The following is a 1,149,588-nucleotide window of genomic DNA, read 5'->3' as shown; positions in this document are numbered from 1 at the left end:
TGTCCTTGGCTATCAATGCATACTGTTCCTCTAAATCTCGCTCTGATGTTTCGCCTGGTGCTTTCAGGTGTGCAAGCTGCCAAGCTGTATGCCCAGGACACTGGTTGTTACCTTCTGTCCATTGCCTCTTGCCAAGCACAAGGGTAAGCCAGTCACAAGGAGGGAGGTGCTTAACCAGCTGTCATCTGATCTTGGCATCCTGAACTTGGAAAGAGAGTATCATTCTGATTTTAGCAATAAAAAAACATTGACTCTTATGTAATTCCTGCCAGATAAGCATGATTGCCTTGCAGTAACCTTGGAGAACCTTGCTCAAGTAAAGAACCTGATAAGGAAAGCAGTGCTTATCTGGTTGTACCTCTCCTATTTTAAAGACCCTTAGCTAGGCTGGGATATTTCCAGCATTTCTGATTACACATTTACTAGGGGTTTTACTCATGCTAGAGTTTCATAGTGAAGCTTGATGAAACAACAAATTCTTTTCACAGCACCTTGCTAGAATTGTTCAGGCAATCATTTTATTCGCAGTAGTGAAACTGAATCAACAAAGGCATAAATGTTCCTAAATGTTGTTTGCAAATAACTGAGATGTGGTCACCACTGGTTTGCCTCAGCTAATTCTTCCCTCGTTTCTTTGTTCAGAAGTCCTCAGAACAACCCTGAACTTCTTGTACTACTCTGATCTCTCCTCATTGTACAATTTGCTTTAAAGGATATTTTAAAGCTAAAAGAGTTTGATTTGTTTATGAACAGACCTGAGCCAACGCCAGCAAACTTTGTCAATAAAGAAATACTAACATTTTTCAAATTTGGTATTATAGTGCTCTTGGGCTTTTTTTCCAATGTATTGGAGAAAAGCTGACTGGGCTCAGCTTAGCCAATGCCCTGGTCAGGCCTATCAAAGACCTTCAGGGAGCAGTAACATATCCCACACAACATAGTCCAGGGTCAGGAATGGAGACATACATGGGCTTGTGAAGAGTGCTGGAGGCAGTTACATCTGACCATGGCTGACTGTAACTTTCCATGGCCTTACACCATTCCCATCTGTGTAAAGTACTAATATACAAAAATACAGATCTCAAAGACCAGTTACCGGGTCTCTCTTCCAAGCATTCATCTAGCAATCTCAAAAGAAAGTTTGGAATAACATTAGAAATTGCTCATGGTTCCTGAAATAAGAAAGTGAGATGTCCTCAACTGGATAAAACTCTGAATCTACTCAGCAATACCAGTGGCTGCTGGAAACTGTTGTTAGGCTTGCTGTTAAGGATCAAAAAGACAAGAAAAGGCAGTACACCATCTGACATAACTCGATGAAACCTTATCCTAGATTAATCCTGGTACAAATCAGTTTCTAAATAACAGCATAGGCCAGTATGTTGCTTAAAGCAGACACCAAAGCAATCCTAGGGTTACTTACAAAAGAGCAACTTCACTTTAAGCACGCGCCTCTGCATAATCCTCAAGTGCGAAGGATGCTGTCGTAGATGTGCTCACCACCTCTCCAGTGTGGACACAGCCTGGAGCTGACCATATGCTCCACAGTTCATGCGTGTGCTGCTTTTTTTTGTGTTGACTGTGGTGACGATAGAAAATTAGCCCTTCTGGCCTTGTGTGCTGTACACAAGCAGATCAAGAAGGGCTTGTGATGTGTCCAGATGAGGACATCTGGAAGAAAATTAAGTGTCTGAATGATCAACATCCTCCACGTGTGTAGGTGTATGACTGAAGCTGGTTTGCTCATGCATGGAGGATAAAAAGGGAGGAGCGCTGTGCCGTGGATACAGTCACTGTGGTGAGACATTGAGTTGATCTGGATCCTGACAACATGGGCTGATGTCCCAGCTTGACCTTGGACCTGTGCCATCACCATGGACCTGCCTGGTGACTTTTGACTTCCCAGACAGACTTGAGACATGCAAGGACTCCAGTCCTAGCAAGATCAGCAGAGCTTGCTGTGTAACTCAATCCATTTATCAATCAAGCCAATCCCAGATGACAGAACATCACAATGTTTATGCTACAAGCACCTTGATTATTTACCGTTCTGTTTGCTTCCGAAATGCACCACTTCAACCATTGTTGATTGTTTAACAGGAGATGGGAAGCAAGTGCCAGTGTCATAGGGAGCAGAGAGCTTCCAGAACCTGATTTAGAAAGAACTTCACCAAAATTCTCTGTCATGGGAGACTGACAATTAATGAACATAATGCAATAGAAACATTGCATCAGATAATTACAGAAGTGGCAGAAACGTTACAACCTGAACAGAAAGAGAAGAGACTAAACACTGCAATTTTTACAAATTTTCGGAAGCAAAAAGTTAGTACTTTTTAGCTAAGCCTAAATAAGTTCTTGCAAGCTTTTCAGAAGTATATTGGGGAAACCTTTTGCCAAGCTTTGGGTGTTCATCTGTAAAGACAGAAAAGTCTTTACATTTCCATTGATATCCACGGCATGAACACAGTGCAGTCCTGCAAGAATGCTGCTCCAGGGCAGAGCCCTGCAGTAAGTAATTAATCACATAGAAAATGTCATTACAAATACACTAAGCGAGGTAGGTAATCACTGTTGCTCCAGACAGATTGTATCTAACCTATAGCCTAATTGTTACACCCTGAGGTTACCTCACCCTGTCCTGTTTTCTTCTGTGGTCAATTCTAGGTGTAAGGATGGAAAGTGAAACACCTTTACAGCTGGGCTCCTTTGATGATAATTCAGAGCCCACTGTAGTTGTCCTACAAAGGACATGCACCTACAGCCCCATCCCACCATCTCCAGACACTTGGATGGAAGTGTACTACTAAGACCCACAGTTTGCCTCTGGAGAACAGCTGTGCTGGGCTCGATACCCCTCCTCACCCTCCAACCTGCTCTCTGTGACTGATCTCTTCCCTGCAGGGCACAGGGTGGGGGATACTAGTTGCATTGTGGGTGGTGGGCATCTGCCAGTGTTACAAGCCACTGAAAGTTATCCATGAGCAGGGAGAGTGTTTGACAATCAGCATTCCCTTGCCTGCCCATGGCAGGACGTCCGTGCTGAAAAACCTCGACTCCTCCGGAGGGTTAAGGCAGTACAACCACACAGAGCCCAGTGGACCCTATCTCACTTTATTATTGCTATTATTATTATTATTTGTACATGTTTGTGGAAACAGGGTTTTATGCTTTGTCTTGATTGCTCCTAGGCATATTTTAAGAATATAGTTACACAAACAGGCAAATTCACAGTTCCTCCCCTAATCAAATATTATTAAGAAGTGTAATCCAGAAGCTGAAAACAGAGTTAGACTCATTAACAGCTTCCATCAGAGTCTTCTTCTCTCTCCCATGGAAGGAAAACAAAAGCATTTCCTGAGAGTCTGCAAAAGGTGAACTTTCCAGCTGGGTTTGTGTCTTGGGAATATCGCTTTAACTGGTGGAAAATGGTGTTCCCTGGTAGAATTGTTTGTATACAAACAAGGCTGGTGTTATCCAAATTGGCATGAATTTGAGAAAGGTGTTCCCTAAATTAGCAAAATGGACAGTTCTCATGGAAAAAAAGCCATGATCTCTTTCCATTGTCATCAGGCAGAAAGCTGCTAGCTCCTTCCGACTGTAAAGTAAAGCAATGAATGTCAGGATGATGTTGGGATTCTTGGCATGGGAGTCACCAGGAGGTGGATAAAGCTACACCAGCAGGATTCATCACTCGACCCTCCACATGGTCCCATCTGATCACACCTATTCTCATGAAACACCAGTGTCCAGGAGGGAGCTGATCTGCCTTCCAGGTGTTTGCAGCTGGCAAACCAAGCATAGGGAGGCCAGAGCTTGCAAAGGTGACCATGAGCTAAATTCCACTGAAATTGCTTGTTGCTGGAAATCAATGTAAGTGAGGCACTTGGGAGACTCAGGGTCCAAGGGCCATGCCCAACTTCTGCAAGGACCTCAACCTATTTAACCTAAATCCTATGTGCTTTCGAGATCACTGGATTGGCTTGTTTTCCTCACTTGTCAGAGTAGTATCAATCCAAACCAAGCATAGCAGTCTAATGAGCATTTTCCCTCTTTGTTTCTTCACTACTTTTTCTTTTTCTTTCTTCTTTTTTTTTTTTTTTTTTTTTTTTCCCAAATAAATGAAGTCACAGAATTCAAACGAGAAACCAACAATTACTGCCACTGGTCCGACTTGAGGCACTCTTCTCCATCAGTTCAAGAATTTCCTTATACACTTCTTCGTACACTTGCATACCCCAAAGGAAATCAAAGTGGACGAATTCAGGAATGTACTTTTTGTATGCCACATTGGTTATACGAGGCAGTGTGATGTTGACGTCTTCGGGGGCTGAAATCCAGTCCCTGCCACCATACCATGCAGCAAGTGGGGCTTTCATATTTTCCAGCTCATAGAAGGGAGGTATGGTCTGGAAGACAAATAGTGTGGCTTGACGAAGGAAAACCTGGGAGGTCATGGACAACTCAAAAATTCAAAATATTCCTAATTCCTACTTGGAATTTCTTCCCTATCCAGAGAGACCATACAGAAATTATCACCAGAGATCCTGACTGTGCCTTGGGCTACAGCGCTTTTCACCAGAGGGTCAAAAAGTCATCACTGAATGACATCACAGACCTCTTAATTGTAAGAAAGGTACAAACCTGTTTGACCATATAAGGTGAATTCCATATATCCATATAATTCAGTCTCAGCCACTGCAATATTTTCATTGTCATTCTCTTTTTTCTTTTTTTTTTTTTTCCTCTTTTAAAAGTGACAAATGGATTTCTCTTACCTGGTTGTAATGAAGGATGTTGTCACTGCCATAATCATAATATTTGAATTCCCCTGTTTGATAGAGCTGGAAAAGGAGAACAGCTGGATTTATCATCTGTGCACTAGAGGGGACCATAAGAAAGATAAAAGAGGTGACCAGGGAACTGCACTTCTCCCTCCTGCCACCAAGGCTCGAGGATGCTCTTTGTTACATGTGATAGGGTCTTTTGGGAGGAGAGCTCAACCCCCAGGAAGATCTCAGCTTGGCCTGCAAGATCACCTGTCATTGCTCATGTCTTTCATCTCTTCTCTCTTGGGTGGCTGGCAAGCTGCAGAACGTAGACATCTGGAGGCTGTGGCCCCAGAAGTGCTCAGTGCACCTAGCATACAATCAAGAGGCAGCCTCAAAGAACACAAAAATCAGACCTTTGGGCAAGTCTCCTTTGTCTTTCATGGTCAATGTCTACAACAGAAGGGTATGAGTCTGTGCATGTTTTCAATGACTAGTTGTTGTATGATTAGTTGTGTCTACTGACCCACAGCTCTTAGCCTTTACTCTAGCATCTCTTGGTTTATTGCGTTTTTGCTTCCATCTCCATCTCCTACCAGCTCCAAAGACTCTTGGTCATCTTTTGTTGAAAGTCATGGCCAAAAGAACTGCATCTGCACCAGTGTTTCATGTAAATTTTCCCCTTTCTCTCTAATATAGCTCTGCAGGGAGAGCAAGGGAGGATTATACCCAAGCACTGAGAAGAGATCCTCGGCAGCTGAGAGATGAGAACATGGGCCCTGGTTGCATGCGATCTTGTTCTGCAGCAGGAAATATTACCTGGCGCCAATGTAACATGTTTTTTAGGGATGTTGAATCAGGGTAGCGCGACAAGTAGACATCTATGCGGCTCTGCAAGACACCATTGGAGACATTTATTCTCTGCACGGAGGGAAATCCCATTAGAAATAAACCTGATCCTGTTCAGTAGCCACACAAATCTTTCACTCACACAGGATAGCTGGAGCTTACATTTCTACAAACTGCTTCGCCTTATCTCTATGAAGGCACAGCTCAGCCACATGCCGTGTGAATACACACCACAGACAGCAGCATGAGGGGTGCTATAGAGCTCCCTTCAGTAAGCCTGGCAATTCCCATGGGATCCTGGGTTGTGTTATGAGTCTATGTGGTTTTCAAACCAAAGTAAAACTCCAATCTTGTGCTCAGGATCCTTTTGCAAAGACAATGTGCAACTCATCACAGTAGCTCTGCATGTTGTTTCTAATGTGTTTCCTCCTTGGAATATTAAGACATTACACCAACACTTCCCTTGAGAAACAGTGGCCCAGCTCTGACTCCATCCATGATCAAGCTGTTATTGCTTGGTGCTCTGTGTGGACCTGTCTCCAATTTTACTCGCATGAGTGGTTTGTGGTGGGATCCGGACTTTAAAATGTTGGCTGTCCCCAGTGAAATAGCCCTTCCCCATGTGAGCAGGGCATCCCTGGACCTCCTATATCACCTAGATATGTCCCTAAGCAACCTACTGTAGCTGTGGTGTTGGCCCTGGTGGGAGTGAGGTCAGGCCAGAGACTCTCACCTCCAGCCTCCAGCCTGAATTTTTCTATGACTCAGTGTTCAGTGAGTGGAGCACAGGAAAAGGCTTTGATTTGGGGATAAATATGTTCTAAGGGATGGTAGACTGAAGAGTCTGAGGACCCACCTCTCCTAGCAGTGGATTGAAGGGGAGTTTGCTCTGTAAAAGGCCATTTTGTTATTAAAACACATGTGAAATTACAAATCACTTAGTAAAAGAGAAGCCCTGGGAGCCCCCGAAGCACCAAATGAATGTCTGTGTTCTCCCCTTTGCCATCATGTCTGTTGGGGAGACGACGTGCCTCAACGGGTGACGTGACCTTGTGTGCACTCTGGGCTTCCCTCTGGTGCCAATGCAAGAGCATAGCAGCGGCCAATGCAATGGCCAGATTGCAAAATGCTGATGCAATGGCCAGATTTTTTGATGAATCAAAGATGCGAAAGGCAGGTGAAGATGGATAGTTGACAACTCAGGCTCAAACAGTGAGACACTGGATCACTTAAAAGGTAAGTTGGAGTGTACATACCACATTTAAGCTGTTGGTAAACCCACCAGGCAAGTAAAGGACCAAGGAACAAAACCTTTTAAAGATGGGGTAGCTGCACAGACTGGAAATCACTAGCTGCAAGATCTCACCCTTATCGAAGACCACCGTGCGTCCTAAAATGAGCTGTGAAAGTCAAAGGCGTTGATCAGTCTGGTTCATGTTCCTTTTTTGCCTCCAGATGCTCCCCACCTCTCTGCTCACCCCTGGAAGTTGCTGTCTTCCTTGCCACAGTTTTGCTGTGCTTTGTAATTTTGGCTTTTCAGAAGTGGCCATGGACCTGGAAGAGCCCTGATCTTCCTAGAGAGGTTTCTCCTAGGAGGACGGACCCCAAAATAATATCTAGAAATAGCTCTTCTTTGATTAGGGCTGGACAGAAAAATGCTTTACACTGTTCAATGCCCCACAGGCTGAAGAGCATAGGTACAAACGTACCTCCTCAATGCAAAGGGCAGACGGAAGGCAGGGAAATGGAAGAGACGTACAAGCACTGCATGTCTCAGGGGATGAGACCTTCCCCTTCACACCAGATGAGTATGTGGCGAGGACGTACCTTAACCAGCCCCTCAGGAAGGTCAAACACCCTTACCAAGGGTGACTTCATGTTTGAGTTTGTGGTGATAGGAGCCAAGGCGAAAAACATCTTGATTTTGCGATCCAGCTCAGGAATGGATGAAAATGCAATGAAACCTATGGGAGGGAGAAGGAAGCAGACCCTGCCCTGTTATTCCTGAAGTAGTTGTTGACTCCTAGGTGTGTGTGCCCATTGGAAAGACCCTTGGAGGTGGCTCTAGCAGGTTGGTGACTTGACCTGAAGCCTTTGCTCCTCATGCATTTCAGCTCCCACCTTGACTGCTCAGCCCAGCTGCAGCTCCCACAAGCCCTTCTTGGGCCTCTGGCAGCAGTGAGATGCACCAAAAGCCATTGCTGAAACCGTTTCTGGGCTGTTACTGCTCAAAACGGTTCTGATAAAGCAAATGGGGATTTTCACCTGCTGTTTTCCCTTTGTTGTTTGGACGTGCACAGATGTTACTTTCCCTGACCACATTCTCAGGAGAACACAAACCAAGGGTGCACAGCTAACGTAACTCTGGAAGTGGTCTGATCTCCTCCAAACTACCTATGGTGGTGCCTTGAGAGTAAGCCACGTAGTATAACTGCTCCTGTCCAGTTTTCTGCAGAATATAGTTGATTGTTGCAGGAAGGTCATACATGGCCATCTCATGAAAGCTGCAACAGAGATAGGCACGTGACAAAATTACTGTTGCTGACCTTGAGAACAACGGGCAGGACATGGCAAATAGTGCCATGACTATTTGGGGAGAGGGAGAGGGCTCTGGCAGGTATCGGCACCCCTATGGTGTCTTGGTGGTGTCAGTTTATGCCTACTGGCAGACGGTGTGACTGTCAGCAGCACTGCTCCTCCAGCCTACGGACACTGCTGAGGGTACCAGGTACCTGCCCACCCTTCAGTTTCACAGAAAATACCTGTAAGCTGAGTATTCCTGCTGGTGAAACTCAAACTCTTTGTGCTTTCGTGACCAGCTGTTCCCGCGGCTGTTTCCGATCCAGACATCGTAGCCAGCATCGGCGAGGATGAAGCCCAGGCTTCTGTTGGGCAAGTTGGTAACCCAGTTGCTTCCCTCCAACACCAGGCCATGCTGCAGGAGGACCACAGGCTTTGGAGCTGAAGAAAGAAGAGGAGGATCATTTTCTCTGACCACTAGCAAAATTGACTGTTCACATCCAGATATTGCTTTGGCAGGAACCCCCTGGGGAAATGACTCCAGTGCAGGGAGGTGGTCACCTATGTCCTCAACCTCTTTGGAGAGTTGTTTTTGAAGTAGGCTCTTTGGTCACCCCAGGGCAGAGAAAATGGATATAGTGAAGTTGGAAATTAAGGTTGGAGTCCACACTGAATGAAGCTTGGTAAATCATGCTCTCAGGGAGAAAGAAATCAAGCCCTATGTGTGCTGGACACTGACTGTTCCCTTTGCATGGAGACCACCCTCCTCATGGTGCCTTTTGTTTGGCTCAGGTACTCTGGATCTGAGGAGGAGATACTGAAAACCCAGCAGAGTATAAGTACCTCCCATGGCAGGGCAATGCATGGTGCCCCATTTTAAGAGACACACATACTGGAGGGGTCAAAAGCATCTCCACTACCCACTTCTGCCCACTTTAAGCCGTATGGGCAAATCTCAGCTCCCCAGAACAAAATTGAGATCTTTTTTACAAAGGACCTGGAAGCCTGAAGTGCTGTAGGAAGAGAGTGGAAAGGAGATTATGGAAAGGTTTAGTTTGGAAAGGACCTCTGGATGTCTCTGCTCCAATCCTCTGCTCAAAGCAGGTCCAACTTCACAGCCACAAGAGGGTCTTCACAAGGATATCTGAATTCATACAGTAGGGTGACCACAGGTTGCAGGATGAAACATAGGTTGACATAGAAGTGACTTTCCTTTTTTTTTTTTTTTTTTTCCCCTCTGTCTCCTCTTTTTTTCTGTTGGTTGTTAGACCCTCAATGTAAGACTCACATTTCCACCCTGGATGGCTGAGGACAAAGTGTCCTGAATGGAAATCTGGCTTCTTACACTTATTTGCCATGTTCATATGCCAGTCCTCCTTGTTCCCAGGAGAGGGACACCCAGCCAAGAATGGGGCATCACCCCTTCTACTTTGAAACTGTGGTTCAAGTGAAGAACAGAGTGGAGCTGGAATGGTGAGATGGCATTGGATTAGACATGTGGCATTTTTTTTTCAGACAAACGGCTTTTTGCTGCTCCACTGGCTGGGATAAAACCTGGGGCAAGATTTCTCTGTCCATTCATTCTCCTTCTTTTCCTTTCTCTTTGGAGCAGATCCTCTAGAACAAAAAGGTCAGCATGGTGGGCACCTGCATTTCTTCTGCTCTCAAGGCTTATCCTACAGGGAAAGTTGTCTCCTTGAGGACCCAGCCCCTGATGAGGCAGCCCTGACCATGGCCTACTCCAGCCCAGCAAACCTCTCCAGGTCCCTGGACCAGGAAGATATTCTTGTGGCACTTACGGGGGCAGAACATGCTGGAGCCCTGTGCCTCTGCTTCATTGGGGGTGCTCATGCTTCCTGTGTTGCCTCTGCCATGAGGAATCCTCTGCATGGTGAGGTAGTAGCCGTCATCTGTCACCACTTCATGCTCCTCGTAGGGGTACCCATGGTAGCGGACAATTTCACCCTGTGGGAAGGGAAGGGCAGTGTGGGATGTGTCCCCAGACAGGTGGGTGTCTCTGTCCTGGACAGTGTCAGGAAGACCGGCTGGGCAAAGCCAACAGTGGCTGCCCTGAGAGTGGTGACTCCTGCTGTCAGCGGGAGGGTGGAGTAGGGGTCTCCCAATGTCCCTTCCACCAACACTGTGGTGATGTCATGACTTCAGCTAAAATTTTTGACAGGTGTGAGTTTCACTCACTCCCTGAGCAGGTCTGGTAAAGAAAGACCTGTTGCTGCTTTTCATGTTGCAGTCAACATATGTGAAAAGCAGGGCAGCAATGACAGTGAATCTCCAAGCCTGAGACGGCTGCATTGACCAAACCTGTTGCCTTGGACCAAACTGCTCCATAAATGCCTGCCATAAATCTGTGTGCGTAAGCAGAGGGAGACAAAAGCTCTAATAAAATCCTGGTACCAAATCCTGGTGAAGATACACACACAGAGACCATGGGTCCTGCCCAGACTATGGCAGCACAGGTAGCTTGCATGCCCAAGTGGGAAAAGAAGGGAGAGAAGTCAGGACTTACAACATCCATGGACGCTTCGGGGTTCGCATCTGACTTTTCACTGATGGACATTAAATAAGCAATGGTTACAAACAGCCACATCATGGTGCTCTGCAAAACATTGTCAACATGATAAGTGTGAGAGACATTGATGGAACTAACACAGAACCCAGGGATTGCACACACTTACTTGTCTTGTCCTACATTTCTGTTAGTATATCAATCTGACCACTCAACAGGTGAAGTAATCATAAATTTGAAATCCTCTAATTGGTTCTAGAAAATGCTCATTTTCTATATCCTGAACAGTGCCAGAGTCCAAATTCCGTCAGATTTTAATCACACATTCTCCATTATATCCTTGGATTCAGAAAAATTCCTGTGTATGTATACAGCTATACCCTCTCAGGCAAATCTGGTCTTTGACGGGATGATTATTGTATTGAGTTTGCATGGCAAGTTTTTTATAGCTAGGGGGGCTACAGGTGTGGCTTCTGTGAGAAGCTGCTAGGAGCTTTCCCAAGTCTGATAGAGCCAAGATGGACCCACTGCTGGTCAAGGACGAGCCCATCAGCAACAGTGGCAGCACCTCTGGGAAAACATATTTAAGAAGGGGGAAAAAACATGCTGCACAACTGCAGCTGTTACAGAAACAACTCTGCAGACACCAAGGTTGGTGAAGAAGGAGGGGAAGGAGGCACTCCAGGCGACAGAGCAGATATTCCCCTGCAGCCCCTGGTGAAGACCATGGTGAGGCAGCCTGTGCCCCTGCAGCCCATGGAGGTCCACAGTGGAGCAGATATCCACCTGCAGCCCATGGAGGACCCCACGCTGGAGCAGGTGGATGCCTGAAGGAGGCTGTGACCCTGTGGGAAGCCCGTGCTTGAGCGGGCTCCTGGCATGACCTGCGGACCTGTGGAGACAGAGGAGCCCATGCTGGAGCATGGTTTGCTGACAGGACTTGTGACCCTGCGGGAGCATTCTGTTCCTGAGGGACTGCACCCTGTGGAAGGGACCCACACTGGAGCAGTTCATGAAGAACTGTAGCCTATGGGAAGGTCTCACGTTGGAGCAGTTGATGAAGGAATGTCTCCCGTGAGAGGGACCCCACGCTGGGGCAGGGGAGGACTGCAAGGGCCCCTCTCCTTGAGGAGGAAGGAGCAGCAGAGACACCTTGTGGCGGACGGACTGTGACACCCATTCCCTGCCCCCGCGCAATGCTGAGGGGAAGAGGTAGAGAAATTGGAAGTAAAGTTAAGCCCGGGAAGAAGAAGCGGCGAGGGGGCAGGTGTTTTCAAGATTTGGTTTTATTTCTCATTATCCTATTCTGATTTGATTGGTAATAAATTAAACTGATTTCACCAAGTTGAGTCTGGTTTGCCTGTGATGGTACTTGGTGCATGATGTCTCTTTGTCCCTGTCTTGATCCATGAGAATTTTGTTGTATTTTCTCTCCCTACTTTGGTGGGCACAACTATTCATTTAAAACACTGGCTTGGATGGCCAGAAGAATAGATTATTTCTTGAACTGTTAACTGAACTAATTAGGAGTAAAGCACCCAATTTGAAGTTGCAGGACTATGGAGGTTTTGTTCTTAGTATAAAATCAAATAATGTGATTTGGTTGGGCTCTCCTTATGGCTGAAAGAGACCCTGGGACACACTTGGGTGTTTTTTGCAAACCTGAGTGAAATACTGTCTCAGTAGACCTGCTGTTCTTCCTGGGAAGGATTTTGAAGTATCTGTTTTGGCACGTTCCTACCACAAACCATCTTTTTATCATTTTATTTGTTGAAGACAACAAATTTGCCACAGAAATACTGCCTCAGATCTTGTGTGTGACATGCTTAAATAGTTAATTGCATGGAGCCCGCAGCAAGGAGCCCTGCCAAATCTGCACTGAATGCCTGTGCCTGTGCTGGGCTGCATGGGAAGCAGAGACCATGGTCAGATGCCAGCACAAAGTATCTTGCATCCACCTCATTGCTGCCCTGCAAAATATCTCCTTGGGGAAAGAAAGAACTGCAGACAGGTTTCTGTCATTTCCCAGCTAACCGTCATCGCCTGCTCTTTCTTCTGCTGGAGGAATTGGCTTCCTGTGCTGGAAGAACCGGCTTCCCATGCTGCAGGAGGTGGTTTTGCAGCTGGGGAGAAGGCCACCTGCTCCCTTTGCTGTCCCTGGAGCAGATATATGGAGGGCCACACAGGCACCACTTCTCTGCTGAAGGGGACCTCGGGACACCCCTTGTCCACCCTCCTGCTCACAGCGGGGTATCGCCAGCATAAGGTCAGGGTGGCTGTGACTTGGCCCAGCAGAGCCCTTACTCCTCCCCCAGCACGTTGACACCCTATGTCCTATGGCTGCTCCCCACTCTGAGGGAAGAAGAGTACTCCCACTCTGAACCCCCTGGGCTATGATTTAGGGTCGGAACCCCCTCATTGCATTGCCTGTTGCTGCAACTTCCCTTCTGTGCAGCAGGGCTCTCCTTCCCTGGGGGAATTCAGTTGAGGGATCTTTCCCTGGATGACCCTGAGGAGCACGTGGGTCTCTGGGACACATGGGCAGAGGTGAGAGGCACAGCAAGGACGGCAACCATGTGTAGTCAACACAGCCCTCCTGCAGCTGCCTGGCCCCAGACAACTCTGGTCTTGATACTTTTAAGACTTGCCTTTCAGAAAAGCAAGGAGAGACAGAAAGCATTTTTGTGGCTTAATGTCATGAGAATAGCATGCAAGTTCAAGGGAAAGCCTTGCCTGGGGTGTCCTTTTCCTCCCAACAGCCAGCTTGCAAAAATATTCTTTTTGAGAAGGGTCCCTCAGCTTAGCAGACCTTGAGAGCTCCTGGTGACCTCTGAGAGGTGCAGCAGGGTGAACCCTCTTCCACCAGCAGCAGGGTCCTGACCCCCGAGTGCTCCCACCACCCCTCCTGTGAGATGAAACAACTTCCCTTCCAACCCAGGACTCCCAGGGAAGCCCTGCTGTCCCACCCACCAGGCTCTTGAACTACCTACAGCGCTCTCCTGCTGTCCCCAGGGATGACCCCTCACTGGCAGCCTGTGCAAAGGCAGAGGCACCCAAGTAGGAAGGATTACCCGTTGCTGTCCAGGGGCTGCAGCAGAAGAGGTGTGGGTGCCTTTCTTCCTGATGTCCACTAAGCAGGAGGTCTCTGCCTCTTGAGCATGCTGCTCTAGCTCACCACGCATCGGGTTATTATTCCCTCTGCTCCACGCCTTTGGAAACGTCATGTGTTGCCACTCCCTCTGATCCTCTTGCAAACATGTAATTTACCTGAGGGCTGAAGCCTGCTTTGAAAGGAGACAGTCTTCCTACCCGGGCTCACTTGGGAATATTTTTGTGGCACTGCAGAAGAGTTGAGAGCTGTAACAAACCAGTTATTTCCACTCGATGTGGCAGAGCGTCACCTGACATCGCTGACCTCTGTGGACTGGAGGATGTGCAGCCTCTGGGCCACTCTCCGCTTGCACTCGGGCTGTCTTTGGTGCATGGGGCTGGCGTTGGTGCACAGGGCTGGTGTCGGTGCACAAGGCTGGCTTTGGTGCACAGGGCTGGCATTGGGGTACAGCAGGGTGCATAGGGCTGGTGGTGTTGCTCAGGGTGCTACAGGGTGCATGGGGCACAGGGGGGTGCATGGGGCCAGCCTAGCTCAGCCCAACAAGCTCCTGTGGGAAACTCACCCAGCTCAGTTTGGCTCTTGTTGCCTCCTGGCATGTAACGAGCCATTGTCTGGAAACACAAAACCTCCTGGTCCCCATAATGACTGCTGGGAGTGCTCTTTAAAAAAAGAAAAAGAAACCCATCTGAGGAGGGAAGAAGCTGGGCATGAAGCTACCTTTCGCTCTCATCAACCACTGAGTGCAGTTTTGGTGGGAGGACGTGCCTTTTCTTACAGAGCACAAAGGATGCCCTTCTGGACCACAGTGAGAGATGACTTTCTCTGCTGGGTGTCTGTGCCCATCCAATTTTCAGTTACGTCCATCTGGTCATTTACCTCTGTGTGCGCTTATCACAGCCCTCATTAGGTGTTTTCTGCCCATCCTGCACTTCTCCCACAGACTTCACCTCTTCCCAGCTGGCAATGCCTTTGGCCAGCCACTGCCTAGTGGCTGAGGAGCTCCCTGCAGGGACGGCGAGCAGTGGCATGGGCTGGGGATGTCACTTTTGGCAGCACTGCCTTTGAGGCCGCCTCTGCTCCTCGCCAATGTGCCCACACTCTGTCATGCTGCAGCGACCCAGTGCTGGCTTTGCATGCTGCGGGCACCTGTTGCCTCTGCTCGTGTTGATACCTGCCAGGTCTGGCCAAGCTGCACTTGCTGGAATGCAAACATGCATTTTTTTGGAAAGCCTAAATAATTCCACCTCAATTTGAAGTTGTAATGACTGATCCTTACTAAAGACTAGGTGAATGCAGCGCCAAAAACCCTCCCAGCCTGGCTCACCCTCTAATGAGCGGTGACTCAGACATGAGTCTGATTTTTCCCTTGCAGGGAGAGGAGGAAAGGTGGAAAAACAGGATCAAATATACTGAGACAAATCTTTCCCTTGCAGGGAGAGGAGGAAAGGTGGAAAAACAGGATCAAATATACTGAGACAAGAAACCTCTCCCCCTTCCTCCCAGGACACATTAATGCCAATGTAACATGCCTTCCTTCTGGGGACAGGACATCAGAGAGGCTCCTGGTGGAGCTACAGACACTCCTGGCCCTTGCATCGAGTCTGGGGCCATGTTACTTCCCCTATTACTTGAGCCTGATGGAGAGAGAGCAGAGCAGGAGCTGAGCCTTCAGCAAGGTGTTCCCAGAGATTTCCAGCATGCAGATCATGACACAGCTTTTGCTGTGGGATGGAGACTCTCCAGAGAGGATCCAGCACATCTGCTGAGGCTTTGTGCACCACCGGCATGTAGACATGCCCCGTGCCTTCCCATCTCCTTACCCCTCTCTGCACCAGTCCCAGTCAGTATCTCACTGTTGCCAGTGCTGCAGCCCCAGTGATATTTCCCACCTCTCCTGCAGTGCTGATAAAATTGGGCTGGGACCCCCCCAGGATGATCTCAATTCAGGGTGAATTACTACATGGCCTATTAAGCCATGAGCAAGTCAGGAAAACCAGCCACAATCAGATCTTGCAGCATCAGCATTTTCACCCTTATCTGCCACCTGCTGAAAGGAGACCTGTGCATGCCGCAGCCTGCAGCTGATGGGACTGTATTGGCATCCCCAGCCAGGCAGAGGGTTGCAGAAGGGGTTTACATCAGGCAGCTGAAAGCTCAGCCCAGCATCTGGCCCTGAACGGGGAAGGGCTGCGGCATTCAGAATATACCAAGTATCAACTAATGAGGGAGATGGTGTAGGAGGCTTGTTAAGCTCAGCACCACTGCACAATCCAGGCTTCCAGGCTTGAAAATGAAGGTTGTTACAGGAGAAACAATGTATTTCTCTTACCTGTCTAAAAGCCATTTAAAAAATCCATCTACCAAATTGGAATAAAAATTAAGAATTCTGAGCTTAAAAGCTAAGCTTATTCCATAGGTTTTAAAAGTTATTTTATTTTTCTCTTGTAAAAACAAACATCCACTGAAGGTGAGAGAGAGACGAGGGGATTACTTGAAAACAACCGCAAGGTGAACCATTTGACCTGTTTCTCATCGGTACAGCCGTCCGTACCAGATCCCGACAGGCCTGATTTGAACATGGTGTGAGTCATGGGAGTGAATGTCCACCATGCATGGGTTTTGTCTGCCCATCTGCCGGGGGACAGATCTTCTGTCCAGCTGTGAACCAGTGAATCAGAGCACTTGGTGTTCAAGGAAGCATCTCAAGATGTTGCTGACTACTAGCCTGCATGACAGCGCAGGAGAATGAGGGAGTTTTGGACTTGCTTGATTTTTGAAATGGATTTTTAGAGATTTTTAACATTTGTACATTTTGAAATTTCTTAGATTTTTTCAAATATTTGAATTTTTTTGTTGCTTTTTGAAACTGCATTTAGAATGCAATTTTTTGAAAGATACATGACCTTCGGGGCCACACCTATAGCCAGATTAAATTTGTTTTGGTAAAAGCCAGGTCACATTGGACACTAGGGCGGTGCAATTTCATCAGATGCCGGAGCAGTGAGAGGAGCACTAGCAGCAGTGGTAGTATGGTGACTACCTGGCAAAAACCAATGTCCTCTGTTTCTCCCAAGCTTCTAGCACCGGGTAGAACCAGTGCAGCCACACAGACAGAGTTCCTGTTCAAGCATGTGACCACTCAGTTTTCCAGCTGTGGGATGTGCAGAGGGATATTTCTAGAGGTGGAAAGTGATTGCAAGCAAGCCTGTGGGAGGCATGACGAGATTGATGAACTGCTCTGCTTGGTGGCCAAGATGCAGGAGGAATGTGGCAGACTGAGGAGTAGTCGAGAGTCTGAGAGAGAGCCATACTTTGCCATCTCTGATGCATAGAAGCTAACTTAGGGTGACCACTACGGAGGCAGGTCCAGGTTCTACTTTGTGCCAGGAGGAAGGCACAATCACAAGATGTTTAGTTGTGGACTTGGCAGTGGTAGCTTAACAGTTGGACTCGATAATCTTAAATGTCTTTGCCAACCTAAATGATTCTGATGCTATGATTCTATGACAAGGGACAAGGACGGGTGGATGGAAGTTACAGCACAGAGTAGTAAGAGAAACCCCTCCTTAGCCTCTAAGATACCCTTACAGAACAGGTATGAGGCACTGGGTCTGGTAGACAAAGCACATGATGAGACAGAGGAGGAACCTGCGCAAGCAGTCTAGACAAGGTCAGAGAGACCAACCCCTCGTAACAAAACCTGCATTAAGACCAGCCCTCAGAAGAAACAACGGTGAGTTATGGTCATATTGCTGATTCTTTCCTGTGTGGAATGAAAGCACCCGTTTGCAGACCGGACCCTCTCTTCAGGGAAGCTTGGTGCCTCCCTTGGGCCTGAAATGGAAAAAAAAAAAGGTGATGTTGTAGTGGCTGTCTGCTACTGATCGCCCAGGCAGGACATAAGCACTGAAGAGTTATTCTATAGGCAATTAGGAGAAATTTCTGGATTGGTAGCCCTTATACTTCTGGGAGGGTTCAACTTCCCAGACAGCAGTCTGGGAACTTCCTGAAGTTTGTGGGAGAGAACTTCTTGTCACAGGTACTTAGGGAGCCAACTAGGAAAGATGCCCTCCTAGGCTTGCTAGTTGTGAATGGAGAAGGACTCTTGGGAGATGGGATGGTCTTGGCCACAGTGATCATGAAATGGTTGAGGTTAAAATTGTCAACATAATGAGAAAAAAGGACAGCACAGTTGCTACCCTGGATTTTAAGAGAGCTAATGTTAAGCTATTCAGGGAGTACTTAGCGGAGTTCCCTGAGAATCTGCTTCTGAGGGCTTAGGAGTCCACAAGTGCTGGTCAGTCTTTAAGAACCACCTTTTAGAAGCATGGGAGCAGGCATAAGTCCAACAAGCCAGGCAGAAGACCACCTTGGCTGAACAGGGAACTCCTCATGGAGTGCCAGGGAAAAAAAGGAATTGTATGATCTCTGGAAGCAAGGTCAGGGTTTGCAGGAAGATGACAGAGCTGTGGTTTGCATATTCAAGGAGAAGACACAGAAGGCCAAAGCTTAACGAGAGTTGAAACTGGCCAGTGTTGTGTCAGCCAGCAAGAAGGGCTTTTAAAAGTACGTTAACAGTAAGGGGAGGTCTCAAGAAAACATTGGAGTGATACTTGTTGAAAATGGTCGTCTGACTAATAGGCATGAAGAAAAAACAGAGGTTTTCAATTTTTTTTTTACCTCAGTCTTTAATAATACTGATAGACCTTGGGCTGCCAGGTTCCCTGAGTTGGAGGACCATGAATGCGGGACCAGCGACTTTCCATTTGTGAACACAGAAGTTGTAAGGGACTAGCTGCATCAGCTGAATGTTCACAAGTCCATGGGGCCTCATGGGGTTCATCCCAGAGTACTGAAGGATCTGGCGGATGTTATGGCAAGACCTCTCTCCATCACCTACCAAAGGTCTTGGGAGTCTGGGGAGGTCTTTGCTGACTGGAAGCTAGCCAACATTATTCCAATTTACAAGAAGGGCATGAGAGAAGATGCAGGGAACTACAAACCTGTGAGTCTAACCTCAGTTTCTGGAAAAATTATGGAGAAGATTATACTGGGTGCTATTGAAAGGCATTTAAAGAACAATGCAATCATCAGGCACAGTCACCATGGGTTCACAAAGGGCAAGTCCTGTTCAACTAATTTGATATCCTTCTATGATAAGGTCACCTGCCTTGTGGATGAAGGGAAGGAGGTGCATATATTTTTCTGGATTTTAGAAAGGATTTTGATAATGTTCCTCACAGCATTCTTCTGGACCAGTTGTCCAACTGTGAGATTAGCAGGTTCACAGGTGCTGGGTAAAGAACTGCCTGAAGGGCAGATGTCTAGCTGCAGAGCGTTGTAGTGAATGGGGCTACATCTGTCTAGCAACTCGTCACTAGTGGTGTTCCTCAGGGTTCACTTCTAGGGCCAGTTCTGTTCAATATTTACCAGCGATCTGGATGCACCACTAGCACGTTTGCTGATGATACCAGACTGGGAGGTGATGTTAACTCTCTTGAGGGACAAGAGGCCTTGCAGAAGGATCTAGATAGATTGGAGTATTGGGCAATGGAATTAGGATGAAATTTAACAAGTCAAAATGCTGGATTCTGCACATGGGATGGAGTGATACTGGGCACAAATATAAATTGGGAGAGGAGTGGCTGGAGAGCAGCCCTGCAGAAGGGGATCCAGGGGTGCTGGTCAGCAGCAGGCTCAACAAGAGTCAGCAGTGTGCCCTGGCAGCCCAGAGGGCAAACCATGTCCTAGATGTATCAAACACAGCATGACCAGGCGGTCAAGAGGGGGGATTGTCCCGCTGGATTCAGCATTGGTGTGGCCTCACCTGGAGCATCGTGTGCAGTGCTGGGCCACACCATTTAAGAAGGACGTGAAGGTCCTTGAACACATCCAGAGGGGGGCAACAAAGCTAGTGAAAGGGCTTGAAGGAATGTCCTGTAAGGAGCAGCTAAGGACTTTGGGTTTGTCTAGTTTGGAGAGAAGGAGGCTGAGGGGCGACCTCATTGCTCTCTACAGCTTCCTGAGGAGGGGAAGTGGAGAGGGAGGTGCTGGTCCCTTCTGCCTGGGATCCAGGGACAGGATGCGTGGGAGTGATTCAAAGCTGCACTGGAGGAGGTTCAGACTGGACATTAGGAAGCATTTCTTTACGCAGAGGGTGATCGAACCCTGGAACAGACTTCCTAAAGTGATGGTCAATGCCCCAAGGCTGTCAGTGTTTGAGGGGTGTTTGGACAATGCCCTTAACAACATGGTTAAACTTTTGGTCAGCCCTGATTTGATCAGGGGGTTGGACTAGATGATTGTTGTCGGTCCCTTCCAACTGAACTATTTTGTTCTGTTGACATCAATTCAACAGCAAGACTTACAAAGCCTCCTGCTCCTGGAGGGGCTTCCTGTGGAGATATCAGCACTTCTGGGAAGACCCTGGGGTGGGTGCACAGCCTTGGGGTCCATGGTCACTGCATCCCAGTGACTCTGCCCTCACCTCTCCACAGTCTGTCATCCCCACAGTGCCATGGCTCTGCCTGTAAGGAGACCACCTGCCTGAAGCCACTTTAATCTCATGTACTCTTTCCTAAATTTCTTGGAGCTACCTACTCTTCAGCTAGCTGCTGTCTGGTCATGTAAGCAGTGGTATCTTGGACTGATTATTATCCGTGGGATGGTGGTCTTTGAAGGAAAAGGGAAAGCCTTGGCAGCAGGCGGTGGTGTGAAAGCACTGGTGAGGGAGACAATCTACTGCCTCAGAGAAAGTGTAGTGTTTTGGTAAATCACAGTTGTCCACCTCTTGAGCACGAGGTGCCACTTCATGAGGTGCTTCTACAGCCTACCCACTGCCAGTCAGGGCAGGAGCTCTGTGGGGATGGAGCCCTCTCTGCTGGAAGGATGGGAAAGGGCAGTCTGGCCAGGTCCAGCCCTCTCACCATCTGTGTTATGTTCTGTAACGCCACCGGCTGTATTTGTGCTGCTTCAGCTGAGTGACAGGTGTGTTTTCATTGCCTTCGTTATAACACATTGGTAAGTCATGCTGTTTTTCCAGGCCCTCAACAACTGACTGCAGCTGTGAAGTTCAGCCTGATGGAGGCTGAGGTTGGACCCTAGAGGCTGCTGCCAGCCAGCATCACTACAATGCCCTGGCTGGCCCTGCATTTCTTCCCTCTGCAGTTGTGGAAGAGCAGGAGGGGGAGAAATAAGCCATTCCATAAGTTGCCTGTGTTTTTCATCAGGTTACAAAGCTTATAGGTGTTCTTTCTGATGCAAAGCAGGTGAAATGTTTCTTCTTGTGTGTGCATCTGTGCTGTTGAGTTTAATTTAGTTAAAAACTGGAGCTCAGGTTTTTCTGGTTTGTCAGTATCAGAGTGTAAAGTCTGTTATTGAAAAAAACCACAACTCGAAACCCAAAAAACCCAGGGCACCTCTGTCTCCAGTTTGCTTTCCTCTTTTGTCACTAGTGGGAGAAGGAAGGTTTCATGCAGTCTGTGCTGAGCTCCATTGCTACCTGATCATTTTACTGCTCACATGACTAACCCCCTTCCTCCCCTCCCTCTGAAACTATTTTGCAAACCATCACAGGTCAGCAGCACGGGGAAAAAATGGTGTTGACCTCAAGTAGAGGCAATTGTTCCCTGGACGGTGGGCTGTGAGTGGTAGACCAGCCCAAAGTCGTGCAAGGACGGACTCTGCATACCAACCAATATGGTTTCAAGCAAAAGCCGTTTATTGAACATTCGGCTGCGTCTTATATTCTGTTTTATTTCCGTACACGTGATCACGCATTTCCCGATTGGCTATCCCGCTTTGTCCACCAGCCCAGCATGCGGTTACCTTACTTATCTGATTGGTTACAAGTTCTATGCGACAGCGTTCATTAGTACCTACTCTCCACCCCTTATTTCCTTTATGTCCATATTAGGTATGCCCTCTCTGCTAGATAGTCTCCTACAGCAGCCCCCTTGCAGGCTCCTGCCTAGGCAGGGGGATGTGTGGCTGTGGCATGCTGCATTGGCCAAGGGGCAGGTCCAGCCCTGGAGGTGCATCTTCCTGGGATCCTTCCCACCTGAGTGCCCCCAGGTCCCTCTGTGTCTCTCAGCTCCTGCCTGGAGGTGGGGAAAGCACATCCTGACTCCAGCTATGATTTTGCTGATTATTGACTGTGCACATGCTGGTTGTGCTGAAGGCACCATTTAAACAGAGAATGGTGGTGGCTGAATGGATGGCGCAGAAACAGCCTCCTTGGATGCGCTGCGAGCCTCTTGGTGAGGTGCTCATGTTTGAGAGCCCGGCCTTACGTGAATGGACGGAGCCACAGGGAGGTGACACCCAGCACACATGTGCTGGGTGCTCTCAGGGAATATGCAGTAGCTTTTCACCCTCAAATAGCAAAGCAAAGGTCTCTGGCTGCTCACAAGCCAAAGGACATGCCAAGAGGGACTTGTGCTGACATGTGGCTGCCCTGGCTGAGGGGAAAAGCCAAGGGCTTGATTTGGTGAGTGGTTTTCTGGATCTGCCAGGCAATCCACTGAAATGCACCTGAGCTGGTTCAGCAGGCTGATACTTGCCTTTGAACTGGGGGATTCCTCACTGCTCTGGGCCCTGCTCCAGGGATGCCCCGCTTGCATGGGGATGGGCTGTTTCCTTGGGGCTGGCAGGGGTTTCCCGTGCTGCAGCTTGTGCTGGTGCCTCTGGGGCTCTTGCTGTGCCCCTCTGAGCAGAGCCTGGCCCTGGTGCCTCCGGGACCTGTTTGGGCAGGTGGAGATGCCATTGGGTTCCCAGGCTCACTCTGGTTTGAAGGTGTCTCACTAGTCTCTGGGAGCCAAAAACTGGGTATAGCATTGTGATTTGGCCTCCCCAGTGCCAAGCAGAAGGAATAACACCTTCCCAAGGCTTGCATCCACGCACACCTCTCCTCTGGCTTGAGGGGAGTGGGAAGGCCAGGTGAGGAGTCACCCTTCCCTCAGAGCCTGTCCAGGAGGAGAGGTTAAGGAGGTGGGGCAGGGGCTGGAGAAATAGTGGGGGAAGGCATAGGGAGAGCTGTGGGCTCACAGCCTGTGCAGAGAGGCACGGAGGGGAGCAGGCACTTCTGGAGAGTGAAAGGAAGGACCTCTGAAGGACCGAGGAAGTCTCGTCAGGCTTTGCTGCAAGCTACTGAGGTAGACGAATGTGAGCCTGGAGGCCAGAAGCTGCCTGTGGGGGCACAGGGAGCATGGGAAGAGCTGAATCTAACTTTCTACCTGCTGCCCTTGGTGGGGAGTGTCCCTGCCTGCATCCTCGTGGGAGCTGGCTTTGCTGGACCTGGGGGCTTTCTGTGGAGCTCTGCAAGTAGAAGGTCTGTGCAGGTCTGCCTGCAGAGCACTGTGATTCTCAGGAGCCTGATCTGGTGACAGCAGATTGCACTGGGGATAGTATGTGGGCACTGCAGAGAACCACAGCTTGAAGGTCATGAGCTGGGTTAGGGAGGAGCAGGCTTTGAGGACCATCCCTGCAGCCATTGCAGGCATTGGGATGGTGGGAAGGAGGGGGTAAGACTTCAAGGTCTTACTGAGTTAGTATTGGATGCCCAAGCCATGGTGGTGGGGAAGCTGAGGGAGAAAGATCTCATGTCACATCTGCTGGTGGAGGCCCTCCCTGATGCTGGAAGTGGTGGGGGAAAGGCAGCTTTGGGTTGGGACAAGGCTGAGATCCAGGTTTTATGGGGTGCCTTGGTCTTTGAACAATGACCCAACCCAAAAGTTCTTTCCACCCCATTTTTACGCAGTAGGCAAGGAAATTCCCAAGGCTGATATCTTCTCTCATTGCTTCTGTTGTCTGCCCTGGAGGGAGCCATGCAACTGTCGGCTCCTGCTGATGGTCCTCATATGCAGTCTTCCCTCACACCCCATCCATATCCCCATGTCTCTGAGCGATGCACAGTAGCCCGAGCCCAGCCCACGTGCACTAGGGAGGAGCTGGTGCCAGCCCAGCTCTGCAGCTTGCCTACTCTGTGACATCTTTCCTCCTTTTTCAGCTGAAAACTGCGTGCAGTGGCATCCATGGCCACCTTTTCACAATCTGTTGCATGGCATGCAGGTGGCCGCCAGTGTTAATGAACGCATCTCTAAATAAAAGGACAATGAACACACTTTTGCTGCAGGGCTCACGGGCTTCTGGGAGAGCAAGCTATGACCTGCCAGCTTGACAAGGTGCGAAGCTGCTACGGTCATGTGCCAGAAGCCTTGAGGTCCCCAGGGAAGCCGCAGTGGGTTGTGAAGGTCTCTGGGGGCAGGGGGTGAGCCACAGATGTTGTGAGAGGACCATTCTCAGCTGTGCCATGACCATGGGCTGAGCTGCCCAGGAGCCGGGGACAGCTTTCCAATGCCTGGAGATGCATGGCGATTTGGGGTGGATATGCATGGCGATTTGAGGTGCTGGGGTAGATGGCACTGCCCCCCCAGACCAAGGTGGCCCTGCTGTGCTCTTACCCCTTTCCCTCTTCCCTCCAAGGTGAATTTTCTCACTTCTGCTCTGCCCACCAGAAAAGCAAGGGCTCTCCGCCGTGTCTACACACAGTGACTGGGACAGTGGAAGAAATGGCTCCTTCAGGAACGACATATGCATTGCCTGCTATGTGATAACAACTTCAACTCCAGGGGTCCCCAAGGCTTTTCCTGATGGCCAAGCTGCAAAGGAGCACAGTCCCTGCAGGTGGAAGTTACGAGTTTTGCCTCACCAGCATCTCACCCAAAGACTTAACTGTTGATCTTTTGTAGCTGCCAAGCCAATGTGATCTACTCTTTCTTAAGTTCCACTTTTCGTTCCTGGAACAAAAGAAGGAGCAGCCTTTGGACCTGGTGGTCAGCATCCTACTGGGACAGATGGGTTGTAATGGTCCCTTGCTGGACCTGTGGATTACTGAAAGGGACCTCCCTGCCCTGTACAGGCTCCTGGAGACACCAGAAGGTTGGTCTTTGGACCAAAGCATGGCAAGCGTCACCAACTCTAGCTGTAAGAAGACGGTAGTATGGGTGATGTGCTGAAGGAGAGCGTGTCCCAGAGGTCTCATCATTGCTGCTGGTACTCCACTGAAACAAGGTCTTGCAAAGCTTCCTCATGAGTGAGCATGGGAGCTGAGCCATGAGCAGAAGGCATGGGATTCAGGAGTGATCCCATCAGTGATGCTAAATGTGGGTCTCAGCAAGCACAGACACCTGAATACAGCTACTGGGCAGATGTGGCTGCCCTGTAGGTTTTGGGGAGCTGCGAGGAACAGTCACCGCTCTTGCTCCACCTAAAACACCACTGGATGCTTACCCCTCATCATTTGCAGAACCCCACGCAGACATACCCAGCATTAGTCATGTTGCATATTTGATGGGAGCAACGCCTGCAACTTACAGAGCAAGGAGGAGACAAAACTTAATGTTTTCTTTGTACGACCAACTGTTAATCTTGTTCTGTGGGGCACTGGACAGGAGATAATTTAATATGTTAGCCTTTCCTGGGACAACGCTTTAGGAATGTTGATATAGACAATACCATTCCTGTAACACTGTAGAATGGGGTAGAAGTCATTAAAGTACAAAAGCATCTTGCCCCAAATGGGAAGCTGTTGCAGAATGTTCCCCTTCTTGGCATCCAGTAATATCTTGCATGTCTTCTGCTCTAGCAATAGCATGCTGGTGACTTTCCCTGCCTCTTCTTAACCTTTTACTTTTGTTTACGTTCTTCATGGATACCTGTGGTTGAGGCTTTCAGTGCAAGGTGCATCTTGCATAAAAAGAGACTTGGATATTTTTCTTGGTCAAGTTGATTATTAAATGCTTGCTTTGTTCTACGGTACTTCTCAGCATGGTTTTTGCTCTCTTTCCTTGTGGGAACGCGCACTTTGCTTTGTCAGGTCCATGCCTGATGCTGCCTGAAAGGTCACTTAGGGCAGGGCATTCCTAGCCTGGTATTTTGCCACCTCTATGTAGCTGTTTTCAGGGCAGGAGAGGGTGTAAACATGGCCATCCAGACCAGGTAGGAGTGCAGTGAGCAGCAGGGTCATTGGCAGAGCTGTTCAAAGGTGCTCAAGTCAGGGGAAGTGTTTCTGCAAGTCTTCTATACGTCTTATGCTTCCTATGGGTTTCATGGTGTTTTCTTCAATACCCTAGGTGACAAAAAAACCCACAAAATAATTTTGCACTGTGTCCTCTCCACATTTTTCAAAAGACCATATATCATCTACTGAACATGTTACATCCATCGGAAGCACTAGAGACACATGCTCCAGTTTGCACAAGCCACTGCAAAAGAGTTTGGAAAAAAGGCTACAGGACAAGTTTGCGGGTAAATAAATGCTGTCTTTTGGATTGCTTGGACTGTGCTATCAGGACCATGAGCCCTGAATTTGAGTCCTGACATTTGTGCTCAAAGAAATGCCGTGTGAGCAGTTACAGCCTTGCACTGAGTTACCAAACCTGCCTGCTTCCTCCAGGACCTCAGCAGGTTGTGGGAAATGGCACCCAAAGGCCCTGTAACTAAATGAAGCTCTTGCAAAGTGCCACATCCTGCTTTTTCATGTAAGCATTTAAATTTAGGAAAACAAACAAACAATAATTCTGTTGGTTAAAACCACATTAAGCATGGGTCTATCCAAGCCAGAGGTATTTCGCACTGACAGAGGAAATATTCTGCTCGCCAGTGTTAACACCCCAGAAGAGTCATGAGCACTTTGTGACCCATTCTGTCTTCTGAGCGGATTCCCCACCTGGACGCTCCTTCCTTGAACGCCTTCAACCAAAGTGACGCTGCCCTTCCAGGGCAGTGGATAAGCTCAGTCTATGGAAGATAGGGCAGGATGTCTCTATGGCCTGCAATCACCACCTCAGAGCAATCTGGTGTATAAGCAAAACCTGCTTGTTTTGGTAGCACTGAAAAAACATATCAGTCAGTAAGGTGGAGATTCTCCCATGTATGGGAATGGGCTGCTCCGTTTCTCGGGGAGGATGGTGGTGTGCCTGCTGGCATCAGAATTCAAGAAGAAATAAGCATCTATGGAGTGGAAACTCCAGCCTTTGACCACGCTGCTGCTGCTATGTGTGTGAGACACTTATATTCTCTTCAGCCAGGGCAGCTCCACACCTCTTGTGCACATGGGTGCAGGGAAGAGCAAGCTGCTCAGGCAAACCTGCCTTAGACCAACATATAGGTAGCCTTTGGCAATAGACCTATCATCTTGTGTCTTGCCACATGAGTCTAATTTGCTCTCCAAACTGATGTAGTTGAATAACTTCTTGATACAAACTCTGACAAGCGCATGAGTCAGGACCCAAGGAAGAGAGCTGGAGCTGATGTGAAAGGGGTCTTCTTGAGTGGGGCTGGTTTGGCCTTGGAAATGATGCAGCCTGACTTGACTATTGAATGGTTGTGCTGTGAAGTGAGTGGGTTCCAATTTGGTCCTGGTCTGGCTTTCTTCTAAACCAGATGACCTGTTGCATCACAGACTTTGGACTTGAAGCTGCCTGCAAAGAGCCTGACTTGCTGGTGGTCCTGCAGAGACCTGATGCTGGCAAAACACATTGGTTGCTTGTTCATATCAAGGCACCAACTGGGAGTTCCCTGCCAGACTTGCAGTTCCTGGGATTTGCATAACCCACAGGCAGGAGGAACCCCTCTTACTCAATGTCTTTGCTGCCATGAAAGTCACATCCAAAAGCAGTTCAAAACCAAGGGCACATCAGTGTGGCCAGGGCAGACATGTCTCCAGCGGTGGCTGGTGGTGAATGCCCAGGGAGGGTATGAGCAGGCCTGTAGCATGGGGATAGGACTTTCAAAACAACGTTTATGGCCAATATCTCAGATCTTACTATTTATCTTACATGCAGGGACCGTAGTCAAAGGCAATAAACTGGGGCGTGTGAACTGTAAGCTTGCTGTCCCCGGGCTCGACTGGCCCTGGCTTGGCAGCAGATACTACTGTGCTTTGGTCTATGCATCAATACCCGTGTCCCACCAGGAGAAGAGGGGTTCCCATGTTCTCAGAAAGCTCTTGAGGGTCCATGGGGTGGTGCCAGGAAGGGGTGATCTGGGCTGTGACCTTGTGCAGCTCCCATGATGACTGTCCTGTTTTCCCCAACTAGCAGAAAGTGGAAAGGTCCAATATCTCAACCATGAGAGATATGGGAGCAGTACATCCAGGTGGGACCCCAGACTCTCATTTTCAGTGAGTACTGTGCCAGAGCTGGGAAAGAGAGTGTAGACCAGAAATGGTTAATGCATTAATTGCTGGCTCAGAGATGTTTGTCCCATGTGCCAAACTGGTTATGCTTGTTTTCCTCCACCTGGCTTTTTCCTGGGTGCTGCTCTGCAGTCACATGGGTCCACCTTGGCTAGACAGCCATGGCTGCTGGTGACAATCCCTCTGTGAGTGGGAGGCTGGGATACAGACCCCAGTGGTCCCTTCCCACCACCATTGCTCTCTTGGCAGGAGGAGAGGTGATGGGACTGGAAGACATGGGGCTGAGAGGGCCTGTGGATGCAGAGCCATCATGGAGGGCTAGTTGTCATGCCTGCCAACATGAGATTTGCTTTGGACCCTTTGGTTTTCCACTCTTGGGATCTCCACACCAATAAAAGTCAGACCAGCAGTGTCATGTGAACCTGGTATTTCTTCCTTCTTTCCTGGGCGAGATCTGCCTTTTCCCTTTCAAGGCAGCCATGGTTGCACCACTTCCTCTAGCCAGTGTAGCAATCCTTGTGCCTGCTGCTGACATGCAGAGCTGACACACATTGCCAACGGGTACCTACACCAAGAAATCCAAGCATGAGTAGCCAGTGACCTGTCTTGCAACCCCAGAGCACCTTCGAATTAGAGGCAGGTGGAAACCCTCTGCAGAGGTATACCAAAAAATGCAACTCCAAATTGCAGGATGCCAGGCCTGGGTGTTCCTGGTCATAGGGATGTTGCCCAACAGCTTGTTATCCAGCTTCAAGATGTGTTGCTTTGCTGCTGAGCTCCCTGGGGTTTGGGATGCCACATCTGAATCATTGGGCTGGAGAGGAAGAGCGACTGGTGTCATTGGAGAGGGGCTGGGCTTTCAAATGTTGATGGATGAGTCCCAAACTCTCCCTGTGTCTTTATAAGCTGAGAGGATGGGTTCGCTCAGCACTGCTGACCCTCCTGACTGCACGGATGGACCTGGAGGAGCAGGTCAGGTTGATGTGCAATGCGTGGTCTCCTTCTAGCCCAGCCTGTTGCTGATAGAAAGGATCCAAACTGAGTCAAGAGGCTTTATCATCCCTCCAGTTGTTCATTTTGTGCATGGAGAACTTGGGTGTTTCAGTCACCATCACAGTTAAAGTGTCCTCTGAAGGGCCTGCTTTGCAGTTCTGCATCTGAACTCCTTGATTTTTGCAAGCATGAGCTCTGGTGCTTCCCAGCGGGCTGAGGGAGTGCTGTGAGTCCTCCTGGCTGTGGTTAGACATCTCCCTGGGTCTCCATCCATTTTGACTGTGTGAAGGGGATGGGGTGTCCCTACACCCCTAGCTTTGACTTGGCTGGATTACCCAGGGCTGATGCGTGGGGAATAGCACCTCTGAGAAGTTCCTGTGGAATGAGCAGAGACCATCTCTGCTCTCCTCCATCCTGCTTGCCTGTGTCCAGGGTCTCACACCTGAGCAGCAATTTGCCACTAGAGACAGTGGTTCTGGGATTGGATGGTGGGACATGTTGCAGCATCTCTTCTTAGGAAGTCACTGTTGGGCTCTTCTCAAGTTTATTGATATGCTCTCTCTGGTACATACTTTGGCTTGGTGCTGGAGACAAGTGATGGGAGGACCCACAGCTGAGTTGAATGATCCAGAACACCCAGAATCTGACCACAGGGATGCCACCAGGTGGTGCTGAACCTCTGAAGCATGGCAGCACATGGCCGTGCCAGCTGGAGATGGGCAGTCAAGGGCTGGAGGAGATGGCCCTGCTGTGTCTGAGCTCTGTGGAGGCAAGGCTTGCTGGGCAGTGTGGGCAGGTCCCCTGTGAGGAAGTGAGCTGCCATGTCCTCTGCCAAGTCCTCCCCTGCTGGGGCAGGAGCAGGGAATACTCCAGACTGTGCCAGGTGCCTGGGTGTCCTGGGTTACAGTGTAAAATGTGCCAAAAGGAAAAAAAAAATATTCTATTACCATCTTCAGGAGCTGTTGAGACCAGGTGGGGCGGTGCTCCCTGCCTCCCCCCTCTGGACTATCTCCTGTTACTGGGCACAACAATGCCTTATCGCCTGACCCATCGATAACTCGCTCCTGGGCTATCTCCTGTTAATGGCCCATCAAGGAACTGCCTCACGACTCCCCATCCCATTGTGAGATGCTCTGCCCGGGGAGGGGGGGGGAAGGAGCCAAGCAGTCCATGCCAAATAAAAACGGAGATTTTGAACACCCTAGCCGCCTTTCTTCCACTGGATTCCCAGAGGAGCTTTTCCCCCCACTGGAGTTCCAGAGGACAAGAGCTACCTGCCGACCACTGGACCTTCGGAGGAAGACCAGACTCTTTTACCTGATTGCTGCTTCCACAGAACTACACCCATCACTTCAGGAGGACTGCAGCCAGCATCTTATCGGACTGCTACTGCCACCCTAACAGGGTGTCAGGTTGTATTCCTGACTCTGTCAGTGTAAACCAGTGGGTTGTTTGTTTTTCCCTGCCTTGTGTTATATATATATATATATATCTATATATTAGTAAAGAACTGTTATTCCTATTCCCCATATCTTTGCCTGAAGGCCCGTTAATTTCAAAATTATAATAGTTTGGAGGGAAGGGGGTTGCACTCTCCATTTCAAGGGAGGCTCCTGCCTTCCTCCACAGACACCTGTCTTTTCAAACCAAGACAGATTTTGGCGCCCAACGTGGGGCTCGAGGGCATCAAGAGATAAAGGAATAACGGTTTTTGTGCATTGGATATAGATTCCTTGTTAAGTGGCATCATGTGGGCTAGTTTATCCTGGTTCGTGTGGCATGTGGTGGTGGCTGCATTTCTCCCATTTGCAGGCCCTTATCTAAACATGGGTCCTATAACTAAGGCTACTGTGACTGTTATCCAGTTTGTTTTATGGATTAATAAGGTGAGGAATTCATGGCTTATTAACTTCCTCTGGAAGGCGGGCACATGGATTCGGAGCTATCGCACACTAACTGTATGCTTTTGGGGTTACTTTAATAATGGTACCTACTGTGAGGAAATGACACCGGGAGAAACTTTCTCCCAACCCCTAACCCAGGTCTTTGGGTCTACTCCACCAGTTTTCGAAGGATTCAGAGCTTTCCTAAGTGCTAATGATATCATACAGTGGCTGGTGTTGCTGATAATCCTGTTTTATTCAGTATTCAGAGATCAGGGGAGATTGGCTTGGATAACTACCCTGACTAGGAATGCTGCTCCAGAATCTGACCCTGCCTCACAGCTCACATCAGAAATGAACCACCCAGATTGGGTGAAGGAGATACATGAGATGGGCCAGATGCTGAAGGAGTGCATTCTCTCAGCTGCTGGGAAACCCTCCTCCTGCCTTGAAGAGGGAGAGTCTAATGGTGCAGCAGTAGAACCCACAGACGTTACAACCATCCAGGCTCCAGCTGAAACGCAAGGGCAGTCAGAGCCAGCAGCAGTCGCCCCTGTGGAAACGAGGAAATCTAAGATGAAATCAGAGAGCTCAGTTAAGAAAGGAGGGCCCTCAGAACCTGCAGGCGAGCCAGTGGTTGAGATAATCACAGAGTCCCTGACGTACGACAGTCTCCGTAATCTGCACAAAGACATCGTACGGCGGGGGCGTGAGGCTTTTACAACCTGGTTACTTCGGGTCTGGGATCTTATGGGTACGGGTGTGCAACTGGATGGCAGTGAGGCAAGGAATTTGGGACCCTTGACTCAGGACTCAGGTGTCAATCTGGTATTTGTAAGGGAGCCAGGGACCCTTTCCCTCTGGGAGCGGCTTTTAATGAGTGTGAGAGAGAGGTTTGTCCACAGAGAGAGAATGCAGGAGCACCATCACAGAATGCGCTGGAAGACCCTTGAGGAAGGGATCCAGCAGCTGAGAGAAGTGGCAGTATTGGAGGTACTCTTTGGGAGGGATGGACAGCATGGTAATGACCCTGACAAAGTCAGGTGCACAGGGCAAATGTTGTGGAATCTGGCAAATCTAGGGCCATCTGAATACTCCACCTTCATTGCAATGATTAATGCAGATAACGACCGAGAGACAGTGGGTTCTGTCACGAGCAAGCTTAGAAATTTTGAAAGCATGATCAATGGCCCAATGCAGGCTAACGTTTCTGCTGTGATTAAGAGCCTACAAGAGGAGATGAGGGAAATAAAGGAGGAGGTGAGGAGGGGCAGTTCCCATTTGGCACCGGTACAAGTCACAGGCCCCAAAGTCGGAGCCCAACGTCCCCCAGCTAGAGGGAGAGGGTACACCCCACGAGCTGAGCTATGGTACTTCCTGCGCGACCATGGGGAAGACATGGGAAGGTGGGATGGGAAACCCACTTCTGTCCTGGCAGCACGGGTGCGTCAACTCAAGGAGGGAAACACTAACCGGGGGAGTAACACTAAAGTGAAGGTAGCCTCAACCTCCCAGGACCGAGCTGCCAGATATTACAGAAGGGAGGATGATCTGACAGATCCCCTTGAAGGAACCTCTAGTATGTATGTCCAGGAAGGAAATGGTAACCAGTGCTAGAGGGGCCCTGCCTCTAGCCAGGGAGAGGCACGGGAAAACCGGATATTTTGGACGGTGTGGATCCGATGGCCTGGCACGTCAGAGCCACAAAAATACAAAGCGTTAGTTGATACTGGTGCGCAGTGTACCCTAATGCCATCAGGACATGTGGGGGCAGAACCTGTTTCCATTGCCGGGGTAACGGGGGGATTGCAGCAATTGACTCTGTTGGAAGCCGAGGTGAGCCTTACTGGGAAGGAGTGGCAGAAACATCCGATTGTGACTGGCCCAGAGGCCCCGTGTATTCTGGGCATAGACTTCCTCTGGAACGGCTATTACAAGGACCCAAAAGGTCTCAGGTGGGCATTTGGGATAGCTGCTGTGGAGGCAGAGAGCATTAGGCAATTGAACACCTTGCCCGGACTATCAGAAAACCCATCTGCAGTAGGACTCTTGAAGGTGGAAGAGCAACAAGTGCCAATTGCCACCTCGACAGTGCACCGCCGGCAGTATCGGACGAATCGAGATGCTGTGATCCCCATCCACAAAATGATCCGCGAGCTGGAGAGTCAAGGGGTGGTCAGCAAGACCCACTCACCCTTCAACAGCCCCATTTGGCCTGTGCGCAAGTCTGACGGAGAATGGAGATTGACTGTGGACTATCGTGGCTTGAATGAAGTGACTCCACCGTTGAGCGCTGCCGTGCCGGACGTGCTGGAACTCCAGTACGAGCTGGAGTCCAAGGCAGCAAAGTGGTATGCCACTATTGACATTGCCAATGCTTTTTTCTCCATTCCTCTGGCAGCAGAATGTAGGCCTCAGTTTGCCTTCACCTGAAGGGGCGTACAGTACACCTGGAACCGACTGCCCCAGGGGTGGAAGCACAGTCCCACCATCTGCCATGGACTGATCCAGGCTGCACTGGAAAAGGGTGAAGCTCCGGAACATCTGCAGTACATCGATGACATCATTGTGTGGGGGAACACAGCAAAGGAAGTATTTGGGAAAGGAGAGAAGATCATCCAGATTCTCCTGGAAGCTGGTTTTGCCATCAAGAAGAGCAAAGTCAAGGGACCTGCCCGAGAGATCCAGTTCCTGGGGGTAAAGTGGCAAGACGGACGGCGTCAGATCCCCACCGAGGTCATCAATAAGATCACTGCGATGTCTCCACCAACCAGCAAGAAGGAAACACAGGCTTTCCTAGGCGCCATAGGTTTTTGGAGAATGCACATTCCTGAGTACAGCCAGATTGTGAGCCCTCTGTACCTGGTTACCCGCAAGAAGAACGATTTCCACTGGGGCCCTGAACAGCAACAAGCTTTTGCCCAAATCAAGCGGGAGATCGCTCATGCGCTAGCCCTTGGCCCAGTCAGGACGGGACCAGAGGTGAGGAACGTGCTCTACTCTGCGGCCGGGAACAATGGTTTGTCCTGGAGCCTTTGGCAGAAGGTGCCTAGAGAGACTCGTGGCCGACCACTGGGATTCTGGAGTCGAAGTTATAGAGGGTCTGAGGCCAACTACACTCCCACAGAGAAGGAAATCCTAGCAGCCTATGAAGGAGTCCAAGCTGCCTCGGAAGTGATTGGCACCGAAGCACAACTCCTCCTGGCACCCCGACTACCGGTGCTGGGGTGGATGTTTAAAGGAAAGGTTCCCTCCACCCACCACGCCACTGACGCCACATGGAGCAAATGGATTGCCCTCATCACACAACGCGCCCGTATTGGAAACCCAAATCGCCCTGGGATTTTGGACATAATTACGAACTGGCCGGAAGGTGAAGACTTTGGCCTCACTGATGAAGAGGAGCAGGAACAAGTGATGCGGGCTGAAGAAGCTCCACCGTACAACCAACTACCAGCAGAGGAAACACGATATGCTCTTTTCACTGACGGTTCCTGTCGCATCGTAGGGATGAACCGGAAGTGGAAAGCAGCCATATGGAGCCCCACACGACAGGTCGCACAAGCTACTGAAGGAGAAGGTGGATCAAGTCAACTTGCTGAACTCAAAGCCGTTCAACTAGCCCTGGACATTGCTGAAAGAGAGAAGTGGCCAAAGCTCTACCTTTATACTGATTCGTGGATGGTAGCCAACGCTCTGTGGGGCTGGCTGGAAAGGTGGAATAAGGCCAACTGGCAGCGTAGGGGAAAACCAATTTGGGCTGCTGATGAGTGGAAAGATATTGCCACTCGGGTAAAGAAGCTACCTGTGAGGGTCTGTCATGTAGATGCTCATGTCCCCAGGAGTCGGGCTAATGAAGAACATCGTAACAATGAACAGGTAGATCAGGCTGCAAAAATAGAGGTGTCCCAGATAGACTTAGATTGGCAACATAAAGGAGAGTTGTTCTTAGCTCGATGGGCCCATGATGCCTCAGGCCATCAAGGCAGAGAGGCCACTTATAAATGGGCACGGGACCGAGGGGTGGATCTAACCATGAACAGTATCTCCCAGGTTATCCAAGACTGTGAGACCTGCGCTGCGATCAAGCAGGCCAAGCGGGTAAAGCCTCTGTGGTACGGTGGACGATGGTCAAAGTACAGGTATGGGGAAGCCTGGCAAATTGACTACATCACTCTTCCCCAAACCCGTCAAGGCAAGCGCTACGTGCTGACCATGGTGGAAGCAACCACTGGGTGGCTGGAGACCTACCCTGTGCCTCATGCTACTGCCCGGAACACCATCTTGGGCCTGGAAAAGCAAGTTCTTTGGAGACATGGCACCCCTGAGAGAATCGAGTCAGACAACGGGACACATTTCAAGAACAGCCTCATAAGCACTTGGGCCAGAGAACATGGAATCGAATGGATATATCATATCCCTTATCATGCACCAGCTGCCGGGAAAGTTGAACGGTGCAACGGGCTACTTAAGACTACCCTAAAAGCACTTGGAGGGGGGACTTTCAAAAATTGGGAACTGAACTTAGCAAAGGCCACCTGGATGGTCAATACCCGAGGGTCCATCAATCGAGCTGGTCCCGCCCAGTCTGGACCCTTGCACACAGTGGACGGAGATAAAGTCCCTGTGGTACATACGAGAGGTATGTTAGGAAAGACTGTTTGGATTAATCCCACATCAGGCAAAGGCACACCCCTCCGTGGGGTTGTTTTTGCTCAAGGACCTGGTTACACTTGGTGGGTAATGCAGAAAAATGGGGAAACCCGTTGTGTACCACAAGGAGACCTAATTTTAAGTGAGAACTCTGTGTAAGGTTTCATTGTGTATATATGTATATATGTATCTGTAAGGGGGCATTGGGTTGGGTATGGTGTAGATGGTAATAGAATAAGGGGTGGATTATGTCCTGGGTTACAGTGTAAAATGTGCCAAAAGGAAAAAAAAAAATATTCTATTACCATCTTCAGGAGCTGTTGAGACCAGGTGGGGCGGTGCTCCCTGCCTCCTCCCTCTGGACTATCTCCTGTTACTGGGCACAACAATGCCTTATCGCCTGACCCATCGATAACTCGCTCCTGGGCTATCTCCTGTTAATGGCCCATCAAGGAACTGCCTCACGACTCCCCATCCCATTGTGAGATGCTCTGCCCGGGGAGGGGGGGGGAAGGAGCCAAGCAGTCCATGCCAAATAAAAACGGAGATTTTGAACACCCTAGCAGCCTTTCTTCCACTGGATTCCCAGAGGAGCTTTTCCCCCCACTGGAGTTCCAGAGGACAAGAGCTACCTGCCGACCACTGGACCTTCGGAGGAAGACCAGACTCTTTTACCTGATTGCTGCTTCCACAGAACTACACCCATCACTTCAGGAGGACTGCAGCCAGCATCTTATCGGACTGCTACTGCCACCCTAACAGGGTGTCAGGTTGTATTCCTGACTCTGTCAGTGTAAACCAGTGGGTTGTTTGTTTTTCCCTGCCTTGTGTTATATATATATCTCTATATATTAGTAAAGAACTGTTATTCCTATTCCCCATATCTTTGCCTGAAGGCCTGTTAATTTCAAAATTATAATAGTTTGGAGGGAAGGGGGTTGCACTCTCCATTTCAAGGGAGGCTCCTGCCTTCCTCCACAGACACCTGTCTTTTCAAACCAAGACACTGGGGATGATCACAACTTCAACGACTTGCATGACCCCAAGGCTTGGGTGCAGGAGGTGGGGACTGTAATTTTGGCCAGTCTTTATGTGTTCCTACCCTGTTTTTACACCAAACCCCAGGAGTCTATTAGTGCTTGCTGAATCCCACAGGTATGGGCAGTGACTAATCCTTCTTCCTTTGTCACAAAGGCTTTAATCTCTTTGGATACCAGAAGGAGTTGCTTCTGTAAGTGTCTGGATACTTCTCTGTGGGCTTTGTGGCACAGTTTGTCACAGGTCACGGCTACCGTGGTGTGCCACCCTAATATCTGGATGACATTGATATGGGCAGCAGAGACTTCAGCTACGGTTGTGACCTCCGAGACGTATGGGAAATTGTAATGCCACCGCTCAGGAGCTGTGTGAGGGGGCATTGGGTGAAGGAAATCCTCATCACAAATCATACAGTGTTGTGAGCCAGGCAAGAGCCACAGAAACCACAGGCCTGTGGGCTACTGCTTTCATGGGGCAGTGGAAGGTCCTCTTGCATATGATGATGTGCAGGGCTGGCTGCAGATGTAGGGGAGATGGACTGTGGGGGCAGAGCTCAGCAGGGATGGAGACTTCTCTGCCCAGGGGATGGGGAAAGGTTGCTCCAGCTGGGTCCAGCCCAGCCATGGCTTTTTGAAGGGACTTCTGCAGACCTCTAGTCCAACTTCCTACTTAGAGCAGGACCATCCCCAGTTCTAGTTCAGGCCAGCCCTGGTTTTGTCCAGCCAAACCTTGAAAGCCAAGGTGTAGACCCAAGGGAAAGAAGATGTTTCCTAAGTGACATGCTCATCAAGAAAATGCAACTGGTATGAAAACTCAAGGTAGGTTTCGCAACAGGAAAACTGCTGGGAAGCACATTGTTATATCTGGCATGGGGGAGGGCCCCTCTGACATCTCCTAATTCCTGTGCAGGCTTCGCTTCTTGGTCCTTTGTAATCCACACTGCTTGCTGAAATGGTTGTTTCAATAATTTGATCTGTCTCTCATGTCCCCAGGCACGGCCTCCAACATCTTGCCTGCATCTCTATGCAGTTGAGCCTGGTGAGAAGGCAGCCACTGTAATTCCTTCCTTCCTGCTGTCCTTCTTAACTTCCTTCCACATGCAGTTTGGAGAGGCTACTAAAAGGACCTTAAAATGGTGCTTTGCACCAATGGATCCAGCCTGCAGTTGTGGCCACTGGTGTTCAGCAGCTGGACAGGACAAGTGCCAGTAGAGGAAATTTGATTTAGCAACGGTGTTTGATGGCAGCGTCATGAGGCAATCCAACCTCTCCTTCCTTCGACCGTCACAACAGTTTAATCCCAGGATGTCCTCACCTGGATGGAGAGATGCAGGCACTGAGATGGTGGTGGTGGACTTGAACACAGACCAAGACTTGAGTTGACACTTTGATTTAAGGTGTGACAGTGATGTTTTTCTGCTGCCCACATGCTGCTGTGCAGTGGGTAGGTGTTCCCATTTTCCTGAGTAGCCCAGGAAGACCTTTCTGTGCTGGAAGGATGCTGGGAAAATGCACAGAGACACCTCCTCTGGGAGGCAGAGAGTCTTTTCTAGCTCCTGCAACAGGGTCACAAGAGAAAGAGATTTTGCTGGACCTGTCCTGAAGTCTGGATCCCCTTGGGCTGGGGTCCTGGGGATGGCAGGGCACTCCAGGAGCACACGGCGACGAGCTCCATCCAAGGCAAGAATGGAGCAGGTGAGTTCCTGCAGAATGGAGCTCTGACACGACTCCTCCTCCTTGTGGGAGGATGCTTTCCCTGAAAGCTGATGCTTTTCCCAGAAAGGGAATGGCTGGATGCTGCTTGTCCCACACTGCAGTTGCAGCTGGACCAGGGCCAGGTGGAAAGAGTCAGCAAGACAGGCTTGGGATGGGTTTCTAGCTGTATGAGGGATTGGGAAGTGTTTGGAGGTGGATTTTGGTGGGAGGTAATACTGACTTATTAAGATGCCTCTACAAATACAAAGCTTAAGCGGGTTGCCCTCCAACTGCACCATGTGGATGTGGCTCTCAGTGGCTGGTCACATCCCCGCAGAGCAGCCACCCCCACCTGGAGAGGGGATTCACTTGTGTCAGGTGATGAGCAGCAGCACTAATGAGCTTTAACACTCAAGGCAGGGATCATAAAAGCAGCCCTTTGGGGTCAAACTAGAGATCTGGGTAGCCTTTGGTAGTGTCTGGAGGAGGAGTCCTGGGGAAGGGCAAAAGGACAGAACAGCAGCTGCAGGTGTGGCTTTCCCTGAGACCCTGCCACCCCCAGCTGTGCCCAGCTTGGAGCCTCCAAAGCCAGATGTGACCTCTGCATTTCCTCCCCTGCATCCCCTGGGGATCCCCAGTCCTCACCACCTGTATGTCACTGGGTGCTCTTGCTCAGCCTGCTTCAGCCAGAGCTGCAGGGTGCTGCTGAGTGCCCAGTGACAGGTAGAGGGTCCCACATGGTGCCACAGCTACCATGGTATGGGCTCAAAACGCTCAAAGTATGTTGTGGCATCAGGCATTGGAGGTGCTACCAGTGATGCTGGAGCTTCACAGCATTTGCTCATGCCTCTGGTGCACCCACCATCCTGCTCACACCAAATCTGTTTTGCCCCAGGTGCTGTAGAGAAGTGAGATGTGGCTGCTGCTAGTAGCCCTGTGCCTGGCCCAGGGGCTGGGTGATGCTGTCCCATGCACTGGAGTGAGCCATGACAACCCTGAGCAGTTCATGAACATCATAAGTGTCAGGGGGTCAAACTTATGCCCTCCACGGGACACAGGCTTTCCCAGGTGGAGTGCCCGAAGTCCTCCCTGAGGGACAAGCCGGGCTCTCCCTATCCTCTACTCTGCCATCTGCACCTGGGCTCAGCCACAGGGCTTGGGGCACCAGGGGTTTCCTATATTTGCATGGGTGTTACTCACCTCATGCCCTTAGCTTGAGGTTGGCCTCTCCCTGGTTTTCCTCCAACATACATGAACCTTCAGGTCTCACATGTGCAGGTGGAGGTGACACTGGAGAGGGTGGGTGTCAGGAGTGGGTGTCGTTGGGTCAGGTGCAAGGTGATGGACACCAGTGTGTCACTCTCTCCCTTTGGACTGATGTCCCTGCAGAGCCAGAAGATCCATTTCCACAGATATCCCAGTGAGGAGTATGATGTGCTGATGGAGGACAGCTACTTCCTCAGCCTCAATTGGATTCCCCATGGCAAGGGGGACGCTGGGCACTCAGGTGGTCTGGGTTTCACCGAGGGTGAAGCAGCCATGACCCTGCTCAGAAATAAGGCAGCGTGCAAGGGGAAGCCAGTGCAAACACCTGTGCCCTTGGATACAGTTTTGGCAGCTGGAAGAGGAATGAAAAGCTTTTGCCCAGCTGCGTTGAGCTGTCCCTGGGGATGCAGGATCTCAGCATTGTGTTTTGCTGTGTCTGCCATGGGGCAGCGTGATCAAGTGAGACACAGTGGCTCCTTCCCTGGAGCAATTCCCTTGCCCTGGTGCAAGGTTTCCAGATCACTCAGGGCTGGGGGTGGCAAAAATCCTTCAAACAAAAAAAGCACCAGCAGAGCCAGGGAAATCATGGGAGAAGGGAATATTTAATGTGCTTCCTCCAGAAAATAATACTGAGATGCACAGGGCCATTTTATTTCCATATGGGAAGGAGTTTTCTTGTGCGAAGTACCTTGTTTTCTCCTCTTTCAGGATCCAGGTCACCCGTGTTGATAGTGCATGGGTTTAGTTTAGATGGTGGTGACTGGGTGGACAACCTCCCCAACAGCAGCCTGGGCTTCATCCTCACAGACGTGGGGTACGACATCTGGATTGGAAACAGCCGGGGCAACAGCTGGTCCTGCTGACACCTGAACCTTTCTATCAATCAAGAGGAGTTTTGGGATTTCAGGTGAGAAGGCCACCAAGGATGGGGCTGGGATGATGGACTGCTAGCACCAACTACCTGATGTCCATGGGAGGTTGGGAGATGAACATCTCTAGCTTCTCCCCTTGCTTCCCAGCTTCCATGAGATGGCCATGTACAACCTCCCTGCCATGGTGGACTTCATCCTGAGACAAACCAGGCAGGAGAAACTGTTCTACGTTGGCCACGCTCAGGGTAACTCTCTGGGTGAGTGAGGAGGAGGAGCAGATGATGGGCAGGAGCGGGCTGCTGGGATGGCATCTAAAAGGGGTATCAATGTCTGTCCCAGAATGGAGATTGCCGGGGACAGGGCTGCTATGGCCCATGGGACCACTTTCCCCTTCTGCCTTCTTGGTCCTTCTGCATGGGAGAGGACTGACACATCTTGCACAGCCATCCTTGTCTGTGCTCACATCATTTTGTTCAGACCCTGTGTCTCAAACAGGAGGTCTGGGGTGAACATTGTTGCTGTTGGGGTTACTGCTGAGATCTCTCGCTGCTTTTCAGTTTTCATAGTATTTTCGAGCGTGCCACACCTGGCTGATAAAATCAAACTCTTCTTTGCCCTGGCTCCTCTCTACACCTTTCATCACGTCAAAGGCCCTGTGTTAAAAATAGCATTTTTACCAGACACGGTGCTGAAAGTAAGTGAGGTGTTTGTGTGTTATTACTACAAGAACCCAGGAGCTTTCAGCAACTCTTTTCCCTGTGTTACTGCTGTGTACTAAGCCCATGCCTGTGACAGATGTTGGAGACGTGTGGGGAGATGAGCGATCCCAAGGTTCCAAGCAGCAGGGATGTCTCCACCCACTTGAGCACAACTAGATTTCACTGTTTAAAATATCCATACCTCTCTATCACTCCTGTTTATGTTTTTGCTTATTGACCTCACACACAAGTCCTGTAGCCCAGGAGTTGCTCAGACCAGTCCCACACCACCTCCCTTCTACTCTTTGCTCCTTCTCTGGCTGGAGAACAGCTGGAAGGGCAGCTGCCACTCTCCCTGAACGCACTCCACCTGAGGAGCATCTGTCATTGGGGGTGGCAGATGAGTGGTATGAGTCTGGCCATCCTGGGCTGTGCTTTGCAAGCTGGTACCTTAGAGATGATGCACCAGGATGATGGGGATGACAGCATGGTGTGGAAAGGATGGTGATGGCTTCATGCTGTTCTGAGAGTTGGGTGTGACCGTGGGTCAAGCTCCTCAAGACGCTGGTTAGCTCAAATGTGTCAACAACCATATTGAGGAGTTGCCTGTCAGCGCTGTCTGGAGAAAAGCGATTCTCGTGGACAGCGGACACGTGTTGCAGGACCTGCCATGACCTGTTTTCTTGCACTCTTGCCAGGCAATATTTGGAACTAAACAGCTGACTCTGGTGGGGAGGAAGGAGAGAGCCACCCTTGCAAAGACATGCAGCAACCTGCTAACAGCTGAACTCCGTGAAAGTGAGATCTTCCTTATTGGTGAGTAAAACAAGAAGAACTTGAATGTGGTGGGTGCATCAGCCTTTCCAGGTCACAGCCATCTCCAGTTTTCCTAAGCACCTGGAGATATCTAATGAGACACAAAAATGAGTATAAAAAAAACAAAATAAGGTGTGAAAAGCACTGTTCAAAGCAGCGGTTACTTGGAGATTTCTTTCAGAGGTGTTGGGGTGTTAAAGCTAATGGAAACTTCAGTAGGAAAAAATCACTTGAGATCTTGTCTGCAAAGGAAAGGTAGTTCCTGCCTCATTTTCTGCTGACATGCAACAAGTTTATAGAAAAAAAAAACAACACAACAACACAAAAATTTGACTGGACCACGCGTATTTCCATTTTAAAGCAGTAGTTAACTGATTTACCTTTTAAAGATACTCCTAGCTCTGAACAGAATAAAGCTGCTGGAGAATATAACATTTATATAAGACAGAACAATTTTTTTTTGCCTAGACAGATTTTCATCATTCCCATCTCACTTAGAAAATACTTTTTTTTTCCCTGTAGAGACAACTGGAGGTATACCTAGCTCATTTTCCAGACTATACACTAGTAAAAACTTTTCTCCACTGGGGACAGGTAGAGATTCTGATTTTATAATGACCATAACCAATGCTTTTTCTTTTAATCTGTGAATATGACATTTTACAATGCTGCTTCATTCACCCTGGAGACAGGTAAGGAGGTAGAACTGGAAGAAGCCAATAAAAGTTATTTTGAAGTTGCTACACCAAGGTGTCTCAAAAGCCACAGCTGCTAGCTACTGCTTCTGGTTGACCAAGGCAGAGTCATCGAGATGCCCGCCTCTGACCTGAGTAAGGACCCCGTGTACGTGTTTTTGGGTCTTGCTCTTTGCTCTGGCCCACAGGATGGGCACTAGCAAGTGCCAGCCCAGACACCAGGGCTGTGCCAGTCAGAGAGCACTCACCTGGACCCTGCTGCTGCCCTTTGCTTGCAGTGGGGCTGATCGAGGGCATTACCCACACAGAGTTAATCCTTTGCCTCGGCCTTTCAAACTGCCAAAATGAGGGAGTTCAAACAGTTTGCCTATGGGGAGAAGAACCAGGAGAAATACAACCAGGTAAATGGGCACGTGTGGCAGTAGAAACAGAGGATGAGGCTGGCTAGGATGAGGATGGAGGTAGCATCTTCCAGTGGCCAGTGTGGCCCGAGTCCTCTGGGATGCCAGGGGCAGCATACCCCATCCATTAGTGCTATTAGTGTCAGAGCCTGCGAATAACCATAGCATTTCCACTCTCCCAGGCCACCCTGCCCTTGTACAGGATAGAAGACATGATGGTGCTGACCGCCTTGTGGAGCAATGGGGAGGACTGGGTGAATCCACCTCTGGAGACCCAGTGCCTGCTCCCCAGCATCACCAACCTTGTTCGTCATGAGCACTTCCCTGACTGGAACCTCTTTGACCACCACTGGGGTCGGGATGCCCCTCAGCGCATGTACAGGCAGATGATTGCTCCGATGGAGCAAAATCCGTGAACGGTCCACATCCTGCCCCAGGATGGAAGAGTCACACATTCCCATGTGCCTGGGGGCATGGGTTTTGTGTGAGGACTGCCACTCTGCCCTTCCCTTCTTAAAAATGTCTCCTATCACCCTGTTCCACACTGATTTAATGTCTGCCCTCTGTGATGAGAGATTGCAATAAACTCCTGTGTCACAGCCAAACTCCAACCCTTTGCTTGGTGGGCATCACCATGATTGTGTTTGCACCCCATTTCCAGGGTAAAATGTGCAGGAGACCCTGGTTTGGGTTTTTTGTTTGTTTTTTTTTTTTTGGTTTGTGGGGTTTTTTTTCAGCTTTTGCTGGCTCAGAGCATTGCAAGTGCAAAATTTTACTACAGCAACCTTGTCTGTGGCCCTGGAAAGGCTGGAGCGGGCAAGCACTGACTGCAGGAGAGAAATGCTCCTCCCAGTAGAATGAATCCAGAGGTGCTGACAGGTGGTGAAAGGGAAACTTCTGGGCTTTGCTGTTAGGCTAGCTCTTTCCTGGGAGATAACTCACCCATGTCACCTCCTGGGGTACACCTTATGGCGAAAACACAGCTGTGTTTTCTAGGAAGTTGAATTTAACATGGCCCATGGTGTTATCTAAGAATAACGCTCTGTTCTTAGCATGTATGTTTGAGAATATCTATCTCTCTATCTACCTGTTTATTCTGTCTATCCATCCATCCATCCATCCATCCATCCATCCATCCATCCATCCATCCATCCATCCACCTACTTATTTATTCTATCTATCCATCCATCCATCCATCCATCCATCCATTCATCCACCTACTTATTTATTCTATCTATCCACCTATCTATTTGTCTGTCAGTCTATCTATCTATCCATTCATCTGTCCATCCATGCATACCTCAAAGAGATGTGTGATGCTTACCTGTGAAGTGTATCTAAGTTTAAGATGCATGGAAAGAGTACTGTGAACAAAAGGTAGGGGTTGAAAACAGATATTCATAGGGCTTGGGGCTAGGAACCCTCCCGCAAAGCATTATTGATTTTGGTGAGACATTCCCAACCTGCCTGCCCATCCCTCCAACACTGCACACTGGGTGCCCATGCAGAGATGGGACAAGAGGTGTGATGATGTAGTCTGAGCTCATGCTGTAGGTAAACAGCCCAGAAATGTCCCTTGTGACCCCTGTAAGCATGGGGACAAAGTGGCTTTGCTGACATAGCAAGCAGCACAGGGGCACTGGGTTTTGCGGGAGATGGATGGGAGGCATGTTGCCAGCCTCTCCCTGCCTTCTTGCTCCATTGTCCCATCTCCTTGGTACCCCTTCAGCCCCAGAAGTAGGGCGTGCTGTGGGAGGAACAGCTGAGGTTCCATCAGTTCAGAGTCTCTGCTTGAGCCTCCTGTGTTAAGGCCACAGGAGCCAAGCTGGTGGTAGTGGTGAAAAGACAGAGGTATAATCCCAAATCCAGGTATTTCCCAGGGAAGAAATGTTTGCCCCAGGTGTGTTCCTGTGTGGTCTGACTGGTCTCCATCTGATTAAGCAGGCTGAAAAGCAAAGGTGCAGGATGAAACTTCAGACTTGAGTGATCTATGAGCTGAGCTGCCTATCTGTCTTACCCCAGCTTCTGTGGGCTGCTCCTATGAAAGTAAAGGTTTGTTTTATGAGCACACATTCTGCTCCCACTTTCTTCCCCCTACTTCCTCCCCTGTCAATGGTGATGAATGGATTCACTGGGAGGGAAACCAAACTGCATGTGGCCACAACCAGCCAAGGAGTCACTGGCCCTGGACAAGGTGCTCTGCAGAGCGTCATCATGCGTGACCATGCCACTGCAAGGATGTGGTTGGCGTGATGTCATGTGGTGGTGTGATGCAGGTTAGAAGAGCCCTGCCTGCCCCTTGCAATGTTACAGAGGGGTGCACAGCAAGGGGCTGATAATGCCCAGAGCTGGGATCCTCTGCCACCCTGCAGCACAACCTCAGTGATGCCCTGTGGGAAAACTGCCCAGTTTGCCGTGTAACAGAAATGCATGCCAACGGGTGTGCCTATCTTGTACCAGCCTGGGACAGAATGCAGGCAGGGGCGGAAGGATGAGCATTTTGCTTGTCCAGCCAAGACACTGCACAGATGTTGGAAGTTTTACGACCTGGCCAATTACTATGACTGCTGGAATGAGGTGAAGGTCTTATAGCCAGAGGTTGTATCAACAAAGCCAGAAACGGGGCCTGATTGCCAGGGGTTGTACCAACAATACCAGAGAAGGAGTACACATCTGTAGCGAGTGCTGGCTTTCCTTCACCCCTCTCTCAGTTAATAGCACTGTCAGCCTGCTAGGAGCCAATCAGCACACCAAATATGACTCAGTCCCACCTTGTCAATAGATATAAAATTAGTCTTTATAATCCTCTTTTTTGAGGGCCAGAACTCTGACTACTAGATGGGTTAACAGGCCTGGACTTCTCTCCTCCCCAAGCAGGGATGACTTCTTAGTGAGAATTGCGATAATCAGTTATAGTGCTTACTTAATCTGTTCTTGCATATTGTAGTGCTTACTTGTTATAGTGCATATATGGTTAATGGTAGTCAATAGAGATCTACATTAATATTTTGGGAAGACATTTATATTTGTGTGAGATAGTGCATTTATCAGTGGCAATTCTGAACTTGTTACATCTGTCGCCTTAATAAATTACCAGTATTTGCAACTTTGCGAAACCATTTCAGTGAAAGTCCCTGCAAGGGCTCTGACAGACAAACGTCTCTAATATGGGGCTTGTGAAAATCCTTTGAGGGTTCTGGGGTAAGATTAATAAGAACAAAAAGGATTCTGGACGTTATAAACCAACACTACATACACCTTTAGACACAAACCAGTGACCAGGTCTGGGACTAGGGGATCTAGCCACACATAGGCTGCTCTCTGAGAAGGAAGTTAGGGAACAAGGAGGTCCACTCTGACCCTTGTGACCGGATGAGATTTTCATCACATAACCAGCTCCTATCCTTAATGTAACACCCCTTTCATTTTTCTGTATCCTTAGTCATAAACTGTTGACAAAGTCTGGGACTAGGATTGGATCTCGCTGTACACTCTGAAGGAGTTTGGAGAGTAAATGGGTCCTCTCTGAACCTCCTGATGCAACGGGAGGTATTCTCTGTGTTCTTAGACATAAACCGTGGTCTGGTTCAATGGGAGGGCTTTCCCTCAGCCACATATCAAACTTGTTACCCTTTTATGAGACATGCCTACCAAGGGAAGAGTCAGACTGGGCTTCAGCATGGGAATTTATTACTTAAATAGTTCTGAAAAACAAAGGAAAGAAATATTACTGTGCGCCAGGAAGAAGCTTGCAAGGCAAAACACCAGGGCACTCTGTAGTCACAGAAGGCAGAGAGAAATCACAAGACTGTGTTAGTTCACTAAATCAGTGTGAAATGGCATGACAGGAGAGGTTTCTAGGGAGGAGAGAACAGGGTGATCACCCTGGTACACAAGCCCGGATGTGGGAACAGGTGGCTCCTCCATCCCAGGGCAGCACGTGGACTGTTCATGGATTTCATTCCATCAGAGCGACCATCTGTCTGTACATGCGCTGAGGGGCGTCCAGGTCCCAGATGTGATCCCAGAGGATCCCATCAGGGAAGCGGGCATGATGAATAAGGTTGATAACGCAGGGGAGCAGGCGCTGGGTCTCTGCAGTAGAGGTCGCCTAGTCCTCCCCACCCCTCCACAGCGTGGCTGGCACCATCATGTCTTCTATCCTGTAAAAGGCCAGCAAAGCCTGGGGAGAAAAATCATCAGGTTATTCAAAGGAAGGTGAAATAGAAAGGTATCATCTGCTGGATTTTAGCCATCAGAGTTGATGAGAGTCCCAGGGTATTCACCTCCTGGGACATACATTTAGAAAACATAAACAAATGTGACGTGGGGCAAATGTGCCCTGCAAGATCCCTGTGGGACTCATCCCACCAGGGGCAGAAAAACTCCCAAAATGTTGGGTTGGCACCAGTTAGCTAAAAAGGGACCAAATGGCTGAGTGTTCATGGAGGCCCCAGACACCGAGGGAATTACAAGACACATGGATGCAGGATGCATAGGACGCCTTCGTCCTGGTCTTGGCCATCCTGATCCTCTTCTCCTCTTAGCACAACCAAGTCATCCTTCCATCCTCACAAGCAAGAGGCACCCCTTGCTTACCTGGTTGTACTTTTCCTTGCTCTTCTCTTCATAGTCAAATTGCTCAAACTCCCCAGTTTTGGCAGTCTGCAAGGCAGAGGTAAAAGGTTAACCTCATATGGGTAATCCCTTAAAACAGCCCCACCATGCAAAAAGTGCAGCCACAGGGTCTCTGCCCTAGCACAACCCTGATGTCTGAGCTAGCGTTTGCAGCTGCCCATCCCTTGGGACCCACAGTGGGACAGCAAAGCAGTGGGACAGCTGGCCCAGTTGGGGGTTCAGACAAAGAAGATGAGGGATGCTCGGGCTGTGGTCACTTTGGCTGTCTGTGAACATATCTTGTTTCTATCACAGCAGGAGGGAGAAGGAGTCATCCACTGTCCTGCAGTACTCTGTGGACAACCCCACTGCTTACAATGGACTGACAGAGTGCAAGTCACCTGGTTGGGTGGTGAGTTTCTCTTGGGCATTGTTTGGAAAATTAGCCCATTAGATCTTCTGAGAGCTGCCAGCACTGTGCAGCTTTTCAGACATCCCTGGGGCAGTGTGACTGTGTCTGCTGGCCAAGGAGGTGACGAATCATGGTTGAACTCTTCGTAACCAGCAAGAAATGCAAGGTGCATCCACTCTCCCAGTCTCAAGATACCCACCGTGACCATTCAGACTATGCTTGAATTACAATTAAATTAATGGTCTTAGTCTCTGAAGGAAGGGACAATCCAATGAGGATTTATTCATGTGGACCTGGTGTAACTTCTGTCAGTCAAGGACTGTCCTCCTGGTTTCCCCCTTTATTAGCCACCTGTACTTCCAAATTAGAGTCTTGCTGGTTTGCTCTGTCCCCAGCTGTTTATGCTGAAATGTCTTCACCTTGGAGGAAGAAGCATGTGGATGTTGGCCAAATTCAGCTGAAAACATTAGCTTTTTCCATTACTCTTCATTTACTTTATGATTGGCAATGGCCTGTCATGTACTCTTGCAGCAGTGGTCTCAGCTTTTTCCATGACCACTTCCATAGGCATTACTGGGGATGATATGTAGGTGCCCACAGAGCTGGAGGTCAGCTTGGCAGGGCGGCAGTTGCACCAGGGAACCAGCCAGCCTGGCATCTGAGGAGGACTGGTGGGTTTTCCTGTCCCCTGGAGCAGGGAGAGCTTGCCACATCAAACCCCACCTCACTGGATGCCTCCCCATTTCCCAGTGGATCCTGGCAGCACCAATGCAGTGGTGGGATGGGACCTCAGGGGGATGTTTGCTGCAACGGCACAAGCAACTCCACTTCCTGATTTTGGCTGTCAGTTGTTAACTGTGTAACTAATTTGGACATGAAAAACAGAATACAAAACTTAGCTTAATTATTGCATCAGAAAGATAGAAAAGACTTAATACCAGAACTTTACCTGTATGTAAACTGTAGGCAGGACCCACCACAAAGAACATTTTGATTTTCTCAGCCAGCTGTGGCATATTTGAAAATGCTATGAAACCTGCAAAAAACCCACAGGAGACTGTAGAGGTCCTGCAAGCAACTGCCACGTGGCCCCAAGCGCATGAATCCCCTCCTCACATCCCAGATCCCCTGTTTGAGATGCAGGATCTGAACAAAATGAAGCTGCAGCACTCTGGGGTCTGGAGAGACAGTGGGGAGCAAGCAATGAGCAGAGATGCTGCATGCCCCCTCAAAAGTCCTTTCCACCTATGGAGTGACAAGACACGGAACATCTGACCATCTCTAGAAGACCTGAAGAGGTTCCCATTGTGAAAGAGCCACTCTGAAACCCACAGAGGGTGCCTGGAGCCCTGGGGACACCCGAGAGGCCAAACTGTTCCTCTTGCAGACAAGGGCAAGGGAGTAACACAAGTGACAAAGGAACAATGCAGTGACCTGTGACAGCCCAGTGCAGCCCAGGGAAATGTGCCCAGATCCCCCTGGCCCCCAATGTGTGCAGACATCAGGGTAAGGGATGGGGAGAGCCTGACTGGTTACCTGGGGAGATCTTTGAGCACACTTCATGGAGAAGTCTGGATGCCCCCAGCACTTATGATGTTCATGAACTTCTTGGAGTTGTCATGGCTCGCTCCAGTGCATGGGACATGATCACACAGGCCCTGGGCCAGACACAGGGCCACCAGCAGCAGCCACATCTCACCTCTCTGCAGTGCCTGGGGTGTGAGCAGGACGGTGAATGTGTCAGAGGCACAAGCAAACGCCATACAGCTCCGGCACTGCTGGCAGTGCCACTAATGCCTGATGCTGCAATGTGGCATGGGTGTTTCCATCCCAAACCATGCCAGCTGCAGCCCCATATGTGGCCCTCTACCCAGCACTGGGTGTTCGACAGCATCCTGCAGCTCCAGCTGAAGCCAGCCAAGCAGGAGCACCCAGTGGCATGTGAGTGGGGAGAGCGGGATGAGTGAGGGAGGAGGCAGGGGATGAAATGGAAAGAGGCCACATCTGGCCAGGGGGGCTCTGAGCTGGGCACAGCTGGCAAAGGTTGAAGTAGTAGGAGATGGTACTCACCACAGCCTCCTCACTGCACCAAGCAAAGTTCAAAACCTGGTGATTTTCTGCTGATAAAATGTGCAAGCGAGATTGGAGGGGCTGAGCACTTCCTCACCTCATAAATCCACCTGGCTACCCCTCTTCAGTCACACTGTTTCTTGCCAAGCTTTTCTTGTTCATCCCATTTAACTTCTTAGTGTTTAAATGAAAAAAACCATCAAGACAAGAAGAACAAACTCCAGCAACTCTGTTTACCCTGGAGGGGTTAACTCACTAATGGCCCTCTGCAACAAATATATTTTTTTTTTTTTGCCTATATATGTGCAGCATTAAACAGGGCAGGATTTTCTAGTGCTGCAATTTTGTTTTGGACTCTGGGGACAGCTAACAAGGCTGGTTGCCTGAAAGCAGCCTGTACACATCCAGCATGGCTAACATGGACCAGAGCTACCTGGCTGCCTAACCTCACAACGTCTGCAGAGGAGTACCTGCAGAAGGTGTTTCTCCTTCTTTGACTATGCATATGGACACATGCACAGAAATAGACGCAAGAGTATGTGTAAACTTGGCACAAATCCAGCATTAAAAAATGGAGAAAGAAGCTTCAGCTAAATGATGTTCAATAATTAAGTGCAAACAGGAGACCTTGAATAATGTCACCAACCAGAAGCTAGTGAGACATGTTGCCAGAGCCCACCAAAAATGGTAGAAGAGCATCTCGTTTTCTTGATTCTACCTTACCAATGGGACTATCCAGAGATAAGTCCTGCAATTGCCAGAGCCATTAATCTGTTGGCCTGTAGCAGAAGAGTAGCCCAACACCAGGCATGGATGAGTCCTCTGTATGCCTTTCACCTTGACAAGCAGTGCAGGCAAAGGTTTGAGAGCTCCACCTTTTGTGCCAGGGGTGGGAATGGCATAGTATTGCAATTTGAATGGATGAAGCTGACACCAAGAAGATGACTTGGATCAACACGGAGTCCCTCTTGGTGTCACCCAGTGACCAGAACTGAGCTATTTCTACCTTGTCAACAACACCAGGACTCAGGAGAAAAACCTTGGCATCAAAACTTGAGTAAAGAGGTGGACAACCAGAAACAGCAAGTCAGGGAGATCAAAGGTTTCTACGGAACAGGTACCAGCATCTCCCCACCTCACTGATAATTGCCCAGCCAGCAGACCCACTCATCAGTGCCTGCATCGGGTGTGGCGAACATATTTGTGCTCAGCTAACAGCACACTAGCCCCATCTATTTATTACATGTGCTCGCCAGTAGATAATATAGTTGTTTGCCTGTAGAGCTGTGCATGATTCTGTCTGAAAGCCTCTGCCCATGGTAAAAGATTCACACAGTGATCCAAAAAGCAGGAGGTTTTAGGACCTCCAATCCAAAGAAAGTAAACATTCTGACAGTCTGAGTGGGTTAAGACTCAGTGAGATTAATTTGCAACCTCTGCATTTGACAGAGAGAAAAATATGTTTAAAGGATAAAGCGTTGCTCTCTGACCCAAACTGACGTCAGCCAAGCAGCTAGTGGGACCAGAAAGCTGGTCTCAAAGCATCAATTGCCGTAAGACATCTGGTGATGCCACCACCACCAGCAGCAGCAGCTGCATCATGGATCTCTGCAAGACACTGTGCTTAATTTAGAGCATGCAGTTCAGTGTTTGCAAAGGTATACCAACCCTGACTTTTATTTGAATAGTGAAAGAAGAATTCACTTCAGAGAGCATCAGTCAAAGTCAATCTGTCAACAGATTGCCTAATAAAAGGTTGATAAGAGCAAGAACTTGGTATGCAGGATTGGAGGCTGTTGCTGACGCTAATAAGGATGAATCACATATATACTTAAGACTGCACCTTCAAATAACACACTGCAGGTTCCTCTTTCAAGTGAAATGAAGTCAGGCTCATGTTATTTCATCCACAAAATGATGAGAACTCCAAGAAAGTCCTAACCACGCTTTTATATTCCTTCCCAAATTGGGATCTTTCACAAAGAATGAATTTGCTGCACCAAATTAGAGAAGCTCAGGAGCCAAGGACCAGTAGGTCCAGCTGTCACTGGTGTCAGGTCAAACCCAACTATAAACCTGCTGAGCTCCACCCAAAACACCAGCCCAGAGACTTTTTGTCCCCCTGCTCCTACAGACCCTGAAGCAGGACCTGCCTTTTGAGACAGGAGCTGGGATTTCCAGCCCAAACTTGAAAATGGCCAGTTTCTATTCACACGCCCATTTTGGGCTTTCACCTGTACTATGGTTTGACCTCTTTAATTATTTAGAATTAAAAAAATAAGGCGAGGGTGTATTTCCTCCCACATGGGTCCTGATCACCAAATGTATGGACATCTGTCAAAAACAGTGGGCAGCTCATGATCCAGATGAAGAGGTAAAAATAATACCTGGGAGTATATTGGCCTTACAACAGATTACTATAGATTCATGTTGTGAGTTACTAGTTAGGGGGCAGATTGAGGGGACTGAGGAGTTCTTAACCTGTGCACTATTAAACCTCTAGGTTGATTAATTTACTGCTGAAATGAGCAAAACCCAATCCATCATTAATACAGAGCAGATAGAAAATGATCTACAATCAATATCGATTGCAATTTCCCTCCAATCCTCACTGTGCTTGATGACACGAACACTTTTGTTTTGGGAAAATATTTCCACAGCAGTTGTGGTTTTGTTATTTGCAGGGGAGCTTTTGTGTAAGATTTCACAGCTTGTCTTAACCCCCTGCATATGGGTCAGTTCAGAGCTTGTGGCTTCTGGATAAGGACAGAAAGAAGTAGTATTGCTTCCGCTCCCTGAGGAGATGCCAAGAGGACAACCTGGGCAGGGTCTGGGGACGTGACATGGTGTTTAACATAGAAGCAGACCACTGCTTTCCCAAACCTTTGCCAGAGGCATCGTAGGGTGGAACAAGTGGCAGCCCTTGTGAGTCAAGACCAAGATGGGTGTTCTTTGGTGATCGGGTTAGCGTGACCTGTCCTCCGGGTTGACTGATGGGGAAGCAAATGACAAAGAACAACGCAAGGACACAAGCTCATGGAGCACCTCCAGGCGCTGGGAAGCATCCATCCAACTTCCCCTTGCTAGGCACAGAGAAAGCGAGACCTGTGGGGTCAGGAGAATTAGACCAAGATCACCCCAACCACCCCATCTGCTGGCATTGACAACAGATTAGTGCTGAGACTGTCCCTCTTGTGACACCTGTGGCTCTCTTCATCTGCCTTCAGAGCCCTTCACAACCCTCCACTGTTCCCCTGGGGACCTCAGGATTTCAGCTGGTGCAGCAGCAGCTTGCCTCCTCCTCCAGCCAGCCAGGTGAGACTTGCTCTTCCAGGAGACCGTGAGCCCTGTGGCAAAATCCTGCTTGACAACCTTTTATTTAAGGAAGCAATCTGCTGACTCAGTAGGTGGTGGAGTCTGGCATGCAGCCTTGTCAGCTTCAATTACCCTTTCCCACCTAAACAGCACGCAATAAAGGGCTTCTTCTCCCACAGAGTGGTGATGGCATGCAATAAAGGGCTGCTTCTCCCACAGAGTGGTGATGGCCTCATCGCAGTACTGATGTGCATTGAGGACCTGGGTGCCATCCCAGTGGTCCCAGCAAGGTACAACAGACCAGACTGGGCAGCTGGGGAGGAATAGGGTGGCAGCCTTCAGGGTGTCACGCAGCCAGTCACTGCAGCGGTGGTAGGAAGAGGTCTTAGGGTCTGTAGTCCAGCCCTGGGTCAGGGCAGCCATAGACCCATCTAGCTGAAACGGGACCATCTGACTGCTGGGAGGCATCCAGGTAAAAGCACTGATGGAAAACAGCATCAGTGCATAGAAAAATCACTCCAGGCTGGTAATTAGTGCATTTATGATTTCTGGTCTGCATGGTGTTTCCCAGCCCCCCGGGGTATCCACCAAGTAAACCCCACTGGGAGCAGAGGTAGGGGACAATACGTGTCTGGGCAAGTCAGGGCATCCCCTACTCCCAGCTGAGGGGCTGTGCCTGGGGACTCCAGTCCCTTCTGCAGAGCTCCTGCCCCTGGGGAAGGATTTCTGTGGGGAGTGATGAGCTCAAGGACATCAGCTTATTGGCACTACGCAGCCCTTGGGCTAGCAGTGAGGCCTTGATAGCAAACAAACCGTGGGAATAGCAATCCACTGAAGTAACAAGAGAAAAAAAAAAAACCTGCGAGGTGGAGGCGTGAACGGCTTGTGATGATCGCCTGGCCAAGACAAAGAACAATGCATACAGAGCTGTGGAAATCCCTGGAAGGACTGAAAGGAAGGGGAACTGGGTATAAATAAGTGTGCTTGCTAAATAAAGTGGTCTCAGCTTTCCCACAGCCTGAGTCCATGATTCAATACACCACAGATTTTATACATATACACCTCCTGCGTCCAGCCATGTGCCACGTGTCTCATCTGCAAATGTCTCCTGCTGCTGGGAGATGATTTATTTTCATTTCAGCCAGGATTTGGGTCACAGTTTTGTTTCAGGGTTTTAAAAGAGAAAGAAAATGTTTAGGTACAACAAAGGAGACAATGAATCAGGGAAAAGCCCTTTTGGACCTATGGCAAAATACCAAGTGAAGCTGCATTTTTTTTGCTTTGGGTGAATTTTTTCTGCAGAACCAGAAAGAGAATTTTAAAAAAGAAGTCTTTAAACAGGACTAATTTAAGCAAGAATTTGTACCACAGATAGATGCTTAGAGAATGTCTTAAAGATAGAAAAGCAAACAGTTGCCTAATCTGACAATCTGATCATCCGATAAAATTCACAAGTCATTCTTTTAGAAGAGAAAAAATTATTTACTGAAACAGACTGTCTCAAACTAGAAAACCTGATTAGGTAAAGAGCATTACCTCAAAAGACAATTTTACAGAAGGCTTCTTGGAATGAGGCAGAAGCAGAAGCAACGTATTTAGGAAGAAAACGGAAGGGAAAAAAGGAATTTAATCATGAATTATTTACTGCAACCAACATGGCTTCGTGATATACCAGGAAACTAATGAATGCAAGCTTCTCTTAATAAATAACTTTCATTAAATTTTAATTTCTGCTTGCTGACTTTGTTCTTCAGAGAAGAAAGGCTTAGGAAGGGACCTATGAAGAAAGCAGGAGGAACAAATGCAGAGCGCCACCGCTGTGACACAGCCATAGCGCGCTCTTGTGTTTTTCACTAGGAGTCACGCCATGAAGCTTCCTGCCAAAGGACGTTGCAGATGCCAAAAGTTTGCATGGATTGGTAAAGCAAGTGGGTAAAGACTTGCAATATCCACCACGGAGCATTCCATAGTTCCACGGCTGCCTTGGGAGGATGGGAGATTGTTTGCAGGAAGAGTCCTGACCAACTTGCTCTGCTCTGCTGGAGGCATGCTATGGGGTAAGATGAGCGTTTCAGCTGGCACAAGAGTAGCTACCTACAGTGGTCAGCAAGGCCAGCACAAGGACGTCCAGCATCAGAGAGGAATCACTGTCATTCACTTCTACTGAGCAAGTTCTAGTAAAAAGTTTTGTTATCAAAATAACCCACAAACAGCATTTGGAAAGACTGCTCTCCACCCAAAATTATTTTCTCCACCTCCATCAATCTACTTTGCCTTTCATGGCTGCTTTTAGGTGATGCAAGTCTTCCAGAAAATTTTAAAGGAAACATGATGGACTGAAAATTTGCCAGTATGTCAGTGTATGACTTCAAGTAATTTCTCCTTGAAATGTTGCTTTGCCTCACAACTAGGTTCTTCCTCCCTGAAACAAGCTGATTCTTCTGATAGTCACATCATTAACATGTTTATCAAGTTTTTCTGATGAGCTTCAGAATTTTGGCTGGCAGAAACTAGGATGTTGTTATACAATAACTGTTCTTCCTTCCGGCTAAAGAAAAATCATCAACTCATCATGGCATCTCTGAGAGCACCACTTTCTCTGTAAATGCCATGGTGCAAGAGATGCACCATGGTGCAGCACATGGGGCTTCCCACTTGGATTCCCACCCATTCAGTTGGTCTATGGGCGCATGTTGAACTGAAGAAAGAAGCGAGACCTCCTGACCACTTAAGGTAAATGAAATGTCCAGATCTGCATGTGGAAACAAAAATAATACAGCTTGTATCTATTTCAAAAGTGACTGGCTGGAACAAAAGTCAGAAAGGAATTTTCAAGTCCCCGTAAAAGGGAACTAAACCTTCTTCAAGGAGCTTTCCGCAACATGACAGACCCTCTTCTCTCTCTTGTTCAGGGGAAACACATGCAAAGACCTGCAATCCGTCATAAAAGGTCCTGTTCTGGGGGAAATCAGCTCGGTTGAAGGATGATGTCTTTCCGTGTCGAAGGTTTAAAAACATTTCCTATACTACAGCACAGGAAAATCAGCTGTTTTCAAACAGCCAGTCAATGTGATATCAGCAGCTAGAGAGCAGCCTGGTGCTGCATGGGTTAGGCAGGCTTCTTTCTCATGGCAGAAAGGAGATGGACCTGTTTAAGACAAGGAATAACTCCCTGACCTGTTTTCTTTTGGTCCGCATGCCTCAGTTAGTCTAAAATATTGCTAAAAATGGGAGAAATACTAGTCGCCATGTTAAACATTGAAATTCCAGCCAACTTCTCTTCTGTTTCTAACTAAAGGTCAATGTACTGAATTGGCTTTTAGAGAGGATCTGCAGATTTTGTTTCATGTGAACTCAGGTATAACAGTTCAGCCTCTGTTTTCCACGTATGTAGGGAGCCTGGGATGAAGAAACATCTTCCCAGATGCTTGCCCGTGCAAAGAAATGCTGCTGTAGTTTTGTTCAGAGCAAATGCTCAGAACCTGACAATAGTTACCACAATTTGTCCCAAACCTGTAAAGACATGAATATGTAAAAGTCTTATTTCTTAAAGTAGTCAGACTTCATCTTCTTTCTTTGTGAAGTACTGATATTGATAATAATATTCAGCCAAACGTAGACTGAACCCTCTACGGTTGGCAGCTACCTGTAATGCCCTGTCTGCTGCATAAATGATGCACTAGCAGGGATGATTTTTGCAGCGCTGCTTGGTCACGTGTATACATACTGGACTTGAAGAAAGCACTTTAGTCAGAAAATACACAACACAAAATGAGTGACTCAATCTTATTACTGAAACATCTCAGATAAACCCTAAGACATAGGCACTTTTTGCATTCCCTAAGCCGCTTTGTTATTTGGGTTTTGCACATTGCGTATCAGAATCACATGCTGGACTGTCCTTCTTTGTAATTACCTTTCAGGATTTATTTCTTTCTCAAATCTCCCTTTTTGCCTTCTCAGCTGTAGAAATTAAAAAAAAAACCCACCACACATCCACATTAAAAATGTGATTAATTACAATTTTTATTGAATTTCAAAAACACTAGTACTGTATTGCCTCTAAGGAGATGTATTTCTGCTGTGGTTTTTCACCACAGACCTGTTAGACCTCTTTCTGATCCATGTTGGTAGTTTTAAAGGTCCAGCTCTGAGATGGCAATAGTGAATTTTGTGTCTCTGACGAAGCCAGAAATCAACTAAGTTACAAGCGGCTCCAGACCCCCAGGTCTCAGGGGAATTGCAGGCACTAGAAAGTTAGCTACATGAGAAAGGCTACACAGGATCTATCGTGTCTCAGAGAACAGATCACTCTGGCAACGGATCACTCTGACAACAGTCTTAATAAAATGTCTCAAAACCCAGCTTTCTCATCTATGTTTCCTGCACTTTGCAAATAAGCATGGCTGATGAACGAAAAAAAAAAAAAAAAACACAGAAAAAAAAAGAAAGAAAAAAGAGGGAAAAAAAGAGAAAAATAAAAAAGGGAGGAAAAAAGGAAGAAGAAAGTAAATGAAGTGCCAGAAAAGAATAGCATAAAGGCTCCTGTTCTCACCCTGTCACTGCTCTAGTTAAAAGCAGAACATTTTAATCAACCACTTTAATTCAGGTGATCCAAATAGTGACAAATTTCAAAATCCTTTAAAGACAGCATTAATCTTACAAGACACATCAGCAAAAAATGTACCAAATCAAAACAGCAGCTTTAAGGATGCCTCTTCATCATGTCAACGATTTCCTGGTACAAAACCTCAGCTGCATCGAGCCCCAGTAGGAAATCCAGGTGGTTCCACTGGGGAATCACCCTGTGGTGGATCAGGTTCCTGACCTGGGAGAGCAGGAGGGCAGTGTCCTGCGGACCAGCCAGGCAGTCCACGCCACCACTCCAGATGGCCGTCAGCACTTTTATGTCCTTCATGTAGTAGAGCGGCGGACCCATCTGAAGAGACAGAAGGTTTTACAAAGGAGAGCCACTGCTGCAATGCAACAAAATACATTGCATGAAAGCAATTGCTATTCTTCGGGAACTAAAAAAGAAACAAAACAAAACCTCAAAAGGTTTTCTTCTAGAAAGAAGTTTTATTAAAAGATGTGGTAAAACCTTATGTGCTACAATTTAATGAGTAAATTAAATTAGTAAAATTAATTTAAATTAATTAGTAAATTAGTTCTGCCCTGTTAAGAAATGCTGGTTCTGATGCTACAGACTATTTGACCGACTTCAATAAACAGGCAAAATTTTAGTTGCCCTGATCTAATGCTGGTGGATTGTCCTGCTTCAAGCAGGAGTTTGGACTGGAGACCTCTAGAGGTCCCTTCCAACCAGCTCTGCTGTGGTTTGTGGTTATGCTTCGTGCAAGCACTAGCCTTCCCTTCAGCTTCGTAACAGCAGGAAAGTGTTTGGAAGCAAGTTCTTGAAAATGAGACACATCTGGAGGGTTGCTTTAGCTCAACACCATGTGGACTTGCCATCAGGTGATTTGTCAGCATCGTACCTCCTCACCTGCAGTGCAATTGTTCCAGTTAAAAAGCATGCCACTTTCTGAATAATCTGACTTTTCTTGCCTAAGGAGGAAACAAGTTTTCCCCCCCCATGTTTCTGGTACTTTTCTTTATGCCATAGAACAAAAATTGTCCAAGCTCCCAAGGGATGGAGAGTAAATTGCTCACCATTCACCTTGAAACTTTAGGTCTGAGTGGCAGAAGGGCTTAGCACCTTGCTTTCCATCATGGCTAGACAAGTTACAACCAGCATGGAGACTTACATTTTACAGGTTTCAGATAGTAACTGGTCACATAGTCATTATTGTTGCTTTTCTATGTTAGATTATGGACTCTAACAAAACTACTGGGTGAGTGGAAAGCATCTAATACTTTATTCCAATTAGAAAGTATTTGTAAAACAGAGTTTAGAATAGAAAATACTGTTGTTCCAAGTGGAGGTCCTGCTGACTTATGTGCCCGATTTATGAAGAGAGGACAATCAATTCAAAGGAATCGCATCACACTAATGCAAGCAAGCACGAATGGGAACAGAGCATGTAAGTGAAAGGGAAGACCGCAACCGTGGCCATTTGAAGTAGCTTACCTGTCTATAGGGAAGACTGTTATACATGCTCCCCGCATCGTAAGCTCTCAGTGCACCACTTTGAACTCCCTGCTGCAAATTCAGAAATGAAATGGTCTAAATGAAATCATAGTTCTGTGAGGGTACAATCAGTTTAAAAGAGGAAACCCAAAAATTGGTTTTCATCATTGAACTGGCAAGATTTTTCAACCGTATCTCACACATCTGCCATAGGCCCGGTAAAACTACTAATTGTCTTTATATATGTATGTGTATGTATATATATACACACACAAAACCATGCATTATATAATTTGGATAAACGAACAGAGACTAAGTTTATATGGTTTGTGGTTAATACCAGTATGGGAGGAAATTAAAATGTTCTAGAAAATGGGATTAGAATTCAAAATTTCCTCGTAGACTGAAGAATTGACCTGAAATTATACGATCAAAGATGTGTTGGTTGGAAGGAGCCTCTGAACATTTCTAGTCTAACTGGAACACAACCATCAGCAATATAAGGTCAGGCTGGCCATGGCTTGGCCCTGCCAGGACATGACCCACCCAGGACAGAGACCTCCCATCTCCCTGAGGACCTGTCCCAGGGCTGCTCCCTGCTCTGGGGAAGAAGGATTTCCCACCTCCAACCTGATCCTCCTGGGCTGCAGTTTGTGCTCATTGCCCCTAGTTTTACTCTTTGTCACTCACCACTCATCAGATAAGGTGAAGTCCAGTAAAGAATCTTATAAAAAATTATACATAGAAAAGAAAAACTGGTGGACATATACAGAACGAGGACTAATACTGCTGAGCAACAACACTTCAGAAAATGGAGCATGTATTATTGCTACAAAACCAGCAAAGTTATATTGGGGGTCTTTGAGCAGGAGTGCCACGCTAAGAAGAAGATGTGCTCTGTGTACAGCCTGTGGCACTCACTTCAGAGAAGATTCATGAGCTGGTGAGGGTCCAGAAGAGATCAAGCAGAGGCCATTTCATAGAATCATAGAGTAGTTTGGGTTGGAAGGGACCTTTAAAGGCCATCTAGTCCAACTACCCTGCAGTGAGCAGGGACACCTTTAGCTATATGAGGCTGCTCAGAGCTGTATCCAACCTGACCTTGAATGTTTCCAGTGATGGGGCTTCTACCACCTCTCTGGGCAGCTGGTGCCAGTGTTTCACCACCCTCCATGTAAAAAATTTCTTCCTTATATCTAGTCTGAATCTGTCCTTTTTAAGTTTAAAACTGTTACCCCTTGTCCTATTGCTACATGGATTTGAATCCATGATATACAAAGAAATGTGCAAACAGCCAGGTACGTTTAGCCTAGGGAAGAGAGGATGAGGGCAGCATAGCACCATTTCAGTGTCAGAATGGCTCTGGTAGTTACTGTTCTGCAAGCTTACAATGGGAAGAAGGAGAAGTAATCAGCTTAATTGGTAATAAGCTTCACTGGATGCTGTCCATGAGAACCTCTGCCACAGTCGACAGCTAATGGCATTCAGGCTGCAGGGCAAGACTGGAGCTAGTCTGAAATAAGACCACTGAAATGCGCCTGCTGTGGATGCAGGGTCTTCAGGTCCAAATGTTTCTCTTTGCAGATCTACTCCTTTGGGGCCACTCTGCTTGATAACATACAGGTAGCTCAAGAAGCTGCTGAGCATTTTGTGAAGGGATGAAAACAAAACCAACAAAGATACCACTGATGTGTTGCAGCTACAAACACAAGAGACTGGCCACAAAGGACCATTAAAGTACTCCATACTCTGTTTTGCATAGGAAAGTAGCTGGGAAGGTTTACCTGCAACCAGTGGATTACATTTTGTACTGCTGCCCCCGCTGGGGTGTGTGCTGCTTACACACGTACTCGGATCTGAAAGGAAACAAGTGCACTTCGCAACAGGTTTCACCTGGCTCCATGAAACAGGGCAGCTAAGGCTTTGTCTTTCAGAAGGACATCGAGGGCCCTCTGCAGATTTATTCCTACATACCGTGTTTCTTTTTTCCGGTTAAATCCAAAGAACATAGACAAGATGCTCTTGAGGGTCTTTGAGCAGCCACAAAATTTGGAAAGGACCAGCTCACCCAAGGCAATGTGTGGTTGGAACTCTTTGGTGCCAAACACCTCCTGTAAAATTGCAAATGTACTCATAAAATATGAAGACTGCTCATGCTTTTCCTCAAAGCACCACCAGTTCATATCTTCTATTTTACCCCCATATTGAGATATGAGGTTGCCCGTGAGCAGACCCTTCTTTGCACCTTGTTAAATGCTTCTGTTCCATGGTTTTTACATGCATGACCTCTTACATTCATTGTATTCTTGCATTAAATGCGAGCGCTCAATACACAATCTCCGCATCGGTTTTATTTGCCAATGTTTTAACACCTGCTGTGTGCATGTCTACCCATACCACTACCTCTTTTGGCTCTAATTCTGCCAGAACATTTTGGGAAGTCAACTCAGGTCAGGACAGAAAGACTCTAGGCTGAGATGTATGATTCCCTTTGTCATGAAAACAGATGGAGCACAGAGTTCCTCTCATCTGTACATCATTTGAAATATGCTGTGTAGGTAATTTCACAATCTCTGTGAAAAGCTACACTCATTTTGGCTATGCAGAGTATAGTCTGGACTAACGTACCTTAAGCCCATAGTCAGAAAAGAATGCGAGCTTTTTAATTGGACTTTGTACACAGTTGCTAAAGTAAAGTACATCTTGATTATCTCAGTCAGCTGAGGCATAGTGGAAAAGGCTATAAAAGGTGAAAAAAAACCAAAGAAGAAAAAAGGGCTTACTGCTTCAAGACATTAATGTATACAGTTTAACTTTGGTGAGAACTGTTTTACAAATCCCAAAGATAATGTAGACATCCTATGCTGTCATCAAGATCAGTCAAAAAGACTCACTTACCTGTAGTGGTGCCTAGTGAATGGCCGGTAAAATGTAACTGCTTGTGTCCTGTTTTCTGTTCAATAAAGTTTATAATTGCTGGGAGGTCATATTTAACCATTTCATCAAAGCTGCAGAAGGAAGAGTAGTCATCTCAACGAGAGGTGTAGCATCTACATCTGAACAACCATCACCAACAAACCACAAAACCAGCGGGGAGGGCAGGACAACCCCACAAACAACTTCATCCTACTGTGTGTCCTTGGGTAAGCACATGGGGTTTTCACCTAAAATAATTGGATGTGCTTCAGTTCAGCCTGGTCCATTCCTCCCTGAGCTAGGGGCAGCATTGCCTTTTGATGATGAAATAAGTCAGTTGTTTCTGAGATCCTCAAACCAGCTGTTTACCTGACAGCCCAGAATTCCTCCTGTTTGGGGGACAGGATCAGATGTTGCTTGGACCAAGTGTTCCCTCTGTTGTTGCCTATCCAAATGTCATAGCCAGCATCTGGAAAATGAAGCCTAGGTGTTGTTGGCCAAATTTGTAACCCATATGCTGCCTTCTCCAAATAAATCATGTTGCAGAAATGCGACAAGCCTTGGCCTTGGAAGACAGGCACCATGATGACTTTTTTTCCCCCCCAATGCTGTGTGTCATCATTTGAGACTGTTTAGGGATTCTTCTCCTTGTTAATTATGGCAGTCAAAGTGTACAGAGGTTTGTGTAAGTGTTAGGTAGGTCTGTTCTCCTTGATTTCAGTAAAACAGGTTTGCTATGTAGCAGATGCACGGGGTGCACCATATCTCAGAGCACTTTGCCTTTTAACCCAAACACCCCTTTGCACCTCCTCTGCAGGTGACCTGTCATTAAGAAAATGAACACCTAGAGTTGAGGGACAGTGTAAAAAAGACCAGTCTTCCCATGCTCTTTATTTTCTCCAACCCCTGAACAATGCTGGAAGGTCTTCCCCACCCCCAGCCACATCCCACCAAGATGTGCTCCTGTTTCATGTGCTCAAATTTGACCAGGAGGCAGAATAAATGTTTCCATCAGGTCTAACATTGCTTTGGCCATGCTCTCAGGGCTGGGAGGCAAAGGCTTGAACAGCCAGAGATGTGGAAGAGAATTGAACCCTTGTCTCCCGCACCCTGTGGCAAGTTCTTCATTACTATCATAAGTATGTATAATGTGTGATGCGATATTACTATTTCAGAGACATGTCACAGCATCTCCTTTTGTCTCCAAGGGCACTGTCCGGCAGGTATTTTCAGAGACACAAGCAGAGCAGCACCTGTGCTCTGCATCTCAGCAGGCTTTTGGCAGAGAGGCTTTGCTGGGAGCATTAGCAGAACTGGCTGCCGAGGGAGCTCTGCAGGCAAACATGGAGATTCCTGGAGACGCAATAGAGTAAGATGCACTTTTTCATGGATCTAGAGCCTCCCAGTTGCCACTCCTTGCAGGATGAGAGGGTCACCTGGAAGCTCCTCAAGGAGTATCAAGCCGGTCTGCTGATCTGCCACATGGCTGCAGGACCACATATTAGAAGCCAGGCTCCTAAAGAAAATCTAAGGTGTGCATGATCCAGTGGGTAGGATGGGTGGGCTGCTTCTCATTCTCATTGCTAGGATTGCAGCCTGCTGGGTGCATGGGGCATCACCCACACTCAGGTCTCCACACAGGGTGACAAACGATCACCGCAAGGGATCAACCTTCCTTACAAATTCTTATTGATCAGAACAGAGGCTACAGGTACGAAGCCACAGGGAACCTTGAAAACCCTCTTGCACAAGCCCTGGTATCCCAGTCAGAAGACAACAGCATAGAGTGTGGGTTTCTTGTATGACACAGATACCAATTTTACTTTGGCTTCCAGCATTTCCTCTCCCCTAAGGAATTCTGTACAGCTGAAGGATATAGCCATCTTCTGTCACCACATCATACTTCCCGCTGGGGTATCCCCAGAAGGAGAACATTTCACTCCGCAAGAAGAAAAAAGCAGAGAATAATGTTTTCAAGGCTCCATGATGCTTGTCTTCAAGGTAATCCACAAACATAGTATTTAACTATCAGTATTTTGTACCGGCTGTTTCCCAGACACTTACTGCCTCTGGTCCAATACCGTCATACCTACAATGTTCATCCATGCTTCTGGATTCTTAGAACATGAAAATTAAAGAGGCATTGCCTGAATACCATCCCATGGACCATGGATGTCAGAGCTAGAGCTAGCTGCATCCTCGCTTTGTCTAGAACAACACATCCACGGTGTCAGTGACATTGGAAGCAGAGAAGCCTCAAACCAGATCGGCACTTACCAGGTTTTGATTTCATACCACTTAGATGCTCGCTTGCCATCTAGAAACACTGCTTGCACACCAAAGCCCAGGAGGCACAACAGCACACGGGGAAGCAAAACCTCTGCTTTTACTGTAAGCTAACGATGGGTGATTTCCAGCAGCAAAAGGAGAGGTGTGGGTAGGGAAACACCCCAGGTAGTACTCAGACTTCGTCTAGTGGCCTAGGTGACCATTTAAAACGTTAATATATGTGCAGTGGCTCAGGAAACACATCCCGACTGGGATGTTTTCAGGGACATGGAACAGACTTGCAGGAATGCCAGTAAGGGGCAAGGCAGTAATCCTTGCAATGCTCTACAGACCACTGGAAATTGCAAGTATGTTAAAATATAACATCACATGTGTGATCTTTTTTTTTCCTGTTATTTTTGTCTAATATATCTGCTCCTGTCTGAAAGACACCAGAAAATACCTTTGAACTCCAGTCTGTACTGCAATTAGCTGCTGGAGCTCAAGGGTGAATTGGTGCTTTCTATAGAAACTGCAGGACTGCAAGGCAAGACATGTCAAAGAGATAATCACTGAGCATTTAATTATGGCTCTAAAAACAATCCATTACAGTACTGTGGGCTCCCATTTTAAACAGTAAATTTCGGTGTTCACCACATGGTCACCCCAGCAGCCTGACAGCTGTGCAAACACTGTCTCCCATATCACCTTCAGCAAATAGCTACAGATTTTTCATCTCAGTAAGACACACAAGGTGGAGAAATGTGAAGTCCTCCACACAGGAGGAAAATAAAACCCCATGTCACAGTACCAGGTGGGTAGACTGGGTAAAAATAAACACACCAGACTAAAAGCAGCTTGAGGAGAAGAAGGTGGGAATTGCAGAGGACAGTGAGATTATCGGGACTGCACCCTGGCAGGGATGAAGGCTGCACTGGCCAGAGCAAAGGCAGCAGGTGCAGGAAAGAGGCTATTGCCTCTGCTGGGACTTGGGAGGTCACAGCTGCATACTGGGACTTTTAGGGGCTGCCCAGTACAAGATGTATGTAACAAACCAGAGCGAGTCCCATGCAGGGGTGGGCAGTGCATTGGTGGGGTGGAGGCCAGAAGAGGCTGGGGGAGCCAGGCTTGCTCAGCTGGAGATGAGGCGAAGGGGGACCCAACAGCATCTCCTCCTGCCCAAAGGGGTTGTGGAGACACTGCGGCCAGACTCAGCTCTGAGTGGCACAGCAAGAGCCCCAGAGGCACTGGCACAAGCTGCAGATCCCCAGCCAGATTTTTACTGATATGCAAAGGCTCATCAGTTATGACTCAGTGCAAGCCACTTTTCCTCTATCTCTTCCCAGATGAATTACAGGAAAGGGTATGACCAAGAGGGAGAGCTTGGTAACATTGTCATGCTGTTTTCATCACCCATTAACCCAACTGTCCGGGTCTACCCAGGGGGCAGAGAGAGGGGAGCAGATTGATTTTGAGCAATCAAATAAGAGACAACGCTGCATTCATTCCCTAAATGGAACTAAAATAATGAAAAGAAAATCTGTGACCACCTGCCCTTCTCCTTGATTATAATGAAAAAGACAAGAATTTATTACTTTTAATTCAGAGGGGAACATTTGTAAGTGCAAATCTGTGTGAATTGCATCACCTTACTTGGGAACAATGTGTCTTCCAGCAGATCAAGACGTCACTTGATACTGGGTTTGACACAGTATAAAGATACTTTGTGGACTGGAGAGTGCACCTGCCTCAGGAGGTGGTGAATGCAAATGGGAGCAGCAGGAGGTTTTACACCAAGTTACGGGCAATAAGTTCATAAACAGGTACTGAAAGGACCAGGCAGGGTTGTTCAACGGCAGCTGTAGACATTAGCGACCACAAAGTGATGGATCACCAGGCAGAGAAAACTGGGCTGGACCAACCTCTAGCTGTGACCCAGCAGCCACCTGCCTGCCCCTGCAGCCCAGGCTTCTGTTCTCCATCTTTGCAGTGAGAGCACATTGTTGGCTTGTGTTCAGTTTGGCATCTGCTGCCCCTCCCAGGTCCTTTCCAGTGAGGCTGCTACACCACAGCTCCTCATCAGGGCGTTACCGTGACCTGCCCTCATCCAGGGCCACCTGCCACCAGCACATACTTCAGGTACGTGTTTGGCCCCAAAGCAGAAACGTGTCATACCTCCAAGAGTTCTCACTCAGCTCATGCAGCTCTTTCTTGCAACAGTCTTGCGTCCTTTGCTAGCAACCCACGCCAGTTCACCAGTTACACAAAGCTTTTCCCATTGCAATTCTTCTTTATGTGCTTTCACTACCCATCATGCTCAAGTTTAATAATCACATTTTCTATAAAATGACTGCCAAAATTCTGTCTCAATTCTTGATATTTCTCTTTCGACCTCAGTTCTTTGACTGCATGACCCCTTTTGGCATGGTGGAGCACAGCCTTCCACAGGCTGCTTTATCTCTGCTGCCTTTAGCTCTTGGCATCCGACCACCCTCGAGAAGAGGAGCTGTGGGGTGCCCTCCTGTAAAGCTTTACAGCTCAGAGGTGTCGCTTGGACCTGCTCGTAGATGGCATCAGCCAGTTATTCAGTGTCACGCCAAGAGCCTGCTGTCATGCTGGCCTTTCTGTCTGCGCAGGGGTCCCTGTGCTGCCACTGGCACCCACCTCATCTTCCCGCTCACCAGCCCTCCGGCACGCGCAGCCCTCGCCAGGAGAGCAAGACTGGGGCAGGCAGAGGAGCAAGGGGTCGCCTTGTGCATTTGGGGAGGTCGAGGAGCGCCAAGGGCAGCCCGCGGGGGGCTGCAGGCTGGGAGCTCCGGCCAGGGGTTGGGGCACCCTCTGCCCCAGAAGGCGTCCACGGGGGTGCAGGAGGGGAGTGTGTGTGTGGGCGCATGTGCAGGGTGTGTATGTGCGCGCACGGGTGTGCAAACAGGTGGGTGGGGGTGCGGGGGTGTGGGTGCAGTGGGGTTCGTGCATAGGTGGACATGTGGGGGGGCTGCGTGCACACGTGGGCGTGGAGCAGTGTATGTGCTGGGGAGTGTGTACGGGTGTTGGCGTGTACGCAGGTGAGTGTGTGTGCACACCCGTGTGTGTAGGGCTGTGCATGTGTACAGGTGTGCGCGCACGAGTCTGCGTGCAGGGAGGTACGCACGCGTGTGCGTGCAGGGGGAGTGTGTGTGCACACGTGCGCGTAGGGCTGTACGCGTGCACAGGTGTGCACGTATGTGTGCACAGACCTGTCCGCCAACACCTTCGCACCACCTTCCGTGCAGAGAACAGGCGTGCGCGCACGCGCCCATGCGTACGCGTGTGCGTGGCGGCGTACGTGGGTACGTGCACGCGTGCGTGGTGTAGGCATGGCTACACGCCTCCCCAGCGTGTCCGCCCGGGGCGGGGCGGCCCCCCCTCCGGGGGGGCGTGGCGGCGCGGAGGTGCCCGCCCCCGAGCGGGGCGGGGTGGGCCATGGCGCAGGTGCTGGTGGTGGGCGCGGGGCTGACGGGCGCCGCCTGTGCGGCGCAGCTGCGCGGGGTGGCGCGGGGCCGCATCGCCGTCTGGGACAAGGCGCGCGGAGCAGGTGGGCCCGGCGCGCGGCTGGGGGGCGCGTGGCGCGGAACGGCGGGACGGTCTCTGACTGGCTGTCGCGCAGGGGGACGTATGAGCACGAGCCGCAGCGAGCGGGACGCCGCCTGCACCGCCGATCTGGGCGCGCAGTACATCACCCTCGAGACGGAGCGCGCGGGGCCGCGCCGCAGGTGAGCCCCGCCCCGCCCGCAGTCGGCTCTGAGGGGAGGTGCCGCCGCCTGGGCGAGGGGCGGCAGGGCCCGTCGCTGTGGTGCGGCCCCGGCCCTCCCTCCGCCCGCGCCCTGCCGCTCCCGGCCCGCCCCCCGCAGCCCCCCCGCTCTCGGTTTTCCCGCCCATCTCTGCCGCCCCCAGTGGGAAGCGTGGTGGGGGAAGTGGGGAGTGAAGCTGGTGGCGGTGGTGGAGATCTGCCCGCCATAGGAGGCCCAGGCGGGTGCGGCCCCGCTGCTTAAATCCACAGAGATCTTTGCTTCCAAGAGCTGGCGTTCCTCGGAGTCTCCTAAAGACTGTGCAGGTGGCAGGAAGGCAATATGCAAGAAAAAGCATGAGGTGTCTTGTCTTCGTGGGGACGCGATGCCTGTGCCCCGAAGAACAGTGGCGGCTGACTGTGGGGACAGGGGAGGATTGTGTTGGTGCGGGTTGCTGGGTACACAGGCCAGGTCGCTGGGGAAGGGGGTGGTGGTGTAACAGTGATGTAAAAATGAAAAATTTGTGTGGAAATCGTGGAAAAGGCAGGTGTGTTTCAGGCACCTGCATCCAGCCGCTGGAATGTTCCCACGCTCCACGGTAACGATGCGGTTTGTACTGATACTCAGAGCTTTAAGTAACTGTTGTACATGCCCCTGCCATGGTTGCTCCTGAAACCTTCAGGTCACACTGCCGGTGGGTTCTGTTACAGGCATGGTGGGTAGCCTTGGTCTCATGTGAAAGGCCAGCCCCCAGTAAAAAAGCAAGGTGTTTTGTCATTTTATAGCTATGGTTCCTGCTCGTGCGTAGCCTGGCTTGAAATACAGGTTGTTAAAAACTGCCCTCTAGATTTGAATGTTAGGTTGGTCTTAACTTTATTGTGAAAAATAGTGACAGCTGCCATGGATTGTCATGCAATGTGTTTTCATCTCTGTGTCGTTTGCTCCCTTTAAGCTTCTGTGAGGAACTTTTGGCTCATGGCATCTTGAAACCGCTGACTGCACCCATTGAAGGGATGGAAGTGAAAGAAGGCTCATGCAATTATATGGCACCCCAAGGCACTTCCTCTGTTGTCAAGTATTATCTAAAACAGTCAGGTAATTTTTTAAATGCCTTTGTATGAAATGAAAGGTTTTAATGATTGTGTTTTTGATGGTGTTCTTGAACTTTCACATTTAAATCTCCAATGAGAGTGTTAAAGTTCCTTGTTTGTTTATGTACGTTTTGGAGTTGCTTAGATGGATAAATGTGTCTGTGATCTCCACAAATTTCCAAGTCCTGCAAGTGCTTCACTGATTTCAGCTGCACTGCCAGCATATAAATATCTCTATACAAATAGAACACCTGTAGGATCAGGGGCCAGGCTTATACTTACACCATTGGCTTTAGCATATGCAAGTCAACCTAACGCAGTTAGGACAGAGCTAATTTAGTGTGAGTGAGGTCATGGTTGAGAAAAGATTGGAGTTGCAACTTGAATGAAGTGAGTGTTTGGGTGTTTTTTCACAAGTGTGTACCTAAGTTGACGAGCAACCGGGAACACAGTGGTGAGCTGCATCCTGTGTCTCATAGAAGTGAGCACTTGTGCAGCGTGTGAGCCTCCTGGGTTGAAAGTCCTTTAGAAAAGGCTGAAGGAGAAGATCATCTGCTTGTTTAAACTCTGTAACTACTGCATTAGGTGTAATGTGGCAGAGCCACTTGGACAGTTTGGTGACTAACTTAACTCTGATTTGAAAAATGTTGGCTTCATGAGCAGTCAAGCTTTGCTCCTTTCATGTGATTGTTTCTGCCTTTTTTTTAGTTAGCTGGGCTTTTTAGACCCTAATCTTGCAAATAATTAACTATGTTCCTGTCTTCTGATTTATAAGTGATGCTAACAGAGGCAGTGCTCTCTTTTGTCTACTGCAGGTGTGCTTTGGTTGCTTGCCCTGTGCTGCCTCCTGTCCTCATTGCATTTTGCTCTGTTTTGGTTCAGCTCACTGAAGCCACAGTAAACTGACCTGAAAAAGAGAGCACCTGGTAGTTTTCCATCAGTTTTCCTGAGCTGAATCGTGTCGGAGAGAAGTCAGATGAATACTAGCCCTAGCACAGGGAATCTTTTCAGCTGATGAGGATCCCCTCTTTTAATGTCATATGCTGGCTGCTAAATTGATTCAACCTCGTTTGTGAAACTTTGCCCTAAGACTCTCTGTGTGCTTTGTGGTTTGCAAGTTGACCAGTTACTGAGGGAAACTACTCTGCATTTTCTCTGTGGCATTCACTGTTACATGTATTTAACTTCTTTTTCTGAGCAGCTGCAGATGTCTTCTGTGAACAGCATGTAACTCACATATCTCTCCGAGATGGGAAATGGGAAGTCTCCAGGAAAATGGGACCACCTGAACAGTTTGATATAGTTATTCTCACAATGCCTGTTCCGCAAATTCTTCAGCTGCAGGGCGACATTGTAAACAGTAAGTTCATACCTCAAAATCACAGGTATCTAGCCTAAAATGGCAACTGAGCATCTTGTATAGCAAAGAAACACTCAACAGTTTGAGCTGTCTGTTAATTTCCACCAGAATAGGGTGAATCTGAGAGTGATAGGACATGGGTAATTTTGAGGCTGTATGTGTGACGCATGAGTGGTAATACCTTGATAGCAAAAATACCTGAATAGATGAGTCAGTTTTTAACCTGATCTTTAATTTTCTGCTGACTTCTAAAATAGGACTAGTCTTTCTGTAACTTGAAAATAGTTATTGAATGAGACAAGAGCCTCAGATGGTCCCCATGTGGTGGTTTCCTTGTTGCTCTCTATTTGTCAACATGTCATGCTGATTTTCAGTGCTGCCCTTGGTATGTCTGCACCAGGGGTGACCCAGAGAATAAGGCTCGAATAACAACTGTGCTGTGGGCACACAGGGCATTTCAGTGAACCTAAAATCATATGAACTGCAGGGGAGGAAAAATTCCGGATCAGAACTCTTTGGTCTCTAGTTTGTCAGATGAAAGACTCTCAGACCCTCCAACTTGTTTGCTGTTTCTGGCTGACCCCTGGGGGTTGTATTCCCCAAACATGAGTAAATATCAGTGATCCATTGGTGATTTATTGGGATAAATGTATGGACAGTGCCATGGAGGCTTAGAAAGAGCAGATCGGTGCTGAGAAAGAAGTGTAAGTTCGGGTCTGGGTGACTTGAATAGGTTAGGTGCGTTGTCTCAGGGGTGAGGCTTCCAGGGCCACATTTTCTCTGAAGTCAGGCTGATGAATCCTGCTCACCTGTGCACACAGTCAGTGTCTGTGCACAGCAGGCTCCCAGCAGCGTTTTTTCTGGGAGGGCTGGTTAGCTGGGGTGCTGCCGAGCCTGTGAGCAGATTTGTTGTATTTGCCGTGAGACATGATCCTTGTGGGAGAGCAACTGTAAGGATTTACAGGGCAGAGATCTTGATGCAGCTCTGCAGGAGATGACTCTGAGAGCTGATGCTGAGCAGGAGCCAGGAATCCTAGCCAGGCCTGTGCTGACCCTGGCAGAGCCATCTGAAGTGCACTGGGCTGTGAATTTACCACCTCAGCTGCGGTGCTGTACCAAAGATGTGCTGCGTCTGGCTAAGAACCTCTCTTTGAACTCAGCATGCTTGTAGGAGGGCAGGGGCACCCGTGTGGCTCCAGTCAGTTCTGGTCAGACAGGGCTTGATGCCTCTCTGCTGCTAGCTCCTGAAGTAGATGCTTTAAGATTTGTGGGTTTTTTGCTCTTTCTGTAGAAACACTATCAATGCTTAAAAGATGAAGAGCTGACTTTAATGCTTGACTCCTTGTGTTCTGCTGTGTCTTGGATTTTCACGTGTTTATAAATATGTGAGTGTGATTTGGAAGCTGTCTATTAAAAGATACCAGAGCAATAGATGGAGGTGGTTCGAGTGAGCTGCCAGGATCTAGCTGAAGTTGCTTCACAATAGCCAGGATCTGTCTGAGGGAAAAGACGTGGGGGGAGAGGAGAAAAGAAGAATAGATGGCAGCAGGAGCTGCAGCACAGTGTCTTGTGGTAGCAAAGGGAAAACTGATGCCTGATCACAGTAAAGGAGAGAAGTATTTTCATAACAGCCTCTTATTTTAAGCTTAGTGCCTGAAGAGATAAATAACCTGTAAGAACAGGACTTCTCTGCTGTTCGTTGTTTTATAAGCTCTCTCATTTCCCCTGTCCGTTTACCATGGAAAGTAATGGTATCCCCACTGAATTTTCTTGGTTAGTGAGTGTGCTCTTTCACATACATAGATATATAGACATCCTTTTCAGAATCATATATTTTCCTTTTAGTAGCCACATGTGTACTGTTCTGCTATGTAAAGATACAGTAAATGAATGTTAAAAACATTGATGGGTCACTAACTGAAGCATGGCTTTGCAAGTGTTAGAAAGTAAGAGGAAAGTGATGTATAACACCTATGATGGGTTGGGCCATTCCCCTGTCTGCAAAGAGAGACGTGATCTTGGGGTTTTGTTGTTTGGTGTGTTTGGTTGTTTTTTTTTTTTGTTAGGGTTATTATGACAACGAAATGTGGAAAATTGCTTGGAGGTGTTTGCAGTCATGGCTGACTCAAGCTACTTCAGTTAGGTTGGCTCAGCCCACAGCAGGTGGGAAACCTCAACAGCCCAAACTGTACAAGCACATGGGGACAGGCATAACGAGGTGGCTGTTTGATTGCTCAGTGGTGTCATTACCGGGTAAATGACTGTGGGGGTGGTTCTGGCCCATCCTGTCCTTTTTAACAGTGGTCAATAGTGAATGTCCCAGGAATAGAGGAAGAGTAGAGGTAGGATCTAGTAATGTTTTCTCAGAGTCTTCCTGAGGTTCCTCTAGTCTGCATCCCAAGGCCCTCCTCCATCAGAGCTGATGTGTTTGCGAATTGTTTTTCTTGGGGTAATTAAATCCTTTCGTGTCCAAAAAGTGGGCAGGTCTGCTTCAGAAGGTGTAGTGAAGGTGAACAGTTTATTTCACTTGCTCTAGGAGTGTTGGAACTGTCAGATGCTTTCCATGACATCCTTTTCTTAATCTTCTGTATAACTGCAGGATTAACTTTTATCTGAGGGAACCCAGCAAGTTTTGTCTTCTCCTCCCCTTCTTCCTGTTTCTCTTCCTTCTCTCTGTCTGTACTCTGTGTGAGACCGGCTTCCAGATTTCCAACCAATTGTTAATTCTTCATCTTGGGTAACAGGGCTGTTTCCCCATACGCCAGAGTTCCTTAGCATTGGAGCTATTGGCTTCTTTACCACTGTTTCTTTAGGCTGAGAAGTGAGGGGAAAATAGGTGAGGAGAATGTAAGGAAGGTGCTTCAGAGTCTGAGCAGGCTCTGCTCTCTCAGCAGACTTTTTGACTTACAGGGGGTCAGAGTGTACACTGCATCTCTAAATTTCAACCTTCTATTGATTGTATGTCAAACAGCTGAGTTTTGATGACAGAGAACAGGGGTGGGGGGGTGGGGGGGTGTTTCTGGATCCACCTGTCCTGGGATTTAAGATGCAATTTCATGTTAAGCTTAAGGTAGGTAACTGTGGACAGCTGCTGAAAGGAGTAGTTGTCCTCTCCCATTCATGCTGATGCTGTCCTGCTTTTGCCTCCTCTGTCAGCACTAGTGAGTGGGTACCACGCTGGGAGCAGACCTGCTCACTGTTTTGACCCAAAACTGAGTCTGATGGTGTGAATGAATATGTTATCACTTGGCTATGCAAGCTGGTCTGACTTGTTGAGTGACTGCCTGGTCGCTAGTGTTAGCCTACACATACGCTGAGGCAGCTTCCTTACCTGTAAGGCAGTTCAGTCATCTGTATGCTCTGGTCTTCCAATTCCAGAGGCAAAATTTGGTGATTCTAATGGAAAACATATTTGTGCATGTCCAGTGTACAAACCAGCAATTCCAGCTGCTCCTGGAAGGGGAATTTCCTACTCCTTGTTGCAAACTATCCTCTCGCTGTCACTCAGGGTGGGAGGAATCATTTCTGCTGTGCTTTCGCTGCAGCTGAAATAAGGGTTGTGTAGAGTTGGAGGAAGGGGAGGGCTTTCTCCTGCTAGCAACAGCAGCCTGTGTGGCCAGCTCAAAGGTCGCGTGTAACTACTCTGAGACTGCAGGCAAGAGGCTTAAAGTGAAGGGAGCAGGACTGAGGAGCATGGCTGCCCTAATTGCTGATCTTGAAGGCCTTTATTATATAGAAGAGAGACACTGAAGCTAAATGAAACATGTGTCTTGGTTCCTGGTGCTAATATTAATCTCAGTCGCTGTTTTGAATTGTGATGAGCAGTGTCAATGGAATGAGCTTGGGCTGTTTCCCATCAGTTCTGCCACACATTGGAAATTGAACTGCTAACTGAGGACCTGTGCCAGGTTCCATTTTAGCCACTTAAGTGTAATAGGATCTATCGGTTCAAAGTGAAATGAAGTTTTAAATGGATTTTTGTGAGGGATTGTTAGCATTTATGTGTAGATAAAGACTGTAAAATAAGTGGAAGTGCAAAGGAACAGCTGGGTGGAGTACATGAAGCTTTGATCCATTAGGAAGCATCGGAATTAGCCCTTGATATTTGTGCATAAAAGAACCTGAGTTGGAGAGTTCAAGTGACTACCCAGAAGTGGTGATTTACCCCTTGCAGGAATTCACCATTTTTCTGTTTGAGGCTTGAGACTGACTCTGTCGCATCGGTGCTTTCCCCTTGCTTGAGAATATTTAACTGTCTGAATACTTTATATTTAAGCAGTGGTCCCACAGATGAACTTGCAGTATGTTTCTTCAGTAACAAAACAGTTTGGCCACCTATGCTTGTTTTCCGAGGTGTCTCCTGATATTTAGGCTCCTATATTTGTAGTTAGGTGCTTCAACAAAAGCACCCTCTATGTGTCTTCATTGCAGAACTGGGGTGTGTACCTACACAGGACTGCGTGAATGGCCAGCTCCTGCCAACCGCGTTCCCTTAATGTGAGTTTTAGATCAGCCTTTGGGTCCCGTGGCTGATCTGCTCTTCGATTTGCAAATGTTAACTTGTGTCTTTATTTCCATGTCTGTAGGGCAACTTTATGTAGACAGCTTTAATGTCCTGTTGCAGAAAGCAAATGGGGTGAGGCTTCTTAGTTAGAAACAGACGAAAATTGTACCTGCAGTGGGATGACTTGCTGGTTGTTGAGTTTGTGTTCTGCATTTAAGAATGAAGACTACTGACCGGGGAAATCATAGCCTACTTGAGGGAGGCCTTCTTTCATCTCCAGAGTTTTTTGAAAATAATTTTCACTTATTTAAATGATATTCAGAGAATTAAGACTTTGAAACGATGACCCTCCCAAATTTTATGTTCAGTGGCAAAGTTTCCGTTTTAATATTTAAAGCTCTGCATACTAAAGCTTTTTTTAGGATGATTTATTAGTTTGTGTCTTTTTCCTGTTCTTTAACCTTTTAGATGACCCTGAACATTGTGTCATTGGGAAGATGTATATGTTTAGGAGGAGACACAGTCCAGTGGCCTTTGGCAACCTAGAATTATTGTTTCAAATGGACTCTGTGAGAAATGACTGTTCCAGAATTACTTCTCTTGAGTGTAAAGCTAAAACTTAGATTAATGGAGAAGTTAGACTGTATATACTCCTTTTTTATTTATCTATATTAAAAATATCTATGTGTGTCTGTGTATTTACATATATAAAGTATTTTGTTCTGTTTACTTGTAGTCTTTTGTTCAGTTTGCTTGTATTCTTTGAATTTTGCCAGTTTTAGCAATTTTTAACTGAAATGAGGCAGGGAAGGAAGTGGCTTGCCTATGGCCAATCTTTTTAGATTTATTCATCAGCTTAATTTTCAACCTTTATTCATTCCTTCTACAGTTATCATGCCCAAATAGGCTTATCGGTTGCATATTTAGCAGGAGCAGAGACAGAAGTAGTAATAATGCTGCTGGAAGTCATAACCTTTGAAATCCCTTAAACTAAGAAAGTTGTTGAATTGGTAGTCTGTGAAACAGACACTCTTAGGGCTCTTTGATACTGGTATCTGATGAAATTACTCTTCATTGGTTTGATTTGGTTGATTTCCATTCAGAAATTGTGTGTGTCCTGTGTTTACTTGAAGTTGCAGTAGAATTAACAAACAAAATTAATCAAAAGAAAAAAAATCTTTTTGCGATGTCTTCATTTTCCCCTCCTTTCCTTCCTTTACGTAACATGGGGTATGTGAAGAGAACTTTTGAAACTTTTAAAAGAGCTGAGTACTAGTATTGGGTTGAGGCAGAAGGGGAAAAGGGTTAGCTCCCTGCAACATGTTTGGAACAACAATAGGTGGCAGCAATCAGATGATATTTAGGACATTCCAGGTGAACAACTAAATTAAATTTAGTGCACTTATTTGTATTTAGGCTTTACGTATTTTGTAGTAAATATTGTGGTTATGCAGAAGGTAAAAGGAAAATGAATAGATGTTTCTGAGTTTTGTAATGTAAATTTGGTGTCAGAAAAGGAATAAATTTGCTTAAAATCAGGATCTTTGCAAATGAGAGGACTATAGATTTTGGAAATGTTCATTGTCTAATAGTATTTCAGACATGCTGAACTGTTATATTGGCTGCTGGTGTTGGAAAAATCCTGGATTTACATACCAGATTCCATATGATCACTTAGCAATATAGTCCTTTTCTATGCATTTTCGAATCAGATTGACAAACTTTTTTTTCAGTTCTGTTTCTAGTAAGATGTTTGGCAACATGGCAGTTAAAGATTACAACAATTTTCAGTATTTTTATCTTGTGCTTTCAGAGTATTTTCATTATGTTGCTTTACTTGGAGTTTAAAATTACAGTTCTGCATGTTTAATCCGCTAATAAAACAGAATGGCTTGGCTTTTGTTTCAAGCTTGACCTATTTTTTTTTTTCCATCTGTGTCTGTCCCACGTGTTTTACATAATACAAGCTGATGAGAAGATACAAGTAATATAGGACTGTAGTTACATAGGGAGGCTTTATAATGTGATTTAGGAAGGCACAACTCTTAACTTTTCAAGAGTCCCAAGTTCCTGCTGAGTGAATGGGTTTAGTTTTGGATAGTGTGACGATAAGTTCTGAATTATGTAGTTCCAGTTCCAAGCAATCTTAACAGGGCTTGTCCAGGCTTTGAGTTTGCTCTCATTGCCTAACATATCTAAAATGGCTAGTGTAAACATGTACACTGATTTGTTAGTTACTTATCAGACCTCAGGAGCCGAGGTCACGCTGTGCAAATATTTGTGCTTTCTGGAAATACAAGTAGCTATTAGATTTACATGAGACTAGCTGTTGATATTAATGTGGTCCTGTAAAAACCTGTCACTCGTTTGACATGGAAGCATCCTAGTACTGACTGAGGTTGTGATAGTGGAAGGATCTGTGTTGGTAAAATTGTGCAGTATGCTCTGATTGGAGTGCGAGAGGCCATTGTTTGGGCTATCAGTGCTGCAGCAGAAACACGGGTTGTCTTACTCTGTGTGGAAGCCTCTGTCCTTACCTGTGAGAGAGCTCTTTGCAGGATGCGCCAGAGCAGAATGCAGCTCTCCTTGGCTGTCACCTGGCAGTGGCAATGAGCTGGTCTCTGTTTCACTTTTGGCTGTGAATTTCACCTGTGATTGAGCAAATGGCATCCTGTCCCTACCTCCCACTGCTGCTGTCAGCTCTGCCTCTTACCTTCCACTGTGGTGTTTTGTATGCTCCTGTGAGCTGACCTGAGAGCATGGAGGTGTATATATATGTATATATATATATATATATATGTCAGTGTGGAGTTGGGTTAGCCTGTGGAATGATCTGACAAGCATGAGAAAGCAGGCAGAAAGGCGAGGGGTGGAACTACACGTGTGGGAGCAGGGGAGGATCTATGGAGGAGCAGTGTAGGCTTGGCTGTTCAGCTGCCACTGAAACCACTATGTCAGCCTCTAAAACAGGCGAAGTTGTTACAGGTTCTCTGCCTTCTGCAGCTCGGGTATAGCCTCCGTTCTTGGGGAGTACTTCTCAGAAAAAAGGCTACAAGAGCTGGAATTGCACATCAGAAAGAAAAAAAAAATCGAAGTAGGCCATGTATATTCTTAAGTGTGTGTTTGACTTAGCCTATTTTTAGATGTTTCTTTGTATCTAGAGTGCTTATAATGGGCTTATTCTGCAGTTGTTAGCTGAACATACTGAAAGCCTATCAAAAGTTGAACAGGCTACCACACTGATTCCAGTGACCCTTTTCATCTGAGAAGCGTGAGGATTAAACCCAATGCGTGTGAGCATGAGAGGTTTGAAAAGGAGAATGAAATAGTGTGCTTATTAGATAAAGGGCTACTTTGCGTTTTAGTGTGTCACTCAATACTGCCTGCCTCTGGTAGAAAGCTGAAACTTTGATTTGACAGATCTCGGAGTAAAACAGAATAAAAAAAGCAAGGTGCAATGCTGGAAGAGGAAAGTGTGCTGACTTTTGTCTTGAGACTTGGGGGGAGTAGGGTAGCTGCTTCCCACTCCATGGCAACCCACCTTAGATCCTTTGGCCAGACCAGGATGACAGCTCTTAAACAGAAACCCTGCAGAGGGTGTCTCACTGTGTCACAGCATCTCTTTTTAGTGCCTGGTAATGCTGCAAAAATATTTCTTCCAGCAGTCCCTATTACTTCTTCTCCCCTACCTCCAGCAAGTCAGCTGGATCAGCACAACTGTCTGTGGGACCACAATCACCTGGTGCCCCCTGCCCTCCACCCAAAAGCCAGGGGAGTTATTTTTAGGAGGATCAGTGGCGTGATCGTCAGTTCACCATGTGGCCCGCAGACTTAATGGCACGTGATGCACTTTCAGCAAGGATAGGAGAGCAGCGCAGGGGCTCAGTGATTGAGCAGTATGAGCAAAGAAATGCTCATGAACCTGTGGTTTTAATTCTAAGCTTAGGTTTCCTGTGTAGTCCCAGGAGAGATTCAGAGCACCTGCATGTTAAACTGGCAGCAGATTGTGCTGATTTATCTAAACTGTTTTTTTTTTTTTTTTTTTTAAAAAAAAAAAGTTACTTCTGACATGTAAGGTAGTGCTGCTTTTGTGTCTTGACACATTTAATTCTGCCTGATCTGGCTATCTGTAATTACTGTAACCTGGGCGTGCTTCTCTTCCTGTCCCTACTGCCTGTGCTGGTTGGCAGAGTGCTCCAATACCAGGGAACTTGATCACAGAACTTTTTTTTTGGTGCTTGTTTATCTTCTTCATGTCATTCCAGTAGTGTATCTCAAAATAGAGAATGGGACCCCAGGAATATCGGATCAGCTGAACATGAGCCTGTGTGCATATGCACATGTTAGTTTTTTTTTCTAAATAGTAAAGGTGATGGTGTTTGAACACAGGACTTACTTGGAACACAAAAAATAAATGCTCTAAAATTTGTTTATCTCAAGAGTAAACACAGATACCTCTCAGTTTTTCCCGACAGTAGACAGTCTTTGGTACTGTTCAGGGATTGTGTTTAGACAGAGAAATCTTTCCAAAGCTGCTCTTTGCTGTAAGCCTTAAAAAAAAAAAAAAAAAAAAAAAAAAAAAAGCCCTGCCGAAAAATGTGACCAAACCGAGCAATTCTGAAACTTCTTTATTTATGTCTCATGGGACATGCGTTTAATGAATTGCTGATTTCTGTGTTGTAAGAAGCTTGGGTGTGCTACTAAGAACTAATTCTACTGAGACCTTATTCTTCAGTAAGTCTAGTTAAGGCATTTATGTCAGACTTGGATTTTTAGATCCTGAATCTAAAATGGTTTTGATGCTTGATTTTGGGAAGCAATGATAATGTACATCTCGCCTCTCCCTTTGAGTAAAATCCTTTTGAGTAAAATCCTTTTTGTTTGCTCTTGTTTATTTTTGGGGGGGGAGGGGGGGGAAGAGGGGGGAGCATATTGAGGAAATGCATTTAGAAAAGCTCTCTGTCCTTTCCTGTTACCACATCTGCTCAGCATACTTGGGAGAGAAATGTGTGAAGGTGACCATAGGCTGACTTAGATGACTTCATAGCCTTCATTTTGATATGAAATCTACAACTCAAACTGTTGCTTTTATAGAGTTGAAAACCTTTGAAAAGTCTGGTGCAGGTTTGCAGCAGTCTTAACATTTAATTGCTTGCTTTGGGATTTTTTTTAATTAGTGGTGCAATCAAATAAGCAGACAGAAGTCTTCACTGGAACACATTTTTTTAATGCTGCAATGTATTTTAATATATTCTCATAGCTTAGGCAGTGCCTCTAGACTGCATGTCTCTTTGTGGATTTCTAGGGTTTTTTTTTTTTTTTAATAGTTGCTGGTCACTCGTAACGCTGTAATTGAGCCTGCTTTTTATAAAGATTATCTTTACCTCCCACAGATATTTCTGCAAACTTTTAAGTTATTTTTGTAGTCCACATCTGGATTACAGCAGGAAAAAAAATATTAATTTTAAACTTAATGAGGTTTTGGCTCCATTGAGTCAAACATAAAATTTGCATTGAGCTTGCAGTCAGCTTTTCACTCTTGGCGTTGTAATTTCCAAGAATGTGTGGTATGCTCTTGTATTAAAAAACCCTCAGGAATAGCTTACCCTCAGACACTGTCGAAACTAAGTTCTCTTCCTTTTCCTGTGCCATCAGGTGAGATAATGTAGGTGGTTGAGATTTTTATTCTGCAGAAGCGTTGCAGTGCACATTGTCGGCCTTAAAGGTGTCAGATAGGTCAGCTCACTGATGTGGCTGAAAACTCACACTAGGGGAAAAATTCTGCAACTAAAAAGGTTTGTGTTTTTGTCAGCAGGTTGGTCTGATTTAGTCTGTGGCTGTGTGGGCTCTAGAGCAGAGCAAACCTGAGAGGTGTGGACCCCCTTTCTATTTAGAAATTTGCAGTCGGGTCAGTTGAAGCTGCCTCTGAAACTTGGGATACAGGAATGTTTCCGCTGTCCCCTCTCTTTCTGCATGTTCTCTGTTCCTTACCAGATTAAAACCTGGGTCAGTTACTTAATCCTCTTCCCTGCGTGGCCAGCAGGCAGCCATGCCAACCCAACTGAAATTAGGTTAGAGTGTGTAGTAGCAGAAAAGACCAGACAGCACTGGCAGTGGCTTATGTTGTCAGGCAAGCTGAGAACAGTGGCCTTTCTTCTATAATTTCAATCCAGAATGTTATCATATCCTGTTAGTGTTTTAGCTGTGTGGTGTTTTGGATTTATCCACATTGCCTTAGAAGCTTGCATTTACTGTTGGTTGCCTTGCTGCTCTTTAGGATTTGAAATTCCCTGCTAAATCCACCTTGCCAGAGATACTCAAAGCACTCTGTGGCTCCTGTGGCTCTATTCTTTAAGAAAAAAAAAAAAAAGCCCTGATAAACTTTGTTCAGTGACTAGTGTAGTTCTCGCCTCATTTCAAGACAGAATCTGGCTTTGTAACCCAGTATTTCAGAACTTACTGGTAACAGCAGACCTGAAGAAAGCAGTATTATTTCCAATATTTCATAACATGAGTTATCTTTAAGAGTTGGTTAGTCTTGGTGGTATGTTTGACAGAATGAATTCTGTTCCAAGACTTGTAATCACGAGACCTGCTCGGCTGTTCTGACCCACATGAGTTTCCCAAGGGCTAGCAGATGATCCTGGATGCTCACCTGACTTGTGCCTAGATCAGATGACTGGGAGAAGAGGTTGAAGTCTGGGCGAATGAGTGTGCTGTGTCAAACAGCATGCCTGGAGGTAAGGTCTTGCATTTGTCATGTACCTTAATAGTTTTTGAAAACCGTAAATACTGCCTGAGCTTTGTAATAAGTCACATGTGAGACTTTCCAAAGATCTTTGGGTCTTGAGTTCATTTGTCTGAGTTTCTGTTTTCTTTAGCAGCTGTTTTAATATCTGCCATCAGTTTTTCATCTACTGATGTTTTGAGGGATTTAGAACTCTTGCAGAACAACTTTTAAGTACTGCTTCACTTTTTTTTTTAAATTTTATTTTAAATTCGTATTGTTTGTAATGGCTGGGCTACCTAATAAAAGCATAGCAGCTGAATGCGGTAAACTTCGGACATCCTCTGTTTGCCCCCAAGTTGTTTTGGGCTTTGCTTTTGCGCCTTATTTTATTGACGGAGTTCTGAAATTTTGATCTTTGAGATGATGAGTTGTCTCGCTCCAGATGAGAAATCCTCACATATGTAAAACTTGATGGAAAGAAGATTTAAAACACTAGTTAGTAGCTTGTTAGCAGTTGTCAGGTGGGTGATTGTAGGTGTTTGAGAATTTGCTGTTAGGGTGATCAGGGTAGGCCTGAATGTTGGTTACGTTTCAGGAAGCACCGAGTGTGTAGTTGTTTTCCCATTCCACTGCTGTCCAAGAGGGTAAGCAGGCAGTCTCACAGTCCCAAAGCTTATTTAATTTAGGAGATGGAATAGGCTAGGTGAGAAATGAAGGTGTGATTGGTTGACTTTATTGACTTACTTGATGAAGCACTGTATGTTATAGCAATGGGCTCAGTTGCTACAAATGGTTATAAATGTAAAGAATGTATTGCCTTATTTAAAGGGATTAAAGCTATCCTTTCACTGGATTTAGTCAAAAGAACGAGGAACATGCAGTAAGGCTTTCCAGAGTCAGTCCTGTTGCACCAGTAGCCTCCAAGTCTGTTACCAAAAGTAAGGCTTTAAAAATACAGCTGGACTGAAATGTGGCTGATTGGTGCTCCTCTGTAAAGACAGGTATGAGAAGATAAATGTATACCTTTATGTAAAGAGGGATTTATTGATCTCTTCGCATTGGATTTATGCTTTAGGGAGAACAGGGTAGCTGCCTATGGAAATTTAGGAAAGTAAATTTTATTAAATGAACGACATGCGGACAGCAAGTGGCTTAAGTGTCTTGCAGGCTGTTAAGTGACTGCAGAACAAGAAAGTGGTGTATGACTTCGTAAAGCATAAAAGAAATAGATTTGCTATGTGTTTGTGTATCCTTTTCTCACTGGCACAGTAGGAAGTGTGTTTTGGAAGATTGATCAAAACCACTTTCATCTATTCTGAATTCAGGCAAGCATCTTGCAAAAGTAAGCTCAAAACAAAATTCATATTTAATGTTTATTATACTCAAAGACAACTTAGAAGCAGGCAAAAAATTAACTTTGAAATGACGGCATGGTTTCAAAGAGCTGAGGTGCTTCTAGAATTGATGCCCAACTTAACTTGGTTGGTCGTTTCCATAAGATAGAGTTGTTTAATCAAGAGCTTAATTTTCTGCTCTGAAGAAAATGCCACATAATTCTTACTGAAGCAAGGAAAGTTGCCTGAAATTTGGGTTTTGAGTATTTTATCTACAAAGGATCATTGGAAGAGTTGAACTGAATAAACTGAAATTCCTAGGGCCTCAGAGTCCCTTTCCCATATTTGCATTTCAGCTCATGTAAATTACCAAGTAAGTCCTTGCTTAAACTTCAGAAATAGAAATTTCTGGTAACTTTTAATATTTTGTGTGTCAGTATTCCTTTGGGAGGTTCCACACCATCTCTTCATGGTGTGATGTGGAATCTTAAACTTTTAAAAGTATTGTGTATTTAAAAGAGAATAAGAATTTGTCTCCTCCTGGGTATAAAAACTGACATTTCTTCATCTGTATTGTTAGCACTTTATGCGGTGCTAGCACTTCTCAACCATTTTCATAAGGCATCACGTAATAGATACCTTTAGATGTTGGTGTGAGTCTGTGTGCATCATGCTGGTGCTGCAGGACCCTGGCAAGGTTAGCACTTGTAAGGCTGGAAGAAGATAGACAGATGAAGTTACGTACCTGTGATGCTGTCACAGTGCTTCCAGGAAGGCATTCTGGTCTTAATTTGTGTGCTGCTTGAAATATTGTGAAAGGTCATAATTTTGGCAGGCAAAAGGGGTAGCACTTTTCAAACTTCAACTCCTCAAAGCTTTTGCCACTTCATTCTTTAGAAGCTTGTATGGTTTTTCTAGCTCTCCTCTCTTATGGTAACAGTCACAATGGCATGATTTCTGCTTCAGATACTGTGGAAGAGGTAGAAACACCATCAGATATTTGGAAAATAAATACAACACATCAGTTTTTTGGGTGGTAAAATGCTGTAGTAATTCCATGGGGAAATTGCCTGACAGTTCCTTGTGAGCAGTGTCATTTTGAGGTTTGCTGGTGAAAATGATTAGCCTTCACGTCTCTGAGGTGCTCAAAAATGTCGTGGTAGCCTAAGGTTTTGGAACCAATCTAAGTGGGATTTTCAGGTGGCTTGGCCGGCCTGAACTGGGGTTTATATCAATACCAGTTCTAAGGGTTTTGGCTTTGTATTTTTTAAGCCCTCATAAATCTTCTGGCAGTGAAACTGTGCTGCTGGTACGTGTGGTAATAGGCAATGAGATAAATACATACTTGGTTTCTTTTAAATTAGTGTTCTTTTCTGTCATGTTGCCTTGTTGCCTTTAGCCATAAATGTTGTCTCCTTTTTTTTGACACAGTGACAGTATGTGTATTTTGCTTTAAGTCAAATGTCAAGATACTAGGTATTATAACAGTTTGTGGAGTTTAAGCTTCAATTTTTGGCAAGTACCTGCATTTTAGTTTTGAATGGGATTTGTGAGGCAGATAAGCCTGGGCAGCATTTTGAGATCAGTATTTCTGCTCTCTTTTTTGTCTTTGTCAGATTTAGCTGTTAGAGTCAATAGTCACCATTGGTAGTTGAAAAAAAGGCATAAACAGTTTTCTAAGGCACAGTTTGTTGTGGCAGGAGGAAGGGAAAGTTTGGCTTTTGAGTGCAGTATTTGGTGTGATGTACTAATGACAAGGAATTTTTTAAATTAATTTTTTTTTCTATTCCATATGGTCTTTTTTTTTTTATCCTCTGGTAGGATGCAGCTGATCTGTCAATAACTTTCAAGGAACCAATATTTTTTTTTTTTTTCCCCACTGTGTTATATTTTGAGTGTTAGTATTTTATAGCAGAGGCTTACCTTCTTAGAAGTAAAAAAAGAGACTGGGAAACCAGGTTTTTAAGTTGTGCACTTGATTGTATGTCTAAAATGATGTGCATGATATGCATGCTTTAATTTATGAAAGTTGTATAAATTATGTCAGTGAGGCTATTTGCAATCTGGTACGGCTTTCTTAATTTATCTGTGCTTCCAGAACACATGCTATGCGTACTTGGATGCATGTCTAAATCCTTTAGAAAGTCTGAGAGACAAGATGCAAAATGAGAGAATGTGTGATAAAACAAAAGGAAAAAAACCCAAAACCAACGGATAAGACATCCAGAACGTGATACAGTTGAAGCCACATGAAACAACGTATTAGCACAGTCGATTGAAGGTTTTTTCTTTTTCCCCATCATCATGAGGTAAGTGCTCTGAAAATTGCTGAAATATTAGACAGATGCTAAAACATGGGACATCTATCACAGGTACCAGTTAACACCAATTAGCAACTGTTTCCAGTGAGAAAATAGGAGAGGGAACCAAATCACATCATTCTTGTTACAATGAAGTGTCTTATGCATTCACCCTGCAGAACAACTAGTGAAATTATTCTGTTCTTTATCAGCTTCTCTGCAAACCTTAATGTATGTGTGTTTGCAGGCTCTCTCCTGTGTCGAGTTCTATCCCAGCACTTCCTTCAGCATGCAGCAAAAGGGGAGGGATGAAAATTTCCTTAAGAGCATATGGTTTTATTTATCACATGTTTCACAACTGTGACATTCATAGACAGGGCCTACTTGTGTACTACACTCCTACTCATTCACTCTGCAGGCAAGCAAAAACTTCTGATATGTGCACTCATGTTTTTAAGAAAAACAAACCAAAAAAGTGCATGGAAGTAGGTGGAGCTTTATTTTACCAAACTGAGGATAGACAGTACTTCACTAAGATAAAGAAAATTAACTTTTGTATAGTAGAAAAAGCATACACTTCTTAACTGAAAGTGTGCTTCTTTGCATGATAGCAGGTAATTTCTGTATGTAGAGTAATGCTGTATTTCCATCAGAAAATTCACTGGTGGTTGATGTTATGGGAATGCTTGGAGAAGAAGGGAAAGTGACAGAAACTAGTCTAAATACAGATATTGTGGTGTGTGCATGAACAGAAAAGTCTGTCCTTAAATGAACATATTGCTTGCTTATTTTTCTGCTATGTGATGTTTAACTTAAAAACGCTAATAAACTACAGCCTCTTGGTCTGATTGCATCAGAGTGATTAATAGCATCTCTTGGTACTACTAAAACAAGTTTAAAAAAAAAATTAAAAAATTTGATGATTTAAAAACTATTTGATGTTCCTGTTCCCCTTTCACCCTCCTTTAACATTTACGTCTGTGACAGTTATGGTATAAAAAGGGAAGTACAAATATTTCAAGTATAGCTGTTAGCCTTAAACTGCTGGCACTTTGTTATGGTGGCTGTTAGGCAATGTTGGATCGTAGTGGTAGCACAGACTGTCATGTACCTCTGTCCTTCTCGGAGTGTTCTTTCTATTTTAATTTATAAATACAGGTATTTGCAGATTTGTTAAATGCAAGTAAAAAATTGAGTGCTTTCAGCTATGACCATCTTACTCGTCGTTTTTTCTGCAGATTTCTGGTTTTCCATTGACTGCTTTCTCCATGCCTACAGGAATTCTTATCCTGGTCTCATCAGCTCATGTGGAATAGGGTTGTGATTTACTGTCTCTGTAAAGCTGGGAACTTTCTGTGGTATGTCCCCATGAAAACAAACGGAACTATGGGCACATTCCAGACAATGGATTTTTGCCTCTTCCTGTGCAATATGGACTCTATTTCTAAATGAAGACAAAAGCCTTTGTCCTGCTGAGTCACACTCCAGAACAATAGACAGCTACAGAAAAGTTGGTACACTTTGTTTCTAGTTCCAGTTTTGACTTTGAAGTTCCCCCCGTGCTTGCTTCTCTCTTTTTTTGTCTGTCTTTTTTTTTTTTTTTTTTTATGCTAGAGTTGCAATATGATTTAGCATGCGCGTTCCTGCACATATTTTCTCTGAGCTCTATTATTCTAGTTCTCTCTTTTGGTTGCAGCAATCCTGTTGACTGTCACCAGTCTGCAGGTTTTGTCTTCTTCACATAACGGTGCTTTGTGAAAGAGGGAAGTGGAAGACAATAATCATGAGTCCAAAGCATATTGTCTCCCAAGGTGATTAGTAATAATAAATTGTTATTTTTGAGGTCCCTAATTCACTGTTTGATTGCTTTGAAATGCAGCTGATGACTCGTTGAAACATATTTAAGGGATGCAGGTTTACAGCCAGGAGGGTGTTACGGTAATAAGAGGATATGATCCATGAAAAGGGCTGTATAACATAGATGTTATAATATGCCTGGAGCCATCATGGAGCCATCATGAGCAAATACTGTTTGAATCTTTTGCAATACTGCTAAAAATGAATTGCCTAGCATTAGAGCCAGTGAAAATGGCAGTAGGTTAGAAAAGTGTGTAAATGTGGTATTGTGAGAAGGGATAGAAATGGAAGAAGGGGAAAAGGAAGGGTCCTGTGGGTGTCATAGCGCTTTTGCACCAAATAACAGTGAGATAGGAGGACATGCCGTCTGCTAAAAGCTGCAGAGTCCAAACTTTGGGTTTAGAGAGCATAGTGCTGACTGATGCTAGCAACAGGATCACAGGCTTATGTGACATTTGTGTGATGCTGTGATCAGTTAAATCCTTCAGCCTTAAGAGGGGAACGGGGCTGCTGGTGGTGTGGAGAAAGTGCGCCTGCTGAATTGCTTGAAATAGGGGAGGGAGGGCAAGGAAACCCATAGTGAAATAAAACCCTAGATTAAGTTTTACACTCAGATGCTTAATCCAATGTCTCCATGAAGTAAAGCAGATTGCAAATTATTCTCAGGGACATTTTTAATGGGGTCTTGAAGGCTTTATCAATTTCTTTTTTGAAACTTCTGGCACCTCACCTTTAAAAATCGCAGCTTGCAGCTTTATAATATTAGATGTTTAGCTCTAGGAAAATAAATACCCTGAGAGTTTTTTCCCCCATTAACATTATTAATGGGTTTTAATCAGAATTATTGCTAGCTTTCTGCAACACTGGTGGGTTAAGCTGGTTGAAGCTCTTTGAGTCAAAAGACAAGGGGTATTTTGGACTGCAATAAAGAATTGAGACGTGTTCCTGTGGGAAGGTATTCTGAGCCTCTTCCTTATCTTTTTATCACTACTTCACGCTTTATAGCCTGTCCTTTGCTGACAAAGTGCACTGCAAGGTTTGGTACGTGTTTAGCTGCAGTTTAGGTATATGTATTTGTTTTACTCAAAAACTAATCTTCAGTTGAGTTGCCTTAATTGTACAGAGGGTGTTTGAGATCAAGTTGGTAGCAGACAACACTGAGTAACTATGAATTCCTGGTTTTAGGTAATTGTCTTGGGAGAACTTTGGTAAATGAAAAAAATGCAAAATTCAGGAACTGTCCACACAAAAGAAGTCCCAACAGAAAGAAAAAGAGGAAATAAAATAAAATGTGGAATCCCTGAACTGAGGAATAGAAGGAAGACGTGAGAAGCAGTCAGCAGAAGAAATGCTGGGTATTGAAACTGATGGAAAATTTGAGCATCTGAAAAAGAACAGAAGGATTTACCAGTACATGCTGGATGTTTACGTGAATATGCTGTAATCTGTGCCTTCTCAGAACCATGATAAAGCAGGGGCAAGAGAATCCTGGAAAAGTATAGAGAAAAAATAAATTTACTTTAAAAATAGTACTGTCACAAAGGCATCGCCTGTGAAGACAGAGGATACTGGATCTGACAGTTTGTTCAACTTGTCCTGCTCAAAGCTGGTAGCAGAATTTCCATCAACTCTTTTATCATAACTAGATTTTTGTGCCAGTTGCATTCTTCAACCATATTGAGTATTGAAGGTTGCAATTGCCCCTTTATCCAAGAAAGTAAAAAAATTTAAAAAATTAGTCTTGCAGAGCTACTGAGAATAGTAAAGGGGATAAAGAAATCCAGCTGAAGGTGGGAACAAAAAAGATGTTGATTTTTTTTTTTTCCTAGGGAACAAGTGGCTAAGTTTTATAGTCCAGAGGCTGCGGCCTCCCATTCAGATTCAGATGTAATTGAGGCTTTCTGTGCCATTTTCAGGATTTGTACATCTCCCGCTGTGGAAAGTTTGTCTGAAATCCCCAGGCTGCCTTGAAGAACTTGGTTGTGTTTGTTACAGGCAGAACAGCAGCAAAATGAAAACCAAACCTGAACGTTGCCTGTGTAGCATCCTGCCTGTGGAGGCACAGCTGTATTTCAGCCAAACAACTTGAACGAAAAGTTTGTGGATGCCAGTGTGGTAAAAGGATGTTAGCAAAGAGGAAGATGATGCATGCATTAGTCTTGCAGAAGAGAAAGATAAATTACTATCAACCATCTATTTTTTTTTTTCCCCAAATCGTTACTTGAATAACTTAATCCAGTTACAGTCAGAGCAATTGCTCTCAATTAGTACTTAGTTTGCCAATTGCAGCTTGTATTTCAGACTTGATAAAGGCAGGCAAGGTTACTGAGCCTGAAAGTGTGTCTGTTTTTCTTACGCTATATCTGCCGAACTAATAGCGGGTATGACTTCTCTCAACAGCATGTGCCAGGCTTATACCTTTAAATGATCAAAGGCACAGCCACGCAGTTATTAAAGATACTTTCATGTCTAAGAAAATTTAGCGCTTCTATTTCTTGGCACAGTTTTGAATCTTCCCTAACAAGACACTTCAGAGTAAATAAAAAAGCTAACTTAGTAGCCCTGACAAAACTGGTACAAAAAATGACACAGCTGTGAACAGATTTTGAAAAATCCCTTCAAAAAGAAAACGTACACACCGTAACTCTGAACTGGAATGAGCAAGTCCCTTCTGTCTTTTTCCATGTGAAAACTCCTGATGTGTCAGCTGCTGCTGACTGACTTTTTGATTTTCCCCATTGGTGAGGGAAGAACTCCACATCCACTTCATAAGCTCAGCCTCTGTCCTTAATCTGCCCTAGATTTCCAGTGCAGCCTTACCCCAGGGAAGACTGACTAAAACATCTCCAGCAGGATGTCTGTCTTTTTGCCTTTATGGAGTCTCAGTTGACTGAGGCTTCCCAGGCTATGAAGCTACCCTGGGGACTCCTTCAGATGTCAGTCTGGCTTTCTTGGGCACTGCTCTGGTCAGGTCTAGAGTAGAGGCCTGCAAGATTGAGCCACCAGGTGCCCAAATGCGCATTTCTTCCAGGAGTAGTCTACCCCTGGGTGGTTGTGGTTAAAGCACCTTCCTTTCCGGGCTTATTTTGATGCCGTCAATGCTGAGCAACCATGACTTGATGTTTGCAAAATGGTCTGGGATTTTGACCTGCTCTTTTGTCTGCTCCTGGCAATGTTGGGAGCACAGAGCATGGCACTTGGTAGGTCTTGCTACCGTGGCATGACGCTTGTTCTGCCGGTCTTCATCTCTGCCACCATTGCCTTGGCATCAGGAGATGGGGTTTCCACGTGCTCTTGAGTTGTCTCTTGCAAAGCAGAGTAACGAGAAGATGCATCTTCTGCACTTAGGTTCCCATCAAGATACAGAGAGATGATGCTGTTCCTCCTTCAGCCTGGCCTTGGCATTCAGTCACAGGACTTGTTCTTTCTCTCCCTGCAGAACCCTCTTCACCTTATTTTCAGTAAAGCTTTTTGTGTCCTCTGATAGCTTTTACACCACCACCAGAGGAAGACAAATAATTCCATGGCTAGAAAGTTTCATCAACTTTTGCTACTAACGCTTTGATGTTCAGTGTTAAAATTACAGTTTATGTTTCAGTCTCTGTGCTGAATGTGCTCCTAAATGCTAGCTTGTAGCAAAACTACTTTCTTTTTCCAGTTATTAAGCCGTCTCCAGCACCAGTCTTTTAACTTGACCATGGTGCTTTTGTCTCTGTGCTAGGACACCTTCTGTGCTGCAACCAGCCATGCTTCTGATTGTAGGTACCCTGTGATTTCCAGAAGCGGTATTCTTTTTCTCAGTTATTATTTGCCTTCATAGTATGTGATTCGCAGAAGCTTACAGAATTTAATTAAAAGGACCTCATTTGACTGGGTTGGTGCTTTCTACAGAGGAAATGTTGGTTGTTGTTCTGTAAATAGTTTTTTTTTCCAACGTGAACCCAGAACAGAGATCTTTCAGTCAAAAAGACCTGAAGTAAAATTCTGCAAAATCTGAGGGCCTAAGATTTTTTTGCTATTACAGTACCTACTGTTTAGTGAACTGCCTGTGCCAAGATACTGCCAGTAGCACTTATCTGTCCTCAACAGCAAATAAAAAGTGGAGGTGGAAGAGTGAAATAAAAAAATATATATTGTTCAGTCAAGATAGATTAAGTGTTGCACACAAGCCATGCTTCCTTATTGGTTATATCAGTTCTTTGTATTTTTCTATGATCTAAAAATGTCTTTCCTTGCCTTTTTTCCGTTTGGGAAAATAAGAGTGAGTGTGTTCCCTTTCTGTGGGAACAGTTGGTACCAAAAAATGCTTTGTTTTGGTATGTAAAAATGTTCATTTCAGGGTGGTGCAAATACTGCTTTCTGTGACTTGACTAAGTTTTAGCACTTTATGAGAATTTTTTCAAAAGTGGTGAAATTTTGTGCTGTAGAGAACAGTGATCTCTAAGAAAGCGTTAAATCAAATGGCACACCGAGGTTTGGAGTGCCTGAAAAACTTTGCTGAATATTGCACAGTGGCTGCTGTAACAAGTGCCTTGAGGAAATGAAAGGTTTTGCTCTTCCTTTGTCATGTCTGCTGTCTGCATATGAAATGAAGCTGTGCATACAGGTGTCTGCAGGATGAGCCTTGGATGGTTTACCAGATGTTTCTGCTTAAATAGGAGCTGCATTTCTGAAAGGGGCAGTGCTCTAGAAGGCTGTTGTGCTGACTAACAGCTTTCACTGCTCTCAGCTTCATAATTTTCATAGATTGTTGGGGAAATGAACTGCATAGCCTCCAGATCGCTTCCTTAGGCTCTTGGTCACTGTTGTACATGGATGTCCTGTTTCCATCAACATGTGAAACAAAATCTAAGTGTCACGTGAGTCAGTGATGGTTTTGTGTATGGATATCAGCATTAGCAGAATTTAGGAAAGGAAAATGCAGGTAAGTTAGTGAGCAGAACACACTGAATATACTTTGGCTTTGTTACCTCAGTTTCATCAACACTGCAGTAAAATGAAGAGGTATGGCTATGGTATTGCTCTTCAGGAGAAGCCCGAGACCCTTTCTCATCTTAAAATGTCCAGTGTGATTACACACATATATCACCTTTTGCACATAAATGTATGGCAGGGATTGGGGGAAGAACCTCCAGGAAATGTAAACCTATGTTGATCTCTGATCATTGGGCCCAACAACTTTGGTAGCCTTTGTAAGGGACATGTGATGGTTGGAAAGAATCCCATGTTTGTGACAACAGAAGCCGCACTTCTACAGTGCAAGCAGTTTGGCTGTGCTGCTGTTGCTGAGAGACTCCTGGGGGTGGGGTAAAACATGACCATTAATAGCCAAAGACTCTTGGAGAATGTCAGTAATGCAGCACACAGCCTAGCTGGAAGTGTGCTCCCTACATTTTAACTGTCACCCAAGCTGGCTGTCTCACTTTTAAGAGTCTGTGATATATCACAGAACAACTCCAGAAAAGTGGCTTGGATCCCATTGTGCGAAAGGACTATGTGTTTCAGCCTTCTGGGTTGCTACTCTTAGGTAGTTCGTTTTCTGGTGTGTCTGAGTGCTAGAGAAAGAAGTCGTGCGCATGTGGGAGAGTGAAGCATTGATTCTCCTGTATGAAGCCAGACTTCTGCATCCCAGACACTTGCCAGGCTTTTGTGCCTGTCTTGTCCCCAGTGCCGTGCCTTGTTTCTGGGTAATGTCTGAAAGTCACTTTGCTGTATCCTGCTTCTGCTTCATGGGAAGTCTTCTGGGAGAATTGGCAGGAAGGTGGAAGAAGTCAGAGAAATCAGCATGATGGGAATATGGGATATGATGGCGCATTGTAGCATCAGCAGTGTGGGAACGTGGACATAGAATGAGGAGACGGTGGGAGGAGATCACAAAGAGAGGGACCACAGCTCTGACTTAAGGGCCTTTGTCCTGCTTAGGCAGCAGTGTCTCATCTAGTACACAAAGTTGAAGCTGGGCTCCTTGGTGATGTATCCCAGCCTGTGGCTTATCTTGGAGCATCCTGAGATGCTATAGAAAGCAGTGAAAATGACAGCTGATCCCCAGTCATTGTGAGCCAATTTTAAATACTGCTCAAGTTAGAAAGGTGAAAGTGGAGGGGATGTGGACTTTTGGAAACAGGAGCCCTGGGGATGGTAAGAAAATCGGGGAGATTAAATTCAGCATCTTTAATGCAGAAGGCTCCAAAGCATAGATGCAAGATGAGATTCTGGCCAAAGGAGTTAGTTTGGACTTGTGTTGACTTCCAAGATATATCTAGATATGGGTTTTGATTTCACATACAGTTCTGCACTTTGTCAGGATGCTTTTGAATAATTGGGAAGCCAGCACTGCACAGAGGTGGTAAACATGCTTTCATAATAAATGCTTATGTGTAGTCTGACCAGCCCTGAATTTTGAATGTTTTTACAAATCCATGCTAATTAATTGTTCATCAGCAGTTGGGGCTTACACTGGATTGTACTTCAAAACCTCTCAATGCAGTTCGTAGCGTGTATCCGCTTTACAGGTGTCTGATGGTTGTGATCCTTTGTGAGATGTGCTTTAGTTGCAGTGCACCTAAAACATCTTCTCATGAAAATGAAAGAATTGGTTATAAATCTTCCACTCTGAACAAAGGACAAAACTGCCAGGTAGGAAGTTTTTCATGAGGCCAGTCATTAAATTGGAATTTTAATACTCTTGAATACTGTAGAGAGAATATTTTACTAGAATGCTTGTGGTGGAATGGAAACCTTCTGCTGAGTTCCCATCAATAACTTTTTTTTTTTTTTTAATGCAGGAACCCTGGTAATTCAGACACTCCTAATTAGACCTTATATCTCTGGTTCTATTTTTGGGAGGCAGTTGGCAAGCTGACAGTAAGTGGGCATAATTATCGTGCCAGCTCACTGTTGGCAATGGCTTTGATGTCAGCAGTTTCACTTACTGAGGCTACAAATCATGAGTCATCAATTGTGTTAGGATTAGAAATTTTGTGCAAGACTTGAAGATGTTCACTAGATGATTTGTAACTTCTTCTAAGTGTTCTTAGAACAACGAAGAGAGTGATGCGTGGTGTTCAAATGCACAAGCATAATAGGGGATTATGCATTCTGGAAGCTAAAGCAAAAACAAATTTCTGGTTCATTTTTTTCCTCGCTTATTCTTGTTTCGGAGATCATTTGCGTGTACTTGTATCCAGGCGCTAGTACATTGGAGTTTAATGTCTGGATCAGATGGCTGATGTGACAGTTCACATGCAGCACAGGAATGGAGAAGTGCTCCAGCAGCCTTTATTTGTGAGCATGGGAGTGGACATCTCTGGGGTGTCTCAACCTTTTCGGCCATTCCTTGAGGCTCGGTAAGAGTTGTGCAATTCTGCAGTCTAGGTGGAAAGCTGCCCAATAAGGTTTGCTGTTTGAGGTGTTGGAAACCACAGTAACGGAGCATTAGGAATGATGCTGCAAAATGGAGCATGCTGTCCATTTCAGAGAGAACCTTGGTTTCACTTGCCAATCTTGTCTGGCAAAAAGTGGTCTGACCCAGCTTAGCAGACTCTGGAAGCTGTTTCTCTGACAGCACCTAAGCCCTGGTGACTGTATGTGCAAAGACTTGGAGAAAGCGGTTAAGCCTGGTTGATTTGCACTAGCTTCAGGGGTGCTGTAGGTTTGCACAGTTTTAAAAGAGTGTATATATTGAATGTGTGTGTCTGTGTAGGTGTGTGTATATACACGTATGTATATATAGACATTGTGTGTGTGTGTAAACACACATAATGCTTTATGTGTGATCATCTTTAAAAACATATGGTTCAGCAGTTTTTGGTGGATTTCCCAAGGCTGGCTAGGCATGTGTGTGGTGTTTGAGAACTGCATGTTATCACAGTTTCACAAGTTTGAATGGAAACATCTGGAATGTCAATAGTTTCTCATAGGACAGCTGTCCCTGAAGTGATTCCTCACTAATTGTGCTACATAGAATCCTTTCTCCTTTTTCCTTTCCTATTAAGCTAGAAGGTAACAAGGAGAAGTTCAGGTTATTAAAGCAAGTCAGGACTCTGACTGCCCAATAAACCAAAATATCTTCTGCAAAGTTATCTTTTACTTTAATTCACATGGTGTTATTTTTCATAGTGGGGAGTAGCAAGGGGAAATCCTGTCTATTCTTTGATAAATTGAGTTCTGCCAATCCCAAAATATGGAGCATGCTAGAAGTGATTTTTTTTTCAATTTTTTTTTTTTAATTTCATGTTTTGATGTGGGAACTAATACTACATTTTTGCATCTGGGGCTTGGAACGTCTTTAGCCCTCAAATGAGATGAGCTGGTTTGGCCACAATGTTTTGAGCTTTTCTATTCAACAGGTCAGATAGATACTAATTGGCTATTACAGCTTATCACTTGCAGACGTCTTTAAATGAAGTCAAGCTTTAAGATCCACCCTTATTACAATGAGCAATGCTAGTGACTTTTGCTGAGTAGCACAAGAATGATGAGAGAGGAGAATCTGGCTTAGTATTTTGAAGGTGAGGTCTAGCTGTGGCTTTAGTTTTCACTGGGGCTTTGTTTCCATTCTTTTAATCAAGTTGTTAAGGCACAGCTGTAGGCTAAACCAGATGTGATTATAGCAAGCTTTAACTTAGGTAATTTTGAACAGATTGCCTGAAGTTTTGGAGTGAATCCAGTATGACTGAATAAACAATACAGTGATCAGATCACATCAGGATGGAAGTTTCATTTTAGAAGCAGCTAACCACAGTACATAGATCAGCATCAGATTTATTCATGCAGCCTTTAAATATGGGCCAGCTTGGGCAAGTAATGAGAACTTTCAACTGCCTTACTGTTCCCTCCATCATGTATACGCAACTTAAAAATTGTCTGTGATGTGAATCGTCTTTCAGATGAAACACGGCCAGCTGGCGCAGTCAGTCTGATGGTGCCAAAGCTGAAGTGCAGCAATGTTATCTGTGAGTGCGGGCCTTAAACTTAATTTTCAGTTGATGATAGTACCATCGGTTGTACGCAAAGAACTGTTTAGGGAAGCTCATGGTGTTTCTGGTAGCCCGAATCACCTTCCTGGTTGTCAGCTTTTGTGCTTTTGTAGTCTTGTTACAGTCAATTTGAAAGCTGTATCTTAAATTCCTCCCATTTAAAGTAAAAGGAATTCTATAAGTGTTTGTATTTGTATTATTGGTTAATATGAACGCATTAAATACTTGAGACTTTTTTTTTTACCCCTAATATCCTCCATGTGAATGTACAATCTACAAATCAGGGACAGACTGATTCTTATCTCAAATTTAAGAGCAGGGCAAGTTTTTATAAAACTAGGGGTTTCATGTAATTTACAGCTCTTTAAATGCTTTTAGATACCTTTCGTGTTTCATAAAAACTAGGAGAAGGCAATCTGCTTTAGATTGGAGAGTTGTTGAATTAAAACTCTGGGCAGGTATTCTGTATAGTGTGAAAATAACGGGATTTGTGAAAATAAGGGGGCATGTGAAAATACATGATTGCTGGGACTGTTCAAACCAATGAACCAGAAAATACATGCATCCACCACGTTTTAAGTGAGCAGTGAAGTCGTGGCCTGCAGATGACAGCGAGCCTGGCAGTTTGGCTTGACAGACGGCTTCTCTGTCTGGCAAACATCCTGGAGCTGCCGGAGGCTGGAGCTTGTTCAGACAGCCCTTTGCAGGCCTATCAGGCTGGAATGGCTGTTGGAGGGGACTGAGGCATCCTCGAGCATCTGTCCAGGAGACTAGTGGTGGCAGGGACTTGCCAGAATAAGTAGCCACACTAGTTTTATGGCTGACTCTGTCCTGCTCTGAGGTGTGTCACCAGCTAAAAGTTAAACAATGAAGCAGGCAGAGAAGGCACGTTTAGGTTCAGGTACAGATTAGGTCACTTGGAAATTATAATCCCTGTAACTTCAACTGGTGAAATGAAGGATGTTACGCAGAGTTTTAGGAGCTTCCTCTGCTGCCACAGGTAACTATCTTACAGAGGCATCACTGGGTATTTCTCTGAGTGGTTGATAAAATTCAGCAGTTATTTTATTTTCTTGAGGGATTTAGTAACTTTGATTTGGAAGCTGGTAACAGTTTAAAGTTAGCGAGCTGTCTTTGTAGCCTTCCCTCTGTTGTGCTGTTGGTACCAAGGGTTTTTTTATTTGGCCTTTTCTATCTCAGTGACTCTGATCATCCAGAGAAGGTGCTGCTGTAGCTGGATACGTAGCCAAGTCATAGAGCTGTGAGTTTGCTCCCAGAGATGACATGAAGATGTGCATCAGGGGAAACTAAAATTAGCTTCCACTTTTCCCCATGTGCTTCCATCATGAGGGCCCTGATGATGTGGAGTACTGTGTTTTGGTGGCCCTTTTCCTTTTCAAATGTAGGGGAAAGAGTTTTGTTAGGCTTCCTCCTCTACTGCAAAATTCAGCCACCTACCTATAGGGAAGGCTTTAGTGGCTCAGCTTCTAGGGGCTACACCAGAGATGCAGCTGCACGAGAGGGGGTGAGACTGCTAGCAAGATTGCGCTGTGGAGATTATTCTCAATTATCCCAGAAACATGTGAGACAGTGGGATGAAATGAGCCAGTGACCAGCTGAGTTTCCCCTGGGAGGTTGTTCAACATTTTAGCGTAGCCTGATGGTGGAATCTCCCTCCAGGGCCTTTCCCAAATCCTACAATCTGAGAACAAAGAAAAAAATCTCTTTCCAGTCAGGCTTCCAGGAAGCTGGGGACAGCAGGACCACCCTTGCATTGTGCACAGAGCCAGACCCTCCCCGGCTGAGCTGAATAACCACAGTTCTCTCCATGGGCTGACGAGACTGCATGGTTTTCACGTTAACATGCTCCTCACATACAGCACTCTGGAGGAAATGTGGTAGGGGTGATGCTGACATTTTTACTTCCTTTCCTTACTTAACGAACTGGATTTATTTTAAACGGGTTTAGAGTGGTTAAACAGCTACATTTGCACTTCTCTTTTTTGAGGCATTATTAATTTTTTCAAAACTGGAATTTCTAATTTAATGTGAACAGTGCTCATGAACTTTAAATCTACTGCAGGGACTGTGGAAATTTGCTAAACACGTTGCAACTTAACCACAAAGCAGCGAGACTTTCTGTTTCTCTTGTGCTAACTGGAGTGAGAGAAAATAATTACGTAGAATTTAAACTACAGTAGAGTAATTATTTTCATTTTCCTTTTCTGAGATGCAGATACGGTTTTTTGGGGAGTGATTTGCATAATTTCTGCTTTTAGTTTCTCTTAGTTGTGGTGAAGGAAGTTTGTCGTTTATGGGAATCCCAGGCTGAGCGAGTAAAGGGTGGGAATTGTGGAGAAGGGTTACAGAACTGCATGGGGCTTAAATCTGTCATGCAGAAAAAGACATGGGACATCATAAACTTCAGCTTGGGTTATTGTTCCAGCCTGAAGACTCAACAGTAATAAACTCATAATGTGTGGTTTTAGTTTGTTGAAAATCTATGTGACTTTTTGAACTTTTAAGTAACATGCATACATGCTAGGCAAGTCTTTGCTGTACTATCACGATCTGACCTCACTGAGCTATTTATTGTTTGTCTGGCTGTGAATATGCTCTTTATGTGTGTATAGTTCTTTCATGTTAATCTTAAAGGAGCTCCCACTCATAAGCTCATGAAGTAGAGACATCAACGGATTAAAAGAATGGCTATCTGTCCTGAACACCGCAGTGCTGCCTTCCAGAGAAACTTAAAGTAATTATACATACAACTCTTGTGGAATGAAAATTGGCCTCTTGATATGTAATAAACAGAGATCTGCTTATCATATAAAAAGTGGGAGACTGCTGATTTCAGAGCACTACTGAGTGTTTTCATTTATACTCAAAAGATAAGTTGCCCAAGATATGGAATTAGATTTATTTCGTACGGTTTTTATCTAGGCTGTGAAATGTACTATTAAAATGGTCTTTAATATTTCTTTTCTGGAGCTCCATTGGATAAACACGAGCAAATGTTTAGTTTTGTCTGTTTTTACAAATGACTTTGATCGTTTCATGGTTCCTGCAGTTTTCCACTGAGCTAACTTTGTATCACGTGAGTTTCTTTCTAATCACAGACATTCTTTTCAAAGAAGCATGCAAGAGCATCTTCTGTCTGTTGATCATGTGGAGAATTGGAGAGAGACTAGGGCACTCCTGAAAAATGCATTTTTAGGCCAGGTAGATTTATTATTATTTATTATAAAAATCTACTCAAGCTTTTGGCAGATCTGGCCCCCGCTCTGCCAAGTGTGAAGTGTGTTGAAATGGCAAGAAGCAAGACAGTGTCAGGCAGGTAGAAGAGCCGCTTGGCCACCTCCACTCTGGCAAATCCACAAAGAATTAAAAGTGATCAGAAGCAAGCTGGAGCCAGTTAAATGCTGACCGTAGAGACCGTGCTCAGACGTATTTGTTGTCCTCCTTTTACACACCAGAATTTGTCAGCAGGACAGAAAGACCTGGTATGTTCTTAAATATGATGTCACTAAACCCAACATGAATAAATACGTATTTCACTCCCAGACTTTGCGGGGAAACCAGTGAATGGAAAATGAAAATCTAGTGCCTGGTGGAGGAGCAGGCCATTTTTCCTCATTCCAAACAAGTAGAATTACTGCATTTTCTCAGTAAATCTTAATTGCTTGATCCTTGTTATGTGCCTCTTGCTGTGTCATCTGATGAATGCTGTGAATTAAATATAGCGCATTCATTTAAACCGCCCACAAGCAGACTTTCCCTCCCTATCTCATCCCAGCCAGCTTTAAAAATAAGTGCTATATGCTTTTATTTACCGCATCGTGCACCACATGACGCTTCCAAGAATGGAACCAAGGAAAGTACATAGCAGTGCCGTTCTGTGATTGCAAATTTGATTACAGATTAGAAAGCCCAGAGGGACAGCTATGACCAGATAAGAGTCCCCTGCAGGCCATAAGACTTGTAATTTGGGCCTGTCTAGAAAGAAACATCCAATGTTGGCATAAACACTTTCTGTGATGGATGATCCAAATGATGTTTGGTATGTTTTAGTGGGGTTTGCTCCGGCTTGTGATTTTTCAGCTTTTGGGAAGACCAAGAGGTCTTCCATTCCCTTCCTTTGATTTATCTCTCCCTTTATGTCTTGCCTTGAAATGAGTCTAGATTTAGCTAGCCATTAGATCTTAATAGACTCATGTCATCTGCCAAAGTGAAAAGTCCACTGTCAAATGTTTGTTTCCCATACTTACATAATCCCAGTGGGATTAAGTTATTCCTTGGTATTCTCTTTGTGCGCTGGATGATAGAGTGCAGTCCTTGAGCTCTTCATTAACAGACAGGGTTTTCAGTCCTGTGTCTTCATATATTCCTAAACAGGGCTGCTTGCACCTGCATTTTTTTTGCTGAATAAACCTGACTGTCAAGGCATACTTTATTGATTGGTTTTCTTGTCACAAAATATCTGGTGTCCTGCAGACTCCTAACATGTGTTTGGGAAGTCCACATACAAAAGGAAGTTGGCGATGGAGACATTTGCTGATGCCTGGGTGGCATTTGCAAAAACTGAGGAGAGACTGTGCCTGCATTGTACCCTGAAAAAACCCCACAAAGACCATTTAAAAATCTGTCTGTGTCCAGGGACACCATCTATTCAGACAACCTTCAGCATCTTCCTCAAAGCAGTCTGCTTGCACAGCTGACAGCATTAGTTAAACCTGGAGGCAAATGCCCCTTTTTCTCAGTCCTCCCCTGCAGTTTTGCAGCGGTGTTGAGGATGTGGCCAGAGTCACTAGTGATGCAGCTATCTTCCCACAGTTTCCCTAGGGACAGACAAGTTCTTTTGCAATTAACATAATTGACTGGGAAAGAATCCTGTTTGCCTCAGGATAAGGAACTGTGGGATTAAACCTAGACACATGGTGCACATGCTGAAATGAGGGCTGTAGTGGGATGGGAGGCACTGTCCTTTGGGAACATTCCTGCTTGGGATAGGCACACTGAATGTTTTTTACATGTAGACTCTGAATTTCTTTGATAGAAGGATACTAAGGTTATTTTTGCATTTGTCAGACTCTGTCCATCTCGATCCATTTCATCAGCATATCACAAAGTCCTGTCATAAAGCATCATTTTTCTAAAAGCCTTGATTTTTCTAATGAGCAGGTGATTCTCTGATTCACTTTGGGTAAAACTTGGGCTTTGAAGCCATTGGCAAAATTTACTGTGACTTCAGTGAGGCCAGGATTTCATCCTTTATGAAAATTTAATAAGACAGAAATATTGTTGACATGGGAGCGTAATTCTTTGTGATCTACACAGCAGATTTGAGCCAAAGTTGAATTAAATCTCAGACCTGAAAGTGGTTTAAAGATCCTTTTTCATTTCCCAGACAGCAGCGATTCCTTGGTGTGTTGTAGGAGACGTATGCACGTTCGTGGTTTCAAACTGCTGCTGGTGACATTACCTACTGTTTCATCTCTCTCGTTTCTGTCGAGCGCTCTATGGGCTGTGCAGCGGGATATGTGAGTGATCTCATTCAGATGACTTTATCGACAGTGCCATTTGAAATTGTGGGCTGAAATAAAGGCACTTAATGCAGAGGTCAGCAAGTGCCTGATATTCTTTGCAGAATCCATTTGTTGTGTAAGCAGCTCTACTGTTGTGGCACCTACTTTAATTAAGGCTTGACAGTATTTCCATAATAAACCATGTTTTAAAAGGGTTTATTACTCAACTGCAAAATCTTGTGCAGGCTGAGACTAGGACTAGGAAAGCTTCAACCTTGAAGTGTTTTCTTAACTTAAAAAGTGATTTTTTAAAAGTATGGCTGCAAAGAAATCTTTCCTCAATCATAAGGTAAAATCATTATTTATAAAAAGAAAAATTCTTATAAACAATGCATATTTAAGTGGCTGGTATTGACTATGTTGCTTAGGATATTTTTAACCATGAAACATCCATTATGGTCATTCTGTAATTTGATGGAATTTGAATACTGAAGTACCTCTTATTGTTTGTGCAGTGGTATAAAAAGCCTCATTTAGGACTGGATGGATTTTAAACACCAGAAGAGAAAGTTCCTGCGCTTTGATACCCTTCCCGTAAATCACAATAGAACAAGGGTAGGAAGGGGCAAGTGTTAATATCAAGCAAATGAGCATGGAGGTAAATTGCAACTTTTACCCATGTTTAGGATACACTTCCTCTGCTTTGTTTTTAGCCAAAGGCATAAGTAGGAAACTTAGAATCAGGTTTTAATGGGGCAGGTGCATTATGTATGAACTAACAGAGCGGACCATCGGTTAAGGTCTGGGATGTGATTTTGGAAATAATTGCTTCCAGGTAACTGGACAGGTTTTCTTTGTTTTGTTGTATTGTTGGTTTTGTGTGTGGTTTTTGTTGGTTGGTTGTTTTTTTGGTTTTTGTTTTTGTTTTTTTTTTCCTGACTTCTGGTTAGTCAGATGAGAAAATGCCAGATCAGTTTCCTGCAGAAGGGACTGAGCTGTAATTGCTTTTCCCTTCATTAACTGGTTGTTCAGAGATTCTTGTAGGCCAAGAACCTGTGCCAGTAGGTTTTCAGCAGAATGCTCTGAAATATTACAAGGTTTTCCTGGGATTTTTATTCCTCCAAAAGAAGTTTCCTGTTTGGGGTTGTCTGTTTAAGTTGAAAAGCGCTGCTGTTATTTACTATTAATGTGATAACATTTAACTGCTTATTCTGGATTATATTTAAACATACATGAGTTGATCCAGGGAAGAGACATAATACTCTGTGAAGCCTGGACCACTCAATGGGTTTCCGTTGCCTTCGTGACAAGTCCAAGTTCCGCAGAATGAAGTGATTTGACAAAAATAAGTCATTTCCAGGCCTAGTGGTTGAGAGTGAACCTTCTGAACAGTAGCCTGAAGATGTAGTGGCAGTTTTTCAGCTTTAAGTGTGTTAACTGAAGACCTTTTGAATCTTTGTTCCTTACTAGATATGAATTAACAATGATGCAACACATAATAAAAAGCGCAGAGTTAGACATTGCCCAGGAAATCATCAGTATCATCTTTTCCAATGAAGTGGTGCTTATTGCCACCATATCTTTGCAACCTAGATGTTTTTTCAGTGAACAGTTCAACCCATATAGACTTCCCATGGGCTTTGATGGGATTTTTCCTGTGAATCAAGATATTTGGTCTTAAATTTGTAATGCTTCATCAAGAACTTTGTCTTTTTTTAAATGTAATTCTACTCCACAGAAGATTTTTTTTTTAATCTGCCAATGTAATTGTCTTGGTTTGAAAGACAGGTGTCTGCTGAGGAAGGCAGGAGCCTCCCTTGAAATGGAAAATGCAACCCCCTTCCCTCCAAATTATTATAATTTTGAAATTAACGGGCCTTCAGGCAAAGATATGGGGAATAGGAATAACAGTTCTTTACATGTCTTTTATATTTTATATATATATATATATATATATATATAGACAAGGCAGGAAAAAAAAAACAACCCACTGGTTTACACTGACAGAGTCAGAAATACAACCTGACACCCTGTTAGGGTGGCAGTAGCAGTCCGATAAGATGCTGGCTGCAGTCCTCCTGAAGTGATGGGTGTAGTTCTGTGGAAGCAGCGATCAGGTAAAAGGGTCTGATCTTCCTCCGAAGGTGCAGTGGTAGGTAGGTAGCTCTTGTCCTCTGGAACTCCAGTGGGGGGGAAAAACTCCTCTGGGAATCCAGTGGAAAAAGGCTGCTAGGGTGTTCAAAATCGCAGTTTTTATTTAGCATGGACTGCTTGGCTCCTTCCCCCTGGGCGGAGCATCTCACAATGGGATGGGGAGTCGTGAGGCAGTTCCTTGATGGGCCATTAACAGGAGATGGCCCAGGAGCGAGTTCTCGATGGGTCAGGCGATAAGGCATTGTTGTGCCCATTAACAGAAGACAGTCCAGAGGGGGGAGGCAGGGAGCACCGCCCCACCTGGTCTCAACAGCTCCTGAAGATGGTAATAGAATACTTTTTTTGGGCACATTTTACACTGTAACCTAGGACAGTAATTCTACTATTATTATTTACTTTTCTATTTCCTGTCAGTTTGTTATGGGAGGGGTGGGCTGCAAAGAGTTTTTTTCTCTGGCACAGAGCTTTGATTATATCCTACAGCTGTTAAAGAATAGAAATACTGGTTTTGCAACTATCATGATAATATTTTTCATGTGGTTACAGCAGTGTAAGTTTTATTCTGCAACATATGATGGGTTTGATTTGGGTTTGAAATCCTGAGTTAAAAGAGTCACCTTAAATTCTAAGCTTCGTTGACCATGTCTGAAAAATCAATTTTATACTTTGTATAACTAATGAGGGAATTTTTAAATATGAAAAAAATAACTAGTAACTTAGAAGGCAAACAGACAGAGCGCTACACTTAGTTTCAAAGCCTGACCCAGGAGCTGGAGATGCTGAAGTCTGATGATGTTTATACAGTAACGTAATGCTTCACAGGGCAAAGGCAGTTGCCTTCAATTCTTTTTGGCGTGCATATTTGTGCCGACTCTTCGGCAGGTGATTTGTACCTCTTTGTATTTCAGTGATGCCCTTGGCTAATGTTCGGCTCTCTTGTGGCAGACGGCAGTGCTACCAGTGCTCCCTGCCCATGGCTGTACGCGGGTGGAGGGACAGATCCTGCATCCTGAGCTCAAGCACCTGGCCACTTGCAGGCTCCCGTCTTCCTCAGCCACTCATCCAAGTCGCAAGTGGTAGGACAGGAGGGCTGTGTGAATCTGTCCTGGGGAGGAGGAGAGCAATGCCCTGTCTGAGGTTTGTGGCCACAGTAATGCCAGCGGGGCCGTGTTGAAGTCAGTGGCAGTGCCACAGCAGGTTGAGGCAATTGCTGTTCACCTCCTCTCTTCAAAGCCTGAGGCTTGTTCCTGGCGCATTTTCTTACCCAGCAGGCGGCCTGGGATACACTTGGGTTGGGTTGGGTTGGGTTTGATTTTAAATAAAAAGTACTTTCTCCCCTCTTCCCCCCACCTTCTTAGGAAGTTTGTCAAAAACTTCCAAAGTGGGAAGTTTTCTTGGCCTTCCCATTCCTTAAGAATTGCTCGCTAATGCTAGACGGTTACTCTCTTGAAATGAGAGGCTGTTTGATAGCTGTTCTTGTTTTGTTAAATAACATCAGCTATTTTATCTGTATGGCCTTGTGTCTAGTCAGTAACTGAGTACTGTGTTTCCTCTATCAGACTGCATGCAGTATGAAGAACCAGAATCACCGAGAGGCGTATAATAGAGCACAACTTTTCTATCTCGGATACGAGGTCACTGGTTATATGTGGGGAAGTCGTGTTTTGATCTTGACTTACATGGCTCATGTGGGCTGGTACAGTAGGGCAAGGGGGAGAGGGAGCACCACCCATTCCTTCAGAGCTCCTTTCTAAAGGCGCAGTTGAAAAGGCTGGTGCAGCAAACTCTCCTGTGCTCCTCATCTGAGTTCCTTTTCCTTACTAGAGCACAGTCTGTATGCTCCCAGTGCACAAATCAACTAAGCCTTTGGAAGGAAAGCCAAACTGAATGCTTGCCCTCCCGTAATTAATTCTGCGCTTTGATAAGGAGCGGGTTATGCCTAGATGAGTAAGCATGAAATTGTTTCAAACTCATTGAAATCTGTGGATTGATGTCAGAGGGTAGAGTTTGCACAGGTCTCACGAATTGCTTGAAGTTTGAAAGGATTGAACAGGTCATTCAATCAGTGCCTGTTTCCTGATGTGTCACAGGCCATCAACTTTTATCCAGATACCTTCCATATTAAGCCCAGTAACCTAGATGACAATAAAGTTTACTTTTCCCTCTGGCACTTCAGTGGAGAGATTCATTCTGCATTTGCAGAAACCATCAAAGATGAAGCACCTGTTAGTTAAACAACTGTGCTTTTGAAAACTTTTCTTTTTAGTTGTTGGCTCTTGAAGTGTTTTTCAGGGGCTGGCTACAGATCCTCATAGTGATGGGAATTCTCTGTCTAGAGAAGTGCTGAGCTTCTTTAATTATCACACTTCTCAGACATCGTTTTCTTTCAGGTCCTTTTTAAGATCAAAATTGGACACAATTTCAGTATGCATCTGATAAGTGTTGTACACCAATTTAAGCTCTCCTCCTACTTGCTACTCTAGCTTCCTGCATGGTGATACAGATCATGCATGACTGCCCACTCAAACAGACTTTGTGCCATTAGCAAATTTCATTGTCATTAATTTTTCAGCAATTAAATTGCTTGTATACTTTTAAGCTTCTTACCAGTGTCTGCAGAGACCTGCTAGAAATACCCACTGACAGCTGCTCCTCCGGACCTGTCAGCCCACCAGTTCCTCACCCATTCAGCATGTGCTTGATCATTATAGTGTGATGCTCTCTTTTAAGCATTATGCCGTACAGGGCTAAGTTTTATACCTTACAAGTATTCCTGTATTGCCTGTATGTACTTAAATTAATTAACCAAGTGGGCAGTCCCTCTGAAGAGAGATTAGATTTGTTCAGGAAGACCTATTTTGGAGTCATGTTGCCATTCATTCTGTCATTTTTATTACATGAGCTCCCCATCAGACTTCACTCAGTATGCTCGGGGACTCACGTCAACTTTTTTCCCCTACAGGAGTCACTTCTGTTTGTCATTTTGGCACAATATTCAAACCCACATCTCTGTGAGTTCCCTAGAATTCCAGGATATGTTAAAAATCTACATCAAAGAGGCCACAGGGAGATCAGCCAGCTATTTTAGTCTTTTGAATGGAAACTATCTATTATTTGTTGCTGGTTAAGTCTTTATAATTAGTAACAGCTTTCTCAGTACTGTATTTCTGTATTTGAAGAGGCTTTGTAGTCTATCCTTATGTGATACAAGTCCTCTTCCTTTTGTCTTATATTTGGACAATAATACAAATGAACCTTTCTGCATTCATTGTATTTTTAGTGTGTTTTACCATTGCATCTGCTGGTGGGCCTGAATAATTTTTCAGGTTTATTAGTTTATTGTCTTAGCCTTTTGGTTTATTTTCTGAAAATGCAGAATGAACTCAAAACTTACTTGGGACTGATAGTGGTGCTGTGCATTAGAGACATCTGTTCTGGCATGGTTCTGCAGTTCAGAAGAGTAAATCACAGCTCACATAGCATATTTGGGAGAAGAAAAGCAGCTCCCTAGGTTATTCTTTTCAGCAGTTACAGTGGAAATCTTTAAAGAGTTTTTTTAAATTTTGGCAGTGTCTCCTGGAGCCTGTATTCCCTGGTGGGGGATGGGGGAGTGGGTGGAAATTTTGATTTCTGTTTGCTAAATGCTAAATTGTAGAGAGTAATCTTAAAAAAAAAATCAAAAATCTTTTAAAAAAACTTAAGGTGGTAACGGTCTTAGCTTCAGTAAAGTGTTGGTAACCTCAGACTTTTCCTAAAAAGTTTAGACCAGGAAGCAGAGACATTTAATTTAAGACAGTCATCAGTTTTAACCCCGAACTGTAAAGATGGTAACACCAGCTGCTCCACTAACCTCTGGTTCATAGGAGATGTGCAGTATAAAGCCCCATCAACTTATTTCCCATTTGAGCTCTAAAACACAGGCAGAAGCTGTCTGTAGAGCAGAGGGAAGCAGAGCAATCCTCAGCAGACACACTGGTGTTAGCAGTAACAGCATGGGCTGCTGTGGTCCACTGAGAGCATGAGGTCTAGTTTTCTGCAGTTGCAGGCAACCCTGCATTAAATGTTGAGTCCACTGTGGTCAATTGAACTTGCCTGAGTTATGTGATACATTTTAAAAGCAAGGATTGTGGTTTTTTTAGACTAAGTTAACTGCAGAAGCAAAATAAATTCCAGTCATCTTTTTTCTTAATGAACCAGTGACATCAGCAAACCTCACTTAAATGTCTGCATTTGGGTGGACTCCTGTCAGTAACAATCTCAGCAGTGTCTAAGAAACTAGATTTATTCCACCAGCGCATCTTTTGTGTCTCTTATTTCAACATTAAATATTTCTTTAAATTTTAGTATGAAAACATCAGGAACTAAAAACCCTGCCTATTTATGTGGCTGAGGTGAAGAAAGTCACAGACCCGCAAACTGGCATGTGCTACAAAACACCGAACAGTTGAAGGAGAAAACAAAATTTATTTTAGCATAAGCATATCTCCAAAACTCACATTGTAGTTAAGGTACCAGAATATGGTCAAGGCTTTCAGACATTTAGTACCAGCCTAGGCAACTTTAATTCCTGAACTGCAATTTTGACAATATCAAAAATAAAGTACCCTGCCAATTCAGTAAAAAGATTCATCCCATTGTCCCTCCTAAATTTAGGGAGAAAGAATATGTGCCATGGAAATGCATAAAAGCGTCTGCTAATCTCGGTTGTGAGCCTTCATTCTGGTCTGCCTGCCTCTTAACTTCAGTTCTATGTTTTCCTCATTTGTTCACGTTTCTCTTGATCCATTCTTCACTTCTTTTTGGAAAGTTATTTTCCTTAAAGCTTTGTATTTATAAATCTATTACCTCAACTGTGTTTTCCGTTGTCTTTTCCTCCTGCCCTATTGCCTTGTATTCATGTTGTCTTCCTTCTGTACATACTGCCTGATACCTTGATTCTCATTTGCCCTTCTGCGTATCTCCTTGCATTTCTTTATTCAGTCCTGGTTTCTTCCCTTTTCTCTTCTTCCTAACCCTTTCTGTCCATTGCAACAGCTTCTTTGTTTGCACTGCTGGAATGCATCGGAAATGATGTTTTCCCCTCTCCCCTGCCCTTTTAGTTACTGAAATATGCACATAAGAATTCAGATATGCTTCTAAAAATAGTGAAAGGATAAAACTGTTTGTTTCAGCTTTTCAGTCTTTGCTTTATTAGAACTTCTGGGAGGAAAGCCGCATAAAGTCTATAACTAATTCAGATGTAGGGAAAAAAATAAAGTAAAAATAAAAACCAGAAAGAAATATAGCTACATCATACTTGATTTAGGAAAAAAAAAAAAAAAGTCAAATCTCACACATGCTCTACCTATAGACAGTGTCAGTATGGCATATGTAGTTTGAAATGGCATTTTATATCCTGGGTCTTTTTGCTTGTGTGAGGGGGATTATTGTGTAATTTACAGTTCTAAGGGTTGATACTAAAGCTAACAGAACTTGGTGTGAGATTGAAAGAAAACAGTTTATATCTGGGGCATTTTTAGAGATGATGAGAGTCATGTAAATTCTGAAAGATGTGGTGGATGAGAATTTCTTCCTGTAGGGAATGTCTTTCCAGGCAGGTAATTGTGAAGTCCTGGCATTTCCCATTGTCCAATAGATTCTTCTTCCCCAGCAACTGGATTTCAAGATTTCATTTCACTTTCTCTTTCAAGACTGCTTAGATATTTCTCAAATGAAAAGAAATGGATTTAGGGTGGGGTTTTTGTTGGGTTTTTTTTTTGTTTGTTGTGGTGGGGTTTTTTGGTTTGGTTTTTTTTGTTTGGTTTTTTTTTTTTTTTTAGTTTATACTCAATATTGTGAATATTAGGCTTTAAATTCTATCCTGATTTGGATCTGTAGATGCTCGTGGCATGATTATAAAGATCATCAGCCCTGTGATGCTCCAGTGTTATGTAGCTTTATCTCGGGATATGGATTCCTGAAACTGCATGTCCCAAATTCTGTTGAACTAATTATTACAGTGTAGACAGCTTCTAAAAATAAACTTTCCCATTAGATATTATGTCTTATAATAAATTTGCTCTTCAGAAAAGTTTTATTCTCCTCTTGAAAGAATAAAGTTTATGGTTTTCTTCCTTCCCCACAACCCCCTAAAATACTGATGAGGCAGGCAGGTGCATTTACTGGCAGGTTTTAAAAAGTATTTAGGGGTGAATTAAAGGCTTCATAAAAATCCTCTGAGACAGGGAGCACTTAGATGTGATTGGGCAAAAGGCTGATAGTGGGAAAGCTCCTAGTGCTAGGTAGTGTAGGCCCTGGTGTGGGCATTTGGTTTACACATGCCCGTTTGTGGTGGATTGCATTTAGCAAGTATTTGTTTTCCCTGGTAATGAGGTGAGAAACAAGGGTCTTTGCTTTGTGTCATCTCTCGGAACATCTCTCACTTTTTACCTTATGTCTTCCTCTTCCCTTGAAACCTGTTGCATCTCCCTGGTGCTTGTCTTTGTAAGTAAATGTATTGACAAACCAAGTACCATTCTCTCAGTCTTGTCTTAGTGGAATACGAGCACATCCTCTGAAATAATTTTTCTGCCTTTGAAAACATAACTTGAAAGCCTCATTGGGAGTTTAAATTACATTTAAATGTATTCAGTGTTTAAGCTCGTGATGAGAAGATCTCTCCCAACAGTAGAAAATCACAGACTTCCTCCAAATATAATATAGTCTTTTCTTCTGCAATTATTTGTGTGATTTGTCATGAATTTTCTAGCATGTCATACTACATGTCTCTGTGCCAGTGCCTTCCTCCACTTTTCACTGGTACCTTTCTGATCATGATCGTTTTACCTTTTAATTACTGGACACTTTCCTCAGCATATGGAGACATGAACAGTAGGATTCAATATTTCTTGTGTTTTCAGCTCACCGATCCAAGGGGGAGGACAGAACTTTATCAAATGGGGGAAACCATCTCCTTGCAGAAACTCTACCTCTCCTGAGAGGTTTCAGGTCTCATCATACTAAGATTGACTTTAGAATCTCTTTTCACTTTGGGATTTGTTCTGTGCTGCTTTTTGTTTGCCTCTTTGCTTTAACCCTGGTCCCTGCCTTGCTATGGTGGAAGCAGAATAGATTAGGCAGCTGATTCCTGTCCCTTCTGTAAGGGGCCTATTCCACTTCTTCAGAGTGGAAATTAGCTGAGCCATTAGATGACCCATCTGAAGATGATAAAATAGATAAGCAACTTCAGGCCAAACTAATGTACTGAAAAGAAGCAGCTGGGATACATTTAAGCTAAATTATGTGGCAGATAGAAATTAATGGTTATTAGTAATATTAAAAAAGGGAGATTGTTGATGGTGAACTGAGAAAACAAAACTTAATATTGAGAATTAACTGTGGAACATATGTTCAAGAATTCCCTACAGATGTTGTAAGGTCATTTAGTTCCCCAGTAAGTATTTTCCTTAAGTAGTTAAAGCAGCAGAGAGATCCTCCAGTATTTAACACAGTCTTTCCTTACCGGTAAAAAACATAGGGAAACTATAGCTGTACTATCACAGGAGGAGGGGATGGCAGCAAACCACTTCTTGGCTGCATCTTCTGCTTCAGTTCTACTACATTTACTGTTTAGGAAGAAATTTGATTGATTAATTCCCACAACATTATGAGAAAGATCATTATAATTACTTTAGCACTAGAAAACCTGTATATAGGAAGGTTACATGACTTGTCCAAGGCCATGTTTCAGGCCAGTTTCAAAGGCTCCTGTTCCGATTTCATTAGGCCAAGCTCCTCCTAATTTGACTATTCCTTGCCTGGAAAATGTGTGGAAATGCAAGGTAGTGCTAAACTTGCAGTACCAAAGTAGTGGCTGGCAAAAGTGCTAGTGGTGGGCTGAGATGTGCTCAGAGCTGACATTGGATCTTCCTTGTGACAGAAAGCCAGGTAAGTGTTAGCAGAAGGGATGGGGAGTGAGAGACTTCTCTTCCGCTAGTATTTTTCTGTTGATTGTGTCGTTGTGTAGTTGGTCTGCTCAAGTAAGATGCAAGTTGATTGGAGTATCTTCTGTATGTATTCTTCCACTCATTTTCAAAATTTGTGTCAGCATGACCCTTCCAACACTGCCGCCTCTCTCCATGATCCACCAGCTCCATTAGAGATACTGTTTTAAGTGAGTGCAGACGCCAGTCCCCATAACGTGTTCTATTTCCCTTTGCAAAGGACAATGGTTTCTTCTATCCCCCTTTCATTTTGTGATTGGAAGCATAAATATGTAAAGTGATTGAAAAAACCAATCCTAACTTTATATATCTGATGCAGAGAACTGACCTGACTGACTTCAGTGAGAGCTTGAGATCTGATGAAAATATAAGCTCAACACTCCCTAGGACTGTAAGGGAAAACTGAATGTTAAGCATGAATTAAATTGAGAACAAAAGCGGGGGATATCATGATGCTGCTAGATACATCATTGGTGTGCCTGTGACTTCCATATTGCATGCAGTTGTGTTTTCATCATTCAGAAAGCTTCAGAGATGCCCATAGGGATGAATGGCCAGAGGCGTGGAGTAGCTTCTCAGCAAGGGATGACTAAGTAGCCTGGGATTCTTCAGCCTGGAATAGCCAGCTGCATTGTATTAGCAGTCTCTGGAAGTATAAACCTCTCTTCCAGCACAAGAACTGGAAAGCCCAATAAAGCTGTTTGGACTGTTGAGAACAGGAAGAGAGGAGCGGTCCGAATAAAGGTAATACTGAAACTTACTAACAACTCTGGCCTGAATGGGGGAAAAAATCCTCTTTAAAATCACCCCAAGGGGTTTCTTGTAAAAGTTGAATACAATTCTTGTGTCTTTCTGATGTGCACAGCTCCACCCTGTATTCCTTCCTTTTGCATCTTCCTGGTAATGAATAGACATGTGTGTCTACTTTAAAAAGAGAGGAAAATATGTGATTTTTTTTGTCTTAAGTGGAAATTTCCCGTGGTCAGCTGAATCCTTCTTCAATAATTAATGCCTGAAAGCATTTTCTGTAGTACTTACTTAAATTTGAATAGCTTTGTTCATTATTGTAAAGCTGCATTTTGATTCTCTGAGTATGCATTACCACTGTCTGGTATTGCATTACAGGTGTTGACTTGAGTTTAGTAATAGGGAAGCGTTGCAAGGAGTCAGGCTGTACTGAGACCTTGTGGATGAGCCTTCAATTGCCATGCTTCAGCTTTGCATGCCATTGGGGTCTTCCACCATAGTCAGTGTGGAGCTGCAGCCCCAAAGCCAGAGACATCAGGCAGATCTAATTCAATTTATGTGTTTGTTCTGTCAGAGTCAAAACACAGAGCAGTAAGCCAACATCTATCTTTGTTGCCTTGAAAGGCTTTTAATGCTATTTTGGCTACTAGTGTTGTACTCAAAATAAATCCTTTCAACACTATTATTCAACTCAATGCTTTGTACACTAGGTGCATAAGTTATTTGCTAAATGTTTTGTGATGAAGATTATGTAAGTAGTGAGCTTTTACATTTTGGCACCGGAGAGTAACAGAACAGTGTGTAGTACTTTGTAACTTGGTGTAGGAAGGAAGCTCTTCTAAGTCCTCTGTAATGACATGGCACAGCAGGAAGATGAATCTGGATTAATTTGCAAATTAATCTAGAGGAAATGTCACAATGAGCTTTATTTTTTTAGCTAAACTTTTCAAGGCTTTTAGCTCAAAGATGAGATTTTGAATCTATACAGATGTCTCTGAATTAAATCAGACTTTCTCAAAGGTGTCTTAAGCTTCTGTCGACTTCAGTGCCAGTCACAGAAACTAGTGAGCTTTGCAAGAAGAACACAGAATTAATGTTGCTTTGCCTATAATATGGAAACTCTATTTGCAGTTGTGCTAATGGGAGTTACATGATGGCATGTCATATATATGTTCTATGTCATTACCTGCGAATGATTAGAAAGTAGAAACTGGAGTGTACATGTGTATAATATTTTTTTATTTGGACTTTATTGACTAATTTCTTGGGGGTCTTTGTAAGTGACTCTGATTTCAAAGCACATCCAAAATCTCCAGGAAAATCATGGATATTTTCGTTCCTTGCTGGAAGGAGTCAGTCTGTCCTAGTGGCTCCACAGAGGTGTTTATCTCTGCTTCCTCCCAGGCAAAACTGGAAGAAATTTCCCAGCTAAAGTATTGGCAATTTGAACTATTACAAGACTGGCTTTCTTTCCGCAGGCAGGTGGTGATGTAACCATAGGAAGAGTTTGGATTGTGAAAAATCAGTTATTGTCTTCTCCTTTAACTTTACTTGCTTATAAATGTCATATCCTGTTCTTCACGGGGTGGAAGCTTAGCAGAGGTTCATATTTTAAACAAAGATGTCATTCATTTTGAATCAAAACCATAGATACAATAAACCACAGTGAGTGGCATTTCCGTGGTGTGCGGGCATCGCATATGCTGCAGGTTCATGAGACTAAAATGCCACGTGCTGTCATTGTACACATCTTCAGGGGCTGCATTGCTTCTGCTGGCATCACAGAGGAAATTTCTAAGTTTTTGGTTTAGAGTCTGCTTCTGCATTCACAACCCCATCATCCAAATGAGTCTGAAAAGTTATTTTCCCCATTAATACAAATACAAAAATTGTGAATCTAATGTCAACATATGCATTAAATCCGCCTACAAATTTCACACTGAGCATACAGGCTGAAGAGAACAGCATGGAGCTCCTCTGCTGTGTATAATACAGGCTACGGAGTTGGGGAAGGAGGATAGAGATTTGTTAAATTTAAACTTAAAGATTGAATTATATAGGAAAAGTTACAAAAAAGATTATTGCTTTGGATCAGGAATTTTTTTTGGTAAAAATTATGACCTGAGCATGTAAGCAGGTATAACAGGGATCAATTTAAAGGGAGGAAAAGCAGAGGTAGTTTTGCAGTATGGTCCTATACCAGTGTCCTACAACAAAACCCACAAGATCTATGCCAGTTTGGGCTGGAGGAGGCAGACACAGGGCTTGGCCTTTGGGGTGGTGCCAGGGTGCAGCAGCTCTCAGAGCAGTACAGCCCTTTCTGTACTGCTAAACGAATGCCAGGCGCAGCAGCTGCAGCACTGTCCAATGTTTGGCAAAGATCCCAGCGAGCATCTCCCCTCGTTCCTCATCTCTCCTTTTTTTTCTCACCTGCCCTTCCTCCAGGAGCCCGTGGTACTTTGCCCTCGTGACAGCTTTGTCCCCAGTCCTAGACACGGTGCAGTTTCATTTCTCTGATAGCAAAAGTTGACTTGAACGCAACGGGTGGTACTGTAGGAGATTAATGGAAATGTTTCTTGAGAAAATTGATGGAGGTTTTAGTTTAACAGTGAGTGAATTGCTAATCATCTTGTCAAGAGCAGCTGGTAGACAGGTATTCAAGCTTAGTTCTCAAAATCATAAACTTCCTAAAAAATTACTGTCCTTTTTTTTTTCCCCCCACCATCTTTCTTTTCCACTTAATCATCTACATTTCTAAATATGCCTTTCCTTCATGTGCCACAAACTTTTAGGTGAAAAAGCTCTATATCAAATCAGCCAGGACCGTGGAGTTTTGAAATAATTATTTAAGTTGTTATGACTGTTGCATACACGCAGGAGCGAGCATTGAGTTGGGTCCAAACTGGATTATTCAAACAAAAGCTAAGCATAATAAGAAAAGGAAAAGTATATCACAACACATAACTCTGTTTAGTGAGTATTTCAACACAGATGTAGGCATGGCGGCATTTAACTGTTATGCTCCCTTTTTAAAAAAATCTCAAGCTGTTTGATAAGGAAGCTGAAGTTAAAATGAAGCCTTTCTCATAACCTCTGCTCCCTCCTGTGCAAAGGCAGGAGCAGGAACAGCCTGTGTCTTGAAATGGTCAGCACGGTGGCAGAGGGCCAGTGTCATGGCGTGGTGTCAGCATTGATGACTCTGCAGAGGGGAATTGCCTGAAAAGTCTGTCCTTTGTCACCACTCAACTAGAGAGCTCAGGGCAGCGGCTTCTTGATCCGGAGAGCAGTAGGAAAGGTCTCAGCAAGCCTGCCGAGGAAGAAGAGGTTGCCATCCAAGGAGGCTTTCTTGTGTGAAGGTTATGATAATATGCTGTCCTGAATAATTCATCTCCAGAACAGAGCTGTGGCAGCACTCTGTCAGCTGTGACAATAAACGCCAGGTACTTAGCCAAGCTGCCTGTTCTGTGGGGTGAGCATCTTATTAAAATCTCTTTGACTTGATACCTAGGCTAAAAATACCTTTGTTGCCGTTTAACTACAGTTTCCTTTTTAACTTTTAAAGTAGCAATCACTAGCCACTTACAAATCCTGTGTCACGGACAGCATCTGATTGACGCATTTAGATTTGCTGTCAGCCTATCACTAGATCAGATGCAGCAAATAAATTCTTAAGCAAAGCAGTCGAAGGAAATAACAAAACGTTTTGGGGGATAGCATCAGTGGCAGGGTTATTGAGGGCATAGCTGAGAGAGAAGCATATGTTCACGGAAATAAAATATGGACAAAAAGAAGAAGGTGGAAAGAAACCTTCCTAGTCAAAGGCCAAGTTGAGTGCTAGGGAATTACAGGGGGTCTTGTGCACCAGCTTATCTATCTGCTAGAAAATAAGCAACACCTACCAAGATCCTTCCTAAATTTGTCAGGTTTTCTTATGTCTGACAAAATTTTCCATATGTCTCACAAAATTTTCTGGAAGGCAGGAGAGAGAACAAAAGGAAATGGGCAGGATATTTTATTTCTCTTTGTGCCATCCTATGGCAGGTGGGGACTGGGAGTTGGACAGACTGGTTTTGTTTCCAGAAGAGGAAGCTAAAGTCCTGAAAACTGGGGGCAGCTGGGCAGTGACAAAAGATAGATGGTTTCCTCCTGGGATGCAGGGGCACCTTGCTGGCCAACCTTGCTGCTGAGCCTTTCAAGAGAGGAAAGGGATATTTTCTTTGCAAATATGTTGAAGTGCGAGCTCGTACTGAGGCGCTGCGTAAGCCGTGGTTGCCAGCAAAGCTTCAGCTGAAGTTTTGCTAAAACTCAAGCAGAGAGGAATAGAGGGTAACTGTAGAAGCACCTTTTCCCTCCTGTATCCTTGTGGATGGATACAGGGGTGTTTAATTCCTGGATACAAATCGCAGTATCCTTCAGAGTATTTTAATTTTTCCTGATTTCTTACAGCCCCATCAGGACTGTTGTGCTTAGCAGAAACCACTAGTCCCCATGTCAGACTGCTTGCTAGGAACAGCTTAAGCAAGTGCTGAGAGCAGGCCCACAAGGAGCAGGAGTTACACTGAATTGGGAGGATACTCTGGAAAAGTTACTCTGAAAAGCTCAAGCCAGGCTCTAATACTAGTCCCACCAAAGCAAGGCTGTCGGATTATTAGAAAAATAAGGAGTTTCCAGTAAAAGAAGTTAATCTTTTCCTAAAAGAAAAAACTGCAAGTCCAGCATTCTCGTATTTTGCTGCTTTAACAGCACTATCACACTATCATTCCTTAAAAGTGCTGCTGTAGGGTTTTTTTCTTAGTACTTTGGTGGCCGGTAATATCTAGATATCTCTGGATTTACATCGGCCATTCCTAGTAAGGGATTTTGAACGTATCAGGTGAGAACTGTGTGCATTAAAACACAAGCTATACCTGGCTGTTTGTTGTCTTCTTTGGAGCTGCTACTTGTCAGGGTACAACATCCTCTGTGCTACCCAGCAAGACTGGACGGTGAAACAAAATGAGAGCATTTTCCCTCTCATCCCTGGAAGTCTTTCAAACCAGGATCTCAATTTGTTTACACAAGTTTGCCTGCACATCCTTATGTGCATGCAGGAGCCGGATACAAGCATCCCAGCTGAGCTCTGAAATCAGGTGGTGACTTGATAGGGAGATAAGTGTCCACAAGCTTTTAGAAGTGCTGAATTAGGGATAGCAAAACTTTCCAAAACAAGTTTTTTTTAAATGCATCTCACATTGTAGCATCTGCTTTTCCCTGCAGTTCTGAACACTGTTTCTCCCCGTCCCCAGCATCTGTGACCTCCAGTGACAGGTATACGGTATTTCGTGTGAAGTTACGGGTAACTTATCTGCTTCATTACCAGACTGACCTGAATCCTTTGCTGACCCATCGTGTCTCCTCCCCATCAACAAGGCCAGGTTGGATGAGGCTTTGAACAACCTGGTCTACTGGAAGGTGTCTCTGCCCATGGCAGGGGGGTTGGAACTAGGTGGTCATAAGGTCCTTCCAACCCAAACCATTCTGTGATTCTATGATGTCTGCTTGCTCAAAATTGCAGTTGCAAGTCCAGTCTTTACTGGAGCCTCTGACAACTGCCACAAGTTGATGGTGAATGATCCAGGTGCTGCATAGCACCTGCAGTGCCTTTCTGCAGATGGAGGTGCGTATTGTGATCTCCTCCCTTACTTGTTGGCAAATGACTAAACATCCAGGATTAAACCTTGATCGTCTTTGTCAGTTCTTGGCCATTGTAGCAGCTGGGTTTATTTTTGCTTCCCTGGCCTCTGCAATGGTAGGCTGAACTCAGTCCTGGACTCCTGAATGGCATGGTGCCCGTGCTCCCAGCCTGCTAGCTGAAGCCTTGGCTCTCCTCTCTCTTGCTGGCCCTAATGGGATCTCTGGGTTCTCTCCTTCCCACAACATGAGTGAGGCAGCGAGGTGACATTAAAGTTCTGGAACTGCAGATAAAAGGCCCTTACTGTATTTATTGAGTGTTAGAGATAAGTAATCCACTCTGCTGTCAGTGTCTAGAGAAACAGCAAATAAAGTATACATGCCCTTTGCTTTGATGTGATGAAACCTCTAGAGGACATTTTCTTCAGTGACACTCGCAGTGCAGCTGTAACTGAGTTTTTCAGTGGAAAACACAAGATTTTCATGTCTTTATGCATTGCTTCAAAAATATGGCTATGGCTGATTCTTGTACGCTGGATAATTCCCTGTCTGAAAGCTGGTGGGTTTTTTCCGAAATGTTATTAAAATCATCTTAACCATTTTTATTGGAAAGGGAAAAAATAATAGTTATTTTGTGGTTTCATACACAACATTGAAACAACAGTCTGGTTTTCATTTAAAGCAATAAAAGTATGGAAATTCAAAATGAAGACTCTCTTCATGTCCTTAGATCAACTTGTTGGCCTTGCTGAAACACATGATGGATAGAGGAGGGGAAAAAACCTCAGTCTTACAACCATAGCATTGTTTTCACATGCAGTTCAGCTTTTTTGTTGCTGGATTTCAAATGTGACATCCCTTTATTGCCTGTCTTCTTGAGCTATAAAAACTTCCTCTGTTTTGTAAATCTGCAGCAGTTTAGAATGCAGTGAACCACAGCCATTTTTAAAAAAACTTAATAATTGAGCAAATTGGTTAGCAAACATACATCAGTAATTGAATTAATACACTTAAATTCTGAGCTATAAACCTGACTGTTTGGGACAGTGGGTATTAGTCATTTCTGATTGATGGTATGGTCAGAAAGAGACCAGAGGCACTGGCACAGCTGCAGCATGGGAAACCCCAGGCAACCCCGAGAAACAGCCCTTCCCCATGCAAGGGGGATGTCCCTGAGACGGGACCCCAAGCAGTGGGGAATCCCATCCCTGGACCTGCTGCATCTGCCTCAAGATGTCCAATGCACTCGCGTGCGGGGTGGCTAGCATCGCAGTGCTGCCCCTCTGCTTCCAGCCTGCAGGTGCCCTTCCAGTTCTGCTTTACCCAAGGACAGGGCAGGGCCGAGTCTGGAGAAACTCCTCAGTGTGTCTGGGGTTCACTTCTCGCCAGAGAGCAGCGTGCCACTGTGCCTGAAATGCCTGCAGGCGCTGGGCAGTATGATGGGGTGTCCTTAGCCTCTGCGTTACTCCATCTCCCCAAGTCTTTGAAAAGCAACTTCTTCACAAAGCTGTTCCTTCCCTCTACACTGTGAATGAGCCACCCTAGCTGTTTACAGCCCTTTGATCTGGTAAGTCACAGCTCTGTCACTTCTGGCTGGTGCCTCCACCCTCAAAGCTGCATGCCCTCCCTCTTTTCCCCTCTCCTGGGAGAGAGGTTGGGCTCATTGCCTTCCTTCATCCACTTTCCCCAGCATCCCCTGCCTAAGCTCCATGTGTACATATATACTTAAAGCTGATAAAATTGTGACTTACTTTTGATTACCAAACTACTCTTCAGCTTCCATCCCCAATGACCCCTTACACCTTCTGAAACTTTGTAGCTTGTGAAGACAGGTCCATAAAGCGATGTTAAGTCTTAAACGAGGTACTTCAGAGCCAACTGGCCGACTGCTATGGCAACACTTAACGTTGTGAAAGTTGTACCTGTTGAAGCGCTCAGTGTAATAAACCATTTGTTCAAGCAAAATTAAACCCGCTGGTCCCTTCCTCTGCAGCAGCCCACGTGTGCTGCGGAGCAGAGGCAGGGAACGGGCTTAGGCAGCTCAGCGCCTGCAGCCCCCAGGCTGGGCAGTTTGTCTCTATCTCAGATGCATTCCCACAGCGCAGAGGTTTCTGTCTGCTAAGCTTTGCCAGAGGAATTTGCTTCGTAGTCAGGAGGAGGTATTGTTTATTTCTTTTTCCCCAAGGGGAAATGAGTTGCCAAAGTAACCTGGACGAAGACTAGTGTTTTAGATGGGGTATTACAGCATCATATTTATTTGCTTGTTTATAGGACTTCTATATTCTTTCAAAGCACAGCAAGAATGTGCAATACATTGTGATTATTTATCATAACTGTAAGAAGGGGGCCTGGTGGTGATGGACATCTCAAGATTCCAGTGTGCAGAGCCCTTACCCGAAAGAGGACAGGGAGGTTTCTGGACAAGGTCTGTCCCCTCTGCTACGCAGTGTATGTTTAGCAGCAGCTCTGTTCCCTGTCCGGGCTCTTGTGGTCTGCCAGGAGGAACTGGGACAAGCACTGCTGAAATCTCTAACATCGCTGTTCCGACTTGGCAGTAAAGAGCCCCTGAGTTGGTTCCTGAATGCTGGCACCATGTGCCTGCACTTTTACATTCATGGCTTGAGTGGGAAGCTCACAGAAGCCAGGTGACATTTCCAGCAGGGTGGGATGTGCTAGGTCGCCTTGTGCTGGCATCCTTTCCTTCAGGGCAGTCCTCCAGCCCACCCTGCATCCCTGCTTAATCCCCTCCCTTCCCCTCCTCGTCACAGGCTTAGCCAAGCAGCAGTGCCACGCCACAAAATCTCCCGGTCCTGGGGGTTGCAGAAGCTGGAGAGAAGCTGTGGAAGAGGTGAAGCATGGAGGAGGACAGAGATGACAGCCTGCAAGAGACTCACGGAGCTGGAGGAGTCTTGCCAATGCCCAGGTCAACACAAAACCTTTGAACGGCACGAAAAGCTGGGATGAAAGCCAGCGCACCACCACAGTCCAGGGCAGCTGCCCTGCCAGGCTACTCTGGAGGTTTGGCATGGAGCCCTGTGCACTCGGGAGCCCTGGGCCTCAGGGAGCAGCCTGGCCTGGAGGAAGGCAGAGCGGGCCTGGGCAGGGTGCTTTGCACGCTGCGGCTTTTGGAGCTGACCAGCTGGGCGGCACACACAGACAGGGGGTCTGCACCGTGTCTGGAGTCTTGGGGTGAGATGGGAGCCAGTGATTCCTCAGCTAGGACATGCTCAGGGTGAAGCATGAGAAAATGACCTTGAAGAGCAGCTTTTGCAAACACCACTCTCTGTTTTTTTCTGGAGCACATCGTACAGGGTTGTTCTCCCATAGAGAGCATGCATGTGTGCTGCAGAAGCCCGTTCAAGGCAGTAACTTACTGACAGCATTCTCTGTGCTAAACTGTTACTGGGTCTTGGTCACAGACCTGCAGTATAACAAACAGGAACCCTACCATGCCGTAACTTACATGGAGGCAGCTTTGCCAAGGGAAGGTGATGGCAGAGGTCAAGGTGTCTTTGACCCAACACTTAGAGAAGTTCCTGAGGTCCATGGAGAGGAGTGGATCCTCCTTGGAAAGATCTAGGGGCAGGGGCAAGGTGAGAGGCAGCTGCCCCCCCCCCCCCCCCCCCCCCCCACCTTCTCGGGGGAGAATTGGACTGAAGAGAGAAAGGGAACTTCTTCAAACCCTGTTGTGCTCAGCCAGTCCTACCCTCCTGGGCAGGCCTGTCATTTGGCTTCCTCTGTCAGGCAGCTCCACCACCCCTAGTGCCAGATGCCCTATTTCTCCTCCTTTCCTCTCCCCAGCTTTCATGGGTCAATCAGTGTTTCTTTCTGCCCCCCACATTTCTCTGTTCCCCAGCATATTTGTGTTAAAATTTGTGAGGATTTTTCTTGGGACCGTTTCAAGGTTTATTTCTGATGGGATTTAAAATGGAATCTGACTTCTGATCCTGTGGTGTGATGGTGATTAGGTAAGGCTGGTGTGGGTGTGCAGGTTGTGGTAGGATGGGGGAGACCAGCCAGGAACGTCAGTTAGGAGAGCACTCTGTACATGAGGTTGCTGTTTCAGGGGAGGGGGCAGAAAGCAGCCTCTGAAATCAGTCTTCTCCATGACAAGCAAAGGAATAGAGTGGAGAAACAACACAGAAAAAATATGCAACTAGAGAAATAATGGGATGGGGCAGATATCTATGAGTAGCCTGGTGGGTTTTCAGATGAGAGATTGTGACTGCAGATTGTGCATCCTCCTGTAGAAGGCACTAGTCTGTGAAGAGTGGACTCGATATCCTTGGTGAATCTTCTTTGGTGGTTCACTAAGCCTTCTGAGATAGAAGGCTTCATGGCTCACTTGTTGAGTCTCTTAAACGACTCTGAATAGGGTCCTGAATTGTGTCCCTGAACATTTTGGGAGGCCATAAGGAAACGTTGCCAGAATGGACTAGTCATGACAGGGAGTTTGGACTCGGCACCTGTAGACTTGCACAGCTGAAATGGTCACCCACAGGTTGGCAAGAGCTGGGGTGACACCAGCCCTCCTGTCCACCAGGACTGGCTCAGGAATGACACTCTCTCATGCTCTCTGCATGTAAGTAGACTCCAAACACAGGCAGCCTTGATGTATGCCAGTAGCGGTGATGGGAATGGACCTTGATGGAGACCAGTGGTGTGTAGGCTTTGCAGGTTTAGTGGCAGTTGCTGCAAGGACTTCTCAGCGTGACTGAACGTGCTCTCAGACATGCATCCTGCTGGAAAACACTGCCAGTGGTGCTGCACCTCTGCCCCTGGCTGGCACTGCATGACTCAGGAGTGCCTGCGTCAGGGCACCATGCGCAGAGGTTTGATTTATAACCCTGGTTCCTAGAGTCTCGCCTTGGCACAGCAGGAAATACCAGTTCCTGGGGAGAGAGCATGTGCTGGTGGAGTGAGCGTGTGATGAAGCCGTCCTGGTTGCAAGTTCTGAGGAGCAGCATTAGTCATGCCAGCAAGGTCAGTCACGACAGTGTTCTTCCTTGAAGCACATTAATTGCAGTCGCATGGAGGTGGCTATGGAGTGGGTAAAGTACGCAGAATGACCCAGTTCCACCAACTCTGACTGGAGGTGCCAGGATGGGGGTCTCCAGCCCAACGCTGCTCCCAGCAGGTCCAACACTGCAGCTACAGCAGGTTGTCTGGGGCCGTGTCCAGGTGATGGAGACTCCCTTTAGTGGACCATGTTAGTGACCCTGCACAGGACTTTATCCAGTTTGTTATCTGCCTGGTACTGGGGGGAATGACACACTGCACAGCGTGTCCAGGTGTGGCCTCACTCGAGGGGAATGATACCTTCCCCTATAATACCTGCTGGATGCTCTAACACCGGGCTTGTTGGCCTTCATTGCTGTGACTCCTGGCCAGCTTGGTGTGCATGCCTATGCAGATGCCTCTTGCCTGTGGAGCCTTGCGTGGAGAGCTGCCCCCTCCAGCCCATCCCAGCCTGCCCCACGTGTGGGGCTGATCTGTCTTGGGGCAGGACTTCTGCTGAAGTCCTTCTAAACGTACCACTCAACACTGGGCCTGCTGCCTATGGGAAGTGCCATGGTGGATACAACCGTCGGCTGCTTGTTTCTTTATACAAGATGTTCATCACGTTGGCTGAATTTTGCATGAAATGAAGCACCTCAATTGTTGTTATTTTGCCTTTCAATATCAACTCTCCAAACAAGCCAAATAGAGCATGCAGTTTCACGTACAAGTGGGAGACTGCTGTGATTTTGTCTGCATGTCGTGCTCCAGCTCACAGAAGCGTTGGCCGTCCATTCAGTAGTATGAAGAGGGATGTGGTACTCAACTCCACAACCTGTCAAACTGTTGTATTTCTCTTTGGCATGAAATAAAATAGTATTTGAATGCACAGTGGGGCTAATGCTACTTTGTGCAGCTTTTAATGAAGATTATAAAATTGAGGCAAAAAGCAGATCTTACTGTAATTAGAAGGTAGAAGAGTAAATCATAGGGAGGAATAGATTCATATTTGCTCTGAACTGCTTTTAAATACCTTCAGCTGTAGGAGCTGAGCTTCACTACGAACCCTTTGTGTGCTGAAGTGCAGGGTTTTCTTCATCCATTTGAATTGCAACACAGAAGATGCATGGCTGTTTTCCCCAGAGATTCAAGAGTCCCTGTGTTCATTTTGTTGATATGTGAAGTCATTTGGGTTTTTGCAGTCATACAATTATTTACTTGATGTGCTAAAGGCAACCCAAACCTCTTATTCCCATTTATTCACCCTTTGAGAAAAGATTTAGAAAAAAGTCACCAGTCATTGAAGTTTCAAGGTAATAACTAGCGGGAAACTGGGAGATAAACCACAACAGATGGGGGAGGGTTGTGAAGGACGTACCCTACATAATGCGCCATTAAAACTTCATGAAGAGGTGTCCCAGAAAAAACAGTACAAAGCACTAGGCTTAATATTAAATTCTTATTTTTAGCAGTCTGGTCATTTTCAGGAAGGAATAATCAGCTTAACCACAGCATTCACATATTTAATGTTCTGAGAGAAAAGGGATTGTCTGATTTTTCTTTTTTTTTTTTTCACAGTAATTAATGAAAGTCAAAAGCAGCAACTGGAATCTGCAAGCTACTCCTCCCGCTACGCTCTGGGACTTTTTTATGAAGCCGGTACACGGATTGATGTCCCCTGGGCTGCACAGTACATCACCGATAATCCCTGCATACGCTTCATCTCCATCGATAATAAGAAACGCAATATAGGTCAGTGCTCCCATTATTTCCCTTAAACACAGTGACAATAGAGGGTGTAGATCATGAAAAATGCTGTTTAATTGAGTGTTGCTATTCTGAACAGAGCAAGTATTTAACTCCAAGCCACAGCGGATAGCATTTAATGTCACATTTGGCCTGTAATAAAATACACAATGGAAGTGGGAAGGTCCTCAGAAAATCACCACCCAGCACATGGTTTACATTACTGCATTTATGAAACCGATGTCAGGGGATTTGCGACATCAAAATGTTGCTATTCCAAGAAGGAGCTGGAGTTCCTTTGTTTAAACATTGATTCATACTTGTGCCAATTTATCTCCCATCATCCATTACTTTACAACTCCTCTTCTTTTCACTAAGCATGCTTGGAAGTAGTAATGAGTTATATAATTGAGGCTGTTCAGTCTAATTCAGAGTTAGCCAGTGTGCTTTTACAATCATGGAAAATCCTTGAAATGGCTGCATGTAGTACAGCTGCTTGGTAAAGCTTGGAGAACATCCCACAAGGCAGACACTTCTCATCTGTTTCTGGAAGATGGCAGTCGAGTAAGTATATGTTTTATTCATTAAATGTATTTCATATACCAAGAGTGTGTTGGCATAGAATAGCCCAAGAAAAACTGCGAGCGTTTGAATTTAATCAAGTCTGTTAGGAGCTGAAAACACTTCCCGGTTCTGTTACTTGCTCACATTGCAATGATGACCAGGTTTAACCACATCCGTGAAGTGGGGGTAAAAACCTCCCCACCTTCGTGGTGACTTACAGAGCATTGCGACTCACTCTCATAGAGTAAGGAAGGATTTTCATAATCAACTGCTGCCTAATATGTAATTATTAAGTATTACCAAATTCACTGCGCTAAAGTACGTTCAGATTTAGACCTTGGGAGACTTCTGTTTCTAGGCTTCCTTGTTCAGTCGGGATTCATTGTTTCCTGCCTGCAGTCTGCAGATATCAGTGATGTTAGTACCTGCTGGGCAGGGCATTGAAAACCTTGCCCATCACCTTTATATTTACACACCATCACCATGCCAGAAAGCAGCCATAAGGTTGGGCATGCCTTCCCTCTCTTACACCATTAACACCCAATTTAATGTAATAAGCTATCATGAGGGAGTGTCACAGTATAACAGCACTGCTGGTGGCCGGGACCTCTGAGGATCTCTGCTCCAGCTCCCACACACAGCAGGCTGTGCTAACACAAAGCCGGGGCAGCCGTGCCTTGTCTAGTTGAGGTTTAAAAAAAAAAAAACAGGATGGAGATCCCCCACATCGCTGGTGACCTGTCCCAGGGCTGCACCTCCATTGAGTGAAGAAGTGTTTCCTCATCTGCAGTCTAGACTTCCCAAGGCTCAACCCACGGATGTTGCCTCCTGTTCCAATTAGAGTCACGGTCATTCAGGTTGGAAGGAACCACCAGAGGTCATCTGGTCCTACCCCCAGCGAAGTTTGAAGTTAGATCCAGCTGCAAAGTTCGATCGTGTTGCTCAAGGCCCTGACATGATGTGATTTGCCACCTTTGCACTGCTGGCTTGTATTCGATGGTGGATCCGTCATAACCAGCAGGATCTTTTCAGTAAGGTCTGTTGCTCAGCCATACTGATGCATGGGGTTGTCCTGTGTCAGACACCAGACCTTGCACTCCTTCTTGTGGTGATAGTACAGCTCAAGTCAGCTCTTCCAAATATGCCCTTCTTCGCACCAAAGCCAACTGGGTAGCAATGGCTCTTGAATTGCCTCCAGAAATATCAGTTTATGCTGAGAGCAATGGAGTTGGAGAGATGAATCAACTCAGCACTGTCGAAGCCAAATTTTGTTATTTCTCTTAAGAATTTAGCCTGTTGGTTTTCAGAAAGAGGGAAAATAAAAGAATGGCTCAAGTGGCCAAAACAAAGATGTATCCACCCTGATATGCTTCCTCCAGCAGGGACCAATAGTGAATATATAAAAAAAGAGTGTAAGGAAAGCCAAAAACAGAGTGATTTTTTTTTTTGTATGTGTTGGATTTGTGTCTGGTGGGGTTTTGGTAGAGAGGGAGGAGGCTGCAGAGGTGGCTCTTGTAAGAGGCTTCTAGAAGCCCCCTGGCTCCAATTCAGACCCGCCTTTGGCCAAGGCCAGGCCAATCAGTGTCTCTGTGAATAACTATTTAAGAGGGGGAAAACCTGTTGGGAAGGTTTTTTGTTTGTGAGCACAAGAGAAGAGGGATGTGTGAGAGAAACAGCCCTGCAAACACCCAGGTCAGTGAGGAAGGAGGCAGGGAAGTGCACTGGAGCAGAGGTTCCCCTGCAGCCAGTGGTGAGATGGCAGGCTGACCCCCTGCAGCCCATGGAGATCAGTGGTGAAGCAGATGCCCATTTGCAGCCCATGGAGGACCCCAGGCCAGAGTAGGGGACTGGGCCCGAAGCAGGTCATGACTCCGAGGAAGCCCACACTGGAGCAGCCCATGGCTGGGAGGATGGCAGCCCTGGGAGGGACCTGCACTGGAGCAGGGGAGGACTGCGAGGACTCCTCTTCCTGAGGAGGAAGGAGCATCAGAGACACCTTGTGACAGACGGACTGTAACCCCCATTCCCTGCCCCCTGCGCTGCTGGGGGGAGGAGGGAGAGAAACTGGGAGCAGAGCTGAGCCCGGAAAGAAGGGAGGGGTGGGGGAAAGGTGTTTTTAAGACCTGCTTGTATTTCTCATTATCCTTGGTTGTGGTGGTGTTTAAATTAAGTTGATGTTGTTTTCCCCAAGTCAAGTCTGTTTCTTGCCCATGATTGTAACTGCTGAGTGAGCCCTCCCTGTCCTTTGCTCGATCCTCAAGCCTTTTGGTTATATTTTCTCCTCCTTATCCCACCAAGGAGGGGTTTGGAGTGAGTAAGCGGCTGCATGGTGCTTCGTTGCCGGCTGGGTGGGCGTAAACCACGACAGTCTGGCATTGTCTCCTTGTTACTGACAATGTGCAGCTGGAGATTTTCTTGCATCTAAGCTTATATTGCCATCATTGTATTTAACAATAAGTACTTGATAGTTAATAGCACCAACTGGTATCGTCCATCCCAGCTGCCTGATTCTAGCTGTGCAGAGGAGGACGCAGCCCAAGGGAGAAATTCACGCATCCTTCCCTCACCTGTTTGCATATGTGGTCTCAAAACACCAGCACTGAGAACAACAAATACGAGATTATAATGCAATTATCAAATAGGTAAGTATGGTATCTTTGCTGTCTACAAATGCAGTTTAACCAAATAGAAAGCATGTTATTTGGGGCATATTGTTAGCAAATACATAGAAGCTACCAGAACACCAATGTTGACACATACCTTTCTTACTGAAATTTCCCTCATAATGTGGGAGAGATCTGTTTATATGAGCAAGTTTTTCCAAGAAGAACAAATTGTATACCTTCATAGGGCTGGAACAAGCTGGAGACCAGCAACTGAAGAGGATTTCTCTCTGGTAGGGCCCTCCTTGTGACATATAAACAGTCAACCAGCCTCCTTGACTGCGCTGTCTTTCCTGGTGAACTTGCATTTTGCAGATTTGCACTTTGTTCCAGGAAAAGTAGTACTAGGGAGAGAGCAATACGTGTTAGCTGGAGCAGTGTTTCTGGCTGCGAGCACTCGAGCTGAGCATAGGAGGGTTGGAAAGCATGCCTGTATCGTGTTCAGTAACGCTGATGTACAGAAGTATAAAAATCAAAAGTAGTCACCAAGTGATTTTCTTTTCCTCAAACACATGCACAGCTCTGCTGGTTAATAGAGACGCACACGCACATACGTACTTTAAGACAACATAAGCAAGAGGGTCTGAATGTTAGATTTATTTACACATATGGAGTACTGCATCCAAAACACTTGAATATAAAGTTCCTTTATGTTTGTTTTAGCACATATGCAAGTATTTTGCATTTTTATTTTTCTTCCTGTGCTTCTGATTGACCTCCAGAACATTTCAATGGGAGGCACAGTAGCATCTTGCTATCCCTTGTTTGCTATTTTTTTGGGGTACCACTGCTGATGTTTTAACACCATGCTCCACTCACTCATTGTTCTTCCTATTCTTCAACCTTGTGTAATGGGTCTGCGTGGCAAGGTTTTGGTAGTGGGGAGGTTACAGGGGTGGCTTCTGTATGAAGTTGCTAGAAGTTTCCCCTATGTCGGATATAGCCAATGCCAGCCGGCTTTAAGATGGACCCGCCACTGGCCAAGGCCGAGCCAATCAGCAACAGCGTTTTTCGCCTCTGTGATAACATATTTAAGAGAGTGAAAAAGTTGTTGTGCAGCAGTAATTGCAGCGAGTGGGAGGAGTGAGAATATGTGAGAGAAACGTGCTGCAGACACCAAGGTCAGTGCAGAAGGAGGGGGAGGACATGCTCCAGGCACTGGAGCAGCGATTCCCCTGCGGCCTGTGGTGAAGACCATGGTGAGGCAGGCTGTCCCCCTGCAGCCCATGGGCGGTGGAGCAGATGACTGCCTACATCCCAGGGAGGGCCCCCACGCCGGAGTAGGTGGATGCCTGAAGGAAGCTGTGAACCCGTGGGAAGCCTGCACCGGAGCAGGCTCCTGGCAGGACCTGTGGCCCGTGGAGAGAGAGAAGCCCACGCTGGAGCAGGTTTGCTGCCAGAGACCCCTGAAGGACTGCACACAGTGAAGGAGACCCACGCTGGAGCAGTTCATGAAGAACTGATCCCGTGGGAAGACTCACGCTGGAGAAGTCATGGAGGACTTTCTCCCGTGAGGGGGACCCCACATTGGAGCAGGGGAAGCGTGTGAGGAGTCCTCCCCTTGAGGAGGAAGAAGTGGCAGAAAACAACAGAGTGATGAACTGACCCCAACCCCCATTCCCTGTTTTCCCCCCTGTGCCGCTGGAGGGGGAAAAATCGGGATCAAAGTTAAGCCCGGGAAAGGAGGGAGGGGTGGGGGGAAGGTGTTTTAAGATTTGGTTTTATTTCTCATTACTCCTCTCTGAGTTAATTGGTAATAAATTACATTTCCCTTCAGTCGAGTCTGTTTTGCCCGTGATGGTAAATGTTGGGTGATCTCCCTGTCCTTATCTCAACCCCACAAGCCTGTTGTTATTTTTTTTTCTCTCCCCTGTCCAGTTAAGGAGGGGAGTGATAGAGGTGGCTTTGGTGGGCACCTGGCATTTTGGTCAGGGTCAACCTACCACACCTTGATTGATCATGATTTATCTGAAGAAGACGATGGTGACAATGGAAAAGCAAGCGTTCAGAGGGAGAAATGATCAGGCTAAGATTTACACTGGGTCTCCTGGGTGAAGCAGCTGAGATCTTTCAGGACAGTTAGCCTTCCCAACAAGCCATCACCTTCTCTCATTGATGCCTGAATTGTGCCACTTCCACCATTCCTCCTCTATGCCATATACACTGACCCCGTATATTCAGTTGTGTGTTATTTCTCAAATGCCTGCATGTGTCCCTCCCTCCACTGCATAAATCTCAAGAGGCAAAACTGCTTTGCTGCCCATCAGATGTGGCTGCAATGCTTATCAGGACTACATCCTCAACAGATAGAGGAGTGTGGCTGCGGTTCTCTAGGCAGAAGTAAAAGTGACTAATGGATCAGACACAAACAGAAATTTGATTTTTCTGGTGTTTTTACACCTACACAGGAAGGGTGTAGTCACCCCACCAGCTCAAGAGGTGAGTTCCTTTGCTGGTCATCACCTGCCCAGAAGGAGCCTAGCTATGGTATCCACCTAGCAGAAGACTCTGTCCTCTGCACTCACCAGAATGGATGTGGCAACCCAGACAGAGCTCCCATGGAAACATGCAGCTGTCCAGGCCTCCGGCTGCAGGGAGTGCCAGGGCCTGTCACTGGTGATGGGTGGCAGCGTTGGGAGCAGTGGTGTGCGGTGTGACCAGGTGAACCATCTGCTCAGCCTGGTGGCAGAGCTATGGAAGGAAGTAGAAAGGTTGAGGTGCATCAGGGAGGCTGAGAAAGAGATGACTGGTGGAGCCAGGCTCTGCCCTCCCTGAGACAGACACAGAAAAACAAGATCAAGGGGACCCTGTATCCTCCCCCTGCCAGACTAAAGGCAGCAGCTTAAAGGAAAGGAGTGAATGGAGGCAAGTTGACACTTGAGGCAGCAGGCAACCCCCCTCCTTTCCCATCTCGCCTTCCCAGGTGCCTCTGTACAACAGGTATGAGGCTGTGGATGTGGAAGGCCAGTCAATGGATGATGTGGATGATGGGCCATCTACACCAAGGTCAAAAAGGCCTGCCCGCTGTATCACAACCACCTCCACAAGGAAGAAAAGATGGGTTATAGTTGTAGGGGACTCCCTTCTGAGGGGAACAGAGGGTCCAAATATACCAGACAGACCCTCCCCTTAGGGAAGCCTGCTGCCTCCCTGGGGCCCGGGTTAAGGACATCACTAGACACTCGCTAGCCTGGTACGGTCCTCGGGCTATTGCCCATTACTGCTCTTCCATGTGGGTGGTGATGAAGCCACAAGGCGTAGTCCAAGGGCAATCAATCAAAAGAGACTTCAGGGCCTTGGGACAGTTGGTGAGGGAATCTGGAGCACAGGTTATTTTTTCTTTTCTCCTTCCAGTTGCAAGCAGTGACATTGGAAGGAACAGATGGACCCAGTCTACTAATAGATGGCTCTGAGGCTGGTGTCACCGCCACAATTTTGGGTTTTTCGATAATGGCATGGCTCACACAGCACCAGGCCTGCTGGCGTCAGATGGGATTCACCTTTCTCAAAGGGGGAAGGGTGTCTTTTCTCATGCGCTTGCAGGGCTCATTGACAGAGCTTTAAACTAGACTTGAAGGGGGAGGGGGATGATACATCATTATACAAAAAATAGCTACATGTCTGTATCATCTACCTAAAAGCAAGTAGTCTATCCCTCAAAGGCCAAAAGGCAAAGTGTAGCCCTCACTGTGAAAGTCCGAACTGTCCCTTTTGTGTGTATGAGGGATGGTAATCCATGCTTGGAATCATTTAGTAAACAGACATGTAAAACTCTCTTTCTTACACAAGTTTCACATTTTACCAGTGAGATACCTTAAACAGCCTTGTTGTTATACAATAGAATGGGTTTGTTAGCAAAGTCAATGAATTGCGGTCTGTAATTCTTCAGCAATCGCAGCCTTTGTTTGCTCTCAGAGCCACGAGGGAGGTTCTGCTCACCCTCTACTCTGCGCTGGTGTGGCCACATCTGGAGTACCGTGTTCAGTTCTGGTCTCCCCTGTTCAAGAGGGACAAGGAACTACTGGAGGGAGTCCAGCGGGGGGCTACAAAGATGACGAGGGGACTGGAGCATCTCTCTCATGAGGAAAGGCTGAGAGACCTGGGGCTCTTTAGCCTGGAGAAGAGAAGGCTGAGAGGGGACCTTATCAACTCTTATAAATATCTAAAGGGTGGGTGTCAAGAGGATGGGGCCAGGCTCTTTTCAGTGGTGCCCAGCTGAACAGGGGCAAGGGGCAACAGGCACAAACTGGAGCACAGGAAGGTCCACCTGAACATAAGGAAAAACTTCTTTCTTTTGAGGGTGACAGAGCACTGGAACAGGCTGCCCAGGGAGGTTGTGGAGTGTCCTTCCCTGGAGATATTCAAAACCCGCCTGGATGCAGTCCCGTGCGACCTGCTGTAGGTGAACCTGCTTTAGCAGGGGGTTTGGACTAGATGATCTGCAGAGGTCCCTTCGAACTCCTGCCATTCTGTGATTCTGTGACTTTCCTAAGGACCACTCATGCCCTGCTGCGTTGTGATGAGCTGCAGCACTCTGAATCACCACTTGTTTCACGGCTCTTGAGTTCACAAACTCATAAAGCCTCTTCTTGCTAGGAGATGCGGCAGCATCCCCTCTCTTTTTGTTTTCTTCTTAATTTTAAGCAGACCACTCAAACATTGCTGGTTCTTCAAACATTCATAGTGTAATGTTATTCTTTAAATTGTAAGTTTGCCTTCAACATAACTCCCATCAGCATGTCCCCTGGACTTCTGTGATGGAGAACAAGCTAGGTGACCATGACATCTTTCTGGCAGTCCAGGTGGGTGAGACAGAACAGCATGACTTCCCAGAGTTTTGTCTTTGTTTACACTGCTAGAGAGGAATACAGTCTTCTGCAACAGACTAACCCTTGCTGTGATGGGGAGGAGGTAGTAAGCCTGACTTCTGGGGGCTTCTGGGGAAGGCACCAGCACTCAGGGAGGCCCTGGCAGCTCTTCTCCACAGCACAATGTGCTACCATTAGTTGGCTTCATCGTGACACAGTCTAGTTCCTTACCGATGACTATGGATGACAGCTGTTTTCTTCACGATTTGTGTGGAAGAATCAGTGATAAAGCTGTTTCTCTGGTACTGCTGTTACCAATGCAATCTGGAGCATGATGAGCCTCTGAGAAGGAAGGCTTTTTGCATCAGCTGAGGATCTCAACTGCTCTTCATAAAATCGCGTCTCTGTCTGCAGAGGTAATGCGCTCAAATGTTACGTAAGGAAGAGCCTACAAGAAGTGTATGTTGAATTCCCTGTGTGGTATCTATGAATATTAAATATTTGTGTGACTGGCTGCCTTAAACACTCCATCAATATTTATAACTGGTCGGGGGAACAGTGGGAATTCTTCAGTATAAATTATTTCAAGCCTCATTTCTGTAATACTGCAGTCTTTGCATCTCTTTGCATTCTGGAGGACTAAAGATAGATGACACACGGAAGCAGTTCCCTTCTTTTCCTTCAGGTTTGCGAGGTTATGTAATTTAAAGGGAAGATTCGCCTTAACAGGTTTTCGAGATCAGTGTAATTCTTCAATATCCTTTTTTAAAATGCAGATTCCTTTATCTTCTCAGTACCAAAATAAGAATTTTTAGGAAGATGGAAGAGTTAAACCATTATTTAGGTTTTTGCCTTGTTACATGGCCAATTGCTTTGTAATCCCCTGCCTGCCCTGCCTGCCTTTTAGAAAACTAATAGGAAACTGTCTGTAAGGCTAATGAAATGCTGATTTTCTGAATATAAAAGAGTTAGCGCCGTTCTTTATACAGACTCTTCAAAAATGTGCCTTTTGAGATACAGCAGATTTTATTCCAGGGAGAATATGGGACCTTATGAACCACGGGAACTTCTGAGGATAACTCGGGAAGCTCACTAACCCTTTTGCTACATAGCAGCATGGCATTTTGAAAGCAAGACTCCATCTCTCTTGCTCATTTGCTAGGTGTAGTAAAGTTAATCACTGTTCTTTTTTTCATTTTAGATACAGTTCTATGAGGCCTGCATGTTGTCTTCTCTTTCAGCAGCCTGCTGATCACTCCCAGGGAGTAGGGATACAGTTCCAACCTGTCTGGAGGTGTCCAGCTTCTCTGCTGCTCTCCACACTGACCCAGCAGCATTTCCTTTACAGCCTAGCGTTGAGGGTTTGTTTGGCGTGGCAGTGATAAAGCCCTTTCCCTTCCCCTCATGCTACCCAGGACCAAAATGGGGTTTGGATAGCAAAACACAACTCCCCAGTAAGATTAAAATACCCTGAGGTACAGGAAGCAACCACTTCTCATTTTTATCGGTATCTGTTCTGAAACCTGTCCAGGTTTTGGGCAGGAACACGAGAAAAATACTTGATGCTGTTCCTCTTGGAAGGAAGAAAACATTCCTGTGGAAGATGTATGCCTGTCACATCCGTATGCAGGTCTTTTCTGGAGACTAGGTTTACCCTAGGATCGTTCCCCTGGGAAGTAGAGACACGGTGCCCATGCTCAAATTAGAGGGCTTCCCAGTGTTCAGCTGAGCACTCAAACACTAGGAGTGCAATCTGCCTTTGAAGCTGGCCCCTGTTTTGAGCAGGAGGTTGTACTAGAGACCTCCAGATGTCCCTCCCTACTCCAGCCCTGTGACTCTGAGGCAGACAATGTTGTGGTGAGTGTTTACTGAACACACTAATAAATTAACTGGGAAGTGAGTCCAACCAAGCCCCCTTGCCAAAACCAGGCAATTCTTCAAGCTTTGTCCACATTTGTTGTCCAGCAAGTTTTAATGTCAGCACAGCTGAACCAATAAAAATTTTCAATCCTCTTTGTGAACTTTTTGTGGTAGTATCTATGGAGCCTGCAAACTGATCTGCAGGTCTGCTTGCTTTTATGCCTTTATCAAAGTAGATCTTGTTCTTCTGAGGTTTGGTGGATTTATGAGCTTTGCAGAGCCTGTGAGCCACAGGGCACTTCCAGGCCGTGTAGGTTGCAGCCCATCCTGCCTCATGCTTCTCCACAAATGTGGTTCACTCCTAGACCAGCGCAACCACCTCTAAGGTCGAGGCTGATCAGCCTCTCTGAAGACCCTGTCCTTGGTGCCTCGGTGGACACTGTGTTCCTTGTGGTGCGGGGTTTCTTGCTTCAAAGCCTTTCAGCTGAGAAACTACAAGTTGTGCTCCTTGATGCCCCTCAGATATGATTTTCTCTCCTATAATATTATTATTGTTTGGACAAATGCAGTTGGCTTCTGCTTTCTCGAGGATAGTAGGAGAAGCTGTAGCTGCTTCTCCCCGTCTTTGCCAAGTTTCCGCTGCTAGCTGCACAGGCAGTGTTGAAGGGCAGATGGGTCATTCTTAGGGTACCTTCTGCCATTAATATACTCCCAAGAGCACTGTGCTCTGTCCCCTTCCTGGTGTGTTGAAATCCGTGTTACTCACCAGTTCCTCCCCTTTGACAGTTACTTTTCAACCTGTCGCACTCCCAGAACATGATAGATACCATCCTGACCATTTGCCAAGTGAATCCTATGACTTTCAGGCTCTGATGGTGTTTTCCCTGCTAAGGAAACTTCAGGCCTCTGTGGATCACAGGGATCACAAATGTGTTTTGAATTTAGGGACCCTGAACCCTGACCTTGGCATAGATTCACCAGAGGAAAGTAGGTTTTGCGTTTTGCAAGGGAAAAGATTTTGAGGACAGATAATCCACTGTGAGCTTTCTCTGAGAAGTTATGTTTTATTTTATTGAGGTGTTTATGCTTTAGTGATCTCTCTGTCCCCTTCTTTCCCTGAGACTGATGGAAAGAAGGACATGGCCACCACAGGAGCTGGCTTTACATGCTTAATATCATCTGAGAACTTCCCAGGGCAGAAGGAGGTCCCCGTGGGAGGACTTGACACCACGGACTGTTCATATTGTCACTGTCCTGCAGTACAGAGTGCGTGGAGAAATTCACCCACAAGTCTTTTTATCCCACCGTAGTAGTGGTAGCTATGCTTCTAGTCCAAGCAGCTTTGCTGAGCAGCTTCACACAGGACACCATGCCCTTCCGTCTTACCATTCTGCACTAAATGTGTTATTTGAAGCTAGGAGCCACTTTTCTCATGCCAGATGCTCTTGAGCCGCAAGCCACTGTGCTGGGGAAGTGGCCCTGGGCTCTGTTCTCTATGTTCTTCTACAGAGTGTCTTTTATTAGCCCCATCCTTCTTCTGGAAGATAATACTCTCAACAGGCTTAATCCTGCATAAATTCTTGCTGTCAGCGAGAATTTCCTTACATAGCCTGTGTGATTCCTCCAGCTGCAAACTAATGACAAGTGTTGAGACAGTCCTGTTAAGAGGCTGATGGTCGCCTTTCTCCTGCTCACAATCCAAACACCTTTCCCCTCATTCCCAGGTTGTAGGTCAAGATCCAGTTTCCCCAGAGAGTTCAACATGGGGAGACTTTGCTAGTGCTTAATTCAGAGCTGTAACTGGCTGAAGTACAGTGTATGGTGGGCTCTAATTGCTTTCATGCTCTCTGTCCTTGACAGCCCTTCCAGATAGCTGATGTGTCCTCTACCTGTGACAGCTTGTACTTCAGTGTTGGAGGTCTTTCTCGTCTGTTTTCATGGGCCTATACAAACCTACCAGGCTCCAGCTGGAGGCAGCAGGCTGGAGGTCTCTGGCCCGACCCTGCTCCCAGCAGAGCAAACATCACACCTACAGCAGGTGCCCAGGCAAGTCAGGGCAGTCCCCAAGGATGGAGACCCCCCACCACTCAGGGCCCCGTCCCAAGCATAGCCCACTCACATGGAAAGGGGCTGTATCCTCAGGTCCAATTGGGATTTTCTCTTGTTGCGGTTGTGCCCATTGGCTCTTGGCCTGTTGCTTTGAACTTCAAAGAAAAGTCTGGCTGTCATCTCTGTCACCTTCCCTTTAGGATGTGGAAGATGCAGTTAGATCCTCACTTTTATATTCGCAATTTTCTTAATTCCACATTTATTTAATCTCCTGTCTTTACAGTTAATCCATTTTCCTTTTCCATTTATGTGGTTTCAGACTCACTAAGAGGGGAAGACACTGCTGATCAGACCTACAGTGCAGCTGGGCTTTCGTCTGAAGTGCTGCAGCACCTCCCATAAGGTCTTTGTGGACTAGACTTGTCTGTGGGGGACTGGTGGAAATTCATACTGTTACTTTGAGACCAAAAACCTGGGATTTGTTCATCCCTACTACTCTGCTCAGCCTTGCAGCCTGCTCAGAATGACTGCATGTAGACAGCGGTGATGGCCAAGACATCCCAAGGAGGGGCAGCCATGTTAAATCTGGGACCCACATCAGAGCCTGGCCATTCCCATGAGCCAGCCACTCCGCAGTCTGCGGGGTTCGCAGAGCCCCAGCCACTGCTGCCGGGCCAGGCAGGGATGTAGCAGTTCCTGCGATGACTTCCCTATCATGGACGGGATGCTGGGCTGGATGGGGCGGTATGCCAAAGATTGCGCAGTTCTTTTCCATTTACATGGAAGCAAAATGAGTCTTGAAAGGAATGTGTTTATCCTCACATTTGTCACTTTGCATCTGCTATCTGCCTGCGTCGGTCCTCTGTGATGCAGCAGAGCAAAAGAAATTAACAGTAAACCAAGGAAAACTTAACACAGAAGCGAAGGAAACCTGTAGTTGTAGTATTGCATCTTTCCTATGACATGGGGAAGAGGAGAATCTGAACCTCGGGCACAAACTGCATCCACCAAACTGCCATTGCTGCACAACACAATGCTGGCGCTTCCCTCCCTGGCCGTAGCCTCATCAGGTTCTCTGCACAAAAAGCCACTTTTCTCCTGGTGTGAGTTAATGGAGGCAGACCAGAGTGGATCAGGGGCAGGCACCCAGCCCCTGCAGCTGACATCACCACTGCAGCGGTGCCGCATGGGCTGGATGGAGGAAGGAGAGCCAGGCGCAAGCTCACTGCTTGTAGGTTTTCAGTTGGGTGCCTCAGCAACTGCAGATGCCGAGGACGCTGCCAGCGCTGGCAGAGTGGCCTCTTGCTCATTAAGTAGATACAAGCTACAGCCAACTCTGCCATCTCATTCTGCCTCTGATCTACCTGGCGTCTTATGCCTTCCACCACATCAACTGATCAGATTAATTGCCGTGCAGCTGGGATGGGGGGGGGGGGATGTGGAGAACTAGGAGCAGATGAAAGCTTTTGTGCTGCTTCCATGCACCCTCAGATCATTACCCCTTGCATTGCCAAGTGTTCTCAGGCTTGCCACATCTCCCAAGCTACTTCGTCATCTGCTAGCATGGCCGTGCAGAACTTGCATCCTTGCCACAAATAGAGGAAATTAAAATATCATGAGAAGCCCTGCCAGAAGCCCCCAGTTTTAAGGTAGCTGTTGCAGCCTGATCTAAACGCGTTGGGAGGAAAATGATGGGTTTACTCCTGTGACAGCTGAACAGTCATTCATACCTGGTGTATCAAGGTTGAGGTACCCCCATTTCAGGGAAAAATCTATTTTAAATTCTTCTCTTAGCCAATGTTTTGCAGAAGAAAGAAAAGGGCTTGAGGCTAAACTTGATCCTCGCAGGCTGCATATTTCATACTGGAAGGCTGTGACTCAGTGGCCTCTGGAAGCTCTCGAAGCTATCAGTAGCTCAAAGGAGGAATTAAAAACTCAACGAACTGCCTGTTTTCCTGAAACTTGTTTAGTACATGCTATGGAAGAGATGAGAGGTTTGAAAGAAGGCAGCCCTGTCCAAGAATCATTGGCTATAACAAGTCACAGCAAGCAATGAATATTTATTTTATTAAAATGCCTAGACATCTTTTAATGAGCCTTTTTGCCAAGTTTATGTGGAAGAATTTGCCAAAATACTGTGTACACTATAATAAATCCCAAGATACCTAATATCTTCGGCTTGGTCTTGTGTCCCTGACAGTCTCTATGTAGAGATGTCAGAATACCTTTTTTCTCCCCCAAAATGGGAAGGAGAGACTGAGTAGCTTTTCTGACGTTTTTCCAGACAGTTGGAAAAGCTGATGTGAACAGAGATAGGTCCTGTGCTAGCCTGTGAAACCAGGTTTAGGAGTGGCAGGAGGAATCTCAGGAAGATGAGTCTGAGGCTGGATGTTAGACTCAGGCAATCAGTTCGTCTGAGCTCAGGGGAGAAGATGGCCCCTTTAGCTGAGCCTCTGCTTCTAGACAAGGATAGTCCTTGTTTCACTCTACAGTCTTAGTCCCCAGATCTGCCTTTCCCTCATCCCAAATCCATGTCAGGTGGATATCTTGCACCTGTCAGTCCCCAATGGTTAAGGCTTACTTTCAAACCCAAGACGCAAGAGAGCAAAATTGGCACCTCAGATTAAAATAGGAAACAAACTCAAAGTTTCTGGACACTTCAAGAAATCACCCAGGAAACTTTTGAAAACAGAGCTTGTGAGCCCAACCCAGGGAGTGAAGTGAGTGATCTTCTGTTCTTAGGAGTGTCTTACTTAAAGTTCTCCTTTTCCACCATGGCTCGGTGCCTTCAGACGTGGCCTGTCAGGGTGCATTCCTAATCACAATCAGGAAACATCTTCCCACCCTTTTTGCCACATATTCCCAGTTCTTGAGAGCAAGGATTGACTGAGCTGGCCCGCCCGAAAAAGAGACTCAATGAAAAGATCCTTCCAACTGAAGTTAAAGCCATTGCTTTCATGCTTGCTGTGGGTGCTAGGACTTGGTACTGCTGTGCCTCAGTAATGTATTCTGAAGTGATCAGCTGAGGACAGAAAGCTTATCAGAGAAAGATGTTTTCGTTGCCTTTGGAAAGCTGGTATTTGTCATCTTCTCAAAGTGGATCTCCCACTGGAGGAGCTGGATCTGGATATCTCTTCACCGACACAGCAGAGAGAAAGATTTCTATCAAGCTTTGTACCTAACAGCCAGAACTGGTCAGAAAGTGTTCAACTGCCTCTTTCTTTGTGGATTCCTTGGTCATAAAATGCTCATTTGCTGAAACTAAATTATTTTTCTAGGAACGTGCTAATTCAAACAAATGTTTAGCCAGAAAAGGCTTTCTGCTTCCAAAAGAGGGAAATTCTGGTTAATGGAGTGAGAGGGAATCACTTAACAACCAGCTTGGTGAGTTTGAGCTCTCAGCTGAAATATAGCAGAACTCAGGTTGTGTCCTTGCTCCAGCAAATGCATCCTGCTCATCCAAAGAGGAACAGCCCCAGCAGGAACGACTCACACGAGGATCTGCTGGGTCCTCATCATGCCTAGCACAGGGAAATCACTAAGCCTGAAAATCCCGTGTTCTAGGCAAATTCTCTGGCTGCTGGTAATTGGCTGTCCAGACCAGGTCTGCAAGGTGACAAGCCAACATGCCAGTGGGGACAGAAGACCCTTGCTGTAGAGATCCTACAACCAGCCCCAGCTGTACCGAAGCTTGGCTGTTTCTTACTCTGCTGGCATGAACATCAGCACTTGAGCTGCCTTCAGTTCCTTCTCTTCAATTCCTTCCCTGGCACTGCAGACTGGTTGATTTTTAAGGGGCAAACTTTTTTTGAGTTTTGCTCACTTGCATGTATTTACTCAAGGACGCAAATTGTATTGAAGGTTCACACTCCCCAAAACATGCATGTAGTCGACTGCACATCGGTTTCCTGGAAGTTGCTAGAGCAGCAAAATTTAAGTTGAGTTCACTTGTGCAGGCCAAAAGGAAGTGCTGATTTCTCAAGCTAACCTGCCCTGGCTGCTGTTCCCCTTCTTCCCCTCCATAAACGTAAAGTGTTGGTTTTATTCTAGGCTTTCAACTATGTAAATGCTGTTGCGTGGCCACTATGCAACCAATTATAGAGGGGGCAGATGTTTTTAACAGTAATGCACAAACACTCTTCTTTTTTTGTCTTTTGCCTTAAAGATAGTTTGTATCTTGTGATGATGTCATGTTTGAGTCTTTCATATTTCTGTGTTGCAGATATTGTCCCCTTAAGGGGACATGCATTTCAAATGTGCAGGGGAGGAAGAATATAAATTAGTCATATATGGGTGGGTAAGCAAATTGGCTGTGGTGACCCAGCTGCCCGCACTCGTCTGGCCGTTCAGACAGAGGAGGTGGCTCGCGCGCATCAGGCTTGTGGTGGCTGTGACTGCAGTTTGTTTGTTTTACATCTGGTGTGCGCTGCTGTGCTCAGGAGGGCTTCACGAGCCTTCAGCCATGAGCGGAACACCATGCCCCTGGTGATCGATCCCTGCGAGCAGCGGCAGAGCCATTCCATTTCCAAGAATAATCTTCCATCAAAAAAAAAAAAAAAAAAAGGTGCATCATCCAATGCCTTAATCTTACCACATCGCTGGGTGAGCTTCAGCCTCTGGTAAAGGGTTTTGCTTTACCATTGCCAGTGATAACATGAGTCCCAGCTGCAAGTGTAGCCCTTTGGGAAGCCTAACCTCCACAACCACCACCCAAGCAAGACCTTGCAGGTGGGTGGCTGTGAGTGCGTGCCTCCAAGTGCCCTGTGGTTGTAGGGGCACTGATTGTTACTATTTGTAGACTTGGCTGAAAAAATTCCTACAAAGCAGGTTTATGTGTTCCTTCTTGTTTTCTTTTGCCAGTTTTCCACAATCACCAGATGGTTGCCCTCCTTGTAGAGCCTTGGCGAAATGCCTGGGAGGAAAAAGGGGAAGAGTTTGCTTCCAGTATATTCCCTGCTCCTTGCAGCTGCTACTTACAGGGTGTGGGAACACCTTGAGGTTCCTCTAGGCGACATATGTGGAGCTAGGGTTATTGCAATGGGAAAACCATCACAAATTTTGCTAAAAGCCCGGATTTCTTCACTGTGCTTCTTGTGAACAACTTGTGCTATTGCTGCTTGTGTTTTTTCCAGCTGGAAGATCAGGGTGGTGCCACAGATATTTTCATTCTTACTGACTCCTAGGCTAGAGGCACAATCATCAGTGTGCGGGGAAGGCAAGTATTGATGAGTAATCTTTCAAAAGTATCTCTCTTCTTTATTTCAGAGTCTCCTGAAATTGGGCCCTCAGTTGTAGTTCACACAACTGTGACGTTTGGAAGCGAGAACCTGGATTCAGACCCTGCAGAGGTGCAGCAGTTAATTCTCAGTCACCTGGAGAGGATGGTGCCATCCCTACCTAAACCAGCCAGCATCAAGTGTCAGAAATGGAGATACTCTCAGGTACTCTGCGGTGGGATCGGACAGCTGGGAGGGTGCTGCTGGGGCAATGTGGTAGTACAGACTTGCGGTGTATCGCAAGAAACAGTGGTTTTCATCCTCGGGAAGCAAGGGGAAAGGGGGTAGTTGCTTGATATCCATAATACATTCCTTCATGTAGCTATGAGCAGCATCCAAGGCTGGCCAACAACAGCCACATCTTTTCTAGTCATCTTTTTACATAGCGGACCTGGCTCAGCGGTAAGTTATGCAGCACTTCTGGTAAGTAGGGACAGGAGTGGTGCACAGGAAGGAGGTAAATCCCACATACTGCAGTGGGATTTTCACTGGTATTTAATACTATGACTATCTGTCTCTTCTGTATCCAAAAATATGTCATATTATTAGCAAAATTCCCACCCTACCACGGAGTAGCAGAAGTTCTTGCGATTAGACGTAGTAATTGTTATTATTTGGTTTGGCTCGGTTCAATTTAACGTTATGTTATGCAAGAAATATGTTAAAGTAAACTACTTAAGGGTAATAATAGCAAAATGTGTATATTTTACAGACTTCTTTTTAAAAATCAAGGAAATTGTTGGCAATTTCCTAAACTATTGGAGTGTATCTACATGTTTACCCAAAGCCTCTTAAGTTAAATTACATTGGTGAAATTGAATGTGGAAGTTGATGCAAAATATTTACTTAAAGCAGTCCCCTAAAAATTTTTCCTTTTATGAAGTCTGGAAAAGTTAGTATAGATGACTGTTGTGAAGTCTGCTTGTACCCCTTGATCTGCCTCGAATTTAGGAACCTGGTGTCATTAGCACAAGGTTTTATTTTTCTGTGAGTTAGGTACTGCGGGTTTGCAAATCACTTCCCAGTGCGTAATATTTGTTCTCAGTTGTCAGAGAAAAATGACATTAATGTAAGTTTTAATGTTTCAAATGACTTTCACAAAAAATCATGCAATGTTTTATGTGTTCCTCTTTATCAGTTCAGGGTTTTTTTTCCTGGTAACAGTATCTCTGCACAGTTGCCACTGTTAAGGCATCCTTTTCTGGTTGTGACTTCTGGTCTTTTCTTCTGCATTATCTGTAACCTTTCTGCTTCAAACTGCTTGTGAGCACAGGAACTACAGGTGGTAAGGAGGAGGAGAACTGAATCTATCTCAAACAGACAGACACTTGGTTGAGCAGCTCTGGAAAGGGCTCCCAAAACAAAGTGTCTTTGAACAGAATTAATGCACCCTAGATACTGCTGCTGTCACAAAGCTCCATCATAAAATTTGTCAAATTCAGCCACTTTATGTGCGCCAGGAAAGGGCTTAATATGCCGTTTCCTTGCACTACTCACACTTTTGGCATAGTGTCAAAGGTGACATATAAGCATATGCATCATGTATGGCCCATTCTGATTTATTTCACCATGAAAACCTGGATAAAGGAAAAGAGAAGAATGGCAGTTAATTTCTTACTACTGAATTAAAAAAAAAGTCTCAACTGCATTCTACTGAACAACTATGCTTTTTGAATTTTGAATTATGGCCATACCATATTTATTATAACCGTGTACCTACTGCTTCATCTTTTAGAGGCAGCTGGAACAGTGACTGTGGGAATGAACTCTTAATTTCCACAATTGCTTCAAAATTGTTGTCTTCCTAAATCACTAGGTGTGCGTCCTGTTTCCCCTATTTAAAAATTACATCATACTCCTGGGTGATGCTCTATTATTTACTCAAACCACTGTACAATTTACAGCTCTTCCCCCTTTTTCCCCTGCCTGTGTTGCCTGCTATTGACCATGCTGCTACTAACCAAAACCACTGACTTCTGCAGCTGCTTGTGTTTTATGGCTTTATCCACCAGTCTTTAATTCAGTGGATAGGTCAGATCCGTTATCTCAATAAAGAGATTTCTATTGCCATCCTATAAAATAATCACTACCTAAATTAAATATCTGGGACAGAATCCCTCTTTCTCTTAAAGCTATCTTTACTTTCAATTATAATCTGTTGCCACAGAAGGAAAGGGATCTGGTAAGGTGGGTGCATCTTTCCCCTGACTCTTTTAGAGGGGATTTATCCTACTTGTTAATTAAATCCATCCATAACATCCTTCACATGGCCAAACACAATCCTGGGATTAAAATGCAGACATTACAATTATCCATGGCGGATGAGGGATTAGGACTTCCAAACTTCTACTGACGCTATTTAGCAGCACAGCTGCAATTCTGCATCCACTGCTTTAATTATATTAAGACGCTATTAGCATTCAGAGCCAACAGCTTCCCAACCTGTCATGTCCCTTTGGCAGAGTCACTTTAGATGTACAAGGGATATGGGGAAAACACAGAGTCATAGAAATTGGACCTCTTCTGAAGGGTCCTCAGAAGGGACCTCTCAAGGTCTTTAGTCCAACCTTTTGCTCAAAGCAGAACTATCTTGCCAGCACTAGGTGACTGCAACCCCATGGTTTTGTCTAGCTGAGTCTTGAAGTCTTTGAGGATGGAGATCCAATAGGCTGTGCCATATATCTGAGGGCAATTTGGGATTTATGTTGGAAAACACCTTCAGAAGAACTTGAAGAAGGGGCGGAATCATTCCTTTCACCAGTCACTATGTCTAGAGTGAGGGCCTTTACTACATTAAGCACACACTCTTGCCCCACAGGCTAAAAGATGCAGGCTGAGATGTAAAAACATTGATCCTATGATCACTATGACAAACCAGAACCTGTTTGGTACAGCCAGCATCAGATAAGCACTGCTTAGTCAAGAAGGAAGGGCACTCAAAAAGCGTTTTTCTGCTAAATCTTTTTTCATTTTTTATGCACAGTGACCTCAATCTGTAAGAAAAATTTAAGAATAAATTAAATCTGAGAAAAACAATCTCTGACTGCATTTACCATACATGGCTGGACTCCTCTGTTGAGTAATGGAGAATGGGTCACAACTGTCTACAAATTCATTTCAGATAGTTACCTCCTTTAAAGAGATGCTAACATGCCGGTAAGACAAAATGCAGCCAGTAGCATAAATGTGGCTGTTCTGCAGCTGACCTGTGCTTGGAAATGGCAGATAACAGCATGGCAGTGGCTAGCTGAGTGTATGTTTGACTCAATGGAAAAAAACCCTGAACAAGATGCCTTGGACTTTAGGCCTTGTTCAGTGAAGCTGACAGTTGCACAGTGGGATGCAGTAATGGTTTACTGCGCAGGAATCCAAAACATAGCTTTGGACCAAAGGCAGAAAGTCGAGAAACGATCGAAAGAAAATTGTGTTCTCTGTATCATGCTTTAGGATCTCTATGGTTTGATCTCTGTTGCTAGTCTACTGCTGTGCTTCTGTTCTTTTTTTTTTCTCTCTCTCTCTCTCTTTGGCTTTCTAGATATTTTTTCCTCTTTTTCGACACTTCATCCTTATTGGTCTTGTTTTGTTGTTCCTTTTCTCAGACTATTTCTTCCCACCTTCCTCCTCTGATCACTTCATCATCGAATTGTCCTGCATCTTCTTATCTTTTTTATCCCTTCTGCCTGAGCCTGTCTTGCCCTCGCGTTTACCTTTAGGCTGGTGCTGCTGATGCCTTATCTCCATTTCGATATTCCCTGGTGCTGCTCTGGGATGCACTGATTTAGTACAACATGGACACTCAGCCTTTGTACATAGGCTTGAAATAGGCCACAACAACGTGTGACACAGCAAAGCACGGTAAAAACACAAATGCTGCGTGCTTTTAGTCTGTGGTTTGATGCACATTGGTGTTTGTCATGAAGTACAATACCAAAAAGAAGTCTTGTTCTCCCCGTGTGTTCCAGGTGGCTTCAGGTTAAAGCCTGGCCAAAGCAAAGTCCGTTCAATTTTAGAAGTGTTACACAGAACTGCTCAAGAGCTGCCACTCCACAGATACAAGTTTAATTGAGGGTATAGTGCCAGGAAAATTATATTTAAAATTAATACAACGCATACATTGAGAATGACATTAAATATTTATCAAAGCAAACTTATTCCAAACTTGTCCCATGCTACTTACAGAGAAAGTGTTGATTATATCTCTAACAGCGTCTAACAATTTTTGTGCTGCTCAGATGAAAAATGAGACCTGTGTAGCAGAGCTGGAGGTAGGGTGGGTTGTCCCAGGGCTGTGTGTATGCTCGCACAGCAGCATGAAGCATGGTCAGGTCGTCATCACAGTTGTTACTCTGAAGTTCACCTCACTTCCTGTCCAGGAAGGTCACCTGCTCAACCCAATCGTGTTGCAGGCTCTCTTGGAAACAGCAGGCTCCCTTTCCTTTGTTGAACAGTTACGTATCTGGGGGTTTTTGCAAGCCTACCTTTGCTGATGTGAAATCATGTACCTTCATACCTTTTGGCTTTTTTTTTTTTCTTCATACTTTTTGGCTCATCTATCCAGGGTCTGACAATTTATTTCTGCTGAGACAAACTGAGAATAAGACAAGACAAAGCTGTAAAGTTTCTAAATTTCCACATACAGGAAAGCTTTATTCTAATTATTTAACTCCAGAAGATAAGTATTTTACTATCGTACTTTGATTGTTGATGCTTGGACCTGTGATCTGGGGTGGGAGGGGTGCTTTGTATGAGGGCATGTTTCTCAGGAATACGGACCTTTCTGATGTGAAATTCAGGTAAATAAAATTCTTTCTATCTCCTCTTTTTCAGGTTACAAAAGCTGTGCCCAATTGTCTGGGACAAATGATTCTTCATACTCAACCTCTCCTGATTTGTGGGGGCGATGGATTTACTCATTCCAACTTCAGTGGCTGCATAGATTCTGCTATGAGTCTTGCCGAGGCTGTGAAGTCTCATTTGTAGCAATTTCAAAGTTGGCTGCTAAACTTAGTCTAGATTTGTGATGAATTTTACTATGATGAACTGATTTCCAGTTTAGTGTTAACATCACTGGCCTCTATCTTGCAAAAATAAATAAAGGAAAATATATTGCTGTCCTGTAATAATTATTGGGATGGAACTGAATTGAATTTTCCAGGATCTGTGCTGTGAGATGTTACTTTGCTTGAAGTAAAGCTTTTTCTGGCTCAAGTCAGAGGCACTGAGCTTCAGCAGCTTTGCCAGGTCTTCTGATACTTTTACAGCCCATGAAAATTATGTCAAGGAGAGGACCCTGACTTGAAGCAACACAAAAACCCCATGCTGCTGCAGAGTTTACTCCTTCTCTGAGCATTTGGAGCCCTGGAAGTGACAGAAGGAACATGCACAATCGATCTCAGAGCTTTCATACCTATATGCCGTCATTTCTGCTGGTGCAGTTCATCCCTGGTCATGGTTATTGTGTTGGCCATGGGGAGTCAGTGATGGGACATACCTTGCTATGCTTCTCAGGTTGCATGGCCTAGGCAGGGTCTAACCATATCGACTCAAGTTCTAACCATGTCTCCAGGTGTGGACAGCTTTTAAGTGAGAGATAGTAGTTGTCTGCCAACCATCTTTCTTAGCCCATAGTTTTCTGGTTGCGACTGCTGGAAGAGCTCATTTAAGAGCTTGGTGATGTTACTGGCAGTGATGTGCCACTGAAACATAGTACCTGTCCTGGGCGCAGTCTAAGCAGCATCAGCCCAGCTGTGCTCATAAAAGAAAGAATGGGGAGAAGGTGAAAGAGAAGGTGTGCATGTTTGTAGCGCTCTCATAGCAACAGGGCTGCTATCCCAAAGTCATCTTGGGAACAGATATTGATATCTGGGCTGTAATATGAGTTTAACACAGTAAAGCAGACTGGGCAGGAAAGTAGGTGCACTTAAAATAGTTCAGTATTTGCTAGGTTGGAGTCATCATGTCTCTCTGCTGGTCCAGGGTCCCCTGAATAAGGAGCAGTCCTTTCCTCCTTCCAGCTGGTGGAGGAGTCAGGGTAGGAGCAGCCAATACAGAAGGTGGTTTGGCTGCTTTGCCTGGCAAATGCCAAGAGGAAGGAGGGAAAAGAATTTATCTAAGTGTGGTCTGTAGCAGTGTGTTAATAAGAAAACTGTGCTGGCATTTCAGGCTTGGGATTACATCACCACCACCATAAAAACTCATCTAAAGTAAACAGCCAGTCTGAAGGTGAGGTGAGTTCTAGACAGCTCTGTGCTTTATTTTGGCAGAACAGGTGTAGAAATAGAGGGACAGGTCCAGGGAAGGATATAAATACATGGGTGAATGACAGAACAAGAAACTTGATTTAGAATACTAAAAAAATAAACAGCAAGTATAATTGTGTTGAAAATAGTACCTGTCATGGTTTCAAATATTTCTAAGCTACTAAACCGTGTTTCTGTGAAGCCAGTTTTGAAATTACTCAGAAATTAACCAAGAAATCATTTATTTGTTCTAAATTTGATTTTAGCTTGCCCTTCCTCTGAAATCACATCATAAGTTTAGTACCTCTACTACAGTGCTAAAAACAACAAAATGCTGTTTTCAGCAGACAGAATTTTAACCATTAGAGAAGTACAATTCAGCCCCTTTTTCTTATACACCTTCATTTCACAAAAATCCAACATCCTGTATTCACAGCAACTGAACACTGTAATTTACTGCTGTGTTTGACCGTTTCTAATGCAGTATTTTAAATGACACCAAGAACTTTAAAACTTCAATTAATTTTAAAAGCATCCTTGAAAGATATTTCATGGTTCCATGCAGTTTTATTGTTTTTTTTTTTTCTTCTTTCCATGAAGTCCTTGAGTTTAAAACTAGGTGTTGTTCTTGTGTCTGAACCAACCCCAGGTTTCAATCACCACGTATCATGCAGAAACAGGCAGATCGGTGGTCATGTACATGCGCAAATCTTTTGCAAAAGCATGTGATCTCCTGTCTTCCACAGATCAAGGTAGCAGCACATGGTCATGGAATAAATCTGATGTGGTGAGGCATTTAGTATTGGCTTGATTAGCATGGGCTCAAAAGAAACCAAAGTCCCAGCTGAAAGAAGGTTTTATGTTGCAGTGTTGGAAAACCTTAATCAAAGAGATGTACTCCATGGTGGAGAGCATATGAAAGCAACCAAGCCCCGCTTGTGACATGTATTCTTCAGCTTCCATTCAGGCCTGGCCATCCTGTGGGGGTAGGTCCCCAAGGGAGCAGTAGCATTCTTAATCGTACAAGAGGGTTTTCTGCTGGGTTATCGGTTCCTCTGGAAGATGTTGCCACGGCAGATGGGTCCACCGTTGCTGGACCTGTGGTGATGGTTTCTGGAGACCCATCCCATCAGTCTGCCTTCATCCAAGCTCTGCCTTAGTGCACGGGGACGGATGTGAGTCCTTTTCCTACAGGAGTGAAGGAGCAGGCTGTAGCTTTAGGGATTTTCCCAGACTCTTCACTTGTGCTGTTTTCCTCATCTTCATTCTTTGTTTTCTGCCTCTTTCTTCAAAGATGGATTTCACATTAAAATGCCCTAAAATCTGTACTTCCTTCCACTTCAGATTTGAAAGGAAGCAAGCCAAATGACTAAAGATCCAAATAAAGATCCTGAAAGTGTTGGACATGCAGAAAACTGAAAATGAGGCATCTTTGACTTAACGCTGTGTCATTGCTCCCGCCGTCTCGCAAACAGGTGTGCTCCGAAGAGTTGTGATGCTCTCACAGGGCCTTGTATCAGCAGCAGCCTTCAATACCACAAGTAACAGGTAAGTGGAGATGTCTCTGACCCTGTCATTTCAGCAATCGTACAGCTTTGGTCATTATGAGATCTCAAAATACCTGATAATAAGCAAATTACAGATTCAGAGATTTTTCGTATCATGAGATTTTCAATTCAGAGGTTTTCAAATGTGAATCACAGTGAGTCTCAATTTGCTCCTATCCTTCCCCATATCATGACAGTCTATTAAAATGCCTGTTTCCCATTGCTTCCTCCCAGATTAAGATGATTTAAACAAAACCAACTTTTATTTTTTTAAGGTGGAGTAGAGAAGATTGTGGACATGTTCCTCTGGACATGCTCCAGATAGCAAGCACTTATGGGTCTCTGTGGCAATATCTCATTTTCTAGGTGTGAGCAGGGAGACGACTGTATTAACTTTCCCACACAAGGTGGGTAATGAGTGATGATATTTCAAAGAGGCCACTGTATCCAAAAGGACGGAAACAGAAGAGACTTGTCTGGTGGATTTCCTGGGTTTTTTCTTTTTTCCTGGGTGGATGTAATTTTCAATTAACTGGCAGATCCATCAATTATCACCACGATCTCCTTGTTCCCAGACAAGGGTTTTGGCTGCATCTGATTTGCTGGATGTGACAAGCCACGGCTAACACCCAAAGCTGAATTAAAGTGTTTCAGCTCTCAGACGACATTGTTACTGTCTTCCTCATCACAAGGAAAGATGGGGCCATAAATGCTCAAAGCCTTTTAACTCACAGTTGTGTTAACTTCCACCCAGTGAACATCACTTTGCAGGGCTGGCCCATGACATCTAGTGCAGTCAATATATTCAGCTGCATGAGATGCGTTTTGCTGATCTCTGAGGGTTTAGCTGTACCTTTAGGTCTCTAACAGCAATCCTTTCTTGTTAGTTACTGTCCCACGAACAGCTAGCATCAGCTTTGTGTTTCACCAGGAGAGATTTTATATTATTGGCCAAATAGCAGACTCAGTGTTGGCAGGAAGTCTTGGTGGACACAACTACACCTTGACATCTCCTCCTAACAGAGGCAGGTCTCCTGTGGCTCAGCCAGGTGTGGTCCACCCAACATTTGCCTCTTTAGCACCATGCAAGGCAATTTTTTTATCACAACCCTTGTGTAGTCCTCAATCAAATACCTTTGAGAAAGCCATGCATGCTGTACTGAGCCATTGGATGCCGTACTCTGCCACCCCTTCCCCTCACAGGCCAACCTTGATGATCTTTGCAGCCCTTTCTTCTTCCAGCATGTGCCTGAACTGAGCATCATGTGCATCCATCCACGCGCTATTGTTACAGAGGTGGTTTTGGAGGCAGTACCAACTGAAATCTTTGGCATGGGCAAGGAGGTGTTTGGTGCTTTTTCACCCAGTGGGCAGGATGTGTGGCCCAGTATCTGTGCCATTGCCACCATGTCATGGGTTCTAAGGCAGACCCATCATATCCCATGCCATGACAAATTTTGGAGGAGGTCCTGGCTTGAAGCCATGGCATGCCCTCTCTTCCTGAGGGGCATCCCTCTGGCACAGGGTTAGGGCCCTGCCAGCTTTCTACCCACTGCTGGCATCTGACTGTGCTTGCAGACCGCTGAGATGGAGTAGAAGTGCTGTGAAGTGGATAAAAGCCACTTTACAAACCAAGTGTCACAGGTAGCCACAGGACTCTGCTGGGAGCCATCAAAGCCTAACTCCAAAAAGTGCTATTAATGACCTCCTTGAAGAGCTCTCATTAACCCCAGCTTTACATCTGCAAGCCCCAACAAAGACAGATCTGCTTGTCTTGTGCCCCAGGGGCTTCAGAGACCTCTCCCTTCCCAAGGCAAGGAAGGTGTTGGGAGCAGATGCTCATCACATGAGTTGCGGTGCCCTAGCTCTAGGCTAAATTAGCTCTAGGTGAGCTTCAGGGTGAGAAGCTGTGGCCATACATGATAGCCCAAGCCTATATGCACCTTCCCAGCTGAAGGCCAGGACTCTGTTGTGTGCAGTGGACATGTCCCCATGTCATGTTTGCTATGGGGAGTCAACCCCTTCCCAACCCCTCTGTCCACACCAGGGCTGCATCTGCACCTATGCCAGGCTGCAGAGAGGACGTCTTGCTATGACCCTGCCTGCATGGAGCATATTGTGGCTGTTAGTTGGAATAACTCTCCCAGATCTATAAAACCATCTGCACACCTGTTGGTGCGTTTAGTGCAGTTTGTAGGAATTTAATCCATTTCTAAAAAAGAGCTAGGAAGAGGAGACAGGCACCCAGCTCCTCGGCTCTCATTGATTCACAAACCACATGTGTCCAAGGATCTAGGCTATATTTTTGTGTAAGCATATGAAAATAAATTAAGAAGTTATTTTTGGTTTGTTTGTTTGTTTGTTATTTCAATTTTTAAAAGGCAGCTGCAGATGTGAGGTGCTGCCCAGCTGAAAATACATGGTGGGTTTCCGTAGCACTGAGCTGTGAAACATCCTTGCAGCCAAAGCCAGTGGAGCAAGACCTAGTCTCCCGGAAGCCAGGGTTTGCTAGAGATCTTGCTGCCCTTGGGGTGGGGGATGCCATTTGGCTCTCCCAGAAGGCATGTGTGACTGAGAAGGACGGTGTGGAGGTCTCTGACCTGACCCTGTTCCCAGCAGGACCAACGCCACAGCTACGTCAGGTTGCTTGGGGCCATGCCTGGGCAAGCTGGGGCATCCCCATCCTCCACCATGACCACACTTCTTCTTGATAGAGGGACAACGTTGTGCTGGTACAGCACGAGCTTAAAAGCAGACATCGCTGAGCAGCAGCACCAACGTGGCGTGCAATACTGACAGATGAGTTCCTCTTTGAAATAATGCAAAGAAGAGGAACCTGACAACCAGATTGTGCAGTCATGTCTGGGTCGTTGCTCCCAACTTCAGCTGCAGACTGAGCCATGGCACCAAAGGGCTTTGTGAGTGCCTGGGCAAATGCAGCATTTGCTCGGCTGCTCCATGCTGCAAAATTCAACGTAACGAACTCCAAATGGCTGATGACACATCACGAGGAGACTGACGCCGGGTTCAGGAGCCCAAGCACTCTCGGGGGGGATGAGGGCAACTCTCTGAGCTGCCCAGCGAGTACCTTGAGCCACTGCACAGAGATTTCCCTGGGGCCAGAGCCGGTTTTGCCTCTAATCCAGGCTCTGGGTCGGATGTGCTGTCTGTAAGCTGCTTTGTGTGGCAGAGCTGAAGCCCTGAAATCCCAGAGCCTTCTGCTGCTGCTCTGCCCATCTCACTGCACAGCCTCACTATTAGCCTCCTGAGGATTTTTGCTTAATTCTCACATTCAGGTGGCACATTCAAGATCAGCCGGTGATGACACCGCTGCGGTGCTGCAAAGCGTGGCCGGCACTTGCACCCACTGTAGAAGTTGCAGTCCTACATGGTGGTGAAATAGCCTTTGCCAAGGAGGAGTCAGAGTGGCTGGCTTCCTTTTCAGGAAAAGACGAGCAAAGTTTCTCTGGAGGTAAATGAATGGAAACAGGTGAGAAATAACCCCGCAAGAGCTATTGCTGAATTGCAAGTGGAGAGATTTAGTGTTGAGTAAAGAGGGTGCAGGGCAAGTTGCTGTCATCTTGGAGGTCATGGTGCTAAAACCCACGGACATCCTTTAAAGGCCTGGTGATTCTTATAATTCCCCAATTTCCATTCCATAACAGCTGAGCATCACTATAGCCAGGTGCTTTGGTTATCATCCCAGAGGGGGAAAAAAAACCCAGGTCCTTGTGCACCACGCTGTGCATGGCTGTCACCCTTCTCCGAGAATTCGGGGAAGGTGTTTTCATGCAAGAGGCTTTAATGCAAGCTGGGGCCACAGGGGTGAGCAGAAAACCACCACTTCACCCCAGCCAAGCCCAGACACGCCTTTGCAGACTCTGGCTGTGGGAAAATGAGTCTGTTCCCTTCTGCCCCTGCCACCTGACCGCTGAGCCAGTCACGAGGACGCTGTGGTAAACCACAGCTCAGCTTGAAATTATCTTTTCAGCACAGGGTTCCTGTTGAGCCGAATGGCACCTCCTCCCTCACCTGTGCCGGTGCCGAAACATCCTTCCTTTCTCGGTGCTATCATCCGCTCAGATCTCCTCCAGGATGATCACTCACTTCAAGATCTTTAAAGCAAAGCATGGCTTGATGCAAAGAGTAAGGTTTCGTTTCCCCTGGCTTGTTTTGGGGCATTGAAATGATGCTCACACCGTGCACAATTTGGTCATCCTCTGCCTTTTTCAGCCCAGATTGGGGAGGGGGAAAAAAAGTGATGGCCAGTAAGGTACTGCTCAGTGCTGGAATATAGGTCAGCCTCTGTCCTGGCAGCTGCTTTCCTTGCCCAGAGCCGAGGGAAAGGGGATGAGGTGGCAGAGGAGGAGGGGCTCAGCCACTCTCCTTCACCACCTTTTCAGTGCACAGAAAATCCCAGCTCAGCACCTCAAAGCTTAGTGAAACACAGCTGACGTTTCATTTGCAGCCTCCGAGCAGTGAGCCTGCACGTGGCCATTCCCCACCACGGAAGAAATGGAATTTTGCAAACACTCTAGTACAAAGATATTTTTGTTCTCAAGCTGCTCACAAATGTGTTGTAGCAATAGCCATTGGCTGTGCAGGATCATTGCTCTTTATAGGGAGATGATGGAGCAATTCAGATCCAAAACCTGGACTATCTGCACCCTGGGCATTTTGGGTTTGCTGCCCCACTTAGCACACCTGCGCAGTGAAAATCCCACTCTCCTTTTATTTAAAAGGCAGTTTTGGAGATCAGCTTGGGAATGTGAACCACAAACACAATGGGACTGGAGCAATAAATAAAACCCTTAACATATCACAGTCCAGTGTTTAAGCCAGTCCCCCCCGCCCTTGCCGAAGGACTTGCCAAACGATTTCTAAGCAGGACACAACAGCTCTGGGTTAGGGAGAAAACTAGGTTTTCCACCATAAACATGACTGGAGATGGTTTCTGGCTGTTTTGCTGGATAAAAGAGCTTGTCAGACTTGCACTCGCAGGACTGTGTGCTGGAAAAAGGAAGCAAAACAGCAAATGAAAGTGACCCATCTGCTCCTTTGCTGTTCTGCAAGGGGGAGCGGACCCCCTTTGTGTGGCAGATGCTCATGAGGAGGCTACAAGGGATGGTTACAGGTCAGCTCCTCCCCCGCTGAGGACCGTGTGCTCTGCTTCCCATGTGTCCCCACTACAGCAATGGACACAGACACTGTTCACTGACTCCCTCCTTGAGTATCCACCATCCCAATTTGAGACAGACCAACCTGACACCATCCTGGCAGAGCCACACCAATGTGACTAGCATCCCAGGTCTTTTCTGGCATCACTGACAGCACCTCGAGGGGGCTATTCCCCCTCCTCCTGCTGCATCACCCAGAGCCACACCAGGACTGGGGATGCTCCCTCCTAGGGACAGGGGAGCAAGGCAGCTTCCCACAGAAAAGAAAAAATGACCATAAGAGGACACAGTTCTGCATTTGCAGAGCTGTGGCATCATTTTCCTACCACTGGTTGTGATCTGCACATCCAGTGTGCCCTGGAGGACTCTGATGGTCTGGGCAGGCTGAGAGCCCACGGGCTGATCTCCCCCCATGGAGAAGCCACACAGCTCTCGCTGGACCAAGGGCTTGAGGAAGAGATCCATGGACATTTCATGCCCTGCTGATGAAAGAAAAAGCAGCAGGCAAGCTTCCCAGACACTGTGAAAGGCAGTAAGTTTCAATAGGTGCAGGACATTCAGTGAGCGGAGCCATCCCAAAGAAAGACACAGTTTCAGGCCATGGTGATGCAAAAGAAGGAAGCTGCAGGGAAGACCCTGACACCTCGTCTTCTCCTCTCATGGGTGGCAAGAAGGGCAGTGCACAAGGTGTTCATGGACCCAGCAGCAGTTCTCACCTTGCAGACCTGTTCGGCAAGACCTGGCCAGCATAGCTGCACCCTGGGAGCACTGTGGAGCTCAGAAAGGGGCTGTGGAAAAGGCGTGCTGCTCTGTGCACGTGTTCTGGATGTGTCAGCTTCTTCCAACATCCCTGCAGTAGTGTTGAAATACCACCTCAGAGACCAAGAGCCCATGGCACAAGCCCTCAGACCTCTCTGATGAGGAGATTAGAGGCCAGTCTGCTCCAAGCTCAGTGCTGCTGGGTAGGCGAAGCCTGCTAACTTCTAGCTCGCTCGAAGCAACGCTGGGTTGCTTTCCATCTGCTTACCAGGTGTGGCCTGTGCCTTGCCAGCCAGGCTCCAATTGCAAACAAGGGTGTTGCATACCAGCAACTTGCAGAAGCTGTTGGAAAATGTGGTGATGAACTGTGAGCACAAATAAGCAACTGGACTGATGTCTCCTGTGGTGAGTTGGCAAGGTGAGGATCTAGAAGCTCATCGTGTCTGAGATGATTTCAGGATGGGAACGGGAAACAAAGGTGAGATGACTTTAAAGGTGGTGTATGGTGGAGGCTTCCAGGGCCCTGGCGATAGTGTGTGGGGACCAGGGTGTACAAAGAGAGGCTGGGGGAGCTAGGCATGCTCAGCCAGAGATGAGGAGGTGAACGCTGATTCAATGGCATCTCCCCCTGCCCAAAGGGGTCCCAGACACCAGGGCTGGGCTCTGCTCGGAGAAGCACAGCAAGAGCCCCAGAGGCACTGGCACAAGCTGCAGCACTGGCCCCAAAGAAACATCCCTTCCCTGTGCAAGCGGGGCATCCCTGGGACTGCCCTGCTCACAGTTTCTTGGCCACCTGAGTTAACTTCACACAGAGAAAAAGATATTTGGTGGGGATGGGGCTTAACTCTCTCTCCAAGGAGGATCTCTGCATGGAGCACATTTGTGAGAGTAAAGGAAACCTCTAGTACATGATGTATCCCCTAGTCCTGTTCTTCGAGAAATCTGGACCAGGCAGCAGATTTCCACCAAACCTCTCCACGCACATGCATCCTTGCAGACCCATTATCAACATTCCAATCCGGGATGGATATTTCTTTAGGTGTGAAATGCTTGTGAGTTTTTCCATTAGTGTTAAACTTGCAGGTAGGATACATGCTGAGCGAGCAGCTTAGCCTTAGAGAGAGGAATTTGGTCAGGCAGGGAGAATTTCAGGAATAATTAATGCACCAAACTCATGGCCAAGCGATGCATCGTCCTGTACAGAAGAGGACACAATTTGCCCATGTTGTTGCTGGCATTGCATTACCACAGCTAGAGAGCAAGGTGAAACCAGATGGGCCTTGTCCTGCAAAGCCTATGGAGGTGGGTGCATGCCCCAGGGAAATACCAGGAGCTGAATGTCCCTTTTCCCAGTCACTGGTGTGTTGCTGGAGTATGGCTGCAGGAAAAAGCAGAGGCACGGGATTTGTTATGGCAAATATTACAAACTACAAAGGCCAGTGTCAGCTTTTGGGCAGAATCTGGTCATGCTGAATTAGGGGGACCCACACCAGGCTAAAATTAATGATGCAGTGAGGGATTACACTCATCTCTTCCTCTGAACAGATGAATAGCATAGGCAAAGATCCACCAGTTAAAGTGGTTTTGCTGGCGATTGTAGGAATGTACTTTTCTTTGCTCAAATCTACCTAAAAATGCCTGGGTGAAGTTTTCTTATAGGACGTGTCTTCTTTCGCTCATCTTGCCTGCAATTATTATTTTTTAATTTGGTCAGGAAGAGAATGATCTATTTCTGTACAGATATTTTTTTTAAAAAAATACGTGATTTGTTGCTTTTGATTTTCCCTGGAGATCATAACTGTAGATGAAAATCCCGAGCCGTATTCACTGACGCAATGTACACACAGAGGACTTCATGTGGGGGTGCTTCACCTGGCCTTGGTCCAAATAATCATTTTTGAAGGAATATGATATTCAACTCCTAAACTAGTGAGAAAAACAGAGACAGGACACTGTATGGCAGATTTTCTGCGTGCATCTGTGAGCACAGACATTTAACTTAAGGACGTTAAAGAAAGTCCTGCTTCCAGGGAGAGACCAGAGGGTTAATGTTGCCTCTCTCTGTCTCGCTTACTTTATTCTTCGAGTAATGAAATTAGTTGTTCCATAGTCTTTTGAAAGGCTCAACTTAGCCTTCTTGCAGAACAATACACACTGTGCTCTTGATGTGAGTGCACTTATGGTGAACTTTGAGCTACACATCTGCTATAAAGAAGTAACTCTTATTCCCAGTTGGCCATTGCTAGCAAAAGATTCAGGCTCCATCTATGCCTCAGCATAGTTTTGTTTGCTACGTGTAAGCCTGACATGCAGAGTAGACAGGTAGAAACTATTTGCAAACCTTGTTAAAATGTACCAGCATGCTTAGTGCTTTCACTGGGTGAATGAGAGCCGGAGATGAGCCCTGCAGAAGGTGAGTGTACAACTAATCTGCAGGCCATTACCAGCAAAGCCCCTTAAGTCTGCACATTAACTTCCCAGCTGCGCTGGGAGGCTGAATAATGAATTTCCTCGGGATGCTTTCAGTTGGTGTTTCCGAACAGCAACACATGCTCTGGGCTGATTATAGGTGATTTATGAGAAAGCAGGTCCTGCAGGCTTCCCTTGGGACACCAGACCTGCACAATTTCTTAACACTCCACACTGCTGGGGATGAAGGATGCCCAGGATGGGGTAGCGGGGGACAGGTATTTTCACGTCCCTACAGTAACATCTCCAAACGCTGACAGAAGAGCGAGGCCATGTAGGACTAAGAAAGCCTGTAGGCATTTTTTTGAGTTTCAAAGAACCCCAGAAGGGAAATTTGGGGTCTAATCCCACTGCATGTACGTTGTTCCTAATCTTACTCTTAGATCAGGATCATCACAAGATGAAACCCTTTGCAGGGAGCAGTGCAATGAAAATAACCTCCCCAACACCCTGTGTAAGGATGAGACTTGTAAAAATTAACCCACCCCTACACACTGCTGAGGTGCTGCACCCCTAATTGCATCCATTACTTTGACTCCCCTGCCCTCAGGCTGCAGTTTGGAGGGCTGCTCAGAGCACCCTGACCAATGGCACAGGTCCTGCCCTGCTGGGTGCTGTCGGGGTGGGCAGTAGAGCCCCTGCAAACTCACACAATTCACAGCTGTGCGTGAGATGGCCAGCCCAGATCCAGAAGTGATGGAGGAGAGGGGGCTGTCCCCTTTATTTTCTTTTATTACAGCAATTCGTCTAATCCCCCTCCAGTAGCAGTCACATTGACAGATGGCTGCATGGGCTGCTGAAATAAAACCATGGGAGCGGTGTCACCTCTCAGGCACAGCTGAGGCTTCAGATGCTGCATTTCTTTCCTTCATTGGTGCTTAAAACTAAAGGAAAAGACATTGACAGCAGGGCACAACATGGCAACTGGATGCATTGGCCAATGTGTAAGGTGGGCAGGGTGGATATGGGGGCAGCCCCATGGTCAGTAAAAGCATCCTACCAGATGCGAGTCAGTCTCCTAAGGAGGAGAAAGGAGCTGTGTTTGGCAGGAGGGGAGTTGTATTTCCAGTAGTTTCTCTGTGCCCGAAGCCCTTTATCTTTATAAACCAGAAAAGGTAGGACAACTGTGTAGAAAGGAGATTCAAATGGCAAAATAAGAAGGTGATTTGCATGGTGACACCTCACTGAAGACCCTAGTTCCCAAATGGGCATGGTGTTTGTTAATTATCATAGGGAGCATTGATGGCATAATTTAAAATCACCACTGACCTTGCATACCTGGTGGCAAAGCCAGAGGGGTGGCATGCTGTGGGTGTACAGTGCTGTAGGAAGGTATGCATGGCACCACTGATGCAACTTGTCCTCACACCAATTGGCGTGGCATTTTTTTTGACTTGTATGTATATTCAGTAGATCCTTTCCCCTCCTTCTGGAGAAATGAAATACCACCCAGTCTGGCAGTCTGAGGAAAGACCATTGAAAATACACCGGAAGAGTGGTTGTTATCAACTCAGCAGATCCCACTTGCATGCTTCTGCAGGGCAAGTCATGTAGTGCGTGTAGGCATGGAGAGAAGACTATACAGCAAAAATCCTTCAATTTACTAATACCATGCATGCCAGTTGAAAAAAATCTTTCTTCCAGAAATCTTGGTTGTTGGGGTGTGCAGAGCTGAGGCTTTTCTTTTGGAAGCTGAGTGCATTACATGCTTCATCTTGTCCATCAGTGGATGAAACTGAACCCAGAGGTCTCTCAGGAGGCATACATGCAACATCCACAGAGGTGCTATTACTAAATAGCACTAGTAGTAGTAGAAGTAGTAGTAATAACAGTAGTGGAATAATTGATATTAATAATAGCATCATGGCCAGTGGGTCAGTGTGGTTGACTCAACAGATGGATGATTGACAGCCATCAAAACAGCTAACACTGGTGTGTCATCTGACGGATTTTCAGTGAGGACCTTATGTGCACACCTTTAGCATCACTGGGGCGATGTGTTTGTTTGGGATGATTCATCTCACCTGAAGCAGCCCAGTTTGTAGTCTGGTAGGCTTCTATGATATGAAGCTTCACAAGAAGAAGTGCCCAGTGCTGACCCAGGGTAGCCCAGCTCATGGTCTGGGCAGACACTGGAAGGGCCCCACAGTGATGGTGGAGCCACATCCTGGGCTGTGCGAGACAGTGGTGGGGCCCTTGCCAAGGCCCCATAGAGGCTGCCTACAGCATCCAACCCAGGAGGAGACAGGAATGACCCGACCTGAGATGAGGTGAACCCCTCTCTGATGGCTTTGCTTGTCTAAACCCACCATGGACAACTAAGAAGGGTTGAGACCGTCCCTACTTTGCTAAACAAGGTTCCTGTTGCCCATACACCTGTCAGGTTACATGTGTTGCAGAGGTCCTTTGGGGCAGCAGGGTTGCATTTGGGTGGGATCTATCTGCAGGCTTAACCACAAGTTTTTCCACTGTAGCTGTACTGCCAGGTGAAATGTGTACAGCCGAAAGAAAGACAGCATCTTCAATAGCTGGGATAATAAAAAGGCCTCCAGTAACCTCAGTAGCCTGGAGGAAGCTTGTCAAAACCAGCCGGTAACTCCTTCAGTGCAAAGTAGCACTCAGAAGTGCCACCCACATCCTCCAGCCACTGGAAGGTCAATGGCTGTTGCTTTGGTTTTAGACAAGATCATAAGTTTATTTCAATAAACAAATTCCTTGGAAGATGACGTTATTTGCTATCTTTTCCCTCTTGACTTCCAGTTCCCCATCCTATATGCTACTCTGAGCTGATGACCAAACACTGTTCTTCCTATGAAACATGTCACTTTGCTGCTCTCTGACCTCAAATCCACCAGCTGATGTGCATGCAGAGGACATGTAGCCACAGTGACTTGGACACCCAGAGTGGTCCAGCTCTCAGAGTTTACCTAAACGTGAATTTTGCCTTGGATGCCGTTTTTCTGACCCAAGCCAGTTACTGTCAATATGTACCTGCTCTATAAATTAGTTGTTTAGGGAGTGAAATTACAGAGTTCGCTATGCTAAGCCATAGCCATGGCAATCAGCTACACTAAGCTAAGACAAGATGTTTCAAGTCAAGCAGGACTATTAGATCATAGAGTTTCTCACACCATCTCAGTAAATTTAATATGAAAACAGACAAATTCTGTTTCTTTTTCCTCCTTTCCTTTTAGGGCTGCTGCTGGCTGTGGATCAGGCAGGTATTTTGTCAATGTAGAGACTGTCTCATCAGAAATCTTTTAGTCCTCAGAAGCCTCATTTTTGACTCTCATCCTCGCAATGTTCTTCTTGATGCTGGTGGCACCTCCATTTGCATCAACATACATCAACACCCATCAACACCTGGGGTGAGAGGTGTTGTGTGCAAAATTAGGTCTTCTTTCCAAAACTGGTCTGTGACCCCATACTTCTGATCCAAGGATCTAAATTTGACCTTGTCGAGTGGAAGTCGCAGTGAAGAGAGCAGCAACATAGGGTTTGCTGCACAGTGCCAGAAGGAACCATCAGTTCAGTCCTCCAAAATCACAGGCCGTTATATTTGCCTGCCTTATTGCAAGATGAGCAGCTTGCATTCATCCCACAGAGGCTGCCAGGCTTGACCTGAGGATGCCAAGAACTGGTAAAACTAGGACTTAATTCAGTTACCTGCTTCAGTGCTTGATTCAATCCTGGCTCTTTTTTTCTAATGTGAATGTCTGCAGCTTGAACCACCAGGACTTGATAGGCCTTTTTTCGTTGCCCTAAAGAGCCCATTGGTATGCCATAATTCACTCTTTAACACATGGCAAGGAAACTGCTTCATAATCTTCTTTTGAGAAGCAAAATAGGCCAACCATCTTGATCCCTCCTTTTCAGCCTGGATCATTAAAGAGATGCTGGACATGACAGCAGGGTCCCTGTAATCCCCTGGGCATGCACAAGAGTGTGCACCTTCTGCTCTGTGGGACTCAGCTCCACGTACAAAGTCAGGAGCTGAAGCATGTGCCCCCAGCGGGAGACACCTGAGTTCGAAGGTCAGGATCTGAAGGGGATCCAGGATCTGTGCTGCTCAAGTTTAAGCAAAGTGACTGAGCAGGTCTTTTTCTCTAGTGGAAAAACCACTGGGGATTACTGCCATGGAAAAGCAGAGTTATCGCCAAACACGGAAATGTTTCTTGATCTGTTTACTAATATTTGGTGTTCCTTTCTGGACAGTGTTCAAACTGAAATCCAACCACACACGTCAGCAACTTCCTGCCCTCCTCCACACTCTCTCCTCCTGCACCCAAGGGAAAATCAGGGATGGGAAGAGCTGGTGAGAGGCAAAGAGGGAGTAGGGTTGCTATTTTCATCTTGCAGAAGGGATCCTAGAGATGCTGGGGTCAGACTCTGCTCAGAGTGGCACAGCAAGAGCACCAGAGGCATTTCTCTGTGTGCAACAGTCCCTGGTGCTCTCACGGGTCCAAGGGTGAGCAGCAGCCAGGTCATGACAGAAGGGCACGGATGGACGTTGCTTGTCCAGCCCCTTGGGCCACCTAAGCTTGTGCTGAACTGGTTCTTAATGGAAAATAAATAGGATATTACAATTGTCTCTTTATTACAGGGACGTTTACAGCTGTCCCAGACTGTGGGGGAGGGACGGGAGAGCCAGCCAGTTCGCAACTTCTGAAAGGTCAGTGTGGCACATGCAGCTACCGTAACCCTTCGACTATATCAGGCACTGAATTGTCTACTTAATTAGTCATCCCCAGTTCAGATTTAAGAACATTAAACTGAGATGTGCATATTATTCTTTGCTAATAGCAGTAATTATACTAAAAACAGGGCTTTTTTGCACAGTCTTCAAAGACATTCACTTTCATTGCGCATTCTTTGGTGTTTGAGGTTTCTTTGGACTAGTTGTGAATTATTAACGTTATCCTATCTGGTTATAAAGCAATGGGAGCCAGGGTTTTACTTCCCTGCTATGCATGAAATCACAGAGCTGTGTTTTAAGGAGAGACAGGTTGGAGGAGGGGGGAGCAGAAAGATTCCTAACACAGAGAGGGAGAAAGCCCAAGGAAAGATGAAATGCTGTCCAAACAGGCTAAAAGCCAGTTAAAACCCACCTAAGCCATTTACTGAAATGCCAGACAAACCTTGGCCACAGATTGCTGAGTTTTGCCTCTGCCTTTCCCAGTTTTGAGTTGTGGCAAAGGCTGCTCCACTTGGTTTGTGCAGGTCTCCTTCTTGGAGATGCCCATGGCAGAGGCACCACAGGTTTATACCCTTTCTATGTTGAAAATGAAAGATATTAATGACAATGTGCAGTCGTGGTCTTCTACCACAACAAACTGGTTTTGCTCATTTATTCCTCTACAGGGGCATGACCACACCTCTTTCCCCGCTCTTCCTTCAGTGCCCCTCCATGACTCTGGTGCAAATGCCTGGAACATGCCAGTCTCACCCAAACCAGATGGCAGGTGGGTTTTGGGGAAGGTGGCTGCTTTCAGGAGGCATTTATTTATCTAGCAGCACCCTCAAACTTGTGGATCATCCAACTGTCTGCTGAGGGCTTTGGGAAATGCCAGCAAATCCTTGGGTGCACGTTTAAAGCTGGGTTTGGAGAGAAGAGCCTGGCTCAGGTGGTCTCACAGACAACACCCACCTCTCCTGAATTTCAAGCCTCCTTCTACAGCCTCAGGGTGGATTAGAAACCCCTGGAGAGCTCCACCCAACCATAAAAAGATAATATCTCTCTCCCACTGTCCTGTCAGTGAATATGCTCTGGAAGGTTTTCCATGAAAGACCTACATAGCAGAGCCCAGTCTCATTGTTTTTGCACAGGTCTAGCAATAGTTCACTTTATCAACTATTTTACAATAGCGTGTAAGAGAGGAAGAGCAGACTTTTGTTACTGGTGGAGCACAAGGGACCAAGGAACAGCCTCAGGAGCTTGACAAGACAGGTTGGTATGATGGTAAAGAGACCAGGACAAAGTAGGTCTCCTGAGATTTATTCCTGGAAACCTCTGCATCAAAATGCAAAACAACGAGAAGCACGGACTGCTGCTCTGCATCCAGTGTGGCTGTATTTGGTTGTAGCATCCAGAAAAAAACCCACATCAACAAAATCATCAAGGTGAGGTGAATTCTGCCCAGTCTCGGCTCAGGAATTCTTAAATACCCACCAGCAGCACCATGAAAAACACAGCTGGGCTTGTTGAGTCTGGCCATGGGACTGCTGGGGGGAGTCTGAGAACAATGCCCAGCCACAGCATGGGCAGGGATGGAGGAGAGGCGCTACAGAGGAGAGCAGCCGTGCCACAGCAGCCCGGACCTAGTGCTGGTGCCTGGGATTTGGACTAGAGACCCACCCAGGTCCCTGCCACCAAGTGAGAAATAGACGGTTGTCAGATAATCTCTCTAAGTCTGCACATGGGCTTTCTCTCAAAATAAACCAATTTGAAAAAAAGAAAATCTATATTTGTCTTTCCCCGTGAGTTAGGTGGGGAAGTTAATAGCAGAGCCAAATGGGACGCCAAGCTTCAGTGACATAAAACTTCTGACTTTCTGAACACACACTTGGCCCAAATTAGACAGAAAAGACAAAACTGCTGATTTTCTTTGCTTTGTTTCATTCTTTACTTTATTTATTTATTTATTTTTAGAGTAGAAATCCTGTAATATTTCCTTTCTGAAACCCTGAGCACAGTATGAAATATACACCTCAGGATCCCCCGAGGCTGTTGCCTGCAGTGGTGGATACCTTGAACTGCCCACCCTGGAGAAGTCAAGACACTGTCCTAGCTCGTTCTCCTGCCTCTTTGATCATTGATTCCCTCGGTTGTGCTCCAAAACTGGGGAGTGGGATCCCTCTCACCTGTTGGGATCCCAGGGCATGGAGGGTATTTGGGGGTGACTGGTGGAAATCCTCCTGCCAGGCTGTTTGGGAAGTCACCTGTCACTCCAGCACAAGATCTGTTGAGATCTTCTCCTCTCTGAAAATTGTTTCAAGTTCATCAGAATGCAATTTTTAATTTTTTTATTCATGGAAAAATCTTCCACTGGAAAATATCTGGTCAGTCCTAAATAACACCCTGAAACCAAACTGCACTAACACTGTCTCTGCTTGACCCGAAGGGAGAAAAGCACTCCACAGCAGCCCAACCCATGCCCTGTGACTTGCACCCCATGTTGTGACCTGCCTCTGGAACAGCTGAGTCATTTTGTTGGTCATGTTTTTATCTTTATATTGCCTCCACTATGTTTTTGGGGGTTTTCCTTTCTCACTACCAATGAACAAATGCTTCCAGCTTAAACCAGGGCTTGAGCTGGACCAAAAATACTGTTTTGCATGAGTAAACTTAGGGGGCATCAGCTCAGAAAGAGATGCATGTGTGGTGGGGCAACAAATCAGCCCTAACAGTAACTCTTTAAAATCCAATATTGATTATTTCATGTCAAGAAGAAAAAGAGCAGAGGAGGCTTGCTCTTCCAATGCACGAGTGAAAACCAATAACTTTACTCAACCAAAATGGGGGATTTTTTTCAAACAGCTCACAGAGAACATGGGGCATGTCTGACCATATTTGTAGCACAGACATTGAGTGCTGCAGCCCAGGCAGTGGTGTGTCAGATGCTAGAGCATCCCTCATTTCAGCCAAGGGAGGAGTGGTGGATCAAGAGGATCTTGTGCCATTGTGCACAGAAGATCATAGCATCATAGAATAGTTTGGGCTGAAAGGGACCTTAAACATTATTTAGTTCCAACCCCCTGTCATGGGCAGGGACACCTTCCACTAGACCAGGTTGCTCAAAGCCCCATCCAACCTGGCCTTGAACACTGCCAGGAAGGGGGCAGCCACAGCTTCTCTGGGCAACCTGTTACAGCACGTCACCACCCTCATACTAAATAGCTTCTTCCTAATATCCAATCTAAATCTCCCCTCTTTCAGTTCGAAATCATTACCCCTTGACCTACCACCACACTCCCTGATCAAGAGTCTGTCCCCACCTTTCCTGCAGGCCACCTTTCAGTACTGGAAGGTCACTAGAAGGTCTTCCCAGAGCCTTCTCTTCCGTAGGCTGAACACCCCAACTCTCTCAGCCTGTCCTCACAGGGGAGGTGCTCCAGCCCCCTGAATGTCTTCATGGCCTCCTCTGGACCCACTTGAGCAGGACCGTGTCTTTCTTGTGCTGGACACCCCAGACCTGGACACAGCGCTACAGGTGGGGTCTCACCAGAGCGGAGTAGAGGGGGAGAATCCCCTCCCTCGACCTGCTGGCCACGTTGTTCTTGATGCAGCCCAGAATGCGATTGGCTTTCTGGGATGCAAGCGCACATTGCCAGCTCATATTTTCATCCACTCACACCCCCAAGTCCTTCTCTGCAGGGCTGCTCCACTGCCCAGCCTGTATCCATGCTTGGAATTGCCCCAACACAGGTGCAGGACCTTGCAGTTGGCCTTGTTGAACTCCATGAGGTTTGCACAGGCCCACTTCTTCAGCCTGTCCAGGTCCCTCTGGATGGCCTCCCTTCCCTCCAGTGTGTCAACCGCACCACTCAGCTTGGTGTCATCGACAAACTTGTTGAGAGTGCACTCGATCCCACTGTCCATGTCACCGGCACAGATGTTAAACAGCACCGGTCCCAATACTGACCTCTGAGGAATGCCTCTCATCACTGTTCTCCACTAGGACATCGAGCCGTTGACTGTGACTCTTTGAGTGTGACCATCCAGCCAATTCCTGATCCACCGAGTGGTCTATCCATCAAATCCACATCCCTCCAGTTTAGAGACAAGGATGTCGCGTGGAACAGTGTCAAATGCTTTGCACAAGTCCAGATCTCCCTATCAGGACATCTGTGTAATGCCACTTCGATGAGGTGCTTTTGGAGAGGCCACTCTGAGGCCAGAGCAAGGACTCAACTTGCTTCTTGTTTATCCCACTTCAATTTTTTTACCAGTATACCTTGTTTTAGGTCCAGTTAGTCTGGAGGATGAGGGTTCATAGGGACTGGGCTCTCCATGGGCGGTGTTGGCAGACGAGCTCTGAGCTTCCAAACTTCACCACCCGCAACACTCTTTTCTCATTCCAGCATTAGAAGCAGCTGTTTATTGTAAGAAAACTATGAAGTATTGCAAGCACTCTCTCCATGGAGCAAATAAAGGTGGCCATGCAGTTGAAAAGTGGAGAAAAATAAGCCAAGTCTCCCCCAGCAGAAAACACAAGGACTAGGGAGGCTGTCACCAGTGGGACAAAGCCAGAGCTCTTGGAGAAACCCATAATTCCTTTCAAGAACTTCTCTTCCTCCTTCGCTACCCACCAAGAGATGGCTCCAAGGCTGAGAGGAGCAACCTGTAGCAAACGTGAGCCTCGCACTGCCTAGGAGAGCTCTGGCCAGATCTGACCAGGATGTGCCATCCATGATGATGGCATGAAGAGCAGCTGTAACGTCCATGCTGTGACCTAGAAGCTGTGCCCCATGGTAGCCCAGAGATGGCAGGGGCAGGGTGGGCAGCAGACTTGTTCAACCCACCCTTGAGCCTCACATTCACTGCTGGTGAAGCACGTCAATGGATGAAAGCTGGATGTGCCTGCTTTGCTGTCACCACACCTCCCCACTTCAGGAGAGAAGCACCAGGCTGGTGTATTCGTGCAATACACCTTGGGGCTCAGCCTGCACCCCTAGAAGCAGAATTTGGCTTCGCAAGGAAGCCTTGGGTGGCTTCATAGTCACAGTCACTTCATAAACTCATCTACATTGAACTCTAGTTCAGTGGCATCTATGCCACTACAGCTCCCAGCCCTGCAAGGTTGAGGCATCTATTGCAACAGGATTCCCGCTACAGTATCTCCTGTGACCTTCTGCTGGAGCATTTGGTGGGCAAAGTTTTATACCTTTAGAAAAACATCTGTGCAGGGTGCATTGTATTTTTTAGTGACAAATCCATGGAAGGAAGAAGAATACATTTGGGGACTCTAAAAATAACTGTATCTGGCACAACAACAGATACTTTTGTCTAGCTTCCAAACTTTCTTTTTACAAGTGTTTTAGATATGTGGCTTAAGCAAGGCTTTGGGATTTTTTTTCTTTTGTTCTCTTGTGTCAGATTCTAGTTTCAGCAAAGGCACCTTACACACATGTAAATGCAACTCCAACAACAAAAGTGCATTGAGCTTGTGTTTGAAATGTTGAAGATCACACAAAAGTAGCACTACTTAGAATGGCTCTGGTATTTCAAGATTGTGAAAGTCATAGATAGGTACATAAGGAAAAGACAGACTAAAAACACAACGAAGTAAAAATTTCTGTGCAATTAGAGCAATTTACAGTCAGTAGTTTTCCGCTGTTTTACCCCACTGGAATGGGGTACCCTCGTGAATGAGGTTGCAATGCTGAGGTTTGGCTGCTCAGGCACAGTGGAGAGCTGGATCTCAGCTCCCTGGTTCAAGGTTTCCTATCCTTGCAGAGCTGAATGGACACCCCTGTGTATCATCTGAGTGTAAGATCTCTTAGAGAGATGTTTCAAATACTCTTGGGTTCAACCAGCCACCAATACTCTTGGGTTTGACCTCTGCAGCAAGGTAGTGAGAAGTTTCTAGCTGCAAGCATTCACACCATTGGAGTAACAGCAGTCTGAACTGGACTCTCCAGAGGAACTCTCCAGGATAGGACTATCACTTTTTTGCATCTCCCACCAACAAATACATGTCCTTCTCATTTACTACCTCTCTTCCTTGGGGAAGAAGTCAAGGTAGGAGAGGAAAAATCATCTATAAAGTCAAAAGATGATTGCACTTTTTAGAAGTTTGAGGCCTCTCATTCTACCTTGTCCCACCTTTGCCAGATTATGCCCCCATGCCCCAAACACTGTGCACCAAAGCCTCTTCCTTCCTTGTGTGAGCTGGATTAGAGAAGGCTCTGGTATTACAGAAAAGTCTTTGTGATGCTTGGGTAATGACTAAGAGCACCGTATTATCAATAATTAAAGCTCACTTGTCTCTTTACAATGAAGCACTGAGATTGTTTTGTTCAGTCTTCTTTAGTATCAGACATGAGCAAACCAGTACGTCTAAAAAATGGACTTGCGCAAATCTGGAATGAAACTTTCATCAAGCTGGGAAAAAAAAGAGTGGTGAGGTCTCGTTTTCAAGTCATCTGCTCAGTACCTCTTGTGGGTTCAAAGGGGGCAAAGCTGCAAGACACTTCAATATTGTTACTCGACTTCCAATTCGTTAGCATCCCTCACCTCTGAAGTGGAGCCAAATGGCAGCAAGTAAATCACCCAGAAGACTGAGATCCTTTTCTGCTGGCAAAATAAGTCACAAACACATTGCAAATGGCACACATTTCTTTGCTTATTCAGCATTTTGGTGCAAGTAGCTTTTATCTTGTCCGTATTACTTACCGATTCAGTTCATGAATGATTGAATTGTGAGATATCCTGTAACTCTTTTACTCAGAAACCTAATAACAGAAGTTTTCTGAAACAGAATGCATTTTTATACTTTCACACAACTTTGGGGTTTTTATTTTTCTATCCTTCAATCTCTGAACTCTGGGCTCTATCATTAAATGTTTAGCTTGAATTAGGATGTAAAGCAGAAATCACTCATGCACGATGCCTTGCTCATTACATCCGTCTTCACAACAGAATGTCTCTTTGATTTCCTGTGTCAGAAGAATATGAAAATGGCTGTATTGGAGCAAATCCACTAAGCCCAGGAGCCTGTCTTGAACTCTGGCCAAAAACCTGGGAAGAGCATAAGAGTAAGAAAAACATGCAGGGAAATTTCACCTGGGTGCTCTCACAGCTTCTGGTACTTTGCTGCTCAGAGGTTTTATGGAATAGGTCATTCTGGAAGTGATCGGTCCCTTGAATGAATTCCTCATTCATGAACCTGTTCATTGCCCTTTTAAACTCACAAAAATTCCTCATGTCCCCAAAACCACACACCAGTGAAAACGTATCCTGAGAGCAACACCGTTCTCTTGTCCAACCTGAACCTACCTCCAGCTGAAGTTAGTGCCATTTGATACACTCTGGTTTCTTATAGCAGGAGAGGTCATGCACAACCAGACAGATCTGGCTTATACAGTCCCTCTCACAGAAGCCATTCCAGATCTTTCATCCTCCCCAAAGCTTTCCCAGCTCTGTTGTATCCCTTCTGAGATGGAAAGACTAAAACTGCAGCCAGCATCCAAGACACAGGAGCATGGTGAATTTGTGCTACAGCATCATGATGCTCTCTTTTCCTTTCCTGGCAATTCCCTATGGTCTTTTGGCATTTTTTGGTGCTCCTGAGCAATGGACCAGTGCTTTCATGGGCCCATCCATCAAAATGTTGGGATCTCATTCTGGAGTTATCATCCGCCAGAGCCCATCTTCTCCTATATAATGTTTAGGTTATTTTCCCTTTGTGCATCACTTTGCACACAGTTAGTGAACGTGCAGTTCTTCACTGTTGTCCCTCAGCTTTACCATTCTGCAAAATGCAGCATCATCAGCAAAATTCCTTTTTTTCCAGGTTGCTAATGGACGTGTTGAAAAGCCTGGATTTCAGTAATGGGGTTTCCTGTGCTGCAGCTTGTGCCAGTGCCTCTGGGGCTCTCCCTGTGCCTCTCTGAGCAGAGTCTGGCCACAAATACCAAATCTCTCTAGAAATACCTACATCCTCACTGAGCTACACCCTCACTGACACCAGGGGCTCCTGGTGTCCCCAGGCACAGCATGGTCTTTCCACATCTGAGAGTGAAAATAGAGATGACGGCATCTCCAGCTGACTTTCGAACATTGCCTAAGTCCCAAGGAATGAGCCTGGAGCTCCAAAAATCTGCAATGACAAGGAAATAATTTGGTTTGCCCTTTCACAGAGGCAGTGAGCCAGGGTTTTACCCTAGTTCATGAGCTAAAATGAAAATAAGGTAAATATCCTCATTTGTGTAGAATTCCTTCTATTTTACCTCAGGGGCAGTTTGGTCGCCATCCTTCAGATGGCTATAAACCTGTTAAGACTAAAATAACTGAGGCAGCATCAATCTGGGGAGATTAAGCCAGCACTTTATAGCTAGGGCACTGAAGCAGCTATGTCCTCGTATCCCATATTGGACAGTGAGACAGTTGTGGTAGCGTCTCTGGGTTTAACCACTCTGTTATTGTGCTTTTCTGGAAGCATGCCTGGGAAGATGCTGACGCTCAGCAAATGGAAACTGAAATCCTAGTACTTTTTCATTTATTAGCCACTGCTCCATGCTCAAGGAAAGGCATTTTTGCAGTTAAGTCTTTTAGAAAACTCAAGAAAAAGCAAACACAACACAGCAAAAACCTGTTCAGCTTGAGCTCTGCTCAAAATTTTTGAGGTCCCAGGAGGTCCTGCTATCTCCAGTTACTTCATCACGGATTCACCTGCCTCCTCTGACAGGACAGCTACCAGCTATGTGTGCCAGCCCAAGAAAGCCTCTTTCCTTTGGTGGGGCTACCATCCATTTTGAGACATCCTCTTTCCCCAGCCGTAAAGTCCTGCCTCCAGTCCCACCTGCCCTGCCATGGGGGGTTTGGACAGCTGTAGGAAGAGGAAGGATTCAGCCTGGCTGCCCCTACTTCAAAGGGCTGTTACAGAGATTTCTTAATTAACCTTACACACCACTTAAAGAATGTGAAACAACGTGGAAGTGCTAAGGCTATTCCTTGTTGAGTGTCAGCTGGTTTGCATAAGATATTGTTTCTTTATCATGTGTGGACATATGGGTTGCGTTAACATCTTGGCATGTGGCAAGAAGTGGATAAATGTTTCTTTCTGCTGCCTCCTTCTGCTGGCACTGATGTTGAGGATCATTTCTGTGGGTCTGCTGGCTTGGATGGGGACTAGCCATAGGTTTAATAGGGCAAGTCAGAGACCTTGGGCCCATGCACTTCATGGATGTGAATTTTACACTCCCTCGCTGCCATAGGAATACCTGCCTGGGGACTGCTGGCTTGTCTGGGAGTTTAGCCATGGGGATGTGCTGGGAGACCAGCCCCAGGAGGGAGGGGGGATGCATCTGGAAGTGGACACAAGGCTGCAGCAGGACCTCTGACTCTTCTTCAGCCTGTGGTTTGGACCTCCTCATGAACATAGTTTAATTACTTTTTCCCAAATAATGCCACTTACCCTGATGCTTTTGTTATTTATAAGTGAGCTCTAATTCAATGATAGCCACAGATTCCTACAGTGGACACCACTCTATGAAACGATTTAGAGAGAAGAGAGCATGCTCTGAAACAGTGGCCTCAATAAATACAAGTTATATATATGTGTGTGTATATATATATATATACACACATTTTTTTTTTAAACTTGCAGAAGCTGCTTTATCTATCCAGAAATCCTGGTTTTGTGGCAGATGTGGACTGAGTCTGAAATGAGAATTTACTATCACACATCCTTTCTTACCAGGTCTTCACTGGAAGATGCCCATCCTGCAGAGCAACGTTGCATATCAGAAAAATTCAACCATACCACAGCTCAAGGTATAGAAGCTTCATGCAGGAACTAATACTAGGTAAAATAAATTTAGAAAATGCATACAATAATACTTTTTTAAATTTTGAAATGTAATTAAATTCCCATTTTAAAAAGAAAAAAAAATATCATCTTCTTATTTGCCGCTGGATTTTCAAGGCTCTGTGGTTTGACCTGGTCTAAGTCTTTTGCAGCCAGCAAGAAGAGATACTCCATATAAGCAGGATCCAAAAGGTTTTTATGTTTTGTGAATTTTGTCACTTTATCAAACAACAAAGGGTTTGTAAGTTGCAATTGGCAAGGAAGATATTTCCAAGATTTCTGAAGGTAGGAAGGATCAAGGGGAATGTATGGTTCCTAGATGTCCCAACACTTGTTAATTTTCTCATTTTCTGCTGTTTCAAATACTGTTATTTTATTAAAAACGAAACAAAACAAAAACCAAAATAAAACACAACAACCACCACAAAACCCCAACAAAATACACACACACACACACACAAACAAACCGAAAACATAACCCCCAAAATCTTTCTGTATCTCTACGATCCAACACCCCAGCTGGTCTCATGTCATTGTCCTTAAGCACTACAGTACCACGCAGCTGGGTGGGTGGACACTCCTGCCCACGCGGTAGGAGCTGACCCCTGTCCACATAGAACTCACCTTGCCTGCCTATCTGCAAAAAAAAAACCAAAAAAACCCAACAAACCCAGTGCCACGCCTGAGGGTGAGGGAAGAACAACACAGGGGCTGGAAAACTCTTGCCCTGTGCTGGAGCAACTCTGTCCTATGCCATCTTTCACTTGGGCTGGTTTCCACCTAGGTGTCCATGGATGGAAGCTGCAGCAAAAGTCCTCAGTGCAATGTATCTTCTGCAAGCAGCAAGAAGTTAGTTTGTAGCCCCAACCTACGTGTCCATCTATTTGTCTCTTGAAGAAAGTTTCTAGGAGAATTGCAAAGGGGTGTAAATAAAATGGAAGTTATCTTTGAAGAAATGTGCAGAAGAACAAATAGTCTTATTCTTCAGCCTGCTCACTGAAACGTTTCATAGGGGGTGCAACACAACATGTGAATTTCACAATCAAAGAAGAAAATAGAATTTGCTGAAGAATAAACTGTTTGAGGAACAGAAAGGACCTATACTGGTACTAGCTTACCTAAGACTGAACAGAAAACCTCCCCTTGTGTCAATAATACATGTCCCAAAGCTCGTACAGAAGCTGTACAGGAATAAAAAATACTATTAAGCCAGTAACATAACAAGATTTCTGTGTCAAGCTACAGCTAGGAAGATAATGACTATGCATCTTACATTCCCACTCCATCTCCCTGTGTCATGGGAATGGATGCATTCATACCTGTTTTCACAGAAGAATTATAGATTTGGGGGAACTCGCCCAGGAAATTTATCACCATGTTGCCTTATGTCAAGTGAGCTTTAAAGGGAGCAGCAGGATTTGAAGACCTCTGAGAAACTGGTGTCTACAGGATTTTCCTAAGGACAAGTGGACTTGGCCTCAATTTTAAGACATCAACACCTTTATCTCATACCAAGAGTCATCCTTTCATGGGAACTGGTGATTGCTCCTGTGACCTCTGTCAGTCTCACAAGAATGACATGAAGAAGACAGTGGGCATTGCCCAGTTGTCCAAAACCCCTCAGTCTTGCATGGTCCTGCCACTTGCCAGCCATCAAGATAAGGAAGCAGCAAGATTTTGTAACGGAGATAGTTACAGCTTATCGCCATCGTCTCCGGGACACCCATGACCCTGCAGGCAAAGCAGACAGGAACATGAACAGCCAGCTAGTCAAGAGCCACTGGTGACACTGATGGGCAGTTGGAAATCAGTCCTGAAGACTCAGGAACACAAGTCTCTCGTGCACAAGCTGCACCCCAAGGACCACAGGGACAACAAAAACTTGCAAATATTGAGTATAACCTGCAGCACTGCCACCATGAAAGGGAGGCAGGAGATCTTTGGCAGACAGCCATAGAGGCAAACAAAGAGAGAAAAAAGTGTTAGAGACATTGCTTCCCTCTGTAGCATTACAGGAGATGCCAATTTTACGACTGTCCTGAATGTTCCTTGAAGAACAGAGGATTTTGTCAACCCTTGATCTGAACAGACATGGAAGATGCCCCTTTTGGAGTATGAAGATACCTGCATCTCCTTGGGAAGTCCACCAGACCATATCCATGGGAACTGACAAAGGCAGGCATCCCTCAGGAATGATGGCAAAATCCTCTCCACCAAAGTCAGGCACCAAAATCAGGTCAAAAAAACCATGAAGGCAGTAACATACTTCACTCCTAGGTTTGGTGCCTGTGGTGGATTGACCCTGGCTGGATGCCAGGTGCCCACCAAAGCTGCTCTGTCACTCCCCTCCTCATCTGAACAGGGGAGAGAAGATACAACAAAAGGCTCATGGGTAAAGATAAGGACAGGGAGAGATCACTCACCAATTACCATCACAGGCAAAACAGACTGGACTTGGGGAAATTAGTTTAATTTATTACCAATTGGAGTAGGATAATGAGAAATAAAAACTAAATCTAATAACACCTTCCCCCCATCCCTCCCTTATTCTTGGGCTTAACTTTACTCCCGAGTTCTCTGCCTCTTTCCCCCAGCAGCACAGGGCAGCAGGGAATGGAGGTTGCAGTCCGTCTGTCACAAGGTGTCTCTGACACTCCTTCCTCCTCAGAGGGAGGACTCCTCACACTCTTCCCCTGCTCCAGCGTGGGGTGCCTCCCATGCGAGACAGTCCTGCACGAATTTCTCCAACATGGGTCCTTCCCACAGGCTCCAGTTCTTCATGAACTTCTCCAGCATGGGTCCTTTCCACAGGGTGCAGTCCCTCAGGAACAGAATGCTCCAGCATGGGTCCCCCACAGGGTCACAGGTCATGCCAGCAAACCTGCTCCAGTGTGGGCTCCTCTCTCCATGGGCCCACAGGTCCTGGCAGGAGCCTGCTCCAGCGTGGTCTTCCCATGGGGGGGTCACAGTCCCCTCCAGGCATCCACCTGCTCCAGCGTGGGATCCTCCATGGGCTGCAAGTGGATATATGCTCCACCATTAACCTCCATGGGCTGCAGGGGGACAGCCTGCCTCACCATGGTCTTCACCAGGGGCTGCAGGGGAATCTCTGCTCTGTCGCCTGGAGTGCCTCTTCCCCCTCCTTCATCACTGAAATCAGCGTTTGTGGAGTTGCTTCTCTCACACATTCTCAGTAATCTCTCTACTTGCACTTCTCTCTCTTGTGAAGCAACTTTTTCCCCTTCTTAAATATGTTCTCACAGAGGCGCTACCACCATTGCTAATGGGTTCAGCCTTGGCCAGCAGCGAGTCCGTCTTGGCTCTCTCAGACATGGTGGAAGCTTCTGGCAGCTTCTCACAGAAGCCACCCCTGTAACCCCCCTCTGCTACCAAAACCTTGCCAAGCAAACCAAATCTAGTAGCTCACCAAGCAGCCTCACCAGTGCCAGAAGCAGAGACAGGGGAAGGTGAACGTCCTAGTCCAACCCACCAGTGCAAATCAGGAGGGCAGTGCTAACGTAGTGTTGGAGGAGCTTGTCAGAGCTAACTCCGTCATAACCCATACTCAGACAGAAACCCTAGGCTAACAGATGCAGAAGGTCCCACCTCCCTGGACTTTGCTGCAGGTTTGGACAGACGGATAGGCATCAAAGAGGACTTCTTTCTACTTAAAAAAAAACCCAAACCTGTGGTGAGACTTTATGGCGGGTCCTGAAAATGCTGTCTTTGCAGCACCCTTAAAAGACAAATGCACCAATGGTCTGAGGTACAGCCACACCAGAGGCTTCCAGAAGGGCTCCAAGGCCGCATGGTCCTGACCTGCTCCAGGGCAGAAGGACACCTTCACCAGCTGCTTGAGCAAGAAAACCTAAAGCTCAGGTCTCACACTTCATCCAAAGTTTGGAGAAGAGGCAGCAGCAGGATCTCTCAAGTCCTCTGCAAGGCAGTAGCCAAGACTGGGTCAGAAGTTGATAAATCATTCATGAGTAAAGCACAGAGTCTTGGGGGAGGGCAAAAGAGTGAGCTCAGCAGAGAAAGGCACTACTCAGCATGGAGGACCATGTGGCAGAGCATCCTGATTTAACAAGGAAGGAGGGCACCTGCAACCATGGAGATGGCTTTGTTGTCTTCACTCCACCCAGTAAGCAGAAGAGGTGCTGATTGCAACCGTTACCAACAGAGCAATGGAAAAGATTCCAGCCTTGCCTGGCTGTGCACAAGGATGACCTGGTGAGATTGCCCATGAGGCATCTCTTTGGCAAGACTTTCTTGCTCTTTAAGTGTGAGGGACAGGGGCCGCTATGAACTTTTGTAATACAAAGCCTAAACAACATTTCAATCTTTACACTATTTAGCATAGCCCTTATTGCATAATAAACTAGAAACAGGCATAATGCATGACCAACATATGTCAATGAGGCAAGGAAACAGAAAAGTTTCTGGCACAGATGTTCAGCTGCTACGCATTGACATAAAATTATTGACTCCTGTTGAGTGCTGAAGATTCACACAGAGTGGTGCTTTGGCCTCCTACACACAACTGCTTGGGTTTTATTCTTTCAACAAGATATTTTTGCACAAAATGAAAACAGAATTGGACCCACAGCATTTGAATATCAATGACAGGAGTTCAGACATCACCTCTGTGCAAAGAAACATCCCTTAATGCTTGTTTTAATATCAAGGATCCCCCTGGCAGGTAGATGTTCCTTCCACTGCAGTCCAGAGGAAGGCACTAATTTAGAAATTAATAGTTTTGCTTCTATTATGCCATTATGCCACCATTATATTCTTGCATTTCATCAGCTGAGGGCTCTGCATCACACCTCGGGTTGCCTGCAGTGCTTTGCACGTTGTGGTTTGCTCTGTTCCTGCTCTAACGGGGTTGAAAAGAGCAGAACCTCCCCATAGCTGCCTCTTTCCCTCTGTGAAAACTATTTCTTTAATCAGACTGACAATCAAAATTGAGGTCATGATGCAGATATATTTGAGAAACTCTTTTGTGTAATCGGGGGTGGGGAAATGTAAAATCCAAGGTGAGCAGGCCACAGAAAGAAATTAGGTCTATCGCACAATGGTAAGCAGAAGACGTCTCCATTTAGGCAAGGGAAATGACTATGTAAAACTAAAACAATGAGTAATGGAAACTAAACTTAAGCTTTTTGGGTTCCCATGCTTTATAAAATACATATGTGTAGTTTGCGAGAATGAAGAAACACTTTCCACCACCTGCTATTTATCATGGAAGATTTTCAATATCAATTATTAATGCACACCCTGAAGTCAGCAGGCTCAGGTCCAGTTTCCCCAGAAGACTGCAGAGACTAGTGGCGGTCTCCACACAGCTGACAGCTGCCTCCTGGCTGCCCTGCTGGCACTGCAGAAGCTGATGCCATTTTGCAGCCTGACACCAACAGTGTTGGGGTTTTTTTATAACTTAGAGATGGATCTTACAGATTGGACTTCTCACTGGTTTACTCTGCAGTCCATACATCTGATGTAAGTACCCGTTTTCTTCCCCTGTTTTTCTTCAGCTGATGCTAAATAGGGCTGACTCATTAAAACAAGAACCCCCTTGGTTTACAGCCATGTAGTCTTTCTCACAGGGATTTTTGCATTCCCTATATTCCCTTTAGATGTGGTATTTGTGCTTTGAGACATGCAAAGGATCAGGCACCACTGTGTTGGTGTGGACATTGCCAACACTGTGTTAGAAATGCAAAATTTCTATTAGGCCATTTTTAATGAAAAAAAAAATTCCTTTTGGATATTTCCAGAGTAGAAACCAGACCTATCTCTACTGAAAAGGGGATAATATTCAACACTTCAGCAACTCAGACAAGCAATGTGAAAAAAATTTTAATAGATATTTTGAAATTGACCATTAAAATGGGCAAATGGACCACTTCCAACAGTGAAGGGAATAGGATAGTCTTGTCTCTGTAGACAAAACCAGAATGGGAGCCTTTACACTAAACAGCAGAAGAAATGCAACATGGGTAAAATGGCAGTGGCATCTTGCTGTTGTTGTATGTAGCAAGAAGAGGGCAAAAATGACAGAGAAGGTAGGAACTGGTTGTGGCTTTTGCCAGCTGGGCTGATGCACCTTGCTCTGCAACAATGGAGAAGTATAAAACAGGAGGCTGATCATCTCATGACATAATTTATCTGTATCCATAGCGATCGCACCAGTCAGAGTCATACAGATACCTTGGACCTGATCCATTAGTAGATTTGCTGAAAGACGGCGAAGGTTGGCAACCACCTGGTCACGGGATTAAGACAACCCCTGTTTGTGCCATAAATCTCTTTCCCTGGATGCAACTGGGCCTTTCCTTTGGAAAACAAAGGTGCCCTTCCTTTTAGCTGATGGCAATGGCATCTCCAGTTGTAGCTTAAATCCAGTTTTGCAGGAAAAGTCTCAGTGCTCCCAGCAAGACATGTTAACCTTGGCACAGGACCTCCAGGATCTTCTTCCACCTTGAGCTGGGAGGGTTAATACAGATCCACCACTGAGAGTCATCCTTTCATCCCTGTGTTTTTGCATCTCTCCTGTCACCAAAATGAGACATTTTCCTGTGATTTCTAGAGCAGGTGAAACATGAGATGACATATATGGACCTGGACACATGTCTGCATACCTGATGCATTGAGCTTCACTCCAGCCATCAGAGCTGATGTTAACACTGATGACACACTTCCAGCTGTTGGTCTGTTTTTATTCTTCTATTGAACAGTCACTTTTAATAAAAAGCTGAGCCTTTTTTCTCTCTTAGAGAATCTGTGAATGCCTCATATGGTCAAGAAACTGAGATTCTTCATAACTGTAAACACTGTGTATAATAATGTTGCTTGTTATAACTCCATCCAGATGCTGGTACTCTGTGTGCCCATGGAAATTAGGCACTCTTCTCTTTCCAGCCTCTCCAAGAGCCTCAGCACTCTGACTCACAATGAAGAAAAAAAAAAACAAGAATGGAAAGAATGCAAAGCAACTGCATAGAGCTCATAGTATGTTATTTGTCCTGGATCTAGCGAAAGGGAAACAGAGCTTTGATAATGAAAACAATAGAGGTCTAATAATGATGCTGAGGTGAACAACACTTGAATTTTTCCTTGAACAATGTTGAGATTTTTCTGCTCCTCCTTCTCCTTTCAGCAAGCAGTAGTCTCTGCATTTGGTCAAGCAACAGCTATCTCCCGGGAGAGGAGCCATGAAAGCCAAGCAAGTGGAGGTAGAAATAAAGGCCAAAGATAAAGACTTCTTTGGAAACAAAAGAAGTCTTCCTTTAGATTTCAGCTCTCAACATTTTGCAAGAGCTAAAACCACAAGAGTCAGGTTGGTTTCAGCAAGGGTGTGTCCACAGATAGCCCAAATACATACAGCTCTGAAAGCATAGACATTCCCATCAGCACCTCTCTGTTGCTGGCAGGAAGCAGTGAGCCTACCCTATGCACACAAAAAGGGTCTCAAAGTTTAACCCTTGCAAACATCTTCTGCTCTCTTGGCACAACTCTGGCATCCAGCCCTTTCCTGCTAGCTAGCGCTAACTTCAAAACTGACATCACATCCACAGCAGGGAAGAGCTCCAGATGCAAAACCTCATCCCCAAGTTTGCATGTGCTAAATTCCAAAGAGATTGCCTAATTTATTGTGGTTACCCAACCTATATAATAAGGATCCATCAGACAAAGGACAGGAGAGTCTACTTGGTCTTCCCCTGAGTTCAGGGATGACTGCTGTTTACATTTAGCCTGTACCTGGGGCTAAACTATAACAGTTGCTCTGTCACCTGGTGACCCATCACCAGCTGGGAAGGGTAATTAGGAAAAGGCTAGGAGACCCGTGGGTTGTAGTGAAAACAGATTTAATGAAACAGCACTAATACCAACAAAAACATACAAAGTTATACTCAGCCTAATGAATGTGCAGCCATCACAATCAATGGGAAAGCAGTCACTGGGAGGCGGGAGAAGCCACCACTGTCCTCAGCCAACTTCCCCTTTCTAGAGGGAGCATGATATTCACGGCATGGGACACACGTGTGAGCCAATTTGGGTCAGCTGCCCTGGTTTTGCCCCTCCTGGCCTAAGCACAGCACCTGGCCGACCTGAAGCTGCTAACAGCCTGCATGCCATGGCTGGCCTAAGTGTCTTTCTCAGCGAAGTCAGGACAATTGCTCATGGTGGTATAGAGTCAAACTTGCAGCCATTCTCTGAGGAAGCTTTGGGAAAGTAGAAAGGATAAGTTCTCGTGCACTGAAGTCAAAAGCACACGAAGAGAGGGGGAGAAGGAATCCTTATTGGGGAAAAATTGTTGGAGGAAGTCAAGGAGATGTTCTCATTTTTCCCCAACCAGAAAAGTCTTCTTGTGTCTCTATCAAGTTGAGTGCCTTCTTCCCAGTGCTACTCCACCAAACCTTTCTACAAACTGGATGTTTGACAATATAAAGAAGCAGTAAATGCAGTTAATGGGGAAGGAGACTCTAACTGATATTCAGAGAGCCAAAGCCCAGCTGGTTCACTTCTGCCAGGGAAAGCAAGCAGAGGTTGCTGTGTTTGGGATGTGAATTTTGCAGTAGTTGAGGTCTTCAGCTTTTGCCTTTTTCAGAGCACCGGTCATTTTGACTCAAGGCCACCTCCAATCCTTAATCCTGTACCTCAAATCTCCTACCCAGAAATCTGGCTACACTAGTGTGAAGGCCCCAGGAACACAAGAACACATGGAAATGTCTCACAGACATCAAAGTGTCTTGGACATCTGCCGGGAAGTGAAAAGGCAAGCTACAACAGCAGACCTCAAATCCATGGTCTGTTCCTCTCTTTAATAACATCTCAGGGTTATACAGAATAAACACTGAGCAAGGGACTCTCTGGGACTAAATCTGTAGTCAAATGAAAGGAACTATCCTGCCTGAACAGGTATCATAGCACACCATGGTTCCAAAGAAAGAGAAGTCAATGGCCACTTGGCTGAAGCACAGGTCAGCATCTTCTCTGCTCTTCAAAAGAGGGGAAAAAAGTTTTGAGACCTCAATGTAAACTACAAACCACACACTGGGCTTTGCACAGGGACAAAGTCATGGCCCTGAAAAATCCTACAAGTCTCACTGCCTTGGATGTGGCCTTGGATGCCGAGCTGTGGCTCCCAAGTTTGACGAGGCCCTAGGAGAGCTCATACTCAACTGCTGCTTCTATGTTTGGGGTGTTTTGGTTTTATTTTTAACCTCTTGGGCAGGAAAGAGGCAATATCTGGAGTCCAGCCAAGCACATGTGCATGACTCCTTCAAACTAGCTTAGAACTTGAGAAAGAAAACATATGAGCACCAGTTCTCCATTCAAGGAACTCCAAAGAAAGGAGAGGGGCCAGGTGCTGGTCAGAGGTAAGTGAAGCATTTGTAAGGATATGCCTAACCAGGATACACTTAAAACTCAGAGAAAAGCAGACAAGTCCAGTAGCAATCATCAACTGCAACTCATGCAGCACTGCAGCTAACATTGCATCTGTCAAGCAGAGCAAAGGGAGTGATCAAAAGGGGTTTCCGAGAACCACAAATCAGAAGATGAGCAAGACTTAGCCAGTTTCAAAACATGCTTTCTTTCTCCGCAAAATGATTGGCTGAAACACCACGCAGACAGGCAGAAACCACAATTATCTGGAAGTGCTTGAAATCTTACTTGTGATAAGTGGTAAATTTGAGAGACAGCACTGAGTTTCTGTGCAGCTAACCACATTTAGCATGCCTGGCAAACACCAAAGATCAGGCATGCGCAAATGAGGTGCCAGCTTGAGAGCTCATCACAGCTGGTGCACGGGGCATTGCTGAAACAGTACAGAGAGATTTGCATGACTATAGCCAGAAGCCTACCCTGCCTACTGGAGAAAAAAGATTTCGCCTCCTGAGCTGCAGGCAGCCTTGGGGAGCACAGGTTCCATTGCAGGAAGGGGAAATTCTCCTTTGCTTTCAAGAAAGATCAAGTAATCAAACGCATGTGCCTCTCATGGATGTCTTTTTGCTTGGTAGGACTGGAGCTAGGAAGTGGTGGCATAATGAAATGTGTATCTTTGCATTAGGTGAGTCCTATATTGATTCTGTGGAGCAGAAACGGAGGTGACATAAAGATTGCTGAAGATAATCTCCTACCAAACTGCTTAGGGCTTGGAGCACCCAATCCACAAGTTGATGAGAGACAGCTGGGATTGTTAGGTGTGGCCACAGGGAGCCTGGGGACATCAGAGAATAACCCCCGACCGTGGCACAGGCCGGAATGGAGAAGGGGCACCCAGAGAGGGGAGCAGGTCCTCAAGGAGGACCTTATTCCCCTTGCATGAACTTTGCTGCATGCACTGACAAGGTAAAAAGCTAAACTGAAATTTGATTTTTGTTTTACAGCAAAATGCTTTGAAATAAAGAGTAATGCTTTTGAAATAAAGGAGTATGGCCCTTATGTTTCAGAAAAGTAGTACTGTTGGCCTGGAAATCTCTTTGCTAAGCTTTTCCTAACAGCAAAAGGTATTTTCCCAGATTCAGTTTTTCCACAGTTTCTATGGTCTTTATACCCACATCATTCATATAAAAAATCTACCCTGTTTTTCTGAAGTCTTCCATATGTTCATTCTTGAGTGTGCTTATGACAAAAAGCTTGACATTAAAAGTGAACTTGAAGAGCTCCACCTATGCATATTCTCACTGATTGAATATTCAGCACCGGCTCTAAAAGAGAGCCTCATCTCTATGTCCTACATACATGGAAGGACTGTGCACATTGGTGTGCTAAGGGACCAGCTCAGGGCCTAGCATAAATACTTGTGTTTTGTCTCTTGACATAACAGTACCTAGACTAACTTCTTCCCAGCTACTCAAAAATTACACAAACAGGTGTTCAGGCATAAGCAAAACACGACACGATTTGCAAACGTCTCTGTTTTCTCCATCTACCAGGCAGGGACTCAGATGCTCTATTTATGGTGCCCTTTTGCTTCCTGCAAATGTCATAATGGACTGTAAGTCACATCCATTGTATCACTAGGTTGTCACTGTGAGTCTAGACTAGAACCAGTCTTAATGCCAGACACAATCTCCATAGAAAAGCATGTACTAGAAAAATGGAATGCCAGGTTGAGAAGGTGGGAGATGTTCACCACCAAAACCCGAAGCCCATATGATCCTCCCCAACAGATGAGCGTGCTTTTTCTCTACTAGTATTGCCTGAATTCAAGGCAAGAGTGGGCTTTGCTTTCCTGTAGAGAGTGACTCCCTTGGGAAAAAAACAGGCGTTGTGTGGTCTTTACTCCAGACATCCCAAACCATGAGCTTCTGATCCTTCGTTACAGGTATAATTTATATTGGCACAAAATCCTAGTGCAGGTGTGCTGCTAATTCATTAGCTCCAGAAAAATTCCCAAACACTAGCACTCTGCTGATAAGGAATTTTGGATCAAAGAGTCCAAATATAGAAATTAAACGAAGGTTGGGGGAAAAAAAAATCTCTGTGGATGCAATACAGGCTAGCGTACAAGGGGAGTTTGGCACTGCCATGGAATTACTCAGCTCTTAGCATCTGTGTTCGTTTGTCAAGCTGTGTCTGCTAATGGAAACTTGTGGCTCCATCCCTTACTTTCTGGCCCCAAACTTCCAAATATTTGATAACACAGATATTTGAAAGGCAGTACTTGTGGTTTGCTTTTTCCTCCTGTTCCTTTTCTTTTTCTAAAACAAGAATTCTCTAAATAAATAAGTTGCGTTTATCTTTGAGAACCACTACCTGCTACCAAAAGGACAAAAAATGGTTAATGGGCGGGAAACTACCCAACATTTTTTTCCCTGTAACCTCCACCTGAGACCTGCAGACAAGCCCATCCTGCTCTTTGGTCCTCTCACCTCTGATCACAAGATCAGCTTGCAGAGTCAGTGCCTACATCTCTGAAGCAAATTCGAATGGCTGAAAGATCTGTGCAGCAAGACTGTGCTAACGGAGACTTCCCAGTAAAGTCAAAATGCATTTCTCTTGCTGATTTCAGCCAAACTGGGATGTCTGCCAGAACCTTTCCTCTGAACATGTTGACTTAAGGGGCATTGGTGGCAGGTTTCTTGCTCAGGTTAGGAAGCAAATTTTGTGAAGGAGCACTGGGTCAGTTTTGCAAAAGAAAAATATTGTCCCTGCCACATTTATGTTTTTGCCAGTGATAGCAGATGCCACTGCAGAAAAGAAACATGAGCTATGGGGAGGGGGGGCCAAGAAGAAGGAATCTGGCTTGGGCATACAAAGAAAAAGGCATTCCCCAGAGAGAGGGTGATGGTCCAGGAAGGCTGCTTGCACAGTTTGCACTCTGGCATCTTTGAGGGAAAAGCACAAACAGCTGTAGGTTCAACCAACACAGGACCACAAGAGAATAGGCAATGAAGCCAGCTCGAGGATACCTACAGACACAAGGGCCGTGCTCTTCTCTGCTGAGCGCAGAGACCAGGAGGAACAAATCACATTCACATCCATCAAGTTAGAGTTTGACTTCCAAGGAGATCCAAGAGGAGAGATCTTCAACGAAGTTCTTCAAAGCAGTTCTTCTCCCAGCCCTGCCAAGTGTGCGATCTGGGCATCGGGCAGAAATCTCCTATCCTGTTTTTCCTGCACATCTCCAACAGCTTCTCTGAGTTTTCTCCAAATCTGGGCACATTTGTATCCATCTGCCACCCTTCTTGCTGAAGAAGGGCTTCCCAGAAAGATACAGGAGAACAAAGCTGCAGCTCAAACGTCTATCCATATCGTGCCTTCAGCAGCAGTCACTAATGGGTACTTATTATTGAAGAAGAGCAGAAGCATGTAGCTATACATCCCCAGAAACCTCTACCATGTTGCGCTCACGTCCTTCACTGAATTAGAGGTGGTATCAATATAATTAGCAGTTTTCCATGCAGACTTTTCTTCCATGAATGTATTCCCAGCAGATTTGTCTTCTGTGGTTGCATCCTCCCTCTTTTTGAGCCCATGGGAACCATCAACACCTTTGGCATTTTCTGGCAGAGAGCTTTGCAGATTTACTCCAAGCACCACCTCTGTGGTTGATGCCCAAGACTGGACACAGTATCCAGACATGACCTCCCTGGCACTGAATAGAGGGGATAACAACATCCTTTGATCTCCTGCCCCTGCTGTGCCTAAGATAGCCCAGGATGTCATTTGCTTTCTTTGCAGTGAGAGCACACCTTGGGTCATGTTCAATGCAGCATCTGCTGTAACCCCTAGGTGCTTTCCAGGAGAGCTGCTCAGCCAGTTTTTTTCCAGCCTGAATCTATGCAACGGGGTTTTCCCACCCACCATGCAGGACTTTGTACATCTCACTGCTGAGCTTCAGGAAGTTTCTGTTGGCCGAACCCCCAAGTTTCTCAAGGTCCCTATGGACTGACGCTCTGCTCTTCAGCACGTCAGCCACTCCCTCTAGTTCTGCATTGTCCACAAAGTTGCTGAGGGTGCGCTCTGTCCAACAGCATGCGTGGGAGGTAGGGGGAAAAGGCACAGGAACAGATGAGGAAGGGCCAGGGAATATTCAACTGCAAAATTTTACAGTGGAAAAATGAGAAGTCTGGGTAATGTTCTCCAATGTGGCTGAAAGGGAAGGAAACAGCACCAGGTATTGCAAACTGAAAGGAAGAACGCAGAGTATACACAGAGAGGTCCGGAGCACCATGAAGTCTTGTAAGGAGGGCTTGGGAGTCTGGCTGGGCAACCCCCATCAGAGGTACATACAAGCAAAGCTACCAGCTCTGCATAAACGGCAGCAGACAAGACACATGGACCAACACACCCACTCCAGAGCAGAATGCTGTGCATCTGAATCATCCTTCTTGCTGTTTCCTAAAAGTTTCAAGAGGAGAAACTCTCACACCAGTCTTTGAATCTCAGTAGTTTACACCTGCAGTTCTGCCAGGTGGCATGCAACAGTGCTATACTGGAGTGGTGTCTGCTGTACACTGTGTACAAGGCTGTCAGCAACCACAATAAGACACAGTGTACTCAAGAAAAGCTTCTGAACATTAGCCAAGCAGGATTTATTCCAAGTTCCTCACACACCGCTTGTAACCCTTCAATATATGTTGCTGCTAGGAAAAGTGTCTCGCTCGCTCTGAACCAAAAATGGAAAGGATTAACACATTTTTTTTATCCCCGAAAGGAAACACGAGACCATTTTACACTTGGAAAATGGGCTGTAGTCACTGGCTGCTTCCTAGGGGATTACATGGCATGCCTTGCCGTTTCAAGAAGTCCTTACAAGTTTTTTTTTTGGTAGGGATCCTCATGCTAGCAGCAGAAGTTTTAATGGGAATCCAAGCACTCTATGAGCTTCCCAAACCCAGAAAGCCGGCATAGCAATCCTACTCCCAGCACCCTCAGGAGGTAACACTTTTTCAGAAAAGGTAATACTTGGGATGCTTCTCATTTGGCTTTGGCACTCCACAGCTCCAAAAACAGAGGCTGCTAGCCACGCAACAGTGCAACGACTGGAGATCACTGCCAGGACCCTGGAGATGCAGCTGGCACAGAGCATTGGATCAATGTGACCCCTGCTCCCAAAGGGGTTTCCAGGGCTCATTTCCTTGCTGCTTCTTGTTCACTGTGCTTTTTATGCTACTCCAGGACAGCAGCTCCCAAGGTTAGGGTAAGTTTGGGAGCCTGATCAAAGTTCGATGGCAGAAGTGAACTCTGCAACCAAAAGTGAGGTTGCGAGTCCAATAGCAAAACGAGGAATGGGGCAGGCAATGAATATTTTTCCCATTCCATAGTTTGCACTCTGTCCCACAGCTTTTGGGTTTTTTTTTTTAAAGATCAGCTATTTCAATGAGTAACACAGAAGAACTTTCACCCTGTTTAAAAGCCATCTACGCCTTACCTTGAGTGTGGAAAGTTGAAATTTGGCAGGGAAACTGAGAGAAGTTCTTTGGAGTAGCTTTCTGTGAAAGATTTGGGACCTCAAAGTTACATACCAAGGTTTCACAGCACATTTTGTACCTATTTTGTTTTAGTACACCCATAAACAAGCTGCTCAGGAAGACTTCTTAGCACATATTGGGTCAAATTAACCATGTGTTGAGAGACCTAAGACTTGTGACTATGGGCACTGTTCAGGCAGAGAAACTCAGGCTTGTCAAATCTCTCTAGAAAGCATTGTGGTCATACACAAGTATCTGCACCAAGCAAGCTTCCACCAACATTTTACATCTCATGTTCATGGTCATACCAACAGGAGCAGATAAAACTTGTAATTCCCATAAGCAGAAAATACTCAAAAAAGAAGCTGTAACCAATAATCCTCAGAGATCCCAACAGCTCGGGTGTGCTTTCAACTGTGAAGAAGAGAGGTCTGAGGTCTTTTCTGCTTTGGGATTGGGGTTCTTTTTGCTGTTTTTATGCTTGCCTGTAGATCTTGCATAATCAAAAATAGAACTGTAATTTCATCAGCTGTTTTCTGTGCAAATTAGTTCACTCGGCTCTATTCACATCTCAATCTCAACCTGCAGTGAAACTCATATGCTTTGGTTTGTTACGCCAGCAAACTCTAATTCCAGAGATCACAAAAATAATATTCCAAGTTTAATCCCAAAGAAAGGATTACTAGGGAACAAATCCATTATTTCACAATAAATCCCTTTTATATCTTTTTTTTTTTTTTTTTTCCCATCAGTGATCAAAGCCAGTGGATTTCGGCTCTAAAACACCGCTCTAATCTCTTCTCTTGAGCAGAAGAGATCTTTGCTCAAGGCACTGGGCTCAACATTTACTTTCATTTTTTGCACAGTATCAAAGGACATTTATTTTTTCCCCCTTGCCAAAAATAAAGTCTGGTCTAGATTCTCAGCTGCAGCTGGGAGCACTGGGAGAGAAAGTAGCTGCAGCTCATTTTTGCAGCTTCCAAATCTTATAGGACAGTTTCTAATGTTCTTGGTTGTCCACAGCATACCACCGTTTCTTCGTTTGAGAGTCTGAACCGAAAAGCCAAACTCCAGCTTCAGCAAGGGGAGTTTTAGAGACCACCAAAGGAGGTTTCTTCCTCTAAATACAAAGCCAGACTCAGCTCACCAATTCCAGCTGTTTTCTTCATTGGTATTTCTGTAGTTTGCTGTATGAAGCTAAGCAGATTATATGAGAGCCTTTAGCATCCAAATGTCCAGGGATAGGACATTGCAGCTCTAATCCCTTGCATATATGTTTTCCATACAACATGCACAGTCATCAACCACAGGTTGCAGGAGGGAACAACAATGCTAACGTGGACAGAGGCAGCCACCTGCTTCCCCTGTATCACATCTTATGGAATACCCAAATAGAAACAAAACTGGTATCAGCCTTGACCATATGCTACGTACAAATAGTATGAACCAGACTGGGCAAAACAGATTGTGCATCACCATTACTGTGAGGTCAGGCTCTTTATGGTTCCTCTGCTAACTGGATCGTATTTTTAGTCCTAATCTCAACATGTTTGAATTTGCCCTGCTAAAGCGAATGGAATGAGACAGGTCAGATCAATTATTGTGAAAAATTCAATTATGATAGTGCCATATGCAGCACTATAAAAGAATGCAGCTGTACATATGGCTGATGAAAGCTACAGCAGTTAACAGCACAAATGTCCACAACATTGTGATGTCCTTCAGTGCTTTAACACTTTCTGCACGGGCCACGTTGAGAGGTGAAAAAGTGCCTACACTTGTCCTTTTTGAAAAACTGCATATTCAAATGTCCCTCTCCACCACCCTCCAAAAACCCAAGAATCATTGCCTCATAGAGGTTGCATGGAGCACTGAGAGTTTCTTTTCAGAGGTGGAGTTTGTCTTTCTTGTGCCATGAAAATTTCCACCAAAAATTAAAAAAACAAAAAATCAGATTTGCCCAACATTTCTTAAAACAAAAGAGCTGCCTTGTTTCCCTATGGATGCTTGTGACTACGAGGCTCTAAATCCTTATGCCTGATCAGTCCTTTAATCATGAGCTACAGAGGACCTCGCATGGGCTAAGTCAAATGTGCAGGTCAAGTCAAATACACATCGTCATGTGCAGGGCTGGTACTTGAGCATCTGAGCATGCAACCTAAGAAGAGGAATGCTGCATGCACTGGAGATTCATCCCTTTTCTCAGGAATGGGGGCAAACTTCTGCTCATCTCGGAAGCTGCATTGAAGCAAAGCCTCCTGAGCAATGCATAAGTCCCAAAAAATCCAACTAAATGGAACACTTACCACTCCATGCTTCGCTATCACAGGAATCAGGCCTCTCAAAAAAACAGGAAGAGGAGGAAGACCTTACTGTGCCCTGGTAAAGAGGAGAGCTGGCCAAGGTTGTGCCACCAGCCTTCTGTCTCCCCTTGTGCTTTCATCACCCAGAGCAGTGAGCTCCAAAGTGGGAGGCACAAGATGATCCATTCAGTTGCAGGAAGAAATATTAGAATTTCAGTAGCACCTGTACATGATTTATAAATAACTATACACACATACATTGGAGATGCACGCTCAAAAATTTTTTGCAGATAGGGGTGCACGATCAAAAAGGTTTGGAGACCACTGACCCAGAGGAATCCCCACTCCTGGCAGCAGTTTCAGCCCGAAAGCTCAGGAAAAGCAGCTGCTACAGCAGTGCCCACCACCACCCCTGCAAAGCTGAGGGAAAGGAAGATGAGAGTGAGACTGTCCATCACCCCCTTCATGGGAGAGGAAGCACAACTGGCACTCACCACAACAGTGAAACCAGCTATGCAAAGCGCTGTCCTGCTTATGAAGGAAACCAGCCAGGGAAACAACAGCAAAATAAAACCCCAAACCCAAGAGAAAATGCATTTTCTTCACCCTCCATTCTCTAAGATGTGTTTGGTGCTAGTCATAGCAGGAGGAGGTAAGCTGCTTCTAGGAGGAGATACCATGTCCCAGTGTTCCCTTTCAGCCTGTAATGAAGTAGGAAGGAAGTGAAAAGACTAGAACATGAAGCAAAAGCCTCTGAAAAGTTGCCATCAACTCAACACAAAAAAAAAAAAAAAAAAAAAAAAGGCCTCAGTGCTCAAAAATGCGTCTGAAGGATGCTCTCCCATGTCAAACTGCGTGGCACGCTCCTTCTGCACAGGCTTCCAGATGGTCCATCTTTTTAGCCCTTCCTTTATTTTAAGCAGAAAGCCTAAGGCATAGCAGGACCATATCATTGCTTTATTTTGGAGCAGAGAAAATAAAAGTTCTAATAGCAAAAAGAAATTTTTTTTGCTAAAAATAAAACGCCCCAAATTTCTCGTATTTCCTTTCATTCTTCTTATTCTTCCCTGCACAAACACACACTGTTTAGTGAGCACAGCTCAGCAGAGATTTAAAGGATCCTCTTGATGTTTGACAGACCCTGTATTGCAGTCACTGATTCACAGATTTTTTTTTTTTTAAGTCTAAATCATGCGCTCCATGCTGGACAACTTCAAGTGCAACAGAATGGAGCCTATGCATTATAACTATTTCTTAAACAGTTTTCAAGGTTTTCAAAAAGGAACCTGTTAAAATGATTTCACACTCTCTTTCAGTAAAAAAATAATATAAATTTTTTAACGGCAGTCTAGAGAAGTTCCAGCTGACTGGAAAAGAGGAAACATAACCCACATATTTAAAAAAGGAAAAAAGGAAGTCCCGGGGAGCCAAAGGCTGATCAGTCACCTCTGTGCCCAGCAAGATCATGGAGCAGATACTCCTGGAAACTATGCTAAAGCACATGGAATATAAGGAGGTGATTGGTGACAGCCAAGATGGCTTCACTAAGGGCAAATTGTGCCTGACAAATTTGGTGGCCTTCTATGATGGGGTTATAGCGTTGGTGGATAACGGAAGAGCAACTGTGATGTGATCTCCATGGACACATGCAAAGTATTTGATGCTGTCCCACACAACATCCTTGTCTCTAAATTGGAGAGACATGGATTTGACAGATGGACCATGCGGTGGATCAGGAATTGGCTGGATGGTCACACTCAAAGAGTCACGGTCAACGGCTTGATGTCCAAGTGGAGAACAGTGATAAGTGGTGTTCCTCAAGGGCTAGTATAGGGACCAGTACTGTTTAACATCTGTGTTGGTGACATGGACAGTGGAATCGAGTGCACTCTCAACAAGTTTGTCGATGACACCAAGCTGAGTGGTGCGGTCGACACGCTGGAGGGAAGGGAGGCCATCCAGAGGGACCTGGACAGGCTGAAGAAGTGGGCCTGTGCAAACCTCATGGAGTTCAACAAGGCCAACTGCAAGGTCCTGCACCTGTGTTGGGGCAATTCCAAGCACGGATACAGGCTGGGCAGTGGAGCAGCCCTGCAGAGAAGGACTTGGGGGTGTGAGTGGATGAAAATATGAGCTGGCAATGTGCGCTTGCATCCCAGAAAGCCAATCGCATTCTGGGCTGCATCAAGAGCAACGTGGCCAGCAGGTCGAGGGAGGGGATTCTCCCCCTCTACTCCGTTCTGGTGAGACCCCACCTGCAGTGCTGTGTCCAGGTCTGGGGTGTCCAGCACAAGAAAGACACGGTCCTGCTGAAGCGGGTCCAGAGGAGGCCATGAAGATGTTCAGGGGGCTGGAGCACCTCCCCTGTGAGGACAGGCTGAGAGAGTTGGGGTGTTCAGCCTGCGGAAGAGAAGGCTCTGGGGAGACCTTCTAGTGACCTTCCAGTACTGAAACGGGGCCTGCAGGAAAGGTGGGGAGGGACTTTTTACAAGCATGTGTAGTGACAGGGTGGGGGGTAATGGTTTTGAACTGAAAGAGGGCAGATTTAGATTAAAGGAAGAAATTCTTGACTGTGAGGGCAGTGAGGCACTGGAACAGGATGCCCAGGGAAGCTGTGGCTGCCCCCTTCCTGGCAGTGTTCAAGGCCAGTTTGGATGGGGCTTTGAGCAACCTGGTCTAGGGGAAGCTGTTCCTCTCCCTGGCGGGGGCTGGAATTGAATGATCTTGAAGGTCGCTTCCAACCCAAACCATCTGTTGTGGAATCAATTGAGTTCGGGAGGCAAACCTTAAACCTTCATAACTATGTACTGCTTAAGTGTAATACTAGAGCATGTCTTAATACCAAGGGGAAAACTCAGCCTTGCATCTCCAGGGTTTCAAGGCTGTGAATTGGACAAGCTGCTTTTCCTGACACCATGTTCTGAAAAAGGAGGGGAAAAATAATCAAGAGCATGCACATGCAATAGGAATCAAAATGCTTTTTATCATTTCTCTTCCTCTTTCAAAGAGTTGCTTTACAGGACACCTGCAGAAGGGAGGGAAGGATCTCCTAAAGATGCCACACTTCAGATTCTGGCCATGACCACAGTATGGCTCTCCTATGAACCAGGCCTCCAAGGCACATCTCCCACCAAACATATAGGGCTTAAGAAGACACCCAAGAAGTCCTTATGCTTACATGAACAAAGAAGCCATTGGTTTAAGAACCCGGCAGCAGGCCTGTTCACATCTGATCTTCCCTTGTGCTTGGCACTTTGTTGAGTCCATCATCCCTGGAAGATGCTAAGGGAAGCAATCTGAGTCAATCAGAAACATAAAGCCACTCAGTCTCAAAAAAAAACCCACTTGGAAGTAAGTCAAAAAATCCAAGGTTTGAAAATTACTTTCGACTAAATTCTTCCTCAGGGCATGACCTCTAAGGGCAAAAGTTTGGCCCCACTGAGGCCAAGAGCAAAACTCCTGCAGACTTCAGCAGGACCTGGCTCCCATCCAAAGCAAACTCTTTGAGTCTTAGTCAAGCTCTTCAGCTGAAAATGTTAATTTCTATCATTTTTGTAGCCTTTTTGTCTCACCAAAGGGATCCTTCTGCAGTGGCCATCCAAGAGCCGTTGACAAGACGGAAGAAATTTAATTTGCAACTGAAAAAGAAGTCTATATTTTTTTTTTCAATTAAAAACAGTATGTCTGTGACACAGTCTCCAAGCGTGTCGGTATCAATCTGACCAGTGGAGGAGTTCCACACAGCTCAAACCCTTCAGGACAGGGATCATGCTCTGTTCTATTTCTGCATAGCACCTAACCCTACAGGACCCTGCATCAGCAACGGGAGCCTTCCAGGCACCATGCTAAAAGCAATTATAAATACAAGCATTTTGATTTTAGCCTTGTTGACTTTCCTTTTGCCAGCATTGTTTGTCATTCACAGCAGACTGAAGGCATTTTTTCCTCATGGGGAAAAGCACTTTGACAATGATGTTGAAGTGCCCTCCAGTTTTACATTTGGAAGAACAGTAACAAGTACAACATGAACTCGCAGTTTTACAACAAGTTTTGAAACTTCTGATGATTTGTTTTAAAGCCTCTGCTCCTGAAAACCAGTAGTTACACCAGCCTCAATTCTTTCTGTCAGAAGGAAACATCTAGTTCACATGGCCACAGGGTCCAGCTCAAAACCATGACCCTGTGCATGTCAAAAAGCTGGAAGACAAACAACAGCCCATGCTGGACTAGTTTTGTTCTTTGGAATAGCTAGGTCATCACGTGGCTGGCAGTGATGAACACCCATCGCACACCAGCTCCATGGCACCTGACCACAAGAGAAGTGACCATAGTGTCTGCCAGAGGAAAGGTTGGGTCAAATTCACCCAAGACATCAGTGACATCAATAACCATAACCAGTGTCTATTCCCTTTGCTCCTTGTGTTAAAATGTCAAGAAATTTTGCCACAAGAAGACTTTCCCCTCTGAATGTCACAGGTTCAGCCCTCTACTGATACCCAGAAATTTTCACCATATGCTTGCAATTATTAAATCATTCTCAGCCACAAGAAACACAATACACTTTGAAGGAAAGAAAATAAACTAGGTCCTCCTTCTACCTTCATCTACTCTCCACACACTGACATTTTTATGCAACTGGAACAGGGACGCACCCTTTTCATTTCTATATGCCAAGTTGGTTAGCTGCCACTTATTAGAGCCCACAAATCTCTGGCTTCTTCCAAGGAAGGAAGTCAGGCTCCAGCAAAGGCAAGCTGCATTGAACTTGCTCAAACATGCATATTTCAGGCGCAAAGGACATTGTAACACCATACAGAGAAAGCCTTAGTGTAACATGCCAAAGAGGTTGTTTACGTTAAGGTTAGGTCCAAGACACTAAAGGCAGATGTGAATTTTAGACCTCAAGAAACGCAGAGCTACTTGAACCTCTGGCATCTCCAAAGCTTTTGCCCCAGGATACAGGGGAATCTTGAGCTTTCGTGCCATTTTCTTTGCTCACGTTTTTCAAATGGGCACACGAATTGCCTGTTGACAGCTTAGTATTGCTGACATCAGGTTAAAGTAATTCCATCAATGTTGTCTTAAGCCTTTGTCTCACCTGTTGTAGCACTCGTGATTACAACCATGCTTATGTGTCTGGACTGGTGACACACAGTAAGGGCTGAAAATTGTATTTGATACTAAATGTGCATCATTTTGGCATTTCTTGAATCCATCCACCCTTTCCAACTGCACCAGGGCAGAAGCATGGGCAAGCTGTACTTCTGAAAGAAGATGGACATAACTACAGAAACCACAGCCAGCTCTTCTGGTCCTCCAAAAGCCATATGGGCAACAGAGGACAGGGTCAGCCTGAAGGCAGGGCTCCCATAGACCTAAATAAGTTCCTGTAGAAGCAGCTGTAAGATGGCCTGGATGCACAAGCTTAAGTTTTGGAGGAGTTTTCATTGCAGTTTGGCAGATTAAATTAATTCTTTGGTTGCATTCAAACACACATCAGGAAACGTCCAGTTTGCTGGATGAGCCGGTTATCTTCATTTTCACAAGTTTAGAACTCCTGAGCTTTGCCAGAGGGAGAACTTCACAGGCAAATGACTTCTACATCACCCTGGAAGAACCAGTTCACAGAAGCATGTAAGATTTCTCCTTCATCTCTCTCTTCACCTCAGATCAACCCCTTGTAAGAAGTCTTAAGTATTGCAGTCATCTGTGAGTCTTTTGTGGCATCTACACCACACATGTAGCCACCTGAAGCAGGCACCAGTGGAGCCGAGCTTTATGCTGCAGTATTCCCTCAGCTGCACGCCTTGCTCCCTCAGCAGCTTAAGGCTGTTCTTTCTGCTATGCATACCAAAGGAAATTTAAAAAAAAAAACCAACAACTTCCATCAAACAAAACAAAAAGAGTAGGGGGAAAAAAAAGTTTAAAATTAATAAAAGTACCAAATAAATATGGAGGTTTTGTAGACCTGATTAGCTCAAAGCTGATCTCCCCTGTGACTAAATCCCAGCTTCTAACACACCCCAGCCGTATCCAGAACAAATTCTGAAAATACCTATTCTTAACCCAAAAGGAAAATGGGCAGGTCCCCCTGATTTCTAAGTAACATGCTTTACGTTCTAGCTATTTAGGTCCTTTGCATTTTAAACACCTTCCTCAAGTTAACTGCAGTTCAGAAGCAGGTGATGTCTGTGGCGTACCAAAACCCAGATGCCCTGATGCACTCTTATGCAGCACCGCAAAATGAGCTTGAGAAATGACAACAGTGTGAAAATGCTGGATAGCATCAGCAAGAATTTGCATTTCTTTGGAGGGAGCAGTCATTTTATCCCTCCAATAAAAAGTTGGAAATATGAGAACTGGGAGAACACATGGCTTATTTATAAAGACCTCATGGTGAGGAGGACAAGAGCAGTTCATAAATCTACACACTAGCCAGGAGACCAGTCTATCTGCAGGAGTAAGGACCCAGAAGACCTGTGTGGTTAGAGCACAGCCACAGGCTCTCACACCAAAGCAACTCATTGAATTCTTGTAAGAAGTCCCACCATGCTGAAATAATACACACCTTTTCTTAGCATGCCTACAGTTCCAGGTTCTTTGAGGATTTTTCACAACAAAATGATGTTCCTGGAGAAATTTAGATTTATTAAAACTGAAGCTTTTCATAGAAACCTGTAGATATAAGCAGCATCCTGGTGCTTAGAAGCCTTCTGGGAGGACACATGGACTTAAATTTCCACCATAATTCAGCTCATGGACTTGAACCTAGATTTTCTACCTTTGGTTTACTACTTGATCTGGGATCTAACTCTCTCCTCTTTTTCCCAGCCTGAGAACCTCCTTTTTGAGGCTTATGGTTACATCTAAGTTATTGAGCTTGGCAAGATGACGTGATCTGTTGATTGAGACATTCCCTTTGAAGGATTTGCACATTGCGAGGGCTCTGACCACTGCCACCAACTGCAGAGCAGAAGTTCCCAAACCCTTTTCGCTGGTGATCCTACTTCCAGTTTCACTTCCAACTTGTGACCCTGCTTCCGCAATCCCTTAGGCTCTGCTGTCATCTGCAAAGCACCATTGATCCCACCAGGTTCTGACTCTTCTGCTTGTGAAACTACGTGCATCTAATTGTTTTCTCGCTGGGTGTCTTTCTGCTTCGGGGCACATTTTTCCCTGGTGATAGAGAAGCTTTACCCACCACCAGTAATTTGTTCTCACCCAACCCAGGCTATAAATTTGGCTTATGATTCCCCCTCTGAACCTTTGCATTTTTTCTCATTGTGGCATTTGCTTATAGTGCAGCAAATGCACTGTTGCACCCTGAACATCCTAAGTGAAGGTCTGACAAGCTCCTATTTCCACAATTTTGACCAGGGTACAAATTTTGTTTCAGAGCTGTTCTGTTTTGTGGTTTCAGATAAGATCTTCAGCGTGCTACATACTCAGGCAACACTTGTGCTGTCTTTAAGCAAGTACTTTAAGTACTATTACTAAACCATCTATGATGTATTATGGCAAATTTAGGACCACAGTTCATCACAATTCATTGTTCAGGGGTCATTCCAGAACATCACGTGATTTTCAAAAGATGAGGCAACGATGTGTGCAACTGTATGGTAGATACAAGCCTGCTTGTAGCATTGCAGGATTTTGTTATAGCAGCTTTGCTTGTTAAAAGGGCTCTTGCAAGTCAGTGCTGCTCTTTGAGGAAAGTTGTATCTGTACAATTATTGAATACAGAAGCCAGTAAAGTCCACGTAACTCTCTCATCACTGTACATGTTTCAACAGCTCACTAGATTGCAGTCTTAACCCGTCTCACCTCATACCTTCATATGCATCTATTCTTTTGATATTGCAATCAACTGAAAAGCAATGAAATGCATGCTCTAAATAACACCTCAGATCTGTACATTTAATCTGGAAATAGTTTTGCTCTTACAGTGTGCAAGAAATGTAACTGTCTCAAAATGAGGTAGGTCCACAGTGGAGCATCTGCTCTGCTCCCTGGATTAGAAAGGATTCAGTAGGAAACCACACTGTCAGCCTTGTAGCAGATGGCGACAGCATCATTCAAATAGCCTCTCTCTCCATATGCTGCCCAAGAAAATGCAACAGGTCTCCATAAGAAGAACAATTGATTCTGCCCATGTTAACTCTGGAGCAGATGTTGTTCTGCCTGGCGACACTCTGTAGGTCCCACAGTGAGGTCATACTAGCCTAGACAACAGGGCATTCCTTCTTTCCCTAAATCCACAGGCAAATGATACCTTCCCCTACAACTTGCTAATCCCACTTGGACAGGCAAGAGCAAATTTCGGCCTGGGACCCCAAGATAGACTTGGGCAACTTCCCCATCAACAGGAGTCTGCTCCCGTCAAAGGATCAGGACAGCCATGGCATTTTCTAGCCAAGCAGCAAAGAGGGACAAAAATCCCCCTTGATTACTGGATTATCTGTGCCATGGACAGCTCAAGGTCTCCAGGTGAGCATCTGCTTGACTGGGTGCTGTGCCTCTGTGGCTGTTCTCCTCTTCACCAAGAGATGGAAGCAGAGCCCCCTTAGCCTCCAGCATATGGGGCTTGCACTAAAACCCCATTATTTATTAGCTCAAAATTAGGGCCTCCCCACTTATATGCAATTACAAGTAACATTTGTCTCAAGTCAAAATGCTTAGACAAGACTTTTCACGTCCTGATGCCTGCATAGGCAATGCTGAGGGTTTTCTGTTAGTGCTGAGGTATGCGATACTCCAACAAATAAAAAAAAAAAGCAGTTCAGCACCATCAGTGAAGCCATCATCTCCCAAGACCCAATAGCTTGGCTGGTTGCATGAGGGAGATCACTTGTGCAAATGCATAACTTGGCCCTGTTGCAGAGCCCAGGCTTGAGATCTTGCAGCGTGAGGAACTGGGAGAGCATGGAGCAATGCTGGGAGCAGGGGGACTAGATGGCTGCATAGGGAGTAGCTCCAGCGGGGATTAGATCCCTGCTCCTGCCCACAGGAGCAAGAGCAGTCATGCCCTGGAGAATTTGCTAGCTGCAAATTAAAAAATCAAAACCAGCAATGTCTTTACAGGACGCAACGGAAATTCCTTCTTTACTTGTACCCTCCAAACAATTAAACCCTCATACTGGAATTATAGGTGCATGGCAAGATTATTCCCTGAGTATTATTAAAAATATAGAGCTAATCATTATTTTTTTCTAATATGGCATGCAATAAATGAGCACTTGGCTGCCATAGATACTTATCCATGGTGTTTAAACAATGCTGATCACTGAAAACAAAACAAGTGAATTCAAGAATCAAAACTGGAGCAGAACTGTCTCTTATCTCTGCAGTCTGGCTTCTTGTCGTTGCTTCACATTTTCACTTGAAGTGCTTTGTTTGCCCATCACCCCCAAAAAACCCAGACAATTCCCACGCTATACAGAGCTGTTTTTCAGGGCTTTTATCAGCAGTCAGAGGAAGACAGTAGGTCTGGTTTACTCAGCCTAGAATTAACAGCATGCTATTACTATAGATCTGCACACACAGCTGAAGCTGCAAAGCACAATTAAAAAAAAAAAAAAAAAACAACAAAAAAAAAAAAACCAAACCAAACCAAAACAAAAAAAACCCAAACAACCCCAAAAAAACAGAAGTCAAAGTTACCACTGAACATTCAAGTTGCAAAAGTTTCAGTTATGCAAGCACACATTTCCTGGGTGTGAATATCTGACACACAGTAAATTAGGTGGAGAAGGAAGTTAATAAATGAGCACAACCAGCACAGTTGGAAAGTAAGTGCATTTGAAACTTTCTGAATAAAATTAGTCATTCAAACCTCTGTGCTTTGAGTCAGCCTGCGCGCAGCATCTCGATTTCGCAGCTGTGCACAAATGCTTGCAATCACCTCTGGAAGACATACCACAAAAAATCTAAAACAGCATATACAGGTTCCCTTGATTTTGTGGAAAAGAAATACGTATTGCAGGGAGGATTTCTCATTTCAAAGTACTGTGCCTGTTACCTTAAAAAGAAAAAAAATGTGATTTACTCTTCCCTTGAAAGAAATCCCTGGGCTACTTTCCCTGCCCCAGCCTCTATGAAGCCCTACACCGGACTCACTCCAGTTTGCAGATGCCTCTATTGTACTAGGACCACCAAACTGTTGCCACTATCCAGATGTTGATCCCCAGTGTGGAGCAGAGAGATTTATGCCTTCCCCAGATCTGCTGCATGCACTTTGGCCAGCACAGCCCTGGCCAGAGCTGACCTTCACTGCTGCCTCTGGATCAGCTCACCACCCCTTGGGACCCCAGGTCCCCTCCAGCATCACTCTCCTTCTACCAGCTCCCCATCCTTTTTTTCCATTCAATACTTCCCATATACATCCCATGTCTCAGATTTGTCATATGAGCATATTACATCTCTGCGGTCTCTCCTCTGGACTATCCAGATCATCACAGCATGTATTTACGAAGTGGCATCAGCTTTTCCTCTAAAGACAAATTCTTTTTGGAAGTATCCTAGCTTGGTTTAGACCTGCTAGCCTCCTGTAGAGCAAGGTCAGCCTGCACCCTCAGTACCAAAACCAAACAAGAGGGCTGAGTCGCTCTAGATTTTAGCAAGCAGGGAAATAATTCTGATGACAGCCCATGATTTAGTACAAATTTTCTGCATATTTTGTTTGGGTTTTTTTTTTCCCATATGCTTGCTGCTCTTCATTGCTTTTCATCCCGTATCATGACTACAATTGAAAGGCAATCCCTCACCTTCCCCCAAATTCCCTCTGTGAGAAAAATTTCCAGAAATCAAGTAGCAAACCACAGGGATATTTCAAGTGTCTCAATTTGGTCCCTGTTATCAAATCAAGAAAACAAACCACAGATCTCCATGGCAAAATACGCTCAAGAAAACCTGAAAACAAACCAAGTAATAGGAACTCCACATCCAAAAATAACCACATTGTCCATCATTAGTGGTTTGGTTGCTCTTAAGTAATCACAGTTCAACAAGGTCATACCCTGTTGCTCTATAAGCAGGATTTGATTTTTCAAAGGGAGACCAAATTTAAGCAAGGCTTTTATCATAGAATCATAGAGTAGTTTGGGTTGAAAGGGACCTCTAATGGCCATCTAGTCCAACCCCCCTGCAGTCAGCAGGGACACCTTTAATTACATCAGGCTGCTCAGAGCCCTGTCCAACCTGGCCTTGAATGTGTCCAGGGATGGGGCTTCTATCACCTCTCTGGGCAAACTGTGCCAGTGTCTCACCACTCTTATCATAAAAAAATTCTTCCTTACACCTAGTCTAAATCTGGCCTCTTATAGTTTAAAACCATTACTCCTTGTCCTATCGCAGCAGGTCTTGCTAAAAAGATTGCCCCCACCTTTCTTACAGGACCCCTTTAGGTACTAGAAGTTGCAACAAGGTTGCCCCAGAGCGTTCTCTTCTCCAGGCTGAACAACCCCAACTCTCCCAGCCTGTCCTCACAGCAGAGGTGCTCCAGCCCCCTGACCATCTTTGTGGCCTCCTCTGGACCCATTCAAGCGGGTCTATGTCTGTCTTGTGCTGGACGCCCCAGAGCTGGACACAGCACTGCAGGTGGGGTCTCAACAGAGCAGAGCAAAGGGGGAGAATCCCCTCTCTTGACCTGCTGGCCACACTGCTCTTGATGCAGCCCAGGGTACGGCTGGCTTTCTGGGCTATGAGTGCACGTTGCTGGGTCCTGTTGAGCTTCTCATCCACTGGTACCTTTAAGTTCTTCTCCTCAGGGCTGCTCTCAATCCCTTCACCCCCCAGCCTGTTTTGATAAGGGGATTGCCCCAACCCAGCTGAAGGACCTCTCACTTGGCCTTGTTGAACTCCATGAGGTTCACACGGGGCCACCTCTCAAGTCTGTCCAGCTCCCTCTGGATGGCATCCCCTCCCTCAGGTGTGTCAACCGCATCACTCAGCTTGGTGTCATCTGCAAACTTGCTGAGGGTGCACTCAATCCCACCATCTGTGTCATTGATGAAGACATTTTAATGTCCCTGTACGGACACCTGAGGGACACCACTTGTCACCTGGACATTGAGCCATTGACCACTGCTCTCTGGGTGTGGATCCAGTTCCTCATCCACCAAGCAGTCCACCCATCAAACCCATCTGTCTCCAATTTAGAGAGAAGGACGTTATGAGGGACCATGTTAAAGGCCTCACAGAAGTTCAGACAGACAACATCCGTGGCTCTTCCCTTGTCCACTGATGTAGTCACCCCATCATAGAAGGCCACTAGGTTGGTCAGGTAGGATTTGCTCTTGGTGAAGCCATGCTGGCTGTCTTGAATCACTTCCCTGTCCTCCATGTGCCTTAGCACAGCTTCTAGGAGGATCTGTTCCATGATCTTCCCGGACACAGAGGGGTGGCTGACAGGTTGGTAGTTCCTAGGGTCCTCCTTTCTGCCCTTTTTAAAAATGGGTGCAATGTTTCCCTTTTTTAGTCACCAGGGACTTCACTTGAGTGCCATGACTTTTCAAATATCACAAAAAGTGGCCTGGCAGCTACAGACTGTCTTAATTTTATTCACATGCAACCTCTTATTTACATGACCACTTCCATAAACCTTTTTATTTTTATTGGTCCTTCCAAAATAACCCATTGACAGAGCAAGGTAAAAAAGAAGCAATAACAACAACCACCAGTGCAAGTACATGGGAACAAGTCATACCCCAGAGTCCTGAGGGAATTAGCTGATATAGCTGCCAATTAGTTAGACCCTTTATAGAATATAAACCACAAATTTCAGCATTGACAGTTGTGCTTCTTGGTTTATTACCTGGGTGCATTAAGTATTGCCTAGGAAAGACTGATCTTTCCTGTGTGGAGCGCTGCATCCCTCAGATGGCTCCCCAAGCAGTGGGGGATCTCCATCCTCAGGGATGCCCTGACTTACCTGGACTTGGCCCTCAGCAGCCTTCCGTAGCTGCGATGTTGGCCCTAGGGACCTCTAAGACTGACTACCTATCCAAGGTTTTCCGTCACTGAACTTTATCCAGGCTGATGTCATGGAAGATCCTGCTTTTTTTTCTGACAACAGTCATCAAGGTCTTGGTCTACCCAAAAACGTCTGTTTAGTGTCCGTTTAAAATGGATGTGCAAGTGGGAGTTTGGCCTAAACAACCACCATTTGGAAGTTCAGCTGAGGCCATCCGTCCCATCATATGGGTTTTTTTCTTTTAATTCCCCATCATTAGTGCTGATTTACAGTCCCACAAGCAACCCAGAAGGCAGAAGGGAGCTGGACGCCAGGGTCTGCCGTACAAGAGGTTTCTCAAGGGGTTTTCAGCAGCTGAGATGGTACCTATGGACAGCAGAGCTGCAGCCTCTGCTCTAGTCCCCACTGTGCGGTAACCTCAGCCTGCATTGCCGAGGTCACTAGCAGATGTTGGATCCTGGCATGCCTGCTTCCTTTTTTTTTCTTTTTACTTTAAGAATAGCATCTGTTTGGCTTGCTCCCAAGGCTGTTATTCAGCTCCACAGCTGGCCTCAGCAGTGGTAGCAGATAAACCAGGCAGCTTCAGCAGGATTTACCCAAATTCTGTGTTATTTGGCCTTTCCAAGTGCTATCTTAATTTTATTTGCATGCAACCTCTTATTTACATGACCACTTCCATAAAGCCATGGCCAGAGCAAGGTAAAAAAGAAGTAATAACAACCTCTACTGGTGCAAGGACATGGGAACAAGTTGTGCATTGGAACGGGGAGCCTGAACAGCAGCCCAGGAGCCAGGGCCGTTGTGCAACACAGGGCTGGAGGCAGCCCGGCCAACCGCAATGCTGTGTCCGAATGGTGCTTCTGCCACGGGACCAGGGCCAGCACTGGAAAAAGCTCATCGGCACAAAAGTTCATAAAAACATGAAAACAACACTGGCAAGGCTTTTCCCCTGCAGAGCAGCACAGAAATGCAACGCAAATATCACCAAATTTTTTTTTTTTTTTTTTAATAAAAAATAGCATATGGCCAAGAATCAACCCAGGCCAGACCCTTGCTATGGGAATCACATGATTTTCAATTAGAGGGATATCCAGACTCAACAGCCATTTTTAATCCCATTAATGCATTCCATGTACATGTTTAGATGTCTCCCATTCAGTCTGCCTTGCAGGACAGATGTAATGCCTTTATAGGAGCCAAACATATCCCATCCGCATGAGACTCAATGTTTAAAACTTGCCAGTCATGAGCAGAAAAGGCTGGACTAGGTGTTTTCCCAAGATTGCCCTCCAAGCAACATTAATTGTGTTATCTCTCCTCACTGCTGCCAGGGCTTAGGTCAACCTGCATCATTGCGGTGGCTTTAGTTGTCTTCCTGCAACTTCTCTGGGAGCTACCACCATTTCGATAGTGGGTTTTCTCAGCAGCTCTTAGAGCTCCTCAGGCTTCTTCAAAGCCATCAGGAGCCACTTATCCAAAAGCCAAATGCATTAACGTTGCTGTTTTTCATTCGCACAGTGACATGGGAGGGCATTAGCGTTTGCCCACCATGCCTCTCCCTGGGAGGTCCCAAGGGAGATTTTTCTGACTTTAAGAACATCTAACACCTTCCTAGTCAATTTATCCCAATGTATATGATCTTCTAAGGCTTAACCCCATTTAACCTCATCCACCATGGACCAGCTCTACCTACCCAAAGGCTCAGGTCTCTTGACAATGACAGCAGGAAGAGGAGACGGTGGCATTTGTCTTCTCCTTTTAATCGCACTGGCCCAAAATTTCTTCTCATTTACTCTTACTTTCTTGCCAATTTTGAACAACTCTGAACATCTTGCTGACATCCATTGCTCTCTGTTTGCTATTTCCATCTCTTGCAGACTGTTTCAAGGCTTGGTTTGGTTTGGTTTCTACTTTCAATGGAAGTCAAGCTGTCTTGACCTTCCCCTCTATGCCAACCTGGCTTTTTTGCAACAGCAGACTTCGTTACCAGGTTACAGGCTTTGGAGCATCTGGTAAAACATCCTTGAGCAAGTCCCCATAAACTGGGACCAAACAGCAGCTAATTCCTACATTGATGCCCAGTTTCAGTTTGTGTCAAGCTGATGTTTAATAGATTTCTTTTGCACTGGGAGACTTTCCGAGGTGGAATTACTGTCTCTAAGATTTAGCAATTCCAAGAATATTTTATAATTCTGACAGCCTGCATCACCCTCAAGCCTGACATGGTAAACATGCTCTTCCCTTTCCTTCTATTGCAGATGGCAATTTAGGCAGTCAGGGAGGTTTTCTGTTTGCTTCCTAGCATAAGCCAAATACTATTATTCCTTTTTTTTTTTTTTCCTTTTTCTTTTTCCTGGAAGGACGCAGACCTGCAGGCATTCAAAAGGATTTTCCCCCTCCCTCTCCACATTTTTGGCGGCTCAGTGACAGACACCATTTGCAAGATGAAGGATTCTGGAGGTCAAGTGCCTTTCTAAGCAAGTCTTCAAAATCAACAGTCTGACATCCCAGGAAAGCCATCCCACCTGATTTCAGTAATGCCATCTGCAAGCAGAAGCTAGCAAAGTAACTTCACAACTGGCATGGCACTGGGTAAAGGTTGGACTAGAGACCCCCAGACAGCTCTTCTGACCTAAATTATCCTAAGCCACATCCTCTCTCCTCCACTAGACACTTCACCAGATTATTACTTCGTGTTCTCAGGTGCTTCGGTTTGCCTCCATGTCATGATGCTGTGCTACACGGAGGAATGGCTTCCTTTTAGTCTCTTCTCTTGCAGATAGCATAATGCAGCCATATCCTGCATTAAACCAACTGAACATGTCCATTCAATAGGAGAGCAGCTGATCTCCCACGAACCCAGGCTCTCCCAGGTACATCACTTCCCACAGGAGTGGTTCCCTTCTTTGATGGGCTTTGTCTTCCCCATGAGACAGCATATCCTCACCTACACATAGATCTCATTGCGATGGACAACGTGCTGACATCTTGGTAGCGTTGGCACTCAAGGACAGGGAACTACAAGATGCTGATGTAGCTGCTGCATCTGTCCCACCCCATCAGTCTCACACAGGGCTCAGCTGCAGATGATGAGAAAAGCAGCAATGACTGACAGCATCTTTGCTTTAGGGAGAGACAGGAATTGACAGCCCCGAGCAGGAGAGAGGGGGTAAACCTCAGCCAGGGCTGCCCATGGGCAATGTCCATGGACCTGCAACCCTCTAGCTCTTGCGGAGAGCATGCCAGGGCTCCTTGCTAACTTAAAAAACATTTGAATACAACTGGTTTTCTACAGATTTAAAGGGTCACAGATGTGGGACACTGGGTGAAAAAAATATTCTTAAAGGTGCAAGAGATCATTTATGTAAAAAACCCATAGTTATACTTTCACAACTTCCATTTCTTTCCAGACAAACAAGTGTTTCGCGAACTGTAACAGACACTAGTTTTCCATGGCAGGAGAAACCAGTGAAGATTCCTGCAAAGTACAAATAGCCCAACAAATAGAATTAATAAATACTAGTAATAAATAGCAAGTTCAAAGATTGCAGAAGCAACAGTGATGACTTCTATCAGGTGATCAGCTACAGGATATTTTGTCATCTTGCTCTTCTCCCCCCATACCCTGTACTGTGTTTGCTGAAGCCCCCTCATCTGGAGTCAGAGTCATCCATAGCAGGCTCTGTTGCAAGAAAAGCATCAATTTTCACCCCAAAAAGAAGCATCTGTTCCAAGAGTAGCCCTCTATCAGACAGCATAGAAAGATATCACATTCTTCTCAAAAACGTTGCTTAATCATCCGTTTGGTTGGTGCATGTAACCAAATAGATGGCTCACAAGTTCATTTCCAAAATGTAAGTAACACCAGCCCCACGTCCCAGTTTCAGCATGCTTTAAATTAGGTGCAAGTATTTATGTCTTCAGGAATAACTGCAGTCTGTATCCAGCAAACAGATGGGGAGATCTTCCAGGGAGCTTTGCACAGTGATGAGATAGCTCCAGGGAAGCAAAAGTCACTGCTAAGCGACTTTCAGTGCTACGGCTGCTGAAGCAAAATAGAGGGAAAGTAAGAAAAGAACTGGATTTAGGAGTCAGAGATGGAGCAGCATTATTCAAAGGGGAAGCAGCTGAAAGGCAATCTCAGCTTCAGTGTGAGCAGAAGAGTTCCCAAGATGCCTAACAGGGCAACGAGTCCATGCTATTTACACACCCATGCATGTACACCCCGTTGCTGCGAGACGACAATCTCATTCAGTGTGCGCTTTCAGGTTGGGGAAGGAAATTGCTGTTAATCAATGGCAGCAAAGGCACAGGCTAGAGGCCAGGAGAGGAGAGTCACTAATGGGCAAAGCAAATGTTGCTTGGGTCATTGCAGAAGGCAGGCAGGCCGGGGGCCAAGGATTAGCAGAAGCGATGCTGATCCAAGCGGAGAAAGCAGACACTAAGGAGGTACAACAGGGCTTTGCTGGGACTTGTCCTCCAGCTTCGCCTTGGGACACACCTCCAGAAGAAACACACTGAGGCTGCTCGTCCTCCCCAGGGATGAACACACTCTTCAGTCCTCTGCATCATTAATCTGCAAAGCCAGATCCTCCCGCTGCTGTTAACTGGACTAACTTCAGCAGAGCCCTATAGATTGGCAGCCTCCACTGACCTGTCCCCATGTTTATAGCTCAGCCCTAGCCAGACGTTTTCCTAAAAGCCACACAAAGCCAAAAGAGGAAGAGCAAAGGGTGATGAAAAAGCCTGGATATCTCCCACGATTAAGCTAGTCATTGCTTTCTGTCCTATTGTATGACCAATATATGTGCCCCCCCCCCCCCCATTTTAGACACACATGCATAAGCTAAAAGAGGCAGGTTGCAGGTATGCAAGCTGGAAACCCTCCCTCCTTTTTCTTAGTTGTATTTATTTTACTCTCCACAATCACCAAAATCATATTTTTTAAAAAATCTCTATACCCAGACATTGACCTTGCTTAAGATCAACCCAACAAGTGCAGAATAGGACCGAGGGAACAGCGGGTGAAAGCAGTGCTGGAGCTTTGCTTGGGCTGGAGCCATTCTGTGAGTCTGAACTCCCACACCAGGGTTAAGGCACTACCTCTGAGCGCTCACTGTTTTAGGAAAAGGTGCAGCCCTTTCCATCATGTTTATAACAAAGACTGCCACGCTGCCCAGCAGGATGCAGCTGTATCAAGAAGCCACCTTGTAGGGCAGAAGGGCTGACCTGGGTCTTTTCGCCTAAGGTTGCTTCTGCAGCCTTAATGTTGCATTCTCGTTTCACCTTAAAACCATGGGAAGGGAGGAAGCACAACAGAGGGGTGATACAAGGATTTGCATGTACACATCAAACAACGTAAGTGGTTTCTCCAGTTCTTCCTTCTTGTGTGATGTGGAGATGGGCTTCAAGGAATAAGACTAAGAGTAGGATTTGATGTGCAGCATGCAACTCCAGAGCATCACTCATTCAGTAAGAAGTATAACAAACATAACAAAAATCAAGACATAGGATTAATTTAAAGATCAGTGAAAAGCCAAGAAAGAAGGGTAAAAGTGAGGAAAACCTTCAGAAGAGTTATTTCTTTTTTTCTATGACACAGCACGTTAACCAAATCCAGCCATTAATCATCACAGCAAAAGATCTCAGTTCACATTTGCCAGCAAGCACAAGGGTTTTCCTCCAAGAGGGTGAACCACCGAGGTCAAAACTTTTGCTTTTGGGCTTATAGATATTCTTCACCTAGAAGAGAGAGCTCAAATTTCTTCACTGCAATGATTTAATTTTAAAATATCCAGAGAAGTCATTTAAATGCAAACAAGCCATGGAAAATGTTAGCCTGCTGGAGAACTTGGGAGAAAGACAACTGAAAACAGAAGTGAGAAACAGGGAAATTTTAGACTGTGACTGCAACACCACAGCATCAAGGTTTGGTGTTTTTTTTGTAATTATTATTATTATTACTTTAAAAAAAATTACAAAAAGCAGCAGCCCAATGAGATTTGGCCGTTTTATTTTCCCAGGTCCCCATGCAAGCGAGTTTGAGCTCTCAAGAAAGAAAACAACCGGCCACAGCCATGATGGGCAGAGGCATTTTGGTAGGAGCAACACATACTCTCAGGAGCATGCACTAAACCACACTAGCTCTTACTGTTCAAGCTGCCCCTGAAGCAGCTGTTAAAACACGCTGTAAGATATCAAAGCAGCTCTAATTAACTTCCTGCTTTAGTACTACTTCAAAGTATTTCAGAGAGATCTCAAACCAGAGTTTTAGCAGGGCAGTTTCTAAAGGAAAGCAGTCTGGGGCTCATTCATTACCGACTCCCAACACATTTGAGTTTCTCTAGTTGCTGTTTTTGCTTAAAAAGGAGGTAAAAAGGGCTAACATCCATAATCCACTTCTAACACATGGCATTGCCTATCACAGGTGAAGGAACCAACAAAAAGTCAAGTCAATCAAATCCTTCTCTAAGTCATCACCTAGAAGCAGACAAGGTTCCTTCCTAGTAACGTTACCTTGGGTATCTAACTCCATTTTACCTGCAAAGGTTGAAGCTGTGTAAGCACAGGGGTTTGCAATGTAAAATGGGTCTGGCCATGGGGACGCATCTGCGAGCAGCTCCCAACCGCAGCAAGGGCAGGGATGGAGGGTACAGATGGGGCCAAACCCTTCCTGGAAGCAACAAGTGATACAAGGGGCCACAGCCCCAGATCACCATCCACGGGTTCAGGTTTGACACAAGGAAACACTTCTTCACCCAGAGAACATTGCATGTGAAGCTGTGCACAACCAACCTTCTGACCAATAACCCGCAATAAGAATAAACTGTTGACCATTTTGGAAGCATGCAACACCCCTTTGCCACCTCAGAGAGGGTCACCTCTCCCAGTGAAACCCCACAGGCTGGGTGGGAGAGCACGAGGAGCCCCACCACCAGCCAACACAGCCACCAGGAACCACAATGACAGCTGGAGCCACTTCCAGCCTTGAATTGCCACCCCAAGGTGGCTTCTTTTGATATTAGCCCATTGTTGGCCCTTTGCTTATCCAGGGCTTCCTCAAGCTCATGAATGACACTGGGGTTTGATCCACCAAGTATCTCCTTTTTTTTTTTTTTTTGTCTTGAGACATATGCTTCTCTGTTCATTTACCCTTTTGTTTTGATCTTTTTCTGGTCAAAGAGACATTTTCCCACATATCCAAGTCTGTCTCCACCCCAACATACCAGGGTCTCCACGATCATCCACTTAACGATGCATTTTCTTAGCCTTAAATCGCATTAATAGCTTCCTCATGTATCTGACTGAAGCTTATTTGTGAAGCCTCACTCCATCCCCATTACACACTATTAAGACCTACACACACGAACCCTTGTCATGCTTTGTTTAAAACTTCATTTTCCCAGGAAAAAAAAAAGTTGTCATGGCCAAAAATAGAACATTTTTCCGCTCTGAATAACAAGCAGCATTCCTGGGAATTCAGACAAATAGTGTTGGTCAGAAGACGTCTAACAGACACCAGCACAGTCTGCGACATCCCGAAGCTGCTCTGATGTTCTCTGATGCGGGAAAGAGATCGGTATCCCTCTTCCACCCACTATGCAGAATAAAATCAGAAGCGACGAGCCTGTTTCTGCATCTTGCTCCATGAGAAAGCGTTGCTGCTCTACAGAGGGACTTTTTTTACTTTTTTTTTTTTTTTAAAGAGGAAATGTCATCTGCATAAAATCTGATGCCTTTTAAAGCTCAAGCCTTATCCTGCCATCACTATGCACAATAATCAACAGTGGTATTTTTAGTAAGGTCTACATTTTTTTATTTCCTATTAGAAAATAGGTGGTATTTCACATGACTGTATGCATAAAAGCCACATATAATAATAGTTATATATATAATAGTGAATAAAATTATATATAATTGTGAAACCATGTTCAGTTGAAGAAAAGTTTGTACAGAGGAGAAATTCAGGGAAATGTTCACAGAAACTAATACTCTATTTGATCATTGCAGGTCTCTTCCAACTGAAAATATTCTCTTCTATTCTAATTAGTCACAAATCACCATATTTGAATTTCACTAGGAGATGGTCTCAGTTTAATTGAATCTGTTTAGCAGCATGGCTTTTGGTTACATCAAGGCAAATAGGGAGCTCCATTTTCAAAGACATCTGGAGTATTTTGGGTACCTTCTGGCTCTTTTCTGAGAGCGAAAGGACAGGTGAATCCTGAGTTTCATCGACCTTCAGCTACGCTTAAATCCCCAATTGCCTTGAAGCAGACTTGGACAGTCGGAAATTTTACTGGTGATTTCATTTAATCAAATACGGGTCAGAAAACCTGAGCCACCAGCATGCAGCATGCTGACAAATAAATGATTTGCATCTGAAGCTAAAACACTCAGGTCCTTCGACAGAGCATCATGAACAAATAGCGTAAGTAATAGTAACATTTCTTTGAAAAAGCAAAAGTTCTCCTGACAGCTGGGTGTGTAAATGAACACAGCCCTCTAACCCAGGCCAGGCAGGGTGTCTTTGAGAGGTCCCTAAAGCCCAGTTTTGATTGCTGTCACATCCCCAGAAAGCGAGCAGCTATGGCAAACCCTCACCCTTTAACGTGAGACCTCGATGTTGGTCAAGCAGATGTGCATGGATAAGCCCCTGTGATTTCAAGCAGCATCAGCTCCCCTCTGGCCACTCTGTTCAATTTAATTCCTGGATAATCTCCTACCGCATCAGCTTCCAGCTCTTTGGCCAGGGAGATGCTGCTGTGCCTTCATGCACACCCTGGTCCCTCCTCACGTGAACAGAATTTGGAATAAACACAGTATTAGTAGCTCAGGGTCCTTTGGAGGTGAAAATACCCTCTTGATCCATTTACAGGGGGAAAAAAAAAAAATCCTATTCTATTAAATAGACTCATAGGCAGATTTTAGAGCACAGCCTGAAGCTCATTGCTATTAAATTGAACAGGTGATAAATCTTTCCAGCCCATGATGTTGTGGGTTTTTTTTTTTTTTTTTATATTGGGGGGTGGGGGGAAATCACTGACTTGGCAACACTTTTTCATGGGAAAACACCCATTTGAACAGGTGATTCACTGTGCAAGCAGTGGGGCCCGCGACAGAGTGCCATGGGGAGAGGAAGGCAGGAATAGAGAAAGAGCTCTGCAGCAGTCAGAGCACTGCACCAGGCTACAGAGGAAAACCATCAGGTTTCAGTCTCAATTACAGCCCACAGAAGACCAAGAGTTGACCCCAAGGCAGCAGTATCTCCACATCACTGCACACAGGATGCTTCATCCGTAGCATCCACAAGAGGATGCCAAAACCTGAAAACCTGAAAACATATCATGTTTTTATTGATTGTCCCAATATAGAAAAAGACTGGGAATTTTTAATCCTCTAATTTTTCTTGGGAGTGGAAAACCATCAGCATCTTAGCCCCAGAAGCAACTCTGACAGCCTGGAGGAGGAAGATACCACCTAGATAAGGTGGTAACCACCTCCTGTTGTTCTGATCCATACCCAAGTCCTGACAGAGCTGTGAGAAAGGTATTTCCATTGGTGGGGAATACAAGGGTTAGGTTATTCCACATCTAAAAGCCAGAAGATCCCCGCACAACAACGGGCAAAGCCCAAACACACACAAGTCCAGCATGAAGCTGATGGGTTTTAGACTTGGCTGTTCCCTGCACTTCTGGTGAGTGTCAGGATGTGCTGGTGAAGGCACTTGCCTGTCAGAAGAAAAAAAAAAATCGGTTCAGGCCCCTTATTTAGGATCTACTTCAATAAAATAATAATAATTAAGCGTTACCAGGAATCCAGCTAAAACAGAAAAGAAGAAAAAGCTGCAAGGAGGGAGACAAGACAGTTGAGAGGAAACCACCCCTTGGGAGCACACACCCTGTGACGGAAGAACGGCACCTTGTAACAGCAGGAGTTGGAAGTGGTTTCATTATTTGGCCTCTGCTGCCACATGAAGAAGGACAAACCCTGTGCTGAATGGCCACGTCCATGGAGGAGAGAGCCAGGCTGTTGGCATTTACCATGGATTTATGATTTGCTATGGTTTGGCACATGGTTTACACTGGTTGAGGTCCACAGGTGCTGGACCAGCCTCAAGCTTTGGTAGATGCTCCTGCAATAAAAGCCTGTAGATGAAAGCCAGATGTCTGCCACCTCCAGGCTGAAATAGTCCAATATCAGCATATTTTGCACTGGGGGAAAAAAAAAAAAAAAAATCTTTAAAAAGATGCTGTAGCTCAACCTGAGGATAATGCTTCAGCTGAGGGAACCTGGGGAGGTCAGATCACAGGATCATGGGGGTTTTTTCCAACTCTAAAGAGGTAAGTATCAACACAAGGAAAACAAGAGCAGCAGCTAGTGCATATATCACATAAGGCAGGTCTACTTTTATTTCTTTCTGTAACGGAGGAGGCTGAAGGAAAGCAGACTTTCCGAGATCACGGCTCTTCTGCAACCAGCGCTGAGCTCGGTGGGTCGCGACGCACTACATGGCACAGCAGAAATCAGAGCAAGGACCACATCAGCTCGCGGTGAAAGACCACAGATAAGATTAAGAATTTGACTTTCAGCAGCAAATGGAACAAAAAACCAAGCCCTGGTGAGACTTGAAGCACCCGGAGGCTGTAGCTGGGTGATGCTCTCGCAACATCACATCCGCAAGAGCACCAGGCGCTTGTACAGACACAGAGCAGCCAAGAGGCTGTAAAAACCCCACAGGGGCTCGACTGTAAACTCTGACAGCTGAGAGCAGAGCACAACTACTACCCTTACCTTAAGCGTGCATTGGGGAGACACGCCTGAGGGGGGGATTAACCCTTTCCCAGCCGCCTGCACAGTGCCAAAGTGGCACACTGGTAGGAGGGCAGCAGCGCCCAATGACACTGAGCAAGCAAAGGCTTACTGGTAATAAAAGCCTGGGTCATGTCACAAATGCAGCAAAGGGGGAGAAAACAGGTGAGGACCGACTCTCACATGAGATAAAAAAGCATCACTAGGCATAAGCACTGCTAAACCAGCTCATTAATTCAAAACACTTATTCAAGGGCAACTGTCTCTCAATTAAACTACTTAATGGGCTTCAGTTAAAAAGAGGAAACACGTGCTTGAGATAGAAACTGCTGACTTTGATCCCCCAATTTTAAATTCAACATGCAGACCAGAAAGAAAAAGCATTTTAGCAGTAACACCACATCACCTGCGTTGACAGGCAGACAGGGCACATGAAATAGCCCATGGACCTATGCAACTGCACACACAGGGCTTCTGCCACATAAACCTCCCAGGGAAAACCATCCACACCTGTGTCCGCACCAAACTGTCACTACTCCGCTGCTAAATACCTCCCTCCCAAAGTCACAAAGAGGATGACGCAAAATTACATGATCTCTTGGGAAATGCAAACTCTGCACAGGTCCAGCAGCCACAGCTGCATTCAAAGTGACAATGTGAAATACAGCAACCATGCAAATCATTCCTAAAAGGATGCTTTTGCCATGGCATAAAACTTTGGAGATGTTTGTCTTCTGGAAGTATTGTGTGAAGTTCAGACTAGAACTCTTCAGCCTGAAGAAGAGATGTCTTTGCCAGAGATGCACAAAATGGCAAGTGGCACAGAAAGGAGGAGGAAGGACTGACTGAAAGTTAAGATGTTTCCTCACCTCACCCAAAAAGGTCATGTGAAACCCCTTGACCAAAGATGAGGTGGATACAAAGAGTTTATACATCGATTTGAGGGGAAACTGGACCTGTGCTTTGAAGATTAATGTATCGAAGGCTGCTAAATAAACCACTTTAGGCTCAGGAAGTCCCTGGCCACTAACTGTTTTTGGTTACAGGCTGATCTCATACGTGCATGCCCTGTTTTTACTCATCCCTGAACAGTCACCTCCAGCCACAGAGGCAGGACATCCATTTCAATAAGCCAAAAACCCAAAGGGCTGTATGGCTACACAGATATACATTCAAAACGGTAATTCTTATATATTAAGGCTTTACAGCAAGATGCTGAGTTTAAAAAAACAAACCACAAAACCAACCATCCAAAGCAAGTAGTCAGCAATGGGCTATTCTTGTTTTTCAGGTTTTCCTTCAGATATTCAGTTACATGGACATTCAGCATCCTTCATCTCCCTTCCACCTCCTTGTCCAGACACCTCACCTTGCCTCTCCCTCTCCTCTTGCCTTCCCATTCTCCCTGCAGTTAAGCCAAGCTTGCTCTGTCTGAAAGACTTCAACTTTTTGGAAAAGTCAGAAGGCATTAATCAAACCCGCTATTGTGCAACTATTTCCATCATCTTGTCCCTAAGGTCTCTTAATTCTTCATTAAGAAAGTGGAAAGAGGAGAGAGAGGATTGGACAGCACTTCATAAGCTTTGCTCTACATGAATATGCATGACCTGAAATTAATCTCTCCAGTGCGACAGAGATGTGCAAACAAGCCAGATACCAAAGGTTTTGTCAAAAGGAAGTGACAAGTAGCAGTGGGCCAACTCCTGCCGTGAGTCATCTTACTAGCAGCGTTATGGAGAAAAATCACCCAAAGCTGCAGGTATCGAGCGAGATCAGAGTATCAAACCAAAAGCACCAGAGAAATAGCTGACCTGTTGACAAGCGTTCTGGGTCTGAGACCGTGCAAAACCAAACCAGCTCCTATGCAACCGCTGCAGGAAGCAGGCTGATTTATGAAAAGTTTAGCTATAGACATGCACTGCATGAACTGGGCACAGCATCTCAACCCAAAAAAAAAAAAGTCATCAACTTTGTTATAAAAACGAGCTCTTTAAAAGGTAGACAAGTATCGAAGCAAGATGCGGCCACTAATATGTCCAAACCACACCTTGAACATCTTCACACTAAGAGGCAATTTGATTTTTGGAAAATATTCCTTGGCCAGCTCATGCCACAGCATTTGGGTGAAGGTGCAGTTACTGGTACAGGGTCCCAAACTGCTCTCAGAAGACTTTCTTAGGCTTAATAGATACCAAACTAATTTCCTTTCCCAGCCGTGTTGCTTTACACAGACCCTCTTTGGCAAACAGAAGTGGCTCCACAAGGACAGGGAAGAAGAGGGATGAGGATGAGTGGGGAGGGAAAAACCTCTGCCAAGTTCACAACCTGAGCAAGCAACCCCAGTTAAGCTCATGATCACAGGCTGGGAGCTCCACCAAAGACACAAACGCACCAGTCCCGACTTCTTGCTGTGCTGCAATCTTGCCATCATCCACAGGAACAGCAGATGAGCTGGGCAAATTAACTGCAGAGAAGCTGATCTTGTTGACAGTGGCTGGCATCCCCCCATTTCAGTCCTTTGCAGCAAAGCGGTGAGGTTCTGCTTCTCCCTGCTTGACTACGGAGCAACTGGGCACTGTGGAGCAACTTTAACAACAGGCTGGCATATAGTAATTCATACTTTGGCCACCAGCATCAAATCAACTTCCAGATATTGGTCAAGAGATGCTCTGCCAAAGCGAAGATTTTTATCAAACAGGTAGGGTTTTATCCTATTTATCCAACCACTAAGCAAGAACAGCAGATATCTCCCAAGGATCGTGTTTGCACAAGGTAAACTGGCACAAGGGGTGCTCAGGCTTGACTCGGCAGCACCAGTCACAGGGTATCTTTTCAGTGCACTCAAGCAACAAGACTCAGCTCAAGGTCTTGTTGAAAGCCTGGGAAATAGCCATTGTTTTGGGGTGCAGAGAGCCTCCAGGGCATGAAGAGATGTTGGAGCGCCACTGGTGAGAGGATGAAACTCTTGCAAGGAGCACATGATTCAAAAGTAGGCCTTTGAAGAAATCAGAAGCCAAATGGTGAGGGAAAGCTAGCAGCATGTCAAGAAATAATCAAGCAGCAAAATACTTTCCACTCCAGCAAAGCAACCTGCATGGCACCAGGTGTCATGTCACCCCTCTGTGCTCAACAGGAAGCCGTGAGGACATCACCCTGGAGACACATTGCCAGAATCGGCTTTCCAAGTTCATAAAGCAGGGCACAAAGACATGAGCTGTGAGCTTGGGTTCTTGTAAAAAGCTTTTCCTTCCTTTTCACACTAAAGAGCTGAATTGAGAGCCAAGAGGACAGGCAACCATCTGGGGTTAAAATAATCCCAACCTGGCAGAAGCACCTCCTTCCTCTTCTGCTTTTTATTATTACTCTGTATTTCTCAGTTCAGTGGTTCCCACCTGCTTCCAGCCCTTTCCGCTTCCAGTGGGGCTGCAGTTTATCCAGGATGTCATCAGGCCCTCAAGCCCTCTCCAACATGTCTCAGCTGCAAGCTAGCTTGCCTGAGTAGCCCATCTACAAGTCCAGCCTGAGCAATACTGAACCTTCAGTCAAAAAAAATCACAGACCAGAGCTGCTTTACTGTATATCTGGGTTTCAAGAAGCCTTGTGAAAAAGCCATATCCTTCCCAAGTGCTAACATGCAGAGAAGTGAAATAACTCTCCTTTTCCCTTGCAAGTGGATGTTACCAGTCTGCTTTCACTGCTGCATGACCTTTACACGAGCTCTTCACCATCCTGCCATGTAAATGCAACATTTTCCTAAGCTGGTTGCAGTCCAACCTACAGTCTGTAGCTGTCAGCCATCGTGTTTCCATAGTTTCAAACACCTTTAAAGCAAACGATCCCCAAGCCAACCTCTCAAATTCATCTCCCACCTAAACTCAGCCCTCCAGGTGCCTCTCTGACACCTCGCATCAGCTGTTTTATATCATCCTTGCAAAACCTCAGCAAATCTGTCTAAACATGTGCCATCACCCTTTTTCTCACAAGTTCCATGCCTCCACCCACAAGGTTTCTCTCTCCCATTACCGAATCCTGCTTTACATCAAAGACTTCACCTTCTTATCCTTGAAACTCATTAATTTCCATTTAAAATGTTCATTCATGCAATTATTTCCATTACAGAACCCTTCCATTTTCTTCTGCCATTTTCATTCTACCGCAAAAACGTTACAGAGAACAGGGCACCCCTGATTATCTGTACAGTCTGCTGAAATGTCTTAATCCAGCATTTCCCACCTGCTTTCAGCCCCTTTATCTTCCAAACCCCACATAATCCCAATACTATCACTAGTTTGTTGAAGGCCAAAAAAAAAAAAAAAGGCGCCTTAAGCAGCCTGAATTATACAAATGGTATTTTAAAGTATAAACTTCAGCCTCTAAAATAACATCTTTTATCAGCTTAAAACTCTTACATGAGCAGGCTCTGAAACAGGAAAAGGATGCCCCAAGAAGGCGAAGTGCCACCTATTTTCACCATCTGGAATTAGCTATGGGACACAAGGTAAGTCATCAAGCAGAATAGTCCTCAAAAAATAAAACTAAAACCCGCTAAAACCCTCTTCTGCTTTGCCGTAGTCAGTACAACCCATACAGAAACATTTACAGCTGGAAAACATAGCCCAGCAGTTAATTAACGAGGGTTTTCTGCACAGGTTGCTCATCACAAGTCACGTACATGTGCTCATTGCTCCCATTAGGCCGAACGAACACGTGTGGGCTCGTACAGCACATCAGCAGCTCACAGAGGCAAACGCATTTGCTGAACTTGCACAACCCTGACATTTTTCAGAGCTATTCTTTTAATAAAAGCAACCTAAAAGCATTTCTCCTTGCTATGCCTTCAGACTAAAGCTTTGTAAACAAAGAAAGAAAAAAAGATGAAATAAGAAACAGGCAGAAAAGTATTACCTGTCCTACACTGCAACAAAGATACCAGTGGCTAAACAGTTTGAAGGCACAAAAGAAGAAAGGCAGAAAATGAGAAGAAACACACAGAAAAATAATGAAACACCATAAAAAGTCCAACCAGGAAAAGTCTCAAAGCACAGGGAGCAAGACATACCAAAAAGGCACAAAAACAAGTATGAATTTTTATTCTACCAGACACATCAGTTCAAAATAAATGGATTTTTCTTATCTGCTTAGCACAAGACACTTTCAATTGAATGAAAAAAGAACTAGAACTACCAAGAGGGACAGATGTGGAAAGAGGGGGGGGTTTGAGAAGATACTGAAGAATAAGGTCAAGAAGAAACCACAAAATGACAGGTAGGGGTTGGAAGGGACCTCCGGAGATCACCTAGTCCAGCCCCGCTGCTAAAGCAGGTTCACCTAGAGCAGGTTGCCCAGGATCATATCACCTTAGGGAATCTTTTTAGACTAACAGAGAAAGATCATCACGAGCGGATGTCATCACCCATTTCATAACCAAATTGCCAAACAATGGCAAAAAAAAAAAAAGTGTTTTAAAAGAGTCTGCTACCAACATAATTCCTTAATAAAGGAGTGTAATTTATAAGCCCAGCTGCAGTGTTTAAAAAGGATGCAGTTAACTATTAACGATCACTCCATGGCTGTTTTAAAAAGAGACCTGCATAAGCAGAGTCCCTGATTGCTGTCAACACCAGTGGTAGCAGAAGCTCACTAGGGCACCCTTGCTGCAGCTTTCCACAGGAGAGGTGGTCAGGCCACGATGCGGAAACGCCAGGTGCAGGGATGGAGCACAGGGGAGCACCCCCCATAAAGGCACCCAGCACCATGCTGGGAAGTGCAACCACCACATTAGTCACCAGAGCACTCCTAGGCGTAGCCATAAATGGAAAAAATTAACACTTTTTTTATAGAAGCGGCTTTCAGCTGCTAAGGACTGGAGCATGGGACTTTTAGTCAACAAGACGAGTGCGTAAGTCAAATACAATAGTCTGTCCACATTCCAACAGCACTTCTTACCTGGCTTCAGACTAGAATCCCTTTGTGTATCTTGATCTATATATTTATAGAAGCTACTCAACACATTGAACAGTCCAGACTACTTTCCTTAAAGCTTCCTTTATACACCTTCCCAACTCTACTTTCATCTTCTGGATGAAAAACAAGCTTATCCAAAAAAAGGAAAGTGTATTAACAGATTGGGTAATACCACCTCCTGACTTATTAAAATGATGTAAAGCCCTTAACTGTGTCATTGACCTGAAAGGGCCAGACACCGCTGGCAAACACTCCACCCTCATAAAGCACCAAAACTACTTTCCACTTCTCTTACCACCGAAGAGCAGAACAGGCCACAGCACCAAACCTCTACCGAATAGGCACATTTTTTGGAGAAGCTCAGCCAAATATGATACGGGGCCGATGTTAGCAGCAGCAGGAAGGAAGAACAAGAGGCATCTAAAGTAACCTGACTCAGCATCCCTCGGACTCATGGGGTGCACAACAACGCCCTGGTTCCTCGCCATCACTAGAAACACACAGGCTCTCCACTGAGCTATCAGTCTCTCTTTCCTAGAGTCTCCAAGGGTAACCCTAACACAAAAGGAGACCACCACATATGGTTTAGTAAAGTGCTGGTTTTCAGTCTCATTTGAAAATAGATGAGCAACAAGAACAGAACCTCCAAACTACACACTCAGTCAAGCGTGCTTTTTCCACTGCATCTCATTGCCAGCTTAAAGCTATTTATGAAAAGACTTCTCAGGTTTGACTCGCATCTCATTTTGCTGGAGACACACCAATCCACATTAAAAATGACGTAATGCGCGCTTGAGAAAGAGTTCTCTTACTTGGAGGCTAAAAATGGTTTCCCAGGAAAGCGGTCCTGCCTCTCCCCGTGACAGTGTCACAGTGAAGGGTTTGATCTCAGCGCACACAATCTGCACTTCCAATGCCCACACTTGTTTAAAGCTTCTGAACAGAAGAGGGTTTTAAGCTGCAGTTCCCTTAAAATCCCTTGATGCACAAGGAGCATCCTTTGCTCTAATGATCACACTCAAATACAAGCAAAATACTTTAGCTGACCGTTTCCACACTCAAAATGCTTCAATAAAACACCCACACAGTGACAAGAATGAGACTTTAATCAGTTTTAAGTGGAGTTTTAACACTAAGAGATAAAGGGTTGTTAAACACAATAACAAACGGACATCTGATTTGTATGAGGCATTATCCTGTACATGTCATACTTGGTTTTTGTGTATTCTCAGTGCATAGCATTACACACAGAGCCACTGTTGCACAGCACAATAGTATTTGAAGAGGCTGAATCAGAGTAAGGCTGCTTAACAGACTGATTTTTTTTTTCTTTTAGTATCTATATATATATATGCTATATGAAAACAGACTGAAAATTTGAACCGGCAGAGAAAGGCAGCTCTGCCAAACACTGCAGTTGGAGCCCCTTTTAGTGCACAGTTCCACCCCATCCATCTGCATGCACGACACTTTCTAACAGCATTTAAAAGGTAAACGAGGCACTTCGTGGCAACCACAGGCATCGTTAACATATTGCACACATTTGCTATGACTAAACATGGAACTTGCACACTAGCATCCTTTTTTTAAATTTTTTTTTTTTGAAAGCTGAAACATCTGATGCTGCATGTACTCCACTTACAATGTGTGCCACAGGAACGAAATCCGGATGCTATTTATACAACTGCCCTTTAATAGCTGTGGCAAATATTTTGAGTGGGGCTACCAATGACTAGGGGATGCTTCAAGGGCCTAACAGTAAGCTCTTACCAAAGTGATGCCTTCAAGTAATTTCAGACATGTAAGCTGTTGCACATCCAAAAAGGTTTAAGCATACAGTCCAGAAACTCAAGGAAAGATTACCTACAGAATGCAGTTCAAGCTAATTATGAATACTGTCATAAATAAAGTTTTAACAAGGACTCAAAAACCTTTCAGTCATAGTAATTCTTGTCAACTTTATGGGGGTGGTAACTGAAATAAAGTATAGGAGAGTATGTATAATATATATTTATATATATAATATATATATAATGCCATTTTTCCATTTCCAATGACTACACCATAAAATGTAAGCAAGGCTTCTCAAAGACATTGAAACATTCAAAAAAAATCAAAACCCTCATTCCAACCTTCACATTCCAAAGGAAAAATAACAGTGCAAAAGCCCATCGCGTTGTGATTTCCAATCTGGCCCGCAGCGTTACATACCAGAACCGCACCAATCCAATTTTTATTATCCAAAGTGGGACACGCAGCAGTGTCAATATCCAAATACTTTTAAAGCATGAACATTTTTGTTTATTAGCCAACACAACTTTCAACTGTTAAAAAACAGACAAGGTGAAACATGATTCGAAGGGTAAGAGTTAAACATCACGGCCCAAGGTAACCACCTCCTGCTCGTCAATAACAGCAGGAAAAATGAGCATTGGCACCAGCAATCTTGATCCATTAAGCTAGTAAAGTCTAATTAAACCTACAAGTCAGAAAATATTTATCAGCTTTGTTAGAAGTTAGAACTGTGAATCTGATGAGCAAAACTGACCAACAGACACCAGAAAAAAAAAAAAAAGCACTTTATACCTTTGTTTACCAATAGTAATTACCAGAAGTCCTGCCTTGTCTCATTCCAGTTCTTACCATTAATGCTGTTGTACAGGGCCCTTACAGATTCCATAGGCAGTTGTTACCTAGGTGAGAACACAGCTAATGACCTTCAACATCAGCACCAATAAGTTAATTAAAGGGGGGGTGGGGGGGTGTATTACATCCTAAAAAAAGTGTCAATTTGGGGACAGCTATTCATGGCATACTTTAGAGAAAACATTTTGTCAGCTACTTCACATCTGTATGCAACAGTAGTTGTACTCTTAAGTCATGTGCAGTCCGGGCATGTCAATTCTACACTGAAAGTGAACCTCAAGCCCTACTCCTGGCTATAGCCCTATGAACAAGTAATATAATGCTGTCAGTTTAGAACTCTAATTTGCTGGGTGGTTTGTTTTTTAATAGCAAACAATGTATTTGGGACAAGCTCTGCTTTTTAAAATTACACATCATCATATACACACAGTATTGAGAATTTATTGCAACTCTGGTTTCCTCTGTCATGTGTAATGTCTGTTTTTAAAACATTGTAGGTACTGAGTATTCAAGTAAAATTTCCTAACAGTTATTGACTTTTTTTTAAAAAAGTGTGCAAAACTGCAAAATTCATTGTAATAGAATGTGTAAGGTCAAAGGGGTGGAACAGCTGACAAAGGTTTGATTGAATAAATGCATCATATCTTCAGAACAAACACTAACCTGGAGAATCTCCAATTGAAATTTCCTGTGCACCATCACAAAATATTTTTGTATTAACGAGAAAAAAGCTTGCAAGGCAGCACACGAAGTATTCACAGCAGGAATATGATTGAAAAACTAATATAAATGTAAGATGTTGACGGATGTATGCACTAATAGCATCTGACTTTTAGCACTGGCCTTGATTACACAGGAGATGGAGCAGCCATTACAATTCAGGAAAAAAACAATAAATCATTGTCAAATTTTTTAACAATTTGTTTCAAGCCCATAGTTTAGTTGATAGCCTCCACATTTGTATGGTTAAGTCATTGTTGCTGTGTTTCCTTTCTGTGACCCCAATATTTTTTCTCCCTTCATTTGTGGGTCTTTAGGATGTTGTGAAGGTTCATTCCTGTACCCCTATACAGAATCACTCCCTCTAGCTGCCTTTTCTAGCACCATTACACTTAAAAAAATAAAATGCACAAACAACGAGCAGTGACAGCGGCGACTCTTCAATTGTCCAGGATGAATTACGGTAGCATGCTAAAGAAAGGTGCATGTAAGTAGCTGGATATGGTACACAGGCCAAGCTCCAGCAGACTATATTCCTTTCTGAGCATTACTTTCCATCCCCCATCCAAAATACATGCATTAGAATGTAGTAAAACCTTCTAGAAACATCTCTTAGCCAACTGCAGACTTTTCTGTTGCCACACAAGTGCAAAAAAGGGGCAGGATGTGAACCTGTATATTTTCGGAACTTCGTTTGGTGACAGAACACAAAAGGAAAAATTCCTACGCATACACATTAGGTCTGTCTCCACTTTTATAAAACTGGAATAAAATGGGAAAGTGCCATGTTTATAGTTCCTAATTGAAGTTTTAATGTCCTTTTGACACAAAAAGGTATATACATATCAGACCTACGTAACCTTTTTTCTTTTTCCCAACTGGACAAGTGTCAAACCCTGTAGATTTATAGGGCAAAACAAGATTGGTCAGGAAAGAATTATTCCTATAATTGGTAATCTGACACTATGTCCTTCTGCCATTTAAAAAGGTCCTTTTTTTTTTTCAGTTTATTCAAGTTTGCCACTCTTCGTGGTTGGTTTTTTTTTTTTCTCTCCGATAAAAAAAATATTCAGACTTTTGTAATCTGCGTATGCTGATCTTCATCAAAAGGTTCATTCTCTGGATCAGAGTCAGTGGTGTCAGAGTATCTATAATGATCAGGTTCATTGTCACTAACATCTGGTGTTACAGAAGTTGAACTGCTAGCCTCTGGATTTGATGGCTCTTCTACTGTTTTTGTGAAAAATAGCTTCACCTGGGAAAGAAAAAAAAAACAACATTTAAAAAGGGAACTTGGACTTTAACCGACCACAGGTAACAATGCAATTTTTAACAGCATGGCTCCTTTTGCTACACTGAATCACACAAGTGCTCGTCTCTCTACCCCAGAATGAAGGAAACAAAGAAAGAGTTCTTCTGAGGTTAGCCAGCCTCTCACCACCACCCCTGACAAAATAAAGAACTGGCAAAGCAGCAGGTTTTTCAAGCCCAGCTGAAGGAGTTCTGCATATCTGCACCAACCACTGGTACTCTTCAGTTCCAGCAGCAGGACATACCACTGCGGCCGGCCATGCCACAGTAAAGCTTTGTGACTGTCCTACCTTCTAGACCTCCGCAAGTACAATAAAAGGTGGTAATAAGAGCACGCAGGGATGAACAAAACACTGTGGCTGGTGACTTGTGTGTGTGTGTGTGTGTATTAAAAGTTTGATCCAAGCAACATTCCAGAAAGCAACTCTGACCATTACCCTCAAACGAGCACTGCTGGGGTCTGATATTTTATGAGCAAGTCAGAAAAAGCTGAAATTCTTAAAAATGCCTTTTTCATTTTTAAAAACAGCACTGGCAATGGCTCATACTCCTCCAGGCTAACCTCACAGGTTAAGGCATTCCCATGAAGCAGGCACCTCTGCAAATCAAGTCAGGAATTACTATGTAAAGCTTAGAGCTCATGGCAATGCAGCTGGTACAGGAAAGTTGGCACCTGGGTCTCTGGGTCTCCTCCTACTCGTCTCTAATGGCTTTGCTAAATATCTGAAACAACCCAAAGCCTTTACTCCCAGTCTCTCAACATCTACTGACTTCTCCAAAAGCAGATAAACTTACAAAGGTAGAAGCTTTGCTAAGTGGTGGCAATACTAATACAGGAATTCAATTTCTACATAGACAGCAGTTTCAAATGGCTCCTCCATAAAGCAAGACAGACAAATCAGATAACGTCATGCAGCTTTTCAGCTTTGTTTACACATAATATATACTGACCTTGAAGTTTGGAGAGAAATATCTGTTGGCTTTGTCTTTATTTGCTTTGTCTAGATCATTTTTTGTTAATGTAAGGATTAAATATTCCTTATCATTATCTGAGCGCTCTGTACTGAAAATACCATCAAGTTCCTGATCTGCAACTAGACTTCCATTTTCTACTTTGTCTGAATTTTCATCCAGTCCTATGAAGAATGTATTTACCCAAAAGTGAAACATTTTGTCCTGGGGAAGGAAGAACACAAAGAACAAGCTTGCTTTAGCATTCACTAGTGGCACATGAATTAAGACCAATATCATCATCTGGTCAAAACGAAATTTGTAATATCAGACAAAACATGTTTGGACAGCAGTACGTCATTGGTTACATTGCTTGCAAAGACACTTTCACCAATTCTCCTGCACAATACGCAAAACTCTGCATTAAGCAAACTCAATTTCAATCAATTAAGCTTTCAGAAGTCACGCCTTATCCAAAGTTGGTTTTAAAACACACCTACAAAAAAAAGCAGATGACAATAAATTAAACAAGTGTGTAGCTTGTAATCACAAGTCATAGATTTTTTTTGCTCATACCTTGCCAAGCAGGAGCCAAACTCTGACAACCTGTGAGAACCAGCTTACAAGACTGATATTTATCAATAGAGAACATCTTCCCCCCACAGCTTCCTGCGTAACAGAACACTTTATTTTTATACAGAAATAGCTGTAATTGAGCAAAGACACCCTACAAACACAGAACTCTGTTCATAGTGGATTCATTACTGCTTTGCAGAGATGGTTTCTACCAGTGAGATGTTTGCTGACCAGTATTAAGAGAAAGTCAGACTCTGAAAGTATCTGCTGTCCTGCTCAACAGGAACTTTTTAATGAGAAGATGACGCATTGGCAGCTGAAGTATATTCAACTTCAGCAGAACTTGACAGATGACCAGCTGGAAAGGTGTAAGTTAGATTATCCACTATAACACTGCAACAGGTATACTTGCAGAAAGAGGCAAAATATAAATGTATCAGTGATTTTAAAAAGCCACCGGAGAACCAGCTAGTATTGGCCAGCATGTTACATACTTATTGTCATGACTACCAGGGTTGTTGTGAGTTTCCATCTCCATCTGTGTTACTGAACAAGCAGCAATGCTTTGCTCTTGGCTAGACAATCTCTGAAGATGATATACTCAGGAAATTCACCTTTAAGTTCTCAGCTAAATAGCTCTGTAGGATGCACTGAGTGCTCTTGGTTTAGTTCTCCATCACTTGCCATGCTTCTGTCAGTTGAGTGTTGATGTTTCCAAGATCAGCTACCATTAGCAGATTGGTCCTCACTAGCACATTAAGCACTTCATCTGACACTGAGCTACATTTACTTCATCCTTACAAATTAAACCACCTATCTGACTTCCAATTTGAGTTTTCAGGCAAAAGATCCAAAATGTGAAGTCTTCCCACAACAGTCAGTAGTATCTCTGCTTCTCTGTTAAAACTGCAGGGGTGACAAAGCTAGCACATACCAGAATCTAACATTCCTTGATATTATACAGGACCAGAACACAAATCGACTCCTCCTGAGCTAATTTACATATTTTGGTTTACCAGAGAGATCTAATTCCAATTTTTTATTGGAAAATCCAGGTCCTGCTCAATCTTCCTAGCTATTCACCTCTGCTGGTAAGCCGGGGAACAATCTGAGGGGGAACAGAAGTGGTTCTAACATGCACCATAGAGCATGCCTCTCTGCTGAAGGCAATTCGGCACTGACAAAATATCACAACATTCTCCTTGGCCAATGAGAAAGGGGGAGGGAAGAGCTAGACCATATCTTAACTTAAATACTTCTCCCTCACAAATTAATAAAAAAATGTAAGCACACAGATACTGGGAATCCAGAAGCGTCTGATGAAACAGCTTCTACCTGCCTTCTCTACCAAAGGTCAGTAGACCATTTTCAGTATTTTAGGTAAAGCACACAAAACCAGTTCCAGCTTGTGTGCATTTCTGTAGGCACTTAAGAGACCTCCAACCTCTAAGGACATGCAATGGCAAAGACAATAAATAATTCAGTCAGAAACACTTCTGGTAGTAAAGAAGTTATCCACTTCAACGCATGCCCCTCCGGTACCCATGAAGTTACCTACCAAATTAACATGCTGTAATTACAGCTGTCGTGGGAGACTAACAGATGTTTGCCACTGACACCAAGTCCCTTCAAGCCATCACATCTATGAAGAAGCTTGTAAAGTGGCAGTCGTTAGGTTCCTGCCAGACCCAAAGTGCTCATATAGTTAGAACCCTCTTTGTCCTCACTAACACTACCACAGAAACTTTAAAAATGCCCACTCCAAGATCTGGAAGTAGAGGAAGAACATCCTGGGCAAGAAGGTGGATTCTACTATAATGCTCCAACAAGTCATCAGCCTGCCTGCTGATATCTCATGAAGAAAGGGGCAGCAGGCAAAAAAAACATCAAGATTTCTTCAGGGTAACCTGGTCCAGGCTCTTCCTATGCCTAGATGACGAGTCCCTCAAAAGTTATATAGTCCTCCAAGGAGATGAGATGGCTACTCCTGCCCAAACCAAAAGACCAATTCAGGTCAAAACAGAAACAACCCATGGCATCAGATTTCCAGCTACAGAACAGGAGGGATTTGGAGTCCAGGTACCATCTGCAATAAACATCAGGAAAAGGCAAGCCTGAGCTGATGTTTCCAGCACACGAGCTCAGTAAGGAGGTGGATATACCAACCTGCAGTCTCACCACTGGTGAAGAGGCCATCCTTCCAGTAAGGGTTTAGAGAGTGCATTTCTGCACCACGACCACAGTCAAGGGAGATCCCACCTCTTGTAGCTAGGGTGATGGTACTACTATGTTTTACCCTTCCAGGGGACCGCAATGCAGAAGCAGCAATGCACTTTGGTGCTGGTCCTCAGAGACACCCATGACACCTCCAGTGAAGTCAGCAGAGTAGGGGACAAAGCTGATGGATGGAAAATGGCTTACACCAACAGTGCTAAAGCAGCTTTGGAGGAAAGTCGTGCCAAAGCAAACAAGGCCACTGGATGTAAGCCAATGCCAGCAGAAGCAGAAGGCATGGTCTTGTCATGCCTCACCTCAAACTTCATCAGGTGGAGCAGAACCAGGAAGGATTTACTTGGCACTTAAGGGCCTGCCTGGACAAGCAACTGCGGGAACTCAACTTTACTGAGAGAGTCTGGAGAAGACAAGACAGATGACAAACTTCTCACTAGACATCTTTTAATCTGTTTTCCTTGGGATAAATTTGCAGAAGTCTTCAGGGACTCAAACTAAACAATACAACTTGGCTGAGCTGGCCATTTACCCTTTTATCTCTCTCCAGCTTTTTAAAACATCAAGTTATTTTCCTTCTTTTCCCACTACACTAACTTAATTAGCTTAATCAACTAAGCTCATGGGTACTGGAACATGGCACGGCCACTCAAATTGAGGGAAGATTTGGTCATGTTTTTTGGAATTAGCTCTTAAGGTTGATAACTGTCACTGCTTTCACTGGAAAACAAAACTCATTATTCAAAGTGAGGATTCAGCCAGCATCAGACTCCAAGATATTTCACGAGAGACAAAGAAAGTTGATGGAACATGGGCCAAAGACAGGAATTTAAAAAAATCAAGGCATGAACAGAAGTTGGGCTTTCTATAGCAAATCAGAATACCAGATCAAGTGCTCACAGGAACACAATTTAACGAATAGGCTTCTCAAAACGAGTATTAGCTAGAGGCTTTTTTGGAACATGTTTTGCTTCACTTCCAGTTACATTACAGGCAACTGCCTTAAAAAAAAAAATCACAGATGTATTTCTTCCCATAACCAAATCTGCATTATAAAATCTACAGTGCAGTATCAGACACTCGAGACAGAAGCTGATTTAATCACACTATTTTGACATATAATCCCTACCTCACACAGCTTTTCAGTTCTCAGACTGACAGAAAAAAAAATATTCCTCACTCAAAAGCCGAAATCTGCCTCTAACTGCAGACTGACATCCAAATCAAAGATCATTTAAGTCATCAGCTAGGAGTTCCTGTATCCTCCTGAGAGTTTAATTTTGCAGAGAGATCTACAGGCACTCATAATCACTTTGCAACAGCAGCTAAGGGTTTTGGAGATGCTCTCCGGCAATCACAAGATGCAGGTCCTGTTTCAACCTGTTCCATGCTGGCCTCGCAGCCTCCCCATAGTCATGGCTGATGGAACTTCTTCTACCGTTTTCAGATCAACAGATAAAGTCTTCTGACGTTTTCAGAGTTCATTCTTCAGTGCTTGCTAAACAGCAAATCACCCAAAGTCCTCCTGAACCGTGTAGCAAAAGTTCTCATCTATATGGACTGAATGAAATGGCATACCCAACAGCTCAGACAATGCTGTCAGCCCTGCCTACGCTAGAGTCTGGGTATAAACCAGCAACGACTCTTACAAAAAACCTCAATGTTTCCCTCCCATCTATACTGGGAGGACTCCTGAAAAGGTCTCCTTTATCCCCAGGCTCTGCAGGCAGGAAGATTATGAGATCTGCATTATTTTTAAATAGACCCTCACTGAACCAAGTGATAGAAGGATACTCTGAAATACTTTAAGATTACCATGTCAACATCAATAACTGGAAGAAAAAGGCTTCACATAGATATATGGAAGTAAACATAGAGAGACTACAGCAGCAATCTGAGATGGAAGAATAGCCAAGCTACAAGTCAGAGAAACAAAAACCATGCTCAAAAAAACCCCCAAATTACTAACTTATATCCGTCAGAAATTCATATATAATAACGGTACTCTAGCCTCAAGCCATTCTGATACCATATGAGCATGCATTTCATTCTTGAAAGGAAGTAGCTACATCATACTGAAGAAATGGTCCAAGAATAAAGTAAACAACTTTATTAGACAAGAAAAGACCAAAAGTTGTGGGCTTACTAACTGATGCCAGGTGTCACAGATTATGGAAGAGACGAAACAGGGTAACTTCTTCAAAGCAGTCACCCTCTTACCTACATCTTCTCACCAGCATCAATAATCCTTTGGCTGAGGTCAGCTCTTGCTAGCCATTGAATCTGGTCAAATTAAGTTTTGCCACTAAAAAAAACACCAGGACACTCGACTACTTTAAATTTCAAATTGACAGTGCAACGCTAGGTGCTTAAGGTCACTTGGTCATTCCAGTTTGTTTCATGTACAGTAATTTTATCCAAGAGCAGCTTCAAAGTTGAGAAGGACCCTTCATACTAGAAAGTTCTGCAGATAACGCTACTGTTCTTCAGAGGATTAAGAAATTTGAAGCAAATTTACATGTGAGTGAATGTGGAGCACTTCATCTGAGATCAGTTGTATCAAACACCAAACTAGATTCAGCAGAACACAGAAGTTTCCTTTATCTCCAGAGACAAGACATAGCCTTTCTCCATCCTGAGGCCCACAACGGATCAAGAATTACACTTGCTTGGGTTTTCCAATTCAGTTTCTTAAAGAAATTTAAAGTGCAGATTGGTAGATATGTGATGCCTTTAAGTGTCTGCAAGAAAACTTGTTTACCAGCTACCTGTAAATCTCCTAACAGAAAACCTTGGAAGAGCAAGAACCAGTGACAGGAAACAGACCTGTAATTCCAGCTTTCATAAACATGCCTGAATAAACCAGAATCTCTGAAAGATAAGATCCTGCTACTCCTAATTATACAGTTCCTCATTAATTAGGTGACCACTGCACAGAGCTGATTTTTCTCCAAAATGCGACACGTCTCCACAGTGGAAGGCCCTCTTTTGGGGTTTTCAGTAAAAACTGCACAGGATCAGTTTATCTAGAAAAGGAACAGGCACAGTTGTGGGACACTTGTTCAAAGAAATGTGTTCAGCTTCATGCCAAGGTAAGTTTTCTGCCACAAATATTCACCTTTGCCCTATTCCCCTCTTAAGTCACTTTATATAACAAGTTGTCAAAAGGATCATGTGGAAAGATGTCCTCTAGTGCCAAAGCACGTCAGAAATGGAATATTTCACTAATTCTCAATACGAAGATCTCAGCAGCAGTTTCGTAAAACAGACTAACATGCTTACAGCCAAGAGGATCCACGGATCCAGTCTCAGATGCCCTCAATTTGTGTCTGCATTTACAGTAGAGCCAACACATGTGGTCCTACCAAAACTGCGTAACACCATATACCTGCTTTCTTTTGGCCTCCACTCTTGGCACAAGGTTGAAGGCAATCAGCCACTAGATTCAACAGATTTTTGAGGCAGATTATCAAGGCGGTTTCTTTACAAAAGACTTCTGTCTGGTGAAGGGACAGTTTCTAACTCTCAGAAAAGCTTGCAGATGTGGAAAGAAGGGCTTTCACCATCTCAGCATTTTGTGGCCCTAGCAGTCCAAAAACGCTGACAAAAGGAGCATCTCTGCACTACCTGTAATCCACAGAACCGGAATAGTTAGGGTACTTGGTAAGAACGGACAAAAAGAAAAAAAAAAATCAACCAGCTGCTCAGAAACTACAAAGAGATTCTTAAGAAATGAAACCATGGCTGATATGACACTCTGAAATGAAACTACAGCATAGTAACACGCCTGCTGCGTTTCTGCAGACAATTTTACACACTCCTGAAAACAGAATTTATACTACAGAAACTGTACGTGGTAACAAGGAGCTCTAGTTTATGCCGTCACTGGATCTCAGTGCACTCTCTACAAGTAAAACAAATACAAGAGTTGATTTCTGGTGCTACAGGGCTAAGATCCAGCACCTGAGCTGCGCACAGATATTTTGGGGGCTTACTCAGGGAGGGGCAGTGCACCACAATGCTTCCTACAAAGTCTGTTTGCAATCCACATGTTACTGAAGATGGTAAAGAAATGGCAAATTCACAGTTAAGATAGGACAGAGCCTGCACAAAACAGGGCCTTGTCTCAGATGTTTGGGGTTTGTTTCATCTCCTCCCTGCATCCCTCATGTCTAACCCACAGTACTTATCTGGGTGCTCCTTTAAAAGTCTGTTCTCAAAACTGGCTCCTGTGCACTGCAGTTTTAAATGTCAACATTTTTAACGTTGCTTAAAGTAGAATTTCTATTTATAAAATGCTTTGTTTTACAGTTCTCTATTGCATATAGCCACACTGACCAACTAAAACATCTCATTAAACAGGCAGAAGAAAGTATTCCCATTAAGAAACTGTTTAAAAACTTTTGCAGACATCAGCACATAGCAAACAACAGAATACATTTCCAGCTAGTGAAATTACACCATTAAACTAGTTAACAATACCTTATAACTGAACAAGCCCACAAAATATTGTGCACATGTATTTACACACACATTTAGTAGGCACAACCTGTGTGCACAGCTATAACAGACTGTGTTATCACTCTTTGGTAGATGAAAACTAGCTGCATAAGCACCAGAATTAACGCAACTCAGCGATGAGGCATTCATCTTTAAGAACCCGCTGACTTCGGTGTCTAAGTAAGTTTTAGATTATTTTTTTCCACAATTGAGACACTGATAAAATTCTCAGTTCTGAGTAAATTCTCTAAACATCTAATGTCAAGGCATTGCAGCTGGAAACCAAGAGACATCTGAAGAGATTGCAGAGATACTTTTACAAGGTGCGTAGGAACTCAGTTATCTCGGAAATCCAACCAAATTTGACAGATGGGTAGAAATCAACCAACAACACACAGACAGGATATTCTGTGCCTGCTCAAACCTTAGGAAAATTTAGTGAAGAAAACAGCTGGAGTTAACTTGCTCAGTATGCAAGTCTATTTTTAGAATGAGAATGTTTCTTCCTCAATTAGATTACTCACTACTACCGAAACAACTGCAATACATATCCAGTATAATATTTACCCAACCTTTGTACTTAATCTCACCAACTCTCAAAATACCCAGCTTTCATTTTGTGGTAGACACTCTCCTTGGGAAAACTAGACATCAAAGAATTAAATACCGTGATCATCCATCACTGAAGAATAACCAACATCCCAGCCTGCATCAGGACTGGCTTGACAACATTCTCCACAAAAGTGAGAAAACCAACCTTTTTCAACATCTTGTTCTGTTTGTGGAAAAATTCCACTTTGATATCACCGCATACTGGCAAAGGCTGAGGGAATTCAAAGTACATATACTTGTCTTCACGTCTTGAGGGTCCTGAAGGGGAGGTGAATATCTTTACCTTTAGCTGGTACACCACGAACTGAGGATCTGCATGGCAAAATAAAGTGTTACTTCGTAAGAAATGCCTTAAAGTGTCAACAAACACAACATTAGTATCAGAATCACAATCATGAGCTAAGATACTTTGAAAGTTAAATAAACATTAAGAGTTAAGGACCACAGAGCAAACTTCATTAGACATTACTGGAAACAACCTAACAGATTTCTGTCCTTTGTAGCAATACTCATAGGCAGCCATAGGGTTCCTAGAAAATTGCTGTTTCTTTTCAATAAGAAATGACTAAATGAAGTGACAGCTTCTTGACTTTTCCTTGCATATTGCCTCTCGTGTCTATTATATGGACACAACTGAGGGGTTTTATTATCTCTCTCTCTTTTGAGTTGCAGAGTGGGCAGTGATGTCAGCACAAACTGATTTCTACTCTTACACAAACAAAACTATTATACCAACAAAATCAAGGACAAAATTTAACATTAATACATAAACCAACCAGCACCGACAGACTATACAGACACAGACTGTAAGTCTGTCCTGGACATCACCATGACCAAAAAAAGTGCCAGCCACAGTGTAACTTTCCAAATTAAATCTGCAGGGGTAACAGCTGAAATTATGATGTTTTTTAGGTGCAGCCAAAGCAGATTTTCATCAGAAATTGCCAGACACCAGCATGAAAGGCAGAAATTTTAAATGCAATTTATTCAAAGAAGTCTTTCTGCTTTTGCTCCCGACTCCTCTGTAAGTATCAGACGCAGACTGCTCTCTAGACAATGCACACTGAACCATACCCTGCCATAAAGTGCGTAGCCACCCTGAAATCACCCCTGCAGAGCTGTGGAAGTCCCTACCGAGCATGCCCATGATTTGAATGGCCTAGCCATAAAACTGCTACTTATCTCCCTCAAATCCTCAGAGCCATGAAATCTTGTCATCCCTTTGTTTTGCCCACTCTGCTCAGTCAAGACTTTAAACCAGAAGGAAAATAACAAGGAAGTTATCATGCGTTGGTTAAATTACTACCATTACAGTAGATAACATGATTAAAGAAGTAACACAGACCATTGATTTCACATTCTGAAAACTCCACAGAAACCGTAATAAAATATTGCAGTACACAAAGATGCTGAAGTTGACTGTTACTCTGTCTTCTCAGGTGCTTAGCAAATCTTCTGTTTATCCCAACATCCTACTGTGAAAATAGCGTGCTAACAGCCTGGTACAGACAAACAAGTTTATGCTCACAGGAGCAATTCATACTTGTAGCTTGATTTCACAAGTATAGCACAGTTTATCCAAAACATTAAATAAGTGGTAATTGCAGAAATCTGTAACCTCCACACCTCTACCCTAGAGGCAGAGGTTTTTCGGCAGACACTCCTCCCTTTCCTCCTCCTCGTCCTGTAAATACAGCTAGCCTGACAAGTTGCTTCATTGTTCCTTATGTGCATTACACGTTCAGGTACTGTCTTACAACAGCATTAATAGTGCAATTTTAATCAAAGCCACAGGAGGCACTGGAATTAATTACACATTGCAGTAATCCCCATAGCAAAACCATTAGAAAGACTTTCCACTAACAAAAAATGAACATGCAACACTAGGCAGCTACTGCCCTGTAACGCGGCCCACAGAAGGACAGAAGTGAATTTGTAGTTGTACTTCAAAGCTTCAAGGAATCTGCTGTTCTTTACTAACATGCTGTGTATCAGCAAACCAGAATAATTGTTTACAGGTGTATTAATACTTTATAAGCCTCCATATAAAGAAAAGTTTATTCCTGAGTTAATTAGATATTTACCCAGTTGAACCAATTTTTTTTTTAAAACATCACAGGAAGAATGACACCGCTGCATCTGAAGCCAACACGCCATTAAGCAAATGTTTTTCAGCAATTCATGTCTCCCAAGAGTTGCTATATTAAAAAAAGGGCTTTTTATAAAAAACGCAAGGAGCAAATATTGATATATATATTTATATGGCATCACTTATCTTCAAACCATTAAATATTTCCCAATTTAAAACTGTAGTAAGACAACCACACAAGTCCTTCACAGACTTCAACCTACTACACCTGGGAGGATGCTAGCAGATAGACCACACTAACCCAGCAGATTTTGGAATGTGAAGTGTTTAAATATGATCTTCTCCATCAAGATGTGCAGCTCTTCATGTCACGGAACAGGACGGTAACCGTCACATAACCAAACCAAATCCAAAGGCCGGTGCATTTCCTTATGAGAGCTAACGGAGGTTAACAGGGTGCTGGGTACTTACTGCAAGTTCCGCTGCTGAACATGGGAATTGTTTCAAACATCATCTTGTGAAACAGCAGTGCCACTGGTCTGTAATCCAGGTGATTCTTTAACAGGTAGCTATAGTAGTACACATAGCGTCTCTGACTGGGAATTGTCACTCCCTAAACAGAGGGAAAACAAATATCAAAAACCATCAAGACCATTTATTAGCATCACTAACAGAGCTCCTGCTCATTACCTCAGAATATAACTAAAAGCAAATAAACCACTAAAGCACCTGGAATAAACCATCACGATCTACGCTGAGTATACATCTGCAGCGGCTATGCTGGAGACTGGCATGCAGAGTAAAGCATCTATGCTGGCTGTACCTAGAGAACAGAGGAGGGCTGCACTGCTTTCTACTCTGCACAGAAGCCCACCTATGCAGGTTCTTAGTACAGTAGCTCATGACAATCCTCAGCAACTTCTTCACTGTGGACCATCCTGGGGACCTTAAGGACTAGCAAAGACATAATGCACCTCCAAAACCATTCCCAAAGAGAACTTTTGTACACATTCCCCTTTCCCCTAGACACATGTCTGTCCACATCTCTTGTACTCATCTCACAGAGTGTTTAAGAGAACATTTGCACACATTACCTAACATCAGACAATTAATTACCAACCAGTCCCCAGCACGAAACAAGCAGGACACTGGTGTTCCAGTTACATTAGTACATACCTCCAAACATCCATCTCAAGCAACGAGGCAAAGAATGCAGATTTTTCGTATCTTTGAACGTCAGACACCCTGAGGGTCATATAAAAGATGTTTTCGTGCTGCTGCTTTTTTTTTGGGGTGGGGAGTGTCAGACATTAAGCAGAAGGAACCTTGAACGTACTCTAATTTCTAAGCACCAATACAGGAAGTGCATTTCGACAGCAGTTTAAGTCAAAAGACTCTAATTGCGCTTGTTAATATCACTGTATTCAAGACTGAAGCTACCTTCTATTACAAAATGCCCTTCTACAATGTTTTCACAAAAAACAAAAGCGGAAAGTTTCATTAACATAGGCCCAATAGCCCAAACTGTTAAATGAAGGACTTCTCAGCTGAATCACAACTCTGAAGTAAACACTTGTTTTGAGAACATATAACCAAAGCATGTTTTTAGTACTGATTTTAAATCAACTTAAACTTCAAGTAAGGGAACAGTTTTAAAGCTCTTATAGCTAGTATTTTCAAGCAAAAGTGATAAAGATGAAAAATAACTTGATTTCCTAGAAAATGCATTACATGGATTATAACAACTTGCAACAGCATCAGTAAGTAAACTTTCATATTAAAACTAAATGTGAAATTGCAGTAAACTGGAGATAACAGGTTTTCACATATCAGTCTGAGCATTTGTCCTGGTTTGGGCTAAACCAGAACTAATTCTGGTTTAGTGGTTTAACTTTTCAGTTAAGTCTCCTCTAACTAACGGCACTTTCTGAAACAGCAGCCTGTTTTTCCAGACAGTGACTGCTTCTAGCAGTGATAAGGCCTGATGTTTATAACTAGTACCAAGGAATGGGATGCAGAGAGGCCCTTGCTTATACTTCTTCTTATAGCGACCAAGGTCACTGCTGAATCTTGTACTCTGTGTTGGGGTGCTGGATGTGAAAAGGGTCACATCTGCAGGGAGGAGCGAGCTGGACAGGTGACCCAAACCTGACCAACAGAGTATTCCATCCCATCTATGTCATATTCAGTATAAAGCTGAGAGATCACGAGGGTCTGTCTCTCTTCTTCGATGGCCGACATCTGAGGAGGACTCTGTCTGTTCTTCTGTTGTCGATCCTGATTCGTACATCCCTGAATCCAGTGCCTGAGTCCAGCTCCTGCATCCCATCCCTGTCTGCTGCCGAGTCCAGCCTGGGACTGCCCCAGTGCCAGCCCTGCAGCGTGGTGGTGACGTATTGTCATCAGGGTGGGGGGAGTTTGGTTCGGTATTGGGTTTGTATATATTTGTACATATTGTATATATTTCATTATTTCCTTATTCTTATTATTATCTTTTCTTTTATTGTTATTGTTTCATTAAAGCTGTTTTAGTTTTCTTTTCCAAACTGTAAAGTCTCTCTCCCTTGTTCTCTTTCCTTTTCTCTTTTGAGAGGGGAGAGGGGTTAGCAGAGAGCGTCTGTCATTTGTTAGTGGACAGCCCAGACTCAAACCATGACAGCATTTTGGTCATAAAACCCAGAACACAGTATTTCTACAAACTGTTAGTTCTAATACCTGCTTCACCTTACAACAGCCCTAAGCTAAGAGCAGCCAGAGTATTTTTAATTTAGTAAGCATCTATTCTGCACGCATGAAAATATTCACTTCCTGCCATTATTTAAAAAAAAGTTGATAATTATGTGTCCTTACAGCTGTTTCTAAGTTACACAAAAGACTTTTCCCTACAGCACTTGTACAATGACCTTCTTAAGTAGCCTTCTACACTGACCATGGTTTTGGTTCATATGTCAACTCAGTAGTTATCAGATCCATTTCTTAAGGGAGTTTTAAAGCTTGCTTCCCTGGTATCTGAGCTTCATGACTGAGAAAATCCCAGCCTCAGAGCAAAATATCAGTAACTTGCCAATGCTACCAATCAGAAGAAAACAATGCAGGTAAGGAAAATGCATCCTTCTCTGCTTCATGCCATAAAGGATACACCCCACAGAGAAACCCCAGCACACCTTATCAGGACAACCAGGGCTGGGACCAGAACGAAGGGAACGCAGTCACTTTTGTGGCTATATAAAGTGATAGTTGATCTCAAAGCAAAACCAGTTCTCAGCCAAGAGGGCAGTTTTATCGCTCCAGCCAGAGACTTTTATGCTCCGGAGGCAACGCCTATACCCTGAGATCCTAAGAACCAGCCTCACTGAAGCAGAACAGAAAGGTCTCCATTTTTCAAAGGTCTGATGTCAAAGTAGAAAACTTTCATAACAAGCTAATATTCAGAGGTGCAATCAACCCCCACTTTTACTCAAGAAGAATAAAGAACAGGGAAGCAGTTTAATTATTTTCTCCTCAAGAAGCTTACATTTCCCATCTATCACCATCATCATTTTTTTAATGGACATTAGATAAGCTTCTCTAGTCCCTATGCCAAAGTTTCACAGGGCACTGCCAAGCTGTGTAGACATCACAAAAATTGTCAGGTGCTGCTCCTGGTTCTCCTCTCAACGTAGCACGGGCAGTATTGTGAAGAACATACATTTTTGGAAGTACTATTCCCCCATTTGCTTTAATAACGTGCCCTACTGTGAGAGTAAAGCTAAAGCTGCAGCCTCAGAGGCATCAGGTTTAGCAGAGGTTATCACCTGAGTACGTCAAACAAACAGGCATCACAACTGATCAGCTCTGACACCTCAGAAACTGGATACCCACCCCACTCAAAGAGTCATTCTGAGACTTCCTCGCACAAAATAACTGGTTTCCACTTCCTGTTCAGTTATACCACTGTTAGGAGCTGTTCCTAAAAATACAACAGTATGACGGTCAAAGAATGCTCCTAAATGGATCATCTCCAGCACCTGAATAGTTGTTCCTAGCTGATACCTATCCATTGAATAGCCTATGCTTCCTTCTGAGTCTAATCCTCACCATAAAGCCCTTCAAGGCAGAAGCAGGAATAAATAAAGACCTTCTCCAGCTGTAGGAAGGCAAGTTGTCAGTCTTCATCATCACAGTAGTATTTCAGTGTCCATCTTAAGGAAAAAACAGGTGATAAGCTAACCATTTCAAACAGTGGAAGAAGCAGCTTTTTTAAAACACTTTTTTGGGGGTTTACTTTTCACCCAGCTCTGAAAATAGGCTGGACAATTACAGTTCTTTACCCAATTTCAGAAAACAGTTTGTCTCCCTTGGTTCAAAGAGAAAACAGAAATCAGTCCTGTTCTACTACAGCGATGGTGACTGACAGACACCACCATTTAGCCAATACTTTCTCATCTTCATCACTCCCGTCTGAAAATGTCACCCCCACTACGATGAATTATGGAAGTCAAAAGAGGCAGCTTATAGAGAGGGGAAAAAAACCTCAACAAACAACAGGTTTTGGTCAGAGATAAGACTTTTAGACTCAGTTCTGCAATGTCTTATTCCCTACTACCTTCCCAGGATGACAGTACATTAACAGACTATGTAGCAACTGTCAGCCTCATCTACAACTCTCACTTAATGTTGAAAAGGCCTCCATGAAGCTTCTTCTCCCAGCAGGCACTTGGGAAAAGCTTGGTACAGAAGTATTCAAGGTTGTTCTCTTGATCAATGCTTCCTCTTGCAATTAGACTCACACTTCCTGCTGGCATGGACTAAAACGCTCTTGAGAATCATTCTGTTATGCACATTAGTGGCAACAGAGATTTTACCTATACTATTCTGAGCAGCTATATACAAAGCATGCATCTTGTGCTTGCTTTGAACTAAGAAAATTTGGTACCTAATTAAAGACAGTTTTTTCATCATACTTATGTTGGTCCAGTAACAACACCACAAAAAAACCCCACCAAACAAACCCCAACAAAAAAGAAAAAAAAAACCAACCAAAAAACCCCAAACGTTTTCTTGTCCCTAGGTGCAAACAGTTCTTTCGATGCCTCATTTGAGTTCAGGAAGTCACTTATATAAAGATGTGGTGAAGTGTCAAATCGGAGAGCAGCACTTGACAGGTAACACTGAAATATGGATCACAAGGGAAGAAAAAGCTCCCAGAACCAGCACTGAAATACCTGTTTATAAACACTACTTTAAGGATTATGTGAATCACTCGCAAAAAACCCAACTCTTCCAGTAGAGACATTGAAACCAAAACAAAGTTGCTGGTTACAGACAGTATTTATAGTGAAGCTAAACAAGGCTCTCACTATTCCTGTTTACCAAGTTCTCCGTTACCTCAAACATACCAGAGGTACCATCAGGGTACCAACGAACACCTAACTGACCTTACCCTCATCACACTAATGTGCAGGAACACCACCCTCTTTTTACAAAAGGGAAACTGAGATACAGCATGCTTCACCATCTATTTGTGCAGGTTTGTAGTTTTCATGCTATTTTATCTGGCTCTTTAGATAATCTTTACTCCTGCTGATAATCTACACCGTTTACTCACCACACAGCTCATTCCTATTCACTATCATGCACTCTTACCAAAAGCCATGAAGTTTTGATGGGAAACCTTAACACTGTCTCTGCTCTAGTGTTACACCACAACTACCTCCTCAGCAGTACTTGGAATAACAGCTACATCTTGTAAAGAAAGCAAACTAAGAAGTTATTTGTTCCTTCCAATGAACAGCCAACCTCTAAAATTCCTTATATGACATTTGTGCTCTCAAGAGCCTTTAAACATGAAGCTCTGCTTGTTAGAAATCTACACACTGTGAAATGAATACTTTATGCAAATAAGTACAGGAACACAGAGCACTCTGTACTTGAGTAGGCTGAAACTGGCCTGCCAGGATGATTCCTCTGGGCTGCTCTACCAACATACACAGGGCAACAAGGGAAGATGAGCAGGGAAGCTTGCTGAAGTGACCTTGCAAGTCACACCTTACTATATGTGGAGAAGATCTCAAATAAGGGGGTTAGATTCCCTTTAATGAGGCACAACCATACCAGAAAGGTCCAACATACAGTTACTGTTAAGTATGCGTGTACCACCAACACGGTCTTAACAGAAAGCTCTTGCAGCCATGAACATGTTTCTCTGAAAAGAGACCCTCCCGTTTCTCCTCAGGAGAAGTACAAGAAACTAAACAGCAGCACCTCATGAAGCAGGCTCTGAGGCAGCCAATGTCTAGGCTTAACTGCCATTTTATTGAAAAGGGGCATCCAACAACAGACACTTCCAGTAGGGATATTCAATAGTAACACACACTCTAATGACTTTTTCCAAACACCACCACAGAAGTTTAGAGAACCTGAGGAGATGAACAACTCATCCATTCAGGCAAAACAAACTAGAATAATCCTCTTATTTGGGCTGAAAATGCTGAGTAAGAAAGTTCACTCATCAACTGCCCATTCGATGCAACACAGCAGAATGCTATTTAAAAGACTATTTAAAATAAACTGTCCAGACCTTCTTGAACAGGAGATGGAGAAACCAGACTGTTTTAGTGTTGTGACTAATTGCTACTGTTGCTTAGGAAAGCTTTTCCATTTAGAACAACTACACTGATCCAATAATGTTAAAGCTAAACCAAACCAGGTATCACAACTGATGGAAATTATTTCTTAAAGGGTCTGACTATTCAATTTACCTCAAGCAGGAAAAGCAAAAAGATACAGGTAGGAGAACGAAGAACAGAAAATAGCTCACCTTCTTGTCTCTGGTCCTCACTTCCCCATAGAAATCTAAGGCTTCTTGAGCCTTTAAAAACTTGCCTCGATGCAACAAATATGCACATATCATCACACCAGTTCGTCCCTTTCCAGCTTTACAGTGGATTGCTGCAACATGATTGTCATCTTCACTGAGCCATTGGTCAAGATCTTCACAAAAAGGTTTGATAAGCTCTAACTGTGGTGGGTTATGGTCTTCAAAAGGGTACTGTGCAACTGCAATGAGAAGAAGTAATTTATCAAAATCTCAAAAGGAAATTAAGGCAAGCTCAACTAGAGAGGTCAATTGTGACATCCATGCAAAAAATTAACTTTCTAAATACCGCCTCGTCTTAGATATAGATATGCAAATTTTTATTCCGATATTATTCAGCAATGTACTTCATATTATATGCGTTGCAGACATTTCTCTAGTAATACAGAAGCAAGTATCCTGCTACATGATGAGACTATTTCACACCGCTACTGAAATGAGTGGCACAGACTGTATCTTACATCAGGGAATTTTCTAGAATTTAAGTACAAAGAATAACCTTGTGAAAAACATTATTCTAGCAATAATTAGACTACCTGCTAAGAGAAAACAGGGCCAGACCTCAGGCATGTCACTGATCAGACAATAGGAATTTTGCTGAAAAATTCTAAGCACAGTTGGGTCTATGTTGGGAACAAACTCTCAGAATTTGCTCAAAGGGGTTTTGAAACGAAACCCTGCAATTTCCATATTAAAAAAAAGGTAACCAAAAAAGAAATCTCATGTAAGGCACTTAAAATACTTAGGGGTTTTAAAGTCAAACCATGGAACAAAGTTGTCCTTTTTCATAAATATGGATATATAGACACACAAACTTTTTTTCCATCTAGAGACAGAAAGAATTTCAAGTGAGCATGCAGGAAATGAAAGAAACTTGAGAGTAAAAATTTAGCAATAAGCAGAGACAAGCACCCAAATCCAATCCTTTAACACCTCAGATACGACAACAAACAATGCCAGGCTGACTGGCAGAATTACATAGTGCTGTACTAGTTTCAACAGGAAAAAAGCACTTCATATAAAGCACACCCCAATTCATAGGATAGTTTGGGCTGGAAAGGACCTTTAAAGGCCACCTAGACCAACCCCCCTGCAGTCAGCAGGGACATCTTCAACTAGACCAGGTTGCTCAGAGCCCCATCCAACCTGACCTTCAGTGTTTCCAGGGATGGGGCTTCTACCACCTCTCTAGGCAGCCTGTCCCAGTGCCTCACCACCCTCACAGTAAATAACTACTTCCTTATATCTAATCTAAATCCAGCCTCTTCCAGTCTGAAACCATTGCCCTTTGTCCCATCACTACACCCCCTGATCAAGAGTCCCTCCTCACCTTTCCTGTAGGCCCCCTCTTAAGCACTGGAAGGTCACTAGAAGGTCTCCCCAGACCTTTCTCTTCTCCAGGCTGAACAACCCCAACTCTCCCAGCCTGTCCTCACAGGGGAGGTGCTCCAGCCCCCTGACCACCTTCGTGGCCTCCTCTGGACCCGCTCGAGCCAGTCTGTGTCTTTCTTGTGCTGGACGCCCCAGAGCTGGATGTAGCGCTACAGGTGGGATCTCCACACAGCAGAGTAGAGGGGGAGGATCACCTCCCTCGACCTGCTGGCCACACTGCTCTTGATGCAGCCCAGGATACGATTGGCTTTCTGGGCTGTCAGTGCATATCACTGGCTTATATTCAGTTTTTCATTGACCAAAACCCTGAAGTCCTTCTCCACAGGGTTGCTCTCGATACTGTATTTGTGCTTGGGATTGCCACGACCCAGGTGCAGGACCTCTCACTTGGCCTTGCTGAACTCAGTGAGGTTTGCACAGGCCCACCTCTCCAGCCTGTCCACCTCTTTCTGGATGGCCTCCCTTCCCTCCAGCATGTCAACCGCACCACTCAGCTTGGTGTCATCGGCAAACCGGCTGAGGGTGCACTCAATCCCGCTGTCCACGTCACCAACACAGATGTTAAACGCCACCAGTCCCAATACCAACCCCTGAGAAATGCTACTCATCACCGGTCTCCACTCGGTTGATTGTGACTCTGAGTGTGACCATCCAGCCAATTCCTGATCCACTGAGTGGTCCATCTGTCAAATCAATATGTCTCCAGTTTAGAGACAAGGATGTTGTGTGGGAGAGTCAAATGCTTTGCCCTAGTCCAGGTAGATATTCTCAATCAACAAACTTGGGATCTTACAAATACGACTCTGGTTCATTTAAAAATTCTTAGCTAGAAACATCATTTCTTTTTCTGGTCTAAAAATGAATACATTTCACTTTTCGGCAAGTATTTGTATTCGTTTCATAAGTAATACTCTCTTGTTGCACACACAAGGCTCCTTTTGATGAACCCCCAAGGACTTAGAAGAGTAGAAGCAAGGGATGAAGTTATAGAACTGCTAAGTTACTGTAGCACAAGTCCAAAGCCTTTTGGAGGACTCAGCAAGGACAGATTATTAACTTGCAGCACAGATCACCCACTTAATCTCCCAAAAGACCAAACAGGGAAGCTCAATAAAGTGAATAATCTTTGCTAAAGAAGCAGCAAAGGTTAACGCACATGAACACACAGTAATAAATTCTTCCACACGGAAGATCCAAAGACTCCCCAAACAATCATTCTACGTGAACTTCCAGAGATGTCGCTTTTTGCAGTGCATCTAAACAAAAGGATGAATTTATTTAGAAACACCTAAGAAAAGAAGCTGCTAGGAGATGCCGCAAATTTGTCTGTACAACTTCTAGTCTATCTTAACTATATCCAGTAAGGTTCCCGTGAAAAGGAGAGACAAAGTAGTCCTGAAAGAAACGCCTGAAAAATCCCAAGTAGTAACAGCATGCTGAAGCTGCTCTCCAAGATTTGGAATCAAATTGCGATATTTTCTCCAAAGATGGAACGAGGAGCAGATGAAATGGGTGCCCTATGATGGTGCAGAGGGACTTACAGTCAGACTGCAACCTTAGGAAACATTAAGCTGCACAATCTTGCACAGGTCCTCCATGGATTTGCCTCCCAACACTGGAGCACACAGCATGTAAAACTCTTCCAATTACTCTCTCCAAGCTCCTATATGTTGCAAGAAAAATTCCATAGCACATAAAGAAGTGAAAAAAAAATAAAAAGGAAAGCCTGTGGCAAAGCAAAAGCCAATTTCCAGCATGCAGATACTTCAGAAACTGCAAAAACCCTAGACAGAAAGCTAGCGTCCCAAGAAGATGAAGAGCTTTCAACGTTTGGTTTTGAATTTGATGCAAGAGCATCCAAGTTGAATAATGAACTACTATGGTGTTTCATGCTAAGCGCACAGATAAGAAGTTCCCTTTGAAATTAATTCACTTCAGAAGATTTTAGAGTAGAACTGTTGTTCCTCTGCTAAGGAAAGTCCTGAGTTACCAATTTGGTTATATATGATAATTAATTCAGGGATGAAAAGAAAAAGATGCAACATGTAGCTCCCTACAACGGTGCTGTCTTACACAGAGGAGGTGTGAAAGGTGCTGTCACAAACATCATTTTGGGCTGGGATTGACAGCGAAGGGATCTGAGTACCCCCATAATAAAAAGCATAAACTAAAGCAAGCATATGTTCTGGACTTATTAGAAGCCCGTCCATTTAATTTACACCTTTTCTCCTCGTATCCTTCAAAGTATCGTTCAAGCAGATCTTAAAATATTTTCTTTTTTTTTTTTTCTTCTGGCTTGTAAGTATTGAATGAGGTTTCAGGACACTGCCATTCAACATTGAAGTGAAGAAGACTTCAACACGACAATTTCAGTCCTTCTATGTGCAGATATTAAAGCAGCCAAGTACATTTTGGTCATGTTCTAAACACCCTCTTTACAACTAGAAGAATGGTTTAAAACAATAATAACAATAAAAAAATAAGTTGATGCCTTGCTATGATGTGTATCAGCAAGTAAGGCCAAAATTTATTCATCACATACACACAAGTACTCCTTATCTACCCAGTCATTCTGAAGCATTGCATGAAGAACTACAAGCTGTACTACCATGCACAGAGATGTTCCTCTGCACAAAGAATAAAGGTAAACCTGTATTTATTTATTACCTGGGGAGTTAATACTGACAAAAAAAGGTCTATCAGCCTCCACTCGCCAAGGGTCTGATCAAAAGGAGCCCATAAAAGTTTCCCCACTAGTTCCGGCAGCTCTGCAAAGTGTCTAAGAACCAACACATCTCAAAGAGGTATCACGTGGGAATGAATTCTTTTATTTTTTTTTTTAAAAAAAAAACAACCACAACTGAAGGTTTGTTCCAGATCTTCAAAAAGTTGTGTTATATGAAAAGTGTTCTCCATTTTTATTCTAAGTGACACTGCTGCATAAAAACCAGACAGCTCTAAGCACATCTGAACTTTACAATAAGATGCACACTGAATTGAACAGAAACTTTTATATAACCCATTCTGCAAAAGTGTTTGCAACAGTAGACTTCCGATTGCCTTATAAGATCTTGATCTAGTTAACTGTCAGGAACATACTTTTCTCAAAGCATCAAGAATATACCAAGTTTCTTCAATGACTCAAAAAAATCTGACATCATTCCTTGTGACCAAATCTCCTACATTACTATTCATCAGCTCCTCCTTCCTACCTTCATTCAGAAACACTAAAGTTTAAAGAGAAGAACGCATACTGGACAGTAAAAACATACCTCTGCAGTTAAATTTGGCGGTGTCATAATGTCTTTCAGCACATCTAAAAAAGAAAACAGACAAGAGTTCAAGACAAGCCTCTGAGGCACTCCCAAATGTGTCACACCTTGGAACATACAGACCAACATTTGGAAAAATCATGTATACCCATCACCTTTATGATTTAAAACTATAGCCAGAGGTTACATACAGAAAAACTGTTCTGTTGCAGATACACAAAGTTACTCACTAAAATATCAGTTATTTTACTGAAAACCAATTACTTACCCTATGTTAACTGTAGTCCATCAGTATGTTTTAGTCAGTGTGACTGCCAATGGAGACATTCACACAAGTAATGCAATATACTATTACTTTTTAACGCTGTAGTGTTAACAGCTCCAGCTGCTTGACCAGCTTTATGCTCCCACACAAACACATGAAGAGTAGATGGCCATGACCTTCATCCAATCGACTCTGATCTCAAAACACATGTCAACATGCCTCAATGACAACATGGGTGCTAGGGATGACAGGGACTATAAGGACATTTCAAGGACCCTAGGCTAGTGTAACCTAAGCAAGCATTCTTCCTCCAATTCCAGGACCACAACAAGACCACCACAGGCAACTGAAAGCACCACTGACTATTATAATGGAGATCACTTGGATCAAGCAGAGACTGTGATACTGCTTTCCATCTTGGCATTTGTTCCCTAAATTAGATGAACTCAAAAACCCCAGAAGGCCAGTCAGCCTCTTCCCCTCACAGACCCTGGAAAATGACAGACTTCTGAAGACTCTGGAGTTGCATCACTGCCTATCTAACCACTCTGAGACCCACTCTAGCTAGGTAGTAGCGCAGCAAACCACACTGTGTTAGTCTTGCAGGATGACTTGCCTAGGGACAAACATCAGTAACTAGATGTAAACAATCCAATCAGTAGGGCTCTAATACAGCCAAAACGGCATGCTGTAAGGGAACAAGCTACATCAGATGTTGGGGTAAGAGGAAAGAAGGCAAGAAGTGGATGCCCTCCATAATCTTCCTTGGAGTTGCTCTCTGCAGGCAAAATGATGTGCCCCTACACAGTGCAAGTGAAAACACAGTTCAGAAAGGAAAACAAGAACAATCCTGCCTTGAAACAATAGGACTCCAGGTTGAAACACAATGACTAGGAGTCATTTCAGTAGACAAAACACATCTAGATCTTCTGTTCTGACTATAACCTGCACTCTTCATAGGGTTCAAATACCCACACCAGTTTCAGGTGTGAGCTTATCTTTCCTTAATAGGCAAGTTATGATTTCAGCCTTTGAGGCCATTTGGAGCCTACTTGACGCTTTCAGACACGCAAACTTTTAGGCTCCTACTTGTAATTTTATGACTGGAGCCTCCCCTGTACTGCACTGAGCTTTGCCCATGAGACTCGTACAGCAGGGACAGAGGCAGGTCCGCTGGGGTTGCACATGCACGCAGTGCTTCCCTTTCTCTGAATTCCAGAGCCTTCTCTACTCTAGCCTCTGCTCTGATCACACTACTGACACTTTCTCTGGGTCTGAAGCGATATAGAGCAAGTTAAGCTGGCAGATGGTACTCAAAAAACATTTTCTGCACTTAAGCTTTTAAGAAGAAAGGTTAGACGTGGTATGTACACCCAAGATGGAGTCACCACGCCTGGAGGAGACATCAGCCATGCTGGGCAAAGCCTGTGACAAACTAGTCAACATCTGAACTCTGGAAGTTGAGCCTGCTAGGAAGCAAATCAGTTAACACAAAGCATCTTATCCAAGAAAGTTTCCTTCTTCCTTTTAAAGAAACATCCAGTTCAAAGGGGTAGCAAGAGATGAAAGTCTTCAAAACATTAGGAAAATCCACATATGGGCAAAAAAGCCTTAAAATTTTGAAGTCTCAGGGATAATCAAGTAGAATACCATAAGGGATAAAAAATAGTTCTGTTGATACCAAAGATAGAAACTGAGCATAGAACACAACCATGTCACTCTTTATGCCCTCTTATGGGAGCTGTACACAACAAAAGCAGAGCTCCAGACACGGCTGTACAAAATATACTCCTGTTTCATTACACGAAACACATGTGATGTGTATCTGCAGCAGAGATCCCACCAACACACACTTTGGGGGACACTGCCATTGCTTAGTATTTCAAATGCATTAGTTTTATTTAAACACTATCAGACCTGTAATACAGTCAGATCTCCAGATGAAACCCGAATTTATTTTTTTTATTTTGGGTTGGGGAGCGGGTTGGCATGGTTCTTGTAATCCTTCTTATGACTAAAGTGAGTTTAAAGGAACCCAGATCCTAAGTGCTGCCAGCCAGGCACCCTTCTGATCATAACCACAATCCCACTGACAACAGGACTACAGGCTACCCAAAAGATGGCAGCCTGTGCCAAAGCCAAATCCTATCTACACAGAGGTACAGAAAGTATGCTCATAAAATCCACACTGTTCATTACAGCTCCTTCCTTTAACTACCTGCCTGTAGGACAGTTAAAAGAAATATACTGGAGAAGATGGAGATGATCACAATAGGCGAGGTAACAATTTGGCAGTATGCGAAGTTAAGAGATGAAAGTGGAAAAACATGTTAAAATAAAGAATATTGAAAAAATACCAAAGGGTTAAAGGAACACATGAGAAAACCAAAACAAACAAGAAACAAAATGAAAATGATTGCTCAAACATTCGCTGGGAAGTAAAAGCCAAGATGCAAGGAAGAGGCATAACTCACATAATTTAAGCATCAGTTCAGAAAAATCTCTCTAAATCCTTTTAAATAAAATCGCTCAATACACATATTATCATTAACTTCATAACAGCCACCTGAAAGGAACTCAAACCCTATGACAGTGTTTGAAATAATTCTGAATATAATCACATAACTCCTCTGAACTCCCACCTCCTCCTTTTAAACATAGACAATAGGTTGATCATTTACAAAGGATCCACTTAACCTAAAGAGATGCTGTTCTCTGAAATACCTAAGGCTGCAATTTCTTCCCATCTCATGACCAAACATTGCAAAAATTCACCTAGTGGCATTTACGTACTTAACACATGCCTAAATTTTGACTGCATAAAGATAAAGACATAACCTGGCCTCTCTAGCCAGAGACATACAGTTTAAAAGCTATGCTTTCTAAGCTGTGCAGTAATCACTTGAATCTTTACAGATCCATGTTTTGGGGAAGAAAAACCTGAGCACTTTAAAAGAATGTTTTATACAATCATAGAATAGTTTGGGCTGGAAAGGACCTCTAATGGCCATCTAGTCCAACCCCCCTGCAGTCAGCAGGGACATCTTCAACTAGACCAGGTTGCTCAGAGCCCCATCCAATTGACCTTCAATGTTTCCAGGGATGGGGCTTCTACCACCTCTCTAGGCAGCCTGTCCCAGTGCCTCACCACCCTCACAGTAAATAACTTCTTCCTTACACCTAGTCTAAATCTGGCCTCTTGTAGTTTAAAACCATTACTCCTTATCCTATTGCAACAGTCCCTGCTAAAAAGATTGTCCCCACCTTTCTCTTATAGGCCCCCTTTAAGTACTGAAAGGCCACTAGAAGGTCTCCCCAGAGCCTTCTCTTCTCCAGGCTGAACAACCCCAACTCTCTCAGCCTGTCCTCACAGGGGAGGTGCTCCAGCCCCCTGACCATCTTTGTGGCCTCCTCTGGACCCACTCAAGCAGGTCCATGTCCTTCTTGTGCTGGACGCCCCAGAGCTGGACGCAGCACTGCAGGTGGGATCTCAAGACAGCAGAGTAGAGGGGGAGAATCCCCTCGCTTGACTTGCTGGCCACACTGCTCTTGATGCAGCCCAGGATGCGATTGGCTTTCTGGGCTGCGAGAGCACATTGGCAGCTCATGTCCAGCTTTTCATCCACCAGCACTCCCAAGGCGTCCTCCTCAGGGCTGCTCTCAATCCACTCATCACCCAGCCTGTTTTGATACAGGGGATTGCCCCAACGCAGGTGCAGGACCTCTCACTTGGCTTTGTTGAACTCCATGAGGTTCACATGGACCCACCTCTCAAGTCTGTCCAGCTCTCTCTGGATGGCATCCCCTCCCTCAGGTGTGTCAAGCACATCACTCAGCTTAGTGTCATCTACAAACTTGCTGAGGGTGCACTCAATCCCACCATCTGTGTCACTGATGAAGATATTAAACAGCACTGGTCCCTGTACAGACCCCTGAGGGACACCACTTGTCCCCAATCTCCACCTGGACATTGAGCCATTAACAACTACCCTCTGGATGTGACCACCCATCCAGTTCCTCACCCACCAAACAGTCCACCCATCAAACCCATCTGTCTCCAATTTAGAGAGAAGGATGTTGTGGGGGACCATGTCAAAGGCCTCACAGAAGTTCAGACAGACAACATCCATGGCTCTTCCCTTGTCCACTGATGTAGTCACTCTATCATGGAAGGCCACTAGGTTGGACGGGCAGGACTTGCCCGTGGTGAAGCCATGCTGTCTCAAATCACCTCCCTGTCCTTCATGTGCCTTAGCACAGCTTCTAGGAGGATCTGTTCCATGATCTCCCAAGGCACAGAGGAGAGGCTGACAGGCCGGTAGTTCCTATGGTCCTCCTTGCTACCCTTTGTAAAAATAGGTGCAATGTTTCCCTTTTTCAGTCACCAGAGACGTCACCTGACTGCCATGACTTTTCAAATGTCATGGAGAGTGGCTTGGCAACTACATCAACCAGTTCCCTCAGCACCCTGGGATGCATCTTGTCAGACCCCAGAGGTTTATGCACGTCTAGGTTCCTCAGGTGGTCATGAACCTGATCTTCTCTCACAGCGGGTGAAAACTGCCTGCAGAAGTTTTCATCTGAGTGTGAATATAGTAATTTTAGGAAGCTTCCCTTGTTGATTGCTCTGAAGCTAGCAACACTGAAAAAAATCAATGGGGGGCTCTTGCACTGAAACACAGAAAGCTAAAATTTTTGTCTGAAGAACTTGAAGACAAAAACATTTGGCATATCTGAACAAGTTCTTTCCACAGTTGAAAACACATGCACCAGCAATGCATATGTCAAAAGCATCTGTCTCATCACAGCTCTTCTCACTTAAAAACTTTACAGCTGTTCCTGTGTAGGGTTGGGGGATTGGTTTTTGCTTTTTTTCTAAAGCAAAATAAGGTTGCTAGCATAGAGCAAAGAGGAAACTTTTCAAGCACCACCTCCCTGAGGAGCTACTTGCTGAAATGCACAGAAGTCTTACTAAACTCTTACTTTCTGACCAAGCCTAGAAGGTTGCACACAGCAAGCTACTGTTTTTACCTGTCACCTCGAGCCAACCCGAAACAAGCTCAGTATCAGGCAGCTCAGCAAACCCTGATCCTGTGAAGTGATACCAGAGCCACACTTCACAGAAGCTGACAGCTGAACTCAGCCCCAAGAAGTAGGAGGAAATTAAGTTGTATCTGTCCTGTTCTGCTTTGCTCCCCAAACCAAGCAGAAGTTGTCTGGAGGGGGACCTAATAAAACCACAGTTGTTAGATTTTACATGATACAGATCTCTAACACTGCGTTCCAGAAGACTTCAAAGGAAGATCTCCAGAAAGTCATCTCTTTAGAGAGCTGCACCTTCATGTAGAATGATCATCAGCTATTCTAGGAAGCACTATACTTTCCAACCCTAAATGCCACCAAGACAGTATTTACTAAAAGGCTAACATTCTGGAGAACTTCTTAAGCTGGACAAAATAATGTTGTCACTGAACGGTATGGAAGCTGTCCAATGAGTTTACTTTAATGCTTATTTTATTTACATATCTTTTTCTGTCCCATCCTAGCCCAGGCTTTGCACACAACTTCAATAACCATTTCTCAGCTTCTACTATCACTTTGCTTCAACACCAGGAAACGGAGTTGCTTGATGAATAACACTTCATCTAATTTAGAGGCATATTTAAATACCTTTTTTTTTAATGACTGCCAGATTACAATGTAACACATTGCCTGGATTTTCATGCTATGGTAATTTTTCCATTAATTGCAGATATTTAGAAACATTCTTTTTTAAAAAAAAAAAAACCAGAGCTTTTAACAGCTCAGAAACCAAATAAATCTTGAACTCTGATTCCTTGGAAAAAAAAGAGCGCTAGGAAAACCATGACCTACTTTTAACATCAGCTGACCACCAAATTATTTATACAAATGAAATTAGCTTAAGCTAACATATAAAGACGCTCGAGGAACAAAAACAACAACAAAAAATCCAGTTTGTAACAAGAACAGCTTTCTGCAGAACTGAATTTTCAGAGGATTACACTTACAAAAATGAGAAACCATCACACTAACAATTGCCGCAATAGCTTTTTCAAAGTAATAAACAGGGACACACAAGAAGAGTGAGGAAACAAACAGAACCTGGTACCAATACTGTTCGACCGAAAAAAACCCCAAAAAAGCAACAACCAAACAGGAAAATATCCATTTGGCAATTTCTTCACTGCGGACATTAATACACTAACAGAAAGCCTGCTGTGAATTACTTTTCACTTTTTAATCACATGGTACAAGCTCCAGATGGGCTAGATGCCAAGTCATTTAAAAGTGTTCAAGTAATACTAATACACACCAGCATTTCATTTAACCTCACTTGGCTCCACTAAATGAAGTAACAGTGCTCTCAATCAGGCTTAATTGTTTTAAGAAACATGCAAAACATCTCTAGCTCTGCTCCAGTACAGCAACAAGCCACTTTCACTCATAAACTATTTCTAGAACTCATTATTTTGGAAAACACATCTATAAGAGCATACTTACAGATTGTATATCTTGTAATGGTTTTTATGCTTTGAATCCAAAAACCTTAAGCAGAAAAAAAAAAGCATGTATTAATATACACTGCAACAATGTTGACCTTAATTTGCAGCATCATTAAAACACTATCCAGCATGTGCAGGTCTGCATTCCAAGTCCCAGCTAGCTCTGCAGCGCCTCAAATTCAAGGAGGCAGCGCGTTGCAAACCTCACTCACACAAATAATCCAGCAGTAGGAATCAAACTATTTAGGCAATTGAGGAGACCAAGATCTGACCTGCAACTGAAATACTGTTTGTATTGACCAATCAGCATGGATTTCTAAGATACCTGCACATCGCTATGTTAAGCTCAGGAAGGGTTGTTTATTTTTAAAGCAGAAATCATCGATTACACAATGTATCTATAAACACTTCCAATTTAATCATCTATGCAAAATATTCTGCCACAGTGGTATTTCCAACAAAAAAAAAAGCAGTTAAAATAACTTTTCTATTCCAGTTAGAACAGCCAGAATAATTTATTTTAATACCAGTTTTTTTAAATGGACATTATTTGTCACTGAAGCCTGAGGACAGAGCCCAATGATATTCTGAGTTCAGAAAGCAGAAGAAAGACCACTAGACTTTTTCATACTCATTTCATTTTCATGCTCACTTTGTAACAAAAACTTCCCATACAAGCCTCAGAGAGCCAAACTACAAACACGATTCATCAAAACTGCTGCGATTATATATGATGTGTCACCTGGCAATGTTCAAGAAGAAACAACATACAAATGTTTACACTTAACATCATCAACAGTGTGTATCTGCACATCAGCCAGAAGGAATTTAATTAGCCATGACAGAACATGCTGTTCAAATTGAAAAGAAACAAGAGCTGCTAAAATCCTGGAAAGCTCAAGCAAAAACAAGCTCTGGTTATCAGTCATAATATTCCAGAAGAACCTAGAAGAACTCTGTGGTTAAACCGATGCCTTAAAATAAAAACAGATGTGAACACTCCTTGTGCAGCATCGAGTACAAGATCCTAGTTTCATCAGCAAAAATGTTTCATGACTCTCACTGGCACCCCTATTGGCAGACTTCAAGAGATTAAGGAAGATGGTGGATACGGTGATTTCTTTCAGGAGATGTCCCTGCATGTTTAAAACACACTGGAGAGCAAGGAAAGGTGACTCCGCTTCTGCCAGTAATATCCACAAAGCTGAGTATAAGCTTTCATGCACGTGTTTTTCCAAGGACAAAATTCCATCCAAAACCTCTCAAAGCGTCAGTCACAGGACACAGCCAGCAGTCCAGGTCGTGCTTCTCATACAGTATTAGCTTTAAATTTGTCAGGATAGCAGCTATTCAGAAAAAGCCCACTGCTGTATCCTGGCTCGACACCAATTGCTCCAGAGACCAAACACGTTGAATTTCTGCACAAAAAGCTCTCGGAAAACAATTCCACAATAAGAGATGACAGGAGCAGATGAAGACCTGCTGACTGCAACATGCAGAATACTGCATGGTCACATTTTGTGCACTATTCTTGTTTAAAAATAGGAGGCAACAAACATAACACTACTTTAGCACCCAGTTCCCTACAGCCACTTAATTTACATCTCTCCATCTCTTAATTTGGTCAATCACACTTTTAGGTGATCACTACTCCTTTTGATCAGTGTTCACGGACAACAATAATTATACAATAATTCCCTTTCAAAAGTCTAATTTACATGTATCTACATACTTAGCCAATAAAATGTATTTTCCCCTCATACAGAAGCAACTGAAATCAATGTTGTAAAGGGAAGAGAGCCTTCAAAGACTACTGCCTGTTATTTATTGGGACGCCTCCCATGTCAAGGTGGAGTCCATCAGCGACCATGTATTTCACATAGCAGATGCAACGCCCACATCAACTTAATGAAAATGTGACACTGACTGATGGTAAAGAAAGACAGCTAGATAGTTTGAGTTCATGGGACAGCCCTTAACTGCCTCAAAAGGACAGCAAAAGCTTTTTCTTGCGTGCAATGATACGATTAGAAAAAAAGACTTCGTGCCTCTCAATTCTAGCGGAGACATACACACTCTGCAACAGTATTTACAGATTGCTAGGCTGAACCTCACTGATATGACCAGCTCTGGAAAAGTGACTTCTCACTACCGCCAGTGCAGAACAAGGTCGCCTCTGCAAGCCTCGTCCAATCCAGCCTCTGACATTTTCAGTACTATTCGTGGATAGTGAGCTTTGTCACAACAGTTAAATATGCAAAAATGAAACCCACTCGAATGCATCTGAAGCTAACTGCAGCTGCGCAGGGAAGTCGCTGCCTCTAGACAACTGATTCTCAGTTGAGGGTTATGATTCCTCCCAGTGTGGGAACCGAGGAGCTGTCTCAACTTCTGTACAAACCTGGACACAAACAATTAACAGTGAAATTCAAGCAGCGCTCATTTTGAGTGCCAACTATCAGAAACTTTGTGGCATCTCAAACACGGGAGCAGCACCTTCTTGCCCAGATATACATACTTTCAGCTTTGCTGCATAACCATGTCCCTTACTGCATTATACACCCATTTCCAAACCTCAAGTCTCTTGGAGAGCTGCTGAACTTATGACCTCAAATGCCCAAGATCCCAAAGGCATCATGCGTGACTTAAAAAAAAAAATCAGAACTTAGGAACCTAAAATCACTAACATTTTGCAGCTTCTGCCAAGTATTTAGTTTTTAATGCAACCTCTCACACTGCATTGTCCAGGTAGGGTGTTGACTAAACAAATTACAACGATACTGCCAAAACACTAAATACACCTTCCACAGTTGTATCCAGCAGTTCAGAGGAGATAACTTTATTTGATGTTAAAAATGACAACTGGTAGGGTTGGCTTTTTTTTTTTCTTCAAAATGTGCTATAAAGCATCTCCAGCAATAACAAGTTTTAGCTGATTTTTCTCTTTATCCACAATTATTCAACACAGCCAGATGTAAACTCCTTTACCAAAAGTCACCTATATTTACTACTTATCAAGCACTTCATTTATCAACTGAAGAAAGGATATGGGCAAACATACTCTGAAATATCATCCACTAGCTGAGGAAACTCTGAACACCGTGAACAGAGGCATGGACCGACATCTTTCTAAATGCAAAACACCTCCTTTTACTCCAATACAATTCACTGAAGTCAATTTTTCACACTAAAAAGCAGATTACACACATTTGAGATCAACCCACAAGAGCACCCTGGCCTAAAATTCTTGAAATTATAATTTTCCTCTTTTCCAACGTTTTTCAGGAAAGCAAATACAGCAACACCTACAAGATGCAAAAATCTTGCCATCTCTACGAGTCAGACCACATATCCTTTCCTTAGCAGAATGTAAATGAGTGTAGAAAAGGATACTTAAGATTTACAAGAATAAGTCAAGGAAAAGAAAAATAAGGCCTTACCTTACTACATCATCAATGTTGTTCCGGTATACTCCTTCAAGCCTCTCCGCAGGAAAACCCATAGCAATTATGTTTGGATAAATATCTGAATATGCAAGTTAAGGAAACATTTGTAAAGCATGTGAAATTTCTACAATAGCATTAAATGTTTAACTGTATCAAAGTCAGAGGAACAATTCCCATACGCAAACAACTCAGCTTTAGATATGCAGCAATAAGAGATCTTTTCCAAAAAAAGATGACAAAAAGGTGGAGGGGAAAAAAAAGAGCCACAGTACTTTTCCAACAGTCACTATAACAAATCTCCTCACATCTCAAGCAGATAATTTATTAGAAGTCTATGCTATTGGGCAGCTGATGGTTAACATCCGTTGGGAGGGCAACCCACTAGAAAAGCAGAGTCACATAATCCACTTCTGTCATATATCATATCTCACTAGAACCACATAGATGCTACTTACTGGTCTTTCTTCACATTTTGAGTGGCATACTAAAGCCAACAGGAAACTATTAAAATAGTCTTGTGTGACTAAATTGCAAGATGTTCCAATTTAAAACCCATGTTCAAGTCCCCAGTGATCCCAAAATAGGTATACCAGGCAAAACAGCAAAACAAACAAAAAAGTGTGTTTCAGGCATGCAAGCCCTGGCAAGGCTACATACACATGAATGTTTTTATCACTTTCCCCGATTTCTATGTAACAGACCACTATAGCAGCTGCTAAGGTAGCTCTGAATGCCTAAATGTAAAAAATCACATAGATGGGAATGCACAGATCTGAAAAGGATTATATACCTTGCTTATTAAAAAGAATGATTCTCTGCTTCTGCTAGAATGTTCTACTTTCTTACTCTGAGCTATGTGTAATTCACTTGCCAAAAGCAACCTGAGACAAAGACCTCAGGAAAAGTACCCCTTAGCAAAACTAAATTAGTGCTAAGGAGAAAGGCCAAATAAGAAAATTTTAAGTTTACATCTAGAGCCAGTGTAGTAAAGAATTCACAACAAAATTGCTAGAAAATTACTGGTATTTATTTTCCTGGTGATGTAATGATATATGGATTTTATTTTTTTTTTTTTAAACAGAACTCAAGAAAAGAAAGTACTCCCAAGTTTTAAACATTATTAGAAATGACAATGTAGTGAAGAAGCTTCACTGAAAAGCAAAAGAGAAATGAAACTAGCAGCTCGAAAACAGACCATACCCTACTGCATTAACATACTCCTCCTCAAACTAATTTTAGAAGAAGTAAGAACAAAGCACAGTATATTTGAAGCTGGCCCTGCTTTAAACAAGGGGGCTGAAACAGGTGATTTCCAGAGGTCCCCTTCAACCTAAATTATTCCACAACTCTAAGAATAATTTTTATTTTTATGGTTAAAATACAACAAAGCTCCAAACAGTAATCATCAGAGTGGAAGACACTGCAGCAGCTTCTGAGATAATAATATTCCAGTTACTTGCACAGTGAAGTAGGATACAAACTACTTCACCCTTGCAGAACACTCACAAGCCTAAGTACTCACAGGGAAGCAGCACGGACCAAGTCCTGCATTTACAGAGTTAACTAGAAGACTTAAGAAAAACATTAAGAACTGAATACACCGAAATAATGCTTTCTACTCTCAAAAAAAGTATTAGCATTTACTATGCTGTAATCCAAGTATTAATAGACATTGGTCTACTCGGACTATTCAAAAGATGATTTATGCAGACAATGAGAAAAACATGTAACTTTTGAGAAATCCAAACAAATATCTGTAGCTGCCTTAAATACACACACTGAAACGGGTCTCGTTTCCAATTTATTCTGTACTTGCCTGAATCCTAAAAAATGCTTATCTTGAAATAAAAAACATTAAGTTCCTTAACTTTCAAGAGCCTGTAATAACTTCAGACACTATCAAATCATGTAATTCTTAAACTCTGAACTTCACTCTCAAAGTATTTTACTCTGCAAGCAGTCCACACCTCTCCATTAAATTAACAAAAGGCACTATATAATTAGCAATTCATTTACTATTTTATCAGTTACTACTCACCATAAGGAGCAAAAACTGGTTACAAATCACGTCCATCTTCTCTATGCCTATTAACAGTGAATTACCTGACTTTCAGCTATCACACCCCATCACTCCCTTCTCCTTCCTGATTTCAACCTGATTTCTATCCACTGCCAGTTCTAGCATTTATACTCAAAAGCAGCTCCTTTTGCGCTCTGCTCTGAGCAGCAAGGATATATAAATTACCACTGCAAAATAATCCAGTATATTAGCCTGCTTTCCACAGCACTTCTCTGTAGAAGACAAGCACTCATGCTAGCAACAGGGGTAAAATAAATTCATTTTTACACACCACATGAAAACAAAATTCAGCTTCAACTATCGTATCACCCATGAGACAGATGCCCAAACTTCACCAAATTACCATGTAACTTGCTCAAATTTCTATTTGCAATTGTGAGCTTTATTATGCATTTTTTTCATACGTTTCAGCCTGCAGTTTTACGTTCAGATGCTTTTCTTCTGCTGTTGGCTCTTCCTCTCCGAGAGGCTAAGAAATGAGATACTTTCCAGGATTCCCAGCTGGTGCAAGATGGAAGTGAAGCAGACAGACACCCCAAGCAAAGGGAACAGAACATCTTAAACAGCAGCATTTCCAGTTTGCAGGCTCCCAGACTTCAACAAACACCAAAGCCTCAAAACACACAGGCAGAGCAAGATAAAAAGTTCCAAAATAACTGGAGCGGTCTCACGCTTTTAGAAAGCGTGATCCCCTCTTGGCTCCCGCATCTCATGTGACCCCTCTCCCCTCCCTCTCTCCTCAAGGGTGATGCACAAGCAGTACATGCACACCTCCCATGCATTTCTTCCTTTAAAAGAGGAGCAAGCCAGCAGAATTGAATGCTTAAGCTTAACCAAGCATCACTACAGGTGTATTTTTAAACCCAGAGCTGGTACAGCAAAAGGTGTTCCATAACATGCCAGTGAGAGAAGAAAACGGAAAAAGAATTCAAGGAAGCGGGAGGAACGGGGAAGAGTGTGAATGAATTTGCTGATGCTGATTCAATGAAAGTGTCCTATGCTCTGGAGTTTTGCAACCTGACAGCGCAAAAAGGGTTGTTGCTGAAAAACAAATATCCAACAGTCAGCCTGGGTGGGGGTGGGGGGGGTGTTGTTTTTAGAAAAACATGATTGTTTTTTAAACAAGCAAGCCAATTCCGCCCCGCCCCGCCTAAATATAAGCATCCTGAAGTACCTTACTTATCTCCAAGTATTAGACTGGAATGCAATTCACACACCATTGCTGACTCACTCTTCTGTCTGCAACAGATCTGGCATTAAAGGACAGGGCACACATGCCAGGCTGCAGGTTTCACTTGCACCAAGCAAAAGCAAGCAACAACTATGACAAATGCATTCATATTGCTAGTGAAGATCATTTTATGTCTTTTTAATATATGCTTCTGACAAGCACGCTGCTTCGAAACTCTCTTGTTGGTTCAAGCAACTAAAGAACGCCTTTTGCTTTAAGGAGCAACGCAAGATGGAAGAATAGAGTGGAAGTGCGGTTGCTGTTTGCACAGATGATCTAAATCTGAGCAGAAATAGTAGTTTCATCACTTCATTGAAAAAGCTGCCATAAAACCCAAGCTCTTCCAACCCTTTCCTCTCCTGCGAAAAGATGCCCCAAGATCTGCAGCGAGCAAAGGGGATGGTGGTTACCGCATCAGGACCAGCTTGCTTTTTCCTGATGGTGGGCAACAAAACAGTCCTCCCCAGGGACAGCCTGTGATCACTGCATGGAAGGGAACGGAGCTGAGCCAGTTATGGCAGCAACCATACACTCAGCATCATCTGCAGCAAGTTCTTCTATCACTAGCCATGCTCAATGGTTCAGAGATACTGCTTTTCACACCTCAGATAATTTAACATCGATTCCAAAGCTGAAATTAAGATATTTGCTACCAAAATGAGGTTTCTTACAAAGGACCTCGGGAGCTGGGCTGACATTCAAAGTAAGAATTCTGAGTCATCATGAAATGGGTAATGATACTGATTAATTTTAGAAATCTGGAAGAACTTATGACTTAAAACATGCAACAAGTTCATTATCAATTCTGAGCTTTTTTTTTTTTTTTAAGACAGGTAAATGAAAACAGAAAAGCCTCAGTCATTTATTGAGGCAGTTCTACAACACATGCAAAACAAAGTTAACCAAACTGTCCTACCAACCAAAATTTTAAATGAGTCTTCTAAAAAAACATAAAATAAATTCTGCCACATTTTGCCAACGTAGCCCTTTCCTAAGAAACCCATTCCCAGAAATGGCTTCAACAGCTTTTAAAGCACCCATTCCTTTCTCAATCTTGTAAACGTGGAGGCCGGGATTTCAGTTAGCAATCAGAATAAAATAACTCGTGAGACAGACTCAGGAAACAACAGCAAAACACTAAAATGCCATCCACTAAAGTTTATACTTCTTACTAATGACAAAACTTCAGCTTTCAAATGAACGAAGACAACACCACGCTATACCCAAGGAACCTTAAGATGAAAGCACCCAATAATTTGCTAAGTTACCAAATGCAACAATGAAAAAGCGGTGCTTCCTCAATACTGAAGGCATACCAAAGTAAATTATCCGTATGTCACTTCAGAAACACCTTTGCTCTAATGCTATTCACAGATTTAACAAAACACTGTTCTTGAAGCCTGAAATCATTCCCACATGCTAAAGATGATAGTCTTTCCAGCTGCTATGAGAAAAATATTGTATCATTATGCAAATGAGCAGTTATAATCACTTTCAAAAATAGCTGTCTATATATTCACATTATGCCAAGATCAAATTAAAGAATATGCAGTACAGACCTTAAATTTTACATACATATAGATATAAAAGCAAATTACTCATGTTAGTCCTGTAACTGATTCTGCTCACAAATTCAGCCTTTTTCTTAATAATGGAAGGTGGCCAAGAAAGCATAGCAAAATATTTACCAATTCTTAAGTTCTTAAACAGCCACAAGGAAGTTGCAAAACTAGACAGCTACAGCCTTTCCTACAATGATCAACATTCTCAACTAATATCTAGAATGTAAGTCTTTAGAATTTCCAAGTAATTCTATGAAGTCCTATTCCAAACAAAAGTATTTAAACCCTTATCCTCACTCCGCTCATGAAGACAGGTACAACAGAAAAACAGAAAGCAAATAACCTAAACTTCCCATTTCATAAGCATGCTAGAGTATGCAGTGCTTAAGAATTTACATATAGCTTTACTTTTTAAACCTAACACTGATGACAGATTTTAAATCAAAAAGCAAATATAAAACAACTTTAAAACTATTAGCCCTTTACAATCAAAGGCTTCAGGAAGACCCACCAGGAATCAGACTTCATCTTTCTATAAAAGGAAAATTTAAAACAAGCTTGAGTGTTCCTGAAGCTGTGAATGATGGTCACTGTTGAAGTCATGCTTTGGAGCTAAAAACTTACTGCAAAACCCGAACCTGTCACCTGCAAATAAAATGACAAGTCCATTTTTCCTGACCTTCAGTTTCCAGCTTCCAAATATGAACCTTATTAAACAACGAACAGATTTAAACTGGTGAATCTATAGCCTGAAAAAAGCTTCACAACTGGCAGGAATGCAAATTTCCACTTCCAGTTCAGGCAAGCAAGGCACATACTTGCTTTAATCTGTTCCTAATCAGCCCACTCCTCATTTGCACGCAAGCTGTTGTCAGTTTTGCTCCACTACACATCACCCATCACCCTCCTGGCTGCAGAAAGCCACAGCGCAAAGGAAACCAGCCCCTAGCATGGGCTGGCCAAGCTGTCAACTGCTAAGCCCCATTTGATAGCGACACCAAAGAGCAGAGGAACAACGCGACTTTGCAGCCTCCAGAAGTTGCTTTGCCATCTCAATTTGTCTGCAATTTTCAGGAACTCTGACTTCTAGCCGTGCAGCTGGCCCCACCAGCTACAAAATGTTAGCATGCTAACCTCAAGCCCCTTAACTCCAGCTTAAACAAGCCCGTATAGCAACGGCAACAAAAAAAGAACTGTTCTTGCTGTTGAACAGCTTGACAGCCTGAAGCTACAGGGGGAGTGTTACGAGAAGTGTCCACACTCCATCCTCAAACAGATTTAAGAATCCTGACAAATGGCCAATCTCTTATTAGTGCCATTTACTTGACAGCATCCCTACAAAAAAAGGAAAATATACCCAGCCAAATCTAGAAAAGTGTCCTAGCATATACACTGTTTAGCCTGTACACATGCATACTTTTCTTTTTTAATAGGCAGCATTTCCATTAGCTAGCATGAATCGCAAAGTAATTTTTCTATGAGTCTGGATAATCAGGAAGCATAGGGGAAATGAACAGGAAGAAAGTTCTTCAGAGCAAAGGAGGATTCCTTGTAGCCAGCCAGCTGCACTTGCCAACTCTTACCATCTGTGCCTTAAAGAAAAAGAAAAGAGACCAACTCAGATGTGGCCGAGAGAAACATTTTATGATTTAGAAGAAATGCATTTAACCCCTTAATGCTCAATATTTTAACTACACCCCCCTCTTTTTTTTTCTTATTCTTTTCTCCTCTTCTTTATTTCTTAATCTTTCATCTTGTAATTTAAATCCAGCACCCTCAACAAGGAACAAGAGAACTGCAGCTCTTTTGTACCCAGGAGGCAAACTGTCCAGATGAGGTCATGCGGCTGACAACAGGTCTGGAGGGGAACTCAAATTCCCACAGCATGAAGAAGTAAATCAGAAGATGTTTGAAGATGATACTGCCAGGTTGTCTCGGGAACAAGCTACATCCTCAATTCACTTCATAGCAGTGCTTTGAAACCTGCTTACCACATTGCATTTGGGAAGTATTCCCAGAGCAAGTCTCTCCCTTCATCTGCGAGGTGTATGAAAGGTGTCCTGGAGCTCTCAGCCATATGGAGGCTTTGCTGAACAGCTAATAGGGTCAAGGAGATTGGAAAAAACCCACACATAATCTACATAATAAGCAGGCACCGGTTTTTTTTGTTTTTTTTTTTCCCGCAAAACTCAGTATCAACCTTATAAAACTCACAGCAGAAATGCAAAAAATGGTAACAAAGCAGCATGAAAGAAGATGATGTCTACTCTCCAGAAGAGCTTGTTCTGACAAAGACTGAGAGAAAGATGCCTTAAACTTCCATTTCAACATGGTTTGGAATCACAAATAAAGCAAGGAAAGCATGCAGGTAGTAAAGGAAACATGAGCTTGTGAGTAAAGCTGCAAGTCCCTCTAAAATAGCTGACGATATTACAGGACACAAAAAAAGCTACCCTTCCCACTAAGAAAAAGTCAAGAGCAAAGAGGAGCATAAGAAGTGATGCAACAGCACACTACAATATTCATATAAAATTTGACAGAAAGAACTCTTCAGCTGAGGCGTCAAAGATGGGGCCTCAACTCCCTACTCAGCTTCAAGTCCAGGTCTACAACACTGAACAAAACCCTACGATCCCAACAAGTTTCTAGAGGTGAAAACACACAGAGGTCCAGTTAAGGCGGCTTTTTGTTTCTGCTCATGCTTTGTAAGAAGCCGCAATCCCATCTTCTCATACCTACCCTGGCATCCCAACTAGCTGCAGCAACACCCAGCAGCCCAAGGCCAAGAGCTGTGCCAGTGGCAAAGGACAATTGTCCTCAAGGTAACACGTCTGCTGAGTGGTTCTTCTCAGTAGGAGGCAACGTATACGAGAAGCTCAACTGTTGCATCTCAGTTTGAGAATTCCAAAGTGACAAACTCGCCTATTTTAACCAACGAACCAAATTCAACATGAACTCTTCCAATGCAGAGTACAAGACCTCTCTCGTACGTGTTCTCAGCACACTACCACACTTTGCAGGAGCTCCTTTAAAGAAGCACCGATGTGTACTTAAGCATATCCTAACCTCCAACACCCACAGAAAAATAAGAGAATTTTATTCAGTAAAAAAGAAGTCAGCACAGAAAGTCACTACTTTGATATTTACTGTCAGAAAGTGAAAAATGGCTCAGTCTCAACTTTTTCCAAGTCTGAAAGGAAATCCAAAACTTTCAGAGACAAGAGAATTTAAAATAGCTATTGGGCTGGATGATAAAAATGTCATACTAAACAGCTTTATAAAACATAAGCTACGAAACCTAGGATCTCTATGAATCAAACCTTATTTTGGGCGTGGGCGTGGTGATCCAAGAGAAGATAAATGCAAGCAGCAAAACAAGACATAAGGCCATCCTAATAAACCATTTCTCAACCAATGAGCCACAAGTAAATAATATTAATCTCATTCTAGTGAGAACTAGTGTTTTCCTCCTCTAAATGTCAGTACAAAAGAAGGACATTAGTTCTCTAACTCACTCACACAAGAACTTAAAGAACAGAAAATACACAACTACTTCAATTCTAGCCCAATATATACCCAGGCAATGCAATAAATTAAGCAGAGGCCTCTGAGAAAATTAACCATGTAATTAAAAGCTTTTATACTACGGCTCCACAAAGCCCAAATTAAGTTTATAAACACATTTCTTAGGCACTTCTCTACAAAAAAAAAAAAAAGGATATTAAGCACTTTTTTGCACTGCTGCATGTTGGGGCTGTGAAGCTGGGACTTCATCTTTAAAGGGAACAATGCCAGCTTTTGCAACAGTCATCATCCCAAACACAGAGCAGTCGAGTTTAATTTTTTAGCTGCACAGTCTACCATCTGAATCACAGAGCCCTCAACTTTAGCTACATAGCCTAAAAATCGTTATTAAGATAACCTAGACTTATGCAGCATGATACATGGCCTAATTGCATGATTATTTACTTCCATTCCACAAAACTTTTTTTCAGGGCCTCATAGGCAAGACAGTAAACAAGGCAGATGATGATAGGAGCAAAGAGGATGCTAGCTTGAATTAGAAACTGGAACAACGATTCGTTTACATCTGAACTATCAATCTGGGACTAAGATACATTCAAAGCTTAACAGCAATCTCTGAACCCAAAGTAGAGTCAACCACTCACAAAGCATTTGTATTTCAGAAGAGATCCTGCTCTACCAGGCCACTTATGAATGTTCCCACATTTCCAAATAAATTCCCTTCTCACAGTCTGGAAATCACCATCCCAGTAACTCACACAAATACACAAACCTGCACAGCTTTAACCCCCAAAACCTTCACATAAGTGCCAAATCAAAGGCACCCACAACTATCCTAATGTTTAAGATGAGGCATCGGGCACATCTAGCAACCACTTACAACTCCAGGCTCAGCCCGCTCACCCCCCTGAAAAACATATGCAATAATTAACCTTCAATATCCACCCCACACTGGGCACAGTAAATGAATATAAATCACGTGTAGCTCCAAGTTCCAAACTACACACCGTGTACTCAAACTAGAAAGGAGGTGGACTTTAAAATGGAGCTAGTTATGACTAATGACAGCAACTTTAGTCTGTATTGTAATTAAGGGATTTGACAGCTCAACTGCCTATTCCCTCCCTTTTCTTCCAGTTTGTCAGAACACAACTAATGTCCCTTAAATCATCATACAAGAAACAACATGTTTAAACAATAAGATGGAAGGGAAGATTCTAGGCTAAGGTACTAGGGTATAATTTGTCATCTTATGCAGTATTAATGTGGTAACAACATTAATCCATTAAAAATATCATTTCATTTAAGAAACTACTCAGAGATTCACAACTGGCAAAAGCAACTCAGTAGACATAAACTTCATGTATAAAATTTCAACTTTGTAGTTATTACATTCTGAAGTTTAGTTCTGGCATGGCTTTACATTTTTTGGCACAGGGGTTTTTAACAATGTATTAATTAAACACATTCTTTCAGTCATGTTACTACTGAACAAATTATATCAATTGCTTCCACAACAAAGAGGATTTAAGTGTCTAAATCATCCTACAAGGAAGAAAGCGGAAAATGCAGTCACCTCTCTTCTGGAACAAAAATAGAAAATTCTGTACTCCTCTATGCAGCATTTTAACATGTCATTTAGCAAACTCTAGCTCTCTCTACACTAGTCACTGCACTTCAAAACCTTTTCGTAACAAGGTTTTCGTTCTTAAACGAGACCTATTAAGCGTAACACAGGAAAAACACATTTTTGTCCTGAAGAAATTTGCTGATCACCAGCCTAGCAGCCATCAAGAGCCAACTAATCTTTCTGCATATATTACACTGCAGCAATAATAGCCATTTTGAATGTTGCATAAGCTCCACACTCAAGGCTATATCCTTTCCCTAAATACGCCATAACTGTCTCATGAAGTCAGTGGAAGTCACATGTAATTATCTTGAGGACAGAAAGGCCTTCCTGACTAGCAAAAGTTCCTAGAAAGACTCACTTTCAGAGTTCATCAACCTTCTTCAAGACTCAAGTTGGACCCAGTGTTGATGCATGGCCAACCAATGACACCGAGCTACTCCAAGAGCTTAGCAGGTGGGATTTTCAGAAGTCCTCAACACTGACCTAACCATCCTCACCAAAGTCACTGATCAGCCTCAGCAAAGGTAATTTCTCAAGGGCCTCAAGTGCCAACACTTCATCAGTCTTATTGCAAGGGATAACAAAGATGAACTTGGATTTTCCCTTAAAGAAATGCTAAAAACCAGTACAAGTCCTAGCAAAGCTTGCACTTTATTCAGCATTACCCTCTTCACATTTAACAGCAAAGCTTTGGATGTTCTGAAAATTCCACACACTGAACCAAGCTTACAAACAAAGAACAGTTTCAGTGGTTTTTTTTCTAAAAGGTCACTGTAAAATAAAATTTCAGAAAGTGTCCACATTAGCTGTACTTGTTTCTTTCCCCCCTTGAAAACACACAGCCATCACTTCAACAGCACAGCTACGTGAAACCAAGACTCAAGTTTGTAGTTTTGGTCGATTTAGAAGTGCGCACAGATAGTTATTTTTTAACTCTGTGTTTAGCTTGTGCAAACAGTCTCCATCAATGCTGCACATTGATTAAAAATTTCTGATGATGCAAGATCATTAGGAAGCCTGCACTACATTTAAGCAAGCACAAAGAGATGACCTGTAATTTGTCAAGCATCTTTTAAGGCCGTTTTCTGAGCAACTGCAGTCAAGAAGTGGGGCAGAAAGGGGCTGGGGCTACTCTGAACGGATGTAGCAAGGGTTGCAGCCCAACAGAGCACTTGCTCAAATGGTGGGAGTTTCGCGTGTAGGCTTCAGCTGTCAAACAATGCTATCCGCAAATATGCACGTACTATGGCAACATGTCAAAGGAGGGGTTTTTAGGCTGCAAGGAAAAGTAAGCGATCCAGCAAGTCTCTAACCCCAGAAGAGAAAAATGCATGAACACGCTTGCATCTATCACTACCTTGCTTTCTCCATCTGGACAATTCAAAAATCTTTATCCTTGGTAAGTGCAGAAAGACCAATCTTCCCAGGACCAAATACACCCTACAGCAAGCAGGTAACTGAATCAAACGCCGAGAAGTCCTCAACGAGGACCGTTTTACTGCTGTCTATTCAAACAGACTTCTTTGATGAATTCAGAGCAAAACTGGCACTGCTCTTCTCGTCCAAAACCCAAGATTGACACCGGCTCCAGAAGCAAAGTCAGTTGGGCTCTTACTGCTGCTACGTAACGTGGTTTACTCCGGAACACAGAAATACTTTTCCACCTGTAAAATGCACTGCCAGTTGGTTTCTTCTAGTTTCTTCTAAACCCTTACCAGCCCTTACTGCACTTGTGTGCAACAAAACTTGTTACAAAACATCTAAGAAACTTCAATTCTAAAACACAATCAAGTGTTTTAAACAAATGGCATTTCAAATTTTTAAAGGCGGTATGTACCTCACACCACTAATTCATTTATCTCCCTGGAAGCTGAGCCATTTTGAGTGAAGTCACATAATCTAAAATTTTATTAAAAACGCAAAGAGCTTCAGGACTGCAAAAAACATAAAGCAGGACAATATTCTAAGCAGCTTTCACTCACAATTTTAGCCTTCCCTGCCTTTCATTATAGGAGACAAACTACATGTGAGGCTTGTAAATAAACTGGACCCAACATCTAACCTTTACTGAATATCACTGCAGTTCACACGACTATGTAGGTCACGAGCTACACATGCTTCAACTAAGCATCAGGGTAGGCATACTCTACCCTATGCTCAGGCTAGATGGCCATTTTCATGCCTAACAGAAGGCCTGGAAATACGAGACAAAGTTTAACCAAAGCTATAATGGGCACAAGAAGCAGTTATACAGTTTTTTCCACTTTAGTCTCAAATAGTTAAGCCACCTGCCACCATGAACCTCTTCAGACACGGGCAACCAATGCAATGCGCAAGACTTGCATGCCAGCACTCTCTCTTCACACTCCCTGCAGTAAAATGGTTAACAACCAAGCTGCACAATTTCAGAAATATCAAAGATTATAGTGCCTCACAAAATACACTGGGCATTGCATCATAAAGAAATGTAGCCATCTTAGAAGAAAGCCATTGATCCAAACTTTCCTTCTCACCCATTTTCATCAAAAGGTATCCAGTATTACAGAAATTAAATAAAACCCAAAGAAATCAGGAATAAATGCAGTATCTGAAATAAAGCATTAAAAAGCTGATTTAATGTCTCCACCTTTAAAACCTTTCCGTCTTCCAATTTCAAAATATTTTTTCCAAGAGGTGCATAAAAGGACTGTTCAGAGAGAAAAGAACATTTGTTAGACGAAAAGTAACATGGTTTTTAAAGACACTTGTTTCATAATTAGCACATAGGACTATTCTCATTTTGTGTACATAAAGTTACTGATTTTGAGAAGTCCCTATTTCCCTTTCCGAAAATCCTATGTTATCCCCATGAAAAGAATTCTTAACCAACTCATCAGGAATCAGGAGTCCCAAGCAAGTTGTACTCTACCACATATACATCAGTGTCACTTTTCAAAGGATTTGACAGAGCCTGATAGAGGAGGGAGGGAAAAAAAAAAAAAAAAAAAAGAGGTCCTGGACAGGGACTTCAGCACTCCAGCACCTAACCCAGCCTGTCTTCTGGCATTTAGGTGTTCCCTGCAATGTCTCAGGAGAATCAGTGGTGATCAAAATACAGAGTCTGCAAGCCTTCATCCACCTCAGACACTGAGACACAAACCCTCCCTCAAAGATGTGTAGAAGACAAGACAGACCACAGAACATAGGCTGGAGACCGGGCACCTCACCTGGATTCACTCTAGATTCATTTAATTCTCCCTCCCAAAGCCTAGGTAGTCATCACCAGCTACCGAGTACTTTGGAGCCACCACCACTGAACTACTTGTCAGAAATATTTACTGCAGAGCAAGTCACACCTCCACTTCCTATATCCCGGCTAAATGTCCAAATCACTGGGCTATCCAACTTGTGCCAGCCTTTTTCTTTTAGCTTGACAGAAGCAACAACACAAAATAATCAGTAATCGGTAACAGAGGACACTCCTACAGATACGAATGCGCAGGGAAGCAAAGCTACCCAACAGCAGAAAGGCAGATGGCAGCTTGTTTCAAATCTCAAAATTTTAAGTTCCAGCACACAGTGTCATGGACCTTTGAGAACTTCAACCCTGGTCCTCCTACCACTACCACAGGCCTTCCTGAACAGCTCACTCACGTTTCAAGTTTTCTCTTTCTTCATCTAACATTGCATGGTCAGAGACCTAACTCCCAGCTCAGTTCTCTGTCTATGCACATAAGAAATAAATAGGTTATTTTCCAGCTACCAGGTATGATGAGCAACAACTCCATCAAAGCCCTGCAGAAAGAATATCTCCAAGAAGCCTCCACAAATTGATAAAAAAATTAAACTTTCTCTTCTGCAGCAATGTCAGCCTTCAAGCAAAGCCATTATACTGTACAGGCAGCAGTCTTCACTCTTTAATTATCTGTTCAAAGTGTGCAGCTACAAAAAAAATGCAAAAGGACTGAGTATAACTTCCAAAGATATTTTTGCAGCAAATGAAGAAACCACCGTTACTACCAATTTCATTACAGAATTGCAGCCAGCTACTCCTTTTCTAGCGTAAGCCCAGTGTTCAGTGGCCTGCTTCTAATGCAAAATTCCAAGAACTACATTAATGAGACAAAAAAAGTAAAAAATAAGCATTAAACTCCATTTGGCATGTCATTAACAACTTTGGGCAAGAAAAGTCAGGTTCAATATGTACCGATTTTCTTGATGGGAGCAGATGACTACTTAAAAAGATCTGTTTGGGTCAAAAAAATCTCTCCCTACCAATAGCACATCTGGGCAAAGATATCTGAAACACTGAACTCTTCAACTGTGAAGCCAAAACCTCATCATTTTGCCACCACTTAACTCTTTTTATAATGCCAAAGTTCCCAGCAAACCCATTACTCAGAGAATCAAAAGCAAAAATCTAACTCCGGCTTCTGTTGTTAAATCTGCAGTAAGTGCTGCGCTGGCCCATGTCAGCGTTACAGCTGACCTAGGCTTAGGCCAACGAAACTACGAAGTGCAAATGTTTACAACTGCAAGCTTAAAATTCTACTTTATCAGTCCCACGAACAGAACACAGGCATTACACACTAAAAGCTCAGCAGCCACCTGCTGAAGTCATGAACCTTTCAGGCCGTTTTAAAGCCACCAAAATTTTAGGCCAACGCTCAACGCAACAGCACGAGCTCTACGCTAGTTACAACTGTTACCAGTTTTGATCCTGCCCAAGAACTGGGTTTATTTGTAGCACTTGCTATGAAATTAATGCAATTGCTCCAGACCCCAATAAATTTCACCCTGATCCTGCTGCAGAACAGAAAGCACTCTATAGGGCTAAGCCTAGCTCCAAATACTACTATCAATATTCATTTTTCCTAGGACAGTTCCAACTTTTACACGATGTTCTTGCTCCAAAACCTCTCACAGTAGTAACCTTTCTCCACCATGAAGACCATGCCCACAGCACAGCACTATGTGCCATTAGCTCTACAAGGCATTCAAAACAGAACATCTGGCTGCTGCCGCTACAGCACATCTGCTCCAGAGACCACCAAAACTGACACTAGCAACACTTCCCTACAGTTTGACTCATTAGTCATAACTGCAGACAAATTACTTATTCCAGAATCACAATCCTCCTTGACGAGACCCAGTGTGCTCTCGTTTGTAACACATCCTTGTGTTCACTGTATTGGAGATTACACCAAAGTGCAGTTCACACATCACATTAGAAGTATTTTTTTTCATTTGGAAGAAGCAATTGCCACCTTGTCATTGAGAACCTTGCTGCATCGTACAGCAAATGAGCACAAGCTCTGCCTTACTGAATGCATGAAAATCAGGGCAGAGGACACAGGCTTCGCTTTCCTGCCGCACTGACTGAAGCAACCCGAGCAAAGCGATAGGCCTGCCACGATATTTGCAATTCAAGACGAGTTACTAAATCCAAAAAATAAAAAGAGTGCTCTGGACGTGAGTCACGGCAGGACAGGCATATTTGCTATGCAAGCCGAAAAATCAACACAGCCAGAGATAAGGGGCAGACCCGCGTTGCTCTGAAGCACGCGGGGGCTCCCCGGGCCGGGGGGGGAGAACAGCATCTCCGCGACACGGGGGTGGTAGCAGGCAGGCCGGCTGCAATCGCCAAGGAGTGCTAACGTTAATCCTCGCCATCGCGGAGCTCCCGTTAATCTGCCCGGCTGCCGGGACCCAGCTCAGCAGCCGCCCGGACAAAAGGAGGCCGAAGCGGCGGAGGGCGCGGCGGCCCGGGCGAACCCCAGCGGCAGCCGCCGGCGTCCCGGCGGAGCGGCACCGGGAAGCACGTTAGGTAACCGCCGCGCAGGTCTGATGCAATAGCTGTACGTGCAGGGACCGGTGCTGGGCCCCGTCCCCGCCGGGAGGATACAGGTCAGATCCAGGTCGAAGCCATCCTCCTGGTACCGCCTTTTGTTCCTGCTGACGATCTCTTTGATGATGGCGGTCATGTCTGGCAGCCGGGGGCCGCTCCGGGACAGCGCGCAGGGGCCGGGCGGCGGCGGGGCGCAGGGCCCGGAGGCGGCGGCGGCGGGCCGGCGGCCGCCGGGCGGCCCCGGGCGCGGGGCCTGCTGCGCCGGCGGCTCAGCCCCAGGCGGGCCCGCCTCCCCCCGCGGCGGCGGCTCCCGGCGGCGGCGGCTGCCCCCTCCTCCTCCTCCTCCTGCCGCCGCTGCGCCGAGCGGGGCGGGAGCAGCGGCGGCGGCGGCCGAGCAGAGAGGGTCCGGACCCGGGCCGAGTCCCTGAGGGTGCCGCCGCCGCCGCCGTCTTTGAGGCGAGCGAGGCGGAGGCGGAGAGAGCAGCTCTCCGGCACTCCGGGCCCCAGCAATGGTGACAGCGGCGCGGGGCGCCCCCCCGGGCCCGGCCCCGCTCCGCCCCGCTCCGCTCCCCGCCCGGGGCGGCGGCGGTAGCGGCGGCGGGCCCGGAGCCGCGCGGTGGGGGCCGCGCCGCCGGGCGGGCGGGCGCTCCGCGGCGGGGCGACGGCAGCAGCGGCTCCTCAGGGCGTGCGGGCCGGCGGCGCGGCCTGGCTCATCCCCCCCGGCCTGCTCCGCGCCCAGCAGCGCCGCGCCAGCGCTAGACTCCCATCATGGCTGCAGCTTCCGAAAGGGGAGGCAGCGCCGCCCCGCCCCCTCCACCGCCTCCGCCGCCCCAAGAAAGTAGTCCCCCCTGAACCGGCGAGCTGCCGCCCCGCCCCACCCCACCGCCCCGCCGCCTCCCTCGCCCTGGCCCGCCAGTCTACTCGCCCCTTGTCGCTCCGCACTTCCCGCTCCCGCCGCCCCGCGGGGGGCGAGGAGGCGGCGGGCGGAGGGATACGGACGGCGCGGTGAGCCGTCGACGCTGTCGCGCCGAGCGGCGGTGCTGCGACCGGTCACGTGGACGGGCCGCTGCGCTCGCGGCGGCCCCTCCCCCCGCGGGCGGAAGTGACCGGGCCGGGAGATGAGGAATGGAGCAAGACCGGGCCCCGCCGCCACCGGGCCGGCCTGCGGAGCCTGCCCGCACGCCGAGGGGGGCGGGAGCCGGGCCCCGGCCCGCCCTGTGCGCTCCCGCGGCCTCCCGGCGCTCGAGGCCCACGGCTGGCGAGAGGACGGGGCTTCCCTTCCCCCCCCCGCCCCGCTTCCCTGATCTGGTCGCCCCGTGGTGCGGGTAGGTGCCACGGCGGCTGCGCCCGCCCGGGCGAGGTGCCTGGGCCGAGTGGGAAGGGGCCTGCGTTTATGTAGCCGGCGAGGGGGTTTAACGGGCACGGTGCGGCCCTGAGCTCCGCGGAGAGGGGGGCGTCAGCCCGGGGTCTCGGCCCCCCCTGCCCCCGGGCCGCCGCTGTGGGATTTTAGCGTAAAGCTGGGGGACCTGGGCTGGCTCGGAGCCGCTGCCCGTCCTCCGCTCGCCGCGGTACGTGAGCCCCTACCGCCCCCTGCAGCCGCCCTGGCCCCGGGGCAGGGACAGGGGCGGGGGTGGGCCACCTGCTGACCTCCGTGCCAGCGGGGACCGCAGACTACCGAGCACGGGGGTAGGGACGGGAAGGTCCGCGCCTGGGTCACGCCAGCTGGCTCACCGGTCGTGGCCGTGCTGTTCCCGTGGAGTTCCCTGTCCCCCTCCTTCCCCCATTGATCACACCTACCCTGACAGAGGGGAAAACCGCTGTCTCTGCGTCTCCAAACCAGCCTTTAAATTCCCTTAAAACAAATAAATCCCATTGTATAAGGTTCTTCACGCTCTACACTGAATGCTGTAAGTCTTTGGGAATGGCCAGTGTTAATGGTTTGCAGGAAAACGACCATCGGGTAGCCTGTCACAGCTGAATGCTGGCTGCGGTCAGTTATGAGTTCCGTCTCTCATAGTTTGGTAGGGCATGTTTGGTGGGGTTTTTTTGTGTGTGTGTGTGATTTTTGCCTTTTGTGTGCAGACAGGTGAAATACGATCCCCAGAGGTCCCTTCCAACCCCTGCCATTCTGTGATTAGCCTATTGAGGTAATACAAAACAAAGTTTTAAGGCAGCTTGGAATGGAATCTGGTGGAGATCAGCATCTGCCCCAACTGCAAAGGGATTGGGAGAGAGCTTGCCAGATAATACATTTGAAGAAATGGGGTTACTAAGCAAATAAATTTGTGAATTTGCCTTCCTCAAAAATACTGTCTTCATGTCATTCTCTTGTTGGACAGTAAGTAACGTGCAGGGTATCCCATGGAGGTCAACGATAACATAACTTTGAGGGAAGCCTATTTAAAGGGAGTGAGAAGGCAGGTGTTTGTTTTATAAAGAGGTGATAGACATCTCCAAAAATCTGCAAGGAGCAGAAACAAAAGGAAAATGAAGCCACTTCCAATACAACTAGAAAAAGAGTGCTATGGAAAGGACCCACTGGACTGGAAGAGAACCCATGGACCCCTTTTTCCCTTCTCTCCATGAAAAGCAGATGACAGAAAGCAGGCAGGTATCTCCTGAAAGAACAGATCTGGGATTAATTCCACCTCAAATGTTTGAGCAGGGCAACTTGGAGAAAAATAGCTCTCGGTCGCATATCGGTTGGATGCTATGGGAAACTGGTTAATGACCAAGTCTGGCAAGTAGGGAAAATTGAATAAAACATTGTACTCTATGTGTATGGGAAGATTTATTAAATACAAATTTTTGCATACATAAATTAGGCAATGCTTTATAATAGACTTTCCTTTTCCTTTCTGAGGAACAGCAAAAAGGAATTCAAAAGTGCAAGATAAATTCAGTGTCTTGTTCGATCTTTAAACAGCTTTTAAGAGAGATGCTGGAGTCCAGCTGCAGATGGCTGGAGCAGGAAGGGGAATGGGAGGGTGAAATGCTATGCTTTGCCTTTAAGGGCTCAAAATAAAGTGGAACATAAGGTAGAGGGATTTCCTGGGTTGCTGCAGCCTTCAGCCTTTGCAAGGGCTGTATTATGTAATTCCTTTCATAAATGTATCAAGGTTCATGTTAAGATCTTTTGCCACCACTATTCCCACTGGGAAGCTGTTCCCAGAACCTTCTGATTTTTATGCTAAATTTGTGACTGGTTTGTAGCCCTTTATTCTTGTGCCAGCATCAGCCTTAAACAGCTCGCACTCCACAGCATTTACCCTTTTTTACCCTTTGTGTGCTTACAGGCAGAAATGTCCCTCTCGGCCGCCAGCTGACTGTGCTGAGCTAGCTGAGCTCCCCTAACTTTCCACTCCTCCCTCATCTCAGCAGTGACTTTCTTCTCCGCTTTCATTATTTATTTCTCTTCCAATATACACGAGCATGATGGCATGCAGTGTTCCCAAGGGTACTGTGCCAGCACCAAGGACAATGATATTAATCCCTTCCAAACTTTGTAAGAACATTGCTCCCAAGACCTCTCAGGGCCTCATTTTCATGATCACATTGGAGCTGATGGTTATTTTGGGATCAACTCACGTGCGTCCAGTGAGATTGCGCTGTTCCTTTCCCAAACTTCAAATGTGTGAAATGAACCCATGAAACCTACTTTTAGGTCCTGGACTCAAAGGTTAGCTGTAGACAAATAGAGATGTGGCTAGCAAATCAAGACCAGCTTTGAAAACATCTCTGAAAATCCTCAAGCCTTCAGGCTGCCCCTCTCTTTCTAACATCTGACTGCATATGTGTTGCTAGGAAGTTGATATGGCTTAATTGAAAGTCCCTTTGCTAGATTCCCGATTCTAAGTCAGACCAAGGCTAAAAAGCAGTCTGAGCAGTAGCTATCTATCCGTGACCACTGTGTCAGCAAGGCCTGGAATAGAGTTTCATCACACCATGCAGCCATGATCTTTGTAACAACCACCACCGCTGAAACCTCGTGATCCAACCTGCAGGACTATGCCAGCAATTAGTTGGGGAAAGAGAATGTAATGATGCCACCGTTAATATTCATGCGTGCCGCCGTCTTCAACTCTGTGCAGTTGAGGGCTCATGTCAAAAGGTAGCTAGAGGTCTATGAAATGTGAAGTTACTGACGAGGCTGGACAGCAACTGCTTGCCTTGCCATTTCTTCAATAAAAAATGTAGGGGTTCCAGATGAAACCCCCTGGCGATGGTTCAAAATGATAAAGAGAGGTAGGTTGTGGCATGGCGTGAAGTCAAATTGTGGGACTTGGCTACAAAATGCCACAGATGCCCAAAGTTTTTAAGGAGAGAGTAGACAAATTCATTAAAAAATTGGCTATAAAATACGACACATCCTCTGACTTGGGAAGTCTTTGATCTGGAAGTTGGTGACACTTGGAAGAGCCTTCTGGGGAAAAACCACTACATGCTTTTGCCCAATTATGAAGCTGTTCCTAGGCAGCCCCTTCCCTACAGTTTGTTCTTTACTTTCCCATCTCTCATTTTGTTCTTTCCACCCACTTTGCCATGCTTGCTTTATCTCGTTTCATCCCTATTCCCTCTCTTTGTGCTTTGTGGTTCCCTCTGTTTTGCAAACCCCCTCCCTACCTCCAACCACCACAGACCCTTCTGATTTTCATACACTGCTCCTTTCCCATCTTGCCTCTGTTCAGGTCACTGGCAAAGCCCAGGTCAGCCTACACTGACTGGAGAATGAAGTTCAGCGAAAATAACATGTTTCATAGCAAAGCACCCAGCAGTCAAAAGCAAAACGGTATGTACACCATGCAGCCTTCATCTTACCTTCGATGAGCTTTCCATCTGCACCAGGTCCTTTTGGTGACCTTCTAGTACTGTATTTAAGCGCTACCATCTCCTAGAGTCCAGCCAAGTCATCCATACATTCGATTTAAAATCTTTCAATTTGGGGTGAAAGTTGCAACCTTGTTTTTCAGTATCAATCTCCAAAAACAACCCCCAAATGTTCTTTTTCCACAGCTACAAAACCAAAATGGATAAAAAAGTACACCGAGTGAGTTTCAACTTTCTAGATCTGTCCTTTAGTAGGAAGTGTACTCCATGATCCAAAAGCTTCGACAGTACCAGAGGGGTGGAGACTTCATGGAGACCTCAGTAGGATCAGCTTCTAGAATGAGTGACATCCTATGTCGAGCCTTCAGCGATGTAAAGGTTTTGAGACTCTGTATTTAGGAAAGCAGGATGAATTTGGTGTTTCTCACCATTTTTAAGAAATATTTATTCAAGAAATTATAATCTCTCAGTATTTTGAGAATTTAGGACCCAATCCCCTTCTGCACAATATAAGGCAGAATCATCAACCACACCTTCAACATGACCCTGGTCGGCTTCTGAAAAATTGCATCTCTCAAGATTTTTTTCAATATTTTTCAGCAGAGGATTTCTTTCAAAGGTTACTGCCACAGCTGTCAAATAGCAGTGATAAAATGTAGGTTTCGAGCTTTTATTACTTGTGTCTGTGTTTGCATTTGTCCTTAATTGCAGCAAAACAGATGCCACTTTTTTAAGAGTGAGAGAAAAACCAGAAGGGTCCTAAATATTTTCCTGTGGTAACGGTAATTCGAACACAATAGTGTTTTCCTAGTGCGTGAAATGCAGACAGCAAAATGAATGATTATCCTTTTTCTATTCAAAAGGGTGATTGCAAGAATGAGTATAAGCCTCAACTTAATAGCAAAAGCTGTCAGCATTGCTGATTATATCTAGTTCCTTTTTAAAACATCAAAGGGAAACTGTTCACATACTCTACACAGATTGAAAAAAATGTAATTCTCTAAGAGATTATAATTTTATTTACCATCAAAGACTGGAGGAGCAGCAGAAAAGGAAGGCCTTCTGTTGATCAGTAGGTGCATTTAGACATTGATACATTTATTTTCTGATTAAATACACTTTTTATTTGGAAGAGCTACAGCACACAAAACAGTAAAAAGGAAATACCGATTTATCAATACCAATGAAGCAAAAGTTGTTTCAAAACTTATGGAGGGTGTTTGTTGTATATTAATCCAATAAATGGAACCACACCAAAACTGCTGGAACAGTACTTTGGTGAAATCACTTTGAGAACATATTTTTTTGCACATGGATTTAATGATGGAAACACTACGCACCACCAGTGTGATGATAGATGAATACTGGTGGGGTGGATGACTTCCCACTTGGGTCACTGGAGAGCGTGCCTGGGTTTTGGCACAAGCCAGATCAGCTGCGGGAAGGAAATTCGGTGTATGTTCCCTACCCCTACAAGGTGGTGTTGGTGGAGCAGGTACAGTGGAGAAATCACAGAGTGGAAGCAGCAGCTCTGCTCTACAGGTTTTTGCCTGTGATAGCCACCTGGCGCAGACTCCTCAGCAGGTGAAGCATCTACGCCCATGTGCAAGGGATGATGTTTAAAGAGGATCTGTAATAAAATTAGCATTGCATAAAAAGCTAACTGCTCTTGATGAGTGAACTATGATCTCTGGTGAGCAGGCTAGATTTTGTTAGGAAGCCCCTGGACAATGTGCAGATTACAAGTAAGAATAAAAAAAAGCGATAAGACTCGCTGTTGAGGTCTGAAAGGCTTTAAAACTTCAGTGGCATCAACAACAAGAGCAGAGGGGTTGAAGACAAGTTGCCAAAACTTTGGATTAATGACACTTATTACAGAGATCCCCTTATTTTAACCCTTTTCTGGACATCTTTCTGTTACTATATATAGAGAGTGAAGTTACTGTTTTCATTAGAAGGTGAAATTGGAAAACTGTTACCTCAATATCTCTTAGTAACCTACTGATGAATTCTTAAATTTCGATGATTTTCATCCCAGCAGATCCCTGTAGCATCCCAAACCTGCCAAGCGCTGCGTTTTCCAAACTTGAGCTATTAACCTCTGAAACGCCACTGCTTCCGAGAGGGGTCGGAGCGTGTTTATTAGGAGGTGGCTGCCGCGGGGCAGGCCGTGCCGGCGGGCGGAACCTTCGTGCGGGGCGGCGGGAGCCGGCCGGAGGGGAGAAGCGCAGGACGCGCCGCCGCCGAGCCTGGGCCCGCGTTGCCGCCGCCGCCTTCCTCCGCCCGTGCGGCTGCCGTCGCGCCGCTGCCCGCCTGTCTGAGAGACCAGCCCGAGGGGTGAGTGACCCGGCGGGAGAACGAGCGGCCGCTCCCCCGCCGCCGGTGCCCGCCGCCGCGCTGGCACCTACTCGGTGGCGGGAAGGTCACGGGCGGCGAGTCCGGCCCGGCCCCCACTGGTGCCGCCTTCGCCTCACCGCGCCTCCATGGCCGGCTCCCGGGCGGCCGCCGCGTCCTCGGCAAGGCCGAGGGCTCCCCGGGGTCTGCTCCTGCCCTCGCTGAGGCCCAGCCGGCCTCTTCCTTTGTCAGCTCCGGCCTCGCCAGGTCGCCGGTGAGGCGGTCTGTCTTGGCGGCCGGGCCGGCAACTGGGCCTCTCCGCTGACCGGGGGGTCTGCGTGGGGGTAAAGCCGAGTACTTGAGAGGGAAGCGGTGGCTCTTACCTGGGGCCACGGGGAGAGGCGAGAGTTTTCCCCAGTGCCTCAGCTTTCCCCCTGGCCGCGCTGCGGGAGCAGGACAGGGACAGGCACCGCTTCGCTTTTGGCTTCCTTTGTAAGAGCTGAAGCTTTGGCGTGCGGACAGGCAGGGCTGGAACAGAACGCAGCCTAGCCGTACCGACCCAGAGCTTGCTGTTCGGTACGTCTGCCTAGAAAATAAGTGCTAAAATTCATGCAGGATAAACAGGGCTTCGTTTAGAAAGGTTATGCTTGAACAGGAGAGAATTTTTAACTTTTGATTTGTATTCAGGGCAAGGATTGCATAAGAAATTTTTTCGTTGGGTTTTGGGGCTTTTTTGGAAGCTTTTTTTCTTGTTCACTGACTATATAGCCCTTTTACTATATTAAATCAGGCTTAAGAGAACGTGCAGAATTTCCTAGCTCTGTATTACTTGCTCAGATGCATAAGCAGGCAATTTTTATTTGGTTTCCAAAGAGCTATGCAGAGCAGCAGCCTTGATTTTTCAATATCTAAACAGAGAATGAGGAGTTAAAGAACCCAAAACTTTTAGCGATCCACACTGGAATGTAGTAGCGAGCTGTTGACATCTTTTGGTAAACGTATCGCAGTGCTTCTCCTAATTCCAGTCTCCCAAATCATTGTAAATGGAATCTATGGTATGGCATGGCATCGCCTTGAGTTGAATAGGGGGTTGACATGACATGACGGCTAGCCAAGCGAGGGGGAATTCAGGGATTTCTTGGCTGTAGCTAGCCCGGCTTTTCCCTGGCTGACAGCTCTGTTTGGTAAGCAGCCAGGGAGCACTGGAAGCTGCCAAAGGACTTGCTGCTGATCTTGCCCTTGGAGCAGGAAAATCAGGCAGTGAATGAGGAAAGCTTTGGGGATTCTCAAGCAGCAGCCCCACCAGTTGAGGAGAAAGTAAATCAGGGAAAGAGGACTCTGATTTTATAAGTAATTTTTCATTATTTTAGGAAGGGTTTTTTCCTCTCTGCAGCACGCTCCCTTAACTTGAAAGTGCTGTACTTCCTAGGTTTGGCTTGTACAGTAGCCAGCCTTTTCCCTTGATAGCAGTGGACCACATCCAGAATTTTCAGTTTTCCAGGGATATTAATAACTCAAAATGTATTCTGCTAGGTGCAGGCTCCAGCTCTTAACCTCATTTTATTCAAATACAAGTCGTCGATTGCTCCTTAATGTGCCAGTTGGGTGACTTTCATTTAAAATTCCTCTTCGGTAAAAGAACTCCCTGTTTAAATCGTGTAGTTATCTTTGTCTCCGTATTTTAGCATTCGTGGGTCAGTAACAGTCACAAAATGTCGCTCTTGATGGGAGTTTAAACTTGGCACAGAAATAAAGTAATCTTTATTGGGGTATTATATAGCTGACAGGAATGCGGATTTCTTGAGAGAAGAGTGAAATCAGGACCTTTTTGCATGTGGTCAGGCAAGAAGTAAAACCTCAGGTCTGTTGCTGCCATTTCTTCTCCATTTACCGAAAGTGGAAATGAAACCATCGTTGTACTTGGTGCTGCTTGTTTTAGTCATAGGCAGTTTTGTACGTTGGGGCTGTGCTATTGTTGAGATATTTTGTTATAATTTCATGGTAAGCTTTATGCCCACTGTGTGCGTGGGAAATAGATTTTATAAGATGGTATTTAAATAGAAGGCAGGTGTTTTCTCAGCTTTAATTTTCTTTCTGTCCCTCCCTGTGCTTTTTTACATTTAGTGTTGAGAGGCAAGATGGTCCACGCCGAAGCATTTTCACGTCCCCTGAGCCGGAATGAAGTGGTTGGATTAATTTTTCGTTTAACCATATTTGGTGCTGTAACATATTTTACCATTAAATGGATGGTTGATGCCATTGATCCAACCAGAAAGCAAAAAGTAGAAGCTCAGAAACAGGTAGGATCTTATTCATAAATATTTCTGTGAAATGCTGTCTTGTTCGTTACTGTTCATACAGGGAAATCTGCTAAATGAAAGCTGGACTTGCAGTAACCATCAAAATAATTGATGGAAGCACATGGAATAATAAAAAAAAACCTAGTTATTTTTTCGTCAATGGCAGGATCTAGGCTGTTAACGCTTTCAGTGTTTACATTTTGTAACAAGTTAAAATTTCTAGCTTGAAGTGGTGGAAAAACTATTGAACTGGAGTGCAATGCTGTCTAATTATCAGCGAGTGTGTGGTCCCAGTGCTGTTGCTGCTTCTGACAACTTTGCTAAGCAGCTGTTGTGCTAAATAATGCTCTCATCGGTCTCCCGGTTGCTTTTTAAAACCTCCAGCAGAAATAACTTCATTCTCTGCTGCCTTTTGGCAACTTAATGGCAGAGGCAGGGACTGCAGTTAGTGATGACAAAGAGGAACGCTGCTCTCCAGATGCCTTTTGAAGAGTAGCTTGCACTTTGTCCCTCTCCCTCTCTTCTCCCTCCACCTCCAGGAGCAGTCAGTCAAAATGCCCTGGAAAGAGGACGAAAAAAGTGAAAAGCCTCATTCCTTGTGTTGAACTATTCATGGGCCTTAATACTCTGGGGAAAGATTTAGGTGCATTTCAAAACCAAAAGTTAAATGTTTCCTTTCCAAAGTGTTGAAAGAAACGCTGCAGCTTTTTTATTGCTTTCTGACTGACACAAACTGCACAGATTTGAACGGCAGTTTTGAGCAACCTAATTCTCTTTTGGGTGGGTTTTCTTTTTTTAAGGAGATCTTTAATGAAGAATTTTGGCGCACTTAAAGAATCAGCTTTCACAATTTGTGCTGGTGCCAGCTGTTATATAAGAGATTGCAGTATCCCAAAAGCGTGTCAGACTTAACCGCAAGTTTGAGTATAAAGAGAAACTGAATTATGAAAGCGTGTTGACACAACAAATGACTTTTCCTCTTTTCCTTTTAAATTGGGAAAAAGAAAACATTGAATACATAGAAAAAATTGACTGGCTTCTGTGAAGTAGCTTTTTTTTTTTTTTTTTTTTTTTTTTTTCCTCCTTAAAAATATATTAATGTCTACTTGACGCTGTGCCGTGGAGGTTGGGGGGGGCATGCTGTTTGCAACAGTGCAATTATACCTCCTCCCATTAAAGCGTGTGTGTGTGTTATTTGCGGAGTGGTGAATGGTGATAATTAAGCACATGAAAGAGCTCTAGAGTTCTGTCAAGTTTCAGGCTTTTCATCTGAATCCTGTATGGAGTTTGTAAGGACTAACGGGCTTTTTGAAATGTAGTGTAGCTGTATCAGCTTTGGAAACTCCTGTAGCCGTTATGGAAATGGTTTTGTACTGAGGTTACCTGTGTGTCTGCAAATCTGGTCTGAACAGCAAATGCCGTGTTTGGTTGCTTTTCAGGTCATGGTGTATGGCTGGTGGGTTTGGGGGTGGGAGGGCTGGTGTGACACTTACTTGATGGGAACTGAGACATACGGCTTGGTTTTGCTGGAGTGACAACAAGCCATTAGGAAATAGCAAAACCTTCTGCTTCAGAACGATTTAACCTCTTTTCAGATGTGACTTACAGAGAAACTTTTCAGACTTCAAATATCAGTTCTTTAAAAACTGATTTTTACATTAAGCATTCTGTGTCTTTCTCTGATTTTCTTGGTGTTTTATTTCCCACAGGCTGAAAAACTAATGAAGCAAATTGGAGTTAAAAATGTCAAGCTTACTGAATATGAAATGAGCATTGCTGCACATCTTGTAGACCCACTTAGCATGCATGTAAGAAACTGTTTTCTGTGTTACTCCGATGAAAGCACTTCAGACATGGAAGATCTCAATTTTTGACTTTGGATTTTGACATTATTTGTCATACACATGTATCTATGGAAATACATAGAAAATATTTCTGTAATTTAAAACTAAAATTGCATTGTTGAGATCAGAGGTTTTTAAATCACTTGTCTTTTTTTCTTTTTGAGGCCTTGCACTACTTTTAAGTTTGTGGATGTTTTTTGTTGGCAGGGACCATGATGGTAATTTCTAATACTTTTTCCCATATTAGGTAACCTGGAGTGATATTGCAGGCTTAGATGATGTTATTACAGATTTGAAAGACACGGTCATTTTGCCCATCAAGAAGAAATACCTGTTTGAGAATTCCAGGCTCTTACAGCCACCAAAAGGTAGGAAGGAAATGTTACGGATTTATGTGTTAGTATTGGAGAGAGAGAGAAAAGAGAGAAAAAAACCAACCAACCAAACAAACCACCAAACAAAAAAAAACCCCAAAACAACCCAAAGAGCTACAATTACCCAGAAAGGAAAGAGGAACTGGCTTACCAGTCCAAAGTGCAACCATTAGGACTGATGTCAGGGAAAACCCTCAGATTTTTTCCTCTTCTCTTGCGCTGAGATAAGGTTCTGTTGAACAAGTTTCATCTTAATAATGAAGTGATAATTGCTTTTCAGTTACTGATATTAGTTTGGTGCACTCATCTCTGTAGCCTGCATTTTTAACTGCCTAAATTGTCGTGTTTTTTTTTTTCTTCTTACACCCCATCTTGTCCTTTGGCAGAGGTGAGCTATAACGCTGCTGTACAGCTTTATACACCTGGTTAATATTTCTACAGTGTATAGAAACATAAGTCATAAACATGAGATGTCAATGGAAGCTCATCTTGCGAACATCTGCCCGGTCTAGTCCTAGAAATTCCAGTTATTCCAAGAGAGAGAGATCCCATTGTTATTCTGGAGGTCCTTTGATTTTTTTCTGGAGTGGAGTAGCACAGTATTGAGGCAGTGAGGAGACCAGCAGGTGACAAATTAACTTTCCAATGTTAAAGCAGAAGTTTGACTCTGCTGGAACGCTTACAGACATATTGGCTGTATGTTACTGCAGACAAGCAGAATTCGAACTTAAAATGCTGGGCAAAATGCCAAAGTTTATCTTTACTTCCCTGATCCCTGGAATATTATCTTCTGAAAATTCTCTGAAAACCATTAATTACTGCCTGTATCTGTGACCATCTCAGTTTTGTGTCCAAAGTGATGGAAAATGAAGCACTCTTGTAACTGGTTTAGTTTTTCCAGGCTGCTTTCTGTTTAAGTCACAAATTGAACCTGTCTGGAAAATGATCTAATAAGCTGAAGGAAAAAAATATTTTTTATTTATCTTTTTAAAGCAGACTCTGTATAGAGCAAGCTCCCCAGTTTTATTAGTGGTTTGCACTGCGTGTTAATAGGAAGTCGTTGCTTCAGCATAATTATGTTTGTGGTTGTCAGTGACATAAACAGAGAAAAAGCCTAGTGATTTTCTGTGTTTCAGGCTTGTTTGACTTATTTTTTTTTTTTAAATCGTTTTCTTTACAACTGTTAGAAATTCTTTCAATGCGACAAGTTTAAAAGTAATACGAAATGTCATATTTAATTGTGGGTAATTTGCTTAAAATGTTTATGGGCTCTTTTTTTTTTTTTCTTCCTTCTCCTTCCGCTGTGCTAAGTCTTATTAGCAAGGCTGAAGGTGGCTGCAAACAAGGCCTGTCAAATGCTTACAGGAAATAAATAGGGTTTTAGTTTTATGTAACCTTTATAGCCACAGTAATAAAACAGTCATCTTTCAGACAGGTGTCTCCCTTCAATTTCACTGTACTCGGTTTTAGATATTCTTAGGTTTAATTTTATAATAAGGATATCTCAAATAACTCTTATTTGATTTGATGGAACAGTGTGTAACTTGGGTTCCTGTCTTTTAAAACGTGGATAAAATACAAGCATGGACACGATCGGGTCTGTTGGACCAAAGTGTGTTTTCTTTGCGAGAGCACTAACAGTGCTGCTTTTTCAGGAGTACTTCTCTATGGCCCTCCTGGTTGTGGCAAAACGCTGATCGCCAAAGCTACAGCAAAGGAAGCTGGTTGTCGATTTATTAATCTCCAGCCATCAACACTGACGGACAAATGGTATGGAGAGTCTCAAAAACTGGCTGCTGCTGTCTTCTCCCTTGCTATAAAGCTCCAACCGTCCATCATTTTTATTGATGAAATAGGTAAAAATCTATCTTTTTTTTTTTTGTAAGTAACCGTAGTGGAGTGGCACTAAACTGTAGGTTCAAGTTGATGGGTATATTGATCTGCTGCCATCTTTTCCTGAAAAAGAGCGATAATGGAACAAGGTTTAGTAATATAAATAGTGTTGGAGAGTAATAGTGGCGAATTGGGAAAAACAGTGTATTTCTTCCTCGTGTTAGTGGAGGAAATTACAAATAGAACAAGTCGCTGCTTATTTTTGGTTGAGCTAAGGTGGTTCATGAGGAAAGCTTTTCTTCTGTCAGGGCAAGTAATTATTCAGGAAATGTATCCCTGAACGCACTTCGGCAGTTCTGCTGTGAGGGCACGAAATGGAAAATAAAACACGGGTTTAGGAGAGCTCAGGAATAATAGTTTAACAAGGCTGAAGAAGGAGGGGAAGTTCAGCTAGGAAGACAGCAATGTTGCCAGTTGTTCAGTGCATTTGGACTTGTCACCTTAGCGTTTAAGTCCCTGTGAAGTTGGGCAGTTCAGTTGAAATTGCTCGTTGTCTCATAGCACTGGCACTTCTTAGAGTTGTACAACTTGCAGAAACGGAGCCTGATGAAGCTTTTACTCTTTCCACAGTTCAGGTTTATGAAGGGGCTTTTTATCCTTTTGTATAGGTGTGAAAAACGTGGTGTTGTTTTTCTAGCTTTGGGCCGTTCGGTAGGCAACCATTAGCAGAGTTAGAGCTGTGCGTAGCAAAGTGTATGGCCTGCTTTACGTCGGTCCTGCAGCTTGCTGTTCCTCTGTGCTTTGGTGTCTTCTAGCTTGGTAGACCCTGAGCGTTTCCATTTCTGAATGAGAAATTAAGGTGAAAGTTACACTTTCTATGAGTTCAGGAAAGTGAAAGTTTGGAGCACAAGATTTGGGACAGTCTTATGTGATAGGTCCGTGCTCGTGTAATGTGATTTAAAAGATGTGCTTGAAAATACGGTGAGGTTCACTTTCCCATTCTTCATCGTAAGAAATATTTTTTTCATTTGTTGACAATGTTTATTAAAAAAAGTATTTCAAATACAGAGAATAGCACAAGTCTGCACATGAGAAATCAAACAGCCTAGTTTCTGTGGCAGGATTGAAAGTAAACTGCTTTACTGAATCCTTCAATACAGATTCCTTCTTACGAAGTCGATCGAGTTCTGATCATGAAGCTACAGCTATGATGAAAGCTCAGTTCATGAGTCTGTGGGATGGGCTGGACACTGATTATAACTGCCAAGTAAGTACGAAGGATGACGAGAAAATTGATGTGAGTCTTCCCTCTCGGTTATTGTGCGCTGAGCGTTTGGGAAGCGTAGCGGATTGCGTGTAGTCATAACTGCCAAAAGTGGTTCTTCACCTGTCCGTGTTAGTGATTACCAGTATATTATGGGAATGAGATGAGTTATATTAATAGATCATTTTTCTTCTTGAGAAGACTGTTTTTGTAGGTATTTTGGTTTTATTTAAGAGGTGTTATTTTCTGAAGTGTCTCAATAACATAGCTGTATGGTTTGAGCTGGCAAAATCGGGAATTTTTAAACTGGTTTGAAAAACATTTTGTCAACAACATCTTCAGATGAAGCGAACCTTTCCTTTCAGTAAAGGTGTTGAAAGATCTGAGTATTCATCACAGTTGCAGATTGGCTGGTTTGTTTCCAGAAAAGCATTATATCAACATTAGAGAAGCACTAGACTCTAGAGTTAATCTGGAAGGGCAGAGACGTTTTATGTTCTCAAAAGACAAATTCTGTTAAATGGATCCAAGCTTCCGTCCCGTTATTCCTGTAGGCTTTAGTCCCCCTCCCATAATCTCAACAGGAGTATTGTATTTTGGAGAAGGAAAAAAAGTACAAAAGCAGAAAAATACAAAAAGCATTTATGAAGTAAGTGACTTGAATGTAGCGTGGATGAAAGCCTCCTTGATGTTTCCTGTCACCTGCCGCAATCTTTTTAAGGCCTTTAAAAAGGATATTTATTCTCCAATTTTAAAATCTTTAGCCTTTTTAATCTGTGTTTTTCTGTGAATGGGTTCCAGTGCTCTGACCACTATTAGTTCTTTCTTTGTAAAATCTGCTTTTCCTCCTCTCAGGCTTGTGCTAAAGACTTTTTTTCAGTTGATTTTTTTAAAAAACTGATTAGAATGCAGTGAATATATGTACTGAGGAGCTTTAAAACAGAGTGCTTACCATTAATAAGAGGCCGCTTGCATGAACGCTTAACTGGGAGCTAACATAATCTTGCAAGCACACATTTCTTGCAGTGTTGAATGTATTATCTTTTTTCCCAATATACTGACAACTTCTTAGAGCAAGTCAAATTGTTCACTCCCTACCGTAAGACAATATGTGGTCTTACCCAAAAATTGAATCCTTATTCAAAGGAAGTCTGTTTGGCAAGAACTGGACAAGCATCCCAAAGCTCCCAAGTAAACATTTGTAATTAACAAAAGAGCCCAGCGAGCTGGCTGTCAAAAACTGAGACAAGGCAAATGTCAAGACCGTCGTTTAAAGAACACTTCCTGAATTGCAGTGACATCTCGGAGAGGAGCCTGAAATACTGGAAACAAAACACTCCTGCTGAAAAACTCCCCAGAAACCTGAATCGGCCCCTGCCATGTCTCCAGCCAGGTGCTCGCATTGCATTTTACTCCGTGGCTCCTGCCCTGCGGAGGCACATGAGTAAACGGCAGGAGGGACTTGTTCAGGCTCTGCGTGCTGAACTCTTAAGTCCGGCAGGAACTCGGGGCACAGGGCCTGGGCAACAGAGCTGCGGCAGTTGAAGGGACAGTTCAGGTGTGGAAGATTGTGCACTGCGGGGTCCCACGTTTGCAGAACCTGCAGATAAAGCCGGTATTGGGAAGGCTCCTCAGCTCCAGTAGCACAGAGGGAGCAACGCTTCAGGCTCAACTTTGGAGAGGGGAAAAGAAAAAAAAAAAAAAAAACAGAAGCACAAAAATACAAAAAACCCCATCTATGGAAGTTTTGAAAAAGCACAGCATGGGTACAGTGATACCTTTTGGCAAGAGGCAGCTCAGGCAAATGTTAGGGTGTGTTTGGCACAACACGTGCATGCATAACGCTTTCTAGAGGGTGAAGGCTGCCGGAGCCTGGGTGAAAAATACACCTTTTGGCTTTTTTTTCTATGCGCAGCGATTTGCCGCCGTATAATTAAGCCTCTAGGTGGCAGGGTGACTCTGCTCCGGGACACGCAACCCAGCCTGGCCAGGGGCTGCTGGTGCTGACAGGGCTGGCTGCGGAACGGTGAGCCCAGACAAAAGAGCAGAAGCATGTCAGGAAGCTGTACTGATAGGAGATTAATTTCCCTGATATTTTTCACTTTTGTGACTGGGTATTTACAATGTACATAACTTACAGTAACAAATGGGAAAGCAAGGCTCATGTGAATGGGAAGTAAATTTGTTCTTAAACTTAATAGCTGGCATGCAGTCAAACGAGGTAAATATTCTCCTTGTATTGAACTTGGCTTGTATGCATCTAAAGTGCTGCTGTTACTGTGTAGCAGTGCATATAGGTTCTTACTGACTTCTAATGCTTTAAAAAAACCCAAAAAACCAAAAAAACACCCACCAAAAAAACCCAAACAAACAAAAACCAAAAAAAAACCCCACCAACATCCTAGTGCATGCAAAAGCTGCCAGTTTGGTCATCCTGGTGAACCCATGGCCTTTCTTTCTTCAACACTGTGCAGAAATGCTGCATTTTTAATGCCCTATCAAAATGTCTCCTTTCAAGTTCCTTCCAGACCACCAGGAGCTAAAGAGACATCGCCAAGACTTATAAGCAGAAGTTTTGGGTTGATGCTTTGAGTTTGAACTTTCAAATTGGGCTCGGAGGGCTTCAGACTGATGTAGAAATATCCACCTGGACAGCACTCTGTGGTATCAATGCTCTCTTGAGCTGTCTGTTTAAATCCAGTTGCTGAAATCAGTACCAATAAACCTTATGTGACTTGTTTAAAGTTGGTGTTTGTGATAAAGTGTGGAAAAGTCACATTTTTGGTTTTGAAACTCCAATACGGCGATGTTTTCAAAAGCGGGTTTCAGGCTGACTTGTTTTCTTTCTGTTGGTGCATACAGGTAATAGTGATGGGAGCCACCAACCGTCCTCAGGATCTTGACTCCGCAATCATGAGAAGAATGCCAACCCGGTTTCACATCAACCAACCTGTAAGTCGTGCCAGGTGCCTGGACAGTGTGTGTAGCTGCTGAGCTACAGGCAGGTGCCTTATCAGCCAGGAAACTCAAAACATACGTCTTCGGGTTTTTTGGTTTTCAGTTGTTTGGGGTTTTTTTAATTTTGTTTTGGTTGTTTTTTTTTCAAAGGATTACTGTCTTATTTGGGTCTGCTTTTAGTTTTCTGGAAGCATGTATATAACTTTGCTTCTTAAGGTGAAGAAATCTTGATTCCTTGGGTCTTGTATCTGGAACAACTCCATGTGCTCCAAGAGCTTCCCACCAATTTTCTTGATTTATAAGAATGGAGTGGCTCTGGAAAGAGCTTAGTTTTAGCTTGAAAACCGTCACAAGAAGCACAAAAGTGACTGCATGCCCTTGCCTGTGGGGAGAGTGGCACCCCGCTCATATAGTGTCAAGAAGCAGGTAGATACTGACGACCATTTATACCTTCTGGATACCCAGTATTTAGTTTTCAAGGAGAGAAGAGGGAATAAAATCTGCATACCAAAGCCTACATTCTTCTCAAGCCTTTCCACAGTGAGGCACTGCAAGCAGTCTGGAAAACTGGTTTTATTCTGTTTAGGATTTATGCCAAACAGGCAGTAATTAAGGTCTTTATTGATTATGCCAGCCATCACAAGGTTACCCTTACTATAAATTTTGCTATTGCTGTCCTTTTTGAGGTATTTTAGTCACCTTCGAGCACTTGGCAGTATCACAAGACATTTTTGTATCAATATTTTAAAGAGTTCAGCTGTGGTTGTCAGGATTCCCTTCTGGCTACAGAAATACCCTTTGTTACTCATTTTTTTTCAGAAGCTGAGAGACAATTCTGGAGGAGTAAAACTCTTACTGATTGTGCAAGAAGAGTAGTCATGTTCCCAGACCCATATTGTTTGAACTGGCTTTCACTCCTTGTGGGCGGATACTTTTTGAAACAAAGCATTTAGAACCTAGTAAATGCTTTTCTGCAACGCCTGCTTGCAGGGTTTCACACACCTCACTCGTCTTCCAGTTTTCTTTGAATTAGTAAGAGGCAGGGATGTGTGTTTTAGTACTTTATCATCTCTTTCTATGAAGAACTGTCGTGAGAAGGGTGAATTATCCACAGGTAACTGCACCTCAGGATGTTCCAGGAGTTGGCTCCCTCTCCCAGGATCAGAATTACAACAGGAGGTGTCATTTAGGGCACAGGCACCTAACTTTCCGCACCCTGCTTCAGCCATCTGCTGAACTAACCACTTGTCTCTTGTTCTTGTCCGTGGTATTTTGTGATACAGCCATGGCTGGTTACAACCCTTTTATTGAGGGCCAAAATAACTTTTATGTGCTGTGGATTGCAAGTGTGCACAGGTAGTATGGCTGTAGAGTAGCTAAAGCCTTGCAGATTTTATAACTTAAGTTTGAGATGAAAATGACAAAAATTACTCCTAGGAATTTATCTGCAAGGCAGAGAGAAATGGAAGAGTGTTTTTTTGAGACTGAGTGTCAACTGTTCATCTGCCAGAGTATCTGTGGGGTAGTTTTTTTCCTTTTTAACAATGAAAGTGAATTTAGGACAAGTTTGGTTTTGGGAGACACAAAAAAGAGTCTCTTTGCTGCCTGTGCTTTACCTTGCTCTTAAGGGTATGCACAGGACTTAACTGGTTCTTTCAGTAACCTCATCACAGTATCTGATGTATATTGCTTAAAATTTCCCCAGCATCATCTGTAGAATTACTTTTTTTTTTCTTTTTCTTTTTCTTTTTTTTTCAGCAGAACAGTTTATCCTCTTCATCTCATTTAGCAAAGCATCGAAAGCATCCACTAGATGTAGAGAGTCTGTCCTCCGGTAGAGATGAGGGGAGCTCTTCAGAGAGCTGCTTTTGGTTAGGGCAAAGCCAGCATGTTTTTCCTTTCCCTGTAGTTAGTGTAAATGGATGGGCTCAGCTGTTTAATTTCGTGTGCTCCTGCAGTCAGAGTACCCTAGATCTTGTTTTGCTCAGTGCTTTGCCGTCAGATAGGTTTCCTTAGTGTGTATCATGTCTCCCGTTTGAGGGATCAGCGTATGTGAATGGTGATGGAGAGCCCACGCAGTGCCAAATTGAGGCAGATGTTACGTATGTTTATTTTTGTTTTCTGACAACTTTAATCCCTTTTGTTTAAGGCTCTGAAGCAAAGAGAAGCTATCTTGAAGCTGATTTTGAAAAATGAAAATGTAAGTAGACTTCTTTTAATGGTTCATTTGCTGTATTACTGGGGTCCTGAGTGCAAGCTCTGGAGTTGTAGAAAACTGTAACTGACTGTCTCAGAGTAAGGTGGGGATTACCTACCAGGGTGTTTCTGATGATAACTGGGAATCTTTTGTGGTTCTAGGTGTGGCGTTAAATTAAAGCAGTAGAGTTGCCTACTGGCTCATCAGCCTCAGTCAGAGCAGCAGTCATGGGTTTTGTGGTGAATCACCATCTCAGAGGAAAATTACTTAATTTCTCTGTCTCCATTTTCTCACTGTATAACAAGATAATACGTTTATCTCTCTAAAGATGCTGAAGGTGAATTGTGTTTGGAAATCACTTGGATCAGTGAAAGAAATTTCAAGGCGGCATGACAGCAGGGAAATGAGATCCAGATTTATTTATTTTTTAACTCTGTACAGCCTGTTGGCTTAAGTCAAGAAAGCCAGTTTTTGACAGTGCTCCTTATTACACTTTGCTCCCTGGTTCGCATTTCCTTTAGAGGAAAACTAGATGTTGTTGCTAATATTGTATGTCATTCGTGTTGCCATCTGCATTCCAAGATGAGGGGAAGAAGTAGCTGTGAGCACATCTGGTAGCGTCTGCTGGCAGGATATGGGGCCTGCCTTATTGGAGATTCATGCCAAATATAATTTTCTTGAGGTTAATGTTGAAAAGCTTCACTTGGTTGAAGTCTATCCTAATAAATACCATTTGTTAGGAAAACCAAGTTACTTTTTTTTTTTTTTTTTAAGAGGCCTAAAAATCACAGCTCATAATGGTGAATGGCTGAGATATTGGGGAGGTTGCTTTGCAAATGGTCATTTTGGATTGTTTGTATAGGATTAGGATGCAGGGTGGCTTTTTCACAAAATACTAGATGTGGAAGTGAGAACAGGACTGATGCGAAATGCCGGAGGAGTTGCAGAGGAAGAGCTGACCTATTTGCAGACAATCTCAAACAAACTAAAATGCCTCTTGCAAGTGGTCATTTCAGACTCAAATGTCTCTTCAGGAGCTGTTGGGGAGATGTGCCAAATAATAGACCTTTACACAGGCTCCTTGAATATATGCAGCCACCCGGCCCTTGCATGCAAGCGGGCTCTGGGACTGCTTTGCCTCGGCAGCTGAGCCTGGCATTTGCAGCACCTTGGCCTTAAGGTCTTCAGCAGAAACCTAAATCCGCTCCTGAATATGGACCTGAGAGAGCGCAAGGTATATCAAGCATCTGGCAGCGAATCACAGCCACACAAATAACAGAAAGAAGTCAGCCTGTATTGTTTATCCCATAGGAGGAGGAATTGGATCTATCAAGCCCGGCTTATTTTCAGCCAGGGTGCCAAACTTCCTGGCAGTCCTTTGCATGGCAGGTGTAGCCATGCCCTCCATTTTCCTTGCCTGTCCTAAAATCTTGTTTCTTCTTTCTCACTCGAAGGGAAATCCTCGTTGATGCCTGCTGCACGACATGGCCATTTTCTAATTATTCTCAGCCAGCTCTGCTGCTCCATGCGAGTCTTGGTAGCCGACAGCCCCATGCTGGGGGACATACCTCGTGGGTCTGCAGCTGGCTGCCACCAGCTTCGGTGTTTGTGTGCAGGATCATGCTTTAAAGCAAAGCATTTCCTAAGGGGCAGGCTGTAGGGTCTGTAGGAGGCATTTCAGTGTGAGCCAACTGTCGCTTCTGCCTTCATTTCCATGCCTGGCTCGCTCCAGACCCAAACCAGAGCACTGCCTGCTGAATTGTAGGTTGGGGAGCTGGGGCTCAAGTACAAGCTCAAGATATGAGCCAAGAGGACAGTATCGCTGTAACTCTGGTCCTTCAAGAAAAGCGGGGGAAGCAGCTGGGAATTGGAAGGGTGCTCAGTGGGCGTTGGCGCATTCTCGGTTTATCCTGGGGAGTGCGCGGGGTGAAGGGGGAGGAGGAAGCAGCAAAGGCTACGCCTGGGGCTTTGCCTTCAGCACCACGGAATAGTTTTCCCTCCTAGATGAAGTCATCACATAATTAGACTAGTTTGGCTTTAACTTTTTGAAAAGGAAATACTGGTGCATTGGAAAATGTGCTTGAAGGAGCTGTAACCAGAGATTCTGTAAACGGAGTGAATAAGTGGCTGGAAAGAGTTCAGCCTGATCCAGGACGTGGAGTTACACATGGAGTTTTGCCTCCATGCTCCCCATTCCGTGGTTATGTAAAGTAGGAGCAGTTGTTCAGAAACTCGGCAGACAACAGAGTTGCCAAGATGGTGAACAACTGCTTTGGAAGTTCTTACTCTGCACCGAAAGGTGGCAAACCCAAGGTCTTCTTAGGGCAGGTGAAAACACTGTTTCTTGTCCTTGGTGGAGCAAAGTAAATGACTTCAGTGGTTTTTGTGCTCTGACCTTTTGGTTTTTGACAGGTGGACAGGCATGTCAATCTCCTAGAAGTTGCTAAAGAGACTGATGGCTTCTCAGGCAGCGACCTGAAAGAAATGTGCCGGGATGCAGCGCTCCTCTGTGTCAGGGAATACGTTAATTCTGCCTGTGAAGAGGAGACGTATGTGTCTTTATTCTGTCTTGTTATGGTAGCTGCGCAGAAATTGTGGATGCTCCTGGGGCTACACACTGCCTGATGATTAGTTTGTATTTACTGATTCGAACTGTGAATTTACAGAGGTTTAGAAAACCTTGTTGGGATTCACGGAAAGCAGGAGTTGGCTTTTTCTTGGCAAATTGCCCCTTTAGAACAAAACCCCCCAAAACGCAAGTCACCTTTGTTCATTTTGTCTATGAAGTGTCAAGCTTGAGGCGGCACTACTCGCCAAATGCTATTACAGGGCTCTGTGGCCAGGCTTACGTGCTGGTAACGCTCTTGTGTGCACGTAACTCTGCTTGCTGTGACATTCCCCTGAGTATCTCCCACACTCGCTAGTGATACATGCATGGATGGGGCATGTTTCCAGTGTAGCTTTGGATCTGTGTCAGAGGCGCTCTTTTCAGTGATTGCTTCTCGTTGTTTGAATAGTTGTTACACAGCACCTGAGTCATTATCTTGCTTTTTTTCCTTCCTTTTAAAGCCATGACGAAGATGAAATTCGGCCGGTGCAGCAGCAGGATCTCCACAGGGCCATTGAGAAGATGAGAAAATCAAAGGATGCCACGCTGCAGAATGTTTTGATGCACGTTAGTTTAGATTAAGACAAAAGGGTGTGTTTGCTGTTTCTGATGCGATTTAGTTTGACCACTGTAATCAGTTAGCAAAGCTGGTGTTGGGGTGGGAGCAGGGATGTTCCTTGGATAAGGGGGCTCCGTTTCTGGAATTGTTTTTATACAACAAATTCTAAGTTATTGAAATCTCCTCATGTTCAACTAGAAGCGTAACAATAGATCATGAAGTGGAACAATTACAGCCCAGACCAAGAGCAGCTGCCTGTGTCTTGTCCCATCATCAATGCGCTATGTAGCCTTAAAGCAGGTTCCGAGGGGGTGCATGGGCTCGGCGGGTCACCGCTGCGGAGCAGGGGCGATTCGTTACCAGTGTGTGTATATATGTACGAGCATGGGCGTATGTATTAAATGTATATATCCACACATTTTTTTTTATACGTAGACATAATCTGTAGATAACTGAGTATGGAAAATCTTTTCTACTTGCTGAGTCAAACCAAATCAGAAGATGTCTAGATTAAAGATCGTCGATACTCAATTCACAGTCACTTCTTCCTTTTAGCAGCAATTACAAAGATAGAAATTCTGCTTCTGGAGTAACCTTCAGGCAAAATTTGAAATGTTGCTGATCTTTCTTTCACATGACCACTTGAAATCTGGTGCCATTTAATGAAGATAGTAAATGACCGTGCAAAATGTTTGATTACTTTTTCATTTTGTATGAATTCTGCTTTTTGAGGCTTTTAAAATGAATGCTGATTTTATTTTTTATTGTTCCCTTGGTGTGGGTAATTAGGGTAGAATCTTAACTGGTCTTTCATAAAGCCCCATGTATTATCAGCTCTCTGAAATCATGACTTTCTGATCTGTGATGCATTGTAACGAGGCCTTGCTGCTATTTTAATCCCTGGAAGACCCACTGCTGCGCAGTGGCATCGTACCTTGAAGTGGCACCTGCGTGGCTCTGAGGTGCGGGGCGACATTTTGTGCTGTTTTGCTCTCTCACATACTCTGATCTGCAGAACCGAAGAGAAGGGAATGGGTTTTGGGTTTATTAATGTGATTTAGCGATGTTCTGCTGTGCTTGATGGTAATAGTTTTGGTAACTTCCTGTAACGTTACGTGGCGATAAAGGGAAAGGGTTGAAAATGTAAGTGGCAAAAGTGTTTTGGTGAAGTTCTTGTCAGTAGGTTTTTAATAACTTGAGGTGTTTTTCTTACAATGTTATGAATTGTGCATTAATTCAACAGAAATACGTAATGGGAACTGTTCGGACCCCTAGGGGGGGTGCGCTGTGTCACAGCTCTGCTAGCCAGCGTGGGAGGGGAAGCCCTGCAAGCCAGGTGCCTGTGTAAAACCAAATGCACTGCAAATAAAACCAAGTCAGCTGGAGCGAGGCGTTGTATGGTGTCAGGTGCTGACACCAACTTCCATTCAGCACAGCTTTCTCCCTGGTGTCCTGTTGTCACACTGGTGTAGTGCACCGGCTGCAGTAGGTCTTGATTTGACCCAATTGAATCTCCTTGGGTACCAAAGATGGGGTTGGTTTTTTTCATAATTTAATAATTACTTCACTTTTTGATATGGAGAAAGAAGGCCGTGATGAAAGCATATTGCTCTAACACAAGGATGTAGGAAATTAGGCACACCAGAAGTACTGGGATGTGGAAACCTGAAGAGTCTGGGATGGGGAATGCTAATCCCCCGAGTTGCGTTAGTGACAGGGCAGAAAGTGATGGTGTAAGTCAGGCTCTGGTCTAGCCTTAAAATTAAACGTGCAAGCAGTGCTACTTCCTGTAAGCTGGTTTCTCGGGAGGTTTGAATTACGCAGGAGCCAGATGATGTTCTTGAGCTACTTGGTTTGTTTTCAGTGCCTGCTCTGGCTCTGGAGTTCTCCCAGCCCCTCTTGGTGGCTGTTACACCTCAGAAATTCCAGGCTGGTGCAGCGCTGCAGCTTGTCCTGTGCCTTTTTCCTTTTCTCAGGGGCTTCCTCCTTGGTAAAGACTGAGTGCAGCGGCTGAAGAACCTGTCTTCGGGGATTTGAGTAGTGTGTGTGAAGTGTGTCCTTAAACAGCAAACCAAGCGGCTAGGAAGGGGAACAAACCCTTGGCTGTTCACAGACTCCAGGGGCATCCTCTGGCCACCAGCTGAGCTCCCATCTCCTTGCCTGTTTCTCCAAAAACCTGGCTGTTCAGGTGCTGTCTGGATCTTGCCTTTACCCCCCTGCCTGCAATGCAGTGCTGCAGGCTTGAGGCACTGTGGGGAAGAGGCACGAGGGCTTATTTCTAATGGCCCCCGAGGACAGTTCCCGCAGCCGGACTGCAATTCCTGCTTTTCTAAGGACTTTTCCATACTTGGCTGCTCCTGCTGCTGCTTTGAGAGCCCTCCTCAAAGCAGAGATCCTCCTGGCAGCTTGCTAGAAAGGCTGGGAAAGTGGCATAGTTTATCATGACAGAACGTGGCTGCTTTAATTCCATGTCTCCAGCGGTTTGGTCCAGGCTCCTCACCGCTTGATCCTGCCTCTCCCTAGAGAGGGGGCGAGCTCTAGGGCCAGGTGTTCAAATGGAACATTGTTTCACAGGTGTGGGGTGGGGCCGGTCCAGTCTCTGGGACTGAGCTCTGGATTGTAATGCGAAGTTTCATCTGAAATGAGTCTTTCTTGGGGGTTTTAAAGGTCGAATCCTCTGGCAGGAAGAGGCATAGACATTCCCAGCAGGCAAACAACACGTTTAGGACCTGCTCAGCTGTAGCAGTCACTAGTAGGCAGTGTGTACATTACAGGCCACACCTAAATTGTCCCTGGGCTGTAAAGGAGCTAATCTTGCCGGTCCGATACTGCAGCATGAACAGAAACTGTTGGAGTAAGCTTAAGTACCAGGTAACTAAACGTGGTGGTGGCTGGCTCTGTGTAATTGTTGATCTGTTTGCTGTAGCATTCCCCAGTGTGGCCATGTCTGACTTCTGTAAATACAGCTTTTTTTGAGCCTTGGTTGGGCAAGGGCATCTTTTCCCTGGCTGGTGCTTGGGACCCACTGGGCTGCGGCAGCTGAGGGTGAGGCGCAGGGCGCTGCAGGGAAGGGCTCTGTGCAGGCAGGGTGCTGGGAGTCCTGGCATGGCAAGCAGATGGCGCAGCCCGTGGCCAACCTCCAGCCCTGCGCTGGGGTGGGCCAGCAGCAAAGGGCCTCCAGCCCTAGGGCACAGAAGCCGGCAGGGCTCGCAGCCTTGCCCTCTTGTCTCCCTGGGCAGCGCAGGCTGCGGCACCCACCAAGACACGTGACCTGTTGAGAGTAAATCCGTTGGGAAGAGACCAGGCGATGCAGCACCGTTGCCTATTCCTGCAGGGTTTGAGCAGCAAAAAGGTGCTCAAGTGCAGGTTAAACAGCCCAGAAATGCAGGGCAGCAGAAGGCAGTGTGCTTCTATCCTAGTTAAATGTGACTTCTTCAAAGTTACACAGCCCAGACAGCGAAAAAGGTAAATTAGTTGAGGTTTCCAAAAGGACATGGGCTCTGTGGACACCCTCCCTGCTGGCTGAGCCACCTGTCACCCCACCCAAGGCTGCAACGGGGTGGGGGGCTCTGACTGCTACAGACCTGTCACAGTCCCAGGTGAACCGTGTGGTTGTAATTTTACCCGAAAAAATTACAAAGGGAGAGTTGGTTACACATATAAATATTTATTTGTACTAAAAGTGAGTGTTTTGTAGCAAGAGTATCAAGTTCAGAATATGTTAAATCATGAGATGCATCAGTTGAGGTACAAATTCCAGTCTCATGTCTTTAATAAATACACTATAAAAAAAATCCCAGTCCACATACTCTTAATCAGAGGTAATCAGTACACTACGCTATTTTAATAGGATGATAGAACATTTGTGTTTTGCTGTAACCATTTGGATTTATGGCAGGGGTTAGGGTTTTTTTAACAATCTGATTATTTTAAGACAAGTAGCAACAGCACCATTTCACTACTTCAGAAATTACAAATATTGCAATCATAAATGGGAGTATTGCTTTTGTCTTCCAGATCCCTGCCAGAGGGCCTGAGCGTAGAAAGCACCAGCGTGCTTTCAGCTACTGACACGGGTGTTGCAGCATTTTTCTTGAGGTATAATACAGCTTTGGGCTTTTTGATCTGAATATTTAAAAAAATTACAAAAAAACCACCCCCAACCCCAAAACACAAAACCAACGAAACCCGAACCAGTTGACAAATGAAAAAAGACTTTTTGCAAAAGTATTCCCAATCACCTATGTTGTCTTGGACACTGCCATGGCCACAGCAAAACAGGTTGTAGCTTGCAATGCAGCTCACTATCCTAAGTTACAAGCAGAAGCATGATTGTTTTTACTAAGTGTAGATCCCTTTGTAATTAAAGTACAAGAAGAGGAGAGCGCTAATTCCATTTCATTTGAAACAATTCTGACTGGTCCTGGAGCGTCTACTTAAAAAGGATGAGTACAAAAATCATCAATTCAGGTTGTTGCAATAACTAACAAGTGCACAGCTCCTACTCACACCCCAATGTGGTAGCCGGGGAGGTGGCGCGCTCCTCCCCGCTGGCACAGCAGGGCCCCAGGATGAGCCCTTTCCCTGGGAACGCCTCTGCTGATTGCAGGCAGGACACTGAGGCATGGGAAGGGGCAGGCAGGCAGCTGAGGGGCTCCCAGTCACGCAAGGTGTTGCACTCAAGCCTCCACCACGGCCAAGACATGCACCGGTCCCAGCGGGACGTGCTCAGGGCGAGACACAGACAGGGCCAGGGAAAGCTTCGGTGTTGACTCACGCTGCTCAGCCTCAACAGAGGTCACCACAGGAGCTGCCAGTCAGTGGAAAAGCCTCATGCACAGCGGCAAAGTCCACGTTGGGAGTGGAAAACGGAAGAAGGCAAGGGCTGCAGTAACTTTCCACGAGCCAAAGCTGGGAGCAGCACCAGGCACTGGCTCTCAGCTCGACACCATCGCACAGCAGCACTTCGCGCGGCTGGGGAGGGACCCAAGGGCTTTGCAGCCACTCTCTGGCCATCTCCCAGGTAGAGCCAGCATTGCCATCCCACAGACGCAAAGTAAAACCAGGTCACCTGTACCCATGCAGGGCTGTGGGTACGGATGATGGCAAGCGCTTGAGCCATCCCTCGCCCTGTTTACTGGGTACAGCCACTCAGACCCACCTCACACTGGGATTTTGCTGGTTTGCCTTTAATTCACCTTTTGGACAGGAGAGGCACAGGCAGAGGAAAAGGGGATCCGATCCAGCCAGGTGGGAGGATACCTACAGAAGCACGTGCTGCAGGCCATGCTGGGCTTCCTGCAGCCACACTCAGCTGGGAATAAACAGCACCCCCAGTTTTTGCTTGCTGCCCTCAAGCTGATCCATCCCTGACTCTGAGAGCTCCCAGGACAGCCTCCCCTGCCCGTGGGCCCCCCAGGCTCTAAGGGCAGGGATCGCCATGGCAGAGCCCTCACAGCACGCTGACCTTGGAGCACAAGTAATGGTCAGCCCAGGTTTGACTGGAGAGGTCAAGCAGGAGGAAGAAAGGAAGAACAGTGAGCAATTGTCTTGGCCGCAAGGAACTGGCGATGGTCAAGACTGATGATTATACAAAAATCCTTTTAAAAATGGATGTTTAAAAAAACCCCACTGTGTGTTAGCAGAAATTGCCAAAGGCACAACCTGGAGGGCAGTGACTGGATCTGAGCATCAAGTGCCCTTTTTCCCTCTCCCACCCCAGCAGCAGCAACTCCTCCTCACTTCAGCAGCTGCTCCTGCCTCTTCGTGCAGCGCTGGGCGAGGGGTAGTGGAAAGGCACTGCTTTAGTTCTGCTCCATGCAGGGGACAGACACGTTTTCATCCTTGTGCTGAGGTCCCAGCTCTGCACCGGGGGTCGGTGCACGGCCCTGGCGGCACCAAAACGATCCAGCTGGCCCATCCAGAGGCTGTGCTGGGCTTCCTGCAGCCACACTCAGCTGGGAACGACGGGCACGCTGCTCTTCCCTTCCAGCCCTACGGGGACGCTCCTGGCAGCTTCAAGGGGAGAAGGACCAGGCTCTATTTCTGATTAGTAAAAAACACTCTGACCCTGGCAGGAAAATCCTACAGTCAGAGCATTGGAAATGCCAGGTAACTGATCTGTGTCATAAGGAATCAATCAATCATTGCTCACTCTTAATACAAGTATTTCTAGGGAGGAGTAGTGTTAATTCTTTTTTTCCAGTGACTGGTAGTACTCAGTTAGGACCTTCCAAGCTTTGGGGGCCATGAAGCCGTCCGGTGGGTTTTCACCTTCACGAGCGAGCTTCCTCATGCGTGTTCCCGAGATGAAATCAAAATCATCATGCCTGAGTGAAACAGAGACAGGGGTGAAATAAGCACAACTGACCTGAGCTGTCCCCAGCGCAGCTGTTCCGCTCTGCCAAGCACGTGGGCGGAAGCCTCCTGGCACCAGTGGCACCTGCCTGCAGCTTCACACCCGGGTTTACAACCGGCAGGAACAGGGCTCCTCTTCTGAGAGGAGCTGGAGTTGTACATAATGCACCTCTCCAGCTGTGTGAGGCTGTATTTCTACTGCCACGTAGGCCCCAGACCGTGTTTCTTCTCCTCCCTGGTGGCTATAAAGGCGCATCTTTTTAGTTTCATGCGACCCATTCTTGACGTGGTGTCAACTCTTGGAGGGGAAAGTAGGTGGCTTTCACGGGTTCTTCCCCCATTCCTCTCCTTAAAAGGAACACCAGCTGCTTTTCCCTCTCCCCTGACAAGCTGCAAGCCAGACGCGATTGCAAGCCACGTGCGCTGCACAGGCTGAAGAAACAGCGATGCTGCTGCCTGCATTACCTTTTTGGGTCATAAAAATCCATGGCCCTTTTGAGTTTATTGTAAGCAGCCACCCGGAAGGGGATGATTTCCACTGAGGTCAGGCCCGGTGCCATGCTGAGGACCTTCCCTCCCTGCGTGGGCTCATAGAGGTCCTTCTTGGTCTCAGGGTGAGGCATGCCTGCGGGGTCGCGCCCCACGATGTAGAAATTTGCCCCAGCAATCATGCGAGCTCGGCAGTGCCACTGCACCTGCAAAGGACAGACACAAGGAGCACTGGCTGAGGGCTGAGCAGCGACTGAGCCGCCTGCTCTGGGCTACAAAAGAGATCCTGGTGATCCACACGCAGGAAGGAAGGAAGGAAGGAAGGAAGGAGATGCGTCAGTAGCCTTGCTGCAGTTTCTCACAGCGATCAGGCCGCCCAGGCTCATCTTCCACTACTTGGACCTGATGCAACATCACGGTTCTCCTAAGGACACATATTTCAAGGGCAACACTGAGGATGGGAACTGGTCTTGGTCCAATCTGGCAGCAAATGGAGGTAGCAGTTTGCTTTTTCAACAGGCAAAACCACTGTCCACCAGCCCTCGAGCCCCACACAGTCAAAGGCTGCCCGCAGATCCCCCTCCTTCAGGGGAGCTTCAGCATCTACCACTTTCATCCCACTGATTTAGGGACTGAAGGGAAACCACTGGGGGAAATCAAATGAGCATCCCTGCCCGACAGAGAAAAAGGTCATATCGGTAAAGTCTGTTTCTTGCCCCCTTCTCCCCAGCTCTCCACACAGCTTCTGAAAGCACAGGAGCCCACAGCACCGAGATCTGCTGGGAGACGGCTGCTGCAGCAAGTTGCAGGCGAACCACAGAGGGAGCTAATAGTGAGGCAACAGCTACTGACTCCCTTCCCCGTGGCCTTCTGGAGCTGCACAGGCAGGCTGGCAGCAGGCATCCCCACGGACGGGCTTCGCGCCTTGTCGCTGCGAGCAGCCAACAGCTACATTACCTCTGTGGGGCCAGCGTAAAGCATGGGAGAAGGGAAGATGGCAACGATGGTCGACTTGGGGTCCAGGACTTGCTCCTCCAGAACCGCTGAGTGCTGCTTCATCCGCCATTCCAGTGGGACATCGTCATCTTTGGTCCATCCTCCCAGGGGGTGCAGGAGGAGCACGGGGTTTTTATAACCCCTCTCCAAAAGCTGGCGCCGTGTGTCCTGCATGAGTAGGGCGTGCCCGTTATGGACAGGGTTGCGCAGCTGAAACGCAAAGACAGCATCTAAAAAGGAAACATTCAGAGGGTCACAGGCTTGTGCTGACCATCAGACCCTGCGGCTTCACTTGCACACTACACATTTTGACACAGTCATAAGATAGGTGTGTCATAAGACGTGTGCCCTATCTTTATGTGAGTGAGACCTTAAATACCCGAGATGAGTGTTTCATACACGTACAGTGCCTCTTCATCGCTCTGCCAAATTTATTTTCATTGCACATCCCTCCTTTGGGGCCAATTTCAGCCCTATCAGCTTCTCCTACAATGTTTTTACAAGCCACTGGACAGCTCCACCGAGTTCCTTGGCTTCTGAAGTGACCTGCCACCTCTCAAGCTCAATGGCACCTGCAGGAAGGCAAACGCTCTCTCCCCAAAGTGAGGGTAGGTGCCTGACGCCTGCCAGCCTGCTGTGATAGACACCTGGGAGAAGGTACCTGAGCTGTCCCTGATGTGCGAAGGCCAAGCACGTCAGCACAGGGCTTTAAATGCCCAGGATGCAGAAACAGAGGCTGTGAGGTGCCAGGGAGGACACCAGCAGGATGCTCAACACTTTCCAGTCCCATGCTTGGAGAGGCCCATTTTGGACATGGCCCATCACAAGCACTGTCCTTAACCAAGGAGACCCCACACCCTTTTTTGTGCCATGCCCTGCGTCCCTCTTACTGCTCACCCCACCCTAATAGTCCCACTTTGGGAGCACACAGAAGCAATTTGGCAAGTGCTGCAAGCTTAAGCGCAAATAATCACAGATCACACAAATCTCCCGGTGCCAGGTGGGGCAAGAAAAGCTAACGAAGACACTCACCAGCATTCATTTCTCTGAACTTCTGCTTGAGATTGAGTGGTGTCAGGCGGTACTGGTCCAGCCCGTCGTTCCATTTGATTTTCTCCAGCACAAGCAGGTCTCCACCAACCAGCCAGTCTCCGCTTTCCACCACCATCTGTGAATAACACACACGTGCATTACAGAAGGGACAGCAAAATATTTCCTTTTCCCTTTCCCAGTCTCTTTTGAAAGTGTTAGGGTTGACTCCACTTGCAGGGTGACTTCCCTTCTCGTTCAGCACATTGTAAGCAGAACTTTCTTACAGTGACCATGTGAACTGAATGTCATGAGCAGACAACTCTGTAAAGCAAGGTGTCAGCCACCCGAGTCCCTGCTGCTGCATCTGGCTGAGTGCTGGACTCCTCTCTGGCAGCCAAGGGCCTACAAGTTACGGCACAAGACATTCCTTCACCTCACTCTTCGCTCTTTCCTCCTGGGAATATGCAGGAGGAATAAGCCTGTTGCAAGATGAACAATTGCTTCTGAATAATTAAAAGAGGTATTTTAAGGTAGGGGAAAAGATTTAACACAGCTTTAGCCTTTTCAGGTAGGCCACTCAAGTCACTCGGTATAACCTGGAGCTCTTCCTTTCTAAGGGATGATGTTCTTTGTACTGCCAGAGAGTAAGCGGGAAGGGATAAGCTGTAAAAATATAACAGTCTGTTTTGTACTGGCAGCCAACAAGACAAATTGAGGAGTAAGATGTAGCTAAAAGGAGCACAAGTCAGTGATCTGCAGCATTAGCGTTTGGCAGCATCAACCAAGATCGTCACATCCCAAGCGCAGGGAAACTTTGGGGGCTAAGTTGGTGATTATGCTAAAAACATTTGGATGTAGGCACACCGTGAAGATGAGTGAATGAAAGGAGCAGCTCCTCAGCAGCACGCTCGTTTTCCCCTTCACCTTGTGCTTACTATCTGACGCTCCTGTTAAGCGGCAAGTGCAGCACTAACTCGCGAGCCTAAAAATTCAGTCCTGCCTGCTTGGGATGCAATGGTTCCCAGCAAGGAGTTGGGTTTGGAAAGCAGATAGGACACCCCAGGCCCTCGAAAACTTGCGAGAGGTTCAGTTCTCCAGCCCCTGCCCCCATTTCCCATCCTGGCCAGGTTTCCCAGAGCAGCAAGGGGAGAAACCTACTTTGACGTGCGGGTGCTTCGTGCAGGTGGTGCCCCAGACGCGGGCACAGCGCTCCTCCTTCCTGTGCTCGAAGTACTCAGGGTTCTTCAGGACCGCCACCCTCCGCCCCGCGTAGCTGAGTGCCAGTGCCTCGCAGCCTTCCAGCCGCTCCTTGTCCTCCGTGGAGATCGGCAGCACGATGGGGATGCTCAGGTTGACCACACCGTCTGGCAAGAGAGGGGGAGATTTTAATGTCCTCCAGCCTCAAGCACTGGACTTGGGCACCGGTCTTGGGCACCAGGTAAGCAGAGGTTTTCAGAAGCACACGTTCTACCTTTGGAGAGCCAAATTTTCCAGGACTAGCTCGGGGATTCACCATCAGTCATGTAAATTTATTCACTGCCCCATTTTTTTCTGTGCCACTAATAAATAGCAACGTTAGTGGAATAGGAAAGCTCCTTATCTTTGGGTCAGAGATGTCTCAAAGACACCTGGAGCATTTAGTTACTTTCTGGACTCTCTATCACCCCTGAAAAATTGGTTCTTCTCAGTTAGCTTGTTGTAAAGTCTCTCTGAAAAATTAAACATACCTGGAACATGCAACCCTGGATATAACCCCTACCTCCTCCGCCAGGAGAATAATCTCTATTAAGATGGCTCCGGCTTGGTGTTCCCCAGGGCATCTCATTCCCTGCACACTTACTGAACTGCCTCTTCCAAGAGGGAAAACACTGTCACGCTTTTCTTTGTTTCTCTGGTTTTTTTCTGGATAGCTCTATATTGTTACTCCTCCTCCTTTATATCTCTGCAGAATCCATTTTTAATCTATTTCCTGTATGTATACAGCAAGTCTACATTTGCACATGTAGTTTCTCATTTCAGTGTTGTCCCTAAATACCTCAAAGTCGTGTTGGTTTTATCCCCACTCCCCCAGTTTCCCAGTCCTCCACTAAGGTCCTCCCACCTCTCCTTGGATATCCCGGTATTAATATAAAAGAATCAGTCTCTCCCGTGGGTTTCCATTCACAAACAAGAATGAACAAATCACTGATTCAATTTGTTCTGATCTGACTGAAATAATTTTGGACCCTTGAGAGTCTTAATTTGAGGATTTTGACTATGATGCAGATTTTTTTAAAAAATCTTTATTCAAATGTTTGCATGTACTTTTAATTCATGACTAGGGATCATTCATCTGCCAGACAGCAATTTTCAAGCACCTTCATGAACAATCATAACTATAGTCACACAGGAGCCAATCAATATCAACTTCATACATTTAAATTATATTAACCAGTGATCAGTCAATAAAGTCAGCATGGGAAAAGCTGGATTATGAAACCAACAAACGAGCTGAAGCTGAGGATGCTCCTGTTCCAAATGCAATTGCAGAGTTGGAAAAAAAAAAAAAAAAAAAATCACTCCAGCAAAGGTTATTACAAAATTACACAACTGGGATTTTTGTGAAGATCGGTCGGTAGGACACAGGGTGTGTCATGCCACATCATAATCGTTTGAATCATAAACAGACTGTGGTTGTGCCTAATCTTAATAATTTTTCTTTTTTTGTAAATCTCAAAAAATTACTTTATAGCAAAAAAATCTAAATTGAAGTAATTTCCGTACAACCTAAGAACAGTTATATACATACCAGCTACAGAGCGATTCCTTCCTGGGAGAACACAAACACAATTAAGACAATTAACATTCACGGGCACCAGTTCCAGTAGCCATTTCAAGAACCAAAGCTGCTCATTTTAGACCTCTCGCGAGCAGGTTGCCTGCTGGGGCGGCCGCGGTCCCCTGCAGCGCTGCCCCGGCCTCTCCAGAGCTCACCCGTGTGACATGGGTCACACCGGCTGGGAGCGACGTACAACACCTCCGCCTTCGCTGTCATCCAGCCCCGACAGAGGCATGCGTCGCTGTTTGGAAAAGCGGAGTGCTGGAGACTCTGCAGCACTCCTGTTGTCCTACGATGCGCAGATCCACCTTCTTTCCTGGTGGCCATCATGGCCCTACACAAAGCACCTCACCCGCCCAGCCGTTGGTGGTATCGAGGAAGTAGGATTTCCTGCTCAAAGTTCAAGTGAGAGGAGCACTAACTTGCACAAGTCCACCCAAACAATTGCAGCCCTTCCAGGCACAGCTGGAACTGCCAAAACCATCACCTGTTCCCCAGGGCAAAAAAGCTGGACCAATGGCTCTGGAAAGACCTGCCTCAAACCTCTCTTTAGCAAAGCTGCAGCCTTGGCACCATGAGATGGAAACCCTCCACTACAGCTTATCCAAGCAAAGCAGAGATGTTCTCCTTCCTGCCCAGATGCCACCCTGCGGGCCTGACCATGCAGATGTTGAGTCTGGAGACCTCCGTGGAGACAAGGTGGACATGGACTGATGTTGATGCCCTCTACTAGAAAGACCTTGCTCTGGAAGTTCATCCCCCTCCAAAAGCTGGTGTCCTAGGCTTTGTCCCTGACCCCGTGGAGCTCTACAAATCCTGAACGTATGCCCACAGACCCCACAGGAGCTGTGCTCAGTGATGCTGACAAAGTTGAGGGGGAGCACCCCAAAAACAGATTATCTCTGAGATGAGCCTCTGGTACAAGGTGTGGAGCTCTGGAGCAACACGGTCATCATAGGGCACCTCTGCAACCTCACCAGGCACAACAGGCAAGCTCAAAAAACACAGACCAGGCTCTGGTAACAAGGACATGTGCTTTTGAACACTGCTTGCACTCTAGACAAGAGGTAAAAGGCTATGACATGTCCAAAAGCAGAAGTGTCCCACCTCCAGACAGTGCTCTGGTCCAAAGCAAGCAGTCCTGAGCTCTGCAGCTGCTGCACGGTGCCCAAATCCTAGTAACAGCAGCAAGTCACTGCCCTGCAAGACCATGGGATCCTCTAGAAGGAGGGCAAGACTCAAAGGGACTCGCTAGGCAAGATCCCAGATCCCCAAGGCCAGAGATCTCTATCAGGTCTACAAAACCCCCTCCATGCAGGTGAAGTCACAGCAACAGCATCTACAGATGAGAAACAGGACAGAAATATCTACCACCCCCGTCTCAGCTGTAGATGATCACTGCCTGAATACTCTTTGCCTTTTGTAGGGATGAAACACCTCTAACATACTGCTAACCAACAGATAAATCTGATTTATTTCAAGTTATGGTAATGGATAAGCAGGAAAACAGGAAAAAAAAAAAAAAAAGTGAAATCAGGCTCTGCTCCTGTTTCCAAAGAACGGCTGCCACCTTCTCCCACCTCAAATTCAGCCTGACAGCTTCCCTGCTTACTTGGCTTCAGATGGCATCTTTATTTACCCTAGTATAACCAAGCATAAAAAGAGCTACACAATGGCTCCCAAACTGTTTGATCGGCACTGTGTGAGACGTCAAAGCTGTGAGCCAGGTCCCAGACAGAGCCACCTTTCATACCCTTTGATGTGTTTCGGAGCATGGCTTCCTGGCCCTCGCACTCCTTTACGAGCCCTCGCATTTTACACGCGAGAGGAAAAGGAGGAGGACGATGTGACTGAGCATTAAGCTTCTCCATACGGCTGCCTGCCGAGGCACCGCAGGGTGAGCATCATGTCCCGCAGCGGCTCGCCGCCCAGCATTAACACAAAGTGTGGGAATTCGTACCATTCAGCAGGGTGCCAAAATGGATCACTTGCAAGTACTCTGCCTCGCGCATGAAGCCAGTCAGCGGAGTGGCCCAGCCTTCGCTCAGCACCTGCACCCACTGCAGATCCAGCTGCAAAAGAAACCCAAATGGCACTCCTGTCACCAGGTCACACTCAGAGGTTGCTTTTCCTTCCTTTCTGCTGTAACAGCGCTCCCAATTGTTTTGTCCTTCAAATACAGGACATTTATAAAGGTGAAGAAAATTGTGGCAAGGGGTGGTTTGGGGTTTTCTTTTTTTTAAAGCCAGACTCAGGTACTTTCATAGCACAACTGCTTGAGAGGCTGTACTAACACAACAAGGGAGACTGGCAGCCCTGGCTTGCGACAGCACAGGGGGGAGGCACAGCAGAAAACGGCTAAGGATCAGGACCGCGCTTCAGCTCGCCATAAACCACAGCCACACAAGGACACAGCTACCAGCGGAACACAGGCCCCTGTAACAACACCCCTGTCAAAGCTTCTGTCCCCTTCAAACAGCTAAACGACTGAATCCAGCACAGCATCCACACATGATGATACCTTAGTGATCTCTACGGATGGCAGCATCTCTGCTTCGGCTCGGACACTATTGAGTTTATTTTCGGGCACAAACAGCTCGAGAACATCCTTAATCAAGCCTTGGGGCACGATGTTCTGAAGGAAAGAGAAAGACAGCAATTGTAAGTCACGTGCTGTTTTTTAAATGCACACCAAAAACTCAGTATCCAGAAGCAGGTTTACAAGCAGCCGGTGGCAGTGGCTTAAAAATGACCTACTTGTGTTTGGAGGAGCTCCACAAGCTGCTGAATACATTCAGACACCGACGCTACATTCGTTTTCAACACTAGTTCAGGAGATTCGGGCTTCTCATACTCTGAGTCAATCCCCGTGAATCCTACAGATGATTAAACCCAAACTAAATTTATTTAATATAATTCTCGGTGCCCTAGAGCCAACAAAGCTGTACAAACAACGAGTGAGCACTCAGCCATACGAGGCACTACAAGTGACACTTGCGACAGCAAAATCAGGGAAACAGGATACTCTAGTGCCCTACAAAGAGCCTTTAGTAACCCACCTCTGTGTGCAGAGCTGCAACGACAAGCTATCCAATGCTTCGGAAAGCAAAAGGCAAAATAAGAGCTTGCTCTTCCATACCTTTGATTTCTCCAGCTCTTGCCTTTTTGTACAGGCCCTTCACATCTCTGCTTTCACAGATATTTAGAGGAGCATCTACAAAGATTTCAAAGAAAGGAAGTCCAGCCGCCTCATGAATTTTCCGTGCATTTTGACGATCCTGTTAGAAGAAAGATGGGAAAATCCTGTGTGTCCGAGTTGCAGCAAGCACCTTCCCACTACATGACGTGCTCTGGAATTCAACATAGGTAAATTTGTCTCCAGTATAGATATATTAAATTTATACTAATTCTAATGAGGGTTTTTCATCTCCTTTCCCCCTTTTCTTTTAAGATAATTTAAAAAAAAAAAAAAAATCTAAAACTTTGATTTGTTTTTAGCTTTTTCCATCTGAAACATCAAGAAGATCTCTTTGTCTGGCAGGACAGCAGAACTTTAGGATGTGAATAATTATCTACCCTGTGTGAAAAAAAAGGAACTGCTTGCATCGGCTTGATAATGGCAGCTACTTGGTATCCTCAGGAAGCGTAAAAACACAATCAATACTTCTTCAAACAGAGCAGTGATAGCTCGATGACAGCTTATTGTTTCTATGCCCCTTTTCTGCCTCCTAACAAGTTAGTAGTAGGAGCCTCTGTAGGGGCATTCTAAACTTCTCTTAGCTTTTAATCAATTTGTAACAGTGAATATATTCAAAGAGGTCACGTCAAACTGCCCTCCAGGAATTCGTACTGATTGCACGTAGTTCTGTATATCAGTGGTGCTTTACAAAAGAATAGAGAAGCATCTGATGGCACATATAGGAAGTTCTCTGTGTAAATCTCTCTTCCCTGAGAGCAAGCACGAGATCAAGGCTGCCCAGAAAAGAGCAGAATATGATGCAGCGGATTTACCTTTGCAAAAGGAGAAATGAAACTAGTTATGCAGACGAGCCCAGCATCAGCAAACAGCCTGGCCACCTCCGCGATGCGGCGGATGTTCTCCTCGCGGTCCCCAGCTGAAAACCCCAGGTTTTTATTCAAGCCATGCCGAACGTTATCGCCATCCAGGGAATAGCAAGGGATGCCATGAGAGACCAAGTACTCTTCCAGAGCAAAGCCAATGGTTGTCTTTCCAGCTCCAGAAAGGCCTGTTTGAAACAGAAAAGTGAAGTTCAGGTTTGAGGTCAAAAGAGTGAAAATGACAGTATAACGCAATACCTCCTTCTGTCTGAAGTTGCTTTAAGGAAGGAATGAGGTAGGGAAGTTGGATTCATCTTTTTAGCACACAGTTACCACCAGAGAGCCATGGCCAACCCCTCTCTTATTTGAAGGGGTGACATTCATGCCATGAGAAAAGCTGCTATATCCCAACATCTGGAGAGGTTCAACCCAGCAGTATTGCAAAAGTACCTCTTGGTGGGCCATGGTGGGACAAACAGGTACCAGTAAGCAGGGGAACCCTCAAAGGATGCTGTTGCCTGTGAGTCTCTCAGCATCTTCCTCCTCCTGTTCCCCTATCAACAGCCAACTGCTCTCCCAGACTGAACCCAAGGAGATGTTCTTGCTGTAACTGTGTGGGGTGGGACAGGCTCCCACAGCAGCAATTGCCCCTCTGCATCCACGGACACCTTCTTCTGCAGGAGCAGCACCCACAGATCCATGTGAGCAGCAGCAGGATGGTTGTGTAGACGAGCAGTGCATCTCCTGGATTCATCAGCCAGAAAGACAACCATCCAAAGTGAGGTGGCTGCTTCCCATCCCAACTCCATCCACTTGCACAAAAAAGCACTTGCTACTGGCCGTGTCAGAAAGCGGCAAGTGCACCTGGAGCACCAAACTCCTCCTTACCCTTGGGTGAAGGGATCCACGTGTTGAAAACTCCTTGAGATGGAAGAGGCCCTTGACTGAGGAGAGATAACACCTCCCAACACCACACCAGTCTCAGGAAACACTTAGCCCTGGAGAATCTCCTATGGAGAGAGCATCATCTGCTCACCTGTTTTTATACCCTGTGCATGGCACCTATTATTGACTGCTCACGGAGACAAGACACTGGGTGAGGTGGACTTTTGGTCTGATGCGGAACAGTCGTGTTTGCACTGGAGAGAAAGCCTGGCTGGGCAGAGATGAAGCCTGCTGGCTGTGCCTTCGGATTTTGTAGTACAACAGACTAACTGATAGCTCTCTGAGCTGGCAATGCAGGGCATTCAAATGCCCTTCTATTTAATCCGTGTAGTCCATGCAATGAAATGTCCTTCCATACAGTCTCTTAAAACTAAATTGATGGAAAGTTAGAAGATCACTGTCTATTTCAAAGAATAATCATCAGCCAAAGAAGCTCAAACCTTTCAGACACAAGATTTTTGAGTGGTATTTGAAAAAGAAGGAAAATGCCTTCAGATAGCTTTTTTGGCTTCAGAAATGATATTAAAGCAGATTAGGTGTTGACCGCCTTTTTGAAATTAAAGAAAAGAACAAAACAGAAATGTGCTTTAATCCAACATCTAGCACATAAGCCGATATGAAGACAAATCAGAATGGCTTTACAAACTCTTCCAAGTACTTCTTTCAACACCTTCTGGCAGTCAAAGAAAATACCAATATTAAACAAGCAAAGAAACAACTGGGCAAGTGGCAAAAGACAGAATTGTGCAAATATTAGTGGAGCAAAATAAATGCAACTAGCAGCCCCTAATCCCCAAACAATGAGTTTATCTATCAAAGCAGAAGAGAAGGGCAACACGTTGGAAGGTGTACGAAATGAGAAACAACCTAAGAAACCTGCACTGGCTGTGCAAAGAACTGCTTCCCCTGCAACGCTCCGTCTGTGAGGATTTCTTTTTCAGACAAGATGACTGCCTTGTTGTGCTGCTCACCTGGTCACTTTAAACACAGTCAACTTAGGTGTCTCAATAAACTTCCCACCGACCCAGAATGAAAACATCCACATACTGTTTTGGACAACCCCAGGCACATTTCACTACCAAGGACTGGCTGTATTTGAGCCAAGGCTTCCTCTGCCATGCTCTTGTGAACAACAAGTGTGACCCTTAAGGCTTCTGACATCTTCAAAGGAGCCCTATAACAGCTGTGAAATTCATAAAAACATCAGTTGTGGGCAGCAGCTGCCAGGGAAAGTATCTTGCTGCGGCAGCACTGTGTGTCAGCGTTTCTCACATGTAAATGTTTTGCAATTCCCAGTTCACAAGGAATGCTGATGTTTTCTGTGGATCTCAAATCCCCACCTCCGAGCCATACTCAGGTAAGCAGGTGAGTTTCACACATGAAGCCATGCTTTCAAGCCCAGATGAAAATACCTGTTAGCCAAACCGTGCAGCCTCGAAATCCACCCCTGGTACCGACAACTTGTCCTCTCTTACTCCTGCTGACGTGATGGGCTTGGTAAACCACATTGGTTGATCCCTGATGAAAACAAAGCAAAACAAACCACTTTTGTTACCTCGTTGCTCTCCCTGCAAAAGAAAATCTCAGCTGGGACTAATATAAGGGAGAGATACACAAACCCATCAAAAATCTGCACAAGCCATTGCGGTGAAATTCAGCGATTTGGTACTTTGGTGTAAGCTGGATTTCTGTCTGAACATGACAGGTGTATTATTTCAAGACAGTATTTTCTCAGAGCGCTTCTTGTGGCAATGCCTTCGCGTCCATGGCTGTCGGCAGCAGCAGAAGGTGACTTGCTTTGCTGCGGGAGCGCTGCCAGATGACTGATCCACCCACAGGTAGGGAGGGGAGGACACAGAGTCCACACAGAGATCCAGGCAGCACACTCCCCGCCTCTTTGACATTTTAAAATACAGGCAGACATGCCTGTTGTGTTAATTACACTTGCAAAACAAAAGCAACTGAAGGTGCTAATTTACCTGCAGTGTTTAACATAACACAGCTGCTAATAATTGCAGCTTGGACACAAAACAGTGACCAACATAGCAGGGCTGAGCAGAGCAAGACCAGGACCCAGCCAGGGAAGACGGTGGGATGGGTGGCAAAGAAAACCACACCCAACGTCACAAACAAGTGACCAGCACGATGCTGAGCCAGAGGCCCAAATTTTGTTCTTCCTAACGTCGACCTGCTGTAGGCAGAGCAGCCCCAGCCTCTCTGCTGGGACGCAGACTAAGCTGCTGTGCCCTGCAGCTCCAGTAACGATACTTCAACAAAGACTTTTTGCACATAAAATACCTGCAGGACCTCATTAATTGTGAGGATTACATTTCCAACCGAGGCAGCCAAAGGAAAAGTCTCCAGAGGGAGAGAGGTTATAAATATTTTCTCCCCAGTCGGATTCTTCACAACCATAGGTTTATCCGTTTCATATCACCAGTACAAGAGCAGGTCTAGGCTTTCCCATGATTTACATCTTGCTATATAAATATTTCTATGTTTGAAGTCACAGCAGGGAATTGATCGTTTTCATGTGTCCAAGAAAAAAATTTTGACAAGGAAAAAAAAAAAAGAGGAATGGGAAAGACAATAAAGTAAAAGGTCACTTTTAAACGTGTTAGCAAAATAGCCTGATTTTTTTTTTTCCCCTCTGCTTGCTGGGCCATTAACACTGTAACATGATTCAGCAAAAGGCATAAGCATTCATTGGGGACTTGGTGTTTTGTATGCAACAGAGGGCTCTGCCTCCACAGAAATCTGGGTGAAAATTATTCTGTAACACAAGAGGAAAAAATACCCTCCTCTCCTCACCTGTTTTTATTATCTGTTAGAGGTGCCAGCATCCCAGCAGAGACCAATTCCCCACCACAGCGATTTATAACTATACTCAGAATCTCATGCCCATTTTCAATCCAATTTTAGTGAAAGGCTCCAAAGTTAGCATCTTTATGTCAGCAAATTTGCCACCTACAATTGCTTGTGGGCACACTGAACAGCTACCCCTCTCCAGAACATTTTAATGTACTGGTAAGAATAGCTGTGTCCAAAATAATCATAATAATGGTCACAAATCTCGCCTCCAAGGTGAGAGCCTCAGCAAGCCTCAACGTCAGTGCCACGACTGTGAGATTGCCCTAGAAGAAGCTCTGGGAGGGAGAAGCAATTGCTCCAGAATTGGCCCAAGGTGACTGATTCCCACGCCGTGCCACCCCCATATGACTTGACCGGAAGTCCCGGGCTAAAAAGATTTTCAGGGCTGTTGTCTCAGCCACCTCCAGTGACACATCTTCTCGCTTCAGGATTCTCACTTCCCATTTTCACTGCTGCAGCCACCAGAGAGGATCTCTGACATCGATTCCCATTTTTGGCAGTTGTTTCAAAGGACAAAATCAATTATTTGGGGGACAGAATGTAGTGGACAGAAAAGACACTGTCTGAAACACAGAGCCCGGGTACCACAGCAAAACAAAACCGAAAACCCAAAACCTCTCTAGCCCTGGCACTGAAAAAGTGAGCAAGCCCAACACATCCTGGTGACTCGGAAAATAAGTAGCTCAAGATTTGTTTTGTGTATTTTGTAGTGATTTGGTTTTTTGCAGGGGGTTGTCAAAAAGATGTTTGAACACTCTGAGCTTGCAAAGGTGAGATAGCACCACCGTGATTTAATTTCCAGCTGTCCCCAGGGGTTCAGGCTTCAGCAGCAAGACGAAATGAGCACCCGCAGAAGATCTAGGTGACAAAAATAATCCCTTCTCCCAAGATGCAGGGGTGTGTTTCTGCTGCATTTACTCCTAGTTGAGCTCTGGCGCTGCTTGGAAATTATGTGTCACCTGGCCAAGGACCCTCAGCAAAGCACAAGTGCCCAAAATCACCTTCCCAACGGCTTGCCACCACTCAGCCCTGCAGTGAAACCTCCCCTGCTGCAGCATAACTCCTGCCTGGTGATCACACACTCCAAAAAGCACAAAGCAAGTATTTTGAAATTTGTTTGCAAACTACAACAGACAAGACTAATATTTCTGTGTGGAGAAATGAACCTGCATGATACAAATCTCTCTTTCACACCCTCTGCATTGGTAGGAACTCCAGCCGCACACTTGCTTTTGCAAAGTGCCGATCTGCTGGATCTGTCCTGCAGGAGATGAACCACGATAATGTCTGTGCCTTGGGAAGATGCAGGAACTAGCACATTCCTATATGGCTGACGTAATGAGATTGTTATGTTAAAAGTAACACGTTGCTATGCTGTAAACCTGCACTGTGCATGCATCTCAGAGCTTTTATCTTGCACGCTGGCATCTTTTGGAGCTTAGGAAAGCATCACTGAGGGCATTTCAGGAGCACTGTCAGACCTCTCCTACCTGCCGTAAGCTCCAGACGGTACCAAATCCCTCTGATTTTTCTGATACGTTAATAATCTTGCTGGTAAACTCTTTCTAACCCTGAGAAACTGCCTGCCACACACCAACTCAAATTCTTGTCGCCAGCTAGGCCCAAAGTAAAAAAAGACAGAGAGAAACGTGAGCATGTGGCAGATGACTGGGCTGCCAGGTTGTTGGCTGGGAATGGGCTGTTCAGCAGAAAACACTGACTGCCCACCTAATCATCTACCAGCTGGGATATGACTTGGGAAGCCCGAGCTGAAGCACGATCAAACGGAGTGAAGGCACCACCAAAAATAAGCATCAGTGGCCTGACAGCAAACCCTGGAGAGATTTCATCTAGAAAAAGCGTATACTGCAAGACCATTGAGAGGTAGAGATAAGCAGTGGATGAGGTTTAAACAGATGCAGGGCTGTCCTGCTGATTTTATCCTCATGGTTTTAACTTCAGCATCATAAACCAAACATATTTAAAAGAAATAAACCAATCACCATCGCAACATACTCGTGCCTGAATGTTGGGCCCCACAGCAGGGACAATTTTAGAACACTGGTAAATATTTCTTGCAGTAGTCTAGATCAAAGAAGTGAGGTTTGGAAGAGGAACTTCTTACCTATAATTCAGCCCCAGACAAGGCTCCAAGCAAGGCAATAAATGACCTGGCAGTGTCTCCAAAGAAGAGCCGTGCAGCCTGTGACAGCCAGATGGTTAAGAAGGACACTTGCCACGCTCTCTCCTTTCCTTGGAAACCTGCCGTTTGGTCACTTCTGCACAACATCAGTGCTCAGCCCACCCTGTCTTATCTCATACAGGAAATGAGAAAAAAACATAAAGACATGGCTCCAAACCTTGTGCCAAGGCAGCAGCAGACCAAGAAGCCAAATCCTAGCTCTGCTTTTGGCCTTCCCTCCTACTGAACCTTTGCATGATGTTGACAAACTGGGAGACACCGAGATCTCAGGTGTGTTTAAGATCAGGCTTGACTGAGCGACCTGCCAGGTGTCTCCTGGCCCAGCTGCCAAAAGAAACAAGCTTTTTTGGCTACCGTCCTGGTGGGACAAGATGCTCCCCTGCTTTGTGAAGGCAGGTTGCAGGCAGAGGCAGGACGCTTTTCCTTAGCACCCCTCATACATAAAGAGATGGGGCCTCCGAGACAAGAGAGCACCATAGCACAGACCCATTGGAAATAAGTAACCATTAGTGTGCTCTCCTCCTAGTGCAACCGCTTCTCAGTTCATGGCATCTGAAAAAGTTACCTCAGCTCTTCTTTAAGTACTTGGTCCTGAAAGGGAGCGGCTGTGCTTGCCCACACAAATTGGACACCCCCAGGAGAGGTGTTATCAGGGAGCATCTTCTCCTCTCACCCAAGAGCTAAATGAACCATATCTGAGGGTCCTGTCCCAACCATCACTGATACTTGTTAGGAGCAGAACCACTGCACGATTAACAGAAAAACCACTAGATGAACAACATTTAGGGTTGTCCCAGTGAATTACACGGATGATTTGCCATCCTGCAGTAGAAACTCAAGTATTTATAAACTCTGGTCTTCAGGACACAAGGCAGCACCTCCTCCTGCCCCTACCTACCTGGTTCTTTAGCCAGCATCTCCACAGCTGCATAACGAATGGTACCAGGGCAAGTGCCATGTGCCAGAGCTGAAGGGTGGAAACGAAGGAGGAGAGATGGGAGCTGAGCAGGATATTCAAGAGATCCCCTAAGTGCGTACAACATTCTCAGGCCAACCCTTGCTCAGCCATCCACAGAAGGCAGAGCTCTCCAATGTTGTGGGAAGAAAGATTTGTCATTAGAAAGCAGTGCTGGTCATCGCAAAGGCTGATAAGGTTTAAACCAACATCCTTATCATGCCCTTAATTCCCCTCTGCCACTGTGGGAGTACCTCTGCCTGCTGGAGCTGGCACAGGCAGAGCGCTGGAAGCTGTCCAAGAGCCACAGCTTGTGGCAGGCTACAGCACCATCGTGCCCCAGAGAGGGACTCCCTCCTGAAAGCATAGCACAGATCAGCCCAAGAAAAAAGCCAATGGAGAAATGCTCTTGTAGCACAGTGCTATTAAGGGCACGTTAGTTACTCATCCGGCTCACTTAGCAGAAGGGCTGCCTTGTACGAACACAGCATCCAACTGGCAGCTGGCAGTGCTCACAACTCCGGGGAAACCCTGACCCAACAGCGAGGGTAGGGTAAGAACTCCCCCAGCTGCAGTTTTATTTATAGTGCTGTCTCACATCATTTGGAATATGATTCATTTTTTTCCAGTCAAGCATTTAATACACACCCTATTTCGGTACTGCAGCCTGGACATCTCTCCAGGAGGAAAAAAAAAAAAAAAAAAAAAAGAGGCTTTCAAAATGTTTTCAGCTGTTCATATTTGCAAATGGTAAAATAAGCTTTTAAAATTATAAAATTATCAAGGAAGCTTTCAAGTTTGAAGTCAAAAACTTGCTTAAGCCTCTGGAGACTGATCCAACTTATTGTTTAAAATCCCTCCCAAATCCTGCCATCTTACCAAAAAAAAAAAAAAAAAAAATCTTTTGTCCTACCAGTTGAATTCAATGTATAAAAATCAAGTTTATGGGACTTTTCCTTAAAACAGGGCAATTCCCACGGCTGCTCTTGCAAATGGGCAAGCTGACATCACAAAGAAGATAAGTGTCACACTGCAGAAAAGCAAAACTATTACACTCAAAAGAAAAGGAGGAAGAGATGAAAGAGAGGGGGTTGCCTGTGGAAGCAAAGATTTGATTATGATCATATTGACAAACAATGGAGAAACCTCAGAGTCTCTGAAGTCCCTATTTAGCTCTTGTAACCCTAAACCTCAACTTTTCCCAAACTTTAGTTTGATTCATTTAATGGACTAAGGCAGTAAATGCTTCAAAGTCAGCTCCACTCTTTCCCAGGGAAAAACCCCACCAAGATGGAGTTACCCTGGAAATTTTGCCCATTTTACCTCGAGGATTCTACCATCACGACACGGTGCCTGGCTCACAGATCCAGATGGGCAAGTGGGACTTCTCAAGCACCCGACGCGTTACCGTACCACCCACCTTCCTGCTTCCTGTGCTATCGTCCCCCCTCTTTCCCACATGCGGGACTTGTCTTCTCTCCTGCCAACCATACATGAGCAGAAATAATGTTTTCTTTCTAGACTTGGCTGAGTAATACAGTGATGTGTCACCAAACACCCTGCAGAGGTTTCGGAGCTGGGGTTGCCAGCATTCCCTCACACTAGGCAGGACGCTGAACTGGGCTCCCTTTCTTCATTCAGTTCTCTGAATAAACCACAGCAGACCTCACTCGCTCCTTGGCACCCTCCACCTTTGACGCTTGTTCCTATTGGCATCACTACCTCGGCCCCTGTCCCCTGCCAGGAACGGAACACAGAAGATGTTAAGGAGACCAGCAGAGACATCCCAGTTACCTGAAACAAGCAGTCTTTCAGCTTGGAGACAGACAGTTGGAGATGCCAAACATCGCTAACACACAAGGTTTTCAAGATGGTGTTAGCTAAAGTGTTTTTTTCTTAACTTGCAGGAATTTTTGATCTCTTAGCAAGACCTTATTTTTGATCACAGCTAAAATATTTTCCTCTTGGTATGAATTTACATGTTTTGGGTTGCCACAATCAAGTGTTATACAACCCCAGCAAAAAAACCCCCAACAAAATCAGGCTCACATTCCAGACACCTTACAAATCAGATGCTGATTACTAGACTGTGTGACTTCAAATCAGCAAGTTGGGCATTAAAATCTGGCTCTCTGAAGGCACCCAGATCAGGCGTTTCTTTAACGCTGAATTAGGTGCTGCCATTGCTCTAGTTGTCTCAACACAGGAAAACTACCGAGTCATCCTGCACTCCTACATTTTTGGGATGAATTTGCAAGGCCAGGACAGATGTTATAAAAACAATCTTCCTGTCTTCATTCTGGAAATCACAAGGGACAGCTGCATGGGCAACAAATATTTGACAAACAAAGTATGTCGTCAGCCGCTGACAAAAATAACAATTTAAATGAGAAATCCTTCCATGGTTGCCCTGTTTTTTATATTCAGAGCAGTTCTGTTAAATTACCTCCCCTAGATGAACCCGTTTCAGCTTCAGTTCCTGCTCATTTCGCAAACCATAGGTTTCACACTGTAAAAAGAGAACTGCTTTGCTTTGATGCCTGGAGTCTGTTACAAAGCTGCTCTGGATCATGCTAAGACCACAGGACCACCCTCAATGCAAAATCTGGTTATCTTGGAAAAAGAGAGAACAGAAATCATATTCCCGCTGCAGCACAGATAAATTTTGGGATTGATGGATAAATTTTGGAATTGAACACCCATAGAAATCGATCAAGCACTTAACCTCTGAGAAAACCAAAAAGAAGGGAATTACACAACTAGAAGGTTAAGTGACTAGTTAAAAAACCAGAGATGGTGTAGCCTGGTGACCTTAGCTGGCAAATCCAGCACCCAGCGGTGCACAGAGCCATGACTGAGAGCCAGTTGTGCTGCTTTGCACAGTGCAATGGCATCTGCATGAGAAACACTGCACCAAAAGAGAGCAGCACACCACCGCTCCCCTACCAAGAAAAACCACCCAATACACTTGTCCATGCTTCTATACCTTCTTTCGGAGAAAATTATCAGGTTACAGAAATGGTAAACTGAGTATCAGTCCTTCAGATTTCAGGGACAAGAGGAAAGGAGGACAAGGGTACACATTTTAACTAGACATTAACTTCAGTATCATATCAAAAAAAAATGCCAAGGAAGAATTGTATTTACGTGTAAAAATTTTTGTTCTTGGATATAAGATTTAGCAACTTGATTACGGGGTTGTGACTCTCTACAGTAAATAAGCCACTGTACATGTTCCATCTCTTATCATAGCAAGGCAAACACCCTGTCCCTTAAAACAAGGAAGACAGACAGCAGGATTCCTGCACCAAATACCACGCAAAGAAACATCTGCACTATATTGTCAGGAGACCATCAGCTGAGCTAAATTTTGTTCAGTTGTAAGATACAACCAAAACCACAAGCTCTGCTGATCAGAGATGCCACATGAGACCAGCTTACCCAGAGAATCCTCCAGTGAACGTCAGGAGCCAATGTGTCAGAGCAATATCCTGTTTCATCAAAACCATTCCCTTTGAGAGCTCCAGAAACTGGTCATCAACTTACCTTTAAAAGCTGTACTGGTGTGGCAGAACTGCTCTAACACAAAACACAGCAAGCCACATTCAGCAGTTTTATGTCCCCATTAACTCAGTTTGCAGTAGGTTTTCAAACTTGGAGGCCAACATCTAACATCCTATGACTGGAGTGTTGGGATGGAAGGGTACACACTCTTTGGGAAGGAGAGGCAGAGAAGATGAGGAGGGAGTGTCGCTCTCCATGTCAATGACCAGCTGGAGTGCACGGAGCTCTGCCTGGGGATGGATGAGTAGCCAACCAAGAGCTTATGGGTCAGGATTAAAGGGAGGGCAGGGAAAGGGGACATTATAGTGGTACTACAGACCACTGGACCAGGAAGACCGAGCGGACAAGGGCCTCTATAGACAGATAGGAGCAGCCTCATGTTCACAAGCCCTGGTCTCATGTGGGACTTCAACCATCCCGATATCTGCTGGAGGGACAACACAGCAGGGCATAAGCAATCCAGGAGGTTCCTGGAATGTGTTGATGATAACTTCCTTCTCCAAGTGATGTAGGAGTCAACAAGGAGAGGTGCCATGCTGGACCTTGTTTTCACCAACAAGGAGGGACTGGTGGGGAACGTGAAGCTCAAGGGAAGCCTTGGCTGCCGTAACCATGAGATGGTGGAGTTCAAGATCTTTAGGGCAGCAAGGAGGGCGCGCACAAGCTCACTACCCTGGACTTCAGGAGAGCAGACTTGGGCCTCTTCAGGTAACTGCTTGGTAGAGCACCTGGTGTATGGCCCTGGAGGGAAGAGGGGCCCAAGAAAGCTGGTTAATATTCAAGGATCGCCTCCTCCAATCTCAGGACCAATCCATCCCAATGAAGAAGCAGTCAGGCAAAAATGCCAGGAGGCCTGCATGGACGAACAGGTTGCTCCTGGAAAAACTCAAACACAAAAAGGAGGCCTACAGAGGGTGGAAGCAAGGCCAGGTAGCCTGGGAGGAATATAGAGAAATTGTTCGAGCAGCCAGGAATCGGGTTAGAAAAGCCAAGGCCCTGACAGAATTACATCTGGCCAGGGATGACAAGGGTAATTTCTATAGGTACATCAGTAATAAAAAGAGGACTAGGGAAAATGTGGGCCCTCTCCGGAAGGAAATGGGAGACATGGTTACCTGGGATATAGAGAAGGCTGAGGTACTCAATGACTTTTTTGCTTCAGTTTTCAACAGCAAGTGAGATAGTAGGAAGAAGCTCTTCCCTGTGAGGGTGGTGATGCACTGGCACAGGTTGCCCAGAGAAGCTGTGGCTGCCCCCTCCCTGGCAGTGTTCAAGGCCAGGCTGGATGAGGCTTGGAGCAACCTCGTCCGGTGGAAGGTGTCCCTGCCCATAGCAAGGGGGTTGGAACTAAATCATCTTGAAGGTCTCTTCCAACACAAATCATTCTGTGATTCTAACCATGGCTATGAGCGTGCAGGTGGGACACTAGCTCCATCTTCTTCTAAGTAAGAATGCATCATCTCCTTCCACCCTCCAAGCTAGCACAAGTTGAACTAAGCCCATCTCGGCTCTAAACAATACAGGGATAGGATACCTGTTTTTAACATGCCCACCATATCCCTCTCAGGAAAGAAATCCTGTACCTTTTGAGAGGCTGTAACGATTTCATAAGCAGTGGGAGGTACAGAGGATCTGCATTTCAAGCAGCTTCATTAGGATTTAAAACATATATATCCATAAAAGAACTAATCCTCTTGCATCACTTCTCCACAGGACATCGTGGCAGCCTGCTGAAAGAATAAAGCTGGACACAAGCCCAGGCTGCTGGAAGCTCAGCGTTGCGGCCACACACTGCCTCTCCCTGTTTCATTCGGTGTCCAGGATGGACGCACAGTCTTGAACCTGGCGTCTTGAACTTCATGCGCTTGACTTTCCAATGGTCAATGGTCACCAGCACGCAACAGGAGATCTCTCTCCACCTCAGCATTTTTTTAAGGTTTGCAAAGTGCAAAAGCAGCAGCTGGAAGGACTGCAGGGAAACTCACCCAGAACTACCACACAGGACACAGTTAAACAGGGGAACTCCGCTGGGCAGGCCAAAAGTTCACTTGGCTGGAAAAAATCATTAAGATGAATTCATGGAAGGAAAATTCATCAAGGACTATCAGGAAGAAAGGCATGGCCTCTGGTATCTTAAGTTGTAAATCAATGGAAGCTGGGACAACGCACCATGGCGTCCCAGCCGTAAAATCTTCCCTGGCCCCCACTCTCGGCTGCTTCTGGAAACTACAGATGGGGCCAAACAGACCTTCTCCTCACTCAGTACCTCCTCAGTCACCTCAGTATTTGTGTTGGCTGAAGGCAGGGTTGTTTCCACAGCCATACCATTGAACATGTCACCCTACACAACAAGCTGCATGAGTCAAGTCCAAGTTCAGGACTCAAGTTCAGAGATGCCAGGATGAAGGTTTCCTGCCCCATCTACCTCTGCATCTGACCCAGACAAGCTGCAATCAGGCTTTTAATTACATGAGCACACAGGGGGTTACCTAGACCCTTACCTAAGTCAGTATCAAGAATGCTGTACACTTCTTGAACGAGTGGCTATCCAGCATTCCCTCAGCCCTCCCTAAACCAGGTCTAGGCACAGGTCTTAGTCATTACATGCTACTTAAAGGCTGGTTGAAGGACAGTTACACATTTTCCTTGGGGATTATTGTTACTTGGTCCCTCAAAAGTTCATGCAAACTCCCAGTTTCTCTCTGAGGGTAGCATCATCCCCAATTTTACAGCCACAGAAGAGCGGCAGAGAGTAAGGCAAACAGCAGATGAAGTCTTGAGATTCTGAAATATTTAAGCCTTGTACAAATGACATGTTTGAAGAGCAGCTCCCCTAGACTTCAGGCTGCACCTCCAAGAGCTCGATGCCCCTCAGATCCATTCCAAGATCTCAGACCTGCTTTGCAGAGATGGGGGCAGATGCAACAAGTTGTCTCAGTCATGGTTGACATGACTAGGCCAGCATCATGCCCAGGGCCCCTTGGCAAAGGCAAGCACGCAACTCAGGCCCCCGCAGCAGCAGTCACCTCCTCCAGAGGTTTTTCCCCACTCTTCCCACACCCGCTGGCAACACAAACAAATGATCTTCCCATCAGAAGGGCTGGGCACGCCTGAAAAATGACCTCCCGCCCGACACATTTTTTTGCACCACAATGGAAAGCTGAAGAACAGTTTGATATCGAAGAAAACATTTTGTTCTGCCAGAGAGGTTGCGAAGACCTCAAGGTCTGAAAGTCTTGGAAGTGTACTTACAAATGGTTGTTTTTCAAAGATGCACAAAAAAATGCTCATCTCAACAAAGCCCAGAGCGCTCCATCTAAACAGAAGCCATGTTCAAAACAAAATTTTAAAAAAATTATGCGAACAGGCTCCTTTCTCAAGCTCTGCTCTCCAAACAGGCCAACGTATTTTGGCACCCACTCAGTAGATAAAACTTTCGACACGTATAGTTGTAACTGAGCCAAGCTGTAAGTAAATGAAAAAGGACCGCTCTGCGAGGGACAGGAGGCAGTGTTAGCAACGAGTGACCAGCCCTGCAGGCAAAATCCTAACTTCCCAGCGTCCCATTTTGTGACGCACATCCATGCTGAATGCCTTCATCAGGCTATTTTGCATCCCTCCTTTTGTTAATGTTACACTCCAAGTAAATTTTCACTTAGAAATTATTAAGCTGCAAGACCATTAAGGAACTACTTCTCACTTCCTACAGCTGTGATTCAGAGCTAAATCAGAGATAATTGTTAGTCACCCTGGTCACGATAACAGTAAATTAATAAACAGCAACCTGAATTACATGGCGTTTCTCTTAATGGACTTTTAAGATACCAAAGTGTACGAGCACTGTGACCAAAGTGCAAGTTCAAGGCAGGGCATATCATTAGGAGCATTAATACCGGCCCTGCACACCACTTATCTTTCGTGGGTGCGTACAGCTGCAAGTTTATCTAAAACACCTGGTTTCAGATAGGCAAGGTCTTTTCATTTTAAAAGGTTATTTAAAGACACCCTCCAGAATCAACATCAGCCCAGTAAAAAAAAAAAAAAAAATGCAAGTAGGCCAGCCCTTCACTTGAAAACCCTCCAGAGAAACAAAATCCCTGTGGCCTAAATCTAAGCTGCAGCTGCAGCGCACATGTCTGGGTAGAGTGGGGTCTTCAAAATCATTTCGGTGTCTTGCCTAAAACCACTTGTAGAGGCTGTGCTAGGAGAGCATGGATGGAAACCTATGCCTGAGTCACGGCTTTTGGCATGGATTTATAACTGGCTGGGACTTTATCAGTGCAACCTGAAAACCAGACGAGGCTGGAGTCTGTATTTATCCAGGAGCCCAGCAGCAGGACGGAAAACAACATGCTGACTTAAAGCACTTCGACTCAAAGCTGGAGAAATTATGGTTAGCTTTAGGTGCCCCAGCCACCACCGCGGATGGCACCCGCCATGCTGACCACCAGAAGCAGCAGTGGTGCTGAGCTGTGCTCCTCCAAACAAGGCCCCTGGGAGATGAAGAGAAATCCCGAAGAGCCACTACTCCTGTTGGGAAAGCAAAAAATTAACCTCTGAGCACACCCGCAGGGATCAGGCCTGACCTACCTGCCTCTCCCCTTGGATGAAAGGAACCACCTGCCCCAGCAGAAAAACTCTTCCACTTTTCCACATGCGCGCCCTTCTACAGCCCGAGGAAATGCTCTCTGACCACGCAGCCCCCTGGAAAACATACCCTGCTGCTCCTGCTGCCACAGCACAACCAGGGACACCAGAGGAGCCTTCCTGCACTCGGGAAAGGTCCATCAAGGTCCCCAGCTTCTGGGGCTGGACCGCACTAAGCTGATTACTTCCTTTCCCATCCCCTGGAGGGCTCAACCTCCCTGAACCATGGTAAGAAAGAGGCAATCACATTTAGGAGGTTGCAACTTTTTCTGGCTTTTGTTCCCTGAAATTAACCAAACTGAACATCCCTGCTCTTACAGAGCAGAGTACGTTTAACAAATACGGGTCTGGCACGCTGGCACCCCTGCAAAACACTGCAAGTGAATGAAACAGTAAGCTGTGGGCAACAGAGTGGAAAAGTAGGTAACTTTTTAATAGCAAAGGACTTCAAAAGAAATAGGGAGAAAAGGGGTGAGAGCTATAGGAAACAATGGAAGTCAAAATATGTGTACTGAGATAGCTAATCTGCTGACCTTCCTGTGATCTTCAAGGAAAAGAGATTTAGAGCAAAAAAGCAACAGAAAATAGAACAAGAAATACTAAGCACATTACGAGCAACTAGAAAACAATCACCTTTTACTGTCACGGTGCAATGAGTTAGGCACTGTGTTTCACAAAATAAATTACGGCTGTAAATCCAAGACTTTTGAATCACTGGATAAAACATCGGAAACACTGTCTTGAGTAATTCAACTCAGACCAAGCCATGCTAATTCCCTGAAGTCAGGGCTCTCCTGCCTGCTGCACTGTCACCTGTGCAAGTGTCACTGTGATGAGCTTCCCAGAACTGCTTTGAACATAGACATCCTTAAAGATGTTTTCGTCTTCATGTTCAAGGCAATAGTAAAGAATTAGCTCGCGAGGAGATAAAGGCATGGTTTGGGTTTTTTTAATAAACTCTTTATTTTACGTTGCTTTGCAATTAAACTGATGAAGCTGTACATATGTTACTCCACAGCCTGATACCACTCATTCCATCTGAACTCTGCCCTGTGGCTGCAGGTTTTTCAATGCTACAATAGTTTTTTTAGTTTAGAAACTAAGCCTCTTCAGGGTTGTCATCTGATCTTCTGGGTTTTTTCCTCTCTTTAAATAAATAATTTTAAAAATCTGTATTATTTTTACATGTTAATTTATCTTTAAACAAGACCACGTAATTTGCGACCGTGTACACAAGCCTTACACAAGCCTTACACAAGCAAAACTGAACTATCAAGAGATATACCTCATGATCCACTGGGCTACAGAAAGAGCATCCCCATGAAAACGAGTGATGCCTCAAGCCATGCCATTCAGCTTCCGGGGGACACTGTTATGAGACCAGCTAGATGACAAAGCTGTAACACTTACCCTGAAACAGGCAGTTTCAGTACTGGGCTTTCATTCTCCCCTAAGCACCTATAAGGGCATCGAAAGATAAACTCACTGAAAGCAGCCAGAGAGGACAACGTCTGCCCACTGCCAGGGGCAGGACTTGGGCAGCTGGCTCTGAACACCTCCATCTCATGAGATACGTCAAGCTGCATTTTCCACGCACCCCCAGGGACATGCAAGCCACACAGCCAGTCACCCCAGTGAGGGGCCAGCTCTTCCAGGGCAGGGCCACGCCCATGGGTTTGGGCTCCATGGCAAGCTGCTTCCCTGGAGCACGTGGCACCATCTGTATCCTGCTGCTCATTATGAAAACTCTGCTTGGCAGGAGAGGTAACGAGCTGTGGAAATACCAGAGACACCACAGGTGTAAGGAGAACAAGCTGCTATTTCAACGGGGCTACAAAAACCGTTCAGCCCTGAATGCCATGCTGTGCAAGAGCCCACACAATAAACAAGGGCAGTCCCACAGCTCCATACTACTCACTGCAATTACTTTACGGTGTACTTACTCCTGAGAGCAGGAGTTTGCCACTGGGGCACAAAGGAGGCCTGTGTAAGGAACATTGAGTCTTTAAGGTCATCATTAAGGACTGTTCTTCTCCCCAGAAAGTCAGTCATGAAACTGGTCAGAAATAAATGCTTTCTGTCAATGAGGTCTGTGAACAGAAGGACGCTGCCCGGCACGTAGAGGACTTCATGCCTCTTACCATGTCATGAGCAGAAATGAAGACAGCGCTTCCATACTAACCAGCCAAAGAGAAATTCCTGCACACTGAGTCTTGGGTCTTCAGCAGAATAAAGGCGCCTCATTCATTTTTAAGGACAACATGTGCAGAAGTAAAAAAAAATATTTTTTCTTCTTTCTACCTTACCATAAGCTTCTACTAATACATGAGTATGCAATTAAAAGATCCTCAAACTAGCCTCAAACTCCAGATGGCATTCAGGCTGAATTTAGGTTTTAAATCCTTGGCTTATAATTATTCAATTTCCAAAACAAGGAGCACAGTCAAATAACACTGCCAGTCCAGCTCATGACAGCTAGCATTACTGTGCCTTTCAAAAGCTGACAGCTAGTTATTGCCTGCGAAACCCATTTTTGACATATTCTCAGACAGTGAATAATGCTGGAAACATCCAACCTCACTAAACCTTGTCCGTTGGAGAAAGATTAACACATGACCCACACTACGAAGAAGTGGTAAAACCTAAGATTTTTATTAGTAATAAAGATTTTTATGAGTAATAAGGATTCAAGTTACTGGGAGAACGAAAACTAGGGATTAAGTAAGGGGCAACAGAAGCACAAGCTGCCATACTAACAGAGATTTCAGCAGGGCACATGATCCTGTGCATCCCACCTTCATTTTCTACTGAACAGTCTTGGCTGTTGCAGCTACAAAAGGTGTCATGAAAAATTCACCACCATGTTAAAACTCCTCTGAGATACAACATTTAGGCTGCTAGCTGTGGGAGCACATTGTGCCATTGTCTGCTCCTTTGTTAGGCAAAATCTCTGACGTGGTGCCGGTATGCCTCAGCCCTCCTGAACCGCACCGTGTAATTGCACTGTGATGGAACGCAATCATCCGTGCATGTATGCGAATAATCATGCTGATCAAGGGACCCCTATCCAAGTGAACTCCCTTATCCTGTACCTTTGATACCAGCTTGAGATGGCCGAAAACGAGGAGCTGCTGAGACCGCGTTAGGAGCAAGAACTTCATCTACGCTCTGTGCAACACATCGCCCTGGCGACAGACCAGGAGGCTCACTGATGGGATATCATCACTGTTTCATCATAATTACCAAAACCTCTTGTAAGTAGTGAAATCATCCCTGTTCTCATTCTATCATATACCTGGCAGACAACCACATGAAAATACGCCTACAACTGTCAACCAGATAGCATCTGTTTTGACAGTCAGAGTACGAAGGTCAGCCACAATCTTGCTTATAAAGGTTATTTTTCCAGCCCAGGGTGGAGGCAAAGGGGAGGGATTATTCTGGAAGTTCAGTAATGCATCCCTTCTGTCACAGCAATAAACAGAACTCCCATACACAGCTCACATCTTGCACCTCCCCTCCCTGAAATAATCCCTAAACCACAGGTCTTCACGTTTCCAAGAACACCCTGCAGCACAGGCACACTTTGTTGTATGTGGTTTTGGTTGCATTCCTATCCAGACAGATTACCAGTGTGTTCAAAATGCATTAAATCCATCTGAATATTTTACAATGAGGTAAAAGGAAAAAAAAAAAAAAAAATCAGCCCAAGAGACTTACGTCAGGATTTCTTATATTTCTGATTTAAAACCTGGAAAATGCATGTGAAGCCAGAGGGACCTGGACATCGCATCCCAAATCCAAGAAGTAAGGGAGGGCAGCTGACAAGCAGAAAACTATTTCTGTCTGTAACTGTGATTTGCAACTTCAATTTCTATCTGAATTATGCTCCGGCTATTAATTTTTTTCTCTGCTGTGTGTTGGTTGTTTTTGTGGTTTTTAAAAACCAAAAAACTGGCTCTGCAGCAACGCTGCAAGCCAGTGGGTGGTGGTGGCAGCTGTCTCTCACCAGCTTCTCCCCCCGGGTGGGACTCGGGCAGAGGGAATCCGAAAAGCCACTAGCGAGGCAGTCGCTCAGCCTTCTCGCTGACTCAACCTCCGGCCTCGCCTGGGAGGCTGCCGGGGGTGGCTGCTCTCTGCGAGGATCGGTGTGGCGAGCAGCGAACCCGGCGGCTTTTGGCACAGACCGACCTGGGGTCAGCCGGACCCTCGCCCCGGTGCTCGCAGGTCACACACCCACCAGTGTGGGCCAGGTCCTGGCGGGAGCGTTCACCGTCAGCACCGCAACGTGATGCCTTTCATATCCTTCTGCCAGGCGAGGGACGCGCCCCCGCCAGGAACGCTCTGGGTCCGTCCCGGCGCTGAGCAAGCGGTGCCCACCAGCCGATGACGCGACCGTGAGCCCGGGGGAGCCCACGTCTCCCCAGTGCTGCCCGCCTTGGGGCGAACCCTCATGCCCGTGGGGGAAAGCGGGATTTAGGGAAGAGGTCTGCTCAGGGAGCCGGACGCGCCCCACAGCATTCTCAGCCCTGGCCCCGGCCCCGGTCGCCCCCCGGCCCCGCGGCGCGGCCCTACCGTCTGCTGCCGGCTCGACATGGTGACGGGCGGCGGGGCCGGGCCGGGCCGGGCCGGGGCTATAAGGGCTCCCGCGACACGTAGCGCGTCCCTGGGCCGGCCCCTCTCGCCCTGCACCCGCCCCCGCCGCCACCGCCTCCTCCTCCGCCCCGACCCGCAGCGAGGGGAGGCCGGCTACCCCCGGGCGGGGGAGCGGGGCCGAGGAGGGAGCTACGCCCCGGGCCGGTGTGAGGGGGCTCTGAGGCCGGGGCGCGACGTGGGGGTGCGGGGTCCGGCACCCCCAAAGGACGAGTCGCCGCTTACACCCGAGGGGACAACGCGCAGCGACAAACCCTCCCAGCGCGCTGGCTTAACGATGCCAGGCTAAAATTCCCTTAAAATTAACTACCTCGGGCTTGTCCAACAACTTTGGGGTCAGCTATGGCATCCTACCTGCTGACACAGAGTGGGCAGCCAAGCTGACTTCCCGGAGGGGGGGTAAAGGCCCCTTTTGCTGTCAAACTTGGGGGGGGAGGGGCCCAGACAGGATCCCACACAAAACAAGTTGAAAAATCACCTCTGGAGGCTAATAATAATGTCTAAAAATAAGCAGCGCTGTAAGCTGGCCCCCAACCGTTGGGCCAAAATGCCAAGAAGGTTAGGAAAAAAACCACACAGGAGTCTACGAGTACATAAAGGGGAACAGAAGCCCATGCCTGACGGCTTTGCCCCAAATCCTCAATTTTCCATCATTGGAAAAGCTCAAATCCCAGAACATTGCTAAACCAGAGGACAAGCAACAAACATCCTGGTGGAGGGAAACCACACTACATCCTTGGGACAGCCTATGAGCCAGCAATGACAGAAGAAACATTCCTCAGGGGTGTGTAAATCTGCACCTGGGGGTGCATAGCCTGCTCCAGCATGGCACTGGTCCTCTGATCACTTTGTCCTGGTCCCTACCCATCCATCCATGAATCCAGCTAAGGGCTATAAGGACAGCTATGCGAACAGTGCTTCCTCTCCTCTAGGAGGAGATAACTCACTTCTAATCATGCCCAGAATAGCAAGCACTCTCTCTCTAGGTCCAACATGCAGAGACTGCTTTGGGTGTGGGAGTTGTGGGCATCTCCTGGTACCTGTTCATCACACAATCACCAGCAGCCATACCTGTCCTTCACCGTAAAAATACTCCTGTTTCATCTCTTATACTTCGTTCCAGCAGAGTTTAAAATGCTGATGCCCTGATGAAGCCTCTCGATGGAAAAAGACGGTGGAATTTTGCAAAACGCTCTGAGATAAGTGGGAGAAGGACCCTTAAAACAGAAAATGTGAAACCCAAGGGAGAGATGAAAGGAGACAGTGGAATAAATGGGGTTCCTCAAGTGAGGTCTTGCTAGAGGAAGAACAGAGCCTAGTGTGGGGAAGGAGGAGCAGCCAACATGGAGGTGAAGGAATGGGTCTGGAAGGAGGCAAACAGCACCTATTCAACCAACTACTGAATCCAGGCAGCTATTAAGTGCTATCAGATGAACTAATGTTCAGAGTAATTCCAGTTAAACCCATGGTATTACATTTGGGATTAACTCAGCTAAATAATACGAGGGTCACTTTTTTAGCATCTCTCATTTCATGCCTTGCCTTAGATTGTTTTTCTGATTGTCTAGCTGCAGATGAAGTTCCTGCCATAAAAACAGTATAGCGTGGTTGGAAGAACAGGCAAACAAGCCCCAACACATTATCCACTGCAAAAGCACATCCTGGTACAAGGAACTGTCGCACTACCATTGCTTAGCCCGGACACAGGCTACGCCTCATCCACTGGAGGACATTGGGAGGACATGTTAAACGACAGAAAGTCTGTGGGCACACAGCAAAATGGCATGAGCTGCTCAGCTTTCCCACAAGCATGGTGGCACGCAAGGCTGCTTAGTCTGTTTAGCTACTGCTCAGAAGCGACTTTATGCCATGCCCAAATCAGAGCAACCGGAGTCAGCATCTCATCTTTTATTTGCACATGGATTTGAGTAAATTTGTTAATGTGAGAACTTCAGAACTGATCAAATCGATGTTGACTTGGCAGGAAAAGTATGTAAAAATCTCAGGGAAAATACAGGTGATTATAGATTAACCATAGTTGTCATTGTATTTGTGGCTCTGCTCAAGAGCATAGAAGAGCCTGTTAATGATGCATCTTCATTTCTATAAGCATTATTTTTAGGTGTTGCATTTTCTTTTTTTTTTTTTTACTTGGATAAAAACACTTAATATCCTCCTGCTGCGTGATGAATTTTGAATTCACATCTTCACACGTTTACCGTGTTACCTCTCCTTTGTGTATCTTCAGTAAAGGAAGAGTTGAAAACGTGCCTGACAGACCAAAGCAAGCAGGGAAATACGTTTACTGAAGAAAGAGGGACAGAAAAAAGGCATCTGTGTAAAAGAACAGGCAGAAAGAGGGGCTTCTGTAACTGTAGGCCACTACCAACCATTCTGGCCTGATACACAACTAGTTTCAGAGAGGACGTTTTCTCAGTGATGTGCAATGAAAGGACATGGGGCAACGGGTGCAAGCTGGAGCATAGGAGGTTCCACGTTAACATACAGAAAAACTTTTTCACTGTGAGGGTGACAGAGCACTGGAACAGGCTGCCCAGAGAGGTTGTGGAGTCTCCTTCTCTGGAGACATTCAAAACCCGCCTGGACACGTTCCTGCGTGACCTGCTGTAGGTGGTCCTGCTCTGGCAGGGGGGTTGGATTAGGTCATCTTTCAAGGTCCCTTCCAACCCCGAACATTGATTCTGTGAAGGAAAAACAGCTCTTTCTCGTTAAAAATGAACAGCAGAAAGGTCAGGGGGAAGACAGAAAACTTGCGTTACTATGTAACACAAAAAGTAGCATTGAGAGCATGTAACACCTCCATGTTTCCCCTAGATATCTATCAGGGAGACACAAAACGAGTCAACGTTATCTCCATTTGTTGCATCAGCCTTCATTTCTTACTTCAAAGTTATCTCCCTTCTAGGAATTAAATTGACTGCTCAGAACCTGCCTGAGAATTTGAGCAAATAAGCAACGTTTTATGTATAAAAAGATCAAGGGGTTTTTTTCTCCCCTATTTTCCCAAGCATAATGCAGAAAACAGTATGAACTTCTGTAATGTTAACTTCTAATAATTAAATATATGTGGCTATTGCCTCAAGTTTTAATTTGTGTGTGCTGTTCAATTGATGAAATAGAATCAGAAATTATGCAAAAAAGAAAAAATCTAGCTGCTTACCTCAAGAGACACGCAAATTAGTGACACTCAATTAATTTTCATTAAAGAACAACTTGGGCTATTTAATAAGCTGTAAGAGCTTCAACCTACTGCAGCTAGGGAAAGAAGCAGCACCACAGCAAAGCAGGCAGGCAGTCAAAATCTCTCCAGATGGGAAAAAAAGGGCACTTGAGCAGCCGCCCTTCTTGGTAAAAAGCAGCTTCAGGAATGATTTCACAACTTTCAGGCCCTATTGCACATGCTAAAGCATTACAGGGAATACTTTTATTTGTGGGTATTCTCACTCTGATTACAGGATCAGAGACTGTTTTTCCTCTCCTTACTGGGAGGGACAGAAGAAAGTTATGCCTCAGGTATCTGCCCTTGTGCACGCAGAATGGAGACTATTCGGCACTCCCTTGGAAAGTCTGTATTGCTCTGACATCCTTGATCTCAAAGAGCCAACAAATCTCTAGACAAAAAGGTCTCTTAAGAGCCCATTGTGCAACCTAGTGTTACATTAAAAGGACCCACAGAAAGCAAAATCTATATATAACACTCCACCAAACAGGCTTGCTGAGCAGCCGCTTGTGAGGCATTTGCTACAGCCATCTTCTCAGTCCAAAATCCATTGCAGCACCTTCTTAATTAAAATTCTTGTCCCAGCATAACCCAAGAAATTACCCCAAAGTGCCAAGACTGCCATGAATGTTTGCAAGCCAGGCATGACTGCTGGTTTCCTCAATACGCTAGGCATGCTGAGGTGGGTAACAAGTTCACCAACAATGAAACGTCACTCGCAGCCCACTCACAGCAAGGTGGTGGAGGTGGAAATTAAAACAGGCCATGTCCTTTTTGCTCATAGGATGGCAGCAAGGCCAGAAGTACTGCAGCCTTTTGGCAAGTGTCATGTAAGGAGAGGGGTGTCCCTTGCAGTGTGCTCCCACATGAAAGATATAAAGGGGGAGGTCACCACCCCTGATTGTGCACAACTATGTACTCTCAAATCCTTGCACAAATTCCCTTACCTTGCTGACACCTAGCTGGAAAAGCATCACCCAAATTACCACCATAACCTCAGGATGAGCCTAAAGATCAGCTGCAACGTTACTAGTGAAACCATTCCTTCTGTGGCTCCCGCCTGCTCTGCGTCGTACATTTGGCCAAGCAGAAGCAAAGGATGGAGGATGCCAGAAGGACAGCTAAGCTTGAGTTTATGTGCCATGGAAGCCAAGCTCTCCTGTGTGCCAGGGCTATGCCATAAGCGACCATCTGCACCCAAACTACTCCACTACTAGACTGTCTCTGCCCTATTTGCCTTCCTAGCGTCAAGGAACCTGCAGATGAAGGCTTCAGCTTTAGTGCCTTGCTTAGTTTTTCAAGTGACGGAGACAAAGTTGTCATTTTCAGCACCGTTTCTTCTCATCTTCTCCAGCTTTGTTCGGATGATGTTTTCTCACATGATCAGTGAAGCACCTGCACTTCCATGCTCCCCCAGTCCACAGACGCCACAGCATTACTTTGCAAGTTCACTCACCACCTGCAAGCAGCAAGGAAGAGATCCTACAGAGGACAAACAGCCTAAAGACAGCTCTCAGGAGGGAGCCCACAAGGGAAATCAGTGGAGAAACACCTAAGAAAGGCAGACAGAGGCTCAGCAGCTTTTGGTCATGCACAGACAAAGTCCCAGGGGAGGCTGTCACCCTAGTTGATGGAGCATCCTTCAGCCACCAGAAGTCCTAACAAATTCTGCTTATCACATACCAAATGCATTAAGATTGGTACCTTTGAAAATTAAATATTCCAAAAATGAACATACGTAATACCTTTGGCATCAGCCTGCAAAGATATCAGCTCCAATACTGAACTGCCCCAACAAGCAGTTCCAGCTTATCTACCTCACCTTTCACCCATGGCTTTTCACAAATAGTTTTGAAACCCATGTATAAGCCAAGTCTGGATCTGCAGCCCTAAAAATTTCACTCATGAGACATCAAACCAGAAATAAACTACAAAAACAAAGCACAGTATGTTGGAAGCACCAGAGATACAGGCTGGTAGGGCACTAGCTGCTGGCATAAGCAATCAGGCCTTTTAACAAGAGCAGGAAACGTTTTTTCCTCTCCTTGTTCTAGAATTCTAACATGTAGGATCATCCCCAACTTTCAAAAAGCTGTTGGAGATAAACAAAAGCTCCCAAAGTGACAACAAATCAGCCACAGAAACCTCCAGCGATGGCAACACCCACTGCTGTTGGGGACTGCTACAGCCAGCCAGAAACTTTAAGTTCAAAACCAGTTTGCCAAGATTTCACAATGGGAGAAATGAGCCCAAGCCCGGAACAAGCTTTGCACCTACATGGGTCTTTGCATCTTTAAAGCACGGTCCAGAAGTCAGGAAAACAAAACACTGTGCTCTATTCTAAAATGAGAGGAGGGAGAAGAGAAGAAGAATATCATAGTAATCAGTAATCAGCATCTTCTGATCACTGAGGCAGGACATATACTAATCTTCAGCTTAAGTGCTCAAACATCTTTGCATCCTTCTGTAGCTCACCAGCAGACAGCAGAACAAGGGCATAGCGGGAGCTTTTAACAAGCTGCTGTCTTCACAACCATCTTCTCCTCTAAGGACAATTTAACAGCCACCTTCGGTGCTCCACACAATTCCCACCAATGGGCACACGCGCTGCCCCCTGCCCACCTACCCACTTCTCATATTGCTTCAGAGCTCACTTTAAACAACCCAGATCTGGGATTTCCAGGTTGGTTTTTTGAATCACTCTGCCTCAGTGACAAAACTGCTAAATGCTCACCATCAGGCTCTTACTTTCCTACACACCTCTGGCCTGTAACTAACAGTTCTGAAGGTTCCCAGTACAACTGGTCCAGCCATTGGGATGGCACCCCACAGAGCAAGCCCATATGTAGCAAATCCCCATAATCATTAGGGAAATGGTAATACTGAAAAATGTACCACCACACAGCCACTTCTTTCACTCTCCTTTTTAGAGTGGGTACAAACATTTGTCCTGTCCTCCGAGCACCCCTCAACACCCAGATCTCTAAACACAGTTCCGACAGGGGTCCTTGATTTTTCTTGCTCACCTCTTTATTATTTCTCTTTTTCCTTATTCGGGTTTCTCTTTTTTTTTTTCCCCCTTTGCCTGCCTTTAAAAACATACAGTGCCTTACAGATTTCTATGCAGTCCTGCAGAGGCCAGAGCAACCTCAGCTCTCTTTTGCAGACAGGCTGTATACTCTCCTTGCCTTTGTATGCCACAGCCACAAGAGCAACAACGGGTGATGCAACCAGGACAGCAAAGGATTTCACTCCAAGGAACAGGCAACTCAAAGTGGACTACAAACCCAAGCCCCCACCCAGCTGGGGCAGATGTGAGGCTCCAAACCACCATCTGAATGGCTCGATGTCCCAGTGAGGATGCTGGGCTGTACGTGCAGCTTCACCTAGTGAGCTAGCATGGAGATGTTCAAGCAAGAGCCGCTTTCACAGCAGAGGAGCTGGCATTCCTCTCAGGATACAGACACACAGGTTGAGGTTTTGGAGACGCAATGCAGAGACTGTGCAGGTGGTGGAGCAAAAAGTCATTGGGCAAACGCAGAATGAGAACTGAAAGGACTTTTATGTGTCCGAAGGCTGCTGGCACCACCTCATCTGTATGTTGGATCTCAGCAGGACAGTGTAAAATATACCCCTACCAAGGCTTGGATAACACTCTACAAAGAAAGGAGTATGTGTCAGGAAAATGGTAGCAGAAATAGCCAGCAATTTCTGTCTGACTGACTTTCCACAGCTAGCCAGGGCAGCTTGTAGATCTAAACATAGAGGAGCTCAGCCAAAGCAAGTCTTTGACACTGCAGTTTGCTCTGCTCATAAAAGTGTGCTGTTTTCTTTGCACTCACCTTGAATGATGAATTAGGAACAACCAACTTTACAAACTTCTTTGGAAGCAAGGCAAGAGTTCATATCATTTTGTGGTGTGTCATATTGCCGTAAAGATATTTATTTATTGTGTGTAATTTTCTGCTACAGATCCATTGCCTTTGCCCTATGTGATTTCCCAAGCAATCACACAGTGATAGGACTGTGAAGTCTCTATCACAGACTTTGGCCCATATCCCTGCCTTGTCCCCTTTACAATACTGGAATAAATATCTTAGTTCCTGAAATTACCCAAAGGCTCATTTTCACAGACTCGCTTTCTCTACAGACTACAAATCTGGGAACTCAGGCGAAGAGATTAAAAGCCACATATGTCTTCTTCCAGAAGCAGGTTAGCACAGAAAAAAGGCATAAGATAGCCAGCCTGGTATCTTTGTAGATAAAACTGTCACCAAAGCAGTCACAATCAAGGAGTCAACAGAGGTTAAGGAAAGGCCAAGGAAACCCAGCCTTTCTAGGGCCAGGTGGTGTTACAGCTGGACAAGCATAGGCAGATAGCAAAGTTGGCTCCTATCATGGCATTTTGATGTCTAAGTTCATCCTAATCCTCTTACAAAGAAACCAGCACTGCACAAGAGCAGCTCCTACCCATCACTCCCCCTGCCTCCAAACTCCAGGCAATTAGGAACATGAGCTCTCTAGCACCAACTTTCACCTGTCTTTACTCTTATTTAGGATCTGCAATACACCACTGAATTTTATCACTTTTGCCCCATGCCGTTTCCTAGTGTACTTTGTTACACAGGTTATCACGCAAGCCATCTAACCAAGGCAGATGTATGCTGCCACCAACTAGGATAAACGACCATTCCTACAGGAAACCATGTTAAGGAAAACTTTTGCAAGACTTTAGGTTTGGTGAACTTTATCTCAAGTTTGTAACTTTTAGAATAATGTAGAGAAGTCCTTTTACCATTCTCCTGGAAAAGGCGTCCTTAATTACAGGCAATAAGCTTTTAAAAAAATAGGGTGTCATTATTTACTAGTTGTGAAACCTGTTGGGTGCTTTATCCAAACACACCAATTTTCTACATGAAGATGCATATTCCATACAAGGAAATACCAGAAAATAATGTTTCTTTTCCACTTAGCCGTTTCCTTCAAGTCACTAAGAAAATGCCCAAGCCTACACTGCCAGGAGTCCCTTGGCAAACAACAGCAAGTGATACCTCCTCCCATGAACCTCAAACATCAACTGAATCACTGGAACAAAGGAGGAACAAGCAGAGGGCAATGAGAACAAGCACATCTTCGGCACTTGCAACCCAGTGGAGCTGACTAAACAACTGCATCGCTCCTGGCAGCCATCACGAGGGAGAGGAGACATACTGAATGTCCAACGTTCTACCAGGACATTTCATAAAGGGCCGTGGTTATGTCTCGATACACAATTGTCCATTAGCTCACCCCTTGTCCAGCAGGAACATAGATGAGACTAGCAGTTCAGTGGTTCACATCAGCTCAACTCCCTAAACAGAGCATACATGGGCAGTGGAGGGCCCTGCATTTGTAAGTCTTGGATGGCATTAGACTGAGCATGTACCTCCTCAAGGTGTGCTTCAGAGACCCCCTCTCCCTCCCTCGTAGTCCACCTTTAAAAAGCCATTAGAAGTTAAAAGAATACAGCGCGCTGAACCAAAGCGATGACTATAAGACATGTTCTGCTTGCTGAAAAGACACCAAGAGTCTTGACTGAACAGCAGCTTTCCTGCTCTGAGAATTCAGTTCTACTCAGGCTTCAGCAGAGCCCTTCAACTGGAGTTACACTGCTGATCCAGCCCCTCAACCCCTGTTGTCAGTATAAAAAAAAGGAAGATGGAGAAAGATGACAATTTTGTTTATTTGTTCACCCTGCTTTGTTGCAGTAACATGACCTATCTTTCCATAGGTCTCTGTGGAGATGTTGGCTCAGACCTCAGCACATCTCCACTCCAGGCAATGGGAAGCAGTGGACACTTCCATTCTCCTCCTACGCAAAAGCCACCCTCTGCTCAGCTTTTATGAAGTATCTACATGGATTTAGCCATTCTCCCGTTACGCTTCCCTGACTTGAAGGAAAACCTTCTGTCCCACCCCTCCTCCAGGAACCTTCTCTCACCCCAAGTCCAACATCATGCACAGCCACTGGACTTGCACAGTAAGCAAGCTGAGGTCTTTTTGTGCTGGCCTTGAGCTACTGTTTTATGTCATCATCAGAGAAAACAGAATTTGGAGCACTGGGGGCAGCTGGTAGCAAACAGGTAACCTGGTCTGTCAGATTGAACCTCTTGGGAAGAGCCTCAGGACATAAAGAAAAGTGTCTTTCTCAAAATGGGTTAACAGCCTTTTAATTTTCAGCAGGATCAAGTGTCAGTTGACATTCATGCTTTGGCAAACTAAGTGGCCCAAATAACCACGAAACAGTTAAGAACAACCTGAAAGCTCTCCATTGTCATACGGGATGGAAACAATTTCTCCATTTCTTTCATTTACCATGAGAGCTGTTTCCTCCTTTTTAGTTTTCTGATCTAAAGGCTGCACATCAGAGCTTAAGAAGTAGGTCACATGAGCCTTTGCAGTTAATTTTGTCTTGCCTCATTCAGCTGGAAGCCTGCAGCTCAAAGCACCACCTCCAGACTTGGCTTTTACACCCATCTTGAGCCCCACGCTGAAAGCTGCTTTGAATCAGCAGATGTAGCACCTTCTGGAATAAATCTAAAAAGGACTTTACCTTATCAAGAACCCATTTGATTTACCACCTCTTTCCTGTCTGACCAGTGACAAAGGACACACGGGCACAGGACAGTCAGGCCAGGCCATGCTGGAAGTGACATTCACCACCAATTTTGCACAGCAAGGTTTTAAAAGCAAAAAGCATGGAAATGGAGAAAGGGGAGATCTGCTGCAGGGCACCACAGGAGTACCAATTGCACCTGACCTCAGCCCCTGAAGAACACAGACAGAGGGGGAAACATTCTGATATTAGCTGTTGAGGCATTGGATAATCAGTCCCTGAGGAGCTTAGCTGTAAACCCAAACATCCAGGCTGATGAATTCAGGGCAGAACCTGTGTTCCCTACACAGGAAAGGCAAACCATTCTCAGAACAGCCCTGTGATTCTGGGTTATGTGAAATGAAATCTGAACCCCAAAAGCTTTCCCTGCAAAGCCAAGCCACAGCAGGACTTTACATATGCTTCATGCTTGAGAGGGATGGAAGCACAAGGCCCCAGGCACTGGGTTTTATACAGCAGTACTGGATCATAAGAGCAGCAGACATGCAGGCAAAGAAAGAAATGCAGAACATAATTAGTAACACTTTATATAATAAACAAATTTGTTATAAGCAAATCCATGAGCAAGAAGTTACCTGTGGCACCTGATGAAAGTTTTCTGTAGCAGAAGATGAAAGCCAGAGCACAAAACCTTCACAGGGCCATAGAAAACAGCCCTCAAACAACCAAATAAATATAAAAACCTCACTTGCATAATGATTAACCTTCCCAAGAGGGAATGTAGGAGAAATCTCACTGCCAGCAAGCCATTTGTTAAGACCTCACCTGGAAAACCAAGTACAATTGTAGTCATTTATGTTCAAAAGAACTGAAGTGAAACAACAGCCAGTACACAGAAGAAATAAGTCAGGTGAGGAAGAGAGTCAGGAGAAGAGATTAAGAGGGATCAACTTATCAGATCTGGCAAAGCCAAGACTGAAATTAGATGCAAGTGGCATCTCCAAAGGTATCAGGCAGGTCAATAAGCATATGTTGGAACACAGAATTTGGATACAAATGCCAAATATAAAGTTATAGGCTGGAGATCAAAAGACAAAGGTTTTCAAATCCCTCTTTTGGCAGATATACCAGAAACTAACACCTTAGGGGTTTGTTTTTTAAAAATCAATAGATGGATACGGTTGTGAAAGACATTCTGTAGAATGGCGGCTTCAGAGGACACGTGACAGCCTACAGTATCTCCTCCCCTGAAATGTAAGGACAATTGCAGGGTGTCCCTTCGACCAGAACTTTGTCCATCTGACTAAGAGTCATCATTCACTTCCGTAAGCTGAGCACTAGTGCTTCACATGCATTAAATAAAATACACCTAATTAAAAGCATTAAAATAAATAAGCACAATAGAGTGGTCAGAAAGAATTAAGAGCCCTTTCCCTGTGCTTTGGCCAGAACCAGCTGGCCAAACCATCTCCTAAGCGATTACAGATACGCTGCTTGACTTTAATTTCCAGAAAAACACCAGAACAATGATCAAACTCTTTGTAGGTATGCAGAAGCCAGCACTGAGATTAGTAATAGCTTGCATCAGCTGCCCAACGCCAATCACACTGCAAACAAGCCAGTGTTGCTCTACAGCAGAAATGAAACCTGGGGATGCCAGACCATGACAAGGGCTAGGAAAGCTTTCGGCTGCTGTTTCAGATGTCACAGCTAGTGGTGCCAACACCCATAAAAAAGTCTGCAAAGTCCTACCAGGGTCAGATCCAAGCCCAGAACTATTAAATACCTGTCCAATACACGGAGAATGAGGGGAAAAAACAGTGCTTACTGAATTTGCAGTCAGCAAATGCGCTGAACGATAGATGAGAATAACAAATGCCCTTGACAAACCATCAGCAGGACAGAGCATGCCATAGAGAGCAGGGCAACGGAGTAGAGGACCTCTCAAAAACCTCTTTCTATGTTATCTTCCTATAATGCCACGCTTTGAAGCTGTGCAACTGATGGTTTAAAAATATTCCCTCTACCATTCACCTCTCATAAATCTATTCAAATGAGCCAAATATTCATCAAAAATTACCATCATTAAAAATATAGGATATTGTAAATTCCTAAATATTAGAATACAAAGTTATTCCAATTCTTACAGGTATTTTTACATAACCATGGGGGGGGGGGGGGGGGGGGTTAAGTGTGAAATAAAAATCTAGAAAGCTTAACAAGAATTACCATTTCATCCCTTCAAGTCAATGGTGCACTCTCACCTTGTGTGCAAGTCTGGGCCAGTAAATGTCTTTATAGGCACAGGGTAAAACCAAGCCAAAAATAAAAATAGCAATGATAACAAATAAGCCAGATGGGCCTCTCCAATCTGAGGAGAAGAAAATACAAGTCATAAGTAGCACAGGTAGGATGCAAAGAGATCAAGTGTTTAACTCCTCTCCCAGTAAAAATGCTCCAAGGAATCAGACGAACCGCTGGTGTTCAGGAAAACACAGCACTGAAACAAGATCCACATCACGCAGCATGACTGAACTGCTCCAGAGCACATGCCAGGCTTCAACATTTGCATACGCTAAGTAACTACTAACTGAGTATGTCAGAAAGCTCTTGATTTTAAGATCGCAGCTCCTGGAAACGTGACTGAATTTCCAGTCTAGCAGGTGGCAGGCTCAAATGAAACGAAAGCCGGCCTTCACAAAGCCTACATCTGACCTCTAACATCTGCCACCTCCCATCGCAAGGTAAATCTAAGGCTTTGGGTTCGGAAAGCAACAGGAGAGCTGTGTAGAAGAGAAATTAAGAGACACATACAGAACTAAACATAAACCTAAACCCACTTTCCTTAACTCAAGAAAACCCTGTAGCCACAAACAGCTGGTAATCAGGAGTGTATGGGGAAGTACGTGCTCTATCCCTACACGTTTGCTTAGGCACCACATCCTACCAAAAGCCAGATGTCACCAGGCTAAAGGACCTTCAGCCTGATCCATCCTGGTTCCTCTTTCTGGGGTGCATACCCTGCTTCCCCGGATCAGCTGGCTGGGCACTTTCTGTTTCTCTAAGAGGTTCAGGATTTGACATCACATCCAGCATTTGAGAGCTGCAGGTCACTAGCGTGGAAAAGTCTGCAGAGCTTTTCTGGCCCCTAATAATAATGATAATAATCCGTAATTCAGATAGCTCCTTCCATCCTAGTCCTTCAACAATAATCCCTTCCCCCAATGCCAGTTACTTGTTTTTGTTAATTAAATACAGTAAGAGGTATGCTCCCACCTTTCAACAGAACGTCAAAAAAAATGCTTGCTTCAAACCGTTTTTCAAAGGAATTGTTAAAAAAAAAAATCCACCACCATAAAGACAATATGCTGTCAGCCTGAACCTTCCCGCCTCCTGTCGATTTTAAGTAAAAATATCTCTTTAAAATATTGAACTAAGTTGGAAAAAAAACCGTAAATGCAGATTAACCTAGATATAATCTTCATTTTCTACTTCTGCAAGCAAACAAGGGAGAGGAAAAAAGCCGCACAGCCTTTACAAACAACTACCTGTATCAGATCTGGAAGCAGAACCTAGCTCTGGCCTGGCATATATTTCACAGTCAATGAAAAAGCTCTTCAAAAACTTTGTCAACATCAGAAACACAGCAATTTTAAAATAGCTTTCTACTTACTGGACCACAAACCCTGAGAAATTGGGCAGAAAAAGAGCACTCAAAAGCTGAACTGGATGCACAGGAGTTGCTGAGCCTTCATGATGAAGCTGAATTTGAAGGTGGCAGCACATCAAAGACAAAATGCACCCACACCCCCATCAGTTAAAGCCGCACAAAAAAACAGATGGGGCTTTTAAACCAAAGAAACCCGCTACGCCATGCACAAAAGCAAAGCATGGCTTCACCATCACACGATGACATGGGTGAAAAAAGTGTGGCTGGCCTCAAGACAACAAATTCATAGGAAGGGTGGGGGAAAAAAAAAAAAAAAAAATCTTCCCAGAAACCTTCAACAAAGTTATGGGTAAACCCTGGCTCGCCTGGTCCCAGCGTCATGCTTTGGTGAGCTCACCAATGCGTACTGTTTGCATTTGTACATAATTCTTCTTCTGATGGTCCTGTACTGACTACCCTTCAAAGACTGCAGAGGACATGAGAGACCTCCACTCCAGTCCAGTAAGGCCAGTCCTTAGGATGGCTAGGTTTGAAATGACTCTGACAATCAGAAGAAACAGTCTATTGCTTAAAGCCCAAGGAAGCAAGAATTTAACAATTCAACAATAAACCATTATTTCTGCCATACCAGCAACAGGAAACTAACATCTGATAATACTAACTTCCTTTTGAAGAGTTAGACAACTAACAAAATGACTATTTAATATATTATACATCTAAAAAAAAGGGGGGGGGGGGTGATCATGTGCTTCCCCTAGAAGGTTATACATTGCTTTGGTATCTTAATTTTAGAGACACATCACTCCTTTTCCTACAACTATACAGTTGAGGGGGTGGGGTGGGGTGTTTGTTTCAAACAAAACAGCACCAGTTGTTTTCTATTTGAAACTGCCTTACAGACTAATACTTCTGAAAATGAAGAAACAGCCCTTGATCAAAGATGACGTTGCTCCAGTCACAGCACACTTACAAAGGCACTGCATCCTCAGCACGAGCACACTGCAAACAAAGCTTCGTTTTCATGTACAGGAAATCAGAAAATTAACAAACTGAGTAGCTAATGGATACTCAATAACGAGGCTCTATTGCTTAATACCTACAAGAAATGACAGGTTAGAAAGTATCGCATGATGTATGTTTCTAATTCTTTATCAAATTAGCCATGTCAGTCTCTTCTTGAGAGAGTGACAATGTTTAGAAAAATACTACATCAGATTCTGGACTGTACAAAACCACGTGTGTAACCCTCACTCCACGTCAAAATGCAGGACATTTCCAGACATTTTCCATACCATAGCAATATCTGCAAAAACCCTGTCAGGAAACTATCACTGTTTTTAAAACCAGGGCTCCTGGAAACAAGAGTAAATTTTCACTCACCTCAAAATGTGAGAGTAAAAACCTAATTAAGGCATTTTATACTAACCACCAAGCAATTTGACAACTTTAATCAGAGACAGCAATGCAACCTACCAAATGTATTTGGAAGCAGAACACAGCCACAATACTAAAGATCATGTCACTATTACTCATAATACAGAGATGAAGAAAGGGTCCAGTTTTATTTCACAGCACTAAAAATCCACAATAAGTTCTCAAAATTCATCATTAGTACCATATTATTACAAACTTGCATTGCATCCAGCAATTCGACAGCTTGCTGCTAGCCAGAATTATAGCAGCAGTACTTACTAGGAGGAAAAAATTAATTTGCCGGAAAGTTTAGTTAAGCTTTAGACATTTAACAAAAGAAAATACATTTCAAAGTATTGAAGGCCAGCATCCAAGGACACTGTCAGTGTTTTTCATCAACGAAAGCTTCCAGTTTGAGAAAGGCTGCAAACAACATCCTCAACGGATGACTGAGATGAGGTGTTTCACCTAGAGCCACGTGAAGGAAGAGAAAATATTATTCTTCATGCAGGACTTTTTCAGGATGTGGTAATCTGTAATGCCAGAGACACAGCAGCCTGTTCAAACACTTGTCACCGAGCTAGTGCCCAGCTTTATGGAAATGTTTTGATCCATTTTAGTACACCAACAAATTTATATATTTACTAAATAAAAGGGTCATACTGAAGTCACCTCCCTCATTATAAGAATCAGTCACAGTAACAAGTGCCTAGAATATTTACATGTCTAGATACTTCTACTGCTACAATTATACAAAGTTTCCCCATTTAGGCTCTAATTCTGCCAAAGGAGTGAGCCAGTGCATCCGTTAAATACAGATCAGAAACCAAACAGCACGTTTGGGTTTTTTTCTCAGTTAATTGCTGACAGCCGCTGAAGAGTCATCCCTGAAGCCCTTTGCACAGAGTTTAAGCATACAATCAATTTGGTAATGCAGAAGCAAATGATGCTTCACTGTAGAAGGAATTCTTTGGTTCCTCCACCTCATCTGGCACATGATCAGAAAAGATCCTCCTCCAAAAGGAAGGATGTATCTTTTAACAAACATGATATCTTAAAAACCAGTCTCACTGAACTGACAAACAGAAATCCTCCATTCATATCCAATAGTCAGGCTTTCATCTCTTCTGTTCAAATCACGAATCATCACAGGACGACTGACTCACAGAGAAAAAATATTTGTTCAAAGGCAGATTTTCTCACCCTTGTGTCTGCTATTTACCAAACTTAACTGCCTTTAAACAAAGGTTCGTTTCTTTGTAGCTTGCCTCAAATGTTGCAATAAAGTTTGTGGCAGGTATCTGTCACAGTAATTATGATCCGTTGACTTAGTCTCAAGGCAGGTTCATGTAAAAAAGGAGACATGCAAAGCTGTTACAGCAGTAAAAGTCATATGCTGGGGCCGACAGTTATCCTGACCTAAATTTGTTTCAGCTTTGATATTTCCTCCCTAACAATTCCACCAGTTTCAGAAACAGAGCTGCAGAGCTAACACGGGCAAGGATTTCAGTGGGATGGTAATGCTGAAATACTCATCAGTTTTCATTAGTATCATCAGCGATCAGAACCTTGGTCTCCACAGAAATGGGTGCACTAATGAAACAGGGCCCTACATCCCAACATAGCGAAAAGCCCTTAACTCAGAATACAACAGTAAAAAAAAAAAGTTTTCAACTCTTCCTTAACTTACAGATATGTAAACCTTAAGTGCTTTTATACAAGCCATATTAAAAAAACCAAAACACCCAAGTCTTCCAGAAAAATAAAAAAATTATACACCAAATTTAACTCCTCAACTTTGAGCCAGTTTGGCTTTCTCTTTCCTGTTTTTGCAGCAGTTAAGTTCCCAGCTCTGAAGGTGAGCCTACAAAAAGAAGCTACCCTGCAGGAAATGAGGGTATAAATGTTTATAGTGCACCTGATACTCTGTGGTAATTGCTTATACCAGCCACCCTTCACCCCCTCCCCAGAAAACACAGCAAACTACACCTCACTTTATGGGGTAAGCTGTGGAACACTCATTATAGGGTGTGAGTAAGCACTTCAAGTGCTACCAGCACCATCAATCCACACCCTCGTTTGCTTTGGGGCAACTTGTTCACATAGCCATTCCCTTCTGGCTGATGAAGGAATTTTTATCTGACCTACTGCATTTCAAACATTTCTGGACAATTATCTTCGTTTTTCCTTTTTCAGCCACACCGCAGAGCTCTAAAATACTCTCAGTAGCAAGTGAACCTACTTTAAGTGCAGTTGCTCTAAAGGACCACCAGTACTTGCACGCAATTAATTTCTTTAAAACCAGCTTCATTCCAAGAACAAGGTGGCACATCAAATGTACAAGGCCTTCCTACATGACACCACATTTGGTGCCTTAAAGCTAGCAGAAGTCAAGTCTCACGCAGAGGTAAAGATCATTGATCAAAACAGGTCAAAAACCTGTCTTAATTTAGGGTTAGCAACAATCCCATTTCAAGCAGGAGCTTGACTGGAGACCTCCAGAGGTCTCTTCCAAGCAGAGTTGCTAGGAAAACTGTCAGCACCTGGACAGGACCAAGATGTTCATAGCTGGCACAGAGTCTAACCTGAATACCCCAGCCCAAACCTTTAACACAAGAAATCCATGGTGTCAAGTGAAAGGACACAGCAGATTAGTCAGAGAACAAGCACTATATACCCCACAGCACCTTAAAAGAAGAGTGGCTACTTCCCACTCCCTCACTGTTTGTTTTTTTTAAAGACAATTTACTTACCCTGGAGGCTAACTTGCTATGCAGGATGGGTTGATGATGACCTTAAGACTTTTAACTCCTCGACCCTTTTCATGTAGCTAATGCATGCAGAACACCACAACTCCTCCTGCTTTAAATGCCCAAGAAAGAGATGTTCCCGTGGTGCTGTCCAGGCAGAAGCTGGACAGCTGTGGAAGAGGACTATGTACCCTCTCCCTCCTAGAAGCTCAGGAAAAGGCACAAAAACCCTCACAGGTTCGAATTATTTCATGCCTGCCTCAGGAAAACAGTAGCTAGCAAAACAGGCAGCACAAAACAATACTGAATCAGTCCACCCATCTTCAACTCTGGTAAAACAGAAGTTGCCCCAGCTCTTAAATCCATCTATGGCACATTTATAAAAGGAATAACCAATGAAATTACTTATTTGTACATATAAACATACAGGTACGCTTCATCTTGCATCACGTATTTGTTACAAGTGCTCAGCAACATCCCTGTTACAGCATTTGTTTTTGTAATTCTACTTATGTAATAAATAAACAGTACATTGAGCTCACCAAGACAACCTATCAAATCTTCAGGTTTAGAAAGTCAACACAGAAGTAGCAAATCATCAAAAGTGCTTGTTCACAATGTCTATCAAACAGAACCGAGATCAATTTGCGGAACACCCACTCCATTTCATTCCCTCAAAGTTCGTCAATAGCAGTAACATTCACTTTTGGTAATTCACACTCTTCTTTGAAGTGGCAGTTTTCCAGGATGTCCTTGTAATAGTCCTTGAGGTCAGCGTAAGTTGAGATGGTTTCATTTGAGTGATGGAACGACATCAGTTTTTCATTCAACAGCATCTGTACTTGATACTCTTCTTTAGAGGTTTTTACTTGATCACAGTGGTAAAGCACAAAAACCAGGTTGGCTGCATAAGGCACAATCTGGCCACTGCGAAATTTCCGATGCCTTTGTCTGACATAATTGTTTGCCCTGAGAGGCTCATCATCTTTGAAGAAACCCATAAGGGCAAGGAGGGGCTGAAGTGTCTCTGCATGTCCAACTTGTACAATCAAAGGTGAAGAAATGGGTTTTGAACTAAAAAAGAAAAAAAAAGTGCAAGGGATGAGCAAGGGCCTGTGCTTTAAAACACACATACCAACATATTGCACAGCTGTCAGCAACAAAGGCTTATAAAGGGAATTTCACTGTATTAGACTTTTTTTTAAAGCACCCAAGCTTCCTAAATTTTGTCCCAATTTAAGGTATTGGTTCTTACATAAAATGTACGACGTTGTAATAAATGCAGTTAGGCTACAGCTAGAGCCTCATACAAATGTGGCAAACAAAAGCAAAAAACAGATGAATAGTGTGTGTCCATATATTCAGTACATCTCTCCAACTCCCCGTGTGAAACTATCACTTGTGTTCTTCCTAGGTATGGGAAGATCCAGTGACCATGCTACAGTCAATATACTGATTTTGGATTAAATAGAAGACGTTTAAATAGCATTGCCTCCTCCCATCAGGAATTTGAGAGAAGGGCAGCAAGTTACCAAGCCAGCTGCAAGGCTTTGTTAACATACAAACCAAGGTAAGCCCTTCGTCAGATGTGACAGAGTCCCCTTCCACTGTCAGCACGTGGGAAGGCTTGAAGACATTGCAGTAACTCGTTGGTTCTGCTAACACAGATCCATTGCAAACACATACAGCCATTCCCCCATCATGGGCTAGCTGGAAGAACTCCTAGAGACTTTTCTTTTTTTTAACCAAATAAAATTTTTACTACAAGTTTCACAGATTTGCTTTATACAAACCTATGGCTAAAATGTTACTGCTTTTCCCAGGATGCTAAGCAGTGTTTAATAGGATTGATTAGTCAGCAATTTTTTGTTGTTGCCTGGCAGATGCAAAAAGTACCTGAATGACAGGTATAATGAACAATTAAGTGAGATCACCCAGGACATAATCCACCTCACAAAGACCAACAATTTATTATTAAAACATACCCTTTTTCTTTAACTATTCTAAATACTTCAAATGACACAGAATTCTTTAAGGTCTTTTTAATAAGCTTCTGCCTAAATTAACCCAAGGTGTGGGGAAGAAAAGCCCCCACGTTATCAGCATTTTAGACCCAGAAAGTTTTAAAGTTTTCAGCATTGATTTTGCTAGATTTGAGAATCAAAAACCTTTTCCAACTGCTGCAATAAAGTGACAAATCAGTTTCAAGATGAAAATTAAGTCTAAGGACAAATTTACTAGCACATGGGGAAACTACAGTAAAGGCCTACTACCTCTGACCTAACTACAATGGCATGATTGCCTGCACAAGCAAACAAATTACAGATTGAAACACACAAACCGGTTCTCTCCCTGGCACACCACCACCAGAGTAGCATTTTAAGGAGTGTTTCTTGCCTACTCCTACGACCACCAATGCTTTTAACTGCACACCGTGCTACAACAAAAAGCGTAATTTGATGGCAAAATGTTGCCAATTCTTTTTTTCCTATATAGAAAAGTACATCAGCATTTACCAAAGTTTAGTCTGAAGACAGCGATTCAGTTGTCAGAGGAAAACATCCCTCTGCAATTTATTAGTCCAAATTATAAGCAGGACTACTGCTATTGCTAATTCTCCAGAATAATACCAACTAGTCAAAAAGACGATCATATTCCCTCAGCACACAGGCCGGCAAATTAAGCCATGGATTCACACCACAAACAAAGCCTAAAACAAAGATAGCTTGTGCAACAAAAGGTTACACATTGTTCAACCAAAGGAAAGATAAGAGCTGGCTTGCTGCACGAGGAAGCATCAGCCAAGATGAAAATCTGCCCCTTGCTCCAAGAGAACGATGATGACTTTTTGGGAACATCTCCAAGTGGCACTCAGAAGCTCAGGTCACTTGTTCTAGCACATGTAAAACCACATTCAGCTTTCATAAGACAAGAGGTGATGTTTGGCAACATTCCAGTTGCCAGTGAAGTCCACCCACAGATAAGACACATCTTGATTGGCCTGAAAAGGAGGCGTTTCCTCCGCTCCAACCTGAAGTCTGAAGCAACTGAAAAATGGTTAACTGGGTGACTTGCCTGTAAATTCGAACTTTGCTCAGATAAGCAGGACTGCACTACGGCACAGGATGGGCTCTGTACTACCAGCTCAATATAGCCCCAGTGTTTGTGCAGTCTGAAACACACCTTGCACCATTCTGCTCCCCGGTGAGCCTGCAGCTCTTCTGACAGTACACCTTAGACATGTATGCACACACATGCACATACTTTTTTTTTTTTAAGTGACGTTTTGCTGAAAGGAAGAGTTTCAGAAACCTGCCTCCGTTTCCTGTTCAAAAGAAGCATTAAAACTACAGAAAGGTTCTGCATGGAGTATGTTACATTTTTTCCCACCCATGCCCTTGCTGCACCAAGAGGTGTACATTCACTATAGCCCCTCTTCCAGCTCCTCCAAAATCAGTGGTTCTGCCTGCTTTTCTCCTCTTGTTATTTATGACCCCATTTTAAAACTGTAAAGCTTTTGAATCCTTCAACCCTCTTGTCTCCCCTTCCCCCTCCACTCTTTGTTCCCTCCTCCTACTCATTTGACTAGTTCATCTATATCCTCCCCCTGCCCCACACCTTCAAGGAAGTATTTTTAGGTTTTAGGACACATTCACATCCCTCCTGTCAGTCCACAAATGGGAACAGCAGCAAAAAACCACACACCTACAGAACATGGCAGAAGTTATTCCTTTGATCTTCTGCAATTTCCAGCTCAGAGATCTCCTGGGCCAGATGTGGCTTCTATGTAATGCAGAACCTCTTGATGAACCTTTCCTTTGTCCAATTTCTCCTTAAATCCACATACATTTCTAGCATGCACGATATCCTGTGGCACAGCTTCACACACTGCTCTTAATTTTTTCTATTTGTGGATGCTACGCACCATTTAACCCTACTTACAACTTTGCAACAATATTCTTTCCAAGTTGCAAAATCCTACCTTAGGCATTCCACAGTTTTTCCAAATGAGCTATATCCTTTCAGATCAGACTATTAGAAATGCACAATACTCAAGACAGTGAGCTACATCGTAAAGTCATGCTACACCCATGATGCTTTCCATTTTCACAGAATCACAGAATGCTCGGGGTTGGAAGGGATCTTGAAAGATCATCTAGTCCAACCCCCCTGCCAGAGCAGGATCACCTAGAGTAGGTCACACAGGAACGTGTTCAGGCAGGTTTTGAAGGTCTCCAGAGAAGGAGACTCCACAACCTCTCTGGGCAGCCTGTTCCAGTTTCACCCTCACAGTATTTTTCTTTACGTTAACATGGAACCTCCTATGCTCCAGCTTGCACCTGTTGCCCCTTGTCCTGTCACTGGACATCACCGAGAAGAGCCCGGCTCCATCCTCCTGACGCTCGCCCTTTACGTGTTCATAAACATTAATGAGATCACCCCTCAGTCTCCTCTTCTCCAAGCTAAAGAGACCCAGCTCCCTCAGCCTTTCATCAGAAGGAAGATGTTCCACCCCCTTAATCATCTTTATGGCTCTGCACTGGACTCTTTCAAGCAGTTCCCTGTCCTTCTTGAACTGAGGGGGCCAGAACTGGACAAACTATTCCAGATGAGGTCTCACCAGGGCAGAGTAGAGGGAGAGGAGAACCTCCTTTGACCTACTGATCACACGCCTTCCAATGGATGGCAAAATGTTGCAATTCTTTTTTTCCTATATAGGAATGCTATTGGCCTTCTTGGCCATGAGGGCACATTGCTGGCTCATGGTCATCCTGCTGTCCACCAGGACCCCCAGGTCCCTTTCCCCTACACTACTCTCTAACAGCTCAGTCCCCAACCTATACTGGTACATGGGGTTGTTCTTTCCCAGATGCAAAACTCTACACTTGCCTTTGTATTTAATTAAATTTCTCCCCCCCTCCCAAGCTCTCCAGACCTTTTCTAGTTAGCCTACAGAAGTTCAAGATACTTCCAGGCAACTGTAACAACCTCAAGACTCAACACTCCTGAGTAGTAATTAATCCCTGATTCTACCTGACAGATGATAAGAAGATCATTTTTACCATGTGGATTACTTCACAGATCTGCAATTTTCAAGCCCAGTTAGTCTCACAAGGTCCTTTCACAATCGTCCTCGTAGAAACAATTTATCTTATTTATCTTGAACAAAAGTGCTGCATTTGCACTGCCACTTACCTTCTCACCTCTTTTTTCCCCCGTCATTTACAACATGCTGAACAGCTGAGATCCTTGCAGACTTACCTCCACTAGCAACCTTCTCCTGCTAGGAAAATCAATCAGGTATCCCTAGCCTCCATTTCTTCTATTTTTCTTCATTTTTTACTCATGTAAGGATCTTTCCCCTTAATCCCAACTGCTTGATTTCTTTTGATAAGGAAACCTGCTAAAGGGTGTTTGAAAATCATGATTGCGTCTCCCAGATCACCCCAGTTACATGCTGATCTTTCCCGGGAGCTCCAAGAGGTGTGTTTTCCTATCAAAGAGCCATACTGACACTAATCTGGGATATCATATTCATCAAGGTGCTTATCAATGCTAGTCTCAATTGTTATTTCTACTAGATCGGCATGTAATTCTGATTCTCTCCTGGAGCTGCTGCCCCGCCCCTCCCCCCACCTCCCCCCAATTTATTTATTTGTTTTAAAATCATCACACCTGCCAGCCCCTACAAGCTTCTTGGCTGAAAGCAACACACACTGGCTGTTGTTTCAACTATTTCATTCAAGTTCTTGTAGCACTCTTGGGGGACTATCACCCAGCTCTAGCAACGTGGCACATTTTCACTTCGTCCCAACTGCACGCCTTTATACACACGCGTGCTCCCAAACATGGTGCTCTGTATTTTGTAATTACTAAGCAAGGAAGCTAGCAGTGTAAATATGCTGCTAAAGCCTCCAAAACAAGTGGTACACAGGCATTATCCACCCTGCAGGGAGTAGATTTCAGACACACCACACAGCCGCCAAAAAAAGGTTTCAGAGCTGCAAGAACAAAAACAAAACAAAACAAAAAAAAACCCAAACACATTCTGGCTATCAGTGCCGGCTTTAAGCAAGGTTTGGCTTTACTTTCCAGCTGATGCTAGCAGGAATTTTGAAACAGAAGTAAATCACTAAAAAATATGGTTAACTTCTTAGTTAAAAAAAGCAGCAAGACATAGGTTTCCAAAACAGGAAACAAATTATAGCCCATACACACACACAAAAGTTTTAAAGAACAAGGAAAGAAAATCTCATGAAGACAGAAGAAGAATAAACAAGGTGCTCATTCTCACTGTAACTTGAGTTTTTCTTTCACCTCCTTTAGTCTCATGAAATCCTCATGCCAACAGGCCAAACCACCTGGGGAGACAAAACAAACCTCTCCCACTCACAGCTATCCCACCGTATTGTTTTAACAAGGATTAACACTGTTTCCTTGTATGATTCAAACCTGAGTTTTCAATAGCCTCTTTAACACAGTATACCTGGTTTCTCATCAGTACTAGGGATATCTGATTTCTAAGACTACTCAAGCACTCCCTGTTCAGTCTGGGGTCATGACTCCAGTTCAGATGTGGTTTCATATCATCTAATAACAACAATAAAAATCACTACCAAGGTTAAAACAGCAACAGCAGCATTTTTAATTAGAGGGAAATCATGAAAGATTGCCTCTTCAGAGCGTGTACACAGGCAAAGGTTACTACTGCCCCTACATTTCTGATAAAGTGAAGACAGGAGTGCAAAGCACAATCACCAAATCACTGATAAATTCAAAACAGTAGCACAGGCCAATAAAATATTAAACAGAAGGCCTGAGGTTTCCACACTCAATCTTCTTTCCAAACGATTAATGACTCAGCATCACGTGGAAGCACTGGACAAAGTTCTCAACATCATACTCTGGCAACTGCTAACGATACTTCAATTCACTTTTTTCTCCCTTTCATTTCATAAATTACTTGGGAAAGTACACTGATCAGTAGAAAAAAAATTTAAAATCTCATTTCCAACTTTAAAGGGAGATGAAGAGACTGTACGTAAAACTTTGCCATAAAATATCAAGAGCTTGTCTGAAAGAGATTGCTGGCAATTGGTTTCATATCCATTTTATGGGACACTTCCAAATGAGCAAAAGTGGCTGTCACTAGGCAGAACATGAGCAGGGCTCACTGAAGACATGTGTCAGCTTCAGCTACTGAACCACCCACGCTGTAACCTTCTAAGTAAATCTGACCACAGCTGAATATGAAGAAAGTACTGAACAATTCATCAGCACAACCCTGAAAGCTACGTCTCACTATGGGGAAAAAAAGGCACCATAGAGAAGCACAGACACAGGATTTATCATTCAGCCAAACTCTAGTTCTCCTTAATCCCAGTAGATTTGGGTTTAACTCTCAATCTTCTGCATCAGCTCACCCATCCTCAACAGCAGATGGTTCCTACTCTTCTTAGGACTACTGACATAACACCTGAGACACAGAAGCGAGCCTTCTTTTAACCAAAGTTTATTTCCTAAGCACCAATGTGACTTTCAGCTAGAGATAACCCAAACCCCAGCAGGTAGTGGGATAAGAAAGAACATTTCCTACAGCAAAGCTTAACTGGCCGCCAACATTCAAACCTCACATAAAAATCCCTCCAACAACTTCAAAGAACGTAAGTTTTGTTTTAACAACTGTTAAACAAGTAAGCTTAGACTACGCTCCATCCTTTGTCCCCCCCAATAAAAAAGCCAGGATGAAGGACCCAAATCCCTCCCTTTTCAGCTATGCGATGAACTATCCACCCCTCCCACCTCCCTCTGTGATTTATTTCTCTAAAAAAAAAAAAAAAAAAAAAAAAAAAAGCTGGAAGAACCCTAAAACTACAAGGAAACAGCAGAGATCAAGGAATGCAGTGGCAGTGGTGAGACTCAGACTGCAGCAAAAATACTTAACAGTGGTGTTGCTCAGTGTTATTACCAGTGGGAAGAAGAAAGAAGGAAAAAAAAATAAATCTGTCAAACAGTATGCACAGAACCATAGAATGGGTTGGGTTGGAAGGGAGCCTAAAGATCACCTAGTTCCACCCCCCTGCCATGGGCAGGGACACCTGCCACCAGACCAGGTTGCTCCAAGCCCCATCCAGTCTGGCCTTGAACACTGCCAGGGAGGGGGCAGCCATAGCTGCTCTGGGCAGCCTGTGCCAGTGCCTCACTGTCACAGGAAAGAACTTCTTCCCAGTATCTCATCTAAATCTCCCCTCTTTCTGTCTGAAACCACTACCCCTCATCCTATCATCACACCCCCTGATCAAGTGTCCCTCCCCACCTTTCCTGTAGGCCCCCTTTAAGCATGGAAGGTCACTAGAAGATCTCCCCAGAGCTTTCTCTTCTCCAGGCTGAACAAGCCCAGGTCTCTCAGCCTGTCCTTGTAGGAAAGGTGTTCCAACCCTCTGACCATCTTGGTAGCCCTTCTCTGGACCCACTCCAACAGCTCCATGTCTGTGTTGTGCTGGGGGCCCCAGAGCTGGATGCAGCACTCCAGGTGGGGTCTCACGAGGGCAGAGGGGCAGAATCCCCTCCCTTGACCTGCTGGCACCATTTATTTCGATGCAGCCCAGGATACGGTTGGCTTTCTGGGCTGTGAGCGCACACTGTTGGCTCATGTTCATCCCATCATCCACCAGCACCCCCAAGTCCTTCTCTGCAGGGCTGCTCTCAATCCACTCATCACCCAGCCTGTATCTGTGCTTGGGGTTGCCTCAACCCAGGTGCAGGACCTTGCACTTGTTGAACTTCCTTCCAACAAGGACATACATGAGCTCACTCATGGCAAAGGCAAACTTGAAAAGCTGACAAGACTATGCAAAACTCATTTAGAACCCCAATTAAAAGGTGACAGCTCTTATCCAGTCCTGCAAGAGTTCATCACCTAAAGCTAACTAGGCTTCACTGCATTTCACTTTAGAGCTTTTGCAGTTTCAAAGGCTCTTTTCTGAATGATCCCACCTCTCCATGCTTACAGACCTCCTTACCGCAGCAGCATCACGCTGATGCTAAATGTTGAACCATCCTGACGAACCAAAACCAAATCAAGAGGATCATGCCATGTGTCAAACCCTTCCTGCCCAAGGTGAATACTGGTTAGATCAGTTCATTTGTATGTTAGTTGCAAGGTACTATTTTGCCTCATTTTTTAATTTCTTAGAAAAAGAGATATGACTATAAGAGTTGCTGAGACATCTTTTCAGAGCAATCTTGAGCAAGCAAGCACTAGGTAACTAATGTGAGATTAATTTTGTTCTGGGCAGTCTGAAAGGCACAAACAACACTTCAAATGTCTAGTTCTAGACAGATAGATGAGAAGACACAGGTCCAGGGGACCTGGACTGCTCAGGTATCTGAGAGAAGGCAGCAAACACACACACTTCAGAAACGCAGACGCAGGGATGCTTCTGAACATGCTACAAGGACCTATGGTGAATTTCACATCCCTACCCAGTTTTCCCAAAAGCACCTTTAACCATGTCAGAAGCCCCGTCTTTGAAAGATGGACCTATCAAAACTATCCCAGGTACCCCAAAGTGCCAAGGGACAGAGCAGGGATACCTCCAAAATGACCCCATACAAAGCCACACAGAACCACCCACCCTCCAAGCCCTCCAAGAAAGGGACCCTCTAGGGAGCGTAGTCCCAAAGCCTCTGACCTGGCTCTGCAAGATCCGCTTCATACCTCAAAGCAAGCCCATGTAGTACACATATGGCTACAAACTGCCCTGCGCTTTAAACAAGGTGCATTACATGTCTACGTGTCTTAGCCCTGGTTCTCCTTCAGAGCTGCTCTGCTACTGGGCAGGTGATCAAACACACTGGTTTACAACTCTCACCCAGAAAGCCAAGAATCTGCACTGTGCAAATGTGGGATCCCAGTGGCAACCAAGAAGTTTTATTAAAAGAAATGATGGAACAATTTGGATCTGAGCAGAAGGGTTTTCTAAATAGAATTACATCATTTCTACTGCATACGTGGAAGCTTTTTGCTCTATTCCCATTGCACATACTTAAAAAGATAGTTTTGAACAGTTAATTGTGTTTAGATCATCTATTGCATTCTTTTGTACCAAGTCATAGGTTTGCAAGGAGCAATTAGGGCACAGTAGTAACTGACTACAGAAAGGTTATCAATTGTGTTGTGAACTGACCTGCAAAGAGGAAGGCAAATTACATAAACCAACAAAAACTACCAATAAATTGGCAAATTAAGCCATTTACCATATGGCTTAGCCTGGTATAACTACAAAGATCACCTTCACTGGATCTTCAAATTCAAATAAGGGGTTTTTTTTGTTTGTTTTTTTTAAATACCTTGAACCTGCTTACTCTCAGAGGAAACCACAAAATATTTTGCAATCTGTATGTGCAGCTAGGTCAATATTTTCAAACATTAGCCACGTACTTTAAATATTGAGATGGGTGCATAAGGCATACCTCCCAACTTCCAGAGCCTTATGGTAATCCATTCAGACAAGTAATAACAAGTATTTCATACTATCTTTCACAAGCAAGAAAGGCAGACTTGTTAAATATTTGAAGCTAGAAGAAAAAAAGTATAAAACAGCTTTTAATGAGTAGCTGATTGCCTTAAAGTGTGCCACAACCAGGTTTCAAAGCCACCTCTGCCCAAGCGTGTAGCTGTTAAGTTTGTCTGGTTTTTTAACAAGATCAGCAGCTTCATATTGCATTAACTAACTAAATACACGAATTTCTCATCAACACACACAGTTCCCGTCGGCAGAACAGCACTCCCAGATCACAGGTGTAAGGCTCAGCTGGGCACCTCATGGAAACCTGAAGCTGAAAAGCAATGCACATCTTTGTCCCTCCTATGTACAGTCTTCCTACAGATCCATACCCTACGCTGCAGCAACAGGGACTTCCTCCTGCAACTGCAGCGCTTCCTTTTTCTCCTCCCAGGTTCAGCTCGCCAAGTCCTCCAACAAGGCAAGAAGCCAGTGAGCAATGAGCTGGCAGCCCCCACGATCCCATGCAACACACAGATCAGACATGCCCCCTGAGGGGAGATGGGGGCCCACCAAGTCTGAGGTTATCCTTACCATTAGCATCGTGTTAGGTGGTGGTGGTGGGAGGATTGTAATAGGGTTTGGTCACTAGCTGTAGCCCACATATGAGCCACAAAGAACTCAATGCTTCTTCTGAGGTAAGGTGATACTCATTGATTGCTCCTCGACATGCCAATGTTGAAGCGTCTGTAAATACCACAGCTTTGGGAAATCGGATGCTTTCTAACAGTTTAAACAAATGCAGCCTTTCAAGGATTCTTCCACAGCAGCACAACTGCAAGAGTACACACATGCACGTATCGCCACCTAGCAGTTTTACCAACATAACAAAGAACAGAGGCACTTTGAGTAAGGCCTAGGCTCCAGTGGGGAAAACCCAACAGGTTACTGAAGAGTATTTACTCATTAGCTTCTTTGCCATGTAGTTGCACAGCCTGACTGTATTTTCTATCCGTAGCAGGAAGACATGGGAAAAATGCAATTCTTGCATCTTCACAAAAATAAAGTGCTTTATGGACTAAAACAACTGCCCAAGTATGCCATTTCAGTATAATAAATCACCTGGTTTAATTTTTCATTGAACATTTGTGATACAATTCTCTTTTTGTAATTAAGAAAATTTGCATGGAAGAGAGCGTCCTGGCCCCCAATTTCTCCCTAGAAATGTGATTATGACATGTCCTTACAGACTGGTAAGAAGGTAGGGAGGAACGTGGTCCTGAAAGGCCCACTGCGACTGTGGTAAGGTCTCAAGGAGTAGATGCTTTCTACTGAAAATTAACCTTTATTAGACATTTATACTTTACTGCTACTGAGGGTGCAGAAGAATAGAGTCCATGCATTGGTATGCTAACAGTAGGTGGTCACTAAAACAACTATCAATAAATACAACATCAGACCCAAGTTACTGAACAAGCTATTCCACCACCTCTCCACCAGCTGCCTGGATGGGGACAGTTGACAAGAGCAACCATTCAGCGAAAAATTTCTTTCACTGCCTTCAAAACCAGTTTGCTGTACAGCTGGACCTGCACAGAAGAGAATATTCCTAGTTTAAACCAAGAATTCTATTATAATTCATATGATGAAAGATTCTAAGAGTGTCTGAAACATTTGCACTGCAAATTGAAGGTGGGACTAATTAGCAATGGTATTTATTGCCACCTTCATAGTTTTCTTAAGGACAGACTAATCAGCAGAAGATATTTTCCCCAGAAGAAAGAAAAAGTGAGCTTTAACAAGGCAACTAATACAGCAAGTAAGTTTGGTGAGCCATCAGATCACAAGGTCAAGCATCACTTCATGGAAGAAACGGTTACAGTAAAAGCAAGGTTTCTCTTTTTAATTCAACTGTAACTGGGAATTAAAAGTCATTGAATATAAACACTTCAAGTATGCTACAAAAATGCAGCGTTGCCAACACTGTTCTCCACTGCCAAACCTGGAACAGAACAGATAATCCAGATCTCCCAGCTTCTTCCTGGAATAGAAATTCTCCCCTTTCTACTTTTGGATAGCCCAATCTAAGCTTTCCAGAAAGAAAAGGAAACTTGGAGCAAAGATAATGCTCTGGAAGTAAATTCATCAGTCTTAAAATTTTAAAGTAAATAGCCAGTTACAATCCAACATTAAACATCGCTAAATTGAAACAACATTCTACTAAAAGATGTTTCACCCAAGGTTCATTTTCTGAGTAACGAACTGCTGCAAAAGTATTTAACCTGCTGACTTGAAGTTGCACGATACCAGGAAAAAAAAAAAAAAAAGAGGCACTCATGCACAACCAAACATTTACTGTTATTAACACAGGCATATTTTTTTATTTGTATGGTTTCTTTTTTCTCTCACATTGCCACAGGATCCAGGATAAATCTCGCTCCCTAGATGAAAAAGCACCAGTTGCACTGCCACTCTCTAGATCCCAAGAGACACGAGCCATTCCAAGACCACGGCAGTGGCAGATTTCCACATATTAAGTGCACTGGGTTATCCGTTTGACACTATACACACGTCTTCAGCGCTTTAAGACTGCCACCTTACGTTGTGGGATGGAGTGACACATCCCTTTTGTGCCAGGCAATGCGCTTGGGCAGCTTTCAGTTCCCATTTAAGATGATGCAGACTAAGCAGATCGCTCCCCCAGCTTTGGATTTGGAATGATTTGTAGGGTCCCGATCCTTTACACACACAAACTCACTACCTGCTTCCCTCTGTGGTGGCAGTGTGACACGAAAACCCCCGAGACCACAACTGCATGGCTGAACAACGGGATGGAGTCATCTTGGTCCCTTAGTGCTCTGCCTCAGACACCTGACCTTCCCCAGGGAGCCTGCTCCACCTTGTGATTTAGTGACTGCTGATCTAGTTCTCAATAAATCAGAAGTACAGATACAGATTTTTTTCATATGGCTTTTTAAAAATTTATTATTATTAAATTCACAGGGATATCTTATACCCAGTTGAGACACACAGCTGCAACTAGCACATACAATTTAAAGACTGAAAGACTGTCACTGTTCAAAGAGTAAATTATACTAAAACAAAACAAAATCGATAGCTCTCCTTACGTAAGCCAGGCTACCTTTAGAAGTTAGTTTTCAGATTTCAGAAGCGCAGAGGTGTCTTAAGGGCCTCATTTGTCTGTTTTTCTGTTAACCTGCACTTCTTCCTTATCTTCTCATTCCCAATTCTGTGCCTGTTCGTACAGACACACACAGCACGTGACAGAGGCAATCACAGCAGCATGCTTGTAAGTGTTCACAGTCGGGTGTTAGTGACCCGTGCCTCGATGTATTTTTCATTTAGCTCTCCAGTGGGCTGAAGAAAGGATACAGGGAAGAAGTTTCTTTAAATGGTGATCCAGCATAACCACTGTTTTGACTCCACCACTACCAAAACAGGATGTACCACCGACTCCCGTACAAGCCTTAAATTTCCAGAGTGACCATTTGACAGCACAAGTTCTTAAGCCAGCTTGGCTGTAGAGGGATCCTATCTCAGTGTCCTTTAGCCCACCTTTCATTCACAGCAGCTCCTCCCAAAAGCCAAACTTACTTTATGTTTGCAACTGCCAAATTTTAACCCATTCATGGTGAAAAGAACAGAGGTGTCTCCTTTGTGCTGGCTGATGCACAGCACAGCTAAGATTCAGAAAGGCTCCTGACCACTGCTGGCACACAATGCAGCAGCGTCCTGCACGTTCCTGTCCTGGGCTCTCATTTCCAACCCTGTACAGCCCCTTTCCCTGCGCTCACATGCTCATTAAGGCAGGACCAAGGCATTAATCTGAATGCAGGTGTTGGGGAAGTCTACATTTACATCTCAAAGGCAAATTTTCAATGCCTTTACCTTCTCGAATACTAGGCTAACACTACTAAAACCAGACACATTAGTGATTTTCGGTGAATCCCGCAAGTAATTAAGATAAACAGTACTTGTACTGTTTACCTAGTGATAACTGCCCTTTAGATGAAAGAAACCGTGTTACGTATTAAACATGACCTCAACAGTCTTGCATCACTCAGAGCTCCAGTGATCAACACAGGGTCTCCCTCTGCATCCCACACTGAAGAACAGCAAAAAAGCCAACTGACTGAGAATTATGCTTCACCTGCCTTAACGCACAGTTCTTCGACCACTGTTCATGTCCAACTTGGATTCTCAGTTAGCAAACTCTTAAAGGAAGAAAACTTCTTTGCTGTCTTTTCTACTATAAAATGGTTATAATCAACTTTATGGATCATTCCTCCAACCCAAAATGTGAATGCTACTTCTGATTTCAGTCTGTCGACTAAACGGGAAAAAAAGTCTTCCAATGGGTTATCATGTAAAAAATACATACGGCCAGCCCCAAATATCCCTGACTCATTGCTTTTCTTTCCAAAATTCAAAGCCATTAATATAACTCTGCTGGGAATTAGGTAGATCTATTTTAATATATTGAATATAGAAATAAAGCCCCAAGGATGCTAGGAATGCAAGAACATGCACACATGTAACTAATGTTTACATATCAACACCAAAGCTGAATTTGCTGGTTGCAAGGTAAAGTTACCTATAAATTGGTTTCTATCAAGTATTTAACAGCATGATATTTATACAATCTTACAACCATATCCTTGATATCATGTACTTCTATAAACATTTCCACACTTATCTGCTAAGGTATTAATTCATGTGACTGATCACTAAACCATGAATTTGTAATTCCTCAGTTTGCATGAGGAACATGCACACAGATTGCAAATTAATTCTCATATGAATGCACTGCAGTTAAGCCTAAAGCAGCTCTCAAAAAAATACACATTACCAGCACATGAAAGCAAACGCAGGTAGTTCTGTGACACAAACCTGTATCTGAAGCCTTTCTCCACACCACAACAGATCCCAGTTTCACTCCTATTTTGCTTCTCTCCATCACACCAATTCACACAAGACAAGATCAACACCAGATACTGAATTGTGACTGCTGATACCAGCTCACAGGAGTAAACAATACACAAAAACAGCACAGGCAGCACAACCTTGATTTTCAAGGAAGCAGAGGGATGGTTATATCCATGACACTACAAAGGCAGCTCTGAGGACTGCGTGACTCAGCAATGGAGTACCCCTGCTATTGTTCTTCCACTAACACAAAATGACTGTTGCCAAATCACAGCAATTGATGAAGACAAGCCACTTTATCAGACCAGGACCCTTTGAATACACCTGGTTATTGTATCTTTAGGTCTACTAACAGTTACTCATAAAGCCTAATATCTTCCTACAGCTACAGTATTGTTCCCAAACTACAGCTTCGCTGTAAAAGAAAAAGAATGAGCAACTAAATATCCCACACAGAGTTCTGGGACTGGCTGGCTGAACTACTGACTTTGGATTCACGCAACAAATCACAACATTTAGGATGACTTCAGGACAGAGGTGTCTTACTCATGTTCTTACAGGGCACCGAGCATATCGCCTGAAGCCTGCCCTTCCCTAGCAGGTTTGTTACACAGCCAGTTTGCTATTACAGCTCTGGCCTCTTCAACCCTGCAACAGCCTGTTCTGGTCTAGAATCACTAAGCGTTTGGATTGATCTCTAAATAATTTTTCCATAATTATATTTCAACACGCAAGATACTCAAACACATGCAGAGAGAAAGTAAAACTTCCATGCTGAAGTGCTTAAGTAATCAGCCCACAGAATGTATCAAGGGGATGCTCTCAACCCGTATTTTTGCCACAAGTGAGTTTTAACAGGGACATTTGAAACAAAAAGCTCATCGTTTTAACTCAATGGCCTCTTCTCAAACTGTGCAGAAAGAGAACACCATTATCAGATAGCCGTCCTTTGAAGGCCTGTATGATCAGTGAGTTAAAAGATGGAAATATATTAGCTGGGCACAAAAGCATCAGTGGAACTAAACACATACTCTTTGCAGTAATACTGCTTTATTAAAAATTTTATTCTCTCCATTAAAAATTCTCCTAGCTCAAACTCTCCTAATATTGTTATGTTTGGAAGTAAAACACTTAACTTCTACTCACACTAAATCCAACTCAGGATTGATCACAAAAAGCTTGTAGCCAAAGCACAAAAGACTTTTTATTTAGCCAAAGCACAAAAGACTTTTTATTTACCTTTTGCTCTCTTCCACCGCTTTGTCCAAATGCTGGAAGATATCTTGGAATAAAATGCAGCTGGAGCGACTATTGATGTCATAGCCATATCCTCTCTTCCAGTATTGCTTCAGGTCATTCAGATATTCCAGTACCTAAAGTTACAGAGTTCACTGTATTATTGCACTAAGGGAAAATAAAAACCCCACAACCTGGAGCAATGATGCTACTGCACGCTGCACAAAACCAACAATTCTTTGACACAATAAAAAAACCCAAACATCGAGGCTCCAGTTGAAACTGCTTCGGCATAAAACCAGACACAATAGATCAGACTAAAGAGCCACCAAATTCAGCATCTTGTACCTGGTCATGCCCATTATCAGGCCCAGAGAAAACAGCAGGCACACTTCCCCAGACTCCAGGAATTTTCAGCCCAGGGCTTTGAACCCTAAGGTGGTTTTCTACAAATTTAATAGACTTCAGTGGAGTCTCTCCCCCAATAACCCAATCTCCCCTTTGAACATACCAAGTTTTAGGCTTAATACTATCCTGAAGCTTGGCCATACACTGTGTTAAAAAAATTAGACCGTTGCCAACTTGGCTGCTGCTAGCTTCATTCAGTACCCATTAGGTACTGCACATGACAAGACAGTCACTGTCCACCATTTTTTTAGCATTTCTGATTTTGCCTTATGAAGGTCTAAGATCCTTAGCTTAGTTAATTGTTCTTCAGATGGAAGCAAGCTCATAGCTTTAACTGAGTTTGTCTACTCCAGAGATGTGCACGCATCTCAAAAAGGCAGACCCGAACCTTGGATTTGTGTGAGAGCCCATGATGCTCTCCTTGTTCTCTGTTCTTCTCCTTACAATTGCTACCATTAAAGGTGGTTTTTATTTCATTTTTGTTCATTAATTTTACTGTAGCCGAGCCACCACTTTCACGGATCTACAGTTCGCTTCATCAGTGGCACAATGGATCTGAGACAGCCACCTCATACATGAAGTTTCAACTTCTTATCCCATACACATCGCTTTGCGGCAAACACCATCTGTCACTGCACTGTTGTGTAATCCCCCCTCATGGAGTGCCCCTGCAAAGCCTCTCAAACACCCCACATTCTTACTATCCCAAGTAACTCTACAGAATCAGGAAGCTTTCCCACCTCACTTCTAAGTTATTTATAAATATATTGAAAAGCACCGGTCTCAGCAGAAGTCCATGGTGACCCTGCTCCTCCATGAGAGGAGACCATTTTCTCCTAACTCCATCGCCTACCCTTTAGCCAACCTAGCTATGTAGACATCTCCCCTCTTCCCCTTAAGGGGCATTAAGTTTCTTTAAGAGCCTCGGGGAGCCTTACTGAACATCAAAGGTACATCAGGTACTTTTCCAAAGAAGAGGAACCAACAGAAGTCTCATGTATCTGGGTTCTACTAGTTTTATGAAGAAGCATTAGGTTTAGAGATCTGATATCCCCAGAACCACATAAAAAGACTTAAGAGGACCTAGAAGACCTCATTTGACGTCCTCTAGAATCCAGGCATTTTATCCTATGATTATCATATGCAAAACAAAGCTGTCCAGAGCATTTCTGATGTTACAGAAACAAAAGCACTATATGAACTAAGCACAACAGGAAAAAACAAATCTCAATCAGGACTCATCAAGACTGCACCGGTACTTAAGTCTGAATAAAGATGGGTATTTCAGTCTTTCTGCTTGATTAATCCAGAACTCTTTGGAGACCAAAGTAGTACTTCATGAGTCTGAAGAATAAGGAGCACACAACTTACAACTTCTGACAGTGCAAAGAAAGTGCAAATCTGAACACTGTCTTTTGACGGCTTCTCAACTATCTCTCCCATTTAGCACGTACCTTGGCATCTTCTTCACTGAAGAGTGAACACCATGGGGAGGTCACATTTTTTATAGCCAACTCATACGAGCAGGTGAGAAAAGCCACTTGGACAAGATCTGCAATAAATCCAAGAAACAAGCAGAAGATAAACCACTGCTACACAAGTACACAACTTGCCTCTCAAATGAAATGTAATTACAATTTAGCAATGCAAACAATTAAATCCAATAAATAATTACCAGTCCAAAGGCCAAGCACCAAAAATAAGCAGCAGCTTTCAACAGAATTCTTGCACAAAATCCAAATTTCGGACTGCAAGCTTTTCACATCACATTGCTATGATAGGAAAACTAGAGTATTTCACACCAAATGCTGCACAGCTGCTGATGTAGATGCCATAGGTGTCACCTGCTAGTGTGTCCTCATCACCACAAAGGACAGAAGAGTCAACACAGGCAAGGTGCGTGTGTTTAACACAGAGCAGTCTCTGACTACCATTACTCACCCTCCACATTAGCGGCTGAGTTTGAACAGCAGCATGTTCCAACTTTGGGACTACAGCTTATAGGGACATGCTGGAAACAACAGCAATACCCATTTGGGAGGGCTCCCCCAGCTCTTGACTACACAGGGAAACCCAGCGCTTCTGTTCTGGACAAGCGAAGTTACAACATGGACCTACAGGTCCACCTTTTCCTGAGGTTATTTGTGCATTTGAATTGTAACAGGTTTTACAAAAACTACACCTGCTCAACAAGCAGAATTAAAAGATAACACTCATATCCCTCCAAAGGTAAAGTTGATTTCACCTACAGGAAAGATCGTTTCAAACATCTTCTTCTTCTGACCGCTGACTAACAAGCATTCATTACAGGAACACTAATATATGTTTACAGCCTCATGCATTTAATTAGAGACTGTGTCTCCTATTTACAGCATATTTTGAATTACCTACTTTGCGTAACTACAGTCTTGGAAGTTGCTCTCAGCCAGACTCAGGGCTGAAGCCACTTGTAACAGGCATTAGTTACCTGCACTCAGCTCCTCCACTGGCAAACACAAGGCACTGGCGACCTTCTCCAACACGTTCCTCATCTCCGGCCCCTCTTTGAAGGCATCCACCTGGCACATGGCCGCCTCATTCTCTTCCACCATGGCTACAAACTTGGCGCAGTGATCAAAAAACCGCATCAAGGAATCATTCACTTCAACCTCCGTCTCTGAAAACAAGCACGGGCCTCAGGGAACCAGCCAAGGGAAAGCACCGTCGTCCGTAAAGGTACCCAGACACCCTCCCGGGGACAGTCCCCTCACCACAGCGGTGTCCCTACGGGGAAGGACGCGCGGTGCAGGGTCCCCCTCAACCTGGGGAGGGGGGCCATGGGACCGGCTTCACGGCTTCCCTCAGCGCTGGGGGTCCCTCAGGGAGGGAGCGGGGCGCTCTCAGGGAAGTAGGGGAGGGGGTTGGGGGTGTCCGGGCTTACCGTCGCTGCCGAGGCTAAGGGAAGGCCCGAGCCCGCGGCGGAAGGCGGCGCCGCTCTGCAGACAGCGGTGCTTGGAGCTGCTGGCCAGCACCAGGCGGCGGCGGGCGGCGAAGAGGGCGGGGAAGCGGGCGGCCAAGCGGCGGGCCAGGTGCTCCATATCCCGCCGGCCCTGCGGCGCCAGCCGCCCGTCGAGGCTCTCCTCGTACCACATCTGCCAGGCGGCCAGGCCGGCGGCGGCGGGGCAGGCTGCTGCTGCTGCGGCGGCCGGGCGGCGGCGGAGGCGGGCGTGCAGCTCGCCCAGGCGGCGGATCTGCCCGGCCGTGGGGTAGCGGGTGCCGTGGCGGAGCAAGGCGCGGAGCTGCAGAGGCGTGCAGGCGGCGGGCAGCCGCGACGCGGCCGCGGCGGGACCCAGCGACAGCGGGTCGCGCACCAGGTGCGGGTTCACCTCCTCGTAGCGGGACTTGGTGCCGAAGTAGCTGCTCAGACCCGCGCTCGCCACCGCCAGCAGCAGCGACAGAAAGAAGAGGGCGGCGTAGGTGAGCCCAGCTGCTGCCCAGCGCGGCGCCATGGCGGCAACTGCTCGGCTCCCGCAGGAAGAGGCGGGGCGGAGCCGCCTCCTCTCGCCTTCCCCTCGCCGCCGGGGCCGCGCCTCAACGCGGGCGGCTCGTAGCCAGGCGAGGGGGCGGCCCCCGACGAGGCGGGCGGGCGGGGGGGGGTGGTGGCGGCGGCTCTCCTCATGCCGAGCTGACTCCAACCAGGGCGGGCTATCTCCTCTCAGGGCTGCACCCGTGTGTTAAAACCCCGCCTTTTTGACCCATTTATGGCTCCTCACGACACTAAAGTCCCCGATCCTCAGTTCCCCTTGCACCCGCTTTGGCAGGGCTTGGCCTCCAATATGGGCTGCATCGTCCTTCTCCACATTGGCGGATGTGTTGGGCGAGTGAAGCTAAGGGGCTTTTGAGGATGGTTTTGGCTGGTTTTGCCCAAAAGCTGTTGAATTCCACTCAAAAGTACAGGCTGCATTGCTGTGAGGGGGATTGTGGGTCGCTGCTGCCGAGGTTGGCACTGCAGGTCAAGGGCAGTGCAGGGCATCAGGGTTTTTTAACACAGCTTATATGTTGCCAGCAGGAGGGGGTTCAGGTGAAAACGTGCAGCTGTGGAAAAGTTGAACAAGTGAGAGCGTGAAGTTTGCAGCCAGGGATGATTCCAGCCAGGAGCGGTGTCCGGAGAGCCACCAGTACTGGTTATAATCCTCGCATCCCGCTGGCGTTGCTGACAGCATGGCATGAGGGCATTGTAATGACTTATCCAGAAAAGCTGAGAAAGGCTTACAAAAGCAAAGAATAAAAAGAGGCATCCTGTGAAAAAGCCTCAGCGCACCCATGACGTGTTGGCTTATAGAAGCTTGGCCAAAAGCATAAGCAAAACATCCCCAGTCCTGATGATTCAAGAAAACCCTCGCTAGTAAATAGGTATCAGCTTGTAGCTACAGAAACTGAGGTATCTGTAGGAGAAGTAAGGCTTGAGGTTAACAAAAGCATCTCAAGTCTCAGGAAAAGGGCTTAGCTTTTGGCCCACAGCATGTCCTGGGGAGACCTATGTTTTATACACAGAAGGATCAGGTACTTTACTTCCTGCCTACACAGTCAGGCTTTTGCTCATACAGTCGAGAATTTTCACTGAATAAACAGATATTCATTATATATTTAGTCAACTAGTGAAATTCTGTTGGGAAGTATGTATCATCTCCCCTGTCTCCCACCTCATCAATAACCAAAACAAATGTGAATGCAGTGATATGTAAGGCTCAAACAGTTAGGGTAGGCAAAGCCTTTAAAGCTGAAAGAGAAAGGGGAAAGAAAAGTATAGAAATAAGTGTTTTAAAGGTTCTGGGTGAAGTTATGGGCTTTCTGTGTTAAACCGGAGTGGTGTGACTTGGCTCTCTCCCAGTCATATTGTGCAGGCCTACTTGCCATGTTTCCTGGTGGCTTTGGGAAAGGAAATAGCATAATATGCAAACTGAATTATCTTGTTGAAGGCTTTGGCTCAGCCACCTGTAGCGTGAAAGTTACTTCTTACCAAGCAAAATGGAGACTTTTAGGGTATATAGAAAAAATTCTTGACAATGAGGATTTTGTTCTTTATGTTTTATAGAGACATAACTAATAAGCGGTTGGATTGGTGATCTCTGAACCAGCAAGTATGTCAGCTGTCAACAAATTAATCTCACTTGAGAGATAATGCACATAGTTGTTCTGATGGGGCTTCCGTTTCAACTGCGTCTCGGTCGCAGCACAGAGAACTTGTCTGTTTCTGTCGCCATTTGTGGCCTGTTCGTCTGAGCCTTGCACAGCATGCTGCTTTTCCTGCACTGGGATCTTGAGGCAGTTGTAGATAAGTACCAACAAACAAGTGCAGCGCTGAGAGGCAGACAGGTTTGGCACTCCTAACCTCAGTTAAATTTCTGTCTCCTCTTTAGGGATTTGAAGTATTCGAAACAGTAACTTCAGAAAAGAGAAGCAGATAAACAAACTCTTACTGATTGCATATGCATTTCACTGTCTGTGGAGCTGTGATGGAGAGGGCTCAGGTTAAATGTGGAAAATACAAGTTTGTGCAAGAAGGTGAGGCTAATAACTAGTTATTGTTTAAAAAAAAGCACTGTCTACTATAAACCAGTGGTAATTCAAAATCAGTGAGACAGACAAAAGTGTTCTGATCATTTTTCTAGTACAGCTCCTTCAGATGTAAATGGTTCCTCAAAAATGATTCTTGGGAGCTTTCCAATTTTATAAGGCTGGACTGAACTTGAAAGTAAGCATTTCAAGACCAGTGCAGAGAAGTAATTTAGATTTCAGTTTGAAAAGACATCCAGAGGGGAAAAATGCAAATACTCCATCATTTCACATGATCTTCTTTAGTTTATATTAGGCATGTCTAAGCACAAGTAATTTCTAGCATATCATCTTTTACAACAAAATCAGCATGAACTACCTACAGTGCCATTTTCAGAAAATACTGTCTTAAGTTGTTTTGAAACCCATGGAGAGTATTTTATAAAATACTCAGGAAAACATAAATTCCATCTTCTACATAATTATTCACTGTAACAAATCTGTAATTTGTTTTAGTGGGAAAATGACTTTGCATATTAGCAGTGTGCACATGAACATGTGTGTGAGAGAGAGAAAAATAGAACTTGGAGATTTTCATTAGAGATTTCAAATCTCAGGTCTTCAAAATGTGCATTTAAAAGGTAATTAAATAAAACCTGATTTGTGAGCACAGTTTCTGGTCCAGAAAGGGAATTCTATGTCCTGAATTGTCATGTGAAGACAGTTACTCCCCACTGTCATCCCTTACTTGTTCCTATCACATCACATTAAATTGTCACATCCTATCATATCACATTATATTGTTCTGTTATGTATTTTGGGTGGCTTTCAAAGGATTTTTTCTATGTATCTATTAAGATGGGGAAAAATCTTATCAATAACATATTGTTCTGTGAGGAATCACCTCCAATTATTTCCCCTTCTTAGTATGTTTTTGTAAACATGAAGAGAAAGACCTGCTTTTACAATGTGTTTCATATTTGATGAATCTGGGTCCATAGAGGCCTTTGTGGTCTCTGGTCACAGGAAATTTTTGAGTGCTGCTCTCTGCTGAAAATCTTGCTTTATTTGAATGGTTGCATATGAAGCTGGGCTCTTTTCAGACCTCCTTTGCAGGACATTCATTACCTTCAGAAATAAAGAAAGACCAGATGACTCGGACGCCTCGTGCCTACACAGCATAAGTGGAGGTATGTACACACCATTGCCCCGTGATGTGTCAGAGACAAACAGGCCAAGTAAGTTAGAAATTGGGTAGGTACCAACCTGCCTGATGCCACTTAGTCAAGTGCAGCTTTTGAGTGCTGAAAATACTGCTTTTCCTCCTTCAAAGCTTGCCCTTACATAGAGCATTATCTTATCCCTGGAGAACAGCTCCAGTTCATATGCCAAAACTCCGGACAAAGCATTTACATAGCAGACAAGTTGCCATTTTCACCCTCCACAAGTATTGTGATGTCCTTTTTTGGTCCCTGTGTCTTTTTTATGTTTAAATGAGAAGCCAAAAAAAATTACAAACACGCTTGCTCCAAATGCCACCATATCAAATTGTTCTCTCTTTTGTTCTCCTTCATCTTTTTCGTTCCTTTCCATCTTCAAGTATGGTGATGCTAGGGGTGGTTAATTCATAAGTCACATTTCCATTCGCTACCATTTTTTTTGTTCTCTTACAGTGCAGTCAAATCACTTTCATAGTACTGTCCTGAATAACTTCCTTATTTGTACTACTTCTGTGGATTTGCCTTAGAGGTGCATCAATTTCCAAACCAAGCTATATTCGAAATGCAGCCGAGAAAGCTGATGTGCTAACCTCTTCTGAAAACACCTTTTTTCTTATAAAGCCTTCCTGTTCTTCAGTGCTTTGATGGCCTGTAATTACCATTAATGGCAATATATTTCTTTAGCAGTCAAAGGGCAGAGAAAATATATTTTAATATGTCCCCAGCCCATGTTATTAGCTGGTCTATGTTATTAGCTGGCCTTGACAGGAGTGAAGAAACTGCTCGCTTTGCCAGTCTGAGTATTCACTGCCTGCAGCCATAGAGGTGAGGAATGGTTCTAGCTTTTGGCTCTCCGCATAGTGCTTTGAAAACCAGAGATATTAATTACACAGTTCAGGGAGGGAAAAGTGTTGACCTCTAATTTCGTGTTCTGCTTCCTTTCTCATGCAACCTGTCCTTTCATTTTCTTTGCTTTCAAGGAACAGATCTCTTCCTGCTGGCTGGCAGCCAATCCTTATTATCTAATGGCCAGCCATGGTTCTAGGAGAAGAAACAAGAGAAGTTGTCAGCCTTTGAGCTTCACAGTCCCAAATTAGCAGGAAAGTAAGAAACATGGTATTTGGACACCCTGACCTCACGATTGGGTGTCACCTTCAGAATAAGCTCTGCATAGCTTCAGCAGAAGTAGCTCAGAGCAGAGAGCTATCCTCTATGCATTTGGGGTTTAGTTATTTCTTCTCCATAAGTGAATTTCAACTTTTGAAGGCAAAAGGCAAAACCAACAAGATCCAAAGGCACTGCATGCTCCAGATCACCCAATTCTGTCTTATTCAACCAGATGAACCCTGCAGACACGCTGTCGCTGGCTTTCGGCAGCAGCAGAGGGGCTGCAGGCTGGGGCTCAGCTCGGCCTAGCCTAGGTGCAGACAGCAGCTCAGCTATGAAAATCTACATAAGATGTATTACTGTTCTGGCTCTTGGCCTGGGCAGGAGGCATGGGGCAGGGTAGAGACAAGCTGATGGTGAGTTTGATTCAGTATAAAGAGGGCCAGAAAGGTGAGGGGGTCTGGTGGAGACTCAGAGGAGGCAGAGGGTGCGGGCTTGAAGCAACTCAGCCTGCTTTTGGGCCATGCCTTCACACTTGGAGATGATGCACCAGCACATTGGCTTTGGGAGCTTCTTGTGCAGCCTGTAACGTCAATGATAACTGAGATGCTTTTATTTTTCCCATGAGGAGGGTGACCTGCTTCCCTGTGAACTTCACTGGCTCATGTGCAGCTGCTTGTGTTTGTGCTCAGTAGGCAAAGCTGAGTCTCTGCTGCTGCTGGGCAAGATGGTGGCATCCAGAAACCCTGGCTGTTGATCCTCTGTCAGTTGGCATCACATCTCTGCTCTCCAGTGCAAAGCCATGTCAGCAGAGTGGCGCTCACTTTGGATGCCTGTTTTTCCGTTACCCTAGATGCAAAATTGCTTTAATCTGGGGCCACTGCCAGATACTTGCTGCTTCCTTTCAAAGTGTAGGCTCTTCAGAGGCACTTTCTACTCTTCTAGGGGGTCCTTTGTCTTCTGTGCCTGTGAGCAGGGAGCAGAAATACATTCATTGCTCATATGGAAAGCGATGATGTTTTCCTTAGATGATGCCACATTTTGGTTAGCAGTCGGAGAACTGGAAAAGGAATGATGCCTGCACTGATGATTATTGCTTTCCGCAGAAAGGGTTGAGTTCAGATGTCATCCGTTCTATCCTAATGGAGAGAGAGGCACCATCTCCTAATACTTTTGGTTGCTATCTGACTTGCACGTCATTCCAGTTTGGGACTTACAGCGCTGCGACTTGTCAACAGGTGTCAGTGGGAGGTCTATGACTGGGCTGTTTGGTCTGGAGATCACCTTTCCAGTCCCTCCCTCGCATTGTGAAGGGTTGCTGCTTTAGGGCTGCTCAGTGTGACCTCCTTGATGTTGGGGTCAAAGCCTTTTCCCAAGTTCCCCAGGCCTGCTTTTCCATCTGGCTAGTTTGTGTAAATGGCTTACAATTAGGTCGGAGCCACTGCCTTCTTGCTGATGGGAAAGAGCATCCTTGACCTCCATTAACCCTGGGTATGACTTTATCTCCATGACTGTGTTACATCTCTCTTCTTGGGGCCTTTCGCCACTCTACTTTTTCAGTTAGCCACCCAGTGCTTGGGATGTCCGTCCTGTTTGGGGAACACAGCACTCGGAAACCCCAAGTGCTATAACATGCTCTCCCTTCTGGCACAGTGTTGTTTAAACAGCTTGATCAGCATGGCTATGTTGTAATCAGGCTGTGTGTCATGGAACTTGTCCTCCCTGAAAATATAGAAACCTTTGGGGATCAGAAGTGGTTTGACCTCTTTGCAAGCAGTTTCTGGTCTTGCAGTGTGGCTTCACCCTGTGGGGGCAACTCCATCAGCGTGACAACCCCATAATTATGTGGCTTGTCTTTCTGCAGCATGCCAAGCCCTTCTAGTTCTTGAGCAGCATGATCCCATACAGCAAACACACTCAGGCTGTGGAAGGGCTTGGAGTTTGAAAAATGTAGAGATAAATTCAGCAACCCTCTAAACTTTTTCCACAAGTAAAAATAAGTAATAACAGTTTCTTCTTCCGCATAAGTATGAGGAGGAGAGAAACTACACAATGTGGCTGTATGCTTTATATATGGAAAAGGTAAATTTCTGGGTTGTGTTTTCACCAAATAGAAGGCAGAAAAAAAGCTCAAAGATTGTAACATGCTCAAGGCAAAGGACTAGTTAGAATAGTGAATCACGAAAGAATTGGCAAGTGTAATAATCGATCCAGTGGCAACTTTTTTTTCGTGGTTTTGTCAGACTGAATTTGAGCTTGGATGGCCAAAAGACGGCCATAATAATGAAGTTTGCTGACAGAGCTTGACAGTGACCAAGTACAGAGAGCAACCAGTCAGAGATGGGCTGAAATTTAACGGTGAAAAATTGTGGACTTATAGCGAATGACAAGGATTTCTACTGCAAACTCATCAGCTTGCAGTAGTCATAACAAAGGAAAAGAAAAGCTTGAACAGATCAGCTGATCTCCAGGCAACCACGAGCCATCCATGCGGCATGGCCACATAACAGCAAATACGAGTTTAAGTCAGGTCAGAAGAGACATTATCAGTAGAGACAGGGAAAGATTAATGCTACCCACATGGGGTATTGCTGCGATCGCATCTGGGAAGCTGTGTACGCAGTGCTGGCATCCACAGTGACATTCACCCAAGTGCAGAAACGCACAGAAGCGCTTCTGGGGTGGTGCATATCTTACGAGAGGACATGCAGAATGGTGCAAACTGGACACAAGTAAATGTGGGCTGGACATGAGGAGGTTTCTCATCTGGAAAGGGCAGCTTTGGGAACAGCCTTCCAGCAGTAAGAGTAAATGACATAGCTGACCTCCAGATAAATTTACCAAGCTCGGGGAGAGGAATGAGGTGGTTTGCCTGCTTCTGATGAAAGATACTGAGCTCAGTGAGACAGGATGCTTTGGTCCTGTGCCCTGTTCTCCTACTCTGCTTCTGACCAGAGCTTTGAGCCTGCAGCACGCTTTTACAGCCAAGCTTCTTGCCCAAAACAACAGGGATGTTATTGTGACAATGTCAATAACGTGACCTCCCCTGACCAGTGCCATCCATCCCCACATGAAAAGAGGGACAGAAAAGCTCTGAAAGAGCTTCAGAAAAATTCAGTGTCAGGAGTTGACATGAAACGAATCTAACTGTACCACGCTGCATTCAAAGCCACATCTCGTTAAATCATTCAGGATGAAGAACTGGAAACAGGGGCAGGTGCCCAATTTATTCAGCAGATGTACAGTCACGTCTGGTCAGCAGCTTTCTAAAACTACAACAGTCATCTAAGACAGATTTTCTTCATGACCAAGCCACCTTTTTAATAGATTCAATAAATAAAATGTTGTCCAGTAACATTTCTCCCAATCCTACGGCATTGGATCATTATCCTTATGATACTGCTTTTCAATTCCTTCTACATTTTCTTTTGCTGTTCATAAACTTTTTCTTTAAAAAAGTGTTGGTCACCTGCATTATCATTAGAAAAACCTAGACCACGTTAACTTTTGTCGCCAATGGATGTAAGAGGCTGTTTTACAGATATTTCTCAAGCCCTCCAAGAAGTTTGGAGGCTATTTAACTTCCATTCAAAATTTCATTATTATCTAGGCTAGTTAACTTTGTCACTTTTTTTTTTTTTTTTCCCATGGGACGCAACAACTCCTGGCTGGCTCACTTTTCTTCTCTGTGTGCTCTTCACTGCCCTATTTTGTGAAGCCCAGCTTTCTTCTCATCTGGATTTGAGAGATGGCAAGGCATTAGGAAGCCAGAGAGACTATCGTACTTGCCAATAACCTCACACAAGAGGAGAAGCAAATATCAAGCATTAACTCCTAGATCACTTCAGTGCTAAAATGAAGACAGATGCTTGTTCTGTCCTCCCCAAAGCCTGCAGCCAAGTCGAAAGTACATCAGGGTTATGGCAGCAAGGGCAATCTGTACCAGTTGTCAATAAATCTCACACTCAAACTGACTGCTAATCTGTTTTCTGCATTCAAAGTTTGTTTAGTTTTAGCTCTTGTGTATTTAGCTGTTTTCATGTTTTCCAGGCAGTGTGGGTTGCAAACAAACCATATAATCTATGTATGTTTTTGGAAACGTTTTGCTCCACCCAAAACCAGTCTGAGACCAATAGCAAACAGAGCTCTGCAGAGGAAAGATGTTGATTTGCTTAGCAGCTTTGCCCAGAGCTCAGCTGATCCTGCCTGCATTTCAGAGTACAGATTTCAATAATGGGAATGAACCGGCAGGTCGGTCATCAGGGTCTTTCTTTTAGCACCATTAGCAGTTGCAACACAAAAGGAAAATGAATAGAAAGAGGCATTCAGCTCGAGTTAGCTGAGGCTTAGTCTTTTGTGGAGAAAATCCTTAACTTCCCCATTGAAGTCTGTGGTAACAAATTAAAAACTTTTGTCTGCTTGCCCCTCAAAATGAGTTCATGTCAGTAACGCTTTTAGCTCAGATAAAGGAAAAGGGAGTTGTAGGTTGGATTTACCATTCATTAAGGTAAATTAATTTACTTTTCTTTATACAGGGTTGAAAAGTGCTGCACAGTACAACAACAGTGCCCAGAGGCTGGGCCTAGAGAGAGGGAGGGTAGAGAAATGGTGCTAACACGTCCTGCTTTGAGAATGCCTTTTGAGTCCTCTGTTGAAAGCTATGCAAATCATCTTGTTTCCTTTATATGTGTAAGAAGAATCCACACAAATTAAAAAGGAAAAAAAAAAAAAGAAAGAATTAATCTAGAAAATGCTTGGGACGTTTTACCCCTCTTCACGTTCCTGGGTGTATGCAGTCTGTTCGGTTACAGAGAAGTCAGAGCCAAACCTTTCTTGGCAGTGATGCAACAAGGGGCCCTGGCCCCAGTTTGCAGTTCGGGGGGGGTCACGTTGGATGCAGGGTAGCATACCTTCCCCCCGCGCAGGGAGCAGCCCTGAGACAGGTCCCCAGGGAGGCCTGAAACAGCCTATGAACGAGGGACCAATGCAACCCCACACGTAAGAGAAGGGAAAGCTTCTTTTTAAGCGAAACAGGAGATGGTATTACTCAAACTCCTCAGACCACCCGCTGGGCAAAGATAGCAGTCCAGGCGAGTTTTCTTATGTTGTTACTGACACGGTTGAGGAAACCAATCTTTGGGCATGCTTTTGTACAGAAACAAGCTGTACGTGGGGGGGTTCTGCTTGATGGTCAAACTTGAGCATTTTTCTTCTTGCTTTCTTTGGGGGATTATGAGGTCTGCTGTCATTTTGTTGAAGGCAGTGAGCTGGTCTGTTCAGGAGGTTTGACGTCAGGCTTCAGAGTTTCATAATAAGTCACTGCTTTTATGACTGGGGAACAGTGCTGTACAGAATGGGAGATCTTATTTCTTTTGGCCTTCTTGACATTTACCTTGATTGAATGTCTGTGTTTCCTTCACTCATGTCAGGATAAAATCTTTTCTTTCTGGCAGATTTCCCTCGTTGGAATTCACTTTTGCATTTGATATGTCAACGGTGCATGGCTGCGTATTGATTTTGTAAAACCTTTTTCTTAAAATGCCAGGATAATCTACTTTATTTCAGTGCTTGTCAATGGATCCCCTTTTGCTCAGGTGTGGACTGTGGCTCTTTAGATGTGGATGTAAATGAGCCATATTGAAATCTGGCTAGATCTGATCTGTAGCATTTGTTGTACAAGGTGTTAGTACTGAAAACCATCATTTGTGAAGTTTCAGTACCTTTACTCCATAATATGATGTTACACACATTCGCTACATTAACACATATGCCTTTGAGGGGCAGAAAATGTTCTTCAATAGACCCACAACCTGTGACTGTCGAATAAATTCACTTGTGAACTGATTTAGTATAAAAGGGAGTCTTATAACTATTTATCATATTGAAAGGAATTCCTTAACCTTTATGAAAACCAGCCAACTACAGTTATCGTTCAGTAATTTAAAATGCCAGTTGCTTTCCTCTCTGACACAGAAAATACATGTCTAAACATGCGGTAAAGATATTTAATAACCATGCTGCATTAACAGGATAGGAAAATTAATCCCATCCAATGTAAAAGTATAAATATCATTAGCTGAATCAAGATGAACTTGACATTCCCAGTGAGTGAGTCTATTTTTGGGAAATCATGGGGTTGGAATAAAATTTTTAAAAGGTGACACTTGAATCTTGCTGCTAACTGTAAAATCCCTCGTCCATAAAAAGGTTGCAGCTTGTTCCTTTCCTAAAACCTCTGGTTTAGCTTCCCTATAATTTTGGTCTGACAAATTCCAGCTAAACTTTGAGGTTGAAGCAGACCATCTTACTACAAACAGACGTTGCTTATTTTTGCAGAGCAAGTTCACAAAACAGGCTTGTTTGAAATGGTGGCTTGTGCCATCCTTACATCATAAGGTAAAATTCAGTCCGTTGTACTTAGCCAAAGCTGTTGTTTGTCTCGTGGAAAATTTTAAAAGTCAATCTGCTCCATCTGTGTCAGTGTATTTTTACTCCGATCTAAGTAGACACAGAACAAAATACTTGTGGTTTGTGCGTTTAAAGATCCCACCTGGCCTTTTCCGGACTTACCAAAGTTGCTGAATATCTTTTTGTAGCTTCTGTAGCCATTATAAATCTTCCTGCTAATGAACAAGTATTTTCTGACAAGCTCTTTATTTAGTAAGGAGAAACGATGGTTGCATTTGAAACTACCATGCTATTACAATTTTAAGCCCCTATGTATTTTGCACAAGAAAACCATGCTTTGCAAAAGCTTCGATGATGCCAGCCAAGGGCTGGAGATCCCCTCTTGGATAACCTAGCAATGTTGATAGGTTTTCTTTTCCCAGATGAAAGCACTCTGCGTTTGACTCCTGAGCATCTATTGGCATTTGGCTCCTGAAGCAGCTGTGAGAAAGGCAGGCAGAGTCAAGGAGCCCATTAAAGTACCTGTGGTTTGAACAAGGGCTAATTCATTACTGAGAATAACTTTGAACTGACACAGAAAGTCACTGCTTCTTCTTGGCATAGGAAAGCCAGCTAATTCTTCCAAGACCATAGAGCACATCATTATTTTTAGCTGAAAATAATCACGGGCTGTTAAACACAAAGAGAACTTGTGAAAAGCCCTGCAGCACCAAGCACAGCACCGGGGATGTCTCACTGCAGCAGTCTTGTGCTCTGTACATGCTGGCAGAGACATATGGGCCTTCATGTCTAACCCCATATGGACATTCCTATATGAACTAGACATGCTTGTGTCACCCAGGGAAAACGAATATTCCTTTCTAAATACCCCTTTTCAAATGATTTCAAAACAAACAAAAAGAGGTATTTCTAGAGACAGAAAGGAGACATTAAGTGTCAGCAAAATTGCTTCGGTTTGTTCTCTGCGCTGCATGGAGATGGCCATCGTGCCTGTATACAGCTCTGTTCTCCAAAGGGAGGAGGACAGGATCTATTATGAGCGGTTTTCTAAAGGTTATATAGGAGGTTTGTGGGAGAGCCCAGAAATAGCTGAGGGCAGCTAAACCCATGAGACTTCAGCCAGTACTGAAGTCCTTGTACTCAAACTGAAGGCAAAGCAGACCAACCCTGAAAAATGTGTGGTCATCGCCAGAAGAAAGATTACAGCGATGGGCCACTTTATTCAAGATGAGCTCAGAATGAACAGGGTGAGTCAGCTGAGAGGGAGCATCATGGCTAGAAGACGTCGCAGGAGTGCCTCACCAAGACGTGAGCCCAATGATCTTCCCAAATCAACAATTTCAGGACAAATTACAGTTAAATAAAGACTTTTATCTCGAGGCCTCTTTGACCTCTCCAGTGATAAAGAGCAGCTCTGGGGCACAGAGGAGGGCAACCAGTGTGATGGGAGCAGCGTCCTTTGAGCATGGCTGTGGTCTGAGCATCAGGTAGAGAAGGATACAGGGACCATCTCAGACAACATCAAAGAAAGGCTTCAAGTGGCAGCAAAAGGAAAGAAATGGCATGTCAAGCTCCCAGCGAGGCTTCCTATCCAAGGCAAGGAAGAGATGCAGTTTTATTTGTACCTAATTGGGAAGGAAATTTTTGCAATGGTGAACTTGGCTCTCTGAATTACAGCCCTTTGCTACTCTCAGCCACACTTCTTGCAGAACAGCCTCCAGGGCACAGAAATAATAAAGCTGTTGACATCTCAGGATCAGTGGGTTTTAAGATAAGCCAGAGAAGTGCTTTTATAAGAGAACAAACTCAGTGCATCACATATAAGGGGAAAGACATAGTGTTTTCCAACAGAAAGGGATGTGTCCTTGGCTTCGTTTGCTGATGCCAAGCAGGTCAGGGTCTGGACCACCCAATCCTCAGTGAGATGGGAGATGACTCCTGCTGCAAGCAGGAGGTGGAGCGGGGACACCAAGAGGCCCAGCACTGCACAGATCCTATGAAAGAGATGGCTTCATGCATGATTCTGGTCCAGATCTTGAATAACTTAGAATGAACTGTTTGATCCTTGGATATTTTGCAGGGATACAAGCAACACTGCCCTGACTGCAGCAGGTGGCCTGAAGCAATGTATCCTTGCGGAGGAAGAACACTAACGATACTTTTGCAAATACTCTATCAAGAATACTCCATGGTAACAGCTGCTCAGGCAGAACTTGCTGAAATTTAAGCTTGTGACATTGTGGATTTGGGATGGAGGAGGTTAGCAGGGACAGCAGTGTCCCTGGTCTCAGTTACAGCCAGAGGGCTGTTCTCTCCCTTGCTCTCACCTTACGAGATGTCACTATTTCTACAGCTCAGTAAAAGAAGACGTGCAGGCATTAATCTAGGCTGTCCCTGGGATTAGGCACAGCCCTGTAACAGCAGGGCCAAGCCCTCCCATTTCCTCTAGCCGGAGTTTTGTCACATCAGCCAGAAGAGCCATGCATTTTCACCCAGGGCTTTAGCCTCTGGTCTCAGTGCAAGGATGCTTGCACTACATCAGGCTCCACTGACAGGAGCAGGAAGCTGAGCAAGTGCAGAGGGCAGGCTGTGTTCCTCCTGCTGCGAGATCGAGGCAAATATACGCAGCTTGGGGCCAGCCTTACAGGAAGCAAACCCATCTTTTCTCTCCTTGACTCAGGGAAAAGGAGGAGGGTTCAGCAAATCAGAGGCAGGATTTGGCCCACTGATGTTTTTGCATGTAGTAGGTAGCAGGTCTTAGGTGAAGAAAAACATTCTTTAATCAGCATCTTTTACTTTATTGCAATTATCACTGTGATGCTAATACAGTCTTACTGATTAAAGACCCTAAGCTTCCCTCCAATAGTCCTGAATTACTGCTAAGATAATGAGATTTCCATTTCTAAACGTCCTGTGCATGCCATCCAAATCACATCTATATTCATGTACATACCCAATATGAATTATTCTCGCAACATTTACATCAAACATCCTTCCTGCATCAAAAATACCATGCCACACTCAGTTAAAAACAGCTTTCCAGGTTTTAGCACTCAGATTAGAATTATTAGCCCTGCGTTATTACTGCTGTATGTTTAAGCAGGCATCAAAGGACATTTGCCACACTTTGTGTACAAGGCTCAACTCTGAGGGATGTGGGACAGCGGGTGATGCCGGATGAGCTATTCGCTGGCAGTTATTCATCGTGCCTAATATATCCTTATTGCACCAAGGGTGCATGTATGGTTAGTGATATCACGCCCAGTGATGGTAAAGCACAGAAATCAAACTACTGCTGCGGAGATAATTGCTTCTAACCAATGATGGAGATGCAACTGGAGCGTGTCATGACAGCAACGTCACTGTAAAAGTGAGTGCAGCAAAGAAAATGATCGCCAGGAGGTCTGACAGTGAAGCTGCCACACTGGTAGTAGCGTTTGGTATAGCTGTGTGACAGTCCCTGACTCCCAATCTGTCTCCCAGCCAGCAGTGCAGCACTGACATCCGCAGCTCATCTAACGAGAGGTGTTTAAACCATTCACAGCTTGTTTTAGGATGGGGCTGATGTGTTGACCTGAGCTTTAGATGACTTTCCGCGATTCCATCTTCATGATCTGCATTTTTATCCAAAAACCCAGTGCAGCCCCTCGCTATGCCATCTGCCAGGTTACCTGAGTGTCGCAGCACCTTTTAGGAGCAAGCCCATGCCTTGGCTGACTCGAGGGGCTTCACATTTAGTTTTGTTCCAGCTGTCTCATTCCAAATCAAGAGCAAAAAATTTTTGCTATGATTTATGATATATTTAATGTTAAAAAGATTGTGGCTGTTATTAATGAAATTTAAGTCTTTCCTAGCTGTAAGTTATCATAAAATTGGATCTGAGCTAACGTAATTTCAAGGAAACAAAATATGCTGTGATATTAGATACCAGCAAGAGGCAAAATATGTTACATACCCTCTTTTATGGTCTTCACAATATTAGCCAAATTTGCCGAACAAACACATTCAACCTTCAGACCTTGTGCTGTGACCTGTGAATAATACTGCTAATAGGATTGACATATCTGACCAGTGCTCCGTGACAAAACTCCTGTTGAATTTGATGGGAGCTGTTCCACTTCCCGTGTTCGTCCCACAAAACCTCTGCCATCATCTTCTCTGAAAAGCACTTGCAGCCCAAGTGAGGGAGGTCTGAGCCGCAATAACATCTGAACCACCTGTAGGACAACAGTGCTTTGCCATTGCCTTTTCTTTCTTTAGCAGAGGCGTAAACAACATTTTCTTACATTGATAAATTTTGTAGCCACCCTGAAGGGGCTAGGCTCTCTCCCACGTTTGCTAGTAGCAGAGCAGCTAGATGATTCTGAGTTCAATATGGTTTATATGATTTTCAAGTTCTGTTCAAGTAATGTATGCTAGCTCCACCTGGATTTGGGTTGTAAACCTTCAGGTTACCAAAATTTGCCATCAAAATGATGTACGTTAGCATCAGCTTCTCTCCTCACTTCCTCGCTTCTCCCTTGCCCAAAGGCAGCATCAGATTATTGTATCTTGAGGCTGTTACAGTAAAAACCATTAGCGCTGAGGCTGGAATAATGTTTGATGCTCATCCCCACAGGGAGAACCTGGTGCCCTATAGTTTTCTCTGACTTTTTATATTTATCAAGTTGGTAAGAGGACCTACATCTGTTTTATGAGAGGATCTGGTGTTTCCCTGAAAGGTACAGAGCGAACCGGGCAAAGATTTATTCTTTCTAAATCATGTCATTAATTTCCCTGGCCTGCAGCCTGACAGCAGCGGTGCTGGGAAGGGAGCTCTGGAGACCTCCAGTCCAGAGCAAGACTATTGCCCACACTCAATCGGGGCAATCATAACATCTTTATTATTATTATTAGAGTAAAGGAAGGCTTGATTTATAGACCTTATTCTAATTTGAGGAATACAGCTCGCATGGTGACAGAGGACACAAATCACTAAGCAGCTTTAGGCAGTGAGTTAACATCAAAATAAATGATAACTACTAAACCCACTTAGTACAGGCTCATGCTGACGTTATTCACTAGGAACAGGAATTAGGTTTTAAAATACAGATTTTTTTTTTTTTTTTTTTTTTTTTTCCTTTAGACTGGCTTGAAAGGCAAGTGCTGCCCCTACAGGGAAAAGTGAGAAGTCCAGTTTGAGAAAGAAAATTGTGCCCTCCCTGAGCGTCAGCACCACAAGAGGACAAAATCCCCAAACCATTTGAAAAGTGGCAATTCCCAAAATCATGTGAGGTGAAGGATAAATACAGGATGCAGCCAGACAAAGCCTCCAGGATCGGATTTTGGGACCGAGAAGGAAGAAGAGCTGCTGCTATGTGACTGCAACATCTCTGGGCTCAGCAGAAAACCACACGAGAGCTTGACTAGGAGCCTCCAGGTATCATTTTGCTCCTGCTCCTTGGACACTGCGGAGGTGACAGGGTACAGAGCTCAGTGGCCCAGCACAGGTAGACAGCCCTGTACCTGTGCACAGCTTCACTCCAGGCAGGTTTTTTGGCTCTCCAAATGAGGTGACTTGAGGATGATCTGGAGGCATCATCCTGTTTTTCAACTTGACACAGGGTGGATGGCAGGTTATGGGAGGGAGCATGCCCTTCTGCTCTGCACTGGGGAGGCCACATCTGGGTACTGGGACCTGGTTGGGGCTCCAAGCCTTGGGACACCTTGGCAGTGATGGGTGGGGGCCAGAGTATATGAAGAGGGGCTGGAAGGAGCTGGACTTGCTCAGCTGGAAATGAGGAGTTGAAGATGTACTCAAACATGTAGGTGAAGGTGTAGTCAAACATTTGAACAGGCTGCCCAGGGAAGTGGTGGTGTCACCATCCCTGGAGGTGTTCAAAAAACATGTAGATATGGCAATTCGGGATATGGTTTAGTGGGCATGGTGCTATTAGGTCAACGGTTGGACTTGATGATCTCAAAGGTCTATTCCAACCTAATGATTCTATGATCCTATGATAAACTCAGCATGCTCCTTGGATACTTGAGAAATTCCACGCTGGGGAAAAAAAAAAAAAAGCTGTTTTGATGGGAAAAATAAAAGTAACCTGAGCTTTCTGCACCTCATACTGAATATTGCCCTCTTTTTCACTGTCCTTTCCCACTCCCTTTGTTTTGCTCCACTTTCCCCTGCTCTGTGTCCTACAGCTGAATCCCTGGAGGACCTCAGTGTAGGAGGATGTGGGGTGGGAAGGGCTGGGGGGGCTGTTTTCCTGAATCCATCCCCAAGGTGATGCACACCAATACATCATCCCCCTGGATGAATAATGCCAACAGTGCTTTGCTGCCATGGATGGCCATGCGGGTCTTAGTATGAGCCTGACATCCCGAGCCACAGGTGCTCTGGCCCATTCATGGTGGTATTAGGCCAACGGTTGGACTTGATGATCTCAGAGGTCTATTCCAACCTAATGATTTTATGATTCTATGAAGATCCAACAGCATCTGCCCCTGCTCACAGGGGTCCTGGGGGCACCACGGCTGGGCTCTGCTCAGAGGGGCACAGCAAAAGCCCCAAAGGCACAGGCACAAGCTGCAGCACGGGAAACCCTGGCCAGCCCTAAGGAAACAGACCTTCCCCATGCGAGCAGTGGAGGATCCCCATCCCTGCGGATGCCCCAACTCGCTTGGACATGGACACCAGCCACCTGCTGCAGCTGCAGTGTTGGCCCTGCTGGGACTGCGGTTGGGCCGGAGACAATCACCTCAGGGTACCTCCAGCCTGTGATGGCACATCTGACTCCATGGCAGAACGTTAATCTCAAGGTGACCATCTCCAGGACTTGCTGGAGAGAATAGAGCTCTGTGCTGCCCGGGAACTACCCCTAGCAGATGGATCCAGGGAATTATTGAATGACTACTGTGGGATGGAGCAAGGACTTCACTGCTTCTGATCTGTGGAGCACTCAGTCCCCATTCATCTTCTTTCAACATAACTGTTATACTGCTTTGCCCCAAGAAATCTGTCTCTTCCCAGCCTCCGCCATACTGCAAATTCAGCCTTAAGCACTTGCAAAGCCATTTCCTCTCATTCTCCCCCGATTTTAGCATGCTCCTTGGAGAATAAACCTGCTGGCAAAGTCAATATGAGGAGTGTCTGCAAGGTAATCTTCTCCTCTTCTCAAAGCTGGGAGCTAATCGTGGCTCCCCGAGTCACTGCAAAGCCACAGCTGCACAACTGCCCCTGTGAAATCCCACCTCAGTGCTGCTGATTTCACACAGCAAAGTTTTCTTCTTCTCCTGCCCACAGCCTGGCTGAGGTAACTGAGTTTTAACCATTCTGTAATTAACACCTCTCAGGCTGCTATCGAGCCCTGTGCTACCAGACCTGCCCGAGCATGCAGGCACTGTCTGCAGGCAGGAGGATGCAGCGGTGCCAGCTTGGAGCTTGTTGGCTCCAGTCCAGGCTCAGCTGAGACCTGCTAATGCATGTGTGTGTAAAAATATAATTTACTCCTTTGAGGATAAGCATAGGTTTTACAAGGAAACAGGCAAGCAGAGACATGCAGCACAGAAACAATTCAAATGCACTTTTACGTTTATTTATTTACAGTTAATGTTAGGGGTCCTGGAAAAAAAGCTTTCTGAATGATCAGCACTAGCATCATGGGAAGAATGAGGGGCTGCAACATGTGAGGTGTAGTTTTGGTAAGAGTTTCAAAACAAATCAGACCAAAACTCCTACCACAGCCTGCAAGAGCATAGAGGTAACGGCCCTTTTAAGCTGCTGTTGTAACACTGCTGTATCTGCCTCCTTGTATCGCTCGCTGCCCTCCAACACGGTGGCAGCACAGTGCCCTCCATCAGCCACACTCCTCCTTTTCGACTCAATGAGAGGGATGAAAAGCACATGCCAGCACCGGCATTAAAATCCTCCTGGAAAAAAGCACAGCTAAACCAATTTGCTCTATAAACCAGTGCTGGGGACTGTTTTGGTAAGAAGCGATGCACAACGTGGGAAAGTGTTGCAGGTTTCGACAAGCCTCATCGGGAGCAGGTGCTCACTCCTTAAAAGAGGAGGCAGCACAGAGTGTTGGTGCCAAAGATGACAGAGAAAAGGGGGGTGAGTGATATGAAAAGCCTGGAAGCCACCATTCTCAGGAAACACACCGCTGCCTGAAAAAGAAAACATCTTCTTTTTTTACCTTGCAAGAGCAGCAAAACCCATCAGTGGTGATGGAAATAGGGAGGAGAATAACCTCCTGTGGTTGTTGCGTGCTGTGGCACGGGGGTCCCCTCAGGATGCCGGTGAGAAACGTGTTGCTGGCTGACGGGGCTGGGAGCGGTGATATCTGTGGTGGGAGACGTGGTACCATCGGCTCTGTCCCACTCCCAACCCCATGAGTACTCATCATCTCCCACCCATGCCTGCGTGGCGGCAGGTCTGAGCTGCAGCTTTTGTTCTCCAGCCATTTTTATGGGATCCCCTGTCACCCCTTTGATTATCTGATGGGAATGCTTAGCATGGCACTAAAGGAAATGCTGTAGGGATCCACTGCAGGGACGAAATGCTGGTGCCATAGGCTCTCCTATTCCTGGTCCCAAAGCCCACGGACACGGCCAGTCCCCAAGACCTGGGGAGAGCAGTGGCCAGTCCAGCTGGGACACTCTGCTTGCACAGGGGACGCTCTGGGCACTTACACGACAGCCCTGTGCCAAGCACAGCTGGCCTCTGGAAAGCCCTGAGGGTCCTACCTTGATTAACTGTTGGCTTGTTGTCTCCTTTGAATTGTCTTTTCTTCCTTCTTTTACTGTCTTTCACGCCTCTTTTTCATTTTCCTTTCTTCTTCTATTTAGGGGAAATGGTTGCTATTGCCCTGCCTCTGTTAAGCGTTTCTCCTTTTATTTCAAATTTTGACCCATTTTCCCCCAAAGATACATGCTGTTTTAATCAGGAGCAATCAGCCATTAAAACCAAATTAATTAAAGAAATGAGTTTACGTATTTTTCTAATGATCTGAAATGAACAGGGGGCAAATTCTATAAACTTGCATTTATAACGCTGTTTTTCTGCAACAGATCACTGGATAATATCGCTGATCTGAGAAGATGATGCCATCTCACCATTAATCACTTGCTTGAATAATAAAATAGCTGAATTGGACTCTACTGCATTCTTTGGAAACAGATTTTGGTCTCTTTTACCATTTAAATTGCAGTTCAGAGCCCTGCTCTGCAGTTCCTTAAAACCACGGCATATGAATGCAACATGCCCTTTGCTTGACTCCATTCACAACGTATTTAATTCTTTTTTGCTCTGCTGCCACTCCTGCTGTCCTTAACGCCACTTGCCACCATCAGAGGACAGGGACAAAGCCCCGTGGGGCTGTGATGCGCTGTACAAATTTGGAGCAATGACCGCTCCTGCCGTTTCTATTTCTGAGACTTTTAAAAACATCATGGTCAGTGCAACCCCATCTAACTTCAGGGTTAGTGTAAAGTCACTCAATAAATGATGTCATATGATGTCAAAATGATACCAAAATGGTATCATGAAGGCACTGAGTTGATGATGCCATTTACTATTAAATGGTATCATGGATAAAGCCACTAAATAAATGATGCAACCTACATAAATTCTGCAATTTACGTAAATGACGACACCTGATGCGATGTCATAAATACCACCAGTGAGTAAATGACATCATATGGTATCAAGCGATGTCGTAAATGAAGTGACAGGGTAAATGGCCAATACTGAAAGATGTACCTACAGTGAGCATGGTAAGATGAAGAAGGTTATTGAAGTTTTCTTTGAGTTAGTTTAATATTAGTGCAGTAATACAGTATTAGTGTGCTAATAGTAAATGTATTACACCTAAATAAAAATATCTCTTCAACTTGAATATCATTATTAATTATTGATCAATGCCTAATGATTATTAATTTTTGTGATCTATTAGCACTTTAGTGTTGATTCACTCAGTGTACATTGACTTTGGTTAAGAAAGAGAAACCCCCAGCTGAGCGGAGCTGTGGGTCGTCCCCTTCTGCTCCCATCCCCTCCGTCCCACGGAGAGACCCCCAAAATGACGTTATCCAGTGCCGGAACACTCTCTCAGCATCTTCCCTGCCCTCAGTGCTTGGGGACTAGTTGTAGCCCAGCAGGAAAGGTTGTTTTCAGTAATACAAGTGGCTCAGCAGGATTAAGCCCAGGCAGCAGCCGGGTACAACTATTTCTAAGCCTCTTGGGACAGCCCTTTGTCACTCCCAACAGGGAGGTCAGGCTCCCCAGGAATCAATTTGCACAGCCTTCAAGTTCATATTATTTACTGGAAAATGCCCATACTAGGGGAACAACCCCAGAAAGGGAGAATTTATTACACGATTACCCTGGGGGAAATGACAGTGACACTAATCATATTACAGCGTTAGTAGGATGGGGTTGCAAGAAACGGTATCTGGGGAGAAAACAGCACCCTGCCGAAAAGCAGGAAGCCCTGTTAGGAATGTCCCTGTCTTGATAGCATCACGCAAGGGGAGCAAAGAGCAAGATATAATGTGATGGGGATTGTCAAGTCCCCCATCGGCTCCACTGCCCCAAGGAGGACGCACTGGCACTCCCAGCCAGCCTTTTCATCCCTGGTGTGGCTGAGTGGTGCTCAGCACTTGCAGCAGTAGTGAAGCCTGGCATTGCTTCCAGCAGGTCCCCTCCGCCTTTGCTGCCAGCCTTCCTGTTTGCCAAGGAGAAATGAGGCAGGGAGGGGTGAGTTGGCCCTATTCCCTATTCCTAAACCCTTCCTGGTGCAACCACGGTCACACAAGCCAGCCTTGCAAAGCCCTGGTAAGAATCAGATTTTAAGCCTGGTCAACTTGGGGAAAAACCAGAATGGAGCCACCAGTATTAAATCTACTCACAAATAAATCCCTCCTCAGGGATGACAGAGTGGAAGCTGTCAATGCCTGGGTTGTCTTCAGTGACAAACCCAAGAAAAGATGAAGCAACTGAATTAAAAACAAGGTCATGGCAACAAGAGCAAGAGGGAGGAAAGGACCTGCCTGGAAGCAGGCAGGAGGGGAGAGTCCTTTGCAAGCTGCGCCAGTGATACACGTGGGGTTTGGCCTCTCTGAAAACTCCTTGTTTAAGGCAGTATTTTGTTAGCTCAGAGGGTTTACAAGGTGCTTTCTTGCACTACGGGAGAAGGTCAAGGAGTTCTGGCTCACCTCTGGAGGACTCTGGTCCTGTGCAGTTGCCTGGAGAAAACCTCCTCTGCCTGCATGACTGGCTCAGCACTGATAAAAAGTTGGGTGACCCAAAATGGTGCCTGCATTTCTCACTTATTTCCATGATGACTTCCAGGAGGTATCAAGCAAAGACTGGTAAAATAGTGGCCAATACAGTGCTCAGGCTCTGGTTTCCTATTCAGATGAAGAAGATGCATTCATATTTAGCCCATGAGTGCTGTGCACAGACAACCAAGCAAAAAAACCCGGATTGCAAATTATTTACCTGGGAGAAAAGTCAAGTGAAATTTTGTGCTGGATTTCCACAGCACCCTTCTCCTAAGTCATCCTTTTCCAGCTGCATTTCCCCTGCTAACTACAGAGTGGTTTGCACAGGGTGAAAGCTGTTGCCTGGATCCTCAGGTCAAACAAAACTTGTTCCCTCTTCATCAGCACTGATGAAAACGCGCAAAGAGCTGCAGGTCATGGCAGATCTCAAAATGTAACTTCCACACTGGCTCTAAATTTGAGTTTTATTACACAGAGCATTTTCCCTCTGAATGGCTAAACTACATTTTAGGAAACTGCAGTATTTGGTAGTTCTTTACAGAGGACCGGGACACCATTCTGTTTCACCTGTCCCTGTGCATAAATTACTATTTACCCAAGTTTAACTTTGATTTTGCTTGGGTAATGTCTGCAATCACTTGTTGATTAGGGTAAGTCATGAGAGATTTTTTTAGATTTCTAGATGTTTACATTCCAAGATCAGCAAAAACTGTCTCTTGCTTAATGTTACTGTGACATACCAGCACATCCAGTCCCTCCTACCTGTGTTTTCATCCTCCTGCTGCCTGAGAGAGGAGTCGCTCTCCCAGGATGTGGAAGGCTCTGCTATCTCCATGATCTGCTGGCTACAGCTACCTTGGAGAGATACCAAATGCCTGAAATACAGAAGAAGTTTTAATCAGACCTTGCAGATCTTCCCATGCTGGGGAACAGACCTGCAGCAAACCAGGCTCAGCATGTGCATCTGCAGGCACTGCAAAATGCTTTTGACCTTTTTGGATAGAAATAAACCAAACTTTTTCGCATTAACAAGGCACAATTTGTGAAGTGCGAGGTTTGAAACAGGATGCGAGGTGTTAGTGTTCATAAAACCAAATTTTACCCTCTTTCTACCTGGACAAGATGACATCCAGAGGTTGCTCCCAAGCTAAACTGACCTGTGATTTTATCTAAGATTTTGTTACTAACACCTGACTGCTCACACCTCCAGAGCTCTCCATGTTATGACACCGAAGGTGAACAGAAGCCCAACGGCCAGGACAGCCCCTGGAGAGTGAAATAAAAGCAGATGCCACAGTTTGTTCCAATACCGCACCCTCTGGTCTTGCGGCTTTCAGGGCAGGACGCCCTCCCCCCAGCCCTGCATTGCATTGCCCCCGCAGAAAGCGAACGGTACCCCAAGCCACCACGTGGCCCAGACTTGCCTCCTAGACGAGGCCACGTCTGCCCCAGCCCTGCCAGGACGCCAGCCAGATTTAGTACAAGAACTTCCCACACCCTACTACACCTCATCTGCTGGGAGTATGTTATGCTGATACCCGATTCTAGTTTTTTTGCTAGCTACATGCACTCAGAAAGCTTCAAGGTGGCCAGTTTTCAAGAAAAATAGAGGTTTTCACGGCGAGGAGTGGCCTGCCTCGGTGTCCCAGGCTTTAAGGAGCAGCGGGGGGGATGAAGCCCCCTGGAAATGTGGTTTTTGGCAGCAGCGTTCCCTGACGGAACACTGGCCCGCGACCCCGGCCGCCGCGCACAAAATGGCGACACGGCATGACACGGCGGTCACGTGACGCGCGGTGCTGCCCGCCCCGCCCGCTGCCGTAGCCGCCGCACGGGACACGGGACCGCTGCCGCCGCCGCCCAGGGGATCCGCCCGGCGGCCGCGTCGATCCGACCCGACCCGCCGTGGGGCTCCGCGCTGCACGGTGAGCAGCGAGGCGCGCCGCCGCCTCAGCGCGGGGCCGGGCGGTGGGGCCGGGCGCAGGCCCAGGGGTGGCGGCAGCTGCTGGACGGGGCGGCGGGTGACAGCGGGAACGGGGCCGCCGCCGCCCGAGGCGGGGCCATGTAGTGGCGGGGCAGGGCCGCGGCTTGGGGATTCCGACCCCTCAGCCCAGCGGCGGCCTCCGCAGCTCCGGCGGATCCGCGGGCCGTATCCAGATCCCCTCTGTCCAGGGGAAGGCTCTGGTCCCCTCAGCCCGGGGGGCTTCAGGAAGGTCTGATCCTCTCAGCTCGGGGGTATCGGGACCCGTCAGGCTCGGGGGGACAGGGGAAGCTGCGGTTCCCGTCAGCCCGGGAGAGCTCTGGGCCCCTCAGCTTGGGGGGCTGCTGTCTCCTCAGCGTCGGGATCCAAGGGGATCTTTGGTCCCCTCAGCCCCGGTGGCTGGTCGGGTCTGTTCCTCTCCTCCCCAGGGTGTCTGAGTGGGGGGTTCCGGCCCTCCCTGCCCTAGGGAGTCTGGGGGGTATGTGGTCCCCTCAGCTCGGGTGGGACGTGGGGGTGAGCCCAGGCCCCTCAGCCCGGGGGCTGAGGGCCCCTCAGCCCAGGTGGGGCCTGAGGGCCCCCCTCAGGCCAGGCCTGTCCCCCGCCCCCCCGCCGAGCCCAGGGTTTGCCTGGTCCCCTCAGCTTGCTGGGGTGAGAAGGCAGGCAGTTTCCTGCTCCAAAAGAACACAAAGGCACCCCCTGCGAGCGGGAAGGAGATCCATCCTGTCCTGACGACTTCGAGGGCCGTTGGAGCTGTGCTGCCTCCCTGGGTCTGAGGTTTGCGGGGTGACAGCAGCCCGAGGCTGGAAGGCAGGACAGGAGGTGAGAAGGAGAGGCTTCACCATCATCATCATCGGCACCCTGGCAGGCAGATGTGCTCTCTGTTTGCTTGTGAAATTGCTTGCTGATTGACAGGTTGTGTTATTTGGATTTTTTTGGGTGTATAATTCATATGGCTGTCTTTTTACTCTGTTCCTGCTGGAGACCCTGTTTTGATCAAGGTTTCTAATTTATTCTGTCTTGTGTGAAAACCTCATTAAGGAAGGCCTCAGTGCCTCCAGGCACAGTAAATATGCAAGGCAAGCATGGAAAGAGAGAGAAAAGAGTGTTATTTCTAAAAAATGGGAGCTCTGCCATATTGACATGGTGCTGATGAAGCTTGCTGATGCAGGCAGCCTCTCTTAGCAGAGCTGGAAATGGGATGCTGATGAACATCCTCATGTCACTTTGGCCGGTGGCAGCATCGGTGCATCATGATGTGACGACAGGTTTGGTAGTGATTCCTTCAGACCGTGTTCTGCTACTTCAGATCCGTGTAGATGAAAATGATTTCTGTTGGCTTTCCTGCCCATTTGTGAACCAGTATAAAATACAAACGTGACACCTGGCAGTTGAAGTCAGTGGAAGCTCTGCTGTTGATCTTGGTGGGTTTGGGCTTGGCTACATTTATTTGTTCGGGAAGTGGATGTTGCATTGGAGTAATGCACACTTCTGTTTTATTTCATGTAGTATTTTGGTGGGCATTGGGATTGCTTCAGCTTTGTTAAGTTGTTTAGAGTTTGGAAAGAGACACAATCAACCCTGGTTGGTGGCAGACAAAAGATAAAAGGCTGCTTTTACAATAAAGGTAATAAACCCCCTTTAAATCCAGAGAGATTGCCTTGATTTTCCAGATTTGTGCATGTGGAGCAGAATGAAATTCAGCTCAGATGCCTTTAAACTGTGTTTGTGATCCGTGCAACAAACTGCGATTCCCAAGTCATTTATCACACTTCTTTCGTCTTTCGCGTCTCCACCTAAAGACAACATGTCTCCTCATGTTTAATTAGCTTTTAGTGAAAACTTGAGACAAGTTTAAAAAATCAAAGTACATGGATCATTTGCAGGACTTGGAGATATTAATGAATACTAATTGACTACTCAGAGTTAACAGTATCCTTAAAAGGCATTTGCCTTGTTACTAACACCTTCTGTATACCTGTTCTCCGTGTGTATTGTTGCTTCTTCCAACACTCATCAAGCTTGAATAGGTGCTGCTTTTAATTAAATAATTACTGAGATCTCTTGAACTGAACATGTGGAGGAAGAACACATGTGCTGTGGGTGATGGCAACTTAAAAACTCTTCCCATCTTCTGGTCACTGCTGCTCTGCGTTGTTAATTGTTGGTTAATTGGTGTGCTAAATATGGGTGGCCTGGGACTTACTGAGATGTAATAGCAATTTCAGTCTGGCCGTAAGGAGCAGTTGCTGGATTTAAGGCTTTTTAACTGGGGCAACAGGACATCCTGTTAAAAATGCTCAGACAAAAATAATCTAGACCCTTGTTTTCTAGCCTGTCAGGAAGGCTCTGTTTGGAGTAAAAGAAAACAAACCCAAACAACAAAACTGAATAGCTCAATCAAAAAATGACCTAGGAGACTTGCATGTGGTCATGAACGCTGGTTTTGTTGAATGTGATATGAGATCCTTCTCTCTTGGTGCAGTTCACAGAGACATGTGTTGTGCAGGAAGGATTTTTGAGGCTTCACAGTGAGGTAGGTCAAACTGTTCTTTGCTGAAATACAGCAGAGGACCTGAACGCTATTTCAGTTGTAATTCACGTTAAAAACAATTGTATGTGGAAAAAATGCTCTGAAGTAGAGGTGAGCTTAAAATGAGCTCGAAAACCGGAGTTTTGAGAGGTTTTTTGGAATCTGAGTCATGAACTGAGCTCCTGTGTGCTGTCAGTGTTTTCCGAAGCATTTTGGTGTCATCGGGGGGCTTTTTGCTCACAGAACACCTGTGCATGGATCGGCAGCCCTCCAAAAGCTGGTGTTCTGCGTGACTCCTGTGCTGTGGGTTGGAAACTCTGTCTTTTAATATGGCTTGAATTCCCAAAGTGTGTGTCATCATTCAAGTTAATAATTAAGTGTCATGTTGTACGCCCTGTCCCCCCCCCCCCAAAAATGAAATCTACTGGCTTTTTGCGATGCTTTTAGCCCAAATATATTTTATGCTTTTGAAAATCTACTTAGCAGAGGCAGTGTTTGATACAGGTTGCTTGGGCTTGTTTTTTGTTGATAAAAAGAACATCCATCCCAATGAGCTGCTAAGCGTAACTGCTTTCCTTGTGCTGTGTATAGTTCATTAACATAAGTGAATTATTTAAACATCTTTAAAATGCTTGTGTGTATTGTTTCTGGTCTTATTGAACACGTTAATGTAGTTGAAGGGGGAAAAATAAAATCCTTGAAAGTACCACCTGAGCTTTGTTCAGATAGCTCTGACCAAGACCTGTTAAGAGAACAGAATGTCTAATTTAGGAGACTATAAGGTGTCTTTTAAAGAAATGCAGCTTTTAAAATGTAGTTATTGCTGTTGCTGGTGTTTACAGTTCAGTCATCCAAATCAGAGGAGCAAGTCTTCTGTGGAACAGAACATAGCCTGTTGATGCTTCCTTCCTCGGCTTGTGTGACGCTGTTCTGGTATCCAATTACATCTGTATTCAGAGGAAAACACTAATAAATCTTCATTGTGAAAGCATCTTCACTGACTGTAGGTTTTACTCTTGGTAATTTGCTTAGATTTAAACAAAAAAAAAACAACCCTCCTGCTTAACCATGACTCTAAAGCTTTTTTCTCTCTCAGACTTCCCAGCATAGTCTGCCTTCTGTCTCCGTGATTTTTGAAGCTCTTTGGAGGTAGCTTGCTTTATTTAAATGGAGTTAAGGCAAAGGATATTGCCACTTGGAAAAAAGACTTAAAGGAATCCCTGAAGCCCAGTAGCTTTGGGTTTTTCTAATGCAGGAAATGTAGCTGTGTGAAAACTGACAGCTTTCTTACCAAGCTGAGTGAGGTGCAGGTGTGCAGTGGGGAGACAGGGTAGCAGAATTCCTCAGGTGTGCCCACTAGGCTGGCTTCTTGGGGTGCAGTGGTGCATACTTACTAGCTGGCTGGGACAGGGCTTGGAAAATTTAGCGCTCCCATGAGCATCAGTTGGTGTGGGTCTGGGGAACGGTGGTGAGTGGGGCTGCGTTGCCTAAGCCTTCATCAGAAAAAGAGGTAGGAGGGAACAGAAGTAAAAATAGCAGGAGAGGTTGTAATTCCTGTCTTAAGAACTAAAAGTGCCTTACATTACGTATATTGCCCCCAGAACCCAGCAGTTTGGAGGGAGATCTTGCTGAACAGAGCAACTGCTTTTCTTCTTTGCTCTTATGTTCTGTACAGCCATAGCTGTGTTTTTTATCTGGAGAGGAGGAGCTTTTACAGCCTTGGTTTAAGAAGGATTTTTAATAGCTGTCATCTCTTCATGTCTAGTGCAGTCCACACCTTTCATTTCCGTGACTGAAAAAAGAGCATCACATTTTGGAGTGTCTTACAGTTTTTCTTGCTGGTCCATTAGTGTATTAGCTTAGCTTCGTGTGTGTTAAATGCCATTAAATGTCACTTGCAAATTTAATGTTGGGAGCACTGAGATTTGTGCTAATTGAATTTAAAGTCTTATACTTGAATTTGTTAAAATGGCAGATTCAGACATTTGAAATGCTTTAATGGGAGAATGTATTAGCTTTTGCAAATTTGCTCTTGTAAGTGAATCTAATGGTGCATTTGTATAGATGCAAGGGGAGGCCCTGAGTAGACAGATTTGGTTTCAATGGGGCTTTACAATATCTTCTTCTTTTTTTTTTTTTTTTTTTTTAAAAAAATTTTTATTACAATATGGTGACAGCTGGCAAAGTCCAGTATGTTGAAAGTCTTCATGCTCGACATCTGTTCAGGGTTGTTGTTGACACTAAGTTAACCTTAAATACTTTTATAAAAATGGTAGAGATTATAAAGCCTTTCTCTCAGTTGAAATTAAATTTCTCCTTCTCCTGCAGGTGTTGTTTAATGGAGAAAGGGTAATTGTTTGGGTTGTTGGTCTTTAAATTCTTGTGCTCTTTCTTAAGTTGTCTGGGGGTCTGACTTCTGGGGTTTTTATGCATGAAATAGTACCTTTGCACCTGGAGGTTTGTTGGTTTGGGTTTTTTTTTGTTTTGGTTTGGGTTTTATTTTGGTAGAAGACAGTCGACACAAAAAGTCTGGCATTTAACAATTCTTTAGTCATAACTTCAGCAAAATAACCAGGGATTAAATAGACACAAAAGCAGTTCTCACCACCTGCAGGAGACCCTACTGCTGTGCTTTTTGCAAGGCAGAGTGTTAAAGATACTACCCTTGATTGGAAAGGCGTCATAAAGTTTGTTACTAGGCTTTCCTAGCAGTATAAATCTGTGCCTCCCTAGATAGCACAATGCTTATAAGAAGTTTGTCGTGAAACCCTTCCATAAAATCTCTTGATACCACTCTTTGACCTTCTGCCACTGAGCTGGCATTTCATATGGGCTTCTGGCATGAGCCCTCCTGTCACTTTCAAGTAAAAAATTACCAGGTATTGAAAAGTTTGACTGTGCTGTGCCAAACTATAAAAGCCCTACTTGTACACAGAATGGATTTTTGCTTGCTGGGAAGGCTTGGATAGTGCTTCAGTAGCTGCGTAGGAATGGCTTCAAATCTGCATGCTAATGAAATGGCTCCATCCGTGTGGAGCTATAGTGTCTCTCTTGCTCTGTAGTCAGCACTTTGTCTTCCTTGTGCCCTGCTCTTCTGCAGAGCTTTATGTAGTCAGATTATATTGCTCTGGAAAACTTTGTCAGGGAAGTTAATTTAAAATTATTTGAAAGGCTTAAAAAATACTCCTGCTGTTACAATGATGAAAAAGACCTTGAAAGCGCCTTCAGGGCTGCAAAAATACCTGCTTGGCTATGTGGATGGCGTACAGTTCCCAGAGCGGGCTCACCGGTCACTGGTGAAATAACTCCAGGGTGGCCACCTTTGGCAGAAGCGCTGTTAGCCAGCTTGGCTAGTGATGGTGCATCAGGGCTCAAGGCCTGCTTGCTTTAAATGGGAGTGAAAATCCAGTGCCAGCAGGTGAGTCAGGCAGCAGGGAGCTCAGGGTGAGCTTTGCTCCTTACAGAGGGTGCATGAAGAATACAAAGTGCCCGTGGTCTGTGGCTTTTGAGTGTCTGGGGAATAAAGTTTTAGTCTAATGGTTAAGTGAACAAGACTTAGAGGAAGGAAGAGGAACATTTCTCAAAAAGCTGAAGTTGAGTGTTTAGGGGGCAGGGTGCTGAGCAGAGGCAGTGTAGGGGCAGCTGGGGTTTAAAACAGCACTGTGAACTAAGCAAGAACGGACAGAAAAGGGTGAATGCAAGCACGTGGAGGTCCCCACTAAATTACTTGGTAGAATGTGTTGTTCTGTTTCCACCAGTACTTTTGGGATGCCAAGATACACGTTTAATGGAAATGTGATTTTTATGGAGACTCACGGTGCTAGGAGATGCTCACATTTGTCAAAACCAATACTTAGTAATGGGCTAGGGTTTCTTATCTACTCCTTCTGAAACAGTGCAAAAGCCTTATTTCACAGTAATGAGCAATTATCTGCAAATTAATAACATGACTTTTCAGATATTGCCTTTGTTTTTGTGCATGTGCAATTTCCTATTTCAGTTTTTCTCCCTTTTGAAATGTAAATACATAGTTTATCAAAGGACATTTTAAAAACAAAAACAGGGTCCAAAGCACTTTTATCAGAAGTGGATTATTTGCATTCTGATACTTTGTTCAGAACTTCTTTGGACATGCTTGCAAGAAAATGAGTATCTATGCTGAGAAGACACAGAGCCATATAGCTGTGTGTCATGTCTCCAAGCATCTATAATGTTTTTGAGAGTGAATGCCAGAGTTCAATTGAGAGTTCAGTAAATATAAGTGGCTCTGAGAATATTTGTAGAGATGACAATCACAAATTTATGTTACCTCCTGCTCAGAGCAAGACTTAACTTCGAAGGTATGTCACGTTTTTCAGGGTCCAGTTGGGTTTTAAAAGCTCCAAGGAAGGAGATCTGTTGCTGTAAGAACATAATGTGGTGTTTGGGGAGAGGTGTTCCCACTTTGTGTGTAGAGATGGTCCATTCTGCAAGCTTTATTCAGTGTTTCTCAGTGCCAAGGTGGGATGGGAGCGGAGGAGAGGGAAGAACCTGCGATACAGATGATATTCAAGATACAGGTGCACCAGATGCATGCAATAGAAATGGCTGTTAGCTGTTTTCTTCTCTGTGACTGTCCAGCTGAGCTGATGTTCTCAATGAGCTACCAGTTCCTCCTTAAAGATATTAACTTCTGAACGGTGTTGCTTAACTCGCAGTTCATCACTGCACAAGTGAATTGACTGGCATAATTTCACAACTGCCTGCAGGAACTTTCCTTGGTCATTTTATTGAGTGGCTGTCAATCTTTAAAATCCTTTTATGATTCTTCCCATTAGACGACTTCTTGGCTAATACTGCACGAAGCACTTAAGAGGTTAAAAGTAGATTGTTAGCATTAACTTTGTAATCCCTCTAACACTGTTATAGTGCTTTAGTACTGTCCATTTGTAGTTGGATATGAGTAAATATTTAAAATAATTGTCTGCTCTACAAAAATGTTTGCTGGCTTCATAGATTGTTTTGTATTTTATTCGTTAATGATCCGGGAATCTTGTTTCAATGTTCAGGACTTCCTTTTTGGTCTTTTCATGGTTGTAGCTTGAAAGCAGACTATATAAATGAAATCACAGGGAATTGCTCTATTCCTTCAAGTGGTTCCACTGTGTTGAAATTCAGCCTGCAAGACGTGATGTCATGCTGCTAAACTGATTACTTGTGTTTATTTGCAGATTGGGTAATAACCCAGTTTGTCCTTTCTGCCATAAGCTTCGCAAAACATGTGGATAATGCTTTGCCTGCCTCCATCTAGCAGTGCTTTTCAGCACATGTTTTGTGGTGTGTGATCTTTGTATTTGTGCAAAGATATCCTGACACCATTGAGAACGGGCTTGTATGTGTGCTCCTGCTACATGCAGCTGTGGGGACACTGAAACTCCAGCCTTTTCAAGGTGGAAGTTCCAAAGTCTGGTCTTGCTGTGTGTGCAAAACTCATCGTAGCAATTAAAAAGCCTAAACAGCTGATAATTATGAAGATCCAAGTCATATTGGAGTTTGTTTACCTGATATCAAGAAAAATGAATCTACAGTTTGCTTAGACTGCTTAATAAACATAATTAGTAAACTATCTCTGAACACTTTAAAACACAAATATGGAAAGACAATTTTTACACTGTGTGAGAGGGATTAATTTTTCTTGTGACCTGCATCAAGGCGAAGCCATTGTATCTTTGATAAGTAAGGTGCTACTGCTTGTAATTTCCTTGTTTCCTGTGGGTTGCTTGTGCATTGTCCATAGTTGGACCTTACAGGGTGAAATGATTTCAAAGTAGCTGGATATTCAAATGCACAATCCAAGAACTACACCTTACCCCTTTTTGAACATCAGGAAAAGGAACTGCACCTCATAGTCTTGGTTACCCAGACGTAGCTGGCGCACGTAATTCGGTCCCATCTCTTGTGGAAGTTCATGCATAAATGTTATCATTAAGATCTTGACTAATTGCATGGCATTTAATGTGCATGCAAATATTAATGAGGATGCCATGCTACTTTCTAAAGGACCCTGGCTGATTTATTATGAGTTTTCATTTAAATAGCGATGAAAATCTTTTTGATGTGTTCAGTGTGTGGACCAGCTCCAGGTGTTCACTGGAGATGAACCGCTTGAATTTCCTAGAGTGAGGGAGACTGGTTTTCACTGGTGCATTACTCTGAGCTGGTGTTTGTGGTGGAAGGGTGGCTTGTGGTAGGCAGAGTCTTCCCACCCTGGGACCCAAGCGAGTTGTGAGTGCCTCGGAGCTGTAAGCTCTGATCCCTATCACTAAATCCCTGCTTTTAGGTTGAGAGGCTGCAGATTCAATTCCCAGAGAACCCGAAAGTTCAGGTACATCTGTTCAAATTGAGCTTTCTGGGCTGAATTAATTCATAGCTGTCATAGCGCTGATTTCCTCCTCCCTTCTCTTTGTCTCCTCAGTTTTCAGTGATAAGGGTGTCCCAGGAGAAGCGCATTGTGGTTTACCTGGCAGCGTAGGACCTTATCAAGAGGGAAATAGCAACACAGTGAATGTCAGCACGTGGGATTGTGCCCGCATCTTCTGCCCTCACTAGCGCTGTAGTAACTGGCTTTTCTTCCAAGTCTCTGTTGTACAAGATACTAATGGCAATCCGTGCGCCACTAAAGTGGAGTAACTTCTGCACTGACTGTCTCAACAAACTGTGTTTGTGACTGATGTGTTGATTTTTTTATTTTATTTTATTTTTTTTTAAACATACCATGAGAGGCAGTTATGGGTCTGTAGTAGACTAAGCCGAAGTGGATGTTGCTTTTGGAAGAGGTGGCAACTAAAGCACTTGCTGATGGTGAACAGCCAATGCTGTGACAGGACCTGTGAAGACAGCTGGAAATGCTCAAACTTGCTTGTTTCTCAGTGCTTTCCAGAATTCGGATAGTCAGGATAGAGCCCAATGCAGCCTTAAATGCTTGCAGGGTGTATTTTAATCTAACTCTCGTATGGTAGACTATGCTGTGTTTATTTAGTGCAATCAGAATGTGCAGAAACGTGCCGCTATCAGAAAGAAGCACTCCAGTGCCGTTGATTCTCTTTGCCTGGACTTGCTGGCTTTTGGGGTGCCAGAGCAATGCTTTAGTGCAGCATGGTGTGGGACTGAGATCTTTTCCCTCTCAGATGAGAGTCCCTCTATGCAGTGCAGTGCTGTCCCTTGCTCCCCCAGCAGATGCCCAGCGATTTTCCTGAGCTGGAGCATGGCTTTGATGCTCCAGCACTGAAGACAGTGAGGGGCTGGCAGAGTACCATGTTCTCCCTCCAGCAGAAGGGGCTGAAGCAAGCAGAGCTGCCATGAATGGGAAGTCCCTGGGTGGGGATCTGGTGGCAGAGGAGGAAGCAGAGAAGCAGCAGTGGAGGGCATAGGCAAGGTGCCACTGGGGTGTTTGTGGTGTCTGATCTTGGCAAGATACAGTTAAGATACTGATGCTGCTACATTGGTGCTGTAGCAGCCTTGATGAGTGCATCCTCTAGAAGGGATTTCAGCACTTACAAAGCCAGTTCTCAGTATTCTAAGTAAAGTGTGTTTGTGTGTGAATGCATGCTTGCCTTTGGTCCATATCCTAGACGCAAAGAAGTATGAAATCAGGAGTATGACTTGGGGTGAGAGCTCACGGGCAGAAGGGGCTTGGATATGCAGCTTTGTATAGTTCTTGCATCCTTTTGTCTTTGCTCTTAATGTTGCTAGTAGTTGCTAAAAGAAGCAACACAAACTTCAGCTAGAAGGAAGGAAAAGTCTGTTTGTTTCCACAGACACTGCGAAGTGAAATGTCTGGAGTATTTGAAGAGCTGAATATGCTGATCTTTATGTATCTATAGCTTTAAAAATGGGGGAAGAATTAAAAGAAATTTAAAGAGGAACAGTCTCTATATTGGCTTCTCTGGAGATAGTGTTATTCTCTTATGAATTTGAGGATTTGTTTTATTTCAAGGACTGCTTTAAAAACATTTCCTTTTATAAAGCAGAGGTGAATTACTCTGTGGTCATTTATGTGAAGTGACTTGCTGTATGCTTAATAATAACCTCCATATTTTAACCATGCTTATAAAAAGGAAGATCTCAAGTCAGCCCCTTAGAAGAAGATTGTCTTGTACAAAGTACCTTTTTTTATATTGGTATTTTTGTTGCTATGATTTATATTCGCAGGGTGAGGGCAGCACTGTTCCTCTAGTGGCTTAGACAAGTGTTAAAGTTAACTCTGCAGGGCGCAGGAGAGCTATTCCCTTGTGTGGAAACTTTCTTAGGTACTTACAAAGCTGCATACTTAACTTATTTCTCAAGTATAAGTATTGATATGCAGTATATGTGCAGTAAAGCAACACATTTTTAAGCACAGCATTTAATAGACGTATTCTCATCATGACTTTGTAAGTATTCCCAAATTAAACCTACCAGTTGCAGTGGTACTTCTCATCAGAGTGTGTGGAGGATTGTACAAGGCTCAGGAATGCCGCTAAAATCATACACTTTCACATCACCTCTTAGAGAAGTCCTTCTGGCCTTCCTGGACTGGCCTTCTTACTGTTCCTCCGTGTCTTCCACCTCCTCACATCCATTCCAACCTTCTCAAGGCCTTGTCATGTCCTGTGAGACCCTTGCTGCTACCACCTTCCCCTTGGGCTCATAAACATGCCCGAGAAGTGGCTGTTACCTGAAGGGTAGAGGGAAGGAAACAGAAAACAGATCTCTCCAGCTACTTGTCATTCAAAAGAGTGGGGACAGCAGTGGGATGCGAGGGAGCCCCAGCTGAATGCACGAGTGGGTGGTGGTGGGGGAATTGGACCCCACCACCAAGCCACAGAGCAGCATGTGCTGCTGTGGAAGTGTTGTCCCACATCTGGATTCTTTTGTCTGGTGTGCAATGAGCTGAAAAACACAGAGTCAAGATACTTAATTCTGGTTCTGCACAGAAAAGGGTGCTGGGTAGTAACTGCCCAAAACTAGCACACCTCTTGAGAAATAAGCCGGGGCTTATATGCGGAAAAACAGCAAAGAAGAAACTACAGTAAATAATTGGTTAGTCCTCGGTCACTCCTAACTTTACATCCCAAAGCAGACATTTACCATTCTCTTAAGACTCCTGTTGTCTTTGTTTGAGATTAGTTTGGTGCCACTAAAGCCTGACGGCCCCCCCGTGCCCCCCCGCCCCCCGTCCTCCCGTGCCCTCCTCCCGTCCCCCATCCCCCATCAACTACACGAGCCCACCCAGTTTCGAAACCTGGAGTTTCTGTGACTGTCAACCCTTTTCTTTTGACAACAGGAGGAGAGAGCCTTGGCTCCTGCTTGGAAGGGGCGAGTCTTGGCCCCACCTGGAGCACATAGTGTGGATACCACTGAGACCTGACTCCCTGCCGGGCATGCTGTGCTGTATTTGAGGCTTCTGATAAGGAGAAAAGGGAAGAGGAGCTTAATATTTAAACAACAGCTGCCTTTGCTAGATCAGTCACCAGGTTTGTGTGTGTTGTTTATAGACTCAAAATGTAGGAATATTGTTTCAGCAAGTGTTGGCAGACTCTAATTCTCTTTTTGTGCTCACATGCAATTAATTTCCTAAAGTTTTCAGGGAGGGGATGAAAATGTTGTAGATTGTAACAACTGGCAATACGTGCAGCTGATCAAGTGTAAACTGAGGGCTGTTTTTTGAATGCGCTAAAGCGGGCAACAAAGCCTGGCTTGGTAAGTCAGCATCAGAAATGTAGGGTCTGTGTTGATTTTTATTTTGTATTATAGACAATGTTTCCTTTTTTTCTTTAATGAAACTGCTTTTGCAACGTGTGTCAATCCATCTTTAATCCTACCTGGGGGTATATCTGATCGGAGCAGAATCTGGTTCTGCTTTTGGGGCTTCAGATAGCCTTTTTGCAGCGACCAGCTCAGCAGTTAAGCCTATTACAGTAAACCCTTTGGTTGTGCCATCCAGGTTGTTTCTCACCCTTCCCCCAGTCATGTTGTTCAGCAAACACCACTCCAAGTTCAGGGCCGTGCGGGACATGGGAGGATGCTTTGCCAATTACTGCCTCTTCCTTTAACGACCGAAAAACAGTGTGTAGAGCTGCGAGGGAGAGGAGGGAGGATCCTTATCCTCCTTGTTGCTATTGTGCACGGTTGGATATTCATCAAGCTGTCTGTGATGGGCCGGAACAAAACCTAACAAGTGAAGGCATCCCAGTTATGCTCCCAGCCAGGTAATCCGTGTCACTGTGTCATGCTTGCTCTGCAAGAGATAAACCTGCATGCTTACATCCAGAAGTGCAACCAGGATCGCAATTTATGGATTTCGGGGAGATCTGCTTTTCCCAGCAAATGTATGCGCGAGGTTGGAGTCAGGGATAAGCATCCCCGGAGGGCAGGGGAGGGAGAGCTGGCTGTGCAGGGCTGCCTCCCCTCCCTCCCTGCAGAGCAGAGGGGATGGTCCCATTCCAGCAATTAAGGAGAATTAGCAGTTGCTAGGCGAGCCCCAAGACTGCTGATGGCTTTTGGAGGGTTGGAACAGATTCCTGCTCCTGACCCTGAGGCGTGTCTAGTTTTGGGGCCTGTGGCTGGGGGGAGGTGGATCCAAAAACCGTGCTTTTGCCTGATCGGGGGCCAACCGGCTTGTCAGATCTTCAGCATAAAGGTTTCGTGTGCTGGAAAGAGGAATATGTTGTACTACTGAGATTTCTAAAGACCTGGGTGCTGCTGGCGCATAAATTTCTTGCTTACATTCGGAACTGAAAGCAGGTGACTCCAAAACGAAATCCTGTAAAGCAGGACTGGTGAATTAATATCATGTTGGGCTGCCCAATAGAAATGAGCAGAAACAGCCGTTTTCAAACGGGTTTGTTTAATCGTGCTTTCGATGTTTTTATAGTACTGGCTCTCTTTTTGGTGTTATGCTACTGTTATCCCTTTTGACCAAGGCCTTGTGGGGTCTGCAGTGCATATGGGGGAAGGTCCTTTCTAGTGACAGTGACTCCTTGCTCCCAAGCACAAGCCCCAGTAGCACCTTTTCCCTTTTGAGGAAGATGTAGCTCAAGTTTCCTCCCTCTTTTCCATTATTTTTTAGAGAAAATATGTTATCTTGTTCAGGTCAAATTTGAAAATACATTGCTGGAGCTCAGTTTTTCTCTTCCCTGCCAATTTAGTGGGGTTCTTTTACACCTTTCATAAATCGTTTGATTAACTATTAAAACTGGAAGGGGCTAGTTGGTGTTCATAAAGCTAATGGAAAACTTGAGTAACAGATGCATTGTAGGAGATGGCCTCTCAAAAAGGGAAGTAGTGCAAAAGTCACTAATGTTTTCTTGTTGACAAACTTGTTTGGAAGAGATTATTCATCCCTCACATCTGTGCAGATGCAGCTATCAGACTCCCAGCTATTAGTAGCTGACCACAGCAGGGAATTCCCCCCTCCTTCTCCAGTCCAGTACTTTGGTTTCTTCAGGGAACTTGCTTGTCGTTTCAAAACCCACAGTTTGGTAACTGGGTGCGTTATCAAAGTTTACCACAGAAGTTGTTGGAAGGAGAAAGGAACACAGCTCTTGCTGAAATATGAAAAACGCAGAAAAACTCTTCAGAATGAAGTGTAGAAGCAGTGATGTTGCATAGTGAAAGTGGGGAGATTATGAGAAATAACAGGTGAGACAACGGGAAAGCGAGTTGCTCATGCAGGTCAAAGCTAGGCTGGTCATACTTCTGGCTTTGGAGCCTTAAGGCTTTAAAATAGTGTTGGTGATGGCGAGACTGTGACTTGGCAGTTCCTCCGTCTAGAGGAGCTGGCTGGGCCTGTCAGCCCCATGGCTCTGCCTTCCTCAGCCCCACGTGTTTGGTTTGGGAGCAGAAGGGCTGTCAGATCTCCTCTTGTGCGGCTCCTCTTTGGCAGTGCTCAAAGTTAAATCAGTGCTCAAAGTTAAATCAGAACTATTTATCTAATAAACCCCAAATGTGTATTCGTTATGGGTGGCAATTGTATGGGTGGTAGTTCTCAGTACTGAACTGTCGCTGCTGGGAAAGACAGCCTGCTGTGGAGTAGCCGAGCCTTTACGAGGTGCCAAACGGCTCTGCAGAAGCCTTGAAGTGCACTTGCTCTTGTAGTGCCTGCCCACGTTTGCTTGTCCTAAAGGATTTTCCTCTGCCTTGAAGAAGAGGCTTAGCAAACAGAGTGCTCTCAAAAGCAAACTCTGAAAGTATATCTTTTTTAATAAGGAATTTCTAAATGCATACTGGTCATTGTTTCCCTGAAGCCTGGGAGGTAACCATCTCTTACCATTTATTTAACTGCGTAGGAGGGATGTTGCAGCAATGCCCAAATGCTTTTCAATGGCCAGAAGAAACACGATTAAAAAGCAATTACTGTAGCCTGGCAGGGGTGTGGTCCAGAAAATTCCTTTTCCAAGCTGACGGCTTTTAGGTCAAGACAGAGGGTAAAAAACTTCTAAGTATGTGAAACAAATTTTTGCTGCAAACTATGTGAACCTTTGAAAGTTGGAATAACTTTATGGACACCTTGTGCTACCCTCCAACAGAGATGACCCTTTAACTCCCCCCTGCCTCCCCTAGCAAGTCATCTGCCACTTGTTAATCTGTGTTAAACCCATTTAAAAAGCACTCTTACTGAGATTTAGATATCATTTGCATCAGACTAGGAATGTATGGATTTTTAACACAGAGTAATTGTTGTCCGTCAGCCACTCTTATACACTGCTTTGTAGACTAATTAAAGCTCCTCCCTCATTATGCCAGGTATCATCTTGTAACTTTGCTTTTGACTTGCAGTGAATTAGTCAAGTCCAAATCCAGCTTGAGTTCATTGCCCTCAATGCATATATGTGCAGGTCTATCTTCTGGCCACTACAACAAAAGAATAAATGAATCTCTCTTCCCAGGAGACTTAAGTCAGTGTTGCAGTAGAAGAGCGTTTCTGCTGAATTTGGTGTGTGTGGCAGATGACAGCAAAGCGTCGCTGGAAGTTTGAGGTCTATGGCTCCTCTGAGCACGGCATATTGTCAGGAGGGTTGCTGCTGAACTGCTGTGTCTTACACCTGTGGAGACATAAACCACTTGCAGCACACTGATAGCAGAGCCTCTGCTTGCTTGGCCCCCGGAGACCCAAGAAACAAGCACGGTTTGTGAAACTTAAGAGCAGGCTGCACCTCAGCTGGGTCACCAGGCTCCTCTGCAGACTCAGCTGTGGAACTTTTAATACTCCCATAGGGTAAGTGCGTATTGAATTACTGTGCCATTACCTGTATCATGCAGCTCTGGTGATGTCGTGGTTTGGCTGGGACAGAATCCCAGCCCCGCCATGCTAGGCAGGCCACTAGCAGTTTGGAGTCAGCTAGGGCAGCTGACCCGAGTGAACTACAGGTGTAGCCCATCCCATAATGTCCTGGTCGTTAAAAAGGGGGAAGGTTTGCTGAGGAAGGGAAGGGTTCCTGCTGAGGTTTCTTCTGCTTCTCCTCAGGCTTCTACTCAGGACTGCTCTCTGGTTGATTGTGATGACTGGATTATTCATTTGGCTGGGTGTATCTCTGTTGGTATTGGTGATGTTTTCATTAAATCTGTTTCACTTCTACCCATGGGTCTGCTCTCCTTTTTCCCAGTTCCCCTCCCTGGCTGGTGAGGGGTCGTTGGGTGATAGAACAACTGTTACAGTTTAGGCCCAGGTACGGGCTAAATGTAGACCTTCCAGCGTCCTCTGACTTCCCATTGATAACTATGGCACCATCAGAATTAGCAAAATGGAGTGTGTAAGGCAATTTTAATGTAACAGATACGCTGTCTCACTTCAGCTCCACTTAACCCGTAACTTTAAGTGGGTATGAGAGATTTGTGGGATGTGTTTGATAAATTTAAAAAAGAGAAAGCCTCACTGTGAAAGATGGAAGGAGGGAACGGCAGCAGAGCGTCAGGCTGTCAAAGGCTCTGCTTGTACTTCTGGGTGTGCATCCCTTCGTCACCAACTCTCCAAGGAGAAAATTAGCTCTCTATCAAGAAAAGCTGCTTCAGGAAAAGGTGTGCTTGATACTGGCCAATTTTCTTCTTTTTCCTTAGCTTTGCATTCTACCCTTACACAGAACTTGCTGCCTAAGTCTCGCTATGTAGCTTTGATGCATACCTGCAGTATATATTTGCAGTGATGTGAGAAGGAAGTTCCTTAACTGTAGGGAAGCATTGTGTGTAAGAGGGGAGCAGGCTGCTGCTGGAGGATCACTTTGCCCATGTATCTAAACATTGTGCGTGCTTAAAATGGAGATCTGTTCTGTGTTGCATGTTTCTGTACCTTTCTCTTTCTGACCTTGGGATTCTCCCCAGAGCTAAGTTTTGTTACTTCCTCTGGCTGACTTGCAGTTATAAAAGAGCTTCACTAACCTCTAAATCCTCATACTGGAGATTTCCTTGCTGAATCACAACCGCTCAGGAGTCATCTGCTCAATATCCCCTCTGTCTCTCTCTTCCATACCTGACCCAGCTTGCTCAATCGTATTGTTCCCTTATTAAGCAAGAGACAAAAAAGCAGCTTTGATCTAGTTCCCAAGGACGGTGACAGGCTCTTTGTAAGCAGCTTGTGACTGTGGGGAAACCACATGTGAAGGTGACATCAATGTGGCAGCATAAATCTTGCCACTGTGACTCCAGAAATGCTGAATGCGAGTTGAACGTGTAGCTAGTGTAACTAAACCGGAAATAGGAATGTTTTGTTCTTGGCATTTCCAAGTTTGGTTTTGACTGCTGTGCCTGCGTCCATCCTTTCTTTCCCTCCTGCATCAGGTGTTATTACCTAAAAATAAAATACATTGTGCAGAGGAATGGGAAATGAGGTAGCATGACAGATTTCAGCTTTCATTACCGTTGCACTGGTATTTGGACTGTGCTGAGAGGCTTTTTTCTGGTCAGTGAAATTCGTCTAGGTCAGAGCAGTGCAGACTGTTCATCATGCGACTGAGACTGAGCTAATGCTTATCTGCTCTCTGGCCTGTAATTACTTCAGACCCTAAATAAAAAAAAGGAGTGGGTGCAACTGAAGAACGCAAAAGGTTGTTAATCACTTCTCTGAGGTGAGCATAACCCTTGTAAATCTGTGAAAGTGAAGGGAATAGATTTATTTTCTATGCTGCCATCTTCTGAAGTGACTTGAAAAGGTCTGATGAGGCGGTCATGAACTGTTATGCCACTGATAGGGCATTGGCAATGGTTGGTTGGTCTGTCTGTGGTAAACCCATGACTTAGTTGGACTAACTGGGACAGCTCTGTCATTTTAAAGTGTTTGGAGAAGAATGGAGTGGACGGGGAGGCTGAAGGTCGCTTTTATATTCCAACCTCTTTGTCTGCTTTAGTATGGACATGTAAATTCAACGATGCAAGGCAACTTTGTCTGTTGCTTTTTGTCCTGACTAGCAGCAACGGCTAAAATCTCTATGGCTTTTAGTTTGACACACTTGAAACTTGCTACAGCACAGATGCCGTTTGCACACGCCTACTTACATGTGTTTCAGAATCAGGCTTTCTCTCACAGCGGGTTTGTAAAGCATGTATCTTTGGAGAAAGAAAAAGAGAGATCTCATTTTTAAAGATTGCTAGGATCTCGTGAAACCCGGAAGTGCTGTGTGATCCTTTTGGTATATGAGAAGCCTGCCTTTCTGCCCCTCCTGTGCTTTCAAAGTGAACTGTGAAAAACAGTTTGTGGTTTTGTTTTGGGTTTTTTTTAGTTCCTTCTTAAGCTAAGACTTGAAAAATCTTATGTGACTTGCTGCTTTTGTTGTTCATCCCTCAGGAAGTACTGCGGATGGTTTTACATGTTGCATTTAAGCAAACCAGCTAATTTTGGCACTTAATATGTCTGGTGTTAACTACTTTTCTCTCTGGAAAATGAAGTCTGTTTGGTTTTACTGTCATGTGGTGGTTGTGATGTGCTCTTGGTCTTGCAACTTGTTTGATACTAAGCAATAATGCACTCTTTGGATTTTGAGAGCAAGACTGAAATTTTCTGTGTTCTCACATAAAAGCTGTGATTATTTCTGCAGGCCAGGGCTAGGGGTCTTATCACGGCACCATAATAAACTTGCTAGCTTTTGCCTAAACTCTAGAGCCTCGTCTAGTACTCTTTCATGTAAGTATTGCACAAGACTAGTCTTGAAAAGCAGTCTTGTAGGGCTGAAGTTAACCTCATGGAGGATAAGTGCCAAGTTGACCAAAGTTTATTCCCACTTACTTTCTTTGGGTGTTTTTTGGTATATCGGATTGTCTGGGTTTTGTTAGTTGCAGTTCCTGTTTGTCTGAGGTATCTGACCACACCAGGCAAATTTCAGCTTGTAAGGCAGTAGGAGTAAGACCTATGTGAAGGTCTGAGCTTTTAAGTACCTTACAAGGAAATGGCTTATCAAGCTGTAGGGTTTATTTTTCTGCACAGACATTTTTGGTAATGTCAAAACTTGCTGTTTCCTTGTCCCAGTGCTGTATAGGATCTCCTAGGGTTTTTTTTAACATAAAAATATAAAAGTATGTAGTATTACCTTGCTGTAAACCTGCATATAGTGAAGTTAACAGGGCATGAAAACATTTCCTCGCCTGCCGGGTCACTGTTTTAAAAGCTTAACTTTTTTTTTTCTCTTTGTATTTGGTTAATTCTACATTTGTATTGTAGCTTGAGCTAAGTCCATTGATTAATTAGTTTATGAAAGTGAGGAACTGATGAAGAACCAGCTTGTGGTTGGGAGTTCTCTGACAGGGGCAAACAATGAATCCACAATGCAAGAAAAGCATGGGATGGGGAGCCTGCAGAGCTAAATAACGGGACAGTACAGAAAAGTGCACTAATCAATAACTGCTGCAGAACCAGCACAGTGGGGCTGGAGACAACTGTCCCCTGCCTGCCCCACCCCCAGCTAGGTATCCTGGCCTTAGCAAGAGGGTACAGCACATATGATTTAGCCTTTGCTGTTGAGAGTGTGTCTATAGCATGTCTTTAAACGAGAAGAGCTTTGAGCTGGAAAAGGAGATGCTGCTTTGCTGCTTTTGAACAATAACATTCTTAATATGCCCAACTTCCACTTCTGCACTCCTGGGATAACTGGGGTGTGCTGAATTGCAATTGTTGTTTGAAACCTCCCCTGTCAACTGTCATGCTTTTGTCTCTGGCAACTGATCTGGGTAATTCCTCTTGTCTTAAATAACAGCCTAACTATTGTGCTTTGAGCAGAGTTTTATTTTTAAGGTGGGTGTAACTATTGTAAGATTTAAGTGTACCGGATCATCTGCTGGCTAGCTGGATTTCACTACTGCAAGTTAACATGCGGACCAGGCTGCAGGGAAATTCCCTTTACTTTTACAGTGGTTTTCCAGAGCCTGCTTACTGGGGAAGACTCCATGAGTTTTGGTTTACCCTGCTGCACCATCAAGTTTTTCCTACTGATTAATAAAATGATCTGCTCTGAACAAAGTGAGAAGGAGTGAAATGGCACCCTTGCTTTGTCCTCTGCTTGTCTCAACCTTTCTACAACAACCCTTTTAGCGTGTTATTAAGAAGATTACACTTTGCTTTTTGTTTGTAGTTTTGCTTTAGCAAAATAGTTTTTTATAGCTGTAAAGCCTTAAGGAAGAATGCTGCTGGCAATATCTACAGGACCTGCAGTTTTTTACTGTGCAAATGCTGAAATCTGTGTCTTGCTTTAATGTTTCTCAGAGCTAAAATATTTTTCAATAAACAAAGCATTTCACATATTGTATAAACTGCTTGCAGGCAACCTTTACCGTCAGAGTGGAATGCAGCCATCGTGAACGTTGCAGTGTGAACAAGGACCTCTAACATAGTTGAGGGCCAGCAGTGGGATATAGTGGGGCAATGTGTTGTATCTAAATGCTAATTTTGATTGGCATATCACACTCCAAGCCATTTATTGTATGGAGAAGTTACTGGCATCCATAACCAGATTCATCTTTATTTATGGAACAGTTTACAGTATGTTTTCTCCCCAAAATTGTCACTAAATATTGCTGTATAGTAAGTAGGAGCAGATAGAAATGTATTTGAGGAGTGCTGGCTTAACAGCAGCTTGATCAGGTTCCACTGTAGAAAAACAGACCACAAGTGCTGGCAGAAATGCCTTGGTAAGTGGATCTGGTAGGTGTGGTTTAGCACTGACACTCATAGATGTGCGTTCTCCTGCTGTCAGCCAGCAGTGTTGTCACTTAGGCAGTGCTGTGTTCAGCTCTGTCATCTCTTGGGATGGTTGCTGCTCTGCCCTTTTATTGTGTAGGCTGTTTAAATCCTAAAGGAAGTATGAAGTATGTTGTTAACATTTGTTGAACATTGCTAGCAGCATTAGAGGCCAAAGTGATCGGCTTTTTGGGATATTGAGATACTTTCGCATCGCCAGAGATGATGCCTCACGAAAGAATGTAAAAATCAGTTCATCTGCCGCTTCTAGTGCTTGAAAATCTTAGTATGGCACCTAAGGAATCATGGAAGAGCCTATTGAGATAAAGTCTATTTCTGTATAATTTTTCTTGCAGAAGAAAGGCACATTTCTGGTATTTGTTATTTTATGGTAAAGGTTTTCTAAAACCTCTCCCATGTGTTATTACAGAGGGGAAGAGTGTTCTCAACCTGTGGATTGTAACCTGGCTTCTATTTACTGGAGAGAGCTGAGGGAGGAAACCTGACAGCTTGTGACAACTTAAAAGTCAGGTAGTAGTGTAAACATACTTGCTTGAATCTGTAAGTAGACTGGAAGCCAGAAACAAGGATTTCTTTCTGCCCCATCTGTGTGGGAGATGGGATGCGGCACTAACTGGAATGCCAGGGAGCTGGCAGTGGCATGCTGACTGCCCTGTCTGCGCGTCGACGGATGTGTCCAACTCCTTGCCAGAAAATGTTACGGACACAGACTTTAAATGGGACCAAATTGGGGTGGGTGTGGAGCAGCTGAGCAAGTATTTGGATGAGGGTTACTAAATACAGGCTCAGGAAACTCCTGAAGCTGAAAGTAATCAAAGCCTCAGCCAGAGCCTGGTCTGACACAGGGCACGCTGTTTAGCTGCTCTTACATGTTGCTTCAACTGATGTAGCAGAACAGTTTTGAGTTGGTTTGGTTTTTTTTTTGTTGCGTGGGGATATCATGAACATGAAAGCCCTAAAGCTTGGAGTGACTACATTTGAGGGTTGTAGTAGTGGAGGCAAATGCTAAACTTTTAGTTGTGTAATGGCAGCACCCAAGGAAATGTCTGCAAAAAGTAGTCACTTATCTTGGGTATGCTGGCTTAAGCCCAGAGGTCCTGTGGGAACAACACCTTTTACAGCCTTTCTTTGATTGAGTTTTCCTGAACAGTAAGGTGACTTGCAAAGGAGGTTAGAAGGGGGTAGCTGCCCAAACGTTGCATGTGTGGCAGCGTTTGCTGTTCTGATACCGGTTATAATTTGCAAATCTTCCATTTAGAAGAGACCCACATCCAAAGTATCGAATAATAATTTAAGAGCTTAAAGAGGCTTAAAGAAGCTTCCTTTATAAATTTCAGTGTTGCTAACAGCACCTTTTTGCATACTGAAAAGATCTTTAACTGCTGCAGTAGTGTAGGGAAAGCTGCTTGGGCATATTTTAAGTGTATTTGCCAGATAAACAGAGAAATGTTTAAGTTGGTTTTGGTTTTTCCACTTCAGTGGAGGTCTTAGTGTGCTTCATGAAGCAGGTTGGTTTTAGCTTACTTGCAAAGCTTGAGCAGTGAACACAAAACTTGTCAGCACGTCTCTTCAGCTATCCTGCTAAGTATCCTGCTGACCTCCCTGCCCGGGAGGACCGTCAGCATCCGCTAGTACTTCTGGAATGCGACGCACTCTATGCGATGCACAGTGTGTCCTTGGAGGAGCAGGAAGGCTGGAGTGAGCTGCTGTGTGCCTGTGATGGAAGGTGGCTGACAAAGACATTCAGTCACCAGCAGAGGATCATGTTCCAGAAGCGAATCTGAACTAATGCTCTTAACCAGTTGGAGCTGAAAAAACACACAACAGATCTGGTTTTGTGCCCTGCTTATTTGCCTTTATCTCTCCAGCCTGCAGAGTCTGTAAATGACCCTGTCTTTCCATTCTGCCTGTCCTCCCTCTGCACGTACGCATACCAGCGTCCATCCTGGTCTCCTCTTCTTCACATGCCGTCACCACCACTGCTCTGCAGGAACCACATTCTAACTAGTGAAGTCTCACGCTCGTATTTTGTTGCATTTGAATTGTTGTTGAATTTTGTTGTTGAATTGTTCAGCATGTTAAAAGCTGAAAAATATTAAGCATGAGAAATAAAATTTCTCAACTCTCTGCTCAATGAAGGGTGCGCCTCCTTTTGCCAAACCAGTTATTGCGATTTCTCTCTTTGTAACAGCTTTGTGTCAGCTATTACTTTTTAAAGATGCTTGCAAAGGTGAAATATGTCTAAGGGCCTGTTGTTTCAAAGCACTTGGAAAATGGGAAGAGCTGAGTTTAAACTGCTGTGGTTTGTTTCCAACTCAGTAGATAACTTGACAGGAAGGCTTTGGGGTGTGAACTAATGTATTTAAATATAGTGTGAATTCTGACATGTGATGTTGCTTGTGGGTCAGGGTGAACCATTTCTGTCTCCATACCCTTAGCAGAAGCATGCAGACCATGCTTGTCGTGGAGTCCTTGACTTTCGTCCCATTCTCCTCCACCTCCTGTGAAGCCAGAATAGGTACCAGTCAATAGAAAACGATCCGTGAGATGCCAAACACCGGTTTGATTGGTAAAAATAAGCAGTGTAATAAGCAATTTGAAGTAGTTCCTGTTGGTGGCAGAAGACACGAAACTTCACTTGTGGTGTTGTCTGTTCCAAGAGTGGCAGCGAGGTCCCTAACTCCGGCACCCTGTGTTCCTTCTCACAGAATCACAGAATGTTAGGGGTTGGAAGGGACCTTGAAAGATCATCTAGTCCTCACTAACACGTTGCATAATGAATGCACAAGGTACGTGGTACGAAAGGTCACGGGCTGAAGGAAAGCTTGCCATTTCCTAGTGGCTTTTTGGGAAGAGGCATGTTACCTTTTCTGAGTAGGTTTACTGATTGCAAGCTGAGGGAGCCCTTGATGGGTTTGCCAGTAAACAAGGAGCGTGTGTTTCGGAAGCAAATGTTGGAGCAGATGGCATTGCATTCAAAAAGATGTTATAACAGTCTGCCTTGAGATGGTTATCAAAGCTGAGTCTTTCAAGAAAGTCCTTCTAATAGATCCCTGTGTGTATGTATATATGCACTAAGTGGACTGCTAGCGGGAGCTGTACGTAGTGGAAACTTCCTTCCAAATATCAATCCAGAAAGTATGATCTGTCTAAATAACCGCACATTGGGTTTTTATAAGGTGGGGGAATTAATCTAACTAGGTCAGACTGCGAATATCCTGAAAATGACCTAACTATGGGTTAGTTGCGGTACATTTCATTTTAGTAATGTTTTCTAACCTAGTAATAACTTGCTTTTTTAGAATTAACTAGTCTTAACTTCTTATCTTCATAGTGTTTTCAGCTGAATCTGGGGAGATTTTGATTATCTCACCTTTTAGGGACAGTTGAAAATATCGGTATGTACCAAGTCACTTCTCAGTGTCCTGGCATCCATCTGGTGTAAAGATTTCCAAGTGTCTTTGGGGCAGTTGGCCCCCTGAGTGGGAAGAAGACTCATTGCAATGTTGGGGCCAGATTTGTGGCGGGAATTGTGTCCTGTAAGGTGGTTTTTGAAAGGTTGAACAACAAGAAGGTGGGGAGGAGGTCCGAGAAGGGGAGTGATTATTTTGAAAACAGAGAAAGAAACCATCTCCTATTAATAGGATTGCAATTTCTTGTGTTGTCATGTGTTAGACCTGCTATGATGCGACCTAAAAATAAATCCAGGGAACAGGCAAAGGGTTTTTTGGATCTGGTTGTTCCTTACTGGAAGTGGATTCCCCATTTGTTGTATCTCCTCCCGTTATTTAGTAAGAGATCTCAAAAGTTTGTTGTCTTAACTGCTACTCATGCAGTCTTTTTTCCCCTGCGCTTCTGAAAATTATACTTCACCTTATTTACAGCATAAAATGGAAATCAAGACTTGGTGGTGTATTTTGCTGGCTTTGTACAGGCTAGTGCAGAAAGTACACGGGTGTCTTAGATGTGAGACTGAGCACAGTTGTGTATTTCTGTGCCAAAAGTGCAAATTCTGATAGTGAAGAAAACGTGCTTGCTGCAGACGGTATCTTTCGTTTGTCACTGAAGTCTTGTGAGCTTCTTGCCCTCAGTTTTGTTCCCAGTTCCCATTCAGGTTACTGGGACCAATGGAAGAACTAAACAAAGGTAATCCCATGAATAATTCACGTAATTATGTTGCTGTCAGTCATGTTGATAACAGTTTTCTCAGGGCTGTGGGACGCCAGGAATGTGTCCCATAGCAGCATGCTAGCTGTTTTGCTGCCATCTTTCCATGCAAGAATGATGAAGAGGATGTTTCTGGGCTGCCTCCCTTAGTGCTCACCAAGCACTGATTAAAAATGTGTTGTGTCTGGCAGGGGGGAATTCTCTCTAAATCTTCCTAAAATGGAAATGGGAGCTAAAAATATTCTGCTGCTTTACAATTAAAGACAAAAATGTAAAATGGAAGTTAGCCTAAAATATAATAGGGGGGTAGTAGTATTTAGATAGTGGTTCCCTACTGCAGATCTGTCTACATAAAACAAATGAAGATCATTCTTTTCTTACATACCCTTTCATTGTGAGTCAGCGCTACGTTACAATTAGCTATATGATTTTATTGTTTTCGAAGGAAGAGTGCAGAGGCAAACAACTGTAGATTAGAAGAATTTGCAAAACAGTTCCATGATTAGCATGCCTTTGGAGATGTCTTCTGTGTAAGAACTGCATCACAAGTTTTACTGGCTTCCTATGTTCAAAGAATTAATTGTGAGGAGGATTAAAATGACATCTTAGACATTGGCTAAACATTCTCTCCAACTCCCTTATGTTGTCTTTAAATCAATTAATTTGACTTCTTTAATCCACAAGAGCACACTGGGTTGGTGAACTCGCGCGAGTGTTCTATTTAGGCAGAACTTCTCCAGTGTGTTTTAAGGAGTACTTTAGTGTGCCTGGAAAACCAGAAGCAAACATGCCACTGAAATGTGGAAGTACGCCTGCCTTCCTATGCTAGGGTGTAAAATAAAAAATGCTGCTCTAATCATTGTAAGGAGCAGTCAGTAGCCGGTTAATCCAGCCTTTGCAGACATTCCTGATCGTTGCTGTTTATGTTGGATAAGAAAGTAAGACAACAGCCTACTCCTGCTCCTTTTGCAGTGGTGCTTCTTGCAAAATGGTGTAAGTGGGAAGGAAAGGAGGAAGGGGAAAATCCTCAACTCCAAAGCTTCATGTCTCTGCTTTGCAGACACAGGCGATGTACAGCACAAGGAGACGTTCTTACTTCTGTAGTCTCGAAAAGTGGCCCTCGGCACTTAAATGTGGACACTTACTCTCTTCAGTTGTGTTAACAGTTGGTTTGCTTATAATTCTGCATGGATAATAAGGATGGTAGCATTCACCCGAAACACACTTGAATATTAACAAAAGGAATTATTTGCTCTTTCTGGAAATCCTGCAGGTTTCTGCAAGCTGTAATCTATTTACATGCATTAGTCAGAGATGCAGCTTCAGCTCTAAACCTGTACTAAGCTCAAGGCTGTGCTGGTTATGGTTTATTGGATCAGGTGGTGTAAAATGGCGCATAGCATATATTCTGAATAAGCTAGTGATACACTAGAGGGTGTTTGGGTGCTATTGACAATGACCAGTAGTTCTTAGCCGTCTTGCGATACAGAGAACAAGACTGACAAATAACTTCCGACATTAATCTTCGTAGCATCAGAATTGTTTCTCAGCTGGTGCTTCTGCATTGAAGAAATGCTGTGGATGTTAGAATGCTGTTACCGCAGACAGAGCTGAAAGTTGTCATCATGTTATATGCTAAAATAGAAGTGAGCTTTTCTCATGCCATTATGGCTCGCTATTGCTTAGCAACTCCAGAAACTGAACTACTTCCATAAAGATATTAACATGCAATTTAAGGAAACTGGGCCCTTAACTTGGCAGCCTGTACCCCAGCAGAGCAGAAGCCACCGCTGTGCAAACAGAAGTGCCTCCCTCTGGGGGAAGGAGCAGAGGATGGAGGAGTTTGGCATACAAGCTAATCGATTTGGGTAAGATAGACCTTTTATTTTCTGAAATGTGTTTTTCAAAAAATACAATGAAGTGCTGTGTGTGCCACAAGAAAGACAGGAGTGAGTTCTAATCGAACTTTGCCATACAGTTCTGCTATCAGTGTAACTTCGGTAATAACAAAGCTAACTGTTGCTGTGAATTGCTTCCACTTTCTTCTAACTGGCTCAGAAATAATTCTGTATGTGGCAGAAAACGTGTCCTTACAGGGTCTGTATAGCTTTATACTGGAGACTAAGAGGCTACAGCTTGTATTGAGCATCTTGGGAATGCTTGTGGTGCTCAGCAGCATATGCTGATTCATGACTTGCTCATTGAAAATGTGTGTTTACGTTTGAGTGCCAGTTTATGCTCTGTCATCTCTCAGATCAGTGGGGGAACCATCCTTCCTAGAAGAGCGGGTACGTGGAGTTTGGAGCTTTCCCTCCGGATGCAGGGAGGGGTACAGCAGGCTGGCTTTCTTTCAGTTCATGTCGATGGCGCTCTCGGCAGATGGGTGGCTTTTTGGGCTTTGTAAAACTTGGCAGAGGAGTGAGTTCCTGCGAGCAGAGAATGTGATGTGTTTAGGAGGGTGGCTGTTGTTACGAGATAGGAGCGCAGTTACTCATGGAAACAGGGCCTTCCTCCTTCCTGAAGACGTGCTGGTGGGTGTTCACATCGATAACTTCTCTTACATTTTGTAAACGTTAGCTCTTATTACTGCAATCCTACAGCAAACAGCGCAGGATAGCAAGGCTTTTGCTGAGCAGCTCTGCTGCTGGCAGTGTGCCATGGCTCTATCTGGATGTACAAAAGCCATTTGACTTCCAGCCTGTTACAGAGAGGAGTCTTCTGGCTGCTGGAGGCTGGGCTGGTGGGTGCTCAGGGTGGGTGTTAGGAGGGGGGTGTGCCTGATGGCACTCTCCCCGAAGCATTTTGATTGATTAATCTTGAAGATGAGGCAAGAATGCAGTATAAAACCCAAAAGTGAATTTCCAGGTAATCCTAAATGTAGCTAAAAAGGAGTCCAAGACAGCAGAATTCCCACGTCATAGGCTACTTGCTTCCCAGCAGTCAGTCGTTTGGATTTGGATCTGCTTCAGCAAGCAGAATTTACTTCCCACCCCCAGTATTTGAATGGAGATGTATGAATCGTGGTTTTCTAACTAACATGAATGGAGCAGGATGGCCATCTGGTTTTCCGTTACCTGAAAGTTTAACTAAAATAGCCCTGCAGAGCCCCATGCGAAAGGGAGCTGGTTCTCTTCTGAATCTCCCCCCTGGTTTTGTCTCCCTTGAAAGCAGGGGAGGGTGGATGAAGAGTGTATTGTTTCCCAGCCCGGGGGCCGAGTGGTTTGTCTACTGCTGCCAGCTCTAACTTTTAGCTGTGCAAAGGTTGGATAACAGGGATGGAGAGTTACCTGGGTGGCTGCCACTTGAGGATTTGGATCATGTGCGTTTCAATTTCTTTTGGCTTTGCTTCAGTGTAAGTGCTTCCTCTCTCTTGTCAATGACTTTGTTACCTTGAAGACTAGCAGAAAAGGCTTTCAGCCTTCCTCCTTTGCTCCCCCTGCATCAGCTTATTTGTCAGCAAAATCTGTTACTTTGTGTGATGCCTGGTTCAGAGACTGGGTGACTTTACCAGCTCGCTTTAAAGAAAATTTCTGAGATTTATTTCTTTAGTTTGTGCTCCAAGTGGCAATGTGTATCCCAAGAGTTGTTCTGCCTGATTGCTCTTTTAGTTAAAGTGAAGGTGCTCTGCCTGTCACTGGAACTGGGCGTGGCTTTCAAGAGTGAAACACTGAGATTCCCATGACATAGGGAGTAGACGGCTTCTAGTCTGTGGTGCCCCTGGACCAAATCAGGTGGTCAGTGGCCCATTTCTGGCAGCTCCGTTTCCCATGGTGTTCTGGAAGTGGCAGGCTCATCCGAACCACTCTTGCCTGGCACAGGCTGGGAGGAAAATGAACGTATGTCCGAGATACGCTCTTGCAGGAAGGCTGGTGTGTGTGTGGAGTAGCGAATCCGCTCTCTGGGATGCCACAAAGTGGATGAAGAAGCACTCCAAGCCTCCTTCCGATCCAATGAAAGCTGCTTATAGGCCATATTTGAACACAGGGATCTTCTCTCTTTTGTCCTTTGGGAAATACTATTTTTAAAATGCAGCTGTCTGTGTTAGTACAGTCTTTACTGTATATCCCAGCTATTGGTAGACCTTAAAGTCATCTTCACATTTTAATAACTACTAATATTTTAATAGAAGGCTTGCTGTTAGCTCTGCTTCTTAATATATCTTTGTTGTTGTTGTTGTTTTTGAGTAGGGACTCTTATGACTACATGAGAAGCAGCCAGCAGCAGGCCTTCTGAGCTTTGACTCTCATATTCATAGCAAGCTTCGAACCCAATGAATCAAGTCCTCTGGGTAGAAAAGCAATTTCAGGTGAGTGCATGAATTTTGCATTTTGAAACACGTGTGTTTTGGTGTGGTGTGTTTTTACAATACTTGGTTTACTGTAAACTGATATTAAATGTGACCCAAATTTGGGTAACTTCTTGTTTTGGACTTGCATGGGCAGATATTAATTTTGCTGTGCATTAATAATTTTTTGCGTGTGTGCCAATGGCAGTGTTCAGCGCTGGCAGCAGTCATGGTCCTCGCTTGTCTACCTGCATCATCTGACTTACTGTCCTACAGCTGTGTGGCACTGTTTCTTTGGCACCTGTACTGGCTGGTTTCTTTAAGTGAGGCTTTCATTTAAAAGCATGGCTTCGTAGAGAATGGTTCCTGCCATTTTCTGGTATCTTAGATGTTGCTTGTGCCAGCCTGGCACTCTCTTCATTGAAGACAAAAAAAAATTGCAGTCTAACTCCAGTACTAAATGGTATAAGCAAAAGGCAGCTGAAACATCACTTAGATCGGTTCCTTCTTCCTGCTTCCAGGTAAGGATAACTAAAAGCAAAACTTGAGAAGATGTAGGGTGTATATAAATGCTTCAAAAAACATACTTAGAAGGAAAACTTTGCCCTTCTGGCTGTTGAAAGTGGAGTGATGTATTGAGTAGACAACCAGACTGGCGACTGGAGTACCTGGTTTCTGTTCCCAGTTCTGGCTTTGATGTAGATGAATGACTGGCAAAGAGGAGATAAATGGGGTGTATGCCCTTTCTTGCTGCTTGTAGTTATGTTTTTGTCTTTTAATAATCCTTTGAAGCTATGTGAGGATTTGCTGAAAGGCATCTTTCAAGATTTTTGTGGTTTTGTTGGGTTTCACCTGTGCTGGAAGCTCCATGACTGATTTAAGAGCTAGAGGTGTAAGAATAGGAAAATAAAAGTGGAACTATTGGGCATATAGATCTGGAGAAAGAGTGTGTTTTTAAAACTGTTATTTGTTTGTGTGTAACCTGAGCAACTGGCACATTGAATGAACCAAGTCTGTTGTGCCTTCCATTCTTAGTTAGGAAAGCTGCTGCCTTTTTCTCAGAGTGTTTTTGAATATTGGTGAGAGTGAACTGGCTAATTCTGAAAGGCTGTGGTGAGGGACAGAGCAGAAAAGCAGTTTTCAGTTGTGATTCTCCCTAATGCAGTTGTAATTCTTCCTGTGGGTGCCCCGAGCAAATTTGTGTTTTGGGAAAGTTGCTTTTAGCACCTCTCCTGCAGACATCACAGTACTGCATGCCTCTAAATCTCAAGTGTTGTACAATTAAGATGTTGAGTAGCGCTTCTGCGGATGCTAAAAAAAATACCATCAGTAATCAGAAATAATGAGAAAAATACCGTGACACAATATCAATGCTGATGAAATTGAGGGAACTTATTTTTTTGTGTGTCGCACATAAGGTGAATTGTTATGAGCATGTTTTAATTTTGCAGTTGCTGCTTCTGAAAGCTGGCGTCTGTATGATGGTTGTTCTGGACAAACCGTAATATCTAGGCTTGTTTTCGTCAGTCGTAAAAAATTCCTACTTTCCCCACCCTTCCTTAATAGAGTGGAAGATGCTTTTACCAGATGCCAGAAGCTCATGTCACTGCATTGATTCAACTTGTTTCCCCTGTGTCCAATCCACAGATGTTATAAGTAATGTAGTAATTTGTTACTTGAAGTTTAATGCAGATTTCATAGGGGTTGAACATCAACAGGTAGATTGCAAGAGGTGCAAGGCTGCTTTGTTCTGTGCTAAATGTAAAAAGATTCAAACCAAATACTGTTGGATATGTGGTGTGCCTTGTAATTTATGTGAAGATACTACTTGCAGATGCCTTGGTATCTAGGACCTCTGTATTTTTTGTGTATTTGTCTCTGTATATGGCAGCGTGTGTTCCAAACTCATGGGATCACAAAGCACATGGACGACTCATTGCTGAAATCTAGGGATCTAGCAGAGTGGAATATCAAGATACTGCTGTCTCTTCAGTGGTACTTTTTTTTTTTTTTTTCCTTCTTGGTACCGAGTATTATATTTTTAAACAAAGGGAAAACATCCCTTTCCTCAACTGTTAGCTTTGCAGAACTTGAGCCTTAAAATAATCCAGGAAGCCTTTTGTGATATAAATACAGTCATTCTCCAGCTTGGTGCTGTATATGCTTGCTATAGCTGCTTGCTGAATTCTCTTTTAAATTTAAACTTTGGTGGCTTTGAAGGAGAAACCCGATGTTTTATATAGCACTTAATGGTTCTGACCTGGCAGCTCTCTGGACTTGGAGAACAAAGCAAATGCGCTGATTGCTGTACAATGGCTGTGTAACAGTGACTATTTAAAGCAGACAGTGCAGTGTAAAGCAGTGGTTTATGGCTGGAACTCAATTTCTGTGTCTCTTAATGATTTTTGTTTCAGCTTGTTACTGTCAGGTATGCTTATACCTACCAAATTTAACTCCACGGGAAGAGAGCCTCAGCGTATGTGGTGTCTTGTGACAATATTTTTTATGAAGTTGCTTGTTCAGAAATAAAAACGTGTATGAATACAGCAAGGGCTTGAAATGGTTAAAACTAAATTCCAGTGCGGACTACTCAGTAGTTTAACAGGCACCAAGATTTTCAGCAGTCAGATTTCCCAATTGAATGGGCAACAGTTGGCTAGAGCAGATTTAAAAAATAAAAAACAAAAACAAAAAACCCCAAAAACTAACCAAAACAAAAAACCCACAAAAAAGCTCAACCAAAAAAAAAAAACCAAACCCAACCCCCCCCCCCCCCCAAAAAAAAAACAAACCACCAAACAAAACCCCCTCAAAACCTCCAACAAAACCCCACCACTCTGTGAAATGTCAAATGCATGGGAGGGAATCTCCATTAAAAGCAGTGACTGGTTTCTGGGGGATGCCTTGTTCACATGAAAGCACCTTTGGGGAAATTTATTAATCATGTATGTAACTGACTGTGAACTTAGAGTTTTTCTGCATACTCTGTAGGACAAGGAGTTCATTGTGACATTGACATTTTAAGTAATACCTTTGCTGCTGGGAATGCCTGAGCTTGAAGTTTGCTGATGACTGAAGAGGTAATGTGGTGGGCTAAAGCCTGGGATCTGCTGTGTAGGCACTGCCTTTATTTACCCCCTGCACACAGGAGGCAACACCTGGCCGACCTGCTCCTGGTTTTACCCTCGCTCTCTGAGAAAGTGTGGACATTGTTCTCAGCTCCCTTTGACTCCTATACTAACCTTCCCCCTGACTTTTTCCAGATGCACGTAAGCTGCATGCATTGGACAGGTGGTTTTGGTACAAACACAGAGTCCACAGATTATGTTTTAAAAGTGAGGAGGATGAAGAGTGAATCCATGCAATCCCCAGGGAGTGTCTGAATCCAGTCTACGGTCTGATGTGCTGCTGCTGCCTCCTCCTATGTTAACGCAGCAGCGGTGCACTGGGAGGAGCGAGGAGTCCAAGGAGAGAAGCAATGACGTAACATTTTGGGTGCTTATCCAAACCTGAAGATTTAATTGAATTTTGGAGCAGATATTGTATGTCCTCTGTGCTCAGTTTGTTCAAATCGATCAGATTCAGCTTTGGTAGATTTCCTACCCATTGCTGCTTAATAAATAGCTGGCTCTTGGTAAGCAAGTAGCATAAAGCAGGTTGCTGTTGATTAGTTTCACTCTTCTGATTTATTTGCCCTCAGACATATAGCTGCTTCCCTGTTCCTTGGCAAAGGATGTGCTAGTAGGAAATGGCTGCAGTTAATGAAAATAGGCCATACCTGCTGCTGATTAATCCTTAATCCAAAGAGAGGGAATCTTCCTTCTCTGGATTTGGATTTGTTTGTCAACTAAATTAGCAAATGACTGTTCCTTTGTCCTGAGGCTGGCTCTGACTTTGAGATTGATTCATAGTTTATGGCTCAAGTAATAGGATTTCCCATATGCTTGCTGATTCTCACATGTGTTTGGAAAGAAAATGGGTTTTCTGTCTTGCTTTGCATCCTCTTTGTGCTCCTTTTTGCTTTGGCTTAATTTTTACTACTTGGCTCTTGTGTACATGAGGTTTCAGCTGGGGTTTGATGGCTAATGCCATCCCAATTCCTTTCAAGGATCACATCATCTACCTGAGTTGTCTGGGGATGGTACAGGGCACCTAGCAAATACCGAGTGCTCTACTTGCGTTCAAGTGCTTGAAGAGTGAAGGTAAATACATTTAGTCTTTATCTGAAAGTCAGTTACTGCTTTAAAGTACAGCATGACTCTTTTGCAACTCTTTTCTCTTCCTTGGAAGGCTGAGCACCTGATGTTAAACTCGGGACTGCTGTGCGTCACTGTTCCCGTAGATCTTAGCATACAGTTAAAACATCAACTATTATGTTGAAGTGCAAATGTTATTTTGTGCTGAAGTTGTGCTGGAAATAGTTCAAAATGTCTTGCTTATTTGGATTCACGAGGGGAATGCCATCTTGCTGATCTCTAATCTTGTTTTACTCTCAGGTTTCTTTACATTCAGCAAATCTGTATTCAAATGGTGCTGAAGCATTTAATGAATCTGGGCATCCTCTTAGTCTGCAGCCCAGGAGACATAGACTCTGCTGGTGATACTTCTGGTTTCTGTGCCTTTTGGGAAGCTGCATTATTAATTGGTTGTTTCCCCCCAACTTCAGTTGTTCAATGGATCCAACAGGCTATGTTCCTGTGTTGAATTAGAACCTGTTAAATAGCTCTCTCTTATTGGATAAGTATTGACTATTTTTTTTTCATTATTTTAATGACAGATGTATTTATTTGATTACTTTGTTACTCCATGGCTTTGCAGTTTTATTATTCCATAGATGATACGGTTATTTGGATTCTTGCACAAGATGCTTTGTTTCAGTTCCTTCGTTAAATGCTTTTCTTTCTGTTCTCGTAGATTTGTTTTCAAGATGGGTTTTTTTCCTGGCCTGTGTTCCCCCTTCCTCTGCTGTTCCAATTTCCAATGAATACTTCAAAGGCTGTCAGCAACTGTTTTGACAGATTTTCATGTACTACTTAGGAGGACAAAAATGTTATATCTAATACATTTTTCTCCATGGTGATAAATACAGAGCAAAGGATGGCTAGAATATTTGGTATTAAAATGCTGAGGGGTTTTATAGTCCCAACGGAGGATGTCTGCACTGTCTTCAGAGTCCTCTGTGGCTGTCCCAACTGTTCAAATCATGTGTGCATCCAAACTACATCTAGGCAGACTTAAATATCATCTTGTCTAGAGCATGCTCTTACGTTTAGGTTCCTTCCTGCCCTTTTCTGCATTGTGGAGCTTCATTGCAGCCATCTCTGGACATTGACACATCGCTAAATTCCCCAGGCTTTACTAATAGTTTCTTGAAAGCTCGTGTAAATATAGCCTTTAGAGCTCCCTGAGTTATATGGCACACCTTGAAAGGTGAGTGGCAGAAAAGGTAAGGAACACACTTTGCACAAATGCTGATTTTATTATTAGGGTGTGTTAACTGTGCTTACAAGGCTGCTTCAAATGTTTTGTGACTGTTGCTGCTGATCCAAATTAAACTGCTGTCCTCCGCAGCCCAATGCAGCTACTTGCCCCCTGCCAAAGATTTGGATGTTCTATGTCTGACAGCATAACCGCCCTGCCATAGTAGTGGCTTGTCAAACTCTGTCTGCTCCAAAATAATAATCTTGCATGAAAAGCATTGAAATGAAGCCAGCAGCATATGGGAAATCAAGGCAGAGATAGACTAACAGGTCTGGGCATAGCAGTAAATATGGACAGCATGCATCTTTCCTGAAAACAAATGTAGCACTTGACTTGCTCTTCCTCTTGATGTTCTGGTTTTTTCCCCTCTCTGTGTTTTTGTCTTTTGAGAAGCTTCTCCAGGAAGGCAGCTGAATACTGAGAATGCAAAGGCACTGACTCCAGTTTTGCAAAACTCTACAGTTTTTGCTGATCCTGTTTAGAGTCCCCAGACAGTTGATCTGGCAAACTTGCTGCTGAATGGATGATCTAATTCCCAGTGAATCCTGTGATCATAAACATTACACAGAAATTATTTGAAAACTGGTGTGTATTCCTTAAGCTGTCAGTTGTCTTTCAGCATCTTCGTTGTGCTTTTTAATCTTTGAATGCTTGTGCTGAAGCTCAAACAAACTTAACCTGTCAGCAGTTAGGAGGATGTCTCTTCTCATCTCCAGCTGCTCCTTAATCATACCTGTGCCTGGCAGTTTAAAAGCTGTTTACAAAGGTGATAAGGGTAGCTATGTTGTAGCTGCTTTCTCTAAATGATTTTGCTTATACTGCAGTAATCAGCACGAGGTTGTGTTTGTGCTTTGTGAGGATGTCAGCTTGCTCAAAGCTAACACGTGAGCTCTCTGCTCATAACTCCTCAGGACTTATGGGCAGATCTATCGAAGCAGGGGGACAACTCTGTTCTTAAATCCCTGCTGGCTCTGAAGCATGGCCTACTAGTTAGGTGTCAAATTTGTTAGCAAGGCGATAATGACACGGAACCAAGGCTGGATTCTTCAGATGCATTGACTCATTCTGGTTTTAGAGCAATGGTTGCACTAGTAAATTGCACGCAGTATCTGAAGATACTTAATTGCAAATACTATAATCACAAAATTGCAAGTGATGCATGAAAATACACTGATTTCAAGCCCACCCCCTCAAAATTTTCCCAAAGCATTCTGTCAGGAAAGGTTTTATAATGAATAGATGTCCCCCTCATCAAATTTTAATTAACCATGTTATCTATGGTGACTGCTATGTTAAAATTAGTAAATAAAGACTATATCACAAGGATAAAGAGCTTAAAAATGTTGTGACCGTTACTTGGCTACATGCTGTAGGATTTGGTTTTACAGAATGTATGTAGGGCAGTATTTTAGCTCTTATTTACACAGCTGAAGCAGCCAGTATGAAAGTGAGCTAATTTCTGTGTGCAGGGGGAAACATGTTGTGTACTCAGCTTCACAACTCAAATGCACAGCTGTTTCCACATGGAATTGCCTAGGCAAAAGTCAAGATAGTCAGTGTTTGTATTTCTCCACTGTAAAGCAGTGCCTTAATTAGGAAACTTTATTCTGAGCCTCTTTCCCCTGTGCAATGAGTGTTGCTACCTACTAATCCAGACCCAAACCAAAACTTTAGCTCTTAAGTTAATGATTTTGGGGCTTGTCATCTCAAACTTCCAGGGAGACCAAATGCAGATTATCTGGGTTGCTGTTGCAACTTATTAATTCAAGAGCTCAGGTGTTGATTGTCTTATGATGACATGATACCTGCAGCACTGTGAATTGAGCAGTCTTAAATCAGCATAGTTTGGGTGCTGGGTGGTTTGGCATGGTGTACACTTGTCCTAAAAACAGTGTTTCATGAGAAGTGCCTCCCTCTGAGCATAATGTGAGGTACAGCTGCTGGCCTGGGACCACAGCCGTCAGCCTGTTGCTCCTGTGACATTATGCACCGCACGTGTCAGGGTTAAGGTAAGGAAAGGGAGCTTCCCTCTGCAGTTGGTAGCACAATGGTCAGTCTTCTGCACATTTGTTTCCTCTGGAGGGGAAAACCAAGCACGATATATTTTTACTGGATTTTCAGTCATTGTCTTGAGTCTCTGCAATGGCAGCAAGAAGGCCCAGACACTGAGATGAACGTGTGAGCTGAGCTGAACTTAGAACAGAAAGAATGCACGAGAGGAATCTATTATAAGAGAGAGTTTCAAGGGGGAGCGGAGGGGGAGTGACAATGCAGTAACACTCTACCGTCCGTGGCTTTTCTGTCTGTCGCTTTGGAGAACCACTGCACATCATTTAATATCCACCTTGGCTGACTGTCTTAATAGTTTTTTCCTGTTCCTCACCCTCATTTGGCTTCATTTGACCTGGATGAGAAGCAGGCATTGGAGAAAGGTGTTGCTGACAGCCAAAACCTTACTGTTCAGAAAGAGGCAGCACGAACACTTACACCGAAAATAGATGTTAGGTATTGGTGAAGCAGCCGAGACCTTTCCGGACAGCGATCCACTTTGTGAACAGTTGGATGAGGTTACTCGGGCATCACAAGATTTGATACCTTGTTGTAAGGAGATCTACATGTCAAGATCTTACACTAGCGGGCATGTGTCTGTTCAGGAGCGCATACTAGGTGGGCAGGAGAGTGTTCCTGTACAGTGTGAAAACTGGATGGAGAAATGGTCTAGAAAGGAGTGGCTTACTGGGAGAAGAAGGGAACAGAGCATCCAAGAACCTGAACGCCTGAGGAGTAGCCTCCAGCAAAGGAGTGCTGTTTCACAGACCATGTTCATATAATTTGAATTTTACAAGTGAGAACTCTTTCAAAACCTGAAATTCCAGGTGGAGTACCCAAGAAAGTCTGTTCCTGGACCTGTTGATTCTCTTTTCTTCTCAAGGTGGGGTGCTGGATGCTCACTTGAGTGAAAGCCAGTTATCATCGCAAGTAAAACTAATCCATGCTTTCTGTCTATTCCAACCAGCATCCAAAACTGTGCAGTTTGAGTACCTGACAGGTTGTCCCAAGGAAGAGCTTTATTTTTACCCCACAGCCTTGCAAGTGGTAGGTCTAAAGACTTAGAAGATTGTTCCTTTACATGAACTTAAATAAACAGCAAATTTTCATCCGTGTCCTGCTGCTTCTTGCTTTTGCAAGATGCATCGTCCTTGCAAAAGTTATGCTAAATCTGAAATTCTTTCTCTGTGCATTTGTAATTCCATTGTTTGTCAGTAAAATGCCCGCCTAAGGATTTTTCAGTGTTTCTGCACTGATTCTTTAGTTTTAGTTGGAAAATTCTTATATTCAGTCAGTATCTGCTTCTCTGTGGTAATTTGGGGTGGAGTGAAAATGGAGGCTTTAAAGCAAATCTGTGTTGTCATCCTGTATTGGGAGGAGTTTGAGGGGCTGAAAACTGGGGGAAAAGAGATCTGCGTACTGGGCAGGAGTTTCAGGATACAGCTTTGCCCCATGGTGTACTGTGATTATTAATGACACAAAAAGTGTTGCGTACTCTGGAGTGTGTGGACATAGGTGACGTAAGGAATCTGATATGTGGTACAAGGTCAATGAAGCTGTAAAGCAGCAATTGGTTACTCATAAAAAACCAGGGATTTTTTTTCCTATGCACCTCAGTAGAGGTCATTTTGCTGGTACTGCATCAGGAAATAATAAATACAGGTGAGCAAAGTGTGTGTGTGTGTATCTATATCTAGTTTGTTTTTTGTTTTGGTTTTTTTTTTTTTTTACAAAGCACAAGCAGCTTGAGATAAAAGTTCTACTTGTTCTACATGGAGCCTCTGGGCTCTGAATTCAGGCTAGCCAGCTCCGAATGTGAGATCCATGCTCCCTTCTCCCCGCTGCTGCCTTCCTTCTGCTCTTTTGGCTTCAGCATCTGCAGAGCAGTGATGCTTTTGCTCCTTCTCCTCCAGGGCTTGCTTGAAGCTGCCCTCAGACCCGTCGCCTGTCCACAAGCCTGAGCAGTGGTGCAGAGGAGGGGTCAATGACATGTGTGAGGAGGGGGGATGCTGATCGGATTTTCCGAGCAGGAAAGAGGGGCTGGGGTGCCCATTGGGTTGGGGTGCTTTGCAAAATGTGAAACCTGAGTTTGGAGAATCCTGGGTTGGGACATAGAAAAGAAAAGTGGTTCCTGAGCTGTGCCTGAGCAACAGAGGGTGAGCGCTTTACCAGAGAGAAGTGAGAGGATGGAGGAAGACTTCTTCGTGCACAGACGGGGATGTGATTAATGCCTTGCTCTGCTGCTGTGGTTGAAATGAAGCTTTGGAAACAGCTGTTGTGAGAGATGAAAAGATTACTGCACTTTCCAGGCCCTTTCCTATCTGAAACCTGATGCTTGCTCATGCAACACTGGCATGATGCAAAACATACTAGTTTTGGGTTTTGTTCTGCTCTTGGGAGGCTTTTTTCTTTTTTCTGAATTTGGAGATCCGTACACTGAAAATAGCTGTAAAGTCAAAGTAGTAAATTAATGAATGTTATTAGTGAAGGGGTAGAGAACAAAACAACAAGCTACTGTAAAAATTAAAAAAAAAAAAAAAATCTTTCTTCATGATTCCCCATGTCTTGAATGCCAGCTGGTCCTCCACGTCCAAAAAGAAAAAGGTTCAGCAAAGGATGATGAAGGTAATCAAAGTCACGGAGCACCTGTTTTTGTACAAAAAGGAGGTGAATGAACTTTGACTCTTCAGCATGGAGAAGAAATGATTGTGAGTGGAAGAAGTGAGAAGAGGAATGTTCTGCAAAGCGTGAGCAGAGGATGACTGTACACAGGCCCTCCTCATTCAAAAAATAGTGTCAAATAAAACAAGGAAGCAACAAGCCTATAACAAGGGAAAGGTTTTCTTTAGGCAATGTTTTTCTTTCAGTGATGCATGGTTATGCCACAGTATTCCCTGCTGCAGGATGTTGCCGAAAGATCAGAGGTTCAAAGGAGGCTGGATGAAACCTAGCCATGGCTGTTAAAGGCAGTATCTCCTGGCTCAGGGAACAGTTATTAAAGCAATGTTTTGAAGAAGGTAACACCATCTGTGTTAAACTTGCTGCATAAATATGAAACTTCATTTTGTAAGTAGGTAATTAATAATGCTTAGCTGTTTTGAAATGGCATGTCATATAGATGTGTGCTAATGCAGGGGCTACAGGTTGTAGTAGCAGATTAAATGTGGGATTTCTTGGCTTCTGTATTATTTCATATTTTTGGTAGCTAATGGAAAACACAGGTGCATAGTAGCAAATGATTCAGGTGATAAAAAGTTAGTGTTTGAGCCGATTATAGCAGCAGTTGTCCTGGATAATTTGCTGTGTTACTTCACCAAAGTTTTGAAATCTGGAATGAACAGGAGAGTGCTAATAGCTGGGTAGGCCAGAGTGACTGCTTGCCAGCTGGTGCCTGAGGTAATAAACATGTTACTGTGATGCGTTGGATACCAACGGGCTTCAGTATTTCCCTACAAGCTCAATTTTCAGAATGATGTAATGTTTAGGTACAGCTGAAACTCTGGGATTGCACCATGGAAGTCACTGGGACAGCTTGGAGGGTGAAGGTTTCTTACACTGTACGTGGCTTTTTTACTACAGAGAAGTGGTTTGCTTGGCTGCGGTGTGAAAGGACCAAATTTCACTGGAGGTTTTTGAGCTCGACAGAGCCGAATAGCGGGTGTTAGAAGGCTGTGGGAGGTGGAGGAGGATGAAGGTGAAATAATAGCCTTTGAATCAGAGCTGTTTTGACTTGCTAGAAAGAAATTGACAGCTGTAAAAGGGGTGGTGGGGGGGTGTGAAACATTGACCTGCTCTACGATTTTGTGTAGACAAAAGACTCAGAGCAGATGATGTTTAAAAATTTATACTGGAATGAGCAGGGTGAAAATCAAAGTATAGGTGAGCACATGGTGGGGTCAGCTCATGCGCTGTGCACGCACACAGCAGCTTTGCAGCAGTGCGCTGCTAAACAGTGATGCCTTGAAAATGAAGAGTCTTGGTTCAGTGGGCTCTGTCCCAAGGCGTGGATTTTGGTGACCTGAGTGATAACTTCGGGAGTAAAGTCAAAGTAATTTATTCCTCTTTTGATCTCTCTTGAGCTCTGACTGCTGTGAAGTGACTGCTTCTGTATTTACGAGCGAGGTGGAAACTACTGGCCTGCTTTGCCTCTGAAAGGCAGGTGATCGTTCTTACTGAAGATGGCAAGGGCAGTATTTCTGAACGTGCATGGACTAAATTTACTGCAAGGAACTGAAAAGCGTAGATGATGACTGTTGGAAGGGAAAGCATGTATTTATTGCACAGTGGCAACAGATTTATAGATGACAGATAGTTAGGTTTATAGATATATAGTTTGCCTGTATTTCTGTGGCCACAAACAGTTAGCAAATTTGATTTAAAAGCCTGAACTTTGCTATAATCTAGAACCTTTTTAGATTTTTTTTTTCTTGTCCCATCTGCTGAGTTCTTCACTCATGGCTGAGATGTCACGTGGCACCAAGAGAGCCAAGAGAAGTGACACATCTTGGTATCCCATAGTAACTCTCCCTTTCCTTCGTTTTTAGCTCATTGCTTTGCTACCAGATAGAGTAACCTGACTGTGGGATTGGATTTGCTTTGCTCATAAATAAGTGAAGGTTAAGTTGCAGTGTTTTCAGTCTCTAAAATTGTTTGCATGCAGTAACCCAAACTGTTCTTCAAAAAAAAAAAAAAAAAAAAAAAAAAAAAAGGCAACAAAACGTAAGCAAACAACCCCGACTCCAAAACAAAACCACCACCCCCACCAAACCCAGAAAGCTAGAAACTCCCCACCCTGACTTCTCAATATACAGGAATCATCGGTTGGGGCTTTGCCATTCAGAGTACTGAAGCTCATCTGAGAAGTTTTTGCAAACCACAAGTAGATACCCTGCAAGCATCTGTTGGGTTCAGAGGTAAAATTCTCACCAAATTTGCAATTCAGGTCTTGCAGTTCACACAGGCTTCACTGCTGGAAACTTGTTAGGTGATGCTTTCTTTTTTTTTCTTCCTTTTTTCCTCCCCTCCCCTGTTCCATCAGTTGTTTTTTAACCTGCGATTGTTGTATGCAGTTACTGGTTGCATCTTAATTAGGAATACCTGACATACCTCCCAAGAAAAGCTCTTGGGTTTGCATTCAGATACACTGATATTCTTTAGATTTCTGATTATTTTTTTAAAAATGTCACTTTAAACCCATTTTTTTCTTCTATATCTAAATATCCACTGGTAACTTTATTGTATTACATCAGCAGTGGTATGATTTGGTCAGCCTGAAACTCAGGGCTGCAAATACGGTAGCTCCTCACCTAATTTAATCAGTGGGTATCTATAGTCTTTACAGTTGTATATGAGAGACCTTGAACCTCTTCTTGCACAGTTTCAAACCCTTCTGGGCCTGTTTTCTAAGCACCTTAAAGCACAGCTAGTACAAATCCTGCTAAAGCAGTGTAAGTCTGGCTAAACTTCGCCCTGCTCGTTTGATTTTTGCTTTAGGGGGGGGAACAGCTTTCAGAAACCAAATTTATTCTGGGGGGAGAAGGGTGGTTTTCCTAGCATGTAGTTCATATGTGCTTGAGGATACTGGGGGGAAGTTTTGCAGCGTGACAGGATTTGCATTTGCTGTTGTCAAAGCTTCCGGTGAACTTGGGGAATTTCAGTTCCCTTAGTGGAGGGATGGAGCAGGAGTTTTCAGAGTTAAGGTACCAGTGCACAGAGATGACTCATTTTGGTATGTTTTTGAATCAATTTGGTATGATTTTGAATCAGTTTTTGGATGAGACAGGATGCGACCACGGTGTTTCTGTGTGAGGAGGCATAGAGATGTAGTCTTGAGCAATTTTTGGCTTCTTGGATTTGGAGCAATTGATCTGCATGATGTTTGCTCTTAAGAGGCTGCTAAGCTGTCATCTGATACACAACATATGTACAAGCACCTGGATATTTGGAAAAATTGCAAGACTTCTCTGGTATGCACAGGCACTGTCTTCTCTAGCTGTGCCAAAGTAGGGTATGTATCTCGGTTTGCTCCGAACAGGTATTTAGAACAAAGCACTGTTCTTACTGTAATGGGACTGAATTGCTTTCTGTTTGATTTCCAGTTACGTGCAGTCCAGTGTGCTGACGTGAGCTGTGGGTGTGCATCAGGAGTGCTGCATGGTGAAATCCAAACAATAGGCTGCTTGTGGCAACTGAAAGTGGTGGGAGAAAAAAAATCCCTCGTCTGTAATTGCAGGAAAAAAAGCAAGCCTGTTTGCAACAGGAATCGGCAAGAGTTTATTAAGTCATACTTTACTTCCTCCCTCCCCCGCATTTTCTGCATTGATTGTCGTGATTTAAGTGTAAACTGCTTATGCAGGAAAGGTACTTAGTCTGTCTTTTGGTTACTGATTGCAGTAGCTTTGACGTGGTGGTATGAAGAAAATGCTGTACCTTTCTGAGGATGACTGTGTGTGCAAGAACTATTTTGTTTTGAGAGTGTGTTTGTGCATGCCTGTGAGCATCTCTTCTGAGCCACCTCCTGCATTTACAAAAGACTTCTAATGCAAACCATAAAATTAAGGATTTGTTCAGTAGAACCTGCTGGTGGTAGATTTTTAGTCCAGTCAGTACCAAAAAGTAGTCTATATGCTTTTTGGTGCAGTTTTTGTTCTCTCGTTTGGATAATAGAATTGACCTTGCAAACGCTAGCTAGTTGGAAGCAGAGGGAGTTCAGAAGCCCTTCCCAAACAGGCCAGGCTTTTGTGGCACTAGGGGAGAAGGAATCGTACTAAAGAACTGAGCTTGCAGTGTGCTGAAGAAATAAAGAGCAGTGTAATACAAGTGTGACGTGGCAAGCTACTGTGATGCAAATATTCTGAAGCATATGCAGCCAGTGACTCTGTTGGAAACAAAAACAAGCATCAAAAGAAAGGTAAGTTTAAAGCCCACAGCTAAAGATTATTAAAACAAATAATAGCAAGTTTGCCTTTAAGGAAAGAAAATCTTACCTATGTTCAGAGGCAGGCGGGTTAACATCCTTTGAAGATGGGAATATTTGTGTGGACATGGGTTTGATAGCAGAGGATGGCTACCCTGTAGCCAGATGTTTGCGATTTTAACAATTTTACATAAGTGTAGAATATTTAACAGGTAGGTAATTGGATTATACTTTCATCTAGATAAGATTAAAAACTGTCAGCTACCTTGCAAGTCAAGCTGCTTCTTCTTCCCGACAAAAGCATGACTCGTCTGTGCCTTTCACCTCCAGTGTTTCCTGCTGCTCTTGCTTATCAGCTGTGTTTTGTAATCTGTCTGATGGCTTTTACACGCTGAATTGCTGACTCAGTCTATCTTGAAATAGTTAACAATAAGCTATTCCCTCTACATTACCTTATGCAAAATACCAGTACGCCACTGCAAAAAAAGTCTTAGACCTGTTGTAGGGAACAAGGTGCCCACATGAGGAAACTAGAGATGGCAATGATCGTTAGAAAAATTGGAGTTGGGGAGAGGAGGACTGTGGTATGTGGCAAATTCAATTAATACGAGGACCTTAAATTTAAGTGAGGAACTGAATCTGAAGTGTTGTGAGCATGTGGCACTTTTTTTTTTTTTTTCTTCCCTCAACGAATAACTGTAACGTGTCGTGTGGATAACTTTTAACTGGCATTGCGTCTAACAACATAGGCTCATTTAACGATTTTGTTATTGCGCTTCATTGGTACCGTTGAGGCTTTGAATTACTGTGTGAGAAAGTGCTTTTGTATTGGTGACGTACTTAAGTTTTGTCTGTGTTGTGAAGGTCTTTGTAGCTTTTTATTTTTGAAGCTATGGGTATGTAGGTTTATGGTTTAAAAAAAAAACAAGGGAGGAGGGGAACCCTCAAAACAAACCAAACTATGTCCTCGGTAACCAAACTATAGCTCTGATAGAAGGAAGGCAGGGTCTTACACCAGCACAGATAAGAAATAGGTCTCTGGGTGCTGTGCTCAGCCTGCGCTAACATACTCTCTCTGGGGATAATTGCTGTGGTCTCTTTCCTTGTTTAGGAAATACTGTGTCAGAGGGAAACCCTTGGAGCAGAGGGGTCCGCTCTGTCAGCCACAGCATTAGCATCCTGTGATACAGTTTCCTATGGTAGTGCCACTGGGGTGCTGGGAGCAGCTGTGAAATTGGGAATAGTGCATGGTGCCTTTGGGCCCAAGTCACGGGTACCACTGTATCCTGTTGTCTGGTCCTGTAGATCTGCCTCTGAGTATGTCTGTGTTGTTACTGTAGTTGGCTTTAGCTACAAAATGGCTGTGTAGAGATCCCATAAGGATCTGTAGGCTCCCATACCTCTTATACTGTCCCTGTGCCCTGTTAAAGGCCTTGGAGGCAGCCAGGAAAGAGATGATGCAGGGTGCCTGGATTAGAAAGGCAGAGGGCTGCCAGTCACCTTTTGGAGCAGTGAGATGAGGAGAGGACTTCTTTGGACCCGGACAGGTGGGGATGATTTCCCCAGAGAACAGTCCCTTTTCTGAGCTGTGGGTCAAGGGGAAAGGCATCATCTGCTGTCGCTTTGCCTTCATGCACACACACCCCGCAGACTTGCAATAGGGGAATTGAGCTTTTATTTTACAAGGAAATGCCTGTTCACATAGCAGGTAGAACAAAACGAGTAGCAGCTACTATAACAGGCAGCTCAAATCTGATTCAAATTGAAGTCTGTTGACTTCAGAAAGTATAGAAAAATGCATCATTCTGCTTATGGGACTCCCATCAGTCTGTGATGAACCAGTAGGATGGAGGGGGAAGCTAAATTAAGGACACGTTACTTGGACTGATGGTAATTTGGAAGAAGAGAAGACTGTAGGCTGTAGTACAGCCGAAAGTGCCAGAATTGCAAGACCCAGCAATACTGCTTCTCACTGCTTTTTTTGGACATGGTTGGCCAAGGAATAAATGTAGGTGCTGACGTGGTCAGAATTACTTGGGAAAGCCTTTGGCAACAGCACGATACTATCTGCAAGTGAAGTTTAACCTTGCAGGCAGCCAGTTGCCCTAGGGACTGGCCAATTTTGTTTTGTTTTGTTTTCTGTTGGCCTCAACTATCCAAAACACATCCCTGGGATGTCTGGGTTGCACCTAAGGAACTACCTTTATGGGAAGGAAAACAAAGAAGAATGTATCTGCTGTCCAGTAGATCTGCATCTGGGCTTCTGCCTGGAGATCTTGGACTAGTTCTAGTCCGTGGTATGACCTCACATACACCATGATGAGCATCTGCAGGTAATACCAGCTGCACAAAGAGTCTGTCCTGAAGTTGCTACTGTGAATGTTGGGCAGCCTGGTCTGCACAGCGCAGGGCTTGAGCAGTTGCCTCTGTTAAGGTTTTTGTGGTCTGTTCTGCTGGTAGAAGTAGAAGGAATGGGCCTGGGCAGAAACTGTTGAACAATGATAGTGTGTTTGGTTTTGGTGCATGAGGATGCAATTAAGGCTTGAGGAGAAGTTTTTTGAACACTTCTGGAGAGTTTGGATGGTTGAAGCAGGTCTGCAGGGACTGACGGAGCCTGTATGAGCCTGGAGAAAAGCTTACATGAATTCCTAGAGTCCCGTCCCCCCCCTTCAACATGAAAAGGCAAATAAATAGGGGTTTCAGCTCCCCACTGTGGATTATAATACTGATGAAGTATTTGTATTGGAAACTGTTATTTCCCATGGGAATCTGTGTCTCCTTCCTTTTGAAGAGGCTTGCATTCTTGCATGATAGTCTGATGTTGTGGTGTAGTTTAATCCTTCCAGTACAAGTTAAACAATGATTTAAAAAAAAAAAAAAATAAAATCCCTGAATCTCAGAATGGCTTTTGAAATAGCATAGGCAGGGGAAAATCCCTACATGGATTATTTGGTCTCTTGGGTTTTGTGTTGGGTTTTTTTTTTTTTTTTTTTTTAATTGGCCCTAAAAATGTCCAGAGGTTAAAATTAGAATGGCAACTGCTAATAAACATTTACCAGTGAATCTTCTATAGTCAGCTTTCTTTTTGCACTGAAAGCCCTGGAAGGCTGTGGTCCATTTTTGGTTGCTGAGTAAGCACAGCTCCAGCATGGCGTTGGCAAGTACAGCAGATCTTGTTAGGTTTTTGCTCTTTTTTTCACTGTTCTATTTTAGAGATGCACGATGGCTGTGGAAACTTGAATTATCCTTTATTTAGTGATGTAGCAAATACGGTCTTCTGTTGTATTAACAGATAGTCCTGCTCTTAGCAGCAAGAGCAGCTAAGCAGTGCAGTGACTTAGAGGGTTATGGTGAACATCTTGATATTGCAAGCAATTCATAAATAATGTAGGTCTTTCCTGCCAAAATCTTCTTGAGTTTATAACATCATCAATCACAGAAAGTCCTGTAGCCTTTCTTGCCCAGGGGAAAAAGTTGCTGTGTCCGTCTTAGTCATGCTGTCCTGTTGCATGGTGTATTTAAGGAAGTAACATGGTTATTTTTGTCACTAGATGAATGATCCAAAACTCTAGTGAGGTTCCTGTTGGTTGAGCCTATAATGAAAAGGCTGGCTGTGCTGTGTTGGTTTCATGTTGTTCATCATTTGTGCACTCAGTGTTGGTATAAGGATGTTCCCTGGGCACAAGTTTATGCTGTTCTGATTTGGGACCGCTCCGAAAATACGTGTGGGGTGACAGGTTGTAGCTGCCTCAGCTGGAGCTTGGGTATCGCATGTCTGCTTCTTTGGGGCAGGATGTGTCCTGGCTCCCTCTTGACTGCTGTACTGTTTCCATGTATACCTCTGTCTCTATGCATGCACCTATGTTTTTGCTTGTTTTGTCCAATACCCACAATACCCCTGAAACTTAAGCAAAATGTTCATTGTTGTCCTTAGCAGCAACAGTACTAGCTGCTTTGATGGGCAGCTCTAACAAACCAGTAATGTGCTGGCCATCCCAGTATCCCTTGGTTGTTTTGCAGCGCAGCTGCTGTGTCTGAATGGCAGATACAGTCTGCTGGTGTCTCACGGCTTGAATGTGACTCTTGTAGAGGAGCTGCTCTGTCACTGTGGAAGGCATCTGGCTTTGCAAGCAGGTTAGCGTGTACAAAGCCTATCTGTCTGGCTCAAGAGTCTGCTTTAATCAGTAAATGGCCCTGAAACCTGTTGCACAGTACTCCTTAGAAGTAATCTGAGCTACTCTTCACCTAGAGTGCCAAGAGGATCAAAAAGATGAAACACAAATATGGAGGTTTGGGGTTACTAGCCTGCAGGCAAAAAAAATACGCTTCTCTTCGTTAAAGCGGCTCATGGCAGTCTTACCTATAAATAGCAGTCCCTCTCTGAGGCTTCTGCCCCTATCGCCTAAATTGGATGGCTTCCTAGTGGTGGTGGCTGCTAAAGGGGAGATTAAGTGGCAGATTAATTGACTGGGAGTAACTGAGAGTGGTTTGGTGATGGAGAACAGCCTGTCTTCGTTCTTTAGCGTGGGAGGTGGAGTTTGGGGGTGCTGCCACTCCAGCTCCTTTCATGAGAACCAAAATCTCCAATTTAATGAAATGCCAGTGCTGATGTGCTTGATAAAGACAGAGTTGCTAATTGCTTTTATGGCAGTAAGGAGATGAGTTAGGCTGTAATTAGCAGCTTCTCCCTTTCCCTTGCAAGTCTAGAGAGGGTTCTGTAGTTATTTCTGTGTTTAGCTGGTTCTGCTTTATCGGTTTTAATTCCATATGAAACAGTAGCTTATATTGCCCGAGAGAAAAGTACCATGTAAATGGGGTTTCTTGTGTGCTAAGAGTGCTGCAAGCGTAAAGAAATTAACTCCGTAGCCTCACTAGGATGAGTTGCTTTGATGTTTTGAGATGCTGGTCTAATTTTCACGTTCACAGCTGTGGGATTTTTAAAGACAAAACTGTGGGTGAGCTGAGAATCTTGAGCCCCTGTTAAGACCAGGGGATCAGTGCAGTGGATTTATATTGTTTCAGGGCTGTCTCTGTGCATCTGTTGCATTGTACTAAAATCTAGCTTGGCAGCTACAAATGGAATGGTCCCTAAAAACCTTCCCTAGCTCCACTATGAAACATGGTATTGCTTAAGAGTGATAGACCCTACCAGAAAATGTACCTTTGCCCTAGCTTCAGAGCTAGCCCAACTTGGAGCAGGGGCCGGACTAGCTGATCCCCAGAAGTCCCTTGCAACTTGGGGCTCTCTGTGGGTTTCAGCCCTGGACTTGATGACACAAGGCTAATATTGAAAAATATCCATGGCAAGAAACCGGAATTGCGGATTGCCTTTTAACACATTCAGCAAGTCAGTTTAAAAATTGTAGTGTTGCCTTTTTTTTTTTTTTCCCTGGGTGAAGAGACCGCAAGTACTCTGGCCACAGATGTGACAGCTGTCATGGTAGATCTCAGCTGTGCCCTCCCTCTCCCTGCTCAGCCCCCAGCATGCTCGATCTATTTGCAAAGGGAGGAAAAGGAGGAGGAGGTGTGCTAAACTGAGAGCCAGTCAAGACAAATGTGCTAACGGTTGGATAGAAACATGTTTTATCTTGAGCTTTTGTACAAAAACCTGAATTCCGCATGGAGACTTCCCTGTTCCTGAACTTCTTTTTAGGGTGAAATCTGACGGGATCAGTTTTGTACTTCCCTCCATTACTGATGACCTCCACTGACCTCTTTTTGCCAGACCACCCCCAGCTGTGGAAACAGAGAATGTTGGAGATTTAAAGAAATTATGACTTTAATTTATCTCTTAGCCTTAAAATAAAAATCATTAGGACTTCTGTTCTCTTAGACCAGCAAGAAGTAGGTATCTGCCAAGTCAATGAAGATTTTAACCTAGAGAGTATCCATGTCTGACTCTTCCTGTTTTGTTATAAAAAGGGAGAATCATCTTCTGGTTTTAGAGGTGATGCAGAACATTGGAGCTGAGGGTTTGTTTTGTTTTGTTTTTTAAAGCGTTCATCAAAGAGATGATTTTTTTAAAAAAAAAGGAAAAACTTGAGGGAGATGGAGGCTGTTAAGAAAGCTTTAAGGAAACTGATGATAGCAGGCAGTCTGATGAAACACCTCCTCACTCATCTGTTAACATTCCCAGATTCTGACGCCTGTGTTGCACTGAGAAAGCAGAATTTGAGACAAACCATAGCAAGGGCGAGCTAGCAAGTACTGGAAACTGTATCTTAACCTCAGGAGTGAGATATGGCACGTGTTAGTTGTCCCCTGCTGAGCTGCTGTGTGATCTCTCAACACTGTCATTGTGCGTTTTTGTCATGGATGGTACCTTAGGGAGGACTGAGATGCTTCTTCTGAATACTTGTGTTTATCATAAATGATATCTTGAGTGTGCAAGTGAACTGGCAAAATGGTCGCAAAATCACAGGCTGGTTGAGGTTGGTGGGGACCTCTGGAAGTCATCTTGTCCACCTGCCCTCATCAAGCAGTGTCATCTAGAGCTGATGGTCCAGGACCATGTCCAGTTGGGTTTTGAATATCTCCAAGGATGGAGGCTCCAAAACCTGTCTCGGCAACCTGGTGCAGTGTTCAACCACCTTCACAGTAAACTATTTTTTTCTTATGGTCTGGTGTGTTGCAGTTTGTGCCATCTTGTCCTGGCAGTGGGCACCACTGAGAAGAGCCTGGCCCTTCTCTTTGCACTCCTCCTTCAGGCATTTGTATACACTGATTAAAATGCCCCTAGAGCCTTTTCTTCTCCTAGTTGAATAGTCCCACCTCTCAGCATTTCCTCATAGGAGAGATGCTCCAGTCCCTTGGTCATCTTTGTGGCCCTTTTGCTGGGCTCACTCCAGTATGTCCATGTCTCTCTTGCACTGAACCCAGCACTCCAGGGGTGGTCTCACCAGTGCTGAGCAGAGGGGAAGGATCACCTTCCTCGACCTGCTGGCAACACTCTTCCTAATGCAGCCCAGGAGGCTGGTGGCTGCCTTTGCGAGTGTGCATTGCTGGCTCATGGTAGCTTATTGTCATCCAGAACTACAGGTCCTTCTTTGCAAAGCCGCTTTCCAGTCTCTTGGCCCCCAGCCTGTGCTGGTTCTTGAAGTCATTCTTCCCCAGGTGAAGGACTTAACCTTTCCTTTGTTTGAACACTGTGAAGTTCCTGTCTGCCCTTTTGCTGTCAAAGTTCATCCAAGTGCAATGCAACCATCTGGTGGTCCGGTTCTGTGTCGTCAGCCAACTTGCTGAGGGTACACTCTGTGCATCATCCAGGTCAATAATGAAGAGATTAAACTTTATTTGCCCTTATATCAACCCATGGGTAGACCACTAATCTCTGACCTCCAACTGGACTTTGTGCCTCTGATCACAGCCTGCTAAGCCTGGCTGTTGAGACAGTTTTCAGTCCACCTCCCTGCCCACTTGTCTAGTCCATACTTTGTCAGCTTGTCTGAGGATGTTAAAGAGGTGGTTTTGGAAGTCTCACTAAAGTCAAGACAGACAACATCCTCTGCGCTCCCCTCATCCACCAAGCCAGTTGTTTCATCATAGGAGGAGGTCAGGCTAGTGAAGCATGATTTTCCTTCTTCATAAATCCATGCTGGCTACTCTTGATCACCCTCTTGTCCTTCATGTGACTGGAAATGGTTTCCAGACTTAGCTACTCTTTCCCAGGGATGAAATGAGGCTGACTGACCTGTAGTTCCCCAGATCCATTTCCTTGCGCTTCTTGAAGACAGGAATGACATTTGCTTTCCTCCAGTTGCCAGGAACCTCTCTCGATTACTGTGACTATTCAAAGAAAATCAAGTGTGGCCTCGCAATATCAGCCAGCTCCCTCAGCACTCGTGGGTCCATCCCATCTGGTCCCATGGACTGGTGCATATATAGTCTACTGTTCCCTAACCTGATCATCATCTTCTAAGGGTAAATCTTCCTTACTCTGTACTTCCTCTGTGGTCTCAGAGGCCTGCAATTGCTGAAGGTTGGTCTTACAGTCACCCTTCACATCTCTTGCCAGATTCAACTCCAGATGGGCTTTGGCTTTCTTAACTGCATCCTTGCATGTTCAGTGTTCCCAGATTCCTCCTGGGTCGCTGTCCCTGCTGCTGTGCTTTGTGCTTGGGTTTGGTCAGGAGCTCCTTGCTCCACTGTGTAGGCCTCCTGCCGCCTCCCCTTATTACCTGCTTGTTGGGATGGACCATTCTTCAGCTTGGAGGAGATGATCCTTTGATATCAACCAGCTTTTCTGGACCAGTCTTCTTGCTAAGGCTGTATCCCATGGGAGTCTTCAAGCACATCCCTGAAGTACCAGAGTCTGCTCTCCTGAAGTCCAGGGCTGTGATGCAGCTTTTTTGCCCAGCTCCTTCCTCTCAGGGTCCTGAACTCAACCATCTCATGATGCTGCCCTGACCTTTGCATCCTTGACCAGTTCTTTCTTGTTTGTAAGTATGAGGTCCAGCAGAACACCTCTCCTTGTTGACTCCTTGATCTCCTGTGTTGGGAAATTGTCGCTGTCATCAGTGCACTGCAGAAATCTCCTTGATTGCTTCTGCCATGCTGTGTTGTCCCTCCAGCAGATATCAAGGTGGCGAAAGTCCCCCATGAGCACCTGTCCTGTCCTTCATAAAGAGCCAGTGTGCATCCAGATGCTTATCCAGTCGTGTGACTTATCCCACCACATTCCTCTGATAGCAGAGATTGTACCCCTGCAAGTGCAGGCAGACCCCCTGCCTGTTCCCTGTGCTGCGTGCAGCGGTGTACTGGCACTACAGAAAGGCACCCCAGGGTGCAGAGTTCCCAGAAATGGTACGAGAGCTTTCCTCATAACGCTTCCAGATCTGCGTACCTGCCTTCAGGTGTGTGAGCGAAGGTGGCTTTCCTGAAGTTTAGTTGGACATGCAAAAACGTGTGTGAGCTGCCAGGATGGCAGTCTTTGCCGAGCAGAAATAGCATGTCTTCTGGCAAAAGCCAGGAATGTGTGGGAAACTCCCTGTTATTGGATGGATGCAGTATTTATCTTGGATCATTCAGCCTGGCTTTAGTGTCTGAGTCAACGTTGTGCATGTGGCTTTAGAAAAATGAAGACTTTATTTCTGTCTGATATTCTCCCTTATCTACAGAAGGGCTGTATTTCTTTCTTCTCCTCTGGCGTGTTTCTATATATATACTGTGTGACGTTGCAGGAGTGTTTGCTTTGGAAAAAATCCCTTCATCTGAGCCAAACTGAAACCAAACTTGCAAGATAAAGCACTGCTTTCTTCTCTTCTGCATGAGAAGAGAGGCCTGAAGAGTGATAGAAAATTATCACCTGGGAAGGACAGGAAGCCTGTGAAGGTAAATGGCCTTTTTCTGTTTAACTAATCTGGTAACAAACACCCCCACCAAACTGTGAACTCTTAATTACAGGATCCTATTGGGAGGTGGAGGTGTTAAAAGCCTTTCGAAAGGACCTGTAAAACAAGTTGATGAAAGCATTTAGATTTGAGGACAACGGTTCTTTAATAGTCCAGCAAGATTGTCTCATCAGCTGCTTGCATGCACAGCATCGGTGCTTGTCGCCTCTGAGGCCCATTTGAGAGGGGCTGAAGCAAACTTAAAACGACAGCGATTTGTATAGGTCATTTGAGGCTTTGTCTTCTCTCCTGCACCGAATACTGTTATTGCACTGTGGAAATGATTTCATCCACAGTAAAACTGAATTCCAACTTGTCTTTGGCTTTCTAAGCAATTCAGAGCACTGGCATCTCAAAAACTTCCCAAGCCTTTCCATTTTTACTGTGTTGAGTCTATATCTAAAATCATGAATTTGGATGGAAATTTTATAAAGGTGTAGATTGAATAGTCGATATTGTGCTTGTAGGACAGTTGGCAAAATAAGGCCATTTACTTCTGGTTTAAGCGCAGGTTTTCTGAAGTCTGAAGCTGCATTTGCTACTTTTTGCTATTTGTGAGCTGTAGAAGACAAAGCAATGCTTCAAGGCTTGAGGTTTTCTAAATGCACAGTGTGAAGCTGAGCATCTTTGAGTATTGTGTTTTGCAGAAATGCCAAAATTGCAGGGATAAACCTCTCACAGGGATTTTTACGAAACACGTTTAACAGCCAGTGGAAGGCTTGCTGCAATATTGTTCTGGATTAGTCCTCTCTGGTGTGGATGAGTAAGAAACTAATCTCTTCGTACTCTAGGAAATCATAGAGCGCAGCCCAAAAATATCCAAGTAATGGCATACTTCAGGAGTAGTTAAGAAAGGTCTTTAAAAAGAAATGGGCGGTTCCTTTGACTCAAGATTCTGAGAGCACAGGAAGGGTGGTGGTGTCCACAGTCTGATACACACATCTACCCCAGCCAGCTTGTACAGAATCAGCTCGAGTTATTTCTGAGTTTGGATAATTGACCAGGAATAACTAAGAAAGAGCAGGGTATCAAGCAGAATGATTCCCCTCATCTGCACTTAGATCATATGGAGACTTGCAGGACCAATACTGAGTTCAGAGTGGTGTGACGGTCTCCTGTGTGGGTTTTGAAAAGATGTATATGGTCTTTCTGTTGTGACTGGTGTCAAGAACAGAAGTGCAAGTGTGAACACGGTAAATGCCATCCAGAATATAATTAATGAATGCCGGGGAGAGGTCGTGGCTCAATTCATCAGTTGCTGCTCTGTGTATGCTACAGCATAGTATATTTACAGAGTAAATATACTTCTAGGGTTTTTTAGTATTGAGAGAACTCATAGTAGTTTCTCTAGTAAGGCTATATATAGTCTGTGGACATATTCTTCGTCATTAAAACTAACCATATCAACAGGAAGCGCGTTGAAATGAAATCTGCTACTTACAAATCAAATCTATGCCTGTTCAGCCTTCTAAAGTACGTAACTGCCGAAGAGATGTAGAAATTGATAGGCATTGGGCCCCATCCAATGTGGATGGATGCTGCACTTCAGCAGAACTCAAAATGTGCTGGAAAAGACAGGCTTCAGCTTCTGTCTGGGGTACACGATGCCTTCTGTGGTCAAAGCTGCTGAGACTTGGCTTCAGTGGGAGCAGGGTGAAGTTCCTTCAGGTCCTTGTTCAAGTTAGTGCTTGACATTGTTGTCAAAGACACAAATTCGGGTGCTTGTAAGAAAGCGTATACATAAGAAATATCATTAATTGGGATTTCAGTAAATGCTGAATTTTGGGGGGGATATGTGTTCTACGAAACAGAGTTTTAATGGTTCTGGTGGAAGGACCAGGCTGTCATTTTTAATGCTTACACAGAACTGATGCTTATACTTCCTATGGGAATAAATTGGACTAGAGGAAATGACTGCCCAGTCTGTAAGTGTGTTCATCAGAGGGAAAACGCATCACTGAGTCAAAGGTCACATTTTTAAACAAGCAGATGGAAGCAGAAGGTAATGCTGGTGTTTTGTAATTTTGATGTAACAGAATCTCTAATATTTTCCGTGTTTGTACCTTGCCATATTTTGCATCCCATGATCATATCCTTTGCTTTTGTGGCATAAGTGAAGCATTATACGCTTGCCCTGTGGGACAGCCAAGCCTCCTGGGCCTGGAGCACAAAGCCTGTGCTAAGCAGCGAGCACTTTGGTCTTCATCCTTTCTTGTTTCTCATACACATCACAACAGTCAAAGTTATAAAAACAAGGTCTCACAGGCCACTGCCTAAAAATAGAGACGGGAAACATTTTTATCACACTTTGGTGACTGGTAGAAATAGAAGTAAAGTTAGATTTTTGCATTATACCAAAACCTGCCCATGGTGCTGTTGCTGTATGTTCCCCCTTTTTTGGGGAGGTGCAAAAGGAGGCACATAAAAACACTTCCCCAGTAAGCCCTTTGAGCCTTTAGTGATTAATGGCACAGGCTTCCTGAGCGTCATTTCTTCTTCAGTGCTCTGAATAGATCTGGTTATCCTTTGAACTTGCCGTGTACTGCGGGTGGAGGTCCCAACAAGAAGATGTGCATTGTGATGATGCGATCACATGGCTGACCCGCACGTATCCTGCACCAACACAGGATATTGGGAATACAACACCCTGCGGTCCTCACAAATAGCTCTTTTTTGTTTCTGTTGTGTTGTTCCCTTTGCCCTTGGGATGGAGGAAGTGGGTATTTGAAGCCCTAACTTGTAGTACTAATCCTCATCATGCTTATTAATGAGTAAGGTATTGGATAGGTGGGTATGTCTGGGTCAGTGCTGTTTAACATGTGAATATTTACTTTCAGTTATGTAGGAAAAAAAGGAAGCTGGAGGCAGTGATTAATCAATAACTGGCTTCTGGTTCATCTTCAGAGTCTTTGAGTGGAGTATATGTCCTTCTGGGTCTGCTACCTGGGTACGAGAGAGATGATGCTCATTGCATGAACAGCAGGTCTAGGTCCTGTGTTTGGGATAATGTAATCATCCTACTGAGGTGCTGAAAAAATATATTGCAAATTAAGGAGTTGGATTACTCTCTGGTTTGTATTCTGTGTGACTTACTGTGTGCAAACAGATACTCAGGATGTGGAGACTAGGTTAGTTTATCTTTAATAGGAAAAAGCCCCCTCCACACCCAGGAGCCCTGTTGTTGACCTCTAACACAAAATAGGATCGTGTGTTAACTCTTACTTTGTTTTGTTTTGGGTTTTTTTAGCTGCTTTTTGTTGTGGATGTGTGTTTGTTTGGTTTTTTTATGATGCTAGTTTTGCTTGTACTGGAAAGTGTTGTCTCCTCCTAGGTCGTTCAGGTTAATAAGAAACTCCTTTGAAGAGCAAGAGATAGCGTCAGCAGAGCATGCAGTTGGTATTTGCAGAACGGTGCAGTGCTGCTGAAGAATAGAGGAAATGGGAGGAAACGGCCAAGTCTCTCATGTCTCTGCCCCTCCTTGGCATAGAGATCAGCATTAGTACAGTTTCACACCTCATCATTTTAACATAGGGCTTGCTGAGCAGGCTTGCAAGCAGGTGGTACTGCGTGTTCATGAAATGTGCATTTGGTATAAACTTTTTTTTGGTCTGAAAGGAAAAGCATTTGCCTTGTGGTGCTCTGCGTAAGTCCAAGTATGGACATTCTGGCTCTGTTTATGCAGAATAAAATAGTGACTTGCTATATCCAGCCAGCCATACTTAAAACAAGCAAGAGTATTTTCCTGCAAGATTCTTGATTGCTCCTTGGATGACGGCAGCAGCTGGCATCCATCATTACGTGCCATGTTTCTGGGTAAGGCCAACTTGATCTGTCAAATGCTTTAAAGAAGCCAGAGCACCCGATATGTGCCAGACTGCTGGTATACAAAACCAGCAGTGTTGTAGCAAGATGTGGGGCAAATAACAAAGGAACAACTGGTGCAAGGTTAGATGGATTCCATTCTCTGATGGAAAAATCAATGGTGCTACCAGTCTGTGTCCCGTTACAGTATTTTGTGAGGAAACAATCTGTTGCCTGCCTGTAAACAGAGGCCTTTGGGTTGAAATTTTGGGTTTGGAAGAAATACAACCAAACTGATATTCTGAGGTGGTGACTACTTTAGCCGGAGGATTTTGACACACCTGGATAATGAGACTTCTCGGAAGGAAAAACAAGTGGATCAGAGAATAGGAGTGGCACTTCACGAGCTGGGAGTGCTGTAGGTGGATGTGGAATGCAGTCATGTGTGAATAACTCCCTACTATGTGGAAAATGTCCTTCTAGTTGAGACAGTGAGTTTGAAAAGGGTGTTCTTATTTCAATTTTTCTCTTTTATGGAAAGCGTCACTCTCTGAGGTTAAAATGTGACCACAGTGGTATTAAGCACTTGCTTTGAACTGGGTATCTGATTACACATCTCCTGTATGACAGTGAATTGCTGTAACACATTGTGCCACCTTGTTTTTTTTCTCTACTCTTGCCTCTGGAGAGGTGCTGGGTGTTAGAATCTGCAGAGTAACTCCAGCTTTTAATGTCAGAGCTGCCACTGAGAAAATCCGGGTGTTTCTCTCATGGTCTAGAGGGCAACGGTGACATTTAACCAGGAGCAGCAGAAGGATATATACACCCTGCAGCCTAGGGAAGCACACATGATGAGCAAAATGACTGATTTTATCTGTTTACAAAGATGATGCCAGTTAGATGAGAACTCCAGAGATTTAAGCTGCTTATGTGGCTTAGACAGCATGAGTGGCATGGTAGCTTCAGCAGCAGCAAAAGGTTCCATGTCCCGGCAGACCTCCGGGATGTGTGGGGATCCCACTGGTGTTTCTGCTATCCTTTTTACAGCTTTCAGTCACAGCGAGTGCACGGGGATGTACGTGTGTGTTTGTGATCCCTCAGAGCTGTCACAACATGGTGGAGTCCTGTGACCGTGCACAGGATCAGATGCAGAAGGGGAGTGAACTGGGAGCTGCCCAGGAACATGCCAGCCAGTCAAAGCATCAGGAGGTTGCAAAACTGGTGCAAGGTCAAAGTACAAACACGTGTTCAAATACAAACCCACAACATATTTCTTCATTCGCTTCTGAAGGAGGAGCAGGGGATGTTTCCAGCCGAGTTTCCTGAAGACACTGGTTTGCTGGCAGGTTGTGTGTTCATCCTCTTTGCAAGTGATTCAAAATACACTGGCATTCTTGCACACGTGCTCAAGCAAGAGATGCTGAAATTAGCTCCTTTGTGGGAGGAAAAATTTTTATTCAGGTAACTTGGTTCAACTTAAAAGCAGGTTGAACTTTTCATAGGAAAAGAAAGGGAAGTGTGGTTTCCTCTGGACATTGCTCTGTGAGTCACTTCATATGACACAGCATTCGTCTCTGGAAACTTAATTGCCGGAGCTGATGAGTAGCATAACAGTACTCCGTAACAACCCTTTATGTTTGATATGCCTAAACACTTACCCTGGCATTTCTGGAAATTATTTTAATAAAAACTTGTTAAACTCAACCTTTTAATGTTTCTACTATACATCAGAACCCCATTAAAGTAAATTTAATGACATTTTTTCAGTTTCAAAAGCAACTGGCCATTCTTAACAGCCGTGCATGTAAGAAGTTGTAATGTCTGTTAATGCTGTAATGGAGATATAATAATAATAAATGTTATTATATATGTGATATAATATATATATTATAATAAAGTTTCAGGTTATTTCTAGATGGGAAAGATGGTAGACTGGGTGGGGGCTGTCCACGGTGCCTTTTTCTGTTTGTTTTGGGTGGAGTTTTTTTTGCTACTGGCCTGTTCAAAGTCATGTGTTAATATCAAACAGGAATATATACATTTGCTGGCTGAAAAATCTCAGAAGACAGGATGGAGCAGTGATGGCCAGAATAGGTTTGTTTTAGCAATGAGTGTTTTTACATCTTTAATAAAAGTGCTTCATTTCTGTCTGGATCATAAAGCAGATGTGCTGAAAGGTCTTTGATAAAGCTGTTCAAAACTTAGCAAAGTCCTCGATTTTGTGTTTTCTTTACAAAGACATTTCAGCTTAAGAAAAGTGGTTAAAAAACCCAGCTTAGAGCTGGAAGAAATGATGAGCTTGATATAAATAATAAGCAATAGGATTTGTCAGATTCACAGCATCTCCAGAGAGATGTGTGTTACAGATTGCACAGTGAGTTTGCTGTAAACTAGGTCACTTGTTTTGGGGGGAGCTGAAAGTGCTGAAAGAGTAATAAGCAGCAATTTTAGTGACCTGGGTTGTTCAGTATATTGTGATACTAAATGCTAAGTAGAGGGTTTGATGCTTATAGCAAACAGTGATGCAGTGCAATAATTAATGCTTCCTTTCAAATGAGCGGGTAGGCACATTGTAGTTGTGACAAAATAGCTTCCCTCTGAAGAGCATGGGCTATATATTTTGAATAATTTTAAAAAATTTGTCCTCGAGCTGTTGTTGAACATGGTGTTTTAAAGTGTTTTTAAGCAAACTGAGGTCAGAATAGCTCTTTTACACTCCTGTAGCACATTTTTTCTGATATATCAGTGACCAGAATCAGGTTACTTGAAGGAAAAAAAGACAAAAAAAATATCCTTAAAAGGTTTTTGGGATATGTGTGGTGGATGTATGGATTTATATTGCTCATGTGAAGTGGTATGAACATATCCTCTCTGGTAGGTGTTGATCCTAGAAATCAGTAATTGGTCTTTGAATTGGTACCCACTTCTGCACTGGTAGTGGTCCGCAGTAGCCAGCAAGCCATGTGCCTCCCTGCTGGGTCCTGTAAAAACGCTTCCTGAAAAGGCGAGCGTGTAGTTCCTTCGTTAAAGCCTTGCAGTGGAAGGAGAGCTGCTTGCTTACTAACGTAAGGAGAGAGAAGTATATCACTTTAAAAATTGTCGCCTATTTTGTGATGTCTCTTGGTCCAGTGATGGGAGAAGGTAAAGCTGCTTTGTGTCTGTCAGTTGCTTTTAAACTTCATTTTTATTTATGTATTCTTATATCCCAGTCAGGCTTCCTTCCTCATTTTACCCCAAAACATTTTTACAGCTCTGTATTTTTTGTTTCTCAGCCATGCGCACAGCTCAGCTGGAGGTAGTGTCGTTGCTGTTGTCCTTCATCTGTGTTGTGGTGCTTGAGACCCAGGGTTGAGTTTGCTTGGTGGTGTGAATGAATAGGGTTTTTTTTCCCTAGTAGCGCTAGACTTTACTTCCCACCTTCAGTGCTGGATTTCATCTGCTAACATATAGTTTCTTTACTGATGGGCAAGGGAAAAGATTGCTCAATTGAATCTACTTACTCTGACTTTTTTTTTGCTGTTTAGGCAGATTTAAGCTGTCGAGGCAGGGAAGACTTTTCCCCAGCAAGGCTTTTGGAAGGATGCTCTCTTGCCAGTGCTCGTGGTGCTTGAATTACCAAGAAACATCAGTGCTGAAGCTCGGTAGCAGCTATTTTTTTTAAGTGTCAGCAGTCAACCTCAAATCTAGTGTTGTCACATGGCTCATATCCTGATGAGGAAAGAGGCAAACAGGTCAACACTTGGTGGGTGTCTCTCTTCTTCAGCCATTTTTATGGTGACTGTCATCCTCATACTGAAGCACAATATGCGAAGGTGGAGATGAAGCAGAACAACAGCCGCTTAACTGAGAGCGGTACCCCAGATGTTCAGTTCTATAGAAAGAAAATGATGTAATCAGTTCAGGCCGTCCTCCATTTTAGCCCTTAGGCTAAATACGTCCTGGCTGAATTGTGTAGGAGAAAAAAAAAACCCAAACCCTTTGCAGGTACTTTGGAAGAGTTCATTAAGTATGTTTCTTTTTATTTGTTTAGGGCTTTACAGGGTATTAAGTTGTATCTGTCTGGACACATGCCATATTTAAATACATAATGGTTAAACATGTTGAAAAGGTGTTCCCAAAGCTTGCTTTTAATTACCTGTAATACTTGTCAAACTGTCGTCTCTTTTCTCTTCTGGCCCTACCTCACTCGTGGGAAAACAGGGCTGGCTTCATTATGTGCCTCAAGGTCACTGAACCCTTACAGTCGTGGATCACTGGGGAAAAAAATTGCAAAAGTAAGATCTGCTGGAGTAATAAAAGAGCATTTTTGTCAAATATGAATGCATTTATTGTTAGCAGTGAGTTAGCTTGGCCTCTGTCCTCACCAGGTGACTTGTGCTGTTCCATGAGGTGTGTGTTGGCCCAAAGTAGACATGAGTGTCATCTATATAACAAGGAATCCATGGCCTGTAGTGTGTCTTCTAATTAATCCTTTGATTCCTCGTATATATGCTCAATGGGAGGAATTTACAGAGTTGGTACTGATTGAATTACATCTAAGAAATCTTTAGGTAATGAGTTATTACCAGTTCTACTCCAGAATCTCTCTAGAAAGAAGGACGAGGTTGGGCAGATGTGTCTGTTGAGTGTTATGGAGCTCAATTACTAAAAGACTGCTGGAAAAAAGGTACAGAGAGCTCACTAGCGGCTCATCCACACTTCCCATCTCTCTTCAGATTTTAAATAAAATGGACTGAGTTGGACTTGACTATCCGGCCTGCTGGAGGTACAGCTTAACTGTTAAAGTCCTTCCTAAAAGAGCTACGAGAAAGGAAGTCTGAAGGTTAGTTCACTTAAGCTGGGGTCCACCAGCTCCCATGCTAATGACAATCTGCAGGAAAAGGAGAATGAGCCTATGTGTTTTTTAATTCTTAAATTAGGGAAAAAACTATTTGAAAAAGGGACAAGTTGGACCATTGAAGCAGAGTGGCGGTTTTTTGATGATCCTTAAAACAAAAAGACCTTTTAAAATTAATTAGAAGCAGGGGAATTGGCTGGGCTCACTATGTTCTGCTTGAATTGGCAGACGTATAACTTGATGTTCAAAGTTCTTCATCAAAACCTTCTCCCCACCCCTCTCCTTACTGGTATTTGAAGGTTACTGACGGGCTCATGGACTTTTTTGGCTTCTGGACTTCGTGGAGGAACACGTTGTTGCATTTGATACCTGGCTGTCTGTATGTGTTAGGAACGAGGACTGGTGGGCCATGCCCAGGGGCATGTATCTATTAAAAAAAAAAAAAAAACCAAAACAACAAACCAAAACCCACAAACCAAGTACTCCTTAAAAATACTTGCTTTGTATGTGACAAGATCAGTATGGAACGATTTCTGTGTGTGGCTTATGAAAATACGTTTTCTACCCTGTATTTCTTCGATGTGGCTCTGCAGATTCTTCAGTATTACTGGCAACAGGCTCCCTCTCTTGGGATGGAGTTCAGAAAAACTGATACTGCTATTTGCTAATGCTGGTGTCTGATGAGGTTTTTTTTCCACATTATTTCATCTGCGGCCACTTCATATGCCTCTGACTTCACTCCTGGATAGTATCTCTTCTGCATACAGTGTCCAGTCGGCTGTGTAGAGTCCTTGCTCTCATGTAAGCTGCTGGAAAACGCTCTGCCAGCGCTGCTCATCTCGTCAGTCTTTCCAACATTTGGCTTCACTCTGCTTTGTATTGTGGTTTTGTACTCAATTACACGGACCTCCCCCCTGTCCCGAGGCAAGCTTCCCGTAGACCTCCTCCACTCCCTCTCCTGCTCACCAGAGATGCTTTGTGCCTTCCTTTCCTGCTCATCTTTGCCACCCCCTTATTTGTGTGCAGGAGGTGCTAGCTTCCTCAGTCATAGGTGTTCCCAGTCTTTGATGTGTCTTTCGGGGTAAAGGCTGGATGCGTAGTGCTACCCAGGGACTCTACTGCTGGTTGCAGCAGTGGGATGTAGCCAAAAACTTAACTGAAAGGTTGGAGAATTTGTTGGTTTGCTTTGGTTTAGTCTGGTGAAATAAGACTTTTTCTTTTGTTGTAGAGGTTTGGGTTTGTTTTTTTTTTTTTTAGAGTAGGACTTAACATCTGGTATTTATGTATGTTGGAAAAATGAATCTTTCTTCCCAGCAGTGACTTACAGCTTCACAGTGTCATCCTGAGCCTTTCAAAAGTAATACTAATGCAAGGCTTTGCTTTGGGTTACTTGCACACATGAAGGAAGAGATAGACCTGGATTTACATGATCGTTTTAATTCCCACTGTTTTAGCGGCTATTTTGCTGGTAAAACCCAGAGCTGCCACGAGACCTTCGCCTGCTGATGTAGGAAACTGCAGCCCTCTGCCCGGGCTGGCGCTCCCGTCCCTCCTCCTCCGTCTCCTCCTCTCGCCCGCTGCTGACGCATCGGCGGGGCGAGACAGCGTGGCCGGGGAGGGGACGGCGGCAGCGGGGGAGTCTCCGCTTTGTCGCCTCCGGTGCACGGCTCACCTCTCATGCTTTTGCTTTCTAGGCGCTTCCCGCACGAGCAGAGGGGACAGGAGCGCTGGCGGAGCCCGGCACGACGCTGCCGGCACGGGGAAGTTGAACGGCAGCTTTTAATTTGAAAAAGTTCAGCTCGCGAAGGAGACGGCGGCGAGATCCTCGGGTCCAGGAGTTCCTCCGCTGAAGCGGCGGCGGGATCGTAAAACATTTCAGCTTGCGGAGGCCTTGCTGCTGTCTCCTTCTCTTGCCGTAAGCGTCGTGTCTAGCTGGCAGCTGGGAAGAGGAAAAGTTGGCTGCTGTTACCTGCCACCTCATTTCCATGAGTGAGTAGCTCTCTGGCTCTGGATGGTCCCGTTTCAGTTAAAAGGCGTGTTCGACTGCTGATGAAGGGCCAGGGGCTGTATTTGAAGGACTCTGATACAGTGAGACCTAAAATACGGCTTTTGGGGATTTGTTTTTTTTAAAGATGGCACTGAAGCTTGTGGTTAGTCTGTTGGTTATTGGTTTGTTTGGGGTTTTGTGTGTGGTGGTGGTTTTTTTTTTGTTGTTTTTTCTGTTGTTTTTTTTCTTCTCCAAATAAAAGCCAGCCAGGCTGCCAGCAACTGGGGCAGCAGTTATCCAGCTGGTGAGTACCCCTGTCATGTCCCCCCGAATTGTGTCCGGGGTCTGGCATGTTTCCATCATACAGGTTCATCTCTTACCACACCTGGACATTGAGGCATGGTGGAGTCTCTCTGTGATTTCCGGGTTTGGAGGTTTTGTTCGCAGCACACCGGTACAAGGTAATCAGAGTTATGTGGCATGGCAGCAGCACTTGCTTGTGTGATCTAAAAGTCGGGGACAAGCTGCTGTCCCTTTTGCCTTCTTTAGCACCTCTCCCCACCCCTCCCCCCATCTTTAGTTGCTGCCAGATACCTTGGGGCAATTGCAGTGAGTGTTTATACGAAACCGTAAGAGCAAAAATGTATTTTAGACTTTGATTTTTTTTTTAGCAGCTGTACATAGGAAGAGGTAGGGCCGTGTGACTGTGCTGCTCTTGCGTGTGTCACAGTGTCACCCACAGCCTGAAATTGTGAGTGCTTTGGTTGTAGAGGAGGGGGTGGCCCTGGGTGTGTACAGGAACACAATGAGTCATGAGGAAACCACAGAAATCCTCTCTGTAAGCTAAATGTGCTTCAGAAAGAATATAACTTTATCTGTAAGCTGTGTCTTATATATGCAGCTGAGTCTTTCCACGGCATGTGATCTTATTTGTGCACTTCTGGCATAGCAGCCCTTTCTTCTTGTCATAAACCTCTTTTGAGCTACATGCTTTAATCTGCAAGCTTCCTAATAGATTTATAGTGATGAGTCGAACAATTCTTTTTAGTCCACTTTTGGGGAAGAAACTAAAAACCTGTGCCTGCAGTAGGTAATTTGTGTGTGTGTATTTTTTACACACACACACGCACGTATATATATGTGTATATACACACATATGTATACACACAGAAAAGCTACTCCAAGCACTGGTTTTTAGTCTGTGTGTATATATATGTCCGTGTGTGTGTGTGTGTATATATATATATGAAAAAAATACGTTGGCTTTTTTTGAAGCAAGATGGGGTAAGCAAGTTTAGAGGAGCATTAATTTCTTCCTATCTTGTCAAGCAGTACCATGCCTGTATCATTTGTGAGTTGATTTGGTTATGCAGACGAAGGCAGGAAAACAGACCATAACAAAACACACCCTTACCAAATGTCTGCTTACAGCACTGTCAGGTAAATCATTAACACGCGGTCCCAGTGCTTGTAAAAGCTGCTGAAGAAGTTTCTCACCCCTGAAACACTTTTTCCAGGCGGGAAGAAGTGAAATTACTTGCAGATCTTGGTTTTGTGCATGAGTGTGCGCAGCTGTCATGCTTTCTGTACTGGTTAATTAAGTGATACAGTCTAGCGGATAAGCATGGGAGAGGACCTCCTCCCCATGCACGAAGAATAAAGTGCTTTCCTAGGAGAGTAGCTCAAACTAAGGCAGACGGGGAAAACACAGCATGCCAGGCTGCTTGGTGGGATCCGCTTGTGCGTTGCTGTCGTGCTGGAGGAACTGGGGGTGGACAATGCTTTTATTTCATGTGAGCAAGAAACTTGTGCTCTGAAGCAGTTTTGGGTGAGGGGGAATCAGTGTTTCACTCTTTGTTGAAGACGTCAGGAAGAATTTTGCAGAAACCGGCAACTAAGACATGTTGTTATCCACAAACTAACAAAAGCAGCGTGCTTTTCTGGTGCATGTAGTGGGGAACGGGTTCTCAGACGTACCTGCTACCTGTGCTCCATGTGGATACGGGCCATTGGGTTCATGGTGGGGCTTCTCTCCCCTGGCTGCAGCAGCAGCATGGCAATTGGTGAATCATACCAGTTTCTGCCACTTACTTACCTGTAAATACACTAGGTCATTAATAAAGCTTAATTTTAAAGGGGTTTATGGGTGACGAGATGTTTTGCTGAGCTGCTTTGTTTCCTGGGATCCTGTGATTCGAGTCTGTCTGAGCTGGGAAGATGTGCTGTGGGCCTTGCTGGTCTTAAAACCACACCAGACTTCTGTTTTGCCTGACTTTTGTTTCTGTAGGCATGTAAAAAATTGGTTTCTCTGAGGCATTTGATATATATAATCTGTAAAGTCCTGTCTGCATTTAGTTTAATTTTGATCAATTGTGTTTGCAACAAACCTATTTTGTGGAAGTAACCCGAAGTATATGAAAACATGATGTATGGAGAACAGCGAAAGTAGCCTCATTTGTGAGGTTTGCAGCTGTTGCTTGAACAAAAGAAAAAGGGCTTAGCTCCAGAAGGGCTTAAGCTACTCTAGTTGCCCACATCCAAGAGCATGACTCAAAATTTCCAGCTAAACTCTTAAGCTCCCTGAATCGATGTCAGAGTTGTGGCTTGCCTTCCCCAAGCTCTGTCCGTTCTAGGTGCCGAGCTCTCAGCCCAGCTGACGTAGGCCAAAGGTCTGCCTGATCCTACAAGGAGATATACAGTTTTTTACCTGGAGATGCCTGGTCCTAGTGAGATCTTTGAGAGCACAGCTCGGAAACCTGAACCTCACTTTAAAAAAAATCACCAAACCCAAAAGCCTGCGTTGTGTCACATGGCTCAGCACCTTGCACAGCTTGTGCTCTGCGTCCCTGGGTTTCCATCCGCCTGTGAAAGCTCAAAACTTTCTCAGGAAAGTGCTCTTTTTGCTTGGCTAACTTTACAGGGTGGCTGCACATTATCTTTGTAAAGCTGAGCTTTTTAAAGCTACTCTCCCATGTGAGGAGAGAATTCAGGGTTTGCCATCTGTATTACACCTAATACCAAGTGCCTGAAGGAGATGTCCAAACCATTCCCCAAGAGATGCGCAGTTTGCCAAAGAAGGTCTCTGTACTGGGGACATCCCAGCAAAAGTGCCCTCAAGTGCTGTATCAAATGGTAAAGCTAGCTTGCAGAAGGCAGGAGTGGTCCCTCCAGTCTCTTTCCTGGGAGGGCTGGCCTGGGCAGCTAAGTGCAGAAGGGTCCATGCTCTGAATCTTTGCTTAAGCCTCTCTCCTTTGAGTTTTTAGGGACAAAGAAGGATCTCAGCCAGTTTACATAAGCCAGGAGAGCAGCAGTTCTCTGGACAAACCAGGTTGCCATGCTCTGTGTTCAGTAGGAGCTGTCGAAGCCACGGGGGACAGGGAAAAAGAAGACAGCCCCCTTTCCCACTTGGCTACCACAAACTGTGGGTTCAGGGTAGCATTTGAGTGTCTCTGTTGCCCCTTGGCACTTGCTGCTGGCCTGTGGATGATTTTTTGCCAAAAAAAAATGGCCTGACGGAGCACTCAGTTGTCTCCAGCTGCTTTCTACAGCTGTAAGCATGGCAGAGGTGGGGGAAATGGCTGGTTAAAAATAGAAAGGCAGATGAGGAAGCTTGAGGTATGGTTTCAACATACAGCCGAGCTGCTCTGACAACTCCCTGCTGCCACCGAAAGGGGAAGGACTTGCTTATGCTTTTGTGACAGCACAGCCAGCTGGTTCGACCAACCGGGCCAGCGGAAAACTAGGAAAAGAGTTCAGCCGCTATGCAATCACCCAAGCGCAAGAGAGGAGGGTGGGGATACAAGGCGGGAGATGCCTCCAAGAAAAGGCTTGTTGAACCCTGCTGGCACAGGTAACCCGAGTTCAGATGCTCAGGGGCTGGAACTGAATTCAGGTGAGCTCTCCTGCTTGCTCAGCTCGGGTTTAAAATCTCAGCCACAGCACGCATGCTGCCGCTTCTAGCTGGGGCTGAGCTAATTCGGGTTAGTCTACCTGAATTAATTAAGGAGACTTACTTTGCTCTTTGAATCGTACATGTTCTTGTAGTTTGTAGGGAGAGTTTGAGTTGGAAAAAAAAACCATAAAAAGTACTGGGGCCTTAATTTCCCTTACTAAATATACATGTCTTATTTGCTTGTAATATTATACTCTTGTAAGAGACTCTATTTTGCAGTAAGCATGTGAAGTGTCAGGAGAAAGGTAGTCAACAGACAAGCCAAGGGTAGATCTATTGTGCGCTTTCTAAGTGGCAAGCTTTTTAAGCATTGCTTTTAGGAGGTGGCTGTTATACAGGGTTTTGTCAGCAATTCTCGCTCGTTGTTTATCTTGCTATTCCTTGTGATTATCACCAGTCCCTATAATTTTGGTTATATTTTCTGCTCACTTTCCTAAAATAAGTGCTAAAAGCCAGTTAAGGAAACCATTACTTTGTTTCCTGATGCTTTTTGGTTTGGGGGGTTTGTTTTTTTTGTTTGTTTGTTTGTTTGCCTCCCCCCCCCCCTTTTTTTTTTAAACTCTTGAGAACAATGTGGTTTCTCAAGCTACTCCTTGGTTCAGATGAGCTCCTGTTGTAGGACTCACAGCTACATGTCAATAACCAGTGAACCATCCTGTTCAGTGCCAAATGACAAAGGAAATATCCAGGGGCATTTCAGATATCCTGGATATCCATCCTAGGTGGATCCTAAAACCCAGCAAGCATACTGTGCCAAGTATTCCCTGTGCAGGACATTGTGGAGGGAAAACAGCGGTTCAACATGGCTGAATAATGTTTAGCTATATAATATTCCGTTCAGAAAACCATAACATAACACTTTCCCTGGGCACATGACTTGAAGACAAACAGCATTTATTCTCTTCAGGGGACTTCAGATAGAAACTGTAGATAAAACCATATCCACAGCTTGGTGGAATTCGTTCTCAAGTTTAGTTTTACCTCTCGATTTGTGAAAGTGGAATTACTCTGTCTTTTAAAAGTGAATTTAAGAATTGAAGTTACTCTTTCAGCCTCTAGAAAAGAATCCTGAAGACAAGCAGCTAGTTTTACCCAGTTAAGTTTCAAAATGCTTCAGGGTGATTTCTCCCTTGTTACTGGGCTGCTTTTTGTAACAAGGAGCAAAAATGCATTGGTCCCAGTGATACATACAACACTTATTTTCTTGTAAATTTAAAAGATCACTTTAGTGATCAAGCAGATTTTTCAAGCAGTAAGTAAGAATATTGACACTGTTATACTTTATTAAATTTTAAAAAACGTCAAGTTGAACCCAGTTAAATACAATTTATTTACATGGGGGGAAGCTGATGTTTTGGGATTGGTGAGTATTAAACATTGAGGATAAGGAGGATTTAGTAGGAAGACCACCAGCTAGTTAGTTGTGGTGCAGCTTTGATTTCAGGTTCTTAGTCTTCCCAGCTCTCTGGGTTTTTCCCTTATTATTTCTAACTCCTTTTGTGTTTTGAAATTTTCTTTTAATCTCAGCCATGTGCTTTTCTTTGGGGACATTGGTTTGTCTGTTCTAAACTAGTCTCACCCTACATAAATCTGCAGCGAAATCCTGGCATTGTTCAGCCCTCCGCGGTGTGTTTGCCTGTCGTACTTAGAACAGCAGAGATCTGACCTGGGCAAGCCTCAAGAAGCTTTATTTTGTGTTAATACAGTTGCAGAGAGAGAATGGAGAGACTCTGCAGATGGCAAGGGTATCTCTGGTCCTGTTAAACTTGAAGCTATGAAGAGCAAATAATATATTGCAAATGCAAAATGAGAAATGAAAACGACTTTCAGAGTTTCTTTCTCTTCACAGTTCTCCTTGCGGTTTCAGAAAACATAAGCTGTGGAACTGTTTGGTAGGGACTGGATTTTAGAGAAATGAAGAAGCCCTTCCAGGGAGGCTAGAGTAAACCCAGGAGAGCAGTTTGCCCCTGTTTTGATTTCTGAGCTACTAAAGTTGTAGAAACAACCCACTCTCAACCCGTATATGTTTTTAAATGATAAAAGTATCTTCCCTGTATAATAAAAATAGAACCGTCTAGCGAAGGGACTATTTGTAAACATTTTCCCTGTATGTGGTGGCTTGGCTTTTGTAACCTGTGAGGGAAAGGTGGGAAAAGAATTGATTCAGTAGTTCAGGGTTACATAAGCTAAAAGCACTCAGTTGCTGAATTAGATTTATCTGGGAGAAAAGTAACTCAGGCTCAGACTTTTGTTAATGTTTAATGTTCTGTAACAGTCTTCCCAGGCATAATTGAGCCATCAGCACTGGAACGATCCTGTCAGAGGAGTTTATTTTGAGTGATTACAGAGCCCGCTATGGCTTTAATTTCAGTGCAGCCTGAGCTAATTGATGAACAGGGCCATAATTTATTTACAGTTCTCGGATCGTTTCAGACTCATTCTCCTTCTTTTAAAAACCCTTGGAAGGGGAGGAGGGGGAGCAGGCAGCAGCTGCTGGGGCTCATTGGGCTGCCACTGCTGCTGCCTGTCCATTGCAAAGTTATCTGAACTATTCTGTCCTCTGTTTCAGGTGGTGGTTTCACACTGCCCTGGTTTTGGCAGCCTCTCTGTTTTCTAAACCTGTTGACTTTTAGTCTGGAGCATGTATGTGTTGCTCAGCTGGCGAGAGTCTTGACACATGGGGCTGAAAGGAGCTGCAAAGGATGGGGGAAAGGAGGGAGGATTTGTCTAGGTCTCAATTTGGGATGAATATTCCTGGGTTTTCTTCCTGATTTTTTTTCCTTTCTGATTTTGCTAGATTCCAGCATAATACAGTTTGTCTCCTGCAGCTTGCTGTACTGATGAATCATGGGTCTGCATCAGTAAATCCAGCTTTATGCAGAGCTTTGAAATAGGAACTCCTGTCTATAAGTAACTTTCAAAATAGGTACGCAGAAGTGATTTTATACTCAGAAGTCACTTTGGGTGTGAAGATGAGTTTGAGTTCTGTTGACCCTCTGAGTAATCAGGGGAGGAGGCAGCCACAAGCTAATGCATGACTTTAGGTTTTCCCTGTGCCTGGGCAGACCTGCTACTTCTGGAGCTTCAGTGGGGACCTGTTGGGCTTTATAGTCCTGTATGGTAGGAAAGAGTAGTATGGAGTCCCTTAAAGGGGACTGCTGTCTTGGAGCTTCGCATGCCCTGTCCTGTCCTAGAGAAGTTGCTTATACAGCTAAGTGCTGTCTTCATCCTGGACACGTTCATCTGACTGAAAGTTAAAGGCCACCTCAAGTCCACTTTGCAAATATGGAGTAATAAAAAGGTAGGTTGGAAGTATTTTAGACTACATCCTAATTTTCAACATGGAAGGCAGTTCTCAACTAGATACAGAGTTAGTTTTCACAAATGAACTTTGAGGTGCCAGTTGTTTGAGTAAATTTTGCAAATACAAGAAAGGAAAGATGTTGGGCATTGTAAACATAAGCACTGCAATAGTATTATTTGTCAGAAGAAAAAGGAGATGCCAGTGATTAGTGGCATGTCTTCCATAGGTAGCAGTTACTCTTCCCCAGGGAAATTTGCCAAAGCATTGCTTCTAACTGCTAACACTTGAAACTAAAGACATTGTGTTTGTGCTCATGTGTATGGCAAAGTGCTGGAAAACAGGTACAGCAACAAGTTTCAATAGGGCGATTCATAACTACTGCCTTATCTTCAGGCAGCTTTGCAGAGAAATATGATGGAAGGATCATTTTAGCCATTCTGGCTTAATTACCAAACTGGTGAGCGTCCTGTCATTCCATTACAAGTTTTATATTTGGTGGAGATTCACGCCAAAAACATCTGATGTTTGTCTTTGCGTTTGATTCTGTCTTTCACCCCTTTGACCTGACTAAAGAATACATGAACATTCTGCTGTTTCTAGGCAGTGCGGATCATGAAGGTGAATGTAAATACAACACTTGTTAATATAAAACTTCCTTGCCTGTTAATTAACCCTGAATTCTGTGCCCTCCATAGGGGACATAAGTCCTGTTGTCCTCAAAGATTTATGCAGCATCTACGATAAGAGGGTCTGTTCCTTATGGAAGTGTATGCATTTATATTTTACGTCTCTGCCTGCCCTTCATATTTATTTAATGAAGAGTGTAAGGAAATTGGTTACTTGGCAAAACCTGGCTTTTAGTGAACTAAGGAAATGCAGGGGGGGGTTATTTTTTTTTTTTTTTTTTTTTTTTTTTTTTTAATCTGATGCTGTGTGTGTGGTGCTCCCCTCCCTGGTGGCTGTAGCACTCTTTCTCAGGATCTTTCTAAATATTCATGCTTCCTCGTTACTCCTCCAGAAAGTAAGGAGAGCCTTCAGCCCTGCTGTTGACAGCCCACCTCCTGCAGATCATGTTGTGCCCTCCAGGGAGGGCGAGAAATCACTGTAACAGTTTGGAACCCAGTTTCCTTGTGCTGTGCTAGAGCAGCTGGCTTTACTGGTCCAAGCTCAGCGTTTTTCCCCGTAAATCTTAAATCACATGGTGCTGTGTGTGTGGCATGTCTCGCATTTCAGCTGGGATGAGACAGTCTGTGTTACTTGTGTGCACGTGCTGCAGCTGGACCAGGCTGGTTCATGTGCCAGGTGTTGCATTCGCCATTTGCCTGTACTTGGTGGGAGATGCTGTTTTGCTACTGGGCTGTTGCTGTGAGGTCAGGCTTTGTAATCTGGCTGCGGGAGGCTGATCCAGACCAGTACAAGTTTGTCTCAGGATCAAATTAAATCAAGTCCCTACATTGTTTTGCTAATGATGTGAAACAAAACCTGTAATAAGATGCTTTTTTTTTCGGTGCTGTTGTGGTGCCACATAGGGTGAGCTGCATATTTCATCAGGATTTCTGCCATGGTACTTTTATCCCTTTGTCCACATTAAATATTTGTGAATGTAGGTATTTTCAGACCCAGTGAAAACGTTTTGGAGTACCTATGGACAGATAATAATATACTTGCTTTTAAAAGCAAATTTCCCATGTATTTATGTTCTGTGCAATCTCTGGTAATGCAGCCCCACACTCACCCCCACAAAAACCACCCAAACAAAACAAAAAAAACCCCACAAAACCCAAAACCAGCAAACCCCAAACACAAATTACTGTGACTGTTTAATATCTTTTGGTATGAACACTTTACAGTACTTGTTCCTTATTGTTTCCAAAATAGTAGGGTTTTTTTTTCCCATCAGTAGTCATTTCAACAGCTCTGTATTGCTTTCAGGAGAAGTACTGGCATTACCAGAAGACTGATGTGAATTTTGATCTTTCTACACGGAAGATTGTTTTTTATTCTGGGCTCTTATTAAAATGCCATATTTTATCAGGTTTAGAAGATATTGAAGATGTTCTTAGGATTTACCTGAAAGATGCATGTCAGAGCACAGCTCAAGGATAGTCCTGTAGAGTGAGTCTGACCACGGGATGGATAGGTAAAGCAGCAGCCATGTCAGGTTGGCCCCTGTTTGTTTTGCAGTCTTAAAATATTCTGTTTACTGATGTGTCTAGGAGGCATATTTACATTTTCCAGTTCTTGAGGGAGTGCTACTTAGTCGTGGAGTCTGTCACGAGGTGGCTGGATGGGATTTTACTGATGGTCCGATCTCAAGGGCTCCTCATCAGATGAGTTTCTGCAGTACCATATCATCCGAACTGCTCTACAGCTCGGATGATGAGCCTCTGCACATTAGAAACATCAGCGTAATTGTTATTCCCTTGTTTTGTTTGCTTACTCAGGTACACGGCAGGGATATTGCATCCTGCTGGACCTCTGGAGAGTGTGTCTTGAGTATTTACCTATGGGAAGGGTTTATTGCCAGGGAGCCTTTTGCGTCTTGCTGCTGAAGGTTGATTTAAAGGAGCATCGCACACTGCTGCGGGGCTGCTGCTTCGTTATCTACTTTGCCATTCGTCTTGTAGCTTCAGCCTCAGCAGCTTTTTCCAACCGTGCTCTGCTTCTCTTGCGATCTCCCATCCTTTCCCACCAGTCAGCAGAGCCGTGGCTTCGTGGCCGACACCAATCCGTCCAGGAGAGCGAGGCAGGTCAGAGTTCGGCTGTTTTCGAGCTGCACCTCTTCAGCGTTGCAGCCTTGCTTTTGTTAATACCTTGCTAATCTGGGCTTCATCCATCTGCTTGCAGAAAGCTACGGCGTCCACGTGACCACAGATCTAAATCCTTCCTCCTTTCCTTCCCTCTCATCTCCTTCCCTGCAATTTATTTGCATTCCTCTTTCTGTGGCTGGAACGAGAATAGTGCTGCTGGGTTTCTGCAGTTCTCTTGCAGCTGTGAACGAGCAAGGCTTGTTCTCCTTACTGCACGTTAACCTATTTGTGTCATAGCAGCTATGAAGCCCAGTCTTGTTTCGGCAGGCAAGCAGCTCAGTGATCCTTTTGGAGCGACAGCCATCCCTTAATTGATTAAATGGTTAATTTACATAGCTACATTCTGGAAAGGAAGGCTGATTTTTTAATTTTTTTTTTTTTTCCATGGGTGGACATGGCTTTTCAATTTGTAAACCAGCTGAATTTACCTGAGCAATTCGGTTGGTTTGCTGCAAGCAGTGTGTGGATGGATCACCACAGTGAGCTACGGTTGTTACGTGCTCGATAAAGTGTATGCGCTGTGACGTAGTCCACGGACGCTTATGTTGGGGTGGATAGCAGAAATGACATTACGTCTAACACTGCTACAAGCAGTTAATTCCTTCCACCTAATGTACAATTTAATGAAAGGAAACACAGATTTTGAGGAGTGCATCATACAGTTCGTAGTGTATAGCTCCATTTGCCTTCTTTTAGTTAAAAGAAAGCGTTTTGAGTAGTAAGCAAAGTTTGCTAGAGGCTGCGCACTCATGCTAGCAGCTAGACAACCACGAGGTGATGATAGCGGACTGATTCTGATCCCTCCATCCTTTCTGTGGCAGGAGAAGAGGTATCACACAAACAACCATCTCAAGAGGCATCCAATTCAAGTATTTTAATTATTTCTGGTTGTAAAGTGTGAACTAACTGCTGACTGAGCTTTGCACTGTTTTTATTCACTTTGCAGCAGTTTTACAGGCTGTGGGTAGATAGTGGATGATAGCTTTCCCTGGGTGGAGGAGTTGGTGAGCTGAAATACTGTTTTCATTAAATACTATTTTTAAATGCAACTTGATTTCCATGACATGAATGCAAGCCAGTCATACTTACCCAGTACCTCAAGCTGCGATTCCCTTGTTTGGCTGGAATTTCAGGTTACTTTTCGAACTGATTTAATTGACATGTTCAAAACCTACCTGTTCAGCATGTGTGTCTGTTAAGCAGTCAGCCAGTCTTTTGTGTTCGATGTACCAGGTAGTAGAGTCACTACCTGCAGCAGAAAGGGTGGCCAAGAGCCACCCTGCCTGAGGTACTCCCTGGGATTGGAACTGAAGTTGCTGGGTGGCTAATGGACATCTCCATTAAGATGTTAGGACAACATGATGCAGGAACATCTCCTATACCTCAAGTGTGTCACTAGGAAAAAAATTTAGAGATAACTGGATGTCTGAAGGAGGAACCTACCTCTTCAGGCTTTGAAATGTTGAGATACTCAAAATTTCCAAAGCAGTTATATAGCAAGATACAAATTTCTTATCTTTCCTTACCTCTCCTTTTTTGTGAACATAGTTGATCATAACTTTAAGCTGAGAGGAATATTTAAAACATTAAGTATTTTGCAGACTTTGAACGTACTGTAATGATTTCAAGTGTTTCTGCTTGTGGTCTTGGAAATTGTTTGACTGATACTTAGTAGTACACAGTCGCCATCACTGTTGGTGTGGAAGCAAGCATGTTTTCAGTGTTGTTTTGTGCTCTTAAAATATCTGGCAATTAAAAATGTTAGGAACACTTAATGTTTTGGGGAGGACGTTTGTGCATACCTGCTCTTTGAGTTCAATGCCAAATTTTTGTCAGAAGCAAGATTTAAGGAGGATTTGCTGGTGTCAGAGGATAATCAATGGGAGGAGGGATGGCATGTTTGATGTAGGTCAGAAGCAGCCAAGTGTGAATAGTCGGTGGCATTAAGATCCAGAGTCCAGTACAGAGGTAAAGCTACTTTTCGGCGCTGGAGGAGGGGAGTATCTTGGGTTTCTGAAGTCCGAATTCTGAAATTTGGAGGTTGTTGCAGCATCAAAGTGTCACATTTGGTAGTAGCAGCAGCTGCCCTGAAACACCAAGCAACGATTGTGCAATTATCTATAAAATGCAAAAAACCCAGGGACCCTTTGAGCAGGGAACAGAGCTGGTCTGAGTTGCCCTCCCTTTCTGGTGCTCTTGCTTTCGAAGAAGGAGATGCTGGATGGCTGGACTGGGGAGGGGAGAGGAATCGTCTCTCCAGCTGCCCTGGATTTTGCTAAATAAAGGCAAGCATGTTTTTGCGATCAAGCCAAACGCCAGCAGTGGCGGATCTCCACTGCAAACAGCTAGATTTGGCATCTGTGCAGTTGGCAGCAAAGAGAGTAAAGAAGGTGGCTGAAGTCTGGCAAGCGACCTGAGAGATCTTTTTCTTGCTTGTAGCATTAACCACAAAAGGAAGATGCCAGGGCAGTTAATCTGAATTTTCAGTAGATCTGGCTCTAGTAAGACAAGTTCCCATCGTGCAGATTGTACATCCGTAACTCGTCGGCAATCAAAAATGCCTCTCACTGCCCCAGCCTTTCTTGGGTTTCTGGTTGTTCTAGACAAACTGTGCAATAACAGTCTTCCTCTCCTTTGTATGAATATGTCTTCCAGATCTAAATATTTGATTTATGGTACAACTCTGAACAGGTATTGCTGGAAGGAGGAATATGTGTTCAAGACTTGGGTTGGGACTACTTACACCAGAAATAATCTTGAATATTTGTGGTGTTCTGTCTTTTAGACCGGGGATCAGTGTGTGTTTTATGAAACTACATTTATAAATGTGAACCCAGGAATTGTTTTGTTTTACAAGGGTAGTAGCAGTTGATGGTGTGCCTTTTGGGTGGGATTATGAATAGTAACAGCTGAAATGCAGAGAACAGCATCTTGCATGATGATACATAGATATTGATGTTTCAGGTTTTGAGGCTTGGAGTCTTTTTGATCTGTGTCTGATGCGCCGGACTTCAGAAGTAGAGTATTGGAAAATATTTGTATTTCTAATGAAATATGGAAACATTGTTCTAGGCTGGGATTCTGAGCGTGTAAACTTAGTTTTGCTGTAGTTGAAACTCTGGGAAAGGCAGTTTGGGGGAAGCAACTGTTGTGGTCTGGATGCTGTCTAATACATGTCCAGTAACAAACCCAAATATTAAAAAAACCCCAACAACCAATTAATTGATTTAAGCCTTCAGTGAGGCTCTGTTTCCACTATAGTTTCTGCCAGCTTTCTTTTTCCCAGTCTGCATGGCTGGTTTAGCAAAATAGGCTGGAGTATGCATTTTAGAGCCTTGTTGCCATCAGTCAAGACTGTCCTCAATCTCTGTAGGCAAAGCTGCCCTTTCTCTTTTGATTTTTTTTTTTTTTTTTTTTAATTCTTCCTACTGCTTAGATTCCCAGAGGAATCTGATTTTTTAACAATAAATGACTTCTGGGTATTCAGTATAGGTAAAAACAAAACCAAAAACCAAACACCTGCACTTGGTTAACCAGGTTAAAATGTGGAACCTGTCACAAACATTGAGTCTCTCCTTATTTTCTTGTTTTCCATCCTTCTGCCCTACCCCATCCTCTTCCCATTTCTATGCCTCGTAGGGGAAAATCTGATTTTTCTGGTTTTTTTTCTGTATTTCATCTCTTTTCCTTCTGAGGTCTTCTGTTGTGTGCCTATAAATACAAGGAGGTTTGGATAGTTGCAAGTAACATTTTGTGCTCTTTACTAGCGGAGTCAGCTCAGAGGTTACAAGAGGACACAGGGCTCTATTCCCAGCTCTGCCCTATCTCTGGCTGACCCAGATCCTGAGGCGTAACGCAGACATGCGTTTAGCTGTGTTGGAGACAACGGCCAGAGCTTGCTGCTGCCCAAGCGCAGAGCCCAGAAACCCTTCGGGTTGCTTCGGTCCAGAAACCAGATGCACAAGGTTTGAGTGCAGCGTGTATCGTGGTGTCTGTGGGGTTTTTTTGTTTGTATATAGCACAGAAGCAACTGATGCAGTGGGTGGCCGAGTCCTGCTTCGGTGAAGAATTAAGGACCCTGGTGGCAAAGCAGATTACCCGAGTGTGAGGATTTGTGATGGTCTGTTAATATTTTCATGAACCCCTTTGCAGGTGGAGGGCTGAAGTAGTATAAAGCCACTTTCTCTCAAGGATAATATTCTTAGGAGTTGAATGTAATTGTGGTGTTATTTGCATCTTTCTTGCATGGAACTAAAAGCATTTGGGGCGGGGAGTGGGAAGGTGGGTTTCTTATCACAGCTGTTAAAAAATAAGCTAATATTCATCCCATTTCTGTTGCAGGTGTTGCATTACTTTAGAATTTAGACCTTAGGATTGTGGTATGCAGTAAAAAATCAGATGTGTGCTTGGGTTATCCCTGCCATAGGTGGAAAGCCCGTAGTTGTCCTCCAGGTGCCAGCTGGGGCTCTGGTCCTGGTGCCTGGCTCTCCCTCCTGTGTTTGAGGAGACTTCAGGCTGAAATAATTGTAACTTAAACTAAAGGCAGGGCTTGCCCTCCCCACCCATCCTTTCCACCCCTAGATCACCCGAAGCAGGATTTCTGTAGTGTCAAAACAAAAGCCCTGCTTAGCAACTACTCTGGTGATTGCTGGTCAGGTGAAGCCTTCTCGGGAGTGTTTGCTGGTTTCCATAACTACTTCCAAGCCCAAGGAAGAAGAAGGAGGAGGAAGAAAGTTGAGCAACGAGATGTAGTGCTGCAAAGAAGTAAAGGGATGAGGCTTCATCAGGTTCGGAGGGAAAAGGTGCCTTTATCACCTAGCACAGAGTGCGTGCATGTATATACCTAGACCCGTGCACGCACCCAGTATGGTTGATGCATTTTTGTAGCAGAGATATTTGCTAGCAGTGTTTCCCATCTGAAGATGAGCTGTTTGGTTATTCAGATTTGATGCGGGTACTTTCATTTTGAAATCCTTGCCACTGAACTCCGGGCTTGGGTTCAGAGCTATTATGCTGAGATCCCTGCCTGTGAGTGGATTTTCATTTTTTATTTTTTTGTTATATTAGAATAGGAAATATACAGTGGGGGTTTTCTTCTTCTTCTTCTAGAGTAAGTTAGAAAAAATGGGCTGCTCATAGATCTATGTCATATGCAGGCAATTTTTTTTCTCTCTCTGAAGCTGCGTAAATAGCTATTCAGGATATGTGGGTGTTGCTTCACATATTGATCCTCTCTTTTTGTGGTAGTAATTCTGCTTGCTCTTACTCTGACTTTGTGTCCACGGGACAATGTTTTCCATCTGGGACAAATCGTGGAAACCTATCTTGGAGCTCCATGAAACTCATGAACCCATCTGTGCCTCAGTTTTATACTTACAGGTATTTTGTATTTGCATGTATTTGTATATATTTGTATTTGCAGCACAAAACCAGCTTTATTGTAATGTTTTAAAATGCCGACAGTCTTTTGCTTGGTAGTGGTGCAGCCTCTTGCAAGGGGCAGTCTCCGTTTGGAGGCAAGGCTATCCTGGAGGGAGGGAAGCAATTCGGTATGTTGCTTGAGAGCTTGCTAGTGATATCGAGCACATAATTTGTTACAGGTATTGCCCTTTCATTGTGAACTGGTTTGCAGAGGTGTGTTGGAAGTACGAGACAGGTTTTTGAGGTGTCAGAGCATTATCGGTAGTGATGATAAAATGCCCATAGAGGAGGTGACTATAGCAGTGACTCAGACCCTGCTGTTACAGTTTGTTTTGTGCTGTAAAAATGCAGGATGAGAGCTCCTGGTTTTCATCCAGAGTATTTGGTCTCTGTGTAACTTCTGCTTGCGGGAGGGTTTGGGGAGTTCACTTGTGGGTTGATTTCTAAAGCATTAAAACTTAAATCCTTACAGCAGCTGATTTTCTCCTGCTTACATATGTGCACATGTTATCAACATGCGTCTTGGCGTTTGTTTTCCAAGGGAGAAAATGTCCCTATTTCTTCTTCAAGCTGTGCTTAGTCCTAGACCTCGCTTGTTTTAATGCTGTTTTTTTACTAATGGGTTTATCATCTCAACTTTTCTGTCGTATTTGGGAAGGATGCTCAGTATTGCAACTGAAACACACTCACTGCCTCTGGAAGGATGTGAAAATCTCCTTGGCTCCTGGTGAGGAGCTCTGTGGGTTTCCGAAATGGCTGGTTATTTTACTGATTTCTATAGTGACTGTTGCCTTGGCAGCAAAGGTCCTTGCTTAGAGAATAAAAGCACTGTACAAACATGAGGAAGGCATGATTTGATTTGAGAAGACTTTGGTTTTCCTTGGTCGGGTTTCAGAGTGCTTTAGGAGGAGATTGGAGATGAGCAAACTGCTTTGGGGGTCTCTTTTTGCTGTTTTAGGTGGATGTGGTTTTGTCTCATCAGTGTGAAATGCAAGATGTAATGCTTTCCCCTTGCAAGTTTAGAGGTAATAGGGAACGGGGTGTTAACCTGCAAGCCAGCTCTGGGGTTTTAGGGGGAGATAACTGCTCCGTGGACCCTGCAGCTGTCCCAGCCAAAGTCTTGTGCCACCTGCCCGGGGAATGTCTGTCGCTCACTCAGCGGTGAGCCCATGGACTTTGAAATGAAGTCTGAAACACTGATGTCCCAACGTGAGTGCTATCCAAGCAGACCTACAGACAGAAAACTGCATAGTTTTCTGCACTTTGGCTGCCAAGTCAAGTGTGGAGGTATGGCCAGCTGATGATTTTATTGCTGATTATTTTGTCCTTTAACCAGAGAGTTGGATGCTCCCACATTCAGTCCTTATGCCCAACCACATCCCGCAAAGTGATGCAAAAGAGAACAGATCTTGATATGCAAGGTTGTGTTCCGCTCTCTCAAATACTTGTTTAACCCACTATGGTGGCTGTGGTTGTGGTATTACAACCCTCATATGGGCAGATGGAAGTGATGGTGAGAAATCCTTCCTGTCCAGAAGGCGGAAAAGCACCTGAATATTTTGAGTTGGCACTCATTTGGCACAATTAAATATTTGCTGGGAACAGGGGATAAAAGGTCATGTAAACAACGAGGAGATGGAGACTGGAGCCCTTGCTGAAGTTACTTCATCCTGCTCAGTCTTGTGGTGTGGGTATTTCGAGATACTGGTTTTACGTGGCATCATTATCATAGTGCAATTGATATTGTTATTTACAGTCCGTTATCAGATACAGGCTCCTTAATGAAGCAGATCTGCTGCGGGTGGAGGGAGCGTTTTGGTTGCCTGGCCCAGGCTAACAACCCGTATCAGAGCTGGGGAGGCTTGGGTGCGTGCCCATCACCCACCCCATCCCTGTGCCTTGCTGGGGCAGTGGGACCAAGCTAAGCTGGTGGATATGGCCTGACAGCAGCTGATGCTCATCCCCACCTTCAATCTTCAGCTTTTGCGGACCAGGAAAGATCTTTTGTGGAAGCGAGGGGGCCGGCAAGGGCTGTTAGTATGCCGTACCATTTCTGGGAACCTCACCCGATCAGGCTTTCATGAATGCACGGTAGAAAATGAGATATTTTTAATGTGGCAAGCTGGAAGGTGTTGGTAAAGAAGCTTTTTTTGCCTAATCCTCCCCCATTAGACAAGCTGTGAAATGGAGGTTTGGATGATAGGTGTTTATTAGAAATTTTAGTTGGTTTTCCTCATTTTAACTCTCAACGAAAATGACCCTGTGGTCTGCGTCCTTGGCAAAGTATTATCTTTCTTCTAAGCCTTCCTCTTGTGAGTGTCAGTTACTGTATTTTTACAAAAGGTGCTCAGTAGCAATTTACATGCTGGTGGTGTGACAGCAGTGGCCAGTGCTGTGTTTGTGCTCCCAGAAATGTCGTCTGTTATGACTGAAGCTTTCTGCTTGGTAGCTTCTTGATGCTTGGTGAACCCCATGCCATCATTGTCCATCCATCCACAGAGGATGAGATGGGGTGAAAGTGTGTGCCTCTGCATTTGAGATGGGATTTCTCATTTTTAAAACCAACAAAGACTCTTAGGAGATACATGTGTATTTTATATTCCATAAAGACACCAAAATTGGAGTGAAGTAGTCTTTTATTTTTCTGTATGGTACCTTTAATAGCATTGCTGATGATGAGTTTAAAGCACGAGCATGTTTCTGAATTGATTGTGGGTTTTACTGCTATTGCCAAATCCTGCAGTTTTACTGCAAGACACACACATTTGCTATTTCTCATAAGACTGCCAGGCCAGGTGTCATGGGGTCACCAGCATATTACAACTCTTGTGCCAGTATCAGAGTAGTATTTGCAGCTGGCAACAGATTTTTGTTCTTTCAGGCTCCACACAGAGCTCATCTTAAAACCTCCTAGCTTAGCCACAGGAGGAGGAGATCCATGTGTGTGGTAAGTAAGGAGCTGTAATTTGAAGGTTGGTGACAGTGATGAATGCAGCCCTTTGCACTGTGTCTTTGGGATCCTGAATCCTTAAGTGTGCAGGAGGCTTACAGTACATTGTCCGGGGCTGGACAGAAAGGCTGGCATATCAGGAAAATAACCATTAAAGGTCTACTTTCTTTCTTTCTGAGTGGTTTGGGAAACGGTGATTCGGTCACTCCAGCGTTTAAAATTGAGAAGGTTTAATATTGCCCCACCTCGTGGTATACACAGAGTGCTCCAGCAACCCCAAATCCACGCTGAATTTATAAAGCAAAACTTGAAGAGGCAGCCAATGCAGCTGTTAAATGACAATGCAGATGTTAAATGAGGTCCTGCTGCAGATGAAGAGCCCGGATGTTGTAACAGGATTAAAAAATAAATAACTTAGGCTTTATCAAGGTTGTAAGGCGCTACCCTCAGAAACAGCAAGCCCATGGAGAAGTCTGTTAGTATTAGCTGTGAATCTGATGCTGCATCTCATGGAGTTCAACCTGAGTTTTGACCCTAGGACAAGTGTGAAAGTGTTTGTTGCATTTTCCCTCACATAGACACTGATTCTTTGAGCTGTGGGTTACTGGTGCGTCACTTGAGACTGAAATATTGTGGACATCAACGAGGTGATGGTGTTTCCATATCCTTGGTCTGCGGTGGGTGAGTTGAGCCTCAGGCGTTAGTAAGCGAGGTAGTTCAAGGCTGACATCGCCCTTAACACACAGACTGAGTCCAAAAGGGGAGCTGGAGGCAAAACATCTTCCCATAATTGGGACACCAACTCTCCCTGGCATGGAGTAAGGATGCAGGCTTCATGCTTAAGCTTTGTGCTGCAACTGGTGCCAGACCCAGGATTTCAGATGCCCTGTGATAATGTGAGTACAGCAGAGACCAGCGTGGTGGAGAGCCTAGCTCTTCACCTTCAGTCAAGGTCTTGTAGGAGTTTCTTATGCGGGTTAACATGCATAATTCAGTCCATCGTTTTTTTTCCATGTTCAGAGCTGTGTATCTAAGTACTGATTTGCTAAACACAATTTGAATAACGAAGCGATCCGTGGCTAAAAGCCTTCCTCAGTACATATAATCCCACTGAAAAAAAAAAAAGAAAATAGACATGTATCCTCTCTTCCACTGTTTTAAAACCGCACAGATATTTGCAAGGGGGAATATCCATCTTCATCTCTGTTTGCTCCACAGACTTAAATACTTGCTCGTGCATGGCATGCCCAGCAAGGGAGAGGTGGCGTACACAAAGTATTGCCAGTACTGCTTCCAGAGCTTTTTCTTTTCTCACTCACCAGATCTGGCTCATTCCATGGAGAAACAGATTAAAAACTGCACCTTTGTTTCTTGCTCAGTTTAGAGGTAACAGGTCAAAACCATAAATATGTGCAGCATGGTCACGTTTTGCATAGGAGTATAACTCTGTATCTGTGTCTTGGTTTGAAAGACAGGTATCTGCGGAGGAAGGCAGGAGCCTCCCTTGAAATGGAAAGTGCAACCCCCTTCCCTCCAAATTATTATAATTTTGAAATTAACGGGCCTTCAGGCAAAGATATGGGGAATAGGAATAACAGTTCTTTACTAATATATATATATATATATATAACACAAGGCAGGGAAAAACAAACAACCCACTGGTTTACACTGACAGAGTCAGAAATACAACCTGACACCCTGTTAGGGTGGCAGTAGCAGTCTGATAAGATGCTGGCTGCAGTCCTCCTGAAGCGATGGATGCAGTTCTGTTGAAGCAGCGATCAGGTAAAAGAGTCTGGTCTTCCTCGGAAGGTCCAGTGGTAGGTAGGTAGCTCTTGTCCTCTGGAACTCCAGTGGGGGGGAAAAACTCCTCTGGGAACCCAGTGGAAGAAGGCTGCTAGGGTGTTCGAGATCTCAGTTTATATTTAGCATGGACTGCTTGGCTCCTTCCCCCCCCGGGCGGAGCATCTCACAATGGGATGGGGAGTCGTGAGGCAGTTCCTTGATGGGCCATTAACAGGAGATAGCCCAGGAGCGAGTTATCGATGGGTCAGGCGATAAGGCATTGTTGTGCCCATTAACAGGAGGTAGTCCAGAGGGGGGAGGCAGGGAGCACCGCCCCACCTGGTCTCAACAGCTCCTGAAGATGATAATAGAATACTTTTTTTTTTTTTTTTCTTTTGGCACATTTTACACTGTAACGTAGGACAATCTGTTTTGTACCACTTCTGCTCAAATTGTGCCACTAGTGTAGATTATTTTGGTTTTCCTGAGTGGCAACTTTGCTCCTTGTAATGAAACATAAACATCTGGTAGCTTGTAAGAGGCTAAAAATATTCTTTAGGCTGATAAAGGCGTGATAAGAGTTTTGAAAATATGAAGTGTTTTCTTCCCCCGGCCGTTACTTTCTTTAGGTCACTTTATGATGCCACAGCCTGCTGCAGGAGAGACTTGGTCTGTGGGATGCCAGGCTGGAGACAGGGCTTCTCACTGTTTTCCTCTCTTTGCTCTGTGGAAGCCCATTTTTTTGGTTGTTCATTGAATAAACATCTCAAACCTGGGAATTTGTTGGTGGCGTTCACTGCCACGTGGCTGCCGCCTCGTGCTGAGGATTTTGCTGCTCGTGTCTCAGAAATGCTCGTGCCTCTCAGCAAGTAACATCTGTTTTCCTGTGATTTTTTTATTGGAAGTGATCAGCTTTTCTAAGCTTTCTAAGCTATTTTTGTGATTAATTTCATGTAGAAGTTTGTTACTTGGTTCCTTTTTTTAAAAAAAAAAAAAGTTTCACTTAATTTTTGTACTGGTTCCTTTTTTTAGTTGGTGACAAACACTTCTTTGAGTTGTGGCAGTATACCATGGGAACTGGAAAATTTACTTTGAAGAGCTGCTAAACATCTGCTAGAGTCCTGCAAACCTAAATGCTTTGGTTTATTTTCAGGCTAACCTGTGTGGGCATTGATTTTCCTGCTGGTGCTTTGTCCCAGAGAGTATAATCTTACTTACCTGCATAATTTTTGGTGTTGCTGACCTGTAGAAAAACATTTTTTTGTGGTGCATTAGATGTTTTTGCCTTGCAGAACAAAAACCAGGCTTCCTAGTCAATAACTAGGTGCAACGCTGTGCATTAAGATACCAGTATGTAAGGGGGAGAGAAAGTTTGTGACATGAATAACAGTAAACATTGTAGATCCTTAAATCCATTAGTATTATGGTTTTAAGAAGCGTTTGGGTGCTGGTTATGGAGCAGAGCTGCATAGTAATAGAAATTTTAACAAATAGAGAGCAGGAGGGTGTCCTTCCCACAGATGCAAAGTGGTGTTTATAATAAAAAAGTGTTAATGCTCTTGAGAAATGAGTAGCAACTCAGACAGGACAGTGCTGTGTGTACAAAGCTAGAGCTCAAATCAGTTAGTTTTTCCCATGCCAGAGTCTAGCTGTTCTTTTGCAGTAATTTTGTCTTTAAACATAAATTGCAGACTACTGGTAAATGCCATCCTAATGACTGGATTGGGTTTTTCTCCTCTCCAGGGAGAAGAATGCCAACACGAATATGAAGTGAACCGTTTCCTATGCTTACCACAACACCTGGGTGCTCCTGTCGGATGGTTAGAGACGGGGACTTGCCTCTCACCAAACTGCTTCCTCGGACAACATGAAGCCAAGGAGGAGCTTCCCGACGCTCTGGAGTTGCAGTGACTGCTGCCTAATTTAAAATCGATGTCAGACTGTGGCCCAGCTGCCTGGCGAGATGAAAGAAGTGGTGTTGTGGTCACCTGAGGAGGTGACGAATTGGCTAACGGAAAATGCCGTGCCGGAGTATTGTGAGCCATTGAAGAGCTTCACCGGGCAGGATTTGATCAACCTCACGGAGGAGGATTTTAAGAAGACGCCTCTCTCCCGAGTGTCTTCGGACAGCGGACAGCGGCTATTGCACATGATTGAAACTTTAAAAATGGCTCACCACATTGAGGCTCACAAAAACGGGCATGTCAATGGGCACATCCGCGTCGGCAACACCACGCGCGAGAATGGCTTTAGCAGTAAAATGAAGCTGAATGGGTTGCCAAATGGGTATAAGAAGGAGATGATAAAGATCCCCATGCCAGAGCCAGAGCGCTTACAGTATCCTATGGAATGGGGGAAGACTTTCCTGGCTTTTGTTTATGCACTTTTTTGTTTCGTCTTTACCACAGTAACTATCTCAGTCGTTCATGAACGAGTGCCTCCCAAGGAGGTGCAGCCTCCCCTACCAGATGCATTTTTTGATCGCTTTGATCGAGTGCAATGGGCTTTTTCTATTTGTGAAATCAACGGCATGATCCTTGTAGGACTGTGGTTTGTTCAGTGGCTGCTCTTAAAATACAAGTAAGTAAAACCTTCTGAAAACAGAGTGCTAGGGTATACTTCTGACAGCTTTTGGAGGTCAGATACTGGTTTACATCCAAATAAAATGAAGCTTCTTGTAATCTTTCTGACCTTAGTTTCCCAGACTGAAATGGGTATCGTGCCACAGGCAGACTGCAGTTTGTGTGGGCTGCTTGTGCAAAAGGGAGAAGTTCAGTCCAACTGCTACCTAAGAAACTAAGAAATAGCTCTGGTTTTGTTTGCCTGCACAATTATCTTGAACCCTTTTCATGTGTGAAAAGCCATGAGTAGGATGTAATGATATTCTTGCCTCAGTTGACTGTCCTGTCTGTTTAGAGGGAGCACAGCTCACACTGTTGTGAACATGGCTGCAGACCAACTTGGGATTGATTTAGTGTCTCTGTAGTTTGCCTGATGTAAAGACCTACCCTAAGATGATGATACTCCTGGACAAAACCAACTGGCAGTGGTTTAGTTCATGCAGCTAATTGCATGTATGTTTTCTGCTTGGCATTAGATGGGAGAGGTAATGTAAAGCATATGTCAAAAGCTAGTTGCAAAATATGCAAAAGTGTAGATACACAATGGATCAGCAAGGTCTTAGTGGTTGTCTGCCTCATTGTTGGTACTGGTCAGAATTGTAAGGGCAAATTTGCCTGCCAGTGGAAGTAACCTGCCGCTTACCCTCTACAAGAGTGTGTGTGGATGCTTAATTTAAGGTATTTATACTGCCTTAAATCCACACCTTGGACTGCCTTACCACGAGTGTCTGATGTAAACCCTTGTGCTGCCATGGCTGTGAATGAAGCGTTCAAAGTCAAGTGGCTTTAAGCAGTATGAGGTGGCACATCACCTTTCCTTTCTAAAACCAGGCACAAGCAGTCACTGCAGCTGCCTGACCCAAAGAGGATCTCCTCTGCTCATACAACATCTCATTCTTTACCTGTTCATTGCTTTTTTTTTTGTGACTTCTGTGTAGGAGACTGAGGAAGGAATGTAATTTGGCCCCCAGTGTGTGAAATACAAGATCCTTCAGTTCACAGGACTTTGTAATGACCTTACAATTACAGATTTCCCTTTTTAAAAAAAATAAAAATAGAGGCCAATGGATCACTTGCCCTTATAATGGAGGAAAACATTAAAATTTAAATGTAAGCATGTGGTTCATCAGCTTCATAAAGTACAGGTGGCTTGAAAAGGGAGAGTTGCTAAGCTGGGGTGGGTACCCTTGTGCAACACAGCTGTGGATATTCATAGGGATTTAACAGATGTTTAGGTAGTTCATAAGACTGAGCTGATGGTTTATTCATCTTTTCTGCTGCTTCATACTACTTAATGATCAGGTGAAATTTTAAAACTGTTGTACATTTTTGCAGAGGTGGCTTTCCTTAAAGTTTCTAGAATGATTTATTTATTGTTATTATGTTATTATTGTTACTGTAGGATAGTAAAAAAAAAAGTGGAATTTCCTTTTTTTTTTTCTTTTCTTCCTAGCTTGGCCCCTTGTTTTGTTTATGGCTGTAAGCTTCAGTATCACTCTTAACGTTGGTAGCTGCAGTGCTACCAACTGCACTTCACCTCCTCTCCCCACTGCTCCAGCTGCCTCCAGTGAACGTGGGGGACCATTAACTCTCTTGGGGTCTCTTAGGGTCAATGTTGTTCAAAACTAAGGGAAGTGCCTAGAGAAGGTGACGTAGGATTGCTCTTAAGAATGGGATGTGAGATTAGTAGGACAATTTGAAGGATCAAACACCTTGTGGTGGAGCTGAGCAGAGTCTTTAGATTAAGAACAACAGAATCCATAAGGTCCTTGGAGATTTTGAAGCTGCGAGATATGGGTTGACTTGATGATAAAGTATGTTGGTATCATTGATAGATGTGAAGATTCTCCCCCCGTGCCCCCATCGCACTCCCATTGACTTTGATGTCTTCGTTGTCACCTGCTTTAGAAGGGCTCTTTCTGGTGTTAGGGGAAGATGTCAGGGAGTCGCAGAGCTTTCCATTCCCAGTATCAGCCCTGGAATAGCTGGTCAACACTGGTCAGTGTGTGTACTGGTCACATAATCTTTTCAAGACCAGAAGTCTTCTTTTATGTCAATGAGCAGAGGTGTCGAAGTCCAAGAGGCCCAAGCTGTCGGTATGCAGCAGAAGGGGAAGAACGGGAGAGGTGCTCACAGGAACAGGAGCCTGGTGAGGTGGCTTTATCTGGAGGACCTCATTCTTGTGGCTTTCAATGGTGAACCACTAAGTGCTATAAAAAGAGCTGAATCATTTTTGTGGCTTGGGTTATCACCTCCCTTTAAAACTTAATTCAAGACTAAAGAGAGGGAATTAAGCTAGGTAGACCTCCCTCACTTCTCTGACCTCTGATGGTATCAGGGATAAATATTGCCACCCTCCATTTGCGATCTGGAGGTAAGGTGTGAAGCTGGGTGATTGCTGGGCAGGATGAGACCTGGTTTGTTGCCTACTCAGGTGATAGAGATATCATTCATGGTTGTCTCCAAGTGCAAGCTCAGGGTCACTACTGACCTAGCAGCATTGTTACCCCTGAGCTGAATTGCAGGCAGTGACTGGGTTGAACCTTTGGCTGAAGGAGACTGCTTCATAGTTTCAGACTTTCTGAAGCACTTTTCTTTGCCAAGCAGTGAAAGTCCTATTGCTTATCCATTATTTGCTGATAGGCTGATTTCATCCAAGCTGAGTCTGCTGTTCTCCCAGGCTATGAAGGGTGGTAGAGATGTGTCAGTCATGGTACTGATCCCTTGGGTCCTTCTTGTTTAGACCAGGAGTTACATGATACTGGTGAATTAGACACACCTGTGTGTTGTCATCTTTGGACTGCAAAGTTGGGGCAAAATGGAAGAGGGTGTTGGGTGTGTCTGTCCAGCTAACCACTGTGCAGGGTTTCCCTTGGCTCCTGTTACTGCTTTCTTGCCTGAAAATTGATTTTACCTTCAGGTAGAGACTGGAGTTTCTGGCTGGCTTCAGGGCAAGGCACTAGATTTGGTGTGAGGAAATCAGTGACAGCTTTCTTTGAACATCCATACAGAATACTGTCCATGGCATTGCGTTGGGTTGGTTTCTCACCAGAAAGCAGGAGCTGGCTGGGTGTGAGCACATCTTGGCTGGGAACTCTGGGTTGCCCAAGCCTTTTTCCGCAGACACATTGGGGAGCTTGAAGAGTCCAGGCGAGCTGCTGAGGCAGAATTAACTTCTCTGGGAAGTATTCCCAAATGTTTTGGGAGAAGTACAATGCTGGGTTTTGGCCATGCTTGACATCTGATGCAGCCTACATGCTCATAGGATTGAAAAAGCAGAGTGCTCGCTACCTGCATTAGGTGAGGTCTGGATAGTTGTAATAAAAGTTGTCTTGGCCAGTAATAAGCTTAGAGGTTATACTTACTAGCTGGCTGGTAATCACACACGCACACAAATCCTTTTGAGAGGGGAAAACATGAGGCTTTTTACATGGTGGGTTTTTTTTTTTTTTTTAAATATTACTTTACAGAGCACTTTGACATAGACTTTCCTAAGCTAAAATACGCCAAATACAGCTGAACCAAGTAGGTTCATGGGTAATTTTAATTAAGAAAAAGAAAAAAACAAGTTCAGTGCTCGATAAAACACTGTCACTTCCATCTTTCGAAATACAGTGCTGCTCAGTCTTTAGTCCCCAACCCCCCTGTTTGTCTTTATACCAGGTTATAAAGAAAAGCAAGTTCATATCTGGTTATAAAAGCCAGGCACAAGTGTGAGATCTTTATTGGATCACCCTTCTGAGAGAGAAATTCCCCATACAAAACACAGAGGAAATCACTGCCCCAGTGGCATGATGCATGATGCCTTCCACTCTTACATTTCAGACCATGGAGCTACCTTAATAAAGTATCATTTTTAGCTCCCAGCTTTGACCATGTTTACACCAGGAGGGGGAAGAAAAATTATAAAATACTGTGTTTCAATAGCAGTGAGCACTTGAGTGCAAAATGCATTTACAGTGTAACAACGGAAGCTTTTGTGATAAATTAAGTCACTCAAGTTGTTACTGATCTGGCACTGCAAAATCATACTCCTCTGAGAGTAGAGCACTACAGTTTAATAGCTCTGCCAAAAGCTATTCAAAATAAAAAAAGATGACCAATTTTGAGCTTCGAAAGAGCTCAGCTTGATAGAAATACTATATTTTAAAAAGTGAAGACTTCAAAATAGCAACAAATGAATGCCAGAACTTGTAGCTTGTGTTGTAGTCAGTTGTATTCCCCAAATGATCATAACCATAAATAACAGCTATTTAAAATCAACCAAAACCAACAGGATCTGTAACCAGCAGGGCACAGAGGGTTGATGTGGTTAAGGTCACAAACTGCTGTAACTGAATTTGCCCTTGACTTTTGCAATGCTGGCAGCGATTTCTCTGTGCTGAACTCCATGCGAGCTCAGATACAGCCTGCTTCCGTCCTGATGGCTGTGCCAAAAGGAGTTTAGTTGTTGTAGCTCTTTCCTTGGGATGTTGTTAGCTGGTACATAGTAGTGAAACTCAACGGGCCAGTTTTGGGGGTGGCCGTCAGTCCTGAGTCGAAGCTGCAGCTCTTTACCCAGTGTGCTCTTGCTGGTTCTGCAGAACTGTGTCACAGTACCCCAGAATTGCATCTGCCCTCTCTTCGTACGTCAGTGACTCGCTGGCAGCCCTCAGTGAATAAATTTCTTTGCAGCTATGGCTGCTTGCCTTGAGAGTGGCTTCCCATGAAAACACTGTCCTGTAGCCAGCATAGCTCTAAATTTGTATTTTGGAGAGGTTTCATTGCTGATGTGAATTGCTTCCTCTTTAACGCTGCTCAGGAAAGATGTATTCTCACTCGTTTGGGTCATATGAGTTATGTCTTCTCAAGCAGCCGTTTGTAATTACTAAATCTGTGTGTCAGCCAAAATAAACTTACTCCTTTTCATCTGATAATGAAAATACTGTAACCTTTATCCCCTGCCTTGAATAGAAAATTAGTGACCGCTCAAAGCTAATGGAGGGGTGTAGGGCATGAAATCCCTTTTAGTGTCTTCAACACTAAATCTGCACAGGCTTTTGTGTTCTAATCCTTACATTTTCTGTAATCACCTTCATTGGGTAATGGTGGTTGAGTTACTCTTGTGTTTCTGACCTGAAAAGCGTGGGAATATTTGTAAAGTAATTCAGTATTCTCAGGTGTAAGCTGATACTGTCACGAGTTTCAAAAGCAGTGAGAACAGTTGGTAGTTTATTTTATTTTATTGACATTTGCATTGAGTTGACCTCCTTGGTTTTTTTCCTCTTTTTTTTTCTCTTCTAGGTCTATAATTAGCAGAAGATTTTTCTGTATAGTTGGCACACTATACCTGTACCGGTGTATTACAATGTATGTGACTACACTCCCAGTACCTGGCATGCATTTCAAGTGTTCTCCAAAGGTAAACTTCTTCTGACTGCCTTTCCATACTTGAATCTGTATGTTTTCCCCTTGTCCTGCTGTTATGAGTAATGCTTTCTCAGTAATTGTTACTAACTTGAAAATATCAGTTTGTCATGATGGCTATGTCCTTCTGCAGCTCATCAGCTTCCCTCTTGGTGAAGGTGTTGATGGTTGCTTTGGGGCGGTGCAGTTCCCACCCTTTTCAAAGTGCTAATTGACATGATTTCTGTAGCATTTTCAACTAATTTGCAAGATCAGCATTTTTCTGTCTCCACTGAAACAGTCAAAGGTGTGCAACCTGTGGAGGTGCCATGTGTGACTCATTTATTTCTAAACACTTCAGTGCGTCAAATCCAAGTAGGATTTCTATTTGAAAATGTCCCAAAGTGACTTTTCTAAGGCTGGTGAAACCCTGTCTCCTTTGTCACTTGTCCCTGCATATATTTTTGCAATTGTATTAGCACAAGGATTTGCCACCTCCTCCCCAGTCTAGCACTGACTCCTGTGTCTTGTGCCAGGGAATAAAATGGGTTTGTGAAAGCTGTGGCTGAAACCAGCCTACTGAGACAGAGTCGCTTAGGCAAGACCCATGTAGTCAGCCTTGAAGGGTAATTCAGGGTGGAGATGGGACAGGGATGGTGGTGTTGCGTCCGTCTCATGCCACGCAAGCATCTGGGTAAGCGTGGTCCTTTCTGCAACGTGTTGGTTGTGGCAGGGAAATGCCACAGTCAAATACATGCTGGACAGGTAGAGATCAAGGTACATGTATTAGACACAAATGCTCTTTCTTCATAGTGGTTCATCCTCTCCTGGAGTTGTTTGTGCTATAGCTTGATTTAAGCAGGAGAACAAAGGGAAAAAAAGTAGTTTCTGTGAAATATCCACTGCATGCGCAGTTCAGCAGCTTTGTGTGCACAGCCATAAGACGATGGGTAGTAAAATACCTGATTTACACATAGTAAAATCCTGATTCAACTCAGTTACATGTGCTGTTGTTGTTTTGGTGAGGATTGCTGGTATGAGCAAACAAAGCCGAAACGCTTCAGTCCCTTGGGGAAATAAATCAAGGAATGCACTACAGCAGTTGTTTGACGAGGCAAAGCGTTTGCCAAGCCACGTGTGGTCTTTTGTAAAGAGAAGCCAAGTGGGAGAAGAGTCAACATTGTATTTGATCAGTGAGCCATTATGAAATTAAAAAAGAAAGAACACAGGTATTTATAGGCTGAAGTGAGTAAATCTGCCATTTTTGGAAATTTACAGTGTTGGCAAGTCATTCTCATTACTCAAGGAAAGACAAGCCTATGTTGTGCTCTTCTGTTGCCCCGATAAGACAGGATTAGCTGGGCTTTCTTGAAAGCTATAAATATACTGGTGGGAAAAGAATAACCTCTCAACACCGTATTGAGTTATATATGATTGTGAAGAGTGGGCTTTGGGGAGCATTTTCATGTCTTGTAAGGAACTGTTAGTGGGAAATGTTTAGTTGCTGCAAAGACCCTGTTTAAATCTGTCAGAAATCAATAATTTCCACTTCTTAAAGCAAGACTGAGCTTTAAAATAGAAGTAAAACATGCCTATAACGGCCAGACAGGGGGAACTGTGTTTCCTTCTGACACTTAAATGGTTACCAGGGATTTTAAAACTTCATAAAATGGGGTAAAGGATGGAGCATGTGTGTAGTCACATGAATTGATCCATTAGTCCTGCTTCTTTGAACTCAGATGGTTCCTGTTTCCCATTGGGTCCTGGAGGTGCTCAATATGTCCTGGTTGTGCTTGTCCCACAGCATACATTTTCTCTGTGGATTAACATTTGGGCTTGTTTTAGAGCTGGGAGCAGCAAAAGCAAAGTCTTGGGACAGTGCCAGCTGCCTTTGGTCACCTGGGAGGAGGGAGAGGGGTGTCCTCACCAAAAGGACTTGGTTTACTTCGATTTGGCTTTCCTAAGGCAAATTTGAAGTTTTTTCAGAAATGTCCTCTGAGCTAGCATCATGGGTTGAAGGTGGGCCCAAGCAAATCCATCAGGTGTGGAGTAACATCCCCATTGCTCACGTGGATTCCGTGAGTTAAAGCCAGCGCAGAAGTTTGGCACCGTGCTCTGTCAAGCACCGTATATGTTTCCTTTGAAATGTGAAGTGGAAGGAAATGATTTTGAAGGCTTTCCAAGGTGGGACGGTGGGATGCCTTAGAGTTTGGAGTAAGAGACTGTTCTGTGCGTTGAATCTGGGTTTCAGCAGCTGGACGTACAGCTGGGGCAGTTCATCCTGGTTTCTGTTGGATTAGCATCTGTAGGGCCTGCGCTGTTATGAACAAGACGAATTCAATTAAGCTTGATTTTAGAGCGCATTGCCTCTTGAACAGAAGGAAAAACAGATGTTTACAGAACATGACAAAATTCTATGTATAGCTGGAAATATTTTTTGATTCCTTTTTGTTGGTGAAGGTGGATTTTTTGAGATCGTTTACAGAAGTCGTAGGCCTTCCAAGAGTCATTATTCTGAACTTCACTGTAAACATGTGAGGTTCACATATATATGTATATACACACACACCCCCCCCTGAAGAATATGATGAATAAAGAGACCTGAACCCATTAGCTCTGCTTGAAGATTCCCACTAAAAATAATTTTCTTGCACAGCCATAAACATTAGCCAATGAGACCTGGGAGAAAGATTATGCCTTTATATGCTAGCAGCAATAAGTACTTATAAATAACATAGAAAACAATTTTTGCTGACCTACCTGGATTACCATAAGTGTAGCACTCTGAGTGTAGCCACTGACAGGAGTTTTAACAACTTTGGGGCCAATTTTTTGCTTTGGTGTTACACTGAAAAGGTGCCATGTTTTTCACTACAGCTGGAAGTGACCTGGTGTAAAGGGGTTTTACACATGTATATACACACACACAAATACACGTGTAAATAAAACTGCCTTTTTTCTGTGCCTTATCAATCTTTGTGTGGGAGCTGCATGAGGACATTGACATGATCAGTGTGATCTAACAAGTGAACCTTTATTTCCGTGTTTCCAGTGCAATTTATAACCCTCGACCACACCCAATAAATACTGATTGGCTTCATCGCAAATAACAGCCCATAGTCCGACCCGATTGGCCCCATTGCGAGTCATGTTCAAGTCACGTTCACAAATGTTCACACCCATCTTCTTCAAGAAATTAAAACCGCGTCATTAATGGCGGCTGTCTCTTCTCCTGCACCTGTAAGATGTTCATGCCCCCTGCACCAGAAGTTGTTTATGCTTTCAGCAGTTCCGGTACGTCCCAGCTCGGATTCTCTGGAAAGGCTGGATTGTTTTCACATTGTCCCTTATTTCATAAATGTCCTCCTACAACTGTGAGCATAGGAAAAAGGAGTAGTCCTTTGAGATACTGTATTTATAAGGAAATTGTAGTAATTTCCTTGATTCTTCATACATTGAATACTTCAATTAAAATAATATTTCAAACAACTGGATGGAGGTGCATACAGCCTGTGCTCACGTGAACACTAGCTATAACAGATGCAAAGCATCAATGAAAAAATAAACTCATGTCTCATTTCCACTCTTTTTCTCTCTAGAAATGTGCTGCTAGCTTTTGGAAAAGTCTGTGGATTTACTGATTGATCTTGTGTATCTACTGATTGATCTTGTGTATCAAAGCACAAAGAGAGAATAACTGAAAGGCAAAGTTGCTGGCTAACACCATCACGTTAAACTCTGAAAGGTTAGCGCTGATATTTTACTGTGCTGTTGTGTTTTACTCTTCCACCAGCTTTTTGGAGACTGGGAATCTCATCTGCGAAGGATAATGAAATTGATTGCTGGTGGAGGATTGTCCATCACAGGATCCCACAACATGTGCGGCGACTATCTGTACAGCGGTCACACCGTCATATTAACTCTTACATACTTATTTATCAAAGAGTGTAAGTTTATTATGGTTCATGTGGAATTTCCTGCTATGTAATTCCTTGCTAATTGAAGAGTTAGTGTTGTGCTGATTGGCAAATACAATTAAAGTAAAAATACATGCTTTTTCAATTAAATAAAAGGAATAGAGCTTCAAAGACATTGGGCTTCCTCAAAAAGAAAACTTTGTAGACAAAATAGAACACTTTATCATGTAGATGTCTAAATTAAGCATTTTATTTGCAAAAAAAAATTTAGACTATAATTGAAACCTTCATTTCACTCTGCCTGATGAATGGCATTTCAGTTGTGTGTCTCTTAGCCTAGAGAGGAATGCCATGCTAAACGCAAGGTTGCTCATTTTGCAAGAACCAGGCCTCAATGTATGCATTTGTCTTTTATGAAAGGCAGGAGGAATGGGTCGCCATCTATGTAGAATCAATATTGAAATACAACTCAGTTAATTTTACTGGCGAGGGTGGTTTGTATCATCATGTATTGGGTCTCTTTCTCAAAGACTTCATAACCTTTCTGTCTTCCAAGGGTCTGATTACCCCTGAGTACAATTTTAAGTTACACCTTAAGAGAATGATACTTATTTTGCGATCTCAGCATTCTTGCTCTTAACCTTAATGCAGGCACTGCACTAGACACCCAGGATTGCAGTCCACGTCCTCTGCTAAGTACAGCAATAGTTTTGTGTGCTGATAACATTACGCTTTGAAATAATCACTGCTTGTGCTTCTTTCCAGATTCCCCACGGCGACTCTGGTGGTATCACTGGCTTTGCTGGGCACTCAGCATGGTTGGGATGTTCTGCATCCTCCTTGCTCATGACCACTACACTGTGGACGTGGTGGTGGCTTACTACATCACTACAAGACTTTTCTGGTGGTATCACACAATGGCCAACCAGCAAGTGAGTTTTTCCCAGTCTTTGGATCTATGTGGCTCCGCTTGCCGTAGCTTGGTGCTGGGCGAATATCCACACTTGGCCTTGAGCCTTTTTGCAGGAGTAGGAGTGGACTCACCCACGTCTTGTGGAGCATTCCTCTCTTTGCATTGGGTTTGCAGGAAAGAAAGAGGCATCATCGATTGGATTCATCTTGTGTCTTGACTGCAAAAATATTTGAAGGTCTACCCACAGGCAGGCCAGCCTCTCTGCTTCTGCTGTGTAACCTCAATTTTTGAAGTCCTGAATTTGGGGCAGTTAGCCAGTTTTGTGATAGCAGAGCAAACCATTTAGATGTGGTGGGCTTTTTTTGCCTTGGTTTTTTTTTTTTGTTTTTTTTTTTTTTTGTGGGTTTGGTTTTGGTTTGGGTTGGGTTGGGTTTTTGTTTTGTTGGGTTTTTTTTTGTTGAAGCCAGTTGGCTTTTCCTGATATTCTGTGACTTGTGCTCTTTAGTTAGATGACAGGTCTCTTGAAGAGTATTATGAGGCCTCACTAAAAGTGAACCTGTTTGTCAAAGTGTTTCCAAGTGGTGGCAAGTTCCCCTGATGGAGGGAAATGTCATCCTTTTGGAAGATAGTGCAGCAGAGGATAGGCCGCTCCTGTCCTAAGGCCCGTGTCTGGGAAGGCATGAAAAATAGGGCGAGGAGGGAAATGCTGAGAACGAGGAGCTGCTTAGGAGGAGACACAGCATTTAATGGGAGAGAGCAAAGCATGATCTGTAATACTCAACCAGAGGGCAGCAGTGAATGATTCAGAGGTCGAATGGAGAAGTCTAAATGAGGTCTCATGTCATTCCTGTTGTTCTTACTTTCCTTCCAGTGAATTAGATTAAGAAGAGATGAGCTTACAATGCTGAGGAATGTGAGAGAAAATGCACAAATCTGTTATCCAGGGGAAGGATCTAGCGAGTTAAGAGAAACTTACTTTTAGATCTGTAACAGCAAATTGGTGTCCAGATATTTTCTGTGCAATGTGGAGAAAGATATTTTGCTTATCTGCTGCATATGACTCCGGTTAATTACGTTTAAGAAAGACTTGTTATGATGATATGAAATTGGTTAATATTGTCGTGGTACAGTTTTTTACATCATATTAAGGTCTTACAGCTACCATGTCATGTTATTCCAGTGGTTTTGATGCTACTTGAAGCAATACACCAGAGTCAAGCCCTGTGGTATGTTTTTACCACCGAATGCTTAATTGCAAAGAATGCACTTTAGTGTTCGGTCCGCCTGGGAACCACTGTGTTAAGACAGCAATCTGTGCCCAGACTTCATAACTCTTGTCATACAGCACCAAGCTGACTTCTACACTTTGAATTTGCTCCTGGGCTCTGTCAAAACAACGATATTGAGTGGCCGTGCTTCCAAGCTGGAAGCCACTGAAGTCAGGATTGCCTTGAGTGCTGATGAGGACTTGCTCCAGAAAAGCCCTTTGCCTTACTGTGTGGAATTGTACCTGTTTTGCTGCATGATGTGACTCAGAAGATGGCTCAACATTGCTTTCCAAAGCTCCTGAGATGCTGGGAAATGCTGAACCCTGGATCCTTACCTGAGCATGCGTTTGTGTGCTCATCTCTTCTTCCTCGTGCTGAGCTGCTCCATGTGCAGAGGGCTGTGGCTTGTGTCTGACTTTGAGATTGAAAGCAAAAGCCCACTAGGGCTAAAGTGGATTTATTTTATGAGTTTATGATGTGGAAAGAAAGCTTTGTGTACAAGCCCTGTGCTTGCACTTTCTAGTGGGCTGATACGATACTTCCCTGCTCTGGCATTGAAAACATGCAGCAGGGTGGTTGGAGAATTCCCTCAGTGCCTGCCCACTCCTTGTGTCTCAGCTGTGGCTTGCTCATGACTAGGAGAAGACAAAGGGTGGGTGGGGACAGTTTGAGAGCATGTGGAGGGCAGGGCAGGGTTCATTACCTCCTCCGCATGGGTTGAGGCAGGCTTTGCTCATTGCTCTGTAGGCACACAGCTGGCTGCTGAAATGATGCTTGAGCAAGGTGTCATTTCAGAGGTACTTATGGAAACAGCTGTGCTTTGGGTTGGTTTTTTCATTCCCAAAGGAGAGGAGACTGATCTTTTGGGCCATTCATTCTTTTCCTGTAGGACCACTGGGCAGCTGAGGTCTTGGAAATGAGGGTGAGCCTCACTTGGGAGCAACATTTGGTGTGCCCAGGGAGGCCATGGAAAAGTAGCTTGGCTCCTCTTGATCTTTCACCTGCACATCTGTTTGGGAGGCATTTCTAGGTATTGAGAGTTTTTTTGGAAGCAGCTGTAAGCAAGACACTACTGATGAACAATAGCAGGTGGCGTGCAATGAGTTTGTGTGAGTAAATGATGGGCTCTTTTGTAATTCTCTTTTTTTCTGATTATCTTTGGGCAGGTGCTAAAAGAAGCTTCCCAAACTAACCTCCTTGCAAGGGTCTGGTGGTACAAGCCCTTCCAGTACTTTGAAAAGAATGTCCAAGGAATTGTACCTCGCTCCTACCACTGGCCCTTTCCCTGGCCGGTGCTGCACCGGGGCAGGCAGGTGAAATACAGCCGCCTGGTGAATGACACATAACAGCATGTCGACGGACAAAATGGGGGGAAAGGACCTGTCCCAAGTGCTAAGAACTCCGTACGAGAAGATGCCATAAAAAAAAAAATCAACCATTCCCTAACCCTTTCTTTTAACAGTTCCCTTGACTTAACCTATTCAGTTACCTGGTAAGCACTGTGATCTTTTTTTCTCTCCAAAGGATCTGCGTTGGACAACAATAAAGAAAATTTAACTTATCATGCACTGTTATACATTTCTTGTTAATAGATTTGGGATTTACATTTACCTGTCACCATGTTCCTTTGTATATGATGCGACAGCATAAATGAAAGCTTTTATATCATAAGTTCTGGTCTTTCCAGTCACGTCTGGGAATAAAGCATATTATTTTCTTGGGAAAACATACTTTTCATATCTCTTGCCCCAAAGATTGGGCTGTAAGCCATTTTCTAGCAAATGATTATATGAAGGTTTCTAAATATACCTGCCTTGGGTAAAATTGAGAAATCTTTCTACCTGTTGCACCGCGCTACGAATAAGACACAGAAAGGTTTGGTAATCTTGGTATTGTAGAATCTGCAGTGACTGTGTCCAAAAGTGCAAGAAAAGGAAAAAAAAAAAAAAAAGAAAGAAAAAAAAAAGTTGTAAAGTGATTTTCTAAGTATTTCCTAACTTTATTTTTCAAAATGTGTATGAAAATTAAATTTAAAAAGATTTTTACATGTCAGAGAATAGGGAGTTAAAATTTAAAGAAAATGCTTCTTGAGAGAGAGAGATTTGTCTATGTTTCTAGTGCCTTTCTTGTCTTGATTGTATGGTCAGTAGGCAGTCTTAAATGTTTTTATTTAAAATAAAGTATTCCATGAAAGCAGAATTATATATACTGTATAATTACTAATTTTTGCATTTATAGCTAAATTAAATGGGAAATTTGCTTATAATGTTGAAATTGCTGTGTGTAGGGTTAAAAAAAACCCCACAAACCACAAATAAAAGGGTCCGATCTTGCTCACACATTGTGGGCAGGTCAAACTAAAAAGTATCACTTTATTGTCTACTTGGTAGCTGTGTTTTACAAAAGAAAAAACAGCCATGAATTCCTGTTTTTTAAGAATTTTACAAATGATCACTGAGTGAACTATGAACGTTTTCTCCATCCCGTATTGAAATGTTGTTGCAAAACAACAAAGATAATCTATTTCTTTAAAATATTTGTGCAGAAACTGCATGTAATGAGTTTCACTCCTACCATACATACTGTATGTTTGGGGAAGTATTCTATCCTAAACTTGCCAATGTGCAGAACAAAGTAGTTTTTTTAAAGAATGAAGAGGAGAAAAAATATATATAAATATATATATCCATTCTGTATTTTATGTGAAGCAGAGTTATCTTCTGTAGGGTTTTTGTGTATTCACAAGGTGATATTTGTATTGTAAAACAACAATGGCGAAGGAAAATAAAAAGGCTTTTGAAAAATGTAGTTTCTTTTATCTTTTTAATATTAAGTTTAAATTTAAAGCTAGGTTTGCTCTTCCAAACCTTGCCTTTAATTTGATGTGTTACTGCACTGTAGGCCATCAAATTTGGACTGTATGGAAACTGCATTGATTTTGAATTGCTGTTCGTGTTGGGCAAAACAGTGCCTTATCTGAAATAAATGCTATGCAATAGATTCTGATCATGTGGGAGCTGGGAGTGGATGGGAGAAGCCTTCCTGCGAACCATCACCAGGGCTTGAAAAATCTACCCCAAAACTGCTGGGATGGAGTGCGTTGCAGGGTAAACATCCACGACCCCAGGATCTATCGGGCCTGTCACTTAAACGACAAAAAAAAAAAAAAAAAAAAGACATTTCTGTGAGTACGTGGTGGTGAAAGTGTAATTTCTTTCTTCTTTTCTTTTTTGGGGGGATGATTTATCTCTCCTTCTCTGCCCTGTTCCTCAGCCTTGGCCAAAAACTTCCTTGAAGAATTGATGGGGTGTTACTTGTGCCGCTTTGCCTTGCTGTTGTTCAGGATGCTAAGCAAGACTAACCTGTTCATTATCAGTTCTCTTTCTCCCTGGGAGGGAGGGGGTTTCCTCACACCCTGTGCTGCTTGGGAAAAACCCTTAGCAACAGCATTTGCAGAGCTGTTTGTGAATTTTAGGGATCAGCTCTGCATGCTTTACCTTCATGTCACCGTACTATCTTTGCAACTCTGCAGTTGAAAGTCGATTTTTAAAAAAAGCAAACCCGACCTGAGATGGTTGCTTGAGAGAATTCATGCTCCCAGACGTAAATGAACGAGTAGATTTTTCAAGACCTGGCGTCACGCACATCAAAACCATTGCCATAAGTAAATGTATGGATATATGCACATGACATTAAATGGAATCTGCTGAATTCTGCATTGTAGTGTCTGACTTACTGCATGGATCTTGCTAAACCTGGTTTCATTTGTTTCACAGCAGAGCTGTGCTTTGGCAAAGCATGCTGTCTTGAGAAGCGAGTGGGCAAGCAGGGACGTGGAGCTCAGCAGTGTGGCGTTGCTGTGGGTACTGCCTAGTCTGGAGGAGGGGCCCAAGGGAACAGATGTTGGACAAAATTGTTCTGTGTCAGTGTTCTCTCCAGACTGTGGCGCTTGTGCTGCCTTGTTCTTCCCTGTGAGTACGTGCTCGGCAGCGCCAGCTGTTTAAGATGGGTGACGGCTTGTGGTGGCGCGAATGCGGTGGGGATCAGTGCATGGAGTGCAACTGCTCATTGTTGAGCCTTGCGCTAATGATTGGGGATCCCAGATATCCCACTATCAAGCACTTCAGCTATGTTTCCCCCAAACCACTCAGGTATGGTACATCTACAGTGATTCTTCAGCCTTTGCTTTCTGGAGAAGCATAGCCAAGGGGTGACAGTGGTCTCCTGGAGACGCTGAACACCCACGCTTGCGTTTTGAATTTTGTATTTCTGGGGTGAGATCCTTGGACAACTTCCAGGGGCACTCCTCTTCCCAATTAGAGACTGAACCACCATGTACGTTGTCCCCTTGCCCAGGGGTGCTGGTGCATGTGTGCATTGTGTGCATCTATCTGCCTTGGGTAGTGAAGCTTGTGCTGCTTGGGCACATGTGGAACTTTACCATCGATGCCCATCAGAGGGATGAGCAGAGCAAACTTTTGCCAGTGTGGTGCAAGAAGTCAGTAAAAGAGCTGAAATCCAGTGTTGTGCTGCCTTGATTGAAGCAAACAGAACTGATGGCTCTTCCCATGTTGTGCCAGTAAAAGCATCTTCTCTTGACTTGTGGCTGAACATTGAGTAGTTTAGTTTGAGGGTGTCTGTAGGAGGGCAGACAGGAGCCTGATTTGTGTGTGGAGGGGTACACCTTAATGTGTTGTGCAGTACAGATTCCAGGACGCTGAAATTTGAAAGAAGGATCTCCACCAGAAAAGGCTGGAAAAGGACAGCTTAAGTTGGAGAAGGACGTGGCAATTATCCTGGACAAACAGAAACCAAGATCTTTGCCAGGAGGGTGGACTTTGATGTCACTGAAATCCATCTTGATTTAGCTTTTAGACCTTCCAGGTGGGGAAAGTTTTAAGACTCTTAAAATACAGGGATGGGAGTTTTTTTGAGGCACGTGCCAAGCTTTTCTGTACTCTGAAAAGAGCAATTAACCCCCATCAACCTGCTGCCTCCTGCTTTTATTCAGGGGGCAGCTCAGTGTATTGCCCGTTGGCTTATCCTTCTTCTGGTACCAGGGTGTCGGAGTGGTCCCCAAAGACAAGCCACCATGAGTTTGCGTTTTGGCACCTTTTCCCATCCAATTCAGCAGATACTGGCAGAAAGTATTTGCCAGAAGGATTTATGGCTTCTTTTTGACTATTTGATAAAGAATCCTTCTGCAGCTGGGTGACCCAAATAGAGATGAACCCTTTGCATCATGCAGCATGGTATTCCCATACATCTCCGCTGTAACCTGGCAGGAATACGTGTCTTGTAGAAAATTAACATAGATTTTCCAGCACTGGTCCAGCCTCTTAATGTCATTTCTGCCACTGGTTATCCACGTGTGATGTAGACTTGGCAGGGAATGCTGGTGAGCACTGGGATTTGGGCATGACACCCTCTGCACATCCATTCTGCAGCCTTGTTTAGATAAATAAGCATAACTCCAGCAAGATTTGGGAGCAGTCAGGAATCCCCCAACTTGACTGCAGGTGTTTTTCAGCAGCAGCATCTTGGCCCTGGTGGTTATTCTTGCTGGCAGACAATTGGCGTGGAGGCATGGGTGGGCACAGAGTAGCCCAATTTGTTCATTTTTTTGCCCAAAAGAGCCAGCAGGAGTAGCTCAGGAAGGATCTGCCCAATTCTGCGTTGCTGTTATTCAATCTCTAGGCCAAGGGGATAAGAAGGTTTTCCCAATCTTGCATCAGAGCTCTTCTGCTTTGCTGCTTGGCTCTTCCTCAGAGTGATGCATTCCCCAGGCTCTCCCACATCCCAGGTAAGTGCTAAGGCCATGAGGCTGCTGCTGGGCGTGTTTGGGCAAAACATCCATCCAGAGCCCAGGAACAACTGATAAACGCTGTTTTGGGTGCAAATGAAGATTATGTTGTCACCAAATTAATTGTTTTTCAACAAATGCTTCCAAATGCATCCTGCTGCCTTGAGCTCTTGTTGCAGGTTGGTGAAGGGGAAAAGGGGGAATGGGTTAGCTTGGGAGAATGTGCTTCGTCCAGGAGACAATGGGCTGAAGCCGAAGTTGGCTCCTGTGAGGTTTCTTCTGGTGTCTCCTACTTTCCTAGGCACTGAAAGTGCTGCCATCTTGAACTTAGAAATCTCTTAACCAATTTTGCTCTCCAGACACCTCTGTCAATACAAGGATGTCCCCCTAGATCACACCTCTCTGATGGCAGGGACAGTCCTCCCAGTAGTGCTATGGGGTCCTTCTGCTTTGGACATGGTCCCATCCACTTAAACATGATGGGGACAACTTGCTGCAAGAGCTTTCCCGCAGAGTACCTTCACCCCCTGGAAGGGTCAAAGCAGTTCATCCAAGGCTCGCTTTTGCCCATGTAATGCTTTAAAGCACATCCTTCCCCGGGCTTTTCAAAGCAACTGCAGAGCCAGAGAGTCTCTCCTTTGGACCTGTTTATGATGCTCTGGGGGACTTCTGACTGACACTCTGTAACTCAACTAAGAATCACTTCTGCTCAGGTTTCACTGCTGGTGCCTGCGGCCGCGGCACACACCAATCACAGCATAGCGTTATTGTAACTGCTGATTTTCATTTTCCTGGGGACAAAGATACGCTGCCAGAGAAGTTATTTGACCAGCCCTTAGTTTCGGGTTAATTTGGTTCACCTCAGCTTCTTGCAGGCGGAGCAGGTTGGGCGCAATGTGTCTGAGTGCAGAACAGGAATTTGGGTTTGCTGTGCAGCAGGGTGGTTTTGGCTCAGGCAACCCTCTGCCGGGTGAGCAAGGTGGGTTTTTTTTTTTTCCTTTTCCACATAATATTTTATGGGCTTGAAGGAAAGTGGAGTGGGCAAGGAGCTGAGGACGTTATCTGTTTCTCTGCACTGATGTCTCCCCCTTGGCTAGAAGATGCATCTCTGTGCCTTCCAGCAGTGAGAGATACTCTGGTATTTTATTTTTTTCGCCCTTCAGTGTACTTCCCCGAATTGCCTGCTTTTTGACACAGCGATTGAAACTTACCTTCTCATTTCACCTGGCAGCCAGATTACTTTGTTGTTAAATCCACAATTACCTTTTTGGCAGAGATATTGATAATACCTCTAGTGCCCTTCTTGTCAATCAGTTTGTGCTTCTGTTCAGGGAAATGAAAATGTGGCACTTCCCCAGATCTGTTTGTTCCTAGCCCCTGTTCGTCCCATGGAAGGGACAACCTGCCTGTGCCTTGTCCCATGGTCTCTTTATGTCATTCTGCAGTTTAGGTCCTGGGAAACCTCAGCCAGGCTAGAGGGGGACAGTAAGGGGGACACTTCAGTTTGGAAAGCAGTACCATTAGGTATGAGCCAGGGAACACATGTTTGGCCTTTTGCAAAGTATTTTCCATTTGTGGTGAAGCTTTAACCCATTTGCATTAATCAATGGATAAATTTAAGGCACATGATCTGGGGAATTTTGGGGCATTCCCATGTCTGAATATCAATCAAATCTTAGATAGCAGCAAAAAATTCTCCAGGACTTGGTTGTCCAGAAGGGCAGGAGGGTCCTTACTCATACTGCATCCTAGGACAACATTTCAATAACGTTTGGTAGCCATCCCTGCAGCTCAGCTATCACTCAGTGATCTGTGCATGACTCTTAAGTTCAGGAACCATCATTGTTCCCGTTTTGCTACCTGAGGAGGAACAAGGAGAGAAGGGATGGAAAGAGTTAACAGGATTCAGGCAGTTCCTGCCCTGAGCCTTGAACAGGAGTAAAGGAAGATAACAGGGAAGTAAACAGGTGCTGACTGTTAGGTATGAGAGGAACACAAGCCTGCAATGGGGTTGGCAGTAGTGGTGCCTGAAGGATGCTGTACACCAATCATAGCTTACTTAGTGATGCATGTGCTGATAGAGAAAAGTATATAATGATGCTGTAACAAACAATAAAGGTCTTCGGTTCACCCTCAATTGGAGTCTGTGCATTCGATCTCCACAGCTACCTTTGCAAAAGCCCTTCTCCCCATTCAATCTGCCCTTCCTAAACAATCCGTGCATGCTCCCAGCCGTGTTGTCCAGCAGGAAAGTCACCATTTACCACCACAAATAGGTCTGATCGCGCTACCAGGAGCAGCTTTCAGCTGTGCCACAGATGGTGTTTCCACAACATGGCATACTGTCTCCCGATAAGCTGCAAGTACTCAAATGCCATGTCCTGCAGAGCTGTTGGTGTCTGTCCTGGGAAGTATCTTCACCTCCCCTGAACCAGCTATTTAGCACATGTGCAAGGACTGGTGCTTGAGGCCCTCAAGGGATGTTAGGTAGCCCAGTGCTGGGACTGCAGCAGGTTTTTGTGCAGCTCTTTATGGTCTTCCTCTTCTGTTTTTCTGTCTCTGTCCTCACTTTTGTCATCCTCTTGCTTCCCTATTGGAGTTTTAGGTTTCACCTGTACCCACAAAAAGGGGTCCGGAGCTTAAGAGGTGTATTTAGAGCTGGCTTTAGCCATGTTTCCTTGTGTTGCTCAAGCCCAAGTTCACATAGCTCCTGTAAGCAGGCAAGAGGCACATCCACAGCTAAAGCTCCTGTTGAACCCAATGGAGCGAGCTCTCCCAGCTTAGAGGTGGCAGATTTGACTTTACCAGAACCGCAGGTTTCATGGAGCAATTGAAGGTAGCTGCACTAATACCCACCTGGACTGGCAACCTGTCCACCATGCTTAAGTTTTCCAAAGAAATGCCTAAGGAGCTTTAAGCCCAGCTCAGATCTTGGTGAAACACCTGAATGGCTGCATTGGCCATTGGAGGCAGAAAATGCTCCAGAAGGAAATCATTGCATGTCCCAGGTGTTGGGCAACCACCTAGAGAGCTTGAGAGAGATCTTATGCTACAGCTTGGTGCTTCTGGGTCAGTCTGTGTGCCAGCCTGGTCATAGGGCTGTACCTGAGCATGGCAATCATGTCAATGACTTCAGCCCTTCACCCAACGGAGACACCTGCTGCTGCTTGGAGCATGTATGTGAGCGTTTTGACGAGGGAAGGTGGGGAAGAAAATCCACGTGCTGCTGCCTGGATCAATGCCTGGTGTGTCCTTGCCATAGCCTGAGCAGCTTTTTGCTGACAGCTCTGTGGGGCAATGTTATCTCCTGCCATCAGCATCCTCCTGTGTCCATGTAAAAAGGACTTTGGTCATTCTTTATTAAATAAACAACATAATCTAAAAGGCCTCATAATTGCTTTCCCCTCCTCACATCCGGGATCCCAGGCTTTGGTGAATGTCTTGGGTCCATACAAGCGACATGCCCATGTTGAGATGATGGTTGTTTCAATTTCTGCTCGGGAACTGGCCGTGGTTTAACAAATTGGCTTAAATCAAGGTTTCTGCCCTGCAAGCGACGAGGTCTGCAACGTGCCTGACCTCACTAGAGGATTGCTCACCACTACGGGAGATCTGCAGTGGCTTCCCAGGAAAAATAAGATTTGTGCCCTGCCCACCCCCCTCCCCCCCCCAAAAAAAAAACCAACCCAAAAATGCAGTGTTGATGTAGAAATGTAGCCAGACTTTCCAGTTTTGTAGATTGTGGCACAAAATATTCCAATGAAAGCAGAAAAGCCTGGGCCATTAAGTGCGCTTTTTTTTTTTTTTTTTTTTTTTTTTTTTTTAAAAAAAAAAAGGAAATGGCAGTCTTTTCATTACCCATCCACACTTTTGATGCTTCCCAGCAGAGGCAAACAAAAATTCAGCCAGATTACACAGCTCTGTGTATGCAGTGAGTTATACCACTTGGTGGGTCTCTCCTGGACTCCTTTTTTTCATGAGTTTAATTACCAGAAAGGCAGCAGAATTGGTATGAATCTCCAGAAGAGCCTTTTGAAGACGTTCAAGAACCCCACACCTTGTCCAGCAGGTGGAGGTGTACGAGGCAGCTGTACTTTTCAAGCACAAAGCAGTGGGTGCTTCACCCCAAACATGGGGCCGGACTTGCTGGTAGAAAATTATTTTAATTATAATGCGAATGAGCATGTGTCTTGACTTTGGGCCATTCATGCTGAGATGTCGCCTGTCTGTCAATCAAAACTCAGTCGGACATGGAAAAATAGGATGATCAGGTTGCTGTCCTAGTGACAACAAGCCATGTCAGAGAAGCAGAAATTCTTTAGAGAAGGGTTTTGTTCCCCTGCCTTGGTGAAGGCAGTCGTTCCTTCAATCCTCACTGCTTAAAGCATTATTTCTATTTACTATTTTTAACTCATAGATTTTTTTTTTCTGCCTGTTTGGCTTAGGCCGGACATGGTGGGGAGCCCTATTCCTGGTGGGGACAAATTGTCTCCTGTCGTGAATGCGTCCTGCATTCCTGGCTGGACCCTGGGAACCTCACTGTGGGTTAGCTGAAAATGGTTTTTGCGAGGAACGTTGTGGCTTTGGATGAACATCTGCCACGTGCTGAATTTAGGTGAAGCCATTCTGAGCCTCTGTTTGGAAGAAGCTCAGATGAGAACAAGTATTAAACCAACCCCTCTGTGAGACCACGTGAAGGACTGTGAAAATGAGAGGGAAGGAAAACTTCCCTTGAGTGGAGGGGGTAACAGTGAAGCACTGCTGATGGAGCATTACGTCCTTCCCCTCCACGATCTGTGGGAAAGCCGGTGCTGTGATAAATTCAGGGTTAAAATGAGGATGGAGAGAAAAGGAAGGAAAGCAAAGGGACAGAACAGATGAATAAACACTCTGTTTATTTAGCCTCTTCTGTGACCTGCTTAAATTTGAGTTTTCTGTGAGAAAAACACCTGGAAGTCCAAGGGCAGGTGCGAGGTCCTCAGTGTTCCATGTCTAACTTCCCTCTTTGTCTCTTTGGCAACTTTCCCCACTGCCCTTCCTGCACACTGATGTTGGAAGGCTAGGATGGAGGGGTTCAGTCTCAGAAGGTTCACAGAGAAGATCGTGGTCTCCTATACCTTTACAAGGGAAGAGCTTAGTTTTATACGGCCCCAGCTTTGATGGCTTGCAAAAAGTGAGCTCTCCAAGAGACCAGGAAATGCTGGTTTTGTGCAGGCTAGTTTTAAAGCAAAATGTGGATGCTGGAGGAAAGGGTCAGCTCTCTGAAATGTTCTGGTCTTGCTCCAGGGGGTTGAGAAACTAAAAAATGAGGAGCAGAAAGGGAAGCAAATGCTTCATTGGTTTGCATTTTAAAGCAAATTTCCCTTCCACACACACTTTTTTTGTCCCGAAGGATCACATATTGAGGTGGTTTGAACTCTCTTTCTTAATGATTTGGAAACACAACCTTCACTGCATGGGGAAATGTACATTTACAACTCTATGTTTACTGGGTTTCCTTCTCTCAGCTTTGCCTTACTGCTTCACTGGATCCATTAATCGTGAGTGGCTTTAGAAGTTTTTCTTTTTTGATTAAGAGTACATTAACAAAATATTTTTAACTTTCCAAATGTATGAAATGTTTTTAAGGAAGGAAAAATAGCTTCATTTTATCCCCTGAGATCTCTCTACAAAGTTGTTCCAAATGTGTGTTGTTTAATCCCGCTGAGTGAGAGAATCCATAATCTCCTGAATGCTCCTTGTCAAATACTTTCAAGTAGTTAAAACCTGGTGCCTGGTGTCATGTGAAAAATCAAGAGCATCCACCAGAAGTCAAGAACAGCTGAGTGTTTCTATGAGTTGGTTGGGTGGTGGCATCAAACCAAGTACGTTTGCAAGGGCTTCGCTGGCTTGTCCCAAAGTGCTCTGCAGAATTTGTACTATGCTCAAAATGATAATCCTGTGCTGTTTGGAGTTACTGGATGTGTCTGGGAAGGGTACAAATTGGTATTGTGTGATAGCAGCGATGGGTAGAAGCTGTTTTTCAGAAGGTTAAATATTACAAATAAAATATACTTTCTTTAGTCTCATTTAGCACAAAATGAGAAGGGGAAGAAGCTGGAGGACTCTTGGTCTTGGGAAAGGGGTTGATCTATGGGAAACCTTTCATCTTATGAGAAGGTAACTTGACATGTTACGATGCAACACCAGCCAGAACTGATTGGTAGGGCCAGGCTGTCCAGGCATTGCTGGACAAAGACCTCACAAAGGAAATAATTTTCCTGGGTCTTCATGCGTTTGACATGTGTGCCTGCCTTCAAACCCCATATTTTCTTGCACCTCCAACACGGTGCGTAATTTCAGGGATGCCTTGACCCCTCCAGCGATGACTGCTGTTTCCCTCCAGCCTGGGTCTGCAGTTACTGATGTCGACCATCAGTAGTTAATGAGCAGGTTCGCCAGCATTCCTGCTCCTGACAGGACAGCTTTTGCATGAGGGAGTTTATTTTTCAGGCTAGGTGCTCCAGTGTGGCTGCTTTGGGGTAGATACCATGCCTCCAGTGGGACCACAGTCCTTCCTCATGATGGTCGTGCTGGTGACCTGTCTGATGTGGTGGATGTGAGGCGCAGAAACCAGTGGGGAGATTTTCTTCTGAAAAGTGCTGGAAACATTCCCAGGACTTCTCTTTTGAGCCAATTTGTCGTTGTTTCTCACTAGACTGGTAGTGGCTCTGAGGTACTCCTGAGCACCTGTTGCACTGCTGTGGGATGACATCTGTGTGCTCAATAAACACTTTCCTGGCCACCATCTTGGCAATCCACCTTCTCTGGAGGCACTGGGTTGCACTTCCACAGGCAGGAAGGAGTTCAGGGAGGTTTACCATGCCCTTAGTCCCTTTTCTGCATCAAAAACCTTGCTGCTTCTGCAGTCCTGAGCCAGGGTAGATGAACATTGTCATGCCACACGGCGGAGATGGGGAGCTGTGGGTCCCCATAACCTAATTAAGAAGTCTTTTTAATAGGAAAACATTTAAGATATTCCCCAGAACATGTTTTGAGCTGCTATCAAATTTCCTCTTCCTCCTCCACCACCAGCAACAGCTGGATTGACCTTTCTGAAGTTACAGAGCTGTGATGAGGTCTTTTCCTCGATTCTTTGCATTTCATGGGGTGAGACTGTCAGGACACACCACGACTATGCCAAATCCTCAAAACCCAGTTTTTTAAGTTTTTGTGATGATCTAGCAGATATGCTTCCTTTGGGAAGACCTCTTGCTCTTACTCCCAATGCATAACCTGGCTCATCTCTGTCCCAGGAACTTTCCCCTGTCAGCAGAGTGATTGACAGCTCATGGTTTTGTCAAATGAAGCTCTTCAGTTACTCAGAGTCCAGGGCACAATTTGGGGCAACCATGCGACCTGAAGCAGGGTACTCCCAGAAGCACAGAGGTGGCCAGGGCTATCTGTCAGCCCACATGGCAAAGCAGGCTGTTTCTCCACTGACAGCAGGGTTGAGTGTGTTCCTTCGTTATTGCAGCAAGGAGATAACATATCAGTAAACCTTTCTTCTCCCCACAGCTGGTCCAAAAATCACTGAGTCAAAAGGCGATACTGAACATGACTTTAAAGTGATGACTCAGACTGCATGTGCTCAGCGCTAGCTGGAATATTAACTCTTGGATTAGAGTGCACGAAGGAAATGGCGATGAAAGAGGAAAACTAAACATCCTGAGATGTTTGCCTGTTGGAAGCTGAGGGGGAGGGAAAATGTCGGATGTTGCCCCAGCCTTAAATTCCTACTGCAACACATGGGCAGCCACTTTCTGAGGGACATGATGGGTCCTGTCATGTTTGGGAAGAGCAAACTGTCAAAACCCTTCAGCTAAAGCATGCTTTAGCAGCTGGTGAATTTATGCACATTGCTACGTATCTAGGACTCAAAAGGAAAACCGATGGAAAAAGCTTGCTTTTAGTAAATAAAATTTTTAACAAATAAAAATACATTAATAAAATGTGCTTTACACATATTATACAATCCTGTATTCAAGTTCTTCTAGTAGAGTTTGGAAACCCTGGGGGCTGATTTTCCGTGAGGATTAGGAGTCACGGCCAGAGGGGAAGCAGCAGCCATCCCCCAAGCTGTGTTGAAGCAAAGAAGAAGGAAAAAGTCCTGTTTCCAAATTCCTCGTGCACTTGAGCTGATCACTGCAATCCTGGAAATGTCATTTTAGAGAGCTAGGCGCCATTCATATCATAAAATAAATGCACTGGGGAAAGAAAACCTATTATCTCCTTGTGCAGTAAAAATTATTGATTGGTTTCTTCTTATCTTGTGCAGTGCTTTGCTCATAGGGCTATAACAGCAATAATTTTCAAGCTGAACTTTTCAACTTGATACAGGTCTTGAGCTGGGAGACGTTCCTCTGGACACTGGGACACACAAGGGATCACAGGTAAGTTGCATGAGATTTCACTGGGATTTCGCAGAACTAATGCTTGCTTCCTTTAGTATTACTTTGGCAGTTTAACCAGCTGGAAAAAGAAAACTGTAGTTGCATATCATGCAGGTGTGTTTAAAGCTGGTTCTGTGATATCGATTATCTGGAGGGGTTGTGGTGCCATACGGCTGGCTGCCAGTGCCACGCTTGGAGAATAAAAAAGGGAGGCAGGAAACTTGTGATACTAAATTTATTGCTACTAGAAAATTTGCTAAGTGAAATTCAGCACCAATCATGAGTGCTCTAGCTTAAGCAAAGAAGCTGATAAGAAAAGTCATCTATAGCAAGTCTGGGTGACCACTTGGCTCTCTGGTGATGTTGTTTCTAGTTGCAACTTTTCCAAGCCCATAAATGCTCATATTGGCAGTTATTTTCTGCAGGTTCATTGTTTCCATTGTTTCCATTATTATGACCTCCGGGGAATAGCTTACAGGCATGAGCTTTACCAAGCCCCATGCCAGACCCACCATAAGGCAAATGTTACCTCCAGGAAAGCTGGGGGCTCTGCCTCACTCTTCCCTTTCTAACCCCGTGTCCATCCTTCCCCATCTCCACTCCTCCAAGAATCGGGCTCCAGCAGGGCGAATGCCAGAGCTGATGCAGGCTGCTCAGGGCTGTGTCCAGGCAAGTCAGGAGTATCCCAGAGGATGGAGATCCCACACTGCTCTAAACAAGGAACCAGTTGTTTTGGGGCAGATATGTGGTTTGGTCACAGGCAGAGAAACGAGATCTGTAGTAAGTTTTATCTACTAACATATCTCAGGACACATGGAAATGTCCAAAGCTATTTTAAAAACTTATTCTACCTTGTACAGATGCTTACAGGAAGGGCAAAAAGCATGTCTTTGCCACAAGTGCCACTTCCCACCAGGCAACACTGGAGCCGTTGACACGAATCTCAGGTGCCAGAGCAGGACAAATCAGAGGTCACCTGAGCTTTTATCAGAGGGGGAAATAGCATATTTTCCCATAACTGTATTTTGAATAATTTTTCTTGTTAATCTTTAACCCAAAGTAAACCTTTATCCAGTGAGGAAGAACAATATTCAAAAAACAGGCCCAAAGAGCTGTGCACGTGATAAAGAAAGCCAGTGTCTCTACATAGGTTTTTATCTTGGAAAGCAGTCACAACTACTATTTTTTCTAGCCATGAAAGAAGTGCACTTGGACATGTGAAAGGTTGTACTCTTCTCACGCTGAGATTCCTAAATTGACCTCCTAATTCCAAATTCCTAAATGGAACAATATTGTTTTCTGATGTGCTCTGAGCACATGAGCAGCAGAAAAGCTGTGAGATTTCAGGCCACATCATCTCCCTCAGCCACTCAGTGAACATAGGATCTAGTGGAAGGTTGTGGGGTTTATTTAAAAGATTTCTTCAAAAGAGTGAGCAAAGTATCCTGGGAAATGTGGGACTGGTAATTCAGCTGCTCACTGTCTTATTGGGCCTCGTGAGAGGAGTGATCGCTGCTCGCAGGAGATAGATTTTTGCTGTCTTGAGCAGATTGAAAAATAAATCCCCACTTCCCATCCTTATCGCTGCTCCTGCCTGCTCTGACACTGGGATGTGGGACAGAAACCATCGCCAGCTCTTTGAGGGTGCAATGTACTGCTCTGGGTGGGATGTGCCAGACGTTGGGGCTTTCCTGTCTGCCTTCCCCATGTGCTCCTTTCTGCTTTCACAGTGCCCTCACCATGTGCGGGAAGAGGTCCAAGTGCTCCTTCTCCCGCCTGGAGGTGATCCTCATCATTTGCCTGGCATTGATGATAGCAGTGACCGTGGTGCTCCTCGTCCTCCACCTTCTCATCAAAGAGAGTAATGGCAAGTTGAGCTATTTCAGTCCTAACATTGCACCCTGCTTGAGTGTGTGTCCAGTGCAGTAATTTAAATTAAAGGGGTACAGGTAGAGGGTCACTGGGCCACTGCTGAACTGCTGAGCCTTCATAATCTTCTCTGTGTGTGGTCCTCTCGTGCAGCTGCAGCATAGTGCTGCTGCTGGCCTCTGCAGCAGGAGCATGGTGGTCAAACCCACTAACGAGCATCTCTCAAGGTGTAGATGCACAGTCTTGGGGACTGTGAGGCTGGCTGCAGGGATCCAGACAGCTTCCCTTCCCTCTCTCCACCTGGTGGATGGGGTCCTGAGAGCCCCTTGCTCCCCACACCACACCAAGGGGCTTCACAGCTGTTGCAATCCCACCGCAGCCCATTTACACCTCCAACCCCATCACCAGGTGTGGGGCAGGCAGGTGTCGGGAGCTGCCCGTAGTTAACTCATAATTCACTTCTAATGTACCCCGTGCTTGTCCTCTGGAGAGATAAAATCTCATATGGAGAGAAAATATTTTCGAAGCTTTAGGTGTTTCCGTGTTGACAGGAGTCCTCTCCCAGAGCTGGGGGTCTCCCCTGTCCCGAGTAGGGTGACACCCGACATGTCAGCAATGGGACCTTCCAATTTCTAGATTTTGGATGTAGTTCACACTTTCTTCATGTCTCTGGGTTGTAGCACGTAAGAGTTTTGCACAAATGATTCCTCTCTGTGTCATAGCTCATGGAGGAACAGTAGTTTTAATGGGTAGACCTGTTCACTCATGCCATTAAAAATGAGAGAAATGCACTGCAGTCAGTCTGTGGCCAGTGTGAGTGTTTCACTTCTCCTCTAAGTGACAGCCTAGGAAAGTCCAGACTGGGAAGACCAAGCAGCCCCTTATCCCGATGACCTGCCTCAAGCAGCAGCAGCTGGCTGGGGAAGATTGTGAGAACAAATTAAGCACTTATAGAAGTATTTTCCCACAGTGTTATCTCAGCCTCCAGCGATTTGTGGCTCGGGGATTTCCTGAGATACAGATAACTTTTTTTTTTTTTTTAATTTAATAGACCTCAATTGGTTTTCTTCCATGAGTTTGTCCAGGCACTTCTTTCACCCTGTAGAAGGACTTCTGCACCTTCATGATGGCTGGGATGAGACATGACCTCCTTTGGGAGTCCTTTTCCTCACCGCTTGCCTGGAAGTCATTGCCCAGAGCTGCTTTTCCCTTCTTTGGCTCTGCTGAGATTTTTTTTGAGCCGAGGGCACCAGTGCTGGACAGGGGACATGTTGGAGGCACCAGCATGGACGGATGTGCCCTTCTTTCTTCTCTAGTCCTTTTCCAGTAGCTCCTGACATGCCATCCCCTTTTTCTCACTGCTTCTGAGCTGAATTTTTTGTGTGAAAATAGTTCTTACACTCTTGGATCTCTTTCCTGCATGGCAGTGATGGGCTTGGAGAGCTGAAGTGGTGAAGCTAGGCTTGTTTCCCCCTCGCTGTGAGTTGTGACACATTTTGCGGAGTCCAGAGAACCTGTCTTGTGAGCTGCCTCTGCAGTTCTTCATGCCTGGTCCACCCTTTACTACCCCAAACACCTTAACAGACTCAGCACACTTTGACCACATTGACAACCCATCAGAACCTCACAAAGACAGTATCAGCTTGATCCCTTTCTCCACAGGCCTGATGAGTCCTCTGGGGATGGCAAGGAGGTTTAAGGCATGCAATCTCTTTAAAAAGGCTGGGTTGCCTCTTCTATCCCTAATTCTGCTTACTCATGTGCCCTCTAATCTACTATTTATTCCTATTATAGATCCCAGCGAAGTAACAGCAAACTATTTACTGGGTGTAGGTCGAGCTGACTGCACGGGACCTGTGGCAGAAATCCCTCTGGTAAGTTGGGGGAATTGAACACAGGGTTGGCGAAATACTGATTTTCATCACCTCTGGGTATTTTTTGCCAGACTTGTGGTTTAGAGCCTCTGCCTTGCCAAATGGTTGTTGTCTTCAAACATCAGGTGGAACTTCTTTGAGGCTTTGAGCAACCTGGTCTAGTGGAAGGTGTCCCTGCCCATGGCAGGGGGGGGTTGGAACTAGATGATCTTTAAGGTCCCTTCCAGCCCAAACCATTCTGTGATTCTATGATTCTTGCAATCACAGGGCAAGAGAGTTGCAGCTCTGAGTGATCATATGTTGAATGAGTCCTCTGACCCTACTTAGAAAAATACATGCAAATGACATCACTCAATATTTTAGCTGTGCAGGCTTAATGGACCTCTTCCCTTCCAGATGGGATATGCCAATCCAGACCAGGTGGGCGGTGGGCTTCTCATGCGCCTCTACAGCCGAGCCTTCATCGTGGCAGACCTGGATGACTCCAGGCGAGTAGTGTTTGTCAGCGCTGACATAGGAATGGTGTCTCAGAGACTGAGGCTGGAGGTATGTGGCTGGAAATGAATGATTGGCACAGTTTGGGTTGTTGCTTGTATTAGCATTAAGGTTGTAGTCATTGCTAAATAATATCGAGCATGCTGCACATTGATCATTTGCTTTGGGATTGCCTTGCAGCACAATCTTGGAGAGATGTTGTGTCTGCTGAAGAATAGCTTTTGATTCCTCAGCAAATGAGGCTGGACTTTGACCATGCTTTTCTTAGAGGAAAAATTATCATGAATACATTTGAATCACGAATACATTATCACGGTGCCTGTGATATTAAAATGAAAATTATCTCCAGCACCACAGAGGAGCAAGGGAGATGCTAGAGAACTGAGGACTCCTGGGATGATCTGGGCTTCACTGCAAGCTGGCCATAGAGGTCTTCACTTACCAGATTTTATTATTTTAAGGCTCTTGACAAGTCAACAGCTATAACCTACTTGTTATGACACCAGTAGGGGGTATCAGGCAGAAGGAGAAAAGTGAGGAGGAAGATAAACGGTTGGGATTTTTGCAAGGGCTGATACAAATCTCTGTAGCCTTTGGGCATGAAAAAGTGTTTTTTAGGACCACCATCTTCCTCTTAGGTGCTCAAGAAACTGAAGAACAAGTACGGCGAGCTGTACCGACAGGACAACGTCATCCTCAGTGGCACCCACACGCACTCGGGGCCTGGTGGCTACTTCCAGTACACCCTCTTCTGGATCACTAGCAAAGGGCTAATCAGACCGTCCCTCAACGCTATTGTGAATGGCATCATAAGGGTTGGTGTCATTCAGTCTGTTGACATAAGAGCCCATAAATGCAGAAAAGCTGGGGTGAGACATGTTTGTGACTAAAGGAGCTCTTGTGATGTTCGTGGTAGCACCTCTGAATGTCACAGTCTTAAAACACAAGTGGAGGTGGGTTTATGCTTATCAGTGAAATCAGATCAAAAGACAGAAGCCTTGAAGTCTTTCTTTAGAAAGAAACAGTGGTAGGTGGTTTCAAAATATCATAATTTTCTAGAATTTTAGACTACTTACAAAAAAAAAAAAAGCAGCTCCCAAATTCCCAAGAAAGGGTTGGGGACAGGCAGGGAGGGAAAGAGAGTTTTTCCAGATAATCTCGCATGTGCCTTAAATGCATGGACTATTATTCCCTGTCTTCCTGCTTTTCAGAGCATTGATATAGCACATCAGAACATGAAGAGAGGAAGGCTTTTAATAAACAGAGGCACTGTAGAAAACAGCCAGATCAACCGAAGCCCTTTCTCCTATCTTGAGAATCCAGAGTCTGAACGAAGCAGGTAAAAGCTCCCCAAGCAGGGGAGAAACAGAGCCCTGAAGAGGAACCTTCAGTTGGGACCACGACTCAGCTGCCTTGCAGCTGCTGTTTCTGATCATTTGTGGGAGGGTTGAAAATGCGGAGCCAAGACCATGGCAGAATGACACTTGCCATCGTGGGTGCTAGGGTGTGTGCATCCCCAAAACGTGCAAGACTGGGCTTGAAAGTTGTGGTTGCCCCCTCCAAGCATGTGAGGCATTGGTCAAGGATGTGACCTTATGCTCTGTTCAAAAAAATAAAATAAAATAAAATAAATTCTTTAGTAGACATTAGCATTTGAGTAAGACGGCATTAAAGTGCCATTCTTGGTGCATGAATTTGTATTTGGAGAGGGCTCCTCTCTCCGTCCTCTGAAGAAGCAGCATCTGAGGTCAGCAGCAACCATAACTTTTCTCTTACCTTCACAGCTACTTTCATAGCTCTGAGGTGTCCCTGTGCTCTGGTAATATCTGTAATACCCTCTTCATTTCCTTGCTCAACCTAGTAGAGATTTAACATCACTGAGCAATGCAGAGCACAACCACCGCTCTGGTGCTAATGGGATTTCCCTGCTTTATTTTCATCCAGGTATTCATCCAATGTGGATAAAGAAATGGTGGTGCTGAAGATGGTAGACGAGAATGGGCAGGAGCTAGGCCTTATCAGGTACTGACCACTGAAGTAATATGTTTTTCTCCAGATCCTCATAAACCACAGCTCTGTAGCAGTTCTGTCTTTCTGCACAAGCTCACCTTCCCAACACTGACCCTTGCGCATAGAGCATTGCTCCCAGCTAGTCACCAGAGGGTCTCTAAAGGAAGAATGAGTCCATGAGTGCATAAACCAGGTCAGCATCCCTCATCTGCTCTGGGAGACAAAGCAGCACCTGGCCCACCTACAGCTGGGCACATCTCCTGGCATGACCCAAAGGCATGTGGGTGAGATGATTGTAGCTGGTCTTCCCTTGTAGGGGTGCAGAAAAATCCCCTCTAGGGCTCTTGCTCTGCCCTCTGGCCCTGGCATCTTCAGGACCCTTTGGGTTTCTCTTTGTTATTTTCTTTAACACACCATGTTTTGTGGGAAGCATGCCATTCCCACAGGCAGCATTTACGAATCCTGTCCAATCAACAGATCCCTGGGGCAGTGTTTGGCCATGTGAAGTTCAGAGCTCAAGGCCAGACAAATGAAGTAACTTACAGCAACAAGGCTATAATTGCGTTTTCCGTGATTAGAAGTCACAAGCGAGAGTCTGATTGTGTTTATTCTTTTTTGTAAGAATAAAAGTGTTCCTTTTTTTCCCATTTTTTTTTTACATCATTGACTCCTCCTTGTTTCTTTGAAACAAGAAAACAAAAATCGGTCCAAAATATAAGTCTCTGCACCAAGAAAAGAGTCAGTTCAGGTCTGAAATAGCTCTTGGTGACCCTGATAATTATGGTGCCAAATTCTTGTGGCCTCAAGACCTGGACCATCACAGCCATAAGCCCTTCTGGTCAAGAAGGGAGAGGATGGGAATACCTCTGCCCTTGTTAATCCATCCATGCAGACCAACAGTCTGCATTAGTAGCCTCCCGAATAAAATTCCCAGAAGTCAATTGCAAACATACAGATTGAACAAGTCAATTATCAATATATAGACTGAACAATGGGTTTCCTATATGTGTCTTCTGACTCCTCTTCAGCTGGTTTGCTGTGCACCCGGTCAGCATGAACAACACAAACCGTCTTGTGAACAGTGACAACATGGGCTACGCATCTTACTTGTTTGAACAGGAGAAGAACAAGGGGATGCTTCCCGGAGAGGTGGGACTGTTTTCAGGCTACTGAAAATAGTGGCAAAAAAGAGTGCTGTAACAAGGAGGGGATGTTTCATGCTTTCTATGGGCCAAAACGAGTTCTTTCAAACAGTGAAACAGGACAGCAGGGTAACCAGAAAAAGGACAAAGATGAATGCTTTAATTTATTTACTTTCCTCCTCTAGAGAAGCGAAGTTGCTAGATGTACTCTTGACTTTCCAAACTACTAATCAGTGGCATTTATTTTCATTCAACTATTGGCAATACTAGAAAGACAGGTGTGGGATACTTGATCCAAAAGGATCAATATATTGCATCTGTAGTGTGACATCAATTCTGTGGTCAGCCCAACATCTTTGTTATGGCTTCCAGCCTGTTCTACTTCTGATTTTCGTTTATCCACAAGATTTGCCATCCTCAGAGTGCGAACATAGCTCCTTCAAAAACCGTTATTTCCCCTGAAATGTAAATATGGACATGAACCCATCTCACAGACGCATTGAGTCACTAGTTGATTAAGATGGTACCCTGTGTGTATCTTCAGAGTGTACCTTGAAACAGCTGCCCAATTCCTAGTCTTATACTCTGGGCAGAGGAACACATGCAGCTCATACCAAAGATGGAAACTAAAGGAAGTCTACCTAATTCCTGCTTGAAAAAATTTGTGTTTTTTTATAATGGATTATCCAAGACCTTTTAACAAGACTCGACTGTAGTGCATTGTTATGGGTGCAAGGTGGTGCAAACTGACATGCACACAAAGCTGAGAAGTGTTTGCAGGATTCAGTATTTAGCTGTATGGTTTGCTGGGCACATTGTGTCTAACAGTCTTACAAGAAAATGGCTTAAGAGCTGATAATGTATCAAAATATCTGGTATTGATGCATCCCATCTCTCAAAGAGGGGGAAAAAAAAAAGACAGTGTCTGTGAGAGCTGAATTCAGCTGACAGTGTGTAACCTGCCTTACTTCTAACGAGTACTGCTCGATGTTAACTGCTGCAGTCAGATCCAATAGCTCTTACCCTGTAACTTAGTCACGATGAAAGCCTGGCAGAAAAAAAAATCCCGTGCAAGGTGCTACAATGATCCATTAACATCTGATCAGTAACAGGAGAAACTGGGGACATGGCAGGAAGAGCTGCCACTGAGATGGAAGAGGTAGATGAAGAAACACTGTTTGGATACCAAAGCAATGTCAATGTCCTCCTGAAATGGCAGTTGCATCCTGTGCATTCTATTCTCCCTCACTTTTCCTCTCCCTAACCCTTGGGACACTCCTAAATCGCCATTCCAGTCCTCCAGTTTCTTCAGAAGTGTTTACCAACATTGCACGCTCATCAGCTGGCTCTAATGCCATCTTTGACTGCAGGGAAAGCTGTAGGTGATGTTTGCAATCACTGCAAGGCACTAAGATCCATCTGACCACATCTGGTTTTGGCAGGGCTCTTTTGTTGCTGCCTTTGCATCCTCCAACTTGGGAGATGTGTCACCCAACACTAAAGGCCCATTCTGCGTAAACACGGGGGAGTCATGCAATAACCCACAGAGCACCTGTCCCGTGGGGGGGGTAAGTATGTCTTACGTGACCTACATTAGCTTCTGATAAGGAGAAAACTCAAGGTAGAGCAGCAAATACAGAGCCGTGTGGTGGACCATTGTGCGTGCAGAGGACATACACAGAAAAAAATTCACCTATTTTTGGACTATTCCGGATCTCTCTTTCAGGAACGTACTGTGTCTTGTCCTCATACATCCTGTTTCATGGTCATTCAGCCCAAACTTAAATTTACCTTGCTGCAAAGCTTAGTGTAGCAACCCACTGCCCAAATTTGAGATGGCTAGCAAGAAGCAATTAGTTCCCACAGTATGAAGAACACTTGTGAACTCATCCACTTTTCAGTGCCACATGTTCTCCATATTAACTGATCACTAGCATTTAAACAACTTTCTTAACAGGCAACGATGTGCATGGCCATGGGTCCTGGTAATGACATGTTTGACAGTACAAAAATTATAGGGCAAAACATCTACACGAAAGCGAAGGTAAGTGATATTTTGCTTTGCGAATGTGTGTGAATGCTGCTATGCACGTTCATTTAAGCAACATTCTTGCACCTGGTTTTGAGAGTGTTTGTAGATTTAAATTACTCTAAAGTCTGTACTTTTATGCTTGAGGACGAGTTTCCTGATTATTCGGAAAGCACACACTTTTATTTAGATACATCATTATAAGTGCTGCAATTTGAAAATGGTTTGGGTTTTTAATCTCAATATTCCTCATCAGAATTTAATGTGGATGTTGCCCCTTATAATTTCCCTACTCCCTCCCATGCATGCATCTCAGAGGTGTCATGATTGGAAAAATCACTCATGTTGAAGACTCCTAGAAGGGCTCAGAGACTTCACCACATACCACTTGTTGGCCACCTTTGGCATCACATTCCAAAACTAACATAAATGTAAGTTAAAAAGTGCCAGTTTAAACATCCACGAAAGATACTCATCTTGCCCTGCTTGACTTTGCATTTACTCAGCTGTTGTCCTCCACCCTATGGACTCCCTTACATTGCCTGTGTCCTTGGGCTTAAAAGTCACCTGAATTTACCAGTTCCCCTCTGCAGCCTCATGTAACACGAGAGTAGTCAGCAAGAGGACATTTTTTGGTAGCATTTCAGGGACAGCAGCTTGTAGGAACTGGAACAGGTCCAGCAGAGGAGTAAGATCAGAAGGCTTGGCGGTGGCGGTTTCCTTTTAATCGCTATTTCAGATGCTTGCCCTGAAGTCAATCCAGGCTGATCGTGACTTGCAAGTGAAAGATTGTCCCAGTCAGAGTGGCCCAGCATGTGTATCAAATGGCGAGGGAAAACATTGCTACCGTTTTTAACACTGTAGACTCTTGGCTTTCAAAGGCTGCATCCTGTATTCCATCCTGCAGTTACAGGAATGTTACTAAACCTGTATAACTTCTGGCAACACTTTCTATGTATCAATTCGATGCATGTGTTCCAGAAAACCGTTCACTGAAGTGCTGAATGGCTTAGCTGTCAGGTTAGTAAATGCATGGTAAAGTCCATGCATTTTGAAGCAATGAGTGCAACAAAGTGCATCTTTCTCATAGAAAACATTTCTTCTGGTTGGTTTAAGATGTGAGAAATGTCAAAAGGTTGCAACTAGGAATGAGAAGTTGCCATCCTTGTGGAATAGGTGCATGTTTCAGCTGTAAAAAGAAAAGCACACACAAAACTGCTGACCACAGAGCATCCTCCCTATGTTACTTGAGACAGAGAGAGCTTGCAGGACTTGGGACATGCAGGATGTAGAGATGGGGTGATAGAGACAAAGGAGCTTGGGAAATACACTCCTGCTTTAACACCTGGAAGAGGCCACTGGTGGGTGTCAACAGAATGAAGAAATAATTCATACAGCTTAATCTCAGAAGAGCTGGGTTCCTGATTTCTTCTTTCTCAAGGATTTCCACCTCATGTGTCCCTTAGGAGCTGTATGAAAAAGCTTCCCAGGAGGTCACAGGACCCCTCAGTTCAGCTCACCAGTGGGTCAACATGAGTGATGTCTTGGTGGAGCTCAATGCCACACACACGGTAAGAGCAGGAGCTCCCCGGGACACAGTCATAAAGAAGGAAGAAATGTTATATACTCACAGCAGGACTTGGCACGCTGAGGGGAACTGATTTTAAAATACCTCTTTTTCATTATTTTTCCCCTTCTGATTAAGGTCAAAACATGCAAACCAGCCTTAGGACATAGCTTTGCCGCTGGGACTATTGATGGAGTGGGGGCTTTCAACTTCACACAAGGTAATTTAGGGAGCAGATGTCAATATGGCTTTGTATAAACAGGGAGGACATGGGGCATCCCTCAAACAGATTCAAACCCCCAGAGTCGTTTAAGAACATCAACAGCTGGTTGAGCCACAGTCTCCAAAGGGATGCTTTTTAGGAGAGTGTGATCTTACACCCCGCTTTGCAAGTCTGTCTGTTTGTCAGAAAGCTTCTGGAGGAGGATAAGATCATGCTCTGAAGGAAAGAAAACACTGGATGGGGAGTGGGGAGAAGAAATATCTGGCTTTGGGGCAATGTTTCTCACTTGTTCTCATTATCTGACAGCTGCCAAGATGGAGTTCAGCTGTGCTAAAGCTTAGCTTTTCAAATCACCCCATAAAAGGGAGATAGTCAGAATCCACTGAAATATTACCCCACATAAGCAGGGAGGGGATAATAAATGAGTTTTCTGTCCAATAGCTGCTGGGGCAGCTGAAGGAATATTGTTTAAAAAGATGTGTCCCGCTCAAGGTTCAGTAGAAGGGGACCCATTCTGGGATGGAATCCGGGACCAGCTGCTGGGAAAGCCGTCCAATGAAACACAAGCCTGCCACAAACCCAAGCCAATCCTATTTAGCACCGGAGAGGTAAGGATACACTGGTGTGTGCCCTGGGAAGTGCAGAGATTGCTGGTCTGGGTTAGGTTTTGGTAGGGTACTGCAGACGATGTCTGTGGCACACCATACGGTGAAGAACAAGGAGGGAAGGAGACCTGCAAGGGCTTTGAAGGCATGAAAACAGAAAGCAAGGATAAGTGTTGTCATTACTTTGCATAACAATGAGAAAGGTGGAAGTTTTCCTCTTGCAGAGCATCTTTTCTGTATAACCCAGGAGGAGGGACCAGACCTGCTGCTCTCTTTAGGGTCAAAAAAACCCAACTGAAGATCCATCCTGGCCTAATTCTCTGCCTGTGAAACAATCCTGAGCAGGAGGCACAGGGAAAATGCACAAGGTCAGGGAAAGACAACAGTGTGTGGAGCTCAGTGTTGCCTCCTGGCAGTCTCTGGCTTCAGGACACAACCTGCTGGTGCTCAGTTCTTAATAGCACTGGTGGATTTTTCTTCCATCCTACCATTGGTTTCATACCTTAATCCATGAGAGGACTTTTTCTTTTTATCATGTGACAGACTGGTCCATGCAAAATGAAGTAACTTGTCCTGGCGCCTTTTGGAAGCTCTGGGGACTGTATCCACCTTCTCAGTGTTGTCTTCAAAGGTTTCTACTGGGCTTTGACTTCCTCTGGAAACATCCTGTTGCCTTCTCTGCTCTTCTGTCATGTTTATGCAAGTGTCTCATAGTTCTGTGAGCTCTAACACTGACTGATGCCAGACTTACTCATCCACACATAGAATCACACCAGGCTCAGGCTGGAGGTACCCTGGAGTGGGGTTCTTCAGCACAACCCTGCTCCTATCAGGACCAACACTGCAGCTAGAGCAGGTTGCTAAGGGCCATGTCCACAAGAGTTGAGGCAGTCAGCAAGGATGGAGATCCCCTACTGCTTGGATCCCCATCCCAGGGATACCCCACTTACAGAGGGAAGGGCTATTTCTTAGGGCCAGCCTCTGCAAAGCTGCTGCCCTGTTGGTCCCAGCCCATCCCCATGCTTATGGCTGATCCATCCTGGGCAGGACTTGGTGTTTGTTCTTACTTGAACTTTCCCAAAATCCTACTTACAACATTAAAAGAAAATTGACGCACCATTTTCCACCTGCTGTTCCCTTGACTGCACTGTAGTGCAGTGGGATCATGTCCAATGTCCTTTAGAGCACTTACAGGATGTCATCTGGATGAGGCAATTCATTGTTATTCCTTTCATCAGTCTCTTTAAAAGCTTTCCTAGTGTCACTTTGTGTTCAAACAGCTCCTCATCTCATCTCTCATAAAAAGAGGTCCCAGTGCAGAGCCTCCTCCCACCCCACCTCCTCTGTCCAGAATAGTGCTTCTGAGAGTAAATTACACTTTATTCTTACAACTTTATCATCTTTTGAGCATCCTTTTATCGATGGTCTGGCAGGCGTCCTGCTTCTGATGTGCTTTACAAGGTTCTGTCATTCACATTTTGCCTCCAGGAAATTGCTCCTCAAGCCTTTTTGGCTTGCTGGAGTGGAATTTTGCATTTCATTTGCTGGAGCCATGCAACCCTTGAGCTCTTGTTGTTCTTAATTTCCTTTTAACAGGATTCTTCATCTTTATCTACCTTATTTTTTTTAAGATGAGGTGCTGCAGTAGTGTGTGTTTCGGCTGTTGTGATGGTGTTGAGTCCAAGTATGATGTGGTCCCTGCTGAGGGGCAATTTGAAGTTAGAGCTGGATTGAGGGTTCCCTGAGCTTCACCATTTGGGTGACTTAGAAAATCTCCCTCTGTGTCACTGATGGTGTATTTAGTCAGCTGACAAAGAGGTGATTCTTTTCCATTGCCATTGGGCTCTCTGATTTCACTCATTCACTTTTGCTGTCTTGCTCAGATGATCAACCTTATTGGTCCTGACACTATCCTTTTCCCACGCAGGTGAGGGGTTTCTAAGTGCTACCCTGACATTATTTACTCACTTTGCTTTAAGCTATTCATCTGATAACACCTTTTTTTTTTTTTTTTTTTGCCTTACCCAGAGTATTTGCATGTGCCTTATCCATCTGTTGCTTGCTCTACATGTGAAGCTAAAACACTGCCTGTCTACAAAGTAAATTTATTTGCCTGATTTATGACTGTAGGAAGGAAAATACTTCAGCTATCTTTTTTTGCTACTATCCTACAACAGTCACATAATATTTTTTTTTGTCCTCAGATGACTTGGCCTCACCCATGGCACCCTGACATCGTGGATGTTCAGATCGCTGCCATGGGATCGCTGGCAATCGTTGCCGTTCCCGGGGAGCTCACGTATGTGTTTCTTCATTCTTGTTCTATGTATTTCAGCCAGCAGAGTCTCATTCAAACCACCTGTGATACTCCTGCATGCAGATAGAAAGGGGGTGTAGGCTAAAAATTGTCCCCAGTATATGATAGCTGTGCAGGCATTTACACCTATATGTCCACTGCATGTACTTTCTGCAGTGTCTCCTCTGGTTACCAGGGGTTTCCCATTTTCTCCTCTGTTCTGTAAATTAGCCATGAGAATGAATGAGATGCAAACAATCTTCCTAAATAGTCTAACCATTCATTGCAAAATGCAGTTTCAATGAAATTAAAGGAACTTGTCAACTTTGATTTTTCTTTTTCACACCAGAAACACCGCAATAATGAATTGCACTGACTGTTGATGGTACAATGGTGAAAATCTGAACAGGATGATTTATTTCTAGCACCCTTTTTTCTGCCCCACCCTGCCCTGGGGTGCCTTCAACCTCACCTGGCTGGGACGATGTATGTGAAATGTTTTGAGGTGGTTTGGTTGAGCTCATCGCAGAGAAGCCTTAAGGGATGCTGAGCAGCTCTGCAAGTGCTATGTGAATTTCTGGTGGCGTGTCCAACTAGCAATACCTACTTTAGCTCCCTGCATTTCTGAAGACTGATGTTGTTCCCTTAATGCCCTAGGACCATGTCTGGACGCAGGTTACGGGAAGCTGTTAAAAGAGTAAGTTGCTGAGGAAGATGTTTCTCCAGAGCATATACGGAATGTCACATTTCTTGATCCTTCTGGTTTTTCCCTTGTCTCCTTCCAGCTGGGGTCATGGGTCTCATGTCTCACAGGGATTTCCTTCTCAAAGTTGCATCAGATACATTTTGCATGTGCTTACTGACATGCAGGAGAAATTCATATCCTCCTCAAAAGAAGTAAACCAATTGAGTTTCAATCCATTAAGTCAACACGAGCTAATTCAACTGGGACCCAGGCATAACTCATGCTAGCAGGAGTTTTGTCTCTGGGATGGAGGGGTTTAGCTTAATCCTTAAAAGGATTTTGCATCATGAGAACAATTGGAAAAAAATGGCAAATGTATTTTTTCCGTTTTCCTAATTGATACATCATATTTCCAGCTGCAGCCTGAATACCATCTTAATCTCAGGCGCTGTCTCCACAACTCACTGAGCCTGTCTTACATAGTTATATTACCAAATTTTTTAGGAGTATACAGATATTGGCTTCAAAAAACCCATACTTTTATTGAATTTACTGGAATATGAGGTAATTTATCCTGTTTTTCTTTGGGAAGTGAATATGAGACATTAATAAAGGCATTCCTGAATATCCAGCCCCCTCCCCACCATAACTTTGTATTCTGGTAAACAAAAACAACAACAATAATAATAACAACAACAATAGTAACAACACCAACAACATAATTGTGCATTAAGCAGTTGTTACAAGACAAGTGATTTATTTCCTTTCTTAGGAATTTGACTCTCACGGTACACCAAGAATTGACGTCGTAATTGCAGGTCTATGCAACGTCTACACCCATTACATTGCCACCTATGAAGAATACCAGGTAAATACTGAACATGTTTAACTGAGTTCAGCTTTTGGCTATATGTGATGATAATTCATCTGAAATTATGTATGTTTATAGTACTTTTCTTTTGCCACAAAATGCTGAAGAATCTGTGGCAGAAATCATGAGACCTTTTTGTTTATTCTGGCCTAAACAACACGATCTAAGGGCCAATGTGGCTTCCTGACCGTAGCTAGAGAGTCTGTATGGATGCTTTAATGTGGAAATGGTCAGACACACTGAAGGGAGCTCCTGTGAGTTCAGGTCTGGTTTAGTAATCTCCCGATGACTTGGATGAATTAGAAATTATAAGGTGGCAAAATTACCAGAAGAAAGATTTGGATCTCTAGGGTCATAAGGTGAACATGAATTGCCATGTTGCTGTGGAAAAGACTGCAATATATCTTGCAAGATCCAGTTTTAAGGGTCCCCACAAGGCATGGTAGATACTGTGCTTTGGGGAAGATGTGGACCATTGGATAGACTGCTTGGGTTTAGAAACCTTAAACTGGGAGGGAAGGTTGGAAGAACTAGGTTTGTCTAGCCCAAAAATTTGGAGAGGAGACAACTTACATCATAAGCCTTTAACAGAGTAAAAGAGCTGTGATAATTGGACGAGTGATAACTAGTCCTTCCTGTTTGTGACGGATTGGAGAATGAAGAGTAACCTGAAATTGCAGCAAAAATACTTAGGCAAGTTGTTGGGCTGTCTCCATAACAGTAAGGGAGTGAATAAACCCCCGCAGGTATAGCGCTGATCTTGTCTTGACGTGGTAGGATGAGCTGTATAAACTGCTCAAGATTATTTTGAACCGTCATTTTCCAAATTTGTCCTTTGCTAGGTTCAACGATACGAGGCTGCATCAACTATTTATGGGCCACACACCCTTTCTGCTTATATTCAACTGTACAGAGGACTTGCAAGGGCTATTGCTACGGTAATAAAAATTTTCTATATGCCACATGCTGCTGGAGATATTTAAATCTTGTAAATGGTGATGGCTATATTTGTTCCTCAGCAAAGCTGCATGATTGCTACCCTCTCTTTTCTCATGCAAAACTGCTTTGTGAAATTCTCATGTGATATGAAAATAATTCCTGTAATGGTGGTCTCTTACCACTTGAGAAATGCTGGGGGTTTTTTTGTTCAAAGTTTAGGAAATAGGTACCTCCAATCTTTCAGCGTGGCCTGAAGTTGCTGCTTCTCTACCAAGAGGAAAAAAAAATCTGCTAAATTTCTGCTGTACATCATGGCAATGTTTGTTTCTGCTGCATCTGTGGACCATGCGAACATGTAGGACTAGTGCACGGGTGCTGCCTCCTGAACTCATGGGATATTCTGGCAGGTGGATTTGGGGCACCTCTGCAATAGGGCACCAGTGTCCTGTGGGATTGTTCCTGCATGCAGAGCACAGATGAAGATCATCTTGTTTGGTTTTATGCTCACTTTATGGCCTTTGTTCTTAAAATCTATCTAAGCAATGGACTTGGACAAAGAGCCACAGCAGTGATATTATTGATCAGGGAGATGCTGGTTAGCTATATGTATTTATAACGAGCACATCTTCCCTCTCCCAGAATACAGTTCAGGATTTGCCACGTGGTCCAGAGCCCCCTGTTTTCAACATAGGTAACATGACCTTGTTGCCTGCTGTCACTGCCGATCGTGTGCCGGTGAACAAGACATTTGGAGATGTGCTACAAGAAGTGAGACAACAGTATCGAGTGGTGAGAGCTTCAAAGATTTGTCAAAACCTGTTTAGGAAATTGTCTTTAAAATCTTACCCCTCATCCAAAAAAGTCTATGTTTTCTAAAGGGTCATGATGCTCACAGACCAAAAATGTCTCATTGCTCTCAGAGGGCATGGTTGAAAAGACAGAGCACTTTCATGCCAGTGTCATTGTACTGAACATGATTTAAATGGGTGTATGAAGGGGCAAATAAAAGCCCTTTATTCAACATGAAGGTGATTTCCCCTTCTGCTTCGACATAACATTTGGTGATTAAATAGGCAAATATTGTACAGTGATTTCTTTACAAGCAGAAATCAGGTCACCTTTGATGCCTCTGGTATGGAATGTAAATGAAATAAAAAATGTCAGAAAGGGTTTAGTTTTCAATGCTCAAACTTTAGATAAGGTGTTCAGAGTAAGGAGTTTCATATTGCTGTCTCCAGCAGCAAGGTAGGAAGAAGGCAGGCAAGCATTCATAAAAATCTCTCTTATTTCCCTCACTCTTTTACACAGCAATCTTATGTGCTATGGCAGTTTATCCAGCAAGCAGGACAAGTGGAATGGCAAGGCACAGAGTACAGTATAAAATGTCTGTTGCTATTGCAGCAAGTGAAATTATAAATAATTCAAAGAAAAAACAAACCCAAAAAATGACAAAAAAAACCCAAACCACTAAAACACTACGTGGCATTTTCAAAGGATGTTCTTAACATGCAATATACTGCTTAGTCTTTAATATAAATCTCAATTTCCCCCACAGAGAGAGGTTGCTGAAGTAACTTTTGTAGGTGCAAACCCCAGGAACTCTGCAGAGAATGCGGTAAATATGATGCAATGACGCTGGAATTGGGGATGTTCGGGATTAGTGAATAGTAACTCCTCTGCTTGATGCATTTTAATCTTTGACATTCAGGTTTCAGTAGGAGTTAGATCATGTGCTTCCAGTGCTTTTTTCATTTGCTGTGAGTTCAGAAGAAGATAGTTTCTCCCTTTAACATGTGCTTTGGGAATTCACACCACCAGAATGCTTTTGGGGCGAAGGCCTTAATTTGGTCAGATACGGACCATTCACAATCTCTTCATACTATTGAAGTCGAAGGCACCAGTGTTGTTCATTAGGCCAGACACTCTTTCTAGGTTGGTATCCAGTGCCATCATGTCATAGCAAGCATGGTCTCTAGTCTCCACCTTATCAGCCCGGTGCATTATTTTAATAAAACAAAGAAAATTAGAAAAGTACTTAATTCACCCCATCACTCATCTTGTGTATATGTGATAGCACATACCTCACCTGTCCCTTCTCTTTTTAATGATCAAGTTCTTTAGTCATTCTTTGTGTCATTTATTATCTCAAATTTGTGCGTTGGCAGCGAATACAAGCATTTTTGCTAGTAATTATTGCATTTGCCAGTAAAATACACAGAAGCACAGTGCCTTCCCCAAGTGACACAGAAAAGTAGGGACATGCCTGTACCTTCAGCGTCTGGCTAACTCTTTTATTTTTATTCCAGACTGAACACAACTTTCTGACAGTGGAGAGATATACCAACACTTCAGACAGCTGGCATGTGGTACAGAACGATGCCTCCTGGGACACCAGGTGGGTGCCCAGACCAGATTTCACTGTTCCACAAACTCCATGGAGTAATTAGAATTTAACTTGAAGGGCTTCATTTCAGAGCTCCCAAGCATAGGTTGGTCTTGTTCCTGTAGATGATGCTTTCTGGGGACGGATCAATCCGTATTTCGGTGGTTAACTTGTCAAGACCACAATAATCAACCTTCCCCTTGGGTCTAGCTTCTGCTGTGAAGGTTTATGAGTTCAGGAAAGGTGGAAGGAAGAACAAGAATTACAGAAGGTTCATGGTCCAACTTGTTTATAACCTACATTCATCCGTCTGCCGTACCATGTTGATGAATAGGATACCAAATAGAAAATATGAGAGGTTCACCACAGTAGGGTTTTCATAGGAAAAAACTGGCCAGCTTTGCTGTGCATCATAAGTAGAAACAGTCAACAATTTAAAAAACATTTGTAAGACCGCAAAGTTAAGTTTAGAGATGTCAGTCTTAAGGAAAAATATTCACTAAGCAGAAAAGCTGGTGTCACCTTTCAGAGCTACACCAGAAGTCAGCACATGAAATAGGAATACCAAAGGCATCTTTTGTCAAGCTATTTGATTTCAAGTTACACCCCTGTTTGAATAAAACCAGACGTTTTCCCACCTGCGTTGGCAACCTATCTGTGAGAAACCGGACCCCAAAAAATATGGCTCTCGTGGTCTTCTGATCTTGCAACGTCCCAGTGCAAACCAGTAACATCCAAGGTCAGAGAGACAATGTTCCCAACAGCTTGGCTTTATCGGAAAAGTCTTCCTCTGGATTTATGATGAGCGTTTGATAGGGCATAATTCTCTCTGCCCAAGTGCAACCTGCTGCTCTCTAGACCTAATCCGGTAGCCAGGACTCCAGCTGTCCCAACGCAGGAGATGTATACGTACCTGCACTTGGAGCTCTGTATTTCTAAGTGCTTACCCTCTGTTTAGCACTTGCGCTGTATTACCTTGTCACTCTCATTGATGTCACCCTTTCCAGTCAAGTTCCTTACTTGAGTAAGGGAAATGATGGCATTTTATCACCCATACATGTAGCCCTGACTTCTTCCCTCCTCTTCCAAAAACCCAACAGATTTCCTAAAATCTTTGCCAGGAACACTGAAAAGGTTTAATAACACATCACTCTAGAAGATGGAAGCCATATCAAAGTGCAAAACTTGAAGAAGAAGAAAAAACTTGCCATGACACTGGAAAGATGGGAATCTAGATGTCTTACTTTCCTTCCTGGGAAAGGTCAGACTTTGGCTCTCTGAATGATGCTTAAATACTTCTACTGGTAAGGAAGAGGAGCTGTTTGGCCTTTTCGCGCCTAAAGGGCCTGGCCAGAAGGCAAATCAACGAGGACAGTAACCTCTCCCTTCCTGGTGCCCGAGGAGAGTACCAAACACCACAAGAAAGGGAAATGGTTCTGTTAAGTTGAAAATGAGTCACTTTTCATGATGTCAGTGTGTTAACCTTGAAATGTCAGTAATTAAGGTGATAGGGATAGGGAGCACCAACATTTTTACTAGATATTAGTGGAGTCAGACTATGGTTTTTTCAGTACAGGAAGAACTAACATTTGATACCATTGAACGTGCTGACATTGCAACAGGAGAGTATCACAAGGGAACACATTGTTTGTTAGTTTAACGTTGCAAAGTGTTAAATAGCTTATAGCTGCATTTGTGAAACGCGTATTTTCAGGGATCAAAAGATAGGAAGGTTTACTTAAAGAAGGTGCAGCTTTCGAGGTGGGGGGAGAAAGAGATAACTGTTATCTGCCCTTTGTCCTGTGCTTACTGTCGCAGCAGGGACAAACTCAGTGCAGACTTGCCCTTTTGCTGGATGCTGTCTTGGTGTTTGCAGTAGACAAGTGTTTGGCCCCACCCTGCATCTGCCATGGGGACAGTAATTGCTTTCTTGGGACTGTTTAGGAGGAGGGGCTGAGCTACAGGCAGGAATTTGTCTGGCCCTGCCTTCAGCAAACATCCAACAGAGATAAGACATGGTTAAATCCCCATCAGCTCATGTGTGAGAAGCCTCTTCCCAGGTGGTATCTTGAGTTCTCAAGTCCCAGGGCAGTGGTCCTGGTTCATTGAGCCTGGAGGGCAGGATGAGGAGGAAGCTGGGTAGTGGCATAGATCTACCACAGCAGCATTTTTAAGTCAAAGCACTACAGCCAGGCTCAGGGTGCAGTTCTCTGGTCTAGCTCAGCTCCCAGTGGGGCCAACATCGCAGCTATAGCAGGTTGCTTGGGGCCATGTCCAGGCAAGTCAGGGTGGTCCCCAAGGATGGAGATCCCCCACCACTTCAGGCCTCGTGCTATCACCTTGCTGTCATCTCCCAAGAAAACACTGTCTTTGTCCCAAGACAAGCCAGTGCAATCCACAGTCAAAACCTTGGACAAGAGCAAACAGGCAGATACACAGGCCCTGTGTCAGCATGTGGTCCCGGTTTACCAACCCAAATTTCCCCCATCACTCACTGTTTTTCACCCAGTCATGTCTGTAAATATTTATTTCAATCTTCTCAGTAAGACTGATATGGGAAAACTTTTTATTACCATTGCTGATGAATCAACACATTTTGTTCATCTGCTTCCTTTAGTTAAAGCCCTGAAATGAGAGTGCTACCTCAGTAAGACTTAATAACTCTCACGTCTGGCCCGGATACAATTAGGGAGTTATCCAGCCGTGCCCCTCATTGGCAGTATCAAAAGAAGAGCAGGTTCACCTTTTTCATCTCCCCAAGAAACTCTCCATCATGGCCGGCTGAAAAATCCCTCTCCCCCAGATGACGTGTGGCTGTCTGTAGGGTTTTGAAGTTGAGCGGAAGTAGTTTTGCACAAGGAGTCTGCAAAAGAAAAATGGGAGTCTGAGGTGGAAATGGGTGCCAGAAGCCCTGAGATCGATTATGATAGATTTTTCTTGTGACCTTCAATAAATACTCATCCTCTTGGTTCAGCATTCCCCCCATGCAGCGAAGACTAAGCTGATGAATATTGCTCACAGAGTTAATGTACACGGTTATGATACCGAGTTGGGAATGTAAGAACACCTTGGTAGAAATATTCTTCATTTGCAAAAAGGATGACTGACTTTTTTTTTTTTCCCATGTTTCCAGATATTTTTCAGCCCTGCCAGGTTTTGGGTTGGCTTGTTGATTGCTGCTCTGATAGCCTAAATATATGAGGAAAGGTTAAAGGAAGCTATTAAAATATGCTTAACTGGACTGCATTCATCTTGTTCCACTTAGTGAGCTCTTGGGATGTTAAAACAAACGAAAAGTGGATTTTCTTGCTGACTGCAGTTTTTGGTTTGTCTGCTAGGTTTTACTGGACCAAAGGATTACTTGGTCGGAGCAAGGTGACTATTGAATGGCACATCCCTCATGGCACAGAGCTGGGTGTCTACAGGATACGGTACTTTGGGCACTACAGGAGAAATCTGTCTAACAATCACGCCGTCTTTATTCCATTTGAAGGCACATCTTCAGCGTTTGAAATCACAGCCCTGTAGGTGATCTCGTTCATAAAAGGAATTGTTTCCTTTGAGTAGTAGATTTGATATCTGTGATGTTCAAAATACATGCATGGGAGAATTTTTGTGGCGTATGTGACTCTACATCATTGCTGTCCCTCGAGTGCTGCTGGCCATCCTTTGCTGTGCAAAACATGACTTCCTGCAAAGTTCTGACTTAGCTGCAATTCACTCTCACTGATCCGATGTATTCTTATTCAAGTGGTTCCTGTCCTGGCCAGATCTTGTTGCTGTTGATTCTTATTGTAATAAAAGATGTAACTGTTCTTCTTTAGTCAGTAAATAAGTGCTTATTGATTGTGCATAGGCTCTCCTCAGAGAGAATTAGTGTGTATCAGGAGCTAATCCAGATGATAAAATAGTCTATAAAATTGATCCCAGTCCATAAAACTGGAAAGAGCTGCTGAATTCACAAGGTGTCAGAAGAGAAGGCTCCTCAATCATGCTTGAAGTGCAAAGCTGATCTCTTAGGATGGTAAAGGGATAAATAGGATAGATACTCATCAGAAAGTTTTGAATAATGCTGCATTTAATCATTCCAGTTTAGGGCGTTTGTCAGATTCATCCTCTGAGTTAAAAGCCACCACAGACTACGGGTGGTGGTGGGCCAACAGCGTCATATGAAGTGAACTGCACATAGTTCTCCATAAATCAGTGGTCTTGGTTTCACAGCTGCCTAATGAGAATGGCTGCATAGGGTCCTACCTCAGAGGTCTTGAATAAGGAAAGGAAGGTCAGTCACTTGCAAAATAAAATGCTGAAGCTGTTGGCAGTTTTTTCCTGCTAGACTGTGTTATTCTTTTTCACAAATGTCACTTTTGAACTGACCCGCATGCCAGGTGGGCTCAGTGCTGCCCACCCACATGTGAGCTTGTGTCATTTCAAGTGGATGATGGGCAAGTTTTTGGAAAAGAAACCCTGTGAAAGCTCTCGAGAAACTACAGATGAGCTGAAGGCCACCTAATCACTGGAAGGACTACATATGTTCACTCTGATTTTATGACCTAAAGACATCATGCATCTGTGGCATGGTTCAGAGGCAGGATTCTGGGTGAGAAAGACTTTGGGGCTGACTTTGTCCGTTCTTGATGTCCTTCTGTTAACCTCCTGCCCAGTCCCCTGATCACAGCAAAGGGCAGCAGATGGCATTTTACCCTCTAAATATCACTTTGGGACACAACAAAAAGATTAAAAGTACGGATGCTTACATGTGCCAGAGGTTGTTTCAATAGGAGAGTGTCATGGGAGGACACTGGGGTTACACCAGAGGCCATGTGCAGGATGGGGATTTTGGGAGGAACCTCCTGGTGAGGGAGAGCCTGCAGCTGCTAGACAAAGGGGACTGATGTCCAACCAGAGCAGGGCTGGATTTCATTGCAGTGAGTTTATATTTCAGGTAATGCAGCTGGAAATTAGTAAGAATTGAACTTAGGAATTAAAGGTGTGAGCGAGGCAGCTCTGAACAGCCCTCAGTCAGCTTCACTTTAGCATCAGGAAGGACTCAAGGTGAGCAGGCTCTACCTGGATGAACAACTGCCCAGAGCTGGTAGCCAAAGCTTGAATCACCTACAGGTAGGTCACCAGAAGGGCTCGTGGTGCCCCTCCAACCCCTGTGAAAGACCAGTGGAGGGTTTCATCAAAGCACAGAATGAAGACACCATTGAAGGGGCAGAAGGACAGTCCCGAAACTTGTTGACTGGGTTTCAACACAGGAAGGTCCCCCAGAAGGTAGTGGATCTTCTCCTGGGGATTTCAGGAACTGGCTGGACAAAGCCATGAGCATCTTGACCCAGTGCTGGTGGCAGGTCCCTCATGAGGTGCCTCCCACCAGCACTGTCATGGGATGTCATAAGCAGGGATGGCTCCACAGTGCCCATGTCTCTTCCAGCCTATGCAAGTGGTAGATCCAGGGGGCACAGGGAGAAGAAAATATGCCCTTCAGATATGGATTTAGAATTCTTGTAGTGTCTTATAGCTAAACAATTGTAAATGTTTAATAAGCTCCAACAATATATACCAATTTTGTATGCATTCTCTTCAATTCTTCAGAGAATCATCAGTCAGATAATTTTACCTCTCTTTAAAATCAGTAGGAGAGAATGAATTATTCATTTTAAACCAGCTGCAATCAGTCTCAGTGATTTCCACCCAGAGGAGCTCAAAGCAATCGCAATATTGAGTCAGGAAAGAGAGAGCTTTGGAAGAACAACGCTGGGAATCAAAGCTCTGAAGATGCTCTTAATGTCCTTTCCTAATAACTCACTCAGCCAGCCCATCTGCCCTGCTTTTGTCAGCAAAACTGCTCTGATGGCAGACGTGGTGTCTGCAGGATATGGTCACAGCAGAGGATGCGGCTCCAGCATCCCACTGTGCCAGGGGACAGGCTTGGTCAGTACAGCAATGCCCAAGTTGCAAAATGACCCAGAAAATTTCTTGCAAAGTTTTTCCTGCTTTGCTCGTGTTTTCACAACCATGCATAGTGAAACACATCGCTGCCACTTGAAACAGGGTCAGATTATCTTTATGAAACACGGTAGCTGCTTTCTGGCCCAAAAATGCTGCTGCCTAATGAATCCCAGTGTAGCAATCACCCTCCCTCTACTTGTTGTTTTTCTTACACTGTGTAAACTACAATAAATCGCACCGCATTGCTCCTATTTTCCCAAAAGAAATACACTGGGAAAAAGGAAATACTGGTTCATTTTTGCTCAGGCAACACTGAGATGTTTTGTTTGATTGTTTCAGGTAATTTTGTTTGTATTCTTGCATTACACTAACCATGGAATTTTTCTAGTAGTACTCATACAGAACATGTTTATGCAAGCAAAGTTGAATTGTGCAGTTGATATGCTCATGGGTAAGATTTGTGCTCCAAAATGTGAGCATCTGACCCCAAAAGAGAGTTTTTAGGAAGCTGGTGTTTCCCATGGGAGAAGAGGTGTTCAGAGCCAGAAGCAGGGTGTCTGGAGATTCCCACCAGTGCCCCAGAGCAGGTACCATTGCAAAACACCTCATAGCAGGCTTATTTATTTGTCACCAGTGAACACAGGCTTTTTGAAGTTTTGGGGAGTTTTTTTGGAACTTTTCATAATTTTTTTTGTGTCTAGAAAATTCAGCAGCTCCAAGTGTGAGAAAGGCTGTTGAGAGAAGTCCTTTCTTTTCTTTGCTCTTTTAACAGCATTGTAGCTGTCGTGTACTGTTGGCATTCAGTGACAAGCAGCCCTTCCCTCCTACCTCCACGCCGTGGTTGAATCCAGCAGCCACTAGATGCCAGTGCTGTTTTACATGAGCACAAGCTTACCGCTGAACAGAGCCAAAGCCCAGAAAAATTTTTCAGGAATTTGGGCAACTTGCCAGTTGTTAAATATAACATTATTCATCACAGTTGCTCTTCTCTCTCTCTGGCTGCTCTCCTTCAATGTATAGCCATTTGTGCCTTGCATACATGCTTGGGAGGTAAGCAAAACTCCACTTTTTCTTTCTTTCTTTTTTTTTTTCAATTGTGGGACATAAACTGGTATGAACTTGAGAAACTTGTTTGTGTCTGCAGGCTGAGCCACCTTGCAGAGCTCCTTTGCAAAACTTGACCATGCCACAACTTTCCTCCTGCACGACCTTATCCCTCCTCAATATACTGACAGTATTTGGAGCTGCAGAAGAGATGCTTAATTAGGATCTGACCTAAGGCACTGGGGGGAAAGGGGAGAATCCCTCTGCTGTCTTCAGTCTCTGATGCAGGTTTTTAGGATCTGTCTGATCCTGTGGTTGTCTAGTGCCGGATATTTGTGTGCAACCTGTGTACAGATCCACCAGTGGCTATCTGCTTTTTAACATCTTCACAACCGGGGCTGCATATGCATGAGGTGGATCAGGGGACCAAGGAATGTCACTCTTCCAGTGTTTTCCCTAACCAGCCCCAAATCTGGATGTGGACAGTCTCCATCTCCTGCATGTAGCCAGACCCAGGCCAGGCCAATTGTATGGGCATGGAGAGGAGTTCAAGCTGGCAGGGCATCTCCAGGGAGAGAGAGCAGCCCACCCCAAGCACCCCCTGAAGGAGAGGGGTTGGTGGGTAGGAGCTATTTAAGCCCCCCCTACCAGCACTTTAAGTAAGAGAAGCCGAGAATTGCAATTTTAGCCCAGACCAGGGTTTGGGGGGTGCTCAATAATTTCCAGCCTTCAAAGAAAGGAGTATCCCATGAGAGCACCATGAGCAGCACCAGGGCCAGGCTGACCCCGAGGCAGCTAGTGAACAGCAGTGATTTTTGGTCTCTGACTGGATGTTACACTTCAAAGGGTTTTGTTTTGTTTTCCAAAAAAGGGAATTCCAGGTAGGTATGTCATGGAGGAATGAGATAGTTGATGGGACATTTAGCTGGGCTAGTGGAAAAAGGAAGCCATGCAAGCCCAAAGATCAAGCAACTCCCCTTGAAAGTCACTGGAGTCCCATGCACTTCTAGAGGGGTTTCAGTGGGACATGGGAGATGTCTGGGTGGGATGTTTCAGGGTCTATCCACCTCCAAAGGCAGAGTCATTGTGTAATCCTCAGACATGTTTTATTCTTGCTTTGCACCTCAGATGTGAGACCCTGTGCTGTAGAGACCTCCAGGAAAGGGTTGGCTGGAAGAAAGGAGAAGGAAAATGCAGGGTTTGTACCTCCTGCCCTGCAAGCAGCAAAACATATGGCCATCTGATGATTTTTTTTGGGCCATTGATCTTCCCATCACTTACGGCTCAAACAGGTCTTAGATTTGTTTGTGAAGGATGGACATGCTTTTTGGTCTTTTCTAGCTATTTGCTGGGAACCCATGTCTTTACAAATGGAAAACAGTGCTTTTTAAGTTGTGTTGTGGGTTTGAGATGTCTTGAAAAATCATTCAAGCTCTCCAAAATTGGTTAGCCAGATGCTGCTGAGCAAAGAGGGAATCTCCAAGAGGGGAAACATTAAAGCACAAAAGCAAATTCTGCTATTGCCCTGATTTCAAAGAAAACGAACGCAGGACATCAGGAAAAGCTAATGAGGTAAAATAATAGAGCTGGCAGAACTGCTGTTCTTGCTGAAGCCCAGAATACAGCTGACCTCTTTCTAAGTCTGTAAGAACAATGTCAAGATATTTTGGTGAAATTTCTTCTGGCTTGGTAGGGAGACGTTTGGTTGAGTGCTGTGTGCTGTCAGTACCAAGATACCAGATCTTCCCCCCCATTTCTTTGGCTTAGGATCTCTCTGGAAAGGTGAAAAAGCAGAAGCCCTTGTACTGAGCATGGAAGCCGGAATTGCTACTGCTCAGTTGTTTAACTATGATGGTCTTCCAAGTACCAGGCCCTCATCTTCTTAGAACAACCAGGGCTGTAGCTGATTTACCTATCGGCAACCTGGCAACAGGCTCTTCCCAAGGTAGGACCAATCCCTCACAGCCCTGAATCATGTACCGTTCCATCTATCCACTTATTTTTGCACATTGCTGTTTGCTATTGCTATCAACCCTGAGACATGTCCCTTGGGATCAAGTAAGGAACAAAGGCATTACCACTGTGATAAATTTATAGCAAAGGTGATTCCTGTGGCGTTGATGGATAAACAAATATTGGCCAAAGAGGTGGTGGAAAAAAACCCTCAGCCCTTGATTTTTTACTTAAAAGTGTGGAGGTATGACACTGCTGATTTTCTGCTGCATGTGCATGCCAAGAGTCGCCGAAGCGCATGTTGAAAACACTCTTGGCTTTGCTGAGCAGCTTGTGACCTTGTCTGTCTGACCTCAAGTCAATCCCTGTAGAGCAAAGTGTGCTCTTATTTACCATGCACAGGATGAGCCTTTCAGATGAAACTTGGAGTATAAAAGGAATGAGGCATGCATGTTGGTTTAAAAAGTTTTAATGGTATTTCAAAGTCCAGTTAATGTCTTTGGATTACTCTAGAATTACAGACTTGCTTCACGGAATTTAATCCTTGTTATAATTTCCTTGTGACGGATGATTGAGATGCCATTTTTACTTCATTCTCTTTAAACATACATGATTGTGCTCCAGTAAATGGATAGCGTGATTTTTCGCTACACTTTCATAATGTTAAAACTCTATACAAATATCGTACTACGTGTACAAAAATAAGTGCTTCATGCACACATTTTTTTAATACTGCTTCTTGCTCTTTTCCTTGACATCTTTCTGAACTTATATAAATAGCTGGAAAAGCAGACTAAAGTTAGCAAAAACAGAAAGGGAGAAACAATTTCTGCCAACAGTAATCTGTTAGAGAGAGACACCTGCATGGATATGTTGCTTACTGGCAGTCAAACATGATTTAAAAGACATAGACAGAAGAGAAAATAAAGCCACAATACCCATAACACTCTCGGTTGTTTTGCCCTCTGTGAACAGGTTTGTCATTTTCTGCGAAGCCAAGCGTGCTAAACAGCAACCACAGAGGGCTTGTAATACCTTTAGGATCACCCTAATGAGCTACTTTATAAATAGAAAGGGTCTAATAGGACCACCAAAAAATACAGCTTATGTGCTTTTGTTCCATTCCTAGTGAAACTGAGTCAGCCAAAGCATGAGAATTGAAAACACTGAGCTCCTGGTAGTCGCCACCTTGTCACAGACCATAGTGCTTTGCACAGCTTTGGGAATGCATGGGAAAAGCTCCGCTTGAAACAGCTTGTGCCTTGCCACATTACATCATTTAGACTGGATGAAAAATTTGGGGCCAGATCTGTTGGAATCAATGGGCATCATCAGCCAAGTTGTAAGTTCTCCTGTAAAAAGTGGGGGTCACAACCAAAACACCAACACCAGCACTCTCCAAAAGAAGAGGTGCCTTAGCTATTGATACGAACCTTTTTCCACTAAATTAATTTTTGCAGAATCGCAGCAGCCAGCAGCCTTTATTTAATGTGTAAAGCAGCGTTAATAACCAGACAGGGCTCTTTCCATCCTGTTGAAAAAGTTGCTAGTACATGATTTTATTCCAGTAGTGATGCCTGTTATTACTGGGCTATGGCTCTAAGGTCTTGTGCTCTAATTAATTAGAGAATTGGCCCTAATGAACAGCATTTTTCCGGTCCTCAACATTAATTGTCCTAAAAGTTTTCCTGTCTTTCACTGAATGTGTGATTTGATGGGAGATGGAAAAAAATATGCCATTGTTTGCTGTTCTGTGACTCGTAGGTATGGCTGGGAAGTAGCAAAGTAAGAGGAAAAACTGCTGAATGCTTGCCTCCTGCTTTAAAAATCAATTCAGCATTCAGGAGCGCACAAACTAGCCTGTTAGGCTGGGCAGACACATTTATGATGGTTTTTTCCCCTTGGCTGTGCCAGAATGAATTTAAAATATGCTTGAGATGCCTGAACACAACCTCACAACGCTGATGGCATGGGATGGTCAGAGGCAGTAAAAGGCAAACCAACGACCTCCACGTGGCCAAAGGGCAGCCTTCCATTTTACCCGCTGCTCTGCTTGGCTTGAGAAATTTTAGGGTGAACGGAAGAACCCTCCTGATGCACGGAGGGGCTTGCTGGAGACACCCCATCCTTCCCTGGTCCCATGTCACAATGTTCACAGGACCAACTGTTTTCAGCACAGGTTGTTGCTTGTAAACACACACACAGTAGTGTGTATACATATATATGTATGTACATATATATATGTATTTATGTATATACACGCACCTGAGAACCACTCATTTTCTGGGCTGAGGTTTTGCTTTCTAGTGTGAAAATCTGATTTTGAGAGATTATTATTTTTTTTAAATTTCCCTCCCCCCCATGCCCCAACATCCTGTTATGAAACTAAAGAACTACAAGAATGAAACTCCAAGTAAAATCTAACTTTAGGTGACAGATTAATTTAAAATCATGAGGGTGTAAGAATTACCACATTGAGATTTTCTTTTTTTTTTGCCTGTCCTCGATTTAAAGGAACTTAATTAAAGACAGGATTAATACGCTCCATAGCCATCACTGCGTGCAGCGACTGTGAAGGCGGGGTAGGCTTCGTAGGCTGCATACGTTGCTAAATCTTGTCCCATAGTCACCGCTTGTTTGAGCTGAGTGGCTGTGATGGTCACGGCTGTGTTAGCAATGGTATATCCTGCAGGAGAAAGGAGGGGGAAAAATGCAGATTAATGAAAAGACATTCAAAACTCACCATTGCCTGATAGTTAGGTTGTGGAAGACTTTGCTGTTGATAAGAATTACGTAGGGTGCATTGAGTTTGTTAATGGGAATAATCTAGTTAAATAGATCACTGCTGGCATGTTTTTTCTCCATGTTAAAGGTAATTAAAGCTGGAAAATTAATGCACTTTCTCACTTATTATTTGTTAAACAGGCTGCTTGAAAAATGCCACTCTCTGTTGAATATTTTTTCCTCAGGCTTTGATTATTTCTGAGCTAAAAGGGTGTTAATAGTGCTCTGTACATGTCCTCCCACGCACGACGTGAGGCAGGCAAGAAAATGAAGTAACATAGGGGAAATCTGGGCAGGTTTCATGGAGAAAATATGGCCCTGATACCCTTCACAGGCAAAATATATGCAGTTCAGGGCAGCCACATTAAAGAGGAGGGAAATGCCCTCTATGCAATACTGGGGAGAAAATATTTAATAAATTGGATTTTTTTTTCCCATCAGTTTCTAATGGAAAATGTGGTTTCAACACTTCAAAATTTTCCATGGGAAAATGTTAGCTTTGCTGATTTAAATTGAATCACTGGGAAAACAAACATTGTTTGGGGCTGGTTTGTCTGAAAGCAGCATAAAGCAGCTTGTTGACTAGACCACAATATTTTCTTGTGAAAGAATCAAGAATTAAGACAAAGCCCAAATTTGGGAAGAGCAGCTGGGGTAACCATTGGCTCTGCTGGACCAGGCTCTCTGCCAAACTACATCTCCCAGGGTCAAAAATCTCCAAGTGACCAGCTGGGCAATGGGATCAGCTTAAGTTCACTCAGAGCTGAGGTCCTCTCGGTGGGGGAAATGGAGTTATCAGGCAACACTGTGAGCACATTGCCTCACTGAAGGTGTCACCTTAGGGAAAAAACATCAGAAATTTGCTATAATTTGAGTATTGTGGCCTCTCAAAGTATCTTCATTGCATCAGCAAAGCAACGTGCAACATTTTGACTAGGAATTGAGAAATATGTCATTTAAAGCATATCTGCCGCCATCGTAAAAGAAATGAGCTGCTACCTGGGCATGGCCTGAGCTGAGCTGGGCTTCAGTGTGTGTTGCAAGCAGAAACTTTAATGTGTGTCAATTTGTTGAGCTTCCAAGACAAACAAGTAGGGGTGGATGAAAGAAAAAGGAGAGATTATAATTAAGCAGTAAGTGGAGACTGGATTCAATAAAGAGCCCATTTGGTTTCCATGCTGCAGAAGCCTGCACAAACCCAGACAAATTGATTTTTCTGTGGCTTTTGTGGACTCCTGTGGCAGGAAGCAGGATAGATTTTTTTTGTTTGTTTGTTTGTTTTGTTTTTTTGTTTGTTTGTTTGTTTTTTTTTTAAATCCATCCTTGAGACACTCCAAACAACTCAGTAGTACTGACTAATGCGTTCCTCATGTGCAGTTTGGCATACACTGCTCCCACTACATCAGGGTAACTATCATGCTGGAGAGCACAGTAAATGTGAGCTGGGATCAGATCCTTACTTTCACAGTTGTTTCATTTCTTTGGCAGATGAAAACAAAAGTGTTGGTTCAAAAGGAGGTGGGGGTGCTGGGGGAGGATGGATGGATGGATAGTGAATTAGTCGACCGTGCAGGAAGGAGTCTACTCCATCCTGTGTAGCATTGGCCAGACTGCAGCCACCGAGTCCAGGGAGGCCATTCACCCCAGATGTGGCATGAGGGATGCCAATTCTGGATCCTGCATCCTATCTGGGGCTCTCAGCTGAAGAGAGGCATCCACAAACTGGAAGGAGTGGAGGGGAGGTGTGTACCTGGGATGGGGCCCCAAGTGGTGGGGGATCCCCATCCTTGAACACTGCATCAACTTGCCTGGACACAGCCCCAGGCAAGCTGCTGTATCTGTGGCATTGGCCCTGCTGGGAGCAGGGTCAGACCAGAGATCATCCACCCTAGTGTCTCCAGCCTGAGTTGCTCTGTGGTATGTACACCATAATTTGAATAGTCCTGAAATAAACTGCTATATAGGCAACAAAGTTGTCGTACACATAAATAACATGAGTCAAGGTAGAGGTGTGGGGGATCATGGCCAGGTCTGTCCTCAGTGGCCAAAAATGGGGTCATTCTTGACATCCACAAGGTAGTAAAAGGAAAAATAATATTCCAGGGGACCCTCACTGTACAGACCTTCTCATACCTGGAAAAGCTGGTGCTGCCGGAGGCGCCTCTACTCCCTCTGTGGGAATCCCCAGCGTCTGAAGGGTGTATTCTGCTGCATAGGTTTTGGCTTCATCAATATAGGCACTGAGCTTGGGTGGTGTGAAGGGATGTCTGTGAGCACAGCAAAATATTAGCTTGTTCTTTTTTTCTCCCTAGGACTTTCCTGCAAGATGTTTTGATCCACTCATAGATGGCATCACCCCACATAGCAAATGGAAACATTATTTTACTGTGCTGATGTATTAACAAAAGTCCTCTCCTCATAGTAGTCAGGTTTCTTCACTGAGTTTATCAGCCCTGGGTCTCATTTTGGACACAATATCCTTTCACAGCATGTTGTGCATTTTCAGTCCTAAAGAAAGCCTGCTGCACTCTGGGTTTTTCTTTAAAATGTACAGCAAACAATGTTTTAGGTTAGGAACATTTAGAATCATAACTGGTGCTCAATTATCAGTGTGTTCCTTCAAGCTCCTTTCTTTTTCCCACAAGAGCTATCATATGCTTTATTTCTGTAGTAAAAAGCACCCTTTTGCCTGATTATTTCTGGCTTTTCGTAATCTTTGCACCACAAGGGAGAGCACCAATCATGGCAGGCACCACTATTAGTCTATTTTAGTTTGTGGATGGTTTTCTCCCTAATATATGTATTAAAAAAAGGAAATAGAGACCTGTGCAATTGTGTTTTGAGCAGAGATGCTGTATAAAATGCCATGAAAAAAATAATAATCCAAAACCCCAGAAAACCTCAAATAGTTACGTACATGGTGGGGTACTGGCTGGCGAGGGCAGGGATGGTGATTTTGTACAGGAAGAGCTGTCTTTGGTCTTGGCCAATTGCAGAGTGAAGCTGGTAAACAGGCTGTCCCCAGTTGTTTTTCTGGCAAATTTCTTCTAAGATCTAGAAGGGAGAAAAGGGATTTTTGCTCGGGTTAATTGCTGTGCAGTAGCAGCCTTCTCACCTGGGTGCAACCCCTGCACTGGTCAGCTTCCTTCCCTCTGAAGGGTTTTCAGGGATGTTGTGGCAGCTTCCTCAAGGCTTAGCAAAAAAAAAAAAAAAAAAAAAAAAAAAGGCAGACAGGATACTACATTCACCTTGAAGTATAAGATTCATCTAAATATTTTATACTTTAAAAATCCGTTTAATTCCTGAAGTTAATTATTACTCTGTTAAATCGGACATCATTGCCATTTTTGCTGATTAGGTATTTTATCCTGTTATTGGTGTGGTTTTCTTTGAATTGTCCTCCGAAACTCTATCTATGCACTTCTATTTAACAGTGCTTAAACACCTGGGTTGCATTCATCTTCACTGCTCTGTTGCCTCCCTGGCTTAGTGGGTTACAGTGCATGAAAAGTCCCAATCGTCATCTTTTTTAAAAAAATAGAAAAAAGAAAAAAGGCTGTGTTTCCATCCAGTTGATTATACAGGCTTCAATAGGTGATTTCTGCTTCTCTTTTTGAAAGAGAAATGCTGAACCACGTTGCCCCAGCCTTAGCACAGCTTATTCCGTGGTAATTGGGAATTGCTGTCCGGAAACACTCTTGCTTTGGCTTATTACTCCTTTTTTTTAACCCACTGGGTATGTGCTATCCCAAATGGGTTTGAACACAGCAGACTATTCCCATGCCTTGCTGTGAGTGGTGCTTGGAGCAGCTATTTTTTTCAAGTAGCTCCACCAGACCTGCCTCTCAGCTTAGAAGATGTTGAGTCTTGGGGCTCTGCTGCGTTGGCCGTGCTGCCAGCTGGGTCAGAGCAGAGACCTCCAGGTGCCTCCAACCTGAGTTTTTCTGTGGTCTACATTATTTAAAACTTATACTTAATTTTATTTAAAATTAAAATGTAAAATTTAAACGTCAGTGCTGTTTTTAACTTTGTAACCCTGGCTCCAACAGAAGTTTAGAACTTTGTAATGTAAATAAACTTATTCATTACATTCCTTGACTATGGCAACACTTGTTTCCTGCTGTCCCAACACCTTGATATGGATGTTGGTTTTATAATGTTACATCAAAATTTAAATTCTCAATAAGGCAGATCTACTTATTAACACTGAGCATCCCGGCTAGGCAGCGGGAACAAAATCCACCATTCAAAGATGCTGCTGAAATGGTCTCAATGCATCAGATGGGAGAGGCTGACCAAGCTGACAGGTATTAATGAGGCTGTCCTATTAATGAGGCTGTTGTGAAGCAGGCTGTAGTAGCAATGGGGGAGTTACAGAGCTCAGCTGCTGGGAAAGTGTCCCCCAAAATAACTAGCGTTGTAAGTGCCTGGCGCTGTTACTGCACAAATTGAAATACATGCAGTGGGGGTTTGGCATGGATGGGAAGAGGAAGAAAATTAATTTCATCTGCCCTAAGGCAATGCAGCACCACTCAAGTTATTTTGCCCCTCTTATAAAGAGTAAGAGGACTGTGAAATTTTGCAGGGGTGGGGAAAAAATCCCACTGTCTAGTTTTCTCGGGGAGAAAAGTATGTTTTCATAGGCTTTGGTAAACTCGATGCTATGGCAATTGAAGTATTAATAGGCAAAGATGTGCTTCAAATCTCAGGGTGAAGTTAGTTTCTCATGTTGCTTTGCCTGATGTAAGGGGAAAGCAGTTGCCGATGGGCCAGACTCTCAGAAACTCGGGGAATTTGTTCTGGGTTTGTTCTCCTCAGCCCTCAGCCATTCATTTGGATCCCAGTCCCGCACACACAGCCACACCAAAAGCCTCCTTGAACAACCAGAGTTTCTGCGCTGGGCTGGGTTGTGCGGGCAGTCAGCACCTCTTTCCCCATAAAAGATTTTAAAACGTGTATTATTTTTCAAGATATGTGCATTTGTTCCTTAGTGAAGCCCTAAGCAATGCATCCTGTTATCAAACCCAATTTGGGTAAGAATTTCTTGATCCTCAGTGCCTTTATGGACTGACAGCCATAGCTAGATTTCATCTTACACTCATGGGCTTTTATGAAAGCTCTTCTCTGAGGGAGAGCAGACACCGTTCACCAGCGAGGCAGGTGGATATTACAAGATGCACCTAATGGTATCTTATTTTCTTTATGTCTTTTAGGATGCAAGAATGGGTTTAGTTATCAGTCCTCAGTGCAGATTCAAGCAGGGGGCTGTTCTCCCAAAAGCATTTTGGGCAAAGACAGTCTCTGGCCTGGATATTGACTCTCTTTTTCGTTCACATACCTGAGGAGCGAGCTTGATCCCTTGGGGCTTTAGCGTGACGTGGTTCATTGGTGTGAGCTCCATTCCTGGCAAGAGGTCGTAGAGTTTATCCTCTCCCCTCTTTTCTCCTTTGAGCTGATATCCGCGCCCCAGGCCCGTGTATGCCAGGTAGCCGCGACCTCCCAGTCCTCTAACACCCGCAGCCCCTACAGGTATATTCATGTAAATTTCTAGGAATGTAAGAAGGCATTAAACTGAATCAAATCACCGGAAAAATTACCCTGATTCTTGCTGAAATGGAAAAGTTAGCCCCACTCGCCGGGTTTGGGAAGAAGATGGGCAGGAGCCCCCTGTAGCCTGCTGCTGGGATAAGCCAGGCTCCACATTGACACCCTTCCTTTTTGGGCTCGTATGCTTCGACAGATGAGGTTCTTTGGGGGGGGAGCCGTGCTTCTTTCTGACCCAGTTTCCATCTTCTTTGGTCAGTTTTAATTTTGTGACACATTTCTACCCAGATTTATATTTGAAAGGCAGAGAAGTGACAGCTGATACTACTTCCTACCCGCCAGTGTAATATCACTTTCTTGAAGAATTCAGAGTTTATATGATCCCTTGCTTATATGAAACAAAATCCTTTTTTGTCCCCATATTACACTTCCGTTGTTCCTTGGGGAGCCCTACTTGGGAGTCTGGGGAGACTGTAAGGCAAGAGAGGGCCCGTGGTTATCATATCTGCACCTTTGCCAATGCAACGTTCATAGAAGCTGGTTTCACTTCTGCAGGTAAAAACACATGAGCAGCAAGGGAAAATCCTGCTCCCCTGTCCCCTTCCTTGGGAAGGGGGAAAAACTGGCTGGCACAGTCCTTTCCAGCCCTACTGGAGTTCCATGTGGGGTCCCAGCCTGCCTTGGGACCTGGCCACCAGTTTGGGGATACAAGCTCATTGCCACACCTATCATTTTTGGAAGGAAGATTAAATGGGCAGATTTTTTTTTTTTTTTTTTGCTAGACCCCAGCCTTACTTCTGTGCTTACCAAATGATGCCTGCAACGATATTTAATTTGGGGGTACGTAAGCATGGGGATTTGATTTGGTCCCAGGTGTGGTCACCCGAGATCAAACGCAGAGCCCCAACACCTTTCAGAAATACTCTCTTTTTCATAGACTGCTTAGTGTTACGTTAATGATCTCCCCAAAAAAGAGTCCACCTCCCAGAGCACACAATTGATGGATTTCTTGATTTCAGTGCTGGTTCCCTACCCTGCATCAGGGCAATGTGACCTCCTTGGGAAACTTCGTGGCTTTGACTCAAAAAACACCAAGCCTGGTAGAACTTTCCCTGTGACCTTCAAAGGAAAGAGAGCTGTGCTGGTGGCTGGTTGAGGGAGTTGGGTTTGAAGAGGGGAAAGGAAATTTTTTTTATTTGGTCTTCCCTGCTGGAGCAAAACCAGGAGGATTCATGGTTTATTTACACTGGACCAAGGGCAATCTGGAAGCTCTTTCAGGCTTGCTCCAGAAAAATGGTTATTTTTTTCATGCCCTGCTTAGTCTGCTGGAAGATTGCTACACCTTCGGGAAGGACAGAGCCTAAAAACTGTGTTTCCATCCCTCTCTGAAAGCAGTCCAGCATCCAGGGCAAAGCCAACACCCTCAACACAAGTCTAGCGAGCAGCCACCCAAGCCCTGGAGGAGATATTTTGCTAGAGATGAGTATTGGCATGATGGGAGTTACCTCGGATGGACGGGGGCCGGATGATGCTCCTGTTGCTGAGCCCCTTGGTAGCAGGGAAGTGGAGGTTGGGGATAGCTGTGTAGGCTTGGGGTGTGTAGAAAACTGGAGCACCCAGGTAGGCAGTGGCAGGGTCGTACACGTGTCCGATGGTGTAGGTGTATTCTCCTTGCAGCATGGTACCCCTGCCGCCTGTGCCCCGGGTATATCTCACGTAGCTGTCTTTGTCAACAGGTTTGGCTAACGTCACCTCGATTGGGGACCCATCCAGCACCTTCACGCCAGGGTGGTGGGGAGAGAGCACGGGAGAAGCACAGGGGTAAGTCTCCGAAATGTACGGTGATTATCCTGCCTAGGGAGGCAGTTTCCCCACCTGCTTTGCTAACGGGATGGGAAGATGGAGAAAACCACCAAAAAAGGCAAATCTCCCTCTCAGGGGTGGAAGAAGGCACTGGCTGGGTGAAGGCTTAAAGTGTTGAGAGCACCCAGCCCTGACCGCAGCTGGGAGAGGCTCCTTAACAAAATTAGTACAGCTGTGAAGCCTTCAAAAGGCTTCGCTTCCCTGCCAAGTAGCATGTAAGTCAGCGAGGTTATACGTGCTGCTATGGAGTATAACAGTAGCATGAAAAATAGGAACGGAATTAACACCTTTTTGGGAACGGCTCTTGCATTACAGTGCTGTGAACTACATGCAGTGCAAGAAGTACTAACACAGCAACTTCCTTGCAAATCTGCATCTGAGTTTGGAGCAGATGTTTTGGGTTGACTTTTTTGGTCCCGGTTTGCTATTCACATGCTGCTCTTTGAGTGCTTTTGTTGGCAGATGCGGAACAAGGATGTGAGCATGAGCCAAGAGAACCCGTAACCCCTCATTTGCTAATCCTTGTTTCAGCTTTGCTCTGCCTTTTTTTTTTTTTTTCTGAGCAGTGAACTACATTCTGAGCTGGGCAAACATTTAGCACAAATGCAATGAGCAAGAAGCCAAAATGAACAGTTTGTGTACCTCAGAGCTGCTGAAAAATGAACTCAGGAGTGTAAAAGAAGCTTGCAAAGAGAAAATAGGGCTAACACCTTCTGTATGTTTTTGTAGCTAATAAACCACGCAGCTTTGTTTCAGCTTTGTATAATATACTGCACATAAGTCCCACGAATTAGCATTTAGAGCAGCTTTACCTTCCCATTCAAGGCTTTCATAGCTTCTACCGCATATTCTCTTTTATTAAAGTGCACAAAAGCGTAGTCTCTAATTTTCTTTACTCTCTCTACCGCACCTGCAGAAAACATTGGAATATTAGTTGGAAATGGGTATTAGTTGGAAAATACAGAACTGAAAGAGCAACTGTGTTGAGTTATGAGTCCTCACAGAGCAAAGGGGTAAAGGAACAAGAGGACAATGTCTTCGTAGCTCTTAGGATGTGTATGCCATTGGAAAGTAAATATATAAAGGTTGTAGTATTTCAAGGCAGACTAAAAGTTTTTGGGGTCAGACACCAGTAAGTTTCCCCTTAAACTGGAGAGGTTTTCTCCCTGTTGGACACTACATTTGTTTTTGTGTCTCCCTTCTGTGACAGACCACCAAGACCGGATGGCTGAGCAGGACATGCAACAGCCCAGGATTTCATGAGCTAACATGTAATGTCACCATGTGATCGCCATCTCCATCATTTCATTCGTGCATCATACATATTACTTGGAGGCAGCTTCAGGAAAGCTGATGCTTCTGCCGTAAAACAAGGAGGATCTTCTCTTAACCATTGACTTAGGGTGTTCAGCAAGAAGGAGCACCCAGTCCTGCCCAGGAGAGAGCAGCCCCGAGTATGGGGATGGGCTGGGACTGGTGGGGCAGCAGGTGTGGCCATAACAAACAATGTTTTCCATGGAAGTGGGGCATCTCTGGGATGCAGCCCCAGGTGCTGAGGGATCCCCACCCGCAGGGATGCCCTGATTTGCCTGGACATGGCCACAATCGGCCTGCTGCATCTGCGGTGTTGGCCCTGCTGGGAGTGGGGTTGGGCTGGAGACTCCCACCCTGGTGCCTCCAGCCTGAATCTTTCTTACACCTCTGTAATTACCAAAAATAATTCAAATTTAAATGGCTTCTTGTTCTTCTCTTCTATGTCCATCCTCTACAGCTTTCCCTTTCCCTTGTTGGGAACTTCTTGGCACTGAGATATTCAGCACTAATAAGTTTGTCTCCAAAATAACCACACTGGTCTTATTCCCCACAGTCACAAGCTTTAGACATCTGCCTTTTCTTCTCTAACTGTTCATCTACCCTGCTCCTGTGGGTTTGGAAGCACATAGTCAACCAGCCCAGCTACCAAAACTATAACAGCCCCAAACATATCCTTTGGAAATATGGCTAAGGGATGCTGAATGACTCTCCTGTTGGTTTCTTACCCTTTAAAGCTGAACAGGTGCACAGGGTAATGTCATATTGCTGCAAAAACAGTTACTTAAATAACTGGAGGAGAAAATGTATTTCTTCGGAGTTCAGGGGGAGTCATTAGGAGCTCCAGTAGGCTAAATGAAGCCTGTCCCAGCCTATAACCTGAGCAGCCTGCACATCTTCAAAATGACACCGGAATGGTAAGTAGCACTTCATGTCCTTCTGGGATCAGAGGGTGATTTTCTAAGCCCAAAGTTATGGGAATTATATGTTGGTGCCTCGTTTACAAGTCAAGGCTTTAATGCATTCTCTGTGTTTTGAAAATCCCCCTTCTGCCTCCTTGAGAGTGCTCTGTGCTACTGATCCTCGCCTGAGCCAAAAATCTTGCTCTTCCCTGCTTTTGCCTCTGCTGGGGCAAAGCAATGCGATACCTACCCTCGGGTCATCTCCATAGAAAGACTGTCTGTGTGACATTACAAGGGGAATATTTTCCCCTTCAGTACATTCGGAGAGCGTGACCTTCCTGCTGGAGACAGCCAGGGATGAGGATTTTTGCCAAAATCTCTAGGGAGTAACGGCAGGGCTTTTCAGTGAGACAAGTGATGCACGTGTCTACAGAAGTCATCAGGCCCTGAATTTGGCACAGATTTAAGGGGTGGTACTTGTACTGTATTACAACTTGAGATACATAATTAGCATTCTTGGTAGTGTCTGCGGAGCCTGTAGTGATGTGGTAATTGCTCTGTCATGGGGACCTCTGGATTTTAACTCCTTTGGTTAGGATCATTTTTATTGGATGACTTGTTATTGTCAAAACAGCTTCTAAGTGCCCTGGATCAAATGTACACTTCAGGCAAGCAGTACTGAAATGCAGCAGAATGAATAAGGCAGATAACCAAGGAGGGGAAGCGAATCATTTCAGATACTTGCTGACTTTTTTGTAATCTCACTATAACTTAAACTGCATTTGCTCTCCTCAAAGCTCGGGTTTTGCTGCTCTTATGCATACTTTTTGAAAGCATGACACAGCTTTAAAAAAGACATTCCTGATTTTATCCACAATAAATAAAGCTGTCCATTTAAAAAAAATAAAAAGAATTTTCAACATGAGATGTAAAAAGATAAAGAGATGACAGGAAAATTAAAGATGATACAGATCTTCTGTTGTTGTATTAGAAAACTTGTCTGAGGAGCAAAGCAGGTGACTGTTACCAAAGCGTTAAATGGGCACAAACGTGTTTCTGGGTAGAGCAAGCAGTTCAACATTCAGGAGCAAAACTGGGTAAACAAAGGAGAAGAGAGTTAAGAGAGTGAGATGATATAACTCAGGGGTAAAACAGGATCTTTAACAGCTTGATGGTGGCGAAAAGTATTAGCCAGAAACATTAAAAAGACAGAAAAGACTCGTAAAGAAACCTCTTAAAGACCTTTGCATTGCAGCCTAGTACAAAAAAAAAAAAAAAAAAAAAAAAAGAAATGTATGGAGCAGAAATGAGAAGTTAGTGAAGAAAAAAATGAAGCTTTGTAGTGTATTTTAAAAAATTAATAGAAGGAAGTTAATAGGAACAAGACGAAAGGTGATTTCACACTGCCAAGCGTAAGTTACTAATGCCTAATGGACTATGTGTCTTGGAGAGTGGCAGAAATGGGTTATTTTTACTTTGTTGTTCTTGGGTGGAATTTCCTAAAGCTGGAGCAATTCAGAAGTAAAATCTCCCTTGAAGGCCAGCAGGATTTTTATTCAAACAAATCTACTCGTTTTTTGAAAAATCTCACCCTAAGTACATGTAATAGATGCCATGAAGGAATACTGTCATATTCCGTGTTAAATGATAAGCACTGATTTTTCACAAATTTACAGAAGAGTGTGGAGGTTTTTGCATGAAAATTATAGAATTCAGTATTTAGATAGATTAGATAAGAAGCATTTGTATTAAATCACTCTATTTCTATCATCATCCTTTGCCATAGAATAAGAATGCTGAAATCACCCAGCTGTTTCACCAAGTCTTTCTTTTTAAGAAAGACTTAAAATAGTCAAAATAGTTTTCATGACACAGACATCGCCATGCAGCATCTTGGAACTTTTCCAGTTGCCAGTCATCCTAAAAAGGTTAGCAGTGTTCTTAGCTGGAAATTAAGCATATGTTACTAGGATGACATGATGTGCGTGTTGAGTGGGAGCCTTCAGCCTGATGACGATTTTTGTGGCATTACACATGAATATTTTACAGCAGGAAAAACAGTTATTGTTTTTCTTTTCCTTTGGCATTTTATGAATGGAGAAATATTTCCATTGCAGTAGCAGGACTTATTTAGGAGCTGCCATGTCAATGGGTTCCTACCTGGTTTGATGTTATTGAACTCCTTTTCTATGGTCTCTTCAGTGGTCGAGAGCATGAGGTTCCTCACATACAGAATTTTTACTGATGACATGGTGTCTTCATCCACCTCTACTTCTGGTTCTGCCCAGTCAACAGCAATAGGATGTCCCCACAACTGGATCCTTCCTTTAAAGGAATTGGCATGGTCAGTGACAGACAGGCTTTTGTTCCTCTCACTTCTGCTCAGAGACAATTTCACATGCCGTATGAACAGCAGAATAGGCCAGTTCTACAAATAAGCCTTTCTAGTTCAAAGGATGGTTCCTTTGTTAACTCATTCCCAAAAGCAGATGGTCACACTTTGAGTGTGCTCCCACTAATACCTTAGAAGCCTGCAGAAATGCAGCATCCAGAATTAAAGAAGTGAAAACATGGCATGACTCACTAACGTCTGCGTTCCCTGGAGCACTCTCTAAAGGGAAATATTTTAATGAACTTATAAAAATCCCTCTTGGCTGCAAAAGTTTCATTCCCTAGATAATAAGAAAGGGATGCAGAAGTTCCAGATGGATGAAATGAGATAGTAAAAGCAAGGATGTCTCTGAGTGCGAGTATTTGAAGTTGTATGGTCCTCACTGGGCGAAGTTGCAGCTGAAGCGGTAGAAAGGAGGGACACAAAAAGTAATGAGGCATAAAACAAGGTATGGGTGTGGGCAAGAAGCCCATGGGCTCTGTACACACTGGTTCAAGCTGCTGAGAGGCAGAGAATAAAAAGAGCAAGTAAAGAGATAGTTAAAGGCAATGTTGCCATGTTATCACACTGAGGTCCATAATCATTTGCATTGAGTCACCTAATCTGTTAAGTAATTGATTAGTCACTTAGTGATGTTTCATATATGATGAAAACTGACTGCCACAGTCTTGTCGCAAAGCTGCGGGAATTGCAGGGATGAGCAGCAGGATACCGGGTAACGGTTTCTTCACCTCCTGTCTTCTCCAGACAGCAATGATACCTCTTTCCTCCTCTTTTTCTTCCCTGTCCCTTTTGCACATCTTGCAGGGAGATTTTCCTCCCTTTTCTCTTCAGGAGTAGTTGAATTCTGGCTACCCACTAATATTCAGAGCCCCAGATTTCATGTGCTCTATCTGTGGCCCACTTTTTTTCTGGCAATTTTAATTAGCCAATTATTTGGATGTACAGTAGGGACCATTTTCTGTCTTAGCAGCATGGTAAATGCTAGATATTCCTTCCAAATAATGAAATAAAATGTCTGCCCCTTCTGCATATGTCCCCCAAAGAGTAAGTGGGTTTTTCTCTGTTTTTTCTTTCTTTCTCTCTGATCTTTATGGCATGAAGATTGGGTCCTCCAAGGCCTTAATTATGCTAAAACTTGGAAAAAACCCAGGGATGCCTATGCTGGTAGAGGGAAAATGAGAATCTTGCAAAACATTTTTGAGAGATCTAAAAAAAGGCATTCTGTCTTGCGTCTCTGCTTGGATAACCTATTTAAGATGGGATGGGAGCTCCAAATGGAGAAAATTAGAAGGTGATGGTAGAATTTGGAGACCTGTTTTTCTATATTGGAAGTGAAATTTAACAAACTGCTCCCTGCTAGGAATTCTCATGAATGAGCCAGGATTTGTGGAGTGAGATTGTGCTGATGTCCACCATTCAGCACTGCCCAGTCTGACTTGAGCTGTTAGTGACCAGAAATAGAGAGATGGCTGCTAATGGCAGCCAGCTGAAATGAAATGCATGTGCCCCTCTCTGAATTACCATTTTCTGTTCAATAGTGGAAATAATGACCTGGTTGACTTGCAGCAAGGGGCTAAGCTTGGTGCCTGCACTAGCCTCTTGCTAAAACCCAATCTTGCTCCACCCTTTTATTTAATCAGGAGAAGACAGGACAAAGTTTACATAAAAAGCATCTTCCTTTTTGAGCATTTCTGTCTCTTCTACAAAGCTCCCTCAAAGAGCAGCGAGGTTCAGAATAAAGGAAGTGTCTTGATAATGATATTCAATCCTACATTCATTCAATGCATCAGCTGGAGACACATTCAGTTCTGGCTTGAAACTTTTTTCAAGTTCCTCCCATATGTTTGCAACGTCAGAAGACTCTGGTGCCTTCTCAGGCCTTTAAAATTCCTCAAACCGTTTACCAAGATGTCCCTAAATTGGAAACCACTAGCGAACCAGTAGCGCATTGCACATGTCTGTTCAGGGCTGTGTGCTCATTCCATCTGTCTCACTGTCTTTGCTCAGGATTTCAAGAGATATGCTCCCTCAAGGCTGCTGTCGGCAGCTGTGGCTGTGCCTGCTCCTTCCTTCATTCTTGATATAGAAACCATGGAAGAGTTGTGCTGAAGCACAGAGCGGCTGAATATGCTCCCACAATCAGGGAGACGCTAAACTGATGCAGAAAATGTGGAATAAAAGGGAAAATAGTCAGTGTGAAATGTCTTGCAACAGCTAAGCGTATTCAGTGCTCAAAATCATGCTCAATTTTTTACAATAAGAAAAAAGGATTTAATTCATGGGCTGTCTATAGAAAGCATGAAAGAAGGCTAGTGGGTTATGAACAGGCTCAAAACAGGCGGTTTATTGGAGTCTTTCAACAGTAAGTGAGCTGGGTTCAATAAAGCAGTGCAGGAGCTGCCATGCATAAGAAAGTGTGAGAAAATTGGTGAAATCACTGCAAATGCACTTAAAGTGATGCCTTCAACTAACATCTACCAAACCCCTATCTGTTTCACAACGGTCTTTGAATGTGCCCCAGTGCTAAATTGCATAGACATTCTTTATATATTTTTAATCCTAAAGAAATTCCTCATTTGAAGTTTTCTTCCTGCATGGAAAATATTCATTTTTAGGAACATACATTCTCAAGGCTGAACATGTTCTTGGATGCTTTCCTGAGCGATTCTTTCTGAGAGGCCAGAATTGAGGCTCTACTTTGTATATAACCCAAGACAACCACAGCATAATACATATCCTACAACAGAGCTGTATGGATATACACAGCTAAAACCACCTAGCTGTATTTTTAATAAATTCAAGCTCCTAAATGAAGAGTGTGGATAATGAGCATGGTGCTACACCAGAATCTGTAATGAATCACTCACCCTGCACCCCAGAGCCAGGGTGACTCCATCAGCCAGTCATGGTGTATTGGGGTCAGTATATTGCTCTGAGTGTCTTTATCAGCCAAGAGGAGAAAACCCAGCAATGTTCGCTTCCTTGCATACCTGGGTCCTTTGGAGACTTCAGTCTCACTGCAGTGCAACATCTACATAGGTGACCCCTGAGATGAAGCCATCCCTACCACTCTCACCATCTGTACTAACCTGGGAGCAATTTTCTCCTGGCCATGGCTGCTGCTCTATGGCTTTCATATTCCACAAAAGCAAACCCCCTGTTTTTGGTTTTGTCAGCTGCACTAGGGTAGACAATGACATCCACGACTCCGTCCGTGACTTTCTTCATCTCTGCTAAGATTTCCTCCCTCTTCTTCGTTTTGGGGATCCCTCCCACAAACAGGCGGCAGTTGTCTACGCTGGCACAGACTCCAAGGAGACGTCCGTTCCTGAGTATAAACAACATTGCTGGTTTGTCAGGAGTCAGGATCAATTTTCAAAAAGAGGAAAAAAATAAAATAAAAATCTCCCTCTTGTCCCAAAACACAAAGTCAAACACAAGCCCTCCTGCTCCTGCGGCATATGCTGTTTGGGATAGTCAAGCGGTCTTGCTCAATGCAAAAGCTAACATGGAGGCTGCCACTCTGCTAAATTTGACGTCAAAGTAAGGCAGCACAGTTGAAATGAAGGATTTGAGATCAGGGAGAAACCAAAGCCAAATTTTGCCTTTGCTTTCTGGGATTCTCCATTTTGCCGTTGCAAAACTAGCTGCTACCAGGCAACTGTACCTACCATCCATGGTCACAGCAGTGACTTTTATGTTAGCACCAGTATTTGTTGTGTTCATCAGTGACTTGTAGCTTCCCGGTTGCCATTGGGCAACTTGACTGAGGTTTTTGGGAAAGAAAATCCCTTGTCAAGGACAGACAACATTTGGGCCTTGCTGATGCCAATTGTTGTGGAGACCCCAAAGTAAAAATTCCCTTACATGCACTTTGCTCACCTCTACATAGTCCAAGTACCCCCTGCAGATCCTGAGAAGTTAAAAACTTCTTCAGAGGAGTCCTTGGAACAAGGGAAGTAAGCAGAGGAGGTGGAAGTTTATGAAGCCTGATCTTTAAGACCTTCCAACCTCTGATACAAATAGTGTTTCCAAGCTGTCCCTTTGTGCCTTGTGACTTGCTCATCCTTAGGGTTGCTAGTAAAGCAATTCACAACCCATCTTTTTTTATTAAAAACAAAAATTAAAGCCACAATATTACCAGAAAGATTTATCTCTAAATGCTTCTAAGCAAAGGCATCTATTCATCCCACTTTGAACTGGAAAAAAAAAAATTGTGTTTGAAATCAAAACAAAACATACTGATGGGTCCATGTGTTGTTGATTTCCGTGTGTTTTGTTCCCAGTCCTGGTCACAAACATGAGGGCTTTTTCTGTTCCTACCTATTAGCAAATGTCACTGTTTTTCCAACTGGTTTCCACTATTTTTTCACTATTTTTCGCAATCGCGCTGTCTCCCAGAACATGTCTGCAGTGTAGGTCATGAGAGAGACTGTGAGTAGGAATAAATCAACAAAAAACAGCCCAGAGTGGAACATGAAATAAACAGCAATGGTTAGCTGAAAGTTAATTTGATCCAAAGCACAATATTTTTTTCAGGGTTCTGGTAGAATTTTTTTTTGTGAGGAAGACATTTCCTGCAAAAGATTTTGGCTCTGGTGAATCCTACATACTGCCTTTGCATAAAGCAATGACTGCACAGGGAATCAAGAAGTGTTTTTCTCTTAAAGCTTAGGTATCTAAATAACCTTCCTCTGGGCTGCAAGGAAAAATATGCCTTATGTAACAAAATAGATAAATATATATGATTTAAAGTTGATGTGAAGGTGTTTCCCATGCTTACCTAATTTCATAATTATTGAGTTGTTTTATTGCATTCTTCGCCTCCTGTTTATTTGAGAAGGTCACAAAGGCGTAGCCCCTGTTGTTGCCATTAAAGTCCATCATCATTCTCATTTCGTAGATTTTGCCAATCTGCAAATAGAAGGACAAAGATATGTCAGCAAGGTGGGAGGAGTTTAAACAAGACAAGGTGCTTCCTTGACTGTATCACGTTGAAGCTCCACCAGTAGTCTGGGCCAAATCATCTCCAGTTCAGACTTGAAATACAGTTTTGATCATCACTAACCTCTGCAATACAATTACCCGCCATAAAGTCTTACTTTTTCACACAGTGGTATAAGTTCATCTTCAAAGAGGTCTCGGGGCAGTTTCCCAATAAAGATCTCACACCCCCTCTCTGGCGGAGGGCCATCCCAGTCAGGTGGTGGGCCTCCATATTTCCTCTGCCCATTTTCCTGCCATGGAGAAAGAGTGATTTAGATACAGATTTTAAATGTGGATGTAACTAATCCCTTCCCACTGACACTTTAGACATGCTCCATTACCATGTTGGCACAAGGCATGGTGAGGATCTGGGCCTGGAGATGCGCATGGAGAAATTGAGCACCCTAATGCCCACCCCTTCTGGCACCGAGGAGTGGTGAAGCCCTTTCTCTGACTGTTCTGGGCATTTCAGAGGGAGCCCAGCAGGGGAGGAGGTCTGGGCAGAGGAGATGACAGAAGCAGCCACACAGCAGGGGCAGAGGAGAGCCATTGATGGTGGAAGGCCATGTGAGGGACAAAAGATGACTCCTGCCTACCCAGGAGGTTTTTTTAGGCAGGGAGCAAGTCTTGGCCCCAAGTAATATTCAAAGATGTAAAGACCAGCCAATATTTCCTCTTTTTGCTATGTTTTTGCTGCATGAGTGTGTCTCTGTTCTGCTTTCCTATTTTTAATTATCCTTCCTGTATTTCTTGTTTTCCGTCTTTCCTTTCATTCTCACGCATTCTTCCTCTGCCTGCCTTCCTTCCTTCCTTCCTTCCTTCCTTCCTTCCTTCCTTCCTTCCTTCCTTCCTTCCTTCCTTCCTTCCTTCCTTCCTTCCTTCCTTCCTTCCTTCCTGTCCTGCAGTGATGCCGGGACCCTGGTAATTTTTCTATTTTTGGCTCCCCGATCATTTCTGTAGTCATTTCCCACTCTGGGATTACTCCAGGCAAGTGAATGCCTGTATGGCTGACTTAAAATGAAAGCCTACAGCACGTAAGAAAACAGGGATCCTTGCAGGAAAATAACAATATGCCATGAGGTCTTTCAGTTTTCCTGAGCCCTGAATTATCCATGCTCATTCCTGTTTTGCAAATGTTTTCAGCATAGTGATGGGGCCACAGGGACATTTGAATTTATGAAAGAATTCTTATAGCAATTCTAACAGGAAGACCATGACATTTCAGTTATTTTCCTGCTCCCGGTTTGGCTGAACTTAGCACGTTGCTGGTGTGGGATTTTTCTGTCTCTCAAGCCATTTGTTAGGTGAAGGCATAAAGTGATGGTTGTGTTTTGTGTTGTTGCAGTCATCTGTGATCTTCACTGGTGTGTTAGCTGGAGGAATACTGAGCTCAATAATGGTCTGAAAATCATCAGAGGAGTCTTCCTGTCCCACTTTAAGCCAAGTAAGAGACAATCAGACAGTTCTGCTTTTTCTTTTTGTCAATGTCTGTGGGAGCTTGTGTGCAAGAAGGCACAGCAAGAAATAAAGTCTTCCCTCAATCTGCAGTGACTTTTTATGTCTTGAAGGCAGTATCTCGACAAATTCATCTTGCCAAGGTGTCTGGAGGGAAGGACTTCACCACCCACTTCATGAAGATGAATGACCCTAGCATGCACTGAGGAAGAAGGTGTTTGGCTGTACCAATTGACAGGTTGGAAGAAAAGCCCAAAGAGACACGGAAAAGGAAATTAGGATGACAAAAAAAAAAAAAAAAAAAAAAAAAAAAAAAAAAGAGAGAAAGATAAAATAATAAGCTTGGAACGGAAAAAGTAGGGAGAAAGAAGATTGGGGAGGGGGGTGTGTTGGGGGGGTGTGTTGGGGATTGAAATCTGTGGTTTAGGAATGAGCTATAGCCAGATGTGACTATGAAAAACTGAAGACCAGAATAAAGAAAGCCACAGTAAATATAAGACATAGAGAAGTTAGTTATCTTTTGGGTCAGGTACAGCACCTGAAGGGCAACAAATCCAGCTGCTGGCCTGGTCCTGGGGTGCACATAGGATTAAGAGCCATAGGAAAATGCTGTTTCCCAGGAGTCTAATTTTTTGCTTTGGGCTGTTGTGCCCTCTAGTGCTGTGCAAAGCAAGGCAAGTTCAAGGCAGTCACGTGCCTAAAATTCAGTGTTTTCAGTTATTTCTTCCAGGATGCAAGGCCGGTCACATTTGTGCCCAACACTTTTGAAAAATTAGCTTGTTTTTGTCATGCTAACTGAGAAAGACTTCTTCAGATGGCTTTTGAAGGACGTGCCCAGTCTTCACCTGCCCTAACCAGAGGAGTCTTTGCACTTGGAGACCTTGAAGACTAAACTGGGAGCAAACCTTTGGTGGTTTTTGGTCAAGTGAGGCACCTACCTCACATGCACTTCTATGTATGCAAGGATCTATACAAAAGGCAGATCTGATGGTAATGTGTTGGACTTCCTATGGCCAAATCTGGACCTACGCTCTTCTGAAACTTTGTTTAGTGGGTTTCATTTGCTATGTTACCACTGCAGCCATGACTTTGAGACAGCAATCCCAACCTTTCCCAATATTTAGCAGTGTTCAGGGTATTTTTTCCACCCCTATCATAATTTGGCATTGGGCAAAGAATACCTGGAGGAATAAGATCCTCTTTCATAAAAGACAGCATCTATTACATGTAGTTATGTGCAGCACATATGTTAGAGAAAAACAGAGGGAAGAAGAACGAGTAAGGAGCACTTCATGCATACAGATTCGCTGCTCAAACCCTCTGTGCAATGCATTGCTCCAGGATGAAGTCAGACACTGCACACAAAAGGATGTGACCATGAGTTCCTACCTGGATCAAATTATATCCCGTTCGCTGAATTAATGCACGGAGGGCTGCTTCTTTCTGTGTGCCGGTCAATCCATCCCCGGATTTGTGATTTGATTCCATTGTGAGTGATTATCAGCAAAAAATCAGGTTAATTAGGGGTGCTCACTGCAATCAAATTTAAGATAAATTAAATAAATTAATAAGGCCAAGAGGAGAAAGTCCACCCTCCTGAAAAAGTTAACAGGATCGTTCTTCTTAAATAAGTTATTTTGAGACAAATACAGAACACCACAGACCATGGAAAAAGCAAAAATATCCCACTCGTTGCATGAAAATAAATAACATTTAAACCCACAGTCAGATTTTGGACAGCAATCCAGTGAGATGCAGAGGGATATTGTAACATATTGGTGCACGTGTCTTAGGAAAGAAATGCGTGTAAGATGCCTAATCCTGCACTGAGTACACGATGATGAGTCCTTTATGCTATTGCATCCCATCACTGCTGGGAAGGGAACCTCGTAAAAGCCATATCCAGCACTTTATGAGAAACAAGGACTAGGTCCTTCTTTGGCCTGTTTTTATAAGTCAAGAGAATGGGAGAACTTCAGATCTGTATCTAGATTCAGGGCTTGTACAACCTTGAGTTCAGATGTTTTGATTCAAAGCTGTAGTTTTAGGTCATATCTAATTAAAGGTATATTTTTTTTTAAAGTTTTGGGTTGAAAACACCACAAAGCTGAAATCCAAATCTGAATTGGGTTACACGCTGGCAAAGGTTCATTTATGAGATGGACTCGCTACCTATAATTTCAGGCTGCCCTGTTTTGCCTGAACGCTGAGATTTGAGCTTGTGCAAAAACTATTTCTATGAGCCAGGCATAGAAACAGGGTCTGTAGGTGCAACATTGAGCTTGAGGACTCCTGATGATGGGCTGATTCTGAACACCAGCAAAAGCACAACCAGTTCCCTCCTTGAGTCCTCATAGCCAAAGAATGTGCTGTTGTCTGATAGTACAAAGAATGTCACAGTAGGAAATTGCTCAATTGTGTCATCCAAAATGATTGTTGTTGCCTTAAATTGCTTTCAGTTCATAGAATCATAGAATCATTTAGGTTGGAAAAGATCTTTGAAATCATCAAGTCCAACTATTAATCCTGTACTGCCAAGCCCTCCACTAAATTGTGCCATTGAGTACCACATCTACACGTCTCCTAAATACCTCCAGGGATGGTGACTCCACCACTTCCCTGGGCAGCCTGCTCCAATGTTTGACCACTCTTTCAGTAAAGAAATTCTTCCTAATGTCCAATCTAAACCTCCCCTGGCGCAACCGGAGGCCATTTCCTCTTGTCCTATGGCTTGTTACTTGGGAGAAGAGACTGACCCCCACCTCACTACACCTCCTTTCAGGTAGTTGTAGAGAGCAATAAGGTCTCCCTTCAGCCTCCTCTTCTCCAGACTAAACAGCCCAAATTCCCTCAGCCGCTCCTCATAAGACCTGTTCTCCAGACCCTTCACAGCTCTGTTGCCCTTCTCTGGACATGGTCCAGCATCTCAATGTCCTTCTTGTAGTGAGGGGCCCAAAACTGCACACAGTACTCAAGGTGCAGCCTCACCAGTGCTGAGTACAGGGACACGATGACCTCCCTGCTCCTGCTGGCCACACTATTTCTGGTACAGGACAGGATGCTGTTGGCCTTCTTGGCCCCCTGGGCACACTGCTGGCTCATGTTCAGCCGCCTGTCGACAAACACCCTCAGGTCCTTTTCTGCAGGGCAGCTTTCCAGCCACTCATCCCCAAGCCTGTAGCACTGCGTGGGGTTGTTGTGACTCAAATGCAGGATCCAGCACTTGGCCTTGTTGAACCTCACACAACTGGCCTCAGTCCATCAGTCCAGCCTGTCCAGATTCCTCTACAGAGCCTTCCTACCCTCCAGCAGATCAACACTCCCACCCAACTTGGTGTTGTCTGCAACCTTACTGAGGGAGCACTCGATCCCTCATTGATAAAGATATTACAAAGGTTGTACAAAGGTGGAGGCAATGAGAGGTGATGGCAACTCCCAGGCTTGCTTGCAAAGCAAACAGGTCCAAAAGGGGTGTACTGGGTGTACGGTAGGTGTACTGGGTGTATGGTAGATGTACTGGGGATGAGGTGGATGGGGCACCCTGGGAACCCCCATGGCACAGGGACAAGGAAGGGCATAGGATGGTGGTGGGGATGCTGGGTAGGAGAGAAGGGAAATCTGAAGGAGCAGAGGCGGGTTTACAGAAAGGTAGAAGGAGGATGGATTGTTGTGGCTGCACACTGAGGTAATGCCAAATTTTGGGGAGAGGACCCTAAACAATCCCCCTGTATAGCAGGTCTCTTGGTGCACATAACATGAGCATTGCACATAAAAAAATGCAGGTAAAGAAGTGCAACAAATCTGGCTACAGCACATTTTCTGAGCGCATCATGATGCCATGGAAATAACAGAAAAAACCTTTTCCAATAACCAGCTGTTTAACACCAAAATCTTTCATTAGCACATGCTGCTTTTGCAGTTCATTGAGGGAAGAGCTAAGGTTTAAGGCTGGCCACTTCGCCTTTGGGCATTACTTGCTCTGTACTCCTATATCTTTGTATCCTGGAAGACTTGAACAGGTGCTCTAAATTTAAATAGATGGGTTAGTCTCGGTTCAAAAATGGGGTATAAGCCCAGGTATTTGGAGTATCTCAGCCTTGTGTCACTTGGGCTTTGCCACACTGAGCTCCAGAGACTGTGACTTAAATACTTGGAAACAGAGACATCTCTCTAATGCTAGATTTTGGAGCTATTTACTGCTGAGGTTTGCGAGACCCTTCTGGTTTGTTGGTTTTTTTTTTGTTGTGGTTTTTTTTTTTTTTTTTTCCGTGCTCCCAGGTTCTCCAGTGTTTTAATTACTACCAACATGCAGGGGCTGGAAGATAGACTGTCTAATGCAATAGCTCTCTCCTGTCTCTAATTCCAAAATGAGTGTTTTCTGCAGCAACTGGAGCCTGATTGTAGTTTTGTTTTGCCTTTGCTGAGGGCAGCAGCAAGCCCCCATTGGTGCTTGCTTCTGTGCCTGCCGACTCCTCTGGAGCTGGGGTTTGGCACAGCATGGGGCAGAATTAGCACACTGCTGTGCAAAAACGAGTCGGATGTTTTCCCAGGGTGCTTGAGAAGGAAAAAGAGGTCATTAAAAAAAACCCAACAAAAAACCCCAACTAAAATGCAAATTGGTTTTGCATTTTTCCCTTTCTGGGCAGAGACACCCTATATGCACCCTATAGAGGAAAGCTCTGGTGTATTGCAAATTTGGCTCCTTACATTTTGCTTTTGCTGATGGATTCAGTAGGGTTTTGAGTGATCAAATTACAGCACTTGGTGCAAATTTGCACAGTGTTCCATGAGTCTTTTTAGGCCCTTATGTGTGGACTTGAGCCCATCCTCATGTACCCGAAGGTCAGGACAGAGGTGGGATGAAAAAGCACAGCTGTGCTATGCAGTTATCTCCAATATTCACCGCCTCAGATTTCATAATTTTTTCCTTCTCTATCAGGTATACCAGTGCTGCAGTGACCTGCTTTCTGACAGGAAGGCTGCCCCGGGTGTCAGAGCGCAGGGCCAGGCAGTGGGCTGCCTGCAGCCAGCAGTCACATCGCCCCACACCGGCACCGTCTCCTCTCCGTGCCGGGAAGGCGGCTGGGCTGCAGCCAAGCAAACCTTGGCAGCTTTCCATAGCAGCTGAGGTTTCCAGTCTGTCCCCAGCCATGACCTAGATAGATGAGTAGTGTAAGAGCCTTTTTTTCCCCCTGGCTCCCCAGCAAATTGCACTATTTCACGCTGCACTTCCCTATGGGCTGGGTGTCTCAGCAGCTGCTGCTTTGGATGCATTTGCACACGGAGCCTTAAATGCCATATGACTCTGTACCTCTCCTCTGGGAAGGAGCGATTTCCAGTAACATCTCACTCCAGGTGTTGGTTGCAGGCTGAGCAGCAAGCACAAGCTGCAGGGCTGGGAGATGGATGGGAATAGAGCATCTCGCTGGCTGATGCATTTACAGCAGGAGCAATATCCCTCTTTGGCTTCTGCCTTGCTAGATATGACCAGGCGAGCCCTTCTGGGCTCTTCTCATAAGGCATCCTGCAAATTTTTTAGTCTCTGGACCAGTATGTCTAGGCACTGGTGTACTCCAGGATATGCTCAAGCAATCTACTAGGAATAAGGGAGCAAGAGCGTTCAAGGTTGCACAAGGTATGAATCACAGTCGCTGCAAAATCCAGTGTTGGAGACTTCCGCTCATTTTTTGAAAGTGCCGGAAATATCAGTCGCCATGCTCTCAGCGTGTTAATGATAATCAGGCCTTATTCTGTGCCCAGTGCTTCCACACATTGCCACCTTCAAAGAAAGTCTGGCCAGCCCCTAGGAAACAGGCCTTCCCTGTGCAAGCAGTAGAGAATAACCATCCCCGGGGATGCCCTGACTTGCCCAGACCACAGCCCTCAGCACCCTGCTGCAGCTGTGGTGCTGGAAGCAGGGTCTGTCTGGAGACCCCCACCACAGGGTACCTCCAGCCTCAGTTACTCTGCACATCTCCACTCCTGCTTCAGGACGAGCATGAGTGGCTGGGGCTGGACAACGTTGCACACTCAGGGCTCGGATGCACACGTGGACAACCCAATGTACCAATACTCTTAGAAATTAGATCCCTCCTACTAATTACCAACCCAAAGTCAGTCACAGCTAATTTATAAGCCTTGTGGCTAGAGAGCTTTCCTCCATCAATTGGGTTTCCCTGGGATGGAAACAAATCATATCACTCTTTTTTAAGAGATATAAATCCCAACACAACAAATCCTAGACGCAGTAAAAAGGCTTTCCAGCCCCCAGTTTTCAAAGCAACTCTTCTCTCCCCACTTCTCTCCTACCTCCCTTGGCCTGAAGACATCTAAACACCTTTTCAGACAGGGCACTTTCCCAAGTCTTCCACCCAATTGTCCATAACCATTAGTATCCCCAGACTATTTCCAGGATACAAGTTGCAACGGGATGTTTTACTTCTTAGACTGGTGGGATTTCAGCACTTTCCCTTTATTCTAGGCATCAGCCTCCATCCTTGCAGTGGTGCCGATGCATTGGGCTATTTTTTTTTATCAGTAAGGGTAAGGGAGGAGAGCTGCTGTCACAGGAACTGGGGAGACATAATTACTTTCTTTCCTTCTTTATTCCCTGGGCCATTAATCAATTAGCAAATCCATGCTCACTGGGAGAAACTCCCTTTCATGTCTGTTGTTGGAAAGTGTGAATGACTGCAACAAATTAAGGCAGTATTTTTAGCACAATTTAAAAAAAAAAACCCACAACAACACTTGGTAGAAATAATTGTTCTCAAATTCAGTCATTTTCAGGGGTTTCACCCTTAGATGGTTTTATGTTAATAATGTCCATTATGCTAAAAAGAAAAGGAAAAAAAAAGAGCTGGGGGAGGCTGCATTCTATTCAGATGTTTGTACTGAAATTAGGACCTTCAGAAGTGCAAACTGTCCAGGTGCATTTCCTATTTCATCCTCATTTGTGATGAAATTTTTAGCAATACTACTGAGTTATCTCGGTCACAGAATCAAGAACCCCTTGCCATTAGAAAAAGAAGGTACTGCTTTTATCTGAAATCAGAGTACCGCTTCATTTGATTTTCCTCTCTCCACTGAACACTCTCATTCATTTTAAGTTTCTATTAAAGTTCTAAAATGTCAAGGCAAGAAAAGGCACTTTTATGTCCAGCAAGCCCTGTATCGACAAGAAACAAACTCAGTGTAACACTGCTTCACCTTTCCGTGGCTACTTCTACGTATGGTTTCCTTGCCAGATGCTGCAGGCAGATCCTATGGATTTGCTCCAGCCAGCCAGGAGCAAGACAAAGCCAGAAGATTTTACCCCAAACCCCATGGATTTTACTTTGCTTTTGGGTTATTTGCTGGGAAAAGGCAAGTTTCCCCATTCTGTGCCAGGCTTTTTGTCGAGAGGAGGAAAGGTGGTATTTGTGGCCAGAGCCTGCTCTCTTCTCCCACCCCTTTTGCACCCTGAGGCTGCCCCTTTGCAGCCCTTTCGGGGAAACCTGGTTACTGTTTCCATGAATGAGATAACAAAACTGTATTTATCCTGCGCAGATCAATACCCCTTCGTGTTTGAATGTGTTGAGCCACTTGGATACATCTAATGAAGGCCGTTTTGCACCGCCCCGCCCTACCCCCACCCCGTTGCAACCGCTCCTCACAAAGAATAACAGCCTTTGCAAAGACTGGATAAGTATATTCACTCTTTACCCTTAATAACCCAAATGGGTAGTTACCAGAGAAACGATTTTCCTTTATGTTATCAGCTGGCTTTTCAAGGTTTGGGGTTTTTTTTTCCTCCCTTCAAGGTCCAAACACTATATATTCATATATACATAATATGAATATATATATAACATGAAGTGCATATGTATATCTACACATATATATAACATGAAGCATTCTTCATATTCTTCCTAAAAACAGACACTTGAAGCTTCACAAGTTGCCACCAGCTCTTCGCTGGGCTGAGACATGCTGCGGGACAGAGTCCGATTGAGCAATGCGGCATGAGGCTTTAGTCCCTTTGCATTCCGTGACGCAGGGTTTGTTTCCAGCTCAGGTGATCCCACAGAAAGTGGGAACTCATAGGTATTTGTAGGAAAGCAGAGTGACTTTGAAGTAATGGAAAAACATTGCATGCTTTGCAGCACACGAGCCTTGGGAAAATACTTCATGTATAAACCAGCAAATGTTTTGCTCAGCCTCTTTTTCTTGGGAAGCAGCTCCTCTCTTTGAAATACCTTTCCTCTCGCATGTAGCTTTTGCAGCTGTGTTACCAAATGTACACAACACGCCCCAAAAGGCCCATTCTGAGGATGAAGGGTGCCTGATGCTGAGCCCAGCCTCCTTCCCTCCTGTTTTATTTGCAGCATCACATGCTGGATGCTTTGAACGCAACATCCTTCCTGCGCCTGCTCCCACCTGAGCCTCCTATTTCCCCGAAGGAAAATAGCCTAAGAGAAGCATTATGTATTGCGCAGAAAGCCTGCTAACTTGAAGAGATTATGGAAAACTGAGATTTTTTAGGAAATAGACACTGACAATTTGCAAAGAGAAAGAGGAATAAGAAGTCAGTTGGAAAGATCTCTAATGATTAGCCCTAGAAAGTTGCGCTTTAACAAATTGAGATCGAATTATCGCAGGGAAAGTCCCTCCTCCCCCCTCCACTCTGTCTGGCTTTGCTTTTCTGGCAACCGCTGGTGATCAGCAGGGGGAAAGCAGTAAAAAACCTACTTGCCACCAGGCAGAAATTACACCAAGCCCCCCAAAGAGCCCTTCTCTCCTCACCTTGCCCATCAAAAAATCAAGGCAAGTAGTGCTGGGCCATGCCGGTGTGTGGGTCCAGCCACGCAGTGCAGTGGGGTCCCGTCCCCCCCTGGTCTGGCCCCACCTGTGTCAGGAAGCACCTGAGGCATGAATTTGATGGTAGGGCACCATGGGGGCAAGGGAAGGTGCGTGATGGAGCTGCTCCTTCCCCATTCCAGCCAAAAGCCCCATTCTGCGGGGGACCCGGTCCCCGGGCCCCAAACCTCAGGGCAGGACGAGCGGCTGCATACCTGAGCAATTTTGGAGATCACTGCCCGGGAAAAAGGACTCCTTGATCATGGAGAGTTTGCGACGTGTCACTCTGGTTATTCCCTAATCATCATATCAAACTCCAAAGGTTCAGCAGTCCCAGGGCTGGTTTACAGTCCCAGTGGGTTAAACGTTAACTCGCTCTATCTCCTGGCTCCCCGCAGGCCTTTGACCAGATAGCTGCGTCACTGCCACGCCAACAGCACCCACCCAAGTCCATTTTTTGGTAATAAATGCAAAGGACTGAAGATTGCAAGCTTAAGGGCTGACCCGGTGCTACCATTTTAACACCAGTTCGTTCGCTCTGCGTTGAAGGCTTTCCCAGCTGATCCGTCCTCACTGCCGCTGCTGCCCCCAGCAGACATTCTGGGAGAAGGGACACAGCCTTGTGCCAGTCCTGGTTTCAACAGGAGGTTTTGGCTTGCTGGAGGAAGATGCTAGGAGCAATAAATCCCTCTCACTAGTGGTCTAAGTGCATGCAGCCTGCAAACTGCAGGTTTGCAGAAATCGCTATGAGAACATTATCCAAGCAAAGACTAAATATACTTGCAGCGAGGAAAGCCAATGCAGATTTTGGGGAGGATTTGCTGCATCTAGAAAAGGCTGCAAACAAATTAATCAGCCGCAAATCTCTGTGATGGGTGGCTTCCAGGTGTGGCAACCTCTGAGCATCCAGATATTGTGGTCCTCGGGGTATCATGCCGCATCTGTTGATGCAAGAGCCATTTGAATGTTTGCCTCTGCTAAAATCCTTCTGGACCCTAACCAGAAGGGTTATGAATGAAGGTAAATAAATGGGTACTGTGGTGGTTTGACAGAGTAATTTCTCCTATGACGGGCAAGTTTAGTATCCCAGCATAAGGATCCATCCGTCCCTGCAATCGCATCCTGCGGTGGCTCTCTCTCACCTCAATGCTGGACCATGACCACACTACAGCCGGTAGATTTGCTGGTCCTAAAGCTGACCCCCACTAGCAGCGTTTGCCTATGCTGATGCTGAACTACATCTAAGGCAGTCTTGGGCTTTGTTTCGAGGCATGTTAAATGAAGTGTTTACGATTAGGTGTTGCTGACGCTTCAGGCTTGGAAAAGTGCCATACTGGTGTTTGCTCAGCTTTACAAGTATTAGGTATTCCTGTGCGGTGGGTAGATAATGGAGGCCTTGCTCCCTCAACGCCAGCAGCATCTCGCTCGTTGCTCAGTGCAGCTGCTGTGTTCACTGATTTCTTGGCCTAAAAATGCTATTGCTCCCAATGAAACATCTGCCCTCTGTTATCCACCTTTCTGCTAAATTCAAGGGTTCAAATGCAGATTTTGGAGCATATTTAGAAAAAAAATCCAAACAAAATGCTAGTTGTGACCACCTATCACTGAGCACAGTACCCAGAGAGGGTTTGACGGTCTGTTGCTTCACCTGACCTCCTGGACAGAGTTTGGGAGTGACAAGCAGATATAACATTGGATTTTTTTCCCTTTCAAAGGGATTTTTCTGTCTTTAGTGTGCCATCCTATCTCATCTATCATAAGGAACAGATAAGATTTTATCATCGGTGACATTAGATTTCAGACTCAATGCCAGTATGCCACCAAGCACCTCAGACTCCACAGGGAAATGATTTCAAATAATTCAGTGATTAAATAAATGCCACTGCCCTGAAATTGTGACAGTGGGAGGAGTAAATCGGCTCCAAAAAAAATGAAGTGTCATGCACCTTCATGTAACTATTGCTAAAAAGGAGTCATGAAAAAGTCTCTCTGGGGCAAAGAGAACAATTTGAGGTGTTACCTGAGCACAGTAACAGAAAAGTCTGATGACACACGAACAAGACTGGAAAGTCTTACTGAGGAGGAAAAGCCATCTGCTCGTTAGACGAAATGCAGGTGGCCAGTGGGGTTAGATGTGTAAATAGAAGAGTTTGGGATGGAAAGATAGTCATTGAGCCCCATTTTGGTGTAGAAACTGGCTGTCCTTTCACCTGATTGACCCACAGGGGTGGGGGAAGCACGACAACACATATGGGCATGGGTGACACATGGAAAACTGTACAAATGATAAAGACGTTGGGATTTTAGCATAACTTTTTGAAGGCCTTCAGATCGTGCAGGAACAGCAGCTGTGATGCTTTTCTTCTCTGTCTCCCTTTCTCTGGGACAGATTTTGCTCAGAAGAGAAAAAGTGATCAAAAGAGGAGACGTGATCCTTATTTATGTTTCCTTGAAAGCCTCTTGAGAGGCATAGTCAAGAAACCCCAAGAGCAGTAAGACGTAACTGTTTCCTTTTCCATAATTATGGAGGCAGTTGATTGCCTGTTCAAGGGTTTCCCTCAGCTTGCCAGATGGGATTCGGGAAAAGCACTTTCAGCTCCAGAAAAATGATACTAAAGCAGACATCGCCGCTTTGTGTTAATTATTTACTGCCTCAAAACCCCTAAGGTGGGCCAATTCCTCCAGCTTTCCCTGGAAATACTGCAAGAAATTTCCTGGGATGCCCAGCAAGGAGTTAATGGCAAATCTCAGCTGTGAAAAGTCATGCTGGCTGTGGCTGGGGATCAGTAGCTGTCCGTTAGGATAGTAATGAAGCCACTAAAAACATCTTGGATTTCAGGAGGAGTAGGTCTCCATCTTGTACAGAACCTCTTGGCGGGGGAGGTCACTTCTTGGTCTCTGCTCACTCATGTTTTGAAGTAGGGAAGATTTTAATTTAGCATTGGGCTTTCCTTGAGCATTGCTGGGGAGGCTCAGGGGAGAAGGAGGTGGGAACTCAGGAGGACATGGGTTTAGAAACCACCAATGCTAGGGACATTGTTCACAATGGGCAGATGTTCCTAGGCGCCACGTTGCCCCAAAATCACATGAGCTTCAGTGGGTTACTTGGCTTGGGCAGCTTATATAGCGCACAAAGAGATTTTGCAAGAAGGATGGACTCAGCTTAAAAAGTATAAAGCAGGTATTTACTGGTTAATACATGTGCAGACCTTTGCTGGGGGCTGGGCTTTAAGAAACAAAAAACCCTCATATTAGCTTTAGTTGTGTGGAGCTGTGATCTGTGATACAGGAAGACGCCTTATCAAAAGTTGAAAAAACATAAAAATGATGATGAGTTTGAGTGTTAATAGCTCAGCTGTAATGTAGATGTGTCTGTAAGGCTGATATCCTTTCCTTTCTTGATAGTGTTGAAAGCCTCTCCTGAGTCCTCTGTTTGCTCTGCTTGGTGGGGACACCTGGGTTGACCATGCTGTGCTCCAGGTGTGTAGACCTGGATGCAGAGGACTTCTGGTTAGTGGCATGCCCACTGCAGGGGGATGAGCTGCTAGAAATGGAGGAAGAAATAAGCTATTGCTAAAAGGACTTAGAATTTTCTTAATTGGGCTGTAGATTCAGTAGTGCACTTTTATGTTATTAGGGAGGGTTATGGAAGCATGTGTGTACTTAAAGCCATGAGTTACAGACTCTGTTAAACACCATTACAACTCATAGCTACATAAACATCATTATGCTTCCTTTTCCTGGAATAAATCTGCATATAGTAATTTTGCTGTGGTCTATAATTGTAAACAATTCAATTTAAGTCTTAATCATTTCAAAAAACAATCCTATGTTTCAGCAGCCTGCAGCATACCATGCTAGAGAACTGCTTTTAGGCTGCAAAGGAATTTGTGTTGGAGCAAATAGCCTGTGTATATGGATATTTATATACAAACATATATACAAAAAAATAACTCTGTCCCAATTCCAAAACTGATATAAGGTGAAAGACAAACTCTTCTTAAATTGGCATGAACGGGATTTCTGCATCTCCATCCCTCAGGCTGGGGAGTCTCTAGCCTCTTGCATTGCCACTTTCCCTTGTTGTGACTGAGGCATTTTGGGTTTGATTGTGCCACAGAGAAGTGGCAGTGAGTTGTAAACAGTACGCATCGTGCCTGGAGGGTGTTGGATCATGCTGCTGCCAAAGAAAATAGAATAAACTATAAAAGTTTTGTGTGTCTGGCTTCAGGTAAATCTGTGGTTGTAGGTACTGCTTTGCTTTATGATAATTTGATATGAGCTCTGTTTGTATAAGGCTAATGTTTGGATATTGATCAAATATTGACACTACACTGGTCCATAAATGTTCTCCTATTCCCTTGCTGGCAACTCCAATATCTTTGGTAACATGGTGCGTGAGTCTGCTGTGGTTATGACTTCTGCAGTCTTGTGGGTTTTCTGCAAGTGCTACTACTGGGGATCACAAGGGGAAAAGTATAAATAACAGTTTTGTAATTCTATCCTTATACCCTGGTGTAGTGTCAGCCTGAATAATCATAACGCAGAAGCTGTCCTGTACGTGAGTGCGGGTAACGGTGTACCATCAAGCACATGAAATGCACTCATTCCTAATTTGTCTGTTCGATATTGATTTCTAGAATCCATGTCAAAAAGTAATTGCAAAAAAGATAATTTAAAAAAGGAGCTGGTGGCAACACTGTCTATGAAAATGGCTTTGTCTCCTTGCTGAGAGGTGTGTTTTAGTTTTGCATCTTTGGCAAATGATTCTTCAAAAGATATCTCTAGACTCAAACGCTTGGGAAGTTAATTGAAAGTGACGTTCAGCTATTTTTAGTTATACTGAGAATTTCCCAGCCTGCTTCCTGGCTTTTTTCCCTGCTTCTGTTCATGCAGTTTCTTGATACTAATAGTATGACCTCTGCTCAGTCTTAGAAAAAGACAGGTTTATCACGAGCCTAGTAATATCATGTACTTCAGAAGTATATAATAAAAAGTAATGATTTTTTTTCATAAAATGAAGTCCTTCTACTTAAGTAGGAGGATATGAATGCAAACCTTGAAGTCATAGGTTTTAAGATTTATATAATGTAGGTTAAAAAAATTAGTTCCTTTCTGCAAAATGTTATGGGTAAGTTGTCCTCCATATGAAAATAAAGTTGGCTAGTTCATGGTTCTCAATGGCTGTCACTCTCACGAAATGGAAGAGACAATATTTCTTTCAAGAGAAAACTTCTGAATATATGCTTCACAGGCAAGATAGAAGAGCTGTGACAATGAAAATGAAGATCTGGATTAATATTTCCATACCCCAAGACCATAAGTACAGTTAAAATCTGTTTTTTACTTCTTGGTTATTTTCCCCTTGTTCCTCCTGCAGTAAGCTGACATTAAAATTATTTGGTGTGGAAATGGCTTTCTGTAAGCTTAAACTTCCCAATGAGCTCTTATTTCACCTTTAAATATGTTTTCAAGTAATAGGATGTTCTAATAGTAATGGCTTATGTTAAACATAAGTCGAAAGTAATAATTGGATTTACTGTACAGATCACTGACAGTAAGTAATCTAATGCTGTTAGGACTTGTTTAAACAATATACTTAAAACTGTCTCTCAGCTGAAGCCAAAGCTCACAAAACAAATAATTAAACTCAAAGACCAGATGCGGCTATTTTGCAGCACCTTTTTGTGGCGTGTGTGTGAGAAAAGTGTCCTTTTTTGTTTGTTTCAGGACAAAAGTGATGTGGAAAAGACAAGACTTGCACAGTTATTTGTCTATTTGTTTTGGAAGGACACCCTGCACAAGTGTGCATGAACTCAATGTGCCGCAGCCTGCATGTATACCTACAGCATATAACCTATCTTTAATACAAGATAGAGGGGGTTTTTCAGCTCTGGAGAGATCCTGAAGAATTCGTTGAAATAAAGTTGTACAATAGCACTTGGTGCTCAGGCTCTAATACAGGTGTTACTTCAGGATCCTGGTAGCTTCCTCAGCGGGCTTGTCCTAGTACAAAGGTTCAATTGAGGGAAAATCACCCAAATGGCACAATGCAGCCTGAAAAGGCTGTTGCCAGATGTTACAAACCAAAGTGAAGAAATGTTGTTTGTTGGTCTGTCCGAGGGAGGAGAATGGAAAGCATAAATTTATCCATGTGGCTATAAATCCTCCTAAGGAAAAAGACACTTCTAGGGACAAATAACATGTGATTGAATGAAGTTTTTTGTTCCCTTTGGAGCAAGAGATTTGTCATTAAATATTGCAGCTGGTCCTCCTGTAGGCCTGTAGGAGTACATGCCCTTCAGGCACAAACCAGCAGGAATCAGCTGGGTGCTGAGGAGTTAGGATTTTGGATCGATGTTAATATTGCTACCTGTTAAGGGAAAGTTGGTGGTGAAAGCGAAATCTCCCTGTGGTTGGGTGCAGGTGAAAAGAAGACATGGTCAACACCGCTGTTCTAATTTTTTTGGAGGGGACAAATAGTGGACTATGCACGCAAAACAGAGGAGGTAGGAAAAGTGGTATTGATCTTGGGATGTAAGGGCATTGATGAGAGAAATGGTAACGATGTGCATAGAATATCAGGCAAGTATAGGTAGGTGAGATAGTGGGGAATAAGGCTTGGAGGCAGTTTATATTTTTCTATGTATATATGACCCTAAAAAATAAAAAGACATTGGTGAACCTTGGAGACTTTTCTTCTGCTGGGAGACCAGGGAGGGAAATGAGATTTTTCAAAGTAGCAGGTTGGTACTGGTAAGCCAGACATAACCACTAGGCTGAGCCTTTTGCTTCTTCAAGCTTTGGCCGCCTGGGGAGGCAAGAGGAAATAGTTTAGGATGCTGTTTACTTCCATGTGGCTTTTGCTTTTTTCCACTTGTGTTTTTCTTCAAAGACCATTTCATAACTCCTGTGTCAGCCTGGTGAATGCAGGCATGTGGCGTATTTCCCAATTCACTCTTGAAATGGTAGTCATGTTTCCATGACTCATTATACCTTTCTAATATGTAATAATTTTCTTCTGGAAAGTGTTTCTGTTACATCTTGAATTAAGGTGTGCTTTATTATGCTGTGGTATTGCAGAAAAGCACTTGGGACACTCTATCACTAAGGCATCAAGTACAAAAGCTTAAAACAGGTACAGAACTGTTACCAGCAATTCAGGAATGAAATCATGGCTATCATAGGCTTTGGTGTCCTGACTTGGCCCTGGTTTATTCATTGAGAAATAGAAGGAAAGTGCCCTGTTCAAACTGTGGAGGGAGGGGAAGAACAAAGAGTGGGAAGCACCACTTAACCTCACAGCATGTTGTACCAGGAGGGGTGAGTGTGTCCCAGCTATTTCTCTGCAGAAGGAGCAAAATTACTTGCTTGGATATGTACTTAATGCCTATGAAACTAGGGGTGAGCCTAATCCAAACACCAAGGTAAATGATAGTCCATTAATTGGCCAGTGGGATAGAGAAGCAAGTAAGAGGTGGGGAAATTGAGTTTTCTTTGCACTGACACTGCTGGTGTGCTGGTGTTTAAAGTTTTTGCAAGTACCCAAGGTCATTCTCTTTGGCTTTTGCTCTCTGGGACTACCTGAAAAGATGCATTTGGTACAGAAGAAGAAGAAGAAAAAAAACCAAAACAAAACCGAAAAACCAAAACCAGCAGGTGAAACTGCATATGTATTCTTGTGGGGTTTCTGCAGTGTTATTGTGGCCAGCCTTGCATGGGACAGATAGGATGTTCTCCTTTGCACTGTTTCTACCTTCCCCTCTTCTGTCACTGACTTGCCTTGTGGCAGGAAAATACTACTCAAGGTTAACTTTGGCTGCTCTGGCTCAGGTAGAGGTGCCATGGAGTAGGTCAGGACTGTACGGTCTGTCCCTTGCTGTGTGTCAACAGCATGTATGTATCCCCTTAAGGATGAAAGGGGGAATGAACAACTGCACAATGAAGTAACAGAAGTTCTCATGACTCAAATGATCTGAGAAATAAGTGAGTGCTGAGTATTACTGGGAAAAGAAAGAATGGAGCTGTGAATGGGTGATAACTCCTCAAGCTCTGTAGGTACAGGAAAATTTACTCACCTGTATAGATTGGGAAGATGTCAAAATGTGTGTAAAGTGCTACTCTGGCCCTGTTGCCCCACTAAATATGGACTTGGTGGCGGAGGCTTGGATACATACCTCTGGTCCAGCAGCCTTAAAGTGCTGAGAACCAGAATTAGTGCTCGCCAAGAAATATATTTCTTAAACTATTTCTTCTGTGTTTCCTTTCCCTTCTCTTTCCCTCAGTGGTTTGTCAGGTGGTCTGTTTTCTGGTGTGTTGGTTTTGATCATGGATGGTCTTGAGCCTGAAGGCATGGTGTCCTCCTGGCAGAGGCTGGTGTAGAGTTGGCTTGTTGAGTACAAGACCTTGTTGGAGCCCAGGTCAGAAGCGGGAAGGCTTGTTTCTTCTTTGGGAGGTTACAAAAAGTAGTTCAGGTCCAAATCATGAGGCTTGGCCCCTCCACTTGGTGTAAACATGAAATTTCCCTGAGGGCTTGGGTTTGGATCCAGCCAGCAAAATCGTGGTGCTGGTGGTGTTCAGCTGGGCTGCCAAGCTGTCCCTGAGTTCAGGTGGGTGGCTGGGCTGGTCTTCCCCATTAGGCCAAATCCCAACAAAATGGGGTCTGTGATGCAAGGTAGTGGTGTTTATTTTTGGATGGGTGACTTCTAACCACTAACAGAGTAAATATTTGATATAATAGAATGGAAAAATAGACTATTTTTTTTTTTAGTTTAAGCAAGCCTGTGACACTTAACATAGGTGTAAGAGTATTTTTTGTCCTTCGAAGCATTTATTTTATTTTATTATTTTTAAAATTAATCTGGGACCCTGTTAGCTTTTTGGTGTTGCAGTTTGCTTTGCTGTTTAAAATGAGCTCTACCAGCTGATAGCCTGCCAACACCCTCCCTGAAGTTGCACTGCATAATGATGGATGTGAAATATATCCATTTGAAGTGCTGTTTTTAAACAAACCCTTTTCAGCTGTGGCCAAGCTTAAACCTTCAAATGTTTCCATGCCTAGAGAAATGGTGCTTCTTTAAAATAAATAAAAACTGACAACACCGCTGCAGAGTCTATTCCTGCCATTTTGTCAAAGTTGTGACCACGAAAACACAGATTGAGGTTAGTCCTGCTTCAAGTTCACTGTAAACGTAAATCAACAGTTTACTGTTATGAACTGCAGCTGGCAGCTGGGACAAAGCTGTGGGGTTTTAAAAAGTGGTTTTGGGCTTTTCGTATAGGTCTCTGAGGCTGGTGAATTTGGTAAGGTCTAATGGGTAAGTCTGAACCCATACCGCCCAATTGTACTTGTTACTTGAAAGCTTTCCTTCTCCCTAGCAGAAAGTGCCTTTTCAGCTCTGTTTTTTCATATAATACCTCTGGCCCTGACAACTGTTTATCTCCTGGAGATAAATGCTGGATGGTCCTATGGGCAGGAGCATCCAGCTGGAGTAAGAGGGTGGAGTGATGCAGGGGAAAGCAGAGAGAAGCTCTGGTATAGGCAGTGTTGAAGACCCCTTCTCCTTTATTCAGTGGTTTTGGGTAATGCAGGCTCCTTGCTCCGCTGAAGCACTTATCATCATTTCAGATTCTGGTGCTGTAGCGGATGGTGCAGGAGCCCAGCGTAGGTACAGTCTTGCTAGAAAAACTAAAATATATAAAAATGACAACCCACCTTACAAGCTTTCCTGGCCACTTTGCTTCTGGCCACTCTTTGTATGAGCAGAGACATCATCCTGGACTCAAGAAATGCCCTCCCTTGAAGTTTTGACATTTCTTTGAGAAAGATTCAGCTTTAGCAAATTGTCATTTTTCCAATGGAAGAGTGGCTTATCAGGCAGCTTCAGAATAGCTTTCTGCTGGAGTTGTCATAAGAGATGTCCATCCTTCCTGGCAAAACTTACCAGCAATGTTTACGTGAAGTACTGCTTTTTTTCCCCTTTGAAAGCAGCCAAACTTGTCACAAAACTTTTCACAGCTGGAAATGGCTGGAGTATTTCTCATGCTCAGTAAGAAATTACAATTTTGAGATAATACATAGTGTTGGGTATTGGTTAGAAATGGTGTGTTATGGATATATTAATTACTAATTTGTATGTCTGGAGAAAAAAGTTCAGACACAACGCAGCTGAGCAATGTATAAATTCTGAATTATAAACAAATATTCTCCTTGGGACTATAAATTTTTGGCAGTTTACAAAAAAAGTGAGGTTTAAATGGGAATATATTCAGCTGCTCTAGAAAGCAATCAAAATGTCTCTGATATTTTGGGACGGGGCACCAATGCCTGCCCCCTGAACTGGGCAGGCCTCTCCTTATGTTGGAATCCAACACAGTTTTGGAGTTGAGAAGCCATAGCATCCAAAGGGATGTCTGGACGATACAGGAGCAAACTCAAGGTTTTGTCCTATTTGTGGTCTGCATGAGTCAATTCTGTTGTGAAAAGGTCACAAATGGATCACAGCAGGATGTTCATAGGCACTTTGGTTTCTTCCCTAACCTTGCCAGAGATTTCCTGCTGCTGAAGCATTGGGTCTTCAAACACTGGTTTCCAGGGAAGGCTGATTGGTACCATGTTACCTACAGGATTGCTCGAGTAACACTTCAAACAGGTTGTGAGTGAAAATATAAAATGTATGTGGTGATGCTCTGTTCAACAGCACTTTTTTATCTGAGAATATCAACAGTAATTAGTGCATAGTCATACAAATGAGTATTAGATTGAAGTTTAGGAGTACATATTTGTAAGAGATCTCAGAGAAGAAACTTTATTCTATGAAACAGAAGAAAAATAAAAAGGGCTGGGAGAATACGAAATTCATCTTTCTAGAAGAAGAGGAGGGGGGAGGCCAAGTCTTCAAATCCCGAAAATATTCTAATGCATAGCATCTAGCAAAATGTCCTATGCCTGGTAGATGGGGTTGTCTTGTCTCAGTCTCTCTGTAGATTACACAATTTCTCCTGCACAGAAAATTATGCGCTGGTGTGAGTTGCTGAAAGCAGTTGTGGGGTCTCAGTCATTGCCATGTCCCTTGGTCACCTACTGACATCAGACAGGGTAGTCCAGGGATAAATGGTTCCCAGTTTCCATTGAGGTGGTGAGTGGGGTCATGAGGCTCAACCTCTGAGCCCCTGCAAGGAGAAGGGCACCTGGATCACCTCTGTGAATGTTTGGGCTCTACTGAGGCTTTTCACGAATAGATGGAGTGAAACCTGGGCCTTCCACAAGGCTGGGAAGCCCTGGAGACCACTTCTGGAGGTGCTTTTTGGACCAACACTTTGATTTCCAGTGAAGTTACCGAAATGCTGGTTAACTTACAGACCTGGATTGGCCCATAAATTGTTAGACCCTTTCTGAATCTGCAACCAGAAAAGTTCACTCTAATTCTGAATAACTTCCAGCACATCTCTGTTTCAAAGCAGCTGCCAAACAGGATCTTGAGCACTTGTGTGCTACAGCTGCTTGCTGCAATAAGCAGAATAACTTTGTTTAAAGTATGGTGGGGGCCAACTCTGTTGATTTCATCCCAAAGTGTGCTAAGGTTTTCTGCTGCTCCAGGTGATGCATGTAGGTTTTTATAGAGTGTTAGCATAGAGCCAATGCAGCCGGCAGCATGCTAGCCACTCTTCTGCTTTACTTGTCATCAAAAGAATTCTGATTGCTTCCACTTGTAAAACCTTGCCCTCGAGGGCAGAGCTGGTTTCTGGTTCAACCAGCAAACAAAAAATGTGTACTTCTTGTCAACTGGAATAATTGTGCACGTGCTTCATTTTTTTTTCTTCTCCCCTTGTGGAATGAAGAAACCTGAAATTCCTTTTGAGTTGATTCAACTGTTGGGAATGTTTCAAGATAAAACACTGCATTTTAAAAAATTTCTTTTTGAAAATGGTTTAATTTAATTTAGTCAATACTGGATGATTATATTTTTCTCTCTTCATTTTTTTTTCCTTGTCAGGAAGGTCTTCATGACACACTGTGGTGGCCTAATTTAATTTCTTAATGTAATGTTTCTGTATGTCAAGCAGAAAAACTTACTGAGGTTTTTCAAAGGGGGGAAAACCTGGTTTCTGACAAATGAATGCTGTCTCTAAAGATTTTATTGCTCTACAACTGCACCAGCCCAGGAAGAACCACAGACTGACTTGTGGATCTGGAAGGAGACTGTCAACTGTGAGCTGAAGATGACCATAAAGTCAGAGCTCAAGTGATGTGGTTTTACTTTTTGTCACGCTCTTGGAATCAGCTGGGTTGGATTTTGTTGAGGTTTTATCTTTTCTTAACATTGCTGTCACCTCTCATAGGTGACAAATGTCACAAAAGTCACTGTAAATGTGCCCTGGTTTGTGCTTGGTTTTGTATATATTTGTACATATTGTATATATTTCCTTATTCTTATTAGTATCTTATTTCATTATTTCCTTATTCTTATTATTATCTTTTCTTTTATTGTTATTGTTTCATTAAAGCTGTTTTAGTTTTCTTTTCCAAACTGTAAAGTCTCTCTCTCTTGTTCTCTCTCCTTTTCCCTTTTGGGAGGGGAGAGGGGTTAATAGAGAGCGTCTGTCATTCGTTAGTGGCTGGCCCAGCCTCAAACCAAAACAAAAGGGTAAATATCTTCCGCTTGTGCTCGTTGTGATGGACAGATGTCCTGACCTGAATTTCTGCTCTGAAATTCAATTCACCTGTATTTTCCTATGGAATAACATCTTAGCAGTACGAATTATCTTGTCTAGGTGTTACTGCTGGCAGTAATGGGCAGGGGCAGGCGGCACACTTTCTATCCATGAGAAAACGGAAGAATTTCTGTTATTAACTTTTCTACAGACTGTAATGTACTGTCCTTGTAACTACTACCCCACAACTACTGAAACCTTCTGGAGAAAGATGCAGGTACAAAAATCCTGCCAGAATATTCAAAATCAATGCTACTACAAAACTATATTTAACACATTTGTGGGAACAAATGTCAGTGTTTTTATTCATCTAGTAACTGTAAAAAATATGGGAAAGGGTAGAAACTTATTTTTCATAGCATATACGACAACTTTTGAAGACCTTTTCAGTGTAAATGAATGTATAATATGTACATTTGTTGTAACCTTAGATTGGTCTCGTGTCTAAAAGTTAAATTTTTTTAAGGAGTGCTAATCTTGTAAGAATTTAGTGGAGTCCTGGGATGTGGCTCCTTCCAAGTCCTCAGAAACTGTTGATTACCCAGGGTGCAGCACTACCCCAGGTTAGACATCTTTTTTTTTTTTTTTTTTCCACTAGCTTTTTCTTTCCCCTCTAGACACTTTGAGCTTTGCAGAGTTAAGCCCCTTTGCAAAAGGAAAGTATTTCACTTTTGGGTCTGGTTCTCCTCCTCTTGCTCAACAAACCCTTTTTTGTTTTCTTTACCTTTTCTGGAGTCAACAAGTAATTATATTCTAGAAATAGCATAGATTTTTTTTTAATATGTAAGCAGACTCATTCATTTTATATTGGATGAAACTTTTATGCTGTTGAATATGAATATAAGACAGCACAGAAAATAAATGTATTTATCTTGAAATTGCAGGATGTTCACTGGGTTTCTAAATGTGGTCTTGCAGGAATGTACTAAATAACAAAATGGGAAAAATATTCAAGGTATTCAGAAGCTCAATACTGATAAATAACGGGTAGAAACTCTGTTTCAGTTCTCTTCCCCGACTGAGTAGTTGGGCAGTGCTGCATTTACTACTAGGTTGTCTCCCCTTGGGTCTTATGGAGATGCAACCAGATTTTAATCCGGGGTGGAAGTAGTCATTATATTAATCATGGAAATAGGAAATGCACACAGCAAAACATCACCAGTTGTCAGGCTGTAAAGGGCTGTGCTAGGTAAGGCTACTGTTCAGTCTTCTGAAGTGACCCACTTTTAGCTGCCTCTGAACTTCCAGACTTAGGCTGGATGTGTTTCACTTAGCCTTAGACAGAGTTATTATCTGGAGAAGGATTGGGGGAAAAAAAGCTAGAGAGAAGCAGTCTTGTTCACTGTCAGCTGTGCTTATTATTCTTCCATCCAGGAGCTGTGCAGCATCTCTTGGCTTGTAAACAAGCTGGACACAGAGGCAGTGACTGATTCTTTAAAGCTAACAGGCTGCACCACCAAATCTTCCATGATGCTGTGATTTGACTTTTTGGAGTCTGATGTATTCGGCAACTTGTGTATCTCGCTCTCTTGTCCCTTAAGCTTGTCTGAAGGATTTTTTTTGTTTTGCTGGTGAAGAGAGATAGAAGGCATGCTCAATGTCCTACTGCTGGATGGGGGTGAACAAGCTGGTTTTAAGATGCTGCTGTAGGTAGTAGGAGAATCTGAACCTGTCTGGAAAGAGTGAAGCTTTGTGATGTTTCTTGTTTGCAGGGAAGCCAAGATGGCAGAAAAGCTCCTGAGCAGGACACAAGGGCTTTGAGATTTTTTTTTTTTGAGTTAGAGGGGGTTTGGATGTGTCTTCTGATTAAGTACTCCAAACCAAAGCTGAGAAGAGACAGTGAGAAGGTCATTGCTTATCTACAGAAGAAGCTGCAAAAATTTGCCAAATTGAAGGCAATAGTTGAGCCTGTTTTCTCCACCAAAACTTGCAATTCCCTTCCCAGAGTGAATCTGGGAGAAACAGGTCCCCAGTAACTTGCAGGTGCAGAGCAAAAGCAAAAAGTACAAGGGTCTGGCTGCAAGGCACAGAGGTGTGTTTGCAGGAGGCAGCACTGGTGGTGCATCAAGCAGGAGCAAGCCTGGACTGACAGATTGAAACAATGTCTGACTTTATCTGGAGCTGTCATTTTGCAAGGAGCTGAAGCCAAAGCACACATACAGGACAGTGTATCTCCATAAAGCAGCAAAATGTATCTATATAGTTTGTAGGGAAAAATTAGTAGCCTGCCATGGAGAGAACACATAGCAATAGCTGTTCCTCTTGAGACTTGCTGCAGGACAGCCACCTCACAGGACAGGACACACCTTGACAGTGAACAGGACCCTTGTGACTTGCACACGGAATGCTGATGGGCATGTTCTTCTCAAATTAGAAGTTACAGTGAAGGGTTTAGAGTGGTAGTGCATGAGTTGAATGCAGTACATCACACAATGCCAGTCAGCTGTAGTGTAAAATCACGTGAAGATCGTGTTTTTTCAGAGGTGCAGCAGAGAGCATGTTGGATGCTAAATCTCATTAAAATATGAGTGTAGAGGTGCTGGCAAGCCTGTGGTTGCATTAACTGTTTGGCACTATGCAAATGTGCTTTGATTTTTAACTAAAATTAGGGTATTTTAGACACTGGAAGAACTTCAACTGCATGTAAATGACTTCTGGAAAAAATGAGGCTGTAATAGACATCTAAAATGCAGCACTTCAGGTGACTTAGATCTGGAAATTCTTCTGCAGAAAGATGTTACGAGCATCAGTGCAAAAATCTTTGCTAGGCTGAGGTATTCTCAGAGTTCTTCAACGCAGGTACCATTTAGAGCAGCACATCCCCTCCCTGTGCGACCGCAGTGTTAAGTAGAAGGAACGTAATGGGGGTCTCATGTAGGCAACAAGTCCCTTCTGTCAAACACTTTTATGTCTAGTGGGAAATTTCAGTGGAAGAAGGAATTTCATAGTATCTTTGTAAGGCAGATGCAGAATGTAGCTCAGCATATTCATCTTCAAATATAAGTCCACCCAGCATGGTTTTTCCCATGCTTCAAACTGAGAAGTCATGGAACTTGTTATGATGTAGGGAAAAAAAATATTTACGTGACAAGGGTCCAGTTACAATAGGAAAAATATCTGCCAAAGACCTGTAGTCAGTTTGAAGTCTGCTTTGTGGATCTCAGAAATTGTTTTTAATGGGACCTGAGTTCAGTGGAGAGGAGGGTGAAGAGGTTTTATACCCAGCCTTGAGCAGTCATTGAAGGCTGGCTATAAAACTCCTTCCAAGGTGAGTTGCCACAAGCTTTTCTGGTGCCTACAGGGCTGTGTTCAGCTGGGTGCACCAGGCTTTGGTACCAGCAAGAAGTTGTTTTGCCTGTAGGACTGAGCCTGGAAAAGGGGAAAAATAAGATTTCTGGAATACAGCTGGTTCAATCACATTGGTATTTTTTTCTTAATATATGCACAAACACAACTTTGGACGGTAAACAGTGACTCCAAACAGCGATTCTCCCCTGTTCTTTTACTTCAAAATAGAGTTGTCTCTTAGCTGATGAATAAACTGCTTCATGGGAGCAAAGTGTGCTTATCTAGCTGTTTTCAGGCTCTAATATGGGAAGCAGGTGATGCATAAAATGCTCAAATGAAGAAAAAAATGACCAGAGGAAAAAATATTAATTTCTACTTAAAGGCATCTGGTTTTGTTGGTTTTGCTCAGTGCACTGAGCTGGTCTATACTACAGATGCTTCCTTGGTGTTATCTACCTCTTGCTGCTGAACTTGTGTTTTCATCTTTAACAGAAAGTATAGAAAAAGGTCATAAATATAGGTTTGGACTTCAGGTTAAAATCAAACCAAACCCCAGACAACATTGCTTCTAAAGACCGTTTGAGACAGCTATATACTCTCAGTATAGGCAGGATGTTTCAGTAGTAATTTCAGTGGCATCAATAACTCTTCTCATTTTTCACTGTAAATATTGGTTAGATTTAAAAAAAAAAAAAAATCACTTTCCCAACTGAAGTGTATCCCTGACCCATTTGTACCTAAATTCCATTTATACTGCTAAAGGCAGTGTTGACTGAAATTCTGGGCTGTATACTTCATAGTGCTTTTGTGAATCTGTGGGGTTTTTTAAATTATTCCCTCCCAAGAGAGGATGAACATTTGTGGTGAGCAGTGATTCTGTTATTTCTTAGTCAAAAAGTATTTAATCATAGAAAACACCTCTTTCTAAGGAAGATTTGATGAAAACTTGCATTGGAAGAGTTTGCAGGCACCTAAGGATCTTCCTTCTTTGAATGGTTTCTCTGGTCAGTAGCTTCCAAAAGCAAAGGACATGGAAGCTGAATGTACAGTTGCTTGGGATTTTAAAATGAAAATTTATTTAGAAAGCACAGAGTACTTGGGGGAAACAAGGTAAAAATAGCTGCAAAACAAGACAAAACTGAAGTGGAATGGAACATTGACATTCAGTACATTAATTTCTCCCAGTCAGAGGCTGACGTTAACAGCTCTGCTGGGAAATTACATTATTATTGTTAAAATGCTGTGGAAATCCAAATAAAGACTAGGAAGCTACAGGATGTTCTCCAAGAATCCAAGCTTTGCTGAAAGAAAATAAAATAAACAGTTAATCCCAAATGCCTAAATATTGATATAAAGATGTAAAGGTTAAAACGGTTTCACAAAACAGCATGTGACAGGGATGTCACAGGGTGCTAGCCAGTCTTGTAAAGACAAATATTCTCAGCACGTTTGTAAAGTAGTTGCAGTTCATATGGTGTCCTAGAGAAGCAAATTGTGAGCCAAGTAATAAAAGAATAATAACAATAATAAATAATGGAGTTAATGACTGTGTTGTCCAGGAGCTGGGCTGTAGTAGCAAAGTGAGGAATGGGGGCTATTTCCGGAGTCTAAAAATAGCATTGTTGGTGGATGGAGAGGCCCCTGGAACAGCATCACTGTGACAGGGCCCTGAGCAGTGGGGGATCCTCATCCTTGGGGACTGCCCTGAGCAACCTGCTGTAGGTGTGATGTTGGCCCTGCCGGGAGCAGAGTCAGACAGGAGACCCTCACCCCAGTGCCTCCAGCTTGGTGGGATTGCTTGGTGATGTGGGTGATGTCAAGACGGAGTGGCTGCGTGTGTTGCCATTTCATGACAGCAACTCTTGATGGATTTTTTTTAAAGTCAGAATAGTACAATGGAAGTGTCATTTGTGGGAAAATAAACATGGAGTTCAAGGTCTGAACTTGGAGGTCATTGCTTCGTCTACAGTCATCGCTTGAAATTTATACACAGATCCCATAGACCCGTTTTTGGCATGGGACCAGCTCACGCTCAGTGTCTCTGCTGCTGAACACTCCCTTCGTAGCAAAACAGGCAGTGGTCACTTCCCACTTTGTCACCTTCCTAATAGTAAAGAGCCATTTTTGACATCTCGAGTGAGTTTCTTCTCACTGTTTACATTTGAGTCATCATCTCTAGGGCTATGTTCAAAGGCAAGAGGTTAGCAGACCTCAGGAAGGAAAAGATGGATTACAACTCAAAGTAGGCTTCCACAAATACCCCCAGCCATAGCGCAGCCTGTTTTTGGAGCCAATGAAATATAAACATGGAGTGTGCTCAGGAAGAGCAGCCTTTTGCAGTCAGGCCTGGTGTCATCTTCCCAAGATAACTATCAGTTGTCACGCTAAGCATGCTGGTTTTATTTTGGCACTTGAATGCAATTGTAAGGAGCAGGAAGCTTTTTAGATTTGTCACAGATGAGATGCTGAGTGGTTTACAGAAATGTTTCTGCCTCCAAATAGACTGTCAGTGGCTTAATGTATTTGTGGTTGGCCAGGTGGCTGCCAGCAGCTGTGTTGTGCTGCTGGACATTGCCCTCTGACACCGGTGTTATTAGGCATGATACAGCGTGCAGAGCAGAAAGGATGAAGGTGCTTTTTTCCACCCCTGCCAATGATCTGCAGCATACTGGGAAATGTTAAACCTGGGCTTACTGCTTTGGAAAATGAAGCTGTTGATGCAAGAGCTGTGATGCACCTTGTCAACCTCCAGGGAGAAGAGGTGACTTTGGAGCAGAGCTCTGCTCACGTCCTGTGGACTTGGGTTTGGAAATTTCTTCTGCACCTCTTGCATTGCAGGCCATGGCATGGCCACCTCATGCTGTAATGTGCTGAATAGTCTTTAGTTTCTCCATTAAGCTCCTTCTCTTGCTGTTTGTCAAATGTAGGCAATGTTAGCAGTATCAGCACTGCCATTAAGTAGTGATAGATTTGGCCATGTAAGGGGACATCCTCTTCCAGGCCTCCAATCCCTTTCCTCACTTCAAGTGGTTGTTCTTTAGTCCTGATCTCCTGATTTCTCCCAATCTGATGTGGGAATAAATATGATTTTTTTTCTCACCACAAAAAAAGCAGTGAGGTGTATCCATTCTTGAGGCAGAGATGCACTGACTTGCCAGGGCACAGCTGTGAGCACCATACTGTAGCTGCAATGTTGTCACTGCTGAGAGTGGGGTTGGGCCCAGGACAGCAACCTTGGTGCCTCCAGTCTGAGCCTGCTGTGGTTGTAAGACTGCGTGCCTGTATCAGCTTCCCTGAAAAGATGCTAAAACTTTTAGGGGAGTCCGTGTCTCTTGGGTGATGTACTACAAGGAAGTAACAAAATGTTTTAGGAGTGATAGGTGGACCCTCAGACAATCTTTGGTCATCTGCATGGTGGCAAACAAAGAAGCCTCTGACAGCTATAATTTGACCTGTTATTTTCTTGACTTCAGTGGCTTTGCTTTTAAGAGTCCGAAGCATATTGAATATACTTCTAGTCTGTATCAACAGTACTTCAAAAAGGAGACAAAAATCAGTGAATCTTTCCATGGTGATGGTTGGGCGATGAAAGGCCCTTACCTAGAAGCAAATAGGAGTATTTTGCTCATTTTGAGAGCACACCGTGCAACAAAAGGAGATGGAAATATTTGGGATCTGGAGGTTTATTTTTTTCTGCAAAAGCATGGGAAGAGATTCAGAGTACTCTAAGAACCACCTGGTTGGTTCAAGAGAAACAAAGGACACAGCCATTGCTCAACATGGTAACATGTTGCAGGAAGTCAGAAGACTTTGGTCAACTGTGTTGTTTCCCATCAAGGACCTCAGAGTCGCCATTTTATCAAGAACTTATCTCTTCTTACTATGTGTCTCTTCCCCTCTGTCACAGAAGAATGAGGCATTGGTATCTAGTATTTGGGATTAAATATTTTCCATGTGTTAGAACCCCATTTCGCAGCAATAATGCCATTTGCAGGCCATATTACTCATGCTGGGGAAGCGTAACTACCAAGCATGGCAACTTATTTTTGGAGAGGAGAGGATTACCTTTTTCTTTTTTTTTGGCCAGAGAAGCAAGTGATCACGAAGGCTCTTTCATTCCTGTGGTTTTGCAAGAACAAGGAAGTGCTGTGACAGGTCTCATAGCAGAAAAATTCTCAGGCTTGAATTCCTATAACTCCTGAAGTTGTTCTCCTTTGCTTTCCCTGTGGTAAAGCCCCATGTGTGTGCTAGCTCTGGCTTTGCCAAGATTTGAGTTATAAATGTGCTGGTTTGCATGTGTCTTGGACAATGTCCCTCAACAGGCTTTGTTCCTCCTCCTGAGCATGGTCTCTTAGTGCTTTGCTGAGACGTACTGGTCCAATTTCTTCCTTCTGCCTTTGAAGAAGTCATGGGATGTTTCAAAGGTATCTACTGCCATTCCAAGTGAGGGCTGCAGAAGAGCTGAAATGCTCTGGAGGATGAGCTTTCTTGAAAGGTGAAGGGATTTTTATTATTGATTTACAATTATTTTTAATTATATAACTTTAAAAAATCTTTACAGAGAAGACAGTTCAGAAAAGCCTGTGCCTAAATTTGTAATAAGATCAAGTGACAGAAGATGATAAAAAAGGAAGTTATTACACGGCAATCTTCTTTTTAAGTTTAGCAGAAAATTACTTTTTTTTTCATTGAGTTATGACAAAGCTCTCAATTTTTCTGCATGTTCAACATTTTCCAAAAATTACCATGTGTAGAATGAGGGTGAGGATACAGCCTTAAGAACCACAAATGCAGAGAGAGAAACTCTTCTGGGATAGCATAGAGGAAAAAAAAAAAAAAAAAAAAAAAAACAAACCACCAAAACCCAACAGGAATTCAGGCATAGACATTCGGAGCATCTAAATTTGGATGCTGGATTTTTGTAGCTCCAACAGGTCTCACTTGTGCAGTTTAATGTTTTTTTTGCCATTCTCAATACTAAAAAGAAAAGTGCTACTTGCAGTCTATATACTGGCAAAAACGTATTGGGTTGCAGTGGGAGGGCAAAGGAGGGGGAAATGAGGCAGCCCTATGTCCCGGCTGCCTGCAGAATGAATAGCAGCATGTTTGAGAGCATGTGCAGTTGTGCAAATGCCTACAGAAGGGAGAGCTAATATTATTTATGTAATAACATGCCAAAACCCACGTGGGGCCTGGGGGATCGGACTGGATAAAACTAGAATGAAATCCCTGCTGTCCCTGGAGTTGCTGGAGATTTTTTTTCCCCATTAGTCTTTGATGCTGTTGAGTAGTGGTGGTGGTAGCTTGGCAATAAGAGCATGTATGTGATGATACTGATGATTCCAAATAAATATTTTTGGCTTCCTATTTTTCCTTAAGTTAAGGAAAATGACATACTGCTGGTGACATTCTGATGATGATTTTAATTTATATTAATACAAGAAGAAATTAAACCTGTGGGACCATATGCAAATCAGTAAGTCATAAGCAACAGCAAGAAAACATGCCAAAAACCAAGAGGAGATTAGAAGGAAATATTTCCACTTGGTCACTGCAAGAAAAATATTTAATGTGGGACATCACTATATTTCTGGGAGCTAATGAAATTTCATAAGCCAAAATCCTATACATCAGTGATCAGACTAGTTTTCCCCAACTCACAGTGTCTGTAACGTCATTTTGCTGGTAGTTTTGTTGGGTTATTATTAAGGGGGGGTGGGAGTGGGTTGTAAATCCAATCCAATTCTATAGAAATGTGTAAGCAGCATTGCCAGATGCTTTCTGTGATCCAAAGGAGCAATGTATTTCTTGCATGCTTTACTAGCTGCGGGGCTTACGGCTGTAAGACACGCAGCATATACATCATCACATGCTGCTCTCCATCCAAAGCTGACTCAAAGGCACTTTTTGAAGGTGTCAGGCAGCAAGAAAGACTAAGAAGCTCTGCAAGGAGCTCGGCACACAGGCTGCTCTGTGGCATCACCTGCTAGGGGATTGAGGAGGCTGATTTTTTTTTTTTTTAATGTATCTTTCACATTTTCCCCTGCAAAGAAAACTGTGTTTGGATGCTTTCTACTTTCTGTTTGGGGAGTTACTGTGTGGTGAAAAGGCCCCATAGCTGTTCATAAATTAGACACTGAGGAGGTGACACAGTTTATTAAATTAGCCAGTGACACAGGGACTAAAATGATGTTCACTGAAGATGGAAACAGCACAAAATTAATCCTTACTCTTTGTAATCTTAAAATGCCCTCCTGTAACAAATTTTCTTGTGTGTGGTAAGAAAAAGGATTAAAAAGAAAAACCTAGAAGAAGGCAGAGTGTGCCTGGGCTCCATCCGAATTCAATTAGCGCTTGATCTGGTACCACCCTGCTTTTGATATTGCACCTATTCCCAAGGGGTAATTCACTAAATAGAACTGAAAGGTGAAGAGAGAGCAGAGCTGTGTGAACAAGCCAGGGCTGGGAGATGACTGAAGACCAGTGAGGGCCACCAGCATCATCCCTGGGTCTTGGGGCACTATGTCCCATAAGACACGTGGCCACATCTCTTGTGCTGCACTTGTGTCTGAAGGGAGACCCTCTAGATAGAGATAATGAAATACCTGCTGCCCTTAAAACAAAAATACCTTTGATGGATTCTTTAAGCAATGCCTTTATTAATGGTGTCCCTCTATAAATGCAAGTGTAAACCTCTCTAAATATTGTAAAGTCCTACCTAGTACTCTGTCTGTGTCATCTAGTCCATAAGACAGCCGCATCCCTTAGGATGCTGCCACAAAACTTCAGCTGATATTAAGGGGGTGGGTGTGGTGAAATACATTTTGACTTTTGTCACTATTTAAATAGATCGTAATATTGATTTTTAAATTTGTTAATATCTTTTTTCTAACACGGGGGGATTGCTGACTTCATATGACTCCTCCGAAACACACAACGCTCTGACCTCAAGTCCGCTCTACTGCTGCAGAGGCTCTTTGCTTGCAAAAGTGAGTTTAAAAGGGAAATGGTGGGGACTGTACAGGCAGAATAAAAGCCAGGGTATTGATTTTACAAAAATCCAGCATCACCTTTGATACTCTGTTAAAGTTACGCTAACGGATAGTTGGCACAGCTTCCAGCAGGATAATTACAGCCCCAGTCTGAGTAATGTCTGCGTGCTTTGGGCTTGCAAAGTGATCTGCCTTTATTAGAAGGAGCTTGAATGGGAAATGAAGGCACTGATCCTTCCTGGATTGATTCTGGCATATTTTATATATCTACTTTCTGTTAACTGTTTTCTATAGTGCTTCATAACAGAAAAGCTGCTGGGAGCCAAGAAATTCAGCTCTGGCAGTACTAGCCAAAGCCAACAAGGTTACTTCCGGCAGCATATTGCATTTTGCCTCCTTTGTACATGAAAAGTTGTTGCTGTAGGTGTTCACCCGCAGTTGGGAGTTAGTCATGGGAATGGAGGGACTCGCTCCTTTGGGATGCTCTGGGACTGGTGTATGTGGCAAAATATTTGCGCTTTCTGGTATCATACTCTTTCCTTGGATAAGCTATAATCCCTCGGGATATCGCTGATCAGACTCAAAAGCTGTGTTTTTAAAAAAGTGGTAATAAAAGGCACCGATAATTCAGTGGTTGTAAAACTCTTTGCCAACTGTTGTAGGAGTTATCTGGGCTACAAGCAGTTTTTCCCCTCATCCTTGCCACTGGCAATAGCTGCAACTGTCCCTATCTTAAAAGGAAAATATTAATACCAGGGAACTATCCAGGATAACTGGGTCTGGCTGCATTGTTATTTTCTGCAGCTGCCTGGTGAATTTGCAGGAAAGGTGAGGCAGGTATGTAACCTTTCCTCCTACCCCCAGGAAGAAGATGGCATAATGCTGCATCCTCCTGTTGCTGCAAGGTCACTGGCTGCGTTGCTCCAAACCTGCTTGCCCTGAAGTGCTTCCAGTTAGGAGCTGCCTCGCTGCTTGCCTGTTTCTTTCATATATATGGGATGTCTGAAGGACTTGAGGGTCAAAGCCAATTAAGATGTCTGGCCCTACTCAGCACCTTAATTCTTCTTGCTGTTGCTTTGTTGCAGGCTGTTTTTATCTCTTTGGAAGATGCTCGTCTTTAGATAAAACCACAGTTGCTTTAGGCTAAATCCAGATACTGTACCAGGCGTGTTCCTGGAAGGGCCAATGGATGCTGCAGGTGACTTTGCCTTGATGTAGGGACCAAGGAGAGGCTGTGACTTCACAGTCTTCGTGAACTGCTTGCTCTGTGGGTAACTCTTATTTGGGCTTCCCCAGGAGCTGACCTTGAAGCTGCAGCAGTTGCTGGTTGTAAAATTGGTAACGCTCCTTGGTGACTTGTTATGGCTGTCAGTAAGCTTATGGATTCTGTTCAATGTCTGTTCTTAGTGGCATGTACATATTATATATAAATATATATATATAGCCCTTAATCTAAATTGAAAGTTGACAACTGAGTGTGTTTTCCCTTCTGTGACTCCCAAGCAACCAAAGCCAGATGCGATATTAATAATGATCACATGCTGGACTGCTCAGATACTTAAAACTGAGGTTGTGTGGGCGAGAAGGCAGGTTGGGACCTCCTTCTGCTGTCCTCTGCTCCAGAATTTTTATTTCCTTTAAGTAAAAACTCCATCTATCAAAAGAGAAAGAGAGTCATAGGCAGAGTCTGTATTTGGGGTCCAGTAATGCAGTGGTGAAGATTGGAGAGCCTGTTAGTGCACGGTGGTGATGACAAGATCTTAGCTATTGTTTTAATTCACAGTAGATATCTAATTATTCTTAAATCACAGTATGCTTGGAGTTTTCTCTTTGCACTGCTGGTCCCTAGGGCTGTGAAATGACTCAAACCCAAAAGTGCTGTTACTACTGTAGAAACATGGAATTGCACAATTTCCAATAAAAAAGTGCTCAGCTTGTTTTTAAAAACCTCTTTGGGGAAAGTTGCATCCTTCTTCTGATGCACGTATGATTGTTGTGGGACAAAAATGCAAAAATTGCATTTGGGAACGGTCTTATGGCTGCTGTTTGTTGGAGGTCCCTGCTGGTCTGGTGCCTTCCCTCTGCTTTCCTTGGTCAGGAAAGAAAGAGGGTTGGGGAACAGCAGCAGCATGGCCAATATGAACATTAAACCCCTCTCCTTGCTCTCCAAATATACTCAAGCCAAGTGTATTTCGGGTTTGGTTTTTTATGTGTATTCTTCTAGTTTTCTGGTGATGCTTCCAGATTGGTCTTGGCAATTATCAAAGTGTGTCTTGGCAATTATTGAAGTGAAAAGTTACTTCTGAAGTTTTTAAATGCTGAAACCCTCCAGGAGTCCTGTACCTTGGGGACTGAGGCTTTCAGCAACACTGGGGAAGGGAGGGATGTTCCCCATCACGTGTGGAAGTGCATCCCACACCCTGAGTCCTGCCGTCACACATAAGTCACCTTGATGTTCCCGGGGACCAAGGGCTGCCTCAACCTCAAATTAGAACCATATTGTGACTGTACACTAATCTGGTATGAAGCACTCATGTCGCTTGATTATAATTTCTCTTTAAATTGTGGTTATTTCATGGTTCCTGTTTTCTGCGTGGAGGCCAAAGCTTATAGGCAGTCCTTGAGTATGAATAATGAGCAGTGAGTTTAAAACTTAAAAGTTTAAAAAAACTTTTAAAAAACTTTTAAAACTGAAAAGCTTTGTTTGATATTGGTGAAGTCTGACTGCTTGATTATGAGTTTTATAAGAAAATATGTATTTTTTGGTATGTTTCATCCTCTAGTTCCCCGGCAGCAATTACTTTCACAAAGGCCCCGATGAGTGCAGGGACGGTGCTCCTGTTTTCCTAAATGAAGCATTTTTTTAAGAAACGAGATTTTAACAGGGAAATATATCACAAAGTGCTGAGCATCAGTACGTGCCTGATCTCCCAGCTCTCCCTCCCCAGCATCGTCCCTTCCCTTCTGGAGCAGTGCATGGAGGGTCGGTCTGGCTGTCTGGAAATCTTTGCCCCGTGCTGCACGATGGTTTCCTACACGAGATGGCGCTCTTTGCCTTGCAATAAAGCAAAATGCAATTATTAATATTTTTTTTATTATTTACCCTCCCAGTGCCTGCCCCCCCCCCCCCCCCCCCCAGTCCTGCCTGACCCCTCGGCCCCAGGGATGCTCCTGGGCTGAGAATGGGAACCAGGAGCAGCTCCAACCCTGGAGGTTCCCAAACACCCATGGAAGGCTGGAGGGACAGATACAAGTGTGCAAAAACACTCCACCACCTTCAACTTATTAAGAAAGAGCTGCTAATTGATTTTTCCACCTTAATTTAAGACTCCTTTGATACAGCCTTGTCCTCCAAGCCTAGCTTAGATACTTAGGCCTGTCCAGCCCCAAACCCAGTGGACAAGCCCCCATGTCTGTCCCGGGTTGGGGTGTGGACCCTGAGGGGTTCCTGTGCTGTGGGGCTGGGCCAGGCCCCCCCTTTTTGCTTGCAGTGAGGGGCTCCTGCCCTCCTTCCTGAAAGCAAGGGTGGTTTAGGAGGGAAATGTGATATGGGAGCTGATGGTGCCCTTTGCCAACCAGCATTAAATATTCATGTGCATGATGGGCTCTTCCAAGTAAGTCCAGGAAGGGTGAGTTCCTGCCTCCTTAGAGTTGCTGGCAAGCACCCAGGCTGCCAGCCCTCCCCAGCTAGCATCTCCCCTGAGGGACCAGGTACCACCAAAGCCCCAGTGTCTGTGCCTGGTGATGGGCTCTGCTCCCTCGTGGGGTGGGGTGCAGGCTGTCCATGCATGCTGGGATGGGGGGTTCCTGATGTGTGGGAAGCTGGGTGCCCCACGGGTGTTGTGGGGTGACCTGGAGGACAGGGATGTGGGGCAGCCAGGTGGAGTAGGGTGGAGAAAAAGAAACCCTGGTGGGAAGGGTTGTAGGTACCCAAAGAGGGGTAGGGTGTGGGGAAGGATGTGGGGTGCCCCAGTGGAGAGGTATATAGGGTGGCAGGGAGTGATGCAGGGTAACGTGTAGGACGGAGGTCGGGTACTCCAGGGATGGGGGTACCCTGGAGGGACTGGGGTGCTGAGGAGGTGAACGACGAGGGGTACCGCAGCAGCGTGGGATGTGGGGTGACCCGGGGAAGGGATTCTGAGCTCCCAGGAGGAAAGGCCGGGAGGGGTGGAGGGTGTGCGGCTCCACGTGGCTCATTAGCAGAAGGCAATTTAATATTTATGAAATGCTCTTGTTTGAATCCCAAGTCTTCGGCTCCAGTTACAAGGAGCTGCGTCACCCTCCGATCACATGGTAATTGTTGCTATTTCCAGGATCGCAGCCTCGCGGAGTGGCACAAAAGCTCTTTCCCCTTTTCTCGTTCCCCCCCCCCCCCCCCTTTTCCCTTCTTTCTGTCTGTTTTTTGGGGTGTTTCGCCCTCCCGCCACCCCTCCCGGTTTGCGGGTGCCGGCGGATCGCAGGGCAGCATTGGGGATGCCGGGACCGCTGCCCTGACCCGGGGCGGGCAGGAGGCGCCCCCCGCCCTTCTCCCGGGGAGCGGATCCGGCCGCTGCTCTCCATGAGAGCTGCCCGCCCCGACCCGGGACCGGCTTGGCACTAGCGGCCGGGGTGGGGGTGGAGGGGAGGGGGTTGTTACCCCCAAAATGACCGAGCTGGAAGGGGACTTCACTAAGCTGCTGCTGCTGAAGGAGGAGCGGATCAAGGAGCTGGAGCGGCGCTTGGGGGAAAAGGACGAGGAGATCCAGGAGCTGCGCCGGCGGCTGCACAAATGCCAGTCGGTGCTGCCGGCCCCCAGCCCGCACATCGGGCCCCGCACCACCCGGGCGCAGGGCATCTCGGCTGAGCCGCAGACCTACCGCTCCTTCCACGACCTCCGCCAGGCTTTCCGCAAGTTCACCAAGGCCGAGAGGTAGGAACGGGCACCCCCCTCCCTCCCCTCTTCCCCACACAAAAACCCTTCCCGAGTGGGATGGTCCGAGGGAGGAAGGCGGCGGGACACCGCACCCGCCCGCGCCTCGCTTCGCGTCCCTGGAGAAGCGGCATCGATCGTGCCCGGGGGGGTTTGGAGGAAGCGCCGGACGCATTAGGGGCTTTCAGCCGCCGGCCAGGAGCCCTGTGGGGGATCGGATAACCCATTACGGGCGGCCCGGCCCCGCTTCCCTTCCCCGCTCCGGCTCCCCGGGGGGATGCTCGGCCGGCGTCGGTGCAGGGGGAGCTGGGAGGGAGGCGGCGGTGCCTTCCCGGCGCTGGGAAAAGTTTGCAGGGGTGCAAGGAAGTTGTTTGGCAGCTGCCCGAGAGCCAGCCCCGGGCGGGCAGCACCCACCCGCTCCATCCCGGGGGTAGGTGCTGCCCCCCCCCCCCCCCCCCCGCCAAGAAACGGACGCCCACGCTTCTCCACCCATTGGCTTTGCACCGGTGCTTTGCCTCTGGTTGGTTAGCCCCCTGCGCCGGTGTCAGGCGCACACGGAGTTGTGGGTTTTTTTTGGGGGGGACGTCGGGGCGTGGGGTCTGCATCGCTCATCCTGGGGTCTCGACGAGTTTCAAGGGCGTGTGAAACCGTGGGACTGCGGCGATGCTCAGACTCCCCGGGGGATTTGGAGTATGACTGGGAAAGTTGCTGTAGGAGTGGGTGAGTTCTGGGCAACCGCAGTGCACTGGGCCGAGCAGCACCCTGCTTTTGGCAGAAGCTGTTGCCCGCGCTTGCTGAGTAAGGGACAGTCTGGTTTCTTCCACACATAGCAAGTTACTTCAGCAAAATCATTCCTGACAGTATTTCTCGTCGTCAGGTGTATTTGGGTGCAGATCTACACTGCTCTCCTCAGTCTTCTCAAAATGTACCTTGCAGTCAGCCAGACCAAACTCAGGCCCTTTCCTCCACAGCTGTCCTCTGCCCTTTGTTAACTCATTTAAAGATAAATGAGAAGCAGGTTGCTTTGGACTTTTAAAATGTATTCTTCTTTTCCTCGCTGCATGGGATGGTTAAATCAAACAAACCACTATGCCCAGGGAGGCATGTGACTTGCCAGCCACACAAGCAGAGCATGTGAATTCGTCCTTCCCTGGGTTAGCACATCCCTTCACCCCCTGAACAAAGCAGAGACCGCTTTTTTCCTTTGCTATTGCTTTTTCTGAAGGCTGTGATCATCCTGAGCCATGACTACCACAGGGGAAGGTGGCAGCGACCTGGCACCTGCAGTAATGGCAGGGACTCTGGTGCCTGCCTGTGTGTAATAACTCATTTAGAAGTTATTAAACCTGCTCACAGCTCTAGCGAGGTTTAATCCTCACCTGAGACTTTCCCCTGCTGTTCCCAGCTTGGGCTGGCAGGCCAGTGCCAGAAAATGCTGTGTCTATGTGATGCTGTGAAGGTCGTTTGCCCTGTCCTGCATCGTTCCTATCACCCAGAGATGTTGTTTCAGCGTGCAGGAAAAACTCTCGGTGGGACCTGTGGGCATTTCCCATTGCCCTCTGGGCTGGCACTTCATCCGCTGGCATCTCCCATACCTTGGCCTTGCTTGTGGTAGTCATGATGATGGTAACCAAGCCAGTTTGGGATTGCTCTTGGGTTTTAATTAAGGTCTGTTTGATTCTTCTCCTGTCTCATTGCTGGAGGAGTGACAGGCAGCTGCATGCTGCACTTGCAACCTGCCTTTTTCTCCTTTATTGCCCCCAAATTTATACCCACCAGTGGGTTAAATAAACTCTTGTTCTTGTGGGCAGCATCTCACCCTTGATGCAGTTCCAGGTTGCTATTATGGCATCCTGGGTGCTGGGGGTAAAGGGCTTTGCTGCAATATGCCTCTGCCAAGAGGATGACGACGTTTCCCAGTTTTCAATGCCAATCAGGTCTGTCTGGTGCCAGCTGCCTTTAATGTCTCTATGGGTTTCTTTGGCTTTTTAATCTGAAAACTGCTGACAGCATTATGGCTAATTTATTTATGGTGGCAGCTTATAGACCTACAACAGCAGAAGCCTGTGTTTCAGTGACAGCAGCTGATAGCATCATCTAAACTGTTCACTCCGCAAGCCTTCAGGTCTCTGAGAGGTTGGAGATGGGTAATAGCTCTTTTCTAAAACTCAGAGACAACTTCTGTACAGTAACCACCCTAATATGATGGTTAGACTTATCTGTTTTGTGTGCTGACTTCAAATTAATGCCAAAAGAAACATTTTTATCTGGGTCTGGGATCAACCTTCAAATGCTTTATCACCTCTGAAGATAAAGACACAGCTATCAACAGTGTAATTAATTTTATTTAGTGCAAGCTTGTCTGTAATATACACCAGCATTTAAAACTCTCAAGAAGCTGAAACTAGCAAACGGGACAATAAAAACTCAAAAAGGAGTTACATCTCGGCTGAAAGCAGAAAATAAGGGGTTGTCTCTGGCAATACATTGTGCCGCTTGTAACCCATCCTGAAATGTGTAGCAGGGTCAAAATTGTAAAGACTCGAAAAGATCCAGAGAAAGGGGCCATGAAAACAGAAAGGTGTTGAAAGATGTGTTTATCTTTTGTCTGGAAGTATGTTTTTATGCCGTTATTCCTTCCAATAACTTCATTGTATAGATTTTTTCTGTGTAGCTGGTCAGGTGTATGGAGCTATTCTGATACAAATCAGATTTTCTTTCCAAATAGTCAGGACGCTGCCAATTTCTATGTCTGTTTTTCAAAATATAATTCTTCCCTGTTGTTTTCTTGATCTGTTCCTGCTTGCAGAGATTTGCGTTGAGGAAAGAGACGCGCTTCTTGTAAATGATTTGTTAATTTATGTGTGTTCAGTGAGGTTTTTTTTCACTTGTACCTAAAGTGTTTCAGATCATACACGGATTGAATGCTGTCTGATACAGCATCTGGCAGTTGCTTATTGCAATATAAAGCAGGAAAAACAATTTGTCACTGCTTTTTCTAGTGTGGTAAGAGCCATCCGCGGCGTGACTCGATGATACAGCAGTCGAGGCACTTTGCTAATGCCTCGCAAAGCGGTTCCTAGGAAGTGATCCCCAGTTGCTAAGCAAAGGCTCTGCCACGGCGTGAGTGCTGTAAATGATAAATGATGCAAAAAGTAAATGCTGAGGTGTACTCAAAGCACTCGGCTAGGACTAACAGACAGATAAGGGCCATGGGGACTTTCAAAACTGCCTCATTCCTGCAGCAAGGTGCTTTTTGAAAGCCCAAGGGGCGTCAATCTGCGGCTTTTCAGCATCCGAAGATGCCTTGTGCCATGTGAATGATCGATGTGAACCATAATCCCTGTCTTTTAAGTCATCCTCTCAGTAAATTCCAGCAACTGACTTCTTTAATTCAGAGGTGCAATATTTAATTCCAGCTGAATCCTGGTTATTGGGGTTGACAAGCCTTATTCAAACCAGGGCAATGCTAAATTACTTTGGAAACTGTTAAATGTTTTGAAATAGTGACTAAATCTTTCCCCGTATTGATGTGACAGAGCCACAACTAAAAGGCAGTTACAACCATACAAGCAATTGCACTTTATATGTGTGATTATATCCTCAACTTTGCAAATTTGCTTTGGACCACCCCGCCTCTGTGTTTTTCCCCATCAGTTTGTATCTGGCGTGGTGCTGTAGATTTAGTCTCAGCATCACTTAAGAGAAGCGATGAGTTTCCCCACCCTGTTCCTGATAACTTACCCATCCTTCCTCACTGCACCAGCTAACTTTTATCTGCAACTTTTTAATGGGTTTTCCCCTCTTACTTTATTTCAGGAAGTGTTTGCCACAAGATGGCAGTGGGGTCTAATGTTCAAGGCAAGGTATTGGGGTGTATTGTGGTTTCAGCTTCCCAGCCCTGGCCCAGTCCTCCTGCAGATGGTTTTCCAGATGAAATCATATCATGAATCTTTCATTTTTCCGCCTTCCACCTTGTCTGAGTTTTTGTGGAGGATGTGTTGCTGAAAGCGAGTGTTCACTCACAGTGTATAAACTCAATATTGAAGGCTTAAGGTGGTCTATACAGTACTGTGAATGGATAATTGGAGTGCATGCTCTCAACTTTATATAGCTCCTGGCTCCAATGCTTGTGATAAGCTGGTGTTTGATGATGGCTGTGGCAGGGTCAATCCATCTCATGGCTGCTAAAGTTGGGTTTTGGGTACCATTCAGCCAAGACTGACCACATGGAGGGTAAGAACTGGGCCACCTGGAAGGTCTCAAGTCTAAAACTCAAGGCAAGGTCATCCTTAAAGCTGGACCGGGCTGCTTGGGTTGCACCAGCCCAAAGCAAAGGGTTCTTCTGCATGACCTTGTGCTTCTCCATCACTTCTCCATGCCCCATAACAGGGTTTTGGCTTACAGCTCACCTGCTATGGCCATCTCCACCACCCCTGTAGCTGGGGAGGATTGGTCTGTTGATGGCTTCACCCATGCTTTGCTCCAACCACCCCAAGCATGCCAAGAGAGAGTTTCTCCCTCCCCGGGGCAGCCAGGGCTGTGCTGCTTCCTCCCTCAGCCTTCTTTCTGGGAACTCAGCTCCCAGCCGGGTGGCTGAGTCGCATTAACTTAGACATGATCTCATCATCTGCCAGCAGCTAAAGCAATATTGATCCTGCATTTGGCCTCCATGTGAAAAATAACCCAGCTACTTCCCCGCTACCTGTAACCACCATCCCTTGAGGCCTTGGGAGGCTGGAAAATGAGCATTTGCTTTATTTTTTGACTATTGGGGGCATATGTGTAACTTGCTGCAAATGTGTAATGCTTCAGTTAAGGACAGCCTTTAAGCTAAGGAAAGGACATTTTGGGACCATAGCTCGTCTAATATTTGATCCCACTAGCTATGCCTTAAATAGTTTAAACAGGCAGGTTTTGCTATCTCTGGGTCCTCTGTGTGTCTGCTATTTCTCTTCAGCAATATCTCTATAAGAACCAGCATCACTTTCTAAAGCTCAGAGGAAGGGTATGGGGGACAGCAGTGGTTTTGACATTGCAACCCTAAAAAATGCCTCCGTTCCCTCATTTGCCCATCACTGATCTGCTCCCAGAATGCTGTGACAGTGCATTCCCTGGGTGATTGACACTCAAAGATTGTAAGGATTTTATTACATTCAATTATATGGGCATAGGAAGAATTAATGCTGCTCTTGTTGCTTGTAGTGTCAGTAGCGTGTTGCTGGCCCAAAGCAAAGAAAATACAAAGGAGGGAAGTTTGACCAGGTGTTACTCAGCTTTGGGGAGAGGCAGAAAATACTGCAAATGGAGTGATTGAAGTGGGAGCTGGGCTCTGCTTAGTCAATCTCCTCTCTAATTATTTGGATAGAGCAACTTAGTCAGTGGCGTGAAGCAGTGAAGGGTATCGATTGAAATTTGGAGACAAGAGGGCTGTTGCGTGCCGTAGGAAGAGGTATGGCATGGGTCATCAGGTCCCTTGAGAGGGCCGAGGTCAGTAAAATAAGTGGAAGGATTTTAGAGAGAGAGAGAAGCAAATGTTTATGGTTAATCAATTGAAACCATTTCCCTTCTTTTAATTTTTAATGGACTGAAGTTACTGCTCCCCCCTCCCTGGGCATTGCTTTTCTTCGGCTCATGGGAGACCTGAAAAACGAGCCGCAGCGCAGGGAAATCGCGCTCCCGAAGGGCATCAGATGGCACCTCTCTGCCGGGTACAGCTAGGCGTCCGTCTGGCTGGCTGTCACTAGCAGTCCTGGTGACTGACACCACCTTTTCCATCATATGGCTATGGCACTTCCTCCCAGGCAGAATAGCATCACTGTTATGGCAGCCCATCAAAAGCAGCTAAATTGAACTTTGCAAAAATAATATCAAGCATATATTTATTTATATATAAAAGTTAAAAAAAATATAATTATTTGATATGACCCCTGGCCCTTTTGAAAAAGGATGGGCAAGATGGCAGAATTAAAAATTTTCCGGGTGGTTTTTAATGAAAACTTGAAATATTTGGCTTCCCTATTTGTTGCTCGGCTTTGTACTGAGGAAAGCCTACAACAACATGACACAACATCCCAAACCTGATCCTCACCATCATGGCTAATGGCCTGTGAATCACCTACTGGGTCTCAGCACCCTTGTACCTACATAGTGCCACGCAGGGGTGACTATGTGGTCCCTGGAGGCAGGATCAGGCCCGGGATGGGCAGAAGACGAGCTGCTGCTGCCCGCCCCTGACCGATGCAGAGTTGTTCCCAGTAACGTCATAGCAAATTCCTCCTTCTGCCTATTTTTAAATGCCTCAAGTCACACCTCCCTTGGGGGATTAAACTGCAGGCAGACAGATTTTCAGGCAGCTGCCAGATTACCATATAACCCACCTTCCGCCTGCCCAGAGCTTGCCTGCTTTGGTTACGAATTCCTGAAAATATGATTAGATATAAGCTTTAAACCTATAGCTGTGCTTCCAGGCAAGGTGATATTAAACTGCTTTGCTTTCTCAGATCTCTGATGTGAGCTTATTTAAAAGAAAAAAAAAAAAAAAAAAAAAGGGAGATGGGATCTAGCAAATGTGTTGTGCTGTTTTTCCACAGCAGCTTGTGGACGTCGCTTGATTTGGAGGAGAAAAAGGGTCCTGTGTCTCACTTGCCACTGCATTTTAAAAGCAGCATGTAGATGTGGGCATTTTTGGTATTGTAAACTGCTTGGCCACAGTCGCTCTTTATTTGGCTGCTTTTTAGTCACAGCAAGTGTAATTTTTGTCAGAACTGTACCATGGAAAAGGTAATTCTGTAGTGAAAATCCCCTGGACGGTGAAGTGTATCGAAGTAAAATGAGATAGAAAGGACTAAAATAAGACTGCAAGTCCCTCTTTGCAGCTTTACTAATGAGAAATTTTGGGAAAAAGCCTTCCCAAGATAACCACTTGGTTGCCTGCGGAGTTGATGCAGGTCCTGGAAAATATCTAACAGAGTTTGGCAAAGGGCTGCTTAAAGAGCTTTACCCTCTGCTGTGACCTCCCAGCTGGAAAAGTTGAGGACTGCCTTTTTTTTTTTTAATAGTTTTTTTTTTTACATTTTGCTCATGGATGTTCTTTGAGCATATTTGTTCCATTAGTAATAAAACCCTGTAGTCACAAATGAAGCATGCGCGAATGAAGGAGGTGCTAAAAAGACAGAGGAAAGGAGGCTGAGCTCAGGACTGTGCATGCGGTAGTAGGAGCTAGGATGCTCCAGACCTAACTGCGGGGATCTGCAAGCACAAATGGTGATGCTTTTGGATCAAATTCACATTTGGGGCAAAGCCCAAGCTTTTGGCAAATTACTATGAGAGGGTGAATGACCTCTCCAGTAGTGCAACCAGATCTTTTGGCTGTGTTCGGTGCGGTCTTGAGAGATGGAAAGATCAGGGGGTGGTCGTAGGCCTGAGTGAGAAAGGGGCTTTCTGAGTCAGCATCCAAATCTGTCCTGACAATGCCGTGACTTGTGGGCTCTCCATTCTCAGGGACTGCTTCGACTCACCTGGGCACAGCCTTGAACAACCAACCGTAGCTGCAATGTTGGCCTTGCTGGGAGCAGACCAGAGATGCTCCAAACTAAATCTTTCTGGAGTTCTGAGATGCTGATGGCCTAGCACTTCTGAGTGATGAGCTCTTTGAAGTCAAATCTGCCAACAAGGTGGTTGTGGCCATACTCAGACCTTGTGTCAAGAGGGTCAACCAAAGCTTTGGTGATTTGGGGGAGCAGAGAAGCCATGCAGCTAGGGAGGGACAATCCTGGATTTGTCACAGGCTCAAGCGATGTCTCATAGTGGGTCTGTGTCTAGGACCAGGTCTGTTGTCCACCATTAACCTCCCACTCTGCTGCCTCCGCCAGCTTCAGTTTTGATTGCAGCTCGATTGATTAGATTAATGAGATCTGCTTCATTATCAAATGCCTTCCTCTCGGCTCAGGAAGAAGTTTGACTAAATCCCCAAAAAACTTGTATCAAGGGAAAACATTTCACTGTAGCACAAATGAACTGATTTAAACAACGCTGGACTAAACATAAAATGCTCATTGGAATCCTTCTCTGCTGTTGACCCTAGCTGATAGACACCCATTGGTTTTGGGGGGAGCTTTTGCGATGCACTCCGATGCATTTGTTTCCAGTGTAACAGAGCAGGAATAACTTTTCATTCTGTTTAAACGTCAATTAGAACAGGAAATTCCATATCATCCTACAATACAGCTGATGGCTTTCCTGAAAGATGACGAGCTGCGAAGGACATGCTGAAGCAGCTTTGTGTTGTTTTCCCTCCCAAGAGATGCTGGTGTATCTCTGGAAGAGTGAGAGTCTGTTAAAATTGTCCATTAAAGATACAAGGAGCATTGTATACTGTTATACACATGGAGCAGGACTGTGTGCTCTCTCTAGGGCTTGGAAAACTTTCTGTATTTTATGGGGAGAAAATAACATTTGGAGTCTTCATAGAGGCATGTTATAGATAGCACATACTGGTACAGCAGCAAGTGAACTTGATATTAAAGTCTTCCTGACCTGCGGTGTTGTACAATTTGTGTTAGAGATGGTAGAAAAATAGAAGCTGAAGATGAAACTAAGCATAAAGAAAGCTTTGCTTCCTGTTTGACTTAAATCGGTTTTATTTTGAGGTCCTTTGGCATTGGCTTTCTTGGTGCATTTGTGGTTTTGAGACTTATTGGTATGTGGAATGGGGTAAAAACATACACCTGTGATATCGTGGTATCGGTGTAGCAGTGAATTAATTATAAGCTGATCATGTGACTGTAAGATTCAAACAGCATACAGACACATTAGTAGAAAACAAAATATTAATTAACATAAAAGGCCCGGAAGGTAACTGCAAGTGGGAAACAGGTTCAAGACATCAGTGTCTTAATATTTGGGTTTTCTGGCGCATGGTTTGCCACAGTAATGGAGTACAGTGCGAGGCTGTGATTGATTCCAGTGAGTGCAACAGGATGGGAGTTTTGAGTTATTTCATTTGCGTTTTGCTCTTTGGAAGTTTCTGTAAGATCCAGCAAGATAAAAATCACCACCAGGATTTTAAATGACCAGTCAGTGTACAAATTCTGTTAAAAAAACCCCAAAAACAACCAAACAAAAAACCCCAACCCCCTAAAAAAACTTCTGTTGAATTGTTTGTAGTAAGTGTCCTGAGTCTTGTAATTCCACTTTCTGTTTATGTGTTTGCATGCTATATTGTCAGTATTTAATTTCTTTAAATTCTGCAATGCTTTGTATGCTGGGGATTGGCCCAAGAGCCATGCTCTGTATGATTTATCCTGCAGTGTGAAAGTGGGAAGGATAATTCCTTGAGCAGTTAATGTGCTGAGATCCCAAACAAGTATACCCAAATCCTCTGAGTTGGCTTAACATGAGTGACAAAATTTGGGTGTATGGTAGATGTCTCTGATGTAATTATTAAGCCAAAATGAAACTTTAATAACCGGAGTCAGTGGGCATAGCAGGAGGGGGTCCCTTAAGAAAGGCATCCTGAAGGGTGGCTGGCAGCTGGGTTGTTTTTAATGGTTTGAAGGCATGTCAGAAGTGACTATGGTGCAGAGAAAGATGTGTGGAGAGATTATGCTTTGAATAAGGCTGGTGGGGAGTTGGTAGACTTACTTAAAAATGTATCTAAACCCCCACAAGAAAGCTAGAAGGAGTAAACACATCAAATGTCTCCTCCTGCTAAAGTCCATGGCTTTCTTGAAAGTCAAAAGAAAATAAATCTGTGTGCTGGGAAGACTCTTCTCGAAATACAGCAAGCATGGCAAAGTGAGATTTGAGGTAATTTGGAAAGGCAACCCTCCAAAAAGCTGTGAAGGAGCAAATGGTTCTAGCGAGGCTTGGGTGGGTAACTCTGCTTTATAAAATTGCTCTGCAATTATTAGAGGGCAGTTTTGACCCATGTCTACAGGAACATGCCCAACACTTTAGGGCCGCGATAGACTGTAATATGGCTTGGTGGTGAGAAAACCTTTTATTTTTGCAGTTGGAGGGAAGCGGCTCCCAGCTGGGTTGGGATCGTAACTGCAGTCACAAGCAGAAGGAAACACAGGCTGCAGCGTGGCAGAGAGTATTTTCGGTAAATAACTAGGAAGGTGTTTTTGTCTGGCAGACATAGGGGAAAATGTTGGCAATAATGAGGCTGTGTCTCCAAGGCTACTCTGAAGCATTTTTGCTTTTCAAGTCCCAGCACTTATCACCGGAGGGCAGTGGTGTCTGAGAAGATGACTGGAAGAAGAAAACCACAGATAAAGAACATGGCATAGCTCCTGGGCGACTAATACAACATATGGGCAAGACAGTGAGCTTGTCATTGAGGATTAGAATGAAGAATTTATTATTTAAGGGTATTTCCTTGTCCTGCATTACCTTAAAGTCACATCTCATAGCTGGGTGATGTTGAGTATGTTGTTCCCATCCTCAAAACAGCACCATGCGACGCTGACTGCGTCGACGATGCTGTGGAGGATGAGTTGCAACACCATTCTGCCTCAGTTTCCCTGCCTGGACACACAGAGGGCTCATGGGGCCTGGCCACATGAAAATAAGAAAAATGAAGTGATTTGTTAAATGTGTGTTACTTAGGTGGAAGGCGATAAGCATGGGCAAGTGGGATGAGCTCATCTTGATGGACTGTACTTTGTCACTGAGAAATGTGAGATGTCTCCAACCCACCCACATCCATTTAATGAAAGCGTTTCCTGGTGCAGCCCTGAAGCTGACCAGACCAGGGGGCCACCCAAGTATGAAGACAGCAGAGACAACCTGGATATTTCAGTCCAACAGCTTTGTCCTTGTGTGCCAAATCTGGAGCTGTTCACTGCAATTAAGGAAATTGATGCTATTTAGGGGCAATTTGGGGTGCATTCAGCATGGACTGTATCTACAGGCTTCATCTCTCCAGTATGCAGTGGGCACTGGGATGCTTTGCATTGCTGGGAGCATTTTTAAACCTTGCGGTGCAGGTGAAATACGTTGGCGTGACTCCAACCTTGACCTTCAGAAACAATCACAAATGCCTCCTCACCACATGGTGCAACTCAGCAGAGGCAGAAGGAGCATGGAAATCGCTTGCTGCAGAGCCCAGGCTTGTTTTCTGTTGCTTCTCTGGCACTGTTTTCCCCCCTTCTTTCTGCCCACCCTTGCCTATTCTGCTCACATGGTGGTGGTCCCCGACAAGCTACAAAGATGATGGAGTCTCCACTAGTGTCATAGAGAAGGACTGAGAAGGTGGGTGATGAGCAGTATTTACACACCATTGCAGATGACAGCTTGGCCATTTTTAGATGATCATCGGGGCACTGAGAAGTGGTTCTTTAGGTGTTTTTTTAATAGAAAACAGAACTAGAGCTGAGGCAAGCATAACAGTTTGGCTTTCTCAGTGAGGGGCTGAGCTCTAGACCGCTGAGCACAGCAAACTCGGTACACCTGTATTTTTGTGGTGCTGCTTGTTGGGCGTGGCTCAGCCTCTGGTGAGAAAAATAATGAGCTGTCTGAGCAAGTCAGAGTTGAAATCAATCTCGTTGTTGGCTAGAGCCAAAACCTCAAAGCCTTGCTCTGCTGATTCAACTGAAATCCATGGGGAGCTGAGTATCGTGATACCGGAACGAGAAGTGAAGATGGCTGGCCATAAAATAGGCATTTGAAAACAAGCAAATGGCAGCGTATTTTCCTTTTTCTCCCTTTTTTTCATTCTTCTGTTGTCTTTTATTAAGAAAGTAGCAGTCATCCTATAGTTATCCAAAGACAATTTTAAATTTTCCTAAAAAAGAGACTATTTTCTATTCTTCAAATACCAAATTACTTTGGAAGGCCAAGAAAAAAATATTGGACTTGGGGGGGGGGGAGGGGGCGGGGCAGGGCAAAGTTGACATCTAATTTTATTTTTTCTATAAAACTAATACTAGGCAAGATTTAACTAGAGAAGTGCATCCTGTAGACACAAGCAGTTTTCTAACATGCTGTAATGGGTCTGCGTGGCAAGGTTTTGGTAGCAGGGGGGGTTACAGGGGTGGCTTCTGTATGAAGTTGCTAGAAGTTTCCTCTATGTCAGATACAGCCAATGCCAGCCGGCTTTAAGACGGACCAGCTGCTGGCCAAGGCCGAGCCAATCAGCGACAGCGTTTTTCGCCTCTGTGATAACGTATTTAAGAGAGTGAAAAAGCAGTAATTGCAGCAAGTGAGAGGAGTGAGAATATGTGAGAGAAACATCCTGCAGACACCAAGGTCAGTGAAGAAGGAGGGGGAGGAGATGCTCCAGGCGCCGGAGCAGCAATTCCCCTGCGGCCTGTGGTGAAGACCATGGTGAGGCAGGCTGTCCCCCTGCAGCCCATGGGCAGTGGAGCAGATGACTGCCTACACCCCGTGGAGGGCCCCCACCTTGGAGTAGGTGGATGCCTGAAGGAAGCTGTGAACCCGTGGGAAGCCTGCACCGGAGTAGACTGCTGGCAGGACCTGTGGCCCGTGGAGAGAGAGAAGCCCACGCTGGAGCAGGTTTGCTGCCAGAGACCCCATCAGGGGGGCTCACGTTGGAGCAGTCGGTTCCTGAAGGACTGCATCCCATGGAGGAGACCCACGCTGGAGCAGTTCATGAAGAACTGAACCTGTGGGAAGACTCACGCTGGAGAAGTCATGGAGGACCTTCTTCTGTGGAACCACATTGGAGCAGGGGAAACGTGTGAGGAGTCCTCCCCTTGAGGAGGAAGAAGCGGCAGAAAACAACAGTGTGATGAACTGACCCCAATCCCCATTCCCTGTTTTCCCCCCTGTGCCGCTGGAGGGGAGGAGGGAGGAAAATCAGGATCAAAGTTAAGCCCGGGAAAGGAGGGAGGGGTGGGGGGAAGGTGTTTTAAGATTTGGTTTTATTTCTCATTACTCCTCTCTGAGTTAATTGGTAATAAATTACATTTCCTTTTAGTCAAGTCTGTTTTGCCCGTGACGGTAAATGTTGAGTGTCTCCCTGTCCTTATCTCAACCCCACAAGCCTGTTGTTATTTTTTTCCCTCACCCCTGCCCAGTTAAGGAGGGGGAGTGATAGAGGTGGCTTTGGTGGGCACCTGGCATTTTGGCCAGGGTCAACCCACCACACATGCTTGTCTGGGTTCATGTTCCTTTCAAGGCCAGAACTGGGTGTTAAGTAATAGCATGAGATCTTTCCTTTACTAACATGTATTGGTTTATTTTGCAATTTGATCACTGACAGGATGAAATTGTTAAGAAGAAGATAATGGGATAGTTATCTCCTCAAAATAAGTACCTCTTGTTTTAAGTGTCTTACATGAGTCTTAATATTTCCCTGTCAGAAATGCATTTTCCTTTGCTCTGGCATTCCACTGCTAGCAAGGAGCGGCAGCTGTGCGCAGAACAGGAGAGCCCTTCTTTGCAACATGGGATTTGATCCCAACCACCATAACCTACAATTAAGGAATTTTATTCCCGAGTCCATATTGGAGCTCCTACATTACCCAGGAGGAACCAGCTTTCTGCTGGATTTGACTTGCCCGCTTGCTTGGCCCATTACCCTCCACGCAGCTGGAACGGCTCTTAGGTTATGAAATTAAGTTTTCCAGCAAGGTGATTTCTCTGCGTAGGCTATGTGTTTACTGTTTGACTGGGGGCAAATGGTGGAAAAATAGGGAATCTTGGTGGTGATGCACATTTTGTTCCTTTGCAGACAAAGGACAAACATTGAGTGCTTGCAGAAATTAGAAGTCTGAGTGTGGCAGATGGCAACTAGCCAGGACTCAATTTGGTGTAGAAAAGAACAAACATGGAATAATTAAGCTCAGTGAAATTGGGGAAAAAACACACTTTATGATGCTGGGGTACATTATGTTTGCTTAATCAGATATGATTTATATGAACGTTTCCACCACAACAAGGAACAGGATGGAAGATGCTACAGTCTTGGAGAAATTGCTGATTCCTTTTTGCAGTATCTACTTTTAGACCATTGAATTTAGCCCTGCAAACAGCAAAAACTCAGATAAGTTCAATAGTACCAGGTTACGAAGGATCTCCAGATTCATAAAAAGGACTTGTCAGGAGGACGGGTGTGAAGACAGAGCCGTAGAGCTTGTGAGAAGGGAAAGCAGTAGCAGTGATGGGGCACAGCAGTAATACATGTGGGTGACAGAAGAGGAATAAATATGCATACAATGGTTGGATTCATTATTGCAAGTGTCAGTAATGGTATATATGTATGGGCAGTGGCTTGACAACATAGTAAATGGGCAAGATGACTTGTTTCTTTCAGCAAATGGGAAAGCCCCAGATTAAAAAATAATGTTTTAGTGTCAGCAAAGGAATTGAAACAAGGATGAGAATTAGACTGTAAATAAGGACAAATAAAGGCTCTTCACTGATGCAGCACAGCAAGACATCATTTCCATTTCAGATTAAATCTCCCATTTTGCTTGGTGATCTGATGGACAGATGGGGATGCAGCACTCAGCTGGAGGCTGGTATTTGGCTGGGGGCCCAATGAGGTTTAGGTTTACCCTTTTCACAAAGTCTTGTGGGCAGTACTGATGCCATTTCAGCCTGAATGGAGGGGGAGAAAATACCAAGATCGGCTTCTATAGGCAAAATTTTCATAGAACAACACTGCAGGTGATACAGTGTTTTCTATCAGTAGGTTTGAAAGCGCTTTCGTTTGGAAGTGAGTCTCCTTGCCACCATTTTGCAGATGGGGAATGTGAATAACTTACCCAGGATGAGTGTAATGTCTAGTAGCAGGGTCGGGAGGAGAGGTATCTACCGCATTTATGGTCATTGCTCAAAAATGGAGCATTCCCCCACAGCGGGGAAAGCTGCATTTGCCCCGTTTTGCCTCCTTTTTGTGTTTCCTTCTGCTAGTGACAGTGCATAGAGTGGGATTGCACAGTAACCTTAAAAGATCATCTGTTTCAAGTCTTTACAAGTCACTTCTGATGCCCTGTTCTCCTTGTGTTCGGGCATCTGTGAGGTGACATCTATTCATATATAAGCCCAGAAGAAAGGCTCCAGCTTGCTGTCTGGGCTCTGCAGAGGTGAGATGCGTACCCTGTCATAGCTCACACCCCCAGCGCAGCAAGGAGTCACTTCTTCAGGGAGCAGTTTGTGGGAACACCTGGGTAGACGATACATGGGCCTCCTTCTCGGCAACTTTATTTCTGGCTCAATCTGCCTCTGTATCTCAGAAAAGGACTATTGAATATTACAAAAAAAAAAAAAATCAAAGGAGCATAAAAGGTTTTTGTTTCTTTGGGGTTTTTTCCCCCATTGATTTTTCATGCTACTTTACAAAATCTCTGTCAAGGTAAAGGGTGAAATGTCTATTTTCCCTTTCATTGTATAACATGGGGCTGGGGCTTTAACATGGTATTTTTAGCAGTCAGGCTCTCCCTGCCAAGAGCATGTTTCTTGCTTTAATCTGCAGTTTTATTATCAGATGCCTGATTCAAGGAAAGGGCTGGATTGCCTTTTTGGAAACACAGACTGAGGTGATTGGTCTCCTTTTGCAGAAACCCTGACATTTTGCATCTTCTCTTCCCTACATCACTCAGTCCTGGTGGAGCAGAGAGGGTTGAAGCAAAATTGAAATTGGTCCCTCCCCTCCAAAGCAGTAAAATAATAATTACAAAAAAAAATCAAAGTGAATGTTTTATCTTCTGATGGGGAATCTCTTGTGGCAGCTTCAAGCAGAGGCTTGTTCCTTTTGGTAGGAGATGTTGGAAAAATGGGTTGAGCTGGTGTGGTTGTTATGGATATGAAATTTCTTACTCTATAAAATTACATGTTTGGGAGCAGAAGAGCAAAAATATGTGGGAAAGGGAAGGGGAAATGGTGTCATGGGTCAACTAAAAGCCAGTTTTACAGAAGTTTTCGTGCCTGATTAATCTCTTTTGACTTTGTGTAATCCTAAAGAATCGGTGAAGATAATCAGCTCATTGCAGAGACTATTTGCATTCAGAAGATGTGGAATCACTTGTGTCTTTCCCACCCAGCTCCTTCTGCAGCTTATGTTATCTCTTGCACCTTTTTGACTGGGTTGACCCATAATCTGTAGTTGCTACTCCAATACCAGAGAGCAGGTATAACTGATTTCAATCTTTCACATTGGGTTGGTTGACTTCTGTATCGAGGAGGCTTCTTCTCCTTCCCCTTCATTCTGTTGCTAAATATTAAGTAGCTAAAAATCAACTCTCTTTAAAAGGCTTTAAATAAAATGTGAAAATATGGGGGAAAGAAAAAATTCACATGAATATATTGGTTAGTTGTTCACTGAAATTATGTCATTAATCTCCCCAACTAGTGGTTTTTTGATCAGTCTTGCCCAAGAAAGCATGTGAAACAGTCCATTTGAGCTGTTTTGTTTTGTTTTGTTTTTTTTTTTTTCCCACAGTGACTATTCTTCTGACCCCGTTCTGGGCCTGTGATTCATTAGGAACTGGAAGCAGCAGTTATTTACGTGGGTGTTGGATTTACCCGTCATGCAATCATTTGCACATTGTGAGGCATAATATGGAACTGATAAAGTCTGTACATCTGTGTTCTGCACACGTTTCCAGACTGAAAAGTGTGCAGGATGTTGGGCTGACAGTATTTGTAAATTCAGCGTGTAACCTTGTTTTAGAGAAAAAGACTTTACGATTTCATTTATATCCACTTTTGAGCCCTTTTAGCATGCCCGAAAGATGTCGGATGGCAGAAGAATGAACGAAAATTACTTTAGTTTTCTGAAGTGGGTATCTTATAAGGTCAGTGAGGCCAGCTGTGCTCATGTAGCCTGATTTGCAGGAGATGGGCCATTAGCCTTTTCAGAGGTTTTGTTTTCACTAGTGTATTTCTGTTTTTTTCTAAAAAAAATACCCAAAACCCAAAAAACTTCCAATCGTGGTGACTGAGAAAATTTGCCAGTGACTGAGAAAGCACTACAGTCCCTTGCAAACTGTTGAAAAGATTAATTGCCCTAATTGCTCTGCCTTAAATATTTGTTCCATATTTCAAGCCTGAATTTGCCTAACTTCATGGTCCTGCTGTTAATTCCTGACCTCACTGTTTGCTGGATTAGCTGTCCATTCTCATGCTTCTCCCAAGCACTTTTCTGATGGAGGCTCATCACTTTTAACCTCCCTCTGCTGAGATAAACAACCCTGGAGCTGGAAACACACTCAACAAGCTCAAGTTTGTAAGGCAGCCAGTTTACAGCAGCCTAATTATATTACATTGCTGTAAATGCTTTTTTCAACCCAATTTGCAGGCGGTTTAATAAAACTTGCTAAGTTCATTTCATGAGATCTATTTTCCATAGAGCCATATAGATTGTCATTTTTTATGTTGCCTTAATTTCTTCAGCAACTGAGAAGTGCGTATCGCAAAGGATGACCAGGATCGATGTCAGGCTGGCACAATTATCTGTGTAATTCTATTTACCTGCTAAAAATCTTTGTGGAGCACTTGCTTTCCTTTGGCTTTCCAAAATGTTTTTCGCAGTTATTTCAAAACTTGCTGAAGATCATCAGCAGAGAAAACTTAATGGCTCTTTGGTCACCTTTTTTTTAAAGAAAAATTGAGAAGCCAGTGTATAAAGACCTGATCCACACCTTTTTCCACTATTTCAGCTGTCTATAATTTTTTTTTTTAAAATTTTTTTTATTCAAGGACTTGCCTGATAATGATATTTTGCTTTCCTGAGGAAGCTATGACCATTGAGTTTACCATCCCAATTATGTGACTCTTCCTGCCCCCTTCAATTAATGTGAATTAGGTAGAATTTGTCCTATTTCTGTCTTTATAGCAAGGCTGTGCTGTTGGTGAGCAGAAAGACTTTTCTCTTCGGCCTGTGGTATCTTGGCAAAGGTGTGCTAACAATTCACTTTTATTATATAGAGGCCTTCCTGTCTTTCTCCGTTTATTTTAACACCTTTCCTCTTACTCTGAGGTGCCTGGGCCTGAAAGCAGAGGTGGTCTTTTACCTGGAGACCATCAGGATTGCCACAGCTCTTCTGCAACAGATAGACTCGTGGTGGCTGAAGGCGTCTTCATGGCTCTAGAGGTGGGGCTACTGCTAGTATATCCTATATAGCTCCTGACATCCTAACCCATATGTGTATGTATACATAATAGATACAGCTCCTATATGTACTAGCACATGCTATATAGGTCTTTAGGTATGTTATTTGATGCTGCCATGCTGAGAATACAAGGATGGCTTTGAGTTTGTGTGATTTCTTCTGTTCCCCTTCTCTGGTGGTCCCATCAGAAGTGTTTTTCCCCCCAGCCTATATGTTAAGAAGTGGTTTTAAGTAACAGGCTTTGAGGGAACAGCTGAGATGCTGCTTCTGGCTCTTTCTGATGTCTGAGTGTATGTTTGCAGCAGAAGCTTCTTGAGCCTTACACTCCACTAATGAAACTATTGAGGTAATGATTTCCCAGCGTGGAGGAAACATTTTCTTCTGACATTATCTTGGTCTAGCCTTCAGACCCATGCAACAATAATAGTATAATTATGACTCAATTTTATGCACTTAGGCATTGCTTTCGTTATGGACAAATGTTCCTGAAGATGTGAAATATCATCTTATTACTGGCTGATCTTTAAAACCTTTAGGTGGTCTCTCATTTTTGCCTTTACACATACAGTTTCTACTCATATATGTTCAAAGTTGTATTCAGCATAAAGTAATTACTGTATTTATCAGCACGATAAAGCGGGCCTGCAATGCTAAAATAAATGATGGTTTACTGATCTTTAACCGATAAAACCGATGTAGGTTCATTTGGGACTTGCATTGTTGGCACCTCTGAAATAAGATCAAGCGTGGTGTGGAAGATATAACGCTGGTTCCAGCTCGGGGACTCCAGTGGATTTGCCTTCTGAGAAGCAGTAGGACAAGAAGAAGAAATTCAGGACAGCTTATATGACATGTTGTTTGGTGGAGGTGAACGCCGGCCATGCTTCCTATGGATGTGCTTTGCCTTTCCCAGCAGAGAGGAGGTGATGGTACTCGTTTGGCCAGAGAGCAATGGTGTATGGCACCACAGGAAAGGACCCGGCAGCCCGTCACTGATGGGAGATGTTAAGTGAAAGGGGGATGTTTGCCGACTGCAAATTATACTTGCTTTTTTAACAGGTAATTACATGGCATGTGTTCATGTGGATTTTTATAGGCTTGGAGGTTTGCAGCTATTGGCCTCATGAAATTGTCACACCCCTTCCAAGTTATTGCGTGGCCACAACTGACAAGCAGAAAGTGGAGAAGAAAAATCCTACATTAAAAAGTCCTGATGAACAGAAGTATATGTGGAAAAGGGACAGTATTTCAGATTGTGAAGAGCTTCAGAAGCCTATCTCTAGTTGTAAAAATACCAGGTCTGAGCTGAAATTATTGGCTAAGTAGGAGCTTTCACATTCAAACTGCAACATACCCCAGTATACCAAGGATCTGCCTTTGCAAGCAAATGAGAAAACTGAAGTTGTGTTTGACTTGTGGCACCACTTAGTGCCAGGAGATGGACAGAGAGCCTTGAATGACAGGGAGGAGAGGAGAAATGTTACCATGTGTTTCTCTGTATTTATAGCTTTCCTGGATGTACCTTGGAATGCAGTCTGAGCTCTGAAAACAAAAATGACTCCTGGCCCAATAGTAAAAGGTCTATTAAAACCAGGCTGTTTGTTCTGCCTTTTCACACAGCCAATCTCTCCTAATGTTTTCATTGCTTTTTAGCTTGGGTGAGCTTGGTAGAGTAGTGCGAGGGAAAAAAGGGTTTGTTACCACTGTGTGGGAGAACCAGGGATGGATTGGGTCTGACAGAGCATTAATTTAAATCGAATTTAAGGCTGGGGTTGAATAGATGGATGCTATGCCATCTCCTTCCTGGCCACAAAGTCTTAGAAAAAAAGAGCAGGTATAACTGTATGATACACAGCAATAGTCATAAGCACTAGGTATGAAGTGTAGCAGCATTATCCATGGTCTTTGGTTGCTGCAGGCGTTAGGGGCTGCCAGGCTGGGTTCTATTAGTGCTGGCTTAACACCTCCAGTAAGGGATGTAACACTGCTGAACATGATCAGTCTAGGTTAACATTGAATATTAAAACTACAATGTGTTATCTCCCTTTGGTCATAAATCACATCACAAGGTTGATGGTGGTCCTGAGATGCCTAGTTTTCCAGCACGTCTCCTGCTGCCATGGTTATTTAATCCAGTGGGGAGGGAGTGACACTTGTCTTGTGGAGGGGGAGAAGGGCTGGATGACATGGGTACTATAACTGATTCCTCTCTCCATGCACGTAACTGATGGGGAGAGGCTGCACAAGGCTTAGGGTACCCACCATGTGGTGGTAGAGGACAGGAGCATTTTGGAAACACCAGCTGAGGTTACCAGGCAGTCCTTTTTTGCTGGAGATTAAACACACAACAGATTATTTCAGCGTTATCTTCCATGGAAAAATGTTTTATGATTAAGGCAATGACAGACCCACATCTCATAGCCTTGACTGCAGGTTACATGTCCGTCGAGACCCTGGTGAAGGAGACAAGATGCAGTGGACGACCCTTAACTTAATGCCATGAAGTGGTTAAATACGGTCAAAAACTATGATGCTTCAGTTGCTGGGGAATGAAGGGAGGTCATTGCAGAGGGAAAAGCCGGAGTTCTACATAGACCCCAAGTTTCCCTGTGAATGAAAAAATGCTTTCAGGTCTGCATCCCCACCCACTGTTCTCATAAAAGTGCTCATAGACCAGAAATCTTTAAACACATGGTTTTGAATAAGGTAAAGTACATAACCAGTGGTGCCCTCAGGTACATCTGGGTAACCACACTGCCCACCAGGGAGTCTGCAGATGCAACCAGAGTTTGCACTGGCCTGGGGAGACCAGGCAAGGTTGAAAGAATGCACTGTTCAGACACTTTTATTTTTATCAGTTAAATCCTGGGGAAGGATTCTTGGGTGAAAGCTGCCAGCCCCCCAAAAACAACTGTTAGGTGGGGAGAAGTGTCTCCTGTATGCTGGCACACATGGCTTGGCTGTGCAAAATATTTTCCCATTGGCATGGCTCTTTGCAGTGGCTGTAAATGGAGGGGCCATTGGATAACTGCAACATCCTCCGCACCAGCAAAGGCAGTGAGTGATCCCGAGATGGAGAGCAAGAGGGAAGATTTGTGAATAAATACGTTTGGGCAGGAAAAAGCTGGCCGATTTGGGGCTTTTATAACATAAATCTGCTCTGCTGGGGTAGTGATGTGTACCTCGGAGCTCACTGACAGAGCAGAGGGAAAGGTGGCTGAGGTGATAGGGTTAACCCCGAGTTGCATGTGGAGATGTATGTGATCTGCCACTTTGTTTGGGAGTTCGTTCTTGTGGTTATTTGCCCTTTGCGTTCAAAATAGGTGCCTCATTTTTTCATTTGATTTCACCTGTCTTCCAGTTCTTGTAATGCCTTTCCCTGTTACTCCAAAAATGCCATTTGATACTGGGCACTTCATCTAAGCTTATATACTATAATGAACTTTTCTCTTAATCTTCTTTTTTTCCATAAGCTAAACAAATCAGCCCCTTTCTGTCCTCCATAAAGGTATTTTTTCCAGCTCTCTAGTACTTGCTTGCTGCCTTCAAAACCATCTCCAGCTGCTCAGTACCCTTTCCCACAGCAAGGTCGTTAGCTCTCTGAAAAAGCAGTTCAGCCTCAGCCACCAGTAGATGCCTGTCATTATTGGTCTCTAGTCGTTACTTCTCCATTTACTTAGTTGTTTCCTACTTACACGCTAGTCATAACTTTACTCTCCGGGTTCTCATGGAGCCACTTCTTCCAGTCCCCCACCAAAGCAAAGGATGAAGGTGGGAGGTTCTTCAAGGAGATCACCCTATCTTTTTGGCAGCTTGCAGAGGGCAGAGGGTGGGATGGGTACAGACAAAGCTGTGGGTGGATGATGTTCAATATACCCCCCTTTTCTGGATGTTCTGATGACCATTTTGTGGCTGTATGGTCTTTATCCAGCTAGAAACCAGGCCTTTGGTTACTGGAAGAGAAAACTATTGTGAAGATTATGGGTGACGGATGTCTGCTGACTTGCAGTCTTGCTCTTTAGAAGGTGTTATATTGACTAGCCGAAAGGAAAAGGTGCTTATCAGGGAGATAGGTTTCCTTTGAACTCATTGGAATAGTCTATAAATCAAGTGTTGGACACAGAGAGATTTAATGCATGATGCTTTTTGGTGGCTAAGCGCAACCCTTCCCATTTCCCTTCTGTAATCCCCGGGATAAAGCAGGCATGACAGTGGAGCTGGCCCCTGTGGGGCAGCACTTGGCTTTGTTTGCCAAGGCTAATAACTGGCATTGACTCCAAACAACTCCTTTGAAAGAGCTATAAAGTATAAATAATTAATACCTGTTAAATTATTAAAACTGGAAATACAGTACATGTATTCGGTAAGCTGACCAGGATATGAATGAGTAATTATGTTAATTAACCCATGCAGCTAGCAGGAGCTGCAATTAGTTTTAGGCTGCTCTGTGTTTTTTAGGAACAGAAATGAGCTAAAAATAAATAGAAATAAACTAAAGCTATAGTTAAAAAATACAGGTTAAACAATGTGGTTTGAAGGTTCAACAGACAAGCTGCATTAAAATTCAGTTGGATTTATGTTCAAATAGCCCTTTCCTTCAAGGGGGAAAGAGGTACATTTTTTAAAGCTTTAATCAATGCTCTCTACAGAGAACTTGAAGATGTTTCTGAAAACTGTTAGTAGCGTGATGCAAGAAGTTATCCTCTAGACACTCTGCTCCAGTCTCTGCACATTTCTACTGTTTCTTTCCTATATGTTGCTGAAGAGGTAGAGAGATAGGGGGAATATATCAATTAAAGTATTTATGTATATTTTAAACCCATTAGCAGCATGGAAGAAGTCCTAATAATGATGTACAAATGGAACATCTAGTTTTGCAAACACGTAACTTGCCATTCAGTGGGCAGTAAAACCTGAACATATGGTAAAAGGCTTTTCCAGTAAAAAGAAGAAAAGCATTTAGCAGTTACAGAGGAAAAATATTGCATTAATTCAAAGCTTTGAGTTCAACTAATCAGTGTTAACTGAGATTTTTAGGACTGGAAATGGTGATTGTCCAAATGCTCTGTCTGCATTACTCTCTTGGGTGGATGAGTAACTCTTAGCCTCAGGAAAATAGGTCTTTTTTCCAAAAAGTTGGAACTGGTTGTATTGTAGATAGATAATTGATTTGCTCTATAGGCCTTCATATGGAAATCATTGTCTCTGACTCTTCCTACTTATTAATATAAGTGCATATATTTGGATTTGGTTCTTTTTTTTGTGTGGTTTTTATTTTCCCTAAAGGCTTCTTGCTGAAAACATATCTAAGACTTGATTCACATGAAGAGGCACCTGCCATCCTGATTCCTTGAAGGACATTTCAGTAAGCCTGGGTCTAAACAAAAATCTCTTGGAGGATTTCTGGTTTTCTTCTGTTCTTATTTTGTTAATAAGCTTTTTTTTTTTGTCTGTTTCTGTGAATGTAATTCTCGGTTAGTATTGAATTTAAAGGGATACAGGATGTTATGGAACGGCAAGAACCCTGTTGAAATGAGTTATTGTGAGAGAAGTTTAAGAAAGCCTTTCCATTCATTGGCATTTACCTCTGTGCTGAGCTTTCCCTCTCATCAAGGAATTAACCAAGTGAAGTGAATTCTCCACTGGGAATCTCAAAGCCTGCTTCAGCCTGAATGGTTTTGGTGAAATTTTTTCATAGGTTGCGTTGATATGCAGATGTTAGTTGCATTTTCAGGGTAATTGCAAATAATGCCTCTTAATAAAAGTAAGAGAAGTGACAGATGGAAAAATGGACCCATTTCCATCAATGAATGTGTAAGAAAATTATTTGAGAAGAGAGTTGCATTGCAAAGCAGAGATGTTTGGTGCAGTTCTTGTCCATGCAGGTTCATGGAGATGCTTTAATACTCCCTGAGATTTCAAATCCAGCTCAAGCTGTAGTAACCTGTGAGCAAGAAATGATTATGGCATATCGGTTGTTGCTTACGCCTTTGAAAGGGCACAGATTGCAGAATTTTGCTCATTCATGGACTGGGTATCAGACATAGCGTTCACATCTCTAGTTTCATCTCCTGCTAGATATTTTGTGGCTTATTTCTTATAGGTATCACAAATACATTTTGTGGCTTAGCCTCAAAATCATGCCTCTTTCTTCTAGCATCATTATCTGGACTAATAAAAGGTTTTACCTTTCTCTACAATGTAAGCTGGGAAGTGCTTTAACTTATTCCCAGGTAGACCCTAGGCTGAGTTTGCTTTGCCACTGAAGAGCTGGGTACTGTACTGTTTCAGCCCGAGGATGAATCTCCCCAAATATCCTAATCTGTTTGGGTTCGATTTGCCTTTTAAAAACATTATTTACCCCCTCTCCCGTGTGTCCCCTACAAAAATATATAGAAGCTTGAGGGGAAAAAGTATCTATTGAAATCTTCTATTCTACTGGGGCTCCTGTATTGATTTTTTCCCCATAATTTAGACCGCCATGCTCAGCATTTGCCATTCTGCTGTCCAATCAATACCAATTCCATCTGGAAATTACATTAGTGTTTTTAAATAAGAGTTTTCTTGCAAAGTTAAACTTTAGCTGTATATCTGAGGAGCTTGGGAAGTTGTTTTGGGTTTTTTTTTTAGGTGATGTTTTAATTGCAATTGCAGTGATATATGTGTATATGTATGATGATATTAGCATGAGCTGTTTTAATTTAATTGACTTTTCTGAGAGTTTACGAGGGAATATAAATGGAAAGGAAAATGATTCAGACTCCTGAAAACATTGTTTAAAAAGATATCATAAAGAAATGAGACTAAATACAGAATTGCGGTATATAGTGAAAATGAAACATCTTTTTTCAGATTGGTCATTCAATTGGTCATTAATACTAAAAGAAAGAAATTTGTAGGTTTATGTGTCCTGACTCTTATGTGTGTGCTCGGAGTTTTTGCACATTATCATAGTGGCAGCATGTAATGGGTGTTGAGCCCAGAGCCAGGAATTGGTGTGAATCAATGATCTCCTAAAGGCTCACTTATAAGGCCTATTAGTGAATCAAATGATTGATTCAAACTTTCAACAAATCAATTTATCCTTTGTATCACTGAAGGGGGGAATGCATACAGGTGTGATAAAAAAGGCCCACCTAAAATGTGATGTCTGGTCCTCTGGGACTTGCAGGTAGAACTGTTATATCTCTGAAATAATTTGCTTATCAAGTAAACTGAACATTAAGGAGAAAGAAGCTGTGAGTCTGACTACTGTAAGGGACATACAGAGAGACAGTGCCATAGTTTTACAAATGCCCGCTTATATATAAATATGTCCCTTAATATGTCACACATTCACTTCTTTAGAGTTGTAGTAGCTAACCCAAGAAAAACTTACAGTATTAATCCTACCCTCTTGCTGAGAAATAGAGTAAATTAATATCAATGGGAACTTAAAGCAGAGTTTGAGCAACACTCTTGGCCCCCATGGTCTCTTTTTTTCTAATGCATGCATATTTTTGTTTCTGTATTGTCTTTTGATAGAGTGCTTCGATTTGGGTTTTTTTGATGTTTTGTTGTTTGTTTTTTGGTTTTTTTTTTGGTTTTTTTTTTTTTTTTTTTTTTTTTTTTTTTTGTGGTGGTGTTGATTCAACAGGTATTTGGTGTGGTTTGCAGCCATGCACCTCAGGCTCGGAGAGCAGGGCAGTAGAGGGCGGCATTACTCCTTCTGGTTTGTGTTTTCTCTTCCGAAAAGGAATGAGAATTAAAAAGCGGGAGGGGAAAAAGAAGAATGTGGAGAATGTTGTGCCCGCCAGAGCTGCAGGCCATGTAAGGGAACAGAGCGGGACCAAACAGCCACTGCACGGGGAGGTGGCACAAGGCGTTTCATGCTACGTCATGCCCAAATCATGAACTGAAAAGTGTTGTTTTGCTGATAGTCATGGCTTTCAAGCAGAAAAGAAAAATGAAACCAGTAGATTTAAAAAGCAAAACAAAACAAAGTGACAATTTTGTATCTGTAAAAGGAGCAGGGGGATTTTTGAAGCAGATTCTGAATTTGCGCTCTTGTTGCAGGGAACAGAAGTATAAAATATGTTGCCTTCCTGTGTGCCACAATGCAGGTTTTTATGCTGCGTATCAATATTGATCCTTCCTATTCTAACACAAGACCCTTTCACAACATGTCAGATGCTTTGAAGATGAGTTTGTACACTAAGCTTTGTGCATACAGATTGCATAAATAAGAGAATGAAGAAATTGCCCTGTTGTTGGGCCAAGCCACTCAAAAGCACAGATAGTAAAGCTTCAACAGAAATAGTTCTTGCAGAGAAGTAGCCTATAAAAGGTCAATACCAACCTAGAAATCTTTCTTTCTAGAGCACAGAGAAGCAGACCCAAAGTGCATGTTGCCTCTGCAGCATCATCATATCCAAAGGATTTTTCCTCCTAGGTTTGAGGAAACTCCCATGAGTCGGTATCATAATTACCCAGCAGTGAAAACTGTGCTGTTCTCCACCCAGATCAAAGATTAGGAGCTAGTGGGGAAGATGTGCAGGGGCAAACCTTCTCAGCATGTTTTATTGTGGAGAAGAGTTGCGTAGGTGAACCTTCCCAGCATACTTTATGGTGGAGAAGAGTTGCATAGGTGAACCTTCCCAGCAGGTTTCAATGCATGCTTTAATACTGTGCAACAAAGAGGAGTGAGAGGGTCAGAGCAAAACCAGCTGGAGATGGAACTGGAGACAGAACAGGCACCACAGCCCCAGGTTTGCACAGCCCGCCTTGCCTGCAGCTGGTGAGGAGATGCGGTTGCATAGCCTCCCCCAAAATGGGGTAGTGTCTGTGTAGTGAGAGTGAGGAGGGAGCCCTCCACCTTACTCAGGGGTTTAGCTGCTGATTTGAAGAAGAAATTGTGCAAAGGTGAGAATAAAAGTGCTGCCTATCCCCTGAGTCACACAATACAGCAGGGTAGTCAGTTGAAATACGTTGTCAATGCTTAGGAAATCAGGCGAACACTGGCCTCTGATGCTCTGATGAGTAGAGCAATCAGTTCGAGCAAACACTGGCAAAGAGAAAACTGTGAGCGTAAACATTTTTACACACTCAGAGAGCCCAACTCGATGAAGTTTCCCCAAGCATAAATAAGAAATAGCTGTAAAGTCAGTGGAGCACTGTAAAATCTTTGTGAAACTCAGTGTGAGCCTCTGTTTGCAGATTGTGCCTGGATGATTCATGAATGTTTCCTCTGTACCTTAATGAGCTGGGTCCTCTGTGGGACACAGCCATTTATTCTGAGCCCTAAATGATTGTGGGGATCGACTCTTGAGTAGAAACCTTTTCTGGAAATGTTTTCTGCAAGGAGGGGTTTAGTGTTGCTAGAATTGTGGACATAAACACTTCTAGATACTTAAATGAAAGCTTGTTACTTCAGTAAAATACTTGTAGTTGCTCAGGACATGCAGATGTCAGGCAAAGACTTCAGAATAAATTCTAGCACAGATCTGTTCCTAAAAAGGAAGGCAACTTTCAGTGCAACTTAAATAGAAGTTTCTTTAAGAAACACCAGTCTGTTGTCCAGGCATGTAAAACAAAGATTTAAAATCTATGGTTCGTGCTTATTGTTATAAATACCCGAAACATTCAAAACATAATTTTTAATAAGCAGGGGAATTAATTTGATTACATAAAGAGACAGTGTACTTGTTCTCAATGCATTCATCATAAAATAAGGATAATGTACTGGTTATTTTCATATTGTTGGTAGCGGAATACGTGTTTATTTCTAATCCAATTTCAAATTTAAATGAATTGTTTTGAAGGCTGGATAAATCAGCCCAACAGACCAAGGCAATTATGATAGGTGAGTGGTGCATTACTGGCAAGGAGAGATAAGAAACATTGCAGGGTCCAAAAGGGCAATGAGAGGGAGCACCTGGAATTGCAAATGCTCAGGGCTGGCAAGTGGCTTGCTATTGTTAAACCCGGGAAGTTAAGAAATGGTATCATGCAGCTTCAAAATCAGGCCACAGAAATGAGCTGCTATCACTTAAAATAATTTGGGGGGAAAAAACAAGTGCCTTGCTTTTCATACCTTGCTGAGTACTTTTCTTTCCACCTCTTGTAACCAGAGAACCGTGACTAAAAAAATCAGCCAGTTGTAGAAGGCAATGTAACTGCATGATAGCAGTTTAGCTGTGTTTGTGTAGTGTTTTAAAAGTATACCATGAAGAATTGCAAGCTGGCTCACAAGACAAACCTCACTTTTGAAAGGTCAACACAAGTTTTTACCAGCGTACTGCTGAATACCAAAGCAAGAATGCTACTCCAAAATTTGCCCCTAGAAGCTGTTGTTGCTGGTTAGAGTTCCTCATAAAGACAAATGAAGAGATGATCTCACACGGAAAAGGTTTGCAGGAACAGTTGAAGTCAGAAAAAAAGGCAGAAAGCTAGGATTTGACCCCAGATGTCCTGACATCCTGTTGAGTTCCTGATCGCCTCGACAGTGTGACATGGTAAGGTCAGATCTATATTCTGCCCAAGTGCCTTTCCTAAGCAATGCAATACAAAGGTGACACACCGTGTGTGTTAGGCAGCTGTAGGGTTTCTGACTGTGTCAATGGCTGTGTAAGGGTCTTGCCTCTGAAGAGTGAGGCTTGGTAAACTTTTGGTAGCATGTGCGTGTTGATCGTTCAATGACTGAATGAATTGCAGAGCTTTTCAGCATTAGAATGTTGTCCCTGTTTTGTGATCAGGCTGGGTTGTTTTCAACCTCAGGCAGTAACCTTATGCCATTTGGTGCGTGGGCTGGGTGATGGATGAGTCGCCGAGCTCCCCCACCCCTTCACTGCGACACTGAGATGTCGTACAGTGGGAGGAGGAATGTATGTTGAATAGTGAAGACAAAAGGGTCACCGAGCATGGGCTGTCTCGAGCGGTTAAACTCTGGTTGACGAGAAGTGCAAGGAAGCTGGCCTGGCTGTCCCAGACGTGTCTCCATGAAAATCAATGGCCTCTGATCCAACATATAGCTCCCACCTCCCTTCTAACATTTCAACTTCTCCCAGTCTCACGGATACATGCGTGAGAGCCAGAATGAATCTGTTTTTCCGACTACATCAACTGAGTTGATGTTTGCTACAAACTTCACCTCCGTTACATCCTGTATCTCATGGCTCCAAGATTAGATCTGCATCTTTACATTTAGTTTAATTGGTCCCTGGGCTCATTTGCTGGTAGCTTAAGGCTGAAAGCAAAATAAAACTGCGTTTCCAGAGCTCTCCTTGTCTAAATACTGCTTTTGCTCTACATAGTCAGTGCCCTGGGACTGCTGAGAAAAGCAGGGCCATAGTCGGTGCCTAATTGTAATAACTACAAAACAGCATTAAGTATTTATGTTGGCAGTTTTCACAACAAGTTGCTGCTTAACATGAGCCTAAAAAGACTTCTTAAGGCAGCTGAATCATTGTGAAGCTGCTTCTGGCTTAACCCATCCTACAGGAAGACAAGTCTAAGCTCTGCTTGTGTCTGACCTTGCTGGGCAGTCCAGCATCAACCAGTCACTCTAGGTGTGTATGGGCAGGAGGGATCAACGTCAGGGACAGTGGTTTCCATGCCTGACCTGCCTGGAGGTCTGCTACTATTTGCAGCTCCTATCTAGGGGTGCACAGAAAATGTGTTTACTTTTTCCTGGAGAAAGCCCAGCCCCAAAGATTTCATCAAGACTGAGGATATGAAAAGGTGCTACTGGGAAGCTTGTAGCATCCCCTCCTACCCCATAGGGACTTGCAAGCAGCTGAACCAGCACTGAAGTGAAGGGATGCAGAGACTCACTGCCATCAGGTGCAACCATCTGATGGGGTGAGCAGTTGAAATTCCAACTTTCTGTGCCATCATGGGAGAAAGAAAACTGGCATAGAGAGATACCTTTTAGCTGAAGTGTGTCAGGTGCTTTTAGAAAGGCAGATGATCTGTGGTTTCTGTAGACACATAGGTAGGGCTGGTGTGAACAGGGTCATGTTAAGGGGGAAAAGAAGTCAGAGGGACTGTTTTGGTTGCTCTAACAGAAGGAAAAAGTTTTGAAGGTCTTGTTGAATATGTATCCCATTTCTGGACATTGAGAATAATTCATTGTGCCATTTTAATGTAAAACTCATGTTCCTCCCATAATGGTGACTGATACTCTTCTACTGCTTCAGTTCTGCAGCCCACCCAGCAGAAACCACAGGTACAGGCTTTCCTCCAGCCTGGAAGAACGAAGAGGGGAGGGTTATCTGTCACCCTGCCAAGGTGATGAGTCCTTCGTGCCACCTATTTTTTCTGGACAAAGGGACCACGAAGGAGAACAGGAAAATTGAATCTTAAATCTGATTCTGGCACATGCATCTGTGCACGTTGAGGGGAGGAGGGCTTGAAACCATCATGTTACATGGATAGTTCTGTGCTATTATACACTCATAATGTCTCATCCTTTTCCCTTGCATGACACAAACATTAATTTTTGTGTTATTATACTCCTAATGTGACACGAAAAGCCAAGCATATTACCAATTGCAGTACAGCATGCCATTATTTTTTTCTTACCTCTGCAGTGAGCATTTTTTGGTAACATTAATAGGTCTTAGGGTACTTTTTTTCTCATGTGCTCTACTCCAAATGGTCCTCATCCTGGGAGGATTTCCTAGGGCAGGCTGGAGCAGTTGCACGCTCTTCACAAGAGCTACTTTCTTACTGATAATGGAAAGAATCTACATACTAAAGGAAAAATCCTTGAGATAATCCAGTTGAGAAGTTGATTTGACTTTCAGCACTCCAGAATTAATTGGTTTTAAAAGACAGCACTAGCTGCAGGAGTCCCCAGCCCTGGATATCTCCATCCCTTTGGTGGGGAGGAACAAACAGGTTTCAGCTTCATTTTTAGAGGCTTCAGAAAGGATGAAAAAGAGAGGGAATGTCCAATGTCATGAGACAATAGGACTTTTTTTTTGGAGATAAACAGGGCTGAGGCACTCCCCAAATACTGCAAATTCCTCCTCCTTAGTCTTGGCGAGGCTGCTTTGACACAGTAGCTCCAGCCTTATACCCATCTGTTTGGGCCTGAATTATTTTCCATCTGCCCTTGCAAATCTGTAGGGCACTATGGCCCAAGAAAGAGCAATCTGTTTGGGGAAAAAGGCAAAAAGAATGATCAACTGTGCCCTAGGGAGGAGTCAGATGTGCTCATGTTTCAGTAGGTGGCACTCCTTCCTCTGCCTCAGGGACTGGCACGAATTTTGGGTGCATGGTGGAATAGCAGGTAGCATCCTATGGATGAGACGTAGTGACTCTCAGGGGCGAACTGCAACTTGAGTGGTTACAGCATGCTTTTTGCAAGAGTTCAGCTCATGTACATGCTGCTTTCCTCTAGATCTTCCTGTACTTTTAGTCTTTCTTTCTTCACATTGTAAAGATGTTGCTGTGAATACGCACGTAGGGAACACATTTGGCTTTGCAATCAGCTGTGTGCCAGCGGTGGGTAGAATCTTGAAGGTCACACACCTTCCCAAACCTGCACAAAGTCCCTGCCAGCAGAGAAATACATCACAAAAATCCAAGTGGTTCAACTTGCTACCATAGGCTGATCTGCTCCTGCAGATATTTTGGGAAAAGAGGAAGGAGTGGATTGCAGTGGATAAGGTAGGGGAAAAACAAGGCTTCCAGGAGGAGGAAAGTGTTTATGTATGTACTCCGTGATGCATCTCCAGCTTCACTGTGCGTGCTGTCCTGGCCAGCTGTAGCAAGGTGACATTTGGCTGTCAGAGATCCTGCTTGCTTACCTGAGCTTTGACTGGCGAGCCTAGGGAGACATTTGCAGAATAGAGAGACTTCAAATATGTTTTTAGCTTGGAAGACGGCAGCTGAGTGGGTGCATTTGGTGACAGATGATCCTTGAAAGGTTTAGAAGCAAAAGCTATTAAAACCTAGGAGCTGTGCAGAGAGGAAATATTGTGAGTACATGAGAGCCTGTTCGAAGAGAAGAAACATCGCTGTTTTGTGTGATCCCATCAGCAAGCCCTGGCATGTGGTGTTTTGGGGCAGAGAGGACTCTGTTTGCAGATGCTCTTTTGTTTTTTTTTTTTTTCTTCCTGCTTACTTGACATCCAGACCCAGTATCACAGTGGCTGGATCAGAAAAAGGCTTTGAGATGGCTATAGCCAAATGCTCCCTTAACAAACTGCAAGCAGCTTTTCATGGTCCTCCCAAAACTAAGCCAGTTGGTGCATTCCTGCCATTCTTTTCCCTAAAGCTTTTTTTTGGTTTTTTTTTCTTCCCCATTCACTAGATCAGGAAGACAAAGCGGCTGCTCTGAGTATGAGATTTTTTAATTGGGAACTTTAAGTTGAAAGGGATGGGATGGGAGGATTTGTTTTTATCAGAGCGGGGCGATACCCTGGGATCCCTGAGATTACACACCAGCCAGTACCAGGAAAGCCTGAAGTATGAACTGCAGGGAGATCATCTGCACTTGCCCCACGGTTTCTTTGAGAGCGCCATGAATAGCTGAAAAGAGGCAACTGCTGGCTGCTTTCCAGAACTGGCAGAACTCGGCTGTCAGGTTGTGAAGCCCTTTGCGCTGCTTTGGCCTCATCCTTAAATCGGGGAAGAACAGCCTTAGACTTGGCAGCTGCTGGTTGTAGTCCCAAATCTAAAACTGAGCTATAAAACCCTCTCTTTAGTCCTCGTAGGTCTTAGGAAAACTGGCTTCCCACCTGTAAATAAGTATTTTCTTTAGATATACTCTCATAAATTCCTTGCCAGTTTTATTTCCCATAATTTCTCGTGGTTTTCTCCGGATCCTTTCTAATCTAGGTACTGTTGTCTCAGTCCCAGGCTGTGCACCTCTAATAGAAACCAAGTAATGTGAATTTACTGCTTGTCATGGAGAAATTATGCACAAGTTTCCCCCAAGGGCTGTTACTCTTTTGAAGCCTGGTGTGCTTCAGTTAACTGTATTGCCTTCCCCCTCATCCAGAAGTTGGTATCACTTCTGTTGGGAGGAAACCAATAAAACTTTAAGCATGTCAGCTGAATGATATTAAAGTACTTTGTTTATCATTGATTTCTAGTTTGTCGGCAGCAGAAGTGCATGCGTTTAATACCAGTCTTCTTTAAAATGGAAATCCTCAGAAGATATTTGGTACTTTTATTCCTAGCAATCTATGCAAGATTGAAATGGAGGGCATATACAGTTAAAAAACGCTGCTGAACTTAAACTATGCTGGCAACCTGTGAAAACAATCAGGGGACTTTCCTTTTGTGCCTGGCAAATATGCATTAAGGTGACTGAAAATGGAAGTGTTTTACATAACCCTTTTTTTTTTGTGTGTGTGTGTGCATGTCAAAATGCAGGAGGTATCAAATACACTGAAGAACCTGCAAAGCCTCATAATTATGAACAGAGGCCAGGCCCTTTGAAACAACAGCGTAGAGCAGGGAGCAGTTGTAATTCCTCATCTGTTTTTTTTTTTTTTTTTTTAGATTTATTTTATAAAGACCATCTGTAGGTTGAAAGCTGGAACTTTGGACTCAGCCAAGTGCTAGTATCTAACCGTGAAAAAAAACAAATCCCAACCAAAAAAGCTCAATCCCATAAACACGGTTTCTGTCCGAATGTCTCTCATTTTCAGCTAACGCCCAAATGGGAAGTCTAGACACACTGCTAACAGCAGATACGAACATGTAGGTACCACCCACCTCCCCAAAAATGTATCCGTGGCTGCATCCTCCCTCGCTGGGCTGTCGGGGTTTTTACTCCCCACTCTTCCAGCCTGTGCAGTCTTATCGGGAACACCCTAAACCAGCTAGTTTTTTGCCCATAGATCCCTCTTTCTGCCCTGGAGGACCAAGCCCAGGAACAGTGTTGTCACGGTGTAGATCGCTGTCCCTTCTGCACCTGGCAAACGCAGGCAAGACAAAAGAAATCAGCTCTTTGGCACTGAGGGCTCAGACAATGCGGCTCATTTATTTTATTTTGTTATTTTTGTTCTGCAGACCTGTGGGCTGCATCACATAGGTAGAGCTGGCGTGTAGCGGTTTGTTGGCACGCAGAAAATCCTAGTGCATGAGGCGTCGCGCTCACACACTGGGAAAAGCCTGTCACGTTTGTTACAGCAGAAACTAGCTCACACTTCCATGTGGGTATTTGGGCTACGCAGAAAGTCTGTTTCTCATATTTTAAGTTAGGGGTGTTTTTTAGTGCTCTGAGACCCATATGCCCTGCCTCCAGGCTTTTCCAGTGCAGACATACTTGACCAATATTCGCATTGAAATCTGGGGTTTTGGAGCCCAAAGCTTGCTGAGACTAAGCAGGAGCCATGCCAGGCACTAGCTTGTGCTCTCGCTCAGAGAAACAAAATTGGCTATTTAAAAAAAAAAAAAAAAAAAAAAAAAAGTCAACGGGAGCTAAGCCGGGCAAGTTCTGTAGGGAAAAAGTAGCACCCTTGATTGGAGCAGAGGATGGGAAGGGAGAGGACCAGGGGAGACCCCCGAAAGGGGGACGGAGAGGGCAGGTTTGTGCAGCCATCTCCCAGGGTTTGGACCTGTTTGCTGGCCTCCTCCTGCAAAAGGACGTGAGGGGAGGGCTCGGCACAGGCCGCCGGCGGCGGAGGGCTTCCGCAGCTCCGGGGGGAGCCGCCGGCCAGCCCCCTCCCCGCATCCCCCCGCCGGGCGACCCCGCGGGGGTGTGGGCGGTGCGGGGAGCCGGCGGGGCCGGGAAGGAGGGAGTGGGGAGCGCATGTAGATCCTCGCAGGCGCCCCTGCCTCCCTCCCCGCCGCCTTCCCTCCTTCCCTCCCCCTCCGCGGGTGTGTGTGTCTCCCGCTCCCTCTCCAGCCTTGCCTGACGCAGGCGGATCGAAATCGCCCCTAACAACCCGGCTCCGGAGCGCGGTGCTGGCGGCGGGGGTCCGGCTGCGGCGGGGCCCCGGCGGGTAGCGGGGCCGCGCCGGGCCGGGCCGGAGGGGGCGGCGGAGGCGAAGTTGGCCCAAGTGCAGGAAGGCGGCCGGGGAGGGGGAGGAAAGTTGCCGGGAGAGGCGAGGGGCGAGCGAGGCGGCAGGACCATGGGCACTTTGCGGGATTTACAGTACGCGCTGCAGGAGAAGATCGAGGAGCTGCGGCAGCGGGATGCACTCATCGACGAGCTGGAGCTGGAGTTGGACCAAAAGGACGAACTGATCCAGAAGCTGCAGAACGAGCTGGACAAGTACCGCTCCGTGATCCGGCCCGCCACCCAGCAGGCGCAGCAGAAGAGCGCCGGCACCTTGCAGGGGGAGCAGAGGACCAAGCGGCAGGCGATTTCGGCCGAGCCCACCGCCTTTGACATCCAGGATCTCAGCCACGTTACCCTCCCCTTCTACCCCAAGAGCCCACAGTAAGCAGGGGGTTCCCCTCGGGTACCCACCGCCCGCGGAGAGCGGAGCGCTCCATGCCTCGCCTTTCGGCGCCCCTCGCCCCCTTCTTCCTTCGCTGCCTGCGGAGCAGCCGGCGGATGCCTCTTCCCCTCCATCCCCCGTCCTCGCTGCCGCCGCCCGCTGGGGAGGGACCGGGGGCGGGAGGGGAGCGCGGAGCGGAGCTCCAAAGCGCGGCCGCGCCGGGTGCCGCCCACCCCCGCACTCTCCCGGGTGGCTCCGCGGGGTGGGAAAGTTGCGAGCTCCGGGCTTGGAGGCTTGACGGGGTGGGGGGAGACAACGTGTGACAGGAGTGAGCCCCGAGGTGGGGGGAGAGCCGCGCTCCGCCGGCCCGGCCGCCCACCCCATGCCGCCGGGGGAGACACGGCGACGGGCTCGGGCAGGGGCGGGCGGCCGCCTGGGGGAGTTTCTGCCGCCGGCGGGCTGAACCGGAACGCACTGCGGTTTTGGGGGCTTTACCGCGGTGGGGGGTACGGACGGGAGGAACCCGGGGGTCTCTCCCCTCTGGGGAGGAGCGACGTCCTGCATGCAACGATTCGCAGCGGGGCGGGCAGGGAAACTTGGAGCCCGGCAGGGTGCGGTGCCCGGGTCCTCCTCGGCGCCCTGCCTGGCCTCCCTTGCCCGAGGGGTGCTGGTGGGTTTGTTTTTGGTTTTGGTTTTTTTTTTTTTTGGGTGGGTGGGGGGGGAAGGCAGGCAGTGGCTTCTTGCAGTGCCCTGGCCCGGTGGAGGGTAGCAGGAAGGGAAAGTTGCGGGAAACCTCGGCTCCCAGCACGCCCGGGAGATGCACTGCCCTGGTTTCATGCTTGCCACAGACGAGGCAAATTATAGTGATTTGATGGAGAAGACCTTGTAGGAGTAGGATCACTTCCACACCCCCCCCCCCCCCCCCCCCTTAGTGTCTTTTCTTAGCCCATAAAACGCAATGCATGTGGTTCAGCACTCCTTAAGGGGAAAAAAAAAAAAAAAAAAAAAAAAAGAGATTATCCACTGCTGAAGCACCTGGCTTCACATGGAGGGCGGCAGGGGCCAGCGCGTGGCTCGCCTCCCACTACTATTGGCTCTACCCCCCGGCTGGCGGCGACCGGGGCTCGACCTCGCTGTTGCCGCTGCCGGTCGGTGGACAAATCCGCTTCCCCTCTGTGGCCGACTTCTTCCTCGGTGAATTAAATGGAAGCACTGGGGTCATGGAGGATCGTTCGAGCCATCCTGGTGGTTGGGGTTGTTGGTTTGGGTGGGCTTTTGAATGCAGGTCGCTTGTTACGGCACATGGTGGACGAGGCCGTTGGCCTCTCGACGCCGTGTCGCTCCAGCAAGGCCCATGTGGGATCTCACCAGCCCCACATGGATGCGGGTTTACTCCCGGGCCGGGGTGATGGCGGGGCAGGCGGCGCAGGTGCTGCAGGCGAGCTGGGGTAGCTGCGAGGGGCGATGCACAGGCGCGCCCTGCTGCCCTGACTGGGGATGTTAGAGCAGGAGTTGCCTGCCCGCTGCCGGGATTCGCTGGGCTCCACCGGTAGGTTACGGGCTGGGACCGAGGCCGGGCGGTGCCGCTGGCCCTGCCCGGCTCGGCCCGCCCAGCCTGGGCCCTTCCCGCCGCCATGGCGGGGGCCACGCCGTCTCCTGGCAACCGGCGCGCCGGGGCCGCCCGCCGAGTGAGGGCGGCAGCCGCGGGCCGGCCCTGCCGCCGCCTCCGGAGCCTCGGTCGGGCCCGGCCGCCGTGTGGCTGGGTGGTGGCTGCCGGCTCCCCTGCCTGTCTGCTCGCTCCCCCGCCCGGCCCGGCCCGTTCCTGCCGCCGTTTCTCCACAGATATTTTGCCCTTTTAAGGCGAACGGCCGCGGCTCCGGATTCAAAAGGGCGGCGGGGAGAAACCGTGGTGGGCCAAAAAAAAAAAAACCCAAACCCAAAACAAAATCTACCCCAAAAGTGGAGGCTGGGCTCTGTCCGGCGGGGGGGGGGGGACGGGGCGGACGGGCGGACGGTTTCCCCATGAGCACATGGCGGGCTGAGGCTCGGGCAGGCGGGTGGGTCTGGTGAGCGTCTGAGGGGATATACGGCAGCCTGGAGGCGTTAATTTCCTCGAACCGTAGGACAGCATATCTCGCCTGAAAATGTTTATTTTTCTGTCAGGGGTGTGTGTGCGTTTGCCCCTTGGTGCCTGTGAAATGTGAATCCAGCACCCCAGAGCTTGGGGAAGAGCTTCAAGTTTCTGCAGAATGAGCCTGGCGCCTCTGCCATGTATGGTGAAATATGTAGGAAGCCTGATGAAGCCTTGAATTAACGTTTTCCAGCTTGAATTTTACTTGCTCATTGCGTAACTTCTTGCCGTAGTCTCAACGTGGGGTGTAACGCACGCCACATGCCTGAGGGAGTATTTCATATTGACCTTCCATGATCAATACTCTACTACTAAATACAATATTCAAGTCAACTTGCAGCTTCAGACCTTAATCACTGAGGTGGAAAAGATACTTGCTCACAGCTTCAGGATTGCACATTGCTCTAGAAAGCATTCACTCTTCTGTTTCAGTCGTCACATTATGGTGACGAGAAGCCCTCAAAGCCTCATGCCCAAGGATGGACACCTACTGAAGTGACGTGACATCTTCTGGTGATAGATGGTCATCTTGGGTGCTTGCCTGAATGTGTAACTGCACTTTTAATTTGAGCACCCTGATGGAAAAGAAGATACAGCTACCTAAGTAAAGGAAAACACGAGATGTATATTTTGCTTACCTGTAGCTCTCATGATTAAAATACAGTCCAGGTGACCTGCTCTGTTACTGGTGGATGTACCTGGGAGACTGAGTGAGGAAGTGCAACTGATTTAGTTTACTTGGAATCATTAATACCTAAATTTTGATTTTTCTTACGCTTTTCTACATGCAGTCACAAACATGGCTTATACAGTGCTTGTATAGGATTGAGGGGAGGTCCTTGTCTTGGCTAAACAAACGTGACACAATCTTGATGACATTTTGATGTTCAAGATAACCATTTGTGGTGGTACCAGAGGTTAAGGCAGAGAGGACCTGGAAGCAGAACAGGAACTAGCAAAATACACAAAGAAGGGTTGACTTTTTTGCCCATTCGTGCTGAACCACAGTGACTCTGCAGGTGATGGCATCCAGCCTTTGGTTTGGACAAGCCATCAAAATATTGACCTGCTTTCCAGCATTATGCAGAGGTAGGAGCACCAAGAGGACACACAGGAAATCTTCAGTTGTTTGGTTTGCAGTTTTTTTGTCATCCTGATCTGGTGGAGCACCTAAGGCAGCTTGGAGATTGGTAGGATCAGTAATGGTAGAAAGTCTGTTAGAAATGAGGAGGAGTGACCATGGTAGACCTCTGAGACCTGTGGGTCTGACTCTGTGGTCTGACTCTGACATCTGTGGAAGCTGCTGTGATTCCATGTAGAAGATTCTGGGTTATCAAATTGGTTAAACTCTGAATGGTTTTTAAGCGTGAAAGTGAATTTACATCCTCGTATGGAAAAAATACCATTAAATTTCTTGCAGGATCTTACCTTGCGCACAAACCCCGCCATTCAAGATACATGTAATTTAAAAAAGTGTCTTGTTTCAGAGTATTAAGAGTTTTAGTTGCTGTTGCAGGGTTGGGCTTATTTTGCCTCTAGCATTTTTTATTTTTTTAAATGTGAAATGGGACTTTGTGGGTTCACATGAGGATTTCATAGCTAAAATCTGTGGAGGGACTCATCCTGCCGTTTTCTTCCAAGTTATGAGACCCGTGAGAGAAGTCAGGCATTGGCATCTTTATCAGTATTCTTCGTCTTCTAAAATTGCTGCTGTTCGTTTTACACACCTTTGACCTCTCACAGGATATGTCCTGGCTGCTAACAGCCTGTCAGCATGAAAAGAATACTGTGAGATCAAGTTTGTACCAACTGTTACTCCAATTAAGATTTTACAGAGCTGCAGACCAAAGAATAGCCTTTTTAACTAGGAAGCTATAACTCATCTCTTCCCTTTCGTTATGTTGTACTTGCCATGGGAAAATACCCAGGACTTTAATTTTAAAAGTCTGTTTTGTTTAGTGATTGGCAACAGCTGTATGCTTTTTTGGAAGACTGCGTAATCAGCATATTTTGTTTTCCAGAAGGGAAAACAAAAATGTAGAAGCAGAATGTAAAACAAAGCAGAGAGCTCATGAGCATGAAGAAATGTATAGGGCCCGATCTTTTCTTGTTGGAGGTGGTATATGCCCTGTTGTTAACCGAGATAACGGCAAAATGGTGTATCATTTATAGAAAATGTTGAGTAAGCTGAAAAATGACTTGTTTTTGTGAGTTAACAGACTCTAGGAATGCTTTGAATGTAAAGCCAAAATCCCAGAGATTCATTTTTTTGTGAGAGGAGCAGCCTGTGTGTTGTATTTAAGAGTTCTGGTTTAAAAAAAAATAAAATACTTGGTTGCATAGCCTTAGGGAAAGTGCAACATACATAAAAGAGATGTAACAAAATCCCTTCAGTGGCCAAATTGCTTCTTTGAAGGAGAAAGTGCACATCTTCTGTGGACTGGAGGCGTTATTTTTAAGTGATCATAGTAGTAATAAACACCCACCCCCCCCCCCCAATATTTGAAAGGCACTTCATATTTGGACTGTTTGCATAAAATTAATCTGCTGGTATTTATAAATGGTATGTATGCTGCGGGACCTGGGAGCCGTTCATTAATTAAAACACTCAAACTGAAGTTCTAAAAAAGCCTGAAACAACCAAAAACCCAACCTCTTTTCTTAAACCCTGTGCTTTCCTCTTTCTAAAATAATTTGGAGGATGGTGGCAACACAATTTAACCATGAAAAACTGATGGTTGAGATGACTGAGGGACCTGTGATTTGGAACTGAGACACCCTTCCCGCGGTGATTGCTTCCTGAAATGTGGGACAGGAGCTGTGAAATCAGAGGAGGGATGGTGGCCTCCTGTTACTTTCTGGTTTTGGTATCGCACTGCAGAAAACATTGTATCAAAAGCAGTCAGCAGGGATGGATGTAGTGGTGCAACCTTAAATTTTTTTTCGGTATCGAGATCTAATTCAGTATGATGTGTCCAACAACCAATTGAAATGCATTTATTTGTTTGACAGTAATTAACTGCTGTGATTTCTTTTATGTGCTATGTGGTGTAATGTTGAATGCATCTCAATGTAGTTGAACATCATTCTGAAAAAGAATTTATGTGCCTGGAAAGATCTGCAAATTCTTGATTAAACGCTGACTTCCATTAATGTCAGTGGGTTTTTTTCGGTATGCAGGATTTAAAGGGTTCGGACTTCAGGGTTTGGACTTTACTGATACCTGTTGAGTGACAACGGGGCGGCACCTTTCCACTGGTAGGAGGTCTGTGAGAAAGGATGACATGCTCACCAATATGAGACGTGGCCAAGAGCACTGCCTTGGGGAATGGTCTCCCAGGTCCCTGCTGACCAGCTTTCCGCTTGTCTTGGCGGCTGACAGGAAAGAGGTTGACTTTTGTCCTGCCATTCTAGCAGTGTGGTGCCACTCCAACCCTATCGTGTTTTTTGTGTTTGGCTAACAAGCTCTCAGATGCTGTGAGGACAGCCCGCTCCTGTCCCAAGTGCTGCTGCATCTGGGTGCGTGGGACTTGTTGCCTACCCAGCAGGCCAGTCCCGAACTTGTCTCATCTCTACGGCTGGCCAAGGCAGCTTGGCAGAGTTGCCTCCTGAGCCGTCTCCTCTCTTGGTTCCCCAAACACCCAACTTGCTCGGCTTCTCTTCGTGCAGCAAGGCTGAGAGCAGAGCCTCCTCATTCTTTGCAGGGATGAGGTTTTATTGCACAGGATGATGTGTTTCCTGACAGGAGTTTTAACATGCAGCATGTCAGGGATAGTGGTGAATGCAAGTCAGTCAAATGTTATTTTACTCTGTTTTGACAGGTCTGGCTTGGCAGTGGTGGTGGATGGGGCTTTCCTCTATGCAAGAGGCACACGTGTGGCTCACACCTCGCAGTTTGTGCTGCTTAATACATTGTGAAGTGGGAAGCGTGAGAGTGCTGGTGGTTTGGCTCCTTGTATAATTCAGCCTTCTGAGGCTTTGGTTACTCGTGGTGGTAAGGAGTAACTATATTGTGTTTAGTTGTTACGCAGAGGACAAAGATTTTTCTCTGTTGGCTAGTAGTGTTGTGAGTCATGTCTGAAGTACGCTTCTTCAGTCGGGTAGTGTTTATGCTGGACGTAAACTCTGAGGACCAGAGGTGTTTTATTCAAAGGAAGGTAAAAATAATTCACCAGACAAAGCTATTAATGCCACGTACTTGATTTGTCATTTTCCGTCTGATTCTTGCTTTGATGAGCAATGGCAAGATTAAATGTTGCTGCAATATCCATTATTTTTAGTTCTGCTTAGTAGCAATAAGCACCACATAGTTCGCTGAAGTTCTGCTGCTTTTAGATATTAATTTTAGCAGTGTAGTGTTTACACTACTTTTCAAAGCAGAGTAGTTCTGTTCAGAAGATATATTGGAGTCTTTATGGTGGTTACATGCAAAGCAAAGCTATTCAGCAAGTACAATAGTTTTGAGCAAGCTAATAGCACTTAAATGAAGGCAGTCACTTAACGTAGAAATTATTTTTTAAATTGTAGTACATCTCCATAAATTAGTTTTCTACAGAATTAACTTTGTCCCTCTTATCCGTATTACTGGGTGAATACTGTAAGTGGATAGTTTTAAAGTCCATCAGGAGAAGATGAGGTCCATGACTGTGGACACGAGTGCCTTCTCTCCAGACTCTGCAAGAGCAGTCCTGAGCTTTAGCATCCTGTGTTCCTAAACACAGTGTGCATCTTACATGTCTGAAATGAATCAAACCCCCCCACCCCGATCAGAGCACTGATACCAAGCAAAAATGTATGTAGTAATACAACATTTAGACTAGCTAGCTGTTCGCAGCAACCTGTGATGCAGACTTGCTGGGAAGACGAGTGACTCCATGCCTTTACTAAACACTGTCTCACTGAGCACCAGAGGCAAAATATGAGTCAAGGGGAAAAAATTGCTCGCTTACAGTTAAAAAGGACACAGTGACTTGATATGTACCTGTTTCTTTGGTTATCCTGTTCGGAATAGATACTACGGGATGCTAAGATTTCTGAAGTCATTGAATACGAACCTTTTCTTAAGGTAAGGGGTCTTGGAAAGCTGTGCTTTTTGAACTGGAGATGGTGATGGTTTAAATGCCACTTACTGTCATAAAGGATACTCCTTACTGCCAGTGCTGCTGGTATTTCTTCTCTTTTGGCTTTTCATGGTATTAAAATGCTTGCATTTGTAGCAGGCTAAAGGATAAATATTTGTATAAATGTTTTTTATCTGTGGTTTTGCTGTTTGTAGGGGGTACATGCAGGCAGAGAAGTCCCTGACATTCATGTTTCGTGTAGCTTGTCTTTGTTTTGAAGGGCTGATGGAACAGGAAAAAACAAAAGTATTTGCTACACTGGAGCTTAAAACAATGCAAATAATTCCTTTTTCCTTCCTTCAGCATCTAGAGAAAGTGGTTTGGTGGCAAGCGTGCGTGTTGCTTGGATATGTGTATACTGACATCCTAAACGTCTGAAATTGTATTAAGGTCTTTTAGAAACAGGGGTAAAGCACCTACCTGGAAGGGTTTGTGTCACGGAGATAGCTACAGTGTACTTGTGGAACAGCGAGCACAGGACTTGCATTTTGCAATGCTCATGCAGTCACTGGTTTCCTTGGAAACTAGTGCCTGAGCATGTATAGCCAAACTTGAACACTGGTGTCTGGTCTCAAAGTAGAAAATGTGCTCCCAGACTTTAAAATTGCAAAGTAGGGTTGGGGTATTTGGACCGTACTTGGTGCTTGTTTGTTAGGAGCAATCACTGAAAAAAAGCCCTTTGTCATACTGCAACACTTTTCCTGCCTGGAGCTGTGTTTCTTTCTCCAAAATTCCCTGTTTTGATTCAGTTTGTGAGCATATTTATTGGAGGTGTTTCCTGTTAAACACACAAACTGTGTCAGGAAAGCTGTGGACCAGCTCTGCGATGTGGGCTTGAAGTGGATTCAAAAACTACCCAGCCAGGCCAGCTCATTTTGTTCACTTATTTAGTATTCATAGAATCATTAGGTTGGAAGAGACCTCTGAGTTCATCAAGTCCAACTGTCAACCCAACACCACCATGCCCGCTAAACCATGTCCCAAAGTGCCACATCAACATGTTTTTTGAACACCTTCAGGGATGGTGACTCCACCACTTCCCTGGGCAGCCTGTTCCAATGTTTGACCACCCTTTCAGTAAAGAAATTCTTCCTAATATTGTATCTGAACCTCCCCTGGTGCAACTTGAGGCCATTTCCTCTCATCCTATCGAGGTGGTGATCGTGGGTGACCTGAACACATGGGAGAAATCATGATGTAGCTGTTTGGGTTGACCGAAAATGAAACTGGAGTCTTGTAAATATATGCATAACTTCATGTTAAGTGTGATATCCTAGGTTCAGGAGCAATATGTATAATGACGATGGTGTATGTGCATGTATGTGCTTATCCACATGTACAGGAGTATTGCATTCACACAAATATACTACGGGATGGACTTCTGTTAGGATAGAAAACAACCATGCTTTAATATTGGTGGAGCATGTGGAATTTTGTCCAGCGTCAGCTGGGCTCTGAGAGTGTTGAAGTGCTGTTGGCTTCTGTGGCTTAGCAGCAACAGAGTATCATTGAGATTCAGGAGCAAAAGAGTAGGTTGACTGGTGACATGGATGTGATGAAAATCCGAAGCCATTGCTCCCTGCCCCAAGTGTAAGTGAGTCCCTGGGATCTGTCAGTGCTTGTTACTATTTAAACTGCCTGTTTGATGTCAATGGGGTGCAAAGATCCATCGGATGTGGGGAATTCATTAGTGCTCTTGTAGTCCACAGGCTAAATGAGGAAAATAACTGTCTTGATGAGTAACATTTGTGATGAATAGAAGAAATCAATCGCCGTATGACTCGGGCAACAGCACTTCAAGGGCAATAGCCAGCGAAGGTGTAAATAAACCAGATGTGATGCAAATAATGCCATTCAGCTATATGCTTGTTTATGCTTGTTGGAAACAATAGCCATCTTAGTGGCTATAGAGATGCTTTGAAAATCATGTCTCTTAAAACCCTGAGAAATTCCTTTAGGTAAAGTGGAAGATCAAGCATCCACCTTTGTGATTTGGAAATACATACGCAGTGGAGTTAGTGTCCACCTCTTTGCCCTGAAGTTTTGGTATTGCTTAAATCAGTGGAAGTCAATAAAGGGTTACATGGGAGGTTTCACGGTGGCTAAACTTGCCACATCGAGATCTACATCTTTTGGCAACTATTGCGTTTTGTAGTTTGATATATATATTTAATGAACGAAACAGATAAATTATTTTGACATCTGATAAACGACACGTGGTCTTCAGCAGGGCTGTTTGACATAGCTGTCATCAAGACCGCAGCTGCAATAACAGTAGCTCACTTCTGCCATCTTTGGCTAGGCAGCTGGATCCCTGTTGTGGAGGCTGCGAGGAGGTGTGGAGTGGATGGCAGCAAGGACTCGGGGAAGAGGCAAACAAGGCAGTAGGGTTTCTTTTCTCTTTCTTCCTGCTTTAAGAAGGGAGGGAGGAAAAACTGAGCATTCAGACATTGTGGAAGTGGGGGCTGTAGAGGTGAAGGGAAATGATACTTCCTTTCCAGTTTTCTGTGGTGACCTGCAGCTGGATGCAAATCTGCAGGGCGGGATTGTACGGGAGTATCACTATTTGCAGTTTCTGTGGGCTGAACTCATTGCATCTGCTCCCTGCATCTCTGCTTCGAGGTTCCTGCCGGGGTCCCCTGCATGTCTTCTCTGTCCCCGTTGTGGCATGTGCTCTGGCATTGTGTTCCCAGGACACTGCCTTCACTCCACTGTCCTTTCTGCCCACCATGGCAGGACAAACTGCTCTTGCCAGGGAAGGCCTCACCATCCTCTTCTCCCTTCTCTTCTGAGCTCTCAGTTACTTCCCTGGGTCTCTTGTTCCTGCTCTTTCTTCTGCCCAAGATTATTCTCTCTTCCTATGGATGCTTGCCCTTCTCTTCTCTCTCAACCCCAAAGCTCTTCCTTCTGCAAAGCTGTCCCATCCGGTAGGGTTCAGACTTTACATCTCCCTAAAAAACTGTTAATTCCTCTATACATCAGGAGGCAGAGAGCCTCCAGTGGCTGTAGCACAAGATACTGTGGGAGGCTTGATTTTCCTGACAATCCAGCTTTTCTAGTGTGGCAGTTTGTACAAAATCAGTCGACTCATGACTGATGAGATGTGGCGTCCCATTGGCCTCCTGTTATGGGAACAGTAATTCTATCAGGTCGTCTGCCTGCACCTTGCTCAGCTCAGCCAAAAGACAGATAATACACATCCCCTGTCCTAAAGAACCAGCACCAAAAAAGGGCGCAAAGCAAGAGAGTCTTGTGTCGGTGTGTTTAGTGGTAATGGCTTTGAGTTGTATTGACAAAACATCACGGCGCACACCGTGCGATGGCTGAATGTCATCCTGCAGTGACTCAATACATCTTTGTGCGCTGCTTGATGAAGTGCTGCTCCAGCTCTTCATCATTACTCGTCCTTATCGCAGTCCTGCCTGTGAACTGAATAACAGCAATGTCTTACTGGTGGGGAGTGTACAGACTAAAGACTGGCCTAAATCTCAGTTAGAACTGTGGGGGTGTGCATATAGCTTTGTGCATAACTTGTGTCTGAGTGCTCAAATGGTGCTATTTTTCTAAACGTGCTAAATATTTAAAAGACTAGTTGAATTGGAGTGTCTGTGTCTATATAAAAGTTTTTTTTCTTACACATCTTTGCACATTTAAGTCCTGTTAACACAGCAATTGCATGAAGGGGAGAACACATCTCTTGCTCATCAGATACTTGATTGCTTTCTGTTTTCCCAGTGGAAGCCTAGCTCTGTGAGGCACATGAGAGAAATGAAGCGTGGAGAGGGGATGGCTTTTCTCTATTAGCAGTATACCCAAACGCAGATGTACTCAGATACCATGATAATGAGTACGTTGGGAGAGCTTAAGTAAGGCAGATACTCTGGTTTTACTTGACATTACCTTGGTTCAGGGCATTGCTGAAAGGAAGACACAGCCTCTGCCTCGCCACTTGAACTTAAGACTTGTTGCTGTGGGAAGATAGTTGAAGTTCTGCAATGCTTCTGCTTGGAGAAGGGACACAGGTGGTGCAGCTCTCTTATTTTGCTGCTTCTTAAATGATTCTGACAGGGTATCTTGGAGTCGCAGCTTGCCTTGGCAGGAAGAGTTCATGTGGCATTTTTTTGGCAGCGGCACAGTGATCTGTTGCAGGGTGGATATTGCATTGCGGCCCAGCAGTCTTTCATTAGAGGAGTCCCAAGGCAACTTTAACTATCCATCTTATTTCCCTCCATTCGTTTGCTGGATTTATTAATGTGCTTGCAGGAGGGCATGCACCATCAAGAAGTGTTTTCTGCAGGCATGGCAAGCCTGAATACCAGAGCGCATTAGCCAGTAATTGTGAACACAGGTATGTTATGTGTGCCCTGCTGTTTGTTAGGGACCAGGCACTGGGGAAAATGACATTTGGCTCTGTATGGTGGCAGACCTGACCTCTGCTCCTGTCTGCAGGAAGCAGCTGCTCTGCCTTCTGCTTTGCAAGTGTTGTTATTTTCTCATCAAGCGTCGTGGCAAGTACTTCAAGAGTAGGTGTTGTCCGTGATGAGGAAGAAATTATCACTTCTGTCTTAAGTCCCCAAGTTTTTTTTTTTTTCCCTTCAGACTTTGTATGATGACAACTGTTACTGTTATTTACGTAGGCAAAGCAAGTCCAAAAGGGACATCATCATGGAAATCTCAGCTTTTTGATTTTGTGCCTTTACTCTTGCACAGACACAACAGGTGGGTTTTTTTTTTTTTCATTTGGAAGGCAAAAAGAGCTTAAATAGGAAACCACTAGCTAGATATTTAGAGCATCGCTTAGGATAGAATGTATAAAGCTGGTTTAAATCCCAGTATTTGCAGGTACAAATGCAAAGGCTTCCATAAAGAGTGAGGCAGCCCCATGAGCATAGTGAGACAAACATGTGGGACACCTGACTGAAATTGAGCAGATCTGGGGACGTGAGTCTGTGTCATTCAGGTTTCAACTCCGGAGCACAGTGGCTCTTTTCTCCCTCCTTGTTTCGACTGTAAATTCCACCTATGAGTAGAGAGGACTCTTTGAATTGCAGGTTTAGTCAAAATGAACTTGTTTCTACTTGTTTTTCAACTTTTTTGGCCACAAAAAATTCTTGATGCCGTCTGTGACAGGCAGATGTTAGAAATTTTAGCCACATTACTTGATTAAGCTCGCTGGATTTAGTGGCCACAAAAATTTTGGCTGCAGCACTAGCACTGAAGAAGGCTACTGTTTAAATACAGGTGAACGAGCTGTCGGAGTGTTGTGACAGAGTTCTTAAATCGATGCAAAATCTGAATATGTAGCAAACAAAATAAAGCTTCATGAACTTGAACTCTGTTTGCATGGTATGGAATCTGGAAGTGTAAGCTAGGACAACCTGACATGCACTGAAATAAAGCAAATGTCTTAAGGGTGGTCGAGACAGATACATAAATATGGATGCTTGTGTAACGTACCAAGAAGGCAGGATCTTTACGGGTATTTGAAGTTTTAATGTATGCTGGAGGAGCCTTGTGAGGCTTAGATGCTAGTTCTTGAACAGAGCCTGAAGTTTAAAGAAATAACATATTGCGCTTGCATAGTTGGAAGCTTTCAGCTCTGTTACCTATTCTGAGTTTATTGGTCAGCAATTGAAATATTTTTTGACTTGGTTCATACTGAAGAAATGATACATCATGGGAAGGTAATATTCTACACTTTTTCCAAGCTCCTTAATGGAATTTTTATCAATTCAGTTGAAGAATATGATTCCCAAAAAATGCTAATGATGTCAGCTTATTTGCTCCTTCAGTGTTGCCTTGGCTCTCCGTTTGACTTCCTGGTACAAAATGTGAGAGTTGAGAGGGATCATCACACTCTAAATCACAAGTGTCTGCAGCCTGACATCAGATAATTCAGGTCACCAGGAGACAGGCAAGGCAGAACTGAAGGCTGCCAGGTCTGAGCATGGAGCCTGCATGTCACCCATTGATGTTTCAGATCCATCGCTGGGAGACAAGCAGTGCTATGCCTGTCTCTCTTACGCTGCTGTACAGGTTTTCTTCCTTCCACCAACATCATCTTCTTGTTTTAAACCTTTCTTGTGCTCTGCATGTTTTCGTAAGAGCTAAAAGTCTGGGTTTTTTTAATCTCTTCGTGTTGGTGGTCCTGAGATTGCTCAGAGACAGCCACTCAGTGCCTTGATACCATTTTCTCTGCATTGCTTTATGGACTCAAGTGCATTTCCCTGCAGTACCTACACTGACAATAAAAGACAGCTACCTCGGCAAATTAGCATGAAAGCATTGGAGAAAAATTGTGGAATATGGGGATTTTTAAGTGAAAAGTGGTCCTTTTGTTGTCCATGGCCTATGCTTTTAAAAAGTATCTGTTGTGCAGGGAGGGATTGTGAGAAGTTAAATCAGTGGTCTATTTGTGCACTCATCTAAAGAGGTAAATCATATGCCTCATTGACAGATGATGTGTCTGTATGCTAAAACTTCAGGAGGCAAGGTTTGATTTAAATGGTTATAGGGAAAAAAAAAAAAAAAAAAGGCAGCATTCTCTGCAGCCCTAATCCTAATGTATGGTCATTTTCATCACAAAGCGAGTTTTCCTCAACATGCTACAGGTGTCCAGGTATGCAATGCCACTAAAAAAAAAAGGGGGGGGGAATACTCTGGAGGGTTCTAGTGCTTTTTAAACAAGAAACTCAAAATGCTGAAACTGATTTTTGTTTACTATCCAAAAAGGCTTTTCTTAGAAGCAGCCTCCATTCTGAATGCAGTTAGTTGAACCCCGCCTTTTACCAGCAGCTGTGTTGTGTTGAATGAAATAACTAATCAACCTGTGGCCAATCTGGAATAGCAGCCTCCCGATGTGTCCTTTCTGTTTATTAGAGGCTTGGTTCACAGCCAGGCATAGCTGCACAGGGCTGCTTCGTGTAAGGGTAGGGTTAAGAGCTCGGCCTTACTGCTGGTGCTTCAGCTGAAAACTTCATTCTTCTAGCCAAGACTCAGGTGAGTGGTCACGCTCGCTCAGTGGCAGAGTTTTGTTCTGGGGAACAAAAGCAAATTCCCCATCAGAGAATGTAATAAAATGGTGATGCTACAGCTGGTTTCTTACAGCCTCTAAATATAGAGAAAATAGCATGTAGTAGAGAAAAAAATGTTTGCTGAGTTAACTGGGCTATATTTAGGTGCCAAATAAACAGATTTCTGCTTTTGACCCTCCCCCTCACACCCTCAAAACTGCTTTTTGTAATGTCTGCAAATGTCTTGGCTGTTCATGGCTTCTGTTCTTTGGAAAGAGAGTAATTTTGAGTGGTAGGGAAAGGACATCTGTCACAGCTGAAAATAAAAAAAGACAAGCTCTTAGGCACACAGTCCCTGTGTCCAGACTTGTTCTTTCTCCTTGGCTCTTCATTAACATCACAACCACAGGCTGGTTTAAGTACAAAACAGTTAGTGCTTTAAAAACCCAAAACCCTGAACTCCCCAAAACTCTTCTTTGTGACCAAAGCGTTGTTGATCCATATATGAAGTATGAGCTTAAAAAATAAACATCTTCCTTTATATGATGCATTTTACATCATGTTTTTATCTTGCAGCAGGCTCTTTTCCTGGCACTACTGTTGGTACTGATTGTATGGTTAGCCCTTTTATTCATGTATGCATACATTTATTATTTTTTTTAAAGGAAGCAAATAGCGTAGTCGTCTTGCCAGAACAGATGAGGAGAGGGAGTCGGTAGATCTGCAACAATCTTCTTCTGCGTTTGATGAGGAGAATTTCATCTGCCTGCTTAAAGTGTTTCTTGCAACCTCAAGGGTGGCCAGAGTGCAGCATGAAGTTAGTTTATTCCTTTATTTTTTCCTTTTCAGACATACTTGTGCTGTTCAAATGTTTTTGCCTCCTAATTTACAAGAAGTTGGGCAGCTTGGGGCACCTGGTGGTGTACCTGAGAAGGAACAAATTGTGGCCAGCACAAGCTTTGGTCTGCCCCCGTCATTGCAGGCTTTGATCTATCTGGCTTTCAATGCTGATTAACTAGCATTTGTAAAGTCTTAATTTTTATATCCCAGGGAATATGTTAACTATAATTCCTTCCTAAGCGTGAGCACTTGGTGATTAGAAATTAGGTTTCATTCCTAATTAAATAGCAAACGACAAGGCATAGTCTTTAACAAAACCAGGACACTTAAAATTCCAGTGCTGTCATGTAAGGAGCATTGATTTTCACAGGCAGAGAAGCTTTCCCCAAGTTTCCACCTAAATAACAAAACTTAATACAGGTATAGGTTAATGACAGATTTATTTAAGGTTTTTTCTTCTTGTTAACCTGAGAGTAAATTGCACTAAAATCTTTAAAATTTGGTTTATGTCTATTAGACATATGCCAAGAGTGTGAAGGGCTGACAGTTCTGAATAGTTAAAATTCAGGCTAGAAACTTTCTGTATGATTTTTTGTTTTTTATTTTTTCCCAGTCTAAAAGCTATGTGGAGCCCAGCTTGATTCTTGGAAGGTATAGCTGGTCTCTTGGGATTTCTGCTGCTTAACTTCCAGCTGGGTATGCTGGGAATATCTGTCCAAAAAAAATGAAATTAGAGCACCTGCAAGTTGTAATTATGCCTGGCACTTCTTTGTTCTCCTTGACCTCTCTTGCCTCTACGGAATTCTCTGAACTGCATGGGGGAGAAATAGGACAACTGTAAAACTGAAACTTGGGGAGATATCTTCCTCAGCTGTGTTTTTGATTGCACTCGCGTTCTTTGACGTTGGCTTGATAGCACAGGACAGCCCTCAGCTCTCGGGCATTCACCAAACCTTAGAGGCTGTGGTGGGAGAATATCAACGATGAAATGTCATCAGGAATTTCCTAACCAGGTTCAGTTGAGGAATTTCTTATGTGTTGTGGTTTCAATGCAAGTCACAGCGTTTTAACTGTAAATGCTGTAATTTGGATTGGTTTAGATGGGATTTCTATGTTTGCTCGTTCATTTGCTGCCTTCCTTAGAGTCCTGGATGGGCTTTTTGCAGTGCTAGCATCTCCACAGGTATTATTAGCTGTGCAGTTTAAGCAGTTTCTCACACAGGTCTCTCTGCATTTTACGGTGGTGTAATCAGTATGATCACAAAAGTTTTCAAAACCGTATTTTGAAATTGTGGTTCACTGGATAAAGGTTAAAAACAGTCTAGGTGGTTCTAACAAAATCAAGGAAGACTTGAGCATTGTCAGCTTCCTATGTTGAATCCTTGTCTGACCTCTTCAGTAATTCGTGTGAAAGTATTGATCATTGGGACATCGTTCCAATATGGGAAGATGGCAGAGGTATGGGTGAAGGCAACAATTTTTTCCCGGGGATCCAGGTTAAGCATGGTAAACCATGTTTCTCACCCTCAACCCCTTTTGCTGTTCTTGGCTGTTTATTTCCTTGCCCACAAGATAATGCAAAGCTTTCTTCTTGCTTGACAGCTGAGCAGGATTTATAGCTGTGGCTTATCCAAACAACTGTAAAAATGTTATAGAGTGTTTAAAAAAATAATAGTTGTTATAATTCAAGTGAAGAACAAATAAACACTTGTATTCCTGTTCTCCTCAGTGTACACAAAATTGTGTATGTGTCTTAACTCAGATTGTAGGGGGAAAGACATTCTGAGAAATTTTTTCCCCCTCTCTCTGAAAGCGGCTGTCTAAATAAAATATTCTGTTTTAATAATACAGAGATGTTAGGGCTCCACAGACTGCATACAATTTACTTGACCTTTATAAATAGAACAGCATTGTATTTCTATTGCAAAAAAACCCCCTGCAAGTAGCATGCAGATTTATTAACCACCATATATAGGAATTGTTGTCCAAATAAGATTTGGACAGAGTAGCACTGTATATACCAGCTCTCTCGGGTTGCTGCCAAAAAAATGCAGACACGTGTATATAAAAGCAGCAGATGAAAACTGATTGTTGTATTCCTAAGGTTTCTTGCCTTGGATTTGAGCAAGAGTTAGTTACAGTGAGTTATGGTATGGGAGAAAAGAAGTGCTGTGATTTGTTGTGAAGTTAGAGTCACCAAATACTGAAATCATACACTATAGAAAAACAAAAGCACGGGAATGTTGCTTTTAGTGTGTGTTCAGGAACATTACACCTAATACTTTAGAGAGCTTTTGTCCGAAGGGGCACCAGGGTTAAAGATGATTAAATAAGTGGTAATTTTATTATTGTAATCGAGGGGGAAAATTGATGCAAGCAAGCAAATTTAGTTACTTTAGCTGGAAGAGATGGATACTCTCAGTTTTCATAATGAAGTGCTTAGGAGTTTTCATTTCTGGAGTTAATCTATCTCATAGGGACACAGGTAAAAATAAAGTGCATTTCCAAAAATCTGTCTGCGTTATCACAGCTAAAAACATTTTGTTAGGTGAGCAGAGGTATTTCATTTGAGAGAGGTGAATTTTGCATGACTCTGTGGGTGATCTACACAGTGCATGCAGAAGGGTAAATAAACTGAAGTCCATTGAAAATAAAGGATGTTTCAAACTTGCCAGGAGACGTGAAAGTGCAGGTCCCTAGGTGAACAATGAAGTGCATAGAGACCAGCTGCTGTCTCTTGGTACTGTCACGGAGTTTTATTTTAGCTCTGGCTGCTGTTGCTGTTTGCCAACTGAGAGGAGACAGTAGGCTGAATTTAGATTTAAAAAAAAAAAGTAATACTGAAAGTTCTGCTGTTTAGTCACTGAATTCAAAGGTTTGTATGTTTTGGTTTTTTTTTCTTTTTTTTCCCTGTAGTCTCAGTAACGGGAGGTGTTTTTTCAGGAGTTTCAGTGCCAGTTACTTTCATTGCTCATTGGTTTAACACACCAGCCTGGCTGATCTTTCTAATCATGTTCTACTTGTGAATATGCAGTATCTTAGTGTATATGCAAAGAGCTTGCATCTCCTTTTGACTTTGAAGCAAAAAAACTGTCTGAGCATCTTTAAAAGCACTTAAATGTTTTTCAAGTAACACTCTTTAAGTCTGTTGGAATTAAATTTGATCTGAAATTATTTCAGCTCACTCCAGTAGTTCCTGTTTCTAATACCAAAATAACTCTGCTCCTTGGCATGCACATTTTCTCCATCTTTTGTTAGCTCTTTCTGCGTATTCCTTCATGTAAATATTTCCTAAATGCAGCCTGTGGAGGAGCGTGGAACAAACTCAAAATGTGGAAGAGTTTTAGCGATGCTTTTCAGAAAGTGAACAAAACTGCATTCCTAGTCCTGTAAAGTATTTGGGACAGAGGAAATGAATGTTTCCCTAGAGAGCCATGTGTGCTGTATCGGAAGGACCACTGTTTCCATCTCACTGTGATACACTGATTTACTGTTCTGCTTTTTTGTGTGTGTTTTCCCCCCTTTTCCACCAAATGTGATGCAAATACCTCTGCTACTTCTTTCTTCCTTTCCTATTCTTCCATGTTAAACCCTCAGGGTCCTTCTGGCTCCTTGCAGCCCTGTTTCCAAGCTGTCAGTGTCTTCCTTCAGACCTTTGCCTCCTGGCCTGGGTCTTGGCTCTCTGCTCCTCTCCTGTTACAGGCTGTGGTTTCTGGTTTGCTTTGGCTGCTGTTTGCTTGCCTGGTGGAAGCAGGGAAATAGTAAGGGGCAGGAACTTGCAGGGGAAGCAGGAGGGGAGAAACTGTTTGAGAAGATGGTGGAAAGAAAGAGAAAAGGAAACGATGGTGCGATGCGCTAGGAATTTCAGATAAGGTACTCAGATGAAAAAAGGAAGATGATCCAAAGTTGTGATGGGAGCAAGCACTTCTGAGTTTGAAGATGGTGTGGGAAGATGATGAGACATAAGGGTGGTGGGAAATTGGAGTGTAAGTACAGGATAGGAATGCAAGGAGAAGAAAACGATCATAAAAGTACATTAGGCATGTAAGCAATCTTACTTTTCTGCTCATATGATGCAGATAAAGGTTACTTAATTCTGTGTCCTCTTCTGGCTTGGCTTTTCTGTCACAGTTCTCAGCCTGTTTCTTCTCTCCAGTCCCCCTGTTTAAGGCCTTCCTATGAACAAAAGGGTTTGTATTAAGGACCTCAGAAGCAGACTGGCACCACTTTTTAATTATAAATTATGGGGATCAGGTACATTGATAACTGTCCATAGCTATAGGATGTGTTGTTGTAGTAGGTGCTCTTAAATCACGCGTCACACATTAAAAATGTTCTGGGGAAACATGTTGTTGTTAGCACTCTTGCAGCCATGAAGTATGGGATAGTGATGACCAAGTGGTGTCTTCATTTGGATTTCACCAGATGCAACAAATCCTAGATCCAGCCCATCATTTATAACGGTGGGTTGGTTTTCCAGGTCCTACCATGTGAGGTTGTGTAAGGTGACCATCCCAGAGACTTGAGGATTAAAGATACAATCCTTCCTAAAGCTTTTGAAGCTGTCTTGCATTCCTCTCAGTGGAATTTGAGTAATCTTGATCTTTTCTCTAATGCATGATTCCTTGCTCTTTCAAATCCTCATTGCTGCCTGTATTCATGGATTTACCTACCAGCAAATCATTATGTGCCTGTCTGCTTTTCAGTTATGCTTGTGTCACCCCATCCCATGTTCATCTATAGTCTTTGCATTTGCTGTGGCTGAAAGGGAATTCCTCCCATCCCCTGAGGCAACAGGGACAAGCTGCAGGTACATTTCATGCACTCTGTCTCTGAGAACTGAGCCTTGTTCGCTGTCTGCAGAGCCTGTCCTGTGATGGCAAACATGTATGCTTGCCATCGCTCGCATCTCAGCAGAACGAATCTTGAGTATTCCTGTCTTATTAAAGGAATGGCTTTCTTGGCTTGCCGAAGGAGGCAATCTGAATAGCAATCTGCTTAATGCATGTAGCTGTCTATCCTCAAGAAGCAAGTGGTGCTCTCATTTCTCGCTGAAATGGTCCTGTTTGTGAAGAGGAGAGATTTCCCTTGGGAATACTTCAATATCTTCCATGCTGGGATTATGGCTTGTTAGGCTGTAACACCAGTAGGTTACAACTGCTCACAGGGTCAGGTTGCCTTACTGAGTGATCACCAAAACTGGCTCAGCAGTACCATTTCCCCAGTGAGCAGGATGTTCCTCAGCTTTACCTGGGCAGGATGCGTTTGTATTGCTACATCCTTCTTTTACCTTTGTATGTCCATTCCTATTAGCGTTCCCTGAAGACAAGTGATGCTGTGAAATGTGAGGTTGCTAGTATGATGCTTGTGGGAAAAATACCCTCCTATTTCCAAGAAATAGAACGTTTCTCCTTCAATATTCTTTCAGGCTGAAATTCATGGAAACATTCAACTCCTCTGGAGGACAGTTACTTTGATCAAAGAAGGGCCGTTTCCTAAAGTCCTTAAAAGCTCTTCATCTTCTCATTGCCTTCTGTCTGAATTTGGTGCCATTCTTCTGATGTTGTATTTGTCACTATCATTCCTCGAAACAATTCTTTTAAGTTCTTTCTGACTTGTGCTTGTACATGGCTGGATGGGGTGGAATAGGTTGCAGGTACCTCTGGAGTTTGTCTCATGTAGTTCGTGGGAATTAGGGAAATTTCTCTGAATCTCCAGTGCATCTCCTCTTCCCTCCTGTAGATTGTTCTTTACTAGGTAGTCCGAGACTTTATGAACACTTTGCCCTGAGGCTGCAACTTTCCAAGCTTAGGGTCGTGTTGGGTTTTTTGTGAGAAGTCTGGAGGTGGTCGCCTTGTGCTGCTCTCCTACCTGCTTTGCAGCTGGGCATCCTTAGTGTGGCCGTTGGACTGCAGTCCCACCTGAAGCACACCTCTGTGAGGACAATGCTGAAGTCTGCATCCTTCTGCTTCAGAGTTTCTGTACCTTTTTTTTTTTTTTTTTGGTTATAGCCAAAGGCAGCATCACAAACCTGGGATTCTTAGTAGACTTCCTAAAACAAGATTAGCAAGAGCATTTCTGAACAAAAAAGCATCTTATATGACGCAGTTGCTATTGGGATATTCTTCAAAGCTCAGTGGGATAGTGACAGTCAATGCTCATGCAGTGGAAATACAAATTAGAAGATAATATTTTGAATGTGACCGCCTCTCCCTGATCTGACTTTGAAGGGAAAGAAACTGTCAGCGGCACTGCTTTGCTCTGAGCCCTAACCTCCCCACTTTTCCACAGACAGCTTAGGAGCTTGCTGCTGCTGTTCTTTCTCCATTTAAATGTTATCAAGTTGTATGGTTGTTTAGAGTTCATATTGTCTGCCGAAAGATGCTGGCCCGGCTGTAATCCGGTTTATTAGCAGACTAGACAGAGCCTGTGTGATGGTGCTCTCACAACTCTGCTCGGGATTTCTGTATCCTGAAGTGCCCCTTCTGTAAGTAGGTACTTTGGCAGTCCTTGCCTTTTAAATCTCCGCAGACTGCTCCTTGGCTCTTAGCAAGGGGGTATGTTATTTAGATAATCCTGTAGATCTTTCAAATATTTATGTCTTCAAAGCATGGCTGCTAATGTCAGTCTTTTTACTGACTCGTAAAGCAGGAAGAAATATTTCTCTCTAAAATCCCTAAGAATATTTATTGAAAGACTAAGGCTCCAAGTGCTTGTCTGCATTCTGCTGTCGTGCACCTATGGCATTTAAACTGGGGACTTCTCCAGGCAGCTGCAAAGCAGAAGAGCTGAAGCAACTTTCTTGGTGACAGTAACATCCATCATAACTGTTAGGTGAATCAGAGTAAGTGACGTTAAATCTCTGTCGCTCCCCCCCCCCCCCCCCCCCCCCAATACATCACATTTTCTGTGAAACCCTGTACTAAACTTACGCTGGAAGCAGCTATATGTTTACACTGTTGTGACAGCTTACACTTTTGATGTTCTTATGCCAAGGAGGAGCAAAGTGCTTTTGCAGAACACGTTCATTTCGCCTGGACAACAGTGCATTTAGAAAAGCTTGTGACGTGTTAGTAGCCTCTAACCCAAGAGACGAGGATGAGCTGTCTCTGCTTAGAGGATGTCTAATTGGATTTCTGCATCTATTTAAATTAGGTTATCATCCACTTGGCAGATTTCCTGTGTATTCCACCAGCGAAGGCCATCTCCGTAGCAGCTATCAGTAACTCACTTCTCCAGGGCATCTGAATGCACTTCTCTGTCCACATGTTCATTTATCACTATGTAGCTGTGCAGACCTCAAAATATGCTAATAAACTTGGGGGAACTGTTTTAGTTGCCATTTAGGTAGGCTTCTCATACCTGCCTCCAGTCAGAGTTTGCTGCATGGAGCTGCCAAGAGTGGAAGCGTATGTGGATAATTGTTTGATTGATGGAGAAAATCTTGCCTTTGAAGTTGATGATTCTTTCCAAGATGCATCGTCATGACCTTCAAGATGTGTTGTCTGGATCTTCGCGACTCAGTCTTGCTAGCTGAACTCCTGGAGGAGTTTGGATTGTTTCTGGATCCCTTGGTGTTGTGACATATGGGTGCGTACGTTTTCTCTGCTATTTTTGTTGGTACAAAAGGTCTCCAGCTCAGTCGCGCTGGATGTGAGCATCAAAACTGCGAGATGCATTGGGATAACACCACTCAAAAGAGAGCTTTTTTTGGCCAGGTGTTTCTGAGAGACACTGTTCCTCCCTTCCTGGGACCTTGCTACATGTTTTCACCTATAATTAGCTGGCTGAAGTTGCTATTGTTTGCTGCAGGTAATTAAGTAGCTGCTTGATCCTGTTTGGATGTATTGGTAGTGGTTTCTCAAAATGAAGCTCATGTGGGAGTTCCTCGGAGGTGACAGATATTTCAGAAGTAGTCAAATTGTGTTGGCAAGAGCTGATTTTTTTAAATTTTTTTTTTAACTGAGCTTGCCAACATTTCCAGTATCTAAACCTGGGTTTTTGTAGGATGCAAAATACTAGCCTAGAAAAGAGTGGTAAATTAAGATCTGTGGGGTGAGACATGTTAAAATGCAAGAGTTAACAAACTCTTGCCTATGGTATTTTTATACTAACAACAATTTTCAGTGTAGGTGAAAGGAGATGTTAAAATTTCTTTCTTAAATTATTTTATCTTTTCAATGTTGAGCACTAAAATATGATATAATGAACAGCAGTGTAAATGAACTGCATATTTTACTGATATATTTAGAAATCCTAAGTGGAGCTATCTGCTCAACACATTCTCTACAGGGCAACTCGATTCTGCAACTGTAAGTTGTATTCAAGAGAAATGAAAATGGCAGGGTTGTTTTCCTTTTTTACAGGTTTAGATCAGGGCACAGTTACTGTCCCTGTCGCTTGTCTCTTCAATCAGAATGTCAGTTTGGAAAAAATTTAGTGTACTCTTCTGAAGAACATATTCTTCTATCCAAGTATCCAGTAACAGTCTTGGCTGAAGATGCTTAAGATCCTACTCAGAAATTTCCTCTTGCAACTTGAAGATACGCTGTGGCTGTATGTTGTGGGAAAGGCAAGTAGCGTAAAGAAAATCTACAAGTATATTTAAGGGCCTTCATGTTATTCAGTGCTGGACTTGAATTCTACTCTTATTCCCAGTAAATGAGACAAAAATAGCTCTCTGGAGTTATATTTAAAATTCCCTTTAAGAAACATTTGAAGTGGTGTTTATTCATAGCCAAAGCAAACAGCTAATGTAGAGTTATCAACTGTTAATGGCATTACAGTCCAAACAAGACCCAGATTTTAGCGAAAGGTTTGGGTTTTTCTGTACTGTTCTGCTCCTAGTAGTAAGCTGTAAAAGAAGATCCATTTGTTCTCTTGCAGGCTTTAGTGTTTAAAGACATGATCCAGTATTACGTGCTCCAGGAAGCAACAGTTCCTATTGCATTGCTGTCATGTGAAAAGAATATACTGCCCTGTGTCGTGGATGTTTGTTACTGCCTTTAATGCAAAACCTTCTGGAGCGGTCAGGGAGGACCCTCCACCTTTCTGGGATTGGTTTGGCACAAGTAATTTTTCTAGAAACATAAACACTTTGATTGCAAAACCAGCTTTCCTGAGGGCTGTGGACTTCAGGTTGGTTGAGGAATCAAATAATCATCTCGGAAAGTTCTCCTTTCTGCCTCTGTGTCTTATGTAGGAACCTAAGAGGTAACTACAATATGTAACACAGCCTGTTGAGAAGGGGTGAGTGCAAGGAAGATATTCCGACTGCTGTCTCTTGTTGACAGTCATTTTGGTATCGCTGAAGGCTTTATGATTTTCAGCTGTTATTTTTGAACCTCTGTATGTTTGGACAGGCCACAGTATTCACAGAGCCAAGAAGATAAAGTGTGTAAATAAATACATGTAGGATATGTGGGCTGCTTGGTGGATTGAATAATTGTATAGCAATTTTTTAGTAAGACTTTGTATCTATATATTTACTGCTTTTTAGAAGGTGGGGGCTTTTCTATGTGGAAGGGAGCATCCCTATAGAGAACTTTTAAAACACCTTATTCAAATTATTCAACTTGTCCATTCTTGATGTCGCTGTCCTCAGTGATTGAATGTACATCTTTCCGTCAGAGACTTTCTTTAGTTTTTTTTGGTTGAAGAGATAAAAAGGTTCATAATTGGTAATTCCAGTGTTTCAGTGTTAACTAGACTGGGAACTGAAATGCTGAGGTCCTATTCCAGAGCACTGTGTGGGATATATGTTCTAGTCTTAGTTACTCTTTTGAAGTACACAAAAGCTTAAAAACATAGTTAAAAGGTCTGTGAAGGCAGGCTTTGAGCAAAGAGCTTCCTGAAACCTGCTGGAAACTTGCAGCCTTTGCTTTTTGTGTTACTTGAAATGGATGCCCCCTTATGAAATGGAGGTATGTCTATGTACAACTTTAAAAAAAATCTGTTTAACACTTTTTGCAGTGTATTTGTATCCTGCTGAATAGTTTCTGGGAATCTGGAGCAGGCATAATACTTGGCCATGTTTTCTCTTTTTAAATAAGGTTTTTTTTTTTTCCATGGCCATAATTTTTAGAAGAACATTTCACAGTGTGGATTTTAAACAGATGGTAGTTGTAGGGATTGTTTGGACTCTTGTAACGCACAGCATATTCTGGGTCAGAGGCCCCAGCAAATCATGTTTCCTTGTTTCCTATCTACTGAAATCAGCTTAGTTCCTTGTGGAGGGATATGGAAGCTCCCCAAAAAAATAGTGCTTGGGCATGAGTTTCTACAAATATGCTTGATAGGTTTAGTTGGTGGATAGATGTAAAGGATGTAGATGTGTATTTAATTTGGATTTTTACAGCAATGATTAAACAGTACAAAAAAAAGGCCACTGTTTGTAGTAGATTTGAGCAAGGTTTATTGTATGAGTGAATAAGGAGTTCTCATCTTCCAGGCAGCTGCACTTTTACTGCTTTAAACTTCAGTCCTGGCAGTGAGCTCTGTCTCTCTGCTTGATCAAATTCCTGTAGATGTTTCCCCCTCTAAATATGGAGCTTTAGGTCATTAGTAGTAATGGGTGAAAAAATACTCCTCCCCCCCATTAGCATGGGCATAAAAGCTCATATTGAAAAGTTTTAAAGTTTGGAGAGAGGAACAGCTAAATAAAAGGTCTTGTGTATTTTATTTTCTTCTTCTCAACTATTGATACTAAATGTACTTTTTCTTTCCCTTTTTTGAGTCATCTTCCAGCCTGTCTGCCTATACATTGCTTTTCAGTTTTCTTGGTGGTACTTTAAAATGGTTTTGGATACCTAGCTGTGCAGGTATACTGGTGAACACTGTAAAATTCAGATCTTCTAACTGCTCTGTCAGTGTTCTCTAAATTGAATCTTAATCTCTTTTGTTCTTCTTGATCCACCTCTTTTTAATTAGCTTTTGCCAGCAGTAGATTACCTGGAGAATAATACCTGTGTAGCTACTGCTGCTCCCTTTGAACCTCAAGTTCCTGCAAACTCCACTGCAAACTGATGCTGTACCAGCACAGTACGTGTCAAGGAGGACTCTGCATTTCTATAAGCGTCCCTAGATGTGTACGGCAATAGTCTTTCCGTCTGTGCTTAAATTCTTCCCTTCCTTAAACTCAGCGAGCGGCTTTTCCAATGCTGAAATAAGACCTTTTGGGATGAAGATTAACTTTTTGGTTTAATATTTGTTGTACGTGCTGGAAGGTACAAACCTAGCATAGAGAACATGTTTTTTGCTGTTGAAGAAGAGCCTGAGATGACTATTTGTTCTGGTTTTTGTAAAACGTAAATTACTGTCAGGATAACAGCAGGCTGTAATACAGGGTTTGATATTTTACTATGTACATTGCAAACCACTGTAGCATTAACTTTGCTTCTTATCTAGGGCTGCATAACATCTCAGGTTGTTTTTTCACAGCTGCTCCAAACCAAAATTTTTATCTTCTGCCTTCATGCTTGTTTGAATAGCCAGCAGATGTTAGCAGCATGGTTTTGAGCAAAATGCTTGGCCAAATTCTGCATTTTACAGCCACTGCAATAAGGCAAACCTTTAATACAAGCCTTTTCCTGCACGGCTGAAACACATCTGTGCAGAGCCCCTGTCTGCTGAGACAGAAAATGTGGCTGAATTTTTGTCCAGGTATTTTGCTGCTCCCTAGATGTCATGCTGGCTTGTTGGGGGGATTGGTGGCTGGCTCTGGTCTGGCTGGAGGACTGGAGCAGCCCTCAGTACAGGATTAGGAGGTGTGTGAATTAACGCATATTTGTATGCTTTGTTCTGAGAGGTATTTGCAACCAGGAATACAGGTTTTTACATATTAGGTGTATTTTTAGCAGACTTTTTAAGGTGCTTTTTGTGTGACTTCTGCAAATTAGAGTGCGACTAGCTTGGTCCTACTGTTGCCTTATTAGTTACTGTGATGGAGTTAAAACTGATTTGGGAAAGGATGTATCACACAGGATTATGCCTTTCTTTTTTTTTTAATTTTTAAACTGTTCATCAAGTCTCCATTGCATTTGATCGTTAACTTTTCAGAAAAATAGTGATGGCTTAGTGCCAGGTTCCTACCTCTGGAGAGTAAACATAGCAACAACTGCTTTCCACTCTGAATGACCCTCTGCATTAGGAGCCATTCAATTCAGCGCTAAGTAAATATTCATGAAAATGCTCCCTTCTTAAAACAGGATCGCTTCGAAAGAGTTTGTTACTTTACAAATATTGTAGTTGATTTTGTTTGCAGATTTGTTTCTATTAGAAATTTGAATCAGAAAATACAGAATAAATACTATTTGAAAATAAGAGGTAATGAAACAGTAGTATCTTGTTTAAACCACTTACCTGCAATAGCAGGAGTGTGTTTTTTGACCATTTTAAATACCTTTTTTTTTTTTTTATTACTAAGTAGATTTGTTTATTCACACATCTGGGATAATGCTGTTTTAAAATACTAATGATGATGATGAAGGAATGGTGTGGTTTAGAAAAGCATTTGTTATGGAAAAATTGTGAACTATGAGTTAACTTACATGCTTTGAGTTTCATTTCATATATAAAAATAAATATGAAATAATAAAAAACCCCCTATTTACCAGAAATTGCACCTGTGAATTGTACTGAAAGAAAACTCTAATAAAGTAACATAGAAGTTGCTGAAGGCCTGGCATGTGCAAGTATGTGGGAATGATAATCTACATTGCATGAATAATTTTTTTGAGTTATCAAAGTGATGAATATTCCTCTTGCAGGGAATAATAGAGGACTCTTATTGTAGCTATGACAATGTATTTTTAGTATCAACTAATTTTCAAATATGTCAAACTAAGCTTTTTATTTGTTTTTCTTAAAGATGGATGGGATATTTCCTGATGAAGAGGTTTTACAAGCTATGAAATGTGGTTTAGTGTGATGTGAATACACTCATAAATACACAGTTGGATCACAAGGTGCTTGTTCCTACAGCCAGCACTGTTTATGGGCAGCTGGAGGTGCTTTTCTCTCTTCTTTGTATCTGAAGTCTCATTTAAACTAATTATCCTTAAATAATATCTATTTTGGTTACATTCAAGCGTGACTGAGTTATTATCCAGATCATTCTATGGAGATATTTAATTTTAAGATGCTTAGATGTGGCAGAGATGTAACTGCATTATTGATGTCCCAGCCATTGTGTTTTTCTTCTTAATGGATGCATTTCATATTGTCGTTAAAAGGGTTTGAATGACTTGGTGGGCATCTAAGCTTTAATTTCTCTGATATTTCTGTGTTGAAGGACAGAGACTATGAATTGGTTGGTTCAGATGTACTCTGTTACCCCTCATCCTATCACCACACCCTTGATCAAGAGTCCCTCCCCACCTTTCCTGTAGCCCTTCTTTAAGTACTGGAAGGCCACTAGAAGGTCTCCCCAGAGCCTTCTCTTCTCCAGGCTGAACAACCCCAACTCTCTCAGCCTGTCCTCCTGTTTGTTGTGTACATTTTGCTGCTTCTCCCCAAACCAGACTTCTAATGGATTTTCCTAGCCTCTGTGCTGCTCCTTTGCTGTTGTTTAGACCAAGTTTCCCAGATCCTTTTAAAATCCTTCACTGTGCCCAATTCTGACACGAAAAGCATTGTTTTTTGCTGAGGGCCTCTAAATTAACAGGGGAGGTATGACCTGAACCATGTCAGAATTCCCTCTGGGCTCTTGCGGGTATTCTTACAAACACTTCACTTGAAAGGCTGACTTTATTTTATCAAGGAGAAAGCCTCATTTTGAGCGTTGGAATGAAAGAAATGGCTGAAATTGTAATGCTAGTTGATATGACTAATGTGAAAGCTTTTATTATGCTTTCTTCTTCGGCAGGCAGTTTGAGTAATGCTAATAATTAGTGCCTTTGTTAGGAGGATTTGGGGGACCTGTGGGGGTGGCTGAGACCAAAAGAGCAGTAGTGAGTCAAGGCATAGCATAGAAAGCGTAGTCTACTCTAGCACAGGAGGAGGGAATAAGGAAATTGGGTTGTCTGTCATCTGGTCAACTTTACAAATTACTAGCTTCTTGCATTACTGAAAGCAAGAAGTAACGCAGATGTAGATTTTTCTGGTGGTTTTTATTTGTACACACAAGGAATTGGATTGACAGTATGTGAAGCCAAATTAAATTTCTCAAGAGCAAAAGGGTTTTGTAGCAGTTCGAGTCGGTGTCATCTTGCAGACAGTACTTGAAAAGTCTGATCTGCTTCCCATCTTGTGCTTCAGCTGGGTCAGTACTGATGGACTCTGATGTGAAGTAGCATGTTTTGTTGAAATAAGCTCAAAACTATCGAAATCATAAAAAGCATCTTAAACATTAAGAAGTTGAACCTGTGCTGTGCATAACCTTGAGGTATACTTTAAAAGGACTATAGCACAGGCATAATATCTCCAAGCCTGTCTGGCTGGTTTTGGACTTCTGAAGTCTCAATTTGGCTCATTTTCAAGAAGACACAATCCTTTAATGTATCTTTTTGAAAACCTTGTTTCATATTCATATTTCAAAAAGATAAGACTTTTTGAATGCATAAGCTCTGCAGGTAGCTGTCATGTGCCTGGGCTATGTTCACATTAGCAAATAGTTCAGCCCACAGAAGCAAAGCTGCAGAGTGAGAAATGAAGGCCCAAGGACCTGGTGTCCACCCTGTAGGTGTTTTAGGGGCTGTAGTTTAGGCCTAGATACAGATTCAGCAGTCTCAGTTGCTCATTTGCACAGATTGCTCTAGGAGATTTTTGCAAAATGTCATAACATGGTGGTTATGCTGTATTAGCAGATGGATGAAGTTGATCTTGACAGTCTGAAGGGAAGATTGAAGGGTTCACCTGAGCATGACTCACCGTGTGGTGAGCACTTTGGTTGTAGAAGTTGAAGGAATCTCAGGAAAATCGGGGAAAAATCCATCAGTGATTTTCTTGCAAATTTTCTGTCATAACATGATGCTGGCAGAGGCACTTCTAGAGAGAGCAGGTTGTATTACATACCCATTTGGGTAGTCTTCCAGAGAATGCTTGAACTTTGAGTTCTGAAATCTGTATCTTCCTTACTCAGCTTTGCAAAGTGGCTACTAAGAACTCCAGACTTCCAACGTGATTGCGTGCCAAACCAAAACTGCGTGGGTAATTCTATGCACACTAATACAACTTTGGAATTTTCCATTTAGTCATCAAAGAACTGAGTTAATGGTGGTGGTAGTGCTCTAACAGTGGTGCCTCCTCTAGTGAATATAATGGCCTTTGGTATTTGATTAATACTCAAAGAATCAGTGCAGTATCATGCTTTTGTATGCTCCAGTTTGTACAATTTAATAGAAAATATAATAAACTAAGTCATAAATCTTTTAATGTCTTATCTGTATTTCCTTTCAGTTTCTATATGGAAGATATTTCAAGTAGCTATGTTATTCTTTGGGGTTATTATAGATATGAAACTTGTAGCTAAAAGAGGATCTTGCAATCACATGAAATCTATTTTTATTTCAATACTGGATGTATCTAAAACTTATTTACAAAAAATAATTGCAAGCTAATATTTCTGTAATATTTTTTTTTTTACTTCTCTGCAGATGGACTTTTTCAGATATTTAGGGAAATTTTTGGATTTTGTTTTCCGAGGAAATACTCATTGGGGCACTGTGCAGTTGTGCTAAAGTTCACATGCTATTAATGGCCTCCATTGATGGACTTGTGGATAAATCTTGTCTTTTTTTTTTGCCACAGGTCCAAGGAGCTAATAAAGGAAGCAATCCTTGACAATGACTTCATGAAGAATCTGGAACTGTCTCAGATCCAGGAGATTGTGGATTGTATGTATCCCGTGGAGTATGGCAAAGACAGCTGCATCATCAAGGAAGGAGATGTGGGTTCCCTGGTGTATGTCATGGAAGGTATGGCTTAAAGAGCTGATATTTATTTCTTTTTTTCAACACATGTAGAGATGAAAACTTTATTTCATGGGAAAAATTGTTTCAAAGAAAGAAGTTAACGACATTGTATAAATATGGTTGTTGAAAAATTGTGTGGACTACTTTTGTCTGGAAAATTTCCGAGTAGATTTGTGTGCCTCTCTATATAAAGAAAGAGGGTGAAAGCTGTTAATCTTGCACTGAGATACGTTGGAATAAACTTCCACTGAGTATAGTTCTTTGGCTTTGAGGCAATACCAATTTTTTGCTACATAAATTAGAGATTTAACAGAAAGACCGGTGTTATGGAAATGGGAAATAACTGTAAAACAAGGGAATATGGTCATGGCTCACTACCTTGTAGGGCATTGTGAGGACAAGCTTATAAATGCTCATAAAGCAGATGGGGCTCTCTGCGGAAGCAATGCATTGTGTAATAGAAAACGGTGGTTTTCTGTCCTGTGCACAAAGTAAGTGTAGCATCTGCAGTTTAGCACATCTGATTTGTCACAGTATGTGTTGTGGCAGGGTTTTGTTTTCTTGGTGGAACATGAGCAGTGGATGTTCTGCTGTTCTTGGGAACTGTCAGGTTTCTGAAGATCTTTTAGCAGGATTGGTTGTTGCCAGTGCTTTGCTTCTCCAAAATGCCAGCTATTTGCTTTTTGTATCTTATTCTTTCCAAGTTCTCTTAACTCTTCACATGCCAAACTTGGCATATTTTATGTGTGTGTTTTCTTTTTAAAGGAAGTGTATGTTCATCTGGAGGGGTTACTAAGGTTGATCAAATCTCGTGTCTGTCTACTGTAGCATCTCTCTTCTGAGAGTGACTGATAACGAGTGTTAATTCAACTAACACAGCAAGCGAATTCTCAGTTTGATTTGGCACTGTGCAAATGGATAGGTGCTTACAAAATTCTTCTCACTCCTTACCAGAGCCATCTGGTAGACCTGCAACCATCTTGGCTGGGTAACACCTAAGGGGAATGGAGGTTTCTTGCTTGCCCTTATTTTTTGAGCAAATATAGGAGAACTACAGGTTAGGTATGACTTGTGTGTTTATATGCACATGTGTATATGCAAATTCATTTCTTGAATTGTTCTTTTAAACAAAAATATTTTCAAGGCAGTAAGCCATCCTTTAAACATGTTTTCCTGCCAAACTCTTAATGCTGTATAGTTGCAAATGCTCTTTACTAGTTTCCCAAAACAGCTTTAATGGTCTGTCCTTTTAAGGTTAAGTCCTTTCTCAAGGCACAGGTTTAATTCCTTCAGCTTTTCATATTTTTAAATTTTGCACATTCAAATGGTATTTTGTGTTATGAAGTAGTTACTGGGGGATGCCAAAGCAAATTATGTTTCCACCCCCAGCATTACATGGAAAGATTTAGGTGTTTCAAGCCTCCATTTGAATACAAGAGACTACTTTGATGACGTGCAGGATCTGTTCTTCTGCTAAGAAAAAAACCTGCTTTAAAATAGTATTTGAATAGTATTTTTTTTTTCCCCCAGTAAAATGTGTTGGTTTTTCACTGCATGGCTCTGTGCTGGCTTCCCAAAACACCACCACATCAGAGGCATGCTTACAGTATTTTTGCTGCACATCTGGTTTTGGATGTTGTGTTCAATGCTGTTCCTTGATAAGCCCCATAACAACAGGACACTGTTAAAACCAGCATATATTTATCTTCTGCTCAGCCTCTTCACATTCTTTGGAGAGGATTTTGGGGGGGATTTGTGGGCAGACCTGTTCCCAGCATAGTTTTGATACATCTGATGATGGTGTACTATTACTGGCACTTCCTTGAATTTACCAGATGTTTCTAATTATCGATCCAAACTCTATCCCCGAATTCTTGATTCTTTTCTTTTAAAAGAAATGTGTGTCAAAGACAACTTTTCTGTCTTTTGGGCACTTTAGCTTATCCTTGCTCTTCTGGCAGCCCTCTATGTATGAGGACATGGCTTGGCTCTCCCCCAGTCTTTGTTTGGTCTTGTAACTTAATTTAAGATTATTTAGATAGCTCTGTAAATATGCATAATGCTTTACAACAAAATTATGAAGACTTTATAGTCTATGTTTAGACATAATGCAATGAGTGATGATGAAGTAAGGGAAATGGAAGAAGATGTTATCAAACGGGTTGGATTATGGTTATGACAACAGGCTCACTAGCTCATTTTGACTTATTATTCTGTGTCCTCTCAGTTATTAACGCTCCCTACCGCACCCTGATTATCAACTTCATTCTTTACAAAACTTTACTGGAGAAACCTGTCTTTATGAGTATTTCTGAGAAGTATTTTCACAAAAATCAAATAAAAACTGCAAGTGTCTCTTCCATTAATTCCTCCTTCTTCCCTTGCTTGGACTTATAGCCACAGTTAATATGAATAAAAATTGTTCATGTAGAGCATTTGATAACCGATACTCTTATACTTGTTCATAATTTATGATTCAGCATTTAGCTAGAGCCTCTTACCAGTCTGAGTTATATATTGGTGATGTTTCCTTAGACTAATTTTAAGTAATGATTTAAGTGAGAAGGATTTGAAAACATCCATCATTTTCACTGTTACTTTCTGTGTTCTCGTTTATCATGGTGAAGCAGTAGTAGTGTCTGTTTTAATTTTCCCCTCTAGACATGAGGACGCCACTAGGCCTGGTGAGACCTTTATGATCCTTGAGTATTTTGGTTCTTTACTATGGATGTTAAAATTCATACATATGTGACATTTGCTGAGCTTGGTGAATCTTAAAAAACTAGATAATGATGAGTGTTGACCTCCAAACTCTTCTTCACTATGGCTTGATGATGATTTCTGAAGATAATTCCAGGTTTGCTGCGTTCCTTGGGCGGGAATGGCTGTAGCATTGTACCTCAGCAAAGAGACAGGAAAAGGCTTGACTCCACTTTTCTATGTTCTCTTTGGTTCTACAGAAAGATAATTTCATGCTGTCCAATACTAGGTTTACATATGCAGTCATTTTTATTCGTGCGTTTGTCCAACCCTACCAACACTAATGGGCTTGACTCTTTCCCCTCCAGTCATGTGCTCCCAGGCATGTGATGACAAAGTAAAAACTTTGTATTCTTTATCCTATTATTCCATGTCTTGCATCAGATTTCCTGTACTCCTTGTGTTTCTTTTTGTTATCGGGAGCGAGAGCAGCACTGCTACAAACAGGTTGGATTCTAGAGCTGAAAAGAGGGTTAATACAGTGAAGCTTGAGAAAAGACGGAAGTTATCAAAAACACAAGAAGAAAATCTTTTGTACATGCTATTATTCAACCTGTTATGTGTCAAACTGCAAAGTTGGGCAGGGAGAAGTGAAAAACAGTACAGGAAAACAGGAGGATACTGTAAATTGTGATTTAGTTGGGGAGAAGAGGAAGCTGAGTGAACTGTTCTTGGAGTAGAAATGGTGAGGTGCTATCAGAGGGAAATCAGAATGAGGTACCAAGTTCAAAAAGATGATGTCCTCTCTGTCTGCAGCATGTTGGATAGAGGCAAATGTTGAGTTTGGGAGATAGGAGTGTGCCTCTGGCATGTGCCATACTTCAGCTGGATTGGATTTTGTCCATTGGTCTCAACAGGAGGGAAATACCTATCAGATTGAGGAGCTCTCAATCTAAACGCTCTCTGATCTGAACATGCACTGATCTGGGAGCTTGCTTTTAATATGCTCAATCACCTCTAAAAGAGGAGGGTGCCTCAGTCCTGGTAGACTTCGCTCTCCTGGGTGTGCATCTGGGCTTTCTGAACTGGCTCTGCGTTTCTTGGATCTGAAAAGAGTTTGGTTTTGTTTCGGGATTTTTTGGTTTGGTGGTTTAGTCTTTTTTTGGTATGATTTGTGTTAGAGTTTTTTTTGTTTGTTTGGTTGGGTTTTTTTAAGTCATTGAAATACAGGTAGGATTTAACTGGAAACTTGCCTAGTTTTCTGGTGGGCTCCTGCCTGAGCTTTCATAAGATACAGGCCTCAGGAGCTACAGAATGAGAGTTGTGCTTGTTGGAGGGCCCTTCTGGGTCCCTCTCTGCAGGACAGCCTTGCTGCAGTGAGACAGACGGGGTCCTAAGCATGAAAGCCCAAGGATGGCTGTTTCTGCCAGGTCTGAAGCCTTGGAAATCCTGGTTTGGGGTGAAACTGGGCTCTTGTACCTCTTTGAGTTGGTAATGAGAAAACACAGCTATAAGTCAGGAGCGGAAACTGAAATTTCTCAGCAAGAGGAATCCCAAATTTAGGGCTGCTTTGCTTTTAATAAGATTTTTTTTGGTGGTTGGTTTGTTTGGTTGTGGTGTGTGTGGTGGTGTGTGTGGTGTTTTTTTTTTTTTTTTTTTTTTTCTCCTATGCTGACTCTAGCCATAGTCTGTGTCTTGCTGGCAAGATTTCTACCTCAAGGAACATAAGGGCCCCTCAGTTCACCTGCTTCAGACTTTCAGGACTACAGCTGGCTCCGCCATATCCCAGTCTTTGAAACACTTTACTTCTCTAGCATCATCCTGCTTGTACTGTTACTTAGTTTAGTCTTCTGGGGTAACTAGGCCTGATGGATTCGTGGCACAGACCACCTTAGGAATGCCAGATGTAGGAAATGCAGATAACCAAGGATACAGTTGTTCAGCTAACAAAATTCATTAGGTGGTTGCCAATATTTTTCTTCCAGAGGGGAGGGAAACCCTAATAGGAAGTACCCACAGCATTCTGAAGGGCTCCATAAAAGGCACGTACCAGAGTGGGAGGGAAGTTAGCATCACAATTGGAGCCCAGTGAAGAGAGATCTCCTTGTGGCTTTATACCTTGCCTGACCTCAGGAAGGGTTTTTGCTATTTACAGACTGTTCTTTGCATTTTAAATATTTGTCTGTTCCTTAGCAGCGGTGCTGTTACCAGTATCTGTGTGATCATTAAATAGTAACACAAACTAGGTCTTATGCTTGTGAAAGACTTCTCGGGACAGAGACCTCTATCAGAATGTGGAAAGCCGTTGGGTTTGAGTGGTCATAGCAACCCATGTTTCCTGAGTAGTGTTTTGTATGAATTATTTCTCTTCCCCTCCAAAGTTTTCCCTTAAGACCTACAGGAAGGAAGCTGGTTATAATGGACTCTTGAGGCAACTGGCACGTGTCCATTTGTCTTGGGTGGCTCTCGTGAAGTACGGCAGAAAGATTTATATGAAGTAGCAAGGTCGGAACTGGTATTTCATCAGGTTCTGAAATGGTTTGGGGCAGGGAACACCCCTTACTTCCCTTATGTTTATTAAGTAATAAGAAAAACCTGCAACTTTTGCATATTAACTGAATTGGGTAAAGAGATGCCCTTAATCTCTAGCAACACCAAAAAATTTCCCTTATAGCTGTGCTTTGAAGGTGGAAGTCAGCTTGTTTGTGATGTAAGCAAGTATCCATTAGGGACTGAAATTGCTGGAAGCATTAAACATACATGCTCTGACCACCCACAGCAACAGTATTCCTCCAGGCTGATGAGACCAGAGGTGAAAAAGGGGACAAATGATGCTGTGGCTTATAGACCTGAACTAGTTTATACTGGCACTCCTGACTCTGCAAGTAAACCAATTTTGAGAACAAAATAAACTTAGCAGAAATAGCACCTTTTGTATGAGAAAGTGTATTGTTCTAAGAGTGGTTCAACAGATTTTGTGTTAAAATCGAAGTTTCTTTTAGAGCTAAAAAGGTTCTTCATGGTTAATCATATTGTGCCTCTGAAATTAGTCCACCACCTCCAGTCTTCTTGATGGAGAAAACCCCAAACATTTTCCAAGTTCTGGTTTTGCAAGTTTGCATTCGTTGACTGCTTTGTTATTATGCCTTCTTTGGGCATAATATTTCTAAAATTTTCTGAAGGCGCTTAAAAATGTGAAAACCTGGAAAGGTCCCTTTCAGAGAGATACCATGTTGACAGATTTGAGTTATGTGTGCGTGTTGCCTCACACTAATGAGGATAAATGTGATGTCCCACATCTGAAACCAAATGTTTCTTCTTGTGCTCCTTCTCTGTCTGATCCTGTCAACTGCAGTATGTCAAATTTGATGGTCGCATTATGAAAGGAAAATCTATCAGCAGAGCTGTAAGTAAATCAGGTGTCAAGGTACAAGTTTTAGGGTCTCATGTGAGTAACAGTCATGCTGTTATAAACAGATGTTATAAATTTTTTTTAAACTATATTAATAATTGTAAAGAGTCCTCCTTTTATGTTTGTTGGTATTCCCATAAAGTATGGAAGAAATAATACAGTGAGTTGGGGGAAAAGGAAGGTTAAAATGTTTGGAACTTAGGATTTTGTGTTGGCAGTGGGTGCTGTAACATCCTTCCTGACAGTCCTGCAAATTAATATTGAGGTTGCACCTCTGCACCACAGCTTGAGAACCTGAGTGAAGAAAAATAGCTTTACCAGTACCCTGTGGGCTCCTACTTCATGAAAAGCAAAGAAGCAGCTTTTTAAGAACCTACATTGAGAAACAGACTACACTTCCCCCAGCCCTTATTTTAGTAGCCTCTGCTTAAATTTAATTTTATTATTTGTCTTCAGTCATGGAGATTCTCCTTTTATTTTTAAAGGAGACTTGGTTTCTTGCTTCATTCTTGGTAGCTTCTCCAAAGCAATGAAGCGTCTAATTGTGACTTCCTGTGGGAACATGTGTTTTTGAGTGTCAGATGTCTTGGGAAGGAATGTATTCCTAGAAACTGCAGGATTTGCCAGGATGTCAAGCTTAGTGTTGATAAGGGAAGACAAACAAAGTCTCTGTAGCCATTTGAACTACAGAGAGAAATGCAAGAGGCCATAGAAGACCTCTCATCAGAAGTGGCAGAATTGTCTGGTCTCAGGTGCGTGAAATCCTCAAAGCAACTCCTCAGTCTCTGGGGGTTTTTGCTGTTGAATCAAAACTAAAGCAGGCATATAGATACTGCATGTGTTCCTCAAGACATCACCTTGCTGCCTCCTGCAGGTTTTGACAGCCTTTGCCCAGGCTTTGTGATGCTGTAAGATTTTATCATCAATCTGTTGGCCAGTGCATTTATACTTGTTCTCACTTCTGAAGGTGGGCTGGAATGCATCACCCTTTTCTCTCCAGTTACTTTTTTTTTTTTTCCCCTTAACTGGACAATGATTCCTGCAGACTCTTGGATGCTATGTTCAGTCATCCACAAATGCTGCATTCAACCTGTCTTTGTGTCACTCTCCATCTGACCCCTCTTCCATCTCTTTTTATGGACTACTCTCATAAGGATCTGATTTAATAGGATGTAATTGCTCTTCTAGCTGTAGAGTCTTCTGAGTCAGTTCCTTCTCTTGTCAGAGAAAGGATTTGGTAGGACTGATTCTTCTAAATGGAAGAGAAATGAAGAAGAGGGATCCATTTTGGATTTAAGTAGGCTAAATGACTTTGTTCCCAAGTGCAAGTCCAGCAAAATGGGAGCAGTAGTACTGCCACCTCAGTGGAGAGAGCGCATCATGTCTCTTGACCTGCACCACATTTATTTTCTATACACTGTACTTGCAAGAGGTCCTTTACTTTCCTACAGCCTGCTGCTGTTGTCATTGCGAAGTCCAAACCCATGAGCTTTTTCTTGATTATTCACCAACAGTGACACTGATCATCATTCATCTCAAAGGAAACCATATTGAGATTTATTTTTTTCCCCCAGCTTTGGTGAAAGGATGCTGGCTAGAACAAACATTATAAACTTTTCAGTCTGTTTTTAATTTGTTTAGTCTCTGGGGCTAAGAGTGAATGTGGAGTTTCTGGTTCAGTCAATTAAATCCAGAGACGTTGGCTGAACTCTGCATCTGCTGGTGTGTTTCGGGTCAGTCTTGTGCTCTAAGATCGTGCCCGGAGAGATGGAGTTGAACCTGTGCAGGTAGGGATGTGCCTGACTGCATAACGCATTTTGTCATGTATGCCCAAATAGGATCCTTGATAGACTTCCTCCAGATTGGCTGTCCTTCAGACCACCATGAAGTTCCTACTTCTTTTGGTGTAGTTCTGAGTGCTCTTTCCAAATATATTCCTAATAATGTATCTAGGTCCTCTGATATGTGTTCCCACGTTTCTGCATCTCCCAAAGACACTTGGGAAGGTAGTAATAGCTGCATCCAGTGCAATTAGGGCTTTTCTACTACAATTGAGGCAGTTGAGCTTGTAAGACTTATTCTGCCGTTCAGTATGAGTGTTTTGGACCCTACCTGAGTCTCCAAACCTCTTCTCGAGGGGTTTGGATTTGCTTTCCCAAGTAAATGTCAAAAAAAATAGCATCTCATTGCACAGGTATTAGATGGCTCTTGAGATTGCAGAGCATTTACTCAGTGTCCATAAGGAGCACTGTAGGAAGGAATCAATTAGACATTTATGGCAAAGTGGGATTTTCTGCACAGCATGGCAACAAATTACTAGCCTCTGAAGGACCTACCTTTCACAGGTGAAAGCTAAGTGTCACTGTTGGTGAATAATCATTAGCTTTGTGAAAATGTACTGTGGCAGCAGTTTCGTCTGTGCATTCCTCTGTTTAATGTTTTCAGCTGGTTTTGCCTTTTTTTTTTTTTTTTTTTTTTTCCTCCCTTCTTCATCCTGATGTTGTAGAGTTGGGAAGGAGTCAGGTCAGAGATACTACTCCTTGCTGGAATTCTGCAGCCTTCATGGGTTTCCCATTTAAGGCTTTGTTTTCCCATGGAGATAAGTGGTTTAGTGGTTGTCACTTCTCTGGGAAATTTTCAAACACTTGTCAATAATTGCCCCCTGTCTATCTCCCATATCCAGTGCTGAGACCATTACACGTCAGGGCTAGACCATTTTCTAAGGCTCTCTGGGCTTAAGAAATTCTCTAAGAGATGTCTTCATTCCAAAGATTACCCTACTGAGGAGCAGATGTTACGAGGATATGCTGGAGAAGGCAAGGGCAGAAATATCAGGCGTCATTCCAGATGTGCAAGACATCTCAGTAGCTGCCTGTTGGAAACTGGCTGCTCATGGAGCCAGTGTTTTTGTAGGGCTTGAAGACCATCCCTTGGGCATTTCAGTGGCAGCAAAAGAGTGTTCCTGGAGTTCCTTATGCTACAAGTGTGCATATGGGCCAAAGGAGCAAGGGAGGTTATCAACCAAGTTATTTAAAAAGTGCTATCAATGTGTATTTTCACAGATTGGCATGGCATCCCCTCTATCTCACAAGTCTGGGGAAGAGTCTGTAGGGCAGAGGAGTGAAGGGTTGAGATCTCAAAACATTTCTGCTTGCTTCTCTTTCATTACACACTCATCTTTTAGTTGGTATATCTGTTGAAGATTTCCATGGAGTTTAGCCTACCTCCTTTGGAGAAGATCACGTTTGTTTCTAACCCTTGTTTGATGCTTTGAGGCTGTTTTATGCCTAGCCTGAATATTTGCAAGAAGCTTGGTAATGTTACTTTGAGACCTGCTTATCTTTAAGGTAATCATTTTATTATTTTTGGCATTGTTTAGTAACCATACTTTTGTATCACTTGCAGTCGTGCCCTTGAGTAGGCACGTGATGAAAAAAGACAACTTAATACATACATATGTTCTTATCAACTGTGTCTTGATCTACATGGAAATACTCAGAGCATCTCACTGTACTTTCTTACATGGTATTAATAACCTGAGAATGTACCTAGGAACTGTCAGCATAAGGACAATTAAAAGACTTCTATGACTTGGCAGTCACATGCTTTTTATGGATGCGGCGTGAAAACTTGGTGGCATTGGATCAAAGAAGCAACTGTATGTTTGCTGCAGCAGTCTGGATCTCCATCTAAATCTACTTCAGCGTTTAACCCAGGGCTTTATGCGCTTACATAGGTTTTAGTGAACTGTAAAAGTTACAAAATCTGTCAGTATAAAGCTGGAGCAGAAGCCTTTTGGTTAATCTTTGGAGGATATCTTAACTATTGCTTCCAGAAATCAGGCGCTATTCCAACTCCTTCCTTTTGGAATTGCTATAATTCATACTAAAATTTGATTTTTCTCCACCCCCCCCCTTTTCTTTTTTCTTCTGGAAGTCAAAGCTGTGGTTATTTATTGGTTATAAAAATCCACAAGTATTTCTTGCTAAGTATTTTTACATAAACAGGGAAGGCATGGACTTCTTTGTGTGACTGCAGTATTGAGAAGGATTGGGTTTGCACTATTGAGGCCCAGCCTGTGTGAGCACTGTTACAAGTGTGTGTCTCTATTTTTCCAAATTTTTATCAGCTTAAAACCTGTTGATATCAGTTTTCCAGGATATGATAAATTGAATTGTCAGGTGCTATGTTAATTTACTGTGTCAGTGTTACAGTGCCTTGTGTATGGCCTGTCTCTTAGAGAAATTGAGTTACACGCTGCTGTTCTCATATTCAGGACAGTAGAACGCAAATCTCCCACTGTTATCATCTAGTTATTGTAATTTTACAGTATCTTAATTAACTCTTGTAAGAGTAGTTATTTACTCATACTAGTGATGGAGAAGTAAGTATTTCTTGTACTTAACTTCATAAAATGCTCATAAGGTGAAATAGGGTATGAAACTGATGACCACAGTGGCAGTGTTCTATAGGCAGTGATTGTGCTCCTAATAGATATAGTTTGGTATTTATTCTATATAAAGTAATTATTTTTAAAGCTGCAGAACTAAATCTTAGCACTTTAAATAAGTGTAATAAGAACACTAGAGATATATAAACATATTACAGTAATACTTCTGCAACATGTTATGGGAGATACTCTTCCTTTCTCCTAAAAATAACTCAAACCAAACTGTAAGTTGGTATATGTAATTTTTGTATAACATATATAAACCTAACAGACTTTATTAGCAAGACTGCTGAATTGAAGCAGAATGGAGTTTACAGAAGGGAAGATGATAGTGTTTTGTACAGGCAGTGGGAACATTCATTGTGACCTGAGCCAGGATTTAGGAAAGAAAGCCTGTATAAATCTCACAGGTATTAGAGTGTGAGCTTGCAAAGCAGAAATCCAGTCAAGCGGTGTTCGGAGAGGAGTAATGTGATGCTGTCTGTGACCACTGTCCTGCTACCTGCCCCTCTGCTTGGCTGAGATGCTGTGTGGGGTGAGCAAATACCCCTCACAAACAACCCACCTGTGCTGATCTTACCTACTGACCTCTATTTAAAGAACAAACACACAAACAAAGCCCCAAACAACATATAATTTATGTTAAGGTATGGCAAGAAGATGTAAATCTATTCTAAAGATATTTTTTGTTTAAATAGTTCCTTTTCAGTAATGAAAACCGAACCTCTGGTTAGTCTAAGCAAATATTTGATAGTGGGGGGCGGAGAAAATGCAATCAAAGCTAGGAGCTAATAACTTAAGACCTATCAAACATGATTTCTTGTAGCTATCTAAATAATAATAATCATCATCAACCAACTCCAGGTTTCTCAAGGTGTTGCCAAGCTAGTTAGTGGAGAGGAGGAATTGTACAGTGTATAGTGCCTCTATACAAATGCTGCCTAGCACTTGCGTAGCAGAGTTTCCTATCTCTGTCTTCCTTCAAATCCTGCTGTCAGCACAAGCTTCCCTGTTAGATTTGGATGAGAGAGGACTGCTGGCAGGTTCTTAAGCAATGCTGTAAAAGTTCTAATATCAAGATGACCTGAAAATATTTTCAGTTTCAAAATGAATGCCTAGCTTTCTTTGGGATCTGCTCGTATTCACAGTCATTGAGTACTCTTGCCATTTTGTTTGTTATCTTAGATTCTCTGGATCTGAAGTTCACGGTCTCTTTGCAGTGTAGTATATTGAACAAGACTGGAGCAGATTTAGCGAAAGCTCTACTCTTCATTGCTAGGGAGGCATATTCAGAGGTTATCAAATAGATGTATTGTTCTGTAAATGCATTCATACAACCTCGTTCATTGCAGGCAGACAAATATTCATCTTCCCCTCTTCAAAGAGGAAAATGCATAGGTATAACCTCTTTAAAGAGATTCCTGCTCTATAGGCAACATAATGAATGTGTGTTTTTTTTCTATGCATAAGACCATAGTTGATGTGTTATTTATTTTTGTATTTCTCAGCAGTTATGCAAAGACAACTTTGACATTAAGGGGGTTTTATTTACAAAATAAATTAGTGAGAGAAAGCCTTATTCATTTTATTAATAGCAGCTGAAAAGGGAGGCACAAATGCCTGTCTTGTCTCTCTCACCATTCAGTGACTCCCTTTTATTGAAACTCCCACAACTGAAATGTAAAATAAAAGGACTTTTCATCGTAATAGTATACGTGAAAGCGCCTGGATGACCTTTGTTTCTGCCCATTAGAATACATGGCTATATAATTTAGTCTGTATATGCAGATAGAAAGACTCTAGTGTTAGCAATCCAAATTATTATCAAAGGAACATTAGAGACAAAGTGTTCCCTTTTGTTAGGCTTGATTTGCTCTGGATTGCTTGTTTACTTTGAAAGCTGAAAAATAATCAAACTATGCAAGCTGGTGCCCTTTCTTACTGCTCTAGGTTGTACAAAGAGAGCTCAAAAGAAATAGTTTGAGGAAGGGAAAGGAGAGGAAGGCTCCCTGCTTCTTGTTTAAACTGGAAAGCCAGGTCACTTCCACCTCGTAAGATTTTTTTTTTTTTTTTTTAAACTATAGTGGAAAATAAGAGGGTCAAAACAGGAAAATTGAGAAAGAAGGGGACTTCTAGTCCATTGACATCCAATGTCTCCAGTACTCTTAATTAGAAAGTGCACCACACAAATCAGTTGAAATGCAGACAGAGAAGTTTTTTTTTAAGCCATCTTGGTGACCCTCTGCTTGATGGGTGCCAACTCAAGCCTCTTGAACCCAATCCTCCGTTTTATATTTAGCATGTACAGTATGTTCACTGAGTGCTCAAGACCACTTCTTGGAAGGGTAAAGCATTGCGAACACCACCCTTTTAGCTCTCCAGCGATGCTGGAGTTGTTCTGGGTTTGATTCAAGTGGTGACTTGGTCATTGCTATTTCATGCAGCAATGAGTGAAATGGGGAAATCCAATAGCAATTCTTCTTGGTAAGACACACAGGGAAAATTTCTGTATGTATCCGTGTTCCTTAAACACTTCACCTTGATTGAACATCTCTTGAAATGCAGGTGAGATTTTTCTCTTATCAGTGGGGAAAAACTCACATGGATTTGTATGGCCAAGGCTCTCTGCAGACCAGCAATTTGACAGGGAGAAATCTGAAAATAAGTAAAAAATAAGGGAATAAAGCCAGGGAGGTGAGTGGATTTTTTGATTGCATTCTTTGGCAAAGTTTTCTTATTTTTCTTTTGGTTTATTACGTTGGCCCTGATCTCATAGCCACTTCTACATAGCCCTCGCAGATGAGCTTTGGGGAAAATTGAGAATTTTGCTCTTAGGAAACAAATCTTCAAGATATCAAAATGTCACATCAATGTTTGCACTGTATTCTTCTAAAATGATGGAAATGACAGTGTATTCTGGCAGTAGCTATTCCTAGCATATCTAGGCACATATGATAATTAAATGCAATCTGAATATGTAGGAATTTAAGATTGAAAAACTAATAAAAATGTTCGCCATCCTTGTGCTAAATATTTTTATAACCTCTTGATTTTGACTGGAAACAGCTATTTTGTGAAAGAACTAGAATATGAAATAACACTGGGTAGGCTTTCTCATATTATAAATAAAAGCAGCAGCTAAGGTTTCAGATGATGCAGATCTCGAAAAACAATAATCCTGTCATAGCTATGCAGTCGCATCCTTCCAGTAGAAATCCACCAGGGACTGTTTATCACTGCTGAAATGATATAAACTTTTACCTTGAAGTAGGAGGAAACTTGATGTTATTTTCTGGCTGGATTGTGGGATTTATTTTTTTTTTTTCTGGTAATGATGTGTAACTTCAAGCTTTCTTAAAGTTAAGCATATTTTGCATTGCCTATTGTTCTTCATGTGTTACCACCTCTCTTCTATTTTGCTCTTGGGGGAGGATGGAGAGGACCAGGAGCTTGTAAAAGGACTTGGTTCAGAACTAGATGAAATCTTACTTAAATTAGCTTTTTCAGTGTTTTCAGCCCAAAACACTGTGTTCTTTTGCCCTGTCCTCTTGTGGCAGTTGTTTCCATTGGAAAAGTGAAGTCAAGTTATAATATTGATAAAAGAAGTGGAAAATAAAGAACTGCCTGTGGCAAAGCCCTGCTAACTTCACCAGTACAAAATGGTGAATAACTTGTGAATTGTAGTACAGACATCCCTGGGAAAATATTTGTAATGATCACAGGGTGATTTTTGCCCCTAAACCTGGTAGTTTTCCAATGATTCAGTGAGGTTTGAGGTGATCCATGGGGTAGATGCTCCACAGTGGATGAGAAACTGTTAGGTCCCAGTATAGACTTTTTATCAGAGTCAAGTGGTCAGCATGCCCTAAAGTGACAACTACCTCCAGAGATCGCCTTTAAACACTGGCTTCCTATGTTAAAATTTGGACCGAGCTGAGTCCATGGAAGATTTTTTTTAACTGAGGAATGTGTTTGTTCCCAGTCAGCGCGAGATAAGAAGAGAAGGAGGTATCCTTGGTAATGTTTGTCTGGAGGGAACAACCGGACCTCATGCATGATGAATGAAAAGAAAGGAAGTTTATTTTCTGCATTTCATCAGCAGCTCCTGCTTGTTATCATTTGTCAGCTATCTCCAGTATGTTGTCTTCCTTCTTGGGAAAAACAAACCTTTTTCACAGACCCTACTTAGTCGAAAATATCTAATACTGCAGTACTAACCTTGCTCATAACTGCTGCTTGCAGGATAATTTATTTCCTAGTCTTGTGCTCTGTTGGCTGAACAGATTGTCATCATCAGGAAATTGAAGCATTTGGGTTTCCTTAGGTGCTTTTGGTGGCATTTGGGAAGACTGAAGTGCTGGGGAGTGCTGAGATGTCCCAGCAGCTTCCTGTGCTTCTTTGCCCCTTTAAATTTTAATGGTAATCTCAGTTTTCCATCTTTTGTAAAATAAACTTGTCTTATTTAACTGTCAAAATAAGCAGGGCTGTCTTGTCTTTGTGGAAACATGTTGGGGAATCAAAGAGCCAAGTATGTATCTGAGGAGGAACAAGGAGAGAAGGGATGGAAAGAGTTAACAGGATTCAGACAGCTCCTGCCCAAGCCTTGAAGAAGAGTAAAGGAAGATAACAGGGAAGTAAACAGGTGCTGACAGTTAGGTATGACTGGAATGCAAGCTTGCAAAATAGCAGCCAATAGGGTTAGTGGTAGTGGTGCCGTGGACAATGGCCATACATCTATCATAGCTTAGTGGCCCATGTACTAATAGAGAAAAGTATATAATGATGCTGTAACAAAGAATAAAGGTCTTCTGTTTATGCCCAGTTGAAGTCCATGCCTTTAATCCGCCACATGTATCCTCAGTCACTTCTATTTTTTTCAGAAGTCTGGAGAATTTGCCAAGTACATACTTGGCAGCGTCTGTTCCTGATATTGGGGGAACTGTAGCGTCTGTCTGTTCTGGTTTGTGTATGTCAGACCAGTGGGATCGAAAGGACCAGTGATGGGTCAGATCCCTTGGGTTACTCTTGCAGGGTAATGAAGGCTTATGCCATGGTAGCACAAGGATTTGGGGGGATTATCACAAGGGCTTGCTTTCCTCTGCAGGTGGTGACAGTTGGCACCAGAAGGTTTTTTGCTAGATCTTCCTGAAAGTTTGCCACCAATCTTTTTGGGCTCTGACTCTTAACAGTCTCTGTCACTGGATCATCTGCAAGGAAAACCTAAAAAAACCTCTGTCTTACTAATCTTTTTGAAGGTAATGTGAAGCTACTTATCACTCTTACTTCTCGCTATATTTGTTTCTAGTCGAGTGATCATCTTATGTTAGTGTTTGGAGCCAGGTCCTTGGGTGACATGAACTGGCAGAGTCCCATCTGTTGGTGAGCTGCCATCTCCATGCTTTGGGAATCTGGTCCCATTCTTTTGATGTTGTTATTTACTGTAGTAAGATGACCAGTAAGTTAAAACTTTCCTTAATGTTTTGTCCTCAAATAATGGAGCTTGAAAAGAAAATGAAAGCTTATGCCAAAGCAAAACAAAAAATGCTCATAGTACATGAAGGCTAATGGGGAGTAAATGTTCTGTAGGATGGTATATTTATATGTGGACTTGAATGGACGACTTTTCAATGCTAATTGGGGCAAGTCAGTAAGAAGTAGAAAGGGTTTATTAAGTTAAGTAACAAGATAAATGGCATTCTGTAGGGTGACTAATGTCAAAACAGGTTAAGGGTTAAAATCTCTTGCTGGGCTTTTGTTAACCCTAAGTAAGTGACAAGAATGATATGTTGCATAATATAGTTTTAATTTTCCAATACTTAGGAGTTAGAATTGGCACTCAGTAGGCATTTTCCATAAATCTGCGTTGTATCGCAGTGCACAGAAAAGAGATGTACTGAAGGCTTGTTTCACTGTCTTGAGATTTGTTATATGCTGCATTCACAATATTATGCAGATCAGCTGTCAATCTTCGGGGTATCTGACTTAAGAATCACTCTGATCCAAGAATAGAAAACAGTAAGTATTCGCTCTAATATTACAAATTAGTGATTTTTAAGAGCTCCAGAAGGAGTAGGAAAAAATCCGCCGTTTATAAAAGCTTACCATAAATTATTTAATTCTGTTTCAGCACTGTGGTTGTCATTAACATCAGTGTTAGGTTTCCTTACAGTCCTGTCAGAGACTTATTTAGATTGTCCTGTGTTTATTCAGGGTGTAATTCCCCATAACCTCATTTTACAGAGCTATTGGTGTGAGGGGACCCCACTGGTGACCAGCAAGAAGCCTTGCAAATTTGATCCTCAGTAAGTGCAACGTGCTTTAGCCTTGAGGCTTTCCCATAAACCTTGCATAGTTTCCTAAACCTGAAGAAATCCACCTTTAAAGTTCACAGAAAACGAAGTCCCACTTCCATCCTTAGGTAGGGGACTTTGGCTTGCTGACCTGTTTGGATAGCTCGTGGTGGGATAACTTGGATTTTCAAAATGCATGTGTGCCTGTAGAGAAGGGCAGGAAATCTTTCCTGAGAATAAATTCCTGAATTTCTTTATAAAGATTGAAAGACTCAGTTATGGAGAAAGCAAGAAACTGTGAATGTGCGATTGTAAATCCATCAAAATAATCCCATTAGTACAAAGGGCATCTAAATAAGAAAACAAGTATGTAGAATTTACATTTCTCCTATGAAGTCACCTCTAGGAAATATTTGTAAATAAATCTAATCTGGCAGCCTGAGAACAGAACTGTTCCAAGGTGTGCTGCAGTGAATTGAATTAAACTCACACTATTATTCGATTAGCAAATGACTATTCCTAAATTACTTTCCTTTTCCTCTTGGAAGCAGCAGCAGCATCTACAGCAGCAAATGTTGGTGAGTAGAGAGATGTTATCTCCTCTGAAAGGCAGAGGAAGAATGACACCTTCTTGCCAGTGCTGGTTCTTTAGTTCCTAGTTTCTTCTCGGATATGCTGGGGGGGGGGCGGCAATGGCAGTTAGGTTTCAGTAGTGGGTCATCACACTTCTGATTTTGATGTTACAAAGTGGTAAATGGAGCGTATTTCAGTTCTGCTGTCAATTGATGAAGAGCTTTGTAGATTATGATTAATAATTTCTTACCAAAAATGCCTCACTTCTACAAATAAAATCAAGAAGGGGAAGAAAACAACTATGCAAAGCTGTGGTAGTGACTTAAAAATGATCACAGAAAAGAAAATTTCATTATGTAAACCAGGGCAGGCTAAAAAAGCACAACTGTAGCTCACTTGTTACCTCTTCTAAAATTTATAACTAATACATGTGAATGCTGAATGTGTTGACTTTGTACATGCCATGCTGGTGGAAGTGTTTTGTGCTAGCTGGTGTATAACAAATTTCAAGGCACTGAAATAAGCCCTCGGTACATCTCTTCTCTGTGAGCTTTGGGATAAGATGGCAGTTTTTACTAAGTATGTTTTCTAGGTCATCTGCTTGCTTTACCAACAAAAACCAGCTTTGCCTGTTTGCTCACCTATATTTTGTGAGCAGAGAAGCAGCTTGGGTCCATCCTGTCTTCTGCAGCCTCAACAAAACCATCAGCTGTTGTCCACTTACAGCTGAGTATTACCAGTGGTGATCCCAAAGCTGGGGAAAATGCTGTGGCTTTTACTTTTTATGATCCCGGGTTGAGTTTTACTTAATTTGGCATTGAGGAAAATAGTTTTGGGATGTGTAAACTGAGCACTTCTACTGCATAAGAGTCCTCAAGAAAAATCTGGGAATGCTCACACTTCACGGTGTAACACTTTAAACAGTGCTTTAGGCAAAAGGGGCTGTTTGTTTTCCTGAGCACCTTTTTGTATAAACAAGGAATGTCAGACACAAAATACATATATAGGAAGTGATTGGTTGATTGAAGAGGCGAAGCTTGATGTTAATAACTGCAAAGAAGCAGCTGTAGTGGATACACACAGTGATGGGATTTAAATTAGCTGCTGCATGCAGGAGAGAAAGGTTGGAGTTGTCATTCTTGTGTGCCCTAGCTGTGCCTCCTTGTGTCCAGCGGTAAACAAAAAAAACCCAGACTGATAGAGTATTTGGTTTTGCTGAGAAAGCAGTTGAAAGTAAACCAAAAACCATTGTCACAGCGTGGTCAGGATCTTGGTTTGTCCCCACGTTAAGTGCTCTGTGCAGTGCTGAGCCCATATCATAAAGGTACCATGAAAGTTCAGAATGTTTAGAGAGGGGGATGCTCAGAGATGTGGAACAGTTTCAGAGAATGCTACAAAAGAGGCAGTGAAAGAGCAAGGAGATGATAAAAATGAAAAATATTGTGGAGAAAGTGAATAGCAAATGAAAAAATGCTAGGGTGAGGGGGGTTTCCAGCATCCAAGAAATAGGAGGCACCAACAGACCTGAACAGGCTACAAGCTTCAACAGCAAAAATGCATTTTTTTTTTTTCAATGGTGAAAGTCATGCTAACAGGCTAGCTAAAGCCAGAAACATAAATGGGCTAAAAAGAGGATTAGATATATCTAAGTAGAGCAGTTCCACTCTTCTGTTGCAATCCATCTCTTTGTTTCGGAGCGGAACAAAATCCTTCTGGAAGCAGGCTGCCTGCGCTGCAAGGAGGCAACACAGTAACGAGAGGGCTAACATAGGAACTGAGGATGCAGTTCAGGCAGAAAGTGTTGGGCGCCAAGCATGCCATGGGAACGTTTACACTACCTGCTGTTCAAATCTGATAATACGAGAGAAGTGGAAGTTTGCTATTGAGGTTGTAGCAATTCTGGTGTTTTCAGCTTAAGAATACATCAGTCAAACTTTATACATGAATTTCACGTAACCGATTCTTTACAACGTGTAGAAACACTTAAATTTCAAATCTATTCCTAAGGGAAAATGTATTCTGGAAAATTGTAATTTTATTAATTTGACTTAGTTATTTCCTTCTATGACATTTGTTTTACTATACTTTGCTATGTGCAGGGTATGTAGAATATATCATTGATGGCTTCTGAGACTGTATCGTTACTCGTCAATGGATGTCCCTCCTGGTCCCTTGAAAATTTTCAAGTGTAGGATTCTGAAAAAATTAATGCTTTAAGAACCAGAAAAGCAATACATTTGATCTGCTCTTGCTGTGGATTAATAGCCACTGTGTTTCTTTTGGAATAAGTGTTTCACCAACATTTCCCCACTGTTTTTTCCCCTTCTGGTTAAACCTAATGATTAACCCATAAACTTGACCAGAACAGGTTGGGAGCGGGTGTGAACTTAACTGTTCAACACCATAGCTTCATATCAGGCTATAATGAGAAAAAAAAAAAAAGCTTTCCTGATGGCAGACAATTGCTAATTTACTAAAATATTACTGCTGATCTCTCCAGACTGCTTTGAATTCTAACACCGTTCTGTCATACAGTCAGGAATGAAAGCTATGAAAATGCCCTGGTTTTCCTAGTGATATGGAAGCTCTCCATGTCATGAAAGTCGAACAGACCAGAATGAAGAAGAGGACTAAGCCGATCTTTCTCTAAGTCACTCGTTGCTAGCATGTGTCACAGCTTCAGTAGTTTAATTGGCAGTTGTCTTATCTCCATGAAGGAAGTGTTGCTTGCCAGAAGACCATGACTATTACCTGCTTTACAGGTCTAAATTAAATTTTTAGAGTGCTTAAAACATGTCAGCTCTGTGAATTGCAACTTCCCTGTTCCAGATGGTAAGTTTTGCATGAAGTTTTGCTGAGATGCTGACTTTACCCAGCCTAGCTCAGTGCTGCCTGGAGGAGGAATGGACAATCCAGTTCCTTTTCCAAGGCTTTCTATCACAAAAACAGTGTGAATACTATTCTTTGCTGATAGGCAGAAAACAACGCCTAAACTTATCACCTGCTGAAGAACTTACTTAAACTTTTCTGTGTTGTTAGTGAAAGAGCATGGCAGTTTCAGCAACATGCCTCAGCTTTCCCATTGCTTATTGTGCTGTGGCAAAGGACGTACAGGTGGAGCATCCATCTGGGAAAGCCTGAAGTCATCTAAGAGAGAAGCAGAGTGCTTTTTCCTCCAGTATGTATTGGTGAAGGCTAAAAGTCCCTGTAGTGTGGAGTCTGGGGACCTGCTTGTGCTTCTGACTTTTTGCTCTGTATCAAGAACATTTCCACCCATCAGGCACCACACCTTCGTGGGTGACTAATGACATAGTAAAAAAAGAAAAGGAAAGAACTGGGAAACAAGGGATCTTCCTGGTATATCAGAATATAGACAGTGCACTTCTATTATGCTGTTGGACGGAAGAGTTCATGGCATTCTTTTTTTTTTTTTTTTTTTTCCCCCAGCAATTTCATCCATCAGTGCATGACTCAGGGCTTGGGATTAAAACTTTGTTCTTTCTGAATTTAAAGGCCAATTACTGAAGGAGATGTGCTTGCATCTTGTCTTCTACATCATTCCCAGGAAATAGGAATGATTAGTTGTGGTGATTTCAGCTGGAGGGCCTCTGCAAATTAAAAACCTTCATAACAGAGTCATTATCAAGGCCACACAACAAATAAATTTGGATTTTCATTTGACTTGTGCAGTACCTGTGAAATGCACCAACCTACTGTCCCCAAAGCAAGTCACTCCCTTTTGGGTGGGGAGGCATTACTGTTCGGACAGTGACACTTTACTGTCTTTTTGGATGTTCAGAACAGAGCAGTTCAGAGCTTCATTGCAGTTCATCAACTTTCGATCTTAAAAAAAATGAAAAAAACCAACCTCCAGACCATTTCAACATACCAAACATCTGGCTACAACGGAGCAGTACTAACACTTTTTAGTCTAGCTATTGAGCTCACTCTTTAAAGATACCTGTGTTTTTTCCTTTACAGCCTTCCTGAATGACCTCCTGATCGTGGTTATCTCTAAGTTTGCCACATAGTCCTTACTGTGTGATTTTTCTTGATCTCATATCATATTCCAGATTTCCTGGTGTGATGGACTTTTCCAGCAGGAGCTGGTGAAGGACTTTTCTCATACAATAAACAAAATATTGCATGTAGAAATGAATTTTTTTTACCTGATTAAAATCAGTTCTTTTATGAAAGATATTGATTTATATACTGAGCAATATCAATGTTCAACTTGATGTCCTACTTGGTGCTTTATTAGTGTCCTTCATATTAAAGAGCACATTAATGGCACTGTAAGGGCCAGACACTCAAGGCTCCTTCCCCCAGTGCCTGTGCTGCAGGTGTTAAACTCAGCAAGTATCTTGTGGGGCAGTTTGCAGCACCAGGCGGTTGCATTTGTCATGGGCTAAAAATTCTGCTCCATAGCCCTGCAATGCTCATGCTTTTCCTTCAATAACTAACCCAGGATTTTACGCAGGGTGCCCTGCCTATGAATTTGACCCGCTGCACTTAATTATTCTTTCTGCAAGAGGTATTTGTACTACTGATGCAGATGTAAGGTTCCTCTCACCCTGGAAGAGGTAGGTATTTTGTAGCAATAATAATTTTTTAGTTTACTTTAAAGTAAACTTTGGGCCACGGTTTTCAAACCTGAATGCCTGAATTGAGGTGCTGGAATGTCTGCATAAGCGTTGTGGGGTTCCCAATGCAGCTTTCCAGCCTTACTCCCAAACTGCTACCCTGCTACCCAGCTTACAGCAAGGACTCCCTGCATCACCCCTTCTGATCTTGGCAATACACGTTGTCCTCTGTACCCAGAGCCTCAAAACTAGAATGTGTCCTAAACTACTGTTATTTTGAAGGCAGCTGGAGAGAGAGAAGAGGGACTTGAGGATCCATGACATCGCACTGAAACAGCATCTTGCACTTCCCAGTCCTACCCAGTCTTCCTGCCCTTGCCCAGTGTTATTTACCAAAGTAAAACCTGACTCTTAAAGCATGAGAGCAGCCAGATAATGTTGTGGACAGGTTTTAACAAAGATCTCACAGGAGATATTTTTAATCCTTTCTATTTTCTTCCTTCTTTAATTGTAATAGTTCCCCCCTTAGCTATTGTTGCTAAGCTGCCCTAAGAATTTGCATTTCAAGGCAATTGAAAACTGTCTTAATTTAAAGAACAACCTCAGCAAAAGCAATTCCATAACCTAAAACAGGAACAGAGCTGAAACAATCACTGGTACATTCAGTGTATTAATTGTGCCAATGAATAAGTGTTTAGACTGCGATGTGAACCAGAGGAATCCATTTTATAAGATGTGCAGAATTCTCCCATCAGCTATCCAGTGCAGGTTAACAACCTCAAAAATTATTTTGTTTCTCAGCCAACACAGCTAAGGCTTGCAGGGAGGGGAAGGACATGCTTCAGAAACAGGCACTTTAAGTTTGTCTTTCAAAAGATACCAATTCTTGCACTGTGGGAGTCTGGAGAATAGTGTAATACCATGTGGGACATGTCTTCTGAATGAGTAGGGAAAACCAAGATCAATAAATGTATAAAGCAATTGAGGAAAATGGTAAAGATGGACAGAAGGGGTCTTATTGAATACTGTAATTGAATGGCAGAATGGTATTGGTAATAAAGTCATTTTACCTGCTTTAGTCTAAAAGGAAGGCAAGGCTTGTAGGAGGAGAAATTCCTTGCTAGATCTGCTGATACAGTTTGAAAGAGGATCTTGGGGTATGGAGTCTCTAGTCAATGTATATGCCCAGCCTTGGGATGAATAGGAAATGTAATAAACATGCACAAAACTATGCAAGTGAGGGAACAGTAGGGAGGATGAAGGGGTAGGATTCAGTGGTAAGAGCAAGCCAATACTGCCCTGGCAAGCAAGTTGAAACTAAGTCTCCAAGGCAGAGTCCAACGTGATTCAGCAGAATGACCAGCGTGCCGTAAATCTGAGGGTTTATGTCTGTAAATCTGGGCTCTCACCAGCACCCACAGACTGGTGTGCCCAGAAAGCACAGAACTTCCCTGAAGAGCTAAGGGGATTATATTTAATTTTAAAAGGAACAAAACAAAACCCAATCGTCTTGGTTGGGAAAAGACATTTGTTTTTAGAAGCAGAGAGGTTTCATGCATATAGTTGAATTAATATGCTCAGGTTGTACGTGTTCAAAGCATCTGTTCTAAGTGATCTGCAGACCAAGAATTAGTCAATGGCATCCTTTGCGAATAATCCTGAGTGAATGCATATTGGGTAATTTCACAATCTTTTCATCAGTAATCCAGGTAAAAATTATCCAATTTGTTTTGGTGTGTATTATTGATCAAACACTACAAGGGCTGTGTGGCTGAAGACTTTATTGTACTTTCAGGTTTCTTTTGCTTGGAAAGAAATCACATTTTCTCCTGTCGACTTGTACTCGGTTATCTTGGCTTCCTTTTATGTGTGATAGATCGTATGCCAAGTCTTGTTTATAGTACACTTGGGTGCTGGTACACCCATCTGACAGTGTAAATCAGCTCTTCTCTAGAACAGGCGTCACAGGGAATGGCTGCCCTGAAACTGAGAGGTCTGCATCAGTGTGCCTGTGCTCTGCAGGAGTTGTGTAAAAGCCACATAGAGAAATAAGCCTCAGGCTTGTCATTCACTCTTTTTCACCTCTTTTTATTATTTAGCCTAATCTGCTGTGGCTGCAGGGCCCATGTAGCTCTTGGTGCTCAATTTGCAGGTGAATGGGACCAAGGATGATGTGGCTGACTAGACCTCTTGGGACTATGAAGCCTTTCTCTGTCCCATTCCTCACGCCATCCCTTTGTATGAAATCTCTTTTCTTCTGTTCTTCCATTTAGCCTGAGATGGGGGAAGGTGCTCCCACCTTGGTGACCCTCTCATCCCTCCCACCTGGCCTGCTGCGCAGCATGATGATGATGGGCCACCTTGGGTTTCGCTAAGGGGACCTCAAGGGCACATCCTGTGCATCTGTAACTTGGAAACTTGGCTGAAAGGTGGTCATAACCACTGTGCTTCTCTCCTCTCATGTAAAGGACAGTGTATGTGCTTGCGTGTAAGGAAACTATGGCATCTCCCTTGTTCAATTCATTTCTCCTTCATCCTTCCTTCCTGTTTCCTTCCAGCCTTATGGAGCATGGATTCCCAGCTGCTGGGTCTCAGTGGGGGAGTAACTCCAGAGGAGATGCAGATCCCAGTTTTCTACAGCAAACAAGCAGATGACAGCATCTGCTTCACTTTTTGGGATATACTAATATTTATTCTAACTGCTGTTGCAAGAACTGGTGAGATCACTTAGCACCCTGTTTATTTCTAATCTAGTCTTCCATCCCCACATCAGATGAATTACATTTGCCCATGGGGTCCCTTTTTCTTAGTCTGGGAACACTTTTGTTTCTGCCATTCATTATCTGCTTCATATTTTTCAGTGGGTCAGGAAACAACCTTTTCATTTAGAGGGAGAAAAAAGGCCTTTTCTTCCAGCTATTTGAAGGAGACAGAGGAGACTGCCTTTGAAAATGCTGGTAGGCTTAAAAATGCCTCCATCTTTCATGTGCAAGAAAGAAAACCTGTCTCTGACCTTTTAAGTACCTTTGTTTACCTTTTTGGAGGGTACTTTAAAGAAAAAGTAACTAAGATTTAAGAGGAGTTTACTACTTAATGGGTAGATAAAGTAGCTGATGAGGTGAGAATATTACTTTCTCAGCCAAAAATAAATGGTACTACACACCAGCCTTACATCTGAAAAGCTCTCAAAAGCAGCTACCAAAACCCCATGTATTGGTGGGTGATTGATCTCGGATGTCTAATATCATCACCTAACCATGACTGTGTCTTTTCAAGCACAGCAGCAACGTCACAGCTGTGATTCATCCCATATTCTCTAACATTTCTGGCTAGCATTGGGATGGTTTGTTTTCTTCAGACATCAAGGTAATTTGTAGAGGTGTTTAATAGCTGATTCAGATTTGAGTTGGCAGCAATTTCATCCTTTCAGAAGAGGTTCAGAATTGCTCGGTTTGTGCCCTTTCAAAAATGAAACAAACCCCAAACAAAAAAACCCCACCCAAAATTCGTGGCAAGCTGTAACTGTATGGGTTCATGTTTTTAAGTGGATTTGTACTTTTGGTTGTAGGTCCCTGAGGAGGGATAGAGGAAGCTGAGATAATGTTTGCACAGTGCAATAGTTATCCTCTTTCTTCTGTATTGCCCTTAAATAGTCATGACTTTCAAAGCATCCCCTTTGATAAATACTTGGCTACTGAATATAACACGAGGAAACAAGGTTGACATGGCTGCCAACCAGAGCTTCACAGCATCCCCCAAAAGGGAAAGAGCTCAGGTTTCCTAAATCGCTTTGACATATGTCCTTTATGGGCGCTTGCTGCCTGGTGCGCTTGACAGCATCGCTGAGCATCTGACCTCTAAGGAAGGTTTATGTGTCAGCACAGTTAAACTTGTAAAATTTTCATTCTCTTCTGGTTGTGCTTTGTGGTGGGTTCTGTAATTTTTTTACCAAATTGGTAGGGAATTCATGGAATTTGGAAGGAGGGGTGGCAGGAGGGAGAAAAACAAACTGACTATAGTCTGAAGTCATCAGAGAGGATATATTGGGTTCATCGGCAGTGCTGGTCAGCTGGAAAACATTTGCTTTGCTAGGAATGAAATTCAAGTCTTTGTACAAGAGTGAAGCAAGGAGCTCTGTTGTCTTTTTGATCATGCCAACTTATATCTTAATTCAGAGAAGTAGGATGGAGATTATCTGAAGTCTTGATGGAGCCAGGCATTACTTTGTCACCTGAAATCATTCTGAGATGCTTGTGCCAAGTGGTTTTGATGAACTGAAGGAAAAGTGCAGATTTTGGATCATCTTCACACTACTGTGAATAACACCTCCTGTGTTCAGTCATTTTACATTTCATGCTATATTTGTGAAACCTCAGAGTTCCCAAACTTTGAGGACCAGTAGTATGAGGAGCTATCTATCCTTCCTTCCTGCCATCCCTAGTGGCTCTTTTGGACACAAGCTAATGTAACCCTTAAACCAGCCAGCCACTGGCTGATGTTAGCATGCAAGTGCAGCAGTCATGGATGGAAATTGATATGTTCTTCACTTCTCGGAGCACTCAAGACAATGACCTCATCAAGCTTCAGGAGGATGAACGAGGTATTATGAAGCGAGACAGAACTGCTAGTCCAAAATTGCATCTTCACTTCCGAAGGACGCTCAGCAATGGTACTGATATCCCCCAAGCGAGTGAGAGCAGAAAACCAACCAGATGGAGAACTCCTGCAATGCAGAGGCATTATGCTGATGTAAATCTCACCAATTCAGGCTTATTTTGTTTGAGAAAAAATGATGGCTTGCCTTGCTAAATGTCTAAAATATTCACAATGAGAGAGGGTTCGTGTAGAGGTGCACAGAAAATCTCTGTAGAGGTGCACAGAAACAGTTTTCTAACTCAGATAAACCCCAAGAGAGCGAATGGATGGCCTAAGTCTTATGTTTCACCTTCACGCCAGGTGTCTGATGAAGCTTTATATTAAGTATTCAGTTCTGATTATTTTGTAAAGCAGATTTATTGGAAGTTTTTGATATCATGTTTCAAAGCAGGTTGCTCAGATATTAGTCCGTTCTGACACCTTTTTAAATGATTTTTTTTGTTGTAATTCGGTGTCCCTGTGTTGAATTTCATTGTCTTTGCACCAAGCTGCTGGTATTTGCATTTGAATTGCTTTCCTGGGTCTGTCCAAATTTTAATTTTCAATTTCACAATTCTTTTGCAGTTAGAGATAGTCAAATGAATAAAAGATGGAAAAATTTGCTGGCTCTGTGTTTTACCCTTATAAATGCTGCATTTCTGAAAACTTTGAGAAGAAAGTTTAGCTGTGTTTGTGCACCTTTATTTATGCTCCTCAAATAACTCCAGAGTCCAGAAATGACAGTACAAGGCAGAAAGTAATAGCCAATACTGAGGACAGCTGGGAGTACATAAGATAGATTATGAATTGCGAGGCAAAGATCACTCTTCTATCTTGTGTATCTGCCTGTTGTGCTGAAGCTGGGGTGTTGTGTTGCATAAAGGTCCAAGTCAAACAGCCTTTGTTCTTCTAGGATGTTTTAGAGGGTTTGAATGACACAAACCTTTTTTTTTTTCATCCAATAATGATGCTGTCAAACTTGGAGGAAGAAAGCAAGGGGAAGATTCTTGTAGTGCTGAGTACAAGCACATGCTACAGTCCTTAGAGCTTCATTCAGTAGCTGAATGCACAAAGTAGAGATTTTTGTAATCTATAGGAGATGTGTTTGTTTAACGAGAGGAAACGAGACTACTGGACATCGGGTAAGAAAGCCCTGGTGAAAAAAAGAGGCTCTCTGTTGCCATCCGTACGTATTGAGTTTGTGCGCAGGCTTTGCCAGCTGCATAGCACTGAGACATTATAGGAAAGCAAGTTCAAGGCATCAGCGAAAATTCAGCACAGCAGTCAGTAATTTGGGCTGGTTAAGTAATGGTAATGTGGTCTCAAATGACCGGAGTGGCTGTTTGGTGGGTTAGCTTTATTGCTATGTCTCCCTAAATGCTCCCATTACTCCTTGTATTGTTTTCCTTCATTCAAAATAACTTGTCATTTGACTTCCTTAAGTAAATGTGCATGTTGATTGAATAACCTTCTACCTAAGTCCATCTTTTGCAGAAACTGGGGTTATTGATAGACCTGTTAGAGTCTTACTCTTTTTAACTTAAGCTTTTTAGAGGCTGTGTCTTCTACCACCCTTTTTTTCTGCCAAGGCAATGCTCAGTAATCCACAGCACCCCCTGTTAATTTAATGGGAGCATGATTGTGAATATCTAATAGCAACAGCCTCCGACAGAGTGACACTGGAGATAATACCACCTCTTCTCTTGTCTCACCTTTTCTTCATTTAAATTACATGGGATGGATCTGTGGACCAGAAGAAAGCACAGCAATGAACAGAGACAGTCTGTGTATCCTGACTTGTGATTTTAAAACAAGCTTTTAGATCCTCAGGTTCTGGTTTTCCTATCATTATTTGTTATTGCTATTTTTTTTTTCCTGTAAGGTCGGTTTCATATCAGTAAATGTTTTTCATTTCCCCAAAGGATTAGCTTTTTGTAGGCTCTGACTTTTTGAAAGGTGTGCTTGTGTGCACTATAGATGGAACATATTCTTTTCATGGTGTATTTATCCGTAGCGTGTGCCACTGGCTCCTTTTGCTGGGCACCAGCATCACCCCAGGACTGTTCCTACATGGCAGCTTCCCAGCCTGGGCAGAGGCAGAGGTTATTACTCTGGGGAAGCATGTCACTTAAAAGCAATGATTTCCCCCCTTTTTACCTCTCCATTTACCTTGTCTGAGAGAATTTGAGAGAACCTGGAACGGTCGTTGCACTTCTGATTTTCATGTTTGGGATTTTTCTTTTCCCCAGGAATAAAATGAATGCCCTTTGTGCTGTGAATAGTTTTCTTTCTGAAATGAAAGCAGGCTCATTTTCCACAGGACCTAAAATCATTTCCCCACTAGTTCTAATTAAGCAGTGTTTGCACTTGAAATCAGGACTGTTTATACAAAATTAATGTTTTCAAATGTGATTAAAAAGCAAATAGTTGAATATAATCTCTGCAAACTAATGAAAAAGAATAAAGTGGAATGGTTTAAACCAGCTTTGTTTACACTCCAGAGTTACTTTGTATGCATATTCACTGCTGGCTACACTTTTCCAAATCTAATTGCTCTTTTCTGCTGAAGCAGCTGATAATCAGATTTACACGTTCAGTTTAAAGAAACAAAACGTTTTATAAAAAGGATAGATGCTCACCCCAACTTTGTTTTTCACTTTCTGCCCCTCCAAGTTTGAGCCTGGGGTCAAGAAGCAACAGGGCAAGTGTTGTGTTAGTAATAAGTTTGTGGAAACCTGCTTTCTTATCACGGTATTGGCTCGCTGGCTGATTTATGGACAGCTAAACGCGTCCCACTTTTACTGAAATGCAGCCAGCTGCATGTGTCTCCAGCCCGAGAGGAACTGAAGCGTGGTAGTTGTCTTACTGAGGTTAATGTTATGAGCCCCTGCAAAGAAACTGTGCTAATGCTCTTAGCCCTTTTTTTTTTTTTTTTTTTTTTTCCCCCCTTCCTGGAACAGAAAGAGCAACAGTTTGGCCTCTTGCAGGGTAAAAACCAGAGACACATGCTGATCTCCTGCAGTTTATATTTTTGTTTGGCTGGGGAGCAGCGGAGAAGTGTTCATAGACCTTGCGTGTTTGCTGTGTTCCTCTTCCCTCTCGTTTTTCAGCTCAGAAGAGCCTTTTGGCAAAGCACCACCAACGTCCCAAGCCACGAATCTGTGAATGGGCTTTCAGTGCTTTGTCAGAGGTAGATGGAGGCAACGAGCTCAATGGCTCTGTTTAGATTTGGGGTGAGATACTGAGGCACATAATTACACATATATTAGATTTATTTATCTGCGTGTGTGGCGTTCTCTGTCTGTGGGAATGAGGGTCGTTCTTCACGAAGAAGGCAAGGACAATCAGCTTGCCAGTACTTGAGCTACTTGAGCGATATTGGTTACACCAGGGTTTTCTGGCCAAGAGTTCATTTTCGTGGTAATCTGCATGAAAGGAGCTGCTTAATTCTCTCTTTGAAATCAGTCTGCCCTTGATGCCTTTTATTGGAAAAGGGAGAGGATACAGTAGTGGGAGAAGGGTATGTTTGCAGCAGTAACATGAAGAGGACGAACTTCTTTGGGAATTGGCAGATCTTCTATTCTCTTCTTCAACTGAATAAAACTGAAGAGGCCCCTGCAAGATGCTGCAGGTTCCCTGGCAATTATTACAATAACTGTGACCATCCGGGAGCCATAACGTTTTGTAACAATAAATAATTAACTCCAGCAAATGAACTCAAATTCTCATTCATCAGAACAACAGGGGAGAAAAGTGTTATTAAATAATCCTGAAATCATTTTTTTCAGCATCCTCCTTGGAGGGGCACTTTTGGAATTTATTTGCTTCTTTATATTAAGTACAAAAAGTCCTTAGCTTCCGAGTACTAAAGGAAAAGTTGTTTTCTTCTTTTGCTCACCCAGGGGTATATGTGCCAGTGCTTGAGGCCATCAGTCACTCCTCTTCTTGTCACCGCGTGGAGACAAGTCTTTCTAAAAAACATCTCCTTGCCTAAATTTTGAGTGGACTGATTCTCTTCTCCTCAGGATGTCTCATGCCATGCCTTCTGAATGCTGAGCAAAATAAATTGCATCTGAGTGAGTATAGTTTACTGCCATATGCAGGCAGCAACCAGAGACCTCAGAATCCTGTCGGCACATGTAGGATGTGCAGATGTAGCAGGGTGGTGCCTGGTTTTTGTTGTCCTTGTGAAAGGTCTACCAACCACCGATGGTATGGTTCTGCTTCTTTATTAAAATATCTGCTTCAGATTTACATGTGGGATGGCTTTATTTATTTGAATGCTACATTATGTGTAGAATTAATGTAGAAGTAAGGAATGATTAGTCTTACAATGGTGGTGTTGCTGTCTGGAAAGCGCTGGCATCTGTGATCCGGAGGGGCATCCAAAGTGCAAGGGACAGTCAAATGTGACTTCAGCCTCATGCTTTTCAGAAGCAAAATTGGGGAGAAGGGGAAGAAAATACTGTTAAACTTTGGGGTTATATGGGTTATCTGTATATTATATATATTTTATTTATATATATATATCGACATGGGTTATAATATATAACTTTGGGGTTATATGCACTAGCATGATCACTCTCAGGATACAAACAGCGACCACTGAAAAAAATTACTTGGGTTGCAAGTATCAGGTTGTCTCTCAGCTGACAGAAGTACCTGTTTATGCAGATACATCTAAAGACTTGAAGCTAGCAGTACTTTTGTATTTATTTTCTTTTTGCCTTTCAATTTTCTATGAACCTTTGAATTCCTATCGTATCTTCTCTCCCATTTCTGTCGCTTGTCTGTTTGCCTTCATGTTTTCCTTGCCTTGGCCTCTCTCAGTAGATGGCCACTAGGAAAGCCTCTTTTTCTTAGCAGCTCTCCCACAGAAGACACTTGATGTGGGAGAAGGGCATGCATCAAACCTTAAACTTGCCAGCACCCAGGGTAGCATCTGAAATAGTGCTTCTTTTCAGAGACTATGGCAATTTTTGTTTTGTTTTGTTTTTTCTTTTAGTGGTCAGGGCTGTTCCTCATGCCTGGTCTTTATGCAGAAGTAACCTTGGAGTGCTGGAGTGTTGCCTTGGCCAAGGCAACATCTGAATGAAGGCTGCGTGTTAGAAAGCCTCAAATTGCAGGTGATAAAAAGGAAAAGATAATAATAAAGCAAATCTTTACAGAGCCACTTTCTTCAAAAATTACAGAAGAGTTGTGATGTGCTCTGCAGAAAAATGAGCAACAGGCAGGCTCGGGTTGACAGAGCAAAGAACACGTGAGAAAAGGGTGCACAGGAAAGATCAATGCTGCCTATAAAGGAGAGGGCAGCAATGAGGAGATGTTTCTTGGGCAGGCAATGCCTAACTTGGATGACTGCTCTGCAATTCCTGCGACCTCCCAGATTAAGCAGCCCGAGCACTGGCCAAATGGGTATTTCTCAGTGCCTCGAAATTTGTTTGAACAGGCAAGAAGTATTAATTATGGGATTCATCTGGCAGGGCTCAGGCAGGAAGGGGTCTGCACTGGTTGCAGATCTGCAATCCATCTATGAGGTTATATGGGAAAAATGAGGCGGAGGACCTGGTGAGAAGCAGGCTGCTCCCATGCTCCTTCTGCACATTGCAACTCTACTCTGCAGCCTGGGCATAATATTTGCGGCATGACTTCTTATGGCCCTCCTATTAATCAGAATAATAAATTGCTAACAGGTAAAATAATACTGGGAAAACTGAGTCAGCTATTCTATTAAAAAAATCATGGGGTTTAAGCTACTTACTGCTTGAAGAAACATTAGAGGAATTTAAATACACTAAATAATTGTGGCAGTTAAGGTTATGATTGTGGCTGGATTGCACCAAATGGAGGTTTTAATTTTGTTTCATTTCTACTTACCTCTGAGTATTAAATTGCACAAGAATTATGAGGTTTGCAAGTGGTATTTTACTTTGGAATTTTCTTTGTGGTTTTTTTTTTTTTTTCTGACTTTGAGGTCTGTTAATCTTTTTATTCTTGGAGTATGTGTGCAAAGGTTTGAATGCAGGGCCTGGAAATTGTGTGCGCTTTCTATTCCAGAGCAAGGCAGCCGCAGAGAAGAGGATGTCGGCATTGTACAGTGCCTTTTTTCCCGCCTCCTTCTGTGTAAGGAGCATTATGTTGTGCTGTCAGAATAAAAGATTGCCTTTGTAGTTGGTTGAGTTGTTTACACTTGGTTCGTGCAGCACTTCTAGGAATAAATATTAAAATCTTCATATCCCCCCCCCCCCCCCCCCCCCGCCGATGTGTACTAGGAAATCCTTGAAATGCATGTTTCTGAGTGTCATCTTCTGGAGTAAACTCATCTGTAGTTAGAAGATAATACAAGGCTGCTAAGATGTTGCTTTTGGAGGAAAAACAGATCCTGCCCCAGATTTTATGCTTATATCTTCCTGTGTGACAGCAGCTTCGTTTTGCAGCTGCATGCATTTGCAGCCTGTGTTAACGTAAGAGTGATTACAAAGGGCCACTTAATGAGTCTGTGTTCATAATGATCTTGAAAATAAAAATGCATTTTGTATTACAAAAAAGGGGGGTTGCTGCTAATACCATAAATGAAGAAAGAGTCACAGTATTTTTTTTTGCTATAAATTGCACTGTGAGAACACCACTGATGTTTTGAGAGATGATCTTCTTTTCCAAATTAAGCCGTGGGACCTCTTTCTCAGAGGCATATTTTGCAGCTGCAGAGTCCACTTCACTGTGTCGCCACGATGTATGGTTCCCAAACCATGAGGGATGGATGTGACACCTCTAGACAAAAGATGCTCAGGCTGTGAACACTTAGGTTAAGAAAGCCAAGGGTAAAAGGACAGAGTATTTCTGTTCCCTTCCTCTCCCTGCGGGCCCTGTGTGGAGGGATTTGCAGTGACAAGCCCAGCTAGTTCATTCAACAAGTGTGTATTGCTGTTATGATACATTTTAGCCTTCATTACTGCTTGGCTCAGAGAACTTGCCTGTTTGTGGTGAGCTAGGGGGTTACACAAAATGCTTGAGACAGGATAGAAAATGTTTAATAGTCTCAAAAGCAGTAGAAGTTTTTACTGTTCCTCACCCTCTTCCTCCATCCACAAAGCAAGGGTTTGTCATGTCAAGGTCTGCAAAGTAGCAGCCACCAACAAATTGTTGAGTTCTGGAATTGGAGGTAGTGTGTAGACCTTGAGGGACTGGGGATATTCAAGAGGCAGAGGACCACCTGCAAGATCTTGTACTGCTTCCAAGATAAGGCGGGACAGACTGAGTTGTGCAGCAGTGAGTTGTCCGTAGAGGGGAGACTGCAAAGTGTTTTGATTTTTATCCTGTGATGGTGTTGCAGTGTGCATGGTAGCGACTCCCAGGTAAGTGTTGTACCTCACTTTGGTGTATGTGCCTGTATATCAGGAGGGCAAGTTTGGGCTTTTCTAGGTACAAATAATTAATCTCGTGACCCATGCGTGAATCGGTGCAGCTCCTTTGCTTCTCGGTTCATTTGAAGGAGAAGTAATAAAGTTATCTCGTTTGGGGTTTTTCCAGTTTGGGTTCAGCACAGGCATCCTGCTTTAGTTTTTGCCACATTATTAACCTTGTCTTTCTAATTGTTTAAATTACTGGGTTATTGCTAGACTTGGGGAGCTCGACTTCATTTTTGTCGACCTGATTTAGTCTAAGCCAGGCCTGAATTCCCAGAGGATACATTAAATACCAAACTCAGGGTCATTCAGGAACGAGCCTGTCTTTGCCTCCTGTTTGCATGGTCTGGCTCAGCCTGTCCTAAATCTGTTCCACTTTGTATAAATATTTGTTAATGCCGTGGAAGAGGGAAGCAGACGTTCCCTTCCACCCACTAAAATCCCTTGTCTCGCTAATATGTGTCAACTTCGACTCATTACTGTTGGTTGATCCCTGTTGGTTTTTCTGGTATTTGAAAGCTAAGCCTGTGGAGAGTGCCCTTCAGCCAGCAGCACACCGCAGCCCAATCCTGCCCCTACAAGCTCAGCATTGCTGATGTATGACCTTCCTGATACTTTGTTTTCTACTTGCATTGAAAATAAGTCTGTAATTTGAATTTCTTTTTCAAGTGATCCCTTTCAGGAAGAATTCTGCAAATTACAATTCTGAAAATTAGATGACCAGGCTTTTTAACAGCAAAGAATTATCTTTAAATCTGAAAGCTGATAAAATATATGGCTTCTGCTCTGGCCCTCACTTTGGATACGAAATGCATACGAACCTGCTGCTTTGCAGTCCTGGTGCGAGTGGTATATTTGCTTCGGGTTGAACCAGGCTTGTTCAAAGGATCACAAAGAAACTTTTCCTAGTTGTGTGTTGCTAAATGTTGTGCTGTCAGTGTTAAACTGCTGGTTGCGGGGAAAAAAAACCCAAACCTTCATCATTATCATGAAATATTTGAAAAATGTAGAAAAACTTTAACTCTGTATCAGTGCAGGTATGTTTTCCTTTATGTAGTTAACAGTTTTAGCACTAAGTGATGTTAACAATGAGTTTGAGAGCCCGTTGAAATAAGGAGTAGGGTTTCCTGTAAGGTCAAACAACAGCGCTCATTAAATATGATGAGCTCTAGTGCTGTGATGCTGTACTTGACAAAATGCTCAATTATAAGAGGGTTAAACAAAATTTCAAGACCAAAATTCTCATTTTTATGGCTGATGTCCTCTTTTCTAAAGAAAAGATGCTGTAAGTACAATATGCTAAAATACACGGGCAATTTTTTATGTTGTTCTTGTTTGGGTCTCATTTCCAGCTAAATATGTTTATTCCAAGACATGAAGTATTCCCCAAGTGACTCTCATTCTTAAAATACACTTAAGCAAAGGTCAGTGTAGCCCCTCACAGCACCATTATAAAGGATAACATGACCATGCATTTTTCAGCTTGTCTTCTAAAATAAATTTGAAGCCTCTCCAAACAGATCATTGGCTTAACATGTGAAAATATGTCCCAAGGTTCCCTGAGGATTTTGACTAACGCATTTTCACGGAAACAGAGAGAGATTTTTGGCTGGGGCCACAGCTAATATAAATCAGCATAACTTTATTGGCTCCAGCCCAGCCTCTCGAATTTATACTAGTTGAGGATCCAGGCTATATAGAGGAAATTATTTCACTGAATTGACTGCTTTGTCAAAAAGATTAACCTAAAACGTTTCTACTGTTTCAGAGCGACTATATGGTGATGGCAATGAAAAGGTTTTCATTCATCAGGACATGATTAATGATGGTTGGCAGCTTTTGACAGGAATCAGTATTGTTTTGTTATAGATCTGAAACAGCTTGAGTTTCACTGAGGTATTTTATACACATATTTTGGTAGCTGAAAAACACTTAAGAGTAATTCCTTCAATTGTAGACCTCCTCTTTGATCAGGGAGATTTAACTTGAGCATTTTTATTTATAGCACTGCAGAATAAATAAAAACAAGGTAATACATTTAAAAAGCAGCAGACCTACAGATTTGGTGAGGGAGTACTGTGAATATGAATCACCCAGTTGATGTTTGCACAGGTACATAGTGCAAATCTAGGTTCCCTTTTGAAACATTCAGCTTTAAATAAAGGCCACGCTGAACAATTTCACAGTGGTGCTGTTGTGCTGAGTCTTCCAGAAGATGCATTGCCCTAAGTCTGAAAGTCTTTGAACAAAATACGATGTTGGTATGTCTGTAGAAGAGACTATATGAGGAGAGAATGTGAATAGCATTGAAATAAAAACCATTACACTAAAAGAAATACATAATTTGTGTCAAAGCAGCTAATTCAATTCTTCAATTTCCTTTTCAGTTTTAAGGGCCAATTTTTCCCCTGTAATGTTTAATGTTTCTGGATGGCTTTCATTCAATAGTAAGTGGAGGGAGAATTGATTTTACCTTCATTTATGTACAAGTAGTTGTTTGTTCATATGATTCTTTCATGTGCTTTCTGGCATACCATGTGTGCTGATGGAAACCAACAATAAATGTACTTTTTTTAGCAGTATAAAAAAGCTTTGAGGAAATCTCAGCTATGTCTTAGCCTGCATAAAGGAGTTGTTTAAATTTCCCTTGAATGTACAGGTTAGAAATGTATATTTTCTGTCTGTAATTGAATTCTTCTTGATCTATCTCCATTTACTAGCTGAAATAAAGCATTTTTATTCCTGTTAGCGTGCATCAGTCCAGGCTTGATGCTGTCTTTGTCAAGCAGTGAGTGGGAGGGTAATGGAGACACAGTTTGTGAAATGTCACCCTAGTGTAAACACATGCTTCTGATCCTTAGTCAGAAGAACAGCCAATGTATGTGTTTTCTTTAGGCAAGAGGAGGCTGTTGTATAATTCTAATAGTAAAAATTATTCAAGGAGAACAGCGTTTTCAATCCAGAGGAGTCCACAACATATGGCAATATATTCTGTCATTTGTAGGCAGGTCTGGTTTGTCTTGACTAGTTGGCCACAAACTGATCAGCATGTCCTTCTGAATGTGATGCTATTGACTTCTGACCCATCGCTAAGCACAGAGGTCGATTGCTTCTTTTGTTGGCGGCTTAAACCTTGGCCTGTTTTACTTCTTTCCTTACTTCCCTTTTAAACTTTTGAAACCGCTGGGCCACTTCAGTCTGGGTGCAAGCTCAGAGCAAGCCAACGTGTTAAATGAGGCTGCTTTAGTTGGTTTATGAAGATACTCACATTATGAAGGGAAGAGCTTCTGGATATTTGTTTTACCTATAGACAAACAAAATGCAGGTGAAGTGCTGAGAGGTCACAACCTCTGCTGAGAGCTGTAAAACGTTTGGCATTTTACATGCAAAGACCTTAATCGAGAAGCTAAGCTGATGTAGTTTCACGGCATAATAAAATTGGAAAGCACAGAGGATGAAGCGTCAGAAGTTTGAAATTCACGTTCCCCCAGAAGGCACCAAACAAATTAAACACTAGAGTTTTGATTTGTTAAAAGATTGTGTCAGGCTCTGGGAATTGTCCTTGCTTTAGACATTTAATATTCCTCTCAATGTCATGTTAATGAAACTGGTAAAGTGCCTGTTTCAAGGCTACTTTTCTTCAGAAGGTCTAAACAAAAGTCACCATCTGGTGCTGAATTACTGCAGAAAAACAACCCTCCCTCCAATCTTGATCCTTCTCTAAGCCTTGAGGTCATTCTGATAATTGCTGACATTTCCTGAGCTCGTGTGTAAGTTTTACATGACCATAATTTCAGCAGAAGTTACCCCAAATCCTTTGTCATTAGAACCTGGGGAGGTGTTTGAGAGGAAGCTGTTGGAGCTTCATCTTCTAGTGTGCTTAACAGTGGAGTCCCAGAGTCCTTTTTACGTAAGGAGTTCAGTTTTAAAACGTAAGTAGAGAAATAAACTGTTAATTTGGGAACAGGACTTCTCAGGCAGTTGTACAGCTCAGCCATCGTCTGCGTCCAAGTGTTCGTGATGGAGTTTATTATAGTTTCTGTAAAGCTGTTCTCCAGTGCCTGGAGAAGGGCAATTCGTTTACATTTTGGTGATGTTAATCTGCCTAGCCCCTGCCTGTGCTTGTGAATATGGGCCATCCTGCACCTTGAAGCCCATCTTGGCATGGATATTTACATTATTTTTCAATATTTCTTTATTTCTGCTGACCTTCTCAGGGCCTCTTTAAATGAAAAGTCATTCATCTCTCTCTCTGCAAGAAAATTAAATGATTGTTTGCCTTAACTGGCAGAGGTTCGTAGCTGGCATTGAAAGCCTGCCTGACTCTGTTACCCGCTGCATGCCTATTATTTTTGCTGCTTCTGTGCTGGAAAGCAACTGTGTAGCTGTCATCTCATTATACTCCTACGTGCTTTTGTGAACTGCTGTGCCAGCTGCCAAACCCTGACTAGTAATTTTGATTGAAGACTATTTACTTGGCATCTGAATTGATGCAGAGATAGGGTAGTGACTGAAGACTCGAAAGCACAGGAACAATTTCCAAGGAGAGATGTACGTAGCAGCCAGATGTGTGAAAGGAAAGCTTTGTCCAGTGAGCAGTCTTTAGAAGGTAAAATCAAACGGGTTTACACCATTAAAAAACAAAAAAATAAAAAATTGGGATGAGACTTTAAACTGTTTTACGAGTAAAACCCAGTGCACACTTCCATCAGTTGCCAGTTGCATATTCATAGATTGCACAGCAGAGCAACTGTTGTGGGAAGTCTCCTGTTTTAGGAGAGAAAAAGAAATACATATATGAGACAGCTGTGTACTACATGTCTAACAGCACTCTCTGAATACCGTAGGATGACGCGGGAGGTGTGTTATGTGTGATGAATATGAGATACGGTTTGCTCTTTCATAACTATGTTTGTTAGTGCTGGAGAAAGGGTAGAGATGACCCATGGGAATCTTTGAGCAGTCCTTGTCTTGGGTGCAAATGCTGCTGTTTCTCAGGATATAGGAGAGGAAATAAACGGCAGTTTGGGGTAATGATAAAGTCCCTGCTGAGCTCAGCTCAGAGAATAAAATCTGCAGTAATGCAGAGATTTTTCTCTTTTTAATTTTAGATTCTGCATACATATTTCCTGTTCTGAGTTCTCTTTTTTTATACGTCACTTGACAGAACTAAGAACGATACAGAGTAACTGGTGAGTTTAGACTGAATTAAGCTTTAGATAGACAATAAACAATGATGGATTTTTTTCCCGCCCCGCTATGCTAGCTATGTCTGTTGTGCAAAACTGCTGGGATAGTCTGAGAAAAGGCTATGATTTCTGCTATCTCCAGTGTCTGTCATCTACCCATTCTGGATAAGGGAAAAAGAAAGACATTTTCTCCTTTATTCCTCCATCCCTAGCACTTCTCTGGTCACCGTGACTGCACTAATGAGTTGAAGGCAAGATGAGGATTACCCAAGTGTGAGGTGTTGCAATTCACTTCCGGCCCCTGCTCCCTGGACTTTTGCTCCAGGCGTAACCAAGGCATTGATGATTGGAGAGGCTGTGGACTCGCAATCCTAGGAGTTTTACAAGATTTGGCTGCTCAAAGCCATGGCTGCTGTAGTTTCCCAGCTTCTGAAGAGGGTTGGACCAGTTGAGGTCCATGAATGTGCTGATGATACTGTGGCAGTGGTCATTTCTGTAATGCATCTGATATCAGTGCCCTGTGGAGAGCATGACTCTAAAAAGCCTTCCAGTAAGACTTCATCAGGTTTTGTGTGTATGGTCCATCTAGAAACCCATGTCTATTGCTTCTCTTTACCTTTTCATTCTCAAAAGCTTTAAAAACTACTATGTGTTATTTTATATGTCTCCTTAGAGTGAGAAGACTATGAGAGAGCTGTCTTATTTGGGTAGTTCTTAAGAACAGAAATGATCTTGCAGAGAAATTGTTTTTACTAAATTATCCTGGGAGACACTCTAACAGGCTTTTCCCAAGAGACCCACCAACCAACCATCTCCATTTTTCTGTTGATGTCAGTTCAGATTCGGGACATGGTTGGTGTTCCTCCTGCACAGAGTGATGTGTTTGTGACCAAGTTCCAGGCTATCTCGGTCTGAGAGGGGCAGGGAAATGTCTGGCTTCCAAACCCACTGTTTTTACAGAATCGGCAGTATACTTTGCAAAGCTGTGCCCAAGAGAAGAAGATACTCATCCTTGAGAAGAGTAAGCCCTTGTCAAGCATCACCTTGTGCGAAAGGGAGGAGAGTTTTAGAGAAAATGAACAATTTTCAGGGGGGAGGCTGACATGGAGGGAGGTAGGCAAAAGCCTTGGACTGCTGTCTTGGTAAACACCTGGCAGACAAAGGTCTGCATTTTCTGCTTTCTGCCCAAAATATTGCAGGTCTGGTCTCCCTTACAAGCTAGGTACAGTGATCCAGGTGAGGACTGGGATAAAGCTTGGTACCCATCACTGGTAACATACCACATTGGGAACACTATGGCTACTGGACAACGGTATGAAAAGTAAATGTGGATGTATTGTGTTTCCAGGTTCCTTGGGAATGTGTTCATGTGATACAGGAAAAAATTACGTTTAGCAGGGTGGAAGTTTTTTCCATGTCTGTTGACATTTATTCCAAAGTTTGGGTACTGCTAATATCAGCTGTTTCCTATGGGAAAAAAATGAAACAAAACATGCCTATTACATAAGAAAGAAAGAAAAAAGCACCCTTCAGAACAACCTCCTTTATTTTTTACTTAACATCTATGAAAATGATTAGTAAGTGAGTACAGATCTCCAGAAGATAAGCATTATGAAGCCTTGAACACATAACTTACTGCAGAATGATTTACTAATTCAGCATAGTAGTTTTCATGCCAGAAATCAAATATTCTACAGGAGTTTTGTCCCTGAAATGGATCTACTGAGCACAATGTATCAAAAAGCTCTAGTCCAAGCATTATCTCACCCTCAGAGAAAAAATGCCTTCTATTCTGACTCCATGCCTCCAAGGACCCCTTGCTTCAGTTCATTTTTAAGGTCACTGATACTATTTCATTTGCATTCACAGTCAGAAATGCCATAAATTGTTTGATCAAAACCTTTCTTTTTCTTTTTCTTTTTTTTTTTCAGTCTTTCCACTCGTTTTATGTAATCTCAGTTTGGTATTTTTGGAAAGCGTGCTTGGCCTGCTGTGTCTTGCACTAAAATTGTCTCACTATGGAAGTCTCCAGAGATTCAGGGTCTCAAAAACCTGCACGATACAGCCAGTGCCCCTAGAGAAACAAGTAAAGTTTTGTGTATGGTATATCCCTCTTTACCCAAAGGTTATGAATTTTGATGCTAATTTTATGTCAGTCTTGGAGAAAGGCATTTATGAATGTTTCTCGTTGGTCTTCCTGTAAGCATTAATTTCACAGAAAAATGTGTGCTTTAGTGCAAACCTTGGAGACTAAGATTTAAAAATAATTACTTTAATAAATTGCTTTGCTGAACTCTGCCTGAAATTTTTTGAAAAATATTTGTTAAGAAAAAACTTCTCAGAGATATGTAGTTAGAGCATAATTGCTAATAGAAAAGATCCCGTTTCTTCCTCTAGTTTTGTAGCCAAAAAGCCTCATCCTGAGACAAATCAGTCACCAGGTAATAATAGAAATACAATTCTAGAGAAAGGAAAAAGCAGAACAAAGTTGCATAACATTGCTACCAGCCAACAGAAACACAGAAAATAATAGAAATCACATAGAGAAAATCAAATCTCTCCTTTCCAGAAAGGTATCATTAGCAGAAGTACATGCAGAATTGGAATGGAACTTCTCAGGTTTCTTGTTTATGCAAAAAGGGAATGGCTTGTAGAGCTGGGTTACAAACCCCATGGATTGTGATATATTTAGGCACTTCTGGTGTTGCTTTTCTCCATGTATGTCTGAAAAGTATGTCTTTGATGTTGCAGTTGGGAAGCAATGGTTCATTCTCTTTTTTGATGCTTGAAGACTTTTCTGCAGTGGGAGCTGACTGAGAGTGGGCAACTCTTCTCCCCTGTTATCTCTCTCCATTTGCTATATTCTTTTATTACTTGTTATTCCTCGTAGGGAGAAAAATCACGATAGTAAAGGCATATCTGCATATTCCAGAAGTGACAGCAATGGAAAATATCCACACCAAAAGCTTACACCCAAATTTAGTGTAATTATGAATTAAAGAGAATCTGACTTCCAGAAGCGCCCATAACTTTTACATTCAAGATACTGGCCTTCTTTTACAACTTGTAAATGAAGCTTGGTTACCTCAGGCCGTCCTTTCACCGTGCAGTGTCATAGGAAATATGACTGATCTGACTGCTAGAATTTAAATTCCTCTTGTTTCTAGATTAATGTCTAACAATAGTGTTAGTTAACAGGATTTCAAGATGGTCTCAAGTATCCTTCCCTCCTCTGATTTTATACTGAATTTTTTGCTGGCTTGTCCAGGGGGAGAATAATTTGTCTGCAGTGTGAATGGAGAAAAATTTTGGAAGACATCTCTATGAAAAGGGCATTTTAAAATTTGATCCCCTGAAAGTCTTGAAGTGTGCAGCTATTTAAAGTGATAGAATAGCTTGAATAAAAACTCTTACTTGCAGATTTCTTGGCTTAAAAAAATAACAGCTTTTGCAAACTGTTTTGTATGTAGACAATGTTTTCTTTTTGATGTCACTCTTAGTTTTTTTTTTTTTTTTCAGAAGAAAGGGTAGAATTTATTGTACTTCTGCCTTCACATTTATCTCATTGAATTATTTTGTTCTTAGTTCTCAAAGCTATTTGGTAGGCCATGTATTTCTAAATCTTGCCTTCCTTCTTATATTACATATGGAAAATTCTCAGTTTAGAAGGAGGACTATATATGGACTATACTTACCAAAAGGAAAATAAACCCAAACTGAAAGTACTTGTATCCTGTTTGGCTCCAAATCATACTTTTAAACTATGTTAGAAAATGTTATGGTCTGGATCCAAGTTAAACACAGCAGTTACTCTATGAAATGACTGCTATACTGTGAATACTATACATGCCCTGGGGTCACCTGGAGGACTATCCTTTGGTTTGCTGCTGCAGAGGAAAATTAATGACAGACAGATGTTTTACCCAAAGTACTTTTATATCTGGTTCAAAAGCTAATTTTACATTGTTGCTTCTAGTTCCTTGAACCAACAGAAATGTGTTTCATATTGGTGCCAAAACTGGTTTCAACGGCGCCAGTCAGCTCAACTCGCAGAAACCAGATCGCATATTGTTCGTTGCCTTTGGCAATGACCTATAGAATTGCCATAGTATTTTTGATTGCGATTAAAGGGTTTCCAATATTTTTTATATAATCCACTAGTAACCTCCCCTTTATGGCTGTACAAAATGGTATTTTTAAAATAAATGGTCTGTGTTGGTTTTTTTTGTTCACCAGAGGTATGGATGACATTGTCAGGCTTGAGCTAAGGGTATGAATAGAGAGAACTTGCTGGTTTGTAAAGTCCCTGTGTCCTCTGCTGGAGAAACAGACAAAAAAAAGTTAATGACTACTTAAAACCCCAGTGCAGCATCTGAGCAGCACCATCAGTGGAAAGTCTGGTATTAACTTGCTGGGAGAAGATACAAGAGATATAAACTAGCTGTTTTCATAGCAATGATTTTGAGGCTGCTAATGCAATCTTAAAACTTCAGTGCAAAATCAATTAAGAAGAAAAGAAACAGGCACTGAGCAAGCAAAACATTATTACTTTAAAGCTATTTCATTATGTATTGATCGCAGAAAGTCTCTACTGTCATCATTTTCTTCCTGATACCCTATTCAGATGAATATGGAGAAATCCAGGAAGATTCTTTCTGCCTAATCACTCTGTTCCTGTCAACAAGCTGATATTTGCTAGATTAAATCAAGTATCATATTTAGTACTACAATGTAATTGAAGTAGATAATTTTCAATTGTGTATTGTCCCATATGGTAGTATTTCCCCTTGTTTGCTTAAATAACTGAAGCACCATTATACCTTTATGTAGCTCTTCTTACATTGTCAGCTAAACAATTATCTCATTTGCAAATGATACCAAATTTGGGGCTGTGGTTCAGCTGGGCAGTATGTTATCTTATCCTCTCCTGGCACTGCCAGCAGCTCCTCTTCGTGGCCTGTGATGCAGAAAGTCCAACCATGTGTTTATATGGATGGTGATGGTGTGGCTGTGGCCTTTGTGGTACAAATTTTAAGGAGAAGACCAAGGCCAGTTTTGCGATGCCTCAAGCTCCTAAGGAGCTTAATTGCTGTTCCCCTATACCAGGGAGAAGGAGGGTCAACAGAAGGGTTTTAATGTGTCCCAAGTCTAGATGTCTTATGTCAGTTTGCTTTAACTTTCCTCAGTGCCCCCATGACTCTAATGTTTTTTTGACAGTGGAAGGAAGATGTAAGCAAGTATAACCGTATTTCTGTTGAAGCCTGTCTGAGGATAAGGGAATCGATACCATTTGGGTAGGAGGTTGTATGGGCTTCACCCATTGCCTGGAAGTCTTCAAGTAAAGGACAAGTGTTTTGGCATGTTATGTTCAGAGGTTAGCTTTGCGATATCCTGCTTGCAATTCTGGATATGGCTTTTATTTCATTGGGAATCTCAATGATTTTTCTTAAAGCTATGTAACACAGGCTCAGGTTTTCATAAATGTTTATTGATCTTCTACATGTCTGAAAAGGGAATTGATTATCAAAGGTGCCATAGTGATCCTTTGAATACTAGATGTTTTTAAGAAGTCTCTTCCTGGGCATTTTCAGAAGGTGACATGTTGTAAGTCAGATATTAATTTGGAAAGTATTGGCAAGGTGTGTTGGGTTTGTCTGCTGGGGTTTTGGTAGCGGGGAGGGGTTACAGGGGTGGCTCCTGTAAGAAGCTTTAGAAGCCCCCCAGCTCCAAGTTGGACCTGCCTTTGGTCAAGGCCAAGCCAGTCAGTGCCTCCGTGGTAACATATTTAAGAGCGGAAAAACCAGTTGGGCAAGTCTTTGTTTGGAGTGGAGGAGAGGAGGGGGATGTGAGAGAAACAACTGTGCCGACACCCAGGTCAGTGAGGAAGGAGAGAGGGAGGTATGCCAGGGCAGAGATTCTCCTGCAGCCAGTGGTGAGATGGCAGGCTGACTCCCTGCAGCCCATGGAGATCAGCGGTGGAGCAGATGCCTACCTGCAGCCCATGGAGGACCCTGGGCCGGAGCAGGTGGCTGTGCCTGAAGCAGGCCATGACTCCGAGGAAGCCCACGCTGGAGCAGCCCATTGCTGGGAGGATGGCATCCTGCAGAGGGGATCCAAGCTGGAGCAGATTGTGAAGAGTTGCAGACCTGTGGGAAGGACTCATGTTGGAGGAGTTCATGGAGGACTGTCTCCTGTGGGAGGGTCCCCACACTGGAGCAGAAGAGGAGGAAGGAGCAGCAGAGACAACGTGTGACAAACTGACCGCAACCCCCATTCCCCGTCCCCCTGTGCCACTGCACAGTAGGGAGAGAAATCAGGACTAAAGTTAAGCCTGGGAAGAAGGGAGGGGTGAGGGGAAGCTGTTTTAAGATGTGGTTTTATTTCTCATTATCCTTCTATGATTTGATTGGTAAATTGGTGGTGGTTAAATTAAATTGATGTTGTTTTCCCCAAATGGAGCATATCTTTTGCCCCTGACCATAACTGGCGAGTGAGCCCTCCCTGTCCTTTGTCTCGACCCTTGAGCCTTTTCTTATACCTTTTCTTACATTTTCTCCTCCCCATCTCACTGGGGGTCGGCAGGAGTGAGCAAGGCGCTCCGTGATGTTTAGTTGCCGGCTGGGTGGGCCTAAACGATGACACAAGGTCCTGGCAGAAGCAGAGCATGGTTAACGCAGTCCAGTGGGATAGCAGAGTACCTTGGGACTTGCATTTTTTTTTCTGGTGCTTGATGGTTTTGAAGGCTTTTGGTATTTTAGTCTGAATTCTAATACAATCATTCTCTTCTAGCTTATTTTTTTTTTCAATTTCATGCCATGCTGTAATGTCTTGTTGGTTTAATAAATTGCCTAAGCACAAAAGAAAACCCTGTTTGGATATTTATGTTATCATTTCTCTATGCTTGAGCAAACACTTGCTTCAGTCCAGAAATACATGGTAATTGGCAAATATACTGAGAAATGTTATAGAAAAACAGTGCGTGTTTATTTGTGTGATAGATATGAATGTTTTCTACAGTTTGCTGGCTCCTCATCATGCGCTTGCATTGGTAGGAAATGATATCCTCTCATCTTATTAAAATAATTAAATACAGTTTGCAAAAGGAACCGCTGGTTGAGTCTACACTGTACCTATTGATGTTTTTAATGTGCGTTGCTGGTCATGAGAATGGTGCATTGAAAGTAAACAGGTAGCAATATCATCTCTTTAGTGTCTTTTGCATTACATGTAGGTAATTTAAAGAGTTTGAAAACTCTGGTTGTCATTAGAAGGAAAAGAAATTCCAATGTATTGAATAATTTTTGTTTGCAGGTTGTAAAATAGCTTATTTGCTCCACCAAATACCAAGAGGCATCTGCAGTCCTGATAAACCAAGACATTAACTCCGCTAACAGTCAGGAGAATAGAAGTTTGACAGGGAAGCAATGTGCTTTAATGAAGTATTCATCACTTCTCCCCATTTTTCATCATTAAAACATCCATTTCAATTTAGAAATGGACCTGAAAAGGCATGAAATCTACCATGCAGAACAGATGGTTTTCACTGCAGATGGAAAAAATTCAAGCTGTTCCTGAACATCGGTCTGCATATTTTAAGCAATTAACCACTTTTCTGGAGGTATAAGAAGTCAATTTCTTATTTTTTAAGATGGCAGAGGTTAGTTGCCCATAGTGATTAACTTCAAATTTTGTTTTTAAACCAGCTAAATGAAGTTCATATTTAAAATACTGTGTTTGATTAAACACAAGGTATACCTTTTCAGTAGAGTTTGGGGTAGGTAAGAAGACTGTCTTGGTATTTTTATGGTTTTATCCAGATACCTTCTGTGTTCTAAATGAAGAGAAGACACTTTAAAAATAATCCTTTTCTTACCACCAGCAATTGAATTTCAATATGGGATCTGTAGTCCGTAATGCTCCTGCATTGCCTGCAGCCATTTGTTTTGAGCTGATTGGGCCATGAATGTGCGTGATTTCTTCAACATATAATGTCGATTTCTCTGGGATACGGTCCATTGCTGGTTTCTTCCTGATGCCTGACCTGTCAATCTGAAAAGAGTTTTCCCCTTGGCAGCTCTGGCAGCAGGCAGCTTGCTCTGGTCTTTCCCACTTCTTTTTGGATATCGTTTTGGTTGTTTTATCACCTGAAGCTTTCTCCTAACTAGCGAGGAGTTCTTGAGACTCCTGTTCTTTTGTTGGCTACAGTCATAGTTGAGTTTTCTGTCCAAGTCCGCCGTTTCTCTGGATTAGATTCTCCTGCTGGTTTCCTACTGCTTCTTCTGGAGGTGGGAGGAGTGGTTGTGATTACTCAGTTTTTCTGTAAGACAAGCTTTAATTAGTATGTTGTTTATTTGTTGTGATGCTGATCGCAGTTGCATTTACCATATGGTTGTATTTATCAGGAGCATGGCCTGTAGGGGATGGTATATATTTTGCTTTTCTTTTAATCTGTCTCTTATGACAAAGCATTTGAGGGTCATTGTAGAAAATGGGTGGGCTGATCTGTCTGATCTGCACTGATGAATGGGTCTGAGAGCTGGAGGCATGAAGGGATCCCACCGCTCATGCTTGGGATCTGTCGCTCTCGTAAGGCTTGTTCAGGCAGGACCGATCCATACCACACATTGTGGGAAGTCTGAAGTTTGCAATGTCAACATCTGCATAGCTGTCATGGCAAGGACTGCTTCACAAAGTTCATTTTTCATTGAATTGTAGCCTTTTGTTAGAAACGTAGCCAGTGTCAGTCATTTGCTTTACTGTGGATTGGAGCTTTTAGAAGTGGAGAGTCCCTTTTCTGTTTGTGTGATGCATGCACGATGCGAGACACTTTACGTTGCAGTTCATTCTCCACGATAATCTTTCAGAAGTGTTCCCAAACTTTTCTGTGAGGCTTTAGAGCTTTCTAATAACATGCCTGGGATCTGTTGAAGATCTTTTAAATTTGTGAGATCTGAGAACATACTCGTGCGCTGTTGCCACACTGCAACACTGGTTAACCTGATGTGGTGATGTTAACTGCATCACCACAACCAAGACAGGATTTGGCCCAAGATGGTTTTAGGCAAGACAAAATCCTTTCTGTTTAGTGAGAGCTACAGATCAGCTTTTGACTTAGAAAGATTTAAGCGGTGGATGCTGCAGCCAGAGCAATTTAAAAGGTTCCAACTCTGGTTATTTTTGAATTGAAAATCTACAGAGGCGCTTTATATTCCATGTTCATCAGCTCCCAGAAGATTAAATATGTTTTTGTAGTATTCCAGACAGTGTGAACCCACTGGATTGTAAAAAATCTGACGAGGGTGCAATATTTAACACAGCGATGCCTTCATTGTGGGCCAAGCACATTTTTTGATTTATAAATACTGGTGTTTTGTTCTGCCATTGTTTCTGCAGTATCAGCTATGCTCCAGCCATGTTTGGGGAGCAGACGCGTAGCAGTACCTAATAAAGAAGGTTGACTTGACATCTAACTCTTTCAATAGAGCCGAAGCAGTTCTGTGTGAAATCTGGAGACGTGTTTCATTTGCATTTTTAGGCACGGCTGGCATCTATTTAACCTATTAAAGTCAACTTTTCAAATGGTTTATTAGACGTCTGTTTTTTTTTTTTTTCCAGCAGCACTCCTGTCTGACAGGCTCCAAATCCAAGAGACTTCAAAGGATTTTTGCACAGCTCTGCCACCTCCTCCTGCAGCAGTACCTCCCTGGCACAGTTGTACTTGTCAAAGCCCACGGCTTGGTGAGGACTGGGGGATTTGAAGGAGGCTGCTCTCCGTGCTGTCCTTCTTGCTCAAGACCTGAAACATTTCCATTGCTGCTTTTAGGATGGAGGTTTTAGGGGCAGCAGGAGGCATTTGGTAATGTTGTTTGGAGGAGATGTGAGCAGGCTGTCAGATTTGGGACAAAAGGGCTGTTTTTACTTTGGACCTTATACTTGGTGCTGGCCTACCATTTGATTAATGAAACTACAGATGGAGGAACCTGAGATTTGGGCATCCATGTTCTGAGTCAGATAACCAGATAAGACTGCTGCTGCAGTCTTCTGTCCTCACCATATGCTTGCTGAGACAGGGAAAGTTAATCTGATCTGTAATGGAGAAGTGAATTTTTGTCAAGCATAGAACTTTTCCATTCAAAATATGCCATTTAATACTAGTAGAAGTCCTACTTAAAATACAAGAATAAGCAGTTTAATACGTTAGAAAGCCTAAATGTGCAGATTAGATGAGGTTTTGGTCCAGAGCTGTGGTAGCTGTACTGAATTAAAGTTAGAAATGGAAAGGTGCTCTACCCACAACAGAAGGTCTTATGGTGGTATTGGGTATACCAGAGAACAAAATTGCAATCCAAAGTTTTTTCCTGTTGTACACAGAGAAATGTGAGTATTGGCTGTGTCAGATCAGACGTTCCCATTCTGCTGGCAGTTACTTAAGTCACTACAGACTTCATTTCTGATATAAACAGTAGATCGGTGGCCAGAAAAAAATGTTCGGAACATGCTGGTAACTCTTGATGAAAATCAAATTCAGCTTCCCCTTGAATTTTCAACTTCCTGAATGCCAGTGAGGTTTATATGCAACAAAATGATATTTTGGTTCTCCTGTTTACATGTTGCTGGGATTATTTCAGGTGATTTGCTGGGAAGGTGACATCTCTTTGTTTTGCTTTGAGCATTTTACTGCATTCCTGGCCTGCAAATTGCAGTCTATGCAAGAAGAGCTACAGTTGCAATAAGACTTGAAAATACATCCCTCTTACCAAGGGACAAAAAAACAGTGTGCTTGCCTAATGTTGGAAAGCTTTAGGCTTTCCATGTTCTTCTCCTTCCTGCTTTTCGGATATGTGTGTCAGTGTGAGGTGGATGCTGCTCCTGGGACACGTCTCTATGGATAGTCCTAGACAATGGCAGCAGACAGTGGTGGGTAAATATATTACTTTTGCGCAGGGAGTTTCCATTTCTGCATTTTCCCTTCTCTACTAATAGTTGTTGTGTCCACACACATTTGTTTGATTTTTGTTATTTATCAACTTGAGTAGTTAATAAGCTGCACTCAGCTCCTGCAACACAGTGTCATAAAGTGACCAGGTATGTGAGGTTTCCTCCTCACTGTACACACAGATTGGATGTGCTGGCATAACATTTTAGCAATTAGTCACAACTCAGAATGAGATAAACACCAAATCTAAAACACCCATAAAGAGGTGCCAGGTGAATGCTACATTCAGATTCAGTTTACATTTTTTAGATTGGTCCAAGAGGATTAACAAAATCCTGCGAATGTTAGGCATAAGGGCCATAAAAAGGCGGGAATCATTTCTGGATTTTTCTTCTTAAGCTAATAAGCCTATAGCCTTCATAACTGAAATATTATACTGTTACATCAAATATCCATTTTCAAGCTAATTAAACAAAAGGCATCTGCACCTCTTGACTGCTGTAACCTTGCAAATTTTGATAAACAGATGTAGAACAAATGCCACCAAAGAAAGCGCAAGCACTAAACCTCCTCCTCAACTTACCACATTCACTCAAAATTTCCTAATATATTTCAGTTACATAAACAATATTTAAATAAATGAACTAGGTGGGCATACTTACTCCCCTAGTAGTTTCTCTGCAGTTGTTTTCAGTATTTTCACTTGTAAACCTAAAGTGTTTCCACATTTTGCTTGCAAACTTACAAAAATAACCAGGAATTCAGAAATGACTGGCTTTGCCAAAAACATTTACTTTTTGAGGTTTAAAGCTTACTAAATTAATCCCACAAGTGCATTTTGTGAGCATAGGGCCCGTATTTAATATGGAGGCACTGAGCCTTGCTGGAGGCAGAGCAGCCCTCCCCATCTCTTTTCCACAAGTTTGAGGGGATTGGATGTTCCTCCAAGGATTGGATTTTGCACTGCCCCTCTTTGCCTCAAGATCTCAATCCCAAACTGCATTATTTAATGACTGGACATGGGTGTTAAATCTCAAGACATTAAATACAGTTGCGGGACTGTTTGTTTTGCTGATGTGCTTCACTGATTGCAATGGAGGACACAAACCCTCAGGTGGGAGAAGGTCCATCCTGGTCAGCATCATGGCTTTGTGTGCTCCCGGAGATTATTGCCGTCGCTTTGTTCTCCTTTCTGATTAAACATTCTGGCTGGCCAAAAATATTTCTAGACTCGCTGAAGTGCTCCAAGCCTAAGGGAACTTGGAACAACAGGAGTTTCGATCTATGAATAAGAAGGTTTGAAATAAGAGCTTGAAATTTAGGGAAGGAAGTGGTGCTCTCCCTCTGCTCTGGGTTATGAGTACCAATGCCAGAGAGCAGCCTCAGACACACCAATACTGAGAGAAAATAAGGTGAAATAGGGTATTTTTTTCTTCTTCCAACCTGAACCCAGTCACTGGTAAAATCCAGCCTTCTCAGTGGAATGAAAAGGACATTTCAAACCAATGAGGGGTTTATTGAATCACTGACCTTCAGAAGGAACACCGTTTATACATCCCCTATGAAATGACTTTGTCTATGTGGTGGTTTGGCCCTGGCCAGATGCCAGGTACCCACCAAAGCCACTCTATCACTCTCACCCTCTCAGCTGGACAGGGGAGAGAAAATATAACAACGGGCACGTGGGTCAGATAAAGACAGTTTAATGAAGCAAAAAGCCGCACATGGAAGCAAAAGCAAAACAAAGGATCTTATTCTGTACTTCCCATCAGCAGGCGATGTCCAGCCACTTTCTGGGAAGGAGGGCTCCGGTACGTGGAGCGGTTGCTCCGGATGACAAACGTGAAACAAATGTCTCCCCCTTCTTGCTGTTTTCCCCAGCTTATATTGCTGAGCAGACGTCATGTGGTATGGAATATCCCTTTGGTCAGTCTGGGCCAGCTGTCCTGGCTATATCCCCTCCCAAGTTTTTACCCACCCCCAGCCTACTGGGGAAATGTTGGGGTAACAGCCTCGGTGCTGTGTGAGCCCTGCTGAGCAGCAGTCAAAACCCTGGTGTGTTATCTAGCTACCACTGCACAGCATGACGCATTACAATATCCACCCCTTATTCCATACCACTTGTGTCATGTTCAGGTATCACATAATTTAATGCACATCCTTCTTACCAATACTTCCAACTGATGCTACATACTTAAACCATCTTTATCCCCAACATAGAGATTTAACATTCTCATTAACTACTATCCCTTGTCCTTTAGCAGACAGATAGTCTTTTTTCCCCAGATCTACCAGTTGTGTCCCATCTGTCAAGATGAGTGTTCAGGACAGGAGAAGCAGTATGTTTGATCGTTGGGCATCAGCGCCAGCTCGGTTTTGGCCATCGCTGCACTCTTCTGGTTCCTTGCAAAACTCTCTCTTTGTCACTCCAGGTCACTCCTGCTACATTACTTTCCTACAACATACAAATTACTTCTCGGCAAAGATTAAGTCTCCTTGGGGTACACATCGGGTCTCCCCATTGTTCTGCATTACCCACCAAGTACACCCAGGGCCTTGAGCAAAGACAATCCCACGAATGGGTTTGCCTTTTCCTGTGGGAGAAGTGACCCACACTGCCTTTCCCAGCCACTTTCTTGTATGCACTACTGGGACTTTATCTCCTCCCACAGTATGTAGAGGTTTTGTTTGGGCAGAACCAGGGTGGTTAGCAAATCCTCTGGTATTAACTAGCCAAGTGGCTTCTGCTAAACTTACGTCCCAGTGCTTCCATGCTCCATGGCCCAATGCTTTCAACATAGTCTTTAACAGTCCATTATATCATTCAATCTTTCCAGAAGCTTGTGAGCGATAGGGGATATGATACACTCACTCAATGCAATGTTTCTCTGCTCAGGCGTTTATTAAGTTATTTCGGAAATGTGTCCCATTGTCTGATTCAGTTCTTTCTGGGGTGCCATGTCACCACAAAATTTGCCTTTCGAGGCCTAAGATGGTGTTTTGGGCAGTGGCATGGTTTACAGGGTATGTTTCTAGCCAACCAGTAGCTGCTTCCACCATGGTGAGTATGTAGCGCTTGCCTTGATGTGTTCGTGGCAGTGTCCAATATAGTCAATTTGCCAGGCCTCAGCATATAGAAAACCCAGCCACCACCCTCTATTCCAGGGAGATTTTACTCGTGTGGCTCGCTTGATTGCAGCACGTGTTTCGCATTCATGCATAACTTGCATAATGGCCTCCATGATCAGGTCCACCCCTCGATCACCAGCCAATCTGTATGTTGCATCTCTTCCGAGATGTCCGGATGTTTCATGGGCCCATCAAGCTACAAATAGCTCACCCTTACGCTCCCAGTCCAGGTCCACCTGAGCTACTTCAATTTTGGCAGCCTTGTCTACCTGTTTGTTGTTGTGATGTTCTTCTGTGGCACAGCTTTTGGGCATGTGAGCATATACATGACGTACCTTTAGAGTCATGTTTTCTACCCGGGCAGCAACATCCTGCCACAGTGCAGCAGCCCAGATGGGTTTACCCCTCTGCTGCCAGTTAGTGTTCTTCCACTGCTGTAACCAACCCCACAGGGCATTAGCCACCATCCAGGAATCGGTATAGAGATAAAGTACTGGCCACTTTTCTCTCTCCGCAATCTCCAGGGCTAGTTGGATAGCTTTTACCTCTGCAAATTGACTTGACTCGCCTTCTCCTTCAGCAGCCTCAATGACTTGTCGTGTGGGATTCCACACAGCAGCTTTCCACTTCTGATGGTTTCCTACCACACGACAGGATCCATCCGTAAACAAAGCATAATGCCTTTCATCTTCTGATAACTCATTATATGGTGGTGCCTCTTGGGCACGAGCCATCTCCTCAGGCAATGCTCCAAAATCTCTGGCTTCTGGCCAGTCCATGATTTCTTCCAGGATTCCTAGACAGTTGGGTTTTCCCAGTCGAGCTCATTGGGTGATCAATGCTACCCACTTACTCCATGTAGCGCTGGTTGCGTGATGCGTAAAAGGCATATCTCCTTTGAACATCCAGTGTAACACAGGCAATCGTGGTGCCAAGAGGAGAGATGCTTCTGTACCAACAACTTCTGAAGCAGCTCGAACCCCCTCATATGCTGCTAGTATCTCCTTTTCAGTTGGGGTGTAGTGAGCTTCTGATCCTCGATATCCTCGGCTCCAAAACCCTAATGGTCGACCTCGAGTTTCTCCTGATGTTTTCTGCCAGAGGCTCCAGGTGAGACCATGCTCCCCAGCTGCAGTGTACAGTACATGTTGCACAGTTGGTCCTGTCTGGACAGGCCCAAGAGTTGCCACATGAGCTATTTCCTGTTTGATATGCTCAAAGGCTTGTTGTTGCTCAGAGCCCCACTCAAAACAGTTCTTCTCTCGTTTTACTTGATAGAGAGGACTCACAAGCTGACTATAACCTGGAATATGCATCCTCCAGAACGCCATAGGGCCTAGGAAAGCTTGTGTTTCCTTTTTTGTTAGCTGGTGGAGACATAGTTGCTATCTTGTTGATCGCGTCCATAGGCACATGACGGCGTCCATCCTGCCATTTTATTCCTAAGAACTAAATCTCCTGTACAGGTCCTTTAACTTTGTTTTTCTTTATGGTGAAGCCAGCTTTCAGAAGAATTTGAATTACTTTTTTTCCCTTCTCAAACATTTCTTCTGCCTTATCGCCCCACACGATGATGTCATCAATGTATTGTAAATGTTCAGGGGCATCACCCTTTTCCAGTGGTTTGCATTAGTCCATGAAAAATAGTAGGGCTGTGCTTCCACCCCGGGGCAGTCGATTCCAGGTATATTGGATACCCCTCCATGTGAAAGCAAACTGTGGCCTGCACTCTGCTGCCAAAGGAATTAAGAAAAACACATTGGCAATATCAATTGTAGCATACCACTTTGCTGCCTTCGACTGCAGTTCATATTGGAGCTCTAGCGTATCTGGTACAGCAGCACTCAATGGTGGTGTCACTTTGTTCAGGCCACGATAGTCTACTGTTAACTTCCACCGTCCATCAGACTTTTGCACTGGCCACGTGGGGCTATTAAAAGGTGAATGAGTCTTGCTGATGACTCCTTGTCTCTCCAGTTGATGAATCAACTCACGAATGGGAGCTAAGGAGTCTCGGTTGGTGCGATATTGCTGTCGGTGCACCGTCCTGGTAGCAATTGGCACCTGCTGTTCTTCAACTTGCAGCAATCCCACAATGAATGGATCCTCTGAGAGGCCAGGCAGGGTAGATAGCTGTTTGATCTTCTTGGTGTTCACAGTGGCCACATCAAAACCTCATCGATATCCCTTTGGGTCCTTGAAATACCCTCTCTTGAGGTAGTCTAACTGAGGATACAAGGGGCCTCTGGCCCAGTCACAATGGGGTGCTTTTCCCATTCGTCCCCTGTTAGGCTCACCTCAGCCTCCAATACAGATAATTCTTGGCATCCCCCTGTCACTCCTGAGATCCAGATGGGTTCTGTGCCCCTATACCCTGATAGCACCAGCGTACACTGTGCACCAGTATCTACTAAAGCTTTATACTTCTGTGGGTCTAATGTCCCAGGCCATCGGATCCACATAGTCCAGTAAACTTGGTCATCCCTTTCCTTCTCCTGGCTGAAAGCAGGGACCCTCTATTCCTGTTCCTCATCTGAATATTTGCTGTCTGACCTTTGCAGTGCCAGACCAGAAGTTCCCTCATCAGGATCAAGGAAGGTGATCTCAGTTCTTTTATGTCTGGGAGATCGCTGATTGCTTTCTTATGTCTTTGCAGAAACTACGCTGACAGCCTTCTTGGGTGATCCCTTCTTAACAGCTGTCTTCCCTCTCAGTTTACATACGAGGGCTTCCAGCTTGGAGGTGGGTTCACCATCCCACTTCCTCATGTCCTCCCTCTGGTCATGCGGGAAAAAGGAGAGTGCACCACGTGGCATATGTCTAGGGCTTCCTTTCCCTCTGACTGGCGCAGGAGAGGACTGTCTTCTTGGAGCACCCCTGACAGCTAAGGTGCTGTCCTGTAAGAATGAGGTACACAGTTTTTCTTGAAAGTTTCAGAGCCAAGCAGATACTCTTTCCACTGTCAGTGTATCCATATCTGGGTAATACATTGAAGCCAAGCTGCTAGAATATGACACAGGGGCACTTTGAACCACCTTCCTCCACATGGCCCATGTGCACAGGACATCCTCTGGATCTTTGGGGACTTCACCTTTGTCCAGATCGCTGTAGATTATTTCCAGCACCGCTAGTTCTCTCAGGTACTGGATGTCTTCATCTGCAGTAGTCCACTTTCCTGGTGAGGTTGCAAGATCTTCCTTGAATGGATATCTTGCCTTAACACTTGAGAGCAGCCGTCTCCAGAGACTGTAAATTGCTGTCTCTTTTCCAATTCCTCTCTCAATTCCCCGGTCTCTAGCAAGGGATCCTAGCTGTTGGGCTTCCCTACCTTCCAGCTGCTGACTGTCAGCCCCGTTATCCCAGCATCGGAGCATCCAGGCAGCAATGCGTTCACCTGGCTGGCGGCTGTAATCTTTCCACATGTCTCAAAGTTCTGATGAGGTTAAGGACCAAGTAATTTCTGCTTCCTGTTTGATTTCTCTTACTTCTTCCTCCAGTTTCTTTGGTGAAGGACCGGCTTCTTGATCAGATACTTCTTCCTCCCTTGTTAATCGAGGATATGGACCTGTTGATTTTCTTATCCACTGTTTCTTCTTCACTACTGGGGCAATTACTGTAGTCGTCGTTGTTTGGGTTCCTATCTCAGACATGGTGTCCTCAGATGTAGTTTGGGTCCCTGCCTCAGCCACAGTCCTCTGAGAGTATTGAACTGTGGCTCGATAGGCACAGGCCAGGCCCCAGTACAGAGCTAGAAGCTGCTGGTTTTCATTGGGGTAGGGAAGGCACCCTTCTATCAGTTGGTGTGTTAGTTTGCCAGAATCGCTTGCCTGTTCAGGTGTGAAGTCCCAGGTTATGGGAGGTGATAACCATCCTAAGAATCTGCCCAAATCCTTCCACACACCTTGCCACCCAGGGACCGGCCGCTTCAGGGCACTTTTCAGCGTTGCCTGACCCAAAAGCTGTCTTCTCTTATACCAGGATGATGCCAGATTCCACAGAAACCATACCATGCCAAAAGTATTAATGAGTAGTATTAAACAACTCACGTAAGAGTGAACAAGAACCTTGGGAGCCTGCGTAATAAAATCATCCACACCAATCCCGGGTAGGGAGAGCGAGATGGGTTCTCTCATCTTCTCCACAATACAGCTCCCGAAGCACAATAAGGCCATCAATACCAGGCAAGAGCACATAGCTATTGTTTGTGCTAGCATGTTCCCAAGCAGAGCAAAATAAAGAGATAAGCACTGCACCTCACAAACTCCGTGACCTGCACAGGAGTTTGCCACTTAATGGCTACTACAGCTACAGCACACTTAATACAAAACTGTCGTTATCGTGCCCCACGTTGGGCGCCAAAAGGACTGTGGTGGTTTGGCCCTGGCCAGATGCCAGGTGCCCACCAAAGCCACTCCATCACTCTCACACCCTCAGCTGGACAGGGGAGAGAAAATATAACAACGGGCACGTGGGTCAGATAAAGACAGTTTAATGAAGCAAAAGCCACGCGCGGAAGCAAAAGCAAAACAAAAGATCTTATTCTCTACTTCCCATCAGCAGGCGATGTCCAGCCACTTTCTGGGAAGTAGGGCTCCGGTACGCTCAGTGGTTGCTCCGGACGACAAATGCGAAACAAATGTGTGTCCCCCCCTTCCTGTTTTCCCCAGCTTATATTGCTGAGCAGACGTCATGTGGTATGGAATATCCCTTTGGTCAGTCTGGGCCAGCTGTCCTGGCTATATCCCCTCCCAAGTTTTTACGCACCCCCAGCCTACTGGGGAAATGTTGGGGAAGCAGCCTCGGTGCTGTGTGAGCCGTGCTCAGCAGCAGTCAAAACACTGGTGTGTTATCTAGCTACCACTGCACAGCACGGTGAGGGCTGCATCTCAGGCAGACCCATTACAGTCTAAAAAAAAAAAAAAAAGGCAAAAAGAAAAGGCGCCTTCGGGCTTCTCCAGAGGGCCTCTAAAATGCCCGTTGTGGAGCTCAGGGCCGCCTGCGCCACAAGATGGCGCCCGGGGGGCGGGGAGCAGGACCCGCTGCTGCTAACCCCCCGGGCGCCAGCTTGTGGGGCAGGCGGCCACGCGCTGCTCACGTACCTGCTGCTGTAAAGGCGTCCCCGCTGCCCTGGCCCGTCACAGTGACCCGCTGTGCATACCAGTGACGTGTAAGAAGAGAACGTGGCCGCTGTCTATAAAAGCCTGCGGCTATGAGCCCAACTTGGCTGTTGGAGTGGAGCTGTGGTGGCGGCAGCGCTGTGGTCCCCGGGTGAAGGAGAGCTCCGCTGGCTGCTTTCTCTGAAGGCTGAGTGAGTTCTGTGTGGGCGTGTCATTAATGTGCTAAAGTGGAAGGGCTGCTCAGTGAAAGGCATCAACGTGAGCCTTTTGGATCGTAGGAGGTCACTGCTAAGAATGCAGTTGTTTTCCTTGCAAGCATACATTGGTTCAGTGTTTTCTTGAACTGCGCCTTTCTACTATTGTTTTAAACCAAGAGTGAACTTTTCTGGGTGGCCCCACAGCGCAAGGTTAAAAAAAACCCCGTTATTTGAGATGCATCTAAGCATCTTTGCTATAAAATTAAACCATGCTATAAAATTAAACCATGGAGAACCTAAAAGAAGGGCAGCGCTTCTTCACTGTAGAAGAGCAACGGGGATCATACTTCCTTGATAAACTGAAGAGGTTTGGTTACCTGATGGCTGATTTCCCTTTGCTGGAGGGCACCCAGTGACACCTAACAGCTAGATTTCTCCCATTTCCAATGCATTAACCCACAGTGAGTATATAAGTATAATAATAGAAAAGTAAAAAAACTGGTAAAAAGTGTGGGTTTTATCTGAAATTAGCCCTTCCCTCTGTGTTTTAATTTCACATTCCTCCAAGACAGCACTTAGCCTGGGAGGATTGTTCTCTGGCAGGGTCAGGTTTGTGTTTTCTCATTCATTCCTCACCTGATGATTATTAAGTTGTCTGTGTGCAAATGAAAGTCAAAAGCAGGGCCCAAGTCTCACACCCTCCTTTCCCTGTTGCTAATAACTTCAGTGAAGTATGTTGTTTGAGCTGTGTGGGGTGTGCCCGAGCATGTAAATGAAGCAGGGCCCAAGTTTGGCTGGTGTCTGATATCCTCAGCTGTCTAGATACGCTGATTGCTCATACAAAGCTCATCCTCCTGTCTGGGGAGATAATTGAGTTGCCTTCCTTCTCCCTTCCCAGAGAACAGGAGTTGCGATTCGAATTTCCTTCATGCTTTGAAACAGCTTGGAGCTTTTCCATTGTTACAAAAACCTGCAGAAGTATTGGTGCAGTATTGCAGACAGTCCCGTGACTCAAGCAAGTTTTCGGCCTTCTGAGACCATGGATGACATTAATAAAATGTGGCTTGGCATTTGGTTCCTTAATTTCCTCTGTCTTTCATTTCAGAGGGTTGGTTGCTGCAGTGTCTCACTGAAGAACCAGTGGGTCCTTTTGCACTGTTGCTCGTTACTGGGAGCCCTTTGTTGAGGTTGCGCACGTTAGGCTGGGGTGATAGAACCCTGCAGCAGAACTTGTGCTTCAAAGTGAGCATCAGACAAAACTTCTCCAGTTTTCAGTCCTTTTCTGCAAGGTATAGGAAAAGAGACTGACACACAAAATCTTGTCTTAACCCATTGTGGCAGAGAAATGTAGCAGGAGGCTCTAGGTTAGCATCCATATTTGGTTGAAGGACATGAGGGTGTTTTGGGCTTGATATCAAATATTTAGTTAGCACACCTGTTTGATCTGCAGATCTGGGCTTCTGCAAGGTCATGGTCCTCTGGCTGAGAAAATCTCTCTGCTGTTGGATCCTTTAGCTTGGGAGACTAAACCCTGTTTTCGGCCAGCTTTTTCTGTAAGGGAGAGCAGCCCAATGCAAACAATGGCCACGTTGTTCAGTGCCCACCACCTCAAATTTTTAATGAGCCAGCACCCGTTTTTAACTCTGAGAAACTGTCATAAGCCTCAGTCTTCCCAAGCGTTTTTCCAGCGTACTCTTGTATGTGCAAACTAATCTCTTCATTGGATTGCTTCCTTTAAATTGTTCGTGTCTCTCATTTGCTGGTAAGCTGGAAGTAAAAACACTGAACTGCTGTGAAAAAGGAGTAAGCTATTTCCACCTTGGCAAAAATTTAGGAATACAGGAAATCTTGCAAGAGAGCTTTTTCTCCTAGGATTTCCAGTCTGGTGTGAATATCAAAGGAGCCTTGATACTTACTTCATCTTTTGGATGATTATCTGTACAAAACTGAACTTCTAAACCTGTTGAGATTTTCAAAACGCTAGTTCACAGGAAGTATTTATTGTTGTAAGAGGAAAAAAAAATCCCCTAGAATTTACTTATAAGTGACTATTTTCCAAAATAAATGTTCCACAGCTGAAAAAGTGGGCCATGAAAATGACTTTCATACTAAGGTAAGGCTTCCTTGTTTTTTTCCCCATCTTCTTTTTAACCCCACAGAGACCTTATAAGCCAATTACATGCATATTTTTCCTTCCTTTAAAAGGTTTGTAAAAACCCAGAATAACATACAACTGGCTAAGAGAATAGCCCACTGTAGTTGACTACGGATTGTGAAAATGATGCCACTTTTGTTATCTTTGAAAATGACGCCACTTTTGTTATCTTTGAAAATGCACTGAGATCAGCAAACAGCAAGTTGACTTTTGCCCTGCAGTATTCCCTATAAGTACATGATGGTCACAGATACCACACATGCATTGGCTGACTTTTGGGTTACGGGGCACAGGATATGTTTATGCTGCAATTTGTGGATGGCTCTTAGAAGCATCATAAATTCTAGGTATTAACTGGCATAGCAGAGTAGATGCAGTACAGCTTTCAGCTGATATGGATGTCTTTTGCTCTGTAGTACCAGGATAATAGTGCAGATTCTTGCAGACTTTTCCATGTTGATTGGAGAACTGCAATATTATCCCTCTACTCAGCTGTGGTCTGAAACACTGTTCGAGTTATAGACTTGTGGAGGCAGGAAACTTAAAGATGTTTAGATCTGATCTAGATTTCCCCTTGTGAATTCTCTGCCTCTGTGGCAAAGCTGTCAGCCTTTACGTGGCATCCTTCAAGAGAAGTGGCTCCCTCCACATGCACATCTGCAGGGCAGAGCGTTTGCTTCCCAGCTAGCATCTTTGATCCAAGCTGCCGGTGGGGACTGCGCATGTGAAATCCTTAATTTCCCTTCTACTCCCAAAAAACCAAGGACCAGAAACAAAGACCAGGCCTCAGACTGCTTAGGGATTTGAAGATACTAAACAGGATATGAATTTCATGCAGGCTGTTTGCTGGAAGCTGGTAGTAAGTGAAACAGGAGTATTAAATGCTGTAGCTCAGCTCCTTCTCTGTTGGGCGAACTCTGCTTCATGTTTAAAATTAGTCCCTAGAAACATGTTTGTATTCATGTATATTGGAGATGAAGACTTGAGGTCAGTGTTTTAAAAATCTGCAAATGGTTTGGGAGCTTGGGGGACTTTTAAAAAAGTGATTATGTGTGCCAATCGTCTTCAAGGGGTTTTAGGTTGGTAGGTGGCAGCCCCTTACAGGGTTTGTCTCAGCTGCTAATGCCCAGAAAGCATGCAAATCCTTTTTTGCTAGAGGACAGTCACTTGCTTTTGCTATTGGTGCTGTCTCAGTGGGATTTTATTTATGTGACAAAGGCTTCTCGGTGGTCAGTAGAATGCAAACTGATTTGTTTTGAAATGTTTGAAGTTGCCTGCCTTGTGACCTTGTGAGATCTTGGATTACAACCATGGGATGGCTCAAGTCTTGGGGTCTTTCAGTACCTTGACCTAACGTGTATGATTAGGTTGGGTTTATCTTTCAAAATATGGCTAGCAAGACTAAATACTATGAGTTATTGGTGAAGCTTGTTCAGGCTCAAACCAGTGGAGGGATAGATCCATCCAAAATTTTGTCCATGGAGCTTAATGTTTTATGCTTATTGGTCTTTCAGCTCTTTAAAAGCTGTAGGAGGTAACACCAAGCTGAGAAGTAGTGTAGGTTTTTGAGTACAGCAATAGGTTTTGTATCAAGTTTAGTTGCATGTATATCTGTGGTGTTTCTTAAAGACAGATACTTTAGGTTGACCTAGACGGATCCATCCCTTATTTGCTTGTAGACGAAAAACGGAGAGGTTCTCAAATAAGCATATATAAAAAATATCTGGAAATGCTGCAAGAACAGTGGGGCATGAAGTGAGCAAAGAGTGTTGAATCAACCTTTGTTTTGAACAGGCTTAACACCAAACTAAGGGCAAATAGCTCAAATGTAAGTATGTATAATTGAATAAAAATTTGAAAGCTATATGGGGAGTGTCCCTTGGAACAGATCTGTCTTTCTTATGATAAACTTTTGAAGGCTGATTAATGCACACTGGGTAAGAGTGTCCCAAGAGGAGCGTGTTTATGTGGATTCAGCTTTCTGTTGCCATAAGTATGTGCTGTCTGCTCTGTTGTGATGTCCCCCTGTAGGCAGCTCCTCAGAGATCCCAGTCTGTCTGTCTGTGTCTGCTTGAATGCCTTTCTCTCTGTGCTCCACAGAGCTGCCGAGTACAGGAATACTCCCTTGCCTGGAACTTGGCATGGGGAAGAAAATGAAACAGGTAGCTGCTGAAAGGGTAAAGAACTTTTCTGTGCTGTTGTGCTTTCATTGACCATTTTTTGTCATGCCTTTCCTGTGGCATTGCTACTCTGCTAGTCTGTAGGGATGAAATCTAGACGTAGTATTCCCTTGCACATCAGGAGCTACACGACTGGTTCAAGCCAAAGTTTGCAGTGCTCTAACTGCCTGGATTCAGTTCAGTTGTCCAATATATACGTGAAGATGTGCGCCACAAATTGCATAACAACTTCCCAATTTGCCACATGTCATCACTTCCCAAGCTCATTAAAGCAATTCTCTTAACTTAGTTTGAAAGCTACCCAAATATATCGTGCCAGAAGTCTTTGTTTCTACACTTGGAAACCTTACCAGCAACGTAGGAGAAATGTGTGTCAGATGAGCTTCGAAGTGTTGCTAGCAACTGGTAACTAATAATAGCCTGTGCAGGTGTGGCTGGCTGCAGCGCAGTGATGGCAGCTACAGAGGTACTCCAGCTCAGCACCACACACAGTCTCATCATTGCCAAGTTACAGGTTTCCTGGAAAGGTGTACTGACTTTTTTGTTTAATGTGCTTTTTTTTTGTTTTTATTTTGAAAGGTAGAATCAAATGTGTGTCTTGACATGTAAATACTTGGAAGAACTGTAGCAAGGCAGAGCAGTTATTTTTCTCTGATGTACGGAAATTCAGCGGCTGCTGAATCTGTGCCAGCTAGTTGCATGTAAAAGAGAACAACCTGTGTTATTTCTCAGTTCAGCAAAGTAGAGTAATAATTATATCTGTAGCTGTTACATGTCTCTGAAGAAGCCAGATCACTAGCAATGCTCTCTAAGCATCAGATAGGAGCATGATGCCAACTGACTTGTGTTGCTCTTGATTACAGCAAACCACTACTGCACTACAACCCGTGCTATGCACAGGAGATGACAGCATGAATATTTAATTGTGCCTCCGTTAGCATTTGTGTGGAAATGCGTGTATATGCACACATAGGCACTGTAATAGTGATAGCAGGTAGTTGCATTTCTTATTTCTCAGAGCTGTTCTCTTTCTCTGCAGGAAATAGTTTGTTGTAATGCAAATTGCCTTTCAATTGATTCTCAGTTTCTGAAGGGAGTTTTGTTATTCTAACAGTCTTTAATACACCTCCAGTATTAAAGATTAAGAACTTGAGAAACACTAGCAAAGTTGAGACCAGAGCTCCATTACCAAGACATGCACCTTCTTACCTACCGTGCCTTAAAAGTGCGAGTTGTGATCCCTTTCGTTAAGGAGCTGTTTATTTGCATTTGTGATTTCCAGTAGATCAGATTGTATTAAATCAATTTCCTATTATTGTGTTTTAGTTGTTAAGAAAGCTAATTAGTATGCTTTTTAGCATGTCAGACAGTGTAGTAGCATCTCTTTTGGTATACAGGCCTGTATCACAGAGGATTCAAGGTTTACAATATATGACACTGTTATAATTAGCACGTAATCCAGCTTTAAGATGTATTACCTTATTCATTTGGAAAAAAAAACCCAAAACATTTTCTAGCATTTCAAGCAATGAATATTTTTTCTGGAGAGTGAGGCATTTGTGTCTGGAGTTTGATGAAAAGAATTCATTTAGGAAAAAAAAACCCAACACAAACCCCCTCCACATAGCCTGCCTGAAGATGAGGAATTGTTTGTTTTACCTTTTATTTCCAACTCAGATAACCTATCAAGAGGCTTCTCTTCAATTACAAGGAGTGTAGGATGTACCCAGCCCCATCTTTAACTTTTTTTCTGGTTATGAGGGCAGGAATGAGCAAAGCCAAAACTGCCTTGATATATGGATCAGGGCACATCTCTGCAGGCTGGTAAAACCAGAGTAATTCAAGATACTGCAGACCCTTTATTTAACATGTGTGTTACTTCTCGGCAGCATTAGTGAAGATGCTTCCATTTTGAGGCACTTATAGAAAGGTGCTGTCAATTGTAAGCAGTATTGGATGTAATTGCTGAAACAGAGCTAGTATTTAACTAAGTGAGCTCCCCAGGCGTGTTCCTAGTGTCAGACCTGCCAAAGCTCATCTGTCTGAATGAGGCTCACCAATATTTTTTGGCCGCTGGCAAGACTGTGTGTGACTCACTGTATCAGTGAGGCAGCTCATGAGTGCCATGCAGGACTGTTGAACTGTGCACCGGGAGTGAAAGCAGCCTTTTCTGAAATATTTATTTTCTTTAAAAAAAGTACTGGTGTGTAGAAATTTTGTGTGACATTGTAGTTGTGTTACAAAGCACAGACGTGCATGCTTGGGTGCTGTTCTGGTTGCATTATGTGTTGATCAAATTGGTGGATGTTCACAAGTGGGAGTGAAGAATTTGGATCAGGTAAAATAATGCAGCATAGTGGCATTTAAGAATGACCACAAGATGCATTTCCAGGGATATATTGTCCTCCTTTTATTCTTCTTCTCTTTCAGTTGGGATTTCTCTCTGTGTTCTTCAGTACAGCTCTGAATTCAGAGAGTTTTCTTGCTAATGGGCAATTTTAAAGTTTTACTTGGGATGGTTTGCTCTGTTTTTGGATTAAAGCTGATATTTAAAGATGTTTTGAGAGAGTTAAGCATCCAGTCCCAAGGAAATTTAAGAGAGGAGATAGATGCAAAGTTCATGCGAACCTAGAGCAGTAGAATTGTAAAAAAAAAAAAAAGTGTTTAGAACTTGATTTTGGGTCTAATTTAGTAGATTTTAGTAATGTTCAGATATAAATGTGCACGTTGAAAGTAGCTGGTGTCTGGCCAAGGAGTGGGTTGAGCTGCAGTGGGAGCTTTGGGGTAGGAGGACAGGGAGGATGGAGCTGTTTCTCTGGAAAAGCTGGAGTGGGGTAAGATGCACATGAAACAGGGAAGACAAATCAGATGGGGCTGCTGAAATGGTGATGAGAATGGAGCAGCCGCTTGGGAAGGCCAGGGCTCTCTTCTAGTGAAGCAGCGATACATTCAAGGTTTATGAAATGTAAATTAAAGCTGCGGAGAAGGTGGAGCATTTCAGTGCAGGAAGACCACTGGGAGAAGGGGGCTTTGGGGCAGAGTTTTGGTCAGGCTGGGGAAGGAGGATCCTCAGTTGATTGAGATTAGAGGGAACAAGCCAAGACCTCATCTTTTCATCTCTCCTTCCCTCACGAAGTTCTTCCAGCAGTTTGACTTGATACGGGAGTTTCAAAATAGAAAAGGGGTGGATGAACTGTTAGTACATGTTCTTTAGAAACAAAGTCATCAAGAGCTCTATTCAGGAAAAAAAAAGGAGGGAATAGGGCAGAAGTTAATACATTTCAAATAATAAAATGCAAAGAGCAATTTCAACAAGTGTAATCTCATTTAAGCAGGGCAGCCAAGGGAGAATCAAAGCTATATGTGTCCCTGCCAATGTGCCAGAAGCCCGAGTAACTGGGCAGCTGAACAGGTGTGCCTGGTTTGCACTGGGGACCTTGATGTATAAGAGGCCTCTCCACACTTGGTGACAGGTCGTGTGCTAATAGGAGAGCTGGTGTTACATGGGGCTGATGGAGTGCATTGGGGGCAGAGTGGCATAGTAAAGAAGTACGTGAGTTATCTGTATCTGCAAGTCTCACTGGCTCCTGGATTAAAAAAAAAAAAAAAAAGTCTGGACCCTCCAGTGAATCATTCAACCATTGCATGATACAGTTACTGTGATATGCTGGGCGAGATAGGAGCGGTTGTGAGGGCAGAGAAAATAATAGTGGGAGGTTTTAATTACCCTCTGTGTAGATATTGTGTTAGGGACTGGTCATAGTATAGTAGAATAATACAGGTTGTAAAGAGACCTCTGAAGCTCTCTAGTCTGGAGACTGCGGCTGAAAGCAGGGATGACGTCCATGTGAAGTCAAGTTACTCCTGGCTCTGTTGATTTTTTGAATATCTCCAAGGAAAGAGATTGCTGGCAGGTTCACTGGATGGTGGACCTTCCCTGCTCTCTCCATGTGGTCAGTGATGCCCTTCATGAGATCCCTGCTCAACCTTGTGCTCTTCAGTGAGTTCGTAAATGATCTGGAAAAAGGGGTGGGCAGGAGGTGAAGTTTGATCAGATGGTGTAGTAAAAAGGAAAGCCTGCAAGAGTCACGGTAGGATACTTACCAACTTGGCAACTGGAATTTGATGTCAGTCAGCACAAAATAGCATACATGGAGCAAACAAACCTAACTGTAGATGTATAACAGTAGGCTCTAAATTAGCTTTTCCATAAAGGGGTTTTGGCATCACTGTGGGTAATTTTGCAGAAGACCATCAATTTAATGTCCTCTTCCCTCGGTATGGACACATTTTGTGATAGAGGAGAGGATGCTGCAGGATGCCTTGCCTTCATGAGGGATGTGACACTGCTGCAGCATTTGGGCTTTGCATGTATCCCAAAAGGCCAAAGCGCCGAGGGGCAGGAGATGGCATGTCACAAGCTGGAAAGCATTGAGTCAGGGTGTGCCAAGAGCTCAGCGGCACAGCTGAAGCCACGTAAATGTGATTTATGACAACATTGCTGAAGCACCTGGGGCTTTGAACGACCAAACCTGAAACTGCACGAATGTTTGAAACAGCTTAGTGATTGCAACCGCTGGTCCCTGTGGACATTAAGCATTCAAAGGGATGGCTTTTCTCAGCCATTGTGATCTGTCTTCGACGTTTTGTGTTTACTAGCAAGCGGCAAATTTTATATGTGCTTTCTGATGGATTCCTTATTGTTTTGTATTTTACCGAAACCTATTATTTTGTAATAGCATCTGTAAGACCATTTTGTTAAACAGGACTAATGCGAAACTGGTTGTTTTTTTATAAAATGAGTGTGTTGCGTGAGTTTTATGTGGTATGAAAGTGAAATAGCCTTTTGCAGCCTGAAAAGCTGTCCTGTGTCACCCAAATTAGCTGGTTTGGAATTTCCTTTTTTAAAAACAGACACTTTGTGGGACCTAAAGCGTCAGTATGTTCTTTTATCTGCCCTGCTGAGGTTCTGAGGCTGTTTGTCTTTCGTAGCCAAGCTCTGAAATGTATGTAGGATGGATGGGAGTACAATTTGTGTTTTTGGGACTTGAAAAGTGTTGAAGTTTTGCTTGCAGTTTTGAGGAGCTGAGCTTCATAATACAGGTAGTGCATTTTGGTCTTCCTATATGGGAATAGTTAGTGATTTCTGAGAGTGTGTTTTTTCTCCCTGTGGAGGTACCTGAGCTGGGTTCCCAAGTTTGCCAATCAAGACAGTTGCAGCAGTGTTTTAGTTTATTATATTAAATTCATTTTGCTGCTGCTGGCTCAGGTCCTGTGTTTCCACAGACGGCACTGCAGGAATCCAGCTCTGCAAATGCCAATTAAGGGGAACAGTGGAAGGCACAGCAGTTATGTAAATACTCTAAAAAATGTTTGGCTTGGTTATTTGCAACTTGTAGGCTTGTTGCTGTCTCCTGTACTCTACAGACGAATGCTTCATGTGGCTATTTAAAAGTCAGTAAGCAAAAGTGCAACAAGTTTCTATGTTAACAGCTCATTAAAATGAAGAACAGTTTACCTGTTTCATACATGCCTGTTTTGCCATCTGTCTGTGGGCTCCATTTCCCCTTCGCCTTCCCCAGCAGCAGCTCTAACCTCTCTGTTCTTCTGTGCTTTCCCGCGAAGGCTCACTTTAATAAACAAACACACAAAAAAACCCCTAGCACAGGATTTTGCACTGGAATGTTTTTGCCCACAAAGGCTAACAACTTCATTTTTACTTTACCCCTATGACTCAGTGTTTGCAGAATCAAGATGTGTTTGACTTGGATTATTATAGGGATAGGCTCAGTGCTGCAGCATCCTGACTGAATTTCCAGTGTGGCAGAGTTGAGGAGCAAAGATCTCCAGGTTTTGATTTCTTTTTCAGGAGGAGTAATTTTGATCTGTGGACACCCTTTGCCAAACCTTTCCTGTCATTAACAGAAGCAGTAGCAAGAGGCTTATCCACATGTTAGGTATATACAGGCATATTTGAAATGCTTCTGTGAGTATCCTCCGATCGCTGGTGAGAGAGATCTTGCAGCACGGCTTTAGCGGCTGCTAAACTGCAAAGGAGGCTTGTCAGTTTGGCAAACATTTTGTGTGACTACATTTAGTAAGAGCAAAATCATATTAAAATAATAACAACAGTTATATTAATTAAATAACAAAATTAAAAATCTTCCAAATTCACAGTACTTGCAAGCTGAATTAGACATTCCGATGTTGTTTAGTAATTTTCATGGGATTTCATGATCAAATATTCTGACAGAAGGACGCAACTTCTACTCTTTCAAGTGTTGCATGGAAAACTTACTTCCTTCTGAAAAGCTGCTGCAGTGGCTCCAATATAACACTGTCCGATTCTGCGTTGCTTGCATGGTATTAGCACTGATGCACAAATACTAAAGTGATAAAAAGTACTTCCTGTTATTTAATGCGCTTATAATGTTAAAAGAGATACAGTAGAAAAGGCTACCACAGTCTGTAGAGCTCTCAGTCTTTTTATGTATGATTTCAAAGCACTGTATTGTTTAGTAAGTAAGGTGCAGGGTAGAACAGTCATGAACGTATTGTGGAGACATGTATAAGCCTTTTTTTCATTCAGGTAGTTTAAAAGAAAAGATACTGCAAAGAAAATGTCAGGTTAATTGCCATACATAATTGTATTATAGTAGAGAAAAGAATTGTAACAAGCCCATGAGTTAAAGCTAACCATTAAGCTGGAGGAAGCTCTGATTTCTGTGATTTGTTGAATTAATTTAATTTAGTGTAAAATTTTATTCAGCTTGTAAGAGCTCTCGTATTCAGAAAACTTTCTTTAGTGGGGAGTGTAAGAAAGAATGAGATATTTCCAGCTTAAATAGTGGAGATGGTGATTTGTGTGCTGTTATAGGAGAGCAGCTTGACAGCTTTTTAGTTGCAATAGAATAGATAAGATCCAGCTGCTACAGCTGATAATAGCATATATTTTTTTTAAGGAAGCCAACTCTGTCTCTTTGTTTCACTAATGATCTATGCCACTTAAATACAGCGAGGGGAATGAGCAGAAAGGGCACATGCTGTGTATCTTCCCATCTGCGGTCTCAGGCTGCGGTTCCCCAGCCCACGAAGCTGGTCTGCTGGCTGCTGCACCCTCACCCTCCTTGGTTGCCCACGTGCGGTCCCGCTTTCTTCCTTATGCCACTTCTTCCTCTCATGAGATCCTTTTTAGGATCTTAGGAAGACTGAGACATAACAGGAAAAAAAAACCCAGACAACTAAAACAGGGCATATCTTGACAAACCCAGAAATTACTCCAGGCTGGGGACAAAGAGATGTTTCAGGTCAAGCAAAGTTCTAGCTGCTTCTCATGATTTTCACATGCACAAATGTGAAATGTGAACAAATGGTTCAAGATCATGGTTGTGATTTTTTTTTCCTTGGGTTTTTTTTTGTGTCATGATTAGGGTTATGTCATGTAAAAAGAAAAAACGGGGGCGGGAAAGGAGTGCTGTGCAGGGCTCATGGGCTGGTCCAGCTGTGTTTGTTTCTGCCAGTGGCAGGAGCTGCTGTGGATCGTGAACTTTCTTGTTGTCTTTCCTGAGTGCTGGCAAAATTTTGCAAGGTTTTGTAGGTGCTGGCCCAGATGAGAAGCAGCTGTTAAACAGAAAAGCTACTTTTCTTGTAGAAGAGCGCAGGAATACTTTACAGTAACCAAAACATAAGAGTAAAGCATAGGAACCAGTCCCCTTCATGCTGTTACCTGAACCATCATGTCTTCTGGGATTGTCAAATAGTTTTATTTTCCAGGATTATGGGTTTCAGAGGACAGTTGACGCTTCCTTCACTCCCTTGAAGTATTTTGCAGAGAGCTTTCAAAACAACCTCTAGTCGTATTGCGTTATGTCCACCCTGTGGTGTCGATGCCGCCCAGGAAAGGCACTGCTGTTCCCTCCGTTGTGCACCACCAGTTCTGCGTGCCCTGCTGCGTTTGAGACTGATCGCTCTCTATTCTCTAAGCTCTTTCTAAAGGTTTCTCTTGGGTATCCCCCTGTTCCTGGTTGCCTGGGTTGTGTGTGTGGAGATGAAGAGTGTGTGCTCTGGCCGTGTCCTGTGCTTCCTTCAGGTACCAGCGATGGGCAGATGCTTGAAAATCTCAGTTGGTGATGGAGTCTTTCCTTTTTGCATCCTGCATCTTTCGCAGATGCGCAGTCAACCTACCTAATGCCATGGCAGAGCTCTCTTGGAGCCGGGTAGCTGGCAACAACGTTGCATTGAGGTTGAAAATCCTTTATTTTGTCCATCTCAAATTTGGATACTCATGGGTTTAGGAAATGCAGAGGCTGCCCCTTCTCTCCTCGCTGTGACTTTCGATCTCGCTGCTGCTTCTGGGTTGCATGGCTTGGGACAGGAGCCCCTCTGTTTTCTTGATGGTCTGCTTTGATGATGCCACTTGACAGCCAGGTTTCAAAGACAGTTGTTTTGCTATAGTGGATTGGAGGGCTGTTGAACTTTTTTTATTTTGGGGACAGTCTGGCAGGAGATGGGGAGTGGGACCTCCCTCTCCCAGCCACAGAGGTGGGTTCAGCTCAGCTATGAAGTTCATCTTCCCTCTCTTTGGCATGGTATTGTCAGCCCAAATGAAGCCTCGATGGCTTTGCCATCTGTGTATGCTAGGACAAGATTTATGCTACCTGTGAACTTCTTCACACTACGACAAAACTGAACAGCAACAGAGAGAAGCAGCTTTGTCTCATGCCATCATGATGAAACACTGTTTTGTTGTGAGGAGATCCTGTAATTCCTACACTTGAAATTGTTGCCCTCTTGTGCCTTACGCTTTTCCCTTTTCAAATAGCTTTGGTATGTTTGCATTTTATGTGCTCTTGAATCTGTTAGAGTAATAGAAGCATCGTTCACTTCCTGATTTGTTTCTCTCCTTGTCCTCGTGAAATGAAGAAGAAAATACTTTATATTCCCAGTAACATTTACCCCCTGTTGCTGAATTTGTGACAGTATCTTTCAAGGTCCTGGTGTTTTTACTTGGTGAGTATTTCTCTCTCTGTTTCAATTCTCCTTCCACTTTCCACTGTGTAATTTCTTTCTCCCTTTTCTAATGTCCCACGAAACAATCATGTCTCTCGTTTACTTAATCACTGTCTTTGCTTAAAAAGCAACAACATCATCTCCTCTTTCAGCTTGGTTTTTTTAATTGTTTTTCCCGTTTTTCCTTTCTTCTCAGCTAATCTACCCCTTCCCTTGGTTCTTTCCTGAGTGTCCTTAACATTTACTTTTCTTTCCTTCAGTGCATCTCCTGTTTGTGCTTGTGGGTGATCAGCAGCTCTTGGACCAGCACTGGAATATCTCAGGATAGTGATCAGATTTTTGTACCGTGGCCATGAAAGTTACCCATATTCTGTGTCATAAGGCTGTCGCAAACATGGTCTGTTTGTTTTCAACCCCGCGGTCTCTGGATGCATCCTAAAGTTGTAGTGCAATAAGCTGCCCCTTTTGCTTAGTGTAAGCGATCCCAGTTAATGTGTTGCTATTTCGAGGAAAATATTTGTAGGTGTGTCTTGCACTCCCATACTGAGCCGCATCACCTTTTCTTCACTTGTCATACCTGTGTGTGCATTGCTATCTTTACCTTATTGAAGCAACATAATTTCTCTGCTGTTGCATAGGCACCTACCCTGTAATTTCACTTCCAAATGTCTTTGATTGCATGTGTCTTTGATATGCTGAAAGCCTCGGTGCCCTCTGCTATGTTTTATTTTTAATGTTGAACAGTTTGCCTGTAGGTGATGGCTTGGTTGGTTAAAAGTCACCAGGCTATGATGGCCTGTGTTTTTGTATTTGAATGCATTATGAGGATACTGTGACATCTGAGCGAATTCTATTGGTATATTGGTTCTGCAAGTTAAAGCACTTGGTGATCAGTATCTCTCTAAACTATTTAATTTTTTTTTTTGTAATGACAATAATGGAGCAGTTCTGCTAGTGTGGGAGTAGAACACAGGGGAGAGAAATTTGAGTCTGTTGGTATTTTGGACTTGACTATGCAAAAGTTTGGCCATTGCACTGTTAAAAATTTCATTATGCTCATGTGGACTTGAATGCTAATAAGGAAACAGTAAATGGCAAGACGCTAAAAGATAATGCTACTGCCTGGTAACAGTAATTCACTTTAGGGAAGAGGAAAAACAGCAGCATAAAAAATTCTACACTGGCTTTTGGCAGTGAAGGTTGCATGTTTTGAGAATTCTTCACACTGCGCTTAACTCATGCTGAATGCTTATTTTAGGGGTGTTACGTGCCTTTAGCTTCAATTTTGATGTGAATACAAACCTTACCTTGGAAATAACCAGTGAAGGGCATTTCCTCCTGCTGTTTTGTTTTGCAGAAGGACCTAACCATTTTCATAATGTGAAGGAAAACAGTAATTCAGAAAGGAGACTGTGAAAGAAAGGGCAAACAGAAAACCATGGAGATGTGGAGGAGAACTGATTCCTTTATTACAGTGGCAATATCCAGATTTCCCCATTAGCCAGCAAGAACAATATATTTGGAGAAGTTTTTTATAGGTAGAGCTACCTGTGGCTTGGTACGCTTATTTCAAGTTAACTTAATTAAAGACTACACAAATGAGTTTGAATAAGATTTACCCATGCTGGTATGTTTATCCCATTCTCTGTATTTGTTTAATTTGTATTGTCTAAAGACAAGAGTCCTTCCTCTAGCCTTGTTTCTCTCTTACGCACTCCCTTTGGTGAAGGAAGAGGTGCCTGGCACTAACTTTTCCTCCTTACCCTCTCTTTTCCGAAATGCGAAGGGAGAACAGTGCTGACTGACCCTACTAAAACTGTAGTGGTTGGGGGGAAAAACCCCACCTTTTTCCTCACTTTCCATCCATAGTAACATTTCTGTCCACACACCTTTGCTGGGACAGAGACAATGGGATGATTTTTAAGTCCCAGGGTGCAAAACTTATAGCTGAGCTCAGACATGGCACTTGGTGAGGACAAAACACAGAGGCTGATGTAATTTAAAATTTCAGCAGTGTTGTTTCAGAGGATGTGATCAAACAACAGGCAACACCAGGCACAGAGTCCCAGGCTGCCCATGTGCTGTGCGGGAGCATCCAGGAGAGCTAATCCCTGCAGAAAGGGGGTGAACGATGAGTTACACCCCTGCAGGGATGTTCTTGTCTGGATTTAAAGTCTCTCTGGCTCCATTTAGTGTGACTCACCTGCAAGGCCAATGAAGAAAACCACATGAAAGCTGTGCTGCTCTGAAGAAGAGCCTGTGCAGAGGCTTGAGGATAAATCTGGATTAATTTTTCCAAGTGTTCCCCTGTAGGAAATGTTAGCTGGGATTGAGCCAAAGGGTTTAAAACCCTGAAGTCTGTGTACTTCTGCAGCATGATTACTGAGATAAGAGTGTAAGGAAAAAAATCTTAGCTGCATCACCAGTATGCTTTTTTTTGCCGTTTAACTTGACTGTCTCATTCAGCCAGAAGTCACTTTAATTTATTGAGCAAAGTATTTCAAACTGTAATTGCCGTGTAGGGATTAGAGACTGGGGAGACTTTTTCCGGTGTCAGGGCAGTCGAGATGAGTGGAGGAGCTTTTATATTCCAAGGGAGGCTGTGGCTCCTGAGCTCATCTGGCTTCAGGTGTGGACGAGTATCAGCAGGCTGCATAGTATTCCACAGGTTGTATTTTCTGAATGGCTCTTTGTGCATCAAAGATGGTACCATGGGATGTGGGGGAGGTGTGTGTTGACCATGGTCCTTCAAAAGCAGGCAGATGTGTTTTGCTCCTCGGCCACGCTGTTCTGTGTAAGTCCTCCATCGCAGCCTTCTGGCACAGATGTTACAGGAATTTTAGTGACATTGCATTGTGTTTAATGTGGAGCTGTGCCGAAAGCTGCTGTATGGGATGTAGAGATGAACCAGTGAAGAAAAACTTTTATGGCACCTTGGCCTCAAACCTTCTGAATGCTTAGCGCATATATATATATATACATACAGATATATATATATAGTGCACACACACAAATATATACACACCCCCGAAGAAATTCTTCCGTGCTCTTATCTGAGCAGAAATGAGTTTACTCTTGTTTCCGGCTCCCTGCTCAGGGCGTTTGTTTTGGCTGCTCCATCAGGTGGACAGGCTGATGGCACTGCTAGAAGCTGTACCATTATTTTTGGGTGGCACTTGCAGATGGGAGTGTGCTACTTTCACTGGAAATCATAACAGAAGTATTTTTCCCCAGTGCTGCTACTGTTGGTAATGTGCCGCGTTTTTGGTTCCAGACTGGGTCTAATTTAGATGCCTCTTGCTCCAACTGTTAAGATACCATCTGTTAATAGGATCTTCAGCACCCTTTTCCCTGCATGTTCTTGCCCTGCTGTGGCAGGATGAAGATGTTGATATCTTCTGTCATCATGCCAGCTACTCTGTCACTCATTTGTCTTGCTTCACTGGGTGGAGGAAACAGCTTTCCTATATCATGGGAAATCTATGTTCAGCAGTGGGAGGAAGGAGAAGCTCATCTACAAGATGTGCTTGTCTATTGTCTGGGAATACTCTTTTATTTTTTTTTTGTATGTGGGCTCACAAAATAAAAAATCATTGGGTAGTAATGGTAGTGACTGCTGTTATAAAACATTGATTTTCATCTTTTGCTTCATGTGGCCTCACCTTTGAAGAGAAATGAGCTGGTGTTATTCCTCTTGTCCCTTTGTCATTACGTTGCGGTATGGCTTTCTCGCTCTTTCAGACTGCTCTGTTGCCCACTCACTCTTCAAGTATTGAACATATTAGTTCAGGCACTTAAATATAGGGAAGGCTTACAGGGATCCAGACTACCTGTTGGATGTGAGGTACTTGCACAATAATTGCAAGCAGAAAAGAGGTTTAACCTGAGCCCATTAAGCATTTTGTTGGTATATGGAGGTAACATAACTTGTCATCTTGTGTAACTTTGCACCCACCCACCTGCTGCAACACAGAGAAGACAGGGGATGTCAGGGCTCTTGTCTAGAGTGTCTCTCTCACTTTTTCCAAAAATACTCATTTCTTGCTTTGGTCTCTGTATGGTGCAGAGTTACACCTTTGCTGGTAGCTGATTTACGTACGTACACAAGCTATATACTACAGTGTTTGTCTGCATCCATACGCTAATTTGGCTTACAATCTCCTTGTCTGTTCCTTTCTTGCAGAAATCCTTGTATTGTTTATAAATCTTGTTCACTGATACAGTTTGATGTAACTCATGGGGCTGTGATCTGTGGGAGGCAGGTGTTAGCCTCCCTACAATCCTTAAGCTGAACCTAGGATTTCTACTGAAAGTTTCATCTGTCCTGGAGAACATCTGCTCATTTCCAGTATGTATACAATGCTGCAAGTGACAAATGCCATATGACATTGCTATGCAAAAATTCAAAGGTGTTCCAAGGAAAACATGCTTTAATCTGCAAATTCACAGTCAGGCAGAATCTTCTTTATTTTGCTATGGACTGCTTGTCCACTCTAAAGCAGTGTTGCTGTGCTGTGTGAACCTGTCCTGGGACAGACCTTTACTCGGGAAATCTGTCAGTAATTTGGACTGTACTGTTAGGTTTGGTAGTGAAGACAATCCTAGTTTGGTATTTGGCTGTAGTCTGTGTGTATAAGTTTCGGTGTGTACGTGTATTGACATACATCTGTTCCTACAGGAACCCAGCCGAGGCTTCTATAGCTCTTGCCCCCTCTCCTTGCTCCAGGAGGCCATGGGAAGGACAAGTAGCTTCACCTGCCTGGGCTTTGCTCTACTGAGGAGTATATTTAATGCAGTTGTTGATATGAGGGAGTTTCTCTGCTCCCACCAGGGCTAAAGCCTCCTAGCAATGTCCCTGTGCAGTGACAGGTCAGAGCCCACTGCCAAGCTCCTCCTTATCTGTTGAGCTGCCTTTCTTCAGCGCTCTCTGCTGGAAGCACCTGTTGGGCAGGCTCTGGCATGAAATACTAATAATGGAATGCATTTTGATTAGCTCTGCTGCTGTGGAGTCCCTTGAAAACTGCTTTAGAGAAATGAAGAAGCTGCGTGAAACGCATTCTGGACCCTGGATAATGTGGTTTACGTGGAATGTTTTCAGTTTTGGAGACTGCCTGCTTAGTTTTTGAAGAAGCAGTCAAGGCACTGCAGAGTTCATCTTTGCTGATGCTTTCACATTGATTTTCCAGCAGTGATTTGTATAGTCCTTCCCCGTCCCTTTCCCTGTTTCCCAAGGGAAGTCTGTGGATGAGTACCCATATGCATGTGTATCCAGATTGGGCAGGTAACAGCAAGGCTCTGATTTTGGGATGTTTACTTCCACATGTATTAAATACATTTATTCACTGAGGAAATTAAATAAGCCAGTTCTTAGCTGTCGAAAATATCTAAATACAGAATGCATCCCCAGAGAGAGAGTAATTAAATCTCCTGCCTGTACAATAATCGAATGTTAGCACAGAAATATATCACTTTAGCAAGTCTGTCCGTGTTGTGCCAAGCAGTAGCATAGTAATGTATGTTTGAGGCAGATTAAGAAAAGAAAAAAAAAATTAAGCTCTTTATATGAACTTGATGGAGTGTTTATTCTATGGAAATCCAGAGAAAGCCTTCAGAAATGTTGATCTTACTTTGACACTAAAGTTTCTATTCAAAATGGTAGCTTTTTTGTTACCTAAGAAAATTAAACAAAACCCTCCAGTAAAAGGTTTTTTTTAATAATAGAAACTAGTAATAATTTCTGCAGCTTTGCATACACTGTCATGTGATGCTTTTTTTCTTTTTCTTCTTTTTTTAAAACGAAAAATAAAACGATATCTTCATAGCTTTGTTGGCCTCCCAGGCAAAGACCCTTCTATGGCTCGTGTATGATCAGGTGTACTTGTGTTTACAGCAACTCTGTGTGGAAAGGCAAAGGTTGTGTTCCTTGTTATAATACTCCTTTTGTCCCGTTTAAATGACATGACATGAGAACCGTGACTTTTTGAAAAGAATGTTGAAAAAGGAGCTAGCAAAGCTAGTTTGCTTAAGCAACGTCTGAGGCAGAAGTTTAGATGCTGCGTTGGCCATTGGTGAGTATCAGCGGGTCTGCAGAGCGAGCACTGTGCCTTCAGGCTTTCCTGACATCACATTTTCAGAGGTGTTAAGTGGTTTGTGGTTGTAGACGGCTTCTAGTTGCACACATCAGAGGACCGAGGAGCTTTTTCCCACCAGGGTTTTTAAAACCGTCTGGATTCCTAGTTCAGGATCGTTTTGTGGCTCAAGGCATCTCAGGTTCTAGTATACTTGAGGAAGGTGAATTTACAAGGGATTAAACACGAAGGTCAAATATATATTAATTTTACCCAGGTTCTGGAGGAAAAAAATCATTTCACTTCCCTTTTCTCCCTGGAGGAGAGTGGAAACCAAATAGCATCATGCAAAAGCTGTTTGCTTTTCTCTGTTGCTTAAAGAAGAGAAGGGTCCTGATGAAGGGAGTTTCACTTGTCTGCTTGTCTCTGAACTGTTGTTTGAGGTTGTAGGGAGACTGTGGTCTCCTCCTGTTGGGACCATCTGATGTGTCCCTACACTCCATGCTAGCTCACTCTTCATCTTCCTCCTCCAAAGGTAATCCAGGCTAGCAGAGAGAGGGAAGCGGAGAAGCTGATGTTTCAGAGAAAATAAAAATTACTGTTTTCTGGTACTCTTTATAACATCTACATGTGACTGTCTTCTCCCTTCCATTTACTGCATCATTTGCTGACTGCCCTCTGATTCCCCTCCTGGACTTGCCATCCACTTTCAGACTTGTCAACTTGATCCTTTAAATTCAAGGGAATCAAAGGCAACAGGCTTTGCTCCGTCCCTACTGTCAAGAAGAGAGGCTATCACAGATGTTTCCTCCTGATGTTTAATCTGCATAAATGTACTTGCATTTAATTAATCTGGTTTGTGTATGGTAGTATCTTTATGCTGTTGTGCCTACACTCGAGGAAGCTGCTGTCGTCTCAGTGTGTCTGTCCTACCGCTGTCAATAATGTTCCTCTCAACCTGCATGGAGGAGATGTTTGCAGTCATCCTGGCCATTGAACATAAGGCAATGCAATAGCTAAAGCGACACACTTCATTAGCAGCTCGTATTTGTTGATCCTTCTTAAACTGTTCTCTAAAGAGTTGTTTCACTGTTTCACAGCAAAAAAAGCACAGGGAGAAAAATCTTTTACTTTGCTAATTCCCACTCATTTGCCTCTGTTCTGTTTAATTAGTTGGGCAAGTGTGCAGTTTTGGAAGATCACATTTAAAGCAGAATGTGGCTCATTTTTGGCCACTTTGAACCCCCTGAAAACACGTACTATCAATCTGAGGCAGGGTTTACATTGAATGAGTCCTCCAGATGATTTGGACATCATCTTTACTTGATAGGATCTCACAATATGTTACTTGGGACTAGGAATGGCCTCCTGGCTGTAAACTTCTCTGTATGTATCTACCTCTCATGACATGTCCCCCTTCCTGAAAAAGTTTGAGTGTCATTGAAAAGGGTGACCAAAATGTCCAGTGTTCTGCCCTGTTATCTCTCTCCATCCCCTGTGGTTACAGGGACATACTTACTGAGAGGGTGCCTGCTTTCAGCTGAATTAATTCAACATAAAAAACAAGATATAAAAAGGACAAATTTCTGTGGTATAGTTGTATAAAGTGCAGTTTCTGTTACAAAAATTGCAGCTTTTAGTGCCCTTCTTTTTCAAGGAGTCCTGAGCACGTGGGTAGGAAGAGTGGCAGAAATACGTTGTTGCATCACTCTTTCTGATCACCTAGATCCAGTAGAGAAAAATATTTTTCCATTTCTGCTTTTTTGCTTTTGTTTTTAAATATTGTAGACAGGAATATTACGTCCTTAGCTTCAGTCTGAAGGTAAGAAAAATAAACCTGAAGAGGAGCATGAGGAGAATACACTTTATGATGTAAAATATTTTGGTAGCTCTGCCTTCCGTTTTTGAAATAGGTGACATGTCTGGGGTGACATGCCCTGAGAGAGAGGTTTTGATGAGAGAGAGTCTTAGGCCAGCCATGGCACGCAGGCCGTTAGAAGCTTCAGGCTGGCCAGGTGCTTAGGCCAGGAGGGGCAAAAGCCAGGGCAGCTGACCCAGAGTGTCTCACAGGTGTGTCCCGTGCCGTGAATGTCACGCTCCCTCTAGAAAGGGGAAGTTGGCTTCTGCTCCTGCATTGATTGTGACGGCTGCACGTTCATTGGGCTGAGTATAACTTTGTATGTTTTTGTCTGTGTTAGTGCTGTTTCATTAAATCTCTTTTCACTTCAACTCGTGGGTCTCCTTGCCTTTTCCCAATTCCCCTTCCCGGCTGGTGAGGGGGCATTGGGTGACAGAGCAACTGTTTTACAGTTTAGCCCCAGGTACAGGCTAAATGTAGACATGCTGATAATGGTAATTCAGCCAAAGCCTGTGGCTGAAGCAGAAGAAATCATTGCTTTTGTCCAGGGGACACGGGAGCAGAGTGTCTGCTAAAGGTGTGCAAGATCGTGATCCAGTTTCTGAGAGCAGTCATTTGCCACATATTCCCTGAAAGCTAAGGAATTGTCCCCATTTATATCAGGCGAAAACCATGCTGACATTGTTGTGAGCTAACAGAAAAGCTGCTGCTTTTTGAGTGTTGCTTTTTCACATGCCTAAGATGTTTTTCAAAGCAAACAAAACTAAGTGAAAAGTAGGAGATCTGAGCACTCCAAGTAGTCTTCAAGTTAAGGTTTGCGTGCTATTTTTCTTGTTACCTCTATTCATTTTAGTTTGATGGATTGTTTCTGTATTCCATGTTCATATTTCTTTGTTTAAAAGGTACTTCTGCTTTAAACTTAAAATGTACGTGCTACATGGGTGTCAGCATGCATTTTTACAAGAAATAGGCTGTAGGTGAATTCAGGTGTGAAATGCATAAAAAGAAATCACAGGCTGGATTAAAAATGAATCAGGAATGTGTAATTTATTAATGAGCTGGATCATCAGCATCTGTATGCAATATACTCTTAAGTAGTATTTTGACTATGGATTTGTGTAAAACCATATATGTTTCCATAATATACCCAGGAAAAACACCTGCAATGTGAAATTATTGTAGTTATTTATACATTAACTACATAATGCAATCCGTGCAGTTATTTGATCCTTCTGACAAAGGAAGATAGTCTTTGTGAAAACATCTGGAGATGGAAGCATATGGCATTTTCTATTCATTTGTTATAGATGGATCATCCTCTTATTTCTACATGAGCTTTTGTCATAGATACTGTGTAGCCTGGAAAAAACCAAACCCAGTCAGGTCAGATCCTTTCGTTTTGCAAAGCTGATTTCCTGAAGTGTCAGTGCAAAGATTTTTTTCTTCTTTTCGTTTGTTCTTTTGAAAATCTACAGTGGCTAAACCTTTGTCATCTTCTCTGTTTGTCTGCAAATGAGAGTAACACTGTTTTTTTGAAACTGTCTGAATTTTTTTCCTTGCACTTGTAGACAAAGGACCAAGAAAAGGCTAGATCACTTCAAGAATTCAATCAAAAAAATAGCTACAATGCATAAATTGTTCTGAGATCAAAACCTCCCCATGTCTATAAATAATAAACAGCCAGAAAAGAAAGAGATGCTTCTATGGGATCCTTAAGTATTTTTAGGAAAGTTCCTGACAAGTTTTCTAACATAATGCATCTTTTTTTTTTCTAGCTTTAAATAAAGTAGTACTTTTTACTTGCATATTAGCAAATTTAGTGCCAAAACTGTACAAAAATGTGAAGAGAAATGTGACCACAGCTTTCAGTTTGTTGTAGGTTCTTAATGTATGTGAAGTGAAGCCACAAATTCCATTGAACATATATTTCTGGTGGAGACTTCCAAGGTAACTCACATTTTTAATTCAATTAGTGTACAATGAAGGCTGTTAAAGCTTTTCTAATAAATGTATTACAAATAGTACACAAATACCTATCTTGCTTTTAACTGTGTAATTGTAATTAGGCAAAGTTGAGAAATTTGAGGTGTTTTCAGTGTTGGGTCTCAAATTAAGAGTGAAACGTATCTCTTTTTTTTTTTTTTAATGTTTTTTTTTTTTTTTTTTGCATGAGCATGTGATGGATGAAATAGGCCAGAAACATTATCTGGATACCATGGGGAGGAAGCTGATCCAATTTGTATCCAGAGGAAAGAAGACACCTAGAAAGGTTGTAGCTGGCGATTGGTAACTAGAGATGCTGCTCATGTGGTTGCTTCTGTCAGACTTCCCAGCTGTCCTCCAGGTGAACACTTTCACCATGTAGTATTTTCATCCTAATAATTTATGTGCCCTTAGGGGGCTCCATGTTCTGTTTCTGCAGGGGATTGGGTGTGCAGGTAAATACTACTTGTACCCTGAAACCACATGTGGCTCATATGGGTTCGAAGAACTGGTGGCTGTCCAGTTTTTCTGCCAAAGCTTTCAAATCCTCATGGTTGTGGCGCAGGTGCACGTTGGCGTGTGCCGAGGGTGCTTGAAGCGGGTCAGCATGGGATTTTAAACCTTTCGCTGTACGTGGGCTCTCCCAGAGATTGCTGTGATGGTTGGGTGATGTGCTTACCTTGCAAACCATCAGCGCTACAGTATCACTGTACTGGTTTTTGACAAGTGTGATTTTTATTTTTTATTTTTTTATTTGGTACCTAGTGACTAGAAAATGTCTAAAAACCTACTAGAAAAAATGTCCAATTAATGGAAAAAAGAGCTTCTGCTGAATGTTCCCTGTATAAACCAGGTATGTGCTGCTGTAGCCGTGTCCAGATCACATAGATCAAATTTACCCTTTGGTGATGTTGGAGGGAGTCACCGAAGTCAATTTTCTGCTCACAGAAACCAGCTTTCAGTAATTTGTTTTTTTTTTTTGTCAGCTTATTTCATTGTCTTAAACTCTGATGCTATTTAATAGATTTGTGTTATTTTGATCTTAATAAAACAAGCCACACACTTTTCCAGTCAAGGCACAAGGATGATTTGGCAAGTGCCTTTGGTCTGACAGAGCCCTCGAGCCTACTCTTCCCACATGCGACTGTGGTGTCTCCCTTGTTAATAGTTTGCATACCGTGAGTCAAGCCCCCAAAGTGCATTTAATTATTTTAAAAGCACCATAAATATTTTAATAGGTTTTTTTAATTGCTTTTTAAAATGCCTTGATATAAAGACACACGTGCATGTGTGTCACTTTTAGCACCCCTAGCTTTTAAAGTTGCTGTTGATGCATTTCTGTTCTCTGATGCAATAAGCTGCTTGGTTCATCTAGTGGGCAGTCAAAGTGATAAGAAAATGCAGCCTCAGCCTGGTTTTTGGAGAGTTTTGTGCATTTTCTGTGTCTTGTTTTGTTTGCTTTATCCCCCCGCTGTTTTCACCCAGAATAATATGAAAACACCACTAGAAGATGCATTGACACTTGTGATTGAAAGTGAGTTTATAGTGGATCGCAGTGGCCCTTGGAAAATTCTCCAGTGATTTGTTCTTAAATCAACAGTGCTTTCTGAGTTAGAGAAGAAATAAAGTCCAAACATGTCAACAAGGTCAATATGTTTCTAACAGAAAGGGTCAATTTTGGTGAAATCTCATTTTCCGAACTCTCTCTGAGGGGGAATTGAGCACATACTTCCCGAAAGTTCCTTTCCTGCCGCAGCCAGGAGTTGGAGAGCTTTATTTTTGGCTGTGTTTAGATTGTCTTTCCTTGGGCAGCTTTTGTTTTCCTCTCTTTTGTAGGGTGTAGTATTTCATGCAGTGTTTTTGCTAAATCAGTTGAAACTGCTCCCACTAGAAGGAGCATCTCCTGTCAGAATCTGATGGGTTTCACACGTAGCCAGTGGACAACAGAAAACGCTGCTGCACTTATTTGTAGATCTTGGTGTAAGTCCAAGGCAAGCTAAGGTGATGCTGCCTTGTTGGGACACTGAACATTTGTAGACTGTAAGAATCGTATTTTTTTTCCTCGTGAGACTTACTAGACATAGATGGGAAGTTTTTTTTTTATTACATGAGTTATTGCTGCATTCCTTTGAAGACCAAAAACCTTGAATATAATAAATAGTTTGGAGTAATCAATACAGTTTTCACTGGAAGAAGGTAGTTGGGGTACATGCTTGTTTTAATTTTTGGAACAGGAGGAGTCCCAAGTGATTTAAGGTAACGGCTTGTATTGACTTGCTATTGTTGAAATACTCTGTTTATGGAAGGTAAAGAGCATCAAAATTTGAATTCTTTGTTGTTTTAACTCACTTTGCTTCAATAGTATCATGTATTCAAAAGGAAGCCTCAAACTTGTATGGTATAATTCTAGTATGCTATTAAACATGAATTGAAATTATCAAATTAAAGCAATTTTTCTTCCTTGAAAAGAAGCATACTGACCTTATTGTTAAAATAAAAGCTTCTAATTTATTTTCCTGACAGAGAATTCGAAGCTTTCACTTTTTTCTTTTGATCTAGAATTAATTTTCTTTGAGAATTTTTTCAGCTAATTACCTTTCTTTCTCCCCACATCACTATTGATGAAAACCTGGGTCTGCCTTACTGTCCTGGGGGAGAAATCTTGAGTTTTGGAAATAAGCTTTACATTTGTAAGGTTATAGTGTATCTTACCTGGGAAAGATCTTCTGTGGACTCTGGGAGGGATGGAAACAGCAGGCCCCAAGAGGGGTCTTGGCTGTTGCTGGAAAAATCCAAGCATCTTTCAGGTCAGGGAGGTGTCGTTGCAAGAAAATTTTGGTTTAATGAAGCGAAGATATAGGTGAGCTGGCTGTATGCAGGCTTTTTTGGATTGTATTCTGTTTATTCTGCAAGTTTCAGGTAGTGAGTGCTGTGTTTTGAATAGCTCTTCACAGGTTCGTTAGGTATTAAACAGATAATAACAGTAATATCTCTCAGCAGAAGCAGCCCACACCTTACTCGGATCCTGAGGAGCCTGATTTTCTTATCAGTTGCTTTTTTTCATTGTTTACTTGTTAACAGCCTTCACTGAACTGTCATTTTTTACAAGTAGCTTAGTGACTGATTGATCTAAATGCAGGTATAAAGTGGTGCCTGTAGCAAAAGTCTTGTGGAAGCATGGAAGTTAGAATTTGATAGAAAATAATATGTTTGGTAGAGATTTTGCTATATATTTTAGAATTTAATGCAAAAGTTTGTGAAGGAAACTAATTATAACTTCCAGATCAACCCTGACAGTGTGAATAATGAGTTTTTCAAGGAGAAAAAGGGAGCGTTATTTTGGAACAATTGATACACGTGACCGTGAAAGAAAGTGTTTTTCTTTCCAGTTGTGTAAATAACGGGTACTGAAACGTGAGTTTCCTTAGGTTTTCATGGCTGTATCTTGGCGATCAAGATCCCTAGATCCTTTTTGCTGGACCGTGTGAGGATCAATATATCTGAATATTCTGAGAACTAAAGAGAGAAATAAAATTAATTTTCAATGGTGATTTGTAGCCATTACTAAAGCTTCCATCACTCTCAAATGTTGTTTGTATTCTTCTGGGTGATCTATTGCAATTTTATGTTTTATTTTGGTGTAGAGCCCTATACTTGAGTTGCTGTTTGTATTTGGCAGGTAATCCAGTGGAAAAGAGAAAGGTGCTGTAACCTGTCAGGAGGGGATTGGCATCTCCCCTTTAAAAAAACAACCACCCCAAACAAATAGTAAGTGATTTCCTACCTCCCCCTGTGGTTAAGCTGAGCATAGTTTCACATCATGTTGAATGCAAAGTGTGTCAAACCCGCGTCGAGTCCAAGCGTGCCAAGTTATCACAGCAACATAATTCTGTAATAAAATGTAACAGCAGAGCAAGAAGCACAAATAATATTTCTTTTTAAACAAAACTGTTCTTTATCTCTGTCTTCTTCAAAGCTGGCATTTTGTGGAGCTTTATGGGAAAGCTGTCCATTGCCAGTATATCATTTGCCCTCTGCACAAACGCAAAAAGAAAACATGAATTTGTCTCTCTGCCCGAGAGGTGAAATTTTATGTAAGCAACAGATTCTGCAGAGTTCCACTTTTTTTTTTCTCCCTCCCTTTTGCTCAAAGAGGACGTTTAGGAAATAATTGGAAGTCAGAATTTTTTCTGAGAGCTAAAACGTGACTGTGTTCTTAATTATGATTTTTTTTCCCCCAATTCATTTTTCTGTTTAACGGCCCTCACTACTTTTACTCATTACTGTTAAGTGGATTTGAAAGACATCTTTTCTACCTTCCTTTACAGATACAGATAATTTTGCTCAACTTGTAAGGTGTCTGTGATTTATTTTTAACAGCCTATAATTTTGTGGGCATGAATTGGATTACCGCTGTGTTTTTCTAACATTGCTCTTGCTGGCTATTCTGTCGCAGTTGTGTAATGGAAAATAGGCATAAAATATAAATATTCTCCTCCTTTCATTTTCTTTAAATCATTTGAGGGTTGTGCGGAGAGTAGGGGGCAGATCTGCCTTGGAAGTTTGATATCCAGTGAAATCCTTCTTTTAGCTGGCTGGTGTCATCAAGGTGGAAACTATGGTCTCAACTTCTGTCTCCGCTTTTTTTGTTTATTGTAGCCCTGCAATAGTAAAGTCTCTAACAGCTTGGATTTGTCCTGTTTGCACTGAGTATATTAGCAGGAGTTGGGCTAATAAGGCAAAGCAAGAATCATGGGTGAGCTGAGGTGGCACATTAGTGGGAGCAAACTGGCTCAAATATTCTGCTGCTTCTGCGGTTCATTTTCAGAACCCAGTGAAAATGGATATCCAGCCTTTCCTGTCTCGGCAAAAGACAAGCCAGGAGCACGCTCAACCCAAAATCTGGTTCTTAAACGTCATTTGGAAGCATTTTGTCTTTTACTGAGCTTTCCAAAACCTTTCACTTATGACGATGAGATACTCTGTTTCCACCTCAATTCCTTCTGATTTTCTTTGGGAACCCTTCATGCTAGCACTTGGCATAAAACAAAGGATTACAGCTTTGTAGGTAGTAACACACAGCAACTGTTCCCAGATTGTTTGATACCACCAAAACACTGCTGTTAATTTTAGTCCAAGTATGCTCCTTTTTAAACACCTCCTTCCTTCTGCTAAGGAACATAGAAGTTGTTCGTTTATTGCAAGAATTGAAAATTACTTCTCGAAGGTAAAGCTGCAGAACAAAATCAATGCTGGTTTTATATAATGGGATTATTCTGATTTACACTGCTGTGATTGAGATCAGGTTCAACATTGTTCTAAGTTCCAGGAACTGAAAATTAGATGTCAGCTGCTACTGTGGCATTTTTTCAGTTGGTCAAATGCTGAGAGAAGTTCTTAGTCCTGACAATACACTAAAATACCCACATGCTTTTGGGCTATATATTTACGGGATCATCAGAGCACATAAGAATTTGTCTGATTTTTTTACCTTTAAAATGGCACTTGCACATCAAATACTGTGATGTTCCACTAAATAAAACGGATGTGAAGGTTTGTGTAAGACCTCAGAGCTTTGCACTCTGAGCTCTTTGACAGGCTACTCTTGTTACAACTCAATGTCAATCCAGATGCCACTGTGAGCTTAAAATTTTGTTGAAGTTTGCTTTGCAGAAATTAAGCATAGATGAAGACACATTCTTCCTTTTAAAATCAGATAAATTCAGCTCTCTAAGGTGACTGTATTATCAATACCCAAGTCTTTAATGAGTACTAGTGTGCTCAGTCCTGCTGGTTGGCCACAGCTTTGCCTTGTTTGTGCTAGAGCACTGAAGACTTTTGCTACCCATCCCTGCTAATGTGTTTCTTTATCGGCACACATAAGGAAATCGGATAGTTTTCTCTTCCTGCATCTTTGGCAGCTGTCAGTGAAAACTGTGTATCCCTTCTGTGGTCAGGGATTGCTGGAGCAACTTTTTGCTCCCTTTGCCGTGGGAATACTTACTTTCCCAAAGATGGCTGGTGTGTTTTGGCCTTCTGCCACATGGACATTCGTCTGCAGGAGGTCCTGCTCGTTTTCACTGTATGCAATAGTTACAGCACCTGGGGACGTGAAAAGGGTTTTGACTGCAAAGTCCCGCAATAGCTGCAGTGTTAAAATACGGTTTTGGCTGCCGAATCAGCTGGCCCAAATCCTTGCTCAGGAAAGGTTGCAGCAGCTCTCTGGAGAATCTGAATAAAAGCCTTATTTACTCTTAAATAAATAAATAACCAACTGCTATTTATTTACTCTAAAATAAATAAATGGATGTCAGAAATGCCCTGTAGTCCTATTTGTTTTTATTATGAAGCTTATTTAGATATATACATAGCAGAGCTTATACAATTCATTTGCTAAAAATGCCCACAACACAAAACTCTTGGAAAGCTTTTGTGGTTATGTGACTGTCTCAGTGTATTTAGAAAAAAGTCTGGACTTAAATATGTAATTAGCTAAAGAAGAATAAATTATTATTTCTGGCAAGAGATATACAACAGGCTTGTTATTGCAAGGTATCTTTCTTTTTGAGAAAATAATGATGCTATTTTTAATTGCTTTGGAGTAAATGCAATGATGAATTTTGTTGGAAATGTTTGGATTTTTTTCAGCAGCTCTTTTGAAGAGAGCAGGCACGGTCAGAGGCAGAGACACAGCAGTGTTGGTGCTGGGACTGGTTTGTAACAGCCACTGCTACATCTTAGCATTTTTCCTGGGTTTATGACAGCATGAATATCTTGTATAGAATGGGGATGTTACTTAGATGCTTCTTTTCTTTATTTCAGCTTCTGTGAGAGGCCGCATGATGCTTGAAAACACTTTGCAGTTGCTCTGAAGAAAAAATAATGGTTTCTAAATGTCTGTGGTCTCACCAGGAAAGGCTTGGAAGCCATGCTGCTGGTAAAAGTGTTAGGCATCTAATTCCCAAAAGTGTGAACTTGATTTGCCTAAAGTGCTCTCCGCATCCACCCCCCCCCCCGCTCTCTTTCTATCATAGTTGGTGCTGGAAGTGATCACTGTCTAATGCAATATAACCTCTCAGAGGTATTATAAAATACAGTGTCTCTGCTGTTCTGTGTATGTATTCTATGTCTATGCATACTCTTAAATAAAAGACTCCATTTCGTGTGGCTGACAATTCTGCTGTGACTTGTTTTCAGACTGCACCTGATCAATAAGTCTATCAGGGTGATAGGGTGAGCAATTTTGAGAGCAGGATATCTCTTTCCTTCTTTTCTGAAGGCACTGGGTGGTTTAACTGCAGTATCCCACTGTACTGCCTGCGTTTCTCAGGCATCTCCTGGGATTAAGCTGTGTGGGTGCTCTCGGTGCTCCTGGGAGCTGTGGAGGTAAATCACACACAGCTCTTTGAAACGAGGAAAACCAGAAGACTGTTCTGTTTTCTCAGCTGCGCCGAGACCTTCTTTCTTCTCTGTTTCAGCAATAAAAAGGCAGTAGCACTTATAATAGAGAGAAAAGGGTCTCGCTTTGATCTTCTTTTTTCCTCTCCCTGTTTTACTGGCAGAAAGCAGCCATTACAGTGATGCCACCTCCACAGCTTGTGCTCTACTTCTGTTTTGCGGGTGCACTTCTAAACCACGGGCTTCACAACTGTCACTTCAATTCATCTGAAGCTTGCGGTGCTCCCTACTTCTCATAGACCTCCCTTACCTTACAGAAGACCATCCCCCAAAGATTAAACTTAGGAATCTGCTCCCAAGTGCCTAAGCGTGAGCCATGTAGCAGTAATGAGATAAAGATGTTTGAGCCACCCGTGCTGCACAGGGCTGGCTGTAAAGTGTGTGAGGGATGCACAGGTGGAAACCCAAGAATTTGCAGGTTTTGACCCCTATTTGGGCTCTGTAGATATACAGGCATTATAGAGCCATTAGTTTGGGGTTTTTGTAAGCTGTAGTAGGTTAGCATGTACTAGGATAAAGACGCATAATATCATCTCAAGGCAATGTCTTTAAGTCACTTCACAGTCTTGAAATACGATATTCTGGCAAGGCAAGATAGTATTTTGAGCGAGTTTTCCAAATGTTCAGTATCAGAAAGATACCAATATATTTTTTCGATGAGAGGAGAGATAATTGTAGCAAGTAAAAAGCATTTGATGGGAAATTTCATCTTGAAGCACAGCAGAATACTCCATAAAAACGATAGACAGGATAGATGTTTTTAATTATTTTCTTTGTTCTAAAACGCATTAGACAACAAAGCTTCCCTTTCTGAAAGATTTCCTTCTCTTATAGCTTGTTAGGACCCCTGCAAGAATAAACTCACATCACTTTGGACATGCATGGCATGTCACTGGCTAAGCTTGCAACAAAACTGTCTGGCAGCAGATGCTGTTTGCTCCATGGTTGCGATGCTCAGCTTTGCAGTGGTGAAAGGCTTTTGGTGTAGTATGCTCTGGCAGGTCCATCATTAAAATGACAGAGTAATTAGGTCTTCAACATAAGCTTAGCTCTTCTTTACAAACCTGTGTTTTGGGGTAATTGAGTTGTTCCAGCCTTCCTTTCTATGGAGAAGCACAATATTCCTGTGCGTGGATGTCTAGGAGTAGAGGCGAATAGCTACCTGCACTCTGCACCTTCAATTATACGGGCTTTAATGAACTGTGCTACTCCAGGAGGGCTTTTTTTTCCTACATAGATCTTCTAAAGGAAACTGAGGAAGTTTTAATTTCTATGCAAAACTTTCTCTCACTTTCTTGGGCACATTTCTACAGACACTGTCTGACTCTGGGGACAGTATTTGGTCCCTAACCGCCGCTAGCAGAAATGGAGTAGGAAATCTGAACAGCTTTAGCAATTACCAGTTCCAAATCAGCCAAGAAATAAGAGTTAGCACCATCTATATTTCAAAAAATACCAAGGGACATTTAATGAAACATTAGGCTCTTCTTTCATCCTGCAAAAAGCTCTTCCCAGCAGTGCTGCTGGTTCCCAGCTGCTGCTGGGACAAATTCAAAGGGACGAATCAAATTTGCTGATTTACAAATGCCATGCCCTGCAAAACATGAGATGCTTGGAAGGCGCCATCTCCTTAGCTCATGTGATGAATTGTACCTGTCAAGTCTTCAGTTTGTAGTGGCTAGTATATGTAGAAGATAAATTGGCAGTGGGAAATACCAACAGTGCCTCTGCAAAAAGTGTAATATTGGGCTGTCTGGGTTATTTGTTGTGTTACCAAAACATTTTGTAGGTAGCCCATTTCAGAAGAAGAAGCTGTTCTCTTTGAACCTGATGGGTTTCAGATGCGGCTTTAAGTTACATTAAGCTTAGCAGCAACATCATCATTCTTTCAAGCAGCACTTGATGTGAGAGTTAGGCAGGCTTGCTTGTTATTGCAGGTGTCAGCATTAGCTGAAGGTTTTTATGGTAATGTCCAGGCTTCCCACTGTCCGTTTATCTACAATCAGATATAAAAGCACAGGGGAGAGACTGCCCATTTCGTACTCACAGGAGTGGGTTCAGATATCTTCAGTTCCCAAGCCTCCAGCATGGCTGATTTAATGCCTTTCCAGCACTGCTGTAGGATGTCAGGAGAGATAAAACGGAAAAATGAGTTTTTAATGGTACTTAAAAAACTAGGAGATATGTTGCAGGTGCCATCGTTCTTTTCTCCTTTTCTGTCCCTCTGCTTTCATAATAATTTTCTTTGTTGGTGGATGGGGCGGAACAAATGGCGTATTTTCTCTCTGACCTGTACAGCTGAGGAGCAGTTTGTCACAGACCAAGTGCAATCTTTGGATTGCTGCAGGATCAAACTATCATGGAGGAAATCAAAGATTTGATAGCACAACTTCTAAAAGAATGAGAATATAAAAGGTAATAATTTTCTGTGGTTTGTGTGATATCTATCAGTTGATCTCTGTTAAGATACCTTGTCACGGAGTGCAGGGCATATCAAAGCCTGGGACTGACACTTGATAACCAAACCAAATAGTGTTGTAGGCAGGTTTTTCCCCTCAATGTGATTTTTTTTTTTTTAAATTTTTTTTTCCTTTTTCAAAGAGCAAATGGATACTCTCAGTCATAATTAATTTCACTTTAGATCAGAACTAAAGTAGAATAATATAAAGCCTTCCAATGAAGCCTGGAGTGTTTGCTTCCTCTGGTGGGCTAAGAGTTAGGCACTACAATAAAATAGGGGCTGAAAACAGATAAAAACTGCAGATGCAACAGAAAAATACAGCATACATGGTCTTTGATTCATCTTCTCTAGCATACACGTTGCAAGTCAGTGCTTTGTATTTGCAATCACTTCCAACAGCGATACAGAAATTTTGGAAGAAACCTGGCAAATTACAAGTATTTTAAAGAATGTAAAATGATTCTCCCAGGATTCATTTTGATGAAATCTTGAGGCTTGAAATTTAGTGGACTGCCCAGGATTATTACGTGGTTTGCGTGAACCATGGTCTCTAGTTTGTTTCTTCATTAATCAAAACCCACCAATAGATGTTATTGTACAAAGTGAAGGAGCAGGAAACATGAAGGAAGCATCGTTTTGATCACCTGAACGCGAGACCTTCTGAATAGGCAGTTTTGTACAGCGTAAATGGTTGGTCGAGGCTGTTGTGTTTTGGGGAGGGGGAACAGGAGGACTTGTCCTACATGAGGTGAGCGAGGAAGGAGGGACAGGAGAGCTGCCTGTGTGTGAGCACCCAAATGTAAAACAAGGCTGAAAGTTGCTTTGGAGGATACTACTCCAGGAGTAATGTCTGATAATTTATGGGAATGTTTTACCCTTAAAATGTATTGAATACATAAGGATAATTGCCTGGCACCACCTCGAAAAGAAGAGGTAGTTGAAGGCTTCTTCATGAGCCCCTGGAAAAAGCACTAAGCAAAATACTCACTGAGGGGTGTAGAAGTTATTGCATAAAATATAAGGAGGTAGACAAGTGTTTGTTTCTACATAAAGCTCATGAAGGCTGTATATATCCATAGGGAGGACATGTAAAGCTCTCTGTCTAATGATCTGGTGGAGTAAATTAAAGGGAAGATGCTAGAAGAGATCTGAAAAGGATAGAGGTGGCCCAGCTGAGCTGCTGTGTGAGTATCTAGAGCATTGGAAAAGTAGTTGCTGAGCATTGAAATAATCACGTGAAGAGCTGGGGTTTTTTCCATCATCTATCTTGATGATAGATTTTCCTTTCATTTAACTTCTGAAAGCTTTTCCATGGAGGTTATCTACAGCAAAATGACAGTTCCTGTTGTGATTTACTATTTAGTCAATGCTGAAATTAATAGTAGCCTGTTGACAGAAGTTAATTACATTTTAAACCATTATTAACATCTGCTGAAGAGAAACATCTCTTCTGCATTAAAGTTGCCTTAAATTCATGCTGCTAGACTACTGGTTGGTTAGTAGAGTTGGGCTTCTTTATGAAGTCTAGGTACAGGTTTGGTGTACTTTAAACTGTGAAAATATGTGTGCTTGTAATTTTGTTGTTTCCTGTTGTTTTTCTTGCATGTATGACATTAACGTGCAGTGGGGGTTTTGATTGCTCTGGTTTTAGCAGCTGAACAATTTTTGTCATGCTGGGACACTAATTTTTGTTCAAATTTCAACCACTATGTTTCCTTTTGAAAACAGTTTGTTACCAGCACGTGATAAATAAGGAAAAGCCTGCCAGCTTTTAGTGTTTTCTCCCATTTTCTGCTCAGAGGTGACTGATACTTTTCTTTCCTTATTTTTCCCCTTTTCTTCACTGTCTCTTGGTAAATTACTATAATCCAATTTGGGTCTTTATTGAATCACAGCCTTTTAAGGAACTAGGTAGGGCAGATGTTGAGAGGTATACTTTGGGTTGCACTGTAAAGCTTATAATTATTTTGGGAAAAAAGGTCGCTGAGCTTCAGTGGATAATGTTTTTGTTTGCTTTAACAGAGTAAAATTGCATGGAAAATCTTTTGGTAAAATGGCACAAGGGAAGGCATAGTTCTTGGGTAAAGAGCCTGTTTGGAGTTCTTCCTCACCTGTTTTGATTTTAGTGTAACACAGGATTCCTCTGTCCTCATGAAACATCTCAAACTTGTCTACTTTCTGGGGTATAATGGCTCTAACAAATGAGTCTCATGAATGTCATTGCTGATGCAGTGTGTTCTTCAACTCTGGGTTTTAATATTGGCCATCTGTCAGTATGTTTTACTCTGATTTCCATTAGAAAGAGGCAATAAACAAAAAGATTGGTGGCTTTTATTGGTATTAGTCACACACATTAAGGCAAAAACAACAGAGAAGATGCCCTGTTGTTTACCTTCAGGCAGTCCAACACCGAGCACCTTGCAGCAAGACAGCGGTCAAGTGAGAGAGCAAATACAGGACTTGTTTGCTCTGTAAATTTTGGCATAAAATCTTATGTAAAGGTTACAGATTTTATTATTGTTGGCCAAACCTACTCTGTTGGGGGCAGAATAGTGCCAATGGGGGCAACGTATGGAGTCAACTCAGCTCTTAACAGCAATGGCTGATGTGGTGTGTGTAATCTCATGCTGTCTTCATGCTTACGATGGTCTTTTAATATTCTGGCATATTAAATAGAGTGAGAAGTTGTTTTTTTTCCCCTCCGCAAACTCCAGCCAACGTAGCCGGTGTAATTTCCCCCTCCGGCCATTTCCCAGGCAACCGACACACAGCTACAGCAATAAATGGCAAAATACCTCACCCTGTCCCTTCATGAAATGCTAAAAATATTATAAAGTAAGACACAAACATATGTGAGAAATGCTATAGCATAAATAGTTTATTAAGCAGATGGGCTCCTCTGACTCATCCATCGGGGAGGAGTTGCAACCCTTGTGTAGCCAAAGTCCCTTTGCTGTTAGTACAAGGAGTGGGATGACAGCTGTGCGAGCAAGAGTGCACTGATCTCTGTGGTTGCGGGCATATTTATGTTTTGCCGAGCTGTTTTCACTAGATAAGGAGAGAGTGTTTGCGTATATTAATATATATTTAAGGCAAAGAAAAAATAGTCTCCAACAGTGTAGAAGTTGGAGGTACAACAGATGGCAATAGCTTTTTCGGGTCTTACTTCATGGCTCTTGCAAAATGGCTAATAGAAACCCTTCTCAGCAACTTATGCTGAGGGCATTTTCATGTAGGAGTGGTGTTGCCATGCTCACAACTTGGAAGGGGATGTTTCTCCTTAGCCTTCTTCCTTTGGCACTCATTGCTGAGCTGGGTGCATGAGTTTGGGATGTCAAGTGTGGGCCCAATAGTGGCATCTCTAATTTGGTCCATCAGGGTCTTATTATCTCACCCTTATGGGCAAGAAAGAGCCAACTCTTGTTTTCATGCTTGCTTTTGGATTTTTTTTTTTTTTCTGTGGTAGCAGTGGATGTTGGAAGTAACTCCCTTATTCTGAAGGTAACGCTTCTTCCATGAGCAAATTAAGCCTCATCTCACAGGCTCTTTATCTTTGTCACAGGGCAAGGTCCTGTCTCGACAACCTGCCCAGTAAGGTTGACGAATCGTTTCGGTTTAAGCAGAATCTCAGGGATGTTAGTGCATGTCTGCTGAACCCCTCTGCTTCTGCTGTAGTGAATATAACAGTCATTTCTCCGTGGCCACTGACAGCCGGAAACCTGCGTGCCCCCTACTCCTGTGTGGTTTTGCAGGCCACCGTGCAGCTAATGAAGTGACAAGCAAGGAGGACAGCGTGGTGGTAGCATGAAATGTACTGTAGGTCAGATTGATTACAGCCCAGGGAATTTGTATGTGCCAGACCTGCGAGTGCGACAAAGAAAAAACCCAGTGTTTCTCCTTATGCTGTGACTTGGGAGAAGATGCTGCCAACGGCAGAAGAGTTTGGGGTGATGGGCACCTGCTAAAGTCCAACTTCTTGGAGCTCTTGGCTTTTCTCACTGCCAACTTTTCAGTTTCCCTGGAGAAAAGGCTTGCTCAGATCCAGCTGGGAGGAGGAATACTTTAGAAGAGAACCCAGAGGAGGTGGATCATGTGAGGGCTTGTACCAAGAAAAATTTTTATCTTATTTTCTCATTGAGAGATCCAGCAAAATCTACTCAGGATAATGCTCACCCAAAGCATTAACGAAGGCAATCAGTGAGACTTCTGGCTGTGTAACTGATACTTTTTGTATGCCTGAGCTTTCTGTTGGCAGCAGGGAGTGGATTGCCTTTAAACAAATGATCAATCAACTTAAGTAGCCTCCTTGACAGTACCTTCATTGTTTTTTGTCAGTCAAATTGTTATTAAAGAGTAGCAAGTGGTTTTGGAAAACCTTTCCTCAGCTTCTTGTTTTGAGAATGTCTTGTACATTTTCTGCTTTAAACAGCACCTAATAACGCTTTCTATGGTTTGTAGGTTGATGATGGTCTAACACCTGTAGCAGCATCCTTGATATTTATTAGCCTGCCCTGCTATGTTAGTGAATGTGTATTCTGTTTCTGTTAGTTTTCCTCAAGTTTCCTATTAGCCCACTTAAGAGTGTCATAAAGTTTCTGGCTACAGCTATATGCTCATGAGTTTGTCAGCATGGATGGGAAGGTGGAGGATGGAGACTCCTGCCTATGACGTGCTGTCAGGCTGTGTGAAGAGGGCAGAAATAAATGCAATGGAAGGGCTGTGGACATTAGCTAATTTCCTTCAGATCATATCTTGTCCAGAGTGGAAGAATTCATTTTTGGAGAAGGATGGAGATTGGAGGGCGAGACTCAATTTTTACTGTTTTTTTTTTCCTGTTTTTTTTCCCCTCCTCTTTCCAGATAAGAATATGCTGTAGATATTCATATAAAACTTCTGAGGCTGTCATTCTTCCCAATGTCTGCATTAGGTCAGATCTGTAGTCTCCTCTTTCTTGACCCCAGCAGGTGAGATGCCATCTCAGAATTATGATGTTCTGAGGTTGAGCCCCTCGCTCTTCAGGTGTGCCCATACCTGTGGTTTTGCCAAGTACAGGAGGACCCTGCAGCGATTTGGCAGTAGGAGGACTGTCTTTGCACCCTCCCTGGCAAACCAGAGGCTGGGGACATGGAGAAGGATTAGTCATGCAGGGACTCTCTCCTATCAAGATTTGCCATTTCATTCAGCCTCACACAGTGGTAAATGAGCCTTAGGACAACTTTAAATAGCAGGTGTGTGATTTGAGGTACAGATTCAGGAGGAAGAATGACTGGAGGAACTCAAGAACCAAAATTAAAGTGGTCTTCTAGTGAAACAGGGAGGGGAATGTAGGCACTGGCATTTTTGTTTGCTTAGTGTAATGTTTTCATTTCCGATTTCACTTTAACGATTTGTTAGCAATTTCCTTAAGCTTTGCTGGCCTTTGGATTCAGTTGCATAGATCTCTGGCTGGCTCTTGCCATCCTTCCCTGCACTATCTGGCAGGTGGTGGGATGGGCTTTCCTTTGGAAAGCTGAAGTCAGTGTCCCGCCAAACCCTGTACGTACCTGAGAGCATGAGGTCTTTGCATGCTTATGTCCTTGAAAGCTTGGTTTGGTTTAACGGCAAGGATTGGCATGTTTGTTTTCTTGAAGCTGAGGGTTAGCTATTGTGTTTTAAGAATGGTTTTTGTAAATGCAAAGGACTCTGGTGCCAGCTGAAGAACACGATCCACAGTTTCTAGGTAAATTATTTCTGTTCCCTAAGCCTTCACAGTGACCATTTGGCAGGCAATTAACCTTCCAATAGAGTATGTGAGATAACTGGCATAGTGGGTGAGAATTGAAAATGGTAAAAATTTTAAAATTGCTTTTCAAATCAATGTTGTCTGAGCCTTCCCTGTTGCCCTTTTCTGCAACAGCTCCTCAGCTATTGGCATACAGCGGCCAGGGATGCTTGATGCCCTCTCACCCCCCAAAAAGCCTTGGAGCTACGTGTCTCCTCCTTTTAAGCCCTGCACGTTAAGGCGAAGAGGATCACACGCCATATCAAAGCATGTAATGTGCCACCTGTCATGGCTGGGCTGAAGAGACCTTCCTGCTGCAAGTAACACTGGGGATTTTGGATTTCTTCCAATTTAAGACTGTGAAATGGTTGGTTTGAAACAGTTGGTAATTTTTCATGTACTTACCTACTGTTATTACATGCTGCAGAATAGTTTTGGAGCAATTAGCTCCATTATCATTTGTAGAGATGAGTCATTCATGTAAAACACTGCTAGGAAAGAGCATGGACTTTATATGCTGGAACATGCTGTGTTTGTTGCCAGGCCAGGGATCACCAGGGATCAGGACTGGAGTTGGGTAGTACCATGATCTCTTCATTTTTGTCCAGTCATTCCAAGTTATGAGTTTTGTCTTTGCTCTATAGCATCTTTGTAAAGAATGGGATTAGCAGAGAGGGAGTTGTGCATACCGCATGCCCATAGCATCTTCAGTTGTTGCTGCTTTGATTATGCATTGTGGTGGAGTGTTATGTTATTCTGTTTTGTTGTTTCTAAGTTGAGAAGCTGATAAGGTAGGCAGATCTGGGACTGGAAAACCTCTAATCTTGTTCTTGCATCCAGTCAAAACTTGGAGAGGCAACTTAACCTTAGGGATTTGAGTTTGAATCTGAATGCTTTCATTCTGAGCCTTGCAAAAATCAAAGGGTTTAGACAAGAGAGTCTGGTTCAAGCCTAATTTTAAGTTCAAAGCAATGAGTGGGAGTTGTGCATACTGTAAAGTCTTGTGAATATAGGATTCATACATTTAATGAGGAGTGCTTTGACAACTTAGTCTGTATATTCTAAAGGTAGTCACCTATTTCTCAGTAACCTTTTTTGCCTAAGTTAGAAGTCTATTGAGTGCAACACCTGTAGTGTGTATGACACTAAATGAAACTGTTGTAATAGCAAATTAGGGAGATACTGAAGAGACAAATGGTTTATTGATGTGTTGACTTGAGAGCCCTTGTCAAAATGTCAAGAAACTTTCCAACATGGTCTTGGGTGAAGCTTGGGGATGTGGAAGAGATGAACACTAAATTGCATTTCCATTGCTCTTGCTGCTTTTTCTCTAATTTAACCTGTCTGCCACTGCTGGCCCATGGCCCTGTGTAATTCTGCATACACTCTGTGTCCATTAAAAGCTAGCATTAGGACCAGCTGCATAGAGCACTCCAGCATGACGCGTGTACTGAGTTTGCTTTCATTAGGGGTCCTTGCAAGACAGTTTTTTTTAGTCTTCAGTTCTTGTTGATCTAAATGTCATATTTTCCAAGAGAGGTATTAAACAGATGATGAATTAGTCATGACAGCGATAACGGAAGAGCTGTGCACTGAAATGAAAGGGTTTTCACCAGCTACCTGGGAGGTTCAAAAGTGGTTGGCACCAGATTAATGAACTGATGAAGCCCAAGTGAGAAGCTGCTTATCTACTGCTAGGCTTAAGTTTGGATGAGACATTGCTGAAGTTGGCAGTGGTAATCCCAAATGGCATTGGGATGGCCTGGGAGTTTTCTGTAGCAAGATACCTGGAGGAACAATAGTGTCCAAGCGAGATTTGTTTGGAGTCATGGCTGAGGGGGTTTTGCTGGGGTCTGGATCAAAAAGCAAGAGGTGAGATACTCAGTTAGGGCTGGGAATTGTTAAAGGAGACAAAGAAATGGGATGACCTGAAGATAAAAATGGAAAAGCACTGGGCCTGCCAAAGGAAAACACAGCAAGAGCTTTTAGTGAAAATCGTGGCGGAAAGGGCTCTTGGAAACATGAGCAAAGCAACCTCATAGTGCAAGGGGACAGGCATTGCTCCCATGCCATTCTGCCTGTATCCCTGCAAACAGGAGTTTATTCTTTGGGAACAGGCAGGATAATCAAAAGAAAACTTGATTGTTTATTATCAATATTTGAATGATACGCAGAAACATAGTGGTTCCTAAATACAGACTAACATGACTGGTAGAGTTATTGGTTACTAGAAGAGGACTTTCAGAACAGAAGTAAAACTCTCACTGCAACATTAACCAGAAGCCCATGTCATAAATAAGAAGCTAATTTTTATATGATCTCTTGCATTTTCAAAACATTGAACCAATGCACACATTTTGGGAAGGGCGCTAGCATCAGCTTTTTGTAAACTGGTTGGTGTGGCTGCTGGAAAGAGGACGTGTTACTCTGTCGTCTGTACTTGCAGAGTCATGTGGCAGTGGTATGTGGTGTAATGCCTGTTTTTACTGTACCAGTGACAGTAAAATTCAGTTTTGAAGTGAAGAGTTTATTTTCTGTCTCCATTTCTTTAAGCTCTAGTGCAGAAAACATAATTATTATTTTTTTCCTTCGGAATTTATATCTCTCTTTAGCCTGTGACCTTGTTCACTGTGTGAAGCCCAACTGTATTTTGAGTAAAGCTAGTCTTTCTAATGTGGCCTGGTTGAAATCAAAAGGTCATTAAGACCTACTGAACATCACCTAAAACATTTTGTTTGATGTAGTCAGGTTAAAGTGTTTGATGTATCACCAGCTTTAGTTATATAGGAAGAAAAAGGCTGGAAGATGTTGCTCCTCTCAGCTTTGACTGAATCCGTTAGTTTTAAGACTTGTGGTTATGGAAATCTGGGCTCATAAGTAATGCTGTGTAATGGGAATCTGAAAAAGCTAGTGTTTGCTCTATAGTAATAAAAGAAGCTAGTGAGGAATTACTCCAGGTGGAGAGGGAATGAGTGATTTTCAGGTAATTTGAAGACTTGTTTAATTTTCTTTTCCCTTTTACTTTATTATGTGTTTTGAGGATGGGGTACCCATTCGTATTCAGAGTGCTACGCGTCACTGGCACAGCTTTTGTGTGAACTGTCAAGCTTCTGCTCTCCCCTCTAAAACACAGGAGTGATGTGGTGGTGGGCTAGTTTATCAGTACTAAAAAAAGAAGTTGCTTTTGGCTTACTGTGTCTACCTGTTACTTTCTAAGGTGCGTGTCTTTACAGGCACTGCAGTGTTAACGCTGGTTTTAAGCATAACATAGTGGATTGGTGCTTAAAAGTCTTCAAAGACGAATATTTTAAATCTAAAGACCTATCAGAGCATCATCTTGTCACTGGAACAGTATATTACGGCGTGGTAAAGCACAGAGCGGTTGTGTGAGCTCGTTATAGTGGAATTCCCTTTTAGCCTTGTTTGAAGTGCGTTGCGGTGGCAATGTCTTCGTAGCCTTGGTAGCCTGTAGAAATTCACAAGTGAAAAATTGTATAAAGAAAGACAGAGCAGTGTGGGATCAGAGGATGTGTCTGTGAAAAAACAACGACCTGCTGTGTACACCGTACACGTAACTTCTCAGTGCGGAGAAGTTCATGTTGTCTCTAGCAGGGAGGCACTGCAGTTTGCACACCGCATTTCAGATGTCTTTATTGGGGGCTTTACTGTCAGAAACATTTGTTCGTCTGTCTAGATTGCTTTAATTTTACTTTGAAAGTTACTTCCTTATGTCTTCTGTTTGAGTGTTTAGGAAAAATATCAGTCATCACCACCACCAGCAGTATGAATATTTGTTGAGGATGAAGAAGAAGAATCAAGAAATTGCTAATGATGTGCTGAGTTAAAGCAGCTTTTATTACAAAACCCCACACTTATCCTGTTTGATCAACACATCAATGTATCCGTCAAGTGAAATCCATTTGAAAGTTTAGCATTTTTATTTTCCACTTCTCTTCAAAGAACAAGGAAAGGAGGTAGGGTTGCTATGAACAAAGCCCTTGGTGTATATCAGCTCCAAGTTGGCTTTATTGCTCATTTTTATAAAATAAAAAAAAAAGGCTACTTAAAAAATAGAATTGTAACAATGCAACCACACTGCAAAAGGCTAACCTTGAGAAATGCATTAAAAATAGTATTCTTAGAAAATAAAAGCCTTTGTTACTTTTCAGCATCTGGGTTAGCTTCTGCCTCCTAGTTTAAGTTAGGCTCTCCCTCTTTTGTGTCATTTAGTTTAGAGGGAGGAGAGTGGCAGTGACCAAAAATTAATCCTTCCTATTCTGGGCTCCTCCAGTCTGCAATTGGCTGCTCTTCCTTACTCTGTGACAAAAGGCCTTGTCCTGTGTGACTAGTTTTTTGGATTGCAAGCCCAGGCAAGGCAGGGGTGACCATGTTTTTTTCCTCTTTCCCTCTCTTCTTAAAGGTCTGCTGGTAGCATTTTGTTCTGTGTGCATGGTCTTGGCCTCAGCCTGTGCATCTCCTTTGTAGCGTTCTAAAAGTGCCTTGCTAGGACCTTGCTTGCCTCATCAGGAGAAGTACGATATGGGCTCCTTCCTGCTAGCTTCATAACCAATCTTATTTTCTGAGTTTTGTCCAAGTACTGAGCCAAGTTACTGCAGCTGAAGTTGAGACCGAGCTATTGAATTTGACCAACACAACCTCCATCCCCTGGACACAGCTGTGATATTCCGGGCTCCGTCTGCCCTTTGCTTTGCACAAATGCCTCACAAGGTACCAGCAAATAGAGTTTCTTGACATGAAATCTTGCTGGTTTTGGCAGGCCCCCACACAGCAGACCTGGAACTAGGCTATCTACAGTCGCCACTTCCAACTTTTTTTGATTTGCAGACACCTAAGTATTTTCTATTAGAGGTGCAGACCTTTTATTCTGACCTTAGGCTGCCAACAGCAGCCTTGCTTTTGTTGGTCACTTTCCAGTGAGTATTCCCTGAGGAGCTGTGGACTGTGGAGCTACAAAATTTTATTCATTTCTGTACTGTTCTACTGTCAGAGTAAACTTTCGTCTGTCCCTTTATTTATGGCACCTGCCTCATACACGAGCTTCCTCTCTTCACAAGTCTCATCAATCTATGAGAATACAATCATCCATTTTATCTCTGAGGACATATTCTCTCTCTTTAAAACTTACTTTTTTTTTTTTTTTTTTTTTCCCCCTGGAAGAGATGTAAGGCATCAGTATGTTTTCCACACAGGCGACCACCTTTGTTTCCTGCCTGCTTCCCCAGGGTCCTTCATCATAGCCATGAAATCTGGGTGGTTGTACCGAGACCAATGAAAACCTGTATGTGAGACTGTATGGAAACAACTCACTGTAGAGAGAGCCTAGTGTGGCAAAGACAGCAGTGGTTGGTAGAAAAACCTGTTTCAACAAGAAAAGCTTTTACCACCCGTGATCCTGTCGTCTTCCCTGATGGCTGGAGTAGAGACTTTCTCACCAATGTCCCAGCCCTGCAAAACTTCAAATCAGGAGCAGGAAAAACCAACCTCGGACAAATTTACCAGGCTCTCAGGTTTGCATCTGCAAGTGCTGTATGCTGGTAGTGGAATGTGGTTGGATCAATTGATTTAGCAATTTTTATCAAGTAAGTTGAGCTCACTAATAAGTTTCTTGAATGCACTGAAGAGTGACAACCTTGTAAAAAGAAAAGCTGGCTAGGTTTTCTTGACAGATACTGCCTCTTCTTTTTGTGGGGCTGTTGGTCACCAGCCAGAAGAAGAAATATCAGGACTTGATTTGTGGGCGCATCCCTACCTGAATTCCCCCTGGTTTCATTACCGCAGAAAAGCAAGAAAATGGGGAGGCATGTGAAAATATCGTTGCATGGTGCAGTGATCATCTAACTTAGCAAGCCTGAGGCAGTTACAGTGCTCACAAATTTCTTCAGGAAGATGAAAGATGTTTTCTTTAATTAGTGCTTATGCCCAGAGTCCTGGTTTTGGGTCTGAGAAACAACAACATGGAAACTGTCTGCTAGTCTTAGCTGTGTGAACTGATGTTAAAATCCAGCAAACACAATCTATGCCCAATCTGGTTTAGTCGTTTGAAGACAAAACCAAAATGATAAACTGAATGGGTCCAGCTGGAGAAATCCATAAGCATGACTTTGCTGGCATCATATGTATCCTCTGAAATTCTGGTTTCTGGTGTGTCTGTTACTGAAATCTGAGATTTCTCTTTAGCATGTGGCTGCCATGCTGGTACCATCTGCCCTTTAGTAGGTAATCTTGCTGTATTTTGTCATGGTTTTGTTTTTGGTTTTGTTTTTGTTTTTTTTTAAAAAAAGACTAGTAAAAACTTCCCCATGAAACCAAAGCAGTCACAAGACTGATCCTCATAGTGCGACCGAGAGAGCAGAAGGGTTTAGAGACCTCAGCTCAGTTCTCCCTTGCACTATGTTTCATGGTGAACAAGCTTTATTTTGCCCACAGTCAGTGTGGTTTCTTAAGAAGACTGAAAGGTCTTTGCCATGATAGCTGCCGACAGTGAGGTGCTTGGGAGGATTTGTGAGCTGTTTTTTTTCTAATGGGATTAGGAGCCAAGCAGGATGACAGGGTTTTGTTTGTATCTATTCTTCTGTTCCCTTGTGCGGGTGGAGGAGTCTGCTTCCGAAGCACCTTAGAAGTGAAGCTCCAGTTGCTGTGGTGGGAGTTGTTGGTGTTCACATAGGAATAAAGACAGGGACTCAATGAAAAGAGGGAGAGAGAGAAGTAAGGCTCAAATTCAAAGCAGGCTCAAAACAGATATCCTTCATTACACTTCTCACCAATGACCATCATGATTTTATTTAGGAGAAACCAAGGTAAGGACCATTTGCCTTGGTAGGGAATATTGTTAAACAAGTCAGTGTGAGAGCATCTATATGCCATTTCCTACTTTACAAGCATAGTTTTTATTTGAGCTTTTTAAACATCATGAGTTCTTCTGTCTGAGCCACTTTAAATGGTTTGGCCAAGGTTTAGGTCTGCTGCTGCTCTTGGTAGGAGACCTCTGTGACAATTTTCGTAGTATTCGATACCCAATTTTAAAAATTGCAGCTATATCTGTGAATTAGAGGGGACAGTAAGTCTTGTCATACAGGGCAATTGACTGGGGAGTTGGGATGTATACTATTAATGCATACTCTACTTTACAAAATTAAGCACAAATGTCAATAGTAAGGTTTGTTTATCAAAATGTCTTTCTTGTAGTCATATTTTGTAAGAAACTTATGCAAAATAGCTGTGCTTAGTTAGGATACCAGCTGTGGTGCTCTGCAGTGGTATCTATTGCACTCTTCTGCACTCTAAGGTGGCACCTAAACCCTTTTACCACTGGAGGTGCATGCAGAAATTTTGACATTATGGTAGACGAAATACCACTTCAGACAGCAAATTAACTAACCAGCTATTAATGTCAGTTCTTCTTTAATGTATATATTTGTTGTATCTATTATAACATATGCCCTGAACCCGAAATATTTGCCTAACTGGCAGTTTCTCCAAGTTGGTCTTTGGAAAAGTCTCTGAAGGAAAAGACAAAAAAAAATGAAAAATGTCTTTTAGCTTTCATGTTGACTAAAATACACTTGATTGACAAGTAGAAGTAGTATTCGGCAGGGAAAAAACCTCCTAATCTATCAAGTTCGTTGCTTTCTGCCGGCGTAAGTGCTGGTTTTGTAAACCATGCAGTTTTATTTTAGTAACAACAGAAACTTCTCAGGAGGAAAATCTCTCTCAACTCTCAGGGATACTTTAATCTCAGCAAGTGATGGGAGACTTGTTGCTTTGTCATGCCTGACACTGGTGTATACCCGGAGTAATTCAATGTGTATGCGCCCACTGCAGCGGTACCCTGGGCTCTTAATCAGCTTATCCCCTTAATTCTCATTCCTCTCTTTGACTTGGTTTACTGCACTGAAAAGCATTGTGAGACTTGTACCCAAAAGATCTGGTGATGTATGTGGAGTATTACGGTGTTGGTGAAACCTTTGATTGGAGTAGGTGGCACAATGGAGAAGCTAACCCTGGGTCCTCATTTGTACAGGCTCACTGCAAGTGGTAACTTGCCCCGGTCAGTAATTACTCTGCCTCATGCTGGCATACCCAGCAGGAGTTTTGGCAGTAGGAAAATATAGTAAAATGACTAAAACATGAGGGCTTAGAATTCTTGTTTTGTATTTAATGGTGCCAACTGCCCCCTGTCCCCAGTTAGTTGTTTGTGGCTGCCTGAACAGTACTTCTTAATTTTGCTTCTGTGAAGGATGTTGCCATGCAGCTTGAGCTGTGATTTTTAAGAATCTGCACTAGCAAATTGGAAAAGTTGAACTGGTAATTGTGGTTGCTTAACGTGGCATTTAGATGCTGAGTGATTGCACAGTTTGCCCCCCCACCCCTTGATTTTTTTAGCTGCCAGCAAGAGCAATTACACAGAATTAGTGATTGATCAAAATGTAGCTGCTTCTCTCTCTAAATCAGAGGTGCAAAACATTAACATGAATCATCATCAGGTGAAACGGGCAGAGCTTATGTTATCTGGAAATTGTTCTGTGTGAAGCAACTGCTTGTCTTGTATTGATCCTTGGTTTTCCATAGGCATTCTTTCTAGGCATAGCTTCTGCCTTTCAGACTTGTGTGAAGAAAACAATCGTATAAAATGTTCATTGTGGTTGGTTTTCCTCTGTGGTCTGAATTTGGCAGAGCTGAAATCTGTAGCAGGTAGTTCAGAAAATCCTATTCTCATCCTGATGCATCATAGTTGATAGAGCTAGGACAAAGGTTGGACTCGATGATCTTGAAGGTCTCTTCCAGCTAAAACTGTTCTATGATTCTATCATCTCTTATTTCCATTTGGTACGTTCATAGAGGTTTCAAGTCTGTTACGGACACTCAATTTCCATCTTTGTGTTTCAGTAGTAAGAATTATATATCCAAAAAACTTGGTTCATTCTCTCTAAGGCAGAGGAAGAGCTGTGAGCCATAACACTTTGTAGAGCAGCAGCTCTTCATGCTTTTTCCTCTTGGAAAACCATTTGCCACTGGCAGCTACATGGAGCAGCGGTAGAAGGTAAAAGAAAAAAAGCGGTCAAACACGGTCGTAGTGCTGTGTCAGTGGTTAAACACTGTCCCTGGACAGGTTTCAAATGTGGGAGAAGGGCCCGAACCTTTCTAGTACCTAAATGCTACAGTGAACGTAGCTGCCCTGTTGATGTCGTGGTTCCCAGTTCTGCCGGTGTCAGCCGTGGTGGTGACACAGCCTCCTTCAATGTATAATCTGCATTCAAAAGTCCTACGCGGTCAAGTATGCAGGTCCAAACTGATAAGGTTTCCAGCGCTCAGCTGTCATCTCCTCTGGATCTTTGTGTGCCAGTCGGTGTTCTGTCACACTTTGTGCTGCTGGGCTGTCATCCTCAGCTCTTCTCCTGGCAGCTCAGCCCATCCTGCCTCTCCTGCCTCATCAGGTGCCGGCATCTCAGCAGCCTTTTTCTTATAAATGCTTTCAGACAGGAGAACTTTTGCAAAGAGATCGATCTACAAGCTCAGCTTCATTTTTTTTTCTGTTGTTACCTGAAGTGCAAAGCCTGTAGGGATCCTTTTCTTAAGAACGGCTTTTAACCAGAAAAGCCCCAAACTGTGCATGAATGTTACAATGAAGCTTCGATGTTCACACCAGCACTAACAACTGGCTAAAAGCAGCGTTTTCCTCCAGTTGTCTTGCAGGTCTGTAGTATGGCATTAGCATTGGGGATCAGTTACTTTGTAAGTGTCAGCTACATCATGTCAAATTGAAGTATGTGCCCTAACGACTACATTATATCAGTGCTAATAAGGGGCTACCTCAGAGCAGGCTTTTGTAAAGTGCTGTGTTAACCTGCTGCTTTGTAAGTGTTTTGTAGTGGTTTGTGAAAGCAGGTACCTATGTAGCCACGTGCTTTTTTCTGGTTTCCTTAATTCTCCTCTACCTCATTGCTTCTAAGAGTTGAGAACGGATCTCAGGATAACTGAAGAAATAGAGAGCTCATCTTTGGATTAGAGTTTAAGAGATCGGCACTATTAACCTTAAAAAAGAAGAGTTGATGTGATCAGACCCTTTGTGTTAAGATGCAATAAAAGCTAAATAAGCAAAAGCGTGATACTGGCTCATGAGTTGCCATCAGTTTGAAGTGAATACTCAAACAGATGTCTCATTATTGGAGCATGGTAGTTCAGGAAGAGTTGCCAATAAGATGCAAAATAAAAAAAAAAATCAGTCTCAGGATGGTAGTTGATCAGGGCACAGAAAGGATGAAATGCAACGCGATAGCAGAGTGGGGCCTTGGTGTGCCTGAGTGATTCTGTCCTGGGCCTGGGACAGAGAGTGTTGGTACTGATACTGAAGCTGTAGGAGGGATCTAGAGCTTCAAAATGTGTGCTGCTGGCTGTATTGCTCTTTGGTAGAAGGCTGGCATAGCTGCTCTTTGTGACTGGACAGAGTTGGCCCGGTAGAGGGGACCTGGTCTCAGTTGTTGCAGTTGTGTGCTGTAAGCATGCTATTGAAGGTTCACCTGGAGGAGATTTGAAGTATAATGCTAGTTTGGGATGAGGCAAGGGGTTTGCTCACAATATTGGATTGTATGAGAAATTACAGCTATACAACATGCTGTGGGGGCTGTCCTGTGTTCTTTTGTATGTTTTTGGGCAAGAAAACTCTTTGTACTTTCTGGATGGTGCAGTTAGCAGTGTCTAATTTGTAGTTTTTCCCATTAAACTGTGGTTGGCTGGTTGTACTTGTGTCTTCTGAGTTTGTGTGAATATAGCACTGAGTTTTACTTTCCCAATTGCCTGTGAAAAGTAAATATTAAGTCCTTGTGCTCAATTAAATTAGCATAGCAAACTGTTAAAAGAGCACTATTAAAGCTGTGAAGTCAAACTTACAAATATTAGTGGCTCTTAGTTCTGGGTATCTTCACCTTCAGTGCACATGTCCTTTACCGTGTTGCTGCCTCTGGCCAACACAGAGTTCCAGGATCACTGTGCCTGAGTTTGATCCAAAAGGTGCAGGTTTCAGGTTGGGTTATGGGTTGGGACGCAAGTCTTGTGGCTTCCCAGCAGGACAGTTCACCACCACAACAGGGTGGGAGAGATGTGGCCTGAGATCGATCTGGCAAGTCTAGCCAACTCCTGGATTTATCTTCCCAAATCTCCCTGTTGATCTCATGCCCGGTCCCAGTCCACTGGGACTTGTTGCTTACATCTGCAGCTTTCCACCATGGCAGAAGGGAGAAATATCCTCAGCAGGGCTGAATAGTGCTTAACTCCTACCTGTCCCTGAGCAGATCCATCACCCCCCTTTCCTTCTGGCCCTGACCCTCCTGAACGTGGGACTCGGTTTCTAGTGGTTCCCCAGCTTCTGTGAACTGGATTGTTCTGGTCCTTCTTAGGCCTTTCATGTAGGAGTTGTGCCCAAAAGCTACCATGTCCCCAAAAGTGAGATAATACGTTTTAAAGTAAGAAGAACCAATTGTAGGTTAAAATTGTGCAGTATGTTGTTCCAACAAATTCGGGTGCACTGAATGCCTACTTTTAGAGAGGATATACAGTGATGAACTCTTTGTAAATAGTATGCAAATATGGCTCCTACGTTAATTTGCTACCCTGTCGGCAGCTTTGCAGCAATCCTTAGAAATTATTCTTAATAAATTGCTCATAATTGGTTCCTAAATGTAAAGAAATCATCAGCTCTCACTTGCTGAATATTTTGAGTCATAAATTAGGAGTGCAATGGTGATAAAGATCTTGATTCTGTAACCCATACGTATCCATGGAGTCACACAAATAAAAGGTAGAAAAATTAGAATGGTATGTGATTAAATTGAGCTCCTTTAAATGCATTGATATCAAACAATATTGGCTGAGCGGCTCTATGATCAAGAGCTAGGCTTTCGAGAGAGATAAACCAAACTGTACTGCAAACCATGCCTGCTAGTCTGAAAATATTTGCAGTTTTTCACCATCAATGGGGTACATGTTCTTGATGATGATCATGAGTTTGTGGCTCTTGTTTCGTAATACAGTTTTAATTATCTTCTGAAATGCGGTGCAGCGCTTTTTCTGTAAGTGTGGGTGGGGAAGATAAGAGTTGATGAAGCAAGAGCAGTAAATCTTCTATGACTTCCTTTCATGACCAAATTGCTCTGAAAAAGAGCAAATAGGAGGACTTGTAGCAAAATCTTCCGGTGTTTGGTACACAAGGGTTTTAAATTTTAATGCAAACTTACTTTTATTATTAAACTTTTTGGACAACTTCTTGCTTTGCCTTTTGCTCTCTTAGCTTTTGTCTATTCTTCTCTTAAATGGAATTGGATATAAACATGTGTGGTTGTTAATGGATGTAATTGCACAGAGTAATTAGCAGTTGATTGTGGGAACAGTGGAGCCTGTACCACTGAAACCCCTTTAGCGGTACAGCAAGGGGATCTCTCCTCTGTGAGAAATAGGTATGAAACAGATGCATGAAATTAAGCACATACCACATGCCTTTATTTTATAACCTTCCTATTTTTCCAAATTGCTGATAAACACGATTATCCAAGTAAGGAAAATGTATATGATAACAGTAAGATTTAATTTAGGTAAAGGTATAATAAATGCCTAAAGGTTTTGCCTCTCATTAACATGCTTTAAGCCTATGAAGGAAAACCTGAATTCAGTATGTGGAATAAGGAAATGATTTTCAGGTAGAAAGAGGTGATTTTAGTGTGAAGTAGCTGTAGTTGTTCCAAATTACTTATCTGCAAACCAGTAACATTTATCGTTAGAATATGCCTAAGACTGAGAGTCAGATTTCTGTTTCCACATTTCCTGAGACCCGCTGTACTTTGCTGCATATCCCTGCTTTTTTCCAGTTTCAGCTGTCCAGTACTTTAGGCACATCAAACACTTAAAATGCTAAATGGAGAACAGGGCAAATTACAGAGTCTCAGATCTCCTGAGGCGGGGAAGGATCCTTCAGCTCATGGTGAAATTTCTCCCATCACTTCTGTGTTCCAAATTGTGCCTCTAGAGAGAGGGAAGAGGACAGAGACAGAAAGAGGAATTTCTTTGTGACCTGAAGATAAGCAAATAAAGGAAGATACAAAGCAATATCTCTACTTTTTTCTCCCCTCCCTACCCCACCCTACCCCGAACTGCAGATATGATAAATTTCCATTTATCATCTTATTTGTGTTAATAAAAAATAAACATTTGAGCAATTGTTTGCATCTTCTTTTCTATTAATCAGCGTATCCAGAACAGTTTGCCAGGCGCCAGGGTTCACTAGACACCAGCTTGGGATCCGAGCACGAGCGTGGTGGTATATACTGTCATTTGTCTTGACAAAAGGAGCCAGGAAGTAATGAACTAATGGATAGCAATGCTGTCTCACTGCTGTCTATGGTCCAAGGTTTGCTTTTACAACTGCAGGGTTGCATGGGTGAGAGACCCAAATGCATCCTGCCTTGGCCAGACTAGAGCTGTACATACAACAGCAGGAATAAATTAATGTGTTCTCTGTATACAGCAGCTCTTACAGGTGGTCGTCTTTCTGATGAAATGCGTCCTGGACCCCTCGGGATTTAATGAATCCCTTTCTCCCACCTTAAAGTTTCCAAAATAAACCACTTTGCGGGAACAGGCAGAGATGGAAGGAGAGGGGTTACATCTTACCTCATGTTTCTGAGTAGAGGAGACAGGGAAGCAAAATCCTCTGTATTTCTCTGCAAAGAGCCTCCCTCCCCTGCAAACACCTGGAAAGCAGCCTGCAGGAGCAGCTGTGTGAAGCCACATGTGTGCTCCAGTCCTTCCTCCCACAGGAAGCGTGTGGCCAGGCCTGTCTGCTGCTTTTGGGAATCTGGCTCCTTGCTTTTCTTCTTGGAAGAGGTTATTCACTGGTTTCAAGGCTCAAACTTTACTGCAGGGGCAACTTGCAGAAGCAATTGTGTTGCCAGGCATAACTTTTCAACGCGTATATTTGGTGCACATCGTTTCTGAATGGTGCTATGTGTGGTCCTTGAGCTAGGCTGAGTGGGGAGATGGCAGAAGGGTGTAACACTTAGATGGTGTTTGATGCTAAAAATTAACTGCACTGGTTTGATCTTGGGTGGTGAAATTCAGAAACTATTAATGTTTGCTGTGTTTTCCAGTCTGAGAAGAGCATTTCTTCCCCCATCACTTCTCTGTCTCCAGCCTATTCCAGAAGTTGCTCTGATGACAAAGCAAGGCTGTGCCAGCTTCTCATCCTCTCTGCTTTTCCTCTCCTCCTCAACTGGCACACAAACCCAGTTCATAAAACACAGCAAATGTGTCTCTGCTGCAGAAAAAGGCAGCGGGCACTGAAAAAGTGCTTTTAAGGTTGTGTCTGCATAAATTGTTAGATGTTATTTAACATGCCAGCAGACTGGCATTTCTGTGGGTATGTTTGAGGTTTGCAGGCCTCTTCCTGCTGAGACATGTGCTAGGTGGACCATTCATACGTGTTTGTATTTTTTTTTCCTGGCATTTTTATTTCCTTTTTGAATCCTGCCATCTCAAGATATCCAAAGTAATGTTTCCTCTCATATTAGCCTGCTTCGGTATCATCCAGTCACAAAAGTGGAAAAGCACTCTGCTGAAAATGTTAATTTGGGATTTAAAGTGTGCTGGAAATGGTGAACCCTACTCTAGTAACTTTTTGCTTCTAGTTTGGGAAATCCTGATTTCCTTATGTTTGCTGAGATTCATTAAAAAAAAATGCATCAACACCACCACAGATAAACATAAAACCAAAAGGCAAGCTGGCAAGCAAAGTGCTGGCAGAAAGAGGAAGTATCTTCTCTTTCTTAAATGTGTAGCCCTCAAATACATAAAGCTCTGCCTAACTTTTGAATTCCTGAAGATGCCTTACAGTGCCTGATGGATGCCTCCATCCTGTCCCACCTGTGCCCTTTGGAGACAGGATCAGGCCAGCAGCAAAAATGCTTGCAGACCTCAAGGTTGTATCTGCTAAATCCATGTTCTGCAACAGCATTGCAAAAACTAAGTGTGTTTTGGTATCTCTTGCTCTTAAAACACTGGTAGGAAGGCTTGGGGAGTGTGGAGGGGAAAAGAGGGGCGGGGCAAGGGGATCAGGAATGCAAGAAAATAGTTTGCCTTCTGGATAGACCAAGATTTGGACCTACGTCTTTGACACATAATCCCAGACCTTTGGTATGTTCATAGGGCATTATATGTCTGCTGCCATGGCCATCACTAACTGGGACAAGGGAGGAGAATCCTATTGCTGCCAGAATGGCCACTGAGCAACATTATTGACCCGTTCTCTCTGCCATATGCCATGGGCACTCGGATCGACAGGCTATGGGATCTGTGCACTGTGAGAGCGATCTCCAGGTGACCCTTTCATTAATCCTAATCACTGAAATGAATTACATGTGGAGGAATAATTAACTAGCCTTCAGCCTAAGTGATATTAGAGCTTCCTCAGCAGGAGGTATGCAGCCAGCATCCTTCAAAGAGGTGTTTTAGGCTCAGGTAGCTGGTGGACCTTCGGGTAGTTCCCATCACAGTTGGGTTATCTGAGAAGTGACAGTCTTGTAAGTGGGATTCAATAGTTTATTTAAAAGGTGTAAATCCCATCCTAAATCTCTGAACTGCTTGTGCCACGTATTTCCCAGTCACGGCTGTGCTGTGTTGTTGTTGGCAGTGGGGAAGGCAGGAGGGAGGATGGAGCTGGGGTCTTTAAGAGTAACTGAAAGTGGTTTTGCTTTTGTCAGTGAGCTCTCTCTCCTTATTAATGGCTCAGCATGACATCGCTTACTTGGTTTCAGACCTCATGTTTCAGGTGGCAGTGCAATGAACTACCTCCCTGCAATTCAGTTGGCAGTGATCGCGTCCTTATTGAGAGCCATCAAGTGTGAGCAGGAGCCATTTAGGCTCATATCCTGGACCTGGTGCAGAGTCATTTTTGTCGTTTCCCTGTGGAAAACATCAAAAAGATGCCTAATGTGCCCCTTCACCTCTCCTGCAGAGAGGCAGCAGCAGGTTTGAGGATGCTGTGGCAGTTGCAAGAAATGTCAGCACTGGTTTTCCTCTGCTTTTTGTACTCTGAGGTGTGTCCTTGTCTGCAGAGTTTTGGCAATGGGCTAACTTGTCAGTTGTGTGTAACGTCATCTGCTTGCTGAAGATGTCCATGTGTTATTTCTCCATCTTGGTGCCTACACAAACAGCTTCTGTGGTTGGAGTACCACTTGCTGCGGCTGCGCTGTCTGAAGAGGCACATTGGTATAAACCAGTGTGATTTGGTCAGGTCTTCTGGATGCCAGGTGTCATCCAAAGTTAGCAGCAAATGGCTTTGGTACTGCACTGCCTACGTCAGTATCCTCTTCTCTCCGCCCTGTAGCCTGTCCGGACTTCAGTAGCCTCCAGCGGTATGGTGTGGGTGCTGAATATTGCTGTGTCAAGCGATAAGCCCTTCTCATAAGATGTAGAACATGCAGGAGGCAGTGGTGTCTGCATAAGAGGTGAATCCTTCGCTGATTCATATTGTGGAAGGTGAGTAGGGTTTCTAGTTACTATTTGTTGTAACCTGTTTTATCCAGCAGAAGTTCTCAACTGTAGTTGCTTTGAGGCAGTTCTATATGCTTGGTTTTATAGGATCAAATTTGCAAAGGCCAAAGCTCAAAGGTGGATCAACGATTTATCAACAATGGTATAATTTTCTGTTTCCGAAGTGTAAATCATGTTAGTGGAGGTGGTGTTTGATTATGAGATCGTCAGGTGGAAAGGGCTTGCCCATCCAGAGCTTAACAAAGTGCTTTTTAGGGGGCATAGCTTCCTTCCATGGGTGAATTTGGGGTATCCTCACTGTGTTTCTCTATGAGATAGTTTGCACCACTTTGATGACAAATACAATGCACTAGAGAAACCCATAATCATAATCTGTATTTATGGCTCTGCAGTGCTGTACAAGGTACAGTTTTCTATCCAGTAGTGTTCAATATGATGTTATATACTTGTTATTAAAAACCTCGAGAAGTGTTAGGGGAATTATAGGTTGTAGGAGAAAGGCAGCCACTTGAAGAGGTAGGAAGAAGCTTTATTCAAACTGCTTAATGGAAGAGAAATTAATATATCCTTTTGGGAAACAGATGGGAGTTACATCTTGAAAATAAAATGACGTTGCTATGAATAGGAATAAACAACCTGCCTCAGAGGAAGAATTGATGTAAAAGGTCAGTGTTGGGATCCTATTTGGCTTTTTCTCCTCCTCTTGTCTCCCTCTGCACTCACAGAGAAACAAAACAAAGCAAATTGGATTTGTGGGTGGTTCCATGTTTCTTATGCTTCTTTTCCATGACCTCTCCAGCTCTTTTGTGTGTGTTCTTCCTTAACTGATTCTGCAACTTTAATCTTTATCCACAGACTTTAGCCTAGTGTGAACTTTCTCTGATTTGTACAATTGTTTGTGTTCACCCAGAGCTCTTGTGACTGGTTTCATGTAATGCCTCACCTGACTTAGCTGAGTTTTGTGAGAAGTTTTGAATGGGGAGGGGAAAAAAAGCCCGGGTGTGAGTGTTTGCATCCATGCTGGGGAGAAAAGCCTTCAGCCTTTTAGCCTGCACATATGAGAACAAAAACATTTGGTGCTGCCGATTACCCAGCAAAGCTCCTGGGTTTCGCTCCAGGAGTGACCCCAGGGGAAGGGGCTTTTTTCTACACAGAAGGCTTCATGGGGAAATAAGTGTGCATCATTTTGCATTTTAGCGAAACACAGGATGACTCTTAGGGCTGTGTTCTGACATTAATTGCTGCGGTATTCCAAATGAGCGTACAGCTTCTTGGTGTGATGTGGGGAAGAATCGAATGTGGGTATATAGGAGCTAGGAAGTTTTTAGGCAGGAAGAAATGTGAGGCCGAGCAGAGAAAAATGATTATAATTGCCATCCCTGTGGCAGTACTGAAAGAGAAGTGAATTGCCAATGTTTAGCATCAGGTGCTCATGCTTTGGTCTTCTGCATATTGAAATACCCATTAGCATCTGCAGGCTGTTGCCCTGGGGTGTGGATATGAAAGCAAGTGTTCACTGTGTGAAAATAATTTCAAACACGCCAAGCCAATGCCCATCCAACATCAAAACTCCTAGTCTGATTTTATTGGTCTGCGTGCTCGTAATTCATAAGTTTGGCTTTAATGTTGGGCCTTTATGCTTTTCATGTACTTTTCACTCGAATAGGAATACTAAAACTTTCTTCTGGCTTGCTGAGGAAAACTTGCTTTATCGCACCACATAGCATGAAACTGCTGACTGTGAGCTGAAAAATTGTTTGTAGGCAGATCATCGCTTCTGTCTGCTTTGTTTTCTGAAATGCATGCTCAGAGAAAGCAATATCAGGTTTTTTTTGTCCTCTTCCACAGTCAAGAGACTGGCAACATAATGCAGAAGCAAAATGGAACTTGCCAGTCTATATTACCTCCATCGGTTAATGTCATCGCACTAATTCTTGCTTCTCTTTGATGTCTACAGACAGTAATAAATCACACTTGACTGAGCTGAGTCAACGTGCTGATTTGCAAATGTGAAGTAGCATCTAATAAAAATAGGCATTTCAGATTTTTAAAGAGTAGACATTGGATTAACCTGGAGTAGTGCAAATTGCCGCTGCAGTGAGTGAATGGAAGCTTTGCTCCTTGAAAGTTCAGTGTATACTTTATGTATGCAAAATTAATTAAAACTCAATTTGCTCCTGTTTTCAGAAGAGACTTCAAATGCATTTGACTGAGAAATCACATCCCTCTATATCGCAAGGTGTTTCCAGTCTTGTAATTTTCCCATTTGTCGACTTTGATTTTAAACAAGAGCTCATACCACAAAGCAGACTTTTTCTCTAGCAGTGATGACCCAGCAAGCCTCATAAGAATAAATAATTATTCTTACCTTGATATTTCAAGTGGATGATACCAAATATTGTATAAAATGTCTCCAAACATTCTCACAGCCCTTTCAGGTTGTCTTGCCTATAGAGGAGGGGAAATGTTATCATGTTTGTACAACATGAGCAGCCACTGTTAGTCTGATCTCCAGCCCCTAGGATATCTAGTCCCAGAAATGCCACTGCCCTAAGCTTTCTTTTCCGAATTACGGTGTGGTTCCTATATTGCACATTTCTTCCCATTCCTTGACATGGTTCAGAAATCCTCAGCCACCTTGTGAGCTGATATATCTCTGGTAACTACAGAGGTGCATTCTACAGGGCAGGCTTTTCTGGTGCAAGTTTTGCATACTGGTGTGAGTTCAACAATGTTGGATTTTCTAGAGAAAAGCAAAAGTGGAAAAGCAGGTCTGGTAAAAATAAGATTGAAAGAAGGATTTCTAAGTCCTTACAGCTGGCCTGGTATGTCTGCTGAAAAAAGGTCTGTTTTCTTGGGCTTTCCCAAGACACCAGACAAGCAGACTGGCCCTTCCTTTAAGAAAAGTCTAAGTCTGAGCTAACTCTGGTCTTAGAAAGAAGAGGCTACACTTTACAAAAGCTAAGCTAGACATGCTTGTGCTCTAGTTTCTGTATATGGAAAATATCTTTCAGGACTCGCATGCTGCTCTCGCCTGCGCCTACCAAACACATAACTGTGCAATTTTACAACTTCCATGACACCCTTTAGCAGCGTGTCTGTGCTGCTGTAGGAACAAATGCTATGTAATGTAAATATGCAGGTCTGCAAGAGGAGTGGAAGAACAATGAAACATTTTGTTCAGCTTAAGCCCTGTTTTCTTGCCTCAGACCTTCCACCTTGATTTTTAGGTGATGACATTTGATTGTCTAAACAAGTAGCTCCTGGATGATAGATTAGTCTTTTTTTCTGTATCAGAATAATGACTCTATTTTGCATATTTAGTTTCTCTCACTTTTTCCCTGCTTTTTATTCTTTGAACCAAATGGCCTCCTAAAGTTCATAGCACATGTATTTTTTCCAAATTATTAACTCCTTAATGTTCTCCAAAACAGCTGCCGTGTTTCCTTTCTCAGGTATCAGCTGCCATCTGGAGTGAGGCATCCATGTGTGGCCTTCAGAGAAACACAGTGACATACTGTAGCTGATTTTTTTTCAGCCTCATAATCCTTGTACAGGCAGTGAGATTGCCTGATCTGTGGCAAGGAAATGCAGATGGTCCTTTCTGGCTGGCAGAGAGAACACATTCAGGTCAGCCTTTGTTTTTCTTTGAGTTGTATGCAAACCCACTCCTGCTTGTTGCACTCTCTTTTGATTTTTCTGTAGTGATTTCATATCCCCTTGGAGAAAGCAGGGACAGGATCGAATTTAGCTGAGAGAAAGGAAGAAAGTACAGCCTAAAACATCTCACTTTCCCAAAGCATCCTCACTTTGCATGTTATCGCGTCTTTTTAGGCACAGGCAGGGCAGAATGACTCTGTTTAATCCAACCTATATGTCTTGCATCCTTTCCCTGTTGCTCAGTGAACTCTTAATTTTTGGAGCTGTGCTTGTATACTGCAGAAGGAAACAGCCCGTGTCAGCTGAAAAGCTCTGGATAGCCACGGAGGTTCGAGAGCTGTGCTCATTTGCAGTATGAACAGAGCGAATTTGGAAAACTGTGCGGGGCAATACAAGAGCAAAATCTGTTAAACAAATGGATGTCACTATTAGGTATGTGTTCTCCACAAGTTTGTTTTGAAACCTGAATCCTCCAGGCATATGAGGGTGTCTGTTGCTGCGGACAAGGTGGGGTTTTTTTTTTGTATTCCTGGTTCTCTTGATTGTTCTGGATGGTTTATGACACACTTGACATATGTTACAAAATTTGTTCTGAGTCAGTGATGCTATTTTCCCCTCTTTCCCTAGCAGAAAAAAAAGCTGTAAACTGTCCTTCCTTCACCCATAGGGTGATTTTGAGGTCTTAAATCAGTTAGGAGTCTTCTCAGCACAAAGTAGACTAAATAACAGGCATTAATCTACCTGTGAGGCTGCAGTATAGAAACTAGAAGGAGCAGTTCCCAAGTCCACTCACTGCACATTTCTTTCCTTGTTTAACAGAGCTGAGAGGTGTTCAGGCTCACAGCAAAGAAACCTCTGCTATCTTGATTTGCTTCAATACCGTATCTCCCTGCATTGCATTACCAATGATAGTCTTTTTCTTGGACATGTGGCCGGCTGCGTCTCTCTCCTCCTGCTAACCTTGCTCTGCTCAGTGAATCAGATGGTTTTGTTTTCAGCAGATGTTTCTGCCTCAGACCAATGGAGAGTCTCTAGATCATTTCACTCCTTTCTGTAAAATGATTGAATACCAGCCGGAGGTGTAGCAAGGATATTCTCACCTGCCAAGATTTAAAACTGCTCCATCTGTTACTATATTCACCCATACTCCTGGTAGAGCAGCTTTATGCATAAAGCTTGCAGGGAACAGCATAACTGCCAGACATGCCTCTCCTGGAGGCTGACGCTGAGGTGACATGAGGAGGAGTCCCGTTATGGTACTTGCAAGGATCTCACCTGCTTGACAGGAGCCCGCAGTGATGCCAGCACAGTGTGCCTTGGCAGATGAAAACAGATGAGTCTGTGGCGTCCACCACCCAATGTCTTAGTCTCAAGGGTCTTGCTGCAGAGCATGACTCGGGGCAAGGCTGAGCATGTGTCTGATGATTATGAAGGGTTGGCAACAGGCTAACAAGACGAATGACCCCAGTGTGGGGGTTAACTGTTTTCCCAGTTTGTAACTAATGAAAGGTCTTCAGTTCATTTTGGAGGTGGTTGGGAATCCAGCAGTGCCCCTCTAGTGGGGAATTATTTTTGTTGAATGGAAAAGGATTTGTTTTCAGAAGTGGTTCACTTTTTGCCTTGGGGGGTGGGGAAGGAGTAAAATTTTGAAGTGCCTATTTTATCAGTAGCGCTTTGCTGTCAAAAGCGCTGCAAAGTTTCATTCACCAGCTATGCAAGACCTCTTGTATCTGGACAAGAAACCACCAAAATGCTACTAGTTTTGTATCGCTCAAAAACCTGGCTTTATTTCAGATGTCAGCTGGAAACATTGATTTACTTGAGACCTTTTCCTGCTTCATCTAAGTCACTTTGCTGAGAACTTTGCCTGTTGGCTCAGGCTGTCATCCAAGCTTACCTTCCAGCTGCCAGGCGCGTGAAGGGGACCATAGTTCAATCTCATCCCAGGTATTTATCAGTAAAACATGGGAAGTAGGGTCAAGGGAAGTTGTGCTTTGTGAACATGCAATCTGTAGTCATATATGTAGATTTACTGTTACTTGGCGCCTGGACTGCTGTGTCATAAGATGCCACATTTCCAAAGACTGTAACAATGGAAATAGCAAGAATACTTACTTTTTTCCCTTCAAATGTGCACCTTTAATTAGTAACAGTAATGTCTTGGTTTGAAAGGGAGGTGCCTGCTGAGGAAGGCAGGAGCCTCCCTTGAAATGGAAGATGCAACCCCCTTCCCTCCAAATTATTATAATTTTGAAATTAACGGGCCTTCAGGCAAAGATATGGGGAATAGGAATAACAGTTCTTTACTAATATTTATATATATATATATATATATATATATATATAACACAAGGCAGGAGAAAAAAAAAACAACCCACTGGTTTACACTGACAGAGTCAGAAATACAACCTGACACCCTGTTAGGGTGGCAGTAGCAGTCCGATAAGATGCTGGCTGCAGTCCTCCTGAAGCGCTGGATGTAGTTCTGTTGAAGCAGCGATCTTGTAAAAGGGTCTGATCTTCCTCCGAAGGTCCAGTGGTAGGTAGGTAGCTCTTGTCCTCTGGAACTCCAGTGGGGGAAAAAACTCCTCTGGGAATCCAGTGGAAGAAGGCTGCTAGGGTGTTCGAGATCTCAGTTTATATTTAGCATGGACTGCTTGGCTCCTTCCCCCCCCCCCCCCCCCCCCCCCGGGCGGAGCATCTCACAATGGGATGGGGAGTCGTGAGGCAGTTCCTTGATGGGCCATTATCAGGAGATAGTCCAGGAGCGAGTTCTCGATGGGTCAGGCGATAAGGCATTGTTGTGCCCATTAACAGGAGGTAGTCCAGAGGGGGGAGGCAGGGAGCACCGCCCCACCTGGTCTCAACAGCTCCTGAAGATGGTAATAGAATACTTTTTTTGGGCACATCTTACACTGTAACCTAGGACAGGTAATAATATAATCATACCGCCCTTTGAGCTCCTCTTCTTTTTGTAGATAGAGGGAGAAGATAGGATTGTAGGTTACTTTAGGTCAGAAGGGACCTCAGGAGGTCTCAGCTGCAGCTTCCTGCTCAAGCAAGGTCTGGGGTCAGACCAGGCTGCTTGGAGCTTTATACAGTCTGGCCCTAAAAACCTCCAGGGGTGGAGCCTGCACAAACATTACATGCTCAGGCCGGAGTCCTTCATGTTAATTGCCACCAGTGGCCATTATGAAGGTAGAGAGCTGCAGAGGCAAAGGCAAATGGCCCAGGCTGCCTCTTTTCTCTCTCTTTGGCCAGGCAGTATGGGCTGGAAGGACCAAATAAGTCTTCATCTCCAGATGTTGCCCAGGTGGATTATCCATACAGTTCTCTTTGCATTATTTGACATCCACAGTAAGAAGTTGGGAGAGGTAGTGAAGCAGCACATGCCACGTTGCTAATGGTGCAATGCACTTTAAAAGCATTATAGCATCGTAGGACTTGAATGAATCCAGCTAAAATTGAGCTAAAAAAAGCCCCATGCTATTGTGGTACTGCTTGAAAGAGGTAAAGACTTTCCTGGTTATTGCAGAATCTCTACCTTGAAACTTGGTTGAGGTCTTGAGTATTTTTGGACTGGTTCACTGGCTCAGTCTTCTGTTAGCTGTAGGTGAAGAGTATGTACCTCCTGAGTCTGGCACAGACCTCTGTCCTCTGACCTATCTCTTTATATGGGGCTCAGGGGTTTGGATGCTTCCCATTCTTCAGCTATTTCCTTGTTAGGCCAGAAAATTTATAATGTAAGGACCATTTAGTTTACCTGATTGAGATCAGGATTGACCAGGGCATGTGTGTTGTCTGGCTGATGTCAAGGGACTTTTGAGCCTAGTGGCCCTGTTCACTTGCTCCATGGGATGGGTTTTAGCCGTCAAAGTGTCTTTCAAGGATGTGGCCAGTATCCAAGGGTGGAAGAGCTATTCAAGAGTTCCCTTGAACAATTTTTTCTTTGCAAAGTGTGATTTCCATTCACAGCTATAGGCATTTGATAGTCAACTGGATTATATGTTTTAAATAGTATTCAGAGTGTATTTATTTGTGGGTGTACGCATGTACAATAGAGTGCAAAATGTTATTGGTGCATAAATTTTTAATGAATTTAGGCTTTTATCTTTGTGGGTTTGCAACCTGTATGAAGTAGCTGTCTCAATTTTTTAGAAAATTATCTGCCCTTTTATTGTTGCCTTTCAAGCATATGATTATTGTGGGTAAAAAGAGAGAAGGGGATGATTTTTTGGCCGTTCAAAGGGATCTCAACCTCTGGTTTTGTTCTGTTTTTTTTAATAAGAGATTGTGGTGACTGTGTGTCCTGATACCACATCGCATGCCAAGTCTGGTTTTCATTTTAATTAAAAGACTAAAGTAAAATTGACTGGTCAGTTTCACTGTTTTATATGTTTATAGCTTCAACCTTTTGTGGGTTTTTTGGTTGGCTTTTTTTTTTTTTTTGGCTAACATACTGAAATACTTCCAAAATACTTTGAAAAGCCAGGAAATGAAAGCCAGAGCTCTAAAGAGCAACTAGAAAATAGATTTGGGTAGCATAATCTAGCAGCTGTTTAGGGCAGGTGAACTAAATATGTCATTTCTCATGGTATTCAGCAGAAAACATCTCAGTGTTTTAAGAGAGATGAAGTTAACTAAGTGTCTTAGAAAGCCTGAGCTGAAAAATAAATCAGGATTTCTCAGCATTTGAAATATGTCAGTAACAAAAGTGTTGTTATGGAAACCCTGAAGATGAGTGTGAAGTTTCTTGTCTGCTGCTTTGTTTTTTCGAGAACTAAGTCTGTGCAGTTTGGAAACCATCATAAACAAGGGATGCTTGCATCACCGGGACCTGAGCCAGCCTCGAGGTCAGCACTCTCCATCCATCTCCTCCATCCAACTCCCAGCCTAGCTGCTATGTTACAGACCTGCCTTCTCAGTTCCTCCCCTCTTTATGAATCATAAACCCCATTTCTTCCTATTTTGAAAGATGGTGTGTCATTTATCAGTTTCAAAATCCAGCTGGAGCCTGCTTGCACTTCCCACCCTAACTCGAGGTTTCCCGAGGTGGTGCCGTGGCCCATTTACTAAAGACTGTGTGCACAGCTTGAAGAAACAAGATGTCGTCTAGAAATACTCCAGTGTGGATTTATCCAAAGGGATCTCTGAATACCCTGATGTGAAAGCAGCCATACCCGAGGGTGAGATGGCTTGCAATGTGTTCTTGCACCATAAGGGTTTGCTGTGAGCCAGGGTAATAAATTACTCATGGGCTGAATTTATTTATTTAAGTGCAATCTAGTTCCTGCAAACCTCCCATCATAGCGGAGTCCTGTACATTACATCCGTCAGCGTATGGCTGCACTGGTGAGTTGTGCTCACGAGAGGCTTTGAGTACTAAAAAGGGGCAATTTACGTTTGTGGCATTGCAGTCATGGTTACAGGTTAAGAGCTGCTCAGCCAAAATGTGAATTTGAGACAAACATTGCAGCTTGGCAGGGTGGACCACATCCTCCCACAAAATCACTTCCTTAGGGGAAAGCAATCTGTATTTGAGGTTGTTGGGTTTATTTGCTTTTGAGATTGAAACATATTATTTATCGAGGCAAGACTGAGTCAAATTAGACGAGCAAACCCAGTTTCCCCGAAAAGTATCAGGCTTTGCGGTATTTTATCTAGGTTAAATACGAAACTCATCTGTTCTCTTTGATTGCTTTTTTTTCCCCCCTATATATGTGTTTCAGAGGCAATGGGGAACTGTGTATGAGGATGAACCGCCAACATGACCTGTGTGCATCTGCCACTGGCCACAGGAAAGCATGTTCTCTTGAATGTCACCGTAACTCTTTGAGTTCCTCAAAAATCAAACTCAAATTGAGCAATCCTCCAACATGAAAATCACAATTGAAATTTTTTTGGCGTGCTCTGCTATCCACTAGAAAATTGAGAAATGTGGAATTAGCAGGGCCAACCCTCTTATGTTGAAGTTGCTTCTGTATGGGTGGCCTGCGGCAGGTAACTATTGGTACAGTGGGGGGACAGTGAAGAATTCTTTAGTGTTTGAGGGAGGACTATGTTATATATATATATGTATATGTATGTGCACCCTAAATATGCATCTTTGCACCTGTCTCCTCTCCTTGCCTCCCTTCACACTGTTCAGCTGTGCCTTGGTGCGTTGCCTCCCAGCTCTGTGGTGGCTATTGCTCCTGAGACATGGCTAGCCAAGGGTTGTGGCAGTGCTGCCCCATGACTGGGGCAGCGGGTCTTGCTGCATCCCTGACTATCAGCCTAAGCAGTCATCAGCTTTGAGAGCAGGGATAAACAGATTTGTGCAAACCAAGACTTATATTGCTTTCCCAAATTATCCCAAACTAAATCAGGCATTTTTTTTTTGTAATCCTTCGGCTGATCCTTTGGGTAATAAGGTTTCTGTAGCCATGTAATAAATGTGGTCTCTTCTTGCTTTTGTTACATGAGTAGTAGTGTAGTCTGCCACGTCGAGTCCTACTTGGGAGCCTGCACGTCTCTCCATCTGCACCCCAGTCCATTGTTTTTGGAGCATTTTCGGTGAATCGGGCAGACTTGTTAATTTTTTGGGATGCTCTCCAGTTGAGGAGAAGAAACTAGAATCAATGCAGTATAGACAAAAAATTCATGCTGATCTTTAACGGTGCTTTCACAGACAGAAAGTGTCTGGTAATGTATTATGGCAGAGGTTTATGTCCTTGCAAGGCACCTGTGTGACTTCCTAGTTCAGTAGTGCTCTCTGTTCTGACTGTAACAAATCTGCTGCTGACAGGCTTCTTGTTTCTTCCCTGGTGGTTTTTTTGTTCTTTTGTTGTTGTTGGTGGTGGTGGTGTTGTTGTGGGGTTTTTTTGTTTTTATTGATTTAAACACATGAATAATCTTCAGGATTGTTGTATACGAGACAAAATTTGATTTGACTTTAGTTGCATTTCTTCATATTCTCTGTCTGCTCAATAGCTAAGTATCTCCTTGACTCCTTTTTATCTTTCTTTGCCAACTCACTCCCTATTTTAAGAGGTTTCTCTAGCAGCTTTTTTCAATGTCTTAAAGATTTTAACATGGTCTTACAGCCTCATTGTGCACAAACTTGTTATATGGTGCTTGCCAATGTAAGTTGCAAAACCCTATGTACACGCCTTTAGGCTGAAACAAACCTTGCATCAGGAGTATTATAGAGTCACAGAGTAATTGAAGTCTGGAGGTCACCTGTCCATCCCCCTGAACATATATATCACAGTTGAAAGGATCTTGGAATTTAAGCTTGGGAACAGAAGATATACGTATATATGTGTATGTTTATTTTTTTAATTTGTTATATGATGTTTGAGGTTGTACATCTGTACTTGGGACTGGGTCCTCTAGGTTCCACCATTAACAAAATCCTTAAAATAATACGCTAATAGCAAAAAAACCCGCCAAGTTTTAGATCCTCCTGGACAGAAGCCACCTGGCTGGAAGTAGAAGATACCCGTTCAGTTTGCTTCGGCTACAGAGTTTACTTGTGAAGAGAATTAACATCTCGGCACAGACGGAGTATTTCTTCTGGGATAACCCATAGAGGTACTTGAACTAAATCTGAAGTGTTAAAAGAGCTTCAGTCCCTCCCTTTTCCCTCTCGGAAGGTGGTGTTCCTTGCTTTGAATTGCTTTAGGCAGATCTTTTGTTCTTTCAGGCAGTCTCCAGCATGGCTTTTCTATCCAGCAACCTTGTTTGCTGCTTTACTTGTTCATGTCCACAGGCTACATTGCCGTGTGGTGCTGTGCAAGATGGGCTGACCTTAGGGACAGCTTTTGGTTGCTTCCCAAGTTCTCTTCCACCAGCCAACTCATTACATCTTTACCCAGGTTATTTTCTCTCTGCCCTGCCACACTTTTATGTCTTTCATTGCTCTGCATACCTATTCCCCGCTTGGCTGGGTACGCCTTGTGCTCTCTATGCTTTGATTCCCTTTTCTGCCTTCCTTCCATCTAGGTTTTAATTCCTACCTTTAAAACCCAGAGGAAGATTTATCCTTTTTTCAGCTGCTCTCAATCCTCCAAGCTCCTCTCTGCCCCTAGGCTGCTGTTAGAGAGTTTGGCAATCACTTTATTTCCATTCTCTATTTTTCAAAACATTTCTGCAGACAGGGTAGAGACTTGGATTCAGATCTGCTCTTATCTCCAGTAATCCTTTCTCTAGAGTAAGTCTTGATTTAAATCCAAGAGGTGTTACTGTTGCTCACTGCTTCGGGCTGCTGAGGCTGTACATGTTGATTCACAATTTCAAGCCAAGTTTCAAAACAATTTCTTAAAAGCAAACATTAAAAAATAGTCATAGCATGTCATTTTTGAAAAGACGCAACAGAACTGCCACTGTGTTGCTAGCAGGTCCCAGTCAGCGAGGCGATGTGGGGCAGCATGGGTTGGTAGGTACTTGCTGCTTTTTGGACATCTCTTGTGGACATCTCGGTGTGGGTTTCTGCTGATGTTGGAGAGGCTGGTGTGTGTCCCATCTGCTTAACTCTCCCAAATGAACTTTGACACTGGAAGTCCCCCCAAACAGGGTTATTGGGTCAGGTTGTCAAGTAACTACCTCTTCTCCACTGCCCCAGAGCAGCTGGCAATGTGCAGTTTTGGGGGAGACTGTCCCAGTGGTCCATCAAATTTGGACTGTCTCTCTGTGGGTGAGAGGTGGCATAAGTTTGTTCAACTAAAAAAAGGTTTACTGGAGCCTATGAAGGGACTTGCTGTAGTTTCACAGGTTTTGCCAGCAGGTTTGAAAGTTGTAACTCTTCATGTCCTACTTCACTTACCTTCCTCTCATTGCATTTTACCTAACAAGCAAAAAGCTTGCTTCAGGGCTTTTTGTAAGTATGTTACAGATGAGGCTCCCCGGTGTTACTAATCTCATGACTGACCAGGTGCTGAGTGTTGTCACCCTGGCTTTTGGCTCCCTGTCGTTTGCAGAACTTTAAAAGGTTGAGCTTTAAACCTCTGCTGCAGATGCCAGCTTAAAATGAAATCTTTCTGGGAAGTGTTGTCAGAAGTTGTTTAGTCTTTTCCAAGGAGCTGTCTAAGAAAAAAATATTTTTCTCCATATTCAAAATACTCTTGCAACAATTTGCAATGTTGTCGTGTTTTGGAACATGACTTAAAATTTGGCAAAATAGGCAATTTTTCTTTTTTTTTTTCCTCCACCTTATTACAGTTCTTCTGTCAAAACTTACCCAAATTTGGGTGATTAGGGCTTACAGTTCCCACACGTGCATGGGCTGAGAAGCAGCACGGGCTGAGGACAAGCTCTGGCTCAGCGAGGGCGGGAGGTGCTGGGGAAGGGATACCAGGGCAGGGTAAGACATGGACCAAAGGGAGTGAAACTGGTTTTTGCAGCTTGCTGGGAAAGCCATGGAAACTGGGACAGGGAAGGAAGCAGCCTGCTGTTGGTGGGAGCTGCTGGGTTAGCTCAGCTGGCAAGGTTTGGTTATAAAATATTGCTGATGACTAACTGTAATGCTGTATCGCCTTTTTGTAACTTGATAATTGTTGACCTTGCGTTATTAATGACATCCTGCTTCAGCAGATTGCAGGTGCGGATCTCCAGACTTTGCAAGTGCCATCTGGAAATCCCTCCTGGTAGACAGCTCCAGAGCAAGCAAGGACTGTAAGAGCATCACTTCAGCTTTAACTGCTAGATTTCTTCTTTCTCCTCTTTCCCCAACCTGAAGATTTGTTACTTTCTTTGCATGGCCTGTGTTTGTGAGTAATTTGTGGAGCTGTGAATAACGAAGCAGGTTTTTGCCAGTAAGACCCTGGCAAAAAAAAGTTTTCCAGAGACAGTGGGTAGGAGGGAAAGCCAAAGCAAGGCACTGCTTAAAGCTGCCCACTGCTTTCGGGGACAACCCTTTTCCATTTTGTGTGTACCATAAGTTAATGCCAGTAAGGCTGAGGTTGTGAAAAGTTTGGGTTTAATAAAGTTCCCAATTTTCTGAGCTGAAACTGTTATTTGCCAGTGTGCTGAATATTTGAAAGCTGTATTTAAAGTTGGTGGAGTTGAGCTTTCAGAATACAAAGTGTATATGATAATTTAATTTTTTTAACAATACTTAAACTCCAAATTCAATCTTTTTTTGGACACTCCAAAGTGGATGCTTCTGACCCAAATCCCCTGTTGCTGTGTGGTGCAATAACTCATTCTTCATCTCGGGTGCGATTTTTGAAGTATATTCAGTAGTCAGGAACATCTACAGATCCATCATGATATTTCCTAAAGAAAGCTGATTACAAATAATTCTTACGCGGTTTTCAGAGCAGAGCTTGAATAGCATCCAAGAAATAAAGCTGCAGTCCAAGTGTGAAACAGCACAGATGAAATAAAATATTGAATAGTCATTCATGAATTCTGTGCTGAATCGTGGGAATCCCCCTCCTACCCCTCCTGTCATTTTGGAGTTGTGTGATGAAATCTATATCCTAATGAACACCTGAATGCATGCTGACCCCCCGCTTTGTTATTTTACTAATTTCTGCAATATAAAATGTTTTTATTTTTAAGCCTTGTCTGGAACTGTAATGAATGACTGGTGTCCTGCCAGGAGAACTTGCCTTTTTTTCTGAAGATCTAGGATCTGAAAAGGAACCAATAATGTGAATAATGATAAAACTCATTATTCTTATCCATGACTCAAAGGCATCGCTAGGATATACAATTGAAAATAAAGAATTAGGCCTTCTAGATGTCTCCTGTTGATACCCAGAAGGAGAAATGAAGAAATATAAGCTGGAAATGTCACTGCCCCTTTCCTGATGTTAAAGGCTTTACTGGACGACAGAAGAAAGTGTGTGTTACTGAAACCTCATGCTGTGTAGAAGTGCACTTTGGATTCTTAGATATCCTCACAGATATTATTGTATCTTTAAAATTAAGAAACTAAGGGTCCGGTTTTGGCTTGTGAGTCATGGAAGACTTTGACTTGAAATAGCAAATGGCTTTCCACCCATGACTCTGAGCTGGGAGGAGAAAGGGAGAGCCAGTAACGAACTGCAAGAATTTTGCCTGTTATAAATTACATGCAGGCTGACAAATGCCTCAAGTCAACTTAATCTGTTTTCTTCTGTGCCCGGAAAGAGAAAATGACCATTTAATTATGGGGAGAAATTATCCTACTAATTGAGAGAGTCACATTAGTGCAATTTAGTTTATCATTCAGTTTATTTGAGGAACATGGATGCAGTTCAGCCAAAAACATTATTTAGTGTTTAATTGGATGGACTCAAAGTGACAAAGTGCTGAGTGTCCTTATCAAAACAAAAATGGCCTGTGTGCTTTGCTGGTGGTGTTATACAGGATGAAATTGATCCTGTTTTGTTTGTACGTGCTTCAATCATCTGTATTTTTATTTTTCTATGCTTACAATGACCCATATTTAACTTTCTGTCCTGGAGAAGTTATACAGTAACTTGTAAGAGCAATAACTAGTCAGAGCAAGTGCTTATAAGAGCATTTTCTGTGTATAGACCATTTCCCAGGAACTATTTCCATTATTCCTGAAATGCAGCCTCAAGGTGTGAATCATGCCCACTGACACACATGGTTTTATTTTCACTGCATTGCCTCAGCACGGGATAGAGATGCTGCCATCTGGGTGTCACCACAAATGCGGGGCTGGGGAAGGAGATGAGCTGAGAGCAATTCAGTGTTGGCCTATTTTAAGGAAAAAAAAATAAACACTGATTTACTTTTGATACTGTTAATATTCGTCATTATGATATGTGATGCTCTACAGCCACCACAGTTAAGATGTACAGTGGCTTGGGCACAACTTGAATAATGCAGACCATTATAGGTCTGTGTTTTGAAGCAAACAAAAATATTAACAAATCTTGATCGGACTGGCTCTGATGTCGACTAGTCACGTAGCAATTAAAGTTTTAATTGCTCCGCAATTAAATTTGCAACTACAATGTAATTAGCACACAGAGGTTTAACTTGCAAAAGCGTGGCTCTGGCTGAGAGTCCCAGAGCTTGGGGAATGAGTGGTGGGGACCAGGGCAGGAAGGAAAGCCGTTCCTTCTGACTTTTCATAGGAAAAGCTTTGTTTTCCCAAGTCTTAGTGCATCCCCCTGAAATCTTGCAAACTGACTCTAGTTTTCAAGCTGTCTTGAGTTACAACCAAAAGCCGTATGTATGAAAATGCAAAACTGGCTGTGTCAGAGCTTTCACAGAGCTGCCCTCAGCAGCGAGGTACAAGAGCATCCTGGTGATTTGAAGCTGCTATTTTTATAACCGCTCCCTTTTTTCAAAGCAATGCTTCACTGGTAGCAGCCTGGACCTGTAGCTGCCTGAGAGGAGCATTGGGCTTACCACAAGGCTCCTGTTCATTGTTCGGAGGAGTTGCATCTGTTGGAGTTGAACAGTGTATTTAAGCATGAGTGCTAGTGCACAGCATCCCATGAACGTATTAGGAGGCAGCGAGAATGGATGAATTTAGCTGCACCTGCCACAAATAGTTTTCTGTTTCCTCAGCTAATTTACAAGCTGCTAAGAAAAGTTGTGAGTTCCGGTTGACAAATGAAAAAAACAAGATGGGAAAAAGGGCAAAGCCTTTTGCAATGTGGAAATTTTACTCCTAGGTGAATGGCATTTACATAAAAATCTGTGCGAAGGAATGAGGATAAAGCTTTAGCTCTTACCATCCAGGAGGATCACTGGGAAAAAATGAATGAGGATAACATTGCTGGTCTTTGAATCTGAGAATTCAGGGTAGAAAATTTCCAGAAAAAAAAAATTCTTTTGCCAAAGGTGGGTCATGATTCAAGAAAAAGAGCCTGGAAAAAGAACCAAAAAGCCTCCCATATAATTGAGACTTCTGAGCATCTGCCAAACCCAAAATAATTTGAGTTTGCATGGTTAAACTGATTTCTGGCAGCTGTTTCTTTTGGGAGCAGGCTGGTGGCTTTTGGAGGTACTATTCTTTTCTGTATCCACCTGCTGGTCACCTTCTCATGTTCCTTGTGAGGAAGACAAATGGATGACACACTTTGAGCTGGAGAATTGATTCATAAAACTTGCCTTGCTGAAAGTGAGCATCAAAACTACCAACATGATATGGCAAAGGCCCATTTCGCTGCTTGCAGGATCATTGATGAATTGACTCATCCGTCAGATGATAGCAGGGTGTATTTTGTCTGTGGGGAAATGGAGAATGGGGACTTGAGGGGAATTCAAAGTATAGACGCTAAAATACAGCTGCCAGCCCTTTTTACTCTTGCTAAGTCTTCCATGCTAGCGAAGACACAGAGATTTTTGTTTTATTTTGTGCTCTGTCTGTATGAAAAATAATTTGTGTTGTCCTCCATCAATATGCAATAGTTTCTTAGAGCTGACATAAAAATGCATAGTTTGGATGCAAGCTAAAGCTCCATAAAATCAGCTCAGCTGTAAATTAAAGATCAGTGTTGAATTCAATAAGGCTCAATATTTCAGCAGAAATGCAGCATTTTCCAATCTTTTCTTCTTGCCTTGAGTAAAGCATCACTTACATTATTTAGTATTTGCTTTATGGAGGTGTCAAAGAAAGTTGCAAATTTATCTCCATTAGTTGATCAATATTGTATTGCATTTCTTTTGGTTTCTTTAGCTGGTTGATACATCAAAGCAGGCAGTTTATTTTCTGCATAGAAGACTGCACTGCGTAGGCTGCCAGCTAGGAAAAGAAAATGGGTAAAATTCCTTCTGTTTATAGCTGCGTTAGACCCTTTATTTCCACAAGAGTTGAATTTGGCTCATGGTCTGGGGGGTTTATTGTTAGGTGTTTAACGTTCCAGATTGCTTAATTATACAACAGGAGAATGGGAGACTGTCTCCAGTACAATAAACTATAATTAAACAGCACATTTATTACTAAACACTACTGAAAGAGAAGCAGCCTACCCGTATCTCTTCTGTTGCTGTAGTGTCAAAGATTGAATACCTTTGCCTTTCATTTCCAGCCTTCCTGAGGCTACTGTCCTGTTCAATCTTTCTCTTATGTATTTTGGAAAAATGATCTATTTTCTTCTGCAGCAGCTGAGTTTGTCTAATGAATTCTCTTGTGGAGTGTTTTGTGGCTGGGTAGAAGAGTACAGCTGGCTGAGGAGGGCTGGGAAGCTGCTTGGCTCTGTCATCAGAAGTACTGCAGAGCTTTGGAAAAGGGGAGAAGAAGCAGCAGAGGTGGGCTCGGAGGCATAAACCACCACCAGCCTTGTAGCTGAGACTGGTGGACCGAGGAAATCAATGCTTCTAAATACTTAAAGGGTGGGTGTCAGGAGGATGGGGACAGTCTTTCTTTGGTGTTGCCCAGGACAAGAGGTAGTGGGCACAAGCTTGAACATAGGTGGTTCCATCTAGACATGAGGAGGAACTTCTTTACTCTGAGGGTGGCAGAACACTGGAACAGGCTGCCCAGGGAGGCTACAGAGTCTCCTTTTCCGAAGATATTCAAAACCCGCCTTGACACGATCCTGGGCAACCTGCTGTAGGTGAACCTGCTTTAGCAGAGGAGTTGGACTAGACAATCTCCGGAGGTCCCTTCCAACCCCTGCCGTTCTGTCATTCTGTGAAAGGTTGCTCAAGTGGCTTCTTGTGCTCCAACCACCTCTCGCACCAGTCAGTTCGTTCCTGAAGATCTCTTAGAGGCTGGATTTGTCTGTGTCCAGAGGTTGTGAAGCTTGAGATCAAGGAGCAGCTTGTCCTTGCAGGGAACCCCATGAGGACAACCCCATGGTGCCCTCTTGAAAACCAGGAGGGGCGATGGGGAAAGGCATCATACTTTGACCTGGTTACTTTAACCCAGTCACTTTTACTTGCGTTACTTGTGGTGCAGAGGTGGACCAGGCTGCTGTGGGCTTAGTGTGGGGCAGAAACAGTGTCATCGTGAGCTGTTGTTTGCAGTAGCAATGCATCCCTGTGCCAAGGCACGTCCTTTTGGCAGCAAGAAGGTCACTTGGGACTAACCGAGGGCTGTTTTGCAACCTGAGCATAGAGCTGCCCCTCTGTTGCAAGATAGGCATGTAAAACGCAGCCTTGCTAAGGCGTTGTTTGTGTTCCTGCCAGTGAAACCTTCCTTTGGAGAACGCTGTGGGTCTGGAGGAGGAGCTTCATCAATGCTTTGCAGGAAAGGAGGTTGTTTTCGTGTTTGAACTGATTTAGGGAGGCTTTTCTGAAACAATGTAATTTCTGTCGTCCTCATGTTCTTGCATTCCTTCTGATTGTTTCAAGTGGAAACAGGAGAAATTTTACAACAGCTGTTTAATCTACGTTTAGTAACTTCAAATTTGCAAAATAAGAAACAGGAATTGAAACACCACTTTTTAGCAGAAATGTAGAAAATTATTTTAAATGACTGAATATGAAATTCACGTTCATTAGCTTTCAAAAAAGAAAGTTTTAGTTTTGTTTTGACAAACAAGGCCTATGTGTTACACTTCTGGAGGAACTGGGTTTTGTAGCAAGAAATGCACCCGCAGTCTCATATGTCTTCTCCGCAACCTCTATTCAAACAGCCTTATGAGGAATAAAACTAGTTTGAATGCAAATGTTAAATAAGTGTTTAAATCAGTCTTGTTTTTTTATAAACAAAGCACTTTTAAATTGCTGAGCAGTTCAGAGCAGTTATTGGTAACCGCCTCCAAATTTGAGCAGTTCTCATCTAGAAAATCCTTATTGAATTCATCAAAACAAATGTTTGTTGTCTTTTTTTCTGACTAATATCTAAGCACTACACCATCTTGGGTCATGAGAAATTTTAACTACAATCTTTCACTTAATGTCAATGGCTTTTTTTTTTTGTGCTGGAAAATCTTCTCCAAAGTTTTTAAATTAGTATTTGAATTTAATCACTGATGTGCTTTTTGCGTACTGGGGGAAATGGTTGGTGGAGTAAAAGGATCATGAAGACACTAAAAGTAAAAAGTAAAAATAATCTGTGCAATATTATGCTTTCCATCTCAAATCTCAAAGTCCTTTGCCATAATCAGGCAGGAATTTGTCATCAAGGTATGGCAGTGAGAGCTTAATTTTCTACATGTGAAAAACAGGCTGTAAATTGATGGAAGCTGAGCTAACATTTCTGTGTATTACTCCAGTGAGCTCCTTCCAACCCCAAGGCAGCCCTTTCCAGCACTGTCACTCCCTCGTGGGGATTTTCATCTCCTCTTCCTCTCAGCCCTTGGAGAGCATCTGTGGATGATGAAGCATTGACTTGTAATCATGCATGATCATCAGTGAACCACATAATTTTTTGATACAGTGAGAAATGCTTCCTCTCCAAAAAAACCCACCGAGCTGTAAGGATCAGAATCCAGCTTCTTATTTTTAGGCCCTTACAAGAAAATAAATGGGCTGTGGGAATGTATGTAGTTTTCTTACAAAGGTGAATGATCAGCGTGGGTTGCTTTGGGAAGCAACAGATGACATCTTGTGCAGTGGGACAGATCTCAAAACACTTCTGAATAATATGATCTATTTGTGCATTACTACTCAGATTTGACTGTCTTTTCTCTGGAACTGGTTATGACTCCATAAGCTAAAAGTGAGGGAAACTCAATCCCTTTGTGGATATTTGTTGTAGAGCTTCTTGCAGAAAAATCCTCCTTTCAGCTCTGCTGAAACTCAGTTCTATTAAAAAAAAAAAAAAAAATTCTTCAAAATCATTTAGGAGTCTCTGAAGTGTGTGAGGCACTGTTAAAGATGGATTGTGCTTATTCTTCAGATAAATACCTGGGTTTATGCTTCATATTAGAATGATACTTAATAGGAAAAGATGAATCAAACATTTATAAAAATAATGAAAAAAATAAATGGCCTCTTAAAGGGAAGTTAACCTTGGGGTCTTAGAATTGAGGTCTATTTGAAACTAACAATGAATCATCCACCTTAGAATGTAATTCTTAGTGTTGTTTATTAGCCTGGAAAGACTATGTTGTGTATTTTAGTATTTCTGTGATTGCTTTACTGTGTGAATATAGATGAGGTCATTCTTGATGCACCTTTAACAGATGCTAACTGTGCACTATCGGCAGCTGGTATTAATGCTCGACATGCTGGATGCCGTATCCGTGTGCTTTGTTTGTCTTTACGTATTGCCGTCCTCTGTATTTCTCCCTGCCGTGATGGGAGCTGCAGAGCTGTGCACACCATGACTGCCAGCCCACTGTAACTGGCCAGCGTCTCACAAGGGAAATGGCATTTTCTCCTGCTTATGTATTAGTGTGTGTGGTTATATATATCTCTCTATGTACTTATATAAAAGTGATCAATTGTAAGTATATTTGCTACTTTGCTAGTAATACATTTTAGAGACCTGCTGTTAATATTGAAATATATAGTTGCTTTCTGGTAGTAATTTTATAGTAGCATAATATACACACACACACACACACACTTGCTTATTAGTAGTAACTAGTAATAAGGACATTTTGATAAACACAGACCCCCTCCAAACTTTCTGTATTTCAGAACACATGGCTGCAATCTTTACGCGCCTACAGGCCGTGTAACCTTTAGGTCATGATATTTGTCAAACAGTAACTTTTCGTTTCATAAATAAAAAGATTTTTTTAAAAATTTATTTTTTTAATCAGTAGTAGAACTTGATTTATTGCACCAGACAATGTAAGACCACTCTTCCTCTAAAATACTTCATCCCTTTTAAATTTTGCCCTGCCTTAATGCACTACCTTCTTCCATTCGCCTCGATCTAGTGTTGCTCTTTCTTTATTCTGATATGGAAATACTTGAAGTTTTCTGCTCAATTTGAATTACCTTATTATGTATCTAGCAGGTATATGGTGTCTAAACCTATTTCAGAGTCTTTGGAGTTTGCTTTATCTTGTTGGTGTGTTATTTTGGTAGTGTAGCATGGCGAGGCTGGAGTCATTCTTGCTTTGAGGGGTGTCATGGGTATCGTGGTGTAGATTTACACGTGGTTACGTAGAGCTGGCAGGACTGTATTTTAGTGCATATATATTAGGTAGGAGAAGTTCCCGTTTGTGATGGTGGCTTTGCTTTATGATGAGGACCTCTGGATTCCCTCTGCAGGAGGTAGGGTTGTATAATCTCTTACCAAATTAGTTGGAGTTACCTGTTTTTGCAAGCATTCGAGGCCCAGTTTGGTATCTAACATATAAATGCAGATAGCCGTAAGGTGGGTAAGAGCCAGTACACGCTGACCTTCCCTCTTGCCACACGTAGACCCACAGAGAGCAAGTCAGTGATGCCCTGGGGGCTGGTGTAGCACCATCCCTTAATAATCTGCTTCCCAGTTTGGGGTGAGAGGAGGCTTTTTAGTGAGTGTGAACATCTGAAATTCTCACTTTTCTGACTGACTGATACTTTGTTTGTTACAGCCTAAATGGTGGTTGTAGGTGCGATAACACTGTGTTCCCTCCACGTGCGTACTCTGCTTCGTGTCATGGCATCACTTGTGTGTGCATGAGGTGGTGGGGCTGTCTTCAATTCCTTCTCTTCTTCTGGCCTTTGTTCCTCAGATGTCCTTTGAGACCCCCTAGACTGGCCCTGAGTTGCTTTCTTTTCATTCAGCCTTTGCATTTAAATCTCCCTTGCATGTCTCCTCTTGGCACAGTATTGGTAGGCAGGTAAAGCAGACTTGCTCTGGTAAGATGAAATGTTCAAAAAGGAAAGGCACGGTGAGATGGGAATTAAATAATGGCCATGGGTCAAAGTAATTTTCCTTTTGATAATAGCTATGATATTCACGGATAAGTGTTCTTGGGGATTAGTTTCTCAGTGAAAATGGGCAAAATTACTCTGTGGTTTTCATGTGTGGTGTTATAGACCTGAATCTTTTCTTTTTTTAACACAAAAATTGGAGAAAGTATCACCTGAGTGTAGCACATGAAACAAAGTTCGCGTTGAGCTTGGTGTACTTGTATTTCTTGACTGTGCAGATACTCCACTAAAAAACCTCGTATTGAAAACTTATATATTCAACGGTTGTTTTTAGTCTTTTTCTGAGTTTATGTGCCCTCCTTCATAATACATTTAATTGGTTTTCAAGTTGTAGGGTTCTGGTATTTTTATTGACAGTATAATTGAATACATTTTAAAACTTAAGTCTGGAAGAACTTAATTTACCTTTTAAAATGGTCTTTTTTTTTTTTTTCCTCACAGATGGGAAGGTTGAAGTGACAAAAGAAGGCGTGAAGCTGTGCACCATGGGACCTGGCAAAGTATTTGGGGAGCTAGCCATCCTCTACAATTGCACCCGAACAGCAACTGTCAAAAGTAAGAATGTTTTTGAATTTTTTTGAACTTTGATGATGAATGACTTGGGATTTCATTGGGAAGGTGGGGTTCTTCTTGTCTCCTCTTTGGGGTTGGAGCCTCTGTTAGATGTTCCACTTTCTTAATTAATTAACCTCTTTAGGCCGTGGATTATAGTATTGAGTTTAGCCACTGTGAGCGGGAAGAAGATGCAAAAGAGCTTCACTGGATTCTTTTGCTCAAGTTTGTTCACGTAGGCAACCTCCTATGTTCATACAGCACGATTGATGCTACCTTACGCAGAGGAGCCTGTAGCTAATACCATAGCTTTCCTTATGATTCCTGCTGAATCTCAGGATATGGCTGTTGCTTATAAGAGCATACCTGACCCTTGTCAGTGTAAGCCTTCAAGGGAAACTCAGTAAGTTAAGCTTATGTGTCTTTTCAGGTCAAGTCATTGTTTTCCCCTTGAACTGACTGGACAAAATCAGGAAAAAAATCCCTCGGTGGCACTGATCCCCTGTGCTAAGTCTTCAGCGCTTCTGCTGTAATCTGTTTTCTTTTATGAATGTTCTGGGCAAAAGCTTAGGTTGTGCAATAAGTAGAGGAAAAATCATGTTGCTGTGTACAACTTAAATATGTTTTAATTTAAATTCAGATTAATAGTTGAGACTTGGGATATATGATATCACAGTCATCCTTAATACTGAGGATGAGAGTTTATGGTGACATCTTAAGCAGAGAGATTTTACAGGAGATGATAAATAGTTCTGTGGTTTAAAGACACTGTAGGGGAGAAGTTAGAAGTTTACAGACGGGATATAAGAATACAAAGATAAACAAGCGATACCAAAATAATGATGTGAGTCCCTGTTCAGAAGAAAGCCTTTTAGAAATACCTAATTTTGCTTCAAAAAGAGAGAGAAAGGAAGAGAACAGATGGGCAGAAATGACAAAACTGGAAAAGATGACTAGCTTTTTTTTTGTGAAGAACATACTTTCTCCATAATTCTGAAGAACTTGACTGATGTACTCTATTTTCACCTGCACAAACTGTGCCTTTTTACAAGTACTATTTATTGCAGGTAAAGTCTCAGGTACAATGTAAACAGTTCGTCAGTGGCACGGTTTATGCTTCAGCGTAATCCAAATGATCAGCAAATGCTTTGGAGTAGTCCCAAATGATGTAGCAAATGTGCATATTGCACAAGTCATGCCTAGCTTGATTGGGACAGCCCCAGCCCTGGAGACCTCCAGGCTACTTCAGGCAGTGTTTTGGGCTGCTCTTCTGTGAGATGCTTTATCTCCTTCCCCGTAGTCCACCAAGGAACCAATGGGAATGGGAAGCAGGTGTGGATACACCCTCTCCTCCCCATACCTTCCTGCCGCCTGGGTGCAGTATCCCTGTACAGTCTGTTCTTCTGTCCAGTTAAAGGTTTGGAGGATTGATGTTGGCGATGAATTTAGATAAGCTGCAGACTTATGTGATAAATACACTTATAGACAGTTGGAGAGAGCAGAGAAAGATGGTTGAATCCTAGAAAAGGAAACGAGAGGATGGTTATTGTTTAGTTCCCATTAGAAATGTAGAACTAGAAGGCACTTGATCCCCTAGTACCACGAGCTCTACATCATATAATCCTGCATAGTCACGCTCCTGCTGTGTCCGTTCTCAACCTGTTTGTACAAGTGACTCCAACAGGAAATAACACTGGCAGCAGTTTTTACTATCAGTTTTGCTATTACTTGCTTTTTCATATGCTAAGTCTCCTCTCTTGAGCAAACTGCCAGATTGCCTCTTGGCACTTAGTTTTATCAAATCCTTTTTTCCTGGTTAAATTGGGGGCAGTAGTGAAGTCACTACTATAACTGTCCTCAGAGAGATCTTTCTTCAAGAAAGAGGTATCTGCATTTGTTGTTATAGTTTGTTCTTTCCCACTGGCATCATACAATTATCATAATTGTGCACCACCTTCTGCTGGCAGATGTTGGGCATGTAATCTCGTTTCCAATGCCAGCAAGTGACTTTTAGGTATTTCCTCTCTCGTTATTGCACAAGTAATTAGCAGTTGTGATTGTGATCAGCTTTATATCCGTTCAAGTGTGGTGGTGCACAAGGTCACAGCTTGACTTTGGGGACCTGTTTCAGCTAGATCTAACTGAACAGAGGTCTTGGAGGTGTGCAGACCACTTTAGGGTGTATGATTGACTTAAATCGTTGCCACTGCTGCTAATAAACAACTCCAAAGATCTGTTTGTTCTTTTGGCTAAATGATAAACAAATGTTACAGATCTCTAGAAAGGCAAATGCTAGTAAATGTTCCATTAAGCCTGATGATAACTTTGATCGTTACAAGGTTTTATTTCAGGAGAAGTGAACAACTGATGATTGTAATGACAATAGACACCCAGTCAACATTGAGATGGTGAAGATATGTCAAGGGGCATCATCCACCTTTCATTTAGAGCAACACTTTAAGTCAGGGCTTCCCAATTTTCAGGAGGTAGATTTTTATTACCTCCAGAGTGTCAGAAGTGTTTTTTGATGTGCCTGCCAGTACTTCGTTACAAGGCCGTTGAGTCTTTCTTTTTGAAAAATGAAGTTGCAGCAAAGACTGAATGAAGGATGCATTATGGTAGTGTGAAGCTCAGCATTGCCTTTGGGCCATAATGATGTGTCAGCTGTGTTGACATCTCTTGCTGTAACTCATTTGTATGTGTACTCTTGCTTTGGCTTTGTAAATAGTAAAGTTTTTAGTGCCATTAGTCACTGCATTACTCTACCCGGACTCTTCAGCTGGTGCTTGCTCTGTAGGAGACGGAAAACTTAAAGGGAAAAACCGCTGTTGGAAGGACTCCTGTCTTTTAAAAATAATTTAGAAGACCTTTAAAATTTCATTATTCTGATTTGACTCCTGTTTCATTAACGACCTCTCTAATAAGACAACCCAGGTCTTTTGAAAGCCTGCCCCAAGAGAATTATTATAATATTTTTTCAATATTAGTGCAGTCTTAAGCAAAAGCAGGATGGGGTCTAGCCAGGCTCTAGGAAGAAAGAGCGACCAAATCCTTGAGTGTTCGGAAGCACTGAGGAAGGTAGGGCCATATCTCATGGCATGTGGCCTCATCTTTAAGATAACTGCTTACAGTTTTTCGATGTCACATTTTTTAATTGTTCTGAAGCTTTTGCTTTACATTTCCAGATATTACAGAAAGAATAATTGTGTTTTTTTCTGGTGGAGACTGTTCGGTTTGGTGCTCCAAATATGTCATTGTCATGGTTTTCTGAAGCACTGGTGTTCACAGATTGGCTTCCATTACATGTACAGCAAAATCCATATCAGCAGCTAATTTCTTCCTCTATCTGTATTACCCAGGGTTCTCAAATGCCTATATCCAAAACTTGATGCTGCTTGCAGTTTAAAGCAGAATCACAGACTTTCCTCCCTGATTCCAACAAATGCATTAGAATAAGGAAAAGAAAACTTCACTCATTACTGATAAATTATCTCACACCTAAAATGATGTTTCTGATCCTCTGGGAGAATGGTATTCTCCAAATACACCTGTTTACCTTTATATCTCAAATTGTTACTATCATCTTTTTGAGGATGTTAGTTGAGTGTTTTAAAATAGTAAAGGCAGTAAGCTATGTTTTCAGGTAACCCAGAAACAATGTCGTTGACTCACAGATATTAAAAATATGCTGGGTTTTGTTGTTGTTTATGTTTACCTCTGCTCTGGCTGGCGACTTTCTCCCTGTAACTCACCACTACCTAGGTAGGTTAATAAATAGCATGCAGAATGCCCAAATGCCTGAAATCTCTGCCTTGATTGCCTCTTAGCACCAAGGCTAAGAGTGTGCGATAACTGGCTGTGGTTAGGAGCCTGCTGCCCTTCCCAGCCACAGGTATAGCATTCGTGCAGGAGTCCAGTGATGGTAAAGGAGGCTGAGCAAGAGATGTGCAGAGGCACCTTGGCTCTATGCAAGCCACCCAGCTCGATATTAGGCTCCATTAATTAGGCATCTTTTCTGTACACCAAGAAAGGATTTTGTCTTGCTTGTTGCCAAGCAAACAGGATTTCTAAGTGTGTTACCGCACAAGTCTGAAAGAAGCAAAAATGTATTAAAATTCAAATGCAGGTTTTTTTTATTAATAACATGGGTAGAAGGAGCTATATGAGATGTCAGAAGAAAACCCAAAGAAAAGACAAAAAATACCCCTGTTCCATTTGGATTGTATATAAAACTTGGTAATTCTTCATTTGATAATGCAAAAGATCATCTTAGTAAGTGGAAATTTATCTGTGGTTAATATTGTGCAGTAGTTCTCATTCCTCTTAAAGAATAATCTGATGAGCAGAGTTAAGTAGTGTATTTGCAGACAGTTTTGGGGAGCACTGATTTTGTGAAAGGAGTAGATTCTTCATGCACTAAGGATAATATATTTATTTGAGAGGTGGCCTTAGTATCTGGAATTATATGCTCTCAGGGGCAGAATTTGTATAGAAACACCCCACAAAACCATCTTGATGCAAGACTGACAGTTTCTGTGGAGTTATACTCAACACCAGTCCGTGTTTTTAGGAAAACAGTATTAGTGAACAAAAGAAAGCACAAGCTGAAGTTGTTAAACTGTAAGTTATGTAAATCTTTTTTTCTATTGAAACTAAGAGTGTCTCCTCAAAAGCCAGCACAAGAGTTTCCAAGCTTGTCTGCTGATCAGCAGTGCCAATTGTACAGAACTCAATGCTGCGCAGTGTGATTGAGGCAGTAGTTTATCAATTTGTTGCCAATCTTGGATGAGTTTGAATTTTCTACCACTGTATTTTTTTAATGGAGCCCTATGGAAAACAGTTCCCTGGCTTGCTAGCTGTAGCCCCAGAAATTACCCTAACTTTACAAGGAGCTTGGTAATGTGGATAATTTGCAAGGAAAAATGAGGCAACAGTCAGTTGCCAATGAAAACTGCAGAGACTCATTAAAAGCCTTTGAGAAGTATGTTGCCTTCATATGTTCTTTTCTAACAATTATGGGAGCTAGTGTGAAGTTTGCTCAGATCATCTTAAAACAACCATGTATGGTGGAAAGAAGTTGACTTCAGATATTCAGCCATTTGATTAAAACCTTTCCAGTATTACTTATAGATATGAAACCAGGTTGGCCAAGCCAGAGATGATCAGGTCACAGAAAGTAGTTTAAACCCTCCTTTGCATGGCCTATATTTTTCTCTGACCTTTACGTTTTTTGCCAGGTAATGTGACAAAATAGAATTGGATTATTCCTCCAAGGGAAAGACAACAAGCGAAAATGATGTTGAGGACAACAGACAAGATGTAGCAGAACCTTTTTTTCCTTCTTGTTCAGTAGGCAGAAGCATCTTCAGTATGGCATCTCCGTGGCTCAGGAGATACAAGCATCGAGATGGATGGTCCTGACCACGCAGCACAGGGCAGTGAAATTTTAACCGAGAGACAGTCTAATCAAAAAGAGGATAGCCTGAGGTGGGAAGAGCAAAATGAAAAATTCAGACGACAGTGCATTTGTTTACCTGAAACATCAACAGGCTTGTTGAACTCAACAGCAACTGTAATGGCTGGTTAAGGAAGCAGGGCAAAAAAGAGGAAATATGGAATGATTTGTCTTGAAGTGCATTGATACTTACTGGATTATTAGTTATTTTTAAATAGTAAGGAGTACAGTGACATAGTGTAGACAGGAGTGACCAGCCATTAAAAGTTTCCATCCCGGGGTCAGGCATGCTGTTGTGTCCTGCCTGGTGGCATGCAGGTAGCATCCACCTAACAGCCCTGGTGTGAAACGGTGTGTTGTCATCCTCCTCTACACGTACACCTTTCCTGAGTGAAAATAAGAAGGTCCAGAAGCCAGGCTATGTACTTGGTGGATAAATTTTGGTAGAGTTTATAAAGTATTTCATGTTCTGCATCTTGCTGTTGGCCACAGAAACCAGCCAAAGCAGCTCGGTTCTTTGAATTGTGTTTTTAGTATGGAAAATGGAAATAAAATGGCAGAGCAAAAGAAAATCTGTTTGAATTTGGGTTTGGTTGTGGTTAAGTATCAAATCAGTGCTTAAACTGGTTTCCTTCAAATACAGTGATTTTTTTAATCTTGATGCAGTTCTGGTGCCTCAAGATTCAAGTCACTGCATCAATTGCAAGAGCTGTGGCGGCACTAACATTTCCGAAGTATAGCAGCTGACCGTCTGTACAAAAGCTTTAGGGTTATTGCTTATCCTGACCTTTGTTTTGAGTTGTTATTTTCAATCATGTGAACATCAACTGGTTTCTAGCAGTGCAGCAACGCTGAGCAAAACACTGCAAGCAAGCTCGTTAGATCAGAGAGGCGACAGTGATGACTTTGGGAGCCAGTTGAGTGGTTTTGCTCCGTGAAGACACCTCAAGCTGTTTTGGAGTCAGGAATGGAAGAAAGATGCTGAAACGTGGTTGATGGTTTGTATTGGGAGTCTATGAAGCATAAAGTTTCTGCAAAATCAAAGAGAAACTTCTTCAATACAGTATTTTGGTGTGCATGCCAATGTGTTGGAAAGATGGCGGGAAACAAATGCAGCATCATCCCATGAATCTCTTAGTTTTCCTCTCCTTATTTCCTAGGTTATTTCCTAGTTAATTGTAAAATAGCTCGAAGGTGTTAATCTGGGATTACTCATTTTCTGTAACACTTCCTTCAACACTTACTTTAAAGCTTTAGAAAAGGTAGTATGAAACAGAGCCTGGAAAACTTGCAAATCATTTTAAGTTGAGACACACTTAGGAATGGGACTTGAAAACTTGTTGCAGCTAAATTTGCAAATGGAGCATGGAGAAATCTTAAATGTTAGGGTTGGGGTTTTTTTGTTTGGTTTTTTTTTTTTTTTTAATAATGAAGTTGAATGCCTGGAGAAATAAAGGTCTGTAAAACTATTCAGCCCAGTAAAATTCTTGAAGAGCATTTGTCGAACACCCTGGCAAGAGCAGCTGCTGTAACACCTGGAGGTTTAGGCATCATGTCTACTGGTCTGCTACGTGGTAAAGCTGGAGCAGAGGGAGCAATTCAGCCCAAAGGTAGGTGTGTGTAGTGCCAGGTACCCTGGCTACCCTCTGGAAAGCCATGTAGATCCTGAGCTGTATCTGCGCGTCCCTGGATGATGCCTGTGTTCATGTTCCTGTTGCAGAGAATAATTTTCCTCTCCTTCAGATATATGATGTTTTTTAAAACTCAATAGTATGAAATAATTTTATTATAGGAAAAAGCTTTCAGTGTGAGTCTACGGTTAAAAACTATGAAGACCTGTTTCCCAGAGCTCAGAATAAAATAATATTGGTTGTGTCTGATACAGAAGAAGTATGATCATGTAGGGGAAACGAAGCACTTGAGTTGATTTTAAATACTCCTGAAAATAGTTTGGTTGATATTTTCCATGTTGTGTTAATTGCAGAGTTGGATAATCTGAGAAACTCTCTCAGTTAAACACAATAATTAAGTAGATTATGACTTTCTTTATGCAACCCTTGAAGAAGTAGTTAATATCAACAGCTGCTGTAAAATTTTTACTTCACAAGAGCTTCATTTTCATCTCCTTTTATTCATGTGTCTGTAAATGTTACTGCTGCATGAAATATGGCTAGAGCAGTTTTGATAAATGAGGTGACTGAACTTTGCTAATGATAGTAAAGCTTGCTTAGAGCAGAGTTGGATAAACAAGAGAATGCAACAGTAGTATTTGCCATTTGTATTAATTTATGGGCTCAACAATACGTGGTCGTTTCTCAGATTAAAATGCAAGAGGCTGCACAGGGTCTTGCTTTGACTCACCAATATATGAAAGTTTCTTCCTCTAGACTATTTCCTGGTACTAATTGGGGAACAAAAAGCTGCTTGGTACTAAGACAGACACAGAACTGATCAGTTTTTGTTTCAGAACCAAAGCACCCATCGCCTTTTGTTCTCTGAGCCACTTTAGAAGATGCTTGGTGAAAGGAAATCACGCCACGCTGCTTTTCCTGGTGTCCATAAAAGCGTAGTTTTAAAAGATACTTTTACCCTTCATAATTTAAGGTTTCTTTCTGAGTTACAATTGATTAATTTGAAAGATTTGATTATACCTTTCTCTGTTGGAGGAGTTGTGCTTCTCTGTGTTTGAAGTCCATCACTTTCAATAAACTTCCATTAAGGTAATCTTAAAACAAAATACCCTAACAATAAGCTCAAATACGTAACTAGCCAGTAAATGTTATTGCAATTTATATTGCTTTCAGCCGAGCTAGGGCATTATCGTCTCCACTGACTGATGTGTTTGGTCCCTTTGGGCTGTGCTGATCCTGCTGCCTCCACCATGTCTGATAGCAATGGGCTCCAGATCTTCCCAACTTACAGGGAAGATGAATGTTTCTTTCAATGTTAAACCTATCTGCTACAAGTTTCATTTATTATTTTGTTGTTGTTGTTGTTGTTATTATTATTACCAGCCCCCCACCCCCCTAAGCCTTTGTAATATTGTGGAGTTCGGTGAAAACAGTTCTGCATTCATTTTATTCACTGCCTTGATGACACCAAGCCTTAGTTTTAGCCTTCTTCTGTCCTGTTTGCAGGTTGCCAACCTGTTTAGCCTCTCCTCTAGCAGCTGCCCCATCCCAGGAAAATGTTACCTCCTTTGGGCTTTGTGAAGTCTCCCTGGGTCCTCACTGAGTCAAACTGGCTCATAGCATGGGGAATATGGGAGTGCTAAGAGGTTATTTAGCAGCAGGTGATACCTTTAGTCTTGTTTGTTGAATGAAGTTCAATATCCGCATCAGATTTTGGTGTCTCGTCTTGTTTAAGAAAACACAGCTGTTAGTAAAAACCTCACTGTGGAAATAAATGGGAAGGTTTTCCTTTCTAGACTATTAAAGGCAACAGCCTGAAAGCTGGACCGTGGGCTGTGTTGGTGGGAGCTGCACAGCAGGGAGAGGACAGGGATGAACCCGACGGTGGGGCATATGCTGGGGGGCTGTGCCTGTGGGTGGGTCTGCAGTCGGTGAGGCTTCACCCCTGGTTCTGGCAGAGGATTTGTGCCTTAAGCACTGCTCATCTGCTCCTACCAGCGTGCTTTTGCATTGGGAGTTTCTGATGTCCAAGAAAAGCTTTCAAAATGTAAGGCGCATATAATGCTCTCATTTATAACCTTAACCTTACAAAGAGGGAATCCAAAATTTCTTAGCACATAACATGTTTTTAAATTTTACGGTGTGGTTCTGTGAACTTGTGTTTGGATTTATCAGCTATTAGTTACTTAAAAAAAAAAAATAAATTAATTGCACTATTCCCCTTGTTCTTCCCAAGAAAGAAAAAGAAAGAAAAAAAAAGAGTGAATTGGAAGGATTTTTTTTTTATTTCTATATTGACATTTTTTTCCCCCTATCCAACACTAATATATTAACCGAGAGCAATCTGATCTACTGTGTTTTGGTATATTTTAAATTATGAACTCTTTCTCCCTTATTTAATCTTTAAAATTTGCCCCTGAATGGTTTATGGTAAATTCTTTAACTTCTGTAGATTTTCTGACTTTAATTAAAGTAACTGTAGGAGTGTGCACAGGTTCCTCTGTTTTGTCCGTGTTAAAAGCTAAGGAAATATTTTAGCAACAGGCTGCCACAGGGTGGGCCATCTATTAGTATAGCTTACATAAGAAAAATTGCAAATAAAAATATGGAAGGTTCTAGGGCCATTATAAAGGAAAGTGATACCCCCTGCACAGTGCTTACTTCTTGGGTAATGATACCCTCAGCTTCTGGATGGGAAGAGTCCTGTTTACCTGGGTGTTTGCAGGAAAGCAGTTTGTCTCCATAGGCAATTAGCTTGAAATTAGCTTGAAACCTACTTTTATGCTTCTCTGGAAAGCTGTTTAGCAGAAAGTTTTTCTTGTCCCTTCCCCTTGCTCATCATACTTTCTCCCTAGCTCTAGTTCTGAATCTCAAACTGAGACACTTCAACCATTTGCAAAGGATATTCTCCTTCCCAGGCAGTGCAGAATTAGCATGCAGCACAACACGAGCAGTAAGATTTGTTTTCTGGATAGTTAAAGGTCATCGACAGATCTCCGCAGACATTTAAAGAGCACGTAAAAGATGCCCAAAGTGCTTTTGTTGATAGACCGACACTGTTTGTTGTCCTAAATTGGAGACCAGAATCACAGAATGGCAGGGGTTGGAAGGGACCTCTGGAGATCATCTATTCTGGAGATCCAGAGGAGCACTCCTCCTTTTAGTGTCTGTGTGGTGAAGAAATATGTGTGCAAACACTGAAACTCTCTTAAATACTCCCCAAGTATAATGCTAATTATTGTTTCCATATTTTGCATGCTTTTTTAACTATTGCATGGCTCAAAATAAGGCAGAACACCCCTATAACAGTGTTGGATCAGTGGTGTGATCCGCATCTTTCTGTTCTATTTGTGGACATCCCTGGAGGAGTGGAGCTCTGGATATCAGGAGAGGGGACAGTGGGGAAATGGGGAGAAGAGCAGACAGTACGTGTAGGATGAACAAGAGCAGCTTTTAATGGGAAATCAGGAGGGACCATGGAGTTTGTTGTGACTGACAAAGCTGCTGGAAGTTGCTGATGGGAAGTAGGTGGCTCTTCCTGAAAGCCATCTCCACTATCATTTTTGTGGCATAGATATTTTCAGAGTAAGAGGTGTTTGTGTAACAGATGGGTATGCCATGTGCTGTATTACATCGTGTTTGAGGTTATATTTAATATATGGAAAAACAAAATAGGGACGGAAGAAAACATGTCTGTCTACTACACTGCTGACTTTGCTAGTAGGGTTTTTTCCTGCTTTTCACCATCTGTGATTGCTGATTTACCTTTAGGATTTGCAAGATCCTTTGAGCAGGATCGGTGTCCTCCTCTACATTACCATGCTTGTTTTGGGGGCTGACACCACGGCCCAATTTCTCAGCATTTCCCAAAATAATGGGCTGAGCCAGCAGCATGCAGATTATTTGTGACCTCCTATTCAGGGAGTGTAAATTGAATTCTTTGAACCAGCACAAATGAACAGGTAAGAGCAGCTGCAAATCTTTTCTCTTTTCTTCTTTCTTTCAAGCTTTGCTGGACTCTTAGCTGTCTGATAGTAGTGGGGCAATCATTTATTAAACGGAGGGGACTAAGAGGAAAGCATTCACCTGCTCTGTGGTTGACATAAGGGAGAAGGTGTTTGTGCAGAAGGTACCTGATGATGCATTGAACAAAATTACACCCCCTGGTTATTTCTCCTGGGATCTTGTGATCAGCTCAGTCAGGGGTCTGGTACCCGAGTCTGGGCTTGAGGTTTGCACCTGGCTCACACGGGCTGTGTTCTCTTTATCATTTTAATGCCTCTGCACAAACATGCAGCTTGTCTTGTTTTTAAAAAGCTGTTCAACGTGAAGAGACTGTACTGCTCTCTGTCTAGTGGGCCTCTTGCCAGGAAGCAGTCTCTAAACCAAATGCGTAGCCACCATGGAGGCTGGTTTTCTGAGCAGACCTTCCTCTGATCGCCCTGGTGTTGGGTGCTGCAGGCATGAAGGTCCCTGTAAGGTTTTTAAGAGCATAAATGTGACTTTGCATATGAAGGCTTCATCTCTCCCTGTCTGCTGTCAGGGGTGAAACTCAAGTCTAAGGGAGTTAGCTTCTAAGAGCAGCCCTCCAGTTGTAGGTGTTTAGCAGACAGTTTCTGTGTCAATAGAAAGAAGTGTGTTCATTATTTAGTGTTCAATGCACCATGTTTATTCTTGATACATTTGTGTTGCTTTGATTGCTGTTGCACTTCCATAGCAGAGCTGTTCAGTGTCTCGATTTCATGGACGTTGTTTGAAGTGAGATTTTTATTTACATAAACCAAGCATTGCGGGAAAACATTTAAAGTTAAGAAAGGACTGTTTAGGGCAGCTAAAGCTGTATATTAACACGCATTTGTCTGCTGTAGTTTTGTATTGCTGCTGTGGTATGTTGATTTGAGATAGTGATCAATGCTGTGCATCAGTTACAGTTCCTAAAGAAAGCAAAATTCTCAATAGGAGCTGAAAAATGCTGCTGTATTTTTAGGGACTGTATACTCTTATCAAACCTACTGGCCTTTTTCATCTGCAGATACTCAGTTGCAAAACAACTGAAGTCTTCTCTATTATGTAAATCTTCCAACCATAAATCCATTTGCTAGTGGCAACTCTGTTAAGTCAAGGAAAAAAAATGATAGGCTTCCAGTGTGTTGTGATACCTTAGACGGGGTCTATAATGACCAATATTTACTCAAGTTTGTGATGCTGTAAAGGCTGTAATTTACTTGCACTTATCTACTCTAAAGGTTTCTGGCAAAGATGGATTTCATATTATTTAAGTGCCAGTGTTTAAAAGCACTTGGATACCAAATAAATTGACAAAATGGCAGATAGACTTTTTAATTAAAAAAAAAAAAAAGCAACTAAAGTTCTCGGTATTGCAGGTCTGAAAAACTCATTACATTTCATGAATTGCACCTTCTCTCTGAAAGTAATCAGAATGGAAGTGCTTTTCTTTGTTTTTAGACTGCATTGAAAACCATCCAGACAACAGAATCTTGACAACTGGATTCACTCCTCCTAAGTTATTTGCAAAACCCTTTACTTCTGCATTTAAAAATAATCAGTGTTTGAAATTAGTTTGGTGAAGGTCTGCTCTTTTCAGCCTCTGCCCGATGCCCAGTAGAAGGAAATGAGATTTAAATAGTGTATTGTTTTTAATTAACCAGAGGAAAAAGGAGTGTGTGAAGAGACCAAACCATATTTTGTCAGTTCTTTGATTTTTCAGGGTAGTCTGCAGCCTCTCTAAACAACATGATGTGCAGGTGCCGCCGTAGCGCTGCCTTCTACTTTCCTGTGACATTTCCTGGACAGCCTAAATTGTTGCTGTGATGGGAATTGAGTTGAACTCAAGACGTCTGAAGCCAGCTGAGCAGCTCAGCTAGCACTGAAAACTAAATGTAGAGATCTAAACAAGGAAAAATCCCTGCTAGCTTTGAAGAAGTAGAATTGTCTTTATTTCTTGTGTTTGCTTTTCAGCTCTCAGGTTACTCTGCCTGCCTTACCTGTAGTAGAGGGCAGAAGTAACGATTGATTACATTCACACAACATGCCCAGCTCAGAGCCTGTCTTTTTAAACTTACATTTTCTTTCACAGGCAAAGTAAAGGGAAGAATTTATTTGTGGCAGAGTATCAGCATTGAAGAAGGCAGCATTTGGGAATTTACCAAAGTCTGAAGGTTTCTGGCATGCCAGGCCATCGAGCTGTGAAGCTTGTAACACCGTTGGACACGGGGCCACTCCGTGCAAAATGTTATTTCCTTACAGAGATTTCTGAGGTGAAGCTCTCTAGAAATTATGTCCCCGATGTGTAAGCATGGAAATAACACTTGTGAAACCAAGTGCTCTTACAGGAGTAATTTGAGCACTACCAAAAAAATCGCATAGAGCTACTCCAGTAATAGAGGATTTTGTGTAAATGTGTTTATGAAAGTCTTTGGGAGAGGACCATGTTCCTCACAGCTTATATTAGAAGACAAGAAGAAAAGCCAGCAAGCTAAGAGCAAATGGCAGTGAGTTCTCGAAGGACTCGTTCAGGGAACTCAGTAGGATGCCCAGAGCTTTGTGGTTGGGCTCATCCTTAGAGAAGATGGGAATGAGCTGGAGGGAGGAGTGCTTGCAGGGTAGGGAGTCAAGAGTAGGGGACAGGAGCTCCGAAAACATCTTGTGGTAGGTGCAGCTATGTTGGCAGCCCCATTTCAGAAGGGCTGAGTGCTTGCCCAGATACACCTCTGAGTGTTGGCAGCAGAGACAGTGATGGGATGTGGCTTTCCTGCCTTCCTGACCCATTCTCTCCTTGATAAGACAAATTCTCTACTTAAAAACTGTTTAGTATCTATTAGATCCCATATTCCCTGTTTGATGATCCTCTTGAACTGCTTTGGAGTCCTTTTTCTTAATTTATTCTCTACATTTTTCCATGTGCTTTTATAGTCCTTCATAATTTTCACACGCTTCTGTGATTCTTTTCACAGTCACTGCAAGAGATCCCAAATATAGATTTATTGTTGTCAGATACACTCTATGGAAGAGCAAAGTTTGCTTTGTTCTGTATTTTTTATAACACCCCTGTTCACAAATGTCAAACACGAGTTGGTATCAAAGCCTGTCACACCTTTTCATGCCCTGGCAGAAATATAAACACTGATAGTTTTATAGCTGTTGAGCAGAAGCCGCAACGGATTGGTTTGGTGCTGCTGGTGCTAACGAGTGCGGTGCCTGAGGATATGCAGCATTGCTCACAGACCACACACGTGCTCCTTGACCGCACATCCCGACACAGTAATTAGAGCCTGATTTGAACTGCAGAAAGATGCTTTTTGCTGGAAGGGAATAATTAGGAGAAACCATGGTGCCACTTCTGTCTCTACATCAGAGTGGTTTGTTGCTCAGCAAATAATGTGTTTCTACCTTCTACAATGACTGTGGAGTTATGTGATCTCTCTCCATCCCTCTGCCCACAGCCACCTTCCAGCATGTGTAGGTATTTAAAACATGTTCAGTAGTAGCTAGTGTTCAGAAGCTTGTACTAGGGACCTTTCCTAGGTCGTGAAGCTGAGATGGGGATATTAAACTGTTGTGGCAGAAATTCAGATCTGGAAAGGAATATGAATAGTGAGAAACTCCATGCCTTGAAGGTAATGTGTTTTCAAGTTTTCTTTCCGGTTACCTTTTCTTATGGCTAGCTGTGCTGAACTTTATTTTGGCTGTTCAGGTGAGGGATGAGTATCATTTTGCCTTTGGCACCTCTCCAAGCACATTCCAAATTCAGAAAACTGTTGCGCCTCTCATTTATCCCTCTGTGCCCACTGGAGCATTTTAAAGCCTCCATGTATTTGCTCAGCCCTCTAAGCAGGAAGAAAAATTTGCTTAAATCTGTTGATCTTGTGTTGTATATATGCACCCACTCATAAATGCAAATATATATGTGTGTGTGTGTATATATATGTGTGTATATGTGTAAAAAAGATGCGCACAAATGGTCGCCATTTTAGCCAGGAGCTTCAGACAGCACTGTAATGCAAAATACTAAAATCTCGCCTTGGTCTTGCAAGAGGATGGAGCTGATTATCCCCCTTTTGCTGAGATTGGAGATAATCAGGAGGGACATTTTATAGCCTCGATGTCTACATGACTGATTTGGTCCATAGGCTCATGAAGCGCTACCAACTGCTGAAAAATATCAATCGAGCTGGCCCCGTCTGTAGCCAGGGTGACTCATGGGCAACCAGAACAATCCATAGTGCTAAGAAAGAGGATAATAAATCAGGACTTAAGGGTATTTTAAAAGGATAAAGATATTCAAGTGATTTATCTAAAAAAGTTTATTTTAATCCCTTGCTCTAAGCAGCTTGCACAGCACCAATTTTGTGCCCTGTTTTCGTTGCATCTTAACTGCTCGTTTTGAGGAGGCCTCATTTGATGTGCAGAGATCATTGTGCCATTGCAAACCATTACCTCAGCTTTTATGGCATCCTAAAGGGAACTTTTTGGTTTCCCCCCATTTTTGATCACACTGGCACTTGTCAATTTGCAGTACAGTCACTAATGTTTCTGACGTTGCCTGTGGCAAGCACCAAACTTGATGCTCTCTTATTACAAATTCTGTTGGCTAAAACAGAAAGTATTCCCATGGGGACATTGCGCACTTTCTGCTTCACCGACAGTGATGGGTAGTGCTGACTTCCCACATTTAAAAGCGCAATGCGGAAAGCTGATTATATTTAATTGGAAGGATTACGTAGTGTTATCTGTTCCTGGCAGGAGGGCATTTACTTGTATGCCAGATACTGAAACCTACTGAAAATGATGCTAACTATTAATGTGGAGACCAGCTGTATGCGTAAGGCCACCTTTTGTTCGCACTGCAAGTAATGACTCCCATTTCCCATCATATGGGTGTCCTGGTTTGGCTGGGATAGAATCACAGGCCAGCCATTAGTAGTTTCAAGCCAGCCAGGGCAGCTGACGTGAGTCAGCTACAGGTGTAGCCCAAGCCATAATGTCATGCTCATTATAAAGGGAGGAGGTTTACCAAGGAGAGGGAACTCCTGTGGGATTTGTGCTGGGGTTCCTTCTGCTCCTCCTCTGGCTTCTGCTGAGGACTACTCTGCGGTAGATCCTGGTAACAGCATATTTGTTTGAATAATTATTTTCTTCTGTTTGTACTGGTAGTATTTTCATTAAACCTGTTGTACTTTTACCTGTGGGTCCTCTCTCCTTTTTCCCGATTCCCCTTCCTGGTTGGTGGGGGTTCATCGGGTGACAGAGCGACTGTTGCAGTTTAGCCCTTGGTACAGGCTAAACGTAGACAATGGCATAGTGCAAAGATGTAGCTATTGCGGGAATTTATGAAAATTCAGCTGAGTTAAGGACACAGTTGAAGGCTGCCATGCTTTAGGTCTAAAAATTCTTTTGGAGAAGCTAAAGTGGTGTAACCGTGATGAGCAGACACATTGGTTCTAGCTTCGTGTTGGTGGGAGAGGACCTCAGCAAGTCTTCAACCTCCTGCTTGAAGAAGGACTACCAGGGCAGCCGTAGCTTTGTCTAGACAGGTCTTGAAACCCCGAAGGATGGAGATCCTCCACCTCTCCAGTGCCCTGTCCCAGCAGGACATCCTCTTGGGGAAGAAGTTTTCCTTCAAGTCCAACCTGAACGTCTCAGAGTCAGCATCGTGGGAGCATTGTCCCTAGTTGTGAAAGTCTGGCAACATTGGAACAGGCTGCCCAGGGAAGTGGTGGAGTCACCATCCCTGGAGGTGTTCAACAGACGTATAGATGTGGTGCTTAGGGACATGGTTTAGTGGTGGGCTTCGTAGTGTTAGGATAATGGTTGGACCTGGTGATCTTAAAGGTCTTTTCCAACCAAAATGATTCTATGATTCTGTGATCATTGCTGTAACTGCCTCCCCAGGGGGTGTAGGATCAGTCAGGTCTCATAGCCTCTGCTCGTGCTGTCCCCTCGGCAGGAGCAAGGCTTAAGGAGATGCAGGTATTCCTGCCCTGTCTGCTTCCCGTCGCTCAGGTGCACACCTTTGTGTCTGCTAACACAGGAACTGGATTGGGAAATAATCTGGGTTAAATATTAACTCCCCCCAAACATGCAAAAAAAATAACCTTTTAGCTTATTTTTAACCTAAATTTAGGTTATTTTTAACCTAAACATGCACTTTTCACTGCAGCTGGATAAACAGTTTTGCTGGCAGAAGGGAAGGGAGAGTGTGTGGGAATGGGAAGTGTGGGAGAAGGAGGAGTGTGGTCAGGACTGCTCCAGGTAGCAGTGGAAAAAAAAAAAGTGCATAAATCCTCTTTATTCTGCTTTTTGTAATGTTTGGGTAAGATTTAACAGGCTTTGAAAGGCTCTCTTGTGTTAGACTAGGAGCTGTTTGAACATATCCTGAGCTGTACCCGTGTATGTTGGGAGAAGGTGAGGGCATCAGTAGACCTACAGAGTTTATACTCAGTTGTACCACGTTTCGTGTAGGAACACATTTTGTTTTATTTGAGAGAAAATAAATATACTTGGAGTCAAGCACAGATTTTAAGAATGAGTTGATATTTCTGCTTTGTCCTGGAAATGTGATGTGATTTTGGATAAGCCCTTCTGTCCCTTAGTGCAGGTGTACGTAAAACTAGGATAATACGACTTTCAGGGATCTGCAGCATTGCCTGAGATTGTAAGCTTTCTGGGATGGGGCTGGTTTCTATGATACAGCCGCCACCAATCTTGCTTGGAGTTTCTAGGCTGTATTCTTATGCGGGTAATAATTATTTGTATGCAATTGCTGATGACAGTGTATTATTGAACAAAAAAATCTTACCTAGCCTGGTGATGTGTTATTGAATGTCATCAGTATGTTCTTTTTGTACAGAGCACAATAAAAATTGCATCATGTAATTTACATACTGATAAATTTAGATCTTTCATTAGCTGTTGTCAACTTTGTTTACTAAGAGAAAGGGAGATATTAACCTGACATTAACTTCCCCTGAAACTGTGGATGCTAAAGCATTAGCAACTTTTACTAGCAATACTGCATTGTCCGATTAGATAGTAATTAGGTAGTTAGATCTGCCCAATAGTGTTTGCTCTTCCATATATTCGTTGTAAAGAAATATATACAGTCCATTAAATGGAAGTTCCTAAAATGTTTTTTTAAAATGAAGTATTTTGAATCTTCAGAGGTTCAGACACTTCAAGCTTGATTTGGATGGTTTTTTTGCTGCTGTTCTACACTGTGCAAATATTTGACTGCTTCAAATTAATACAAAAGATTTATGATATTTGCTTAAGCATTGTTGCGTTTTTAATTGTTGCTTGACAAACATCGTAATAGCTAAAAAGACTTGCTAATACCTGAGCATTCTGAAGCAGTGGGAAACAAGCTAACCTAGTTTGGCTGCTGCTACTGTGTAGACTTAAAAGAAATCCTTCCTTCCCTTCCAAGTAGAGGAAGATGATGATGGCTGCATTCAGCAGCTGATGTTCAACTCCCGCTTCATTGATATAATAATCTCCCCTCAATTACAGGCAAATAAAAGTCTCCATCAGTACTTCAATCACAGTAAGTGATGTTTTCAAGAAGCTGGGAGACTCCCAGGCTTTGCTGTGCCCTATTTCTTTCTGGCTCCTAACAGAAACATGGAAAGACATCATGAAAGCATTTTTTCTCTAAATGGCCCTATATGAATGTATTTTTTGCCAGGTTTCCCATAAATATTTGTCTGGAACTAGCTTGCAGGCTGGGCTTGGCTGGGATATACTATGCAGAGAACACTACTATCACTGCTTCTTGCAGCTAATGATAATCTATAGCCCCAGGAGCAGCTGCAGTTGTGCTAGCAAGGCAGGCTCTCCTTCAACTGGTTTTGGAGCCAGTATTTTGGTTGGAGAATAGCATGGATATGTCACACTGTCTCTGTAGTCGGAATATGTAAAAAAATACATGTAAAACTCAGTATCAAATCAAGAAGACTCAGTACCGCATTGCCCCAACGATTGGTGGTGTTTTAATGCATTTGTTAAGGACTTTGACATTAGCATCTAGAAAATAGTTGTTCCATCCTTGCTGGATTAGTGGTGGGCATTACTGAACCCCTTATCCCTGTCCCATTCCCCTTTCCAAATACCCCTAATACACTAATGTACCAATGTCATGTTGATGTGCGTGTATATAGACAGATAGATAGATAGATAACAATGATGCTCTGCTCTCGGTGTGTCACCCAGTAATACACTAAACTTCAACTGAGTTTGTGACGACTGTGGCTTTTTTTCCATTTTGAAGCCTGTGAAACAGTTGAGAGGTTTTCAGAATATCCTTGACTTGCTGTAGTGATATGCAGTGTAAAGGCGGCAAGGACAATCCTGAATTTAAGGGTAGAAATTATAGATCTGGTTCAGCGCTGGACCAGAGCTGTGTATATAAATTGGTTAAAAGATTAAGACCCCAAATCCATTAAAGACTGCAAGGTTTTCTTTCACTTCATTGGACTTAAGGTTATACCCTGAGTAATTTTTCATCCATATTTACTCATCTATATTAATAAATTTACAGGGATTTTATAATGAAAACTAATGTGCCGAGAATCTTTTTGAATTCTTCTGAGCTTGAAAGAAAAGTCTTAAACAGACTGGTATTGCGGTGCAGGCAGCCCAGCTCATGCTAATGACTAGATAGGATTCATAAGATTTTTCTCTCCCAAAGCATTTTTATTTTTTATTAATGAAGTAGAGCAAAAGCAGCTGAAAGTGCTGATTCCTTTTCAATAAATCAGAATACAAATAGCAACATATTTATACTTAAAGGTGCACAAATGAGTATTGCTGTATGTGAGCATGACTCTTGATTATGACTGTTGCCCCGGGTTTACACAGTGCGTTAGCATTAACCTCAGTTTCCAGGGGAACTGCAGCATCGTGAACGTCAGGCAAGATTCGCCTCCAACCTTGTGCCATCGATGTATAATGCTCATTGTAGATTACAGTCTCGCAGCGAAGTGTTTGACAAGCTAAGTGGTTTTCCTGAACTACCCTAACAGCTAAAGCAGACCATTTTCATGTACAGTAATTTGCAACTTTGTGTAGAATGATCTTGTGATTGAAGTGGGTATGATTTCATTTTGAACTCTACTCTGTGGTTTCCATAGGGTTGGATAAAGATTTAACAAATTCATGGTGTTCTGCGATTCCTTGTCAGTGCACCTTCTGTTATCCTACCCTGTTTCAATAGAAATTAGTAGGCTCAAATCTCTCCATCTTCGAGACTGCATTTCAAAGTTAGTTGGCTTTTAAGGTGAGAAGGTGTTTTCATCCAGTTTTTGTAAGTCTCTGTGCAAGAGTTGGATCTTCCCTCTATAGAGAAAAGGGATTGTATTTGAAAAAGTCCTCAGCTGGGAAAGGGTTGGCCTCAGTCCTCCCCTGTCATGAGCCACTGTGTCCCTCCATGTGCTGTACGCCAGCAGTAGAAGCATCTGGTCCTCCTGTGCTGGGCAATTTGCCTGAAAATCCCTGAAATGCCTCCATGGGTGAAGCTCCCTTGGCTCCAGCTGCAGCTGACCTGACAGTGTCATGGCTCGTTGGGGTGATGATCAAGAGCATCCAGCAGGGATGTGAAAGTCCTGCCCAGAAACCAGAGAGGTGGTGGAGATGCAGAAAATGTGCAATTTTTAATTCCTGTAGAGAAGGCTTATGGTTGAGATCAACCAGAAAGACTGTGAACAGTTTCCCAGATGTTGAGATTCTTTTGGAGGGTGGAAGGTTTGGAGGAAGCAATCTTATTTTTCCAACTTCTTTTGCAACTTAAATCTTTTCTCAATGTGTTTGTTATACATGCTGTGCTCTGAAAGAAGAAAAATAAAGTTATGAAACCATGTTTAACAATAGTCCTTATTTGCTTTTATTCTGACAAAGGAAAAGTGTTAACAGCTTTGTACTCTAATAAAAATTTATCCTTGAACAGCATAGGAGCAGAACCTGGTAAAGAAATAATTCCTCGTGGAAAGAAATACTAATTTCCATATTGCTTCTCTTTTTTTATGTTATAGTCTTAGTGAATTAACTGCGATGTATTTGTATGGGTGGTTAACACAATTGTGAATTCATCTTGTGTCTGATCTCAGCCATCATGTTAAAAGTGGAACAATGTAGATGTCTCTTAATGACTCTCGTAATTCTTACTGCAATGGAGTGTTACAGCTCTCTGGTGTGTTTGAAACGAAAATCTGACATAGACTACTTCGAATCTTTCCAAACCAAAATGTACCAGGCTGTTCGAGGAGATGTGCCTTTCCACAAACCACCTTTTGCAAACAATTTTTTCTGGCTTTGATGAATGTGAGCCAAATAAAAATCAGCTGTCATTTTTACTTAAAAGGAGAGGGATGCAAATACTACAGATCTGTATATGTATCCTTTACCTAGTGTCCAGCTTTAGTATGCCTTCCAGTGGAGTGACCTGCGGAGTAGGGAAGGTTACTGCATTTTCACAAGGCTTTTTTTGAAGCTCACTGTTAGGCACAAATAATGCTCTGCTAAAATTCCCTTCTTTCTTTGATTCCTGCGTCCGTAGTGCTTTGGCGCTGGGACAGGAGCACACATTAGTAGCTTAGGTAGCTTGTATTTCCAACCTGGGAGTGCTGCGAGGTCTGCTGTTGGAAACACATCTGAGCTGCATCTCCATCTAAAATGAGAAGTTTAAAAAAAAAAAAAAAGGCCCATCTGTAAGCAATTCTGGGTCTGGAGATGAGGAGGACCCATGTTGGTCCTTTAATCTTATCTCTGCTTCTGTGTCATCCATAGTTTGCTCTCTGGTCCTGACAGCCTCCTTTGGTGAAGGTCTGTCCTCTTACAGGGAGTAATGCTGAATGCATTGTTGGCAAAGTACGACGCACATGATCCTTCCTTCTCTTCAATAGCTCTTCCATGACTGACCAACTCATTGTAAGCCTAGTGACAAGGAGAGCTCCCTGTGACTGGCTGTGTGTTGTTTGTAGAAGCCCTTCATTACTCCAACATCATCAGTCCACTTCAAAATTATACGCTGGCTTTAAAGAGTGTCTCCATCCAGTGAGAACATTGCTGTCATCGTAGGTAGTACCAAAGACACCTGATAGAGGAGGTAAACAAGTTCTTTCCCTGTGCTATAAAATAGAGATGTACTTGGGTACATCGATTTATGTAGCAGAACTGCTATTCAAACTGTTGCTTGGATATGCAGTAGAGGTAATGTTGGTGCAGCCAACAGGCATGTTCTGGTCTTGTAAGTCTTCCTTCAGACTTGAAATCAAGCAGCAAACCTTGAAACTAAGTCAAGGTTGAGAAAAAGTTGCCTGGAATGTGATTGGTTATATATGTTACACCGCTGAGTCCAATAAAAGATACTATCTGTATATACAAACTTGGTCCAGATGGAATTTAGTTCTTTATAAAACCTTAAGTATTCTCTGCAAGCTGCTTAGGTTTGAGGCTGACGTCATATCTGCAATAATATGTCCAAGAGATGTCGTAGGAGGCAGTGAGGGGCCAGCATGGACTCGCATTGCTGTGCTGGCAAGGGCAACAGGAACTGGAAGAGCAACCACTTTCTGCCTGCAATGAAATCTCAGGAGGTGCTGCCTGCCAGCTTCTTGGCTCACTGGAGCAGCCTGTATCGTTGAGACCTCTGTTTTCACAAGAGTATGTGGGGAGGGGGAAATATTTCTAATCCCAAAGGATTCTGCTGTGATTTTAGGGGTTGAAGGATATGCTGGCACATTATACTCTAAACTCATGTCAGCTGTCTAAGGCCATTTAGTGGTTCCAGCTGCTTCTTAACGTGTTGCATATTGCACAGTCTACTGTAAATGCCACAAATCCTGAAGACTCAGTCTGGGGCTGAAGTTAGCATTTGCTTCACTCAACTTTTTCTAGAATTTTGAAGATTAGGACATAAAGGTTAATGACGTGAAAAGTCAGCCTCTCCGAACCCTCACAAGGAAAATGGCCTGTCTAGGAGACCTTTTGCTGGATGAATCTTGTTATAATGTGGAGTTATTTCTCAGCTTCTCTAACTTGGTTTCCACCAAATATTTGTCAGGTTGTGTATAATATTTCTCCGGTTGCGTATAATATTTCTCCAGTAGTAGGGGCATTAACCTTTATTAACCACTGCAGAGACTAACTGCTTAAAGACTAACATGATAATTAAGACCACATCTTGGGCTAAGTTCACTCCTACTCAGAGTCCATTAATTTTTATGACAGTGATGAATTTCAGTGAAGAAGTACTTAGTTTTTCTCACTGTATGGAAAAACATTATGCGAGACGCTGCTCTAATTTCAATTTCTAAGTCCAAAGGGCTAGAAGATACACTCATGAATATACGTTACGTTAGCAAAAGTATCATAGTCTGCCTGCAGCTTTCTAACAACACTATGATTTTCATGTCCTAAGACATGCGTGTTTAATGGAAAAGCAAAGATATCACAAGCAGGGAACTGGAGCACGGTTGGGCATACTAACTCCTCCTAGAGTTATACCAACATTGCAAATCTGAATTGCAGCACTGAGCAAAACGGCTTGGGGTAGATCGGTCTGGTTTTCTTACATTTATACACTGCCAGAGTTAATCCTGGCTGCTTCTTAAATGTTTGTGTCTTGGATAAAAAGGGTGTGATTTCCAGGTGAAGCTGTAGGAGAAGATCCATGGGGAAACACTTGTTCAGGTTCTGTGTGCTCTCTTTATGAAACCCATTCTTACTAGTGTTAAAAGCTGATCATAATGTGCATGCAATTGTCATGGAACGATGGATAATTACTGAATAACTTTTGGTTTTTCATCCAGTTTAAGCAACAACATTTCCTACTATTGCTTTTTGCTACATTTTCCAAGCCTGTGTAAAGTTTATGTTGTAAACAGAAATGAGGCGTCTTGGGGGAAGAAGTATTATTTTAAAATACCTGGTAAGATTTCCTGTGTGGGCAGGTGGTGGGAGTCTCAAAGCTTGCCACGGGCTTTAGCTGACACCAACAAGCATTTTTGCCTGCAACACATATGGTTTAGCTGGTCACATCCTCTTCTGATTTGTGCATCCTGCTGGTCTGGGAATATTTCCTCTCCTCTGAAGTCAATCATATCCATGTGAGATGCTGGAGATGACAGGCAGCTATCTGATCTTCTTCTGCACCTCACCAAAGAGGTTTCTGGCCAGGACTCACCAAGGGTGATTTTTAACCCCCCAGACATTGTATTTTCTATCACCTGCCTACAGCCTCGTCCTTGTGTAATGGCAGGGCATGCCGTGCAGACTCTGGGGAACTTGGAAATCTAACCAGAGCATATAGATTGGAGAGTTCTCCCGTATTCATTAATAGTGCTTCCTGATTGCCCTGTATTTATCAGGTCATGGGGAGTGAGCTTTAGGGACAAGATTTAATGATAAAAGAGTATGCTTCTGCAAAGATTCTGTTCAGGCAAAGTCTAAATCTATTGATTTAGAATAATGAAATAAGATTGTAACACTGTAAGGTGATACAATGCAATTCCAGATTGTATTTCTCAGTGGAAATAGTTCTTTGCGCTTTGAGTGTCTCAAGACACTGCTCTGTCTCCACCCCAGGCTAGTGAATCCTGTCCTGCTGTCGTGAGGGGAGGCAGCCGTTGCTTCCATGACTGCTTTGCAGGGAGGCAGAAAAGAGAGGGGAGACAAGGCAAAGAGCTCTGCATCACCATTGAGCTCCCACTGGCTGGCATATCTTGGTTTCTGGTTTGCGTAGAAGAGTTGTCCCACCATTGACAGAGATGAGTTCCCGAGCCACTGTGTGGCATTGCTGAACTCCTCCTCCCTGCCCCAAGAGAAGCTTGGATTAATTTACACTCTGTTGCCTTCTTAACCTGACATACCCTAGCATGGAAAAATGCTGATAAAATCTTTGATCTTGGCAAACACCAAGCTGATGGTCCCATTTTAAAATGCATGCAGTTATTTTACTGTGCAAGGAGTCTGCTTTCCATCAAGCAAAAGGCAAAGCTGTATAAATAAAGTGCTTAAACTAGTGTCTGCCCATAGTTCTGGTGGTGGTAGGTCCCTCCTGGAGCCTCCATCACAGAACGTGTTCTCCCAGTGCTCAGTCTGTGTTTTCCTGGTTATCTTGGCCTTGTGCTGGGGTCAGAGCATGCACAGTTATTGTTAATTCATCTTGCAGGAGAGAGAATCTAAATATGCACTCGAGTATTACTATTTTGTCTTGGGGAGTTTGTATTTCATGCAATTTTCTGGGTTTTATTGATACGTATATATGGACAAGTACCTATATACATAGATTTATACAGGCTGTAATGTAAGATCATACCTTTTTGCCAATGCAGACCAGGGTTTTTTTTTAGTTTTTCTGTTTCAGTCTCAGTTGCTTTTCCTAACTATGTGAAAATACGGTCTTTATAAAATGGGTATTTCAGTGGTCTGAAAATTGTCTAATCACGAAGTCAGCACTCTCAGTTCCCATGGAAATATTTTATTCTGTTCTTTAAACTGTTATTTACACACACTGGTCTGGGAATGTTTGTATGGAATAGAAATACACTAAAATTCTGAGAAAGGAACTGTAATCTGAGAGTGTAGTGGAGATTTTACAGTAGATTTGGTTAAAACTGTTTTTTCCATCAGTTTGTTATTAAACACTGCTTTCACTAATTACTTTTTTGCTTTGAATAGCTGCTTGAAAGAGCTCCAGAAAGCAGATTTGTTGTACTCATAGTGCAAAATATACGACTACCGATTACACTGCATGAGTGCTGTATATTTAAAGTACAGTAAATCATCAGAATACAGATCAGAATTTGTTTATATGCCTGCACAAGGTAATTAATCCACAATTTTTGTAACATTATTTTATAGATATGCCAACTTCCTGTGCTAGAGCAGCATTTACCATGGATTACCAAACAAATTTATAATGAGTAACATATAATAAATTATAATTTAGTTTTGATTAAGTGTTAGTATAGAATAACCTTTTAACCAGGAAACATGATCAAGTTTAGCCCTCGTTGAAGTCTGATAATAAAACTTCCCAGTTGGAGTTATTTTGATGTAAGATCTAAATTCGTGTTGAATAGAGTAATATCCACGCAAAGCTTGGAATGAAGAGTTAGAAATGGCAAATGACGCCATCAGATATGAAAGCTGGATCAGATAAGGACAAGGAAGAATATTAAAGAAGCAAAAACTGTGTAGAAAGCAAATGAAATATCACTGAAGGAAGATTTTATGTGTTACGTGCCGTAGTGTGCTGCCACACAAGAACTTTTTGTGTGTCCCCTGCAGCGGCTGAAGGAAGTGCTTTTCAGGGTGAAGGTGGTTTGGTCCTTCTTAACTACACAAGCAGAGGTAAACAGCCAGAAAAAAAATGGGGTTTGCATCTTTCAAATTTTTTAAAGTCTTTCAGATTTTTAGATTTTTGCCTACTCATGCTGTAGACATTTTGCTGTAGTTTATCTGACTCAGGTTTTGGCTTGACTTCACTGAAACCTTTTGGGCTTTTGAAAACAAACATTGTTTGGATTTATGTGGCTGTGCCTTTATCCTTTTGTCTTTTCTTGCTAGTGACTGTTATGTGTGTATATATATGACAAAGAGCAGTGCTGTGCTTGCAGGGGCTCAAACAGGTGGTGGAATCTCCATCCTTGGAGATACTAAAAACGGGACTGGCCAAAGCCCTGAGCAACATGGACTTGCTTTGGGCGTGGGTAGCCAGGGAATGCTGAAGGTCCCTTGCAAACTAAATGTTGATTCCATTCCACGGATTAAGTCAATGGAAAACAGCTTTTAGTTTGATTTCAGTGTGCACATACATTGGGCTAATTTGTTTTTTCATTCTAAGATGTGTCATATTGATTCAGAAGAAAAGATATTAAAGTACAAGCACAATTGGTTGCCATTTTGTAAATGTCCTTGTGCCATGTGTTTGCAGTAATGGAAATGATGTGCTATGCGAAAACAGGTTAAGAGAATGAAGATGAGACTGAAAAAAAGAAACTGAGATGGTCGTGTGGGTGATTCCATTAATAGGATAACTCATTTTCTCCATGCTTTAAGCTTGTGTGCTTGCTTTGATTACTTGCTTAAATATTTAGTGTTTTGTTTAGCGTCTTTTAAAATTATTAAAGTGATTCATTTTGGGCCAACAAACTAGATATTTTTAGCAACTGGTGGAATAACTGCTGTGAGCAGAATAGACTGCAGACAGTGATGCATAATAGAGGAAGAATCGAGCCTAACTTTCAGACCCCAGAGTAATTTTGAGGATTTTATGTTGCTAACCGATAAGCTGTAAAATGAGACCAGTGAAACAGGGCTAACTTGAGAGCTCATGATCCCCGTACAACAGTTATTCTACAGTTTGAGAGCTTGCCTGCCTCTATTTACTTACATCTTCTACAGTTCATTTTATCAGATTGTCTATTTGCCAGAGCATCTGGAGGCCTGTGGCTGATTTTTCACATGGTGGAAAGTTCAGTTCATTTAGCCAGCTGGTTATTTTCTTGACTCTTGTTATTAGTTTTATCTGTCCTCCTGTTAGAGGTGTATGTGTGTAAAGGAAAGAATGGTCACTGGGGTACCTAGACCTGTAGTCACATAACACGGCTCATTCCCAAGAGACCTATGAGTTAGGGACAAAGCAGGGTTGAGGATGTTATTTTTGAAGGAGACCTGAAGTATGTGCCTTTTTAGTACACAGCAGACAAGAAACTCAAACCCTGTATAGGAGTGTGGCTCTTAAACCCCTTTTGAGACCGGCATTCCCCAAATGAATTCTTGCAGTGAGGCATGTGGACTCAGAGGGTCCACTGCTGCCTGTTGTAGTCCCCAGTGCACTTACTGGCATGTAGGGAAACGCCATTTATCAGCCATAGATAAGTGTCTCCAGTGGGACGTTACAGTAAAATGAAAGATGTGATGGAGCAAAATTCTTCTTTGGAGTTCATGTTGTCCTCGTGTCTCAGCTGAATGTTGCAGCTCTTTACTCCCTGGCCACCTACAAGTTTCTCCACAGCTCTGCCATGTGTTCAGCCCCTTGTCTGTGCAACGATCTCAGCTCCCTCTCTCATGAAGTTTTCTTAGCCAAAGACAGTGGTGAGCGCTTGGGTCTCATGCTGGGCTCCTGTGATGCTGTGGCCAGGCTGTGGTCCTGGGGACCAGGACCAGAGGTCCACCATGAAACACGCTTGCTTTGCGATGGAGAATCAGCTTCTTAGTCATTGAGCCAGATCCCACTTGTGCTCTGCTGAAACCCATTAATGTCAATGATCCATGTCAATCCAAGCTGTGGTGGTCTTTGGAAACCTTGATCTTCGCATCAAAGGTGCGTAGCAGAGGAGTGAGATTTTTGGGAGACCTACCAGTAGGTCTCGCATCTCACATGTTGAAAAGACTCAGCACTCTCCGTCCACCTACACATGATGACTTCATTCCATGAGTGTAAAGCCACAGGGAAAATAAGTCAAAATTTATATTACTGTTCAGTACAACTCCAGTTGTCATAGTTCACCTGACTTTTTTTCTTCTAATGGATGCTGTCATTCTGTACCTCAGCATCCTTAATCCTGCTCATTAAGTAGTCCATTAGTTGCCCTGGTCCCTCAGTTAATCTGTGCTACTCAAAAAAAGATAATTGAATTTAACTTAACTGCACAACCCTCCTATAGATAGGTGAAACTCCATAGAAATGTCTTGCTTTGCTTGTATTATTTTTTAATAGTTTTTATAATAAGACTGAGAATATTATTCCATTGACATGAGATTTAAAATATTGCTTACCCAAGGGAAATGTCTTCAGATAGTGCAAATAAATGCAGTGGTGCAAAACAGAATGCTTTTCAAATAGAATGTTTTTGGTTTGGTTTGGTGTCTGTAGGCAGCTTGGGAAGATAAAATATATGTGGAATGTTTTTGATGTCCCATCCCTGTTTGCTGAGAAATATGCTTGTACTTAGAGCTGTTTAAAAACTTGGAAGGTATATGCAGTGATTGTGAAACAACAACCAAAAAAAACCCAAACCAAACAAACAAAAAACCCCCAAAAGAAAATCCAAAAAAGTTTAATTAGGGAAAGGTTTTCAAATTTTCATCTTATTAATGAGGTTTTCTCACTTTCCAAAGTGTGTACACTCTTTTTGATATGCAAAATGAAAACAAAATCCAGACAGAATCTTACAGAAACTACCCCTGTAACATATTACAGTGTAAATCTACAGCCACGGGAGATGGAAATTAAAGAAATATCTCTGTAACAAGAAGAGAATCTTGCAAAATATTGTTTCCAGCAATAATGGGCTTTGGAAACGCAATAAGCCTTTGGTCAGGAGACTTTATCTTGCTCAAACTATTTCCATGGCAGACAGGTATGTGGATTCCTGATGTGTTACTGTATTGTAGAAGATGCCGATAAATGAATGGATGTACTATGAATTAATGAACAGCTTTAACCTCTTGTTTGTTTTCCAAGTGGGGAGCCATCTTATTTGGGGGAGAAGGCAGGAGAGGAGGAGAGCTTTCTGCCTCAGCATGCCTTAGCATACTGCAGCTTTGATTTTGTTGTGTTCTGTAGAGTTGTTTCGCTAAGAATAACTATTAAAGTCACTTGCAAGCTGAATATTTGCAAATAATTTCAACGTTAATAGCAGCTGGCTGTTCAAATCCCTTATGAAGCTTCAGAAATCTCATTTAGAGTATTTAGCATGTTGTCATGGAAAATCATAGTGGAGTTTCACGTAATAGAAAATGAAATGTATAATCCCTTCTACTATGATAAGTACCAAGAACTAAAGCCTAAAGCAGTCAAAAAACAGATACATGTTCCTTTTGCTATCTTACATATCAAATAACAAAAGTCATTTGTGTTTTATGTTGTAAAGGAGATGGATGAGAGGGTGGAAAGCCCCATAAGGCTTTCGTTACTTAATACAAGTTTCAAAAAACGCTCCCAACTTGCTTTCCCCCTTCCACAGTCTTCAAATTGCAGGTGTATCCTCATTGGACGGGCTTTCATTATGTGCAGTACTCCAGGGAATGGAAACCACTTGTGGTCCTGAAGCTGATGGTTTTCTGCTATCTGCATAGAACTGATGAGTTTTGCAGAAAAGCTACAGTGTGGGGTTCTCACGGCTTTTCTGAATTTGACTCTGTAAGTTCACTCTTCTGAAAGAAAAAGTCCAGGGAAAGGCTTTTACAATCATGATACTTATTTTTATGAAAAACTGCTTTGTATGCTGTTGGAAGGCAGGGTGGGGATGGGTCTTTGACTTCTTATTTCACGTGAAACATATGAGTAAGGTATTTCCTATGCATGAAAGATGAAGATTTTTTAAATGAAAGAAGTGCAATAGGAAAATTGAGACCCATATTTTTGGGCAAATATCTCTTGGGTGCCATTCACTCAAATGCTGTGGACAAGCGTGGATGAGTCAATCCCTTATGTCAAAGATGGGTTTTAAAATGGAAAGGCAACTTTGCCACAGGAATGTTACCCTCAAAGGAAACATCACTTTTTTCCTGTAAGGAGAAAATTCCAAAAGAAAAAGATGCATAATGAACAGAACAAACTAAATGCATCACTGGTTTACTACCTCTATGCTATTCTAGTAGTTATTTTGCAGAGCAATATTAATAAATTAAGATTTGCAGCAGGAAATAACAAGCTTAGATTACATTTTTATTTGCAGTCATGTGTTTGTTCAAGAGAAGTAGTATTAGCAAAGAAATTGAATTCTATCAGCAAACTTGCACATCACATTTCATTTGTAGTGCTGGCAATGTTAGACCCACTAGCAGCAAGTGCCACCTTTTCTCTCCTCTTTTGCTGTATGAGCAGCCAGCGATGGTCCCCATGGGCAGGGAGCAGCGGGCAGCAGCCCAATGACCGGCTGCCACCTCCTGCCGGCTCACTGGCAGTCCCATTGACTGCATTGCACCTTGGCAGCTCTTGTATGAAGCTGAAGGGAGCAAGCTGGGTGCCATAAAACAATGTAACTTGAATATTCATCGGCTGTATTTTTTTTTACCGGCTGTTTTGCACAGTGATATTATTATGACCATAATGTTGAAGAAAAAAAGGAATCATGGGAGTTGTGGGGTGGAAGAATTAGTGTGAGGAAAGCTTGTACTCTTCTCTTTTTTGATGGAAAGGCTTTTTTAGGGGTGCTTGCTTGGAGGCAGCTCCTCTCCCTGTCTGTTTCAGTCACCGCTTACAATAAATGCAGTATTTGTGCTTTTTCTCCTCATGGGGAGGTCTGGAGTCTGTTTTATTAGAAAGTGTGTGAATAGGGTAATGGAGAATGGGAGGACATCTCTGTTTATATTATTCATTATTTTCTTTGATCATTAAATGCTTTTTAACTCTGTCTCCACACTTCTCAAATGGCGTAATAAAATTAATTGGTTGCCTCCCTGAAGAAAAGGCACTGTTCGTACATCATGGGTTTGACAGCTGTGATTACAATGCAAAGTGAAGGCAAAAGTAATTTTGCTTTACATCACCAAGCAGGCTCTGAAAGCATAAGGCAGATGATGGATGTCAGAAATATCAGTAGTACCTGACTGCTATCAGGTTACATTTTTCTAAATATAACTGTCGGTTAGCAGCTTCTACTGTGACATGTCCTGTATCTTCACATTGGCCTTTCCTGGTCCTGGCTGATTGCTGTTGTTGAGTAAAACCATGGCTGGCTGACATGCCATTTCCCTTTAGCCCACAAAACTTTTCTGCATCAGAAGAGAGCGGGCAGCTCATGACATGACGTCCCCATGCCTCTCCTCTCCCTTCTGCAGCAGGTGGTTGGCAGTAAAAATCTTTGCTTTTCTCCCTTGTGTTTCTGCACCTGCAATCCCTGCAAGCTTGACTTTGTGTATGGATAAAGAACAGTGGGGCGGTGGATATCTTCTTAATGTAAAGCCTTCTTTTTCATCAGCCTGGAGCCTGTAAACTGTAGCTGTTCTGCCTTTGACTTGATTTAATTAGCTCTTGGATTGTTTTCAGTATGATTTGGTTGAGTAGTCAAAGCTGTAGGATAACACATCTCAGAAATGCATTGCTGCTGGGAGAGGTAAGCCTGCTAATGCATGTTTTCACACCGTTGGGGTGGGTTATCAAAGAGGGAGAATAGTGGTCGGATGAGCCTGATCCACATCCCAGCGTTGTGTTGAGAATGATTGCTAGAGGAAGAAGAAATGCAGGTATCTGTGTTTTGCCCTGTACTGTTCTCAGCGCAGGCATGTGGCAGTGTGCTTTTTATCCTTCCCCTGCAAGCTGAGAGACAAAATCTGGCCTGTATGCTGTAATTAATGCCCTTTAGAGATGGGAGGATGTGCTGCCAGGAGATGACTCTTGAAAAGAAGCTCTTGACTCTTGAAAAGGCCAAGAGATGGCTTTTGAAAAGGAAGACGTGGACCTGTTGGAGCAAGTCCAGAGAAGTGCCACGAAGATGCTCAGGGGGCTGGAGCACCTCCCCTGTGAGGACAGGCTGAGAGAGTTGGGGGTGTTCAGCCTGGAGAAGAGAAGGCTCTGGGGAGACCTTCTAGGGGCCTGCCAGTGCTTAAAGGGGGCCTACAAGAAAAGTGAGGAAAGACTCTTGATCAGGGAGGGTAGTGATAAGAAAAGGGGTAATGGTTTCAAATGGAAAGTGGGGAGATTTAGATTAGACGTAAGGAAGAAATCCTTCACCCTGAGGGTGGTGAGGCACTGGCACAGGTTGCCCAGAGCAGCTGTGGCTGCCCCCTCCCTGGCAGTGTTCAAAGCCAGGTTGGATGGGGCTTGGAGCAACCTGGTCTAGTGGAAGGTGTCTCTGCCCATGGCAGGGGAGTTGGAAACAGATGGTCTTTAAGGTCCATTCCATCTCAAACTGTTCTGTGATTGTATATTAAAAAGATGTAAAAATAGGTGGGACATGAGTGATAAATACTGTTAATCCAGACCAAAAGGAAGAATTTAATCAGGTCCCAAATGGGTTTGGCTCCAAAGTAATATTTCATGGTTGCTTGTGGCTCATCAGGAGCTGCTAAGCACCATGAAAACAAGCTTTTACATTATCATGTGTCTCTGGGATGTGTTTGGGGGGCCCTGGTGCGGACTCAGGGCTTGACAGCAAAATTTGCGGGTCATTTGTGGGGGAGGGAATAGCAACTAGTTCTGACCAAGGGTGCAAAATACTACCACCCGAAAAGAGGAAGGAGCTTTAAATAAGGATTTAAATAAAAATATGGGAAGTAAACCAGAGAAGCACATTCTGCTCTGAATTATCAATGCCTTTCCCTCCAAGTGATTCATAAGGATCTCACACTGAATTTATTAAAAGAATACAGCCTTGATGTTAAAATGCAATTCCCAGCAGTTAACACCTAGGAAATTGTTTGCTGGATGGTTCTTAAGTTGAATGCTTATGATGTTATTTAATCAAACCACTTAATTAACTGATCAGATAAGATGTGTTACTCTTTCCAGTAGTGTGACAGAAGTAGGTGGCAGGTCTGCTGCCAAAGAACGAGGAAAAACCCTCTCATCGGTGATTCAAGAGATGTCAGTAAACTATTCCTGAATGTTTTGTTTAGTTTTTCTTAAAAAAAACCAACCCAACTCTCTTTTTACTTCTAGCAGTGCCTCTTATTTTCTAGGGGTGATTCCTCTTGTGCTTATATTAACAATTTAATTGGAGAGGAGAACCATAAGACCCAGTGATGCAGCTTGTCATAATTATGCTGAGGAGCTTAAAACATGCGAACCTCCCAAAATTAATTGCAAAGTTATTTCATGTATGAGTAGCCAGAATTAATCATTAACCTAATAATTCCCTTTCTGACATTATTTCTTTGTTAAAAATGAGTAATTTTAATTGGATAATGAGGTGCCAGTACAACTTATGAATTGTACATGACCCAAGCTAATGGGGAAAAAAGGGAGCTTATGCAAGTGGCGTTACAGATGCCGTTACAAATGCCTCCACAGTGAACATTTTATTCTGATAAATTCTTAATTTACTCCCAGATGGTTTTTGAATTTCTAGAACGTTTACTGTATGGTATCATTTTCCCATTTGATATTCTTGTTATCTAATTCTTGTGAGCTGTACGGGTAAGGATCAGGCTCTTGGGCAAGACCCAGTCTCTGGTTCCAGGTTTCTCAGCCCTTCTCTGGCAGCAGAATAATATGAGAAATCGGTGTGTGAGAGATTAACAGATTAGCACCAAATACTGAGGCTGTGAGAGAATGGGAATAATTAATTTTCTTTCCAGAAGAATGGGGAGCTCTAGCGTCATAAGCCTAGAAAATATTGGAGGGATAGTCAGAAAAAATGCACAAGACTCTTCTTTAGAGTTGTTAGATGCCTCTTTTTTTTTTTTTTTAAGAGCTGACTTTTTCCATTAAACAAATTATTTTTTTAAAAAAAGAAAGGATGGCAGTGTGAAAAATATAGAGTGTGATGTTTCCTGCCCTGAAGGAGAATAATTCATAGAAATAAAGAAGCCTCCATCACATGTTGTTCACCATTGAAAATATATTTTGTTTGCAAACAGGGCCCGTACCATGTTGTCTGAAATAAAAGCTTTCTTACCTCTGTCTTTGCTAAGAGCTATAATACAATGAGGGCAAAATAAATGGGTAGGTAAGTGGCAATTCTCCTCTTTATCAAAGAGGAGGGGTGGAAGCTTTATGTATGAGCTGACCCTGAAGCCCCTCTCCTGTGCTGCTTTTCCCCAGCTTTCCGTGCCCAACAGAGCTCCCCTTTCCATCTGGCTTTCCTCATCCTGAATCTTTCTGTGTAGCAGCTGAAATCAGTGAAGTACAGGGCTATTGCTCTTGGATTTGCCTGGGTCTAACCGGAAAACTGCTTGTGCACCGATGGCAGCCGCTGTGGTTCCTCCTTTCCTGCCCTGCGCTGCAGCATCTCTGCCTCCACGTACCTGCTCCTGTACCAGCCCTTACCGCGTCTCCTGTGCAGCCACTGTCATCCACCTCTCCTGGCCTTGCCTCCCCTCCTAACTTCTGGTTACAGTGATTGCGTGCTTTGAAGCTAATTAGAAATGAGTAAGTTAAGTGGATAATTATTTCCCTGTGTCAAGGTGCATGTAGGTTAAATGGGTGAGTACGCTCTGCAAGGAAATTCCTTATGTATCTGATAATAGAGGAGGGATATCGACTCTCTTAATACATTTCCAAATGGCTTTGTATGATTATCTTTTTCAATATTAATTAATTTTTAGAAAAGAACAGCCAAAATCCATAGGATATCAGAGTAGTTCGTGGTATTTAGAAGGAGGAGTCTTATGGACTTTATTAGGAGTTGAAGGGTTAAATGCATCTATAGGGCTTTAAAAACAAACAGTATGCTGTTGTACTTCATACCTGGTTTGGTTTGGGTGCTCTCACTAAGCATATTAAATAGATGTTTTTATAATTAAATAACACACATTTTTTGCTTTTGAAGGAGAGAAAGGAATATAGTACTGAAACTTAGCTTACAGAGCTAATGAAATTAGGTTTTAATTGAAGTGGCTAGATCACTGACATGTTTGTGGGATTAGCTATCAAAACTTTAATGTGACTAATCTCAAAATGATATTTTTCTTAGAAAAAGAGATTTTTCCAGGCTGCATTTAGGTTTCTTGGAGTTCATGGCTACAGCAATTAATCACTCTTACCAACTGGAGCACAAATGCGTCTCTTTGGTGCGTTTTAAGATGATACTTTCTTTTTGCCTGGTTGTTTTTTCCCCTCACGCTGTCGGTGATGCAGTCCTCACAGTTGTGTCCTCTATGGAAGAGCCTTGTGCGTGTTGTGCTTGTAGCCTGCGACACTGAGGTTCAGAAGGGTGGCACTGTGGCAGATGTAGGTATGTGACATTGCATCATTGACCGCCTTCGGTGGGCAGAACAAATCAGCTAAACGTTGATCTCAGATTTCTGTCATTCATATGTGCAAAATAGACACAACTAACATGTCATGTGCTTTGTTATTTTATTTGCTTAATGTGACCTGATATCAGAACAGATCTAAACCCAAGAATTGTCTGTGATCTGCTAGCCTTGCATCGGGGTTCTCCCCCGTACTGAGAGTATTGATTCACCTTCTGTAGCAGGAATTCTGATGACTTTTCTCTTGGGCTATCGGCTGCCTTCTCATCATAGCCAATCCTAATTAGAAACAGAGTCTGTTAATTAAGTGTATTTCCCCAGTGTTTAATTAAATATTTGTCTGGTGCCCGTGAGCAAATTGTGAACCTGCTATGAGATAACGTGCTTTTTCTCACCCAGTAAGACAGCGATTGTATCTCAACAGGAAATCATTCAGTATTTGGAACCTCCTGTTTTCTATGTGCATGGAAAATAACTGTATTTTGCACAAACATTTAAACAAGATTGGTATGTGCAGACCAATACTGTCTCTCTTGACTGAGATCAATCAATTATGCTGGAAGGAAACTAGACAGGAGGGGAGCCTGTATCCTTTCTGATTGTGGTAGGCACAGTGGCAATGTCCATGCGAGACCTCTCACTCCTAGAATAATATTCTTCATTTTCAATTTGAAGATGAATAGATAAAAGCAAGTGGGAATGGAGAAGCCTGCTGTTGACCCAGTGTCATCTCTCAGGTATCTTTGTCTCCATCTTCAGGATATCCTGCAATTCTCTCCTGTGCTGCTGCATTGCATTTCTCAGGAGCTTTGGGGTTTGGTGGGGGTTTTTTTTGTTTGTTTGGATCAGGTTTCCCAGAAGAAACAGGGAATTACAAATCTAGGCGTTTCTCCCCTCAAATGATGAGCTGAGTGCTGAATAGGCTGGTGCTCCCCCAAAACCCCAAACCCTACACATTTACTACGTCAAACTCCTACATACTTAGTGCTTTCATGTTGTGCAACTTGGCATTCCAGTTTTTTTCCTGTCTTAGTAAGATTATTGAATTATAACCACTCCTTTGCACACTTGTGTTACAATACCAGATGGCATATTTTTTGATTAATTTCAGTAATTTTGCTCTCGTTGCTCCTCACTGCTCTGTTGCTTTTATGTTGTTATTAGTTTTGCAGAAGGAACAGTGGGGAGTAAATCCACAGCTTAAGAAGTTCAAAATAAACAAAACAAAAAACACAATAAAAGACAAAAAATTAAGCCACTAAAACTCTATGGTATAATCTTTTTTTGTTTCCACTCCGTCACTTCGTGGGCCAAGCTCTGACACATAAAATCTTCTGGAAATCTTCTCATTTTTTATTTATTTTACACCTTATTTGTGATTTCTTTGGCTTTACGAGGAGTACGAGAAATAATGGATTATATAAATTGAGACATGGAATGAAGATTAACTTAATTTGTATGTTAATTCTTTGGGCTGAGGGGACAATGTATGGCAGCATAACCCCCAAGCTCAGCTGGTTTTATTTATGAACATGCATAACATGCTTGGGGAAAGGCTGTAGTTGAAGATTCCATGTAGTTTGCACCCATTTTACTACCTGCCACCTCAGCAGAGGATATAATTGAGAAGTCGTGGCAGGCACTGAAAGGCAGTGTATGTCTGAATGGGCTTGCTGCATGCACAGGTGTCCACTCTTAACTGGGATATAAGTGGGTTATTCTGGAGTGTGAGAAGAAGACTCCTTGACCTAAATTGCTCTTTTGTTTGTTTGTTTGTTTTGGGGATGGTGGGACTCGGGAGTTTTGTCTGGGTTCAATTCATGCTACATCAGATTGAGGTTTCCAAGTGTTGAAGGGGAACGTCCTTCAACATGAAAGTGGTTTTTCAGGTAGGAAAAGGCTTGGGCTTTATAATAAAGTGTTTTGAAAGGGAATTTTGTATTTTACACATACTATTCACCTTTTTAGTTATAAGGGGTAATTGATTACATAGGGGCCAGGACCTTGGTAGCATTGCTGATGATTGAAGTGTTTGAAAAAAAGGGTCGAGATGTAAAAGCAAGGCATCTCCAGTTGTTTACCTGTGGTGGTCTTTGCAGGGAGTCATGGCAAGTGCATGGCTCTATATACCTGCCCAGCATCAGTCTGGAAATCACGTCTGAAGTACTTAGACAGCACCACCAGAAAGGTGGAGAGATCGATCCATCTCAACAGTACAAAGTACTTCCAAGCTTCGTGAAAACAGATTGGCAAAGGGAACCCTCTAAACCTCATGCCAGAGAGAGAAGAGGTTGTGTGCATCACCATGTATTAGGTGCTTGAAGATCCACATCTAGAGGTGACAGGAATGACCCAGAGATGAGAAAAGCTTGGAGGTGATCATATACACTACTACCCATCACAGATTTAACTAAATCAAGCTTTCTGGTGGGTGGGGAGGAAGCCTGAGTGAAATGCAGGCAAACAGCATTTTGTATCTCACAGTATACACAGAGCTGGGAAGCCAACCTTCATTATTATGAAGCCGAGCTTATATGTGCTTCTAACGTGTGGGCTTTTAAGCTTTTCAGTATCACTCAGAGCAAATGGAATAGAAATGCATTATTTTGGGTTTATTCTTCCAAAATAGAACAGGAGACCTCCATTTCAACGCAAACTCCAGGAGCTACCCTTTAAGCAAAAAAAGGAAAGAGAATTGAAGTGGAAGGTGTGCTACATGAGCAGTCTTATTCTCTATGTGATGGACGGAGCTATCTCGTATTGTCAGTAGGATTGATGATGGCCATACTGCACGAATGAAAGGGCCTTTGCTTGTACAAGGTAAATTTTCTAGCAAGACACGGGGACCATCCCTTTTCTCCTGCATCTCTAAACGATTTCCCTTACCATTCCTGCTTTCTCTCTCAAATTTTAACTGGTTATAACTCACTTATGAAAAAAAATGCCCTATTTCCAAACATTTCCAAACAGCTTAAGGGTGTAGTGACAACAAGCTGTTACTTCCCATCTGGCTGAAGATAGATATTGGTGCGAAAATACAGAGCCAAATCCAGAAAAATTGTTGGAGTTACAAGGAAATGGATGGAGGAAACCTAGGTACTGAAATTCTAAGGAATTTTATTTTAATTATGTCATTTCCTATTGGGGTTTTCTAAAGAAAGGTTAAAAATCCCAAAGTGGATAGAAACTTTCAGATTAATTTCTGATGCAAAATGCAGTCCTGAAAGGTGTGAAAAGCTGGATAATTTTTGAAAGCTCACCTGCTGATCTGTAACAGAGGTTGGAGGAGGGGGAAGGGTGATGATTTCTTTATGAAAGTGGGATCAACATTTTCATTTCCCAGATCTAATAAAAAGTACTGATAAAAGTCACAGTACATCCTGTCAATTAGAAATTAATGTTCATTTAATATTTGCCTTTTGGAACAGCACATTGAAACCTCATCTGTTCACAAGGTAAGTTTGTTACACGAAACAAATGGCCTGCAACTGAAAAAACATTATCTTAAAAATAAAAATAAGAATCCATGTTAATCAGCTACTGCTTTAATGTCTTTTGGTGCTGTTCATTTTTCAAAAAATTGCCTGGAGGGTATGTGGAAGGCTTCCTGCTGTTGCTGACGGTAAGGGCCAATTTTGTCTACCATGACATACCATACGAGCTAATTTTGGAGATTGACTGTCCATCCATACTTTTATATGATTTTTATGTAATTTTTTTATCTCTTTAGTTTTTCTACCAAATTTCCCAAGTCACAGAATCGAAGTTAGTAAAGGTTTTACGTTTGCAAATCAGAATGGCTTTGATGATCCCCACAGGACAACAACTGGCTTTGAGGCAATACAGTGCAAAACAAAATGATCTTGGAAGAGCTGGGCATTGCTCAGTGGCAGTGACTGACTTCTTCAGGTGTGAAATCATGTTTTATACCTGAAATCCATGTGGACCCCAGTTTACACGGGTTATTTTGCCATCTTTTTATTAGCTGGCCAAGCGAGATGCCAGGTGGTTGACATCAGCTGCTGCTTCTGTAAATGCTGACTGTTGTTAGAGTGGGATCATATTTTGTAGCATAAATTTTATTGAAGGAGTCAGGGGTCATGTCTTGGTCCCAGGTTTTACACAGGTCAGAAATCCTGACGAGCTTTGGTGATTTTGGTATTTTTTTATTAATCTCGAGCTATTTCAAAAGGTGATTTATGATTTAGCCGAGATGTGAACATGGTATCAGCAGCATATTACTCCTCTGCTTGTATATGCTGTAAGAGAACAATGTGATAAATGTTATCCTTGCAGTAGCACATTGTTTCTGCAGACTCACTGTTGTGGTCTTCTATTGAAATTTGCAGTGGTTTGTGTTTGTGTGCTGACCTGAAAACGATATCCTTGGCTTTATCTTGGTCTCTCTCCTCTTCTCTCCTTGTCTGTCTCTATGTTAGAGTAGTGGGAGGTCATAAATAAGAGGGTAAGTGTTGTTGAGAGCGTTCCTGTTCCTTGGAACAGCATTTTCTCCAAGTCACTTCTAATGGCTCTGGGTTTTTTCCCATCCTGAAAGGCATGGCTGGAATCAGATAGCATCTTTTGATCTTTAGCTTTGCAGTATTTTCAATGCTGATACTGTTTTTTTTCCATCACCAGCTGTAGACCAAAATTATTATTTCCTTTGCACCTCTGTAAGAGCTATTTTGGGATCTCCAAAGTTTTTTGTGTAGGGGATTTTTTGCTGGTAAAAGGAACAAACACATTGCGTTGTATTCACCACTCTACTTCTTCATGAGCTTTCCATGTTACAGCAGAACTTTATCTCTGACAGCAATTAAGTGATACAGTGTAATTGTAGACATGATAGGGGATATCATTCAACTTCAGCCTCCCTGTGCAGTCACCGGAGAGGTAGAGATGGCTAAAAGAGATTCTGTAAATCACCCACTGGAGAAGCCTGTCTCTCTCATTCGGGTTGTGTTATCCTAAAGAAGCGCCTGCAGCAACTGTGGTCCAGCGGTGAATACCTCTGATAACGCCCCAGCTGCTGAGCTGGCTTCAGAGGTTGAGCTGAAACCGTACGTTACTATGGCTTGAAACCAACCCTGTGTAGTGCAGACTCCTTACATCCTAGCTCTGTGTCCAGCCTCTGTGATTGTGGAGATGAGCGATGCTCGAATCCATCATTGCAGAGAGGTCTTAGCGTAGCTCCTGTGGCTCTGTGTGTGAGTTTGTCTCCCATAAGTTTAGCTTTGAAAAATTCAGAATATCAGACTATGACTATATCATTACTCCTTTGTTCTCTATGAATTTTTGTGCCAGACTACAGACCTGGATATATTTTAACCAAGCGCATTGCAGGTTTTTATCCAGAAATGTAGTAGCCTTTGGTGAATCTCTTAATTTATGGATCCGAGTTTGTAAAGACATCTGTCTGCTGGCAGAAAGGTTTCACCTGATTTTATTTTAGTTGGGAACAGCTTTCTAAGCAATGATTCCTTTCGAAGTGATACAGGATGATCTTTTGAACTGAGTATAAGCCTTTCAAGCCCTTCCTGCTCTGTGCTGTGAGCTTACGGTTGCCTTTGGCAAACCCTCTCCTTTCTGTGTTGTTTGGTTTTGATAAAGATGAGTTAATTTGTTAGTGTTTGTACAGTACTTTTGGTGACTTTAATTTTCATGCTTCCTAATTTCAGTAAAATGCAGGTTTATATTCATAGTATTAAACGAATTTTGTTTCATTGAGTCCAGCCTTTCTCTTGTTCTCCAGAAATTCTGGTAACTGCAGCTTTATCTAATCACTGATAGAGGACAGTAATTGCTTCTGAAATTATACTTTTCCTCCTTTGAGTATGATTTTCCTCAAGGTTTCTGAAAGAAATCCTTCCACTTCTCCACATAATACCCTTCTCTGATTTTGGGGGGCAGGGTTTGTGACTTGAAAATAACTTTTGCCTAGGCACACACACAGGGAGGTACTTCTGTATTACAAATAAAAATTTGGAGTATAAAAATGCAATTGGAATTGCAAAACCAGAGACCTCAGAAGTTTGGGAACACCTATTTATTGTACCTTTGGCCACTTGCTTTTGGTTTAGTGTTTAATTAAATTATTATGGGTACTGGTTTTGTTCAAACCCCTGGTGTAAGGCAGGAGACCTGAGAGGAGAGTCTTGTGCAGCCTAAGGGTAGTACCATGATGCGTACTCAGCAAGAAACTAACAATGCATGTAGATTTTTTCTTAAACTAACCCTCTGATTTTGAAGTAGTATGTTTCTTAATGTTGGTTTTCTCTCACCACCGAAGTTTCATAGAAAATCAAACCAGAATCAAAGCAGAAATGCCATCATATGGCATCAAATGAACTTCATGAGCAGATGGTCCATCAGATTGGCTTCCGACTGGGCAGTGACTGATGTACGCTGTTATCCAAGTAGCAGAAAGAGAAGATACATTTACAGAGGCTCTTACAATACTTCGTGAGAGCAAAAAGGTGAGGGACTTGGGAACTGTTTGACTTTTTGAGTGTAGGCTCTCACACATGTGGATTAGCCCATTCTCCATGGAGCAGCCACTCTTGGTCCAGTCGACAAACCTCTCCCAGCTGTTTTCATGGTGGCGAATCCTTCGTTCTTCCAGCCAATGCAGATGAAATTGTTGTATATTTTAGATGTTAAACTTCTAAGCGTGTGCAAGAGTGTATCCCTGTTTTTCATAGCATACTTCTGTAATTTGGGTAGACTTTTGGAGAGCAGTTATCTCGGAGAGGAAGCTTGCCTCTTGAAGATGCCAAGTCCTTGTGATAAAGTGTGAGCACATGAAAACATTTAAAATAATTAATTCCTAGAATACGAGATGACAAATGTAGTTTTTCGTTAATGATGGGAGTCCCGTTGGCTAAAACCTTCCTAAAAATGATGACACTGACCTGGCATGAGGGAGAGCACAGCAATTTTAACACAGGGAAAAGCTATGAAGTCCACAGCTCACGTTTTCAATGATCTTGGCATATTCACTCTAATCACCCCCCCAAAATACTTAGAGAGGAAATACCATTGTCTTTGTATAAAAATAATTCACCCAAATTTCTCCTGGCAAGGTGATGAGCTGTGTTAGACAAGCTCTGTTATTTCTTTTGTTGATGTAGAACAGTGAGCATTACTTAAGTCTCTTGCTGCCTCTCTGAAAAATGCTGTGTTGATAGTGACAGAGTGATAGCTCTGGAACACAGATTGCATAGGGAAGAAATGGGATGAGTGCCTTTCTGGGAGGTTGCTTTTATTAAATGCCCATTAAAGTCAAAGGTGAAGTTTCTTGTTGACTTTTGTGAGTCCTGGATCAGTCACTGTAGTTGCCATTGAGAGGCACATTACTGGAAAAGCTCTGCTGTTGAGAGATGGCATTGAGGTTGTGGAGGAGATAATAAAAATGTTTCTTCCCATTAGAGAGAGGCAGAGCAAATTGAGTCTCCCAACAAAGTCATCGTCTCTATGGAGTGGAAATAATTTCTGCATTCGGTGTTTGCCCAGCTCGTGGGAAATGGGATCTTTACGTACTGCTGAACAAGTGCAGCCCTGTGTTGCTGCATTCTCCTTGTGCCATGCCACCTGAGAAGTAACTTGTTTGTCATGGGCAGAGTTTGAAAAAGCATTTTTTGATGTTCACAGCAGTTTTTTCCAGCGATGCCACTTTGCCCATGCTGTGATGGAAGGGCACAGTGGCTGCACTCCCCCAAAGCTGGTGGCTCTTCTGCTTTACTGGGAGGATAGTCTCACACCCTGCCTTTCGGGTGTAGATGCAGCAGCTGACTGAAAAGGTGCTTGAGGCTGGCCAGCCGTAACAAAGCAATTTCCAATATCAGCTCTTCTCATTCTGCACACTCCAGTGGACACAGAAAAGAGGCTGAAAAATCAGTCTGGTCTGATACACTCTCAGTCTGGTTTTCTTTTTCGTGGGCTGCTCTCGAAAGCTGCGGAATTTTTAGAGCTCTATGTTCACGTGTGCATCAGGCAGTAACATGTAGCTTTAGTGAGACAATGGGGCAAAGGTTGATTTGTATGTTTGGTTTTTAATCCATTAACTGTTTTTCAGAATCAGAGCCCAATAATCTATTAGAAGTATTTTTAAAGCACCTGCCTTTATTTGTTTCCAGTTGCAACTATTTTAAAATGCTTGTGGCTGTACATAAATGGCTACAAGGGATTACCTGTAAGAAAAGTGGGTATTGTAAGCATTAATAATTATGCTATCGTCACAGCCTTTTCACACTTGAGCAAACGTTCGGAGAAGGTATGTGCACAAAGCTGGTTAGTTTTCCAGTCATGTTCTGTGTTGGTGATTATTGTTTCTCTTACAGTGGGTATCTCAGCCCTCATCTCTGATTCTTCTATTACCACGGTCTACAATGAAGTTCTAATCTTGTGATTCTGCAGTCAAAGTCTGCGGTTAAGGACAGGACAGTGGTGTTGCTAACTGTACTTGCTCTTCTGTGTGCAAGAATTAGAGGTTAAAAGGTATAGATTGATGAGCTAAAGAGCATTTTAAGTCACTTCCATCTGTGGTTGTGAACAAAAAGGATGACACACATTTCTGCAAGGTGAGGGGGGAATACTGGAAGTCTGATTTATTCGTTTTGGTGTTTGGAGGCGTATTTAGAGGGTATAGGGCTTCTCAGAAGAGTTTGTGGGGGTTTTTTTTGGAAAGGATTGGGCAGTAAACTGAAATATATAGGTCACAGACTCCCCATTTAATTAAATAGTTCAGCTTTCTTGTTTCTTAGATCTCTGTCTATAAAACTGGCACAAAGATCTCCCATCTCAGTTTTGTAAAAGCAGCAGATGTGTGGGGTGAACATGGAGCAGGGCTCTGTTGGGCAGTGAAGTGGACCATGTCAGTGCCTGGCACATAGCCACATGGATGCAGTTGTGGGTTGTTTTTGCGGGGGGCTGCCAAAACCCAGGGACATGTGCGAGCAAAATCAAGAGCTATGGTTATTTGAGGAGGTGTCGAGTTGGGTGAATGTGCAATGGTTTCCCATGGCAGCTGGCATGGGCATTGCTTTGATCTGAGCATCCGCCTTGATGAATTTTGAAGACTTGAAGAAAATACTGGGAACATTATGGTTTACTGCAGTAAGCTTTTTTATTGACTGAATTTATATAGTTTGATCACAGTTGCCCACATAATTACCTTGAAGAGAGAACAGGATAGGTAAGAATTTTTTATTAAAAATATTGAGGAGTGAGATGATTTTCAGCTCCCTGGTTTTCAGTTCCCAGGAACTCTAAGTGCCTTGATGCTTCATTGTAGCCTAAAAATTTGTTGATTTTAGCATTTAGTTTTGCGGTACAGGCTCTGCGTAATGACAACATAATTTCTGCTCCCTCCTAAATGAAAGTAGCGATTTATTCTTTGTGATAAGGGGAAAAATCAACCAAACCAGAAACAACGTAACAGAGTAAAGGCTGAAAATAGTCTATTTGTAAGTACCAGCTTTAAGGAGATGGGCTTGCCACAACCAGGTGTAATGCTGCACAGGCAGTTTTGTCCTGCAACTTCAACAGTATCAGTTGGGGCTGCAGTTGATGCCACATCTGAAAACCAAACCGGAAACTTCTCAAAGGGGGGTAAAAAAAAGGGCCGGGGGGGAGCTTAACACAGTTACTTTTTGAATAATTCACAAGATTAATTCTTCAAATGTGTTTTAATATCCAGCCATTTGGTTGGATTTACAAGGCAGAATTGCCATCCACCTCTAAGCAATAACAAAATCCTAACCTTACCTTCATCCCAACATCCTTCTATGTTTTTTTATGTCAGCCATAGAGGTGGTTATTTAAGGTTTTTGTTGCCTTCATTTGAAACCTATGCTAAATATTAGGTTTGGAGAACATATGATTATGGTTGCTTATATGAGTCTCCTCCAACAGCAGCAGCTGTTGTAAAACAGAAGGGCAGTAATTAAAACCTGGTGGTACCACAGTTCTACACTTCAGTAATTCACTGCATTTCACAGGCACGAGCTCAGGCACCTCAGAGAGTCCGGCACTGATTTCTCAGCCATCATTTTTAGACATTGATGTTGATGGTCAAGAGAGTGTATGTGGTTATCGTGTTGCTTGTCATTGCTATTTATTGTCCATCTGTAAAATCAAACCACGATGTAAGGTGTCAGGGCAGCTTCCAGCCACTGAACAGGGAAAAGGAGGAGGAAAAACCCTGCCAAGAGGAGTGTTAATCATGTTGCTCTATACATAACATCAGGTGAAGTCTCTACTGGTTTATTTCTGAGTAGAACAAGGATTTAATACTTTTCTTGCTCAGATGATAACTCTTGTTTTAAGGTAGATGATTTCTCTTAGGTGTAGTAGGCAACCTGTCCTGGTTTGAGCTAAAACAGAGTTAATTCTGTTCTAGTGATTTTACTTTTCAGTTAAGTCTCTTCTAAGTAACTGCACTGTCTGAAATTAGCAGCATGTTTTTCCAGATAGCAACTGCTGCTAGCAGTGGTAGTGCTGGATGCTTGTAGTTACTGCCAAGGAATGGGATGCAGAAAGGATCTTGCTAATACTTGCTCCTGTAGCAACTGAGGTCACTGCTGAATCCTGTACCCCATGTTGGGGTGCCAACAGTGAAAGGGGTCGTAATGAAGTAAAAAGGTCACACCTGTGGCGAGGAGCGAGATGGACAGTGACCCAAACTTGACCCACTAAGTATCCCATCCCATGTATGTCGTATTCGGTGTAAAGCTGAGGGATCACAAGGGTTAAGTTCTCTTTTTCGATGGCTGGCATTGGAGAAGGCCTCCATCAGTTCTTCTGTCTATGATCCTGATCCGTGCGCTCCTGAATCTAGTTCTGGAGTCCAGCTCCTGTATCCGGCTCCATCTGCTGCTGGGTCCAGCCTGGGACTGCCCCAATGCCAGCCCTGCTGCATCACTGGTGATGTATCATCATCAGGGGGGCTGGGTTCGTTATTGTTTTTTATGTATATTTGGATATATTTTATAATGTTCTTATTAGTATTATTATATTTTCTTTTTATTGTTATTGTTCCATTAAAGCTGTTTTAGTTTTCTTTTCCAATCCATGTCTCTCTCCCTTATTCCCTCCCTGTTTCCTGGGGAGGAGAGGGGTTAACAGAGAGCATCTGGCATTGATTAGTCACCGGCCCAACCCTAACCCCTGACAAAACCCCAGCTGATTCCTTGAAGTTAGGGACCCAACAGATCTGGTTACCTGTTCTGTTCACCAAAAATAGTGTCCTATGAGCATATTCTTAGCAGTTTTCAAAATCTGTAAATAATAGGATTGTGTTTAAGAAATTATGTTTGTAAATTTGTTGCATCTAAAGCAGTAGATTTCTAACCCACACACTTGCTATAAAACTTAAAGCCCACCGTTTTCTGTGTGGTGCAAGTAGGTGGGTTTGTATCATTAGAGAAAACTGTTGGCATCACTGTTGGTCGCTGATGTGGTCCATGTAAAATGTCTTTCTGGTTTCCCCAGTGGAGAAACCTAATTATCTCTGTTATCTAATTATAGCAACACAATTGCACATATCCTCAGGAGCCAGCATTATGAATTCACATGTTCATAGTGTCGACAAGTCTGTCAGCCTATTCGAGCCTTTTGCCCTCTTGATGGAGTTAATTCCAGGAGATTTTTCATTGTGGACTACTGGAGGTGTTTAGACAAACTATCCAACATTAAAAAAATAAGCACATAAAAAATCAGCTGCCATGCTTTTTTATCCCAGTTAAGCAGATTGTGATGTCCACATGTCTAATAGAGTGATGACTGGCCATAAGAGCTCATAAACCTTCCTGCAAAGTGGAAATGCCTAAAATGCCAGTGTACCGGCAAACACTGGCTGTTTTTATCTTGACTGAGAAATAATCTCCTCAGAGTCATACCTTCTAAAAAATAATAAAAAAAGACGTGACAGGCAATTAGCTTGTAATGCTTTTCTACTGATGTTAGTTTCGATTTTTTAAAACTTTTTAGCTGTTGTAAGGGCAACTTACAAAAGTTGAGTTGACTTCCTTCGACTACTGAACCAGTAGTTTGATTTTACAACATTTGAAAGTGTCTGGTTCCTTATATTTATATGTTTTGTTTGGGTTTTTTAACTAAATTTCAAAGTCAATTCAATATTCCTACGGTGGCAAAGGGAGCAAGAGAAGGTGCAGTGTATGGAGTACTCACTTCAAACAGGGCCTCCTTGCAAAATCACAAGCCAGAGTTGAAAACCCATCAAATTAACAGGTCTGTTGATGTATCTTATCTGTTTGAGAGCTTGTCATTTTGCTAGGAACATCCATATGAATTTTTCCTATTGTCGTGTCCCACCATTGCGCTCAGTTTGACAGAAGATCCCCCACGCTGTGGTACTGCAGGACCCTAACCTGTAAGAGCAGATGTTGGCACCAGCAAGTCTGTGTGTTGTTCTAGCACCATAAATGTTGATATACCGGAGGTCAGGCAGACTTTTTCCTTGTGCTTTCTCTTATCTCCTAAATTCCCGCCTTTCATTCCTCCCCTGCTCCATTCCTGCCACACAGAGGGACCAAGATGGTGCCTTGTGTCAAGCTGGGGGCAATGTTACCTCTCTGAGGGTTTCTTTTTCTGTTCATCTTAATGAGCCGTGTCCTCAAAATGACTTGTACCATTTGGCCAGCTAGGAAGGTGTGTCATTCGGAGTTGTCTGGCAAATGTGGATTTGCAGATGGCTCCTTCGGGGCGCTGGACTGCCCTGGGAAGGGAATGAATGTGACAGCCGTCGCTTAACAGCTGCAGAAACTGTGAAGCTGCATTTGGTCTTATATAATTTCATGCTCAAAGCATCTTTGTGGTAGTGTATGAGTGATATTAATTTTATATTTACGTAAAGCTTTAAAAAGGCATAGCACTACACTGGGACCTGGTTTGTCAGGGCAGCAGGACTCTGAAACCATTTGAGAAAGATCGTTTTCCTGAGTGTGGTCTAGAATAAATCGTCTATCTTTAGATAACTATCTAAAACTGTCATCAATGTCAAGCCTTTTATTTATAAAACCCCTAACATTCATTAATTTGACGATTTTCCAAGGTAACGAAGGATTTTGCTTTCTTTTGCTGCAAATTCAAAGCAGCTATTGGTTGTTAAGTCTCTGCTGCTGGCTAACCTCATCTCGCTTTGATGTATGTGTTAATATTTAGCAGAAGAACAGAGGGAATGCACCAGGCATGAAAATTAATTTCTGGAACAGAAATGGGAAGGTATCAGGCGAAATCACCCTGGTCTGGTAGTGTTATCCAGCACATAGTTAATGATCTGTCAGCATTTTCTTACAATTTCCTAATTTTAGTGAATTAACTGGTTGGCAAAATTAAGAACAGCTTCAGATGAAAGTAGCTGTTTGAATTAAGATGAATATGGAATAAATATGCAAATAAGTTGCAACAGCTGGCAAGACCTTTGTGGGGACAGTTTAATGATGCTCAGAAATTCTAGTGTATCTGGAAGAGGAGGCTTGGCAGACAGTGTTGTTTAAGGCTTTGGGAAGTATGCCTGCCTAAAGTAGCAATTATTTTAATTTTTTTTTCCAGCTGAACCTAGCATGAAATCCAATGTCTGATTATCAGAGCACAGTAAATTAACAAAAAGATTTTGGAATAAGTGCTGAATCCAGCTAGGCTAGGACGTGAATACTACATCCAATTAGGGTGTGTCAGAAGAGTTTTAAATTTGAGCCACAATACTTGGTTAAATTCCTACATGCAAAGCAAGCCCATGGCTCAAGGAGGTGCCATTTTTTGAAGTTTAACAATCAGATTTAATAAGAAATTCAGGGTTTCCTGGTCTATCATGTAACACTGATTCTGATAATAAGATGGTGAGGGATTTACATAGCCAAAGAAAAAAATATTATTCATGGAGTCGTCAAAACTTCTTGTATCACCTATGCCCCCAAAGACCTTCCGTGTCCAGATTAGTTCATCTGATTCTGATTAACCATGAGCTCTGAGAGCATTAGAAGACAAGGTGATGAACTATTTTAGTTTATAAGTGAATACTCTGTCAAGTTGTTAACATTATTTCAACATCTTTGTTCCTGGAAAATAGTATTTCAGAGTTATCCTGCTGCTTAGACCTGGTAACAATAAAATAATATTCACTCTGAAATACTGAAGATTACTTGCCATTTACAGGGAAAGAAGCATGTGACAGTGGGACTTTTAATTTTCCTCTGCTGTTACCAAACTTCATCTCTTATTTGCCGGTTTTGAATTTCCCAGGGATTTGGTAAAATGTACCTTTTCTGAGAACTGGGTGCAGTTTTTTAACTGAGTGCTGTGCGAAATGTACTGATTCATTTATTAAAGGACTGTAATGCACCTGAATGCATATTTGAAAATTCATGACCCTTTTGTGATAGAATTACAAATAATACCGTCCAACTTTGTAGCTCTAACTTATATGATAGACTAAAGAGTATTAATTGTAAAAATAAGTAAAATAATATCTTCTGGTAAATACCTTATTCTTGTAAAAGAAAAGTAACATCACCTGATTCACTGGTAATATTTGTAACTTAACTAGTAGTGGAGTGTAATATAAAAATAATTTGAGATAAATGCTAAAGTTGTAAATACATGTTTTATATTGTCCGTCATTTCTCCCTGTGGCATGTTTTCTCTCTGTTATTCTTTCCTTTCTCTTTCTGGCAAAAAATCTGGTTTTAATCTTCTGGGTTTTTAATATAAAGCTTCCTCTTTGAGTGCCTTATCAGGCAGTACCATCCCTGCTTTCCTGAGATGGGTCCGGCTACTCTAATCCTGTGTCGTAGTCATACTACCTTTCAAGTCAGTACTTTTACTTTACTGAGAAGAAAGCAAGGATTAAATGAAAGAGAAGTATGTGAATCCTTTTAACTGTAGGAAAATGTGTCCTTTTCAGGGCAGAAGTGAAATAACTGAGGAACAAGTTTTTCCTATTATCTCTGTAATAGCCTGTAGCTAAACAGTAGGATCCTTTCTCCCACTATCCCTTCCTCACCGCACGGTAGACAGCATCCAGGAACTCTGCTGGGGTCTCGAGCTTATGTTTACGTCCTTTGGGGTCCTGTGCTTTGGTCCTGGAAAAATATTTTAATACCAACTTGGAGAAGAGCAGAGGAAATAACTTCTTGTGCAAGTTGGGAATAGGAGCTGGTAGAAATATTGCTTCTCTTGGCCAGCTGTAAGTCTGTTTTCTCCCCTCCAGCCCCAATATTTTAATGAAAACTAATGTCAGTCCTTCAAATGCTGCTGTGAATGGGTAATTTAATGGCAGTCTCTGCACAGGAGCTGCCTTGCTGGATATTTTTGCAAAGGTGGAGTATGAAAGGGCTAAAACGGACTCTTTCAACCTTGATGTATCAGTGTGCACGTCCCCATCGCTACTAGGCTGTGTTGCCCACCTGCTCCCTGATTTCCAGGAGTGGCGTGCTTGTACTCTGGCTTTGCATTTCCCTTGCCCGCACCAGAAGTTCAAGCACCACTAGAGCTCCTGTGTTGAAGCTCTCATTCAGGAATGAAGTGGCCTTAATCCTGAAAGGATGAAGTTACAGTGCACCTAAAGCAATTTAACTCCTGAGTAAGAGCCATCACAGATGGATGTAGCGGTGCTTTAATTTATGTCCCTTGGTTTAGCTGATGGATGAGTCTCCATGTATCTGAGTGCTCGGAGTGCCCGGCTCATTGCAGTCTTTGCAGATAGACCCTTCTTACTTCATTTTTTGATGTCTTGGTTTGATACAAGTTTCTCTGGCAGAGAGACATTCTCCCTAGGGCTGTCTGCAAGGGATTTTTCTCCTCTCCTGAATCCACCCATTAAGCCCTGCACTTTTGAAGTGCGATTTTCAGGTGGCAGATGGAAGCAGCAGAAAGACTGGAGAGCACTTTGGCTGCTTGGAGGAAGAGTAAGCCTTAGGGACAAAGGTGGCCTTTCATGTCGTGGACTATGGTCATTTTGCTGTACCGCAAGTGTGAAACTTGAGATCAGGGGGTGCAATCCCAGATGGGATCACATCAGAGCTTGAAGAGAAGAAAAATCCACCTCCTGTTTATAAATTAGCTAGACGTGGAAATATTTTATATGTTTTTTAACCACCAAATGATAAGACTTTATTTTCTTGAACAGTATTTGAAATGGCAAAGAGACCCACCCCAGCCCACTACTTGGAGGTAATTTTGATAGAGGCAACAAGCACTTACATCAACTTAATATAGGCCTAAAGAAATTACAGGATTCTTTTTTTAAATTTAATTTGCAAACGACAAATGGATTGTGGCATTGGAAACGGTCACCCCAAATCTGTACACCAAACCTCAGTGTATATTACTTACACTCAGGAATTAGATGGTACGTTGTGTTGCACATGAGTGGGCTTTGATCACCTTCCCCAGTTCATGCAGCTACCTTGGTTGAACACTGTGGTTGAGCACAAATCAATCCAGCATTTTTCCCTTTTCCAATGTGAACTTTCATAGAGAAAACAAATTACCAGCAGGAAATGTGTGTCACCACAGGGTGACACAAAGACGAGACGATCTGCCAAGTCAGTTGGCTTAATGCATGAGCACCGTCAACCTGCTCTGAGTGACGGGGCATTTACAAACAAATGATACTGCTGAGGGAACATCATAACTATCTGGTTCTGCGTTAGGACATCATTTACATTCAAAATGACACAGAATGCTGTTGTGGTCCAAGGGGTCAGGGAGAGCAAATGGGATGATGTGAATTCATTAAAAAGTGGCTCTGGCCAAAGCTGCGAGTGATTGATGAGCAATTAAGTCACAGCCTGCTGTGAATACTCAAGAGGACATCTGTTTTGGGTTTCTCTGCTTACGGTAAGAGAAATGGGTTATTTACCCTTCTGATGGTGTTTTTGCAGAAATAACGATAAATAAGGATTGTTTCTTTCAAGAAGCTGGTCAGGATGAGTTTGAGCAAGAAAATGTGTCTTTGCTGTTGAAGTCGTCGTAGCAATTATTAATATGTTTCAGTCTGGGTATTAGCGTTATCCCCTTTTCTTCTTGTCACTCTTTGGTGCTGCATATAATCACTTTAAAGTGGCATTTTGTAACTTCTATGTCACTTGCTTCTGCTGCTTTTTGTACCTTCAAACAGCTGAGTGCACTTGAACGCAACAGGAAGCCTGTGCCAGGGAGAGCAGTGCCTTTCCCTGTGGTTTGAGTTCTGAGTGACTGACAAAGTTAAGGGCTCTTTATGGCTCCAGAGCCAGTGTGCATCTACTTGGAGGAGATTGATAGTGTGAATGTGGCGCTTGTGATTTTGCACAAGAAGAAATTTGAGAGCTAAATCCTCTGTCTGACCATCCCCATGACAGACCCACCTGTATGCATCCTCCTTGTACATGGTTCTCCGTGCACTTCTGTCCTTCAGGGCTGCTGACGTTGATGAAAGTAAGTCGTGCAGGAGAGTTGACAGTAACCGAAGCTCTGTGGGCTTGAATTAAGGAACTCACCAAATTTTCACAACCCACTAAACTGGTTTCAGTAGTGACAAGTAACAAATAGTACTGCCTGAGACTCCACATCCTAAAACTCAGGCTGGAATGATGGGAACATGCTATCTTGTGTTGTTTCCTGTATTTCTTAATAGCTTTAGAAATGCTTTGACGATACTTGCGATATGCTGGAGATTTGGACCATGAGGCAAATTTGTTTGTTTGTTTGTTTTTCCAAGTTGCTTTATTCTAACAAGTTCTTCTAGCAGTGCATTAATAATATTTTTCATTTACATGATGCTTTTCTGTTTCATTAAGTGCATTGCTACGACTCTGATAATGCCTGCAGCTCTCCTGTGTGTTTAAGATGTGCTAATATTTCTGTTTTAATCAAAGTAATAAAAAGCAGAGAAACAAAGTGACTTCTGTAGGACACAGATCAAGGCAGCAGCAAAGCTGTCTGTACGATACTGGTGCCCATTGGTCTGCTGAAAGATTTGGAACCACCTGGATAAGCTATATGTTCTTATATATACATGTGGTGGTTTTGAATCAATATACCTGGAGGTCCCTGTGCCTTTGTAGCTCTCATCTGTCCCAAAATGGTACCCAAAAGTATATAAATAACCTGCTTAACTCAAGGTTATTGTAAAGCCAGAATAATGATTTGATACTTGGTACAGTGTAATGGTTAAGTAGCTGATTCTTTGATGTGTACAAAAAACTCAGTGTGTGGGTTCCTAGAAGAAAATTTGCCACTGTAATAAATTTTGGAGAAATTCTTTCCCCTGCCTGAAGTGAACTTACTGGCATGGGTGGAATTCTGTTTGACTGGTAACTCAGATGCTTTCTGCAGACATATACGTAAGCTTTCCTGCAAAATTCCCCCCCAAATATACATTTATTGTATCATTTTTTGTAATATTTTTAGGGAAATAAGAGGAACACTTAATTTGGTACCTATTAGATGTACTTCAAAATACCAGCCATGAAGGACATTCTTTTGTGATGCCAAGGAAGAACCTTGAATTAAAGAGCAGCAATGAGGGTTTGGCTCTCTGAATTGCAAAAATGATGCAGAGAGAGTGTTTTGTGTTGATTTTAGGCAGAGTGTGAGTGGGCACCCTGTGCTGGGCAGGCATGCACTTTCACAAACTGCAAGAAGACTGGGATGGGGAAGACAGGGTGGGATGAGGTGAGGAGTATGGGTTATATGGGACACATAACTGCTCCTCCTGCTGGCACAGCCTCCTCCCTTCTGTCCCATCCCTCTTCAGATCCAGCCAGCAAACCCCAAACCTCTTCCAGCCACTTGTCAGCTAATCCATTAAAAATAACAAGTGGTGAAATGGTGGTGCAGAAATAAAAACTGAGGCAGGTATGTAAAGTCCCTGCATTCCTTTCCGTTATGTCTTAGAAACAACGAGCCACCAAGGGCAGGTCGGCGGCAGGTTTAAGTGGGTGGTGTGCTTTCAGACATGGCACTTACAGCACTATTCTAACATCAGATCTCTCCAGTGCAGCTTGGCAGCGGCAGTCGTTCCAGGGAATACAACCAACACACAGACTCAGCCCCCTCTTTTGGCTCCTACAAGTGCTGCTTTGTGTCATGGGTGCTATCTATAGCAAAATCCTTTTGTGGAATCTAAAGTTCAGAGAGAAACGGGTTTTGAAACAGAGACTGAAATGCAAAATTTACTTTTTGTCTTGTGGAAAATGCAACGGAAAGCATTTTGCTAAATAATCCCCCATCAGTTCTACGGCATCCTAATTGTCACTTCAGATTCTGCTGTGTTGAAAGAAAACCACAATGTGGACTGAGAAGAGGTTGGGAACCCACAATCTTCAGGAAACTTCATTCTTAAACACCAAGTAAATTTTCTAAATGATTGAGATTTTCTTCAGAGTTCAGGATAAAACATCACAACATAGAGTGAACATAAATTTTCTTGGACCCAAATCAGTCTTTTCATTTCTCAAGTAGTCACTAGGTGTTGGGTCAATTCAAAGCAAAATTTCACCCTAGTTAATGTCTTGGCTGCCTTACTGTACATGGAACTGCCTCCTTCCTTTGAGAATTTTTTTCAGACATCTTATGCTTCGTAATATATTTTCAAACCCTTTTGTTAACACAGTCTTCTCTTTAGCGATTCAGCAGGAGCGTTGCCAACATTTTTATGTGGTGTTCTTGTTCACCTTGGGCTCCTCAACATTTAGTTCATTCACAAGTATTTTGGAGACATTGGTCTCAGCACAAAAATGCCATTAGACCATTCTATCCTTCAGTGTTTTCTGCAGTGCATACCTAACAGATTTCTGTTCTCCTGTTTACCAGATTCACGAATTTATTCCTTTGCTTTCAGGCTGGTAAAACATCTCTGCAGCTTTCGTTTATCTCCCAGCTCCAGATCTGCTAGCAACATGCACAAGAAGTGGCTTTTGCTTTGTCTCACTAGTCCCTTGGTAGTTCTTTTGGCTTCATTTTGCCCTATTTTAGTCTCTTGCTTGGTTTGAACATCTTCTAAATCCACAAAACTCTTCTTAACTGCTACCTGGTAGCATTTTATTTTTATTTTGCAGAGCTCAAATACTCTTTATTGAACCAGCAGCCTGTTGGGTTTATTTTCTGATTTACTGTAGAAGGTCTACTTCTTCTCCTTTCTTTCCAAAACAGGAATCAGCATCACCAGAAGTGGCTCCCTAAAGTGTTCTGTTCTCCTGGTTTATTCCCTTTTTCTCTGGAATTGGTAAATTTGTGATTTGCTTGTTATCCAGGTCTAGCACCCTTTTACATTTACAAGTTTTCTGATGATTTTTAGTGCTATTCATGATCATATTGTCAAATGAGGAGAGCTTTCATGATTTTATCACTTACGTGCTTTCCTCCAAGCAATTCCAAGACTTATTTAAGAACTGAATAACTGGGCTTTTAATGGGCTGTAGAAGCCAGCGTGCATCCTTCCCGCTGTATGGCGGGCCAGTGGTAGCTCCTTGCACTTTCTTCCCTCATTCTCTGGGCTTTCTGGCCACAAAGTCTTTATTACTGGTAAAATTACTGCGGAAATAAACTCTGAGCATCATGAGACCACTATGTGCAGCTTTCTCTATACCAAGGACATTCTACCACTCTCGAGTGGAGGCAACCAAGGTCTGCAACAAGCTTCTTCCTAATGATGGTTTCTGTCCTTGGAATATAGAGTGGTCATGGCACTAAGTAGTATTTATAGACATTTCTGTAGGGTAATTTGAAGCAGAATTTCTTTTTTCAAGGGGTGAAGAGCCTTTTCAAAAACAGCAAAGAGGAAGGCCTTTTGATACAGTACGTATTTGCTAGCATTTCTTTAATGTTGGGAAAGAAAGTTGATTTCTTTAGGTGAAGATCATCTCCATACCAGCCTGATGGCTTAGGATGCGACCTCTTGGACCCAAGTGACTTCTTCTTTATTTTTAATTCTAAAAATACATATCCACATTCCTTAATAAGTTTTAACAAAACTCCTCAAGGTTTATAATTTACTAGAAGGATTTAGAAGTTTCTTCCAATTTCTCTGATGGTGTAATGTTTGCTTCTACAGTTGCTCATTTTACTGTTCTCAAAGCATGCCTGTGACAGCTTAATATCTGTAATACCAAAATGCAGCGGAGGTGAAGGCAGCTTTTTAACGCCTCAGTATCATCAGAAGAATTGTTAACTATTCACTATTTTAAATCAACATTTAAGCATATTCCCGTACAGAGCAACAGCTTGCTAAGCACGCTTTATGGTATAAATGGCTGTCATCGTTGTCAACAACCGGCAGCATTGGCTGTTTCCGTGTAATTAAAAATACCATTGACTATAATAATATGTGCAATTGCTTGAACGTTTGCATTGTCGTCGTTCAGCCTTGAATGGCTGAGCAGCCAATTAGTCGTTGAAGACACGTGCAGCAAAACAGAAAATAATCATGACAACATCCTGACTTTGCATCAATTAACTTGTCAGCATAACTCAAAGCAGCAATACAAATATTGCAGAACCGTGTCAAGACAGTGGTTATTTTGTGTTCTTCTGTAGTAGCAGATGACATCCAGTTGTCTCTCCTTCTCCAAAAATGTACTTTTCATACTGTTCCCTGGGACAACTGGAGGAGATGGAGAGCTCTGGTTGTTCTTTGTGGCATATTCTGGTCACCTTTGCAGGTATTATCTATTATAAATTTAGGCAGTGCTTTTGAGCTGGATTCTCAGTGTCTGTTTCCATAATAGTGAAAATTTTAGGTTCACCACGTCTCCAAGCAGAGTCATGGAGGATAAGGGCGGGCTTGGGCAGCTCCTGATACCGTTTAGATTTCTCAAAAATACAGTAAATTAGGCCAGTCCTAGTCATACTTCTCTTCTTATACATAAAAAAAAAAGAGATTTGTTATCTGCTTTGGAAATGTATTAGTAAATTGGTGTAAGTATAGCATGGGCTATATTCAGGCACTGTATATCTTTATTTGAACAAAAAAAAAGTAGGGTTTTTCTGTTGGTTTGTTTCTGTTTTGTTTTTTTTTTTAAGAATGAGGTCATGTCCTTGATAAATGCTAGAGCCTGTGTCATTCTCCCTGCTTCCCTATAAACTGTATGGCAGCAGTGGTGAAAGGAGCACAGAGAGTTTGGGGTGTTTTTTTATATTCAATCAATTATTTTAGTATCTACAAGATATTAGGCAGCACCAAATCACTATAGAAAATATTTTAGAGGAGGAAGGTCTACATCCTTCTCCTTCAACAATCAGTCTAGCAGTTAGTGTCAGAGAGGTTAGGATGGGGAGAGAAATGTGTTTTGTTATGGAGTCACACCAGATTATTTCGCCATTTCCTTCTCCATCAAGTCAAAAGTTGGTCATCCTTTGTGTGAGGTAAACCTACTAACAAGGGGATTGGCAGGGTGCATGCAAGGTGTCCTACATGCACCTCTCCAATGTGTTTTTGTCCTGGACTTCCACAGATAAAGTCGTGGTGGATAATAAGCTCAGGGATGTGCTGCCACCCAGTTAACCCATGACATGTTGAGCACCCAGGGATGCTTTTGGTTGCTGTGTCATTAAGCCAGTTGAGCTAATTCTGCTTACAGAGTTTACTAGGATCTGCCAAAAGCAATTTTATGCAAAACACAATCATGTATACTCTACTTGATCTTCACCTTTAACTAGGAAAATGGAATTGGTTTTTAAAATAAGTTTAAAAACCCTCTGTATGCTGTGTCTTTCACCCATAAGTGGTGTTCTATTTCACAGCAAATGACAGCAAGCTGTTTTCTTGTGGTGTTAGGCTCTGTTTCTATAAACATTTCAGTAAACCACTATGAGTTTATTCAACGTAAAGTGCCATGACTTCAGGTACTCTCCAACAGCATCTAGTGGGGCTTGTGCTTGGCTGACGTGCTATAATCTGTGATAAGGACTTAAAACAGTGTTTCCCCGCTCTGGCACACTAAGGTCCTTGTTTTCCCAATTTATAAAATTTTCTAGTGTACCTTAAGTGTTTGAACATCTTCTGCTTTTTATGGGAGCTGAGAATAACAAGTCTTCCAGGAGATGGCCCAGGCCAAAACTGAACATAGTAAACAGTAATTAAATCCCAATAAAATCTCTTGCTGCTGTAGCTTTTGAGTTAAGCCTTAGGAAGGGCTTCCCTCCTGCCACAGCATTCAATGATCTAAATGCAAGTGTTCCCCATTGCTTTAAAGTATACATTAAGCACTTTTAATGCGAGCGGCCTCCTTTTTCGTGTATGGTGAAATTTTTACTTTGGAGGAGTAAAGAGAAAATTAAATGCCGAGGTAGTAAAATCAACATGTATTTGCCCCTGAGTCTTTTAAACATACAAAACCAAACACACTGGATATTGCAAAATAACCTTAAATTTTAAAAAAGGTTCCACTTCAAGGAGTTCTTGATGTTTTGGGGTTTAAATGTGTGGAATAGCCTTGGTGGAGGGGCTGCCTTAGCAGTAAGTGATCAGAAGGACAGTACTGCTCTCCTGGGTTTTCTTAAACCTTTAAAATTAAAGGCAAGTGAATGCTGCCAGCACTTATAACCTGTAAAAGCAGATCTGTTAATGCTTTTTGGGGTGAGGAACAGTTGGGTTTGTTGGTTGTGTTAGTTTTTAATGCAGTTTTGTAAGGAAGAAGGAAATGTGTCAGCAGCAGTTCTCATCAGCTGAACGTAATCGGCTGCAGCAGAAATAAGGGGGTGGCCCTTGCAGAGAGCTCACAAGGCGCTTGGAGAGATGCGATGCAGAAGAGGGGATCCTCTGTTGGTACAAAAATCTTCCGTCAGCCTTGCATCAGCATGTTCAGCGTGCGTGGGATGGAGTTGGCTGGGAATGGGTAGAAAAGCAAGAGGTGCACGTGAAAGAGTTCAGAGTGGTCATCTCTAAATCCTCTCACCTAGGAGGGGGTATTTGGTGTGTAGTAAAGAACGTGCCCCTGTAGCACAGTAAGCCACTGGAAGTGGGTGTAATTGTAAGTAAGTTTGTAGCTGACTGTTCAGTGCTGCTTCCCAGTCTGTGCCCACACGGGTGCCTCCTGCCCTCCTGTCCAGCATCCAGGCGAATGTGAGTAGCCACCTGCAGTGACAAATCAGCTTTCTCCAAGGTACATCACCCACTTAAGCCAAGGTGCCCATCTGGTGGAGGACTGTACAGGTCTCCTCTGCAGTTTCAGGGTCTGCTTCATGCTGGCAGATATCTCCTCTATGAATGCCAGAGGTTTGTTCATTTGGTAATATTGCACAATCCTGGGTTTATTGCTCAGCAGAGACAATGCAGTTGCCAGGGAAACTGGGTGGAAAACCAAATCTCATTTGCTTCGTGTTTAGGATGAAAGCACTCATCTGGCCGTCAGGGTTAGTATCTACCCTGTGTAACTTTTCCCTGACACGACTGTTCTTGTTTCTCACTTCAGGGAAGCAAAGTCCACGTGGCTTTTGTCCCTGCTGCCACCTAACAGAGTGACATTTCTTTAGAGCATCAATAAAATTAGTACGATATTTTTGCAAGCCTGCTACCTGATTTTCCCCTGATTGTACTAGGAAAAAATACGTCTAGGAAAACATATATTCAGACTGAAGTTTTTCTCCTACTTGGGGCATTTAGAGGCTGAGTCTGTAATAACGTTTGAGCTTCTTTATGGCACTCACAATATCAAGCGATCTCCTCTTCAAACCCAGTCACCTGTTGGCAGAAAGCTTCTGTGATTAACTGCTTTTGAACGTAGCTTAATTATACCCCCATCACATCTGAACAGAATTACCTCGAAGGTCACCGGGTATTTGAGAGGGATGAGGGCAGGCCAGCTGCCTGCATGGCTGGGATTCCTTTGTAAAAGAGACCAAAAATAGAATTTACATTTCCAACAACTAGAGGCAGTTGTGCTGGTTTTAAAATATACATCAGTTCATGAAGTTAAATGGCCTTTTGCTGTTCCTGCATACAGACAGGCATCCTGGCAGTTTTGTGGCACGTGCTGATGCTTAGATACAAATGAGGACGTGAAAATGCATTAGAAGAAATATATGGGGGGAGAAAAAAAAAGAAGAAAAAAATGTGTGTAAAACCTTCCTTATTTCAGAACTCTCTGTAAAGGAAAACTCTCCCAGAAAGCAGACATTTGGATGTCCACATCCTGGCAACTTTTCTGGTTGAGACTAGACTTTTAATATGGTTTCAGGTGACTTTTTGGGAAGGAGAAATTTGTGTAGCAAAGATGCTAGAAGTGTTAGGGGCTCATCCTCAGCAGGCATAGTTAGCAGAGTGCTCTCAGTCAGGACAGTAAATGCTTCGTTCGTATGAGTTACCCAGTTTCAGCGATAAATCTCTGCTATTGAGTTTTCTTGCCCATCTGCATCAGCTGGACTGCTATGTTTATTTGCATTTCTGATTAGTCCATAATCTTGGATAAAAAGTAATTGTGATTTGACATGATTATGCTGTCAACTAAGGGAAAGTTATTTTCTGCACTTTTAAAACCAGAATACATAGGACTTTGGGGCACTATTATATTACTTATGATGTGCTATTTCAGTGGTTTGGAGACTTTCTTTTAGGGTTTTGTATTTTTACAAATTGACTACACTGTCACTTTTATATCTTCTGCACACACGCATCTGAACAAAATTTATTCACTGCCCTAATTTTACTATAAATAAAGGTGGCATATTCTCCGTCTATACACTACACTCCTGCTATGTGCTGACATAAAATTTTCTGCTGCTGGTACTGAATTACATTTATGCTATGTTAAGATTTAATTGGGATTGAGAAGTACTGTTGTCATCAGCAGTTAAAGCTCAACAAATCTATCAAATACCTGGAGAAGGTGTATTCCTTGATCTATTACATCTGGCCCTTAAAAATAGTTCTTGTTTACTTCTTTCCTAGTTCTCAAAACGTGGCAAAAATGCTGTTTCTAAACACTGCATGAAAATTAATGGTGTTATACAAATTGCACGGTGAATCTTGGATTAAGACTGCATTTAGTAAAGCAAAATACTTACTAAAACTACTTGTTCTCCATCAAAAAAGTTGCTCCCAACATCAAAGTTTTTACAGTTTCAATATCATAATCAGTTCTGAGTCTTACAGCAGTGGTTTGGAGTTGGTGCAACAAGCATCCCCTTTCCTTGTGATTCCCAGTTAACAGTCTAGCCCACAAATGAGTACTAAGGTTAATTGCTTCGTTAAGTCATACAAATGTTGCTTGTTTTGCAAAAGGCAAAACATTCCATCCTTCTAATAAGAGCGTATTATTATATTTGGGTTCTTACAAACATGCAAAGGAAAAGAGAGAAATCTTTAAAAGCAATTACTTTGAACATTTCTGTTGCTGGCACAATGAGATGCTGCTCTTCATGAGCTATTACTTCTTTAATGTTGTTAAAAAGTTTAGTTGCCATAACAACAGAATGAATGCATTTTTATTTTCAGTAACTGAGACTTTTGCCTTTTATACTGTGCTTGTAGAAGCAGCCTGTATTGGGTTTTTGTGTATGAAATATTTACCGTATGTAAGTATGCAATAGGAATCGGTTGGTGGTGTGCTATTGCACTGGAGTACACAGGAATGGACCCGTTTATCTGCTTATCTTCCTTTGGATGTTAAATTTGGCTTTTAATAACTACTATAGGAACACAGAAACTTCTTGGGGTCTTGGAGGAGAAAGGCTTTAATTCTTAGAGCTATTCAGTGGTACTTGATGGAACCTGTACTTGCTGTGCTGGGGATGTTATGGGGCAGGAGTGGAGGTGGAAGGCTGGAGGTCAGTAGAGCAGCCATGCAAAAGCAAGTGGTTCTTGCACTCGAGTTGTTGGCATTTGCCCGCTCTCTAAAAAGAGGACTGTTAGCACTATAACATTGCATCGGACATTGCTAAATGGTTGTCTTGGCCCTTTTTGAGCCTTTGTAGAAAATAAACCACTTTTCAGTTTAGTTTCCTGAATGTGTATGTGTTATCCTTCAGATGATATCCACCTAAATAATTTGGTCATTATTCAAGAAGATCTAAAATTGTTTTTTATTTATTATATTAATATATTTGCAAACCTACTTATGTTATTAGGTGTATTAGCTCTGTGTTTTATGTACAGGAGAGACAACACATTTTGATGTCCCTCCTTTTTCTATACCATATCGATTCTGGCTATAAGGCTTCCTATTTGCTATTTTGAAGTGGATCAATCTGTGGTACATTTGCAAGAAATTATTTGCAAGGGGTAAAATGCCGGGTTGGTAAATACTGCATTTTAAAGACCCATGTTTTCCTTTGGGGAATTACTTGCATATGGACAAAGTGCTTGTATGGGTTGCCTGTGCTTTAAAAAGGAGTTAATACAACCACAGGTTAGTTCAGGATGAGAAAAAGGAAAAAGCAGATTCTGGGGAAACACTCAGCTGTAGAAAAACTCTGTTCGTGTCAGCATGTGACAGCTTTTCCCAGGCTATCCAGAGAAACCTGCAGCAAATAAATAAGACCAAGTAAATTATCTTTTCCAATTGCATTTGTTTAACTCCCCAATACGATGCTTCTGCTGCATCCTTGGCTTGGCCGGATTTTCTTATTGCATTTGGCCCCCTCCCCTCTCTCTGCCATTTCTTGTTTTCAGGACATCGGATCAACCCAGGCTGTGGGATTGCTGTAGCACACAGAGAACGATGCTCAGGCTTTTGGCTTAATAGGCTGTCGTATTTCATCACTGTTAGCTAGGAAATAGAAGAAGGGCATGGGACAAGTGTTGGGGCTGGGTGGTTTTTCCCAGTGAGTAGTTAGCATAGGTCTCTTCGCTCATCCTGGAATTCCAGCAATTTCTTGGAACCTTCTCATTTTGAGTGGGAAACAAGCTGGAATTTGTAATGAATTACTGAGAAAATGAGATTCACCCTCCAAAAAATTGTTTTAAAGAAGTCTGTATAAATTTGTCTGCGTGTATATGAATAGCCCTGCTGTAAACATTGAAGCCAGTATGGAGCTCGGATGTGTTGTGTTGGTGTTGTGGGGTTGAGCCTCCATGGGGGAGCCTGGGAGGAAATTTGGGCTCAACAGGGTGGAAATGCCTGTTTTTTCCTATGGACATGGTACCTTTTCTGCTGCATTTTTTTTCACTTCAGAATAGCAAAGGAGGAGAGTGATATAATTCTGAAAGAACCTGGCTTTGTTCCTTTCCATACTTCCTTATCCATTTTGCTTTTGGATGAGAAATGATGAGTTTGATTGCAACTGGATATGCCTAAAGAAGGAAAAAATAAATTGAAGGTCTAAATGCATCCCCTCAGCACCCAGGACTTCGTGCCTGCCAAAAGGTTTCTGTAAATGGAGTTTGGTTACAGATAAACCCCCTAACAAGTCTTTCAGAAATGTCTCGCTTCTCAAATTGAGGTGCACGACAGTCCTGCATGCAATTTAAATGTGCTGCCCAGAGCTGTTACTGGGGCTTAGGAGGTAAAGATGGGTTAGATCTGATCTGGTAATTTTGGTTAAAGGCCAAAAAACCTTTAGTCTAGATCTTCTCTCTTCTGTGGCAAAATGGGACGAACCTTCATAGCCTGCAGTTGCATTTAACAAGTGCAAGTTTGGGAGAGTTGTTACCGTTTTATTACATTTTCAGCTCAAAGGAGAGGCAGGTGCAGGATCGAGGAGGTAGACTTGTTAACTTTGCTGCCTGGCATCATTTGTATGAAGTCTGATTTTTGGAAATGACAGCAAAGAATATCTGTCTTTAGACTCTGGTTTGTACTGACATTCTAGTATTAGATTTTAGTCCTGATTCACCTTCCCAAAGCCAGTGTGCGTGTCTGCAAAATGTTGAGTTTTGGAATAAAGGCATGTAATTAGTGGAGAGAGATTAAAATAAAGGGAATTGCCCTTTCCCCAGCTCCAATTATAGTTTACCAGACAGCGTCTGGATTAAAAAAAAAAAACCAACCCTGAACTGTTGTTCCTGATGTTACTAATTTGCACTAAATTACGGAGAGCCCCCGTCTCTCCTTGCCTTGTGCTTCCCCCTGCCAGGCTCCTTCCCTAGCAAAAAACAAAATTCAAATGGCACAACTCAGGAGCAAAAAAGAGAATATTTTGGATCTGCACATATGACCCAGAGCAGCAGAGGGATGAAAACAGGGTTCTGCAGTGAGGACGCAGGGATCTTGCCAAGTCCAGCCCTATTTTTAGCCAGTGGGGAGCATTTTAGAGGGAGATTTTAAGTAAGACAAGGAGGTAGCATCATTATTCTGTACGAGCCTTGATAGTGCCGAAGAGAGAGCCTGCAGGATTTAGATAATGTGCTTTTTGATATTTCTGTGTGTTTCCAGCATGTGTATAAACGTCGTTTGACTATTGAACCTGAAGAATATTGCTATCTCTTATTACAAGCAGGAATATTTTTGATGCATTCGAGGAGGGCGAGGTGTGTCATACCCTCTAAGAGTATAGTGATAGATGCCCGGAGGAGCAGTCCAATACCCCTTCTCATCCTCTCCTACAGCATAGGAATAGGAAAAGGTGAGAAATGAGATGTAACCTTTTTCAAATTAATATCTTTAATTATGAGGTGCAATTTGAAAACACTGTGCGCATTAGCTTAGTGCTTATTACCTAAACGTAATTGCCTCAACCTCCTCCATCTTTTCCCTTTTTCCATTTAGTTTCCTGGTAATTTAGTATATTGTTATGTTTTATTAAAGCAGTGGTGGGATCTGAGGGAGAGTTAGGATGAGCACATTTGACTTGTCCCAAACCAAGCCAGAATTTATCCTGAAACTAAATTTCTAAAGTCCCAGCCCAGTCTTTACCAAAAATTTAACACATCTCTGTAGACCAAAAAGGTGTGCAAGTAAGTGTTTTCATTGTATCTCATCTCCCTCCCAGATATGGGGGTTTAGATGCTGGTTTCTGTTATACATTATACAGAGAAATAGCAGAGCTCTCTATATGTATTATGGACTTCAGAAATTTGTTTTGGCTTCGTAAAGTTATCTTTAGCTGTATTGCAGTTACATTGCGGAGTCTGTTTCGGAGATTTACTGCCTAGTACAAATTATTTTAGGCTTTCTTTTTTTAGTATTTCTTCTCCAGCTCACTGTAGGGACTGTTTACAAGAAAACAGGTTTTCCTGTGTAAATACTGCTGCATTTTCTTGACAGTGAAATATTTTACTGGTATATGTGGATTTTGTTGAATTGCAACCTGGCTGGTTCCCAGGTCATTTAAAGAACATTTCCTGGGGGGAAGTTCATTTGCAACAATTTTTTGCTGTAACTTGTTTTAATTGGTGATATTAAGCGTGATTATTTTTGTCTAGCTCCCAGCCAACAAACTCACTGTCCCTGCTCTGTGTTTTCATGGTATCAGTCCATAATATAGGTGTAACCAAACCATCCCATAGTCATAATTCTCATTTTCTCTCCCCTTCATCATGATCCTAATAGGTGTTGTATTCATTGCTAACGTCTTTCATAGGGATAGAGCCACATAGGATAGTCACACTTGTTCCTTTGGGACTCTAGCATTTTTGATGGGCAAATGTTAAAAATCTGAATAAATGCCATGGATATATAATTAAAATCTTCAAAATCTAGAATTTCAGCAAGCAAAGCTAGCCCAACACTGCTTCCCCACAGTTGTTGCATCCTGGCCCACAGTGAAGCTGCAGGGCCTGAGGAATCCAGATGAATAATGAGGAATTATCAGTGTTGTGGGTTTGAATAAATACAGAGTTACTTAGCACAGGTGTTCCTGTGCTTATGATGTATTGATAAAAAGTGCTGCTCAGCAGACCTGAAAGTTGCATTTCTACTTGTTTGGAGCGATGCTGGGGTATGACATGGGGAGCCTTAGTGCCAACCAAGACTGCGAAATAGAGGTTCACAAGGTCTGGTCATGTTGAACACAAGATCATCTTTGAGTCTCTATTAGTTCTGTATGTATTAAGGAATGTAGCATGTTTTCCCTGGAAATTTTGCGTAGAGCAACTCAATGCATAGCCATTTCCCTTATTTTGGTGCAAGCACAGCTGGGAGCATTGGTTCTGAAGAGCAGATCGGTTTCATTCCTGACCTGAAAGTACCTTTTGCTGGGAAGATGCTTAGATCTCCTTTACCTGGTGTCACAGAATTCTCTGCACAGATTGAAATATGATAGTAATAACGAGTGTTTGGGGGTATTTTGAGTTAGAGTTTGGGGTATTTTTTACATTTTCTGGGTACTTGCGTTGGATACAAACTTAGTGGAACAAGAAATTCCTACTTAGCCCTTTTTATTCAGAAAAAGAATGTTTTCTCATAAAAATGTGCTTTCTGGTTAAAATACTTATGCTCTGTCATGAATAACTCAACAAAAAAACCTGTAAATATCTAAAATAGGAGAGTATGATTTGCAAAGGAATTTGAGGAGGAGGAAGGTGTTAAAGTGCGACATGCTATAAAAGTACTGCCAGTGAGGATATAGGGGGAACATCTTATGGAGTCTGCTCTCATTTCCTGGGTAACTTAGTCCAGGATTCAGGTACCAAAGCTTTTGAGGCTGCTCAAGGAGAAGGGTTGGTGGCTCTCATTACCTGTCATGTATGTAACCCACTCCAGTCCTGTGAAACGCTTTACTCTCTCGTTTCCCATCTGCCACATTTACTTTTTCCTGCACCTCCAGTGCAGACTTCCCATGCTAAAGATGAAACAGGCACTAATCTTGCAATTCATTTTGAATTTAAAAAAAAAATCCGTCCAGATGAAATAGCCAAGATGATCGCCCATAGGCTATGCCAGGTCCAAAGGGACCTCAGGTCTCTGGCCCAAGCTCCTCAAAGCAGGACAGCTCTGCAGTCAGGCCAGACTGCTCAGGGCTTCAGCCAGTTGCGTCCTGGGAACCTCTGAGGATGGAGCACAGCCTCTCTCGCATCCTGCTCCACTTTTTACCACCCAAAAAGGCTTTATTTCCTCACCTAGAAGACAGTCTGTCTGTACTTCTATAGCTCTTTTTGGGTTCTGGATAGAGCTGGGACATTTTGGGAGTGACAGTGGATTTGAAGGGACTGACCTGCAGCAGCTTTCTCCTAAGGACAGCTGAAAAATGTGCCCTGGGAACCTCTCAACAAGCTCCACCTGCTTTTATAATCGTCTTACCACTTTTCAGCACTCATAAATTCAGATCTAAAAGCAAACGCTGTGTCAACACATCAGTTTTTGTGACCACTTAAGGAGATGGAGAATAGGGATGCAGAAAGGGAGGGTGTGATGGACAGGGTTGGGTTTATGTTTTTCTTTTTGGTAGCAGGAGTTTTGTCCTGAGATGTAGTTTGTTTCTCCTGTAGTTGAGAAGATGTGCTTTTTTGATAACTCCAGCACCCCATGCAAAGGTCAGCCCTCCAAGGAATGGGTTTCCATCATACATGGTGCTAACATTTTGCCGCTGGTGGTTGTAGATCTGTACCAAAAATCAATGCTGGACTGATGTATGTAAACCACTTGACCTGCAGTTGCTGTTTAATGTAGGGAAGTTTTAACATTCTGAACAGAAAGAGAAGGTCAGCATGGATGAAATGCCTTTTCCATTTGGGGTATTTCACTCAGTTTGTGTGGTTCTTCCTTCCGAATGGGTGGAAGTGAAAACTAGTAAATTTTCTTTGCACTGTGAAAAATTTACACACAAATTTACTAATGCATTGAGATGCTGAACAGATAGTTTTGTAATTAATATCACAGCAGGAACTTCTACTTTGTTTCATTCACTTTAGGCAAAGAGACTCAAGACATGTTGCTGTCCTGCGTGTTCAGGATACTTTACAACTGTTTTAAAGCTCCAGCTGGAGCTTAAGACATCTTTCTATTTTAAACCAAACTGTATTTAATATGAATGTAGATAAGGGACAAGCAAACCATAACCTGTTTCTCCCTTTCTGACAGCATGGCTGTGTATTCCTCTTCCAAGCCTTTAAGCCCAAGCCTGAAGCTGTTTATGTAGCTCTACGTTACCCTGTGTCCTCCATAGCTGAAGAAAGCAAAGGGAAGGTGTTCTTAGAAGCAAGTAATGTGCCCAGACCACAAAGTAAAAAAGAAATGAATCCATGCAGAATTCATGGCAATTAAGATAAAATGTATATAAGCTGGTTTGTTCCCTGCCAGAGCAGATAAGATCATGTTGTTATTGATCAGAAATTACTAGTTTTAATGCAAATACTAGCAATGACATTTTAAGCTCAGGCTTTACTGGTTTTTATGTACCTTTTTTTTCAAATTATTTTTTGAAATTCAGCTAGAAGTTGTGAACAGCATTGTGCATATATTCTATAAGACATTATTTGAAATGTATCCTAAGGCATTACTTTACTGGTAACCTCGGGTAGTAAAGCCCAAAGCGTTGAGGTGATGCAAATCTTTTGCTGGTGGCTGGTCGCAGGTGAGATTAGCTCCTGGGCTGGTACATAAAAGCCATAGTTTATGGTGTTCCCGGGGGGATCTGAATAGCTTTGGTCTCAGATCTTAGATAAAACAGGTTCCAGACACTTGGAAACATCTTATGTATAAGGCTTGCTTTTTTTATATTTGTGTCATTTAAAGACTTCTTGATCAGCCATCTTCAGAAGTGACTTCTGAATCGTCTTATAAAAATGCAGCACCAGGAAAGAGAGTGGCAGTAAGGTTGTGACAGATAGTACTTCTTCGTGTCACAAGGACACAGGCAAGCATAGGTAAAGCAGTGAACTGGCATCTGCTAATGGCATTGTTACAAAGAATGCACTGAAATACTTGCTTTCCAAGAAGAATTCTTCCACCTATGTCATAGGAGGCAATGAGCTACAGGGAGGTGGGTGAGGGGCAATAACGTGTTCATTTGCTTTCCAGCTTAAGGAACAGTAATGCTAAATTGCGCTTCAGTGGGAATATTTGCAATGTCCTACCTGGATATTGTCTTTTTTTTTCCCTGAAATCATTATTTGGAAGTGGGAAAGAAAGATAATTTTTTAATGGAGGTTGAGGATGTATGCCTTCAGGATAGGTATGAATATTCTACCTAACTGCTGCTTAGTGCAAGCCAGTTCAGAAGCAAAACTAAGTGTGTATGAGTCCCTGATATATGTATTCTGTTATTGGGGTAATTACTGGGAAATTACTGGTCAACTGCCTCCTAGAGTATTGAACGTATCGCACATGGGGTTTGTTCTTCGCAGCAGTATAAACCAGTGCAACAAGACTAGCAAGAGGAGGGTCAATGGGAGTTTCCTGGTATAGGGAGATGTTAACGGTGAAATAATGTTTTTGATGCCTTCATATGAGAAGGGATGTCTCTGTGACAGGAGTTTTGGAGAATTGATAGCTGAAATGTTAAACACATCTCTCTATCATCAAAGATTCCGCCTTGTAATCAAAGAACAGCAAATACAGTACCTTGAATTAAGGTACGTTTACCAAAAAAAGGATGTAGTACCTCATGCTGGTAGTCCGAACTCAAAGGCAGGCAAAGCTTTAGAAGAAATTTTAGTGGAAATACTCATTGAATACACGGAGTTAAATACAGCTAAGTAACATGGCAGCTTCCTTTGAGAAGGTCGCCCATCCTGTTGTGGGAGGGAGGTGGTAAATCCCGCCTGTCCGATCTGGAAGGTGTGGGTTATTTGGTACTATGAATTTCTGATAGAAAACCAAAGGCCCTTCCCAGGCTGATGGAAACAGATGCTTGTCAACAGTTTCTGCTAGGGGTTTGTCAGCAGAGTTTCATTTTTTCCCCCACAATGATTAATTTTAATCTAAATATAAAAAAGGTGAACATAAAACATTGCTAGGTACTGTTAATATTTAAAATAATTTCAGATGTCAGATTTCTAGTTACAGTTACTTGCAACTCTCTGGTGATTCTGGAGTCATTGTGCTTGAAAAAACTCTTATTACATTTAATCATTCAATAATATCTACTTTGCTGCTTTTATATCAACTGTTAGAGTGATATCTAACACCTTATTAGAAGGTTGTTGGGTTTTTTTACTGCTGTGTTATGCCAAGACTGCTATACAGGAGCATGTTGATTTTAATTGCATTTAGCTTTGATTGCAAAAAAAAAAAAAAGTAAATAAATCACTAAGAAAGGGTCAGATTGTTCCATTTGGCCTCAAGCTGGTTTTCTTTAAATAATAGATATTTTATTTGAAAATTTTGTTGTATATATTATATTAATTATAAAACAGAAATAATGCAAGTTAAAAATGAGGGCAGATTTGAACAATCTATAATGGATACAAAATATTTGCAGAGCAAATTTCAAATTTAAACATTTTTACTTTATTTTTTTAATATTAGAATTTACTGTGATAAAATAAAAGCAAGTCTTACCCACCTCTAATGCACTGGTATTATGGCAATGTTGTATATTCCTTGAGTGAATGAAACCCCAGTGAAGGAATATTCCTTAACTATTTCAGAAATAGTGAAAGCACCCTGTATTTCTGATCTAATGTTAAAATAGCTGGGCTTTTCTTTAATGACATGACAAGAATCTTATAGAGCTCTATTCTGGTGCCCAAAAGGCAACAAATCCCGTATCGTACATCTAGAAAATAATTCCTGTTGTCTTCTATCTGACTTTCTCCCATTCCCTTTCTCCCTCTCTCTCTATATGGAAGAGCTGGCTCTTCCAAATGATTGGATTTGGCCATGTCGTTCCCATGCTAATCAATCTCCAAAAGAGTCTTGCAATCCTGTTGACAACTCCTCCTAAATTATAAAAGCAAAGAGGCTGCTCCGATGCATCTTAGAGTTGAGAGACTGTAAAAGGGAAATGTTTTATCTGTAGCTTTTAGATATGCCAGAGCATTACTTGAACCCCAAAGAGAGGTTTATTAATCTGAGCACTCAGCCAGGAGGCTTTTTGCCCACCAGCCTGTTAGTTTTTTCCCTATCAGTCAGTTGAATCCAATTCTGTCAACTGTGTCATTTCCCAAATACAAAAATCTTTGGTGGGAGCATTTTTTGGTGAGGTCTTCTAAATGAGCAAGCTGCTCCCTGATGCTCAATGTTGTAGTTATATATAGCAAATACACAGAAGACTTGGGCATATCCCAGACTTAATTGGCTTTAAATTTATTTTGTTTGCAATCCTTGTATTCGTTAGGGACTTAGTAACACGTAACACTTTATTTTCTGTTAATTTGAGCTAGAACCTCAAATATTCTATATATTTGGTGGAAGGTGATGACCTGCTATTAGCAATTAGTATAAGTCTCCTACCTTTGTGAAGTCCTTTTTGTACCTGGTTGCCTTGTGGTGAAGATTCAGACCACATTGAAGTCCACAGACTGTGGATTAGGTGGTTTAGGACCAGATTAGTTCATTCCTGTTCCAGCCTTGCTATTCTGGCCAGGTTGGGGCATTGCTGTGATGTTGACTGTGCAGTGATCAAATGGCCATCTCAGCTGTTTGGAAATGAACAGCCAAGAGTTTGAAGGGCCTTTCCCAAGCACGAAAAACACGTCTTAGAGGTCTTCTAGCACCTATTGGAAAATCTAGTAGTGCTGCCTTTCCTGACAGAGATGTGAAAAAGAAGGTCCCCCCTCCCTGGCAGTGTTCAAGGCCAGGCTGGATGGGGCTTTGAGCAACCTGGTCTAGTGCAAGCTGTCCCTATCTGTGGTAAGGGGGTTGGAACTGGATGATCTTTAAGGTCCCTTCCAACCCAAACCATTCTGTGGTAAGCCACATGTGGTTATGCTGAGTCCTAAATATGAGCTGCTTCTGCCATGCAGATCCTGGAGCTTTTGGTATGGTTTTTAAAATCCCTTTTCTTAACCACTCTTCTTCTCTACCTGCAAAGGTGCCTCTTCAAATCAGTGCCAAAGCTTTCCTGAGCCCAGCCTGACCATCCTAGGACAAAATTGGGTTGATACTAGGGATGAGGTGAGTCCAGTTGTTGCTAGTTGGGAATTTATGATTCTTGAAATCGTTTTGCTGGAAAGAGCATCCCAGGGCAGTTTATTGTAGCAAAAAGGATTTCGAGCGGTACAATAATGGTGTGAGACCAAGGAGTGGGTATCTGCTTGCCCATTTGTCATGGAGTCCTGCTGTTTGGCTCCACATCATGGCAAAGATGCCCTGAGAGCTCTGAGCATATTACATCAAATGAAGTATCTTGACATTTTACATCCCAGTATATTAACGGTGTTAGGATGCGGATGAGCAATGAGGGAATGTGCATAATTCTATAATTTCTTTTAGCTCCAGTAAAGAGCTGTTCTCCTTTAGAATTTATTGCATTAAATCATTCCCTTTAGACTTTTCAACTAAAAAAAATCACTGCTTGCAATGAGCATATATCCAGGTAGCAAACACCAGTATCAGAGGAGGGTGGTGTGACTGGGAAATCCTCTTCAGAATTAAGAGCACTGACTTCCATCAACCCTCTGCAAACCCAGTCCTTCTGTAAAGGGAGATCTGGGAGGAGTCTCTGCTCTGGTAGCTGCTGGGAACCTGTCTAGCAAAGGCAAAGGTGGTTAAGAAACAGTGAAGACTTGATTGATGAAGGTTTAGAGAGGAGAGATAAGGGGAGAATGATTTTTTTGAAGGCAGAATGGATTAATGCTATCCAAAGGGAATAAAGGAAACAAGAAAGTAGTCTTTTTGCTGCCTGCCACAGTTTCTCCCTCCTAGGGTGTGCACCGAGCTGGATGCTCATGGCATGTTTTCATAGTGCAGCGTAAATAAGGGATTCCTTTGCACCCCTTCTTCCATCAGCCCTGTGCTTGAGCTGGACCGTGGCACAGGCATCATCTGCTTTCTAACCCCAGCCGCAGGGCTCTGTGAATCTCTTGGATCTGCCAAAAAGCCACCAAAGATGAGGCTGCAGCTCCTGTAGATAGACCCAAGAAAATGGTGGATGTGGTGGGGCAGCGCTGGCTCCTCTGAAGAGGGGGGAAACTTCCAATAAGTCCAGCTTGGGTTGTGCAGCAGTTGCACCTCTGATTTATTTCTATCGTTAGATACATTCTTAGCAGGCAGGCAAGCAAAAGTGCTGCTGCAAAAACTAAGAAGTCAGAATGATTTGAGGTTGGTTTTTTTGCTTAGAAAAGATTGTGTGTGCTTCTGTATATCAGTATGCGTATACTCCGTGTGGGGTTTTAATGAAGTATTTCATCCTACGTGGTCTAGAAATTCTGTATTAATTTAAATGTTTTTTGGATAGGAAGATATTTACTTGACCAAAACCTGAAAATAAAGAACTAAGACAACAGAGTAATGGTTTGAAATTTGCGTTAGTACAGATACAGCCAAATTGTATTTACCTTTAGTCTTTTCAGGGCTTAATGTATTTGTATGCTTTACAATAAAGTTTTTGACTAATCCTGAATCTTTAGAAATTTATTATTTTCAATGCAGGATATTAATGAGTCAAGTAGATTAGTGCAGAAAGTTTCAAAGCCTTAATAACTGCAGCCTTGCCAAGTAGTTAATACCTTTTTAATGTCTTCCTTGTTTTGTGCTCTCTTTAACTCCAAAACCATAGCATCTCAGACCCATCAGTGGTCCGTGCCACCTGTGAACTGCCTGATCTTGTCGTGTCTGGAGGGATACAGCTCTGTAGAGCCTGTGCTAAGCAAAAGCCATGATGAGGATTTCAATCCAAGGTGGAGGTTGCACACAGCGTATGCATTTTGCATTACGGTTGCTTTAGCATAATCGCTTCAGTATCTTTTACCTCCACACCTAATTGAGCATTAGTAACGCAGTGTCTCAGCTTCGCAGCTTCCTCCCTTGCTGCTCTGCTTGCGAAGCAGTGGTGTTGTCTTTTAGAGGATGATAATGGAGCTCATTAGACGGCAGATAGAAGTCATTTGGCAGATACTTTCCTGAGGTTGCATGTAAAAATCTACAGAACAAAAGTTTCTTTTGCTGATTCTTGCTATCATGGATTTACTCTTCTCTAGCACATGTGTTTTCATTTATTTGACATTTGTTAAAATGATAGAATAAGCCTGGGCCGTATTTTCTTATCTTGATTGGTATGCACTTTTCTGTCTGTCTGTATAAATATATATTTTAAAAAATCCCAGTGTATAAAAATTTTTACATCAGTAGCTATATCCAGACTGTTTTCTCTCAGAAAAAAATACAGGGTAAATATGTATTTCCTCGTACTCCTGTGTTTTCAGATGTTGGCATGAGAGAGTTCTCTTGTTTTCACAGAGCTGCCATCATCACGTAAGAAAAGAATCATCACATAAGAAAATAAAGCCTTCAGATACAGTTCTGTAATCAAAGTTGATTAATGCATTTCTGTCTTAAAACAATGTTGTAATGAAAACAAGGTGCTAGCTAAAGTCTTAGCCTTGTAGTTACTTTGAAATTATTGATGTAAAATGCTATTTCAGTAAGATAACTCAGACTAAAATAATAAACTTTGCATGTTTGAAAATATAAACTGTCAGGATTATACCCAGGCAATTTCCCTTTAGCAAATGTTGCTTCCAGGCATGTTGAGCCCAGTAGTATGGTTTTGCCCCCGCTGCCTAGGAAGTCGCTGCTGCAGCCTAAACCAAGTGTGTTCAACTCAACAGGGCAAGATGCTTTAATAGTGGAAGAAGTAGGAGAACATTTCAGCAATGCTATAATGAATCAGACCTCTGAGGAAGGGAATCCAGTCATTTCAGTGAATGTGTCTTGAGTTCTTTTTAGAAGACAGCAAATCCTTCAGACTTCTATTGAATATCAAAATACCATTGTTCCCTGTAAAAGACTGTACAGCAGTATCTTTCTTTCAAATATTCTTTCCATTAATTAGTTAGTTGTTGGTTTGGTATAAAACTTCTATTCAAACAGCATTTTATAGATTTTACTCTTGATTTTTTGAAACCCTGTAACCCAGCTTTTGATCGTCCCACTGGCTTTAGGCTTGTGATCCATCCAAGTACTCTAAGATGTGAAACAGAAATTTTGCATGGACTGTGAGATTTTTTTTGTGTGTATACATTTTGGAGAATTGCCTGTTTTTCTTAGTTATTCTTCTCTACGATTCTTACTGATTTGCATAGTTTCCTGGAGAACTTTGTTGTCCCTCCTGAATAATAGGAGAGTTCATTAAAAAATGCAGTATACACTGAAGTCACCCTTTAGAAGTGCTTATCTGAAAACTGGAGTAGTAAAAGGTATCTTGAGGGGATGAAAGGGAAACCTTCTTTCACTTACATGGTGCTGTTCTCCAGTAATACGCTTCACTGTGATTTTTCCTATAAGAAGCTATCTAAAACTGCAGAACAGATGATGTCTGATGTTTGTTTAATAAGGTGATGATCAGAGCTCCTCTGTTGAGAAAGGTTGGACGGAGTCCTCAACTGCTGCCCCTTGCTGATGGGACTGGTATCTTTATAATAAAAATTGAGCTGTTGATCTTGTGGGGAGAGGTGCCAAATAGTATGCAAAGGCAGCAGGCTGCAGCCTGCAACAAATAACGTTTCATACCAGCACTCAGGGTTTTTTCCTGCTCTACTAAGAAGACTTCTTATTTCAGTCAGTGTTGTATTTGATTTAGAAAGAGAAATAAACTTTTGAGCAAACTTAAATTATAAATCTAAATTCTCAGATTCTAGATCACGTTGACCTTTTTCTCAAAAGACACCCAGCAACTGTGGTCAGGTTTGGGCTTTAGTTATGCTGTCATTCTCGGTGATTCCTGTCCAAAACAGGCTAAGCTGACCTCTGAGTCTCATGATGCACTGCTGGATTCTGCAGGAAAGGGTGGACAATTTATTTCATCATAGGGGGATAACATCTGTGTTTTTGAAAAAGTGGGTAAGATACAGGTGAGAAGTAGCAAATTTATATGTAAAAACTATGTGTGTTGTCAAATCAGACACTAACAGAACAGTCCATGGTAGAAGGGACCTTGAAAGAGCATCTGGTCCAACCTGTCATGGGGGAGGAAGCCTGAATGATGTTGTTTCGCACCCTGTCCAGTCACGTCTTGAAAACCTGCAGTGTTGGGGACTCTGCCATGTCCCTGGGGAGCTTGTTCCAGTGAATGTTTGTTCTCACTGTAAAAAATATCTTTCTTAGGTCCCAATGAAACCTCTCCTGATGCAACTTTTGTACCATTGCCACTTGTGTTCTCCATGTGGCTCCTTGCGAAGAGAGAGCCTCTGCGATCTTTGTAGCCACCCTTTAAATTCTGTAATACTGAGGTCCCCGTCCAGTGAGAAGAGACCAAACTGCTTCAGTCTTTCCTCAGAGGGCAGATTCTCCAACCCTTTGATCATCTTTGTGTCCTTCCTTTGGACCCTCTCCAGTCTGTCTACATCTTTCTTGAATTGCAGGGACCAGAGTTGGACACAGTACTCCAGGGGTGGCCTGACAAGTGCTGAGTAGAGTGGGATGGTCACATCTCGTGTCTCATCTAGTAATGCCCCTGCGAATGCAGCCTAGGATCCGGTCTGCCTTCATTGCTGCAGCAGTGCACTGCTGACTTCTGTTCAGCTCGCTGTTCACCAAGTCCCCCAAGTCCCTCTCAGCAAGGCTTCTCCCCAGCCACACAGATTCCAACCTGTACTGGGCTCTTGGGTTACGTCATCCCAGGGGCAGGACTTTGCACTTGGTTTTGTTAAGCTTCGTACAGTTCTTGCTATACCATACTTCCAGCCTGTCCAGGTCATTCTGTAAAATGGCTCCACCTTCTGATGAGTCCACCTCACCACCCAGTTTATGTCATCAACAAACTTGGTGAAGGTGCTTTCAGTCCCATCATCTAGATCATTTATGAAGATGTTGAACAGAGTGCGGCCCAGTATTGATCTTTAGGGGACCACAAAGATCACTAAAGCCCAAAACCCACTCTAATGAGCTTCTGATGGCCATGGATTGACTCCTACTGCTGCAGGTTTGGTGTTGGGCTGTCATGTTTCAACGGCTCATTTGTACCTTCTTTCGGACAGGTCCACAAAAGGGGTAGCGCAGAATGGACCTTCATCGAGTTTTCCTCAAATGCATTTTTTGGAAGCCAGAAATGCCCTGAAGACAAGATTTCGGATTCCTTGGTGGTTGCCGGGGCAGGGGAACATGGACACAGTGTTAAATCAGTGGCAGAATGGAGCTGTAAGTGAGATTGAGTCCTCTGCGTTACCTCAGGGTGGGGAAATGTCACTCCAATAACTTCTATGCCCTAAATATTATGCATCGTTCGCTACCCATGAGGCAGATTTGATTGTTTTCTATTTCACGTCAGGAGGAGATACAGATTTGATATGTCAAACTGCGTTTGACTTCCATCAGAGGATCCCTGTGAAAGTCTCAGTGCGACTCAGTGCCCACTATTTGCACAGTGGTTTCTTTTTTTAAATCCTTTGCGGATTGCGGACTCAAAAGACACATGGAGAAGAATCAGTGAGTGAGATACCCACTGTCTTGTACAACTAAGCCAAAGCTTTGAGAAATGGCGTTGTTGACCTGGAAAACAGGCTCAGATTAAGAAATGTCAAGTTGGTATGATATCCTGAAAGCAAAGGGATAAGAAAATTGAGATTCTTGGTGGTAGCGCAAACAGAACAGAAATGGATTAGTTTGGACTCCTTTTGATGTGTGCTGTCAGTGCAATATCAGAAGATATGTGACAGGCGTTTCTTGGATGAGATGTGGGGTGAAGAGTGAATATTTCTTGTGTTCATAGATGTCCTGGGAACTGATACGCAGAAGGGTGCTCAAAAATCTAATTGTGATCAGTACAAGTCCCAGGAAGGGGACAGTGTTGGACAAAATCATATATTATCTTGAGTCAGGAAAGTGTGAGTCATGAACATTTTGTATGGATGAATTTTTGAGTTACTCTTACAAGATTACACAGCTCAGTTGTGACTTATTCTTTTACACTGTGGTGAATGAGATATTTGGTATTAGAGTGATCAGCTCATCAGAAATGCATGAGGGAAACAATTTTGCATACTCTGTAGGCATTCATTAAAAAAAATCTTAAACAGAATTGAAATATATACACAGGACTAGAGAAAAGGGTGATGAAAATGAATGAAAAATAAAATATATTTAACAAGGTATAAAAATTCATTCCGTTTTGGTCATACCTTCAAATGCGTAATAGGGGAAAACATAAAAAATTAAATACTTTATATTTCCTGATTTAGTTGTCTATTAAACACAAATCTCTCCTTTAAAATGAAGACAAGAGTCCTATATATTTTAATTTTTATTATTTTGGTATTATTATTTTATAATAAATTATTTCTGTTGATATTATGTTACCTACAGATTTGAATTAAGCCCTGAGCATATTATATTCAGAAATTGTCCCTTGAATAGTTCACAATCAAGGACTTGGTATGTTAAGGACCAATTTGAGAAACAAGACACAAAGTTTAATAGTTGTAGCTCTTATTTTTTTCTAATTACTGGTAGCGTAGCCTTGGTCAGTCCCAGAGATTAGAGGTACCTTGATTATGTCTAAAAAGTAATTTTTCACCAGCAGGAGGTAGTATCTTGGCTAGATTTGCTTTAGACGCTGAAGTGCAAGGCTGGACCTATGCTCAGTCTTTAAATTTTTATAAACGATGAAGTGGTGGTTTGACAGAGCCAGCATTTGTTTCAGTCTCTGTAATTGCCTTTTATTTGGAAAATATGCCAGGTCAAGGTAGGCGGTTCCGAGGTTTGAATGGGCTGATTTGAGTGCGTGGGTACAGCACGAAATTATCATGGGTGTTTTAGGCTATAGGAAGAGCATGTGGTCTGATTTAAAGGAGTCTGTGGTGCAATTGGATTACCAGTCCCATTTAAACTAATAAAATCAGGAAAATTCAGAATTAAGGTGATTATTGAAATTGGTGGGTTTGCCTTACCGGGAGAAGCACAATTCATTGAGGAGGATGAGAGCCCTGAGCCACTTTGCTTTGAGGAGTTTGTCAAAATACCAATATTTCAGCATATGCATATATATATGCTAAATATATATTTGTATTTATATATAAATATATACATGCTTTATTTATATTACATTTATAAAATATAGATAAATACATATTTATACAGAGTATATATTTCAGCATACATATATAAAACATACATTTGATTCTGTTGAGTGATGCTTGTGGAAATTTGCTGGCTCCGCCAGTTTAATAGCTAAGCACAAGGATGTCTAGCCTGGAGTACAGCTCTTAGCACTGCAAACATTGGTATCTACTTGAGTAAAATGAATCCCAAAGGGTAACTGAAGTCCTTTGTTGGATTGAGTCCCTAAAGTACTCTCAGTGTGTTGAGAAGTGTCCATCTGGTGTAATTGCAATCTGTCAGACATACATCAGTTTATCTCACTGTTGGCAACAAAGGAAGCTTCTTTGGTTTTTATTCTTCATCTTTTTTCCCCAAAATGGACATTTTAATAGTGAATCTACCCTCTCGCTTAGCAAGTGTTAATTGGGAATAACTCCACTGCAAGAGAGTTTGAACTGTAAGAAATTATAAACTAGTGAAATTAAGTCAGATGAACCACTTCACAAATATCATTTAATATCTCTATACATGTAAAGTGGGAATTTCTCTAAATGCAGATGGTATCATACCTATTTTAAGACTGAAGAAAAAGTAGAGTAGTTATGTGGATACCGAAGGAGAAATTGTTTATAGTTAGAATAAGGTATTTGTGTTGTGATGCCAATCACCAGCTGAAGCTTTCGTGTTCTCCAGTATGCCTGTAATATGTTCTTAGCCATTCTCCAGTCTTTGTTCTTTTCATTCCCCCATAAAGCAAGTTTTGCCAGTTGATTGCCGTTTATATAAATTGTAATATACTTGCTTTCATCTTGTATCATGGCAGATGAAATCTAAGATTCCTGGAAATCTAAACCACTGAAATCTAAAATACTGTTTGTGTAACCAGTCACCTCTCCTTCTCACTGATTAATGATTTTCTCAAGGCCTAAATATTAAAACAAAAACCCCCCTCACCCAACAGTGTAATTAAGTATGGTAAGCATCAGTTTTATGATATCATACAATTTTAACTCCAACACGACAACCATGATTATCTTTGACACCATCCATTTAAGAATAGAAAAATTGCTCTGGTTTAAGGTAGACCTTGGTCCAGTATTTTGGGAATTCCTCACTTCATAGATGAAGGTGGGTGGATTTGTTTGCTTTTTCCTACTGTAAAGTCCTGCTGTTATGTTGTGTTTCTTAGATGTGCTGCATCCTCACAGCCTCTGATCTCACTCTTCTGTGAAAATACACTCAAGCAGGAAAAGAATCGGATCTATAGATCACAAACGTGAACATGAATTGCCTTTAATACTTCATAAATCAAGTCTAAGGGTACTTGAACTCAATATTTATCAGCCATGGGAAACTTTCCAATGAGGCTGGAAGTGTCAGGTGTCTATCCCCATGATTAAAATTGAGGTATATTAGGTACCAGACACCAGGAAATGTAATTAAAACCCACACTTTACATAAGACCAGAATGGGGCTTTCCATCCAGAAGGAAAGAAATTATTTACTTTGTTCAATGCTTCTGCTTTAATCCAGTGCAACACAAAGAAAACTCTTAAACTTTACGAAACAATTTAACTGAAATCTAGTTTAAACCCTCTAAAATGAAGCCATGTAGTGTCTTGATGGGCAAACATGGCTAATTACTTCTCATTAAATATGATCAAAATCATCATCTCTGGTGCAGAGATCATTTTAGTCACAGCATGCTGACAGCATCATTGAGACCCCCATTAACATTGACAGCAAAGGCTTGTGCAATGTTGGGTCCTTTCCTACCTGGGAGACCTTCTGCCCGCATGCGGGGCACTTCTGGCAAGGCAGGGCAAAGAGAAAACAGGAATGAATGTAAATTAATTTCATGATTATTACCTTACTGCAATGTAATGAAGTATGCCTATGTGGGTTTGGAAGGAGAGATGAGCTTTTTAAGGCTGAACTACAGTGTAAACCATGTGCTATGCTCAGCAAACAGAATTTTTCTGAAGTTTTTAGTAAATTTGTTAATTATTATGTAATTCTAATCAGTTAAATATTTGCCTGAATTACTTGCCATTTTAAATCTCAGGTTCTTTGGAGTTTGTCTGCCTGAAATTATATAGAGCTGAAAATGAAGCACTGGCATCTGATGAGAAGTTCGGTTTTCCCTGTTGAGACCTGTACCTTTTGCCTTTAGAAAAGGCCTGAGCACTATGATTTTTAATCATAAAATAAATTCTGTGCATGTGCTCAACAAATAATATTTATAGTATTAACCATTCATATTAAAACCTTCTGTATTAGTTTGAAGTTGTGTTTATCTTTGCTGCTAGTAGCATTTCTGTCATGGAAAATTGTGCCAGCCTGTTAGATGGGCTGTAGATCTTACAAGCCTTCCTGGATTAGCGATTTGTATGTGTGTATGTGTGTACATATATGTCGATACACACATTCCATCTGTGAATACATATATACATACACGCATCGTCATAGTAATACTTCTAATAACTTATCCTCACATCAGGAACTCCAGACTGAAAGTGGCTGAATTCATCCATGTTGAGGCTGAGCATCTTCTACCTCAGCCAACTTCATAAACCATTAAGAGATGTTCAGAACATCACAAGATGTATGCTTGGTATGATCTCTTTTTCCAAAGTCGCCTATTTGTTTTACTTTATCAGAGCAGGATTTTGGGAGAAATAAAACCTTTTAAAAAAGAAAATTACTTTTTTTTTTTTTTGCTATTCAAACATTGTAGTACAAATTTTTACTTTTTAGAACACCATTGCAGAACTTCTTCAGCTGTGAGTAAGACAAATACAATATAAGTTTGGTTTCGATGAATAGTGAAGCGTGGATTGCTTTATAATAGTCATCAGTGTTTTCTGTGTGTGTGTGGACTGATGTGGGTTTTTTTCAGTTAAAAAATATTTCTGATGTGCCTGTATTTTGCCTTGAAATAAGAATAACCTCAAAAAGTTGCTAGATAGTGAATGTTTGTGTGCTAATAATGAAGAGTAAATAAGATACTGAAAGGCTGAGTATATAATCAACATTATGAGATAATTACACTACTGAGGCTTGCTGAGGTAATTTACATTCCTGGAAAATTGATAGAAAAGGATGCAGCTTGTTGAGGAGAAACGAGCCAAGGAAGAACTGCCTTGTGAATTAAGGAGGTGCAGATTTTCCAAGTATGAGAGTGCATGATACTTGGATACTAATAAAAAGATGTTGTCTACCACAGACTACTCTGAAAAGCAAGAGAAGGGAGTATGCTGGCTGGTAGTCAGTAAGGTCAAGGAATTTGTGGGTCTTGTCTCAAGAAAGCAAAGCAAGGCAGAAGCATGGAAAAAACCCCTCACTTAGTCTTTCCCAAATTTACCTCACTTACAAAGAGGAAGACTACCCTGATGAGATTACGGGGACTCTGGTGTCATATCAAATGCAGCAAGATGTCCTATCAAATGCAGAAACAGCCTTGAAGTTTCACTGATGAGTATGAGCTTGAGCACCTTGGGGTAGATTATAATATGAGAATAACCCATGGTGTCATGGAGTTTTCGGAGAATAAACCTGTGTTAGAAGCCATGGTAGTTGGTGTAGTTGGTTGTATCTGAGTTGTCTCTAAAAAGCAGTGTCACAACCCATGGTTGTTTTCCTGTGATTTCAGTGTTTTGCAACTTCTTTTCCTTTGTTGAGGAAGGGAGAAAGTAATGGTAATGCAGTTTGCACTATGCATTAAACGCTTAAGACGTAGGATCAGCTAAAGGGCTTGATGCCCAGTTTTGGAAGCATCAGACATTTAGGAACCAAAGTGCCATTTTAAAAAATCAGTGGGACTTTGTCTTCTATAATGAGCACTGGAAGATGAGACTTCGGTGCCTAAGTCAATTATACGGATTTTAATATTTTCTTACAGGCTTTCCGAAATACTTAGCAAAGTTTTGAAAGTTGTTAAATGCTTTAGGCGAAGTGTACCAGTTTGATGATTGCTTCTGCTCATAATCAATGGCATTCAGTAGGCAGTCATGTTTTGAATACAAACCACTGTTGATGAGTAGCTTTTGGAGTGCAGTGGAAGCTGTTGTCACGTCAGCTTGGCATCAAATAAGAAGAAAGCTAACGAAGCTCCAGCTCTCTGTCCTCTCCTTCCACCCCACTGCCACTGCTCCCTTAGATACTGGCATGTCTAAAAAAAGTGTTATAAAATGCTTCCTAAAGAACACGAATGACAAAAAACCACAGTTCATATGGTTTTAAGCCGAAATCCAGGTTGCAATTACTTTCAAACATTGTCATCTCCAGAGGTTCATAAATGCTATGTGAATATTACATATATTCAACACATCATTTTTACCTTGCTCTTGATGGAAGCATGAATTAATAAGCTTAACTTGCATCAATGAGTAATAAAATAGAGTCTTATAAGTGGCACACCAGTTCTATTCTGACATTTTAGTCTTTGTCTTCATCTTAAGGGTTGTATTTGTTGTCAATCTTCATGAAAGACCTTTTAGCTAGTCCTGAGCCTTGGGATCTCGGTACAAATCATGCAAATGGGGAATTTCTGTGGGAGAAACTGTCAGCATTCATTTCTTGTTCTAGGGTTAAGTAAAGTACTGTAGGCCTTTCAGATTTCAGGCTAGATTACAACTGACAGAGTTTGATGTCAATCCAAAAATAGACTCGGTTCCTGGCGAAGAATAAGAGATCTGAGACCTTGCAATAATTGAGTGATTTTTGATTGATTCCCGGATTAGATCATCGTACACTAGCTAAAAGTAGTGACATGGCCTCAGAGTCCATGTCCTATATACTTTTAATAAGATTTGCATATTTGGCTGAATTAAAATCAGCTCAGGAAGAAATAGTTCACCTGCTGACAACAGAGCCTACGGGTAAATTTGTAGAGTTTTTTTTCTTTTCGATGTTGTCCCACTTGTAGCATCTTCATCACCCACAGCCTGTGTAACTGCTATTTTTTTAATTTAATCTTGCTTCTTTTCACTGACAAAGGAAAGGGAGATGAGCCATTCTGATGTTTGACAGCCCTTCAATTTGAGGACAGTTGTTATTCCTACGTGACTTTATGATCTTGGCTGTCAAAATCCCTTTTTTTACACATCCATCAACACTGGGTCTTGCTTTGATTTCCCCATGGAAATTTTGCCGTCCTTGTTTAGCTGCATGAATAATAATCCAGAAAACAGAGCCTCTAGCTTTACAAACATATTTTTAATATTTTTAATATACACACACGCATACACGTGTCACGTTCATAGATATCTACATAAGTCTATATGTAGGTACGTGTCCGTATGTGATATGTCTGATGTAGTTATATCTGAAGCAATGCATGGACCCGTATCCTTTCTGTCCACATTGACTTAAGGAGTTAATAGATTGAAATACTTCCCTTCTCCACAGGGAAACAACACTTGAAAAGCCGTAAATGCTTCATTGTACCATTGTTTCGGGTTTTCCATGCGATATTTCAAGGAAATGTGATGAAGCCATCATTTGTACGTTTTATGTTACTTAAATTGCAGAAGAGTATTAAATGTCAGCAGTAAAATCTTTATTTATTTTACTATGCCACTGAAATATGTAAAAAGCTTTGACTTTTTCAAAACTTCAAATTTCTAACTTATTTTTATCTAGATTATTGTTGAATATGAAGCAACTTTCATTTTGATTATGCTTTTATAAAATCAAATAGGATCAAATTGAAAACAATTTGAGTAACTTTCAGGAAAAAAGCAAAACAAAAGTAACCGACGAAGTTGCCCCAAGAAGGCAGCTGCTTCCTTCCAAGAACATGGTCGGTGTCTGGTATTGCGGCCAAAAATGTAATGCTGAGCTAAGGCTTGATAGCCACCAGACCGCAGAAAAAAAACAAAAGAAAACAAAAAAGCCTAACCCAACAAAGCCACAAAAAAGCAACACACACAAAAAATAATTATGAGTTAGTGCAGCAGCACTGAGGGCTGAAATGTCTTTCTACTAGAAAGTGTTTGGGTCCAGAACTGTTTTTTAGGTAAACCTTCATCATCTGTGGAAGGGGTTTGATGGCGCGTAACCACACGGGGCTGGTTTGGGACTGAAGATGTTCCTACATCTGTGCTCAAACCACTGCTCCATGAAATTGTGAACCTGTGCTTGGTTAAATTTGAGTTTGACTCCTCCAACCCATAAAGTTGTTTCCTTTGGATGGTCGAGATGCTGTATTTTAGCAGTAAGACTGGGGTAGCTTTTCAGTTCCTCTCTGATGACATGGTTTCCCAAGGTTCAGAGTTTTCTTTTTCTTAGGATATAAAGTGCAGTTTCTTTATGGTTGCCCTGAACTTGTCATTAACATTCAAGGAGTAAATTGCAAACCCTCAAGGCATTCAGCAGGCTCAAACTTGGAAGAAATCAGCTGAATGGCCTGGGTTCAGTGGCCGTAGCTCATCCGCACAGGAATTACCATACCAGAAGGAGAAAATAAAAGTACAGAAATACGTACCGTAGAGGATAGTACTGCATTTTGGGTATCAGGCAGACCGTGGTGTTCTGCGTGTGGGAAAAACCACAGAAAACCTGTCTCAGGCTTGAGCTTTCCCAGGAGTTTGGACTACACTACAGAAGGAGCAAGTCAGTGAGCTGGGCAACAAGATGCTGTTGTGTCTGGGTGCCCTTCCAGCAAACACACAGACACAGTGTTCCCATTGGCTCTAGTGCTGGGTTTCACTGTTAAACTAGCTGTGGTTTTCTTACCAGATAACAACTGAACTGTTAGGGATTTAGCAGCTTTTATTTATTTGTTCCTTGTCATCCTGTCCAATACTTATTTTTTTTAAGGAGTTCCTTAATGTTAGAGGTAGCCCACAAGGAAGAAGAAATTCTTTAATTGGTGTTTGTGGTGTTCTTTCTGCAAGAAGAAAGCTGCAGTTCTGTGTAGTTTAGAAAAGGAAATAATGGAATGACTTTTCTTTCCATTCTAGGTGAACTCCAGTGAGTCGAGTTCTCTAGTGATGATATATTTGTGTCACCATATCTTGACAAAAATGGCTCATTTTCGAGGAAGGACTCATTTCCTTCTGTACAAGAATTAGGGGTTAAAAATCTGAATGCATTTAGCTGACACAGATGGATTTCTACAGTTAACAGTGTCATGACCATTCTGGCCTCAGCTGAATATAATTGAACTTATGTAAAAATTATGTTCATTTACTGCACTTGTAACTGGCTGGAATATGACAACCACTAAAAATGGCTTTTTAAAAATACTTTTGCTTGACATTCATGTCTTTATGCTGTATTAAGAGGTGGAGATACGGTGAAAGGTTGAGTGGAGACACTAAATTCCTATTCCAAGGGAAAGAAGCAGCAGCATGTGTTAAATGCAACAGGAACCAGTTTGCAAAAGGTAGATCTCTTACAGTTTTCCTCTGGGTTTTTTGCAAAGCTATTTAAACACTGGTTAAAATGTAGAAATTTGAGGATTGCAGAAGAGTGAGACCAGTAATGCCAACAAGAACTTGTGTTTGAGCAAGTGGTGCTTTGACCCTTATGTTGGGTGGGACCGTTGGTGCATCCTGGGCATGATTTCGCCTGGTAATGGAGATTGTGGTGAAAACAGACTTCTTCTCTTTATAGGCAGAAGGAGCTGCAAAGATTTTGGATGACCATTGTGGATTTTTTTCATTGCTGTCCTAAAATTGAGTGTTAGGGAGTAGGGTCAGCATCATGCAACGCAAATGCTGCAAGAATCCATCCACTGCCCCATGTCACCCACACACACAAGTTTGGTATTCGTGGACATTTTTATGGACAATACCTCAGCTGTTCCAGCAGACAGCTCCAGCACGTGGTGTTTCTGAGCTGCTCTGAGGTGTTGAGAAAACAGAAATGTTTAACTACTTAACTAATATTTAACTGCATGCAAATTCTGTTACTCTTTGCTTGTATTTTGAACTTGTAGAGTTTCCAAGGAAAATATGTGTCTTAGGTAGTGTGTTTAAACTTCGCTCCACGTCTCCTGTTTGCATAGCCTAGTTAAAGAAATGTAGGGTAGGGAATAAATACCATAAATAAATATCTAAGGCGTGAATGATGTTGATGAATTGAATATTAAGGCTCTGTCCTGCAGCCAGTGTACAGGCAAAAATGTTTCCCAAAGCTGCTTTGTCAGGGAATAGGTGGTAAAAGCAAATCCCAGTTGATTTTTTTTGAGGACTCCTCGTTTTAATGTTGAATCCGTCATTTAAAGTCTTGTTTGGATTTGTACGAATGGCAGTTTATAGCCACGTAAAAATTACAGAAGAGAGAAAATGAGAATAGTGTGTCCTTACGTCAAAGGAAAAATAGGTGGGTCACAATTAATCTCCCAGTCTTCCATAATCTTTTCCAGTTATGCCAGTTCCTTTTTCTATAAAAAGTTTTTTCTAACCAGCTGAGAAATAACTGAGAAGGAGCTGATGTATTCAAATGGTAAACGCATTTATTACAGCTTGACTTTAACAAAGCACTGATTCACAGCTGGACAGTTCTCTGGAAGTCTCATAGGTTCTTTTACTGTTTATTTAATGAGAGTAAGTGAAAAACTTTCCTGCAAAAACTACTTTAAATGCTTCCTTAAAGAAGGAAGCAGTTTGCCTACGATAGTTTTATACAGCTAATTTTCAACATTTAGGACAAAAGACAGTATATGAAGAAGAAACTAACTATCTTCTCGAGATAGACTTCTCGAGAAGTCTCCTAGCCAATGTAAAAACATACACTCTTGTACGGTTTATTTTTTATTGTTACCTATATAAATTTTAAGGTTTCCCTACAGGCTTTGTAAACCTAAAAGGGATGTTTAAAAATCTCACGGGATTGGCTGTGGTGTACCTTTTCAGGTCAGACTTGGCTGCTAAACTCTGGAGGTGATGCTGAGTTACCTCCTTGAGAGACTTGATGTTTGGATCGAACCTTCCCTACATTTCCTACGTTTCAGTCTTCTGTCCTTTAACCTTTCTGTTCTTAAGTGAAAATGATTATTTTTTTGCCAGCAGTGAGAGATGCAACATTTGAAGCACCTAGTGCTCCAAAGTTTTCACCTATACGCGGTCTCTGGAGAAGGGACTGTTGATGGAAATATGGATTTTTAGTTTAGAAGATTGCATTGTTTTCTGGTTTCTGGAACTATATTTTCTAATCATCCATAGCTAAAATGTGTTTTCATCAGTATGTATCTTTAAACTGAGCATCCATGCAGTGATTATAAAAAAGTCACCCACCAAACAGCCCCCTCCCTGTGCATTTCAGAGGGTAATGTTAAACATCAGGAAAAGTCTTCAAAAGTCCCGCTATCTTAATCTGCTTAACATGAGCTAATGCCCTGTGTGCTGTTTGTGTGCTCCAAATCAGTCATTCTCTCATCAGAGAAATTCCCTATCCATATTTTTTTAAGCTGTTTTCCCTGTTCATGAAAACTTTTGATAAGCGTTTCATGTCAACTACAAGTTTATGTTTGTATTCTATGCATCAGGTTCTTCATACACTGTCATTAATAAGTGCAATGGCATTTTGGACTCCTGTTGATCTCCATGAGAAGTTTCTTGCTGCTGAACTTAATAGCAGTAGCTCCAGAGCTCTGCACTTCTCCTTCAAACTTCTGCCAAAAAATTAATGATGAACAACAACTAAAAAAACCTGCAAGAAGGAGGGAATTGATACTGCAGATCTATGATGAGTTGTCTCGATAGGAGCATCCCCACTGTCCGTCTGAGCAAAGACAGTTATCCTGGTGTGCCCTGCTGCAGTTGGTCTATAGATGGATGCATCCTTCTGCAAATATCATTATTGCTTCAATAGTGGGCAGGAGAAACTATTTCTGGTCAGTGATGAAAGAGCTTAGAAGAGAGGATGCATTAACTCCAGATGGATCCAGTGAAACACAGAGTGCACTTTTGGGGCTAAAAGAGCCTGAAATGAAGACTTAATTAATATTTTTCTTTTTCCTTGTGTTGTGTGGTGAAAGTCTTCCATTAGTAGAGAGTGTGAAAGCTCTTCATGTTCTGTCTGACGCGAGCTGGCGGATAGTGCAGCTGAAGGTGGTATGGTAAAAAGTGTGAAGATTTTCTTCTTTTTTATAGCCATGTATTTATAAGAGGTTTCCTGGAAGTTTTAAATACTTGAAATGAGATGCTCTTTATAGCTTTCCTTAAATCTGAGCTAGGAGCAATGGGGCAGGCTTCAACTGGATTCATTCTCAGAGTCGCATTTGAATTTATCCAGTTTGGCTTCAAGCAAGCAAGCACTTTTCTTCCTTTTTCAAAGCAAAACACTAACCCACGCACTTTCATGCAGCAAAACAGTGGAAAGTGAGTGGCAGCTTGGGCATCTTTCACCATGTTAGAGCTTAATGTGCCATTCACCTTGGGTTTTGTGACCAAAACCTGATTTTCTAATGCAGGGATGCTGCTCGGGCATCACAGCATCCAGAGGCACCCACCACCTGTTCTGGGGGAGGGCCTCCACTGGCTATTTCACACTGAAGCAATAGGATGCTCTTGGCTGCCTTTTGCCAGTTGCATCACCTCATTCTCAACCTGAGAGAGCGCCGGTGTTTTCTGATAAAGTCCACATGACTTTTCTGTAAGGGGCATTTCTGGACAGTGGTGGTTTGACATAGGGCCTGTGCTGATGGGCTCCGACAGGCTCAAGTGGTTAGCCTGGAAAGGGAGAGAGCCCCCTCCCTGGCTTCCTCGGAGTCTGGCATGAGTATGCAATGCTTTGACAGTGGTTTCAAGCTCAATTAACTCTTCAAAGAAAAATTCAGAGGATGCAGTTAATGCCTCTTTGGAGTCTATTTCAGCCTCTGAATTTTCTTTGGTTCTTTAAGTTCCCTTTGAAAGGGCCCAAGTCTCTGTCCTTGATGGTAATGGGAGTTTTACTGCTAAGTCTTGCTTGCTTGCTTTAATTTTAGCAGTGGGTGTCATTAATATAAGAATTTATTTAAACAGAGATGATAAAGGAATTCAAACTCCCATGTACATGTAGAAATACATGATCAGTGTGTAAGGAATGGGATTGAGGAGTGACAGCGTTCGTGATGTTGATGAAAGCTCTTGCATCCCTGAATGCTGCTATATTAGGTAGCATTTTAAATATTATTTATTTCCACATACAACATGTTAATACTTCATATTCCTTATACAGCACTTGAAGGTCATTTTCTTCCCAGGCTAAGTTCTATATCTCTGGGCAGAGCTTGCTTTCAATCTGCATACTCAGTGAAAAAAGAAAGTTCGTCTTGCTTAGCCCTTTACATTCATGACTTAGTGTTATTACCAACACTATTTTTTGCAACTCTAATGTAGTTCAGCTAATTTGTACTATAAAAAAATTGCCATTAATGATATTCAGAATTAAAAATATTTCAGCTGAAGAAGATGTACATATTCAGCTGTGTTAGGTGCAGTGATGAGGTAAGCAGACTACTGCACAGGGTGGTAGGGAACACGATACAAATACAAAACCTGTGACAGCATCTGAGATCGCTCTAATTATGACGTGAAATGAAAGTTCACCCAAATTTGTATATTCTTAGCAAACTGCAAATTACCGTGATTACTGTGTTTCTATCCAACGAGGGAATTAATTGCTAGACTGAATTCCAGACAAATGTTCTTGTCTCCTTTGCTTTCCTTCTTCCCTTGCAGTCCAGAAGCTGTTTCATCGCATGTGTTACACAAATGTGTTGATCCCTTAAAGAAAGACATACGTTTATATTAGACGTCCTTTACATTGCTATACAAACTAAAACCCGCTCTGTTGGTATGTCCTTGGCATACTGGACAGGTTCTGTCTTTTAAACTTGTACTAAATTTTTCATCTCAAGATTGCGACCCATGCTGCTGGAACTCAGCTGTCTAAAGAGCACGTTTTGATTAAAGAGAAGTTCAGCTTTATGATTTAGCAATAAATTGTTTTTCCCTTCTGATGTTCATGACATTTCACCCAAAGCTGGCAGAAACATGGCACGAATAGGCAGATTAATAATAATTCTGCCTCTCAAGCCCCTTCTCTGATGAGAAGGTTCCACTGGATTTCAGGATCCTTAGACTTAAACTGATGCCAAAACTGTGATCCTAAATTTTGTCTGGAAATGAGTTTGAAACTAACCTAATCTTGGATTATACACTGCTTCTGGAGCTTATTTTTAGGTATGCTTTTTCTATTGTTTTGTTTTGTTTTTAAATTAACACGATGCAAGCACAGAACTATTTCTTTTCGTAACATAAAATCATCTAGTTAATTCTAAATTATTTTTCTACCACTGTTAAGGAAAGGTGGTTTATGTCAAAAGATCGGTAGATAATACCTTGTGCCATTTTACCATCTCATGACACCTGCATAGCCCCCGTGAGAAACAAAGCTACTCTCTGTAGTCAACAGCAAAGTTCTCAAAATTGGAATATGAAAGTTATATAATTGGAAATATATTTTCATGCACAAAACACAGAAAAATACTTAACAAGTTAATAGTACTTTTGCATTTTAAAATTTTGACATGTTCTTTTGTTAATAGCTTGTTTCTTTCTGAGCTAGTCCAGCCTATGAAACCGTGTGTTAAAGGCAATTCAGTCTATTTTTTTCTGGTCCTTAGATAACTTGATATGTTTTGCTAAAAATAGAGCCCAGAAACATGAGAATTTTGGGGGTTCTGTTGTCTGGATGTGCTGTGACTCCCAAGGAGACCAAAACCCAGGCGCATGCTCCATCACTATCCAAAAGGTTGCTGTGCCTGATAATCGTGTTTTTACAGATGGATCATGAAGTACTGCCAATTTAAGACAGTAATATCTTCAGTATATGATTTCAAGTCTTTCCCCATGATTCACAAGGAAAAGGGAATACAACTTTAGTTTAGAAACTGTTAAAGCTCAGGCAAGTGCTTCTCACCTGTTTGTAGGTGGAGGCAATGCTCTTCCTTTTAGCTGAAGATGAAATGATGGGAAACTCTCCTCGGAGCTGAGCATAACTGTGGTGGGGATAAATAAGCTTCTGTCATGAATTACAGTGTAGAAACTGTCCTGGTAATAGTCCAGTATTGTGTAGGCAAATCATAGCATCCATGACTTGAGGCTTGAGAAGTGGGCCTGTGTGAACCTCATGAGGTTCAACAAGGCCAAGTGCAAGGTCCTGCACCTGGGTCAGGGCAATCCCCAGTGTCAAAACAGACTGGGGGATGAAAGGATTGAGAGCAGCCCTGCTGTGAAGGTCTTGGGGGTACTGGTGTATGAAAAGCTGGACATGAGCCGCCAATGTGCGCTCGCAGCCCAGAAAGCCAGTCGCACCCTGGGCTGCACCAAGAGCAGTGTGGCCAGCAGGTTGAAGGAGGGGATTCTGCCCGTCTTCTCAGCTCTGGTGAGACCCCACCTGCAGTGCTGCGTTCAGCTCTGGGGCCCCTAGCACAACAGACACGGACCTGCTTGAGCGGGTCCAGACGAGACCACAAAGATGCTCAGGGGGCTGGAGCACCTCCCCTGTGAGGACAGGCTGAGAGAGTTGGGGTTGTTCAGCCTGGAGAAGAGAAGGCTCTGGGGAGACCTTCTAGTGGCCTTTCAGTCCTTACAGGAGGCCTACAAGAAAGATGGAAACAATCTTTTTAGCAGGGTCTGTTGCAATAGGAAAAGGAGTAGTGGTTTTAAACTAAAAGAGGCCAAATTTAGACTAGATGTAAGGAAGAAATTTTATACAATGAGGGTGGTGAAACACTGGCACAGGCTGCCCAGAGAGGTGGTAGAAGCCCCATTCCTGGAAACATTCAAGGTCATGTGGTCAGGACTCTGATCAACCTGATGTAGCTATAGGTGTCCCTGCTGACTGCAGGGGGGGTTGGACTAGATAGCCTTTAAAGGTCCTTCCCAACCCAAACTATGATTCTATGATTTACTAGTTCCCTTAACAAATTTTTGGGTTTAGTAATTGTGTTTTGTCTTGTGGACAAGCTGAAATAGTTACTGTGTGCTGATACCCAAGACCAAAGTTATTTCTGAATAAAACACAACTAGTTCTGTTCAGTGATTTTACTTTTCAGTTAAGTTTCTTCTAAGTAACCACACTTTCTGAAATCAGCAGCATGTTTTTCCAGACAGTGTCTGCTTCTAGTAGTGGTATTGGTTTTGTGTATATTTGTATATATTTTATCATTTTCTCATTAGTATTATTTTCTTTTCTTTTTATTGTTTCATTAAAGCTGTTTTAGTTTTCTTTTCCAGTCCATAAGTCTCTCTCCCTTATTCTCTCTCACTCTGTCCTGGGGAGGAGAGGGGTTAACAGAGAGCATCTGGCATTGGTTAGTGGCCAGCCCAGCCCTAACCCCTGACAATGACCCAAAATGTTGAACATGTTGCTGTGGTGAACCGCAGAAGGAGATGCTAATCTTCACTTCTTGCTTAATTTGGCATCATCCAGGGCACTCGTTCCTTCTGCGGCACGAAAAATCTCAGATATCAGGAGAAAGAGCATTTCACTCAACAGTCATATATCTTCCAAATCTCATTTGCTTTTCTGCTTTTTGAAAGAAGAGGCTATTTTTGGGCTAATGTCTTGGCTCTGTGCTGCAAGTGGTGGTCTTGCTGGTAGATGCAAAGCAGTTCTGTATCTCATCATCTTTAAGCTATTGCAGTCCATCAGTGGCACAACTGCTGAAGATTAATAGAGAAAAAAACCCAAACCACAAAAATCCAACGAAATCTGTACTATCAGTAGTTTATTGTATATACTGGGCGTTTTTACAGCATAACCACCCAAAACCCCCTGCATGCAGCCCCCTGGCATAACAACATTAACAGAAATAGGCTCCAGCGAAAGTTTGGCAAGTCCAAATGGAAGGACCTCAATCCAAACAGATTTAGTATTTTGGGGTATGCTCTAATACTCTGGGGTTTTTTCACCATTGACACATTGGCTCATAATCTGCATGATCACAGTGATCCTTCGCTAAAGAGCAGCAAGAAATGTCAATTAAAACAATAGCGACAGATTTTGTCTTTGACTCAGATTTGTAATACCAGCAAACATCTTTGCAGTCATTTGGAGCATCTGGGAAGGATGCAGAGAGGTTTCCTGCTTTCACCACCTCTGTAGAGCCCTCCTCTGTTATTGTGATGGTTGATACAGACTATTCATACTTTTTTTTTTTTTAAATCAAAATTGAGTGTTTTGAGTTGTGAAGAGCGAAAGTATATGTCTGGGTGTTAAAAAGAGAATAATGGCAGAGAATTGGAAAGCTCCATAGAAAATGTAGTATTTCTGTTTTTCTGTATAAGCTGATGGCCTCTGAGCCAAAGCTTATAATTTAGGAATAAGGTCTTGACTTTGTGGTATATTGTGCTGTGAAAATGTCAGCCCAGTGGTCTCACAAAAAAAAAAAGCCAGATTGAGCACTAGGAGAGAAACAGAGATTTAAAAAGAAAAGAGTGAACAAAGGTCTTTCTTCCCCTGTGTAAATCCATGGCTTGCATGTATCTTGAATACTGCATATACTTCTGGTTCCCTGCCTTGGAAAAATGTCTAGTTGAACTGGAGAATGTTGGAAGAAAAGTGAAGAGCGTGATGAAGGCATTTAATGGCTTCCGTGCAGTAAAATACCAAATAAGCTGACCACTCTTTCATCTAGAAGAGTGTAAGAGTTGGTCCGAAAACAGCATTGTCTCAACCTTGTAGGAAACCCCTTTGGTGTGGTTGCCTTAATTTTGCACTTTGAGAGCAAACGAACCATCATGAGTCCACTGAGTGGACCGTGACAAAGAGACAAACAGACCATTTATGAGTGAGGTCTGTAGGACCACAAGTAACATGAAGACCCAAGACATACCAGTTTTCCTCTTCTGCTTCCAGTACAGGAATTCAGGAGATGTGAATGAAGCTATTAGTAGGTGGCAGGTTCAGAAAACCAACAGCATGGGAGGAGATCAACCTTTGGTCTAACCCCATGTGACCATGACTGTGCTCATGTGAGTGGTCTTCATCTGTCCAACTCGCCACCCGTAACGCTAGCTCAGCTTGCTGGCTCCACATGGCTTGGGGGGCTGAGGCTGAAAACTCTGTGTTAGAGCTTTGCTGGGGAAAGAGAAAGATAATTTTGTTTTCAGGTGCCCAAACCAACCTAAACTAAATCAAGTCTTGAGGCTTCCAGAATTTTTCAGCATCATTCTGCGTGGCTTTGGGCTGGGCTACAGAGAAAAGATTGGACTGTCTGATGAAAATTTGATTTCCATACTTTTTAGATCTAGTTGCTGCTTTTAGTGCTTTTCCCGAAGTGTAGCATTGAGGAATACTGTCCTACAAGAGCCAAAAGGCTGTTGTAGTTGTCCTCCCACTTGCTCCGTGCATACCGCTCTTAAAAGGGCTTGCCAGACATGAGTCCTTGTATTTCCATTCCTATATTGATGCCCCTTGGGAGGAATCAGCTGTGGTGCAGCAGCTGGTGTGGGCTAGAGTTCAGCTGAAAGATGTGAATAGGGAAATTCTTATTAATTGGGATAATACCTAACAGCTGGCAGGTGTGCGTGTGTGTAAGTGGCAGAAGACATCTTTTAAAGCACTGATGTGAAGCTTAAGGATTTGAAGAGTAATTGAAAAGTATAAAGCTAACTGCATGGGCTATGCTTGCCCAATATAACAAGCTATCCTTCTTCTGCTCAGCCTGCTACTTGCCCTCAATTTACCAGATCACACACGTGATGACCTGAAGCTTGCATTGCTCTAAGCTGTGACAGGCCAGGAGTCTGCTTTGGGATAGAGATTTCCAAGCTCTGCTTTGCTGTGGTTTTGTATCTCCTTCAAAAAAATGTAGTTAGAAGGAGTTTAATATGCCTCTGATATGTCTAGTGAACCAGGTGCAGCTTGAAAAAAGGTAAAATTAAAGAAATGGAGTAAAAGCAGCATGATGAAAGATACTGTAAGCCTTGAAAACAAACTTATTTGAATCAAAACCCTTTGTGTATTGGAATGCTGAGGGTGCCAACATGGTGAGGCTTTTCCTGCCAAGAGGTTGGAGTCCTATGTTAATGGTTGTTCCTGTTGCATATTCATACTGAGTCTTCGGAGTGTAAAGGCCTGGTATTTTGATAAAAAGCATTTTATAGGCAAATATGCTTAACTTCTTTACTTTACATTGAAAAGGCTAGTCTTGGGAGAGAATTAATCGAGATTAGATAAGAACAACCCTATAAGGATGGATTTTGAGTATCCAAATGATCCACAGTCCCAGCAATTTTCTAAAAGGATTCCAATAAAAGTCCTGTTAAATAAAGCTCCTTGCAGCTATGGAATATGTAGCTGCAAGCAGGTTGATACTAAACCGATGCAGAAGTGTGTGTGATTGCTTGGGAACGGCAGAACTGCTGGCGGTCGCCGAGGTTTGAGGCTGTCAGCACTGCTAATGCAATGAACCATCACGGCACTGCCGCTTAAATGAGAATGGTCAAGTTGCAACACTATGCTTGAGCTTTAGAAGACTTCCAGAAGGTTTACATGAAAAGTTGGATTGTAGCAAGGGAGCAGTTTCATGCTATGTGTAGTTTAGCAGAGGCTACTGCAAAAAAACTCTTTCACCTTCTGTATTACATCCATGCACTTCTTTGCAGTAGGTCTTTGCCTGTCTGAGAGCTTATTGCCACTACCACCAAAAAGACAACATTAGATGCAGAAAATATTGGAAGAACAATGTGATTTCAGAAGATATTATGCCTTGCTATGATCTCTGAAATAACGCATTAATTAAATATTTTGTAAACAGGTTTCATCAGAGCCAAGTACCTAACCCTCTTGTAACATCTCTCTGTTGAGTTTGCTCTGTCTGGACCTGGAGCAATTCCTGCTAATTAAGAAGGATCTTAAAAGTTGTCTACTATATGTAAGCATTTGTGAAACAGTACGGACAGCCGTGTGACCAGCAGTCCAGGCATCTTGGAGGTTTAATCCCCTGATGCTTGTTCGGGATTAATCTTGGATTTCTGCACAATTGAGGCTGACAAATGGGTGAAAATCTGTTCAAAGGGGCAAATATGTAATGTCGCTGGTATTGATGCCAGGTGAAATAATGGGAACATTTCTACAAGATCCAGCTGATGAAGGATTAAGGACTAGACCCGTTTGCAATGCCATCAGTATATATTTATGGAAAGCAGAGCTGCCCAAACATGCCTGATTTCTTCCTCTGGGAAGATTTACATTTGTTGTAGATCCAACGTGCTAATGCTGGTTTAGGGTGCTTGGTTTGGTGCTGCTCATCGTTTTGATTTCCAGCACTTAGCGCAAGGCACATGGAAACTAAATAAGTGTTTCCTGATGAGAGAGCATAGTCAGGTTACAGTTACTGGTGTGGGTCAGCTGCACGTATTTCTTAGTGATCCGAAAATAAATATTAACTCCCCGGTGGTAACATTTGCAGGTGACTGGAAGAGTGTTGGGGTTTAGAGTATGCAAATAAGGATGAGGACACAGTATTCACATTAGTCTCGAAACTGGTCAAATGTTTGTGATATACATGATATTGTAGTCCATTATGGCCTTTTGCTCTTTTAATTATAGTTCACTCCATAGGAAAATTGGATTTGTGGTCATCTGGTAACACAAACCACAATTTAATGCATGCTCTAGAACAATGCTGAAGGTCTGAAGTATGAGGCTTGTCGTCCCTCCTCTGCAAGCCTAACCTGTCAGGGGACTACTGGAAAGCAAGAAAATTCACATTTTTGAAGGTGAGGTATTAGCTGCTTTTCTCAAACACCTTTGGGTTAAGTCTGTCCTGAAAGGGTGATAAAACAAAGAAAATCACCTGCATCATTCATCACTTTCTTATTGCTTGTTCATGAGGTGGGCAATGTTAATAGAAGTTGACAGAATTACCTGTCCTACATGGCACAGGGTCAAGTATGTTTTAAATCTAGTGCAGGGGAGGACTGCGTGAATACATCTCAAATGAAATTATTCTGCTTTCCCCAATGACATTGATTTTTCCAAGCTTGGATATTTTGTGCAATTGAAGCAACAGTGACAAAGACCTCAGTAACTCAATCTGGGAGCCCTAGCTGGTACTACAAAGAAACAAGTGTTTCCAAAGGGTATTTTCTGGTAGCAACTATGAGGGGAGAGGGGAAAGGCACCAGCACACAGTGAGTGTCTGTAAAATACAAAAAAGCAACCATTCCTATGCATTGGCCTCCCTTTTATTCTTGTGCTGCTCACTAGACTCAAGTTACATTTGAGTTGGTATGGGTTCTTATCTGATCCTTTAGCTTGTTTACGTACTGGGTTTTTCTCTTGGGTATTTAATCGTGTAAAAGCCTTCCAAACTGGGCCGCTTTCTAATCTCGAGCTAGGGTGCAAGCTATTTGAATTGCTGTCACATAACTATTTTCACTGGTTTTCTTGCATTTTAGTTTTCTCTAATTTTTTACTGGAGGATTTTAGTTGTCCAATACCCATTTCACACGAATCGCATGGAAAAACCTCTTTGTAAGGGCAGTAATTTATGCCTTCTTTTTTGAATCAGAAACAAAGGTTCTTCCCGTGTTAATGTTTTCGGCACTGCTGTTCGTGTACGCTTCTCCAGCAGACGCACTCATCAACAAGAGGCCTCTTTGAGTTAATGAATGTGATGTTAATCAGCACCGCGCCACCCAAGTCTGCGGATGTTAGGACCGTGATGATACTCGGGGACAGGGAAGGACGAAAGCAGAGCAGATACACAGCATTGCTGCTGCTGCTGGCATCCGTCAGCTGGCTAGGGGCAGCTCAGTGGTGTCCTGAGACAGAAGAGGAGTCCATAGCAGTTCAGCATCTCACGCTGGTGTTCTTCTCTTCTAATTTTTGTTTTACAAGCAACATACAGATTTGGCTTCTGTAGCCTGTGACAGTGAAGTCCTCATCATTTTCTATGTTCTGTTTAATATCTACTGCTTGTCATGTGAGAAGGTGCAGTGATAAATTACCCAATATTCATCTTTATACACCATTTCTTATTTTGCAGACATCTGTAATGTCTGCCCAACCCTACCACCTCTTTCCAGCCTTTCCTGAGCACATCAGGCTGTAGGTCCCTTCCAGCCTTCAGGAGTCACTGGAGCAAGTCCCTCCTGGAGGAGCCAGCTGCCTCTAATCCTCCTCCCCTTCCTTTTTCTGTGCTCCTTCGTGCTGAGCTGTAGTCTCCTTTCAGTGAGGTGATCAGGGCTGCGTGTGGGATTGTGACAGGGACCCACAGTGGGATTTACAGCATCACAGTAGGATTGTTATTGGTTCTCTGTTTCTTTTCCTAATAACTTTGTGTTTTTGACCACAGCTGAACACCAAGCTGGTAATTTAAGAGCCCGTTGTATGGTGACTTCTGCACAGCTATAACACTGTTGGCTACCTGTTGGTAAGGTCAGCTTTCCCTTGTGCATTATTTTGCATTCATCAGCACTGAATCCAAGCCCAGTTCTATATCTGGGTTATGCAGTGTTCACCAGCAGCTCCTCTTCAGCTTTTACCTCCCAACAAGTTTTATGTGAGCATCAAACTTCACCCCCTTTCCTTCACTTTCACCTTCCCCTTCTTTCTCAGAGCATGTTGGACAGCAGGAATCCCACTACCGATCCCTGTATTCTTGTGCACTTTATATCTCTTAACACTCCTGCAGAAGAGGATATTCCCTTTCTTACCCGAAGACAGCTGAATTTCTGTAAGAGCCTTTATTAAGAGGCCATATGAAAAACTTACTTGAAATACACAATACAGTGAGGTCAACCCTGTCCACAAGCTAAGTTTAAGAAACCAAGGGTTTGACACCCTGCTCAGACACTCAGGAAAAGTTGTATTGACTCCTCATAGGTATTCATACCTACACCGTGTTGTAATTTTTACTGGTTTGTCTGGTACTAGAAATCAGACTGAGTGGTGTGCAATTCTCTTAAAGCCTCGGGGAGTCATTTAAAAAGCTACATCGCGTTTACTGCCCTTTCTTTTTTTTTGCCTTTAGTGCAAAGGCTGATCTAAGCAATGGGCTACATACTAAAATTATTAGATTGACAATTGGAACAGTGTGTTCATATATGTTAGAGATGGCATGAGGTGATCTAGCCAATTCCTTACCTGCTCTATTTACTGTAAATCTTTTCTGCTCATTCTTTAGTTTCGTTTTGTCTGTCTCCTGTTCATGGTAAGACATCCAGGGAGCTTCTGTATCTCCTCTTGGCCAAACAGCGGGATCTGGTCCTGATCCAGCTTTTCTGCCGTGACTTCATCTGCTTTCAATGCTTGTTTTAAAATTTGGCATCATTGGTCCTGCAGGTTCTCTGGAAAGCTTCCTACTTCTGATCCACTTGGAAAAGGCTTTACCAGCAACCTTGTGCCAGATGCTCCTCAAAATCTCTGTTGGGTACCACGCAGTGGGTTTGCATTTCTCTTGCTAGAGTCTATGCTCTTCTGTATTTTTTTCTCATCCAGGTGCAATCACCTTTTTAAAGGTTGTCTTTTTCCTTCTCACACCTTTCTGCACTTTGCTATTCAGCCATTGAAGCTTTTTATTGCTTTATTTAAAGTCATTTTGGGGATAGCCAGATATTTCCTCCAAAACTCTCATGAATGCAACAAGACCATCTTTATGCTGCCACTAATTTTTCTTTTCCCTTTTGGCTGCTCTCTTTCATTTCCTTTTAACTAGTTTCCTCAGTTCTGTATTATTTGCTCTTTTGAGGCTAACCATGTCGTAGCAGTAGTTTTGATTTTGCACTTTTCATGGGGATCCTAAATTTGAGTATTGAGTGACTTTTCAGCAGAAAGTCACTTTGAAAGCAGACCTTTTGCAGTAGTCTGAAAATTGTTTTTTCAACCAAGATGGCTTTAAGGAGGAGACGTCAATATTATTGAGACAGTTTTGGTATTCACTTAGTCGAAGAAGGATATCTGATCTCATCCAGTAATTCTGACTTTGCAGTTTCCCGGGTATATTTTACTGCACTACAAAGTCCTTTCCAACAAGTTTCTGAGATGCTGAGTATTTTCAGCCTAAAATAAGACATTGCAATTCACGTATCTTAGTTTACAGATTTTCAAGCACTTGTGTAGAAAGTGTCTGCAGTTTGGCCTAGTTCTGCTACCTGTTTTTGCATGGTTTCTTTAAATGCAGTGTTGTTTAAATGCTGTTCCATACTTGGCTGTTACTAGTGTCCTATCCTTTTTAGGCTATTGAGTTTTTAAGCCACTTATGCCTAGGGAATGTGTAGGGAATCTGAAATTAATGGTTTTCCATTCCTGTAGGTTGTCATTGTTCTTTGATGTAGGAAACTTTCCAATGAAATCTTAATTTTTTTGGCCACTGTGGCCACTATTTCGGGGAAGGAGACCTGATCTGCTGGTTAGAAGTCCATGGAGAGAGATGGCTGGAGTAGGAACACAGATGCAGTCTTGTCTTCTCAAGGGTTACTTTTTATTAGCTTTTCATCAGCGTAATTGCAGAAATTTTGCAAGCTCTGAGGCTTGGGGAGAAAGATATTTGGCTTTTTTCTTGGCAGAGGAATGACCGAGGGTGTGTTGAGTGTATGTTGCAGTTATCTGTCAAATATCACCCAAACCATTTTTTCAGAAGGATCATGGAAGAGAAAGTGGGGAAAAAAAATTGAAGATCCGAATTAGAAGCAACTGCTCAAAACTCCCAGACCTCAGTAAACAAACTGTAGCTGCTTTCAACTTTTTTCTATTAAAGCTCTGTTAAAATAAGCCTATTCCGAATCCCCATTTGAATACGTATTGAAGAACCATGTTTAATAAGCCTGCAAGCTCATCTCTGAAGAACACAAAAATATGCACTTTGCAGAGATTCAAAGTGATAAAAATAAACATTAAGGATTAAATTCTCCCTCACCAAAATCATCGAGGCCAGTAATGTACCTATCTTATTCTGTTGACAAAAGCACAGTGAGGAATAACTATGGAAAAAACAGTCGACATTGCAGTTATTGCTGTGTCTGTCTGATTTCTTTAATTTCAGAGCTTATGTATTTGCAGAAAACAATTTATTTCTCATTAAAAGCCTAATTCAGTTACTTGGTGCTTTTGATAGTGAGATCTGGCCCATAGGCCAAATGAACTGAATATTTGGAATCATGGGGAGCTTTAAGCACATAAATAATGCTGCTGAAGTCTAGTTACTTGCTCTCTTAATGTATATATGCATGTATATACTGCTTTGAATCCTGTCAAGCACGTTCCACATCTTGCAGAATCTAAATCTTAGGGCATAAATACATTGCACTTCCCTGAATCAGAAGAAATATGTGCTGCAAAGATATGTGAAACACAGCTCTTATAGAAGGTTAAATGTGTGATGGTAGGCGGCATTTAACGTTAGTCCAGAAAAATATATGGTGACAAGTTTCAGGGTACAGGCAGGAAGAAATTACTGTTTCAGTAAGCTTTGGCAGTTTGTTGGATCTGGTTGTTGGAGCACTTAAAGGAAGTATGATGCCCTCTCTCTGTTTAATAAGAAGTTCAAGCTCCTGTTTATTAGGGGAGAAATAGATGCCTGGAATTGCTCCAGCCTACTTGGCTGTATAGGCTGAACTGCTTGAATTGTTGGAAATGAGCTGTAAAATGCCTTCCCTAAGGATTAGGAGAATAGATTCTTCTTCAGTGTCCATCTCCTCCCTCTTTCATCTTGAAATCCGGGCAGAGGCAAAAGCATCACTGCTGTGCACTGAGGCTCATGGGTTTGTCTGCATCATGTCTGACATGGTCCCTCCTAACTCGACCTGCCCCAGGTTTACCTTAAGTTGTCCTAAGCTTTATCTAAGTTTACCTTAAGTTCGCCTAAGGTTTGTCCAAGTCTGGTTTTCCCTGTGATGGCCACCTTCTCTTTTGCCCTTGCTCCTTCGCACCCTCTCCTTACCAACTGCAAGCAAGCAAGTCTACCTTTGATTCTTGTTTTACACCTCCATGCTTGTTAGCTCATTCTTTTATATGTTTTTTTTCCTAACAGCTGAGCTCACTACTGGCTCTCAAAAATAAAAAAATGAAAGAAATCGTGAACAGCAGCAATGACATTTAGTTAGGTCCAAAGCAGATGAGCAAACTTGCCAGGGTAGACAGTCTTCAGTGCATTTTACTCTTCTTTACTGCTTGCCTTTGGGATGCAACGTCAAGTGTTATGTGAATTATGAAAAACTGCTGCTGGCTGGGGACTGGAGAAATTCTAAAGCAATTAATAAATGTTATTACAGGAATAAAAAAGGCTCTTGAATATTCAGTTTTAATCCTGTTTTCTGATCACTAAAGTGCTTCAGTACAGCCGAGATGCCTCCTACCACACTTAATTTTTAACTTAAGTTAGCAGCATTTTTCATCAAAGGGATCTGTAACGATGGAATGATACTTCTGCATATCAGCAATGAATTTTTATTTGATGTATGTATTAATCAACTGCCACTGTAGCTCTGTTCCCCTTAACAACTTCAATAACTACATCAGAAACTTTTTTATTCCAAACTGTCCCTTGCAGCATGTGTTGAAAACCCACAAGTTTATCTAATGAAACATGCAGTGTTATTTTATTTCTGTATTATGTATTTAACAGCTTGGAAAATAGCTTCTCATGAATGATATTAAATACACTGTCATCCAAAGAAAACAAACGTCTACCTCAGCTCACGCAATGTGTTCTTGCCACCTAGGTCGGGTGGTTAGAGGAGCAAGATTTTGAGGCTCAGGAAAAGTGTTAATAATTTTACACTGATGTGCTGCTACCTTTGAGGGAAGAATTGGGGTCCTGTCTTCCACGCAGGTTGGTGGGTTTCCCAGGGCTCAGAGATGGAAAGGGAGCCATCAGCATGTTGGGATGACGGTAGTGCCTTTTGATGTGTTGCAGAAATAAAGCTGCAAAACTCCATGTGCTGCTGTGGAAAGGGGAGCTAGCCCGCCCCGTCATTTGGGGGGGATGGGGGGGTGGTGGTGTTAATCTCCCAGAGGAAACAAATTAAGCAGAGAGAAATTGCAACTTCTTTGTGTTGGCACCTTTGGCCGGGCACTCTGGGGCAGGTCCTTTTTTCCCAGCCTCATGCGCAGGTGACTAGTGAAAGGCAGAAGCCCACTGCAACAAATGTTGCCTGAATTTCCTTGTATCCCTCTTTCCTTCTGCAGAAAATTTCCTTATGTTTAGCTTTTTTCTCTTCCTACCAATACGCAGCTGTACTTCAGCAGACTTTTATGCCCTTTGTATTGACAGTGGCTCTATCTGCCTCCAAAGTTTGGTTCGGAGCAGTAGTCTGGTATTGAAGGGAGTCTCCTGCTCGTCCCTGCTCACTGCGTGTTGCTTTACTGTGCAAAGTGGTTTTGGCACATGCCGACTATTGTTTTGGTGGAGACTACCCTCCCAGAGCTCCCACCCATGTGTGATCCAAGTGCTGGTGGATCCAGACCTGCTCCTGCAACCGTACGAGGTCCTCCCACATTGGCTTATGAAGCAGACACCCCAAAAACTCTGCCAAGTGATGAGGAGTGTCTGGAGCCCCCCAGAGTGGCTCTTGTGCAGAAAGGTGTCCTTATGTTTGCTTTCTGCTACTCCTTCCTGCGCCTTTCTCCTGGTGTGGCATGCCTTCCTTCACTGGTCCTCTCCACGTCCCCAGCCCTTCCTGAAAAACTTCTTTCTTTTTACTGTTATCCCTTTTTTCTACCATTATCTCCTGCTGTGCCCCCATCTACCCTTCAGTCCTTAGGTGGATGGATGGAATATTTGGCCTTGGAGGGCAGCAAGGGGGGACAGAGGTAACCTGGCTGCGGACCACGTGGTCTGGAGAGACCATCATGTCGGTCTCACATGTCTCACCATCAAGTTTTCGATTGTCTGACCTGAGCGTTTGAACCATGTGCCTTGGTGCAGGGCAGGAGGGTTTCTCCCCAAAAAGGGAGCAGGGGGCAGGATAGATGCTCTCCTGTCACTTGGGGAAGGTGGAGGAGAAGATTTCTTTCTGGTCCCATGTTAAATGCTACTTGAAGAGGCCAGCCATTGCTGTCTGTGCTTAGGAAAATATCAAGGCGGTAATGTTTTTGGAAGTTCTCAGGGTGTTTTAAGGCAATGTCATATCTTCTACCTCCTGCTTTCTTATCGGATGAATAACAAGACCTTGTTTTCAAGAGCATAACCCTCAGTCCTTCCATTTCATAAGTGATATTTTAAAATTGCCCTTTTCCATTTCCCTGCCAATACTTGTCAGTATCCGATGTTATTGCTGCTATTTGGCTTTTGCTTTATTCAGACTGTAGTTGTCCACTGGTTTCCAAATACAGAAGCAAGAAAAGTCCTTTCCCAGAGATCAGGAAAAAAAGTAGAAGTAGCCTGAATTACCTGGCTTGAATGTCTCTCAAGGCACAGTCCTTATCTTCAATAGAAGAAAGGTTCTCACACAGCCCTTGTTGAGTGTTTTATTGGTGTATGGATATGGAGGTTATCAATAGCTAGTTTGCATTGGCTTGTAGTATTGCTATATTTTTTCCCCCAGCCAAACACTGTAGTTGGAGCGCACTTTCCATGGCTCAGCACTTAACAGCTTGAAGGTGTCAGAATTAATGAGGGGGAGAAGGAAGTTGCAGCAACTGGTAGTACAGAAAAGAAGGTGTAAAGAAAGAGGAGTATTTGAATCATAGCTTAAACCTCAGATGGAGAGTTAGAACAGTATTATCTTGTTATGTATTTCAGTTACTTCTATACTGCACGACCAGACCCTTTTTTATCCCTAAGTGGCACAGTATAAGAAAGATATTGAGATCCTGGAGCAGGTCCAGAGAAGGGCGACAAAGCTGGTGAGGGGTCTGGAAAACACATCTTATGAGGAGCATCTGAGGGAACTGGGGTTGTTTAGCCTACTGAAGAGGAGGCCGAGAGGAGACCTTATTGCTTTCTACAACTACCTAAAGGAAACTGTAGTGAGGCTGGTGTTGGTCTCTTCTCATAAGTAACTAATGACAGAACAAGAGGTAACAGCCTCAAGCTGCGCCAGGGAGATTTAGATTGGAGATTAGGAAAAATTTCTTTACTGAAAGAGAGGTTGGACATTGGACCAGGCTCCCCGGGGAAGTGGTGGAGTCACCATCCCTGGAGGTGTTAAAAAGACGTATAGATGTGGCGCTTAGGGTTGTATTACACAAATGTCTAGCTTTGGGTCTTCTGCCCTTTTCCATGCAGGTATCTCAGATACATCTTGTTACCTAAGATGCCTACATGTCCCGTGGATGGAGTCTCGCTTGGGTTTCAATTTGTTCAATAAATCAAGTCCTCCAAGATGCAGCTTTTCCAGAGGGCAGAGACACATAACCCTGGGGAGCAGATGTGGCATGCAGAGGCATTATTAATCCAGCCCATACTCTGCACCTTACTCCATGCTATTTAAGCACAGCTAAACTATTAGGACAGATCTTTACTAGGATTTATACATGGCTTGGATTCTCCAAAAGCAATATTGAGGGGGGGGGGGGGGGGAAAGGTCTTTTCAGTGTCATAACAAAAATAGTCATTTTTCCAGGCTGGTCTGCAACTTGGCCTGTGGGGCTGGAGGTGGAGCAGTTTGCAGAAGGGGGTATCTCCAAATTTGGGAAGCTGCTGGATCATGGGGAAGAGCGTGCAGAAGTAGACACCGTATCTGCTAGCTCAGGGACTTACAGGGAAAAGGAAAGAATTATGGCTGGGATTGTTTCTATAGGCAATGAGAAGCAGTGGAACAGCAGGAGGCATTTAAGCCTGTCACTGGTGCTCTTGTGACATCCATAAGACACCCTTTAAAAAGCAAATGGAAAGTAAAGAGAAAAATCTTTTTAAATCCCTCTTTTTTTAAATCACAGAGAAGAGCAGCTTTTGTGTTGTTGAGGTTTCTATTTGCTTAACATTTCTAGTGTGCCATCAAGATGCAACTTAACTTCTCTGGATTTCTCAAAATACTGTTCTTCAAACTCGTATCTGAAACTTTAGCATTATTTGCAGATGGCAGCAGTGCAGTGAGACTTTGTACAATGTTAAATTTCAGAACGATATACAGTATTTTGCTGAAAATACGTAACTGAAAATGGTGCAAGCTAACAAAATCTTTGCTTCTGTTGCTGTACTTGGGCAAGTTCGTGGTTGTTTGTGCTGACTAAATTTGATGCAGCTTGTGGTTAGATACCGAGGTGAATTTTAACTGAAATGGGGAAAACCCAGGGTTTTTTCTACTAACAACATCACAGAAAGTAATTAAAGGTCTGGTATAAAACAACATTTCAGGCTTGTAGTGAAAAGAGAGAGAAGGTCAAGGAGAAGGTGGCAATAAGAATTTAAATAATTGGGTTCAAAACACGTCACGGCTTTGCAGTGAGAATGATATTTTCCTTACAGCCTCTGAAGGATGGATAACTTGTCCATCCGTCCCTTTTCCTCAGTGTCTTTTTCACGATGAAACAAGTATTCCAGCTGGAGAAGAGGAGCACCAGCCCTGGAGCCTTGTGCCTCTCAGGCAAGGGTAGTGCCCTGGCTCTGCCTTTCTCTAGTTAGGAATGCACAAACATCTGAATGTTGTCATTATTTCCATTTCATAGTGTCCAACTAGGGCTGTTGCTGCATAGTGGATTGTAGGGCTCAGCTGTCATTGATTTTACACTATTCACAGAATAATCTATTCCATTGCTTTGCTTAGTATTACACAGTCTAAAAATTCATCCTTCATTTATGTGCGTGTCCTTTTACTTAGCAGAATAAGATTGCTACTAATTCTACTAATAGCTTCATGTACAAAAGAAACTTTTTACGTTACCTGGCTTTCATATGGACAGGGTTTTGACTTTGCTTTGTATTTCTATTTTTTGTGCCATCATTTCAGAGTACATTTTAAGTTTGTGTACCAAAAGCATCAGTGAGCAGCTATGAGCTTCAGTAGCAAAATAAATTCAAGACACGCACTTGAACTGTCTTGTACATAAAAGAAGTAAAAATATATGACAAAGCCCCTTCTGTAAAAGCTACAAAGCAGCTCTAAAAACCATCGGTATCATCCTCCTTTTGGAAACTCTGGAGCCAAGCATACAGCAGATGCTGATTTACAGATGCGGCTGTGTGATACATGCCAGGGGTGGCTGCATTAGAAGGGAAGATCTGGGAAACATGAGTTGGGACCCTGGGGATCCCATTAGCTTCTGCAGCAAACACAGTCCGCTCGAGCTGTAACGAGTTTTTATGCATACCAATGGTGAGAAAGTTAGCACAGGGATATTTTGGTACTTGTTACATAAAGGAAAAAAAAACCCCACTCATCTATTCTATACTATGTGCCACTTTAATTAGGCTTTTCAATCAATAAAAAGCATCTTGCCAGCAAGGTGTCTCTGGTCAATTAGTTACACCTAGTGAAGGCATATATGGCACTTTTTCTCGTTCTTATTGTTGTTATTCGTGAATTAAAGCATCCCGTGGTGCAGAATTATAAGTGAGAGGGTCTGGCCGTGTAAATGGATTTCCACATGGCTTCACCCTGATCTATCTGGTTGAATAAGCTTTATGGGAATTTGGCCGTAGGAGCCTACTTTTGTATCTAAACAGTCAAGTAGCACCTAGAGCTTAAAAAAACCCAAGCAGTAAAATAATGGTTTGTTACTTTCCAGAAAGTATCATTAATTTTGCTATATGTGGACAGCTCTTTAAAAAACTGTCTTCCTTACAAAACTGTTCTTGATAACTCAGAGAGGAAAATAGATTTCTTGGACTTGTATGATGTTGTCCCTTAGGAAAAAAAAAAAAAAAAAAATCAGTCGATGAAGCTGAAACTCCTGCTCATTTTAGGTCTTTTAGTTTGGTATCAAGATCTGCTGCAGAGCTCAGTGCGAGACTGTGCAGTAAAGATGGAGGAAAGGACCTCATTGCTTTGTGGCTTCCTGGGAAGTAAAACATTGAAACCATCTTTTTCCTCTTTTTCCATAACTGCTGGAGGTCTGGTGATGACTACAGAACAAAGAAGATAACTTCCACCTGGCTTTAGGTGTTAGCATGATCTTGGGTGGTAATGGAGCAGGGAAAGAGCCAATGCTTATCTTTGACGTGAAGAGGTGGGCAAGTCTACCAGAGGATCAGTGAATTGAGGAGAGCTAAAATTTTAGCAAAGCTTTCTGCCAGTGATGGCAGAGACACTTTCTTCTCTTCCAGTGATACTAATACATGGTGCTTCATAGGTTTCACAAATGTTGTGAGGCGTAATTATTGCTTATAAAGTGCTTCAGCTTTCTTTTCAGAAAAGGCATTACATGTGCGCTTCTTTCTATTATTTTAACAAGCAGATATTATCTGGCAGCCCTGTATCCTTAAAGTGATATTTTCTTTTGAATAGAGTATCAAATCTCTCTTGTATTTTCCAATCGTTCCTAAAATACTCAGACTTGTTACAGTTTTCAAGCGTATGTCTCTTTAGGGTACTGAGCACTGGTTTTAATCATTCATTGAAACCTTTACCCTCTACAAATAATTAAACTAGTTCTAAACTTGTGCAGATCATAAAAATTAACCCCAAGTTCTGCCTTGTAGGTTCGTGTTTTCACGCCTGCTCATTGTATTTATTTTTTTACCGACTAGCCAAGCCACTGTGCTTCCCAAGATCATTTTTCAGGGTGAACAGCAAAATGTGTATATTTTTCAAATGAGAAGTATGAAAGAGGCTCTTTCAGCAGAAGGACCATCAAAGGGATGCTTGTCCAGCCTCGTTGGCTTCAAGAAATGGAACAACTTATGGGACATATTTATACCGTCTTTACGGATTCTTCCATAAGGCTCTTGGCAGTGTTCCTGGTCAGAGCCCAGAAGCCGCATGTATTGCCACCTGGATTTTCCTCTGCTTTTAGGACCTTTTCTCTTTTTGCCCTAATACCACATGCCATTCTTCTGGCCCATTTTTGTCTGCTAGCAGCAGAGCTATTCCTCCTTTCCCAAAACTTCCCAAAATACAGACCCCTGGTGCTGTCCCACCTGTATTGCAGGAGACTGATTTCCATACTGGGCAGTCTCTCTGAGATGCCTCATCTCTTTATTATTATTTGTTTCTGTTGCTTTTTTAACGGTCCTCCAAGCTGGCTTCTTTATTTATCAATGCCTTCCCTTCAAAATTAGGGCAGTATTAAGGTACCTCGTTTGACTGGGTATATTCAATTTACTTGTTCTTGGGGCTCCTTTAGGCAATGAGCTAGAAACTGATTTGTAGGTCGCTTTAAAATGTGAATACATTACTTTGCTTCTTGCTCTTAGACACAAGGTTTCTTGGTAATGCCAATGAGGTGATGTATCCCAGGCTGAATGTCACACTCCCGTGAGAGGTTTGGGTTGTTTTCTCCTCTTGCTTTCCGATTGGAGATCTTTTACTTCAATGCCTCTTGTGTTCATTGTTTTAAACTAGTTGTTTGAGCAACTAAATTAGGCTTTTGACCTGCGTTAGACCCCTGTTGTTTTTCCATTGATCTCACCTGATGCTCATCACTCGCCATCAAACTCAAAATAGAACTCAAAAGTATTTTTTGTAGCTTTCAAATTGTTCTAAGTAGATTCTTCCTAAACTACTTCAAGCAGCTATTTCAGCTTTCATCTTTTATATGGACGTTCAATATTACAATTAATACAATTTCTTAAGTAGTTTGTGAGCTCTTACTCATACAAGGTAAGTTTAATTAAAAAACCTAAAAAAACTTCTGTATCATAGGATTGTAAGAAGAATAGAACTGCATTTATACAGAAGGGATGAGTAAGAGATGATATAGTAAAAGCTATATAGAACAGCAGTTAGCTTGAAAAGAGCATATTAGACATCTAATTAGCAAGTTTTGTAGTATAGATGATGTGGATGTTTTGAAATTCCGAAGAAAAATACCTGATACAATTAAAGATTTTCATAATGCTTAATTAATCCTCATCACGACTTCTCATTAAGGCCAAGAAGTTAGGAGTCTTCAAAAGAGCACTGAGATACTTTTGGGAGGCAATAGGAAGGTTGAGAATTATGTTAGTTAAAAACAAATGACAATATATACTGTCAGCTGAACACTATGGGCCTTAAATTAGTAAAAACACCTAGGCTGGGGTTATTCCTGAATAGTTCGTTAGGAGACATGTGGTTTTCATTGAAATGTTGAGTGAAGGTGATTGTTAGGGCAGAAGGTTGGATTACTTGGTTCACCTTTCCAGCAAGAAAAGTCCCGGGATCCTACAGTGTCTAATACAGATTATTGTACTTAACACTGGCTGATAGATGTTGTTAGATCTTAAGTGTAAGGATATTTTAGGTTGTAAGCTGTATGATGGAAGAGTAAGGATGAAATCCTCTCTATGGAAGTCAGGTGGTTTGGCTTAAAGCTTTACAAGGGCCTCAGGGCTCACGCAAGTCTGCTAAACTCCAGTTGCCATTTCTTTGTATATATTCATGCCTCTTCTGCTGTGGTACAGGATTTTCATGGGGAGGATCGCCCACAGCAAAAGAATCAGAGGCAAGACCTCCATGCGGTAGACAGGGAGGGAGCTTGGGCTAGGACCAGCTCTTCCACTGAATCGTATGTATGAATGGCAGGGACAGTCAGCCCCTAGTACAAAGGGGAAAAGTGTCCCCTTGGTGTCCTTCAGACACAAAGTACGCCCCTTCCTTCAAAGAACAAGAGCATAACATGGTTAATAGGATTAATTGATCCTTTCTAAATTTTTGCTTTAAATGTCCATTTTGTTGACTCCACAGAGCCCAGTCACTTCAGTGGGAGGAGTCAGCCCACATTCTCCAGCATAACATACTGAACCCACAGTAAAACCGATAGAGAATTCTGTTAATTATAATTAAATATCAATGGTGTTATTCTAATTTACTGGTTTCTTACTAAAGATGAACAGGAAGTGTGGTCATAATTTCCACCAAGTCATTTCTGCAGTACACCTGCAGTGTTTCTTTTTGTTTGCCCCAGTTTTACCTGGATGTCTTCATCACTAATGTTACTGCCTCTAAAATTTGGTTCACTGACTTTTTAATACGAGAGGTGATTTTATTCTGGTGGAAAAGAGCAGAGTTTGTTAATAAGTTTCAATCACTTTCTGTTCTTAGTCATAGCTGATCTTATCCAGGCACGTTTCATTCCTATGCAAAATGTATACAGTTGCCTGGGATGTCCGAAATCTTCATAGTTTATTGTAGTGAAAACAGAGCTACCTGGAGAACTTCTATTGAGTCGTGTCCTTCCTGCTTTGGTTCCTCCTCACATAACCTGAATATATTATTAGTCACCACTGAGACCAGTGCTTAAACAGCAGCCAAAACCAGTTCTTTAGAAAGTAATACAATCCTGAGACTTGCCCATTAATGTTTTTGAATGTTTTATCCATTTAGTATGAAAAAATGCCCATTTTTGTAAGTCTGCAGCAATCTTGATTACAAAATGTGATTCAGGACCAGTTTGTACTTTGAGTGCTATGAAACTGCAATCAGTGTGTAGTTTTTAAAAGAAAAAGGGCTTCTTTCTTGTGCAAAGAGCAGATTGCCTTACCTGTATCTACACCACATGTAGGTGAGCATCCAGCATCACCTGCCAGGCTCAGGTGATGAGTTAGAGGTGACACGCATGGGTGCAGCATCCTCCTGTGAGGTGTCTTATGGTGGGTAGCTCTCTTTAATGACATATAATCCCATAATAAACACGAGCATCTCTTCCTGTAAACACTCGGATGTAGTTGTGCCAAAGCATGGAGGATTTTCTTGCCTCCCCACCTCAGCTTTAGGCACTGGGATGGGGTCTGGTGCCAAGCAGAAAGGCCAGGGTAGGTTGAGCATGGTGTTAAGTGCACCCTTCCGTGGCAAAGCAGAGGGTCTTTTTTATTGAAAGATCATGCAAATTCGAATAATATTCGAATAATAAATTTAATATCTTCATCAATGACATGGATAGTGGGATCAAGTGCACCCTCAGCAAGTTTGCAAGTTTGCAGACAACACCAAACTGTGTGGTGTGGTTGACATACTGGAGAGAGGGGATGCCATCCAGAGGGAGCTGGACAGGCTGGAGAGGTGGGCCCGTGCAAACCTCATGAGGTTCAACAAGGCCAAGTGCAAGGTCCTGTACCTGGCTCAGGGCAATCCCCGGTACCAACACAGGCTGGGGGATGAAGGGATTGAGAGAAGCCGTGTCGAGAAGGATGGGGTACTGGTGGATGAAAAGCTGGACATGAGCTGGCAATGTGTGCTCACAGCCTAGAAAGCAAATCGCATCCTGGGCTGCACCAAGAGCAGCGTGGCCAGCAGGTCGAGGGAGGGGATTCTGCCCCTTTTCTGCACTCTGGTGAGACCCCACCTGCAGCGCTGTGTCCAGCTCTGAGGCCTCCAGCACAAGAAAGACATGGACATGTTGGAACGAGTCCAGAGGAGGCCACGAAGATGCTCAGGGGGCTGGAGGACAGGCTGAGAGAGTTGGGCTTGTTCAGCCTGGAGAAGAGAAGGCTCCAGGGAGACCTTCTAGCAGCCTTCCAGGGGGAGGCTTAAAGGGGCTGCAGGAAAGGTGGGGACAGTCCTTTTAGCAGGGCCTGTTGTGACAGGAAAAGGAGTAATGGTTTTAAACTACAAGAGGTCAGATTTAGACTGGATATAAGGAAGAAATTTTTTACAGTGAGGTGTGGGTGGTGAAACACTGGCACAGAGAGGTGGTAGAAGTCCCATCTCTGGAAATATTCAAGGCCAGATTGGACGGGGCTCTGAGCAACCTGATGTAGCTAAAGGTGTCCCTGCTGACTGCAGGGGGATTGCACTAGATGGCCTTTAAGGGTCCCTTCGAAACCAAATTCTGTGATTCTATGAAATGGGCATTCCACAAAGAGGTAGATGGAAATGATACAACTTCATCCACAAAATGGAAATGGAAATGATACAGCTTCATCCTGCAGCTATGCCACAGTGCAGAATTGCAATTGTGTCGGCAAAAAACCCCTGTTTGTAGCCCAGCACCACAAGAAGCACCATGGCTGGAGTGTCCTGCTGCTATCCTGACACCACACCCCAAAAATTCACTGCACGGTATGAAGCGCTGCCATAATGCTGACACTGAGCATCCTTCCATGCTGAGCCCTGGGCATCCAAAATCACCCTGTTCTCCATTATTAGGTGGAAGCTTTTTGCCCCCCCTCCCCTTTTTTTTCTACTTAATTCTCCTTAATTCCTGTCCTGTGCTTCCGTGTGCCAGGAAAAGCCACAGCTCTGGCCTGAGAATGCAAAAAAAAAATAATAATATTTTCTCCTGCTTGTGTGGGTATGTTTTCATTTTTTTATTATGAAACATTATTTTTACGTCCCAGTTTAGTAGCACATGAATATAAACCATATTGGAAGAAAAAGCGTATTTAAGTGTTTATCTGCTTGAGGGCTGCATCTTTCCTTTGCCAAACGTGAAATTACTTCTTGCTTTGCACAGTATGAGGTGACAAAATCCCCCTGGGCAGTTACGGGAAGGGACCTATTGAGAAAACGGATAGCATCAGGATGAGGTCATCATTGTACCAGTGCCATTGTTGTTAGAAGCTTGAAACATCTGAAAACAGAGAAACTCATTCTTGCTCCAGCGGTTAAATACATCCCCTCTGCGTCGCTCCATGTTGTATCCCAAAATGGAGTCTGCTGGGGCCTTGTTCATGATTCATGGTGTGTCTGGTGGGGTAAGACAATTAAACGTGCTCCTTCTGTTTAGTTAAATGTGTTTTCATGTGTCGTCATTTTATGAGATACACATGATGAAACAGAAATAACTGGAAATGTCTGTGTTCTCCCTGACAGTAATATGCACAATAATCCCTGCAAAATCAATTCCAAGTGGAAGGATGATTCAATCTGAGTGGAAATTTTACATCTCACTGCTGCCAGAAGGGCCCTGAGGACACGAAGGTGCAGCTGTTCCTTTGCCTGAGGCTTTCCTGGGCAAATAAGCAAACAGTTATTTGAATAAAATAGCCTGAAAGCAAAAGCGAGGTGATGAATTCTGACTACAGTGCAGGGCAATAAAAAGTTTCAGGTCCAGTAATGCTGTCAGCAAGTGCTTAGGCTGAGGGTGATTCACTCGGTGATCCTGGAAATACTTGGAAAGGCTTCACTGAGTGTGTAAAAATTTGGAACGACGCTAAAGGATTGCAGGACTGTATGAGTATTGCATTTCATTTTGAAATAATGCACCTATCTGGGCACTATTCTGGTTGTTGCTGTGATTTAAAGGATTTGAAGCATCTTTTCATGTGTTACTGATAAAGCTTTGATGCACTGGCTGTGGTTAAAAGGACAGTTTGTGATTGGCTTTGTAGAAGAGCAACCCATCCTTAAAATCCATGTTGGGAAGATGGTTTTCCAGTAATGCTATGCAAAATGGTGCTTTATTTTCAGGTGCAACTTAGCAGCTGCACCTGAAGGACTTCCCCAGCTATATTAACATATAATATTATATAACACATATAACATAGATAATACTTATGCTGCTCTTTTGTAAATACTTTTTTCACTTAAAACTTTGCAGTTTCCCCTCTATTTCACTGCCTTTGCATGTAATGCAGAGAAAAGGAATAGCTTGGATCTGAGCCTGAAGTTCAGGATTTTCAGCTGCTGGGACCACAAGAAGAAAAGAAGCAAAAGAGCAAAAGCTTTGTCCTTCAGCAGGCTGGGAACAGGATGGCAGTATTAAAAATTAAGAGAATTAAGTCTTGGAGAGGATCAATAATGTGTAGTCCCTATTATTTAGTGCAATAAATGGAGAAAATCTGAATTATTTCTCTAATTTTTGTGGAAGTATGTATTTCTTCACCTACTGGTACCAAAATAATATACAGTATATATACAGTTAGGAACAGATAAATAAAAATTGCAGTTAAAACATGGTGCTGTGGTTTCAGAAGGAGACACATCAAAGCCAAAATGTTGCAAACGTCTTTTAAGAGTACAAAGCTGTGCAGGAGAAAGGCGACCTTCTGGCCTTCCTCTCCTTGGTGCCATGTCCTGTGCCCATCCGTCGTCCCTGCTGTCCCTCTGGCTCCAGCCCGGCAGTGCAAGAAGCACCGCGGTGGCCCGGCGGGGACTGCGGCTGGGCACAGGCCAGAGGTAAAAGCCCATTGAGTGGTGGGAAGATCGCAGGTTCAGCTTGCGACTTGCTGCAACCTAAAAATCTGCTTTTAGTTTTCCTCTTTTGCATCACCCTGAAATTGTGCCCTGCCTGACAGGGGGAAAACACTCCAAGAGGGTCTGAGCCACTGAATCCATCAGGTTTGTGCTGCACCATCAAGGATATGCACATATAATCCTATACAACCAGAGAAAATACCTTTATCTTGCCTTGCTTTATGTTCAGAGCCTGGCACACGAGCGAGCCAGTGGACATGGATAAACCAAGCTTTGGGCTGTGTTGGGGACTCTGTCCCTGGGGATGTATTTTCACTTGTTTAAAATGGGATATATTTTCATAGGTTGCCCAGATAAATAAATAGAAAGAAAACATCATCTTTATGGAAAAGAACTTTGAAATTTTTTATCGATATTGTTTATTTGCTGGAATTGGTGCTTTTCCTGTAGAGAGGGGTCCAACTCTGAAACAATTAATTGAAATAATTTCAATCAACTTACCACAAATTCAGTATTGACAATGATGAACACTTCAAATTTAAACTTTAATGATAATATATCCAACCCCATCTGGTTTTGACCCATGAAATCCCAGTTCTTTTGCTTCAGCTTTCACTGCTCTTCCCTGTTTATCCAGCATTTTGCTTTGGTTTCAACCCTTGCACCAACTCACTTTCTGGAGTTTCAAATTCAGGTGAATCAATTTCTCAAAGGAAATCTTGCTGGAAAGCGTAAGAAGTTGTGCCTTTGCTGAGGTTAATTTAATCACTTAGTGCTTTAACTGTGTTTTTGTAATTATCTGGTGCCTTTGTTAGAATCTCGCACCGAATTGTCATTTTGATGAGACTGCTTGTCTCTAACGCACAATTAAAATATTCTACAATGACTGCAGAATGCCCAGCATCATCTGAGACCCTCACCTGGAGAGCTATATCATATAATCCATCATTTAGAGGTTCCAGTCCTGGGCATCCCTACTTTTATCCGTACCTCAGAGTAAGGAGAACAAAATATATTTTATAATATACCTTAGTTTGTGCTTCACAGTGCTGCTACTTTTTGTGTGTGCCAACCAAAATCTTGGTGGCTTCTAGGATGATCAGTGATTGCGTTATGTGCTGTTACAAAGATAAAACAAAAAGCCAGCGGTAACATTTTAGTATGAAAATGTGTAAAAGAAGCAATAAGCTTTAATTGTAGTGTAACTCCAGTTTAGCTGCTTTCAGTGCAGTACAGTATTTTATATTGTTGGGTAGTCTTAGGAAACTCTCATTACAGCTATATGTACCCACATCTGTTTTCACAATGTTATGTATCATTTTCCTTTATGGTTGTAGTTCTTGCAGTCAGAGAATAAGATATTCTCTTTTAGTCATGCTTCACAGAAAGTTTTACCTCCAACATCCAGTACATGCTCTTTGCCGAGGGACGGACCAGAAAATCTCAGCGTCACCTCTGTCTGTATCTGTTGTAACTCAGTTATTCACTGCAGAGTTGCCTCTGTGGTATATATCCTATATTCATATTTTTCATCTCGGGGCGTTCAGAAATATATCTCTTTGAAGTTGTTAGTATCATCAAATCTTACAGAATTCATGCTGTTCCTTCAGTAACCCTCTTAACACGTTTACAGAGGGTTTTAAGCCTAACAGGAGATGATGCTCACACGTGATTATAAGGATCATATTGACATTTAAAGCTGTACTGTGGTTAGCTGTTATTAGAACAGCTGTTATCATTAGACAGGATAAATGTGAATATAAAGTGTGAGTAGTGATTATAATAAGCAGTGCAGAAGTGCATTGTCTGCAATTAACTTTTCCTGAGCTGCATGGTCCTTGTTAGTACAGTTAGCTAGTACACAGCTGTATGTAGGATTGGGGGGCATATATTAAAAAAAAAAATAATGACATATATATATATCTGTGTATATATATGTAGTTTATATATATATATGTATATATAAAAATATAGCTCTATGTATATACAACTTGGGTTACTAGGGTGTACCTTCAGGGGAATGTTCTAGGCTCATTAAGTAAGCCTCTGGTCCTGTGCTCCCATGAAGATTGCCAGCTGCAGAGATTTGTTTTCACGGAACAATTTCTAGCAGTAATAAATGGATCTTCATTTTACTCGAGAGGTACTAAATTACATTTGCCATTTACCTAAGTGCATTAAGAGACAGAGCAAGAACATACCTAGCACAGGCTGTGCAGCAGCGACTCTTCTGGTCTTTGGGGACTGATCTCAAATATGGTGTAGTGCTTTCTAAAGCATCTGGAGATCAGAGAATAAGTAAATGTTCGCCGCTTATCTGACTCCACGCTATCCGAGTGGACGTCAGAGATAGGTGGTATCTTTGCAGCTGTATCTGAATCATTGCAGGAAGGAAAATCTGCTGAGTACCTTCATCATTCACTACGTACGTGAAAAATAAGTTAGCCGATTGCTATCTGTCAGTGATTTAAGGAGTAATAACATATAGCCTGTAAATGCATCTGACAGGCCAAGGATGGGGACTGTGCCATTCGGAGGCCATGCTCTTGAATTCTGTGACAGACCCTGACAGGAATTTGGTCTCAGGTGCTGATCAAGCATGTCTGATAAGGATCAGCTGGCCAGGTTTGGAACTGGGATGAAACCTTTTATTTTTCAGGGCTGCTTTTTTGCATAAGGTGATGAATCCATTAAAATACATTGGGAAGCAGCAACAGACAGAACTATTTACAGGAAGGATGCTCTGCCTTTCACAATACATGAGACAATAGGAAAAAAAAAGGTGAATTTAAGTATTTGCTATCGTCTGAGCTTACTCAGCTAGTAGTATCAGCTTAATGGTCATAACTTTGCTATGGAGACTGTATGAATGAAATATGGGTGAAAACTTGAATTTATTTTAAAGAATGGCTGTATGTTGGAAAAAACACTTCTGATGAACTAATAAGATGTGTTCATGGTATATGTTCATGCTAGGGAATGGGATGCTGTTGGCTATTTTAGTCCAAAAAAACCCCACCAAAACAGCCTGTATTTCATTCATTATTTCCACATTCACTACATGGTTTTTTCAAATATTCAATTATCAGTGTTTTTGCCATTCATGACTAAGCAAGTCGCCTTTTGTCTGACAATCATACATCACACTGAATACAAACCATCTTGAAATGGCCAAGCTGGCTGAAATCACCTACATTTGTTCACCTACTTGACAAGATACTATTTTCTTGCTATTAGCAAATTTCCTAGGAGTTTTCTGAGTTTTTATTGACTTGATACCAACCTTCATCATTATCAGCCAGTACATCAAGAGACCATCCTTTTCAGTGAACGTCCCTGCACACACCCTGTTGAATAGCATTCCTTTCTTCCTCTAGGATAGAGCTCACCTAAAAATCAATTAAACCCTTTATTTTCCAGAAGACAGTAAAAAAACCCCAGAAAAACAAAGATCGCATTCATAATACTTGTCTCTGTGTTGGTTTGGTGTGTGGCAGGGTTTTGGTAGCGGGGAAGGGTGCTACAGAGGTGGCTTCTGTAAGAAGCTTCTAGAAGCTCCTCTGGCTCAAATTTGGACCCACCTCTGGCCAAGGCCAGGCCAGTCAGCTCCTCAGCAAATAACTCTATTTAAGAGGGGAAAAGCTATTGGGCAAGCTTTTTATGTGAATCTTTGTTTGGAGCAGAGGAGAGGAGAGGGATGTGAGAGAAACAACCATGCGGACACCCAGGTCAGTGAGGAAGGAGAAGGGGGGCTGTGCCAGAGCAGAGGTTCCCCTGTGGCCCGTGGTGAGATGGCAGGCTGAGCCCCTGCAGCCCATGGAGATCAGCGGTGGAGCAGATGCCAATCTGCAGCCCATGGAGGACCTCAGGTCAGAGCAGCAGACTGGGCCCAGAGAATGCCATGACTCCAAGGCAGCCCATGCTGGAGCAGCCCATGGCTGGGAGGGTGGCAGCCTTGGGAGGGACCTGCACTGGGGTGGTTCATGGGGAGCTGTGGCCCTGAGGGAAGGACTCACAGCAGCAGAGACACCTTGTGATGGGCTGTCTGTAACCCCCATTGCCTGCCCCCTGCGCTGCTGGGGGGGAAGAGGGAGCAGAGCTGAGCCCAGGAAGACCGGAGGGGTGGGGGGAAGGTGTATTGGTTTTAAGACCTGGTTGTATCTCTCATTATCCTTGATGGTGGTGGGTGTTTGTATTAAATTGATGTTTTTATCCCCAAGTTGAGTCTGTCTTTTGCCTGTGACGGTAACTAGTGAGTGAGCCCTCCCTGTCCTTTGCTCAACCCTCGAGCCTTTTGGTTCAATTTTATCCTCCCCATCCCACCAAGGAGTGGGTAGAGGTGAGCGAGTGGCTGCGTGGTGCTTTTTTGCCAGCTGGGTGGGCTCAAACCACGACAGTCTCTTCCACTCTGAAGAGAGTGAAAGTCTTAATATTTTTTACGGAAATCTCTTGTACTAAAGCTATAGGTCATTCTTTCCCATCAGTTCAATTATAACACTAAAAAGGCTTCTCAAACAGGAATTTCTGTCTTGAAAATGAGAAGAGGCTTTAAATGATGGGATGCAGTCACTTAGTTCTGCAGAGCGATTTGAGAAGAAAAATTTGAATTTGCACTTTGAAGGTTTTACATCTTGCGAATGTAGTTAGGGATAAAAACTCATTAACCAGGGTGTTCGTGCACTAAAGGGCCAGCAAATAAAAGCCAAATAATTTCTTGGATTTTCATTTGTGAGATTATTTGTAAATGATTTGTTAAAAGTCACTTTGCTTGTTTCTGTTTCCTGTAGTGAAATGGGATATCGGGATGAAATTTATTGCGATTACTCTCTTGGAAAAATAAATACAAGTGCAGAGGTCTTTAGAGTAGTTTAATTAAACTGTTTCTCTAAGGAGAAATTGTATTAGAAACTGTGTATGCAGACATTTATTGTTAATGTAAACGTCTAAGCCACATCTAAGATGAAAATCTGGACCATTTAGGGTCTGCCCATCCAATTCACGTGATCCTGCTTTCTTTGAGCATCTGTACTTTATGCAATGGTAATCTGTTATGTTTGGTTTTACAATGGGACTTTGCCTGTGAAATACATGGTGTAGTGTACGGTGCATAACATTGAAGTCTTGGAATTTATCAGAGACCTGAAAACTAAAGTTGGAAAAAAACCACTCAAAACTTCAGAATCAAAAGGTGTTCAATTATTAGGATATAACAATACTCAGTTCTGGAAAATCTCTCAAGGTCAAGGAGAAATTGTCATCCGTTTTGGGAGTAGGATGAAACCTTAATGAATTCTGCAGTCTCAGACACAGGATACTGCGCTAAAAATTTCCCCAGATCGCTTGGTGTCATAGGCAATGATGTGTCCCAGGTTACAATGAACTGACACCCTGGTTTTTGCTTGCTTTCAGCCTGCATTGATTTATTCTCATCTCACAGTTGCTTTTAGGCCATCTTTCCAAAAGCCCATGTACTACAGCTAAAATTGAGGATATTTCAGATCATTTCAGTGCATGCCTAGTCCATTGTCCAGTGGATGAGGTTTATGTTACTGTTTTGAAGTGTGTACCCATTTTCATGCTTTCTCATGAATAAATTCGTTTTCCTCTGTGGTTCATAACAGGTTTTTCAAATTTTGACGTTTTGCTAATTACATTTTCCCCTTGTCTTGTTTTTTCCAGCTCTCGTAAATGTGAAACTTTGGGCTATTGATCGGCAATGTTTTCAAACAATAATGATGAGGACAGGCCTCATCAAGCATACTGAGTATATGGAATTTTTAAAAAGGTATGACACTTGTTTACTTTATCAAAAAATACAGTGAAACTGCCATCCTCATCCTTTGACCTTTTTTGTGAGTGCAGTATTTGATTTATTTCCTTCTCATCTCTTTTTTTTTTTTTTTTTTTAATTTGCTGTTTAAGCATCAGTAAGCTGTATCCTCCAGACGAAAGGAGGGCAAGCCCCAGGAGGAGTCTTGCGGCAGTTTAGTTTCATTCCCATTGTGAGTTATTAATTGGCAAAGAGTCACGCAGCCGAGGTGTAAGAGAAAAAGCTTTAATATGAGTCATTCGAAGAGTACCTTATTAAATACCCATTAAAAAAAACAACAACTCCTCCCTAGGGTAAAATTTGGTTTGTAAACTGTGGTAGAAAGAAGCAAGTCCATTAAACTGTGTTGTGCTTCTAAAGGTAAAATGAATGTTTATAGAGAAACAAAAGCTGTAGGTTGCAGTAAAATATGGGTTAGAGGAGAAACAAGGAAGACATAAGGCCAAGTCTGTCCCTTCTTAGATTTGACTCTCTCAAACTTTCGTGGTGCCATCTCAAAATGGAACAAATCCCCCTTATCAAAGCAATGTCTAGTAACCCAGTAATTCAAGTGCGCCACAGCAGTGAGGAATGGGCTCTCTTTGATGTCAGCAAAATAATCCCAAATAGAAGCATCATGTCACTGAATTCTAGAGAAAAGAAATCACCCAATTCCATGTAACACTGTAAGTAATCCCATCATTACAAAGCCTTCACTACACCAGGCTTGTCCCAGCTCAAAACGTTCCCCACTTCATCATTTCTGCCCTGAACCACCAACCCCTCACTGTGCAGAAGCAGTGCGAGGGGTAAAATTATACCCAAGAGATGATTTCTGTTGATGGTGGATGGGGACATGATCAAAATCCTTCAGATTTGGGCTCCTTTTCACCTCTCTCCAGGGAGACGCTGTACTTGATTTCTTTCTTTTGTATTTTGGATGCAGCTGATTTTCAATATGGGGAAAAGTTTTAGCAATTATTACTTCATTTCCAGAAGCTGCTGCTTTTCTCCAAAGAGGTTTTCAGGGAAAAGCACTGTTGTAAGATCTAGAAGATCTTACGATTTGCAAATTAGTGACCTGAGTAATGATATAACCCCTTAAAAAGGATGTTTTCGTGAAAAATTAATCCCTCGCAGCCGTATCAGATGACAAGTAGCAGGTCTCCCTAATGAGAGCATACTAATTTTTACCCTGCCGTGTCACTTGCTTGATCTACTTTGTTTCTGACCTGCTTTTTTACATGTTTTCAAACATAAGACTTCTAAAATTGGAAAAACGTGCACAGTACGTTCACTTGGGCACTTGGTAACATAAACTTAAGGAGTAGCCTGTATTTATTCAACTTTAAATTAGTTTTTCTTCAGTTAGTATTGGAGGAAAAAGGGACTTAGAAAAAATATAATAAGAATAAGAATAAGCAGCTATTATTTAATATACATAATATATATAGAAAAAATAAAATATATATATACACTAACTAAATCTCTGTGATGATAATGTCAGGGAGTCACAAAATTGGGCTGTCCCACAGGGTGACCACAGTCCTGTGGTCTGCAGGAAAGTCTTTAAGGATGGGGCAGGGCAGGTGGAGACCAGGAAGGTGATACCCTGGGACTGATACCCTGGGCATGAGCGTGACTGTACCACAGCTCAGCCAGATCCACGGGGGAGGAATTACTCAAAGGTCAGGCACCATTAGCCGCTTAAATCTGGGAGCAGAGACCTGCCCAACTCGCTACACTGGTTCTTGGCTGGGTTGACATCCTACCTCCTGGCCTCTCCTTGTGTCCAGGAATTTCTCCTGTGATTATTTTCAGTCATGAATAAAAATAATAATACTAAAATAATTGAAACTAAAATAATTGGCCAGGTAGCACAACCTCTGATGAGGACAAGGTGTTTCTCTGGAGAGGACCAGGAGCTCCATGGAGATGTTCTGCTGCTCAGAGATGACATGAAAGTGTAGTCATTAGCATCTAGCTTTTTCCAGGTGTCTCACTTTATGATTATTAGCAAGCAAACTCAGGAGAGAAAACAAAACCTGTTGCCATACTGAAAGGATTAAAAAAGTCATAAATTCAAACGTTAACAAGCATTGGCCTTTCTTGTCTGCTGGAGAATGAAACCAAAAAATTAATATCTGTTCTGGGGGTTAGAGCCTCTGGCTGTCTTTCAGAGCAGAAACTATACACACATTAAGCTCTTAAGCTTTAAGCTTTAATAGAGATTTTCTAGAAGATTGTCAAGATTAATTTGGATGCAGGTTTCACAGAGTCTACACAGCTTTAATTTTAAAGCAAATAGTGTGAGGAGGAAACAGAGAAGTGTTTTCTCACACTGTGTCTGAGCTTCTTGGACACAGCCTGTTACAGTGTGTCGATCCACATATTAATACTCATTAGAAAGGCCTAAGGCAAGCAAATATTTTTTTTGTTTAAATCTTACAGTTTGAATTTAGGAACACAACAATTGTAGCATGAGGCAGAGAGCTCTAGGACGGCCATTACAAAATGGTATCCACCCATTTTATCTTCCAGTTGGGCTCTGTGCATCAATAGCTATCCCAAGCTCAACTTAAATTCCATTTATTACATTAAATGCTCATTTGTAAGGATGCTCTGCTTCTAAATCTTCTTAAGGAAAAAAAATAGATTAAACCTTGAAAACAAGGAGTATATTAATTGTTGACATTATTCTGTGTACTTTTTTTCTTTCCTAATTACTAAGTGAATGAAAATGCTCTTGTTGAGAAATCAAACAGAACAGAAACAAAGATTTAGATGTTACCTTTCAAAGAAAGGTCGGTGGGGATGGAAAGCATTATTTTCTGCTTGCAGTGCTCCAAAGAAGTTTCCCTGTCTAATCTTGTGTTTAGTCACAATAGTGTAACAGTCATTCTCTTTAGGAAGGTATTTTCACCTACAAGTGAAGTACAATAGAAATGCAGCTTTGGGGGGTGAAATGAGAGTATTCACATCTCCCCATTCATCTTGCTGAGCAGAGGTGCAGTCTGAGCACTGGTGTCACCGGGGCTACTTGTAGTTATTATATGAAATATTACCCCTTCTGCCAGTGTTGTGGTTTTGCATGTTTTTCCATGGAAGGAACATATTGATGACACAGGTCAGCTACTATTTTCTTAGTTTCATCCTTTTACATCCAGAGCATGTATAGTCCAGTCCTTTCTTCTGAATGCCGTAAGAAAACCATAAAAAGTACATTTCCTGGTCAAGAAATCCAGGTCTACTTTGCCATTAGGTCCTGGGCCAGAAGGCTGTCTCCAGCTTTGCTTCAAGGAGTAGTTTCCATGGGCTTGTAAAACTTGAGATAACTTTCTGACTTATATAAATCAGCTGTGATATACTGGAGTAAGGAGCAAGTGGACATCCTCTTTTTCATCGTATTTGTGAGGAACCAGTCTGTTATCCCATTTTGCTGCTCGTAAAGTTGGCAAATGATCCTTGAAGTGATCAAAAGATGGCCTAATTCCCTAGCAGCGCCTGCTTCAAGTAAGGGATGGAAATTCCAGACTACTTTTTGCTGAATGACAAATCATAGCAATGATTCCCTTTGAAACACAACTTTTTGGTACCTCGTTATGTGGCTAAATCAATGCGACATCAAGCTAATTCGTACTGCAGCTGAAAGCAAAACATTAGAATATAATATTGTGCTGTAGATTTAGTAACTCCTTATGGTGTAGGATTTTATGCTGAGCATTTCTTTAGTTTTTACCCAGCTTAGTGCGTTCTATATGTCATTGAAACTATTTGCCCTTATACAAGCAAGAAAGAGCATCACTCTGCAGTAGAGGTTACAGCTATGCTAAAATCAACTGCACGTCTCACTGCAGTGTTCATTGTTACAATGTTAGAATGATTTCCTTCTCAAGCCTGTACTAAAAATAATTCCATTTGAGCAAGATCAGAATATTTCAGTTAAGGAAACAGCTAGTTATAAAATAAATCTGTCCAGGAAATAAGTGATGGGAAAAAGCCTTATGCTGTGGCAAGTGTAATAATTTCCTGCTACATCATAAAAGTTTAAAGAGCAGAATGCCTTGAAAGAGTAAATATTGTATTTTTTTACAAAAAACTTCCTAAATGGCCCATAAAAAGAGGCCTCATGTTCTGGTCTACTGTGTAAACTCTGATTCATACAAGACCCTGGAACAGATCAGGAGGACAAATGATGAATACTCTGTGTCAACTCGGGGGCAGGATCTAGCTTTAGAAGTGGAAATTTAAAGGAAGTTATAAATAAAAATCCTGTAGTGGTAATAGAAAGAAAATTAAAGTATCTTGTTAGCCCAAGATTTTAACTTAATGTTAATGTCAAAAACTTTCATCTGGCTCAAGAACTGTCCACTCTTCAGCCTTTACTGTTTTGTTGCAGTGCTCTGGCCTGCTCTTGAGTCTTGCTGACAGTTTTATCCAACTCCAAATTGGCTTAAGTGGGAAGTTGTGATCTGGGCAGATATGGCAGAAGTGAGCTGGTTATATCTGAGAAATGGGAATTCTCGTGGCTTACCTGCATGGGGAATTAGGCCAGTAAAGTTTTGTGTGTGTAGCCATGTGTTTAGTTGTGGCAACGTGTACTGAACTTGATCAATGTGAAGAGCATGATGATTTTAGAGTGAAGGTTTTGCATTTCATGTGAGTCATTTGTCAGTGAGAGGAAAGCAAATACAATAATGTGTGAAGCTTTATTAAATGACTGTGTCTTTGAAAGATTGCCTGCGGTTTCACATGAAATGATTCCAGAAGTGCATCTTAGGGTGAAATTGTACTGACTAGAAGTGGGAGACAAATTAAGAGAGACAAAAGGAGGAGAGCATTTGGAAAGAGGGTTGGAGATCAGTGGTGAGGTGGTGAAGTATGTACATTAAGGTTGTTAGCTGACTAAATCTGCAAAATGGGTTTTGGCTTCAAGACGACAACTTTTGTGGAGCTCTGGAATGTAAGCGAACAGAGGGGATAGCAGAGAAAGAGGAAAAGGGAAATTATTTCTGTAAGGCAAATAAATGCATCTATTCCTAATGCAACGCTAAATGTAAGAACAAATGTACTGATTCAAACCAAGAGCCCATCGAGATGAATGTCTTTTTCATGTTGGTTTTCATGATGTTGCTCAAGGCCAAAATGAAGAGGACCATCCCCACTAGGATGGGTGCGCAGTCCAAGCCTTTGAAGGCCAAGAGCATCGTCTTGAAGGGCGTTCACAACCACAAGATCTGTTCGTCACCTACCTTTAGGATGTCCAAATTTTCAAAGACAGCCCAAGGAGTGTCTCTAGGTGGAACACGCTAGACTGTTACATCATGATCATGTTCCTTCTGATCTCAGAGTCAACGAAGAACTCTGTCAAGTTACCCCAGTTTTACTTTCACTATTGCTGCCCAGGCTGACAAGCAGCAGATCAAACATGCAATCCTTGAACTGTGCTACTGATACGGTGACAAGAAAAATTATGTGCAGATTATGATCTGCTGGATAGAGTCAGGAAGGCTAGAAACATCTAAACAGCATCTCCCAAAAGCTGTTAGGTGAGATAACAAAACTTGAAAATCAGCTAACCTTCCTCTACTGTGCCCCATACTGTGTGCGGGAGCTGCGTGAGGACTCTGGCACGATCAATGTGATCTAACAAGTGAACCTTTATTTCCATGTTTCCAGTGCAATTTATAACCCTCGACCACACCCAATAAATACAGATTGGCTTCATCGCAAATAACAGCCCATAGTCCGACCTGATTGGCCACATTGCGAGTCATGTTCAAGTCACGTTCACAAATGTTCACACCCATCTTCTTCAAGAAATTAAAACCGCGTCATTAATGGCGGCTGTCTCTTCTCCTGCACCTGTAAGATGTTCATGCCCCCTGCACCGGAAGTTGTTTATGCTTTCAGCAGTTCCGGTACGTCCCAGCTCAGATTCTCTGGAAAGGCTGTTCACATGTCCCTTATTTCATAAATGTCCTCTCATACATCCCCCTTCTTTTTTTTTGAACAATCCAGACTTGTTTTACAGCCCGCTCGATCATTGAGCTTATGTACCGTAGGATACAAGGTAGCATCAGCAGTACAATTAATATCATGATAGCAATAAGGATACCATACTTTACCCAGTGTAGTAACCATCCACTTATACCCCAAGAACTCAACCACGCGTCCAGTGGAGAATGATCAATGCCAATCTTTTTCATATTCTTTTGTAGACTTTGTATATGCTTGTGAAATGATCAGAAAGATTCATGCACCACAATCCCTAAAAATCTTCACACCCATGACCTAATGTCAATAACAAAAAATCTATAGCAGCTCTATTCTGTAATACTGCATGTCTAACACTATCTACATCTTCCAGCAATTCTGTTAGTATGCTTGAGGTCAGATGAATTTGCTTAGCAGTCCAGCATGCTAAATGCGATAGTTCACGCAAGGCGTTGCCCCCAACAGCTCCTGGCAAAAATAATGATAAAGCAATTCTAGAAGCCCTTCCCAAAAGCTGCACGTTATCGTTACAATCAGGCGTCAGCTGTGATAAGTCTCTCTTTAAGCGATTACGACTTCTAAGCTGTAGTATAGAAGGTGCAAAAAGTGTCAGTTTCCCAAGATAACATGGTCCCCCAATTACTTTTTTCGGAATCCCTTGCCACGCTCTATCTCCGCAAATTAAAAAGATACCCTCCGGTAACGCCTTAGCACTACCATTGTTCCAAATACTCACTTCGTTCCCTAGTGTTTCCCATCCAACTGCTCCATCACAGTAACCATTTTTGCTCCTGTAATCATACCATGGGGAAGGACTGGTTAATTTCGTCCATCCAGTCCAGTCAAATTTTTTGTGCACATCACCTCCTATAACCATTCTACCTGCAAAGCCAAAGCAAGAAGTATTGCCATAGCTAGAACCTACCAAATCTAATTCCTGCGGATCCCACGGTAATGTTTTGTTGAGGTGTTGAATGATCAATGCCGTTGCCAACCCCGTCATATTTTTACCTCCTTTTTTACAATTAGGCAGAACCTGGGTTTGTTTGAATATTGCAAAGCATGTGCAATTGACAACACTTTCGATTAAGATGGAACTATTTGAGACAAACCCGGTCCAATCTCACGGATTGAAATACGGAACTCCAACCAAGCATGTTCGAAAAGGATCAGAAGGAGTGGCCATAGATAGACAAAAGGCATTGTTCCCTGTTTCATTGGCCCATGTTGCCCACATATTCTGTCGGATGTCAATTCTATGCAGAGCAGTTGTCATCATCAGTAGACTGCAGGCTGTCACTGTTTGTCTCCACATCCTTGTTTGTGTCCGGTATATATGGCCTCACCCACTTTGCTGGAACCCACAGTGGTCCATTACCCGTAAGTAAGCACATATATCCCCTACCCATTACTTTTAATTCTGCTGGTCCTTCCCATTTTCCTGTTTTTAAATCCTTATAGAGCACTAGGCCTCGTGTTTCTGCCTTCCAGAACGAACCCATTCCTTTGCCGTGCATTAACATGGGTGGCTCCTCACTGTTACCTGCTAAACGTAAAAAATTCAAAACATACAATGCTTTCATTAATCGATCATTAGGTGACCAACCCTGGATTCTCCCTTTTTGTTTTAACAACATCGCTTTTAGTGTCTGGTGAGAGCGCTCAACAATTGCCTGACCGGTAGGAGAGTGAGGTATACCTGTACGATGGTTAATACCCCAAAGATTGCAAAAATGTGCAAAGCGAAGCATAAGCAGGTGCGTTGTTTGTCTTAATTTCAAGTGGAACGCCTAAAACAGCAAAGCATGCATAAAGCTGTCGCTCAACATGTCGTGTAGTTTCGCCAGTCTGTGCGGTAGCTGTCCCACCTGTCTTTTTTTTTTTTTTTTTTTAATTTTTTGTGAGAAGAGGCAAAGTGCGGTTAACAAAATATCTTCTATATAATGATAACAATAACACTCCGTCTCACTCACTCACGCATTCAAATATTGATAACCAGTTTTTACACTATCACACAAGGAGCTCCTTTACACCATTCACACAAAAGACATAAGAAGACACTTGCAAATATGATTACTACAATAGCGTTAAGCAGACTAACCCCATTCATGTAGTTAAATATCAGTGCGAGTGGTGAAAATACACATTGACATCAATGCCGATCGGTGCACAGTGTGAACATTTAGCAAATTACAGAAACAGACCAGAAAGAATACCTTTTTCCGTAGATGGACCGTGTCTGCCCCTGCAGCGAGCCAGATGAGTCAGGGAGCCCCTCCGAGAAAGGGTCCCGGGGTGCGCCTAGGGAGTCCCGGTCCTCATTGGCTCCTGCAGCCGAACAGAGATTGTCACATCTGGGTTGTCAACTGAATCTGAGAAAACTCAATAACAACTACGTGTTATCAAGCAGGTATTCTCCATTCTCCATTGCACTTCAAGAAATCTGTCAAAGGCTTTTATATCTTTTATGCAGATCCCCCTTTTTTTTTTTTGTGGGGTTTTTTTTTTTTTTAGATTATCTTTACAAGGAACTTGAGAGCTCTTTCATAATGAATACTGCTTTTCAAATTACACAACTTTATAGGCAACCTGTAAATGAATCCTGAATTTCTTTGCCTGCTTTAGATAAAATGTCTCATATTTTACAGTCAGCTAACATCCAGAATAAAAATAGCATTATGAAGCTTTCTTTTTGACCAGACGCATACAGATCGTAAGACAGTTTAAAAAATAGTTTTAAAACAAGGACCTGCTTTGACCCTATTGCAATGACTGAAAAATTAAGCACTTTTTAAACCTGCCTGTCAAGCACAAACCTACAGTGCAATTAGAATTTGGTACGCCGTGTAACTGAGAAAGTTTGATTTACAGAGGGACTGAAATGAGTTTACATTGGCTCGTAAGGTGACCTATTGTCCCACAATTGAAGCATCTCTTTTGCTTGCCTCCCTCCTTTCTATCTATGAGGGGTCGAACAGCACTGTATACAGCAGCAGCAAGTAAGGACGCGGTACCATTGGTGCGTTCTATAACTTCAAGCATATCAGCTACTTGTGCATCTCTGGGTAGGGTACTTAAAGCTCTTTTTGTTGTATCATTAGCATTCTTAAAGGCAAACATTTTAAAAATCTTTTCCTTCATTCCCTCATCCAAATCTGGATGACTTTTAATAACCTGATCTAAACAATCAATAAAAGAAGGAAAACTTTCTTGTGGACCCTGCTTAATATTGGGAAAGGAATATACCTTTCCTGGTTCCCTGATTGAAATTATTGCTTGGTAAGCTAACTGCTGTGACAATTGTAATACCTCTCCTATAAAACCGTGTTGTAAGCCCGTATTTGCAAAAGGACCTTGGCCCATTAACATTTGGGCTTGTATACCATACAATGGATCTCCCTGCTGCCGAGGTTGTGCAGCTTCGCGGTCGCAGAGTTGCTGCCATGCCTTGGTAAACATAAGCTGTTGAGAAAGGGACAAAAGAATGTTAGCAACCTGTTGTGAATCATATGGTAACAGAACATCTGCTGTAAAAATAAATTGTAATAATTGTTGAGTATAACTAGTTTGAAGCCCATATTGTGATACTGCTGAACGTGCTTTTTCAAGGATTTTCCAATCAAACGGTTCCCATTTTCTACCTCCTGCCTGATCTGTAATGATAGGAAAGGCAGAAGGAAGAAAATTTCCTTCAATTAGGGCATCACAAATAACTCCTTTCCATCTTCATCCTGCTTCTTGTTCATTTAATAGTGTATTTGACAATGAAGTAGTTGGCACAGGCATTTGCGACAAAGGCACTGGTAGTGATGATGGTACAGCAAAAGAATTATTAGTTGCAGCATTTTCTGGATTCTTCTTGTTGCTGTCCTCTGCGGTATTGAGTTCCGATAGTTTGTTTATGAGTTGCTGTAGGACTTCATCAAGCAGCTCCTTTTTCTGCTTTTGTTTCGACATGATCCCCGGAGAAAGAGAGTCTTCCTGTAGGTGGGCCGTTGTGACGGTGTGATAAGGGCGGGATTCTGGGTGGGTCGTTGTGACGTCGGGGATAAGGGCGGGATTTTGGGCAGGTCACTGTGATGTCACCATAAGGGCGGGATTCTGGGTGGGTCCTTGTGACATCGCCATAAGGGCGGGATTCTGGGTGGGTCGCTGTGTCGTCAGGATAGGGGTGGGATTTGGGTGGGTCTGCTGGTTCACGTACTTCCCCCTTTTCTTTGCCCACACCCCCTTGTAGTTTTTCCGCGTTCTCTTCCGAGTCCCTTGTTACTGCGATCGGGTCGGCACCGTTATGGTGCACCTCCTCCTCTGAGGGCGCAGTCCCCGCGGAGGCCTCTCCAGCCCCCGAACTCGCGATTTGTGTCTGATTAGCAGGGGTCAAGGGAGGTGGAACAGGAACAGAAATTCGTGTAGAAAAGGTAGAAGTAGTAGCTGTTGGCGAAGAATCACCTGAGGAGGGGGTAAAGGCAGCAAAGGCAGAAGCTGCAGCAGCCCTTTCAGCTTTCGTACTACGCAACATCTCCATAAGCAATTTCCGTAACGTGGCGTACTTGCCTGCTTCTTTTGCTCTCACTCCCCCCGAGCTTATATCTTCCCATAACTCTTTATCTATGGCCTCCCACGTAGCGAGTTCAAAAGCAACTCCCACAGAAGGGATTAAACTTCTATTCCATGCCCATAATAACAGCCCTTTAAGAGCCAAGGATTCATACTTAAGTCCTCTCACTGAGAGTATGTGTTGGAGCAGATTTAGGACAGCCTCCTGTTGCTTGTCCAACCCCATCTGTCTCCCCGACCGCACACCTGATCAGGGTGAGATTCCGTAGTCGTTTCACGACGAGGTGCGCACCTTCCTTTTCTCTCCTTCTTCCTGGTAACTATGTGAGTCACCGCTTAGCGACTGGGCGGATCGCTGATACTCTTTTTATCTTTTTTTTTTTTTTATTACTCCGCCGGGGCAGCGGATCTCTTTCAGTCGGCCTTCCACCCTCTTCCTCTCCAAGTCTTGCAACTTTGTTCTGAGGAATCTCAGGGTCCCTGTTCAGGCGCCACTTGAGGGAGCTGCGTGAGGACACTGACACGATCAATGTGATCTAACAAGTGAACCTTTATTTCCATGTTTCCAGTGCAATTTATAACCCTCGACCACACCCAATAAATACAGATTGGCTTCATCGCAAATAGCAGCCCATAGTCTGACCCGATTGGCCACATTGCGAGTCATGTTCAAGTCACGTTCACAAATGTTCACACCCATCTTCTTCAAGAAATTAAAACTGCGTCATTAATGGCGGCTGTCTCTTCTCCTGCACCTGTAAGATGTTCATGCCTCCTGCACCAGAAGTTGTTTATGCTTTCAGCAGTTCCGGTACGTCCCAGCTCAGATTCTCTGGAAAGGCTGGATTGTTCACATGTCCCTTATTTCATAAATGTCCTCCCACAACTGACCATAAGAAGCCCAGGAAAGAGTAGAACTAGGGAGAAGTAGTAGATACGTAATTTGACTGCTTTGCAGCTGAGCTGGCTTTCTGACTTCTGTCCGTGGAAAGCTCCAAATTGTTTCTTTCTTCTGAAGCATGCATACGTGACATTTTTCAACCCTCTCTTTCCTGTTAGCATAACTCAAGCAAGATGAATTGTATGCCACCCACAATTTTACTCCAATTTGCAGAGCTGTCAAGTAGTCTCTTCCTTTCTCTGAGAATGCACTGTTCCTTCTATCACCTCACATTGCATGAACCCTACAGGACTGCTGTGAGAGGGAAGAATGAATGACTGATCTGCATTAGAGCACGTCTATTACGTGGCAATTTTAGCTGGAAAGTATAAGTGGATGGAATCTTGCCACATCACAAGAAGGGCCAGCTTTGAAGAGGGCACCTGGAAACAGTGGAGACTCTTTCAGGGCAGATGTCCACCTAGCTCATTCTTGACTGAGGTCTACAGCCACCTTGAGTCCACAGTGAAGGTTAAAATCATCATTTTTTCATAATTGTGAGCAAAAGGATAGGCAAGAGGGACCATGAAGCAGACAGAAGACCAACTCAGCTTTGAGCACAGTTAGCACAGGAAGGTTTAATAGTGTTATAGGACTCCTCACTGATCCTCAAGATGAAGAATGAATTCATAATTGTATGCAACAAAAAAACCCTTTTCTATACACTGTCCCTTTTGTTTGGTTGGTTTGGCTTTTTTTTTAAGATGAGACAGACCTACAGCATAGCCCTTGACTCTCTGAAGGTCACATTAAATTCAGCGTGCCATGAGGAGCTACTCAGAGTTATACCTGGGGCTTTAGTGGGGAAGGCTAAGATGACTTGAGAGGGTTTGCAAGACTGAAATTTTAGTCTACTGTGTTTTGGTTAGATAAATCATGTGTTCTAGCCAGCATTGGGGAAAACAGACATTTTAGAAAGCCACGCATACCACCACTAGCTTTGTGTTTTTAGCTTGGGATTTATTACCATAAATGACAAAATGGAGTACACAGAGTGCCACATCCCAGGCTGTAATTCATGCAAAGTGCCACGAATCCGTGCGTGTGTCAACAGGGCGCAGCTAATGGGCTGCCAAGGGGCACGGAGCCCCCCTGTGTAAGAGCAACAGGAAGCAATGGTGGGTTGGAGGTGGGCAGTCAGCTGAGATGGGCACAGCGAGGAAGAGTGTTAATGAGTTACCACAGCAGGTGAGGATGGTGGCAGCCTCCAGCATGCAAACTGGAGAGTAAATAAGATGTCAAGAAGCAAACTAGGGGTGGCCTAAAGGCAGAAAGAAAGAAAAGGCTGTTGTATTTCCTTGGGCAGGCATGTGAAGGATTCAGGGATGGCTTTGTGTGAGAAGCTTGAGTAAGGCTGCAGACAGTGAAGATACCTAGGGTGCCCACAGGAGCTCTCAGGAGGTCCTTGCACCTCCCGGGCTCATGCATAAAGTGTGAAGACAGCCTGTGATACAGGTTTTGTGGTATTTCAGTAGCCCTGGTTGGAAAAAAACCCCCACGTTTCGGCTTTGGAAATTCCATAAAATCTTGCTGTCTGGTCTGTTTTTTACAACGTTGCTTTAAATTCAGATTGTGCTGGGGACACTTGAGGATACCTCAAAGGAAGTTTGTTTGCAGGCAACTGAGCATGTGTGCAGGCAGGCACTGAAGCAGAGCTGAAATGATGCACCACGGTATCAAACTGTCAAATTTCTTCTGCCCTTTAACAAGAAAAACAGTCTTTCTCGTTTAGTGGAGAGAAGGTCAGGTTAAGATTTTTCTTAAATGCTTTCTGTAATGAATTATTTCAGTAGCTGCAATGTAGCCTCCATAATTCCTTGTGAATGCTGTTAATGCATATGAAGGGGCTGGGGCAGATACTTTTTAAGTAACGGAAGTTTAATATTGACCAAGCATCTTTTAATCTAAGGAAAATCTTTACTGGAGGCAATGTACCACAAGGAAAAGGGAGGAGAAGTGCAAAGAAGGCAAAGTCTCATGTTGCAGGAGGAAGGGGGAGGAATAATTGCTTTTTTTTTTAAATGTGGGAGCATTTCAGTCAAGGTGGCTGCAGTAACCCGATTAAATGCATCAAGGGGGTTGAAGATAGCAGCCGCTGGACTGCCTTGAAGATAGCATTGGTCTTGGTGTCAGCTGTATTTGAAATGTGGATTAATACAAATGGGAATAAGTTTGTACCTCATTTTAACACCATTGAATCTTAGTCTCATAGAATGGTTTGGGTTAGAACGGACCTCTAAAGACCATCTAGTCCAACTCCCCTGCAGTAAGCAGGGACACCTTTAGGTACATCAGGTTGCTCAGAGCCGCATCCAACCTGGCCTTGAACACTGCCAAGGGTGGGGCTTCTACAACCTCTCCGGGCAGCCTGCACCAGTGTTTTACCACCCTCAGCACAGAACATTTCTTTCTTATGTCTCATCTGAATCTACCCTCTTTGCACAGAGCTATTACTTTGCACACCAAAGTAAGTCTCGATGGGGCGTGCTGTGATTTCCCTTTTATTACTTACTGCTGCTGATCAGCAATTTGGCATTAAGAAATTTACCCAAGTCAGGTGACAGACAGTGACTTTGCTCCTAACGTCCACCCATGGGGCAATTTAGGGCTTTGCAGAAATTAGGAATTAATGTGTCTAGTAGGAAACAGCCAGTTGCAGTAACCGGGGAGTGCAGACTGGAAACCGTGGGCTGTGTGACGGAGGCCACAGCAGGTAGCAGGTATAAGACGTCTGCAGATGGTGAGCTTTTTGAAGCGTTTGACTTTCTTTGCCCATTTTTTTTTCCATTCAACTCATAGTTTTCTTGGTGAGGCAAAATCTAGTTTGCTGGTAGGATTGCTGTGCTACATGAGATAGCGTCTTTACATTTCAAAGGAAAACAAAGCCACGTGAGGGTTTTTCCCCCCCATAGTGACTCTATCAGTAAGGAAAAACACCTTCAAAGATGCACTCGTGATCTCAATAGGCACAAGATCTTATTTTGGTTTAAATTACTGCCTTCTCCTTTTAGGTTATTCTATTGTAGTGGTTCCAAGTCAACATCGTCTGGGTAAAATCTGTTCTGCAGGTCCACATGTAGCCATTTGGGCTCTTCAAGCTTATTTGCATAGGAAGAAAAGAGAAAGACAATTCCTTCATTGCTAAATGTTAAAAGATAATAGCAATGAAGCTTTGTAACATTGCACAGAAGGAAGGAAGGAAGGAAAGATCATGCATAAAGATTCATGGTTGCAGGAGTAAAACACAACAATAACAAAACAATTCAGCTGAGTCAGCCATCCGGCCAACTAAACTGGAAGAGAGAAAGTTTTTCTTAAATGAGCAGCAAAAACCAAGAAGCAATTGAAAACTAAAGAAATTTCATGATTCTGGTCAGTCAAAATACCCTTACTCATTCATATGGCAGGCCGCACAGAGCAGATGCTCTCAGGAAGACCGATGGAGTGTCTCATTCTTTAGTTTAAGAAAAAAAAAATTCAAAACACTGCCCCAACAGCAGCTCCAAAATAGTTTTCTTGCCATTTTCCTGGAGGTAAATGCAAGGATGGGCTGTGCTTCTCTTTTGTAAAGCTTGCTGAAGATAAGCAGCCTAGGAGCCCTGGGAAGCAAGGGAGTGGGTCAGTGTCTCTGGGAAAGGCAGAGACAGCTAAAAACTGAAGTCAAGCCAGAATAAGGTGGCACCTGTCAATGAATTAATCCATTCTGTGTGACAAGTTAACAGAAATGCTTTTCTTTGTGGTGTTTTGTGGATGTTCTTGCAGGATTGTATGAAGGCTGGAGTTCTAGGAACACTTGTATTTCTGGGGTGGTTTAGCCTCCTGCTTCAGTATAGCTGCTGATTAATCAAGGTGACGTGATGTCAGGAAATAAATCTTGGACTTTCTCTTGACGGTTAGACTTCAAAATTCATGGTGTGTATTTTTACTTTTTATTTTTAATTTCTGAATTCTCCTTTTTTAGAGTGGATGCTGTCTCTTTTATTTGTCATCAGTTATCATTTCTTCCCGTGAGAAGAATCACGTTTTGCTTTTCAACGCTTGTACGGTGTGATCTCGGGTACAGATCAATCAACAGGACATAATTACTGGTAAACCAAGTGTTAGTGTGGTTTTATACTGATACAAATGGGACCAGAATCTGGTCCTCTGTTGTTGCAGTGGTGCTTCAGAGCCACCGGGGATGGCTCTGACATCCTGCCTGTTTGGGGACAGAAAATTCTTGTCGGTAGTTTTACATCAAGTCAAAACCAATCCTGGCTCACTACCTAACCATTGGTTGCTGTCACGATTTGGAGGACATCAGATTTCTGAGCTCCAAAGAAACCAGGCTGAGAAACGACTTAGACATTTGTGTTTTATGCAGCAGCAAAGAAATTAAGCTTTTCACAGCTCAGTGCAGAACATTAGGCAGAACTGGAGATTTATTAGGGTGTTAGGGTTTGTTTGAAGTAATTCATCCTTACCAAAATAGCATTTTGTATTGTAATACTATGTGGATGTTTGTGGCTGTATATAGCAAGAAGATTGTTTTTCATTGCTTGCTAAAATATAGTGAAGAGTAGACTGCTTAAGATTTTGGCTTTATACTGCAAATATTAAAGTAGATTAAGTTATTAGATATTAAGGTTATTTTATTCTGATCACATTATAGTTTGGAAAGGTAGGGTGATCTCTGAGTGAAGGTCTGCAGCAGTTAGCTATATCCTGGACAGCCTTGGATGGCTTCGTTGAGGTTTCCCTTACAAGAGATGAGCTGAGGAGGCAGCCCAGAGTAACCAGGCAAGACTTGTTGTTATTTTGCAAATGCTATACAGTGGTAATCTCTGAGCCTTTGATCTCTCAGCTATTTAAAATGCCCAGGTTAGTCATTCACACCCTAGCTGTGGCAGAACAGGGCTGAACTTTGATGCTTTGTATTAAAGATATATGAATTGTGATGAATTGCAAAAGATGAGGTATCTTGGAGGTTTTTCAGAGCATGGTTTGGTTTATGCTTTGCATTTATGTTTTGTTTCAAGATGACCAATGAAGAGTAGCAGTTGAGACTTTTAGTGGATGGATTAAGTAGAGGGATGTTCTGCAGAGCTGTAGAGAGATGCGAATAGGCAGTCTCTGATCTTGTAAAATAGAAGATAACCTGGATGTCATGAAGGGAACTAGAAGATACACCTGATACTTGACCAGTTTGGTGGCGTGCAGGCAAAGCAACATAGGGTGACAGTTAAGCCCAGCCTGAACCAAAACCACCTGCAGGCTGCCAGAGGTACTCAGCTGTCCAAGAAAGCCAGCTGAGGACAGTCCCAGTATGGGATCCTATACCAAAAGAGTGAAAGAGAGAGACAGAAGACAAAACAACATTGAAATGAAATGCGGTATTTAGGAGATACTTGTAGGTCAACAGGCAGCTGCTGAAATGCATTGACATTAATGACTGTCTTTCAGGATATCTAACGAAGGGTGGTGGTGATGAAGTAGGACCTATAAAAAAAGCGAAGTATAGACATGTGATAAGCAAAAGCATACGAGAAAAAATACAGAACTAATAGTGCTAAAGGCCATGCAGAAGCAAAAAATGAATAGTTGTAATATTGGTCCCACTCTCGGTTGTAAGGTGTGGAAATGGTAATGCTGTCACAAGAAGGAAAATGAATTGGAAATGGTGGAAATATGCAGTAATCCAGCTGTTCAGTATGTTGATGATAAAATTCAACAGCTTTTAGACTTACTTATTTTAAAATCAACATGTCTAGGTAGCTTGCATCAAAGAATTACTTTAAGGGTTGTTGAGGGTGGGTTTTTGGTCATTAACACTGATTTTAATTAATCTTGCAACAGCTTAGAGTTTCTGGAAGTGGAACACAGAGTTTATGTCAGGCTGCTGTTGCTAATGGGCTGATATTGATCTTGGACAAAATACATAGCAACTGAAATGGTATTCAGATGGTAAAAGAAGACGATAGGGTTGTGAGAAACAGTGGGCTTGTGAGAAGTAAGCCTTGGGAGATGTTTTTCTGGTCTTTTATTGTGGAAACAAATCTGGATGATAAGTGTGGAAGAGTTGACATTTTGTAATCAGACACCTGTGAGGGGCTTGACCTGGCATGAAGCAGCTGAAACGTAACTTAGAAAAGGGTTGGAGGGTCTGCATCAGTGACTGGAAATTAAACTAATGCAATGCTAGGCCAAAAAAGATTGAAGAAGGCCTTGGACCAACAGTCAAAACCACAGCAGTTGCATGGGCTTGCATATGGCGTGCTCTCTGCAGCTGCAAGGTCTTGCACCACTCAGGTGGCCATAGTTCAGTAGGGACACAGACAGGTACATTGCACAAAGTTGAGAAAAAAGCCATGGGAGTGAGTATGGGGTTGGAAAAGATGCCTGATACTGAGGGACGCAAGGACCTCAGTACATCCAGTCTAACCTATAGGAGACAACAGAATAATACGGTCACAGTTGTCAGGAGGCTTTACAGGGAGAAGTCTTTAATAAAAGGCTCTTAAAAAAAGGAAGAAAGGTGACCAGAATTTGAGCTAGGATAGCAATAAGTCTGATGTTATGACAAAGGTAATTCTTAACTGTTGAAACAATATGAAAAAGATAAAGATGGATTTTATGACTCATTTCAAAATAAAATTTTAATATTTTCCTAAAAATTGCATTCTGCTTTAAGCAATTAGTTCAAGAAATCCGAAGTCCTGTGTTGTATCAGGAATCAGAGTACACGGTTTATTATCTGACTTTTATAATTTACTAATCTGTTATTTGTAATTTGATTGATACCCATTGAGAATGATTCATGCAAGTATGGATACTAATTTTAAAGTTTAGGAGGAATCACAGAAAACTTAGTCCTGCGGCCTTTATCCAGGCAGAATACAATAGTCTTTACTCCTTCATTTGTAAAACAATACTGATACAGTTTGCTGGCAATGTAGAAAATAGCAAGGGGTGTGATGCTTGTCCCATTTAGCTCTCTTTTATGGCCATAGATGTTCCCGGTTTGTCATCCTGCCTCTGTGCCCACGCATAATGTTGCTCATGGTTTGACCAGAGTGGCTGAATTGGGCCAAGTGTTGAGAGCTCCCATCCAAAGAGGTCAAAGCACTTCAGCTTCTTTTAGGTGATCAGTATCAGATTATGAATCTGTTAATCAATGGGTTGGAAATCAAAGTGAAAGTACAAACACAGCAGGTTTAGGAGTGGATGTTGCATCTGACTGCTCTGAAAGTCTCAGGAAGGTAGACTCACCTTGCTGGGTGAAAAGCAAAGACAACATGATAGATTTGAGGAGCCAGGTCTGTTTCTTAACCTTCTCTTTCAAGGGTAAGTTTCCTATGACCCATTTAACTCTGTTCCCTCATGGGACCCAAAGCCAGACTTGGAGCCCTTGGTTAGTGTGCAGCCATTTGATAGTCACAGACATTTCAGAGCTCATCCTTGTGTCTGACGTTCCTCATAAAAAAGCATTTATCCACCTATCCAACATGTTACCACACCAGACAGTCCCTATTCTTGTGTCTATTTTCAACCTCAAATTACAAATAGATACCTACCAAAGCATCTGGCAGTCTCCTGTCCTCAAAGGAATTGTTCGGCAATGCTCAGGAAAAGGATTTCAGCAGTGCCAGGTGTCTGCTTTAAAATATTGTGCTTTTTGACCAAGCAAAGTGAAACTGGCCTTCTTGGTGGCAGCCACTCCGAAACTTTTCATATGCTGGTAGAAATGCAGTTGGAGACTTCCAAACTTCACTTCCTTTTGCTCGGTTAATAGTCACATGTATCAGCTCCTATGTGAAAGGAGGATTATTATCTTTATTATTATTTTTATTTTTCAAATGAGTGAGTAACTTGAGCTTTTCTTGAAAAGTTGCATGCTGATGTTTAGCTTCTGTATCTTTTTTTTCCCCCTCTTTTAAGAAGAAATGCCTGAATTTCACTGCAATGTATTTGATCACATATGGAAGCCTTCAGCTTGTTAGAAGACTTGGGAGTAAGTAATATTTTTACATGCCTTAAATTATTTAACAGATTTTCAGTTACAATTGACTAAGCACCTACATCTACGAAGAAAGAAGAGGGCTTTGGTGATACAAATATAATTGCCCAAATGATGATGCTTGCATGGGGTTGAACAGTCTATCAATCTGCACCCTAAACCAATAGATACTGAAAACTGGGCTGTAAGTAACACCCTAGATGTTCTTCATTAGTTATTCTATGTGCAACATGGCTTCCAGAAATCAGTGTCAATCTATTACTGCTTTTTCTCTTTTGCTCCAAAGTGATAGTTAAATAGGCAGTGGACCACCCACATTAAATGAATCCCAGTGTTTCTCACCGATGGTGTTTTATTAACCATGAAGGTCTATGGCAGAGAAATGCTCTTGCCAGCACTTGTATGCAAGTGTTGGGTCTGGCCAGGGTCAATCATGCCTTTGGGTTATGTTTGCCGGTACTTTTTGTCCTTGCAAAACTGTTCATTGTCTTGAGTTGGTAACTGGAAAACCGGCTGAGGTCTGCGGTGAAAACAAAACTTTTGGAGTCTAACTAATGGGCTCCATGGAAACCACGCTTATCTGCGTGCAAATTGAGATGCCTAAAATATGTGCAATGTTAGGGAGAGAAAGAAGTAGAAAAAGCGCCTTTTTTTTCCACAGCTGGTGGAAAAGTTTGAGTACAGACTAATTGCTAGAAGGATATCTTAGGCTTCATGTTTGAAAACTGTGTATCCAAACTGCCTTTTGATCCTAATGAAAAATCTGAGTTTGCCTGCAAATACACAATGCCAAGCAAAGCATTTTGGCAAACCATTTATTTAATGAAAAATGCAGCTTTAGACCAGAATAATTTGTTGACAGAAAATTTTCAGAACTAATGAAAGAAATTTCTGCTCTCTTAGTGATGGAATCCTTGCATGATGAAATGACAATGGATATGAGGGGAGAGCAGCGGATGCCATTTGTTTCGGGCTTAGAAAGGCGTTTGACACTGTTGCCTGCAGTATTGTCATTTGGAAGCTGAGGGCGAATGGGTTGGACGCACAGATGATTTGATGGGCTGAAAGTTGGCAGAACAGTCGAGCTTGGCGAGAGGTAATTAATGGCTTTGATGTTTAGCTTGTGCCAATGAAAAGCAGAGTATGTTGGGGGTTGACACTGGGACAGATACTCCATGTCTCTATTGACAACCTGGGTGATGGGACAGTCATCTTCAGCAAATATGCATCCAGGGATAAATTAGGGGAAAGGAGCTGTTGGTGTCAAGCCAAAGAGTGGACTTTCATTTGAAAGGGACCTTAAGAAATTTGTCTGCTGGGTCAAAATCAACTTCATGAAACTCAACATGGAGTACAGGGTATAGGTTTTTGTTCCTGGGGTGGAATAACCCCATGACTCAACAGACGCTGGGAACTGACTGCCCAGATCTGAGGTCTGTAGAAGAGGACCTGGGCCATACAGTAGGGGCAAAGTTGAGTAGGAGCACAGCATGCTGTCATCATGAATAGTCCATTAGGAAGAGCATGGCTGGCAGGTCAAGGTTAAGCATTTAGTCCCTCTGCTCGGTGCTGGAGAGGCTGCACGTGGAGCAATGTGTTTTGGGCCCCAGATAAGGCTTTGAAGATTGACACAGAGGGGGTTTAACAGGGAATTTAAGAGCAATCTCCCACTGCTGCAGGGGTATTTTCAAAGGTATGAAGTCAAACTCTTTTTGATACTGGCAAGTAGTAAAACAAGGGGCAATGGCCATGAGTTGAGTTTTGGGAGGTTTGGGCTGGACAAGAGAGCACATACCTTTCCTGGAAAGGCAATGCAGGTCAGAACAGGTCACCAGAGAGGTGAGGGGTGATCTCTTTCCTCAAGAGGAGGACATGTCAAAGTATGTGTTTGTTTGAGGGTGCTGTTGTGGAAGGATTTCAGGAGGAATCTCATGAGCCAGTTTTGGATTTGTTGGTGTCTCTTTGTGTTTTGGTGTCTGATTGGACAACTGTCACTAGGCAGAGTGGAATTAAATGCAATCTGGCAGCAAGTTCATAGCCATGAACTAATATAGATCTGGTTGAAGATGAGGGGACAAGCCTGCCCTGCTGCTGTGCCCAGCCACAGAGGAGAGTGGTGGCAGAAGACTGACATGGGTATGGTGGTTACTCAGGCAGTGTTGGGTAGACTTCTTAAATAAAACCTGACACTTTCTTGACAGGAATTATACCCATCATCTTTGATTTGCTTTCCAGTAGACTCATGGTGTATAGTGTTTTTGCATCGTGTTGCCATCTTCCTATTTCGGTCTCACTTTTTCTATTGCAATAATGAGCGCTTCCAAACACCTTTGGCTTCAAAGTAGTGGCACATGTTTCTTACGAATTCACATTTTAAATAAAGTTTGAAAAGGTGAACTATACTTTAAAATTGACTGTTAAATAAATATAGCTGGGGCTTTTGCTGTCCATGGCTTTGATGGAAAAAAAAAAAGGGGAGGTGTGTATGCCTGAGTAGTTGAAAACCTGATCTTTTTATTTCAAGTTTAGATATTTATCAAGGCAAAATACTGCAGCAAGAAGTAATGCTTCACATGATGACCACCACGTATAGGAAAAATAGGTCAGGCAGGATCAGCTTCATTTCCATAGCAACTGCTTAATCGCTAGTGGAAAAGGCTAACTTAATGCCTAAGTGCTGTTTCTTTACATTAGTTTCATTGCTGGGTTGTAAATGGGCTTATTTTTACAATGTCCTGATGGGCATCAAAAAGACAATAACCAGCACTTGCCTCTCTAATAGCCTGTGTGTATTTCGATGTCATATTTTAGGCTCCTTTATATATTTCTGCACACTCAAGGTTGTAGTTTGCCAACGAACGAGCTTTCAGCTGAAGGATGTATGGGGATTTCCTCCTCCTGGCTGTGGTGACACCACTGCAGATTGGTGGGAATCTCGAGCTGTAGCTGTTTGTAGTCACCCTGAGTTAAGGACTGTGAGGTTTGCCAGGTAGTTTTTTTCTATTCAGAGATCCAGCTCCAGTGTTTACATGACAGAATAGGAAACATGAAGGTCTAACTAATGCACTTGACAACGTCACAGTGGCAACACGACTTACATGTACTTGAGTTTTATCCTTTTATTTATCATGTCTAGAACTGAAGGATATGATAAATTCCTAAAGTGACAGCAGTATGTGCAAGAAAGCTGTCTTGAGGCTTCAAACTGTGTTTAGCTACTGTGGGACGAAACTTTTCATTTATTCCCAGAACTTGCAGAGTGGTTTTGAGGAAGCTACAGAGAAGACCTTGGTATGCAACTTCCACATGCTTTGCATGAGTGAAACACAGAGTAATTTTATTATCAGGCTCATTAGATTGCTTTGACAAATACAAGTTGCTACTAATAGATTCTGCTACGACAGCGAGTCTTAAGACACAGCCAGGAAAGCTGACGTCTGGGAAGGTAGTGAAAACATGAGTAAAATTTCATACCTTAGAGGACAAATAGTAAACATTTAGTATTACACCATTACACCATTCCCAAACCCTCAAAGTCTGCTCAGGTTTGAGTGGAGATAGAAGACTTCTGATGACGCTGAGATTTGGTTTGAAACATTCAGGCAAGAATTATAATGTCAGTAAGTAGTTAGCAGTGCATTAACTTGGGAGTCCACTTTTTGTGAAGGATTCATTGAAGTTTAAATTTGCTGTGAAGCTGTTTAGTATTTACTAAGTGGTTTTGCAGGGCTAAGACCCAGCATTTTGCACAAGGCTTTAGACTTGAAAACAGCCTTTGTCCTGGCTACTTTCTCCCGGCACCACTTTTAGTAGTGCTTAGTAACATGGTGTTGGCTAAAAACATGCTTCGGGCTCCATTATAAAGGGTGCTTTAGAAACATAGATCTAAAACGGATTGCCTGATCTGAAAGATGTGTGTCCTGAATCAGAGCATTGGAAGTTATATTATTGTGGCTGGGGAAGAAAGGAAAACTTGGGATAACTGGAGTTACACCCCATAGAGTAATGTGGTGGTTAGGTGGTGCCAGTTCCTCTTTTAAGAAATAAATGGTCCCAGGATAGGAGGGATATCTGTGACACCTCTGTCTGCCAGCCACAACCTTCTTCTAATAGGATCAGTAAAAAAAGACCATGGCAAAAGTCAAAGAAAGGGATTATTTCTTCACATTATCTAATTGGCATTTATTTTCTGTACGTTGGGAAGATCCAGTACAGATTCACAAGCAGAGGCATTTTGATAACTGTTACTTAAATACATTTAGACAGATTGTGAAGGAGTGGTTTTTCTGTCTGCTGGAAAAGGCTGGCTGGTACTTTTGAAGAGAAACAAAGTGGAAAAAAAATTACCCCACCCATATGTTTTGTAAGCAAACTTGCATATCAAAGGCTTTAGCCTTCATTTCATCTTTCCTTATGGATGGCTGAGAATTATCACGTTGCCCAGCTGTGGATGAGAAAGAGACTGATGGAAAAATGAGAACTGATGTGCCACTTGTCCCTGAAATCTTTTTCTTTTTTTTTTTTTTTTTTTCCGGGCCATTTGGTAAACCTTTGTGAAAAATGTTTTTCAACACGAACAAAGATTTCTTCAAGAGTCTGATTAGCTGTCACTTCAGTTAACTCTTAATAAACACAAAACCCTTCAGATGTATGTGTTTGAATAAAGATCATGTAATCATGTTTTGCTGATTGGAAATCCTTTGGGGATTAATACGTGTTGAAGTCTATGTTTGTTCAAGCAAAAATGAAATAGCATGCACTGGCTCTTAGGAGCTTTGAAATAAAATGAAGTATCACTTCCTCTGCAAATTGTAACCATGTATATGGGAGCATAAAATGCATGAATTGGTCTAGATTTTAATCTTCGTTAGTAGTCTGGATGAAACAGTTGCTGACTGCAAATGAACTGTGTTGCTGAATACAAAACATACTGTATTGAGATGAAGAATAGGGACAGGGTCTTTGAATTCATCTTGTCACAACGCATAACTCCGAAGCACATCTTGTACTCTGAACTATATTAGAGTTTAAAGGCCAAATTAAGTAAAGAACTGGGCACATTTCCAAATGAATAGCTCATTAAACTCCAGCCTTTCATTGAGTTGTCTGCTAGGAAGCATGCAGCAAGGCCACCCTTTGATACTCTTTGGCAAGGAATAGCACATCTAATTTTGGCCTTGACATTACAAAAAGATGCTGTAGCTTCTGCTAAGGACGTGAAAGCACACTGCGTTGGAGATGAAGCTTCGGCATAGAAAAAGCTGCTGGTTTGCTATTTGGGTGTAATTAGAGGTGTGAATGAAATATTATGATAAAATTGTGTTATATTCATGGAATAATAATGATGATTCATAAGGGAAAGAGACCCTTTCTGTATTTAGACTGTGTCTGCAAAATGTTCATGATGAAGGATGCTTAAATGTGTTATACTAATGCAATCCGTTTGTGTTTATCCACTTTTATATCATGTATGTTGCAATACTATGCTTATTTGTGTTGCATGCCTACAGCATGGCAAGCTCGTCAGTAGCTAATTTGACAGGTAAAAGAAGAAAAATTGCTTTAACAAATATTTGAAATAAATCTTAAGAAGGTGGCTTAAGGAGCTTTTAATTTTAACAGAATGTCAGATTCTGCTCCTCCTCCTGATACCCAGACAAACCCCCTACAACTACCCACAACTCCTGATGGACCTAGGAGCAAAGGGAGGATGTCAGATACTTCCTGAATTATTTTTTTCTGTCATTGACTTTAACTTTCACTGCTTATACTTGTCTAGTGCCTCTTAATTTTTTATCACTGGCATTATCACTGTGCTGCGATAGCAGTGGATTTCTGAGTTTCACCCAATAGGCTGAGTGAGAGCAGTGTGTGATTACCATCGTCATCTGGACATGGTTTGTAGAGCATGGTGGGTGGTGGTGGCTCATAAAGCTTGTCCTGCTACCTGGCCAGCTGCTGGGGATATTTCATAGAATCATAGAACAGTTACCTCTTTGTGATTTACATGGTTCCAAACATTGCGTCTTTCCTCTGCATGCTTATCTCTCTGTCCTGTATCTTGGAACAAGGTGAGAAATATAATGAAGGTGATTGTTTTTTCTCTTTAAATAACCCATGGGATGAAAATGGACATTGATCTTCAAAGGCAAGGAAAAAATGTTTGCATTGTCTTTTGGTGTGAACTAGTAGCCTTTACAAGGAGGAAACTCACTCCAAGGAGAATGCTTTGAAAGTGGTACTTGTGCCCTTGCTATTGTTTCAGCCTGAGTCCGCACTATTCTGAGTATTTGAGGTGTTTTTAGCATGTGATCGTGGAATGCAGCTTGTTTGGATGGACTATGCAGCATATGGGTATGCAAAGTCTGCAGTCTCGGATGTAGACTACATCCACTGATGTACAAAACTGGTTGAAGAAGTCAAGCAGAGAAGACAGCAGTGGACTTTGAAGTGCCAGAAATATTCATAGTTTCTAGAGAAACACCATGTTGGTGCTGGTTTGAATCAGTGTTCTTTGTTACAGAGGCGGTGTATTGTGATAATGTGAGAATAGGAAGGTTATTTGCACATTCAAATGTGAAGATGCTTTTCCAACAGGAAAACACATCACATAGGGTAAGTTCTTCATTTTGTTGTGTGTGCTTGAAGATTAGAAAAAGCCCTGTGTATGCCATTCTGTAATAGCATCTTCATTCATCTCTCTGAGTAGAGTACATATTTTTTACCTGGTAATTGTTGTGATTTGTATTAGCAAAGTACAAGAAAGATTAAGTACAAAGCCTTTAATGTGATTAGAAATAGCTTTTTAGACGTGTATCTCATTTATTATATGTAATTGTCTTGAGACTTGGTAATCTGCCTTATACATACAAGTAGTGGTTTCCCTGGTTTAACAAGTTGAAGTATGAAGATATAGAAAGTATTGATTTCAAGATAGGCAAATATTATTAGCAGAAAATAAATTGTTACAGAAAGTAGCCATTGGCATTTACAACAATAGATATTGCTCGGAAGCTTTTTTTAGTGTGAAATCCTGCTGAGTAAAATTAACTTATTTGATCACTAAATTCACACAGATTAGAGGTTTAGTAAGTTCTTTTGTCTTCCTCAGCCTTACTTCACGGTGTCTTCTCTTTGTGTCACAGTGTGCATGAAAATATTCTCTAAGTGTTGTGAGGCAATTTTCTAATGACTTTGCTTGTGTTACTTACATGTGTAAAGATGGGAGTGCCTGGGGTTGTGGGATTGCAGTTCATGAGCTGACCAGAAAAAAAAAGAAAGGCTTTTTTAATGAACTACATTTTCCCTTTCATTGAATTGTAAGGGTTAAATCCATGTTGATTTGAAGAAAACAAAGAATCTGGCTCCTGTTTGGAGGCTTCCAACAGAAGTGAAAAACTGAGTGTGAGTGTAGGAGCCTTCAGCAAACTGGAGAGAAACAGAGGTCTACTCTTTTTTTCAATCTGCGTTGAACCAAAGCATATTGGTGTGTATCTGATAGATCAAGATCAAGTTCTTTTCTCATTCTTGGGCTGACTAAAACATGTTCCTCAGGATAACGTCCTAACTATGGTGTTGTCAGATATTTGGGGTGGCCCGTTGTCAGTCTCTATTAGCAAAAAGATTCCAAGTAAAGAGACTCTCCAGAAGAAGTGGAGATGTTCACCAATGCTTGAGCTTGATCTTGGGAGACTCTCACTTCCATGAGATGTTTTTTTGGCTGGCCAAGTACAGCATTTTTTCTTGCCAAACAGGAAAGGCTGAGAACAGCCTGCTCCGCACACTTGGTGTTTCCTTGATGCAAGTATTTTCCTGAGATCTTCCAAACAAAACCATATGGCAAACTGTGGTAACCCATGAGAGTAGTTTTTGAATGGCCAAAACTGCATGACTCAGTTTTAATAAATATTGTATTTGGAGGAGTAAGTATTCTTGGCTTTCCTGAGCAATTGTTGATGAGTTTTAATTAAAATGATGGCTTGGTTTTGGTTTTGGTTTTGAAATTACAGCTTTTGTTTGTTGTGTGTAGTTTGAGGTTCTGGGGAGAAGGTTCCTGCCCTGAGAGTTTTTCCTCCTCTTTGGAAGGTATCAGCTGCGTCTTGATGCTGATACTTAAAAGATAAATCCCCTATTAGTGTAGATTTTGGTCATAATGAGAAGATGAAGGTGCCGAGCAATGTCAGGCTGGGAATGCAACCAACCTCCAACAAACCTGGAACGACTAGGGCTTGACTCCATGGCTGCAATAACCAAAATCAGTCAATTCTGATGTGGGAAAAGGAAACTGTACGTACTATTTCATGCTTAGGAGAAATAATCCATGTGAGCAAAAGATGGATTTTAATTTCTACTTCCAGACCCAATTATAAGAAGTCTCCTGGGAATCTTGAGAGGAGTTAGTGACTCACAAAGTGCTTAATTACCTGTTAATGTTACTTTGTGCTGAGCAGACAAAAAGTAAGAGTTGAGCAGACCACCCTGAAGGGCTTATTGCTTCTTTAGTGAAGATAAAAATGAAAGAGGGGGAAAAAAGCATTGTGATACAACAGCCAGTGGCTTGAGAAGAGTGCTCAAGTCAAGAAAAACAGTTGGATTTTCTGAATGTTATTTCCATGTTCTGTCTATGGTGACAGGCTGGCTTGAATCTTTTGGTGATTTTAATACAGATTCAGATGTGAAAAAAAATCTAAATACAGAGATAGGAATGTAGAAGCTGCATATGGAGAGCATTTTAGAAGGGGAAAGACAAATGACAGCAGCTCCATTAGCCCAGTTTCAGGGAAACAGTTGTCCACAGCAAACTCAGGGATGAGTTTCTGAACCCTGACTAAGTCCTGAAGTTCTGTTCTGAGTGGGACTAGATTAAAAATGCTAATAGTCTCCCCTTTGGCGTTCATGTTCATCAGAAAAGTAGTCACATAGGTAATTTAACTGACTGGATAGAATCACCTAAGATAAAACGGTATATTTTCAGGGTTTTATTTCAGGGACCTAATTCTAATTTCACACAGGATCCACGTTCTTGTTAATAACAATACAAATCACATTTTTGAAGCAAGCTGAAGTGGACTTAGTCAAGTTACTAATGGGAGCATTATTTCTTCGGCAACTTTAGAAAAGTTCAGTAAATACTACCATTTGAGCGCAGATCTATTAAATGTTTTTATGTCCAATCAGAGACCAGTCTCATTTTCCTGTATCTAGTACATTTGCACATCGTAATGATCATTTTATGCATTTGTCCCCTGCTTGCATGGTGTGAATTTTTAGTGTGCAGGCAGGAGGTGATATTTTTATTGCTTTTATGAGAATCAGGAATGCATTTTAAATTCAATTATATACCGTCTCTGGAAATACACAGAAGTGATTTGCCAATAAATACAACTTACAGATTACCAAAAACTCAAGAGGGCAGTAATCACCAGAGTGACTTATCAATTTGGTTTGATAGTCAAAACAACTAAATAAAGTGTAAGTCCTTATCTAGAGGGGAAGAAATCAGCATTTTCTTTCAGAGCATACAGTAACAGAGTAGTTCATGTTTAAAGGGTCGCTGGGGTCATCTGGTCCAAACCCTCCTTCAAAACAGGAGGTGAGGCTGAGTTAATCAAACCAACATAGAGAAGTCTGAAGGGGATAGATGCCCTGTCCAACACAGGCTCTGGTACATTGCAGTTGTAGGGAAGAGAGATGCTCAGCATCCCCTGGGTCTTCTGTTGGAGGAAACCAGGGTTGCAATCCGTGACCTGTATTTACAAGTCCAGGCTAATGGGATTTACCCTTCCCAATGGCACCAGAGATCCAGGAGCTTTTGTTCCTCTGTGTTTTCACGTGACAGGTTAAACTGATGTTTCGATAAATTTCCACCCTTCATAAGCAAACTGCTCCCAGTGCTGTCTTCATGAGGTCCTGGATGTCTAAGGGATAACTGAAAAGTGACAGTCTCCTTAAGCCGCTAAGATCCAGTACAACCTCCATAGACATATACCACCAGATTTTTACTAGAGAAAGGAAAAAGCACATCTTTATAAGAAAATATCCAACCTAATCTTACGGGCTCCCAAATGAAGATGGCTCTGTCCCAGGTAGTGCTGTTGTAGTCCTTGCCTTGTTGCTAGGAACTGGGAAATGAGATAAAAATCTCTGTGTATCTGATTCCTGATTCCACTGGACCTTGCCTTTCTTCCCCTGTAAGATCTTCACCATCTGATCTTTCTCCCATGTAGGTAATAGTTACTCTGAATCCATATCGAACAACAAATTAATTATTCCAACAAATGTTAACAGACCTTTTGTTGGAGGAGGTTATTGGGGAGGACCTGGCTACATTGTTTTAAGTCAACGCTTGCATGCTCACTCTGATGCTGCAGCTGTGATCTGCATGCCTGTTCCAAAAATGAGTATTGAATACTTGGACTATTAAAGGGCATTTTGTTAGATATTAATCACCTGAGAGGAGTAAATTGCCGCATCTGCAAACCAGTGGAATGATCATCGACGAAATAGAAATGACAGTGAACTAGAAATGGATTTATGGGAAGTGCTTTTGGCACCTGTTGCTCACTTCTTTTAACTGTATTTTGATATCTGTCAATGAGTCAGATTTTAATCTGAAGTTTTTTCCTTCTAAACATACATAATGGCATTTTTAATCAAGATGCCATGTGACCATGCATAAATCAAAGTACAGTAAATAACCACATTTGCCTTTGTCAGCCAATCATGATGACCTTCTTTCTATGGAAAAAAAAAAAAAAGCTGACTGGCATAAATTATATTTTTTTAAATAATAACTTTTGGTAGGGTGTGTTTTGTACGGACAGGCTCTGTGCATAGCCAGGCTCACTGGATGCTGCCACAGCAAAAAGGGGCAGTGCAGCATGTCCTGGGTCACAGGGCTCGTGGCAAATATTGAGCACCAAAAATGAGTATGCCAGTTTCATTCCTTTTAGATCCACCTACCCTGTCCTTTCTCCTTCAGTGACATACCTGTGGGCTAATTTCAGGGTCAGGTTTCCATTCTGCTTACTTCATGTCTGCAACAGAAGTCCTGAAATTGTGTCCTGCCTTCCCCATGTATTACTTAGCTATCTAAGTATCAGCCATGTTGGCTCAGGGAGTACCCACTAAAAATTGCCAAACACTGAAGTTTCAATATTGTCTTTATCACTCTTTTGAAACAGGACAAATGGAAAAGGTTTAGAGGTTCAACCACAGGCAAAGGATCCTTAAATATCAATGATCTCAGTTCCCCTTCAGCTAGAGAGGAATTGACATAGCAAAGATTCCTTCTTGGGATGCAAAAGCATTTGTGTAATATGCTGATCTTTTGTAATCTGTTGATTAGCAATTAATTAAAGAGATTGATGGAAGTTAGTGAAGCTTTCATGTTGCAACAGGAAAAAGAATAGAAAAGTAGGACATGCTGGACAGAACAAAGTTAAACATCTGTTGCGATTCAGGTGAGCACAGGTCCAATGCATGTTGGATTCAACGCAAAATTTCCCAAGAGTTTCCCCTCTGGCACAGAAAATTTCCCCCGTTCGCCAAACCACTTTGTACCTGGATTGCGTTGCAGGTCACGTTACATACACATGGCCAGATCTGTGCTCAAACTGGTGCTCATCCAAACCCGAGATTCTCCAGGTTGAAGTTTATGTGGGTTGGGCGCTGTGCTCCCGACAGGGACTTTAGGGTGCACCTGGGCATAGGTTTGCACCTAGTCTTAAGAGGGATGTCTCCTAATCGAGAATCTGGGAGTCGGTTTTAGGGTTGCAGCCCCTAGGTGGGCTGTTCTATGAGCAAATGTAGATGAAGCAATAAGCAAAGGTTGTTTGACAGCAGCTGAATAGAGTTGTACTGAATAATTTAAATTGTCTTCCCAGCATGTTTTTTTCTGTTTTGGTTTGGAGCTTTTTATTACCCATTATATTGCTTGCCTGCCTGTACTATTCCCAAGATTATGTTTTCTTAAACAACTGAATTTTCAAAACGTATTTCAAATCTGTCAAGCTTATTTGATTATTTCACAGAATCACAGAACAGTAGGGGTTGGAAGGGACCTGTGGAGATCATCTAGTCCAACCCCCCTGCAAAAGCAGGTTCACCTGGAGCAGGTTGCAGAGGATCATGTCCAGACAGGTTTTGAATATCTCCAGGGAAGGAGACTCCACAACCTCCCTGGGCAGCCTGTTCCAGTGCTCTGCCACCCTCAGAGTAAAATTTTTCCTCATGTTCAGGCAGAACTTCCTGTGCTCCAGTTTGTGCCCGTTGCCCCTTGTCCTGTTGCTGGGCACTACTGAAAAGAGCCTGGCCCCATCCTCTTGACTCTCACACTTTAGGTATTTATAAGCATTGATAAGGTCCTCTCTCAGCCTTCTCTTCTCCAGGCTAAAGAGCCCCAGGTCTCTCAGTCTTTTTTCATCAGAGAGCTGCTCCAGTCCCCTCATCATCTTTGTAGCCCTCTGGTGGACTCTCTCCAGTAGTTCCCTGTCCCTCTTGAACTGGGGAGCCCAGAACTGGACACAATGCTCCAGATGCAGTCTCACCAGGGCAGAGTAGAGGGGGAAGAGAACCTCCCTCGACCTGCTGACTACACTCTTAATGCCCCCCAGGAGACCACTGGCCTTCTTGGCCACAAAGGCACATTCTCCGCAGAGCTGCTCTCCAGCAGGTCAGCCCCCAGCCTGTACTGGTGCATGGGGTTATTCCTCCCCAGGTGCAGGACCCTACACTTGCCCTTATTGAACCTCATCAGGTTCCTCTCTGCTCAGCTCTCCAGCCTGTCCGGGTCTTGCTGAATGGTAGCACAGCCTTCTGGCATGTCAGCCACTCCTCCCAGCTTAGTGTCATCAGTAAACTTGCTGAAGGTGCACTCTGTCCCTTCATCCAGGACATTGATGAATATGTTGAACAAGACCGGACCCAGAACTGACCCCTGGGGAACACTGCTAGCCACAGGCCTCCAGCTGGACTCTGCGCCGCTGATCACAACCCTCTGAGCTCTGTCCTTCAGCCAGTTCTCAGCCCACCTCACTGTCCACTCGTCTATCCCACACTTCCTAAGGTTATCTATGAGGTTTTCTCCAGTACAATCCAAACCACTTGAAAATCCTCAACATATAATTCATTTTCAGTTGCATTTTATTTTCAGTGCAAAAAGAAATGCTACAGAGGCTTACTGTACATAACGTCGGACTCCCAAGATGTAAGGGTTTTACTGAGGGGAAAAGAAAATCAACAGCATTGTGAACTCAAAGATTAATGCATTCTTCTCTTTTCTTTAATTCAATAAGGGGACTGAGGCTTGTCCTGGAGATATAGAGGTGTACCAGTTATGGCTTTAGAGTCATTTTAAAGATATTTGGTAAGCTCAGCCTCCTAAGACATGTGGTATTACACCTTTCAAGTAGATCTAAACTCAACTCAGGCAAAGGTCCCTGTTACATCTCTAAAAAGGCATTCAGAGATAACAGCTCTTCTATGAAAAGACAAAGGGCAACAGCAGCAGCAGCATTCCCAAGAGTATGAATAGAAACCATTAGAAATAAGGAATTAAGATCAGCTGCCATCTGTTAGCCTTCAGAGCTTCACAGAGGATAAATGTCCTGAATTACACCTCCAAATCAATAACACATGTGCTGTCCTTTCCGCTGCAACCAGCAAATGAGCACAGTGCCAAGAAAATGACTTTGCTTAAAATAGGAAGGGATTTGCTAGTTGTGTATTTTACCCTCGGGCAAGTCTTGAAGTCAGTGTTCCTCTTGTGTCTCCAACTGAGGGCTGTGCAGGTTAGAAATTAGGAGGAAGATTTTTTTGCCCATCTGTGTTGGGTTAGAATCACTAAATTAGACTGGTTAGGATGCCCTGGATGTCTTGCAGTACTTGCTGGTTGTTACCTGGGGTTTACACCAACACTACTTGTCTGTAGGAAGGTCTCAAATGCCTCTGTCAAGCACTCTTGAGATGAATTCACATAAGGACACTCTCATAATTTCATGCAAACGTGGTTGTCCTAGGTTTCCACCATGAAGAGGAGCAAACTGTTCTGGATTCTGATACCTTTTTTATAGCTCAATTCTCTGCAGAGGGGGCAACTAAGTCAATACCTGTAAGACTATTCTCAGTGATGATCTACTGATCAAAAGTGCATTTCATAGTATGAATCATAGAATGGTTTGGGTTGGAAGGGACCTTAAAGATCACCAATACAACCTCCCTGCCATGGGCAGGGACACCTTCCACCAGACTAGGTTGCTCAAAGCTTCATCCAACCTGGCCTTGAACACTGCCAGGGAGGGGGCAGCCACAGCTGCTCTGGGCAACCTGTGCCAGTGCCTCACCACCCTCACAGTGAAGAATTTCTTCCTAATATCTCATCTAAATCTCCCCTCTTTCAGTTTGAAACTGCTAAAAATAAATTGTTTTTTGGACTTGTCCCTCAATAAATCATCTCAGATGCATCTATACAGAGTGAGGAGCTCAAGATTGCCCCTGAAGCCAGCTCTGCTGCTTTTTGCTGCCTCTGGCAGTTGATGATGCTGACAACCACGGGGTCACTCGTGCCAGTTCACTACGTAGGAACGTGTCGGGCAGGATTTCAATTTTTCTTTATCTTATATTATTTATTTGCTGTAGTACAAAAAGTCCTCTGGCTCTTCTTGTAATATTTAATAAGAACAAAAAAAAAAAAAGATATTTAGATATTTTAATGCTTGCATTGTGAATCATGTAGATTCAGACAACATCTGTGTCGGGGATTAATATTTCTTTGAAAGTTCAATATTAGGGACTCAGCTCTCAGGTCCCTTTGGTTTGGTGGGCTCGGAAAGAAGTAGCCTGGGAGAATGTGAAATGCTTGTGATTTAGATGACCTTAAAAACATTTACAGCTTATTTTTCTTTTGTATGTATGTAATTATGAAGACAGCAAACTATGGTGATCTTTTTGATATGTTCATTTAATGGTAATGATTAAAAAGAGGGAGACAGGAAGCAGCATTACAATAGCAGTGAACATCACGAGAAAGGGTCAATGCTTTGGAAATAATATTGTCAGTGTCTTCGTGAAAAAGATATCATTATGACAATTTGCTGTCAAGTGCAGTAGACATCTGTTAGAGACCAAATGCCTGGCTTCAATTGGTTTTGAAGATATTGTAAATACCCAATTTGGAGGAATGGGACAAAACAGAATGTGCATGCAAATGCGACTTGTCACTTCTTTAAACTCCACTGTGTCTTCAAAATATTGATCAGTGTTTAAGGATCTCTTTTGAGACACAGCATGAGAGTTAGTCGCAAATGTCTTTCATTTCCTAGGCACACTATTAGCATCTCTTGTGAGATAATGGTTTTCGTTTGACTTTATTCCGGTGCTGCAGTGATGCATTTGTAGTTTCAGTTGAGATCCAGAAGCAGAAATCAGGCTCAATGCACCCACTCCAGGATTATCCACCGAGGCTGAAGGTTCATTTCCCATGAAATCTCCCTGGGAATGGGGAAAAAATGCTGGAGAGAAACTCCTTGACAGTAAGCTGTTTTGAAGAGGTAATAATTGCATTGCAAGCCAAGGACAATTTAATTTTGGCTGTATTGCAAATGCAGGATCATCGAAACAAAACACACAGAGTACAGGGGTGTGAGGCTTCTTGTGACAGCTGTTATCTTTAATAACCTATATAATAATGTTGGAAAAGATGGGTGAATTGGAAGGATATAGAAGCTTTCCTTTAGGGCTATAGGTATAATTTGATTTGCATATATGAAGAAATATCAACTGCTACAGCAGAAAAAATCCTGGAACATACTCCAATGGTAATAGCAGGTATAGGTTTCCTCTGTAGGCTGGCACAAGTGCAGCACTGCTGAAAGTCTGAGTCCTCTGTCTTGAGATGAGTAACCAAGACTGTGCCTGCTTAAAGTTTAGTGATGTTTCCAAAGTAGTTGCTGCTGTTGAGCATTTGTAGCTCTTTGAGATAATTATCTTGAGTGAATGCATGTAAAATGGGGGAAGGGGTTTACATACTGCTAATTTCTCTCCCTCCCTTTCATCGTGACAGCAACAATTTAATTTTTTTAAAAAGTTGTACAATCTCCCCAATGACTGCAAAATGAGATGCAATAGGAGGGCTGTCTCTGATAGTGAACCGCTGTCAGGAAAGACAGGGATTGACAGAAGCAAGGGAAAATAATAGTCCAGAGTACCTAAGCAGCCTATTGAACATAAACAGAGCCTGGATCAAAACAGGGTGTGCAACCACATAGTTTCGCGATTGTTTCGTATGCTCCATGTGTGTTCCCTGCAGGGAAATCAGAGTTTTGGCCTCATGATGTCAGCAGACCACTTCATCCATTAGCATCATTATTATCCTTTCATCATGAGAGGAAAAAAATGCAAACCTTCGCGCTTGCTTTTCTTTAGTCTTTTGCTCATAAGGAAAAAGATCAGTTTATTTGCTTTCTGCATCTCTCCCATTTTCATACGTATAGCAGCTCTTAGTATATAACCAGATGTCTAGGAGAAAAAAAAAAACAACCTACAAAACCCTTTGAGGAGTTTGTTTACCAGAAAAAGGTCTGTGTTATGAGTGGCAGAGCTTTAAAACTGTAGCTATAACATTTTCACCCTCTCCGAGATTAACAATTGTAAATGATTTTACTGCTTTTGTAGCTTTAGCACTTCACACAAGTCATCTACAGCACCTGCAGAGCAAATCTATTCTCTCTTCCTAAGAGTTGCATTGTATGAGCTGCTTTCAAGGCCAGACACAAGTGTAATTAATGTGAGCATGACTATTGCTCTCCATCTCCCTTTCTTCTTTTTCTCTAATGTTCTTTAAGCTGAGCAAAACGTGCAGGAAGTTGCTTCAAGAAAACTAGCCTTGACTTCCCAGTTGCATTTGTAATAGGGTAAGGATTGGTTTCTCAAGGACCGAATACACCTTTTCTGAACTTATTTTCTGTCACTTCTGTTGTGGTGGGTACTACATATGAAAACAACCCAGCATCTTATCCTCCAAAGAATACTTATTAATCTGACAGAAGAGAGGAATTGTATTTTGATGCAACAGTTGGCAACACAAAACGAATATACAGCTCTCTCACTCCACCCGCTTGCCTCTCTGGCACCCTGGCTCTTGCACAGAGGCATCCAGCAGCTGTGTTGGCCTCAGGTGTCACTTGCAGTTGTTCTCACCAGTCAAAAAAGAGACTGCTTCTCCTGCCACCTCCTCAAATCTTTGCATTTTCTCCCCAGCAATCTGATACATTGTCCAGTCATTGAATGATCTCAGCACTCTGTCATTGTTGGGCACTTCAGACACTGAATAATCCCCATGGCATCTCCAAGCACATTGGGCGATGGTTTTGCTGATGATCTGAAACTTAGTGTGCAACTTGCTTACCAGGATAGGAATGCAGTTTTAAAGCACTGGAATTAAATGCCCCATATGGGATGATGCAAAATATAGAGGCTGGTCTTGCTTTGTGCTTCTGCTCTCTGCCTTCCTGGCTTGGGTTAGGGTTTATTCCATAATCAGCTTTTTTTTTTTTCTCTGTGTGGCTGTATTAACATACATGACAGAGACAGGATCTGTCCCCTAAGATACAAATGTGGAGTAGGAGCAACAGAGATTTTTAATTTTTCCTTCTAAAACTGCCTTCTACAAGATCCCACTTTAACTGATACCAACCAGATCTCAGGAGAGGTGTCAACACAGGAGAGGCAGGACTGCGTGGGATTCTCTGGTGCAACATGTCCCAGTTTAAGAAATCAAAGAGAAGACAACATGAAAGAGTGCATGGTACATTTTTGTAAACTTCCATGAATAAGGCTGCAAACACATTTCTTAGTTCTTTTTTTTAAGGCCGTGATCCTGACGGAGCCAGCAGTCCCTACCTGACACAACTAGGCCAGTGGGCGGCTGCCTATACGTAGCGTTTCCAGCTTTAGTTGTTCAAAACATCAGGTTTTGTGAGTATCCTAAATCGAGTGTCAGCTTCTGCTAGGTAAGATTTAGCCTCAGTTCTTTTGGAGTGAAGGGACGGTGCTGTAGGGGCAGCCCAAATGTGGTCAAGCCAGGATGTTAGCATTTTTCAGTGTTCGTTCTAGTCGGGTGCGAAAAAACAAAGGAGTTTCATGGAATGAAGACAGACTTCATTTCCTTTTACTGATCTGTTTTGATTTTTAAACTGTGCTTACCCATCTGGCCGAAGGCAGAGAACAGTGACAACAACTGCATTTGTTATGGTGCCAACCAATAATAAAAGATAAAGGGTTTATTTCAGAGTTAACTAATGAGGACCGTCTGCCGCTGACTGCAAAGCTGGATGAACACTTTCAGTAAACACCCTTCAAAAGTTTGGGGAACTCATTTAGAAAGTAAATAGCTGCTTTTCTGTTGGGCTGAAGAAAGAAAGCAGCCAAGGACCTTGCACAGTTTTCATGTATGTCAGAAGATAAATGTCCTGCCAGAGTGCTGACATCTCTGCCACTGAGTATTTTTTGGGGTAAAATCAGCCCCTTGGGTTACAGCCAGGATTATTTGGAAGCCCTTACTGGTTTAGTACAAGAGTAACCACATGGGATGAAGCAAGAGGATGAATCAAAGAGTTGATAATGGGGTTTGTTCCTTCTACCTAGAAGTTGAGAGCAGCTCAATGACTGCAGATCACGAGGGATGGAAACCTGCCCTTTCACACCTCCTTCTGCCACCTTCAGGGTGGGCACATCTTTGCTCTTGTGTCAGGATGGAGATTTGACATGGACATTTTGGCGTGGCTGTTTTCCCATATTTTGGCAGCCTCTGTTCAGCATGTTGAGCTCTCTGTGAAAATGTGGCACTTTTGGAGCAAACAGGAATAGCTGCTCTGCTGTTCCTGCAGACCGCAAGCAATTCCCCACAGTGCCCTCATTGGGTATATGGACTGTCATCCCCGACAAAATATTTTGTAGCTGAATAGTGTGGAATATAGCCAGTAAACAGTTACCTCTCCTTGCCAGCATGAGCAGCTCCTCCACCAGCACAGCTACTTCTCCTTTTAGTGCTCAGAGGAGAATCTAACGAGGCTTGGGGCAACGAGGCTTGGGGCAGCGAGGCTGCAGAAGAGCAGAGGTTGCTTCTTATCATGTTACCTGCAATAGCAGGCACACACCTCTTGTGATAAAGCATTGTGACGTTTGAGAATTTATTTTAAAAATATGGGGTTTATTGGCATTTGCTGTTAAACTCGGTTTCCTTAAGTTAGGGATCTGGTTTGCTTTGTTATGTGCTACCTTTGTAGGCTGGCCTGCACCATCACGTGGATCTTATACTGTACTTTTGCAAAGAGGGCCTATAAAATAGGCATAAATAGTTTGGTAGAAACACTTTTTAACACCCATATCACCATAAATAACTTCAAGGAGCAAGGGGAGGGTTACCAGACTTGTAGTAAAGACAGTTTGTTGGAAAGGCTGAGCAAGCTGCTAGGCATAGTTCCTAGGCAAAGTGGGAGATGGTTGTGGAAAAAAGTGGAATGAAGTCACTTCATGTGTGCTGCAGGTAGGAAGAAGAGTGGTGAGTTTTAAACTTTGTTGAGAGACTTCAACATTAGATACCAGAATATCTTTTTTTCTAGGTGTAGCAATTGTTACTATTTAGAGTAGACAATGTGCATATGTTTTAAAATCTTCTTTATTGATGGGTTTTAAGAAGGTGTTGGAGAAGAACTTGCCAGAGAAAGTCTGGATTTACTTGATTGTGCTTTGTTAGGCACAGAGCAAGTCATTTCTTGATAAGATGGAGCTGTATTTGCTGTGATTTCTTCTATCATAATTAATTAATACATCCAAACTCCAAGTGCTGAATGTTCTCTTTTGTATATCTTCAAACTTTTTCACAAATTTAAAAAAATTGTAGAAAACAGAATATGGTTTTTCTTACCTCTTGCTGTCCTGCAACATCTTCAAATATTTCCTTTGAGTCGTCTGCTCCTGTTTGTCCTCCTAGCTTGTGTTTTCCTACTTGCAGCAATCTGCATCTCAGCTGTTTTCCTCTAAGCTCTCCCTTGAGAGCTGAGGCTCCATTTTTCTTTGAGTGCAAGTACCCACATGGGAATAATCTCAAAAACATGGATTTTTGTATGCAGATCTTTAAATGATACAGACAGATTTTGGAAAAAAAGCGAGAACCAGTTTTATGAATCTACTTAATATTGTAATGTTGACCTGGAGAATCAAGCCGAGCATTCAATACTGCCTTATACATTTGAGCATCTTTTCAAATCTTGTTCTTCTGTTGGTGTTATCATCAGCTCTGTTGGTCTGAATTTGTAACATCTTTTAACAGATCAATAAATGCTTTTTCTCTGCTATTTTGTTACGCCATTTTTTTCAGTACAAGATTTTTTTGGTACTGAAGTGATGGGCAGTCCTGTAAAACCTCTTCTTAGAAGACTCCAATATAGTTTGGCTGTATTGTCTCTTCTAGCTGTTTAGAAGGATGCTGGCCCGTCACAAACACCGTAAATCTCTGATATTGATTGTGTAATTCTGTGATGTGATGTAATTGGAGTTCATTTTGTCAACAAGTTGGTTTTCCTATTATCTGCTCTTTTGCTGTGTTAAGGTTGTGAGCATTTTACTTAGGAAATTTTTCTTGTTTACTTAATATCCTAAGTTTTCGAGAGATTTAGAATTTGTTCAGAGTTCATATGCTGTTTCCCTGTTTCTCACTGTTTGGTCTGTAATAGGTGTCTTCCACTACCCTCCCTTGGATTGCACAGACATAATTATCTGTAAAAAAAATATGCTGTGATGCATTCTCCCCCAGTTTGGGAGTGTAATGGTGCAACCATAGTAAAACTTGTCCAGATGTCTGGGAGTATTATCTTCTCCCATAATTTTATTCCTCATTTGGGAATGCTAAAGTTGGTATAATGAACTTCTGTTTTATACTTAGGCCCAGACATCATATAATTCCTTTTTGGCTGTTTCTGTTTTCTCTTGTTACATTGTGGACCTGTGTGTTTCCAGTGCTTCCTAAGGAAAAAACAAAAGATGTTGTTGAGAGCATGAACAATCATATTTTTCTGTACTTAGTTGGCCAGTTCTGTCCTGTTATCATTTAATACATTCAGCTGAAGTAATTTTTTTTAAGCAAATAATGAAGGCTTCCAAACTTTCTAATTCCACTGCAGCATAGTCTATTTTTAAGCTAATAGAAGCAAGTTCTGCTTTAATTGTGCTCACAAATTAGGTTCACCAGGCACTTCATGCTTGACCCTGAACGAAGTACTGGGTTTTGCTATCGAGCCCTCTGCAAGGTCTTCAATACTCCCTTTGCTTTTGTGGGTGGGTTTTGTCTGGGTGCAGAAGCAGCCACCAAACTGTGGTGCATCCAGAAAGGGTTTAGGGCTCATGAAACATAGGTGGGGTGATTACCCCAAAGGCATGTGCCAGGACTTGCTCTCCAGAGTTCAGGATTGGAAAAAATATATGGGTTTGGTTTGAGTTTTCTAGCTCCCCAAAACGTGGAGAATAACTTTCATGTAGTTATGTGATCCAAAGTAAAACCTTATGTGAAAGGAAAAACATTATTTAATTTGGGTTATATTTATCTCTCAGCAAGAAACTCCTCCCAACAGCTCCCTCACCCCTTGCTTTGTACCTGATTATCAATGTTCCTGGAATCAGAGCAACACATTGGGGATCTCAGTTTAATATTAGGAGTGTAGGACTACGTTTACACCATTAAATGGAGCGTAATAAAGTAACTCCTGAGCAAACTGTTCTTGGAAATTGCCTCAGTAGAACTGTATCAGCTCAGTGCTAGGCTTTGACTAATATTTCATGTAGATGCATTACTAATTAGTCTACCAATGACAAGCGTTTTTACTTAAAGCAGGTACAGCTCTGCTTTTCTGCTTCTGGGATGTACATTGTGTCTATGTGTTTTGTTTAGCATCACTTGGGAGTATTGATGAACATCAAGTTTTTATGGAAAATAGAGAATGAGAGGCCAAGTTATTGCAGAATCACAGAATGGTTGAGGTTGGGAGGGACCTCTGGAGGTCATCTGGTCCAGCCCCACTGTTCAAGCTGGGCCACCTAGAGCTGATTGCTAAGGACCATGTCCAGATGGCTTTTGAATATCTCCAAGGAGGAAGACTCCACAACCTCACTGGGTAGGTGTGGTGGGCTGACCCTGGCCAAAATGCCAGGTGCCCACCAAAGCCGCTCTATCACTCCCCCTCCTTAACTGGACAGGAGAGAGGAGAGAGAGAAAAAAAAATAACAACAGGCTTGTGGGGTTGAGATAAGGACAGGGAAATCACTCAGCATTTACCGTCATGGGCAAAACAGACTCAACTGAAAGGAAATGTGATTTATTACCAATTAACTCAGAGAGGAGTAATGAGAAATAAAACCAAATCTTAAAACACCTTCCCCCCACCCTTCCCTCCTTTCCCGGGTGTAACTTTGATCCCGATTTTCATCCCTCCTCCTCCCCAGCGTCACAGGAGGAAAACGGAGAATGGGGGTTGGGGTCAGTTCATCACACTGTTGTTTTCTGCCGCTTCTTCCTCCTCAGGGGGAGGACTCCTCACACATTTCCCCTGCTCCAATATGGGGTCCCCCTCACAGGAGAAATTCCTCCATGACTTCTCCAACGTGAGTCTTCCCACGGGTTCAGTCCTTCATGAACTGCTCCAGCGTGGGTCTCCTCCTTGGGGTGCAGTCCTTCAGGAACCGACTGCTCCAGCGTGAGCCCCCCTCACGGGATCACTAACACCAAACCTACTCCAGCATGGGCTTTTCTCTCTCCACGGCCACAGGTCCTGCCAGGAGCCTGCTCCGGTGCAGGCTTCGCACGGGTTCACAGCTTCCTTCAGGCATCCACCTACTCCAGGGTGGGGGCCCTCCCCGGGGTGTAGGCAGTCATCTGCTCCACCGCCCATGGGCTGCAGGGGGACAGCCTGCCTCACCATGGTCTTCACCACAGGCCGCAGGGGAATTGCTGCTCTGGCACCTGGAGCATCTCCTCCCCCTCCTTCTGCACTGACCTTGGTGTCTGCGGGATGTTTCTCTCACATATTCTCTTGGCCTTGGCCAGCAGCGGGTCCATCTTAAAGCCGGCTGGCATTGGCTATATCTGACATGGGGGAAACTTCTAGCAGCTTCGTACAGAAGCCACCCCTGTAACCCCCCCTGCTACCAAAACCTTGCCATGCAGACCCGTTACATTCCACCCCTCGCCTCTGTGAATCACGTATTTAAGAATTATCATTAAAATCTACATTTATCACACAAACTTCACTCAACATCAACACAAGAAAAAATTCCCTGCACCAAAATTAAATTGACTTCATCACATCACCAAACAAAGGTGGACAATTCACACACAATCCACCCCTTGGCCCTTCACCACAATTACAACATAAATTTTCCATAATCATTTCGCTTTCTATCATTGTTACATCCATGTTTTGCCCGTCACTTCTTCCAATTATTATCCTTATCTCACATTCTTTGTGCCCCATGTTGGGTGCCAAAAAGACTGTGGTGGTTTGGCCCTGGCCAGATGCCAGGTACCCACCAAAGCCACTCTATCACTCTCACCCCCTCAGCTGGACAGGGAAGAGAAAATATAACAACGGGCACGTGGGTCAGATAAAGACAGTTTAATGAAGCAAAAGCCACGCATGGAAGCAAAAGCAAAACAAAAGATCTTATTCTCTACTTCCCATCAGCAGGCGATGTCCAGCCACTTCCTGGGAAGTAGGGCTCCGGTACGTGTAGTGGTTGCTCTGGACAACAAACGCGAAACAAATGTCCCCCCCTTCTTCCTGTTTTCCCCAGCTTATATTGCTGAGCAGACGTCATGTGGTATGGAATATCCCTTTGGTCAGTCTGGGTCAGCTGTCCCAGCTATATCCCCTCCCAAGTTTTTAACCACCCCCAGCCTACTGGGGAAATGCTGGGGAAGCAGCCTTGATGCTGTGTGAGCCCTGCTCAGCACTAGTCAAAACCCTGGTGTGTTATCTAGCTACCACTGCACAGCACAGTGAGGGCTGCATCTCAGGCAGACCCATTACAGTAGGCTATAAGGTAGTGGAGATACAGCTTCAAGGTCAAAACTACTTGCAGGAGTTTTGGAGACGCAATTTCATATCCCTCATCCTGTTCCAGACTGAATTAGTCCTGTGGATTCTGAACTGGTGGGCCCTTTATTGCTGCATCACCCTGTCACCTCAACCAGCAGGTTCAGCCTGACCTGGGAGACCTTTGCCGAGGGTCTTGGCAAACAAATGGAAAAGCTGGGGTTTTTGGCAAAAGAAAATGAACCTGGATGTAAAACTCCCAATGAAGTCTTCAATAATTCTTACAGTGGTTTAGTGCTGCTTTGTTTCTGATCCTGTACCTGTTGTGGCTTTGTGCTCTGCATTTGTTATGTCTGCATGTGGTTTCAGTCAATCTGTTGCTGGTTAGAGGTGATCGAGGTGATCTTTTCTGCCTGGGTTTTTTTTTTTTTTTTGGTTTATTTATTTATTTCTGATGGGATGGAAGCAGAACAGGAAAAACTTTGCACAGTCATACATCTGACTGAGCAGGTTTGTGGCGCAGGTTAGTTCCCGTAAATCCTTAATTGATTCTTAGTTGATTACCAGCTTTATGAGTGGTTCTCCAGATGTTTACTGCAAGTGATCTCCCATCAGCACAAAATAGATCTTGGCTACTAGAAGAAGATCAGATTTCCACCATATATGCCACTCTTCTGGTGAATGCTTGTTCAGGTCCAGGCGATGAGGGCAAATATATCTGAAAGATAGATGAGCCAAATGCAGCTAGATTTATGACCTGTATAGCGGGATCCATTAATCGAGGTTTCTCTTGTATTGCAGTGTTCCCACATTCCAGAGCCTTCCTGAGGAGATACTTAGTAAGCTTGCAGATGTCCTTGAAGAGGTAAGTGCTTTTAATTTTGAGAGCTAACGAGTTCAGAGTCTGCAAGCCTTCTGGTTGAATATCCAGGCTCTTTTTTTCTGAAAGAACAGCTTCACAATTTTGCTCCCATTGATGGCTGACTGTTCCAGCACATTGAGACAAGAGAAGCTGTGTGAAAACAAATCCAGTTTTGAACAGGGCTTACATGTTTTTAATTGGATTTCTATCCAGTTGGGGAGCGAAACACTCATTTCTAGATGTGTGCAGAAGGGAAACCTTATTCTCCAGCCCCTGGTTCAGTGGTGGAGAAGGGGAGATGTCAAAATACCATCTCCTTTGAAATATGATGGGACGTTTATCTTAGAGGGCAATACTATGCCTTAAAGGATGTGTCACGGAAAAGCTGCTGCCGTAAAAGTTTGTTCCACATAGTGCTCTGTTTATTCACATAGTGCTCTGTTCTGGGCCTGCAGAACTGCAGGTGATTAAATATTACAGAAACTGTTAATAAGCCCTTCCAAAATGTAGCCCTGTATGATTTAACTCCAGAAAATCTCTGTGTAGAACAATATTCTATTTCATTCCATGTTGGTTTTTTTGTCATACATGCCTTACCATCATGAGCAACCCTAGTAACTGTGTTTATAGAAAAACGTTCATGTGTACCACCTCTGCTGTTTACTTTAAGAAACGGCGCTGCTGACATTTAAGTTGCCTTTTTTTTTTTTATTCAGAGCATTGATAGGATGTTGTCACTTATTTGCCTTTTTATTGTTTGTCATACAGAATAATAGCATATTCATAGATAAGCTTTATTTCCTTTACTGCCAGAGAAGTGTTCTGATTTAGAGAGAAAAGGCATATTAACTCAATATGCTGTGAATTAAATTTCCCTGTCTCAAAACTGCATGCCTAACCAGAAACAGATAGTTTAATTTGCTTGGATTGCATAACCAGCATTAAGCTCTTTATCGAGAGTTAAGGAAAAGAATAAAGTCAATAAAACTTTCCAGGGACACTTAAAGTTTCATGGCAGGGGAAGAAAAAATCATAACAAAAATCAATGAAGAAATGAGACATGAAAGCAGCATCTGTGGGGAAAACTCTGTACCCTCAGGGTGGATGCTGTGGCAAGGGAGGCTGGTCATCCCAGTCTGTACTGGGATATGGCTCCCAATTTCCTGCTTGGAATTGCCCTTGTTATTCCCTCTGAGTTTGTCTTTGATTTAACATACCACATTTTACATAAACTAAAAAATCACTCTACTATGGTATTATGCATTAACTAACCTATTGAAACGAAGCAGGATTAACTATTTTATCCTCTCTGTTGCTGTAACAAGGACTGGATAAAAGTGACTTATTTGGCACAGTTTGAGGTGGGGAAAATAAATCTCTTTCTTAATGTCAAGATTTTATGCAGTTTTTCTTTTGATAACAGTGCTTTGAATAATGCAACACTTCTGTCGTGCATTCTTTAAATAATTTCTAAAAATTGTTAACTAAACTCCAGAAGCAAGGAAAAAAAGCTGGTGTAATTGCTTGTTATCCAAATCAAACTTGGAAATGGCATTATAAAAACAGTGGGGAGGAAAAAGTCAGCATTTGATAACATAATTTAATTTCTGGAATTGATGGAAATACCACAATGGGTTCCTTGGGTAACTCAAGAATTACCAAAACCCAAGGGAGTTGCCTTGTCGCTTGCAGTGGCTTCTGACTTGTGTGAGATCGCTCCCATCAATTGAATTGCTCGTAAGTTCTGTACATGAGAGTAGAAACAAGTCTATTTGGTTTGGTTTTAGCACATGCAAACCCAAGCTACCGATATGCTGTGCTTTTGCCAAGAAATCTCCCACAATTAGCTTTCTAGGGCCATAATTTACCCCATTTCCTGACTCTTGTTCCGGGGGTGGAGGTTTCTTCAGCTGTAGATCATTGCAGTTGACACCAATCTCAAAGCAGCCTTAGGTTGCACCCATAGCCTCAGTCACAGGATTTGGGAATTGCTACTAGACCCTGGCAGAGCTTATCCCAGCACCCAAACCTGACCCTTCTATCTTCTGCCATTACATTTTAAAAATTGTATTAATATTTCTCAAAGCTACATATTAACAAGCATCAATGGGTAACGCTGCAGTGATTTTCACCGTGGTGGGAAGTCGAGCATCCCTTCCAGCACAGAGGTTGATTTAGTTTGGTTCTAATGCCATCTCTGCTGGAACAGCACTGCCTGGCCCCAGATTTTATTGCATTGTTTATCATTGTGCTTGCCAACCATAATGCGTGAGTCAACAAGTAATAAAGTTTCTGCAGCTCCACACTTAATTTTTGTTTTACTTTGGTTTTGGTAACTTGGTGCTTAAGGAGATGAGGTTTATGCCTGTAGGATAGTCCTCCCAAATCGTTTGCAATTGCTTGCCCAAAACCTATTTGACACAAAGTTCCTGTGAGATTCATCCAAATTACAGGGTAGGATGAGAAGAAAGGTTTAAAATAGCGGATGCTGAGTCGAAATAAATGTACAGGTTTGTGGTCAGCTCGGCCTCTGTGTTGTGCGAAGTCAGCTATCGGCAGAGGGTAGCTATTTGGGGAAGGCAGGGAAGCAAGGGCTAGTGGTGCTCATGCTGTGAAAGGAAATGAAGGACCCAAATTCATCAGTTATTCTGTACAATTTTTAACTTTATTTTTTAGTAGAGTGCTGCATATCATCCCACCTTTACTGTGTGTCTGAGATGCGAGAGGGAACACACAGTTCTAGCGTCTACTATAATACTTATATTTTCAGGACAGAATTAGTATTATCCCAAATGTTTTATTATTTTTTGTTTCTTAGTGCTTGGGTTTTCATATTTTTCGTCAGCTGAAGAAACCCTTCTTGACCTCTCTCTGACTTTTCTAGCATCATGCCCTCGGCTGCTCCTACCTAAAAAAAAAAAAAAAAAAAAAAAAAAAAACCACCCAAAAAAACACCAAACCCTGTTCCCCAGTACCTGTGGGCTGTGGCGTGAGTGCTCACAGCTCCATTGCTTAAGTATTGAACCAGTAGCAAAATAGTTTCACTGTACTGTGTTTTGGTAAAGAAAATCAACATGTTTATGTTTAAATATTGGAGGATTAACATAGTTGGAAAAGAAAACAGCTGCCAGGATGCTGCTGAAACATAGCTTTGTGCCTTCCCCCCACCCGAGTGCTGTGTGTCTCACATTAAATACATGAATTGGTATTTATTGTATAAATATCTTTGCTTGGGATGAACATGTATCTCCTTTGGAAAACAGTGAAAGTGCCTTCTTGCACATTTTTAATTCATGAAACATCTGAATGATTTTCGTTTCCTTGGATAAAAGAAAGGAATTTGTTGGCAAATCGAAATAGCCAAGCTTAAATGCCCTTTTTTATTTTTTTATAAACCTGAAAAACTTTGTGAAAATGCAAAAGCCTTGACCTTTCTTTCCCCACTTTTGAAGGCTTTGAAACAACTTATGGTTGTCTTCTCTGATTACAGACTTTCTGTTTTTCTTCGAGTAAAAAAAAAACGCTAAACCTCTTTTTCTGCATCAGGCACCCTTAGTGTGTATCAGCTGTATATCACAAAAATAAATGGCTTTTTGGTAGTAAACCGTTCTTTTCTAAGAATGTGTAGCTTTACCATTATGGCACCTCCTTAAAATGTGGGCAGTTTGTAACACAAGGGAACAAAGTATTGGGTTTTATTTTCTTTTTTTTTAAGGAAACTAAAATGCATGGAAACACTCATAGAATAACTTCCAGCAACTGAGGTGCCATCCACATATATGACACTACTGCCAACATTTTGGGTCCTGTCCCCTCTGCCAGCCCCAAACTGGAAGGCAGTGCAGTGGCATAGCTGCCCCAGTGGGAATTTGGGAGGAAAGGGAAGAGCATCTTCCCCAGCTTCAGTTCTCTGAGAGTTTTTACCTCTTTCTCATGGGAATGGAGAAAGTAGTTCTCTATAAGGACTCTAAGGTATTGTAAAAAGCCCTCTGGGTCATGGCACTATTAATATTACATGGGCAATGTGCGTCTGGTGTCTTACCCAGTGATTATCTGGAAGGTACTAACATTGCTGGAATTTTTAGTCTTTATGGATTAATTCCATGTCTTGGTTTGAAAGACAGGTGTCTGTGGAGGAAGGCAGGAGCCTCCCTTGAAATGGAAAGTGCAACCCCCTTCCCTCCAAATTATTATAATTTTGAAATCAACGGGCCTTCAGGCAAAGATATGGGGAATAGGAATAACAGTTCTTTACTAATATATATATATATATATATATATATATATATATATATATATATATAACACAAGGCAGGGAAAAAACAAACAACCCACTGGTTTACACTGACAGAGTCAGGAATACAACCTGACACCCTGTTAGGGTGGCAGTAGCAGTCCGATAAGATGCTGACTGCAGTCCTCCTGAAGCGATGGATGCAGTTCTGTGGAAGCAGCGATCAGGTAAAAGACTTTGGTCTTCCTCCGAAGGTCCAGTGGTAGGTAGGTAGCTCTTGTCCTCTGGAACTCCAGTGGGGGGAAAATCTCCTCTGGGAATCCAGTGGAAGAAGCCTGCTAGGGTGTTCGAAATCTCAGTTTATATTTAGCATGGACTGCTTGGCTCCTTCCCCCCGGGCAGAGCATCTCACAATGGGATGGGGAGTCGTGAGGCAGTTCCTTGATGGGCCATTAACAGGAGATAGTCCAGGAGCGAGTTATCGATGGGTCAGGCGATAAGGCATTGTAGTGCCCATTAACAGAAGATAGTCCAGAGGGGGGAGGCAGGGAGCACCGCCCCACCTGGTCTCAACAGCTCCTGAAGATGGTAATTGAATACTTTTTTTTTTCCTTTTGGCACATTTTACACTGTAACCTAGGACATTCCATTTGTTAAATGAAATTAAATCCATAAGGGAGGAGAGTGGCGAGTCTATAAGAAGTGAATCAACTTGCCAGGAATTACACTGCAGGCGAGAGAATACAAAAGGGAATTTATAGTCATACAGGAGAAAAAACAAACGAAAACCCCAGAACACCCAACTTCTAGTATAATTTCTCAAGATGGGACTTCTCATGGTAAATGTGTAGGTGCTTTGTCTCCCTGTAGCGTAGCAGAGTGCCTGTAGGACATGTGTTTGCCCACTGTTAAGCACCTTTGCTTTGTCGTGGCAATTAGGAGGGGGGAAAACATCAGACAAGTGGCACTTTGCTGATGGAGCAAAGGTGGCATTTTTTCCCACGCTGCTCCCAGTTGAAGCCTGGTGCCTTCTTTTTGTGAGGTTGTGTATATAAGAACAAGTAGGAACTGCTGGAGATAAGTGTGAGGTGGAAGTGGGTGGACCTCCTGTCAGTGGCCTTCAGATCTGACCATGCATTTGAAAGAGCTTTCCAAGAGCTTAGCAGGAGGCAATTAGTACTTCTGGCTGGAGGCAGGAGAATAGATGCTGGGGAAAGGGAAAGCAGCGGGCAGGCAGGACAGCCGAGCTTGAGGAGGTGTTTGAATTGTCTGGACAAAGAGGAAGACTGGTCCAGGGTCTGCGTTCCCAGTGTGGTTGAGGAGGGGTGTGAGGTAGTGTGGGCGTGGGCAGCGCTCAGAGACTCTGGGGTGGCACCTCCTTCTCTCTTTCTTCATTCCTTCTTTTCTTTTTTTTTTTAATTTTTGGGGAAAAAAAAAAGGGATTTCTTTTCCATCTTGAAGTTGGTTCACTTTTCGGTAGCATTTTTCCTCTTTCAGGAGTATCCTCTGTGTCATTCAAATGTAAAGCTTATATCCTTGAAAGATTTCTATCTCAAATTAGTTCAGGTAAAAATAAGTGTAATTAAGGTTTCTTGACCTTGTCTCTTTTGAAACCATTTGCAGTTGCTTATGATTTTGATCACTTAGCCATTTGATCTAAAATTATTCATCGTGGCTGCTGACCTACAGGTGATTTTTCTGATTTTTTTTTTTCCCAGCTTAAAACTACTAATCTTGTTTCAAAGAGGAAGATTGCTTTGCCTGTATGTCAGGGATGGATGTGTTATCCACCTGAATATCTTGTTCCAGCTCCGTTGGGTTATGTAGGGCTTTCAAGGTAGGGGGAAGGGGCAGGAATTCGGAGAGCCTGGGGGAGCTGGAGAAACAATCTGTGATTTAAAAGTTTTGTAGTTATAAATACACAGAAAGGGGTTGAATTAAGGTTTCATTGACATTTTGACTCTAGCATTTTCTAAATCCTGTAGACTTGATGTTCATTTGCTGTTTGGGATTTAGCATACTAATCCCTGTAAGATGTTATATATATGAATCTGAACAGTTTGAGCAACAGAAAGCAACAAACACAATTTCGATTTGGTTACTGAAATACTGGAGATTCTTTTTGTGTAGATGATGTCAAATCTAATCTGCATCAAATGGATTCTTCTTCTGTATTGTGTATCCAGAACTCTAGATAGCTTTGCCATACATCTATTATTGCTGTATGTAGAGAAGTATATGTATACAATATTTTATGATACATTGCAAATATGTAATATTTATATATTATAGATGTAATATAAAATAGATATTTCAATATAATATAAAAAAACCTAATTGCCCTGAATCAAGTATGCAAACCACTTCATTAGCTAGTCCTAGGTTTTCCTTGCTGTACCTGTACAGTTTGGCTTGGGAGTGTGTTAAGGCCCTGGTGCTGCCATTCACCATGTCTCCCAGTGTGCATTTTGGAAATTGTTTCACTAGAAGCATTGAGCCATTAAAATTCTAATTTAATTTAATGCATTACGGAGGTCCAAGTGCCAGTGACGTGCTTCCTCCAAAGCCAGGCAGCTATGACTTGGCTACCGCATTGATCACTATGTGTATATGGCCATAGACAAATGGCGCTGCCAAACTATTTGAGCAGTATGAGTGAAGAGAAATGCATTAAATACCGCAGGCAGATGATGCTAAGCCTGAAAATTGTATTCTTGCAGCTCGCTGGCTGCGTGCAGAGCACATCTTGGGAGTGTGATCTCAAAGTGCTAAAAGCACAGATCACAGTGCCTGTCTGCATCCATTTCATTAGTGCTGCTCTAAATTTAGGTGATGAGGGTTGCTTGCCACTTTTGTTTTCTTCTTTTTTTTTTTCCCCCCCAATTGAAGAATTAATTTAATAAAGCACAAGTGATAAAAGAAAAACAAAATTAATCTCTGTTGCTAGTAGCACTCCTTCCATTGCAGGTCCTGATGAAGAGCAGCGATCTTGGAGAAAGTTTCATTACATAGTTCAGCTTCACAAGCTGGCTTGCACAGAGCTATCATGTTTTGCCAGCCTTCACTCAAAGATGCCAACCATCCTTCTTGCTCCACATTGTGAAATTAGTACGGATCAGAAATTCTTAGCATGCCTCCATGTAATTAATAGGCTCTGAATACAATCCTCCTTTTATGCAGAATTGCATGGCAGCAGTGAACAGAACAGGAAAAATATGCAAAATTAATTAACTTTCAATATAATTAGTACTTTTTTTTCTGCCTAAAGAAGACTGAGGATTGCTCTTAGGTAAAGGAAGCCAGATCTATATAATCCTTTGCAGGTCCATCCTGCAGGTAATGGTAGGTTCTGCCTGGGCTGAAGCTGATTGGCAGCAGGTATTGATCTGATTTAGAGGCACAAACTAGATTTGAGGGGGAATTAGAAATGAACAAGGAAGAGTAAAACGTTTCAGTTAGGAAAAAAAAATATTATTTATCTCTTTTGATTAAAGGTAGCACTCTGTTGAGGTATAGTTATCAAAGGAGCTATGAGTTATGGGTAGGGAAGTGCTGCCTGTGGGGGAAACAAAACAGATTGTCACAATTGATTCAATCATATATGGACAAAATTTTAGCTTGATTTGTACTTATATTAGTTTTTCAAATGACATTCATGGAAAACGTAGCTTTGTTCTTGCAGGTGCCTCAGGAAAAAAACTTTTTGGGTCTACTGCAAAAAAAAAAAAAGGCGTTAGAATAAAATGCAGTTGGAAAAAACTATCTACAAGAGTACAACAATACTCAGTTGCAATGTCTAGAGCAATGGAGTAGAATAGTATCCTCCTCTTATGTCATTGACAACCTTTTTCTGGCTTTTAAACCTATGGTATATGTGTGTATGTATAGTGCATTTATGCTGCATTTTCCGCCACAAACCACGGCTTTTTGAAGAATTAAAAGCAATCTCTTCCAGTGTGAGAAACGAGTACTGATCTAATTGGAAAATATCTCTGCCTCTTTCTGTTTTTATCAGAATACAAAATGCAGATGAATTACCTAAATCTAATTTTAAAAATACTGGGGAGAAAAGGAGAGAAGCGTGATTATTTCTCTGAAGATGATGATGTGACTATACAGTCACTAGGCAGTGACGCTTACTTGCGAAGCTGCTCTAGCACTTGCATTGGTGTAAAAGGTGTCACTTTGATAAACGTTTTCCTTTTGATTTTCTTTATTGTGGTCACTGGCCATTTAAAGGCAATTACAAATAAGCTCATGCTTAAGTTATCACAGCAGAGAAAAGGAGTTAAATACTCCCTGGTCCTTGCAGATACCTGTCAGGAAAATCAGCATCCATGTGCATGTTATAGTGACCATCCTGATTGCTCTGTTCTACTGCAGTGGTAGGAATGAAGGAGGTATTTCTTCACACAGCAGTTAATAGAGCTGCAAAACTTACTATTAGAGGGTGATGCAAGTGGAGAAAAGCTTTGTGGATTGAAGAGGACACATAGAGCATCCCTTGAGAGTACTAAATTGAGACCCGCAATGCACAAGCAAAGCTTATAGGCTCCGAGCAAGACCGACAAGGATCTAGCAAGCTCTTCATACAGGTAACGAAGAAATTATTATTGCCTGATGAAGTAGCTTGCAAGCAAACCCAAAATTTCGTTGGGTGAATGGTTTAGTCTAACTAAAGCATAATCTTTTATTCAGATTGGAGGCTATTATTTCATTTGAAAGCAATTTGGAAGACAACAGGACAAGTTGTCTGTTAAAATCAAAATTTGCAACCAAGGTGAATAAGCCATTTAACTCTCGTATCCTACTGAAAAATGCATGGGATTATTTTGATGGTTTCCATGGCCACTCCGTCCTAGCGGAAATGAAACCCAGAAAAACTAAATGAGACCACGCTGATACAGGGCACTATTTTCTTTTTTCTCTACTTGTTTGGGATCTGGCACCTAAGGTGCATCCCACCCCACTTATTTTGTTTGATGGGAGCGGGATAGAAAGCTGCCTTTGGGCCAGGCAACGCTGCAGACAAAAATTAACCAAATAATGTCTTGTGTGAATAACAGGGGTGGAGAAACAGAGTGGGGAGAAATGGAAAATGGAAACTCATGAATACCCAAGATAAATGTGGCTAAATATTTGTCTGATTTAGTATGACCACAGTTGAGAAAAATAGAGTGCTACTGGTTAAAATAAAGGTGCTAGAAAGTCAAGGTGTAATCAAGTCCTTGACTGATTGGCTCCTTTTTCTCAGTTTTGCTTTTCTAGAAGAGTGTGTGAGTAAACACTGGAGCTATCTATACCAAGAACGCATATAGACTTCTTTAGTAAAACTGCATAGGAGGGTTTGTAAATAGGGAAAACTTTCTAAAAATAGGACATAGGCTTGAGTGTAAAGATGTGATTATTAGGAATGTATGAGGAGATGGCAGTATCTCTGTCCTTTCCAGAATGTAGATATCATAATGAACATAGGGAAAAGGTTCAGCATCCATATGGCCAGGACTTTGAATCATACATTATGTGTCCTGGGGGAGGGAAGACACCAAAAAAACAGTCCCTCAGCTGTGCGAGGGTTGCTGAGTTTGAGTCCCAGCAGACCTTTGCTGAGACTTGGCTGGATTTAACAGGCAAAAAAAAAAAAAAAAAAAGACTTTGATTGAAAGTAGCAGGATTTGTGCTGAGAAGCTCCTCTGAATGACAGTTTTCCTTTCCTAGTTTGCTTGGGATCCTTGGTGGTGGTAGGTAGGCTCTGGTTTGAACCGTTGGCATCAGTGGGAACTAGGGGTGATTCACCCTTCAACAAACCCCCTAATCAAATATGGGATTACTTCTCTGCCTCATGGCAGAGGCAAGCAAAGGCTTGGGCTGTTGCTACTGAGCAGAAGTGGGGAGAGGTGTTGGGGCAGGACCTCTCCCTTTGATTTAGGCAAGTTGACATGGACCTCAGCCTCTGCTCAGTGTAAAGGATAGAGACTATTTAGTGGCACTGATGAAATGATGGTTAAAACCATTGTATGCAAAGAAGTACCTTAGACCTTGCATATCAATGTTTTTGTGTACAAGTAGGGCGATCCTTTAGTACTGGAAGTAATTATCCTTTTTGTGGGTTTTTTTTTTTTTCATGTATATCTCTAAAATAAATTACACTTGTGTTCTGCTTATCACAGGAATGTTTCTTTAGAAATAGCTTAATATTTCTACCTTGACAAGCCTTGCTAAAATATGTTAAAGGTTAGTTTTCAAATTCTTTAAGGCTTGTTCATCTTTCTTGGGCTGCCTTTCTGCTTCATATCCCATCCCCAGGCTGCAAGGGGCCTACAAGGGGTTTACTGTACCTCCAGTTTAGCAAGAAATACTCTGTTGTCCCTGATGCACCCTGTTCCCTACCGAGGTCTCAGCTAAGTCCACCCCTGGCTTCTAAAAGCTTAGCTGCTGCCCTTGCAGCTTTGCTGAGACAAAGAGTCCTTTCCTTGTTCTTTCTCCACAAAATCATAGAATCATTTTGGTTGGAAAGGACCATTAAGATCATCAGGTCCAACCATTATCCTAACACTGCCAAGCCCACCACTAAACTATCTCCCTAAGCGCCACATCTATACGTCTTTTGAACACCTCCAGGGATGGTGACTCTACCACTTCCCTGGGCAGCCTGTTCCAATGTCTAACCTCTCTTTCAGTAAAGAAATTTTTCCTAATCTCCAATCTAAATCTCCCCTGGTGCAGCTTGAGGCAATTACCTCTTGTCCTGTCATTAGTTACTTGGGAAAAGAGACCAACACCAGCCACACTACGATTTCCTTTCAGGTAGTTGTAGGGAGCAATAAGGTCGCCTCTCAGCCTCCTCTTCTCGAGGCTAAACAACCCCAGTTCCCTCAGATGCTCCTCATAAGACCTGTTCTCCAGACCCCTCACCAGCTTCGTGGCCCTTCTCTGGACCCGGTCCAGGACCTCAATGTCTTTCCTATGCTATGGCGCCCAAAACTGCACACAGTACTCAAGGTGCAGCCTCACCAGTGCTGAGTACAGGGGCACGATCACCTCCCTGCTCCTGCTGGCCACACTATTTCTGATACAGGCCAGGATGCTGTTGGCCTTCTTGGCCACCTGGGCACACTGCTGGCTCATGTTCAGCCGGCTGTCGACCAGCACCCCCGGGTCCTTTTCCACCAGGCAGCTTTCCAGCCACTCATCCCCAAGCCTGTAGCAGTGCATGGAGTTGTGGTGACCCAAGTGCAGGACCCGGCACTTGGCCTTGTTACACTTCATACTGTTGACCTCAGCCCATTGATCCACCCTGTCCAGATCCCTTTGCAGAGCCTCTCTACCCTCCAGCAGATCGACACTCCTGCTTAATTTCATGTCATCTGCAAACTTACTGTGCACTTTATCCCCTCATCTCGGTCATTGATAAAGATATTAAACAAGACTGGCCTCAGTGCTGAGCCCTGGGGAACACCACTTGTGACTGGTTGCCAACTAGATTTAACTCCATTTACCACAACTCTCTGGGCTCAGCCATCCAGCCAATTTCTAACCCAGCAAAGAGCACACCTGTCTAGGCCATGAGCCGCCAGCTTGTCCAATAGGATGCTGTGGGAGACTGTGACCTTTCTGAAGTCCAGGTAGACAACATCCATAGCTTTTCCCTCATCCACTAGGTGGGTCACCTGATCATAGAGGGAGATCAAGTTTGTCAAACAGGACCTCCCTTTCATGAACGCATCCTCACTGGACCTGATTCTCCGCATGTCCTGCACTTGCCGTGTGAATGCACCCAAGATGAACCCATAATCTTGCCCGGTACCGAGGTCAGGCTAACAGGCCTTTTGTTCCCTGGATCCTCCTTACGGCCCTTCTTGTAGATGGGCATCACGTTGGCAAGCCTCCAGTCTGGCAGGACCTTTCCCGTTAAATCTCTATTGCCTTTTCTTCTCCATCCCCCCCTTCTCGTCATTTACCATCAAACCCCTCTCTTCTCCAGTGAAATGCTCGTAATGAACAGACATGAAGCCTGACTTCCACCCACTCAGCACAGATAACAGCCTCAGATCTTCTAATGGTGGGATCTCTTGGGTGTTTGCAGTGAGTGCAGCCAATGAGCAATGCAAACCTGCTGGTCACAGAGGGCTTCTGCCAAATACGCCTTGCAGTCAGGGAATTAGATTCTCTTTTTTAAATGATTTTTATGAAATGAAATTTAAAATCTCTCAAGAAGTAGCTTGCGTTTACACTGAAAATCCTAGTGGCTTCAGAGGGATCTTTTTTCAGATGCTTTTCATGGGGAGCTGAATTCCTCTGGAGACAGTAGGAGTTTATTATTATTTCATTTACTGTCAGAAGTACTGCTGCCCTCTTCTTTGGGCTTATTTCCTAAACCACAAGTACAGGATCCAGGTTGGGTTTTTTCCAGTGCAAATTGTAAAAACCACTGAAGGTCAAAGCACCCCAACTGGAGAGTTACATCTCTTACGGCCATCTGAAGCACGTGGATATATGTATTAATGTAAATCTCCACGACAATCCCAAAGGACACTCAGAAGGGTAGGAGTTTGGGGTTGAAAAGAGAGATTTCCTCAGCTGCTAATGCAGCACAGTAGATTGCCATGCTGTTGTGGAGCCACTTGGAGAAGCTATAGCCGGCTCATTAGCTATATTAGCTATCCTGTCTGTTCGCCCAGCAATGAAGATACAAAAGCCAATGCTGGAGCCTGAATTTTCAAGTGCAATGTTTGTACTGATGGGTTGTTTTTTTTTTTTTATGTATCCTCCAAAAGAGTTCTATAGTTGCCTGTTTTTTCAGCGGCCTCTCAAGTGGCATCATTCTTTCCAGCTTATTACGCTGTCCCCCTGCATTAGGCATCCCTCTCTTATTAATAAATAATTGTTCTTTTATTACATAGAACAGCCAGGTCAGTGGGTAGAAAAAGCCACTCTAGCAATGATGTTGTCACCATCAGGGCACGTGGCAAAGGCAGCGTCATGGAACAGTTTTCAGCAGAATAGAAAAAAAATGCTGCTTCAAGCTCCAGTATTTTATTTTTATTATTTTTGGTAACAGTGCCTTGAGTGGATGTTAAAGCTGTCTGTGGTAAGCCGCTGATAAGATGCACTTGCCGTCACCGCTCTCAGGTTATGCAGGTTTTTGGGCATAAGTGTTTGCTCTTTGACAGGTTGGATTAAACCCAGCTCTGGCCGATCAGGAATGTATTTTCATGCTCTCTGTAAGCGGATTCGTCAGACAGTCTGTCACAGCTATAAAAGAAAGAAAAAAAACCCCTCACAAAACAACAAAAAAACCCCCCACTCGAACGTGAAATTGGTTTTGTTGGTAATCTTAGATGTTTTCCTGGGTTTCATAGATATGAAAAAAGGATTTAAGCAAATCCATAATTTATCATTTGCACTGGCAGATTTGCAGGCTCTCTTTTAGAAACATGCAAGATGGATGGGAGTTTTTGATAGCACATAGGACAATAGGGAGATCACAGGGTGCAACTCAGGAGATCCAAGTAAACATCTCCTCCATGATCTAGCCATGTGCTTTATTTTCCCATGTCCATTAGCTCACTATTTCCAGTTTTAAGAGGCTTTGCCGCATACATTCAGGTAAAGTGCCTGTGGATTCTGTTTTACTCTGCATTTTATTTGCTGCTTTTGCTTGCAGACAGGTTGGTGCTAATGGCTTGATGGCCGCCTTTCACTTCTTGTGTTGAGCAAATAAAAGAAACTCAGTTCAAACTGAAATATAAAACCAACATTTGTGCATCTGGTGGTTCCCACTGCAGCCAATGTGGCTCAACTCAAGCCCCTCTCCCCAGCAGTGCCCAGAGCCAAGGGGCACTGTTCTTGAGATGTGGGCAACATCTCTAGGCCAAAACCACTGCTTGGATACTTCCCTTTTCATCTGAGCAAGTTTAAAATTGAACTAGAAAATCTATATCAGACATTAGATAAGAAATACTCTTCTAAAAGTCTATTTATTTCTAGTGTTGTGGGTATCAGCAGCAAGGTATGGCACTGGCTTGCTCTAATGTGATGAGGAGGGTAGAGATTTGTATAGCTAATGATCACTTTTTTAATAATAATAAAGTTTTGACTGCTGATTTTAAGATAAAACAAAGCTGTATAATGCTAAAGAACTATATCTGTGAAAAAACCCCCACATGAAAATCATAGAATCATAGAACAGTTTCGGTTGGAAGAGACCTTCAAGATCATCAAGTCCAACCTTTGTCCTAGCTCTGTCACCACCACTAAACCATGTCCCTAAGTACAACACCTACTTGTCTCTTAAACACCTCCAGGGATGGTGACTCCACCACCTCCCTGGGCAGGCTGTTCCAATGCCTGACAACCCTTTCAGTAAAGAAATTCTCCCTAATATCCAGCCTGAACCTCCCCTGGTGCAGCTTAAGGCCATTTCCCCTTGTTCTGTCACTTGTCACTAGGGAGAAGAGACCAACCCCTGCCTCGCCTCCTTTCAGGTAGTGGTAGAGAGCAATAAGGTCTCCCATCAGCCTTCTCCAGGCTAAGCAGTCCCAGATCCCTCAGTCATTCCTCATATGAGACATGCTCCAAATCCTTCACTAGCTTGGTAGCCCGCCTCTGTACCCTCTCCAGCACCTCAATGTCCTTCTTGTAGAGAGGGGCCCAAAACTGGACACTGTACTCGAGGTGCGGCCTCACCAAAGCCGAGTACAGGGGCACGATCACCTCCCTACTCATGCTGACAACACTATTCCTGATACAGGCCAGGATGCCATTGGCCTTCTTGGCCACCTGAGCACACTGCTGGCTCATGTTCAGCTGGCTGTCAGTCAACACTCCCAGGTCCCTCTCTGCCTGGCAGCTCTCCAGCCACTCCTCCCCAAGCCTGTAGTGCTCCTGGGGGTTGTTGTGGCCCAAGTGCAGGACCCAGCACTTGGCCTTATTGAAACTCATGGAACTGGCCTTGGCCCAGCGATCCAGCCTATCTAGATCCCTCTGTAGAGCTTTCCTACCCTCAAGCAGATCGACACTTCCACCCAGCTTGGCATCATCTGCAAACTTCCTAAGGGTGCACTCCATTCCCTTGTCCAAATCATTGATAAAGATGTTAAACGGGAGTGGCCCCGATACTGAGCTCTGGGGACACCACTCGTGACTGGCCGCCAACTGGATTTAAGTCCATTGACCTCAAAACAGCAACAGTCCCGGTTCCTCCTGCATCAGCCACCTAAGCTCAGGCCTAGCAGCCTGGTTTGCAAGGAGCATCTCCAGGGCCTTATACCAGAATTGAAAAGGAGCTTTTCTGACAGGCTGAGGTCTCTCAACCACCTAATGTTTTATGGGATGAATCTCCCCGTGCATGAGGTACTTGCTCAGTGTCATGGCTTTGTGCAGGCACAGGGGAGAAGGAGGCCGAGGGCTTTGCTTTGCTGTGCTGCCTTCACCGGCAGCCTTGAGGGAGAGTGGGCATGGCTCTGGTCTGCTGAGCATCTCCTTCTGGGCATTTACTTTAACAGCAGTTCCCAAAAATCCCTAGTTTTAACCCACGTATCACTAGTTAAATAAATACATACATACTTGCATATATAGGCTAATTTTGGTGGTAGTGAACCCAGGAAACAAAATCCAACCTTGTGCTTACTTGAAAATATTCTGTAATTTCCAGTTCTCGAACCCTGAATGGTCTGAAGCAGAAAAAGTGAATTGTTTCTAATAAAGCTTCTTTTATCTGTGAGGTGCAGACAATAGACTTTTATCTATAAAAGCAGAAAAATATAATTAGCAATTATATTTTTAAAAAAAACAAATATTAATTAACTTGCTGAGTGTTTTTCCTTTGATTCAAACTATTCAGCTGGTTTCTCATATACCATTGCCCACAGGGACACCTACTGGCATTTTGAACAAGGCTGGCTTGCAGGCTGTAGCCTCCTGAGCAAATCGTGCCATGGATTAATTAGGAAAAATGAAAAGAGTAAATGTGGTTGTGGAGACACCTGTGGCCACCCAAGGAATGGCCACCGAGCTCTGAATGCTGGCCCTGTGCTCTGCGCCAGGATGTCAAGTTTCGAGTCTTCCTGCACCAGCTGAAGATGACCCTCTAGTAGTGGAGGCAGTCATGAAATCCCAGCTTTGTACTAGGCGAAAGATCACGCATTAAAATGGGGAGATCCTCCTTCCTTCCCCAGACCTTGGTGGCTTCTCAAAATACAACCCGGCTGGCAGAGGTTTCTTTTTTCAAGGAGTTTATTTTCCCTGTGAAATGAACTTGCTCGCACTCATTTGAGTAGCTTTCATTTTTGTGCTTGTATATTATTAAACATGCAATTAATGTCTCAGGGATATATTTGAACAAACTTATATCCCGCTATTGGTGTGATATTTGCAGTATCTCTGAGTTGTAACAAAGTGACTGAAAAGTGTCTTTATGATAGCAGAAAGCTGTTTCACCTTTACTCCGTGGAATAGTAGGCATTGGATGTCTTAGTAGATTACTGAAGACTTAGCGACTGGAGGAAGGGAGAAAGACATTAGAAATGGAGTTACTGAGGTGGTAAAATTGAAATAGCCTTATTTCCATACTGCACAGAATGCAGCAAAACACCATTTGAGATAAGTTTTCCTATTTATATTTTTAATACTTTGTGGCTTCCTGACCTTCTTAATAGGGAATTTCCCATGAAGCATCCCAAAGTGGAATTTCTTACCACCATAGGCTTCAGGTCCTGTCTGCCAGATCATGCTTCTGAGGGGACACAAGGCCAGAAGCAGTAATGGGTGATTGCAGGGCTACCTGCTGATACAACAAGTTTATTAGCCACTAGCACAGACTGCTTCATAATGGCTAAGTTCTCCCATGCTGCCTTTTGGTGGAAATGAGATGTCTTTCTGGAGAAGAGGCTTTTTGATTTGACTGCGTATGGGTCCTGACAACAGGTTAGATGAAAGGGGTTTGGGGTTTGGCTTTATGTGTGTCTGAGGATTCGCTGATTCAGATGGTTCCTTCTGACCCTAAAAAGGTGTGAAATTCAAAAACGTGTTCCTAATCTTCAGAGCTTCCAGGGACTTGAGCACAGCTTGGAACTTCTGCCTCTCACTTGAATTCTTCAGGGATTATGGAAATAAGAGCATGGGACTGTATTTGGGGGTCATACACAAGTTTTTGGTATGTGGCTTCAGACCCTGTAGTAGTAGAACAGGGATGAAACTCGTCATCTCAAAACATGGTCACAAAAGGCCGCTGAAAGTTATATATCTTAAACTTGGAGGTGACCCTCTCTTTAGAGCATTCCTGTAACAGATCTGTCTTCAGTATGTTTTTTGGAGCATCCCCATAATAGATCCATCTTTACCTTGAAGGGAGGGGTGGACTGGGATGGACTTTGTAACCTGCTGGTTCCTGGCAGATCCTTGCCTGTATTGCAGAGCTGAAGGTAGCATCAGTGCCATGCCATTTGGCATTGATAATGGGTATCTGGAGTGAAATCAAGGTGTGGGCTTTCATCAAGAAAATCTCATGATCAAAATGTATAGAAATTATGATAGCAGAGAAATGAGCCTCTAAAATGCGTACTTGGATCAGAAAACGTGTATTTCTCCAAGAATTTAAAAGAAAATATGAAAGGAATAGAGATGTGTGTAATTTTGGACTGTGCATAATGCAATATTGCTGTGGCATATGGCAAGGTGTATTTAAACTGATCTTTCTGATCTTGGAGCGGACTCCGGGTCCGTATACTCTCTCATACAGTTTTAGGCAGCCTAATAGCTATTTAGGCTACCTGAATTGCTGGTGTGGCCCATCGCCAGAGGACAACACAGCATAAGGAATTGGGAGTGACGTAGTTTAATCCTGTGATGCCCTCTCCTTGGATGCTTTGCCTCCCTTGCTGATGAGGGGTTTGGAAAGATGCAGGTAATGCCTGGTCCTGTGTTACATGCCCACCAGGAATTCTAGGAGGGATTTACAGGTTTACATTGCACCATTGAAAGTCAGCTCAGGTCGCTCCTTCATTGCTTTCTCTGAAGTGAAAATTCTACAAATATTCAGACCTACTTGCCAGTGTGGCAGGAAAACTGCTGCTATTTAAGTAAAAAAGAACAGAGTTTTGCAAACATGAGGATGAAGTTGGCTATATTTTCTGGAAACTTTTTTTACACAAGATTACTTGTAGTCAGATCTCAGAGATGCATGTGGACAAGAAGAAAATGCAGCTTTGCAATGAGCAAATGCTCGTTGTCCTTGGTATTACACACCAGCTGGGAGGTGAATGGTCAGGTTAGCATCTCCCCAAAGCCTCCTGCTAGATGCACTAAAGAGCACTTTGATCCCCTTCTTGATTCATTTGATTCTCCATCAGCAGCAGGCAGCTTTGGTAACAGATGCCTAGCATCAGAAATGAAATATTAGCTGCTGTCAGGCTGCCGTATGCTTGGGGGCCATAGCACAGAGAAGCTGCTTCAGTGTTCATCTGTGAATTTCCCCCAGTTGGGTCCCAGTGCACAGCTGGGCTGTCAGGAGATCGCCTGACCTCAGCACACCTCGCTGTGTGTTTGGGTATCCTAAAAAAGAGGGGGAAATCCCCTCCTGAAGGCCGGCTCTATGTTGGGAATGGCTGAAACTCAGCTTCCTGCTCAGCCACAGGCTTGGGATCAACGAAGTCTGTCTGGTTCTTCACCTGAAAGTCATGGAAAATGGGCAAGAAGGGATCTCTTGCTGGAGATCTGTGTCTTTCAGATGCCCTTCTCCATTCACCTTCACACTTGTGCTGAAAAGTAAGACTCTTAAGTATCTCAAAATTAATATAAAATGAAAATAACTGACTATAGTGGTAATTCAGAGAGAAGATGAGTGCAAAAATAGCTGATTGCTGGGAAAACTTATGGTCCCGCTGCAGTGAAAAACACTGGTGTCCTAAATCAGAGCACCAGTGGAACAGATGTGCTCTCCTCCTCCTGTCCTTTCTGATTTCTGTCCACCGGAAGAGACTGCGAAATATAAATAACATGGCTGTTATCAGTATTTTATGCTGTTCTTTTACCAGGGTGAAGGTTTTCCTTGGCTTTATAGGAGTGGGGTTTACTAACTGTGATGATGGGTGATCCCATCTCTGTACTTGTAAATCCAAATTGTACTTTTACAAGTTCCTCACAGAGAAAGCCACAAAAGATAAAATTCTCTGTGCTCTGGAGTTCAAAAAAACCCTAGTGAAGTAATCTCTGGATTGATGTGCTGTCCTTACCCAGTAAGGAAAAGTCAGCTGTCCATTAGCAGCGCTGTGCCAAAAATCTGACCTAGATTACATTTCCTAGTGTCAGTCTGGTTTTCTTTTCAGGACTGATATTAAGAAATACTCCAAAAAAAATCTGCTTTGAAGCACAAAGTAGATGTAGTTAGTTAAATATTTATATGTCTAGTCATTGCATGAGAGATTGATGACGATGTAACTTGCAGGGTTATTGTTGACATGCTTTGTCTTTTAGTAATCTAAACTTTTACCCTATTCTGAATGCATAATGGAATTTCGTTTTTTCTTAAACCTTCATGGTTTGTTACTTGTTGCACAAAAGCCTGGAATAAGTTGTAGGCAATGGAAAAGTCTGGTAAAATTTTCTTTGTAACAACTTCATAGCAAAGTTCAAATTGATGTGGCTGGAGTTGAATGAGCCTATTTTAACAGTAATAAGTCTATATTAACAGTAATAAATCCTGAATTCTGTGCTTATGGGAGGATATTTTGCAGTTCTATATTATAATACAGTTTTTATCTGAATTTGGCGAGTTCTGTTGTCAAGAAGACAGTTGCAACCCAGGTTGGAGTACATGGCTCAAGGCAACTTCTCTTTTCATTAAGAAAAGTTGTTATTGCTATTTGAAATAGTAGAGCTTTTGGGTTTTCCCATTTCATTGCCCACCCATAGGAAAAGTTCACTTGCTGCTTTAGTAAATATATTTCAGGCAAACATTTTATCTTGTATTACTCCAAGTGTAATTCACTTCCAAAATTCTTTTAAATCCAGAGAGCTTGTTGGCAGACTGGGAGTGGAGTCTGAGTTTGTATGGGTGCAGGCTGATAAAACCCAGCTTTTTTTTCCTTTGTGCAGTTAATGAGAGAAATCAAGGGAAAAGGAGAATATTTTCTAGCAACAGCCAAAATCCACAGATGTGTAATAGGGAGTATAAGCTGTGATAGTGTTTAATTCATCTGGTGCTGCAAGGCTCACATGGTAAGTCAGAACTGGTTGTCACCTACACGAACCCCTAAAGAAGTTGCTGAACTGAAAGCAACAGGTGAATTCAGGTGTTTCAATTGGGCAGATGACCTGTTTCAGTAAAACTCTTTAGAGACTGGCTAAATCAAATGCTTTTCATGATTTTGCTTCCAGTAAAGTTGGTTTCTAGTGACAATTTGAAGTACACTTGCATATGGGAAGGTAGAGCCTCCTCTTTGATTCAGATGACAAAAATAAAATACATTTCATTGCAGGTTTCTTGAAGAGTGGCTGAATATATTCTATTAATATACTTTTTTATTCCTCATGATAGATTAGAACAGTAGTTTGGATCGTCATGGCGGTGCAAATAACTTGTCTGAATAAGCATACAAAATTTGGAGCAAATTAAGAAAAATATATGAAACAAATACGTTGATTTAGATTGTTTAATTTCAATTTCATTTTTGCAAGGAATTGATTGCCATTTTAATATTTATGGAACTGGTCTTTGGATTTACAGAGGGAAATTACTGTTCCGCACACATTCTTCCATTATAAAGAGAAAAACAAATCAGAGCTATTCAGGAAAGAAGTAGAGAAGAGCAGCTACTTTTCTTGGATTTCAATGAAATTTAATTAAAAACCCACATACTTAATTGCTTGCGATTGGAGAGATGTTTTATGGTGCATTGACATAGTGTGATATTGTTTCTGGTTGTGTTTCCTCAAAACAAAGCTGTCAAAGTCAATATGCTGTTGTATTGCTGAGGGAGACCCTTCGACTGCTATATTCAAAAAGCAAAGCACCTTTCCGTTCCCAGTCAGTGTGTTGAAATCGAGTCAGTCTGAGTCACAGTGGTGTGTTAATGTTCAAAATAGGCTGGAAGTGTCATGGGACAGGGATTATTCAGATAGAGAGTGCAATCCTACAAAAGTTTATACTCAAAATGTGTGTGACTGGTCATGAGAATGCAAACTTTTTTCTTGTGTTAACATTTCCAATTTCCAGTTGGCAGTTTGCGGGACTTGCGTGAGGACGCTGACACGATCAATGTGATCTAACAAGTGAACCTTTATTTCCGTGTTTCCAGTGCAATTTATAACCCTCGACCACACCCAATAAATACAGATTGGCTTCATCGCAAATAACAGCCCATAGTCCGACCCGATTGGCCCCATTGCGAGTCATGTTCAAGTCACGTTCACAAATGTTCACACCCATCTTCTTCAAGAAATTAAAACCACGTCATTAATGGCGGCTGTCTCTTCTCCTGCACCTGTAAGATGTTCATGCCCCCTGCACCGGAAGTTGTTTATGCTTTCAGCAGTTCCGGTACGTCCCAGCTCAGATTCTCTGGAAAGGCTGGATTGTTCACATGCCCCTTATTTCATAAATGTCCTCCCACAGCAGTTTGATTTTTATTTTTTCTCCCCCCACCCCAGAGTCTGCATCAACCCCATGCAACTTGCTATATATATAATTTTTTTAAACTTGATTACTGTTTTACTGTTTTAACTTGATTACTGGTTGTTTGTGGGTTTTTTGACTTGATTACTGTTCACTAATTTTTAGTCAGGATAACTGATTAATTAATTCCACTCTGTTGCCTAGGTATCCTTTTTCTAATTACTTATCACTCAGTTAATTCTCCACATTTCACATTGAATATCTGTGAATCAGTTATTATTTCAGCTAGCAAGCCAAGTGTTGGTGTCTCTACCCGAATTCAGTGCTGATTTGGTCTACAGCCTAATACCCCTATCAATTTTCAACCCGCTGATTTCCTGTCTCTCATGGGAATAAATCCTATTTTTTCTGTATCAGTTCTTCTCCCATCTTCCTGAGCAACCTTCTTTGCTAAAGCTCTCCTCCCATTTCTCCTTAGCCTGTCCCAGCGTGCTTCTCTCACCCATCTGTGCCACCCCTGTGCTCTCTTAAACCTTGAACTACCTCTCCTTGAGTTCTCCTTCTTCGTCTTTGAGGTTTGTCTTGACCTTTTACCCTCTTCATCCCCATCTGTGTATCTCTGAACTTTCCAGCTTTTTCAGCATGCTCTCCTTCCTCCCTTTCTCACCCTTCTGAAATTCATGTTTCTTCTCAGAACATCATCCTGCCCATTAATCTACTTTTATTTCTTTTTCCCTGTTTCTTTGCACTTAGGAAATGAAGTTCTCACCCACTGACAGCAGTTCTGCAGTTGATCTCTTCTGCTGGCCTCTCATGATACCAAATAAATGTGTGGTGGCAGGTCTTGAGCTTCCTTCTCTGATCCCCTTATCCTTCCTTTCACCCTTTCTCATCATTTGAGCATCTTTACATGTGGTCGTTCTCCAAAAGCGTCAGGATTTCCAGTCATCCTTTTCACCCACTGTCACCTACTTTGTCTCCTTTTTCTCCTGTTGTATTTTCACATCAATCTCTGCTACATATGAATGTGGATAGATGTCCTGCTTTCAGTGGCTATGCCTGCAAAAATTAGCACTTCTGATCTTTTGCTATATTCCTACAAGTTTCCTTTATAAAAGGATGTAGGGCTGCAGGCAACAGCTTGGGCATCTCTTGAACCTCTGACCTACATGCTCCTGTTCAAGGAGGTTGTCACTGATCTGGGGGAGCAGCAGGGACAGAGTCAGGCTCAGGGGTCAGGACAGCTGTGGCCCCTGTACCAGCTTGTGACAGTGTTTTACAGCTCCATCTGTTTTCCAGGCAAAACCAGAAACAGATGTTTGCCTCAACACTGCAGAGAAAAAGTAGCTGAGAGGTGGCGGCCTCCCGGGCTGTTTGCAGCTGATTGCTCTCCAAAAACGGTTGTCAGGCTGCATTATAGTAACAGTGGGGATGGGGAAAGTTAAAATGTGGTTTCTAATGCTTTGTGTCAACTTTTAGAGCAGGAAAGGCAGGAAATTTCTTTAGTAATAATGCATTAAACTAAATAATGCTTTTTTTAAATTCTCTTTCCTCCTCTTTCTCCCTTAAAAGTACACGGTGCATTTAAGATTCAAAACTGTATCTCAGGTCTTTATTACAAACCTTAATGGACTCATCCAGTCCAAATCATCCTGGCTCACAGTCTGTAGATGTGTTATCATCTTGATATTCTGCAGTGTCCTTTAGTCTTAGAGGTGGCTGTATAAAAATCTTTGAAGCTCAACAAATCTTCATCCACACAGGCATTCAAGAGTCCTTGAACATGTTCAGCTTCGCTCAAAACTGTTGGTTTTGAGAGTAGGCTGGGAAAGAAACTTGAAGGTGACAGCAGGACTTGCCTCCTACCCGAGAAATTTTCAGTCATGTCAGATCAGAAAGGTCCAGTAAAGGAAGAGTTGAGCAAACCTTATGGTTATATGCAAGGGGACAGAGGAGCTTCCTTTACCACAGGACTATTCACTGACTTTCAAGGACTACAAAAAAAGAGAAACCCCTGTAGAAAATTATTCATTTGAAAAAGGCATGGGGAGCACAGAAAATACATTTCCTTCTGTAACAGTGCCACCCACCACCTTGGGGGGTGAGAAGGATGCTCAGGAGTGGGAAGAGGAAAGAACCAAAAGCTCCTTCCATTTCATGCACATCTTCTGTTTTGAACGCAGCAACCTGGGCCAGCATTTACCAGATACGGTCCCTTATACATCGTGTTGCCTTTTATGTATCCCTGAATATTGCACTTGATGAGCACTGTGTTGAAGTCCGGTGGAATCTAGAAGAAAGATGATAAAATCAGAGCAAAAATGTTGGGCTTTTCATTATTAGAAGGTGCTACAACTGAAATTTATCCCTTCTTCATGCCCTTTTCCTTAGTATTGCTTGGTTTACGGGACTTCTTTGAGACATGTTTGTTTAGTGTCAAACCTAATAAATCTTGTTTGAGCATGCATTTCACAAAAGCTACAAGTGGTCCTAATTAGCCACTGTTTATTACCATGAGGAGAGTTGTGTTAAGCTTGGATGTTCTGGTATTAAGACGTGAACTTTTATGGTGTAAAAGGAAACAAACTGATCAGCTCTTCACTCTGGGTCGTGGAAATACCAGAGATGTGGCGCTGCTGCTTCTTTCCATGTGAGAAGTCAGCCCTCAGGAAGCTCCTGAATCACAACTGTAATGACATATTTACAGGTCAATGCAAAAGTCTTGAATTCATGATGAAAATTCAGCCTGTGTTTCAGGACCAGCAGTTTCACCTAAGGAGTCATCAGAGCTCTGGTCAGGGTTGGAAAAGTCACAGTTTGGAGATTGTCTTTTGCTCTAAACTGAGTATGTTCAGTTTCTTTTTTCCACAACTTCCATTTTTATAACCTTGTTTCCAGCAGCTATCTTGCCTTGTTCCCAGCAATGATGGTGGGTACCACCCAGCTGTTCCTATGGGAGAGGACTGGTTCCAGCTCAATTCAGGGATGTCTTGTATTTCTGTGTGACACTGAAATTGGAGGAGGTTTTGAGAAACAGGAAGAGAAGGAGGGTACCAGCCCTGGCTCCATCCCTACCCATGTCGTGTGCTCCCACTCTTCTGCCTTTCTGCACAGCACAGTAAAATTCAGATTCATGGAACAGCAGTGCCAAACCCCAAATGAAACAACCAGAAAATTAAAGCAATCATTTAATCAAAGAACTTCAAATTAGGAGCATTTATTGCTTCTTTACATTTCAGAAACAGCAGAGGACTGTTGCAGGACTGCTGCTTTTTTCATTTCGTTTTGTACCCAGTGGAGTAGATGTAGGCTGTACTTACTTTTGCTTCAACAAAATAATTTTTGAATATACCTCTTTGACTGCTCCCTTACATCCTGTTAGATACCTTTCAGCTGGATAAATGAATGTGACTGAGTTCTCAGAAGCATGTATTTTATCTTGATATTAAGAGGCGTGCCACCAACTTTTTTTATAGTCTGAGGAAAAGGCATTCCTTAGCATACCAGTTGCTCCTTGTTGTTTGGTTTGTACATCGTTTTGTTACCAGACCTCACCTCTCAGTCGAGGACAGATAAACTCACCGATCAGAGTGATTTGTATTATTCCATATGCTGGACTCGAGCCTCCACACGTGAATAGTCCCTTTAGGTGCGTTGAGACTGTTGCTGTTCAGGGGATGCTTCTGTGGGAATTGGAAGCAACCTGTAAACTGCAGAAGACACCACAATTGGGGAAGATACCCAGACTGTTCAAAACATGCCCAGGAGCATGTTTTTTTCTCATTGCTGTCACAGTCTATTAAGAAGCCACAGTGAATCAGTGCAGTGCAAATAAAATGTTTACCACAAGGCTTTACCAAGGCTACAGTCTCCTATAACTATTACAAACCAGCTTTCACTTTAAAATATGTATTCCAATACTTAGTTTGAGTTCAAATGGCTTTATTTTTAAGAAAGAAGTTTGTAATCCATTAGTGAGAAAAATAAAAACTTCCTGCAGAAGATTGCATCTCAGTTAGAGCCCGCTGAATATGAAAACAGAGGTTTGCAACCCCGGGTTGCCCTAGGGTCATCCACAGGTTTCCAGCTCAAGTTGGGATGGTGGAGGTGTGCTAATAACATACTAATTCCTGCTGCAATACCCTACTGTGGGCCAGTCTGTGCTTCCTCATCCCCCAGTGAGTGGCGGCAGGTGGACATGGGGCAAGCTGCTCAGCAGCATCCCCTGTCTGTTGGGGATCTGCTTTCCCAACGCTGTGCTCCATGATGATGGATGTTGAGTTAAAAGGCATGAGTTAACCTTTGCTTCCCATCAACTATGCATCTTTCTCATAGTTTAATTTCCTGGTTGCTTAACTTTAGTTAAGGTGCTTTTTGGAGGGGTATTGAGACATATTAAGTGGACACACCCACTGCACTTTGTTTCGCGGGATGAATAAGGGGAGGACCACAATATGATAATTTTGCCTTTTGGCTATTTCAAGGAGCAGCATTTTTAGATAATTCATGGGAGTGAGACACATAGTAAAACCAGGGAAACAAAGTTTTATGATTCCTGAGGAATTCAATACAGAAGACCAGTATTAACCTACTTGGTCTTCAGCAGATAACCGTTTTTTTAAAGTTCTATTTTGTTAGCATTGCCATTGTCATGTCAGACTGGAAAAGAAGTTTAAGGCAGAAAGTCCAGAACAGAAACAAAAGTATTTGAAAGCTGCTTGTATTTGGAGTTTTGCTGATGGTTTCGTCAGTATTTTTCTAAACCTCCAGCAAAATAACATATTTAGATGTATTTAAAAAAAAATACACCTTGGGGGAGATGGATTATACGTTGAACACTGTCATCAAACCCGTGTTGCCCTCATTGGTTTGTGGTGCAAACCTGGCTGCAGGGAGTGAAACTCCTCATTTCAAAGCCACCTTTGTGTTTGCTTCCCTGGTGTGACCTTTGGCAGGGTTTTGGCCTCTTGGTGCCACAGCTGACACGGGTTACATAGCACTCCAAACACACAATCTATTTTCCACCTTTTTCCAAATGTTCTCGATATAAACACAGCAGTCAAAGGCATCCAGCTGCAGGAAAAATGAAGTTTTCTGAAGGTTAACCATTGGGTTGATCTCCAGCATCAAGTTTCTCCATGAAGCCTGTTTTAACAGTTGGTCAGGCTTTAAAAGCTTCTCAATTTTGATGGTGATCGGGAACAGAAGCTCCAACTGAAGTTGGCAACTGACTAGGGTTGGTGGACCAAAGTCTTCACCCAAGCATGGGTGTCTAAAGTTGCAAAGGTCGTGTTTTCTCTGCGCGGTGGGTGAGGTGTCCCCTCGTGTGCTGTAGAGGAGGACTTCGTCGCAACGTGGTGGCACAAGAGGAGTGTCAAAAGCAGGACAAGGCATATAAAGCCCTTTTGGTTGGCACAGATGATGGTGGTGCATGACTGGGTCCTGCATAGTGCCCAGATGTTGGGCGTGCATCTGGCCACCCTTGGAAGGGTGTCCATCTGAGCTGCTCTGCTTGGCTGTTCCCACCAAACAAGGTTTTGGCTCTTTGAGTCTAGTGTTGGGAAGTAAGAAAGCTGAATTTTCCTCCAATTAGTGGAATACTGTGAGTTTATGAGCTGTGCGTTGTTTCTGTGCAGGATGGGGGTTGTGATAGAAACCTCTCTGGGAAGGAGGAGGTGCAGAAATTCAGATTTCAAACACCTGCATCTCGTTCTAGCCACAATGTCACCATTGCAAACAAAGAAGACAAGAAGGCGAAAGCAAACACAGTGTGTGATGCTACGCTTGTGTAATGGCTAGTGGAGGAAATTAATTACATACATAACTTTTCTGAGAAGGATGGTATCAGGTGATCTCTGAGAGCACCCAATCTGGTTTGTGGATATGCTCAGACAAGCCCATGCGTTTGGGTCTTGTATCTGTGGGAGGTTTGGGTTGGTGAGGACTTGCAGTTTTGGTCCTGGAGAGCACAGTGACTCAAAAAAAGCAGTTATTGTCAAAATTTGGTGCTATTTGTTGTCGTAGCTAATGCCTCACTGTTTCTAATTTTGTCACTATTCTATGCAAGGTTGGTCTCATAAAAATCCAGTTACTTCTCAAGAGAGCTTTAATTACGTGAGGTGTTTCTCCACTCGAGGCTGCAGTGGCACATTGACATTCTGCACGGGACAGAGGATTTCATAAAGCAGGATATTCACTTTCTTTAGAGTATAATGTGGCTCAGTCATGGGATGCTCTGTGCCTCTGCTAGTTCTTCTGTGGGGTACATTGAGTGCATCAGGGAGGCTTAACACTGTCTTACCTTATAGAACTCACTGACTAAACATTTTTTTTTCCTCTTGGTGCTAGGATTTTTTCTTAGGTTTAAGAAAAATTGGCAATAGTAGAAAGGAGGTGGGGGGAGATATTTTTACAGAAGCTGCTATTACTGGGCAAACTGGGGATCTTCAGGAGAGAGGCAGTTGGGCTGATGGGCCACATAGAAGGACTTTGAAGAGAGGAAGAGCTTCCAGGACTTGTGTTAATTTAGGTTCGAAAAGATATTTAATGAAAGATTCAAGCTTCTCTGTATGCTGAGGTTGATTTTAGCCTCGACATGTGAAGGCCATTTAGACATAGATAGTACATGCACTGGATTAAAAAATGGCTGTGGTGTTGCATAGAAACTGGCCTTGCTTAGGGTTTAATTTGGTTTTTTTTAAACAGCTGTATTTCAATTTTATCTTTTTTTCTAAGGGGAAATAGTAGTTTGCAGTGACGGTTAACAGTTAATACAGAGCTCTGATGGATACCTAGATTTTGGTATGTTTGATATACGTTGGATATTCACTGTATCTACAACTAGCTTGGACCTGCCAAACAGCTTTCATTTATACATGAGTAACATTTTTCTAAGAAATCTGATTTCTATCATTTCACTCCAGTAGTGTAAATTTAGTATGTCTTTCTGCTTCCAACTGTATCCTAGCCATGCTTAGGCTTTCACCCTAGATATTAAAACCTGAAGCAGTTGAAGATGATGGGAGCATTGATGGCAATGGAGAGCTTAAGGATGGGAGCAAGACGCAGTGTTCACTACTTAATTCCAGTTCAGATGTTGTTCTTGCTCTTCCTAAAATCAAGATAAATGCAAGTGTGCTATTCTGTATGCGTTGTCCAAATTGCTTTTAAATCAAGGTGTTGGTTTATACAGGGAGTAAAGTATTTATCAATCCGTAGTGATCTAAGTTGATATATTTACTTCTCATTGGAAACTGGCTGAGAGATCATGTGGGTCTCCCATGCTTTGGGAGGAATGCTTTATTTTCTGCTGAGGTAGCTGGCTAGCCACGCAGGGAAGCAGAGCCAGCGAGCTATTCTTTTTAGGAGACCATATATCGTAAGTGGCTCATTTTGGAGATCTGGGGATGGAGGTAGGTCAGAAGTGAGATCTGACAGCCTCTTCCCATTGCTGCTTCCTAAAATGGGGCTGCACCGGGAGCACAGACAAGTCACTGGTGTCACTGCATGGCTCTTGGCTTGTTGATGGCCAACAAGATGGACTAGCAGAAACCTTCATGCTAGTTTTACAGGTCTAGCCTAGAAATGGTTTTAAATTTCTGTTGAGTTTCTTTCTGTTCAAAAGCTATGTATTGACCCCCTAATCCATCAAAAATGCTATTTAAACCCATCCTCTCCAGCCTTTCTGATACTACATGGTGTTATGTGATATAGAAGCATGATGGGAAAGAGTTGACCAGATGGGCTGTAGTTCCTGCAGGTGAGATCTAGCCCTTTCCAATGTTATTTTGTTGAACTCAGTTATCCCTTTAAAGTCTCATTGAGAAAATGACGGTTATAAAGGAAAACAGATGATTACACAGGTCTCCTTGTTGCAAAGGTTTTCTAGTGTGCTCTATTAGTTTGCAACAAATCAATTAGATTTAAAAAAAAAAAAAAAACAAAAAACAAACCATCAAACAATTATTAGTTCAACTGCTTCATTTTGTGTTAATCACAAAAGGTGTTTGGAAAAAATCCCAGGTATTGTTAAAAATAAAGGTGCTCCTGATCCTGAAAACCCTTATTTAACACTGTAGAAGAGACCAGAAGCTGGCAATTGTCTGAGGCAAGGATCCAAGAGTTAACAAGTTGGCGTTATGCAGAATTTGTAAGAGAAAAAAAAAAGGGATTGCAAATGAAGGTTGAGGGGTCAGAGGATGGGCTGGTCTGAGGTGCTGGAAACGCTCCACTGATACGGTGCTGGCTTACAGCAGTTGAGGAACAGTCCAGGGACTTTGAAATACTAATTGGGCTGACTCTCTAATTTAATTTTTTGATTTTCCCTCCTCCTGTTGGGCTTGCCTCAGTGTTGATGGAGTAAATTTAAGGGAAATTTGAGTTTATGTAATACATACATGACTTTCTCTTGCTTATACATATTTTGTGTTTGTTTCCTATTAAGGAAACAGGTTAAGGACCTGTTCTTCTTTCTGTGAGAAACCTAGTTAGAGATTTTTCTTTTTTGATTTTCTTTTTCCTGCACGACACATTCTTTCTGTGAATGTAATGCTGTAGCTTTGAGTTCAGAGCTGAGCTCCACTGGAAAGACTCGGAACCTTTGTTTTACAAGTATTTAAATGCTTATAGGAATTAAACCATGTATAGGACAGATACTGAAGTCAAAGGCATGAATATTAATGGAAGAATGAAAACTTTCTTTTTAAGGAAACCTTCAATCTTTAGTTTCAGATGTGTTGTATGTGCCAGAAAAAGCAGAAAAAACAAGGCACTCTTGGGGTTTTATCACTTCTTTTCTTAGAAAGAAACATGTAAGCATTTGGGTCACAAGCTTGGTTTTCACTCTGCATCCCCATAGACATCCCTATATTGCGAAGGATTTTTTTCCTAAGGATGCAACTCCTTACTGGTTTAGACTGGGAAATTTTTTTTATTATATAGGAAAATGGGGTACTAGGTGGCCAGGGGTTCATTCAAGAGATGATAAAGCAGCTGTCACTCTGTAGAGAAGTACCTTAAGGGCCCAGTGTTACTTTATAAAACAACAGTCTAGTTAGCATGACAAATGCTCTAAATTTTGTAGCATTGAAGCTGAGCCTTTATCCCCATTTGCCAAAGCTTATGAAATATACATTTGTGTCTTGCTGGTATAGGAGTGTTCCCAGCAGGAACTTCTTGGCTTTTTTATCACTGTTTTCTTGAGTGCCGTCTTTCTTTGACTTTGATGCCAAACTAGGATCTCAATGCCTTAGCTTATAACTTTTTCCCCCCCCTGCACACAAAAGACCCTTGTTACTATTAGCTTTGCTGCCTGGTTATCTCAACCTTGGCAGGTTGTACAGCTGTATTTCTGCAGTCTGCATTTCTGTTCGGGTTTTCTCCATTCCGTTTTTACACTGGATTTCATCTCTGGTTTTCTGCTGGAGAGAAGAAAATGGAGAATAGTTAATACAGTCTGGTCAACCCTTCCAGCTAGGAATTAATTTCTGTGTTTTGTTTTAATTTTGTTGTGGCCTGAAGGAGCTATGTCTTAAGTAGTATGCTCAAAAACCTGTGTGATGCTTAGGTTTCAGTGAAGTGTCTCTGAGATATTAAGTTAGCTTTCATCACTGACCTTTGGTGTTGCCTTTGAAAATACAATATTCTGTCCAGAGTCCCCTTCTCTTGGGAGAAAAGTCTGAAAACAAAAAGATTAAAGTTCTAAACCCAGATCTCGGGTGTTACACGAGTTGCATAATTTTTTTATTCATTTGTGATTGCAAAAGTGGGATAGAAATATTTATTACCTATTTTAAAGTCATTCTGGAAACTCTTTGACCAGTATATACAGGGCTTTGAAGCTAGAATTTAAGAAGATGCCAAGAAATTGTTCTTTCTGTTGGAAGGATCCCCTTTGACAGATTCTGGCTTCCGACAGCTTGCTAGAGCTCAGCCATTGAATTTAATCTTGCAAATGCAGGTCCAGAAGAAGTGGTGGAGTCAGTCTAAAGCCAGTAAAGACACTTTGAACCTACTTGCTTTACTGCTTTTCTTTTTTGTGATTTTAATTCAAATACTATTCCTTTGCATGTGCCACCACGCCATTGTAAAGCTGTAGGAATCGTTGATTTTCTTTATATTGTTCTTAGACTGTTTTTTTCTAAATGAAATGGAGCTTGTGTTGGATCAGCTATACGATGGATATGTGCAACATTTGCCAAAGCACTTCTTCAGATGACTTTGTATAATGGTACTGTATGTAACTGAGAACATAACGCTACCTTATACGTAGCTGGCTAAAAGCAAGAGGCTTGTAATTATTTTCATTTGCATGTGTCATAAGTAAGCGCTTAGGCACTTTGCCTGCTTTGCACAGTGCTTTCAGTCTAAACGGACAAAAGTAATCTGGTTAGAAGGGTGAAGTACATGGATGAGTTGATTTGTGTTGGGAAAGGAGGATTTAATAGGAAGAGCATTGTTAGATGACAGGGAGGACAGGTTGATTCAAGCAAGAAGAATCACGGTAAGGCCAGGTGGAATTAGCTGTGAAAAGAAATGGGCTGAAATAGATAAAGACAAAGATGTGAACTGCAGGAAGGACATGGAGAGAGGTGCCGATGAGGAGGAGGTCAAGTGAAATGAAAGCTCTGCATGATTGAGTACTCAGGGAAGGCCTATTGGAATATGATTTGAATGCTGGAGGAAGGACTTGCAGTATTTTGAATGAGAATAGAGCCCAGGAAAAAAATAATACAGTGGGCAAGACATGCTAAAGTAAGAGGCAGGTTCAGGTCCTTCAAAGCTCAAATTTATTCTCCTTCCATTCCTTGTGTGGAAGCCTGGGTGGGAAGGTTGGGAGGACTCATGGGTGGGAATCGGATATGGCAGCAGGACTGAGTCTCAGTGCTAAGTGGTTGGGGCAGTTGTAACTGGTGACTAAGACCTTTTAGGAAGAAGGTTTTGCCATGTTGAATGTGCTATTTGGCCAGAAGTTGAGAGTCGTCTCTTAAGGCAGTATCAGCTGAAAATTGCACAAAAATCAGTAGCAGCAGCAGCAGTTTAATATGTCTAATGTATATAAGTTGCCTGTACTAAAATTGGCAACCTTTTGGCCAGTATTTTCAATCATTAGATTTTTGGGTGCCTACAAGATTCTGCCTGAGAGGGTATGATCCCAGCACCTTATGAAATCAGGCACTTTCAAGGAGTCTCAACCTGGGTGCTCAAAAAAATGCATCCTCAAAATCTACTGTCCAGAAACACCCCATGTAAGAGGTAAAACTGCAAGTTTGTGTCCATGGTCTCCTCCAGGCTTTTCTTCCTCTTCCTAGTCTAGCACATGGAAATAGGAAAAATGCTGTAGTCTTTAGATCCATCGGAGCCCATTCAGGATCAGGGCAACCCACAAGTTAGTGTTCCTGACCCACCTTCTCTGGTCCCTTTCTGAAGACTGACATGATAATGTTCAGTGTTTGGGATTCTGATAGAGAACTTTATTTTTTAATTTATTAATCTTCTGGTGAGTCTGAGAAGTATTAATTACTAACATACTGCTTTGACTTTCTGATTTTATTTGCCCAGATTTTTTTTTAGGGTGTTGTAAGCACCCACACCCTAAATATATATATTTTAAAGAGCTAACCTACTTAATTCAGTACTATAGTTCACTTAGATATCTTTTCTTTTTCCTAGGACAATTACTTTTCATTAATATCCCCATATGCCTAGTGCTCCCAAACCAAGGAGTTGTTTTTCTCAGATACTTTTACATGAGCCTTTACCTATTTATTTTCATGTTGGATCCTGTTATCAGTTTGTATGTGGCACCAGAAAGTGGTCTAAGAAAAGAAGGCTATACTCATCAAAAGATAATAAATAAGTGCAGGTCAATAAAATACATCTCAAGCTTATCCAAATTCAAGGATTCTGACTAATTACTCTGTTTTAGCTCAAATCCATCTTTTTATTGTTTATACATACTTTGGATTAAAAGATCTGGTGGTCTTTTCTGAGGCTTTCTGCTTTAGTGTAGTTTCAAACAGCACCTGAGCCAGAGCATGGGGCATTTTGGGGGAGGTTTTGCCACAAATCAGTGCTGGGGCATAGCAGACCTGGCACCTGCAGCTCTCTGCAGGGGCTTGATTGAAAAAAAACCAACAGTGGTCATTTGTCAAGTAAGAGATGTAGGTAAAGAAGTTGGTAGGAAGCTCCTAGCATTCTCCTGCCTCTGCTTGCTCTTGAACTGATGTTTGTTGAATTTTCAGGGGGCAAAGCATCTCTGAAGAAAATGCCAGGGTTTGGGAGGCCTACATAGGAATATAGAGTCAGTCTTTATCTAGAAAATACTGTCTTTTATTTTTTTGGTAATGTATAAATGCATATTGATTTTGATGGGGTAATACAGGGGATGAAGCTATCCTATTAAGCTTAGATGCAAGCATGGATAAGGTGTGACATTAATTTAGCAAGGAATATTCCACAAAATAGCGCCAAAAAGATGGATTAAACTACTATAATAACAGGAGAAGAGCAATAATTATTTGTTGAATAAAGCCCTTGCAAGCGAAGCTGGAAAAATACCAAAACCAACAACAAAAAACCAACCAAACAAAAACCATCTTTTTACAACAGGCATACTATAGCCGTTTAGTTCATGTACCATATTCTCTCCTGGAAATTCCTCTGTCTGGTTTACTTAGTATAAATGGATTTAAGCTGTGAGGATAATTCATCTGGGCAAAAGCTGGCACTAGCATGGTAAGAAGAAAAACGGGCAAGCCATAAATGGTTCCATTTTAATTATTATATTCTTTGACACGGGACAATTTTTAAGTCACGGTCAGTGTCAGACTGGGACAAAATTGGTCCAGGGTTATGTTTCCATAACTGTTTATCTTGCAAAACTGCTGAACTGTCTGCTGAATAACAGTCTCTGATTCTGTTTGTTCATCTTAATTTTTTTTTTTTCTTACAGACACACTATGAAAGTGGAGAGTACATTATACGACAAGGTGCTCGAGGGGATACTTTCTTTATAATCAGCAAAGGAAAGGTAAGCTGACACCCTTCAAAGGCAAGTGGGATGATGGCAATGATGGTGATGGTGTGCTCTCAAAATTCAGTGCCAGCCAGAGCATTCTCTCTCTCCCCTCTCCGAGGGACAAATGTTGCAACACTTGACATTTAATTAAACTTGTTGGTGCTGTATCAGTAGGGAAGAGTGGCTTGAAGGGGAAAAGATAGCTCTCCTGCTGTTTTACACATGTGCTCACAGTGGACACTCTGGGGTAGAAAAGAGTTGTTGAGTCTCTCAGTACATGACCAAAAAGCTCTATTGTTTTTTTCAACAATATACCCTACAATACTCAACGTTTTCTTTGCTAAGTAACCCCCTTACAAGACTGTCTTCCAGGCTTCATTCCCATGACTATCACTTCTCAGCGCCTCCAAATTAAATGATAGGAAGCCAAAGAAGTCTGAGCTTTCTCCTTGGGGAAGAAAAAAGGTCTAAGATTCTGTTCCGCTGCTCACAGGGAAAACAGGCTTTTTGACCTCTGATCCCATACAATCCTGAAGGGGTTTTTTTAGAACACTTTTTTTCCTTCCATGCAACTTTTTTTTTTTACTATTTTTTGAGGGGGTTTAATAATTTTTTAGCTGGCCTAATACTATTACACTTGAGAAACATTTGGCTTCTTTCCACATAGCAGGATGAGATTTTCAAGGGAATAAACAGTGATTTCCCACTGCAGATGAGATGTGATACGTTGAAAGTAAACACAAATGGATAAATATGCTTGAAAGTAGGCCAACCTCAGCCTCCTGTTTGTGGATCTGATGTTTATACCGAGGTCTTGCATAATTAAGGGTAGCAAAAACACCCATGGCATCCATAAAGGAAGAGTGTGGATGTTGTACATGCCATTGGTTGTCTTCCGAGGCAGCTGTCAGCTCTCGGGTACTGATTTTTCGCTGTCATCTTCCACTCTCTATCTCTGGGAGCCAATCTTCATCAGAAGAAAAAAATGGTCTTTTTCAGATGAGTAAGATAGTCATGGACAAGTTTCTGAAATGAACATAATAATGGACTGCAGAAATCCAAGTTTCATGATGTTCCCTCATGCCCTTTTGCTTACCTCCACTCAGAAGTAATATTTCCTCTTCTCCCAGAATAAGGACAGCCATGATGCACGCTTCAATTTTATTTTTTTTTTTTTCCCTATTTTAAGGGACAAAAATTATGTGAGGGTGCACTTCCCTCCCTGTTGAGTGTTTGAAGCCCTCCTTGCTGCATTGGCAACAATGTTTTTGCTCCACCTGGTCAGATGGATCCCATCGCTTCCTAGCAATCCTCAGTCTCCAAAGAGAGTCACTTGGTTGTAAAACCAAATCGCTGTTGTCAACACCATCTGGACAAACAGTTGTTGACCTACACCACCTCAAGCCCTTACAACTGATCTGCAGGATGGAGGAGAAAACCACCCATGCCCTTGGCCATTGCTCCAGAGCCCTTTAGTCCTGCTTGAGATACTCCTTGGCTTTATCCCTGGCCTTTGCTACTTTATCTTACTGTGACAGCTGATGGCCAGGAAAAAGGGAGCTAAAACAAAAAAATGCACATGGACTTGCTGAGAAATTCGCAGACCTTCAGCCGGATCCTGGTGGCTCAACAGAAGTTCCCACAGGGACAGCTGAATTCTCTCCAGTTTTCTCTTCCAAGCCTACTATTTGCAAAAGAGGTATCAGTGACTGATAGAAGATGGGACAGAGTTGGAGAGTGTTTAATTTTAATGCCTGTATTGGGACATAAGCTACACAGTGGATGTACTAACTAACCCACGCTAAGGATACAGCCCAGGATAGGAGGAATAGAGCCTCAGCAGTGAAACACGGAATAAATAGCGATGAAATACAGAATTAACAAATCAACGTATGCTGCCTGGGACTTTCTGAAGCAGGGCACATACTGTCCCGTGTCCCATGCTAAAACCTGACCCAGGAAGCTTAATAAGCCAGAAAATGCTGTCTGCAGCTCATGTACCTGGGACCTCACATGTACTTTCTGCATTTGGCAGCATTGCATGCGTGTTATCAGTGACAGCTACTTATAAAAACTCTGCTTTGCCCTTTATGTCAGAATGTCTGTAGTGACAGTCAAGTGAACAGAGAAGGTTTTTGAAATTTCTGAGCCCAGCACTTCTCTCAGAAATGCTTAGAAAGACTTCTGCTCTGTTTTCTTTCAGCCCATGCTCCATGAATAGTTCTTTTAGGAGCAAAATTCTTTTCCCCTTTTTCTCCATCAACTCCTTTCACTGTGCTTGATCCCACTTCTAAGCTTGTTTAGTTTATTTTAGCATGTTTCCTCGAGTCCAAATGAACAGAAATCAAAAGTATGTTCAATACACCCTGCGTGCAGAAATCTGTGGAATAATAATGTCAGATGAAAACAGTTCCGTCACTTCAGCTTGCTAAGTGCTGCTGCTCCGTGCCTGCTCTGTACCTTGCCTTTACCCGGAGACAGTGTGTGCCATGTTGTGCCATTGTGTGCCATTTTCTCTTTAAAAGCCATGGCGTGGCACCAGTTTAGTGCCACCTTGTGCAGATTCTTCATTGGTGCCGTGGCTACTCAAATGGCTTGTCACTTTGAACCACATAGAAATCACACTCCTGTAATCCCTTGGCACTCGTTGCTTAGGATCAGCGGAGGTCATGGAGAAAGAGCTTAAATCTGCATTAAAGTTCCCTTTATTTGCCCAAGTTTTTTTTTCACCAGCTACGAATGTTCCTGGCTCATCCATTACGCATTCCCTACCCTCATCTGATTTCGATGAGTCACTGCAGATATTAAATGTAGTGTGGTGTAGACTGAGTGCTCATTAATGACTCAAACCCACTGGTTTTACCATCCAAAAAAGAGATGGGAGAAGGTGTGGGCCACAATTGTAAATTTAATAGTGAAAATAAACTGGAATGTCTCTAAATCCAAAAGAATGTGTCTGGAATCCCAGATTTTGACTTTGTGAATTTGCATATGCCGAAGCTCTGATTAAAGCGAAACAGCCTGATAAGGAGAAGCAGCTGAAAGATTTTCCCGTGTATGTGAGGTACCTCCAGAGAGTTGCCCATCCCAATTAAATTGTGGCCAACTCAGACTTCAGAAACGCCTGTCTCTCTCCACTGACCATAGACAGAGACTGGACAACTAGATTTATAGATGATTAACACTGGGAGAGGTGATCCCCACCATGCACTGATAGCAGGGGGTTGTATTTCACCTCCCTTCCCATACTGTAAGAGGTACAAGTTACCTCTGACAACAGCTGAAAAGGAAGAACTATTTCTCATAGAGGGCCATTATATCAAGAACACTCATCTTTCGTGGAGCCCTTTGCATCCTTGGTATGTCATGCCAACCTCAGCACCCAGCGGGATTGTCAGGGGCTTTGTCATTACATGGCAGATGGGATTTATATCCCATAATGGCATAGGAAACCAGAGCCAAAGGTGGTCAGATGATCAATTATGATTTTTCTTCTGCAATCATTTCAGAAAATAAAAAGGACCCCCCGGTGGCAAGAAATCATCACTCAGAAATGTGAAGTCATCTTCCTGTTGTTGCAAGTGGCAGCTTCTTCAATTTAGGCTTACACTAGGTTGTACTACCCATGGTTTTACCGTGGGTAGAAAGTCTGCTTCCCATCAGCAGTAATTACTTTTCTCTTTCACTGCAAAAATAACAAATTAAAATCATAAGATGGCATTTTCCTTTAAACTTCAATGAAAATACTTGATTTGTACTCCAGCTAGAGTTATCCCCTCCCTGCATTTGAGAGAAAGTAAAAAGGAGAGGCATCTTTCATTCTGTAATGCTTCAAACTGTTTCAATTATGTCTAAATGTAGATTATTTTTGTTATTCCCTTCCCTAAATTGAACTTATCAATGCAAGAAATCATGCAGAACAAAGCTAACGGAAGCCTATGCCATGTGTCTGTCTGATACACAGAAAATATTTGGAACCTATTTCTGCTGCTGACTCCATACAGGCAATGACTGTGCTTGTGCAGCCAACTCCATGTTTAGAGTTAAAACCTTCAAAAAAACACAGGTATTGCATTTTTGCAAAAGTAGTACGTACCTTAGTGGAAAATAACTGCTCATTTTCTTGGCTGGTTCGTTGGTGATGCTGAGGGAAGAGTGCAGGACTCCGAAGAATTACGTGGCTCCCAGAGGAGATACAGACTGGAGCTTTTCCTGACAGATCCGAGAGATTACAAATACCTTTCTGAACAAACAAGTTTTATTTGTTAATTTGAAGTTTTCTAAATGCTGGGGGGTTTTGGCTTTTCAACAGGTGAATGTTACTCGTGAAGACTCGCCTAGTGAAGATCCGGTCTTTCTCCGTACTCTGGGGAAGGGAGACTGGTTTGGAGAAAAAGCCCTTCAAGGGTAAGTGCTCCTTATGATGTGGATCTTACATTGAGATAATTTTTCAAGGACTTTTGCAGCCTTCAGAGGGCTCTTGCAGTTCGGAAGGAGATTGGGAACGGGTTTATGCTTTTGGAGTTGGGCATTGTCTCTTGGTGTTGCACGTTGCAAGGAGGCTCCACCTTAATGGGGAAATAAGGTTTGTTCTGCAGTTGAGTGGCCAAGTGTAGATCTTACTGTGTTTGTAGACATCAGAAAATAGTTTATCATTTCACTGTCTTCCCTGACCATGCATTTGGAGGTCAAAATGTTTGACATTTTGCGACTCTGGAGTATTTTTCATGTACGGTAAGAGCATAATTGTGATCTTCTTGAGTGGGGTGGATGGCTGAAGGCAGGGCAGTGGTGGTGGTTTTTAAATTGTCTTATGGTGTATATATGATTTTGATGGAGGTGGGAGTTGTATGTGAGTGACCTGTTTTATAGAAACATTTTCCTTTGGGGATGAACTAAAAGAAGAGAAACTGTAAATCCGTATTCAAAGGATGATTATTATAAAAATATGCTTCATTTCCATAGGGAAGAATAAGAATAGGAATAGTAAAACATGTGCTTTAGGCAGGAATTTGGGGCACCCATTCATCTTAATGGACAAAAACTCGTCCCAGCCTGGGTACTTACCTATGCATAAGAGCTATTAGTCTTCTCTTTGATGCTGTGGTGACGTGTTCAATCCCTCCTAAATCAGTCTTCTTCCAAAAAGAAGGCAGCAGAACACTTGAAGGCCAAATTTCATGTCGCTTCTTGGCAGCCAGGGAGTTGTATCCAGCAAAAAACTCAAGTCTTGCCCCTCCAAATCTGTACCTTAATTATAAAATAATATTGTTATTAAATAAATGTCCTTATTTTAGTTACTTTTTTAATACTAAGATGGAGATGACTATAATTTTAAATTTGCCCCCACAAACATGTAAAATAGAAACAATTTTTTTCTTTATTTGTTTAGAGCCTCACAGAAGCTTGATTCTTAGAGCTGGTGTGTTCTTAAAAGGCATCCACTCTAATAGTGAGAGCAGGCAGTAGTGTGCCAAACAAAGTAATCTTTTGAAGAAAACCTGATATGGGGGGGAAAAAGGGATTTCCTACCTTGCATCCTTAGCAGTTCTAGTGTCACACAGTACCGCCACGATGAGAATTTCTCAGTATTTCAAATAGAGTATTTTGGCTAACTGGCTCAGACTGAGTTGTTGATTTACAATAAATACTTGTCTGGTATGTGTTTAAATAGTCACTAAATAGTCACTAAATAGTAACTTTGATCTTCTGAAACTAAATGGAAACGTAATAATTGAGAGTAAGTTCTCAGTGTGTGAGGAAAGCCTAATACTGACATATTTTTTTGCTAGGGAAACGGCATACCTGAAGTACCAGACCTCCAGTGTGCTAATAAGCTCAGTAGTTCTGTAGCTAGATTTAAATTGAATAGTGTGAAAATATTGTAATGTAAAGCATCCAGCAGCTCAATAAATTACTACTAAATGGGTATCTTTTAGGACTGTGTAAGACATCACTGTTCAGCAACTTGGGAAACCTTTAGGCTGTTTCTACTACTGTAAAATACAGTTATGGCTGAGAGCTCAAAATAAACTCAAATTTTTAGTGTATTTTCATTACTTTTTCATCTTGGACTAATTTTTCAAAACTTTACTGGGATTTGCTTAGCAATACTTAATAACACGCTGTTAAATGATGTTGTGATTTCATATGTGTAGGAAACAAGGAAAAGATGTTTCTACCTGACAATATGAAATAATAGTTCAGCGTCCATGCAGTGTAGTGCTGCACAGCAGGAGGACAGATAACAAATGTCTTCTAGTATCTCACAGAAAGATGTATACTGACTTAGACGTCAGGTGACAATACACATTATTCTGTTTTTCACGCTCACACCAGATGGCACACATTATTTCGCAGTATCCCATTACACACCAGCAGGAGCAAAACAAGTCATGAAATGATCAGCCATATCATTTTACAGTAATACTTATGGCTCCCAACTGTTATGCCGCTCTCTTACCTTTCTGGCTAATTGGCGCTGAGATAGCAAATGTATAATTTACAGTATAGCAATACATAATTTACAGTGTACTCACAAACAGGTTTTTTTTTTCTCATGTTTTCTTAATTGGAAAGAAAACATTTTATAAGGCTGTTGTATGTGGCATTTAGGTAGAGCTGTTGTTTCAGGTGCTGAGGGTTTCACCCAGTTTTGGGGTTCAGGAGGAGCAAAAGAGCGGTGGGGCAAAAGAGTGGTGGCACACGGCAGAGGACTGATGTTTTGGAGAGGTGGTGATGGAGCCCACCTGGGTGAGCAGGACAGATATTTTGAAAGAAATATTCACAGTTCTGTTCATAACACTTTGACCAAGCTGGCCAACTCTTGAGGTCCAATAGCTGGGATTTTCTGGCAAGTGCATTGGCTTTTAAAGGAGGGGTCTCCTGGGTAGTGGCAAGAGAGGAAGAATTTGGGAGAGTAGCTCAGGTTGAAGCTGAGATGGGGCTTGCCCTGGCCTCCACAATGTATGTGTATCTGTTTTACATATGCATGCATAAATATAAATGCTGGGAGTGCGTTGTACTGAACAAAGTAATGGAAATATAGATGCCACACTTTGATTTAAACTTTACGCAAATATATGAACAGGTTTTAGCAAAGATGTTTTCCACGTATTAAGATGAAAATAGCTGCTCGTTTTAAGGCTGTTTTACTGTATTTCGAGGCTGTTGTATTTGAGAGGAGCATCTGAGCAGCTATCAGAAGAGGCAGCTACTTCAGTGTGGCCAGGGTGGGCACTCCTGAGGCAAAATACGGTTGTGGAAACTCAGTTTTATTTTGAAAGCAGCTTAGTTTCTTCGTTTGGCCATGTGAGCTGACTTTGAACATAATGAAATGTTTTGGTTTTCATTTAGTTTAACATCTTCAATTGTGTTGATTTCTAGATCAAATCAAACGTGTTTGTGATGTAATTAAGCCAAAGCAAAACACATAGTCACTTGACCACAAGCAAAACTGTAGCAGGGTGACAGTCAGTTTGAGGAGATGAGGGCATCTTGGTGACTGGTATGAATTATTTTAGGGCACAGTGTATGGAAAAGGTGTGGGAATGTGGGAAGCCTTCCTGCCTTCAGGGTTGTGGTGGGTTGTCTCACAGATGGGACCGCTGGAGGAAGCTTCTGTTGGCGCAGAGAGCCCTGGCCAGAGAGTGTCCTCCCTTCTTCCTTCTCATTTGTAATTAATAAAATACAGATTTTTTAATTTATTATTATTTTTTCAAAATGGATTTGTGGTGCATAGGGTGAAGAAGAAATTGTGGTCTTTGGGACAATCAGGAGATGCTTTGCCATGACAATTGTAGTGATATTTAAGCTACTGTAACATTTACATATAATTTTTTTGCCACCTTTGCAATGATTTGAAAATGAGTATGGTAGTACCTGTCTCTCATGGGACATAACATACATCTTCCTTTCAAGAACATTTGTACTATTTCCCATTTATATCTCTGCCTCTGGAGGCTCCTGTGTAGTTATTTTCCCAATGTTACAGAAACCATCTCTCCTCTAACTCTCCAAAATCCCTGGGGTATGTTTTGTGCACTGATAATTCGCAGGAGCAGTAAAACAGTATGTATCTGTATGGGCAGGAGTGTCAAAAGACAATTTCCTTGGTGACCATCTGAAAACTTGGTACTGTATTTCCCATTTACAATAGAGTGAATTGCTGTGGCGATGTTGTCATCAGGCATGACAAAAAAGTAGTCATGCACAGGGAAATATTAGTGCCTCTTTAAAGCAGAATTGGAGCTGGCAATGTCAGAGCTTTTATTCATAAATTAATGTAGGAACTGAATAAAATCCTGAAAACTTTCTAAAAGGTCCTGTAGCTGATGGCTGAAATTGGTGACACATCAATAAACAGGACATTAGAGAATTGGCAATGCTATCAATTAATTTCTTTTTCTAATATATGGTTGTTTTCTCTTGCTGCAGCCAGGGTTATGAGTCAGACTCCAGAATTAATCGGTTTTATTAAATCTCTATAAATGCTGCAAGAGTTGCTGGCGTCCAACTCATGCTCCTCTTCTCCCTGCTCTAATTCTGAGTTTGCCTCTGTGTAGTTGCAATGATGCTACTGCTAAACTGACCTTTGCATTACTCCTTTTCCCAGATACGAACTGAAAAATTAGGGTTGTTGTTAAAAACTTGATTGCCAAAACCTGGAAAACTGTTTAAGTGCCCCACCTTGCTGCCCTGCTATCTTCTTTCTTGCCCTTTCTATCTTATTTCTTACCTGTTCCATTTCTTTTTTTGCAGAAATTCTTTTCCCCTGTTGCTCACTAATAACTTTTGAAGGACTCCAGGGATTTACTTACTCAGGGGGAATAAGACAGCTTCTCAGCAGTTAGAAAGTAGCTAGCTTGGTAAATGGTAAAATGGATTTGCAAGCTGGCATCTTCAAATATTTTAGGTTGTGCAAGACACACGCAGTACCCTGTATGCTTCACAGCCACCTTGGCTGTTCTGGAAAGGAAAAGTGCAGGCTGGAGTGGCTTTTATTTTATTTTATTATATTTTGTTAAATGGATGCTCCTGTTCAGACTGATCTTCACTGTCACAGTAAAACAGGGTATTTTTCACACTCCCTTGCTGTCAAACATTGCCTATTCTTCCTTTTATTTTACACACACAAATTTCTGCTTATTACAAATCACCTGTTGGGAGGTATCTAAGAGGATTTAATTTGCTAAATACCCTGTCATTTCTCTCAGGAATCGCTATGCCTGAACAGTTGTGTCTAGAAAAGCTTTTTCAATGTCCTTGACTGAACTTCTCAGTGAATGTAGGAGTCACGTTTCGTCTTCATCAGTCACCTTCCTCACGATACCATGCTTCCACTAAAAATTTACCATCTGCTGACTATTAACCTGATTGTCTTGAATTTTATTGGGAAAAGAGACTGGGGTGGAGGATTGGAAATGTTTATTGCTCTATGACATGGAGGCAGTCGCATAAGTATATATGTGGCAAACAGGAGTCTCATCTCAGGGTGGCATTGTAAGACAGAGATATATAAAAAAATATATTAAAAATATGTATATATAAAAGATATATATATCCTATGGAATATATAGATAATTTCTGTATAGTACTTTCTCCAGGGAGAAGTACTAGTCCTTCTGTTGCAAGCAGTGTGCTTGGGAAAGAGGCAGCCAGCCACCAGAGTGTTGGGGAGGGGTCTGGAATGCAGCAAAATTACGGTGTAAGAGAGCAAACGGGATCTGTGATGGAAAAGGGAGGGGAAAATGAGTGTGGTCCTGGCTGGGAGAATTATGGAAGGGTCCCACCTACAGCGATTCCTCATGCTCACGGCCTTGACACGAAGCTGTTCCTTGCTGACCTATCATGCCAGGGGGCACAACGCAAAGAGATTCACTATTCCCATTTCAGCCTGGTTAGGAACAGGGGAAAGAAGAAAAAGAAACAAAACCAGCCATAGAGCAGAAAATCAGTTCAGGATAATGTAGTTTTCCAGCCAGGAGCCCAGTGGAGATGAAGTTATATATATATATAGTGGTGGTGGTTGTCATCATAAAAATTGAAGCAGTGCTTCAGATGTTGATGTGCAAGAGAATGAGTCTAAAAACAACCAAAAACTTCGGCTAATAGGAGGAAACAAGTTGGGAAGCACTATTTATCACCCTTGTTGCAAAATAATGGGGCTTTCTTTAAGTCCAGGGTGTTTTGTAGCCCTTCTCCTAGCTGGCACCTGCAATACCATGTGCATAGCTCATGGACTGTGAATGTGACATACGGCCTCCAAGGACCGGCTGGAAGTTATTTTGTCCATTACATTAGCTGCTTTTTACATTTATTACAAGTGTTCAGTGATCTTAAAAGGTATTTCAGCTGTTACGGCTGTATTTCCCATCCTCCTCCCCTCCCTGGGTAGATCCGCACCCATAGAATCAGGTGAGACCTCAGAGGTGGGAGCTGGGGCTAATGATTGATGGATTTTGACCCATTGCCCCGAAACACAGGGAACACCAGCAGCTTTTGAAGGGTTTGGAAAAGCTGTTGGCAAACCCCTGAAACAAAACCCTCCTGGAGGCTTTGAAGGGTCAGAGCTCATACCCCCAACAGCTGGGAGCGAGGAGGCAAAGTGACACCAAGTCAGTGTCACCATATGGTTCCCCGTGGGGTTGGCTTTCTTCCTGCAGGCATCTGGCCCCCGTTCAGGTCAGAAGAGATGGCCATGTGGACCTTTGGTCTGATTGGTCTCCTAATGGCACACCGTGGCAGTAATGAAACACTACTAAAATGTCTCTCTTTCCTGCCAAGGCTGGCTTCTGGTGTTTGGGTGCCCCGGTCTCAAAGCCCTTAGATAGGGCACCGCTCTGACACAGATGAGGACATGTTATGATACTGCTGTTGCAAAGTAAATTATGAAATCTTCATGCGATTTGTTTAATTACATTATTGCAAGCATGTATTGATTGCTGATGTTGCTGCTTTACATTCTCGAAGTACACATTCTTCACCCTTCATTTCTTCATAAAACACAAGCCAATGTTACATTGCCGTGTGAAGGAGCTTGCAGTGACTGTCTTCATCTGGTTCCCAAAAACTCTTGATGCGCCACTAAGTTCCCTGGCAGGGAAGAGGCTCCCAGTTAAGGGACTCATCCAAAGCCTTTTAAAATGAGCTGGCAGGTTCACCCCGATTGTTGTTAGGTGTGCTCTAATTCACAAAAGTGTTGCTATGCCTTCGTCACCTAGCAAAAATAAATCTTCTAACAGCATCCTGCCTGGGAGTGCCGTGTTGTCACTACCAAGATGAAGGTTGCTTTATGCTTTTCCGACAGGAATGAATTGATATGATTGACTATTCTTGTCTTAAATAAGAATACAGACTGGATCATAGCAGGTGAAAGCAAAGGTCCGTCTGCCCTGGTGTAGTATCTTTTACAGCAGCCAGAATCAATTGCTGAAGAACGTCCTGAACCAGAGCTGGTGGCTTTAATAATTTCATAGAATCATAGAATACGAGGTTGGAAGGGACATCTTGTCCAACCTTTCAAGGAAAAAATATAGTTTAAGTGATATGGCCCAGCACCCTGTCAAGCTGAATCTTAAAACTGTCCGACATAGGGGAATCCACCACTTCCCTTGGGGGATTATTCCAATGTCTAATTGTCCTCATGGTGAAAAAGTTTCTTATGGAGTCCAACTGGAATCTCTCCAGGAGTAACTTGTATCCATTACACCTTGTCTTTTCCATGTGACTCCTTGTAAAAAGGGAGTCTCCATCTTCTTGTTAGCCACCATTTATGTACTGGTACATGGTAATAAGGTGTCCCCTAAGCCTTCTCTTCTCAAGGCTGAACAAACCCAGTTTTCTCAGCCTTTCTTCATATGGCAGGTCTTCCAGTCCTCTGATCATCTTCATGGCCCTTTTCTGGACCTTTTCGAGCTTGTCCACATCTTTTTTGTATAGTGGGGACCAAACCTGAACGCAGTACTCAAGGTGTGGTCTGACCAGCGCTGAGTAGAGCAGGATAATGACTTCTTTATCTCTGCTGGTGATGTCCTTGTTAATTTAACCCAGCATCCTGTTGGCTTTCTTTGCCTCTGCGGCCCACTGTTCACTCATGTTGACCTTGTTGTTCACCAAGACCCCCCAGGTCCTTTTCCACAGGGCTGCTCTCCAGCCAGGTGGATCCCAGTCTGAGTTGCGTTCCTGGGTTATGTATTCCTGGGTGGAAGACCTTACACTTGTCCATGTTGAACTTCATAAGGTTCCTGCTAGCCCACTCCTCCAGCCTGTCCAGGTCTTTCTGGAGGCTGGCTTTCCCTTCTGGAGTGTCAACCACCCCACTCATTCTGGTGTCATCTGCAAACTTCATCAGGGTGCTCTTGATCCCAACATCCAAATCACTCATGAAGATATTAAACAGCATTGCCCCCCGCCCCCCTCCCCCCCGTGGCACCTGGGGGACTGCACTTGTGACTGGTTGCCAGTTTGAGAATGAACTATTTACTACCACCCTCTGGGTGCGACCTGTCAGCCAGTTCCCTACCCACTGCACAGACTACTTGTCTATGTTGTAACGTGTCAGTGTTTCAAGGAGGAGGCTGTGGGAGACTGTGTCAAAAGCCTTGGAGAAATCCAGGTAGACGAAGTCCATGGCTCACCCTGCATCTACCAAGTGGGTTACTTTGTCATAGAAAACGGTCAGGTTTGTTAAGCATGATTTGCCCCTGGTGAATCCATGTTGGCTTTTCCAAAACACATGCTTCAGTTTCCTTGTGATAGTCCCCAGGAGGATTTGCTCCATAACTTTCCCAGGGATTGACGTGAGGCTAATGAGTCTATAATTACCCGGGTCCTCCCTGGAACCCTTTTTGTAGATAGGGGTGACATTAGCCCTCCTCCAGTCCTCAGGCATGTCTCCCAATTTCCACAACGTCTTAAAGATTCTGGAGAGCAGCTTCATAACACCATCAGCCAGCTCTCCCAACACCCTTGGGTGGATGGCAATTTATAATCCTTGGTGTGTTTTCAACTTACTTTTCAAACATGTGCAAGTGGTTGTAAAATCCACGACCTTCTGTGGCAATTAGTTCCAAAGTTTAAGTGTGCAGTATGAGAAGAAATGCTGATTTTAGGGTGAGGGGTTTTTTTTTTGATAGGCCATCTGCCTCTCTTACAAGATGCCTCCAAGTTCTCAGATGTGCAGTTGACTTCTTGATTTGCAGAGCGCTCAAGAGTCTGTTGTCTAAGACTATAGACATGGCAACAAGCCAGTGTAAAGACAAATAATGATTTTTCTTTACTATGTTTACAGTTTCTAGCATCTTAAATGACTGTAAGATCTGTGGAACTCAGTCCTACTTTTTCTTTAACAAGAACCACACATTTTATATAAATATATTTGGAACTGGAGCTAACACTGCAGTATTGTTCTGCATTTTGACAAACAGCTGTTCAGTCAATAATTTGAGATTTTTTACTAATTTGTGTGCTGATGATATGGAAAGCTGGTAACATCTTAGTCCACCAGGTGTTGGTGCATCTTCCCAAAAAGCCGTGCAGCTTTTCAGATTTGTTCCATGTGGCAAGTTAAACAAGAACTATTATTTTGGGCTTGAACAGGCAAAGGGTTTTCTTTAGGACCAAAGTAATACACCAAGGAGAGCAACTGCAAAAAATCATACCCTTAAAGGCTCTTGCAATGCCTGTGTTTAGATCATCACTTAAAAAGGTTGAGTAGGGCTGGAATTAAGTGGTGAGATGATGAATCAAGGGTTTTCAGCTTCTTGATTTTCCCCATTGTTAAGTATCTTGCTTCCAAATTTCTTGAATTTCAGGGCAATTGACTTGGAAATGAAATGCAGCTTTATTTTATGATAACACTGAACAAAACCCATTTCAGTCAAGTGACAGTAAACGCCGCATTAAGAAGGAAAAACAAATGATTATGTACTTCAGCAAGATCAGTAAACACCAAAATTGGAGTCTTTTGTGCCTTATCAATCGCTTGCCTCATGCTGTATTTTGAGCGGCTGCTTTGCATTTCACAAGCCTGTTTTCATAAAATACATGATCATGAAAATACATCAGTTACTGAAGGAATATAGACAATCGTATTAATAGAAGGCTTATGCACAAAATACGCCTTTTTTATTTATTGTCATAGAGAAAAACAAATGTCTGGCTTTTTATTTACTCTATCCAACAAAAACTACTTTTGGGAAAAATAGCCATTAGGAAACAATTAGCAATAAGTTCAAAATTTTACTACTGTTCAGACAAAAAAGTACATAAATAAAGTTGCTCCAGTTTCTACAGGGAAATTATGCTCAGAGCCAACTTCATGACTCAAGTGTAGTTAATAAATAATCAGGTTGTTTAGGGTCTTAAAGATAATAATTGTTAAGTTTATAAAAGCGCAGCTTATTAATAGATCTGAATCATAGCCTGGGAACTAAAACTGTATATTGCTTTTCTTTGAGGATGCAGTCCTACAGCATCAGCAAGCACAATATTCCTCACGCTGACTTTAAAATATGTATAACATCGGGCAACAAGATTGTGCCAGATGGAGGAAAGCGGAATTACAGAGGTTTTATAGTTATGAATATATTTGATTATACTTACTGCAGTTAATGTCTCTGAGAATTTTTCTGATGTCTTTTTGTCTTAGCGTTGTTTCAGAGCTTGAGAGAAACCCTATTGCTGAAACAGGTAATGCATGGGAAATACCACGGAGGTATTAGATTGTTGCCTTTTATTAGATAACAAAGCTGCTACATCACTATTCATATAAAAGTACACGTTCTTCTTATGAAGTTTTCAAAATAGCACAATTTGGAGGATGTATCCTCTTGTATGCACTGGGATGAGTGAAACTCGTTAGTGACAGAAATGATTGCAGGGAATATCTGGTGGTACTTGCTTACTTAAAAGGATGTAAACCTAAGACTGCAGTTGCATTTCTCATTTGGAAGATGTGAAATAGACTGGAAGGGCTGAAGGCATCTCCTAGTGCTGGCTGAATCCTCCAAACTCTTGCCATTGCCTCTTTTTATGGTTTGTGGGGTTTTGGGTTCGGGTTGGTTTTTTTGTTTTTTTTTTTTTTTTGCAGAGAACACCTGTATTATGCAAAAGATAAAAAGAAAACAAACAAACAAAAAAGCCAAACCAAACCCACCCCACCTAACTTCTGTCCTGTAGCAACTTGTACAATTTTGGGGTTTTTACATCTTGAACAATAAGGCCTTTGTGTCCACTTATAACTGTCAACAATGACAACTGACAACTGAATCAAAACATTTTGGCCTAAAATTAAAAAATTATGATGCTTTTGTCAAAATGCTGGTTTATGACAAATGTTGCCAGTTGCAAAAAAAAATCCATAACCCAAAATAAATGTGTTAATAGGGAGAGGAGAGGAAAAAAAGCCCTGAAGACGACCTCCAGAGGAAATCACGAGTTTTCTTGAGAAAATGCTTCCATCAAAATACTCCTGCTAGCTCTGTTTAGGTTTGTAAGCATTAAGTGGAACTGAAAAATACATCACCGAATTCTAATTCTCTTGACTTCCTCAAAAAAAAAAAACAAAAAAAAACCAAAAGAAAAACAAAACTGAAGTTGCCTACCAGGGATGCAGAGGCAGAAGTACGAATTACTGCTGAGGATGCTGCAAAGTCGCAGCCTGCCAGATGCTCTGCCTAACTACCCGTGATGCAGACAAGATAATTCATGTGAGCTAAGCCTCAGAGCAAGTTTACCACAATATGTAATCATAGAGGAAAAAAAAAAAAAAAGAGCAAAAAATGCTCTACATTTTTTGGGGCTTTTTTGCCTAACTCCTATATCAATTACGCAGCTATGCACACATTCAAATGTACATCTTTGAGTGTCGTCATATTTAATGGTGTTAAAAAAACAATGCCTGCTCATGGCAGCCAGCAGGACGGCTGCTTTAATTTATAAACAAACTTACTACAGTGTAAGATGAAGTGGCTCCTCTTGAAATCTCCTTTTTATACCCGAGATGGATTTGGTCTTGTGTGTCAGGCTTGTAACTCCATATAAAATAGCTGTCATTTATACATTTTTCATGCATAGAAAATTGAGAGTTTTTTCTGCAAAGATGCATAGTAAGCTGGTATTGGGATACAGCGCCTAGTCATTTTGTGATCATTATAAGGCACCATCATAATATGAGATACTTACTATTAAGCCTCGTGATTTAAAAATAGTAGAACGTTCCTTATAGAAGCATATTAAAATAATTCCACCTCTAACACCAGAGAATAATATATTTTCATGGCTTTCATTTTGTATGCTGAGTAATTTAAATACAAAGGGTAGGTCATTTAAATTAGCTAGTGATTTTAACACAGTCATGATTTAGCCATAATATACTAAATTAAGCCCCCATCCTTGGAAGAAGTTGGTGAAAATTCCCATTTAGTACACATTTCTAATAACTTGTTATAATCTTAATCATGCTTTCATATTCAGCGTTACGAGCACTACATAATGACTTTTTGATTTAATTTATGTCATCCAGGTTATTCAACTGGGGAAAAGGGTCTTCACCATTATAGGCTTGCTATTTTTAGGATGACTTTTCTGTAACATGTCATCCTTCAATGACCTCGTTCCCTGTCTGAGCTCTCCCGCCCATCAGGATCCCAACCCTGACATTCTCCAGCATTGGCCTCTGGCTACAGGTTATCTCCTACGTGCAGCAAACTCAGAGTCCTGATGGCAGTTTTGCTCATAGTAACACAGTAGGTTATGAGTTAAGAAGAGTCATATTGTGTAGCAACACTGAAACTGGATAAATTGGCACTTAAGGGAAGTTGGATTGATTGCATAGTTCTGCAACACCATGAAATAATCAATATCCCTTCTAATTTATAGACTTTTTTTCCCCAGAGAGCTGCATATCCCACCCAATTTTGCTTAGGGGTCAGTAGTCTACAGGTTTACTAGGGACACAGTGACCCTTCAAGGGGTGATTCATCCTATGCTGAAACTCACTTGTTGTCTATCCCCTCCGGAGCTGCCCAGGACATGCAGACAGCTGGGCTGGATGGGATCCCAGCTTCACAGAGGGCAGCTGAATCCCACTCAGAAGCATTGACTGTATTTCCTTTGGGACTAAAAAAGGAAAGAGCCTCTGAGCAGCTGCATATAATAAGAATTACCAGTGGGAAGCTTAGTGATGAACATCTATTCTCCAGATATTATCTTACAGCCATCCAACCATTAAGTAACATAGTTGACCGCCAGGGACACACTCAAAATTAAGGATGAAATATTTATAGGACTGGAGCTGGCTATTTGTCTGCCTATTTAATTCTATTTTGTTAGGAACTGTACAGTATTAAGACCATTTTAAGTTCACCATTTTCAAGTAATGCTCATTTAAATTGACAAGAAGACATCAAAAGAGCAATGACCTCTTTTATGCCATTTAGTTTAAGAATCTGTTTGAGCCCCGAGTGTCTAATATGGGGTTTTTTTTGGTTTGCTGGCTTGTTTTGTCTGAGCAGTGTGCTTGATGATGGGCTAAAGTCGCTCTCTGTGACAGAGCTATAACATCATACATACCCGATTGACTTCACAGTTGCATTTCCAAAGTCTGGAGCAAAGAATCTGAGGCTTACGCAAAGCTACAGATTGTCCCCTGAGCAGCGGACTGCCTTGAGGAGCACTTCAGCAAGTAATTGAACTTTTCACAGTCCAGAGTCTTTGGTTCTAGTGCCTTCCCTTTCCCAGCTGAGAAAAGGGAGCAAAGTTTGAGGCTGCGTGGCTGCCATCTTGCTGGAAACCGGGAGCAGAAGTAATGGCTTAAGCACCCTGCTGTAATCCTAGGTAAAAATGTTGGTGGAGTGAGAAATCCTCTTTTCCTTGTTGCTTTTTTTGATTAAAGAAATGGCTCCTTTTCTTGGAGCACGTCAGGCACTGGCAGTTTTACATCCTGGAGATGCTTTCTGTTGGAGAGCAAACGTAGCGCACTTTGTTCTAGGGGGTAGGGTGGTGGGGAAGCAGCTGAAGATGGCTGTGGAAAACTCGGTATATGATTATGTAGGTATTGTGTCCTGCTGGGGAAAAAAAAAAATATTCAGATCTCATAGACTGATAGCTAATAAGCGGCAAAAAGAAGTCATGTCCACGGAGGCATTTAGTGATATATATCTGGGCTAATTACCTTCGTAGCTCACGCTGAAACATGGATTGGTGTTGTCATCTGCAAAGCATTGCTCAACAAGTAATACCAGCCTGGTAGCAACGCGGCGATAAGTCTGTGGGTTTTTCCATCCTTTTTAGCTGGCTTTTAGCTTTTTTTGTGACTTTGTTACAGGGTGGGAAGCTTTACATTTTGGGTGGGTCTAACTGTTGAGGACAGTAAACAAGTGATTGCCGCACTGGCAGTGGGAGATGTACTTGTGTGTCCTGTAAACCGATGATCACAAATTAATTCCTAATCCAGGCATGAGCACAGCACAAGAAACATTACCTGGGCTGGCAACTTGGTAATCTCTCCAGAGAGGTGAGATGTGGTACCCACCCTTTGTAAAAATGGCTTTAGTGTCAGAGCAGATGCACGCCGGGGTTGGGCGTTGGGTGCAGGACCTCTATACCAAGTCTCTTAAGGTTTGCTTTTCTCCTCCTCATCTTCCCTCCATAAGTACAAGGAGTTTTGTAAACTGTGTACTATTACTATACTGTATATATTTTTATATATATACATGGGTGCTCCATCCCTGGCAGTTGCTGGAGGTTGGATGGAGTCTTGAGCAACCTGGTCTAGTGGGAGGTGTCCCTGCCATGGCAGGGGGTTGGAACCAGATGATCTTTGAGGTCCCTTCCAACCCAAACCATTCTATGTTTCTATGATTTCTTGACAGTCACCAGTCTACCAGACACCCTCTTTGAATTTAATTATTATTAACATCAATTTTAAGTCTCGGAACAGATCTTTTCCCCATTTCAAGACTTGGTAGAGGGGCTGTTCATGCCGACGGTGGCGGATCAGGCTCTGATGTCTCTGGTTTTGGTTATAGCCTCTGAACATGAAGTAAGTTGCATTGACTGTTCATGAAAATGATACAGTTAGACTTTTAAGTACTCGATGTGTTGTCCCTGCCTATGCCTGTCCCTGTCCCTGTGAGGTGTCACCGGGACTCCAAAAGGGGATCTGGAGCCGGTCTCACCACTGGGATCTTGGAGAGCAACTAGGCTGGCTAAAAATATCACCCTGAGCATTTTAACATTTAAAAATAAATAGATTGTGTTATCACTAAACAAAGTCATGTCTTATTTTAGGCAAAGGCACAATCTGAGCATAGCTTTTGCAAGACGTGGCAGGGCTCCCATTACAGCATCAAGACTTCATGTGCAAAGCTCAGGTTACCTTTATGTTTGGCTGCCATAATAAATAGCTGAAAGTCGACTTTTTTTTTTTTTTTTTTAAATGGTTTTCCTATTAGGAGACTGTGTTATTTATTAGCAACATCACTGTGGGTGTTCATCTAAGGTATCTGTTTATTTAACACAGAAGATTCAGGTTGTTACATGTGGCGTTACTTAGGAGTGCTCCTTATAAGTGCTTAATGGCCCACTAACATTTCGTTAGGCTGAACCATGTTATCACTGGAATGTAGATTTTGGTGCCAACACAATAAATTGTTCCTGCCATCATTAAGGTATATGCATGTCTTCACCACTAGACCCTCTAGAAAATTTGCTTATAGTATTTACTTCCTATATTTATTTGAGCAAATATACATGTTTGTTACCAAGGTCTCTGCAGGCTTTTGCTCTTTGAAATGCAGAGTGATTATGGTCAGTTTGCAGATGTAAACGATGCTCGCAGGAGTTACGCCATCCATGCAATGCAAATCATCCCAAGTCCAACAGTATGAGAGGGGAAACAAGCTGCATGTGTTGGATTGAAAGCAGCCATTTTCAGAGAATTAATTGTGTTTATATTCAATAAAAAGGGAAAAAGCTCATTTATAAGTACTAAGGCTGTGGCCAGCCTTCATCTCAGTTTAATATTAGGTTTGTTCAGGCTGAAATAACTGTTATAGGTTTGTATGGCAGAAATTCCCTAATGAAGCAGTTTCACTCTGACTGCTAAAGGGGCTGGCAGAGATTTAAATTCATATAATTTTTATATTGCTATCAAATGCGATTTTCCCCCCACCCCAGCCTCTAGGCTTTGTACAATCAAATTCCTGATTCCTGAAATCTAAAGCTATAAAACACATATCTTTAAGGCACTTGCTAAATTCCATTATTTCCTCAACCGTGTTATAATTAAATGAAAAAATATTTTCATTATAGAATTGAGAAGAAGCTGGAACATTTTAGAATAGTTTTTGCCATGATCTTATAAAGATGATAATGGCTGTTACAGCAGGTTAATCATCATTTGTCCTAGGTCCTATTTTATTTTCCCATTCTGTAGTGTAATTTTAGATACAAGATGTTCGTGGATTTTACAAAGAAGTTGTCTTAAACTGTGCAATAATGTGAGTCCTGTAATTTCTGTCCCGCAGCCCCCCTGCCCCCCCCAACCAGAGACCACAAATAGTGAAAAGCAAATAAGGTTGGCAACCAGGGCTAAGCATTAAGTAAGGAGAGAGAGGTGATGGTTTTGTTGGTTTGACTTTGCTCTCTTGGGTCCAAATGCACTTTATATTTTCCTAGTGTTTCATTTTTAAAAAATATTTTCTGTGCTGATGTCACAGATGAGGTTTTTTTTAATTTCTTCCAAATTAAGCCAGCTATTCTCTTAGGTAACTTCGGTGTTGAGGGGATTAGCCCAAGTCAACTCTGAGTGAAGAATCAGTAACACTGGCAAAAGCCCAATGATAATCTAGCTAAAAATCAACAAAAGGCATTATTGTGAGGATACTCATATTTTTCTTACATGTCTTCTGCAATGCCTGAGTGACTTTTTCACCAGGCTGTGGTAGAGATAGTGGATGTGAAATATGTAGATGATCTTCTGGTCCTGGATTGTAACCTTCAAAATAATTTTTAGTCTTCTACAGTTGAGTGGATGAGGTCACATTTAACCCAGGGGAAGAAAGCAAACAAACTGAAATTAGGTCGGGTAGAGGGAAATGTATGTAAAGTTCCATGTCAAGGAATTGCTTTTATAGACTGAAGACATGCAGCTCCTTCATGCCAAGCTGGTGTGCAACTCCAGTCTAGAGCCAGCTCCTCTACACACTTGTTTGCAGAAGTGGTCAGGAGTGTCTTCTTGTCTCTGTGCTGAAAGGACAAGAATTAAGCAAGGTAAAACTCGACGGAAATATTTGGAAGCTGAAAGGAGCGGAGTGTATGCATCAGTCTATAAATAGCCTGGAAGGACTTGGCAGAAATTATGCATAAGCTTTTATGCAGAAGCTGTAGAGTAAATCTTTCTTCCATCGAATAACTGGGAGGTACTACGTGTTACCCACTGCATCTGCTGGGGTAGGCTTCCCTATAATGTTAATATCTTGACCTTGGACATTTTGAAATTTCCTCCGGTAATGGCTGAAACTTTGCAGAAGGAGGTGGAATGAATTTTAAACTCAATATTATTCTGTTTTGAAGGTAGATATTTCCAACATCTTACATTACCATAAGTTAATGTAGTACTTTTAAAGTAAAGGTGAGTCTGGTTGTGACTTTCTCTCCTATCTTGCATCTGAAATCCTCATCTAAAATTCTCTTAGGACTCTCTTCAAGCTTTCTCTGAATATATCTGCCTTAAGGAAAACTGAGAGGCAGCATAAAAAGGCATTTGATTCTTGTTATTCAGGTGACCTGGAGGTTTGTACAGTGGTTTTTAGCAGTTCTTAGTGCCAGAGTGAAAGTGTATTTTAGTCTAGAAAGTGGCCCTTGTATTGCACAATTCTTAAAAATTAGTTTAATTTACTAGAGAGAGGTGGGATTCACATACAGGATTTAGGCAAAAATCAGATCGACATTGGCTGAAAGAGAGCTCTGAATGTCTCTGCTCTGACCTTCTGCTTGAAGTGGGGTTGTTGCAGATGCTGGAGCAAATTCATCATTGCCTTGTCCAGCCTAGTCTAGAAAATTTCCAAGGATGGAGAGTCAGTCACCAGTCGACCTGTTGCACTGCTGTAAGTTTTTTGTCATGTCTAGCCTGAACTTCCTAAATGACAACTTGTGGCTGCTGCCTTAAGAAAATTCCTGGGGAAAAAAAGCAACAGAAGTAATTTAAACCAAACAGTTTGGCATTTAATGGGGATTGTTGCAGCAATTTGCTTCAAAAAGCTATTGAGCCCAGTCTTTTGTTGTAATGAAAATGGGAATGTATCTAATCTACATGGATTTTGAGGGGATCCACAAGAACCAAGGGAGTGCATCCATATGCATCATATATTTTTTTTTTAATCTTGCATCATGTGTCCTTTTCGGACAGGTTCCTAGAGACTTGGAGAAAGACTTAAATAATTTGGCAGTTTTGGAGAAATCCCTCTACCTAGAAGAGCTGAAAAGCTTTTGAACACTGGGAAAATTTGAGCCTTTTGTGCTGTTGCTTTATTGCCATGATGCTACAAAGAATTCAGGAAAGATTTAGACTTTAAAATAACCCCCAATGTGTGTCCTTGAGCAACATCTGGTATTTCACGGGTAAGGATATCGCCTCCCTAAGCAGGGCATCTCAGAGGATTGTAAGCTCATTTATGAAATGTTTTATCACTTTAAAACTGTTCACAAAAAGAAGCTTATAATAAAATATTGTAGTTAACCTTCTAGCTTTATGTTTCCTTTTTTTTTTTTTCCTTTTATGGCTGTAGAACGTATTTTTCCCATGTGGAGATTCCAGATTAAGGCTAGTGAGAGCATGGAAGGGAAGTATTTTAATTGTCAGGAGCTTTGATTTAGTAATGAGACACTGACACCGCGGCACTGTGTTGCTCCCGGCACTCAGGAGAAGCACTGGACCACTTCACAATTTGTGCACCTTCATTTTCCATCCAGGCTCAAGTTGTTATCAGAACCCAAGGCTTGAAGAGAGATGAGTCAACCACAGGAAAAAGGACTTTCTTTCAGACCCCTAAGCCCAGGAATTTTCGCAAATTTTGTTGCTGATACTCCCCAACAGCTGCAGAAGCCCTCAGTTTGCCTGTGATTTTGGTGATAGTTTTGTTAGCAATGTTTGCATACTCAAATGGCTATGGTGTTTCCAAATTATTTGCACTTTATTGCCGTACTTTCCATTATTAGTTCATCTCTTTTGCTTTTCTGACCAAAAAGAATATTTGAATATATATGATTAAGTTCCCTGTCATTTCTAAAAACACAAGGGGAAAGCAGTCATGTTTATTTGAAAAATGTTGCCTGTGCAAAAAAAAAAAAAAAGCAAACCAGCATGTTCAGGGAATTCAGGGAATTAGTCAACGTAGTAGGAACCGTTTGGGAATCCACCTGTGCCAACAGAGTGAGACTTGCCAGTCCCCAAACGCATTTAGGATGTTCAAAGTCAGCTGGGTTATATCTGCGCAGCACTGCTTTGTCATGTAGGCAAACCTTTATGTTTCAGATTTAGTTAGGATAAAAAAATGCACTTTTCTCAGAGGTTGTTTTTCATGAACAGCAGATCTAACTTTATAATGTGAGATGGTAAAACTGTACCAAAGGATGGTATTTATTCATCTCGGTAGGCATGATCAAATCTACTATACTGGATTTCATCATGGTCATCAGCATGTATTTTATCTCTTGCCTTTGTTATGAGAATGTGGTGAGATTTATGAGACTATGAGAATAATACTGTTTCTTGTGCTCAGAGAGGAGCAGGAGCATGGTCTCATCCAATACTCCAACTGCAAAATGAGCAGCCCAGTTGATAGGAAGCACATTATTGATGTGCACACAGTTTAAAATTAAGGTGGTGTGTTTGATGGTAGGCTTTGATAAGGCTTTCATTCGCCAGTAGCATTGCAGACTTTTGCTAATTACTGCCCTGACTCTTTGCAAATGTTCCCTCCTGACAGAATCTCTGGTGGTTTATGGCTTTTATAAAGCACTGTTTGCAATGAGTCAGGGCCTGCTAGGGAAGGGTACACTCCTAGAGACATGGTTTAATTAGGGCACACTCTCATTAGTTTACTCATCTGCGGTCAGGCAATAACTCATAGCTCACAGGTCATGTGATCTTTTTTTCAGTCCCCTCACCATTTCTAGTCCTAAGTGTCTCTTGCAGAGCTGCGGAGACTAATGAGAGGCAGGTCTTGGACATGGGTTTCTCAGCTTCTGAAATAATCAGAGTGTGAGTGGGCTTCACTGAGGACGTATACATGGTGAATATATGCTCAGTGGAGGCTGAAGAACGTCAGTTTTCTCCATGTCCTTTCTTGCCCAATGAAATGCTGCTTATCCAATTTATCTGTTTCCACCTCCCTGTTTTGCCTTTCTTCTCTGTCCACTGGTAGATTGTAAGCCTTCATGCCAGCTTTGTCCAATTTTGAAAGGAAAAAATTAAGGTACAAGTAGGTTTCTGCACTTGTTCCTGGAACGAAATAAACAAAATCATTGGAAACGAGCTTTCGTTGCTTTTGCAGATCATGAAGCATCATGTTTGCTGGCCCAGGTCCAGGGGAGCATACAGATATGGTCACTGATGCCTTCAGTTTTGAATTATAGAGGCATCATCTGTCTTGTGCATAGGTTACCGTCTGTCCCAGCCATTTTTCGGTAATACAGAACTGGAGAAGCAGCTTTTGCTTTGCTTTTCCAATTTTCATTTGAAAAATTAAAAGCTATTTTGTGCCCGTCTTTTTTGTGTCATAGCCATAATGAGAGAAGTGCAAGGGTTTGGTTTCTTCTCTGCTTCAGCAGGTCCTGTCTTTGTAAGTGATAAGTCTCTTCTGGTGGCAGTTTGGCCTGAATAAGCTGCAAAGAATCAGACACATAACAAATTCCTGTGATTTTATTCAAATAAAATATTATACTAGTCTTTCTTGATTTAAATGACTTAAACAAGGGAAAACTAAACAGAAACCCCAGGTTCTTAATCTGATTATTTAATTCTGTACAAGTTACTCAGGAGAGCACCTGTTTTCATTAGCTAGACTTTGATCTCAGATTTTATTCATGCTATTTAACTGGATGAAACTCTGCTCGTTATTATATTTTGAAAATTAATTAGTTTACTAACAATAGGACTTTGTGTCCTCCAAACTATGATTCTTTAACCAAGGTTAAAATATCAGTATATATTTGAGAGAGTTTGAGGTTTTTTCTATTCCCTGTTTGTGTTTATCTCTAGTGACTTATGTAATAATATGCTAAAGTGCAGCTGCTGAGTCCTTCATGAAGAAAATGGGTCAAAGACCGTTTCATGTGGCTCTGTATGCCAAATTCTGTTGCTGCCGCTGTGCAAATTACTTTTCTGCAAGTAATCTTTGCAAAATTGTGTGGTTTGCTACTTTTTATTTATTTTCAAAATACTGTCATAAGGGCTCATTAGGGTTACCAATTTTTTAAGAAAAGTAAAAAGACTTAGAAAAGCAACAGTAACGTGCATGTCTAGATATACAAACACAGTTATCTTAGTACGTATGAGACAGTTTAGACTGTTCAGAACTTACTGAAGTGTGACATCTGCTCGGTTCAACTGCAACGCTATTTGTTTTGAGGAAATCTGTATGCAAATAAATGGTTTCCTCTTTACCTGTGCAGGTTTCGTGCTCTTTTGGCTTTGTCCAGCTTTGTATTATCTGATCAAGTCTGGTAGATACTTACCTTATGCAGAGCAGGTCTGCAAGGCTCTTCATTTCTAGAACTTTTCTGATATGCTCGAGATTTAGTTGAATTGTCCTTGAATGTGATCATTAACATTTAATATATCTTAAAGACACTCTTGTCACCCACTGGCTGATTAAAATAGTAATGTACTTTGTGTGGTAGGATACTACTGTGCTTTTTTTTTAATGAAAAAATTCATCATTTCATACCTCTGGGTTGTTTCACATAGGGAATATTATTAATTACTTGCTAGTGAGAGACTATTTCGTTACGATAATTCAGAATAAATTACAAGACTAATTGGTTTAAATCATTAGTAGGTTTGGCAAGCAAGTAAATATTAACATCCTAGTATTAGCATTATGCCACTCAGAGTCTGCTTTAGTCTTTCATTTCATCCATACTAAACTTAAGCCTCATTTTACCTACAAAAATACCAATATTAATTCTTACAGACAGCAGCGTTTACTCTTGTCTGTCTTTCTGGTCTTCTGAAAACACTGTACTAAATCATATAGATGTTATTAAGTGATGTCTATGAGAGGCCCTGGGCATGTTCCTGATGGAGTGGCTCTGCTGGAAATGGTTCATCCAGCAAAGGATGATTTCTCAGTGTAGTTGATGTCTCAGTAATGGGAAACGTGGAGGCCCTGTCGCCAGCTCTGACTGCTGTCGATAGACCCTGCTGTGTCATGTGTGGTGGAATAATGGTGAAATTCATCATCTTTGCCTAATTTGTACCAGCTGCAAGACTGACAAGCATTGTGTGATGAATGTGGGTCACTTAAGACAAACCAATGTCCCAAAAAAAGCTAATAAATTTGGATTGGCTTCTTGGGTCCCTCACGTCCCTTGTATTTTGCCTTTTAGTGCAAGATGTACCTCTTTTTCCCCACACTGGCTCTGCACAATGATGGAAGAGCAGAAAAAAACTGCAATAAAGTGAAATTGAAACTGATGAAGATTTGAAAGGGGATAAAAAAAGATGGAGTGAGTGGAAAGAGGGTGAGAAAAAAGAACCATTGCAAGCACAAGTAGGGGAAGTCTTTGTAACTGTTGCTATACAGTGTAAGGGACACTGCAGTCATTTCTGAACATGCAAAACACCCCAGCAGTGTCATTTGAAGGACTTTTAAGACTTGGTGGTTGTAAATTTGCAAGTAAATTTTGTTGTAGAAAGAAAGGAAGAGAGCTGTTTTCACACCACTGACTCCAGCTGCCTGTATGGGATGGGATGTCGTTCCTGTGGTGACTGCTTCCAAGCAACCAAAAAAAAGCTCATAAATGTATGTTTTTCTGATACTTTTGTCAGTTTGACCTGTAAACAATTGGTATATAATTAGCTCCAGAAGAAATTTGGGGTTATTTGCTTAAATAGAGGACTTTCACTTTTAGCTGTCATGGTCAATATATTGCACAAGGCCTTTGTGGTTGTGATAAGAATTAAATAATGAAGCAGGAGGCAGCAGCAGTGGTTTCAGTAAAGAGAAGGCTGGAGTGATGCTGCTTAGTAAGCAGGCAAAAGCCTGCTGCCATACAAATCTCCTTTCTAAAACATGTTAAAAAGAGCATTTCTGGGAAGGAAATTAAAAGGTTTTAAGTGAGTAAGGTTTTGTTCTTTAGGCTCACAAGGCAGGAAAATATACAGATTAATATTTTTGAAGTCCTTGTGTTAGACACAGGAAATGTTAACTTTTGTTTGTAGAAATTAAACTGGAAATATTTATTCTGTATTTCTACATAGGGAACATTTATATTTATTCTATGACAAGATAATCTAGTCTAACTTGCATCTTTGTCACATAAGCTGATAATACGAAGAGGGCATTTCTGGCATCACTTTATGGGATTGGAGTCTTACAGTCATGATGTGTGGGGTTCAGTACTGAAAGTAAATACAAGTGAGTTGTAAATCACTGGATCTAGCACAGACTCGTGCAGCCCTAATGGGGCTCAGTATGTAAAAATTAAAACAGTTGATAAAAATCTTGAAGGCAGTGAATAGGAAAAACAGACACTTCAGAGGGAAGGAACCGACCATCACCAAAGACCTGACGTCTCCACGAAAAATCACCTGTTAAGAATGAATTACTGCCATTTCAATTTATTGTTGCAAATAGAACTGAGCTGGTTTGGGTTGGAAGGGACCTTAAAGATCATCTAGTCCAAACCTCCTGCCTTCCAACCCAAACCATTCTATGTTTCTATAACTTCATGTGGTCTTCAGATAGGCTGTTAAGCCCTCAGGAATCATTTGGTTGGACTGTCAGTAGAAAACTTGCTGTGGCCTCTCAGCCACTTGCACCTCCTTACACCTTGTGTTTGACTCACCCTTCAGAGTGAATTAGAGAAGGGATTGTACTTGGCATGTACCAAGGAATGCTCAGCGGGATGTCTGCAAATCCAGCCGTGATGAGGTGGGTGCAATTACACCGTTTTAAACCAGGTAAGGTTCCACACACAACTCGGTAGCAAAGGATAAGGGAGGAGATATCCATCTCTTTTTCTTCTTCACCCTTAAAAGTTTGCAACAAGGTTTTCAACTGAATGTGTGAATATCTGCAGCATATCTCCTCAATGTGTCGTGGGTTCCCCAAGGGAGAGCACAAAGCCAGGTTTCTCTGCAGAGTAAGAAGGCAGAGCAGACCCCACGTCAGATAACAGCCTACAAGTACCTTGCTTGCAAGCGTTCACACCCCGACTCTGCCAATAATCCCTTTGTTTCCCTGAAGCAGTAAAAGAAAAGCTGATTAAAATTAATAAAGAGGAGGGGGGTTTTTCAAAATATCTCATCCTGGCTGCAGGTGCCAATGCTTTAGTAATTGATGTTTTGCACTTTCGAGTGTTAACACCTGGATGAACAGCTGGGGTGAGTCTACTGCTCCTCACAGGTGTGTAGGCAGACATCCCAAGTTCATCTGCCACCTTCCCTGGCAGTACCAGCTTTTAGGAATGTTAGACATTGGCTCGTATCTCATTCACCAACAAAAATGACTACAAAGGGCCAAAGGAAATTGTCTTCACCTGGGTTTTGTTAGCTGTTAGTTGTGAATCTGGGCAAGTGCTGTTCGTCAGCAAATGATATCATATTATTATCTTTATATATATTATGTATATAAAATTGAAATTAATGCGGTATCGTGCATCTTTAGCAAAATGCTGCTAATCTTTAGCTTTCTCATGCATTTAGTGAACACATGACCTTAATATGTGTCATAAAATGATACTGAGGGACTCCGATCAAGTCTTTTAACAATATAGAAGTGGCACAGAGATAAAAGTTTGATAAAATTACCACTGTTAAGTTCATTTGAGTTTTTTGCAGAAATGAGGAAATTTTTATATTTTAGTACTGAAAGGTGAAGTGACCACCTTTTTTCTTACAGTTACTTATCTTTAGTCTTTTTCTGTGGGACCTAAGAATTCTTGCGAACTGGTTTTCTTCGTCGCTATCTATGTGTAGTTGCTATGGGGTGAGTGAAACAAGGCTCAGCCTGTGATACTCATTTTAGAGTATGGCCCAGGAACTCAAAATAATCCCAGCCCCCAGTTTGAACACATAGTCATATATGCAAAGAATGATGAATAAAAGCCATTAACAAATATTTTAAGTTTAATGTATTGGTTTTAAGCACAAAACAATACAATGTACCTTCATAGATTTTTCTCCCCCAAAAAAGTCTACATATTTTTTAAAAAAGGTCTTTGAATCGAAAAGTTTGATAAGTGTTGACCTAGGGATGCCTTTATTTTGCCTGCATAAGGCTAATGGGAATCTTCCCTTGAAATATGCATGTGAAATTTTAATGCACTGGGAAGACAGTAACTTTTGTCTAAAACTTTGCCGTGTCATGAATGCACAGAATTTCACATCTTTAGAAAATCAGTTGAGCAGAAATTGCATTCCCGTAGAGACACTGACATCCCAAGAACACCTAGTGGTACTATTACTGCCAAACAAGAAAGATCCATGTTGTGACTATTAATGTAAGAACACTTATAAAGAAATGTAATTCTTGATTTCCAGATGACTTTCACAGACTACTTAGAATATTATTTTCAAAAGTCATCTATATAATCCAGATGTAGACCTCATTTCTGGGCTTGCCACTGCTCTGATCACTGCAGATAAGGTGAAGCTCATAAGCAGATTTAAAAAAAAAAAAAAGAGACAATGTCCCATTCTTGCTCATTGCTTCAGGGTTTGTATTTTGTGGTTATGGAAGATAGCGTAAGTCATAATACAGTAAAACAATACAAAGTAATCCTTGTCATAGTCATTTTGTAAAGCCGTATGTGGGTTATGAAAAGTGATATCCGTAAATTGCAAGTATAACCTATTTAAAATTCTGCTGCGGTTTGCCGGCATTTGAGCTAAATAATGATTGTAGGGAAGAAAGCCCAGGTAGTCTTTCTGTTGCTATTGAGTCATATGAAAAGGTTTCTTTTTCTTGTGCTATAGATGTTGTTACTAAACCAGTGAGTTTTAAGCAACTTGATATGACAACAAACCATGAGCAAAACCCCAGTCCTTTGTTTTAGATAATGTAAGTTTCCTTTTTAATGGTAGTTATGCCCAAATTCTAATCCTATCTATACTTCCTCCCTTTACAGCTCTGGATAGATACGGCTTGCTTTATTTATATTGAGGTAAAATGCAGTTCAATGTGAAATCAATTAAAAATGGTTGGAAGCCAGCCTGCTTCAATGTTCTCGATCATTTTATTTAACAATTTTTTAAACTTTTTAATCCCTTATCAGATGTCAAAAAGAGATTGCCAATTTTAACTTGAAGTAGTTTAGTATAGACCCAGATAGGTACTTCACCCCATCAGAGGAGGAACTTGGACTCCCTTGGTTACATCTGTGGGGCAAGTCACTCCGCTCCCAAAGTGTTGGAATTTGTGGTTTTGTTTCAGGTCCATCTATCATTTAAAATTCAGATTTGAATTAGAAATACAATACATGGCGGGGCATGTCTGCCTCACCAAATGAAGTATGGTTTTAACTCGATTTATTTGGAGCCTTTTACCTTGCTAGGGCTGTTGCATGGGACTGTGGCATATGAAGGGTTTTGCTCCAGATGAAGCTGATGATGGTCCAATAGGTTTTATATGAACCAGAGGGCTGAGAAGCTGGAGGGGAGCTGCAGTCCTGCCATGCGGTACCTTTGCATGCTGGATGTGTGAAGGAAGGGAAGAGTAATTTCGCACCTGCTCATACTTACTGATGCAAGTCATTCTGCTGTTTCCCAAGTTAAATGGCCTCATATTCAAATATGATGTTGGGATTCATCACAATTTGTTCTTAAATATCTGCCTGGCTGATGTAAATTGTAAAGAAGGAAAAAGTTTCTTGAAGGGTTATAACAGTTTTTAAATTATGGCTATAATAATTGCTTAGATTTTTATTTTGCATTCCCTGGTGCTGGCTGCTGAATCTTCCACCTTGATATTCAGGTATTCATCAGCATCTATCATATAAAACTCATATAAATCACATAAAACTAGCCCTTAAAGCAATAAAATCCATCAAGTCAGGGTGGTATGTGTCCACCCAGAAGAAGACGAGCTGCTCCACGGTACAAAAGAGCTGGTATAGCATCGTGCTGTCGAGGCCAGTAACTGTTGCTGTGATAAAATACCTTTTGTCAGGGTTGTTCAAAGCAGTAGCAATATTAATCAACATGCTGCTGCTGTCGGAGGAGACAAGGCCAGGAATGAGGATCCGTCACATTCCTGCTGGGAATATGATAGGTGACAACCCTAATTGCTCTCTTAACACTTCTATCATACCCCCAGCAGCATAATTTCCTGTAGGTCAGAGAAGTGTCACCCCTACTGGTGGCAGAAACTAATTCATTTCTTTCCCCATCGGTTCAATTCCTTGGGTAGGATTCACACGGCGACGAAGAATGGTCACAAGCTGGTCACAGGAGCTGTTTGTAATTCTCTTAGACATGCCGATTGTAAAACTTAATTTAAAGGGGTTTTTAATTACAAACTCGTTTTTATCAGCATAATATACTTCTGGCAGTTGCAGTATTCTCAGATAATAAATATGAGGGATTATTCCTTTTATAAGGATGTGTTTATCAGAGTTCATTTTGATGCTTTTCTACAGCTGGTGGATAGAGAAGACTCGTGAAGAGTCAAACATATCTTAGTTGCTTGCTCTGTGATTTCTTGCTTTCGTTTGGCTTTACTGAGCAAATACATTCTGGAAAACAAGCTCTGCAAAATCCTGTGGTAGGGACGTGTCGCATCCGATGTGTGTGACATTAAGACCAGTAATCTTTAGTGGCTGAAGATTAGGCTCTTCTTCAAGATTGAGTTCTATTTTCAATAGTGTTGTTGGTTACTTTGATACTTGTGATTTTGTATTTTCTAAGCTCATTGCTTTAATGTTGTCTTTAAATACTGTAAAATAGATGTTTGGTGTAATTCTTAAATTGATGTTTTCCAATATACTGTATATCTTGTCCTCATCACAGGAGGACAGAGCCGCTTAGGTTAGAAGGGACCTCTGAAGCTCCTCTGGTTTACCCTGCTCCTCCCAGCACAGTGAGCTGTTGTTTTCTTCATTAAGCTGTCTTGTGACTGAAGTGGGATCAGGCCTAGTAACTACGAGAATTTTGTTTGGTTTTATCAAGTAAAACCTTGATTTTTTTTTTTTTTTTTTTTTTTCACTAAATCGAGAGTAGGCACTGGAGGGGAAGTGGTTGTTACAGCTGGCCATGCTGTGACTGTAGGCCAAGGCAAAGGTGAAGGTGTAGAAATTATTACAAATAGAAGCTAATCAAAGCTTTAAGAAGAAAGTAGATTTGGACTTAGGAGACCTCATTATATCCATTCTCAAGCTCAGATCAGTCTAGTTTTCTGGACATGTGAATCTGTCAAGTCACAAGTGCCATCATAAATGAGAAGAACAAGAGGCATCAGAAGCAGTGAGGCCATTCAGGCAGCTGCAGGCTAGAAAATGGCAGTGTTATACAACCTTTAATTATCCTTTCCTTCCAAATTTGTTGCAAAGGCATGAAGGAAAATACTACACATTGTGTTCGTGCAGGAGAACCCTATCTTTTGGACAAAGGAGTCATGGCAGGTATCACTGTCTGGACTTGAACATAGGGTTGTATGTGGCACGGTGTGCAGATGCAGAAGTTAAACAGCGTGAGGTGGAGTTCTAGGAGACATGAGAGATGTTTCAGTGGGAATGGGACAATATTTGTACCGTTGTACAAAACCTCGGTGAGTTCTAATCTGGAGTATTACAAACCACTGAGGACACTTATGTTCACAGAGGATGAATTCACACTGGTACAGGTACAGAGAAGCCAAGAGAGCTTAAAACAAAAAGTTAGGAGATCTTGATTCATTTAACTTAGAGATAAAATCTGAGAAGGTTTTGGAGTTTTGTATATAAATATATCAACGGGAAGAAAGTTAATTATTTTAACTTGGAATGGTTTTAGTCCACGAATAATTACATTTAAGGTTGCTATTGGCCAATTTGGACTAGGAAACAAAAAAAGGTGCCTAACTATATGAGAAGTGAGCTCTGGAAGTGTCTTCAATGGCTATACCAACAAAACTGATTTTAATTTGAATCTGTAACTTTGTGAAGGATATGGAATATCTGAAATAGCAGGGGAATGGACTTTGTCATCCATGAGGTTCAGGAAATTACCACCAGCACCAGGTGATGTCCGGAACCTGAAATAAGGATCCCCAGGAGGTGGTCCTGCTCCCCTCCAGCTCCAAAACTCACAGGAAGTCCAGCTCTGTTGGGAATCTGCATTCAGCCCTGACTCCACAGACACAGAAATCAAAAGTGGTTTAGAATCTGAGTTCAAGATCTGGTTCTGTGTACTAATGGGGACTAAAAAAATTGATATATCTACTTTTCTTAACAGTGAAGTCATCCCTTAATACAGCAAAGAGTGAGAAAGTGATCCCAAAATCAAATTAAAGGTTTTATCTTTGAAAATCATGGAACTTTTCCACCAGAAGATTGCAAGGTAAAAATAAAATAAAAATCATGATACGCCATACAAAACCTTCAGCATGAAAAAGAATGGTAAAAGGGAATATTTAAAGGCAAAGACCCAATCTGTCTCAGCTCAAATACACGACTGTGAAAATTAGAATGTAAATTGATTTATGACGTAGATGTTGTTGTAATATAGAAGTACAGGTTTCTACAGACACCAAAAAAAACCCAAAAAACAAGCTGGAGTTCAGGATATTTCCTGAAGGCAAAGACAGCCACACCTGAGTTAATATAAGATGTAAGAAAGCCGGAAACATTATTCTTTCTGTGAGTTGGCAAGTGCTTAGGTGTTGTGTCCTCTGCTTTTATAGGATGTGAGCATGAATTCACTAGGACAAGTGGAGAGTCGGTACCAGCCACAAAGCACCATATGCATTCTGCTTTCACACCTGGCCAATCATTTCCCGCTGAAATAGATTTAGAAAAATAACTGCATCAACCTCCACAGTAATTAGCATTAACAACATAAATGTAAAATACCATGCAAATGAAGATGTGTGCTGCACAGGTGCCTCGCCAGTAGAAAAGTGATGAAATACTCTGCATCGCCGTCCAGAGCGATGGCACATTTTTTCATGAACTCAGTTCTGGAGTGATTTTTAAATCTGTAGAGAAGTTACGGTTATGAGTTGGATAGGACTGCCTGGAGAATCAGCAGCTTTGGGGTTGTATTTGTTTTAAGTTGTGATTTATTTGGTATTGTGGTTACTGAATGAACACTTTAAATGCTGCCTTGAAAGGACTTTCCCCTGCTCATCTAGGCTTGGTGTAGGTGGAGCGTGAAATCTCTTTTGGCTTTTTCAGTGCTTCTTCAAAGTTTTTAGCTTCTCCTCGGGCTGCAGCAAATCAATTTTTCAGATTTTTCACTTTATTTTCTAAGACTGTATTATGCTGCTCTCCAGACATTACGTAATTGGATTTGGGGTTTTTCTTAGTAAATATTTTAGTGGTGAAAGAGCCATAATCAAGGGGTTATTTAGAAAAACGTCTTAAAATGTACTGTGTACTTCTTTTTTTACTAGTGAATTATTCATTAAGAACTGTGAATACTTTCTAATGGATAAAAAATAGGTTTCTTATAGCAATGTCTTTCACAGGCAAAACATCTTTTGCTTTTTCACTTCAATTTGATGCATGTTTTAAGCAGTTATATTGTGCTGGTTTGTAATAGAAATGCAACCTTTCCATAGCTTGGCAAGTTTTGTGATTAGTTGGTTGCTTAAATGGTGAAATCACGAGGGAGTGCAAGCTGAGCGTCTGAAAGACAGGAAGATTTCTAGTCCCACCTTCACACCTTCACCAGACAAGACAGGGATGAAGATTTGGCTATGCATATCCTCTAGGCAACCATAGATCATTTAGGGTGTGGTTATAGAGTCACCTTAAGTGAGCGTATGACTGTGTTTGTGCCAGAGACTGGTCCCGAACTTCCCTATTCCCTCTCAGCTACGTCTTCTCACCATGTCCCTTTCCACTGATACCCTTGCCCATTGGTGCTTTCCTTGATACTAATGATTACCAGCCAAGGTGTGAGTTCCATTGATCTACCAGAACACTAAGCCTGCCAAAGGTTTGACTTATCTTAGATAAGTTAAGGTGATCACAGAGCCAAAGTATAAAATCTGCTCCATCACTCTGTGCACAGAAAGGAGAATATAAGACAAAAGAAAATGAGCAGTTTTGCATCTTTATTGGTGATAAACTTTGCCCATAATTTTCCTTTCCATGCTATTCCACCATAAAATAACGCACAGAATAATGGATGGTCGCACTCAGAGAGTCACAGTCAATGGCTCGATATCAGAGTGGAGACCAGTGACAAGTGGCATTCCTCAGGGGTCAGTATTGGAACCGGTGCTATTTAACATCTTTGTTTGCCATATGCATGGTGGTATTGAGTGCACCTACAGCAAGTCTGCCGATGACACCAAGCTGTGTGGTGCTGTTGACATGCTTGGAGGGACCTTGACGGGCTGGAGAGGTGAGCCTATGCAAACCTCAAGAAATTCAAGGCCAAGTGCAACATCCTGCACCTGGGTCAGGGCAATCCCAAGCACAGATACAGGCTGGGCAGTGAGTGAATCAAGAGCAGTCCTGGGGAGAAGGACTTGGTGGTGCTGGTGGATGAAAAACTGAGTATGAGCTGGCAACATGCACTTGCAGCCCAGAAAGACAGTTGCACCCTGGGCTGCATCAAGAGCAGCGTGGCCAACAGGTTGAGGGAGGTGATTCTCCACCTCTACTCCTGTCGTGGTTTGAGCCTACCCAGCTGGCTCCAAAAGCCCACACAGCCGCTCGCTCACCCCTACCCCATCCCCTGAGGGATGAGGAGGAGAAAATGCAACCAAAAGGGCTTAAGGATCGAGACAGAGGACAGGGAGGGCTCACTCACCAGTTATGGTTATGAGCAAAAGACAGACTCAACTTGGGTATAACAACATACATTTAATACAAAACAACCACCACCACCAATGAGAATGAGAGACAAAGCCATATCTTAAATACAACACAGCTCCCCCCCACCCAACCCCTCCAGCCTTCCTGGGCTCAGCTCTGCTCCCTCTTCCCCCCCAGCAGTGCAGGGGGGAGGGAATGGGGGTTACAGTCAGTCTAGCACAAAATGTCTCTGCTGCTCCTCTGTCCTCAGAGAGATCGGTCCTCGCAGCCTTCCCCTGACCCATTGTGGGGTCCCTCTCACGGCAGACAGCCCTCCTCCAACTGCTCCATGAGTCCTTTCCCACGGGGCCGTAGCTCCCCACAAACTGCCCCAGCTCAGGTCCCTCCCGGGGCTGCTGCCCTCCCACCAACGGGCGGCTCCAGCACGGCGGGAGGCTCAGTCTGCTTCGGGCCCGGTCCCTGCTCCTCCAGCCTGGAGTCCTCCGCAGGCTGCAGGCCAACCTCTGGGCCACCGCTGGTCTCCAGGGGCTGCAGGAGCTCAGCTGCCGCCCCACCACAGGCCACAGGGGAACCTTTGCACCAGCACACCTCCCCCTCTCCTTCCTCACTGACCTGGCTGTCTGCATGGTTGTCTCTCTTCCATCCCCCTTCGCTCACCAACACAAACAGAATAAAGAGCCACGGTCAGTGGCTTCTTTCACTCTTAAACAGTTATTCACAGAGATGCCGTTGGTCTGGTCTTGCTCAGAGGCAGGTCCAAAATTGGAGCTGGGGGAGCTTCTGGAAGCCTCTTACAGGAGCTACCTCCATAGCCCCCTCCCACACTACCAAAACCGTGGCAAAACCCCAACAGACACCAAACCACCACAACTCCACTCTAGTGAGACCCCACCTGCAGTGCTGCATCCAGCTCTGGGGCCCCCAGTACAAGAAAGACACGGACCTGCTCAAGTAGGTCCAGAGGAGGCCGCAAAGATGCTAAGGGGGCTGGAGCACCTCCCCTGTGAGGACAGGTTGAGAGAGTTGGGACTGTTCAGCCTGGAGAAGAGAAGGCTCTGCGGAGACCTTCTAGTGGCCTTCTAGTACTGAAAGGGGGCCTACAGGAAAGGTGGGGAAGGCCTGTTGATCAGGGAGGGTAGTGATGGTACGAGGGGTAACGGTTCAAACTGGAAAAAGGGAAATTTAGATGAGATATTGGGAAGAAATTCTTGACTGTGAGGGTGGTGAGGCACTGGCACAGGTTGCCCAGAGAAGCTGTGGCTGCCCCCTCCCTGGCAGTGTTCAAGGCCAGGCTGGATGGGGCTGGGAGTAACCTGGTCTAGTGGAAGGTGTCCCTGCCCATGGCAGGGGGGTTGGAACTAGATGTTCTTCAAGGTCCCTTCCAACCCAAACCATTCTATGATAAGAAATTGGGTACTCAGAATAAAACATGGCCACATCAGCTCCACAGACCATGGTGTTGCAGAGGGTTGCTCTATCTGGCTTTGCAGGGATTAACCTGGCCCTTGGAGGAGTCGAGTGTGGCAGTGTGCAGCGCAGCATGGGTTGATTTAGTCTCTGTGGTTCTTCTGGTGCTGCTGCTACCCACACCAGCCAGCTTAAAGCTGGGTCAAGTGTCTCTGTGCTACAGTTTAGAGCAGTGCTCAAATGAAAGCAGAAGCTGGATGGGAAGCACAGGCTTCCAGAGACTCAGGAGAGCTAATTGCATCAGTAGGAGGCTTTGAGAAGTTTTTGAAGGACACTGGTTTCTTGCAGGAGCCCCACTAGCTCATCTGGAAGCTATCTGAAACCTTACTTAGTTAGACGTGAAAAGGCTGCTGAAGAAAGAGCAGCAGTGAGCATCTCCAGCTCCCTTGCTGCACTTGCATCAGCAGGTGCCAGTGTGGTCCTTCACATCATTAGTTGGGTGTGTCCAGGACATAAATTTTGTTGTTCTAGTCCAAAATGAAGGGTTTGGGCACTTTCTGCTCTCACTTGTGATGCTTTAATACCCGTTACTGGCATGACCTTTCAGGCAGCAAATACAACAAAGTGTTCGCTCTAATTAGCCAAGTGAAACCCACTCTGAGTGAAACTGGGTCCTGAGCTGGGTGCTGATAACAGGGTGCTCCTGCATTCCCAGACACAGGGAGAGGATGGCCTAGATCCCAGGTCCACCCAGGGAGTCCTGACAGGAGCAGCAGGAGACGGGCAGAGACAGGGCTAGAAGGAAGGCTACAGCATCAAGCGTGGTCCATCTGGGAGATGGGACCAAGGTATTGCAGATCCAAGATCCATCCAAGAAATAGGGCTAGAGACAAGAGACAGTTGTGCCTGTACTTAAAACTGAGGATCCCAGGCTGAGCTGAAATGGGACTTCTGAACCATGGGCAGAAGATGTTGGGTGAAGGTCCCAATGAGGCTGCTCAGGGCAATTAAAGCCTATTGGCACACTCGGGGCAGTGACAAACTCTTTATTTTAGGAATCTAAACTTAAGTCCTTGACATCGGTGACAGAAGAAAGGCAAACGATTGTAACAGGGATGCAGTGAATTTGGCCTGCGGAAGTGAAGAGATGGGTGGACCCAGAGGAGTCAGTAACACAGGGAGGAAGGTGAGATGGGCACAGTGACCAGGGTGAAGGCTCTCAGATCCACTGGCACAGGCAGAGCATTGGCCATGGGAAGAGGCAGATCAGAGTACAGTGCAAACAACATGCCTTACGTGGGACTGCAGTGACCTGAAGAATAGGGGAGTGGGAATTTGGTACCCAGGAAGCTTGGTGGTGGAGGCTGGTAGTGTCAGCCAAGGATGAGTGGTAGTGAAAAAATAGCTCCCACAGCTTGTTGTCTAGATCCTGCTGCTGGCATCCATAAAGGAGAAGCCATAATCTCATTACAGCTTCCCTTCCCTTCTTTGCAGTGCTGAGGAGAGCGTTGTTTAAAATATAGTTCTTAAAAAAAGAAGCCATGAATTCAAGTAAACCCTTAAAAAATGTTCTCAACTGAAAGAGCCTCTTATGATTTGCAGATAGGCCAGACATCCCTGCGATGAGATGTGGTTTCAATAGACAAATACAATGCTCATTGCTTCAGCATGATAAAAGGGTATTTGTCCCAGTGCTCTCATGCACAAAGAATTTGCCAAGCAAGAAAAGGAAAATAAGTCATAGAACTACTTGAAGGGGAGAAAAAATCTGGCTATGTATGGACCTCAGCCTGTAAGAAGCTGCTTTGGATGCAGTGGTTTCCACTAATCTGACTGAAAACTCTTCTGTGTTATTGTAGGATTCAGGATATCAGTATAGTGGTTACACCTAGCAAGGCTGGCACAGTATCTGAGTGGCATAGTTAAGGGATAACCTGATCCTTGCCTCTACAGAGATCACAGGCATGCACTTTATGAGCACACCACCACAGTAAAGACATGAGGCCAGATGGATGCGGCCTCCTTAATTCTTGAAGAGAAGCCAGCTGCCAGTTCTGGTAGTGCTGAGGCTAATTGCTGCCTCTATAAACTAATGCACCTCACTTGAGCTCCTCGTGCATTCGTTTACTTGCCTATAAAATACGTTTACAGATACTATCGTATACCTTAGCTGCTTCCGAGATTGAACTGTGACCTTGAAAACTACTTGCACGTGGTTTAAAATGGAGTTGCGTAAGCACAGCGTTGATATTGTTCCCATGCAATAGATGTGTCGCATTACTTTTAACTCTTGGATCACATTTTGATTTGATTTTAATATAGCTGTCTTCATAAATAATGACAAATTAGTAACTTAGCACTTAGGAAAAGTGCTTGTGGGTTAAATTAGTTGTGGCAGAGGTCACAGATTATTTCCTGAGTAGTTTGCAATTATCAATTATGGTTTAAATACGGTGAGAATATACCTAAAGTGTATAATAAAGTTAATAAAGGATTTTCTCTTTATTAACACCATGACCCATGTGGTTCATAACCCGTTCATATTGTTGCAGCTGCGATTACCTTGCAGCCAGGAGTTGGTGGAAGAACCTGATTATGCCTTGCAGCAGGGGGAAAATCCTTGTGCTGACTGTCAAAAGAGTAGATACCGTCAGATTTATGCCAGCTTCATGATAGTCAAGTGGCAGCAAGACCTTTTTTCTCTGCTTTCAGATCACGAGGGACACATACCCTTCTCTTCTCAGAACAGTTTGCAGCTGACACAGCCCCCTCTGGGTTTCCTGTGTCACTGTCAGCTTATGATCATGTATACAAATGTGAAGGTGGCTAGCAGGGGCTGATTTTACACCAGCTTTTAAAATTGCAGCAGAAGGACTCTGTGTTATCAATACTTTTTGCTCTCTGCGTCTCCCAGTTCACTTCCAAGGTGCAGGAGTGGGTTCAATATTGTACTGTATATGATAGTGCCTGTCATAGTGCTTCTGCTTGAATTAATAGTAGTTTCTGGCAATATTTATCTGCATTATATGTGTTGATATCAGCGTAGGTAGTCTGACAATGTAACACTTGTTAATTCAGCAGCATCACTACATCAGATCTATAATCCAGTAAAAATAACAGCAGCCATCTCTTGCGTAGTTTCTTTTGTCTGGAGACCCAGGGGATCACATGGTGAATAGAAGTATTTTTCTCATTGTAATGTAAGAATCAGATAGTGAAATTCAGGTGAAATACAGAAAAAAGTCGTATATAGAGAGAAATACATTCGTATATAAGAATATAGGAAAATATAGCAATATAGGGATCAATGAAATGACTTGTTCAAGGCTAGGCTGTAGGCGGTGGCAAGGCAAAGGAGCAGTCGCAAAGGAGCAGTGCAGTATTTGTAACAGCAGTTGTTTCCCCAAATACATACAATGAATGCAAAAATAATATATATGTATATTTAAAATTAGGACTTGATTTTCCATCATTCACGAAACTGAAAAGAAGGAGGAGCCCTCCAGGCATTTCCCTTTTCGTGAAATAACACCCATCATTAATATGAAGCAGAAAATAACTGTCAGACTTCAGACAGCATCCTGAAATGATCTCAGCACATCGTGACTTGTTAGGAGAATTTTGAGTTAAAACTTGGCGTAATCTTAGCAGCAGTTGTTGAGAGTTTCATTTGCTTTTAGAAGTGTCAGTACAGTAAGGATAGAGCAGAATTCTCTTGACCAACAGAGTCTTGAAAGACCTGTTCACCATCTTCAAGTATTTACCTTCATAAATATTAAAATAAGGAAGGGCTCTTTTTTGTAAATCGTATTGTGCAGTACTTGCCGGGGCTTAAACCTTTCAGCTGGAGCTACTGGGAATATAATATCTATTTTAGAAACAGCAAGTTCATGCCAATGATATGCTCACAAGACATAAAACAAATTATTAGAAGGGGTTGGTACGTTTTCTAGCCTATTTGGAGAGTCATACGGTTTGCTTATATAGAATAAACCCCCTGTAAAATGGTATTTTTCAACCATTTTGTCTGGACAAACTGAAATGTTGTTCTATAGGAAATGTTTCACTTTCCCAGTAGCCATATAGCCTAAATTGCAGGTGGCCGTGTGTGCTTTTTGATACATGCCTTTAAATTGGGGTAACTTGAAGCAAAATCTCTTTCCTATTGTATCTCATTCCCTTTATAGAAGGTGTGATTTTAATGCCTATGGGGTTTTTAGTAGTTTAGTAGACCACATTGTATTTATTAATTCCAGTAATGTATTTTTATAGTCAAAATCATTGGCAAATGGATGTTGTGTTCTCAGAAAGCTGAAGTGCTGGGAAATCCAACATCAGTCTACAAGGGGTGTTTTTTCCCCTATGAAAATCAGTCAATAGATCCAGGTAACTGATACAGACCATGGTTTACACCATCAATCATTATGGATCACATCACCATTCTGTGACTTGAATTCAGCAATGGCTACCAAAAAAAAGTAGGAAAGAGGGTGCAGAGTGGCACAAGCTGTACCAATTGAGGATACGGTTAAAATCAACCCACAGTTTCGCTTCCACCTGTTAGGTGGTCACATAATTTACAAAGGTAGTCCTAATGTTTCAGATAAAACTTCCTACAGGTGACACCTGTCTTGATCAGACTGTATTTTCTGGTAAGAGCAATGGCCATCCTATCTAAATGGGTTAGTAGACTGCCAAAGGGTTACTGCTTGCAGCAGTATCTATCCCAAAATGTACACTCAGGATTGTTGGGGCTTTTTTTATTTCTTTCTCTAAAAATGATGATGACAACCCATTTTTCTTTGACCAAATAACTGAAGGACCTTGACCAGCCACCAAGAGTAGCTGGGTCAGTGTCTGGTCCTTGGTGGTTGCTCTGCAGAAGCTGCTACTGTCTAGGAGAGGTCTGTGGTAGAAAAATCAAGTCCTTTGGGACTTCTGGTAATGAGCGTTTAGATCATTTAAACTTGAAAATGGTGTTGATGAGGGTTTTCAAAGAAAAGATGGAAAGAAAAAATTAGGTCTTCCCTGGTGGGTTTTAAAAATCTGCTGCAGGAAGACTGTCTGAGGTTCCTAATTTGTTGATATTCAAGTTATTCAAGGCATTTTACCACTTTCCAGCACTGTACTCTCGACCTTGTTACAGTATTTTTAATAAGGTTGATTTAAAGTATTTAGCACAAGGCATGTTGGAAATAAGTGAAAGGAAAAAAAATTATGGGAAAAATCAGTTATTAACTTAAATTTAGCGTTAATAGCTCAAAACCCAGCGTCTCTATCTCCCTTTATTATTTTGTCAGGTATTTTCTGATTACACCGTGACTTTCACATGGGAGATAAAAATTGCCTTTATTGGGTAGTCTGAGGAGCAGTACCCTTATTTGGTGATCTTCTGAAAAACCAGCCCTAGCTCTGTCCTTTAAAGAGAGGGTTTTGCCTACCTGGAGATCTCAAAATGTCTCTACTGTATTTTAGCATGAAATCAATTTTGGCTGACAAAATGCCAGTCAGGAGATGAGCAGAAGAGGCTTAGCTGTAAACGTGATGCTTCGTGCAGCAAGGTATTAATAATAAAGGCTATTTTGTGCCAGGAGGTTGTGTCTTGCAGGGGACCAGTCCCAAAAGCTGGGTAAACATCATGCCAAGGTTGCAGCAGTTGTGTCCATCTTCTGGGAATAACATAGAGCAGTGCTTGCTGGTGGCGTAACAGCAAGTTTCAAGCAAATATAATAGTACATTGTTAAATTAAGTCATCCAAATGTAGTTTCCATTTCTTTGAAGAAATATATCAACATTATTAAGGGGTTAGGTGTGGTAGAGAGCTGGTGTTGGAGCTGGACTTCAATGAGTTAGGGGATGTAGGAAGGTAAAAAGGCAAAAAAGATGGGACTCATTTCAAAGATTTTCAAATCTAAGACAAATGTTTACAGCCTAAGGTAAAATCAGGAAACAGAGGCTGACATATGACCTTATGTCTGATTAAAGAGTCTTATATCTTTCATAGTTGCATTTTCCAACACAGCTGTATAAGTAATGTGATCAATACACTTTTATCAGAAAAGTTCCTGGGAATGGTTCAAAAAAAAAATCATGATTCTTAAGTTGTTGGCAGCTTATCAGAAGCAAAATTGTTGAAACTTCCTGAGTTACATGTGGTGAACTAGGTGATAAATTGTAACAAGAAAAATATACGTATGTGCATTTCGTCTCTTAAATGATGTACTCATGTTTATAGTGATGTGCTAAGACACTTTGGAAGAGCTTTAGGAATGTGGATAACAGTTGCCATCTAATTCCCACGTGGGATTAAGGAGCTGAAGCACAGCAGTACAAGGTCTTCTGCCCCAGGACAGGAGCCATGCCCACTTGTGTGCAGCTGTGTACCTCTTTGTGGTTCCAAAATACCCTCTACTTGTATTTCCCCATGATGCACCCTAGAAACACCTCCCCAGCAGCTGTGACCTTTCTCCAAGTCCCAAAGTTTGAAGCTGGAGGGGCTGTAGAATACCAGAGCTCACCCAGAGGATAAAATATAGTAACAGGCTGTAAGGAAGCAGGCGTTTTCCTGCGGGTAAATAGTGAAGGCAAAGAGTAGCGATGGGGTATTCGGATAGTGAAGGAGATTCCTCTGATGAAGAGTGCTGTTTCTCGGGGAGCAGCGACGACTACTCCTGCGATGAAGTCCAGAAAGCGTCCGAGTCAGTGCTCGCAAGCAAGGCTTTCACATAATTACTTGCAGCATTTGATGGTGTGCACTTCTAATAATTACTTGTTGTATTTAATGCTGTGCACTTCTAGTAATTACTTTTGCATTTAATGCTGTGCAGTTCCACACTTCTAATAATTACTTGTTGCATTTAATGCTGTGCTGTAGCTGGGGGGCACCTGTCAAAATATTCCCTTTTAAAACATGAACTGACCATTTGTTTTGCTTGAAGGTGATTGAGGTTAATTTGAAGATTGGTGACATGGCCCTAGGTATGTTTGTCATTTTTAAGCCTATGTGAGTTGTTGGCAGTGTTTGGAAGTCCGAGTGTGTCTTGTATTTCACAGCTGATTCACATAAAGGTTTAATGTTTGTATAGAACTGAAAATATGTTGATTTTTTCCTTCTATTTTTAGAAACTTGATGAGATTTTTAATCCTGCTTGCAGCCTGATTAGTAAACACCCCTTAACACAAGAGCATGCAAGGTTTATAAGCCCACTTACAATCAATTTAGACTGTAAAAGCAGAAAGATGCTTCCCCCCATCGGTCCCTTTGTCCGGTATTTGCGGGCCGAGGGTCCTGCAGCAGTGGCAGAGGGGGAGTTGTAGGCAACAATGCACAGGATGGCTTTAGAGATACCCAAAGGCAGCAATTTCTTGACTTAACACTTCATATGTGAGCCACTTCATCATTCACTAGAAAGAACTGGATTTTTGCTTCTCAGGTATTTCTACTTGTGCAGAATGTAAAGAAACCTCAAAATCGCGTGACTTTCTGCATTACAAAAACCCTGCCGTCCCTCTCTTCAGGTGTTTGTGCAAATTGAAATGCTCTTTGGGAAAGTGCCATCGTTCTACATTAATTTCATGCTGATTAAAATGCCATATTAAGTACAAGAGAGTGGAAACTGTAACAGTTACTTGTGTGTTTTAATCTCTAAATGTCATATAACTGTAATACAGTAACCATAATCTATAACTATAAAGGAATAAACTGTCTTTTTGTGGCAGAAAGGCATCTGAGATAATGGGACAAATATGTTAAGTTTTAACTGGAATTTATGGACAACTGGAAAGTTTGCATACTTATTTTAATGTACTAATATACCAGCAAAAGTTGGCTGTGGCACCTTAATGGGATATTAAATATTATCCATTCCTTATCCTCTCTATATTTACCAACATTTTAGAAGTTAATAGGGGTAATTGTCTACTGCTATTCAGCTACTTCTTTCTACTTGCTTTAAATAACCATAATTTTGTTTATCAGTATGTATAAATTAGCACTAATACACACTTAATTTAATTGAAAATAGACTCAAAGACAGTGTTTGAATGTAGGCTTGAATATTAATGTTTTTTTCATTTGTATTTCTGCTTGCTGAATATTTAAAGATGTTAAAGATAGCTCAAAAGAAATTAAAATTAATTATTGCCTTAAAGGAAGAGTGCGTATTCCTCTATGAGTGCACATGCATCACCCTTTTGTATTATATTACTGCTTTAATACATCCAGTCTTTAAACAGGGGAACTGCTATTTCTAACAGCATTTTTAAATCTCATGTTCTGTTTCAGAGGAAGTGTACAGTCGTTTTCCAGTCTAAATGAATTAAGTGTGTTTAAAAGGTGTAGGTTTCTTTAGCCTATAATCCACTTACCCTTCATACATAGAAAGGTTTGGAGTGAATTTGAATAAAACAGTGACTCTGAACCCTATACACTTGTTTGGCCAACACAGAAAATGCAACAGCCTCTCTACAATCCTGATGAAATACCAAATCGGTCTGATTAAAATAAATTAACGTAATATTTTGTAGCTTGGACTGGCCATGGCCAAAGTCTTGGTGGGGCAGGGAAAGGGAGAACATGAAGTGTTTGATAACGAAGATACCGAAAAAAATCTTAAGTGCAATATTTTTAATTTCTGAAAAGCTGGTGAAAATGCCAAGACCTTTCAAAAGCTTTTCCTGATCAGGCCCCTTTTATAGGCACAGTCCCAGCCTCCTGTGTGCTCAGACAGCAAATGCCTTGCAAGTCCTATAGCGTACCATATACGTTACACCTGTGTGAGTGGCAGAGCTGACATCCTGCTTAACTACATGCTTCATGTTCCAACCCTGAGATATTATGTATGTTTCTGGGGAGAAGGGCATAAGCAAAAGTCTAAATGTTCATAGATAAATCTATGCAAATATCTAGTATTTTGATAAAACTGTTGCTGTGCACAAATGTGCACAGTAAGAAACGAGACTTTGCCTAAAACAGATGAAAAGCGTGGCTGGATGTCTTATTTACAAGGGGAACCTGTTTCTTTTTTTCTGCACATGCGTGATTTTTAGCTTTTGCATGCTTGAAGTCTGTACAGGTGATGAACATCAAATCAATATAGGGAAAAAGCTGTGAAACCCAAAAATCTATTATTGAAGTGCTTTAAGAATGTGATATGTTTGGGAATAAAAAGATTGTCATGAAAATGATATAGCTTACTTAAGAAATGTATTTTTTCTTTCAGGGAGGATGTCAGAACAGCTAACGTCATTGCAGCTGAAGCAGTAACTTGTCTGGTCATAGACAGAGAGTAAGTACATCATTTTCCTGCCTTGGGTTGGGGTGTTCGTACCTTTTACAGTTTTTAGCTAAAGCCTTTGATAGTTTTCTCCAGAGAGGTCATTTAATTTTGAGTAATATATTCCCAGTGTATGATATGCGTCCTTAATGAAGTAGAGCAAAGATGCCCCTAAATGAGTAAGACAGAACTCAGTAGTGACAAATGGAGAAAATTAAGCAACACAGAAAGACAAAATGGAAATAAATGGGGAGACAGCATTACTGTGGAAACTGATCCAGACATTACGGTGGAACACAGATTGAGTTTGCGGCGGCAAAATGTCATGAAAGGGACCAAGCTTCTGGCAAATGTTAGAGCAAGATGTTGTTATTCTAGTCCATGTGAGGATGGAGAGCCCTTGTCCAAAGGATGTAGCACTGCTTGAAGCTCTGCAGCTCAAACGAGATAGAGGAGATCAGAAGAGTAAAATAATGTCTTATATTAATCTAAAAAATAAATGCTGGGGTTCTAGAAAACCATGCTGCAAATTCAACTGCTCTCTACAGTTGTTGGGAATGGGATTAAAAAAAAATAGCATTACCTTGAAAATTCAGCATGACTTTTGGCATGGTTTTCCAGTTATGAGGGCTGTGAAGCAGTGGCATAGACCATCAAAAGGTACAGACAAATCTTTCACAGGAATCCTTTCAAGGGAATGTAGCATAGATCTGTGAAACCATGAGAGAGGTGGGTAGGGTGAATGGGGATTGACTTTTCACTGCCTCCCCCAATGCAACAACCCAAAGAAACCTTCAGGAAGGAGGTGGAAGCAAAAGGAGGCAGCTCTTCACACAGGGATCGTTCACAGAGCTGTAGGAAAATGGGAACAGTTCACAAGTGTTCAAAAGGAAAATAAAACCTTTGGATTTATTAAATATGTAGGACCTACCTCTGGTCTAGGAAGTTTCAGAGAGGCATAGGAGAGTACCAAGGCAAATATCACAAATGGTTGCTCTGTCATTGAACTCTTCCCTGGGCACATGGTGTTGATGCAAGAGACCGTCAAAGGTCTGATGCTGGATTACAAGTGACCTCGGAGGCCCTTGCATTCTGATGAGATGTTCAAGTATCTTGTAGGGAAGATCTGCGTACACTCAGTCCTCCTTTGACACAAGCGTTTTGTATTCAGTTATCTTACAGTCCTTCATTTCTAGAAATCTGCTGTTCTGTAACAACTGAACTGGGGAATAATACTTCAAAAATCCTAGGTCTTCTGATGTGAGTTTGTTTGTGATCAATTAAAAAAATTGTAGTCTATCCATGGAAAACAGATGGTGAACTTCAGGACTGCCAGCTGAGTGACTTTCACATACACAAGCAAGGTAGCCTGGTAGATAAAAGACACACTATTCCTTATCATTCTGTGGGGCAAAGAGAAGAAGAACTGACATAATTAGATAATTTAGCAAGCATTAATTCAGAGAAATACAAAGCAACAAGTAATTTATGCATTTTTTCTGAACAATTCTGTAAGGAATATTTTTGGTTTGCACTGTAAGCATTAAAACCCAAATAACTAGTAATTGCAAAGTCAGTCATTCATGATCATTTTACAGACCATGTATTTGCTTGGTTTTGTGCCTTTTTCTCAGTGTATAATGACCTTGAAATAGTAAGGAAGTACAAGTTAAATTTAAACTGATGAAGCTGAGTTAATCTATACCAGAGATTCTAGTAGTGCTCTGCAATTAGCAGCAGAGTAACACTATTTATAAAAATCCTATTTATAGTGCAAGAGAAGCAATGCTATTATAGTTCAAGGAAGGTTGTCCTGTGTCCTGACCAGTTCTGACTTTCTCGTCATGGCTCTTCTCTTAGATTATTATTTTATAGGCGTGCAAATGACTGTAGAAGCTAATTTTAATATGGAGAAAAATCTACTAAGACTTCTGTAAACTTGGAAAGTTGTGCGGATGCTGTTCTGTTAATGTGGAGAAATAGAAACATAGAGTCACAGAATCACAGAGTGGTTTGGGTTGGAAGGGACCTTAAAGACCATCCAGTTCCAACCCCCCTGCCATGGACAGGGACACCTTCCACTAGACCAGGTTGCTCCCAGCCCCATCCAGCCTGGCCTTGAACACTGCCAGGGAGGGGGCAGCCACAGCTTCTCTGGGCAACCTGTGCCAGTGCCTCACCACCCTCACAGTCAAGAATTTCTTCCCAATATCTCATCTAAATCTCCCCTTTACCAGTTTGAACCGTTACCCCTCGTACCATCACTACCCTCTCTGATCAAGAGTCCCTCTCCACCTTTCCTGTAGCCCCATTTCAGTACTGGAAGGCCACTAGAAGGTCTCCGCAGAGCCTTCTCTTCTCCAGGCTGAACAACCCCAACTCTCTCAGCCTGTCCTCACAGGGGAGGTGCTCCAGCCCCCTGAGCATCTTTGTGGCCTCCTCTGGACCCACTCGAGCAGGTCCATGTCTCTCTTGTGCTGGGGGCCCCAGAACTGGGCACAGCACTGCAGGTGGGGTCTCGTCAGAGAGGAGTAGAGGGGGAGGATCACCAACCTTGACCTGCTGGCCACACTGCTCTTGATGCAGCCCAGGATGTGATTGGCTTTCTGGGCTGTAAGCACACATTGTTGGCTCTTGTTCCGCTTTTCATCCACACACGCCCCCAAGCCCTTCTCCACAGGGCTGCTCTTGACCCACTCATGGCCCAGCCTGTATCTCTGCTTGGGATGTCCCCGACCCAGACATATAGTTAGACTGAATGAGAAGAAGTTAACAGTTATGATATGCTGGATTTGATGGATTGGTCCTCTAGGAAATTTTCTGGAAAACTTCTTCTGATAAAGATTGTGTAGACACAAGTGGGACAGCCATGGGCATCTGTTCTGTAAATCAATTTGAAAGAACATGTACAGACACAATTTACTTGCAGGTACTTTGTATAGAGATAAAATGGAGGAAAAGGTTCAAAACTCATTCTTAACCTTTTGATCGTCATTGACACCCTGAGAGAGAAGTTGGTGCAACTTTTTAATTTTTTTTTAACACGTACCTCTTGAAACTGGAAAAGTATTTGAAAATGTTCATTGATCTGAACTGTAAGAATATTTACACTGAAGCTGATTCAGGTTCATCTTTTATTTATATGTGATTTTTTTTCCTCCATATAATTCATTTGCGTTGATAATAATATTTTCCTGGAGCGCTGAGATTTACCAGGTGTAAATGTGGTGGATGTTGGGAGTACAAAATTGCCTAATGCAAATGTTAGAGAGAGGAGCTGAAAGATAAGAGCCACTAAAACTCAAAGCACAGCTGCTGCTGACGAAGGCTAGTAGTGCTACAGTACTATGTGGTGTTCACAGATACTGAGTGCTAAATCCTGGTCTTTCTGCTTATTGTCTTCTTCAGTTAGGCATATCAAGATTATACAGGTTTTTTAAGGAAACGTTTTGAATAATTCAGGCATTTTCTTATTTTTCAGTTTGGATTTTATGTTTTTGTCTGTATTTGAAAGCCTGGTTTTGTTTTTTAATGGGGATAGAAAGGTTACTGTATCAACTCTCTTGGCAATGGAAACTGGAGAAATATAAAACAGTCCTAGCATGACTGACCCTATACAGGCTAAGCTGAACTCTTTCATTGGAGATTTTAGTTTTTGCTACTTTACTGTTTTTCACAGTTGGGGTGAAGTTTATCCATGGAGAAAATTGGTTATGAGGAGAGAATGGGAAAAATGAAGACAGAAGGCTATGTGGAGAAAAAAATAACGAGACGTTTTCTGATTAGATTCTTGGGGAAGTTGTGACTGAGGTGATACTTCAACAGTGTTGAGATAGGCAATAAAAAAGTGACTCAAGTGAATTTCAGTATCTTGCCCAGTCCTAAGTCTTGCTTAAGACATTATAATAAAAAGTCTAGGATATTAAGCAAATTGTTGTTACTCTTTTCAGTGACTACTTCTTATTTGCCCATATAATGTTTCACTAGACAAAGATTTATTTGCATTGCCTAAAAGAAAAATCAGAAATTTAACCCTGCCACATTTTCCTAACCACATGAAAGCAAACCAAGCCTAACTATTTTAAATTGCGTTTTAAGCCTTAGGTTATGTCTTATAGCATTCCGGGAGAATTACAGTATTATTATATGTCACTTAATTGCCTAAATATCTGTTTGTGGTGCAAGTGAGCATTAACATACACATCTTGTGTTGCTTCTACTGTCGTCTTTCAAGGGTTTGGCTTCATCCTATGGCAAATCTTCACTACAAGAAAGATAAATCTTAATGTGTTGAATGAGCTGAATTTTTCATATTTTCACTGCTGAGTAAGGAATTTGGGGTTGAAAAGATACTCTGGTGATTAACACATCTTAATATTGAAAATTACAACCTGCCTTGTTAAAAACCAGCAACACAAAGGGGTCTTTGCCTTCTCTTCCTCATTAATGAGTTCCCGTTGCTTTCGCTGTTCTATGTAAATTATTTCCTAGATTGTATAATATTAAATATTACAAATTAAATGAAGTGGAAAACTCAGGGAATTTGCGTGAGCAGAAGATATTTCCAGAGTGGTGATGACTAATTATGCAAAAGGCCACTCTGGAAAGGCCCGTTACAGCAGCTTTAGGTCCAAACCAATATAAATAATTCTCTGGCCTGTGACCTCTTGTCTCATATTTATTGCAGTAATGGGTAAAATATGCCTTTTTCCAGCTGCTGTTCATAAAGCAAGATAATTAAGCCTTGTTTTGTTCATCTGGAAGTTGTGTCCCCACTCGGTGCATGAACACAGGGTATCTTGCTTAGGGCCAGGCATCTCCTGATCCAGCAGGACACTTAAGTACCCACTTAAGACCATACGGCGTGTTTAAGCTGCTTGGGCAAAGTGCAGTCCGAACGGTTTCATCATGCTTGCGGCAAAAGGGAGCATGAAGTCACCCTGGTTAACCTCATACGTCGCAGGATATTGCATTTCCCACAGCTGCTCTCTGCTCAACCCAAATACATCAGGCTGGGGAATTTTGCTCATTGCTGTGTTCTCACAGACAGCTGGGATCTTTTTGGTCAGTAGGTTTTTCATCTGTGGATCTTTATCATATGTAATGTCATGTGATCTGAAACCAAGTGATTAAGGGGGAAAAATGCAATTGATCTGCAAACTGTTCCCTTTATTAACCTGCCCCGTGTTTTCCTCACCTGCTGAATAGCATTAATTCTCTTTCACCATAAAGTCTTCATTAACAGATGGCCATATTAAATATTCTGTTCTTATTCCTAAATTCATAAATCTGGTCCTAAATGCCATTTCTTTTTCCAAATCTTTTCAACTTTTTGATTAATTCTTTTTTTTTGTTTTAAAATTCTTAATAGCTGGTTCTGTTCTTCAGCTCTATGTTTAGTGCCTCAGGGGTGTCATGAACATATAGAAGCCAGAGAAGCTGCAGGACTTACTTTCATTTCTGAACCTATGACCTTAAGGCAGACATAATCAAGAGACTGTAGTTTGCAGCACTTCATCCTATCATTGAATCATAGAATGGTTTGGGTTGGAAGGGACCTTAAAGATCATCTAGTTCCAATCCCCCTGCCATGGGCAGGGACAGGGAGGGGGCAGCCACAGCTTCTCTGGGCAACCTGTGCCAGTGCCTCACCACCCTCACAGTCAAGAATTTCTTCCCAATATCTCATCTAAATCTCCCCTTTACCAGTTTGAACCATTACCCCTCGTACCATCACTACCCTCTCTGATCAAGAGTCCCTCTCCACCTTTCCTGTAGCCCCATTTCAGTACTGGAAGGCCACTAGAAGGTCTCCGCAGAGCCTTCTCTTCTCCAGGCTGAACAGCCCCAACTCTCTCAACCTGTCCTCACAGGAGAGGTGCTCCAGCCCCCTGAGCATCTTTGCGGCCTCCTCTGGAACCACTCGAGCAGGTCCGTGTCTCTCTTGTGCTGGGGGCCCCAGAACTGGGCACAGCACTGCAGGTGGGGTCTCGTCAGAGAGGAGTAGAGGGGGAGGATCACCAACCTTGACCTGCTGGCCACACTGCTCTTGATGCAGCCCAGGATGTGATTGGCTTTCTGGGCTGTAAGCACACATTGTTGGCTCTTGTTCCGCTTTTCATCCACACACACCCCCAAGCCCTTCTCCGCAGGGCTGCTCTTGACCCACTCATGGCCCAGCCTGTATCTGCATGGCCCCAACCCAGTTGTACGACCTTGCACTTGGCCTGATTTAACTTCATGAGGTTTGCACTTTCAAGTTAGCCTAGCTTTTTTCTCATTTTTCAAGTGGCGCTTTCTTTCTTGAAAAAAAGAAAGCCTATATGTGACAGACACCCTGGGAATAATGGAAATGTATAGTAATGAACTATGCTTTTCACCTGAACTATTTTAAGTTATAGGTATTAATTGATTTCAATTATTAAAATTAATAAAGCATTCAATTTCTATTTCTTATCTAGTCTCTGACACTGTGTAGTATCAAAACCAAAGACATAACAGTTGTGGGTTTATTTTTTTTTCCTCTGGAGTGTTGCTTATTAATTGATTAAATCATCATTGAGTCCATTTGTTTGAGTCACTCACAATATAAAAAGATTTTCTAATTCTTTTTCCAGTATGTTTATGCCCTTTGTGTCTCCCTTGGGATAGAGGATGGTGTTAGCGGACTGCCCAAGCTACTTGCAACTTGTACAGAAGACAGCTCAGCACGAAGTATATCAGGCACTCCTAACATTTCACCCCGGCTTACTCAATGTAACCTGATTAAAGCCAAATTTCCTCTTAAATGTCATTAAGCAATTTGGCTTATGACAATTTGCTTGCCTTTCTGCCCTCACTTTCTTTTCCTTCTCTTTTTTATATTTTTCTTTTTATTTCTCTTTGCTGTGTTTTTGGCTGCCTTTCTCTAAAGCTGAGAAAGCTAAGATACAGAAATAAAATTATCCTTCACTTTGAAAGCAGAGGGATTTCTAGGGTTTCTGGTTGGAAGACAGAGCTGTGGTGGTGGCCCCTTACCATTATGGGACTTACCATCCATGTTGACAGATCTACTCGGAAACTTACGTTGGAAGGAGGGAAAACTTTAGCAGTAATTTCAGTGGGTTCAGTCCCTAAAAGAGCTGGATAGATAAGTCTGGATTTTCTTGGCAATGCTTACTGCATTTCCACCCCTTCTTCAGCGTGTCTGAAGTAATGTTTCTCAGCATATGCCGAGCCCTAGTTTGGTAGGTCACGGCCATCCCTGGCATTGAGGGATGGCTCCTAGTTGCTGCTGAATAGCTGCATTGGCTTGCATGGCTTCCAAATGGAGACTCTTCTAAAAATGCCCCTTTGGTTTTACAGCTCCTTCAAACACCTGATTGGTGGCCTAGATGATGTTTCCAATAAAGCCTATGAAGATGCCGAAGCAAAAGCAAAGTAAGTGTCTGCTCATTGTGTTCAGCATAAAATCTTAATCTCATTTTTGTTGTTGGTATATCATTGTAGTTAAAAAAAATAAATCTATTTTTTCTCCACACAATAATATAAAACAAAATGTACTGAACTAGGTGCTTACTCTGAATGTTCCTTTGGATGAGCCTCCTTCCATCTTTCTCCCTGCCTCTCTCCATGAATATGGGAGGACCAGAGGGAGATGGGTCTCCTCAGGTCAGTGCCCAGAGATGAGTAGTCCCAAGGTCCATCTTAATCACAGTCTTTAAGTCCACAGAAATATTGGATCTTCGAAATTTATCACAAAATAATTCTTTTGAAATATTTTAAGGTGAGAAGTTACTTTCAGGTAATGAAGGAAATTGTTGTTGAATATGATTTCTTTCTTTAGAGAACTCTGTCAGACATTTTCACAAAGCCGAAATGTGTTCTGAGACAAGGAATGGGTAATTGAGTTTGGCATTTTTGAATTAACACTAGAGCTACTTTGATGTGAAGCAATATATTCACCCACTATAAATATTCATTCCTTTCGGAAGTGCACTGTAGTGTATTTTAAAATATTTCCAGAAAAAAAACACCCTTCATTTGTTCTTGATCTGCAATTATTTTGTAGTAGGAAAACTTTGTTATGTCTGTACTTTCATTCTATACCAACAATAAAGTTCTTGAAGAGGCATGTGTTCTGGTTAGAGGGGTGCTGACTATAAGCCAATGTTGATTCAAAGGCAAAAGTTGTTTAAAAGAAACGTGAAGTAGCTCTGTACAAAATTATTTTACTTTTCCTCTTAGAAAATAATTTTCCTTTTTTTCTGATTTTTTTGTTTCCACATTAAAGAAGGGGATAGGTGTTCTTTTAAAGTCAAATGCTCAGAGTGACTGTTAATCAGTGGTCTGCAGCCATCTAAATTTAAGATTGCTCTTAAGTTATACATAGTAACTTCTAATTAAACCAGAAGGGTTTGAAATAGTTTATAACAAAGGTATTTAACACTGTGGAGAGAAAATGAGAAGTCTTAATTAGTTGATTAAAAATAACTTTTTGTTTGTTTGTTTCAGAAACTAAATATGCATCCCAAGAAACTTAGTTTCTTGAACAAGACTTGCTAATATTGCAAAGTACCCAGAAATTAAGATAGTGCTTTCTTTTTTATCATCTTTGAATGATATTTGAAATACATTTTTAATCATGTTTAATTTATTTTAAGGTACTAGAAGGCACCCCAGTGTTGCATTTTAGTTTATAGTAATATTTCCCTGCCCCAAATCAAACATAAAAGCTTTCTTCTTCAAATGCTTAAGTTCCCTAAAATTCTTGTTGACTTAATTAAAAGGCGGGAGGCTATCAGCCTCTTACCATCCCAGAAAATAGGTATTTTAGGCACAGAATGCCAAGTCAAATGGGCACATTGCTATAGCAGCAGATAACTAGCTATTAGATACTATAGATAAATATATATTTTATATATATATATATTAGCTATTACTACCAGCTGAAAACGTGGCAATTTAATGTCAGTAGCAACTTATGCAAAGCATTTTACAAAATACTGGAAAATTAACTTTAGCAGCTTCAGAGAGATTGATCCAAGTATCCCAGGCATGTGCTATTATTATTTTAGCTTTATTTTTTTTTTTACTGTTACTATTTGGATTAATTTGAGTTATACTGATTTCCATCTGAACAAAAGGGAAGAAAACATTGATAATGAAGCCAGGGAATTTTGGGTTTAGTAGTAACATGATGTTATTATTACAGAAGCTTTTATAAAGTTGCACCACAACTCGTTAGCACCAGACAAAATTTGAAAATAGCACTTGCCATTCCCCATTTCATAGTCTGTCTTTTCACATCTACAATTGTAAGCTCTATTATTAATGGAGTATCATGTAGTAATTTATTATCACAGGCAATGTTTGTGTATGCAGATTGTAATGGAGACTTCTTCAGGATCATTTTGTGAGTTTTAAGGAAGGGCTTTCAGGATCCCTTGTGTGCTTTATAATGTGTCTTTAGGGAGGCTGCCGTTTTGGACATATTTTGGATAAAGTCTTCATTTTGGGAACCAACAGGCCAGTGTTGACCTTAAGATTTTTGAGTTTTTATCTTCTTTATTCCTCTTCTTTTCTTATAATGCCAAGTATTTCATGCCAAGGAAAGGGAAAAGCAAAGGATTCTTGGTGATGGAGGAATTGTTCCCCAAAAGGAGGAACAGATTAATTTTGATAGCAGCTTTTCTATCTTAAAAGTCAGGGGCCTGTGCATGAGTCCTGTCACTCAAGACTGTTAGGTGGTGGTCACATTATTGCCCTTCACATATTGGCATTTTGACTTTGAATCAAATCAGTGCTGTCTGCCTGGAGAAACATTAAAAAAAAAAGGAATACTGTTTTGAAAGATGTGGCATTTATTAGTCAAATACCATATTCACACTTGCTTGACTCCTTGAAAGCAAGCACATGCCTGCAAAAACATGAATAGAAGAGGAAAAAAATGGCAAAGTTACATGGAGAGTAAAGCAAGATGCATTGTAAGCTGTTTCAAAACGTTTTTTCACTGAAGAGTTACTGTTTCTGAAGAGTTTTTTTTCCTATATCTTGCAAGATAAAACTCCCCTGGGAGAAGAGTCTACTTGGCAGAAATTTTAACCTGGATTACTTTTCAAGCGGCTGTTAATTAGCTCCAGCTAATTGTCCTTCAAGAACTTATCATTTCCAAGGGGAAGTTTGTGAAAGCGAAGAACTTGACACATTAAGCACATTTGGGTTTGGTGAGGCTTTACACAAATCACATTAAAAAAGAAAATTTCCCTCTTCCTGCATCCTTGTAGCTAGCATCTCATTTTCAGTACCTGTGGCAGGTGGCAAAAGGCCTTTGGGTGGATAAACATTTTCTGTATACCTGTGTCTTTCCGTGGATCAGGATGATCCATGCAGAGGTCAGCCATTCAGCAGATGTAACCACACAGAGTAAAGACAAAGGACATCATTGTGAGACGTCATTATGGAGTGTCAGAGCCTGCTTTTGGCTGGTGCAGTGGGCACATTCAGGGCCAAAATCTGAACAATTTAATATTTTCTTATCAGTTGCTGTAGGTTAAGAAATATGAACTGAAATGATAATGTATAAAAGTACCTACAAAATAGCAGAAAATGTGATTTTGTGTAAGTCTACCATATCAAGGTGATTATTAATTTCCAGCTAGTTAATTTCTAGCTAGTTAATTTATTGCTCCTGTTCAGCAAAAGCACAGGTTTAGACTACATCCAGTGCAGAGTTTCATGTTCCTAAAGCAGGACTTGGGCCATGGGGAGGAGTTCATTGCAGAAATGACTACCAAATTGGTGGCAGAGGTAAGGTTTTTTATCTCCATGCTAGAGCATGACCCTGGGGTCACAGAGCTGGTAGTCCCAGTGCAAACATGACTGAGAGGGTTACAGGGTCAGAAGATCTTTCCATGTTTCCAACAGTCCTTCAGGTCTGAAAAGGCTGAACAACTTTTTTGTTGAGTTTCTCTCTTGGCAGCCTATGTTTTCCCAGCCAAGCCTTGAGATATGGTATGGGGCTTCTAGGACCTGGGAAAATGTTCTTGCAATCAGACTGCTGTAGGCAACTGAGCTACAACTTCCTACCCTTGGGCATGATATGAAGGAAAGAGCAAGCTCTGCTCAGCTCTTGAAGGCGAAGAAAATACACATCACCATTTGAAAATAGTTCAGCTGAGCAGAGGGGCTTCCTGCACCACTAAATGAGGTGTCACAGGGGGACTGTGGCTTTAGGTCATACTGGCAATGGCAGTGGTATACTGTCCATGATGGTTCTGTTCTGCATGGGCATCTTTGGATTGTGTCCTAAATGCCTGGCTGTTGGCCTGCATGGGCAGCCAGGACACCGAACACAAGGCTGTGTCAGTGGTCCTGTGGGAAGATGCTCAGGAGTCCCTGCCAAGGAGACCTTGAAGAAAGTTGTGTTCTTCAAGGGCTTTGGCTTTCCCTCAAGAAGACATCTCTCTGTCTAAGAAAGCAAGTGTGCACCTGGGCTGCTGGAAGCAGTGGGATTCAGCAGAGTTGTTCATGTGCCTAAGCTGAGTCATCTTTGATGCACTTTGTGAGTTTTCTTAAAGTCTGGTGACTATAAAATTTGTGGCTTTCATCTAAATGGAAGAACCCTTTTTTATCCTCATGATTACAGAGACCATCTTTATAACGTGAGCTTACTCCAGCACCAGAACTGTTTTACTTCTTTACAGCTAATATCTTACTACCCAACTAATACCTGTTTTGGGGACACTTTTTCCTGGTTTTTGCAAGCTTGGGATTGGCAGTTCTCCTTTATGTCCATTCTTTGTATTCAGTCTCTTAAATCAGAAATCATCAGTGTCACCTGTGAGACTGTATAATTAATATTCTACTCCTCAGATGTAATCGGATGAGTTCATAAATTCATCAACTAATGAATATTGTAGTTACATCCTTACCAGAGAAAAGGTGAAAGGGAGAAGCAAACATTTAATTCAGTTCACGTTCTGAGAAAATGGAACTTTCAGAAGAACAGCACTTGTATCCCAGTATCAAGCCCAGCCACATTGATATTTAGGGCATGGAGGAGATACCTAAATAAGCAGGAGACCCATCTAAGTGTAGATTACTTCCAGATGGAGCCACTACCACAGCTCTCAAATCCAAGAGGAAACAGGTGGTTTCTACTGCAGTTGTTTGGTTCCAAGTAAGGTGAGGGTTCAGCTCCAGGTACAAAATCCCTTGCGCTGGCGTCTTCCCCATCGAGAAACTTCTGAGGTTTATCGCTGCACGTTACTTTAACCCACTAAGAAGGTCATCAGATGGGGTTCCCCCTGAGCTTGGTCCCACCTTTCCATGACATGGCTGTAGCAAGGGAGAGCCTCTCCCATGGCACAGAGACAAGGACAGCAACAAGGTGGCCCTCACCACCTAAGCTGGGAAGGCTGGCAGCTGCCTGGGCTGCTCTGATGACCAGGGTCCCTGCACTCCTTTTCTCCTGTCACATCCGGAATTATCTGCTGATGTTGATCTCCTGTGGCAGTGGGGTTTGAAATTAATACCATATTAAAGTCCAGACACTGGTGCCTTCATGCTGTTGCTCCAGGCTCTCTGCAGACATAGGCTATTTCTATTGCACTTTTTGCCTTTTTTTTTTTTTTTTTTTTCATTCTAGCTGCATTACAACCCTGAGGGAATACATCTTGGTATTCACAGCCAAAATCGTTTGCTTTTCATAGGACTGGAGGAGGCAGGGACCTTTGTGTAGGTATACGATTATCTTTTCCTTTCCTAGTAGCTCTGGGCCCGAATACCCTTCATCTTTACTTGAGTTGTGTTTTAATAAATAGCTACATCCAAACCTTTTATTTTGCTAGCCAGAGTCATCCCTTTTTTCTCTTTACACCACCTCTCTCACTACATTTATTCATAACAAAGCATCCCAGCAATTTATTGACTTAGTTTTGGTGCAGAGGGTGATTATTAATATTTTTCAATTTTATATACATACTTTTACATACTTTCCCCTTCTACCCTGGCTTTAAAGGTAAAATTGACTTTATTCTAATGAGAAATGTACAGATACAGCTTTATAATTTTAAGAAGCAAAGTAGTATGGTGCCCTGTCTTTTTTCCTTTAATTTGCTTACAAAATGGTACTATGTACTGCAATACCTCTTAGCACTAGCTTCTTTGAAGATGCCAGTTTAGGAAAAGTTTTCAGCTCCCAGCCGTAAGCAAGTGCTTGTGTGCGTGGCGGGACTGAAGCCCTGCTCCTGACGTCTCCTGGCGGCTGGTAGCTGGTGTGCAGGTGCCATCTGCTGTTGAAGGCTTCCCCCGTGCTGTGTCCAGGTATCGTGTTTTGCAAGATGAAATCACCTAGTCCATCTAGTTTCTCCCTTGCCAGCGTGTTTACAAGAGAAAGTATTTTTGAGTGCCCTGTGTGGTGTTTTGGTGGTGGTTTTTGGAGGGCCACTTCTGGCTCTATATGTGTCTTCTTCCTATAGAGCCTTTTCTTTTGCTTCATGAGGTTATCTTTGAGAGTTATTTTAATAGTTGAAGTTGTCTCTGGGAGTTGAAAGCTTATTACACATGGATAGGTCTAAGTAGTAAGTAGCACGGATCCAGAGGAATACATGTGTAGAGAAAAAAACATCAGTGGCAAGGACCTGCTGTACAGACTGCATTTCAGTGGGGTTTTCCTTTGGCCTGCTTCAAGTCTGGTTCTCTGGACTTGAAGTTAAACAGTGCTTGGGGCGCATAAATCAGCTTCTGAGGTATGTCTTCCAGTTTAGCATCACCTGAGAGCAGCCCAGCTTGTGTGCTTTTGTCCCACTCAGAGAGGTGAGAAGGACCTGTCAGGGGACTTGCTTCAGAAACACACTCCTCATCTGGGCTGAGAGATACTTTAATGTAACTTGCGTATAAAGACTGCTCTTTATTGATAACCTGATCACAGTGTTTATCTGAAGACGATTGGCGGTGATCTGGTCACACGTGTTGGTGTGCCTGTAGCGTGGATAGGTGCTCTTTGGTGGTCTATAGGTGAAAGTTCTGCCAACATCTCCATAAACATATTAAGGCTGGAGTTGGCCCTTCAGCTCCAAAAAGTGGGCCACAGCACACAGCAGAAACCAGATTATCTTCATGCAAACTCCTGTTTTGGTAAGATGGGAAAGCTTTGCATGCAGATGCTGTGTCTGCAAACACACTGGTATGTGGCGGTTTTGACATCCAGCCGGTCCATGGATTTTGTGTGGATAATAAACAACCCCGTGTATTAGGAAAGGATGCTTTTTGTTTCTTTATCTTGTTTTCTTTAAGAAATCTAGGTAAGATAAGCCAAGAAAGTTTTTAACCCCTGCCAAAAGGGAAATTTGGGGAGTTAAAAGTTCCAAAATGGGAGCTACCAATTGAAGTGAATGATTTAATTAAGGTCTGGCTTTCTGTTGGGCCACAGCTTTTGAAAACTTTGTCTGAAATAATTCACCAATGCACGGAGTACAATTACATTAGTAATTTTTCTGCAAGAGAAAATATTTTCTGGCTTACAGCATTAGGAAGGTCTGGGCAGCCTGAGAGCTGTAATAATTGGCTCCATCTCCCTCCATGTCAATTGTTTTCTGAATTAGGGACCGTATGGGAACTAGCTTTTCCTTGGCTATCTGCGGTGCCAGACTTGGGGGAAAACCTCATGGGACGTGCAAAAAGAGGGGAAAAAGCTTGTCAGTACTATAAAAAGTAGAGGTTGCAATCATTTATTTTAAGCTGTGTAAATAATTAAAATAATTGTCCTAGTGAGTGCTGTGGAGAAATCATAACTGAACATTGATACCTGTTGAGTTTGTATGAGTTGAAATATCTTGCTGTTTAGAAAAACTGAGACTTCGGATGGCGTTATTTGGCCTCTGGTATGCAACAGCTTTTTTTCTTTCTGCTGGAGAACTTTCCTTATAACAGAGTTTAGCCTTAAATAATTTGTAATTTCATCCTGAAGCCACTGGTAGTTTGTATCCAAGTTTGGCTATTGGATTTTCCCAGCTGTTGTAATAAATAGGTGTTTACTTAGAAAATAAGATCTCAGAAATTATTTTAAAAGCCCATCAAGAGAACATGCAGGGTGATATCCCTAAGTGAAGGTAGTGAAGACTGCTAAATTGTTCTTTTCTTTTTTGAAGGTGAATTGCTGTTTGCTTGCAGACTTGTGTTACTCATACAGAGATCTGCGCCAGGTAGACTTTATGACTGTTTGCCTCTTGAAAAAATGCACTGTGTCATTCACGAGGGATATATTAAATTAGCTCCTAAAAACAGGTCCATTTTATTTAAGTAATGATCTATATGCTTTTCTCTTGCTAGCTTGACCTTTTGATGGGCTGTGTCAGATGTCAGGTAGAAGTGCTAATGAAAAAAAATCCATGCCTTTGAAGCAGGCTGCTATTGTAATCTTTGACTGCATTTGTTTTATAGAATTAGGGCCCGTGGTGATGAAATAAAAATGCAGCAGAAAGGTTTCTGACCATAATGAGTCTCATTCCAGAGAAACATTGGGGCAAATGCGTCTGTGTGCTTGGCAGTTTCAGTTGTACGTGGTAGCACTTGATGGAAACAGAGGTCTGTGCATTAGCAATATTAGCATTTTGGCATTTTTCTAAATACTTTTTTCAGAAGCTGCTGAGAATACTTTACTAATCCCAGTACAGTCACTTAGAGCTTTGTGTAGCAGTCTGGGAAGTTTAAACAGAAACCTTGGCAAACTTTGACATCCGCGGGGGACAGAGAGGCAAAGGTAGCATTAAAACATTTTTGCACAGTTTGTGGGTCTGTAAATTTGGCATCCAGCACATTTTTGAGCTATCCTGAAGATTATCTAAATAGCTTTGTAAGGATTACGCCACTGGAGGATGGGCTATTTCTGTCCCACTTTCATCTTCTGACTTAAATAACAGAGAGGCGCTTGAGCAGAGTCAAATATATTATAAATAAAACTCAGTGATCCTTCTACTACAGGGAGCTACTGATTTTTGGAACTGCTGGAAATACTCATGGGATCATTTGTGGCTTTTGCAGCACTGGAGTTGCCTGCTAGACCAGTTGTCCTTGGTTGTACCTCACCAATTCCTGCGAGATCCACCAGGAGTAGGGTCAGACCTCACTTTTGTGTCCAAGCGTTGGTAAGGGAAAGGAAAGACAGAAACGTAGGGCCAGTGAGAGCTGAAGGGCAAGCATGTGGATGGTGCTGGCACTCGGGGAAGGTTTAGGAGGAAGAGATTTGGGCTCCAGGAGGGAAGCAGCAGGGGAGGAGGAGGTGGGTAAGCACTGTCTCCCCGCTGCTGAATTGTCTTGGCAGAGCTGGAAAAGGTGTTGCCAGATAAAGAAGTTTCTTCCCATTCACCCAAGAAACTTCCCAGGCTGTGATGTGATGGCAATAGTTCCAAAGCTTTGAAATGTTGGTGTATGCAGTTGCTTAAACAGCAGAGAGAGGGGAAAGAGTGGAGGGTGGAGGTCCGTGTTTCAAAAATGAGTGAATCTTAATTGTTTTCCCTGCAAATGTTAGCAAGCATGGTACCCAAAAACTGCACAGCAAATTCAGTTGTCCTCTGAACAGTAATTGTGTCAAATTCAAAGATGAAATTCAATCACCGAACTGTGAAATGGAAGAAATTTAATCCCGCTGTAAGTGAAAAACTCAATGTGGCCTTAACTCTGAATTTACTACTGATACCTCGATCCCACCAGCAGCTGATGCACCAAAACAAACCTTTTTTATTCTTCTCCTTCTTCCTTGTAAAGAATACTTAATCAGTTTTCCTGAAGGCTCAAATTAATTTCCACATTTACACTCTAAATGTAGTCCTCGTTGAACTCAGGATTTCTACCCGCATCTCATCCTTACCTCATGAGCACAAGCAATACTGGACCACCGCAGTATTGGCAGTATGGTGCCACCTATATTGCCAACACTCAGCTGCAAGACTCTCTTTATTTTGCTTTCTCTTAATTTTTCCAGGCATTAAGCATTAAATCAAAGGCAGGTCAAGAGGCGCTGTAGAAGTGCAAATGATATGGCTGAGGTGGGTCGCTGCCTTCACTGCTGCCAGCAGCCAACTGCAGGACCCACACGATGCAATACTCCCCTCTTTGGGTGTGATGGAAACATGACAACCTGCCACTACAATAACTTACTCTGTAACGCCAAGTAAAGGACCTTTATTAAAAAAAATCTGATGCTTCCAATAATGTTGATGAAACTGCTGCCATTTGCTTCTTTGCAGCACTTAAGGCTTCCCAAACCCCACAGCTGGGCAGTGCACTTATTTATCCTGACTATGCTGTGCTCCACTTACATTGATTTGCCCTCAGTTGCATTTGCTACATTTACTCCATTAAGTGATTTGAGAAGTGCTGAGCTCTAAACCTTTAAATCATCTGAAAAAAAAAAAAAAAAAAAAAAAGGAAAAACTGTTCTTATGATTTAACTGATCCCACAGCTTTTACATAGGTATAGCAAGATAAAACATCAAAAATATAGATAACATTAAATTTTGAATACGTGAGCTCGGTGTCTGTAAACCTTTAAAGATAAGATCTTTAAGAAAAATCTGATCTTGCCCGTTATATTGGACGTTAATGTAAAACTACCTGGAAGTTTATAATAGGGCTATTATAATTAAATTTCTGATGTAAGTTGAAAGGACCTGATTCGTGGCTGTATTTAAAATTCATTTTAGTAATGGGAATGAAGTGTTCCTAGCTCTATCTGCTCAGCATACCATCACATGCAGACGTTTTTGCACTCTGACTTTAATATCTCTTAGGTTCTCTTACTTCGTTTTCGGGTGTGATTGTCAGGTTATTCCACAGAAGACATTGAATAACATAATTTGTTGATAGCAAAGCAAGGGGTTAGTGTGATACAATGGGGCTCAAAAAGCATTTGTGGAATTGCAATTGCAATTTTTTTGGCTGTTGATGATCTGTTGTGAATAACTGTGCTGTACCTCCACCCAAACACATCAGAGCTACAGGTGCATGTTCAGATCCTTGTACTGATGTTAGTCTCAGATTAAGTCAGAAGCTCTGCCAGACTCTGGTGGTGCGTTTTATAATCCTTTATGCTTTAAGAAGATGCTTTGTAATAATGGTGTATTTCTCGCACACTGCAGTTTTAATGGATAGCTGTTCCTTATTTCATTTGGAGCCTGTTTCTGTGCAGAAGTGATATCGTTCATCTTGGATGGCAAAATGTAATTCTTATTGCTTGAAACTCTTTTAGGAGCTGGTAATCAGAAATGGGCTGGCAGCAGGCCAGTGAGTGGCTGTGACTCTTTTAACATGCAGGGAAGTTGCCAGGGAGTCCCTACTGATGCTGGTTTTGCAAAAAACAAACAAAAAAACCCCACAAAACAAACAAACAAAAAAGCTAACTACTTGGCTGAATTGAAACATTAGTCATCTCCTTAAATCCCCTCCGGCTTCCTGGCTTGCTTTCTGATTTAGAATCATAGAATCATAGAACAGTTTTGGTTGGAAAAGACTTTCAAGATCATCGAGTCCAACCTTTGTCCTAGCTGTATCAACACCTCTAAACCATGTCCCTAAGTACAACACCTGCCTGTCTCTTAAACACCTCCAGGGATGGTGACTCCACCACCTTCCTGGGCAAGCTATTCCAATGCCTGACAACCCTTTCAGTAAAGAAATTCTCCCTAATATCCAGCCTGAACCTCCCCTGGTGCAGCTTAAGGCCATTTCCCCTTGTTCTGTCACTTATCACTAGGGAGAAGAGACCAACCCCTGCCTCGCTACAACCTCCTTTCAGGTAGTGGTAGAGAGCAATAAGGTCTCCCATCAGCCTTCTCCAGGCTAAACAGCCCCAGATCCCTCAGCCATTCCTCATATGAGACATGCTCCAAATCCTTCACTAGCTTGGTAGCCCGCCTCTGTACCCTCTCCAGCACCTCAGTGTCTTCTTGTAGAGAGAGGCCCAAAACTGGACACAGTACTTGAGGTGCAGCCTCACCAAAGCCGAGTATAGGGGCACGATCACCTCCCTACTCATGCTGACAACACTATTCCTGATACAGGCCAGGATGCCATTGGCCTTCTTGGCCACCTGAGCACACTGCTGGCTCATGTTCAGCTGGCTGTCAGTCAACACTCCCAGGTCCCTCTCTGCCTGGCAGCTCTCCAGCCACTCCTCCCCAAGCCTGTAGTGCTCCTGGGGGTTGTTGTGGCCCAAGTGCAGGACCCAGCACTTGGCCTTATTGAAACTCATGGAACTGGCCTTGGCCCAGCGATCCAGCCTATCTAGATCCCTCTGTAGAGCTTTCCTACCCTCAAGCAGATCGACACTTCCACCCAGCTTGGCGTCATCTGCAAACTTCCTAAGGGTGCATTCCCTCGTCCAAATCATTGATAAAGATATTAAACAGGAGTGGCCCCAGTATCACTCATGACCGGCCACCAACTGGTTTTAACTCCATTGACCACAACTCTCTGGACTCGGCTGTCCAACCAGTTTTTCAGCCAGCAAAATGTATGCCCATCCAAGCCAAGAGCAGTCAGTTTCTCTAGGAGAATGCTGTGGGAAACAGTGTCAAATGCCTTATATCCACAGCCTTTCCCTCATCCAACAAGTGGGTCACCCTGCCACAGAAGGAGATCAGGTTTGTTAAACAGGACCTGCCCTTCATAAACCCATGCTGATGGGGCCTGATCACCTGGTTGTCCTGCATGTGCTGCATAATGGAACTCAGGCTGACTTTCCCTGGTACAAGTGTTCCTATTACTAAAGACTGAGGCAAAGAAGGCATTAAGCACCTCAGCCTTATTTTCATCTCTTATTACCATATTACCTCCTGGATCTACTAGGGGATGGAGGCTCTCCCTGGTCTTTCTTTTGTTGTTAATGTATTTATAGAAACTTTTCTTGTTGCCCTTTACCTCTAAAGCCACATTAACTTCTAGCTGGGCTTTGGACCTTCTAATTGCCTCCTTGCATAACCTAACAACATTCTTGTGCTCATTATGAGTGGTCTGCCCCTTCTTCCAAAGGCCATAGACTCTCCTTTTTTCCCTGATTTTAAGTCAAATCTCCCTATTCAGCCAGGCCGATTGTCTTTGCCGCCGGCTCGTCTTATGGCACATGGGGATGGCCTGTTCCTATGCCTTTAAGATTTCCTTCTTAAAAAGTGTCCAGCCTTCCTGGACTCTTATATCTTTCAAAACTGACTCCGAAGGCATTCTATCAAGTAACTCCCAAACAAGTCAAAGTCTGCCCTTCGAAAGTCCGAAGTGGCAGTTTTGCTGCCCCCTGCCATCATCTCTAAGAATAGAGAACTTAATAATTTCGTGGTCACTGTTCCCTAGACTGCCTCAAACTGCTATATCCTCCACAAAATCTTCTCTGTTCACAAACAGGAGGTCCAGCAGGGTGCCTTCCCTGGTTGGTTCACTTACCAGCTGTGTGAGGAAGTCAACCTCCACACATTCCAGGAACCTCCTGGATTGTTCCCTCTCTGCTCTGTTGTATTTCCAGCAGATACCTGGGAAGTTGAAGTCCCCCACAAGAACAACAGCAAGGGACTGTGAGATTTCTCCCAAAATCATCAATTTCATACACTTAGGGAAATGAATGCCTTAGATTTCTCTTTGAAAGATGTTTTGTAATACCATTATCAACCTGACTGCTTCCATATTTTAATAACTATGTGATAGTCGAATTGTTATATTTTGCATCTGGGTCAGATTCAGATGTGAAAATGTTTGTTAAGAGTTGAACATGTGCTTAGTGAAGGCATGACCTCCTGCTTGTGAAAAATAAAGTCTCGACAATAAAATACAGCTCCATAGTCTTGGGAAAGCAAGACCTGCATGGGATTACTGCTGCTTCAAATGCACCCTTGCTAAGTATCCAAGCTGATATTAAAAAAAAAAAAAAGGAATTACTTTCATTTTTTACTGCTGCAACCTTTGCAAAGGGTGAAGTCCTCCAAGGCTGAGTGCAGGGAACAGCCTTTCCATAGTCATGAACTGTGCTCAGCACCTCACAGAAGTCCCTCTAAAATTAAATGTAATTAAATACTTTTCTTCCAATCAACTAAACCAAAATTCTGGTAATCTCAGCTTCCTTTAAGTGAACTTGTTAAATGCAGAAGTAAAATTAAGCGTATTTTCTCTTGTTTCTGTATGTGTTTCAACCTCTCTCTTTTTCTTAAAGCAGGGAGGTTTTTGTCATTGCCTTGTTATCCAGGACAGCTACCATCTATTGCTGCTGGAAATGGAAAAAATATTCAGACTTCTCAGGAGAGAAATAGAAGGTATAAAGGCTGGAAACAAGCAGTCTTGTACCTTCTCTTTCCTAGTATGATGCATAAGGGTTGGTGATGGTTTCAGATGGGTGTATATGCAGAGGTACGAGTCTTTTGAGTCAAAGGTTCTTTTATAGCGAGTCTCTTTGAATGTTTTCAAGCATTTTGCAATATTGTTTTGAACATGGATGGGGGAAAGAAATTCAAATGTTTGTTTGACCTGCAGCATCTCCTATGCCATTTAATAGAGGAGCTGAACATAAAAAAGCTGAGCTCTAGCTGTGCCAGGGGCCGTATTGCCCAAGAAGTCAACAGGAGCCAATAATAATGAATTCCCCTTTTAAGTCAGTGAATGCTGGATGTCACAGTTTGGCTTGGAAAAATAATCGTACTCACCTGAGCTATTTTTAATTTTTCCTAATTTTCCACAAGTTGTAGCGGATGGAAGTGCTTAGGAGATGAACATTTCTAGTAGAGGGCATCATTCCTTCTACTGCTGGGGCTCAGGAGAGGCTTATCTGTGTCACCTCTTCAGAGACTGCACAATGTGGCTGCTCAGAGATGAACAGTGGTGGGATATTTGTATATGAGTGCTTGAGAGTGTCTTCAGAAGAAAATTACTACATTCCATATGTTCAATCATGTTTTATTATGGACTTCTAAAAACTATTCAGAGCTTGAAATAATTTATAGTCACATTAGTATCTCTCTGCCATTTTCAGTGATCTTGTTACAGTGTGAAGAATCCTACTATCACATTGGCAGTTTGCCAGGGCAATCAAATTGATAATTTTTCCTGAAGTCCTGCATCTTTAATAAACCCCTTTCACTCGATTTTTAAAGCTAGTTCTGTTAAAAAAAAAGTAATCCAGGAACACATTCAAAATACATCAACTTCTTCAAAAGTGTGAAGAAAGCATCTGGAGTGGTCTTTACTCAGGAAATCAGTTTTACAATGGAAGAGATTTTTCAAAGAACTTCCATCTATACGCTAATACTCCTTTAAAATTCTGAAGTCTACCTTACAAGGTGCTAAACCCCCGTTACCACAATGCAAAGCTCCAGTCTTAGTAGGTGAGAATCAACAGCAATTTGGGGCAGTTGGGGGATTTAGGATAAGACCTGCAGTTGAGGAGAGGTGTGTATTTGCTCCAAAAGTGAATAATCTAGAATATGACTCGATTTCAGAAAGTGGTATCAATCTGTTAATAGTCAGCACTCAATGACTCCAGTCTTTAAAATTTATATGTCCTGTATTTATTTGATAAGGTGAGTGTTGTCTGGCTTTTCCATTAGAAGGAACCTGTACCCAGTACCTGTTTGTCATATTTATACGTCTAATAAAACACAACACTGCCGGCTTAGACATGTTCATTTGTATTTTACACTTCCACTCTTTAGTCTCAGTTTCTATGGGAACCTGGGCTGATATGGCAATAGAGAAAAAAGAGTTGAAGTGAGGTCTCTGAAAACATAACTCCGTTTCTCTGCTGAATTGCCAGTGTGTTATACCAGGCACAAACATGCTTAGAGTCAAATAAACTGGGAAGGGAAAAATCAAGGCAAGTTAAAGGCGAGAAAGTTGATGGTAATTGAGTTTCCTCTTTCCGGAAACGTCTTGATTGGGTGCTTTTATGCTTTTTGCTTTGAAAATCAATGTATGATGGTTAAAAGTTAGGTTTGCATTTTCTGAGGAGGAGATAACAATTTGCATTGCTTGTCTTCATGGCTATTTTAGCGCAAAGTGCTCCACTGCAAATAAAAATAAAAAACCTCTCTCCTTTTGGTATAATTAATTACAGTTCATGAGCTGGAAACATCTTGTTCATGCACAATTCCATACATTCTGCAGAGAAACATACTCTAGTTCTTATATTATGGCATATCATTTAGCATCTGCTGCCTCAGTATCTCTTGGTGAATCAAGGTAAGTAATGTAGATGAGCTGAAAGAATTAGTAGGAAATAATTAGAAAAACCTCCTTAAGGACATTCCTTGCAGCGCCACAGTAGGTATATGAATTCCTGACGAGATCTTTGCATTTCAGTCTAACTTGGAAGAATATGAATGTAATGCTTTGAATACAGAGTGTCTAAGGCTATGCTAAAAATGTAAAGATAAATTTTACATCTTTCAACAGGTCTGGATTTAAAAACCAGTGGATTTGGCAAACTTTGCAAGGATATACACAAAACCAAGCTTTAGAAACAGTGGGGTTTGGTAGGGCTAATACCAGTAAGACTTACAAGCAGTTCCTGAAACATGTCATTCATTTGTTTTAATGTTCATGTGCATCAAGGTGGATGTTCACAACTGTGTTCCTGAATATCTAGAAATGTCTATCAGCGGCGAGATAGTCTTTGAAGAGTCAGCTGAAAAAAGGGCACTCTTTGGGATGCTAAGTAGTATTACCTTTAGGCTATTCTTTGCTCACAAATGTCTATGTTTAAGGCCAAGCAAGGCTGTTTAAGACTGTCTGGTCTATAGGCTCTCTCCAGAAGCCATGTTTCTCTGCAGGTTGATGTGACAATTACCTTGAGATAACCCTGCTCTTGACAGATGGCTTTTCTTCTCGCTTCTGCCTTCCTTGAAGTTGGTTTGAGTTGGTATGACTAAGTTAGGTTTAGTACATTGTAGTGTGAGATGAATTTGTGTGGCTTCCCCTAGTCACACTATTTGGGTCTAGAAGGAACAGGGTAGCTAAAAACCTTTAACTTCTCAGTAGCATTGAACAGCACCATGAATAATGCTGTCCAAGTTGCCTTTCCCTGTCCTTTGGCTTCCTGTTATGAAAAACAGGATTTAAGATCTACTATCCAAGGTATTACATCAGAAATTGTTGTTGTTATATTATCTCCATCGTCCCACATTACAACTTCAGGATATGTCTCGATGTTTATGCTTCTTGGTCATTTTGTTTTTGCAGTAAAGTGATTTTAAAATTAACTTTTACAATAACATTCTAAAGGGGAGTGGTGAGCACTTACCTCTTAACACAGCATCTAGAAGTAGTTTTTTAACCATGCCAGGAAGTTAGTTTTGTTGCTCTTTCTTTTCAGGGATCTCTTTATAGTTGGTGGTACCCCGATGTACGTATGAGCTGTCTGTTGGCCATGAAATTGCCTTTGCAGTTTGGGGTTTTTTTTCCAATGAGAGAAGCTTCGTTCTCCACTATTTCTGTGCAAATCGGTGACACTTAGTGCTATTATTTCCCTAGGTTGTATAGGCATGGCTGTCTGTCCTCTGCAGCCTTCTGAAACATCCTTTTGTGCCTCCAAGTATCTTAATTGTTACAAAAGAAGAGAATAAATAAAATAGCAACTACATTCCCTTCCACGCTTTGTAGGTAGTTTTCAGGATTTATGTTTTGTAGATATTTGTCAGAGTAAGCAATGATGCAGGAGCCTTGGCCACCAGCACACACATCCTCGTGGTGGGGAGAGTACTGAGGCTCATGGCAGTACCCTGTGGTTTCCAGAAAGTGGTCTCTTTCCACCTCCACTGAGGCTCCGGACCTCTGCAGTGGCCTACAGATTGTAATGATGTTGACAGCTTCATATCAGCTTCACTAAAGATGTAGCCCATTCAATTAAAACAACTGGATTGGTTACGGAGCCTAGGTTTACCCTTCTCAAGACTGCCAGGGTGCCAAGTGAGCCTGAGAGGACCAGAAAGGTCTTCTGGTTAATGATGAGCATTAGGGCTTGAGAAGTTGAGGAAGAGTAGCTTGCTGGTATCTGCTGTGGACTAGGATATTCTTGGGGATCTTAGAGGGGCTTCACTGGGTGTAGAAGACTTTCAGCTGGTAGGATGGGTAAATGTGACCTGCTACTTTATAGCATCGTAGCTCGGGTCCGTAGGTGGCAGAGAAGAGATGATTACATGAAGAGGTTGACTGTGCAGTAGACATTGAGGACCCAGGTGGCAGATGTAGCCCTGTCATGAGAGTTCCTGAAATGAGATCTGGACTCCCAGTTCAGACAGGAGGCAGACCCTTGACCCCATGATAACCACAGGATCTTGGCTCAAGCCCCCACAGGAAGAGCTGGAGGAGGAAAACTGCCATGATCTCAAACCTCTGCCCTTGAATTCAAAGAGGTTGCCTGCTGTGCAGTGCTCGATTGTTTGATCTACTGGACACCTGAGCTTTCAGCTTACAGGTGAAATGTAATCCCTACAGTTCATTGCTGCTGACTCCCACACACATCCAAGTGTGCAATGCCAGAGCCTGGAGCTCCTTTGCTCCTTCCCAAAGCTGGGCAGTGGCAGGCAGAGCTGCATCTCCCCTGCTCTCCTCAGGCTTTTGGGTTCCCCCCATGAAACTTAGATCTGGAGTTGTCCTAAGTAGGCACCTAACATCAATTAATGCCCATGGGGAGTATCCAAACCATATCAGGATGCTTCCAAGCACAGACAAGCTGAAGGAGACCACTCCAAATTGCAGGTGTCTTTGGCAAGCCTCTTACCCCTTGGTTCAATCATAATGAGGGACTACTGTAAAAACTAAGGATTAAATGAAAAATACCACAGAAAGGATGGGTTGATGCTGCTGCAGTCCGTGGTGTCAACAGCTGTAAGGCAGTTGTAAGGAAGTGCACACGCAAAGACGGTGTACTAGGAAATGCAGAGCTGCTGGGACACAGGCAAAAGATTAATTTGGGAATAATATCTGTTCAGGAAGATGCAGCTACCAAAAAGGCCCCCATTTCCTTTTGCTAGGAGACTAAAAAAAGTTATGCACAGACCTGATGTTTGAGAACCAGTTTTTAGGTCCTAGGGGTCTGGGATCGCAAAGGAACATCTCCAGCCAACATTTCACTGCTTTTTGGGAGGGCAGCCTGCACTGTGTTGCAGACAAAGAGAAAAGCAGCACAGTAGGTAGAGAAATCCACAGAAATACATGAGTAACGTTGAGTATTAGAGGAGCTAATCAGGAAACAAATAGCAGGGAAGGCAAGTGCACAGCAGAAGCAGAGAGGACAGCGTATTTCAATGTAGCCACTCGCTCAGCACCAGTGGCTTCTGCTGGGGTTGAAGGCTCCAGGAGAAAACCCTTTTTTTCATATATTTTTGGCTGAAATAGACTTGTCCTTCCCTCCGTGAACCCAGAGAAGGGGTTTGGCCCATTTGGAGCCCCGGCAGCTTTGGAAATACCACGATTGCTGACAAAAGGGCTTATTGCAAGTATTGCGTTGCCTTGGTTAGAAAGTTTTGAAACACACTCTACTAGAAAATAAACAAACAAAGCATATATTTTTATACCATAATAAGATAAAACACTGCTACCTATTTAAAAAGCAAATTTTTATTTAGCCCTGCTGGATGCAGACATTCCTAATCCCTATGTATCACTTACAAACAAGTTCTGACCCTCCCTGGCTTGCCTGGTATTAATCAGAAGTCAGCAGCATTTGAACCTGAAGTGCTTGACCGTAAAATTTCACAAAATTAAGCTTGTTTGGTGTGTAGCTCAGTTCAGGCCTTTTCTAATACATTTTCAGGCAAAGGAAAGCTAATTTGAAACCACCACTGCTAATTCCAGGAAAAGAAGGCGGCATTAAGTCTTTTTTGGGAGTTTCAAGTGACAGTGTAGCCATTAGTGGAGGGGAAATGCAGGAAGATGATCTTTATCAGAAACCATGTGTTTGGCTATATAGTTCTTCCCCAGAAGTCACTATTTACCTTTTGGTTAAGTATTATTTTATTATATTAAGAAATAAGTGTATTTGGGTCTCTCCATCCTCTTGGAGAGCAGTAGTTAGAATTTTGTTGTTTATTAAAGATGCTGAAAGAGAGAGGAGAAAAACCTACTCTTAAAGGAAGTGTATGATCCTCTGAGAACAGAAATGGACTTTTGGAAAGATCTTGTGTGTAGACTGACCACGGGGTGATACTGGAGAAGTGTTTGCAGTGCAAGAAATCTTTGCTGTGATCTGGGCTTTGTATCATATCATGGAGTAGAGGGGATAATCCCATTGTAACTGCTTAGGTTTCTGTTGGAAACAGGCTCTGGGCATCCCTGTGTCACAAAGATACATAAGAGTTTAATGAGAAAAAACTTGGATTTATTGCAATAGTAGAAACAGTGACACAGTCTTCCTCGTATGTGGGCCAAAGAGGATGCTAAGCAATGTTTCCTGATCCAAAAGCCCTTATGGCGCCTGTCATGAGGTTCGTGACCACCAGGATTGTTTTGGTGTGCAAAACTGCTCCTTCTTGTAACACCTTTACAATAGCTCCTGCAAACCCATCAATCCTTGAGAAGCCACAAGAGTATTCAAGGAAGTATCACTACATGCTTGCTCTGCTTCTCCATGTGCTTCCTCACAGTTGTTCTACAGAGGAGATACTGAGCAAAATAGATCTTTGGCCTGATCTCAGACATCCCACAAGTGATCTGTTCTTGAATAAGTCTCGTAGTGTATCTTCATTTTACAGATGAGAAAACAGATCTGGAGAGATCAAGTGAATTAACCAGAAGTCAGAAAAACCAAGGCAGAGAAGGAGACATAGTGGAAAAAGCTTCAGTTGCAGAATTATTTCCCTTATAATGAGCTAACATAGGGTCATTATAGCAAATACCAAGAAAATGTTGACATTTTTGGTTTCAGTTGTAAAAGAATTAGTCTGTAAAACTTAGGTACTTAAATGTGGAGAAGAGTTCCTTGTAGCAAACCATGTTCAGCATTACCGCAGATATTAAGCATTTAGATAGCTCCAAAAAAAAAAGATTTTTGGTGAACTAGTGTCTCCCTTCATTAAGTAAATCTTGAAAATGCCGAATTGTAGGAAATTTTCAGGCCAGAGAGTCCCAGCTTGCTCAGTCATTATTGACGTAGAGGCATTTCCATTTGACCAGCCCTATTGCCTTTCTCTGAGTGTTTCCCAGCAGTGCTTTGTCTGCGCTAGGGTGGTCTAGAAGGACCCAGAAGTACCAGGTGCTCTAGGTTTGTGTAAAGGCATGCTGGTTTCTGCTCCTTTCCTGGTAATCTCTGACATTTGGTCTTTCTTCTTGACCATGCCTGAACACTGAGCTGATGCTTTCCATGGGACTGTTATAAGTGCTTGAGGGGGAACGATCATCTTGGAGCCTGTCTTTTGACATTAGAAGTTTGGGTTGTTTTTTCTGTGTGTATCAGTTCATCTCTGTTTCACCTCATGTGATACTTTATTGGCGAGTCACTGAATCTCCTACGATCTGTCTGCATCTCTTCATGGTTTTTCTGCTACTCTGAATAGCTTAATGTCAACAGAAAACCTCAGCACTCTGCTATTGAGCCTTTATCCGTATCAGTTTTAAATCCATCAAACAGCAGAGGTCCCAGCACAGCACCCCACAGGATTGCAGGTGATGGACCTCTACTCTCCGAAGCAGTTACTTCTCCACAAGAAGACCTTTCCTTTTGTCTCCTGGCAGTTTCATGTCTTTAATCGCCTTTGCTGGGGAACTTGTTGAGATGCCTTTTGGAAACCAAATAAACTCTGTCAAGCAGACCAACCTTATGGATGACCCCTTCAATAGCTCCAATATTTCCCTCTATGGAAGATAGTATGTCAGGTTTTTTCTACTCTTGATGATAGTTTTCACTAATAAATATACAGGCAATACAAGCTGTAGCTCCCCAGATCAGCTCTGCAAGCCTTTAGAAATATTTTGATTGCCTCCTGGGGAAGCAGTGATGATGTTAACCTGGTGGTCAGCACATATGTACATACTTCCAATATATTTGTGCTATCTATAGGAAAGGCGAGTGAGGAAAGTAGGGAATCTTGGAGTGCTGCAGGGAGCAGAGGCAAAGGGACACTGGGAGGGGAGGTATTGATATGCGGATAAACTGGGAATATCGTAGTTGTTTTATGAAAATAATGTTTGGGGAAAATGGAGCTATTCATAAAAGCAGGATAGAAACCAAACTACAGTCTGTAAGTGTACAAGAATGTCTCTGGAAGGCAAGGCCTTGTTAGAGCTGTTTTAAGCATATGGGGGTGTGGCAATGAGCTGAAGGGTCGTCTGTGGAAACGTGGGGTATTCCTGCCCTCCAGTGGAAGTATGGGAAAGTGCCTTTCAGAACTTGTCATGGGAGCCCACAAAGAGATGCTAAGAAACTTCCAGGAAACTCATTGCTTTTGATCCGATGTCACCTGAATCACCATTGGTGTTTCTCGGCAGAGAGCCCCATGGTCCTCTCTAGGTTCATCTGTCTATATGTGCTGGTAGACCCACCGTGACCTTTATTCAATTAAAATTTTGCAGATCGGGAGCACTGAACCAAGTAGCTGATGTGTGTAGCCAGTGACATTTCAGTGTTGTAGTATGGGAGCGTGGCTTGGAGATGTGTTTTGGGGAGCACTCAAACATGCAAGTCACATTCAACTCCTGGGATGCCATGAGCCCTTCTCCAAAATGAGCTGAGTATGTGGGAGGTATGGTAAGCAATATGTTCCTCCATTAGAAGGGAGACAAATGAGTTGTTGAACTGCTGTGATGTGAGGGGTTTTGAGCCTTCCGGCTTGTGTTTGTGAAACGAGACAGCTTGCATCACTTTTCAAGCCAAGGAGTTATCTGCAGTAGAAAAACTTGAGGGTTAGGGTGGTTTGTTTGGTTCCTTTATTTTTCTCTCTCTAGTTAGCACATGCTAATATTCAGATGAAGACAAAGCACTTGGTAGTTTTCTCATGTGGTGAATTTAGGATTAGCATCAGTGAATTAGTGAGAACTATGCTTTTTCCTCATGTTAGCTGCCATGTGTTAAATAAATGTCTAATAAAAACTTCCTTTTATCTAGCCAAGACAAGTCGTAAGATTGAACAGCTCATCTCTCACCATGTAGAACACAAACAGACTTCCAGATCAGACACCAGGCACTGTGAAACTTTCTGGGTTTTTTAATGCTATTATACATTACAAGTAGGGGCTTCGAGTTTCGTAATTTATTCCAGTTATATACAGATACATTGGAAGTGCCAATATAGGAGTGGCCTCACTGCATCAAGATGTAGCTAACCCTATATCCTGTCTCTCACCATATCCAACAGCAGGTATCTAGGAAGGAGAGTAAGAGCAGAGAGATGCTTATTGATTTGTAATCCACCAGTCTCCAGTGATTTGGGGCTCGGGGACTTCCTGCATATTGGTGCTGTTGGTATATTCAGTAGCCCTTGGTGTTTGTTTTTTTTTCCCCTGAATCTGCTTAGCCACTTTCCATGACACACCAAACTTTGAGACCTTTGTCATCTTCTACCTGAGTTGTCTTTTTCCCGGGAGGAAGCCTCTAGCACAGTCATTCCTGCAACAGAAACCAATCCAGACCTGTACTCCTTACCATCACACTTCTCGTAACTTTTCCACTTCTGCTCTGTAGGTTTTGAGATGGGGGGGGTGGGGGGGGGGGTGGGGTAAAGGTGGACGAATCAACCCATTACTGAATGTGTAAGGTCGGGATTTTTTTTTCCCTAATATTCATCACTGCATTTCTACAGAATTTCAAGTGAATGTATTCTCTTGTCCCTCAGTAAATCCTTGTGCAATTTTTCATCTTGGGCTTTTGTTTGCTATGTTTGGTAATTTAATATCCTTGACCAATGTTGTCAGTTTACTTGTTCCCCTGTTTTACAGAATATAAAGATGTTGAGCAGGAAACATTTGAGCACTGTTGGCCTCTGTCCATTAGGAAAACCAGCCATTTATTACTATCTGCTGTTTCCTATTTTTAACCTTTTTTAATCAATGCAAAGACCTTTCCTCTTATCTCATAGCAGCTTGATTTCTCTAACATCCTTTCAAACCTTGTCAAACGCCTTTTGGAAATCCAAGCCAACTATATCGACTAGATCTCTCCTGCCCATGTGCCTGTCAACTCCTTCAAAGAACTCCAGTACATTTGTGAAGCATGTTGGCTCTTCCCCAAAGAAGTCAGATTTATCCATGTGTCAACTAATTCTGTTAGGACAGATGTTGGGCTTAGTTAAGTACAGTGCTCTGGATCACATCAAAAAGCCACTTCCATCCCTCGGTGAGCAGAGCTGGTTACAAACCACAGTTAGTAGTTCACCTTGAGTTCATGCAGAATTGCTGGGTGAACACCATCTGGGCCTGGAGATGAGTTAACATTCCTTTGGTCAACTTGGGTCCCTTACTGACACTTCAATTGAAGGCAGTTACTCTGGTGATTCCCCTGGGAAGGAAGATGTGGTGGGAGGATCACCCCAAGATCTTCCGTATTGAACTCAGGGGTAAAAAGTGCACTCAGCTTTTCTCACATGGCTTTGTTCTTCTTAGTGTGCTCTTTCTAGAGCATGAGCCTCTGGAGACCCTACAGCCTACAGTCAGGCTCCTTGCTGCTGCTGTGATTGAGAATGATTTATTATTTGTTTTTAATCCTTTTGAAGTTGTTACTTGCGTTATTTTTTTTTCATCCTGCCTTATGGTGTTTTTCCTTTCAACCGGACAGAGTTTGTTTCTTTTTTTTCCTCTTTATTCATTCATTTGAAACCACTTCATATTTGAAAGATTGCCTTCTTGTTTTTAATGTACCATCTCATCCTGCTGTTCAGCCACACCAACTTCCTTTTGACCTATTCTAGGTCCACATTCGATAGATGGTATGTTCCATATGCTTCCAGATACCTATGTGCTGCTGCTAAGATTTAATTCTCCTAATCAACTCTTTTAGCTACTCTTTGAATTCCCTTTTTGAATTTTTAAGTGCAAGAGTGGTGCTTTTATTTTAAACCTCTTTTCAGACCTCCAGCTGTGCCACTTCACAATACATCATGGTTTCTTACAGGGAGATTCTTCAGTGGTAATATGTCGAAATGGGTCTTGCATGTCATTTGGCATCAAGCACAAGTTTTCTTTGTTCTTGGGCCACCTGATTAGCCATCTTCTCAAATAATTATTAATTGTGTCCAAAATTTAGGCTTGACAGATAGTATATCTAGAGTTTGTTTCATGCTCATGCTGGGTGTCTTGTCTTTGCTGAGGTCTTGACAGAGCTGCTTCAGCAGATCACAGTCACTTGTGCCCATCTGATGGGTGGTCAGTAATCTCATCCTAATACTCTCCTTCCCTGTTTAGACTGGAATTTCCATCTACAGGTGATCTGCGTGACTTGATAATTTGATTCATTAACCTAATTTAACACAACAAATCCCTCTTTCCTCAGGACAGGCTACTTGGTGTAGCCTTCATGTTTCCAGTGTCTTCTATTGCTGCTATTGTGTAATCCCAGCAATGGTCATTTCATGCCTCCTATACATTTGTCATGCCATAGCGTAGTTGAGAGCTAGACCTAGTTCTCCCATTCGTCTTTCTGAGACCTTTCTTAGATGTTTGTGGGACAATGCATGCACAGTTGCTTCAGCTTTTCTACTTCCCTGGATTTTCTTTAAATTGGCCTTTTGTTTTGATGCTTTTTCTTGACTTTTGCCAGATACTGGCCTTCATTATTTGTGTAGAGTTAAGCTCAGGGGAAAGTTTCTGCCTCTGCAGAGTCTCTCCCACGTGAATCTGCATAGCCCAAGACATTGATTTTGCTTTCAAAAATGATACACAAGAAAGCAAAATCTTAGCAGTTGAGTCAAATTAAAAGCGGGTTTGACACAGGGTGATACCAGGATGGGGTTGGTTATGCGGAACCCAGTTTCACTGATCTCTTCCCACAGTTTCATCTGTCTGCCAGAATACACAAGTGGAGCAAAAATCCTTTCTTTGTGTGCACACGTACTTGCTTTGTAAGGAAAAATCTGCTTCCTGCCTGCTCCCGCTTTTTCGGTAGGATTTTATGTAATGTTGCCCTCCTCCCTGCCTTCCCCTTAAATGTCACCTTTTTTTTAAAAGTAAATTAGGATGAAACGTGTCAGATACAATAACTTCCACCAGCAGTGCCAGCATGGCAGGAGCACTCCAACGTTGGCCAAAGGAAAAAAGCTTGAGGATTTTGCAGTAGCACTTTGGGAGGTTTAGTCTGGCAACCCCAGTGCAATTAGTAGCTCTTGCTGATGATCTGTGGGCATTTTGGGGGAGCCACTGGATTAAGAGAACATCGTTCATCCATCTGCTACAGCAACATCTCCAGATCCTATTACACATGGGTGTACTTGAGAATTTGGAAGAGGCTGCAGGAAAACATTGCAGAAATGTCTTTGGGCAACCCTTGGAGAAGGGACACAAGTTCACTCAAGGTGGACCTCTACATCTTAGCAGCTGTCAAGCTGGAAACCATCTAGCAAGGATTAGGGCCATTAGGAAAAAGAAACAAGGGCGAAACATAGCAGCATGCTGTTGTCTGAAACCCGTGGGACTTGAACAAATGTGCAATAATTAGCGAACACAGTGAGCTGGACAAATAAGTATGTCTAACATCAGCGATATATCAATCTGTACTCAACATTCTTTAAACAAATCTAAGAGAAGAAAACTGCAACCAAGTTTTTTTAATCTGAGCATTGCTGTTGCCATGGTGAGCCTTTACTTATTCAGGCAACACAGTCCTCCATTAAGGCTGGAGGTAAAAGGGCCATTTAGTGTTTACGTGCTTAGATGAGCCATTTTGAGCCCATTCATGGGATCTAATTGGCAGTTTGCAATTAGATTGTGAGATTTTGGAAAGTAGAAGAGCAATGATCAGAACTAACTGTGATTTGAGCAATTTCAAGCTGTAATTAGGCTGAATTTTCCTTGAGATCACATCTCGCTTTCCAAGATTGTAAAATGGCCATAGCCTTTCCCCAGTGACTCCTAACAAGTTGCCTTAAAATCCTTTTGTGTTCTTCTGTGGTACGTAGTGGTGCCTTTGAACCAAGTTTGGTATCTGGGATTTATTAACATTACAAAGTTTTAACGTGAAATGTTTTTTTCCTGAGTACTTCTTACAAGCATAGGTTTTTCTTGATGTTCTCCAAAGGGGAAAATAAGGGATCTGTAGGTATTTCCTCTGAAATCAATCAGAAAGGTGAAAGGAAAAACCCTTGATGCCTTATCTTCCAAATACATTTTCTTGTCTACAGATCCAAACTGTTAAATTCAGAGCTCAGGAGGAGAACAGAGGGAAGTTAGTGAAGTGTCCCCTTCCTTACCATAATACATTTTTTTCCTTCTAAATTACTCAAGGGCAGTTAGCATCACCATGGGAGGTTTATTTTTCACTGGCTTTGTATTACTTAAAAGTTAGGGTGTGAGTGCTACAGTAGAATTCAGTATTGCTGAGTATACCTAAACTATAGCTGATTCAGCTGTTGAATCTGGGTGTTTAAACCCAAATTTTGTCTTGGTAGTGACTCATGAGTTAGGAAGAGTTATATAGGAATTAATATACTATAGGCAAAAAGTCCTTGGCAATCCTTCAATTAATTGTATTTGATTTCCAGTGGGATGTTAGATGTTGTGCTGCAACCCAATGACATGAATCTAATATTTTATTCTGAAAGGTTGCTTATTCATATCAGCATTAGCATGCAAGGAGAGAACTGCGCCAAGGCGGCCATTAAGGCATAATAGTGCAAGGTGCTGGCATAGCAAAGATAAAAAAAGCTGGCTGAAGTGCATTGTGCTCTCAGCCTATTCCCACCAGCCAGGCAGAAGAGCTTTCTCTTTGCAATGCATGTGTCCGAGAGCATGATACATGTTTCTTTGCAAGTTGATCCTTACCTCACACTTCTGTTGTAATGAGCACAGCTGTAGGAAAACAAAACAAAACAAATCAAAACCCCAAGAAAACTCCAACCACTTTCTTGGAAGTAGGGATGGGGTGGCCAGGACCTTAAACTCTCAATGAACTATAGTGAGCTAAAACATGTAATAGCTACCTTTTATCTAGTGGCTGTAATATTTTAGTTGAATATCCTTTAAAAACTTACAGTAACACTCAAAAAAAACCAGCAAACAGTACTGAATACCTGCTGGCATCAAAACATGATGATACTGGAGTGTGGTAGAGGGAGGATAGTAAACCAATATTTCTTCCACCCAGCAACTAATGAACATGTTGAATTGTCAAGGAAATGCTTTACAGAAATATGTGATTTGAACATGAATTTATTTGGGGGAAAAAAAGATGTTGATAAATAACATTTTTAACTGATCTTTCATTTTATATTTGATGTTATTTTCATTGAAATGAAATTAAGACGTCAAGGGCCAAGTGCAGAGTTCGAGGTGCCGTGAAAAATCATTTGCTTTTCCTTAGAATTTTGTTTAGCATGGAATTTCAGATTGTGCTGTTGCTGCCTGTCTTGGAGTCAGAAAAAGTTACTTATATTTTATTTTTCTGCTGTCACCAATGAGTTTCTCACCCAGGTTAACCCAGCATATCATACACACTAGTGCAATCAGCAACTGTTCCAGGTTCATTCCCTTACTGCTGAGCCAAGATACAGATGCAATACAATGGCAATGAGGCAATTTCTTTGGTCTCCAGCTAGCAACATCCAAAGTTAAAAATAAAGGAAAAAAAAAAAGAAAAAGGGTGGGGAGGGAAGAAACAACCCCCCTCCTTAAGCAATATCTTTTAATACTGTACAGAACAGGAAGCACCACCAGAGGAAAGAATACTCCACATCCTCCCTCCGCCCCTTTTAATTAAAATTGATTAAAGTCTTGTTTTTGTAAGTCAGTCTATTCTGTAGAGTATCTTGTTTGAACTATTTCAGGACATTCTCAGCATTAGGTGGGTTACAAAAGTGCAAATGTTATTTTAACCAAAGCTGAAACCAGGACTTCCCAAAGTAGGACCCTGAGAGAGAGAGTCCTGTTGGAAGCATCAGGCTGTTTCATTAGAAATCGAAGGAGAAACACATGCATCTAGAAAATAAAATACACGTTTTGTTGATGACCTCCTTTTGACTTACAGTGAAAACCAGCGATCCTATGCCCTGAAAACCATCCTGATAACCTTGTACTCTATTGAAAGCGCTCTGCTTCGTAGCTGTATGGCGTTATCACCCCCGTGTCAGCTGACATTTTATATCCCAGTTTGTTTCGTTCTTCCACCAAAATTTTGACTTGTTTCTGGCACAAGCATTGTGTGGATGTGTAGTAAAGGGGTGCAGGCAGTCAAAATACACCCACATTTACACAAAACCCTTATATCTGCTTGAATTGGAGAATGGAGGGTTGTTTTTTAGATACATGGGAGCAGTTGTGTGTTTTAAAGGGAGTGATGCTTTTCCCTGTGTTACAAGAAGGGAGGATCCCACAGCAACCATGTGGAAAAAAAGGTGAAATTGGGATTTTAGGGGTTTTTTCCCTAATAAAGTTGCTCCCTACACATCTTGTGTTCAGTTAAGGTCCCACTACAGTGTTCATACTGTTGCTAGTTGGGAGGTACTGAACCCCATAGGCATAAGTTGTTTAATAAGGTATTACCAATCTCTTGGCACATTTAGGAGTTCAGCAATATTAGCTTTGAAGTTAAGACTTTTTAAAGAGCCTGGATGATGAGAAGGTCTTTCTGAGCTGTTTCAACTGACTGTATTTGAGTGCATTCAGTTACATTTCTCAGTGAAATCAGTCTCTGTGCAATAGCAAGTCTTCAAAGCCCCATAATTCAAACAAATCTTCTATTTGCGTAACTACTGAAACAACTTACGGTGAGCACAGCTTACTATAACAGCATAATATCTTGTTAATATTGCTGAGTTCTAATTGAAAAGTAATGTGCTTTTAAAATAGGGGGGAAAATAATTTCTTTGTTAGTTTTTTAACTTTATGTTTCTAATTTCAGATCTCCTTCCCATTCCAGAGGAAGTTAGAGATGCCATAGCTTTAAAGTCTGTTTTAGCTGCCACTCAAATGTTCACTTTCTGTAAGAAAATCTAAACCAGGAGGTATGCTATTTCTCCTGATGTGAAAGTCATTAAAGGCAAGTACACTGCAAGTTCAAGTGCTGGTGGGTCCAAGAGAAATTCCCAGCCGCGACAACGTGAACTTGAAAAGAAAGACAACCTTTCTTTTCAATGCAATGGTCCATGTAGCTGTAGCTTTCAATTGCATCATCACCACTAGCACATTGCTTCTAAAAATCCAAATGAGATCTCTCTTGATTTGGATTTTCAGTCAAAGGTGTAAGATGTAGAAGGAAGTGGTAGCAGCTAAATCGGGAGTTAAAGCCACTGCACTGCTGACCTCAGAAGGATTGTCTGGAAGAAGGAGACCTGAACTAAGGAAAAGCTGGGTTATTAGTTATCATACTTTCTCCCTATATCTATCTATCTACGGATACATGTAGATAGATTGATATACACATTTTACTTTTCCAGTGTTGTTTGCAATTAGAAAAAAATGGAAGAGTAGAAGATGAGTTTGGTGTTCTCCTCCTTGGTCTTCCTTGGTGCAGGGCAGCAAATCCTTGTCCGCAAGTAAATCCTCTCTAACAAGTCAAGATACGTGGGTAACGTCATAGCACTCATCTCTCCTGGGAATGGGTTAGCATTAGGATAGCAAATACCAGGCAGAAATTATTTATGGCCATGCTAACATGCCATCGGTCTGTTGTCTCTGTGAAAGGGCAGAAAACCCCATTTGGATTTAGGGCAGTGGCATGTCAGTGCTCCCTGGTTAATACAACTTGGGGCCAAGTGGGCATTGTGCCGGTACTTTTATCCAACAGCTCGCTGTCTTTCATCAGCATTTTCCTCCTTTCACTGATTTTCATGATCCTGTATTTGTGAATGAGCTAATAAATTGCAATAATGTGACAGAGCTTGAAATGAATTCAGCTTTTCTTTAATGTTATGTGACTGACAGTAAAATAGGTAAAGAGCTCGTCTTTTTCTTGGTATTTTTGCCCTTACCTATACTAGCAGTTATCTGAAAGGGACATTTGAAAGTTAAAAGGTGCATTTGTGCGCCATGAGAGAGACGGACACCTGGTACTCAGGGGAAGAAACGTAAAACATAGGCATTTCCCATACAGAGGCACAGTTTTTAGGAGATAGTTATTTATCACTGCCTGCTCTGCCTGAGTGTAATTTTGGGGCAAGTGTCTCCCTTTCAGCTATTACAAGTCCTTGGAGATCCAAGAGTGCTCTTCATCTGGCAGGATCAGACTCAGAGAAGTCTGATGAGCATGTTATGGTCTTCGCCAACAGGGTTTTGAGTTCATACCCTTGGGGTGGTTTTTTTTTTGCTGCAATGGTTTGTCAAGGGACATCTCCCCCCTCCAAAGTGTACTGACCCAAATGGATTGTTTTCTAGAGGGAATTATAGATAAGAAAGGTTTTGCGCACAGGGTGGGACCTCTGAGAGGATGTGTGGCAACGCACCATAAAGAAATACAGATTTGCTCTCAATGCCTCTCAAGAATTTGCTTTCAGGCATTCCCAGGCTCTGGATCTTGCTGGTTGTGTAAAATACAGTGTCGCTGTGCCATGTGTCTGTCTGTTGCCTGCGTGTGGCAAAATCTTCTGAGCCCCACTCAAACAGGGCGTAGTTGAAGGTAAGGATCTCGTGTGGATGTGACATGAGGTGCTTTTTGTTTCACTTTCACCCATATGACCATTCATAGATTTCCTCTTGTCCAAAATCACTCAAATACGTGAAACTGAGCTTTTTGGAGTTATTTGAGCAGGTGGGAAGAGGGCTGGCTGGCATGGAAGTGAAAGCATGGGAGCCCTACCACCATTTGCTGCATCTGCTCTTTCTTACATCGCTTTCAGATAATGAAATAACATGAATTTGGTCCATGTCCTCTGCCACTTTTCATTCACGTTTGGAATTGCATCTCTCTTAACTCAATAGCATGAATCCAATCCAGAAAGACTGCCGTGACTTCAGAGTATAAGGCAAGAGAACAGCAGCCAGGTGCCACGAGTAGACTAGACTCAGGCGGGCTACTTCACCAGAGCTAAAGTATGTATGTTCAGATGTATAGGAAAAAGTCACAGAATTGAAGATTTGGGGCAATTTTTCCTTTCATTTATCGCAAACTCATTTTTTTTAAAGTGCCGCATCAGTTGAAGCAGCATGCTAAAAAGAAATTAGCTGTATCTTAAGAATCTGGCTATATCTGAAGAACCATGAGGGGATGGACTCTCTTCTTTAGTGGACACAGAAATATGTTTTCCTTTTGTGATGTACTCTTTTTCCCCCACCCCACCTGTGGCTCATTTCACATGTATCTTCTTGCAGGTTGGGTCTGATCATCACTGTCCAAGAATCGCAACTCAGGTTATTCTAGTCTTCACAGAGATTCACTATTTCTATCTACAGAAGTGCATTGCCTCAACGATGGGTGATACTGTGATCAGGCCAGGTGACAAAACTGAATATAAGGCTGACAAAATAGCTGTTAAATGAGCAGGTGTCTGTGTGGTGGTTTGGCCCTGGCCAGATGCCAGGTACCCACCAAAGCCACTCTATCACTCTCACCTCCTCAGCTGGACAGGGGAGAGAAAATATAACAACGGGCACGTGAGTCAGATAAAGACAGTTTAATGAAGCAAAAAGCCACGCATGGAAGCAAAAGCAAAACAAAAAATCTTATTCTCTACTTCCCATCAGCAGGCAATGTCCAGCCACTTCCTGGGAAGTAGGGCTCTGGTACGCTCAGCGGTTGCTCCGGACAACAAACGTGAAACAAATGTCCCCCCCTTCTTCCTGTTTTCCCCAGCTTATATTGCTGAGCAGACATCATGTGGTATGGAACATCCCTTTGGTCAGTCTGGGCCAGCTGTCCTGGCTATATCCCCTCCCAAGTTTTTACCCACCCCCAGCCTACTGGGGAAATGTTGGGGTAACAGCCTTGGTGCTGTGTGAGCCCTGCTCAGCAGTAGTCAAAACACAGGTGTGTTATCTAGCTACCACTGCACAGCACGGTGAGGGCTGCATCTCAGGCAGACCCATTACAGTCTGTCACTGGGGAAAGCTCTGAAATTCTGGTTATATCCACCCAGAATGGTTACATTTGCACTTATCAGGGAGTTGGTGGTTGGTTCCCATTTGATTGCAATTTATGTCTAGTTGTCAGTGTGCGGGTGGAAAGAAGCCAAGTTTTCTATCAAGATGACAGTTTGGTAACAGATGTCTAAAGTTTCCCAACACATTTAGCTCATGTGACAGGAATCATGAGCTAGCTTAGTAAAGCTGAGCAGTTGGGTAATTGCAAACCTTTGCTCCTTGCATTTTCTCATTTATATTTTTTAGCTGCCCTTGGTAAGATTTTTTTTTTTTCACCACATTTGTATTTTTGGGAGGAAAAGCTTGAAAAGTTTTTCAGAGTAATCGTCATCCTAGGAGGCAATCACTTATTTAAATGGTTGGAAACCTCCAGCAGTGCAAGAAGCCACATGTTTTCCTCTCCCATTCTGCATACCAGGCATTGCCCAAATGCTTGGGCTGTCGCTCCTGTGCTGCTGTTTCAGAGTAACGGGACATGTGGATGATGGTATTTACTCCTGATCCCCCTGATCACTCTCCTTTCTTGCATGTGATGCCTGTCTGTGCTGAAGAGGAGGCTGAATCAAAGCATTTTAATTAGCAACTCCTTAGGAGTATGTATTTTATTTGGAGGGAGAGGCAGAAGTGGTGGTCCCAAGCCCCAACTCTTCTATAGGAGGGCACTAATACTCATTAAAGCAAGATTGTCACAGAAAGACAGTTGTTTGAGTGAGGTTTCAGTAGGTATCTCTCTCATTCAGATTTGCAAGAAACCTTGGAGAAGAGCTTGGGAAATTCTGCAGGATGCTTGTGTTTGAGCTAGGTCTGAACATCTCCTCCTCTGTGCTGTTGTGTCACAGCCCCTAGGGAGAAGATAACCTTGTCTGTTAGCTACAGGAGTGGACTATAGGTTCTATCAGGGTTGTTTTGGTGGGGTAGGTGACAAAACTCCGTTTCAATAAGCAAAAAAGTCCCATTAAGAGTGCATTGGGAGTTGATACCTCGCCTCCCACAAGCTCTTGTGAAAATCTCAGCCTTAATTTTAAAATCTCTTTATCAGAGAACTGACTTTTTGTTGTTCCTCCCTATTCGGCTCACACATTCTCTGTATCTTTTCTTTTTGTGCGCTTCCAGCTGATTTTCTGGGCGTTTTAGTCTGTGATAGCTGGGGCAAGAAGCTCAGTTACCAAAATATCCAGAGAAGGGCTCTTTCTTAATTATGTCTGATTAAACTAGAGTCAGAAAACGCCCTGAAAGTTTGATCCTTGCGTGTTTGTAGCTTCAGAATGTCACTGAACATGAGTGTGATGCTAATCAGCATTCATGCCTCTGAGCTTGCCTGAGATGTCTTCCCAATACACCTCTAAGCTATTAATTTAGGCATTTAAATCACTAACTCTTCCAAAGGTCAAAGAATCATTTTCTTGTTTGAAAAGTCTCAGAGCACTGGCATGTGGCTGCATATTTAGAATATAACTGTCTTTCTCCTTTGACTGCTAAGAACCTGATGGGAAGAGGCTGTGGCACCTGCAAAGCGGTACCCAGAAGAAATACACCCTGACCGGGCGCACTTGTGTTTTCAGCACAGAGTGCTGTGTTAGGTCCATGTCATCTTGCACAAGCGTGGCCAAACTGTCTCTACCATACATCCTATATCTGTTATATTCCCAATATATTCTGTTATATATTGTCTCAAGCATCCTCCCCAGTATCTAAGCATAGCAGATTTCTTCAACCTATTCCGGAACTGGATGTTTTCCTAGGGACACACCAATATTAAATTTTAAACTTCTGTATTTCTTTGTGCTGCCCGCCTGCTGCTTTGAAAAGGTCCCTTTTCCTTTGGAGGTGGTAAAGTAAAGCATCACATATGTTTTTCACTATAATTTTGACGAGCGAGGAGCACATGCTGCAAAACCTTGGGAGTTTCTGTTTAGGGAGCAGCACACTCAAATTAAGGAATTTGGAGGACAGGAGGTGAACTCATATTCTAAATTTCAGGATGAGGATTATACCCTGATTTAGGAGAAGGCTTGGGCATATTTGCATTTTGATATTTTTATTTAAATGACTGAAGAGATTTATTCTTAACCTTTGCAGGGCTGAAGTGCGTAACTCCTGTTTATAGGAATTTGATTTGAAAGTAGACTTTGACCTTTGTAACTGGGAATAAAACAGAATTCAGATGTGACTGTTGTTACCAAGCATGTGAAGGGCTTGCTTGCTTGATTTTACATGTGCTTTGGTTTCACTATATATTTTTTGAATTTCTTTTGGGTTTTGGATGCCTGTTGCACAGTATCTAGAAAACTGCATCAAATATGTTTTATATGCTTCATTGCACTTGCACGTGCTACTACACATAAGCAGTCTGTCAAAGAGAATTAGCTAAGAGATTTCAAAAAGCAATCACAATAATGCTGCCAATACATTTTCTAAGCAAAAGAATAAATACTTTTTTTACTTTAAAAGCCATCAGCAGAGCTTTCAGCTTCTGCAACTCAACACACAAAATGTTGGGATTGGAGCAGCAGGTTCCATCTCCCATCAGACTGAGAGATTTTTTGGACAATTGGTGGAATTTGCAGGGGTTGGGATTAGCATCCTGCTTGACTTGCCAGCACCACGCTATGTCTTACCTAGTTTTTGTCCTCTCATGTTGCATGATGTGAACTATATATCATTTTTTTAGGACTTGGCCATGTTTCAGGATAAGAGGTATTATAGGGGGAAAATCATTTCCTCTCTCTGTCCTATATGTTTTTGGAGATTCTAACCCTTCTGACACACTGCTGTTTGGCATCTCTCATCCCCTGCTTGCTCAGCATTGAGAAATCCTCACTAGTGGCCCAGGGGAGAAGATGGGGTAGCTGGTCCCATGCCTTCCTGGGAGCACAAGATGGCTTCCCTTCACTCCCAAGCCTTGCACAAAGGTAATGCAGGGCTTCTTGACCTGAAGTTTTGCATCCATTGTTTGGCTGTTGAAGAGAAATTTTCCATGCTGGGATTTCATCTTCCTAGCAATTCTAAATCATTAAAGGTATTTAACTGGTCTATACATTTATCATGAAAATTAGACCCGTCTCATGCTCTGTCACCCCTAAAATGATGTGTCTGCTGTGATTTAGAAGGGAATGTATAAATACGTCTTTCCTTTAGCAAAGGTTTTTTAGTGACAGGTTTAGTATGCACCTCGTGATGAGTATAAAGCAATCGATAAGCAGCTGTGTCACACAAGGTTGTCCCAAGTTCAGAACAGGCTTGCTACTGATTGGTTTCCAAAATCGGATGCATCAGGCTGCTGTGGCCACAGGAGCCAGGTCACCAAGAGGATCTGGTGGCAGTATAAATAATAAAGCAGAGCTTCAGTAATTTGTCGACAGCACCCCCAAGATAAAATTGCACTTTATTGCATTGGATTTGGAGCTTGATGGTGTGACCTTTCACCTTTCTTGACACGTCTTTTTGGGTTTCCCTTTTAACTTTAAATGATTTCTTTTTCTCTTTCTCCCCCAATGTCATTGTGATTTTAAATAGACTGAAAAAGGTGGTTTGAAGGGAATTAAGTCAGTAAATCAATTCAGTCCCATTATTGAATTAGAGACAGGCATTACGGAAAAGGTACATTAAAAGGATAGACAGGTGGATACATATATATGATCATGGCTAACACTATGGTGTTTTATCTTTACACTGGCATTATCATGCACGAATGAAGCATCCAGGTGAAATAGCAGATGGTGGTCTATCTGTTAATTGCAAGATACTGTGGCTAAAATTAAGTACTGAAAACCAATCCAGCTCCCCCTTTACACCCTCCATGCCTCTCTCCATAATCCCGTCAATGCTCTTTTCCCATACAAGTCTGTGTCACCAGCGGCCAAAGGTTGTACACTCATGGGGACTTCTCCGGCAGCTGAATGTCAAACTTTATTGAGCGGGTGGATCCTGTTCATCCATTTCCCCTCCAAGCCTTTCTAAAAATATCATAAACCTTGACAAGGAGCTATTTTAGAGGAATCATATTCATGAGGGTAGTCATGGGAAGCTTATTTTGGCAGGCTTGCATGTGTTTGATTTGCACGCTTCCTTAGTCAAGGGCTTGGTGAACTTGCGTTGTGAGCCAGTTGGACATGGGCTTAAGAGAGAGCATCTGGATTTTGGGACCTCCTGGGTTGGGATGTCTGCTCCAAGTGAGTTTATGGGAGAAAAGTAGTGAAGATATTCATACAGGAATGTTGATATGTGACTGAAGTAATTCATTTCAGGCATTTGCACACCAGCCTGCAGCTTATCGGATCTGATTTCATAAAACCTGGCTGTGATTTCTCTCCAGGGACCTTAATGATCTTGCCACTTTCAATAAACGTTTATAGAAACTGCTGCCAGCCTGTGGATAAGAGAAACTCCTATGAGAGACTTTATCTTCCAAAAATACTTAAAGACACCAAAAAATACCACCCACAAGAAGATCAGTAGAAAATGTCAAAATGTAGTGTTTGCTGGGTAGCTGGAGCCGAATTGCAGTACCAGACGTTTGCATTGTAGGCATGCAGTAGGTATGTTTGCTTTTCTCACTTGGAAAACTGTGCACATCGGAGAGATGCTATAATTGGGACCAGCAAAACAATGAGTGTGAATAAAAGCAAACTGTAAGAGATAAGATGGAAATTAAGCTGGTAAAGGCCGTTCCACACTCATGCCATTCGGGTATGGTATTGCACAGTACTCATGTTTGCACCTCTAAGAAATTTGCATTTTTTCGCATAAAAAAATCCAGATACGAAGCCGAAGCTGCCTTCTTCGCCAACCTGAAACTGTCTGATTTCAACATCATTGACACCCTTGGAGTTGGAGGGTTTGGACGAGTTGAGCTGGTAGGTAACCTTTTCTTCTTTGAAGTTTGTGTGATGTCCTAGAATAAATACTGTGTTGTGAGTCTTTTAATTTTTCTGTTATTACACTCGAATAACTGGAAGAAAATTACGTGATTTTGTATTTTCTAATGGTTGAAGAAAATTAATTACATTTTCTGGGAGATCAAAATGTACAAATAAATGCATTGCAGTAACCGAGAAGAATGTATGTATTGGCTGAGAGAGAAGCACACATCTCTCTCCAAGTGGTGCTATGTTTATGGCATCGATTGCCTTTTAAAAACAAACTGAAGAATTGTATGGCTGTTGAGTGCTAAGACTGAAAGAGCAACCTAAAATCTTACTTAACCAGAACTGGAGCAATGGTATGATGTCTCCTCTAAGCAGTTTCTAATTCAGGTCTGGGGATAGTTCTACTTGATTATCATGAAAGCTGTAGATTCAATGTCTGAACTATGACAACACTTCACAGAAAACTGCTTAACCTTTGCAGAATTTTAGAGAAAGGACAAAATCTGAGCTTGCTTTTTCCTCTGCTTGGATTTAGAGCTGTGCAGTCTATTAAAACAAAGCCTGAGCAGGAGGAGACTGAAATGGCAGCCATTGTGTGACCCATTTGTAATATCATGTAAATACAAAAACTGATAACAGAAGGAGGGAGCTTAGTTTAGATCATGGTGCTGACCACAGAGGAGCTTCTGATACCAAACACCAGTACAGTATGTTAGGAACTTTTTTAAGTTAGGGGCAGAAAAGGGAACAGAGTTACTGCTGCCATCACGAAATTTTGAGGAAATCCCCACTCTATAACCCTGCAGGAGCCACACACATCCATAGTGCTGAGAACTGGAAAACCAGCAAAATGAAGTTTTTCAGTGATTATTTGTGACGTAACAGGTAAATTCTGTGTTGAGAGTGCGACTCGCTCTTCCATGTGATTTACTTCTGACTTTTCCTGTTTGAGTGTATGTAAAATTGTGTGGAGTAGAGCATGTCCATGAGAACACTGATCCCTTCCTGGGGGTTTGGGCTTGGATTATTTGTTTATTTGTTTATTTATTTATTTATTTATTTATTTGGTATTAGCAACTGTTGTTTTGGAAGAAAGTCACAAGAGTTCACCCATAGCCTGGGAAGGCTGTCCTTTCCCCACTCCTTCTATAGTCATCTGCTGCTGAGGATGTTTTAGGACAGGAGTTTAATTCAGGTTGCCCTCACCCTCCCTTGTGAAGGCACTTCACCCTCTGTTGATAACAGCATAAAGCTCAGGAGATTTGTCTCCCAAATCAACATCACCACTGGCTTCTCCACCTGAGGTGACTTGTAGTGAGGGACCCACCAGTTTGGGGCTTGTTTTGAATCTTCTGAAGGAGCTTGTGATGATTGTTTTCACTTTTAAGGCTTTTTTGGCATGTGATGTCAAGATGTTTGAAAACCTCAGGATGTTGCTGGGAGGGTGCATGAGTTTGTCATCATGAGGGATTGCTTATGAGACCCTCAAACCACACAGATATGAAAGCAAATTGGATTGTTACTGATGGCCATGGGCCAGTCCCCTACCTCTGGTTGCTCACAGAATTAATTTGGAAGCTTTAAGATGTTGGCAAAAACTAAATCTTAGCAACACGTGACGCTTGGCCAGGTGTGAGGAAGAGCAGGAGTGGATGTCCTCTGTCACTTTAATATATCAGATCAGAGTCAGGTAAAAATACTTAATTCTTAGGAGACGTCCAAATCTCAGAAGCCTCCAAGAAGCCCTGTTGCAACCTACACAGCCTGCCAAAGGCTGCTGATGGGAAAAATGCTTATGTCACCTCATAGGGGTTTTCTTCAGGGATGGGTGCCCTTCTGCTAAGCAGGAAAATGCTGGTTAAGGTAATTTTCTGTAGCTCTTAACTGATACTGAATGGCATACAGAGGGATAAAAGATACTTAAAAATTTAGCTTGACACTCCAGATGTTATAATTTTTCTTTACCACTGAGGGAAATTTTGTTATTAAAAGAAAAAAATACTCTTTTTATCAAAACTGAGCCTAGAATCACTAGCTCTTGCTTCTATCTTCTCCATGAAAAATGCGTTTTACAGTTTAAGGCTAAAAACTGAACTAGTGCGAAACATGTTGGAGGAATTGACTCTTTTATTGCCTGAGTGCGTTACGGTAGCCTGCTAGTGCACAGCAGCATTGGAATTTGTTCCTGGAAAATATCCACATTTTTGTGCTTTCTAAGAGTAAAACTGATCAAATAAATAAAGTGCATCGCAGGGAAGAGGATTTCTATAACTTAACCTCAGCCACTGGGGGCAAGCCCCCTCAGGCCATCTCTGTACCCTTCAAGAGGGCAACTGGTGGTGTCTGGTTGGAAACTGGAATGTCTAGGGCTTAGTTTGGGTCGTGCTGGCTGAGAAGGAATAACGCTTCCATTGGTCTGCATTTTAATTTCTAGGTGTGTTTTTTATCAATATAGGCTGGTTTTCCAGACAGGTCTGTGAATGCTGGCTGTTCGAAGAGGTCACCCATTCAATACATTCATACATGAGTACATGGCTTTGTACATAGGAGACAGCCTAAAATTGAAATTATTTTCAGTTTTCTGGAGAATACACATGGAAATATCTTTTCATCTTGTTTTTCTAGGTGGTTTTATTTTTTGTATGTCAAGAGATATTTCCAACAGATTTGCTTTGCTGTTGTACAACATTTGTTCAGGTTTTTGATGGCTACCTGATGCCTCTTGCAACATACCTTGTCCTTATGGATGCTGTTCTCCTTCTTCATCGCGAACAGGACTATGTAATCAACTTTTATCCAGGCTTCTCTTGAGAGGAGAAACCAGCTGAGTAATGGCTGTGCTATTTTAGACAGGGATCAGCTCTGATGTTGGAACAAGTGCAAATAAAGGCTTTTCTTCACTTACAGCAGGACCCCTGTGGTCCTAAATGTTTGAAAAGCAAACAGGCAGGTTGGAGAGACCACAATCTGCCCAGGGTCAGCAGTGCCACATTCCTAGGACAACCCTCCTGCATTTCAGAGGGCTGCCAAGTAGGTGCAAGCTGCTCTGGGACGTGTCTTGCCCAGCTGGTGGACACCTTCCTTAGCAGGGCAGAAAGAAGACAATAGGAGTGACTTTTTGGTTTTTAGTAGCATGGATTAACAGATGCATCTACTATTTTTTGCAGCTCAGCTTCTCAGCACTGTGTCAGTTGAGCATTTTCAGTGTTAGGAACCAGTGCCTCAACGTTGGAATAGGGAATGTCATCTCAGGTTCATGTCCCACAAAGCACCGCTTTGCAGAGGACAGGGATGTAGGTCAGGTATCCTCAGCCTTCATAAATCATCTCTGCTGAACTTTATTGCTCTCATCTTTGTTGTTTAATTTCCTTTTAATTTAAGTCCCGTGTTTCTAATCATCTGCCCCAGGTCAGTTATTTTGGAATTAAATCAAGATTATTTTAGACAGCTCTGAAATAAATGTGTTGGAGTATATGAACATAAAGGATTAGAGTCATTATTGCTGTGAAATCAGTTTGTGTAGGTGATGGCTGAGCACAGGTAGATGAAAAATGAGGTCCATGCCTGAACACATGCATTTGTGTTACATTGATTTACACAGTTATCGCTTCCAACAATCATTCAGTGATGGGGGAAGAAGAAGATTTTAAATCACTCCTGTTGTTAGAAAATTGCAAAAATAATGTATTTTCTCAACGCTCCATTGCAAGCTTGATTGAGACTTGGTTTCAGCTACGTCTTTGTTCACTCCTCAGGCCAGATATGCCAGTGAAAATGTGTAGACTTACCCACCATCCTTGCATGTACGCAAGCTTGGAGAGAGCTGTGCCTTCTGCACTGCTATGGGTAACATATGGCTTGGGACAATCTGAAGGCAGCAGGCAATAGACAGATTAAGGACAGTCTCAGTTTTCAGCCCTGACTTGACAAAACATGTAATCATATGTTTTAACCTTCAGCAGTTTTGCAGAAGTTGGTAGCACCCAGAGCACATATTTCAACCATATGGTCATTAAACCTCACGCTGGAAGGGACCCAAAGTGATGGTCATCCAGGCAGAGTCAAATATACCTAACCACTTCTGACCAGTTCTCCTTAATTTGTTGTTGAAGTCTTTAGGGAAGGAGGTTCCCGGGAAGGTTTTTCATAATGTTTAACATCTCCCTGCTGTAGCCTGTGTTAGGCTTGAAATACAAATACCTACCACCCTTGAGGCTGGGTTGTGGGTACTTGAAGACCGTGATCATGTGAACCTGAAGACCTTTTTTCTTTAAAAGAATAAATGTGCTGCTTTTGAGCATTACATCTAATTCATGCTTTCTAGGCCTGTGATTGTTCTTGTTACTCCAGCTGGCTCTCACCTCTTTGGAGCGATGCCCAAACCAGGCACATTAGTCCAACCTGGACCTTCCTCTGCTCACACAGAGCTGGACAACTAGGGGCAGCACTTTGCTGCTACTGAATGGTCTCCCTTTTATTTCAAGTCATCACTTCAATTTGTAAAAACTATTTTGAATTCCCTTGCTCTTCTCAAAAGTGCTCCCAGCCCTCTCTGTCTTGATTTTAATAGGTGCAAAGTTAATAGCATTCTTCTTATTTCATAATCCAAGTTATTAATGAAAGTGCTTTGTGGTGCCGTATACTAGACAAACCTGCTTGAAGTCCTTTTGGCTTAATAGTGGCCACTATGAGCTGAATTCACTTTACAATATGGAGATTAATAAAGACATAAAAACGAAACCTTAGTTCCAAGCACATTTCACTAAGGCTATACAAGACCTTTTTTAAATGGACAGTATGGCACTTTTCATTTTTTATTCGGGTTTTAAGAGAAATCTGGCCACGGATTATGAAGTGCAATCAAATTTATTATAGCCTGTTTTGTAAACAAAACCATTAGGGAATTAATTAGATGACAAGGAAAAAAATGCCTTAATTGTCTTCCAGTAGACTGACAGATGCGTAATTCAGAGATTTATTAGTGGAAATTTCCAGTTGCATAGCTATCCTTTTGTTCCAGCTGTTACAAAGCTTTTTATTAGAAAGATCAGTCTTAGTCTCTTAATTTTTATTTTTAATTGTCACGAATCCTTTGGCCTCCTTTCTTTTGAAAGAATGAGCACTTTGGATGCCATCAAGGTGAAGAAATTGAGGTTTAAGTGAGAGATTTGAAGATCAGGTACCTGAGTAAATCCCACATTCATCTGACAACAGAACTGCTGCTACTGAGCTGAGCAAAATGCTGGTTATGAAGATTTGACCCTTTTTTCCCCTTCCCTTCTTAACTACATGCAGGATGCTTAATTTTAATCATATTGTCAAATGGGGCTGGGCCACTGCAGAGCTGTGGGGTTTTTTTTTCCCCTTTTATTTTTAATTCATAATGGAATTAAATACAACCTTTGTAGATGGAAACATATTCTCAGGGCTTGCCCGTTAATGGAAAGGGTGTCGTCAACATTTGGAAAGATGAGGTGCTGTTTGTAGCCCATCAAATATTGTCAGAGGCCGGATCAGGTTATGAGCTGTCAAGTCCAGCTTAGGCTCCAGTTGGAGGCAGGAATAAGACATAAAAATAAGTGCTATATTGCAGACAAAGCCAAACTCAGGAGCAGGGCAGGATCATGTATGGGGTTGGAGAGTTTAGGCCCATGTGATATTTTCAAGAAACCACAGCAATGAGTTTTTCTGTTTGGTTTTGCGTATTTTATCTGTATAACCCTTCTTCTGCTATTTACTTTTTATTGGAATGATTTTAGGCATGAAACTGTTTACATTCCTTCTTTTTAGGCTTTTCCTTCTAGACATTTTTGAAAAATAATATTTACCTCTGGGCTTTATAGAAAGACACAAATTTTAATATATTTCCCAATGCTCTTGCTTATGAAGAACTTAGTTGTGCATGTTGTCGAGCATTGAATATCAATTTTCAGTACGGAGATCAAAACGTAGAATTACAGATTTTTAGCACAGTTGAGTATTTGATTAAGCAACTTCAATTGTTAAATAGCTGAGGTTTTCTAAGGACTGTGCATTTTTTAGTGTATACGTGGGTGTACTCATAGAGTTTGATTTTGCAGTTTGTTTTCCTGTAGACTCCTGTAACACTCAGATTGTGGTACAATATTTAGTGCTTTCCCAAGTGGTTGAATCTAGACTTTTTCAAAGAAAATAAGGTCACTGTCATGGACAGTTTGCACCCTGCTGCCCACTTGTAATTAATTCTTGATTCATCCTTCAACATTTCAGCCTGCAGTATACCTTAAAGGCTTAATTTTTACTCCATGATTTTTCTTTCCAACTTAGGTCTTTTTTCTTAGTCTTGATTTATTTTCCAGCCTAACCCAGTCCAATCACTGTGCTTGTTCGCACACAGCACGCAGCTAACCCAAAACCAATGTGATGTTGAGCACAACATGGAAGGGATATAGTGAGAAGAAGTACTATGTAGCCTGCTTGTAATTTGGATATGCAAACTACGATTTCTCTCTAAGCCTTAGGTCAGGAGAGTGGCTGAATCTGGCCTTAAGGAGATGTGCAAAACCATAATGGAGTGATCTGCTACTGAGCACCATAGTAGGCTTCGAGGCATAAATACGAGCAAGATACTCCCTTGCTTGCCTAATAAAAAGAAATGCTGGGGAGAAAGAAGGTTGTAAGGCAAAGAATATTATAATGGGGAAATCTGTTCATCCTGGAAGAATATATATTTAGTACTAAAAGCATGCTGTACTCTTTTGCTGGGGGGGGAGAATTTGCTGCTTTGTTCATGCAGCAGTTCAGCTGTTGGGATTAGGAGAGCTCAGCTTGCAAGTGCTGTGTTCAGCAACAGCTGCTGCTATTTTTGTTGATTCGAATGCATCTAGCTGGGAAATGGTGGAAAATAAAAGACCTTGGACATACCCATCAAGCAAAAGCATTTGCACTTCAGTTCCCAAGTGCTGCAGTTGAGTCTGTTACTATTTGATGTAATACGAAGATATTCACTTTTCATGATAGCACAGATTTCTGGCTCCACTATATCCAAATAATACAGCCCTTTGTAAAAGCATCTTTGTCGTTACAAAGGTATTGCCATGCCCACACGGGTAGTTCAACAATAGACATGAGCAACCAGAAACTTGTCTGTGAGTTGTGGACACAAGCGTTCAAGAAAAGCTTCTGTTCAGCTCCTAAAAAGCTCACCATTGCTGTGTGTTTAGGAAAAAGCTACGTCTCCAGAGAAAACGAAATATTTTTTTTACTTGCACAAACGCTGCTCCCTGTGTGATCCCATTTAGCTGGGAGCCCAGCCAGCCCCCTTGAAGATCAGCTGAAAAGGCTCCTGAGCAAGGTTTTTGTAAGCATGGCATCCAGACGCTGTGAAAGTTCATGTTCATGTACCTCCAGTTATATCAGTGAGAAGAAATATAGAGGTTTTTGAGTGGCAAACACCATTCCAGTTGCAACCTCTACGTAGCTGCCAAAATGAAGGAAGGATAAATTATAAATGTAAAGATGTGTTCAGCTCTGCTTTCATACCCTTGAGTCTGTTGCTCTTTCAGAGCTTCAGGGGTCTGCACAGGGTACCATAGTGGCAAATATTATCTGTAGCAGCACCTTGGAGAAAAAACCACAATCATAGAGCTTCTTGGAAAACCAACAGCCATGCAATAGCTGTAACCCACAGGCACAACATCTGCAGTAAATGGGAATTCAGAAAGTCAGAAGTTCTTTGCTCTCTTCTCATAGAAGATCATCATGGAAGAATAGAAGATGATGAGGCGTGAATGAAATAGATGCAGTTAAAATAGCATATGCTTAGGCTAGGTATAGCAAGGTCCAAGCACCTCACTAGTCTTCACTGAAAATAAATCCTTCTTTGGGGGATTGTTCTACATTCTGGTCAATATTTATTAACGTTTACAGTTTCTCAAGGTCAGCTTGCGTTGTGTCAGTTCAGCCGTCACTGGAGTTGCACGGAAATTGCTTACATTGCAGACTATATATAATACACATATATGATTTATAATAAATAAAGGTGGAGAAAGAGGAAGGATCAGAAACATACAGATACACCCATTTACTTTTTTTTTTCCATCAAGGTCTGGATTTTGTCTCATCAATATCCATTTTCCCAGAAAGTCTGAAAAAGCCTTAAGGTGTAAAACCGTGTGTATTTGTACATGAATTATAGCGTGTTAGAAAAAAAGTCAGGCCGTTAGTGCATTGTGTGTTTTGGAAGTTGCAGAAGTTTACACCATAAAGCAAAGCAGCACTTTTGGAGCAGTTCCAACATTTTCATATAAGCACAGGGAGCCCAGGAGAAGCCAGCTGAGATCTAACAAAACAAGGACTTGGAAAAGCAAGAGAGGCTGGATCTCTTCTCTTTCTCTTGTCCTTCTCTCTGTCTCTCCTTCTCTTCTTTTCTCCTCCTCTTCTCCCCTGCATTTGCCCCTTATCCCAGTCCTGTAGCATTGCTCTTCTGCTCAACTTGCTACCAAGACATATTCACCCCCTTCCTAATGGGCTTTTTAAAGTTTCTTTACTGGAGCATCATTATTTTCTCAACACTGAAATGTTAAAGATAGTCCTGTGAATTTAACTTACTAGCAGCAAAATGTAGCCCATTCTCCTGCCATGTTCTCTTCAAGGGAACTTCTCCTTGAATGTGTTTTCAGATAGTGACCCATCTGTTTAGGTTCGCTCAGGGATAGCTTTGTCATGATGACTCAGGCTACCCAAAAAACACCTGGTGACATGGGAATGGGGCACCACGCTGAAGCACAGCCAAAGGCCGTGACACCAGGTGGACAATGCTTCCCACATGACTGCAAGTCATGCAGGGAGAGCACGGCTGTGGGGCTAGCACAGAAGAAAGCTGCTTGTTTCAACTCCTGTCCACCCTGATGTCGTGGGGCTTCCTTGCTTCAGAGGTCTAGATAGGTGTCACACGTGGAGGACAGCTGCCTGTTCATGAGGTTGGCAGTCACGATGAGCTTGTGCGATAGGAAAGAACTAAGAGGAGTGTGACTCTTCCTATGTAGCCCTGTCCAGTTAATACCTGCTGGTTGAAGATGCAGCCATGGCTCCAAATGTGAGTGTGGTATCGCATCACCACAGTGCTTGGACCGGAATATTTTGCAAAATATACATATGGGTATATTTTTAAAATTATATTTATATTAGATATGCATATAAACATATATGCAATATATATTTTATACATATTTTATATCTTTATGCAAATACATATATACACAAAGGAAAAACAACTGCTTCTTATTCTATTTTACTTCTACAATTGGCTCATTTATTTGTAAACATCTCTGCTATCAGTTTTGTCACTGGGATGCAGTTCATTTTCTGGATCAGAATCCTGCAGAATGACCTAATCTAATTATTTTAATTCTTCTCTCTCTGACTTTGTACATCACCTCTTTAAGGTGGTGTTTGGACTTTATTTAACTGTGCTCCCTCTTGTGTGTTTTGGAGAGAAATTATATTCCTGTTCCACAACTTACGTCCTCCTCCAGATGTTCTTTTGTGACAAAGAGGGCAGGAGCTCAAGCAGATTCACCAGAAGGGAGTCTGACCAGAAGAGCATCAGTAGTAACTACAGCTTTACCAAGATTCACTGTTTTGGGGATGATTGCACTGGAAAGGATGGTGTGGCTCTGCTCTTGGCAGAGGTTTGCTGTTCAGCCTGCTCTACATTTTGCGATTAAGTCCATGCTAGTTGGAGGGAGAATTGCAGCCATGGACTGTGTGCCAAAGCTCAGTGATGAGACGGACATAAAATGGAAAGCTGAAACGTGTGTGAAGGTGGAAAGGGAGGGAGTATACTCAGTGCTATAAATTTTATTTCTAATTTTTCCCAGCCACTGGGCCTTTCAGCAGATAAGCGCCTTTAATATTATCATGGACATTTACAGTGGCCTTGATGTTTGCTCTTACTATCAGTGCACTGGATCTCCAAGAGAGATAATTTTGGAGGGTTTTGCACTGATGAAAGGACAATGACTGGGTAAGGTCAATGCAAGGAGAGGAGTGAAAAAAGAGGAGGGAAGAGACCAGAAATTCTTTTAATTTGAAAAAAAAAGGTTGAGGGAGATGGAGGCTGGTGGTTACCCTCTGTTGATCCTCTTAGTGGCTCAGCTGCTTTCAGAGAAGAGCAATTGAAACCCAAGGCTCCAGCAGGTCTCCACTGAATCAATAGTTCTGGGGCCTTTGAAATATAAGATGTTGCTTCCAAGTGAGTGAAAGCTAATCTCATGAGCTGTGGTGGAAAGAATGGCTCCTTTGCAAAGTGCCTTCCATGGAAAAACTGCATGCTTTTCCCTTTTCTGAAGCTTTTGGGAGATTTTTGTGGTGGGTTTCTTTGGGAGGCTGAGATTTCTGCCCAGCGTACCCCCCTCCTGAGCTAAGAGTCAAAATCCTTGTGGCTTCTGTGGCTCCCTCTGCTACTTTTCTGTTTATAATTGAAAGACAGTGTGTCCTTAACAGCTCTTTCTCACCTTCTCAACATTAATCTTTTTTTTTTTTTTTTTAAATAAAAAGTCCAGGTGGCTCCTGGATAGGTTTTTTTTTTTCTGCTTTTGAAATGAGATTGCAATTAGACATGGGCTTTTTTTCTATTAACTATCATGAGCTTAATATTAAAAGTTACTTTTTATAAGAATAATAGAAATGACCTGGAGTTCCCCAGCTTTACATCATGTAAATTATCCTCACAGTTACTGCATTTGGCAGAAACACCAAAGCAAGGAGAGGACTCAGGCACATTGAAGAAGGAGGCTCTGCAGGGTTCATTGTCCAGGAGGACAACCAGGTGATCTGAAATTTAAGCCTTAGATTTTGTACCTCAGCAGCTTGTTTTGGTGCATCAGCACGCTTAATGCAAATTAATCCCCCCGCGCTCTCAAATTCTCGCAAATCCTCTGCCTTATGAAGCACAACAGGAGGGGGAATGGAAAATGGATCTAAATTCTCCTATGGTGTTAGGTCAAAGTCTTGCATTAACTAATTGTAGCCACCCGATTGTTCTATATTTAAACATATGTGGCAGTGATGACATCATCAAACACCAAATAAAACCGCTGCCTTCTGCTTCCTTATTGTAATTTCCTTTCCGATGCTTATTTTGAAACTGTGCAGGAATAGGAAAGCAGGTTACTTCCTCAGACTCTTCATCATATGCCCAGGCATCCCTGAAAAAGCAGTAATTAATAAAAGAAATAGCCTTTTTAATGAAAGACACAAAAATTAGGTAGTCAGAATCTGTGGTATTAAAATGATAATACCAGCAGGGGACACAGTGGAATTTATTGATAGTACCCTTTATTCTGTAATATTGGAATTTATTCATCTGAGCCTTCATCAGGTTGTTGTGTTCATTTTTAACACTGATATCTAGTACGGATTACCGTTAGAAAAACAGGAACTTATGTTTCGAGTAAGGTTTCTTTTTAATGTTTCAATTAAGGTTTTTTTTAATGTTTCATGTCCAAATTGACCAAGAAGTGTTCAAATGTGCTACTGGAGCTATTTTCTTGGTTCCACTGTTCATTTATTATTTGTCTGTGGACAGCCTAACCTTAAAAAATACACGCTGAAAGGAAACAAATCTGATCTGTAATATCTAATAGGGATTTGCACAGACTTCTGTTTGAAATAGTGTGCATGGCAGCTGATTGCGCTTGTCCATCACCAGATGGACAGGTCTGGTGGGAAACCAAGCAATCTGGATTACCGTCAAAAGCAAGAGGAATAAGTTCTCCAGAAATATATGCTTAGTCATACTAAACATTAATTTTTTTTGCAAGTTTTGGTAAATTCTGCTAAGCCCAGATTTTACCATAACTTCATTATGTCTTCAAATAATATCAAATAATTTAGTTCAAACAGTTGAACTAAAGTCCTTACACCATTTATTCAAAATGAAACAAAAAACCCCAAACCCTACCCCCAAACTAAAAATGTTTTTATCACTTTCAGTCTGCCATAAATGCAGAATTTCTTTCTGCTTTGAGCTGTGGTCAAACCACATAGCAAAGTCAGCACTGTGTAGCACCAGTTCAATAAATAACTGGGCAGCTCTACTGCAGAGATGAGGAAAAATGTTTTTCTTTATTTTATATGGATTGTTTAGGTCTTTGTACTCTGTCTTCCTGAAGATTAAATAGCAAACACAGGCTTCATGCAAAGATAATAATTCTGAGTCTCAGTGTGAAATACAGAATAGTGCCTTTGAAAAAAAGAAAAGTTTCGTGTGGGCTTGGAACTTCTTGTGGCTGAGAGGAAAATAAGAAGCCACAAATCTGGGGACCAAAACCCCAAGTGGTTTTAAAACAGATAGAGAAATACATGTGTACATATATACACTCTGAAGAAGTTAATGATGAAAACTTTGACCGTAGACAGGTGGAGTCTCATTTATTAGGGTTTATTTCTGAATCACTTGTGGTGGTCTTGAAAATCTCTTTGCCAGCTGAGAATCGGCCTTTTGGATCTGTATGTGTCTTTGTGGACATCAGAGTACCAGTTTGATTTCCAACAAAGATAGGATGCTGAGGATACCATTCCTCCTTGCATTTTCCCTGCGACCTGAACCATTAAGTGAACAAAGCAGATGCAGAGGAAACTGTTCAAGGTTATGGTATGCAGCCTGGGAAAAGTATGCATCTCTGTTACCAAGAAAATACAGAAATAGATATTATATTAAATAAATTGTAGTTGCATTAATGTTGTCTCCTAACCTAAAAAAAGGCAAGCTGGATTTCTGATGGGGCTTGATGACAGACAAGCTGCTTGTCTGCTGTCTGAAGCCAAATTCCTACAAGAAAATCAAGTGGCACCTCTTACTGTAAAGGGGGAAAAGCATTTAACTGGCAATATTATTGTGAGCAGCTGCTGCAGGAATTTAGCAAACTAAGAGGCCTGGTAGGTCAACAACAAGGTTTCTTTCTCATTTGGTGGTGACTAAGAGGGGATGGCCAAGATGGAGAGGATGTGGCTGCCATCCAGCTGTCTTTGGGATGGGTACCGGTCCCCCAGAGTGGGCTGGGGGTGGCTCAGGGTTCAGAAGTTACCAGGGTTACACCAGCAAGCAAGCAAACAACTCCCTTGAACTTCATCTCGGGAAATCAAGCTAAAAATAGATTGCTGAGGCTTAAGGTTAAAACTAAAGACGTGACCAAGCAGTGCCGTTGAAAAGCCAACTCTGCTCATCCTCTACAAACATCCAAGGGCTGTATTTCACTGCCAGAGCCAGTGGATTTGTTACTAGCTATAGAAAAAGGTTTTGTGGAAGTTGTACGTTAGCTAGCAACACCTTCTGACCTGAGAATATCGCTGATGGTTGGGTTTTCCCTAAAACACAGGGAGTTTTAGAAATAGCTGTTCAATTTAGTAATAGGCTGAGTATTTAGAAATGGGGTCCATACCGAAGTGCAGCTGATGACTGAAGAGGTGAGAGGAATTATTTGAAGGTAGGGTGGTGGCATTACTGGGTCCCCATGCAGTTGGGCTGTCACAGCTTGGCAGGGGGGATGTGCCCTGCTTCTAACCATTGTGTTTGCCTGCTTTACGTAAGGTCCAGTTGAAAAGTGAAGAATCAAAAACGTTTGCCATGAAAATACTGAAGAAACGTCACATCGTGGACACAAGGCAGCAGGAGCACATCCGCTCGGAGAAGCAGATCATGCAAAGCGCGCACTCAGACTTTATTGTGAGGTACTGTCCCTCCACCTTACACGTTGCCGTGACAGAGCAACCCACAGCTGATCTCAGCATTTCATAAAACCGCACAGGAATAATCCATCCATCAGCAGGAAAACCCTTTAGCCATAGCTTCCCTGAAAGGAACTGCAGATATGGTGCATGGAATAAGGTCTTCTCCAGGCAAATGTGAGATTACTCTGCCATGTCCACCCAAGCCTAAACTGAACTTGTGTCTTAACCGGTTTGCGTCAGTCCCATGCCATGCTGACATGGCTTTGTGGCTTCTGGAGCAAGCACACCCCCAGCCCGCAGCCTGAGCAGAGCTTGCGGATGCCGGTGGGCAATGCTTCATGTAGATTTATGCACCATGAGTTGGCATTGCCCCTGCTCAAGGTTAGTTTTCCTTTTTCTTCTGAATTTCTGATTTTTCCTTCCCACAAAGGGAAGCTGGAAGGCAGGGTTTAATCTTTTGAGATCATGCGCTGCCATGTGAATGAAGAGTTGTATCCAGCACTTCCCTTTAGGGTGTATTAGGTAAATCCAGTTCAGTGTCCCTTGACTCATCATGGGCAAATGCGCTAAAACCATATCCTTTCCCCCAAACCTAAGCAGATGCAGTTCTTCAGTGAATAAAATCAGGTGCCAGGCATTTTTGTTTGTTTTAACCTTAATAGCGATGTTCTCTGACTCTTCAAGGTTTGTGAGTATTTGTCAGCACGAAGCAGAGATGGTTCTTTATATGTTTAGGTCAGGATAAGGGCGGTGGGTGGTGGGGACCTCTGGCAGGGCAATGCATTTCACCAAGCTGGAGGTATCTAAAAGGGCAGCCTCTCATCCAAGCTAAGGGTGCTTTGTCCCACCCTCAAAGAGATGCCTGAAGCACTTGCCTTTTGCCGGAGAAGATCAACCCCACCCCAAAAATTGCTCTGGAGAGACATACTAACCCAGGGGTGAAACCAAACCCCTGTGATAAATGCAAGGGCAAGCAAGTGGCTGAAACGGCCACCCACCAGTCACTGAGGGGGTGTTTCCTTCCTGGGCTGATCCCTGGGATTCCCCCAGAGCCTGCAGCTTTGCTTCTGATTCATGGGTGACAACTGCAGCCCGACACCCTGCCTAGCTGCGGTTTCCTTCACGCTGTAATATTCAATTCACAAACATGCCCCCGTTACCTAGGCTAGAGCCAAATATAGCTTGTGGGCTTTTTCAGCCTATGGATTTATTTTCTGAAGCCTGAGCTGTCTTGGGATGCGGATGTAAAGGGAGCCAAGAGGGGGGACATTTTGACACCATTTCCAGAACTATCCCCTCCTAAATAAAAAGCCCAAGCTTTTAAACATTTCTTCATGGAGCCACTGATATTTATAGCTAATAAAATAAATGCTTCTTCATTCGCACTTTTATTCCTTCAGCAGGCAAGTGTTTTTCCACAAGTGTGTTAGCTGTAGGTCTTTTCCTTACATATCATGCAATAATTCCTATCCTTTACAGTAACAAGCCTCCCTTAACTATTTTTAATATCCTGTGGAAATCGTGCACTGGGGTGGGACTTTCTAAGTCAAAAAGTCCAACCTATTGCTGTTGCATGTGCCACAGCTAGAGAATATCTGGTTTATCAAACTCTGTGTTGGCTTTTTGCCCTCGCTTCAGCTTTTGCACATCCACGGGGCTTTGAAGTTGTCTTACAGTTTTTATCCTAAAATTATTCAGAACCTGTTTATACCCTTTCTTGGACCAGCTGGGATAATATTTTTCTGGGTGGTACAGGCAGAAATCGTATCACTTCGGTAGATTAATTGTGTTTTGAGGTGTTGGGTGAAAGGTGCATTTAAAATTATCTTGGAGCAAGGACACAACCTCTGGGATATCAGAACAGGAAAGAGAAAATTTCCAAATAACTTGATTATTTTCTTAATTCATCATGAAACTGTTCATTGAAAATCTTTGAAGAATAGTTCAGTTTGGTTATTAAAATGCATTAAACCAGGCAAAAGAACTAGAAGAGTACATACCATAAATAAAATTTGCTCATATATAAGCTAAAAAAATCTCACAGAACAAAATGCTCTGGGTTTGGTAAAGGGCCAAACAAGTGTTGAGCAGTGGATGTCTGCGCTGGATCTGCAAATATTTAGGTGTAGGTGAATAAGAAAATACATAAAAAATTAATTCAAATATTGTGATGTTTCAAAATTAAGACTGCTCGATCTACTAAAATAGTGCAGTTTTGTCCCATATAAACTGTATGCTTCCATTACAGTTGATGAACAGTATTTTTTTTTTCTGCACATTTTAGGCCAGTTTTGACACCCATAAAATTTTCTGGAAAGCAATTTTTCAGCAGGGCTATCTTAACTAGAGAAAGTAATGCCTTATTTCAGTAGCATTAAAATTACTGGGCAATTAAAGCATTTATTACTCATATTTTGGATTCTGAAATATGTAGGTTTTCTGTAAGCCTTAATGTAGATGAAATTTATTAAGATAAATTATATTTTGTCCAGCTGGCAAGAAATAGGATTTTTTTTGTTAAACCCATAAATTTAACCGTATGAAACAGTCAGTAAATTTGTTCCAACTTTTTCTGAGAAGCACATTACAACTGAGGTTTTAAATGTCAACATAGGTAATACTGGAGTAAGGAGAGGTCTGAAATACTGCAGGGCGGGGGGCTTCTTTTAAATTTTGTTGTGGCCGCAAATAGTAGCTTTTAGGTACAGGATATTTCTCAGGTAGATAAGCACTGAGCATATCCAGTACCCAAAGTCCTGCCTACATCACAGCTGCACCTGCTGGGATCTTTTTTTGTTAAACATACCAAAAATAGAGCGAGTAACTGCTGCAAAGCTGTGTGCTGGATGCTACGCAAACACAGACAGGAGACAAACTTTGTCTAACATTGTGATGTGAAAGCATATTGGAGCCAAGCTGCAGCTGCCAGCATGTTTTGCCACATATCTTAAGTTAAATATTAACTAAATGCCTTCGAAAGGAACCAAATCCTGCTGTATTTTCCCCCTGGTCCATCACACAGCTCCATAAAAGATACTAACAACTGGATTTATCACTAGCTAGGAAGAGCTAGAATCTGCAAAACCACCTGTTTTAGTTTATGTCATGTTGCATCAGCCCTTTAATTCTTAACTTTTGGAAATTCCCATTGCACCAAAACAGAATATCCTCAGCATCCCCTTCTGCTGTGAAGCTCAGATTTTTAAAATTAATTTCTAAATAGTGCGGCTGCAAAGAAACCTTTCCAGTATCTGCATATGTTGTTCCTGCAGACCACCTGAACCAACATACTCACACATGTAACAAGAAGTACTAAATAGTTCAGCATTAAAATTAAGTAAAACAGCTAATACTGAATTCCCTATTTTTATTTCTATGATTTTATAGTCCCCCTTGTTTAATATATCATATTAAACACAGAGCACAGGTTTTACTGCACAATTTAGATTGCACTTGAGAAAGAGAATGGGTTCATAAAGCCTGGCCAATCTATTTGTTTAGGCAATTTTTCTTCCACGTTCAGTCCCTGGGAGGAAGATGAAGAGCACTTTCAGATACCTGCGTGTCAGTGGGTTCTCTTTAGACTTTACCAAATCAGTGGATTTAAGTTCTGAAATGAATCACAGACTGGGCAGCGCTCCTATGAAAACACAGAATCACGGAATGGTAGGAGTTGGAAGGGACCTCTGGAGATCATCTAGTCCAACTCCTCCGACAAAGCGGGTTAGCCTAGAGCAGGTCACACAGGAACGTGTCCAGACAGGTTTTGAATGATCAAATGGAAGGGAGACTGACAATCTGCAGCCAGACTCTGTAGTGTGAAGAATAAGGTGATGTGGATGTTATAAAAAATGTTAGGAAAACTTCTCTTTCAATCACGTCTAGAAAGCCATGTCAGGTTATGCCATTAGAAATGGCAGATTTTATATGTAGCACCCAGAGTAGTGATGTCCTGTTCTTCTGAGGTCCACGATACACTTTACCTCTCAGATGCCCATCCTTTTCTGCTGAAGAATTTCCCCCCCGCCCCCAACAAAAGATATTGAAATGATCTCCTTAAATGTAGCACTAGCTCTGAAAGATTCACCTTAGTCTTGTGGTGCTTCCTGGGATGAAGCCCACAGCCCATGAGAAGTGAGAACAATTATTGCCTTCGCTTGTATTGTGGATTTGTTTATGATTGTCTCATTTGCTGACGACAGGCTCTACAGAACGTTCAAGGACAGCAAGTACCTGTACATGCTGATGGAAGCCTGTCTAGGTGGAGAGCTATGGACAATTCTCAGGGACAGGTGAGTTGTAAAAAACTATTGTCCTACGAAGTGGAATGTTTTCTAATATACCTCCAGATAGCCAAAAGTCTTTCTCTTTCCTGGGCAAAATCTGGATCTTGTTTGATTTAAGATCCCAGAAAGGTGAGGAGCTATATTTGTTCATGTGCAATTGTCTAGAGATAAAGTCAACCCAGTTATAACTGAGAATAAGGACTGGTTTGGGTTGTATCCAACATGTACAAAGCTTTATATAAGTGGAGACTTATCCAGAGCTACTTTGTTATGGCATCTCTGAAAAGAGAAGGTAGTGATGGTAGCAATGGTAGTCATGTGATAAATAGCATCTACAACAAGTTTTTGACTGCCCATTCCGTGTGTCTTCATTTCTAAAGGGTACCCCTAAATAGCCGACAGCATATTTTAATGTAAATAAAATTAATTAAGTAAGTAATTAATTTACATTTTAATTGCCTAGAACAACAGTGTTTTGCAACAGGAATTACAATTGTGTCCTTGGTGCCCACAGTACCATTTCTCACGTTTGGCTGGAGGCTCAGGCACCTGAGAGGGAAATGTGGGACTGTTTTAAGAGTGACAAAGACTTTGGGCACCGTATGTATGTGATGGCAGAGAATGACCCTGCAGGGTGCGGCCAGGCATTGCAGAAGGTGCAATGTCAAGGCCAGTCTCGCTGCATTCCTGCAAGACACACTCCAGAGGTAGCATCCTTCCAGTGCAGCACCTTTAGGCATTGTTGCCATGGCCATTTTAGAGTCTGGACCTAGAAACAAAGGCCCTAAGGCGACAGTGGCATTAGTGAAATTTCACAGTTGTGAACAAAATCTGTGAGAAAGTGCATTTTCAAGGTAAAAAATGCAGACTTGTTCAAAGTCACCTGGAAAATCACGATTTCCCATCCCAGAGAAAGACCTGCTTTTTTCATCTCAGTCTTTGCTCCGTGGCCAACCCTCTGTAACTGTGAATAGCAACATCCACCTTAATCAGGGAGGAAATGTGATAAACAATGTCTATTAATATTTCTTAGCATTTATGGCACAGTCAAGTATGATAGCGATGAGCAGGAGGAAATCAATAGTTCTGCACAGGCTTTTAGTCCAGATATCACATATTACACGAGGGCCGCTCATCAAAGTATGGAAAGGGATCGTGCATCACTCCACACCCTGCAAGGAGCACTATACTGTCAGGACGCAGAAGTGCCATGGAAAAAAATAGTTAGGAAAGTATGTAATTACATACCACACTGTAATGCACAAGCAAATGTGGTCCTGGTATTTCCTGCCTTGGGAGGGTTTGACCTTGCAGTGTTTGGTTTTGGTTGTGGGTGAGTAAGTGGCAGGTGGGTTGCGCAGGTGTAAGTGGGACGTGCACGGAATACACCCGCGGGGCAGGAAGAGATGTGGTGAGTTGCTGTAACTATGTAATAGGCTCATAATTGGAACATAATTTAATTAAATTTGGAAAGCAAAACAAATGCATTGGGAAGGTTGATCGGAAAGCAAAGATTAAATTCTTTTTTAATTACCTAGAACAATTTTTTTTTAATTCTTTCTTTTTGTCACAGTGTTCTCCGGACCATTAAAAGGAGAACTGTAGCAAAGTTAGCAGGTGCCAGGTTGTATTTTTCATTGTCTTTGTCAGAACCTGATAATTTCATCTTTAATTCTTTTGGCTTTAAATTGGGGTTCTGCTGCCACCTAGCTTAGACACGCTTCTGAACTCAGCCAGCTCCCACTGCCAGCTCCTGACGGGCAGGGGGATGTGGTTTGCTTCGGAAATCTGGTTGCAAACTGGTGCTGAAACGAGGATCCAAAAGTTCAGTTTAAGCCGAATTTGCAATTCAACACTTCAGATTCCAGGAACTGTAATTTTTCTGCCTTTTGTCTTGGTTATGAATATTAGTATGGGAATTCCTGATCTCCACAGCTCAAAATAGCTTTAGCACCCAAAAGTCCAAGATTATAATAAAAAACTCACCTTTTGCTTGCAAGATAATGATTTGTAAATTTTACTTCTATGGGATTAAATTATAAAGTAAAACCTAAAATATTTTGTATACAAATGTTTGCTATGAAGGTGGATTGAAGGCAAAGATGCTAACTTCAAAAATGCAATTAAATTTATATATGAAGGTGAGTTTGGCAACAGGCACTTTCCAGGTATTAGAGTGATTCTACTGAACTGTATAGATAATTTAACAGTAGAGATCTAATCGCTGTATCCCTTTTCCCTCTCTCATTTTACATAGAGGTTCGTTTGAGGATTCGACGACCAGGTTTTACACAGCGTGCGTGGTCGAAGCTTTTGCCTATTTGCATTCCAAAGGGATCATTTATAGGGACCTCAAGCCAGAAAACCTCATTCTGGATCACCGAGGTTATGCCAAACTGGTGAGTGCCTGCAATGTCTGGTTTTGCCAAAAAAAGTCATCGCTACTACCAGACAACTGCTGTTAGGAGTAGAGGAGAACGCAGGATTAGCCGTAGCGGGTCAGAAGCAAAGTCGCTTAGCCCAGAGTCCTGTCTCTGATGGTGGCCATCACTAGATGGTGAGATGAGATCAGGGCAAGGGTGTTGTCACCCACTGGGATGTTTTCCCAACCTCCAGCAGACTGAGGCTCCAGGTCCAATTGAGCTGGGAAACGCTATTTCTGGCTTGAAATTCAGATCTGTGGTCCTGAAGAGGAAATTTTTAGAGGAAGAGCATCAAGAGAAATCCATCCAGCTGTTTTGGAGCTACTGAAAGACTGAAAATTAACTTGAAAATACGTGTCTTAAAATATTGGTGAGAGAGGGGGAGGACTTGCCTCTGTGGTCTTTATAGGCGATTGGTGAAGCAAATCATACAAGCTACTGTTTCTGTGTTAGCTTCTTTGTGTAAGCAATAGTAAAAGACATTCTTAATGGAAATACTAATCATGACCTTGTCACAGCAAGAAATTATTATTAATTGCTCTGGACTGTGTCGATGAACTGTGGCAAATACAGCTTCTTGCTTTAGGTTCTTGTGTTTTAGCACCAATAACACACCCAACTGATCTGTGCAAACTCCTCTGGGATGACTGCATAAGGCTCTGTCTGCAACTGCTCTTCCCAGAAGGTCATGGTCCTTCTCGACGCTGTCCCCTTGCAAGATCCAACTCCTCAAACCAGGATGGCAGCGTGTGCAAGACTTCCACCCCCCAAATTAGGGAGTTACTGATGGGTTTTGCTGTGTTGCTTTGTTCACTCAAATTGCTTTTTTGTCTCAAAAATCACTGTAAAGATACCCTGCATGTAAGATACACCCCAAATGCCAGGTGAGACCATGAACAGGAGGAGAAGAAAAGAAATACTTCCCTTGGTGGGAGGTGCTGGAGGTTGTGGGCACTTGGGAAGCCATCAGTGAAGGGTGGGTCAATGCACTCCTAAAAAGAGCTGACGCCCTCCCTGAGAGTCATGGGGGGGCAAGATCTCTGCCTCTTGGCTTGGGGACTCTTCCCTGCCTTTGGGAAGGGGAACTCGGGAGTGGCCTCAGCAGGTGGAAGCAGCAAGTCAGACCATCTCCATCATGGGCCTTTATGGCCTGGTGGCAGCCACTGCGTGTCACTGGGACACTGAGCCTAGTGAATGACATCAGAGTTTATCCTTTAACAGCATTTCGCTAAGGCTGGGGAGTGAGGTGTCAGATGATAGTGAAGGATTAGGTTCAGGACTGTCCTTCTCCCCACCCCAGGAGGATCTGGGCCAGGGTTTGTGCTGGTCCCATCAGCAGCCCCCAGGTCCTTAGACATTGGATCTTCGTGGACACACCCAAGAAGTATCCCATGTGGACTGTGACCATGTAGGACATTTTACTCCTGACCAGCTCAAGGTGAAGGCGTAGGAGCATCTCACAGCCATCAAGGGACAGCAGAGTGTGCTACACACCATAGTGCCAAGGCAGGGGCAGGCAGAGGGGGTAGAGCTAAAAATACGGTAGACCTATTAACCTGAGATCTGCCTGGGCCCCAAAGGATGGCTTTGGTTTCCAGTATAATCTGATTTTCTGTGCTTGCCGGTGCCATAGGGGCACTGCTACAGGGGCATGCTGAAGCTCATGAGCCTGACAGCACGTTGTAACAGCCTCGAGTAAATTCGGAGAATGGGGAGGACACTTGTACTGCATTGTTCTCTATACTGGGACAGAAATCTGAACTTTTCAGTAGATGCCAAAATGGTCAGTATTTAGCCTAAATAGTTGCTTGCTCAGGTAAAGTCTGGGAGTTTGAAACAAAACGAAAGCACAACAAATCAACCTGAGCTGTGAGTGATATGAAGTTACATCTCCCAAGAAAATCTCAGTGCCAGCTTTTGTTCGTCTTCCCTCATGAGAATCTTCCTTTTGTATTACGAAGGATAAATTGGCAAAAAAGTCACTGCAGTTGCCTGGTCCTGGAACAGTCACAATGCTTTAGTTCGGAGAATATTCCCACGAGGAAACCTCCTTTCTGCTTTGCTTCACTTCAAGAGGAGCAGAGCACATGGCTGACATTCCCTCTCGTGCTCTGCCCTGATGGTACTCTGCTCCTTTCCACAGGTCGATTTTGGCTTTGCAAAGAAAATAGGATTTGGAAAGAAAACATGGACTTTTTGTGGAACCCCAGAGTACGTAGCCCCAGAGATCATCCTGAACAAAGGTCATGACATTTCGGCAGACTACTGGTCACTAGGAATCTTAATGTATGAACTCCTGACTGGCAGGTATGGGCATTGGGGCCGACGCCACTGCTGAAAATAGATCCGAGTATTTCTGCCATTGTCACCCTGATTAGACAAGGGGAAGGTTCAGAGGTGATGTGTGCTATAGCAACACAACGCTGTGCTGCTGAACCTAGTAATTACTTTTTCCACTTTAAATTACCACTTCCATGCAGACATCTCAAAGGGCAAGAGATGAGCAGGCTTTTTAGGAAATGCTGTGAAATGACATCAAAAACTCATTTTTGGCCCTGAGTGAACTGAACATGGTGAGAAAAGGGAAAGAGTTTGCAGTTTAACTGAGGAGGTGCCGTGATGGGCTGCCACACATCTGGAAAGGAGGAGGTAGACCTGACACCATGAGGACTTGCGTCCCTGTATCCATCCCTTCCCTTATGTAGTTTTGGATGTATATGTTACTGCTCATGTTGGCAGTAGTGGCTTCCTGGCATGTCCTGGCATGACCCCTCCACCACGGACGGTATCAAAGCTCCTTGGCTGAGAAATGGTTAAGATCAGAGGAAGCAAAGCACTGATAGTTGTCATCTACTTTTTCTCGTTTCAGTAGGGTACTGTGTTTTGCTTTGGTTTGTTTTTTTTGTCAATCTTCAATGCTATTTTAAAGACAAGCTTTTAATCTTTTTCCTTTCCTCTCCCCTCTGAAGTCCCCCTTTCTCAGGCCCAGACCCCATGAAGACCTATAACATCATATTAAGGGGAATAGATATGATTGAATTTCCAAAGAAGATTGCCAAAAACGCTGCTAATTTAATTAAAAAACTATGCAGGTAAGCGCATGAAATATAATCATCTTGATTTTATTTGCAAAGAAATTAATCATTCAGAAGGATTAAGAAAGTAACCGATTTGTTATTTGTTTTATAGGGACAATCCATCAGAAAGATTAGGGAACTTGAAAAATGGAGTGAAAGATATCCAAAAGCACAAGTAAGTATCTCCTCCACCATCCAGCAGATCCAACCCACAGAAAAATACATCAATTTTCAGGAAAAATACTCTTCTTAAACTCCTTTGGCCTTTCCCTTCTAGTCTGCTTTAGTCTTGAATTTCCATCAGACTTTTTTTCCCAGTGCTTCAGTGCCACCCTGGCCTATGAGCAAAATGCGTTGCACTTTGACCATTACACTTTAATTACTGCAATTGCAGTAGAGCATTTGGAAGCAATCCGACTCAACCATTGCCTGCTTGGATTTCTTTTGGTTTGATGAATCACTTTCTGAGGTTTTCTTTGATTTCCCTTCCCCGCCCCACACACGCCTGCCATGCTCAACACACTTTCTGTCTACCCATAATGTTAATCCATCATCCCTTTTGGTCTGATGGGAGAGAGTTGTTAAGTGGTGTCTCCTAAGTTTTCACACTGCTGGAGGAGATTAAGACCCATTGCAGAAGCAGGTTATCTCATCCATCCATGCGGGTCCTTCTCTTCTCCCATCCCCAAAGCAACAGAAATGGGTTGGATAGATGTTTTGGGTGGACTATTTGAAGGCTCAGCTCAGGGCTCATCCACCCACCTAAGCCACTGTAGCTTGAGCAAACCCAAGGTGCCCAAACCAGGAGGAGGACATCCCTGTGCATGCCCTTAGCTCCCCATCTCATACAAAGAAAGGACATTAGGGGTCTCATATGGGAGGACACCTGCAGTGAGGAACGGTTTTCTTGTGAGCATTGGTAATTTGCATTTGCCATGGTGTCACCACTGGGTTGCTACAGGTGCTTCATTTTCAGTCCCGAAAAACATATAAAAAGATGACAGCAAAAATTATTAAGGCTGATTGGACCATTTGAAGAAGATGACTGCAGGAGTTGAAAGCCACTGTTTAAGCCATTTACATTTCATTTTGTGCTACAGAGATTTTCGCCATATGTCTAACTGTTTCATTATTCCCTCCCTTCTAGATGGTTTGAAGGCTTTAACTGGGAAGGGTTACGAAAAGGGACACTGACACCTCCTATAATACCAAGTGTAAGTTTTCCTACTTATTTTCTCCTTCCTCGACAATAAGTTTCTTTTACATTAATGTTGTGAGCTTCAGGCACTAATACAGTGGAATTAAATGGCGACAGCATGTGCTTTGTTTCTTCTGAAGATGCTTGAAAAAGTCACATTAGAGACATTTTCAGCTGTACTTGGTCCCCGAGCAGTCTCTTCCAGGAGAAGGCAGTTTGGGGAGGGCATGACTGCGACGAAATGCAGGAGGTTGGGGCAGGATCGCTCACTACTACACATTTTTCTCTTTCTCACCTGCTCCACTTGTTTCTTTATCTACTTTTCACATTTCAGTGGAGAACTGCCACTTTCACCCCTTCTGTCAGATGTGTCCTCTTTCTTTCTCCTTTATTCTTACTTCTTTAGACGAGGCAAGTGGGATTTGTATGCCATCTCCCTTTTCTTTTGCATTAACCTTTCCTTCTGTCTTTTCTTTTGTGCTTTTCACCCTTTTTTTCCCTGCATCCATGTCCTACATGAAAAGCCCTGTTACTGCCTAGTTTATGTTTAACTGGGAGCAGACGCGGAGGGACAGCGCGACTCATTTTCCTTTGGAGCAAAGCTCTTCCTTTGATGTCTTTGTGATCTCTTTACCCACAAAGCCTGCCACAAAGGGAAGCCAAACAGGATTAGCTGATAGAAATTACCTTGGCCCCTTCTGTTCTGCAGCCTCCCCTCCTTGTTTCGACTTAATCCCTTTCTCTCTGTGCCTCTTCCATGGGATCACTGAGAGAATGACATTAGCAATCGTGTTTAATTGCACCCCATTGTTCTGTCCAACCATGGTCCTGCACCTCCTGCAGCAGTGGCAGGCATGGCTTCGGGGCTAAATCTGCCATCCCAAAGTTTTCTTAGCACCTATGAAAGAGCAAGAGGGTTTTGCATCCCTACCTTTTGTCCTGTGGGCTGCGGAAGTTACTGGCAGTCAGTGGGAGAAAGCAGGACTTTGCAAATATCTGCCTAAAGCAGGATGCCCCAAGAGCATATCAATTTTTTATAAATCAAAGCTGCGTTTTTTCTGTTAAGCTTCTTTTTAATTACTATTAATTTGTCAGCAGTACTGTTCACATTTGAAGTCAGACAATAAAGTCAAGTTTGGTCCTTTGTATCCATTTACCCCCCATTCAGGGTTTACCTGTGTAGGATGTCACTGTAGCCTGAAAAATGCCCCAATATGTTTTTTTCTAATTTTTTTCAGTGGATTTTTAGTTTAGTAAGAGCATTTTTAGTACTGCTTTTACCCTATATTCGTATAGACCCTGCATGTCTAACCCTGAGACAGCACAACCGGCAGCAGTGACTTCAGCAGTATCTGCTCTCTATGGGCTCCCTGACATCCTGAAGCTGGGACATCGCTCCACCATCAGAAATGGTCTCTGTTCCTTTGGCATTGCCTAGAGGGAGGCCACTTTCCAGCCTGTTGTGCAGGAAGTCACGTTTTCTTTGCTTTTTCAGTTGGGTCCAACACATTAGGAGAACAGGGTTGTGTGAGCACCGAGTTCACTTTGTTGGCGTAACTTCTTGACGTCATCGAGGCTGTATGTTTGTGGGTCTGGTGATGTCTACCAGGGAACGTGCCTGTGATAGCTCCCGAGAGAGTGATCCGCTGTCACCGTTTTGGCCAGCACACCGCCTTCAAGGCTATTTTGAAGTAGGTGGGAGCATCTTTCTCTCTTCTAGAGGAATCCCTCTTCCAGGACAACTCAGTGATGACAGCCGTACATTTCCCTAAGCCAAATTCAACACAGCTCATTCTTTCCTAGAGCTCTTAAGAGTAGTATCTTTTCTAGATGTACTCCTGAGATCCTCTCCAAAACCTGCCTCCATTAACTAGTGAATTTTGCCAACCCCAAGGCTGTCAGTCCCACTCAGCCTTGTTTTCTGCAAGTTTTTCAATTGCTTTGGCAAAAGTCCCAACTGCCAGTAAGAGCCGTATCTGAAAAGGGACCCAAAATACCTGCATAGCTCTGTGCGAAGAAACCTATTTTTCCTTCAGTCATTGCACCTCTCCTTGTTAGCTGTAAAGGAGCCAGGAGGGCTAAACATAAATACTAGCTTTTTTTTTTTATAAAAAGCCCTTTAACCCTCGTTAGCAGTTACATTGTACTGCTAGTGAGGCAATAAAAAGCTGCTCTTATTCCATGGGATTTTTAGGAAGGATCTCAATTTACAGCGTGCTGCTAGGACATTGCTTCAGGGAGCAGCTGAGCCTTGATACCACTGCTGAAATCTGTGATGGTAGCTGTCCTTGAAAGCTACTCCTGCCTCTTGACTGTTCCAAAGACTTGCATCACAGCTCTTGCCTTTGAGAAAGACCTACAGATCTCTGAATCATAATTCATCTCAAGCCCTTATGTCGGTAAGCAGCCAGAGAACTGATACTGATGTTTGCACTTCTCTTCCTGGATGGACAGGAGATAAATCTAGGGTGTCCTTTCTTGGCTAGAGAGGGCGCTGAGAGGGACATTTGTTCCCATGTCTCTGACAGTGAAGGACTGTAGGCCACATAGATGACCTGGGCCTCAGAGCTGTGAGGAATCTCACACAACAGCATTAGCATCATATAACATCAATCAGCAGAGTAACAACTCATCCAATCTTTTTTCCCCAAATCATATTTCTTCTAAGAAAAAGAAAACCCTCTGCATTTGAGGTGTTGGATATACTCAGCCTTTTTGTTTCGTCAGATGAACACAAAAGGCAATCCATTTCCCAAAACAGGACTTATTTCCCTTGTAGCCTCATCTAACTAGGGCTCAAAAAAAGTTCCTGCCCTTCTAGGTGCTCCCAGAGTAGACATCTGCAGAGGAGCCCTGGGGAGCTCCATAGATGCTTTCACCCAGGGCAGTCCACTCAGGCATTGTCAATCACTGCTGAGAGGCTTTCACAAGAAGCTCCAGCTCAGGCGCGTTCTCTGTGGGTGGCCACACCCGACTGCATCTCTTACCCTTTGGTAGCTGGTATCCTGTACATACTTCCCCAACACTTCTGCTGCCTGCTTCCAGAGAGAGAGCTCACATGGCATGGTCTGAGAGAAACAGGGGGCTGTGCTCCAGCCCATGGCACCATGGAGCAGAGTGAGTGTGGAGCACCCCAAGGGTGAGGACCGGAATGGTGAAGAAGCACCAACAAAGTAAATGATCCAGATAACTCAAAAGACATTAAATTATAGTATTCAGTACACAGTGAAGTATCTCATCACTCTGTAGTATTCCACTAAACTTTTACGGATTTGTTTTTTTTCAAAATGAGTTGGATATTCAAGAATTGTAATTTCCCCAAGATGTTTTCGGCAGCAGGAAAATGCTGATGCAGCTGGACAGCAAATTAAATTTAGAGCTGAAGCTGGAGCTCTTGTTGATCAAATAAGTCTTTTCCCAAGGCTTATAGCAGCATCCAGCTTTGGGGACTCCCAGGGCTTTTCCGTCTTTTCTGATGACCTTGTACCAACAGATAGGACAGTTGCTTTTGAACTAGAGACCCTAGAGGGCCTGAATCATTAGAGCAGGGGGACTGTGGGAAGATTTCCAGAGACTCAGCAAGAAGTTGTAGAATTCACAACTTTTCCTGCACTACATCCTTGACTCTAAAATGGAGAGACATGGACTTGACGAATGGACCACTTGGTGGATCAGGAATTGGCTGGATGGTCACACTCAAAGAGTCACGGTCAACGGCTCAAGTCTGAGTGGAGACCAGTGATGAGTGGCATTCCTCAGGGGTCAGTATTGGGACCGGTGCCGTTTAACATCTATGTCAGTGACAGGGACAGTGGGATCGAGTGCACCCACAGCAATTTTGCTGACGAAACCAAGCTGAGTGGTGAGGTCGCCATGCTGGAGGGAAGGGAGACTGGAGAGGTGGGCCCAGGCCGAATGCAAGGTCCTGCACCTGGGTCGGGGCAATCCCGGGTATCAAAACAGGCTGGGGGATGAAGGGATTGAGAGCAGCCCTGCCGAGAAGGGCGTGGGGGTGCTGGCGGATGAAAAGCTGGACATGACCCGGTAATGTGCGCTCGCACCCCAGAAAGCAAATAGCACCCTGGGCTGCACCAAGAGCAACGTGTCCAGCAGGTCGAGGGAGGGGATTCTCCCCCTCTGCTCTGCTCTGGTGAGATCCCACCTGCAGTGCTGTGTCCAGCTCTGGGGCATCCAACACAAGAAAGACACGGACCTGCTCGAGTGGGTCCAGAGGAGACCACAAAGATGCTCAGGGAGCTGGAGCACCTCCCCTGTGAGGACAGGCTGAGAGAGTTGGGGTTGTTCAGCCTGGAGAAGAGAAGGCTCTGCGGAGACCTTCTAGTGGCCTTCCAGTACTGAAAGGGGGCTACAGGAAAGGTGGGGAGGGACTCTTGATCAGGGGTTGTAGTGATAGGATGAGGGGCAATGGCTTCAAACTGAAAGAGGGGAGATTTAGATGAGCTATTAGGAAGAAGTAACTTTACTGTGAGGGTGGTGAGACACTGGCACAGGTTGCCCAGAGCAGCTGTGGCTGCCCCCTCCCTGGCAGTGTTCAAGGGCAGGCTGGATGGGGCTTGAAGCAACCTGGTCTAGTGGAAGGTGTCCCTGCCCATGGCAGGGGGGTTGGAACTAGGTGGTCTTTAAGGTCCCTTCCAACTGAAACCGTTCTGTGATTCTTGCTTGCTGCAGTTAGCAATGAATGCTACTGAATGATCACAGTTGTGAAATCAAGCGGAAATGTCTGCAGAAGTCCACTTTGATGACCATCCCCTTCTTGTCACTCTCTTCTTTCCGCAGGTTGCATCTCCAACAGACACAAGCAATTTTGACAGCTTCCCAGAGGACAGTGATGAACCACCCCCTGATGACAACTCAGGATGGGACATAGATTTTTAATGTATTTCTCTTACCTGCTTCTGCCTTGCTGAAGACAGCTTCCTGGGACGTGGCTGCCAGCGAAAGCGAAAGAACTGGGGAGGATTAGTGCTCGGGGTCACCATGATGCCTTGATTGATGCTGCTACAGTAACTATAGTGGCATTAGGACTTATTGCTTAGATGACAATAGTGCTCTTCATGTTTTATGTTCAAACTTAAAATAGCAGTTGACATGGTGGTCCTGACACAAAGCCTTTCACCAGTAAAGAAATATGTTTTCTATTACCGCAACGATCATGCTGCGCTCTTTATTATAAAAGTCAAGAGATACATAGTGTAAGACGCACTTAATTCTAGCTGCAAGGTACTGGCTTTATCAGTAGGTTCAATAGTAATTTATTAAGTGCTGTAGCTAAATACGGTGCAAGATTTGGGCCACTCCCACCCTGCGAACTCCGTAGGTCTTCTGCTGTAGGCCAGTGTAGGAGCAAAGGAGGACCACAATGGTACTGGTCAAAGAGTTCATGTCAAAGCAGTGGTAAAATTTGTCGGTTTTCTTTCCAAGCAGTAGTCATGACAAGACTGAATGTTACCTTTTCTCATTAATTTTGAGAATTTTTTTTTTAGCCTGGTAAAACAAAAGCACAACTGCTCTAGATCCTGTTAAGACAGATATGGGTTGCTGAGAACATAGTGTAACACGATGTTTGGAGTTTTGTTCCTTTCCCTTGGTACAAATACATAACTGCATGAAAAAAAGATCATAAAATTAATCCATTTTATGTATAAAATAATGCTTAAATAATGATCCTGTAACAAAGCGACAGCAGCCCACTGGTCTTATTGAATAGCTATTGGGCATAAAACTAAGCTTAACTTTTACCTTTTTAGAACCCAAAGGTAAAATGGAAGACCCATAATGTACTTTATAGGTGCTATGTGCATCCCTCATCTGTGAACATACCTATTCAGTCAACCACCATTTCAGAAATATGTAGCAAGAGGCATTGTTCTCCAGTCACGCTCTTAGATGATTTTACATCTCCGTGTCTGCATCTCTTCTGTTCTTAGTACAAAATCAATTAATTAAAATAAAAGGTGGTACTGGGCCAGTTTGCTGGCTCTGTTTGTAATACTGCCCATAAAAATGAATCCTAATGTCTCATCAGACTAAGGAGCTCCACAGGCAAGTCAGTGGAATTAAATGGAAAACTGATATTGAATCATAGAATCATTAAGGTTGGAAAAGACCTCCAAGATCATCAAGTCCAACTGTCAGCCCAACACCCCCATGCCCATTGAATCATGTCCTATCCATTGGATGTGTCTCCAGTGTACCAGGTCCCCAGTTTAAGGCACAGGAATGGCTAGATCCAAGTTGGCTCGTATGGAAAAAGAGCTGGGGAAAACGGTATTATCGTGTGTACACTTTTCCCTCACGTCCACTGCTTTTACTGTGCTTGAGTACCATCTCTTCTGATTTATAGAACACAAAGGAGGAGTCCTGTCCTGGATGCCTGCATAGACACAGGACTAAAAGTTTACCCCATCATACTGACAAGAAACATCACCTTTCAGTCTCTATAACAGACCCTGCCCCAAAAAATTAGCAGGTGCTGCCCCATTTCATCTCAGAGCTGCCAAGAGCTCTTGTATATGCTGGAAGTCAAAAGATCAACTTCACTGAAAAGTCATTCATATGACTTTTGCCTACATAGTACATGGAAAATACATGTTTTAACAGTATAATATTCTTTCCCTGATGCTAAATCCCAACTCTTTCCCGTGTTCCTAATTAAAGTGACTTAATAGAGTGTATTAAAAAGGTATTTTCTCCCCTCCTGTGACAGCATGGACAATGCCTGCTGTTGCCAGCAAACTAATGAGCTTGGTCATCGCCACACCTTTGAAACCAGTCTGTGTGGCTGAATTTCCTTCGTCATTTTCCAAAGCGTGAGGCAACATTGTCACCACAGTGACTTCAGGTTATTTCCACCATTCATTAATCATTAAACCTTGGCTTTCAGAACCATAGGGAAAAGACAGTAACTGTGTCTTCTGGGAATTACTCATATAATGCAAATACACACTCACTCTTCAGCCTTTATCTGCGGGACGGAAGACACTGAAAGCCAATGCTGAATACTAGGGCTGAAATAATTGCTAGGCATCTTAGCGAACAGGCTGCTGCCTGAAAGCCGAATTCTTTACTTGCATCCCCCTGGATTTTTCACTCAACGATGCAGTGACATTGGAGGAGTAAACTTGTTGCAGTTGGTAACTTTCTATAGAAGAACATAGAGAGGAGTTTGTCCCAAAATGATGATATTTAGAGCTTAGGTGCAGTTGTCAGTCAAGGGGCTGCCGAGAGGGAAGAGGGTCACAATGATTTTGGGGGGCAACCCGAAAATGTTAGGGGAAGAAGGTTTTAAAATGGACTGATGAGTTATTTTTCTTTCTTCCTGTCCCTTTGTCCTTGTGCCAAGCACAGTGATTAATACCTGCAGCGTGCGGCATGTACTGTACCGAATATAAGTTTATTTTGACATCAGACACCTCACTTGACTTTCACCACCTTTCCTAAGCATACTTTAAACAACATACTTAGCACATGTATAAGATAAATGCCTTCATTTATAAGTAATTAATTTAGTTGCATTATATATATATATATATTCACAACAAGGAATTGCCTCTGTGTTTCCACTTACTGTCCTTTCTTCTTTGTCTTCTTTTTTAATGTATGGGACAACAGCTTATTTACCTAAGGGGAAATCAGCTCTTGTGTTTAAAACAAGTGTATTAAGATCGGGGTCGTTAAGACACAGATGATCCGTAGCTTCTCACAGTGCTGCATTAACCATAGCAAACTCTTATTTAACAACAGGACCACAAGCGAGTATTTATGTAAATAGGTATTTTCGTGTGGATATTTTGTGGTACACATATAACTTTTTCTTTTAGTGTTCCATGGCATTATTACTTCATTTTCTTATCTGTAATGTAATGTTTTTAGATCAAGGTAGACTTGAATTAATGTCATAATTGTCAGTATTATTAAACTTTATGTCAACTGTACTGTTAACTCATCTGTCCCCTAGTTTTAGAACATGACTAGCTATCTGGCATTGTTGCAAGTGCCTTAAATCCATGGCATCCTATAAAAAAAAAAATACAAATTTGATGTTATGCTGCATGACAAAGACAAACACACCTCAAGATGTCGTCCTTTCTTAGCTTGCTGCGTTTTACAGTTCTTTCTGCTACCAATTTCTAAGCCTTTATTATATAATATTGATGAATTACAGAAATGATGAAGTCGTTCTCTTATTTCTGTTCAGTGTACCAGAGCTGTGTATCTGTTAATGAGATACAGAGTCATTTCTGTGAAATGTATAAATGTTATGTGCGGGTCAAATTAATATATGACATCCTATCACTCCGTAGACAGGTATTCCTGTTTTGCTAAGCTGTGCAGATTCAACCCATCGTGCCATCCAGCGCCAACCTCCCGTCTTACATGAACCCCTTTAGAAATCTCCCACCCGGAAAAAAAAAAAAAAGATGAGTGACTCGGTGTGCAACCCGACCTGCGTTTTTTGACCTTGACCTGAAACCAGGCATAGCTCATTTGCACCACTAAACAAAACAGGATCCGTGCTTTCCCCCGACTCCTTCTATATGCAACGCATCACGGAGGCAAGCCCTCGGTGCTCCCGCAGAGCTGACCTGGAAAGCTGAAAGCTCCTCATCCTCCACAGCTCCCCAGCCGCGTAAACCAGCCATAATGCTGAGACTTGGGCGGTTTTAGGGCTTTACCGGCAAAAGGGGAAATTTTTGTTTGGAGTTGCCTGTCGTCCCAAGTCCCAATTTACACTAGCTGTTTTTACACTAGCCCTTTGGTTTATATTCTTATTTTTCTTCTTACATGAAAGAGGTTTTGTTTGTCGGACAAATGTCGGTCATCCACCGGTCGTCAGCCGGTTGCAGTCTTTTGATGTAGATCTAAGAACTTTTTTTCATAAACTTTAACTGCTTTTGTTTTGCTCTGTATTTTCCTTGCAGCTGTAATTGCTGAGTGCCTGTTGTATACTTTATAGAGTTGAAATAAAAATAATTACTTTTGAACGGCGTGTCGATGGCTTTCTTGCACAGCAGAAGCCAAGTTTGGGAGAGTTGTTCTGGTTAGTGATTAAATTTTTACTCTCGTTTATGACAATACACAGTAAGACGTAACTGAACAAAATGTGTGGTACTTAAAGATTAGTACCAGGATCCAGATTTTCTGCAGGATCCAAAGACAAATGGCCACAGTTACTACACTTCAGTGCTTATTTGAGCACTGGCGTCACCCCGAGCAGCCCAGCTGAAGGGGTCTGAGGCCGAAGGGGATCCTGCTTTGTGCAGGACTGGTACCAGGTGACCCCCACAGCTTGATTCCAACCCAAATTATTCTATGAACTTTCTCAAGAGGAAGCACATTTGCAGCGTGTTTACTCTTCAGGGGTAAAGAATTCACTTTATATTTTGATTGCTGCCAGTATAAGGGAGTCTAGGGCACGCAGCTGGGAAGGGACTGTATTTCCAACGTGAGTCGAGTCATCCCTAGGTGGGGTGTGAGTGCGAACAACATCCATGTCAAAAAACGGTGGTGCCCTTGTCATCACGGTCCCTTACAGAAAATGCCAAGAGGTGATGGTGGAGGCGCAGCCATTAATGGCAGCACAGCCATGGGGTGTCATGACGACATCACCTCTGTGCGCAGGATGGTACAGAGCTCAGGGTGTTGAGACTCTCTACGTCCCGATGGATTTAAATCCACCCTAGGAAACTGCTCAGCCCCTGTGTGACACAGCTGAATCTCAAGCAAGGTTAAGGGTATACTTCAGTGTTATATGGACACAGAGACAGGTAAAAATTGGGGAAAGGAACAAGAAAGCATCCTCCCAGGAGGGAAATAAATTTGAAAACTGCCTAAGCGGGAGCCGGGAAACATCACAAAATTATTTTGCAGGATGCAGCAATCGCAGATAGGAGTCAGTAATACAATAAAAAGCCCAAGTGACGTGGCCCTCAGCTGAAACCACAAGGGGAGTACAGGGATTTCGGGACAAGTTATGACGCTCGTTTTTGCAGGCTACAAAGCAGGCCCCGGTTCCTCTGACTGCAGCAGGGAAGTCCACTGGCAACTGACTCAGCGGCACAGCTTCCGTCAGCACCTGCCTTAGGTATTTGCCGAAACTTCCCCAGCCAATTATTAGCCCGGCTTGAGCCTCTTGGGCCTGAAATACCTGATAGCAGCTGCCCACAGAGCGACAGCGATACCCAGGCGCTGGAGATTGGTTTTAGTGGCAAGGCTGCGACATCAGACATCACCCACCCTGATGGGAATGAATGTTTACGGGGGCCTGGGCTTTTTGCCTGTATTTTCTTTCAAACGCAGGGTGGTTTGTTTTTTTTTTTTTAAAAAAAAAGAAAAAAAAAAAAAGAAAAAATTAGAGCATTAGGCCGTTATCATGAAAAACTAGTTTAATTAATTGGGTTTTGCTGCTTGCGCAACTTCCCGGGGGCGGCGCTGCCCCGGCGCGGCCGCCAGGGGGCGCCATGGTGCCGGCCCCACCGAAGGCGGGGAGGGCAGTGGCGCCCCGAGGGCGCCGGTGCTGGGATCGGCTAGGGGGGGCGACCCCTTTGATGTCCCCGCATCAAAGGGCCCCGGAGCTCCCCTCACACACCCCAATGTCGCCCGACGGAGGCGCTGCCCGGGCGGGGGTCAGGCGAGTGCGCGGGCAGGAGCGGAGGGGCGGGGGCGGGGGGGGGGGCGGGGACGGACACGCCGACTGTGCGGGCCGGGGCTCGGGCTCCCCTGTGTCCTGTCCGCCCCACACACCCCCCCCGGCCGGTGGGGGGGCATGGGGTGCGGAGCGGCCCCCTCCCTTCCTGCAAAGCTGCGCTGGCGCCAGGAAGGGCGCGGGGGATGCGGGGTTAGGGGCGGGCGCAGACTTCTAGGAGACCAAAGGACCGCATCGGCCACCGGGGGGGGGGGGGGGGTGTGTAACGGGGGGAGGGTGTGTCTCTCTGCACCCCACCGCGGCTCTCAGCCGCTGGGGAGGGTGGGGTTACATGCGGCGAGCCCCCCACCCCCCTTTCCCCATCTCCTCCCGTCGGGGAGGCCGCGCGCCCAGCTGGAGACAGCGGCGGCTTCGGGGCGTGCGGAGCATCTGGCCGGGGACCGGGGAGGGGGATGCTGGGGGGGGGGGGGGCGGGGGGTCTGCCCTCGCCGTTGCGAAACCCCTTCCCGGGCCGGCGGCCAATGACGGAGCCCTCGGGGCGGGGTGGGAGTGGGGGTTTTGGGGGCTCATCGGCACAACCCGCCGGGGGCCCTTTGAAATCCCATCCGCCGTGCCCTCCTCCCCGAGGGGGCGGGCGCAGGAGTCAGCCCCCGGGGGTATAAAGGCGGCGGCAGGCAGCGCAGGTAGCTGCTGCTCGGGGGCCGCGGGAGCTGCTGCGCCGACGGGACACCACCGGGGCCGGGAGGGGACGGGACGGGACGAGAATGCGCGGGCTGGTGGCGCTGCTGGCGGCGCTGAGCTGCGCGGCCCCGGCGGGGCGGGCGGCGGCGCCTGGTGGCGCCCTCAGCTCCAACGCTATCAAGGGACCCCCCCTGGGGGGGGCTGCCGAGGCCAGCGCCGCCCCCGCCGCCCCCTTCGACGGCAGTAACAAGCCGCCGCCGGCCGCCACCCGGCAGGTAGGAGCGGAGATGGAAGAAGGGGGAGGAAACGGGCGGACGGGACGGGACACACCGGGGATGGGGGCGGGGAGTGGCGGCAGCCCGCTGACACCCTCCGCCTCCTCTCTGCCCATCCACCACCACCCCCCACCCCCCCCCAGCCTTTCCCGTGCGTCGAGGACGAGGACTGCGGCCCCGAGGAGTTTTGCGGGGGGCCGGCCCGCGGCGGGGGGGGCCCGCTCTGCCTCGCCTGCCGGAGACGCCGCAAGCGCTGCCTGCGCGACGCTATGTGCTGCCCCGGCACCACCTGCAGCAACGGTGAGGGGCGGCAGGGCTTGAGGAGGGGGGCGGGTACCATGGGGTGTCCGCGGGAGGGGGTGGGTGTCGAGGTCCCACCCGTGGCTGACAGCCGCCCCGCTGCCTCCTGCAGGGCTCTGCGCCACCCCGGAACCTCCCCACGGAGTCACCGAGCTGGACGAGATCGGCACTGAGGCTCTGCCCCGACGAACACCCGCTCCCGCCTGGCTCCCCACTGCCAAAGGTAAGGGGGTCCCCAGTGCTATAACCCAATGTCCCCTGTGGGGCTGCCCGTTGTGTCCTCAGTGGGGTCAGTGTGGGATGCCACCCTGCCCCGCCATCCCCTGTGGGGTTGGTCTGGGATGTGCACGCTACCCCACCGTCTCCAGCGGGGTCGGTCTGGAATGCCCACCCTGCCCCACCTTTCCCCGTGGGAGCGTCCTGGGTTGAACACTTGCCACGCTGCCCCCACGCAGGTGAGGAGGGGGACTTCTGCCTGCGCTCGTCGGACTGCGCGGCTGGGCTGTGCTGCGCCCGTCACTTCTGGTCCAAAATCTGCAAGCCGGTGCTGCGGGAAGGGCAGGTGTGTACCCGGCACCGGCGGAAAGGCACCCATGGCCTGGAGATCTTCCAGCGGTGCCAGTGCGCCGAGGGGCTGGCATGCCGCCTCCAGCGAGAGCACGGCCCCACCGACGCCTCCCGCCTGCACACCTGCCAGCGGCACTGAGTGTGGCCGGACGGATAGGACGGACTCTGGCCCTGCCGGAGTGGAAGGTTGTTTCTCAAGGGAACTACTTTTAAGCTACTAATTGCAGTACGTTACTGTGTTGTGAATACTCGAGCTGGCACTTAGCTGTACATAACACCCGGACTTTTAATGGACTTTTTTTTATTTCTGAGGGTGCTGCCTTGTGCTCTTCAAGCCATGACTGTGACTTTGTACACACTGGGTTTTTAAATCTAGGTCAAAGGGATGCGACCGTCTGTTTGCGAGCGAATAAACCATGCTTTAAAAATCAGCCCAAGCTGCCTGCGCGTCCCTGCCTGCGCGTGGCCACCATGGTCCCTCCCTGACCCAGGGGAGGGAAAAATGCACCCTGGGGTGGAAATGCCCAAAGAGAGAGGAGGGAGCGGGGTGGCTTTATTGCCAGCACCCCATGGGAAAGGCTGTATGGATATCACTGTTTATTCAGCTGCTTTTTAGGAATTACAGCATGCTGTGGTAGACACCAGTACCCTGTGGCCACCAGATGTGGGGCCAAGGCTGAGTACTGTGGCCCAGGCACTGAGAAGGGCAGGCAGCAGCGAAACACCCTCCTCCCCAATTTCTCCACTGTGTAAGGAGGGAGTGAAGGCTCCCAGGAGGGGCTGTGCTGGACCATAGTGCGCGGCCAACCATGGGGTGGGTGCCAAGGAGCACAGCAACATGAACCGCTCCATCAGCACCATCTTTGCTCTGTGCACAATAAAGACTTATTTTTCACTTCACTTTGCAGCCTGCTACTGTAAGTTTTCTCCCTTTCAGGATGGCTTGGAGGGAGGGAAAGCTGCAAGCACGCTTCCCCTCCCCCCCCCCCCCCCCCCAGCTTCAAATACCATCCACCTATTGCAAGTGGTTGTAAATGTGTGTGGAGTGAGAACAGGGGCCATATCATACAGCCTGGGGCTGGTGGGCAGCAAGTGCAGTGCTGGCAACTCTGTCCTGCACCTCCTTGCAGTCTGAGGAAGGTGTTTGGGATGCAAAACCATGCCTCAGTCTTTGCTATACAACCCAAAAGTGTTTTGTGCCCAGAGCCCAAATCTGGATGCTCTGAGGGCACTGTGTCCCATTTGCAGGAATGCTCCAGCAGTGCCAAATCTTGTTTTAAAAAGCTACCTGCTCACTAGTGTTAACACTGCCTATTTAGGGACCCTGGGGACTGCACTGGTACACAGAATTACTTGAATACGAACCCAAACTGCAGCTCTCACAGGAGCCTGCAAGCACCAGCTGGCGCTGAACCAAGCTCACAGCTATAGAAAATGGAAAGGAGGGAGCACACAGCCCCATGTAGAGAGAAACAATTTAAAAAAAAGGAGCCTTCCTCTTGCACAGGTAGGGGATCATCACCAGCTTCCCTCCATCTCTTTTCGAGGCTGGGAATGGGTGGCATCCAGGCAGGCTGAGAACAGCCAAAGCTACCCCAGGGGGGTAAAATACTGCTGGTTCCTAAACCACCTAAATGCACTGGGGCACTTGTGCCCCTCAAACTTATTTGCAGCAGCCAAGGAAGGCTACTAGAGCCAGAGCGACTGCAGCCAGAGCTGTGGATGCTGTAAGCTAAAAGGCAGTCTGCAGGTCACAGCGATGTTGTGCGTTGACATTGCTGGATGGCACATGTTTAAGTCGCATTGTCCCAGGTCTGTGCTTGGGGTTGCAGCGTGATCTGGGGTTTGAAGCCACCTCCTGAAAGAGTTCGTGACTCAAAGGCTTGAGTTTAGTGCTTTAATCATTGTGCAAGTCTTCAAAAATTTAAAAAAAAAAACACCAAACAACCAAAAAACGTCTTGAGAAATACATAGTTTTAAAAAATTACTATTTCATAACATTATGCAAAGTAAAAGTCAATGGTACTGGAGCAATGGAGGTACCTGGCTATAAATAAAAGCATCAGACTATTTAGATAAATTCTGATCAGATGTTAATGATGGCATATTTTATCCCTAGTACCTATAAAACTGTGTCATTAGGTTTTGGGGGGTTTTCTCCATACAGTTACAGCACACTCTCTTTCCCAGACAGACCAATACAGCTTTGACACTTTCTTGCATCTGGGAAAGAACAACCTCATGTACCAGTCTAGGCTGGGGACTGAGTTGTTAGAGTGGCGTAGGGTAAAGGGACCTGGGGGTCCTGGTAGACAGCAGGATGACCATGAGCCAGCAATGTGCCCTTGTGGCCAAGAAGGCCAATGGCATCCTGGGGTGTGGTCAGTAGGTCAAGAGAGGTTCTCCTCCCCCTCTACTCTGCCCTGGTGAGACCTCATCTGGAATAGTGTGTCCAGTTCTGGGCCCCTCAGTTCAAGAAGGACAGGGAATTGAAAGAGTCCAGTGCAGAGCCATAAAGATGATGAAGGGTGTGGAACATCTCCCTTTTGATGAAAGGCTGAGGGAGCTGGGTCTCTTCAGCTTCGAGAAGAGGAGACTGAGGGGTGATCTCATTAATGTTTATAAATACGTAAAGGGCAAGTGTCAGGAGGATGGAGCTGGGCTCTTCTCGGTGAAGTCCAATGACAGGACAAGGGGCAACGGGTGCAAGCTGGAATATAGGAGGTTCCACGTTAACATAAGGAAAAACTTTTTCACTGTGAGGGTGACAGAGCACTGGAACAGGCTGCCCAAAGAGGTTGTGGAGTCTCCTTCCTTCTCTGGAGACATTCAAAACCCGCCTGAATGCGTTCCTGTGTGACCTAATCTAGGTGGTCCTGCTCTGGCAGGGGGGTTGGACTAGGTGATCTTTCAAGGTCCCTTCTAACCCCTAACATTCTGGGATTCTATGAAAAATATGCTCATGGTGCATTAAATAGCAATTACACACCTTTCTGGTTCAGAATCATTTACATTAAATCTCACCTGCTCGCAAGTATGCTTGGGTGGATGTGGAGCTCAGCATCATCACACCCAGCTCCAGACACATTTCAGCACCAGGATGGCCTTGTGGTGATACCCAGCACTCTTTGGCATTTCATATACCTTAATAAAGTGATTATTTCAATCTGAAAAACCTTGGGTGCCATTTCTTGTCATCATTAGTACCATGTTCTCTGTTCTCTTTCGTTTCGGGCAGCTTGGCCATATCCGTACTTGTCCATGCATTAACCAAAAATGACTTTATACTTCTTATGCCTTGATATTCTTCACTTTCTCAATCTGGAAAAAAAACAAGAAAAAAAACGCCACCATTTTTAGCAGCCTTTCTCAGGCAAGAGGAGCAGCCTAAGTCAGCACTGCCATGAGGCATAAGGGGCCTCCAAATCAGAGGTTGCATCTGTCTCCTGTGGCCCATGCCCAGCAGGATGAATGCTAACACAGCAGATCTCCAGAACAATTAGTTTCATGGCTAGATTTCACAAAAGCAATGGTTTTGTGGGGTTCCCCCCCCTTGCCCCTTCCTCTTACCACATCTTAGCATGCAGGCGGGATCTCTTGCCTTTTCTATCCCATTTGAACTTTCAGGCTGTGTTCTTCAAGTAGAGCACCAAAAAATTTGATTTAGTGACATTCCTTAGAACAAAAAATCATGACAATATGACCCCATGTCTGTTAAGACTTAAAAAAATAATCACTTCTTTAAGGGAGAGATTTTCAGTCTTCTCTTGGCCCTGTCCATTGTTCAGCCCCCAGAACCTGAACCCATGTTAGGTCTTTGGCAGCCTGGGAAGTGAAAATATTCGTTTAGTGCCAAAAGCAGCTCAAAAATGTGGATAAATAGTACCTGAGCCCTGATCTGTAAATGTGGTTGCAAGGAGGCAGAAGCAAAAGCTGTCTGTGTCCCCAGTACGGGGCAAAGGCACCTCTAAGATGGGTGGGAGCATCAGGATGCCCTCAGGAATAAATAGGCAGCATCACTACAGTCCTTCATGTATTCATCTCCCCACCAGCGGCTGCTCCATATTTTGGAAGTGCCTGAATTAACACTTGCAGCCTCAAAAAAAAATAAGGGTATGGGAAGTTGAATATATATGGATCAGACTTGGAAAAGATAGGATGTGGCAAGCCCTTGACTTTGAACCGGCTGGTGTGTCTGGACCTGGATATCCTGCTCTGATCCAAAGAAAGAAGATACAGAGAAACACGTTTCAGCACGACACACAATCCAGTAACACGCGTAGTAAAAGGCACCTCAGGATGGTCATCCTCAACCTGTCTCCTCTTTGATGAAATTATTTGTTTTAAAAAAATAAAAAAGTAAAAAAAAAAAAAGACACAAGAAAACCCCTTGCAAGCAAAGAGTAGAGCTAATAGAAGCAGCAGGTTTTGATGGGCAAAGAGGTTTAGCACCTCTTGTTTACTCGCTGTTCCTGGTTATAGGGCTGGAAGAGCTAACAATAAAGCTCTGTAAAGTTAAATATTGTGATTTATAACAGCAAAAAAATGAAGCATCGTAAAGCAGCCTCCCCTAATGACTGGCTGCTGGCAGCAGAGTTTTACAGCCTTCTGCAAATATAACCCTTCCCCTTCGTTTCTCCAAATTAAATTGTGCACAGCCAGTGGAAGGGTGGCTTTAGCCCTGGCAGAGCGTAAATAAACACCATCCCATCATCCCTGCACTACAGGCAGCACAGCCCTATGCAGAGCACGAGGCTGTAGCGTTTGCCCTGCTCATCCCTTAAACAGGGTGCCTAGCCCAGGTCAGTGGAGGCATGGGAAAGGAGCTGCTGATATCCCCTCCAAAGCTTTACCTTTCGAGGGTCAAAAGGAGGGCAAAATAAGAAAGCAGTACGTAACTGGGCAGGGTTTGAGCCCCTGTAGTGGTAGAAGGCAGCGTTTAAGGGGTCTGTGAGGGCTGGATCCATGTCTGTGGTCCACTCCTTCACATACTCCTCCTAACACCTATAACTGTGGCATTACAGGTTTTAAAGGTCCTATTCCCTCCAGTGTGTATTTATGGGCCAACTTGCTAATAATTTCTCTAATTTTTGAAAAATTTTTAGGCCCTTTCTGGACCCCTAACCACTGGCTTGTGACATACCTTGTGTCTCTGCAGCACTCAGCTCAAAATAATAAAGCAACATCCCACAATCCCATAGCCCTACCCTAGCCCTGAGATTACATGGGCTGTGGAAACGCAGATGGCTCAAATGATTTGAAGACAAAATTGAATCACTCTTCCAACTACGCTATGAGTTTCCTGAGGTGATTTTTTTCTGTACTGTGGATGCAGAATTCAAGGAGATGCTTTCACAGCAGCATCATCAGAAAGACCCCCCTCTACTGCACCCAGTGACAATACTGGCATAAAAGCATTAATCTGGCAAGTGAAGAAGTGGGGAGGATGGGACATGGCACAGTTTTTACTGTGATTTGTGGTGAAATGGGTTTTGGGTGAGACAAACACTATTTTCTTCTAATTTTCTTCTGAAGTTCTTCCAGAAACTAGTTTGACCCCAAGTTGTAGCACAAGAAATATCCCTTTTTTAAAAAAAAAGCTTTAAAACAGATGTTCACACTCCTCTTGCTTCCACTAATGTTCACATCACATTTAACACTAAACTCCCATGCCACTAAAAAAGCTTGTCTGAGGAAAGAGACTCCTCTCTGTACTCATACAATGCAAAAAAGGGTTACAGAAGTCCTTAAACCCACCCATAGGCATTAAGAGGAGAAATTGCTTTGTTTTGTTTTGTTTTTTTTTTAAATACTCACTTCTCCTGATACAGAGCAGAAAAAGGCGTATTTTGGCTCAGAAAGATGAAAGCCCTGAACAGGGAGAGCAGGTGAAAACCTTTATGGGCATAACACAATCCAGAAAGCTTTTGAGTTTTCTTTTTGTTTGTTTTCCCTTATATTTGGGGCTGGGTTTTTCTTGTGGGGAGTTAACCCACCTGCTGAAGCTGCTCTTTATCATAAGCCTTTCAACTGAGGGCTTGGTGAAACAAACCTTAATCTCACTTGGGGTGGGAAGCAGACCATCCAGGTGGCCAAGCTCCTCATCACCCCTTGCAGAGCATTAAAGATATGGTTTCTTCCGTGCCTCGCACTGCTTCAGACAACTATACAACTACATCCATGCTAATCCAAAGTGATGTTTATTGCTATTTTTTTTCCCCAACTAGCTTTTTTTTTCTTTTTTTTTTTTCCTTCCCCCCCAATGCCTGACTTGTGTCCCTAATTAACACCTGAAGGAGGAGGGGGAGGGGAGGGAGGGAGGGAGGGAGGGAGGGAGGGAGGGAGGGGGGGGGGGGGTGAGGATAACTGAGATACTTAAGGAGGGCACTTCTGGGCAGACCTTCTAATCTACCTCTCAGTGAGGGAGGGGACCTATTAGCAGGTGATTTAAGTGAGTAATAAATCCATCAGCATGCAAATGGCCGTGGCCCGATGAAAGGGTTGGCTGGGAAGGAGGAGAGGCACAGCTGGGCCACAACGAGATGTTAAGCCTCCCCCCTCTAAGCATCTGGCAGAGGTGTCCCTCACTTCTCCAAATCCCAGATCTGAACGGCTGGGTGAGTAAAGAGAAGTAGCTGTAGGTGAATGGATGCGTATTGTGGAGTGGGCAAAGAGTCAGCGTGAGTTTTGCATGAGAAAGTGGTGCTTTGCCAGTCTAGGAGAAGCAGTTAAAGGAATCAACAAGGAGGTAGAGGAAGGTTATCCAACAGATTGCAAACACCTTGGTGAGGAGCGTTGCCAGAGGGATGAAGCTGCTGAAGAAAAAGGATTTCCCCGTTTGAAATAACTGGGGAGTGACCCGTGGGAACAGACTGATGCTGCTTGTGGTGGAAGGAGGCAATGGGTGCTGGGACTTGTGCTTTTCAGCTCAAATTACTTAAGATTCTTCTAATCGTAAGTCTGGAGGTCAAATTTAGAGTCAGGATAGGTAAATCTGGGGAAAAAAAAATCACGGTAGCACTCTAGGAAAATATTGCAGGACAATACGGCAATATGAAGTGACTCCAGAAGCGTATCATAGAGCAGAACTATGGAAAATAGAGGGCAAGGAGGAGAGAGCATGCTTCCATACAAGGAAAGGTTTGGCATATCTACTAAGCTGGAAAAGAGATGACTAAGGGAGGGTATGAAAGGTCTGTAAAGCTGTAAACAATGCTGAGGAGGTGACCTACGAGTTATTTTTGTTTCTTACAATGCAAGAAGGAGATGGGCTGTTCAGCCAGCAGGTTTAAAACAAAGTCAGTGCACAGCCAAATTGTGTAAGTGGTGGCCACAAAATGAAAACTCATAAATTAAGTCACATGGGGACAAGGCAAATTCATAGAAGACTGAGCTTTGGATGCAATTACTGGCTGAGGAAATCTCTAAATACTGATTATTGGCAGTGGGAAGGATGATACTATAAGTGTCTGGGGGGTGGGTTTTGTTTAATTATTACTTTGGTTTTGTTTTTTCTCGAATACTGGCTCCTTAAGGCCCTGCTGTTGCCTCTTTGAGAACACGATCTAGGACTGTAAGTATGTGGGTGTCAGACCCACAAGGAAGTGTTGATCTATTTTTATTTATTTATTTTTTTAGTTTTAAACTAAACCTCCTCTAAAACACCTAATTTGTTCAAGATGCTGATTTTTGAGAAGAATAAGTGATTGCACAAGAGCTCCATCACCGGAAGAACAACCCAGGCAAGCCAGCAGTGACTCTGAGCTCTGTCTCACCCTCTGTTTTGACATCCTTATTGAAATGACCTCCTGAAACTCCAGGCTGGCGTGAGTGGCACTTCTTCCATCTGTACTTGTTGTGCCCAATGAAGGACTTCTTGTAGCAGGTCATGTTGTCTGACCACTTTTGCCTTAAGGTGGATGCACTTTGAAAAAAATAATTCAATTTTAGTGTGCACTACTTGATATTCCTGGGTTTTATGAAGTTGACTTAAAAATAAGCTAATGTCATCATAAATCATTAATGAACAAAAGGCCAAAGTGTGGAAGAACATCTTCCAAAATTAGTTCCCTTGTTTTATTTTTAATCCTGAGAACCAATTCACCACAGGTGAAAGTATTTCTATATAGTTTTGATCTTGCACATTAACATTAATTCTCTATTTTCTGTTGATCCACGGGGGAATTGTAGCTTTATAGCCAGCCTTGTGGTGTACGGGTGGCACTCCAAAATGACAGCCTCACAATTTGATAAGAAATCAAATAATCCTGGTCAGGTAGGACCTGGATTTCACACTTTTTTCAGAATAGTTAGATTCACACAAGGAACAGTAAATGAAAACTGTAAGTTTAATTTAACTTGCACATTTGAGGACCATCTCTCCATTGATGTGCAGCAGAATGAGAATGGACAGTATAAAAGGTCCTGCCACAATCCATTGTTTTAGAAGCGTGGAACCCCTCCCTTGACTCCACCTCTAATGAAAAGCAGAATTTTTGCACCAAATCCCAAGCTGAGGTCATCTCATCTCCCGAAGGAGCTTGGGAAGGTTCACACAAATGGCAGCTCTTTCTCAGCTTGTGAGAGAAGGCTGTAGTCCATGGGGTGTGGGCTGGGAAGTGGAAAAGTGAAAAGCTAATGGAGCTGACTTCTATCACAAATGTCTGCCAGGGGTCTCTGCTCTGCTCTTCCTTCTTTAACTTGTATATGAGCATGTCTCTGCTCAGGTGGCCCCAAGATGCCTGTCCTCCCAAAGGACTGGGCTGCGCTGATCCTTCCCTATCACAGTGTCTTTGCTGTACCAGACATCTCACATTAGCAAGGCTTTAGCTGCCTTAGCCAGGAGGAATGCCTGACCATAAATGATCATCCAAGAAACATAATTTCTTCTGGCTGCAGCCCAGCATGTAGAGGGGGATGAGTGATGGCCACGATAACAATGAGCCCAGATCTTTCCTCTATTTGGAGACTTGCATCTTGCAGATCACAGCCCGTGGTCTGCACTCAGAGGCGTTAAGGGAAGAGCCTGGAGGTGTTTTCAGACAGTACTTTATTCTACTCCCATCTACAGGAACCACTTAATCTCACAGGTTCATGAGCTTTCAGCCTGCCTGTGTTTAGCCTGTACCCAGGGCTAAACTGTAACAGTTGCTCTGTCACCCGATGAATCCCCACCAGCCAGGAAGGGGAATCAGGGAAAAAGGGGAGAGGACTCATAGGTAAAAGTATAACAGGTTTAATGAAAACACTACCAGTACAAACAGAAGAAAATAATTATTCAAACAAATATGCTGTTACCAGGATCTACCGCAGAGTAGTCCTCAGCAGAAGCCAGAGGAGGAGCAGAAGGAACCCCAGCACAAATCCCACAGGAGTTCCCTCTCCTTGGTAAACCTCCTCCCTTTATAGTCACCATGACATTATGGTTTGGGCTACACATGTAGCTGACTCAGGTCAGCTGCCCTGGCTGGCTTGAAACTGCTAATGGCTGGCCTGTGATTCTATCCCAGCCAAACCAGGACACAGACTACAACCCAAATGTTTTTGCAGAAATCTGCTTGTATGTGTAGCTTTTCAATTTCTTTAAGACTATCGGGGTTATGCGGTGTACACTGGTTTTGTTCAGGCATCTTTGCTGAGGAAACAGCCCAACCTCTCCGTCACCAGGCTGGTTGGGGCAAACACCTTCATTCAATGCTCCTACTCAAACTAAACACTGCCCCAGAGTATTTATGTGAATTTTAGAGAAGGCTTATTTGTGCAAGATACTGTTCTTGTCTTGGCTTCCTCTTGTCAAGACAAGGCACTGTTGTGCACAGCACAATGTTGTAGTATTTTGTCCCATCATGCACTGGGGAGAGTTTCCAGCTCCTCCTTAGCGAGGAGTGCCTTTGGAGGCAGGTGGGGACTTTCTAGTACATGAAACCTGGCCACATGCCAGCAAATTACTCTACTTCCAGCGAGTGATAAAGCGTTAATCCCATTCCTGAGCTAGATGCCCTTCGCCAGAGCAGTCTAATATTATTTCCATCAGAAAACCAGCAGTGCTTGTTAGTAGCAGCTGCTGTCAGCCTATTTGTCTGATCAACTAGAAAGCAGTAGGAATGCAAAAGGGAAGCCCTTATGACTCAAACCATTGAGTGTTTTAATCATTGTTGTAGGATTTTATATTCTCCCAGGAGCTCAGAAGCTGAGAACTGCACAAGTTCAATGTTGTCGAAAGCTGGCAGTGGCTGCAATGGTCCTGCCCCACTAAGTGGAGGCACCAGCAAGGAGAGGTGTGATGGGTTCCTGGAGAAACCCACTCAGTATTTCCCAGGTTATATTTTGATTCCACTGCAAACTAGAGTGATCAACAGGGAGGGGAAAACTCTTCCTTCAGTTCCTGACGTGTGAACTGAAAATTTCCAAGTGTGAGGGTTTCTCACAGCTGTAAATAATTCGTATTTATTTGGGTTTATGTTCTTAAAAAATATCGTTTAATTGTTGGCCAAAGCACTGTGTTGGGGAAAGAGGCCTTCAGCTTCCATCTGACCTGTAAAGCTTGTTAGGATCCCTTTTCAAGCCCATTAAGGGTTTTTTTGACAGCTTGGGACAAGGAATCATCATGGCACACAATTCTGATAGGATCCTTATTATCCAGCAAAATATCCTGTTGCTGCTCCTCTGGACTTACCTGTATCACATGGATTATAAATACCTGTTGCATTTATAGTGGAGTCTTCATGGTACCATGGAATTTTAAAATGCCACAACAGCAAACAGTTAGACAGAAGGATATTAGTTTTTTTCCCTTGCAGATCTTCCAGGTTTCATTGCTCTTTAAAAGTTGAATATTAAGTTGTGTGCTGCCCTATAGGTTGCTGTTTGATCTTTTGTTATTAAAGTTCATACAGTAATCGTCAGCAAGTTAGTGGCAAATGCTTCTAACACTTGGAAGCTGTCTAGCGCCTGATTTTTGTGCTGTTGAGCAACCCCAGGTATTAGCTGCAGCCCTCGTGTCTGTGTCTGCGTTTTCCCCATACTCTTCTGCTGATTAACAGATCATCTGTCTGCATTGCTGAACTTTGGTTCTGGATTTGGGAAAAGGCCAGGTTCTGCCCTATGAGTTTCCGATGTGGCGCAGGGTCCTGTTTGCGTGTCCTATGGGTGGTGCCATGTCCTGCGAGCTCGTGACATCCTGCCTACTGCATTGATGTGAATGTGGCTGTGCAACACAAGCGTCAGACTGACACTGGGGGAACCAGCTTCAAGAAGTGTTTAAATACCCCCTGCAGATGGGACCAGACCTGACATTATGTTCCAGATGGTGTTTTTCAGCTTTTTTTTTTAGGCAAATCTTTGTTGTGTCGGAAATGCAATGGCCTAGAAAGTCAGACCCTTATTACTTGGGCATCTTGATCCTTTCTTAGATCTGACTCTCTCTTAAGCTGGCAATGTAATTAAAAAAAAAATAATTAGTAAAGCAAAGGCCTTTAAAATCTGGAGGTTTTTTTGTTGACATAACATCTTAGTCCTGAACACTTCTTGCTATTAAGTAGCCTATTACCATTAAAAACCTTCACTTTCATTGAGATTTGAAGACCGCTGCCCGCATCTGCCTGTTACAAAGCTAAATGTATTCTACAGGAGTGTATGAGTAATGCAACACCACCAATTTCTCAGTTTATACCTTAATTATTGTTAAGCCTCAGAACGTCAGTTTGCATGTATTTCAGTTTTTATTTCCTCCTTGTTGATATCGTTTTAGTAACATTCAATTCGACTCCATCTGAAGATTTCACATCTAACACTGTGAAACAAGATAAGGAGCAAGGGCGCGTGCTGCTTGATTTAGGACAAAGTTCTGAGGCTTATCTTTCCAGGCTTGCATTTTAGGAAGGGTGCTGCTGGGTTTTTGTTTAGTTCTGGCTTTAAATTTTGCAGAACCACAGAGATAGGATAAATCAGTGGGGGAATATTTTGAATAAAATTTATGGCTTCTCACTGAAACAAACTCAAACTCCTTTGGTGGTGAGAAAGAGGAATGTACACAAGATTCCTGAAAAAACCTCCGCTGTTTTCTGCCCAATGGGACTTGGCATGCATGCGAGCTATTTGAAAGGCATAAATAAAATAGAGATGAATAAGAAAAATCAGATGTTACTAAGAACAAGTACAACACTAGATTTTGCTGGGGATTTCTTTCTGTTTATTACCTTGGGGTGTTTTAAGGAAACTAGCCCATTAGGTCATAAGCAGTCACAGTACAGGCAGAGCTTTTTAAGGCACAAATCAGCCTCTCTAGCTCTCTTCTTATCATTGCTAAAGCCAAGATGACTGATGCAGCATTTTGGCAGGACCAGAGCTTCTGTTGCAACCTCTGGCTAAAAAACTTCACAAAGCTCTTAAACTCTCCCTCCCCCATCATTCAGGCTGTGCACCATGTTATGAATCTGCTTATCTCCGCTCTGGTTCCCAGCACGTGTCCCACATGGTTGCATCCTTATCCCCTGCTCTTCTCTGCTTTTTGTAGCACCAACCCAGCGGTCTCATTCGCAACCCAATGGCAGCTATTGTGTGGCTGTCCCCCCTCCGATTTGCTGCTGACTTGTCTCGGCCCTCTTATGTCCACTTGACAAGTTGCTGGAAATATCCATTTCTTCTCCTGTTTTTGATGGGATTTGGTTTCATTGTCCTTCTGCTTTCTCTCCTTGCCACTTCTTCCTAGCCCTTTATTCATCCATCAAGCACAGACAAAAATGTCTTGACTTTCAAGACATCTAACCTGATGTTGAGGTCGTCCCATCCCAGTCACACCAGTCCTCTGACTGTTTAGAGCCCAGCCATTGAAACCTTCCAGCAAATAACCATTTCCTGTGCTTCCCCTTGCTGGAAGCTACCCAGAAACTCCAATGTGATCACTTTGCTGTTGCAAAATTGCTCCTCAAATACCTGAGAGTTTACCCAAGGAAAAAGGATGTGTGCCTGATGGGAGATAGTGTACAACAAGAGAGACAGAGCAGTCTAGACCTGAAGTGTACCACCCGCCCATGTATATTTGGTAAAAAACAACTCTGCCTGCTGGATTTTATTTTTCTCACTGAGGTACATGTTGCTTTTAAATAAACATGATTATACCCTATGTGGAGCTGCAGCTTGGTCCAAACACTAAAAATAGCAGGCAGAAAGTAGAGACTTCAATTCGATGCATACTGCTCAACAATTTAACTTCTAATTGGCTTGTGGTTATTCCCCAACTAGGATCCAACCCTGTTGTGTTTAAAGGATTCACAGTCTAGCAAAACAGGGACCTGAAACGAATTTTTTTTTAAAGTGAAATGACCAGAAGAAGAGACCTATGTGTTGCATGTTGAGGAACTCACATCTTTGTGTGCTGCTTACCTTTAGCTTAGAGCTATCCTGCAGCTAGTCTCACCATTGTGGGTTCAACAGTTAGGTTCAGCTCCATATCCTCTCCTCAACTCCATTTCTGTGGCCCTACAAAGTTTTTCTAACCTAATTTGGGTTAGATTGTGTTCCACATTCAGCTTGTGGTGCAGTACTGTGGGACCAGTCATCAGAGCCATCCCAAGAGCATCTTGATTTCTGCCCTTCACTGCTGCAGTCCAAAATGTGTTTTCCTTTCAGGCAGCAACAGCAGAGGCTCTATCACCTTCATTCCATCAATTTCTATCTGTCTTTAATTCTTCTTGTTGGCTCAGCCTGGAAGCAGCAGAGTTCAGTGTTTGATTTGCAATGGCATCAAGAAGTGATGCTTCTGCATAGCAAAACTCGTGTCATGTTTCAGCTAGTCACACACATACGTAACACAAAATGCCCTTCAACATCACGGCAGTCATTTTTCAGACACTGGCATGACCTGCTATTCCTCAAAGCACATCGAGCTGGGTACAGAATGGGAGGAGGATGACAACAGGGCTCCATTTTTGGTCTTTCCCCAGTGGTGCACCCCAGGGCATGTCTAATAAAGCATTTAAGCCATCATACTGAGGAAGGGAGCACACAAATAGCACCGTGTTTGGTCTGGTTAGGCTGAAATTAAATTCAGCCCTTCTTCCCAAAACCATGTCCCAGCAGCCAGCCCTTCTTGTATGAGTAGGTTTCACTCCAGCAAGAAGCACCCCACAAATCACCGTGGCCTGAATGGTTTTGATTTTGCATTATTCAGTCCTATAATTACCTGACACCTCACCAGTGATTTCCACTTACCCAAGGCTCCCACATGGGGCAGGATAACAATGACAATGATGGGGCTTTTGGCCATATTCTTACACTGAAAGTGAAACTGTGCCCTGTGTCACAGTGGCTGACAGAAAGAAAAGGCAAGTGTCTAGCTGCCCTTGAGCTGTTAATGAATTAAGCAGTAATGAAGCTATTGTAAGAAGAAGAGTACAGCTTTGGGACGATAATCATGTAAAATATAGCTAACACCACAGGGCAGCTCTGTGTAAAGAGCAGGACAGTTAAGTGATTCAAGCCAGCATTTGATTCCCCATAAAACCCCTATTTTTCTAACACAGGACTTAGGTTTTTTTACTCGTAGACTTGATATCTCTCAATTTACTGCATCAGATGTTTCGCTGCAACTAATTAAAAGAAAAGTTATACCCCAAAATTATAAGGGTTGGGGTTTTTTTTTTGGTGAAATATGGTTTGTTCTGCTCAACAAGCAGTGAACTGAATTAAAGCACAGAATTGAAATAATTATTACATTAAGTACAGCTTGAGGATTAGCCAAGGGATGCTTTTAGTCCTAAAAGGTGAGACTGTAGCATCATCACGCAGCGGTGACACTCCTGCTGTGTGGCCAACACCCACGAAGGCTCCCATTTGCAACTGCTTTCTTGCCAATTATTGCATGTCTGGGCTTGTTGTTTTTTTCTTTAACTCCTGTAATTTCAAAAAAGAAAACTGAGTTAGAGCAAAGCTGCGTGAGGGTCCATTCTCTGACTGGGTACAGCATCTGCATGTTTTGCTAATAAAGACAGGTATTGCATCGCCACGTATTCAGTCATCATACAACTCTATGAATAGCGGTTGTTCTGGCAGAGCAGTGTCCAAACGGCTGCACTGCTACAGCCATCTTGTTGCACAAATCCATCACTGCATGACCGTGTTTGTTGACAAGTGTCTCTAGGCAAGCTGGAAAAAAAAAAGCAAATTATTTCTTTGTGCACAATGGGACCAAGATTAATGTCCAAAATTGTAGGTGAACATGCTTTTTTTTTTTTTTTAGGGCCAAAATCTTGGAAAGCAAAGCTTTGGCTGCTTCTAACGTAGATTGTTTGCCAGAGTGCCTTTAAGTCTGCTATCCGGAGGTATGAACTGGAGAGCCCACATCTCACTCCTGGCCACCACCACAAGCCCATCCTCCTCCTGGGGTTTCAAGTAGCAGCAGGTTCATCGTCCCTCTCTCTTACAGACTTCCCAGACTAAAAAGAAGAGATGTCTGCTGCTAAAAGCCTACTGCATCAACTCTGACAAATGTAAAAGTAGCTAAATAACAGGAACAGGAAATAACCACCCAAAGTTTGCAAGCCGCCAGCCAAACTCTAACCCGCTTGAATAATTTTCGAGCCCAATTTACTAAAAATTGTGATCTGGAGTTAAACATAGCAAGATGCAAATAACACAGGGCAAGAGCTGGCTTGGGTTGGATCCTTGCTTTGGTTTGCAGACCTCTCCCTGTTTATTTGGTGCTGGGAGGTGCGGAGGGACATCTCGGGGCTGTGGATGCTCAGCACCTGCCAGGAATTGCTCCACGTTTCGCAGTATCAGGCCCTTGATAGTAGGTTACCAGTTCTGCAGGGCACACACAGTATACTTAGGGATGCGTTGAAATGAGAGACTGCAGATGAACAGATTTCACTCGGGATCCTTTCATTAAAGCCTGGACAGACACGCACGCAAACTGAATCCCATTGACTGTGGAGCACAAGGCAGCTGTTTCCAAACCCTGTTATTGGGGATCCCAGCATGGAAACACTAGGCCACCACACTGAAACACCATCACCATTTCAGTACAGTCCAGATGGTCCTCAGTCACGGCCAGTAGTGTGAAGTGCCCAAGACCCCACCCTATGGTGACTCCTTGACCTTTGATAGGTAAGGCTGGAGGTGCAAAGAGGAGCTACAGGAGACCTGGACTTCCTGCAACAAAATGGTTGGCGTTTTGACCACTAAATGCTCTGGCTTTAGGCTCATTGTACTTTTGTCTTCCCAAATAGAAGGAGTACAAGCTCCCTTTCAGCTGTGCTACTACCTGGCACAGTTAATCTTTGTTCAAGAGGGGCCATGGATGCTCAGTTCAGTTTGGGTCCCATGGAGGTGGAGAAGGGGAGGCCATGTCCAGGGCAGGGCTTGGGGTGTGGTCCGGCTGTGCCCCAGGACCTGTGGTGCTCATGCACTTTCCAAATTAGGAAAAGGGGAGAAAGAATTTTTAAAGACGATTGTATAGAAGAAGAGGTCATGGGCATCCCAAGTGTCCTTGGGCAGTTAACTCTGTGGCTTTTATCAAACTCTCATCTCAAAATGCTGGGTTCACTGGTATTGAACAGTGAAGGTTGGATGTTGCCTCAGGTACAGAAAAATCCAGGACCTGCTGCCTCAGAAATACCCATTGAAATTGAATTTTTGGGGCCAGGAAGGTGCTAAACCTTCTTCCCATTATTTACAGTTATGAACTTAAGTGTCACCCCGTGAGCACTGAAAATCTGATTCTCCACAAGATGCCTAGTTTTGCTGGAGCATGATGGTGTCTCTAGAAAGCGACACCAGTTGCCACCACCACCAGTCTGGTTTCTACCATATAAAACAGATCTAACCTGGCAGGTCAGGCTGTCACAACTGTGTGACTTTCCCAAAATCAAAAGGCTTTGGACCAGATAATTTTCTTTCAGCTGTAACAGGGCAAGCCAGGAACTTGCTGGTTAGGAATACATTTAAAAATGCTGGGAGTAATTCACCAGGAGGATTGCAACTGTCAGCACCTGCCGGGATGCAGCACTCAGGCGCTCAGGGCCCCACAGCATCTTGTGAAAGGCAAATACTTTGTCCACTAGACTCCTTTATTTACATGTTTATTTGTTACAAAAAAAGTCTTGTGGGTGTGTTCCATTTGGACTGAGACATCACTGCCCTCTTATATTTCAGGTAGTGGCTTTTTTCCAGACCACTCCAGGATTTTTACAGCAACATGACAACCAGCAAAACATGTTTGGATTTTTGTTTTGTTTTGTTTTCAGACATAAAAATCCTCTGTATCATGTCCTCATGTCTCATGATGTATTGAAGTGATCAGTGTGCTTAGGTGAATTTGGTTGGAATTTTTAAAGTCATGCTCCAGATTCTTGCTTTAATTTGACTCCAAATAGTGGCATTAAGCTGAGCTCTGCTCTTGAGTTGCAGATCCAAATGCGGTTACAAACTGTCAGACTCATTTATAAATTTGTCACCAATTTATAAAATGGTGATAACTTTAAACCAGTAGAAATGGTTTGGAAATGGTGGGGCACAGCAGAGTGGGTGGTGTGGCTGTCTGAAGGTTGCCAGCAGATGCTGCGGGTGCTGAGTACTGCAGGAGGGGTCAGAAAGTGATGGACAACTTTGAGGAAGGCTACAAAAAAAAAGCTGATCCAGGGCAATTAAGTGCCTAAATTTGAATTGCAGCTGGTGCAATTTGTTTGTTCCCAGTGCACTCAGTAATGTAAGTTGTATGCACCTGGAAATACGCTGTACAGAGCATATAAGATGAAAAAAAAAAGCATGCATGCAATCTGACCGCTATAATGTAGGCATACACCAGTGACCAGCAAAAATAAAGTGATGCTGTTAATAGTAAACAGCTCCGCTGCTCTTTTAAAAGACATATTTCTTCAACACATGCGGAAAGTTAAAGTTACAACTCTGTGAAATTTCGGTTTGCTCCCTCATCTGTTTATCATTTACTCTTTGGATGCTTGTGCTAAGAATTTAGGCTTTCAGAATAATGTTTATGGTAGGTGGTCCCTTCAAAGCTGGTTTCTTTCATTGAAATGTTTTGATTTGCTGCACGAGACTCATGCAAACTTTTCCTTTAACTGTATCCAACACCGTGATGAACCAATGCAAGAAAAACTACTGTTGCAGTATTTCCCCTTTCAATACAAATTCTTTGAAATGTAATTTTTCAATGAATTTTGGGGCCAGAGAATGGATTTGGGTTTTTTTCCCCCATCCTTCATTCCCAAGTGAAAAAGAAAATGTTTACACTCATGATAGTACTCTATATATATCAACATATAATCTAAATATAGATATATATAATTGCTTTTATACACATACATGCACACACCTTAATGTAACAATAAATGCCCTTTGCGGTTAACCCAGACATAAAATAAATACACTTTCTGCTTTAGAAAATTATTTTTTCAGAAGAGCTTTACAATTGGCAAGGACATGGGATATCAACAGGAAAATTGAAATGCTTTCCTCCATGTGTTCACCTAAGGAAGGCAGCACCCCATTCTCTTTAATAAACCACAGGAGCACTTTCCACCAGGAAAGCATAAAAGAAAAAAAGGCTGCAAAACAAGAATTTAATCTTTCCTTGTAAAGATTAATACCATAAATCAGCACAGCCATAGGGACATATAACATGTCTCCTGTTTCACATGGAGCAGATGCTGTATGTGAAGTGTAGCTGAGCACAGGCTGAGTGTACACTTGCTGTGTAAGTGATCTGCACAAACACAAAAAATCAGCCAAAACATTTTTAAAAATTTGTGAATGAGCATGAGAATCCTTTTTCCTAATAGTAAAATAAAAAGAAAACAAAAGAGGGTTTGTTTGGATTGATGTTACACTCTTCTTTAGACAATAAATGCTCCCTCACAAGAAAAATGCCCCCTGGACACATGTAGGGATGGCTGAATTTGTTTAGCTTTTCGAAATACTAATATCAGTGAGACTTCAGGCAGCAAATGCTCAAACCAAGGTTAAAAATATCCCAGGATATTTGCCAGTGACCTCAACTCAGCCCTCATCCTTTTTTGCAAGGGCTATTGTAACCTGTGCGCGACTTGGGCTCAGGGACAGTATTGACCTGCCTGTGCGGAGCTGGAAAACCCAGCGGGGCAAAACAGGCAGATGAGGGCGAGGGCTGAACTGATGGGAATGACGGGCAGCAAATGCACAAATGGAAGACCTGCTGTAAAAAAGAAAATGAGGTTTGGGTTTCTCTTGAGACGCGTTGCTCCCAAAACAATAATACATCCCTGAAGAGCAACATCAGTAAGAAGCAATGGATATTATAGGCAAAGAATATTTTTTTTAGTATTGATTTTTAAAATTATTTTTTAATTGATTTTAAAAAATATTTTTTATATTGATTTTTTCCGCTATCTTTGCTTGAAATCACAACCAAGCAGCCTGTTTCCCTTGGGCAGGCACACTCCCGGCCGCACAGTGCTGCCGGTGCAACAGCCTCATCTGGGTGGCAGTTCCTCGCAGCAGCCCTGCACCTCCCGACTTGCCAGCCTTGAAAGGTGCTGGCGGGAGAGCTCTGACTTCCTCCAAAAGCCTTTGTGCGCTCCAGAGAGCCCATAAATCAGCCTGCTCACGCTGTGTGACCTTCTGACATGACCAGCAGACAGGAAGATGGGGAGTGCGAACGACAGCGCTGCTCAGCAGGCGACCGCTGACGATGGAGCTGTAATTTAAGCGCCCGATAAAATAACAACATGTCAAGAACGTTGCACACAGAAAATGAGATACTGCCCTTGGTGGCACCCTTGCTGGGGAGGTAAGAAAGAATGGGGCATTATTATTTTTTTTTTATTGCAAAGGTTTTAATTCAAGGTAAGACCATATGCACCGCTCCTGGCTGTGTGTGACCAGAGTAATCCATGCTGGTTTTCTTGCCCTCCGGCTGGCAGTGGATTCATTGAGAGCGACACTCAAAGATTTGAAAGCTGAGAGCAGCACTGGGGTTGTGTTGCTACTCCAAATATTTGGAATTTTACTTCTTTTCCTTTTAAAACCATATTGCTTTCACTCCTGGTGCAGCCCCCTCCATCACTCCTCCTGGGCACCTGGGCTTGTGAGCTCTTTCTCTGCAATTTTGGACTGGAAGGCAGGCAGCAGAAAAAATTAATAAATTCTTCCTTAAGGAACCATTGCCTGTGGAGAAACTGCTCTACATCCTGCAGCGTCTTGATGGGATTGCCTTCAGCTGAACCACATGCCGAAATTACAATGTTCAATTTGTTCAGAAAAGCGATAGAAAAACAAACCTCAGTTTCTCGGTGGCTCCATTTACACTTTGGCTCTCCTTCTACTGGGCAACCACGGGTAAAAAAGAAAACCTTTTTCTTTTTTCAAATGGGAAAAAGTCCTGTATTTAAAACCAGTATAGCCATGGGCAGATAGTCACTGCTGGTAGCTCAAGTGCCCGGGTGAACGTGCGTGTGTACGTTCAGCTCCTATTTCCAGCAAAACACCTGTGGAACGATTAATTTTATCTGTTGGAAATGGTTTATCACAGCCAGGTATCGCATCCGCCTCTGGGTTTTCCCAGTAAAGCCATGTCTGGGCAGCAGCAGTTCAGCCTATACCACGGGCAGCATTGTTATCCTGTAACGAGCAGGACCCGAGCAGCACAGGACTTTCCTTGTCCCAGGTATGGGGAACACGCACCATTTGGGGGTGGATGGTCCCCACAGCCAGCACCACCAGTGGTGCTTGCAGATGTCAGCGGCACAGAGGCTTGTCCCCACCCTGGTGCTTGTTGCTTACCTTTCCTGCTCAGTCAAGTGCTTTGAAGATGAAGAAGAAAGACTAGGCAAACATGAACAGATAAACGGAGCACTTCGTCTTCTGAGCAGCACTGGGCAAAGAGCGCTTCCAATTATTTTTCCCAGCATCTCTACATACTGGAGAAGACAGAGGTCACAGCTGAGCTCTCCTTCCCTCCCATCCCAAAACATACCATTTGATCCATCCCTGCAGGATGCTGCTGTGAAGAACACACTGATGCATCTTTCGAGCTGCCGGTTAATTCAACAGCCATTAGCCTAAGTAAAACTATAACCCACTGAGTAAATATTTCCCTATTGTTTTTAGAGATTACTGTGCTGGGAAGTCATTAATAACCTGGAAGTACATTCAATTTATCTTTGTTTATTAGCTGCTTTTGTCAGACGAGAGGATCATCCTCTCGCTATTGAAATATCACACTATGACATTAGCCCAGCCTACAGCCTCTGTAAAGTCAACAATCTGATATGGTCATTAATCTCACACTTCAAAAGGGGAGGCAGGAGACTGAGTAGGAAGATCTCACATCTGCTCTTCCACTTGCCGATTGCCACTGCCTGACTTCACATAACGGCTCAGCATTGCACCCTCCTTGCCTGCTAGACCCTACCAGGAGCCCCCAAACCCCTTTTTCAACACTTACTCATTTTCACTTCCAGCCAAAGGGGACCAGCAGATGCCATACAGGACCTGCAGCAGACCTGTACCCTGAGGAACAGGAGCTGGAGATGTTCCACATACCCCCCCACAGTACCTCAAATAATTACATTTGAGTGACCGAATCCCATCCCTAGTCTCTGACTGTAAAGCTGCATAGTTGCTCCCATGGTTACGTCCAGCCCATTTTTGTGTTAAAGCCAATCTGCTTTGCCCCAAATTCCAGTTTGGTGCAATGGGCCCTAGTGGGTCCAGAGCCCACCACCGTGTCTGCGGCTTCAAAGGAAGCTATGGCTCACTGCAGACCTCCCAGGAGCTGGGGGCAAGGGAGGACCTCAGTGGTGATGGTCCATCACCACAAAGACTAATGATAAGCATCGCCTCCTCCAACTTAGTATGAAGCTGTTCCTTCATTCATTATCCACCCTTTTGAACAAAACAGAGTTAGAAAATCCACTGGACTTGCTGTAGGAACAGTTTGGCATGTTGGAAATGGGTTGATTAAATGCTTGAGTTAAAGGATGACTTAAAACACTACAAAATAATATATTCTTTACTAATAGATTTTTTTTTCATGTGCTTTCACTACTGCTAGTGCTGCCACACATCCGGGACAGGAGTTATTGTAATGAACAGAGCAGGAGAAGCCAATGCGTAAAGTATCCTCTGTGGTTAAAGGAGTGGCACATTCAAGCCATCAC

General features: G+C 43.2%; 12 protein-coding genes and 1 pseudogene across 19 annotated transcripts; 6 read left to right on the top strand and 7 right to left on the bottom strand.

Moving 5' to 3' along the window:
- Positions 1–4,136: 4,136 nt before the first annotated feature.
- On the bottom strand, positions 4,137–13,886 carry LOC104351537 (lysosomal acid lipase/cholesteryl ester hydrolase-like). The gene is made up of 10 exons (XM_009957666.2): positions 13,734–13,886; positions 10,663–10,752; positions 9,938–10,103; positions 8,381–8,579; positions 8,013–8,122; positions 7,446–7,582; positions 6,875–7,018; positions 5,589–5,660; positions 4,779–4,844; positions 4,137–4,409 (listed from the first exon to the last, which is right to left on the bottom strand). The coding sequence occupies exons 1-10, from the start codon at positions 13,884–13,886 to the stop codon at positions 4,137–4,139; spliced, it is 1,410 nt and encodes a 469-aa protein (XP_009955968.2).
- A 54,242-nt stretch (positions 13,887–68,128) lies between these two features.
- Positions 68,129–147,609, top strand: RNLS (renalase, FAD dependent amine oxidase). Of its 2 annotated transcripts, none has more exons than XM_086467192.1 (7): positions 68,129–68,240; positions 68,313–68,418; positions 69,386–69,528; positions 70,726–70,884; positions 125,242–125,415; positions 142,619–142,794; positions 147,457–147,609. In XM_086467192.1, exons 1-7 carry the CDS (start codon positions 68,129–68,131, stop codon positions 147,607–147,609), a joined length of 1,023 nt encoding a protein of 340 aa, XP_086323318.1. The 2 variants fall into 2 exon arrangements, with proteins under 2 accessions (XP_086323318.1, XP_086323317.1); XM_086467191.1 differs by having other exon boundaries at positions 70,723–70,884.
- A 77,118-nt stretch (positions 147,610–224,727) lies between these two features.
- On the bottom strand, positions 224,728–273,739 carry PTEN (phosphatase and tensin homolog). 3 transcript variants are annotated; one of them, XM_086466726.1, is made up of 9 exons: positions 273,632–273,737; positions 257,711–257,795; positions 254,269–254,313; positions 247,482–247,525; positions 242,761–242,999; positions 236,433–236,574; positions 234,018–234,184; positions 225,956–226,180; positions 224,728–224,948 (listed from the first exon to the last, which is right to left on the bottom strand). In XM_086466726.1, the coding sequence occupies exons 1-9, from the start codon at positions 273,708–273,710 to the stop codon at positions 224,763–224,765; spliced, it is 1,212 nt and encodes a 403-aa protein (XP_086322852.1). In that variant the 5' UTR covers positions 273,711–273,737; the 3' UTR covers positions 224,728–224,762. The 3 variants fall into 3 exon arrangements, with proteins under 3 accessions (XP_086322852.1, XP_086322850.1, XP_086322851.1); XM_086466724.1 differs by lacking the exon at positions 254,269–254,313 and having other exon boundaries at positions 273,632–273,739; XM_086466725.1 differs by lacking the exons at positions 242,761–242,999; positions 247,482–247,525; positions 254,269–254,313; positions 257,711–257,795; positions 273,632–273,737 and adding an exon at positions 240,079–240,101.
- Positions 273,740–280,674: 6,935 nt separating this feature from the next.
- ATAD1 (ATPase family AAA domain containing 1) lies at positions 280,675–297,887 on the top strand. The gene is made up of 10 exons (XM_086466506.1): positions 280,675–280,738; positions 282,860–283,035; positions 284,745–284,843; positions 285,127–285,247; positions 286,909–287,109; positions 288,247–288,353; positions 291,213–291,302; positions 293,458–293,508; positions 295,918–296,054; positions 296,575–297,887. The coding sequence occupies exons 2-10, from the start codon at positions 282,874–282,876 to the stop codon at positions 296,693–296,695; spliced, it is 1,089 nt and encodes a 362-aa protein (XP_086322632.1). The 5' UTR covers positions 280,675–280,738; positions 282,860–282,873; the 3' UTR covers positions 296,696–297,887.
- Positions 297,888–302,859: 4,972 nt separating this feature from the next.
- On the bottom strand, positions 302,860–332,204 carry PAPSS2 (3'-phosphoadenosine 5'-phosphosulfate synthase 2). The gene is made up of 15 exons (XM_086467311.1): positions 332,184–332,204; positions 331,800–331,864; positions 331,618–331,744; positions 314,781–314,886; positions 312,376–312,611; positions 311,504–311,642; positions 311,122–311,240; positions 310,886–310,999; positions 310,325–310,436; positions 308,335–308,355; positions 306,705–306,910; positions 305,547–305,682; positions 304,476–304,744; positions 303,495–303,724; positions 302,860–303,001 (listed from the first exon to the last, which is right to left on the bottom strand). The coding sequence occupies exons 1-15, from the start codon at positions 332,202–332,204 to the stop codon at positions 302,860–302,862; spliced, it is 2,043 nt and encodes a 680-aa protein (XP_086323437.1).
- Positions 332,205–350,604: 18,400 nt separating this feature from the next.
- On the bottom strand, positions 350,605–370,517 carry MINPP1 (multiple inositol-polyphosphate phosphatase 1). The gene is made up of 5 exons (XM_009951143.2): positions 369,950–370,517; positions 369,497–369,685; positions 368,484–368,581; positions 366,625–366,758; positions 350,605–351,004 (listed from the first exon to the last, which is right to left on the bottom strand). The coding sequence occupies exons 1-5, from the start codon at positions 370,515–370,517 to the stop codon at positions 350,605–350,607; spliced, it is 1,389 nt and encodes a 462-aa protein (XP_009949445.2).
- Positions 370,518–458,474: 87,957 nt separating this feature from the next.
- SGMS1 (sphingomyelin synthase 1) lies at positions 458,475–495,345 on the top strand. Of its 3 annotated transcripts, none has more exons than XM_086466899.1 (6): positions 458,475–458,653; positions 480,158–480,994; positions 486,319–486,436; positions 490,214–490,367; positions 491,103–491,269; positions 493,685–495,345. In XM_086466899.1, the coding sequence occupies exons 2-6, from the start codon at positions 480,378–480,380 to the stop codon at positions 493,862–493,864; spliced, it is 1,236 nt and encodes a 411-aa protein (XP_086323025.1). In that variant the 5' UTR covers positions 458,475–458,653; positions 480,158–480,377; the 3' UTR covers positions 493,865–495,345. The 3 variants fall into 3 exon arrangements, with proteins under 3 accessions (XP_086323025.1, XP_086323026.1, XP_009953239.1); XM_086466900.1 differs by lacking the exon at positions 458,475–458,653 and adding an exon at positions 476,591–476,626; XM_009954937.2 differs by lacking the exon at positions 458,475–458,653 and having other exon boundaries at positions 479,460–480,994.
- Positions 495,346–508,493: 13,148 nt separating this feature from the next.
- On the top strand, positions 508,494–529,269 carry LOC104349407 (putative neutral ceramidase C). The gene is made up of 20 exons (XM_009954944.1): positions 508,494–508,614; positions 510,417–510,496; positions 510,893–511,042; positions 511,630–511,806; positions 512,203–512,330; positions 512,936–513,013; positions 514,030–514,150; positions 515,586–515,711; positions 516,101–516,187; positions 517,639–517,743; positions 517,878–517,959; positions 518,455–518,570; positions 520,772–520,866; positions 521,521–521,560; positions 522,321–522,416; positions 523,262–523,357; positions 523,998–524,147; positions 524,914–524,973; positions 525,665–525,753; positions 529,080–529,269. Exons 1-20 carry the CDS (start codon positions 508,494–508,496, stop codon positions 529,267–529,269), a joined length of 2,187 nt encoding a protein of 728 aa, XP_009953246.1.
- Positions 529,270–537,227: 7,958 nt separating this feature from the next.
- On the bottom strand, positions 537,228–557,421 carry A1CF (APOBEC1 complementation factor). Of its 2 annotated transcripts, none has more exons than XM_009954918.1 (11): positions 557,323–557,421; positions 554,595–554,729; positions 554,276–554,406; positions 552,582–552,820; positions 549,258–549,422; positions 545,697–545,794; positions 544,527–544,797; positions 542,816–543,024; positions 540,395–540,531; positions 539,611–539,744; positions 537,228–537,379 (listed from the first exon to the last, which is right to left on the bottom strand). In XM_009954918.1, the coding sequence occupies exons 1-11, from the start codon at positions 557,419–557,421 to the stop codon at positions 537,228–537,230; spliced, it is 1,770 nt and encodes a 589-aa protein (XP_009953220.1). The 2 variants fall into 2 exon arrangements, with proteins under 2 accessions (XP_009953220.1, XP_009953228.1); XM_009954926.1 differs by having other exon boundaries at positions 542,816–543,000.
- A 34,987-nt stretch (positions 557,422–592,408) lies between these two features.
- Positions 592,409–1,119,838, top strand: PRKG1 (protein kinase cGMP-dependent 1). 2 transcript variants are annotated; one of them, XM_086467486.1, is made up of 18 exons: positions 592,409–592,674; positions 658,996–659,162; positions 796,088–796,201; positions 918,909–919,014; positions 963,413–963,476; positions 998,274–998,351; positions 1,002,652–1,002,746; positions 1,045,163–1,045,228; positions 1,052,561–1,052,635; positions 1,090,137–1,090,233; positions 1,103,819–1,103,958; positions 1,108,161–1,108,250; positions 1,110,502–1,110,643; positions 1,112,811–1,112,974; positions 1,113,637–1,113,759; positions 1,113,857–1,113,919; positions 1,114,892–1,114,958; positions 1,119,740–1,119,838. In XM_086467486.1, the coding sequence occupies exons 1-18, from the start codon at positions 592,409–592,411 to the stop codon at positions 1,119,836–1,119,838; spliced, it is 2,016 nt and encodes a 671-aa protein (XP_086323612.1). The 2 variants fall into 2 exon arrangements, with proteins under 2 accessions (XP_086323612.1, XP_086323611.1); XM_086467485.1 differs by lacking the exon at positions 592,409–592,674 and adding an exon at positions 627,833–628,143.
- LOC147415359 (uncharacterized) lies at positions 714,979–716,634 on the bottom strand (annotated as a pseudogene).
- LOC147415358 (uncharacterized) lies at positions 924,998–925,912 on the bottom strand. The gene is given in 2 exon segments (XM_086466727.1): positions 924,998–925,261; positions 925,264–925,912. Coding segments are annotated over 2 exon segments (906 nt in total). The 3' UTR covers positions 924,998–925,004.
- Positions 1,119,839–1,126,372: 6,534 nt separating the features above from the next.
- On the top strand, positions 1,126,373–1,127,570 carry DKK1 (dickkopf Wnt signaling pathway inhibitor 1). Its single transcript, XM_086467238.1, has 4 exons — positions 1,126,373–1,126,564; positions 1,126,708–1,126,864; positions 1,126,977–1,127,087; positions 1,127,320–1,127,570. Exons 1-4 carry the CDS (start codon positions 1,126,373–1,126,375, stop codon positions 1,127,568–1,127,570), a joined length of 711 nt encoding a protein of 236 aa, XP_086323364.1.
- Positions 1,127,571–1,149,588: the final 22,018 nt, after the last annotated feature.

The sequence above is a fragment of the Leptosomus discolor genome, chromosome 6 (assembly GCF_034619465.1).
Source record: "Leptosomus discolor isolate bLepDis1 chromosome 6, bLepDis1.hap2, whole genome shotgun sequence".
NCBI classification, from domain to species: Eukaryota; Metazoa; Chordata; class Aves; order Leptosomiformes; family Leptosomidae; genus Leptosomus; species Leptosomus discolor.
This window is presented reverse-complemented; position numbering and strand designations above follow the sequence as displayed.

Excerpts from the sequence above, each read along its gene's own strand:
- LOC104351537 (XM_009957666.2), bottom strand. The coding sequence starts at position 13,886 with ATGACGTTTCCAAAGGCGTGGAGCAGAGGGAATAATAACCCGATGCGT. Across the intron at positions 10,104-10,662 it reads CCGAAGCGTCCATGGATGTT|GGTGAAATTGTCCGCTACCA; the intron begins GTAAGTCCTGAC and ends CCCTTCCCACAG. Across the intron at positions 7,583-8,012 it reads CTCTCAAGGCACCACCATAG|GTTTCATTGCATTTTCATCC; the intron begins GTAGTTTGGAGG and ends TCCCTCCCATAG.
- RNLS (XM_086467191.1), top strand. The coding sequence starts at position 68,129 with ATGGCGCAGGTGCTGGTGGTGGGCGCGGGGCTGACGGGCGCCGCCTGT. Across the intron at positions 70,885-125,241 it reads GCAGGGCGACATTGTAAACA|TAATTAATGAAAGTCAAAAG; the intron begins GTAAGTTCATAC and ends TTTTTTTCACAG. Across the intron at positions 125,416-142,618 it reads TAATAAGAAACGCAATATAG|AGTCTCCTGAAATTGGGCCC; the intron begins GTCAGTGCTCCC and ends TCTTTATTTCAG.
- PTEN (XM_086466726.1), bottom strand. The coding sequence starts at position 273,710 with ATGACCGCCATCATCAAAGAGATCGTCAGCAGGAACAAAAGGCGGTAC. Across the intron at positions 247,526-254,268 it reads CATTACAAGATATACAATCT|ATGTGCTGAAAGACATTATG; the intron begins GTAAGTATGCTC and ends TTTCTTTTTTAG. Across the intron at positions 236,575-242,760 it reads TGAGGACCAGAGACAAGAAG|GGAGTGACAATTCCCAGTCA; the intron begins GTGAGCTATTTT and ends CCCTCTGTTTAG.
- ATAD1 (XM_086466506.1), top strand. The coding sequence starts at position 282,874 with ATGGTCCACGCCGAAGCATTTTCACGTCCCCTGAGCCGGAATGAAGTG. Across the intron at positions 285,248-286,908 it reads GCTCTTACAGCCACCAAAAG|GAGTACTTCTCTATGGCCCT; the intron begins GTAGGAAGGAAA and ends CTGCTTTTTCAG. Across the intron at positions 291,303-293,457 it reads GGTTTCACATCAACCAACCT|GCTCTGAAGCAAAGAGAAGC; the intron begins GTAAGTCGTGCC and ends CTTTTGTTTAAG.
- PAPSS2 (XM_086467311.1), bottom strand. The coding sequence starts at position 332,204 with ATGTCGAGCCGGCAGCAGACG. Across the intron at positions 311,241-311,503 it reads AAGAGCTGGAGAAATCAAAG|GATTCACGGGGATTGACTCA; the intron begins GTATGGAAGAGC and ends AATCATCTGTAG. Across the intron at positions 305,683-306,704 it reads CGAAGCACCCGCACGTCAAA|ATGGTGGTGGAAAGCGGAGA; the intron begins GTAGGTTTCTCC and ends TGTTATTCACAG.
- MINPP1 (XM_009951143.2), bottom strand. The coding sequence starts at position 370,517 with ATGGCGCCGCGCTGGGCAGCAGCTGGGCTCACCTACGCCGCCCTCTTC. Across the intron at positions 369,686-369,949 it reads CCTTAGCCTCGGCAGCGACG|AGACGGAGGTTGAAGTGAAT; the intron begins GTAAGCCCGGAC and ends GCTTGTTTTCAG. Across the intron at positions 366,759-368,483 it reads TCAGTGAAGAAGATGCCAAG|GTACTGGAATATCTGAATGA; the intron begins GTACGTGCTAAA and ends CTGTAACTTTAG.
- SGMS1 (XM_086466899.1), top strand. The coding sequence starts at position 480,378 with ATGAAAGAAGTGGTGTTGTGGTCACCTGAGGAGGTGACGAATTGGCTA. Across the intron at positions 490,368-491,102 it reads ATACTTATTTATCAAAGAGT|ATTCCCCACGGCGACTCTGG; the intron begins GTAAGTTTATTA and ends GCTTCTTTCCAG. Across the intron at positions 491,270-493,684 it reads ACACAATGGCCAACCAGCAA|GTGCTAAAAGAAGCTTCCCA; the intron begins GTGAGTTTTTCC and ends ATCTTTGGGCAG.
- LOC104349407 (XM_009954944.1), top strand. The coding sequence starts at position 508,494 with ATGTGCGGGAAGAGGTCCAAGTGCTCCTTCTCCCGCCTGGAGGTGATC. Across the intron at positions 518,571-520,771 it reads TCCTATTTAGCACCGGAGAG|ATGACTTGGCCTCACCCATG; the intron begins GTAAGGATACAC and ends TTTTGTCCTCAG. Across the intron at positions 524,148-524,913 it reads TGAGACAACAGTATCGAGTG|AGAGAGGTTGCTGAAGTAAC; the intron begins GTGAGAGCTTCA and ends TTTCCCCCACAG.
- A1CF (XM_009954918.1), bottom strand. The coding sequence starts at position 557,421 with ATGGAATCAAATCACAAATCCGGGGATGGATTGACCGGCACACAGAAA. Across the intron at positions 545,795-549,257 it reads GTTCAATAACATCAAACCAG|GTGCGGTAGAGAGAGTAAAG; the intron begins GTAGGAACCCAT and ends TGTTTTCTGCAG. Across the intron at positions 543,025-544,526 it reads CCGGCCCCCGTCCATCCGAG|AAATTTACATGAATATACCT; the intron begins GTAACTCCCATC and ends TTACATTCCTAG.
- PRKG1 (XM_086467485.1), top strand. The coding sequence starts at position 627,833 with ATGGGCACTTTGCGGGATTTACAGTACGCGCTGCAGGAGAAGATCGAG. Across the intron at positions 1,002,747-1,045,162 it reads GGAGAAAAAGCCCTTCAAGG|GGAGGATGTCAGAACAGCTA; the intron begins GTAAGTGCTCCT and ends TTTTTCTTTCAG. Across the intron at positions 1,045,229-1,052,560 it reads TGTCTGGTCATAGACAGAGA|CTCCTTCAAACACCTGATTG; the intron begins GTAAGTACATCA and ends TTGGTTTTACAG.
- DKK1 (XM_086467238.1), top strand. The coding sequence starts at position 1,126,373 with ATGCGCGGGCTGGTGGCGCTGCTGGCGGCGCTGAGCTGCGCGGCCCCG. Across the intron at positions 1,126,565-1,126,707 it reads CGCCGGCCGCCACCCGGCAG|CCTTTCCCGTGCGTCGAGGA; the intron begins GTAGGAGCGGAG and ends ACCCCCCCCCAG. Across the intron at positions 1,126,865-1,126,976 it reads CGGCACCACCTGCAGCAACG|GGCTCTGCGCCACCCCGGAA; the intron begins GTGAGGGGCGGC and ends TGCCTCCTGCAG.